This window comes from Larus michahellis, chromosome 7, assembly GCF_964199755.1.
Source record: "Larus michahellis chromosome 7, bLarMic1.1, whole genome shotgun sequence".
Lineage (NCBI taxonomy): Eukaryota > Metazoa > Chordata > Aves > Charadriiformes > Laridae > Larus > Larus michahellis.
Genome location: NC_133902.1, coordinates 54513004 through 55623302, shown reverse-complemented (window position 1 = coordinate 55623302; position 1110299 = coordinate 54513004). Strand labels below are relative to the sequence as shown.

The window sequence follows — 1110299 nt, the reverse complement described above, 5'->3', positions numbered from 1 at the left end:
TTCTTGTGGTGCTCGGACCAGCCTTCTGATATCCATACACTCACTCCTTCCCTCCCTGTCCCCAGATTTGGACCTCTCAGTCCTCCCTAACGGAAGATTTTATCTTTGTTCGATTCGCTAATAAACTGATTATGCAGCAAATCAGACCGCAAACCGGCCAAGGTCTAAACGAAGCTTTGCCAATACCCGGCTTCCTACCGATATTTATAATCCTCAAATAACCCTTTGCTTGACCCCCGGTTGCAGGCAGTGACTCAGCAGTCACGGGGCTCCTATTAGTATTCTCGAAGCATTTCCAGAGCGTTTTTAACTGACTGTCTCACTTGTGCTGTGATCAGACCCATCAGTTTGTGGTGAATTGCTCTGAGGAAGGTTACAGGTCTCCATAGGGACTGCACATGATCTTTGAAAAGCGCATTTCCCTCTAGCAAGTCATAAATGCTCAGGAGAGTTGCTAAAGATCACTCAAAATATATTATTGAATACTTTGATGCCACGCTCTCACTCTGTGTTATCATATACTTAAAGTATATTAAAAGGTTCCCTAAATACCAAGTGCGTTTGCATGGAATGGATTTGTGTTTTCCAAAGCCGGAAGAAAATAGCTTTGTATCGTTACAGGATGTGTAACACTTTTTCTGCAGTTCTGCAGAATGGTTTATAAGCACTTGACAGTGCTTTATTTTTTTTTTTTTGCCTTTTTTTTTTGGCTTTTATTTTTCCCCAGCTCCAACGGCTGTTGCAATAGACTCTAGTTAACTTCTCCGGATTTTTTTTTTTTTCCCTTGCTAACAGTCCGCAGTCAAAATGAAAAATAAGAACCTTCTGGATCCTGTCTTGATAAGGTCAGATTGTAGAATTTTTCTTTCCAGCAATTTAGCCAGGCTCTCTCCTTCCAGAATACATTTACTCAGTAATAAACATCTCCAGACAGCCGGGCTGTACAGACTGGAAACAATTAAGCCGAAATTGGGGAAAGCAGCACATGAATAAGTATTCCACTTTAATGAAATTAGACTGAAAAATTCAGGAGCGAGGGAAGTAAAAGCATTTTCAAATTGTATTAATTAGACATATTTGTAAAAATCTGTGCTCGTGCAAGTACCTTATGCATTTTTTAGTATCAAGCTACGCAGAAAATGTGCTGGGTAATTACAAGCCTTTGGTGCTGTGATGCTGTGGTCAAGAACCAGGCACACATCAACATTTGGGGTACATAATTTACGTCTAGCAGGAAAAACAAAGAAGTTTAGCCAATTTTCTTTAAGCCATATAAAAGCAAGCCTGCCAAGCAACAGGTTAAAAGGGTTTGTCTTACCGACGTAGAATAAGGCTAAAACCCAGATTTTATATTAATAGAATTTAGCCTTAGAGTAAGGCTAAATTCCAGAAATAAGTTAATAACTTATGCTATGAAGAAGCCTCATCTGCTGATTAAGTAAGCAATTAAGTGAATATGTTTAGCTGTCCAAGTTTGTCAGAGATGCAAGTAAAACCCCTTTGAAACAACCCGGAGTTTTTCTATCATCACAAACATTTCACCAGATTCCAGATTCTATGGTTCTCCAATGTTTGCGTAAGTGCATTTACCACTTAGTCATCACACACTTAATTGCAAATCCATCACCTGTTTACTTGCACCAAGAGAGCAAAAAGCACCTGTGCCATTATTTTTAATTAAGTTATCCTCCTACACCTGCTCTGTCCAACATCCTCAAATAGTTTATAAGTTCTAAAATAATGTAGAATTAAATAATTACACATCACATTAGTGACGTCTCTTGGTGTGGTTTTCTCAAGAGGCTCAAAACGAGTACGAAACTAAACTTAGTTTTATAAAGCACTATTTCAATTTGGAAAGTTCACAGCATTTTCAAGAGGAATTAATGAACGTTACTAATAGCTGGATCCAAGTTAGAAGGCATTAGGAGGACACAATCACGAGGAAAGGCAATATATAACCTTTAGATGGGACAATTAGAGATCAATTATTAGAGCCAGAGAAGAGCATTCGAAAGCAGCTTCTTCATTAATCAAAGATTATCTCAAATTAGAATGTTTAATTATTTGCCAAGGTTCTTTGTATATTCTTCTGTGTAAAGAAAAAAAAAAAGAAAAAGAAAAAGAAAAAGAAAAAGCCAGGGGCTTTTGGAGAACTGCTAGCTTTTTGAACACATCATTTTAACATGGTTTTCAAGCTCAAATACCAAATACTTTTTTTAAAAAAACTAACACAGTGAAAGTGGTATAACTCAGAAAATTACCTTGAAGATGCCACAGCTGCTGGTTTTTAATATACTAAGTCTGGTGGGTATTGTTAACTATTTGGATGTCCAGCTACTTGGAAAAAATATACTAATAGAAATGGCAAGAAAGGAAAAGATGTGAATATCCTATGCACTAGGGTAGGATCCTAGGATCTGATGTCACATTTAGACCAAACTTGCAGGAATCTGAGTTTCAGCTTCCCAAACAACTGAGAACATCCAAAATCTAAAGTGGGAGGCAACATCATGAGCAGGCTCAGAAAGGGTGATTAGACCAGATGGTGGGTAGAAAATGCTGGGCACCAGCATCTGCTCCCCGGCCACCGCATGGAGAGCACCACGTCCCGTGTCAGAGGCAGTCCTCCAAATGCGAGCTGCGAAACATGCTGGAGGTTGGTTCAGCATTACCTTTCCTGGGCTAGTAGCTGTCACTGACCAAATCGCTGTGTATATTTGTTTAGTCTGACAGTTTAGATGATAACTGGGAGGAGATACACCTGGGTTGCAGGGAAGGCCTTTTGCAAACAGGAATTTTTGAGAAACACAAAGGGAGGAGCACTTTGCTGAGACCCCTTTGCAGTTTAGGCAGGTGCAAAGTACGTGGCTCAGGAGGGACGGTAACTCCTACTCATCCTTACAAGAGCTGAAGCACTCGTGAAGGTCCCCTCTAAAATGGCCCTAAAAGCTACCAGCTTTAGGGAGTGAATCTTCATCTCTGACAGCACGGAGAGGAGCAGGAGCGGCCAATCTGTCCTGCGAAGGCATCGTGGCCATCCCAGAGCACAGCTCTCGTGCTCCTAGGGAAATGCACCCGCTGGTTGTCCACGATGTAAAGTCTGTTCAACCTGTGCCTGGCACACTCGCCATTTATCTCCTATGAGCGAGATAAATGTTTGGTGGGCACAACGCGAGCTGTCCATGAGGCTGTGGGCACCTACTCATGGATCTTCTTAGGAAGCGTGTCCCAGCGCAATGCCTGGGCAGTTATTCTCCAGTGACAGTCAAACACAGATATAGACGCAGTCTGGGGAACCAAGCTGTTCCCATTATGAGATACCTTTCTCACACAATTATGTTTTTTCTCATGGCCAACTTTATATTCAAGCCAAAATGAAACTCTTTTATGTCTTTATTCCTTGGTAAGGTGTATCCCAAAAGTGGATACAGACATTTTTTCTTTCAAGGTACTGTCCTTTGTGGGCTAGGTCAGGATGACCCCAAACAGGTTCAGAGTCATTTGAACTAGAACTTTTGCACATATTGCAAACACAGACCTTTCTGGCGTAACTTTGCTTTTCACAGAAATGCCTCCTGGGCCCATTCAGTATAGAATAACTGACCCTGAGATATTCTGATTAAAACCTGTCACTGTTCATGAGACGTACTAGCAACCGGAGACAAACAAATGGCTCTCAGTCCCTGTCTTTCACCAAGTCTCTCCCCTACTGTTTGTTATTTTTCCTGCCGTTATAATGAAAATTTGCCAAACTTGCACACTTCGGGTGCAGCGATCTACTTAGTCACCACTAAAGAACGTGGCCGTGATACCTGTGGCACATGACAGCTGCTGCTGCTGTAGTATGCCCAGTGTGGTATGCGTGTGGTGAGGCGTGAATTCAGGCGATGCAGAAGGGCTTCCTTCCCGCAGAGCGCTTAGCACGAGTCCGGAGAGAAGTTCCTCCAGAGATGGCCATAAGAGAAGGCCGTAAAGGGAATACCGGTGTGACCCTCGCTGAAAAAAGCAGATGATAAGTGCAAGTGAAGATGAAGTCAAGGCTGCAGGAATATCCACACGATCATTTTCAATGGTCTAGAACTTGTATCAAAGGTGACAGGAATTTAGCATCCTCGAAATCTGTTGGCAATGTCACCAGAACAAAGCAAAATGTTTGACCCTTTCCACACCAAATTGTGACGGGTGAGGGACGCCAAGTGTGCTGTCACCCTTTTATTTAATCATTATCTTTTTTTCCACTTTGAATTCTTGACATTCTGCTAAATATAAAGCAAAAAGATGGATAGCTAGTTATGCTGTGTGCTATTTGCTCCAATTAAAGTAAATTCTTGAAACTACGTGGTCTGTTTTTTCTTAAACTCCAGGGAAAAAGTTATTTTCACACTTCCCACAGCTTTCTTAATTTCTTGCTTTAATTCTTACTGGTGTAAGAACATAACAAAATGAGGTGGTATTTAGAATTACTGAAATGTTCAGCTAATAATAGTGCATGGTATAATTACTATATAGACTTTATCAGAGAGGCTGAAGCCAAAATAGATGTCTATGGGAATATTGTCCAAACGTATGTGAACATTCGATATAATAAGTAGAATATCATACAGTTGCTCCCACATTGTTCCTATTTTCTGCGGTAGGAAAAGCATCCAGGTTGGAGGAAAGAAGACCGTGGCCATGGCGTGTCTTGCACCTTATCGATTCCTGGCTGCTTTCTCTGCCCTTTGAATCAGCCACTAATTGCCTTGGTGGGAGCAGATTTCAGGATGCTCAAGGTCATTGCCACTCAACCCAACTGTGCCAGACTCTACTCCGTTGGTTAATTATTTATGCTTCTTCACAGCATAAGTCACAGATGCCATGGTGCCCTGCACTTCACTTGCCGTTCCATAAAGCTTTATAGGTAAGAAGCATCTTCTCTTAAGGTTGAAGAAAGGAGCTAAAAGGTGCAGTTCCACAGTCACTTTAATTTGGTCCAAGGCTTGGCTACCGCTGCCAGGTTTGATCTCTCTCTGTCTAAACTGTGTGTTCATCCTCATCCCTCTTTTTGCTAGCACTAGCACTTCTATAACCAAATCATGAGCTGCAGCTATGTATATTGAATTGCTGGATTAATTTTCAGCCATATATCTGCAGGGGTGCTGGAACTCACAACGGGGGGAAACAGCGAGAATGAATAGCTACTCCAAAGCAGGGTTGTCCAGACTTCAGTTGTCTATGGCACTGCAGCCTAAATCAACCATTACACCATCTAAGGGGGTGGCTACCACATTTTGCCTCTCCATTTCTCCAATACGTGGAGTTTAGCAATGCAACACTAAGGCATACATAAATATCTGGCCCAATAAAGAGCAAGTAAATCACAGTAGGAAGTCCACACATTTGAAAACTGTTAGACAAACAACTTCATTTTTTTTCAAGCAGTAAATTCATGTTATTTTAGATTAGAGAAGTAAAAGAAGGAAAAGCCCAGGCTCCTTCATGAGTTGGTTTAGGGCTTTAGCAACTCAGTGGAAGGAGTCCCAAGTGATGGGCCAAATTTAAGGCATGCACTGTCCTTAGCGTTTTCTACAGGCAAACTCTATGTTGTTTCTTTCTCAGCGTTTTTTCTTTAAAAAAAAAAAAAAAAATAACTCTCACATATAACATAGGAAGAACTTACAATTATTCTATAGACTAAATATTTAGAGATTAAACACTTGGTGGGGTAAATATATCCTCAATGGAAAAAATATTGGTATAAATTGAGCTGTGTAGCAATCTCTCTGAAACCTGAAAGAGTTTCTGATAGTAGGTATCGCTCAGTTCCCTGATGCAGACATTAATTTGTGGCAGAAGAGCCACCTCCTAGAGCTGCCCATTGACTTCAGCCAGAATTTGAGCTGAAACTGTGCGATCCAGTTGCAAGATTTTTTGTTATTATATCAATGTGGGAAAAATTATTTGTCCCACATTTTAAGAGAGCACACAATTTAGTTGTAAATTACAAAAAAGTACACCAATTCTACCATCTATTGGCATGAAAATTGCTTATTGATTCAAAGAAAATGCTAGAAATGTTTTACATAAAATTACTGTGCTAAAACTAGAGTTTATAGCACTGAGAACTTTTCTGAAGAGTTGTTAAAGGCAGGAAATTAGTTTTATCATTCAAAAGAGTAAAATAGATTTTTAAAATATTTTGGAAAAAAATTAAATGCAGAATACTGTTTTTTTTTCAAATAAGGCTATACCTACTTAAGATATACATATGTAAAAAAATAAATAAATCGTTCCTTCTAGCTCATTTTAATTCATACCAAATGAGCATTATCCATATAGAAATGCAGGGTTTTTTTTCTTCAGAAAGCAGGATCATTTATAACAATGGAATATATCAAGTAAAATTATTATAACAAACAACTCAAAGCATAAATGCAAGCATTGTGGCTGTGCTGCTGTACCACAGAGGTAGCTCTCAACCCGTTGAATCATTTCCATTCTCTGCTCCACGGAAATGCGTGAGGGAGGGCAGGAGAGCCAGGAGAGAGCTGGTTACCATGCACCAGTGCCGGCTCTCCCTTATCAGCGCTGAATGGCGTTAAGTGCCCTACCTTGACTTCACAAAGTGATTCTTTAGGGTTATTCACACTCTTAAAAAGAAACACCTGCGTACGTGTGGCTAGATCAAAGCCGGAGGTCCCCCGGGACCAACCTTTCCCTGTTCTGCTGGTGGAAAATTTGTATTTCTGATCCAGCAAAGCACTTAAGCATGTACGTTGATTCATCTAAGCCCCCGTAAATCAACATAAATATATACACGCTCACAGTCAAGTCAAGTCAAGCACGACTGCTTTTCTGGAACCAGGCCTTTATCAACAAGGGAGCTTCTTGCTGCTCTGTTAATCCTGGCTTATTGTACGTGAATCCTGCAGTGCCAAAAGTGTGTCCAAGACAGAGAGCAGGAAGGGAATTTGCAGACATTTGGGCTTCTAAGGACAACGTCTGTCCCCACACCAGCTCAGGTCCTTGGGGCTCCTCACACTGGAGATCTAATGGGGATGGATTACCAGGGATTGCATTTACCTTTAAAAGGGAAGCCAAGGAATAAACACTTTTGAGATGAATTATTGTCTCAGGTACCACATTCCACCCAATCTAGCTCAGAGGAAGACACTGCTCTCCAAGCAGTTAAATCCTCTTTTGCACAAGAGGCGGTGAGCAGGGCTTGGAGGGTCCTCTTTGCAAAAATATGAGGATACACAAACCCCCTTCTCAGCCCTCTCTAGTTTTTGCCTCAGAAAAGTTATTCTATAATCTTATTTTAATGAAGTAAAGGTATAATGTCCTTCCTACTGGTGTAAGTGAAAGAAGTTTACACCACCCAGAGACTTTGAGAGGGAGAGCCCATAAAAATTGGGTTACCTGACATATGTGCACAAGCCGCGCATTTCTGGCAGTAAGCAAGTTTCACTTGACCTTGGAGGAAAAAGTTCCCAGCAATTTAGAACCAAGGGCTCATCCGCGTATTTGTTTCTACCGGCTTTATCTGTCTGCGAGCTCTCCACCATCCTTCTCCCATAGTGTGCCGAAAAAATGAGGCCATGACTTCACAGTCAGTTGCAAAGCTAAGTTTAAGATAAACTTTTTGCAGCAGGGTGCATCTTTTTATTATGGAAGTTCAGAGCGCGATATACACGGATCCCAATACCTCACCGCGACCACTATGAGCTTTTGCCAAAAAAAAAAAAAGGCAAAAAGAAAAAAAGATAATGATTGCATTAATACAGGTGCTGGAGCTCTGGTCAGCATTTCAAATTGCCCCAGCCTGTTAAACATATTAACCTACCTTCGAAAATAAAAGACCTGCCTGGAGCAATTCTCGATCCATTTCCCATTAAAAAAAAAATAATTCCAGTTCAGCTACTTGAAAATTGGTTGCATACGTGATGAGGTATTTCTACAGTATGCCAGGCTTAACCCCAAAATGTTCCCAGGCACGCCTCTACACTCTATTACAAATTCCTGAGAAAAGGATTTATTACAGAAGTGCTTGATCACAGCTTTACGAAAGACAACACCATAATTCTGATGTCTCAGGAGCTGATTGGAAAAGCACCCCACTGCAGGTTACCACAAATTTTTATTCGTCAATATCTAATTTTGTTCTGTATCGCACATAAAATATTACTATTTTCGAGTCTCTCAGAGCGGTGCTAATATGCAGTATCCGCCAGGGAAAGGCCAGTCTTCCCAGCCAAGCTCTCAGCTTCACTGCAGGCTTTTTCTACAGTTCCTGTAGTGCAAAAGGTCTATAAATACCACCAATAAAAACTCTTACATGTCTTCCCAGCACAAGTCTTAAGGATTTCACTGCTGGAGTAGTACCCTTCTTCCCCCAGAAGGTTATTTTTATGGAAAGAAAAAAATAATAATAATATATATATATACAGCTAAAAAAAACCTCAGTGCCCCAGCCAGCAGTACTCGTGAAATCGGTCAGAAACTACTGAGAGCTACGGCAATACGGTTGGTGATTGTGCTGGGGTGAAGCGGCTGCTCAGCACAGAGCACAGCAGAGGTGCAAAGCCAGGTTTCCTTCCCCGGCAGAAGACACTGGCCTGCAGAGGGGCAGGTTCCCATCAGGCATCGGCGGTGGCCCCATGCACAAGGCAATCGCAACACGGGGTCCGTCGGAAAATGAGTCCTGAATAAAAATGCTGGTAATAACGGAAGGATTATGGGAGAATATTCGTAGTGGAAACAGCCACGTATATATGCAGAAAAATGGAAGTTTTTATTTAAAAATCACTGTTTTAACACCATCTCAGTAATAAGGGGTGTTCGGTTTTAAAGGTCTGATATCAGATGCTGGACTTCAATTAGTGTTGTGTGTCAGTGTGTCGTGAAAAACCACATTCTCTCTACTCCACTTCTTCCTCTGACTTTAGAAGGACAAATGTGATTAGCAGAGAACACTTCCACCTGCATAAGAACATTTTCTAATTATTCATGTGGCTATAAATGACCTCTGGCAGCTCGTAACACGGTGAAAACTGAAGATGAACAGTACATGCCATTGGGAAAATAGTGCAAATCCTTCCCCATTTCCCTTGAAATGAAATTTTTGGCCTTGCTATAGCAGAGAAATAAAATTAAACACACAGTTTTATTAAGGTTTAAGATCCTCTCTTGTCTTGGCCACATGCTTCCAGCACCTCTCCTCTGCCAGCACCAATAGTCATGTCGTTGAGAGAAATTATTTTCTTTCTTATCCATTTTTGTTTTTTTTTTTAAAATCTGTCTTAATTTTCAGCCACGTCGGCTCCAGATCCAGCCCACTATAAGGCCACTCAAAAGTAGGACCAGTGGCTTGTGTGGGAGATGCCAAGATGTTTTGCATGGACAGGAGAGGGGATGAAGGGATGATATGTTCAATGCTAACGTGTACTTGGACCTGCTCAAACTAGTTGCAAACTTGCAGCCTGATCCATCCTCATCTGAGGCAGCGTGGATGTCCATATTACACGGAGACCTGTGCAATCTTTCATGTTGTGTTTGTAACTATTAAGCGCGGCGCAAACACCACACAATATAATAAAACAAATTGGTTCTGTCTGAAAATGGGAGAGGCAAACTTGTTAGATAAGATGGAAGTCTCTGCATTTCACTCAGAAACAAGCTTTATGGCTTAGTCATAAATACCTAAAAATCTTGTTTTGTGATAGAAATGTGATACAAGTTAATATATTTCATTTCTGGGTGGCACATACAGCACTAGAAAATCCAATGTGTCCCTATGGCAAACCTACGACTGGAAGATGCAGTGTTAGTTTTTCGATACGGTTTACCTACAGGAGCCAAGTTCAATCTAGCCCCAGCTGAAAGTTAACTCAGTCAAAGCGGTTATTACGGCAGCCCACAAAATAAATTACATCAGACTAGAATTGTCATGCAATTGTGGCATATACTTTTGAGATATCAATACTAAATATCTATGAGTTTCTTAGTGTACTGATCTTGAATAGTGGTTATTTCACGATTTGCTTTCTCCAATAAGCCGGTTAATTTGCAGATGGGAATATTAAACTTTTTTCCTATTATTTCTGTTTTCATAGAAGAATATCCTTATTGTCCTATTCTATTTCACGATAATTACGCTATACTGAGACATCCTTAGCAATTCAGTAGCCATTTAGAAAAAAAAAAAAAGCGAAAAATGTATGCAGTTATTAAAGTAACATTAAGCGCTTTAATAATATTTTTTGGTCGGGGCACACACATTATAAATAAATTCAAATGCCATATTAACCTTAAATTAAAAAATAGAAAAATTGAAGTCAGCAAGAAAATTAGATGTCTTACCAAACTTTGTATTGCAACTTTTTTAATTCCCTGAGAAGATTTTACTGGAAGCAATACTTAACCTTTATATGTCATGATCTTGGAATGGCAAGGTCTACGCTTCTATGGCCAGGCCAATTATCTTCAATTAAGCAATAAATGTGCAAGGCTTTTTCAGTGCCAGTATAAATTCCCTAGCTTTATACTATACCTTCAGAAATACAGTAAGAGTTAAAAAACAGAATCACCTTCCAGTAACATTTTGATGAACCACACCTTTATGTAACTTCACCATTTAATACCTATCATTTAGATAAGGTTTTACAGCAGCCTTAAAGAATAAAACTGCTTGGCTACACTAATTTGAAATAGAACGCATATTGCCCTAGCGCCTTACAGGGGTGTCTTAACTATCCACCATGTATATGTCTTCTGGACAATGACTGTATAAAAGATGAACATGTCGAATGTGTTCATTGTAAAATATGAAATTTATTGGAGCAGTTCATTTTTTTAAAATTTACTATAAAAGATTACAATCACCTACCCTGCAGGAACAATGGTAATATATCTGCAACACAGCTTACTCACACGGTTCTTTTGGTTTTGTTATCAAAGAGGTACATGAAATATTTCTAACTGAGACACATGCTGAGATTTTTTTTCAAGTTGCATCAAAAAAGTTATTTAATTTTTCTCAGAAGTAGCATATTCTACTGAAGTGCTTTTATTAGACAAAAGACATTAATTACAAAGGTGTAAAATAGGGGCTGTACAGGCTATTCTGGCATTACCAGGCCACAATAGAAAAGGTCCAAAGGGTAGGAGAAAAGTGAGATACAGCGTTCTCCCAGATTTTCACTAAGTGTGTATGGGCCACTTATGTCACATTTTGCTTTATAACACAATCCCAGCATGCACAGAAGTTTTAGAATTCACAGAAAGGCTGTTATGCTTTTCCTGACCCCAAAAAATACCACAGAATTTTTATTGTGTCGGGAGAGAAAGCAATACAGGAAAAATAAACCACAAATGATTTTACAAAATGCAGCATGGCATTTACTACCATCTGATGTGCCTTTTAAGCACGCTTATTCACTTATTCCTCCAATATGTATTTCCCAAAGTGAGTCTTGCAAATAATAGTGAAATAAAAGATCACAGTCATCATATCCTTTCCTTACTAACTGGTGAGCCCAATCATTTTTTATATCACTTTTTATGCATAGCCACTTTTTTTTTTTTTTTAAACAATGCATTTCTTTACGAAATTGCAGGACCAGGTCTGTCCTGCTATATTAATTTCACATTCACTGGAGTTCACGTGGGTGATGCTTTCCAGCCCAAAGACACCAAGCTAAATTACCAACGGGTTTGGGAGGGGAAGGCTTTGAGAAAGGACAGGGGACAACGGCACAGAGAAGGACATCAAGGACCCTCAGAGAAGCACAAAGAAGCTATTTGCTAGGAAATAGCAAATATCTCTTCTGCATAGAAGTCCTCTGCTGTTTCATGCATTGTTCTCCGTGTTTTGCCTTGCTATCTGTGTGTGAAATAAGTGCGTGTTGACTGGCACCAAGAAATCTGGGTTTAATCACTCAAAACAGGCAGAAAGGACTCTAAAGCACCAGACAGCTGGGCAAGGGACAATACAGATTGCTGGATGGAGCCCCTAGCCGCGTTTCCCTGCCCTCCAACTTACTGGCACAAGGGAAGTCATTGGGCTTAATATTAACAAAAAAAAAAAAAAAAAGAAAACAATAGTACCAGCTGCCAGGCAGCCTCAGAGAAAGTACCTCATTATTTACTGCAGCAAAAAAAGGTTCAATTTGTCCGTAAATACTTTCAAGTGTTTCAGGATTCATTCTTTAAAATTTGTCAAATAAAGCTGCTAGGTTGTAAATCTTTGCTGTTCTGTATTAACATAAAAACTTTGCTGACATTACATATATTTTGCTGCGAGGTTCCAAAGCATATATGCATATTTTACGTCTAGTATATTCGTGTATACGTATCCATAGAATTAGGTTTTAAAATGACCTTAAAAGAGCCTGTGTTTGTTAATTGGATTCTCCAGAGCCCAGAAACTCCTGGGTTTTTTTCCTCTGAGTCAGAATCCCATCAGCAAAGTAATATTCAAAAGATGCTGTCAGGTCCCTCATTTTCATTTGTCTCCTTGGTTCCTACAGGGAGAAGTGCTGTGATTCATACCCAGAGATACACGGGTCGTTCATAACCAGAGAGATGCACATAGTGTGATGCAGCCTTGTCAGTAGACATTTTTTAGTGGTGGATAATTGAAAAAGGAAGGGCTAACGTCTATGCAAGGGCTTTAATACCCATACTGTAACTCTCCTCCCACCTCCGCTTCTCGCTGGTTCAGATGGTGAACCTGCGAGACCACTCTCCTTAGTGGAAACTTTTAGTAGAGTTTCAAAAGCAGCTGTTGAACACGTCTAATAACCATACTTCTCTCCGTGTCTTTGAATCCTTCTGACAAATTGCTTTGCCTGGCTCTCAATAGAGATAAAACGGATTCAACTAGAAATCTATGATGTCTCACACCTCCTCTTTCCTGTTACCCTCTCTGTCTGTGGACTTAAAAAAAAAACGAAGTCAATGCTGTAGCACAGGGGTGAGTCTGTGATAGAAACACAGTCCTTTACTTCCAACTGAAGGAGATGGAGGCGCTTCCTTTAGCATAGTTTAAGATCAATCACAACAGCTCAAAAAGGAACCCATTTCTCCGGTTTGCTCTTGTTTGGCTCTAGACAAATTAATTTGACAGTAATTTTTCTTTAGCTTTATAGCAAGCCTAAAGAAACAAATATGCAATATCCATACCCTTCATCAGAATCTATGTGTACTCTGTTATATACTCTAACTGATACATCAGTTGGGCACAGGGGAGTAGCTACACCATTAACGCAGCCTTTATTTTGTAGTTGGTGTTGCCTGATGGTGAGTTATTTTACAACGCAGTGGTTTTATTGCTGTGGCACTGCTAATTATGATAATATTTCTTATTAACTAAATAAAATATCAGAAATACCTTTTTGAAGTCTTTGTTGAGGGCCCAATCATGTCAGCGAGTCCGTCAGGGAGTGGTTGGAGGCTTCTATACCACCTTTTTTTCTGAAGAATTATCATTGTAGTGTGGGCGTTTCTATACAGTACACGTTATGCTGAGCATATTGTACCTGGCCACCGTATATAACATCACCCACTGCTGATTCGCATCTACAAGTCATGGGGGCAGCACTGCTCCGTCAGTGTGTCATGAGAATTTAAAGCATTGGGAGCTGACGTCTCACGCGCTTCTGCTCGCTTTCTTAAACCAGCACTAAGGCTCATCTGTTTCCAAGATGAGCTGATGTGAGGAACGATAAAACCAAGGGAGAAGCGTGGCTGGCTCAGCTTGCAGTGGTGCGAGGGTGTGGGAAATGCCGCAGCCACAGGCCTGGAGCAAACCAAATGCCTTGAGCCTGTCCCCTCTTATGTACCCCCAGTACAGACAGCAGCTCTGTCTGGTATACAACTGGTCAAGAAAACAGTGGTAAAAAAAAAGATAAAAACCCTGACAATTTTGTTTAATTCAATGTTCATCCCAGAGCTGAACCTGAGCATCCGCACAAGGGCTGTAGATCTCAGCACCACTGTTGGCCAAAGCACATTGCGACCTCCCTCTCAAGACTGAGCATATCCTGAACGTAAGGAATTTAAAAGCAGAAAGCTGAAAAATCCAACATAGACGTACTTCTAAGGAAACATTATCACCACCGCTTGAGATGTCGGGACTAAGAAGAATTCTCAAATTTGAAATTTTGTCAAGTATGCCTCTCTTCCTTAATCTGAATAAGCTCTGAAACATTAACTGCTTTTCTAATGTAGGTTGCAATTCAAATCAGAAAAGAAACTTGTGGCTGTGCTTAGAAGAATCTTCATAAAAGTGTAAAACCTCTTTGCGTGAAGGGTGACAAAAGGGACTGTTGAGAGGCTGAGCAGAACCAGCACCGGCTTTTAGCAGTGCCCGTGACCAGAAGGGGACGGTCACAACCCACGTGAGCCCTCCGGCCACTGCCACCACCTCTGCAGCAACACCGGGGTGGGCTGTTATAGGAGAGATATGCAAACGAACAAAGACAAAATTGCACAGACAATTGCACACAACTTGGCATTTCTTAATTCTGAAATGTTTAACTTCACAATTAAAAAACTGCTCAGCCAATAGAGTTGTTGTCTATGTTGTTGTTTTCTATATAAATCTATGTTTTCTGTACATGCTTTATGAATATATATGGAGATGCTGTACTAAAATCAATGCAAACATCTCAAAAATACTTTAACTTTTTATTATTAAATGAAGCCAGTGGACCTGCTAATCTCGATGGGTAAATTTATTCATTTCAATTTAATATCCCCCCTTGGTTATTTTTTTATTTCTTTGCCCTGCTTTGATCAGGCTCATGACTGATTCCTAATTCTGAAGCCACTCCTTGCAAAGTGCCTATGATGTGATGTACCGAGTCTATGATTTTGAGAACATTAACATTAATAAGGATTTGAAGTTTTTTGCACATATCCAAGGCAATCAAATTAGGATTATTTTCAGCAACTTGAGAACTAATTTTTATTTCTCTGATGAGTATCTATTTCTCTTTCAAGGTGAGATTTCTTCTAGAATACCTCCGCGTGTTTCATAGGAATTTGCCATTGATAGTATTTATAAACTTCAAGGACAGTGTAGAATCGTCCGCATGAGGCCGTATTATGCCACTCAAGCTGAAGTGCTCTTTGACAGCACAGCATTTTCCCCCAGTATTACTGACAGATGCCTCAAAAGCAAGTCACCAGCTACATTCAGTGGTTTGTAGCTGACGCTTCTTTTATTTTGTATGCTAGAACATTACTCCACAATAATTTAAAATTATTTTTCTCTTCAGTGGCTTTGAAGCAGATAAAGCCATTTGTAACACAAGCCAGACAATTTTTACACTGTGGCGGCACATCACACATCCCACGTTTTCTTCTTCTGCAAGGGTTTCACTTCCAGCGGGAGCAAGTCACCTATTTAATAGCATCCAGGGTAAAATTCACAGATTTTTGTGTTCAATTTACCAGGAAATGCAATGAGGTTCTAGACATTTAAATAAAGGCACCCCACGTGGCTCTGTACCTTGCTGAACAAGTTACCAATTCAAAGGGATGTCACGAAGAAGCAACATTTAAGCAGCTGCGATATGCATTGATTTTATGAAAGATTAATTTTTGCCAAATTGCAAGTAGAAAAAAATTAGGCTTCAGAAATTTGCTTGACATAAGGGAACGAATTGTGGAGGTTTGTTAATCAAAGTCTACGAGGACTTTATTAATAACCTTACCTGTTAGTTGTGAAGGAAAACAATGATATTTTAAAACATTTAGAACATTTAGGGTACCGGCAGGAATTGCCTTTTTAGAAACTACGTTCATACTTTAGCTCCACTAATAAGATGAAAATTGCTGATATCAGTCTGAGGAAAATATAAAAGAGTAATTTGGGCAAAGATGCGCTTGCAAGAATGCATAGTTAATGAAAGCATCTGAGAGTAGTTATTCGGAGCTTTCCCTGGGCTATATCTATTGACACAACTCCATCTACACATACCAGACCATATTAAAAAGTTGTAAAAGTAAAAAAAAAAAAGAAAAGAGCCAATGTTCATCTTGTTTGCTTTCTTCAATGACATAGATGACTGTTTGGGTTTTAGTACATGGGGTGTGAACTAATTCTTTAGAATTTGCATAGCAAACCTATTAATTTTTCTAATTAGTGAATGAAATGCATGCAGTTGAGCCTATCTCATCTGAACTAATCTTGACAGTGAAACCAATATTTTTGGGACGATGTCAGGTTTTGTGGTTAAAGATTTAATTCTAGTCTAATTCCTAATGTACCAAAATGTTATTTGGAAAGCATTTGAAAAAGGTGATTCCCAGACTTAAAAGGGTTCAGGGAGAAAAAAGTCCAGAAAGAAATATACCACATTGATAATAAAGTTATTAGACGACTGAATTAACCAAAGTTTCTGTAGTGGAAGCCTTATCCTGAGCTTTGATGAACACAATCTAAAATTATTTTCATGTTAAATAAATAAATGTATAAATGAACACAGACTTTATGAATCTTCGACAGAACAGAAAATATATGCTTTTCCAGTTTACTTAATTTTTATTTTTCACCTGCATGGTCCTATTCCTTTTAAATTTTACTTTAAATCTTCCTTTTTCTCTGCAAGATTGTTCTGCACAGCATTTAGTGAGGACCTCCACAAAGCATATTATTTAAAAATAAAGAACATCCTCCATTTCAGTGCTTTTGTGTTGGTGAATTTGTGCAGGTACCCTTAACAAAAGTATGACTTTTTTTGGAAAGACCTTGATGTCGAACCACTAGATTATCTTTACAGTACTGTAACGCACCTCTACAGCAGTATTCAGTAAAAGCAATCAGGCCATATTTTCCACTCATGCTTATGTAAATCAAAAATAAATCATTTGAAGCCAGCAGGCGTGACCCAGCGAGAACAGGTTCCCAGCTGTTAAGTATGGGCTTAGTCAGGAAAGATTTGTTGGATTCTGTGGTTTACGCTAAACGCAAGTAAAGAGCAGATTTGTCTTTGCTCCTGGTTTATAGAACATGCCTGGAATTTGGGCTTTTGTAACCTTCATTATCACGTTGTTCTTCCATGAATGTATACAGTGTGTTAATTACGGTAAGTAGGACTTGTGATCCCATTTAAACTCTGGTTCAGACCCAGATACTCGTTGACTCCCACCATCGCCTGAACATCCTCCTCTTTCTTTACACTTCTCACACACAATAGAGGCAATTTACTGACAAACTGCAGAGCCAGGGAGAGAAATAACGTATCCCCTATCTTACCATTCTTTCGGATTCATTTCTTCAGGGTTTGAGCTAAAACTCCCAACCCTGAGCAGCTTCAAATACCCGATCCTTTTTTCCACTGCATTAATCCCTCCGCCAGTCTCGGAGCTGCCCTTTGCGGGCTGTCCCGTGAATTGGCAGGGCTCAGAGGGAAAACACAAGACATCGTGCCACGGGGTTGAAGGGCAGCATCAGAAATCATTTTATATTTCTTGATGTCTTATTTATCCGTTTGTAAAATATGCTAATGACAGTCCATCTGATATAACCTGTCTCGCCTTGTGGCGATTCTGAACATAATATTTTATATGTCTGAGAAGAGACAAATAAGACTGTCTGGGCTGGATAAGGGTAGAGTTTATAGAGTTTGCCCACACTGTGACAGCTGAATATACATTATACATTCATCCTCGTACAGACCGAGTGCATGCAAACATCAAACTCAAATTTAATTTATTCGCTATCAAATAAGACAGAGCATACTGTATTCTCCAAGCAATCAGTATTATCTACCCAGGCACTGATATTTCTGATCTCCTAAACTCTGTTAGCTTGGCCTTTAGGAGATCTTTCTCTGTGATTAGACAGACATAATGTGCTCAAACGAGCGGTTGTATCAGTTCACATACACAACCGCTGATGTCTAGGCATTGATACAGGGAAAATAGATGCCTTCTGGTCTGCATCCCAAAATCTGGGCAGAAGGTAGTGGTCTGTTAAATAAAGTAATGTCAAATTAGAGGGAACAGGCTCCGCTTTCCCAGCTCTAAATTTGCTAAAATTTATCTAAAATTACTCAGTACAAAAAGACATGCAGTATCAAATCCCACATGCAAAAGAAAAGATTCTCCCCAGAACCTGCTGAATCACTGGTTAATAGAGTTATAGATTGAACTAAACTAAGGCATGATTTTTTTTTCCCTCAGTATGGAACTTTCTGGGGAATAAAACACAATAGTTGTTTCAAAAACATATCTTCCAAAACTAATATTTCCTTTTAATAAAGCAGAAGCATTAAGGGACTGAGGCCTTATTCAATCAAAGCATTTAAATTACTTAATGGAATGTAAAACAGAAACAAAAAGTTAAACTGATGGCTATTGACAGTCCTGAGCCACCACGGGCTTAATCAGGTACTTTCTAGTCAACGTTCATCCATCAAAGCCAACTTCTAGGTCTCCTCACCTGAATGGCTGATGGTAAGGTCAATGGCCGGTGTTGTGTTGAGATGTAAGTCCCATGCAGCCTTCAGAGCTCAGTCCCTCTGTGTTTAAGGGCTTTTCATAATCTGCCCAGTGTAATTGCACCTGATATAACTCAGTCTGGTTTTGTGCTCCCTGTGGTGGGGTCTGGCCTCTGCAGATCATTGTTAAGCAGATGGGACCATTTCACCAGCCCTCGTCCGGAGCGAGAGCTTGAGTCTCTTTCCCACTGCCTTTTCTTCTACGTGTCTGGCTTAGTTTAAAAGCCACTTAATTAGGGTCTAGTGTCAGCCTTTATGAACAGATACTAGTCTATGTTTGTTTTTTGTTATTAAAGAGTTAAATTTTCCAATAAAATATAATAACTTTATAGGTTTCTTTACACAATTAATTCTATTTTTAAACAGACATAGCAGCAGCAAGCAATAGTGAAGGTTCAGATTTTCTTGAGTCCTGGAATCAGGAATCATTCAAGCAAGTAAACTCAAAACAGCTGCAGTAATTGCCTGAAATTGCCACTTCTAATGACACAAATTATACTAGAGTGATGTTTAATGAAAGCTACAATTCCCAGCTTCTATACGCAAAATTTAAAACATTCTGCTAAATTGTGTTGACCTCTCTTGTTTAATACCCTGCTAATCTTTGAAAATTGGAAACAAATGCTTCAATTAAGAGACAATTAATTGACAATTAATTCAACAATAAGCAGATGGCCAGAAAGAGCATCCTGCTATTAAATGAATCAAATGTGAGAGGGAGCATTTGACCTTTCTTATGTTAAGCCCCCCCCTGAAAAAAACACTTTTCTTAAAAAAAAAAAGAAAGCATGTGGATTCTTTTGTGTCGTACTGTGCAGGGCTATAACTTTGAAAAATGAAAATAAAAAGCTTATTTACATCAGTATTTTGGTCTAGGGGATAGGAAATGTGAATTAGGATAGGAATACAGAGAAATAGCATGCAGAAGTGCAAGAGGATTTACAATAGCTCGTGCACCCCAAGGCCTAATAGAAGAAAATAAAGCCGCCATTATCATCAAAACTGCAGATGATCTCATAAAGGGCTTGTCTACACGGGGAGGTCAGCGCAGAACAAGCTCTGTTATGAATTTAAAGTGCGGCTGCAACTTTGCCGAGCTCCCCGTGCAGGCACGACGACTGCTCTCCCGTGGTGACGACGGATGAGGCACGTTAAGACTCAGGGTAGAATTGCCCGCTCTGATGCCTGCGCATTGACCAAAACCGGAGTAAGGTGCTGAAAGCACAAAGCAAAGGTCAAGCATGTCCCTTCTGCAGGGAGATTACAGATTTGCATCATGTCACCCGCTTCTCGGCTCTTCTGGAGGTGGGAAACGGCCAGTTCCGCATCTCCTCACAGTCAGCTTTCCACTCCTTCCCCAATAACATCCCCATGAAGACTACCCAAAAGGTTATTCGTATTGTATCTTAGTAGATGTCTAATCACTTTGCAGTAGGGGTGAAGAGGATGACTAAAACCTTTAATTCCTGAAGTCCATGGCAGAACTCGCTCAGCCAAGCCAGGACTTTGCTCTGCGTATCTCAAAAGACCAAAGCCAGATTCTCAGTGACACTGAAGATATTTTCAGACAACTTTAGAAAAACAGTCCTTCTCCAGCTCTTTGCTTCTTTGAGAAGATAAGTAAAATTCTAATTTTACACTGTCATATGTGTAAATATAAATTTATGCTGATTTTGTAATGCAGTGCATAGAACAGAGAAGACGCTCATCCCATGCAAAAAGAATTATGTTTATGGGACACTAAGAAATTAATTTTATTAGAAAAAAAAGGTAATTATTTTGTCTCAAATAAATTACAGATGATAAATCAATGAAAAAAGATAGACTTGACCAAGGTGAGAGTTCCTGGAGAAGAACCTGTCCTACAGATAAACCGATGTTGCTGTTCTCCAAATTTTTATTTAACCTATATGAAAAAGTTAGCATGATTCATGATTGTTGAGACATATAAATAAAACATTTCAGTCATCCTACACGTAGCACTGCAGGACCTCTTACCATGTTTCATTTGTTAGTGTATTTTATGCAGTCTGGCTATGACTTTGTGGGTAATTTATACTGCATAAACCTTGACACCTTATGTGGCAGAAGCAGAAAGCCCGGCTTTCTAGGGCTTTGGCAAAGGCAAAGCAAGTAGGGTAATCATTGCTTATACATGGAGATGTCTGACTTTTGTTAATATTCATCAGATACTCCTGCCCTTTATTTCAATGTACGTCTCTTAATCCCACCATGAGAGCAACCTAATCCAAAAGCTGGAGCAGCAAGACCATTAAGCAAATTCATGAATACTTTTCTCATAATACTCATCTTTTCTATGTCAACATGATAGTGATGCTTTTTTCCTTTAATATTAATAATATGGTTGTACTTGGAAAAAAAAAAGTTTTCTTCAATATTCTAGAAGTTAAACAATCAAATAAACGTTGCTGTATAAAACCAGATGAATTCTCTGACTTGTGCTTGGACACAGTGGTGTCCCCTGGAAAGTACTTCCTGAACTTGTGAGACTCTAGATAAAAGTTTGCATGGTTTAGACAAGAAATTTGCAGATGCAAATAATTAATCTGGGTTTCTCCAGTTAGTTCCTGGAAAGTGGAAGAAATCAGTGGAACTGGAAATACACTCGAGCAGCATCAGGGCAAATACGTTTGTGTCTGTCAGAGATCGGGGGACTCCAAGAATGTAATAACAGAAGTACAATTTAGGACAGGTTAGACAGAAGCTATATTAACTCCGATCATAGTGAGAGAACAATTCCCCTCTGCTGCCCTGGTCTCTCCCAAGTGATTGCAGAGACCTAGCCTCTATATTTTTTCAGGGAAAAAAAGAAAAAAAGAAAAGAAAAAAGAGGTGAGGAAAAAACAATCATTTCAATGTTAACAAAGCCTGACCATTTAAGTAACTTGTTAACTGCCACAGTTCTCAGAAGGAACTAAACAGTAAATAACAATACAGAGAGATGGCTCTTGGTGGAGCCTGTAAGAGTGGCACAACCGGTATTATCTTAGCTCAGAATTGGGGAATTGGAAACACTCACAGCTTTTAGTTGCAAGGAATGTTCTTTTAGTTAAGATAAACTTCTCAGCCAGACCTCTCAAATCTTAAATATTAATGATTTTACCACCACACATCTTTGATCCCTGTTCAGTTTCCTCCGGCTCAAGCTTAGGACTTGAGACTGTGAAATAGTAATGACAAATTGCAAATAAATTTATGATGTTCACAGCCATAGAGAAATATTTTTTTTCTCTTATAAAGACTTTTTTTGTACTTGAATAGGGAAGATTTGATTACCCGAGTCGTTATGATGTCAGTTGTTTTTGCTTTCAAGAAGAGAGGTCTTGTTACTGATTACTGAACTCTCTTCCCTTTTGCCAAATCTAGCTGTGTTTAGTCTAACTTCTTGTGTTAGTGAACTCTAAAACTGCTTTAAAATTGGAGCATTGGTTCCAGTTTCATTCTTTAATTAAACTTTAAGAGACCCCTAGAAGTTTTGTGCCTGTCTTTTCACTCGGAATATCTCAATCAATTCCTAGTCGGCATGCTGCACAGAGCTGAGTCTGCGCGCTCATTAGCAGATCCCATATGGGTGGAGTGGGGTGGGGGGGAGAGAAAAAGAAAAAAGAAGATAGAGAATATGATTCAGGAAAATTCATACATAAAAAATGTGCTGATTTTGTCTTCACAGCCCATTGGAATTTTAAAATATTTTTCATTGTCCTCCAATATGAAAGATGTAAAAGGAAAAACTTTTTTTTTCTTAAAGAGTAAACTTTTTATTAATATCTAGACATTATTTTTAAACTTGAAATAAGGGAAAAGGTATATTTTAATGTTTTTAGTTTTCAGCTTTCCATTTGGAAATGCCTTCTCAAACTTTATGTTGTAACAAAGGAGTCTAAAAAGCAAAAAACAAACAACAAGCAAAAAAACCCCAAAAAACCAAAACCTCCCAAACAAATATATCAAAAGCGCGAAAGTGAAAAGTTTACTTTAATATGATGTAAGTTTTCTTGGAAAATTTGCTATTTTTAATTTTCATCCCAATAAGAGATTAGGAAAAAAGTATAAATCAGCAAGAAAGAACAATTTCCCCTCATAGTCAGGCTGTATAATGTGAACTTTAGGTAAACCTCATTTTTTCAAAAATAATCATCCCATTTTCTGAAGTTATGAAAAGAATATTTGTTCTGAGTGCTATTATTTTGTCTAATATCACTAAGATTAAGATGTCCTTTGATTTTCTGAAAAATTATACGTCAATGCTTTCATTTCTGTAGTAAACAAGATAATTAGAAAGAAAGGGGGGGTTTATTAGTTCCGCGCCAGAATTTTTAAATGTCTGGCAAAGCAGCTGTCATAACCATTAATATAACTTATATTTGTAATAATCTGAGGATAGTCCAAATGACGAGAAGAAATCAAGACAGAAACATCTTGTCCGTATTTTAACGGAGTGCACAAGAGCATCTGTGTAATTATATTCCTTAGCCTTTGGTTCCAGGCTCAATCTACTTATCTAATGACACCAAAATTGAAGGTTTATCTAATACAATACGCCACCGCTCTTCAGCAACCATTACCATGAACAAATTGACGAGTGCTCCTCAACACTACACTGAGATCAAATAGTTAGATACATTAGGGATTTAAACTGGCACATTCAAGTACGGTTGATTTCCTTTGTCAGTGAAGGTATTTGAAATAATAAAATACATAAATAAGGGTGTGTTTACTATCCCATCATTAATGACATCTAAAAGTAGCTTATCTTACTTCACCACAGCTATTTGAAGAATTCGTACAAAGCTGATCCAATCCACGGGTCAGACATGGGACCAGAGATCTAATGGAACCCACGCTCAGCGACGGGTTGTGCTCATTTTTACAAATTAAACAAAAAAAAAAAGAAACAAATTAACAGTGTTTCTAGTCTTTTGCCCTCACTTTCCATTGTTGCTACCGGAACATAGGCTTAACCATTTTTTTGTAGCCCTTCATCAAGTTTCAGTGGCTTATCACCGGCTCCAAGGCAGTATACGGGTTAGCAGGGTATTAGCTCTGTGTCATCTTCACTGGAGACCAAAAACACATTCAGTCAGCTAATGAGAGATACAGTAGACCTGGCAGTTTATTATAAATCCTGTGCACTCGTAAATGGTCCCAACAAGCAGGTATACTCCGGCAGCTCTCTGATCCGCAGGCAGGCATTTCAGGGATGCGCGGAGGATAATGTTCCCTTTAGATCCAACTCTGTCCTTTGCTAATCTCCTGTCAGCCAAATTCTCCTTGCTCTTCTCCATTCATTTTGCACCGTGTTTCATTTTAGAAATCCTTAATTAGACACCGAGGCAGGTTACAAAGGCGTGACATCACTGATGAGTCAGCATTTCAACTAACAATTGCCAAAGTTTTTTGATGATTTTATTTTTAAAGTCCCAAACCTAAGAAGTATCTGGCTCTGCGGCTCACTTTCTGGGTCTTTGAAATGCAAATAAGTAAGGGCCAGTAGACTGAAACTCAATCTGAATTACTCAGAAATGTCAGAACAAGAAAGGCTTTGCAAGTGCAATGCCCTATTTAACAAACCTTTTTAAAAAAGATCGCGGTGGAAAGCGTGGGGTTTGTCACTTGAAAGTCTTTAAAAAGTGGTCTGCTTAATCGCAGTTACTAGACCTTTCTGAGCAAGATTTTGAACATACAGATATAAAAGCGTCCTCAGCTGAAGTACACAGTCTGCATCCAGTTCACCAGAGACCCTCTTACTGGTTTTATATCAAGTGTGGTGTAGGCATGGTGGTGCAAAGGGTGATGAGCTCGACAAATTAAGGGTCAAATCCTCAAATCAATGATCAAATCCTCAAAAACAGCTTTATTCAGCCATGATTTCTGCAATTTACATTATGCTTCAGTGGTGCGCGTGGAAAGTTACCTGAGTCCCAATTAAGTCCCATTTCTACGAGGTGGAGTGAGCAAATGTATGAGAATACCCTTGACTGGATGCTTCTCTGACTGCTTCCTCCCATGCAATAATTAGTAGGAGTTAATTCAACATAAGAATTTGATTCAACATAAGAATTTGATTCAACATAAGAATAAGATTATTTAGAAGCATGGACCTTCAAAGCCCACACCAACCAGAAATATCCTACGCAGTGATTAACTGCATGATTCACCAGATTTAAATGTTATACAAAAATATCGATGTGGACACTCATTCCCAGACACGGGACGTCTGATCTCCTCCTTTTCCAGAGAACTAAATACACTGGTGGAATACCCTTATTTGCCATGTTGTTGTCCTGTTCCCTCGCAGCTATGGGGCCACCTTCCCGTTTCCTGGCTGCTCCTGCTCATTCTCCCTCTCTGTACTCATAGAATCAGAATGGTTGGAAGAGACCTTTAAGATCATCAAGTCCAACCATTAACCTAGCACTGCCGAGTTACAACTAAACCGTGTCCCTCAGCGCAGTGACCTAAGCCTTCGTGCAAGTTGTCAGCTACGTTGGTCTACAAATAAAACACGTCACAAGACAGACGCCTTTCCTTAGGTGAACAGAATAAAGGATTATAAAAGATGCACTGGCAACTGCTTATAATTTACTCACCTTTTACAAGATCAATAGCCCAGGCTGTGCTATGAAGACTTTTCAGAACAGACATTGAGGATTATTTCAAGGTGAATGCTTTGCAATATGACTGTAAAAGTCTGTTAGGTTTCTAACCCGTGGAACACGTCTGGAGAGTCAGGGCGTAGAACGTGGTGGCCACTGCCACCAGGGCTTGGAAGATGCTTGGCAGAGCTCTGGATGACAGGCCATCTATCAGCTCTCCTGCTCCACCTGGGGAATGCTAACAGGGCAAAGAGGGATTTGCCTTTCAAACAGAGCCCTTCTGTATTTCCATGTGGATTCCGTTAAGAGTTCTCAGTAAGAACTGCCTGAAGGAAAATGGCTGCAATCACAACTCCTACAGCGGCTCCTTGCAGAGCTGAGTTGGTGTTGCCCACCAGGCTCTTCTACCTTGCATCCCACAGACCAGTAAAGGCTGCTGGGTATCATTTAGTTTCCCACCTAACTATACCCACCTGGGATCTCTAAACACAAGAGTTTTCCTGCTAACACAGCCAGGAACCCATTTTCAGATGACGAGAGCAACTCACTGCTTTATGCAGAGGTGAAGACTTAGGTCAGCGTTTTGTGGCTACAATACACAGATGATCTCAGCAAAGGTCTTTAAGAAAACAGACCTTCTCAGACCTAATTTCAACCACCAGTGAGCCGTTTGTGTCATCATTCTTTCTCACCAGTCAATGCCTGTGAGCTCAGCCATTTCGCCTCGCCCACTAAGTTACTTCAGATCAGTGCTGCCAAGACTATAAATAACTTTTTTATTTCACCCCGTTGCCGTTCCTCCTCCTCCGATGGCTTCAGAGGTCGAGCATCCCGCTGGAACAGCAGGCAGAAATTCATCCCCTTGTTTGAGTCCGAACACCTGTGCACCGTCTCACTTGCATGGTGATTGCTGCGCTCATGGTACAACCACTGCATCTTCTGCGTTGTTCGACCATTTATAAACACAGCTGAGAAACCAACGCATGTGTGCTGTATGTCTGCCTGTTTACCCCCAGCATCTGTTTGGCATCTCCCATATATTTGAAGAAAAAAAAAAACCAAAAAACAAAAAACACAACAAAGCAAAACAAATTATAGGACTAATGAAAGACTATACAATGAGATACCTGCTCAGAATAAAGTGATTAATTCAAATTAGCATAGGGACTTTAGTGGGCCGCAGGGACACAATGATTAATGTGAAAAATACTTCATGCTAGAATAACAAAGTAGACTTACTCAGTTCCATATATTACTGTAATTAGAGGAGAAAAAAAAAGGTAGACCATGCAATATTTCCATGGAGGCTAAGCTAAAGGTACATCTTTATCAGGCCTTAATGTGCATGTCTTTAGCCCAAAACTTTACCCCCAGTGCTTCCCAGTGGGGCCCCTGCCATACAGAACCCCCCTGCCAGTCTCCCCTTCCCTCCGGCAACTTTCATTTGGGTCAGTCACACATTCTTAAAGGAATGTAAAACAACTGTGGAGAAAGTGCAAACAAACAGGATCTGCCACATGGAAGAGCTTATTCCTGTGTGGGAAGTGCTAGAGCGCACGGAAGGACTTTTGTATCTGTGTAAGTGTAACACCTTGGGATCGGGCCAGCAGTGCCAAAGAAGGAGAATTCCACATGCCTGCTTAATCTGACTATGAAAACTTCGTGCAGGCCAAAATGAGATTTTGTTAACATTGTTCATTGCCCACAAAGTGTGGCTGTGCCATCCCACTGAAATTGGATGAAGAATGTCCTGCTTCCACTGCGTCAATTGATAAACGACTGGAATTGCAGCTTGCAGGTGAGCACAAGCCTTACAAGGAGCGGCTGAGGGGGATGGGGGTGTTCAGCCTGGAGAAGAGGAGGCTGAGGGGAGGCCTTCTTGCTCCCTACAACTCCCTGAAAGGAGGGGGTAGCCTCTTCTCCCAAGTAACAGGTGATACGACAAGAGGAATCGGCCTCAAGTTGTGCCAGGGGAGGTTTAGGATGGATATTAAGAAAAATTTCTTCACCAGAAAGGTTGTCAGACGTTGGAACAGGCTGCCCAGGGAAGTGGTGGAGTCGCCATCCCTGGAGGTGTTCAAAGGCCGGGTAGACGTGGTGCTGAGGGACATGGTTTAGTGGTGGTTTTGGCAGTGTGAGGTTAATAGTTGGACTCGATGATCTTAAAGCTTCCCCCCAGCCTAGACAATTCTATGATTCCATGATTTTCAGTTATACCCTTCATGTGTTGCCCAGGAGTACCATGACCTGAGGCGTGAGACTCCTTGTTATCTGTGAAAAGAATAAATACTCCATGAAAACATCTACCTGCCCTGTATCTGGAAAGACTCTGCTTTAAAGCACCACGTGCAATCAGGTTCTTTTACCATGCATTTTTAATGAATGGGGAAATGTCCTGGCTAAAACCTAGAAATTTATATTAATAAGGGTCAATCAGTAAATAAAAGCATTCAAATGCAATGCTGTCCCCCATGGCCAAAGGCAATACCTTTTATTTGCCTTAGCATAGTGGAGTCACTGAACTGATAAATAAATAATAACAGCTAGTAGAGAGACGGCTGTCGATGTTATGTGCCAAAAGAAACAACACACTACACTTGCCAGGAACAAAGACAAAAACAATACCTTGCATGATATAGTTTGCAAAGTAAGATTTAACTATCCTCTGAAGTAATTAGCAAGTACATGAAACATGTAAACAGAGAAAAAGGGACATCTCCTGTTTCTGCATCTCAGACTGTCAGCCGCGGATCAGGAGTGTGAACCTGTTTGACAGTGACGAGGCAGCAGCAGAAAGCGTGGCACCGCTCGGTTGGCAGGATTTCATAAAACCACAGCTCTTTCAGAAGGGCAAATTAGCTGTTCTTGTTCAGCTTTCTGCCCCTCCTAAAATATGCTGTCTGCGTCCAAATAGAGACATAGGGACGCAAGACAGCTGGGCTGTCAGGGATCCTGCTAACCTAGATCTGTCAAGGTGAACATGTGAAAGACTTCAATTTTCTGTAGACCGCTTGGAGGAGGAAAATGATGTGCTGTCCGTACTAAGCTGCCGCCACCAGAGAGTCAAGTAAGTTTTCAGCAACACTCACCGGTGTTTGAATACATAACACACCCAACTTCTTATGCATAGCGTGAGGATGCAGCCATGGAGGGGCTGCCGCTAAGACAAGACACGGGAAAAAAGTCACGGCTTGCTTTGTTGTGTGGAGGGAAGAGCCCGGGTTGCTTCATACTTGCCAGGTTTTCTTTACCTGTGGCCCAAGCACCCACCCTGATAGCGTCAGACTCCCCGAAAAGACAGCAATAACAGTGGCATTGACCCAGTTTTTATTCTTTCTGCAGCAGAAATTGCTTTAAGGCTGTGTATTATAGGTGCTGGCATCTTTTGGGGTGAAATGTCAAAATGGGGAATCATGACAGTCCCATCTGGGCATTTATGAGCTGGTGACATTTTGGTTTTTACACACTAGAGTTCACCACTGTCTTCCGGGCTTCTCCCAGAGATATTGCTTCAAATTCTGACAATATTTTCTAAGGGATATCATTGGAGTTAAAGTTTTGCACGTATTTCTAAGATTCATGCACAGACAAAAGCACAATGTGCATGCACCACTGTAGGAAAGATAAGAATTTTACTGAAATAAGAATTAGAGAACATCAAATGAATGAAAGGCTACACTGGCAAGTGGTATCCTGACAGCATGCTCAGCAGATCTCTTTTCCAGACAAACTTAGTCAATACTAAAATGAGTTAAGAGAATACTTAGAGAAAGCAATAGGTGTTTTCAAAAAGGATGGGCCATTAAAAGCAGATAATTGAATCCTTGTGGTTAAGAAGTGCCATTGAATTCAGTAGGAGCCACACATACATCTGAAGCCAACACATGCTTTTGACAGACGGTGGAGCGGCACAATTCTGAGCAACAAAAAAAAAAAAGCATTAGTTTAAAATAAAAATTGAAAATACAAATTGAAGCTCAAATATTTTTACCATGGCCAAACTTTTCCCAAAGCAACAAAAAACTTGGATGGAAATATGTGATTCACTCTCTTTGGTGCTGCTTCATAAATACACAAAGTCTCTGTTCTCTCAGGTCTGGTCTGTGGAAAAACGGAGCACTGGGCTGTTGCACCACAGGTTTGAGGTGGAGGAGTTGTAGTTATGTGGGTTTGCCATAAATTTTCCATTGCTGTCTACCACTTATGTTGAGGAATATACAAATATACATCCACTTGTAAGGGGTTTGGGTTCAAATTCAGTGTGCTTTGGGTCACTTAACTTCAATCCCACACAAGGTGCAAGAAAACTGCTCCTACATCAAGATATTCCTGCTTGTTCAAGAGTTTTGACATCCTCCAGACCAATAAATGAGGTGCGTCAAAGGTTTTATACAGCTTAATGATCTCCCATAGGGAAATGAGAGAATTGACACGATAACCTAACTAAAGTGGTGGCTGGAAGACACACACCTCAGGCATGTGCTGGCAGATAGATGGAGAAGATACCTTCCAGCTGTATTCAAATCCAGCCAGTGTTATAGGTCCTTTTTTTATGCCTTGAGAGCATCTTTATTGCATGTGAGCAACCTCCAGATAATGTCTTGATGGTATCCTAAAGACAGTAATTATCCATCTAGCTGTAATGAGCCAGTACGGCGATGCGTCACAGTCAACATAGAGTTTATACGAGCTTCTCATGGATTTATAGGAAAACATTCAATCTGGTGGGTGCATGTTTGTGCCTGCAAGATCGTAGCAGTAGATAAAGTCAAAAACAAGACTTCCTTCATGTTGTGAGCCTTGACTTCCTCAATACAGAGGTCGGAGATGACCAGAACTCATTGACTACTTCTCTTGGACCTTGCCCCATCTGTTAGTTCTTTGCTACATTGCTATATGCACATTAGCATCTTCTTATCCCAGTTCTTTAGTTTGGCTTCAGCTGCCATATATTTGATTATCTCCCTAATTAACTAAAACCGTCACTCCAAACATTCCTGTTGCCTCTGCTTTCACTTTGGAATTGATTATGCCCTGTTTTCATCTTTAATTTGGATTATGGCTGTACATGTACAAAAAATGCTTTGCTGGGAATGCATGCAGCATAAATTGCCAGCGACTGTTCTCAAAGATGCCTACTGAAGAAGCTCCTATGCCAGAAAAAAAAAATGCACAGTTCAAAAGAGTTGCACAGAACTTACAAGACTTTCTCTAAATTAAAGCTTTATTATTTGTATTAAGCATTTAAAATACGAAGTGAATTTATGCAGCCTCAGAATATTATTTTCCTGTAAATTTTGTCAATCTGCAAAGGTATTTCTTTGCTACTTCCCAGTATTTCTCCAGTATTCCTACACATCTTTGTAGGCCTCTGTTGATTATAGTTATAAAATAAAAATTGGCTCACAACTCTCTTGAAGACAGTGTTAGGACTAAATCTATAATATTCTTCCTGATACATTTGAAGAAGACAGAAGTGAGAATTTCAGAGACATCATGAATACTGATGTCTCTGCTATGTGACGCTTCACAGACATTTTTCCCAAAATAAAAATGATTAATTTAGTCAAACCTTGGATTTTGAATCTGTAATCACTCATAGGCAGATGTTCCCCTGATATGAAATGACATTGTTCCACTGACATTGATGTAGAAAAAACTAAAAGTCTTTCAACCTCTTATCTTTGGTTGTGCCTGAACCATTTTGTTTTAAATAACTGCTTTCAAGAGCTAAAATAATCATAGATTGAAGCTGATTTTCAATACATTTTTTGGATGAATCGGAAACCCGGCATTTTTTGCCAATTCCACTGGTCATGCATATAGGCCAGAAGGAGAGTCTCCATTATACAAACTATCCCAGTGATCTTACAACTAAATATTTTGAGGCAAAGCCAGAATGATGTATTGGTCTCCCAAAGGTGACTTACGGTCACGCTTTTCTTTACAGATTACTCCTCTACAATCGCTAAATATTGTTTTATTACTGTACTGTTCGCTAAAATTGACGATTTTATATTTTATCACTTGAGAGATGTTGAATATAAAATTGCAACCTGCATGATTCTGTGCTGTGAGCAGTCTACCAGCACCAGAAACTCTCTTTAACCTGATAAATATCTGTGGAAGGCTCCATTTGTATCGGGAATTAAACAGACAATGAGGAACATGACCACCTGAAAATAAATGGTGTCTCCCCCCCAGCTTCCACTTAGTTTTAGACTTTTCCTAAGAAATATTTAGCTCTTGTGAAAAATGCTCGCAGAAATTCTGTAATTTATTAAAAAAAAAGAAAAAAAAAAATCACAGATTTTTATCCCTGCAGCTGACAAGTAAGAAATTACTGTAAGCCATTATGGTTTGGAGAATTGGGAATACCTTGTGCAAGGGTAATGGTGCCTGTGATGCTGCTGATCCTTTTGGGAGCAGTGCCCTTTTACGACAAGCAGCAGCAAACAGCATCTTCCTTCCCCACCCAAAAGCACTAATCTACAAAGACAGAGGAGAGGTGCACAGAGTCCAGAAACACCTGGGACTAGCTGCTAAAGAAGGTAGCCCATGAATATGAAAATCCAGCGCAGAGAGCGCCGGGCAGCTCTCTGGCAGGCAATGTCACCAAGAGCTATGCCCTTCCAGTACAAAGCATATATACATTTTTTTTTTTATTTTATTTTATTATTTTTTTCCAGTCCATCAGAATTTGTGCTTGTGCTCGGAGAATTCATCAGCCGGCTATAAAGGCATAACAATAGCTGGTCAAGGACAGAGCATACAATGCCTTTTCACAAGGGGCAAAGGCAATCAAGAGATTTCACACATATTTGTGCTGCCTGAGAAACATCCTTAATGTGTGGGGACACAGACAAGGGTAAGAGCAAGAAAGATAAATTATCTTGCTCCTAGCTACAGTCAGCCTGTGGATAGAAGCAGATTGACACAGTTGAGTACAAGCACCACGAGCCAGAGACTGTAAATACCTGTTAGAGTGCAAGCTGGGCTGAGCAAGGAAAAATGCCTCTCTCCTTCTTCCTAACCCTTCTGCTCATCTTTATCTGTCTCTCCCGGTAATTTTATCATCCTTCTCAGAGAGCAGAGAGGGGATGGAAAGGGTAAGTGGCATTTCTAACCCCAACCCTGGATATTAAGGGTGAGGTATTTAAATCTGTAAGATAGATTTAAGAGTCATCAACCCCTGGAGACGAGCTCTTAGATTAGCAGCTCTAAAAACTCTTCAGGAATTACAGCTAAAGCAACTCATACAAAGCCTCCCAGTAATCCCATTTTTGCACATTTGCAAAAATGGATTGAGGAAGCTGAGAAATATTCAGTCCTTCTGAAACCTGGTAGCTTAAGTGGCTACTGCTGCAGACTTTGACTAATTACACTACCGGGTGCAGAACCTGCAGAAAGATTTAGACCTGAGAAGAAATGCATAAAAGAATGTTGAAAATTTCTTTGAAATACTCCTACCTGTCCTCTTCCTAAATCCTTCTGTATTCTGCATATGTTGTAGAGCTGCTTCTGCTTTGCGATGGCAGAGACTTTTGTAGAGAATATTGCATACTGGGACAGCATCTCATTTGCTGGATTCAGGTCTGGCACTTCACCCATCATTCCTGAGAAGATTAAGACACCAGGAACTGGCCAGGTACAGCCAAGAAGATAAGGACCAACCTTTGGGTTTTGTTGTATCCTTCACATGCCAGTGTAGCATAGGCGTCTATTTTGGATCTGACCTAGGATGTAGCCCACCATACTGCTTTCAGAGCACAGTTAGATTTAGCATTGCCTTGTGGGAACCCAGAACTAACAGAAGGTCCCTACCGAGCCGATAGTGCCCCTGTGACTTGGCATACTGGAGGATCTGGCTGCCCTCATCATTTAAACAACAGAGCAGGACACCTTTTTACTCTCTTCCATACTCTGTGTCCAGGCTTCCCTTCATGGAAACTAGTTTGGGGAAGGAAAGCTGTTGAGTGTCTAAACCTTGTCCTGCCATTTGCAGGACACAACTAGGACAAGGAAACCTGGAAACATTGCCACGAATTTATGTGTAACCAGAGGGAGTACAGCTATCGCTATACCTAACCTAATTAGGGACTGTGCCTGGGAACATCCCAGAGAATCGGTCAGGAGAGCACCTCAGCTCCACAAGCAGATGTGATCCAGAGCTTACCATAAACATGTGTAATGGACAGGAAAAGTGGGAGTGCTGTAAGAGCTGCCAGTCTCTTTGTCTTCTTACATTCCTGCGCTAGAAAAGACATGGGAGAGCTCTTCGTACTGGGAAGCTGATGTCTTGAAATCCTGACCGTGGCCAAGAACAGCACAGTGATCATCTGGACACATGACCATATGGCAGGTCGGATGTGCCAGGTGACGGTCCCAGGAGAGGACTTTCCACCTTCAGAATATTACTGCTAATCGCTCTCCTCCAGATTGTGACAGGCAAAATGCACAGGACCCCATCGGGCTCACAGAGCAGTCTGTAAAAGAACTAACATATTCTGCACACAGCAAATTTAGTACCATATTGAAATGCGAATAAAACCAGAATACACTGGAATAATATTATCAATGTACCTTGAAATACAGCAGTAATACTGTTTGATGGTCTCCAATTGAATATTCCTGTTTTGTTTCACTTCAACTTTTGCATTTTGTTTTTTCACTTTGATTTGGAACTTATTTCAAGTACAAAGAATTTACCACAAAACAGGAAAAAAAAAAAAAAAAAAAGGTGCTCATCAGTCAAAAGCAAACACTTTGCATTTAACATGGAAACACAGCTCCTTAGAACAGCATGAATCCCTGATCAAAAGAGAAACTTCATTGTTTTTCAAAGTCAAATATTAGTGATTACTGTAAGGATCACTGTAAACACCATCTACATGAGTGCTCAAGGAGCCCATTGAACTCAGGATCTATTCACAAAAGCAGCTATGCTAATAACCATAAATTAGACTAGAGTTTACTGAATGTTAAGGTTGCTGAATATTAAACAAGAAACTTGTAAATTCCAACACAGCTGATCATCCTTCAGATGAGCCAGTGAATAAAATCATCCCTGAAGTGTTCAAATTCATGTACTGTTGAATCACATTTTTCATCTCTGATTGAAAAGCAGAATGACTTCATGTTATCTTAGTTTTATCTCCATGGAGAGCTAAAGACAGCTACTGCCATCCTGTATGCCAGGTTTGTCACACTTGGGACATCTTGTGTTGGGAGCCAAAGAGTATCGCAGTTTTGAAGTACAGTCTTCTCAAAAGCCAGCTACCAGCTCTGAAAAATTCTTACCAAAAGAGGAAATAAGAAGATCATTCCTTAAGTTCAAGTCAGATGGAGAGACACAGTTCTTTGCTGTTTCATTTCCAGGGAGAAGAAAAACAAAAATCGTGATCAAATGCAACGGTTCATGATTAAAAACACACTTAAACCAAAACATCATAAATAACGTCTGCTTGCTGCAATTAAAACTTAAGGCACAGAATTGACTGCCTTGGAGGCAGTTCTCATTGTCTGCCAGAATCCATATGCTTGCTTAGATATCATGTTGATAACTGCTTAAGAAATGCTGATGGACGTGTACAGCTGAAATATTGGTGGGCTAACTGTAAAAAAGCAATTAAAACATTTTACTTATGAACTCAGGTAAGTTAATGAATATATACACACACACACGCATATATATAGTTTTCATTAGTACAATGAAGTGTGAGGTGGAGTCAAGGCCCATAAATGAGATAAAAGAGAAATTGCGTGGTATCCGAAAACTGATGACCCCACGCTTCCTCTTCTTTAGCTGTTTGTAAAGAGGAGAGCCCCAACCATCACGTAAGGCTTTGAGTGAACAAAGGCATCAACTTGGGTGTAACTCCCCAATAACCGGGCTCTGAAGGACTTTCCCCAGCCCTCGGGGATGGAGCTCAGCGCAGCTGGAGAAGGGCGGTAAGGTGGCTTTTGTTCGCGTGGTGCCCCAAAATACCTGTGCATGGCCGAGCCAGCAGCCCGGCACAGAGCAGGCTTGGCAGTACTGAATGAGTCCATAAGCAAAAGGATTGGACCTGCAAGATCTTCATTTTTATGCTGGAGGAAGTGTGTCAAAAACAATGCCTTTGCTATTAAGAATTAATTGTCTTAAGCGGTATATGATATTAAAATGTAAATTTAAAGCTCAGTCTCTTAAGGTGCTGAACCGTATGGCTTTAATCCACGGAGGCGTTAATGCACGTACTTAAACTTTGTACGTGTGTAGTCTTATTGATGTAAGCACTTCGCTAAAAGGGGCCAGATTACAAAGCCTCTTTGAGGATCTAGCCCTCCACAGTGAAAAGTAGTTTAGACCAAAGACACCAGAGTGGGCTAGAGCCCACACGTGTTATTTGCATTTTGAATGAAAGCATTTTAATAATTTAATCACATTTGAAAACCATTGTACAGAGACGATCCCTAGTCATTTTGAGGAAATAAGTCCTCTTAAATTCTAATTCTTACCCTTCTGCTTATTCACAAAATAGCTTTAGGAAATATCCTGCCATGTCTCAGCTTTTCCATCTCTACAATACCGACCTCAAAGGGCTATTGTGCATGTCATTAAATAATGCTGGTAAAGCACTCTGAAGATCTGCACTGGTATATATATTCTAAGAGAAATCATTATTGTAGTGTTAGTACCGTATGAAGTTTGATACAAATCCATGAACTATACCATTGGTTACAATTCTTTAAACACAATCTCCAGCATAAAGACATTAAGTGTAGGAAATAGTTGACTACTTTAGAACATAGTTCTGTAAAACCTTTATTCTCATAGCTATATTATATTCAAATGTCAGAATATATCCAAACCCCTATTTTTATTTTAAGCCTGGCTGATTTATTGATGGCTGTGCTTAATTTTTAAAACATTTTCTCCTTTAGAAATTAGTCTTCTGTCAACCTTTCTAATGTACACAGTCTGGAGTCACAGCGTTCATCTTAAGCAGCTTAGCATTAATGTTTAATTCTGCAGTCTTTACCCTGGCTGTGCAGAACAGTTTGATAGTTTATGTGCTTTTGCAATCAGTAGCTAACACATACCCCTGTGTGCTCAACTGTACTGATAGTAAGTTGCCATTCTCTCCCACTCTATTTTCCCAGTTTTTTTCCCCTGTAATTTGTAAGAGGTTTAATACCCATATAATTTTTCAATAAGAGGAAATTTTGAAAGCCAGCAATGGAAACGCTGAAGTACACAGGCTCTCTGGCCCCTCTTTGGATGCTAGAGTTCATGAGTTGCTTTTAAATCAGATTGTCCAAGCACCTCTGGACATGGTCTGCTAATTCCCTTCTGTGGGTCGCCCCTTTGCCACCGGGGGGTTTAGACACATCAGTTCTTAGTGTTATGAGTAGCGCCTTCCCCACAGAGCTGACCTTCACACAAGTATTATTCTTGTTTTAGCAATCAGAAACAATAGCTTAACCCTCTCTCACACTTCATATAAGACATAATAAAACACGGGGTGCCTTATGCACTGATGCATGCTCCCCAAGGGAATTTGTTAGCTTAAATGCACTGCTTTTCTTCATTTTTCATACCCTTTGTCTACATTTATAAGTTATACAGTTCTTATACACCCCAGGTTTTGCTAGAGCCCACACAAAAGCAAAATCCTTTCTAATCTAGAAGAGTTTCAAGTCTGCTACTCTGAAGTATATGGAGATTGGGTAGGTCCCGATTCAACAAAGTATATGCTTAACATTAGCCCGTGCTTATATTCTATTAAACCTAATAGGACTAGGCACTTGTTTAATGTTAATTATACACTTATGTGTATCATGGATTGGGGCCTGGATTACTTATTTGATTACAATTAGGGCTGTGATTGCACGTTCAGTGAGCTGAGACTATTCGGCAACGAGCCCGGGCGCTTGCCTACTCCCCACCTACCCTCATTCCTAGGAACAGAAGTTGCTACATCTGCAGTGCTGAGGGGTTTCCGTCAGCCTTGTGGTAATGATGGATTCTGTTCTTTTTACACATTCAACTACAAAAAAAAAATATATATAAAAATACTGTTACTCCTTTTCTCGGTGCCTTGTGACCACGTACAGAGACAAAGCTTTCTCAGTGAGAGAATTAGCAAACTATCCCCAGAACATAAACCTTTCACATCTTCAGTACATGAATAATACACATACATTACTTTTATCCAGAGAAGCTGTAAATAAGATGAACTCTTCTAACGTTCATTCAAAACTGTCAAACTAAAACCAAGAGAATAAATGCTCTAAAGGAAAAAGAAGAGGTAGAGCAACAAGGAGATCTCACCATTTCCACTGTAAAAGGAGAAACTTCAGGGGAGAAACTCCTGCCCTGTGAAACACTAACAGGCTTAGAGCTTAGTGTGACTGCAGCAATTTAACAGTTGACCTTGCGGAGTCAAAATCGACTGTCAGCTGGAAACAATATTAATTATAGCGGTACGAGAACGCTGCATTTAAAAATCATTTCATAGAGGGTAATGATTATAAAGTTTTTTAAATAGTTCATTTCTTTATGCAAAGTGTCTTTGCTAGACAAACACATTAAGAAAAGCTGTTATCCTCACCAGAATGGTCTTGTGGTTAAGGTAACAGATTGGGAGTCTTTTCCGAGGTCTATGTCCTTTTCGTGTCTTATCTTTGAGAGACAGATTGTGAACCAGTTATTCTCATTGATGGGTAGTACTCGCACTAGTTGTCCCGTACAAAAAAATGATACAGCTCGTGCAGGCAGTCATCCATCACTGCAGAAAAGGCATTCTCAATGTAACCTTTAAATTGCATGAGATGTTCGGGGAAGTTACAATCTCCTCCTGCATTTAGCACAAAGGTCTCCCTGCAGCAGGTGTGTCAAAGTACCTGCAATATAGGTAAAGGCAACCTCAACTGTAGCCAAGCAGTATCTTTTGAGAATATTTAAGTAAAGGTTATTACAGGCAAAATATTAAATTCTCAATATTTCCCACTGTAAAATCATTACAATCCACATCCCTACATCTATTTGAGGCCTCGAGAACAAACCTGAGGTTGAAGCCATAAAAGAGAAGGAATAGTTAAATACTGATTCATATATAAAAGCTTGGTTTGTTTTTTTCATAAATGACAATCATTCAAACTATCAATCATCTGGAGAGGAAGAATCACCAGGCAATCTAATTCAAGGAATTAGATTGTAATGCCTGATGTAGATCTACCAGTTAATTTAAATAATGAGTCACCTGGTAGGCAATCAAATCTAGGTCAGGACATTTAGCAGGCTGAAAATAATGAGTCTAACAGCAACAGAGCTAACAAAACAATCCAGATAATAATGACAGCACAGAATGACAGTCCTAACATAATCAGACAGCGTGCACAAACTGTAAATAGACAGAGTAAAGAGAATGAACTTGCGTAGGGAGGCAAAACATATTCTCCAATGAAACTATTATAGAAGAATTATGTTTGGTTAAAAGGAAGCATAGTGACAATCACAGTGAGGACATACAATATTTATGTGCTCTTACTGCATCTACGATAGCTGTGAAAGCATTGCTTTCAGGCTTTTTTGGGTTTGTTTTGTAGGTAAAGCAAATACGGTAAAATTTGATTGTTGTTGGTTTTAGGAAGTGAGACAGAAAGGCAAAACTTTTCCTAGCGTCTTTTCCTGACTTTTGCTTACATCGACTGATGATCTTGATTTTAGAAATTGTTTCTTGGTTCAAGAAAATAAGACTAGCTGGGTGGTGGGGGGGCGAAAGAAAGTAAATGTTCCAATGCAGCTCCCCCTGCAGTCCTCTTTGCCTCGCTGTGCAAATGGACAGATATACTAGAAACAGAACTGTTACGGACAAGCAACGGAGACGGTGAATTTCAAGCCTGTATCCTCTGCAACCCCTTCACTAAATTCTTGTCCTGGAGCCTCGCACCCTGAGCAACCCAGGGACTGGAACCGAACACAGACACTTCTGCTCCTCAAGAGTACGAGCAGGCAATTTGTTTAAGTAGAAAACACTAGGTGTCAGCAGTCCTCCTCGCTCTCCGAAACGCGCTCCCCACTCAAGAGCTCGGCACTCGATTTAAACTAATCTGGCTGTTCCTGGCCGGGAGCAAAGTTACCATTTTATAGTTTTGTTTGGTTTTTTTTTTTTATATCTCCACATAGCCCTACCTGTGTCTGGCTGCCGCAAGGCGTTTTCTTCCTCTGTTTGGTTTCAGTCTTGCTCATTTGCACAAGCAGAGAGCAAGTTCTTCGGTTGGTGCGTCGGGATGCTGGGGTCTGAAAATGCCCTTACATATGGTCCGCTGGGTAAAGCCTGTCACCTATACCTCTACCTTCCTACCATCCTTCCTTCCCCAGTGCTCTGGCCCAGCACTTTTAAATGATTTTTATTTTTTTTTGGTACTAACAGCAGCTTTGGCTTACCAACAGCATTACTAAGTTATTCAGATAAAATATGGAATGGCGACAGATTTACCTATTGAGATTCATTTTATAATCCATTACCCATATGATGCTCCAGGCAGCTGGCGCTCTGTTGGCTTGTTACTAATGCTGGTCTGTTGAGTTTATTCAGCTTAAACTAATAGGGAAGCATATAGGAGACGACTACCAAATAAATATTCTTTAACTTTGGCATCTCATTATGCCTTCAACTTCGGCATCTCATTATGTCTTAGAATGAATGATGGCACTTCTTTTCATAACTCCAGGTAGCTATCTAATGGTGAAAGCCCATTTTTTTTCCTCTGTGAGCTGTTATTTTTTAGTTTATAATTACAATTTCAGTTTTAAAAGCATTGTTGAGGTCCATCCACAGATTTAAGAAAGGATGGGGCTTTGTAGCTCAGCTTCTTGTTTCCAAATGTGTCACCAACTTCTTCGCTCCTTCAAGAGAATCTGTGGGAGCTCTGGTGATGCCTTACATCATGCTTTTTTTTTCTTTGAAAAGTCAAAAGAGAATGAGCAGACTTTATTCTTACTTACCTCGGTGCGAATTATATTTGCCTGAGGGATGGATCTACTGCGGTGATAAAGCAATATCTGGTACTTCATCAGGTTTCAGTAATGCAAAATGGGTGACACAGAGCCTAAACGGGATTTTATAGATGTAAAAATTTCATCTTCTAAGACAATCTTAAACATTGGTTTAAGAGTTAGCCATAATATTTCAGTTTTGTTTACCTTTTCACTTCATTTTGACACACACACAAAAACCAGCGAAATCTGTTTCTAAAGCTTTCAAAAGAGCAACAGCTCTGCATTCCTGCAGCATCGTGTCTGGATCATAATATCCATGACCAAGGGGACCTGACACCGTGCTCAGGGCAACGGACGCTGAATGAAGAGATCCCAGCTCTTCCTCCAGTTCTGTTAATGATCTTCTGCCTCTCCTTGTTGGAATAATTGTGTATTTTTGTGCTAATTCCCCTGTCACCCTCTGTTCATCTTGCAGATTTCCTTTGGGTCTTCTGATCTCTACTGCGATGCAAGTGGTAACAGGAGCAAGAGGTTGCAGAGAAATATTACTCCATCTTCCCGACTCTGCTCTAAAATAGACTGCTCACAGTATTACAAAGTGGGACGTCTTTGTTGTTGTTGTTATTATTCTATTGCATGTTAATCGGTTTTATGTGTTTTCAAAGTTAACAAGAACTTCCTAATATATCAGAGAAGTAGAATTCGTTACGCAAAGTGGGTTGTAGAGTGTTTTGAGGTCCACTTAAATGCAGTCTTGTAAATGAGCAATGATAACCAAAGAGCAGGCTGAACATTTTAGAATACACGAGAAAGCACCAGGCTGTATAGGCGAGATGGAAATCACAACCTTATATATAGCTAGTCCCTCTATGTAATGTGTATGATTCTCACTTCACAAATAGTGGAGCCCATGACAAGTAGGATGTTTTTCACAACTTGGGAGCAGTACATCAAAGTCGTAAGTAGTAAAAACATTTGGCTAGCTGGCCTGCTAAAATGACAATCCTTGAAATAGTAATTTTCCTCTTTTTACCTATATTTTACAGTTTATAGATACCTGAAATAGCGATGCCGTATGTAATCCTCTTTCTAGCCAAGCTTACTTAAAATGCTCGTTCAAAAGTAATAAGTGCAATATTTTTTCTAATCAGGTCCCCTTGGAATGAAATCATGGAAAAAATGTTCCTGCCAGTTCATGCTGATTACCTGTGTGTCTCATTATTCTAAACCCTATCTGACAGCCGCACAGTCATAACTGCCTTTCAACAAGAACTACCACCGAGTCTTTTAAAAATAATTTTATTTCAATTTCTAGCTAGTTCTAGCTTAAACAGCACATATAATTGCCTAATAAGCAGTTCATAAGAAGAACATAATTTCAAAGTAAAACGTTGGACCTATCCAGTCTTTGACAGTAACAGAAATTAGAGATGCCTTTTAAGTTCTCCAGTGCAAGTTATTCTGCTACAGAGGAATCAGCAACCTGGAAACTCGTTAGAATACTGATTAAACTTTCAAAGTAGGGAGAGATTCTTATTTTTTTTTAAATTATTGTTAATATTAAGTAACTACTGAACTTAAAATGTAAAATTTATTAACTGTTTCAGAAGTTTCCCAACAGGTTTGGTAATGCGGACAGGGAAAACTTTCCACGCCACTGGAAATTGCTGTTATTTTGTTACCACAGACAATATCTGTACAAGAGTACAATGTACCATATGTAGGGTCTAATTTTGTCTCATCTCCTGTGTAACAAAGGCCACGGCACTTAATCCATGTATTTTCCCTTTTAGCTCAATTATGTGTGCCTGATGACCTGCCAGTTTCAAAAAGCTGCATTATCTTGAGGAGTCCCAGGAGATGACGGACTGGACAAAGTCGTGCTAAGTCCCTGAGGTTCTTTGAGAAATTTCCTAAGGACTTATTGCAGGTTGACTTCAGTCACCAGTGCCAGAATATCTCACATCCATTGCTTTGTCCACACGTGTGCCTGAGTCTGTGCGTATGTAATGGATCCCCCTGGTCACTTGCGAGCCCAGGTCTGCCCGAGGAAAGCCAGGCTGCAAAGGAAAACAAGCAGGGAGGAGGACAGGAGGCCCAGAGTCCTTCAACATGGAGCTGGAACACACCTGTAAAATATTTTGGAATTAATCATAACCAAACAAGGCATGGTCACAGATCTAAAATCCTAATTCACCATGTTACAGGTGACAGAATAAGTCCTACATTCACCTTCTGGACTTCTGTCATGTCTTGATCCCTCAAATAATGAAAAGTTAAAGTCCGAAGCCTGAAACAGAGATAATGGCTAAGGAAGCTACCCCTTACTTTTCCTTCTTGAATGGCAGAGATGGTAAGTAGACTAGATAATGTGTTTCCTGCCAGTGTGAATCACTCTAGGATGAATACAAATTTTTGGTAAGTACCAAGAGAATGAAAAGTGGGTGGCTGATCAGGTAAACTACCAACCTGGGCATTTATTTAACATCCAGGAGCGTTTTCTGTATCTGAAAGACAGCAAAGGCAGTTACTACAGGAGATATGTTATAGGAAGGTACTAGCATCAGTAGAGATTTTTAATGGGAAAGCTCTTCTTTTGAAGAAAATATTCAGTTCTGGAAACTGATACATTTTGTCAGCATGTCTTGTCTTTGATGAAACTGTGCAAATAAAAAAGAAAGAAAAGAATTAAAGCCACATGATTTCCATAAGGTCAAACTCACTGGAATATCTCCATTTGTTATTTTAAATTACTTTTTCTTTTTTTACAATACCATTACAAATTGGATGACCATGATGTAAAAAATTCTAAGATTTCTATATTCTGCTTTTACCTGAATCAAATGAGAGCCTTTTGGCCTTATTTTAAAAGAAAGTATTGTATGCTTAAGATGCTGCACATGTTTCATAAGATTAAGAAACTGTAGCCGTATAGAACTAATATCATACAAAGTGTTATATATAATTGCATAATCAAAAAATAGAAGATATTAGTTAATAAAGGAAATACTTCTGAAGAAGAAATTTTCTTCTCCCATCAGTTCAAGACAGAATTGTCTGGTTTTACTCCCAGAAAATGAGAAAATAATTTTGTCTATGAGCATGAAGATTTAAAAAAACCCCAAACTAATAAACTAAAATTGCAAACTATAAAGTCATAAATCAAATGTAAGAAAAATTTCAGAAGTGATCAAATAATAATCCATTTTCTGCTCTAGATCTGTCTGTAGCTATGCCTGTGAAATACCTCTTTAACCTGCTTTTTCCCATGATTTTGGGTGAGTATAGTATATTCCGTTCCTCAACAAAACTCTTGTAAGTTAAAGCATTAATCATTGGTTAATTGTAATTACTTAGCCTGTGGGAAATTTGGGAATGGAATTAGACTGTGACTACAAGTCAAATAAAGTTTGCTTTTACTATTGATTTAAACATTTTTGAGACAGATATTCAATACAGTTTGCTTAGCATTTTTTTTTTTTTTTAGGTAATGCTTGGTCAATGTGCTGAATAATAATTGAACTCAGTCTTCACACAAATTTTTGTATCACATACAAGTTACCTTGTAATCATCAATGTTCTTAATAATAGAGGACAACACACATATTGCTTTTCCAATATACCTGCGCAAAATTACAAACCAAGATATTTTTGAGCTTCTATACATTTTGTTGTACAATTCCATGTACCTGACAATGTTAAAATGATTTAAAGCCTACAGTATACATTTCGATGCCTTCTTCAAACACTTTTAAACTTTTTCAGTGTCACAGTCCAATGCTCTTTTCTTAGTCTCAGAAAATTTTAATTCTGCTCCGAAGGCCAGAACAAGCGTTCAGTGTTGCAAAGCACCAGCTGAGGACCGGGGTCTGTCTACGTCTGACACTGGATTTTCTTCAGTCATTCAGGGCAAGACTCTGAAAGATCAAAGACCTTATTTCTTCCATCATTGAAGTCAGTGTCCTTTTTTTTTTTTTCCTTCTTTTTTTCTCATCACCTTTAGTGTTGTCGAAGACTTCAGATACATAAAAAAGATATTCAATTTGTCAATGAATATGTTGGAAACTGGATGAGGTTAGTTTCAGAGCTAGTCAAAGCCCTTCCCCCCTATCCTTCCATCTATGCCACAGAGCCCCTCTACAGCTTGGGGCTCCCAAAGCTTCCTCTGCCTCTGGTAGATCATCTGTAAAGCAAGAAGTTCATGAGGACCTGGAGAAATGGATTTGTGTCTTGCAAGGCTGTTGAACTGAATGACATCAGTGGTGTGAGTTCACCTCTTTCTGTGCCTCAGTCTGCAAGGGGAGAGACATCAGGCTGCCTTATAGACACAAGTCAGTGCAAGTCACCAGGGAATGCAGGTGGGAAGAAATTTTAACTGAACAGTGGAGATGACGTCTAATAAAGTGTTTCACTGTCTTTCTGGCTTACCCTCCTGCCTATTACTCAAAACCTGTGGGGAGTGCTTATTACCCCTGAGGCTCAACACCTCTGTTGAAACTGGATGAAATTAGCCCAGTGGTCTAAAAGTCCACCCACTTGGAAAAACCAAGAGGCGAATAAGAACTTCAGAACAACTGTTCCTGCAAATAATATCTCCCCACTCCGAGAGCTTGAGACTGGTGATGCAGATGTATATTTACTAAATGCATCACAGTTCAAGCTGGCAAAAACAATGCACACCTTCCAGGGGAAATGTTAATTCCAAAAAGATTAATTGACTTCTAAATTTAAAAGAAAACTGAAATGTACTACTTTTAAACAGTGGGAAGTTTGAGATATAGTTCTTACATTTTCTCTTTTGTTCTTTCTTTTTTCTCTTTTTTGCTTTTTTAGAATAGACGTATAAAAGTGGAGGGTAAGAATAAAACTGGGGAAAGGAGACATTGAAAAAGGAGAATTAAATCACTGATAAAAAGTCTTCAAACATAACGGTAAAATTTTACCCTCAAAATAAGTTTTTTGCAAAACTTTAAAATGTCAGCAAAGAAAACCTTCCCTGTGATATCATAATGTAATGATATAACAATGTTTATTTTTACAGCAAATAAATAATCCACTAATATTTAAAGTTACTCCAGAATTTTTTCGTGGGCCAACCAACCACACATTACCACTTCTAGTGGTAGATTATTTCCGTTTCCTAAACTCCATTTTTCTAAACTTAAGTCTGAATAACAGCAGCGTTATTTTCTCTTTTCCATTCAGATTTCAAATATAAAGTTAATGATATTTTATTCTGACATATGACTTATTCATGCAGTTTGAATCTCTTGTAAAATACTTTAAAAGAATATCTGAAAATATCCTTTTGGGGGGAAATGGGAGGGAAAATATCTTTATTTACAATAGTTGGAGTTGTTTTGTTTTAAATTCAATGCTGAATTTATGCTACTTCTTCAGTTCCCAGCATGACTGACCGTAACATGACTCATCTAAGATAGCTTTGTCTGTTATTCTGCAGCAAAAAGGTAGGAGGTATTATTTTTCTGAAACGCTTTTAGCTAACTTTTTCTTCAGTGAAGGCTAAGGTAATAATTCATTGCTTTGCAGAAAATTGCAAGACTTCCACAGTGACTCATCTATGCTGGTTGGGTTGCATGTGAAAGCAAATATATAGCTCATGTTTTCCCCACTCTTTTTAACCTGTTTTATTCTTAGGTTTAAGATTTGGATACTTTTTGAATAACAGGATGGGTAACAAAATGAAAAGCTTTTGACACCTTGAAATTTTTAAGCACTTCAGCTCTAAGTCCCTACAGCAAGAGCAGGCAAACAGAGCAGGCTGACATTCTGGCTTCACCCTCGACCCCAGCTTCTCCCTGCTGGCCACCAAGCTCAAGCCATATTTGTATTCCTAACACCAAAGAAACAGCATTTACAGCAACACCACAAGACTGCATGCTTTTCCTTCCCTTTCGTCTTTCTTTTTTAACTGAGGCAATACAATAAAACGCATTAACAAGCACGCAAAATCCTTCTGATACTCACAGAATTCCCCGCATTACCCTAATCCACAAGAAGGGCCTCGGATGCAAGTTGTGGGCCAAATTTCATCAAGCCATGCGGGTTTTTATACGGGAAGGACCACTCTTGTAATGAATAATACATCAATAAATAAAAACGTGTTGCCTTTCTCAGAACTTTTTCCTACAAAGGAGCATAGTCATCATGAGTCTGTTCTCACTCACAGACATTTTTACATACAAAACGAAGACAACTATTCAAAGTAAAAACTTGTAGAGAGGATGAATACAGAGACGCAGAAGTCAAGAGTTACAACAAAACTATAAAGGACAATATCAGCAAAACATGGCATTGGCCTCTCTGCATTTGGTCATGATATAATTAATCCAGTCCAAATCCTTTTGTAAAAGAAATAACTAGTAAGATAATTTTAATGAGTTTTAAATTGCATGTTATACTTCACATTATCTCTAAATTTATATATTGGCAATAATTCCTCCACCGAAATATTTTCTTCTATTAAAATTTCAATAACTACAGTGTATGTAAGCCAAGATACGCCTTAGTGGAAGAAAAGAGACTTTGGATAATCTATCATTAACCTTATGCCATATTCTAATCTTCATTTCTAAAGGTTTTCCATTCTGTACAGTTTATTCATTACACATTGCCCGCTTACAACAAGCAAATTCAGCAAACGTTATTTATCAGAGTTCCTTTGTAGGCTAATGGCTGCCTGCGTTGCCTGTTGTGTTGTGGAGGACAAATCAAGGAGGCAGATTCAACCAAAAATAAACGGTCAATGCCCAGGTTTGCACTCTATTTCTTTAAACATAGTGGAAATGTCCTTAAAAGCTGCAAGGACACACAGTAAAGTGTCCCAAGAGAAGACTAATTCATGTTCTGACCTTTTATACCAGTTTGGTTATAGCACGTATTCAATCACCCAATTAAAATAAAAAAAAGAGATACAGATGAAGAAAACAGGTATAATACGTAGCAATATCATCTTGGTGCCACTGATTCTTGAACTGAGTTATGCCTTACTTATACGCTACAATGAGGCCCTCAAAACCTAATAATCCAAGGACAATAATATTTTTTGAGAAAATATTCTAAACTGAATTAAACTTTTTTTGATCAGAAGCTCTTTTTATGATACTCTCCAATTTTTCTGTTATGTAATACCTGAATTTTCTGCCCACTCCTTACTTTCCTGGCTTGATAAACCCAGAAATAAAAAATAAGTCCTCATTTGAAAGGAGGAGGAAATTCTTTACATCAAAGGGTAAATAGTGCATTTCTGTCTCAGCAAATGAGGTCATTTTGTTATTACTCCGCTCTGCTTTTTTCTTTCTTTCCCTGGATACTGAAGTCTGAAACTAAATTATCTGCACTTCCTATTCTGAGGAACTGAAAAGGCAACTTTTGTGTACATCATCATGTTTTTAATAACTACAGGGTTTAAATTTTGTAGTTTGAAGATAAATGTAGCACTTTCTTTTAGTTAAAAGAATATATTGTTGTTTTCTAGGATTTCAGTGTGCTATTTAATTGCATTGTACATTCCATTCCTTAGCTGTGTGAAAGTTCTAAAGCCACATGAATCATAATAAAATGTAATGAGTTTTTCATATGATACCCAAGGGAATATTGTCATAAACTCTGGCTACAAACTAAGACCAATATTTTCAAAAATATATACTTATTTTGGTTTATTTGGTCATTGCATGATTATTATAGATGCTGGATCTTTGAAAGATGTCCACTGGTCTTATTTAAAATTGTAGGTATTCATCAATTTTCAGAATCCAAACTCCTATAACAGGCTTTATTCTTGGCGTCGCTGATGTCAACCTGAGTTCTGCTGATGAGTCAATGGTACCACGTTGAAGTCCGTAAATTCACTTGACATTGGAAAAGTTTAAGTTTCATCAATACCATCAATCGTCAATACCACATAATTACACAAAGAATTTTCAAGGAGTTCTTATCGAACAAGATTTTGTTGAAAAAGAAACACAAAATCATCTTCATTGCATCCAAGACTGATGCAAATCCACATTCGATGAGATATCTTACTTGAATAGGAATTACTCATACCACTAAAAAAAGTTTGAAGGAATGGCAAAAATATTTGCTACAATTGTACAATTTTTCATAACTGACAAATCATCGATCAGTTTTATTTTTAAAAGACATTATTGTATTTTTTTCCAAGATTCCATCATTAGTCTTTTTAAAGAATGGAGGAAGACTGAACAGAATTACAATATTCTTCTGTCAGGAAGAGAAAGATTAGATTACACTTCATATTTTATGTGAAGAAAATTGTGGCTATTTTGGCCATAAATATAGCCTGTAAGAAAAAGAAATACTGAATTTGGATTGCCAGTGCAATGCTATTATGCCAGAGTAATATAATATCCACATGGTTATAATAAATGCTTTCAAAAAAGTACAGATATGTAACATGATGCAGTACACTTTGTAGATGAAATGTTCTCTCTTAATATATATCCTGCATAACAATTTCAGTATAATAAACGGTGGGTGGATTTCTTATTATTGATTTTACCGTCTCAGACAGTTGGAGGTCAGCATACATTTACACAGGACAAACTACAAATCCCAGTAGTCGTAAGTACACTGCTTCAGCTTTTTTTTTTCTTCATATAGTTGGTATACAACAGTAAACGCAGAGAATAATAATCCTTAGTGCTTAGCAATTTCTTTTATTGTCCTTTATATTACATACAATCTTTTGGTGTGAAAGCCCTTAAGAGAAACAAAATCAATAGGACACTATGAAACTGTAATAGGAGTCTACAGAAATCACTCTAAGAACCATCAGATATAATAGAAAGTGATAATATCTCCATAGGGCTTTACTTTCTAGGGCAAAGCATCTAATAATTACAAAAAAAAAAAGTAAAAAGCTTGTTTGCTTTTTCCTAGTAGATTGTCTTATATTCTACAAGGGCTGATGGAGAAAAGGTGTCACTGTAGCTCTGAACATATCCTTGAAGTGTAAATGCAGAGAAAAAGCTCCGCTCTCAGAGGAGGAGCTCCTTCCTGAAGGACTCATAGAAGAAGACTCTCCCAGAGCATCCATCACACTTCAAAAGGGGAAATGATATAAAAACGAGAGGAAAGACTGGAGCACTGAGGGGTTTATTTCTCCAGGTAGTTAAAAGATCACTGGGTGCTATATTTCCAAAGCAATTTTGAGATATTGTGCTGCATCAAGCACTTTTAGAGAATAAGCAGATGATACAGAGCCACCAGTGCTTCTCTGTTTATTCCTTGGAAAGAAATCCCAAAGCAAAACAGTTTAGTTTTCTGCACAACTTTTTTTTTTTGCGGGTTTTCAATATCAGACTGCACAATTTTATCACAGTTTGAGAGCTTTAGCCGTGTAAGGTTCCTTCCCATAATCCTGACGAGCTAATGACTTCACAAAATATATAATACTAACAACAGCAAGAGCACCACAAAGTTATTCTTATTTAATTTCTGTGTTTAATGATATTCTCAAAACCTTTCAAGAAGTTTGAGTGATGGCAACAGTATGGGCCCTGATCTGAACTTACCTACAGTCAGCAAGAACCTAGACTTTGATTTATTTAATCCTGATTTAGCTAGATAATAAAGCTGGTGCTGAATTTTAAGTATACAAATAGTTATATTAAATCTGATGAGCTTAAAATTATGTATACAAATCCATTTCCAGATTGGGGTATATGTTAATATATAAAACATGGATATAACTTCTCCAATAAGCTTCCTTTTCACAACTAATAAATTCACAATGGGAAGACTCAGAATGAGTACTTTGAAATTATACTCAAAGATAAGTAAAAGCTTTAATGATCTGCTGGGTTAGAGTCTGGAATATTCCCTGTCAACTATCATACTTCTGAAGCCTATAAGCACAGGCTCTTCTCCGTACGGTTTAACTTCTGGTGTCGCATAGGCTCTTCTCCATACAGTTCACTTTCTGGTATCTCACGGAGGTATTTTGAATGACTATCTGCAGATAGCTGTCATTCCTGTGTAGCCTACTCAAGCTCCTAGCTTTAGGTAGCTAAAATAGCTAAGTTAAAAGCCTAGAAAATCTGAAATTTGTGGTGATCCCATCCTCAATCAACAACAAAAGATGGTGTCAAACCCTACGTTCTTCCATGTTGGTACAAATGTATTGAACTGAATGGAGTTAAGTAAGACCCATTTGCACTATATATGTATTTGGTTTTGCATTAATCCTCAGATCATTTGTGTAACTATACAGTAACAGCGGAAGCAATTTTTTTGGCAATGTAATCTTCTTTTTGCTAAATACCTAAACTGATCCAGACCAAGGGCTGGACTGATTCATAGCGATGGTAGTACCATTAGTGTTCTATTTTCCTTCAATATCCCAGCCACAGAAACACCACTCAGCCCATATACTCATCAGAGTGTTTTAGTGTACCTTTTAAATTTTCATCATTCTCTTTGCTCCATTAATAGGACTTTTTGCATGAAAGAAAGAACAAATTGTCTTCTAACTGGTCTATTACAAGGTACATTAATGAATATAGGGGAACTTTAGTAGTACTTTTATGGTGTACCCGTTCACTTCAGATTGTCATTGGTAATATCGTTATAACGGGTTGCTTCCCAGGCATCTTAAAGTGCTGCTAGGTACAGAAAACAACGTATTAGAAAACAACTTTTACACTTGTACTGTTCTTTCTCCTTGTAAAACAAGTATTTTCAGAGCACCAGTCATTTGATGGCAACTGATACTTGTGCATCTTAAATGTATTTGCCGAGCGAGGGGCTCCAAGTTCCATATGACTTTGTCCCTGCAAAGTGATTTATTTGTTTTGAAAGCAAAAAACAATTGTGAAATAAATTTTGAAGAGCAGAGTATTAACTTAATATTTTATCACATTAACTAAATGACATCCTGTAAAAAAAAATTACTGTAAAACACTGCATTAATGTTAATGTAAGACTGAATATGATACATTGGCATATTCAGATCAACTTAGGTCCTCACTAGGAGCAAGTTTCCATGGACACCTTTGAGAACTTGGCTTGACTAAACATGGGCAAATTAAACCTTGCATTAAGGAGGAAAACTACTTTCCAGCACATGGGTCATACATTTTTTTTTTCATTTTTTCTTAAGGATAGTCATCGCCATTGAATATTGGAAATGAGAAGGCAAATTAAAATGCCTTGTTGCTTGTTACAGTTGTTAGTCACAGATCAGCAAAGGCTGTGGGCTACCGTGGGATGGGCTGGATGTAAATGTCATATAGAGAATATGAAATGTGTCAATTCCATAGCAATTTCTCACACCGTCCTAAAGCATCATCATCACCGTTTCTTGTGTCAGAAATATTTTTAACCATTTCCTGTTAAGGGCAGTAGACTGTCTGTGCTTCAATAGAGTATTGCATAGAAGGCAAATATTATAAAAACACAGTATCTACTTTGCAAGCATAAAGAGAAATTTGCCATTGCTTACGTGCCTGTCGATGCTATAAATGCCATGTATATCTAAATTGTACATACAGGTATACGCTACATCCCGGATAAGGTTACAGTCCTTCCATAAGCAGTCCGTAATAGTGGGAACAGAAGTCAAAACCTTGATGTAAACTGATACTAAAAAGGGATAGTTAAGGTAGACTTTTATACATATACATAACAATGTATTATTCACATATGTGAAATTCCTATCGACTATGGCACAGTATCACTTTTCAGTGACTTAAGTTACGTTTTTCTTTGCCAAAACAGGCTGTTTTTTCTTTTTCATAAATCACCATTTAAAATTCTAAATACTTCTTCTTCCTGTTCATTTCTGGAAGAAATACAGAAAGACTCCTCTATCGAAAAGTAAGGTAAAAAGCTTTTTGCAAGATTATGTCTTGCTCTTTATCTGGTTTAAAACAAAGAATTGCAAGCGGGGGCAGGAAGATTTGGAGTCACCTTGTTCAGTGGGACCTAACGGTGACAGCGATGGGATTGTGATAAATATTTACAAATGTGCACGGTAAGGATATCTTTGACATGACCTAATTTCACTCCATATTCATAATCTGTTCATTCATAATCATTTATCAGCTTGAGGGTTTTTTTATGAAGCAGTGTTTGTCAAAAAGGTTCGAAGAAAACTTAATCTTGCAAAAGGGTTTAAACATCTCAGAAGTACAATGAGGTTGAAGTTAGCATTAATGTTTATATTCATGAAAACCATTGTTGTCTGAGCATTTTTATACTGCTATTTTTCCAAGTTGATAACGTAGGCTGACGTACCATGATGCATTTTTTATTAAGTGTTTGATTATTCAGTTTGATTTCCTGAAGGCTTTAGTGCCTAATTTACTGAGGAGGGAGGGGATCGGCTTAAACTTTGTGCAGAAAAAATGAGAATGACACATTTTATGCAGACCTGTTCTGGCGGGGCGTGATTATATGAGGCCAACCTTCGGGAAGCTATAGAAATAATCACAGTTCACGATAAGCGCCAGTGCGGCAGAGCATATCAGGTTGCTGGGAATATTTAAAAAGGAATACAAACTTTAAGTAAAATCCTCAAAATTTAAGAAGTAGGAAAGAAGATATACTGCCACCAGATTTAACTCCCATTTGGGTGTTGATTTTGCAGCATCTACATTGCAAAGACTAAAATGTCTCACAGGTGGTAATTATGTAATATTTCATTCCAGAGTTCAGCACCGTTCTACTGACATTTTCCAATCTAGACAGAGGACTACTAACTAGTCCAATTTTACAACAGGTGAAAATGAGCCCAACTAACCCTTCTCTAATGTTAAGTTTAAAATTAAAAAAAAAATAAAAATTAAAAAATAGGGGTTTCTCATCTTCTCAAGGTTTATAAAGAGGTAGTCTAGTCTAAGTGCTGTGTCTAATATTTTGTACTCTATTGCAATATACAGCAAGGTAGGTTGAATATAATTTACATTTTGATTAACATCTTATTAAAATTTATATGCAAAAGTTATTGGGGTGGAGGACACAGCTGCCATTGAAAGATTCCTCCAGAAGTTTAGAGAGAGGTTGTACGCAAGGAAACGGTAGTAACAAACCTTCCAGTTCTTTGACTAAATCTTGCCTAATGTGCAGGAATGCGGATATCCACTGTCAGAAACGCAGAGATATCCCCCACTCTATTTATTTTGTATTAGTTAAAGATTGGGTAAAATCCAGCTTATCCAGCTTTGTGTTTGAGGCTGGTAGCACATATACTGGAGGAGATGCAGCTAACTTCTGTGTCATTTCTCCTTTACTTTATTTTTTTCTATATCATGTATACTTCTTTTGTTGTTGTTAGAGATGCTCAGAGTACCACAGTGAAATGTATATTTCAGGAAGTGTATGTGCAAGAAAAAAGTACATGATACAAAAGAAAACATATATATGTATTCTAGTAGAAAGGCTTTATGGGGTTTGGAATTAGAGAAGCTTATGTGGAAAGTAGCCAGAACTAGAGGTAAATTACAGCAGCATAGATTTATCTCTGTATTTAGTTCAATGTTTTATAATACCGATACAAATACTCACACAGGTTATTTTAAAACACAAAGCACAGCAAACACAAATAGCAAGATAGAAAGACTCAACCGATTTTTTTTCAGTTATTAAGCCTCTGACATTCATAAATCACCAGGAAGGCTGACCAGATATTCTGAAGCCCATCCAATTTATCATTGCACTGATAGGTTACACTTTCTAAGCTTGCTTGTTCCTTCCGATCATTATACTAATTTGAAACGGCAAGATAAATGCTTATATTGATTTCATTAAGACAGTATTTTTTGCCATTAGAAGCACTGTTTAATTTTTTTTTCCCCCCTCTGGTTTAGGCACCAGCTCAGGAAAGCATCTGTGTATAGAGTCAAACATGTACTTTACTCTTGAGTTTAAGCATCTCCTGAAAGCAAGAAAGCATTTAAATAATGCACTTAAATGCCTTCTGCACAGAAACCTCAATATCAGCATTTTCTATGGAAGGCTATCGATTGCAGCTGGCCTTGCTGTCACCCGTGGCTCCCGGCTCCCCGGCACTGGCGGCGCTGCCCGTTCCCTGCTCCCAGCCACAGTCCTCCCTCCCCAGGGTCGTGGTCCCCCCTTGCCTCATGAAAATATGCACAACTTATCAAAAATATATTTCTTAGCTTCAACACCTTTCTTTATGTTACGGGCTGAGCCTAAGAGGCACTTGTAAAACCGAAGCTGTATTTTGTAAAAGAGAAAAATAATTGGAAAAAATCTTAAACATTATCTCAATCAAATGAACAGAATTTGTTGCTTTTGTGAAATCCACTGGTTTGTTGCATTTCACAAAAAAGAAACAGAGCCCCTCCCCCAGGTTTAATGGATGGCATGTGCCTCCAGCTACACATTAGAATAAATGATGCTCCAAATGTTCTTTGTCCTAATTATACAGCTGTTTGAAGAATATATGGCATTTATAGAGACATGACTTTTCAAAAGTTAGAAACGATGCCTCTTGGCAGGCCGGTACATGCAGATGACATGTCAACCTACAGCATACGCCCATCTAAACATTGACATAAATAGCAGAGGGAAAAGGGAAAACTTTGCTATTTACCAAGGGGTAAAGTTCATTTAAATAATATTCTTGATTCTCGCTGCTGCCTGTTCTCTTTTCTGAGCTCTACAACTTTTTTTTTTTTTTTAACTGTTCCTCTGGGATTCACAGAGCTAACTCCTCTTAATGAAATTCCTCAGAGAATTTTCTCATAAAGAGTGCTAAGGAAAAGGACTGCTCCAACAGTTCGCCACTGAATTGGTGATAACCCTCATTTTGATGCACATCTCTCCGCTTTCCCTGACTGAGCTCTTGAGTCAACAAAGTCATCGCCATATCTTTGCATTAAAATCTCTTCGCAGTTTTTTTCATAGTTGACTATCACTCCCGTCATTAAAATATTAAGGATGAACGCTCAGCATGCATCCAGTAGCGTTTCCAAGAGCCCTATTGCCTTCCATTAGTAATGAGCAGATTGGAGCAAGTTTGACTTTAAGCCTTTGAAGAAGAAACTATAGGAAATCATGTCATAAAAGAGTTTAAAATTGTTTATTTATAACACACAGTAGCACCCAGGACTATTAGCCAAGAACCTAATTTCCATTGTGCTACACGTTATATTGACACAAAATTAAAGGATAATTTTCCTATACAGAACTTTTAAGGTGGTTGAAATAAATGATTGGAATGTCTTTAAACAGTATTTAAGCTTAAGCATTTTTCTGTCTGCTGATGGCTTGTTAGTCATTCTGCTTTCCTAGGACGCTTCCTAAGCAAAAGCTTAATTTTAATATCTTTGACTTCATTGGACTTAAGGTTGTACTTAATTACTTGAATCAGGCCCTATTAAATAACTCCATAAGTATTGATAAACAGTATAATCTTTCTCTGCAAGAAGCATGATCATGGAAAACACACCAACAGATGAGAGTCAACATTACAGTGAAGCAAATATATTGGCTGTCCAGGTATCAGTTGTTCTCCAAACAGCGGTCCATCTCAAAGAGTCGGTATTTGAAAGACAGCGTCACTTAAGTAAAGAGACCATCCAAACACGTTAATCTTAAAGGATTACAGCCAGTACAAATGGAAACAAACTTTCTAGCTCTTTTCTAAATTAAACACTTAACTCTAATATTCACATCCGCAGAGACGTTTCAGTTGAGCTAGCATGTCTAATTTATAATCAATGATTAACAGAAGATGCAACTAATTTGTCTTTGTTATTTGATTTTGCCACAGTCAAATTTACTCAGTAAAATGGATTGAAACAATGTTCTAAAGACTGGTAAGCATTGAATTAGAAATCTGGTATGTGGCTTCTTTGTAGACTAGCATTAAATAGATGTAATACAGGACAATATCTCTTGTCTTAAGTAGTTTTAATAAATTAATTTTGACCCATGAGCTTAATAAAGTCTGTTAAATAGGCCCAACATCTCTGTTAAGTTAAATGGAGACTGAATATTTAATTATTTTAATTGTCTGATAAATTTGAAATTGAGAAAGTAACAGCCCTGCAAATCTTAAAATATATTTTCAGCCCTGTGTGTCATTAAGCATTACTCTAGTGATTTTACTGCATTCAAGAGGTTACAAAGTCAAGCCCAGCCACCCCTGATTGAATGAGAATTGCACATTAGTTCGAGAAAAATAGTTTTCCAGAGGTTAAAGTACCAGTCCAGGGAAGCCAAGACACATTTGCAGGAATATTTAGAGTGGTGATTCGGCAGTAGAAGAACTAACAAAGATGGGCAGCCTTAATCATGATAAAATATGTTGTGCTGAAGTCAGCTGCCATTGTTCTTATAGTAAAGGATGTGAAATTTTACTAGTTTATGTATGAAGAATTATCACTTTCATAGTTATCTTCTATGCTAAACATAGAGATGTAAACGTTAAAAGACAAGGTAGCTGCAGCAGAACTACTCCGTTAGCCACAGCACGGCTGCGTGTACCCTTTCAGCTCTCCCAGTTCCCACCGATACAGTCTCTGCAGGCAAGCAGCATTCTGCTCACAGTTCTTTTGGGGGTTTAAGAGTTTTTTGGTTTTTTTTTCTTTTTTGTTTACACAAACTTACTCTGATGCACATCAGTAAATCACACTTTCACAGAAACCTCTCATCCCTGCAACACCATTGCTTTGCACCCAGTTTAAGCCGGTGCTGCCATCGCAAGACTATGTCCTGCATCCCCCAGCCCTTGGCACCCGATTCGTGATACCCATCCCCAAGGGGTCGGCTGAACTGGGTCAGCAAATAAATAACTGTATTGTCACAAAGCAGGAAGGTGCAGGGAATGGAGAAGTATCAGGGGGTAGAGGTAAAGATGCTACTAAACCTTTGAATAGCAGTATCTGATTATTCAACTACAGGTCCAGTATGAACTTTTTGAACCATCTGATTTCTGAGCAGCACCACTGAAGTCACTAATAATTGGGACTGTGATATTTCCTAGAAAGAGCTTAAAAAAAAAAAAAAAAAAAGAAAAAGAAAAAAAGAAGTCTCAACAAGGATCATAAATGAATGGAAAAGTGACTTTGCTATTGGAAGGAAAAGCACTCCTTTCATGGGAAATAGCTTGTGCAAAGATGTAGTTGTAGAGGGGCAGATCAACAGGACACCAAAGAGAAGAAGTGTGATATGCTGGGGGATATGCATATTCATGATGTACATTTTCATATTTACATGTGGCAGGAAGACAAGGGTGACAATGTTGCTAATACAGGAATTAATGCACTGCACAGAAATAAAAATTAAATGTCCAATACAATAGAATAACTCAAATATTCTTGCTGTGGAGAACGCTAATCACAAAGAATTATTTATTCTGTTCATTGGCTCCAGGTATTAGTTCCACCTTCAGACCACTTGGTTACATCGCCTTTCTCGTGCAGCTTTCTCACTTTTCTGGAGTGCCTGTGCCACAACCTGATATTTTCCTGCAAGATTTTTTTCAAAATGGTTTGAACTGCAATCATCTGTAGTTTCTGGGCATGCAGTACAACAGGCCTCTTAGCAAAATCAGTGTGTGTATATATATATATATATATCTCTTTTAATTTTCCATAATAATCCTATAAGAATATAAGATGACTCAACTGCTGTTATTATATCTAATGTCTTCAAGTAATTATTTTACTAAGGAGAAAAAATAAAAGTATTTCTGAAAGCGCTCTCTCCAGAGGATGGTTCTGCACTGGACATAGAAGGGCAGATACTAATCGGTGGCAGTAAAATAAAAACGACAAAAAGCAACTATAGTCAGTACGCTGAGAAGTCATCCCTCTTGAAATCAATACCGTGATTAATGCTGAAACGCAGGAGATCAGAACCCATCATGCAATATTTTTCCTGTCTATACCGTTATTTTTATTGCTTTAACTTTGCCACGATGATCTGCTTTACTTCTGAATAATTGCTAGAAACCGGCTCCAACCCTTCCATGAGCAACAAAGGGAGGCTGAGCTTCATGCTTAGCTGAGAAGAAAGAGTAGGAGAAGGAAAAACAAAGTGGAAGAAAATCTGTGCTATTTTTTACTTCTCAGACGAATCTTCTGGCATAAAATAAACCATACAACCTGGCAGATAATTCCTGCTGAAATTGCTGCAAAATCTCTCAAGGTTTTCTGAGAGGAAATTAGTCACCCTCTGCCGCAGACACCATCGTGCCGGTGGCCCCGGACCTCCCTGGTGAAGGGCTGGTGGTCGCAGTATTTCTGCCCCTTCCCTTACGCTGTTCTTTTCTTTATTCATTTTCCACTGCAAGAGGAATCACGTCCTCAATTTCTATCCCCTGAAAAGCAAACACTGCAAAGTAACCATGACACCTCGATATACAATTTTAAAAGACAGGATCAGGTTCATATGTTTAAAAAGTATCTCTTCGGAATATTTCAGTCTTACAATTTTATTTTTTTTTTAAATTTAAAAGTCTTTGATTGCTGCAATAAAGAATGACCTTGATACATAATAAGTGTGTTGGTTGTCTGGTAGTTTTACAGATAAGTTGCGGTGTGGGGTAGACTGCTTTACAGAGAGGGATAAAATTATGTTTTCGTGGGTTTTTTGAAATAAAATAACTAGCCATGCATCTGCAAAATCTGTCCGGTGACATAACAATATTTGCTGTGTGGAAACACACGACGGAGCACATTGTGAAATGACACAAATAACTTTTTCTACCTATGAACGTATAGGTTAGAAAGTAGTCATTAATTCCAGCTATTCCCCACCCCCATCTACCTCCAGTGCCTTAGCATGCCCTGGTGTACCTCGGCACCACCGCCCTGGGGAGCAGACGTGAGTACCAGCAACTTCATAAAGAAGGAAAACTAACACTGGAGCACCTTAATTACAGAGAATTAGTTTCAGAAATCCTGCCCCATACAGATAAACATGTTACTCTAAAGAGACGAACACGGAGTAACACTCATTACCTATGAAAAAAATACCATAACAGGGTTCTCTTCTAATCAAAAAATATGCACAAGCAAAGCAATTCCACTAAAGTCTACAAAATTACACTGGTATTAGATGAACAGGATAAATGAGATAGCACATCATATTTAAAAAGAAAAAGAAAAAAAAGAAAACCCAAGTCATTCCCATACTTTCTGCTTGGTTGGGCTCTCTAGAAACAGATCTATTTATAAAGAAACAGAAGCAGACCCCAGAGACATGGCAGTCTAATGCATTGTGCCCTTAATATTGCCCCTCTTCCAAAACAGTAGCCCATAACATTATTTGTTTCTAAACAATTAAAGTAATTTTCATTTGCCTTACAAGTGGCACGAGCTGAACGTGCTTTCAAAATCCTTACTGACCTTTTGGTCTTATAACACTAATACAAAAAAAATGGAGAAGTGCTGTAAGCGTATATTTCACAAATTTGCTAAAGATCATTATTTAGTCATTGCTAACTATAACAGTAGATGATCTAGCATTAATTATAAATTCATATGGTAGAGAAATGTACGTATATTTTATACACCTAGCAGATTTTATTAGACAGCTATATTGGGCTTTGCTTTTCATCATCTTGCACAAGTTTTTACATCAAAGATTTTAGTCTGACACTTGCTTTTTTTTTTTCCTTTCCGTTTTATAATATTATTGATGTATAATTTAATGATGGAAGATTTTGAATGCGTTTGTTGATAAATAGACAAGAAGCTTTGTTCTCCATAGGATCGTTGCTTTTTATCTTTTCTTCATTGAATTGTCAAGACTGCATACTTAATCACAGCTAGATGTTGGGCCTCATCTCAAACGCCATAAAGTCAACGAGAGTTTTGCAACTGATTTTTATTGGAATGGGACGGAGCACACTATTGGTAATGTGCAACTTATAAATGCCATTTGCACACATATCAATTTTATTAACTCCCTTACTATGGAATTTTCAGAATGTAATAGTTTGGCAGGCATTACTTCAGATTTATAGTGCTCCAAGATGACATTATTAAGCCATATTCACACCTCTGAAAATTGCTATAGCAACAGACTAGGACCAGTTCTTCCTCCACACTGGTGGGTGAAAATCATCTCAACAACTGAGGCTTCTGCTGCCACTTTTAGGGGGGTTGTCTCTTAAGGAAAAGGTGGCTGTGTGAGATACATTCTCCAATATATATATGTATATGCATACAAATAAATATAGATGCAAATATTACGAGCAGATGGTCACAAACTCTACAATAAACCAGAGATAATATGGGAAGGCATGGGATGTGTGCGACTTTCAGAAGATGATCAGAGGTCTGGAGCACCTATGCTATGAGGACAGATGGAGACAATTGGGGTTGTTCAGCCTGGAGAAGAGAAGGCTCCAAGGAGACCTTAGAGCAGCCTTCAAGTACCTAAATGGGGCCTATAGGAAGGATGGGGAGGGACTCTTTATCAGGGATTGTAATGACAGGATGAGGGGTAATGGCCTCAAACTGAAAGAGGGGAGATTTAGATTGGATATCAGGAAGAAATTCTTTACTGTGAGGGTGGTGAAGCACTGGAACATGTTGCCCAGGGAAGTGGCCGATGCCCCATCCCTGGAGGTGTTCAAGGCCAGGCTGGATGGGGCTTTGAGCAGCCTGGTCTAGTGGGAGGTGTCCCTGCCCCGGGCAGGGGGTGGAACTAGATGATCTCTAGGGTCCCTTCCAACCCGAACCATTCTGTGATTCTGTGACTATCTGATTTCTAACTGAACTGCTACAGTGGAGTTCCCCTCTTTGGGAAGATGCCTCCTGAATCCTGTTGCCTTCTACAGACCTGAAAACCAGGGACAAAACCTGAAAAGATGATTTGAGCATTTCTTAAGGTATCAGCAATTCCTACAGAAAGAGGGAAACTGACTGACCAGTTTTGCTCCCAGTGCTGCCTCCGAAAATCTCTGCGCAAACCACGGTTTGACCCTGCCAGAGTCACCCTTTCTGCCATCGCAGGGGAAGTATCCACCTGCTTTGTCCCTGTGAGGCTCCTGAGGGCAAAAGCAGTGAAATCATTAGGTTTCTGGGCACCCTCCAAGCCCACTGAGCATGCAGGAGGGCTGAACACACAAGGAAACAAGAAGTCAAGCTTCACGGAGGATGCTACTAGAGAGAAACCTTCTGCCTGAAATTCCCGCTCACCTTCATGGAAGAAGGTAGAGGTAGAGCCAAGTCACTAGACTCATCTCTCTGGGAGAAGAAATGGAGATACTCCTTCCTCTGTAGAGAGAGTAGCTACTCAAAGAAAATCAGGAGGAAAGGCAATCTCCCGTTGGTACATCCTACACTTTGAAGTTAGCCTTTATCCCGGCTGTGAATCTAGCTTCTTAAAATGTGAAATGTTAGGGGACCACTATTTGTTTATTAAGGATACTTTTAACTAAATCTGCACACTCTTAACTAAACTCTTACATTTCTGTTTGCCTGGGGAACAAAATGCGGCTCTGACTCCAATGACATGTCAGGTAATTGTACTTTTAAATGCTATTTCAGGATTAGCGTATGGGTCCATTTCCTCTGTGTCAGTAACGCGTGGTAGAGCCTGACTCACTTTGTTTGGCCATGGTGACACTCCTGACTAATGCTGAATCATGCTGGCGATGCTATTTAGTAATTTTCTATCAGAAGAGCTACAAGCAGTACTTTCACAAAACTATGAACTAAGATTAATTCTCTACAAAAAAAAAATTAAACTCATTATATACTTCTGAGTTTGAGACGTTCTCTAAAGAGTTACCTAATTCTGAATTAATGCCTTCTAAAGCATTTCTGAACAATTGCTTTTTGATAAGATTATAGAGATACAGGTAGTTAGCAGATAATCTTTTGAAATAAAGAGATTTAAAAGCCAGAGGAGTAATCTTCTCACTGCCTGGAGATGAAGTGTAACCATCGCAAAAATCTCTTCACTTTTTGTTCTTTGAAAGATGATAAAAAGAACAAAATTGAAGATCAAAATGATGCAATGCAGACAGAGATGCTGGCAGAAGGCAGAATAAGGAGGCTGTGGCTACTTCTCAGGTCCAGCAGTGGTGGGCAGCAAAGCAGTAGGAGCTTCCCTCTTCCACAATAGCTGGTTGGAGGGCAAACACCTGATTGCTTCAAACCAGATGCTTGAACATGGGAGGTCTGCATTCCCTCTGTTTTCTAACCACCGGGCAACAGATTCTCTCTCGTTCTGCAGTAATATTAATTAGACAATACTCCAGCAGAAGACTCTTGTCCTCCAAGACATACTGAGACAAGAGCTGACGGGGGCATAAATCATATCGTCTTAAATCAGCTGTGCTGAATCTGACCCAAAGCTCTTATGATTCATTGTGCTTAAAGGTTTTTGCTAAAATGTCAAACCGTTGCTGCCATGGCCACTGCCATCGGCTATGTCACCGTTCTGGCTCCAGTGTATTCTCTGGCTAGCCGCTGTGTCGTGAGCACAGGATAACACCAGCAGACACCTCTTGAAGAGGACTTGAGAAGAAGAAAAACACAAAATAAATTATTTCACAATTAGCAAGTGAAATGGTATCATCCTTGCAAAATAGCTACTGCATCAAGCCTGCGATGCAGCTGTTTCATCCCTACTTCACTGCATGTTTGTTTATGCCTGAGCATAATTTGACTTCTCCTCTATTCTCTCGTCTGCTGAAATGTGGCTATGAATGAATTTTGAAAAGGTTGCTTGGGTCACCAGCTGTGGAACTTATTCTTTCTTGGTTTTGTTAAACTGAGCACTTCCTTATGGAGAACGCAGTCACTACACAACTTAAATATACTTACATCTGCCTGAAAAACACATTGCACATTGATAACATGACATAATTAGTTCTTATTTGTTGACAGGTAGTCACTAGCGGGCTGGCAGAAGTAAAAGGCCCCACATTAGAAAAATAAGGAAAAAAAAAAATAATAGTGAAGTTTAAAGACAGGGAAACAACTTTTGAGGAGTGTTTGAAAAAACTGAGAGAATCAATGGGCAAAAACCACGAGTCTACCAACACTTTATGTGAAAATAATTTTAAAATGCTTACTGTTCGGGGCAATACGCTCCATGCCAGTGGTAAATAATACACAGTCTTTCCTATGACCTTCACCTTCTACCAGCTCGGTTCTGCCTACCCATCTTCAACTTGCTTTGAGTTTCCTCTGGATCAGGGTCTGGAGTATTATGTGCCAGCTGCATAAACTACACATAATCTGAGAAGATTCTGTCAGTACTTTTTCTCATTTACCATTTTCTTTTCTTCTCAGATAGGTTGTTCGGATATACTTTCCCAAATTTCCCCGCTATTTTAGCTAGTCTCTTAAATCTTCTTTCTGTTTCCTGCAGACTGATCTCTGACAAAGCCCTTTCCTCCGACAAAGCCATTCCAAGGATTACTAAACTGCAAATCACTATTGAAAAGAAACTAAGGTATATCACGCATAAAACTCAAAGTGAGCCAAACATGATTTATCTCTAAAAAGCTACAAAACAACAGCCTTAAGATAGACACAGAAAACATTCACCAAAAAGTACAATCATTCATTTAGAGCAAAGGTAGATCTCAATGCGAGTTACAAACACTGGATATTTGCACTTGTGTTTTCCCAGGCTGTATTGTTGGTGTTATTCATTTCATGTCTAAACTTAAGTCTCAACTCTTTAATGTTTAGACAGACTTGTAAAAATTGGTGGTGGTAAGTGCTACTGTGCTTATAAAGACCTCTATAAAAACCTAAACCAATATAAGTGCAACCTTTATTTATATTTTCTCCTTTTCTTCTAATGTATATCAGCTGATTGTCTCTCAAACAGATTGCTTTTTCAAAGGAAGGCTGAATATTGCTATACTATTTCCCTCTAAAGTAAGAGCCAGTTTCCCGATTTCTTTTAATCTATCTGTAAACTGTAAAGTCTGCCATCAAGTAGCTACATATTAGTTGTGGGTGTTATAACCTGTCAATCATGGAAGATTATTTAAATTAGTAGGTTTCTTAGACAGTGATTTTCCCCCAGATATCAAGTTATTTCCTTCTAAAAAAGGATACAATAACTTCAGACACCTATATGAAAAAGCCACATGAAGCTCATGGAACTTGTAGATTTGTTCCTGTGTATAATTTTGTGACATTCTTAAATTCCACATAAAGTCTTCTTTATATGCGTGTTTTTCATCTTTAGTGATTAGAAGTTTAGGACTAGATTTCTAGAATAGATTTTCTGGCAGAGAGAAAAAAAAACAAAACCAAACCCCACATAAAGCAATCTAATCAATCCTCTTCAACATGTGGAATATAATCCTCTGTTAAGGGCATAAGAAATTCCCTAGTGGGGAAACCCTTAGTCCACCTAGTCCGGCTGGGACAGCCTGCATGACTTGCCATGATCCGCAGTCTTCTCCAACATCCACATTTCTTGGATTAGGGATATTAGTGCAGACATCTCTGCATGATCCCTTCCTTCAGTATATTTTCATGGACTTGTTATCCATGGATTTGTCTAATCCCTTTTTGAACGGGCTGATGCTGTCTGTCTCCACAACCTCCTGAGACAGTCAGTTCCAGAACTTCACTTCCACAGTATAAAAAAAGTACTTTTCTCTTGTATGTTTTGAACAGATTTTCTTCTACATCCTATAAGTTTCAGAACCAAGAGGAGTTTGATATTAAAACTCCCCTTTGGTCTATCCAAAGCCGAGATCTCAGAGAGCACAGGACGACACACTTCTCTCTTTGCCCGCGGTTTTCCAGCACGCGACCGTGCCTGCGAAACCCACCATCCTTGTGTTAGCGAGCGTACAGGCTCCTCCGGCCTTTTCAGCACTGCCACATCACAGCTTACTGAATCCACAGATCTTCCCTTTCAGTTAGTCACCCCACTTCATTTACCTTCAGCCGCAGGGCAAAAAAGTCTCCCCATTGCGTAGTCTACCCTTACTCCTTGCATGGACATCAATGGCAGCGATGCGGCCCCCACGCGCGGCAGAGACCCACCAAGCCACGCGTGGCATGGATCAGAGGTTGGCACTTTGCCCTCGCTCAGATGCCAGCTGGGAGAACGGGAACCCTTAGCGGGGAGTGGCACAAAAGCAAAGGAAAATACAATTTCTGGAAACAGCTCCCAGGAAATGCCAATGCCGTGGCATGCTGTGTCAATAAGCTTAATTTAACCATTAAAATTAATCTAAGAACAATCACTGCAAACATAGGAAGATATTTCTCTACTGATTTAGATTAAATACTCTTCATTTGTGGTGTCTCAGCACATGGCAAGTCCCACTAACTAGTACACATAAATATCTATAACTGTGTAAGGATGAAATGGATTAAGAGACAAAAAAAAAAAAAAAGATAGAATTTGTTTAACTTGTTTTTGCAAACTAATTCCTTAAGCCTGTTTTAACTTTTTCTTTGAAGTGGAATTTAGACAGGTGCCACTTGGAGGCACTCTTATACTATTCTCACTTGAGGTTTCTAATAAGCGTTTCATGCAGGGAAACTATTTTTTTTTTTCATTTCCTTTTTTTTTTTCCCCCTTCTAATAATCATCTAGAAATGGGTAATTAACAACGGTTTGGGTAGTTAAACTTTGACATTACTTGTATTTATTACCTTGTAATTTTGTCTGAGGTAAACAGTCCCCTATACTTTCAATAAAACTGACTTAATTCCCTTATGCAACAGATGATAAAACGTTGTTTGTGATGCAATACTGTTTCAAAGAAGTGGTTAGAAAGGATTGCAAACTGCAAACTCACACAAATTATTCACTTTAAAACTGTGTGGGGTTTTATCACTTCAGATTTGAAATTGAACACCCAGCTTATAATTATATTCTATATACGTTAAATTATATATAATTATCTTTGAGAAGCAAAGTATTTCTGTTTTATAGGCACACATAATCTCTCCATTTTGATTGCATGTTAGATATGGAACTTTAGAATACATTTCATTGTATTTGGAGCCCAGTATTTCTTACACAGATGCAAAACTCAAATAATTATTCTCAGTCTAAGCAGAGATGACATTTTGCAAAGCATTTGTGCACCGTAACAGTACTTTTACATTTTAAGCATGATGCATTTGTTAATTTTCCATAGTTTGCCAAAGAAAAAATAAGTCAGGTGAAAAGAAAACTTGCCCATTGTGTACAAGGCAACACGTTGCACACCTGTGAAAGCTTATAAAGGAAAAAAACCAAAGGATTTGAACCACAGTGGTGTTCTTAGTACAGGGTACACTAAGGGAACTGGTCTACAAACAGGAGAGCAACACAATCACAATTCAGCAAATCACAGATTGAGTCTTTTTCACTCTAACTCAGCGCCATACCACCCATGCTCCTGTACCACCTCACACCTCTGCGTCAGGTCAAATGACCGAGATTTGCAAGGGAATGATGCAGGATCCAGTTTTCTGCTCATCCTGCTGAGGATGTGCCATTAACAGCAGCACTGGACCTGTACGGAGGTCTTGCTGGTAAATCCTCTCCCAAACTGCACCAGCACGGCCTTATGGCATCCCAGCATCGGGCAAACCGCAGTATTACAAGCAAGTTCCTAGCAAGGTCTTCTCATTTCAAATGACTGTTTCACACAGCTACATTGTGCCATTCCAAACACCTTTGAACAACACGTGTAATTCAGAGCCACGTACCTCGCGTTCATCTTTCCAAAGAAAACCTTGCATATGCTCTAGGTATATATTAGGAATTCCTCAGAGTGAAGGAGATTAGCAAGAACTATACTTGAGCACAGCGTACGTCTAAATACTGAGTGGTGAGAGATAACACCTGCCTAGGGAGCCATAAGGACAAAAGTGTACTTAAGGAGAATGATGGGTTTCAGCAATGTCATAAAGAAGGCGGCAAGTGGAAGCCACCTCACCAGGAGGAAGGGAAGCAGCTGAAAGCCAGGGAAGTCATGTGCCATAAGAAAAGCGAAGGGAAATGGATATTAACCCTTTGGAAATATTTTTGCTCTGCCCACACCCTTCTTTTTAGAGACTATAAACTTTCCTTTGCAGCATGCCCCCGTGATCATGCTTTCCTGACAGCATTGCTGTTTTTTCCTGACACAGGAGGAACCTCCCCAGGGCCAGAGCAGCAGTGCCAGACCCCGTGTCCCATCTCCGGCAGCGAGAAAAAGCCAAAGCCTGCCCCTGCCCATCCCACCGCCAGCAGCACAGCACCCACCAGTTGTGCTTCTGAGTAGCAAGTTACCCCCAGGGGATTCTTCTTCAATGACTGCACAGCTTCTACCTGAACATAAAGCCTCTTTACTATGCCTTTTTATCTTCTCCTTTCTGCTAAATGCATACATCTAAGCTGAACACGTACAGCATATGGAAGGAATATTGACTGCGAAAAAGCAATGGAGACAGAGTACGAATTTTCCCAACATCCTGTGGCAGGAGTTTCAGAGCTTACCCCCACACTTTATAGCTTGTTTGTCTTGAACCTGCCACCTCCTACTCATCCCTCTCTTTATCTCCAACCCCTTGAAATACCTTTTTTTTTCCCCCCTTTGCCCTTTCCCTTGTTATTTATTTACTGTTTTCTCTTTTTCACTTTATCCCTACTTTTTTTTCTTGTTCTTCTCCCTTGCCTTTATTTTTCCCCTCCAATTTCTACCGCTCTCCCTCATGTCAGGTATGTATTATTGACGTAACAGTATTCACACAAAATCAAGTGGGAATTAGAAAGCCACATTCCCTAAGAGGCAGGATTTCTTATAGGTCTAATTCTGTTCAGAGAAGTCTTTAGGCACTCTTCATAATGCAGAATTGTATTGAGTAAATAACTAAATATGGGTTTTTTTTCAGTGAACTGAAGTAGTTGGTTTGCCACCGCTCCCCCTCAACCCCCCACTAAAGACTTTCTATGTTAAAAAAAAGAAGACCTAAATAGAATATCACCTAAGCCAAGCATTTATTACATGAAAGTCAAATTTCCTGAGAACAAAGTAATGGAGGCGGCACAAAGAATCTGATGTTTGTTAGACTTAACGAACTACGCATACTTGGTTATAAGATGTTATTCCACCACTCATGTATGTTCACTTAAAGATGGCTTTCTAAACAGCCCTCCACTAAGAATAGTCTGGAGCCAAAATCTTAACAGTAGTGGGATCGTGCAGCCATCAGACCCCGGCATTAAGGACTCACAAATATCCTTTCTTAGCCCTGCCATTGTCTTGGTAGAGCAGTAGGTGCATCTATGACTTCATTACAGAAGGACATACACCCTATATAAAGGAGCTCAGCTCCAGCTGGTCAACCTCCCTGCTCAATGATGTTATCAGAGCACAGAAAAGGCTTTTCTTCAAGGTAAAAGTTTCCATTTAGCCAATACTTCATCCACCCTCAGGTCACCAAATTATTTATGCTTGTGATTTTACACCCAAACTGGTCCCTGATGCTAATTTGACAAGCCAACTGGTGAATCCTTAAAACACTTTCCTGTTAAAATGACTAGACAGAGTTGAAACTGTGCATTAGGGCGTCAATCACAGAAACCATCTGTTCTAGCAGGGTTTTTTGTGCTTTCCAAATTCAAGCTTTCTGAATGAGATGCTGACTGTTTTATAAAATACTGACAAGAATCAGTATACAAGAAATTACCTATTCAGCATCTCTTAGATATCATAATTGACAGTAGTCAGTTAACAAGTAAAGATGTTTTGAATTATTAACATTAGGGAGGATGAGTTATAGAGTCTCTTCATTAATTCTGTATTAAATTAACCTTCCTAACGCTTCCAGTTTGAGAATTGCATACAAGCCTTAAGTGCAAGTCGTTTCCCATGCCTAGTCACAACTGCCATAAAATAAATCTGGGATCTGGATGAGCTTTGTTGTCTTTCTTCAAGACAACATCTTATGGCAATTTTATTTTTGGTCATGAATGGCTCACTAGCACTATCATCTTTTCATTTATCACGCTAACCTTTCAAAATCAAGCAGGAGTGATTCAGAGCATAAGGAAAGCCTTTTTCCCCACGAGGGCAGTCAAGTAGGAGAGCAGCTTGCCCAGATATGTCGCAACATCTCCAGCCTCCAAGATTTGCGGGACCCAAATGGATCAAGTCCTGAGCAAGCGGGTCAGACCTCAGAGCTGACTCTGCTGGGGCAGGTCTGACCAGAGACCTCGTGGGGCCCCTTCCCACCTAAATTACTCCGCAACACTTGGATCCCAAAATAGTCCACTTACACCCCATACTCCACCATTACAATTTATGGACGTTAGACTGACCTTGTCTTGTCCCACTCCCCGATCCTCCACAAGTTTAAGGCAGAGTCATTTTGTTTCAATTCCCACAAAACTAACCCCAAGCCTGATCTCTGCTCAGTCCTTTTCAGTAGAGCTGATGGTGGCCTACCACACCAGACATTTCTAGAGAGGCGAAACACTGCTTTCCTAGAATTTCTTCCTTCCAGACATTCTACAGATATTTTGATTGATAGCAGAGTGTCATGTAGAAAAATACAAATATTTTGGATATAGTTACTTCCAAAATATTTGGAAACAGCTATGTGGCATTGCCATCCTGACCCTCTCGCAGCAAATTTTAACCAGTATCTTCACGGACATCTGGAAGTGGTTAGGGAGACACTTTCCTGTTCTGAGGGCACAATTTATAGAGAGAACCAGATAATACTGAGAATTCAAAAAGGAAAGAACATTGTAACACCTGTTCATCTACAATAAAACTACTCTTCAGTTTATTTGGCAACTAGCAAGCACCAACTTTCTTCACGATGTATTTCCTACAGATCTTTATCAAGACTTTTAATACATATATATTCTCTTCAATATATTACTTTTATCCTTCGTGACACCAGAATGCTCTACAAACAATAGAGTGTTCAGCAGTTGGTACGCAGCTGAAGGCAGCACAACTCCTTCCCAACACACTGCACAAAAAAAATACATGAGGGCTAATGCGATTCCAAGAGAAAATAATATAGAAACTTTAGGGAAGAATTGTCCACACAGAGGGGGAAGAACTTCTCCATTAAGGTCTTCCTTTTATGTGTTGATATGCAAAACAAGAAAATGGGGGAGTGAACATGACACTACAATTTATTTTTCTACATAAAAAAAAGAGTCTGATATATATATATATCTTACATTACAGCACAGCATTCCTTTCTATCAGCAGTCTGCAAAGCTCACGATGCCCTAGGTGTTCTCGGATGGGCTGCTGAACAGACTGCGGTGATAGAACAGACCTTCGCTCCGTGAAATCCTGCTGACAGCTAGGAGCTGAATGCTGCAGTTTCTTGTACCCTTAAGATAACACAATTGCTTGAATGCAGAAACATCTTACGCAGTTTATGAGGTAGTGATCAATCTCTGATTGACGATTCTAATTAGCAGCTCTCTTATGTGCAACATGATGGCATTTTATAGCAACTTTCTGTTGCCTATTAAATCTCCGCAGCCATCTTATATGAAATAGAGTACTTTATAGATCATTTGATACCCAATGCTGTCAATTATGTTTGTTTATACTGAAAGGTTTTATTGGTATTGCAACATGCTGGTTTTGATATAAAAATTCATATCTATAATATCTCATGATATCTTCCAAGACCTCAGCATTCCTCCTCTGAAGAGCTACTGGCATTTGAGGCTGGCACAGGAGGACTACTGTGTCCTGTTATTACTGTTTCCAGAACACAGTGTATTTCAGGTATAAGGTTTTGTACATTTAGAGATGAATTTTTTTTCCCCCTCCAAGGGAGGTGATTCATAATGGATACAGTAATCATAAGAAAAATGACATCTGTTTAAAAATATGGTTCTCTGTTACAGTCACGATGACATATCACATTTAGCTTGGTTGAAAACATGCTAGAAAATGGTGTTCATTTGAGATGTGTTATGAAATGTCTAAACAGATTTTTTTTCATGGAATAACATCTTTCCCCAAGACCCACCACAAACTAGACCGTAATTACACAGCAGGGTCATGCCTTGGCATCCTCATTAGAATTTGTAACTGGTAGACCAAGGTCCATCAGAAATACAGGAAATAGGCTTGTCTTCTAGTCATCGAGTTTCTCGCCTGTATTGAATATGAGTTTGTTTCAGGGTGGTTTTTTTTTTTCCTCCCCTCGCTGATATTTCTTTTGGAAAACTAGGCTTTCCATCATACAGAAGGTGATAAATTACTGAGAAAAAACAGTATCTTTTCTTGTCACGTGTGTGGATTGTACCAGAGATCTGTTTTCCCTGGTGTTCTCGGAGGAAAAGACAGTATATAAAATAAAGTTTTCCTCCTTCCTCCCCAGAAATCCCAGAACAGCAATTTGTGCTTAAGTGTTACCTTAAGCATACTTTAAATTAACCACTGAACACTTTCAAAACTAAATTTAAAGATGAGTGATCAGCAAAAATTTTGTTACAACACCAAAAAAGAAAAAAAAATGATTGTAAAGTACAGATAAGGAGGTCGATGATATATGCACTTGAAATAGTAGATATCAGCAGACAGAATGCAGAGCACAGCAGGGCAGTTACAACTCACTGTGATTCATCTTTTAAATGATAAGGCTTTCCTAATTTCATGAAGTATTTGTCATATCAAATGCTTCCTAGTTCCATGAAAAATTTCTTTGATTTCCATCCCTTAGGATTTTGATGTGCAGTATGGCGTCGCCATGGTATAAGGATTAATGCTGGAATTATAAATAAACCGCTCAATATTTAGGACTGTTGATGGTGGTAAATGGCACCCTGAAAGTTGAATTCCTTCACTGCAAAGTAACTTCACGGTATCGTGCAAGACTAGAAGCTACAGAGGGAGGACGCCTTCTATTTTATTCAGAAGGGAGAGGGCCTGAAGATGCATTGATTTCAAACTTATTTTGGAAGTTACCTTTTAAAAAAATATTATAAATCTTTTCCCTGTAACTCAATAAAATATTTTTTTCCTTGGGAAATTAGTCCAGAGGCAATATATATGCATATATCTAATATGCATGCACATGCACATATAAAAAATGCTATTGGAGGGGAAAGATTGTATTGCATTGCATTAATAAAAGCAAAGATAAAAATTCAAATACGACCTTTAGCACCACCAGTCTCTCCTAGTCATATTGACTGTGCAGGAGTTAAACCATCCGAGATATCCTTTGGCTTTCCTGCCAGGTCACCCTCCTCCCGCGCCCAGGGGCGTCTCTGGCTTTCTGGCTCAGGGATTTTTTCCTTCAGCTGCCAGCCCCGATTGCTATTTGCGCTGCCAGGTGCTCTGCATACCCTCTGCTAACGAGGCAGTTCTTCTGCTCTGCTGAAAAACTTTGTCTTTTGCTATTTTGGCAGGCTTCATTCCTTCCCAGCTCTTCCTTTACATCCTCATCCCCCTCCTCTCCTGCCGAAACGCACCTTCCTTGAACCACTCTTCCTCCAATTCACTTCCATAACACTGTGGGGTCAATATAGGGCAATTCCTGTGCGAGCCACCTAAATAACCCCAGGTCCCCAAACACCAGAGAGGACCCTTCTCTGCTACACGCTCAGGGATGGTGTGTTTTAAGTTCAAATTGAGTCTTTTCATTAAATGAAACAATTTGTGTTAAACATTTTCCACACAACCTATTAAAGAATGAGACCCCTTGTTCAAATTTAAACAGGACCCTCTCTCCTACACATTTAAAAAAAAAAAACTAGCAAATTTGGTTAGCATGTTAGATAGCAATAGTCCAAACTGGCAAAGAATGCTAATACCAAATGCCGTTTGTACTTGGTGAGAGAGAGAGAGAGAAGTCAGCATCACCCGTCCCGAAATCATTGTTAAATTTGGCATCACTAACAGTGCCATAGACAAGGATAAATCTTCCCTCTCATCCACATTCAAGGGCAGTTTCGATCTGTGCTGTATGTTCTGCACTTCTGCTATTCTCTGCTGATTTTGGGTAGAGAGATGCATGAAATATGCAACACAGACCTGTGGTGCAAACTGGAGGATGTAAGTTTATTCCTGCTTTGATGAGGGGAAAATACACTTCTCATCTATTCCCCTTGGAAAGCACAGGCAGGAAAAAGGGAGTTCCAGGGTACGCCTTTGGAAAGGAGAGTGCTGTTAGCCCAAATAACTCAACCCAGTAATAAAGTAAAACCATAAGAAAAATAATAAATCACAGTTCTAATAGTTGACTAGAATTGTGTGACGTTCCCTATGTAGCAGAAAGACTTCTACAATTTTTAAGGTGTTGAACTTGTGGAGTTAGTTTATATTCTAGTTGTATAATACATCCCAGATTGTCACTTAAGAATCAAATTTAATAAAAATCTATTGTAAAGCCTTAGGAACATTATTTTAAACAACATCCATTGGGTTTTTATCCAGTATCTTGAAATCTATTTAAGTTCCGTTTTGAATATAATGTAGCATGTAAGCAACACTCATGCTGAGGATCTTTTACTTTCTTCTATCTTTTTTCACATGCATATACACACACACCCCATGAATCAAATTTTGTAGTATATCTTAATGTTTTTCAACTTTTACTCTTCATTTTCTTTCTGTTTTGTTTGAGTGGGTAGCCAAAACAAAAGCATTTACTTATAATGAACAGTTAAAACATAAATTTTGCATTTAACATTAATTTTATCTCAGATACCTTATGCCAGTTCACAAAAGTTAAGGCTACTAAATTTTAATTTAAAAGCTTGATTTATATTGAATTTTAGAGGTAGTCTTTATTTTAAATAGACTTTCAGTAGACTGTCACTTAAAATTAACTACAAAACGTATAGACAAAGCACCTTCTGATACACGTCCCCTATACCCGACTGATCTCCTAACATACACTCAAAAATTTGCTTACCCTTCACAAGGGTAAGAAGTTATTTCAAAATGCTCTTTTTTCTTTATCATTGTACAGATGGAAAATAGATTCAAATAAATTATTTTGGCCAAGATTATCTAGACGATGATCTAGGAACCCAGCAGTAAAGATGGGGATTGAATATGCATCTTCCAGCTCTAACACTGATCCCTTCGCAACAGATCATGTTTTCTCCTATACCATACCATAACAACCAGAAGACAAATAGGAAACAGCTCCGACAGCAGCCCCGCCTGCTACTTCCCCTAGTTAGAAATGCAAACAAGAATTGACCTGTACCACTTCTGATCTCAAACCAGTTATCAGAGTGCATCTCCTCCAGAAGCCAGGCCAAGGGAACTCAAGTCAATGACCGTGGATAAAAGCTTTTCCGATAAACTCTCAATTCATTAAATCAAATGGAGGCTTTAAATTGATGAAGATCATAATAAATTATTTCTTAATCCTGCTGCATCCATCTATCATACATGGTACTACAAAGCAATGAGCAGTAACACTAAAAGCTTTATGAAAATCTTCTCTCCTTCGTTCAGAGCTCAGTGGTGGGTGGGAGAGGAGTTACAGTGGAGGATGTAGAGGAGCAATGGGTCACGATGTCTGAGCAAGAGGGAAGGAGGACCTCACATTGGTATTGAGCTGTGAAAAGTGACATTCGCAAGCGAATGCCAGCAATTGCAGCCCCTTTCATGCCTTTAGAGCTTGCCACGATCTTCTCCCATACTCTTCCTCACCCCCTGGCCAGGTTTCCGAGCCCTGTGCTTGTAAAAGGACAAGCCAGTGGCAACGTCTAACTATGCAGCAGGTAGACAGGACGTGGAAAGACAGCGTATGGCCTCAGCTCTGCCTTCCACTCGGGGTTAGCATCACACCACACCTAACCTAGACCTACCTAAAACCAGCTAATCCCGTCAGTCCAGAAGGAATACAACAAAGCCAAGTGAAGAACATCAGATTGATGGTATGGTGCAGAGGTTGACAGAGCCATATATAGGACCAATCTGTCCCAGTTGCTTTGAGGAGCGTAAGGAACAGGATGTTTCCTTCAAATTTAGAGAATATTTGCAGCTGTTAGCTATCCCTATACTGTTATTAACAAGTTTGTGAAGCACAGAGTCCCATTAGTCTGCTGCTGACATGCTAGTTATTTTGAACTCTGCTAGCTTATGCTTATCATACTCATTTAGAAAATTGCAATACCATTAGTTAACTCTTTCTTGAGCATGCTCGCAGATTTTTTTAAACAATGAAAAACCAAAGTATCAGCCGTTTTCAAAGCTCTTGACATTAGTAAAAAGAGGAAGCAGTAACTCTAAGGAACTTTTATTTATTTTTCAAACAAAACCAGCCTAATCAGAGACATTCAGATATGGTCTCTATTCACTGACTAGCTCAGAACCTGGATATTTTATTGCTATTAATACATTTTTGCCTGATGTGTTTCTAACTGATACTTCTGGATTCATGAGCTTACCTTAACATTGACTGGTACATTACTAACACAAAGGAAAGAGCGTTAATGCCTCCAAGGAAGCGCCTGAAGTGGGACAGCATGAGGTCCTGTCCAAGTGTCTCAGGCTGTGCAACCTTCCCCTTGCTGATTTTGGTTGGAAATGCTAATATGTGCTCAACAGGATGGCAGCCGCTCAGGGCCCTTACACCCTATTGACTTTCAGTAACTCATGGGAACTTGTCAATGATTTGTATTTAGCTGAGCACATATGGTTTTTGCACCAAGACAATGACATCATTACAAAACCCTCTTCCTTTCATGTTGAGTGTTAGGTACTTAAGAAGACCAAATGAGTTTTTCTACGATTCTGCGGTTCCTTGGGAGTTTGGTCCAAGGAGTACTCAGAAGATCTTTATTTTATACTTTATGCTTCACAGGTCAACTGAGCTCTCTATCTACCCATCAGATCTGCTCTGCACGGAAACATCTGAGAGATCCAAACCCAAAAATGAACCAAGAAACCTCTGACACCGAGTTGCATTTCACTGCAGATATTTCCTATGCACCACAGCACACTCACAAAAGGCAAATCTGATGGGAATACTGCATGAAAGGGCGCTGTCATAAGTTTTTGAGTCCAGTATTGAAGACTCAAGACTTCAGATAAAAATCCAAAGTTTTGAAGTTCTCCTTGTAATAGTATTTTATACTTACACAGCCATACGAGCAACTCAAAACATTTTATATTTCTTCTAGAAATAAATCTTGCAACATCCCTGTGAGATAGTAGTGTAGTACAGTCATTTTACAGATGAGGAAACTTAAGCACAGAGCAAAGCACATGACTATCAAATTCACATTTACATTCAATATCTAAAACAGACTCTTGGGCATCGAAATGATGGCTTAAGTATTCACACTAACAATCGAGCATCTTAGTCCAATTCAAAAACAGGAGTTGTCAAATAAAAAATACATAACACACTAAAAATAACATAGTCAACATCTTCAGTTAATTAAAAGACTTATAAATAGACATCTACCTGGTAAATTTTCAAACTGCAACCCTAGTGGGAAAGCAGAGGTCTAAATATTAATAGCAGTTCATTTTGCCACTGGACCTAGTATTGCTATAAAGAGAAGCAATTATTTTTAGCATAAGAATGTGTGGTTGGGATGTTTATTTGTACCTTGGTAAATAAAAAAAAATAATAATTCAATCCACAAATAGAAGCACAGTAGGACAGTTAGCAGCTACCATTGCCAAAGGTGGTCCTTCTCGATAGAAGAAAAAAAGAGTCTCTCCTAGCTAGACACAATTTTTGTAGTTTTCCGTAGCAGGTCATTCCTCAAGAAGTTTTTCTGTGTGAGTCAGCTTGATGTTTTCCCTGAACTGTGAACCCAGGGCATGCATTTCATTTTGATTTTTTGTGCCTTCAGAGTTTGGTAGTGCCACCTTCACCCACCTGCCACGTCCCAAAGCTCTTTTTCCCCCCTGCACCCTCCACATGCACAGGAGATGGCCCAGACCATGCAGAAGTCATTCAAATACATCTCCAGCACCCGCTCTTCTGCGCACGCGTTGGGTCTGCTATTGCTCGGGCTGCTTCTATCCTCCGCGATAAATTTTAATCAGATACTTTGTACCCAGTTGTACTCTTGTCTGAAACCATCCAAAGTGCTGTTGTTGCTAAGGAAACCACTTCCCCGTTATCCTTGCACTCGGCTCCGCTGCGTCCTTCCCTTCATCTCCCCTCCCTTCCCCTCTCCCCATTTTTTCCTTGGCTCCAAGGGGCAACTCTGGCACGGCATTATGAGCGCTGAGCCGTTTACACCCCCTCCCTCTCGGAGTACAAACTCACTCGAAACACATAAGAAGTCACCGCGACCAGAATTTGTGGTATTTAAAGTATGACCGTCCTTGCACAGGCCCATTATGTTTAATTAGTCCCTGTGCAGCAAGAGACAAGCTGATCCCAACAGGCTGCAAGTGAGGAGGAGCTGTAACCCACTGTGAAAAAAGGCTAAAACTCAGCTCTAGCCTCTTCTTGCAGGAGTTGAAAGAAGAAATGCATGGAAGAGAGCAGACATGGGCTGGATATGTGAGTGCTTGACTATAATTATTGAGTATAATGAAGTTCCAGTCCCCTTCGCTCTCCTCTGTGGAGCATCCCCTCCATGCCGGCCCCACTGCAGGAAGAGCTGTTTACCTCTTTCAGAGAGACAAAGTCCCCTGAGCCATTTGACCGCAGAATTGATTTCTGACCCTTTGCTTCCTTCCGGCCTCCTGATGTTTAAATTATGCAGCCGACAAGCAGACCACAGGAGTGGCTCGCATTTCGGGTTGTGTTCTCAAAGCTGGGAGCAGTGCATGAAGAGCACAGCTCCATCACCGCAAGCGCACGGAAAAAGTATGAAATATGGAGAATTCAGCTTTCTTGGTGTCCCTCCTGCATGTCCAGACCCAGAAGGCAAAAATGCAAGCCAAGCTGTTCACTGAAAAAGGCACAGGGGAAGCACAGTAAGGACAGAAAGTCAACAAAATTAGAGTGCTTTCTTCAATAGGAGTTGATAAAACAGCATTTGAATAAAACATCAAGTTTTATTCTGTAGATATTTTTAGGGAAAAGGGAATACGTGCAACAAACAACTCCCTAATGAAAGGGCCTCTTTAGCTATCTACTGTGCTCGTCAGTAATGGTAATTTTGACACATTTCAGCTTTTTCTACACCCATTCTTTCCCCTGCCTTGATTTTGCTTTAACACATTCACCTTTGCATAGTGGAATGTAGAAGAAACAAAAGGCAAAATTCAGAATTAAAGAGCAGGTAACCGCTAATATTATAGAGGCTTCTCTGTGCTTTTGCTTTTCCAAACTAAGCCTCATTGCCATTAGTATTGAGTGTAAGGATCCTGCTGGGTCTGTTGCGGTTGTCCTATTGACTTTCCCTGGATGAATAAGTTCCTGTCAAGAGCATCACTAAATATCCACTTTAGAAAAGCACTTTTAGCCATAAAGAGCACATTTTCCCTTCCTTCCTAGAGTCAGAGCCAGTGCTGCAAAGCAAAATGAAAATGCAGTCTTTAGAGACAGATATAATTATAAGTAAATACTTCGTAGGCATTAATTAGCAGCATTTTTTCACCTGTGTTTTGTACAGGGAATCAAACATCCCTCAACAGAATTTGCTGGCGCTCCTATACTTGCTACTACGACTTTACAAGTAATAATTACACCAAACACTTGTACTGCACCAGGCTTCAGATGCTTGAATAATACGAATCTAAATTCTTTAGTTGTAGGTTTTTCTAGTCAAAAGAGGCTAAGATACTGATTCAGAACTAACTGCATGGCAGCTTCTTAGCGTTTCTTCTTGGTCAGGAACTGAAGCATGGATAGACCCATCGCACAAAACGTCTACAAAATTCCAGAATATTTGTGACTTCAGTTAGTTATCTGAAACTAATTATTGAGAGGGATGAAGCAATGGCTCATCTGCATTCAGCATCCATGCACAAGATGAAGGTTAAAGAAAAAAACCCTCCAGAAAGAGGACAGCAGAAGAGAAAAAGTAAAGGTCACTTTATTGGTCTTCAGACTTGTAGAACAGCAGAGCAAATGCTCACTGAGGAACATAAGCCATGGGTCTGCATGTGCCAGCAAAGAGAACAGCCAGTTTCTTTGGGCTGTTTATATCCAAAGGCTATGCAGTTTTTAAATCGACAGCTGCTGCTGTCACTGACATAGACAATATGTTACTGATACTGTACAATAAAGAGCCTTAAGAATTTCTTAAATTATTTTTCATACAATAAATTTTAGAATTCTTGATTCACTTGTCAGACTTCAGCCCTTTTCTTTAGGCAGAAAGCATGAAAGGTGTCTGTTCTCTTGCTTTGCTGGGATGATGTTCAGAGTCAGGGCTCCTATAAGGAATGCAGAAGACCCACAAAGGAATGCAGCAGATCCCACAGAGACGCTCATGAATATGTTGCTAAGTATTTACAAAGGTTTAATTCTGGTGAATATTATCATCACTAAACCTATGTGCTAGAGAAAGTTCAGAGGCAGGCGGAAGAAAAACATCAATGTATTCATTTGAAAACTAAAATAAATGCTAGAAAGACTGGAATTGTTTTGCATAAGTCTTGATGTGCATGCCACCAGCTTGTCCCTATAGAAGCTATAGGAATCACTGGCTGTGAAGACGGACTAGTGGAAAGACACACGCAGCCACTTATGGCTGTGACTCAGCATCCTGACTGTCTTCTGACATACCTGTCCTCAAAGGGGTCCTTAACATCGAGTGGCAGAACCTGTGTTTTCATTCCCAAATACCTCCAGATTTGCTTAAGCTGGGGCTTGTGAATGCCAAGACCACCTGGTCCCTTCTCTGGGCAGAGGGGAACATCCTTATAACTGTCTTGAGATTTCCATCTGAGATGTAAAGTTCACTGTTTGAACATATGAATATGCAGTTAGGAGTCAGAAGCTGTCAGGAAATCATGCAGCTATTCACTGGAACAAACAAGAGAGGAGAAATGTCTTAATATCAGAGCTGTCTTGACATTTCCCAGCATAACCAGGTCTGGCTGTGGTCTGCAGGAAATCAATTCGCAGAGAAGCCACAAATATCAGCTAATGCCTCGATTCATAAACTTTTATCCGTGCTGGTATGAAAGTCCTACTAAAGTAAATAGGACTGTAGTCTCGTATAGCCAGGTTGTAGGGCCTGAGCGAGGACAAAATCAAGCAGCCTGTTTGAGAGCTCCCTGGGGGCGAGGGCAGGGGTGTCATACGGCAACCAGCCCTAAACTTTTCCTTCCTACAGGTTCACATTGTCCTCCTTTTACCTACCCTGGACATTCTGAACTAATGAGACTGTTTAGTACCTTAATTTTGGTAAGGAGTACATAAATATTGATCACTACTGGCAAGGTTCCATATATCTTTTAAACTGACGCTTTTGTTTTGCACTAATTAATTATTATTCACGTATTTTGGAAAGAAGAGTTCCCGGTTCCATTTACTTGACAGATGCTTTTACTGAGTATTGTGAATAAGAAGCTTTCATAGGACTAGATAGATGAAGATTTTTTTAAGGAGCACAGTTCACTCCACTAGATCTGTTACTTTTGACAAGAGGGAATAAAGGTTAGGGTAGTGCACAGCATAAATAATTTTCAACTAAGGACCTAGAACTTTAGGGTCAAGTCTTTTATATGTTTATTATTAACCCCCTCACTTCAACTGACTTACGGTTTAGTTTTGGGGAATTGTTTTTAAAGACAATAAGGTGGGTTCTTTTCTTTTTTTAGCTATTTTCTCAGGTTTTCATTGATGGGTGTCTTGGTTATGATTTCCCCGAATGCATGGCCTGTTGGTGAGAGTCTTATGATTTTCCTGAATACATGGTCCACTTCTGATGAAGAGGGGGGACTTGGGGGCTATTTAGTTGGTGACAGGATGTTAACACTAATTGGGGCTTCACTGGGAATTATTCTTACAGGTATTATTACAATTGAAATAACCAAGAGGACAGACACTTATTTAGTGGACAGATACATTAAATATAACTGTGCTTGCAATAATTAATATTTCAGAAACCTGTGAAAGTAAATTGGCAGTAGAGAGCCAGAATTACAGCTCAGATTTCCAAGTCTCTGCTCCAAAACTAAGCAAAGTCAGGGATGGGATGAATTCCTTCCACACAGGTTATAGTCTCAGTGGTTGTTTAAAAATTATTTGACCATAGAAAACCATGACTGGTGGATGAGAAGAAAGTAGGAGATTATTGTTTATCCCATTGACTGATAAAAAACAAGACCTGTTGGAACTTTCTCCAAGGTTATCAGATGAGGTACGGGATAAGGCATTGACAGGTACAAAGAACTGTTTAAGTGATGGTCCTGGGACCCAGCGATGTGGCACACAAGTACCTAGGTTACCCGTTATACACATCATCGCTCAATTAAAAATGCAGTACCACATGAGCTCTCAAAGTCCTGGCCCACGACGGGGATAACATCAAATCTAGGGAAGGTTTCCTCAGGAAAGCATCTTCTCTATTATCTAATTCCTTGTCTAAAGCACTGCATAGGGCAGTTCAACTTCAGCTCTAAGCTGTTGGGTTTTTTTATTTTTGGACAATTCTTTATCAGCAGCTGTACAAACATGGACTGCAGAACCTTACAGGTCTTAAACATGTAATATCTAATTACAAAGGCAGTTTTTCTATATATTAATAAAAAAAAAGTACTACACTTTAAGAGATAAAACCTATTGAAAAATCTATTTTGTCAGGAAGAGGTCTGATTTTTCTATCAGGTGCCCTTTTCTTGTAGCCCTGTTTAAAGGGCAGTCATGGCTGATAACAAGAGGCCGAATCGCTCCAGATTCATACAGACGACGAGGCCGAATTGCTCCAGGTTCATACAGACCACAAGTCCCACAGCCCTTGTAAGAGCAGGAGCCTGTCCAAAAGGAAGGGACTCACCATGCTAAAGCAAAACTGCAGCTCTGCGAGGAGCAACTCAGCAGGCGAAAAAGCAAACTCTCCCCTTCTTCTGGGAAGCTGGGCCTGAGCAGCTGTGCACACCGAGCTCCCGCTCTTCTAATGTCTCTTATGCTGCCAGGCTCATGAACATGTAAAAATAATTCCCATTTAGGTGAAAAGCATTAATAGCTGCTTTACATATATAGTAAAGGATTACTATTATTTTTTTTTTAATATGCAGAGAAGTTAAGCCATCTACATTCTGAAGTTATCCTTTACATATTTTTAGAAACACACGCTTGTGCGGCTGCTGGAGTGACCATGTGGTTGGCTGAACTGGCCAGGATGTCTCCCTGCTGGAACAGGCTGCCCAGGGAAGTGGTTGAGGCACCGTCCCTGGCGGTATTTAAAAGATGGGTAGACGCAGTGCATAGAGATATGTTTTAGTCATGGTCTTTGTCAAGAGTTAGGGTTGATGGTTGGACTAGGTGATCTGAAAGGTCCCTTCCAACCTAGGCGATTCTATGATACAGCTCCTTGCACTGTGGAAGGAACTGGCTGAACAAAACCCCCACACCTTGTAGGCAGACTTTGCAGCTGATTAGTCAGCCACACACTTAAGTCTATTAATATATAGCTCTATTGCCATGGCAGCAGGTTAAAGTTAGAAGTAACTAGATTTGAATAATTTAAATATGCTAAAAATACCAACTTCTAGGCTTAAGTGGTTCTATTTGTCACTACACCTTGTCATCCATAATGACAATTGCCACCTATGTAGAAAGTCTCCTTAGAAAACTGTCACTGCACATGCACGTAGTTTGCCTCTCTATGTATTCATACTCCAAAATCTGTTATATAGTTCCACTTGCAGACACTGAGCCCAATAGTTCCGTTTCTCTAACAGTGTGAATACATGCAGTTTGATCTTATCATAAATCAATAACCAGATATTGGAAAAAAGTTGAACAGATTTAGTTTGATTCAGTACAGCCCAGTCACATTGGCCTCCAGACAAATCGGAGTACAATTTCCTAAGTTCCTGTTTTCCTACATGCTTAGAACTACACAAAGACAAAAGAAAAGAAAATTTAGATTTTAAAAAAAGTGATTTTGCAATGTAAATCTATGATGAAAACCTACAAAAGATGCAGAGAATACCAAACCTTATTGTCCTATCATCTCAAAATATTGACCGTGCTTTAAAAAAAGCCACACAAAACAACACAAATTAACACTGGGTTTCAGAAAGGTGGTAGAAAAGGTAGTTCCCCTCCATCAGTTTGCCAAAGAGCAAAGACAGTGTAAGCTAATATTTCTCCTGTTCCTAAGAACTCGTGACTGAGTGCTCCAGAGCCTCCAAATTAATCCAGTGCCAATCCCAATCAATATAAACCACTCACCTAAGTAAAATCATCCAGGTGCATTAGTGTTTCCAAGACTGCCTGTTTGACAGCAATGGGAAAGAGGCATGCCTCACAGTTAAAAAAAATCAAAAAGAATTTATATTTGTATCTGTATTTAGCAGAGATGCAGTATTCAAGATCTTATTGGCTTGTCGTATTCATTTCTTAATTAAAAATCTAACAGGGAACATTAAACATCTCCCCGTTTCATCTTTCAATATGCAAATTATAGATACAAGCCTACTAGTAGCAGCCTACTGAAAACTGTGGCTGCATGCCATGCAGGTGCAAGAAAAAAGATCTTTTAACATCAAGTGATTACAGCTACAAATATACCTATCAGTGACCCAGTTGGGAAGCTGGTTTAATGGACACCCGATTGAGGATTTTGAAAGAGAAGTAAAGAAAAAGGAACGTATTGCGTAATACAGAATATATGGGTAGGCTCTATAATTTAATATACTTTGGGAACGGACAATCTTTTTCACTTTCTGGGGGATGAAAAAACTGCTTTTTTTCTTATTTCTGTGCCAAGTCTGTAGCGAAATCGTTTTCATTTGCAATTAAGTGATTCCCCCTCCCCATCCATCTGGTCCAGCTTTTCTCTACTGGTCAGACCATAAAGCTATGGATAGACATAACTGCATTTATTTGTTTCAACTGTAAGAACAAGTTCAACTCTTGCACAGTGATTTTCCCCCTGTACACCAGTAGGATTGACTATGTGCTACTTGGACCACATTGGCTCTCAGTCCATGCACGTGAAGGTGGCCTTACACAAGTTGGGGAAAAGATTTTGTGCACAAAGACATGCGGGGAAATTGCTTTCATCTGCTGCACCTTCTCTTCCATGAGCCCCCAAAGATGGTAACAGCCCCATACAGCCAAAGGGAAAGGTGTGACCCAGTCTCCACTTCTAGCTCCTTGGTCACTCCTAAGATGACAAACAACAGCCATGCAGCCTGCAACGTGGTACCCCAAAGGATGTTCTCCCTCCTCCCTACATCAGGACGAGCAGGGAAGGAAATGTTTTGTTAGTTTTGTTTTTCTGGAGGAAGAGAAAGGAATTGGGCAGCGTTATGGCTTTGATGGAGCAGAGGCACCCTCAGCCAAGGGTCAGGATGGATGCAGATGTGTCTACAGATCTCTCCCAGACCCCCAGGGGCAGAGCAATCCTATTTTGGTGGGGTGACAGAAAGACCTGAACGTCCCGTGATGAAGTGACTGCTTTGCCTCTGCCCGGCTGCCCGCGGTGCAGTTGTGGGTGGGAGGACACCAGACTGTGCTCCTGGCAGGTGAGAAACCCTCTTTGGGCATGACCAAAGCAGGGCAGCTCATTCCTAGAGGTGGAACAAAGAATACTGAATTTTCCTAAAATGATGTAGATGCACACAACAGGAACAGGAGGCTAATTGGCAAATAGGGCTGCAGCAAGGAGCTTCTGGGAGGGATTTTAAAGAGGAAGAGCCAGCTAAGCTTACAGAACAAGCTGATATTGATAGCTGTGTGAAATGCAGATACAGGGAGGCAGAAATGTTTTAAATTTGAGCTGTTGTTGCGACTGTGGATTTCCAGCACTGCTTCATTTGCTGCCCCCACTAGATTGCCACTCTAAATTTCTGTGCTGTGCTGGGAGATCCTTCTGCTGGGATCATTAGGCATCTCTCAATTTAGTTTTCCAGTAAAAATCTGAAAGTTACAATTTAGTGGCACAGCTGCAGTTATTGAAATAGCTCTGGCTCTGCTGGCTGATTGCTCTGAGGTGGGGAAGGAAGGGGAAAGAACAGTCACGGGGCAGAGGGTCTGGTTGGGGAAGGACAGAGGAAAGGCAAGGGAAGGACAAGGAGGTTTCACACCAGCAGAAACGTCCAGGAGAAGGGGACATCAGCAGAAACCTTGTTTCATTGTGTTCCTATTTCATACTTTAATGAATTCAGAAATCTTGTTCAGACCAGGGCCAAGGCTGACAGTTCACCCCCCTGTTCCATCCTGCTGTTTGAGCCTTTCATGGTCTTCCCCACGTGTGCTAGGTATTACCTGCGTATTATCAACAGCTTGAGTATCTTCTAATAGAGAAGCAAACCCAAGACATTCACTCACTGCATGGAGCAATTATATAGCATAGGACCCCACTGAACGGGATGTCGTGCTTGCTAAACTCGTAGGACAGCTTTTCATACTTGTGCATGCTGAACCACGTGTCAGTTGTGCTCGTTATACAGCAAGTTTATTCATCTAAATTTATGCTTCTTTCTTTGTGTCAGTGGAGAGGTATGACCAAACTGTGGTCATACCAAACCCTGACCAAGTAGATGGACTTGCCCATCAAAACAGGTCTTGAAGAACACCATTAGTACTCTCAAGCTTCTACACATTGAACTAGCACCCCTGGGTCTTTAGGCTTTATCTATACACAGAAGCAAGAAAATGAAGGAATAAGAAGGATATAAGAAGAATATAAGAATAAGGAATGAGAATAAGAATTGTTGGCTGAAGATATGAAGGCAGAAGTGTAAATATTCACAGAGCAATTATGTTCATAATTCCAAACGTACAGAAAAAAGGAAAAATATACCTCAAGAGAAAACATCATCAAATTTGGAGGAATAGTCAATATAGTCCCCAGTGTTAAAAAAAAAAAAACAACACACCCCCCCCAAACCAAAAACCTCTAAAAGTACTGGACAGCTGGTGTTAAAGGACAGCACATTAAGGGCACAATATCAAAAAATCCTGATGCAGGAAAAAGTGTAAGAAATAGAGAGACTCAGGACCTCTTTAACAATCCAGATAATCAAAAGGAAATTGTATTTAAAGTGGAATTGTGCTGAAAGTGGAACTATAATTAAGGACAAGTGTAAGAGAATAGCAGAAGTATGTAGGAATAGAATTGAAAAGGCAGAGGCACAAAGCAAGGTATAACCGGCTACTAATGTAAATGAAAACAAGAAAAACTTTCTAGAAATGCATCATCCATAACAGAAGATAAAGGACCATCAACTTCCCTTATTTTAGTCAAGCAAGTAGTGGCAAATGGAGAAAAGCTCAAGTATCCAAAGCCTGCCTTTCTTCAGTTTCCACTAAGGTTAATTACAGCCAGATACTTGACCAATTAATTTTAACTGGGAGATAAAAGCGTAGGACAGGAATATGAAAAGGACAGGTTGAAGAATATTTAAGTTAGACACAGTTAAGTTTTAGGGACAAATGAAATACACTTTCAAGTACTCAAGGAATTAACTTAAGCCATCCGAGAACCATTAACAATTATCTTTGAGAACTCAGAGGACAGGGAAATCCTGGGGGACCAGGGAAGGGCAAAGAGAGCATCAACTCTTAGAGGAGAAAACAGAAGCAAGGTCCAAAGATTTAAAAATAAGTCAACCTTGCTTTTATACTTGGAAGTGTATTAGAACAGCGCTTAAAACAGAGACAAAAAGTGAACACAGACCGTATGAATGTCTTGAGAACAAATTAACCCAGTCACCAAAACAAGGTGTTCCTGACACTGATGAGCACATGGAAAGTTGCAGACATACTCCAGCAAGGCTTTTGATAGCTAGACTCTCTCTCATAAGTTTCATATAAGTAAACTCAGGAAATATGACATAAATGAAGTTATTATGAAGGGTATAGACAGTTGGTTTAAAACTAGCACTTAAAGCTATTATCTTTGATCATCCAATAAAATAGGAAGATGCTTCCAGGGACCTTCCACAGGAGGCCTTTCCTGGACTTTGTTCTGTGTTTTCATCTTTGATGGTGGCATTGACTCCACTTCTCCACAGGTCTAGAGATAATGCGTTTTTTAGCAAGAGATGCATGTTTTCACAAATACAGCTGTTTGTGTGGTCCCAAAGTAGTAAACAAAAAATAGAGAAGCATTTTGCTAGAGGACTGGGAACAGTTATTTTAAGTTGGAGACATTTCTGTAAAGGCTGTCTTGCGTGAACTGCTGTACGCAGTTACCGTGGCTCAGCAAGTCTAAGGTTACCTCCTGCTTCTGAACGAAATCCGGTAGCAGAGCCAAGCACTCAAGTGACAGTGCTGTAGACAGATATAAGGAGATGAGGATTTATCAGCTGAGATAAGGGGCTTTGGCTTCCTCATTAGTTACAGTCACTGTGGTTGAGCAACTGCATAGCCTCCTCCTCCAGACCCGGGGGGACAAAGCTGGCTACAAATTGCTGGGAATGCTGCATTTATCATCAGCTCCAATTCACTTCCAATCTAAGCCCTAGGAAAGCAGTTGTATTTCTACCTCATTCAGGGGGAAAAAAAATGAAATTAATAGTCATAAAGAAACAGCCATTCTGCAGCAGTTTGATTCAAACCCTATTTCAGGCTTTGGGAGTGCAAGAAGCTTATAGTCCCCACCGTAACCAAACAAGCTGTGCAACACTACTCATACAGGACTATCTCTTTTTGACAATCAGTCAACCATAAGGACAAGGTAGCCCAGTTGAGAAGCAGGCCATGTTATCTAGGCGGTGTGCTTGTCTGGTACAGCGATATTGCTCTTGGTACTCAAAGCACATCTTGCTCAAGACTACAGAAATCAGGAAAAAAATTATCCTTTTTGTTAAATATCCTTCATCATCTCCTGTAGAAACAGATAAGGAACACGGTCTCGCTCATGAAATCAAGGTGCCTCTTCAAAATCTTAAACAAGTTTGAAAGAAAGTCACAACAAGTAACAGAAGACCAACTAGTTACGGTAACAGAAAGAAGTACAGCAGACACTACCACTGTCTTTCCTTGGGCGGGGGGCAGGGGGGGAACCTAAAACCCAACAAACCTCTATGGGATTGCTTCTTTTGCAAAAAGAAAGAAACACCGATGAACCTTGAATGGCTCAGTGTCACATTATCTATAGAAAGTTTTCCCCGTGCCTCTAGTATTAGAAGTGGACTGTACACCTCTTCCCCCTTCCAAGGGGCTCACAGGTAATTTTATGCATAGTCTGGCTTGACCCAGAAGACTATTGATTCAAGGAATACATGCCTTGAAAGCAGAACTGGAGATAAAACTAAGCACAATACAGTAAATTTAAATTGTTGATATGATAGTTGCGTATTAATCAAAACAAAAAGTTGCTGAGGTCTTGCACATTGAGCTAAATAAGATTCACATAGAGGGACACGAAGAACAGTGTGAAAGGAATTCTTCCTCACTTGTGCTCTTCCACATGCTTTGGCTCTAAGCCTGAGGACCAGGAGTGAAGCAGCAGCACTAACAACCAAAAAGAGAAGAATGGGCAAGATTAAGGCTGTTACTTTTCTACCTGCAGACTTCTCAGCAAGCCAATGGGGGTGTGAGCACCTGATATTTGGAAGGAGAACAGCAAGGGAGACATCAGGCTTGTGCTTCTTTGCTTCTCAAAGTATTTTCTGCAAGTATTTTTTTCTTTATGTGATGTTAAGGTTAGTCTTCCCAAGGTTGGCTGAATGATGAGGATATTTAGTATGAATGCTCTTGTTTCAAAAAGATGGGTGGGTTGAGAGGTTAAACTAAAACAAACTGTATTTTCCAGAAACTCATCGGACCTCTGACTCCACAGCAAAACAATTAAGTTAGTTCCCTAAAATGCTCTATTTTTATGTCATCAGCATTACTCCCTGCACCACTGATTTGGTCACTGCGGGAACTTTCAGCCTTAATGAGACCAGACTTCTAATGTAAACCATGAACAGAGTTCTCCCCCACTTCACAAATACTGCAACTCTTTAATACAAAGCAGCAAGACAGGTCACCAGCCTTTTTTGTCCAAGTAATAAAGTGTTTCAAAGCCATGTCCCCCAGGCATTGTATACCCAGACGCATGCACAGATCCCGCCGTGCACTGAGACCTGAAACTACAATACAGCATTAAAAGGTATATTTTTCCTTCAAAGTCCATTTATAATTCCCCACCAACACTTAGGAGAGGTGTGCAAACCCATTAAGAAAGAGACGAATATACTTCCCCGCTGAACAAAGCCTTGAATTACAAACCAAGAAGAGCTACCGAGGTCTGACACCTAAAAGAAAACCTTGAAAATCTATATTTGTAATGGAGATGCATTTGCTTCTCTCACTCCAGCAGTGCCACTGTACAGTGTGCTACACTCACCTCCGCTGCCGTCATTATGCAGATATACTCTCTATGGTAAGAGTTAAGAAGAGTTAATGATATTTAAAATCCATTTCCAAATCAGCCTTTTCTGCATCTCCCTCCCCATCTGTATCTGTTTACTTGGCTAAAAAAAAAATCTGTCTGCAGTACTCTGATATTTTTCTGTAGAGAAGTCATTTATTCAAGGACCAGAGACCTTCAGCAGGTTTCCAAGCTACTTTGGTATTTGTCATTTCCATAGTGTTTTCTTGCTTTCCACTATAAACAATAGTCATAATGAAACGTCCTTTGAAAAACAGGAAAATAAAAATCAGCTCACGGCTACTTGTTCCCCCCATCCACCTGCCCAGGAGGCAGACAGGAGCCCTCACTAGTAGTAGCTTTTCATAGACTCAAAGCTGTTCTTAAAAGCACTTTGCAGTGGCCTCTCTCACCTCCAAAACCACAGATCTCATCAAGGCCAGGTTTTGATCCTCCTCAAACAGAGATTTTAAGAAGTCCAGTGATGTCAAATACCTGGTGAAGCCACTCAACAGGATTGGCAATTTATCCTTCACAGCAAATACAGGAAGAAACACATTGCAGTTACTTTATACAGCAGGAGCATGTGATTACATTGGAGTTCATATGTGTGAAAGAAATTTATCAAAAACATCTTGCAAAACTCCAGTTCTTTTCCACCTGTGTTACCCACTGACTGATCTGTTCATGTTGGTTTGTCTCTGTACCTTGTATCTTCACTCATAAAAGGAGAGTAATAATTCCAACTTGAGTACTGCCAGCTCAATTCACCTTAAAAACACCTGTATATGCAAAACCACATAAGAATTTCTAAAGTGCTAAAACCAACCTGGTGCCAATCTCCTATTGCCCATGAGTGAAGCTTCCCACCGTACCACTGGGAATCTTCCCTTCCTTAGGGATTTCCTATTAGTCCCTCCTGTGGGCTAGTAACTAACTGGTAAGACATTCCTAGCACACAGTAGCTCCTTTATTTTCAACACTTCACTGTCATTTGCACATAACTTCTGAAATTAGCCCATTGCACAAAGCACATTCACTTCCAGGTAGAAGATCCTCTAAAGCACACCAGGTGGTGATGGTGCTCATGCAGCAACCAGAGAGGTTTGCCTCAGTCAAATGGCCCCAGGGAGCTCTTGGTTCTACAGCTGCCATGAGGGCTGGTGCCTGTTTCTGCCCATTTGGAATACGGATTCTTTAGGTTCATTGAGATACCTGGACAAGGGCTACCCAGAAATCCTTCACTTGTCCTCCACCACACACAAATCATCCCCTCAGCACATGCTCACTGCCACTGAGGAGCGTCCACCCTACCGTTTGCCTGCTTTAAAACAGATTTTTACATCTTGGCAAATTTAAAAGCCCCAACAGTGCAGGATTTATTACACATTTACAACACAGATGCATTGGACACACAGCACATGACTCCCCACCCATCCAAGCACGTACTGCTGTTCAGAAACTCAGAGAAAGAAATGCAACTGCTTCACCTTGCTACAAATACATCTCCAGTACACGCCTGTCAGCGGCACTGACCTGCCTGAATTTCAGCAGCCCCTCCTCAGCTGATGAGCCTGCATTGTTCTTGCCACCAACGGCTGCAGCAGCTGCAGCGCTGGTTCATGACAGTTTTAGATCTCATCCTAAATTAGCCCACTGTACTCAACCGCTAAAGGAAGAAGCGTTATCACAGGTAACTAGGCACGGCAAGTTGAATACAGACAGGTGTTCTTTTCCACTGTGGGGAAAAAACTTCAGAAAAAAAAATGCCATGCCTGGGGTTTCAAGATTTCTTATCAGAATTCAACACGATACCAACACCTCTAGGTAGAACAAACACCACACGGGAAAGCGAGCCTTGGTGAAGAAATGAGCGAAGCAAGGTGTTTTAAACATTGTACTGAATTCACACTCCCTTTTTCCTTAAGTGTACTTGCCTTTCCCCACTGCCCCCACTCAAGAGGAGCTCCTGCCCTATGGCTCTTCTGGAGCAGGCGAAGCCATGCCGGAGTACAGCTCTACGTGTCAGGGCATGCAAGTCTCACGTTGTATTCGCTGGCTCACAGCATTGCAACAAATGGCTTTCTTAGGGGACAGTGGGAAAGGATGAAGGGTGCCGGAGCTTCAGGGAATCATTTGCAATTATCGCAAAGGAGAAGTGAAGAGTTGACAGAAACAAACCCTAGTAGCAACAGCAGGCTGCAAACTAGCCTGTTTGCAACTCTGCTTGGGTTGATCAACCAGAAAAGTCTGCGCATAACATGAGGAGAGAGCAGGACACGGCTTTCCAGCCGGCTCTCTTCCGTAACACAGGAGTTCAACTTTTTGATTATTCCTGGTGGTTTAAGGATGAACTTTGTTCTAAACTATTAATCCATAGCAGCGGGCTAAGCAGGTGATCCTTCTAATGGAAAATTGATTACGTAGCAGAGTTTGGTGCAGAACTGAAATGGTATGGGTATTAAATGGCTCTTACGCAAGGAAAAATGATTAGTCATTGAAAGTTCCAACTAAATTTGATTTGAAATAAAAGGTCACTATTTTTTTAGAAAATATTTCAACTTCATTGAAATATTGTTTTGACAAACATCTTTGAGAGTTTGGGATTTTTTGCTGTTAGAGGTTTAAAAGCAGAAAAGGAAAATTAGAAGTCAAAAACTTTTTCAAATACATTTAAATCAAAGCACTGAAAATATAGCTTTCCTACTTTTTGTTAGTTTGCTTTGTAAGAATTATGAAACAACTATATTCAAACGTGCAGGCTGTCAAATCCACACTTTGTCAAAGATTCCACAGAGAAACCCCCACACTACCCTTTTTAATCGCTTTAGTGGCTTTTAGTGTATTTGAAAGGCTTTTTTTTTTTATTAAGTTGTGCCCTACTCCCCAGCAGCATTTAAGGCCAATGCTGAGATATATGTGCCTGTACACAGACGGGCACATTTCTGCTCTGACCTGTTATCTTAGATAATTCCACTTTTCCAGGACTCAGACACCTCTTTGCTGTTACGCCTCAAGTAGTTACCTTAACTAAACCCGGTATTGCCGCCTGTCAGGCTCCCCTGACAGCAGCCATTAGCACAGTTCAATGAAACACTGCACTGACTACATGGAGTTTCCCCTCCTGAGCAGGGGTGCACAAGAAAACTTAGTTTTGTATTAGGTGCAAAACCCACGCCACTTAGTGGCTGGACAAAAGGAGCTCAGTTTCCATCCGTCTTATGTCTTCCACCAGTGAAATGCAAAAAAATCAGTCATGCAAGATGAGAAACAGCTATACCTACTGCAATAGCTATACCTACTGCTATATCATCCAGCAGAGGCAGCTTTGCACACTCAATGTCATCTAATTCATGAGGGTCTCCAGCAGAGCTCAAAGGCAAAGTAGACTAATAGAGAAGGTGGGGAGAAAGTGGAAAAACAGGGGGAAGAAAAAAAAACAAATGTTGCTGCATATAATCTGGAAAATGGACAAGATTAAAAAAGGGCGTCTCTCAGATACTCATTCAATAAACCTAAGTCTTACAACTATCCCAACATGCAAACAACACATAGGGCAGTGGCAAGTATTCACATCTTAACATTATTTAATGGAGATTCATGTCGTCCAATGCAGAGGGAACGACAGTCAAGCTCACAAAGAGCAGATTTCAATGCTTTTGCTCGAAGAGACCATAAAATAAGAAAACAGTATGTACAAGCACATTCCCACGCTGGGAGACAGAAGAGGAACAACACGGTAAGGCATCTTCCTGACCTAAGAGCCAGAAATCCAATTGTTTCATTTACTACAGGTAGCAGAGACCAGTAATGTCATCCAAAATACAACCTCATTTCCAATGGTGGTTTGACACACTAGAAGTATTTAATATTTGCCATTAACTTCATTATCTCAGTGGAAGCCAGCTAAGCAACTGTAGCCATTAGTAACTTTTGAGAATTACTGCATACCACAGAAATATAGGTGCATTTTTCCCCACTATGCAACACAAAGAAAGGGAAACTAAACAAATTCTACAAGCTATCAGAAGCTAAAAAGAAAAGAGCCTCCAAAACTCTGTTCATTAGGAAGGACAGAGGAAGAAAAGAGTCAAGGGTGGGATGCACCCACTGATCATTGCAGGAAAGGGAGCAAAATGGGTTCCTTTGTGTACAGGCACTGAAGAATGAGCAACAGCATCCTTCAAAAGAGGCAAACAGAGCCCCCATTTTGTTTGAGAAGGTCCCATATGGCCAACAATCATAACAGGTTAAATGGCTGCATCCAAGGACACTTTCCATCTCAATAAATGTACTCCCAAAGAAGTGTCAATATCTCACAGAGGACCAACAAGTTCAAGTGGTACTGAAATGCATCTCCAATGAATTGAGTGTAATGAACTCGGCTAATGGTTCAGTAAGTGTTTGAAATTGTGCTCGTTGTTATTGTTAAGCTTGGATGCAAGAAGAGCAATCAAACCGCTTTATCTGGGGGAATCTGGGGGCAAGTGGAACCAAGGCACTTAATGAATGCTGGTAAAACATCTTTGCCAAACAACTCTGAAAAACCACATGTATGCAAGAAGTCAGTTTGAGGTTTTCTACCTTGAAAAAGGAGTCTAGGAATTAAAGCATCATGAACTCTACTATTTGTATTGAAAAAAACCCCTGAAACGGGGTCTAGGTAAACGAGCAGAACATGTCCACCACAACACAGCTTCCAGGCTTGGCACTTAGGGCTTCGGAGAAGCAGAGACCACACGCTTTTTGCCAGACAAATGGGACTGCCGAGAAGATTACTTGTTTCCGCAGCTTCAGAGACACTCTGCCTAATAGCTGTCAGTGTAGGTGAAAATGCCTTCTGGGGATGAGAAATCGCTTCTGTGGGAGTGCTTTTCCTCCTATTGCTGCCACCCCCGTGCAAGACACATGTGGCCCCCTGAATGCTGGCTTTGGGAAACACGACCTGAAGTGAACACTTTCCACACTGCACTTTTTCACTTGCGCTCACTAAATTGTGACTAATGACTCCAATACAGCGCTGCAGATCTTAAGCCATGAACAAAATGAGAAAACCCTCACTTTACTTGCCTAGCCAATATATTTCAAACTCCTGCATAATCAGTGCTATGCCTGGCTGTTGCCCAGGAGCCCTCTCAGAAAGGCTATACATTTCCAAAATCTCCTCTGCAACCACCAGTTAAAATGGGAAGTTTCGAACTGAGAAATAGTCAGTGTGGGTTTTATGAATTTTTTTTAAAAAGCGTATTTACCTCCTACCATTAAAGAGATATCATCCTGGTAAAAATAGATTCAAATTATGGCCAATAGTGTTGTTAAGCTTTCAGGAACCTTGCAAAAATCAAGCGGAAGAAATACTTAGTAAAAGGAGAAAAGGTAAGAAGTCACTTTTACATTCTCCCTCATATATGGGGGGAAAAATATTATATACCTTAATCATTGGCGCGCACACACCTATATACTTAGTTATATTTCTTGCTTACAGATCTCAAAGCCACACTGGAGCAGAGAGAGTTACTCGCGTTTTCTGAAAGACAACAGATTCTCCTATACAGCTTGGAAGGAGAAATTTTCATATTGTACTGTATGGTTGAACATTGAGCTCCTTTGAGATAATACCTGCCAAATATTGGTTTTGACTTTCCATAGAAGCCTCAGTACTAAGCTGTCAAAGAACTATTTATTCTTTGTACCACACGAGCTAAAGGGTCATCATCCACCACACAATATTGGGACAAAAGGGTACTTAAAGAGATAAAAGAAATATGAATTTTGCACTCTGGCATGAATATAATTTTTATCTAGCAATAAATAGGAATCTTAAAGTTAGTCTACTGATTTCCTGCAAATAATTTGGGACAAATACACACTGCAATTCAGTCACGTGTGGATCTTGGACACCCCACATTAGAAGTTCTTCTATGGTGTTTCTTAATGTTGTACATCACAAAGTAAGACCTGAACACAGCTCTCCATGGGAAAAAACTTTTGGCCTTTCATGCCGTTTCACACATATGTGGAGTGCCGTGTCATGTTATAGCTTGTGTATTCTCTCCTTCAGAGGTTAGGAGATGTAAACATTCCCTGTGGCTAAGTGCTTGTAATTAAATACAGTGCTGAAGCAGCTAATTAAAAAGTGTTTTGATGATAGCTGCATAATACTTAATAACCTTCATAGTAGAACAGCTGTGCAGAAAATACTAGGTTTGTTAACATTTTTAGGAGCATTACATTAACACCATGTTTACATGACTGCAGGCACTAAGGGCCAGGGTAGACAAGCATTAACTTGGGTGGCTTTGGGGCTAATCACCGGGGCTGGGCATCACCTAATCTGGCCCCAGGACCCCAGGAGAACACTGCTCTGCCTCACTCCCTTCTGTGGGTACCGCTGCTGAGGCAGCATTTTAAATGCACAAACACCCTTAGGGTAAACTCTGGCTTGGGCATCTTGGGTGCAAATGTTACAGAAAAGCACCTATCCAGGCAAAAGTCTGCTTACCATCCCCTGGCGAAGAGCTTCCCTTTCATGATAGGAGAGTTTTGGGGGCTGCATGTGTGCTCTCTCCCCTTTGTTCTATAGGGGATTTCCGGATTCCACTCTGGGGCCAGGAACTAAGAGGCAGAAGATACAACACACATAGTGACCATTTTCTTACTCAAAATGGCTCACACACCCCAGATTTAGCTACTTTCTTTTGTACAAAATCATCACAAACACCCCCAACAGTTACTGGAACTCCGCAGCTCACTGAAACCAAGAACGGTCTCATAAGAAAAATCATTTTTTCCCCATGCCTCAGCAGCACAATCAGTTTTCACAAACCACAGAAGTCACAAACAGACCACTGTAAGGGACAGATTGCAAACAAATATTTCATATGCAATGTGGAAAAAGGGGGACAAAGGAAAATCAATAGCAATATGCTTACTAATATGTGTTTTAGCCACAGGCTGCTGCATGGAATGCAATATACGCAACGTAAACATTTTCAGTGTAATGCTGTTCAATAAAATGATAGATATTCTAAAAATAAAATGTCCCCAAAGAAACAGAAAACATAATATCTCCCCTAAAAAAAGAAACTCCTTGTAGCCTCAGCAATCAGTATACAATGATATGGGCTTTCAAGGCTAACTTTCTAGCAAAAGCGCCTTTTTGAAAAAAAAGTAAAGTTTCTCATACGTTGCAGTCCTGCAGCTAGGCCAGGCACCCCAGAGACGCTCAGTAGAAGGTGGTGATGAGCGACACTTGCATGGAGGTGTCCTGCTGGAGGGGCTGCAGTCAGGGCTGCCTTCCACAGACACTTCAGTAACCTCCCATGGCCGTAACGCACGGGGAGGAGAGGGTAGATCTGAAGAGAGTCCTACGGGCTCCGGCGTTGTGGCAACGAGCTTTCAAAGTGGAATAACATCTTCCTTGCAGCACAGTATCTTCCAAGAGTAAACAACGTGAGTGTAAAGTGAAAATTAACACTTTAAAAAGTGGAATTTCCATTTCCAAGAACTTTGGAGAGTCCTTGTTCCTCCTGCACTTCTCACCTCATCACCATGGGGCTAATTTCATACAACATTGCCAAGGTTTCATCCTATCACTGTATGAAAATAAAATACAAATCATTCTTCACTGTCTATTTCGCAATCATCTGCTTTTTAAAGCAATCCCCAAGTGCATGTGATTTGTAGGGGAGAATCTGAATTTGACAGCCACGTCTCACAATCCTGCAGATAAGTTAAAAAAAAACAAAACAACAAAACAACATCTCACAGACTTCTCAAACAAAATCTTCAAAACGCTTAGCTGGACTTGTCGCATCAGAACAGGCCAGCTCCTTATCAACTATCTATCTTCCTAACCAAAACTGATCTTCATCATTTTTCCAGACTATTGCAAGAGTCAGATATTGGGAGGATAACAGAGGAAGCAGTTGTGGGGTTTTTTTAACTTTCATTGTTTATACTGAGGAGCCCCAAAACATTGAATTATAGTCCACTTAAATGCAGGTGCTAAGGGTTTGGTGTAATGGCTCCTTTTTTCATCTTGCCAGGTTATTTGCTTTAATCCTATCACCACAGTGACTTCCACAACCTAATTATACCTTGAGAACCAAGTAAAAAACTCAAAGAGAAGGTGTCTGAGGTTTATTGAACACTGTCTTAAGTCACTGATAAAGATGAAAAATCATTTGAAAGAAACAATAGTTCTCCAACAAAAATAGAAAGAGCTGATTCTTCATGTGACTATTTTGCAAGAATAAGTATTTTTGTGGCAGAAGATTTTTATTGCCAAAGAATGTGTTTTCGGGTGGCGAAAGTTTCTTGAACCTTGAATGACTGAGTACCATTTTTCATTATGTTAATTTAAGTGGTAAAAGGGTTTCCTGACTGACACTAATTGATGGTCCCTCCTGGGGCTTAATTGACATGAGTTTGTCTCTATAAACCTGTACTGTTAATCAGCTCCTTACGCTTTGAAAAATGTTTGCAGCTGAAGAGTCAGTGGGGGTTACAGGCAGACAACATTGATTCTAAGCGAGGGTACTTCTGACTACTCTGGTTGTGGTATTTCATTAAATGATATTTTCCTACTCTCGCTCTAAAGTAGAATGATAGTGTCTTGGATTCATTTACTGCTGGATTTACTTTTTGTTGTTGTTTTCTAAGCATTTAATTCAGATGTTAAGTGTTTCCTTTTGTCTATTGCAAATCATAAGGCTTAAATAACTTGATGTTAAATACTGTTTTAAAACATATAGAATTAGCTAAGATACCGAGCCATCCTGTTCCTCAATGAAAGAGTTGGTTTTTTTGATTGCTACACCCACAATATTCCTGTAGCGATACCATATTTAGGAAATACAAGAAAAAATCGTGTTCCATTACAGTGATTGAGCCAATATCCTTTCTTCCAGTACAAAACCAGCATTAAATATTTTCTGAAGTTTTAGTCTACACCTAGAAAAGGACTATAAGAAAGATTTGTTTGCTTAAATCTTCCTGACATTAGGAATATTACATTTCTTCCAACATCTTAGAGGCATTTCTTCAGAGAATGCTTGGGTTTGGACTCTAATCCTCTGACAACATCATCACACTCATGCATCACACTGAATTACCCAAGTCCTGTGCCAGCATCTATAGGGACAGCATCCAATAGTAAAGAGTGTGAAATGTATAAAATAACATAAAAATATTAATTAATGTGTTCATATATTTGTGTCAACTATTAAACTACACTAGAATGGAATTACCCCAACAACTTCGCCCTGGCTTAAAATCTTCCTATTTTGATTTAGAAAGTCCCTTTTAGAAGAGTGTTTACTATCCAAATTAGGCTATAAACATAGTCCTTTCTCCTATACCAGCTTCCAGTGCTATTTCCAGCTTCCCATTTTTAGCACATCTTTTACTTGCATCAATTCTCATTTCATTAGAATTCCTATGTACTCACAACATCAGTCATTACCCATTAATTATAGGGGTACAGTTACTATAAGCATCCAAGATGGGTGATAAATCTGAAGGTCTGAATTCCTATCATGCATATATAAAAAAAGAGGTGATTTCATAGCATTATTTCTCAGTAGAAAGTAGGGTGTCAAGATACCACTTTGTATTTGATTTACTTTGCTGATTGTAGTCTTTGTTCACTAACAGCATCAGAAAACTGGTCACAAACAGTTTTACAGAATGAAAAAGGCGATTTGTGAAGCATAACTAATTATTTTACTGCCCATTGCAGATGGAGAGGATGCTTGGCAGAAATAGGAACTGCTAAGCAACGGCATTGTAGGTGACTTACACAGAAGCAGAGACCCTACTCTACATGTTAGAAGGACTCTTTCAGAGTTTAATTCTCAAAAGATGTTTTGGGACGATAAAGCAAAACAGCTATAAATAACCTTAAATTTAAGTTATGCAGAACTAATCCACAAGATATTTCAGGGATGAGACTTTTCCCCTTGCCTCAAGGCCACGCTGCTAGCTCTTGGACCTCAGGCACAGCACCGCTTTCCCACAGCCCCAACAAAAGCAACCCTGCTCTACTGATCTTCATTCATAGCGATGACATAAAGAGCATTTTACTAACCCATCATGCTGCCTATACTGCTCCTCTTCATGCATCCCTCCCTAGAAGCATCGAACAGGTTATCTACTTTCGCAGCCCTTCGCAAAATAATGTCTGCTCTAGCATCCCTCCTGCCACGTCAGGAGCTCAGCCTTTCCCCGTTCACTCCACAACATTGGCTTCCATCACTCGGGTTTCTCAAACAAGCAACTTCATGCTATCTTTTACCCTTGGGAGGAACACTTTAGAAATACCTGGGAAGGTACTTCATTATTCCCCTTCAAAACTCTTCATAATTCAGCTGCTGTGAAGCACTTTGGAACAGTAACTAGATTTTGGAGAGGGTTTTGCCCTGTGTTTGTACAGTGTTCGCTATAAGGTCATAGGAGCTACAAGACAAGTTGATAATAATGGTAATATTTTGTATGTTCACAAAAATGCTGAACCACCTCCAATTCTATAATAGCTACCTGAGTGGGAAACACACAGCAGTAAACATGGCTAAAGCCATTTTTATAGACGTTTATGTAAATTATTGGGATAAACTCATCAAAAGCACAGCAGGTTAACTGATATACCCAGTGAAAAAATATGATGATGTCCTAAAAACAGCAATACAAGCGTGGCCTTTAAATTGTTGAATTATTTGGACAGGGAAAATTATGTCCTTAAAGATAAGCATAGGATGCATGGTGAATAATTATTGCAGTTCAAGTTTTTGTTTCCTAAGAAGTCAAAGCTTGTGGGTTGCTTTGAATTTACCAGTCATAATGGGATGACCCAATTTAAGCGAGCACATTGCAAGTCCTCAGAACCATTTTTCACATCATTCATTCAACAGCTTTTTTTTTTCTGATGGCTGCATTGCTTAGCTGATCATATGTCAAAAGGTACCATGTGTTGTCAGGATGTTTTCTTGAAGTTACACCAAGGAAAAGAAAGATCGAAAAGATTTTAAGAAGGGCTCATGAAAACTTCCCATCATAAACCATTCCACAATACATAAATCACACAATTGTTCCGATACCAGCACTCGATGCATGATGGTGTACATCTGTTCAACAAGCAGCTGTTAGAGTTATTTCATATTTTCCTGTTCTGCTGTATCTGCCTTCTTGGTGGTCTGTCCAGTGTTGTTTCTCTCTCCTTTTGCATGAAATGCAGTACACAAAATACAGGCACCTGGTTTGCTGTTACGTCAACTCCATTTTGTGAAAGTTGAGCACCACGCCACTGAGAAATAATAATTATTGACTATTCTTAAGTACAAGAACAGTGGTTATAAAGCAAATCCCAGACTGGATAGTGAGAGTCATGTGCTTACACTAGCAAGTTACAGTCATATAGTGAAAGCTGCTACTGTAAGATTCCTCTGGCAATAACACAGAAATCAAACCCAAGTTATCTATGCTTCTTAGTACAACACCCCAAGACATTTTACTATTAACACAAACAAGAAATTTTCCCTCCAAAGCATTCTCTGGCATACTCTGCTCCTACTGCTGTCTCCGAGATGCTGAATGCTGAGATAACACTAGCCAACACGCACTGTATTTTACAGTAATTAAATACATCGGTAGGCTCCAGCATAAGCATCTCTTGCATAGCTCCGTAGATGACTGGTCCAGCCTTATGGAGTTGTTCCTTGGCTGTGTTACCCAGCATGAACAGACACAAAAATCATTTCACCTAAAAATTTTGTAGCAAGCAGAAGTGCCTGCAGCAACTGAGAACATGCTATAGCTGAAAACAAAGCTCTGGAGTCAACCCTGACAAATTCCTCAAAATGCTTTTTCTAAGTAGATTACGTAAATTATTTACGGCTCTAGAAGAGCGGCTGTGTGGTATGTTTGCCAGAAATTAGCTCAGGAGCTAAGGAAGGTTTTCCAAAGCCCCTTGGGAAACCCAGAGCTCGAACATTTTCCCTACTACCCTGATGGTGTCGCGTGTCAGTGACTGTACACCAGTCACTGGGAACTGCTTCTTCCACTCCCGTGTTTGTGATACCAGCTCCTGAAGCATCCTCACATTAAGGAGGATCTCTTACCCGTTCTATAGCTACACACTGGCCTCAAATATTTTGCTCCTTAATACCAAGTACCTGAACACTCCAGAATTTGTTTGTTTCTACCTTAACAAGGCTTGGATAAAAGACGACGCAGACCTCTTTGCAAAGTCCAAACAAAAACAAAGGCTTAGAAGGATAAAAATGGGGAATACAGAAAGTCTCCTTTAATGCACGTACTCCAAGGTTAAGCAAAAAAGATCTTTCTGTTCTGAATCTAGCAGCCAAGCTTTAGACTCCTATTTAGTCTAAAAAGGCAGAAGCCTAGCTTTAATCCACATCCATTTCCCCAGGAATGTTTTCACAGTCGGAAATCTGGGTTTGGGGGCATCACCCTCAGCCAGATTTGCTGTTTGCTTTGGGATTCACTCACACCTCGTCTGTTCTAACCTTGGACTTGTTTAGAAAGGTATTTTTCCTTCAAAATTTCACCTATTTGGAAACATAAATGTCACTTTGGCAGTCCATTGTTTTTTATATTTAAGTGGCTGGAAAACTGGAAACCCATTGAGCCGTAAAAGGCTCTCACCTGTTAACACCATGCACAACTGAAGTGCTGAATGTTTTCAGTCAGCCAGGGACATAGTATGTATTTATATGCAGATAATCATGCTTTGAAAAAAAATCTATAAACTTTAATCCTACCTATATAAGTAATAATTGTTGACTTTGGGAAAAATGGATGATGCATAATCTTTGTCTTTGGATGTTACCAAACCAAAGAATTTAATTGCTGTAAGAAACCTAGCATGTGTAATAAGATAGTAAGAGTTCTGACAGAATGGTAGTGTTTGCTAATTTACATGCCATGACCCACACTAGCGGGCTCTGGGGATCTTTTTAAGCTAATAGCCTTTGGGGCAGACCAGAATGGGATTCCAGGTAAAAGTACACTTACAGGTCATAATCTAGTAACTGTCTGTAGTAAACACATCAAGAATTCAACTACAGAGAAGAGGAGCAAGAAATCCTTAAGCAAACTCTGGAGTGGTTTTAGGGTATTTTATACAAACCAAAAAACCCCTGACTTCATGCATTTGTTTATTCATATCATAGAGGTTTCACGCAGTAGTACAGCCTTCAAGCATGTATACGACTATCCACTCTTGATAAAGAATGGATTTCAGTGGGAAATTAAGCTCATTTCCGAACAGTAACATTATCAAAACCAGATAAATTGGTGGCTCAAGTTTCAAGCAAGCCATTTCACCATGCAGCTCTAATATTAAATGTAGATTTTATTAAGCCTAGGAAAGGGTGCACATTTCCATTGGCTAAAAGTTACATACAGATCTACACTGCTTTTCTAGACAAACTGGTTTCTGCCAGAAGAGTTAGTTTACCAACTGGCTGGTCTAATTAATTTGCTCATTCTGCTCAGGTACTGTAGTTGTCACAACTCAGTAATTAGGCACGTGCAAACAGACTTGTTCTACGTCAGCATTTTCTGAATCAAAGAGTTGGTTTGACTATCAAAACTTTCTCAAGACAAACACTTAATGCATATATCCGAGTTACAAGTCAAACATCCAGGCTTGGTTCACTGAGCATACTCGTGGTATGTAATTGTAGCCTTGTGGTGGCATTTCAAGCCCATCGTGACATAATCAATAAACTATTCTCCACAGAGAACAAGTAGAGTATTGGAAATAAGCATCTGTGTCCCCAAGTCAAGTCCATGCTTTCTTTTCCATTTGCTGTGCTGCATACATTTTTACGAGCACTTATTGCCCCTGAAGTTATGCTAACAAGAGGCAAATAAACCCTTACTAGTCAGCTCACATTACCAGCGTGCTCTGAGAGAACTTTATTCTTCTGAGAAGGTGATGCTTTTATCAGTCAGAGACTGATTAAAGAGAGCCAAGGAATGGCTTTGCCCGTGCAGTTCCGCAGGTGCTCACTCAGGTTGTCTCTGTCTTTTCTGCAGATTCCCCCTCATTGTATTTTCTTGGAGTCAAACTAGATAATACCCTTCCTGATCAACTGTTTGACCCTTCAGAGGTAACACCAATCTTCTTGTGGATCTTTCTAAGAAGCTAATCATTTGGGGTGGGGGGGTGGTGGTGTTAGTGATACTGAGTAGGAAACTCTTATCTGTTTTGGCCCCCATCCTCCCTCCGTGGTTTTCCCTGCGTTTACACACACAGGGAATATGCAATATTTCAATAGATATCGCATGGTTCCCAGTTGAAAAGAAATCTCTTAAATTTAAAAGCCCGCAGAGAAAAGAAATAGAGAGCTAACATTAAGGGCTCTACACCAAGCTCTCCGTACACAATTACTGTGAAGCGTTGTGGGACAAAAGAGCATCCTTGCTAAACACCACTTTCAAACTGTCTCACCACATCACTTTTTGTATTGCGGCTTTTAAAATACAAGGAGTAACTCTTAACCCCATATACTTTTGCCTTTTCTTATGCTTTTGAAAGTGACAGCTGCAATCACTTCTTCTCTGATAACATTAGGAGTTGTCCATATAAAATGCTGCCAGGGAAGACTCATATACTTTATGGATTTTTTTATTTTATTTTTTAATAAAGAGGCCCTTTAGTCTAAAAGAAGCAATAAATTGGAGAACTACTCCAAATGCACTAATAAAAGAAACAAAACAAATCAAGGAGTTAAATTCTATCTGGGAGGTGAGTCTGTTTTCAGCAAGCGTAGCTTATGAATCTTTCAAGTTTAGGCAAACCATGCAAAAACCAGGCGATTTCTTTGTATCGGTGACCTAAGCCTAGAGCAGGTACAAGACAAGAAAATGGCAGGGGAGAGTGCAGTGAATTCTCAACCCTCATGGTGGACACACCAGCTGATGTTAACCCCAGCTCCTCAAGAAGCCACATCCTGGTAAAAACAGGCACAATCATTTTGCAAAGTGTACGTTAATAAAGAGGCATTTGTTTGGTTGGGTTTTTTTCAGCCAGTTGAAAACCAAGGCAGGAAGAATCACCTCGTGCAACCTGCAAGTTCACACAATGGTATTTTGAAACTCGCACTGAATAATATATATTTGGACACTCAGCAAAGTTTACCTTACATCGGCAATCATTCCTGCCACTGCACTAAACCACCACCCCTTTTTTGCATGCCTGGAAAACAGATTACCATCTTGGCTAAAAATTCTTGGGTTTACGATTCCTCTATCTAAAAAAAGTGCCTGCACAGTCCTTTAAAACACGGATTAAAAACAAACCTAGAGAAACTGCTTCACAAAACAGACCAGGCTCACCACCGCCACGGGAGGAGACCTTGGATGATCTGTTTAAGCCTAGACTTGATTACTTCTCACACAAAAGGTGTTCACACTGGGGAAAACTACTTTGCTTTAATATCAAGTTGCTGCTGGGCATCTCTATGATACTGTGCTGTGTCTGCAGTGCCTCCAATAAATATAATAAAAAGTAGTAATGCACTGCCATGCTATACTATGACCTCAGAAACGTAACAAACAGGGGCAAGAGCAGCAGAATCTTAGAAATGGGAAAAACAATGCAAGAAGGGAGTGGAGGAGAAGCGACTATAAGCACGTCAAGGCAATGAAAGGAAGTTAGAGAGGAAAAAAAATAAAATCAATGCACATTTAAAAAAAGCGAGGAGCTACTATTAGGGACACCTAGGCCAGATGAAGAAAGGTAGAATTTAGGTGGCTGCTTTTAGCCCCCCTAAGATGCTCTATATAGGGAAAGCTACTGAAGAGTCAGAGGAGTTTAGATTAATCAATTGACATTCAGTCACAAGCAGCCTTTGCAACGATGCTACAAGAGAGATGTACGACCCGACTCTCTTAATGAAAGCTGGAGAAGTTACTCCTCACACTGGGGAAGATTATATGTACTCTTCCTGAGCCTGTTTTCCCCACTCGTTTAGTTTGTTGTATTCGTGTGCGTATTTACAGAGTGAGATTTTCACGGCGCTAAGCCACAAACATCGGAGGGAAGAATTTCTGTCCGTTCATAAACACCATGTCATAACTAAATAGGTGTCAAGGCTGCAGTTTGACTGAGTATCAATAGCTGACACTGAATTGTGATAACAGAGGCAGAATTGCATAAAGGAAGTTCTCCTCACTCTTAAATTAGATTATTTCCCCTTTGTCTTATTCCAGGTTTTCTTCTTCATAAAAGGAAAAGAAAGCCTCAGAGTTCTGACTCATCTGACAAGTGATGAGGAAAATATGAACATGTTGGACTGAGGAAAAGGCGGCTTGTAACTCTGGCTCTGTCCCAAAAATCTGTACGAGCTGGAGCAGCCTCTGTTTCCCCTTGTGCTTTTAGGGAGCTGACTCCCCTCGCACATGTCCCAGACCAAGCAGCCGTATAAACGCTGCTATAAATAAAGTACATGACAAAAACTTCAAACTCCAAGTCCGTAAATACAGTTTGTGGCAACGCAAGTTATCCCACATCATTAGGTTTAAAGCGAAAAATATCAAGAATAACATCCCAGGGATAGTATGAAAAATAGTGGCACCTATCCTAAAAAGGCACACCAAGCCTCTCAGAATACCATCTCGCTAGTATTTTTAACTCCACAACATAAAACTTCTGTACTTTTAACAGATTTTTTTTTAAAGCAGACATCGGTTCTGCCAGTAAGAGCAACAATAAAATACAGCTTTCTGAAAAACAGGGAAATCTTATAATATTTCTGTGTTTTTTTCGTATGCCCTTGAAAAATTTCCCTCAGTAATTATGCTTGTGCTGTTTCATATCTTCTGCATTGCTTTGCCTCCTTTGCCTGAGCCAGGTGTCTACATGAAGGGAACAGATCTTCAAAAGCGGTTAATACCTCAGCACTTCACTTGATGAAGCTATAGCATCTCTGAAAGTCTGGTCTCCACAGTCGCATGGTTTACTGATGATTGCATTTAAAAAGAAACTAATGCAAAGACAAATAATGTACTCAGTCAAAAGCTACTCACACCTACAGAAGACCTGCTACTGTGACCAGGGGCATCCTGGAGACTCTCCATGAAGAGAGACTCTCCATTTCTTCCCCCCGCGCAAGGAGGAGTGTCACAGCTTACGAGAACCAGGCAGAGAGAATTTAGAAGAACTCCTGTGCCAAACACCCTAAGACACATCAGGCCTTTTTAAGTGAGGGACCTTTAGCTAAATGGGGACCAGCAAGAAAGAAAACTGAAAATATTTTCATTTCAGTTGGCAAGTTCTTGCCCGTACACCAAGAAATAAATTTGGAACTACTTAAAGGATAAAAAACACCTTTTTAAGGATTAATGAGGAATTTCAAAGGGCTCTTAAAGGATTTAAGCATTCGTCCAGCACCACAGGGAAACCAATAATTAGCTCTTCTCAGCCAATCTGTATTTTGGGCACTGGAAAATGGTGAAGTATGTTCCATCCACCTACGTCCGCAAAGGAGGCAAAGTTTATCCTTATCACTATGACGCAAGTCCAGGTTCAGCTAGCCAGGCTGGAAGTGGCTGTAGGCTTCTGCTGATGTTAAGAAAAACACAGGCATTCATTTTGGGGGCATTTACTGTAAGATATACAGATCAACTAAGCCATCCTTAAACTTGTATACTTTGTGGAACAATTCATTCATTCAAACCGCCCTTATTGCATTAAACTAGCTAAACCAAGCTTTAGCACACACAAGCAGCCATAAACTGTTTCTCTGCTAAATAAAAACATGACAGAATAAGCAGGTGTACATTTTGAAAGCTTTCTTCTTTTTTTTTTTTTAAAGTACCTTTAAAGGTAACATCAGGACCAGTGGGAGGCATCACGCAGCACCAGTGAAGCAGCATCTGCAGAGGTTTGCTTGGGCAAATTCATTATCGCCTGGCAAACTGGGCACTTTCCTCAGGAAAATTTTTGTCCTTTGGAGCTTTTGATTTAAACGTACTTCATTGATGCAGCTTCTTCATAACTCTCTCTTTCTTAAAAGCACCTCTGGCAGAAAGTAGAGGATAAAGGCAGAGCAGAGCCAAGTAACCAAGGACCTACACACAGCTGATGCCTGCGTGCAACAGCCCACTGCATCCCAGCCGCTCCCCCCGGAGCCAAGGACAGGGCAAAGGGGAACACAACCTTGTCCGTAACACCTTCGGGCAGCCACACTTTGGAGGAGGGCCCACCTTACAGCAAGGGCAAAAACCACCAGGAGAGAGCCGTATTGCCAGTTTTTCCCCTAAATTAAAACAAAATCTGTGCAGCTTTTCCAGGGGGATCCCACTATCCCCAACCCAGCCATACGCACGTACCTGCCTCGCTGCTGGCCCCAGGCTTGCTCTCATCCCTCCTCCCAGCAATAGGCCCCCCTGTGGGCTCCCTTGCTCTTAAGTGCTCTTCCTTGCAATTAGACACGGAATTCCTCCCACCTGTGTTACAGGGCAGCCTGGCTCACCCTCACCCTCTTAAAGGCCCATAACACGAATATATGCTATACTGCAAAAAGGCAGCATCTGTCTCGGGCTGCCACTGCTTGCACCCTGACTACAGGCCGGAAAGACGAGGCAGACCAGATGAAAGCCCTACGTATTTTCAATCATGAGTATCAAGTAATGAATAAAGTCTTGGATCTCTTCTAAGAATAAAGCTCATGGGAAAAGAAAGCAAATACTGGAAATTTCTTAACTGTGTTATACATTGTGTAAATCCATCTAGGTGAAGAAGGTGAGCTTTCTAACTTGGATGTTTACGGAGCCAGGGTAGGTATGCAGACACCAGCACCTCATTAGCAGAGGAGACCTTGTTACCAGAGAGAAGTTATTGGATTTATCCCGGTGGCCACGTTGTGGTATCCATCCAATGCACTGAGAATTCACCCAGACCATGTAGTTCCTGGCTGTTTGCCGTGCGACGTTTGAGTCCATGTCATTTTGAAAACAGTGTCCACGTGGTAGGGGAAACCCCAGTGCTGCAAGTGGCGCATTAGAGCAACTCCGGCTCCAACCAGTGAAAGTCCTCAGGGCTGTCCCGGCTGCTGTCTGTCACAGTAGCATCTCATGGGGATCTGGAGGAGCAACATGTCACCTCCATGATCATGAGGGGCAATTCTGAAGTCAGCTGCACGTCACCAATACTATTTACGACGTCAAATCCTAGCAAGAGTCCTGAGCAACTCTGGGACGTCCGGTGTGCTCTTGGAGATGAAATAGGAGTTTGCTTTCTGCCAACTGTTGCCTGTGAGAGCATCTTGCAGGTCATAGTGACAGGAACTGAGGGTGGTGAGACACAGGAACAGGTTGCCCAGGGAGGTAGTGGCTGCCCCATCCCTGGAGGTGTTCAAGGCCAGGTTGGACGGGGCTTTGAGCAACCTGGTCTAGTGGGAGGTGTCCCTGCCCATGGCAGGGGGGTTGGAAATAGATGATCTTTAAGGGCCCTTGCAACCCAAACCATTCTGTGATTCTATGAAGTCCTCTCTTGTGGCTGCTGCCTGTAGTGACAGAGAGCCCGAACCTCTGCAGAGGCCCTAGGTATCTGGTCCACCGGCTTCTGGACAGCTGGCTCTGCAGAGCAGAACTGCATAGATTAGGTTGGGCAAAGAGCAGAAGCAAGAGCAGAAAGGGAAAGAGTTTATATGGCTTAGCTGAATGTGAATACCAGAGAGGTTGAAACTAAATATCAATATAACCTATTTCCTTCCAAGAATGTATTTCTTGGCCACCGACTGATCGGTTAATCCTCTTTTATATTCTCCTCCCTTCAGTAAAACTCCCAAGTTATTACAGGTGATATCCAGGGACACAATATTCATGATTCCACTGTAGTATGTTTTACTGCGCACAATAAAATTTGTACAAAGTTTACAGACTGAACTTGAATTGTGCCCTTACGGGAAGCAGCTTGAACCCCTTGGTTCTGCATTTTCATCCCGCAAGATGAAGATTATCCTCAGAACTATCTGAATGATAAATGAACCCCTTGCATCATTTCTCTTCCGTCTTCTTTTCGTAATTTCTCCCTTATTTTTCTTTCTCCGTGTCCCAAGCCTGGCTTTTTATATATCTTTCAAAGTTCAGCATATGCATATACCTCAGTATGGGCCTGTCTTGAATTGCTAATATCATATGCTATACCTGCTTTCCATCTTGCTGGAGCAAATGCGGTAAGAGAACAGAATGCATTTTTTTAAGATGTCATGTAACATAAGATATGCAAATTGTCTCTGATTGGGAAGAAGAGATTATTTTTCCTGTCAAATACACATGCTTTGTGTACACTGCTTGTTAAAACAATGTTCAACAAACATTCAATTTTTAAAGGCTAGAATATCCTGAAACTGAGTTTTGCGTGTGAAATCTTCATCTATAAGAAGAAAAATGAAAGTGCTGCACAGCGTATTCTGTTATCAGGACTAAACACGGGTAACAAGAAGGGTCTGAGGAAAAGCGAGGAATGGAGACTGCCAAGTTTCTTGGTTTTGTCCTTTTTTTTTTAACTTGACCTATGTGGTGGGGTAAGTGGGGAGGGAAAATGCACGGCAGCGGTGCCAGCCCCAGTGCCAGCACTAAGAAAAGGGAGGGACCATCGTCGGCGTGCGGCGGCTCTGTGCAAGCTCTGTGATATCCATAGGATTTAGCCAATCTGTTCCTGCAGATGTCAGTTTTATGCATGATTTACCTGGCTTGACGCGGCTCCTGCTCCCGCGCCGGCGCTGCCAACTCGCAGGTCGGGAAGCCGTGGTGCCCCGCAGCCGCTGCGCTGCCAGGGCTGCGCAGAGCATCTCTTCAGCCCTCTGCTGCCCCAGAACAGGGAGGATAAGGCCTCCGTGATTTTGGTCTGCTTTGTTTTAAGGTTTCCCCTGAGCTTTTCTATTTGTCTCTGAATTGCAGCAGAATTTTTGTCTTTTTTTTCTTTTTCTTTTTTTTTTTTCCCCAGGTGGGCTTCTACTAAAGATTACAAGTAAACAAAGGAAAACAGACCCAAAAAAAATGCTTTTTGAGCCAGACACTGGGACAGCACATACACTTGTCATCCCTCCATGAAGTCCTGGCTATTAAGGATGTAATATTTCTGCTATATCTCAATCGCAGTATAACAAGACTGACTCTGAGTGAGTGTATGCAGCTGACCTTCTGTGAGCATTTTCAATACACTTCAAAATATCATATTATTTACCAGTTGTGGGAAAGTGTTCTTTAGTAAGCAGTACAAAGCAATCACAGTGGCTTTGGAGATTTTAAAGATTTCCTAAGGAGCCACTAGTGTTTGTAAGATGCCCTTGGGGCTTCTGTTTTGCACTGTGATTGTGCAGTGTTTTATTTCTGTCATAAAATGCATAGAAAGGGAAAAGGAAAGAAGTAATCTTCTACAGCTGGAAACCAAATTACAGGACTGTCTTATAATAAGGAGAGATTTTCCCCAAAGTGACACAGTGGGACATTAAAGCTTTGAATTTGATCCTACCTAAATGAACAGGAAAAAATTCCATTGACTTTAGTGGTAGAGGATCAAACTCCAAAGGAGCTATTTAAAATGTTTTGAAGGTGTTTTATGAATGCGGTTTTATATATGTTCATTAAGGGTCCTCTTATCCCCCCCCTCCCTTCAGAAATACTGTAGAAATATTATCAAATCCTGTGATTACAGCTGTGTGGTGATACGGCAAAAGTACTTACTCAGATGAGCTTTATATTAAGGCGGATTTATATTAACATGGATTCACAAATAAGGGTTTGTTGTCTCGACTGTTGATAATTGTCAGTACACACTAAAGCGTTTATAACCTTCACACAATCAGCAAATAAAATACTACACCTCAGTGTCGAGAGTGTGTTGGTACATTCAGGATCCAAGCATTATCAGGAATTTGAGTTCTAGTTTCCTATCTAATCTGCCTTTTAGCGATACTTCCAGAAAAGAAGGAAAAAAAATTGTGAGAAACCAGAGTTTCTGAAAAGGACTTTCTGGCATCTTAAATCCTTGAATTCTCTTTGGAGAAAAAAACTGTATGCATTGGTAAATTTAATGTTACATGCACCACACTGCATTGGCGGGACTCACATTTAAGAAATTTGGCTTCTGTGGACAATTTTACAGAAGTTTGTATTTCCTATTTTGCCTCTCCATAGATACCACGTGAAACCCTAGAAATAAGCTCAACTTGAGAGCAAACAAGGATTTTATAATGATCATTTTAAGTGTGAAAATTGGTGTAGCTTAATATAATGAAATGAGAAAGTAGTTGTAATCCACCAAACTTTACCTTTTTTTGCCTGTACCAAGCTGTGAAGTTGCTTGCCTCTGGGTTACACTTAGGAGTATATTGGAAAGAAGGAATAACAGGTCACAAGGTCCAGTATCTCAATCTCATTCCAGTCAACCTGGTACCCTGAAAGGACTTGGATTTGGCTTGATGCTTCTTTAGCAGTAGGACAGTTAATGAATCACCAAAGTAGAATTCACCTCGTTGGGTTATTTTGGAAAGCCACAATTGTTTCGTTGTAAGGCTTGATCCACCAACTGCTGTCCATCTTCCCATTCACTACAACAGAATTTAGAAAATGTTTAATAGAAAGTCATAAAGTGTTATGAGAGCAATCATACCTTTGGTTGCTAACTGTTGAAAGAAGAAATGAGCTAAAACTGAGCTAAGGGCTTGCCCTGGGATAGTCTGAGAGAATTGTATCATCCTTAAATAAAAACTGTCAAGAATAGGTCTTCTAATTTTGTGATAGTCGCTCAAGTCAACAGAGTATCTTTGCTTTTCCCACAGAAAGTACATTTAGGTTATATATGTAGGGTATAAAATTGCAATGTGGGATAAAACAGTCAGCTTCAGGACAACAACTGGTGAAGCTAACTAACCTCTGAAAAAAATAAATAAAAAATAAGTCTTTTAAAAATGGTCTCTTGAACACCCAAAGAAGATAACGATTTTGTAATTCACTTAACAAATTCCTTGCTAATCCTTACATTAAGCTCAGAAGTGCCGCTTTCATTCAGGCAAGCAAGTCCAGACTTCCCAAACCTGAGCTGAGCCCTCCCAAACCCTAAGCATTTCCAAAAAAACCCAATAAGATCCCTAACAAAAGTCGCTGCAGTGGCTGTTTGTTTGACTGCTGGCGATTGCTGTATCACTCGCCTTCTCTTTCTGTTGTCGCCTTTCCGCGGCTGTGTGCGCATCCCTGCCAGGCTGGTGCGGGGCTCTCGGGCTGTTCTCTCTCCTACTTAGAAGTGTTTGAGCTCAGCGCTCTGGATCACTGCTGATGAGATTCTGTGTTATTTTAAAAAGAAACTAAAAGCTGTGGCTGCACTCAGGCTAACGCGCTGCGATGCTTTGTTGCTCCCAGGTGGGGGGTCTTGTCTCCTCTGCCTTTCCCACCCCTGCGGTCCCTCGTCTCTCCTGCCAGCTCTGCCCTCGCTGGGCTTGTCTGAGAGCCCAGTCATCTGTGTCACCTAGCAGGAACGTATCTTTTTGCTGGGTGCGTTTTCCACCAGCTTATGTAGTGGAATTAGCTCACAGAGGGGTCTGACGGGCAGCAAAACTGGTGCAAAATACCCAATCGGAGCAGGCAACAGGGAGCGGAGGATGGGGAGAGTGGGGTCTCCCCTTTCCAGTGGCAACAAGCTCTTATGTCAGCTCACCGCCCGGTGGAAATGCACCCGCAGGCATCTAATTCGTGCTGTAATATCGTTCAGTCTGCTCCTCTCTAAAGCAATGTTTTGTTAGGGTCGACAACAGCCAGCAAAGGGAGCAAGCTAAAATTGATATGCTCAGACTAGAGCTGCCAAGAGGGAGCAGCAGCACACGCCGAGCGCAGCCACTCAGGGCTGCCTTCAGCACGAGCCCCCTGTTTGCCGTCATTAATGTCACACACTCTTCTGCAGATACCTCAGCTGGATTCCTCCGGGAACGCAGCAACAGCTCACGTTATTTTTTTTTTTCATTAAAACCACAGACTGAGGCTAGAACGACACATCTTCCTAAAGAGAGCCGGGGCTACGGCAGTCCCCAAAAACGCAGAAGACACTTCCCGGTCCTGATGCCGTTCAGTCATTTTAATCACCTGCACGGCAGCATATAGCCTGGCCTCCACTCGGCGGTTACAGCCCCGTGCCCTAGTTTAGTCCTGTACCTGAATCTCTGCTGCAGGGGAATGATTATACAGCTTACACGATACTCCACTACATAAATAGCTGGTCTTTGAGGCAAGGACTACACACCAAGGTCCGTTGCTCCTTGGCATCCAAACCACAAGCCTGCAAAAGCTTCTTTTGTGTTTTTTATCCTTCTCCCAGTATGCTTTGAAGTACTTTAAGCAGCCTGAGAAAGGGAGACGATAGGTGCCTTCAGCCCGCGTAGGCCGTAGGCTGGTGGCTGGTACGCGCTGCACAAAGAGGTGGGTTCGGGTCTTGCCAGGCAAAGTTGGGAATTCAGCAGGTTCCTTCCGCCTCAGGCAAGTGTTCTCCGTGGTAAACAATGAATGAGAGGGGATATATAACAACCTGCTCTGAAAGAAAATAGGCAGAACTCCTATTTTATGCGAAGCTCCATTTTCCACGGAACATTAGTGGAATTATAAGGGCGTGATGGGCACCAGGGAAGTTATAGCTCAGCTGAGATTAAAGAACTTTCTGCAGCCAGTCCTGATTGAAAAGGAGAAAGGGAAAATGCTGTAAAAGCTGTGCATTGCCACATGGTATTTTGGGTAAATATCTCGCTGAAATGGTGGCAGCAATTTCTGGAAAGCTATTGCACTCAGGTACTTTGTTAAGATTTGATTGCTTGATATGTTTTCTGTTCAGTAATTTGAAGCTGTAAATCACTGTTTAAGCCCCTAAAAATGAAGTGATCGTTAAGTAATTAAGAGTATAGTGCTCTCAGTGATGTCTGATCCTCTGAGACATTGGAAGAGTAACTTTCTTACACCACATAACGTGTCTTTAAGTATCTCTATGGAGATTGCGGGGAAGGAGTTGACTTTTTTTTTAAGCAGACCTTAGATTTAGAATTCCAGCAGTGCAAACTGCGAATACTATGTTCACAAGAATTATGATGGCCTGAAATCTAAATAGCTTTTATCTAGATTATTGGCATTTTATAAAAAAACACAAGCAGTACCAGTTGAAGTTAGCTGAATTGAACCACTCATTTTACCCAGAAATGTTCAAAAAGCTGCCTTTTGAATACATATAGAATAGAAGTAGGAAGAGTAATCAATCAGTCAATGAGATTGGCCTGGACTAAGCAATAGGTTCGCCTTTCTGAGAAAGCATTATTTCAGTTTGAGATCTGACTTCTTAACAGAGCAGACCAGGTCCGTTTCCAAACAAGCATTCCGATCTAAGTTAGATACAGTAAGACCTAAGTAAAAAAAAAATTAAAATAAAAATTAGCCTAAGAACAGAATTTAAAACTCAAAACAGAATCAAAACAAGGAGTTTAGATATCTAAAGCCCATAAGAGTAATCTAGAAAACTTTTGCATTGTGTGGGGCATTACCAGGAGCTAGCTATTAGGAAATGCTAAACACATAACGGTATTGGAAGTCTTGGTCCTCTCTGGAGATTAAATGCCAGGCTGAATCAGATTGGAAAAAAGGCACTCCCTTTCCCTCCAGGCTCCACAGTCTGCAGTATATTCCCAAGGGTTTAAATCAAAAGTTTAAAAAAGTTTAACTTTGCAAAAGTCTCAACTTCACTGCAAAAGCCTAGCATAAGTGCCATGACTCAATTCCCTGCTCTGGGTAAGCAGATAAAACACGCGTTTTTCACCTCAGAGAACATTACAGATAGGCAGTACATGCACAGCTGTGGGGTCACTGTACGGCAAAGGATGCAGGAGTTTCGGAGTCAGAAAGAATTAACAAGATGGGATATAAAACTCAAGCAGTAGCAGATAGTCAGCACGTCAAGTAGCAGGAAACCTGGGTGCAAATCCATGCTTAGGCAGTAGTTTGTGCATTGTTCTTCATTATGATAATTGGATGCAGAAAGATAATAATGTTGGGGGTTGGAAAACGGGACTCATTGTCTCTGCTGAGGCTTTCAGCCTCTGCACATCTCTTCAGGTCATGCATCACCTTGCTAACTAGGGAAACCCGGATTTTGAGCAAGGGGGCACTTTGACCCAGATCAACCTATAGGTTCATTTCTAGGTTGGAGTTTCAGACATAAGGGATGTCTGAGACACAAACTTTTTCTGGAAGGTCTTCTCCAGCTAAGGACGAGGTTGTCCCCATGCCATGGCTAGCAGTTCCCACACTAGGGCCAGAAAACAACTGGTGCTCAGCAAATCACAGCAAGCCTAGCTCAAAGGGGTCTTGGTGGGTGGCTCATCTGCAGTCCCAGGGTAGTGCTACAGCCCATTTCCCAATAAACCAATTTTATTCCCTGGCACATGAAAACCTTTTATATTGCTTTTCAGCCTACAAGGAAATAAAAAGGCAGGGTGAGGGGTGTTCAAGATGAGGCAGGATGGGGCTTCAAGCAGCCTGGTCTAGTGGGAGGTGTCCTTGTCCATGGCAGGGGGGTTGGAACTAGATGATCTTTAAGGTCCCTTCCAACCTAAACCATTCTATGATACTATGATTTTGATCTGGAAATGATATAAAAGTCAGGGGAGGGGTTGGTTTTGCTTTGGTTGTTTGGTTGTTTGGTTTTTTTTATTTTAGGATGTCTCGTTTAAATATATAGTACTTGCTATCTTTTTTGAAAGGAAGACTTTCAGAACTAGAACTTAGCTGTGAAGCTTTGAAGTTTTATCAGAAAAATGAAGATTTAGCTGGAAGCTTGTTTTTGGCCATCCTTCGAAATTTTTAGTAAGGTTCGATTTCATGTAGTCATAACAATTTTATTTGTTTCCTATTGAGTGACAGGCTAGAGAGAAAAACATCTTTGAAGAACTGGGGGGTTTGCTGGATGTGAATGTAGGTCATTTTTTTCTTTGGGTTCCTTAGGTAGAGCCTAAAATTCAGATCATTTTAAGGCAAATTTCTAATGGTAGCATCATAAGATTGCAAGAGAACAACTATTCTAGAGGTAATTTCTGCTATCGAGGACACAGATTTTTCCAGCAGAAGATGTACGTCGGCTGTGCGCTGCAATTCTCATGACAGATCGTGGAGCTGCACGAGTCAAAGGCACTGTTTTCAATACATTGAACATGGATGATACAGCACTAGACCCTGGTTAGGAACACACATTTTAAAAATAATTATCTAATTATCAGACTACCTGAAAAAGGTAAAAAAAAATGGAAATGTATTTATGTTTTCCATATCTCCTATTGAATCAATCTCTGGTCTTGTTAGGCAAGAAAAAAAAAATGCACCTGTCTTTGATAAGGTGAAATACTTCATCGGGTACAATTCTCTGGGCTTTTTGGAACTGGCATGGAAGGGTTTTATGCAATGTGTTGCTTGATTTAATTTCTAGTGTTATAATCTCTCTCCCTTGGTGGCATTTCAGCTGCTTGAGAAGAAGAAACATGATGGATTTGATCTCTGTGAGAAAATCTTTCTCAATGAAACAAACTGGCAATTTCATCTAATTCCAACTAGAATGAATCAACACCACAGAGATGTTATACAAAAAAAAAACAAAAACAAAAACAAAAGTTTCAATTACATTTAAGTCTTGTGATAATTTTCATTGGGAAATAAAATACTTTACGGAAAAAATATTAGGATCATCAGACAGCTTCATGCCCAGACTAGGGAGGAAATACTTAGAAGGCTTTCAATTACACTGAACCTTTAAGCTTATCCCTGCAGGTAACTGAACTGTGGACATGTTTAAGTCCTTCTCATTTATGGCTGAAACAATGAAATAATTTTTCCTAGAGCACAGCTCCACAAAGAGCATAGAGGAAATTTAAAATTTACCTATGAGCCTGTTTTATATTCCTTTTTGTTTCTCATTGAACCTCCTGCTCCTCCTCCTCCACTCCACCACAGATTTTATCCATAGTTTTCTCTGCACCTCAAGTCTGCAGGTCTGGGGTAGAAATTTGTATTTCTCACAAGCCTTCGTGGATCTGCAGCCGTTGATGTAGGTATAAAACTTTTATAACTTAAGAGATACTTTGCTTTCCATCTTTGTCATTGGCACAGAATCTCTTTGGATAAATGGACAAGCCCCAAAAATACTGTCATCTAACTAAAATGTTGGTTTTGCCCATTAGGAGGTACAACATAGGACAGCAAGTTTTTCTTTTTATCCCCTTTCACTTAGCAGCAAGATTGCTGCAGCTTATTATGCTTCATTATGTATTTAGCAAAATCAGCAAACAAGTTCAGCATCTGAATAACTAAAGAGGATCACACGCATGTGAAACTCTACAGGAGGAGACAGAAGTACAGAACTACAAGCTAAAAATCTTTGTAGGAAGAAGCAGCTCTCAGTGAAGTTCACCTGATCCTTGATCATGTAGAACACAGTGACCAATTGAGTGAGGGAACCGCTATTCAGTAGGGTAATTGTTTGAGCGATTATGGTATGAGTTGCCTAGATCTTATGCATGTTCTGCTAAATAAACGTTTGTCTCAACAGATGTGCCTCTTGGGAAGCTAAGAGGGCTCCTTCGGCACAGGGCAGAGAGCGTGGCACCTCGGTAGCCTCAGTGGTTCCTTTCCACTTCAATAAACTTCTTGAAGATGCTTAAAAACCCACTGAAAACAAAGAATGAGCAGATAAAAGATTGCTAAAAGCAGCCATCTCTCCTCCCTTCATAGTAGAAGTGATCTGGGATCTCTCTTCTGTCTTCCACCAGTGCTGCAAGTGCTGCCTGTGCACCCATACTCACCTCCTGCAAGTACCTGGAAGTGGTTTTTGGTTTCATTCAAGCCATGCCTTATACAAAGACCAATTTCTCCCTTTTTACATTTTCAAGTGTTTCATAGACAATTTTAAACATCAGTGTTTCATTCTTTCAAAGACAATATTTAGACATATTGTCTGTGGAAAATACTTTCCAGACAAACACTGACAAGGACAGGCAAGAAATAATAAAGATTAGTAGGCTGAATTTTGCTCTAAACCGATCTTTGTTCTATGCTGAATAAAACTTTAGCCAAATTCATTTCTCCCTTCCTCAGATCCATTGTCTATAGACCAGGAATATCATCCTGCAACTGATGGTTACAGTCTCTTTTCTAGACTCTTAGGAAATCTTCCAATGTAAATATTAAAAATGTTTGAACAGTACCGATCTATAAAAGTAGATGGAAAGTCTTACTCGCTAAGCTGTCTCTGGTCCCTAAAGGCACCCCCAAGGGCTATCCATCATTCCGCAGGATAGGCTGCAATATCAAACGCGCCCACAAGTCAGAGGTTGAGGTCACTTCTGGAGTGTCCTGATTGCCTCTGCACTGCACTGAGACAGGTACCATCAACAGTTTGGTATGTGCTCCTGTAGACCCTTCGAGCCTCTTTGCTGCACCGTAAAGAGCTTGTGACCCACATCACCCCCTTTCTTTAAAAGACAGATGTTGGTGCTCTCCCTGTTATGAGCCTCAGCATTAAATGAAATCTCCGTGCCCAGACCCAACGTATCTCTACAGCTTTGGAGGAGGACATCAGCTAGGGGCCCACGTGGCTTTTCCATGAGGTAAGCAAATGCACCTGAAACTCCAGACTGGGGGCACTGCTGGGGCAGCCATACTGCCAGACACTGGGCAGGATTGTCCCTTGCCTACTGCACCTTCATTTGTCTATTTTGTCAGGTAGTTTTCATCGTCATATACAGCATGATTGCGGAGGAGTCCTGCCAGTGAATACGGACCCCATCCTTCTCCCTGGCATTCCCATCACCAGCAGGAGCACAAGCCACATGTAAACCAGTTGCCACTTGAGGAGCCCCGGCTGCACCAGCTCAGGTGGCGCTAATGGACGCACTCAGCCTGGTGGCCAGTGTCTTCTCTGCCAGGGGAAGCCAGCCTAGGTCGCATCTGCACTAGGCTTTGGTGGAGGAGAGCCCCCAGCCAGCAATGCACCCCAGGAGCTGGTGTGCAGGTGGGCTGTTATGGAGCCCATGGCATGGAAAGAGCCACCTAACTCATCCCTTGCCTGGCCAGCTGCAGAGGCCACACTTCTTCCTGAACTCCAGTCAGCTCTGGCCTGCTGGAGATACCCAGGGCTGGTGTGGCTGGTGTGGCATGAGCAGGCCATGAGCAGTGTCACCCAGGCAGTAACACAAAAAAGGGAACAGGCTGTCAACATTCAGCAGCTGGATCTGGCAGTGGTGTTCAGGCACTTGCTGTGGCCTTTTCAGGAGTTTTCTTGGGAGCTTGTGTGGCTGGAAAATATGGGTCTGGTAAGCCTTAGGTCTCCCATGGTAGTTTCTGGCAGGCTTGAGACACTTCATGTTTTACAAGAAGTCAACACATAAATTTACTGGCATGCCCTTGTGTCAATTCCAGAGGTGGCCCTCTTAGCTGAAAAGTGTGAATAATCTGTGCCGATATCATGGATGGTCTCACAAATCAGGATAGGTTCTTCATCCTAATGGCGTTAAAAATCTGTGGTTGTGTAGGAACTGCAGAGGATACTTACCTACCTTAGGAAAACCAGCATATTAATGCACTTTTAAAATGTAAAGCACAGTTTCCACCAGGAAGCCACAATGAATCTGTAGAGAATCTGATAAAATTGATTATTGCATTATTGTTGGATAATTGCATTGCAAAAGTGCAGCTGTTTCCCTCCAACTTCTGTGTGGCAAAAGCTCCTCAAGTTTTCCGAAAGTAGGCAGGAATTTCCCTTACTGTGTCTTCATTTTCAATGTATTTTGATCCTACAGTGATATGTTGAGTGTAAGGTGGAAGATGTTTTTTTCTTTTCACAGATCACAGAATCATAGGGGTTGGAAGGGACCTTTGGAGATCATCTAGTCCAACCCCCCTGCCAGAGCAGGGTGACCTAAAGCAGGTTGGGCAGGAATGCATCCAGGCAGGTTTTAAATGTCTCCAGAGAAGGAGACTCCACAACCTCTCTGGGCAGCCTGTTCCAGTGCTTTGCTGCCCTCAAAGAAGTTTTTCCTTATGTTGAGATGGAATTTCCTGTGTTCCAGTTTGTGCATGTTGCCCCTTGTCCTGTCTCCGGGCACCACTGAAAAAAGTCTGGAGCCATCCTTTTGACACCCGCCCTTTAGATATTAATGAGCATTGATGAGGTCCCCTCTCAGTCTTCTCTTCTCTAGGCTAAGCAGGTCCTGGTCTCTCAGCCTTTCCTGATAAGAGAGGTGCTCCAGATCCCTGATCATCTTCATAGCCCTCCGGTGGACTCTCTCCAGTAGTTCCTTGTCTTTCTTGAACTGAGCAGCCCAGAACTGGACACAGCACTCCAGATGTGGCCTCACCAGGGCAGAGTAGAGGGGGAGGATGACCTCCCTCAGCCTGCTGGCCACACTCTTTTTAATGCACCCCAGGATGCCATTGGCCTTCTTGGCCACAAGGGCACATTGCTGGCTCATGGTCAACTTGTTGTCCACCAGGACTCCCAGGGCCCTCTCCGCAGAGCTGCTTTCCAGCAGGTCAACCCCTAGCCTATAGTGATGCGTGGGGTTATTCCTCCCTAGGTGCGGGACCCTACACTTGCCTGTAATACATTAATTTTATCACTTGCCTGTAATACTGTGATTTTATCTGTAATACTTTCTGAATTCTCTAGGACTGCTGTGTCTCATCTTGCATAACACAGCAGATGGGAGAGAGAACAGAGTGGGGCAGAATCCAGTAACATCCTTTGGATGGTTGGACTGGCAGATTGCAGGAAACTGTGTTGATGGTACCTGCCAAGTCACCAATCAGTCTGAATCAATTAATTGTCAAACTGGCACGCAACTCCTAGCAGGAAGCTCCGTGCTCATTCCGGTTGGTCGTCTTTGTTTTTCTATTTTTATCAATCCAATGTCACATTTATTAAAAAAAAAATAGCTTCATTCTTTTGTATGAAGGTTCATCTTTTTGTTTACTGACATCTTGAGTATCCATTCTTCTTGTAATTCTGAAGATAATGCATCAAAGTCAGTGCAGCCTGATTTTCCTAGTGTTTAATGTTTTCTGGATAACAAATTGTTTTTAGAAAGTGAAAATATTATTCAAGGGAAGATATCAGATGTTTAAGATAGAAGTTAAAGCATCAGTGACAGTACTGGAAAAGAAAATATGTTTTATTTCTTCATTAGCAACATCCCCTCGCCGCTACACTTAAAAGTTTTATTTTCTATTTTTGCATGTGTCTTTCTCCAGCAGTAATATTGCTGTTGGCTTCACATAAATGACCTTGTTTATGTCTTCATATTTATTCATAGCAACAAGCTATGATATAGTATACAAATGTAATATACACATGACTAACTGTGTTTAAATTAAATACGGTCTGCAGCAGAGGCAGCTCTTTCCTTGGGGGTAGTGAGGTGCATCTCAACACCCTTACTGCTGTTGGTACAATCTTTCTGAGCCTTATTTCCTCCAGGGCGGAGGACACACCAGCCCCACGCTGGCACGGGGGCAGTAGGCACACACAGAGCAGAAGATGCCCCATGCAGACCTTGTGGGCATCCCCACCACCTGGGAAGTGTTACGGCTACCCTTTATCTATCTATTATTTTAATCATCTGGCTTGTTTTCACACCAGATCTAGCTCTGACTCCCTTCCCTGCCTGCCCAAACGCCTGTAAAGATACGAAGCTCCAACCCCAGCAGGAGCAACGTTTCACAGCACAGTGGGAGCACCCCCTGACCTCATACCCGCCGTCACAAAATATGGGGTAACATCGATTAAAGCTGCTGTGGTATGGACAGAATCTACCTGCCCGGCTGCACCAGCACTCACAAAACCACCATATCCCCGGTAGTTTTGGGGCAAAATGTAGTGCCCTTCGTAAGCAGGTTGGGAGCTGCGATGCGATCTCTACGCGAAGAGCTGCTCTTCAACAGACTCACTCGGCAAAAAAGTTTATTTTTCACAAGTGTAACTTTCTTTAAGATATTTTTTTTTGTCAGTGTGTGTAAGACACGATACGCTTGCAGAAGTGGGGGCCTGGCCCGTAGGAAGCAGGTGTTCCCTTCTAGTCCTGCGTTGCCATCAACGGTCTCAAGACATATGTCATTGTGCATGGAAAGGTAGTCTGAGCCGGAGCAAGAACGCATATGTAACTAGATAAGTTTGTATCGAATGAAAAAGTGTTGCAAATGTTTCAGAAAAGAAATGAATGTTAAATGCTGCAGCCTGTGCAGCATCTAGGAGAATCTCGTAACCTAAGATGGTCCCACAGGTTCAACACCGAGTGGCAAGGGCCAGATACATCCCTCAAGTGACAAAGGACTCTGGGTCCTGCCAGTTTCAGACCTTCACAGACCTAATACTTGATCTTTGCACCAGATTTGACCTGGTGTCTCCATTGCTTTCAAAGTAACCACTGCACACAACATGGTTTTTCTGTCAGTGTTATGACACTGAAGGAAGACAAATATTGGTTGTCTCTGCATCCAACGATAGTGATGAGCACGGTGTCTCCTCATACAAAGTTAACCCATCAAAAAATTTCTGAACACATTTAGATCAGCCAAGTGGGTTCAGACCAGGCTGGTGCTCTGTATCATAGAATCATAGAATCATAGGGCTGGAAGGGACCTCTGGAGATCATCTAGTCCAACCCCCTGCCAGAGCAGGGTCACCCACAGCAGGTGGCACAGGAACGCCTCCAGGTGGGTTTGGAATGTCTCCAGAGACGGAGACTCCGCCACCTCTCTGGGCAGCCTGTGCCAGGGCTCTGCCACCCTCAGGGTAAAGAAGTTCCTCCTCATGTTTAGGTGGAACTTCCTATGTTCAAGTTTGTGCCCATTACCTCTTGTCCTGTTGCCAGGCACCACTGAAAAGAGCCTGGCCCCATCCTCCTGACACCCACTCTTTCAGTATTTATAGGCGTTGATAAGATCCCCCCTCAGCCGTCTTTTTTCCAGACTGAAGAGACCCAAATCCCTTCGCTTTTCTTCATAAGAGAGGTGTTCCAGTCCCCTCATCGTCTTGGTAGCCCTTTGCTGCACCCTCTCCAGCAGTTCCCTGTCCCTCTTGAACTGGGGAGCCCAGAACTGGACACAGGACTCCAGTATCATGTGGCCACAGTGGCTCTAACCTGGTCGCAGAAGCCCTGCCAGATGATGACCGAGCAGGGACCTTGGGTAGCCTGTGGTCTGTCATATACAGGGTCTCAGCCTTCTCCTAGACCGCAAACCTTACTCCCATTCATGCCAGAATGGAACTGCACTGGGGCAATGTTAACGCTGGATCTAGCAAGTCCAAGCACTAGGGAGAGCAAATGGCCAAAAATCAAGAAAAACAGCTGCCATGATTTTCAGAAGTATAGATCCTCCGAAGACCAAAGGAGAAATGCAAGCGCACATCGATCATGGAGGTGAAATCACTGTCTGCACACACAACTGGAGAATCTGAGTGCATGACTTTTCCCAGAGCTAAACACTCACATGCCCAAATATAGAACTGCATTTAAAATCTTAGTAAGTTTTAATGTGTTTTAATCCAGTCCTTAGGGTTTAGTTGGATACTTGCCACTCTCTTCCCACATCAGTGCATTATTCAATAATAAGTTAAACCTATTAAAAAGTTGCTTTGTGTTGGCTGGAGGATAGTGTTTGAATTGCAGTACAAAGGATTTTTCCACTGATGAACCTAGCATATGGTGACTCTGTCTACACTTGTCCAATTAATTTTCTTTCTAAACTTGAAAAAAACCCCACACTTGTATCAGGATAGTTCCTGTTAAACTTCAATGTGATTTTGATTACATTATACTACAGAAGTAGCACTGGCCTTCCTTCAAGTCTAGGTGAGAAGCTAATTGGTTTCAAACTGTTTTAAATATGCTGAAGTTATAGTTGTCAATTATTTCTCTGGAACAATAATGATTTCTCAGATTGAACTCTGCTTTGTTAAAGAACTTTAAAAGCTAAAATAATTAAATAACTGACATTATTTTCCTTGTTTTCCTCTGCTTTCACATTTAGAATCCTTTGGTTCCTGACCTCCAGATCCTGTTAATTTTGATCAGCTTTCATTCTGAATTTAAGGAGTATGATGTGTTCTCTTCATTTAAATTAGTATTGCGTTAATATATTTTACATTGCTTAAAGTTACTTCAGGAGCTGGTGCCGAAGGAGACATGGCAATACCATTTAATTAGCTTGCTATTCATGCCTACTTTTAATGTCTTTTTACTGATCTAATCAATAATTTTAAAACAGCGTTGCAGCATCTTTGTAGCCATCTCTCATCTAACTGATTACAAATTCTTTTTAATAGATATTCAAGGCTAACGCGCCGTTATAAAATTTAACTATAGAGATGCAAGGGTGCTGAATGCACGCAGAATTGCCTTCAAAATTTCAGTTGAGAGTTACACAAAATTATGATCCGGTTTCCAAAAAGAGAAACGCTTCTGTGAACATTGCATTAGAGGGGTGTTTGCCGCAACACCGCATTCAAAACACACGTCTGGTTACTCACAGATACAGCAGTCTTTTAGTATTCTCTGGGTAATATATTGTTGTCACAGAACACATACCACTTTTGATACATGATTATCTGTAAAACAGGGATTAGGATTTTGTTGGGTAAGGCCCAGCCGCATGTGAAATCAGAACAATGCCTTTTTATCTCTTCGGATGCTGGAACAATTACCATTTGGAAAGAAGGAGGACCAGGCATATTCCAAGGTGTTCGAGACATCTGTTTGCCTGGATCAGCATGCAAGAGAAAAAGGAAAATGAAAAATTAGCAGCTAATCCTCCTCAAAGGGACATAGCAAAGCCCATTGCAGGGAATGGAGCATGTGCTGGAGGCGGATGGGATGCTGATGGAGCAGAGTGACCAGATTTCCTGATGGAAGAAGGAGGATTTCCTTGGCTGTGTAGGGCCAGATCCATTTTTCCAGGTTTAGCACTCTGTTTTGGAAAGTGATTTAGGGTTTAACCAATAGAAATGAATAGATATTCTATTGAAGCCTGGGGGAGTTAGCTCTAGTTTTGGAGAGCTTTTACATGAAAAGCCAATGTACATTTTATGAGTATTGGGAATATAGGATTCACCTTGCCAGATCACATTAGTCTAGCGCAAGATCCGTCTATCAACAGTGGCCAATATTGACGTCTGATACCGCTCAAATAGTTCTTGGATATGTCTATAACAACTGCTCACCCTGACCCTGAGCAGCCAGATAACTTCTCTCCTGGTGCGCACGGATTTATGACCCTCATATATCTCTAATCTCTCAGTATAACTGCAGACATTTTATTGGGGTATTTTTGTGTTATTTCAAATATTTTTTCTAATCTGCTTTGAATCTTTCTAAGCTTCCTTATTATTAGCTCTAAGGCTGAGCTGGTGTCACTGCAGCTCAGGATGCGTTAAAAGGGTGCATTAAAAAAGATGCTTAAAAAAGCCAGACGTACTTCTCTGGAAACCCGGAGCACAGACATCTGATCCTGCTCCCATAGACATCAGGGGAACTGCTGCCGGTGACGTACGTGGGAAGAAGAGGAGATCCTGCAGGTGTGGATTTTTACGGCTTTATGCTAGGTGCAATGAAGTCGTGATGAAAGCCGTGTAGTCTGAGGTGTGTGCAGCGCCGGTGAGCAAGATCTGAGCGCCTGCTGGAGCCTTTCCGAGACGGCGGGCTGACGCACGGTGGGCACAGATGAGGAGAGGCTTTGCAGTAGCTCCATATATCCTTTAAAGAACTGCTTGCTTCCCCTACCCGCTTGCGTTTGGTGCGGCATGCTCGTATTCCCACTTACCTGCTAGTTAAAGTGAAGTGAAGCAGCAAGGGGACCCCCTGCCCTGCCCGCGGGAGCAGGCTTTCTGGAGCACATGGGTGCAAAAGGGAACTCCATTTTCTTGTCTTCTGGTGACTTTACCCATGTAGAAACACTCCTGCAGAGTGTCGTGAAGCCAGGATAAATTTTATGAAGATCATAGAATCATCTAGGTTGGAAGGGACCTTTAAGATCATCAAGTCCTACCATAAACGTAACACTACCAAGACCACCACTAAACCATGTCCCTAAGCACCATGTCTACCCATCTAAAATGGACTAGATGATCACTGTAGGTCCCTTCCAACTGAAAATATTCTTTTCTATTCTATTCTATTCTATTCTATTCTATTCTATTCTATTCTATTCTATTCTATTCTATTCTACCCTACTCTAATTACCAAGTGCCCCCAAAAGAATGATCTGGCAGAAGGTACCTGCTAACATAAGGTGTGCTGCACTTGGGGGCTGGGGGGAAGATTGGTTTGGAATAGCTGTTTTTCTGTTCAGTTGAAAATGTACTTAGTGACTGCAGAGATCATGCAGCAAGACCCAGAAAACGGTTCTTTCTCCAGAGCGAGAGTACGAGCCGCAGCAGCAGGCTCTGCTTGTTCATTCTGCCAATGTGTCCCCGGCCCGATGAGGAGAGACCAAGTATTGAGAAGTGCAAGTAACTCACTTTCCAAACCAATTCATTTTTTGGCTCCTTCACTAAGATTAATCTTTCTCTTTTGTATTTAATAGCACCTTTAACCAGCACAACAAAAACAGCTTTATGAATATCAGCAAACAAACCTCCAGCCAGGTTGCCAGCTACTATGGTGGGTTTGCAGGAGAGACATCTGTCCAATGGCAACTCGACCAAGACCACCAGCAGAGCAGCAGTTGCCATCCCCCGTGCCGACTTCAAGCTGGTAACCTCCAAGGGCTGAATGAAAAGTTGAGATTTTCTCAGTTCTGTTACCAGTGCTCTGAAATTCCCCGTCTGTTTCTAAAAAATGCCCTTTATTTCGCACTTTGCATAAGAAATACCCCAGAATGCAGCAGAAAGCTTTAAAAGCAAAATAGCCGGCTCTTCCTTCCCTGGAGTCTATGCACAGGCTTTTCTCCGAGGCCTCATTTTTGTTATCCAAAAGACACTGGGACAATTTTCAGCTCCCATCATAGTCAAAGCCTGAATGAAATTTAAATTTATCTGAATAAAATGAAATCCCAGCTAAGTTTATCCTGAAACTGGAACCTAGGGCTGAAGTGTAAATCCCTTGGATCAGAACACAAACCCACTTCTAAGCCCAGAACCAGAATGGACCCATTCCTCAGTTAAGGCATGGTTGCATTCACATGAGAAAAGCTATTTTTGTAAAATTTTGGCTTTTGATGGCAGGAATCTTAGATCTAACCTCCACAATTTGAGGTGGAGCAGCTATAAAACATATGTTGTGAAATGCAGAACGGAGTATCTGACCCTTCACTCCAGCACTTCTCAGCCTCCTGCTCCTCGGCATCCTTTTCTGAGCCCTCGGGTCCCAGTTTGTGCACAAAGTGCCATCTTTTCCCTCCTTTCCGTGCCAGCCCCAATCTCAAGTCTGTTCTAAATACGGTTTTGGCAGTGGTTCTAGCGTTCGGTTGAAGTGCATGTGTGTTTTAAGCAGTACTGTTTTTCTGCGCGATCCCTTTACAGGAACATGCCAGACTGATTTGAAAGCGCCTGATACAGGAATGGCTTCGTTGCCTTCCCACCTGGGAACTGGGGTGCTCTTAAAAAGCACAATTACACTGGAATAACCGGATCTATGCCAATACAGGTAAAGTGGTGCAGCCTCCCCGCGCCCGCAACGCTTTTCTCCAGGTCGCAGCATCGCTCCTTCCCATGACAACTCTGTCTCTGCTTTTGTCACGTTTAGCATCTCTCGGTCCCCACGCCAGGATCTCAGGGCAGGGTGGAGAGTGCCCACTAACCCTCTTTTATAGTCTTTTTAAAAGAAAATATAATCAATAGCCCAAGTTTGAGCTTCCAGCGTGCTCTGAAGCTGGCTGAGCGCATTCTTCCATCCTCAGTTTCTAATATGCCTATGTTTGTCCTTGTTGTACAAGTAGTTCTTGGCTAGACATAACTGTCAACTTTGCTGGAGACACAGTGTAAATATTTTGCACTTGTACAGCAGTGTACTTACTGAAGGAAATTGTGCCGCATACCAGTCTGTGCCGGGTTAACAGAAAAAGCAAGTTTTCTCATCTCTTTGGAGCCGCTCAATCTGTAGTGTGGTGCATGATTTAGCAGCATTTGTGATGTTTCCCTGATTAATTCTTAAACAGGTCTCCTAGCAACAGAGGATGGGAGACCACAAGTACTGTGCCATAGGAGAAACATCTTTGTATTTTTGCGCGGTGTCAAGTATTAGGATTCTTACTTTCCCATTTATGAATGTGTGCAGAGGTCTCTGGCATACAGTCACTTCTCCACGTATATATTCCTGAGATAAGGCACTGGGTTAGGGAAGCTTCTGTAGGCACGACAGAAATAAGAAAAGTAAGTAATTTTTTAAAATTCTAGCAACTGGATTTGAAATTGATAGAAATTACTTGGTTAAAAGATTTCTTAAAGGATGCCAGGTTAAATTTTAAAGATTTTTAGAATATGTTCTCTTACCCTTCTAGGTAATTCACAGATGAAACGCATCAGAAAAGTAAGGCAAGACTTTTTGTTTTTTTTTTTTATTTCCCCACACAGAGCAACTGTATCAGCAAATTAATTTCCACTGTTACAGTAACTATGTGTAAATATGTGTTTGAGCTCCTGTCCAATGTGATCAGAAAATTTGATATTGGAACATTACCCTTACGCATTTTTTTCTTTGTGAAACTGAAATAAGACCGCAATAGAATAAATGCACCATTCCCATAATTTCTTTCTACCTTCCAGCCTATAAAAGCCTCTTCCTTTAAAAATTAGGCACAGTGCCTACCGAAGAAAGTGTCATTAGCAAAAAAGCAGCATGTTTCCACTGAAACATAGAGTATCGGTAGAACTCAAATCTGTGATTTGAATTAAAATCGGACCGAAAGACTGCAGCACTTGTGCATCCTTCTGGAAAAACAAAGGTGGAGCCGCAATGGCAGATTTGTCTTTGTGCTCAAGGAAACCTCCCACTGGTGGTGCTGGGAGGAAAAAGCTGGTATTTTCCTAAGGGCAGTAAGACAACTAGTTAACCCAGGGAGAAGACAGTTGGATAATTGTAAGCTGTTAAATCCTTAATTAAAGACAGTACAAAGGGATCTCGGCAGACACACAGGCAAGGTATTTGTCGTCTCCCCAGTTCTAATAAAATCTTGTTTCAATGGATTTATTAATTGACTTCAGGATTAGATGTTTTCCTTAGATGTGCCTTCACGATCTGGCAGCAAAATTAACTCCACACCAGACTGCAGATCCAAAGTGAAAGAGGAGCTGAAGTGCTAAAGAACTGAGAAACGAGGATAAGTGCTTAGTTGAGGGGCTAGACCTCTTTAGGAGGTGAAACCTAACAACACAGATTTGCTTTCTTGTAAATTATATCTGGGGAAGCAGGACTTTATGGGAAATTAATCCCAACTTTAGAGTGAATATTCTGCTTGTGTAAAGACTTGCAAGACTGAGCTCTCAGCAGACATTCCTGGGTCATTACCCTTAAATTTAAGTCATGAAAGCTAACTACTGAGTTGCTGTCATTTCTGAAGACCCCAGGGTGAGTATTTGGGATGAGCAGGAAGGTGGGATGGGCAGGTTTGGCTTCCCCTGTGCCGGGGAGCAGGGAGGAGATTATGAGGACTTCAGCCCCCCGACACGTGCGCAGGGATGCTGCTCCATCCTGCACCATCCTGCTTCCAGCTCCGCTTGTCCTCAGCTTAGGTGCCTTCTAGGGCAGATGCCTTCAAAAGTATGAAGCTTCCCTTATTTCCACTTCTCAGCTCTCCGCTCCTCTGCAGTGCGAGCAAGCAGTTCTCTACGCCGAGAAACAGCTTGACGGTTTAAAGACGCGTATAAGGCTATCCATCATTAATATGAAGCCTTGAAAGTATGTTTAATTTTGTTGTCTTCGAGAAGCCAGCAGACTAAAATTCCAGCTGCTCAAAATATGTCAGCGTTAACTGCAACTGCAGGGCTTGGAGAGTAAATCGTGGAAGCCACATGGATTTATACATCTGCCATTCATCCTGCCATTTATACAAACGCAGGGCGTTTCTGAGGGAGCTGCCGTCCTCAGAGAGGTTGAACGGCACCGGCACAACCCAGCTACGATTTTCTGATACCCCTCCAAAGAAACGCAGGGTGCAGCTCGTGCAGCCCAGCCCGCCTTTCCACATTCACACCCCCATTTTCTCATGGAAAGGTATTTCAGAAGAGAAAAGGTGGCGTGGTTTCCATATCCTTTCAGCAGATGGCATCAATTAATCCGTCTTCTAACTCAAAATGTTAATATTTTATAAGAATGAGAGAACATTTCACTTATTTTCTTCCCCTTCCCACAGGCATGCACTTAAAAAATGTTTCCTAACTTATCTTAATTCATATCTCCTATTTCATAATTACCATTTTACTATACTTTCTGCCCCTGTCATAGCTTGGTTGTGTTTTTTGAAATTTAATCAAATAATAATTAAATTCTGAGGGTAACACCTCTGGATATCTCTTCATAATTAAACTTTACTTTTTTCTTCAGAAATGTTTGAAAGGAAAAGGCAATTGCTTGTAAGAATGCATGCATATCATTTGCGTGTGGGTTTGATGACTGAAGTGACTTTGGCAGGGAATTCAGAGGAGATAGACTTAATGCATTCAGATACTGGCTTTTTGGTATATTTCCTTCTTGTCATTTGGGACTGGTTAGCTAGTTTCAGGAAGTCCCAAATACATGCCTAATACAAAACCCAAGAGGTTTGTGAGTCTTCTATCTTAAACATTGTTTCTGCTGAGCAAGGCAGGCAATACAAATTGTTCTCTTTTTTTACCTTGCCTCACAGGCAGAGTAAATCATGCTACTGTTTAACGTAACTCAAAATTCTTTCCTAGATGTGTTCAAGGGGGATCTACCAATATTTGCACAATGGGGCACTGGATTTTCCCTGAAAACCTAGGGCAAAATCCAGATCTCGCTTTGCTGAAGAGGAGCGAGGAGCGAGTGCTATTAGTACGGTGAGAGCCGTGCCCAGGCTACCATTCTGCTCAGGCAACAATCTTTCTTTGCTTGAGGCAAGGGCTACTTGGCATCTGACATTCACAAAGGAAGAAAAAAGCTACACCATAACCCTGTCAATATTTCAGAGTTTACATTGACAAAATTGTTCTTCATATTTCATTGGACTATCTCCTCACTAGACGGCTTGAGGGTATTTTCCTCAAAATAAACAATGCTCACAAAGATCTAAAATACTAGCTTTTTATTCTATGGTTATTTACAGTCCCATGATTAAGTCATGAAGCTGGAGAATATGCAAAGAGGTGATTATGATGTTGTCAGTGTCGAGCAAGGTGTCTGACAAGAGTTAGCCGGGCAAGTACATCCCCAGCTGTGACAGATGTGGCAGCGAGTGGAAAGAACGTAGTTTTAGTCTATCAGCAGTGGAAAGCGAGAAGTGAAAAGTGCTGCCGGAGATGAAGAGGGAAAATGATTATGATAACAGAGAAAGCGATGCAAGTTTCCCCAAAGCTGAACTTACAGCAGGGCGGAGGGAGGGAGCGGTAAATAACAATCAGTCCATATGTTACAGGCGGAATGATGTGCTTGTTCTTGGTTACGTGGAATAATTCTGCAAGTAAAATGCGCTGTTAAGTATTACACATCAAAGTTCCTTACCTTATTGGATTACAAGGTTTTACAGCAGTCTCTCAGAACCCGGTAACAGTTCAGAGTCCCTCTCCTTACACAAACCTTGACAACTATACAACATTTTAAATTTAATTACTTTAGCTGAAACTGTTCCTTGTACAAAGGTTGTTTTCAAATTAATTAATCTGCTTCCTCCATATGTCACAATTCTCTTTTGTATCCTTCATGATCTTTCAGACACGAACAAAACTCATCCAAGATCCATATGTCTATATATTTGCTGTTGTTCTGCATTTGTACCTGATTTTTTTTCTTTAACTTTTAATTGAAAAGCTGCTTTTAAAAATAATAAAAAACTTTTCAGAATGTCATCTAATGAAAATATACTTTTTAAAAATTATTTTTATGTGAGAATTTATCCCCGATATGAACACTAATCTCATTCGTATAACGACTACCTAAGGAAGCCACTGGGCGTTTGGCAACGCCCAATGCAACGCAAGAGCTGGAATAACTTAAGCCCATGGGTAACCGGCAGGAGCTCTGCAGATCACTGTCTAGTTGTCCACAGACCATACAGCTAGCTGCTAATATTCTAGAGCAGTTAACACCTAATCTAATTAGTTTCTGTGTGAAAAAAAAATAAAATAAAAAAAAAGAGAGCACTATCTCCCTGGGTTTATAATGTCTGGTTTTTAATCCTATAATTAGCATTGCAGTGGCTTATCCTGGTAGCATGAGATATTCAAAGTTATCAGCTTTGCTACCCAAATTAGAACTCTTAGGCTCTCCCAGTTCAAACTATCTCAAAATAATTATTATAATAATAATTTTTATAAAAATGGACAGGAAGCTCACAGCTGTCTTCTGTCCTCATACAGTGCGTTTGCTGACAAAAACGAACACCTCATTATTTTACAGTGGTTCTCAGAGGCTGGGCTGGCAGAGGACACTCCTCAGGCATCCTCACATTTTTTGGTATAAAATCACAGTAAAAGTGCTCTGGGTCTCAGAAACTCCCGGGCCCCTTGATCGAGGAAAGGCGGGTGCTGCCCAGGGAACGGGGAGTGCCTGAACCAATGCTGCTCCCAGCTGCAATAGTCTCAGCCATTCCCTTTCTGCGAAAGTTTAGAGGTCTCTGGACCAGCAAAATCTTCACTAATAACAGTCACAAGCATTAGAAATCTATGAACAGTTTCTGCCCAACTTTTTACAATCATGAGGTTTGCTATCAGAGAGCTGAAAAAAATGGATTCTTTTTCTCCACCTCAATTTTTTTACTCCTGAGGATAAAAAAAAAAAAACAACCAAACACCCATTGCCAAAATATCGACTTCTGTTCTAGAGCCTTATGGAAATTCTTCGTAGTTTCAAGTTTGTTAAAAAAAAACCATCTGCAATTAGGTGTGATGACTATCATCATTGGTCTGCCACAAGAAAGCCAAGAAATCTGAAACATTCTGCTGATCTTGTGACCTCTGTGCCATCAATGTCCTTTATTTTTGGATCAACTACTCTTGATTGCAAAGCTGCACTTTGCTTCACCTAGATTTGTTAATATAATGGTGAAAGTCTGGGATTCTGCTGAAGTTTGAAAGACTCCGGTCTTTAGGAGAAGTTGGCGAGGTAGGTAGAAGGGAGCTCTTGTTATGATAGCTTTGTCGGGGATCAATACATGAAGTCGGGATTTTTCGGGATCCTGCTTAATCTTTTTCCCATATTGCCAAAACCACAGAGCTCCATCTTCAGGGGACGCACTAGAGTATGGAAGGAGCAGAGCATTCATTAACAGTAACATACCAGATCTTGAGTTCAGTTACATTCTTAGGAATCCACTGTTTAAAAAATTATTAATTTGGTAGATTATCACAACATGGTAAGTGCTATATAAAAAAAGAAAAAAAAAATGGACAATTTCTACTGTAAGCTTGGGGTTTTTTTCTTTTCTTCTTTCTTTTTCTTGCCAAATTAAAGACAGATAGAGAAAAGTATATGGTTTTCACTTCAGATTTTACCGTGTAATTCTGAGTATACCTTAAACCATGAAGGATGAGGTGTGGAATGCCAAGAATTATCCATGCTGCAGAAAAAAGGAGAAGTTACTAGCATAGTTTTGTCCACAGTTCTTTACAAACAACAGCAAACAGGGAGGAGGATGGCAAAATGAGAAGACGATGGTTCATTACTGGAAAAAGCTCCAAGTCTGGGGAGGCTGGCACAAGACTCAAAATGTGACATTTTAAATATATGAAATTTCAGAAGATTAGGAACACTGTTCTGAATGTCTTATTGAAACACACTACACAATCATCTTCCACAAAAGTGGAGCCATTTAATTTTAAGGCAATTTTAAAATCAAAGTGAACACATCTCTCACTCAAAGTGAGTGAGAGTTGGCAGAGGAGAAGAGTTAAGCCCTGGTGCAGACTGTAAAGTTGTGGTTCACAGAGGCAGAAACTACAGAAGGGGAAAAAAATCCTTAACAACATCTATGACTGAGGGGAGAAATGTGTCCCCGAAAATCAGAAGGGAAATCAGAAGAGTCATTGGTGTGGGAATTTTTATCTCCAGATCAAAGGGTTCGGAGCAATACAGGCTGTTTGTGTAAGAAAAACATCTTCAGAGCAGGGAGAAGAAAAAAAGATAACAAGCACATGGGAGTATTTGCTCTAAGAAGTCAATGAAAAATAAGTATTCATTACTGGAGAAGAAACATTTGCACAGTTCAGCAAACAGCCAATGAGCAACAGAGGAAAAGGCAGAAAGCACAACAAATTTTGAGTGTGATCCCAAGAAATGAGTTTACTAATCTTAAATTCACATATGATTGAATAGGTTTGTAGCTCAGTTTGGACCATCAATGTGAATGAGACAAATAATTTGATGTACAGAAAAAACCCAAGCTTAACTCTGCAAAAGTGCCTTGCGATCAAATCTCTTAAGTTATTCAAGTGACTAAACATGTACAGAAGAATAAGCGTGGATTTTTCAAATGCATCCATATATCTCCACATACCCTTGGCCCCAACTCAAGGTTTTGAAATGACCTAGGGTCAGACTTGTGGATTTATTCAACAGTCTAAAATATATACATAAATACTAATGGGACCTGCATAATGGCTTAACTAATTCAATTGCCTGACTTCTGTTAAAAATCTCAATTAATATATTCCATTGGGCTTTGAAAAGGAATTGTAAATGCTGAGAATTTATTCATTGAACGTTCATCTTCATAATCTGGTGTGTGAGAATAACAATGTTAAATGCTCTTTGCTGGCATCAGATGTATCTTTTGACCACTTAAATCCAAGCAGTGTGAAGTTATCTTCTGTACTCTACATGAAGGGAGGTCGTAGAGAGGTGGGGGTCGGTCTCTTCTCCCAAGTAACAAGTGATAGGACAAGAGGAAATGGCCTCAAGTTGTGCCAGGGAAGGCTTAGATTGGATATTAGGAAAAAATATTTCACTGAAAGGGCTGTCAAGCATTGGAACAGGCCGCCCAGGGAAGTGGTGAAATCATCATCCCTGGAGGTATTTAAAAGATGGGTAGATGTAGTGCTTAGCGACATGGTTTAGTGATGGTTTTTGTCAGTGTTAGGTCAATGGTTGGACTCAATGATCAGAAAGGTCCCTTCCAACCAGGGAAATTCTGTGATTCTATGACTTTATCAAACATGGCAAGGCAATTTCACTATTATTTCTCCTAGCATAAAATTTGAGTTTTATCTTCAGTTGTATCAATATGATTTTGGCTCCATCTGCGCTTGCTAAGTAAAACTAATTGGAATCACATTTACCGCAATCAAACTAAAATTTAATAAGATTATTAAACTGGAGACAATTTTTTTTCTGCTTTAGGTAGACTTAAAACAGAGATTTTTCCTATTCTATCCGGGCTGTGGAATTTTTTCTATCCACTCTTAAACCCAAAGAAATAGAAGGAATTCAGTATAATACTCTGCTTTTTCTTTTCTTTATTACCAGTTAAAAACACTATCCATGCAGTCCTTTTCATTTTAAAACCCCAACAGGAGAATTATAGACTCTTCTGTTTCTTAAAAAGGGTACCATTTTGAGAACATACAGGGAAAATGATTAATAAAAAATGGAGCACCGGCACTGATTGAACATTAGTGTATATGCCCAACCACTAAACCGGTCTGTGTAAGATGTGCTTTGTACTCAGAACATTGTGCGCACTGAGAATGAGAAAATGAATTTAAAACTATCTTGAGAACTTCTGAACTGCAAATTAAGTTCCATCGGCCTCTACAGAAAGGGAGAGCACTTGTCATCCACTTGCTGCCAATACAATCCAGGAAAGGAATGTTTTGCCCTCTCTTCCTTATGTACATAGAAATGGCATGCAATTTTAATTTGTTTCTTGGTGGAGATCCTGAGGCTGTTTTCCCGTATTACCTCTAACTGTTTATTTTGTGTCCACTGACAAGACAGGAAGAGGAATAAAAAGTGAGTAAGAAAACCTTAAAAATATGTCAACATTTAATCTGCAGATCATCTCTGACCGGAGTGCTGTTTCCTAACCCTTGATATCCTACATTAAATTACACTTCTGATGGTTCTCTCTAACCTTGAGTTAAAGGTCTATCTTCCCCCCCTCCTCCATTTAAGCAAATTTTTCAGGCTGAACTCTTAAGACAGAAGATAGCAATATTATTTTCCACTTCGATTTTCAGAAGGCATTCAGTTTCTGAAATACTTTCAATTAGCAGAACATGGCAAAGGATGTCTAAGGCATCTTTCATTTCTGAAAAGAACACAAGCTTTCATCACGAACTTGTCAATGCATTTAGCCCTATTCTTGATCTGACACATTTCTCCAAAGCACTACCGTTCTGTTTATTGTCAAGGACCGCATATCTATGACAAACCTTTCAAAATGAGTGAAAAGGTTAAAAACATCTCCTCTGAGTTTGTGTTCAAACATTCTGCACATTCTCAAACATCCCCCTCCCCGGCTGATTTTCTGAGGTCATGTTTTTCATTCTTACGCTGAGGCTGTGGTTGCTGTGCCTTTAGACATTGTGATACCATATGAGAAAACCCTAAATAACAGTGTATTGTGAGTACTGACTTAGTAACTAACAAAACGAGAGCTTTACTGAACTGCACAAAAGATCCATGTTTCTTTACATTTAACAAACTGCTGAAAGACCTGTAATTTAGATAGCAGGAACTAAGAAGTTCTGTGCTCTAAATAGGGAAGAGATAAAGGGCTATAAGGCAGAGGAAGGGAAAAGATAAAGAGCATCACTGCGAGATCCATTTTTGATACTATCAATCCCTTTTAGCCATCCCTTTTAGCTAAAAGGTTTGTTTACGCCATCCTGGGTTTTTATTCCAAATGTCAAAGTGGCAGAAATGATATGACAAGATTCATATCATGATTGCCCAAGCAATTGCCCAACTGCAATGTCCTCTGAGATAGAGAAGAGAGTTGCTTTATGAAGCCTTGGATGGAGGGAACATGATAGTCCTTTCATACTCCAGATTTCAAGCCAGCTGACTACAACAATACTGTGAAAACCCAGGATCTCCCTAAGTCCCTACTTGTGTTAATCAGCAATTGCTGCCTATGTTACACCAACTGCGTTAGTTCCTGGAGTTCCCTTCAATGGAGAGAAGGGAAAATTGCTTCTGTCTGTCTTGGCAGAACATGTCAAGGAGAGAGCTTTGATCTTCACGTCAACAGAGGTGGGTAACCTCACTCCCATCGTGTGCATTGCTATTGCTCCTTGGAGCAGACTGGCCAGGTCTAAACCATAGAGCGCTTGGTTTGCATTCCCATGGGTTGCATACGTCTCCTGCAACAAAGCAGGGGTCACAGGAAGAAACAAGGATGCATGCAACATGGACTGTCCAGAGAGCAGGACTTCAGGGCAAAGTGAGAAACAAGCCAGTGTAGGCTTGGATCCTTTTTAGGGGATGGCAAATAAGTATTTGCAAAAGCGTTCTGTGTTGCTAAAACCACCTTTACACTGTGGGCCACCGTAAAACAGGGTTGTGTATATGGGATCATTATTTATGCAAGGAAATTGGCACTTCGTTCTTGATGTGCAATAATATTTCACGCTACTTCGAAATGAAAAAAAAAAAGCTTTTACAAATTGGTGGGACTTTTTGGAGAAAGCGTTAAAAAAAAGACACTTTGCACAGCTGTATGTCATATTTTACATGCATGTGAAAACACCAACTCGTTCTTTACAGCATTGTCTCAGTACTAGATTTTGCAGCAACCCTACCCACGGAGACCTACTTATTTGGGAACACCAAACAATACCGATTGCTCCTCTTTTAGAGGTGCGGACTTAGTGTCTATGATCCTTGTTCACTGCAGGGAATGATTAAAGTAACCAAAGAGGTTGCATCCATATGGCAAATTTAGCCAAGGCACATCCATACAAGCGTAGCTACCAGGTTTTATTGTGTTCAAGTCAGTACTTGAGCTCACTGTGTGCATGTCCACACAGTTCAAGAAATAAGCTAAGCTCCAGAAGAGATCATAGGAGCAGAGCAGCATGCATGCATGCAGGGTGGGCAATCAAGAGCCCAGGACTTCACAATGGATTAGGAAGCAAACAACTTCTAAGCTATGGCTTGAGTGAAAATGAGGACTTTGGAATGGATTATCAGGATGGGTAATCCATCTGCTCTCTCTGTTCTTGCATGGAGGGACTGATGGCAGCTCGGAGACTTGTCTTAGTTTGGGCTGTGCCCTAAATTCCTAACGTTTCTAGCTGCAATGCAATGATTGACTGTGTAAGTGATACCTGTCCAGCTCAGTGCAAAGGTGAGCAGAGCAGCTTAAACCATTCCTCAGCAGTCATTTAAACTAAACTGGATTGAATTAGGAGCAGCCCTTTACAGTCACACCACCTACAGCTGAGGAGAGCTTTAAAAAGCTGTCCTTGACACCTCTTAGGTTTCAGTTATTCTTATCTCCTTGTTTCTTTATGACTCTGTCATTCAATCCACCGTCCAAGCTGCATCTTGCTCGGAAACAGTTCAAGCCAATTCTCTCGTTTTCAAGAAAAAAAATATGATAGCTAAAGAACAGAGAGTGTCTGAGGACCAAGGCACTTGGCAGGAAGGGTGGAGCAGGACCTCGGAAGAGTGGCAGTAGGGCTGGCTGTAGCTCTTCTTCCTCCTGCCCCTCTAGGGGCCTGATTCAGGGTTGAAAAATGCCATCTCTTTGGTCAAAGGCAGAAAGAGTAGCTCCCGGAGAGGGATAGCACCTCAAAATAGTCTGGCATTATGGTGAAAATTATTAACAGCTCTCCTGGCAACAATTATAAGAATTAGATTGACACTTTTCCTTCTAACTTTTGGCTGTTCACTCGTTTTTGTATGAATTAAGCATCACACAATCATCTTTCCTTTAGAAACATCTGCAACATTGGGGGTCTATCTGAAATAGACTTAGTAACATTTTGCATATATTCTGCCCCAAATTTAGATTCAGAGTTCTGTCTTAAATCAGTCTAAATCACTTTTTCATGAACCATAAATTCTCTCAATATACTTCACTGCAAACTACACAGTGATTACAGAGGGGCTCGATCCGCTGGTGCCCGTAACTGCGGGCGCACAGGAGCCATGCTCCTTCTGAGGGTCCATCTGGGCACCCTCTGCTTCGTTGGTCGCACCTTGTACACGTATACACTTCACCACCTCAGATTTACTCTGCAGTAATAATGTGTAATAAAAACCCACATAATTCCCTCTCCCAATATTATGAATGCATCAAGTTTGATCTGGTCTTATCTCAGTCTTGCTTGGGTCAAAGAGCGCACACATATCGCAGAGGAGCCGGGCTGGTGTGGTGCCCATGTTCTTGCTCTTCTTCTTCAAGCAACAGCGAAGCACCAGTGCAGCATCGATTAGAGCAAGACTTGATGGTCCCAGTGCACCCTCACACTGAAATTCAAGAAAGTGGAGCGGGATCAGCGAAAGCAATACTCAGATATCCTTTTTAATCAGGCGTTCCTCCCTAGCTTTCAAATCTTGAATGGGGGAATATGTAGAAGCAGCACAGGAGACACAACCCAATGCGTGCATAACATTAAAAAAGTGCAGGAGCATAATTAAAATGATAACAGAGGCAGAAAGGTAACCCGTTTTCAAAGGTGATTTCAGAAAGCACCAAGGCGAACATTTAGTTAGCTAGGGCTGGGCTTCCCTTACAAATTTAATACCTTTCTAGGTGTCCGACCTAATTTTTGTATTTATTAGGAGCTACACAGGTGAAAATCAGGTAGATCATTTTCATTGTGTCACACTTTCAAAACATTGCGATAGAAAATTTTACCCCAGAAAAATAATATTTTCATTTTAGAGCCTAATACTTATTTGATAGCTCAGTGCACTAATTCAGCATTTCCTTTTACATGAAATAATATGTATGCAACACGGTGATACAGAACGGTATTATAAAAAACATTCCACAAAATTCAGTTGCACATAATGGTTTATATTGCCTATGCACACGTGCATGCACAGTATAAGTTTTATTTCAGGAAAAAAATTAAAAAAAAAAGTGGAAATTTGCAGTATTTGTTACCCTTAGCAGACTAGAACACCTGTGAAAGGTTTCTTTTGAAAGACGTTTCTGTGTGACCGAAAGCGGTTAACAGTAGTTTCTTGTTGAAGACCTCAAGCTATCTTTCTATAAAAGGCTGATACTGTAAAGTCACCTATATCTCTTTCTGCTACCGTCTACGAAAATCCAGTTGCGCCGCTGCAGGAGCAGCAGTTGTTCTTGTGCGGTTGGTTTTGTTTAGAAGGGCTATGCTCTGCATCTCGTCTGTGTTTTCGCAACCACCCACTATTGCTTAACAACGATCCATAATGTTCTAAAGATAATAAGCCTAGGTGGTCTGGAAAAATAGAAAATGGAAATCCTGTCACACTTTATCCAGAGGGAATTGATACATTTTGTTTTGCTCCATTCCCTAAAGGGTATAGCAGATGTACAGGTGCTAGACTAGAAATTGTTATAATTACAAAACCTGTATTCAGTTCCTCGGAGAGCTTTGAAATTTTCAACATAGAGTAGAAACTCGAGCTTTGAAGAGAAAAAAAAATAATCCATATGCCCAAAGAACAATAGAGTACAGGATGATTGCCTGAATTATTTACTGCAGCAAGCAGATCATTAAGAAATACAGCACAACAAATGAAACTCAGAACCAGCACTGTAAATCTAAACAATATCAAAAACACAATTGCTGGCCCACAAAGGGGGTTTTTTTATATATATACAACTTCTGTTTTACACTTTCTGCACCTACGGAGTGGTTATATAAGAATCTATACAGACTGACATCACTCTTCTCCTCAACCTGTCTCTGTTGCCTGTGAATTGCAGCTATTTGTTTTCTGTGAAGGGAAAAATCTTTATTACTACGAACCCAGGAAAATAAGTTGAGTTCTGTATGTTCCTATGCAGCTAAAAAAAAAATAAACAATGAAAAAGATGCTCGCTCTGTTTTTGAAAATGGTCTCATTGGTGATGGCAACAGAAAAGAAAAGGAATAGAAGAGAAAAAGTTTTCAGGTCCTTGCCTACAATTGTGTTGTGCTATTGGGTTCCACGCTGTTCTCTTAAGTCCGAGAAGCCATGGATGAATCCTCTGGTTTCTTGGACGGCTCCAGAACTTACTGCCATCAGTATGAGGCTCATAGCCTTTCGTCAGTACTGCTGAGGCACAGGCATGTTCCTTCCAAATCAAGATATATAATTTATGGACATCTTCCGGAGACCAGGACATTTTATGTAGATCTGTCCCAATTATTTGACAATCTGTGTTGTTCAAATTTCATCCCTTCCTCATATCATTTGAAATTCATACGGAAATTGAAATGCACTGTAAGACGGTTTCAAATTTCTCCCGGGAGTTTGCCAAAAGTGGAGTTTCCTTGTGTTTAGCATTTTATCCCCCTGTTGTATTTACCTGCAGCCACTTTGCTGCAGGGGAAGGCAGCAGCCATCTCGGGGATGAGCGGGGAGAAGCTTAGCGTGGTTGGTGCCTAGAGCATTCGGTGACTGGCATAGCACCAAATTATTAATAGTGCGATAACAGCTTTAAATCAGGTCCTGTGATGTACGTCCTTTTCCTTTTAATCGCTGAGCATTTTTCTGCTAGCCACTGTCACATTTTTCCTCCTATGTTTAGGAAATTGTGCTTAGGTAGGAAGAGGGAGGCGGGGGAAAGAAGGGACGAGTGATGCGGAGGGAGGAGGATGAGGGCAGAAGGCTCAAGGCAAGGGCTCAGAATGATTAACTGAGCCCAGGGCAGCCATCCCGATGCCCTGTGAGGAGACGTGAACTCGTGCACTGGTACCCCCAAAGAGCATGAAGCAGCAACCGTGATTTTTCTATTTTTTCATTTTGATTTCTAGTCTGTTTGCAGATCAGGCGTTATGTGCTACGCCCTACTTGGTGTGGTTTACAAATAACAGCCTAATCTCAATCATTACTACAATTATTTGATAAATAATCTGTTACACTAGCAGAACTGCAGTCTCATTGAAAACCTGAAAGTTATTATACAATGGATTTTTGACAGCCTCACTGGAGCCCACTCTGATAAAAATCTATAGGGAAATCACTCCCTGCATTGCTGTTCTCATTACGCGGCTTTTTAGACAATAGGCTCACTTTTACTAAACAGAAAAGCTTTACTGCTTTTCCTCTGTACAAGAGCAACTTTTTCCTTTGCTGTTTTTCCACGTAAACCAAACCCAAACACCAACAAATAAAGGAATTACCATTTAGCTATTGCTGTCACTTCTGAGGGACCTTACAAAATAGGAACTTTCCATTCAGTTTCTGCAGCTGAGAAGGAGAAAGGTGTTTGTTCTTCTGCTCACCCTAAGGACAGCATCATGTTCGAATGGACTTCACAAGCTCAGCTCCATCAGAAGACACAGAAGGAACGCGATGTCACAGTTATTTCTGTGTGTGTTTTGAGTTGGCACAGGTATTTCTGTTATGGAAATGTACCTTTCAAGTCTTCAAGATTTGTATTCTCCAGTATGGAATAGCATGAATTTAATAGCATTGTTTGCTCCCTGAGATATCCCGCGTCGACAAACAAAGCAGGAACCTGTCTTTTAGTCTTTAACATACCCAATGTATGAAATGGGAAGCTGAAAACCTCTGTAAGTAGCATCATTCCGTGAGCTTTATAGCATTCTTAAGTATGTAGTAAATTGTGTTAGTATGGCTGTTAAACAGAAGCATTTAAAAAAAGAGTATTTCAGTTTAAAAAAAAAAAATAATAAAAAAAAACCCCAAACAACTGAAAAATAAGCCTCAGAGAATATGCTGGCACTTGGATTTCTCACAATTAAGCTCCAAGCGAGGGATTTTTCTCTACTTTGAAGGAAACTTTTGTAGCAACCTTTCCAAATTTTGAAAAAAACAAAAAAGAAAAAAAAAAGGAAAAGATGAACTAGAATGGCATTGCATTGTGTTTCATCTGGCACAGCTCGTCAAACTCTTCAATAATTTCTGGTGCCACAAAATGTCTTCATGTAACATAGCAACAGCAACTGTGCAGATTTAGAATCACCAAAAACATTGTAGCTTGGTCTAATTCACCTGGATCCCTTCCCTATTGTATACGTTGTATGGTGTGGGGGTATGGTATTTACAAATAGGGGTCTCCCCTCCCACAACAAAAGAAACGAGTAATAAAACAGTGTGAGTGGATACTATGTCTGATGTTTGAAATCCCTACGAGGCATCTTGGAAAGGAAAAACACTCCTTACTTAAGGGGCAGAAACCTCATTTCTTTCTGGATACTTAATAGCAATGCATTAATGATCAAAATAACCAGATAGCGGTAAATAAAGTGGAAGAGATAAAATGAAGAAAGATCTATCGCTTATGGGATGCGTGCTTTCTTATGCGATGCACTGAGCTTTAAAATAGTTTTTAAATAGGTACTCAGTGTACAAAGTTGTGTTACCAACGGGATACGGACAAACTGATCAAATTCAGAGAACATTCGGAAAAGTGCCAGAGCCTGGGATGTACTGATTCATGAGCAGTAGCTTACATACAGAGTGCATTTTAAACAGATTAAATAAACACTATAATAAGGCTTTAAGTATACTTGTAAGGTTACATATTTAAATAAGGAAATGCGTAGGATTAACTTGCCAAGGGGTTGGTTGGTTGGTTGAGGTTTTTTCCCAAAGGTATGTTACAGTGTAGTATATTTTCCAAAAAGGAATACTGCGAGTTGTTTAATATATTTTTGTTAAACTAGATTGAATAAAAACCTAGAAATTTACGGTTACCCAGAAAACCTAGTTCTTCCACCAGTCAACATGAAATGGCCTTTACGGTCTGGTCGGTCTTTGCCAGTGTATACATGTATTCTTATTGTGCTCTAGTTTGTTAAAGGACACTTTCACGAGCGATCTTTGATCTGTGGAGCGGTGGCAGCTGATGGTCGGTGAGGGGTGCTAAGTGCTGCAGTTACATTTGTGTGTATATAAACGCTTATGTGTGCGTGTATAAAACATATGTGGGTGAATATAGCTTGACCATGGAAATTCTACTCAGAAAGGAGACTTCTTTCTCACCATCTTTCTCTGTTATGTGCAAATAGGCTCCAAAATTATGACCGCAGGGAGTTTTTCTTCCTAGCAGAAACTCCACAATCAGAGCAGGGGAAAGGAGCAGCTACACCGTGGAACGGACCCCTCAGTGGGATGATGCATTAAATGTCTCTTGATCACACTGAGATAAAATCAAGGCTTCTAGAACATGAAATGAAGATCGTGCTGGTGTGAAAACACTGAAGAATGTTATTAAAACAGAAAAAAAAAACCATTCCTGCAGTTGAGTTTACAGACCTGAAGTTTAAAACGAGCATCCTTGCCTCAGGAGCATTCAATACACAAGTAGCCCTGCACGTCTAGGTAGGACACTGCCCAGAGATGCCACCAGGCTCTGCTCCCACCCCAGGGAGAGGAATCATAGAATCATAGAATTGTTGAGGTTGGAAGGGACCTTTAAGATCATCGAGTCCAACCTTTAGCCTACCCTGACAAGAGCCACTTCTAAACCATGTCCCTCAGTGCCCCATCTACCCTTTTTTTAAACACCTCCAGGGATGGTGAATCCACCACCTCCCTGGGCAGCCTATTCCAATGTTTAATAACCCTTTCAGTGAAAAAATGTCTCCTAATATCTAATCTAAACCTCCCCTGACATAACTTGAACCCGTTTCCTCTTGTCCTATCACTTGTCACCAGGGAGAAGAGGTCAGCCCCCATCTCTCTACAACCTCCTTTCAGGTAGTTGTAGAGGGTGATAAGGTCTCCCCTCAGCCTCCTCTTCTCCAGGCTAAACAACCCCAGCTCCCTCAGTCGTTCTTCATAAGGTTTGTCCTCCAGGCCCCTCACCAGCTTTGTAGCCCTTCTCTGGACACGCTCCAACACCTCAATGTCCCTCTTGTAGCGAGGGGCCCAAAACTGAGCGCAGTACTCGCCTGTCAGGAGCGCTGTCTTCGCCTACGTGCTGAGCCGAGACACACCTCGGAACCCTGCGCTGGGAATCGAGTTGAGCTGATGTTCACCTGGCCAAGGGGGAGCAAAAGCAGAGGGAGCTGGTGTACCACACAAACCAGCCTCCGGCAATAACAGTGGAGCACCGCGGTCCTGCTTTCACCCAGCTTCTCTCTCTCTGTCAGCTAGTATGGAAGACACGGGTTTAACATTTCAGTAGCCATTGAGATGCTCAGGACATGAGCTGCTGGTAACCAGGTGAGCGCTTAACTCCTGAATATGCAGCTTCCAGAAAGATCTCATTTTCCCTCTCAGACAGCACATCCTAGAAAGAATGGTGAACTCAAAGATGGATGTGAACATTACAAGAGTTACATACTAAAAATACACTAGTGCTAACTGACTTCATCTTTAGCAAACAGCACATTGTAAAAGTAGGAGAAAGTGTAGCCTAAATAATTTACTTTAAAAATAAATATACGATATCAGGGGAAATCTTGTCTTTAATGAAGTCCGTTAGGTCCTGCAATTAATCCCATTATAACCAGGTTTTCATGCAAATAGTTGCTAGCAGTATTAAGGCTGATAGTAACACTTGCCACAGCTGGAGGTCATGAGAACTTAAGGGCATTTTCCAGCCCTCTTCCCTGAGCACCACTTTTGTAAGGAATAATTATGCAGACTGAAAGCTGATGGATTGTTCTGATATCAGTGAAGCCTTCATGTCTTTTCACCAGATGTAAAGTGTAATCAGAATTTTACAGAAGTACTTCTGAATGTCATTTTTACAGTTTTCTTGGCAGCTTTTTAGAATCCATTTCCTGTCATACACGGAGGTACAAAGAGGCAGAATTGTAAAAATGCTGCATTTCTTTTCCTCCTTTTTCTTAGGCAGGGGAAAGCTGATGACAAGAATCGAATCGATATCAGATGTGTAACACTGTGGGAACTTCGGTAGCCCTGTAAACTGGCTGTGCCTTTTTCCACAGTCGGAGAGTGCCAGGTTGCCTATTATCTCAACTTTTGTTTTGTAATTAAAATGTCTTTAGTCAGAAGTACCACTGCATTGCTCTGCTTACTGACTGAAAATTTCAGATCATCAGCATCCCTTGCCAAACGCCTCGTGCATGCTGCGCCTAGCACCTGGAACGTGTGGTTTACAGCAGCTTCCTATACAGCGAAGAGGAAATATTTGGATTGCAATTTGGGACTCGCAATGGCAAAGCAGAGCTGATACCGGAGTGTGGTGGTGTGCTGCTGTGCCAACGGCAACAGCAGATCGGAGCAGGGGAAGACCTCAGCAGAAGATTGCTCAATTATTTTTATAGACAATCTACCTACCTGGCCAAACCGCAGAGAAGTCTGTGGCCAGTCACCAACTTACTATCATTACTGAACCTTTAATTAAAGTCTATCACTCGTGATTGCTGATATTGCAGTTAATTTAGTGTTGGTAGATCAACTGTATGGACTGTTGTCATGGAAATTTGCGAGGCTGCAGTGCCAGGTCATAAAGAGATTGGCAGGACACAGCAATATTGAGAATCTTCCACCTGTAAAGCTGTCAAACCATAGATAGTGTGGGTATTCTTTGTCTTACAAAACAGATAAAGGGAAAGGTTTATCAACAGGAAAGGGTGGTGCCTGCCTGCCTGCTCCAGATTGAAAGGAAAGATCGTATTGGCAAGATCTTTATCAACTTAAGGTTGATTTCTCGAATCAGCAAGGGTATTTTTGCTTCTCAGGCTTCCTTCTGACTGCTACTTTGGGAGATTCAGCTTAGTCTTTGCTTCTCTTCTCTGTTTTGCTTCTCAGTGAACATTTGTACACTGTGAAATACACTTCTGACTGGACACACACGACAGCTGGGGGTTGTTTCAGATCTGAACGCACAGTGAGGGGACAAAACTCAAAAGCTCTTATCATTCCCAGTGTTGTACAATAAGCTATATTGTAGCCCAGATTTCTGAAATATCAAGGGAGAAAGTGTTGCTCAGAGAACAAAAAGTGCAGGCAGATGATGCGACACATCATGACCAGCTAGCGAAGGTGCGCCTGGAAAACATTTTGGTGAAATAAGGCCAGGAAAGTTTAATTTGTTTTTTACTTTGATGACGTGACTTCAGTAGCAAGGACATATTTGAAATTGTTTGGTTTTGATCTTGTCAGGAGTTAAATCAATGAGATGGTGACTGATTGCAGGAGCTGCAATCACACAGCATTGTTCTCCCATGAGGTCTTTTACACAAGAACAAAAGAATTGTCATATTGTGCATCACATGAGTAAAACCAGGAACAATGCAACTCAACATATCGACATAGTTGTTGGGTGGGAACAGTCCAAACAGTTTGCCTTTGGTGTAGTTAATTAGCCCCGTAAGGGCTTGCAAAATTATAGACTAAATGATGCTCTGCAGCTTTCGTTCAATCATCTGCATGATGGGGTTGTGCTGGAATATTATGCTTGAGCTTGGAAACAAATTCAGGCGAATCCAGCTTGTCTGCCTGTGCATCCTGTCCATAATGCAAGCTCCATGAGCTCTTTATCGTGACCACTCACTTCTATCTGAGTCTGCTAAAATGCCCTTCCTGCTCCTTCTCTCTTTGTTATGGGCCTATTTTAAGACAGATTTGCCATTCCCTGAACCTTCTTATTTACCTTCTTTGGCTTTTCTCTCAAAGGTTTGGCAGCTTTCCACAGATAAGGTTGCTATCGAAGACATAATATTTCAATGCCAAAGTAGTCAGAAATAAATTTAACCAATCATTATCCAAATATTAGTATCCAGATAATGTTACTTTTATGACAACTTAGAATGCGTTTTCTAAAGCTGCTTTCCGATCTTCTTCAGAATGGTGAGATATTTTCCAGTACGCTGTGGTTTTGTACTGGGCTGCTGCACTGCTGGTACGTGGCTGGGAGGTAAACAGAGAATGTGAATATGAACAAGAAAGGTTAATAATTGAGCATAAATTACCACAAGTTATATTTAACCTGGGAGATGTTATGATTCCCAAGGTAAAGGACATAAGACATAGGGGTCTTGTATCAGCTGACAATCACGACATGCAATGCTGTCCCTAGCACTGTAAGAAAGTTTATTTCTATTCCTGTAATTTCAAGTGCGTCTTAAGTAGAACGCAAGTGTCTCTTATGTTTGCTATCTGCACAGCTGTGAATTTCATCGAGCTCTGATGTAGTTCTTCTGCATTTAAAAAAAGAGCTTCTAAAACAGCAAAGTAAGAGCTGGGCTCTCTCCAGAAATACAGCAAAAACAACTTCTCTAGGCATCACTTGTCTCCGACTCTGCTGCTTCTGGCTTTATGTGACACAGAGAATCCTAACCTTCTCCCGCACGCCCAAAAGAGGGGGTGCTTTGTTTTAAAGGACCCTTTTAACTTTTCTTTGCCGTCCCCAAGGTGCCTAAATAGCATAGTCAGGTCATCCAACCTTGAAGCCAACTTCTCCGCACCAATATGAAAAGAAATATTGTCTCAGAGTCAATATGTTTATGTATGCATTCAGGAAGATTTAAGTCTGTGTCAAACACAAGTACTTGCTTTCAGGTTTAGCTGAGTACAATCAAAACTCTTGTCAGATATGTCTTTAATTAGATTTTTTTTTTCCCATGCTATTTCTACAGTAACATTTATACAACCTGTGAGAACTGGTAATATCATTCTCCTTGCGGCATATTTACACTCCGACAAGCTGCTGTTTCTCTAAATGCACCCAGAGACAGAGTGCATCAGTTGCCACCATTCCACTGCCAAGAGCCAAAACAGAAGAAAAAGGGCAAAGCTGTTAGTATATTTTTTCAAAAAACTAAAGAAAAAGAGTCAGTCATGAGAGCAAAATGATTGCCACTCTATGAGAGATAAGAAGATTTCAGCTGCAGAATGCAGAATAATTTCATTGACCTGTTATTGGTTTGAAAAGATAAAAGGCTTTCTCTAGAAGTGCTTTAAAAATGCAGATATAGACGCACGCGCATACATATGCACACGGGCAAGGTTAATAGAAAGCTAAAAAAGTTCAGCTGCAAGAAGTTACACCAGCAGGGCTATTATCTCTTCATGTGACCGTGGATGCATTGTGGTTGTCTCATTGCTTGTCAAGGAGTTTCTGAATGTCTGGAAAAAGACGAGAAATCCCTGTTAATTAAAGCTGAGAATGGGAGAAATGAATCAGTAAGAAATAAAGGGCGGGAGGTAATCAATGAGGAAGGAGGATCCTGCTGGTAGGATGCAATTAGACTTCAAGGAAAAGGACACTGTGCGATTGATCATATGATAGCTCCCTGGCTATGGTGAAATATTTTGCTCCGCTCGCTGTGAGGACACAAAAGTGGTAATTGTGTCAATCTTGCAGTCAAAGGTTTAAAACAACAGAAAGTTGACACAGATGACTGCATTGAGTGAAAAAAACCCCACCAAACCACAGACAAGTATTGAGAATCACAGCATCCTTCCATTAGGTATTGGGAAAGAGAGAATAACGAACCTGCTGCACTGATGACAATTGGGTCTCAATAATTAACCCCGATACACAGAAATAAAAGCTGCACTGTCTAGGATGATCTTACGTAACAAAGCCCAGCAGAATTGTGGGCAAAAGCTTCTCCTTAGCAAGCTAGGTAGCAGCAGGAAGTGTTTTTGATTAAAAGAATGAGTAAATAGGTAAAATAAAGAAAATCTGATAAGGAACAGAGAATCAAGTGAGATTTCCTTTCCTGCAGGCACCACAAGACTGTAGGTGAGGTGGATGTCTCCCTTTGTGGCTGCTGCGGGAGGAGATCCTTTGAGACGGGTGTACCACGGAGTGAGGGATGGACCATCGTGAAAGTCTAGGTGAAATGTTTTCGACCCAAATCTCATCCTCTTGTGTAAATTCTCATTTTAATATTGAATTCTATTCTGCCCCTCAGGGTGTCAGGACACCACTGTGGCAATGCCTGTCAAAATCATATTAGATGGGGTGGTCTCAAGAGCTCATAACTAATTGTCAGCTTAGTTGTTTATTAGCAACTAATCCAAGCCCTGTATTTTTTTTGTAGAAAATTGGATTAATCTGGTTTTCAACTGCCATCAGCCCAGCATGCCTTCCGGATTATTCTTCATGTAGGCCCCGGATTTTTAATTATTTTTTTTTTTTCCATTCCTTCAACACCATATGACAAATGCCCCCAAAAGACAAACCATCAGGCGCACAGACTGGACTGGGGCAGGATATTACAGGACATAAATAGAAAGAAGCAGCTGTAAATTCTTAATGTGCTGACTACCTTCCTTACCGTCACCGCCGGGGCTCTCAGGATATATTGCTGCCATTGAGGAAGTCACCTCTGAAACCGAAATGGAGAAATGGCAAGTGCTGTGTTCTTCCTGCAAGGTGTTTTCTCGGAGGCCTTTATTTGTTTTCCTTTCTAGCAGGGAAGCCACAGCAGTTCATTCTGCTTTTCTTCTTCTGGAAATTAATGTTGTGAGCAAATGAAAAAAGTCACACCTAAAATAATTCCCCATCTGTAAAAATGGGGATAATCACGCCTTCTTCACAGGGGTGTTGTGCATCCCAATTAAGGGTTTGGCACTCTCTGAGCCATCTTCTCTCTCTCTGCATGGCTTGCTCAGCCCTCGGCTCCCTCCCCTTGTCTTTGCACAGGAGTTGAGCCTCAGCAACACCTTAGATGGCTTAATTTTCTTTAAGGCTAGCGGCCTAAAGCTCATGGTCTTTAACACTGTAGATCTTGAGTTTTACTCTGATACAGACCTCAGAAGGAAATATCATACGTGTTGGATGATCATTTAAGAGACTTCTTGTAATAATACGCTCTAAACAATGTACAGCCTTTGGGTAGTGCTAGGTAACATCCCAGGGCTGGCCACGGTAGAGAAGATACAACCCGAGCCCCTGGAGCTGAAGGACACACAGCCAGCCGATGCCCTACACACTGTGCCGTCTGCAGAATGGCATTCGTAACACAGCTACCCTGCACGCAACTTTATGGAAATTGTTTGAAACAACCCTTTTTCTTTTCCTTCTACTTCCTCCAAGATTCAAGCTGATATGAATTTGGATATGGGTTTTTTTGCAGGTTGGGTTTTTCCTTTCCTACATGAAATGTGACATCTCTTGACAGTTGGGTGATAATTCTTTGACAGGAAGGGGTTTTTTTTGGGGGGGAGAGGAATCAGATTTGGTGACCATGAAACATGTAACAATTTTGCTTTGGCGTCTCTGAGTGGCTTGTGCTGAGCAAATTTCATAAAAAGCTGTTAGATTTGTGTTGTACTTTGCAATGTGAAAATAACATCATGACATCTTAGTGAGCACTACTATTGCGCAATGGAAGTGCATATGGCTGAAAGATATTTAATGATAAGATGTTTTAAAGACACTAAACCTAGATTTAAAAAAATCTTTTGTTCTTACAACACTCATCTCCTTGAAGAAGAATGCTTTCCTAAGAAAATGTTCATGTTGAAATATTCTCCACCATCAAGGTTTAGAGTAAGCTGCAGTTCAGGCTGAAAACAATTAAGAATTAGTGGGAATTAGCTGGAAATGGTACCCAAGACGGTAGAGATACAGGTTTCCTATTTTATAAACATCCTTCTTATTGAGGAATACGGGCTCTGCCATCCTTCGCTGGTGTAAATCCCAACTCCAGTAGGATACGCAGAGATGCTTTGGTGTAAAACCAGGCTACGGAAGGGAAGAATTAGACCCCTGTCTCTGAGGAGTTCCTGGTAACATGCTTTTGCCTGTGGCAATGGTTTACTTTTCAGGTCACCTTTCTACAAAATATTCTTTCAACAACTTTATGCTGTTTTCCAAGTATTTGGAATATATTTGCAGCAGTTCAGGGGAGTCAGGGCTCTGAAAAAGCAAGTGAGACACCCATGCTGTCTTTAAACATCAGTTTAAATATTCTTTTTTCTGCCTAGCTGCATATGTACGTGCACTTTAAACAGGATATCTTTCTCACTAAACTTACACATTTTTCAAAATTAAACACTAGACCCAGTTTCATAACGCAGAGTCTAAAAGTGAGCGATACGAGTGGTAGCGGTGTAAGGAGACTTCACACCAGCCCGTCCTTCCCCTTCCAGAGGGTCCCAGTGCTGGGCTGAGACCCAGCTGCCGCCCTCCCACCGACCGCTGCTCCTGCCAGCGATGCCTAATTGCTGCCGCCAGCCCCTCTTTGCTGCGGGGTTCCTCCTCCTAACAAATGGGAGCGCCTCGGTGAACGTCAGGCCAACCCTGTCGGGACGAAAATCCTCAACAAAAAGATGATGATTACAGACTCATTAGGCAAACCTCTAGTGAAAGTGCTGTGACCAAATGTTCAGTACTTACAGTGCCATAAATTTTCCTAAATGGCAAAAGAGTGTTTTAAGCAGGCTTGCCGTTATTCTGGGTCAGGGTCATTAGGGGAGGATTCTCTCCTGCTTTAATTCATGTGGCAGAAACAGGGTTTGTATATTTTGGGGTTGCTTCAGTTTTACTTTTAAGAGATGGGCTCAAGCCAAAAGCCTGGGTCTGAACCCGAGCACTGAATCCAGGCTTGCACTATCCAAGCGTCCCTCTAACAGGCAAGAGGAGTGGAACATGGGAAATGTTTCTTTTGGATTTGAATTTCAAACTTCCAGATGAAAGATCTGGATCCTTGAGTTTTGGTCCACCAAAGATGCACAGTGTCTGGACACAGAACAAGAATTTTAGTTTCCACCTCTTTTATATTTGGGGAGCGCAGATAGTTTTATAAAGAAAAAGAAGCCTCGCATATTCACAGTGGCAATTAATATTAAACATGCCGTATATATAATTGATGGTGATGATGACTGAGTAAATTAACTCTGGGTTTTATTTTTCTTGGAGGGCTTTCTGTGTTTCATCCAAAATTGATTAGTTGCCTTGCCTTGACTTTATCGCACCGCATTGAACTCACTGGCACTGAACCCGCTGCACCTGTGTCTTTGTGGGAATGAGTAATGCAACCTCCAAAAGCGTCATACGAAGGAAGTAGCAATCTGGACAGAGAAACAGAGTTATTGATGTCTGTCTCGTAGTGAGGTAAAATGATGCTTGCTGCACCTTGCACCGGACCCTCCAGTACTGGAGCGTGTTGGACACCATTCAGATATTTTCTTGATGGAACATCCAAATGAAAATCTTAGCCTCCTACAAGAAACTGTAGATAATAAAATAGTCTTTGGGTACAATTCTACTACAATTAATAGTAGAAGTAGTGAATATATTTTTAAAAGAGTCCACAGTAGACGTAGTGAAAATATTTTTTGTAATAGTCCATGGGGTTGCTAAGGTTGACACAAGTGTACCTGAATGTTAAATTGGGTCAATTTTTTCCTGTGTACTGCAGTTTTTCTCAGTTGTATCAGGAGTTATTGTTTGGCTCTGGTCACCAGAGGGATAGGCAAAACAAGCTGAGCAATAATAGAGAAGTTTGTGCGATTTCAACCACTCTTGCGTTTGCTGCTTTGAGTGACAAGTGGCAGGAAGCCAACTTTTAAGCTAGCGTTTGGAAAGAAGGGACGAGTTCATTGTACTCCTGTTCAAAGCATGCCCAGGGGTATCCGAATGGAACAGTTTACCACTGTTGAAAGGCTGAGAGGGGACATGATCTCCTTTCTGAATACAGCATGGAGCTTAACGCTGGGAAGGAAGAAGAACAATATTGGCACAAGAGTAAAACAAAAAGGATAAAATGCTCATAAATGAATGGAACTGGAAATAGGAAGGTTTTTAACCATTACAGGGGTGAAGTTATGGAAACATCTGGAGATTTAGGTCCACGTATCAGCAGAATCTCATTCCTAGAGATGACCACACAGTATTTATCTGGGTTCTTTCCTTCTCCTCTTGAAAAAGAAAATGAAAAAAATGACTCATAGAAACGCTCTATTGGCATGGTGTCAGTCCCATGAGCCTGCTATATTCTGCAGAGAACTAACTATAGCTCTACACTTATCCACCTGGATTTTACTCTTAGATTTACACATTTGCTCTCTCCTTTTTTTTTCTTTACTTACATTCCTGCATGCAATATCTTTCAGAGATTAAGTAAATTACTATTCAAAAGGCAACATTACAAATCTATTTATACTCCCAGGTTCTTCACTGAAACTCAATACTACAGTGTAATTTCCAAAAGTGAAAGTATTTGCTTTTTTGAAAAATACGTTAATATAGAAAGGCTTTTGAAGGAGAAGGAACTTCAAAGACTCTGTAATGCTCTATTATTCTCTAGTCCATAAAAAGGGCACTATAGTAGCTTACCTTGCTGACAGTGCATATGACGATCTACTTTTTTGGACTTTAGGACATATAGGGGGAAATGAATTAAACTATCAGTCATTCCACAAAATGGTCCTAGGGAAAGATTAAGCTTCACCTGTGAATTTTTCGGAAGTACGGTCATTTGTGCACATATATGAAGCAAAATGCACTTTTACGATATTTGGTCATTATATAGAACTGTTTTCCCCTAAGTAAACAGTCAGCAAATGAGCGTTTTCGCACCTTTGTGGTTTGTTTTTTTTTTGCATGAAGGATCTTCTTAGTTACTCTTCTTCATACCCTGTGAATTATTACTTGACTGAAGGACCTGGGAGTTTGCGTAGGTATTTCATCTGGGGATGTTAAAAAGGAGTTCAGCGTCTTCCCGCTGCATTGCTGTCACTACAAAGCTTTCTGGGTCTGCTACAGCGCGCACAAGAGCCTAGAGCAGAATTTGGTCCCCCCAGTGGGCACTGCTGGATTTATTAGACTCGCACCCCTCTAACTGCCACACATCTCTGGCGGATAGAGGAATACAAGGGGGATGGACCGCACAGAGGGGTAACAGTCTCAGCCCTCACATATATTACCACCAAATTCCCCTCTACCTCTGTCAACAAACATAATATCTTTTACATGCTTTAATCGCTGGGGAATTTTTCTTTAATGAACTATCTTTTTAAAAAAAAAAATTTAGACTCACACATACACGTATATATACTGATATTAATCAGGCAAGATATTGCATATGCTCCGAGCCATGGAAACTTCTTAGTCTCCAAAGACAGTTACATGAATTGTAATCATTATTAAAGAAAAAAAAAAAAAAAGAAAAAGAAAACAACAAGAACCTCAAACTGTCAGACCTTCAGAAAGAATTTTATGGAGATTTCTGGAGGTTTTTGAAAAGCAATGGGGAGCATTGCTTCCACAGCGTGCCCGTCAGAGGAAACCCACAGCGCAGGATGCTGCACCGGGCAGGTTACTCTGCGCCACGCTCACGTGGCAGTAAATGACACCGAGGAGCAATAGCTGGCTACGTAAACCATTATCCCACTGAATTTCAACTACTCTTTTGCTTTGAAACAAAGGCTGAAAATATATGTTTAGAAACCTTTGCCGCTGACTTTTCCCAGAAGGTTATAGCACAGAACATCTCCGGATGGATCCTCTCTGGTCTGTATTTCATACACAAGACTGCAAGAAGGCAGAGCTTTGCACTGCAGGTGGGTGCCCACAGTGCTTCATCTTGGGGCCCAGCGGGGGGCAGGGGAGGCGTAGAACAAACTGGGGGAAAAAAATCACCCCTTTTCAATCCTCTTACCATGCCTTTGTTTTATTTTAAGAAAACTGCACGCTGCCAGAAATCAAGGCATGAGAAACATCTGTGTTTCTTCATTTTTGTAGCACGGTTATTCTTTGACTACCGCCTGATGCACATGCTACACTTATTTTTTCATATTTTACAGCTTTTTAATTAAAAATATTTTTTTCTATCATTTTCTTTTAGAGTGCTGTTTACTTTTTCTGCCATTGTAAGGCTACTGAAATTTAGAGGAGGAAAAGCAGGAACCATGAGACCTTGAGGTGAGCAGGTGAACTAAACCATGGAAAGAGCCTGTAACAAGGTATTGCAACAGGAATAAGCATCGGACAGGTGTATCATCCCTGAGAAGTCAGTGAAAGCAGAGAAACGACAGGACAAATTAGGTTCTATAAATTAAAATGTAAAGAAACTCTGACTAAGCATCTTGAATGTCTCATGAAATGAGAGGTCACTAAAAGATTGCTCTTGCGTGTGTCAACAGAATCCCTTCAAAAAGAAACACCTGTCTTGTGCTGGTACACTGATATATCAGTTCCTCCATTACTAACGTCTACATTTTTGCATCGCATCTCTGTCAAACGTTGAACACAGCATCTTTACTCATTACCTTATAAATCTACTGTAGCAACCTAGAAGTCATAAGATTGCCAGTGTGTATTTATGGAGCAGGTGTACTTTGTCAGGGCTTTTTCTTCCCTATCGTTTAGTGGTAGTAGACTGATACCTATTGAAATTCAGAAACATTTTGTATAAATAGATGTTTATTTAGCTGTTATTTAAATATATGAGACTGTACTATATGTGTGGCTCCTGATACTTACATGCAAATTTCTTTTAAAAAGATGACTAAGCCAATTTAAACTGCATGTAAAGAAAACATTTCTTTACCGAGACTTGCATGTCAAATTTCAGCCAGAGAGAATTTTAATACAGAACCCTTAGACTTACAAACCCCTCAGAAACAATATTTATAATGGAAATTTTGACAGCACCTTCAGTACAGCGGTGAAAATAACACCACCATAATGAAAAAGAAATGATGATAAACAGAATATATTATAAAGTAGGGTCTAACAAATTCATAGCCTTTACTTTTGTCAGCAAGCTGGCGACAGGCAGTGAAATACAAAACAAGCCTTAGCTTTTAAATAAGAACAGTCTGAACAACAAAAGGGCTTCTGTAAAATAGATTAAGAAAATATAATACCATCCTTACTGCATAAAGTACTATTTTCATTAGAAACCATAATTCACAAATTAACACTAAGAGCACTTAGAACGGAAGAGGTGAAAAATGTGGCTATCTGTCATTTTGGTAGCATATTTTCTTCAAAAAGACATTCTTATTACATTTCCCAGGCAGGTTCGTTAATGCCTTTTGTTTAAATATTCATACGTGGGCTTTTGAGTCTGACTCCTGTGAAGAGAGACGGAGCCTGGGAGCTCCTCCTGAAGGTGCTCAGAGACGATGAGATCCATAGCACAACAGGGTGACAGCCACGGGTGGATGTACTGCCCTCCTTCCCACAGGCTCCTGGGGGCTGCCCCATGTCGGAACATACCTACCTGCCTACCTACCTGCCTGCCTACCTACCTGCCTACCTACCTACCTACCTACCTACCTACAAACAGGCTATTCGGGAGGCTGGTCCATGCTAGAATTTGCAAAACAAATACTGGGAACAATCCTCTTCCCATATTTTCTAACCACATTTCTGCATTGCAGCACCCACAGACATCAGCAGAGGACCGGTTCCAGTCAGCGGTGTGTTGTGGGGCTGGGGAAGGAGATCTTCCTAACGCGACACCAAATTGACATCTCCATATGGAGGCAAGATGGAAACACTCCCATGGAAACAAACGTGGCTTTTCATCAATTTTTTTTGGCATGAATACAACTGTGAGCCTACACAATGAGCCTGCCTTTGTAATACTATGTTAAACATGGTACCAGCCATTCTTCTAGTGGTGGAAAAAACTATATTCAGTAAAAATGTACATCTACAATAGAATTTAGATTTTGTAAAAAAGATATAATCCAGCCACTACTTGGTTTCCATATTTAATCTGTCTAATGTAATGCAGTAGTTAAAAAATAAAATGAAAGATAAAAATTTTAGAACAGTGACACCCTACCTCGCTACTTAGCATGTTCTATGTAAATCAGATACTCCTGAATTTGCAATGTATTTAATTTTCCCTTCAAGACACATATCAAGATTAAACCACTATATATATATATTTTATCTGCTTCCACATGTCACTGCAAAGCATTGCCATTTGTTGGCTAATGTGAACTGAGTTCTTGAAAGCAAGGAAACCAGTAAGATCCTACATAATTTTGAAATGATGTTTGCAAGAGATGTGGTTACACGGGCACACTCAGATACAAGACACGTCTTTTCATGCATGTCTATTACGGTCCTCCATTCAATACCCCATTCCAGAGGCAAAGGTGTAATTTATCTGCTCTGCACGGAAGATCTCTCGCTTTTTAAAGGTTACTACAAACAGAGAAACCATGCCTACCACTTTGCTAGTTTAGCCTTGTGTCTCTCTCAGTATTACTCCTTTCAGGATCCAAGCCAGCAGGTATTCTTTCCATACCCGGCACAGTCACACAACTCATGGGAGCTACTTGCCGTGTCACCTCACCCCCTAATAGGCATATGAGGATGACAATCACGTGACAAAAACTATAATAATGAAATTACTTTATCCTGTGCATTACATGATTTGTCAATGTGTAAAAGATTAAACTAGATGGCAGGTTGTTTTCTTCTGTATCTGTCAGAGGTGGGCCTTAAGTCTCAATTGACATCTTGGAACACTTTACATCCATAAAAAGTGATAAATACTGATGGTTATTTAAACCTTGGTTTTCTTCTAAGATAGGATCCTATTTCATGTTCTTTACTTGGAAAATCCTTTGCACAAGTATCCTGTACGCACCAGTTTATTAGAAAATGGGATGCATAACATAAAGTGAGAAATTTTATCACCCATTCTTTTTACTTTGAAGAATAACATTTGCTCTTCACTTGAGGGCAGTCTATCTTGCATCTCAATTTCTATAATGCCTCTCTCTAGCGTGTTGGCAATGTATGTAGTAACAACAGAAGCCATCTTTAATCTCTCGATTAATTACCTCCTGAGGAGTGTCCTCTCTGCACTCACTACTCTGTCCTTCAGATTATCTGAATTTCATGCATGCTCCATACTATGTGGAATATCTATGGACTTGACCCCCAGCCTATAAGTCATTGCAACCTTGGCAAGGTCCTTCTAGCACTTCAAAGCGCTGCATCATCTCTCCTCTCCGTGGATTTAAATAAAATCACCTGCATTGCTATTTTTGGCCAAGACATGACAGCACAGAGGATGAGGCACGGGGGCAGTGATACTGGACCAAGGTCACATCCAGACTCCTGGAACCACATCCAGGCAGGTGAGAGGGACGAGCGCCTGCCCCTCGGGTTCAGCCCCTCTGGCTGCTTGCACAGAGATGGTGCCTTCTCTGCTCATGACACTGGGACCAGGTTGGGCCAAGCAGCAACCTCTGCAGCGATCTTACAACAAACCAGATGATAAGAAGAAAAAACTGGGCCTCTAAATCTCACTTTCCATGCTAACCCACTCAGCAGCTGACGAACGCAGCACCCATTTTTCAGGGTGTACCTGGGAAAAATCACACTCTTCTCATATTGGTTGCTGACAATTTCCTTTGGCATTATCCACATTAGCCACACGTTATGTCCCATCACTAATTTTCTATTAACACTTAACACTTTCTGGCCTCAGATGACCTAACCTGGGTACACACTTCATTTGAATAAAAAGCTTTCTTCCCCGTGAGCACTGTGGACGACACCATCATGCTGTCATTCCATCAGTTTCTAGCTCTTCTTCTAATCTTGCAGATATTTTCGGCTCAGCATGTCTAGTATGCTTAAGTTTTATAAATTTCAAAACAGCTAGAAATTAACCCAGCCTCTTTACATCATGAATTTCAGCTTCTGCAGTACTCTTTTCTTTGGCATTATCAATACATGCCTGCCTCGAGCAGAATACTGTTCTTAATCTTGCTCATATTACTCCTCCTGCTTCCTCTGCTGTGTCAAACACAAACTTCTAGTTTCCTCCTCCAAAGTCATGTTGTATCCCCACCTCCGACTGGATCATACTGCTAAACTCCATTTTTAAAATGTTCATTTTTCAAGTTGGCACTTTCATGCTTTCTCCCATACTATCACTCCCTCTTTGCAGGAGCTCCCCATAAACATAAGAAAAAATAACTACTCCTCCTCCAAAATGTCCCTCAAACCTCTCTTTTCTTGAAATGACTTTGTTTTTCATTGGCTATGGGCACACCGAGATGTACTACATACCATGTTAATCAATATTACCTCATTGCTTTCTCATATTCGGCCATTCTTTTTTATTTATTTCTACATTCTTGCCTGTCTCACTCTGAGATTAGAAAATCATCTTCTAGTCCTGCACGTTCACCTTATTTAGATAGCTGCCCACCCCTAAGATGAAGCCTCATAGGCAATATAGTGACACTAAAAATAAAGAGTTATAGGCATATAAAGATGTCTGCGAATCGGAAGCATTCTCCTAAAGGGAGCAGAGTGGAAATTTACTAGTGAACATTAAATCTCAACTGTTCTTTGATTTTAAAAAGATGATGCACCCAGACTTGGATGGAGACACAGCGGTGAGCAGCATGTGGTTTCTCATTAAGTACAGAGAGATACTTTGAGTTATAGCCATGCCTTGGCTCATTTTTTACAGGAGAAAGGTATAGATCCTCGGTAGGATTTACCTCTAGGTAAATATGCCTGCCAGTCTTTGTAAGACCAGCGTTTCGTAGTCTTCCCCAACAAGGGGTCGTTCTTTAGTGCTTATTTCTGGAAGCAGACAAGGAAGCAAATTATGACAATGATTTTTTTTTTCCCCTCTTCTTCAGGACGGGTGTTTCCTGGTTCAATACTACATATAATGTAGCACATGCACTTCAATATGCAGGAACAAGTAATACAAGACTCCCCACCCCATAGCAGTTGCTGTCTGCTAACATTATGATGAAAAATGGTAGTTGTTTTCCCACCTTGCACTGTTCTTCATAATAACTAGCATAGGAGAGGTATGACAGGAGACACAGGATCCATCACTGTATTACTTTTAGAGACATTAGACAAATTGTTGACTAAAATGCTCTTGAAATGGTGATGATGCCACCTCTTTTTTTTCTCTTAAGGACAAAAAAAGCGGTAAGCTCCAATATTTTTTAATAATCCTTTACATGTACGGATGGTGGAATGCCAAAGAAAATCATGCAAACAAAACCTTCATCAGCCTGTCCTGGAGGCCAGCCAGAGACTAGATAATTTGGACAAGACCATGATGGGTCGGATGAGTGAGTGGGAATGAGATACTGCTTCCAGGCTTTGTAAAATGTCTGTAGACAGTCTGTCCCTTTCTAAAATGTGCTTTCATTTTTAGTTTTTTTTCCAAAGTAAAAAACAAAGCCCCACGTTTTTACCTAGTTCACTTGAAAAGAAAGTCTTGAGAAGATGGAGAGAAACCATGTTTTGCCATAACGGTGCTGTCCGATTCAGTCATAAACTTCTGGTACAAAAAGTACACCACTTAAGAATCTGCTTTTTAAGAGCTGCCAGGATTTTTAACCTCTTCTCAAAATACATGAAAGACCTCTTAAATGTATTGCCTTAGCACGTTGCAAATCTATTCATTTAGCAATTGTATCAGATATATTTCTTTGTCAGCTACCCATTTAAGAAGGGATCATCTTAAAAGGCACTGACATAAATTGTTGTGCAGAAGATCGATTAGTTTAAAAGGTTTTTCCTTTTAACAGATCAGATAGCTATTATATCTCACCATTTGGTATATGGAATTTTCATTGAACAATTTCAGTATTTAATCACTTCTTTAAACACATATTCATTTTAAATGATTTCACCCAGATTCCATGATCATGAGTTACTCAAATGAATTTTCCACTTGTGTGCTGTATTGAATGGATGTGACCAAATGGCCAGGAAATTCTTCCGAAGAAACCAGCTTAATTAGCTAGAAGAGGCTTTTGGTGCAAAGGTAGGCATTATTCAGCTGAGGCAAGTAAAAGCAGCTTTTACGAGGTAGGTCATAAATTATCGAAATTTTGCGAAGTATTAGGGAGCATGCAGTGAGCATTGCACATCCCTAGCAGTCACGGCAGGGGCAGTTTGTTGGATCCCATCCTTCCCAGTGTAAATCATTGAATTAATTCCTACAGGTGTGTAAAGGAGTGCACATGACCTGTTGCTATTTACTGTTCAGAAAATCACACTTTTTGACAGATACATAATTGCTATTGTTTTTTGAAATTAGTTCATAAGAAAGATGCTGAAAACAGCAATCTGGTAAATAACTTTAATTGAATTCTAAAGGCAAAATTCTGCCAATCATTATTCCCATTGGGTAACACTTTTCTCTGCAATTAGTCTATTGATTTTGTTGAGTTTACTGTTAAGGTTCATGTTAGGTACCACACAAGTAAATGACAGAGCAGAGCTTCACCTTAGCACCAAAACGTGGCAAGGATGCTTCCTTTCTCAGGGTCTTTCTAGGTTTTTTAGGCTGATGGACTCCATCCCCTATCCCTGGCCACCAGCGTTTATTCTATAGCCGAAATCGGACAGGTCTGATGGGGTAGTGCTGAGCATCTGTGTCAGTCATTTTGTTTCCTTCCTATCTGGAGAAAGCCTGGCAGCTAAAGTTAGAGTCCTTCTCACACCTATGAGATCACGGCCATGATCCATTTCTTCTCTGGAAGAAGAGCCTACAATGCCCATAGAGTCTTCCTGCTTTAAGACCGTCTTTGATAGCATAAATGGTGTATAACAGAAGCATAAAGTTTCAGTGATAGACGTGCCTTTTGCAGTTTCTTCTGTATGAATCCCAAAGATTCCTTTTTTTTTCCTCGACCTGATAAAAAAAAAAAAAATGTTTGACAGCTCCACAAACTTCAGACTCACTGAGGATTAAATAAACTAACTGCAGTACAACTATGATCTCATCAGCCTCCCACACATTTACTTTTGTGTTGTACTCATTTATATTGCATGCCTAATTAATCGGGGGACTTGACAATTACAAAACTAAACTACGAATAGATTTTCTTATGTTCTTAAAGCTTTGGAAAAAGAAGTAAAAACAAAAAGAAAGGATTACAAATTGGAAACTTGCTGGAAGTGGTATAATCACAATCCCTCATATTTAGAAATCATTCAGCTATCTTTTCACGCCCGCCAATGACTGTTCAGGCTAAATCTCACAGCAAACCCAGATTTATACCACTGCTGAGGGATTTTTTTATTATTTATAGTTTGTTCTCTTGTGAAAGCCATATATAGAGAAAAAAGCATTTCCATCTTTATTCCTTTTCTTAGCATACTTCCATAACCTCAACAGGAACAAGAAGATGTCACATTTCAGCTGAGTTTATACAGATTCATAGAGTTTTGGAGGCAAGAATATCTCCATATGAATGGCATTTCAAAACCGAATTCAACCATTATGCTGTAATTCCCTCTGAAGATTCTCGTTCACAGACTACACATTGAATAATAATCTGAAAGGACTCCATGTTTCTAAAACTAAACTGTTGGGTTTTTTTTTTATTTTATTGTGATAACTATTTACAGAGAAGCTGCACACTCCACATAGAATACACTAACTTTCTGATTCCCCCTGAACCTCTTCTCTCTGCTAACCTGTGCTCTTGCTTAAGCTCTTTGTTGGCTGGTACAAATTCCTTTTTAGTGTTTGCTGTTTGTATTTCACACAAACGTCTGCTGGGGACAGAAGTTGTATAACTCCATGAAGATTCATTTTCTAAAGCCACTGACCTCCGAAGTGACAGAAGGGCCACTTGTGCCTAAAATCATTAGTTTCTTCTCTCTTGAAAATTCATTTTTGTACCTCTAACCTTTTTCAGGTTGCATCATTATGTGCATACAATAGTGTTTGTACCAAATCCATCTGGAGAGCAGGAAGGAACAAGACTCCTTTCATGCTTTTCTCTCTATTTTCTGGACTCTCAGTACAGCCCTTCAGAGGTCAGTCTCTCTATAGGAGACCTCTTTAAGAATCAAAGGAATTTCTTATTGTATTCCTATATTATATTCTTGTCTCCTCACAGTCAGAATGACACTAACTGTAGCTTGAACTACATGGGATGTAGAAGTCCTCCAAGCACAGAGCTTCTGCAAGAGCTCCTGGATCCCCTAGGCATGCATGCCGAAAGAGGCATCTTGAAAGATGCTGTCAAGTGGCTCCATGACTCGGGAAGATCAATATGTCAGAAGTCACCAAGAGCAAATACATTTATTCTGCATAGGTCAGACAGTCTGTCTGCTGCAGCTGATAATGAATAGTCATTTCTGTTTGCTCTTTGTTCAGTGATAGTGGATGAATTCAAACCCAACCTACCCACAGAAGTATCTGGTTTGCAAAACCTTCAATAAACACGTTTTGCCTTTCCTTGCTGGTTTCCAGCTTCCCTCCTGCTCACTTTTACTAGAATTGGTGGAAGCCTGTATTTCAGTTGTGTTTCAGGTTGCTCTTGGGAGGAAACTGAGGCGGGAAGTTTGTTGTTTCTAAGTCTTGCTTGCTCTCCAGGAGTAACTGAAATAGCTGCGTACTTCGGTAGGCTCAGCAATAGGTTACTGCTTTCTCACATTGAGAACTCTATGGTGTATTCGATAAACTCCACACCTTACATTGTCCTATTGCCACACTGTTGAGTAGACACTACCCTTGTGCATCTACTTCAGGCAAACATGCGTGCAGATAAGCAGCATATATTACATTTGTTGGATGTTTCTGGATAGCCTCAATTTTCTCACTAGTTTCAGAATATTTTTACTGTACATTACTACTACTTGGCCATATTTCTTCACGTTGCTTCTGGGATTATATTGTTTCTTGCTCTCCAGTACGGCTGGAATTAAATGTTTTGAGAGGAAGTAATTGCAAATAATGTCTCCAAATGCCTAGCAACCTTTTTTTTCTACATTGTACTTATTACCTATGTCATTTATGACATTGTTTTTGTCAGTCCTTGCATATTTTTTTTGCCTTTCATATTACTTTATGGAACGTATATACTCAACATGAGTATCTGTTAGTCTGTCTAGCTCTTCACTGAATATTCTAGCCATGAGCACAGAAAACAGCTTGCTGAAATATTTTCCAAATGTTCTCTTTCTGGTTTTCTCTTGAAGTACCACTTACAAAAAATTAGAAAGAACCAAAAGCAATCTATCAGGAAAATGGACCAAATGCACTTGGACAGTAAAACCCCATGATTGGAGACATTTGTAACAGACTGTTGGGGCTTAAGTTATGGAACCAGGCAGAATACATGCCCTAATAAAGCAGATAAAGCAATGAGATTTTGAATTAGTTTGTTCAGGTAACAATTTTTATTGGCATGTGCAACGAGTTATGTGGTATTTCTTATGTACTAATGATGAACAGGACTTTCATGCACATAAACAAGGTACTTTTGCAAAACAGACTCATTGCACACATTGGGATTTGAGAATACAGCATTAGTGTTTCATCTCTAATCACGCTAAACCTACATTGTAGGACACGTTTCCAAAACGCACATTAGTGGCATGTTATGTATCCTCTCTGTGTACAAGCCAAAAGTAGGTAATAGTTCCTAACCACACAGAAAGAAGAATCTCCTGAATAATAAAAGGAGATTTGTGGCTGCTTAGTATTTCAGAGTTGTTTCTAACCTGGGGAGAGCACTAAGAGCCTCTCAGGTAAAGGTGGCATACTTCAATATACAGGCAAGATAAAGATCCATACCTGTTTTTAAATATATATAAGAACAACCGTGGATAAAATAAGAATTCAAACATTTCCTGTATTATGCTTGAGGGCATTCAAGCTCTTAGCCGATAGGTATAACGAGAAACTTCCCACTTAGCTATTATATTGTTGTGCTGTATAGGGTTTTTCCACCTTTCTCTGAAATCATCTGGTATGAGTTATTGTCAAAACCCTACTTTGAGCATCGCTTTGGCTTACCATAATAATTTCTATGCTCCTGTAACTGGGACATTCTAATTATCTTTCAACATTACAGTACTGTGCTACTAAACCCACTTTAATCTATAATAATAACAGAAAAGAATCATAAGCCAAAAGACTGTTTACAAGTTGACACAAATGACCTAATCTTTGCGAAGAGCCACAGTGGAAAAAGTGTGAAAAATGTACTTCACAGAAGCATCCTTGGCAGAAGAAGTGAATTCAGTGAAAAGGTTTAATACATTTTAACGAAAGCCTGAATTGGATGACAGAGCTATAAGAAGCATATCTTGTACCAGAAGAGTGGCCAGAAAAGATCTCAGAAAATATAGTACATATCTGCTACGTTACCGAACTCAGTTTAAAATAGAAAATATAACAAACAGACAAATGGCAAGAAAACACGCAAACACAACAAACTAACCTCTGCAAGATCCTTCACGACTTTATCCCCTTGTATATGACCTGTGATTTGAATTTATGTCGATATTCTTCTAGCAGTTGTATGGGTCCATTAGCCAAATGCTATTCTTCATAAGAAAACCATTATAAATATATAGCCTCAAAGTGCTTTTGGCCTGGGTCCAGCTGATCCCATATTTCAGCAAGTCCATTTCAATATAGGGAAAAGAGAAAGAAAAAAAGGAAATCTTTTTTTGAGCACGTCATATCTCCAAATCTAATAATGCGTAGCGGGACAGATCGGGCAGCTTTCTGCATTGTCCAAAAGTTATAAGTAAAAGCTGGGAGAGACTGTTTAATGAAGTATGAGTGCTACCTGGCTTCAGCTCAATATGAAACCCATGATGTTAACCTCAATGCTGCTGTACCAACAGCATTTAGCTTTCTCCGTGGAAAGAGAAGTGAGCTTGAAATCCCATACTCAAAGAAGAAATGGCCTGTAATACTGCAAACTAGAAGGAGACAAAGAAATAATTATTTTATAAAGCATTATCAATAATATTATTATTTTATTTTTATTTTATTTAAGAGAAGTGAGAAAAATTATTGTCGCATCACCCTGAAGTAAACCGTGCTTACAGCAGTGCTTAAAGCAAAGCCAACACAGTTCACCAATACTTTGTCTCCGAGAATTGATCTTTCTTAGCAAAATAAAGGAGAGGGCTGTCTCAAGCAGCATCTGTTATGGCACAAGCTTGTGCCATAAGTGCTGGAAGGAGAAAAGTTAATGTGGGTAAAGCAAAGGGCCAAGGCCACATTTTCTTGACTCTCATTTCCCAGATTTATTGCTGTGCTCGGGTGCAGATTCCTTAATTTTTATTCTGTCGCAACTTCTACATCTCTAAACAAGGCATAATTTGCCCTAGCTGTCTTGTGTATTCAGTCTAATTCATTTGCACTGAGTACCCAGGGTACTTGGATGAGTACTATCAGCAGAAGCCTTCTCTACCTAGCTGATACCGTTTTGTCACTCGCTGTTGAATTTTTTTCTCATTTCCATAGGAATCACAAGCAGTCGAGCTGGTGAGCAAGTCTCAGACGTTGATCTGCAAGACAGCGTGAGCTTCTGCACACAGGGAGCAGCAGCTGACCACTTCTGGTGGCCTAATGGCAGCAAGACTGTTGGGTGTGAAAACCCTCTGCTCATTTAAAAGAAATCTGACAATCAGATCCAGGCTAGGGAAAATATTTATTTTCGCATGTTAGCTAGCATATGTTAACATTCTAGCATAAGGAGAACGTAATTTTGTGGACTCGTTAAAGGAAAATATATGTATATAGGATTTATTTAGTTGTTTTTTTCTTAGAACGCAAAGTACAATCTGAAATCAAGTCATTCCAGTAATGCTAATGGGATCATGAGCAATTAGCTGATCAACAGTTGAGATTTTGTGCACCCTGAGGGTGCCAGATGTAATATGGATTAAGGCAGAAAAGTGATAGCAAGATGCAAAGGCTCTTGACAGCATATAGATGCCATGTAATATAACGATAAACAAATGCAAACAAGCAATTAAAAATATGAGGAGATTAAAAATCAGGCATCCCTGTCCTTAGTGCCACAAAAATAAGACTTCTAAAAATGGAGAACTTCTTGGGAAGGGCTTGTCTTTCAAATTACTTGAAAACTCCCTAATTCCTTTTCTCTTTCCCTAGCCCCTATGTTTGTTCACCCTCCCCCCAAGAAAGCTGAAAGAAGACCAATGCACGTACAAAAATATCCCCACAAAAACAAATAGCACAGACACAAAAAAAAGAAATAACTCGAGGGATTGAAATCTATCTTATATAGTTGGAGCAAAGCACAAATTCCATGATTCAGTACAGCAACAAAAGGCAGGTATCAGCGAGGGCTTAGCTAGCTCCATCCAAGACAAAGACACTTTAGCCAGAGGTCTCAGAATAATGAGAGATTCCACAAAAGCAATCACTGGAAGTAAACAAATATTTGAGCCTGTAGTAAAAGGGGCTTTGCATACATGCGTGACAAGAAATCCAATGAATAAACAAATTACACATAAACACTGCAAAAGCCCTCAACTCTGCAGAAGTTCTGAAGCAATTTGTCGTTGCAAAAACATTTAGAGAGCGGGAGAGATTCAGGGCCAAGTCACCTTTCCCTGTCCCAGTTTGAAAGGTAGTTCGGCACTGGGAAAATAAGGTTCATGGAGGGTTAATCACACCCAGAGGTTACAGGTCAGCTGTCAGCTTGACCACAGGTCAATACCGTGGCAAACAAAGCCACAAAAGCCCTACTGGAGTGTCAATGCACCAAGAAATTCCCTAACCTAGTCACTCCTCTGGACCAAGCTTTATGGTACTGGGCTTTACGCAATGTAGACCCATCCTTTTCAAAGCTGACTTCTACCAAAAATAAAAACCAGGTGTGCTGGCACAAGGGCTCCAAACTGCCAAGCACCAAATCCCCACCATGTGCTGACAGAAAGCGTCAGGGTTTCAGGTGAAAGCCTGTTGTGACTGTCTGAACCATCAGGTTAGGGTTATCTCAGCAAGGCACTAACATATGAGGGATCTAGGAAAAGAATACGTATTCGTTTCAGTTCATGATTTTGCAATTTTTGATTTTAAAGATTTCTCATCAATAGCGTATTCCCTCATTTTTTCACTGTCTGAACTTGTCAGACAGCTCTGACCCAAAGCCAGACCACACGTACCGTCTCAAATTAATGAAAAAGGTGAAATAAGAAAGTTCCATTTCCAGTAAGCCAAATAAGAAGGCTCTGTTGCAAGCAAAAGGAATCCACAAATAAAACCTAAGCAAGCTGAATGTGTTCTTAGCAGTTCTGAGAATTACATATTTTAAAGAAAAAGGCACAATTTTCGGAAAAAAAAACATTTTAACCCTATTAAAAAAACCAACCACAAAAATGCTTTGGCTCTCAAGTCCCGTGCTGCATTGTGGTACATTGGGAAATTGTATTTATGATTGTAAGTTCAGCTACGGTGACTCAGCCGTGTTGCAGCGACCAAGTGGACCTCTACGCCAGCTGAAGATAAGGCTCAGTTCAAGAGAGGTTTATTTTTCCTTTATAAAATCGTGAAAATATGATACTTGGATTGAGACACTCATCTTGAGAATCAGCTCTTTCTTTTCAAATCTGCAAAAGTTATTTGGGTAGCGCGTGCTTTCTGGTCCTTCATATTTAATGGCCACAATACTTCCATTGTAGGGTTGTCATTAAACATAACAGAGCCTTCTGACCTTTGAATCACCACTAGAAGCCACCATGAACAATTTATATGCCAATCTTGATTCCCAGAGAAGGTTCAAGCACAATTTTTTTGTAGCCTCTCTTTTTAAAATGTCCAGACATGCTTTGTATCGAAATAGAAAGTAATATACTTGTGAAGTACTTACCATCGATTACAAATATCTGTTGCAAAATTAAGTTGGTGGAAGGTTCTTTTATGCCCAGAAACTTTAAAGAATTGCTAAAAGCTGAAATCTGTCAGATATTTTAAGTAGGTTTGTAACAGAATACAATATTTTTGGCTTTAGCATATCATGAGTATAAAACTAAATTGACAGAATTAAAGCTCTTCATACTGGAAAAACCCACAGTGTAGTTATCAGACTCCAGGACTAATATGCATAATGAAAGAAGTCTTACGATCAGAAGGGAATTAAAGAAAAAAGTTTGAGGAAAAACTCATTAAAGGACTGATCCTCAATGTTGACACGTTATTAGCACATGTGGGTGTTCTGCACCTTTCCAGACCAAAGCCTAAAAACATTAGATGCTTCAAATGCCTTTTGTAATCAGATAAGAGTATTCCATATTTCACTATCATGTATGAACCATTTGCTTTATGCAGGATTTTGATAGTGGGAAGTGTTAGGTGTTATTTTTAATAATTACCCTTTTAAGCCTTTAAAATTGCTCTTGTACTATTTGCAAAAGGTCTTTTTTTTTTTTTTTTTAGTATTTCTTCTCACATCCACCTACCAAACCACTTTTAATGCATCTATTCTAAAGAACAATGCAGTAATATCTTCTGTTTATATGAACAAGCATGGCTCTCTTAAGCATCTTGAGCTCTTGTACAGACTCCACACCTTATTCACCGAGCACCAGGAGAAGTGAGACGGGCATTGATGCATGTACATTAGGTATTACGCACTGCTTGCAGTATCCCTTTCAAATTAGGGGACCGTGAGACGGTCCCCACGGGCCCACGCTTTGAGACAGCACCGCATATGAGCACGAGAATAGAGTAGTTAGAAGAGCCAAAATGCCACTGTGCTCTGCATATTTTATGTGGTTTAATTGTATTATATTGATTTGAGTCCATTACAGCCTGGTTTGTTACTCTAATAAATTACATTGTTCTTTGAAACAATGATGGCTTAAGATTGAAATATTATATTAAATCTTATATCTGACTGGCGTGCTTCAAATTTGATATTTACCACCGGCTATGGAAAAAGTAATCCTTGGAAGGTTTTCACTCTTTGAGCAAAATTAAATACGAACCTAGAAGTTTAAAAATGGTCTTTAAGCATAGGCGGGAGGTGAAGAGCAGAGGCAACAGCCTTTTTTCCAGCTGAGATTTACAAACAGGACATGTAAGAAAAAGAAAAGGAATAACTTCTCATTTAGATCTGAGGAACAGAAAAGTTTTAGCTTTTAAACCCCAAATAAAGCTTTATTATAATAATTGATGTCCAATGCTAATGACTTTTTGTATATATCTTAAGTTGGGGCTTTGGAAGAACGAAAGAAAAACAACTTTCCGAAACCAAATCTGTATTAAATATGTCATTTTTTATTGATTGTATGCTTTATGTGGCAATTCATATGAAATCTGAAGCTAGAAGAGTTTCCATAAGACAGCATATAAACATGAATTATTTTTATGAATGGACTTAATTTTTATTAAAAATGCAGTCAAAAGTGAACGTTTTCAAAGTAAATACCAATACAAGATGGAGAAACAATATTTTTTAAAAAAACCTTCTAGGTAACATACATTCCACATATTCTACGTGTTTTTCTGGAAGTACAAAGCATTTTTAAGTGAAGTAAAAGGAAAATGGGGTATTGCTGGAATGGAAAACAGTGTAAACAGGAGCTCAGAGAAGATTAAAAAAAGAAATTTAGTGACATCATATGTACTGATACCATGTGTTAAATACTGAAGGTGAGTCATCAACATGAGTTTCTTATCTTTTAAACCCCATCGGACTCCTCTTTGATGAGCAGCAGCACAGTCACTGCAGGTAGATGCATGTCGAGAGGCGAAGTGCTGCATTGCGCTAATTTGCTTTGTCAGAAATTCCCAGCATAGCACTGAGGTGATATTCTTGTGGGACTTAGCTCCTGGGATGCAGTAAGTCTGGTGATGTTCAGTTCAGCGGCAGAAATGGAAGTTGTCACTGAGTAAGGAAAGCGTCCCTTTACAGCCCAGACAAGTTACTGAACGCTACCCTCAGACATGCCGGATTTTAAACTTCATGCAAACTTATTCACAAAAATGAACTTCATTTAAAATACTCATGCACCTCTTTTTAAAATACCATGAAAAGGTGTAACTAACAGAAATTGGATTTTTGTAGTTGTGTTCAAATCTGTTTGTATTTTGCTGCTCAGTTTGAAAACGTATCTATAATCTACTTCATCTTGCCTTCTGATGAGTCTGACAAATACCTGTATCACCTGCCAGCAGGTGTAAAAGCAACTCTACGTGCTGTCTCTCAGCTGGACAAATTGGGACTGGATTATTGCTCCAAGTGCCTCCACTTTGAACTGATGAAGCAGGACCGACGCCAAGGGAGTCCGATGTCCTGCGTTACGCAGAGAAGAGGAGCTGGTGTCTGTAGTCCCTCCCGGTCCCTCTCCCCGGCCGGGTTTGCAGACAACCCGGGGTTTGGGGGGTTGTGCCATTGCTGGAATTACCACTGGGACTGACATTACAGAATTGGCCATTCATCATGTTTGACACCGGGGCTATTTCAGAAAGTACTGCTTTGGCACATTCAGGAATAATTATATCAAAGTTGGTGCTGCGCATTGCTTCAGAGGGAGGTCATGCAGACAATAATAATGCATCACTTTTTTCTCTATTGTAATGCTACCTATGTCTTATATATGTCTCTTGCTGCTCGTCTGTAACCTTCCGGTGCCGTGTGCCAGGGCTGTTTGCCTTCAGAGAGAGCCTGCACACAGGTATCAGTCAAAACGCATAGAGCAATACAGATGAAAACAAGAAGAAACAAACAAACAAAAAAAAATCACTTGGAAAAAAATAGGATTCTTATACAAAATAATATATGTTAAATATATTCAAAAGAATGCATGAGAAAAGTCAATGTGACTTGCATAAACCCAAAACTTATAGAACAATATGCAAACTACCATTATGCGTTCAAAACAACATATTATGTTTCATTTATAAAGGCATATTTCACAGTCACAGAAATAGACACTACAAAATGATCTGATTTACACAAAGTAGAGTATACACAAACCAAATTATAAATATAAACCAGAATATTTTAAATGCACTGGAAAGGCCTATCTGTATACCTTTCGTACTAAGAGCAAAATTGTGTTTCCAGGAGGCATAAGATTGACTCATAATGGCCTGATCCCACCAATGTTACTTACCTTGGCATGGTCTGACGTCAGCCTTATGAATAATTCTACGGGTGTCAGGAAAGATGCAGCTGTTAAAATGGCAAGCCAGGCCTGATCATTAGATTAGACTGAAAATAGTGACTTAAAAAATGGGAGTTCTCACAATTGACTTCTGATGCTAAACCTTTAGGATCACAGAGACATCTTCCTCAAGCTTTTCTCCACCAAAATGTAAAATTGGGATTTCTTCTTCTTTCTCATTCTTTTCTCTTTTGAAAAGCTCAGTTTTCATCACTAACTGTAGCTCATAAGGGAGATTTAAGGGGAATATCAACCGAGACAAAAACAACAATAAAAAGGCAAGAATCAGCAACATGGAGTTTGCAAGAGATCTCTTCATTTACCGCGTACTGTTTTAAGGAGACACAAACTGTTCAGTACCACATAAAAACCAATACTGTATCTTTTCATATAAGTACAAAGTCAACTTCAAGCTTCATCCGTCTAGTTATATCATGTTCTGTTCACAAAGATTATGTACTTGACAACCAAACCAGCAGAACCGAGACCATTTCAGTCCTTGCACGTATGCAGTACTTCGGTTTTAAGTCAGTGAGCATCACTGACAAACAGAACACCTAAAACACAGTTAACTACAGCTATTGCTGCGTGCTTCAGATCAGACAAAAATATAAATCTATTTATTAGGAAAGGCATTAGGGCTTTGACCTACTGGCAGTTTACACTGAAAACAAAGGATCAAACACCCCTGTAAACATTTAAAGATCAGGTTTTCTCATGTCAGGTAAGAGCAACATTAAAAGTGCCAGTTATTATTTATATTTTTATCTTCTTTGTAATGATGATGAAAACAGGACATGAAAATAGTTACAGAAAAAAAAAAAACCTAAAAAATATCCTTACCCATTCTATTTTTACAGCACTAGCTTACATATTGAACATTTCATCATTGCTATCTTTGATTTCTTATAAGCAAGGCACTCCTAGGAGTTAAACTGCACACAAAAACCTAACGACTGTACTTGTTTTCACTGCACTGGCAGGAATGCTTGAAGATTTTTTAAAGGATTGTTTTACCCTACAGAGTTATGGCTGAACATACCGCGCTGCAACATGAAGTTATGTTTTTACATTTTAACCACGACCAAAATACTCCTTTTCTGACAAAATATCCCTGAGAAACACAGAGTAGCAGCTGATAACGAGGATAATCCCTTTTTTGTAGGCACTAGCAGCTCCAAAAGAGGAGCTGCAAAGGTAGAGGTGTTAATGACCGCAGCAGACAGAACCAGGAGCAGGAGGAAAGGTTACGTCTGAGGATGAGGAAGGATTTAGTTTCCTGATTAGGAAACGTAGGAAGTCAGAATTATGACTATACTTAGAGAAAAACATGAAGCTTGAAACCACGCAGTTAGGACGAACAAAACAATCCCTGTACCACATCTCAATCATTAACCTAAAAACAATCTCATCCTTAAAAAGGCACTTCTTCCCCATTTCTGGTGTCAGGAAGCAATCTGCCCAACTTGCTATCTGGCTCCACTGCTTCCAACTGACTGTAAGAGTCAGCTGAAGGTGTGCCTGCACCCATCTGTTCCTGACACTCATAAGACCCTATGTTGCTTTGACAAAATGGAAGGTTTTTCTTTTTTTCTTTTTTTCTTTTCTTCTTTTTTACCATTTTGGTGCAAAATTTTAGGATAATTATCCTCAGATAAAGGAGGTGAAATTCGAATCCGTTCTCATGCTTCAAGGTTTAACACGTACTCCTAGGTATGGACTGTGGGATCGTACCTGCTGGCTGGCCACCCTAAACTGTATTACACGATAAATGTTCAGCACCGCAGCGATGATACTTGGCAGGGATCAGATTTCCAGCTGAAGTTACACATTCCAGAGCTTGTTAGAACCATGTAAAACTAAATCAAACACAACTGACTCAAGTATTATGTAAAAACCCTCCTAAATACTAAAACCCCTCCTAAAATACAAAAAATCGTACCATGTAAAATTTTCCTCTAAAACAAAGGTGATAATATTTTTTGCCTGTCCTTACCTACAAGGATAACCCAAAGCACACCCCAGATTTTCACTTTTGAAAATAAGCCCGTATCTTGAATGGAAACTTTGAGGAAAATGTTGATTAATAATTAGCAAGACAAGGAGTGCTTTTTAGGTAAATTATCTTTCTTCCCCGTAGCTATTAAGAAAGGCAAAGGAAAGTTTTTGGAATGTAAAGGATACCAAACCCCATTGTTTATACTACAAGTTTCCTTGGAACAAAAACGAAAGCTCTATGTTTGATGAGCAGAAGAAGCTTCAGTTTCTATGTGGCGTAGTTCTTTTCAACTCTCATGTCAAACAAACCAAAAAAACGAATTAATAATTTACACTTTTACGCTTTTAACTTATTCAAGAGGCACCAGGTAGAGAACCAGTGACTTTGCTGAAACTGGAAGAAATTAGTACATGTATTGAATAGTAATGCAAAGAAATAATTCCGATAAAATGCTAAAACTTTGATTAAGCATTGCCATATACAAGAAGGAATTTTTACGGATAGATTTGCTGGCTTGCACATTTGCCTGGAGTTACCATAAAGTACCAGCAAAATTGCATCCATAGCCTGGAATTACCCTGTTTTACCCATGATATTACACTCACAAAATTAGAATATAATTTAAGATTTCTTGCCCTTATACTAATTGAACTGACACAGCTCTATTAAAATGCATGCAATCTAATAACAGCATTTCAATGCACGGGAAATACATTTGCTTGTTTTTCTTAAAAGACAAGAAGGGGGAAAAAGATATTTTTGGGTTGGCTAAGCATCTATTCCCAACCCATAATAAGGTTGTTATCAACCAGAAAAGCCTATTAAGCTAGAAAATGAATACTGAAAGCTTTCTAATTAAACACTTTCCACTTACATGATACTGAAAGAATAGAGTGGGAGATGGTGGTACCGATACTGTATTAGTCATTGTATCACTCATATCACGATGTTGTAATCAGCTTTCGGGACAGTGTACTTGAATAGCCCAGGTGCTCAAGCTGCGCTGCAATTTGTAGTTGGAAATATCTTTGGATAATAGGTGTCTCATGAGTTGTTTTCTCTTCCTGTCATATTTTTTAATGTTATGTGACTTATAATCGAGTTTTTTATTAACTGTCATGGAATTGTTTTTTTAAAACTTTGAGTCTGATCCTGCCGAGCTGCTCTGTGCAGATTTGTCCTGGGCTTGAGTGGAGTATCTCCACGGAAATGGTACCGTACCGGTCCTGTCCCTCTGAAGCAGCCGGCAGGATTAGGGCTGCAAGCTTTTCATTCTTTGAGGGGGGATATTATTTTCATATCTATCCACAAAGATCCCCACAATGAGGTGAATACCCAGATATTGTCATTAAATTATTTTAATAACAACAAAACTAAACTCACAGCAGCATTCCCCTTCTCCAGATGGATATCTCATATCACTTCTCACCAAAATTCTATGTAGCAGAGGATGCCATGAGTTACAAAGATTTCATTACATTGAAAGAGTAACGCAGTATTCCAAAATGTTACTAACAAGAAGCTTAACTTTTGCCACACCTGCCAATAAGTTCATTATTTTGCACATCCGATTTGCTTAAAACATAGTAATGACCTTTTTTGTGATGAGACTTCCAAGGAAGGGGGAGGATTTAGTGCCCAGCCTGATTTGAAAGAAGCTTGAGAAATGCAGAAATTAAATCTGTTCTGAGTGGAAAGTTAAAAATCATACCAGCTCAGCTACATGAAAACTCCTGGTATGTTGTAGATTCAAAACAGAGTCACAGTGAAACCCATACTATTTCAATTTATATAATTTATTTCCTTCATATTTTTAATTAGGTATTTCCACAGATCTACCATATGATGTTCACGCACATTACCAAGACACAGCACAAGTCTATACAACAAATAATCTTGATTGAAACACAAAAATGATGATTAGCTTTAATGTTCTCAAGTGTAAACCATTTCTAATATATATTCCTCTGTGCAGTCTAGTCAAGAGTTTTTAAATGGTGCGATAACTGGGGTACTACAGGTATGTCGGTAACAGCACGGATGTGAGAGGACTCAATGCAGCACTTTCACAGAGGTGAAGCAGATCAAAAAGTTGGATATAAATATCTGGTCAATCTATTAAAAGTGTATTATTTACAGTTCATTTTCAAGGGCTTAATGCTTTGTGAGAGAGCTTCCCCACTGTTGAGGTTCTTCCAAATTCCTTTCTGGGGTTTGTTCTTCATTTTTAGGAATGCGACTGTACTCGGTGGCTGTTTATCCTCTTGGCTTTCTCCCATAGTCGGTAGTAATTCTCCCAAGTACACATAATAAGGATAAACCGCACTAGGGGCTCCTCTTTGGACGGAGAAGAAGTGGACTTGGCTGTGGTAATATGGGATTACGGTGAATGTTGAAATATTTTTGAAATTGTAGACAGTGGTTTGTTTTTGACCCAGGAGGAACAGTGGCTCTCTGGCGGTGCTGCCCTGCAGAGACGGCTGTTTGTGTTACCAGCCTTCCTTGGCTGATCAGCTACAGGGTGATGTGTAAAAATGCAGTCCAGGTTTTAACTGCACTCTCCTTTGGAGGAGATGACTGCAGACTGTTGAACACAAGCCTCATGGCTTCCTCACCTGGTTTTGCTGGCCGGGCTCCTTTGCTTCACTCCCCTCTATGTTTGGTTACACACAGAGATACATGTAATACTGCCTTACGCTGTACAGTGGCAGAGACTGCCCAAAAAAATCATCCTCACAAGCCAAACAATTTCTGCGGGGCAATGTAGCTAATTCTTGTTCTAAATTCTACCATCATCACATCCAAGGTCGCTCTCCCCATCCCTGTGAGTCAATCTACAAGATGGGAACCAAAATATGTTGTGGTGGCCAAAAAAATTTAGATTTAAATTGTAAATGTGCAAGGAAAGCACCAGCTCAGTTATTTAATTGATGGTAAAATACAGAAACCTAAATTGTTTCCCTTAGATGCAAATTCTGCAGTGTTTGACGGTGCAAAAGGTTCCTTCCCTGGGAGTTTGGGAACTTAGTTAACCATGCAACCATGTGGTCATTTATTCTAATTAATAGGAATATATTTGCATTTGCAGATCTATCAGCTTTTGCAAGCCCAAAAACAGCCCACAGTGATTTTACTTGGTGCACACAGATGTGCCGGTAGAGCACAGGACACGCTGGTCAATGCAGAACGACTGTAGGTGCCCAGTGCTGGAAGCCCCAGACCTCCTCCTGCTGGTTGCAGATCAGCTCCATATCTTAGATACTGTAAAGGCAGGCAGTCTTGAGATTCATTGCACTCGTGTCATCTGCAGAATATAAAGGTGTAAAACACACATGCACTGCCCATCTGTTTGGCATACCGAAGAGCTTGGTGACCCTACAGCTCACTGCTCACACCAGTGGAGCTCTGGGCAGTGGCATCTCACCAAAAACACTCATCACAGCAGCAGAACTTGGGTCTTTAGTGGTGATGAAACTGATGTGACTGTTTATTAGTTCATTAATAGCTATGTATTTTATTTCTGGTCTGTTCATGGTGGAAAAAAAATTTAAATAGATTTGGAGATGAGTTGAAAGAACAAATGATAGACTAGAAGGGTGGTGGAAGGACAAACAGGGCAGTCGATTTCAAGAATGGGCACAGACTGGAAAGAAGCATTAGTGGACAGAAGCTGTAGTCTCAGAAGTTGAAGAGGAAGATTTTGTGCAATGTAGAAGCTTGAAATACCCTGTATAGGGCAGCAGACAGGAGACAAAAGCAGCCCTGTGAACAGTTACAACACCTGGCCATCCTTAAAAATCATAAATGAGGACAAGCTGGTAGTATGAATTTGATAAAAAAAATTGCATGTGTTGTTTATAATAAAATGGAGGTTCCTATGCACTTTCTATGCACTCTGTTCTCAGTAGATATTTCCCAACATCTTTAACCTGGAATTTACTGTGTAATGGTAGTGGAAACATTTCGTTCTGACAGAGACAGGTATAAGAAACTTGACATAATTCTTCACATTTAAAAAAATAAAAATAAAAATCAAGCATGTAGATGAGCCTCCTTGAACCCGCATAAATTAGAGCTGGTTGATTCCTTTGTGCTTTGTTCCCCATTGCTGTTACTGTCTTCTACAGTAAAGATTTTATTTTGGAAGTCACAAGTTCTTAGTTAAAACAGGTTTAACTATTTAGCATCAGATTCACCCACCTACATAAAACTCTCCAACTGTTGAAGTTGTTAAAGGGACACTGTCAATTTGAAAACTGCACGTCTGTTTAAGAATCTTTTACCTTCTGTTGTTAGGAGTAAGCCCTAAGGTTGTACACTTGAAAGGCATTAGAGAGAAAATATCTCCTTTGACAGTATTTTGGGTATCAGTTATTTCACTGTTTTTTCTTGCCTAGGCCAGATCCTGCAATGACACGCACTGATGTCTCCATGTGGGACTCAGGCTGCAGTGTAATTGCTTTAGTTTTAAACAGATTTTTTTTCCTAAGTGATTGCCTATCGAGGTGATACTCCTCTGTTAGTTCAAATATGGGATAAACTACAGTGAAAACTTTCGATAGTGTCAGTTAAAAAGATCTGCAAGAGGCAAAGAGTTAACTTCAATATTGCACCCGTTGCGTCATCCTGCATCCCCTCGGAGTCCCCACGGCTTGAACCCTGCCCTTGATCAACAACTCTACATCTTCTGGTACTTACAGAGAACTCATTCTTCCACTAGTACTGTGGGAGTTATATCAGAAAGGCAGGTATCTAACGAGACTGACGAGGCAGTGATTGAGAAGGTTATATGAGAGTGAGAGCGGTCAGCAAACATCCATGAGTTATCGGAGGCCATGAGACACAGGGTGGAGGATGAGAAAGTGGATGGGGTAGAGAGGGACAGGAGCGCGGGAGAGGAGATTTTGGTGGTTCAGGGATGTGGAAGAAATAAGGAGGGAAAAGTAAAGGTGAATGAAGAAGTAAGAAGACTTAAGGACAGGTGAGATAAGGCAAAGGGAGATTAATACTGTGAAGGAGCGAGGGAGAGTTTCTGTGGAAAAAGGTATGAAAAGCTGTTATTAAAGATAGTATGTTTCATATGCAGAAGGAGGCTTAGTTTGAAGGGGTATGAGGCAGCAGTGTTTTTTATGGCATTTCCAAGCTTCTAAGTGTTTGATTTTGCTAACTTAACATTCTTGTAATGTATTTTTTTTTATGTGTAATACAGACATTTTGGATGTTCTATTTTTTTGTGAATGTAACGTATAATTGACTGATTCAGTTCTTAATTCAATTTCCTCTTCGTAGTTCAGATCAGAGGACTTAAATGGGGCCATACGATGTAAGTGAACTTCCTATCCTTTAACTGCAAAGGCATGGGAGACTTCGGTAAATAGAGCTTCCATACAGCTTTATCTCTGGCAGAATAACTGGAAAGAACAAGTCAGAAACACTGAGGAGACGCTGGCAGGTGGTCGAGGAGCACCCCACACCAACAATGCCGCAGGCTTCCCGGGCAGCCACTGGAGAAGCCAAAAGAAACTCCGAGGATAAACTCTCTCAAGGGCTCATCTCCATATCTTTGCATACCGATGCATGCTAAAGGGCAGAGAAAGTTTTGTTGCAGCCTTGAGAAGTCGAACCGGCTCCCAACGCATTTTAGATGTTGTGTAAATTACCTCCACAAACCCATGTTGTCCTCATGTGATCCTTTGGATGTTTCTAAATAAGCGAACCAATGTGTCTCAGCAGTTGCATTTTTGGAATGAAGTCTAAGTGGGTGCACATCATTGTGCTCCTAATCTGTAACAGAAGGTAGCATGTATATTCAGAAAAAGAGGAAAAAGGAGCATTTGGTTACTTTCTTGTCTTTCTAGGATGTTCTGTCTTTCTACAGTTTTGTATTTTTAAGCGTTGTAAATTGTAATAATGAAGACTAACACCTCTTCCACTTCCTAATTTTAACTACAGAAGATATGAGCAAACTAATATTGACTCTGATATATGACAGATGGATATAATGGCTATTTAGAGGGACGAGAGAGAGAAACAGACATAAACACATATTCACAATCACAGTTCACTATTTGTCAATCAAACTGCCTGAATAAATGCAAGCATTTCATGTGACTTCTGAGTAGAATTACTTTCCCTGTATAAATACCTGAAGAATAGGCATATCAGCTACCTGATATTTCTCTTCAAGAATACAATAAAGAACACTCATTCTGATTTCACTATCTGCGCCTACAAGATAGTAGGATTATTACCAATATCACGATGGGTTTTTTTTAAAAAGACCTAATTTTAAAGGTGAACGATGCGTACTAGAAATCCAGGGAAAAGGAAGGCTTAGTGTCTGTGTGAAGAACTTCTGCTTGTATTCAGGCATAAGCAAGATTATTAACAAATTTTCTGAATAAAGGAAAGAAGTTCTCTATTAGACGACATTCACTTTTCCAAAAGATATAACTGATTTACTTAATGCCTGATCTAAAGCCCTGTGAAATTTTACTCACTTCATTGTACTCCCATCTTCTCTGTGGAAGACATATTTGGTCAAACAGTTAACCATTAATTAAGTAAATTAAGTACTTTGGCCCCAACTTCTTTCCAGTAAGACTTGAGTAATAATAATGGTATCAGTGCATGACATATGTGCTATGAAGTCAGCATTTGACATAATGCTTCTAAAGAAAATTTCAGTGAAGTATGTACCATTAGTGATGATAAAGCTAAGAGAATAGGCTTAAAAATCACATTCTCTTACTTAGCAGTTCTGATCCTGATGATCACCGGAGTCTGTCAAATACACGTTTGACTTCAAAACATATGTGCCTCACAGTTGCCGGAAGGCAATAAAAAAATGTTTAATGGCATTATTTCATAGTATATTTTCATAGGGACTTCAATGAGAATGAGGCAAATTTATGGGGACAGGGAAGTTAAGGAGTTATCATCACTTAAACATGCTACAGTTTTAGAGCAAAGGGAAAACAGAATCAAGCAGAAAAAAACCCCACAGAAGTCTCCCAGCACAACATACTGGAGTGACAGATATTTCAGATGAAAGAGAGAGAAAGAGATGGAGAAAAGTATTTTCTGAGCTACAATATGAATGAGAAATATTCTAAGCGGTCCAGAGAGAGCTGGAAAGAATTGTGTTGCTCTCGTTGTTGCCATTTTCACTCCAAGTAAGATTTGTTTATTTGTAAATTAAAATAGATTAAGTTAATTTTAATATTTTTCCCTGTTGTAGCTTTATGATGTTAGCTGTTTTACTAGTGAAAAAACTGAACCCGCTCTGGAGGCTTGCTTAAGAGCCGTGAGTGTATACGGTAATTTACAGCTACTCAAAACTATGCATTGAGTTACTAATTGATTGCTAATGTTGATACGCTCGATTGAATGTCAAGTTATGTGTAAAATGTATTGAAAATAATTTTGTTTCTTTCCTCTCTCTGCAACTACAGTCATTAAATCAAGACAGATATGCAGGGTAATTCATAGAATCATAGGATACTGTGGGTTGAAAGGGACTTTTAAAGATCACCTAGTCCAACCCCCTGCCGTGAGCAGGGACATCTTCAACTACATCAGGTGGCTCAGAGCCCCATCCAGCCTGACCTTGAATGTTTCCAGGGATGGGCCATCTACCACCTCTATGGGCAACCTGGGCCAGTGTTTCATCACCCTCATATCTTCCTTATATCTAGCCTAAATCTTCCCTCTTTTAGTTAAAAGCCATTACTCCTTGTCCTACCTCACAGGCCCTGCTAAAAACTCGTTATAGCTATCTCCTCAGGCCTGATCTTTCATAGAACCTCCCACCAGCTAAGACCTTTTCAGACTGTACAATCAGGATAATCTAAAATGTGTTACTAAGAATCAGCAAAATATAATGTTCTTGTGTCCTTTTTTCCTCCACTGTTTTTCACAAAGACATGAGAACAGTTGATAGCACTGAGTGCCAGAAGCACTATTCTGAGATTTCACATGATATTCAATTTAATAAAAGCATAATGAAAAGTCAACAAAATTATGAATTGTAACATGACCATTTCATATTCATTTTCCTTTTTTTTTCTTCTTGGATTTTAAAGTGAAAATAGAGAAAATGCGCTGAGCATTTAATTCAAAGACCCAATGTGCCGGCAGGGATTAATGAAAGGTGTCTAAGGTCTCTCTGGTAGGAGTTTCTGCAGTAAGAAACCCAGCAAACAGTACAGCTTTCGATTTTCTAAACTTCCATTGACCTGTCTTCAAGCTGCGTCATTACCCATATGAGGAGGTTTAACCTACTGTGCTTTGAAATCAGCTGGAACATTAACTGTGATACTTCTCCTTCCTCCGCGAGTTGCTCGAAGTCCCCACAGTCTTTTAAACCAGGAGTTACAGGTGCAGAATTACCTGTGCGAGATGAAAGAGCGACAGGTCTGAACTCTGCCTGCCGCTCGGGAGGCAGAGAGTACGGCACCCCAGGGAAAAAGCAAATCTGAGAAGCATCAGTGCTGCGGATGTCACTCTGCTGCACTGTTCGCAAGAGGATGTTGCAAGATTTTTTGTTTTATTTTTTTTCCGTGAGGTGTATGTGCTTCAGGACGTGCTCAAAATTATCAACTGAGGAAAAAAATTTTCTAATCCCAAAAGAAATTGCAGCTATTAATGTGTATATGTTGACTCAACAGTTGGAAAGCTATCTCAAGATGAAAAAATCTGAAAGTTTACTTTCTCTCTAACTGGTGGGGGGGGGGGGAGGGGAAGATATTTTCAGATAGTTTAGAGTAGAATTTATTTCAGTTTTTGAGCACTGAAATAGCACTACTACCCATCTAATGAAAGGAATAGTTTAAAAATGGCTGGACATTTTGCTCCCTGGCATGCTGGAAGGCACAAAGGATGGGAGAGGAGATAGGAGGGACTCAGTGCCTGGGATAAAGTTGATGCAGAAGCATCAACAACATTGTTTGCGTTCAAGACCTTAGAAATACTTCTGTGTGTATATTCACGGAACAAGGTACTTTTAATTCAGACGGACACAAATGTACAAGCCAAATTTGACAGTGTTTATAATACCTTTTTCCTTTCCTTTCCAAAGATGGGCTAGACAGAAGAGAACAACAAGAGAAGTTACGAGGGAGAAGTACATACTTGACCACAGTGCCTTAAATAGTGTCTTCTTTTGGAGATGTGGGATGATCTAACCCATACTTTTGTTCTAAAGATTAACTGAAAAAATTATTTTTCAAAAGCATTAATATTACTAAGCATAAACAAAGCATTTCATAAAATCTATGACACAAGAATATTAATATTTCTTTCGGGGACTTTTTTTAATGCCCCTCCTGAGACAGCATCAGGTTGGGAGCACATATTCCCTGTTTTCACAGTAAATTTACACTTTTAACTGCTGAAGGTTGTGCCATATGTGCTATGCAGTTCCCTCTACAGCAGTGCAATGCGACAGCAACTCCACAGGGTAAAAGTTGAAGAGGTCTTGCAACACCAACTTACTTCCTGGGAGACCTCCCAAAGGAAAAAGCCAAACTGTCCTGTGGAGCCCAATTCAAGGCTTTCCATGAGTTTAAAATTTGTTTTATTTAAGGGATAAGTAATACACAATTGTATTGTAAAAGAGAGAAACTTTACAGAAGTAGAAACCATGTCTGTAATTTATTCTTTTTAAACAAATTGCAATACTTTAGATGGATATTTTGAATGAAACATTTTCCCAGTTATTGTTGCAGTATTTTGCTGTCTAAACATCCTATTCTGTACTGTCATCCTATTCATTTTTCAGCTTTCAATGGCAATGACATGCAAATAGCAAAATAGCGACATGTCCAAATTAGCTTCTATAATCACGAGTAAAGCAGAGTAAATAATTTAATAGGAACCATGTATCTGGAAAACCTAGCTATATTTTTTTGTGTTAAGAGTACATTTGAAAGAAGTTCAGAATTTACATGAATTAATTTGCATTGTGGTTTTGTATGGAGAATTTTTAGCTTGTAGTCTCGTCTGGAACACCTCTTCATTAGCTTTTAATAATCCATGTCTGAAAAGAAGGGTGCCCCAATGCTGAGCGCTGCTGCATGGGAACTGGGAGAAAAGCATCACATCGGGGGGGGATTTGGCCTTAATTTGTCTGTGCCTCTAATATCCACCTGAAAGATGATGAGAATATCACAGTCTCTTTCAGAAGTACGAAAGAAGCCTCTTCCCTTGCAAAACAAGGGAAATCCTATGAAAGTGACTGTCTATGCTTCGTATTCTTGGGTACCACCTAGTGGCACCAACTTGGTTAACGATGGATGTAACTAATTTACAGACCATTGAAGAGTTAGGTTATTGTGACTCTGAGATGAAGTTTATGTCCTTAATAACTGATCTTTTCAGTGTATATAGAAAGTGATGAAAAATAACTGCAGTAACCTACTGAAAAGAAATAGGGCAGACATTCACTGACTTTACATAGCAATATTTATTCCTGTCTAATCACAATAACCCATGTCCATCACTTCATTATAGTGGTCGCTGTGATTAGTCTAAGTCTTTTTCCTTAAATTGCAACCGATTTACTAGCAGCTGAATAACTTCAAGGTAGTTTGTATCAGTTTGCTGCTGCAGACATCTTATTATTCCCATGGAGAATAGCTTCTAACTAAACAGGAGAAGCATACCAGACACTTTCTGTTGGTTCAATGGTACATCCACCAGCAATATAAACTATTTGCAGACAACGCAAAATGCCTTCATTTTATAGATTCCTTCCCCAGTGTCCTGAATGAAATGCATATCACTAACCTATTAAGTACAAATCGCTTAAAGATGTAAATTTTTTATGACTTGCTAAATGTTAATGTATGACTTGTAAAATGTTAAAGTAGTAAATAGCTTCTTTGAGCTCATACACACTAAATTTCACTTTGTAGCCCTAAGCATTTGAGGTAACAGTCACAGGGTATTAGTCAGAGAGATTTCCATAATCCTCACTGACTTTAATTTATTATTATTGAAAAAAAAAAGGAAAAAAGATAATTAAGAGTTAATGTCAGTAGAATGGAAAAATAGGCCATTGTCAAAGGATAATGGTCTTCCACTAATAGGAGACTGCTGAGACATTCACTGAGAACAAATGTTATGAAATATGAAACACATAATACAATACCACAATGTGTAATTATAGCTATTTTATGTCAGCTGTTCTGAATGACTCCAGAAGACGTTATCAAAATCTGATTAATGTTTCCACATTTGATACTTCTTGATTTATTGATATAATAACCACCTGAGAAGAAGTCCTCACAAACCCAATTTATTTAAAGTTTGCCATAGAAGCTCATATACACCCTGCTTTCCATCTGCTAGAATATTTCCTATATTTAGAATAATATACGTACATAAATGAAAGCCACCAAGTGGAATTTGTTCTGGGTGAAAATATCAGAGGCTGATATGGTTATTTGTTGAGAAGGGAGCAAGCCAGTTTCCAGAGAATATTGATGAATGGTCTCCAGATACACAGCAAAGAGCTAAATTCAGAGGTGTGAAATTAATGTGACTGCACCTGTGAAAACTAGCCAATGATTTGATCCAAAATGATATCTTATGAATATGTGGAGATAGCAAAGGTATCCAGGGCCTTGGAGCAAATACTGTAGCAAATCACGAAGCATTAAAAAAAAATAAAAATAAAAAATATATAGTTGCTCTTTATCCCCCGTTTGCTTAGCTATTTCAAAATTATCTAGATATTTAGTATCAAATTTTGATTTTGTCATTCATGGAATATTTAAATTTTCAGGGACTGTTTAGGAATTGGTTCTTGCTATCAGTACAGGTTTTCCCTTCAGGTCCCAAGCAAGTAGATATGCTAAATACTTTCATCTTCTAGAATAAAGATCATTCTGTTTCAATTTTAATAACATTTTGAGATCTAATCCAAACGTGATTCGTTTAAAGAAAAATCAATAGGTTTAGCCACTTCTTTTGAATCATTTTGAATCATTTAGGGCAGCATTTTTTCATTGTCTCTTCATCAGGGGCCAAATTCTGACCTGATTTATGCTCTGATTTACACTGCGGCCCGTTGACTTTAGAGGATTTGCACGTTGTGTAAATTAGCAGAGATTTGACTCCAGGGATCTTTGGTAAGTGGCATAAATTAAGAACAGGGAAATTCTGCTCTCTTTTAAAACCCCATAAAGGTCAATGCAAAATTGAGAACAAGATACAGCCCCAAGTCTCTTAGTTAAAATGTATTAAAAGGTTTCATGAAGCACTTTTATCCTCCCTACCACAATCTGCCCTCATTCTCCTGTCCCGCGGTGCCTCATTTCACACCCACCACGCCGGTATGCTGAGAATAATATGACTCAGATTTTGCCCCCCAGAGAAGCATATTTCGCATACTGTGTTGACTTCTAAATTGGATGATAGCACCTGGCATGGGCTTAAGTAAAGGTGACTGTGGCTGAAACAATCTTTTTAATCGGCTGCGATCCCACAGGCGGAAACTTCCATCTGAGGAAAGGATTTATGCAATTGCTAATCTGAGCGTTTCATTATAAGTATTAATATTTGAGGACATCTGAGACTTTTTCTGCAAGACAGCTGCATAAAAAATTCAGCAGCACCAAGGAGCCTTATTTCTTCTGGGTTTTTTTGCAGGGAGGCTCCCTCCTGGCAAGAGCACCTTCTCTCTCCTGTACCATACGACACAGAGGGAAACAGATATTTGCGGCCAGTGCCTAACAAATGTTGTCCTCTCTCTGGATAATCAATCACTTCCCCTTGGTCACCAGGATAGTCAGGGCAGACTGCCCGCTGCCATTTGTGCTGACAGGGGCATTTTGGCAGAGGTAGGAAAGACACTGAAGAAGGTGAGATGTCCTTTTGAACTGCGCGGCACGTAACGCAGAATGAAAGCTGTGGAGAGCTGTATTGGAATTATTTTGTTTTTTCTTAACGGGCATCAGCGCTGTTTCCTTGTAAGACGTTGGGTCTCTCTTACAAAGATCACCAACAGCCAAAGCAATGCTCAGCTGTAGAATATCCATTATTTTTATGAGAAACGGGCTAAAAGAATCGCTCTGCAGTTGTGATAGGCAGTAATCTCACGCAGCCTGCCTCATGACCGTGTCCTAAGTTTATGTGCCCTGTGAAAATATGTCCTACTAGAACATTGCACATGAAGCTGTAGGTTGTGCATTAGCTTCTTGTAAGATAAGCGATACCTTTCACCTTTTCTTTCTGAGTATGGAAGCGCGACTGCGGTGTATATCATGAGATTCCATCAATGGAATTAATGGGATGCAGAAAGTATTTTGGCCAGTATAATCTACGACTCATATAAAACAAGAACTAGGGGACCAGACATCAAATCTGAAATTAAAATTCAATTTACTCTCAAGGCTGCAGGGAACTAGACTTTCTGATGTGTGAACAAGCACAGCAAATAGTCCTGATGGACTGGTCTCTTTAATGTACGTAGACAGAGTTAATTATAGTGAGGTGAAGATATTTGTGCATTTGATGAATTCGGAGTGATGAATTCTTTTAGGTTTGCTAAGGAGAACTTTTGTTGCAATGTTAAGAGAAGCACAGGGCTTATTACTCACATGATAAGTGATGTAAATTAATGCAAATATTTTGTGTGGGCCATAATGGAGGGAATTTTACCTTTAAAGAATAAGATAAATTCCCTTTTAATTTCAGACATGCAGCTATGTTCAAGCATCCAAAGCACTCAGTATATTGAAAAATTCACAAATGCAAGACTCTGCAACAGGCCGCGTAGTTCACAAAAATTATCTCCAGACCTCCAAGTAATTAAGTTCAAATTTCAAATAAAACTGAGAATTTTTGTCCCTTCCTGAATTGTGCTTAACACTTCAAGCTGCCCGGCTTTGCAGGAATTAACCTTCAAAAACTATTTCAGAGGGTGCAGGTATCCATTGTAGCTATGGTTTCTAGCTACATTAAGTACCTCGTCCTTCTGTAAACACCAGTCAACAGTAAGAATTGCAAACGTCTTGCAGTAATACTTGAGTAGCGGATCTATGAAAACTGCATATTACATCTACATGTATATCAAACGCATTTGTAATGAGTATTGTCACTGCAGTGAATAGCAAAACAATGAACTGTGATTAACCTCTTCTTGTGAAATGTTGCCATTAATTTTGCCCTTTACTATGGAAATCCTTCTGAAATTTTACAGGAGATTTTAATAATTCTATTGATATTTTCATGGGCTTTTTTGGTTACCGAGAAATGAATTATCCGAACATTTTAAAATCATGAATATACAAGAGATGAGGAAAAGTGACAATATATATCAAAATGTTCTATCTTCTTCATTAAAATCAGCTTTAAGGCACAGGACATACGGAATTAAAAAGCTGGTCTAGCTAAACTATTTATAACTATCTGATACTCTTTCAATCACTTTAGTTAACATTAGGCTATTTTGACAAAGGCATAAAATAAAATCCTCATCACACTTAAATTCACTGACTTCAAAAGCTTTAAGATTTCAACTATATCCTGATATTTTTACAGAATGGAAATTGAGTGAAAGATAAATTAATTCGTTCAAGTTCAGCTACTCAATTATAAAAATGCTCGTCTAGTTTCAGAGATTTCCCAGGCTTTCCATCTGGGTTCATTTTCTAAGGTGAAACTGGGATCAACCAGAGTGGACTTCAGAGGTCCCCCACTTACATGAATTAGACAATCATAAAAATTGGCCAGTGGATGAATGGGGTAAGGGTTGGGCTCACATGTTTACAAAATTCTGACAGCATTTCTTATCTGCACTTAAAGATGGCATTAGGGCAAGAATTAAGTTCTTTGCTTCTAATTTGAATAAATGTGAATTTCTAGAAGTTTATGCCTTATTGATGTATTTCAGAAAAAAAAAACCAACCAAAACCAAAACCAACCAGTAAAAATACTCTTATCTAGAACATAATTCAAACAAAACAGGAGATTCCAGTGTCCTCAGAGATTAATATCATTTTGGGTGGGATGTTCAGATTAAATTTTTAGATAAATTAAATGATAATTCAATAGATTAGCTAGTTAGGAAGAAGCAATTCCTGACTTTGTCCTAAAGGCCACTGAGTAATAGGAAGTCTAGCTGTACTGATGTACTAGCAACTTTATTGAATTAATAAATCATCCTGAATTTTATACAGTAGTTTTCAAGTTAATACACAACATAAGGAAAACTATAGAAAGTTTAGAATAACTTTTAAAGAGTTGATAAGAAGGGAAGTCAGAGGCATGAAATATTTGCAGTAGGCTGAGAGCATTTATTTAAAAAAAAACCCACCTTGTTTTTGACTTAAGGAAAACTCTCAGCAAAAATACCTTTAGAAAGGTCAAGAAAAAAAATAATCATGGGGCTTAGTTAAAGAACACTGCACAGGAGATAATTAGAAAGAAAAAGATGTCCTTAAAAAAAGTCAAATCCAAATAAAAGAAATAGAAAACAGTATGAGCTCTGTCAATTTAAATGTGAAAGCACTGTCGAGCAAACCTGAGCAATACGAATGCCTTCTGCAAGGAGTAGTGAACGGATTTCACAGTGCTGAGTAACGGAGCAATAAAATAGCTAAAGAAATTATAGGTGTAGAAGTGTTGTGGAAAGTCAGTACTCACTCAAAGTCAGAAAAGCAAACAAAATGCCAGGATGTGTTAGGGACGGCACAGAAAGTGAAACGGCAAAGTCATACAGCACTGCGTCACTGCGCAAACCCATGGTACACGCACATCCTCAACAAAGAGTGTAAAGGCAGAACAGAATGGAAGAGCTCAAAGAAGCTGACTAGAGATTTTTTAAAAACTGATATGGCTGCTATGTGAAGACCAACAAAATGGAATGGCACCTGTGATCTGGCCAAAAATTCTTCTTTTTTCCCTCTTCTTCTACTCATGGCAAAGGACAGAAGCATGTGTCCAGTCTCATTTGGAGCGTTGGCATTGTTATTTAATATTGCCTTGTGTGTGTGATGCCAAACCATTGATAATATAAAGCAGAGATGATACGTGAGAATTTGCAATATTTCATATCATAGCTTGAGCAGAATTTAAATAGTCGATTTGCCTGATTCATGATTTAAGAAGCCCTTACATTATCAAGTGGCCTCTGGGGTTTGAATTTAAGCTTTTTCATAATTGCACCTCACTGGTAAACAGTAAGATGTAGGTTTCCAACTTCTCTGTCTCGACCACTTTGAGATTAGATTCCCGCAAAGTGCTCCCCATGCACATGCACCTTGGATCTACTTGGTAATCGATTGAGTTGCAGAAGGCTCATGAGCTCCTAAGTGATACCAGTGTTGTACGAGTTTTTTGAATGGCTTATGGCTTGGATCTGGTGTGGAATTTGGTCATCTATTAATTCCTGAATGCCGCATGATCTTCCTCTAGGAAAGGCTGCATCTCCTCCTGACCAGTACCTCCTTGAAGATAGAACCCCCTCAAAAGTCATTTTAAGTGCTCACATTCAAATAAGAACATTCTAATAATTTCCATGTTTGTGAACATTTAATGTACCCAGATATTATTCTTCCCAGATACCAGAAAGCATGGCCTAACACTGATCCCCTTGATCAGTTTATAGTTGTCAAAGTAAGTAATGTTGATACCAGAAAGACACTTCAGTTGATGTTTCATTCTCTCCTTCATTTACAAACCAGGATAGTCATGCCTAATGTCAATTAAATTGCAGGTTTCCCTGAAAAGATGATGAACAACTAATAGATTGAATATTTTATTTAACACCATCTATTCACTGAAAGAACAAACTTTTTCAAGCTGACCTCTAGCCTGTCCTTTGATTACAGATCCCCAGGTTCGTGTCATGCATTAGTGAGAGTTACGCTTGGACCGCGTTTGACCCTGATGCACAATATTGACGCACTGTGATTTCTTGTCATTTCAAACACGAAAGAGAAAAACCTGAATTTTAGTCAACCGGATATTTAATTGAAACAAGCAAAAAATTAGTAAACCCATCACTTTCTGAATAACATTAGGTAATCAAATGAGAAACAGAAACGATATAATTTAGTCAGAGAGGGCAACACTTTGCAAGCCACAAGTTCTTTCTTTTAATAGCTTTTATAAGGCTTCACTTTAATTTTGTTTCCAAAAAGCAATAAAGCAGAAGTTGTTTTCACAAAGCAGACAGAAAATTGATTCGCTAAATGTTGATCATTTTCCAAGGGTAGTTCAGAATTTCTAAACTCTTGCATATTTAATAGTAGTTTTGTTTTTATTTTAAATAAAACTCTCAATAAAAAGGTTAACAGTTAACCTGCTTATGATTTACGTATTGATATATGTTATTGTTTCTGGTACAATTATCCATTATGTTCTTCTATTTGCTCATATTTGAAAGTCAGACTTGGAACATTTTTGTCCTTTTTTACATTGATTGCTCTTTTTGCTCACCTCAAGTAAACTACTGTATAGCTGAAAATAAAAATCTGAATATAATAGCAAATTGCAAGCAATTTACTGCTTGTACTGCTCAGTTTAACTTTTCGCAATTTTTTGACGGGAATGCAATTTGCATTTTCTTATTAATACTGATAAGAAGCCGGACACTACAGTTATTGGAAACACAAGTCAATTTGGTTTGCCCTTCAAACAAAATACTCCTTTGTTACGAGATTTGGCAGCTCTGCGTTAAAAGATTGATAGGTCTGAATGCTGAATTCTTTGTAACTGAAAGGTTATCAGCAAAGACTATTTATACTAAAGCTCAGAGAGAATCTGCTGCTACCTGAAGGAAAGAAAGAATTAAAAAAATTATGAATATGAGTGTGTATTTTAATTCTAAGTATTTCTGAAACAAATGTGAATATTAACCAGTGCACTCAGTGTAAAAGAGAGTGTCATCTCAAAGGATTTATTAGAAAGATGCTGAAATAGAAAGTACAAATGCATGAGCTACAAGAACAACACACAAAACCTGTTTAAGGGAAGGGGATTTTTTTAGGCAGTCCAGATTATAGGTTTTTTATAGCCAAGGTCACATAATTTTATAGATAATGAAACAAGTGCCAAGCAGATAATAGGTTGCTGTGCTGAGAATGTTTGTTCTTCAGAAAAATTTAAAGTGTAGTCGTTCCACTTCTCTTGCCAGCAAACTGGATATTTTATTTGATAAATTTTGTCAGAAAAAGGCACTTTTTATTTTTTTCATAGGAAGGCTTTCTCCTCAATCCATATCTATGGACATAACTGGATTCAGAAGTAATAGTCACTTAAGTTTGTTAATGCTTTTTTTTTTTAAATTGAAACCTAAAAAAATAATAATTTTATGTCTAAAAAACAGGTTGAGAGGGAAGGGGGAATAATGAAAGAGAGCAAGAGAAAGAATAAGAGAAAACTGGAGCTGACCAGAAAAATATTTTTTCTTTGTCCTCTCCTTTTATTTTCATTATTATTATTTCTTCCACCTTAAACTTAGGTGCCTGAAATATTGGAAGGAATATTTAGAATAGATGTCTCTTTGCCCTTTCAAAACAACCCTCTGCTGCCCCATTCTTACTGTGTGCTTTCCATCCTCATAAAAAAACGTACCCATTTTCGGTTGTTTGGTTGTTTGTTGGGTTTTTTTCTGCATAAAAAGCAGGAGTAATACAAGGAGTGGTCCAAGCCCATTTCCAGTAATAACACTGTGAGTTTTGCTGCTGAGTTCTTAGGATTGGTATTTCACAAGGCTGAATGCATGAGTTGTTTTTCTCTCGGTTGGAAGTATCACTCAGTGTAAGACGCAGGTGTGACAACTGAATGACTCAGGCTTTGCACTTGCTTACGACTTATGAGCAGGTCATTTACTAGAGTTTAGCCTGGGCTGTACATCACCATACGGAGAATACCTTTATTGATACAAAGATATTCTTTTTATTTAGATGCATGCCCCTGGCAAATGACAAAACAAAAAGAAGAGGCAGCACATAGTCCTTTGGTGCTTAAAATAGAGTTTGCTTCTAACTTTATAGAAACACATCAGGGCTTGGGGATCATATGACACCAATTTGATTTATATAAACTAGCTCCACTGTTTGCCTTTGCAGGTTGTACTAGACTTCAAGGACAGTTTTCATGTTGGAATGACAGAATGGCAGGATTCAAGTAAACAGAACAGTCAGGTTTTTTTCATTTTGTTCTCCTATTTAATATAATTGCTAGGTTTTTTTCTCAGAGTGACCCTGAAAGTCACCCCAGTGGTAATGAAATCGAGCTGCATAAACAAAGCTGTCTGATTTGAAAAAAAAATTAAGGTTCTAGTTTTTCACAGCTAAGGATCCCTTCACAGACTGACTATTTGTTTTTAAATTGACCATCTCCAAGTGAATATATGCCTTTATCACAAAAAGCACTACTGTTTTCTTGATTAGTAGTTACAGAAGAGAGAAATATGTCTTGATCTACCATGTTTAGTTAACTTAAGACCTATACGCTCTCTCACTTCACCACTCCCTGTCATCCTCCAAGCCAGGCAAGCCGGGGCTGGTCCTATTGATTGATCAATGTAGTGATGCTCCCACTGCCTCCGTCCATAAGAATTAAAGGAGGTGTTGGAAGGATTTGAATCCACCAGGCTGTACATCCAACACCTACAAGGAACATTAATTGCTTTTTATGTATATATGTTGGACACAATAGGATTTACCTAGTTTGCCTGCTTTCTAATATATGCTCTATTGACCTAACAATGCCGGGCATGAGATTTATGCAGAGTAACAGTGATGGGAAGGTGGCTATATTCTTGCTAGGGTATTGACACTGATCCCTTTTAATTCTGCTTTTCATGAAAGAATATGGAGGGATCACCTAGGTCATTCCCTAACTATGACCACAAGGCACGGGAGTGAGAAAATACGCAGTTCAACCCTTAGTTAGCAAGTCTCCATGGGATAATCCTTTTGTAAGGGAGTTCAGAGTTCCCAAACAAGGAACCCTTGAGTCCACTCCAGAGAAGACCTTAAATAGGCACTAACTTGTACACTAGGTAGGGGAGTGTGTGACTAAAACAACACAAAAGGAGGAACTCACTAGAAAGATCATTTTGGTTCAATGTCTGAGCAACTAAGCAAAGCTTAAAGCCACCTCATCTCACAGCCTGAGACCACATCCAGCGCAGGAGGTACAGGGACTTCTCTGACCAATCACAGACATCATCTTCTAAGGGCCCTGACTCTGTCTATCAAAGCTAAGTAGGCAAATTTACTGCTTCCCCTGAGTGCCCAAATGAGGTATTATGGGGAGCTGGGATGGCGGCTTATGTTTCCCTAGAGGTGTGGGCACGCTCAGCCGTCTCTTCAGCACATTTGAAACACCTTCATTCTCTGAAGTTGTTGCCCTCTGCGTGCTCGTAGACTGCCTTAAAACACTAAAATATTTTCATATTGATAATTCCATCACATCTAAGGAACTGAGCCTGTTGCCAAGGATGCAAGTATTTGTATGATGATACGCCCTATTAGAGTTATAGGATGTAAATGGTATAGGCTACTCATTACACCCAATTTTTCTAACTTAGGAAAGGACTATGCCTCCCCCCAGCTTTGTTGCTGTTGTCTCTTTACAACACTTCAGAAGTATTCCTTATCTATCCTGTCATTCTTATATCTGAAATGTTAACAAACAGAAAGTTTGATGCTCTTCATATTGAAGCCAAGGGAAGCTTCGCTGAGACCATAAAAATCAGCAGTAGGTAGATTTGTAGATTTTTTGCCTTGACTTTATCCTAGCATTAAGTTTCCATTAAGTTCTCTTAATTGAAACAGCTGAGTTTAAGTAACACAGCCAGTTTGCTTTTGGGTGACTTTTCCAAATTCTGACAGTAGGTGCTACACATGCTGTCTCTTCAACACAACACCATATCCACCACTTACTTCTGTGTTAAGCTTCATCCAGTAATGATTTTTTTTCCAATATCAATCAGAACCATAAAGCAGAATGGATAGCTAGAAGCAGGAGTCAAGATTTTGATTGACAGTGAATAGCAAACAATATTTCCAGCTCAATAAATGTCAGTGAGCTTTTGATAAGCAAGATAAACTATAATAATCTCCAGTGTAGAACATAGTACAAGAATAGTAAAAAAAAAAACTAAAAAATTTAATTTCGGTGAAAGAAGCAAACCCGGCTATTGGAAATGTTGTCATCATTTCTGCAAACGTGGTTCACAATTCCACATGAACAGATGTATTTGGAAAAAGGAAAGGTAAAGAGCTTGTTGTCATTAATTCTGTAGATATAATGAAATTACCTAAAAGAAAGGCAGCAATATAAAGGAAAAAAAAAAAGGTGGTTAGTTTTCTATTTCAAAAATTAATGTTCACTTCTTATACCCAAACTATTAAAAAGGTAACCTTAATCACCACATATAGTATGTCTAACATGCATGTCTAAATACAAGTGTAATAAAGTACGTGGTAAGAATCTTTAAGGATTACTCTCAAAAGCTATACAGACGAAAACAAAATAAAAGAAACAATAGGAAACATTTCCAAACTGTGCGTGAAACCCCTCTTTCTTTTTGTTTGGTGCAGCTGGCTAAGTTTATGGGTGGATATATTTGGGATCTCTGGACATTCATTTCCATTGTGCATATATTATATGTCTCCAAAAGTTGTTGGAGTTGAGTATTGTCATGTACATAACTTTTCTTTCCTTTTGGGGTGGGGGAGAGGGGAAACATATAGCATTGATTTCTTGTGCTTTGAAGTCATTGTGGCGTCTTCTCATTAATCAGGGATATGCCCAATCCTAGATGATTACAAATTTTGTAGTCCATCCTTATATTTTCAGTCTCTAGAGGTCTTTTCAGGGAGCATGGCAAACGAGCAGTCAATACTTGGACTTAGGTAGACCTAGATTAATAAACAGGATAACTCTTTGCTTTCTGAAACCCGTCATGCTCCGCCACAACTTGCTTCGATAATCCAGCACAAAAAATTGAGCCACTTCAAAATTTTAAAGCGATTCTAAATCTTGAATTTCTACACTATTTCCTATACTTATTTAGTAAACCCTTGATTTAAGTAGTGAATTCACACCTTATTCTCAGCTGAACAACTGTTTATATTTTTCCCCAACATGCCATAACAGATTGCAGACAGGAAGGTTTCTGAGAATCTTCTGTGCCTATGAGGAGGTAGGAGGTAAGGTGCGTTTGACTGACAACCACTTTTTGATGTATAGTAACTTGTATAAATGTTTCAGGGATAGGAATACATTATTTATTTCCTGGTAGAATATTTTTGCACAGTGTAAACGACACTATGATTTATCTGCCTGGTCAAAGTCCAGTGGACATAAAAATCTATAATGAAACAATGCCAATTAGTCTTCTAATGACATATTATTATTTTGGTAGCTTCAGGATTGTGATGGATCTGGATCAAGGATTAAAAGGGTGTTTTGCTGTCATTTTTTTGTCAAATGTTTCTTTTTCTATAACAAAATGTCACTACTTCAGAAGTAAATTTTTCTGGGAGACACAGATTACAGCTATTTAGGAAGCTGAAGACCTTCTGAAACGTGAATATCTTCCTAAAATCTCAGTGGCTGTACGTGATCTTTACCCACATAAGTTGATGATGATGTGCCATAGAGTCACATCAGAGGCTTCTTTGCAGCCCCATTTGGTGTGTTGCTTTGGTCTGGTCCTTGTTTGTATTTAATCCTTTCAACATCTGTGTGAAACAAATGTGTGTTAAAGCCTTTGTCAAAAAATAGACTACGAAAGAGAAGATCTTCAACGTTGCTAAGTGTTCACTGATTTCTAGTGCCTCCATGTTGGGGGGAGGGATACGTGCTCATCAGAGACATCCAAAACTCGTTCAGAGATGTAAAAATTACTATAATCAGCCTCTACTCATAATCAGTTTCACTGAGTAAGTATTCAGCTAATCTAAAAATTGATCACAAGAGTTTCTCTAGCTGAATGTTCAAGTGGGACCCCGAATGAGTGAGCGCCCTTGGGACTCTGGGTGCACAGCCTGGCCAGGGCTGGCCACTGAGGCTTCAGCAGCCCTGGGCATTGACCTGCTCTACTCTGGCCTCATTCCACACCAAACCTCCACCTCAAATCACATTGATTTACATCAGCACCAACTCTTCCACTCTGGAGATCTGCTCCTGGTCATCCCTGCAGGCTATGCAGATACAGCCACTAAATGCATGAATAAATCTGGGGCGGGTAGCGCATTTACAATTGGGGTTCTGCACCCAGCACCAGGTATGTAGCCTGTTCCTTTTCATTTGGAGAGGGTAGGATGAACTAGATGGTCTTTTCCTCTAACCACATTATAAGAAATCTGATACTCCAACAAATGCTCGATATATTTTTTTTTCCCCACTTGTGGAAATGTTAGTTTTAACATACATACTAATATATTAACCAAATTACTATATTTGGTCTCTTATCTGTTCACCATCATCTCCTTACCTCAAAATAAAATAAAGAAATCTAACAATTAGAATTCAAGGTCTGGGAACGATGTTGCCTTGACTGAGCACCCTGGAAATGGCTTTGTCATTTTACCACAAAAACAGCAACAATTTGTTCAGTGACACTGAACGGCCACCCAAACTCTTTTACCTCTCACAACGTTGATTTGATGAGATCCATCTCAAAGAGAGAGAAAGTAATTTTAGCTATGAAATTCTTGCCTTTTCCCTTTCTGCAAGGCTGGCCACCAATGATTATTCGGTGTAAACGCCTCTCCATCATAACACAGGCTGTGAACATTAACGGAGAGCGTGGCGGATCACCTGAGATGGGGTAATACCAGTCACCTCTCAGCAACAGAGGTGACCAGATTTGAACAAGACCTCAAGTGAATTGTACCTATATAGGATTGAACATGGATATCCATTTTAGGCTACTATTAATTTATATTAAGGAAAGAAAAAAGAAAGAAAAAAGAAAGGAAAAAAAAAAGACAAGTGTTGGAGTAACCAGAGTTTTGCCTTTCTTCTCGTAAGTCATTCAAGTTGAAATTACCTAAAGCCTTTCTCTTAGCTATCAATTTGGCAGATTTCTTAAATTTTAGGATATAGTCCATTGTAAATAAAAAGATGGAGACATCTGCTACAAGATTAAATACTTCTTATCCTGTTACCTATCCTCTCAACTATTAACTGCCTGCCCAGTTCCCTCACAAGTGTCTCATACTTGCACTTTTCCCCTTACATACTGAATGACAACCCTGTATTGATCTGGCAAAAAAACTCTCCTAATTTAAATCCCCTTCAAGCCTTTCCTCTGTCGTGATGACTTTGGGAAATCATCCAAAAGACGGAAAATGATTTGGATGAGGAGAGGCATGAAAAAGTGTATCTTTAAAGATAAAAAGTGTATGTAAGCCTCATGTTCCTCCTCTTTTCCAACCTTATGCTGGTAAGCCAGCAGCAGAACTGCCTTATTTTCCATCCATTGGGAAAAAGGAAGAAAGAGGGCTATGAGGAGAGTAGTGAAGAATTTCTACCCAGAGCCAGCAGTTCCCGCGCTGCAGTGCTGTGGCTGTTCCGCCGCATGCACGCACTCCCGAGACAGATGCTGCAACATCTGCAGCTCACCATGGAGTGAGGAGCCGCAGCAGGCTTGGGGAGCAGAGTCCATCCTTTTTTCAGTAGCCATTCCCTGACTCCTGCCGGTCAAAAACGGCAAGCCAAAAGGGTCGCCCAGCCTGAGAGCCCTGAACGAGGCCAGCACTGCTATTGACAGCGCTGCATCTCTGATCCTCGGGAGCTGAATGCAATATGGTGCATCGATTGGACCAAATTAATCATTTCACAGACGCCTTTAATGTCATCGTTCAATCAATTCGGAGTTTGCTTACATTTTTAATGACTCCTGAGTAATTGCCAAAGTTATCTGGGGACAAAGGTTCACGTAAATAACATGGTGCACATAGCCCACTGATGGGGGTGGAAAGCTTCTCCCTTCCTGGAGTCTCCCACCATATGGAGTTCTGAGAAAAGAAAGCTTTTTTGTTGTGGTACTGTGCTGTAGAAGTTATTTGGGTTCCACTGAAAAAAAAAACCAAAAAAAAAATAGGTGGGTTTTCTCTTCTTTCTCCCCTTTCATTCTCCATCCCAGAAGATGCTGGAGGCACATTCTTCTTAAAGGAATTGTTTCAGTTCCCTTGATCGTAACACGCTTCTCATGCTTCGCATGGTGTTGTTCTCAACTGGACCATTAAGTGCTAATATATTTTTCTTTTTTTATTCCTTCTTACCACAGTGACTCGAGGAAGAGTCAGATTCCAGAGGAATTATTTTAAATCTGACTTTAGAAGACCTTGGAAAGGATCCTGAATTTGAAATATATTGTCCTGCCATCTTAGAAACACATTTTGGCACTCCCTGTTTGAAGATATCATAAACGGCATATATAATCTTTTATTCATAATCTACTGTTGCAGCTGATACAGTGAGATTTAACTTTGGTTTTTCTTCATAGATAAATGCATTCTTTAAATAGCTTTGAATCTTTTTTATGTACATATGTACCATCCAATATATTGTAACAACTGGTTAATTAGACTAGATTTCTAGAGGTTTGTTTTTGAAGTTTTCCTTTCATGTGTATACTAACCTGTGAATCAAGTTTACTTTCCAGTATCAGTGATAACAAAAGCTAAAAAGCTATTCACAAAATCAGCTACCAAATTTTGTTGTAGAGGGTTTTTGTTGGGGTTTTCTTGCACTGGCTTGGCTACCATTTCTGATACATTAAAGAGAGAAATTTGTAACCATGCATATCAAAGAAATTCAACAAAACTGCTAGACTCATGCCGCCGCATGTATTTGATCTTCCATGTTTATTTGATCTTTGGTCTGCATTAGGCAGGAAGTCAGATTTTACCGACTGGCGAAGTCACAATCAATGGGACGCTGGTCAGCTCGGTGGCTGGCAGTGGGGGGCTGCGGCAGCCTGGGACGAGTTTTTGTTGCTCCCTGAATTCACTGATTTCCATGCTCTTCTCCATCCCTATCTGTGCACTCCTGCCCTTCCTCAGGCGACTTCTGATGCTCGCTGCAAACCATGATAAGGTTTGAGCTAAATTGCTGACTCTAACTACAGCCACAATGATGTAGACTGATGCTAAATTATTATAATAAATATTATCCTTAAAATCTATGAATCTGTGGGAAAATTATGAGTTGTGAAAGCAGTTACATACATGAATAAGACAATTCATTTGATCAATCCCAATTTCAGTGCTATTGACTATATATTCCTTTGGAACAAGAAAATCCATATATCAATACTTGTCATCTCCAAAACCCACCAAATTGAATTAGTGTTAATTCACATTTCATTATAATATTATTTTTATCTATCATCTAGAGCCTGTTATATAACAAAGCCTACAGTATACAACAGAGAAAGAGGGCCAGGAAATTAAATCAGAAAAACTTACAAAATACATTATCTATATTAAACCTACGATTCTGCAGATATTTAAATTCAGCATAAAATTGATACACAATATTCCAGAAGGAAGAAGATTGCCTTTTGGCCACAGAAGTACACAGACCGGTCTCTTCTGTGTTATCATGACAGCTCTTATCTTCCTCTCCTTGCAACTGGGAGGCACGAGGGATGACAGTAGATATATATGTTCCATATCTTCCTGAATACCTTTCAAAAGCAGAAGTGTGTTACCCAAAATAATAAGGAATTTCATACATTCTCAGAATTTGAGTATTTTGAATAATAATCATATATCATTAAATCCCAAAGGTCTTTCCATTTTTTCTCAGTATATAGCCAGACAAACTCCCATTCATACAGATATCCCCCAAGCCCATGAACTAGTAGTTGCAATTTCTTGCCTTTGACATATGGACCCTAGAAATGTCAATTGCCATTTCAATTTTTAAAAAGTTTCTATCTCCTTCTGTGTACAGTGATCACTACATTTCAAAGCAACTAACTGCACCTAAAATTAGCTCTCAAAAGTTTGTGGAATTTTGAAAAATATGACCTTACGTACCTTGATTTTCTGAGAGTATATCAGCTATGAGTCATTTCACCCCTGGTAAAAATTGGGGCGGGCACAAGCAGTCCCCGGTCTCCTCCTGTCTTCCTGGCTTCAGAAAGAAAAAGCTTGACGGGATTTCTGAGAGCATGAGTTAGAGAGGTGGGCGTTGAACTCAGGTCCTGTGCCTGAGCTCTTGCCTGGGAGAGAGTGGGGTCCCCACCTCCCAGTCCTGCTTTTATTTGTGAGGTCAGATGTACAAATCAAATGTGTAATTGCGCTCTTGAACTCTCTTTTTTGTGATGAAGTTTTGTGATGGAAAACAAGTTCAGTAAATGCATTAGTGGATTCTGGTGCCTTCATGGACCGAGCACCAGCCCTCAGGGGGGATTTCACGGGCTGCCCCAAAGCTGCAGAGATGGGCATGTGGCAACTCCATCTAACCACCAAAAGTGCTGCAGAGGACCATGTTACAGGGACATTTACAAAGAAATGTCTCCTTTTTCTGTTTTCCCAAATATAACTAAATATTTCTGTCTTGCTCAAATTATCTTGAAAATTAATCATTTAGAATGGCTTTGGTTTGTATAATACCGTTCTCTCAAACCTCCACTGCATGCACACAAATGCACACACACACGACCACTTTTTTTTTGCTAAGAACCCCACCAACTAAAAAGCATTAGAGCCACCGCTGCTGTGCACATAATCAAACACGTCTGAGTTATAGCAGTTTAACAGATTACACTTATTCGCTGACTGACTGTGGCTGACTTTGTACATAGTTTGGGCTTTTTTTTACAATGACAAGCGTAATACTTTAGCTTAAACCTCCGTGGAAGTGATTTAAGTAAGGTCTATTGCTTTATGATTTCAGCTTTGAAAGTGCCTTTCTATGGTCTTGGTCAAATAACTTATTTTTACCCCATGATGTCTCAACCACTTTCCTCTAAAGCAGCGAAAACAGTTGCTTGACATGAAGGACCACAAAATAATTAAATCTGTTTTGTTAACCGTTTATTTAAAATGCTAAAAGGAGATCAATATGGTGATTTGCATGAGCAGATATTGATTTGCATGAGAAGATATTTAAGAATGCGAGTAAAGTGTTAATGCTCTTTCCTAACTAATTAATAGCTGCAGAACGCTAAAAAAAAAGTATGACAATTCACTGAACATAGGAATATTCCAGGCCTGAAATTCCCTTCAGTTTATTCAGGCAATTACTGCCAACATTTTTTTTTTTAACAGTATAAAAGCTTCATCGTGATGGAGTCAATGCAGTTACCAGCCAGGACAGCCTAAAAACTATTCAATAATGGTATTTTGGGTCCAATTTGAAAAGTAGCCCAAGACAGGAAGTAATTTCCTCATCCCATAAAACATTTTCAGATTACAAAAGTCCTATGCTGAGGTGAGGTATAATGAAGAGGTCTCAGAAGTTTTCACCATAAAGCAAAATTATAAAAATTCCTTGCTGGAGGCATTCACCTAAGGTGGGCCCAAGCCAAGTTCAGCTCTTCCCCCTGGCTAGTTCAGGGACTTCAGTCTGGGGCTTCTCCTGGGGACTGGTGCCCATCACATATTCCTGTGCTGTCCTTCTCCTGGCTGAGAAATAAATAGTTTTTGAACAAGTAGAGGGGTAAGGGTGAGGAAAGGAGGCCAGCCCACAACTTGACTCAAAACAATGACACGATCCTTTTTTCAGATGGGGGCCATAACAAATTGTTCAGAAAGTTTTTATCACAACGGTTCATTTTTGTAAAAATGCTATTTTGGAATAGGAAAAAAAGAACGAGACTATACCTCAATGGGGATACGTGCTCATATGGTATTTGGGGAAGGACGGGTTCAAGTCTCTAGTTTGCATCAGATAAAAACAGACGTTTATTTTAGAGGTAGGTTTCTCTCTGTAGTACCAGAATCAGAAGTTTCACCCTAATTTGTAAAACATTTGAGACAAAAGTTTTCTCAGAACTGATACTTTCCCATGAAAGACTTCTCTTTACTACAGCGAGTCAGAATTTCCCAATTAAACCACTCTCCTTAAAAAAAAAAAATAAAATTCCTGGCTGACTATACTGTAAACTTTTCCTTCCATCAGTAATGCTGTTGGTGGAATTTGGTGCATGCTGGAGTCAAGGTTAGAAAACCATTACCCATATGTAAAATAAGCCATTTAAGTACAAAGTCTGCTGCGTGCTGAGGTCATGGTGGACTGACTTGACTTATCTTCTCTGCAGAGAAGCAACAAACTATTATTTTTCCCACCTTCTGCTCAGTCAGCCATCTCAGCTCCTATTGATTTCAACAGAGATTCACTTGCTTTAAGGTTTGGTTTGTAAGTTATACATTTTGCATTTGACCTATTACCAAGATACATTTTTACGCATTTTCTCCATTTCTATCCATGCATTTTAATCCAAACAGAATTTTACAAAGGAATAGAGCATCTAATTATATATACATATAAAATCCTTCTCTTTGAAAGCCAAATTAGAAAACATACAACTTTTAAAATGTTCATAAAGACTCATAATTTTCTTTGACATATTCACCTTTTCTGTATCATGATCAGAAATGGAATGAAAATAATTATCCTTGCCTTCATAACTGAGAAGGATCTTTACCGAACAGAATAGGCTTCTAATTTTCTTCTTCCACTTATGGCATGACTTACGAAATTATTTGGTGTAATTGTGGACAAGATCAAAAAACGATGTAAGTGCCTGAAGTGTGACTTAGGTGAAAGTGAAGCATCTAAGTCAAAGGTTTTGCTCAAAATGTCCTCCTGGCTGCTAGGTACCTCCCTGGGCATGTAGGGTTTGGCGTCCTTTAATGCCCACAGCTTCTCCCCTCTTGCCAGGGTGGTGCCTGCTTCACCCGTCGGGCTGATTGGGACTCAGAAATCAGCCTTCTTTTCCCTAAATCTCTTGAGGAATTTGATCTAATAGCTGTTCACAGATCACAGCCAACAAACATGTGAAGAATACAGATGAAGTCACTTTATTTTTAAAACTTGGCCCTCGAGAGCATGATTGGTAGTAGTGCTTATGTGTTATATATGCTAGCTATTTCTTATAGCGTTTGCCCAAGAAATGGAGAATATATATTTAATTTCACCTTCTGCCAGAGAAAGTTAAAGCCCACATTTCCAGCCCCACAGTGTAGTTCTTTAACCATTGCACTACGTGCTACTGGTGGGTTTCTGATTTCAGGACCAGAGGTATTTTCTAAAGACAGTTTAATTGCTTCCGACTGGGAAGGGAGCTGCACTCCAAGCTTCTGCATCTGTACAAATGATCAAACCAGCTGGCTGTTTCACAAGTGCTGGACATGACTGCTGGCCCTTCCTAAAACAAACCATGAACCTTGGTTGGTCTGTGAAGGGATGGACATCAGATGGACAATTCATCCACCATGGCTGTCACCCTGCCAGCAGACAGCGAAGCCTGGATGGGGAAGCCCTCTCCATGCTCAGCATTTGCTACCACCGGGCACCTCATTGCCCTTACCAGGCTCCTTTCCTGAATAGCCTCTTGGAGACTATCGAAGTGGTGTGTTAATCACCCCAAAGATGTTTCATGCAAAACAAGAAAATTTCAATAAACTGCATTTATTGAAAGACTTCTCTCTGGATTTTTTTCCTTAGTTATTTAAATAGTACATTACTATAGCAACTAGTGCTTCACTATCTTTAATGTATTAAACTTCATTACACCATATGAGGCAAGGGAATATTATTATTTTACTTTACAAAGGTGGGAGCGAGATATAGATTCCAAATGGGTGTTTACACAGAAAAGCTAAGTTAGGATTTCAGCAAAGAAGGCCTACCCAGGTTAACTCTAATTTAGAAGTCACTGGTAACAACAGGAGCAAAGACAAACAATCTAGTATGGACTAGTGACAGGGAACCTGAAACTCCCAGCTCATACCGAAATCCACACTATCATCTGGCCCCTGCTCCCCTGCCACGGGTCCTCATGTCGGACAGAGGAAAGCCAGGGGAAACTCTCATTCGTGCACATTTTGCAGCCACATATTATTTGGCCCGGGTGATCAGGGGAGCGATTATGATGGGCATGAGCCTTCGTTTCAGGAGTCATAATACAGTATTTTGATCCTTACATTTCTGTATACAGGAACCCAGTTTTCGACAAAGCTGAAGCATCACTCAGCTAAGAGCCATAGCCCCAGCACCACGCTCCATCCCACGCCTGGGTCAATACTGTATTGAGTAGGCAAGCACTATATCACATGGGGCTTTGTGTGTGTGTGTGTGTGTGCATCGCATATCATACAGTACTATCCAATTTAAGACGTGTCACTTCTTGAAGTCAACAGTATTTAACCGAGAAAGCACATGAATTGATAGCACTTTATTAGCATTGCTGGCACATCACTCCTGTAAAGCAGAGTGGCAAACGAGGTCGCTCCCTCAAGTGAAGAAATGTGTTGTATTATTCCAATACTCATTTTGATCTTTAATTTATCTGCTTCATTTTAAAAACATCACTGACAGATATGTTGATTCAGAATGTCTGCTAACACTAGTGCTCTGAGGCTTATCAAAGAAAGACATGTTTGAAAAGGAAGCTGTATTTTGAAAAAAAAAGAAAAATCACAAGTCATATGTAACACAAAGGTATTTTCTCTTAAAATCGTGTCTGAAAAATTATCCTCCAAGTTTTAACAGCAGCTGTTGCTTCAAACAGATTTTTTTTTCTTTTTTTACTTTTTCAATGAACTAAGTTTAGACTTAGATTTAACTTAACCAATAATTCAATAATTATCAAATATCAGGGGATCTAGGACTAACATGAGGAGAAGCTGGCCACTCATACAGACAGCTAGTACAGACGGGCTTGAGGCAGTCTGCAGAAGTCATCTGAAGTCTCCTTACTGACTTTAGCAAGCTTCAAACAAAAGTATTGAATAGAATATTGCAAAGCCTGACTGTGCCCTGCACCAGAATTTGCATGGAAAACTGTTCTTCACTACAAAATAATTTTCTGGAGTCTCAGGTTATGGTTTTGAAATGCTCAGCTGCTATTTGTTATGGTTACAAAGAAAAGCTTGAAAAAGCGAAGTGAAGGGAAGACGCTACAAGAACATATCCCTGAGTTTTCAAAGTCTGAAATAGTGTTTGTGAGAAGCAGGAATGCAGCATTCATCTGAAAGGCTTGTTAAATCCCAGACCCTAGGGTAACAGCAGGCAGAGAATTGAATGTGTGGGGACCTAAAGAAACACTGAATTTCAAATCAATATAAAAATATATAACACAATTGTTACTGTAACTGAATGTTGTTCTTTTTTTCCCATTGAAACTCCACTTCCCCTTTGGCCATATTCCTGTTATTATTAGACTAAGCAGCAGAGATTTCATTAATTTCACTACCCCAGTAACTAACTAATCTATAACCTGAAGTGCTGCCACATACAAGATCAAAACTGGTGTTTAAAAATAGGTGCTTATTACTAGGTTTATGAAAAAAAGATTATTATAATTTGTGCAAGCATTTCTTTCAGCATTGCGAAGGAAAATAAAACATAAGTAACGAGGGAGAGTCAATGCGAATAGTAGGATAAGCCTCGGGATGTGCCTTGCATTACAGCACGCTGTAAGACACCGTCAGGGATGCGTTCTCTTTCTAAGGACGTCTGCGTGTGCTTCCCAGAGAGACAAACCCTCCTTTCACAGGCAGCAAGTCCTCTGCTGATTGTAAGGATGTAGGATGGCGGCGATTGCTGGCAGGTGGAGAAACACAGGAGAGTGTTCCTACAGCCCAGCTGGGAGGTGAAACAGATAAACCGTTTGTACTGTTTCTCCTAAGGGAAAAACTCAACACTAGTGAGTGTTATGTGAAAAGACCTTACTGCTCTTACGAAGCCTGGGAATAATCTTGTGAGATGTCTGGGGGCACCAGAAAGGAGCCCTGCTTGGAGAACAGGCTCTTGAGGTTGCAAAAACTGTTTCAGCTTTCTTTTTGTCACTTTAAAGTGTTTAAGCTGAGGGGCTATTATTGGTATGTTTGGGCATTTTTTTGAGTTTTTAAAAGGATTTTTTTGAGTTTTTAACACATTCAGAAGTCATCTTTAAAATATAAATGGGATTAAAAAAACCCCAATCTGATTGCCGGGTTTGCAGGGGAATTGCTGTAGGCAGTGTGGTATGGCACAAGCAGAACCTAAGGAGCTCCCATCCTTCTCACTCCTTTATTCACTTTATAACATGACCCAGCAAAGGCCAAGTGCCTGACATTCCTCTCACACTCCTCTTCCTCTTCCTCCACTCTGCTCTGGCCCTTTGAAATTGTCCGTTTACCTCTGTGCACTGCCTGGGTACTCCTTGTCCACTCTACCCATCTTTTGTTGCTCAATACGGAGCGATGTGAACTCTCATAGTCACTGGCTTAAAAGCCCCACTTTCAGGAATCATGTGAAAAGCATTTCTTTTAAAATGAAAAAAGTGAACAAAACATTATTTTTTTTTTACCGTCAAGGCTATAGTAAGAGCACGGAAATATGTGAAAGTAACTGGCTTATTGGTGCTGGAGGTGTCTACTTTGGATGGAATACAAAATCCATCCTCAAATATTTCAAGGCACATTTTATAACAGACATTTGACTATTGAAATAATAGTAAAAGCAAAAATAATGGAATAACCTTTTTTTTTTTTAATCAGGTTCTTTCTTCAATCTATAAAATATTCCAGTTAATGATTTAACCTATTATATAGTTCTGTTATATGCTAATAAACTTAATATAGTCCCACTTCAAAAGTGCTTTCCAAGATTACTTGTATCAATTATTCTTATTAAAGTCCTCTGATGATCCTGTGGGGTGGATTGTTCAAATTCAAGGTATATTGTTATCACGCCTCCCTAACCTTTTAAAACACAGCTAGCGTAGATGCTACAGTTTGAGTGTTATTACACCGACATGTTTCTTTTGTGTATTACCAAACCCTTTCGCAATAACACTGTCAAAGGAAAGTAATGCCACGGTTAGCTGTACATTGAGCAAACTAATGGATCTGAAAGAAATTGCAATGTGGTAAATAATCTTCTGTCTACTATAATTAAGGATGTAGCTGAGAAGAGGAAGATTACTTATCTGCTAGCATGAAAGGAAAAGGCTGTGAATGAAAATAAATTGTGTGCAGCCCTCTCCAGCAAAGAGGACTGCCCCTAGGCACTCACTCCAGGAGATTTATGCATTTCTGCAGACGTTCCTGCATCTGCCCCCTCTCTGGCGTGGAGCAGGCAGCTGCTCCGGCAGCCGCTCCTGCAGGGCGTGAGTCCCGCAGGGCTGACAGGAGGATCGAGGGGAAACCTGCAACCCGATCGCTGCCACTGGTCCTCTTCCCTCTATGGCAGGAAAAGGTAATGCCAACGTCATCGTGGCACCAACCTCCTCATGCTGCAAGACTGACCTAACATCTAATTAAATGACATTAGCAAGTTATTCTCCATTCAGATGTTGCAAGTACTGACATGACATTTCTTTGGTTGATGTGACCTGGTGTACACCTATGTATATATCATGTCATATTGAACCATGGTAACTAAAAGCTCCTGAAAACTGGGAAATCTTTAAATGATTCAATAGCAAGCACCGTTTAACTACAACATGAGCTATCCACTTCCCCCCTGCCCTGCCCTTTACAAGCGTTTATAGGATGTTCATTCCCCAGACCCCTGCTCGCAGCACACATTAAGTTTGACAGCAAAACCAGCAGGTAGGTGGAGAAGAATTTCACCCGGGGATGATTTCACACAAGACTATTTGCAGGGAATGTAGCATGATGTATTTTGTAGAGCAGTGAATGACCCATCTACCCATGTGCAAGCCAAAGAGACTGTATCAATACAGTGCCAGTACCAGACTCAAACAAACATTGCATCTCCTCTCCTCTTCATTTGTGGGTTTCCTCCCATCTGCAAAGACGAGGTCCTGGCTATCTCTAGCGAGGGACATTGCTAGAGAGGAAAAAGCCAGGAGGAATAATTTTGGGAACAAAAGACCTGAATTCCATGTAATAGGAAATTATTCATATTCACAGGGGTTCAGGGACCCTGTGCAACATTGCTAATTACTTTGGATACAGAAAAAAATCAAATACACTTTTCTTATGTTTCAGGAGATGCAATCTCACTGTGGACCTTGGCATGGTCAAAAAGGAATTTTCTTCTCTCCACACCTGCAAGAAAGACGCTAGGACACCACAAAAGGGACGACAAGGTTTCACGGAGATTTTTTTCTAACTCCAGCATGCGGCTCGCCAATTCCATGAAGTGTGAGCATCCTATGAAGTTGTTACTATACATTTGACGGTGGATGCTGTCTCCACAAGCCCTTATTCTTTAGAATCCCGACAGTGACTAACATTCCCTTGCAGAGGTTAATACTGTGAGAAGAAGGTGGGAGAGAAGATGTATAATTCTATGTTTTCTTACATGTTTGAAAGGAGAGAGCTTTCAGTTTTATTGAATGTTTTATCCCTTTTACATTAGGAAAGTTTATATGATCTCAGAGTTTACCTCCTGGTAAGTAATATACAGCACTTAGTATTTTATTTACTGCTTCCTTTTTTATCATTTCTGCAGAAGTTAAACCATCTTACTATTTTCTATCTATCCACATATAAAACCAAAATTATCTAAAGGTTTCTCTTTTTTACAATTTGCATCTTTGCTCAGTACATCCCCTTATTAGTGTTACACATTCTATGAAACAACCAAAATTGAAGACATAATTACAGGTGAGGCCATACCACTGAGATGATTTGTTGATACTGTAACCTCTCCAGTAGTAAAAAATGCAGCAGAAAGATATCCTAGTATTTTGTTTGCCTTTCATTCTACCATTATTGCCAGATATAGTATTATACATTCCACTACGCAACTCAAAAAATCGGAGAGAATGAATTAAAATAGATATGTTTACTTTTACCAGCAACTGTAATGCTTTTAAGAGGTACTTTCTGATTAAAAGGTGCAGACTTAGTGGTTCTTTTTGTTCTTTTGCAATCATAGCATCACCTAAGCTGATAAGCATCTTGACTCTCACAGACCTTAGGAGTAGAAATACCGGCTCATAATCATTCTGAAAGCTCCTGGAGCAATCCAGAGGCCAAACTATATTACTCTGCATTGGGACAATATTGCTTCACAGGAGAACCTGAAGAAATGTAGTAATTTGAATGGATGGGAGTTCAGATGAAGGCTTTCATTGAATCTATTTTATCCAGAAAATCCAGGTGTATAAACCGTAAGTTGTGACTCCATGAGCCAGTCTGGGGAACAAACATCGTCTTTGATTGCAAAGGATAAATTCCAGCTCGGTTTTCTCAACATTGCCTTTTCCTTTTCTCCTTGCAGGCTTGCAGACGTCTTACAGAGTGCCCCCTCATCACTGCTTTCTGGGAGAGCAGTGCAACACTAAAAAATGAGGCACACATCCTTTTTCTGCCTCCAACTTCTCACATTAGCTTGGCCAAGTTGGTCAAAATTCAGATCTTGTTTCTTATTTAAGGCTGTGCCAGTGTGTTTTTCTGCAAAGCACTGGCTGCATGAGGACCTACAAACTATACATATATACATACATATATATATATATATAGAGAGAGAGAGAGCGAGTATATAGTGTCAGGTCCTCTAGCCATGCAGAAGCTATATAAATATCGCAGAAAGTTTCCCAGGAAGGTGAGCTCTTATTTTACCGAAAGTACCAAACTAGAGGTTTTTGCTGTTATTTTCCTTCTCGGTCTAATTTTGTTTACTTTCTTGATATGACCACTGACATCTGAGGAGAAGAGATTGCTGACTGCAAATATATCTCTCTTTGGCAGAGTCATCCCAGTAATTTGTGCTGACCGTATGAATATCTAGGTAGTTAATACAGCAAGGGACGGTTTTAGTTTTTCAAAGCGTGGAAAAAAAGGTGTTGGGTGAAAATATGGGATCTCCTTGAACAATTCAGTTAGGAAAAACTTTTGAGCTCAAGTGAAAAATGCTTATTTTCAGTTACTTCATTGTACATTTAAAATTACTTTATTGAAGTAAGTGAATTTATTTTGTGTTACCTTGGGCTAAATGCTCAGAATTTAGCCACGCTGCACCACTATGCATTTTTCCCTACTAAAAAGGCAGGATAGCATAACTTATTTTTTAATGATGAAGAAGAAGGCATTAGCACCATATTTGAAGGGGAAGTTTGAGCTCCTGTGTCACACAAATGACAGGGAAATGTCACATATGAGCAAAGGACTACAGCCTGCATACCTCTGGCAGTAATTACTTTCCTGGCTTATAGTAGTTTGCTTGTGGTGCATTTCATTTAAAAGAAAGTCTTATCCATATAAATTTGGAAATATATATATTACATATGCATGTACATACATATATGCATGTGTGTGTATACTGGCAATGAGAAAAAGTGGTGTAGGAAATATGCAGCGTAAGTGTTATACCTCTAGTAAGGTCAAGAAGAAGACTGAAGACAAGTCTAAGCACACTGAGAAAAAAACATCAACCCCCAAAATCATGAGACTTTCAGTGCGTGAATTAGTTAGCCTAAAGTCAACCCAATTACTGTCTCTCCAGTGTTGATTCTAATTCCTTCTGGATATTTTTATTCATTTCCTTGAGCTTCCCTCAGGCTGATTTCCGAGTTTTTAAGCTAATTTTTAGGTTTGGGGTTGTTTGTTTTGGAAACTTCATAATAGTTGTAGTTTTCATGAAACAGATATCATGGCTTAATGGAATAAGCCCACACCTCTATTTCACACTAAATGGAGGGAAAATAAAAATCTATTAACCACTTATTTTATAATAACTCCTAAATTATGTGAATTATATTTGGGAGTAAAAATAGAAAGGCTTTTAAAATCAAAACTAAGGAAGGAATCTCTGTGTATTCAGAACAGCTCTTAAATCAAATGATTGTTTTAGGTTTGAGTTTTTATCACTGTTGTTAACATTTTCAAAGAAAAAAATATGTAAAATCACCCAGTATTCCATTTAATATCTGACGAGTTTTAGAGAAGATCACTGGTTATTGGAAACAAATCTGATGTAACTCCAAATGTCCATTGCAGTGTGAATGCAAAATTACTACCCTAGCTAGTGAGATTATTCAGATTTGGAGTTTCTTCTAAAATCACTGCACACAGAAGGGAGTGGTAAAAGAAAATATCCTGAAATCTCTGCTTAATAGACAGGAAAAACAAGACAGGAAGGGGGAGAGAGAGAAGGATGGAGCTGATGGTAGATAAAAAACCCTATTGTCCTAACAGTCAACTTTGAAACAGTTCAAAGAAACAAAAAGTCTTTATAGAGAGAGCTTTAAAGACAAAGGGAATAAAAATGATCATTCTAAAATTGCTAGCATATTCACTTGTGGCTCTATTACTCCAGCAAGACACCCACAGCTTCCCTTCACGCCAAATGGAGCAGTGCACATGCATCATCAGACTGACAAGACAAACTAACAACATTTTATGTAGGGAGCTATATTTGACATCACTCAGTACAGTCTTCTGTAATTCTATAAAACTACAGTTGTGGTTTTTCAAAATCACTGTAACCAAGCCTATTTTCTTCATTTGCACATACTCATCCTGCCCAGGAAAGTACTAAAAATATGTGCAACGATTGTGGGTCCCTTTTTCCTGCTTCTAAATTTAACATTGTCCTACCAATATAATCCCATAATTTTGGTCCTGTCCTGAAATTCAGTTACGTGTATTTAATGTTACTATTAATGGGCAACATCTATAAAGACCATAGTTGCTAGACCTTGCATAAATTTAAAATATGTCAATAAAATTGAATTCATGCTAATGAAGTAATAATTTGCTAACATTTTCGGGTTCTCTTAATGAGCAGAAGACAAAGGTGTAACTTGAATCATGACTGCATATCACTATTGCAATATTATTTCATTTTATTCCTTTAAACAAATTTTATCTACTTGAGTCAAGATGAGATTGCATCAGAAATGGGATGGAAGGAGCAGCAGCAGCTATTTTTCTGCAGCATAATCTCTTGCAATATATTTTTGCTGATAACTTTGGGGTGGGTTCTTTTTGTGCCGATGCACACAGTTTAAGCTCTCACCTTGAAGTTAATTTTATACTGCAGTAGGCAGAGCAGCCATTATGTAGGAGCAGAATGAAATTCAGAGAAACTGGTTTCACATGCAAACACACAGGACCAGTGAGTGCTCTTGAGTGCTGCTACAATGCAAAGGCCTGACTTCCCGAGATGGTGAGGGAGGATGGCTCAGCAGGAAGACACTCCTCTATGACCTGCAAGAATGCAAATGCATCTCACTAAACAGCCACAAGTCACTTAAGTCTAGAATTAAAAATGGTGAGAAGTATCAGGACCCAAAGCTCTAGGTATTAGAAACTTGAACTAAAAGTTGAATGCCTCAGAAGCATGGACAAAAAAAAAAACCCAATGTGCTCAGCAGGGATGCGCTCTGAGTTGCAACAAGAAATACCGATGACAGAGGTAAACCTAAAATCGCATTGCTGTCCTGAGCTCAGTTGCCTGAGCTCAGGCTGAGAGCCCAGTACCTGTGTTGCCTGGAAGGAAGCCCAGAGTCATCTTGGAATGGTCACTGCCCTTCCAGGGAGGGCTTTCTCCTTTTAAAACCCAGCTGGATGATGAAGCACTACTGACCCATACGTAATGTAGGCGTCTCTGTCCAAAAGACCCATTTCTAGACCCCCTCTAAGGAGATGTGCACTCCTCTTCCCTTGTGTCAGAGGTGCCTGGCTGGAGGGACACCTATTTCAACTTGACAGAGGATCAGAAGCGGGGAAGAACATGATCTTCTGAGTTTAACATTTAGGGCTCTCTGTTGGTAGAAAGGAGCTCTGGTTCCACGTCTTGCTCCCATACATCTTATTCTTCATACTATAAGTACTTACAGAACCATAGAATCTTCATGGTTGGAAAGAACCTTTGAGATCATCGAGTCCAACCAAACAACCTACAATCTCTGCCCTTCAGAGCATGCCCTGAAGTGCCACATCTAGACGTTTCTCAAACACCTCTAGGGATGGTGACTCATCCCCCTCCCTGGGCAGGCTGTTCCAGTGCCTGACCACTCTTTCAGTAAGGTAATTCTTCCTAATATCTAATCTAAACCTCCCCTGCTGCAACTTCAGACCATTTCCTCTGGTCCTGTCATTATTCACTTGGGAGAAGAGGCCAACACCCACCTCTCTCCAACCTCCTTTCAGGGAGTTGTAGAGGGCAATGAGGTCTCCCCTCAGCCTCCTCTTCTCCAAGCTAAACGTGCCCAGCTCCCTCAGCCTCTCCTCATATGACCTGGTCTCCAGACCCCTCACCAGCCTGGTCGCTCTCCTCTGGACACGCTCCAGCACCTCAATGTCCCTCTTGTACAAAGGGGCCCAGAACTGAACACAGTACTCGAGGTGAGGCCTCACCAGTGCCCAGTACAGAGGCACGATCACTCCCCTACTCCTGCTGGCCACGCTATTCCTGATACAAGCCAGGATGCTGTTGGCCTTCTGGGCCACCTGGGCACACTGCTGGCTCACGTTAAGCTGGCCGTCCACCAGCACCCCCAGGTCCTTTTCTGCCGGGTAGCTTTCCAGCCACTCTGCCCCAAGCCTGTAGCGTTGCTTGGGGTTGTTGTGACCGAAATGCAGGACCCGGCACTTGGCCTTATTAAACCTCATACAGTTGGCCTTGGCCCACGGATCCAGCCTGTCCAGGTCCCTCTGTAGAGCCTTCCTACCCTCCAGCAGATCAACACTCCCACCTAGTTTGGTGTCATCTGCAAACTTACTGAGGGTGCACTCAATCCCCTCATCCAGATCATTGATAAAGATATTAAACAAAACCGGCCCCAAAACTGAGCCCTGAGGGACACCACTGGTGACCGGCCACCGAGAAGATTTCACCCCATTAATCACAACCCTGGGGGCACGGCCATCCAGCCAGTTTTTAACCCAGCGAAGAGTACACTTGTCTATGCCATGATTCGCCAGCTTCTCCAGGAGAATGCTGTGGGGGACGGTGTCAAAGGCCTTACCAAAGTCCAGATAGACAACGTCCACAGCCTTCCCCGCATCCAGAAGGCTGCTCACATGGTCATAGAAAGAGATCAGGTTGGTTAAGCAGGACCTCCCTTTCCTAAACCCATGCTGGCTGGCCCTGATCCCTTGGCTGCCCTACACTTGCCGTGAGAGCTCACTCAAGATGATCCTCTCCATGATCTTTCCTGGTATCGAGGTCAGGCTGACAGGCCTGGAGTTTCCCGGATCCTCCTTCCAACCCTTCTTGTAGATGGGCGTCACATTAGCCACCCTCCAGTCATCTGGTACCTGCCCTGTTGACCAGGATTGTTGATAAATGATGGAGAGAGGCTTGGTGAGCTCTCCTGCCAGCTGCCTGAGTACTCTTGGGCAGGATCTTGAATCCCATCCGGCCCCATAGATTTATGTACATCTAGGTGCAGAAGCAGATCACGGACTATTTCCTCCTGGATTATGGGTGGGTTGTTCTGCTCTCCATCCTTATCTTCCAGCTCAGGGGGCTGAACACCCTGGGGACAGCTGGTCTGACTATTGAAGATGGAGGCAAAGTCAGCATTAAGTATCTCAGCCTTCTCCTCGTCCTTGGTTGCAACTTTCCCCCCCGCATCCAGTACGGGATGGAGATTCTCCCTGTCTCTCTTTTTGTTAATGTGTTTATAAAAGCTTTTTTTGTTGTCCTTAATGTTATCGGATTGTCCTTAATTATCAGATATACATGGAAATAACTCTGATTAACAGAATGTCATCAGAGATAACAGGGAAGAACACAACCATGAGAGAAAAAAACAACAAACCCAATACAAAATGAAAGCTGGCGTTTTGAGATGCCTAAGAGGCTTATTTTCTTCACGAATACTTGGGTACTGCAAGGTAAGTCTCTTACTTCTGCACGAATGGGGTAACTGATACCTGAGCACATTCTGCAGCACAGTATAAACTGGATAAATTCAGATTTGAGCTGACAGTATTTCTTTTCTCTCCTCTCAATTTTTTTTTTTTTTTTGTGAAGACAGGGAGGTGTTTAGGGGAAGAGAGAGACAAGGCTGTGGTGGTTCTAGTTTTTCACCTGGCATTTCTCAGGTGAGAGACAGGTGCTGGGAATTAATCAGAACTCCTGTGCCAAGGTTGCCATCTTTCTTCAAATAAAGCTACTTTTGCCAATGTGCTCCTAATTCACAATGTTTACCTTGACCACAATTCAGTTTTAGATCTAGTAATTCTTAGGTCATCAGGTCCAAAGAAACCTACCATGCCAGTTTTGACATAGACACAGATGCACCCCAATACTGGAGTGTGGATTACAGCTTTATTTGTCGGATTGAAGCTTTGACTGTAGAAGATGTGAATAGGATGTTCTTGGCATTTCTGGTGGGCAGAGCAGAAATGAGTATTTATGTATAGGTGCTTCCTGACTGTGTTCCCCCACCCATAGCCTTTTACATAGTTTATTGCTTTTACTGGTATGGGAGTGGAGCAATACTATGTTGGGTAGCTGCCAAGATAAGGATGCTATTAAAACTGCATTTTAAGGTTTACATTTTGAGTGCTCTTTTATGCAACTTTAGATTTTGGCTGAAATGTTGTAATGCTGGAGAAATGTCTAAAAATAATACTTTATAATTGCAATGTATAAATCTTACATAATGCTGCCTTTCAGCTGAGACAGGTACATTTGCAATGGGAAACTGAAGCCCTTGGTGCTTCTGGCTACAGCAGAGCTTCAAATGGTGAGGAAAAAAAGAAAAAGCCTTGTTCTTTCCAGTAGACTTGTTCATTATTACCGTCAGTATTCATGTTCACGACTAACGGCACCTCAAGACCTGAACGAGATGCTAACTGTGGCACAGATACGGAGTACATGAATTTTCACAAAAGGACGTGGCAGACAGGACTGAGTAAGATGGCAGCAAATCTGTTAGGCCTGCAATCTTTTTTCTCTAGGCTTGAGTGAGGGTTGATCTAAGCAAGTAATGGGGATAGGCTGGGGCAGCTATAGGAAAATATGAAAATAGGTGCTAAGGTGAAGAGGCTGAAAGAAGTTGGCAGGATCCTTCCATTATAGGACAGGATTAACAGAAATTTTGTGTGTCTGAGCTATAAGCAATCAGTGCAAAGCATTTAGTAAGCAGCAGGCTCAAGTCTGGGACTCAGAATTTCCTTTTTCTCATCTTTCTGTTCATATCTTATATTAATTTCTCTGAAATTTAATATATGGTTGAAGTAAGGGAATTATAAGTTAACTAATAACCATTAGACCCAAAGTAGATAAGTTTTGTCTGTAAGAAGCTCCAAAATAAACCAAGTATATCTCTGAATATATAAGACATTTCAAACCACAGCTATTATTTAAGCCTCTTTAGACTTTAAACAGAAACAACGCTGTTCCTATTTAATTTGTTTGCAGTGTGAGATCAGTTTTACTCTTCTGGATCCACTTTTTTACATCCTTAACTTTTTAGTTTGGTAAATAAAAAACATGTAGTTGCCATAGCTATGGCTATATCTTTGCAATTTAAGGATCAGAACATGCAAATTCTATCTTGAAATTACTGGACATTTTAATCTTCTCATCTAAGGCCTTCAGTATACGACTGTACAGGTTTGTACTGACTTTCTAACAAGGTCCAAAATGCAAACCCCTCTCAGTAAGCTGGTTTTTATTCAGCAAAGAAGTAAGACTAATAATTAAACCAATTTTTTTCTCACCATCATTAGGTGGGAGAGGAGAGAATACTGGGCAAGAATAAGACACCTGCTTATTACATTGTAAGATATTTTCATATTTCCCTGTTGAGCATGTTACGAATAATGGCTTTTGATAAATTTCTCCAGCCTTATTCAAGGAAAAATTGTTGTCTTCATCAGCAGAGGCAAAAGAAATCTTTTTCTCTTTTTCCTTTTGCCCAGATCTCATATTTCTGTGGTTGCTATAGAAAGCTATTACTGGAACTCATACCTAATAAGTTTTCTTCTCCATCACCAAATAACCCTCTAATACTCACTATTGCTAGGTGTTTGTTTTAGATATTGTTCTCCATGATCTTTTTTTCTTTTTTTAACCTGTAAAAGTGTCAAGGTTTTCTTTTCTCTTCAGACACCTTCTAATTTTAAAATTTCTGAATTTTATGTAATTTCTCCATTGTCAAGCAACAGACACCAATATATACAGCAAAGCACTCTTACTTATTTTGCTTTTGCTTTGTTGTGAAGACGGCATTTCAGATGAGTGCTGAATAGTTCATGGTTCCTGCTGTAGCTGACAAGGACCTGCTTTGGTTGCCTGACATTTTCAGGTGGACTGATTTATGCAGGGTGGCAAGTCTTTGCATCTTTCTTCCAGAGTAGCAGGGATGCTGTTAGCCTCTGCTCAGCCAGCAGGAGCCAGGATGGGAATGGGAAGTGGGGTAGGCAGGAAGAGTTTAAAAAAAAATTAAAAAAAAAAAAAAAGAGGAAAAAAGTGTCAAAGCACAGAACTAATGTTTTTTCCACTTTCAGACAAAATAGCCATGGCAGCAGCCTTGCTTCTGAAAAGCAGATGTAACGTGGGTGACAGGAAAAGGATGAACTTAGAAGTCTTGAGAGTAGCTCTTGCAAAACATGCAGCACCCGTTTGTACGGGTGACTGGTAAAGATGCAGTTTTGCCTAGGGCAGCAGAGCCCCTCCAGTCTGACTGTATGAAGGGATTATTCAGGAAAGCTGCTTTTCAGTCAGTGTCAGGTACATGCAGCAGATGATGCATAAGTTGATGATGCATCATTTATGCTATTGTCCTATGGGGGTTATGAATTACAAAATGTAAAAAGCACTGTATGACAGACATCTACTTTTTTCCACTCCCTTTAGTGAAATGAAGGAGTAAAGATGTACTAAAAGCAGAGATGTTAGCTGAATTATACCCCATCACAAGAGTTTTATATATCAAACAAAAAAGATTCATAGTTTTAATTATGCAGAGTGAAATGCAATAGTAAACTCAAAGACTTTTTTATCTTAATGCTTAAATGTTAAGCTAGATCTAAAAAGGATGCATAAATAAATGATAAATTGTTGATTACTTTGAAAGCTTATTTGAAATTTGTGTGCTGTGCTGCTGACAGTGAGCGTCCTGAATTGGCCTAACAGATGCAACTTAATGTAGAAAACACCACAACAGCATGTATATTCACCTGATAGCAAGGTGGGGGGTGTGTGTGTGGAGTAGGGTTCAAAGTTCTAAAGAGGTTCCGTCCACATAAAAATAAAGCCATTACACAATCTGCTACAACAACTTTGTGAGATTTTTAACCCAGTAACAGTGAGGGGAAAAAAAAATAACTCTAAATTCAGCCATTAAATCTGCCCTGGACTTGAAGTATGCACACAAAAAATATGACCTTGATTTCCCTGTGTTGAGTATTTCAGCGTAGCATAAATCTGTGTTTAGCTAGTTCCCCACTCCCTGCCTTCATTTCTACCAAACATTGCATTTGTACAGATGCATGCTCACACTTTGCCATATGTACACTCATTCCACAGCATCTTTTAAGGTCCCTAAAATTGGTATAGCAAGTGGCAGAGCATGGGTTTAATGGCCTGACTTCAAAATTATATCTATTCTTCATGCATTGTGCATTCTCCCACTTCAAAAAGGGAGATACGACCCTTAATCAATCCTTTTCTTCAAGTTGTCATCATGTCTTCTTCAATCTGTCCTGGTGTTCTTGCTCAGGTGTTGGCATTTATAGGCTCCTGGCAAGCTCACAAATCCTCTTTCTGCCACCCAACAAGATGAGCATTGTCTTCAACAGCTGAGGCAAGCAAGCAAGCAAGCAAGCAAGCAAGCAAGCAAGCAAGCAAGCAAGCAAGCAAGCAAGCAAGCAAGCAAGCAAGCAAGCAAGCAAGAGCCTGGTCCTTCTTTCTGCAGCCTGTGGATGGGTCAGGTGTTACTGAGGGTTAACACACCAAGGAGTGGGGTGTGAAGCTGGCATCTGAATCTCTGTCTGCTTTTACAACTCTCAGTTGTTTGATTAGAAAATCAGGGTTAGTCACTTCCCTTGGGAAAGTCCACTCCCCTCCAAGGAAACTGCTGTGCTTTGGAAGTCTACGTGAATATTGGCTTGTGATGCCGTTCTGGGGATATAGATATTTGTTAAAGTGGAAAAGGCTTTTGTGCATTGCACGGAAAAGCCAGAGGAACACACTATCACAGCCCTTTCCCTCCACAGCTATTTTATAGAGCCACGCAGGCACTGAAATCAGCTGCTCTTTGAAAAAGCTCAGACAAATGGAGAGTATTTGATCCAGAGATGCATACTTTTCACTATATTAATTTCATGTCATTTAGACCTGTCCTGGAGGAACTGGTAAATAAGTGGGGCAACCAAGGGCAATGCCTGACAATTTTAGCACAAAGCCAGCATTCAGTGGAAGGGCAGGAACTTGCCCCATAGGTATTGCCCCATCCTCATTCCCCATTGAATGACCTTATCACTGGCAGTCTGGCTCCATCTCTGCTACAGCCTTAGTGGGTTGTGTGTTTCCTATCAGCGCTCTGCAAAATTAGGAAGCCAGTTTTACTTCTGTCTTGAATTTCCATAATTAAGATGCTTTTTGCATCTGATGCCTCTCTACATGCCGAACACAGATCACGTTTCCTGGATCGTCCCCTGCTTCTTCCCGTGCCATCCACCACCCACCTCTGCTTGCGCTGGCTGCCTTCTGCACTGCGCAGGGAAGGGCAACATATGCTCCATTATCAGGAGCATCTCCCCTCCAAAATTTGGGATGGATGGGTGGCCAGCCACAGTATGACAGGCGACAGACAGAATGCAGCTTATGCGTAGGACCTAAGGGTAGGGAGAACAACACATGCCAAAATCTCCGAGGGCTGGGTGTGCTCCTGGCGGGTTTTGATGCTGGGCCAGACCTGCTGCCCCAGCTCCTTGGCTGCTCCATGCACTCACTCCCCCAGTGGAAAATGTGGTGGGGTTGCATCTTTAGGAAACTCAGATGAGCCCCAAAGCTGGGGGTTTCACCTTGTGCTGCCCACCTCCTTGGAGAGGAGCATATGCTTCTTCCTGAAGTTGTAATGAGGAAGGCAGGTCCCAAGAAGTGGGATCACGGTGCCGAATGCCAGGGCTGACATCCTGCAGCCCTGGGAAGGAGGCCAGTGCGTCTCTTGAATCTGAATTTAAGGCCCTAGGCTGCCAGGATTTTGTTAAATAGATCTCATTCTCTATGCGCCAGACCAGATCTTGCACTTTGAGCGTATCACTCAAGCTGCTGACAACAGGGTTCAGTGAGCTGAACCTGCAGGTTCAAACTCTGCCCAGTACGTAAAGTCTGAGCTCAGGGAGCAGGCTGGGCTTTAAAGGAAGGAAATCTCATATTTATTCATGATTTAATTAAGAAAGATCAGGCTATCAGGCTTTTCAGTCTGTTTAGAATATACATGAAAACAAATATATAGATAAGGCTATCGTTCCTCCTATCAGCCCTATGCTTCTAAACAAAAGGTAGCAGTTCCACACATTCTGGATAGAGTGATTTAATCCATCACTGGGGTCAGACCCTTCTTTTCCCGTATAGGGATTTAGAGCGTGGTACTGCTACAGGTTTGAATCCTGAACACCAAACAAAAGACACATGAAAAGCAAAAATCCCTCACTGAATTTTATTCAAGCCTTGTTTGAACACAAACCTCCCTGTGCTCTGGGTTTATTCATTAAAATAAAGCACACAAAATAACTCTCACCTACTATTATTAATCATAAGGATTTGCTCAGGAAAACAAATATACTTGGGCTTTCAGAACAAATCAATTCAGAGAAGGGGAATATTTTGGCTGCCATGGCAGCCCAGAAGAGGGTAAAAACAAACACCTTTGCTGCTGCTAGTTTGCAGCTGACTCTGAGATGGACTGTTGGTGATGTGTGATGCTATTTTTAAACAGCAATTGTTTAATCACTTCTGTTCCCCTGGGCTGAGACTAAAAATGATGCCTCCAGAGCACTTTGTCTACAACCAGGTAGAAATAATTTGATCACATCCTTTATGGCTGCAGCAGAGATGGAGCTGTATGAAGTATCGGCAACACGTCTCACAAAGAATCTAAATATTGAGCAGAAGTGAGAGTGTGTTGATCATGACATCTAAGTGGCGTAATGTCACCAAGTGATCTGCTATAAAACATATCATCTCCAACAGAAAAGAGAATAGCTCACTCTAAAATGGTATATTCTTTTCTGGCTTTTTTTGCTGCAGAGTTAACTCTTGGGGCTCACATACCCACTTTATATGAAAAGCATAGATTATTCTGAAGAACATATGTAATTGTATGTAAGCATTTCAAGTGTGGGTATTTCTGAAATTGTTTATTGGACTTGCTGTTGGCAAGCTCTAGTTGACAGCTCTATTGCAGACTTTTACCGAGGAAAGCAGAATTAAATACAGAGGAACTTGCCAGGAGGACAGTGTGACAGTGTCTCACCAACAAGGTCTGAACCGTAGCCTCCTTCTCATTCTTTACAAAAGAAAAGTGTTTCTGTATCTGGACTTTTACAGCATACCTGGATCTTAGTAAGAAACAATTCCTATTATTTATGTTAGAAGGAGTGACTTTTGCAGAAAAGCATTCATTTCAGCAAACTGGAGATACTTCCTCGGTCAAACTGTGATGTAACTGTGCAAATCAGCAGCGTTATGCAAGTGGGAAACTTGACCTAATAGATAGAGCAAACACTTAAACCTCCAGCACACAGAGTAATAGCCTGGTTTCACAGATGTCAATGGGAATTTTACTATTGACTTCCATAGGGCCAGGATCTCACCCATATCTGCATAGAAGATTAATAGCTCCCCTGCCTTTCAATATCCTCTCTGGCTAACAATAAATTATCTCTGCCAGTGATTACTTTTAAGATGTAGCTCATAAAAATGCTTGTGAAAAGCAAATAGTTTTGCCTTTGGGACAGACTATATTAAAGTAAGTGTTGGATATTTTTGAAATCTTCCCCAGATGGATTGCCATAGGGCACAAGATCTTCCTGTCTTCATTTCAAATAACCTCAGACGCTTGTCCTGCTATAGCATTACCCTTGTAGATTTTTTCAGAAAGAAGGAATTAAGCTTTCTATCAAAGTGCATTTAATATGAGTGTTTGTTAAATGGTTTTGCCTCCTTCCTTGTTTATGGGTTTGCAGAGATACTTTTGTTTACTTTGAGAAAAGACATTAGTACAATCCCTGGCATCTGGCTGTTGTTTTTTTTTGCATACACATGTACCCCTAAGAAATAGTGCTCAGTACAAGTTGAGGGGGGGAATCTGTTATTGTAATTTTATTTTCATCGTTTTACAGTATTGGCCAAGTGCCAGCTTCGGAATGTACATCACTAGAAAGAAAAAGCCTTACTGACAAAGGAGTAAAAAACTCTAATTTTGAAAGCTGCAGGACCCCTTTATCCAATAATCTTCCTGTGGGTCACTAGCTATTTAACACCTCTTTCTGTCAGATAAGTCATTCCTATTCCTGCCTCTACTTCCCTTCTTTCTTGATCTGAATAGGCTTATAAGCTTATCAGCTGGAGAAGGCTTCCACCAGGACCACTCTTCCCAACTGGTACAGCTGCCAGCTAGTTTCTTGGGTTCATTACTTGGGTTACCCTTTCGGTCTTTTCAGGCTTCCTGTATCATTTACTCGCTCTTCTTCAATCATCTCCTGCATTCTTATTCAGAGGAAGGGCACCAGGTTACTGGTGTACACAAGGCTTCTGCATGTATTAAGACAAGCAAAGTGTAAACCGCAATGTAAGTGATGTCTTCTTGGCCTGTATGTGATATTGCAGAAATAGTCAGTCTCCTTGGGGACTCCAGTAGTGACTTCCACTTTCTCCACTAGAGAAAATAACCATTTACTGCCACCCTTTGTTTCTCATCTGCTAGTTATTTATCCATGAAAGAAATTACTCTCTCATCCTGCTGCAATTTTATTTTAAGACTTCTTTGCCAGGAATCCTTTGAAATGAACATGCAGATGTTGAACTGCATCCCTCTTGCACAAAGAAGAGCAGCTAAGCCCCAATTTTCTACATGTGGGGAGAAGAGCTGTCATGTTCTCATCAAGGAAAAAGGGCTGGAGAACAACAGGTCCTTATTTATATGCTCGTGATTAGACCTGAAAGTGAAGTATCAGTATCTCAGGCCAGGTCCCTCACAGCTACAGACATACACGTGTTTTGAGATCACCTGCCTTCTTTTGCTGCTGTTCCAGTGTTGAACAAAAAATTTAGAGCGCTTGAAATTATTTTGCACATGTAACTGGCATTGGATCGTACCTAATATTGAGTGCCCTTTTATTTCTGCCTGAGTGCACAGCCTGCTGCTCCTTTCTCTTTCGACGGGCATGTAGCACACAGCCATGAAAGAGCTTCTCAGGTTATTGAAGTAAGTACCCGTATGAACCAGGATCACTGGAAAAAGGGATCAGTTTATCATAAAGGTCTTTCGTCTCGCTACTATTCTCTTCTCCTTTGCCTCCAGTACCGCTGTCTGTATCCTCATCCCAGCTAAAGAACATGGCAGAATTCGTACCGCCCAGAGGAGGAGGATACCCATCCTTTAGAGGAAGGAGGGAGGGAGGGAGAGAGGAAGAGGAGCAAATCAGCATTTTGAATCATAATCACATTTTCAGGAGGAATCTATCTAAAGCCCCAGGCAGTGATTGTAAAACTGTTGTCAGTGAAGACCTACCTAGCAACTTGCTTAAGGAAACTTCTTCCAGATCTACACTACAGATCTTGGGAAGGGAAACAGGCTTCTGAGTCTCCCACTAGATCAGCCATGTCCAAGTGAGCAAATGTCCTCCCTGCAAGGGAAGGCTAACAGCAAATGAGTTAGACTTCAAACCGAGGAGAGTCAAAGTCATTCTATGGGAAGAGTCACTCTGCAGTTTTAGGACAGGGATTAAATTTAATGTCCAGGGCCATGCTATTCCCATTTGTGCACAGGCATAGATAGCACATCTACCTGCTACAAGGAAGAAGAGTTATATAAAGATGAATGTGATCTTTGTTTAGACATTGGATTTGAATTTTCAATACCTTGAGTTGTTTCACTCAGCATCGTTCACTGTATTTTCTCATTTCTAGCTCTCCTTCTCCTCCATGTAGCAATTTATGAGTTTCATTGTTATTCCATCTACTGACATGAAAGAGTAAATGCTGTGATTCCCTAACAGCATTAGCTGAATAGGCCTGGGGGAGTTAACCCCTCAGAGGGTTTCTGTTCCATTGTGAAGCACCTTGTAACATGTTTCACAATGACTGCACTTCTTGAACTTTTTTTTTTAATATCACAGTTGATTTTTTTCCCCAGTACTTTGCCCCTTCTACCACCTTCCCTCTTCGTGCTCCATAAGCTTATTTATGCAGACATAAGAGGCTCCAAAGGTAAGGAGCTATTTGACAAGGAGGTATTTGACACCCCCAAGGTCATATGCGTGATGTTTCATTAGCTACAAAGTGCAATATTTACTCTAACATCAACCAGCAGATAAAAGAGTAATATATTTTAATGTCCTACTAAAGATAAGTGGAAGGTAGTTATAAAAAGAGAGAATATTAACGCAACTTTAAAATTCCTGCTTTTTAAGTATGCATGATAATTAAATCATTTTTTCTAGTCTAATAGAATATATGAATTTATGTTAATTCTCTTATTTTGAGAACTATATCATTGCAAGTTACAACATCCTTTTGTACCTTTTATTCCTATAAGCCTTGAATTGTTTGTTAATTCTGTTGAAAAAGCAACTATTCTGCTTTTTTAAATACACTGTATCTGTGAGGGAAGACAATTTATCAGTTTAAATGGCCGCATTTCAATAAGTTACATTTATAATTAACTGAAACCTTAACCCCCCTAAACACACACAGTTCTCAATAAATAAAACATAATGTAAAGAATTATTTGCATTAGAGTTATGTCAACCACTTTAATTTTCCTTCGTGAGATACGTGTTGATTGGGGGGGAGCTGTTTTTTTTAAGGTTTTAGGCTCCTTTTCCCCAAGACTGAAAGATTTTCGGTTTTGTGCCCAGTTCAAAACAATTATTTGAGCAGTAGCCTATGGGGGGCACTCAAGTACTGCAAACAGATCCTACTCCTCCCAAACTAGTCAGATTGTGCTGCGATGGGATGGGGCAGACCCTGGGGCACATTTTCACATTACCTTTTATAGAGAGAACAAAAGTGAGTAAAATAAACTAAAACATTTTTTTGTCGCAGCCTTACTAGTCCCCGATGAAAGACAAAATTATATTAAAAGGTGCATTTAAATGACATTCAGAGCCTGATTATGCTAAAAGCGTAAAAGCATCGCACAGACTGTGCAGCTTGTCTGCATTTTTAAAATTCTAAACAAGGTACCTTGTACATTATGTTTCAATGGTAGATACAATTATTATTCGCCTACTGAGTTTTTGGTATTGTTTTAAACTTTAATGACAGTCACATGATCTTTTCTTGATTTTATGGAGTGAAACAATTATTTATTCAAATTACTTTTGAAAATAATTTCTTTTTTTGGCCCTGAAGGAAAATTTTGCCCACTGTTGTAGTCGTGGCTGTTTGCCACAGCAGTCATTTGGACTGCTACCGTAAAGCCTTTATCTGATGGCAAAAACCTTGTACCAGATGTTCCTTTATTTGATCTGTTTTATGATTAATCAGATTTAGCCCCAAACCAGAATGAAAATCTTGCTATGGCACCTGGCTGCCATCACACAATAATTTGCTTTGAAGTGGGGGGGAAGGCTCATTTAATCTTTAAAATGGTGTGGTGCAGACCCATAAGTTTTCATTCAGATAGATTTTGGAGGGAGATACTGTAAAAGTGAATATAATAGCTGTCAGCAGGATAGTTTTCCAAACATCTCAAACTGGTAAATACTACTAATTTCTCCTAAAGGAAATATTAAAGCAAGTTTGGCTAGTAAACAGTTACGCACACAAGCTCTCGGGCCTGGCCAGGCGGCACTGATGCCGCTGCAGTGCAGTAGGGCTGGGGCGGAGGCGGGTGCGATGCACCAGTAGCCATAGGGCTAAAACCCAGCTAAGTAAAAAAATTCAGCTTCTCTGTAGAATAAAAAAGTTGTGCCAGAAGGAAAGTGTTCATACAGGCTTCTTCAGTAATGCATGTGTCCAACATTTATCAAGAAGGGCAAATTTTATGAGTTTATAACACTGTGGAACAACGTGGAGGTACGTTTGGGATGGAAAGGGAGCGCTTCCCTTGGGAAAAGCACCTCTAATATAACCCCACAACATCAGGAAATCTGAAGTGAAATCACTGCCTTGCTCCAAACCAAGATTTTTTTTGTATGTGGAGCTGATAACAGATAGTGGCAACTTTACCTTTTTTATAATAAATAAATTTATTATAATTGATTTTATTGTTGTGAGAAGTGATTTACGTATTTCTTAGGGCATGCTAGATAACCAAGAGCCTCCCAGGCTTGTCGGTATAGGCACACCTATTTTTGTGGTATTCCATATTTTTCTTCGTGATATGCTGCACAACTGTGAATATGTGATTGATATATGCCATAATGGGATCCATTTACAATACTTTTTAAGTAGCATGAATTCTCTCCAATTTCAGTACCGCCAGATGTAAGTCTTAAAAAAATAGTTGTTTTTTCAATATTACTTCTAGTTTCTGTGCTTCTGGGAAACGGCAAATATATGCTCATGGAGAGCAGTAAAATATGGAAACCTAATAGAAACTTGTGGAAATGGATAATGACTTCTGTCAAATGACATTATACATTATGTATTATTATTATTTTAATCATTTGCTATCACTGAGAAAGATCCCACTAGGTTATTCCTGATGCCATATTTAGGAAATAAAAGAGGTAGATAAAGTCGTACACTTTACCTCACAACACTTACATGATGAAATTGAAAATTTCATAAATTAGTTGCATTGAGATCTAATAAAAGAAAGATGAGTTCTGTCCTTAGGCAATTTTCCTGTAGATTTCTGAATAGGTGCTGCGTGAATGTTATAAACTATGAAATTAATCCAAGGTTACTACTGGTAAGACTGGCTACATCTGCCACCCACCCCTTGGTAGCACTGCAGAGGTACTTAGGTGTCCGAATCTCAATCATTTCAGTAACATTTCAGGACTAATGATGTAGTACTTGAAGCATGTGCTCACAGGTATTTGTGACATGAACTCAAGGTGTCCACTATCTTGCAAAATTACATTTTATTAAACAAAGGTAATTTTATTATAGTACTCGGAGCTACAGAATATATTTATTTTGGGACAAACTGGAGAAAGTACTTTCAAGTGGTTAATATGCCATGTGGTCTGGACACAAATTCTACCAGGGGAGTTTGAAACAGATTTAACCAGCTATTTTTCTCTCTTTTTTCTACTTTTCATACTTTTTCTCGGCATCAGCCATAAACATTATTTTTTTGGACAAGGAGTTTCTACTCCAGTTATCGGAAATAAATTTGATCTCTCCCTGGACATTGGTGCAGCACCTCTGAGTACAGCAGGGTGCCAGGTGAGAAAGTTGGCCTGTTTTATATAAGAAACTTAATTTATCGGGTAATAAAATAATTTGAAAGAGATTTTTTTTTCGCAAAATTGTCCTTTAAACAGACTTCAAAAGGTGATGAGTTCTTTTCTGTTCTAATAACTTTTATGAGCCTATTTTTATGAGAAACAAACCTTGCAATCGGCATTAAGATCTCCCATTTATGTCTTCACTAAAGCATAACCAGTTAACTGCAAAATGTCACTTGTCCCAAGCAGATGTCTGGGTGCCATAAGCTGGCGTTTAGCTGCCTTGTCTTTAGCAGACATGCACCAGTTCATTGCATTTCCCCTGAACTGGCGTATGGTCCAGTACCACCTCTCAAGCATTTGCAAGCAAAATGATATAATGGAATTTCTTTACATTAGTCGGAAGATGGAGATTAGGAATAGCTCAAGATCATGGTTTCCAGATTTAGGATTTTGGGTTTTTCTTGCCCCATTTATTGTTGCCCTTATGAGGTAGGTCTTCACACTGATACATTTTTCATGTGTTTTTTAATAACTTCCAATTTATGTATTAAAGCCATGGCAAAACATCTCCAGTGCCAGGCAGCAATTTCCATCCATGGCACTTGGAATGCAAATATACACATTACAGCTCACACATGAAGAACTTTTCCAGCAGCTGTTGAAGATGCACATTCAGAAAATCTTTAATAACGAAACCACTGTTGCACTGCAGTAATGAAAAATTCCTTCAGGGATGTTTTCTCCAGTAGGAACAGCTTGTAATGCAAACCCCTGAATTCAGATAGGGAGGGATTTTTTTTGTTCTTTTTTTAATCTTTGGTCTTTCTTCCCTTCTCGCTCCTCTCAAATACTGTCTTCCTTCTTTCTGCTCCTGTGTCAGCTGCTGCCTGGCAACTTTTCTCTATCTGGTGGGACAGGGCAGGGCACCCGACTGCCTTCAGACTGGCTGCCAGTGTTATTCCCTAGCAACCCGGCCGGGCGCCTGTGATGCTCTCCAAAGGGCCGCACACATAACCAGCAATCTTCAGACCCACTGCCCCGCATCTGCAGCATCCCCTCACTCACCCCCGACACATCGGGCAGCAGGGGAATCATCCATGCCACCATCCCTACCCACCTACGCGCCTACTCGAAGGCCATGGCTAATATACAATAAATAAGTCACGCCATAACACAATTTTCAGTGATGCAATCGAGGTAGTTTCATACTGACTAATGTCAGAATTACCTTTGGCTGATAATTAATATTCTTGTGTTGTGTTATACAGCGAGGATGAATGATTGGTTCTACTTTGTTTAATTTATCTCAATAAGAGATTTCATAATATTCTATAGCTTGATGAATTCATTTGTTTAACCTGTCAGTGTTAATAACTCTGATTAGGAGGAAGAAGTTAGAAAGCGCTGTAGGAGCAAACAGATCTCTAACAGCATTTTTAACTTTGAATTTTCTGTCCAGCAGTGCTTCACTCCAGTCTTCCATATAATTAAATTTTTTTGTCTGTAGCAAGGAAAAGACATTTCTACACACTCAATTCCTTTTTACCTCTCTCCTCCGTATCCGCTCTCAGTTCAACTCCCCAGTGCTTCCGGTTTGGTTCTTTCAAATGGGAGTGGCTGGAGACTTCAATAAATATTTGACAAACTGATCTGTTTCCTAACCTGTGTACCTGCCATCAGTCCTGTGTCTCTCAATTTCCACCCATCATGCAGAAACCTGAATGAAGTTGTGTGTATACAAACAACAGGAGGCTGAAAGTGCAGAAACTAGATCCAGCTAAACATGTCCATTTCCTTTAGTTTTTCTCAGGTATGAGGTATAGGAAATGTATGTTATACAACAGGTGATTGTTTAGAGTATGTGAATTATACTTTACATTTAGATACTGGCTTGGATTATGTCTCTGGTCACTTCAGCAAACATTTTTAGGTTTATTCATAGAAGATATACATTAAAACTTTCATACAGCTCCTGGTGCTGCCTTTTTTTGAGGTGGAAAGGAGATACGAGAATGCCAGTTACTTGTACGCATTTTTACTGTATTGTTGGAGTCAACCCATCCCATCATATACAGCTGTCCCATCCTCCCATCACTTCAAGTGAGTAACATTTAATGGAAATGAAGCCGAGAATGATTTATCAAAGGTCAACTTGTATTTGTTCGACCGCCTGTATTTTAAAACCAGGTTTCTATGATAATTATTGCCTCATAGCACTATCTTAAAGCAAGCTACATTTTTAGGCAGCAATTTGACAAATGATTACTTACACGTAATTGCATTTTTAGTCATAATTCTGACTGCATACTCCGTATTGACACTTTATTTCCTGTAAACAAGGAGGCCATTGACTTTTATTATAAATATTATTTAAATATTTTAATAAGTTTAGGTGCATATGTGATCTGCAGTATTGAAAGCAAGATTAATTGATTCTTCAAAGACTCTCATAAATGCTAATGCCTAAAATGGGCAGTAAATTGCACCATATCATTAAATGAAATTATTCAAGAAGAGTAGTGAGCACTGTTGTTAAATAAATATGGAGTAAGACCGAAACGCAGCAAACTAGAAATAAAGCCTCAGATGGTTGAAAACAGTATTTTAGTCAAGGTGCTTTTGTGAGAAGGCACAAAAGGGCAGCATGCTAATTAACAGACAGCATTTGGGGGAAAAGCATGACCACTTGTAACCTTGCAGACCTCGAGACTTTTGCAGAAGATGCAAGACGTCAAGATGAAAGAAGACTATTCCGTAAAGTTAGCTCTGTATCCCAGGAATACAGGGACAGCATGTTCATTTGCAAATATGTGTTTCTTTATACCATGTGACAGTCCTGGCATGTGGGAAATGTCACTGATTTAAGCAGGAGTTCCTCACAACTTGGAATTCCCTGGTTTTCCTTCACACATTTTCTCATTTGGCTCTCGCATCTACTTATTTTCATATTTGAAATGTAAAAGGTTGCTCAAATAAAATCATAATTAATGCGTAAGAGCCTTAAAGGTGGCTCTGGTGGCTTACAGAAGGACGCAAAGCAATCTCGCCTATAAATACGGTGGAATAATGTTTCCGTGTGACATTCAGCATGACTTCATTTTGGTTATAAAAGCAACTGATTTCCAAGACCATGGACACTGCCAAATTTTTTCACCTTAATTCAGATCTGCTCGTTTCTGTATTAGCAAAGGTTTTCTACACTGGGATCTATAATTCTGCTCAGTTATGGCCGTATAAATATTAATTGACTGTAGGGGAATTACACAGGCTTTACAGACAGTAGATAAATGCAGAATTTGGATTTTTTCCCCTCAGCTGTAAATTACTTGCAGTAATAAAGCTACCAGCAACCCCCTGTGAGTCCTGCCAGACCCTGACCCCAGAAGAATCCCTGGGACCAGGACTGGGCTTTGCAGTTCTTGGGTAACCTTATCATGCGGTCTTTCCCCCATTTTGACAGAAATAATCAAATATTTCATATTTCTCCTAGGTTGTGTATTACTCCATCCTTCAACACTGCTTGGTCTTTCTGCCCCTTGAAGTCTCTTGGCCATACTGCTTCATATAAAAGGTATTTAGGTTCCATGATGGGGAATATAAACACAAAGTTAAAAGGACTGAGGCTTTACCCTTGAAATGCAGAGGTCTCAGCAGCCGGGTTTTAGCACCTTGCCATCTCTGGAGAAAACTAGTACCTGAGGACGATGTAAAAGCTTTATCGCCTTTCATCTGTTAAAGGGCCTGTTTAAAAAAAAAAAGAAGGAAAGAAAATGTGATAAGCAAACCATATTTGTGTCTGTGACAATTTCAAGGTAATAGGCTTATGTAAAGCAAAAGTTATGTTTCAGCCGCGCAAAGCGGGGAACAAACACAAACCGTGAGGCCGCTGCCTGCTCAGATGCACTTCCAGAAGCACCATTAACCGAAGCCACCTTTGCCGAGAGCTGCTTTGGGAGTCAACTTTTCCTTCACAGAGAGGGGAACCAGGCAGCCTCCTCACAGAGGGCCCTCTCACCAGGCTTTGTGGGGCTTTTTTACCTGGTTTTGTTTTTTTGTTTTTTTTTTGTTTTTACTTTTCGCTGACTCACCCGCCGTGTCACCCTTCCTTTCCCGAGCTTTGCCGTGGTGAATTTTAAAAAAAATTACCTCAAATATTTTAAAAATAATAAAAAAAACCAAACAAACCCCAAAACCTGCGAGGAGAAGGCGCTTCCCGCCGGCCTCGCGCTGCGCGGTGGGCGGGGCGGTGGGCGGAGGGGGGGGCGGGGGGCGGAGCGCGGCGCTGCCGGCCGCCGGCGCCCCGCGCTGCCCGCTGGCTGCGTGAGGCGAGGCGAGCCCAGCCGGGCTGAAAACCTGACGGGGCGGCGGCGGCTCCGGCTCCTGCTCCTGGCAGAGGCTCCGCACCCGCGGCCGGCCGGCTGTCTCCTTCCGACATGTCCGCCCTCCTCGTCCTGGCCCTGGCGACGCTCTGGGGATTACCGCCCGTCGCCGAGGCGCTGGCAGCGGGAACCCGCGGAGGTAAGGCGCGGCGGGGCGCGGGAGACCTTGAGGCGGCGGCGGCGGCGGCGCCCGCTCAACTTTCCGCCGGCGCCCGTTGGCTTCTTCCCCCCGGGGAAGTTTTGCCGACCCTCCGCGGAGCGAACCCCACAGCAGGCGAATGGGGACGGGGGGGAGAAAGGGATGTGCCTCCCCCCCTCGGCTGTGAATTACCGCTTCGCTGTAGGAAAGCAAGGCGGGCGTTAATTGCGGGGGTACAGCCCCCTCCCTGGCGTTAATTGTGGGGGTGCTGCCCTCCCTGGCAGGGGAAGTACCCGCTGCTGGCCGGTGCGGGGGAGCGGTGCCGGCCGGGGGGCTCCCCCGAGCGAGCCCCGGGGCTGGGGGCGGCGATCTACGGTGAACGCCCTCCGCTTTCCCCGGTGTTCCAAAAGTTCCTCGGCTTTAATTTTCCCAAGTTGTCACCCACTTAATGCCCGAGCCCGTATTTAGGCAGCGGGCGGGCGCCGAGCTCGGTGCCGCCGGTGAGGGAGAAGGAGCTCCGGACCCCCTCGCCGAGGCTTCAGAAGTTGCAACTCTTTTCTCCTCGGCACAAGTCTCTGATCGGAGCCGGTAGCGGTCTCCTCCCGCCGGAGTTCAGTCTCGGGGCTTCTCGTCGTATTTTGTGCCGTTACCAGACCTCTCTTACTTTCCCCGGAAGGTGTTTGAATTGAGTATTTTCTAAAGTGGAGGCGAAGTCCCCCTTCTGTGCCGCTCAGGTGCGGGAATGGCAGTCCGCCGCTCTGACTCAGGTTTTCTTACAGCTGTAGAGAACGCTACTGAGAATAGCCTGTCGGCTTGTTTGTAGCCCCTTAGCTTCAAAACTGCGTGGTCTCATGAATGAGACTGCACTGAACGTTGTTGTACCCAGTCTGCGAGGATTTAGCTAGATTTCATAGAGATATAACTCTATAAAGCATTGAATTCACACTGTTAGACAGCCGGCTCCTCTCCATCACGTACACACTACCTACTGAATTGTTTACTAACTGCTTACAACTCGTTTGGATGAGTGCAGATGCCTCTAGATAGTCAGTCTAGGGTACGGATTTCTGCTTCAGTCGAACTGCCAAACCTCTCCGGTCGCTTTCCTGCCTAGCTATCAAAATTACTTAGGTGATTCATGCTGTAAAAATGAGAAATAACTACCTATCAAAGAGAAAAGTATTGCTGCAGCATCACAAACTTGCGTGTTTAAAACACTGCATCATAAGGTACAAGGATATTGCAAAGAAACGAGGGTAGTATTCAGTATAATGGTACCTGAACAGCGAGATGGGAAAGGTTCTTAGAAAATCTTTCAGTTTTATGAAGGGTACATATGCTTTTACTTTGATACATGAAGATTCGTGGTTGTGATGGTGCTTGTTTGATGGAAAATATTTCAAGAACTTTCCATGGTATTCACAAAATGGTCAGATTACATTTCAGCAGCTGTAGTGTGCATCTGATTTTATGAATAAAAATCAAACTTCCAAACATTTTGTGGAATTGTTCTGGAAACAGATTTGTCACTCTGTCTTCCTTGATGGAGATAAGCAGGTGCCAGTTATTCATGAATATTAATTTCTGGTCTTTAAATTTTTCTTCATTTTCCCTTTGTTTTGTTTTCATAGTTACCTTGCTCTGATTTAGTCTTTCACAAAAAAAAAAAGTGCTGTCAGTTTACATGAAAATCAATCCCATCTTAAAAGGCAACATCCTTGTAAATCATACCAGCCCAAAAAGTGGGATAAATCAAATTTACTTAGAATCAACTAACTCATCATATCGTAATGTCATGTCTTATCAAAACCGAGTGGAGTACAAATTAGGACTTAAAAGGCATTTTGTTTAAAAAATGTCAAGTGGTCTCAACCTAAAAGGGATTCGGGATGAGGCATCCAGAAAGAGAATTACATTTGCACATCAGATAAACTTTATGATACACTGCAAAAATTATTGACCATACCAAGCTGATTTTCCTTTACAGGAGGAAATTCTGAGTCACTGGAGCATGCTAAGCTTAATGTATGTGAAAGGCACTGAAATTTCGAATGCACTGAGGCTCACCATTGGTAATAAGAGAATTGGGAAAATGTCATGGGCTGTGTTAATAGCAGTGTTGTGGTAGCCATGGTAATGTAAAATATTATTGAGGTGTTGTAGGGAGAGGTAGCACCTTCTATCAGATGAGTGGATAACATCAGGCAACAGATGACCCCACTGAAGTTTGAATTATCTAAACCTTTCCCTGGGTTTGAAATAGACTAGAAGAATTTTATTGTATCAGGTCTGTCCTCGGCCAGGTTACAACTCCTCTGATTTAATCTATCTATATATAAAATTGAGAAGAGAAGACGATGTGGAGAAAGGGGGCTGGAAATGAGATGGAAAAAGAGAAGAAGGGAATCCAGACAGGAGGGGAGATAGGATAAGGGAGAAGTCCTGCAGTTGAGGTTGTGCCATTTAAGCCATGATGAGGTATGATTTCCTTTTTTATGCTTCTTGGCCTCTTCTTGAGGAAGCTCATGGACCCAGTTATCCCACCTTAACCCACAGTTATCCTAGTGAAGAAGTTGCAACTGTTGCAATAAATGAATTTCAAGAGCCTGACGAAAACCTCACTAACAGTTTAGGAAGCTGAGAAGACTACATTTGTTACCTGCTCCCCCTAAAGACATGCAAGGAACTTCACAGGTCCCATCTCCACCTCCTGAGTGCTTGAGCTGACGGTGTTTGGTAGCTCTGGGGGGGTGTATTTCCTTCCCACAGTTCTCTCCAGCCTTGCAGCTTCACCTTGGCTTCATGCCTGGGCTCCGACACCCCTCTTTTGTCATACTTGTTTGGTTTTTGTGGCTCTGCTGCTGTGGAACGGCATTACGTGAATCCACTGTACTAATTGATGTGATTACCTAGAGGTTATCCAAATTACATAGATGCCCCAGATAAGAGCAGCTGGATTTGGATAATCTTCACAAATGTGTGGTGTTGTCAGTGAAATGTATATCCACAGTAGTATTAATAAGTGCATGGCTTGTTATTAATTGACTTGCTGTCTGTGGTGAAGCTGCTGGTTGTGTTCGGTTTTGGGGGCAAACCATTCCAGTCAGTGGCACTGAAGTGTCATCTCCCTATGGACTCTTTCACATGCAGCTTTAGTGTTTCGCATCTGTCCTTACAGTGCTGGTGTGATGAAACACCTCATCAGCAAAGTCTCACAAGAGGTACTGCTCTGAAGGTAGACTTTATACTGATTGGGAAAATGTAGACAGGGAATTTAAAATCCAGGTTCCCTGAGTGATGGCATATCACACATTCATTTTTTTCCTTTGGTAATTTTTAAGCTGTTTTAAAGAAGGAAAGACAAATTTTCATGAACATTACTCCTCTCTGGAGTCACAAACACTTCCAAAACTTCTGTCTTTATTCCACTTAGCAGGGAATTTATTGCTTTCACGGTGTCCTTTGACCATATTTAAGTGAAGGCTGGAAACAAATGACTTTGAAATGGAATTTTCAGGTTTAAGGTTCAGCTGATGTGAGTTTGGATTACTCACCCCGGCAGCAGAAACGCAAACCAGGTGAAATAAATCTGTCTCCTTGTGATGACTGCTGATGGCCTTCATTCCCTGGTAAGGTGTCACAGCAGCAGTGGGTACATCAGGAGGCTTTACAACTATCTCGTTATTAGTGGCTTAATGTTTGAAACCGGGTGTACCAAGCCCTGCTTGACTTCACCAGACTGAGCTGCAGCTTGGCCATGCATTGGAAAGGATTCTCAAAAAACCCCACAGAACTGTTTCTGTGCTGTATTACAGAGGTGTATGTTCTTATACTTAAGCTTGTTATGTCTTGAACCTAGATAATAAGTATTAGTATCTTGCATGCAAAAGAGATGCTTCCAAGGTCACAGTGACATTGTCATTTATTTATTTATTCCAAAGAACAGTATTACTTAAGAATTTACCTATGATTGGACAGGCAAAATTACAGAGGAGGGTGAAAATATATCAAGGAATTTAGGAGAGTGGTTAGAAGGATGTGTGATAAGAGGTAATTAAAAACAGAAATGGTGGGAGGTGCCCGCAAGTGCAATTTCAGTGACTGGTTTTATAGGCAATCAGTGATGTATGTATGTCCTCAGTTGAGGATGTGACTGCACGCACAAAACCCTGGCACTTCTGGAGACCGAACATACTGTGTGCGTGGTTTTCTGTGAACTGACATGCATGTTCCTTCTTACCTGGATTGTTATTTTAAGTTCAGTTGTTTTGGAGAATCCCAATCCATTAGTGTAATAAAAGGAGAAGTGGTAGAAACACAAACTATTTAATAGAGTAATATGCATTTTGAAATTCAAAACTAGGTGTTAGGTGTGGAAAGACTATATGTAAACTTGATTTGTAGCAAACCTTTTACTAATTTATTCTAGAGTATCTGCTGATATTTCTGCATGTTGAAGTCTTCCAAAGACTTGCAGGAAAAGCTTTTACTTCACGTAGTGGCTTTTTTGAAGTGTTATGTGACTTCATATGTCACATATGCCTCTATGTAAATTTGAGCATACGTCATACCTTTAAGTTTCATATGGACCTCAGTCTTTCTTCATTTAAAGAAAGTGGGAGAACACCCATTGACTTCAATGAAATAAGTCTGCAGCTTGGAAGTGTGTGTTCCTCTAGTGCCCTGTTATAGGCCCTTTAATCTGTTGTTTGCAGTTGAAGAAAATAGTTTTTTCTTTATTGTATTGACTCGAAAGGATGGATGTAATTTTAATTTGTGAATTTAAAATTATGACTATCTGTAGAAACGCTAGTAATTTAGCTAGTAGAACATTGTTTTTGTTACAGTAGCATATTTTGAGGCCCAGCGTGTTGTTGCTTTTCGCTAGTTTTTATGTATTAATCTGTTCTTTAATAGTCTTGTTCCTTCAAATGCAATTAAAAAATTTTGCTTAGAGAACTCATTTAAATTGCACTTACCCAAAACATTCTTAATGATGAACAGCGAAGATGAAAATATCAAACTTGACTATTTTTAGGCAACCCATGCAGACTATTGAGTCTGTATTTAGTGTGAGTTTGGGCTAAATGTAGACATTGTAGAACTAGGTCCTAAATTTGTAAGTGCAATTAGGAACTAATTGGATTTTTAAAATATAATTAATCAAATAATGACTATGCACCTTCTGTCCAACCCCCTAGTTTGTTTTTTAATTAAACAAGTTGATTTTTTGCCCTTAAACTTCATCTATTGAAAAGATGAAAATATTTGTAAATGTAGTTATATTACAGCTAGCTAGTCAGTTGTTCACCATAATGTGAAAAATTCCCAAGATGTATCAGAACTTCCTACTGCCGTAAAGCAGAATCTTCCTTTTTGGGTCATTGGTAAAGTGAAATAACCAGGACTTGTTACTGTAAAATCAGCCACCCAACCCAGCCCTGATCCCATGGCCAGGGTGCCTTTGCTTTGTGTGTGCGAGGATGCTCCAGAGCCTCTGTGAGCTGGGGAAGGGACTGTTTCCCAGGGGTGCCGGGCTGTGTGCGAACAGGATTGGACCTCAGTAATGGAATTCCAATAAAACTCAGTCAGTGCCTTTTAATTAGATTTAATGGCAAGTGGGAAGGATCATTAGAGAGACAAACATGTGCTTTTGCCAGTAATATGTTCACTATGTTATTAATCTGATTTAATTTCTAAGATCCTCATAGCAGAAAAAAGATCTATCTACATACCTGGAAAGTGTTATATGGGTCTATTATATGTTGTTATTATATATGTCATTGCTTCCCAAGCAGGATGTAAATATAAAATTGGAATTGGGCTGTATGTATGGTGCTTATGAACCCTAACGATCTGAGGGTAGAATTGGCTTCTAGAAAGAAGGTTGTATGTCTCTTTAGCATCCACATTTTTATTGACCTTTTTGTAGTAAATAGCAATTGTGTATTAATAACAAAACACCGCAATATGTAGAGTGTACTACTAAGTAATAGGGCTTTTTAAAGATGATGTAATGCCAGTCTGGAAGTGAGGTACCCTTTGAGATTTTTTATTTCTATTCAGTTAGAAATGCAGTGTAATTCTCTGAGGTGGAAAAATAGAGATTACAGTATTACGTGTTCTAGATACGGTATGCTGAATCCTGAAATTCGCTTTCAACACCCGCCGGGTATTCCCAAACATCTTATGTGCTGCTTCCCACTGAAGGATGTGGCCTTCCAGGGAGCCAAACTGTTGAAACTGAGCGTCACTTCAGAAATAAGAATGTACCTATTTTCTTTTCTTGATAATATCAATGTATTTTGGATTATCTATTGCCTGATTTTTAGGAGGACATCCCTTGGTAACTTTTGTGTGTTGCATTATTGAATGACTCGTGCTTCAAGTGTATTGGATAAGTACTGTAAGATAAATGTTCAGCTTTGAGAATAAGAAGAATATGTATAATTCCTCAAGGTTTTCACCACCATGGAGCTCTTTTTTAATAGCAGTTTATAAACTTCACTATTGTTTTTCCTCGAAGGAACAAAGAAAACTTGGAGAACGAAAAGGTGCAGTTTTCTTTTTCAATGATATGTTGGAGGGGGAATAGACCATGTGCAAGACAAATGCTGATGCAATGCTTTGCAGATGCAGTATTTTTCATGTGAGGTGTTCTGTCAAGGAGAAAGACTGTTCTGTTAACGTGTACACACACTCCCACAGAACAAAAAGATACCCGTCCATCTTTCATATCATGTTTTATGATTTTAATTTAACTACCTGTAAACTAGCAAAAATACTCTTGTCAACAATTTTTAAAATACAATTCTGATATTGTCTAATAGTTTGTGCTGCTACTTGTACTATTCTCAGAGGCTGTGATACGGTGGAGAGCACTTGGGTTTTCACCTGTAGATCCCTTAACATGCAGACAAGTATTTTTCCTCAAACGTAGCTCTTCTGAATAATTCAAAGGTACTAGAAGTACCACGGTGCTGGTGTTTCTGATACATCTTTGTTCAAATGTACCTTTTTGAAAAAATGCTGTAGTGTTGTGTAGTCATAAAAATACAAATTTTAAAAAGTTACACTAATGCAAGAAGATCATGAAAAATCACAGTAATTTTCTACATGATAGATAGGTTTCCCCAAAACACCTGCCTCTTTTTGCTTGCAAATACTGTGAAGATAAAAGAGGAGAGAGCGAAGTAAGATCATAGCTAGTTGGATGCTCTTTTGCATATGCAAACACACACTGATTTACCCAAAGTGTATTGGTATTTGTGTAAAACTGTGTGCTTATGAAATGAAAGTATGTCATTCACCAATGAAACTCTTTCTTCTCTGGAGAATAAGAGTTTTTATTTATGTTTGTGTGCTAACAAATAGATTACAGACCTGACTCTACACCATTGAAGTCAGTGGATTCTTTGTTTTGTCCTTGGTGTTTATATATGGTCAGGCTGCATAAGTGTAAGGGAACTTTGGACCACTTTATTAAAATGAAGTCTTGATTAGAAGACAGTTATAGTCTGCATTGTCCTATGGCTTTTATGCAGGAAATACATATTTCTTGCAATATTTTTATTCCAGGCTTTGATTCAGTTTTGCCTGAGTTCCTTATGTGGAACCCAGTTTTATATTTCCCACATCTAATTTTAAAATATATGGATCCAAGTCTTGATTGCTTTCCATTTCTCAGTTTGTAATATTCCTCTAGAAGATGACTTATTACATGAATTGTTTATTTTTAATGAATGATAAACTGATAATTTCTCATTTTAACAATTTTTTGTGAAGAGACCACTCTCTCATGAGGCCAGAAAATTTCCAGACAGCTCCATATGGTAAGATGTGTATAGTCTACTACTTGCAAGTCACTACGTTAGTTTAACCTAGGTCTGTGGAATACACATGAAGCTGCTAGTTTTCTGGGTAAAGTGCTGCACTCTTCATCATGGGAAATTTGTCTTGCTTTTGATGATGTGGAAGGAATGTGAAGGTGGTACCTTCTCATGCGGCACGTTGCTTCCCTGTGACTCTTTGCAGACTTATCCAGGGATGAGCACACTTGATTTTCTTTTGAGAGCTACCTTAAAATAGCTATTTTCCCAGTAGTATTTCATAAAGCATAGCTAGGGATTGGTCAACCCTGTGTGTTCTCCAGTTCTGATACTCATGTACTGTCTGGAGGGAAACTGACCTGACTTCCAAGTTGATCAGAAACACTTGGTTTAAAATATGGTTATTTTGTGTAACTGTATTGAAGTTGGTTTTTGAGGGATGTTTGCAGGCAGTAGGAGTTAAGGACTGGAAGCAAGGGAAGAAGGCTGCAAAACTGAATTCATTCCTCTTGGGTCCCACATTCTGAGCTAAATGGTTTATTCTTATATTCAGATTACAAAAAGAACAGTGAATAGTGAACGGTTTCTTCATAGTATTGTCGTCTTATAGTTGTCTTAGGCAAAACACTTGAGGCTGCAATATTAAATCATATACGAGGGAGATGAAGCAAGTGGAGACTACAAAAGTGTGAAAACTAAAGCACTGTCCCATGCCTACAGCTTGTCGGGTGGAACTGCTTTTATGCCTTTGATAGAAACAAAGCCAGGCTATGTTGGAGCAAGAAGGTATTTTGCAGGCAGCGTCTTGGAGGCTAACCTGAGCTGCAGCAGTTAACCGTGTAGGGCTGCTATAAACCACTTCTGTGAGAATGTATTGCCCATATATACATGTGTATATAAAACCTTGGGTATATAGGGAGAGCCATGAAAGGTACTCTTGCTAAGTACAGCAAAGCCAGGAGTACCAGGTTTCTTTTTGAGCAGACAAAATCTTATGCCCTGACCCAAGTGGCCCATTATCACATTTCTTCAAATTAGAGCAAGCTATTCAGGTCAGCGTGTATGTACAGACCCATCTGAATGATTCCTCGGCTTGCGCTTGCTGTGTTACATTTCTTTCTCTGGGTTTCGAATGGCTGTGACTTGAACAGAGTTGACAGTACACAATATTACCCATTTACTCTGTAGATTATACTCCTCTGGAGAATTGGTGTCAGCTAATCTGCCACTTCTACGTTTTTAGAGACCTGCGAACTGCATCTCCAGTAATACTGCAGGAGAGTGTCAGATCTAGGTTTCTGTAATTTTGTTATTTCTCCCAGATTTCTAGGCATGTACTTCCAGGTCTCCAGCCTTTGTCACTTACTTCGTCCTGTGAATAGTTTCCTTTCAGTGTAGAAATTCTGTCTGTCAATACTCAATTTTGGGCACTTTTAGTGCGGTAAGAAGTTTGAAGCAGATGGTTGTCAACAGATGATGACAAAATTCAGAAATACTGCTCCAATACAAACTGTGAGGCTCAGTATTTAAAGCACATTCAAGCGTATAAAACCTGCTTATATTTCTAATGTCGTTACTACCTTTGCTGTGGAATATTCTTGGTACAATTCATCCATTTCTGTGATAACAAATGGTTTCTTTTACTAAAAACAGCAGAACTCCCTTAACCAATTAGCGGTATTCAGTAATGAGTAAAACACTATGAACCCTCTTATGATTTTATGTCAGTTAGAATCATTAAATGTTCCTCAATGAAACCGCACTGATTTACATTAATTGGTGGCCTGTCTACTCACAATAGTGTCACACTGCGTCAAAAGTGCCTTGCAAGAAGTTGTAATACAACTGAACTAGCAGTGGTTGCCTGTGATTGCCGTTCTGTTGTTGACTGGTGAAAAACTTAAAAATGCAGGAGAACTTGCAAATACATGGCTATGAATCTTTGGAGCATAACTGAGACCTTTTGTATAAAATAGGTGCTGAAGAGCTAGTAGGTACGGCACAACTTAGATTCTGCATTGCGTTTGCAAATCCAACAACTCACAATAATTTAAGCGCATTATAAAAGGCTGTTTATGTGTCTATGAAAAGCATGATGCAAATATGCAAATTTAAGAGTGTCTTCTGCAAGTTTATATATCTTAATGAAAAGTGTCAGAGTGTAATAGATCAACAATCTGCTTAGCCCCACAGTAGACATTTTTTTCCAAAGATAGGACAGCATGTCCTTGGTGGTCCTAGGAGTAAATTAACGCTGTGGAGAACTTTCTCTTGAAGCCAGCTAATGACTCTGTCTCTGATTTTGAGGAGGAAATACCTGTCTGATGGGGATGGTCATCTTGAAGTGGTCACCACTGCCTGATCATTCATACACATAAGTAATTTCTCTTTACTAGTTTTAAAAAATCCCTGTATGTTCCATTCCATTTGCTATCCTGTTTTATGTTGAGTGGAAAAGTTGCCCCACCTAAGTGGAAGTCTTAGAATATTCGTATTTCATGTGACACTTCAAAAGCGTATGCTAGCCGTGATCTTTGTGTTCCTACTGTGGGCAAGCGGAGTGGTAATTCTACTTGTTCCCTCCTGATTTCACATTGGCACCTCGAGTAGGATATCTCATTGTGTTTTCTATCAAATTTACAAAATCTCATGCCTGGGAAAATCTCTTACAACTTCAGGTGACCAGGTGCTGCAGAGCTTATCAGAGAGAAACAGCTTTTGACAATACAGGCACCTGTTGAACGCTGCTTTTATTTGGGATTGCAGCCTCAGGGAAACAAACAGACTAGAAGTGGATAATGGAAACAAAGAGAGGCAAGGAAGGTTACTGGTTAAATTACAGGATTATTTTATTTGGTAGGGAGCAAGAAAGGCCATGTCCAGTACAAAAAAACCACAACAGCTTCCACAGTGCTTCTGAACCAAAAAGAGCTTGTATTTCTGATTAGGTGAGGAGAGTCACAGCAACATTTGGCATGTGCAAGTATTGTCTTTTATAAGCCATGGGGAAATCAAGCTTTCTTCTTTCTTTCCTGAAAATACAGGAGCCTCCTTGAAGCACTTGCTTTTGGGAATGGATGTGTTAGTGAAGAATTCATGGATGATCTGGATCTAATTTTTATAGAAATGAATGGTAACACACTGTGGGACTTAAGGTCTGCATGTGTGTATTTTACATTCACCTGCCATTATTCTGCACTTTGAGTTGTTTGTTTGGTTGTTTTTTTGCAACTGATAAGTAACTGAAGGTTTAAAGCAGCTCTTCCCAATAGAAATTGCTACTGTTGTAAAGGAAAAAAAAAAGTGTCAGCAGTAGTGCAGTGATGTTTTAATAACACAAAGTAATCCCCTCATACTTCAGTAATAAAGTTGCATGGGTTACAGTTAGCTTTCTTGTCAGCATTTTTCTATTGACATCTTTCTGTCAAAAAGATGAAGAGAAGACTAAAACTTAAGTCTGTTTTCTCTTATGTTAAATGTATTCTGCAAAGCTTTTGTGAAATACAAAGCATATGGACTTTGCAGATAGTGTTTGCATTTGGGACTTGTGGGGAAATTTATGTGAACTTTATGCTGTGGAAATCATTGCCCTTTAAAGCAACTGGTTATATTAAAAATAAGCACATCCCTCAAAACTGTATTTTGTAGAGTAGTCTAATCTTTATAGCTCTTGTTTTTTTTTTAGGAGCAGGAGTGTATAATTATTGGTATAAACTGAGTTGTCAAAATTGGCTACTTAGAATGCATAGATAGACCTACTGTTTTTCCTGAGAAATTTGTGACTGTTTAAAACCAACAGACAAAAACTAAACCTTGGCAAACTAAGCCAGAGTACTTTGCATTTGTGGGCTCAAACTGTCTAATAACATAGTCCAAAGACTCATTAATATTGATCTTCTTAATTCTCTCAATAACCTGAACATTGTTTCTAATTACTGGAGGAATAAAAAGCAGACTAATATGTTCTTAGATGTCAAAGTCTGATGGACCACAAAACATCCAAAAGGATATCCTTCAAAAGCAGTAAGTAGGAGGTATGCGTATGAATTTCATTAGTTGGTAACAATATGCGTACCCATACTTGGGGGAAAAACACCACTTAAAATATGTACTTTCTGCTGGACCCGTGGGGCTCATATACTTCCCAAGGTTAGACCTTCTGCCTCCCCTTTGTAGGCTTTTCTGCAGAAGGGGCTGGGGCAAGCTTTTGCAAAACTGTTAAGTTAAATATAGTTTTTAAAGGAAAGTACCTGAACAGATGAGAGTAGGTAAAGCACTGTAGGGAAGATTGGAGTTGGGTTCAGCTGTGCCTGTGCTGGTGGTGGAGCTGGGTTACTCATGGGCATGTTCTTCAAGTTTATAGTGTGATTGAGGCAGACATCAGGAACGGGGCTAGTCTGTTGAGCCAAGATAAGTCTGCGTTTAAATGCCTGCTCCTTAAGAAAAAAAATGAAGCATGGCAATACAGCTGTTGGGGCTAAAGTTGCTCTTCTTTCCACACTCTCATTGGGTGTGTGATGCTAAAGCTTGACACCGCTTTTAAATTTCAGTGGCAGAGATTTGGAGAGGACTGGCTAGTAATAAAAGGGGAGGAGAAACTGTGTCCAGAAAAGGCAAAAGTGTTGCTGAAGAAGGAAAACCCAAGGGATTTCCTTCCCTGAGCGAATGTTTGCAGCTGGTCTCTGCCCCGTATGGAGGAAGAAAAGGAAAGGCTCCATCAATCTCCCTCTTATTAAATTGGCATAGCTAATATATTCTGCTAAAATGTGTTCATCATGCTGTTTAAAACAGCCAGGTTAGATATCTACTGACAATAAATGAAGATTGATTGTTGTTGATGTCGTTGGGACACCTAATATGGGTTTGGAGTACTAACTGGAATTTGTGGAAGAGGGGAAAAAAAGTGTCCCAGTGCCATTTAATTAACTATCTGGCCAATATTTCTTCCTTTTTATTGAAAAATCTGTAAGTTGCAACTGGCTTCAAGCTCACTCTTGTACAACTCTGCCAATAGTTAGCAAATAAACGCTTGTAAAAGTACAGAAAGGCTTGTACAGCTCCACGTTTACCAGATAAAATCATACCTTGAACTGCAGAGATGGTTTGTTGTAACAAACCAGAATATAATAATTACATTTTGTAATGAAAAGAAACTGATTAGAAGACAATTAGTATTTTATTTTATAAGCATAGCAAGTCTATCTCTTGCTAAGTGTGTCTGTGTGGGATAATTAAGAGATCAGTGCAAATATGAGTAGTGCTTTTTTTAACTGGTAGTAACTCACACTGTACAGACACTTTTGTTACTTATTCTCTGTATTATATTGTTATTCTAAGTGACACCATAAACTGTTATCAAAATACAGGAGCTGCAAGTCTTAAAAATTCTACAACAGTTTGAATCAAGCTTGTGGATTAGTGCCTTACAAGATTTAATGAAAAAACAAAATAAAATACAGTGTGTATTGTCTTTTTGGAGACCTGATTTAGATAAAGTCTCATATAATTTGTCCAAGCAATTTTGAGCGAGAGAGAACAGTATGAATTGTGAGTCCTAACTCTCTCTCTGGGATGCCCTAGAAGTTTAAACTGGAAGTTTCTGTGCTTTGCTGGTAGTGGTGCCTCTCCCGGCTTCCCTTGGGAGTGCTGCCGTGTGGGCTCCCGGGCTGCTGCAGCTCCCTGACCCTTGTGGAGGTTGCACCCACTGTCTGGGGAACTGCTAACACAAAACAAAAATTCTTTATTTGTCACTCAAGGTCAAAGCACTGGTGTCAATTTTAGCTTAAAATGCTGCAGACCGCATTTTATGGGCACAGAATGTGTAAAGCGCACCTTTTCTCTAAGATCTACCAAAGGAGAAAAAAGTCTAAAGATGCCTGGTGACACATTAATGCCATGTCAAGCAGCTATTTTTTTGGGACATGGAGACCAAATTTGGAATAGTTCAAAAGAAACCTAAAAGAAATCTAAAACTACTGAATTCACTTCACATCTCTAGCAGCCGCTGGAGCTCTTGCAGTCCCTCTGGTCAGGCTTCCAGCGGTAGCTCTTGGGTTGAAAGGTTAACGACTCATTTACTAAGCGGTGCAGTTTCTTTCATTTTTCATTTACAATTATCTCTACTCCTTTAAAAACTGAAAGGCCCTTCCAAAATGCATTGTACTTAAGCGTTATTGCTGTCAATTAAACTTATTAAATCATAGATCTTTAAAAGTGAAATCCAAATATGCATTAATATATTCAGTCGCTGCATAGCCACTCTGTTATAGAAGTGCCAAGTATCGTATCGAGGCAGACATTGGCAGATGTTTCTTTCGAAGGATTGAAATGTTCATTTGAATGTCCATTTTGGGGGAAAGATGGACACAGAAGGATGAGCCTTGAGGATGGCAGAGTAGGGGAGCCGAGCAGATCTAGCTGCAGTGGTGGTTGTGGGTTGTGAGTTGCTTAGGGTGAGCAGATGAGATGGTGATGCCTTATATGTAGGGGTAATAAAAGATAAGAAAAGAAGGTCCACGTCTTGAGCCCTGGTTAGAAGGGTGTTGAGGAGGAAAGAGGAATCACCAATAATTTGCAAATTGTACGCCTACAAGACTGAAGTACTCATGGTGGTTTGACGGAATGGAAGATGACGAGGGCAAAAGCCAAATTTTTAGCAGCCGTTTGATACAGTATTCATGTTCATGCTCCTTTGTGAATTCCTTGAATTAGCAATTTCACTTTTCTGCAAGTCTACTGTACTTTGACTCTTAACTGAATTAAGTCCCATTATAAATGACATCTTTCCAACAGTCGGAATACAGGTTAGCGCTCCCAAGAGGGGTGCTTTAATGAGGTTGTTGCTATGACAGCTCAGCTTCAGGCGGCACACGTGCCACTTCGAAATACCCTCTCTACCCTCAAATATTACAGCACCTTCTGCGAGCAGATTTTAAACTTCCCTTTTAGTGGAATTTATGACCAGCACTTTATATTTCTATTCTCCCAATAACACAGCTGAGGTTTTGATAGTCCGGGCTGTTTATTTCTGCTTTTATTTCTGAAATTTTAATAGCAATGCATGGTTTGACAAGTTAAAGAAACAGTAAGGTGTTAACTCTCTGCCGATTTCAAAGGATGCTCTATGGACTAAGTCAACAGATTTACAGAAAGAACAGGCACATACACTACAGTGTTTACAGTGGAAATGTGCAGGACCTGTTTGTCTTAAATTTGTGTCAGAACTTCTCAGTGGATGGAAAATGTTTATTATATACTGGTAGGAATACAAGCATTCCCATTACAATGCAGCTGTGTAGGTGCATGCAACAGTTTGCCTCTTCAGAGGAGCTGGTTGTGATCCACAGCTGAGCTGCCTATAATGTCTCTATCTCATAGATGTTAAATCAGTTAAATTTTTCAGAGAGACTTTTGGTGTGTGAGAGGCGTTAACCAAATGGTACATGCCAGTGTGGGTGCTGTGTCTGCTGCCCCCGGTGCAGAAGGTGTCAGCCATGGGGCTGCCTGGGCAGGCACTGAGGTCGTGTTTGCTTTACCGCTGCTGCCTGCCCAAGTCATGTAGGCTCCCCGGGTAGGAGAGAAAGAAGCCAGTCCTCTCAGAAACCAATTTACCCCATCCCTACCTTTTTCCGCTGGCTTTATTCTTGTCCAGTACCAACTTCTGCACAGGTTAAATGTGGGTGAGGTAGTTCCAAGCCCAAGGCTTTGAACCTCAATATGGTCCAGAATAACATTGATACTAGTATCTTTTCTTTTTTTTAAAAAAAAAAAAAAACAAAAAAACAACAAACCCCCACCACTACTTAACAATGTTTTTCCATCAAAATGTTGGGCCAGTCTTTAGGAAGGATGGTGGCAGAGTCAGCAGTCAGTATTGTGAATGCGTCTCTGTTGTTGCTTTCCTATGAAATAGCGAAATGTCATGTTTAAACTCAAATGAGCAGCTCTAAAATGTATTTCTGCAGCCTCAGTGTTTTCCAGTTGCTTTGTAGACATGGGTAGCTTCATTGTTCAGTCTCCTCTTCCTTCTAAGCTTTGAACGTGAGTTTTTAAATGTATGACTTTGACGTACAGAAAGGAGCCATACTCAAATCTGACATGACCTATATAAATATTGCCTTAAAGATTGGCCTGGATGAAAAGTCTTGTTCCCTTCCAGTAAGTGTTCAGTTTGCTTGTCTGCTTAGCTGTGAATTGTTACAGTTGCTTCTCATCTGACATATGCCTCTACCTACCAGTGGGTGCTCTGCAACCTCACTACTTGTTGGAAACAAACTTCTTTATCACCACTCATCTCAGTGAAATTAAACCCAGGGAGATGCTCAGGAGCTCTGTATTCAACCCCAGGAAGCTTTGCCTTTTTGAAGTTAATTGGCTTAAAAGATTTTTTTTTTTGTTTGCTGCTGCTGCTTTAGAAACAGTGCACTATAAAGATCTGGATTTTTTTTTTTTTAGTATTTTATTGTAAGCTAAAATCCCTTGATACTAAAGAGTAAAAAGGCTGGCTATATAAATCAATGCTTCATTGTATTTATTATGCTATTTACCAGGCCTCCAAGTATACTAAATTTTTATAAATGCAAAATCATTCGGCTGTATCCAAATTGGTTCAAAAGATGCTGATGAGAACATTTAAGGTTTTTGCAGGTTCTGATAATACTGTTTGCTGTAACTGTGCTTGTCCCAGTTTCTTTCTACAAGTGAACTGAAAGTGCAATTTCTGTGTAATTTTAATGACCGGTAAATAGGTTCAAATATTCCACACATTGTATTTTTTTTCCTATTCTCTGTTTGGCTTGCGGTCCTGGTTCCATTAGTGCCATTTATTCCCTGATCATAATTTTGTCCTCTTTGGAAAGAAGGTGAGATGGAGATTAGCAGGTGTCCCCCCCAAAAAAACACCAAAAAACCAAAAACACAGCAGGAAAAGCAAACCCAGCACCCAGGATGCATTGACAAAAGGAGACCAGATGCAGAGGGAAAGGCACATGGTACGGATTCTGGCTTCTCCCTGCAAAGATTGCTACAAGAACAGAAAACACGCTGTGATTTATTCTCGTGGCAAAAAAAACTGCAAATGGAACAAGAAGTACAGAAATCTCAATATGTTGTTGCTAATACAATTTACATTTAGAACAGTGTGTCCTCCTTCGCCATTATGCTCTGTTTAAACATAGCTAAATTAAACTAGTCTATAGGCAGAGCTTCTTGAACTGCAGTGAGAACTTTAGCTAAATGAACATCTAACACTTAATTTAATGGTAATTATACAGCTTCTCAAAAAATTTTTTCCTATGTATTATATTTGTTCAGTAGTTAACTCCATGTATAATAATATTAAATTATTATGCTGTCTCTCAAAGTTGTAAATCGTATCATTTTTACACAGACCAGAAAATGACTTGCACTTAAAGATATGTTTATCTGTATATACGTGGTAGATTTTAAATTGAACAGTTCCAGACATAATTTTCCTAATATTGGTTAATCCATCTTTAATTAAAATGTTAATTGCTAATCCAGATATTACACATAGAAAAATCGGCCTACAGTAAACTGTGCCTTATTTGCAGAGGGACAAAAAACGTGCAATTACATGGCAGTCTGCTCTTTGGAATTGCAATGTAGTCATCTTTCATCTGTGATAACCAACTGAAAACACATTGCTGATTTATTGTATTAATTGTTTACCCCCCAAAAAAGGAAGGGAGGGGGGAGTTAATTTAGTGCCAGTTGAAAATTCCCACTTGGGTCAAAGTAGGGCCTGAAATATTCTTTTAGGGGAATTGTAGCCCAGAATGGGTTGTGCCAGTGCTGCTGCTGCAGCCGAAGTCTCCTCTGATGGTTCCTCAGCTAGAAAACACTGCTGAAATCATGTCTCCTACATAGTCCAGCACAAAACTCCCTCTGTGTCTGAGCGATGTATTTCAGAAGTCAGACCCAGTCAATCTTGTTTCCCAGCCAAGGGTTACAGAAGGTAAAGTTAGCTAGATGAAGGTTGTGCTTGTCATGTAAAAAGTGCATTGAGGCTGCCAACTTGCTTCTTCGGAGGGCTGAGGTGAGGAAGACTCACTTTTGCTATTCATCGTTGAGATGCTGTCTGTGTGCAGCTCAGTTTACTGATTTATTTTATTTTTTTTAATACTCCGTGCAGAGTTAAGCAAGTGGAGCTTACAGCATTTCACACTTGGCAAATAATAATCATGTGATTCCTTGTGCAAAGTCACTCATATCACTGTGGCCAGTAAGTCTTTGTGGGGACTTGAATTAACTGATCTTGTTAACAGAAGATAATTGCAATCCTAGTGTCTGAAAACTTGTTATTCATATAAAATATTATGAAAAAATTGCTGAATGGAATGAAAACAGTGCTTTGTACCTCTGAAATCAGCTCATTCAGATCTTTTGGCTTGTATGTATCTTTTTCATCTGTCATTAATGGCATTGTTTAGGACAATACAATTTAAACACGTTTCATGCAACTTTTTCGGAGTAGTTCTATTAAAATTACAAACTCTTCAAGTCACACAAGATTTTTCAGTCAAAGCCATATATTAAATGAGGAAAATAGAGACTTGCCTATAGAGTGCCATCTGTTGATTTTTATTTAATTAGAAAATCATTTTCATAAATCTGTCTCACTTATACAAAGTGTATACTAATAGATAAGCTTTTAAAAATATCCTAATTTTTTTCCTAAAATCTGAAAGGAAAAACATTCCACCACAATACATGTAAATCATTAACTATCATTACATAGTATTTAACAAAAATCATGTCTCTTAATTCCAGAAATCTCAACAATCTGTTCCTATTTGGGGTTTGTCTGGATACTGTTGGAAAGGCTTGAGCTTTTGGGTTTCGGATGTGCTTTTTTCATATTTTTTTAACCTGTTCATTTTTTCATCAAAGGAGGTCACCTCTTCACCTTTCTTTTAATCTTTCCTCCCTTTCATTCCCCTTATTCCAGTGTTCTTTCCGACTTGTGAAAGTCACTTAATCTCTGTTTGAAACTGTACCTATTTGCTCCAGCAGCACGGCTTCTCTTAGCAAGTTCATCCAAATGGATAAAGAGGAAGATGCCTTTGACATTTCTGCTGTACCAGGAGGATGCAGCCGCTCCTTGGCTAAGAGCTACAAAAGAGAGGTTATTTTAGGAATGGTATGGATTTGTGCGTATCGCTTTGGCTTGGTTTACAGTCACTCTGTCTTTGAGACGTGTTTGAATATCTGCTATTGATGCATGAATAATACAGCTATTTATAACTTGTTTTCGGGCAAGAAAACTGGCCACTGCCACCAGGAGAGGCAGTCTGCCTGCCTGCATGGAAATTGTGTTCGTTTTGGTTCTGTACAAGGCCAGAATAAATCTTAAAAATCCAAGCTCCACCACTTTTTCAAGGTGATGTGGTGTTTTTGAGCTGTTACTTGGCCAGGCAGAGCCCTCTCCAGAATAGCTTGTGCCAGCTGACCTGTCCAGGCAAACCCAAAGCCAGGCTCCTGGGGGAGCTCTCGTCTTTCCCTTTGCCGAGTCCTTAAACTGTCTTTAGTAATAAACGTGAAATTGTGCTATCTGCTGAAAACGTGTTATCTTACCACCTGGTATCCTTATTTCTGCAACCTGCTTGAAAACGGATCTTCTTCCCCGTGGTCTCCTAATGTCTGGTCTACTTAACGCAGGTGGGTAGCTGGGGCTCTAGAACAAGTTCACTTGTGCCTCAATTGCATTATTTCCTTTTGTTCTTAGCTGGACAGAGAGGATTAAGAATTACTTCCTTTTTCTCTTGCGTTGTAAGCTAGAACTAATAAAAACTAAAGACAAATCTGCCAATGCAGCTCTCGTCTATGAGGGAATGGGGTGAATAATAAGGTTCAGGACTGGCGGCTAATAGACACGTAAAACTGATCTTCACAAGATATTCCCAAAGTCATTATTCAGTGAATAATTTTATAAATGAGGGAGTTATATAACAATTGCATTCTCAAGAATAATACATTTTTCGCGTAATTTGCCTTTGCAAGCTGATTTTCTTTGAACCTGCAAAATTGAGTTCCTTCCGAGGTAGACCATTGGTTACCAAAAAAATTATGAAATGCATATCGGATGTATGTTGAGTCAGGGGTTATCTGGTATGGGAAAAAGGATGCATTTAGGAAGAGAGCATGGAGGTAAATCAAAGTTTCTCTTCAAAAGAGATCAGGACACCCACTCCATGAATGTGAGGAACTGCCGGGCTTCAAATGCCACCTATTAACCGGTGATGAGGGGGGGAAGGAAAGGTGAAGCGACTGGAAAATAGTTTGAGTAGGTGCTTTTGAAAAAAAAATAATGTCTAAGTCTTCTCTTAGCATGATAAAAGGGAAGGATGGGTGGTCTAATTCAGGTGCTTTCAGTGTGTAAAGTGGCCAGAATAGTCCTTAAGTTTCGAAGCAAAAAAAAAAAGAGGGTGAGATAGGTGGTTCTGGGAAAGAAAAGGACAAATGAAAAGTGGGAGATGACCTTAATTTCTCGAGAATGTTTTCTTTTTTCGTTCCTTGTTCTACATTAGCAGGTTCACTCTGGGTCTGTAAAGTTCTCACGTTTATCTTGGAATAACCGTCCCCAGAGCTTCAACCTTTTTACTAAACTACCTTTAAAAAAAGCTCTAAGTGAAAGTTTAACAACCCCTCTCCTCCTATAAAGATTGTTCAATAAAATCATAACTCTGTATTTCTTGGCCCACATCCATGTATCTGATTCTGCATAGATGCAGGGCAAAACCTGCTGAAAGACAGATTTGCAGAAATCCACCAGATTTACTCTGTTTGTTTCTTCTTATTATTTTCTCTGCCTGCCCCCTCCCCCTCCCACACTTTTCCTTTATATGCTTTTGGTGCACCAGAAGTTTCTGAGACAGTACTGGTGTCTCTGGTGTATGAGCCCTATCTTCCCATCTTCTTGCCATACATATTTTAAACCATCTTCAAAAGGATCCTTTTCTAATACAACAGCCATGGTTTTATGGTTGGAAAGCTCTGGGTGACCAAAACGTATTACTTATTTACTGTTGTACAGTTGCTCCTGGACCAGCCTGCCATCAGACTGAGTTGAGGCACCTCTTCTATCCCATGTGGTTCTCTGTGGTTAGCCATTTATTTCCCATTATAGTCTTTAAAAATCCTACTAGCTTTGTATTTAATATGCCATGCTTGTCGTCATCAATTTAGGATTTCCTTGCAAAGAAAGCACAACCCTTGTTTTGCTCAGGCAACACCTTAAGACCTAAAACTGTGAGTGCAGTTGTAGAAAATCATATAAGGGGAAAAAAGTCTCCCTTTAAAAATACATCTAATAACTGTGTTCATATTTCTTCAGCGGTATAGCAATAACTTCTAAGTGCCTTCCCACTGTGGTGATTTCTAGTTCACTTTCAAAAATCCAGCATATTGAAAATGTCACTATTAATAGCCTTCTGCTGGTACAATAAAAGATAATTCAATAGGATATCCCAGTTAAGCAGGGTACCTTGTTTACATTGGGTTTCTGCCCAGCAGCTGCTTATGCTAAAGTTCTACAAATAATACAGGAATTAATCAAGGTGTAACCATGGGGACAATTTTGTGTTGATATTCACCCCATGCAAGTGTAGTCACCATGATGTGACCTGTGAAGATGAATTACATAATTCATCTGCAGCTTGGTACGATCAGAGGTAATAAGCTACCAATTTCTTGACCGCCTTGGCGATATGGTAATGCTGTTGTTGCTGATGCTTCCCAGAAGAGTTCAAGAAAATGTAAAACCAGTATTTATTGAATTAGGGCTCCATTTTTTTCTTAAAGGTGTGTCCATAAGGTGTGAAACTAGGTTGCACATCTGTGTGTGTGTGTATTTATCTCTATATATATCTATCTAGCAGCATGACTGTGTTTCTGGGTGCAAATTCCATGGTAACTTCTGCATGTTTTCTGACTAAAAGGTGCAGAGAAAAACAACTGGTCAGTATTAGTGAGAATAAAGTAATTTAATTGGATTTTTCATATTTATTTTTAGCTTGCAAGATAATTGGCTCATTATGGGCAGTAGATTCTGATTTTATTATATCAGTGTTTATCAGAACTACATACAGTTCCCGGAAAGCTGTAACCAGTCACAAATTCCCTTTGGATGCTCAGAAATGGCTATTAAGAAAGGAATAGTTCAAATATATAAAGATGGGATATGTAGTGGAACAGCCAGTTTGGGGGGGAAGGATCATTATGCTTTTATGCTAAATTAAAAGTACAATTCCAGTTAACTTGGTCCTACATTTGGAGCTCATCAGGACACCCATGGGAATATATGAATTACTTTGTTTTAATGGCATTATTTAATTTGATTGTTTAAATTGCCTTTCTATTTTTACATGCAACCATTTTTTAGCAAAAACATTTTCTTATTTGGATTTGTGTGTGTGTGCTTGTTGTGTATGCTCACTACTTTGGTTCTCCTCCAAAGATCTTTTCTTTTCCCTCAGAAAAATAGTGAGAATTAACGTGTTGGCAAAATCCAGCCATGACTTCAGAGAGAGTTGTGAATAATGAATGCAGGATCTTTCTCTTTCACTGCAATGGCAGTAAAACATTAGCTGGCTTTTTATTAAAAATGCTGCATTTGTAATTATGCCCCAGAAAAGAACAATTCAAGTGCAGAAAACTCTTAGACCCGGATCTGCCAATATAGTCTGTGTGAGTGGACAGATGGGGCCTGATTTGATGTAAACAGTTTTACGCTGGTTCAATCAGCTCTATGTACGTGCTGCTGGATCTGGGTTTAAATGTTCCTGGAGAAGAAACAAAGTTAGCTTCCAGCCCGGGCTGGTTAGAAGATAAACGTGGGGGGATGACACGAGGAAAACTTTCTGACTGTATGTTTCCTTCATCTTACAGCGTGAAGTCATGTAATTCTTGATGCCGTGTAATTCTTGATGCTGTTCTATGTCAGTCTATAAAACAAATTTATCAGACATGGCGAATAATTGTTTAAATAGGATTCTGGCAAAATGCAGGCAAGAGTTTGGTTTGCGCAGCCTTAAGGGAATCTTTCTAAACCATCCTCTTGAAATCAATGGCAGCTTTGTCATTGACTTAAAGATTAAAGGGTTCAGTAAGGTGAATTGACTTAAATCAAAGTGATTTAGCTCTGAATTAAACCAACAAGCAGAAAACTTTTATTTAAATAATTGATTTTAATCATATTGTGAATTTATAGTGTTAGCTGTTTTCTTGAGACAAATTACTTGACTGGTGTATCAGTTTAAATCTACTGATTTGTGGGCAAAGAGAAATTTAGCAGATATATTTTTGGCCGAACAGTGAAACACGCCTCTCTTCCCAGTTACGTGGGTCTCTTCCTGACCAGGTCCATATTCAACCTTAACTATTCATAAATTTTTAGCTCCTGTTTGAAATGTGAATGGGTGGAATTAAATTCAGTGTCTATTAATTCTCAAGCCATGTATTAGTTTTTATATGCCTTTATTTTAAAACTGGATATGGCTTAGCTCTGATTCCATACACTTTATTTCATTTGGAGCGGATTTTTGTGGACACTAGAGGGAGCACATATTGTTTCACGAACTTAAAATTGTAGTCCTGTCAAACCAGGATGACCTAATCAGGCAACAATCTATAGTGCTATATATATATATGATATTAGTAGTCAGGTTTTTTTATCTCAAGTTACTTGTCAAGGGGAAAACATAGAAAACATACAAAGGATAAAGAACATTATTTTGAAAAACCTTCTAAAAAAATAATAAAGTATTTCTCAAATTTTCTAGGATGCAAGAATGGCACCTTACGTTTTCCAGCATAGTCTAGAATACAAATCAGGCTCAAAATGGTACAGCAATATTGGCAAATTTCAAGCATGTATTGTTTTTTTTAGTCAATACTGCTGCATGGTTGGATGTGAGAGGGGGGTACCGGCAACATCCGCCTGCCCTTCTGCCGAGCTGTCATTTCCCACAGGGCTCAATGTTTTCCTTGCCCCACAAAAACTGTAGTATCTAGGCAATACAGATATGATTTGGAAGATATTTTTTTTTCATGAGATTCATAAAATACATAGGTAAATAAAAAGAGAAACTAAAACAAAAGAAAATGAAGTAGTGCAATGTTCTTCACACTTCATTCTTTTTGTGTTAAAATCTATTGTCTGACTAAAGTGAGATTGCTATGATCTAAAATATCTTCTGGTCAGGGACATGGAGTTGTTGACACTGCATTAACTGTACAAGATAAATGAGGTTAGAGTGTTTGGTGATGAAGAAATAGGAATATTCAGTTTTTTCTGATACACAGTAAGGGTTGGAGCACTGGTAGTAATGTTTTTGTCTGTTTTTTCTTTTCTTTAGCTTTTTAACCAGTTTTTAACTTTGGGTCCCAATGACTCTAGGTTGATTACAGTAATGTTACATATATTCCAGAAGAAATGTATTTGTTATAATAAGAATATTTAGTCTCAGATGTAATTTTATTGGCTTGTGTTAAAATGCATTGATTTTTTGGCTGAAATATTTGGGCTTCGGGGTAGATGCATTCTGGTTAGGAGTGCATTGGAGTCAGTAGAGCTCTTGTATTTCAGCAAATACATTTCCATTTAAAAGCAAATGTTAGATTTGAAAAGATTAAAGGGAAGTTAATTGGTCGGGCGGCATATTTTCAAACATGCCATTCTTTCTAACATGTAAAATATTATGACACTTGAAAGAATGCTTTTTAACTGTACTCTCTTAATCATATTTTTAATGTATGTAATTGTAAATATTCTATGTAATGTGATGCTTGCCTTACTAAAATATGTGTTTATATTAGTGATTTCTGTCTTAACTCAGAGATAATAAGGTTGGCTGACTAATGCCTATTTAATTTCTCCTACCTCTGCAATGTAATTGGAGTGAGATGTGAATGCAAAGTCTTTAACCTACCATCAAACAAGAGCCTTCAAGCTTCTGGTCTGAAGCAGTGCTATCAACATCATCCGTGATAGCAGGTAATCAGTTGCACCTATTGATTTGACACGGATTTCCATCACTTCTGCCAAGTGTGCTGTAACCTCTCCAAAGCCTCTGCTGGTCTAAAGTTACTGTTTTCTCTTCTGTGCCTCCTTTTCAGCATTTAAAATGGGGATACTTTCCTATCTTGCACGGCAAAGACTAACTAGTAATGTTTTAAAAGCATTATAATGTTCTAGAGCCTTCTGGCACTGTCAGAGTCTGAAACTCTGTCATCAGTACACAGAGTGAAGTTCACTGGTGCTGGTACTGGAAACCAATGCCCCTTGCATAAGAAACTACCACCTTTGAACCAGAATTGAGACCCAATATTGAAGCTCAAACCAATGCCTTTTCAAAGGAAATACTCTTCCTTCTGTACAGTTATTATGCAAACTCTTTGCTGTGGTCCTTAGTAAATTTATGTATAAAATATATATATGTTTAACATCTTTATCCGCGACATGGATAGTGGGACTGAATGTGCCCTCAGCAAATTTGCCAACGACAGCAAGCTGTGTGGAGCTGTCGACACAATGGGGGGAAGGGATGCCATCCAGAGGGACCTGGACAGGCTTGAGAGGTGGGGCTGTGCAAACCTCAAGAAGTTCAATGAGGTCAAGTGCAAGGTCCTGCATGTGGGTTAGGGTAATGCCAAGCACAGATCCAGTCTGGGCAGAGAATGGATTGAGAGCAGCCCTGAGGAGAAGGATTTGGGAGTGTTCAACATAAGCTGGCAATGTGCGCTTGCAGCCCAAGCCAACTGCATCCTGGGCCATGTCACAAAAAGCATGGCCAGCAGGTTGAGGGAGGTGATTCTGCCCCTCTGCTCTGCTCTGGTGAGACCCCACCTGGAGTACTGCATCTAGCTCTGGGGCCCCCAGCATCAGAAGGACATGGACACATTGGAGCAAGTCCAGAGGAGGCCATGAAGATGATTAGAGGGCTGGAGCACCCCTCCTGTGAGAGGGAAGGCTGAGAGTTGGAGTTGTTCAGCCTGGAGAAGAGAAGGCTCTGGGAAGACCTTATAGCAGCCTTCCAGTACCTAAAAGGGGCCTACAGGAAAGATGGGGAGGGACTCTTTGTCAGGGACCATAGAGATAGGATAAGGGATAACAGTTTAAACTGAAAGAGGGGAGATTTAGATTAGATATTAGGAAGAAATTCTTCACTGTGAGGGTGGTGAGATGCACCCACAACCAGAAAAGCTGTGACTGCCCCATCCCTGGAGGTGTTCAAGGCCAGGCTGGATGAGGCTTTGAGCAACCTGGTCTAGTGGGAGGTGTCCCTGCCCAGGGCAGGCAGGCTTGAACTAGATGTTCTTTAAGGTCCCTTCTAAACCAAACCATTCTGATTCTATGATTTTCCCTGCCAACACTGAAATCCATGGAAAAGGTTTTGACAAAAGAAATCTGCAGTTGTTTTGTGAGGAGCCTCTCCCCCCCATTTTTTTTTTCTCCTTGTAATTCTCCACCAGTCTCCCATTGGGAAAAGTTGGTCTTGCTCCCTTCTCCATGACTACTCACTGGCTCAGATTTTTGACAGGTCTCTACCAGAGATGAAAGATCTGTGGAAATTATGAATGTGATAATTCCAGACGAGCTTTGGCTGAGTTTGTTGTACATGTCAGCAGATGGAGCTCCAATGGACCTCAGCTCCATTGCCAACACTCAAATTGCCTCACTGACTGCCCAGTGCAGTTGTTGCTTAACGCCCGGCAGTCTGGTCCTGGGTTTGTAAATAAAATGCATTATTTGTTGTTCTCTTCCACAATGGATGTGACCAGCTATATATAACACAGATGGAACAAGCAGGCTATGATAGAATTGGCTTATAAAGCCATTACTTCTGTGAAAGAAATCTACCTGTGATGTGGCTGTAGACTGCTGTGGTCTGTGCTGTTTGGCCACGTTGGGGTGGGTGGAGAAGCCCTTCTCTTGCTTCCTTCCTTCTGCCAAGTACTCTTCCTCCTGATAAATCTGTTGCCAGAGTATGATGAGAATGACATGAGATTCAAAGATTGCTTAAAATGTGCATCATTAAGCCAACCACAACATTTTTACGAAAGTATGTGTCTAATATTAAGACTGAATACCTGTGAATAAGGTGCGCAACACATACCTGTTATGGAAATGTTGTTTTACCTCTGTATGTCTGTCTTGTGAACTTAACTGGTTTTTTCCATATTTGGCTGCTCAGCTAGCCCTAAATCTCATGCAAGTATTAGGTTCATATTCAAATTTTGTTATGGCTACCTTTAATTCATACAAGTGTAAGAATATTTTTTTTTTTAAGGACTGAAAGAATCTAGCTACATACAGAAGTCCTGTCAACTCTAATGGTTGTTACTCAAAGTTAAGTAAAGGCAAATAGACTTTTATGTGTTTAAATCCAACTAGTATAGCTATCAACAAATTAATGACTTACAAACCCAAAAGTAATTCTGATACATTTAATATTCTGTAACTGCAAGCCAATGTATTATATATATTAATCAATTTGTCATAAATGAACGCCTATTTTGTATACAAGCACATGAAATAGACATGCCACAACATATTTCATACATATTGGTTTATGAATATAACAAAAAAGGACATAGATTGAATCTCTCCTTTTTTAAATAAAATATGCTTACCTCAATCTCTTTGTTATACAAATCTATATAACTTATATGAATCAATACACGACATATGTAACCTATTTTTAACTCTGAAATGTTTGGTCCTTCATAATTACCTCATTTTAATGAAAAGTTCCTGGTTTGAAGACAGTCCTAGAAGCAACTCAGATTTTAATTAAAAGTTTTACCTTGGTTTTAAAAAGGTCATTTTAGCCAAGGGGAGATAATGTCCTTTTATAGTAGCACATCTTGCTTTTGCTCCTAATTGATGTTATTTGCTGGCTGCTGAAGAATAATTCATGCTGCTTTTAAGATGGGGGGGGGGGGGGGGGAAGGAATTCCAGTAGTGTTGCAATTTTTTTTAGAAGAATGTTTTTCACTGTCACAATGTTCATACTTTTTTCTTTGTCCTAGTAGATAAGTAGAGTTTAAAAAAGAAATGCATAACAATGTTCTTAATTGGTGGGAAAATGTGATATTTTACTAATGAAGTAAAATTGACTGCCAGGATGTGTTTACTGATGAGATAGCAGTGTGCACTGTGGTCCACTGGAAAATTATATGTTGAAGGAAGTATCTGTCCTTTAGCTTCCAGCCCAGTCCTGGCATTTCTTATCTCACTTCTTTTCATTTTGGTTTGGGAAAGTATACTGTCTGTGATGTTCACTGTGGAGTATTTGCTCCAGCACTGTCTATGTATGATTACAGAAAACAACTGCTAGGTACCTTTAAAAACCTGCAGATTATTAAAACTAAAAAAACAAATAAAAGAACAATAGAATTTAACAGTTCAAAGACAACATGTAAAGTAAGAGCTGAGCATTATTCAAAGATCAAAATAGCTAGTCTTTAAACCCAACAATTTTTTTTCTGAAAAAATGTCCCCTCAATGCAAAACACTTTCTTTAGTAGACTAAAAACAAAGGGGATAAGTCATGGGAGGCAGATCAAAGAGAAGGCAAACAATAGATTGACAAAACCAATCAAGGGAACAGTAAGCAAAATGAGAAAAGTAAGGGGAATATTTTGGCATCTTGATCCTCCTAGTCATCCTGGTGTCTCTAAGAGTGGTCTTGCAGTTGTGGTGTGGTGCCTGTGTAACTCAAGGGAGACCCAGGGTTGGAGTAACAGGAACTTGAAGGCAAAAGCTGATCCTGCTGATGCTCATCTCCACTAGCCAGACTGTAGTTGACGAGGACAAAAAGGAGAACTTTTGAGATGTTGTTTTTGGTTTGCTATGTGCATGGTTATGTGATGCTCAGCCCAAAGACGCTGAGGAATTTTTCAATATAATTCAAGAAACTCACGCATATGGCTGAATTTATTTAATTTGACCCTATCATTGCTTCATTACAAATAACCCTTGTGTTTAAGCCGCATGGTCCTAAAATGATAAAAAGAAAATTCTTTCATATTTATGGAAGAAATGTGGTGACTCCCTAGCTGTTATTTTCATAAGACTGTAATCACAAGGATTGAGCATTACAGTGACAGATGTACACGTAACTTTGTTATATTTTGAAAAGATAAATTTGCTAAAAAAAAGCTCAGACACCTTTTGTTAAGGCAGTTACAATTTAAGAGACAGATTTACAAATACTTGCTGTTGGATTGCTCTGAGAATCAAGGATCCTGCTGAGCACTAAGAATTATTGAAAATCAATGAACTCTTAGTATGCAGAAGGTCAGATTTGTTTCTAAAATACAGAGATGTACAATTAAAGTATTACAGTGCATATGCGCCTTGTTTAAGAGATCTCTTTATGACAGATTGTTACTCCCCTCAATCTATCAAGTAGTTAATTTTAAATCCTAAGGAAACACATAACCATATGTATGCTACTCCGGAAAGTTGTTATGTTACTTTGAGTGTAATAATGCATATTTCTGATGTTGCGTGTGCTTCTGTTTTCATGTCAAATGGCTTTCAGAGCCATTGTTATCTTTTATGCTAATTACAAAGTTATCCCCTTCGCTGTTTTGTAGTACATCCCATGGAGTTTTAAATGTCAATCTTCCCACTCCCCCACCCCCACTAGACAGTATGGTGCTCTGTCTTTATGTCCCACGCCAGCATGACTGTTCCTGCATTAACCTAGATTATTGATTTAGTACCTGATTCACTTGATCTGGAGCCTGGATTTTCAGAAATCTACTCTAAAGGTTAGCATATGAATTCATGCTTAGGTACCAGAACAGATTATTTGATCATCAAAATTGCAGAGTTCCTTGCACTTCCCACAAAGTCAGACAAGAGCTGCTTATTAGTCAGGGAGGGTGAATTTAGCAGGCTTGGGGGGTGTTTCTGGTTTTAAAATCTTGGTCCAGCTTCTGACTTTTTGCCAGGCCAATAGAGTTAGTTTGTCTGTCTGCCTGTCTCAGAAGGTACTTGCAGTATCAGATGATGTTGACTGTTTGATCATGAATTTTCAATGTGTTGTGGAACTGACTGCTGGCACTATGTAGTGTTTTGCAAAAGCTTGCAGTGTCTGTTCTTAATTTACATCGGCTGCATTAACAGTCATTCTACCACTGCGTGTCAATGCTCCTCAAATTATTTTAAGTTCTGACTAATCAGTATAATAATCAGTAAAATGCTCATTTCAAAATAAATATTAGTTGAGTGAAGGGCTTTCCCAGTCTCCGTTAAAGATAGCAGCAGAGCAGAGATGGTTCATCCCAAAGCTCGTATCACCATAGTGCGGTTGGTAACCTGTGTCTGGTCTCATTTGTAAGAAAAAAAAAAAATGCAATAAGTGTGCATTAATCCCTCTATATCTAATTTGCATGTTTGTCTGAGAAATGAATTGCGGTGGTTTGAATGCTGCCTCTGAGCAGTTAGGGACTGGCTAGAGGAGTAGTGTTTCTATGCAATTGGTGGGAGAAGACTTTCTATGTTCTTGGTGGTGCACAGTGAAACGACATTAGGAAACGGGCATGAGTTGCAGCAAGGGAAACTCCAACTAGAGATAACAAAACTTCACCATGAGAGGATGTTTAGTGGTGGTACAGGTGCCCAGAGGGGCTGTGATATCTCCACCCTTAGAAATATTCAACAGTGTACTGGACAAGCTTCAGTGCAAGCTGATCTAACTGAATTTAATTCCTCTTTGAGCAAGAGAGTTGGATAAGGACCTTCAAAGGTCTATTCCAACTTACAGTAGTGTATGATTTTCAAAATGGGAGAATTCAAACAGTATTATAGTATTAAAAGATTTTGAACTACCTTCCCAGTTAAGCACTTAAAAGGTACATGTCAGCTATTGAAAAATGCAGGGGCTGAAAAATAAGCCTTTAAAACATACCTGAAAATTGTACCAAAATAGTAGGCTCCTTGAAGAGACAGTCCCATGGTTGAGGCCAGATATGCATGTATTTCCAGTTAGCTTAAATCATGGTTTATTTCAAAAAGACTTGTGAAAGCAGTGGTATTTGAGGAAACCATTATTGTAAGATAGCACAAAATATCAAAAGTTCAGGAAGGAGCCACTATGTAAATTTGCAGAGGAAATTTTCGGAATAGAAAAGGCTTTTCTTTGGAAAAGCTGTTTTGTCTATTAAAGTGCTTCTAACCAGTACAATAACTGCTACAGGATATATGTAGGGTAGCTGATAATACAGTGATGACATTGTAATATAATGTCAACCTCAGAGGTGCGTTTTCACTGAAAACTAGCTTTTGGGTTGAAAAACAGTTAAGATAGATACTCTAAGCAGCTTGATAAAGTGGAGAAAGACAGGTTTTGTCTTTCAATAGTGACATTGGTCATGCTTGGAAATTTTACAAAGAACTCTGAGTCTTGCTGACACAACAACTGGAAAAAAAAAAGACTGGCAAGAAAGGTTCGGCTTCAGAAATTTGGCTTCAGCGTGGGCTAGTGAAAAGCGTTGTTGATCCTCAAGTAAAGTAGCCTTGACTTTGACTTGTCAAAACTATGAATGTGGAGTGGAGGAGAGGTGATGCGCTGGCTGTGTATTAAAGGCTGTATAGCAATGTTTATCTCATTGCCCTTGGATAACTCTGTAATAGTTGAGCCAATGCAATGGAAGTGTTATTTGGATAAGGCACCTAGAGCTTTTCATCCATAAGGGACCTTCTGAGTGGAAGACAGAAGTCCTTTGACTAATGCCAACTTTTGTTGGAAAAGTGTCCTTCAGTGTAAAGTGCAAACAGCCACTAACCGTATTCAGAAACTCTGTGTTGATTTGGAAGTCAGCGTTTGGTGGAGCAGAGCTAGTCCCAGAGGCCTCCTGCACACTTGTAGTCATTCTTTCATGTGTTCATCTTGCTCTGTGAGGTGCAAATATTTTTTGGGAACTAATCTTCTGAAATAGTAGTATGCATTGATGGAGCTAGCTAGGACAAAAAACAAAATTGAAAAAATATCACATCTAAAAGCTAGCCATAAGCAGAGCTGAGAGGCATCATGACCCTAGATTGACTTTGAGGACTGAAATCCTTGATGTTGAAGTAGAAATCACTGTGCAGACGTACTGAAGAGACTGTGATAAGCCAAGTGACTTGTGGGTTATTTCCTGTTTTAATTATCAGTGACATGAGCATGGTAGGACAGAGGTATCCAGTTAGGAAGTAAGAGTCCTACTGAAACCAGGATTAAACTCAAGTCTTGCAGGCACGGAGCTCTTGCAGTGGTTATGAGCGCTGAAGATTGAGAGGTGTGAATTATGGGGGTTTAACACAGCAGTGAAGCCAATGCCTATGGGAGATCTAATAGGTGCCCTGAGCAAGTCCTAACGACTCCTTACAAAGGTTGCCGACAAATCCCACTTGTTCAGGAAGACGTTTGTTTTACAGGTGAAGGACATGTGTTTCCGTTACTGTGGTAGTAATCAGAAGTTGGTCGAAAAATGCATCTTGGAACTCTACAAATGCACCCAGTCTGTGTTGCTGGCAGAGCAAATTATAGGAGCAACATGGAAAAATACAGGAAAAGTGAATTGTATATTGAAAAGGCAGGAGTAAAAGGGAAAGTTAAAGGGTCTCTCCAACTTTCCAGTTGGACCAGTGGTATTAATTAAGTTGAGGTTTAATGGGGGGAGAATAAAAAGAGAAATTTGAGAATAAAACCAAGCTATTCTGAAATAGTGCTTGGCAGGGTCAACAAACTGCTGTAATATACTCAAAAGCTGATAAATTACAGTTTTGCTTAGTTGCAAGGGCTGCTTTGGGGACCACAAGATTTGAGAGGAGGAAATGCTTCTTTGGGAACAGACAGTAATGTGGAAAAATGTCTGTAAACAATAACTCTCCTCCCAGGGCAAGAGAGCTAGTGGGAAGGGCAAATTTTAATAGATGTTTCTCTGTAAGTCTGTAGAGGTTAAGAAATACCAGCTTTATGTTCTTCTGGAATAGTCTGGCCGTAGCAGCAACCTTCTTGCTTTCTTCTTATTTTTTTTAAAAAGATGAAAATTCATTTATGTCATAATTAATATGTCTAATTGCAGAATTTATCTGTTTGAAAGGTTTTTTTTCTCTTGTTTAGACATCCCTATCATAATTTATTATTCTAATAGCCATGGAAAAATATCAAAATATAACCAGTGAAAATACAATTTGGTAATGGCTCTGATAATCTAAAATAATTGGATAAAATTGTGCTGTTTAATGGTGGCCTTACCCCACCCATATAGAAACCACTGTTCCTCTGGTTTCCACATTTTGGACCTGTAATCTCCCATGAACGGGTTTTATTTTCTTTTTGGCCATGAATGCAATACGGAAGTTCAGAAGAATGACACTTTTCATTAAATTGTTATGTTCATCTAAAAGATTAAAGAAGTTCAGGTTTTAAGTTTTTGACAGCACTTTGGGTCAGTTCCTGTTTTTAGCTAAATTGGTTCAGTCTTCCCAAGCTACACTAATACGAATTCCTGCACGCATAAAAAAAGCTTTGTGAAGCATAACATGTCTACGGACTTTTCTATAAATGTATCAAGGAAAATCAGACAAGATGGGTACATCAAGGGGAAAAATCCTGGCTAAGCAGTCAACTTGCAATAAAAATAAGAAACGTAAAGGCTGTGTAAATTAATGGCTGAAGTAGCACGGTATCCTTTTTGAAAGTGTAGAGGAGAAGTGTGAAGGACAAGAATGCCTCAGCTGAGATTTTGTAAATCGCAAACTTAAGGCATTCAGTTTCTTTTCAGATTCTGACATATCTACTAATCCCAACCAAACCATTGTTCATTCAATATTCATGAATGAAAAGTCATTTTGTTCTTAACTCTGCTTCAAAGAAAGTGTTCCCAGTACCGAGATCAGCCTTTGGAAGTAGAAAATTTTGGATGAACAGGTGAGTTTTGAGAGATGGTAAAACAATAGAAAAATGAGTAAATGTCAACCCCAAACATAAGTGGAACAGTTTCCATAGGAACCCAGATGTGTGGCTCCTGTGCATGACATATTTAGCAATTTGATTGCATGTTTGTTCTGACCTTACAATTGAAAAAGGCCATTTGAGAATTCTAGCATTTGAGGATCCTAACAAGGGATCGTTATGGTAATGTCTTCTGAAATATCCCTAAACTCCTATGTTAAAGTTCATAGCTGTAAATGGCTCACAAAGAATCTGAAGCATAAGTCATTAAATGACTGAGTTCCACTTTACCCTCGGCAAAGTACTCTACTGACTGTTAGCACAAAGAAAATGTGTGTGGAAATGTTCTTTAATGTGTGTCATGGTGATCTTGAAAGCTGAAGTAGAAGTAACATTGAGCAGGAACCTTTATCCAGTAAGTAACCTGTTTTCATAGGTTGTCATTAGGGTAAATTTACCCAACGCTCGTTTTGTGGTAGCCCACCAGCAGTCTCACAAAGCCCTGCTGGGGGTCTGCAGCCTCTCCCGCCTCTGATACACGTTACTGCACTACACATTAAAAAAATGTCTCACAAGGCAAAAGCTGTATTTGTAGAGGTGTGTAACTCAGTAGAGACCTTTGGAAATATGATGGATTACAGATAACTTGTTGATTAGTGCGAATAATTTCAAAGTGTCCAATAATTTAGCTGTTTATGCTGAGCTTTGTAGAGCTTGCAAAATGAGTTGAGTCCACGTGAAACTTTCTAATCTGTATAAATTTTAGCCTTTACTGATTTGACACATAGAAATGTGAAAAGCTTTCCATGCTACCTCATGTGGCTTGGCATTTTTTTTTCTTATGTGCAGATTTCAAGTCACAACCTGAGCAGTGGCCCCTCTGTTGTGGCACTGTGCCCCAGCAGGTGCCGGGGACACTTAATCACCTCGAAGGCACTGTGCCATGACTTACTCACTGTGAAATTCTCTTATTTCTGCGGTACTTACAAGGGGTATCTAAATTGGAACATAAATTGTCTCTAGTTAATTATTCCATTAAATGAGCAATGTGGACTGCTAAGCATTATTATTCCCATTTTACAATTGAAGAAACGAAGTTAGCAATGTCTTAGTGATACGGATGTGAGTATTTAGTTGCATATCTGGACTCTCCTGAGTATCATAAATAATACCAAAATCTGGCGTTCCTCAAGTGTCCTGGTCATTGAAAACACACTGATAATGAAGATAAATTTGTGCATTGTGCATATGCTGTACTTGCTGTGAATGGACAATTACAACTCATCTCTGCAAGAATCAAATGCAAGGTCTGAACTCTGGCTTCTGAATGCTCCAGGATAACTAGCAAGCCCAAAAAATTAATCCCCAAAATGGGATATAGAGAATCATAGAATCGTGGGATCGTTTGGGTTGGAAAGGACCTTAAAGATATCTTGTTCCAACCCCCTGCTCTGGGCAGGATCACCTCCCACTAGACCAGGTTGCTCCAAGCCCCATCCAACCTGGCCTTGAACACCTCCAGGGATGGGGCAGCCACAGCTTCTCTGGGCAACCTGTTCCAGTGTCTCACCACCCTCAGAGTAAAGAATTTCTTCCTGATATCTAATCTAAATCTCCCCTCTTTCAGTTTAAAACCGTTACCCCTTGTCATATCACTTCACTCCCTGATAAAGAGTCACAGAATGGTTTGGCTTGGAAGGGACCTTAAAGATCATCTGGTTCCAACCCCCCTGCCCTGGGCAGGGACACCTCCCACTAGACCAGGTTGCTCAAAGTCTCATCCAGCCTGGCCTTGAACACCTCCAGGGATGGGGCAGCCACAGCTTCTCTGGGCAACCTGTTCCAGTGCCTTATCACCCTCACAGGAAAGAATTTCTTCCTGATATCCAATCTAAATCTCCCCTCTTTCAGTTTGAGGCCGTTACCCCGTGTCCTATCATTACACTCCCTGATAAAGAGTCCCTCTCGATCTTTCCTGTAGGTACTGTCAGGCTGCTATGAGGTCTCCCTGGAGCCTTCTTTTCTACAGGCTGAACAATTTGGATGGCCACGCTTCTTTTGATTCAGCCCAAGATGTGGGTGGCTTTCTGGGCAGCGAGCGCACATTGCCAGGTCACGCTGAGCTGCTCATCCACCAACAACCCCAAGTCTTTCTCCTCAGGGCTGCTCTCAATCTATTCTCCACCCAGCCTGGATTTGTGCTTGGGATTGCCCTGACCCATGTGCAGGACCTTGCACTTGGCCTTGTTGAACTTTGAGGTTTGCACCTCGTGAGTATAGCAATACTGCTGATCTGATTGTTGTAGGAAACTCAGGTGCTCTAACAGAGATCTCTACATTTAGATCCTCTCTTTCATCTGGAACATGATTTTTCTGGAGATAAGAATACACATTACAATCCAGTGGTATTTTTCAAGGATTTTTGTATGATTTATTTTTTTTTTAACTGAAAAAAATGCTTTGTTTTGTTGCAGATCACTTTTTTTAGCAAGGTGTATGTTACCTTTAAAAGCAGTGGGAGTATGTGATCTGACTGGGTGCCTGTAAGGATTTTCTTACATTCCCAGACATTTTCTTGTTAAGTCTTGACGATATATGAGTTTTAGAACTTATTGCAGTTAATCGGAGATGTCTGAATGGAGCATCAAGGACACTTAGCTCTCAGGTGGGTCTGTGGCTGCTCTTGGAATACTTGAGTTGTGAAAGAAAGAAATGGATTTCACCAGTTTTAACTTTCATGAGGAGGCTTATTAAAATACTTTATTTGGCTCATCAAATCACTTTGCCATGCAAGAAAAAAATGTAAATTACCAGTGCAAAATGGTCATTTTTTTCTTTTTCTCTGGTATACAATGTTTATCCAGATCCAAATTTTCTTTTAGGCATGCCAGTCTTAGGTGGAGTGGCGTTGCCAAAATACCTACATGGGGTGTGCTTATCGTTTCTTTCTCTCGTACGGGTGGAGCAAACACAGAGCGTCCTATAGATTCAATGACTGTTTTCTCTGAAGGGTCATTGCCCACATAACATGATATTATTATTCATTGCAACAAATGATTATGTTATTAAAATACTCAAGGAGTAGAGTATTCGCTTAGAGCTTTTAGGCACACGTATGTTTTAGGGTTGTAATTAGATAGTTTTCCTTTATGTGACCTCCCTCCAGTGCTGGGGTACTTGAAGGACCTTGTAGGCAAATATAAGCGTTCTCGATTTGTAGAGAGCAGAGTTCCTTGGCGAGATGTATTTGTGAGATCCTGTGGGGAGCCGAGGAAATCTATGTTTCAAATACACCGTGCCCTGCAGTGAGAGCTTTCGTGTAGGCACTCACTGCAGATGTCGGAGAAAACGCTGAACTTTTAAGTGCTCACCAGTGTGTGTCTCATCCAGCCCAAGGGAAATAATTGGAAAGTGTTTATAAAATACAGCCTTGTCATCAGCATTCAGGAGGGGATGGGAGAAAAATTGGATCCCATGTTGTGGTAACTGTACTCGTTATTGTAATAAAACAACTAAAGTAAGAGGATTTATTGTAACTAGAGAGAAGATCAGGAGCTGCCATGTCTGCAGGCTTGTTGTGGAATGAATGAGGAATATTTGTATTTCTTATTTTATTATCATTACGCTAATCATTTAAAAACATTCCTGAAGAAGAGTGGCTCACTGTTAGGAAGACTTACAACTTTTCTGCAGTCAGTTTAGTTTGAATGTGGGATGTTTATTTCACATTATTGAAATGTTTGTTGTTTTACCTTCAAATCAGACATGACATGTATACATCTGCCTATTAACATATGACTTGCAAAATGGCATGCAAAAATGTGGTGATTATTTTTAATAGCGAGTGTCACATTTGCTGACAAAAATCTATCAATACTTTGTGACCAGCATAAGATGTTTTTGCTTTAGGGCAGTTGTGTTGCATGGGGTTGATAGAAATGTTATTTCTGATATAAATGTTATTTAACTGATGTTTCCAGGCACTGCATAAAGATGCGAGCTCTGACTTTCAAGCAGGTCGCTAGAGGGTGCAGGGTTTGCCCCGTGCCGTTTTGTGGGATGGGGTGTGGTGTTAGAGCAGGGGTAGTGTGAATCTTGTGTGTTCTCACACTTCAGATGTGAGAGCCAAGACAATTTCTCCAGAGTGAATCCTGCTTCTTCCTTCCCCAGGTGTAAATTAGGGGTAGCTCAAGGAAGCTGCAGGGTTTCACTGATGCACGACGAGTGCTTCTTTCCCTGAAATCTTCAGACTTCACAACTTCAGTAAAATTTTTCATGTAGCAATATTCACTCCTCTTCACGTTCCTGAAATAAAAATGCTCACAGTCTGGTGTCCTCAGACCATCTCTGCTGACCGTGCTCAGAGTGGTGATTTTAATCACCACGGGAAGGATGCATGACAGAACAGAAAACATTTTTTCTTACCATTTTTTAGAAAGCCTTTCAAGAAAGACTTCTTCCTTTCAGGTGTCTGTAATTGCAGATATTGTTCAGTATCAGATGGGTCCAAGAAGGGGTTCTGCGTGGTACCAAGAGTAGCTGCATCCTCTGAACATCTGGGAGGCTTCTGTATCTGACATGTGCAGGTCTTCACCCTGACAGCCGAAGTCTGTGCTATAGAAGCATGATTTCGAGGGCAAAGCAAACTCAGAAAAAAAAAAAGTTACACAGCTTTCTCCACTGTCTTTGCATCGTGTTTCAAGCCTAAATAAGACAGGTATTATTAAGTCTTCGTAGCTGAATGGTGGGATTTTATTCTTTGGGTATTTGTTTCATCTACAGCGTCTATGGCCCAAGCAAAAAATGCTTGACAATAAAAACATCCCAGTGTACTAATGCTGCCTCCCACATATAGAATTTAGAGGCCAGTTTGGTTAAACCCCATTAACAGAACAGTAGTGGCTTAAGGCAAAGAAAATTAGATGGGAAAAGGCAATTTCTAAATAAACATTTTTCACACCCGCATGCGTTTGAAGTTTGGTATACCGATCAAAATGGTCTTTCCAAGGAAGCTGAACCTCCTCTTACACATGGGACAGTAGGCAGAGAAAGGATGTCATGGCTGGTTTGGATGATATGAAGCATCTTTGTATTTGCCAGAAGCCCTCTTGCTTCTTTCTCAGTGTATTGTGTTCACATGTCCAGGTTTTGGTACCGGCTGGCTACAGGGGTGGCTTCTGTCAGAAGCTGCTAGAAGCTTCCCCCATGTCCGATAGAGCCAATGCCAGCCAGCTGCAAGACAGACCCTCTGCTGGCCAAGGCCAAGCCTGTCAACAATGGTGGTAGCGCCTCTGGGATAACATAGTTAAGAAGTGTGGGGGGGGAAGTGTGCAAGGGCAACTGCAGCAGGACAGACACCAAGGTCAGTGAAGAAGGAGGGGGAGGAGGCACTCCAGGTGACAGAGCAGTGATTCCCTTGCAGCCTGTGGTGAAGACCATGGTAAGGCAGGCTGTCCCCCTGCAGCCCATGGAGGTCCATGGTGGAGCAGAATATCCACCTGCAGCCCATGGAGGACCCCACACCAGAACAGGTGGATGCCCAAAGGAGGCTGTGACCCCGTGGGAAGCCTGCGCTGAAGCAGGCTCCTGTCGGGACACATGGAGAGAGGAGCCCACACTGGAGCAGTTCCTGAAGGGACTGCACCCCATGGAAGGGACCCATGCTGGAGCAGTTGGTGTAGAACTGCAGCCCGTGGGAAGGACTCAGGTTGGAGAAGTTTGTGGACAACTGTCTCCCATGGGAGGGATGCCACGCTGGAGCAGGGGAAGATGTGAGGAGTCCTCCCCCTGAGGAGGAAGAAGCGGCAGAGACAAGGTGTGATGGACTGACCACAACCCCCATTCCCCATCCCTTTGCGCTGCTGGGGGAGGAGGGAGAGAAACTGGGAAGAAAGTTGAGCCTGGGGAGAAGGGAGGCGTGGGGGGAAGCTGTTTTAAGGATTAGTTTGACTTCTTCTTATCCCAAGTTAAGTCTGTTTTGCCCGTGATGGTAATTGCAGAGTGATCTCCCTGTCCTTATCTTGACTCACAAGCCTTTCATTGTATTTTCTCTCCCCTGTCCAGCTGAGGAGGGGAGTGATAGAGCGGCTTTGGTGGGTACCTGGTCTCCAACCAGGGTTGACCCACCACACTCAGATCTGTGTCTGCTTCGCTGTCAAGCGTTGGAATGTTTGAAAGTATTGACATCTAAAGAAAAAGGGTTGTGAGTATAAAAGGCAGCATTTTACAAACTCAGGAAGGTGCATCTTACTATATAATCATAGCCTCAAAATCACATATCCAAAAGTGTTTAGATTTTCTTCCTCTTTGCATACAAGTATGATAAAACAGAATTTCTTCAAAATTTATGTATGAAATTCCGGAAAAGGAGGCAAAGGTGATTGTTTTGTGGCTCTGTCAAAGTGTTTAAATAACACAAATTTGGCTTTCAGGATATTATCAATCAAATGCTTATTTTGGAGTTGTTGCTATTATCCAAGTCTAGGTTTGAAGATGAAATCAGAACAGACATTTCACAGACATTCCTCTCCATGGACCTCTCCTGTGCATATGGGTTTTTTGGTTCCAAGATAGATGGCTGGATTTTGAAAACCGTTCAGTACATAGCAGCTGCTAATGATCTCAAACGGAAGATTTTTAAAGCCCCAAACAGGCACAGAGCAGCAATACCCTTCAGCAACTTTAGGAAAGTTCATTAAGTGCATGGGAATGACTCTGCTCAGGTAACCTGCTACCCTGGGTAGGTGCCTGGCGCTCAGCTAATGTGTATTTTAAATGTTGTGGCCAGAATAATACTTTTGAAGTTAGTGAGACTCTGCTTTGAGCGTATTTGAAATTACAAGCATATGATCATTGGAAACATTTACTTGTGTCATAGAAAGAAAAATCCACCTTATTCAAAGAGAGAACAGGGCACAGATTAGAAAAATAACCCTTCTTTTCTCTGACATGTCTTATAGGTGCGTTGTCATGGTGTTATTCCTTATCCAACTCCACATCCAGTTAAAAGAAATCTATTCCAAGTGTCGTTATATTTTATTCTTGAGTTTTTTAGAATGACTTTTAGACCATTTATAGTTTTGTTACTTCTTCAATCTCTTTGGTGAATGCAGTAGCAGTATTTAAATTAATAGTGTGGCATTAAGTTGGCCTAGCATAAACCAATGCCAAATTATTTACTGCCATCGTATGCAAAGTACTGCATGTTCCCAGAGGCATGGTTTTTACATGTCTAAAAAAACCAAGTGGATGTTATGCTACAGTATCAACTGATACTGGGCTTAAAAGTATGTTCGTTTTGTCTCAAGTGAAATACCTTTCCTTTTGCAGTACAAAGGGAGGATGATCTTTTCTTGCAGTCCCTTCCCATAACACTGGAATGTAAAACTCGCTGCCAGCTAATGTACAAAGCAGCTGGCGCTGAACAGAAAAGACACAAAAGATTGACCAGAATTCAAACTACCACAAAATGAAATGAAAGTCATCTCCCATCAGAAGTATCTCAGAAGTATAGTTTCCTTTGAACAATGGAAACTAGCATTTAAATTATGTTACAGACCTGAACAGAAGCACAGAGCATAAGAGGGAAATACATAACGCTCGGGTCAGCTGAGCTCCTCTGAGCTTTGCTTGCCTAAAAGGAAAGGCAATGGCAGATGAATGCATTCAAATACTGTAAAAAGTAATAATGCTTTCTGGTATTTAATGCCTTTCACTGGAAGATCTCCAGGTGTTTTTCTTTAAACAATAATTACGCATTGCAACTGATTTTAATATCCCATTAAGGGAGGCTTGATTATATCCCTTTGTAAGTGCTAGAAAGAGTTCTTTCCTCATTTATTCCAGGTTAGAAATATGGCAAATAGTAAATCTGGAAAGAAAATCAAGGTGTCCTAAGTAGAGCAATTGAATGTTTTCACTCTGGTATGTGAAAACAGGAGAAATTAATTTTCTTTCCCTTCAAGTTCAAACACTACAAATATCAGAGGCTGTCTGATCTCAGATTTATCTTGTCATTTCCCAAAAGGGCTGTTTCCCTCCCTGGTAGGTGAGTGCTTGCGCCAGGCTGCACTGCTGCCCTTTCCTGCCTGGGGAGTGGTCTTCCTTTGGCAGAAGCCTAAATCTCCCAAAGAAAAGTTGTACTTAAATTCACTTGAATATATCAATCAATGAGTTCGAAAAATGGCCGTAATCTGGGTACCTGGTACCTTTAAAAATCATTAAACTGTATCATAGACAAAAGGAAATAAAAGAAAAATGAATTAGAAGGGAGGAAACTAGGTATTTTTTTCTCCTCTGATTTTTTTAACAAGTGAATTTAATGGAAGATCAATACTGCTGGCTAGGGTCAGCTTTGCTTATAGAAGGTAATAGGTGCAGTTCTCAACATGGTCTTCTACAGCATCTCAACCATGACCATCAATATCCTTTGATTCCAGTACGGCATCAGTTGGAAGCAAAAAATGTCAATCATGCTGTCTTGTGCAGTGATGTATGAGGAAATCAATAATAATGGAATCTAGTCATCAAAGCATGTTACAAGGTGGTGTACAAACATTAATTAACCTTTAAAAATAAGTATGAAAAAAGTCATATTGTTCCCGTTTCAGAGCTTGTGATAACTGGAATATGGGAAGATAAGCATGGCTGGGTTTTTCAGAAATTGCAAGGGTCTTATTGAAGGTGAAGGAGGGCCAAATCCTCTAATCCTGGGGTGCAATTTTTTGTGTACGACATCACTAGAAAATCTCAAATCATCTCTAAAGGTGTCTAGCTTCCCCCCCCCCCGCCTAACGTAGCAGTTACAGTGGAGCAGCACACGTTGTAGATGGCTGCAGAACCAGTGCTTTGCCTTTCCCGTGTTTGATGCAAGACCACATGGCAGCTAGCGGGCTGCACTTGTGGCACTGCATTTTAAAGGAGGTTTTGCTGGTAATGAGAGGTTTTTTTCAGGTTATTTTGTATACATGTTACTGGTGAGGATTTATGCTGGTGTCCAATGTGAAAACATGGAGACATGAATCCTGAAATAGAAGCTTTGCATGCTCCATCACAATGTGTTTTTATAAATTGTGGGTAAGTGCAGCTCTCTCTGTGGCAGTGTCTCCTCTGGAACTGTGTGAACTCTCTTCTTTTTTCCTAGTATATAAAATAATTTGTCCTTGTGACATATTATAGGCTCTTTCATTAGATTTAATTTCTTCTCTTGTTTATTTTATTGCACTGACTTAAGAAAAATACGATACCATGCTTGTCATTGCCTTAGGGTTTTTTCCTATATAAATACTATCTTTTTGATGATTCCGAGAATTCTGAGGAAAAAAAATATTGATTTCTCTATGTCAAAAGGCTCTTCTGTATCTCATAAATATTCTTTTTGTCAAGATTTAATAATTCGTTGTCCAAGCCAGTGCTTAAGTGGGATAGATTTATGTTAATACAAACTTTCTTTGGTGTTAAGATGATCAATTTTTCAAGTGAGGAAAAAAGGGAAGGTGTCAGGAGCAACAAATGATCGTATGTACTATGGTTTACTTGTAATCTCAGGTTCAAACCAGATGATTTTGAGAAAGAGTTCACTGGGTAGATGTTAAAATGCATACAGGTAAAGAGGCACCTTTTGCATAGCTACCTGCAGGGGAACTAGTCATCACAGTCAACAGGTGTTGAATTGAAATGTTTGTAAGATGGTTTTCCACACTTGTCATGGATAGCATCTGGGAACATGAAAATTAGAGGCAATATTTCAATTAAGGCTGAAAAACCCAATTCAATGAGTTTAAAAAGCAATGGGACAGTTTTCCATGTTGTTTTTACTGGGCTTTGGGGCAGGCTGCAGCCACGCACCTGCGGGGCAGGGAGGGACTTTCCATGGACTTGAGTCGGAGTCCCCTTCACCAGGGAAGAACCTCCCTTCTCTGTAGTAGAGGTAAGAGCAATTAGGTTTCAAACTGCTTCATGTAACAATGAAACCACAGTGATTCCAGTTAGAGCAGAGGAAAATGAGACAAGATACTCAGTTTTGTTAAGTATTATAAAAGCCAGTTTGGGACTGAGGAGATGAAGATGACTGGTATGGTATTAATCGTCTTGTGCTATTTGTACCTGTTAAAGAAAAGCACTTGATAAATGATGACTACATGCATGTAACAACTTGTATAGGATTACCTCTGACTGAAAAAGTTTAAAAAAAAAAAACAAAAACAAAACAAACAAACAACAACAACAACAAAAACCAAAACAAACAAAAAAAAACAAAACAAAAAAAAAACCTGGGTCTGTTGTCTGCCTTCACTGACCTGCTTTATTAATGTGTTTTTTCTTACGGGTGTTCTCTCTAAGTGTGGGCTGAGTTTTTGTTGCTAACCATGAGCAATACAATTTAGAAATAAATCAGCTCCTAATTTAATTACCTGGGCTTTGTTTTTAATTACATGCCTCTACTAATCGAACAACAAATTATGTAAAATTGAGAATGGAAAAATAAACTTGCAGGATATTTTTCTTTGCGGTTCTGGTGAGTCATTATGTTATGAAATCATACCTCATCTGCGAACTGGGAAGGTAAACTAGAATGCAGATATTTTGTTACATGTGTACTGTTGTCTTGTATTTTAGTATGACTCAAAAGTTTGACTTGCTGCCTGATGAAAATAAGAGGGTTATATTTTTTTCTGCAGCAAAGTTTCAGACCAATGAGCCTTCTGGCAGGATGATCAAAGTTGAGTTTCAGTGATGGCTGTACAGATTGCCAGATTATATTATACATAATTAGCATATGTTGTTCAAAATTCTTCTTGGTTATACCAGTGAGAAGCCATAAGTACTCTCCTGAGATCAATGCATTTTCTCTGCTATTTACACTGCTGAAATCACAGTTTAGCTCATTGTATGATTTTATAATATGTTGTACACGACTGTGAATACATATTTGATTATAATAGAAATGTGATTAAATTTCAGCTTTGTTCACTTCACCTGCTTTTGCTCACTATCTCTCTACTGAGATTTATTCCATCGTTCAAAACTCTTCAACTGCTTCAGATAGCTGCCAGAAAAATGAAAACAGCAAACAACAAATAAACAAAATCCCTTCTGCCAAGACCTTGATTCCTTTTCCTCCTACAAACATGGGTTTCATCTCTGCCACCGTGGCAAATTTGTACATCGGATATTTCCTTTCTCTGTAATGACAGAAATAGAGGCTTGCAGCCAAACTGTAAGAAACAGATAGGTCTTCAAATACTAACTTTTAAATAGTGGCCCTTTTATGAACAGGCTAAGTATCATTTCCCGTATTTCATGCACAGTGGCTTGTTTTCCAAGAGGAAAAGTTAAAGTTATTCTAATAATTTTAACAACTTTGCAGTCCCTCAGAAGAGGCTTTCTGTAGCGTACGTAGTGGTACTGGAGTGCCTTATTGACGTGCACATGGGCTGCCCGGCGTGAATCTCAGCTTTGTCATTTACGAGGACTTCTGCAATCCCAAACACCAAGTAGCTCTACAATGATAAACAAAACTTTGCTGGTGTTATTGTCCTGTCTTTACATGTGAGAGGCAAGCTCTTGGGGTAAATCGGCACTGTTGCTTTAATGCCTGTTGATAGAAGCTGGAGTTCTCTTGCTGCGATTTTTCCTTTAGTGTTCCATCCAGTTTTATGAAGTCAGCCTATGTTTATTATCAGCTTCTCTCCCTGTTGGAAGCAGAAAAATACAACGTATCTTTTCTGAAAAAGAAGGGCAGATACGGTCATGGAAGTTGCTTCTCTGTAGTGCTCTGAATTTGCATGACATAGTTTTCCTTTTTGTTGGAAACAGTGTGCCAGCCACTGGCTGGATCAATAAAAATTGATTTTTGAATAGTGAGTAGAAGCAAACAATTGCATAAAAGGGGAAGTAATCTTATGCTGAAAGCAATTGGATAATACACATTTTAGCAGTAACTGATGGGTGCATAGAGATAAAAAATAAAGCAGGGCATTCATGACCTGGGGAAAAAAAAAAAAAAGAGTTAAATGAGGTTTTAATTCTGATTTGTGATATTTTTATGACTGATATAGAACAAAGTATCTAATTTTATTCTAAGCAGGGTGGTTTGGTTCTTTTTTTTTTCATCTTCGCTGGCGTATTTCTGTTTAGTTGTGAGAGAAGTGTGCTAAGTAGCCCCAGAAGGGCTTTCAAAGGATAGATTGCTATTGCTTTCGGTTGTACAAAAAGGTTAATTATGGAGGTTGGGAAAATGTTGCTGCTTTAATGATAAGGGACTACTATACAGAAATGACTAACTGAGCTAGTTATCATGGTCATCTTAATTTTAAAATAAATGACAAAACATCAGGCTCCTTGATCATTCTGAGCATTAAAAATGAAAGCTCCGACATGCATGAGAAAGACCTAATGACCAGAAAATCTGGGATAGGTGACAGAGGAAGAGATCAACCAAAAAATAATTCATTAGAATTTCTATGTAACATTATCTTTCTAAAAACTAATTTAAATAATGTACAAAACCAAAGTTGTAGAATTTTTGACAGAGTTTATAGACTGTCAAATAAAACAGAATTTGTAATAAATTAAACTTTAATTTTAACCCCTATTTTTATACTACTCTCCATGGATCTTATTCTGCCATTCAAGTCAATTAGGTACTGCAGGATTTGAAAAGAGAAAGGAATTGGGATTTTATTGTTGACATACTAAAGTTTATGTCATCGTCTTTGCTTTAGTGCTGGTCCCGTAATAGAAGTTTTCAAATAGAAAACATGTATTTCCCCCCATTTTGCACTAAGTGACTGAGAAAGAAAAAGGTCTGTTCAAGGTTTGTGCAGCATTTCTTTGCCAGGAATATGAAGACCTGTAAATTACAGCATTTACTAGAAAATATAAGACCATACCTGTCAAATTAGAGAATGATGGCTTAAGAGCATCATCCTTGAAAAGTGTGGAGACCAATGGTGGGTAAACCTCCATAGGTACCTGAAATTCATATTCTACTTAAATAAGTGTTCTTATATGAATTCATTGAGTCCAATAAAAATTGCTCTAGGCTAGTGAACCTCTAAGAAATCTCACAATAACCAGCTGGCTTCTGAGATTGTCTCAGGCAGGTGCCCTTGAGGATCACCTCTGTGAGCAGCACTAAATACGGGCTGTTGGGCTCTGGGGCTGTTCTGCCTTGGGGGTGGGTGGTGCTCTGCTACCAAGCCAGTCCTGGCAGAATTTCACAGCAGAGGGAAATCCTCTAGGGCTTCAATGCAATTTATTTTTTAATACCTTCTGTATCCATTACCTTATGGCTTTTGACTACTGTCATTATTTTAAGTCATCTGTTAGACTCTGGGTTATGTTTGAGGACCAAGATAATGCAGCCCAGGCTACAAGGAGTTTGAGTTTTCATGTTCCACTCTTAATTTGCATTGAATTTTGAAGACAGACATGCTTTATTCCAATTCCACCCTACACTTTACTGACTTGAATGAATTGAAAAGCGTCCTCCATCTGCCTACTATGTGAACAGAATATCTGTAGGAAGTGACCAAGCAACGCTCTCATCAGTATTCCCAAGATACTTAATTTGGTTTTAATTCTTCAAAATCCAATACCTCAGTATTTAAAAAGTTTGTAATCCGAGCTTCTTGCTGTTGCAGTCAATGAAAAAATATATTGAAATAATGCAGAACTGCTAATACACTAGAAATTAGCAAAGGTAGATATATGGAAGTTATTGCATTAATTTGTAATTCATAAAATGAGTTTTGTATAAAAGTTAATATCTCAAAATACTTAGAATGAAAACAGTTATTAGAAGCATTATTAACATTGAAATTAAAAAAATGCTTTTCATAATAAGTTTTTGTGCATGTCTTTTGCAGTTTTGAAATATGTTTGTCTTACAAATTGTGATGACGCAGGAACAATAGTTGTGGAAGTTTAGTGGTACTGGGGTGGTGGTGAAATATGGGATCTCAGCAAAGCATTATCTATGTGAATTATTAATATTTGCATATTTGACTTCTGTTCGTTCCTTTATTGATTCATTAATATAAGTGAAAAAGGCAGTATTTTTCCAGTGTAGGTTTCAGTTCAGGTCAGCAGTGGCACTTGCCCCGTGGCATCACGCTGCTTCCAAGTGCAGGCACGGACTGAGCTTTAAACTGTAGCATGTTGTAGCTATTCCTTAAAATTGCATGTGTATTAAATAAATAGATATGTTTGTCAGCTTTTGTGCTTCTGCGGTTTCTTTTCCTGTCTTGTTGGTAAGAGTTACAAAACTTATTCCCAAAATTATGTAGAACGTTGGCTTCCATAATCTACATCTAAACAGCAGAACTCTTGCTGGTTCCAAAGAGTCATTACTGAGCTCTTGGCAGAGACAAAATGTTGGGACGATGTGGAGTTAAAGAAAATACTGCTGGGGAAATAAAATGGGAAAGCTGGTCATAGAAGCTGATGGTCGTAGTGATGAGAGCAGACTGGTGGATAGAAAGGGCCATTGCAAACTAAAATAGGTGGCATTGCAAAGTAAGGTAGGGAACTGAAAGGAAGCCAAAGACCTGGAGAAGGAAAGCATTTAGTAGGAAAGCACTGTGCTGAGCAATGGCTTTAGTAGCTTGTTGAGTTTGTGGTTTGTAGAGAATCTTGGATGCTGAGAGCAATAAAAATTACAAAGCACAAAAAATGAGAATTGTGGATATTGAGAGTCTAGAAAATTGTGGGGGTGAAAAAGACCAAAAGGAGGGATGGGGTGTGACTGCGTGTGCAGCAAATGGATCCAGCCATTGGTGAAGGCTCCCCACTGCTTGAGGTTTGCTTGGGGGAGTCAGTACAAATAGCTCTGCGCTCCAGACATCTCTTGGGCATCAGAGACCCCTGGCTCAGGCTGGCACTTAACTCCTTTCTGGTAGACTGCATTTCCCTTAATTTGTAAGTTTTTGCACATATAAAAATGTAGTGTATATATAGTAAGTATATAAATGCAGTGTGACTTTTATTGAAATATCTTCCCCAGTAAATCTAAAGTATAAGCAGTTGGCTTTGTTTATTCTGAAACATGTAGTTTTGTTATGACAAATAGCTCCATTTGCTTTTGTTTCACATAAATACAGGAAATAAATATTTTCATTTACTGCAGTTATTCCTGACTAGCATATGTTAGTTTGCAGCATAAGCAGCATATGTACAGATTTAAGAGTTAACCAGGACTTAAGTGTAATTCCTCTTGAGCATTTAGCTATTATCTTCATGCAAGTAAAACCATTGACTTGCTTATTTAATGACTTATTTGTTTATATGGAAAATCAATTAGCACGGCCCCTGTGGTTTCCTTACCTTTTCCCTTCAAGGATTCGCGCCAGGAGAGGCACTGACACAGCGTGCTCTTGGCACCCACCGAGTCCCGCGGTTCGCAGGGGGCTCCTGTGGTGCGGGGATGTGCCAAGTCAGTGCATCAGAGCAGGGTGGGAGCTGGGGAGGGAGACTTCAGGGCCTTTAAACTTACTTTTAAAGGCAAACATTAATAAATACCAGCCTCGGGTATCCATGAGGAAGGTAATGTTAATGAAAAGGGAAACATCATTGTTTTATTCAAATAATTGGTGGCTCAAAAAGGCTTGGTTCCAACCCGTCCTGTGTGAGCAGTTGCAACTGTGTTTTATTTTTTTCCCCATTTGTTAAGAGACTTTGTCTCCTTTAGGACACAAAGTCATTTACGTGCCAGGGGGGAAAGTGCTGGAATAGCACAGTGTGTGCACGGGGGTGGAGGCGAGAGGTGCTGGGCACATCTCTCTCATTTGCTGCCAATTCTGCTGGTTCTGGGCTGTGGGGTTTCCAGGTCTGGGTCTCCTTGGAGCAGGAGCAGCCAAGAGCCAGTGCTTCCAAGCTGTTTGCTGGGCCTTTCTGTCACTGCTTTGAAGCAGGCATGTATCCTCTCAGGAGTCTCTCTCGAAGCCTCCAGCATTTTTTGTGCTGGTGACGATGCCTAAATTGGCCCAGATTTACAAAGAGGTCCGTATCTGCTTGCTACTCTGAGATAAATCAGTCTTTTTTTTCATGGAAAGTCAATTATATTCCCATTTATCTGCCTGCATATGGTTATTGATAGGACCCCTTCCAGTCCAGGAGAGCACAAAGCAAAAGCAGGCGATGGGCAGTGATCCCCACACCTTTCTTCTGGTGTTCACATACTGAATCGGCACCAGCATGCACCAAGATAGTGTCGGAGAGTGGGGCTGTTGACAGCAACACGTGCTTGTAGCTACCCAGTCCCAAATGAAAAACAAATGGCAGCAATAGCACAAGCGAGATATGTGCTATTAATAGTATTGTTTTGATACAGCATACAAAGTAGTGGGAGCAGGTTTGGGTGAATAAAAGACAGGCAGAGCACCCACAAGGGCAGCCTTCGTCTGGCGCAATGGACTCTCTTGGCCACAACACTCAATTTCCAGTAGACATTCAAGAATACTTGATTTTAAATTCCAGATTTCCCTAAACCATCACAGCAAATAATAAAGGAAACTCAGGAGATGAGACAGCAATACCTGATCTTCTAAATTCTTTTCTATTTTAATCATTGGTATCATGGAGCTTCCTAAAGACCAGGAGATATTTTGATGGTTTTAATTAGCTTATTTGGAGTCTAAATCTTTAATGTTTTTATGGTAGAAATGGAGAGAGAACACTTATTTTTAAGAAGGCAGCTGTCGAACAGTCTGCTTTAGATAGCTTCTAATAAGTTTGGTGACTTAGAAGGAAACTGAAAAATAAGGAACATTTAATCCTGGTTGGAAATACTATGCCTCCAATCCTGGTTGGAAATACTGTGTCTCCATAAATTATTTATTTAAATAATTGTGCTCAATTTTGAAACTAAAAATTTTAAAAGGCAAAGAGATTATTATTCATAGAAAGGATGCCATGAGTCATTTCACAGTTTATTAACCCATGCTGCTTAGCAGAGGAAGGGCGGAGGAAATATCAGATCCCCGCTGAATAAAGTTTGATCATTGTGTTGGGTGCTGATGAACTGAAACAGTGACATTCAGCAAACAGGTTTTAAGGCTTTTGTGGCAGATATGAAATGGAGAGTAAATATTCCTAGTGGACTGTATAAGCTTACAGCATCAGTGTCTCCAATTGCCTCAGTCAATCATAACCCCCCCGAGACAGTGCTGGAATTGGCCTTGTGTTACGCAGGCTCATTGACTTTTATTGTGTAATGTATTTTATCCTCTGCAGGAAGAAGACAGGGAAGCAAACAGTCTTTGCATTCAACTTGTTCTTAATTGCAAGGAAGGGAGTTTGTTGGAAAGGAAATCAGGACAACCACTTGCTCTTGGTAGAGGAGGAGGTGCTCTGACTATTGCAGGAGACATCATCAGCCTGAAATCCAATTAATTGATTATATTTTTACAATACTCCACACATACTTTCAGGTGTTACAGCTGTGCCCGGGGTGTCAACAATGTAATTTTTTCTACTTCTCTCAATTGTCACCTCTACAGCTCCATGAGAGCCTGACACGGACAAAAGGCAGCCAGACTGTTACTTTATTCTGCAGTCTGCCCCTGATGGGAATATGTGCCCAGTACCCATTAAAGTGAAGGGATTTCAGCACAGGAGCAGCGCTCTGCTTGGACACAGCTGGAAAAACTGCAGCTTAAAAATATTATTTCAGAACAGCAACTGTGAAGCTGGTGACTCACTGCAAAAATTGCTGACAGTATCTTACTATGCATGTATTTTTAACATACACAGTAACACATGTATAGAATACAGTTAAAAATATAGAGTATGGAATTGCCATTAAAAGAAAGTGCCATAATTACTGAGCTCAGAATTTCTCTAGGAAAAATTCAGGTTCTCAGAAGTCCCAGAAGGCAAATTAAATAGGTTATATCACTAATTCTTCTTTAAGCAGTGGAGATCCTGAGGTTGGAAATGGCTGCAAAAAGGTAAAAAAAAAATGAGAAATTTTAGAAGTACTTGAGAGGGCAAGATTGGAATAAGTGCTCAGAGTCAGAGGAGATTGATCATTTTGAGTACAAGACCGAGGGAAGCTGGTTGGTTGGGGTAGAGGAAAATAATTTTAGGGGAAACACTTTTTTAACTACTCTGTACGAAGATTCTTTGTGGTCTTTATTACAGAAAAGAGAGGTTATGCTCATAAATGAGTATGTTTCACGATGAAAATGCCCAATTCTGTGTTCTCAGCCTCTATGCCAAACGGGAGATAGACCTGTGAGGCCTGCTGGCAAAAGGATAACACATTTCCGTTTAATGGAAATTAAATGATGTCACATGTAAGAACTTGGGTGCAGTTGGCCAAGCAAAGTAGAAGTGGTAACAGATTATGTATCATTAAAGGCCATAAATCACCATGGTCGGATCTCTTTAGAGGGGAGTAGTGCCTCAGCTGGTTGGATGTCATCCCTGGTCAGCTGTAACTGCGTAATGGCATTCCTGTTAGGGCAAATTGAACCCAAGGAGAATTTTGTAAATGTTCCCAGTTAACTAAGATATTACCAGTTCGGCAAAAATAGTAAAACCATTAAAAAATGGAATAAGTGTAGATACAGTTAGCATGTTTTAATGGATTCGTTCTTTGATTATTTATCTCCTGGTGAGCATTGCTTTCAAATACAGTAAAAATGGAAGAGATGTGGAGTGTAACGGGAATAAGCGTGGTTGTGAACTTCTCTAGGAGTGGTGCAGTGCCGTTGCTCTTGATCACCACTCACACCTACACACTGACACTTTAGCTGAAAGCACTTGCAATTAAAAAATGAATCCAGGTGCCTGTTGGTGTCGAGGAAAAGAGAGCGAGATGTTATATTTTCAAAATATCTGTAAACTTTAATATGACGCATCTGGCAGCAGGTGGAAAGACTTCCTACTTGAATTGTAGGAAGAAAATCTTATTTATATTAGCTCTCTTACCTTTCAGATGCTCTTAGAGAGGCTGAAATGTATATCTCAAAAGAAAAATATTCTGCTTGAAGCTAGGAAAAACAAAAAGTCAGGCCTGTTCCTCTTTCATCTTGCTACAATTAGAATACAACTGTAAACCATGTATTTAAAAAGCTGTTTATGAACCCACAGGTCTGAACTGAATAACCATCTGTAAAATTTTAAAAATTAAAATCCCTTTAGGAAATAGTGACCTTGCAGAGCTTAAATTGCTTATACAATTCTGAAGGCTGAATTAGTTAGGAATAGCGATGAACTAGATAAAAACTAAGTAAAAAAAAAAAAAAGTACAAGCTGTTCCTCTCCGTCTGTCCAAAGGGCTTGAAGAAAAACCTGACTTCTCAATGAACTATCTGTCTATGCTGTTTCTTCCAGTTTGCTTCTTATCGTATTTATGGTCAGACCCCAACAGCTTTAGCAAACGACTTGCACAGTAGCTCAGCTTGGAGCAATGAACTAAGTATCTCCTGCGACTGTGATCAATGCTGCCAGCAGGATGGACGAGCACGTGCCGGTGGGGAAGGACGAATGTAAAACGGTGCTTACACAACAGAAGCATTTCTTGCAAAGTGTAGGTCGAAGCCAAGTCTTGCAAACTCAGCTCTTTCAGTTGAGCCAAGGTAATGTTAAACCTACTCATCTGTGTGTTGCAGACCCTGCGCTGTTAGTAGTAATAGGGGTGTTGTCTTATCTCGGGTGGTGGTGGTCTGCTGCGGTGAGAAAGGTCTTGCTCTGCTCTTTTTTCTCTACCTTTGTGTCAAAGGTGATGCTCCTGAGGAAATTTTTGGTGGCAGTAGAAAAGTTCCCAGTGGTCAGACATCATAGATGTTTTATTAAATGGTAAATAAAAGATGTTATGGAAGGAAAGCCATAAAGAGAGAGATCTTGGCCAAAATACCATACTGCAAAATGGTCTATAAATTAACATGCTAGTTAACTCAAACACCAGCAGAAGCAAAGAAGCTTATATTGGCCATTATGGGGCACTTAGGGGTTTTTACAGCAGGCTGAACTTTCTGCCAGTTAATTTTTATGTTGTTTTTAAACTTGATCATCTTCACTACTGTTGTCCAAATGCCATTAATTTAAAGAACTGTCAGTCAAAGCTGATTATTAGTATGCAGGGGTTGTGGTATGTGGCATATACAGCAGAATTCTTTGAAGGCTGAAATGCTTTAGTCCATTTTGGTTGTGTACAGGATGGAGATCAAATATGACAGCGGCTGTTAACAAAATGATGAAAAATCTCACAAAGTGCACAATGTATTTTAAATAGTACTTTGAAGTTGAATTTGGCGTTTTAAAATTCCATTATTTAATGTTTAACCATAAAAAAAAAAGTACTTTCTTAAGACCGGGTAGCAGTGACATGGTGTAGTCAACTTTTAAAAGGTTTTCTTTCAGATACAAACCAGAAGTTGCCGAATTAAGAGTTTAAATCTGTAATGGACAGAACTGTTGTTCCAGTGGTGCAAACATAATAATTAAATACCTGTAAGAATGAGCCTTACTGTAAATAGGGAATATAATGCCCTGTAGAAAACAGCAAGTATAAGATTATTCTACTAGTTGAAAACTTTTACTTGCTTTATCAGAGATCTGACAACTGGCTGAGCCGTGTTGGTTGCAAGTTAGGTCTGTTGACTTTCTGCTCTTTGTTATAGGTAGTGTCAGATTTGTACCTAAAACAGAGAAAGAAACAGTAATAAAACTTTGATATAACCAGCACAAAATCTCAATAGTGTACAAAATGTCACTTGGGAAACTCTTTGATGTTTGTGGAAACAGGGTGTTAGCTGTGTTTGTCAGTTCTTTCCATTTGCATTTCTGTGCTCTTTGCTTCCTGAGGAAATCTTTTTCCATTTAATTAGAAAGAAAACCTAAGATACATACTTGTTAACAGGCTTAATTTGCAGTGCTATGCCAAAGGTTCTTTGCAAGTCTTCGTAGGGAATGTGAGAAGAGATGAGAGTTTCATATTGTTCCTGCTAAGCCTGAACGATAATGGGTTATTGCTGCTTTCATACCACTGTCTCCGTTATACTTGCTGCTGAGTTCCATGCTTTTTTGCGCTTAATCAAATTTTAAAAAGACCCTATTTCACTTGCCTCACCACCCAAAGATGTGTATGTAACAACACCAATTCTAGGTGGTGTTAAACCTAGACTTTCAAAATCTCATAACTTTAGTCAGGCACATATATTATCAAAATCTGGGATATAATCTTGTGAAAATGAAATTTTTCAAACCTTGCTAAAATTTTAAATTCATTTAGGCTTACGGTAATCTCTCGCCTGTGTTGGCTTTTAGAACCACGCAGAATACAAGAAGGGTGAAATACTATGACATTAATTTCTCTTGTACAGAAAAATACATACAATATGAACATCCTAATTTGCAGTCTTACAAATTTTCCTTTGTTTGTGGACTTTCTATACCAAACATGCCATGCTTGCAGCGTAATTTTTCATGCAAAGTAACTTTCTTTTGACAGTTCACATGTCCTTTTAAAAGGTGTTTTCTCTCTTTTTTTTATACAGGTAGGTTACTTAGCAGTATTTTGCAAATAATGGTAAAAAAATCATTCCATCTATCAAGAAGGGTTAGGGAAGCTAGAGATTAACAATGACAGAGACAAAATTCTGTTCTCCTTTAAAAAAGAATTTATGAACCAAATTGAGTCCTGAATTTCAGTCAGTTTATTGATTAGTTCTCCAAAAAATACCAAATCGAGTGATGTAGAACGTTAATGTCCACGGAGGAATTGCCATATTGCGTTATATGTGCAGAATGTCTCAGCCTGAGAAAGCTGCCCCATGTAATTCACAATATTCCACCTAACGAAGGACTAACTCTCAAAACCCCCACAAATCTCCACTAACACATGCCTGATGTAAGCAGTAGTTACTCGTAATGCCAAACACTTGTTGCCGAGCACATTTATTACTTTAAACTAATCACCATGCTAAAGGAACAGCAGGGTAATCCCAAAAGGTGACTTCCTAATCATACAGATTTCCAACTGCTGGTAAAATGCAGCTGGGAATTTACTCACTTCGGGTGTTTTGCAGTAGCAGAAGATGACCGAATTGTCAGAATAGAAACATTTAGCAGCGATAATTTGATTTCAACAAAATGGTGATGGACTCGAGACAGAATTGATTGCTTTCTGCCAGCTTGCTCACAGATTTCCTTGCAGATCAGTTACTGGGAGCCTGGGCAGTCCCCCAGCATCACCCTTGCTTTTTCTGGCTTAGGGGAGGGAATAATTAATCAGATTTAGACAACAGGGTGATTAAATATCATAGTTTGTCTTCCAGAAAAAATTAATGACTTGCCAACCTGTCTGTGAGTTTTCCTAAAAGTTCTTTGTAGTTGCCATGCTGAAGGTTTGCGAAGCAGCCCCTTACAAGTTTGAGGACCGAGGCAGGCAGCCCGCGGCGTGGTTCGTGTAGCAGCATCCAGCCCCACTCCTCCCTGCAGCACTTCTAGGTAGGATTAGTGTGCGGGTGTAAATTAATTTTAACACATTTCTGTGTTGTGTAATCCCTGGCATTTTCAATAAAGTGGATACATGGGCTATGTACAAGCTTGGAAGCAATTTAACTCTTTAATTACACATTTTATGTAATAGCAAGTCACTAAAGTACACGTAAGTAATTTAAACATCGAGCGGTATATTGCCCTCATCCTCTCTTCTTTTTAATACCCTTCTTAAAAACAACATCTGCAAGTTAACTTCTTTATAGGCAAAATCCTCATGTTTTCCAGGATTTGTTGAAAATAAATTGTGACTATTTAATTTTCTCCCTTTAGTTGGTTACTGCCTTTTCATACTCTTAAAGCAGTGATGTACACTGTGGTGCTTGAGACTTATTTCACAGCAGTCGACTATGTCCACTTTTCCACTGAAATTCCTTGTGTTTCATGCAGGTAAGAGGGTCTCTGTCCCTGGAAACAGCTGCAAGACAGGGGTCTGGGTTTTCAGATCTTTAAATCACCAGATAATGGTTTATATTTTAAAGCACAATGTACATTTATAGTAGTGTCTACATGGTAAAGAACTTAGAATCCACACTGAATGTCCTGGAATATGCTAAATGAGAAAAGCTACCAAATGTAAGAACTGTAAAAAAAAAAAATTAAAGTCATTGTATCCCAAATAATTGGTATAACTAATAATAAGTAGGTTTTATGGATACTGGGAGTGGAATAGTTGAATTTATTTCGGTAGTGACCCTTGCACTGTGCACTGAAGCAGTTCTGGCTCACATTTCGGAGACCTGTGATTCAGGCTCAATCCTTGGTCTTCCACCTGTCCAGGGGCTTGGGTTCAGCATCTCTCCATCTAAACCTGAATACCTGCAAACTTGTGCACAATTTCACAAACGAAGACAGGGAGTTCAGTTCCATTATTGCTGTTTTTTTGGTTGACTTTGAATAAAAACCTGTTACTCGTAGGCACGATTGGCAGACGGCCATGCGAGGTGGTACTAGTTAGATTTGCGCAGACTCGCAGTGCTCCATTCAGTCCTCTTGGGCTGCCTCAGCAAGACTTTAGGAAAGATGCTTGCACATTGTTAACATGCTGGTAGCTACAGAGAGGTTTAGGAGGCTATTTCGCAGCCTGGAGGAGTTGTCATGTGTTCCACATGAAAAGCTAATGTAGCCTTCTTTTAGAAATAACAGCTGGAAATCGCATTGCAGCAGGTAGGGCAAGCAATACTTGAACTGGTTTTGTAATGCCCAAGGGAAAATAAACAGAGCATCTATGCTGAGACCTGGGGCCTGCAGCTCCAGGAAAGAGGATTACAGGGCTTGAGGTCATGGGATGTCAAACTGCATGGGGAGAAGCAGAAATGCCAAGGGGACACCCACGTCCCAATCCACCGGGGAATGTTCAAAGAAGCCACCAAATAACCTTCACTGTGTCCATTCGCCACTGTCTCTGCTGGCTCAGTTAGGCTGTGTAAAGTTATCGCAGGTTGGGACACTATTTCAGATGCAAATCATGGAAAGTTTTTCTGTTAGGCAATGCTGAAACATCCCATCTGATCATTTAAAAAAAAAAAAAAAGTTTCTGGATTTCAATTTGAAATTATTCTTGTTAAGTGGTTTATTTTGCATTTACAAGAAGGACAGGCCTGATTTAAAATAAATTATTTGTACCCATTTACTTTTTTTTTTTTTTAGAATGTTCATTTATGCACATTTTGAAAATTTAGGGCTTGTCAAGAATTGGAACAAAAATAAGACCTCAAGTATCTGGGTTGTTAGTTATGTGCTTCATATCTGATTTGAATAAAATTACACTACGCTGAATCCAAATGATACCATGCCCCCCCAACCAAGCAAGTTAATAAAACACTTTCATTATTATATATTTATAACACTGTACTGAATAAGCTATGTAAATTGAGTTTTTTTTGATCAAGAAGAAGAAAAATCATTCATCATGTCTGACTTATGTCAATACTCACTGTAGCATTTAGAGTTAGGACTGAATTACTACTTATTAAAAAACCAGAAGTATAGGAGTTTGTACATCTGACTACATTTCAGAACCTTCCTTTATTAGAAGTAAGAATCAATTATCTGCTTTATCTGGCAATATAGGATTTTAATTCCTGCTATCCTGTCAACCTGTACCATCACAAATTAGTCATGATTTATATGTGAAGCTACACACGACGAGTCATTAACAGTGGCAGTATATCCTACTATGTATGATGTCCATACACTGTACATATAAAACACACAAACCAAAATGCATACGTATGTATACAAATGCACAGTTACGATAGCGTATACATAAGGACATACTGAATCGGCTCCATCTGGAAAAGGATGACCTTCTGCAGTACCAAATGAATTACAAAATCTTTTCCAGCTACTTACAAGTGTATAGATCATATTCTTCGAGCACCCATAAAAGTCATAGTTACTGTCAATTTGAGAAATTTGAGCTCAGTGCCCCTGTTTCTCTTTTGCTGTCACAGGAGAAAAGGAATCCTTCTTATTAGAAGGACAAGATGTATTCCTGTATCGTACCTTGACAAATGACCTTTCCCTGCCTTTAATAGCTCCAGGATGGGTATCCTTGAAAACAGGTGGGTGTTTACACTTGCCATTTGAATGGGGGAGCATTGCATGTTTTGCTTGGTCTCTTTGGGTAACGTGGGTGGAAATCGCCTTTTGACATATTTATCCTATACGGTTCTCTGGCGCTAAGGAGCAGCCTGAGATTTGCTGCTTTTATTTTACTAAACTCTTCAGTTTCATAAAAACCGGATCCTGAATATCTCGAGGAAACAGATACGTGCGGTATTGCTTGTCGTAATATTGCATTGTTGCATTAAGTGGAAAAAAGGTGCTATTGCAGCCTTTCACTAAGGAAGGACAAAATACATCCTTCCTTATTCATTAGACCCGTTTGGGCTGTGATCGTCCTGTCACAGCTGAGATGACAGGAGGCCATCCTTCACAGCCATGAACATGTCAGCCCGGCCTCTTCTCAACTGTCACTGCATCATTATGCATATGGCAGAGAAAAAAAGAAAAAAAAAAAGGGTTCAATTTGATTGAAACATGGATTTGTGCAGACATAAGGATCGTGGCTCGACAGATGTGATCCTTACGTTTGAAATAGGAATGAAAATACGAATCAGCCTTTATTAAAGTTTGCACAGCTGTCTCTTACTGCTGACGTGTTGGGTGAGAGGGGCTCTGGTTCTTCACCTTTCCTGCACGAAACATTTGCTTTTTGATGCCATTCACTATTTGGTCACCCCAAAAAACAAACTCGTTTATTTTTAATAAGGCTTCAGCTATGTCTTACAGTGTTTGTAAAAACAGATACAGGTCCTAGCGCTAACCTTCACAATTTAAAGTAGGAATACCTAGTAAAGACTTTACTGAGTAGCTTGGTGCCTGTCTGAACCTTTAGAAAGCAAAGCTTTAAGTCATTCATGGTTGGAGGAACCGTGGTCTCTAAGGGAAGGCTGCTGTACATCGCTGTGTGGAGTTGAATGTATGGTTTGCAGCAGCACCTTGAGTACATGGATAAATCTTAGGAATCTTTTAATAAGCACGACTCAGAAAATGCAAATTTTGTATTTTGTGTAAATAATACAAAGCAGCTCTACAAATACCTGAAATTAAAATCACTACTGCAGTTAGAAATCTGTACTATTCTTACAATTCTCCACCTACTGCTTTGACCCGACTGTTTATGTAGCTTCTTAGCTTATTAAATATACAGCCATCTAGAGAGAATCAAAGCATCCCATGCAGATTTCACAACTGCCTGGTGTCAGAAGAAGTGACGTTGAAAGCCATTATATTTGAAGTCTGGTTTAGGACGGGTTTTTCATGCAGCAAAATCATACATTGAATATACTGTCAATAAGTTATTTGAAAAAATGATGATAATGTGACAGAAGAAATATATGTGGAGACGTTGAGCTGTGTAGAAAATAAACTGTTGACGGAAAGTAAATCAGATGTAATGCCTGTGATGACCACATCAAAGCATTTGACAATATGAAGAGGAAACGCTATCTAGAGGAAGGGCAGAGGCGAGGAAGAACTGGAAGGATTTTAGAAAATATTTATAATTCTGACTTTATGCTTTCATATTAGACTGATTAAGGAAAAACAAAACCAAATCCAAACTCATGACTCATGAAATTCACATAATGTATTTAGTCTGTTTTGAGATTCAATAGTGATAAAACTTGCCGGAAGACCTAAGGGCTACCTGAGAAAAAGAAAAAAAAACGTGATTCAGTGTCCTGGCATAAACTTGGTCTCATTTACTCTACTTACTGCAAATTAGTGGAAGCTAATTTAAGCCTTACTTACCGCAGAGGTGCTACCCTGGTCTAGAGAGTCAGGAGGGAAACGTGAACTCCAGCATCAGCCATCTGTACGGCGCTTTTTGTTGAGGCCCTGAAAAAACATCATAGTCAGGACTTTTTAAACTTACATAATGTGTTCCAGTCCCAATTGCTCTATCTATCTATTAACCTATATACGTCTATACTGGGAAAAAGAGTGCAAGTCTAAGATGCCATTTGCTATTTCAGTCTGTCCTTGAAACTTCAAATAAATCAGACAGAATAAGACCACTCTGATTTCTACCAGCGCCACACATAGTAAGGTTTCACAGGGAGTAAGTAGCAGGGCTCTTGCTGCAGTAATTCACTGTAGCTGCAATGTATTTACAGGGTTTTTTTTAATTATTTTCAGATGGAACTATAGCAACAGTGATAATGCACTTCCTTGTAACCACACTCTAGGCAATAACACCTCTTTTGAAGTATGATCACTGCTGTATGCAAACCTCCTTTTTTTTAAAGAAATAGAAATGCTGAATATTTTTAACTATGACATGCTTTTAAAATACTACCCTCCACTGTCACTAAACTTTAATAAGGGCAAACATCACACAATAAAATCAAAGGTCATTTATGATAAGAATGTAAATATATGATAAATCCTTAGCAAAGATACGCCTTGAAGCTTGTTGGAGGAGTTCATTCCAGTCTAGCTTTCGTAAGGGTAGAGTATCTTAAGCTATTTGTTTATCAACAAATATTGCTCTTCATGAATTTCATACTATGCTTAAGCCTTTCTTCCCTGTTTGCTTTGTCTGCAAAAACACCCTCTGTCTGTGGTGTCTTTAAGCTGATCCTGTGCAATCCCCAGCACAAGGGCAGCTGGTCCAGCTGGGTGGTGCTTTTTTGGGGAGGTTGGGGTTTTTTAATTTTTTATAATTTTTTTCAGGAGCACTTCTTTCACTCAGTGAGTCAATACAAGCTATATTTGGGGAAAAAAAAAACAAAAGCAACAACAACAACAAAAAAAAAATGGTCAGAAAAAACTAGGATAAGTTACATTGTTGTTCAGAGGCTTTACTAGCAGAGCTGGACCACTGTAATTGCTGCTGACAAGTCTCTGCGGGATGAAGCTGGCCCAGTGCGGGAGCAAGGACACAGGAGCTGCACAGCTGCATTGTAAAGCCCTGAAAACTTGCCTACAGTCCCTCCCTCCCGCCGGCCTCAGGTATTCAGTCCTACCCCAGGGATTAATTACTTGGATTGACAACTAATAGGACAAAACCAGATTCAGATGCGCTATTCCAGGTTTAAGAATTCCTGCCGTTACCTTGGCAGGTATGTATTCCCTCAAAGGCTTGGAAATTCATCTGAGTCGGAGCTAAACAAGAGATGGGACTAAGAAAAGCATAAATCAAAAGTAAGAAAATCATTGGGGTAAATCTGACCCTTCAAAGATTTACTTTGAATTCATTGAATTCATTTCATTCACTTCTGTGTGCCCCGATAGAGGACTTTGTTTGCTCTGTGCATATTAATAATATCACGCGGGGAGACTAATAAGGTGCAGTAAAAGTTTGGGGAGCAGGTAGCGTTATTCTTTTAATTCAGTTCAACAGCAGTTACTGTTTTTCTGCATTTTTGGTTCTATTCTAAGACTTTTTTTTTTTTAGAAGCGCTTAAATCCCAGTCTCATTTTTCACTTTTCTGTCGTTCTTTTTAAATAATAGAGGTTTTTATTTAAGGACAAGTAAGAGGTGCTGGGAGGGGTGGGCATCGTGATTGAACTGTGGGCTCCAAATTGAAAAGACTTTTAAAGTTGGGTGTTATTAAGAGCGCATTTAATCAGAGAAAGTGACAAACAATTTGTTGTAAGACACATAAATACTAGTGGGAAACTAATTTCAGTGGCATAAAAAACAATCAACTCTTGCATATAAAGTAAATGGAAAAAGAGTATACCCCTGGACGTTATTGCTCCTGCCGTGTACTACATTCATTTACAGAAACTACTTTCTTCTCTTGACCAAAACAGTCTTTTTTTTATCCACAGAGGAAAGCAGGGGCAGAAAAATATTCAGAAAGCACAGTAACATGCAAAACCAGCCATGGGATTTTCCTTTTTTTTCTTCTTAGTTGGTCATATTTAATAATCATAAACTGCCTTGTTGCTTAAGAGCCTGACCTTCTCTTAGCAAAGCTCGCACCTAAAAATCCTGCAAAGTTTCAATTTCTAAATGTCACAAAATATCAAATGGGTGCAGAAGACAGGAAGCAAGTCAATAAATGTTTGTATTCTTCTCTTGATGCTCTTTTGTATTTCATTTTATATGGAAAAAAAAAAATTAACCCAAAGTTTAATCTCTCCTCCAAAGAAAAGAAGGAGCGAGCGCAGAGCCTGGGGTAACACTCAGTTATTGATTACAGTGCATAGCAATTTACTGAAAAATAAATAAATAAACCCAGAAATGCCTTCAAACTATTTAGGAGAAAGCATACTGTTTCCTATGGTGGGAAGAAGTATAATTAAAAAGCTATCAACAGTCTGGGATTGTCAAAAGTACTTTGTCACCTGAAGCACATTCCTTGTAATTATCTTTTGGGCTTTAAGCTAGATCACCATTAACCTCTAAAGAAGAAGGGTTACTATGCTTTCTGGTGTGAGAAATTGTATCATCATGTAAATTAAACCCTGTTAGGTAGTCAAATTGGATTTGGGAAACGATTGAGTATTAAACCTAGTCATGTATATTATCAAGTGACACAAAGCACGAAATGCTAAGAGGGAAAGAAACAGAAAAATATTTTTTTTCCTTCCTTAAAAATGTAAACATTCTGGTACAAAAAATATTATTTTTCAATGAAGGTAGAAACAAGAAAAGGAAGTAATATGTACATACATTTTGATTACATAATTATTTTTTTTAAAATTTCCAGAGAATAGAAAATGAGACAACCCAGTGCTAGCTGATAATAATATAGCAGTACTCGAAATCACACTTATCTGTTACTCGGGATCTCATACCCTGACACATAATTACCAGGGCTGATAGACAATGGCTCCTTCTACCCAAATGAATCCAGTTACCCGAATTTCCTGCTGCTGCCTCTGCGGCAATAGTGGCTGGATGGCAGGCAACTTTCTTCATCTCTGCAACTTAATCTACCTGATGTTATGGAACACATGAAAAACTTTTAACCAAATGCTGAAAAATTAATACTATTCTTGAGAAGATAGAAGGTATTATTTATGAAAAAAGGAAAGGAAAAAAATGACTGAATTTTCTTTTTACTGTAGTCAATATATGCCTTGAAGGATTTGTGTTTTGAGTCCGAGGAGAATAAATGCCTTTTAAGTATAGATTTTTTTTCTTGTTAGCTTTTCTAGCTGTGTTTACAAAGGTGCAGTATTTCAATGACCAGCATAAATTATAGGGTGGTTTCACTCTGCTTGATAACAAGTTAGTACTTGGCAGTGCTAGAGGTGAGCCTGCAAAGACGCCAAGTCTGTGGATAGCTTTAATGATTGCGTGTTCCTGCAGGTGTTTTAGATGGGCCAAGTTGAGGTCTGTTATCAAAATTTCAGGATTTCAGAATTGCTGGCGGTGGCAAACTTGTTCGTTGCCCTGTTTCATGCCGTCCCCTGGGTTTGCTGCCTGCTGGCTGAAATACCATGAGCTCTTCCAGAAATCTCAAGCTCATAATAAAAGTGTCTCCGTATACCAAGCCCCAGTGCGGTGATACGAGCTCAGCGTGTCCAGGAGATCTCCCAGCTCAGCACCGTGAGTGGCCACGGCCATGGTCGGGCTCAGTGGCCAACCTGTCGTTGAAGCCAACGCGGCGTGTTCAGGGAGCCCCTTGCAGCCATGCTTAACAAAGCTCCGACTTGACATAGGCTTTTTCACATGTAAAAGAAAATCTTTTGCCTTTTGCAAAATATGGGGTGCAGAAAGGAGAGTGCTGAACTTCAGTTAATGGCCAGGGAAGAGCGGATAATATGTTTTCTCCGAAGCAGGAGTGAAACACGGAGTTTTGCAGGTTGCTAACACGCAGTTCCGTCATTAAGGAGCACGCACTGCTTTGTAGTTGCTAAATATAAAAATAATTTGCCAACAACCTCCAAAGCTTTCCGACAGTTTAATATTTTTTTTTTTTAATTTTGAAGAGAACCTTTTTTTTTAAAAATTTTTCTGCCAAATTACCGCATGTTGACAATGGGCTGTATCCAGCATTTATAGTCTTTCTGCTTTCAACTTGTGGAAAGTGGGTAATTGAAGTGGTGTGCACAATAAATGAGAACATCCATTGGTTCCATATAAACCTTTTAAAAGCTTCAGAACGGAAAGTAAGGCAGGCTAATATGAATTGCAAAAGGACACAATTAATTTGTACATGAAAGAAGATTTTTAGTATGCCATTAGCCTCTGTAACAGCCAAAAATAAAAAGGCAATCATGTATAACCTTGCCAAAAGTATGACAAACTGCTTGTCATGAAAAAGTTTTGTATTTTAAGCAAATGCATAATGTTTTTATAAAAATTATTCTGTTAACTCTTACTTGCTGCCAATGAAATTAGGTTTAACAAACGGTATTAAAAGGCACGGTCATTTCAGAGTAGTCAAAAGAAATCAAGAGCATCTGCTAAAGCAAGTGGAAGTGCTGTTGTTGTTGTTTAGAAGACTTTTCAGGAAACCAATTGTTTCTCATTTCCTCTGTGTCCCTCCTCCTTTTCATATGCCTTATTAGTGGAAGCATCAGTTAAAAAAAGTCATGAGGAAGTTGTGAATATCTGTTCTAGGTCCCATGTCTTTAAGAGGCTAGTTTTTCCCATCATTTGATTTTTTTAAAATGAAACTCTCTTCTCTTTTATTCCCCTTTCTTCTCCCTCAGTTACTTAATCTTTTTCAGCATATATTATCTGCATATTATATAGCATATATTCTATTTTTAGAAAAAGTATGTAAATTCCAACAAATTATTAAGCAGTTTTATTTCTAGATATAGCGAGCCAAGGTCATAAACTGCTCTTGAAGATTCCTGCTAACAATGAAAGTTAAATTACGCTACAGATATTAAAAAGACAAGATTGTGTGACTGATAAATTATTTTCTGCACACCGTGAAAAAAATGCATCATGGGATTTCAGTAGCCTGATTTAATCAATAACTCTGTAATTCCTAGTCAATCGTAGCTTACTTGTATCCATCATTACAAGGGTGCAATAATTACTAGTTATCCATGACAGTATCTGACAGCATTAAATAATAAAGGTAGAATAGGAGCACTTTTATGAAACAACAGGGAGCTGCTGGTTTGTCATCGATTGTGAGCAACCACCATTTATGTTAGTAACACTTAAAATATCACAGTAGCTGGAAGAGAGAATGCTGAATCTTACAGCAATAATAGGGATTACAACTTGTATCTACTGGAAATAAGGTGGGCGATACTTGCCGGAAAAATGTATTTCTCAAATATTGCATGATTTGCAATGTTTAGTATGTATTTATTTGAAAAAAAATCATTATGATAATTCATAGTACAATAAACTGCAGCATGGGTGAATTTTATAAGCCTTTCTCATATGCCCACTGAGGAAGAGTCTGATCGATTGTAAGTCTGATTTTTTTCAGCAGTGCAACTCGTTTGTAACTCCATTCAAAATCACTTGGTAGCAGGAGAAGGGACAGTTTCCCAATGCCCGTTGGCAATCGAGACAGTTTATCTCCAGACAGAAGTCTCCATGCCACGTGAGTCGCAGTGCTCCGGTGGCAGCTCAGTAGCTTCTCTGCAGTGTCCTGGCTGATCTGAATCCGGTTCCCTCCTGGCTATCTACTCACCTTCATACTCTTCCTATGCAAAAGTTTTTATATTTCTTTTGGTATCTGTTTGGTTGTACATGTCTGCACAGATGACTTCTTAAGAAGATCCAGTTAGGTCTCTTTGTGTTGGATAGATCTATGATTGCCTGTGATATCCCTTTAGTCTGGCATATTTTGCATACGAATACATATATATTTAGATTAATCATTAATTATGTCCTGTGTTTCCCTCTTAGTCTTCTTCTTTGATGCTGTAGATCTGTAGAAGACAGGACTGATGAGAGACTTGCAGGCAGTGCATGTTGTGTAGCAGAGAGTCTGTTTCTCACCATTACACCCAGGTTTTTCTTCTTCCTCTGTGATCCTTCTTTGCCATTTCTGACAAATTTCTCCACTCTGCCGTGTTTTATTTCTCTCATTTTTCCTTCTTCCTCTGGATAAATGCTGCCTTCCTCAGCCTCTCATATTTTCTCCAGTTGTGTACCACTCAAGGCTGTGCTTGGCCCCAGGCAGTATTTCTTTTATCCTGCTCTCCACTATGGTCTGTTCTCATTGCAGCCATGGCACAGATTTTGTGTTTCAGCTTTGTGGTAACTCACATTTTCTGCCACTTTTCCAGCTGTGGAAAATACCCGTCTTGATGAGCCAGCCTTTGCAATTAATGACAATTACAACCCCATTAAGGATTCCTCCTGTATGTTGGACATGTATGTTGGACGTGTATGTTGGACTCAATGATCCCAAGGGTCTTTTCCAACCGAAATGATTCTATGATTCTATATCTATAGTGCTAACCCCAGGATGGGATTGAATGGTGGGGGCAAAGATCTACAACCTGATCTGACGTTGAAGTCAGCCCTTATATGGGCAGGGGGTTGGACCTCCTGAGGTCCTTACAACCTAAATTATTGTATGGTTCCAAATATAGCCTTTTTTTCCAAAGAATTCTTCAAAGAGACGTGTAAGACTCCCTAAGGATGCATGAAGCATCTCCTCTTCTTCCCCATCTGGATTTCTGCACTTCATTTTGTCTCCCAAAGAATCCACACTTGAAAGCACAGCTGGGGTATTAGGCTTCTTTCCAAAAGAGGTAAAGAAATATCAAGTTTCAATTAGTCTTGAACTTCTTGATTTTTTTTTCTACTTAATGTTCTGAAATAGGGAAAATTAATAATGACTGCTCCCATATAGAAAACTGGGAATTAAATACAGAAGGATAATAATAGTAGTAATAACAATAATAATTCTGGATTTTACTTGAATCTTTCTTTACAGGCCACTTCAATTTGCTTGGCTTATTTATTTATAAAAAAACGTTAGGTGAAGGATTGCACCATTTGCACTATAAATTTTGAGAAGAAATGTGGAAAGGCAAAGACTCAGACTCACCCTGACATAATTTGATGAGTTTTGGTGAAGTTACATCAGGGACTAATTTGGCCTGAGAAGTTGGTAATCATGTACCACAGATGTTACAGTATTTGAAGGCAATGGTCCATAATAGCAGAAGAAACAATATTATGCCCCAAAGGGCTTATCAAGCGAATGAGATGTTTGAGAGTTTTTTTTACACAAACACTGAATTAATACTGGTTGCAAGATCCAAGTGTGCCTAAGAAAATGAACGACTTTACCGGATCTTAACATTTTAGATTAAGCCTGATGATGTCACAGAATCACAGACCGGCAGGGGTTGGAAGGGACCTCTGGAGATCATCTACTCCAACCCCCTGCCAGAGCAGGTGGCACAGGAACGCGTCCAGGCGGGTTTGGAATGTCTCCAGAGACGGAGACTCCACCACCTCTCTGGGCAGCCTGTGCCAGGGCTCTGCCACCCTCAAAGGAAAGAAGTTCCTCCTCACATTTAGGTGGAACTTCCTATGTTCAAGTTTGTGCCCATTACCTCCTGTCCTGTCTCTGGGCACCACTGAAAAAAGACTGGCCCCATCCTCCTGACACCCCCCCTTTCAGTATTTATAGGCGTTGATAAGATCCCCCCTCAGCTGTCTTTTTTCCAGACTGAAGAGACCCAAATCCCTCAGTCTTTCTTCATAAGAGAGATGTTCTAATCCCCTAGTCTTTTTTAGAGCAACCAAAGGGCATTTTAATATCATCCCCTAATTGGCCTGAATGGACATGTCGATATGTAAATGGCATTTCGATTTCTTTACCAATAGTCTTAAAAATTTTGAAGTAGTGTCTTCGCGTGTAACTCAAAATCTTGTAAAATTTTTGTCTTAGTGTAAATGCTTAATGTAAGTTCTTAAAATATTTTCAAATATTTATTGTAAGTAAGTGTATGTGAAAATCTGCAGACATTTATGTATTTTGAAAACCAGTTACATAGTTTATCATCTGGAGGATAGAGGTCAGAGACGTATTAGAAATAGAACAATTATGGTTTGTACTCTGTGATTAAATATCAGAAGCATTAACCAGCCACAGCATTACAGTCATAATATTAGAATAAAAATGACAGTTACTCTTGTAAAAGGCTAATGAGGTTGTATGTGTATATAGCTCTTCTGTAATTTAAAATCGGATACAGACCTGGGCATACTGATTCATTCCTCCCACTCAAAAAAAGAGGAGACTTCCCAAATCTTTCGTATGCCCCAAGGTAAACATTGAGTCCTTTGTTACAATCCAGCCAAACTCTGAATCACTGGTGGCTCACTCCCAGCACACCAGCAAGTTAAAACAGGCAGATCAATAGCTGTGTCCTTTTGGGTTTCCTTCACCAGGCAAATCATAAGGGACAAAGATGATGAACCTCAAAAGAAACTTTGGGTTTCCTTATGATTTCTTTAACTGACAGTGGAAAGAACTTCCTGGGCAGATGCAAGTATCCGGTAGAGTCCACTTACTTCTCCTGGTGACTGAATAATGAGGTGCTCTACGTTCTAAGAAAATGTCTTATGCACTTTCTCATTTCTTAGCGGTTTGGGGTTTTTTTTTTTGCTAGTTTTTTGGTTTTTTCAGCGTTGCTCCCAAAAGGTCATGTGAGTCTCAAATTCTGCTCGTCTTGGCATCTGCTGCGGACTTCTCCGTTGTTGCTGGTTTGCTATGCATGTGTTTTATTTAGATTAAAAGGCAAAGTACATTCATTCAAGGCTTAGGCAGTTTAGCATAATTAATTGTACAATACAAATAATTTAATTAAGTTTAAACATTGCTAAATTGAAGTCCTCGGAAACCCCAGTTACCGTTTTTATACTGCCAGATGTACGGTCTTCGTCTTCACTGGAGATGATTATTTTCAGCGTACTCAGCACAAGGAAGTGCCAGGGAATAGGAACAGTCCAGAAAAGGCCCCAGAGCCTAGTGAGGGCCCCTCGCGCTTACGAGAAGGGGGTCAAGTGCTCTTACTGTAGGACAAGTGGTTGCCCTTAGCTGTCGGATGGCCATCGCGTTGCAGAGGCTGAAATGATGCATGTGTGTATCTGCCCCTTCAATCCCTCTCCTGGAAAGGTTGCCCTTGCCCTGTGTAACAACATATATTGTAATAACTGTGTTGCGTTTCACACGTTTCTGCCCTACAGAAAACGAATTGAGCGTGTCTGTCAGCCCCATGTGGTCTCCAGACAACTATGATTTCTTCATTACTCTTCCCATGATTGGATGTCAATTAGTGACTTAAAAATAAAATCTTCATCAAGTTAGCAATCCCTTGGGCTCATGAGTCTCCCAACACCTCAACCATTTTATCTAATTTATTATAGAGATAGAAATGAAGTGCTGCTGTCAGGTCGCGCTGGGGAGAGGGAGCAAATGAGCTCCTGCGTGCTGTGAGGTCTCAGAGACCCAACCTCCACCCAGAGGGGCCACGGCGTGTCCTCCGAGAGGCTCGTCCTTAAACCAACTCCCTCCTTTCGGCTCGGTAACTGTTTTCACCTACGTAATACGAACACTTCTAGATATGCCTAGCACTGCATATTTCTGCCTTTTTGCTACTCAAGAAAAAGGTTAAGAATGAAAATATCTGCCAACTAAGGTCTTTTCAACTGATTTTTCAAGATAAGAGTCCAGCCGAAAGATTTTGTATTGACAGCTGGTGAAATGTTCATAGAAATGACATCTGCCCATTAAAAATATCCCTCTTACTTTTCCTTGTCCTCGGGGATTTCAAGACTGCAAATCATTTTCATGAGAGATGTAACCTTAGATCAAGTTATGTAAAAATATATCACTTCCATCAAGTGAAATAATCACAGTATGATACAGGAATATTAAACAACTGCCTTCCTGCATGGTATGCACAGGAATTTCCAGAGTTTTCCTCTCAGTGTCTTCGATTGTTATTTCATATTGTGACACCTGTAATTGTATATAGCAATCTAGATTTTAAAATCCTGACAAGGCTGCTATGGGTTCCACAGCACACATAAATCCATCACAGCGCACGAGATAGATTTTAAATTGATGGTACCACACCAAGCACTGAAATAAAAGCACTAGCAGCACTTATCCTTGTAGACTAATAGCTGCAAATGATTTTATGAATCATTAGTTCAGATCCTATAGTCCTACCCATTTTAAACCATTCCTAGATTAATGCTTTTTTGTCTGTGATACGATATTAATAGTCTACTGAAAAGCATGTAGTTTCCAGTGGTGTGTCATAGCAACATTTTAGTGATGGAAGGAAGTTTGTAGTATTGCAGTAACTGATTAATTGTTCTGCTTTAGGTAGCCGGAGCTTTTTCAAGAGAGCATCTCCCTAGAGCTAGCATCCTATGAGCAGATCCAACTTCTGTGCACGGATTGCCTGCTGCTGAGTAGTTATGCTTGGATGATAACATGGGACAAAAGCCCTTTCGGATTTCATGCCCCAAAAGCAGTCCAGCGGGAACCAGCAAAACATGTTTCCTCATTCCCCTGATTGTGCTTTGGGTTATGTCGGGAGAGCAAACTCGAGCATCAGTTGTTGCACAGTCTGTTGTTGCTCCTCTTCCTCTCTAACTTCAAGGCAACAGGGCCAGCTCATGGCAAACACAGCACCAGCACAGCTGGATTTTACCTGGGGCTGATGGGTGGGAGCCGGGGAGGGATGGGACACAGGGACGGGTGTCGCTGCAGCAGGTCCCCACGTTTTTCTCCTGCGCCCTTTCCAAAATGGAGTCTTTCCCTTCTGAACCACATTCAGGACTTTCTGTATGTACCACAACATGAGATTTTTTCTTCTTCAGCGAGTAAATAAGACCATGAAATCTCAGTTTTGTGGAGGAAGTGTCATCTCAGACCTCTGCTCTTATGTCTGCAAAACAGGTCCCGTTACACAAAGGTGGATATTTTTTCTGTACGGTTACTATGCATTTAACCACTCATTTTCTTGTTCAATTCAATTAGCTTTTTTCCAGTATTTCTCTAAACACCATGTGGTAAATGTCATCAGTGGTTTGCAGCAGTTAGCTGTGTAGCTCTCGCTAACGTGAGCTGTATCGTATTGGTGAACCCTGATCCTTTAAGTATTTAGCTGCTATTTTTTACCTATTCATCTTTGAAAATGCCGTGAAATGTGATTGCTCTGAGTAGGTTTTTTCCCAATTAGTGTTTACTACTGATGACAGACATGATCCCTAGGTGATGGGTAGGGATCTGCTTTAAGGATAAAGTCAGCAGAGGGAAGGCTTTGTATTGGGATGCTGGAGGTTCATTGCCCAGCTTTGGAAACTCTGGGTGCGTTTCCTTCTGGAGTGTTAGTTGCAAAATAAAGGGTGACAATTTAGAAAATCCATGTTTATTACACTTGTACTTTAATTTTTCCTGCAGCTGAAGAGGATAGCTCTGTGTCTTCCAATATGCCTTCCACCCTCCATACGAATGTCCTTTCCTTGGTGAGCGGCTGTGCCCCAGCAATGGCTGTCCTGGCCAGAGCTGTATGGGTTCATCTGCCTCCCACTCTCAGGGACAGTCACCACTTAGGGACGATGGAAAGGCCATGCATCCTACTACATCCCTAGGGCTTGCTGTAAGCTTGATAATCCACAGCAGTTTCAAATACAGCTCCGAAAGAGTAATTAATAATTACACAGAATGAGCAAAACTATGTAAGTGGTTATTTTAAAGTGGGTGAGTCTCAGCTCCTACCTTTTTGGTTTAATAGGTATTTAATATTAATGATGCTAAAGAAGTGGAATAGAATTGGGTAGCAAAATAAAAACCAGTGTGCCTGCTCCTGCTCAGGCAGGCAGAAAAACGTTTGTATTTTCCACCTCTGTTGTCCTCCCTGGAGAAGTCGAGGCGACTGGCCTTTGGAGGAACCTCTCCACTCTCCGTTGAGTGTCCAGAGCTAATGAAACTAGGCTCTTCATCGTACGTATTTAGACAATGATGGTATGACGTCACATCTTGAATGCAATGGCAGAAAAAACCCCTATGGATCCATTCTTACTTAATTGGCTTGCTTTATTTTGCTGTTGAATCCAGGAGGATCAGAGGTTAGTAATAACAACGTGATATAAGGACCTGGAGTGCCAGAGGGCTGACACTTGAAAGGGATGCACTTTCTGTAAAGATAAGTTCTTGGAAACTGTTGCAGTTTTAATGTTGTTACTGCTGCATTTAATTTGCTTCTCCTTCTACAGTGGGTAGTAAATGATGTTGAATACATTTCCTTCTGTATCCCAGATGGGAGACTGACATCCATCTGTACCTCATTTGAAGTGAAAGTTAGAACTGTAACTTTCTTTTCCCTTTTCTTCTACTCTATTCTAAATTCATAAGCTATAGTATCTGGTTTACAGTACTAAAAATAATTGTAGAAGTCTGTGTATTTTCCAGATGTCTGTAAATAAAACATGCAGGGATGCCTGAGTTTTCAAGTCGCAGCGTATAGTGTTATCTTATATTAATAGGTGGAAAAGCCAGATTCTGCTATCAAAATGTTAACACTTGTCTTTTTAGGTAGATAGATAGGTAATTTCATATTTAGATCATGTTACCAGACACATTATTCAATCGCTGCACCGCAGACCTTGAACACACACAGGCTGACATTGATAGCTACCGAACCTGCTGCGGAGGTTACAGGAGAGTTATCTCTATCATTATGTGCCTCCGCATGTTTTAAATAAGCTGAAGGAATAAAAGAGGGAAGAAATGCAAGAACAAGATTTCTAGAGGATGACTGTGTAAACGTGGGAAGACGGATGGGTGTTACATCCAGCACACACGCTCGTGCAGGAGCCTCCTTCAGACCAGTGTGACCCACATTCTCGCTGGAGGAGAGGAGAACGGAACAAAGTCAACGTCGCTCCCCCTCTTCCTAAGTTTTGTTTGTTTGTTTGTTTGTTTCCCCCATTCAGGGTTAATCACTGAGGGATCTCATGTCATATAAATTAGGATAACCCATCAATTTCAGTAGCGCTACCGGGATTTCCACCAGCTGAGGCTCAGTCCTCAAGCCCTTCCAGAGGTTAGCAGGGGGTATGGCATACCTGAGTCAGCCTTCTCTGTCTACTTGCCTTAATCAATTCCTGAACGCTGTGCTCAAACATATCATGATATTCATCAATTCTCCTCTCCAAATAAGCAAGAAAAATTCCAGGAAGGTTTTTCTGTCATTACTGATGTTCGTAATGTAGTGAGATTGATGGATTGCACTAAAATCCTCGCTGTGGCAATGGCCCATTTTGAAATGCGTTGGAGAAGAAAACGGCTTTAGTGCAGAGGTATGCAAGAATATTTAAAGGTGTTTTGGTGAAATGTGCTGGATTTAGAAGGGATATGGGAATATTATGAAGAAACGTAAGCTTAAACAAATCTGTAAATCATGAGGTCAAAACTTGCTACTGAGGTTTAAAAAAACTGCATTTTTTTGCAAATGCATCCTTTTTATAATTTAATTTTTGTAATTTGTAATAAAATGTAGTGTTGTGGACAGTCTTTGGGAAAAACTTTGTGGTTCTCTAGCATGCAAAAACTTTTATGGGAGGTGTTAAAAGGCTTGTCTGTATATTTAAAAAACAGGGTTGTTTAGAAGTACTTGTAGTGAACATCATACATGCAGACGTTTTTGTAGAAGGAAGATAATTTTTATGTATAATTTGTATCTGAAACCGAGAAAGGAACAAAGCACGGGATCAAAGTGAATGAGCTTTTAGATCACGCAGCATGTTGGTGGCAAATGTAAAATTCACCGATATTATTCAGCTCCATATATTAATCAACTTGTTTGTGGAAAATGTGCATGTAGTCATAAAAAAAAATATCTCTACATTCAATCCACAAATGACCACCACACCACTGTCCAGTTTGCCTTTATTTATCACTAAAAGCAGTATAATTTCTTAGACAGGAGAGAAAATCATGTCTTTACAAAGATAGAAGGCACAGATACTAAATCCCAGCAAACATCATCCCAAAACTAACCTGCCACTTTCATCCGAGAAACAGCATTTCACCTTGAAAACTATTTCTTGATCTTGAGCATTTGACACTCGGTCCGGCTGTCTCCTGTGCCCAACAAGATCGAGCTATGAGGGACTTCCATGTAAAAGGTCACACAAGGATATCAAGTCTGCTTTAGCCAAATCTGAACAATCACAGCAAATCAAACTCCTGAATCCTGTCTTGAAAACTTTAATTTTTGTCTTCAGGATCATATCTGCTCTATCTTATTTTTTCCAAAAATGCATCAAGCTTCTTTTCAAATCAATTTGCCTATACCCGCTTCTTTAGGAGGTCTGCAAATTGTCAGAAATCTCCTAAATTCCAGTCTAAATTTATTCATGAACAATTTATAGCCCCTCGGTCTTGTATGAGTATCAGCCTTTAAAGTTAAATAATTCTTCTCCCTCCCTGCTGTTTACTTCCAAATGTACCTATAAATAATAATTGTATCCCCTCTCAGACTTCATTTTTCTAGGCTAAACAGACCAAGCTCTTTTTAATTTTCTCCTCCTTGATCATCCCACCAGGACTTAACTGTACTTTTTCAAACCAAGGTGTGTAGAATGGTTGACAGTATTCTGCATTGCATCCTGCTAATGCTTTATGTTGTGGTCTTGTCTCTGCTTAAAACTTACCTTTATGAGTTATCAATTACAAAATTCTGCAAATAAGAGAATGTACTCACAAGTTAATTTCAAAAAACTTATTTCTTATTGGAGTCCGGAATTATCTGTTTGATGTCAATGGCTGTTACTGCCTAATTGCTTGGGTTGGACTCAGGCCTTTGCGTTCAGACATTCAAAAGCTTCTGAGAACCCTGATTTCTCTTCAAGAGAACATCTGTTGTTAGCCCAGCCTAAACCGTGACACTCTAACTAGTTTTATTGTTAGGTGTTCAAGAAAGAGGCATCTTTGCTGCAGAGATGCAATTTTTAGGTTGAATCATAACTGCTCTAAAGCCATCCTAAGCAGGTGTCCACTTGCTGTAAACAGAATAAAAACTCAGGTACTGTCCTCCCTAATTTCATCAACTGTGGCATAGGACAAGTTCTTCAGCATGTGGTAAGATCCATAAACTCCCATTTTCACCTATGTGTTGCTTGTGTTGCAGTTTAGTCTCCTTTTGACACCTCGCCTAGTTAATCAAATTAATTTAAATAGTTTTTCACTAATTGGGTGATTAGCCAACATTCACTGTAGTTCTTTTGTCCTCTGGAATTTTCACCCAGTGAAGGAAACTCATCATTTATATAAATATTTGTGAATGTGTATTTAAATCTGAGATGTCAAGTACAGTGCATAATATCAGAAATGTGAAAAACCAGACTCATAAATCTCCTTCCGTGATCTCATTTTGTGATCATTAGGTGACCTGCCAGCCAGGCAGACGGCCATTCAGAGATCTTATAATTTTCTGTCTGCTCCTGAAAGACCCAACGGATAAGAGGCGAGTCTGTCTAGCAGTGGTGTGGACTCCGTTCCCAGGTCTGCCTGCCATGACCTGCCCAACCTCTCCGTCACCGTAGCTATACATTTGGTAAATTACAGTTATCCATCCCTTGGTTATTAAGAATTATAAAGAGTAGAGAAATATTACAGTCAGTCAGTAGAAGATCTGAGATAATAACTCATGGTCTCTTCACCTGGACCTTGGTGCTCTTTGTGCCGAAGTCGAGGGTGTTGTGGCGAGTGGCTTTTGGAGCAAATGTGGCATTTTATCAGTTTCCGCAGAAGCATGTTGCAGAGCTACAAAATTCATGATGCTCCCCCAAGGCACGTGGCAGGTCTATATATAAGTGTCTTTGGGCTTCCAGCCCTGTGCTTTAACCTCTGTCCGTTCATCTTCTGGGGGCTCCGTTCCGGCTAAGACAAGGGTTCGAACGAGTGACCTCCAGGATTAGAAGAGTGAGTTGGTACCTCCCCTGTGTCAGGCTGGGCTTGGTGGTGGGCAGGCATGATTGACTGCCTGCCCCTATGTGCTGGGCTTGTGGGGACGTCAGAGCACAGGGTGGGAGTGAACCTGGCTGTGGACAGCCACAAGGTCACCCACGTGCTGGTGATGGTGGCTGAGTAAAGAGGTGGTACAGAAACATGGCATTATCCTGTGAGATGAGTGAGATGATTCTTCTTTTTCTCTGTTAGAGGTGGACGCTAAGTGAAGCTCTCCTTTGTATTCACACTCTTACAGATAGAAAGGACTCGTGAAATTATATCTATGTTTTCAAAAGCTAAATGCTGCTTTGTCAGAAATAAAATCTAAGCCCTTAGCATTTCATACTGGACCAGTACATCTCGATTAACATCAATACAGTATTGTACTAGTGAGATGCCACAGAAGATTGTGCTCATGAACTGTAAAATGTTGAGAACAGAGACATTTTCAACATCAAATCAGCATTCCCTCTCTACCTGGCGTGGACACCACTGTTAAGCCACTGGCCACTTCTGTATCTTTCCCTGTCATCTCTGCTATGCCCATGCACTGGTGGAAGGATGCTCACTAATTTCAGAAGGCTTCAGCTCGTCCTAAATGATCAGAAAGAAGCCACTTGCCTGTAATTCCTTTGTAGTAGATGCTATGAAGAAATTGAATCCATTCTTCATTATGAAATCTCCTCCTTTATTCACAATTCACTAGCTGAACAGAAGATGTAAGTGAGGGTGCTTTCTAAAACAGTGGATTTCATTTTGATAAAGCCAATCATGCAGTACACGCCTCAAAAATACCCAAACCAGACATTTAAGAAGTGTGAATTTCATAAAGGATAATCAAACTAGGTTTGGAAACGCACAGCTTGATGGAATCACACCTCAAAAGAGCTGGTGGATTTTTAAGATTGGAAACAGTACTCTGCCATTGTCCAGGTATCGACAGAGCAGTTCTGCTCTTGGGAGGGGCCTTGTGCTCTCAATGATGTGCTACTGGAGAGGTTGTGGATGTCTGTGGATGTCAACACAGTTTTCCCACCTCCCATCAAACTGCATGTTGGACTTCTTCCCCAGGGTTTGTGAGAAGTTACCTGTGCAGGGGTACCTGCTTTTCCATAATATGCAGAAAACTTGACATTTGAAGACATTAGATGTCATCCCATTTGCTATGAATGCAGGGGATTAGGTGTTGGTTGAGCAAAGGCAGCTAGAAAGTTCCCTGTGAGAACCCAGACATGAAGGTGAGATATGTAAGAGATGGAAATCACCTTCTTCCACGCTAGCCCCAGAGGCTACCCAGCTTGAGTCACTTGGTGGGTGGTTCTGTCTTCTGCAGTAGATGTGACATTTTTATGTGTGCAGGATAAGAGAATGGCTAGTATAGGTAAAGATTATGTCATTTATTTAAAACCAGTAAAACGCAGATTTCCCCCCTCAGATCATAATTGCAGGCCCTCGCAAAAGGCAAGCTGGAATCAACTCCCTGCAGATGCGTGTGGATGATCGTGTGATTTATACGTCTGAAGGCTGCATTGTGGAACTACAATTGGGAAAAATCTACAGAAAAGCATATATGCATTAAGTGCTAAAGCCTTCAGTCTGAAAGCAGCTTTTGCAAATACTTTTTTGAAAGACCCTATTGACAGGCTGAGTTCTAAGCAGAGTTACAGTGATTACACAGAATTATAGTCTCCTTTGGACTAAAACGCGCCACTATTAGATGGATTTTTAGTCAGGTGTTATGGGAGTCTCAGAGAATGACAACCCATATACTGGAGCAGTTAGGTTTTCTTTTCTATTATTAGTGGCAACTTTCTCCTGAATATTGAAAGAAGTGTGCATTTTCCACTGAAAACGGATAAAAGACATCAGATAGCAGGGGTTGGTGTGCCTGGAAGAAGACATCTTGATCCAGAGGAAAATGGGGTCACCAAATACCAACTGTTCATCTCTAAGGAGTTCTCTTACCACCCTTATGCTGTCATTGTCTGTCTTTTGCAACCATCTATGCCTTTAGTTATATATCATTGCCCACAAGGCTTAATCAATTGTTCTTAAAGCAGTTCACTCTTTTCTTGGCTGCTCTATAGAGCTCCTGCCACAATTAGACCTTCACACTCAGGTCCTTTCCTCACCTTGCCCCTGGTGTGGTGTTTGCAACATCCTCAGTAACAGCCATGTGTTTGCGTGCTGTAGATGCTGACTGTGGCGCTGATCATCATCATTTCGCTGTCATGGTGTGCGGCTTTAACCTTTTGTTGTACCCATCTGTTGTCTCTGCCTCACCTTATGCTTTGGTTATGAAATCGTTGTTGTGGGGATTGTCTGTCTGGAATCGCTGTTTGTACAGCACTTAGCATACTCCAGTCGTAATCCCAAACCAGAGCTTTTAATTGTTGCTGCAATACAAATGCATTGACAATGTCAGGCCAGCTGTTTTAAAAATTAAAGCTACCTTTTGACTGTCTTCCTCTATGCCAGTGCCCTTCACTTACAGAGAGAAACACTATTTCTGTGCTCTCAGTTGTCCTCCATGTATCTCCAGTGCTTCAGCACTGCGGGCTTTTACCCACTTCTCTCTCCCATTTGGATTATTCCTGTAGTTATTTCACAGAATCATAGAATGGTTTCGGTTGGAAGGGACCTTAAAGATCATCTTGTTCCAACCCCCCTGCCCTGGGCAGGGACACCTCCCACTAGACCAGGCTGCTCAAAGCCTCATCCAGCCTGGCCTGGAACACCTCCAGGGATGGGGCAGCCACAGCTTCTCTGGGCAACGTGTTCCAGTGTCTCACCGCCCTCAGAGTGAAGAATTTCTTCCTAATATCTAATCTAAATCTCCCCTCTTTCAGTTTAAAACTGTTACCCCTCATCCTATCACTACACTCCCTGATCAAGAGTCCCTCCCCAGCGTTCCTGTAGGCCCCCTTCAAGTACTGTAAGGCCATTATAAGATCTCCCTGGAGCCTTCTCTTCTCCAGGCTGAACAACCCCAACTCCCTCAGCCTGCCTTCATAGGAGAGGTGCTCCAGCCCTCTGATCATCTTCGTGGCCCTCCTCTGGACCCATTCCAACGGATCCATGTCCTTCTTATGCTGAGACCTCTAAAGCTGGACACAGTACTCCAGGTGGGGTCTCACGAGAGTGGAGTAGAGGGGTAGAATCATCTCCCTCGACCTACTGGCCATGCTCCCATGTCTCCAAGCCAGGGAATATGTCTGAGATGTGGGGTGGTTCCTGCATGGCTCCTTGGGTACCACTTTGGGGTGCTTGTCTGAACTCTTACACGCCTTTGGAACGCCCCATGGAGATGTTGTGGACAGGCACAGCTGTGATGATGGATCTTCCTCCTGCCAGCGATCATGGGTAAAAGATTCCTTTCCCTTTGTGCATCTGTGAGTGCCTAGCAACTGTTTTCCTCTGGGTTTTGAAGAATACTTTGCAGGCTACCATAATTTAAAAGGTTAGGTGAAATAGCTGGTGTATTTAAAACTGATAGCATTGTCTCATGTAATTTCTTTATGCTTGTTAATGAGCCTTCATCTCCTTCTGTTCATATTAGGGGGGTAAAACTGTAGTGGAAGTTGAGATACATAGAAAGGCTTTGACAAAAGCCAGTCTTCCATGAAATAGAATCTTAACTTTAAGGAAAAAATGACCCACTAATAAATTACGTTCCAAAACGTGTCTTCAAATAATGCATGAAGTCTGATTTACATAAAAACATGTCTGGGAGCCCTTAAGCTCTGGTTGTTCTGCAGCAAGCCAGGATCTCTTTCAGAAAGACAGACGAGAAGTGCCCCCACTTGCAACCTTAGCATAGAAAACGGATCCTTTTCCCGTGTCCCCCGTTCTGATGAAGTGGTTTTCCTAAGCTGAGTCTGTTGACAGACCAATGCAGAGGATGCTTGGGAATACTGGAGTCCAGATATGCTGTACACATCCCCCCAGTACTGAAGAAAATCCCAAGCACCTTTTGCCATGTGCGGTCACTGGTGGGGACCGCACACGAAGGATGAGTTTGAGCCCTTAGAGAAAAGAACAGGAGACTTTTCTCCCCAGAGGGATATCATAGACAGCAGAAGTAAGTAATGATGCCAGCTAATGCCAATTGTGATTAGGGTTCGTAGAAGAACACTCGTTACAGGATTAATCACGCTTCTCTTCGCTGCAAAGGACTCTGCCTGCCTTAAACCTGATATGTTTTCACTCAGCGTGCGCCCGGCTTTGGGCACACAGGTTAATTCCGGGGGAGCTCATCAGGCCTCCTACGGGCAGAATAGTCGATATTTAGAAAAGTGTTCGTTTGAGGATCTACAGGCAATTCTGCTGAAGAGCAGCCTAGTGCGCGCCATTGCAGATGCCATGGAAGGTCGTCATGTCCCATTTTTAGAGGGGCTCTTGTTGGGCTCTGCCCTGAGCAGAATTTCTCCCCATGGGCTCTGTAATGTGCAAATGGCACCAATTCCCTCAAAGCTCTGCTCATAGCCAGATTTCCATCAAGTCCGTATTGGTTGATTAGGCTCATTCTCTAGAAAATAGCAGTTATGGAAATATTGTGCACCCATAATGTATGTTAGTTACAGAAATATAAAAAAATCAACAAAAAGAAATGATTTCCTTTATTTTTATTCATGATTGTTCTTTCTGGTGGTAAAATGCTTTCAGAAAGAGGAGGGACAGCAGCTTAAGCAGGGAAATTCAGGTGAAACCTCAAATGAATTAGTATTCAGTCTTGGTTTCAGGGATTTTTTAATCCTTCCTTAGCCTAACGTCTCCCCAAAACAGTCTTATGAGAAAAGCAGACCAGGAAAAAAGGAGCTTATAACTGCAACTTACAGGTTTTCTCGAAGGTTAATTAATTGCAATTAATTGTGAAGTACTGTAGCAATGAAAAGTAGCTTTGAATTTGATAATGAAAACCAAAAAAGGGAAAAAAAAAGAAAGAAACAAGGAAAAACCCATATGGAACAATCCTGAGCTTGCAGATGTGGTTTTTTCCTCCCTCTCAGCAGGTACAGTTTGCAAACCTAACTCAGACAATTTACAAATATAATTACAGCAGAGAATTAATTTAGGGGCTGTGCGGCGTGATGGAAAGAACAAAATGTTTTCATTAGGAAAGTTGAGACCAGCAATTCTGTGAAGGACTCGGTGAGACCGTACCCGTGCGCTTCGCAAAAAAGGGTATTCTTAGAGAAGTCCACCCCCTGATTTTGGGTCATTTCTATTTAGATTAAAATAGATATTGAATCTGTAGTGAAAAACAGGGAAAGCCCTTTTTTTTTGCCTTCAGTTGCTCAAGGGGAAGAATCTTCTTGGAAAATGAACTGGCTGACTTGGGTGGTTCCCCAGAAGGGTGTGCGTTGTGGAGCACAGAAACAGGACTGGGACAGTCACTGGGAGGGACTGGGGTCACAGCTTCCATCTTCTCCTTCTCTTTCCAGTTCAATGCTCTGAAGAGACTGTTGTTTATTAGCATTAAAGTAGAGCCAAGAAGCTCCAACCAAAACTGCTGTGGGGAAATGTTAGGAGACAGTTTCTAACCCAGACAGCACACAAGCAGCCAAGGTGAGGGATGGAGATGGTAGAAGATGAAATGATTTGTTCAAGGACAAGGTCAGTGGCAGAATTAAAACCAAACCCAGAACCCACTCCCTTCATATTGGTGTATTCCCTTTCTCTCTCTGCCTCTTGCCTACCATGATCGCAGTGCCTGGGCCGGTGGTTCAGCTGAAAGTCCCCACCAGGTAGCTTGTGAACATGTGGCCGGGAACGCCGTGTCCCTGTCCTGCCACAGGGGATGCTTCCGTGATGAGCAGGCTCTGGCGCTGATGAGTCGGAGGAATTCCCGGCACAGCCTCCCAGCTCACCTTGGCCCGAAACAAGAGTCTCGCCGTGCAGGGGAATTCATTTCGCTTGCTTTCTCATCTGCTGAACTAATAGGCTAGATCAGTGGGGAAAGCAAAAATTACTTTCAAGTTTCCCAACTCCCTAAGAAGGCTGCTCTCTGTGTGTGATGTGGTTACAGCTCCCAAACTGATGTATTTATTCTACGGCCGTAGCTCTTAGTGCACAGAGTGGGGTTACACAACACAAAAGTTTACAAAAAGAGATACCTAGAAAACCTAAAGCTAAAATAGCAGGGTGCGGGTACACTCGGAGATGTGTGAGATATAGCTGGTAATGTTTGTTCATAACAGTCTCATCCTGTCATAATAAAGGATCCCTTGAGCCATCTCAAAGTCTTATTTCAAATTTTATTATACTATTTAGCATATACAAGGTTAAGAAAATCAGCACCACAGCCAGATGGCTGGGGAATTGTATCATCCTGTTGCTCTCTTCCCTACTGCCAATAAATTTGGTGGCCAAGGCAGGGCACCAGATGCCAGATGCTGCCAACGGGGCCAGCTGTGGGAGTGAGCGCCTGGAGCTCCTGCATCCTGCTGCCGGTCCCCGGGGAATGCTGTTGGGCTTTGGCTGGATAGTCTCAGTCACATACGAAGTTACTGCTGCAAGAGGGGAGCGCAACAGGGATGGGATCACGGGAATCGGCACTTTATCCACCCATTAAAGAGGAGAAATATTAGCAGTGCCATGAGGTTGTTACGAACTGAATTAGATAAAGAAGAAAAGTCATATTCAATTAAATCATGCCCTTCTTCTCTCCTAGACAATGTGACACTGAGGCTATGCTTCACAGTTTATAGATTTGTATAGAAATTGGTGCTAATAGTTCAATTTTGTGTAATTATCCTGCTAGTAACGTTGAAAATGAAGAATCTGAGTAGACAGAGGAGGAGACAATACTTCTATAAATAGTTAATATCCAGAGGAGGTAGACAGGGTAAAATCATATTTAGAGATTAAACTGGCAGCAAAGAACCTCTGCGATGTAATTCCAGCTCTGACCTGGAGTTTCTGTCCATCATGAGATGTCACTAAAGCTCTCCGGGTTTGGGTTATTTTTTTTTTTTTAAATCTTTTACATGAAGATAATACCTTGCTATCTCACTGGGGCTTTGTGACAATTCATGTCTGTATAACGCTTTGAAGCAGAGCTTGTAAAGTGCTAAGTATTATTAAGATGAGATGAGGAGAATCTCTTATCTCAAACATCAAGTTCTTCGGGGATGGGGAAGGAGGCAGTGATCTATTATCCATAATACTTCTCTTCAGACTAAGTTTGATCAGCCTTAGTGTGATTCAACAAAACCCTGTTCAACTGTGGACAAATGGACATCTCTATTATAAGTGATGAAATGGAAAGCTGTATAAAGGGAGAAACCGCCTGACTCTCTTTTTGATCATAATCTATCTGTGCCTCAAAGGAGAACATAATAATACAAACATATTTGCAGGAGAAAGCCAAAAATAACTCGTACTGTTGTTCTGCCTGCATAAAGCCATCAGGAATGTGCCGAGACAGTTGTTGTTGTTGTTGTCAGCGTTGTGCCGCGTTGCCGTGCCAGTTAAGAGGCTGCCAAGTAGCTCACTATGGGGGCCATATTCGGGGATGTGATCCCTCTTTGCGGAATTTGTAAAGCACTTAAGCATCTTTCAAAAAGGAAATGAAGAATTATGATAAACTGTCACTCGGTAATGATAAACACCAGCTAGACAGTCTCTGGGTTAATTTAAAAAAAAATAAAGTCACGTTTTCAGGCAAAAGCTTATTGCAGAGAAAAAGACGGGACAGAAGCGGCTACGGGGGCAGATGGCAGCAGGATGGTTGTAGATAAGTTTTAAGTAGTCGCACAGATTCTCATCAAGTCTTTGAGGAGGAACAGGAGGGAGTAATTTTGTATGTAAAAATGCTCTTACCTGTCAATAACCCTGTTATGAAGCAGCCCAGAGACACACTCTAACATTCAGAGGCCGTGCTTTGCTCTTTCAGCAATTTGAGCTTTCTGGACATTATTTCAAGGTCACACGTCGCTGTCGCTCCTGTTGTCAATCAAATGAGCAGCATCTCGCTCACTACTCCTCACTCTCGCTGCCTGGCGCTCCATTCTGCATCCCCGTGCACAGGGTCAGCCTTTTATTTAAGGGCTGCCTTTCACTTAAAGGGTACGGTGGTTCAAAAAACAAATAAGACTTTGAATTCTTCTGCTTTGCAAATCTTTGTGTATTATGCTTTCCTTCTTAGGAAGAGTTTCCTTTAAATAAAAGACTGGGGAATAAGCGCAGATTCCTAAACTAGCTGTTATTCATTTGTTTTCCTTGTGGATCTGCAGCACCTTTCTGTGAGACATCAAACTTGATGAACATTGACACCGAAATAATGACTGCTCATTGCTACAGTGCCACTTGCGTTATCTGTTGGAGCCAATGCCTTCATTACTTAATAAAAATAAACTAATAAAATCTATTATATCCATTTGCAAGGTGACCTATAAATTGTACCATAAATTCATATCTTAAATAATAGTGTACTTCAAAGAGTAAGTGTGCTGATTGGAATAGAGTTTTCAGAGTATTTGTACTCCCCAAAGGACATATTCCAACCAGTTTTCATTAATAATTAATCATGACATACTGGTTCTAGAAGGTTAACAAGAACATAACAAGTATAATACTCCCAGAATTACAAGCTTCGGGTGAACATGGCATGATATGTTGGCATCATTTGCTGCTTTTATCTGCTGGGGCCACTACTTGGGGTGGGAATGAATAATGGACAAGTGTTTGTTCTCGGTCCTTTCCTGCTGCGTGTCTCATTCTTCCCAAAGTCATTTTTCCACGTCACTAATGATGGACTCACGTACGTGTTCATTTGTGAATCTCTACTTTATATATAGGAATATATATAGGAAATATGTATGGGAAATACCAGTAGGAGCATCTTTATTTGTGTTTTTACCTTTAAAGGTTTCACCTACTCTCTTCAGAACCATCCATCTCAGTGAGAGGTGGCATTTTTGTATTTTCTACCAGCACATTATTCCAGGACTGTCCTAATTGTGTGGGTCAGGTTTTGCCGTGCAGCCCGTGCGCCCCTCCATGCTCACTGAGTAATCCTTTCAGGATAGCTAGGGTGCTCCTTGTTATTGATGTATTGTTTTTTCAATATGCTCTTTGGAAATTTCAACATACTAGAAGGTAAAATTGCATACTGTAGAAGCTCTTAAAAGTCAGATTTTGCCAACCACAGACTTGTCAAAGGCAAGTATATGAGGCTAATGAAGGAAGAGTAATGGTACCTCGAATCTCACAGTGCTTTATATTAATTGCTCACAAATGCTGACTGCTGGCAACTCTTCCACAGTCAAAGCATAATGGACTTGAGAGGCCAAACTTGCATTCCTGCAATGTAGCAATTTTTTATAATGCAGTCAAAATAATTGCAGAGGACATCTAAGTGCCTCTGCCCACCCAGCGTGGTTTGGGAGGGCTGCAGGAAGAGCAGCCTTCACCTGAGGGCAGAAGAGGAGGAGCAGGGGAGGCGAGGAGTTACTCTGCAGGTGTCCTTTGGTGGTCCTGAAAACCAGCAATGGGCTACTTGCAGCCCGTTGGAGAAGTGACTGGTTCTGTGGGGTCAAAGCCTTCGTTTTCTCCTAGTCCTCACCTCACAGCAGTTATTTTTCAGACCCATAATGACACCACACCAGGCGTCTCTCTCGTTTGGGGCCTGTCAGTCATTAACACCTGCACTTGCCGGTTTTGAGAGTGTGAATTCCCGTGTTGGAATGTGGTAGAGTGAAAAAGCGTTAAATTCTTGGGAAGGTTTTAGTATTTTAAAATCCCGAGCTGCCAGAGTTCAGGTGAAGGAGAAGATAGACTGATGCTTTTTACCAGACAGACAGACTAAGGAAAACCAGGTCCAGCTGTTACAGTACTGGCTTGCTATTCAAGACTTAAAACGGAGCATTCATGCCTGTTTTCATACGATGACTTAAAATAGTTCCAATGGGTAAAACAAATATAGTCCGTGTTTTACATGTTTTCTGGGGGGGAAAGGGTTCGTATAAGGAACACTTTTATTCCGTTAAAATAAAAGGCTGTGTTACGTTTATACAAACACGAGATCATACAAATGATACATTATCAAGTCTAAAAAAAAAAAAACAAACAAAAAACAACAAATGCTTTTGATTTAATAGAAATAATAAAATAATTGTACAAAATGTAAAGGCACCTTACCTAGCATGTTATGTACACTTAAATTAGCTCTTACCACATTTTCAGATGCACTCCGCGGAGATGCACGATAAGGAAAAAGAAGGTCCAATATAATATCCCAGCCCTTCTGTTGGCTATTAAAGTAATTTGTCTCAATTTACCGGCATAGTCATAGACGATACTCACACAAAATATATTAGTTCAAAAACCAGAGCAGACGAATGGAGTTAAAATTCTAGACTTCAGCTACTCAAAATATATTGTCTGTCTTTTTCAGAAGAAAAAGTAAAAGATGTATTAAAGACAGGGAAACATTGGTTATCTAGTCTGAGAGATTAAAAAATGTTGGGAGACAAGGAGGGAAAAAGACACGCCGAGCACACGGAGCCTGTGAGAGCAGCAGTTTGGCTTTATTTGCCTCCTTTTTGTAAGACAGTTTCCAAATTTTCAGCAGTCTTCATTAAACGGAGGTGGTTTATCTTGTTTTGTACATCACAGTCTACTTTTATTCTTCCTTGCTCTTTCCTTGTACCCTGAAATGTATATCCTCCTACCTGTATAAACCAAGTGAATATGCAGAAGTGGAAAGGATAGGATGACACATTATATGCGTTCCTGACTTTTTCCCAGCTCAAAATGGTTTAATGTTTTGTCTGTAGAGGCATGTTTGCAGTTTTTTTGCATATGAAGCCTCAGGAGTTTTGAAGAGCTGCTAATGGACAACTTAAAAATAAAACAGCAACCATTAAGACTTTGGGGAGTATTCTGTTTATGAAACGTGTTTCCAGCATTTCCCTTAATTCACTGGGAAGCATTAGGACATTGTGACTGTGTGTGATCCAAAAAGCTGATATTTACTTGTAGCCCTGTGCTGTGGAAATGATAATGAACGAGCAATCATAGCTTCTAATTAAAAGGCATGGGGAAAAGTATCAGGAACAATGAGGTTTTAGGAAACACAGCTCCTTTTTCTTGCACATGTCATTAGCAATGGAAGACAAAGGAGAAATTCATAATTATGGTAGATTACATTAAAACTTTGCTTCTCCCTTAGGTGTCAGCATAATTGGGTGGGTTATTAAATAAGTGAGTCGCCGGGGTGCTGGCAGCAGGGGGCTGGAGTGGCCACCACGGACCCACTGCGATTTGTTGTGTCCCCTGCACAGCTCGGTGAAAGTTTTCCAGTTTGATAGGCGAGTCGTTTGGCTGAAGCTGATCCCCCTTTGACAGATGTCCTCTGCTGCCAAATTGCTTCTTGTGCAATGCAAGCGTTTAATAACACTGCACCAAGACTTCGGGAAGATGTACAGGCTCAGAGGGCGCTTGTGCGGCATTGCTCGTGGCAGGCTTTCACCCATAAAAATCACTCGGTTGACATCGTAAGAGGTGTCCATGTTAATCAGCTCATGCTCATTTTTATGAACAAGCTTGACATAACTGTGAGCTCAAGGTTCGAGGCGCGGTTTCAATCAAAATACAGACCACAGTCATTTTTGTGGCCAGATCTGCACCCTGTGCTGTGACAGAGGAGCTGTCTCTACCTGTGGCATGGAGCATTCATAAAAGACCTTAAAAGCATCCTGCAGACCAAGGCAGACTGAATTGTGGCTCCTGCAGAACTTGCCAAAAGATGGATCGAGACAGTCTTCTGCTTTTCACCCTGCCCTGTGTACCCAGACCATTGCCCTTAAACAAGCTGGGTGGGCCCCCAGGCTTACCTGAAATTTAAATCTCCCCATAAATAACAGAAACCTATAACAATAATTATTTTTTTAAACATGGGAGATTTTTTTTTCTCCCAAAACAGTTAAAGGTTTTCTTAAAAGTTGCTAGAAAATACTTGTAAAGTTAGTTTTACTTATACTAACAGTAAGTCAGCTCATGGTCAAACTAACTTGGAAAAAATCTGAGCTTTCCTGGAACGTTTCGTGTTGTTTTACCTAAAATATGTACACGAAACAGAAAGTAAATATTCCTTCCTTTTGTGTTTAGATAGAAACCAGGTAGGTTTCCACATTAGGCAGCAGAGATTATAGCTCTAGCAGAGCGATGGAGATAAGCTCATTCAACCCAGCTGAAATGTTGTCATTTTCAATAACTTTTCTTATCCTGCATGAAGAAAATTATGTTGAAGTCTCAAAAAATTAAGCGAAATTACAGTTGCATAATGAAGCTAAGCTCTTTATAGCTGGTAATAGAGGAGGAAGAATTTAGAGTTTAGTAAATTCACAGTGGCTCGGAAATGTTATGACAGAAAGAGGGCAATGCAGAGACAATAACAGAACTTTCCATTCTATGACTTCATGCTTCCTATGAGCAGATTGCAAGTTCTGGCACAATCTGTAGCAGAAAACATAGCTATTTTTCATTTTGCAATTATCAGGAAGATCAACGGTTCCTATTTTTGTAGATTTTGCTGGGGGAATTTGGCTAAGTTGTTCAGAAGCTAATATAAATCGCGTGAGCCTTGTCGTGGCAGCCCTTTGCTCCGTGGGCAGCCTTATCCACGTTCGCAGTGAGAGGAGGACCTTCCCCACCAAGAAGGACCAGCAAAGTGTAGCTCAAGGCATTTCCATGCCTCACCCCAAGTTCCTTCCATGTCCTGGACTCCTCTCCGCCTCTGCCATCTAACTCACCTGCCTCCCCCACGTGCTGCAGCTGAGACTCACACGGTCATTTCATCCCTTCTGCTTCAAAATTGGGCTGAAAGGCATAAATAAAGAGAATAATGTTAATGGAGCTTTTTCTGACCAACAGGATACATGATTCTGGCAAAGAGTCGTGGGCTGTGAAGTACAATTCACCAAGTTCATTTATTTGTTTCAATTTGCTTATGTATAATCTTGTCAAAATGATCCCCCCCCCATGGAGGGCTGTTTTACGAATGGGAGCTTCAAAGTCAACAGTACAGAGAGTCAAACATGACTTGGTATATGCCGACTCATCTATATGCCGTAGCTCTTTCACACACAGAGGAGAAAATGAAAACAAATGAAAACATCCTTCAAAGATGGTGTTTCTTCTGCATCAAGATCACTGGCTGCGTGATGCAAGGGATGATTTCTGAGATATATTCACAGAGAACAGCGAGAGCTTTGATACTGAACGTTCACGGGCGACAGTGATTTTAACACTGCAAGCGCGAAGGAAGCCACATACTTGGATTGTTCTCCGTTTTTTTTAAATTAAGGATTCATTATACTAATAAGCAAAACAGATGCATGGGGAAAGGTGTCCTGTAACGAATGTAGAAGGCTTTGTTATACATAACTTAGAAGAGCGTTTGAAATGCTCTTTGACTTTCCCTTTGTGGATGCTCAGCTCCTTAACGTCAGGCATTTTTATCCTCGCAAAACAAAGCTAGCTCTTCTGTGGTGCCTCTTGCCTTGGCGTTTAAGAGAAATGCAGCGTGACAGAAGGTTTCATATTTCTTACTTTCGTCTTAGCATGCTCGTAGTTGAACTGTGATTATCACAACTTGGGGACCGCTCTGATTTGCATCGAGTACCATCAGTCCCCGCTGCTTCTGCTGAGCGGGCACCAGCCACTCCATCCGTCTCCATCCTTTTTTCGGCAGGCTCTACGGAGATCAGGCAGCAGCTCCCGTGTCCTCCCTCCCAGCAGAGAGAACAATGGGCTGCCATAAGCATGAAGAGCACAGATGGTTTAGTTCTTAACATCTCCAGAACTTTTATTTTTAATTTCGTTTGGGCTAATGACAGAAAAGACAATTAACCTTTCATTGTGAAAAGAGTTTCCCTAATCTGAAATCCCCGGGCTGCCAACGTGACTTCAGGACAGCGAATGCCAACGTGCACAATACCCGACCCGTCCTGCACTGCTCTTCTTGTGAACTGTCGGGACGGGGGTTTCGTGGCTACAAAGTCCAGCGCTGCGGTAAAATGGAGGCGAGCATTTCTTTGCTGGAGAGCATATTCTGGTTTTATCTTATGGAAATAAATGCAATAAAAGCTTTCTAACTGGAATTGTGTAGATTTGCAAAGAGGTTTTATCCCTAAAAAATAAAGTTCAGGACAAGCAGGAAGAGGTAATCTGCTTCACCTCTTTCGGGCCAAAAAGTGTTCATATTTGTGCTGAATGCAATTGCAGTATTTTTTCATGTGCCCAGGCCTCCAGATGGATGTAAGTTGTGGGAAAGTGGTGGGAGTTTTATTGTTGCAAAGCACTGAGCGTCTGCATGCAGCCTCTAGTAAGCGGGTGGTACCATGATACCACCTTCAGTATCTATCACCCATCCCCGGACCGAAATACTGAAGCGCAGTGTTGTTAATAGTAATCTCTCTTTTAATTCTTTCTCTGTGCAGGTTCAAGCAGTATCTACTGCTTCTCTAAAACAAGGTGCTTGTAGGAAAGCTAAACCTCTGCTGTGTTTTCCGCAGAGCGTAAAACAGTAACTGCAACAAACTTCTTCAACGTTACCTGCCTGAAAGCCTGGAAACAAGTCGGCCCCGGGGCTAGCAATACAATCTCTCACCGTTCCTACTGCATGAAAATGTTCCTGTATCAATTCCTTCTGACTGGTCCGTGGCAGAGCTGCTCCCAAGGATTGCTTTTCCAGGTTAATTTTTGGCTCATGTCAGCTGGCGGCTTCATAAGAAACAGCACAGGAGCTCAGGGAACGAAGACTTAACCCCAAACAGGCAGGTAACCAGATGGAGAAAAACAGAAGACAGCATGAGATGATAGTCCTCACCCAAAGTGTTCAGTGCCGCTATGTCTGATAGTCCTTTTCCTAATCCGCCCTGTCCCAAAGCCTGTGCTTCGTGTCCTGGCACGTGGGTCCTGCGGAGCTGTCCTCTCCTGCCACGGTGGCGGGGTGGCTGTGGCATCAACCTCTCTGCTGCCCGTGAAAACTAAGTGATATCTAAGCACATCAAAGAGAAAAAGTGGGGACGCTGTTATAAATAGGAATGCCAAATATGACAAGATATTGAAGAAATAAATACATTCCTTGCGAGTGGAAGGGGGCGCAGCCCTGCCGTGACGCAGATAGAAGAACTGGTACGAGCACCGAGCCCGACTCGCAGCTTGTGACTTGTGAAAAAGTTTTGTCTAATGGGGAAAAAAGCTGAAGCAATCAGTGCTGCAAAGTGCTGACTGGAAGAATAAACATTAAAGAGATAAAGCAGACCAGAAGGCAAAAGCAATCAGATTTGTAAAAGAGAGCAGATTCTGATTTTATCTTATGGAAATAAATGCAATAAAAGCTTTCTAACTGGAGTTGTATAGAGTTGCAAATTTTTTTATGCAATAGGAGAAAAATTGATGCCGGTGGTTGTTTTAATATTTTATGGAAATGCTTCAGCAAATAAATTGAAGTGTTTTTTATTTGCAAACAGAAGGTAAATGGGAGAACTGAAGCTTTTTGCTAAATATATTTTTTCTATTAGACGAGTTCACCCTATGGTTGGGTAGTTCTTACAAATAGGTTTTAGATACCATTTAAACATCCCGAGCCAAGCCATCTCTGAACGTCCAGGACTGAAAGCGTCAGGGGCTAGAAATGCTCGCCTCCGTTTTACCGCAGCGCTGGACTTTGTAGCCATGAAAACCCCAACCCGACAGTTCACCAGAAGAGCAGTGCAGGACGGATCAGATATTTTGCATGTTGGCGTTTGCTGTCCTGAAATCATGTTGGAATCCCAGGGATTTCAGAGCCTCTCCGAGCACGCCGAGCGGGGACCATCAATCTGACCTAATGGCCAGCGTTCAGATCCTGTCTCGATGTTGCTAATGTAAAGCCTGTAGTATAATAAAACAGACGGCAAAACTGCAGCACATACAGACATACGTGGCTTTTCCTTTGAAAACGGAGCCAGCACAACGCATTACAGCAGTCATTTCCTTTTATCTGATGCAGGGGGGATGGAAATTAACCCAACTAAAAATAGTCAGGGCATTTTGCCCTATGATCTCTCTTCATCCTATGGATCAATATGTCCTGAGCTTGCATCCCATACATAAATAGCTTTCATGGGTGAGATGACCTTGCTATGGAATAGATGGATCTTTAATCAACAGACCCGTGGTACAGTAGTGTGGGAAGGGTGGAGGCTAACGCAGTTTATAAATAACTGAATTCAATTAATTTCAAACCAAGATAAATCAGAAAATATTCCCCTTAAACCTCAAGACTTAACGGTCATGGAGACGTCTGAGTGCCATGGGAAAACCTTGTTGACGGTAGTGGCACGTTGCCAAAACCTGGCAGTTCTTCTGTTCGGTGATTGTTGGGTTTTAGGAGGGGGGGCAGAAAAATGCACCCTCTTTTCCTAATTTACGTCTGACAGCTGGAAACCGGAGGGGCAGGAGAAGCGCAGAGCACGCAGGGATGGGGATGAAATAGGAAACTTTGGGCTGGCTGTTAAACGAGTCATCATACTAAAAACCTTTGTTATTTTAACGTGCAAGGAAGGTTTGGTTTGCACAGCTTTTATCCCTAAAATTAGCAAAAATTGATGACATCTCTCCCTCTCTGGAAAGTTGTAGTACTTTCATCAGTAAAGCGCTGGGCATGGTGTCCCTGATGAGTCATGAGAACATTGAGATTTAGCTACGTGATTTTGTGCTTTGGTCATTTGGTTGAATGCTGGGAGAACTGTGTTTATTTTTAAAGTTAAGAGAGAATTATTTTAATAATTCTGAGATTTTGTTGCTAAAATGCAGTCTAGGCCCTGTACTAACAGAACGAATAACCATTAATTTATTTTATTTATATTATTTCCTTGTCATTTATGTTGCTTCATAACTAGGAAATAATTTTCTTCGGTAACATAAATTAAGAAGTTCATAGGAACTGTAAAGTTCTGCGTTGAAGAAAGGGCAGAGGGCAGAGAGGACCGGCACGCTTGCGCATGTACGTAACGAGGCAGGGTACACATGGGGTACCCGCAGGAAAAAAAACGCTTTGCGCATTTTTCCTTCCTCTCTGCAGGACTCCACCAGGTTAATGCAGCCAGCAGCGAGGCAAGTAAAAAGCATTTGGAGTGGGGAAAACCTGAGAGTAATACATAGAAAAGCTCTGCAGCCAGTAACGTCAGACATGTTCAGTTCTAAATTACATCAGGAGTGCGCCGGGGCTGCTTTGTGAGAAAATACAGCTGGTTGAAAGAGGATAATATACTTCACACATTCAGACTGCACCAAAGCGTGCTACAGAAACGGTCCGAGAGTCCGTGGTTACATTGGTACTCCAGCATTCAGCACTGCCTTGAATTTTTATGATTTCCATGCTTTTGGTGAGTCACAGAGTCCTTGCGATTCACAGGGCGTGAGTCAGCCTGCCTGGGGAAGGGGGGACCGGTAATTAACCCGGGCCATTAGGACAGCCAAATTCAGTCCAGTCAGACGGGTGTTCTGTCACACTTGATTTATTTAATTTCTGCCTTGATTAATATCAACTTTTATTAAAACTTCAATTTACAATTTTCATATCAGTTTTGAGCAAAGTTCAAGAAAAAGATGTAAAGAATTAGAATTAGGTGAAATCGTTCGTGTCCTGGTTTGATTTCTGCTGACAGGAGAGTTGCAACAGGGAGGAAACATCCATGGAAGTACAGAATGCAAATTGCTCAGCATGCAGTGAGCCCTGACACAAGCTGGGTGTTAATTTATTTAAAGCTCATGATATTGTAATGAATTCAGGATTTGCTGGGCTTTGAGGGAGAAATTGTGCATATATCAGGTAGCAGTAGGACAGAACGTCCAACTGGTTAGTCTGGCCGCTGCTATGGTGGGTGAAGCCCATGCTGCTTCTTCCTTCACCCTTTGAAAGCGGCGGCATGGCTCCGCAGGGGTAGGATCAAATCCTTGTAAAACTGCGCCCTGCAAGGAAGGAAAGAAGGAAAGAAGTCCATTACGCAGGTGAAACAACATCCTTTCGATATCGGGCATACCGTGTCTTTTCGTTCAGGTGAAACGCGAACTCGGTTGAAGAACGGCTGATCCATTTAAATTTTATAGCGATATAAATTATAGATAGAAATCACTTCTGGAATAGGGTGAATTACAATTGTCATGTTCAAACCGGCCGTTCAAATGGCCGCTGATGGTTAAGTTTTGCGAGATGGTGATCACTGGTAATAGTCGCTAGTAATAATTTTATTTAAATTTCAACAGTGTCCAGGGACTTCAATTGAGCTCAGAGCCACCACGGAAGTCTTTGCACAAACACTTCACAGCATTTTAGAGTAGGAGATAAGAATTGTTATTGTTATCATTTTAGAGATTTAGAGAGATCGAGCAATTTGGGAAACGGCTCCCGGGAAGTCTAAGGCAGAGCATTGCACTGCTGTTAGTAAGCAAAGAAATCCAGTCAATACTTTGTTGGCTGCAATTTAACTATTGTGCTTTTTTAAGCCAGGCCTTTTCTGCTTTTGCTTTTTGGAAATATTTGGTGTTAGAGCTCAACTAATGAAAAACTTCGGTTTAAGTCCTTTGACATGTTTTTTCTCATGGTTGCAAAATTCCATACATATTAGCCCATAACCCCTGTTCAAAGACAACTTTCTCGTACTTAATATGCCTGTATCATGGCTTTTGTTCCAGTGTTGTCTTTGAGTTCAGTACCTAAATTTTGAAGTTTTCCACCCCAAGTCAATATAAGCAGAACAGGAGAATAATAAATATAACGTTAAATTATGCATGGCCCAATAGCGTGTTAACCACTTTCATGTTCACCAAGTAAAATGGAGAAAAGCAATTTGTGTCTAAACAAGGGCAGCATTTTTACGTTGCAGAGGTCACTGGAACACATTGTACTCATTAGATGATGCACAGCAACCTCGGTAAGAAGTTGAATCCTAGATAAGCACAAGCAAACCTCTAATGGATAGTCTGCGAATATAGCAGCTGATTTGTAGAGTAAATGTTTTATGAGTAATAGGGTTTTAAAGCTGATTTTGATTAATGAAATGCAATCTACTTATTCCTTTAGCAGTCACCCTACAAGTATCTAACCAACTAATTAGTCCGTTTAGGTAAAGTATTAAATCTGCCTTTTGTTTAAAAACAGGAAAAAGAAAAACAGACCTGCTCTGGAAGGTAGGTGCAGTGAGGAAAAAACTTCACTGGTGTGAATGACCTAATTAGAAAAGTACAATAATTATACGAAACTTTGCAAGGCTTTGTAGTTCTAAACATAATGAGTATTTCAATCACAGAAATGAAATTATTAAGTGGAAAAAATGGGGGAAATAAAAATGACGTCTTTATATTTTGCAGACTTTTGCAGACTAAGGCAAAAATGGATTTGTGAAATCGGGTGAGGTCACGAATGTCACGGTCACTTTAGTGGTCATTAAGGTGGACAAGTTCAGAAAGTCTAAGGAATCTTTTCTCATTTATTCTTTTAATTTGCATCCGTGCCCCAGATGCTGTAGTGTCTTCAGTTATGAGTGTTGCACGGTACAGCATTTGTGAACTGGATTCCTTGGATGGCATGCTGGAGAAGAGACTTCCAACTAGAACTTGTTGAAAGCCATTGACACAGATGTTATCCGTGTGGTACCACTGGTTTTGATGTTCATGATATTCTCAATGGAAAGCATTAAAATGGATTTGGCAGATTTTGTTTGTTCCAGTTTTACCATTCTGCCTAGTTTTGCTTTATCTTGGCTGTCCCATTAAAACAAGACGACTAGTTCCAAATGCGTTCAGTTCCAGCATATTCCTCTCATGGGGATACAGACATGAGACTGAAAACTGCAGGCGATTAACACCAATGCCCGAATCAACCACCTACGTTGGGCGCTTATTGTTTACAGGCCCTGATTAATAACAAAACAGTCTGAGGAAGAAGGGTGACACGGTACCTTCATCCTATACCAGTGTCCATCAAATACGGCAACTGGGGAGCGAAGAGACTTTAAAAGGCAGCGAGATGGTACCTTCGCAGGGTTAAGAGAAGGGAGAGTGGCAGAGGCAGTCTGGAGAAGACATGTGGAGGCTCACCTCATTCCCAAGAACTCTTTAGTTTTCTGAAACAACATACTGATGGGGCTGTTCCATGGCATTTCATGACAATGTCCTCTCAACCAGAGCTTGTCATGGAGCCTGACATTAGGTGAGGCCAGATAAATGCATATTGGTGTTAATGAGATCATTCCCCAACACTCAAACAATGTTAGAGCTGTTGAAACACTTCAGAAAGATTGCATTTCGTCTCATACACGTTTAGCCACTGATGATAAGTAATCGTTCTCCTACTTCACTGAACATTGGTCTTTGTATAATTCTGCTTTTACATTTATGTTTACTTACTGTATTGACTGCTGCTAGGGAGACGGTAAGTCTCACAAGACGCGATCTGGCGTGATAGCAATGTTTTACTAAACCGCAATGAAATTGTGCCTTCTCGACTAACTAAAGTCTCGTTTGGGTAGAGCTTAAACAAATGTACGAAAGCTCTGCTTTCTCTTTAGTCCAGTAAGTTCATCTGGGCGACAGCTCCACTGCTGCGGAAGGAAGGGTCAGTCCTTCAGTAGCGGTAGAGACTTCGTCTGTTCAGAAATTCCTCTGATTCCATTTCACATCGTCTCTAAACTCATCTGATTTTTTTTTTCTTTTTGTCGCAGAATATCTATTTTCTTTGTTAGTATTTCCTTTCTTTCAGCTAGATTTCAGATACATCTCTTTCCCTCTGCCCTCCCATTTCCCATTAGTTCTCATAATAACACGCGTTGATTGTTCTTTACTGGTAGTGCCAAGATCAGCCTGGCAGTACATCAACTATTTCCCTTAGGAAATTCATTACTTCTTCCAGGAAGAGAGGAAAGTAGGAAAAAAGAATTAGATTTCCATTATATTTCTAAAACAATCTAAATTATCTGCTTCAATACATGTGTAGACAGTGCAGCAGAACAGTCAGTCAAACCTGTTTTCTCCTGTTTCAGAAATTTTCCATTATTGTGCACCTTTAAGTGAAGAAACTTCTGCAAAATATGTCATACAAAATCCCTCTATTTCACCACTTTTTGTGATCGGAAAGATTTGATACATAAACAGCATTTCATCCTGGAACTGTACTAATCCACATATTATTAATTTAAGTGTTTCCTCAATCCTACTTAGGATGACTTTGGTAAAGATCCTCTGGCTGTTACTCAACACACTTATCCTGCTAGTATTTTCGTGATTATCCCATTCTCTCTCTTTTGGATGAGAATTAGGATTTATTCTTCCACTACTCTGGAACCTTCTCACCCTTTCAAATATCCCAGGGGGATCTTTCATAATTCAGTTACTGTTCCTGCGCAGCTCTGGCTGTGAAAGCTCACGCAAAGCTGCTTAGCAAATAAGTGAGCTCACTTTAGAAAAAAATTGGTGGATTCACCAGCCTTTTATGTTTGACATATCAGTACCGCATGTCGTTTTACTGGGGTCTCCACTGACACTTCATCTGCGTCAGCAAGAGTGGGTTGTCAACCAAAAAGTGACATAAACTATTTATTTTGCCCTTTTCTTTCTATTGATATATTTGTGAAGTGTTTTAGCGTGTTTCTGTTTTATTTCCTGCAAGATGCTTTTAGCACTTACCCTGTTTCATACCCTCTGAGCATTCAAACACAGCTTTACATCAGAAAAGGTTCAGAACTAAGTTCCAAGAAGTGAAATGTTGCCATCTTTTCCCGGTGGAGGGGCAAATCCCGGAAGTCCAGGACTTCCAGGACAACTCCTGGACACATGGAAGTGGGAAAACTGCTGCTTTTATTCCGAGTGTTCTGGAACAATGATATTACGAAGCCTCTGACCATTGCCCCAAGAACTACATCCTTTTAGCAGTCTTTTTAAGTTCAAACAGTGCAACTGATGCTGCCCATAGAAGCAGTATCCTCCTTGGCAGATGCAGAAGTAAAGGAATCCCAAGAATATCCATGGAAACACAGAACAATTAAGGTCCATATGAAAATTGGATCCTAGCCAGTGCACCTCGGTTGGTGGAGAGCCCGTCTGAAACGTAGGGATGAAAAAGCACTAAAAGGCCATAGTTAGTTCATGTTGCTGGTTCATCACTAAAACTACTAAACACATTCGTCATCGGGATACGTTTGTTTTAAAAAATGGACAAATGCTTTTCGCTGCGACGCCGTTAGACCATTTACAAAAGTCAAAATGGTTGTACAGTCTGTTAATGTGTTACTGGAATAAAATCGTGCTGCACATTTAGCGCTGGATTATGTGGAGAGCAGCCAATACTTGTAGCATTGATTACAAGGTCTATGCCTAAGTAGTTCTCTTCTTGATTTATGAGCAATGCATTATCATTCATTGAGTGACAGAGTAAGATACTAGATTTGTTAATTGGACAGTAAACCACACTTTCATTCCCGTGTTATGGCATTTTTCATTAAAAAAGAGACGTATCTAACATTTAATGAAATGCTTAAATAAATAAATGGATACAGAAGAGTTGAATGTAGACCCTTTGCTTGTTTCAGCAGAAAGGAGTAATGTACAATGTGTTTATTAATTAGTCTGGCAAAACGTAATTAAAGGGCTGTAAACTCTGTGAGGAAGTTAACCAGCCTTGTAATAAATACCAATTTCTAGGAACAGTAGGTCAGTCAGCATTAAGTAAAGAGGTAACCTGCACAGAAACTCATTTTTAGCGTGGAGACAATATAAATAAGTTATCACCATGAAAAATACAGCTGACCTTGCAGATTCAAAGGCAGCAGATTGCAATGTTTTCACAAGTTCACGTAGTTTTTTATCTCCTAGCAACTGTATGTCATTTACATATTTTACCACATCGAACATCTTAAAGAGTTTTTCTGATGACTGTTGTCAGAAAAAAGTCATTGTAGTGTACTTCCTGGAAGACTGTTGTTTTTTATAACTGTGCTTAATGTCTTTATGGGAAGCTCTGAAGCTACATAAAAGATTTTGGTGTAGGGATTTGATATTACAAGCACTTTCAGTTATTTTGTGGTGTTTACAAAAACACTGGGGTCTGAGTTCAAGAACTGGCGCGGCTCTTGCTGACATCAGTCTGAGATGCACGAGCATAAAGTATACATTATATATATGTAAGATTATATATGCACTTTATATATACGTGTACACTTTATACATATATATATATAAATATATATATGCTCCTTATATATATATAAGTATAAAATTTTTCTTTATTAGGGTTTTTCTTCAGTAATCATCAGACTTCTGTTCATTAGTTATCTTACAGCTTGTGCAATAGCAGGGCTTCAATTAAGAGGTGGGGCTCCCAGCAATGGCAAGGGAAGGAGGGTAGGGCCGTGGTCTGACACACGTAATAGTGTTCCTCTCTGAAAGGTGAGATGTGAATTAGGCTGTACGCTTTCATTTGTGTAGGAAATCTTCCATTCTTGTACCACGTAATGGTAATAGATGCTGAAATTTCAGAAGACCGTGTTAAAAGCTTGCTTTTTTCCACGCTGAAGCCAAGAAAATCCTGGATCCAGATGCAGAGTTCATCCAAAATACATGAGGAGAACTGAAAGTTTGTTTCTATATCGTCCATCCAGTCTTCTCTTTCCTGTAGCTGAGAAGCAGAAAGACTCCTTACAGGACTTGAGCTGCTGTGGTGAAATAAGGGCAGGATAGACCCTCTCTTGCTGTAGCCTATGGAAAATCATTTGAGCTCATTTGAGCCTCATCACCCGAGCCCACGAAATCACAGGCACTCTGCTCAGTTAGAGCTAAATCTGACAAGAGCTGAACTCAATGGCTAAAAATCTCATTTGCTCACAGACAGAAATGTAAGGGAATTTAAAAGCAGATCTTGCGTTTGCAGAAGTTTGTCTGAGGATTGAGGGCTGGTACCTCCCAAGCAAAGGGAACAGGAGAGTAGAGATGCCGATAGCAAAGCTGGTATCAGGCCGGCATCCCTTGCAGAGCGCCAGGGAAACGAGTCGGGATTCAGCTTCACGGAACGAAATGCAGGCGTTGGCACGCCGAGCTCTGGCTTTTCCCTGCGATACGCACTGGAGAGCTGTGCCGTCCCGCTGGAAATTACCCCAGGCTGATCCGCCAGCACAGTCTATCCAGAATTACTTCTTACGTGATCTGTAACTTAATGGTGAGCCGAAGACATGAGTATTGTACCTGTCCCTGCCATTAGGAGTTTAGTTGTGGTTACTATAAATCGCTCTTCGGTCCCACCAATTTTCTATCAATGTAATTGATAGTGTGCTCGTTTCTCTATCCCGGCAATTTTGTGTAATCAATTATAGCACCCCGGTCAGAGCAGTTGCTTTGTGAAATTTGTGAGATGACACAGACCTCATGCAAGCTGTACAAAATTACCAATTATGGAACTACACAATCTTTTCTAGGATGCCATAAAGTGTCGTTATTTACCCTAGAAAGAGAATGTCTAAACAGATCGGTTTCTCATCAGATGCCATTGCTCAGGGATCTGAAAAATATGGAAATGCCTGAGTTTAAATCATCCGTATGCCTGAAACAGCATAAGAAATTAGTTTCTTGAGCTATTTTTATGTTTTTCTAGCTTACAGCTAAATCATGTATTATGGTGAATCATTAACTACTGACTTTTATAGCTAATCCTTATATAGCCCATTTTTAGCTTCGATGGTATTTTTGAAATACAAGATTTTATAGACTACAAATATGCATCAGACAATGCAATTATCTGTTTTCAACTTGTCTCCAAGTTTAGTCTTTCTCTGGAGAAAATACAGAGAGGCTGACCTTTATTTATAGTGTGCTTTGTACTGTTACTTTGATTCCTTCTACAGCCTCACCTTCATGGGGAGTGATTTTCCCATCATTTGGGAGAGATGCACAATTCAATTCCTGCTACACATAAAATCCCCACCGATTTGCCGCACGGACCGAAAATAGCCTACATCTGCAATACTGAGCGCTCTGCATTCACTCCCTGTCACCAGGGAGGGGACAAATCAGTTCAAACTGATTCCTGTCAGGATAAGATTGGAGGGACGTATCCATTTGCTTGCTACATTTCAATTGAGAATAAGTCAGGCCTTTAAACTCGAATGCGAGTTCTCCTGTAATTTCTTTGTACGGAAATGCGGATAATCAAATCTTTTTCTTGCCAGAGACAATGTAATTTTATGCTTTGATTTATTCTGAAGCATTCGATTTGTAGTTCTCCCAAGTCCCAAAGAGTCCTGTTGGAATTGAATAAAGCAGTGGATAACATCCCGACGAGAGTTTTCTGGAGGGAAATGAAATAAAATAAATAAAAGAAACGCCACCAGAAAGAGATCCTTGATGAAACCCGGGGCTCATACGTGTTTTAGCACACGTAACTGTTGGTGACAGTGACAAAATACAGATAAAACTGAGGATGTAAGTAGACAAGTGTGCGGGTTTAACTCCATATGTGTATAAACTCAAACTATGGAGAGATGCAGGAGCCTCAGCTGGGTCCACATGAGGTCCACAGACTGTGGGATCTCCTTATGCCGCGGGCAGAAAATGCTTGGCATGGCCAAAGGTTGAAGACTGTGTCTCCTGCTGAGAGCTGTTCTTTTGCAAAGCATACTGAAAGGCGTAGGAAAATAAATTAGGAAAAGAGTGAGGGAGAGCGGGAGTGAGAATGACGGCGCAGGTCATCTTCATCCCTGGGTGTGGGGAGCAAGGACAGCTGGGGACCTGCTGGGTCTCATGCTCCCAGAGCTTGGATTGCACTGGGACCAGTCTGAGCTGCAGGAGACACTTGATAAAATAAGAAAAATAACAATAAGGTGCTTTGTGGAAAGAGGTTCATGTTAAAAATGGACAACGTACTGGCCCTGCAGCAGAGCAGGGCAGCAATGAGGCAGGGAGCGAAAGCTGGCAGGGCCACTGGTACTTTGCGAGATATAGACATCAGAGAGTCCATCCAACGGGATTTTATCCAAATCCTGATTAAATTTCTCTTTTGAATCTACCTTTCAGATAGGAAAATAAAAGGACCAATAAAAGTATGCTAAAAAATATGGTTTTGATTGCTCCGTTCTCAAGAACCTCTCAGCATTACTCACAGCTCAGTACCTTCTCTTCATTATATTTAGAAATGCTTCACAATATTTTATTTTTTAATGAAAATGAAAAGACCCCTTGGTGGTTCAGCCAGGTATACATTAATATTGAATGATTTGGTCTAGATTGACAAATTGAGATGCTTTGGTTAAACTTCAGCTGTCTGAAATAAAATTATTTCTTTCCATTTTTCAAGGAAACGATGGCAAAAATCAAATTCTAGGTAAACTTTATGTACCTGGAAACTTCACAAGTAGCTCTGCTTTCAGCTGAGTTTCTGGGGTTCACGTCTAGGGTTTCTTCAGGATTAATCTAAGGCTGTACGTAGATGTACCTCCTTTGTACCTCCTTCTCTGTGCCAACGGCTCACAGCTACCACGGGCTCCTATGTGGTAGTCAAGGAACCGAGGAATTGATCTGTTTGAATCCATTAAAAAAAAAAAAAAAGATAGAAAAAATCAGATTAAACAAAGAGGAAGTTTCAGCTTGGCCAGCAGCTGGATGCGGCTGAGGACGGGAACCTGGAGCTGGAGGCAGGGGCAACGCAGGGTCAGTGCAGCAGCCACAGGGATCGGGGTTGGCATGGGATGAAGGTCAAACTGTGTCCTCAAACTGGGAATGGGATGGAGGGCACAGGAGCAGGGTGAGAGGCGTGGTGTTCACGTCACTTGTGGTATGAGATGGTAAAGAGATGTATGTTGGTGCCCAGGTCTTGTTGGGCCAGTTCTCAAAAAGGTAATTCATGGGCCCGGGAATGATAAAAAGAAAAGTTGACTCATGCTGAAGCTGAGGTTTTAATCTTTTTGAGGTGGTGGATCTGAAACTGATAGAAAGGGAGAGTTTTGAGCTTAATTTAAAGATAAGCCTCATCATAAGCACTTGTCCTGCCTCGTAAAGGTAAGGCAGGCAATTCATTCTCATATGCAGATGCACCAGCAAGGCGAGAGTATTATGCAGTAGACAGTGGGTAATGATGCTTTAAGGGAAAGAATATAACATTTTTGAATTTTTCAGAGCTCTTCTTTTTGTAGTTTGTGGTTAGGAAAACAATCAGACCTATAAAGCTCTGTGATGAGGCAGTAGGATGGGCAGCGACATCTCAAATGCCTTTTCTCTCGGGGAGGTTAAAGCGTTGTGGGTAAACTTTTAAATAAACAGAAGATTTATTCACAGTAGTCGGGTGCCTTTCTTCCAAACTGAAGGCATCCTTTTAATAAAAATTATCCAGTTCCCCCTTCCCCTGCGGCCTCCGAGGGTGTGCGTCCGCAGGGGCGAGCACAGGGAGCGCGTTCCCGCTGGCTTTGGATGTCTCACAAGTCTTTCTGTGTGTGCCTTAATAGCCTTCTGAGGGAACTGAAGTCTCATTTTGTGCGACTCTGAATTTAAATCCAGGTCACAGAGACGTTAAATAGCAAATGACACATTTACTGTGCCACCCAGCTGCCTTCTGTAATGCAGCAGGAATGCTTTCTGAGCAGGGACGGTATGCCAATATTAACTTACATACAGGTTGTTTTGTTGTGGATGCTAATGTTAAAAAATAAGGAAAAAAAAAAAAAGAAAGGGATGCTGCTCACATTTAAATAGCTACTTATTCCCTTTGCACCTTCTCTCCTGAAGTGCTAATGCTCTTTCCTGACTGAAGAATTCCTAAAGCATTAGTTCTTTGCGGTTCAGACCTTTACATTTATGTTTATTATACCAAAAAAACCGATTCTGGTTTCCAGGTCACCAGAAATCAAGATTACTGTCAATATGCTATTCTAACTCCTGTGCTTAGTTAAGAACACGAATTACCTCTTTGGATTATGATACTGTCTGTAATATTCTCCTTTTGTAAAGGCACATACTTTATTTCTCAGGGAGGAAAGCTGTTTGTCAGAGGGTGCTGCATTATTGCAGCCTTATGAGCAACTAATGAAGTTGGACACCTGCATTTTGTACAAAAAGGCTTTTATCAGGCAGATGGAGAATGTGCTCCAGGGCATCAAAAGGGCTCATCACAAGATAGAAAAGATGGGGATATTGGGGTATTCGCTACACAGATGTCCTTTCTGGAATAGTATTGCAAAAATACATAACCAAACAGCAGCTAAATTGACTTCTGACCAATAGATGGAGACAAAAAGTGTTTTTCTTCTTTATCCTCTCCGGTTCATTCCTACTGAGTGGGTCGGTTTACCTGTAGTTCCCTCTCTGGTAGTGAGTTTGTTCAAAGCAGGTAGGTTTCTCTCTTATTTTTTTTTTTCTTCCCCAATAAATATTAGCAGATGAGGGATTTAGCTCTGCTGAGCGCTTTCTCAAGTGCCACGGCTTGTTTTCCCTGAGTTCATGATGCTGTTCTGATGCTATGGAACAGCTTTTCACATTCAGGACTTCAGGTTTGCTTCGATTTTTTTAACTTCATACAGACACTTGCTGAGCTTCAAGTATGGAAGCTGCCATCTTGCTAAACATCAGGACGTTTTCTTTGCAAACCACAGGACCCAAAGCATCTGTCTCACAGAATCATAGAATGGTTTGGGTTGGAAGAGAACTTAAAGATCATCTAGTTTGAACCCACCTGCCCTGGACCACCTCCCACCAGACCAGGCTGCTCAAAGCCCCATCCAGCCTGGCCTTGAACACCTCCAGGGATGGGGCAGCCACAGCTTCTCTGGGCAACCTGGGCCAGTGTCTCACCACACTCAGAGTGAAAAATTTCTTCCTGATATCTAATCTAAATCTACCCTCTCTGAGTTCAAAACTGTTACTCCTTGTCTTATCACTATACTCCTTGATCCCCATCTTTCCTGTAGGCCCCCTTTAAGCACTGGAAGGCTGCTATGAGGGTTCCTGGAGCCAATCTCCAGTGCAAAAACAAATAAACAAAACCACACCTCTGCATCATTACAATCTGGGCTAAAGCATTGGGAGTATCAGTAGTAGCATCTCAGGACCTGACTGGAAGAGCTTTTCTTCTCCTGTGGCATTCACCTCTCTGTTGTATGTTACATAGAATCATAGAATGGTTCGGGTTGGAAGGGACCTGGAAGATCATCTAGTTCCAACCCCCCTGCCCTGGGCAGGGACACCTCCCACTAGACCAGGCTGCTCAAGACAGGGGAAGCCTTCAGCCCCTGGGTCCTGGGGCTGACCTCCAGAACGCTTTGGAGTACATTAGGGTCACCGTCACCCTCCCAGTTGCATACCCAAACCTCTTAGCTTAGAGCTTAGGCGATGAATAGAAAGCCATAATGACCTGGTATGGGCTGCTGGAGAAAACAGCCCTGACTTCATCTTACATCTTGTTCGGCATGTCTGGTTTATAGCACCTCATATTTGCTAGGAATTTCACAGGTGTTTATTCCTAAATATGGAACAACTCAGCCACCGAATCCGAGAACATGCCACATTTTTAAAGCGCGCATTTGTTCCCGAATCCTTATTAAGCTCTGACACTGTTGTCTTATAAATCTAATGTAGATAAATGTGTGCTAAGAAAAAAAAAAACAACACACAAAAAACCCCAAACCCCACTAGTGTTCTGCCATCTGTTGATTATGTTTGCATATGCTGTAGTGAATCAGTACATATTTCGGATCCGTGAATCTAAACGTAAGTTCAGTTTAGCTCCGATTTCTCAAACCACAAACTACTTTCTTTAATTTATAAATTGCCTCTTACATATTCCGCTCATGGCCGGTGAATGTAATTAACATTTTCTTGCAAAAAACTTGTACCTATAAATATCAAGACCACGACACACATTATTAATTAAAAAAAATGATGGGGGTTGTTCATTTTGCAAATATATAAATAACTTTCCAAAAGCGTGTAATACATGTTCACATCACCTTTCTAATAAGTATAAATGCATTTATTTTATGTTTATTAGGAAGGGGATGTGAGAATACTGTAGTAGTGTTTAAATATTGCGGCAGGATCAAATCAATGAGACCTGGAATCACTGCTCAGTACTAAACGCCCTTTCCCGTGCACACAGCCAGTTTCCCTCCTGAAGGAGGTGTGTGAGAAGTTTGCATTAAAATATAATTTCTATCGAAGCTTCAAGGCAGTCTGACATCTATACCTTTTCACTATTATTTACTTCTCCTTTGCAAAAAAAAATGCTCCATTGCTCTCGAAACAATGTTTGTGTTTGGTGCCATTAGGAATAGTCTTTAAACCGAAATTTGTTGGGAGTTTTGAATCTTTTGAACGACAGTGAAGTGTAAATCCTCAGCGTCGGTCTGTCTCAAACAAACCATCAGAAGATGGGCTTTGATTAAAACCGTACTATCCAGAGTTTGAATTTCAGTGCAATCTTCTATCTTTTTACAGGCTGGAAAATAAACCAACTCACTTCCACCAATTTGAGACAGTAAAGCCAGAAATAATCTGTGCAGAATGGGTTATAATCCGGACCCTTTGAGGGAATTTGTGAAAAACTCTCTGTGACTGTGGTGCAAGCCAGCTGTTAGCGCTGCTCCTTTTCTCCAGCTGCTCCTGGTTTCTTTGGGTTTTTTAGGGTTGTCTTCTTGCCCTTTTTTCCAGGACTTTGATCCCAGTATCTATAGGAATTCCCTGGGCAGCCGATACGGGAAGTTTACCTCTTACTGCTCCTCTTTTCATAATTAAACTAACACAGAGACCCAATTTTGAAAACTCGTATACAAACAAGCAACAAAAGTCCCTTAAACACAAATGTTGATCTTCTCAGGCTTTGGTGGCGGTGCAGCAGCAACATGCTCTTCTGCCAGCTGAGGATGCAGGTTTGGGAGGATGAAGCGGTTTAAGTGTCTGACTCCTGCTCCTGGAGCTGTATTTCCCCCTTTTCTCCCTGGGCGAGGAATTCTGATACAGATTTTCTTCTTTTCTTGGCTAGATGGCAGGTCCGTGAGACCTTTATTTTCTGGCATGCACAAACAAGGCTTTTCTTCAATATGAAATATTCATAGAATAAAACACTTTAGAAGATGTTAAAGGACAAATCACATTTAGTCCTGGTCCCAACCCTTCCACCAATTCATTTAACCCCATAAAGGTGAAATTCTGCTGGGAGTTAACGTAGAGCTGTGACTCAGAAATAAGGTAATGAGCATCAGAACGGGTTGGAGTAAGCATGCTGAGTATGAAGGTGCTCATAATTTAGCCCCAAGAACATAAGGGTTTTATTTAAAAGTACTGCAGGTAAACATGATAGGCTGGGCTTGAGCAATGCGAAGTTTTAGCTCGTTTTCTAATGTACCCAATTTTCTGCGTGTTATCATGCCAAACTAAATTTGGCCGTGAACAAGCCCAGATCAAGGGGGGATTTGATTAGGACAAGAAAATTAATTTTTACTGGGATTTAGGGTTTATTTGAACCCGCTAAGGAGAGGGTAGCCCTATATTTCACCTTGATTAAAGAAAAGAAATGCCTGGTATTATACAATTACACCAAAAGTGACATTATGATTTATTGTGTCAAACCTTTCCTCCTTCTTACAGCTCCACAAAGGTCAGTGACAAAACAAGTCTGCTGCATAAGATCGCGAAAGAACCTGGGAGCGTGAATAAAAGCCAGGAATGTAATTTTTAATTTCCAGCGTCCCTGCTTTTGTGGCGGGGAGCCAGACCGTAACACTTCACTGGCTCTTAAAAAAATTGTATGCAAGGCTTTTCTCAAAGGAGTCCAGTTGAACTCCCTGGAGAATTGGGGTCAGGGCTAGAGGTATAGTTAAGGGATGCTAGAAGAAATATTTGCAGGCTTTTATTTATGACATAACCTGTTCTGATGGGATTCCTAGTGATTAATTTTTTTATGCAGTTTTATGGCAAAAGGGGGAAAGAGGTTGCTTAAAAAAACTTGCAGCGGCACATGTTGGCATTGCTCTGTTACGTCATGCAAATTGTTTCTAACTCTTCAAACTTCTGCAATTAGAAAGCAGAAAGAAGGGCAGACCTGAGCTGATAAATTTTGTAAATCAATATTATTTATAAATTAAGACTATAAATAGCAGAGGAAATAAACGGCAAACATCTAGAAGTCCAAGGTATTTGTGCATGCAGTGTATGCTGTTGAGTTTCTTCTGAACTGAATTGCTCAGTTGTCCTTAAGACTGTTGATGGTATGATTTTCATACAATCTTAGCGACGCTTTACAAAGAATTACAGGAGACTTTTGATCATTAAATAAGTTACTCGCTTTGATTACTTTTGTCCACCTCGAATGGTAAATATGATTATCTTTAATGTGCAGACCCTCTGTCTTCGGGATGGGAGAGCAACTCAATACTCACACCTCTTTTTTCTAACCTTCCAAAGTGTTTTATAAAGTGGCGTCTTTGCAGGTTGGACGTTGGAGCGCCGTGAGCACATAGGCAACAGATCACTGAGGCTAATAGTGATTTTTCAGCTGACTGCAGTGATCTTTGATGTGGTTGGCAATATTTAAGTTTTCAAACGCCGTTATTCGTGCAGGTTAGGTTCAGAAACCGCAATGCAGAAAGACTGAAACTAGTCAAATAAACCGATTGTTCTATAAAGTGCTAGAAAATCCCATTTTGGCAAGAAAACACTCCAGCTTTGTTCTTCTGGTGTTATGATGTTATGAAGAGCCCTCAACAGAGCTATAAATTTGTGTTACGTGAATGTTTATCTCGTGACCTTTATATACGTAGTGTATAATTTGAAACACCATCCATGCTCTTTTCTTGCACATTCATCGCTTTACCTCTCCTGGTCTCTTTTTACAGGAGGTCTCCATTTCATACGGGCTTAGGTGATTCAGATAAATTAAAACAAGCGTCTCTACAGACAATGTTATTTCAGCTTATATGACATATTCCCCTTTACTGCAGATTGCTTGCCGTGCAGAAATCTGTTACTCATGGTAACGAGTTCCTGTGTCCAAGACTTTAATCTGTTTTTTTAAAAATTGATTTAAACCACGTTAAAAATGGTTTATAAGGTTTACAAAGTCTTTGCACTAGTTTAGCTAGATTAATTTAAAATCATGCTAAGTCAAATAACAACTCGGGGTAGATAAGCCCTTATTCTTTCCCTATCTTTCTCTCTCACATGTCCCTTGTTCTTATAATCTCTTATGGCTATGTATATTACATGACAAGTTTTGGTATAATTTAACAACACAAACTTTTGAGCTCTTTCCCCAGCAGCTGCAGGAGATGGCCAGGTTTTTGAAAGAAGATAGTTGCAGCTCACTGTTATAAAAATAGTACTTCTTATAGTACCTAAAGATCATGGAAGCTAACCACATGCCCAGTCAGCTAAATGGCTAGGAAACATCTCAGTCTTTGAAAGCCAAAACACGGTGCTCTAAATTTTCTTCTTGTTATGGTAACTGGGTGTAACTGGATTGACTTCAGTAATAGCACATTTGGGAATGAAAATAGGTTGGCTCCGTAATAATATCATTACTCAGCTCCACCATCTGTGGGCAGAAACTTGATACACAAAGTTCACATTTCTGTGGATATTTGCACATGCATTTTATCAAGTCAGTGCATGTGTGATGGGAAGAATGTGTCTGCAATATAGATAATTACTGAAGCTTTCATATAGTGAAAATAAACTGATGAATACAAAATCATTGTGAATGGAGCTGAGCCAATTTCCAGCTAAGCGTTGAAAAAGCAGGTAATTTTGGAAGAAAACTTAATGTCAGGTAGTTGCATATAGTGGTATCAGTGCTGAAGAGAGCTGATCACCCCGTGCTCTGCTCGGGAAAAAGGCTTTCATTTAGCTCAGCCAGAAGCGCCAGGGACAGGGTTTGCCTCCCACCAATGTGTGAGTCCAACCAGCAGCTGGGTTCACGTCGCGAGGGATAGCTGAGAGATGCGTCATGGGCTTGAGAGTAGGTGGGAACCGTGGAGTGAAAGTAGGCAATAGCATGGATTCTGTAGGGAACGAGTGGGAAAATTGTCATGGAAGGCTGAATAGGTAAAATTGGTAATCCTGCATTACATTGATTGTGTGGTACACGTGAGTGGGACGGATCAGCATCCCTGGATTAGCATCCCTGTCTTCTTTTCGAGCTTCTAAAACCAGACCGTGATGCCCCTAGCGAAAACGAATACATGAATGGTACTACCCAAACACTCCTCCTGGATTCAAACACTATTCAAGTTAATACTGGGGGAAAAAAAGTTCAGAAAGATTCAGTGAAAAGAGTGGACTCTTTTCCAGGAAAAAAAACTTTTCAAAACTTCTTAAGTAGTGACTCAACTCCGGGCTCTTTCGGTGGGATTCAATACGAGACTAACTTAAATGTCAGTATCTACATGCAGCCAACGTGTCTCATCTGCTGTGCCAGTGGAGACCTGATCGATAAAGCCAATGAACCCTGGGGAGTGGCTGGGCTCGGGCTCCCCGTCACGTCGCTCTGCAAATTCCTCTGCCTGCACGCGCTGGATCTCCAGTGGCGATGGGATTTTAGGCATCGTATACCGGCATATGCATACTGGCACGGAAATTCAATCTTCTTGTACTTCGGCTTTCTTGCCATGACCTCAGACAGTCATGCTATTTTGGAGCTTATAAACTTTTAACTCCGTCTTAATGAAGTTGAGCTAGTAGAAGGTCCCATATAAATAATTAAATAATATGTCTGAATGAAATGACTGCTATCTAACTAGTAGAAATAACAGAAGTGATTAAATTAAACTCAATATACACATTAGCCACTGAACTACATAGCCATAAAAGAAAGAAGAGTGTGGTCTAAAGAGTTGTCTCTTTTCCTCCCACAGCTTTATAATTATATCTTCAGGGAAATGCCACAGCTCAGCATTTAACGATCTGCCATCAGAGACATTTATGAGGAGATTTTCAGGGAAGGAGAGAGTTGACGGTATCTTTTTCACAAAAAACCCAGTCATTGAATAGTCTGGCAATCGTCTGCTGAGGGGGTCATTGATCTATCTATTTACATATCATGTGAAGTTAATAATTCTAAGTTTTTCCCCCAAGAAAATCCACAACAAGGTCATGATCTCCCAGGAAATGTTTGGAAAATAGAGCATAAATCTTGGACACTGTCAATCTGTCACTGCCCTGGAGCAGATTAGCGTGGTTTGAAAGAGCACAGCTGGTCAATTCAGTGACTCTGAATGTTTTCCATGAGGGATGGCTTCGGCAAAACCCAGCCCCTTTGCAACGCGAAACCGTGGGGTATACTGGAAAAGGGGGAGACATTTGCAATGTAGGAAGGAGTGGAATGAAGTATTCGTGCAGAATTAACAGATGGCACAGACTAAACAAATGGAAAAATTAGCAAAATACTTTTCCTAGTGACAGACTGTAAATCAAAGTGAAATATCCTTTGTAGCTGTAGCTGGTACGTATATGCAGATACTAATTTTTTTGAGGTGAAAACTAGAAGTCTGGATGATGACTAATCTTTTAAGTTCTCAGCGTAAGTAACTTTCAACTTAAATACATATTTAATTTCCCAAATGGACAAGAAAAAGTCGAGGTTGTGGCTGTCAAGTGTTTCTTAGACATTTCAAAACATGGCTTGCGTAACTGCTCATCTCTCTGAGCAGATTAGATTGTCCAAACAGATTCTGAGATGCAGGAAAAGATCAAGTACCCTTAAGAAGAAAACAACAAACTTAAACAGATCTGTGAGTGCATTTATTTGACTGACTGAAAGACTCAATAAGAGTTAAGAAGTCTCTTTAATTAAGTTACATGCGCTCCTAATCTAGTGAGACAGGGATTTCTGAGACTATATTGTCAGATTCCAAGTGAGGTACTAACCATATCTACTGCTTTGTCATTTATAGTGACCGTTTATCACTTGCATTTGTCCCAGCATAGGCGGTCAAATAGATAAATCACAATCATTTCTACTTTGAGCAAAAATCAAAATACTGTATACTATTACTTTTTATCCATTTTTAAATTGGTAGCTCCTACTGACCTCATTCATGGACTTGAACCTCACAGAGTAGTTCAGCTGTATGTGTGACAGTGACAATAACATGCTTTTTTCTTTTGGGCATCTTCTGCTGCAGCCCGTGAACAGGAGAGCCTGTCATCACTGCTGGGATTTTGCAAAGCAGGAAGTAACCAAAAAAGCTGGTTTAATTTCAGGCTCCGTTAGGCACAGTGTTTGCCAAATGGAAGAAGACCAAATTGGTTGGAAGTCTTGTCCTGAGACCTCTATTAAAAATCAGAAAGAGTAGGTAGTAATAAACAGAAATCAAATAATATGTCATCTGATTCGTTTACTTTGAAATCACTTTGAGTCTTTTAATGTTTGGTTTTGTTTTTTTCTTGTAGAAGTGTAATTACTCTGTGAATATTGATTACAGAACTGTAGTATTAACCTGGTTTTTCCACTACCAGGTTGTTGAGATCAGTATTTGAATAACTTAAAGACAATTAGACCATGTATGTGTACATATATATGTGTGTGTGTATATATATGTACACACACACTGTATGCACACACATAAACCTTCTTTCCTTTTCTTTATCCTTCTTTTAAAATGTTGCAAATGCATGTGTAGCACTGTATGATTTGAACACTGTAATTAGAGGAAGAAAACAGTGTGATTAATAAAGAGTAAAGCTGATTTTAATCCACTCTATTATTTTTACCATGATGATTGGTTTGAGTGGCAAGATTTATCCTTCACTCAGTATACTTAAGGGCTTGTTTTCATGCAGAACTTTTCCCCAGGAAGCTGTACGTTCAGCTGTCATCAGATGCAGTGCCGTTGCGATGTTGATGTGTTAATTCTTCTGTTGTGTTATCACGGATCACAGAACCACAGGATCAATCATTTTGGTTGGAAGAGACCTTTAAGATCATCAAGTCCAACCGTTAACCCAGCACTGCCAAGTTACCGCTAAACCATGTCCCTCAGCACCACGTCTACACCTCTTTTAAATACCTCCCTGGGCTCCTGCCCACGCAGAGCCAGGTCCTGTTGAGTAGGTTGAACGATAGGTTTTACAATTTCACATTTTAAATGGTTTAAATGGTAAAGTCATACTCATTTTTTTAAGGTCAGAAGAAGTCACCAGAGTACCCTAAAAACAACATACAGGAAAACGCGGGCTACAGAAGGTCATCTGCTCACTTTGCATCCAGCTCAAGTATTTGTAGGGGAGGTTCGGTCATTAATGTAAGAGATATCTCACTGACTCTAATAAGAAGTGGGTCGGGCCTCTGCTTTGATGTATCGGTTCAATTGATTCAGCAGCCAGAATGATTGATACGGAGCTATTCGAACCCGGTCCTGCAATTTGGGCTGATAGTCATTAGCTGGGCGTGGGGGCCCTGGCCTGCCATTTGTAGGCCTGCCAAGCCGGCGAGTAGCTGTCGGGCACCTGAGCTGAACAGCTCTGTTCTCCATTTTTAAAATTTTCCCCTCGAGAGCTATTACCAGAGTTGCCAGCAGAAGGTAGTGTGAAATATTGAAACTATCCTTAGTTTGGAAAACAGGGACCCTCGCAAGGCGACAGGGACGTAGGCTCTCAAGTCACATCCCCATGAGGCAGAGGGGGCTCGGGGCGCTGCCACAGGGGAGGCAGAGGAGGCGAGCGGGAGAATTAAACTGATTCGATGGGGCTGATTTAAGTTGAATCAAATTCAAAATGGATATATATTTGTGTGCTTGTTTGTTGGGAAAGATGGAATTGGTTCTCAAAGGCACCCTTGGGGGCTGCGCCGGCCGCCCACGCGCGGTGTTGATATGCAGCGCCGGCAGCAGGCTTCGGCGTCCCAGAGTGCTGGGGAGTGAATGTCAGCTCGTTTAATCTCTGTCAGCCTGGGCCTCCCTCACTTCATCCTCTGAAAAGAAAGTTTAAAAGGATGCATTTAAAGAAATGTTTTCAAGGCTCGCTCGAGGAAGTGTGCTTCTCGGTATCTCCCTGGTTTAGTTTAACCCGTTGCTTTCCAGGCAAGCGATTTCAGAGTCCCCTCCAATGCATTAGTTCTTATCGAAGCTCGTACTACAGTGATCGCTCTGTAACTCAGGAGGAAAATAGCTGTGTGTGTGCTGGGCACTGTTTCAAAATCAGTGTTCACCAGGAGGTAGCATATCCTTGGGCTTGCTGTAGTTGGAGAAGGACCTGTCCTTGTCTGTCACTCAAATTTTGTATATATATATATATATGTGTGATGTACGTGTATATATATATGTATGCCTGCATGTATGTATGTATGTATGTATGTATCTATTTATCTGTATCTATCTATCTGTCTGTCTTTATCTGTCTATCTACATGTATATGAAGGTTGGTAAGGAAAGAAATTGGTATGGTTTCATATACAGAACTTTGAAATAAGTATTTTCACATCCAAGTTTAGCATGAAACAAGTGATTCTCAAGACTTTAGTACTTAAATTTTTAAGATCTGACTGTTTTGAGAATGGGCTGAATGTATCAGTGCGTTCGCGTTCGTTGAATCCTTTGGATGCTCTTTGTCGCTGCGGGAGGACAGGAGACTTTTACAGCCGGGAAAGAGCAGCTCGTATAGTCTTTCCTGCAGAAACCTTCTCTCCCATACCAGAGATTTCTACTTCCCAGGGAGCGGAAGACGGCACACACTGCTCGGCTTTATTGCAAGGCACTGCACCAGCTGAAGAAATGGATCCACTCATTCAGGACAAGTAAGCAAATTCAGCTGGCTGATGAAAGGAAGCCTAGACAACGGTGTTCAAACACTCGCTCCCATTTCCTCCCAACCCCCCCTTGTCGTCCCCCCCTACCCCCCCAGATGTCTGGTTTCAGTTTTAAAACATAATAACATTTCATTAAGGAGCCATAGCAACCCTTCACTAATTTGTGAAGAGTACATCGTGAGCTACATTCTGTACTTATCAACATTTGAGCACTTTAGATCTTGTTTCATCTCATTAGTGGATGTTTATGGGACCTGAGGGTTTCAGCACTCTCTGACTCATTAGTCAGCCTGTGGTGGTGCAGGTTAGATACTACAGGAAACGGTCTCCCCAGCCTTTAAATGCTCGCACAACCTTCAACAGAAGTTCCGTCGGAAATATTTTCTCACATTAAACCGTCAATCAGAAAGGAATGTGCAAAGGTGTGCTGGCTTTTTTTATATATAAAACCACCACTTAGTATAACACTGTGTGTATCAAAGTCAGATTGTGCTTGGTCGCAGACAGCTGCACCACTGAAGAGAGGTAATTTCAAAGGGCTGGATATTTAAATTGCTGGCTCTGGAAAATTTAGCCACGGCATAGCATTTACAGGAAACAGCAAATCAGAAGAATGTGTCGCGTTGGAAGTTGCTTGGTGTTAGCATCAGAAAGAGTAGGAATCCTTGTTTTCCCACTCATTCACTGGACCAAAGCCTTTTTTTCCCCCCAAATGCTGCAATTAACGTAGGTTCATGCATGATCTAATTTGTATGAAAATAAATGTTCTTTTTCCTCTGCTAAATTTATTAAGCAGTGCACCATTTAGTAAACTGTCAGTAGCATCTGTTGGAGAAAGGCAAATAAAATACTGATGCAGGAGGAGGTAGTTTGTCCAGATTACTGGCATGTAGTTTCACGTACTGTGAAAAAATTCCCTGGGTGCAGAATTTAATAGGAAATAATCCACCAATCTGCTTTTTGTGGTTTTGTTTCTAATACCACTTTTCTTCCCCATCGTGATGTACTGTTTTCTCTGAAATACACTAACAAATAGGAAAAACAAATACAAGTGTGAATTAACAGTGTGATGTAAGTGACGGAGCAAGAAATGGCATCTTAAATTTGTTTACAATATGCTGCAAGTCAAAGCATAGGAAACTGCTTTATTAATAAGTAGTTGATAGTCACGTTAATTAGGAAATCACAGAAAAAAAAGTGCCACTTGCGTGGTAATTGCCATATTAACACTGCATAGACTGTATCCATTTTTTCAAGGATTAATGTGGAAGTCAGATTCACATGTTGTGCTTTAGTAAAGATAGTAGGGATTTGCTTCATTATAGGTGGAGCTCTGGTACTGCAATTGGGAGAAGATAACTGGTAAGGTCCTTAAAAATCTCTGACAAAATGGAAATGCGATGAAGATCAGCATCAGATCTTATCTGAATAAATATTCCTGAATTTTACAGTTGCTACGTGGCAAACTGTGCTTATGGAATAATAACTTTACAAATTGGAAATCTCTAGCCTCATTCATCAAGTATACCTACACAAGCATTGCATGAGTTTGCTGCCAATCTTTTATGCATGAGTCACTGTGCGCATTGTGGTTTTGATGGGAAATGAAAAACTCAGGGCTCATTGAGGGGACTTGGATTTGAAAGAAAAAAAGGCAATATTTTCTTTCAAAAGGCTGAAGCACAGATAGAAGCAACACCAATGCTTTTCTTTCATGCCAACGACGTGGCCAAACAGTTTGTAGAACAACAGGCTATTAAATTCCAGCACATCATCCTCCGGGAGCCTTGTGCTGCTGAAGTTGTCAGAGGACACAGCAAAACCCGCTGACGCGAGGCAGAAGCTGGCAGGGATGCTGCAGGAGGACGTGTCGCGGCTCCGGCACCGGGGCAGCACCAGCGGCTTTCCCCTCGCTCCTGTGAATCCAGAGTAATGGGCGGGCGCCGAATGGTTTACAAAAGGGTGAGACTCCTGCGCTTAGTCCATTTATACCATTTTCAGCAATTAATTCAAGATGATGCCGGTAGTTGTGATGTGAGGACTCTGCTAATTGAAAACAGCCCAATGAGGTACCTGTGCGCCCACCGGAGTGGCTGTGCTTCAGAACCAGATGGCACTCGAGAACATCTTCAAGCTCTAGTGCTTGTTCCATTTTATCCATATTTCTTGATTCATTTCTTCAGCTGCAGAAGTTTCTGTGCTTACACGGAGGGTAAAAGTTCGCAGAGTGTCTGGGAGCACAGCTTTCCAAGCTTGGGTTTTTTAAATGTTACTTGAAGCAAAGTGCTTGCTTTTCTGCCGTGCAGAATTGATGCCTCTGGAGCAGGATGGCACCACTTGCACACACCTGAGCTTACGCCATCGCTATATCATCTGTATTCAGGTATCCAGGCGGTGGGCTTGAGATCAGTTTAAGAGGTCCATGAGGAAACCTCTTGAATGGAAGCTGAAGGCTGGAGTCCTCTGGCAGGATTTGGGAATAAATGTGATTTTTCATGGTCAAGATGTACGCTTGATAGGAACAATTGCAGCTCTGCTTGGAAGCAAAGCCGCCTCTTCCCGTGGTTGGCTTGCAGCTTGATGGTAGGTCATGAGGCAAATGGGTCAAGGAAATAATGAGGGAAAGGGTTGTTGGGTTAGGAAAGGTTTTGGACACTGCTTTATCTTTAGACTTTTGCCCTGTGTTGCCACAAATTGTGCAATAGTATTTTCTTCCAGTACAGGACAATTTTGTCACTCTGACTTCATGGCCTGACATGAATCTTGTTTAGGTGACCAGCCTTGATGAACAGAGGGAAGATGTTCTTCTCCAAAGAGTTTAAGGGCAAGAACATTCGCTGCAAGAGCATGATTAAGCTGGAGGATTTAAAGGGACTAAACATTAAATGTTGTCTTAAGCTTGCTCCTCTCTTGTTAAACTTCTTTCTCCGGGTCCTCGTGACGTAGTCATGGCTGTTTGTCAGGTATTTCCCGTAGTCCAGGACAAGTTAGTAGAGTTACTTCAGTTCTCTGTAAACTTATTATGCGCCTTTAGTTCCAGTGCACTGAGGCCCTGGAATTGCTGCTTTTAAAGGCTGTTTTGAGGACTTTGGCCAATACCCTGTGTGAATGGAGTCTTTAGTCCTGGGCAGCAGCCGCTGATTTTTGCTCTTTGTTTTGATAAGTTGTGTCACCTGATGACTCAACGGAGATCTTCTCTCTTCATCTGTGCTGGCTTCCTCTTCTCCTCCAAATGATACCTGTCTTCCCTGTGTTGCTCTTCTTGCTCTGTCCCTGCTGTGTACCCTCTGGAGTTTGGGACAGGTCTACAGTGCTCTCCAGAGGCCAAGGAGAATTTGACAACAGATGCCTGGAGGATCATAGCAGGAACATGCAGGACGTGCTCCAGATCTTTCATGCTGGTGGCTGTTGGGAGGACAGGGGCTATTCTGTCACCTTGAGGTGTCCAGGTGGGAGAAGCCAGTGGGCCATTCTGGGCCACTCTGGTAGTGAGCACCACCTCCTCTCCACAAAGAATCCCACTGCTAGACTTCTGCTAGGAAAGATTCATAATTCCTTCCAAAATATTAATAAAAAAAATCTTTGTAGGTAAATTCGCCACAAATTTCCACAATAAAAGCATGACTTCTAATCTAAAATCAACTTTAAATGTGCTTTTGCAAAGTCTACCTTCTTATGAAGCATTTGTCCTTGGCCATGGTCCATCCACTGTAGCATCCTGGCTGTGGCCTCAGATTTGATTAAGTAGATTACTTACATCTTCTTTAGTATATAGTGACACGTCTGGACCGCAGCTCAGCAGACACTGAAGCGTTTTATTAAAGTCGGAGACACGTAAAAACGTATTGCTGAACTGCTGTAGACAAACTTCTTTGGTGAACTGGAAAATGAAGAGGAAGGAGTTGCCGCCGGCGTCTGATTCACCGCTCCACTCTGACTCAGTGAAATGACTGGAGTCACAGAGGTGTCAGACTGGGGTGGCGCGGTGCTGGAACTGGTCGCTTGCCTTGCACGTAGAAACACAGGCTCTGCATTTTCCAGTTGCTTTATGATTTTACCACGTCAATGCTGAGCAAGGGGAACGGGCGCAGATCTCATTTCCTGTTGTTATCAATAACGGTGACAGTTCATAACTCCCTGGTGAGTTAGATAATATTCGTGTTCATTTTTTACGTTTATATAAATGAACAAAAAGAACTAGCAATAAGCGCACGGTAGTCAAGAACATCCTGATGCTCACCACATGCAAAATTTATACGGTGATCGCCGTACTAAAAACAAGTGAATATTCCAGTTTAAATCCACTCTTTGCTTCGGTCTGGCTCACCTACATGGTGAAAAATACTTCTTCAAGATATGAGATAGATGGCACTTTTTATAAAGCTATGAGGAAAACCAGTAATTTTTCCAGTCAACGATGACATTTGTCATATCCCGTTTAGTGAACTCAATCTCTTTACCGGTTCAAAGTGTTGTTTGTGAAGCCCTGGATGTCTGACTCATTGATTTGTCCGTGTAAAAAGCAGAAATACCTAACATTTTCCAAAGAACAAAGTTTCCCAGCAGGTGTCCAAGCAGGAGGTCCTTCCGGGCCATATGATGAGACTTTTTTTAGCTGCAACCCAGAGGACACATAGAGGGGGACAGGGGAGGCTGCATTTTGGCCTCATCCATCCCAGGAACTGGGAACTGCTGCCAGGTTCCTGCATCAAAGCAAAGCCTTAGGGATTACGTCTGCTTCTTTCAGCATCAGCTCCCGTAGTCTCTTACTTACAGAGAACATTGTTTATATAAGGCGCTGTCTCTCAAGTTAAAAAAAAAAAGCTAATATATTAATATTGGGATTTTGATTTAATAACATAACTGACACATTTGCTGTTTAATATCCTATTCCATGCTGCACAAAGTCCCGAGACTCATCATGTGCTGTTTATCTAAAGTAATAGCAAAATACATTATTTTCTGTTTTAAAGGTCTATAAAGCAGATATTAGCTGATTTTAAAATACATGTACTTCATGCTCTTGTGTAAAGAACTCATAGTCTTCCCAGTTCTGTTCGATTGTAATTCTACAGAACAATGTTTCTTTTGCTCAGATAATTTTTTTTCCTGTGAATTTTTAATCTGGGGATGTGATTTGACTTCTTTCACCGTTTAGGGCACTAGTACAAGTCATGCTGTGCAAAGTACATCTTACATGGTATTCTGCTTTCACAAAAAGCTAATGAACACGAGCATTTGGGATTCATTGGAAATGGTCTACTTAATGTGATGCTTCTGGAGCAGTTATAGTACTTTCCAAAAGTTACTGCTTCTCCAGTCCTTGCAGCTATTCCTATCAGATACACGGGGGAGCACTGGCAAGGACATGCAGTACACTGGCTTTTCTAGTGCCAAAATGACTCTTAATCGATCTTAATTCTTATTTATTCTTTGCACTAACATTCAGCAGGAAGACAAGCTCCAAATTTTGACTTGTGGCAGCATCTTCATTAAGACACAAATGAGGAATGCAGAGAACTTCAGTGCTTGGGACGCTTCTTAATAGACATTTCTGAACATTTCCATGTCAACAGGAGTCTAACCTTGACCTTATTCTTTCTGAAGCCCACAATGATTTTCCTATTAAGTGCACTTGGCTGGTAATAAAGGAAGAGGGAGAATGTCCTTAATACTAAACCTTTCAGCCCAGATCATTGTAAAAGTGGTGTTAGTGTGATTAAGAAGATCCAGGCCAAGACTATTTAACTGCTTAATCTTAGAAATGAGATAGCACAGATTGCAGTGCAAATGCCCGGGCTACCAAATCAGCACAAGGTGTGCTTTTAAAAATATGTATATGTGAAATTGGCTTGCCTGTCCATGAAAAACACTGGATGGATGTTTTGTCCCACCTCTGCGGTGAAGGCAGCAAGAATGAGGGAAGCCCTGCCGTCATGCCATGCAGAGAGAAACACCCAGCCATCCTCCGCTGGGAGGTTTTCTGGGCCCTGTCAGAGTCGGTCTGGGGGACAGAGGTAAAACTCAGCAGTTACATAGCTACTGTGCCTGACAAAGGGAGCAGACCACAGCAGTTCCTCTGCCCTCTTCAACCCATCATTTGTGGAAAATAGTTCAGTTTTAGTTTGGAGGCTTTGTTCACCCAGTCCCAATTTCCATCCGCTTTAGATACCAAAGCTGTGTGCTGCCAGCTCCCTAATGAATCCCTCCTTCTTTAATGTATCAATCTTGATAATTCCTCTGTGAAGTTAAGAAAAGCACAGAAATTTTAATTGTGGCATTAAGAGCCACCTAGATCCTTGTACTGAAATCCAAAGGTACCTGTGAGATTTCTAAAAAATCTCGTGTCGGGAAATCTGACAGGGAACTGAGTCTGCATCCTTTTCATTACAGACTCTTGCTGTAATGATTCAAGCATCTTTTCCTCATCAGGGACAGCGTATTTACCGTGCTATCCATTAGGGAGACAATTGCTCCTGGAAGATATGCCAAAACACCGCTTTTTTGATGTGTGAACGTTCACAGCCACCTGTATAAATAGCAGTGGGCTGCTAGAGAAAACTGTATTGATGCATTTGCCTTTGCTTCTGGGATTTGGTTTATTTGCCTTTCACGATCAGTGAGAATTTTGTAGAACTGCTTCCCCCGAACAATGTCTGTAAGGAGCAGGGGGGCAGTGGGCGAGCGCCGTGGTTCTGGGGGGGGGCCGAGCTGTCAGTCGGAGCTGATACCTGTCTGAAACTCTGAGCTTCGTTTAAAAAAATACTCGGCGTCTGCAACGGGTTTTATTTCTAGACCCATAGAGGGGCCGTAGAGGCCCCCAAGAGGGGCAGGGATCTGAGAAGAGTTATCTGTTATTGTTGCCCCATACGCTGCTGCAGCAAAGCAGCAATAGATGCCAATAGATTTCCGGTAGATAATTCAATGGTAACTTTCTTCTGAGCACTGCAGCGTGGGAGCCTTTGAAAGAAAGAGGTTAAGAGACAACTAAGTAGGACTGGAGTGCTATTATTACAGCTATTTTTCTTTACTTCTAATACATGTCATCCTCTTTTATTAGGAGCTGACTGTTGAACCAGGAAAACCGATGCCACGGTGTAAAAATGATACGTAGGCAAGGAAGTATCATTGACAAGTGATCTGAATGGTACTGACCTTTCAGAAAAATTGAGTAAAAACATACATGCCTTGAGACTTTCAAAAGTAAAAGCTCACCTGCATCCTCTCATTGTGCACAGAGAGCATGAGTGCTTCTAGCAGTGACAAGGAAAACAAAGCCGCTGCGATCCCCACCTTAACCCGCCAGCTGCAGGAACTAGTACATCAGGCATTGTGTGTTGCTAAAATCACAGCTCTCCCCGCACCGGGGAGCTGAAAGAGAACTGAGAATACCAGAGATGTCAAATTTGAGCGAATGCTCTCCAAATCCCACATGTACAACTGTTACACTCTCAATACACTACTCAAATATCAATTAATTAATGTTTGCTATTGTGTGTGATTTAACCATATATTCAGGGCTCCTTTGTTCACTTAGCAGCAATAAGATGTCACTACAAGATCTACAGAGAGACTGAAGGGGAAAGTCAATTTTTAAGTGCAGCCTTGTGAGCTTTCAGTGATTTCCTGTAAATTTGTGCTGGCACTCTCCCAAGTTCACACTCTCATCTTTTCCTGGTTCTCCAGACCCATAGGTACCCAACCTTACTGTTTCAGATATGAGGTCACAGCATTTGTCTTAAACATTAATTTTTTTTTGTAAATGCGTTGTTTTATCCACCAGTCTGTTTATACGCATTTGATGTGAAACTGGCCTGCTTTCCTTTTCATCTCCAGAAACAAGGTTTGTGCATCGTGCTCTGCAGAGGCTGTTACTCTCAGCCTTCCAGGACTATGAACGGGGAGATTTTGGCTGACATGTCTTTTGGGGAGCTTCTGCCTGGCTGCAACAAAGAAAGACATTAGCCAGCTAATAGCAGCTTGCTACATCTCAGCTTTCTGGTGCCTCAGGAAAGAATTCTGTTTAGAGTAGAATTTGCAGCAGTGGAGGCATCCTAGACCAGCTGAATATTGCTGGAACAGAGGAAGTTTTAGTCATATGCATCCCATTCTCTAATGTACCCTAAATGTTTATCTATGGAAAGAAAAAGTAGGTGATAGGCTGGGGATGAGCATAAAGAAACTTCTAAAGCTTTCATAATGTGTGGACATTATGGAAGTAGTGTATACAAGCCCATATAGATTCATCTATGTACACTTAGATAAGCTTTCCACTAAGGAATATAGCTAGGGAGGTTGGTCAAATACGGCCCATAAAGCAATCGGAGACGACTGATTGCTTTCTGCCTGCGTGTCAGCGCAGGGATACCGGCGCTCCGAGGAGCCTGGGGCTGGCTGAACGCTGGCATGGGGCTCCCCGAGGCACGAGGGATGACTTCAGGTAGAGACAAATAATGTACGCAGGAAACAGCATTCCTCAAGAGACACATGGAAATGACAAAATAATAATTGGAGAGCTCTAGATCATCCAGACATGGATTTTCTTCTTCTAATGGTCAGTACCATTGGAGAACTTAAGAAGAGCTGATTTCCAGAGAGCGTGCAATGTAGTGTGCTGCCAGGTAACTTGGAGCTGCCTAATTTCCCCTTGCTGTTTTCTCCATTTCTTTGTCACACACATTATCCAAACAAATATTGAGAAACTGGGAACAAGGAGAGAAAGAAATAGCCCCAGTGTCACTTCTGAACTTGGCTATGCTATGGGCTTTGTATTATGCTGATAAAAAATCAACCAACTGAAGCATTGAAAGATGGATTTTCTTTCAAATGAATTAGGTTGGATTTAGCTTGATGTTCCACATCACAGAACTGCCAGTCTTTCATCTGTGAACCTGGAAGCTCTTGGTCATATGGAAGTGAAGGTCATATGTATGTAAGGGTGGTGGGAATTTTGCCTTTTGTCCTTCAGCAGTTGTCCTCTGGGTAACAGAGAACAAAACTTTGAGGGCTTGGGGGTGGCCGAGGTCTTTGTCTCTGCTGGGATCTCTAAAATAAGGCCAAGAACCCTATTTTAGGGACCTGTTTTTTTCTAAGCAGGGGAAAAATGCTAGCAAGGAGACTGTGAGGTTAAGGGGAGCAGGTAAGAGGTAGGGAATGAAAGGAGAGCCAAGAAGACTGCTGTCAGCTGACGCTTGAATGCAGCATTGACTTGGCCTGTCAAAGACAGTATGTCAGTCTTGGCCGGGGAATGGGTGGAGATCGCGGTGGGAATCTAACTTGATGGTTTTGGCCTGCTGTTTACAGACCATTCTGTCACTTTCTTGGGAAAAAAATTCCCTCACTTCCAGATTGCTAGTGAAGAAAAAATAAAAAATATTCTTTTCCTACCCAAACCCTTCCTATCAGGATATCGGGTTGGTGAAAATGACCTGGCAGCAGAGGTCTGGTGTAATGGCATTTCATAAGGCATTGGCTCCTTAATAAAGTTGAATTGAAAGCTGACTTAGGGAATCATCACGTAAAGAAGCAGCAGCAGAAGGTATTGACACCTACACATGTGATGTAAAATGATTCCTTCCCAAGCTCTTCGTACAGAGGAGGTTTGCGAGCACCCTAGCAGTTGCCTTACTCCAGGTGTGAATGCAGGTGTTTAACAGCACGCTAAAAAGCAGAGGGAGAGAAATGGCAAAACACCAATTGCATTTCTGGACACAGGCGTTCTCAGGAATACAAAAGTTAGCCAAGATATACCAATTCTGCTGGTAAACAGGAGACGATGGCAGTTGTGACTATTGCTCCAAGGCGGGGAAGGGTCTGACCATCGAGGTTCTCACCTCTCCTCCTGAGTCAGCCACACAAAAATGGAGCCTGTTAATTTACTTTAGAGATTGTAGTGTAAAATGAAGGGAGAAAGCCAAGCCTTTAGGCCAATTTTTTTTTAATCTTCAGGTTCAATTTAAATTGTTGCTTAAACTACGCACTGAAATAGTTTTATGTGAGTAATTAGCAGATTAATAGCTCACCATGTTGTGCAGGAATGTCAGCCCCGAGAAATGCCATGGCTATTTCTTTCCTAGCTTAACTTTTCATTTTTAGGCAAAGAATTTTGTCTCCACTGAGAACGTGCTGTCTTGTTGCTGAAAAATGGAACAATATTTATAAGAAGGTTAGAAATTCAGCATGTTAAAGGCAGCTTAATTGACACTTCATGTACATAAATACATTTTTTTGCCAAGTTGATGTTCTTCATACTGCTGGAGGCAGGGGAGAGGTTTGTATCCCATCTCCTGCTGCCACAGCTCCTAGATGAAACAGAAGATCGTGGAGGTTTTCATAGAATCATAGAATGGTTTGGGTTGGAAGGGACCTTAAGTTCCAACCCCCTGCCGTGGGCAGGGACACCTCCCACTAGACCAGGTTGCTCAAAGCCCCGTCCAGCCTGGTCTGGAACATCTCCAGGGATGGGCCTCCAGAACTTTTCTGGGCAACTGTTCCAGTGCCTCACCACCCTCACAGTAAAGAATTTCTTCCTAATATCTAATCAAAATCTTCCCTCTTTCAGTTTAAAACCGTTCCCCCTTTTCCTGTCGCACCACTCCCTGATAAGGTCCCTCCCCATGTTTCCTGTAGGCCCTTTAGGTACTGGAAGTGGCTGTAAGTTCTCCCTGGAGCCTTCTCTTCTCCGGGCTGGCCAACCCCAACTCTCTGAGCCTGTCTTCACAGCAGGGGTGCTGCAGCACTCGGATCATCTTCGTTGTCTCCTCTGGACTCTCTCCAACAGGTCCATGTGCTTCTTATGTTGGGGTCCCCAGAGCTGGACGCAGTACTCCAAGTGGGTTCTCAAGAGAGCAGGGTAGAGGAGGAGAATCACCTGCCTTCCTTTTGATGCTTCAGCCATCCTCAGGATCTGAAGCACCCAGAGACGTGACTGGCACCTCGTGGAGAGACCCACTATCAGCCATCAGCCACGTCTGGGGCTGCATCAGGAGCAGGCAGCTTGCAGGAGTAAGCGATGGCCTTTATTCAGAGAGCTCACACATGGCATGTTCCCCGAGGTGACGAGGGTCCACCTGTTTGTTACACACTGTCAATCTTTTTTTTCCTTCAGCCATGCCCAGACAGCCTCTTTAAAAATAACGATGGGGACGGGGCAGCACAGATACGGTAGCACCCATGAGTAATGCAGCACTTAGTGCCTTAAGTCAGTCAAGCGGCGCTGGGCTTGCACAGCCCCATGGACACACGCGTGATGTATGTGTCGCCGTTCCGGGGAAAGAATTAGATCACCCAAAGGGCACGTCGCTGGGTTGACTCCGCCCCTTGAAGAAGTAACAAGACATGTTATTCTCCTTTAAGCCACAGTAATGCATGTTATGGTTTGTGCTTCTCCATTACGTACTGCGCTCTGGGATGAAAAAGCTGCGGTTTGCTGTAGGAACCCAGTTGCAGAGCTGGGATAAAGTGGGAAGGGATGTGAGCGTGGATCGTGTCTTCAGTTTCTGTAGAAATCTGCTTTAACTCTGTTGCAAAAGGCGTAGTGGAATCTGGTAACTCAGCAAGGAATTCAACTTTGTTACGACGTCCGCAGCATTACACAAAAAGCTAATGGATAATGAAAATACTGTATTGCATGGCATTATACCTAGCAGTAAAAATGCAAAATGAGGCATGATTAGCCATACTGGTACCTGCCATTTAAAATTAGTTACCCCCCAGTTAGCATTCATTTTTGTTTGGCTGGATAATTAGAGGGCTATTCCGTCTTGTTAGAGCAAGTGCAACAAATTGATCACATTATTTTCAAAATGCTGTGTTTTCTTAGAAGTAATTGAAAAGCTGGGACCAGAACACCGCCATCAATACCCATATTTATCTAATTTAAAGTTTTATAGAAACTTTTCAGGAGGGGGAATGTATATTAAGATGACTTTTTGATGCTGATGAAAGTAAAACTGGAGTTTTCTTTTGTGTGTTTTTTTAAGCTAAACCTCTTTGTTATATACGCACCTGTAAGAAGTATTTGAAGGTTACTATGAGATAAACACAAATGGTTGGTAACTCCTTTTTCAGTTGTTTTATCCTAATTAAAATCCAGAATGTTGTTTATTGCGTAATATTTATTTAATTGAGGTTTGCAAACCCCAAGTAACAATTTACTTTTATTGTTCCAGCAGTTCAGTTTAGTTTCATTTTGATCACAGAAGAGCTACCGAGTAAACAGTTCATCTGCATACCATAGATTATTATTTTTTTTTACTGGTGGGAATTTTTCCTAGAGGATTAACTCTTTCAATAGCGACTTTGACATTGCTGTAATTACACCTCATATATAACCTATCACATCAGTAGGAGGAAAAAATTAAGAGAAACAGCCATTAATTTTGTTCATTCAAATTGTGTTTGCTCGCAAGAAGACAGGCTATTATTTCTTCTTACAAAAGCCATAATGAGAAATTTTCTGAGCTGATTGTTCGGATCAAGGAAAGGGCAATGTGGATTTGATTAAAGTCCACCTGAAGCTAGGAGCCCAGGCGTATCGAATGGGAAAGCAAACTCGTTTTCTCAATCCTGGACTGGTTAGGTAGATCCTGTGCCGGAGTCAGTTGGGATTTTTTATCAGAAAAAAAAAATATTGTAGGGCTAGATTGGCTGGAAAAGTTAAAACCAAGTGAGAAAAACCCCCACCAAACTCAAGAATATCTGTTGTGAGGACTTCATACCTTGAAAAGCGCTGTTGATAAGACCCAGATAAAATCTTTTCTTGCCTAGGGTAAATGCCACTTAGTTTTTGTAAGTTCATTTTATATTCACTTTTTAGAGATTATTTCCCTCCTGCATTGTTAATACCTCTGTTTCCTCACATGCAGCACCAGGAAAATAACAAGCAATATGAAATGTGTAAAAATATCAGTCAGTCTGATGCCCCGTACTAGATTATATCCGTAATCTCCCTGGGCAGACAGGCCTTTTCCCAGGATCTGATCAATAAGGTAGCAGCAGCAGTCTGCGAGCTCCGGCGGTGTGTTAATAAATCCCGCTTTTCCGGTGAGCTATATATGAACTCGCATTGAAGTCACTTGGAGTTTGGTGAGCTGATCAATGGCAGGACTGGACTCAAAAGCCTAATGAAGAGGGAGAAAAAATATTCTGCCGCTCCAAGTATCATTGACATGAGGGATATAAGAAACTTTATATTTGTGTTGCAGGACTTGTGGCACAAATTACTTAAGCATCAACAGCAGAGTTTTGCTGATGCTGAAGTCTGTATGGAAGTCAGGGAGAATATGTTAAGGTGACACACATCAGTCCCAAATGTCTACTGCCACTTACATTTGCAAAGAAAGAGGCAAAACATTTCACGTCGCAGTGCATCAGAGGAACTGCTCACCCCTGTCGGGTTACTGCTCTGTGTCCACCAAAGATGTTCTCGCGTGGACTTTTTTCCCCAGGAAGAAGCTACACACAGAAGCTGAGGGAAAGGGTGAATAAAACAGGGTAGTTCTTCAATCCTGTCTTAGCTAGCACTCGTGTGGCCTTGCAGGGCTGCAGCTGTGCCGGGTGTTTGGCACAACGATGAGACCCTGCTCATCACACAGGGCTGTTGGGTAAGACCAGGGACAAGACCTCAAGAGGTAAATTGGTACAACTGGTACAACTCTAATGGTGGGATCATGAGCACCATTAGCCAGCCCAGTACCCTTCTATTTCATTTACTTTGCTCCCTTTACTTTGTCTTATCTACCCAATTAAGTCTACAAAAAATTAACCAATCTCTTACTAAAAAAACGCTGTTGGGACTCAGAATAATTATACTATATGTCTTTTCTAAAGAAAAAAAAAACAAGGAAAACCTTTGCAAGGAAGCCAAAGTGTCAGATGGAGAACTGACAAGATTGTCCTCTCGAGTTAGAAACTTTCCCATCTATGAAAAGATGAAGGGGCCGGTCCAGAACTTGGGCTGGGTAGCTTAAAAGGAGTTGACTTTGCCATTTAGTACAGAAGAAGTGGGTGAGTAGAAAAAGCAGCTACTGTAGCATCTACTTCATCAGAGAGTACTTTTTTTTTTTTTTTTTTTTTTTACATTTTTTCCCTGGTTCTGGTGCGTGCAGCCTGGGCAGGGGGTCTGCATTGGAGCTCTGATGGTGAGACAGGGTGCAAGGACGCATGCGAGCCCTGTTAGAGGTAAAGCAAGAATTTCACCATATTTTCTTTAATAATACCTGTTTTTAGATCATACAGCGTTGCAATGCTCGGGATTGAGCTACTGTGTTTAAAAAGGAGCGATGGAAATGCTTCCTCAGAGGGACTGCCATTGCAAGAGTGGTGGGAATGAAAAGGGCTCAGCTTGGAGGACTTGCTTTGGGCTGATAGTTACACAATGTGATGCATCGTGTTTTCCAGGTAGTCTGTATCCTGGTGGACAAGTATATTCTTTTCAGCTTGACCTGCCTGCGACCATGATATTTCGCTTGTGGTTAATTGAATGATTTTTTTTTAGTTGATACTCTATTTGCTGAAAACCACAGTTTTTACCTATATAAAAATATTTGTGAAGAGAGTTGGATTCTTCTCATAATTCCAACTATTTCAGCATAAACAATTCTGTGTGCATGACAGGAAGTTTTGGAAACATTAATTAAAAAATCGTAATTGTCAGGTTTTCTGAAAATATCTCTGGCCTGATAACCAAAAAAGAGGGAGGACACAAAGTGTTGTGTCTAGTTGGGATTTCGACATAGGGCTTTGTCTCAAAGCTGTTACAGCATTTGGGACTGACCTGGCCATTTCCTTGTGCATTAACAGAAAAGATGAGAATATGTATGTCTAACTGCATCAGCCTTAATTTCTGCCCTGTGCCTTTTCTCAGTAGTATTCATTGCTCTGTAGTCTCTTCCCAGGGATTTTTTGTGAAGGAAGAAATAGAAATGTTGAGTGTTGTTGTACAGTGATATTTGAAACACCAGCAGCTTTACACGATGCACTGGCTCAGGTAGTATGTTCTAGTCTCTGGTTAGGTGAAGTCAAAGAAAGAACTTTTATTGATCTGACAGAGTTTATTATTAGGAGGAGATTATTATCAGGAGTTAGAGGAGTGAAAAAAATTAATAATTATTTTTGCATAAACATGATTATAAATCTAAAATTCATGTCCTAATGATATTCTATTCATATTCTGGGATATTAATTTTTAATTCACTGCTTCGGTGATTAATCTTGCCTTAAACAAATGTTTTAGAATATTGAAAACCCAGGGAACACAAAGGGACAAGAATGGAGTCAAAAGAAACTCTTTTAACAATCTGGATAATTATAAAATTGTTACTGTTCTGGTATTTACCTAGCACTAGGTTTTTTTCTTTCTAAATTTTTGTTTTGCCTTATTTTTAAACTTGCTAGTTGATTCATAAGTGAAGGCAATGGGAGGATTTCCATTAACACCATTGAACTATGAAACAAGGCCGGGTGTCATTGCAAACATCAACCCATCAGTTTAGTCTTAATGTCTTATTTTTTTTGAATGAAACAAAATAATAACTCTGCAGGGCAGCTGATCACCTTATTATTTTCCATAAATCTACATTACTGTCACACACAAGAAGTGCCTCTCTGCCAGAGAAGAGATTCGATTAAAAGGCTGCCAGAACAAACGTACCTGCGCTGCATCCCAAAGTCGGACACATTTGGTTCCAACAAAATGCGAGAGCAGATTTCTCAGATGAGGGTCCTCCGCTTGAAATGTCTTGCCACCATTTTTACAGAGTTTGCTTGAGGAATCGACATCTTGAGGAATCGACAGTGTCTTTTTACTGCCCTGATGGATCCTAACTCACTTCTCTCTCTAGACAGAGATCATAGCGTCATAGGACAGGGTTTTCACTACAGCTGTAATGTAGTTTGGCTTTGCCAACTATTTACAAAAAACTAGCTAAATGTGTTACCTCTTGTTTCGTAGTCCCTTATTACAAGATATCTTAATCCTAGATGAGATCATGGCAGACGATAATCCAAAAGATATAAAAAGTAAGTAGCTTTTTTCAGGAGCCACGTCTAAATAGGAAGGATTTGTTCGGGTGCCCTGTGCTTCCAACAAGGGTCCATTTCTAAGAGGTTGCTGTGGTCATTTCTAAGAGGTTGCTGTGGTCATACTTGGAAATAAAAACAAACAAACAGAACATCTAAATCAGAAATTCTTCATAAGCATTCCCCGTATTAGTGATGGGGGGGATTATGTTTAAAGAGACTTGTACATTGTAATTAGGTACTGGCGGTATAATAAAACTGTATTGAAGCCACATCTTTAAAAGCTTGTATTTAAAAAGAATTTCAACTTTCTATTTAATTATTTGTATGAGAGTTAAGTCTTTGCACCTGAAGTCAAAACATAGAAGACTGATCCGGGATGTGATTTTTTTACTTCTATTTGTTAATAAGTTGCCTTTTCCAGGGTTACAGACATCAGTCACCTCTTCCAGTAGCCTTTTGTTTCTTATGTGCAACCTCTAAGGGTAGCATAAATGCTCATTGGAGTCTCACATTTAGTATATCACCTTGCTGTATTTAGTACGCTTTTCAATACTTAACTCTATTTTGTTGCCTTACAGCAACAAAAAAAAGTCATCGGTCATCTACTTTTTCCACGCTAAGAGGTTTCCTACTTTTTGATTCTCCTTAGCAATGTGCGTACGCATTTTCGGCTAAAATTTCTGGGATGCTCGTAGTGACCCGCTTCACTCAGATGTAGCATCATTATTATTCTCGTTATTTCTTCTGGTGTGAGTTTATTATTGTTCAAGTTTGCTTGTTTTTAAAGTTGTTGGTGACATTGTAGAAGTACTTTAGTTTTTTTCTGATACAATGACTTGTACTTATCGTACTTTCCTGGCTTTTGGTGAATTTTCTAGGACAGCCATTGCCTTTTTTCTGTGTGTTAGAAGGTGTGGTTGGTAGGGAAATTAGTTGCATGCTGCTGTACCCTCTAGGTCATCAAATAAAGCTGCTGTTTAATAAGAAAATCTGCCTTCGTGGATTCATAGCAGATTCATATCAGTAGGGAGCTCATTCTGCACCCATTATCGGTGCAAGTGTCCGAGTACAAAAAGTGACAGGGGTTGGGAGGGATTGTGCAACTGAAATATAAAGAAAAACTGCAGATTAAAATAAATAAATAAATAATACTTGCATCAGATGCATCTAGAATGAGGGTATTTAAAGGGAACGTGTTCTCTAATGTCCTACCTGAAGGAAAACTTAAGGAAATTGCTCTGCAGCAATGCGCATCGGCGTACAACAGAGTTTAACATCAAGAGATGCCAGTAATTGTGACATTACCTACGTGGCGTGACAGGCGATTTAAGGCTAAGCCCACATATTGCTGGTCTTTGCACGGGAGCTTCCCTTCCCTGGCTACCTTGGGGAACGACGAAGATGTGAGATCTATCCTAGCCGCTTCCCTGAAACACTCTCCCTCTTGGGAGTAATTAAGCAGAGGGAGGCTTGGGGAGCCGTACAGACCTCTCTGCCTCCCTCTCCCTCCCAATCCACCCCCTCCACCAGCCTTTTCCTGCGCGGACCCTCTCTGCACACAAATGATTTTGCGCTAATCAAAACACGGTACCTAAGGAAGCCTTTGAGAGGTGGGGCTTCTAGCAGCGAAGTCGGCTTCAAGCCTTCCAGAAAGCCTGTGGACACAGCAGGTATTTTGTAATATTTGCCAGCTATCTCATCTCCAAAGCTACAGCGGAATTGGAGGCACAGTTTGGGGAAAATCAGTTTGGTCCCAACAAGCCAATTTAAAATAATTTTCAGGGTACAAAGCAGCAAAGAGCCTGTGTTGATCCTGTTGTAAAAGGCGTTTATGTCATACCTGCCACGAGCTCCGCTAAGGTTTCATTTCTCTGAACTTTTGGAAGTAATTGTTGTTACACATAGAGTAAAAGAGCAGAAGAGCTCCCCTCAAGCAATATGCAGATACTTTTTGTCCCAGCAAATAACTAACGATACAAGGATTTCTTTGATGGCATGAAAGATTTATTTAAAACGGCTTTGTCCTTTGGTAGCCCATCTAAAGAAAAATGATGCTGGTTGAGGTATACTGCATTTGAAGTCATTTTTTTTTTGCCTCCTAAAGTGCCGTTGCAGAGTGTGGGCATGAAGCTGGAGTGCTGCAACGTGATCTATGTGCTGGACCTCAGCTACATGTAAAGCTGAGGGGATGGTTGCAACCGGGGTGTAGTCCACGAGTAAGTACTCCAAGTTCTCCGCTATTTTTTCCACCTTCCTAAAATAATCCAGAAAACGGGACAACAATATTTCAGAGTAACAGCGCATGGCAAACCTGCGAAAGTGAGTACACTGGGGTCTCTTTGGAGGACGATCCTCTTTACAAGAAGATTGTGAAAAACACGAGCTTTGCCTCCATCCGAAATCTCATCTCCTGCGCGGGGGTTTCTCTGCCAGCGAGCTGCGACTCTGCCAACTGTTACAGAAACAAAAGCTCTTTCCAGTTCACTTCACCCAGAAATAGCCTGCTGTCTGAATTCCTTCCTAGCCCAGCTCTCCGCTCTCTATTTTAACATCCCCCCTCCCAATTCTGCGGGGAGGGTCCTAAACCTGCAAGGTATTGTTTCCTGCAGGTTTTGGCCCGGAGCCCCCTGGGGCTGGGCTGCGGGCTGCGGTGCCACGGCCTCCTTTGAAGGCACAGGGCACAGAGACTGCTGCAGAGAGGGGTCAGAGCACTTCATGGCAAGAGATCCAAGGGAAATGCAGCTTCATACGCTCTCAAAGACAAAATCTTGCAAAGGCTATCAAGGAAACGGATGTGTAATATCTCAATTCTATTTTAAAGCTGCCAGACAATAATATAACACTGAAATCTCTGGCCTGATAATCCCATTCCAACCAGAAGGAGACAGAGGAAAAATGCTTTTATTTCTCCGGAAAAAAGTCTTGATTATGCTGGTTGAACGCTGACATCCAGAAATCCTCAAAGAACAGCCAATGGACACTAGGGGGCAAAATGTTAGATCGCCCATTTAATTTACAGGTGGCCGGATTTAAAGCAAACAGCGATATGAAGTTCTACACGCCGGTGTATGCACAGTGCCATGTGCTGGCAGGCTGCCCGAAGTATATTCTGCAACAAATAACTCGTGTGTATTGTCTTTGTGTTGTAGAGAGAACGGGGTGCCCAGGTTATGTGTCGCTCCTGGGTCTGGCTCAGCAAAATAGATGCAAGAATTTTCTTTGGTCAGGCCCACATTAATGCTGTAATCACTATTATCTGCTTTAATTAGAGTTTACATGGCAGCTAATGCATTATTGATTGATAGGAAAAATAGACGAATTGCTGAAAGTTACTTTAAAGTTTGAAACGTTATTTTATTTCAACTTCCTCTGATCAGAAGCAGAGCTTCTAGGTGGGTTTAATGCATTTTCAAATACCCCTTTACATCTTTCCCATTTAGTTTTAGCAACTAAATACATTCGTTCCACCAGAAGAGAATATATCTACCAGGTATGCCGAACCCCCGAGCTCCCCTCCCTCGTACATCGCCGGGAAACTGTGTGTGGGAAACTTGGAGATCACGAGTGACACTTTTCCAGCTACCTACATCAAAATTTCTTGATTGCTTTACGGACTTGGCTTACTTTGCAAATCCTGCAAGTACATTTCAATCAAGCTTGAATTTGACTTAAAAATAAAACTATTTCATCCAAGAAATTGGAGTTTTCAATTTATTATAACTTTAAAAAAGATTCAAGCTAGTGTGGATGACCCAATGTAGTATGACTATGATGTTTTAAAAATCATCAAAGCAATACTTTCTTATCGTGTGAATTTGCTTGCGAGTTTGACCTTACTTGCTACATTTTCTCCATGTACTTCAGTGCTTTAACCACATGATTTCCAGTAATCTTTCATGGCTATAGCTCTGCTTAGAAAGTCAGATGGCTAATAGCATTTCAGTGATGTCACTTTTCTTTATATCAACTTAGTCTGAAAATTAAATACATTGAAATTACAGGGAAATTGAGGGTGAAGCAGAAGCTCTTTTTTCTTGAGGAGATGATTTTAAGATTTTTTGTACACATCTCTCACGCCTCTTAAAAGCTGCGGTGGGCAGAATGGCTTTCCTCTCTTCATCTGTGGAATTCAGGAAGCTGTAAATGATAGCTCTTATTTGTGTAACCTTAGTGGTGTTGTAAGGAAACGATTACGGTATGTTCTGTACGTGGTACCGCTCTGGCATTTCCTAGACTGATAAATCAAAATAAGGCTTTCCTCCACATTCAAGTGAGACTCGGAAGAACGGATAGAACGGATGACTGAACTTATTAAGACTGTGAATCAAGTTAGAAGGGGCCGTGATTCCACTAACATACAGAGGAGTGGTTCCTGAGGTTTCGGGGAAATTTTACTGCTTATTGATCAAAGCTCCAGAAACAAAGTAGAAAAATATAAAATCTAATATCTTTTTTTTTTTTTTTTGCAAGGGTTTGGTCTCCTTGTCCTAAAATTATTCTTCTTATGCACCAGTCATTGTGTAGGACCTTAACACTGGTGGTGAAAGTCCTCCACTAATCAAAGGTCTTGCTTTTCAAAGCCATGATAAAGAATAGTAACGAGTGTGGCATCAGAAATTCAGATTAGCACAGCCTTTATCATCTTCTCAGATACTCTTCTCTCTTTTCCTGTGTGTTACTGGCACCGAGGTACAAAAAATACCAGTCTTTTGTAAAAGTCAGATGCAAAGTACAGTGATAAGTGCTAAATTCTCTGAATTAGGATGCTTAAAACCATGAGCTCTAGCAAACAGTCTACTCTCTGAACAGTATTTTATGCTTGCCATTTTTACTTAATGCATGGGTTTGGTGTTCTGAATAGTTTTAAGTGTTAAAATTACAACTCCCCTGAGTGCATTGTGCTTAAGGCCACAGCCCTTGAGCCGTGGTACCTGTGAACCTGATGTTTGCAGAGGTTTTGACCCCATTAGCTGGGCAAACCTGAGTGCATTTGAGTCACAGCCGTGCTTTGGGGAAATCTTCATCTTATTCCAATATAATTAAGGAAATCCAGGGCACAGTGGTTCAATGTAGAGTGCTTTGTGCTCATTCAAGTAGCATTACAGGGGTCTGTTGAAGAGGCGTATTAAAATCTCTAGGATTGTAATCTGTGATTTTGATTGCCAAGCAAAACACTGAGACGGTTACTTGATGTCTTGAAGGTCGCATTTTTCCACTTGTAAAGACTATATTGTCAAACGGGATAATTTACGCTTCTGCAAAAACAAAAACAGTTTGTATATAATATCTATTTAATACATCAAATCTTCCTCTACTGCACTTTCTTGGCAGTGTAGCTGGGGCCGGAGGGATAGGCCAGCGGTGACTCTGCGACGTGAGCAGGCAGCTCCTGCATCGTGAGCAGCAGCACACGCGTTGGGCACCGGTAACACAAGTTGTGGGGGGACAGTCCACATCACGAGCTGGAGTTTTACTCTTTGGATCTTTGTGCAGCAAGAGAAGAGTGAAGTTTTGCACCATTTGCATGTCTCAGAGGACAGAACTGAAATTCCCACTAGAACAAGGTCAGAATGATAAAAGGGTCATGAAAGAGGGTCTTTTTAGAAGGATGTCATTGAAAAACTTGGGCTTTAGAAGGAAAAAATGTCACAGGGAGTTGGTAATGGGATACGGATTATATTCCCTATAGGTCACTGTCTGTATTCCCACATAGATCAGTAGTAGCGGCTGACCATCATAACTAGCTAATAGCTGAGTTAGGCAGGCGATGTGAATGTACCGACTGTTTCGGTCTATTTTCTTGGGTGATTATTCACATCTCAAAAATGCCATCTTGAGTCTGAGTAACTGCTGTCCCCGTTAGCGCTGTAAACAAGGAGGTCAAGGACCAAACTGGAACAAAGGCCGGGCTATTGCCTCTTTTAAGGCTGGATTGAGCCTGGAAGTTCCCAGGGAAGATACAGACACTCTGTAGTGAGGTTTTCATCTGCAAGAGACTGTTCTTAAAGTGCTAAAATGTCCAGCTGTATTTTTGCCCTGACCTAAGGACTGATTAGTAACTAAACTAACGTGATGAATAGTTTCAGAAAGAGTAGTTCAAGCACACACAGAGAGAACAAGGCAGGCAACTTTATACCTAAGGCAGAAGAATTGTAGCATTATTTTGAGTAACCTTTAAAAATTGTGGCCATATTTACATTTCTAATTTTGTACCTTTCTAATCCCATGCATTTCAATGAACATTATGCACTAAAATACGTTTAATCCCATTCTCTCCTCCCCAAACAGAATCTCTGCCTCAGGGCCCAAATGTTTCCCTGGTGGAGAAATGACCGACACCTTTTTAAGTGAGAACATCAGAAAAATCCCATGAATCTTCCAGTCTCTAAAGCTGTGTTTTATTAGAACACAAACCTAATATATCCAGAAAAAAGTAAATTCTGGTTTGGTGGATGATGCAAATTGCATGTTAAAATTAAAAAATAAAATAAAACTGGAGGGAACATCATCCCATTTATTTCCAGCCCAGTGCTATTAGTAGCCCTCCGGGCTGCTCCACCAGCACGTAGGCAAAGGAATGAGGAGGAAGTAAGGAGCACCTCCTTTCTGTCCCCCAGTTGCACCCTGTTACTGAAACACAGAATAAATGCTGCTTATCCGCTCAGCTCCGAGCAAGCAAATCAAATGCTTCTACCGCCCCTCCTCGACGGTGATATTATTTACCTCCCAGGGATGCCGATGAGGACATTGAGCACTGCAGAGGACCAACTATTAGGCCTTTGGCAAGGACCTGAGTGCTGCACAGCTCAGCGTGGCGGTAGCAAAGCACCCCACCATCTTTTAGTATCCGCGGTCCCAGGGAAATGCTTGCCGGCCTTATCGATTGCCTGAGGAGAGTTAAGTGCTGGAAATGGAGTTGACGGCGCTGCCGCCTGCAGCGAGGGGCCGCGCTGCTCTCTTGGCCGAGGAATAAATGGGTACGTGAAGGCAAAGGTGTCAGCAGGCCCCTGCCACTTTGCAGATGTTATACAGTTAAAACAGGGCTCGGGGACTGAGTGCAGGGATCCCTACCTTGCTCAGTAATAAACTCGGGGATCACAATTAGCATTTTGTCTTCTTTATTGCTGGTAGCACTTAGTTTCTCAGCTGTCTTCTCTGTAGGTTCCAGATGTGCTCTGAAAAGGCATGCCAGGTCTACCTCTGGAGACAAGAATATCCATTTTATTAATGCATGTAGCTATCTGTAATTGTACCTGCGCAGTTGTAGATATTTTGGGCAGTTTCATATGAGAAATAAAACATGGGTTTAGGATTAGTTTGGACCCATTTGTGGATCTCGTTCACAGCTGATGTGGTGAGGGACGAAGCCGAGGGGGATGTGGGACAGGGGAGACCTTCATGGATCGTGGCATGACCACATAATCTCTTCATTAATTAATCTCTTTATTAATTAATCAAACTCCATTTTAAGATGACTGGGTTTATGGTGTACTTTTGTCTCTGCTGTCCTTCCTGGGAGGCTGTCCAAGAAGATGGTGGCTTGCAAGGAGCTGTCAACTTCTTAACCTTTGCTATTCCTGTAGAAAATATATAGTAACTTACTCCTTGGCAATGTCATCCTTAAACTTGAATACTCTTTCTTCGTGATGCCTGCTCCTTCTTCTCCCTGTCCCATCCAGCTTTGCCTTGGTGTTTAAAGATAGATGACATAAACCTGATTTTTTGCTTTCAGTGTAATTAGTAATATATTGGACCTTTTTTTTTAAAAAAAAAAAAAAGGAAACCTCAGGTAGGAAGTGTAATATCAACATAAAGTCTAATTTTTATGTCAGTGTTATTTTGGAGTGATTCAGTATATGTGTCTGCAATGTGACTAGAAGGTTGATAAAGTAATTACCGTTTTTATGAATCTTGGACTTATTATTCCCTTAGTACAAGCCCTTGTAACTTGTCAGCTTCAGAGGGAACATTCATCACAATTTTTTTTATGGTGACATGATATGAAAATGGCTTATGCAAGAAAATTCAGCTTACATGTTCTAATAACTGCTTTCAATTTGTTCTTCTCATCAGCACCATTAATATGCAAATATGATACAAAATTGTGATGTCACACCATAGACCTATTCACTGTATTCTACTTCGTATATGATATTTGCTATTCTTCGTGAGAAATACAAAGTCTATGGAAAAAAAATAACGATGACCCTAATCATTGTTCACCATAACCATGACAACAGAAGGGTAGAAAAGGAAAAATTAATATTGGAAAAAAGAATTAAACCTCTGGGTCAGCCACTGGAATGCATCCTTTTTAGATGACTGCAATGTATCGATAATGTCCTCGGAAAGCATTAGTTTATTATACATTGGTTTTCTGTTACATGAGGCAGAAGATCATATTGACAGTCAGATTTGTGATTTTGTCTGATTTGCTCTTTTGTACTATTTTGCAATGTATTTACGTAAAATTATTTTAGACAATAATATTCCTGTTCAGCTGCAGCAGTAATACGTAAATATTCTGTTACAATATTTGTATTTATCTGTAAACTTTAACTTCTCAGTAAGTAAGGATCTTTTATAGAATTTAGATAAGTGCTGATTTATTATCCATCTTTAATCAGTTAAAATAAATTTCAAGAAAACTGTACAGGATATGCACAGAATGAGTGCAGCCGGCACAGAATTAGCATGAAAACCAGAAAAAAATGTTTTTTCTGATGAAAAAAACCCAGAAAAATACAAAAAGAAGAAAGCAGCGTTTCCAACTGCTAATTTGAGACGACCGTCCCTGGTCTCTATGAATCCCCAGACTGTGGGGTAAAAATAATTTGTTGGAAATATCAATAGGCAGTAAGAAAAAGTGATGTAAAGAACAATACGGGCAGCCCAATCATTAACCACGGGTTCTAGCAACCTGCAGCTTTTTAAATTCTCCGGACCACGGTACCCCATCCTGATGATGTGTAACTTGGACACGTTACTTCAAAATGTTTTTCTTGGGCTAAGAAAAACAATGCCACAAAGGCAGCGCATTAGGTAGTACTACAGGACAGTTGCATGAACTTAGAATCAATTTTATTTTAAAACCCTTTATTAATATAATTTCCAGTTCTGTTTGTTTTGTTCTTTAATAGCCCCACTGGCAGGTGAGCCTGAAGGCATCTGTCATTTTCTTCTAAGCGTCATCTGATGGCTGTGATTATGGACTCCATCACTGGATCCTCCCTGCAAGACCTAGACACTAATGTGAGATTTATGAAGTATTTAAGTACTGGCTCTAGAACGGAGATCCAGCAACCACCCTTCCTCTGCTGATTTTTTGGCTAAAGGTTACCCAGGCATCTAAAGATCTGCAGAAGCTCCTTGTTCTTCTGGAAAGAGGTGCCTGGCTCAAAGTGGATGTGAGCCTTCTCCACCATTTAGAAAACATGTGGGTACTGGGATCACACCATTATAAAACACACGGGTACTGGGATCATGCAGGCAACTTGTTTATTTGCCCTTTCTCCTTTCAGCAAGCCCCAAGGGCTGCTCCTGGCTGGGGTGAGGGAGCAGGGCAAGGAGGCACGGCATATTCTGAGCAAAACACTGCAAAATGTAATGATTTCCTCCAGCAGTCCCATAATCTAGAAGCACGTACCATTGCAATAGAGCTAATTAGTTCAATTTTTTTTTTTTATTTCACGTGTATTTATGTTCTATCATACAGTTTTTAAAAGACTTGATAAAGTTCCATGGCATCCTACAGGACTTCAAAATTTTTTAAGGTGGTGAAAGGTCAGGTCAGGTGTGATTAAAGGGGAGCAGAGTTCAGGTCAGCTGTGATTAATCAGCTGCCTCCTCGTGGGACTTGGTGGAAAACACCTGGACCCTCTAAAAACTCAGGAGGCAAGGATGGAAAGACAGAAGCAGCAGCTTTTATGGTGCTGTAAGAGGAAAGCAGCTTCTGGGATTTAACGTGGGAAGAATGAAAAATCAGAAATACAGAGCTGTGCAGAATGAACAAGGTGAGTGGTAGAAGTTTAATGATATTTAGAAAAAATGATAGAGTTTTTGGGGTGAAAGGAGAGAGCCATCCTAACTAAGGGTGGCTTAGGGTTCGGAAAGAGAGTGCTGTTTTTTATTATTGAGGGCAAAGCTCGTAAGGGTCTGGGAGGTGATGTGGGAAAGGACGCTTCTTGACAGAAGCCTTGAGGCACTGAAAGAATAGCAAATTTTGTGAAGAGAGGTAAGGCAGGGGATGTTGTCTCTGGGGTAGGTCTCCAGCATTCATGCCCTAGGACCAAAAACCAGGGGAGCACCAGGGGTCTCGGGCATGAGAGCTGTTCTGCTGAGAATTTAATCTGCTGATACTGCCCACATTATAAATAATTCTTGAAAGTAGGTCTTAGGCTGAACTCGGGGGAAGAGCAAAGCTTATTTTCAGTGTTCAAGAAAAGTAACTTGTTGTTTGGGTTTATTTTTATGGAAGACCCGTGGAAGCAAGTTTAAGTACAAAACAGAGAAACAGTCAATTTTTCTATTAATAGCTGTAGTCGAACGGTGACTTGTGAGTGCTGTGGGGAAGCGGCGGCACAACAGCACTAACAACCGGGGACACCTGAGTATGAAAAAGGAAAAACCTGCCCAGGTGTCACTGGGGAGTCTTAGACTAGAGCTGGTGTTGGCCCTGGTTTCTGTAAGTGTTGCCCAAAGCCTCGCAGAGCTGATGCAGTTTGCAACCTCGGAAATACTTCTTGGTAGTTAGTTTGAAGTTGGCTGTTAAAGCACGGGGGATTTTGTATGACATGGAGCCAGCTCTGAAGCTTACTCCTGCATTGATAAGGCTCCTTATGGGGGGGGGTGGGGTGGGGTGGGGGAATAAAATACTGTCTTTCTGTCGTTCGAAGTAAACCGTGTAAAACATACATCATTTGTAGAGTGACTTGGATTGCAAAATACCCGTGTACGTTGTTCTGCAGTGTCAGAGCACTTCTGCCAAGCTAGACTGTATCCCTGGTCTAAGCAGAGGAGAATCATTTAGGTTCTTGGATATAAATGGATAGAGAAATGGGATTGACTGTCTACTTGAAAATGATTTGTGTGTCTGGGTTGTATCAATTCTCTGTTTCCTGGGGTTTGATGTAGCCACTTTGAAAAGCAAAGATAGCATGTTTCTTAGCTCCAGGCACAGTATGCTGTATCCACGCACCTAGATAATAACTATACAAATTTCCAGCAAAGATCTCTTATTTCGTTTTATTTTGGAGTAAGGGGTAAGCAAAGAGGATGCTGAAATAGCAACATTTGCTATTTGGAACACACTGGGGGCCTGATCCTGAATTTGGTTAGATAAGGGTAAATCATGTTGACCCCCATATTTGGGGGCTGAGTATTTTGGTTGATGGGTGAACTGCTCTGATTTCCCTGTACTTCTGTATATATCCCTGCGTACTCAGTCTGGCTGTTGCGTAATATAAATTTTTTTTCAAGGTCAAACTTAAGTTTGCCTTGTCTACTTACTCCATTATATTAAAATGAAAGTTTCTGGCAATGTCAGCAAAACGTATCGGTCTAATCAGCATCACACAGTGGATCCCTTCTTAATGTGACTGGAAAATCACTTTCTGGTGTTTGAGGCTGACTGGCAGCCGCGGTGCTACTGTGCAATTTAAAATCCCAGGGTTACGTCTCGGGATGCTGTAGCGTTCCAGAGTTGTAGAGTCCCAGAACTACCTAAATTGTTCTTCTCTTTTTTTCTAATCTACCTGTGCCGTTCAGCACTGAGCTTTGTAGGCTGGGGCTAATCAAAACTGTGGTTGCCCAAGGGAGAAGGTGAGTTTTTGTATCGAGCACTTCCTTCCTTTTAAAGACGTTCAGCTGACTGATATCTATCTATCTAGATATATGTATATATTTAAACAGAAGTAATAGGAATTTCTTCACCAAAATACTAGAAAACTTCTACGATGTTGCCATTTTGTGCACTATTGACAAAGAAACATCCTTCAAATGTAGTCATGTCTTTATTTGAAAAATGGAAGTTTATCAGACTTTCAAAACCTAGTTTTCAGTAAATGGAAGCATAAATGTTGTTTAAATTTTAGGGGAGAAAACCCCAGCCTTTGCCATATACTTTAATTTGAAGTAACTTGATTTTTGGGCCACTTCTGACCTTACTTATCTGTCACCATTAATGCGAGTGGCATACCCAAGAAAGCCAGGGTGGAGCATTAAAAGTGAAAAAGGATCACTGCAATCTGTGCAAAACAGTTGTTGTAAAGGACATGATAACCATCTTAAAGATATCTAGAGATTATTGTGAGTCTCCAAGAGAAGGCTCATGTCTCTAATTAGCTGTTAATTAAAATCCTGATTATCTGGCCTGTATCCATTGGCATTTACAAACAGGACGATAACATGATGCGTGTGTAGTTTTGTTATGTTAGAAAACTTTAACTAGATTTCCTGCCAGCTGTTGTCACGTAGGTAAACTGCTAAAACCATTTCTTAAATTTATTTTCTGAAAGGCGGTTGTGAAAAGGCCAGGTGAAGTATGTTTTGAAAAAACAAGCTGAATGGATGAAATGGTCCCAAGATCGTTGTACCAACAGAATAGTTTTTTCTTTTGTCTCTGCTTCTGTTGGAGCTGTTTCTTCCTTGTGCGTAGCTCGTGTTTGAGCCTGGTAAGAGCCTATTAGCAAGTGAGAAACATCAAGGTTTCGAGTGCAGAATGCTGAGGCTTCAGCTGCAGAGTAAATTTAACAGGAGGCTGGCAACAGGGAGTAGTCTGGACTCCCCATATATCGGACTTTATGATAACGCTGTGTTTTAAAATGCTGTTTCCCACCTCAAAACCTTTGTCCCTTAGTTGCGGAGCTGATGTGAGAGCTGCTTTAATGCAGCTTGTATAATGCAGCAGCTGCCAGCATCTCTCATCGTCTAGTCCCTGGGGAATATACCGTAGTACCGTGTTTCTGTTTGCTGGTTACAGCAGGCCCGATGTTACTACATAATCTGGACGTTGTTCTGAGGCGTTACGTGTTGCACGGGCTCTCCGTGATCATAAGCTGGAGGAGGCCGGTCAGCAGCGGGCTGCCATGAAGCCTGGGAGATCGTTTGCTAACAAAACTTGTTTCCCTGAGGGCTTAATTGTAAAGGAAAGTGACTTTTAATAAGGAGCAGAATAACTTCATAGACTCGTGGTCTTGGTCATGACGTGCCACCAGCTATTTTTAAGCCTAGGTAGGTTGTTGGTAGTTTTCAACTTAAGTTTCCTTTATGAGAACTTCCATGAGTGAAAGGTTAAAAAAAACAAACCACAAACAACAACAAAAAAAAATAATAAAAAAAAAAAAACAAAAACAAAACACCAAAAAAAAGCAAGCACATGTGTGCTTTTTTGAGTTTTATTTCATTATCATTAGCGATTGCTAATGTTTTACTGTCTGAAAGGACTAATCGAATATGTCTTTTTGCAAAAAGACCATAAATTCCCTGCCCAAGTGGTTTGTTCCCTTCCATCTTTAACAGCAGACAGGTTTTTTTTGGCAATTAATTCTTGTTGATTTCTCAAGATAGATTTCGCAGGTTTATTGAACTTTTCCATTAACTTTTCTCAGGGAGGTTTGAGCATCCTCCTGGAAAGGTGATAAAGAGATTTAATTGGGAAAACAAGTTAGACTTTTCAAGGTAATAGTCATGTTGTTTTTATTGCTTTTCAGTAATTGTTCAATGCAAAATTGCCTGGGCCCTCCTAGAAATGGAGGGCCTGACACATGGTCTGATGGGCTCCTTGGTGCAAGTGCCCTCTCTCACCTGTGGAAGCTTGTGTTGCCAGCTGCAGGGTGACGTGGTTTCAGAGGAAGAGTGTGGAGTCCCTAGCCAAAAGCCCCAGTTTGGTTGCTGTCCTGGAAGATGGAAACTTAGCGTGAACTGTCCTCCTTAGCTGAGGAGTTTTGAGATATATGTCAACTGCTTTGACAAAGACACTCTAACCATTTGGCTACTATAGAAATGGCCCTCCAGCATGGTTTGAAAGGAAATCAGTAACATAATTCTTATTATTTATCTAATGGACGTTGATACCAGCCTTGAGGAGAAGGCTCCAGTCTGCAACTCTTGTGTGGATGGAAGCACACACCCACATATTAAATCAGAAGTACCTGCTCTGGAAGGAGGAAGACTTCAAGCCCATATGGGCAGCATTTTTTGTTAACTTTAATCCTGGGCCAGTCTTTCTACAGTGCGCATCCTTCGGAGGACCAGTGCTGGGGTTGTTCAGGTGTCCCTGAATACAGACCTGCTCCATTAGCTGGGGGTTTCTGTCTCCACTGCTCCAGACCCTTTTTGCGGCATCCCTGATATCGCTAGCAGAGGCTGAGACTGCATAATGCAGCATCTGCTGGCTCTGGGCCCGACGTTGTTACTGGTTTGGCATGGCTTTTTTTCTCTACAAGAGCTCTTGCATACATGGTGAGGGATGGATCCATTTGCTCTGTTCACCGCGGTTTTCTTGGGCATGTTCTAGTGCCCCTTTACAAGTAAAGCCACTGGAAACAGGACACTGCTCTTCTTGCACTGAAAGCTGGCAAGTGTTAATGTCATCTGGAGCAAAGCTCTTTGCTTAATTTATGCTAATCTCATGAAAGTTTTATAAAAGTAACAACTCTGTGGTTCTTTTTTATGTAATTTTGCTAAGGGGAACATCCCAACCCTTTTGAAGTTGGTGGCAAAATGCCATTGACTCGTTCAGCCTTTAAATCTTCATGTATCAACAAGACTGTACAAGTAAATAACCTTTTTCTGTGACTTTGACTAAACCTCAATACACACGCACAAGTTTTACAGAACATTAAAACCAGGCAAAATGCAGCACATGTACTATTGAAGAATTCCAATTTTCTTCAAAGCCGGATCTTCTGCAGTATCATGCAATTACTTTCACCTGCACTCATGCTTTTACTTCCAGAACTTGCCTTAAATGTGTTTAAAAGATAGGAAGGACTTTCTACCAGGAGATAGCATGAAAGATCAAATGTTTTCCCTGTCTTCATTTTCTTTATCTCTTTAGAAGGCTTAGAGACAGCAGCAGGTAATTTGGGGTCTACATTTTTGAAGAACTTCAGCCCCTAGCTGTTCCCATGGCTGAACCAAGCCTTCAGAAAAATGTGGTCACTTCATAAGGGTGTCTAACAAGAGCTGGCTTCTTTGGGGGCTGGGGGGGGGAAGGCTGTTCATTCTTAGCTTCTATGTAAATAAAAATTGAAATAACCCAAAAAGAGAAAAAGCAAAAAGGGAATAATATTCAGCAAACGTGGAATATATATGATAAGGGAAGTAGCCCCTCCGGTAGGATTAGCAAAGGGAGAGGAAAACATGTTTTTTGCCTGTCTTTGTCCTTGTGCGCTCGAGTAATTAAAAAGGGGCGGCAGGCTCGGGTTTGGCAAACGGGAGGAATGTTGCTGGCAGCGCTGGGGGGGGCTTAATCCTATTTTTAGAGTTTATGAAAGTTCTTTCCTGAGTCTAGTTGGAGAAACCATTACACGATCCCTTTGGTGGCTCGTGACAAATAGCTGCAATCGCAAACAGGTCATCAGTTGTTTAAAAACATGAAGTTTGCGTGGGGCAAAAATAGCGAGTGTCTGCTGGATTGTGAAAGTTGAATTTGGAGGAAAGTGAGGTTTTTCACTCTGAATGTGTTCTCACACTGAATTTGTCACATACCGCATTCCTCCTCTTCGTCCTCCCCTTCATCTCTTCTCTCAATGATATAACCAAAACACCATCAACATTTCTTAGAACTAAAATTGTTTGCTACCACTCTAACGTTTTACTGAAACAAGAAATGTGGTTTAGCTTCCTTAGATGGAGAACTTGTTTCCCTGCATGTGGCCTCTTACATTTTCCTGTATTATCAAAAACCTATTAAAAATTAAGTAGGCCTTTTAAACAGGCAATCTAGCTTTTCATAGCTCTGTTCCCCAAATTCATCCTCTTGGCTCAGCAGCTCCCAGCTTTGCGTTGGTGGCACCCGGCGCTGCTAACCCTGGCTGCCTGGCTGCCCCCCCAGCCAAGGGACTGCTCAAATGGCTCCGCACCTCCCAGGCTGTGTGACTCTGCGTTAATTCGGAAAAGCAGGATAATAAGCAGATTTAATTCCATTTTCTGTTTGTTTGAGCTTCAACTTGAGGAAATGGCCTCAAGTTGCGCCAGGGGAGGTTTAGATTAGATATTGGGAAGAATTTTTACACTGAAAGGGTTATCAAGCATTGGAACAGGCTGCCCAGGGAGGTGGTGGAATCGTCATCCCTGGAGGTATTTAAAAGATGAGTAGACGTAGTGCTTAGCGACGTGGTTTAGTGATGGTGTCAGAGTTGCGTTGATGGTTGGACTCGGTGATCTGAAGGAAGATCCCTTCCAACCCGGGCAATTCTGTGATTTGATGATTCTATTTGTGTCTTTGTTATTTTCCCACATTGCTTTGTGTGCATAGTGTCTGCCCCATGAAGCGTAGTCCAATAAAACCATTAAATTAACTTACATTCACTGTGGATATTAAACGTGTAACTTTGAAGTTGGTGGGAGGAAGAGCGAGTGAGGTTGGACTTCTCTCCTCTTTCTGAAATGGCACTACTGGAAATTTCCAGAAGGCTTAAGGAAGATGCTAATATTTTAATTGCCTTGTATTTCTCCAGCTGAGATTAATAGCGCTGTCAACGCTTGAGATGACACGAAGCTGAAATACACACAGGAAAATGCAAGGCAAGAAATCTACAGCCTCACTGCTGCGTTCTGAGGGGCCAGATCCTGCTCCTTTGAGTCCAGCCCAGGCTGTGCTCCATGGACATTCAGGGCCACCTGATCATGGTTATGTTGTACTGCAGTTGGACTAGATGGTCGTTGAAGGTCCCTTCCAACTGAACTATTTTATTCTATGTCTCCTACCCTCAGCTGTAATATAAATGTGTGCATAATACATAAATATAAGAACTTGCTCAGTAATTCCTAGTGGAAAATCCATAACTTCTGTGGAAGGAAAAGAGATTTATAACTAGGTCCCTGTGCTGGAGTCATGTGCCAGGGCACTGAGGGAAGGGGGAACCGCTGCTGGAGCTGGGTAGCAGGTACCTTCCGCTTTACTGAGGGGCTTTCAGGCGGGTTTGAAGCTAGCTGCTGGTTTCACTTGCAACCCTCCTTCTAAATCTGGTGCCTCCATGTCTTATACTGAATAATTCCCCCTTCTAATTATTGTTCTGCTAGCATCTATACGCATCGCTGCATACGTTGTAAAGCTGAAGGACATCGCAACTAAGTGGAACACCTTCCGCTGGACCAGATTGCTCAAAGCCCCATCCACCCTGGCCTTGAAATTCTTCATGTTGACTCTAAAGCTGTACACTAGGAATATATTAAAAAAAAAAAAACCAAAACAAAAAAAAAAAAAAACAAAAAACAACCAAAAACCCCACTGTATTTTAAGGGAAGAAATATTAATAACAGAAAAAGAAATATGAAAATTTGCTATCGTGTTTGCTCCTCTGCGTGCGTTTAAGGTTGTCAGCTGGCAGGGGGTGTTCAGCCCAAACAGATGTCCCTTTTCTCAATTGGAGACTGAATGCAGAAGGACGGACCGGATTTTTCATTGCTCGCATTCCTCAGGAGAGAGAATGTGATGTGAAACTTCGTTTTGGCGTTCCCAGAGAGACAACAGCTGTTTCTGTGAGCTTCGGCTTCCAGCCATCCTTCTGCTTAGCGCTGCCTCGAAGCCCTGCTGCCAGCGAGGGCCGGTGGCTGGTACTGCGGGGGCAGGAGGACGCTGCAGAAGGCGGGGAGAGTCTTGTAGCATCAGTACAGGGTATTAGATTTATCCGTGTAACTAATGTAAGTTGATACACTTGCTTATCTCAAAGTCTGTAGCAAGTATGTGTAAGAGGGTTGGGGTTTTTAGTAGTATGCGCAACTAATTTGCATCTCTTATTCAGAGGTCTAAGCCGGCGTAAGATATGGTACAAGCATTTCCTATACTTGCTCTTGGAAATAGAGGTTGTCAAAGATCCCTTGGAAAAAGGAGGAAAAGATAGGCTACTTAGAAATAATAAAATATAGCTATGTTTCTATTTTATTTGTCATTTTAGGAGATGAAGGGATGAATCTGTGGAATAATGCACATTATTGTGAAGAAGTCCTGGTTATAGTCTCCTGTTCTCCTGCAGTAGGAGAGATGGATGTGAGCTTAGGCTCCTGGTTTTATTTACCCTGGTGAATTCCAGTCGCGATTCATTCTCTCTAATGAGATCAAAGCACAGAGTTCCCCTTGCACTAACACACTACCTCGGAGACATTAATTGCTTCTCCAAAATATATGTGTGTTGGCAAACCCACAGAACTTCATTTTGTTTTTGCAGGTGCTTAACCAGCCTTTGAGCTTGAAAAAAAAATATTATTTATTTTATTGCTCTTTATGCCAAATGAACCGGTGAGAGATTACTCTCCAGTTTAGCTGATGTGGAGCAAACCCCGGCAGGTGGGAGCTCTCGGCCGGTGTAGCCAAAGGTCAGTCCCAGGCTGGGTGTGGGACCTGTTGTAGGACATGCTGATAGAAATAAGGTTGATGAACTCTTATTTCCTAGCCTGAGAAATTGATAGGGCAGTAGAACTGATAGGATAGTAACGTAATGACTTTCTAAACGGCCTTAAATAGGATTGGCACTGAAAAGGTGTTGGCAGATTACGGCGTGTTCGCTTCCACTTCTGTGAAATGGATTCCAGTTCATCTAAATTGGTTTTGAAAGTTACCGTGAATCAGAAAGGTTGACCTATAGGGCAATTATTTTCTTTAACTTAAACAGTTCAGATTGTGCACAATGTTGTGCTTAAAATATTAAAAAAAAATAATTAATAAATCAGTAGGCTGGTCCAGTTGTCTCATAATGCAAGTTAAATTCCAGCAGATGTGTATCGCAGGTGTAGATGATCAACGCTTTATGACAATCCTGTTTCTAATTTTCCTCTAATTTCCTTGATTGCTTATGAGTTAATTGTGTGTGTGGTGATGGAAAGACTTCAGAATGCTGCTTCATCAGTTAATTAAGAATAAATCAACACATTTTAAAAGGTGGTGAAATAGTTTTAGACTTTCGTTTATGTTTTGTTGAGCGGTAACTACTATTTTAAATGTCTTTTTCTGAACTCAGTGCTCTGCGAACCTGTTGTGTAATTGCCGGTTGGCTATTGAATTGGAAGTTAACTGATTAAACAACCGTTAGCACGCTAATTGAGGGATACTTTTATATTTCTGAATCTCTCAAACACCTTTGCACTGCTTGTGTAAAGAACACTGAGACTGAGCGATGCTTTGGGTTTAGTTCACCAAGGAGTTTACATGAGTATAAATATAATTGCACCTCTTTTTGCCAATTGATTTTATTACAGCGCTTAATGGTTTGTTGAATAGTTTATAGGATAATGAATGTCATTTTCTTGTATTATACTATAAATAACTTGGCAAATTTTTAATTAGGATAATCATGGTAGCTTTCTCTACTGCTGTAATCAAGCTCTACTTTTTGCATCCAGGAACTAATGTACGTCTATATCACGTTAGGCCAATTATGTTTTTCTAGAGAGTACAAGTTTTTGTTGATTATATGTTTGGGTTTGTTTTTTTTTTTTTTTTAATAGCGCTTCCCTTCCTGAATCTTGGCTCTGCTTCTGTTGAAATGATAATTAGCTCCATTGGATGAGTTTTAATTACTTTAATATTCCGATTAGAAGAATGCAGAGGACACAAGTTTTGTTCCATGAAAGATTTTGAAGTTTGGCTTTCTGTAGCATTTGAAGAAAATCAGGCATTTCCTTCTCTGGTGTATAAAGGAATTTTTTAAAAAAAAAAAAAACACAAAAACAAACCACTAGCAAAGTTAAATGCTTACTTTGGTTTCAGTTGTAAACTTAAAGCCTATTAACAGTTTTAGTAATTAAAAATACAGAAAAAGAGAAGGAATTCAAGCAAAAGTCTGAAGGCGTTGCAAGTAGCGCATGGAGTGGTCTCCTGTTTGGAGGAACCTGATGCGCAAGCCCGTATCTCCAGCACAGCTCGGAGGTGCCTGTGGGTCCCCAGCTCCTAAGGCTGGCAGGACGGCATGCCGTGCCCACAGACCCCCCCAGTGTCGTTATCCTGGCTTTGGAAAGCTTTTCCACGGCCACAACACCGTGTAGTGGGAGGGAATAGTTTCCATTTGCTTCTTTGGCCACCTCCACTTTAAATTGTTTACTGCCTGTGTAATATGTGGCTTGTAAGTGTATGACTTGCCTTTACAAAGAAGGATTGGTAGCGAGGTGGTGCTGTGGATCTTCCACTGACGGAAGAGTCACCCAGGTGGGAGTTGTGTCCAAGTAAATGCCACAGATTTACAGAGGCGCTTCATTTCATTTTTGTGTGGAATCATGGACTGTTCGGTTCAGAGGGATTCTCCTTTCAGGCCAGGATTTCAGTAGTGCGGTACAGGGCAGATCCGAACCCTGCAGCTGTACAGGTGAGTGGATGAAACCTTGAAGTCGGTGGGAGGTAATTTGCAGCTTCAGTTGATGTCTCAATTTCAGTTACTTTCTTCTGCTTTTATAGTTTGGAGATCAACCTGAAGATGACGAAAGTGCTCAGGGCTTCTTCAGTGCCTTGAAAATTACCTCTTTAGATAAGATTGTCAAGAGCTGAAAGCCCTAGAAAGCTGTGTTGTGATTTAAGAGTGAAATATTGTCCTGTGTTTGATGACTTGTTATCTTCTGGAGCTCTTATGGAGGGATGTTCTAATGAGCTGCACGTGAGACAGCAGGACAGATACTTGTAGTTATTGTTAAATCTCCCCTGCCCCGTGCCCATCTCATGCTGCTGTACCTTGAGCACGTTCTCTTTTGAGTGTTTCAGAAGTTGATGGCTGGAAGTTTTTTCAATTAAGTGCACTTAATCAGAAAAATAGCCTGTTTGTCAAAAAGTGAAACATCTTGCATGTCTATGGAAAAAACATACCACTTCTAGGGAAACTTTTAATGAAGAAGAGGGTCCTTGGCTTCCTGAAGGAATTCTTGGCAAGAAGATTCTAACTCTAATTTTGCTCTTTTGAGCAAGAAGCAGTTTTCTACCACCTACAACTTCATAAAACATTCATGAAGTTTCTGTCTTACCATACTGCTGTATTACAAACCATGATAGATCTACAGAAAGGCCAACTCCTCTTCTCCACAGAAACCAGCAACTTGGACAGATTCGAATTTACTGTTTCCTCTATTACTTTTGTAAAAGTAACCGAGGGACCTAGTTTATATTAAGGGCTGCCTGGTTTCATGCTTCTACTCTAGCTGACAACAGAAATACCCGTTTCTTGCTAAGATTTGGAAGTTGTTAATGTGGCTTTCGCTGCATTGCAGAAGGTTTCTTCAGCTCTGCGGCCACAACACAGCGAACATGCAGAGCTCTAGCTGCTCGCACGCTGCAGTTTTGCAATTATGTCATCAAATACAAATCTAAACATATGGTCATTTCTATAAAATGCGGAGCCTGAGAAAGCTGGAGAGAGCAATGATGAGTCGGGAAAAAAAAAATCCAGTGGAAACAGAGAGTTAAATGTCAATGTCTGCATTGTGCCTAGTTAATATTTCACAGGAATGCAGTCAACTTGTTATAGAGCCCAAAGGATTTATACGTTTTTCTGACAGATGATCATGATTCCCATCAGTACACTTAATGCCAACATCTGTAGGGTTCCACCTAATTTGGGAAACAAATGTATTCTGTCCTCGTCAAGAAAGAATACTTTGTATGTTCCAGGAAATGCTTATTACTTTAGGGTCATTGCAATTAAGTGGAGGACAGAGATTTTTAAAGGGGTACAGCACGGTAACGTTATGCTTTCCTTTTGGCTGCTGTTTTTAAATGCACGGGTGTTGATGCCAGCTTTGGGTCTTCATAATGCAGGGAAAAAAGCTATTGATAATAGCTCCGAGTAAACACATTAAATTAAAGTGAAAACATGCTCATTAATACGGACTATGGAAAGTTTTGGTCATACCATCTGTGCTTTATGGATCCAGAAAGTTGGGAATGTATTATGTAAAATAGCTTTATATCCCATTCATAACTTTCTTTAAGCTCCGCTGTAACTTTATTTATTTATTTAATACCTTTGTTGTTCCTTAGGGAAAGTCTCTCAAAATCCAGCTTTTCTACCCTTCTTTACAATAAATCATGGCTGGTTTAGATGCTGATGCACAAGGGCACCTATATAAACATTCCTTTTTCCCATGTCAATTCTAACATCTTCATAGATGGTGAAGATATTCCCTTAGGCTTTTGTTTCATTCTGCTAAATAAATAAATTTCACTTGATCTCTTCTCTTGGTGATCTTTATTCCCCAGGTCAGATTTCCGCAAGCTGGAATTCTTAATTATTGATGTGGGTGTACTAATACTCAAGGAAAAGTTATGCTTCATGTTGCGCATGAATTAGTTTGGTATATACAAATAGAGTTGTATGATTCCAATGTTGCGTTGCTGAAAGTAGAAATATAGTTTAGTGCTCTTCATGTTGTTCTGTGGAAAGTACCCCAGAAAACTCAAGGAAGGCACATCTGCCTGCGTTAATGATATAATTGTGTGCCTAGAGCAGGAAAAGCCTGACCAAGAATTATGAAAAATGATAACAGAATTTCTCAGGAGCTATTTGAAAAAGAATAGGAAGTGCAGAAGGTGGGAAATGTTAGCTTGCATCCGGTAAGACAAAAGAAATGCAATCTGAATTTATTTAAAGAGGCTGTTACTTTTGGAACAGTCATAAAATAACTTTCCTGTAATCTGTGTAGTTCTGCAGATTTCTGTTATTCATCAGTTCTAAGTTATGTAAAGTAACTATCTAGGTTAAGTTCAGTGTTGCTGGATTTTAATTTCTGCAGTGCTTAAAGCAATTGCCTTCAGGGTTTGGGGGAAAAATAGGAATTTTTCATGAAGTGGTGGTCTCTTTTATGTTGGTGTTCTTTGACCAAACCATGATTAGAAAAATTCAGAAAGTTTTTTACCTGCCACAGGATGCTAGTTGGGATATTTTTTTAAATAAAATGTTTGCTTTTGAATGATGAATGTCCTATTATGTATTGAAATGTCAGCTAGAGATTGTCTTGGTCTTGCGCTCTTTTGACAAGACGAGGAAGCGCAGCGGTGTCTATCGGTGAATCTGATCAGAATAAAAATGAACTTGTAAGCCAATAAAGTGAGTCCAAATCACTTTATTAGAAGTAGCATTGAGTTAAACAGGAGCGGTACTGCATTTGGTTTTGAATGATGAATAGGACTTTGGTTTCAAACGTTATTTTTCTGTCTACTTGATGTAAACTTAGTGTAGCACTGATGAAAGGGTCCTTCTGACTCACCCGATTCCTCTGCGGATCTCGGATGTGCAGAGGTCCAGTCTCGAAGTGTATAAAAGATGTTTCACATAAGCTAGTAACTCCTTGGGCTGCTCTTTGTTTTGTCTTCATCCTGATGACTTTAAATATTTTTTTAGTTGTTTCTGTTTTCATCTCGTTCTTATCTGCCTTATCTCCAACATCATTTCACCTCATTTTGCTTCCTTAACAACAGTCCCCCGGTACTGCTGGCCTTTTCCCTCTTCAAATGAGAGACTTCTTTTGTCCCAGCGGTTTTTCTGTGGCATCATTAAGTAATGTCACCTGGTAGGAATGAGAGAGGAGATGGTGTCCAGGGTGGTGTCTGGGCCAGCACAGAAAACCAGGAGGACCAAACAACACCTTTGTTGTCCTTGCTGATGTCGGGCACAGTAGTGGAGTGAAACCATGAAAAGCGGTTCTCATGCAAGTGTCGAATAAAAGCCTTAAAGGATCTGATTTTTCCAGTACCGAAATGGGGCCTACAGGAAAGCTGGGGAGGGACCCTCTACCAGGGAGTGGAGCGATAGGACAACGCGGAATGTTTTTACACTGAAAGAGGGGAGATTTAGATTAGATATCAGGAAGAAATTCTTTACTCTGAGGGTGGTGAGACACTGGAACTGGTTGCCCAGAGAAGCTGTGGCTGCCCCATCCCTGGAGGTGTTCAAGGCCAGGCTGGACGGGGCTTGGAGCAACCTGGTCTGGTGGGAGGTGTCCCTGCCCAGGGCAGGGGGGTTGGAACAAGATGATCTTTAAGGTCCCTTCCAACCCAAACTATGATTCTGTGATTTTTCTGGGGTAAAATCAGTGCAGTTTGGAAGGTTCTGTGGAAACATAGATTTGTAACTCATTCACCTTTGTAAAGCATGAGAGATTTTACGTCTCCTCCCTAGTGCTCACAAATACACAACTATTTCTGCTGCAGAAGACAAAATTCATTTGGAATGGCGAATAAATCTCTGTGGGAGGTTAAACCAGTCACACATCTGCCAAAAGAGGGAAACTATGGACCCGGCTCTACCTCCTCGCTCCTCAGACTGCGTTGTGTCATGCCCCTTTTAGCTGAAATGGATGCACAGTGTGATATTTCTGATTGAACAAAGGCAAGGGAAAGTGCTGCCCGAGGTCCGGGCTGGGGTAAAGTGATGTTCTGACGTGGATCTCCATCAGCACAGCGGGAGATGGAAGGAGGAAAAAGTGATCCCACTGGCAAATGTAAGCCAATGGCCAAGACGGTGTGAAAATTATTTCTGTAGTGAAGCATAACATCGATAGTTTGCATGTTTATGCCTCAGTCCACGGGGATGACAGGAACAGTGTGCAGAGATCTGAACAGAACCTTGAACCTTCAGCTACTCGGACCATGAGATACAACTGACCTGGTGTGTCCTCAGGAGGCCTCCTGCTGCCCCCTCCACTGACTGCTTAAAACACATTAGTGTTCCCAGCTGGAGATTTTGGGAGAGTCATGACCACCTATATTTGACTTACCATCTTCTCTGTCATATTCTAGTAATAATGATAAAAAAGTCCTCGGTCCGTTTAGCAAAGCAGTGAACAAAATGTTGTGCAACTAGAGCGTCTTATCCTACTTTTCTTCTGATTTTTCTCTTGGGTTTCAAAGTTTTGAATATTTTGATCAGCTGTTTGCAATATTACAATGTCATCTTCTTTCTATTTCCTCAAAATGCAGATTTCCAAAATACTTTAAAATATCCAGTCATTTGAATGTGTGTCTCAAGGTATCTTCGAAATAACTTTATACAGGTGGTGTGAGTTTAAAAAAAGTCTTCCCCGGTGTTTCCAGCTGCATTCATCACCTTTTGGTCTTCTTCAATATTCACGTCTTCTACCTGGAATGCTGTTTTTGTCCTTAGTGATAACATGTGATTTTCTTCAAAATGAAACATAAGGTTTATTTTTCTTGTCAAATTGCCCTTAAAATCTCTTCTGTTTGTTTTTTTGTTTGTTTGGTTTTGTTTTTTCTGGTATGTGTTTCTTCCGGGGTTTGAACACTTGTTGCTTAAACTTTCTTTGTGTTTATGATAGTGATCATTACTAAGTAGCAAATAATGGAAAAAAAATAAAATAAATTCTTTGTGCAGATACACAAAGCGGCTCTCAAAACATCCTGTCTGTGTTGCTGGATCTTACCTAATGTTTCCTCCTAACCCATCATTACTTCAGTCTCACAATGTGGTCTTCGGAAATATCTTTGAAACCATTGCTGTGGCTTTTGTTTGGTTTTTTTTTTGTTAGTTTTTTTTTTGTTGTTTTTTCCTGTAAAGCCACTTCAGAAAATGAATTGAGGAAAAAGTTGTTTAAAAATGTGTACTTGAAACATAGAGTGGCATTGGAGGCGGGGGGTGGTGGGGATGGTGGAAATCCTTTATTGTTATCAGTGAAATAGAAAGGAAATGATGAAGAGTTATTAATTCCTAAGCCTCAGTTTAGTTAGGCTTGATCCAATCAATATGAGTCTCTGTAGTTTAAAGAAACTAGTAGCAAGGTGATAATTGCTCTTTATTCCATTCAGCCCACAATGGCTTCGTGAGAAATATGTTTGAAGATCTTAAAACAGTCGTAGGAACAAAAGTGGAAAGGTGTGTGAGGGAAAGCATGGACTTCTCCGAAGGTGAGAAGATTCATTTCTCTGCTGATCCCATAGTTCAGGTAGATGAAAGGCAGGGCTGAGCTCCTGCCAGCCGGGGGGGGTCTCTAAGTGCGCTCACGGTGAAGTCATACAACGCGCTTAACACCAGTTCGACACGACTTCATGGGCTGATTTAATTGCAGTCTGTAAGTGATGGTGTAATAGGATCTCCACTTCAATTAAGGAACAAGGGTTTTACCACGCTTCTCACGTGGAAGTAAATACACAGGTCTTTGGGGCTGTCTTAGGAATTAGTGTGTCTTAGTTACCGGTGCTTGAACACATTTCAGTGAGCCATATCTATATTTTTTTAACCTTTTTTTTTCTTAAGATAAAAAAGAATAGGTGCCACCAATTCTGCTACAGGTGCGCTTTCTGCGAAATGGCACTTTAAATCTACTTGAGCACCATTATTGAAGAGACTCAAACAGTTTAGATCTTAATTGATATTAATAGGAATAACCCTCAATGACGTGAACTTGGCAAGCCAGGAATTGCAGCTGTTCTCAGCAGTAGTGGCAGTAACAAAGATAATTAATTGTTTTTCCCTGGGAGATATATTTAGACTGTACAATCTAAATATTCCATTCCCTGACCCCTAATTCGGGCTTGTATTTGTTCTGCAAACACAGTAAATGAAACTAAAGTTAATATTTTTTTGACTGTCACACCATAATATATGCTGTTGCACTTATTTTTAAGAAATCAAATATTTTAAATATGTATTACACAAGCATTCGAATGATGACTTAAACAGTTAATACTGTATGTAATTTTGTTAGCATAAAATAAATACTAATTGATTTTTTTTTGGGGGGGAAGTTTTGAAGAGTTGGTTTCTAAGAGCTGGTACTTGAACTGGCCCCAGAACTAATGTGCAAAGAGTATTGTGTTGAGATGGCCAAGCATGTGTTCCTGGTGGAGTTTTAGACAACAAATACTCTCAAGTGAGCACAGGTTCCTTTGCTAAGAATTCGCAGTTAGCATTATAATCCCTCTGGATTATTAAAGAATACATCAAGGTTCAGTCTTGATGTGTTAATGGCACCGTAAAATGTAAAGACCCACGGTGCGAGTGACCCCTGCCTGGGTTATTGATTGCCGGGCTTTAAATGCTTTATGTTTCACTTAAAGCATTGTTCTGAGTGGTGAGGATGCTTCATGGGTGCTTCCCCCAAAGATAACCCCAAATTGTGATACTGTTGAAGTGCTGGGGACCAGGGACAACGCGGCACCTGGGAGGGAGGGAGGGAGGGGACACCACAGCCGCCCTGCAGCAGGTGCCTCCTGCGTCCCCTTCTTCAGGGCTGTGACATTGGAAGTGGGCTGTGAACTTGGGGAGTATTTACTTCTGGTCCTGGTTCTGGAAGCTGTAATAGATACACCCGCAAGAGTGTTTATTCATATGCTTTAAGTGTGTGGTTTTTATTAACACTTATTTTAATAGGGGTTGTAAAAACTCTTGCATTTGAATGCTGTTCTATGAAGTGATGTCGTTCTGAGCAAGGGTTTCTTTCACTGGTTATTTATTTCTACAATACGAAATCTGTAGTGTAGGTATAATTTTGCCTACGCCGATAACATCCACCCTGCAAACGCAACATGCACGGGATGCTGTATTGCTTGCTACAATTGTAACTTCCTATTACAGGTTGAAAATCTGTGTATCTCAAAAACCAGATAGCAGCCCCTGGGTGGGAGCTGCCGCCGTCTGTGCTGGGCTGGCGATGGAGGTGGCAGTGGGGGCTCTTACTGAGCAGAGCAGGTGCCCTCCAGCAGCTCCACAAACACCTCCCTGCATAGTCAACATAGGAGGCTTTATTTCCCCCTAAACTAATATGACACTAAACCACCGAACTAAACATTTACCTTTGTGATGTAAATATTTCCTAAGCTGAGCTTCTATCAACTCCTGTAGTTATTTGCGCTGCTCGGTGCGAGATACAGACTTTGCAGGAGGAAAATCTGTCCGTTGTGAATGGGACGAAGCTCTTTTTTTCACTCGCATCTTAAATGAAATCTAAATTACACATCATGCCTCGCATACAGCAAAAGTAAGAGGTACCATGAAAAAATGATGGCGTGTGATCAGTAGTAGTAGTGATGTGAATGTTTTGTCCTGTATCTTCAGCCTGCTGCCCAGAAAAACTGCTTCGTTAGTGTATTGAAAGAAATTACTTGAGTTCAACAACTTGAGTTACTTCAAAATCCCTTTTCTTTGGATCCCCCCGCGTTATTTTGACCATTAGATGGCTGGAATATCAGTTGCTTAGGATGCAATTGCATGATCAGGGTTGGCATTCAGTTCTGCATCTTTTCAACAATGGTGCATTTGAGACATCAAACTGCTTTTGCCGGTGTCCTGAAGTACAGCGGACTGCTCTTAATGAATACCCAGCTGGGGGGAACTTAGAAATATGGTGCTATAAATAAAAATATGTGTAAGCGCCAAAACGTGTTGTTATCACTGTGATAACAGATCAGCCCAAACCAGCTCCTTCTGGAGCGCGCGTACGCACGCACGTTTCCTCCGAAGTGTAAGGATTGAGTCTGCTTCAGTGACTTAGCCCAGCTGCTGAGATTCTGGAGAGCAGCCGCAAAGAACAACTAGGGCAGCACCGCAGAAAACAGCCTTCCCAGTAATTCCCTGACTCGGAATCACTCGCAAGTGAAATTGTTCTGCTGTGGAGCTCCAAAGCCCCTCTGTCTTCTAAGGAGAACTGCCTGGTTGTACAGTTCTGCATCTCTTTCTTTCCTGCTGCTAGAATATAATTAAAGTTGCTAAAAATACATGCTTCCTAATATTGTTTTTTCTGTGTAGGCATCAGCTATTATTTTATTCTCAAGGGAGGAGATGGTACAAGGTTGCATGCTACTTAACTCTATTAAGTGGTCCATGCTACATAGAAATATGAGAGCTCCTTATTGCGGCCTGATCCAAAGTCCCTTGAAGTTTTTAAATTATTAAAAAAACAATAAAAAAAAATCAGAGGAACCTGCTGGCTCTGTTAGTTTTACAGAAATATTTTTACCCGTCAAATGAGAAGAGACTTCTGAACTGTGAACTACCAGTTTCATGCTAGCCTGTGAGAATTCACGTTTTTAGTGCTAAGTAAACCAGTAGAACAAATGGGGGCATAATTACCGTGCTTTTACAATACTGACATCATACCTAATTATGGTTTAATCTACAGAACATACTGTTTGTTTAATAAGTCCCAGCAGAGATAGTTCAAGCATATGTTTTCATATCACCTGGAGGTAGCTGGGAACGACTGTGGCAACACTGTCAAGACAGTGACAGTTTACAAGATTTTGCGTATTTTATGGTACACGGCATGGCTCACCTTCGATATGCATGAAATCACTTTGAGGTAAGCAGGAATAAGTGTTGAGAGCCAAAGCGGCTCAATGCAAAGAGAGTCTTTGTTCCCCTTTATGTGTGGTAAAACCAAGGCATAATTTTCGTAGCGCAATCTCAGCAGCCAGCGAAGCTGGTAATAAAATCCTCAGCACCCCTCCTGCTGAAGTGAGGCCTGGTTATGGCTAACAAAGGTGAAACATCGATCATCCTTTTGACCTGCCCTAAAATGATGATATCTGCAGGTTTTATCCCGAGCTTACTACCTGAGGATGTCTTTTCTTGGTTTTTATTTAAAGCTGGCCAACTTTTCCTGAACGTGAAGCTATTGGTTTCCTTTCCTGTCTCCTCAGCCATCGCTTGAATTTTAATTACTGTTCCCCACATGTGGAAAGTCTCTGAAGTAACTTAAAGTTTTTTTGGACAGAAGAGAGTGGGGACAAAGGGGAGCCTGAGTATGTATTTGTGATGGTTCTCCTCCAGCAGGGTTTTTGTTAGGTGGGCCCTTCCTCTGCGAGAGCTGTGGTGTTTTGTATTTATTCAGGTGCCCACTAACTCCTTACTCAGCACATCAGGCTTGTGAGCCCGATTTCCGTGGCTGCAGGGGAACTTTTGAAAAGTTAGGATTGCCTTGGCCACCCTTCAGATAGCACGGCAGTTTGAAGAAAGCCGTCATGCCAAAAATGAAATTATTTCATCTTTGGTTTCCGTACTACTCAAAATTTCAGCAGGTGTGGGGGATCCTGCATACCATCGTATCAGTTCTGTTCTTGATACCGTCTTCAGTTTTCTAAATGGCTGTTTCCATCCTCTTGACCGTCCCGCGTGACACAAATAGCCTTAGGGACTGTGGGGATCTGAAAAGGCAATAGCAGATGTAAGGCTTCCCGTAGGAGCACTGCCTTTGAATTAAATGTTTCCTCCGTAAGGACATGGGGCTTTTTGTTTGCCAAGTGACTATTTGGCAATAAACTTTTTTTTTTTTTTTAGTCTCTCTACAACGTTACTTGGTAACATTGTATCAGACATTGTCTTTATTTCTCCTTATATCTATTTTCATAACTTTCTTTCTACAGTATTTAAAAAAAAAAAAACCAAACAAGTGAACATTTATGAAGGTTAATAGAACTTTACCTTAGTAAGCCAAAGGAATAATCATCTAAACGTAGAGTTCTTTGGTGTTGGCTTGTCTTTGAATAATTAAATACTGAATTTATGTATATTATTGATTTTTTTCAAACAAATATGCTAATGTTTCAAAGCATTTAATAAATACTTTTTTAAGATGATTTTTTTTAAGTAACAAAAGAGTTCCGAGTGATAGTACTTGCTTTTCGTTGCATGATGAACCGATGATAATCCTAGAATGCAACTTAAGACGAGAGCTCCTTCCCGCAAGAAAGTTCTCAGCAGAGATGGATGATTCCTACCTTGCTTTAAAAATAAAAGTTTTTGTAACCAGTCTGTACTTGAGGCCTGTGATGGTCTCTTCAGCCTTTTATCAACGCAACTCTTCTCCCTAGTGTCAAAACTCTGACTGTTTCCTTCTCGTTTCCGAGGAGCAAATGGGCATCCGTGCTCATTAATCCTGCGAGTCATTACTCAAGGCTCACATAACTCACCCAGTGCTGTTCCCGCTGTCCTGGGCGGGATAATAAATCCAAGCAGGGGTAGTTTCAAAACTTGTTTGTAGGTAACAGGGTGACACTGTGCTGTTGTAGGTGATGCAATATGCATATATGTTGGCTATATTTTTTTACAAAGCAAAAAGGTACTTCAGATATGAAGTCCATCCATTATTTTGATGTGATCCTTCTTTGTAACATTGTCATTTTAGAAAGAATACAAGATGCCCTTGTAAATACCATTCGTTTCCCGGTAGTAGCTTTTTACTAAATATTACACCTTCTTACCTCTAAATAATATGTTTGCCTACTCAGATATTCACTTTGAAGGCATACTGACAGCAGCAGCTAAAATCACAATGTATTGTTCTCTAGTGGTGTGAAAATTATTATTCAACGAATATATTTTGAAATTACACCTTAAATTATCAGCCTTGGACCATGCTATCAAAAAAAGTAAGACCCAAACTGCAGAAGATCACGATTTTAACTACTTTCCCAACTGTTAAATTGCAATTAAGCCTATATCGGGCAACTCTTTGGTGTGCTATTGACTTAATTCCTGCAATTTAACTTAAAACTGTTGATGGGAGTTATTTAAAATCATGGATACGACTTCAGTAGGGTCCAGCATGCATATGGAGTCATTTGTAGGATTGGAGTCGATTTTAAAATTATTTATATGAAAAATAGATATTTTTTTTTTTGGTGTTGCAAGTTTCTAAGCGTTACTACCACACTTGCGATATTTTTTCTGAGCTTTTTTGATATTAAAGTTATGCAGAGTCTGATTTGAGTTGAATGCTTAACCCTGGTAGTAAGACTCTTCTTTTAGCTGTTCATGTAGACTGTATTTAGAAAGGAGTTTTAGCTTGGTTTTCTCCTAGTCCTTTCATCCTTCTAATCATTGAGTTTAGTATAAGGATATCTTACAGTCTTTAACCACATTTCCCTGTAGATTAATTATTCCATTATAAAATGAACATGCATTAAACATATGTAGTTGCTTATGGTAGCAGATTTGGCTGTTGCATTTCATATTAATCTCTTGTTGCACAAAACAAAACCTTCACATTTAAGACTTCTCTGGTCATTAAAATTGAATTATGCAATAGGCTTCCATCTGCTATCGAAACCTGTTCATCATTATTTCATGTCATTTTAAGTGGGATCGTTCTGAGATACGTTAGTGGCAGCAGGCTTGCCGCTCCTGACTGTGACAGGATAGTAGGACAGGGCTTTCCTTCACAGATGTGAAAATATCTTAACGTTTACTGCCTTCTGATAAGGTTTTCTCCAAGAGTTTGGTTCTTACTTCTCCTGCCTTGCCATCCTCCATGTCATTATGTACTATTTTTGTGTACTTAAATTGTGTGCCAGTCGCAAATTCTTCCATACACCTTCCCCAGCCCGTTCCGTTAATCGCTGTGGGATAAAAACCAGCTTTGCCATCCGTCATGCTTGGCCACTATCTCCGTGCCACTGACCATGGTTAGCAGAGCAGTTAGCATTAAACGACTGGCAATGGAACGACAGAAGAGTGGGGAGAGAAGATGGATAGCCCCCTGTTGCTGCGCTTAAATGTGAGCTGTACGTGGCAGTTGAGAGCCGGGTAAATATTCTCCGATTGCTGTAATGACAGCCCGTTACGGCAAACGGCCTCTCGTAAGAGTAGCTGAGTACCGGAGTAGATGAGCTAAGACATTTCAGGGCAGGATTTAAGAACTGCGTTGATAACTGTGTGCTACATAGGTCTTAGGAAACGAGACTGGGCCGTACATTGAAGGAGCTGGACTGGGAAACCCGGCGTGTGTTTTGAGGTTCTCTGAAGCCGCTGGTGACTCCCCGTTGTTCCAAAGCACGCGGGTGGGAGCGAAGGGCGAACAGCCCACTGAAATCCGAAAGAAGTAACAGAGCATATGAGCTCTTGGGATTCTTCTTGAACAAACTGCTTAGTTTAATCCTGAAATTGTACAGTCTTCCAGCAACTATCTGGTGCAATATTGAAAATGTAATTTTTGGCAAAAGGAACAAAATTTGTCCTAGAGCCCTAAAACAAGCAAAGAAGCAAACAGGCCACCAATGATAACGCAGCCTCAACACCTCCTCCGGGGAAATAAAGGAGAAAGCAAAGAAGATGGTTTAGTTCAGTCCAGATACTTCATAGTTCCTTCCATACTGCTTTGGGTTTTTTCATCCTTTAAGATAAATCACTGATTATAGTTCCTTTTCTGTTTTTTAAGTATAAATTTGTTTTCTCATTATACAGTCGTCTGAGTAACCTACATCTTAACTAGCTCTATCTTTCCTTCATTAAGTTATCTGCGCTTTAAAAGAAAACTTAAAAAACTATTTTTATTCAAAGGGGTGATAAACAGAGCAGAATTTCTTTTTTTTTATTCCCACAGTGTTCCTGGTATCTTCAAATATTGCAATAGTTTAGTATGTGATTTTCCTTCCTTGCTTGGGCAGATGTTGTTCTATTAGAGTTTAAAAAAAAAAAAAGGAAATGGTTTTGTTATGTTTTGCATGGTAATAAAACTACTGAATTAAAACAATGACATCATTGATTACCCTTTGATATATGAAATTTATCTAAATTAATTATCTTTCAGTATTTGCTAAAAATGTTAGTATGTGAAAATTCACAATGATAGAACATCTGCTCAACAGAGGACTTATCAAAGATATTGTAATAAGCTATGTAATGAATGTTTTCAGCTTTCAAAAGAGAAAATACCGTGTATGGCATTTATTTAAATAATTTGTCTCAAGTCGGGACTTGCATGCCACTTTAAGAAAAAGAAGTAATTTTGCCCTGAAAACATTACAATTAAATTTGGAAGCTTTACAACTAGTGAAGTTAAAAGTGTAACTTGGAAATACCTAAGTTAAAACAGTGAACACAGATCGCAGATGAAAAATATTCATTTGAAGTTCTGCTTAGAGGCACAGTAAGTGGCGCACTGCGTCAAATTGGGTTTGAAATGGGCTCAGGGTGACTTGTTCTCAGTCCCAATCCTTCTGCTCACTTCTTCTGCTTTTCAAGAGTTCATCTTTCAGACCTTTTTGAGATTTGATCCTGGGAGTAGCTGAAAGCCTTAGTCTTTTTTCCATTGAGCTTCCTGAAGAAGCAGCAAGCGTGTATGTGTGTACAAAACATGTATTATGCAAGTTTTCTCTCCTAGGATTTCCTTTGCATGTGAAAGTTTGTGTTGCTTATCAAGGTATATACCTGGACTGGGAAGCGCGTAGTGTCCTGTGAAGGTTCCTGCCAAGTTCCTCACCGTTCCTTATGAAGACTAATTTTTTATCGATGTAAATATATTTTAAGTCTTCTGTTGCAACCATTTCCTCCTGACGAGGTGGCTTACACCAGAGCAAATGAACTGATAATATTATGAAGAGGTTATGATAATGCAGACCAAGGTGGAGAGGCTCAGAGATTTTCACATTCCATATAAATGGTTTCTTCAAAGATATTTTGTTGTTTGGCATGGAAAAGAGAAGACTCGTTGCAGTGGAAACCTTTGAGGGCTTTCCACAAATGAGAGCACTTTTGCTCACGTTCACCCCGTCACCGTCTAGCTGTCAGCAGCTGAAAGGGCACGTTGACGACTCCGTTATGGGGCTTGTCATTCTTCATACAGAGGGGGATAAGTGATGGTCACTTTGACCCTTCATCCTGACATTAACATTCAGCCTAAGTCTGGCTGTTTGGAAGGAAGGACAACTTTCCCCTGGGGAACATGTTTGCATGTTTCCTCCAGTTTCCAAGGAGGCGGAAGATAATTGTGAAGAACTGGTTCGTAGTGAGCTTGTTGGGACTCTAGTTTCCTTTCTGTATGGGGCTACCTGGAGTAGGGATTGGCAAATAATAAGATTACAGGTAATGTTTTTCTATTAGTATATCTCCATTGTATTAAAGGAGGCATCTGGCTATTCTGTAGTATTTTTGTGTCATTAGAGAACATCACCATCATGTCGTTTCATAGTTTGCTGAGGTACGTATGATTGTGTGACCCTTTGCTGATTAGGTAAAAATTGACTCGGGAATATTTGGGTCTTTCTCATTATCTGAATATTTCTTAGATTTCTCTGTCCACAAAGTGTGCCAAATTAAGGCTGAATAATAATCTTCAAATCCCCAGGAGGGGACTCAGGGTCAGCCCCCTTAATAGAAATACTTTTTTTTGTCAAAGGAAGAGCAAAAATGAGGGGAACGAGGCTGCCCCTAGACTTATCACTGGCCCACCTCCAAAAATACTTCAAGATTTGTATGAAGTAGTGCATATTCCTAGTCGTCTTGTTATACTGATCTCTAACAGCCTGATCCGTAAGTTATAGTAGTACTGACCAAGTCTGAAAAATATGAAGAATTATTACAGCTGTGTGGTGTAAATAAGGAATTTGAGCGTGAATATTTACAGAGTCGGTTATGGACTGAGAAGTAGGATGTCTGTTGTCAGTCAAAAGACTGACCAAACTCTAAACAAGATGAGCTTTGCCCATGGATAAAGCAATTAGTTGATTAGTAAGTGCTGAGTAAGTGATAACTAATATGCCAGGATCACATAAATGATATCTATTCCTGTTTAGGAATGCCATATACATATGAACATACACGCAGCTGAAGAGATACAAATCAGGGTCTGGTAGATCTTGAGAGAGATTTTTGGATCCTGTGAATAAAACTTTACTCTCTGACTTTGAACACAGCAATGTACTGAACTGGGTAGGACAGAAATAAAGCATAACATTATTTTTTTTTTTTTATACTCTGAATGTAAAACCCTGTTTACTGTTTTGCAAGACTCATTCCAAGGATTTTGTCTGTAGCTTCATGCAGACAAAACATAAATGTTTTACTGTATGCTGGGCTCTAAAAATGTAGATTTAACTCAAAAGGTATAAAAGGTTGGAAAAGGATTATATAAAAGTCTGAAAAGTCATAAGCAGGAAGTGCTGTGCATGCTCTTTCTTCCCATCTCCCTTTCAGTTACAGTAATTTAGGTCTTAGCATATGATGAATTCTATCATAAATTACTACTGGAATATACTTTTCAACTTTTGACTAAATTTTGCAGAAATTAATCTGCAAACCCCTTTCCCTGTTTCAGTGAGAGATCAAAGAAAATCCCAAATGGAAAACATGCTTTTGAGAGGGGGGAAAAAAGTTCTCGCTTCTTAAGCTCTTGTAATGAAGATAACTTAATTAAAATCAAAGCAAAACTAATTACGAACTTAAAAGTGCAAGTTTTTGGTTGCATAATATCCCTGAAACATGGGAGAATGGGTTTATCATCATCGGTAGAAGTTCCTGGTCATGCAGACAGGTGATGCTGTCACCAGTGGATCCAAATGGAAACCATACAGCTGAGTTACGTTTTTTTTCTGACCACTCTTCCTGGCCTTTCCGCTCATAATCTTCCCGCTTCTGACCACTCTTCCTGGCCTTTCCGCTCATAATCTTCCCGCTCTTTTGCTTCTGAAAAAAATTACTGTTTGGCAGGCAATTCCCCCTCTTTGCTGGGAGTTTTCTCTGGGTATGCAGTTGTGGAAAAAACAGCTGAGCGCTTGTAAGTTCATGGTTTTCGTGGTTCTTTCCTTGATCTCGCTGTTCCCAAATTGCCAAGGAAAGCATGTTTACACACACATGCCCCTACTCTATGTGCATCTTTTCTAGCCCTTTTGCTTTCTTGAAAAAGGAGAGAAGACTGAAACTTCTGAAGTTGTTTGTTTCACTTGAACCACAGTAAAAATATCTTCTAATGAGTGCAAGAATACATTACATTGAAATGTAATGGAGAAAAGAAGGCTCCAAAGAGACCTTATCGTGGCCTACCAGTATCTTAAGGGGGCCTACAGAAAAGCTGGTGAGTGATGTTTTAGGATGTCGGGTTATGGTGGGACTAGAGGGAATGGATTAAAAGTAGAGATGGGTCGATTCAGACTGGATGTTAGGAAGAGGTTTTTCACCATGAGGGTGGTGAGACACTGGGATGGGTTGCCCAGAGAGGTGGTGGAAGCCCTGTCCCTGGAAGTGTTCAAGGCCAGGCTGGATGGGGCTTTGAGCAACCTGGTCTAGTGGGAGGTGTCCCTGCCCATGGCAGGGGGGTTGGAACCAGATGATCTTTAAGGTCCCTTCCAACCCAAACCATTCTATGAATTCATGAAACATTCTCACTCACTTCAAGTTAATCTTAAGCTATTTTTTGTGAAAGCTTTTAAAAATTATCCTTAAACATTCATTCATACGGTGCTATATCATATCATTCAAAAGCTTCTGTTTGAATGTGGTTTCTGGATTAGCTTGCACGTGTGGTTTTTATGAATATTTAGTGAAAGCCTAATGAGCATACTCCCTGCTAGAACAGATCAAGACTTTATTAGACTGAGTTTTGTTCACTTTGAAGAGTGTGGCCATATGGGAGATTTGTTTTTTCAGGCTCTCAGGTGCTCATAGCAGATGGAGATTGAAGTGCTCCGAAGATGGCCCACCAAGTGGTGGTGGGGTCTCCTAGACCGTAGCGGAAGCCTGGCAGATCCACAGAGCGCTCAAAGAACGGACTTCCGAAAGCGGGGACAGGGCTGATTCCTGCACGGAAAAACAGTTCTAGAAATACAACAGCTTCTCTGTGCATCTGGTTCCTTGACGAAGGCAGATATTAATTAGATTCACAGTGAATCATTTACATTCTCACGCTAGAACTGAAGAAGCACTCAATTATATAAATGTTATCTCCTGTATAGTTCTTTTCAAGAATGCTGTTGACCTACTTCTCATAATTGCATTCCTTCAAATACGAAGGATGCAGATACCTTTGACCTCTACCCATCAATGTGATGACGGGCAGGAACCTTTATCCTTCATCATTTTGGAGCTCGAACGCATGTTTAGATAGGCAACTACATTATTTAACGGGGAGCATTCCTGATGTAGGCAGACTTTGGCCACTGTCTTGTGTGCTGGGTTTCTTTTGTTTGTTTGTGTGCCTTTTTTTCTTTTTCCTTGTCTATTAACAGCATAATAGAATTTTGCTTTTTCACGTTTAGCGTGATGGCATAAATTATAATTCTAATTAGTTTTCTAATGGAGATTTTGAGCTTTGCCCCCTTAAAAATATGCCAGTCATTTGGAAAAAAAATGCATTTTTGGCTCTAGAAACATTGACTTTAACACAAAAGCACCAGCTTTTTTGTGAAACTTTCCTTCTAAGAGGCATTGCCAGGTGTTTGCAACATAGGAAGGCATGCCATCCTTAGGGAGGCAAAGCTTTCATTTACCCGTAGAGAGATGATTTCTAACCATCTGCTCTGTATCTCAAAGAATTGGTAAGTTAAAAATGTGAATTTTCTCATCCGCTGGGAGCCTGCCTATGCAGCGCACATAATACAGAAGGAAACATTCTGTACAAAAGAACTGTTTTTTCACTTATAAAATAAGGCCATCTTAGATGACCATTTTTTAGGAAGTGTTTTTTTAAAAAAATAAACCCACTAATTAATGCATGTTTATGATTAACTGGCCCAATTAATTTGTAAAGGTAGCAGCTGAAAATAAAGATAATTCTATAGACAGGCAAAAGAAAACAGTTTGAAAAAGCAGTTTGAGCCAATAAAACCCTGAGATAATATTCGGCTTCTTTATTCTAAACAAGATCTGTTTTTCAAAGTGTTCTGTAAGTTAGTGGTTTTTTCACTCTGATAGCTTTTCCTCAAGATAGAGAATATAAAAAAGCTTAGATCTCTGTAATTTCTGTACTGTTGCATAAAATAAACCCCAAGAATTTAATTGTATGGAAATAGCTAAATTATTTACATTTTTTAAAAAGTAGAAAATAAGCCTTTTTTCCAAGCACTGTGCTCAAAACTGAGGTATGCATGAAATAGTTTTCTTAAACTTGTTTATGTCTAGTTAGGCTATTTTCATAATTTTTGCCCAAAATATGAACAACGTAGGGTTTATTTGTGTAGATAGATGTGACCACCTGCAGCTTCAGAAGATCCTGGTGCAGTGAGAGGCAAGGGATAATCCCCTACAACAGTGCTTACTGAGTGCTCTATCAATGTTCCTCCTCAAAACAAAAAAAAAGGTTGATATCTTATTTCCCATCAGCAACCTACCTGTTTTTTGTGTCAGTCTCTCATTACCCTTGAGCACGGCGATAGGATCCTTCCCTGTTCCATATAGCTCCTTGTTTGAACGCCGTTTACTCAGGCGTGTATGGTGTCATGCAGAGGTTTCCGTCGGATTCCTCTTCATTACGGCTGGCAGCAGCAGTGCTCAGATGCGTTTCGACTGGCAGTTGACACTGAGGAGTGAAAAGGGATTTTATTACAGAGAAAAGGATAAAACAGAAGGGAATGCTGCAGAGGAGAAAGGTCTTTAAATTAATTGGTAGCCTGACTTCACTGGTTGTCTTTCGCTCTGCTTTAAATTTTGCATTTCCAAGGGAGCGATGTTACGGACTCTGTAGAAGGGGACCTGTCTCTTCTGCCCCAGCATCCTCCCTCGCTACTGGGGTCTCTGCAGGGACAGCCACAAGACTTAGGGACAGGGTTTGAGGCAGACGTTGCACCCAACACCTACAAAGGAACAGTTCTGCACATTTCATCGCAGTGATTTCATTGGCATCAAACTTGAATAAGTAGACGGAAATTCTTCATCGCCTTCAAATGTGATTTTCATAACACTGGGCTCTGCTCGCTGCAGTATACAATTAGACTCGGAGTGTTACGTTGTGGCATAAATGACAGCATTGATTTCTCCTTTTACCCAATTGTCGACAGGACTTGGGAAAGAAACAAGATTGCTTTTTCGATAGGTATTTTGCATGTGTGTAACTGAGTAGGTTAGTGTTGAACCATTTGCTTGGGTAAAGTTGACTGCATAAGTGTTTTCACTACTTTATATTTTTGTATTTATTCATTAATGTTCTTTTCACTTAACTACCAGTTTAGAAATCTATAAAAAATAAGCTTTAGAAAAATTGTACCTTGAAATAATTTAGTCTTATGAATCTTAATTTGTGCAACTTAGCCATTTCAATTTTTTTTTTCTTTGAGAAATATTTATATGCAAAAAGAAGAAAAAATATCGATACTGTGAGCACTTAAGTATTTCTGCTATGGTTCTGATACTTAAGACAAGGCCATCAAAAAAAAAAAAGTTACTTAGTGGTATAAATAAGTGAACACAGTAGATAACTACTAGTTAAGTGCTAGTTTTGTGCTAGTTTTAATATTCCCAGGTCTATTACGAACAGTCAGGTAATACACAGAAAATGACGGTTCACACTGTGCTATAAGATTTCTGTAAGGGACCAGAAATTAATTGTGGATTTCAAAAATATTATAAAATCAAATATTAAAAAAGCCTCATACAGCTGTTGCCTGTACAGCTGTACATCTTTGAGATGCTGAAACTTGCCAAACTCCTTCCCTCTTTCTGACCGAAAGCTGGTTTTTCAGGAAGTGCCATCAAGGCAGGACCTTTAAGCATCTCCCTGAAAGATTTAAGCAAAGCCACTTCCCTGTGCATGTAAACTTACGCTTTTAATTATAGAGTCACTCTTTTTTTTTTTTTTTTTTTTCAGCGAACGTAACTTAAATGACTGAGCGCTGTTTGCTGTTGAAGTAAAGACAAGGAATTAAAATATTAAAAAAATGCTTTGATTCCTACAGAATTGTAGAAGCTGTGTTGTAGCTAGGCTAAGGAATATGAACAATAATTGCAACTTTGCCTGTAGCCATCTATAGCTTTAGAGACTGACCTTGAAAATGAGGTGTGCACATATGGAATGGTAGGTTACTTTTACGAAAGTGTTCCCATTGTTATTTCCTAGAGTACTAATATATAAATGTCCCCAAAACTGTGCCATAAGGGTTCTCCTTTGAAGCTCAGAGTCAGCTTTTCAATAACAACACAATATGTATGTAGCGTCTGCAAAATAGATATTTTGTTCAGAAGGCCAGCTGAGTTGTTCTTAGGAACAGCGTTTTTTCACTATCGTGGTACTTGGTAGCTGACATATCAGACTAAGAAATGAGTATCGTAACGCTTCCTGAAAAGTCAAAGCACTTAATCACAACGAAGGTCTTCCAAGCGAGCAGCTCGGTTCAGCAGGCACTGAAGCTGGCGGTGTACAGGGCACCCTCTTACAGCGTGCTAATAGTGATAAGAAAAAAAATAACATTATCCATTGGCTGTTGGTATGAACTAACCCGATGGATAGATCGACACGTGGAATTGGGCTTAATTCTCTCCTTATTTATACCTGGTTTTCTATCTTTGTAGCGGTATTGACTCCAGGGAAGTTTATTTCTCACTTGTAGCAGCGTAAGAACAATCAAGAAACCTTTTCCCAGCAATCTGCAATGTGGAAGGCACAACTGTAATTTATATATTGATAAAAGGAATATAATATATTGCACAGAACTTTTGTGAGCTTTAATTAATGTTAGAATAGTTTCACATTAATTAATGATGGAATAGTCTTGAGTTAATTAACCCTAGATCTCAAGGACATCAGGCTTTGGTGGTCGAATCCAGCAGATAGTTTGGGTGTGCCAGGCTTCCAAGACTGCCCTCTTCTTAAGGCCGTTTTTTTCAGGGTGCCTCAGTGTTGACCTTAAATAACTAAACCCTTTGTTTGCAACTTTGTCACGTATCATTTTTATATAAGCCTGAGACGGGATTTGGCCTACGTTAAAATAAGTACCTAAAGAAATAGTAAGAACTATATAAGTTTATTTAAAAAGATCTTTGGCTGATTACAAAAATATGTCCTTGAAAATTTGATTACTTGAAACAATACTTTGAAAATATTTTCTGGGGCAGGAGAGGAGAATGAGGAATCTCCCTGCTGATAATATGAAAGTAAAACTTGCTGATTTCTGTCTAGTGAACAAATTTACTTCATGGTGAAATAGAGAAAAATAGAATTTCTTAAAGTTTTATTTCATGCGGGTAGTTTATGCTCATGCTGTTTGTGTCTGCTTGGAACGGTTATGGCCGAAACACTGCAGCTGGATGTTAGGGCTCTACAGCCTAAGTAAGGGCATTAGATACCTCATTACATTATGACTTCACATTGTTTCCATTGCTCGCTTTGATTTCTGATTTCAGAATCACTGTATTTTCACCTTTCGTTTTCATTGTGCCACTTTATTTTCCTTCATTTTCACTCATTGCATTCTAACACATTCTCATTTTCAGAAGAACATCAGTTATGTGACGTAGGAGAGTTTCTGTGTCGTGATGGCGCGACTTGTGTCTCCCGCCACTGGCTGTGTGATGGAGAGCCTGATTGTCCTGATGATTCAGATGAGTCTTTAGACACATGTAAGTAAAGAAGGTGCCACTCTTATTTTATCTTCTTTTTAAGAGTAGCATTTATAGCTGCACTAACTATATCATTGAAAGGACTGATTCAATATTTTTTTTTTTAATAACTCCTGAATAAATCTTCATATCATGGGGAACAGGTTACATTCGCTGTGTTAGGTGAGAGACAAAAGAAATGGAAGAGATGGAGGGTGTTTTGTTCATATGCCACTTTGTAATGAAGACTGTCGCCAGAGCATATGTTCCCTATGCTCTCACTGAGCTGTAGATGAGCTTGTAGAGGGCAGAGGCAAAGTCAGACCCAGGAAAAATGTATTCCTCTAAAACAGGGGGGAGGTGGAGTGGAAATGAATAGTGCAAAATGTTTTCAATAAAAGTATGAAAAGCATGCGAACATCAAAGGGAGGAATGAAAGGAGATGTAAAAACTACGAGGGAGAAAGAAGCAAAGAAAGAAAAATGAGGGAAAGCTTTAATAAAACATGGTTAATTATAATAAAAGACCTTGTTTTTTTTTAATGTGGCTAAGAGCTTCTGAAGACCGGAGTAGCAACCTTACAGACTTCTCTCTTATCAGCCTTGTAGACTACTGATGAGGTGATATTAAATCTTAATGTTCCCTTGTTTCCTGTGTTCTGAAGAAAATGAGGGAATTTCCTGATTTTATCCCCAGGATAATCACGTAACGTAAGAGAAGAACCATGTATTTTGTATCAAAGCAGTGCTGACAATCAGGAAGGCTAGAAATGTAGTTTACTGCTAAAAGAAAAGAAAATATCAAATGTCAGACAGTATTTAGGAGTCTAATCTTTACCGTGAGGGGCAGAAAGTAGAGATGTTGGGAAACTGTTTCTGTCTGGTCAAATGCTACACCGATGACTGCAACCTTCCTGCTCCACCATTTGTTCCCTGGAACGGACAGGAACACTGCCTCTGGGGCTGTGGCGAGGGTGCTCTGATTAACCACCTTTGAAACACTTCGGGATTCTCAAAAACCAAATACTGTAGTTGGAAGCATCAGGTACAGTTAAGATTTTATTACCGCACTGATGATTGATTGCTGTCTTCTCTAATACAGTATTTTCAAGCATAGTATCTGCAGCTAAAAGTTTTTCTGGTAACTAATGAATATTTTGATGAGAGCACAACAATGGTCACACGCACAGGTTTTTAAATTGCCTCCTGTAATTTGGCACGTAGTTCCAGATCCAGCAGCTTGCTGGATGCCTAGATATTTTCGTCCCAAGAACTTTGCATGTTTATTGTACTGGTGCATAGGATCTGTGTTCAGTAATGCCATTCAGAGCCATGACATACTAAAAGCATAACCTTTGAAGTTTATTGATGGCTTGAAGAAAGGGGGATGAGGTAGGAAAGCTCTTCCTACAGCTTACGTAGCATTTTGCTGATGAACAGCTGGTTAATGAGATGCCTGGGCAACACTTGACTGTGCAGGCTGAGGTGGTAATCGTGTCGGGTTGATGCCCTGCCTCATCCCTCCAGTTCAACTCAGCCCGGGTCTCTGTGTGAGAAACAAGCGACAGCGCTGGGATGCTGGGATAAACTTTCCTACATATTTGTTAATGATTATGTTTTGGTCTTGATGGTTCTGTATTTGTTTGGTTAGCATAATTTACTGTCAAACATAGTACTTCTCGAAATATGTGTATGTACTCTAGATTCATCGAGTTCTTTCTCATTAGAGATGAGTATAATGTTCCTGAATTTTCCTGCTGATGTTTTGCATCACAGTATATGTAAGGAGTTATAAACTACCTTAAAAATATTCTTATGCAATATTTAATGCGAGGGACACAGCACCTTCCAGTTTTACTGCACTGAGTCATGTGTCTGTTTGTTTACAGATGAACGCAGCCTCTATTTGTCAGCTCTTTGCTGACTTACCTACGATGAATTATTTGGTGTAGCCTGACAGATATTGCTAGTTGTTCCTATAGCCATAAACAAATGGAGTTTGATTGATTTTCTGTGGATTTGTGCCTAGTAATAGGGTTTTCTGGGTTCTAATAATGTGCAAGCATTGATCAAAGCTTTTCCTGCAAGTGGAAGTTCTTAACTTCTCTGCCGTGGGGATTTCGAGGTATCTAAAAGGAGAGAAATTCTCATGCTGCCACTCTTCCAGTGGTGAGAATATGAAAAGTCTTACTTTCATCTTACTCTCATCACTCAACCATCTATTTGCAGAAACATTCTAGGAGCTCAATATCTTTGTGGTCTCTCTCCTGGTGGCATCTTAACTGGGTTTTGCAATAGAACCTGAAAGTTATTAGGTTGTAAAAATACATATGGTATGAGTGTATCAACAGATTTCTTCAGGAATCCACTTGAAATCATACAAGTCAGTCCCTTTATTAGCATTATTAAAGAGATCTAGGATTGGACAGAGAGGAGAAAAGGGTGGCATTCTTAGTTACAGTTGAATTCGGTCTCTGCATTGGCAAAGGTTGGGGCAGGGCTTTATGCAGGCACAGCTTCCATAGGCTTTCGATGAGTGTGATGGAGGTGTCTTGTCACTGCCCATGCCCTTCTGAATCGACCGACAGCTTCCATCACCGTCCTGTTCCCCTTCTACTTCCCATCTGCCACTAAATGGTCTCACAAATAGCTTTGTAAAACCAGAAGTGAATTCCTACGGCACCTGTACCTCTGTTCTCTTCTGTTTCTCAGCAGCTGTAATTCTTTCTGCTCTCAGTGGAGCCGCTGCTTTTTATAGTACCAAGGAACCTGGTTCAGTAATTCGTAATGAATAATTTAGTGAACAAATTCTGTTGCTTTTCTGTTAGTGAATTGTTTGTGAGAAAATTGATTTAAAAAAAAAATCGTATTAACAAAACTCTTGACCGAGTAATTTCTACCCTTTCTTGGGTGATAAGTCTCTAGGATGTTCATAAGGTTTTGTAAATAGTCAGGATTCAAAAATCAATTTACTTAACCTAATCGGATGATGCGAGGTTCTTCAGTAGGCTAAATCAGCAAGCTCGGTTGAAATCAATAGAACTCCATCAGACACCCCAGAATCTGGCCAGACGCGTTTGACTTTTACAGATAGCTGTTGGTCTGGAAGTTGATGCAAATGTTTAGAGGACTTCCTTACTGTAAAAAAGAAGGAAGAAAAAAAAAAAAATGCTCTCTGTAGACTCATCTGCTGGACTATTTTGGTGGGACAATTATAAAGTCAAATATACTGTTAAAATGCAGAGAGTTTAAAAAACAAAAATAGTGACGACCTTTTCTTTCGCCCTAGTGTCTGTTCACTGTTGCCTGCTTTAGGTACTCAGTTTAATACTGTTTTTCTTGGAGGGGGGAGTTTGCATTTTGTGTTAGGTTTTTTTTGCTTGTTTTACATTCTTGCCACTAGTATTGGTCTTAGGATGAAGTGTTTGCCTATCTCAGCAGCTTTTTTTAGGGGCTGAAGTATGGAAGTTTACTAATTGTATCTCAAAGATCCAGTTTACAGCACGGTCATTTTGGGTTACCAGTTCGTGTTGCGTTCCACAGTCGTACCTCTGAATAACGTATTCACCTCTAAATAAGCTATGTAGTTGCCCAAGGAATACCAATGGCTTCTGAAATCTGGACATTTGATTTGATGGACTACTACCTGGTTTCCTCCTCAACCTCCGACTAACAGGGTTGAGATCTATAATGTATATTGGGAAATGACTCCATCCATTTAGTACTTAAGGATCTTTTTTGTGTGTTTGCAGCTTCAGAATTTGTCTGGCTTGCATATTGTTTTCTAATCTTTAGTTCACAAACTCGTCTCTGTCAGAATGCGTTGTGCTAAGGCAAGGTGAAACAAAGGAGCGGGAAAAGAAATTGCTTATTTTCTGTAGCTTCTTTCTGGAACTGTACACATTGATTGTGTTTGGTTTTTGTAATGCTTGGTGCAGCAGCAGTTCCAGCAAGGGCTGGTTTATTGTTTCGTAGCCATGAAGTAGAGGAAGGTGCTATAACAATGCCTGGTACTTGCCTTGTGAAGAGAGACTTGGGGTCTGGCACAAGTACACCCTGAGCTCTTTTCATATCATTCTGTGGCATGTTGCAAGCAGCAGTGCTTTGTTACGGCACAGTTGCCCGTTAGAATCATCTATGACTCTAAGTATTGCTTGAATATCATGAATATCTTATGAGAGGGGAAAAAAACACAGTACAATATGAGATCTGCTGCCAAGACATGAAAGTACTTGACACTCAGTTATTTTAGTAGCATCAAACTTCTGAAAACAATTCACTCTGTGCCGCCAGAGTGCAACTCTGTCTCTTGCATTGTCCGCAACTGCGCTTTCTTTGTTATCCTGGCACTGTTGTTGTATTTGAGCTTTCTTAAACAGTCACTGTTTGCCTGTATGCCACACACAGAGTTTATTTGTAGCTGACTGGTCCTGAATTGAAAGAACCCCAGTTTCCATTAGCAAATCATCAAATTTGAATGGTCCCCATCTCTAGAAGTTTGAGTAGATGTAGGCTTATTGTAAGATGTTGAAATTGTCTCTGATGATAATCTTTCTCTGGGATTTTGAGGGAATATCACCTTCTATAATCATGGTTAAACTGAAGTTGGAGGAGCAAAAGACAGGCAGCAACCAGAAATACCTTGTTTAAAAGCTTGAGTCTCACTTTGCTAAAATAGCTTCTTTCATTCTCTGGATGCTAATTGTGTGAGACTAGTTTCACAAGCTTAAAAATTGTTAATTGGGTACCTCGATTGTAGTTCTTTTGCCAGCAAAGAATAAGATAATTGGATGCCATGTTGTGCCTGTGGTATGAAACAATAGAGATAAAATTTCCTAAAGCTCCTAATTCTTTTATGAGTAGATTCATTGAAATTCGATAGAAGCCAGGTTCCCAAACCACTCTTAAGTAGCTTTGGAAAATCCCAGATCAATAAATAACTTGCATACATTGAAGATGAGCTGCCACGAGGCTATTGAAGGTAAATGAAGAAAATGCTGGACGTGAGGGGAAAAAGGAGGACTTGTGTTTTCACTCCTTATAATTTTGCTGTATGTAGTTACTATTGAATGAGGAATCTACTACATAAAATACCTGCTTACACCTATTATTCAGCAAGATACTTGACCGTGTTGCTGGTCGTATTAATTTAAACTGCTTTGAGATGATGAATGTATACGCATTTTTTCTCTCTGAATTGGGAGCTTTCGTATCAGTAGTGCAAAACTTAACTTCTGAACCTCTTGTAGGAAATGAACCACAACAAAATGACAAATGTCAACAAATTCTGTGAAACTGATACTAGGTACATAAAATAAGTTAAATGCTTAATACAGCAATAAAATATTGACATGCTTTTATGTAAGCTGGTGAAAAGAAGCACTTCTGACAAAACAAGATGAATGTTTTGAAATGGGGTTAACTGCCCTGATACCATTTTTACAGACCTTAAAGAAAACACACTTCCCCCTGAGGGTCTCCTTGGAGTTTACCCTGCAAGCTACTGTGGCTGATGACCACTGGTAAAGAAAAGATGTATAAAGACGTATTTCTTGTGGCCGGTGTTTTTGCCATCCTATTTTCTGGCATATACCCTCTCAGGTCTGCTGTGCTTGATCCCATTCAGATAGTTTGCTGTTGTCTGCCCTCTTTCCCTGTGGTGACCACCTGCCTGTCTGCTACCCTGGGCTTCAGCTTCTGACCTCTGCTTTCTCCTTAATCTTCTTATGGAAGTTGCCATGCTCAGCTCCTCCAGGAAAGGTTATTTTGCTGGTGTGATGGGATTGCTGATGTTCTGGTAGTTAATGGAATATTAGAGTGAACAGTCTGGAAAGGATGAATGTCGATGGTGCTCGTGCCCTCTAAGCCTTTAGGAAAGGTTATAGAGAAGCATCCTGGTGAGACAAACACTGCGTGGCAGTTGATCTGGAGGAGTTCAGGTTGTACCAGGTTGTGGCCTTTGGGAGCAGTGTTGATGAGGCCCAGTTGTCTTCATACTTTGTGGATGTTCCTACATTTCTTACCACTCACTGTACTGTTCCCTCCGGGCCTCCCTGTCCTTGGGTGCAGGAGAGCACTTCTCTTGGGACAGGGAATAACCTTTACGTTTTCATACTTACTTTCTGTCACAGCCAGCATATAAGCAAAGGTATTGAGGCCCTAGAGAACATCTAGAGGCGATTCCTTTTTATAATTTCCCAACGGGCAGTAATACTACTTCTGAGACGTTGTCAAATCATGGGAATATGTGCGTTATCCTACTCTGAACCAAACTAGTTCATTCATTTTGTGTGAGTGACTTTGAATACTTGGTGTGCTTAAACACACAGCTGTGGCCCTACTATAGAATTTATTATTATTATTATTTGGACCTGTACCGGGTGTGGGTGACTGGCTGTCGGCAGCCAGGGCTGTGGGGGCCGCTGTGAGGAGAGGCCAGGGCTGCCCCGTGCTGGACACAGCCGGTTGCACAGGAGAGGGCACAGCTGGGCCAGTCAGCAAGGCTGGCCGCACCTCTGGGTAAAATGTATTCACCAAGGGGCAAAACGCTGCCGGGCACAAGGAAGGAAATGGCCCTGTGATCAGCCAGGGCGGAGGAGGAGGAGGGAGCGGAGGTGCTGCAGGCCCGTGGGGAGGCCATGGAGGAGCAGGTGGATATTTCCTGAAGAAACTGCGGCCTGTGGAGAGGAGCCCACGCTGGAGCACGTTCTGACAGGGACTGCAGTCCGGCTCTGAGCTGAATTAATCTTTCCAAACTCGAGCGTGTTCCACCTGTGACAGTAACTGGTGAGTGATCTCCTCGTCTTTATCTCGACTGATGAGCTTTGTCATCCTATTTTCTCCCACGGGCTGAGGTAGGGGAGCGAGTGAGTGGCTGGGTGGGTGTCTGGCAGCCGGCCACTGTCAGGCCACCACAGGACTACCCCTGTCCGAGCCCAGTATTCCATGGGGCTGTGTCTGTACAGCCCATATACAGATCTAAACCTGCAGCGAATGAAAGCCAAGCGAATGTGCCGGCGTAACACTGAACGCTGCTATAGCGCTGAACACGAGCTGATGGTCCCACCAGAAGGTGGTTATATGGCTTTTGCCTGGAGCTGTATCACATTCTGCCATCTGACGCATGGAGTGCCTACGCTTGTGCCTGCTTTTATTTTTTTTTTTAAATATATATATATATTTTTAATAATAGAGGGTGGATCTGTGTGTCTATGATAACTGTGGGAGCTGGAATAGGATAGGAAGATCAGATCCACAAGAGGGAATATTTGAAAGGATAGATAACAAAATGCTTGAGGAATGTCATGGTACACTGAACACCTATTGTATGTATCATATACCCTGTCAGCCAGGTGACGCTGTGGGAACTAAAATTTACACCGTACTGAACACAAGGATCTTGCAAGAGCAAAGTGTGAGTCTGTCCCACTGGTATCAGAAGTCTAGTGAGTCTTGTTCCTGCTGACTTGTGGGGCACGGCTGCTTTGGTTTTGAAGGGTTAGCAACAGGGGCTTGGCTTCCAGCAGCGTCCGTTTTTTAGGAGGCTGCAATTTCAATTTTGTGAATAAAAAATATTTTTTTCTTAAATAATTGCTTTGAAAGTGACATGCTACAGTCTGGTAAACATTGGAATTTGGCAGCGTATAGAATTGCTTGCTTCTGCTAATTATTATTTTTTTAAATCATTTTAAAGACTAAAAGCATTCAATAACCTTTTTTTCTTTTTTTTAATAGTTATTTTCTCTTCTGTGTATACATTTCTACTCTGGTTTACAGTCTGAATGTTCTTTAACGTTGTCCTTTATATAGTCCATACACCCAGTCCTGTTTCAGCCAAACATAATTGCCTTAAAAGGTAGTTGAAGGCATTGCACTAGATTTTGATTATCATTCCAAAGTTAGTATAAGTGTTATATATGGAGATATTTAAGCTACTATTTACAACTTAGCAATATAAACAGTTACATTAACTTTTATTATAGGCCCATAGGTTTTTGTAAGGCTAGCTTGTTTCTGGTTTACAAGTAATGATTCGTGCCTTGCAAATGTGTAGTGGGAGATCTGTGTGGTGCGCAAAAAGTTTAAGAAAGAAGAATTCCTTTGTTTTATTAAATGCTTTGAGCTTGTAATATGAAAAGCTCTTTAGACGAGATTTTCCCTTGTACTCAGGAAAGTGCTAGAGTTTATGTGACCATCTGAGTACATAAAATGCAGCATTAGATTTCCTTTTGCCTTTCCACATAGGGCAAATTTTTCAAAAATGTTTATTTATGAATTTGGAGGGTGGTTGTACTGTCAAAATCACAGCATCTCCGATCTGTGTGAAAGATGAGAACTACATGAGGAATCACGGTGTCGTTATTGCACAGAAATTCAGCATCCCTGGCAAGAGGTCCGGGTTCAATAGGTATAATTTTTTTAGCTCTCTGGCTGCATAATTTCTTTTGGAATAAAGTATGCAACAAGAAGTTCAGTATTGAAGGACTTAAAGGTCATTGTATCTCTCAGTGACGTGGTCATTAGAAATGCTACCTTTCTTTTTTTTTTTTTTTTTTTTCTTTCTGTGGCTGATTGTCTTGTGCATGATTTTCCAAAAGTGGTTCATGGGGAATTCAATTAAATGATTGCTGACAAAATGAGCCTCTTTTAAGGTCTGTGGAAACATGTAGGTATAATACAAGGCCAGGATAGAGCCTTTGAAGGATGACGCCCAACACCTAAAACTCTGAAACAGCTCATTTATGGATTAATTGCTTGCTAAAATTGCGCTTCCTACACAGAAGCAGATCTAATGGGATATATACTCATAAGACAAGAAAATGAAAAGATCAATCTTTCGAAAAACCTATAAAAGTAATTCATACTTTGACCAAGACTTTGTTTTCAGGTTTTTAACCCAAACCAATTTTATTTTCATAGCTAAGCGATAAATTACACCCAAAAAAAGTGCACGTGGCAAGAAGAGATGGAAAGACTTGGCACAGTTTCTCTTTCATAAGGTTGTGCTGGCTGGTAAGCCTAACCTAATGACTTTGGTTTCTTTCTTTCCCTTAAGCATTGACCTTCTTGACAGCATGTGGCCACAAGTAAGACCCATGTTTCAGTGTTAATCACGGTTTGGTCTTTCAGGTACAGAGGCAGTCCTCTCTGGTTTCACAGGAGGGATGTGTCTCCTGCACTGTCAGCGCAGGAGACCCCAGTGAGGAGCTAAACAATAGCACTGGGGTTGAAAGAAACTGCACCAGCGGGTCTCTAAGATGCACTGGGGTAAAAAAAAAAAGCCTGTCTGCCTGCAACGGTGGGGCATAACTGATCATCAGGCAATTGACAGAGGGGAGGGATGTGAGGTTGTAGTGCGGGGATTGGGTTTTTTTTTTTTTTAGAAGCTCTTCGTTTCATTTGATATGTACTTTATTTAGTTGGATGTGTACTGATTTGAGCTTTTTTCAATGATGTTTTTGTCCCTGTTTCCATACCTGTTTATTTGTAATCTGTTTAATTTGCATTCTCTTTTACCACTTATTAGTTTTATTACTTGCCTTCTTTTCTCCTCTTTCCTTTCATACCTATGTCCTTGCAATTCTTTCAGGGCCTTTTGTACTTCAGTTATACCTTTCACTCCAGCTCTGCACTTTCACGCAATTTTTTTGTTTAGCCCCGTCCTTGCTGTTTCTTTATTCATTATTTCCCCACTTTTCTTGCTCTTTTTTCTTAGTTACTCTGACAAAACTACTAAACCAACTATGAAAACTATTTTTTTATCCTCTGTGTTCCTTTATTTTTCCTCTGCCATCATCCTAAACAGATTCCCTTTCCCCTCTCATAGGTCTCATCCTTTTCACTGATGTCCTAATTCTTATTCCTTCATTTTCTGTCTCAGTTTTTATCTTCCTGTCCTTTGCCTCCTGCTGTCTTGTCATGCTACTGCTGTTCAGCAGTCAGCATCAGGAAAAGAGAGTTGGGAAATAGGGAATGCACCTTAAGCAGTATAATTCAGCCAAATATCAAGATGATTGTGAGAGCATTGATTGTTAGGTTTGTCATTGCACTCTTTACCAGGAATAGCTTTGGTAAAAGGGAGGTAGAGAAATTACTGTATCATGGAATTGTCTATTGATTAGGCATTGATAAAATTTAAAAACATATTTAGAAAAAGAAGTAAGTATATAGCATCATCAAAAGCCTTTTGAGCTTTGCTAGTATAAGAAGGTAATTTTTGATAATGCAGGTTTTATACATTACAGCAATCTCATGTATGAAATTTTTTGTTGAAAGATTTTTATCTGAGGTGATGCTACTTCACTGTGGGCACCAGTTGCACTGAGACTCATTACAAATGTTTATAATTATAATGATATGTCTGGCCTGTAGATCCTGTACTGGGAGAGATGTAGTGTATTTAAATAGTGGGCTGGATGGTGTTCTTTATTGGTCACTTAAAAAGTGCTAAAGTCCAATAACCATTTTTCTTCTCAAAATTACTGATGAAAACAACTCTCATTAGCAAGCAGATGGCTTTCTGCAAGAAAAGTAAAATTGCTCTTTTTGAAAATAGGGCTGTGATTTAAAATAAAAGTTTGGATGTGTTATTAGAGATAAAATGCACAGTAGTTCTAATCAGCAAAGAGGACACTTTGCTATGGACGAAGAAGTAATGCAAAACAAAAACCTCTGCTGACAAAGAATACTGCAGAACTACGGCAAAGGAGCGTAACTCACTAGAGCCAGCAGTCTGGGTTCAGCTGTGCTACATTGTAGCCTTTTAATAAAGTAGAAAAGGAAATGATGGAAAAGATTTCCTTTCAAAAAGTATACTTTGGGATTTAGGTCCTCATGTTAATTTATGGACGTACAGATCTAATCCAGAAAGTCCATGTTTTAGCAGCTCTTACTCATACCCCAGTACTTCTGGGTGAAACTTAACTGTGCCAAATGAAACATTTTAAAAGTCTGTGTTGCTTAACGCCTTCATCTTACATTATTCAAAGATGCATCAACATCCATGTGCATCTACTTTGTAGGACTGGGAGCTGTGCCCTCAGAAATAGGTCTTAAATTGTATGTAGAACTTGGATATGCCCAATATGAAATAATTTCAAGTTAGTTCTACTTATGAGAACAGGCGTTTATAGGATTAGACCCAAGTTTGTGTATATATTTCCCTTTGGAGAATGCTAAATTACTTTTTACCATCTGACATGTATAACCTCATTAAAGGCACAGCTTCTTAGATGGTATAGCTGTTAATGGGGTATTTGCAGTAACATGAGTGACTTCAAAGTAAAGATGCGGCAAACTTATTTTTCATTATTTAAGTTTTGAAACATTTAAAATCTAGGTGGAAAAAAATAATTGTGGGGTTTTTTCTTTCTTTTTTTTTTTCCCCCCCTCCATCTTATAATATAATTACCTTTACAGTGTTTCTTCTTTGCTTCATTTCTTAAGCATTCATAAGTATGCCAAGGCTACAAAGAGTGTCTCTCACTGCCTTTATGCTCAGGCTATAGAGAATAATGAGATGGCATTTTCTAACTCATTCTGACTTTTTCTGCTCTACTTCTATACTCAACTGTTTGATATTTTAGGTATTTTTTTGAACTAGTTAATCTAAAGTTGTCTAAGGTAGATCTCTAAAGTGCTGCCATCTTTGGTTTTTTAGCTTCTTTTTGCAAGAGGTAATTTAGTTTACAAGTGTGCTCTGTAACCTAAAGCCAGTGGTAAGTTTGAGTACAAAAAACAAGTACAAATAATGGGTATTATAAATAATAGAAGTCTGCTCTACTATTTAGAGAGAAATTATATAGTATAATACCTGTTCAGTACAATAGTAAAATAAAGATACATTATTCTTACTGAAATCTATCTTCTCTGACTATGTTTTCAGTAAAATAAAGAGCAGCTGTTATTGACTTGCCTTTCAATGAATTTGTCTCCAACCTCCTCACCCCCTTCAATCCCTAGTGTTGCTGGTGGCCATAGCTCGGCTTTCCGTCCCTGGGAAGTCCCGTACAGGAGAACACACAACGAGCTGGGATCCCAGGGGCAGCGTGTGCTTTATCCAGCATATAAAATTAATAAGGGAACCTACTCAGATGTTGGATTTTCCATAGTAACAAATACTTTTTCATTGATTCGTAATTCCCTGTTCAAAATGAGACAATTCAGTTTAGTAGCCGACCGATTTTCACAGTTGGGTTTTTATTCAGTAATGCAGTAGTAAGTTCTCTATCCAAGATAGAGAACAGTCTTCTCTCTCTCCACCTTACCCACAGTTGGGGTTTTAGGTTTTTTTTACTTATTTCTGTGACCTGCATGCAGATGTAAGTGTACTGAAGGCTGACGGTTTTACTCATTAGGCCCCTATAAAGTCAAATCTCATTTCGCTTTGGCTGAACTGGAGATGTCTCGGAGGTCAGCCAGGTCAAAGCTGCAGTTGCTGCAAGTAACTATATAATTTCTTTCCTGCTAATAATCCTGGGGATTTGAATGTGTCTGATGAATAAGGTCAGTCGAACTGAACTATTTTTGTATTTACAAAATTATTTAATTTGCCTTGTTCTTATGTTCCTTTGCAGTGACTTTGGCCTGGCCTTCCACCCTAGTCACTTCTTGATACGTAGTGGATTTCACGCGTATCCTGACTATGTGACTTCATAGCAGGAGGAGGAAATTACAAGAAGATCATTAAAGTGTGAAATTAAATTCTTAAAGATGAAACATCTAAAATAGCTAAAACATTACCCCCAAAACAAACAGTGCAATTGATCCTACTTAATTACATGCTTAATAATTTTATACCAATGTAAAGCACATTGACGATGTACTAATCCATTTCATATTCACTGCCACCACAGATTTCCTCCTTCTTATTTGCTTTGAATCTCATCATTATCATGCACATAAAACTAGTATTCTTAGAATTTTTATAGTATTATTTCCATATAAAATGAGGAAAAGTCTAATATATGAATACTAAACAGCTCATTAACATGGTTTGTAATATATCTATTCATGATAAAAGCAGCTGAGAAATGCTGATATAAAATAGTACTTCAGTCCCAGAGTATATCTAAGATTAGAAGAATCATGCCTTGGATAATAAATACTTCAGGGAAAACAGGAAATCTTAAATACAAATAACATCAAATAAAGAGCTTTGTATGCTTAATTAAACACATTAACAGATGCATTTATTTCAGTTAAATAATTCATATATTACTAGTACTGGCAGCAAGAAATTTTTTGTGATTAAAAAAATAACCTGAAAAGGTTTTAATTTCAGGAGAAAAAATGTTGCCATTAAAAGGCATTAAGGACACTTTTGTCTGGAACTGACACAAAGATTGTTAATAATCGAATTACGCAGCAAACAAAATGCTTGGAAGAAGAGCCTAATCTACCATGTCAAGAACCCTGATCTTTAAATTTGCTCTGTATGGGCAAGCCACTGTCTCCAGCCTAAGAAACAAGATTGGCTTTGAAACAGTTTAGGTGATGAACGGTTCCCTCTCTACCCATGTGCGTTAAGGTTTGGTCCTTGAAGTTACTGTCTCTGGCCTTTTAGCCGTGCTTCCTGCATCCAGGCCACAGGAACAGGCTGGTGTGAAGTACCTGTCCGAAACTCTCTGTAGGTTGTGTGGCAGAGAAAAATTCTGCATTCACGGTGAGCATTTGTTAGAGGTTGGAGCTCAAGTTTAGGAAGATATAGTGCAGGATGAAATTATGTATTTGGGATTTAAGTTATCATCAATTTATATTTTGGTATAGATTTAGCTATGTGCCTTTTCCCTTTCTGCAAGCTTTTTTGTACTGACCTAAACCAGAATAGCTTTGCTACTATTCAGTTGCAGTTGTGCCGTAACAATTCAGCTTAAGTTTCACATTCAACCCCAGGATTCTCACCTATGAAGAAACACTGCTGACAGCTCTATAAAGGGGTCAGGTGTGGTCCTTAACCTTTACTCAGTTACCAAATTATACGAAATATAATTAAGATTGAGAGATAATAATGTTTGGTCATCTGAAATATCAATAAATTAAATATCCCACAAATTACTGATGTTAGAAAAGCACCTGGTATTGTTGACAAAATATTATGTAATACATTTTCTACACTTCTGAATATTGAGCCCCAAATTGGAAAACTCTCACTGATACTTCATTTTTTCAGATGAACAAGATTTTTCTCCTGCATTTTTCAAATTGGTTTATCAGGGACAAGTCACCAAAACAGGAAAAACAGTAGGTCACTCAGAGGGAGAGTGAATTCATGTATAAACAAGGTAAAATGTGTACCTGAGTAGAAGATCAGTACAAGGACTGTTTATAATGTCCCTTTTTGCTTGTGAAGGAGAGAGCGCAATCCTGGTGCTGGGTTTGGGCATAGGTCTGCCCTCCAAGTGACCCTTTCATTGTTCATGAGCATTGTTCACAATAACGGTGCAGATAAGCAAGAATATTAAAAGAAGCCATTTCATAGGGCTATACTTTAGCACAGAAGCGGATGCTGGAAGAAGCGACTTGGCTAATTTATTGTTTCTGTGAAGTATGGTGATATTGAGTTCCAGGATGTATATGGATTTAAACATTTTATTTAACATTCTTTTCTGTTTCTGTAGAAGTACTGGAAAAATGTGAAATAGATAAATGTAGAAACATAATAAGCTAGAACAAGGTTAACTTTGACTAAGCTAGGCTTGAAGAAAAAGAGCTTTGATGGTTGGCTTTTTTTGGAGCTGACGATAGGTTGAAATGATGCATATAATATTCCTTGACCTTTCAGACCTGGTCTCTTTGTTTTTTGGCTTGCCACTGTCAGGAATAGTACCCAGAAAGATGAGAGCACACAGTAGTTACACAGCCAGCATCTATAATGCAGCTTAGTAATGTAGGAAGCACAGCTAATGCTGGCGCAATGGTCTGCTGCAGCTGCCCATTTGAAAAGCCTCAGAAGGCTGCGTGGGACAAATGGCTAAGGAGCCCTTGGCCTTGCCAGGGGAAGCTGTAGATGGAGGAGCAACAGGATCTAATCAGTTCCCAAGTTTTCTAGCAGTCTACACAGGTCAGTGCAGACCGTGCAACCTTTACACCTCAGCCCGGATTACGAACGGCTGCTGCCAGACGGTGACACATGCAGTCTCGCACTCGTGATTCACCTGCCCCTACCCCCTCTGCCAGACACTTAGTCACAGAGTATTGCTGAGTGCTTTTCAGCTCCTTTTTGTGGTGTGTTTTTTTTTTTTTTCTAGTCAACCAGCTTTATCTTGGGGTCCTGTCTGCAGTGTACAATTTTTTTAAAAACCAGTTAGATTTCAAAGTAATTGAAATACTTTGCTCTAATTGGGAACGATCCAAGGAATAGAAAATTGCAGTGATCCAGACATGTCAGTTGCTTTTCTGTGGTACATCATAAAAGCATAAATCATGGTACGTTTATTCTGTTTTTCCATGACTCAGCTGTGTTTGTGGCCACGTTTTAGTTGCCAGCAGGCTTACAATTTTGAAGACGTAAAAAAAAAAAAAAAAAAAAAATCTATTGTAAGATTCTTTGAGACTTTTACTTTTTTCAATCTGATTTTGGTATAATGATAAATAGCTGGAAAATGTCATGCACAGTCAAGGGGAAAGTTCCTTTTCCATCGTGGAGAAGAACACTAAGAGCTGTATAAAATTGCAACTGAGGAGTCAATTGTGTAGAAAAAGCAGTGGTGCAGCACCCGTAATTACCTCAAACTTTCTTTTTTTTAATCTGGACTTGGACTCCTTGCATATACCCTCATTGGAAGGGTTTGGTAACTTACTAAAAAAAAAAACCTCCTAGTGTTTGGAAAATCAATGTGAAAAGTTACTCATAGCAGAAGGAGGCGTTGGGTTTAAGGTTCTTCTCCATGGCTGTCTCTTCTCCATGGCTGTCTCTGTCTCTGCTGGGGAGCTCTGTTTGGTGATTGAGCCCTGTTTATATTTTTCTGACTGAGCAGGGCAGCACTACATCAGACCTACTTTTATTTATATTTCCATTCTCAGAGCAGTGCAAAAGAACTTTCTCATAAATGTGTGTGTGTGTTGGGGGGTGTATGTTGCTATAACAATCCACGTTGTAATTGTATATGGCACGTAAGGAGCTCCGTACTTGTAAAAGCACAGTTAAGTGCACGGATTCAGTTTAAGCCTGAAGGCAGATCTTTCGCTACTCTGGTGCAATGTTGGGCTGAATCCCATCTTTCGGAAGCGCATCTTACTATCTTGAGTAAAGCTATATGTGTACAGAAACCGTCTGGAGCGCCGCAGGTCGGTAGAGTAGTACCCACCTGGTTTGCTTCTAGTCTGGCACTGTCTGTACTTCTCAAGGCTGAGATCAGAGGTTTTGCCCGGGATAATGCTTTTTCAGCGCACGGGGGTAGGTAGGACTTCTTCTCAGGCACAGGCTTATTAGTGGTACAATTTAATGATACTGGGATGTTCTTTGTAGGGATTTTGTCTTATACCAAATGTATGCCTTAAGTTGATAGTAAGATCTCCTTTAGCAACTGAAATTGCCAGAATAAAATATATATGAAAAAACTCCAACCATTATTGGTATCGAAATATGCCAAGTATCAAAGCTAATTCCTCCCACCATGCAATGGCCTTGGTAAATGTATTACACTGTCACTTATTTATAATGACAGATTCATTTCAGCAAGATGTTTTTAGCTTGTTAAAACTGCATTAGTTAGTCTGCAGCCAGCAGTAATACTTGGACAGTGATCCATGCCCGCCCCAATAAACCGCTCATGAGGCAGCAATCTTTGGTGTAGGCCTCTGTGCATGGTTGTGCTGAGCTCATTAAGACGTCTTTGCCTCCTAGAAGGTATCAGCTATATTAAGTACGGAGTTCTGGCAATAAAAGCAAATGCAGCATGGCGTGGAAATACATTAACATCCCCTGGTTCACTGCAGCATCGTGTTTTCGGGGAAACAAACAAAGGCGATACAATAAACTGAGCTGGCATCAGCCCAGTTACTCTCAGGGAGCTGTAATGGCTTTCACAGGGTTCAGGGTTGGGCCTTCTGCATCATTAATATTCCTCTAAAGGCATGCAGGATCTTTGTTGTTGAAATAAGAAGTGAATAAAATAAAAATTGGAAATCCTCGAAGGCTGTACAAGACCTTATGCTGGTGTATTACTGAGAGATGCTTAACAAAATAAGAAGTTCGGAAGCAGTGTAGATGCATCTTCAGGTAGTGTTTAGGGCCTCCTCCAGCCACCCACAGCGCAGCCTGTCACTGATGCCGCTGCAGTGCTTACTGTGTTGCCACTACGTGTTGTTATTGACTATTAAGACTTGAGTTGAAATCAGTCTCTTTTGCATGTCTGCTTTGCTCAGTGCCTAAGCTCTGAGTGCTCGGCATGTCTCACTAATAAACTGAATAACAGCAGTTCTACGTGGCCAAACCATCTCAAAATAATAGTTCTCTGTCTTATGTTTTGCAAGACAAATGGAATGGTATATGGAAAAATCAGGAAGAGTGTGGCTAGTGCAAACTAATGATTTCTCATTAATCTACGTGGCACCCTTTGTTGCCACCTGGAAAGAGGATTTCGTCCTCTGCAGCAGCTTTGGCAATCACTGGCTGCTCTTTAGCTGGTGTTGGAAAAGATTTTTAGATATATGTAGAGTCTGCTTCCAGTTTCAGCTTCATGAATCCTTGTCTACAGAGCTCAAGTGCTCAATTTGATGTTTTTGAAGTTTGGTTTGTAAATCCTCTACTGGTAACTGTATTTTTTTTCTTATTTATTTTCTGTATCTCATCCTCCAGGGGGGTTTTTGCAAGGCTGTTTTAGGAAGGATGGTATTAGGCTGATTGTGAAGTGCAGATAATTCTGGCATCTTTCAAATATCAAAACAACACATTTGGGTTTTACACTAATGTGCTAAGGTCAGATTTACCTTTCTATCTTAATAGATAAGCATTTCGTCTTTGTTAATATCTACAACTTAAAAGCTGAAGGAAGAAAACAGAATTTTTAATACTGATATGTTGATGTTTCAGCTTACTCCTTTGAGGAAATCTTCTAAATACAAATCTAAAATAACAGAATAGCATTCTGGTATATGCCAGCTCATTTTGAGGGCTATGTATGAAGGTATTGTATGCTGCTTTCTGGCCCTGATACTGTAAAAGGGCTGGCCAGTGGTTTTCTTGGAGGTGTTCTTAGCTCTGTGCTGACTCTTATTTCAGGATTGTTGTCTCCAAACTGATTATTGAGATTGGAGTCTAATATCCATTGGACACTTCTAACAATAGCTTTTTCATATTGCTGACTCAGTTGGCATTATTCCCCCAGTATCATTGTATCTTGTTTACTTTATGTGTGCATCTATTTAGATTTCATACTCCCTCAGGGCATACAAGATCGCTAATCTAAGTCCTCAGTTTTAGCTCACTACTTTCTTGTTCTGCAGTTTGATGAGCAGTATAAATATCATTGTTGCTTGAGCACTAATGTACAATTTAAAAACAATAAATACCCCATTTGCTGAAGGCTAATGGTCTATTCATTTTTGTGCTGTAGTATCACCTGTTACTTCTGTAAAGAATTTGTCTTCTGAGGAGGTGATTCTGTGATCTTTGCTATGCCATGCAAACTCTTGCAAAGTGATGCAATTTTAGTTCTTTCAACTCCTTTTTGGCAGCCTCAGCTGCCTACCTTTCCATGGATTTAGTCGGATTGCCAGAGTGCTACTGCATGCCAGGGCAACCACTCACCCCGGGGCAATGCTTTGAGTGGTGGAAACATGGTAAAACCTGACTCCAGCTCTGGAGGAATTGGTGCTAGTGCTCCCTGGACCCTGCTTAAGTGGAGGTTGTCTTAAGATAAAGGGTAACTGCATCCTTTGGTTACATCCTCAGGTGTAAAGCTTGGGACCCACAGGCTTTGCCTTGTATTCAGCATAGCTTGATTTAATGTTGTGTTACCTCCAACATGTAAATCAGTGCTGTCCGTCCACGTGAACTGTAGTCCTTAAGTCTGGTATTTATTTTTGTTCTATTTATTATTTAAGGGCTAATTCACTTATGAAGAGTGTGGTTCCCATTTTTAGTCTTGCGTTACCTTGAATCTCTTCCGTGTTTCTACTTTGTTTTTGTATTCTGTACCACAGGAGAAATATCGCTCACTGTTCTTTCTTATTTAAGTGGAATGCAGTGGTCCTTGAGTCTCATTGTTTGTTTTTCTAACGTGAGTCAACTGGAAACTTTTTGCTGTTTTAACAGAATTTTCACCTCATATTTTAAGAGACAGAATAGCTTGTAATGGGCTCTATTTCAGCCATGTCATTAAAAAAAAAAAAGCTATAGAGTTATAAATGTTATTCTCTAATGACTCAGCCATGAAGGGTCTGTAGAAAGGTTGGTTAGGTGCGGCCATAAAAATGTGACCAGTATATTGCAATATTAGCTTTGACATAAAATAACAACCACTTTCACACTCTTCACAGAGACTTTTAAATATACAGATTCTCACATGCTAAGGCCACTCTGAAAAGTTCCTGGGATTGTAAGAGAATAAGAAAGGTTTTAGCCCCATCTTTAATAAGGATTCTCAGGTTCAATCTGTGAAGCACGTTGTAGCATGAATAGAAAATAAGAAATGTAAATAGGTGCAATAAAATAACCTGTACTTGTTTTTAAAATGCAAAGTGACACATGAAGAATATAGATCTATCTGGAAGGGAAATTTTTAAGATTAACAATACATGATATCTCATTGTTTCCAGGATTGTCTCTGCTCAATAGTGAGGGGGGGAAAAGTTCTTTATTTTTTTTTTGTTTTTTAAACAGTACAGTGAAATAAAGAATATCACAAGCTTTTCTGGTGAGTAGTGGTATAATCAGTTTATCAGCCCATCAGCACTTGATAAATATCTATTGCAGAAGATCTATGTATATGAAAATAATGTCACATTAACAAAACATACCTATATAACCTCTGTGGAGTTCTGTCTGTTAATAGATGTCATGGATATCACATGGTAGATGTATCTAAAAGATAAAGCATTTTAACTTCTTTTAAAGGTGATAAAGATTACATTTATATGCACACATGCACGAGACATGCATACAAAAAAATCTCTCTTGTAGTGGTAGGTTATTCTCAAGAGGTTTATAATGGTACCACAAGTGAAGTACATAGTGAACATTGTGGGGAGAGAAACAAAAGATGCTTTGAATGGTATGTTAGCATAGTTCTAATAGAACACCAACAAGAACTCGTGATGTGAAACCTGTGACGTTGCTGCATGGGGGAGTTAGAGAAGCTGAGCTACCACTGAGGTTAGAATGGTTTCTGAGCTTGAATCGGCAGACTAATAGCTTTGAGAACGGCTGTATCTCTTGGTGACCAGTTATTTTGCAAGTTAGTCACAATCACTTAATTGTTTGAACAAATTAAATATTTGGGGATTTAAAAAAAGGTAATATTTGATTGCCCGTACCTATATCCTGAGTCAGCAGCATAACTATCAAGAGAGCACTGAAGTCTATGAGCCAAGACAGGGAAAAGCAGCAGTGAAAATGTGCTCTTGGCTAGACAAATGGGGACGGCTTCCATTCCTTGTACAAATGGACCTTGCTCCAATGCTGTCACTGTAAGCAGTACTATTCTTTAAGGCACGTGGGTTGTTTGTTGGTTTTTTTTTTCCCTTGAAAATGGAATAAGCAGAATTAGTAAAACAGTTGGCCAGTGTTTTTTCCAGTAAGTGTTTTTATTTCACGCTTCAAATTAAAACATTACAGTGATACTTACCTTATAAAATGGCCTGTAAAACAGTATTCAAAATGTTCCAAACGTAGAGAGGATAAGAACAAAGTATATTGAATGTCAGAAATAGTGGGCAGAAGTAGAGCCTATGGTGACTTCATATTTGGCAGGTATCTATCCCATCTATATTTGTTTATGGGTTTACATAAACATGTTGGGTTTCTTTCTCTGGATTTAAAATCTGTGTTGATTCTGGATCAGCGTTTTGTTAGATGATGGCTTTGCAACAACTGCCAGGCTTCTCTCATGTTGATGACGGAATGATATGATAATTAAACTATTGATCATATTAGGAATTCAGTCATAATTTAATTAACTTTATTCAATAATATTCCAATCAACATATTTCAAAGACTCATAGAATAATTAGAGTTGGAAGGGACCTTAAAGATCATCCAGTTCCAACCCCCCTGCCATGGGCAGGGACACCTCCCACTAGACCAGGCTGCTCAAAGCCCCATCTAGCTTGGCCTTGAACAGCTCCAGGGATGGGGCAGCCACAGCCCAGATCTGGGCAACCTGTTCCAGTGTCTCGCCACCCTCAGAGTAAAGAATTTCTTCCTGATATCTAATCTAAATCTCCCCTCTTTCGGTTTAAAACTGTTACTCCTTGTCCTTTCACTACGCTCCCTGATAAAGAGTCCCTCTCTGCCTTTCCTGTAGGCCCTGTTTAAGTACTGAAAGACTTAGGTGTTCTGTAAGACTGCTGTAAGAGCTTTCTCTTCTCCAGACTGAACAACCCCAACTCTCTCAACCTGTCTTCATAGGAGAGGTGCTCCAGCCTTCGGAGCATCTTTATGGCCCTCCTTTGGACTACCTTCAACAGGTCTATGCCCTCCTTATGTTGGAGGCCCCAGGGCTGGACACAGTACTCCAGACTCACGAGAGTGGAGTGGAGGGACAGAATCACCTCCCTCGACCTGCTGGCCATGCTTCTTTTGATACAGACCAGGATGCGGGTGGCTTTGTAAGCTGCGACCGCACGTTGTCGGCTCATGTTGAGCTTCTCAACCACCAACACCCCCACGTCCTTCTCCTCAGGGCTGCTCTCAGTCCATTCTCTGCCCAGACTGGATTTGTGCTTGGGATTGCTCTAACCCAGATGCAGGACCTTGCACTTGGCCTGCTTGAACTTCATGAGGTTTGCACAGCCCCACCTCTCAAGCCTGTCCAGGTCCCTCTGGATGGCATCCCTTCCCTCCAAGCGTGTCGACAGGAGCACGCAGCTTGGTGTCATCGGCAAACTTGCTGAGGGTGCACTCAATCCCACTGTCCACGTCACTGACAAAGATGTGAAATAGTATTGGTTCCAGTACAGACCCTCAATGAACACCATTTCTTTCTCTCTTGTAATCGTTATGTACTTCAAGATTCATGTGACAGTTTTGGGGACTCAGGGTTGTTAAAACTGTCGGCTAAGAACCACTACTCTAATGAGATGGTTGGAAAACAGTTGCAGTTCGGAATAGGTAAGAAGTAAATTAATCTGCCTTCTAACTTGGACAATTCCTTACTTTCCATATCAGGCAAAAGGTGTCCCACAACCTGAGGTGACCTACATGATATATTGTGCAAGATATATTGAAAGAGTTGAAAAAACTTTTTTATTTCATGATGCATGATGTGTTAAAGTGGTATAGAGGATGAAGATAAAGATCGCTTAATAATAATGATTAATGATAATGATTTAATGATAATGGTTATTACTGGTGCACTTAAATTGCTAATGAACCAGGAGTCACACTCTTCAGCTTCCTAAGCTTTTTAGAAAGCCTTTTATTTACAAGGTGGCAAATACAGATGCATGCATGCTGATTGTGGCAGCATAAAATTATTAAAAGAAGCTGCTGTGATATTTGTAGTGGCCTGCAGGCAAACTGATTTAAAACGATGCAAGACTTACGACATAGTCATTTGCCAAAAGAGAAAAATGCGAAGATGAGTTCTCATTTTGAAACCTACACAAGAAAAGCAGTGATGGATTTGAGCTTAGGAACGGCGAGGGAAGAGGAGGCCGAAGCTTTGATGGTGTCCCTTTAATCTGACTGGGGGAGTGTTTGTGGTTGTCTGAGCATTAGGAGTATTAGAGCAGTGTTGTACAGAGCATATTGAATAGGCTTATCGGTACAGTTGTATATTTATCTTAATTTCCTCTTACATATGACAGCAAAGGACTTTTTCCGCAGCACGCCAGACCGAGACAATAGTGTACTTACACCTGTGTATCTCAGATAGACAGAATCTATAAAAACATATTTCAGAAAGAAAGCAAGGAGAATGTAGTTATTTATGGCATAGCTCAGTGATCATAACAACATTGAGCTTTCTTTAAAGGCTTCTCTAAAACCTTAAATATTTTCAATGTAAAATATAGTTTTGCTCTTTGTTTACTTTTTTAATTGCATTTTTCATACTAAACCTCTTAAATTCCCTTTCCATCTTTCTTCAGTAAAGTATCGCAAATAAAGTTGAAGACTTAATCTACAAATCCCTTTGTCATGTCCTATAATAAAAAGATGAGCAGAAGGTAGTTAAAGCTATTTATCACAGCGTACTTGGCAAGTCTGGGATGTGTTAAGTTAGATAAATTGGCAACTACCTGTTCTCCATTCTTTATCTTAAAAGACAGAACTAAAACCAAATGAAGCATAGCGCCTTCTTGCCTTAGGAAGATACTGGAGGTTACTACTATATTTTTTATTTATTAAACTCAAACTGTTAAAGAGAACTTAGGACAGACACTATACCTTTGTTTCTATTAAAAATGATCTTCTGTATTGTACCTTTATTTAACAAGTATAATTTGCCTTTCAAAGTGATTTTTTTTTTTTAAAGTATGTCTGTCAGGAAATTATTGCATATACCTGGTCATTTCAACCACTTACAGTGCATGCTAAATACACTCAATAAGCATTTCATTTAGCATTAATGGGATAATTATTGTATGTGAAATACTGATTTATGATAAAAGACACATTTACTGGGATCTGACGTTTGTTCAATTCATTACTCATGTTAGATAGCAATTAAACTTTACAAGGTTATTTTAAATTGATCGGTATAGAATTTTTGTAACAATAGATACTATAATACACGTGCGGTGATACATCATCTACAGTTACAGCACCTTGTTACCCAAACATTAATTTTAATTCATGTCTACACACATTCAGCTGCTAATTATAGCTACTCATTGTTTACAATAAGTTGTAGCATAGGAGGCTGAGCATTGTTAGTAGGTCTAATGGATATTTTGTCCAAGAAAGGTTTTGAACTAAATCCTGTTGAAAGCAGCGATGTGGTGCCTTTGGATCTCTTAATCATGTAGCAAACTGCACACAAAAGCTATGTGGTGAAATGGAAAATATATTAGAAATTTTGTTTCTCCAAACGACTGTGCAGAAGACATAAAGCCTGCTGTTTTTCGTGAAAGGCACTTCTAGCAACTCCAGCTTTACTCTTCTGTTTCCTTAATCTGCTGTACTTTTTGGAAGATCCTTGGGGAGTTACTGTTTCATGCTAAAATTCCTATTAAATAATGTATAAAGTCCCTCTCTGTCCCATGAAAAGTCAGAAAAAACACTAAGTTTCACTTTAAGAATAAGGGTGTGTTAGACAAGAAGCTGACCTTCCTGTCGATCACTGCCTTTGAATAGCGAAAGTTCTGCGCGTTCCTGTGGAGAAGAGCAATACTGCACTGGGAGCTGCAGTATTGAGCTCAGACAAGGGAGGCAAATGAGCAATTGTGTAGCTTGTGTGGGACTCCCGAGCTGCCTCGATAGCTTCTGCCAAGATTTCATGTCGGCGAGCTCCCTGCGGCTGTTGAACATCTCGAAGGGAATGGGCGGCTTCGGGCTCCCTACTGCCACTGACTGCCCCGGCCAACGCTTACTCTTCCAACCAACCGCGACAACAGTTGGTCCTGAGTAGCTGAGGAGCCAAATACTAAAACTCTTCCACTTTTGGCTTGTTGCTTGCTACTTCTTTTCTTTCATGTGCTTAGTAGCTGTTGAAATTCCACTGCCGTATAGCTTTTTTCTATCCCCCCCCCCCCCCCCCCCAAAAAAAAAAATGAAAGGGAGGTATAAAAAGAACAGGATGCTGAAATGGGAGGATACTCTGGAGACTAGAAAAGAGAAAAAAAGAGACCTGGCTTTGAGAGGGACTTGAAAGAAAAAAAATCTTCAGCCCAGCATTAAGTTAGGGCTGTGAATTTAGAAGACTGCTATTTCCAAAGCTTTTAAGTCTGTTTTCTACCAAAGATGCCTTCCTTCTACCAAGATAATTGCTCTTTATTAGAGAGAAAAGGCACAAGAAGGATTTGCAGTATTTGGTTGAGGAACCAGAAATACATATTTCTGGGAAATGGTGTGGATAACTTTTAGTTAGATGGCAGCTCTGGTATCTAAAGGAAGGCTCTTTTACATACAGATTTTTAAGTTGGTATTATCCTGATTAATAGCAATGGTATGAGGCTACAAATTGTTGAAGCGTTGAGGAAAATAGAAATAATTGGCAGGGTTTTTTTAATATTATGTTTTGATTTAAAAAGGGGGGAAAATCCCAACCTTTCTTTGGGCAATAAATTGGAGGAAGATGCTCACGTGTCAGCCCTAAGTATATAGAGAAGAACAGCAAAGTACATGTGTTTGTAAAAAAGTGGGTCTGGTAGAGCATCTTAGTGTAAAGCGCCCAAATTAATTCTGTATGTGAAAAGGGAGGATTGGGAATGAGTCATTGTCACTGGATTTTGATTTTTGGTGGTCAAACTTGGATTTTGAGATCAGTTCCTTTGACCACAATGCAGTCTCAGTTGTCCTGTTAGAATAATTTAACAAAATAAATAAGGCTAGATTCTTACATATAGTATAAACTCTTTATGGATACAAATAGTAACGTTTGCTGTAACACTTGGTTGTAATTTGTTGTAATCACGATGGTATCTAATAGATAAAGATAAAAAAACCAAACCACAAAAAGTTAAATGTGCATTTAACTCTATGTATTATACTTGCAATGATACTTACATTGTAAATATTGACAAATTCTAAGCATTCGAAGTGTTTTTTGGTTTTTTTGTAAGTGATCATTTTCTTGATGCAGGGAAAGAGTTGTATGCCCATGGTTTAGTGGGCTTTGGTATGCTGACTTTCTTGTATTATTAGAAGTTATTTGTCTTCTAAAATTTCCCAGGGGGGAAAAAAAAAAAATCTTTTGTCAAAGTCAGGTGAGTTCACTCAACTACACGTATTAGGAAACTTCATCTTTTCAAGCCCTTGGAAATTGGAAAAAATTCTTGTAGAGAAGAACTCTCATCTCTTGCTCTGATTTATGTAACATATAAAGTGTATCCATTCTTTTAAAACTTCCAATTAAACAGATTCTCACTCATTGTTACGCTATTCCAAGGAGGAAAAAATTGAAATCCTATGAAAAAAGAAGAAAACCTTTTTTAAAAGAGGGACTTCCTACTGCTCTTAGGATTGGCAAGTTGGATTTTATGTAACAGCCAGTGACTGATACATCAGTTCAGAAATTAAAGCTCCTCTGTAGTTTTGAAATGTGTCATCAACTTCCCCATCACTTCTGGTTTCATGTTCTTGTCATTCCAGAAAGAAATGGAAAAAAAAAAAAATAAAATCACAAGAGCAGCACTGTAAATAATTTTATTTTTGTTTTTATCTCTGATGTAAACAGACAACCTAAATCACTTGTGTTGATAAAAAAAAAAACAACCAACAATAAAAAAACCCTGAACACCACTATTAGCTTTTAATTTTTTGTCCTTTTTTAATGTTTAATGCAGAAAAATGCTTAATGTTTCTTGAAAGTAAAAAGACAGAACACTTTGGATACAGCAAGATGAAACATCTCCGGTTTTAGGACTTTTTGGGGGGCCTGCCCCCCTTGAACTTGTGCATCAGATTCTACCTGGTGTTAAGTCCAGGCTGTGATTTTTCTTTTTCCCAAATATTTTTTTGCCTGAAACTCCTTTCGGTTGTCCAAATAGAACTTGTTCTCATCATTATTTTTGTCTCAGCAATATATTCCTCAGAAGTCCAAGTATTTGCAGAGTTTGTGCTGCTTAAGGTGCCTGCTCTATGCCACAGAAACTAAAAATGAGTATATGTGGTCAGTATCCTGAGCCCATATGCTATTATGGGAGTAGATATTCTTAATATAAAGCCAAATCTAATTATGAACGTTTGATAAACAAAATGGAAAAACAGAACTGAGAAACCAGAGTAAAAAAGGACAGATACCTGCTTTTAGATTTTTTTTTTTCAGGTTTTCAGTACTTTGAGTAACTCTACACGTATAGCATGTTTCAGTGGAATTAAAAGCAGCATTTCCTCTCTTATTTTCATCTTTTTAGCTTCCAAATTTTAGCTCATATGTCTGTAGAACTTCCTAACATAATATACTAGGATGAATTTTTGTAGCTATAGCATATTTGATTGCATAGATACTTTTGGAATAATTAGACTCTTTAAACAATTTTAAAAAATGAAGCATTAGTTAAATTAAAAAAAAGGCATAATTCTGATTTTTTCTATTAGTCAATTGATTTGTTTAACTAAGTAGAAATAAAATGCCCCAAAGTATGCCTTTTACAGAGGATTACTCCCATAGCGTTATTTAATTTTGTGTATTTGCATGTATCCTATTGAAATTGCCTGTATGCTTGCTTTCTTTATTCCTGTTCATACATAAAGAATCTTATTAGCACATCAGTAATTTGCAATCTAAATTCCCTTGAGGGGACTGTATTTTTCCTGTACTTTTTATGCAGATCTCCCAGGTGTCAGTGTTCGAAGTATAATGAAGAAACCTCAGGTTCAGTAAAGAGATTCTCCTGTATCATCAAGGCACTCATTCTTTTTATATTGAAGAAATGCAAAGGATAATGTAATTGAAAAAGAAAGCTATTGCAGAAATTGCTTTCTCTCGCAAACTTGTGTCCTTGTTCCAGAAGTAATACCAGATTGAAATGGGAAAAGCAAAGTTTTACTTGCAGCACTAGGCCGTAACGGGTCGTAGGATCTAAGTGTCTTTACAGGTTTGCATTCCGTAACTTTACCTTCACATTTTTAGCACCTCTCTCTTTCTTATGCTGTGTTAATTAATAAGGTCCTTATCTCTCTGGTTATAAAAGGGAGCAGTGGGGAAAGCATTACCTCCACAGAAGAGCTCTTTGCCTTTTTTCCTACCAGAATTATCACTTGAGGCACTCCTCTGCTTCTGGTAGAGACTGTCCTACCTCCTGAGGCACTTGCCCAAGTAGCCAGGATTCACTTTTATGTTGTGTACAGGTTAACAATTCAAACTGGCAGTGGAATTCTCTGACTATTTCATGCTTGGCATGCTGTGCTCCACGGTGTCATCCACAGCGCAGACTCCTCCTGTACCGCATTCGGTGGGAATCGCTGTGGTTGAGTAGGATATTTACATGGCCATTTTCTTGTCTGCTTGGGCTGCCGGGCACCGGAACAATTAAAGGCTACATCCACAGAGTTTAAGACAGACGCCTGTCACTTAAGAATTGTAAGTCCAGGCTTTAGGTCTTCAACAAGCAGCTCAGCTGCCACTCAAACTGGCAGTTTCCACCAGCCACTTAACGCTTTCCAAGGAATCGTGCTCTGCTATGCAGAGTGTGCGTGACGGATTGGGTTACGTAGGAAATCCTGGTGGCAGCTGTAGATTAAGTATTTGGCATTCGTTGGAGCAGGACTGCGAGTGAGGCTGTTGTCATTAGCTGAATGTCCTGACCGGCTGGTTCTTGAATATGATTTTTTGACTCAAAATGCTCTTTTGATGCTGACCCAATGAATATTCTATATGTAAAATGGAGCTGTGCCAGCAAACAGAATGAGATTGCCTGCTGCACCTTGCTCAAAGATGCTGTGTAGGGCAGCGTGTGGAGTAGGAGAAGCAGGAGATGCACATTTAGACCCTTCTGATGTGGTCTGGGACAGTTTTTGAAAGCCAAGGTATCACGGAGGTGTGGTGTTAGGGCACTGAATTGTGATTGAAAGCGTTACATGCTTTCATCTTAATCCCACGAAGTAAAGGACTGTATTTCGTATCTGCTTTTTTGTGTTTTAATTAAAGTCCTGGGAAGATGAAAAATATAAGATCTTATTAATCATAAATGGCCCTTCACCTGCTTCAGCACCTCAGTTCACTTTCTGCTATTCTTCTTTTAGGCTACGACAGATTTAGCATCTTTTAACTTAAACTGAGGTATCTCTGGATCCTGCCTTCCCCTTCATCCTGCCCTGCCAGGGTAAGGGGATGGGAGTGGACAAAGGGAGATTTGAAATTCAGTTTCCTAAGCGTCGCTTGGGCAGCCAAGCCACTGCTTGGGCCAGCAAGGCAGGGCCCCAGGGAGGCTGCTGTGCGCTGGAGACCCCAACACCATCTCTGCTGGGGGCCATTGGTGATGGTCAGCGTTTCCCAGCAGCTGCCATGCCTGTAGCCTCTGAGCCTGAAAGCCCAAGTCCTGCTCTCCTAATGACTGTGGGTGATAAATCATAGAATGGTTCGGGTTAGAAGGGACCTTAAAGATCATCTAGTTCCAACCCCCTTGCCCTGGGCAGGGACACCTTCCACTAGACCAGGTTGCTCAAAGCCCCATCCAGCCTGGTCTTGAACACCTCCAGGGATGGTGATACAATTTGGAAAAAGATGGAGATAAAGTATAGCAGGTTCCACTCCCTGTTCTTTCTTAGCTGCAGTACACAGAGGCCTGGGAAAGCTTTAATGGTACTTGAAAATACTGTTAAAAAGCAAAGTAAAGCAGGGAAAGCTGTGGAGTAGCAGTAGGAAGGCTGAGGCTGCTTTCAAATGCAGAGATTTGGTACGCTGCACGTTAGGAACAGCCATCCTCGTGTTGGAATGTATTCAGAATTTGTGATTCACTGGGGAGCAAGACCTCAGAGACAGCGGTGGAAATATGAAGAAGGGCGTGAAATCTTCAGTGGTTTTATTGTTTCCAGAAAAAGCTTATGTCTGCCTCTTTGCACTGGGGGCGGGGAAGGGAGAAGGGAATGTGCTGTGTTAGTGAGGCTAGCAATGTGCCGATTTGCTCAAGAGCCTTCCCAACCCGGTGCCAGTTGGCAAACTGGGCCTGTGTTCAAGCATCAGTCAAGAGATTAGGGGATGAAATTGTTTTGCAAACAGTGTCTCTCCATGTGATTTTAATGATAAGTCTACAACATCTGGCTGTGTCTGGCTATGGTTTTGGAATCAGAGCTCATACATTTGCATGCCCTGGTCCCTGCAGAAATTATTATGCTCTTGGAGGGTTAACAGTGGACTTTGTATAAACACTCCATCCATGGTTTATAATATTGCTTCTTTTGATTGTTTCTTAGCAGCCCAAAACAGATATTTTGAAATCACTTAGGAACATGTTAATTTTAAAAGAGTTTTCTGAAAATTTCTCTATTTAATTGTGCCTGGGGTTGGTTATTTTCTTCTTGTTGTTTTCCACTCCTTCCTAAGTTTCGTACCTTGTTTCAACCAGTTCTGTTCCACCAAAACATGCGGCACCGCAGCCTGTTCTGTGCAAACCCAAGATGCCAGGGACCGCGATCTATAGACCTGACCTGAAATAATGGACACAGAAGTTTGCATCTGGTATATACTGAGCTTCAAAACTACCAATTCTGATAGAATTGAGATGTTTCTGTCAAAAAGACTTCGAATATACATCTAGTTTTCATGTTGAATTAATAGTGAGATATGAATACTTATTTTTTTTTAGTGTTACATTTTGGAGGTGATTTCATTATCTCAGTGTCACCATTAAGGATAATAACTGGAAGATGGGAGTAGAAGTAGTTGTAATTGTCTAAGAATAAACAGAGACAGAAAAAAGGAAGCAAATGCAGATAAAATATCCTAATGTTTTAGAACCTAAGTAAACAGCAGTGTTATTGAACGCACTGAATGAAATCGCTGAAATTTATATGTAGCATGGGTGTATGTAGTATTTTATTTATAGGATATTTAAAAAAATATTCGTAAAAATGTTGAGCTTTTTGATTTGATGTAGTGGTTAAATGAGTAAGATGTGCAGGATCTGCCGTAGGCAATTGAATGGAGATACATTTATACTTACCAACAACATGCTGTTGTATGAACTCCCTTTAACATTCACCGGTGGTTCTGAGATGTGGTTTTCATGTTTCCATGGCAAAACAGAATGCTATTGCTGATACCTAATGAAATGCAGGGAAATGCTCTTTTTTTGTCCTGGAGTTTTATTATCAATAGCACATTAGTTTGTGTGAGGATGTAGCATGGGGTATCAGAGCCTGCGACAGCTTAGCTCCACTGCCATCCCATCCTGTCCCTCCTCTTGCCAGGACACTGGCCATGCACCCACTAATTATTTTGAACTCATCCCAATGCCTAACAAATGGCTCCATGAGCAAATTTAGCTTGCTGAATTGGGAGTAAATTTTTTTCTTTTTAAGAATGGGTATTTGCCTATGGGGCTTGCAAGTGAACTGATTCAGTGGAAGATCTGGCAAGTGCCAGTGTCTTGGTGGAAGGGAGGAGATAGAACCCTGAGGCCACAGCAGCAGAGGGAGAAGGAGATGGGCAGCAGGTGTCTGCTCTCCTCCTGGCAGCACTGAGCCACGTCCCATGAAAAAGCAGGCTCTGACCCTCTTAAACTCCACGTCCACACTATGGGAACAGAGACCACAAACTGGTTTCATTTCCTTTATCTTGTGAGTGAAAGAGATGGGAGTGTGAACGGAGAAAGGTATGTAACTTCTTCAGGGAAGCCAGCTCCCACCAGTGTGTGTAGACTGCGGTGGTGGGCACAGCACCGTGAACCCAGCTATTCTGCCCCATGCATGATCTGAGTTGACAGGTCTCTGCATGGTGATCCACTTTGCGTGGCTTTACCAGCAGAGTCTCTGGTAGTTCAGAACTCCTTGCAGCACATTGACTCTGTATGGGTGACAGTGGTTCAGCTCAGGATGGCTGTTGAGCAGTACTGGGGTTGTATTCTTTGTTTGCTCTTTTGAAATGTCTCTTTTCCCTGTTTTGAGTTTGCATCTGTGATAGTGTTTATTGCAACTTCTTTTTGTAGTGAAAGAAAATCTGAAACAGATAAACTGCAATGATACAGTAAAAATAATCCCCATCGATAGATGGAGTGCTAATAGACATAGAACACTCCTTTAATGACCAAGGTGCTTCCAGTGTCTCTGTATGCAAAGTGAAATATGTTTCTTGTCTGCTGCAGCGTTAACTTAACTTTAGTGTTAGTGGGCAATTCCTAAAAGTCAGTGCTCAGTTTGTTTCCCTTTGGAGTTTAAAAGCCGGAGGCGTTCTTCTTTAGAAGTGTAGTGGCTGACAGTCCTGCGGTGATGGCTCAATACATCTCCAGCTGCACCATAAATTGTCACCAGGAATGAAGTAAGAGGATAAAGTGGACTCACTGAGAGAGGCAACAAAAGCAACAAACTCATCCGTACAATGTGACTTCAATTCACAGGCAACCATGTGTTCAGAAAATAACTGGCTTTGAGTCACAGTCAAATCAACGCTTGTTAAAGGAGGAGCAAGAGATGGATCGTATAGTAATTATAATGGGGGAAAAAGTGTAACAGTTCTGGTAATAGGGCTAGAGGAGACTAATGTTTTCTTTATGAGTAGTCCTAAACTAAAACTATCAAGGGCATGCCGAGGTATGGGAGATCCAGAATAAAAATATATCATTTAAAAGGCACTTTTACTGTAATGGCCCATCTTCCATCAAAGGTAACTTCTGAATTTTTCTGTGTATCAGACCAATAAATCATTCCTTATTTACTGTGTCACCTCATTTTCTTTTTCTTTACGGTACCACAAATAGATTATTTTTTTTTAAATATTCTGTAGATTCTTCATTTAAAACTCCAACACGAATGCCGTATCCCAGATTTGGCAGGAAGTTTGCAGCTCACAGTTCTGCGATTTTTACTAAATCAAACTACCAGGCATAAAGGACTACGCAGTGTGATACACGATGGGCGTATTTATGGTTGGCTTTCTACTGCTGCCATCACTCATTGCTTCGGCTGTACGAAGCAACCGTTGCCGGCCTGGGAGCTTTGGTGTGTGCCCTGAGAGCGGAAGCTACAATGGATGAGTTTTGCAGTTTGCTGTCACTGAAGTCAGTGGTAAAGAGTTCATTGATTCCAGTGGACGAGGATCAATTAGTCTTCAATTAGAACATGACCTTCATACTCTTTCTCTAATCAGCATTTCCCTATTACATGAGTGCTGCTTGGCACTGTCCTAGCTCTAGTTTGAGTAATTTTTGTTTCTATGGATCGACGTTACTGCTTTTAGATTGAAGTAAAGTAAATTAAAGTAAATTTCCTCCTTTGCTTTATGCCTGTACCAATGTGAGTCTTTTACTTAATGCAACCCATTAGTTGTCTTTCTCTCTCATCTATTATCCATTATTTTATTTTTTTAATTTAGAAGCTCTAGATTTGCTTCATTAGTCTTCCAGTTTTGCTATAGATCCTATAGTAATTCTTTAAAAACAGAAAAAAAGGGATCATATAAAGTGTACACAGGCAAATACCCCAGTTGTTAATCACATGAAATTTATTTATTACCTTTTAAGAAACAGAACTGCACATTTCCATAAACTCTTTAAATATGCTGGTTAATTGGTGTGTGATCTTTCCTAAATGTGCCAGATCACTTCAGCCTGAGTGCCATTCAGTCTTGTAAATTTTGTTTTCTGACTTTTAATCGTTAGTGGTTATTCCCCAGATGATCTTATTAGCCTTGAGTACAAATACTGCATATATCCCACTGAATAACTAAAAGTCTGTGGAACTCCTTAAATATGCATGGATATCCAAAGATGTTTTTAGTCTTTTTTTTTTTTTTCTTTACAGAAAGTAAAATGAAGCGACGCTGTCACTATATAACATCATCTTCACTAATTCTACTGTTATAAGGCTGAAGATTGTCATATTTTGTAGGGATAGGCAATGTCTATCATTTGATTGAAGTAGATGGAAAATACAAGCAAGCGTTGTACATGCAAGCTGTCTGAAAAAGCTCTGTATCTTATTTGATTTTTTCGGTTTATTCCCCCCAAACTATGTTAACTAGTCCAGTAAAAGGTTCTGCATTTCTGTACAAATTTTATCTCTTTCAAGTCTTTAGACTGTAACATGTACTCTACCTTTTCAGTGCTGTTTTAGCAAGGGCCGAGTGTGGTCCAAGGACACTTTTTCTTTATTGATGACAGATAATAATACATAGCTATGTATTATATAGAAATGATAAATCAGAATGTACAAGTGTTGCTTTGATGATACTTCTATATAGAGACTGCCATTTGAAAACTGAGGTGACTAGCTGCAGTTTTGATAGCACTTTTCTGTATTTCTTCTCTTTACTCTCAAATGTTCATCACTTCTTTTTGTGTAGTCTGTATGTGAAAATGGTTTAATCTTCTTTAGTGATCTTTCTTTGCAGGTTTTTCATCCTGCTGTCCTAGACTCTGCATTTCCAGGGACTCTGTGAATTGCTAGTATCATGACGGTAATTACAAACGTTACCTCTCCTTAGAGTTTGAGAGGAAAGTTGAAATTTCTTTGGCATTTATGTCTTTTTTCTTTTCTGGAGTTAGGATTGCATTACAAGGTGCTTATAAACTCTGCAACAGCTGCTGACTCTGACTGCTTGCATCAGCCTGCACAGATTGAACGCTCTTCTGGCTTTGGTTTTGGGTTGGTGGTGGTGGGGGGAGGGTTTTGTCTCTTTTTTTGGTCTTTTTTCGTGTGGAATGGTTTGTGGGTTTTGAGGTGTTTTTGTTCGTTTTGTTTTCTGATCTCCACCACCCCAGTTAGAGACCCTGGTGTTCTGCTTCACAAGGGTAAGGTTGGCTTCCACATAACTTAAGTACAGCGTCAAGTATTCCGGTCACAGGCAAGATTATTCTGAGTTTTCATTATCCGGGTAAACATTGCTTTCTTTTTTATTGCTCTGTAACAGAGCAGAAAAATGGCTAAATCTGTGACCAGCTTGAACCAGTCTGCTTCTAATGGGACAGGGGACAGAATGGAGGAGCTGAGATGTGAGGCAAGAAAATAGCAGTAGGGATTTTATTAAAAGATTTAAGTGTAAGGTCACATCAGGGAAGGTGCAGTTTCTTCAGCTGTTTGTTTTAACTGCCAACCAGTTGCTTTTTCTCTAGCTTTCTGAGGTTTTCTAGACACTGAAGTCTCCCACTATACTTCAGAGTTTTATAAACACTTGTTATCCTTCCTTTTTGAGATGATACACTGAGGCACAAAGGGGTTATGTGGTTTCTCCAGTGAAAATGAGAATAACAGAACATTGAATTCCTGTCTTTTAGCACCAAATACATGTATAGTGTGTGTGTCTATATAGATATAGTGCTTATATATTTGTAGTGCTAAAAATATATATTTTATATATATTATTTTTTCCCCAGCTGTCTTGTTTTGTTGGTGAAAGGTTTAAGTTGAATGTTTTTTCTTTTTTTAACCTACTTAAAACTTAGCCTTTCCTCAAGTATTGCCAAGTACTGTGCAACATTTGTAGCTGTCCTAATTCTGGCTCATAAGCCATGCTAAAAATTCCTCCTTCAATTGACAGCTTTCTTTGCCAGATTATAATATTCCCAGCTGATTAGTTATCTTAACCGCAGGGTTTTTTCTGAAAAGTACAATTAGCAGAATTTGTTTCAAGCTACTTCTAGCAGTTTGCTGTAGAATGTAATTTCTTTAATGTTTTCTGAGCGATGAATGCTATGTATGTATTTTTGAAAAATGTGTTGCTAAGAGTATATTTTCATCCTTTTCCTTTCTTTCCTCCTCCCTCAATGCCAAGAAATAAAAATTAAAGTTGTGATTAAATCTGGAACTAAGAACAGCCCTGGCATTTGACTGTGTGCGATTCTGGATATGCAGCAGTGGTTATTGTTAAAATATAACTATTTACGAAAATAGCGCCACGTAGAGAGGTAGCTGGGAGGAGAGGGGGAAAGCGGGAGGATCAGGAGCTTTCAGGAATGCGGAGTTGGGGGTTGCTGTACCTCGAGCAGGGTGTGCATCGCCGGGCTCATTTAGAAGAGGTTTCACTTCATAGGTGAAACTTGGGGGAGTCAGAAAATGAAGGTCGTGCCCTTTGCCAGCGCGGACATTTGATTTTCATTCATTAGGAAATTCGGAGACTGTAAGCTATAAAGCAGAAAGCAGTTGTTCTATACCTCTTTATTTGTCAGCACTGATTGAAAAGGCAGACAGCAATCTTGCATGTAGCTTTTATAGAACTTTATAAAGATAAAAACCCTATAATATATCCTTCGCTTCTACTACGGTAGCTGACGTTTGCTGAATGTCTGCTGAAATGTGATTAAGTTCTTGGAAATAAAAGTTACTGCAAGGACCTGTTAAAAAGCACTAGAAATGAATGCTGAAGACTGGATGTGTCTGGTTTCCATCGTGGGCACAACGGTGTGATGGGAGGTAACTCACCAGATCTAAGCAGAAGAGAGAGGATGCGAGCGGAGAATAGAGCTAGTCCCAAATATCACACTGTCATAATCTGACTGTTTTGCAAAGGTTTTTTGGAAGTTGAACAAAAATTTGAAGAAGTGATATAGAAAAAAAACCCCCCACCCTGTCTCAATGTGCATTAAATACATCCCACGTATTTATAAATTGGAGCCATGGACTACTACTGTGGTAAGGAAGATGTGAACAGGCTTTCTGTGGCTCAAAATTAGGAAGTCATAAACTCTGTCTCCTTCTGTTTATCCTTATTTCGCCTGGCTTCATATTTCATTCAAACAGTGAAAAGGCTGAAATGCTACATAGGTACTTTAGAAAATGCCATGGATTGCTCTTTTAGCTGCATAGAAAATCTAGATATTTTTTTTTTTATTTAAAAAAAGCAATTGTGTGAATACAATTAAAGGATCTGAATCTACTGTTACTGTAAACTTTCCAGTTTCCAGATTCATTGAATTTAGTTATTGCAATAGACATTAAATTGGAAGCTGGACTGAGTATTTACAAGACATAGGTAGAATTTTCATAGAATAGGGGAAATATCAGTTGTGCACGTTGGACTATTAATGATCATTTTCGCATTTACCAATTAGTGGAAGGCAATATAGCTGTTTAAACTCAGGATAATATTTATTTTAAGTTGAATGGGTATTTACAGACTGAAGTCATAGGAGATTGCAGCCTGCTTCTCTCTTTGTTTATTTCTTTTCCTCCTTTTTGTTTGCTTTTAAAAAGAAATAGAAGACTAAAGAGACTTACATTGGCCAGAGTTTAATTTGTATTGACATTTATATCTTACCTCTGAGGTTTAGAAAAAAATGGAATCAAATTAGGTCAGACACATATAAATGAGGAGATACTGCTTAGAGCTATGTGAGCGCTGAAACACCTAAATCCAACTTAAACAGAAGTGAGCTGGAAACTCAACCCGGCATGTGAGCCGTGGGCTGGGGGGCTGCAGAAATCTGTTTCACTGTGAGTATTTCCTGAAGGCATGAAACTCTGGGTTGGAGGGAAAGAATTCAGAATACCAAGTTTCTTTTAATAATAATCATCTCATCAACAATATTTGCATGGGAGAAAAATATCAGTTTTCAGATGATGAAGAACATACAAACAGAACTAGTTTGCAATAGTAATGCTGCAGGTCTTGGTCATCCCGTGCAATTTAGCGCACCGTGTGATCACAGGCACTTTATATTACAAAATAAACTTGCCTTTAGGGGAATATAACTTGTATATAGGACAGACATACCGTCTAAGGCAGTCGTAAGACTGTACACCGATTTTTTTTCTGGTTCCAAATATATATATATATATATATTTTTGGTAAAGTAGACACATAAATATCCCAAGATTTCCTCCACTGTCACCCTGCTATCTACCAATTGGTGGTGTATGTTCAGTGTTCGCAAAAGCTTTTTTTATGAACTTGCTTTGTGATTGTGTCTTGAGTACAAAACCATGTTTTTTTGCACAGTGTATGCTTAATGTGGACCAAAGGGAATATCAGCTGAGTTTTCAGTGTTAGAGAGAAATTTCAGAACTCAGCTTTCTGTTAATTATAAATTTCTATCCAGAGTCTTTTATTCCCAAGAACTTTGTGTTCATATCAAGTGGGATAAATGCTTTGCTATTTACATGTTAAAACTTCTGTGGTACTTGGTGTTAAGTAACAAAAGCTGCCTCCTGCAGATTCTATCACAATGATGTTGCTGATCACATAATTATTACTATTACAGGGAAGTCCTGTAGAAGACTTAGTCAAAGGAGATGGTGTCAAAATCACCCTGTACATCCTGTCAATGAAATGGGTACTCTGAATATTTTCTGGTGACCCTGATGGCTGATGATATTTTAAAATCACTAATAAAAAGCTGGTTGTGATGCTAGGAGTTCTTGGCCAATGGGGAATTACCTGACCCTTTTAAGGCAAGCTGCACTGCCGTGGTGTATCAGCTGTCTGCAAAATGCACTGCTGGAAAACGATGAAGTTAGGTATGTTGCTGTGGAGATTTTTGTGAGATGAAAGCATACTTAAAGAAATCCATTTAAATTACTTGCATTTCTTTAATAGAATGTATCTTGAATCAAATTCCTTACATTTCAGTATTAATGACCCTAAAAGTAAAATCACTTTTTTTTTTATGAGCATTTATATCAATATAATTGAGAGCTTATCCAAAACCGCACAGCTCTGCAGTTTCCTGCACAATCAGGGAAACAACCTCGATGGAAAGCATCGTAATGTGCGAGCATTCGTCCTCTCCCTTCTCTCACTCATGTTTGAGCATAATAAAATGTGGCAGTATGACACATACCTTTTGGGAGCACTTAGCGCTTAAAATGGACTCTTGGTATTGCAATACTAAATTGTAGCGTTACTAGCATAAAACACCCCAAATAGAGTTACATTGAAATTGTAACAGAACGAGGGAGATAATGTCACAACGAGGCACAAAAAGGGAAAGCAAATCCCAATATACATCAGCTCCTTATTTGGGTCTCCTGTTAGTCAGGAAGTTCGGAACTTAATTCTGAGTCACAGCGTGCCGAGAAATAAATAGATTAAATTGTTCCTCTGAAGCTCTTTAGCCTCGCAGATAAACTCTCTCCAGTGACAGCATGGACCAGGGTGAGGGGTTGGGACGAATCCTGGTGGCTCACTGCAGCGACTCCCAAAGCTCTTCCTTCTCCTCTCCTTCTCTCCACGTTGTTTAGACTCTTTACTTTTTGCAGTTGTCTATTATTCATTTTAAGACTTTTTCTTTTTTAATCCATGGTGGTATTTTTTTTTTTCCTCTCTCCCTGTTACCTATACTTTTTCACCTATGGCCTGCACGCAATCTCTTCTTCTCGATCCCAGAACTTTATTTCTTCAGGTTTTAGGAATAATCTAAGTGCAGCCTGGCTTCCTTGATACTGTGGGTGTATTAGTGTAAATGTGGTGTGTAAACAACTGGTTCTTGAGAATAGGGGGTAGAATATATCTAATTTTTCCTCTGATCTATAGAACCACCGTGGATTAAGTCAACTCCTAACAGTGAAAGGAGCGATTGTGATTTTTCTGCAACCTGTCATTGTGACATGGAATAAATATTTAGAAACATCAGTGGAGCTTTTTTCCAAGTTCATTTCTGCTTAGACATTTAACTCGACGAGTAGGCTGGGGTTTGATCTCGGAAGTGTGAGGATGGATCTTCTCTTGATCCTTAAACAACTTGTATGTTAGTCAGACTTGTGCAGATAAATTCTGCTTTAGAAAAAAAGCTTGGCCTTCCTGCACTTGAAAAATCAACTTTTCCATTGCCTCACTTGGCGAATTTTCCCAAAGTCTAGTTAATTCACCTGGAAAACTTTCTGCGTAGCTTGTGATTTATGAATGGGCTAAATTGTGCTTTTAATAGAAAAGTTTTTTTAATACTAAGAAAATAAAACACACATTTAAAAGGGGACTAGCTCGTAATCGTATTTTCTGTGACTTACATAAAATGTATTTGTCTTAATAAAAACATTGACTTTCTGGCTCTTATACCTACAAAAATAATTAAAAGCATGTCACTGAACTAAAGAGGGATGTTTCCTATTCACTCGAGAGCCAATTTAAATTACAAATGAAATAAGAAAAAAGTGCCCTAAAAACTGATGTGTACGTATTCGTACCACAGTGAACAGATAGCAATTAGCGATAAACGATTTGTCGCAAAGTTGCCTTGAATAGCACATGAGGCAAAGCTCAGTATATAGCAAATAAGTTTAGACTCGCTGGAGAGAAGACAGGGAAGTTAATCTTCTCCCCGGGGCAATAACGTTCCAGGTGATATATTTACAATGGATTTTGTCACATTGTGTTTTAACACTCCCAAACAATAGGTTTCTATTTCTTTTTTCCTTAGGAGATTCTTTCACAAATGATATATTTATCAAGGCTTAGACTTCCCTTGGAAGCTTTTGTCTTTTCTTTCCAAATGAATCAATAGCATCAATTAGGATTGATTAGTAAGATCAAAGTTGGTATCGCACCGGAAAAAGTATGTAACCAGAAACCAGGGAAGGTTGTGGCATGAGCGTACAGTATTGACTCATTCCGCTGTCTTAGTGGAGCATGAGAATTAAAAGCGATTGCTGCATCTGGAGACAACTAAAATATATGTTACATAGAAAACGTGTAAAAAAGCCAGTAACTGACCCAAAATTCAGTCCGTCTGCATTGGAGATTCATAAGAAAGTGGTCTCTTCCCAACTGTTTATTGATAAAATAAATAATTTTCTAATTGCAATGTCTGTCTAACATAGCAATTTCTGTAACGAAGTCTCAGCTCTTTTGCTTCTACCAATATGTACAAATAATTAAAGTTATTTGCTGATTATAGATATTTTATTTTTAATATTGTTCTGTCAAATTTACCGTCCTTAGTGATGACAACGTTGAAATCTTTTAGGGATTCATATAGATGCCTAAACTTCTACTGTATTTTACTGTCTCAATTATGTTTCATGGCAGAGAATTATTTCATATATTTTTTATCGATCAGTTTTGAATTTGTTGTGCTTTATACTCTTCAGGTCTTTCTGATTCTTGGTTTTGGTTTTGATTATTTGGTTTGCTTTCTGAAAATTGTATGGTACAATTTGACATTACCTGATAGAAATATGTTTGAAGGCAGATTATTTTTTTTTTCCCTGCATAGTAGTTTGGCAAAAGCAGGAATACTGCATGTCTGTACTTCCCCGAATATGTTTATTTTCCTGATTAATATCTGCTCTGGCTGAAGGGGAGAACTTCAGACTAGCCATACTGTAGTATTGTCATAGCCAGTGCTTTGGTTAGATTGGATGAATCCAGGTCTGCTCTTGAACCACAGCGAGTCAACAGGTTTTGCTCTTGTGCTCCTCAATAAGCCCAAGCAGATAAGATGCACTGAATATGACATATATATAGGTAACCCAGGACAGAAATACATGACTCTTAATGACATGGTAAAAATATAAATAGCTGGGTGCCTTAAAGGATTATTTTCTATCAGGTCTGTCCTCAGAAGCAACTTTTATTCACCACGTTATTTATATGGCTGGTTTCTTTGATGTATTTCTTTCACAGAGAGGAAGACAGGGTGGTGGGGACTCTTGGTAAGTCAATTAAAATGTTGTGGGCAGTATATGGGTGACCGGTGTGTACATTACCCTTACGTTGCTGGCTGCCTCCTGGCGGAAGGCAGAGGCTTCCCTGTCCTCGCCGGCGTGGTACTGGCTTGGCAATCAGTCCTCTGTTTTCCAGTCAGCATCCCGTTTTATCCGTCCACCTGAAATCAGTGGGGAAGTGCTGTGCAAAAAATTAATAGCAAGGTTATGTCTTCATACGAAACGGCAAACGTGAAAGAAACTTTAAAAAGTCAGAAAACCAGAGTATGGCTTTATTCCAGTTTGCATCTTATTACCGAAGGTCCTACAGGAAGCTGAAGGAGTCACTTGTGCAGCCGGCGCCAGCTCATTTGCAAATCAGCATGGCAAGTTTGAGCAACTTTATAAGCCCTTCCACCCCCTTCAGAGTCTACCGAGGGTATTTGCTGAATGCCAGATACGGACCGCCTCATTAAAACAGAAATTACTTGCGTTGATTTTGATGATGTTGGGCTTCATTTCAAAAGCTTGAGATGTTGCTCTAGTGTGGAAGTTGAATGAAAGGACTCCAAAATTAAAAAATAAAATCTCTGTAAAACTCCAGGAGTAAGCTGGCAATCAGAAAAGTACTGGCACCTTTCCATGATCTGTAGTCTTATTGGAATAAATGCAAATCATCTTTGGGCTGAAAGTTGCACATGTGAAAGCTTTTAATTTTGTTAAAATGAATTACTTACAATTATCTTGTTGTTATATGTAGACTACTAAAAAACATTGAATATTCACGGTAATTTACCATTAATCAAGGAAAAAAAATCTAGAAAGACAGGTTAAAATCACATTACTGCAAAAACAGCTTACATCTTACATTAGTAATTTGATGTGTAAAATTCAAAACAGAAATAACAGCAGCGTGTGAGGCTGTTTATTGACGAGGTTTATATGCAGGTGTTTCTTACAGCAAGAAGAGGTCAGATATGTACTTTACAAGCGAACAAAAAGTCAAAAAGAAACACTTGTCACAAAATGCCTGTAATCCAGAAGGCATATGTGAAAATTGGTTTTACGAAGATTTGTACCGCCTCTTGGGGCTGCTTGTTGTTCCCAAGGGGTGTGCGGTCTGTCTGTCCAGCAAGTTGATACCAAGTACTTAGAGGTGCTGTGGTGAAATGGGGGCTGTGCATCCATCTGCCCTCATTTGGGTGCCTTTCTTCCAAAGGGAAAGAGAACCAACACCGATCACTGGTGCGCACGGTAGAGCGAGCACAGGTCGTACCCCTGCAGAGTCACGCAAAAGCGGAGTGGGGCGTCCTCAGCACGTGTTGCAGTGCCATGGCCGCCCCCATCTTTCACTCTAGGCTTAGTTCACACATTGTTTTTATTTACATTTCTTCCTTCCTTTTACAGTGGATAGTCTGCACGTGGGCTGTACTTTGGCCACTGTGGTGCTGATGCTTAAAATGTTGTGTTTGTTGTGCTGTGTATAATCGGGTTAACCTTGGGATTTGAGCTATAATTACTACACAGAAGGGTGAAATGTTGCAAGGAGGGGTGACTTTATTCTAATGAGCACACTTCTGTAAATGTTCTGTTTATTCTTATTCTTGTGATTCATTAACAAACAAGACAAAGAACAATCTTAGAAACTCCTACAAGTAAAATTACAGCAAACACATTTCCTTGAAAAGCCAAAACTTCAAATTTTCTATTTTCAAACTGCAGAAGCCTTTCCAATGGATGTCATGAAGATACCCTATCTTTACCTGCCCCTTTACATCTCTGTTACTGCAAATGATGGTTGATACTTACCATAATAGTAATCCCTTGGGAGTTGCTTGGTGAACGCAGATGTGCTTCAAGTTTGTCATGTGCCGAAATAGGATTTTTGGATCAGGTTGTAAGTGAGAAGCGGGTGCAAATTCTTTAAGGTCCGGTGGGCCAATTTAAGCAAGATGATGATTATAGCACCGCTGCAAGAATGTGAGAGCATACCATTAGGGGGAAGGTGTTCCAAAAGCACCTTAGCACTGAAGACTTAACCGCTTGCATCATTAAAGAGCAAAGGTGTAGGCGCCTCAGTCTGCTGCTGCTCCTGTAGGCATTGCTGTATAAGCTGCTGTAACTTTAGATTGCCCCTAAACATTTTTCTCAACTTTATGTATTGCTTTGAAGCTTTGATCTTTGTAAGAAGCTGACAAGGGATGAGAAGGTTTCTGGAGTCATGGTCTATTACTCTGTGGTTTATCTTGTCAGGTTAGCAGCAAAAGAACAAATACTCTGCTCTGTCAGATGGATTTTGCAGGTAGGATTTGGTTACTGTAGCAAACGCTGTTCTGTGATTTTGCCTTTGCCATTTCTCAAGTCCTTCAACATTTCTCATTGTACTGTTTTAAAAACAAAAGCAGAAACACGTTTTTTAATCTGATAATGTGCGGGAATGTTTCATAAATTATATATGAATGTCAGTGATAGATGAATGTGCATGCTAAACTGATGGAAGATCTTGAAATGTGCTACATGTTAGCACATAACATTATTCAGTTCTCATTTGTAGAGTTTCAGATTAGGTAACCACTTAAAGTTGTACTTCAAAACTGATTTAAAAATATTGTCATTAAGATAACTTATGTTTTTATTCACTATCAGTATATGGGAGCTGCCATGTACCAGAACCTTACATATATGGGATTTCAGAGGCTGGCCTACTGCGCTTTCATCTGAAGTCTTTAATAAATTTTCTTGTTGAGCTCAGTTAGGTCGATGCTGAGAGTTTATAAAAAATCCTTAGATTTTATTGTGTAACTAAAGGTAGAACATTGAAAAGTTAATTGATGGCAACCCTTTGGAAAGTTTCATCAGCATTACATACCACTGAATTAGGGAGGGACAATACGTACTATTTCATATACAGGCAAACATAGAGGTCACAACCTGAGCACGTTTATCAAAACAGAGTGGTAATGGAAAAGTTCTTGTCATCCCAATAACATGCTCAAATTTCTTGTCTTGCACAGCTTTATGTGTTGTCTTTTCTGTCCATCAAAATGAAATATTTTGAGGCTTGAGGATTTTATTAATCAAGTAGGCTCATCCAAATTAGTTTAATTTACTTGAAAAGCTCTGTCAAGACACATGAATTCATGTGATCTCACTGTTTTTAACCAGGAATGGAGAATCTAGATGAAAATAAAAACTGTGGCTCCAAAGTCTTGCTAATCCTTCTCTTAAAGATCAGAACAGAAAGCTAGGTTGCCCTCTGTGGTCACTGAAAGATGTGAAGCCAAAGAGGTAACCTGCTTCACAGTCAAAGGAGCAAAAGCTTTTTTTGTTTTATGCTATTTTCGTTTTGCTTTCACCCTTCCAGGTGTAATTTTTTTCCCCAATTTAGCATATTTCTCCTTATAAAAATACACTTTGTTAGAACATAGGGGTTACTGGCACCACAGCATGGCCTAGGAAAATTCAAAGAGATATAATTAATCAGAATGCTTGGAAACAGCATGTTCCCCAACCACAGTAAAATTCAAGATAATCACTTTATCCTAATTTGTTTCAACTGTTTTGAAGGAAAGTTGATTGTGAGAGCAGCTGGACCTTGAACTTTCCTCCTTAACACATTTTTGAGGATTTATTGTGGAAAATGAAGGAATGAAAATATAAATCAGTTATGTAGTTTAGTCTTGGGGAAATATATACGTCAAGACTGAAAGCATTCATGGGTATTGCACTCTATATTGTCTGCTTTATTGGCAAGCACTGACTTGTGTTGCTTATGCAGCTGACCATTCTAAGCAAGCACACAGATCAAAATTACTTCAAACAACTTTATAATTATTTTATTATTTATTGTGCCACATGGGTGTTTCGCTTAAAATTTATGTTTCAATTAGGCTTTATATTTAGGTGGAGGAGAGGCCACGCTCGCATAGTGAAATTTTGTTGTAGGTTTTAAAATAGATTAGTGTGGTGGTGTCCATTTTACACTGGCGTTAAATGTTTAGGAGTATCGGTGTTGTGTATCAATTTGACTGGTTTTGAAGCATTTTCATTTTCTATTCACAAATGCAATTAATGTTAAACTACTTATTACCTTATGTTGGACTCTAAGATGTTTCTATGAATTAGTAAATCAGTTCTTCCATTTCTCATACTGTTACTAGACAGTGTGGGGGGGGAAAAAGTATTCCGTGTTTTTAAGAGGAGTCTTCCAGGTAAGAAGTCCAGTCAAACTCCCCATTTTCAAAAAAGCCTGGAATAATTCCTCAAATATCAGTACAAATGAGGTATATAAGAGTAGGGTAGATTTCCCCTTTCCTCAAAATCCGTTTCTTCTCTCTTTTACTGTCCCATCTTCAGTGCCAAAACTATCTGATTTTTAAGGTATGGCCATGTAGCGTTTTTTTTTCTTTCTTTTCCCCATTCTTTTTGTTTTTTCTCTTTATGGTTGTTGCTGATAAAATTGTAACATTTTGTCCAAGTTGGGATGGTTCCTCTCTTCAAAGCAATGCACTTGCATGTTCACTTTATTGAAAGGCTTTTTTAGATGTAGACTGTAAAACTTAACAATGCTTTTGTTAGATTTTTATATGGAATATTGTTACAAAGAAAAGGAAAACAACAGCAGAGAGTAAGAAAAGGAGCACAGGATGTGGTGGTTTGTTTTTTTTTTTTTCATAGGCTCTATCCTGCTCTAAGAAGACTGACCTGTATTAAAGTAGAAAGACATTACATTTTAGATCCTGTAGTCTGCTTATCACAACTGTTTTGTTCACAAGATTTGATAGCATGCAGCAAACAGAAAGGAAATATTTTGAAATGTTTAAAAGGGAGACTATTTTCAGTATCAGGAGTGCATTCCCTGATCACATAGGAATGTCTTGAGTATGGGAATGCTTTTGTGTGGTATAAATCCAATTCCTACACCATTCTCACCAAACCTAATGGGAGTGCAGTAGAATTTCATGTAGGATTATGATGATTTATACCAAATCTTTACTACAGTGGGTCTTCAGCTGTCGGTAAAATCTGCACTGACCAAGTAAAGGGCTGCGTGTAAGCTTAAACCACTCCTTTGTGGTCTGTTTTATTTATTTCAGTTGTAAGCAATGTCAGGAATTTTAAGTGATATAATGTCCATGAGCCATGAACTGTTTCTACCATGCTAATAGTGACTCAGTGAGTTCCTAAAGTTGAGCTCTTAAAACTGACCTTTATATCAGGAACCCGCTAGTATGAGAAAAAGTGGCCCAAGGGTGACCTGCTACCAAGACTATGGAGCTTCAGCTGTCATAACTATATTTATAGTTATTGGTAACTTAATATAGGAAATGATTCACCTATTAAATCTCTTAAGTCATTTCTTTGTGAGATACTGGCTAGCAAGGTTGTTGGCAGTAAAAATTGTCTGTTCCCTTTCCTTAGTAATGTAAGTAAAAAGGAGTTTGCCAAAACCCAGTTTCTTTCTCTATCCTTTGTCAGCATCTTTCGCTGGAGCCTTTTTGCCTTCCCAAAGTAGATCTTTCCCTAGAGCCCTTTGAGGGGGAAGTCTGTCCCCCTCTCTGACCCTTAGAGGCTTAAGCAGTTTAGGACTTACATGTGGTGCAGCAAAACGCACCAAAGAATCTTCAGGATTTTTGAAGTTTTGTAGACCCTCTTTTCATATGACTGGTTTCTTGACTTTGGCCGTGACTCTGCCAAATGGCTTCAGAAGTGGTGTTTATTGTGTCAGCAAGTTTCCTACCTCAGTTCGCCACAAATGCTGCCTTTATTGCCTGGGAGAGAGCCGTGCTATTAATGAGTACCCACCTGCCTACCTTTCAGAGCCAAGCAGGACACAGCCTTTACTCTGCAGCTCCATGAGCTTCCACATAAATCCACCAGACAGAAGCTTTTATTCAGAGCCAGACCTCACTCTGATTCCTTGGGACTAAAATCCCCTTCTCAAAGCAAAGATTGGCCTGCCCAGAACCATTTCCCCCTTATCTGTTGTTCCCGTTGCTGAGTTTGTTCCTACCTTTTCAGTAAAGCTCTGGGATGTAATGACTCTAAGTAGCTGCAGAGGAGGCTGACTGCATCCTTTCACAGAACAATAGCTCTCATCTCTGTTCATTAAAGAAAAGGGTTTGCTGAATAGAAGGATCATAAAATAAAATGCTTATGCGTGGTACTCTTTGCCAGTGTTCTTCCTGAGACAGCTAAGCCTCAGCAAAGGGGAGCTTGCATGGAAAAAAAAAAAAAAAAAAAAAAAGATAAAAATTGCTGGGCATTTCAATTGTTTTTACCTTCACTTTGTCTCTGGCCATAAGCAGAAGGATGCTGGTTTGTTGGGTGTTCAGTGGCCTCCTCTTCCCCTACTGTTATCCCCAAGATGGGCTACCCATGCGACCTGCCCCACTGGTTGGGGCAGATTCTGGCTTGATGTCTTAGGAAGAGTTATCCTGCTGCCCTCAGTTAAATAGTTGCTGAGGTCCAGCCTCCAGTTGTTCATTTGTGGGTGCTGCTTGTGATCAGCTATAGTGGAAATGAGCTTGTGGACAGTCAGTCAAAGGGCAGCGGTGGTTGCTTGATTGTTCTCCAGGTGGAAAGTACAGGACAGGTTACTGTTTTCCTTACTCTGCCTGCCTCCTCCAGAGTAAAATCTAATTAAAGGACTAACTGGACATTGTCCCTTCAGCACCTGATCTGTGACGTGTTTGGGATATGCCACCAAATATAGATACTGCTCTAGGACCGGCCTAACACTTCTAAAAACAGCACAATTAATAGCAAGGCTTTCTGTAGAGATAAGATATTTTTGGTAAGGTATATATTATGAGCTGTTAAGTAACGACTATTGCCAGTAGCTGAGAATTTCAGTTATGGATAGAGTTATTGGCTAAGGCACAATATTGGGCTGTGGTGGAAATGAGTAGACCTCCCACCTGAATTTCATCATACACAAATGAAACGAGGAGGGGAGATTATAATTACCAGCCCAAATCCAGGGTTAGGAAAATGTCTACCTTTCTGTTTAGGCCTGTGAAACAGGTTTTCGTAAACATGAACTCTAGGTGTTATTGGTGATTAACAAAATGTCTTGTAGCGTGCACATATGAGGTGTCTTTCTGACAATGGCTGATAAGTAGTAGAGGGCCATGGGGTGAAGGAAGGACCAGTACATTTAACTTTATGCCAGGATGCTTAATCACTGGGTTAAGGGTTTACAGTTCAGGCCAGGCCCCTTGCGAGGCTGGCTGATCTCACTTGCTGCGGCAGGAAAAGCTGCAGCCCCTTTTACAGAGCACAGGACATGCGGAAGGTCTTCTGGTTTGCTACTTTAGCTCTGAAGACCTGCTGGGAGAGGGGGTCAGGGGAGCTCAGAGAGGTCAGAGAGCTACTGCTTGTTTGCTGCTCCTCTCCGCGTTTTACCCTTGATGAGTGGGTGTGCAAGGCTCCATAAAATAGTTTGTATATGCGAATGAGCAAACAAGTGAATTATCAAGAACTATCAGTTGGGGAGGAAAAAAAAGTCAAGTGTCTTATCTTTCCTGGAGGCATATGCTACGACCAGATAAGCAGTTCATCTTCCCAGGTATGTTCCATTAAGTATATTATCCAATCAACTAAGATATATAAGACATATTGCAACTCTAATCTCCTCAGGCAAGTAGTATTCAATTATACTTACGATTTTAAAAAGAGAAATATCCTGAGCATTTAGAGTGCTTGCATTTTTGGCACTCAGTCTTGTTATGTGAAGGCTAATAAAGAACATTCCAACTAAGAAGGCACAGGACAGGCAGATGAAATATTGAAAAAATCATATAAGTCCTGAAGTGGAAATGTTAACCATCCCTCAAAATGGTTTCCTGACATCTTATCTAATGTTTTGAAATCAGGTCACGAATGGAGAATGAGAGAGAATTGCCATCCATTTCTGTGCCTACAGTGTATGCTTTGTGTGTATAGTTATAATTAAAATAGACATGCTGCCGAATACTTTGTTTGCAAGTGCCCTTTCTGTTTTAAAAGTGCATTCAATGATGTACTTTGTTTTGATATGTAAATTGCTTTTTGGATTGAATACTGTTCAGACAGACCAATTTTCCTACAATTCTTCTAAGCAAATATTAGAGATGTCGGAAGTCTGTCTGTCCCAGCTCCTGCAGGACATCTTGAAGAGATGACGGCTCTGCCACGTAAGATGTAGCAAATCAGCAGATAAGTTCGGTCACAGACAGGTTCATAATTTGGTAGGAGACTACTACTTCTATTGGTTTGACTTGAAAAGAATCTAACATAATATCTTTGGAAGTTTATGGGAAAAACTTTGCTTTGTATGTGTTACTGGAAGAACTTGCAGCAGGGGTTACAGTTGAGGTTATTTACTGCCTTCCCTTATCAAACCCTATTTTCAGTTGTGTATCTTCCGCTAAGCTTTAAATATATTGGCAGAAATGTCAATGTCGGTTAGATGAGCTAAGCTATAAATACTAGGATATTTCAGCCTACAAAATATATCCAGTATTTAAGAGAAAGAGAGATTAAGGGAAAACATGTTGTTTGGCTGAGTATTCCAGATAAATGGTACAGCCTTTCACTGAGACGCTCTAAAGACTCGATGAAGAAGGGAAGCATTTCCTAAATTTCTGTATTCCTCCATCCGAAGTTCATCCGAAGTGACCCACAACCTTCTTCATTCAAACGGCCATTAAAAAATGTTGTTGTGAGTGTACATATTCTACTCTACCTCCTGCCGATGGAATACACCACCAGTATCCTTATTCTTTGTATCTGTATTTGGCCAAGCTATAAACGTCTAAAAATTCATGCATATTTACTAGATATTTTCTTACATTTTAGCATCTACTTTCTTGAAAGGTCCTTTCCTTTTTGCACAGAGCATGTTCTACACACCCATGCATATGATTGCACATGCAATGTTATTTTCCCCACTCTTTCCTTTATGTTCCCCATCGTTTCACCAGCACTCAACAGATGTCATCTCTGAACTGAGAAGGAGCCAATTCTGTGCTCCTTCTTTCTCCTCTTGCATGTAGGTGCAGCACAAAAGGTGAGGCTGCTTGTGGCCAAACAGATTCTCCCCTATGTCCCCTCCTCTAAAGCCTTTTTTTTGCTCCTTTCTGGTGATCTGAGCAAAGGGAAGTAGTTGTTCATTAGCATAGATGGAGAGCCAGTGCCGGCAAGTGAATGGTGAGAAATATAAGCGTAGTCTATGTGTCATCCCAGGGAAGGTCCCCTGGTAGAATGGGATTCTTCAGCCAAATCGATATGCATTAGTCTGCTTTTTAGATAGGCAGATTCTGCCTACAGATATTTAGTCTTCACATACGCCTTTCAGTGTGACTAGTCAGAGCTGAAACCTTGCAAAAGTTAACAAATCTTTAATTAGCCCTATGTGATCTGGAATTGAGCAATGCATAAGGTAATTGCACAAGAAATTAAATGTTTGCAATCACAGAGAGAAACTGAGATCTGTGGATAAGCTCAGAGAATGTGTTTGGCCAAGTTTGGTCTTAGATATTCTTAAAATACCTAGTATAACATCCATTTGCAGAAGAACTAAATTTATTAAGGTAAGTAGACAAGTTATTAAAGATATGTTCTTATTAATGGGAAGAAATATATGCACTTGAGCTGAAACTGGAAGCTGACATCAGAGCAGTATATTCCCCTCCGTACACTTCTCTGTACTCGATAGTTGTTTTCTACTCCATTTCTATTGTTCTCAGAGCAGTTCTAACCTAATCAAGCAGAATACTTCCTCCCCCCCCTTTTTTTTTTTTTCTCCACTTCCCCTGCGCCCCCAGCTACAGCTCAAGGCTTTTTGTAAGTTATGGTTTTTGGAGACTGACTTTTCCCCTTGCTTACAGTTTCCCAACATAAAACCAAAATGAAAGAAAAACCCTAATGTGGTAAATAGGGCTTATTACTTAGCGATATTGCCTTCTATTTCCAACCTCGGGTTCCCAGTGGGTCCATACGCTTCCTCGCCAGCTAACTTTGCAATGAACTGTTCATCTCTTTCAAAGAGAAATGGCTTTTCAGAAGATAAGCAGTTAAGACAGCATTAATAAAAACCTCTGTTGCAACGCTTACCTTCTGGTGGTCACTTGGGAAATGCTGCCTTCTTTTACATTACTTCTTTCACATTACTTCTTTCCTGTATTATGCAGGAAAGAAAAGTATTTGTCTGGTTGTCCCCACAGCTTTTGCAGTCTAAATCAGGCCAGTCACAGATACTTAGGTCATGCTATATGTTTCCTCCTGAATTCCAATTTTTAGAGAAGTTCAAGACTCCCAGCAGATGAAATTAATTGGGCAGTGAACTCTGAATCAGTTTGTTGACCTTCCTTCTCCCTTAGTCTTTGTTTTTTTTGTCCTTACTGAATAAATAGCTTGCAGCAATCCAAATGTCAGGAATTTCAAATGGCCAGTTTGTAAATAAGCACCCTACACTACCAAAAAATGCTACACACAGATTATTTCACTTTTTCTAGTAGTTTGATAGACCAAGAAGAGTAGCATTCCTGTTAAAATCTCTGATCTCTCTCTGAGTTTTAGTGGAAGAGTCTGTTACATTACGTACAACGTGGCTGCTGTTACTCAAACTCGAGAACTACTGAAGGAGCAGTACGATTATTTGAAGTAAACAGATCTGAACTCGTTCTGTCACAAAACCAAAACTTTAATTAAACTTTCAAAACTAGATTTCTTTCTTTGTTCATAGAATAATAGCTGTAATGATGGATCTGTTAGGTGGAAGCATTATGGAAAAATAAAGGAACTTTTCTCTTAATTTTTTTTCCTCTTAATTTTTTTTTTCACCCTACATTTCTATTATATCTTCACCATATATATAGAAGATAAATACTGTATTGTATTGTTTGCCCTATGGCTTTACGACCAGAAGGCATTTTCAGATGACCTATATATAATGTCTCCTGCCTAAGTGGCAGTTTTTACCTTTGATAAGCTGGTACTGAACTGAAAGTCCAACTATTAATGAGATAATCAAATTTGTCAGAGTTAACACTTTCTACTAAAATCCATGTATGCGACAGTTTGGTACACTGTAGTGTGTAAAGAACACTACTGTCAGGAAGAGTAAGGCAGAAATAGCTAATAAGGGGAGTCTGATACAAGCTTGCAGCTGAAGGAAACCGTACCCTCTGCTGTGAGACTTGGTTACTCTATCAAGAGTACGTCCCTGTCACTATCTTGGCTAATTACCATTGTTGCAACTGAGGAAACGGCTATTTTGCAAATAATAATATCCCTTGATCACCCGCAGTGCAGATCTGGCGTTATCTTTTAGCGCCTGTGTAAAACCTCAGTATAATTGGTTGTGACTAAATCTCCCATGACAAAATTCTGAAATGATTTTTCATCTTGGCATCTCAGATGCATACCCTGCGTGCCAAATTTTCAAGCATTAGTTCAAAAATTGCTTGAGGATAGCTTATAGGGTCACTAATGCACCTGAATGGCATTATTAGAAGTTTCATGAAAGATAAAAAATATTTGGGCCTAATGAATATTTAACCAGAAGTACATTAATGCTTTTTTATTATTCATCAAAGTTTATTGTTCATCATCAAAGTAGTCTGTCAGATTAAATTTTATATAGAATGGGGTATCCTTAACTATAGAGGCTTTTCTTTTTTTGGTTGATTATAGAATTTAGGAAATATTCACAGGTATCTCTGTAGGATATTTACTGAGCTTCATTATTATTTACTGTCACTTCAGACCTAAATCTCTAGGCTTTTTGTTTAAGGAAAAGAGGTATGATCTTGCACACTAAATACTTGTCTTCATTTCCATATTGCCTTAGCTAAATATCATTGATGTATGCCCTCAGCCCTCATCACTATTTTAAGGTGACGGAGGAAAATTAAGCATGGTGTGGTTTTGATTTCACCAGAAGCTGCTTCCTCCAGGAACAAGGTGCTGCTGTTGGGAGGTGACACCCTGCCTCTGTGAAAATGGTGATCAGTTCAAAGTAGCAGTTCCCTAGAAGTTTCTGCTGTGATTTGGAATGCAGGTATTTCCCTAATTAAAGGTAATGATAATGAGGATGTGTTACTGCTCAATATTTTAAAAATGAAGTGATAGCAGAGACAGTTTCGTGATCACCGCTACCAGCATTTCCGTCATCTTAATGATATCTTCTTTTCAAGGACTGTTGCTTATTTCATATTAATCTTGCAAACTCCTGAAATGAAGGGAATGATACTGTAGTTTCTTGCTCTATATAACTTCATACCAAGAGCTTTCTCTTTCAGTTTTTAGTGTGCGAAACCCAGGTGTATCTAATCCAGAACAAATACATTTAATAGAAAAGGAAGAAAAAGGCAGAGAAGTCAAAAGTAACATATGCAAAAATATTTGCTCTGTGGATTTTGCATAGATGCTCAGCAAGTGGAGGCTCTTTAACTTTCTGATTAGGTTTCTCATGTTCATGAGATATATGCTGTTTTAAGAAGTGATGGAGAATAGTGAGGAACGAAATTTGTTCTTTTCTCCTTTCCTCTTTCAGCAGCAGTTTTAATGATATATCAAATCAGCAAGCCTTTAGAAAATCTCTCTTTCTTTTTAGAGAAATAGAAAATCTTAACCTAAAGAATTCTGTGGAAATATTGCCCGGGGATATCAAATTTATTCTGCATTTTAATGAAATCACAAATGAGTCAATTTAAAAGTAGTATACCATAAGCTGTGCTTCCTTCCTACATCAGTTCATAAACATAGAAGGATGTATACCTAGGGGAACCTTGGTTCCTCTTACATGCAGGGAGCAAAAATTCTAACTAGGAATACATATTTTTCCGCACTCCCTGTGGGTAAACATCACAGAAGAAAACCTAGTTAAGTTTCATTTCTAAGACACAGAGCTTCTTGTCAATCATTGTTGTTAATAAGGTTTGGAGACAGAAGCGTGTCACTAGGTGTATCTGTGTAGTCTTGCAATTTGCACTGAGTCGCTGGAGCGTAACTCTTACCTAACAAACCTTACAAACCATAATATCAAAACATAAGACCAAGAAAAGTCTTATTGACTAACAGCTTGTTTAGCAGAAAGTTTCCAGGATTCTACGCAAACAGCAACTCTGCCTCTAAAGGAACCTTAAAAAGACCAAAATGAAACAAACTTTGAAGACATGTTTAGTAATCACATATAATTGAAATAGAGATTTGTAATTTCTGGGTCTTCTAAATGGACAGTTTTACAAGTTAGAAATGACACACGCTGGGAGGTTATAAACGAACCCTTGTGTAATCGTGGTTTGCTTTTGTCAAAACTAGATCCCCAAACTCTGCTGAACTGCCCTGTGTATGTAAGTATTTCTAAAATAGTATTTGTGTTAATTGACGTAATCAGGCATCAGTGGTTACACCTGACATCTTGGCTGTCATCCGTTAAGTCACACGATGATACCCTGCTTCGGTTGACTGTTCATTTTGTTTAAAATGAGCAGGACATGATTAGGGTAATCCTCGTTTGCCAAAACTTGGGTCCTAAATCTTGTCTCTTTTGATAGCATCGACTGGTCATAGTCATATTTAGTGAACAGAAGGTATACTTTGACCATTGTTAACTTTTTTTTTTTTTGATGACTCTGAGTACTATTATGCTTACATTTCTCCTAAACCAACCATCCATATGACTTCAGAAAAGTCGAACTTACAGCAAGAACTGCAACTTTTTCATTCAGGTTAAGCAGTCACACCAGTAAGTCTGTCAATTTAAATGGAACTGTAGGTGCACTTAATAGACCTGGCATTACCTGTGCTCACAATAGAAACATTCTTTGAAAACCGTTACATTTATTCTCATTGATTCAAAACTGTTGCTTCATTGTATTATTAGAAGATTCCCTGGTTTTTTGTGCGGTGCAGCTTAGCATAGCGTGTGGTGTATGGACTTCGTATGCTCAAATTACATAAAGATGGTGCTTCATGAACCCAGCCACAAATACAATACAGCATGGGGTTTACGTTGCAGGAGCAATCTCGAGTAATTCTTCAATTGGGTAGTCAGTCTTGAGTGATCCTGAGTAATTCTTAAATTCATTTTTGTTCCTGAAATGGGGGAAGCAGTATAATTTTTGGAAGTGTAGAAGGAATAGTCAGACTTAAGAGTATGAAGGTGGACTTTAGCACTTACTGCATTTATTGCGGAAGTGTCTTGTCCCTAAATTATATATAGACTTAATTGGCCCATAAAGATACTGCTACGTTTCTCATTGCCGTGAGTAGCAGTAGAGAAATTAAGAGATCTGCCATCTGAAGTGCTGATCCACCATCATCACAACATGATTTCCAGAAGATGTTTTACAAACATTACCATGTAGTGGGAATGCTACAGTAATACATACTCTCGTTAATTCCTGTGAATTAATATTTTTTTTTAGCATCTCTTAATTTCTGTGCTGAATCAGTTAGAAATGGTCACAATATTTTAACAGCTTTTCTTCTTCTAATATGACACTTCTGTTTGAGGTGAAAGTTGTGCTCTCCTCCATCTCTAATTAATTGTGCCAGCAGCCATAACATTTTATTATGTGATTCATACAGCTTTTATTTGGCATGAAATAGAAGTGAGGTAGCTTTGGGGTATGAGCTGTTCCAAGTGCAGAGCCTTTTATTTAATTCTCTTTAACAGCACCTTAGAAGATATTTAAAAGATTCCTTTTAGTCTTGCTCCAGTATTTTTGCGGACCTTGGTTGTTGTTCTTTTCAGAAGTTGATAGCTGGCAGTTCAAAGACCAGCCATCCTGGTGATATCCCTTTTCTTCTGCATGGGCTGCGCGTCTCCAGCCCTGCAGTATGGTTTTGCCAGTTGGTATCTGCTCTCTGCTCACCATGGCATGATGACAGGACCTGCCAAGAGAGTCAGGATAAAACCAAGCTTAATCCACAAACCAGCCAGCTGTCATTCAGTGTTTCTCTTTTCTCAGCTCTAGGTCTGTAAATATGTTGCAGTGATATCAGTTGTGGCCAAAACAATTATCAAGGAAAGTAAACAGAAAGAGAAGAGCAGAACAGACTCTCTAGATCAGCTCCTTTCTCTCTGGCTTTCGTACAGGGTATTGACTCAAACCACAGTGTCATAGCGGATATACCTCTGCCAGGGCACCAAGGGAAAGGATAAGTTCCGATTACAGAGAGAGAAAGAATTTAAGATTACAGTTTGCTTTCTTTCTAGCGGCAGCAGAGTCATGGTTAGTCTTACATTATTGCACAACACCTTGAATATTGGTTTTAATTACAATTCAGATCATTGTGTTTAGTAATAATGTCGTATCTAAGATATCTCTATCCAAGATTAGAATAAATTTAGTTGAATGTTTTCCATGGTAGCAGCCTTTAACTCATCAAGACAGCTATATTAGATAAACAGGGTGATGACTTTTTGGTTCTACTGGTTGATTAGCAAAGGCTGGATCTATTTGGTTTAAACATAATATGAAGCAAGATGAAGGGGAGAAAAAAATATGTGATGGAATCATTTGACATAGCGTCTTTAAATCTCTGCCTTCTACATAACATCGTGTTAGTTCAGTATTAAAAAATAAAAAAGGTTCAAAATGTAGATGGTGTTAAGTCACAATAGTTGCTGAAAAAAATGGATGAAAGTGGAATAGCAACCCAGCATTTTAACATCTAGTAAAGCTGAGATCTTATTTCTGGTTCGTGGCAGGAGAACACAAACAATCAGGCAAAGCCTGGGAGTCTGGGTCGGCAGTGGTAAGAACTCATCTGTCCTGTCCGTGCGCTTCTGTAGCAACCAAAGGAAAGATTAATCTTCGGCTCCTGTGACATTGACACCTATATACAAAAAATAATTTCATTGGAGAATAGTTACTATTCACCCCTGTGGCCATTACATGAATATTTAGCATAAGATCAAAATGGTATAACCATGTTCTTGCTTCTGATTCAAAACACACTATCAGGAGTGATTTGCTGTTAATATCAGAGAGCCTCTAGGTGACAACTGCCTCTCAGAAACCAGCCTTCATAAAATGGCATTCAAATGCGGTCTGATTTGCAAATGCATAATTCTCCAGGGCTTTCTATACAATAACCTCAGATACTAAGTACAGTTTTGTCTTCCCAGAAGATGCTTTGGGAGGCTCTGTGCTTGAAGTTTATTTTATTCGTGTTTTGTAACTTACTGATATAATTCTTCAAAGCAAATTTCTTAGACCTTTTTCGTGTTTAAGATCTATTGATTTACCTAGAAACAACTTCAGAAAAAAAACAACCCCACAATCCAAACGGGCTGAAGTATTAAAACTGGATGGGGGGTGGAAGAACAAGTCTGGTAAATGTACTTTGAATTACAGTAGCACTTGCAAACTTAAGAGCTTTGAGCCAAGCATAATCTAACTTCCGTGTATACAGGCAGTTTCTGATTCTTTTCTTTCCAGAAAATTATGTAAAACCCTGATTCAAAATGCAGACTTTTCAGAAATCTCTGTCCTTCAGCAGATTCCAAAAGGTCAAAACTGTCATTCTGCTATTTATGGGGTACCATTCAAAACTGCAAGCTGGATCTTGTGCCCGTTTTCCTCTCTTCTGTGTATTTTCTCTTAAAGGTTGGTATTTATTGGGAAAATTAAGACTAATAGGATAACGTCACATCAGTATCAGTGTCTTTGGTGGAAGGCAACAAATCTTTTTTTTTAATTCAAACTAATTATCTCTCCAACAGACACACACAAACACATGAAGTAGAGTGTGGTTTACAAGTTGCCTTTCTGTTTTGCTTCAGGTTTTCCAGAGCCAAGAGGGTTAGTGGCAAATAAATTTAACCATTTAGCTGTTAAATGTTAAACCTTGTTCCAGTGAGGATTGCATTGTGGAGTGGACTGTAGAAACAGAGCAAAATTGCAACACTCGCTGTCAGTACAGAGTATCTCATACTTTACTTTCTTCTGTGAACTTCCCTATCTGTATAGTTTATTGTAATAGCTTTGAACATAGCAAAACTATTAACTCCGGAGAGAAGAGTTTATAACATGGAACAGGAAGAGGAATATTTTACAAGCATGGCAGTGATTTAAGTATTTTGTAGGCAATTTCCTTGCTTTTAAGCAAAACTGATGAGAATACACGCAGTTTCTCAAATGTATGCGTGCTTTCAGGTTTTTACGCAGAAATTCCTAAGTGCTCTTCTGAATGGGGGTCAGCGGCCTGCGCTGGGTGTGGGCACATCCTTAAATGTAAGCACACAGTTACGTGCTTTGCTGATTTGCCCTAAATATGCTGTGTTGCTAAATATTACTTATTACTAAGGAAAGATTGCTAGGATAATGAAACATAAATGGTGCCTTTCCCAAGGGTATAATGCCCTTTATAAGATATCTTAATGCATCTGTGTAACGATATATAGCTTTTTGCTTATTACAGTACATTTACCTTTGCCTCGGATTTGGATGGAACATGTGCCATGCAGTATATTTGCACGGAGGTAAAATGAGGGAGAAAGTCTTGTCAAGAAATACTGTAGATCGTTAAATGAACAAAAAATGACTGCTAAAGTTTGTGGTCTGTATAAAGGAATATGTAAACTCAAAAAAATCAGGTTTTTCCACGTAACAAAGTATGGTTTCTTATTCCAAATGAAATATTAATTGGTAGAAAAATCTCACGCTAGCCATCAGTTTACAAGCTTTAACAAGAAAAGTAACCATTGGCTTGCTATATCCCCAAAAGCAGAAAATTAATATGGTTGGATATTCCTGTTCGAAGGAGGATTATCTTTCTTTGTTATCATCACTGAAATATTTGCTGAGGGTTTGCCCCACGCCTGTCAGTGTTCAGGAGGTATTTGGACTCATGCCCTTAATAATGTGCTTTAACTTTTGGTCAGCCCTGAAGCGGTCGGGCAGTTGCACTTGATGATCATTTTAGGCCCCTTCCAACTGAACTACTCGAATGGACTCAACTTCAGTCTATTCTCTTCTTTCTATTTTGACACTTAAAAATTGCCCCAGAGAGAAACAAGAAGATCAAAGATATGTGAAACAGTGGTAAGGAAATGTTGGAGAATATTTACAAAACCTTCGGTTCAAGTTGGGAATTACATTTAGTGAAAGGCTCACATTGAATTCTCTTTTCATACTATTATTTCCTTATTTATAAAAAGAAAGTTTCTAATCACCACAGGAGTTAGGTTCTTGAACTGCCTTTGATAGAAAAAAAGGTAAAAAAAAATAAACAATAGAGCCATATTCTTCAGCTTATTACACCGATTATAAAACTTGGCTTCAATAGCAAAGATGGGCACATGAGAGAATTTTCCCTTGAAGTCTTGAGTACCCATATGAGAGCTATTTGCAGATAAATCTCCATTTCAAGTATTCTAGAACTTGTCCCTGCCCAGCTGTGACATGCAGTCAGCACATCAGGCTGATGTTTTACCAATAGTATGAGCAAAACTTGTCCCCTGTTACCCTGTCCCCTGTGCCTCCTGGCACCAGGAGCAGCAGAGGGGCTCCCTGTTCTCTTCCTGCAGCTGCTTTATGATCTCTGTGAATTCAGAAGTATCTTGGTCTTAAAGGCTTCTGGATTATACCCACTTCTTTCTCCTCCCCGTGCCTTCAGAGGGAAGCTACTTGATTAGTCCTTTTCTATCCATTGTAGAAAGTCTCCTATGGGTTTTCTCAGGAACAGAATTCCAAAGGATTTAAATCAGCTGAGGCCAAACTATCTGTTAAACCGCTCTGCCAAATCAGCTCCTGAGCTTTAGCATCCTCACTTGCTGCTTCTTGACCCTCCTAAGATGATGAGCGGAGGAGAGGTTGCTCTCTGGTGCTTCCTCCCCTAACTCCCTCCAGCTGGAAGAACCGTAGAGACTGGGAGCACCGGTGTATCGGTCTTGCACCTGGATACCAGGAGAGCCGAGCTGTGTATCCTGACCCGAAGACCACGTCTCACTTCACATTCATATTTCATAGTAAAAGAAGGTCACGACTGAGCTTAGTACTTCTCTCCAGAATATGATCTCCCATTGTTCTCTTAGAGTTGCTGTTAAAATGGAAAAACTGGGTTTGTTTTGCAGTTACTTTGGAATGACATTACTTGTGTTATGAAATGATTTTACAGTATGAATAGTTTAGCTCAACCTTGACCTCCTTTATAAAGAAAGGAAAAACAGAAGGCTGAAGTTAAATTGTCCTTTTACTTCTAAAAACCCCTCCATTATCTCTGCCCTGGCTTAGTTCTCTTGCTATCAGAATATATGCGTACATACATATAAATGTTAAAAATAGGTGAATAAATCACACTAACCTGTGCACACAGAAGAAAAATGAATCCGAATTTCTGTCCTGTTTGCTTTATTGAACCTGCCTTTTTGTGTGGGAATAGAAGAAGAGTTCCAACCACGGATGCACAGAGGCAGGATCAAGAGTCTCACACCTGATGAGAAACAGGCATGGCAGGCGGAGGCTGTTACTGGTATTAGCTTGCTCAATTTGTTTAACAACAATTTGTTGACTAATGCTTGCACATGTTTAAAGTCAGCCTGTTCTCATCAAAGCAAACATTCTTAACTACTTTTACTGTAAGACTGAAACCAAGATTTGGGCTTCCATTTTCGTCTCCTTTCTTTTCCTCAATATGAGTATCGAGGCCTTTTCTGATTATATACGCGGGCAGACGACCTGCCGTCTTTTGTCATAAAGTTTTGTAATTTAGTTATTGAGAGGATTTTTTTTTTGTTCTAAGTAACAATTAAATTACCTCTAATTAATGTTTTAGTAAGAACACATTAGATTTATTACTGAAAATTGGAAATAATATTATTTTCTAATTATACTTAGTAAAATCATTTTGATATAATATCCTTTAGTTTTCAGAATAGGACTTGATTACTTCCTCTGGAGAAAATAAAGAGAGCAGGAAGCATAATCTTTCTTGATTTATTTTTAATTAAAAACCCCACCCATTTTCATTGATAGTGATGTACATCGAGATCCACCTCAGAAAAGCGGCTTGAAACAGTCCTCCATATGTGTATCAGGTTATTTGCCAATGCTATACTGATACTATATTTGTTTTCAAATGTGCTTCAAATTTACTGTGTTATGTGTTGGACTACAGCCACGAAAATCTCAAAGAAGGGTATCATTAAAGCGATTTGCAAAGGACGACTCGAGGATTCCTATGGTCATGCGAAGCTCTAATAACGTTCTCCTTGTGCTAGCGATAGTTTGGTGGGACGCTTAGGGGTGTGCAAGGCAAAAGACGTTGCTGATACATTTCACTAATGAAAAAAATAAAGAAGTGGAATTTCAGTGAAAGATGAACAGAGACGGATAATAAATACACTTGTCAATATAGACAAGCTTTATTTATATACTGGTCCTGGAAATGATTTCTAACAGAAAATTGACCTTTTTTCTAGCTGGGTTTGAAAGGATAAGTGAGAGCACGCTGGCTTGCAATGGAGCACGTTCAGAGGTTGGACCCCTGTCCACCTCTGTTATGCCTACAATCGCACCTACCTGTTGCGGCTGCTGATTCTGTTTTTCACCAATTCCTGACTAAGCAGCAATTACCTTCAGTGCAGGACAGCAAGGGGTATACAGGGAAAGAAAGAACATTTTATACTCCTTGTAGATTCTGTAGACTTGCACTTTTATTTCACTTGCTGGAAAGAAGCACAGACGATCAAACAGGCAGCATTAGGTTTTGATTTGGGTTTTTTTTTTTTTCCTTTGTTAGTGTCCTGAGACACTAACATTTTTCAGGCTGGGAGATTCAGGTTTCAAACGCTTTTGTTTCAAGTGTCATTGCTTATCACTATGATAAAAAGACATCGCAACTGAGAGAAAGATAGTCATCTGTGTATATACTCAGCCCCTCTTTGCAGTGGATATTTTCAAACCCAAGATCCTGTTGAATTTGAAGTGCATGGAGGTTGATTGATGCCGTAATTGATTTAAAGCTGATTTCTCTTAGAATTGTCATTGGAAGACCAGAGGTGATAACACAGCTTTCACGATGAGCGCTGCATATGGTTTACTGATAAGGAAGTTGGAAAGGAAATACTATATTTAAAAACCTTCAGGATGGAAGGAAGAAAAAAAGCCCTGACTGTGCTAATGTTTCTGCTGGATCCAAACCAGCACAGAGGCCTGCGTAAAGGCCAAAAGGCTGTGAGCAGATCAAAGCAAAGCAAAAGAAGTTTTCAGAACAGCAGCACTTACTTAAGAAAAAAATGCATATAACCCCCCCCCCCCAAAACGTACTGCTAAATTACTATAAGACTTCGATATTCCTCAACATACTGTGACAGATTCCTCTGATGTTACTGTCTAATTTACCTTCTACAGTCAGTTTAGCCCAGCTGATTTGAAACTCTGACACACAGATTTATAGATGCTTGTATGTGATTTTGCATTTTAAAAGGCATATTATTTTAGGCTTTGCTTTCTAGTTTTGATAGCTCTTTGAGTGCCTGAAAATGGCACTTTTCTGTAATTTTTTAATTCATTCACACCTCAAGAAGAGCTTGAAAAATACTTACCAGTCTGTTCTTGAAATGTTTCTGATACCCTGAATGGGAAAATTCACTAAAACCGGCAGGCACTTTTAGAAATCTTAAACTGATACATCATGCTAATAATAAAGAACTCATACAATGTAATTTGTTAATTTAATTTATGATCTTTATGTGGAAGATGAATAACCCTCCCAAGAGTTGTGCCTTGATTCGCTTACCTGTCTTAGAAACTGGGATTTTGGTTGTGTCATCTCCTTCCCAAGTGCAGTTGGACATATGTAGTGCCAGCAGGGGCTATTCTGCCTCCAAGCTTCTGATTCTTTATAGGTCTGCCAACACTTTGGAACCCTTATATAGAAACACATGAGGTAAGCAAATGTTATTTATAGCATTTAATATGTGTTAGGTTTTCTTGGTTTTAGTGGTGATATCTCTTGAAACTTGTTTGGCTATAAAATAAAAGAACAGTGACAATTAAGTCTATTTTATGCAAATGTAGGTAATGATCCATTAACCCATGGTATCAAAGCTATTTTCATATTCATCATTCAGTGACCTTCTAATAAGGGGAAAATAAATACAATTCCAGACTATTCTGTTGAACTAATTCATTTTCTAACAGTATAATAAGCTTGTAGTAAAATAATCAAATTTTGAAATCTGAATGAGGAATGAGGAGCTTAGTGTTGGACAGTCCCAGACACACTTTAAAGGAAAACAAAACAAAATCTTTAAAAGTGAAGTGTTTTGATTTTGGCACTTGGAGATCAGAGTGTAAAGAGCAGCAGTGAATGACAACTGTAACGGTGATAACAAAAAATCTGTTGTAAGCACAGTACATAGTATTAGGAGACAATGAAATTGGGGTCTCTCTTTTTTTAAACATTTTTCTGCCTGTCTGCATATCTTGAAAATACTTGTGACTGGAAAAGGTACCTGCATCTTCTGTTTTATCCATATGGTCCCATAGTAACAGATGCCTGAAATGGCTTAGGAAAGGTGTGACTCATACTATCTGCTGGATTTTTCCTGGCATTTTTTCCCTTGATTTGTCAAAATATTGCACAAAAGAATGTTCATTTATAGGATTACAGACTAAAACCTACATTTAGAAATGCTGTCATAAATGCCTGTGTGCAGTCTGGCTGTCTTTCCTGCCAAGGACTGTTAATGCTTAAATTAGCCACCTGATGGTCTGGTGCCTTGTTGTTCACAAATGTCAACGGCTCATGAAAGAAATACCAGTTTTTTTTTCATCAATTCACAGAATAACATTCTGAGTGAGCTCATAAACCCCTCTAATTGCTGGCTAAAATGTGCGTGTACTTTCTTCTGCATTGTCTGGCGCTCCATTGTAGGTTAAATGGCAGCACATAGAGCTGCCCCCAAGACTGCAAGGGAGGACTCTTCAAACCTTGTCTCTTTGAATGAAAAAGTGCCGAGACAAGAAAGCAGCAAACTAGATCTCAGTCTTGTTTCTTTTTTTCTGGTTATAATTGTATATAATTCTTAGGTAAAGAATTCAAATTACAGGCTTTCCCCCTATACAGGGTTTATTCAGCAAAAGGCATATTAATTTTCCATGTTTTTCTTCCATTGAAGTGGACTTGGTGTTTAAGATGATTTTTTTTTTGTCTTTTCCATCTCCTCTTTGCCCTCTCCACTCCAGCTCTGAATTCCCCCAAATCCAAAACCCCTATCAAAGCCTAAATAAATGAAAAAATAAAATAAAATTAACTGTTTCTAATTTGGGAAGCAGTATTTAAGAAATTTCATCTTCTAATAACATTTTTCCTGAGTTGTCAAAAAACCCCAAAATCAAATTGTGACATGTTTCCTGTAATGCTATTTAATTTCTAAAATCACATTACCAAAATAGCTACTTAATTTGTACTTTTCAGCAACTTTAAACTACTCTTCTACTGTAGTCTTAGGAACTGTTCCTTGGAAGACATTTTACTTCAGACATAAAATTACCACGTCCTCAGTCTGATTGAAAATGTGATTTTTACAGCTCTCTACCAAAGTATTCTGACAACCAGTTAATCAGTTTGGGTAGCTACAAATACCTGGAATTGCCGTAGCTCACTAGCAGTTTATTCCACAGTAAGCAAATGGAACTGTTTTCAAAGAAATAGAGGCTTTAGTGGACAGCCTGAGAAAACAGAGTGCCCAGATGGAATATTGTCACCGTTGATGTGTTTGTGTCAAGCACGAAGATGAATTTTGCCTGTGTAGATCTCTGCCTGGCAGAGCCGCCGGAGATGTCCTTCAAATCTCTGCCTCCTCTTGACCTGGTCCAGAAAGGCTAGTCAGCATAAGCGAAAAAGAATGTTCTTAATACTAGTTTAACAGTATCACATATTCAAACTTTCAAATAATCAGAACGTGGGAAGAACATATGCCTAAAAAGAGGCAGCTGATTGGGATGGGACTTCTGAGGGGACAGAGTCTCTGTGGAGGCAGGAAGTAACAGCAGTCCTTGGAGGCTTGCTGTGCTTGCGGTGGGATTACGATTCCCAGAGCACCCTCACACAAGGGGAGGTAAAAGGGAATTTTTTATTAAATATCTAGTCTCTTGAACATCTTTATGTTTCCAAAATCTGCAGCAAATAAGACAAACAGCCTTTCTGATTCCTCCTCTCAAAGCCTCATCCCTAGGTTTGGTTTTGTCCTATTCTGTTTCCAACAAGGACAGGCCACCAGAAACGGGGAGACGACCAAGTGTGGCTGTTCCCAAGGTGCAGAAGGAACCCAGGGCAGGCTGTGAGGATTATTGCAATACAGTATGTTGTTGGAGAAAGAATATATTCATTGTTTTTCTTAACTGACAGTAAGCATTTAAAGCAGTTATTTTAATTGCCCAAACTGAATTTGACCAAGGTGGGCCACACTTTTTAAAAAGGTAGGGAACCAGTTAGCCAAAGACAATAATTAACCATTCTGTTTTATTTCCTGCATGCTACGGGCGTGTGGGATGGTGAAGTGTCCTGCTTTCTGAGCGTGGGTGTACGTGAGCCAGCATTTGAAAATGCAGACGAGGGCACAAAGAGATCTGGTATTCACAGCAGGAACTTCAAACCTCGCGTCTGGCACGCGCTACTTACTTTTAATCGCTTGTGCTCTGAAAATCTGTTAAAAACTCGTTATGCTAGTTAAAACCAGGCAATAATGAGTCCACAAGTAACTGTTTGCTTTGGACCATAATGGAATATGGCAGTTTCCTGACTAGACTCAACCTGATGAAAATGTTGAAATATAGACGTTATGAACGCAGGAGGGTAACAGCTAAGGGTCGGCAATATCAACTAGTCACCCAACATGAACAGCATATAAAATGGCTGTACCAAAACATAACCGATTTGAGAGTTTTGCAGCATGTTTAATCTGTGTTTGAGCTTTTTTCTCAAGCCATATCGATTCCCTAAGCTTGTTAAAGTTGTAACTGATCATAATTAGAAGTAAGCTGTTGCAATAAGAGTACTTTCTTTTTAAAAGGCTACAGGACTTTGTATATAAATTATATATAGGATTAGGATAGGCTTGGTTAACTTAAACTACACCAATGTTTCTAAGAAATGTGTTATACCTTTTTTGTTTTTATATGGATTTGATAAGAAGTTCCTAAGGCTTTCTGGAATAAATAATTCTCTCTTTTTTTTTTTTTTGCCTCTTTCCTTGCCTGTATTTCTTTGTGGCTAAAAATCAATTGTCTAGATGACTCATTTTGTTTCATTTTTTGATGTTGGGGTGTTTTTTGTGGTTTTGTTTGTTTGTGGTTTTTTGTTGTTGTTGTTTTTAACCCCACACCTACATTCTAACCCTCTGAATTTATGTAATTTATTTCTTTAAAATTATATGAGAGAGCAGTGTCATCTAGACATGGCTTGAACTGATATTTTGGTTTGGAGGAAGGGTTGAGTTTTTTAAAAATTGATGAAGTATTTGTCTGTGGTTTGGTATCACACAAAAAATAGCTAGTCATCTCCGTGTTGGCTTGTGAAATCATCCTGCTTCTGCTACAGGACATCCATCGCATTCACTGTATTTAGATCAGTTGCTCTGCTCCAGCAGCGTACACTCTGAGAAACTAGCCGTTTCATTGTGCATTAAGAATTAATAGAAAAAAAGAGTTAACATGAGGCTTCTGTGGAGAATCTTGATATTGTGATCTTTTGTTATGCATTATTTACATATATTTGTTACAGTGGTGAGTGAAATGGGTAAGCATTTGGCATTTTAACACTGCATAGAGTACACTAATGTAGAAAAGAATTCAGGCGTGTTGAAATTGCTTCTTTGCCGCATACTCAATGAAATGCAAACATCTCATTGTCATTGTTATATAGGGTGGATGAAAGTGTTGGAGACATGCAGAATTTTCCTTTTTGATAGTATACAGAGTATTTCTTAGAAAATAAACAGAGTTCTGTTACTTTGAATGTGGTATCAGGGAGACCTCCAGCTCACCTCATGTTTCTTTGAGATTCTCTGAGCTGGAAAACACGTACAAGTTTCAAAGATGCTGAGTTCCTTGTGTCAGTGCAGAGCGTTATTTGTTGGGGTTGAATTACTCTACTGGTTTGCTGCTGTTCTCAGGGAACTGTCAATAAAAGAAATAATAAAAAATATAGGCACAGATTATCAGTAACTAAGAATATGGTTACTTTTAGTGGCGAAGTTAGAAAGGCAGTGAAGAGAAACTGCTCCTTTGGGTATTGTGTACTCTGGTTTACTAGCATTGCTGCTTCAAAAGCTTTGTAAAGAGGAAAAGGAAATCTGCTGGGCGCTGTACAGTCAAATGTTATAAGCAAGTGGTATTGCTTGTTTTGAAAAATTAGCTGATAAAAGAACGATTGTAATTATGTCACTGATAATAACGTTTTAGCAGAAAACAGTTAAATAATTTGCACTGATTTGAAATACTGTATTGTTTGTGGAAGACGGTTTACCCCTCAGAAAGAAGTATTTCTGGGGGGAAAAAAAAAAAAAAGTATTAAAAGAGATATGAGTAGTAAAGCAGTTACACCTATTTTCTATGCAATGTTTTTGACCAGAGTTTGAACTTTCCTTGAGATCTAAAACTTGTATTAGCTCCCATCTGTATCACTGCTGTCTTCAGTTACAGTAGGTTTACGTAAGCTCCTCATTTTGTTTTGATAGTGTCAAAAGTTTTCATCTTGACATCTGCAACATTTCATTTTTGCTTCATAATTTTGATTCATTTTTCTAGATGTATAAACTATGCCAAATCTATATTGTAGCAACATCTATTATTTTAATAAGATACATGTTTTTTTATTCTACATCATGCAGTGCAGTATAATATCCAGAAGTAGAAGGAAAATGAAATGACATTTCATTTGTTTCAGAACTTACAATGCAATTTGTGTTCTACAGGGATGTCAATTTTTATTTCACTGCAGTCTTTATTTTTAAATATATAAATATATGTGTGTGCTTGTGTATGAATATATGAATATATATATATATGAACAGGTTGCCCAGAGAAGCTGTGGCTGCCCCATCCCTGGAGGTGTTCAAGGCCAGGCTGGATGGGGCTTTGAGCAACCTGGTCTAGTGGGAGGTGTCCCTGCCCATGGCAGGGGGTTTGGAACCAGATGATCTTGACGGTCCCTTTTAACTTAAACCATTCTATGAATATAGCTATACAAACATAGTCTAAGAAATTTTAGGAACTATTTCCTTCTGGATGTTTTTAATCAATAGCTTTCTATTACTATCTGCTCTGCAATAATTTTTGTCAATAGCTGATGCTGTGTTCTTCAATTAGCTATATTGTTCTTTAAAAGCCTCTTCTCGACCACTAGCTCACTGGCTGGAGCATGCCACCGAAATACAAATGGTGATAGAAGCAGGGCCCGGAGATGCAGCTCTTCCCTCCACCCACGCATTAGAGTCAGGTTTACTTTTTTCCCTCTTTTCAGCTCAGTAACTACATACGTAATCCAGATAAAATGTGATAGTAGAAACAGATGGAGTTGCATAATACCCGACAGCATAACAGTTGGGAACCCTCCAAGGAGGTGTGAAAAAGGGATTAAAGTCTCCTCAGCTGGAGGAGGATGTGGACTGGGATCTCCCCTGGGGAGTGTTTTGTCAGCAGGGTAGGCAGTAGTAGGCAGGGGTGCACTTTTTTTTTTTCTTTTTCCGGAAATAATCAGAGCTCATCTACATGATGAGCCCGATAAGAGAAAGAGCTGAATGTAGTCTTGCCCTGATGGGTCTTGACCATAAACTTGAACATTTTGAGACCTCATTTTTGTGCCTGCTCTGTAAGAAGAGCTCTGGGTACCCGTAAGTGCTAGAAAGTTTGATGTAGGCTCTTAATGTTCATGGATGTAGATGCCTAAGGCTTCTTGAAAATGTGTTCTGGAGTTTTATACCAAAAATGTCAAAGTTACTTCGGCAATGGTATTTTTGTTGTTTGTATAGAACTGTTCTTTGTAATAACTAACATAACTCATCTGGGGAAGGTACAGATGCCAGACAGAAGGATAATGTTGTGCCAATATTTAAAAAGAGTAACTGCAACGGTCCTGGTGATTGCTGGCCTGTTAACTTGATATTGATCCAGAGCAAAATAATGTAGTGGTTAATACAAGGCTTGCTTAATAGAAATTTAAGGAAGATAATGTAATTAATGCCTAACAGCGTTAGCTGAGGGAAAATAGATCCTATCAAGCTACCTTGATATGGCTTTTGATGAGATTACAAGCTTGATTGTTAAAATAAAGATGTTGACATTAGTCATATGCCTTGGCAAAAACATCTGTAGCACATGGTACCTTAAGAAGAACAGAAAAACAACGCGTTGCAGTAGATTAAAAATAAGCAACTAATATATTTTAGAACAATTTTGTTTAAAAAACTTTGGCATCACTGAGTAGATGTGTTTTGAGGTTCTTTTTTTCTGTACTATTTAACACTTTTTATCACAAGTAATAAATATAAAAGGAGTATTCGTAATATTTTCAGATTAGACAGGGGTTGGGGATGCGGTTAGTGATGATAGTGACTGATCAGATTCAGAGTGGCCGGAATTTCTTGTGTGCAATCAAGCAGCATGCAAAAAAGCCCATGCCTTTATTAAAGCCATACTTTTCTGAAAGGAAGATGCTGCCTAGGAAGTCATTACTTTTGCAAGCGGTTATTTTGATGGAAATGAATTAAATATGAGTTCTTAGTGCCATCCCCTGGTATGTGTACACAAGGTGTATCAGGTAGGAATGGAAAAATGGTACCTCTGAGTTTTGTTCATTTATAAACACTGTCAGAAAGTCCCCTCTGTCCACAGTTCAAGGCACCTGTTGACAATTTAAACAATATTCGTAAAAGACTTCCTTCCAAGCAAAATGAGAAGTCTATATGCTTTTCCTGTAATGGAGAAGTGGGAGAAACTAAAAGATCTTAATTTGTCCAAATTGTGGAAGTGAAGGTTAAAGGCTGACTTTGTTTTTTGCATGGGGAACAGTAATTTGATAGAAATTTGGAGGGAAGGGGTACTTTACTGTCAATCAAATAATAGTAGCTAAAGGCTGAAACCATAGGTGTATGGTTTGGGCTGAATAGAGGAAAATTCAAACCATTTTTTTGCCATAGTTACAGAGGTGACTGGACTATCTCACTGCAGCGATCCCGTCCATTTTACACGGAGGGATCATCAGCATCATGGTGAGAACTGTGTATTTGTGAGGCCAGCTGAGCCACTTTCCAACAAAACATTCCAAAGGTATGGAGTCTGGAGCTTTGCTCGGTGAGGGCATCAAAACTTGGTCCAGCAAAAATTTCCAAGCACTGCCGTGTGGGTAAATATGCAACTCTCTCTTATAACATTTCTGTCTTAAAAGTAATGAAGTGGAAATTTCTGATAGCTAAAGACAAGTTACAAAATTCCATGCACAAACTGAAGAGTGGATAAATTTTGTCTATACTAATGCTGCCTATAAGATCAGGGAAAATGTCTATCAAGCTAAGGAATCAGCAATTGTCAAGAAAGAGCAATATATATATACCTCACTGGTATATATTATTTTGAGAAGCTTCAAGACAGAAATGACAGTAAGTGCATTTTTGGAAGGTGAGAAGAAATAGAAGATAGAACAAGCCCCATACCTGAGTTATGCAAGACAAATTCCCAATTCTATTTTTAGCAGGATAGAACAGTCATGGAGAATAGAGCAATATGCTATAAATGAAGAGTGCTGACAAAGCGTATGTTGTTAAAAACTGGGGAAGGATAATGAAATAGGACAGAGAAGGCTGAAATTTTGTCAGCATTCCATAACGCAAATGAAAAGAAGCCATTACAGTTGATCTTCCTTGAGGAAGTGGTCTACATTTATTCATTTCTTAAGTCAAAAAAGAGATTAAATGCTTCAATAAAAAAATCCTCATTTTTTACTTCGGTTTATTGTAAATATGCTCAGAGAGCTAGATTTAGAGTTCTACAACTAGAAGAGATGAAATGGAGAATGATTCTCAGAGAAGTTTTTTTAAAATTATTATTATTTTGTGTTAAATTAAGAGGTCCTTTTTGGGAAAGGGGAGAAGTAGCGGTTGATCATATAGGGAGAAGAGGAGAAACTGGCATTAGGAAAGTAAGTGCTATTTTTGAATATAGAATTGACTTAGAATTTCTATGCAAAATTCAGTTTTGTTTTAAGGGCTTAATTTAGTAAAATACGTCTCTGAAAGGATCCTAGACAATATTCTAAGTCTAGGTTTTCGGCACACATAAAATTGGCTTTCTTGTCTGCTGCTACCTTTGTGAGCACATAAAAATGAATAGCGTTCACTCACTGTTCATATGCTTAAACAATAAGCATTATAAATCTGTATTCAGGTATGTGCCCCTATGTGTAGTGCACATCCTCAAGATAGTCATGCTTTCGATATATATTTTTAAAATTATCTTATTGTTTAGTTTGCATTACTCTATCAAGCTGGATAAGTTCTGATTGTCTTGAGAGTAGGCAGGGTAATAAAACAAAAACATTAGTAAACCCCAGACTACAATTTCAGGTAAGCCTGAAGTAAACATGGTTAAATGTTCCTAAATACCTATATTCTTAACATAGCAATAATATATTTCATTTTTACAGACCTGTGTACTTTTGGTGTATGACCTGGTTTTGGGGTGAGGAGGAAATTGCTGAAAATAATCTAAGGCAAGCTTTTCCTTGTGCTGATTAGAAGTATGAAGAATGCTATAAATCATTCATTGGAGGCAGCCTTCGGAGTTTCCGAAATCTTCTGTCTTAATAGGAGATTCTGTCGAACATCTGAAACACCAAGGACCTCCTCATAACTGAGCCTCAGGCTCAATTAACTCTGTCTCTTACTGGTATTGACCAAACATTTCGTTGAAAGCACTACTATTTTTCAATTTTCTTCCATTCTTACTAAAAGAGTTTTTTTAAAAGTACAATAGGTTCCTGGTGATATCATATGGTCCCTATATTAATCTGGTTTTTTTCCATCCCTGTGGTGTAATTCATCATCAGAATGGCTTAAACACAAACACATACTCATCCTGCCTGGGCCTGGGATCCCTGTAATCCCCTGACCAGGCTGGCTAGCTGAACAAAAGGAAGCCTTAATTAAATTATTGCATAAATTCCCTTTGGAGAAGCTGAATAAAATTCAGTAGATGTAGGGTATCCAGCCCTGAGCAGATGTGAAAGGAAATCTGGAAGCCTAGTGAACCGGCAAAGAAATCCCAAATCTAAGCTATTGAAATCTGGTGCTTGGAGAAATGACTATTTTTGAAAGAGTTGCATCCCCTTTTGAAGCATTCTTGTTTTTTCTCAACCTAGCTGGTGGCTGGGAGGTTTGTTTGGATTTGATTAAATACATTGTACTTATGACGGACAGGACAGTTGGTGCAGAAGAGGGGAGCAGCCGGGTTTGTGCAATGGACGCATGTGTCAGAAGAGCAGCAGAGAAAGGTAGATGTGTCTCTGAGATGACGGGGTGCTGGACAACAGCAAATATAAGTAGAGCTTGTGGGCTTTGTAAAGCCAAAGCACGTTGACAGGGATCTGTCAGTTTGATGGTTTGGGTGAAAAGGGGAAGGGGAAGAAGGACTTCCCAAGGTACTGTGTTAGTCAGAACTGTGCTGAAAACAGCTAAAAGGACTGTGTTTGAGTGCCCTGAATCAGGTGCTGGGAGAGACAGAGAACAGAACCTTCAGCGTGGTCTGTGATGGGCTGTGTTCTCCTCCCAAATACCATCTTACATACTTGTACGCTTCATGAAACCAAGGAGTGCAAGTAGAAGTTTGAAACAAGACATTTCAGCCTGCCAGTACTGCTCAGGACACTTCTATTTGTCTCAATTTAGAACAACCGTAGGTTTTGAAATACTAAAACTGCTGCGATAGAGCATTGCCACAGCCTTGCAAGGGTTTAATTGCCTGCCTGTGTTTGTGGCTTTCTGTCTAACAATAACTATGAAGTGAATGGATTTAGGATGTTATCGTTAACTGCGGTACCCCATGGCTTGGCAGGACTTTTGATGGAAGAGTCACCTCTTCGGTATCAGGATGGAGCTCTATAGCTCAAACTCGAATTGCTGCCTGAGTCAGGACCCCAGCCCACAAAAACGTACCAGAGATGACACGCATGAGGACCGACAGTGTTACGTCATATTTAGCTGTTGTATTATAATTAGCTGCCTGGCAGCTGGGATGTTCCTTAACAAGATATAGTCTGGTAATAGTACTAACGCTACAAAATCTGACATGACACGTTAACAATAGCATGTTCTTTCAGTTCTCCTATGCCCTCGTAACGCCTCTGCACAAGCAGAAGAGACAATTGCTCATTGACCAATTCAATTATTTTTATGTAGTTGGACATGTCGCTAATGCTAATCAATTAGGATCTCCTTGTACTACTGGGAGGTCTTTACTTATCTTTGGGACTGAAAGCATTTTAAATCTCTTTAGAAAAATATCTTTCTAGAGAGAAGTGACTAATTACCTGAAAAGATGAGGAAACCTCCCACTTTCTTCTCTTTAGCAAGGACTTTTTTTTGGGGAAATAAGATGTTACGGAAGTCTAGGCTCTTTTTTTATACTGAACAACAATAATAATAATGATAACGATAAAAAAATAGAGTGAATCAGACTATTTGCATATGGCTCCTCTAGCAGCAGTGTTTCTGTCGTATCCTTTTTTTGCTGTCACTTAAAATCTGTTCATCTGCACAGTGAGCGATGCTGGGAGCTGATCCGCCTGCAGACGATTCAGTTTTTTGATGGGTAGGGTTAGCTCTTACATGTTCCAGCTCTCTAAGCAGGCTTGGATTGTGCAAGTGCTGATGTTGGCACGCAGGAGGAGGACGGCCAAGCCTGGGGTATAGAGAAAGATCAGGAGCAGGTATTTTAAACTGCCAGGGGACTGCAATCCTGCTGTATTGTCTGCCTGAGGTGTGTCTTGAATGGGAGGAATTTAGCAATTTGCTGGGTAAGTTGTTGTTTTAGAGAAAAATACTGGATAATACTGCCCAGTGGCTCAAGCAGAATCTTTTTCTGTTGATTTCAGTCCTTGACCTTTGCCATGAAATTGTCTGTCACTTTTTGCAGTACAGCAAATTTTCAGCAGATTTTCAGCTCTCGGTTAGCTAATAGTTCTGCATGAGTAGGTTCACGCTGGTTTAAATGTTGTCTCACTGCTGACCTTGCGCAGGGTGCTCTCAACCCCCCCTTTGCACAGATACAAATTTTTGACACGGGGCGAGGAACACATTCCGTCTGTCACATTACGTAAAATGGAGTTTAAAGAACTTTTATTTTTTTGGAAAGCTATGAGAATGCCAAATCCAAAAATAAATGGCGGGGGGGGGGGGGGAAAAGGAAAGAGAGAAAACGTTTTGTATTGGGACATAGCTTTATAATGAACTCTTACCTCCTAGCTATTTCAGCTTGGTAAGATACCTCTAATCCAATAATAAATAAAATAGTAGCTAAATCAGAGTTCAGTTGGATCAGGTATACACTAATAATAAATAAGCTTAAGGATTCAGAAGCATAGCCCAGAAGCATAAACCCAGCTAAGCTGGTGATACCGAGTCCAACCAATTCAATAAAGTCTTTTAGAAAGTGGCCACTAGGGAAACATAAAACATAGAGGACAAATGGAGACGTACCCAACCTTGGGTAAAACCTCACAGGTTTTAACTGATGACTTGAGGAGAAAAGAAAGGCATTTCTTAGCTTGAATTTGTGTCTGTATATCATAACTGATAGGCAACGACAAACTCTGCCCCTGGCCTGGTTTGGGACCCATTGACTTCCATCAACTCCTACAACAGTGTCTTGCAAAAACTGTGGTTTTAAATTCTAGTTTTACAAGATTCTTTCTTTTTAAATTTATCCTGTTTGTTTTTTTTTTTTTTTTTGTATGAAACACGTGAAATAATAATTTTTTTTTTCAGCTTCATCTTTTGATTCATTATTTTACGTACTCAGGTCTTGTTCCTGTATCTTAAACAGACTAAAAAATTTTGCTCTGCTTGTGAGTTTTTTTTCTTTTTATTATTTTTTTTTCTATTTAGAAACTTCTGTACAGTGTATCTTAGTTTTTTTGTACTTTTCTGTAGTTCTGCTCTAAGTCCTTCTTGAGGTAAGATGTCTAGGATTGCATGTAAAATTCCAGAGATGGCACATCATGAATTTATACAATGGCATGATGATGTTTTTGAGAAATTCTTAATAGTTTTCTATTTGCCTTTTTGAGTGCTGCTGAGCATTAAGCTGACACTTTTAGAGAGCTGTCTGACATGACACCAGATGTCTTGTATGCGTGGCAATGTATTATCTAGGGCCTATTATTGCGCTAGGTAGGGTTATTTTTACTTGCGCGCAGCTCGTTGCCATTGAGCTGTATCTACCATTTTATCACCAGACATTCTGTATTGTCCGTGCCTTTTCAATCAAACTTATGTACCAACGTTCAAACTTGCCACATGATTTGCTTAAATGTTGAATATCACAGATCTGAGCACTGATCCTTGAAATAACCTACCTCTCCTATTATGAGAAAAAAAAAAAAAAAAAAAAAGAAGTAATTCTAGCATATCCTTTTTGTCTTTTAGGGAATCTTTAACTCACAAGATGACACCCTCTCTTATCTCATGATGATATAACTATTTTAAGATATTTAGGTAAAGGACACTAGCGGAAGAGGTTATCATATAGACATAGATTATATTAATTATTCTTTTCCAGAAGCTTCTTGTCTTTTCCATGGGCTTGTATAGAATTGAGAGGCACTTAAACCATATTTTAACTGTTTCTCTATGTATCCTATTAATTCTCTTATCTTATATGTCTGTTAGTTCTTTTTTTGATACAATTTCCACCTGTTTTCCAGGATTAGAAGTCTCATTTTCTATCTGTACCCACTTCTCTTTTATGTAGATACTAATAACAGACTAATTGCTGTAATACGGCACCTACTAGTAATACTTCAAGGGATATGAATATGATCTGTCACATTTAGGTTGTTCATTAATCCTATAAAGGGAAAGAAATGAAATACCGTGTTTTCTTGCAGTGCCTTGATTTTGCTTAAGGTGATGTAATTCCTTAAGAGCCAGGGAGGAGTTTATATTTGTGTTTACACGGGCACAGAGCCATGCATTTCTGCTGGAGACAGCCAAGGTCAAGCAAACGATTCATAGAATCATAGAATGGTTTGGGTTGGAAGGGACCTTGATGATCATCCAGTTCCAACGCCCTGCCCTGGGCAGGGACACCTCCCACCAGACCAGGCTGCTCAAAGCCCCGTCCAGCCTGGCCTTGAACACCTCCAGGGATGGGGCAGCCACAGCTTCTCTGGGCAACCTGTGCCAGTGTCTCACCACCCTCAGAGTGAGAAATTTCTTCCTAATATCTAATTTAAATCTCCCCTCTTTCAGTTTAAAACCATTACCCCTCATCCTATCACTACACTCCCCGATAAAGAGTCCCTTTCCATCTTCCTTGTAGGCCCACTTTAAGTACTGGAAGGCCACTGTAAGGTCTCTCTGGAGCCTTCTCTTCTCCAGGCTGAACAGCCCCAACTCTCTCAGCCTGTCTTCACAGCAGAGGTGCTCCAGCCCTCTGATCATCTTCGTGACCTCCTCTGGACTCGCTCCAAGAGGTCCATGTTATTCTTATATTGGGGGCTCCAGAGCTGGATGCAGCACTCCAGGTGGGTCTCACCAGAGTGGAGTAGAGCGGCAGAATCGCCTGCCTTGACCTGCTGGCAATGCTTCTTGTGTTGCAGCGTGGGATTTGGGTGGCTTTCTGGGCTGTGACCGCACATTGCTGGCTCCTGTTGAGCTTCTCATCCACCAACACCTCCAAGTCCTTCTTCTCAGGGCTGCTCTCAATCCATTTTCCGCCCAGCCTGGATTTGTGCCTGGGATTGTCCCAACCCATGTGCAGGACCTTACCCTTGGCCTCAATATGCCTCAGTGGTTAACAGCACTTCATCCTGCTGAAAGGGACATGGAGACCCCTCTTACCTGGAAGACCCCCACAATTTGTGATCTGAGTTAGACTCAGTCCTGTTGTTGAGATACAAAATGCTGAAAATGGAGGCCACCAGAGATTTTGGAATACAGGCACAGAGGCATATTAAAGGACAGTTAAGGACAGATTAATAGTATTATAGAATGGAAATACCTGAACGGTTTTACTGTTTTATTTGCTCTTCTCTTCTCTTCTCTTCTCTTCTCTTCTCTTCTCTTCTCTTCTCTTCTCTTCTCTTCTCTTCTCTTCTCTTCTCTTCTCTTCTCTTCTCTTCTCTTCTCTTCTCTTTTTTCTCTTCTTTTTTTTTTTTTTTTTTTTTTTTAAGCCAGAGTGACCAAGGTGATGATTTCTTTTAATCTGAAAACTAGGATAATTGTCTACACCCTGGAATACCGTACATACCTGGAAGTTTTGATGATTGTGGTTATTTATTTACATGAAGGGGAAAAAAAAAAATGTTCCCTTAGCAGTTTTTTTAATCTGGATTTTTACTAAGCTGACAATATGAAAATGACTTGCCTCTGAAGAATTGTTCTACATAAATTTAGCCTTCATGATTAAATTTAGCAATATAGTGAAACAGAATTTAAACTCATTTAGAAAATCTTAATCCATCTCTTAATGATGTTTCCATAATCAATTTATGGGTGGTGGACAAAATTAAGAAAATTCAATATTTAACAGTTAAAATGTGACACTGTGCAGACCCCAAGACACTAGGAAGACGAAAGTCCTGCTAGGCTTTCCTTTAAAGAACATTTTCCATTGTTGTCTAGAAGCTAATTTTCAAAGTTCATTTCCACCAGTAGAATAGTGCTGTGTTTTGAATAGCAAAATTTGATGCTTTCTGTTATTACTGTTAGAAAACTTACTCAGTTTAAGCTAAAACAGATGTTTTGATACATTGTCTTTCTCAAATAAGTTCCCAGCAGTATGAAATTACAGATTCGTGTCAAATGATGATCTCTGTCACTGCGATATGTTCTAAAGCAGCAGCTTTCCCGACACAAAGCTGTCTGGAGTGGCACTATGTGCTGCCTCAAAGACAGTGTGGATTCCCCAGTTGTTCCTGAGCAGATGTGAGGTGGGGGAATTAAGAACCTACACTGCTCTTTTTCTCTTTTTTCCTCCTTTTTTTCTCCGTGTAAGTTCTGCAATAAAGCCAAAAAAATGAGATTTGGTATTAATAATGTTTCCTAACCTTCTGAATGATTAATATTTAGATGATGACTTAGTACGAATAAGATTATTGAGTTCTTCTGATTATAAGACTTAAACAGTGATAATGAACTCAAGGTTAAATAAAGCTTATATAGCACCTTTCGGTGGGGGGAGTTCAAATGTTATATACACATAATTAATTATCCTTTAGAAGATTACTATTATAACCATGTAAGTAATATTAAGGAAAAGCAAAAGTTAGCAAAACCAGTATTTTGTCCCGCGTTTTCATTGTGAGAGATGGGGCAGAACCCAGCAGTCCTGAGCTTCAGGTCCTCTCTTAATCATTGGACACAAATACTTTTTAATAAACCAAAGAAATAATAAACAATTTGTTAATAAACAAAACAAACCACATTAAAAATGAGGAAATAACAAACTCTGCACTCAAATTGCTGTGCTGTTAACTCCAATTAGCTGAATGTGGGGGAGGAGTGAGTAAACATGAGTAACATTTTGGGGGACGCAGATTTTTTTCGATCAGAAGTGCACTTCGGTGGCACTGTGTTGGGGACATGTGTGATGGACACAAAGGGACTAAGAGACAGAGGACATTTAAATGCCAACAGAAGGTGAGGTTCCCACTCCAATAGAAAAGGGGGGCTGTTGAGGAGACCGAGAACTGGCTGTAACTTTGCTGTTCCAGTACATGACCAGGTCTCTGCTGTCTCAGGTTTCCCTGCTGCCATTGCAGTCAGCCAGCCTTTAAATGTGAACGGACGGGTAGGGTTGGGGTCTTTATTTTATTTTATTTTATTTTATTTTATTTTATTTTATTTTATTTTATTTTATTTATTTTATTTTATTTTTTCTTCAGAGCGTTATTAGTGAGTAGGATTTTAATTAGTCAAAACAGAAAAAAAATACAGATGTCCAGTTCGCAGCATGGATGCTCCTTCCCAAAAGCAAAAATAAATCTGAACTATAAAATATTTTTAATTACTTCTCTTCTTTTAGTGGATGCAGAACCTTTTTATTTGAGTGTACGGGGGTTTTAAATTATTTTTTACAAGAAGTGGAGAGGAAAGGGGGCAGGCATGGAAGACATTTCGCGCTTAGAAGAAGAGATAGGCACTGCCCAAAGTAATCAAGAGAGTCAAGTCCCAGTGAAGGTGTGTTTATGGGAGTCAATACCATAAAATGTTGCTGTTAACCCTTTTCCCCCAGAATGAGCTGTGAGGCGAGAAGTCAGCCAATGCCCACTCCGTCCTGGGACGGGGATCTGGGAGTCCATCAGGCTGAGGGTTTCACACCTCTGAGCTCTGGGAACCCCTTGCTCACACCTTCATGAATGAATCACCTTCCCTGGATCTCACGCGTAGCCCTGGCAGCGGGAGCTGAGGAGCGTGGGACACGCGTGCGCGGGGTGACAGTGGGGTGTATTTACCGCCAGAGTGCGGGAGCTCGCCTGGGCTGGCGTCCCCGGGGTGAGCGGGGTGGTTTCTGCGCTCCTTAGTTAGCTGAGAAGCAGAACACATTCTGCTCTGGCAATTCAAAATGAGTGCAAATTAAGGTAAATTAGAAAATCATGAACTATTTAATCCTCCTATTTCCACATTATTTATTCAGAAGAAATTTCTATTAACAGTGCATTGGACTCACAGAGCAATTAACTCCATCCCTTTCACAGATCCCTCTACAGATACTCTGACATGCTCTGTAGAACAAAGGGTTCGATCTTTTGGGACTAAGATGCTGTTGTGTTGGGTTTTTTTCCATTTGCTTATCACTGTGTTAACATGTGAGGGAAAATGATTAGTTACGTTGCTGCCTTCTGTGAAGACGTAGAAGGTCAGGAAGATGTTTCCAGATCTCCATCCACTTCAGAAATATTTTTGATTGCCAATGTTCAGAGCATCCAAAATGTTTGTCTCTTCTTCCTTCAAGTCTGCTTTGCCCTTTGCCGATTTCTGCGTTTAGTGCCTGACGGAGCTACAAAACACAGATAATGGTTCTTCTCAAAGAGGACAAGTGTTGTTAGATAAACTATCAAGTATTTCATTGACAGAAAGATGCATTCTTTCTCAGTTCCATGGGGTTCAAGAGTCAGTTCTGGGATGGTGGATGCCTTTATGCAAGATGGCTTATTTTCTACATAGCTCCTATAAATACACTAATGCTGAAGTAAATGCACACTTTAATTATTCTAAAACATAATTTATACATTAGTTTCCATAGTAACTTGTCATTGCTGTGGCGTGGTTGGAGCAAGTGACATTTGTGAGTGTAGAAAGTCAATTTATGCAATGATTTACAATGTAGCAATTGATTTCTCAAGTAAATATTGTTTTTGTTGGTTATGGCCAGCTGCATTTATATTGAAATTGTTGTATATTCCATAGGTACAAACTAGATGGGAAAATTAGTCAATGAGGTCACTGTATTTTAAGCATTAAGAACTGTAATTGAAATCTGTTTCTGCGGAAGGCTATATATTCAAAAATATACTGCTTCGACACATGGGAATATTGTTTCTTCAGGGCTTGCTCCACTGCTAAATAAAGATTTAAGTGTTGAGCTCTGAAGGAATCATCACTTTCAACCAGGGACAATTCACTGTGCCAATAAAACGGTTGCGTACGATTTAGAAAGAACAAGAAAACAATGTTCTTGGCTCTAATTAGTTTTCTTGATATATAAGGTAATATATTTCCCAGAAGGATATAAATGATACTAACACTTTTATTTTGACATAATAAGGCTTCTGAAGAATTACTGAGGTTAAATGAAAAATACATACACTACTTGCAACCCTGTTTTCCGCTGTTGCGCTTGCAACTATTGTTGCATGTATCTGTACTTGGAGGAAATCTGTACATGGCCTAAACCATGAGCTATTGCTGCTCTAAACTTACTTTTTTTAATAGGCATCTTTAGTAGATTATGGAAATCTGCAGCAGTAGAACATCTTGGAGAAGAGCTGGTTCAACCCAGAATGGGTTTGCTGCTGTGGAAGAGAAGTGACACACAAATCTTGCCTCAATTCCAGAATCTGAGAGCTGCAAAACCCCAGTTAACCCAAGAATGGTTTGAGGAAAACACCATAGTTGATGCACGTGGAATTGGAATCCCAAATATCCATGATGCAATGCAGGTTTATCTGTGATTAGTTGACATTGTCAATATAACTTGAGCTTTTCTGTACTGACCTCAAAGTCAGGGTACCATATGGTTAAAAGTTGAATTCTTCAAAGCTTTAAAGGTTTCTTTTGGTAGTAGGTTCACTAGATTATCTGCTAGTACATGGGATGAAAAATGGATGTATTGGAACAGTAGCTTCATATATGATTTTTTTGTTATAATGTCAGTTTTTAGAATGTAGATGACTAGTTATTCAGTTTGAGGAGGAAGAGCAGAACAAAGAATAAAGGCAAATGTGACTTACAAGTGTTTAAGCTAAGATAATGCAAACTAAGGAGGCGGGGAGTGTTTCTACTGTGCATGTACCCCAGTGAAAAGGCCTCTAAGGAGTTAACCGTGTTCTGACAGTAACACAGACAGCAATACCCGGGTACACAGTTAGAGGATTTTGTGTGCTCCCATAGGTGCCTTCACTGCCGTGCATTTGCAGTTCTCCAGCCTGCCTTCCGCTTTTAGCTGCGTAGCCTCTCGTGTCGCTGCGGCGGCTGTGCTTGCCAGGCCCCTGTGGCCGGGATGCACTGTGCTGCTGTTGTGCTGTGGGTTTGGGCCCGCGTCCCCATGGTCTTGTGTGTGCAAACCTGGGGGCGGTTCTCACGGGAAGCAACTGCTGCTGGGGTGAGAATCACCCTGCTCCTCCCCTCCTTTCGTAACTGTTTCCTGCCCCTTATTTTCTGCTTTCTGAATCATGGAGTGGTTAGAGTTGGAAGGGACCTTAAAGATCATCCAGTTCCAACCCCCCTGCCATGGGCAGGGGCACCTCCCACTAGACCAGGTTGCTCCAAGCCCCGTCCAGCCTGGCCTTGAACACCTCCAGGGATGGGGCAGCCACAGCTTCTCTGGGCAACCTGTTCCAGTGCCTCATCACCCTCAGAGTAAAGAATTTCTTCCTAATATCTAATCTAAATCTCCCCTCTTTCAGTTTAAAACCGTTACTCCTTGTCCTTTCACTACACTCCCTGATAAAGAGTCCCTCCCCGTCCTTCCTGTAGTCCCTTTAAGTACTGGAAGGCCACAATAAGATCCCCCCTGAGCCTTCCCTTCTCCAGGCTGAACAACCCCACCTCTTCCAGCCTGTCTTCATAGCAGAGGTGCTCTAGCCCCCTGCAGTCATTTAAATATCTGATAATTGTTACCTAGCAGTACATGTGTAAAAAGGTGTAGTCACTAATCCTAACACCATGGTTGCACCTGATCAAGGACTCTCCAGTCGGCGGTAACAGCTTGAGAAGTGGTAACTACTGTTAGGGAGTTTGAGCCAGGTCCAGTGAAAAGTGTCTCAAACTGGGGGAAAGCATAGCAAAAAGTCCTTGCTGGCATCACTACCTGCTGCATCGCAGAAGCCTGTCTCAGCATCATCTCTGCCACAACTTCACGCTAAAATCAGCTCATCGGTAAATGACTACCTGAATTACAGAGCAGAAGTATTGCGATTGTAACTGTGCCCGGCTCACAAACAGGTGTTGCGTTGTAAAGGGGCAGGGCGGGAAGATGGAGCAGAGCAGATTATCAGAGAACATCCCTTCTCCTCTCCTGCCTGCCCGAGAAATGCTCATTGTTCGTTGCATCGATTGTTTTCATTCCCCTTTTCCTTCTCATTTGATGACGGAGGAATAAGAAATAGATTTGTTCCTAGGAGGTCAGTCGGAATGCTGATGGAGAAATAGATTGAGATTGTGTTTTGGAGGAAATTTTCTAAGGCATTTGAATGTGGCTTTCCTTTTTCTTGCTTCCCTCCCTTCCTCCCCCTGGTTCCCAGAAGCAACTGGCCATTGGAAATTATAGAGAGACTGCTGGACTGCCACCAGCTGCAAATTAATTTGTATTTTTATATTTACGCATTCGATGTGTTTCCAGCTCCTGATGGAGGTAGTAAAAGGCTGAGCAGAGTGTTACAAAAATCTGCCCTGAAAAAGAATTAGGGTTGGGAGGGGTAAAATGTATGAATAAAATCGGAAAACAATAAAAAGTCACATCATTGTGAAGCTTCTCTAGTACCTGGCATGCTTTATTTTAGTAAAGTTTCTTAATAATTTTATTTCCTACAAAAGATCTATGCATACATATATTGCAGCTATTGCAGTACAAAACAAATTGTAAAAATTAACTTGAAAAAGATGAAGTATGGAAGACTACTGAAGACTGGCTATATCTTGAAGACAGTGTGGAAACAGCAAGGGCGGATTAGAAATGAAAAGTCAGAAGTTTATCTGTCACCATTTCTCTATTTTACTATGATGTCTCAGTTATCCTCATGCGTAAAATGAGGATAATAGGATGTCTGTTGGGTGGACTGGGCTGAATACAGTGGCGTAGACAAATTACAGTAGTTCAGGAAGTTATTGCTTGTCAAATGCACAGCAAAAAAGGTATGAATATTCCATCTTGTTTCAAAGTAAAATGTGATAGGTTAATCCATGTGCATTATACTTGGGAAATAGAGTGTATTTTATATACACACACACATTCACACACACAGAGTTAATGACTGTGATTGACAGATAAACTATAATTTAACTGTCATCACATGAACGTGACCAAGGATTTGTATGCAGAACTGTAAGGCTCCTCACCAGCTTTGTAATTCATGTTTTCTAAATATACAGACATCCACCATATGCGGATGTTCTTATGCCAGAGGAGAACGTTTAGGCTTGAGTACACAGACGCCGTTGCTAGTTAGTAGGTTTTATGCACATGCTTTTCATGCTGTTGTGGGAACTGCAGCCATTTGTCTAAGTGACTAAAATGTTTTCATTGTAGCCAGTTGCTTGAGATGTTTTCCTCCTTCACTCTGCTTTTGGTGAGGATGAACCTAGAGGAATCTAAGTATTTTGCTAGTATTCCATCATACTGCAAAAATATTTTGGTAAACTGGTGCGATGTACTTTTCCATACATTTTGACAGTAACTCTGTATCCATGGGCCAGAAGTTTGGGTGGCACGTATATGAAGCACTAGAAGAAAAGTTCCTTTTTCCAAACTAAAGCAAAGTTCCTCATTCCACCAGTAGCTTTGCTCTGTGCGTGGTCCCAGCCACCCTCGTGCAGTGGCTAAGGGAGGGTGAAGGCTCTTGAAACTTTCTGTACAGTCCTCTTTTTAATAGGAAGGTGTATCAGGCTTTGCTTTTCCGTGCATCCGAAACCCACCTTATCTAGAGAAATTAAGGACCAACTCTCATCTAAGCTGGGCAGACCTAGTTCATAAGTAAGGCATGGTGAGAATTAAAACTTCAGGGACGTTTTATTAACTGAGAGTTGGAGGTACAAGAACTCATGGTGTTCCTGCCATCCCACTCAGCTATAATGGCTTAGTGGTCAGAGCACTCTCTGTTCCCTTTTTTTTCCTGAAGGATTCATATCCATGCCTACACCATAGGCTGTGGACTAGGGGATTTAGTTTTGTTCCAGTCATAGTTTCCAATTAAAAGACGTCTAATACGTAGCCAGTGTTTTCCTGTGCCTCTCTGCTCCATGTGCATGTGTTCAGAAGATCCTTCGGGAGTGTCACATTTTGTACCATGGGGCGACTGAAGTGCTTATTTCTTGGTTGTGGATTCTCCACTGCTTTTAGGTCTGAGATTTATGAGAAGAAAAAGGAAAGTAAGGAAAAAAAACCTGAAGCAGTGGTTAAGCGTAAGAACGCAGTGCTTTAATGAGAGAGTAACAGCCAGCTCGAACTGACTCTCAGGGGATTGTCTCCTCTTCATCTCACCATCACAGGGAGAAGGACAAGGAGAATTTCCTCCCTAGTTTCTCATCATTTCGTATCCACAGTTGCAATATTCTTCTTCAGGTTTGGATTCTGAATTGTTTAGATTTGGATTTCTTAAGCTCTGGATTAGATTTTCCTTTCAGTGAATTGCATTGACATCAGTTTCCGTTACTGGGCAGTTCTTCTATGTACCTGATCCCCATTTCTGTATAAACATATATATATATATATATATTTCTTCAGTTAATTTCTGAAGGGGTTATCAAAAGCATCCATTTGGTGACTGGAAGACTTCTGTATTTTAGACCTATTTTTAAAAATTAATGAAAGATAGCATGTGAAATGCTGCGCTCATGGATCACTGGATACCATAGAGAAGTTTGTAAAATATCGTTATTTCAGTTAATTGCAGCATTGTGAGTCTATACCGTTATCTGAAAAAAAAAAGAAAAAAGAAAAAAAGATTGAAAACCATGCGAGGATTTCAGTTGAGCAAAATCGTTATTGTGCTGTGATCAGTAAGATGAAGAGAATTTTAGTCCATGTTTAGATCTCCATTGAAAAATTGGTGCAGCTTTGAAATGCATGCACAACGGAAACTAGTAGGTCTTCAGTCTTTTACCTGGTATGCATGTACATTAAAAACATATGTAGTCGTGAAAATCTTATCAATTTTCACCACATCTATCTTTATACTGCCATGCTTTGCTGCATCATTTTTTCACTACGAAAAGTGGCATATGTAATTATAGGGGAAGGCACAATTACAAATTGCATGCAATTACATCCAAACAAGTAAACAAAATAAAACTACACTCAGCAAGCTAAGGAATAGCTGAAAGCCTTTTAATGGAGATGCCAAAGATGAGCTTTCGCAGCTCTACAATTTACCAGTCAAATTGTTGTCATTTAGGAGAACTTCCCCACAGAAGCTCAGAGTAGAGCAAATGATTGGCAAATTGTCTTTCTAAATTATTATATACTGTTCTGATTGGTTTTCCCCTATTATTCTTTGACAAGATCTTAATATTTTCAAAGTTGAGAACTTGCGTATTTGTCTTCAAAAACTGAACTTTCCTATTCTGCATGTCTAATGAAGTGAGATGCATTCACTGCGTGGGGCACATCTTGGGAAATAAGTCATATTTTGAGGGTGTGATTGTAATAAAAAAGCTTTATGAGTTTTTAAAAAGATCACACACGAGAGGATAAATACTGTGTCTGTATTGTTCAGAAGTTGGTCACTGAAATAAGTTCTATCTTCTTGATCTAAATCAATGGGAGAAGTAAACAAAGCCGCAGAGATAAGGTCGTGTTCTCAGGTATGGACAGATCCTTGTCTAAAGAAATGAAATTTTGGTTGTAAACGACCGCTGAGAATTTCTTTGTTGTCTTGTATACAGTTCCTAGAGCTATGGGATAATTAATGCTGGTTAGCACTGCAGGACACACAGATCAAACGAGTGTCTTCTCTTACCTTTTCTACCGTGATATGCAACTGCCTTTCACACGGAGCTGAGCTGCCCTGGTGGAATTTCTGATGCTTTCTTCTGAAAAGGGACAGATTCCCATGCAGGGCACCGTTTGGTTTATCATTTTTTGAAAGATTAAAAGATATTGAGGGGGTTGGATAAAAGGGAGAGCTGGCAGAGGGATTCTTCCATATCCCTTCAACAAAATAGAATAATAATAAAAAACCGTTCTTCAGCCTATCCAGACACAGTCAGATTATCTTCTGACATCATGGAATGCGTTCCGCAGCTGCATCCTCTTGACAAATAATCCTCCCTCTCCACCAACAGCATACTTCACGATAATTGGCTGAAATTTTCTTAGCAAATAATTATTTGACCAATTAAAGCTGTTAGTCTGCATAGTAATGAACTGTCAATAGATCTTTAATTCCTATGAAATCCTGCATTTTTACAAATGGAGGGAAGATAAAGAATATCTTAAAGTTGTTGAACAAATAATTTCATTCAAAAACACTGAAAAGATGCAAAAGTTTTTCTTTCTGCAAACATTTATGGAAACTGAACACTATTCAGATTGATGCTTAAGGCAAAAAAGCAGTTAAAGGAGAGGTCAATATGAAATCTACAGAGTTAGACAAGGTTTTTGAATCCTTTTTCAGTTTATTCACCCAGAATCATATAGCAAAAATTATCTGTAGAAGTCAAGACCTACATATAAGGGCCTGCCCTGTTCTGTGAAGAATTTTCCATTTAACTCTTACTATGTTCAAGCTACTTTAAAATATTATTCAATTAAATGATACGTCAAATAGAAACGACACATGGCGTATTTCTCCTGCACCTGTGTAACAAATAATCAAGCAATTTATATCACTATTAGATTAACAGTCTGTGTTGAAGCTGTGGAGCGTGTCACCAACTCACTGCTTTCTCAACTCAGAAGAAACCAGCAACGGGGGTTATTTGAGGTGGAACATCTTTAAAAGGACCTTGTAATTGGGCAGTAATAGTCTCATACCTGAAATATTTTCCTTTATGTCATTTAAGCTGAGTGGGCGAGCTACTGCAGTGGCTTGGATTAAAAATGCTACTGGAAGCTAAGAAAAAAAATTAAGAAGCAACCAGGAACTCTGGGGAGAAAACCTGCTTGCTTATATATTAAAGAAGAAAGCAGATAAGTAATAAATGTGGGTGGGAAAAAAAACCCAACATTAAATCTATGAGTAGATGACCAACCCAGTAAAATCTGAAAAAATAAAGAAGAGTGGGCAAAGAATTGTTATCAAAAGCAGCAGGAGCTAAAGGCTAAAGCCAAAGTATTTTAAGTGCAGGAGTGGAAAAAGTAGCTGAAAGCACAGTATTTATCAGCCTGAAACAATGGCACATTTGCACCATCGTGTTCTGAAGGAACTTGCCCGTAGGAAGGAAAAATATCTTGTTTTGAAATCAGATGGAAATTAAAATGCAGCACTCTCTCCCAGCTTCTTGTTTTAGGTAAGATTTTGACAGCTACCGAAGTCAGAAAAAGCTTCCTATCTTAGTGTCTGTAATTTGGGTTAAGAAAAATAAGCGAGAAGTAAGACTTTGATGAATCTTGTGTCAGTGTGTACACGGATATAGATTTGAGTTATCTGTTACTTTCTGGATAGTCTGCAGAGAAGTTGCTTAGATTTCAGTAGTATGAACTTCATTTAAACTAAAGGTAGTTAAAAATTTAAATGCATGAGAAAGTACAGATTTAAAATCAACATGCAATTTAGAATACTGTCAAAAATCTCATCTTGCTGCTTTTATTCAGTGGCACATTAAACAATCCAGCCTAAATTTTACGAAATGGAAAAAATTGCTTTATATTTGATTTCTGCATAACCCTCTGATGCTTCGGATTGGAAGCGTTCACCAAATGGTCCCCAAAGACAATCCAGCTGAATCTCAGCGTTGGCTCTCCTAGGCTTCAAATTTGCACGCTTTGAAAATATTTGCTCTGACCGCAAATTGTCCCAGCACTGCAATCGTTAGGAACGGTGTCACATGTCACGTGCACAACCTGTTAGGATTTTAGCTGATCCATTGTGGTACTGCTGTGATTCCTCCCTAAATGCCCCACCATCGCCATCTTCACGCTGGTGTTTGCTCTCACTTGACCTCTCTGGGAGCTGACACATCTCGTTGTGGTTAAGACAAGAATTCATCTTTACAAATTTTGTTTTCCCTGTATTAGTTTTCTTCCCACTTTGCTCCATGGAGACAGCAGAGATTCCACCTCACTACCAGGCTGTCTCTACATTCGTGTTTTAGTTCAGCTCAGGGATGTGCACTTCCTACGTGAGTAAAGGAGATCTTCCAGTCTTCTGAACAAATTTTGTTGATTAACTATTAGCAATTTTTCAAGACTAGTTTTTTCTATTCTGGCAAATTTGTGTCCTTCTCATGTGCATTTGTTTAAATAGAGAGAAAACATGTTGAAATGGTGCAAGTTTTCTTGTTGCCTTAAGTTAATGATATTTTGTGATTATAACATGTAATAGGTTTTAAAAAATTTGGGAGGAAGGAACTGGAGTGGGGATGCGAGGAAGACATATTTATTTATTTTTTCCTTTCATCTCCTCTTGTTGATGTGAATAGTAGCATACGGAATCGTTCTTCAATCTCAAACTCCAGGTTGATGTCAGGTTGTTTAACCCTGTTGTGGAACTACAGCGTGAACAACAAACAACGTAAGGAAGTTTGGAAGCCAGTTCATCCAGCAATACAAACTTTCTTTCACCCAGTCTGTACTCAGAGGCTGCGGCTTTAATTAGAACTGCAAGTAACCTTGATTTGATCTTTAGTTTAAGTAAAAATGTCATTATATATCAGCAATTAGACCAAACGAATATTGCAAAAAGGTATTTGCCAGTCCAATTTGCAGAAAAATCCATTAATTGTATTTTATTCACGGGGCCTTTTATTTTCTCCTTGCAAACTTTCATAAAAACATACTTTTATTCACAAAACTGCGCAAAGGAAATGATACACATACATCTGTGAACTGATGTTCGTAGCTGGCGTGGTTGAAGAGAGATCAAAGCAGGGAAGGATGTAATTGGAATTCAGAAACCAGTCGTATAACACCACGAGATACATAAATAGTCAAATGGCTAGTAAGAAACTTATACTGGCCAATGTATTGCATAAATGATTAATCTGATTTTGAATGATGACTAAATATGATTGCTGTCAGGTAAAGCATTCTATATGTCTTGGATCTTTGTTCATGGGAAATAGTCCCCCTATCATCAATTCTTCCTACTTGAAAAGCAGCCATAATGAACCTTTATTCAGTGGGTTTAGTTCTCTTTATGTACATCTGCTTTATAGCCCTGTAATTGCCTTGATTTCTTTGAACTTACTCTTGATTTATGTTGCTATAAATAAATAACTAAATATTAACTAATATAGCCACACGATCTCCATGTAATTATATAGATGTTAGCTATGTTAGCTGTATTGGCCTCTTAACATCATACTTGAAAGCCTGGAATAAAGAACATCATCTGCCTTACAGAAAGGTTAGACAATATTAATAGCCCCAACTAGAAAAATTTCAATTATGGGTCTAATAAACAAATTGCTCAAAAATATATTGTGCATGCATTTGGTAAGTAGTCAATTATGCATGATCTTGCATGCATTTTTTTGCTTTTTCTGTATATTCGATTACTTGAATTTAATAATTTACATACTGTCTCTCCATCAAGATACCCTTGAGACCCCCATCTGATGTTTTTCGAATTAAAGCCTCATTGGTTATGTTAAATGGAGCTAAATGTATTTCTGAAAAAATGAGAAGGACATATCAATATTGACATCTCTTCCTGGAATTCAGGGACTGGAATGAAAAGCATCTTGAAATCTTGATCTGAATCTTTTTTTTAAGATTCTTTTTTATAGGCAAGTGAGCTGTGGTTCTGCTAGTGTTCAGTTCTTGTCCGTGTGTTCCACATGTGTACGTGAATGATTTGTCTGGTAATTGTGTATGTTGTTTCAAACTGGGAATTTGTCATTTTAAACTTCTTTTAAATAGTTCTGAATCAATAGAATAATTAACCAGACCATCGCGCAGGTGGTGTGTGCAGGATTCCCAGCCTGGACTTTACTTTCTGATGGCCGTCCAGCCTGTCTCCCCGTATTACGCCTGAGCTCGCATGTGGAAGTGTTTATTTGGCGTGAATAATCAGTGTCATCCCTAATACATGTTGTGTGCTGCTCTTAACGTAGTAGTATTTCTGAGAACTGCATGTGAGGCTTTATGCTTTTGTGTTTTAGTGAAATAATTACCTGTTTCAGAAATAGTGTTATTGACAAGTACATCATCTAATACATCTAATTTGTGAAACCCTAGATACTTGGTGTGTCAGGGTTTTGTCTGTATTTTGTTGCCGTGTCTTCTACTTGCTACCACTATGGCTTTTTCAGATGTTTCATCTGATTTTTATTTTTATCCTTCTTTTTCCCAGCTAGTGACTTTTATCATTTGGTTACATGATCTGCTTGCTCAGATTCAAGATTTTGCTCACTAACAAATCCCCAGATCAGGTGTGTCTACACCAAATCATGAAAAAAATCAGTTACAAATACATGAAGAGCAGCAGAGCTGAGAATTAGTAACAGTTTTCAGAAAAGATTTCTCTGACTAAAAGTTGGTAGCACTTCATTAAAGGGTCAGCACCATAAAAGCAGCTGTTGCTCTTGAAGACATATTCACTGAAAGACCTATCAAACCCAGTGCTCTCAAAGCTTTTTTCTGTTATAAATGTAATTACTGTTCTTCATCCTTCTGTTCTTGCTGTTCGTTATCTTCTTAAAATGACTTCACATATATTATTTTGTGTCTTTTTACTGATATTTGCCTTTTTCTTTTTGAAGTCTCTCTGTCACTGTAAAATGGTGTTTTCGCAAGCTTTCTGTTTGCTTCATCTAATGCAGAAGGAGAAAAATCAATGATGGGTGTACTTCTCTATTCACTCTGTGCTCTCCTTTCCTTTCATAATGTTGGTTCTTCTGACATGAATTCAGATAATGTAAAAAATAAGCAAAATATCCCATCTATCTACCTACCTGCCTACCAGTCTGCCCACCTACTTATCTGCCTACATCCACCGGAATGGAAAAGATTCATTCCATGTCCTGAAACCCAACGCGACATCCTGGCCTTTGGTTTCACCTTGTAGTTTGCAAGGATCAACATTTGGCGTACTCATTCCATAGGGGATGGAGGATAATGAACTAAATCAGAATCAAATCTTGTGGTTCTGGGAGAATTTGGGAGAATTTGACTTAAAAAGTTTGATAAAATGCAGCCTATCTATAGAGTTCATTGGTGGTTTTTTAATTTACTTTAATTTATCTTTGTTGTTGGTTGGTGAGCGTGTAGGTTTTAGATTGAAGAGGGGGTAAGTATTTTATCCCCTTTGGCTTTTCTTTTAAGGTTGCTTTTGTATTAAGCACCAAAACAGCGTCAAAGCCTGATTGTTTTGCTGACCTGAAGAATAAATGTCAGTGAGCTCATGTGCACCAGGGACTTGTTCTCCTGAGATTTTATCTCCGTTCAACAGCTCACTGAAGCTCTACAAAAGACCGATTACAGTCAGATCTGACAATCATTTGAATCTCTGTGCATGTCAACAACTGTCCTCAGATCAAGGGTGACAGAGAGATCTCTAGCTGTATGGAAACAGATGTCAAGTCACTCAAGCAGTCTTCCCAGTTGTTGAACATAGATAAGTTGTAAATCACTTTAGGTCAAGGGAAAAAAAACACTTGCAAGAAGGCACAGGGAGAGCTAGGTGAAAAAGTGAGATAACAGCTGGAAAAGCAGCTTGTAAAAGCAGCTTGTAAAAGCAGCTTGTAAAAGCTTCAAGTCCTTCAAAGCATCAATAACTACAAAAGCATTTGGATATTCCATTTAATTAATGCAGCTGCTTGCGACAATGCAGTCTTCAAACAAGCAGTCTGGCTTTAGAAATGTTCATCTAAGGGATTGAACTACTGGTTACAGCGTTACCACCAGAAAAAAAGATACGGGTTTGAAGGAGGGCATGCTTGGCTGAATAGGAGACACTTACAAGAATCAAAAGCGATAATCCATTTCTATAACATGCAGTGCACTGTTGCGTTCCAGGATGAATGTGATCAAACTTTGCTGTGCTCAAGGGATGCCTGAAATTGCGCTGGCGTCCCAGCATCACCACAATACTGGATTTTGGTCCTATCAAGTTCCGGTAAAATAAATCAGAACAGCAGTCATAGCGCATGCAAAATTGCATACAGGAGAGAAGGGGTTTAACTACCTACAGCTTTCTGCTGGGAAGCTCTTAGAAGACCTAACGAGCATTAAGGTGTTTGGCTGCCAGCTCTGTGAGTGCATACATGTGACTCTAACTTTCAAGCAGTCTTTGACAGGGAGAACCATCCTTCTGTAAAACCCAGAGGGAGAGAGCAGAAAAAAAATATTTTTTGTTTTAAGTAATTTTCAAAACTTGGAAGAAAAAAAAAAAAATACCCCTTTCTTTATAAGGTATTTTGCCAAGTTCAGTGCAGGCATAAAATCAATTTCTCCCCATTGAAAACTTCTTTTCATTTCACTGAATTGTACCGTGTGCGTGACGGGCCGGGGGGTGGAGTTGTCTGTCAAGGCTGAAATAACTCTTGCTGCGTCACTTGTCCTTGGTCTAGAAGTTGCCCGCCTGATGACATTACCCACAGTTCATATGAGAAGCGATGGGAGGTAGCAGAAGGTTCCAAGCCCTTATGAAAATTATTTGTTTTCTTCAGTTCACGGGCATGCTGTATTTAAAATAAATTGTAAAGTAGTCCATTAAAAGAGGATTATTTCCTGCAAATGAAGGTAAATATGGTTATAAACCAGGAAAGACTTGCAATGTAAAAAAAAACAGAGCCAAAGGATGAATGCGGCAATAACAACCAAGTCTCTTTCTGTAAGTGTTTGTCTGTCTGTGGCATGTGTCCAGCACGAACCAGATGGTCTCTGAAATGCTGAACAATTCAAGCTACGGGCTGAAGAAGTCTCAGCTTACCCATTAAAAACAAAGCAAAACAAAATTATTTTACTTACTGATCTTACTGATGTTGTCTAAGAGCTACAGTAATGGACTAATGCAGACACTTGGGGCATAGTCTCAAAAATATGAACTGGTGCAAGACAGAGTCACGTTGCTGTGTTAAGAGTTAGGTGGTCATGTTGGAATATATGGACTTTGGTGAACAGGAGATGCTTATTGTTGAAACAGACACACTGCAGGGATGGCATCAGTTTTAATTAAACGTTATTGAGCAAGTTATGATATTGGAGAGCACAGAATAATCCAGTGGCTAGAGTATTCATCAAAGATGTGGAAAATTCAAGTTCATGTGTTTCTTCTGCTCCAGTTGAGAAATCTCAACAGCATGCTGGGCACCATTTTCACAAAACAAAACCAATTTTCTTCTTTCTATTCCATTTCTATTTGGAAAGGAAAAAGCAAGCTCTAGCAAGACAGCTAATGAAGATTAGCAATAGAAAAACGAGGAAAATTCTCAAAAACATACAAATTAAAAAAGGCATGAACTTCAATATGTGACGAAAGGGGTCATTCAAAAGTCTGCCCACATTTTGTTAAAATCTTCTTTGTTTACTGAGAGCTGTTGGGAAATCTGCTTCTCTAGATGAGAGGAAGATGGTAAAATGCACGGTCTCCCTGGAATTGCTATGGCGCAGGGACTAACTGAAGCTGATGAAAATGAAGATGCAAAAGTGTTCAGAAAAGTGAAATCTTGGTGCTAAACAGAGTTCTAGAAGTGAGATGAAATAGGAAGTCTGAAGGAAAAAAAAAAGTCTATTAATAGCATGTGGTTGGTGGACTAAGAAGACCGAGGCGCCATTGTGAATACACATCGAGAGGAAAAAACTGTATTTAGTTAACATTTAGCTTTCTTTCTTCAGATAGAAAAGGCCACTAATTGTATAATTTGCAGTTCGTGTTCAGAAAGGGAGAGATTTGCTGTGAACTAAAAGTCACGCTATGAAATAGCCGTGCGGGAGCGAAATTGGCAGTTCTGCACAATAGGCCAAGCGTGAATTCCATTACCGCTATGGCACGGGGGCTCTGAAAGCAAAGCTCGCGGTACACTACCCAGGAACCGGGTAAAAGTCAAACTGGGGAACGGCAACGAGGATGTTCAGTACAGCAATTAGTCATGAAATAACGTAAGGCCTCTGAAAAAGAAGCTGAATGATGAACAAAATGCTGTGCCTGTCTCGAAATCCACTTGTTAAACTAGTTAAAATCCTGGCAGGGGAAGTACAGAATTTCAATAGTCTGATAAACTGATTTGGTGGATGTAAAATTTTAAACTTTGAATAATTCATCGGGAACAAAGGATTTTTGGAAACTCAGAATGTCTCAGACTTTAAGTATCTGAAAAATAGGTTTCTGCTTTTAGGCACCTAAGTCTATGGACTTCTTTGCTCCGAAACCATGGCAATTCCTCTGAGAGCTTAACTGGGAACGAAGGCAGTTACCTTAGACCTCTGATTGCAAATCTTTCAGGTAGTGGTTGGTTGTGTCTGCATGCCAGAAAATATACCAGGGAAACAATGCGAGGACTGACAAGGCTTTGGAAATTTTATGGAGCTTCCTCGTGTTTATCTTTCTACATATCAAGGTGCCTCCATGCCAGTGAATAAAGTTTCTATCTACTGATTTGTTAGACATACAAATACGTTTATTGAATATAGAGAGAGATATCTAAGACCTTATTTTTTCAACTCATTTGAATTTAGGAAGAAGCTATTTTCTCAGTCATCAATCAAAGTCTTTCAGCAAACATTGTAGGGCTTTAAGAAAAGGAGTGCTCAAAAATGTTACAGCAAATGTAGATCTTGATTACTTTTTTAATTTTTTTTTTTTTTCTTCCCCCACTTGCTGCGTGCATCTGTTAATTTATTGTCTCTGATCCTGGGTAATACTTCCAGTGTTACTTTGACTATGCAGATACGTTTGTACTAATACCTTTTATTTTTTTATTTTATTATTTTTGTTATTTTTAGTATCTATACTTACTGATGGATTCTGTAGCTACTTTGTAGTCAGTGTGAGGGGAAGAAACTTTTTAAACTAATATTCACGTTCCAAGGCACATGTGAGCCACTGCCTGGAGCAAGGAGCCTCACAACTGTAGTTTTATGAAAGTAAATGGGAAAACCACTTCTGTTTAACTGTAAAATAAAGTCCTTGAAATTTATTTGGATACTGGTTCATAGGCCGGGAGGTTTACTCGTTACTGTTCTTCTGATAAAAGAGAATTACCTTGAAGCAAACCTGAAACAAGCAAAGTTGAGGAATAACATTCCAGAGAACAGACCTGAAAATTAGGCGATGTCTTGGCAAGGAAAAATGGGGCCAATATTTTTACATTGTGATCTCAGCTTCAATACCTTTCTTTTAATGTGCAAAATAAATGCACCGGGGTAAAACCAGTGGCTGTCAGAGAAAGGAATGTGAACAGCAGAAAATGAGTCAGGACAAAAGAAGCCCTTAAAAGTGGTATTTTTTTTTTTTTTTTAAATAAGAACTCGAAAAACAAAGACCACCAGGAGGCAAAGATAACAAAAGATGGGAGAAAGGTCCCCCAAATAGCATATTCAATTTTTTTTCACCATAAAAGCATCCACAGGACAATAGCCGAGAGAAAAGGAAACATCACTCTTCAAGAATTTGTTGTAGTTAAGGGTTCCAGAGGCTGAGACTGTTCTTCATGTTGTGGGCTTCTCTTTTTTAATCATCTCCAGCATAGGAAAAAGCAAAAAGCTGCTGTGAGAAAGAGCAAAAATAAAAGTTACATTTAAAATACTTCCCTCGAACTCCATTGTTTACTTATACTCTTTATAATTGAGACGCGTGGGTCAAAGATCAGGAAAAAAAGAAATTTCCTACATTCTTTTAAAACTGAAACGAATTTCAATAGCACAAGAATGAAATATAGTTTTTGAAACAGCAAAATGGGGATAAAAAGTCATCCCAGCTACTATGTTCTTAGCTGATCTTCTTGAATTTAGAAAGGCATCAAAAAATTCTCACACAATAGGCAAATCAACTGCCACAAATTGACTGTAAAACAAACAGTATCAGTTTTGGTCTCTGTTTTCAGTCAGAGAACAAACGCAGGTTTCGCTAGGGAGAGGTTGGGACATTTTTTCTTTTTTACATAAGAATAACAAGGCAAAAATGGGTAGTTTGGCACAACATTGGATCCTGACAGGCTTTGTACTAAAATGTTATGCGTGTGCAACCACGTACCATTGCAGAGTACTCGTGCAGCTCTCATAAAGATGACTGTTCTAATGTACCTACCTCCCTCTTTTTCCAGTAAAACACAAAAAAGACTACAAATTCTTCCATGTGTTAGCAACTCCCATCCTTCTTAAGCTAAAATTCAGTTCTTTGGCTAGGAAATCAGAAAGAATACTCAGTTTCCTCTTTGCCTTAGGGCTTTAAGAACCAGCATTCGTATAGTTGCAGCACTGAAAGCCCAGGTTGATCCCAGCTGGAGTTAATGATCAAGGTAAAGTAATTTAAATTAATTGAAAGTTTGTTTGTGGCAGCTGAGCTAGCATCTCTACCATGACGCTTCAGTGTGCCACGCAAACACCTCTGTTTTGAGCTGTCATCTCAGGTGTTACTACATAATGCCACTTGGAAGTGAAGCCGGGTGTCACTCACCGAGCTGAGCGGACTTTTCCAGTCTCAATATTGAACTTAGTTTTTCAAATTTCACCTAATTTCACTCCGCAAGCCTTACACGCTCTGGACCTAAACCCAGAACTTTGAAGGCATGGGAAGTAGTGAACAGACACAAAATTACACGTTTGCAAAATGTTTTTAAAGCAAAATACCTGTGGACACCATTGATTGCTTTACTTTGGAAAGAAACTGAACATTAAAAAAAATATGAACACGCGATAGCTGAAATCCCATCCTGCTCTTGTGGAAGTTGCTTCAGGTTAATAAGAGTTGAGCATGGATGAAAGCGAAGAAATGCTAAGAGAAGGAACACAATTATGTTACTTTTTAGGTCCTAACCCAGAAACACACAGCGCAAAGGCAAACTGTTGAGATTAATAGGATACTATTGTCAGTGCTGCAGTCTGTAAATGGAGTGCTTTAAATATATATGTTCTTAAAGTCTTTAGGAGTGTATTCAGGTAAAACGTGGATTTTACAATTTTTTCTGTCTGAGCTGCTTTCATCAGAATAAAGTGACTTTTGTGCTTCACCAGATGCCAGAGCAAAGCAGATAGGTTCAGTAGCCACAAAAGGAATTTTTTGAAATTATATTCAAGTAAATGAACTACTTCTCCTATAATCTGCCTGTAAGGAGCGTAAATAATTCTGACAGCATTCAACCTCACCCGTGCATCTTCTGTAGTTATCAGATATATACTTTCTGTCATTATTTAGTCAACCATTAACCATTGTAGACTTTATTTTAAAAACCACCGGTACACCAACAGTATCTGTTACGTCCTGTCACTTTCCTGGAAAATTTCCACTTTTTATTTAAAAAGAACAATAAATGTCCCCACTCAGAAGCAGCACTTACTCAGAGCTGCAGTAAGCCTAATTCACTATTAGTATTTAGGAGCCATGTCTTAAGGATTTTGGCTTGTTTGTTTGTTTGTTTGTTTTAAATAATAGAAAAATAATCAGTTTGATGTTATTCTCACCACTGTTCTTGAAGGGCAGGATTCTGTGCCTATACACGTAAAGCACAGTGTAGAACTGGAGCTGAAAATACCAAGGTCGTACCAGAAAATTCCTGCATAGCAAAATGGCCTAGGTCTGTATTGTTATCGGTAAATCAATGGGAAGGATAATATTTCTTTACTCAACACTTGGTAAAGGATTTTCTAATTTTTTTTAACCATCATGAAATTACAGGGACAATGGTAAGCTTTTCCTGTCTAAATCTGAAAAGATTTGTTTATAGATCTGTACAAGAACTTTAGATTGTTTGCTAAATATAGATCCAGTGTTAAATAATGGGGGGTTTACATTGAATTTTCCTGTAACTGATGAGTCACAATGTATTAGGAGAAGACAGTAAAAAAGTTCTAGACAGCAACTCCACCTTTATTTTGACAGAGGAACATGTTCTAAAGTTTAGAATATTATATATAAACCCAGCATAATATACATCTTGTTTATAAAGAATTTTGACACTTTCTTGGGTTTGATGTTTGAAAACATTACAACTATTCACCTGAATATATTTTTAAATCTTGATTCTTGACAGTTAAAGCTCAATATTGGGGCAGATGGTCTTAAAAGCTATCATAAGTCCAGCTCAGCACACTCCGTTGTGATTAACTGGAAATCTCTTCACTCCTCTTGTGAAAGAGATGAAATACTCTCAATAAACTGTTTTTAAGACTGTTAAAAATACAAGCATATCTTCATTTCTCTCTTCAACACACTTTTTTACCTAATTAGTTTATCACCATAAACTTCTAGTACAGATATATAAAACCTTTCTAAAAATAGCGTGCACAGATGTTAAGACAAATTGTGTTCTGTGTCCATTTTTCTTTGCAATTTTTTACCATTTCATATAGATTTACGTGGAACAGGTTTGATTTTATTTCATAATTTCATAACAAGAAGTTAGTTCGAGGTTTTATTTCATTCTGAATAGATTGGAAACCTAGGATTTTACTAATGGCTTGGATCCATTGAAATATATTGTTATACAAAACAAGAAGTTTTTTTCTCGTTTTGGAGTATAATTTTAAAAGACTTTTCAATGACACACACCTCTCTGCTAGTCCTTGATGAGTACCAATAAAGACTGGATTATTTAGTAAGCGCTCTTTCAAGCTCCCCTTGATGGAAGTGATTTCCCGAGTCACAAATGATCAATCTCATGGCTTTACAACACTACTTTATTGAAGAGAAGAAAAAGAAGATTGAGAAGATCATAGAATCATGGAATTATAGAACAGTTTGGGATAGAAGGGACCTTTAAAGGCCATCTAGTCCAATGCTGCTGCAATCAGCAGGGACGTCTTCAACTAGATCAGGTTGCTCAGAGCCCCTTCCAACCTGACCGTGAATGTTTCCAGGGATGGGGCATTTACCTTTATGAAGTACAAGGGGAAGTAAAAACCCCAACTAGTTCTCTTTCCTCATTTAAGCTCCTTCCTGGGAGTAGGTGGCTTTCTTCTCTCTCCTCACAGAATGCCTTGCCAAGTAGGAAAGCCTTGAGTTAGTCACACCTGAGACTTGGAGGAGTAGCTCTTCCTCACGTTGGAGTGATCATTCACATTTGGGCATGGCAGGTTTTGGTCAGACTTTTCAGGTTGTGACTGTATCATTTCCTCAGTTTTATGGCATACTTGCTTTTAGAAGTAATGCGGCCAGCTATGGAAAAGCTGAACATATTTTGGGTTTCTGTCTCCCAGTGTTCAGTAGGTGTTAGCACTGGGGTGTTACCAGTCACTTCCCATTGCCTCTACCAATGTCCCTACGCACCTGGACTCCCTTTCCTCTTGAGCCCTCTGAAGTCTTCAGCTCTTTGAGGACGTGGTGGAAGGCTCAAAATGCATTATAAGCAATGAAAAGTCTAAACATTCCATTCTGAAAAACTGTGTTATTGGCCCATGAGGGAGAAAAAGTCTCTGTAGCTCTCCTCGGGGCTGGAATTCAGCAGGCAAATAATATTTTTTTCCACTGTTTCTCCTCTGTATTTCACGTGAAATTGTTCTTCAGGCCGACCAGACTTTAGTGCCGTTGTCCCCTAATCTTGGTGAGGATTTTATTTCAAGCCGGGTACAGGTTCCTGGAAATTCCAGTGTGCTGGACTATTATTTCAGTCATGAACTTTTGTTTCAAACAACATTGTTATACAGAATTACGCTGAAACTGACATTTTATCACGTTGGATAAACCATGAGCACTTCAGCTCTGTGCAGGCTTGCCTGTGTGCCAGCAGGAGCCTCCCAGAGTTGCTGAGCAGGTGGATAAGGATCATGTCTCTGGGTGTTTGTGTTCGATCGCAGCTGAAGTGGCCTGGCCTTGAGTTCAGCAAAATCTTCTTTCAATGGGAATGGAGCTGAATGAGCTGGAACTTTCCCATGAATTTCATTAGTACATGTCCAATAACAGGGGAAGATCTGGCTTGAAAGGGCTGGAGGGTGGTGGCTTGTTCACTAAGATTTACCGCGGCTGTGTCTAACATGGGCTCTTTGTCTGCTTCCACCGGGCTGTTGTCTGAAGGCGCTTTGGGTTTTGTATTGTGAAAAAGATACAGCCAAGGCTGAATCCTGTTAAATAATGCCCCTTTAGAATTAGTCCAGGAGTACAAAAGTGGGCAGGGAAGGTTGTTCTGTTTTGTAGCTGGTAAAGATGCGAAACTAATTTTCTCTCTGAATTGTAGCACTTATCACACTGCAAAGCCTTTTAGAAGCCTCTGAGAACTACCAACTTAACATTTCCTATAAGTAATACAGGATTTTTTTAACAGCTGTTCTAATTTTTTTGTCCATATGAGTTTTGGTTCACCTGCATTTGTTTCTAAGGAAGTAAGGACTTGGATTCGTTGTGAGAGATGGAAGCTTTACTTTGATATACGCTACTACGTTACTTTTTGTTTGAAATTAAAGGCATTCCAGGTCAGTTTATAGTTAAAAACCAATATTGAATCAAATAGGACCCTCAGTATCTATAGAATATGAAGCCCTATAATTTTTACCTTTTGACATAGCGTGTACTTCAACAAACCTGATTACATCCTTTATAGTGTTAAATTTTGTGCCTAGAACAATTAAAATTGGTTCTCATCATTTTGGCGCGTGACTGCATAAGGAGAAACAAGTCACACAATGTTATTTTAATTAGATGTAATTTACATTTATGTGTCTGTGTACAAAATAAAAATGAATAACTTTATGATTGCAAACTATGTAGTTCAGTTTAAAAATGCATGAGATGTATTTCTAAGTTACTGCAGTAAAGCTGAATTGAACATATAAGATAATCTTTAAAATGAATAAGTAATGCAGATTTAATAACATTTTTTTAAAAAAAGCTCAAATACTTAGAAACTGTTGGCCCTCTGAGCTAGATTTTCATGTGGTTACAGAACCCAGTTACGCACTTTAATGGTGAGTTTCTACCCCAAAATCATAAATAAAACATGCATGTTGATACTAACATCATCTACTAAAAAGTCTTAATGTATTGCAAACGAGACGGAAACTTCATTTTTTTGCTGTTTAAAATAAGAAGTTAAGGTATCGGTGTATGTTCTAGTCCTTTCTTGTTTTTAAAGCACTTGTGTCTTATGTTATAAATCTCATAGATCCTGTGAAATTTCACATTATTTGTGACTTGAGAACTATTTCTGGGTTTGGATTCCACTTATACTGGTGCAAACATCAACTTAGTAAATTCTGTCTCAATCCATAGACATTTTTGAGGTTGGTGTGTGCACGTGTTCATAAATGTTCATAAGATATGGGCCATAGAAGGATTTCCATGAAAAATTTCCAGAGCTTGTTACAGATATGGTCCAGTAAATAACTCCTACTATTCCCTTATTTTAATAGAATTTCTGCAGGCTAATGAGGCGCCGAGCTGGAACGGGATAGAATGGAATATATATAGCTGGATGATGTGTGTAAATGTAGTCTAACATGTTTTTATAATGTCTAATAGAGCCAGTACGCTGCAGAGATTCAGATGTCGTATTCCGCCCTGTAGCCAGCTGTTCTATGGCACCACTGTATTATTCTGTGAAGAAGATCTACATGCATTTTTCCACTGACGTTTATACGCTTTGGATATGTATATATCTGTAAGGGTTGATGTGCTACAATATTGCTGGTATTAGGTACTTTAATTGTGGAAGTAATTAACACTTCTTTTGTTCACCTCATTATCATTTTTCTCAAGCTGCGGCTGTATTAGCAGCCCATTCCGGATTGCGCATAGACATCAAGTCATTACGACCGTTGACACAAGACTGCCTTGAGATGTGTGACACTAATTAAGGAAAAATCTCCAAATTAAAAATAGGTTCCTTGTAACTAATGAGGAATGACCATCTACATGAGACAATATTCATGTTTTACTTCAGTGATCATCAAGTATTGCTTTAGTGTGTTGTAGTAAATCACAAAAACAAAATTCATTAACAAAGCTTTTCTGTCTCTGCAAGTACAAAGAATATAAATTATTTTTGCTTCCTGAAAACAGAGAATTTTTTTTTCTTCTCTTCCTACAGTCTTCATTGACAAATGTTTGCAAACTCATGGTATATAAATTTGCAATGTTTTTGCTTATGTATAGGTACATACAAGGACCTTCCTTTATATTCTCGCGCGTCCTACATGCAAGAGCATAGTAAAAGTGTGGTTTAGCTTTTAATTTTTAGGGACTGTGGCAAAGAACATAAATTATCTCTCTCTTGTTGTCTATGTGGTAAGTTTTACTGCACAAGTGGAAACTGCGGTCATTGAGCAAGTATATAAAAATACTAAAAGTCATTGATGTGTAACTATATTGTACTGGGCAGTTGTGATGGAAGATTATAATGGTGAGCATTATTTTATTGTTGTTTTTAATCAAACACTTCTGACACACTGAGTTTTTCAAGAAAAGATATAGACTTGATTTGTAAGAAAAGTTCATGCCACGTGCGTCCTCTTGTGGGTTCTTCATTCCTCTTGCTTCCAAACACCAACCCGTTTTCTCTACACCTAGATATTTTTATTAGTATTTTCTGACTGCAGAGAGGGTTTTTTTATAGTTCGTGTAAGATAATGCATTTTCTTCCATACTGTGTAATTTTACGAGGTTACATTTTTCCATTTATGAAAAATTCAAATGAAAAATTTAAGGGTGAAATTTAGCAATATTTAAGAAGAGTCAGAGGTTTAACAACTGTGCAAGACCCATTTCTAATATTTATATTCATAACTCCAGGGTATTATAGAACAGGGAATGGGAAAGTGTGATTTACTGTATTAACACACTAGTAGTTCATATATACCTTTTTTAAGGTACTATATGTATGTACATATGCATGTATTTCTAGAGTCCATAAAACAAAGATAATTGGTAATTCTGGGACAATGGAAGTCAGATAATGTGTACAAAAAGATGAGTTTTCCAGCATCTAATGAAGCAGTGGAGAGAACAGAAGGTTTTGCTTTATGCAATAGGCAAAAAATTAGGATATTTACCTTAACTTTAGTAAAGGCCAGAATTTTATAATCTGTTCTATAGGGATGGAAATGTCTTAGAAATGTGTGATATGCAAAGTACACTCTGTTGCCTTATTGCATAAAGATGCAGCCCTGCTGGTGATATCAAGAGACATTTTCACTGACATCCAAAAAAATGCAAGCCCAAAGGAAAAAAATCCCGTTAAAACGTATTTCTCTTTCGGTCTTTAGGTCCGTGTCAGTTCCTCTATAAAGTGCAGTTATGTACTGCATTACCCTCTCCTCTAAAGTAATTTTCAGTCTGATACAGTGTGGCAGTCTTTAAGTACTATATATTTATTAATTGATTTATTACGTTAATCTTCTGACACAGTGTATGAACTCTTTGGAAAGAATATTGGAACACTCCAGGCGACTCCAGTCTCGTTTCCTCTCCCCTTCTCTTTGCCTCTGCCGTCGTTTGTTCTTTGCTTTTTTTCTCTAACTAGAGAGGCTGCAGAAAAGTTGGTGGGCAGGTAAGGTTCAGTGTTCCCTTTGTGGCCATTGATTTCTCTGACCAACCGTAACCTTGTTTGAAAAAAAAAATAAAAAATAAATCACATTGTCATGCTATTCAATCCAGAAATAGTTAAATTTAGAGCAGTGAAAAATTACTCCAGTCTTGTCAAACTGTTCGATTAGATGGGTTTTGGCTGAGGAGGTGGTTTTTCTCCCTTTGGCCGGGGCAGTTTTCTATTTGAGGTAATTCTTAGATGCAAAATGTCCAACTGCATTTAGGAATCTAGGTGGATTTTGCTGTTACGAGCTGATTTTACCATTATCAGCCCGATTACCTCCATGGCTTTTACAGCTTTAGTAGGTCGGTTTATGTTAGGCAAAACCCACTTTTAGTTCGGGTCCCGATTCCGGTGGCTGCTCTCACCGTGGTCACCCGGAGAGGTTGGTGGGTTCTGACTCCAGCCCTGTCCCAGCCCATGTCTGCCCGGAGGAATTTCTGGATAATGATCCAAAGCCGAACTGTTTTAGAAAAATTTCCTCTGCCTCTTTTTTGCCTCTTCGTCAGCCTCTGTTCAACCTTCAGTATAGTTATTCTGCTTCTCTCCAGTGGCTATCAGCTACATTACAGTAGAAAAGATGAGTCTTGTGGCTCCGTTAATTATTTACATCTGTGTAACACAGATGAGCAAGTGCCTGCCACACAGCAAGCAGTGATCAGAAAAAAGATAGCCAAAGGGAAAGGGTTTGCTGGAGAGCCATCTCAAACAGAGCTCCTGACAGAGTCGTAACGGCAGTAGGCAAACAATGTTCGTGTTTTTAAACGAAAGAGTATTTAAACAATTAAAGTTATTGTATAATATTAGATTTAGACTGTCTGCTGTTTGCTTTTTTCTAGTACTTCCGAAAACACAGGGAGACAGAGGAAAAGGCAAGCAACGGTAGAGCATCATAAAGCCAATATCCATGTGCTGCGTTTTGCAGCTGTGAGTTCATTTGTGTGTAATACTGGTGCCGGTGGTAAAAGCCCATCACAGGAGTATAGAAATCGGAGTTTTGTGTGCCGCTACGAGGCTTGTTAAGCTTTACAGATAGATATAACCTTTTGAACTATTTTGTCTACTATAACAGGCAAAATTGGAAACCATCCTTCGGAACTGAATTTCAATGTGTTTGCTTTTTTAATTTTTTATTATGAATTTTTGACTAATTTATTTATCAGCACTCTTAATACAGGCTAAGATCAATGCACATGCTTGATTGGATTTGGAAAAGTTTGGCTTGGATAGCTGTGGTTCTTCTCCCTGCACAAAGCCCAGTGAGGCAAAGCCTGCTCCTGAGAAGGGAGGGAGGTACCAGAGGGCTGGTGGTGTCCACGTCCTCTGTTGATGAAGAGAGAGGAGAGATGAGGCACTTGGCGCTAGATGCGTAAGGGCTGTGGATTAGTGCAGATCGCTGATTTTCAAACTGTGATGACTCAAAGACATCTTTCGATTTCCAAAGTCCTGCATTTTTTTTTTTTTTTGTTTTCTGTTTGTTTCAGGATTGCTTTCTGCAGTCTTTAGCAGTCTCCCCTCTTACGTTTGGCCATACGTTATGAGGACACGCTATGAGTGTGTTGATTCATTTGCACACTCACACTGGCTGCCACTGGTTTTATTCTACCATGTGAAATATTTTGGAGGCAGTGTGCTGGATCTGTGAGGTCAGAGATTACAGCTGTTGCTCTGCCATAAACAGCACAATACTTTGCCCGCTTTCCTCTTCTTTTCCGTTGTCCACATCCTCCTGTAAGTGTTTATTATTCTCCTTCTTTCATGGACATCTGAATACTTGATTTAATTGAAGGTGACTTCAAACTTATATTCATTATTAGTCTACATGGCTGAATAAAGCATATGGATAAAAGTAGGGATGAATGAGAGGTTACTTGTGATACATAAATCCTTATTAAACATGAAGGCCTTTCTTTGCATATATATAAGATACCAAAGCGTAAAGATTTTAAGTAATTTCCATAAATTTATCCCAGTGTCTCAAAGTCCTGATATTAAAAGTGTGCATCTAGTCTGTGTGAAAAATTACTTTTTTAAGCAACTATGATACCGTGGGATACGTAGTGTAGTATTCAACCTCTTGGAAGTCTTCAAAACTTCCAAAAAGTTTAAAAAAAACCCAAGAATTAATCATGGAAGTATAGTCTCTTTTCCCCATTAATCTCTAATTTTCCCTCAAAACCAACCTCTTCTAATGGCCATAATTTAGGCCTAAACCTTAAATTCCTTTATGATATAGCATGTCCTGTCTTGGCAGGGTCAGCAACATTACTTTAAGATGCTATGATTTCAAGTTCTATAAAAGATAAGCACTTTTAAAATCCCTGGTTATTGGTGATGAACTGGATAAAAAAATAGATTTAAAAAACCACCTGTGAGGAGGATGATTTCTCTCACTTTTAAAACTGTATCAGCTATTTTATGTTACTTTGCCGGCATGTGGCAGGTTGTTTCTTGTTGCCAAGACCTATGTTAAAGAAAAAATACTAAGTTTTTCAATCGATTCCTCAATCTTAAATATTTTATACCATGCTCTGAATGCACAGGGGTAGCGGCAACACTGTGGAGGTGAGGTAACGGGGCGAAAGAGGTCTCACAGTCTCACGTGTGTGTTGGACAGGCCACATGCTCGTACCATAGCGGACTATTTTCATTTAAGTCCATTTATCCAGAGAGATCCTAAAAATTGTGTGGATTATTCCTTCTTAAACTTTGGGCTAATTTGGCTTATTTACAGTCATTAATCAACTTCATTCGATAATGGCACAGAGAAGACCTAGGTAGTTGCTATACCAAAACTTCTCTAGAGGAATGTGTGCTGCAGTCAAAACAGTAAAAGACATTTTTTGACAACACTGTGATTTGCGTCAAAATTATCAATTTTGTCTTTGGGTCAGATTCCATCCACTGCTGTGTTAGTGCTTTTTTACCCGGAAAGGTACAAAATACCTTTTCCAGGGTTCCCATTGAACCAGTGGAATAAGGTTTTGTTGCGGGTGACTGCTCACCGTGGAGACGGTTGACTCCGTAGAGTCACTTAGGAGAGCGGGATGGGTCTGTGAGTCATTGATGTACAACACAAATGGGAATTTGTGAAGGCATCCCACAGTTTGGTGGAATTGTTTCTTGTGGCTGAGGACAGCCCAGGATTAGAGCTGCTAGAAAATTGCTGATCTTCAGGTAAATTGGATGCAGTGAAGTAACAGGGATGTACCACATTTGGCTGCCGAGGCTCTTATTTGCCTTACTGACCTGAGAAGTTGAAAGAAAAAAAAAACGCTTTGTAAAAATTTAGCTGAGAAAGCCAAAGGTGAAAAAATAAACTCAGAAGTAGCAGCTTTGTTGCTTTTTTTGTAACAGTTGTCATATGTGAGCGTCTCCAAATGAGTTTGCAATAAGTCTGTGTGTTTTACTGTGATTTAATAACTTTCTGTGGTCCTTGAATTTGTGCTGGGCACTGTAGCATGTCTCCTTTTGTCTGGCTATCTCGACAATCTTTGCCAATATCTTTTATTAATGCTTTGTAACTCCTTGGTAAACTTTGCACGTGAAATTGTACCTTAATTTACATCAGATTAGGAGGAATCTTTCTGGAATAAGGAAATGTAAATAATGAAATAGTTTTCATCCATAATTTTTGTTAATAAACACTTTTATATTGCTTATGATAACAAAAACTAGGGGAAATAAGCAGCTCATAGATTCTCAGTGGCATTCTCTAGTTTGAAATTTAGTATAGCGTGAGCCTGAAGCGAGGCAGGTACAATTTTGATTAAGCAGAAATTCAAGACAAATACCATGTCAAAAGCGCACAGTAGAATGTCTCTGCTCGTTCTGACCGCAGCCTTTAATACTTTCTCACCATGCTTCTTTGGTGGGAAACCAGAGGTGGTTTGATCGATTCCATCGCGTCCTGCTGGAGGATATCACGAGGACTCTCTTACCTCTCCTCAACCCCCACTGAAGGACAGGCACTTTCTTTGAAGGGTCTTCAGCTGGATTCACTGTACACAGCACAGGTATTGCCAAAACACGGTGCGGTTTTCTTCCATGCTGGGAAAGTGCAGTGAGCCTTGACACACTGTGATCAAATCAGAAAGGGCCGTCCCAGGCAATTCAACAGCCAAAGAAATCTGGATCTGAAATGAATGGGTGTCCTCTTTTCAGCGTGTCTGCTCCTGGGCACAGCCCGCCTTCTGGAGGATTTGGGGAAAGCAGCAGTAATCTGCCCACCTGGCCCTGCCTGGCCATCCCAGGGCTGTGTCTAACCTTGGGAGCCTCACCAGGCTTGACCCTGACCCACACCCATGGGCAGACATCGTGGCTCAGCCCCATGGAGGTGCCTGATGTCCCAGGGTGGGGCTGCTCCAGACACCCACTGCCACCCTGGGGGAATCCCTCAGAGCCCCTGGCTCACCCTTCCGCAGCTCAGCTTTTTTAATGTTTCTCATTTAGCCATCTGTTAAGGGACAGTTGAACCATGGAGATGGATATTCCGCTTCCTGAGCCAGTCTCTTGGGGTGCACAGTATGAGCAACGCTGCTTCCATCCTCTTCGCCCTCCAAGCAGCGTCCTGGTGTGAGCGTTTGAAACACCAAGGTGGTGTATTACCCTAATAGCAGCCAGTACTTTTGACTATTTCTCCACGAACTGGCAAGTCTAGGAATTATTGTGGGTTTTGAAGGGAAGAAAAGACACCATTTGTCTTTTATATTCTTAGCATTCTTGTACTGATGTAAAATACACTCAGATTATTTTGAAGAAGAGCACTTTTAAATTCCTTTTCCCAAAGTTCACTTGATAACGCTGTCAGAAGTGGCTGTCTGTTAAAGGAAGAGGGAAGAGGAATAAACAAGATAAAAAGCTACTCATCTTTATTTGCATTAGACGTTTCAGAATGTGCAGCAGCTGGGTAGGAATCAGTGGGAAAAGCACGTGCTGCTTCAAAGGCATCGCAACAGGCAGCTTTGTTTAGCTTAATTTTTTTATTCATGGAAGGTGGTGGGAATTGTGGGCAGGGCGGCCTTGGGACATGCTGGCTTGTTCCACTGGTGTTGTCGGATGGTTGAGACCTGTTACCTTTTCCAGTCATTTTGCAGACACAAGTCTTCTACAAAACAGATCCCAAGTCTTCTATAAAACAGGGCTTTTTTGGACTGAAGTTCGTCTTCATTAGTAAGTCAAGTTGCCTTCCGTAGCATCATGCTTGAAATGAAAAAGAAAGTACATATGAATTTATCTTAATCAGAAAAATAAGGTGATCACTTCTCATCATAACCTTTCTGTTTTCACAAGTGATGCACAAAATTTCTCTTGAAAACAAAAGATTGTGAGTAATACTTCTTGGAGCGTAATTCAGTTTTCCCTCATATACTGTTCCCTCTCCAAAAAATCTAGCTTAGGAAGCCCCCCTACTACTGATTTTAAGTTAAGTAAAGTAATGTATTTAAAATTGCGGTATGTTCGTGTCCTCAAAGGAATCTTGTATTTTAAAAGCAAGACGCATCAAATCAAAATTAAATCTCGAAATCTTTAGACAGGAGTATATCAGCCTAGTCTATTGAGATTTTAAATGTTAATTCAGAGATTCATTCTTTTCACTCATTAAATTTAGAGGAGAAATATAGATGCTTATATATATTTCAGTTTTCTATTTGATACAGTATCGTGACAAAGTATTTCTGTGAACGCTGAAAGCCCTTCAGCAGTCGTGGGTTTCTATGTAAGTAATACAAGTACCATGGTTTACATACTTCATAGATCTAAGCGTTTTTAATGATTGTTCTCTGCTTCAGAAGAAAAGATCTTTTTTTACTCCTCACACTCTATTCACAGTTGCTGTAACGCAATGAATAAACAAGCTATAAATGGCAAATCAGAAAATTAGTTTGATTTTGTTAAATCTTAGGTGCCTTCAAGTCCTGATGCAACTGAAGTTGGAATCATAGAATCATAGAACAGTTTGGGTTGGAAGGGACCTTTAAAGACCATCTAGTCCAACCCCCCTGCCATGAGCAGGCACATCTTCAACTAGACCAGGTTGCTCAGAGCCCCGTCCAACCTGACCTTGAATGTTTCCAGGGATGAGGCATCTACCACCTCTCTGCGCAACCTGGGCCAGTGTCTCACCACCCTCCATCTTAAAAAATTTCTTCCTTATATCTAGTCTAAATCTTCCTTCTTTTAGTTTAAAACCATTATCCTTTGTCCTGTCACTCCGCTCCCTGATCCAGAGTCCCTCCCCATCTTTTCTGTAGGCCCCTTTAGGGACTGGAAGGGGCTCTAAGGTCTCCCCAGAGCCTTCTCTTCTCCAGGCTGAACCAACCCCAGCTGTCTCAGCCTGTCCTCACAGCAGAGGGGCTCCAGCCCTCTGGTTATCTTTGTGTCCCTTCTCTGAACCCACTCCAACAGGTCCATGTCTTTCCTGTGTTGAGGGCTCCTGAGCTGGACAAATCAAATGAAACCTTTCAGTTTTATACAACCTACCTGACACTGAGCACTTGGCTATCCTAAGATGTTATATTTAAATTCTTCTTTGAAAGCTCTGCAGAGTTAAGACAGTCCTGAAGGAACTCTGGGCACTGCCAGAGGTTTGAGGTACTGTAGTGAGCTTTTGGTACATGGGGTGCTTCATGGGATGGAGTGTCTTACCTCCAGGTAACAAAAAAAACCAGTAAAATTCCCAAAGCCCAGGCACAAAAACTCCATTCCCCCGCAGTGGCCATGCTGCCTGGGAAGGGCACAGAGCCACATTGCTCCCATCTCTTTTTTCCTTGCCCGGTGCAGGGGTCTCTGCCAGCACCAGGAGGTCACACCTCTCTCATTCTTAATACCATGGCGTTTAAATTCTAACATTTAGGTTAAGTTTTAATTATGTCTCAACGTTCTGTTGTTAATTTCTTCCTATATTTTACTGGAAAATAGAGGAAAGTTGTATTCTTTGTGAAGTGTTTCAATACCTGTATGTTTGCTAAGCACTTACTTAACCTAGAGCATAGTGAGAACAGTTGTTTCTTTTCTTTGTCTTCAAAAGGTATTTAGACTCCTTATCCTTAGCTTAGGAATGCGGTTTTCTTGAAAAATTGTATGTAGCATATGGCTATAATAAAAAAATAGGGGGCTTTTTTCATCCTGGAAGCACATAAACTGTTTGAGACAGAGTAGATTCATCCCCATATACATTGCCTTTTTATCCCTAGTACCATCCACAGTACGCTGTGTTTCATAGAATCATGGGATCGTTTTGGTTGGACTTTTCAGATCATCAAGTCCAACCGTTAACCCAGCACTGCCAAGTTACCACTGAACCACGTCCCTCAGCACCACGTCTACACCTCTTTTAAATACCTCCAGGGACGGTGACTCAGCCGCTTCCCTGGGCAGCCTGTTCCGATGCTTGACAACCCTTTTCCATTAATCAGTGATACATCAAGGATATAATTGGTGTCGCTCCATCAGTGCAAGGTGGGAAGGTGGAAAGGTCAGAGGAGGGGCGCAGATGCCGCACCTCATCCTTGCTGTGCTTTGCGGGTGCCTGCTCTGCTTGGGGAAGGGGAGCTCCTGGTGCTAACGGGAGTTGCATAAAAGAATACCCTTCTGCCGGCAAATGCATTGGAAACTGCTGAAAATTGGTATTTGTTGTGCCCATCCTAAAAGTTGGGCGGCTTCCTGACATGTAGCACGGCAGTGGAAATTTTTAAGTATGGAAATTTTTAATTAACGTTTTCTAGTTGGGACAAGCGCTTTAAGTTTGTATTTTTATTTACATACAGGCTGTGGCTATCAACTATCTGTATTTGTTTGGAAATCGTAAATTCCCCCCAGAGCTCTCCTTTGCTTTGTCCTGCTGACTTCAAGAGACCAGATCTGCCAAAGCTGAGATTTCCCCACTTAGAAGGGAGCTTTCAGCTACTGTCTGTGATTTCTGTCCTTCCTCTTGGAGTTAGCGCCTGGGAGAAGGTGAAAGCATATTGCACTTGAGCACGGTGCGTCCTAGGGTGTATTTCCCTGGAGGACTGTTACAAGCTGTCAGACTTTAGCACAGACTCAAGGCTCCAACACATGCAATCAAGGAGCTTTAAGCTGTTTCCTGAAAAATTCCCACACCTTCAGTCTCTGTGTAGCTAATCATAGACCGTGTATAAATTATGATTCATCCTGTAAATGAGCTAAACCCTTCAGACCTCTAAATGTTCTTTGCAGTGCGTCAAAAATCTCAAAGTCTTTATCACGTGAAATTATGTTTGTTGGTTTTTTAATCACTCAGAACCCTCCCTAAGAGATAAACAAAAGAGATCCGCAAAAATCCCTGAACTTCCACAAAAATCCCTTTACTTAACGCTTCAGAGATAAGGGGACACAGGGTGGTATCCCAAAGGGAGCAATCACAGCATCCTTATCCTCTCCCGACCATCCTGTGCTGCGCAGTTTCAGAGGCAGACTCCTGGGCTGGAGAAACACTTTCTCTGATCTAATGCAGCCATAAATATGTAACGTTTATATGTAATTCCATAAATATCTAAAATTATCTATATAGCACAACGACGCATGTAAATACTGGTACCTGTTACTCTTTATATGACTCATGATATGATATTCATAAGGCAATTGAAAATTTTATGATACTTCTTAATGTTTGCAAAGCTTAATTTTAGCATCTGTAAAACACCTGTATTTTTGGGAAATAATCCTCTCTGACCCACTGATTTCCTTTTAATTGCACTGATCATTTCTTGATGATTTTAATTTGCCTAAATACAGCAATGATAATACACTGCAAATCTGCAAAACGGACTAATACGTTAAGTCTTGCCCGTAGCTTTAAAATGGAAATGCGATATAGAACTTTCTTTGCCTTGTTGTAGATATAAAAATACATAAAAGAAATTTTCTCTGTATTTTTTAGGTCCTGAAGAAGCAGATTTCCAGTGCCCCCTGAATTATGTCAGCTGCATCGGCACAAACAAGTGCATTCGCTTGTCCCAGCTCTGCAATGGTGTTTATGACTGTTCTGATGGGTATGACGAAGGAGTACATTGCCGGGGTGAGTAAATTTGCTGGGGAAATAATGCTTTAGCCTGAAGTCTCTGCTATATTGTTGTTTTTTTTTTTTTCTTGAGTTCAAAGAAAACCAGAACTTTCTTATTCTTGGGAATACATATAAAAGAAAAATGGATTGATAGAGGCATGTTTTAATGTATGTTTCAGGTTCATTTTAAAAATATTTTGTGTGAAGCAAATACATGTAAAAAGCCTGTGCAGGTTTTCAGACTTTGTCTTAAACGATGACTAACCATGTATGATGGAAATGGTTATACCAAAAGAAGGATGAGGAAGGCCTTTCTTGGGGAGCAAAGCCTGGGCAGCACACTGTTTGCCAGAATGTTTGTTTTTTTTTTTTTCCTTATAACTTTTGTTTAAACAAAAAAGCCAAGGAAAAACACTGAAAATACATCAGCTTTGCTGCGAGCATTATTTCGCATTGAGGACTTCCTTTTGCGGGGATTTTATTCTTACAGTCTACTGTTTAAGAGTGCAGCTACCAAATTCTGGCAATGAGAAATCTTAATTAGAAATTGATGGAGGTCAACTTTTTTTATATCTCAGCTCTGCTTCTCAGAAGACTTATTAAGATCTGCCTTGGGGATAGTTATAAGGTTGCCATATTAAGCCCAAATCTTGGATACCATGAGACATTAACGTGTCAGTTATTCTCAATCTGACTTTACTGCTAGGGAAATGATTGTTGATGACCCTCAACAGATCTCGTGTTCAAAACCAGAAACTCAGGGACAGGGCCCGGGACTTCTGCTACAACCCAGTGTGACAATATTCAGTAAAAAGATACAATTAATGCTATAGTTCAGAAAGTTAAATTAGAATTTAAAAGTTCAGGTGGACAGATTTCCAGAACTGTCGCAGTAAAATCTAAGCCCACACCAAAAATAAGTCATATGGAAAAAAAGCCCAAAAACCACCCAAAGAAGAATGAAAAAAATGCCAGCTGGAATTAATCAGTGTAATACTGCTGACTTCACAAAACTACAAATAGTTATTTTTATATAACCAGGTGAGGATACAGGCTGTCATAAAAAAAAATGACAATTCTTATTCACAGTGATAGGAATAATTTCTTTTCTTGAAGCCTCTACTTTTTTATAGTCCTTGTTCAATGAGCGTTACACAAAATCAAAATTTGTGTCAGCATATTGATTTTAGCACAGGCCCCAGCATTTAAAAAACCCCAAATGTTAAACTGGCCGAAGCAGTATTTGGCCCATACTGAAGCTTTCTGAAGTTGCAGGTGAGTGTTTTTCAGAGAACTGTTTAAATGTGTATTCCTCAATAATTCATATATTTATATAAATTACTCTGGATTAAATGGCAGAGGACTAAAAACTTCCAGTGCTGAATAATTATTGTGGTATAACCGTCTTGTATTTTTGTTGTGTTTTAGCTCTTTAAATTAGGAGACTAATGGAATCAGAAAAAAAATAAATAGACTAAAAATAGAATCCTATGTTATTGTAAATTAAATATGTTTGGTTTTCATATGTAGCATTTTGTACATGTAGCCTATGCTTTAGAATGTGATAGCACATAAAATACCTGATCTTTATTCATACACTTTTAATTTATGCTCAAATACACCTTGTAAGATTTATATTGATTCCCACTCCTTTCTTTATTATCATATATGAATATGAAAACTTCCCAATGGTAAAATTAATGTCTGCTCTAATAAATTACTATAGAATCTAGTAAAATATACTAAACAAACATTTGCTCTAAACCACACAGACACATAGATAATGAAGTTCTTTTATATAATATTTTATTAAGAATTTAAAATTGTCTCCCAGTATCTCATCTAGTAAATGGTTAACAACTCATTAATATTGATTTTTTAGCAATTACGTATTTTGACTTGCTTACTAGAGGCAGTTTTCTTGAAATTATCAGTGGACACATTTCTATCAACAAAGCCAAAGAATATAGGAAACAATAATTTTACATCATGATCATGTAGTTTGATGCTAACAGCTGCCAATAAAGTGTCGTTATCATACATTCCTATGTATTAGATACTTGGTATGAATGCAGTATAGTTGGAATTATTCTCTCTCTATCTGTCTATATATTTGGGGTTGGAACTAGATGATTAAGGTCCCTTCCAACTGGAACCATCCTATGATTCTATATGTGAGAACAATGCATGGGCAACCGTTGAGTCATTCTGTTGTACTTTATTCTAAGTCCTGAATATGCAAGTCATATATTTAGATCACCTCGGTGTCCCAAAGCTTCAAAGTTGCTTCAGAAACCTAGCCAAATACTTAGCTTTTTCTTGATGTTAGTAACAAAAATGGCATTCTCATAATTTAATTAACGTCGTTCATATGAGATTTTTGATTGAAGAAGATAATATCAGTTTTAAATATTTAATTGCAAACGACTCAGTTGGTCACAGAGCTGACTATGTTACAATAATCTATTGCGAGCGACACTGATAGTGCTGTGTAAATAAGTCACGGTCTGTGCCCCAGGAAAATAAGTTATGATGAGTTGTGGGGTGGGGTGTGTGCCCATGGCAAAGAGCATCGCAGGCTACAGGGCACGACTCCACAGGACCGAAAGCTTCTAATAACGCTTACAAACTAATGGAGCATAAGCATTCAGTAACTGGAACTATTCTAATTTCTTTGTCTAAATTTAACATTCTTATGTTAATTCATTATATCATGACTTTTGAGAGATATAGTCAGGCCTGCACCTATCCCTGGGCAAGTGAAAATATGATCGTATCTGCAGTGTGAAATGGTAATGTATGTGAAATTTCAAGGAAATAGTAGTAAATACAATGACATTCCTGTCTCATCATCTTTTATTTCATGCACATATGCATTTTTGCTGGTGAATGTAATGCATAAATTCAGGAGGGGTTGTGGCAATATGAAATAAAAAATGTTTTATTATGTATGGTTGTTTCACATTATGCGTTTCAATGTCCTTCAGAGGAGAAGGGCTGCGTAGTTCACTGGAACTCAAACTCACAGCAGATAATAGTGAGAACACATCTGTATTTGGTCATTTTGGGTGCTTTGCTATTTTTTGACTACTTAAAGAATGCTTTAGGGAGACTGCATGAGCAAGGGATCAAAGTATATACTAAACCCTCCTATAAAGCGTGGGCTGGGGCTCGTCAGCTTTCTGAGATTCACCACCTAATTTCACCCCCATCCGGGCCTGAGGAACGGAGGAGTTGGTGCCCATCAGCTGTTTGGAGGCTTGATAAGGCTCAGATAGAATTTTCCAATGCCAAAACCTGAACTTGAGTTGTTCTGGTAGAGGACTGACCCAGAACTGCTGTCGAGAATTAAGTTTCTTTAACACAGTTCTTCGGGTTTCTTTGGAGAGCCAGGGCTTTGTCTCAGTTGCATTTTCAGACACTTTTAAAGCTCAGCCGTGCAATGAGCTGAGAAGTCTCCTGCCACAGGGGAGTCGCCGAATTAGTGCAAGTGGAACTGTTTAGCTCTAAGTCTTTCCTTCCCATGGTTCATCCCAGTCTGGCTGGGGCATTGCTGGTACGGGACTGGGGCTGAGTCTGGCTGTGGTCAGTCAAAGTAGATGTCATACGGCTCCAGCTTGCTCCAGCCTCTCGTTCTGTGGTCTTTTGAAGGTTAAAATACCTCGTATTGCTCTGAAGGCTTTAGGAACAGCTTAGACAAATATCCATTATGGATTAGACAGAGTTACCTGGCCTTGAGAAGGTAAAGAATGAGATATATCCTTAAGATAATTTCTAGAGAATTAGAATCACTGTGAATCTTGGAAAGGGGTTTTTGTAGGGCTGCAAAGGTGTTCTGGACAGTTTTATAAATCAGTACTTTACATGTTTATATATATATATATGGCAAAAAATTGAAGGTGATGTGCCAAACTTAGTTTTTGGTCTGTCTCTAAATTAGAGCTATAGAAAACTAGAACTTTTACAAAATATAGAAATGTCTTTTTTCACTTAACAAACTTAAAGGATAAGTTATTATTATTAGCTGCAGGAATAGTTATGCTAAAACTCTGGATAATCCAGTCAGAAAATACTAAAAGAATACCGAAAAAAATGCTGCTGCAAATACTCTGCATATCTTTGGCTTATGCCAATTTGTCATAAAATGGAACATTTTTGGAACAATTACCAAGAAGCAAAATGGACACGGGATGAAGAGGCTCAGATAAGAGCCCGGTGAAGGCACTAATTACACACTGGTGCTCTGACTTTAAAGTTGAAGTATATTTTGCATTATACTGCAGTATCCATTGCGTTTCTGTGGACTGTGTTATATTATGCAGTGGGAATACTGCAGCAAGTTTATCCATCATACTTGACAAGACAAAATAATAACAGCATTAATAGTCTGCATGTACACTTCGCCAATAGACACATTGACCATAAAATATATTAAGTAGCCTTCTGTCCCAGCCTTGAGATGGATTGTGCTCTGTGCTTCCTTGGCTTGAGGATAGACAAGGCAGGGCTTTGGGAAGGGGAAAGCAGGATGCTGTAGGGTTTCCCGGGAAGTCTACTTGCACTAACACCCTGAAGCACAGAGAGTTGAGCACGTTCTTGAGCACGCTTTTTCTCGTTCTAGTTGCTGCTACTGATTATCTACTGATGGTATCTAGACAGTATCCCAGCTCTGTGACGTGCGGGAGTCACTGGACCAAGGCTCGGCAGAGCTCAGGACGTTGCTCTTCCTGGCTCTGAATCCCAGCAGCTCCCCACGGAAGATGGAGTTGCATGAAAAATGTGACTGTATCTTTTCCCATCTAAAATAGCGATTATTCAGGTTGCTTATACCATCTCATATTGAAATTAATCATAATCGCAAGACTGCAACGTCCGTTAAAGCCCCTTGCTATTTGGAGAGTCATTATACACAAGGTAATTGCCTGCATGTCTACCTCTGCCTACCTTGCACCGTAGACAAGATGAGCCTGGGCATACAGGAGAATCTGCATTACCTTTGGACAACTAAATATCTTATGAAAATAACTTCAAATTTTTGTTTGATATATTCACTAGATGTAACCCAACATCTTTTAGTAGGTTAATTAAGAGTAAGAAGATCTAGGAGAGATCACAGAGGTTACTTGAGATACTTTCTTTTTTTAATTAAAACTGAGATTTTGACTGAACATAACAGATCTTATAGAATCCTTCCAAGTCTTCAAATTATTTGTATCTTTGTTAATTGTGACCTGAACCATAATCTCTGGTTAATAAAATATACAAAGGCAAACTCTGGATCATTTAGTATTAAAAAAATGCAGAACACACATACAGAAGATCTGGCTGAATAATTGTTATGTTTATAGCAGCCTGTAATCAGAGTATTATTTTTCTGTTTAGGCTTTTTGAATGAATTGTTATCATAAGACGAAGATAAACGCCGCTGTTACTGAATCATGTTTTTGTTCTGGCACTTGTACAGCTGGAACACTGGGAAATTTTAAGTAGTGTTTACCAGAGGGGAAAATACAAATTTCAGAATTTTATGGAAACTTCAGGCCTTTCAAGAATGAGGCAAAATTAAAAAAAACGTGAAAGTTATGGAGCTGCATTCAGATCCTAGTCTTACTTTTTTTTTCTTTTTTTTTTTTTCCCCCATTCTCATGAAGTCATGTAACAAGGTAACAAAGAAAACCTAATTTAGTCTAGAATTATAAATGTTCCCACCCTTTTCTCATGAGAATGTTTATGGAGGTAGTGCACACCTGCCAAAGGAATCCCTGTAAACTCATTTGGTTTATTCTGACAAGCTTTAAATCAATCATCCTCTAAGACGGTGATGTACAAAGTGTCACATCAGGTTACTGAATCCTTGAACCCCCAGGAAATCTCACAGTGCGCCTGAGGTACCATTGGGGCTGCTGAAACCATCAAGGAACATTCAAAAGGATTCCCTCTGCAACCGCTCTGGTTCTGCCTCAAGCTTTTTACTTGTGGGTATAAGACAGAGAAGAGAAAAAAGTGTAGGCACTAAACTAAGACGATTGTAGGAATTTTTGCTTTAGAACAGAGCTGTTAGTAAGTAACTACATTTGTCTGGGGAAAAGCTTATTTTGCTTTTTTTTTTTTGGTTTTATTGTATCTCCTTCTCATTTCACCATCCAAATATCCAATTTCTTGTATATTACTCTCTTTCCCATCTTTTTGCCTTAATAGAGCATGATGTGGCTCATTGAAATTAGTCAAGGTCATTTAGTCTATCCTGCTGTCAAGACAAAGAAGTCATGGGCTTCGTGATTTAATAACTTTCTATCACAAAATCCTATTGCAGCAAAGCAAATTAAAGGTGGCTGGCAGGGGATAGACATATGAGTGACATGATTTCATCCCGCTTTTCATGGGCTGTCGCTAAAAGAGGCCAGAACACACAAATGAACACCATTGTTAAGCTATCAGCATTGTCTAGGTGGCAAATTAAGTGTAGAACTTAAATGTTTGACTATATTTCATAATAATATATGATAACAGGTCATTATATAGTGTGTAGTTTGCGTAGAGCGTTATGATCTTGTCCACTGAAGGAGCGATGTGTGTCTTGTCTGCTCCCAATCGATATTTCCATTTTAAGTTGCAGTGTATGTTTTCCAGGGAGAAAATGTTGGATACCGTTCCTTATTGCACAAATCAAGTGTTGGTCAGTTCTGGCTTCCATGAATACAAATACTGATTATTTTTCCTATTTAGCACACATATTAAATACATAAACTTTCTTCAAGGTCATGGAAACCCTGTTTACACTGGGAAATGCAGCGTTGAATGGTTGCACCATGGAGTTCTTTTTAGTCTTCCTTATGAGAGAGGGGAGTAAAGATTCTAGCTCCAAGATTTCAGTTTTCCTATGATTCAGTTACCAAATAAAACGCACAAAGTGTAGTAAACGTTATTGCCATATTTTAAACAAGATGATGGTAGGGCTAGTTTTTAGGGCTTTTAAGCAAGACTAGGAGGGCCAGTTAGTCGTGGTGGTAGTTATCTGGCTCGTGTTAAGGGCTACACAAACCTGATGAAAACAGCTGCAGTCAGCGTTGTAGGGGACGCGATGGAATGATCTGAGAAAGCGTTGTTCTACTTTCCAGGGATTTAGGTTAAATGGTATTTATTGTTGCCTGCTGTTGTTGTTGCCTGCTGTTACTGTTTTGAGGCTGCCCTCTATTGAGAAAAGAAAACAAACATTTCAACTCTTACCATGAGCATCTCCTTTTCAGTTTTATTCAACAATTTTTATTTTCTTTCTGTTGATTAGTGTGTATAGTTACCTGGTTATTTTTCCCTGTTACAGCTAATGAAACTCTTTAAGGAATTATCTTATGTAAGACATGCGCGATGCTTTTTGTACAAATAAATTCCAAAGTACTTTTATGAAGATAAACACTCTGGGTATAATCTCAGTATCAGGAGCTCCTGGTATATTCACATGGCAAAAAACCTGACACTCATAAGCTCACCCCGCAAGCGGGAATCGGAGCTGCTGCCTGGCTCCCGTTAGTTCCCATCAGAGTGTCTCTTAACTGCGTTTTCGATATGTAGGAGTTGGAGACAGCTTTTTAGTGAGGAGAAACTGGGGCCTGACACCAAGTGCTTTCAAAACACAAGTAACCTTGAGGTGGAGGGAGAATCGATAGCACAAGTTTTATCTATTGTCACCAATTTTCGGGGTGCGGGGATAGCTCAGACATACTGAAATCTTATTTAGAAGGAGTAATGCTTTTTTCGGTTTCCTTTTGAGCGTTTTTTCTTTTTCAGGCTATATAGGAACTTTTAAATTTAGACATACAACGTAATAATTTGATTCATATTTCTTACATTAGCTAATAGTAAAACCACATCTGATGAGGAAAATGCACCTGAAGCACCCGTCCCTCAATAAAACATGTTATTAAATTTCAATGGCCTCTTACTCCAGTGACATTATTTGCCTGTTCATGGCTCATATCAACAGAGTTTTAAAATAATTGGGCAACCTGGTGTTTGAAATGAGGAAGACAATTAAGTGCGAGGCACGTGTGCTGAAAAACGTGGTTTTGTTCCTCCTAAAGCTATTCATAAAGTCGACCTAAATGTACAGAATTGTATCAAATTGAAGCGAGAAAAGAAGAAAGAAAAGAGCAAATTCCGGGGCCAGCATCACATAATTTGTCAGAAGTGCAGTTGTCAGTTTTCTGCCCCAGGAGTCCTCAGCCAAGCTAAATTATGAGACTGGGCTTCAAGTTCTTTCACTCCCTGCCTGAGGGGATTTGACTTCCCAGCTCCTCGTCTTCCCAAGGTGAATAAACAAACCAGCAAACTACAAGATGTTCTGTGTGTGGGGGTGCTTTGGCTCCTCGTGGTGCTCTTCTTTGTGGAATAAACAGTTAAACATTTATTATAGCAAATACTTGAAGCTCCAGGAGTGTTCATTTGGCTTCTCGTGGCAAAGAGTCAATTCTGGTCTCTCGCTTGTTCCCGTCTCAGCAATTAGTTGTGGATTGTTAACAGAATTCTGGGAGTAGGGTAGTCCCACCCGGAAGACATATGCGTCTACACAAAATCCACCTTCCTGGCCATGGCATGCATCGTATTTTGCCTTTTTATACAGTACAATTTCTAGCTGAAAAGAAAAGAACTCATAAATTTTTCTTCTTTACACGGACTTCAATTTCTTACCACATCCGGCTTCTTGCATTTTGCAATTTTAAGCTCATGAAACTGTAAAATCAAAAAGTCTAAGTCATTTTCAAGTTGTGTAATATAGTTTAAAAATTAAGAGTTACCATCATTTCTTAGACTATGGTAAACAAGTCAAGATGTCACCAGCGATTGTAAGTGAGATTGATAGTAGTCGGTGGTGTGAAGAAGTTGGCTTTGACACTTTGAGAAATAACTCTTGGTCTTCCGCTCAGAAGCAAGAACATGCACAGAGCAAACAAAAACTGATTTTCAGAATTCATCCTCTCTGGAAGACTTCAGTCATCTTTTCTCCACAAAAACCGGTGCCAAGAAAGTCTTTAAGTCACAGGAATAATGCCTATAATTTGAGTTATCTGTGAAATGTACACATAAAACACTGCGAGGTGAAATGGAAAGAGTTAAAAACTGTGCGAGAAAGCAAAGAAAAAGAAGTGGTACCATGGGAAAGTACAGACAGTAAAAGGCAAGTAAAAAGAATCACTGGAAGCAATCAAGTAAGAACAAAAACTGGGAAAATACAGAGACCAGTCAATAACAAGGCTCGGTACAATCCTTTCTACGAGGGCTAGTAAAGCAGACCTGTCTTAAGCCACTGCTCTCTGTTTGGAAATGCGTGCATCGAAGGGTAGGGACGTGTTCCCCCTGCGCCGACTCAAATAAGAAGAGTTTACCAGGAGACTCCGTAGTCTAAGAATATCTTCTCTTTTGTGAAAGCAGGTGTATTGAAAGCATCATGGCTGTGCATGCAGCGCTGCCAATCTATATGGCTCGTCATTTCTTTCTTCATCTGAAACTGTGAAGTTCAGAAAATTTTCGTATGATGTAAAATGATACTGATATATGCTTCAATACTGTTCACTAAGTAAGTGTAAAATAATTGTAATGCATGTTGAACCACATCTTTACTGGTGGCATATAGCAGAATAGACAGATTAATAATTTCTACTAATGCTGTTTTTTAAACCCAACACATTATGCCAAGGAAATACAGAGCTAATTTACTGGTCTCTGTGCAGATGATGTCCTCTCAAGTTAAGTTCATTAACAACTCCTTCAAGTGTGAAGACACTTGTTAAAAAACTTTTAAAATAAGCAATGTGCAAGAATAACAAAAATATTAAATTAGTTAGGATGAGACTTGACTCCTAGTGGAACTAATGTCAACATTCCCATGATTTTAGGCTTACAGATTGGGCCTATCCAAAGCAAAAAAATGGGATTAATTTTTTTTTTTTTTGATCACTTGTATTCAGGTGCCGTTTAAGCATTTACATATGCAAAAGGATCTGGTGTTCTGTTTTGGTTATTTTTTTTAAGACAGTCTAGGAAAATGCTGCATCTGGAGAAGGATGAGCCGTATTTAAAGTTCAGGATGTGACTGTGATCCACTCTGTACCAAACAATAGTGTTTTCTGGCATGCCACTGTTGAATAAGGCTGCTGTAGTTGTACTGGCTGCTCTCCAAGCTTCTGTTTTTAACGGTGGGATATCATGTGGTAGAGCATAGTCTATGAAATCAAACTTTCTGAGACTATATTTAGTCTCAGAAATAATTTTTGTCCATCCAGTCATTCTTAAAATCCCTTTCCATGTAGCAAAGTATTAAAAATGCTGTTTGGAAGATAAGATACCTTATTCGTGGGATGGATTAAGAGAACAATGGACCATTTTCAGCCTTCCCATTTTCTCAAAGGAAACGATGACCACTAAGATTAAAAAAGAGGGGGAGTTAGTAGCAAACCAGATTATGATTCCAAAAATAGGTTTATTTGACGCACAGTGAGACTTTTCTGAGCCCTTCATGAGGCATCTTGGTTTCCACACTTGTGTGAGGTTCCGTAAGAGCTGATGTCACGTTCCCAGAGCCAGATCAGCCAGAGAGAAAATTTAAAATGAAAGACTCATTTATAGTAATTTAAGCCCCAAACACATCTCTTCGCCCTGCTATAGAAGGTCAAAATCCTCACTCATTAAGAACTATATGCGGTCTTTTAAACAAATGCACTTTTTAATTACCAGCAGGCAATTCAGCACAATTTGTTGCTGTCTGAGGTGCTTTTTATTTTGTAATGGTCCTGCATATTTGATAACCTCTTTCAAAATTATGCATCGGATGTAGGACCTGCCACTTGTTTAATTGACTTTTTCCCTCTTTTAATGATGCGCGTCTCCTAGAATTTTAGCAGAAGTGAATCCAGCTACGCTTGGGAAAGGCAGCTCTTTCTATCAGTCGCATACACTTGTAACACGACTATAAAGGTGATGGGGGTCCCAGCCCCAGAGGATCTTTTTGGAATAGGGACACAGGAGCTGTGACCCGTGTGCTTTTGTCCAAGGGGATTTATAAGAGAGAAAATGCCCTCTGCTGAATGACAGGAACCGTTAGTTGCTCTGCCCTCTTTTCCTGGGGATCTGGAACCCACTCTGCCTATTCATAAACTTTTCCTTGCAGGGTTTGGTTTTTTTCCTGCTTTCAGGGTAAAGCTCTGGTACTTGAAGGAACAATCTCAACCCATTTATTAATTTTAAACATGATAACAAGGTGCTGCCTCACTGTTATTCTAAGAGGATTTCAACAGCTGTCCCAAAGCTCATGCCCTGGACTGGTTGTCTCATCATTTTCGTAGTCGTTTGTTTAGTTGCGTTCTTTGTTATTGACTCCTATAATTTATTTATTGAAAACAAACATCTTCACTTAATGAGCATTCAGATCTTGGTTTACTTGCCAAACTAAATTCTTGAACAAAAATAAAAACAATGAGAAGTCCCATTTTATGTTCTATTTTCAAATATTTATGGTAGAACAGTTCCATCTGGGATCAAGGCTTTATTGAAGAAAGTGACACAGACTTACAGGTTAAAAAAAAAAAAAAAAAAAAAGAATAGTTCACAATTCTGAAGTAGCAAAACATTTAGTTGTTTTTTAGCAAATTTGAGCTTTTTTTCTGCATTGAAAGACAATGAAGTGATAGAAGAATGGCATGAAACATTTATGTGCAGGTAATTTTTAGGTTTCTACAGGGAAGCCATGAATATAGTTTTAAATTCTCAAACTAATGGCATGCGCTGGCATCAAAAAGATAAAACAGGATGGGAATAACCGTGGAGTGCTGTACAAGCCCTTCGGGGAAACCTGGGCTTGTTTCCTGCCCTTAACGTGGGAGCTGGATGCTGCGATTTTTGGAGAAGAGAAGAAAGCACAAACCCAATCCAAATCTCCTGCTGGTCGTAACGGCTGGTATTAGAGGAAAGGGTAAAACACAGTGATCTTCAAACTGTAATTTCTCCCTCTTGAGCTTAATGGAAAAATGCTTTAAATAGCAACATACCTTTTAGTGTGACGTGTTGCGGATTACTGTTCAGATGAAGCGAAACGGGGATCATGGATGCTCCCTCTCTTACTGAAAAGGTTACTGGTTTCTACATATGTGTCCTATTTGGCTTTGCAAAGGAGAACTAGATGAAAGACAAAAACATGCCCTTACATGATCCCCACAGAAAATCAGGCTTTCTACTATTTGGAAACTTTTTGTTTTGAAGTCCACCAGTATGTGCCAGGTTTCTCAATATTGTCTTGAAACTATTGTAAGGAGATGAATCATTCCAGTGCTAAAACTATTCAATTTGTGGGATGTAAGAACTAACATACGTTTCCTGTTAAACGCAGAAATTTGTAATCTCATGATTTACATCCCTAAAGAAGTCCATACATAACGTTTAATAAAAAAATCATTCTGCCAGTCCAGGAAAGGTTTCCCTCCTGATGCCAAAAGGATCTACAGCTGGGAGGAGCTGTTGGCAAGATGCCTCAGTTTTTTGAAGACTCATCACAAAGTCAGAAAGAACCCTTGCTGCATACCTAAGGACATTGGTAATACGTATGATACACACCTAAGGATGTACATAAATCATATGCAAATTCCCCGCGTGCAGCGGGAGAGAGAAGCTGGGTCTGGTGTACATTCACACAGAGCTGCCCAGCGCCTGGGCTGTTTTGGAGCTCAGCTCCACAGACGACCGTGTACACCCCAACATACTTATAAAAGGAACCTTAGTGCTTTCAAAGTATTTAGTCTTCTAGTGCTTGCATAAAGAAAGTCAGTCTGTTGATCTTAATAAAGCCGCTATCAGTATTCACTAAAGGATCCAGGAAGCTCTCTTCAATATATGGACTATAAATGAAGTTGCAATTGCTGTTGGCTTGCGTTAGCACGAGTTACAGTCATCTTCCAAGTAAAAAGTGATGTGAATGAAATACAATTCGTGTTAACTGATACATCTGCAGGCCTTTGCTTCTGACTTCAGCTGTGAAAGTGCTTCTCACATCTTTCTTATTCCCCTAATGAAAGCACAGCTGTGCATTTAGGGACTTGACAAAGAGTGTGATTAGGAGTTCTAGGCTTCCAAAATAATTTATCTGCCTTCAGAAAGAGTTGTTATTAGCAACTAATTCTTGGTGAGATTTATTATTGTCTCGTTTCGTGGGCATTTTTGGTGGTAGAAGCATGGAAAAGCTGTAGCAGTAGTAAATCTTAGCATCTTCCAGAATTTATATGGTGCTTCAGTTTGATTTTGAGGTCTGCATGAACAAGTCACAGACTCTGTAGAATCTGAAAACATTTAGTTCAAATAGAAATTACTGGAGGTTTCTGTGTTGGTTTTTTTTGTTGTTGTTAGAGGGGTTTTTTTGTTGTGTGGTTTGGGTTTTTTGGGGGGGGCTGGGGGGAGTTGGCCATTTCTTGTTTATTGCTATGAGTTTTACTGCTTTTGGATTGCCATCACTGCCTCCTGTGGGACACATTTTTGGGGCTAGCTGGGTGATTGCTGCAAGGGAGAAATCTAAACAAGAGAACAAGAGCAGCGTTTAACTGTGCTCGTTCTCTCCCAGCTTGTACACTCGTCAGCTGGAGTTTTCTCATAGTCATACCCTACTCCTGACCACAGGAAAAGGTGAGCGGGCAACCACAAACCTGCTGACTTTCCCTTACCAGCTCTCAGCCTTGGTGGTGGTGTTTGCGCGATGGAGAGGTGGACTCTAGTCATCCATCCCATGCCAATTACGGCCAGAGAAGTTACTGTGCTGCGATCTTCTTTAGCTGGAATACATGTTCTATCCTGAGTTTCTGTTCGAGAGCTCGCCTCCCTGTGTGAAAGGATTATTGATGTAGACCAGAAGTCTGTTTGGGCTATGTAAAGTATGTCAGATATTTCCAAGGAGCTGACAATGCTGATGTTCAGCACTGTGAGTTCTGCTGGCAAGTCGCTTGGAAACGTTGATTGTAGTGCTAAACATACATCAAGAATGTATTTCGTGCTTTAGCTGTAACAGAGACTGTTTTCCATTCTAAACTGACCTGGGCTATAGATAATGTAGTTTTAATTCTAAAAAGGCTACTAATCATTGTCTCTCACTCTGGGAAGTCCTGTCATACCTGAAAGTGTGACCATAACCAAAGCTTGCACATTTGCAATTCCAGTATTCGGGAAGAAACTATAATCAGAACAAACTTTAGCATTAGTAGTGAGCTGATAATTAGCATTTTATCGATTCTACTGCAGTTACACTATACATATTTCTAAAGACCTGATCGTGTACGGAGTCGGTGCGATTAGACGCTGGGATTCAGCTGTGGGTCTGAGGCACAGCCCAAGTACTTACTCAGTTTTTACTTAGATTTTTCTCAGGTGAGCTACCAGTGAGCAGGACTCTTACATGGGCAGTTTTGGCACAATAAGTGGTTTTCTTGAGCATAGCCGATGCAGGTATTTTTTATTTGTGGCATTTTGTTGCTAACTTTCTGGAGGAAGGTACTTGCATCTGAATGTTAAAAATGACATTTTTGTGGGCAAAAAAATATGTGTGGGAAAACAATAACATGATAACTGATTTTGTTCTTTCTTAATAGACATTAGCCAACAACTTGGGGAGTTTCTATTAAAAACTAATCAAAAGGGGGTTAAATTTTGCTGTATACAGGAGACTAAAATGATTGTAAATTAAAAAGTCAAAGGTGAATTTTTAAAACAATTTTATATCAGCTTTTTAGTAAAACATCACAGAAACTCTGCCCTTTTAAATACGAAGAATATAAGCTTTGGGTTTGGTTTTTTTTTTCCCATGCTGATGCATTTTAAGAAGAGAGTTGCAGAAACCTCCAAAGGAATCCATGCTGTACATAGAGATGTTTACTTTAGAGAAAGGTCAGACAACATAGTATAGAATTAGAATCTAGAATTTTGGAAAAATAGATTTTATTCCTTGTGATAAAGATTTAAAATAATCACCGGAAAGTAAGATCTCATAAAACATGAAGTATTTTAAGAATGTGAAGATTGCCTGCGATTGGATGAGTGGTGCCTTGTCTCTGTGATATTATTATGGTAACTCTTCTGTGCTACTTGCAAAGCTGAGTTAGTTGAACTTGGGAAAACATAACAGTTGATCAAGTCCATTCTGTCTGCGGAGGGAGTGGAGGAGGTGCTGGGATGTGGGAGACCTGTGGGTCCAGGCAGGAGAATGCCCAAGGGGAGGAGGAGAGCCCTGTGCTATCTGAAATCACAGAGTTCACGTGGGAATCTTCGTGCCGGTGCATCATTATTCTTCCCGGGGTGTCCTCCCTGCGGTTGCTCAGGACAGACCGTTTAACCACGGATGCTGATATATGAGCATGACTGGTAGGAACCTTTCAAAGCACATCTAATGTTACCTGGAATAAATAGCCATGCCACGGTAAAAGAAGCTTACTAATTCTTTTTACCTCAATCCACATATGCTATTTTTAAAGAGATGTGTGTCACCAGCTGCAGTGTCATTTACTTTTAGAATATAGTGCTAAAATTTCTCTAGTCTCCTCAGAGAGTCATCTAAAGATGGATGTTTTCAGGGAAAAAAGAGATGCATAATCTAAAACACTGCAGGATAAAGCTTTTATTACTGTTTTGAAGGTAATTGGAATTCATAATATTCATTCCTATTTCTTGTCAGAAAGGTTTTAAAAAATCAAGTTTATTCTAAAAATTGTGGACACTTGATATCTTTTAAGAAAATCAAGAGATGCGTTGGTGTTCTGGAAAGACATGGAAAGGTCTAATTAGTCTGTACGAAATGGAGTCCTTGGCACATTAGGCAACTGGGTCTCATACCAGCCGTCGTATTTGCTGACATTCATGATTTCCCTATTTCCCTGCGTACCTGGTTTGTCAAGGATTGGGAGCTTTTGGTCACAGAGAAAACGCCGACTTGGTAGAGGGAACTGGTCTGTGGCTTGAACTCCTGGGTACTAAGGTAATAATTATTACCTTATAATAATTATAACTAGTCACTCCAGAGACAATTAGCACATGGGTAAGAATGCCTATAAGGGAAAACCAGTTGGTTATTACATGGAGTGAGGATCAATGACCCTGTAGGGTGCTATAGTATGAAGTACACTCAACAGGCCCTCCTAATCAAAAATCGCAGTAACAAGAGTAGGGCACGTGTTGCCTGCTGTGCCTCAATGAAAAAACAAAAGAGTTTCTGTGAAATTTGAAATTTGATTTGCAAACTACAAGAAAGTTCGAGGGGGAAAACATAGCACAGGCTCCACAAAATTGCTAACAGTGCTTAGCATTTAAGAAGAATCGTAAGTTAAGGAAGAGATTTTAAAGGAATAGTTTAAATGTTTGGTTTTTCTCCTTGCTTTAACAGTTTGTGTAATAAGAATCGATCGCTATTTGCCTTTTAAGTTCCCATAATCTCTTCACGGAATGGAAATTTCAGAATATGTTTCCCTGGTGCAGTCAAATGCTTTGTGGATTTATATTGATGAAGATCTGTAGCCTATTTGCAGCGGTGATATGTGCTCCTTTTAATCCATCCATCTTTCAACAGTGACAAAAGGTGGCTGTTCTCTTTTTACTCATAAAGTTAACTTCAAAAAGGAGATGTCAGTAAGTAAAAGAAAGTGATTTTCATCCTTTAATATCGCCACAAACCCATTTTTTATTGATAGGTGCCAAAAAAGGTTGCAATCATTTTGCATCGCTTTAAAGCAGTGTTAGCTTTACTTTGAGCACATTAAATCTGCACCGGTGACTTCAAGGAGGCAGCAATTACCACATGGCTGTTGTTACTCACAGAGAGAAAATGATGAATTCATAAGTGCAAGAGTTAGGTGTTTTAATCATTGACAGGAATACTTAAATCTATTAATCATTTTGTTGTTGTTTGACTAATGTTCCATTGTTGGGCTTGATTTGCCAATGCATTCATTTGTTGCTTGTTATTTTGTCAGTGAATTATAATTTCATTATTCTCTGACCTTGTTTGTCCTTTCCTCACGCAATTGCAATGTAAGGGTGGTTGGAACCATTTGGATAAAATAGAAAACAATCCAGACTTGTATTTTGCAATGAAACTGCGTGGAGCATAAATCTTAGTTAGGTTCAGCTGATTTTCTGCTGTGGTTGCCGCCGGGACTGCTGGCAAGAGACCAGGCACAGGGACACACTCCAGCCTGGAGAGCTACCCGGGTGGACATCTCCAAAATGTCTGAGGGTCCATCATAAAAGCTCATAAACTGCAGTTTGGGAAGTGCCGGAATTGTAATTTGAATTGTTTTTAAAATGAATAAGCCAGAGATGTTGTATATATGTATATTTTTGTATTTCTATTGTTGCTTCCGTAGTTATTTACAGCAAAATGGATTGGCTTTTCTTGAACTGCGGAATATCTGCAGCACCTTCCCTCTTCTAATTTGGGGCTATAGATAGAAAGTACAAGACTACTTTCATTTTAGAGTATTCCACGCACTAAAAAAAATAATATAGTACAGCAGCTATTCATGGGGGGAAGGGAACATTTTTATGCCCTAGTTTCCAGTACATAGGGAAAAGCTGATACAACAATTGGGAAACAAGAATTTGGTGTGCTCCAAAATGTTTGAATTCTATTCTTCCCTGGTGTTCGCGGTTACTGTGGTGCATTGGTATAATTTTCACCCACTATTCATATTTTACACTGGTGTGGAGCCAGAAGTACTGGAATGCCTGCCTCGGAGAACTTCATCTTAAATTGCAAATTAAATTTCCTAAACGTTCCTATGTCAGCATGCGTATCTAAACCCAGACCGAACTAATCACTCTTTCTACCCATAACTAATATTATGATAACAATAATTAATAAGATAATGCATCTAACATTTGTGTGATAAACTTCTCTTTGGGGTAACGGGACTGTTTAGAAAAAAGAAATAACAAAACCTTTCGCTTCTGAGGGATTTTTTTATCATTTAAATTGGAATCACATGAGAGATTAGGAGAGGAGAGAGCCTGTCCTTCCCTGCTCCGATAGCCTCCCAGATAACACATTTTTATGACTACGGGATTCACCTGTTCACCAAGGTTAATAGCTGTTTGAAACAGTGGCTTCTCTTTGCTTTGTATCCTGTACTGCAGCAGGCGTGTTAATAAATGGCTCTGTCTCATAGCTCGATCTGGGCTTAAAGGCTTAAACGGAAGAGTCCATCCCCAACTGAAACAGCGCGTTTGTGCCTTTCTTACGGTGCGTGCTGGTGTTGTCACTAACGACCAGGACACTGACTCCAAGCCTTAAAATCTCCCGCCGCTCCTCACCTGAGATTTGGATTCAGCTCTAAGCCTGTGGTGGAGGGTGATTATTATTGTTGCTAGTTAACTGCCTTCTCCATCTGTGCGTCAATTGAGGGGATATCCTCCCAAACGAAAACAAATCTGGCGGCTGCCTGGAAATTTCAAGCAGCTGTGTCCTATATAGGTACAGTTTTATGTGTGTTACTGCTGAGAGATCTGCAAAATACACCACCACTGAGACTATTCCCTTGCTCAGGGTGGATTGGGAATGTGGTCTGTTAAAGAGAAAATTAACGGCACAATGAAAGAAGAATGTTTGCTTTTAACATCTCTTCTTTTATCTTCTTTTCAGCGCTTGTTTGTGCTTTATCTCCTTCATGTTATGGCAGAAGTTATGAATGCTGATGAGCCAATGCAGATCCTTAAGTACTTAGTCTAGGAACCGTTTACCTATTCATACAGTGGAAGCTTGAGTCAGATTCAGTCCATTTTACACGATTTATTTCCTAAAAGCTGTCTACAGAGTGCTTTGTGTAGCACGGAGGGCAATTTGGCTTGAACAGGATCATGCGTGTTCCAGTTTCAGCCTACGTGTAACTTGCATCAATGTCCTTGGTTGTAGAAAGGGCACCAAAATGGATGTTTTCGTAAATGGGAATGGGCTCAAGGGGAAAACGCAGTCTACTGGGAAGGTGGGTAAAAACAGAGGAGAATGGTCGTGCCAAAGGCCTCGGGAATACCCAAGTGATGGCCCGGCACTGCTCCTCCTGCCTCGTGGGTACTCTGGATGTGTCGAAATCAGAACTAGACCTCCATGTCTCAGGTTAGGAAAGCACTCGGTTCCTGCCGTATTTTATTCCAAAGTCCAGGTGTGCCGTCTTCACTCTCTTGACTATATTCATTCTGTGAGATCTACGTAGACTTAACTTTCATTAGATACTGTATTTTACTTTATCTTGTTTTATCACTATTAGAAGGCGTAGGGCTGCTGTAACAGATTCCCTGCCTTCCATCCCAGACATGGATGCATTTCGGTTTGAGAACGACTCTTAGATAGCTTACAATTCCTTTATGATCCTTTTGCATGGAAGGTTGTCACTGTTCAGCACTGACCTGAATATTTTTCTTATGGGTTAATACAAGTGCTTGGCACTTGGAAGCGAAATAGAGGAATAAAAGCCTCACCTCCCACACCAAAAAGCTGTGGTATGAAGTTATAAGAAACGGTTATGAAATCCTAACGTCCTGCTCATAGTTTTTGATTTTTGGGAGGCTGATACATTGCCCAGCCATAGGATTTGTGTGGGGTGGAAGCTGCTGTTCTCCTCCTGGCAGCCCTTGGCACGCATAGGAGGGGGAAAGGCTCAGCGTGGGGGCCTCTGAGATGGCTGCACCTCTCCTGCGGTGGCTTCTCAACAACAGTGTCTGCTCGCTCCTCATGCTTTTTCCCAAAACACATTTTAATCTTCTGCATGGAAATCAAATAGAAAAGAAATTACTTTCATTATGTTGGTTTTATTTGTTTTCTGACTTACTCTAATGCACAGGATTATTCTCGCCAAAATAAATTACACATTAGAAGCAGTACAACAAAGGTATGTACTGTTTCAATGGAAATAAGTTGATATCGGCAGAAGTGCATAAATATGAGAGAAGTCCAACTGTGCATTTTAAGAAGACAATAAATGAAAGTAGGTTGTTTTTACATATTTTTTTAACAAAATTGTTATTCATTACTGCACTGTCTGTGCTTTCGTCCCTTCTTCTTCTGCGTTCTTCACCACCTCCTCCTTGGTATTGACTTCTGGAAGAATAATAATATTCTTCGGAAGAGGGGTTCGTAATTTGTAATTTCAATTCACATGCTTCCTTAAGAACACTGCACCCTGTGAGAGTTGTGCCGCCCTGGCCTAGAGGTGGAAGCAGACTTTCTTGATCTTGCACCCCATTGAGCTGGGTAATGAAGGTAGTGGAGAGCAGCCAAGGCATCAAAGGCAGCCACCATCCACTCTGCTGTCAGATTTCCTGATTTTTTTATTCCTTTTTTAACGCAATACTCAGAAATAATCAAATGTATTGTTGTAAATATCAGCATGTTATTGCCGTGGATAAGTTGTACTGAAAAATCTATATTTCATGGAGTCTAAATTGTGCTGAATATCCAGAGGTATTCACGAGCTACTTCTACTGCTCCTGCTGTTTTTTTATGTACTTCAGGGAAGTCATTTATGATGCTTGAGTCACCAAAATTTAAGGTGACATGACAACCCATAAAAGCATTTCAGTCTCCCAGAGACGTTTACGTGCCATAGGAAAAGCAGTTAAACAGCTGAGAATCTTGATGTTGATTTTGTCAATCTTCCTTACTGTCTACTTTCAAAAAGGGATCCACAATTCAGTATTTCACACTGACTAACCCCTCTTTGCCCCTGAACGACCAACATAATTGTGCAGTTCGCTCTGGCGCGGTGAAACCAGCAGGCAGCCACCGTCTGTCCCGCGCAGGAGTGTTAACCTTGTGAGTGACCCCTCTAGCACGAAGGCAAGAACAAATGGGGAATGTGCTGCTCTAATATTCCATACTGCACAAAATTAGAATCCATTTTAATGATGTTCCATTTTTCTTGTGTCCACCCCAACACTTACTCATATCAGATGTACTTTCTTTAAGGAGAAGCTGCAGGGTCTTTTCTGTTGCAAATTCTAACAGTTTTTTCTATGGAGCTGTAACTCTAGAAAATGAGGAAAATGAAAGGAAAACTGTATCGCGACTGATTTTCCTCCTACATGGGAAATGTTGCTATCTGCTACTCATGCTAAGGGAAACTCATGGGAGCAAGGGCACGGGATAAAGTACACTATGAAGAGCACTCATTGGAGTATGCCTGTCTTCTTGCAGAGAGAACTGTTCTGTTACTACGGTATATACGCTGGCTTCATTTTCCAGAAAGAAGAGGTTTTTCCAGTCCGTGATCTCCAGTCTCAAGCTGGCCGTGATGCCAGCTGTTACTTTCACATTTCAGGCAGAGCCTACTGGGCGCTAACTGTCCGGCAGTTCTGGTTTGAAGTCTATTGGCCATCCTGCCAAACCCTGGTGAATAATATGTTTTTTCACAGTGAAAAATACCTTGTAATACGTTGCGGTTTAAGTTTTCCAGCTGGTTAAAAAGCAGATTTGCGTACTTAAATCACAAGCAAACATCAGTGTCTCTCCTAGCCATGTGTTTCATCTGTGCATTCTTGTCATGTTCAGAAGTGACTTGCTTTAACCAGGTAGGGTGTGCACACGTGCCAAAATGCATACAACAACCTGTAAGTAGAGCTACTTTTAACTGGGGGTTGTAGTCATTTCCACGGCACTACCCAGCGCCGCTTAGGCATGTACACTGCCCCATAACAGATGACTGCTTTCCTGCTAGCTTTAACACATAATTTTTATTGTCGGTTAAATCCAGGTCCACATAACAGACTTCTGATATTCGCCTCAATCTCTTCAACCATTGACATCCAAAGTGGATTTGACTAAACAGAGCCCATTTCTATATACTTTCATTTAGTCCTGACTGCATCGTTGATAGACAGTCTGCCCCGTACTCTTTATCTCTAACGTCATCTTCCTGGCACTTCTAGACACTTGAAGCTATAGATACTTCAGTGCTATAGTCACCGTGACTATATATGGTTACAGTCACTTCTTTTACTATTAGTCACTATCCTATTACTCTTATTCCTTTAGTATCTCCTTTATCTCCTGGGAGAGTTACAGTTTCTAGGTTTTCTTTTAATTTCTAACCCCTTAATGCAGTGTCCTAACACTTTTGACCTCTCCCAGATACATACCTAGGATGGGTGGGTTCCTTTATCCAGCCTGTCACCTATGCAATTACTGCTTCTTTAATCAGTCCCATCACGAGTTCGTCACCTCTCCTTGTCGTTTGTAGTGGTACTCTTTGCTATATATCTTTAAAAAAGTATGTCCCTCGCAGTGTGTTCAAACTAGCACTGCAATTGCATGTGTTGTCATGTTTTCTAATGCATGTCCCCAACTTAAATAACCCCAAAGCTGTTTTGTTTACTTTCTCTTCTGTCTTTTAAGTGGGTCGTCCTCTTCTCTTACCACATTTCAAGTTCTTCTGCCTCTTTGCTGATGAGCTCTAATGTTTTGTAGCTCAGAAGCTTCCAGACTGTAACCATTGAAGGTTAAGTAATTACAGCTCTCTCTATTTAATCATCTTTGGAGTCTTCCTTCTTCTTAGATCATTCCCAGTAGTCTGTCATAAGAAACCACCAGTTTCTCTTCTGACTCTGTAAACTTGAAAAAGTTGTGAAAACAGCAGAATTCTTCCTATAAGCTGCCTTTTTCACTTCAAGGCAATTTCTAAACCTTTTGCCTTTGTTTTCTCTATTGCCGTTTCTAAAACTGCCGATGATTCTAATAAGAACTTCAGCCGTAGGTGAGACTTGCCCAGTAATGGCATAAAGGTGGCACTGAGAGTCTCTCATATATTTTCTGTCTTTCCTCCAGGTCCTATCCGTTGGTCTCTTTGCAAACACCTTTTCCTTCTAATTAAAGCTGAGTCGGGTGAGTTAGGGGGATGCATACAGATAATCATCAGAAACGTTCCTGGCAACTGTGTATTTCTCCTGTTCTTGTCATGCACATGACAAGAGAACACTTCGTGTTAGTTTGTTGTATAAGTAAGAACAGAAGGACACACACACTTAGATGCACACAGGTAAATTACTCCTCGAGTCTTAAGCCTCCAGAGCATCGCAGTCAGTGGGATATCTGCTGGTTTATGTGAGCACCCATTTTCCTTAGCTTCTCATATCCTAGATCTGCTCAAAAAGCTTCCAGTCTTTCTGTTGGGTAGATCAGATGGACCTGAAGAAAAGGCTTTGACTGTCTTCTGGGGGGTGTGTGTTGTGTCACACGGAAATCTTCAGCCTAAAAAAGCTACGGAATTATTGCTAAACTGTTCTCTCTCGAGTTGGGGGTACGGGGCCGGATAAGGTGGTTACTTTCCCACTTGAAATACGTTACGTTTTCCAACTCGGCACAACATTTGAAAACTAGAAGTTATTTTTGCTGATGGTCTCATGTGCGTGTATGAAGGCACATCTCATGGTGCCGTGGTTAACAACCACCACTTGGGAGACTTTTTCTACTGTTCTTCCAAATAAGGTTTTTTTTTTATGTGAGAAAAGTTTTTAAACTTTTTTCTTGCAGATTTTCCTGGTTCCATACATTCCAATAGTATTTCATTACTCTGTTTTCCTCCTGATATATTTAGGGGTTTATTTTGATCAGCTTTGTTTCATGTTCCAGAATCTTTCTTGTCCATTTCAGTCAATTTCTGACACTGGAAGCTGATGAGAGCCAACAGTAGTGGTAAATTCATTTAAGGAAGGCAGGGCAGCAGGTATGTATTTAATGCAAATGTTAATGTTAAAAATCAGATTAAGTTTATATAGTTTGGTTGTGGAACCAAGGCTGAGGTACCTATAAAAAATCTCCATTTAAATTCTATTTTCATTCTCGTTAGTATGCAATAAATACCACATATTCAGTAAGGAAACTGACTGAACAAACAAAAAAGCCAAACCAAACCAAAAAAATCCTCCATAGAAATTTTCTACTTTAGCATCTCATTTTTTTGGGTTGTGCAGTTGGTGTTTTTCTTGTTTGTTTGGTTTGGGTTTTTTGTCTTTTTTTTCCCCCTAAATGCCGTTACAGGTATATAAACTAAATATAGTTCATTTCCAGAGCTTTAACAGATGTTACACTTTTGACAAGCATTCCCCAGCCAAAAGTCTGTGCATTTCAGTTATTTTAACGTAAAGGAAAATAATACAGACATCTCCTTTCAATCAATAGATTAAAATAGGCTTCTGTGTTCCTTCTTTCCTTTCCTTAGGTATTATAGTTTAGCCATGCACTGATGAAAAGAAATTACATACAGGATGACTCCAAGGGATAAAAATTAAATCTGTAACAGTCTCAATGATTCTTGAATTATATTAGAATTTAAATTCAAATTCTTGCCAACTTTGAATCAGTGTAATTCAATTGATTTCAGTCAGATTATTTGAATTGTAATTGGCAGAACTGGCTTCTGAACCTAACCGAACAAGCCTTTCTTAGATGAGTTCTGCAGTAAAATACAGTCCAATATACAAACTTGTGTCCTTGGTCATGCAAAGAGAGATGGACGGACTTTACAATGCGTTCTACAGTATGCAAGATATTAGCTCTAATTACTAAGAAAATAAATGTATAAATGTTTCAGACTGACAACAGAGCCTCTGAGTACCTTTATTTGAAAGATATTTTATTTATTGTCCTCGCTGAACCAATTTCTGGAGTTTTGTTACATGGTCAAGTGAACTGTAATATTCAGTTGATAGTATTTGCCATTTTTCTTTAAATTCTTGATGGAATCCCAGATGTAGGTAGACCAATTGTTGTAGCAAAGTTAAGTTTATGGCGAAGGAAATATACTTTTTTTTTTTTTTTCCTGAAGCACATCTGTGTTTAATATAAAAGGAGACAGCAAGTTCCAGAATACGGAAGGTATTAAGGTAATGTTATTTATATACTAATTGTATAGTGTAGAGACATCGGCAGTGCAAAAGGTCATGTTAATATTCTGATGCTACTTTTTGAGATTTCAGAAGGGTTTCTGCTTTATGTTAGAAGAGATTCAAGACTCTCGAGTTTTCCTCCCCACAAAACACAGGAAAATAGTGATATCCTAGAATACCCAAATGCCCGAATCAAACATTCTCGTGGGTATTGTCGTTGGCTAGAATGAGATTATAGTCAGACCATAGTTTCAAAAGACAGCTAAAAAGGTGTCAGACAATGTTATTATTTCCGTTTTATAGATAAGGAGGAAACCCAAAAGAGTTTAAGTGACTTATCAGGAAGTCTGTTGCCTCACCAGGAAATAAAATGAAATTTCAAAGCACCTAAAACATGTGGTTATAGGTCCTCTCTGTATTATTATGGTGCTGTAAAAGGACTGTATTTGCTGACTTTCTTTTCAGTTGGTGCCAATGAAATTAATCATTGGGTTAATTCTAAATACAGTTTTGCTGACTCGCCCAAACTGTGCTGTCGTATATTATTATAACAATTTATACATGCTGATGGTTTTATACTCCTGTGGATGAAATTTTAAAAATACAGTATTATTTATACTAACGTGTTAAGTGACAAGAAAATTCACTGAATATAAAAGCATGGTCTAAAATTCCTCAAAGCTTTCCCTGCCTGAGTGACCAGCCAGTGAGATTTTATGTATGGTTTCAGGTCCAGTTAGAGAACTTGTCTTCATAAATCTCTTCAGCATCTCACCAGCTGATAAAATTCATGTCAAACATGACTATGCTGTTTATCATTTTATGTGCAAGTTTGTACACATTCCCACTCCTTTCACTCCTGTTAGATCTAAGTAGACAAATATGATATATATATATCCTGTGTGCTGATCAATATATCTTCCAGTGCTTGAAAATAAAGATTTCAAGTTAACAAATTGATGGAACTCCACCGATCTTTGGGAAGAAGAAATCCTCGTTGTTGGGTAGATCGTGAATTTCCCATGAGAACAGAGTAATACTGAGACGTTGTCAGTATGTTTTTTCCTAGACCATAAAGTATCAACGAGTATAAAGCATTGCCAAGAAGTTGCTGTCAAAGTATGTTCTCCTATTATTACAAAAGATTCCCAAATCTCTCCAGAAAAAAATATGGGGACTTGTAAGTGGGGGGAAAAATAGAAGGAAATCTTCATTAAGGAATGGGGGGACCCTCCCCACTTTCCCTTTCCAAGGTAAGTAATAATTTCCGCCTTCTTGACAAGTGGTACCGAATATCAAAATTTTGTGGCTTGCTTCCAAATGAAAAAAAAAAACGAGCACTGCCCAACCAGAGCTTTATGCTCTTTGTGTAATGAGCATATTTTACCCTACATATGTTGGTCTTTGAAACAAAAAAGGCCAAAGCAGCCCGCATGGGCAGTTGCCTCTCATTGGAGAACTTAAACCAGAGATCTCACATCACTCCTCCTCTCTTACTGATTCTAGTCAGAGAAACCAAGATGGACAGAAAACTTCCTAATTAATTGTCAGAGCTTCCTCAAAGATTCTCTATCCAAAAAGCAACACAGTAGCATCATCTTTTAAGACTAAAACCTCGCTCATCTGAAAAAAAATAAATCTTTATCAGTTAAATCTTTAAATGTTTAACAGTGCCATCTGGTGACCTTTGCCATAACAGCAGTATGTTTCAGAGCATCTTGCTTTTGAGGATCTGAAAGGACTGCACAAACAACTGCGCATTGCCAACTGAAAACCCTACTTAGGCAACTACTGAGACATTTCTTATTTCTGTTCGTCTTCCTTTACTCTACAGCTTCCAAAGCTGAGATAAGCTGGTTCATAAGCTCATATTTTCTTCTTAATAATAACAACGCAATTTAAATAATACCTATGTAATATTTTATAGTTATAAAGCTAGCTGTAGAAGCATACATGTAATTATTGCTTGGTAACCAGACATCAACACAATTAATAGTCCCTTACTGAAAGATCCCTATGAAGTCTGGCGGGATTGCAGGCAGTGTCTAAAGGTGAGTCACTTAAATCACTGATAAGACCCTCATAGCCAGTTATGAACCTTAACTGTGACAGTTTTCTTTCTTTTCTCATCCAAATTGATATTTTTAGTGTTAGGGTTTATTGTAAACCTCTTTAACTTTCAATGCCATTTCCCCCCCATATTCGCAATCCTTGCCTCTTTTGGGCATTGACATTTGAAACACTGCAGGACAGTGACTGTACATGTGAGTTGTGGAATCTCACTGTTGATCTCTGGAGACTACTAGCAGTAAAACAAACTGTTAGAAATATATTTGTTTTAATTTAAAAATTAAATTTGCATTTGAATTTAAATTTTGAAAATGGTTTAGGAAGAGCAGTGATTAAAAATGCCATTAAATGTTGTTCTTCCTTCACGGTTACAAAATCAGTGCAAGAATACTCCTCCCTTCCAAAGAAGAAAGAAGAAAATCAAGTAGTTCAAGTGGTTTAGAGAGTTGTCCTCAAGCATCTACTAAAGATGGCATAAGGAAGCTGTTCGTTGACTGTGGAGACAGTGGGAATACCTTTCTCAGACAAAGATGGAACACCTGCTGAGCTCAGGGACTTTCAGCATTCATTTGCACGCAGCGTGCTTTGACGTGTAGAATAGCTACAGGAAAATGAACAGAAATGGAAAAGCTACAAGCAGCTTAAAAGTGATATACGTGTCTTCTACCTAATCAAGATGCACGTGTCAGGTTACCGTTAACCTAATTAGAGGGAAAGCCAAAAGCTGAAAACCAGCCCCGTGCAATGGGAGACATGGCACTGCGCGTTTGCCTCGATGCAAACCCATTTCTCCACATCTCTTCTAGTTATAATATTTCTTCATTTTCTTACTTCAGTTGACTCGTCACTTAGTAATTAATGCATATCCTGCTCGTTTCATCCATCAGTTCATTGTCAAACACTATTCAAAACTCAACTTTGACGTTTTATTCCCTTTCCGAATTTCAGATTTAACGCGTTGTTCAGGTCTGAGGGTTGTGGGAGTGTGTTTGTTTGCTAACACACTTGGCTGCTGCCTTGCAAAATACATTGTGTGCAAACATTATGTTCCTGCGCCTGAAGAGAAATGCTGCACGTTACTGAGTTTTGTAAAGGTCGTAAGCATTGGAGGGAATAAATCTACCGAGTTGATTTGAATTTTAAGAAATAGTACTTTTTTTTCTGGAAAAGAAAGGTTGGTAACAGACTAGGAGTCGGTGAATGTTTTTGGCGACTTTGTAATGGACATTTCAGGTTTTACTGAGCAATGTGAAAGTGATGGTGAATTTTCATCAAATTTTCAGAACGTACTATCCTGAGATGCACAGAATTTTGGGGGAAGGGCCCTTGCTTTAACTAAAATATCTGTGCTTAAATCATTTCATCCAGGAAGCAGGAGACACTCTTTCAAACTCTGTTTGCTTGGGTCAACGTGAACTTCTCCCTGCCTGGCTTAACACAGGCCACCACATCATCATGCTGCAAGGTGTTTTGGGTGGGCAGCTCCCAACCCCTGTTGACACTGATTTCTCATTAAATTACTGAGTTATCCTTCAGTGAAAAAATGGTGTATATGGCTAGGTGTATATTTCTGGAGGATGACTACTGACTTCTAGAGTAATCATCTTTTTTTATCTTTTTGTTTAAAAATGTATTTATATATATTCAACTTCTTAAAAGTGGAACATGCTAACGAAGACTCTTCCCAGGAAGACACAATTTCAAGTCAGGCACGTGAGATCTCTGTTCCAGTCTCCCACAGACTGGGTATCAACGAGACTAGTTAGGGAATAGAAGACAGCTTCTTCCTGTCTGTTTTCATAATAAAAGTCTGAATTTGTCCTTAAGTTTTATTGGCTAACTTTACTAAAAACGCCCAAGATGATAGAAATAAAATACTTCGTGGAACTGGGGAGAAATTAGTGAACAGCAGCTGGTTTTATTAAACAATGATGATGGAGTAACTTCTTTATTAGGAATAATGGAGCAAGCTAAGACTCTTCATCCTCAAAAATTGTTGTCCGTGCTGGAATATTTTAGGCGTCTATAAAAGCATGAGTGATATGGGTAGGGATTGTCGTTCAGTATCTCTTCTGTAAGAAAAATTATGGGGCATCAGACAAAACCAGTGGGTGGCAGGTTTGAGAACAATCAATAGAAGGTATTTTTTCAACACGTTGGAGAAGAAACCTATGAAATTCTTCACAAAGAAGAGTTGTAAATGCGTGAGTGTACATGGGTGTAAGGGCAAACTGGTTAAGTGTATGGAAGAAAAATCCACTGAGGGTTACTGAACATATAGCAAATGTAGCTTCCTTAGAAAATCCCCGACCTGAATATACTTAGAGTCTGAGAGACTTGCAAGGGGGAGGTGTCACATACATGCCCTGTTCTTACCCTTCTGTGAGCATCAGGTGTGGTCATTGGTAGTAACTGAGCGGGACCCACCCCTGGCCTCATGTTTTATTATTTCTGAATTAGAAAATATCTGGGGTAAAGATTGTTCTGCCAAAAATAAATAAATCAATGCCTGTGAATATACATTTTTGGCTGAACCAGATGGTTTTTTTAATTCCTCTTTTTCAGTTTGCTCAAGGGATTTGGCAAAGGAAATAGGATTAACATGATGTAGTCACAGTTGCTTCATTTAAACTTATATACAGTCTTATTGGTTCCACATGCAGATGTCTATTCATGAATAAATAAGACATATTGATCACAGAAAAGATACATAATTTGATATGTATTTCCTTGTAAGAGTGGTCAGATCTAGGCCTTATTCCAACTACTGTATTTCTGTTTGCTTTTGTTGTTTGTTCTTTTCTTTTTGGTGTCATCCTTATTTTATCCTTGGATTAGCAATAAGTCTCATTTCTAGAAAGACAATGGAGTGTACTCCACCATTTATCATTCCTAAATCTCAAAGTGAAAAGATCTCTCTTCTTTGAAACTTGTAAACCCATGCAGCGGAGAGAGTTTGATACGTACCAGTAGGAGCAATTATCTGTGTCCCAGAGGATCCTTCAGTTTGTGCTAACGCTGCTGCCTGGTTTTGTACACAGGTCATGAATGCTCTAATGACCACAATTCATGTTGCCATTTAGAGGCCAGGAGAGCACGCTGTGCCCCCCCTTGCTTTTACAAGACTAACTGACACAAACAATCAGGGCAAAATCAGAGGATATATGAAGTTACTTTTATCATATCAGCACAACTAACAATGCAACAATTAAATGCGTGTAAGCATTTCCATTATAAATACAATGCCTGGCATTTAAGGTCTCAGCTGTTAAAAATGTCACTAGATAAAACATAGTGTTTTCTACCTTGTTTAAAAAAAATAAAATAAAAATCAACGTGTATTAAAATAAAATACTCCACCTTAGTCAAACTTTCTTTTAAATGGGATTATGAAAAAAATGAATGTGCTAGGCCACCTGATCAATGATTTTAAATGTGACACTGCTTTATATTGTGTAATAAGTTGCATTCAAACATAAAAGCAAGCCTAGGGGGGAGCAGCAATGTGTGCTGCGCCTTGTTTTGCCTGCAGAGATGCTCTGCAAGCGTGTGAAGGAAAGGAGGGTGTGAGGGGCAGCATCCTCCTGGTGTGTCTTTAAGGTGTGCCTCCGCTCCTGCGTTGAGGACAGGCTGGTTTGCACACAGGCATGGAAACTCCTTAATGGGAGTGCTGGGGAAAGGGGGTTTAGAACCAGCTGAGGTGGGCTCATGGAGGTGGGTCTGCGTGGGTCTGCCCAGTCCCACCCGGGCAGCAGCACAGCTCTCGCTGGTTGTCTCATCATCCTCATTCCCGCTCAGGGCAGCTCTAAGACATGTATCAGTACACAGTATATGTCGGTAGTTTTATGCGTCAATTTATGCCTTGCTCTCTTCTCTTTTCCCTATTTCCTGCAATTAGTGTTATTCACAAAATTAGTGCTGAACTTCATAGTAGTTTTAAATCTTCTAATTATAATATTGTTGTCTATTTTATCCCAAACTAGAGCACTGGGACCATAATTTTAGCAATTATAGATTCTTCCTTCTTATTCAGTCAAGCAGGAGCCCATCTTTGCTGAGTGTGTAGCTACGTTAATTGCAGAGTGGATTACATGGGACTTTTGTTAACAAGTTAGAAAATAGCACGTATGAAAGAGGTATATGAGCTGGGCATTATAACGTGTGTTTTCCAGGCAGTAATGTTTATGTAAATGTATTTGTCTGATCTAAGCTTTGGAAAGCTTTGATAAAGTATAATGCAAAACACTAATTGGTGAATGTATCAAGAGTAGAACCGGGAGGGACTTCAGTGGGTGAAGATATTGATGACAGATGGGTCTTCTGAGGGAAGACAGTGACTGAAGGGGTGTCTTCAGACAATGCAGTTTTCTTCTCTGCAGCATTTTATGTCTAAAGCGAACAATGCAGTGAGATGTCAGAGTCTGCTAATGACATTAAACAGTTGGGAGAAGTCAGTTCAAAGGAAATGGTAATGTTCCAAATTAGACAGCGAGATTAAGGGAATACAGAGATGTAATCAAGATACGGAAGAAAATTAATTCTGAAACTAAAGCAATCATCAGGTTGTAACAGTGGTGTAATGCCGTCCTGTAAATATCTACATTCTGTGCCATCAAATTTGTGGGCTTGAGTGATCAGTTGGCTTCTGTCTTCCCCACACTCCTTTAGAAACTTAACAATCCTAGATATCTAAAACACTGCGACAGAGGGGCCAAAGACTGAGACCTTGCAACTGCTTCTGCAGCTTTGAGAGGTTTGCACTAAAAATGTTCCTTTGAGCTGAGAGTTTCGGCTCCTTTGCTCTTTTGAGCTATTGCTGAAGAGTATCAACCCCATCTTGAGAATCAACCTCAGCTTGAGTACCAACCCCAGCTTGAGAATCAACCTCAGCTTGAGAATCAACCCCAGCTTGAGAATCAACCTCAGCTTGAGAATCAACCTCAGCTTGAGTACCAACCCCAGCTTGAGAATCAACCCCAGCTTGAGAATCAACCCGAGCTTAGGTACCAACCACATTGATGGAAATGTAGTGTAGGAACTGAGTCATCGGTGCTAAGGAAACAATAAAAATAAAAGCTCTGTGTCAAAGCACGAGCTAGGAAGGAACTGAGATCACAGACAATTTTTTTTTTCTTTTTAGCTCTTTATTTATCCCTGTGGGTGACTGCAGGAATTCTAGAATAGGATTTTTAAAGCGTTAGGAAAAATGGTAAGGAATGCACAGTTTATAGTACACAAAGAGTTCATGAACATCAACTAAGTTTTTTTTGTTCCCCTTTATTTACTTTGCTTTTGACTATGAAAGATCTTTACCTGATCTTATATAATTATTAAATTAAGTCAGATATAATTATTCTTTATTTGAGGGAAATTCGGTTATCAGATTGAAACAAATTCCACTAAAATACTGTGCCTGTTGCTTTGCCTAAATTGCAATGAAAAAATAATGTCTGCTTTTGCAGTGTAGATTTGCATGTATGAGGTTATGTCTCTATTAGCAAGAGTGGAGTTTTAGACCACTTCATTAAACGCAAAATTCTATATCATTTTATATATACACTGTATACATTCTGTAGTCTGCCAGAGAATCCATACGTCACTAAGACAGAGGTTCAGGGACTAAACATAAGGGTCCAATAGTTTTTGCATGTAGGATACCCACTCTTCAGCTGTTACTCCATATGAGTCTCCCACAGCTCCTTTGTCAGCTGTGCCCGCCCCATGCAAAGGCTGTAATTTGTTTTGGAGATACTCTGTTATTACAGGAATCATTTACCGTAAGGACCTGAAGTGCTTTATGTCTGTTGATCTGCAACTGATGTCCCTTCATCCACGGATTAGCGTGTGTAGCTCGTTTATTTGATGAAATACTTTTATATTTGTGATATTACCTGATTTATGTAAGATTAAACATCCCCGTTTAAATATGTACATGCTATTTCTTTTCCTAAGAAGGAATGAACCTAAAAAAATTGAGTACCAGGTGCTGGTACAAGCTGTTTGAATGACTTGAACACATATGCCTTGGCTGACTTCAGATTTTGGCAGATAAAGAATGAAGATTTATGGTATTGGTAGTGGTAGTCCTTCTTGCTCCACCCTGAAAAATGCAAAGGATGTAAAATGAAGGAAACCACACCTAAATATGTCACATCAGCAAAGTTAGGTGAGAGCAAGTTTTCCTGTATATCTTTTTCTCACACATTCAATTTTTTTTTTTGTAAATATTAAAATAGGTGAAGTATTTTGCTCTGTGGTATTCCTTAAAGCATTTAACAAAAATATTGGTCCGTTGTGACTGCACCTATTGCATTTTATTTTTCCATTAATTTTTGGTCGCAATACCTGACGCGCATGCATCATAGATCACACAATTGATATATGCTCCCATTCATCTCATGTGCCACATAAATCACTTCAGATAGGGATATAGTATTTTAAAGAATTGACAGAACCGGTTCAGCCAGAATTGTTTTTCTCTTCTCTTGCTGAGATGATTCGGTGGAAATAAAGTGTGGAAAGGTTCTTGGTAGGTCAAAATTTTATGATTCTTAGGAAAAGAAAAAGGTGCAAGTAATCATTGACTCTGCACATAATTGACCTTGACATTAAAATTGTTGAACGTAGGTGATCTGTCAATAGAAGCCATACGGAAAGACATGTTCATAGTGCTGGAACAGAGAAACTATGCTTAACCTAAGACTTCTCACAGCAAACAAAATAAGAATCAAATATATTGCATTCTAGAGAGCATTGTATGACTAAGTTGGACAGTACGTATTACCAGTCTGAAGGTATCTGAGATATCCTATGAAACGCCCAGCCAAACCTTTGAACAGATACTGAATAAGAAAGCTTCAGACAGCTCTTCTCTCTAACTCTGAATGCAGAAATTTTACAGGCTAATGATTTGACCTTTATGTTGTGTAAGAGAAGCACTTAATTTTTCAGGAGTGCACAATATAAATGAAATGCGATCTCCTTCACGAAATAGTATTTAGTCACCAGAACTCTCTTGAGAGCCTTGCTATATTAAATACATATTATAGGCCAGATACAGCTAAACTTTGGGAGTGGATGTGTATGTAGTTAAGCATTTTGTTTCCTTTATGCCAATGGAACATACAACATCTGAACTTAATGCTTTCAACAGTTAGGACTTTACCCACTGGATTAAATACGCATTGTGGGCGCTCACTGGCTTCCAATCCTAACAGGGTCCACTGTGTCCTCCAAGGGAAAAAAGTATCGTGTTTACTAGTAAGAAGTTTCCATCGGCTTTACTTTTTATTAATTTTTCATTTCTCCTTTTATTTGCCTTTCAAATATACTACACCTTCACCTATTTTATTTTAAGAACCGAGCCTTTCTTAATTGACCTTTTCATCATGTTTGGATTAGGCAGGTGAGATACTGCTCATCATCCTAGTAGCGCTGGGAATTTCTGTACGTTCAGCCGTTGCTATATATTTCTTAAAGTTATCAAATATGGCCTTTTTGGAAGAAAAAGTTGGGAATTTATAACCTTGCTAAATAACTCATGATAATAGCCATAAAAAACACTGTGTATAATTAAGCTGCAGAGGTTCCTAACCTGCCTGAGTGCCACATGGGAGGGAAGTGGCTCGTGACCTGGTCAGAAAAGAGCATTAATTCCCAGTGCAACTTCATAATAGATGTCCACATTGGTGAGACTTAAGAATTCATAACCAGATCTTAGCTAAAAGGTGTAGTTCGGTTGGCTTCATCTTTCACTTACGGAGATCTAGAGAATCTGTCTTAACTGTGCAGTTTTAAAAAATTTGCGCTACTGTTGCGCGTTCCTCCATTGGGAATTAGGATTCTGACAATACCTTTGTGTAATTTTAAGGCAGATTTTGTCATAATGCCAAAACTTTGCAGACTTGAAAATACAGTTATTGTCAGCATGTATAATATAAGGTTTATCTTAATCAAGAAATCAATAAATTAACATTTTCCTTTTGTTTTTTAAAGAGCGGAGTCAACACTCTGCAGCTGTGTCTGGCCATAGTTCTACAGTGTCTGCGTTTTCATGTATTGAGAGGAAATTCTCACTCATGGCTTATGTTCACAGTGTAGGTTAGGTGGGGTTTTTTTTTATTCACACATCTTTCATACATTTCAAAGCTTTTAGCATGCAACAGAAAATAACTGTTGCCGAATACAACACACAAACTGATGGGGCAGGTCATGCACTGTCACCATTAGCTTAAATATGGCTGGGCTCAAAAGCCATGGCTTTAAATTACAACAGGCTTTGGCTGGCTCTGCATGCAATCTCTCCACCTTCTTTGGATCCACTTCCCCTTCCCAATACCTTCCTTTTATGTGGTGTGGAAAAAATGATTGAACTTTCTATTGCATCTAGGATGTTAGCGAATAACAGTCCTTTAAGATGATGTTGATCCTATTGAGATTTTTAACTTTGCAGAAATTCAAGCGGAGCAATTTAGATGCTTGAGAGACATAGTTAATTAGAAGTTTTCCTGCCTGCCCTAAGTGGATTGAACTGTGGGAATGCTGCTGTAAACAAGTCACTGTATAACCCAGAAAGGTGATTCAAATTGTTGGTCAGGAAATAAAACAAATGTAAGAAATTATGCGGATAAGTTAATAATACAAGAAGGACTGATACTGATTAGCATATATAAAAATGAATTACTCATATAAATTACATAATGTAATACATCAGTAAATATAGGTAAGAATTATTTAGGTACGTACAATTATTAAGATCGACATGTAACGTCTGCTCCCTTGGAGCGTATCCTGAGTGAAGTTTGGGGGTTTTTTGGAACTGGGTGGAAGCTTACAAAATGGCCCAAGGCTCTCTCATACCTTTGATCAATGACCAAACAGCCTGCAAAGTCTCTTCCTTCTTTACTAAATGCTCAAGTAGAGCCTCATAGACATATTTCTTTCATTTTTTTTTCCAATTTCAGTTTAAGTTTGTCTTTATTGAACAGTGCCAAGTACTGTCCCAGACTGGAAAGTGTCTTAAAACTGGACTTGTCCATTCAAAGGGAAACACCACCTTCTTGTGATTTCTTCTCTCTCACTACTTACTAAGTCTTCTACTTCAGGTTTGCACCAGTTTTTCCTTCTTTACTGTTTTCTGCCAATTAAAACATTCAGCAGGCAATGATAGGTACGGCATTCCTCCTCCAGACCCACAAGAACTTTAGCAGCTAATATTCCCCCAGGCTGTCTCAGCGTGTCTGATCTGATAACTATTAAGTTTCAGCAAATATCTGCTATTCCTGTACATAATTACATTGCTAACATTATTATTACTTTGCAATAAGCAAAGAAAAACGGAGGTCCAGAGGTAAACAGCACTTAGAGACTGGTGCTTCCAAGTTGTGTTGCCTCTTTTTCTCGCAACAGGAAAGTGATTTTCAACTCCTGTTTGGTTTATGTTTGGTGCTTGGTCTGCTGTATAACTGGACTTCTTAATCCTTGTGGTGCTTTGGGTTTTGTTGTCATTCTCTTCACAACTTTTTTACTCAGTTAACTACTCCCTGCAATTCTAAAAAATAAAACGTAGGTGCAGAAAAGGGATTAGTTCCATTCCTGGCAGTAATATCGATCAGTAGCTAGTATACCTCATACAGCCATCAGTGTGAGACGTTCGCCGGCCACTGGCTGTCGGTACCTGGGAAGATGAACCGGAGGAAAGATGACTCTGCACGTCTTGTTGGGAGTGTATTTCCCTAAGCATTTCCTTCTGGCAATTTACAGAAACAGGACACTGAGCTGATGGATTTTGTGAGGGAGCCACTATGGTATTACATATATCTCCCTGAGCTACTTTCCTCCGTTTTTTCACTACTTTTTGTTTTTCTTGTTTTACAAACCGGTGATATTTGTTCAGGAATGTCATGGAGCAGATGAGAACCCTCTGTTCCACGGACATCTTAGACATCAGGATGAATTGGGGACTATTGCAAACAGCTTATTTTCCCTGCCCTGGTAGATGCTTCCTCTCCTGGTTATCACTGCAAATTCCATGACAAATTTCACAGGAGATATAACGCGGGTCATTTCTGGTTTATCCTAGAAGCAATTAATCTGTTATGCCAAGAAGGCACATCTCCCAAGCTCCTCTATCAGCTTGGACGGAGTTTCTTCTTTCTGTCTCCCTTTAGCTTTCAACCCATCACTGACAAATGGTTGGAACGAAACTTTGCAAAATGACCAGGCGCTAAACTGGGATAACTGCACCACATCAGTGACAGAAGTTCTAAGCTATTTAGCACCATTGGTTGGGTGCTGGGAATAGGGTTGGGCTTTTTTGCTGTCAATATTCCCGATGTTACTAAATAAGCACTCTGCAATCTTTCTAGTCATCTCTCAGGTGCTTAGGTCCTTGCTGTGGTTCTTTTCTATTAAGAAATTGGAAGTTTCCTTTAACTTCTCTACTCTTTTACTATGAAAAATATTTTTGTCAGTAGTAATTGCATTACTAGTCACTTTGTCCTGCTTTGTCTTACCATTGCGAGACAAATGGGCTTCATAATCTGTTTAGACAGTCTGGTTGTTACTTTAACAGATGTTTGATCTCCAAAAGCAAGACATCCCTCAGCTGTTTTCTAGAAACCTTTCAGACACTGCTTTAATTCATTTTTGTGTGACCAGCCCTTTTTTTAAATCATATTTTTCATTTTCTGAGACATCAGTGAGCTATGGAAGTACCTAAACTGTTTGTTCCATCATGGATCATCAGGAGGACCAATTCCTACCTACTTCCCTTGGAAACTGAATTCTATATGTAACGTTTACGTTGCCCCATTTTCTTTGGAGCAGTTAACCGAATTCAGACTCTTGGAGTTTGTTTCAGGTAGGAAGAAAATATTATGCTGTTAAGTAATTTATTATTTTTTATTTTTTTTTTAACACAATCCTTTTTAGTCACAAAGAACGTCCAAAGCTCTTTTGCCTTGGCCAGGAATTACGACACAGCTCTCCAGCATTCATCCCAGGAGCTTTCCTTCTTAGCTTTTTAATTTTTTTTTTTAAGAACAGTGCTTCCAGAACCTCTTTGGCAGCGCCCCGCGCCTATTTGCAGTTTTTTTTTTTTTTTTGCTCTGCTTCAGTGGTCTTTCTACTTCTTTCTCATTAATAGAAAAATGGTCACAAAATAATACTCAGTGAAAGTCCTGTTCCCAAATGTCCTGTGTGTATCCTATCAAGCTGAATAGTGACGAAGGAAGTCTCAAATTGTTTCAGCTACCTGGTTGCACAAAGGAGCTTACCGGCTTCTTACCAGTATCTTTAATGAATTCGCACAGACAGCTAATTCTAAGACCTATCATCCACTCAAGAAGCAGAACATAGCAAGCTTAGAATCAAAGCAGCTCACTTTTGGATTATTGAGTATTTAACTCCACTATAAAGAGGCTGCAGACAAAGAATTGTGCAAAGAAATTAGAGAAAGATTTAAGATAAGAGATTGTTATTTTGGAATGTTGAGAAGCCAAAAGAATTACTGAGCTTCATTCTTAATATATGTTTACCACAGATTTTTTTTAGCTATAGAAATGGCGAGAAGAGCTTGGGTTTTTTTATGAGGCTTCCTTTCATAACACTGTTTGTTCTCCAGAAGCATTTTGCTGTTTTTTCTTTGATGTGTTAGTATGTCTTTTTATTTCTGGGTATTTTTTCCCAATGAAAAAAAATGTATGCCTCCACATTTCTTTAACAGGAGCTGTGTACGTGAATATTTTTCTAATTCTTTTGATACGTGAATAGTTTTGCACAATTTCAGTTATCCAGCAATATTCATAAAATGTTCTGTTAGTAGATGGATATTTTTTTTAGTGGTATTGGGATGAGTTCAATATTGTGGACTTTGTAATTATACAGTTTGGAAAGAAGGGTAGTCTCCAGTCAGCTATTTTTAATACTTCTGTATTGTGGTGTTTTAATAATTAAATATAGAGTTAATTAAGTATGGGTTAAATCCATTCATTGATAGCTCTTGCTTTCCAAGTTGAAAGCTCTCTGAACTTATATATGTGCATATTTTCTAATCTATACATGCCTCCATATCCACATCTTTATTTCCCTCTTATTTTCCTTGGTTTCTGGACACACTAAAGACTTGTGAAAAATATTAAAACCAGGAAGAATAATGTCTGAAACAGAGAGGCGCATGTGTTATTCATGTGGAGAGCTGTTTAGGTCCTGGAACAAACCCATTAAATATTCTATACGTTGTTAGTGAGGGATACTTGCTTTCGTTCCTTGTCAGTCCCGTATCTTTTTCTGTTCTTAACATAGTTCCTTGCTCCTCCCTACTGATCCCAGCTCTGGTTACTTGCGTATTGAGATTTTTCCCTTTTTACTTTCATTCAGACTCCAGATCTGAGACGGGTGTTTGACTCTCTTGCCCCCGAGGCTGGAAGAATACCAGAACAGAAGCGACCCTCAGTGCCTGCAATGATGTATCTATTTCATATCTTACTCTCCAACACCATTGCAGAAAGATTGCAAACCACTGTTAACACGCATAATTTTAGGAGTTGAAGTGAACATGCTTTTTGTTATATTCAAACCGCCTAGTGGTTTTAGTGACACGAATGCTTATAGAAACTTCGTTTTTAAAATAACATTGCAGAAAATTTTTCTTTAGATGCAGAAATTGAATATTCACATCGGAAAATAATTATAGTTATTGCAGCCATCCAAATACATGACAGAAACGTAATATGTGATCTATGGTTTCAGACAATTATTTCAGCCTGTAAGTGCTGAATAACAAACGCCCCAAAGGGTCCTTTGCAAAACTGGAAACTACAGACCAAGAATTATTTACAGAAATAGTTCACAGGGTATTTCCAAAGGCCGTAATAAAAATATTTGCAAAAAATGACAATCTTCTTAGGAGTAAAAATTGGATCTTAAATCATCTAGTAAATTGTTAATTATTTATCCGTCTCTACTTCGGAGTTCAAGTAAGTGTAATTGGTTGGTCCCTAATGAGATGCAGCGAAGATTCACATTTTCCCTGTTGAGTTGATAAATATCAAATTAGAAGAACCTCTGAATATGTCTGTCGATGTTGTGTATGCAGATAGGCTAATTTCAGCTGTGCTGGGGAAAGGTCTATAAGGGCAGCGGGAGAGGAAAAGAAGGTTGGGAGCAGGAGGAGGTGCTAAATTGGTGGCAACGTTCTCGTCTTTTTCTATTATGATAGAAATGCAAATTGGATGCTTACTATCTGAATTAATGGCAGGTCTCCAAACAGACAAAGCGCCATTGGTGTGTGCTAGCCAGTTTTTCAAAGTATCAGTAAAAAAACAAAACAAAACGACAAAAGTAGATTTATCATTTGTGGAATTGGGAATACAAAAGTGCATTTCTACAGAAAAATAAAATGCGACACGAGATGGGAGCTATAGTCCGAAGTCGTGCATAAGAATTCAGCGTTATATCAGGGCGTACTTTTCCTTAGGTTGCTGCGCTTTGAGCCGATGCAAATTATCTGCATGCTGTGCTATAGGGAAAAAATAAAAAAAGCAGATAAATTTGCTTTTTTATTGCATTTGAATGATTTTCATTGTAACAAAATTGTACTGTTACAATGAATTTTTAAAACCTAAACTTTAAGGGCCTTGCGTCATTAATGTTTTGCACTGTATGCCTCAGAAGTGATATTCGCTAAGGGAATGTTACCTCTGTGTTTTCTTTCCCTTCTTCCATTGCTCTCCTTATCTTTAGCTCTTACAGCTTGTGTTTTGATGGCCATTACGGCCACAGTCACTACATAGTCTTTAGCAATACTTTCCTATTTCAAGTTTTTACGCTCATCTTTATTTCAGGGATTAAAATAAAATATTCATGTAACTCAACAGAAATAAGACGCACATTTCTAAAACGGCATTGCTGAAATGTAGAGTACTCAGTTTGTGATGTGTCAGTTTAATCCCAGACTGAATCGAGGAGGAAGGCCTGGCCAGGCCTTTAAAACGTCTTAAAATAGACATTCACAAAACCCTACAGGTGTGATTAATGGCTTGTGGTGAGCCACGAGCTGAAGTCTTTCTGCTCTTTGATTGACTTGCTGATTACCCAGAGCTGCCCTCCATGCCCTGGCCATCTACCGATAGCCTGGGGTTACCTTCCCACCGACCTGCCCATCTGCTGCCCGTCCACTGCCCGCCTGCTCTCAGCGATCCTCCGCACCTCCCGGAAACTCACCTGGCAGGTGTATCGCATTCAGCCACCTTTCTAAAAGTCCCAGGTTTGGAACAGGGAGTAGTGGCTTCCCAGATCTTGAGCCACACTGAAAGTAGAGTCAACAGGAGCAGCGCTCCTCTCTCCTTTCCCCCGGCTGTAGCTGTGTTCAGCAAATTTTCAAAACACTGACTGCAATAATAATAAACCCCATCTCTCTGCATTTGTAACGTGATGATTTAAATTTTAGTGCAAACAGCACGTCCTAGTGCGGATTCTCTGGTCTAACCACCCAGCCACAGCATTTCAAGGGTGCGTGCAAATCTCTCTCCAGAGGTTTAGATTTCAATTACGATGGGAGCTGCCAGATGGAAGAAATTAAAAGACCTCTTATGACACAGTCAAGAATGAGACTGTTCCCTACGGAAGGCTTCTGCCCCACATGCTGCCTGCTTGTGTATCTCAACACACCTGGTGAACATGTGATGAGAGAGCTCTGGCAGAGGCTTGAACAACGCCGGATTTTTATGAGCACGTTCAGCTACAAATCTGAGTGTTGCCTGCAATTGCATAAGCTATTTTTGTTCCAGATCTATAAGCTGTACTTAACAATTCCTTTATCAAAAGGCATTTTGAAGCATTGAGCAACAAACAATGAGGACCCTGATTTCTTTATTTTTTTCGTGGAAATGTTTTGTTTTGGAGAGGTATGTGGAAATGCTTAGTTTTGTATTAAAAAATATAAATGACACATAGAAGACTGACATGTACAATGGAGTCTAAATTAACTTCATTCAAGAGGCACAGCATCAAAATATAAAGCATAAAACGAAATATTTTTTTTGTGTAACTTGGTATAAATCCAAAGAATGAATCTTGATTGATATCAATGTAAATTAATAGAATTTGACCAAAAGTCACTGTCTTCTTACAGTATTTGTTATTTTGCCCCTGATAAATGTATTAGAAGATATTTATCATTATGAAAGCTCTACTATAATTAGTGTCAAATTCAAGTAAATAAAAGATTATAGTTAACTGACAATAACAAGATTTATTTAGTTTGCTGTGGCCTTAAATTAAAGCTGTATTAGCTACATGGCCTTGTAGAAACACAGCAATCAGATCTGCTGCCTCTGAGAAAGATCACAGTCTACCTCACACATTTATTTTCCCAAATACATAAAAAAAAACAGTCCTCAGAGAATAAAATAATTGGGTATGTATGTATGGAGCACTTGTCACTAAATTTTATTCTTTAGCACAAATACTTGTCTACTGAAGGTAAGAACAGAGAGAACAAACGATTGAATTCCCTACTATAGTTTCTCCAAAAACAAGCTCCTTTTCTTACGTGTTTGTTGAATGTAAAAATTACTATCAGCTCCTACTCTTTTGTGCAATTAGGTTAACGATGCATTTGGCTAGAAAAACAGGTTACACTTAGGAGTTTGTTAGCAAGTTCATTTCAAATCTGGATACTTACTCAATGGGTCAAAATCCCAGTGCAAGTGAGGTCGGTGGGTTGTTTTTTCTTTGCACTTCATGTTTCGTAGCATCCTTTCATGAAGTTGTCTGCTATTGCATTATTTATTGTAGCATCAAAATGGATGGAAATTGAAGCTTCGAAAGCTTTTAGGGGGAAATGTATGGTATTTTCCCCAACTATTGCCAGTCAGAGTGGGTCAGATCCTGCACAGCAGTAGTTGTAACTTCCACTGAAAGCAACTGGAAGGGCAAAGGGGAACTTCGGTGAATTTTAAGGGTGTGCTGCCAAGGTTTTTCAAAGGAGCTCTGATACAGTAAAGCCGCCTGGATGAGGTGATCTTGAATAAGAAAGGGAAATAGTTAGAACACAGCTTTTTCTCTTCTTGTAAAGTCAGCAAAGGTCCACCTTTTTCCCCCCCTGCATTCAAGAGAAATTCCTTCATTCTACCAACCAGTGAACATAAAAATACCCCGTCAGTCTTCCCATCGTTAAGTGCTAACAGTCTAATAAAAGTCATATGGAGGATCCCTCTGATTCAGGATTTCCTTTCATTTTTGTAAAATTTTTACCTAACTGTCATAATGTGGGTTTTTTTGCAAGATGACCGTGCAGTTTTAATAGTCAGTATATAAGATACCCGTTTTCAAATTGGTACTGAAAGTGTTCAGCTATGTCTGATTTTACCCTGTAACTGCAAGATCCACTGACTATAACCTTTTTATTCTTCGTTAGAACCAATCGTATATTGATATCTCTATTTCTTGCTTTACTTTGGCAGTAAGGCATTTTCATCAGCTCCTTTAAAGGGTACTAATAGTAGAGTCAAACTCATTTTCATCAAATTATGGGATTTTGGAAATACTGCTCGATAGTTCATCCGATAATAGTTCATCCATATGAAAAATGAATCTTGACCCTGCTCTGTAACAGAGATACCAGGTACTTAATGCTCGCGTTGTGTAACTGAGAGCTACAGATGGGGACATTATTTCCTCACTCCTATAACCTCCAATTAGATGTTCAGATTCGAACCTTTCAGCTTCAAGAGGTACCAGACTACTGTCCATCTGTCAAGGCAGAGATCCATCTAACGAAAAATGTGTAAGATCTGAGCAACCAAATCATAATTACCCAAATGACTTCCCTATCAATTAGCCATTCCTGTGATCAGCTGGCCGCTGCAGACTTGGGTGATCGGCGCGTCTCTCCCTGCAGCAGCCTTTCTGCTGCAGTGCAGACAAACCCAAGGACCCTGCCTTGGTCTTCTTCACGTAGAAACCTTTGTGCCCCGTTGGATGCATGGGATGAGCCCTTTTAGCTACTTGATTGCTAACTTTGTTTGCTAATTTTGCTAAATATATGCTCATACGTAAGCTGTAGCAGTCTGATTGCTAAATTCAAACAAAACAAACATTCCTTGATTAACATACTAATGGACGTAAGCAGCACCTTGACTGCTTCCCTATTTCTCTTGTTTTCTATAAGCTTTTTCAGAGTTTCCATGGCTAAGATGTAAGTCTGTACGTCAGATGGGCAAAGATTCGGGCCTACGTTCAGCATCTACATAACATCTCTCTTGGGAATAGTTTGCTCTTTCTTGATTCAGTTCAGAAAGTTTCAGCTAATCTGCATGCTGATATCTGGTGTGCCACGAGGCTGAAATCTGTAATTGTCCTGTGTGCAGCAGAGGGAGATCTGTGCTGGTTTTTAGTTGTTTACGAAATATCAGGGATGCATGTAATTGGAGAAGGGAAATTTGGTTGGGCGGTGCCATTAGGATGTATGTAATATGGTGCTTAGACCATCATGAAAATACAATTCAAACAGATAATTTGGCCAAAATGCTACATTGCATAATTTTAGCTGTCATAAGAGGAATTCCCTACATTTAAGGCTCTGTAAGTTAATTAAAAATTAATGACCAAATGGGAAACCACTGCAGAGTCGTAACACTAAAACTAGGTGTTCTGCACTGTTTAAGCGCCTGAAATGCCACTGTTTAAACAAGAACTGGACTAACAAACACACTGTTTTAAGTCGTGGGGCAAGGGGACGATTCTGTTTCGTGATGAACATCTGAGATGTCTTTCCTTAACGTGCTTTTGGATGCTGAGGATTGATTAGAAATTGTCGGCTCCGAGGGAAGGTGCTGCATTATGAAGAGCTCCTCGGAGCGGAAAGATTCTGTTTCTTATGGATGGCGATGCGGCAGCTGGATGGCCACCAAGACAGGTTTTATATATTATCACAGCTAAGTTTAGGAGGTGATGGCACTTTGTCTTAATACATCAGCATTCTAACAAGACCTCACCATACGAAACAACAATGCTCATAGCAGACTATAAATCATTCTTAGCAGTACAATAAGTTTCCGTAGGGCGTCCTGATGGGTGTCAGATCTCAGCAGAATACTTCATACATCTGAGAGAGAAAGACTTAACTACCAGATTTCTTCATGTCTGTTTATGGGAAGTGATAAACGAAACGTAATAGCGTTTCTGACCAGCTTGTGTCACACGGAATTCATGTACGGAGTTTCAGTTTAAAGGCCCAGAATTTGCATTTTAATTGTAAACAGTATTTGTACTTTGTAGTCATTTCTGAGGCTTTTTTTTTTCCTTGAAAAATATTGATAATAATCTGTCAACACAATTACCTTTTTTCTTTTAATTGGGTTTGGATTTGTGCCATACAACATAAGGAGAGATAAGAATTAACAGTTTTAAATAGGGAAAACCAGAACCATTTACTAAGAAGATTTCGCTAAAAGGGAACTGGTGAATGATAATAGGCTATCACAAAGAAGAAACGATTGTGACTCTTTTATAAAAGAGAGAAATTATGAATAGCTGGAAAACAGGATTTTGGCATAATTCCCACTGATTTTCATGATAGCAAGGTTAATTCTTAGCATTTCATTTTCAAACGTTTTACAAGTATTAAGCGAGCTGCACAACATCCTGCTGGAGTATCTGCACGTTAATAGCTTGCGTGAGCAGGTATTGCAGGGCTGCAGTTAAATCTCTGACATTCCTCATCTCCTCTTGGACTCGGAAAACAAGACTTTCCCCTTCACCGCCTGTACCTTCCTCAGAAGCACCGAGCCATTACCCTTCTACAAACTTTTCCTCACCTGTGTGGTTCGTTCAGTTTGATTTGCGGTTAATCTTTCCGCTCCGCTTCTCATGCTCATCGTAGGCATGGCGTGCGACGAGAGGCAATCCTGTAAGGGCTGTACAATTCTGAAACCTGACAGTTGTAATGGAAACACAACAAACTGTCACTCTTTAATAGCACCAGGTCTATTACTACAATTGCAGCAGAGCCTGTTCATAAAACAAGCTGATTTTCTTTATATACTCATGGTTAATACTGAGATATATGTGCTGTCAGTTGAAATACGGCTAATATTTTTAATGCTTCTTAGGTTTTTATCTTGCTGCAACAGTCTACAAGCAGAGACATATAGATCCCTGAACAAAGACAACCGTCAGAGACATCAAATCCACATTTGCCTTTTGGTATAGAAGAGAAATAACAGATTCCAAGCCGTTCGGGCTGAAGGAAATTGTATTCACTTTAACACCTCAAGACATTTTTAAAAGCAGTTGAAAAACAGCTGCAGGCTATTCAAGAAGTTTGATGACTGGCAAAGTCCTGGAGGTGGCTTTAAACTGCTGTTAGACAAAGAGACCGGGGGCACCATGTTGGTCCTGTCTTTCCTTTCATGCTACAGAAATAAAAGTAAGATGGAGAAGGAGAGGCAGGAAAACTGGACGCCTGCACTTTGGAGCAGATAGGAAAACACCTGGGATAGGTATTGTAGGAGGATGTGGGGGTAGGACTTTGAAAACCAGAGAGAGGAATATAAGATGTGAATCAAAGCACTGCGGGAGGACTGGAGGGATTAAAGGCAGGAGTCAGCGAGAAGAGCTGCTGCTGTAACGTAAGGCAGGAATGCAGCGTCCTCCGGGGGAAACGCGGGGTTCAACTATTGGAAACAGTGCAAAGACCAAGAAAGCAGCGCGTCAGAAAGTGAAAAAATCCTTATTCGCCAAGACACGAAGAGTTGTTTCCTAATCACAAATTATATTAAAAAATGGAATAATATCTTGCATCTTCATCCACCCTCCCCAAAATGCCAGGTTGCTGTAATCTTCCCTGAACCCCACAAGTCTACCTTTCCCCTTCCTATGCTAACCCAAGCTTTCCTTCCAGACCTGCCTCTGCTGCCATCCTTCCCTCCACACGCTGCATTTCCCCTGCCTGCTCTCCAGCGCCTTGCCTGCCTCCCGGCGGTGGCCCCAAGCCCCTGCTTGTCCCCTCGCTGGTCCCCCCGGGGGGCAGCCCCGTCGGCTGGTCCTCCGCCACGCTCTCCCTGTGTCCGCTGGCAAGGCAGAGTGTGGGAGCCGATTGCCAAGACAAACCAGTAAGGGAGTTTTTTCGCAGCTTCCCTGTTAGCGGAGGCAGGGAAGTAAGTTTTTCACCTGCCAAGCTATCGATTTTCACAAATCTTGTCGTAATTTAATGCCTTTGAAACTCCCAGCCTTCAGTTGGGTTGAAATAGGCCAACAGCATCCAAAATTGTAAACTGACTGTTCAAGTGGAAAAACACTTGAAAAATGTAGCTGTGTTTTGGAGAGGAATGCTCTTCTTTTTTTAACATTATTCTTAAATTCTTCATTATTGTGAGTGCATAACTGCACATACAATGTGTTCCTTTCAGGTTGAATTCCCACTCTGAATTATACATGAACAAAAAGGAACATCCGATGGCTTTGCTGTGAAAAGATGTCATGTCAAGTCCCAGCATTTCTCTTGCATATTTTTATATATGCCTTCTGATTTTGGAGCTCATGAGACACACAACGTTTGCAGCGATAGCTGTATTATTAGAGAGGACAAGAGCATCTCTGCAGGACTCGGGGACAGGAGGTTAGCCTGAACACGTGGATGAAGACAAAGCTGACTTTACGTCCCATAGAGATCAGTGCAAGATATATAGCGTATTTCTACATATACCTATGTGTGCGTATATGTTAATGTGAATATATATAAGTTCGGTATCACTTAAAAGCCTGCCCAGCTGAACGGTGCCACTGGAGCAGATAAGCAAATTGAAGTCTGCATGGACTTTCTGTCTATTGACAGATTATTTTTAAACCACCCCCTGTATTCCCACAGCGCAGTTTAGTTTCACGGATACTTGCTGCACCTGCTAACAGACAGAGGAGCTGGATGCTGGTTGTTTTGCTGCTGCTCCTCCTCTTAAGCACCACACATAATTATCTGTGTGGCTCCCGCATCCTTTGTCAGTGCTGCTGCTGCCGCCTTCTCCTACGTGCCAGTGCCACCTGGTCCCATGGCGAGGTGACAGACAGGAACAGCCTGCTTAAGAGGAAAGGCAGGAGAGAGAAGGTGAACGTGAAAAAATGGGAAAGAAAGCTTAGAGCAAGATAGTCAGGCATACATGTACAGTCTTATGGAGCATATTTGCGTTACAGCCCGAAAGGATAATATAACCACCTTTTTCCCCGTGGCTACGTACTTCTCCTGCGGTCTCTCCCATGTCTTTCAAACCTGCTAAGAAGGACAGGGAACAAGGTCACTTTTTTCTTGGCCAAGAGAAAAGCTGATGCACGGAGCTTCTCGCCTGCAGACAGAATACTCTAAATCTGCAGTGCCTGCACTTTCCCTTGGGATGGGAAACTTAACAACTGTTTTGCATTTGCAAACTATAATACAAGGCTTTAGCGAGATACACTGAATGTGACAATTCCAGAGCCCTGAATTACACAAAAGGAGTCTCAAGTCTATGTTCAGATCTGGGTGTAAATGGAATTATTTACTGAATTACTGCTGCCTACCTGTTTCCTAACAGAATCACAATGACAAAATAAATAAATAAAAGAAATGCTGGAGTACTGCTGCTTTATCTCAGAGAAGATTTTAAAACCTGTTACTTTAAGTAGTCATTCCTGTTGAGCTGTTACAGAAAATGGATGGGCTTGGGGTTCTCTACAGAAGGTATCATTCCCTTGGGTGTAGATGTTGATACTGTACTCTTTATTTTGTTTTTACTAGAAGAAAATAACCTCCAGCAACCGGATCAATTCTAAATTGTAAATATGCAGAAGAAAAATACTAAATTCTGAGTAATTGTTGTACACAAAAACATAAACCTTGTGCTAATAATATCCTTGGGATGTTTCTGATCAGAGAGGCCAAGAGTGGTGATGGCTTCAGCCATTTTGGGTTGTTCCTTTATTTTGAAAAGCATTATCATTAGTACTCACACGGGACCAAAACCGAGCAGGAAACTGGAGACATACGGTGACGTTACTACTCTGTGAAGTTTTAGGATGTTTGTATTTCAAGAATCCTAGATGCTTTTCTGTTACATTACCAAAATAAAAATGAAGATAAATGTACTACTGAAAGGCATATTGGTTTTAAATGTAGGGTAGTGGATTCTCACATTCACCGAAGGTGGCAGAAGTAGCATTTGCTGTGCCTGAGCATCCCAGAATAAGCAATGGAAGAGGCCTTTTTCACAACTTTGTGGTCCTGCAGTTCATAGTACTTTCTTCTATTGCTACACAACTTGGTTTTGTTTATTAATAATCAAGTGACATAGCTGTTAAGTTCCTACTAATTGCACCCGCAGCTATTTATGTATTTATGTTTGTGTCTTTTTTGGCTTTTATTCAATGTTTCTAAGAACAAGCTTAATTATTCCTATAAGAAGATAAACATAAAAAGCAGTCTGCAAATACAGAACACATACCTGTGGTAATCATTGTTGTTCTCTTTTAATCCTTAGCACTGTGAATTTCCACCAGCACAGTCTGTAGGCATTTTGCTGGGAATTAGGTCTGTGTTACTCACAGGATTATTAGCAAAACCAGTGTTAGATTAGGCCCACAGAGATCTACAGACTATGAATCAGTGATAGAATTTAAGGGAACAAAGTTAGGATAATTTTGCCTGGGTGATAAGATATTTTAAAGGATGGTGGCAACACCGTTCGGGATAGCTTGTTTGTTAGAATACAAACTGCAGCCTGCTGATGACTTTTTCACATCATCAATAAAACGTTACGCTTTCTCTCTGCTTCTCCGTCACACAAATATAAGTTATCTCGGTCTTTATAAGCCACCCGGGAGAACTGCTTTTAGATGAAAGAATTAAAATATACCTCATTTGTTAAGGTTTATAAGCCACAGCGCTCGTTAGAAAACACACTGCCGTGCGATGGTAGTTGGATAGCCCCGTGCAGAAAGAACTCCGTTTTCAAATCAGGCTGTAAACTTGCTCAGAGCGCAGGAGCGGTGGCCATTTGTCATTCACGTCTCGTTCTGTTGTCTTCCCCATCGTTGGAATTCAGCCTAAATTCTTCTTCTACATACATTGTAAGAGCACGCGAGGGAATTGCATGCACTAACTTGGCCCGCTAGAGCAAATTATTTGATGCAGAATAACCGTTTTCAAATATAAATTGTGACATCTGAAGCTCATTTAATGAATGTAAGAGTTATAATGGAAGAATAAGAGAAAGTTATAGGAAATAATGACAAAACTAGAGAAGCCTTCCATGTTTGTGATTTTCTGAAAAATGCTGCACAAATGATTCAGTGATTTTAGGAGTCATTTTCCTCCAAATAATTTGATTTACTTACGAATAAAAAACATTTCTTAAGTTGAAAATTTCAGAAGCATTTTAATACTGTGTTCAAATTATGACAAGTATCCATTTTTGCTGAATGAAGGATTGCGCTCCTTTTTTTTTTAAAAAAAAAAAGCTGGTATGGTTGGCTTCTTTTCATCTGGCTACATCTGTTACTTTTTATAAATAAGCCTTCTCTCCCCTAAGAATCAAGCAGAACTTCTTCCAAGCCTTCTATTCTCAAGTGTAACTTTAGAAGTGCAGAAATAATAGCTTTAATACTTGGCCTTTATTGGCTAACTCGATAGCTTTATGTACTGTAACTGAGAAAGGTAAATGTAAGGGGGATTATAAGACAAAGGGAGAAGCTTTTTCTTGTAATTCCAACCCTAAAAAAACTTCTCTGCAAAGGTCCATCTGGCCAAGGATCTGGCCTCTGCGAAGAGCCAGGAATCAGTGCTAGGGAAAAATATGAGAAATGGGACTGGTGGAGAGACCAGGTGTGCGCGCCCTCTCTTTTGGGAAGATGAGCATCTTCCAGAGTCACATTGCGTCTGGATTACCCTTTTCCGCCTAGTTTTATTAATTTCTTTCATCTGTTTTGAAACATTTTATATTTTTTCCTCCATAACAGTATGACCATGATCTTTTCAATTAGGTATTAGCTCCTAGTGATACAATCGATGGCGATAACAAGAACAGGCATAGAGGAGATCCTTATTAAATGTCTTGAACTTCTTCACAGCTGTGGAATCTCCAACCTCCATCAGACTTGGTGTATTAAGGCACGAGACTGCTCAACCTGATAGATGGAGTTTGATGAGCGAGATCAAGCCCCGTGCTCTGCTCTGGTGTCACCCCCGAGGTCGGGGAGGATTTGTGGAAGGCCCCAGAGGAGCTGGCACCAGCTCGCTCTGAGCCAGAGGGAAAATCCTCCTCCTCCATTTGCCTTCTCTTTAGGCGGCATCACATGTGAAGGCAGGGATTTTGGCAGTGTTAGAAGGATTGCTATCATAACTTATTACCGCTGTCTAATTCAGGGACTGACACAGGGTGGATCTGACTCTTTCCAACAAAGTAAGCAACAGCTGACAGCTGTTTTGACAGAGAGTCACATATTTTGCTATATTCCTTGAGATTTTTAGCAATAATGAGTGTCGTCCTAGGGTTAGCTGTAGTTTATCATATGGAAAAATATATAGTTTATTAATTTTAATTTTCCACTTACAAATTACTCCTGAAGGCTTAGTTAGTGGCACACATCTGGAGCGTATAATAGATAGCAATAGAAGTTCACTGGGGTTACACTGTAAAAAATCCTTCGGGAATGAATGGTGGTCATTATCAGTGACCTGAATTCTGTGGCAATTTCAAAAATAAAAGTGCAATCTAACAAAACAATGATGTACTAATAAATGCCAATGTATCCACATTAGTTCCTTTCTTCAACAAGCACACTTACTCTTCCTGAGTGCTGTTTATGAAATCTCCGTAATGTAAAAGGTTTACGGTGAGGTCAGCGAAATGTGTCCATCAAGTTCAGGTCTTAACACAACGTTCTGAAACATGCAGGTTTTATTATTGGTTGTCAAACCCATTTTTCTCTGATTTTTTCAGGTAAAGTAGTTTATTGAATGAAATGGTCTAAGTCAGTTTCGAAACCATCTCTTTGCTTTATCCTTCTGTAATACTTACAGTCTTTTTATTTATTTATTTCACATGGCACAGAAAATATCTTTCTTTTGAAATATAATTTGAAGAACAGAATATTCTAGGGAAAATTCGGTCTCCCACTCATCCTAGAATTCATTTTTTTTTCCTCAAGTGCTGTCAAACCCGTCAGCCACTCACGTCAGTAATGTAATCCCGGATTTGGAATATGCTGGTGGTTGGACATACGTACAGCTCCGGTGGGAGTCCTGCTACTGCTCTGAACCCAAGGCTTCATTCTCTCTTTCTGGTCTCTGTTATTTTACTTTCCTTTAAGATGGTGTGAGATGATGATGATATGGAATGAGTTTTTGAAAGAGTAAATGTTTTGTTTCTACCCAGTAGAAACTTTTGCAATCACAGCTATGAAAGTGGCTGCAAAATGAGAGTGATTGTGACGATTCTAGCACTACAGATATGGCCCTCTTCACCGAATTCTTGTGTGCATAAGAAGCCTCATATCAATAAGGAAGAATATAATTCTAACACCTGTTCAAAATCTCATGATATGCAGAGTTAGAGTAAAAATCACGTAGGAACAGACTTCGGAGGGCAAATTCACAAAATGTTTTGGTTAGATCAGTCCAAAGAGCGTCCATCATTAACTGCTAGTGAAAACTGTGCGTTGTTATTATTTTCTAGTGAATTATGTAGGGGAAGGAAACTGTAAGTTGATACTGTACGTTAAAACAGATCTGTAAGGCTTTTAATTTATGATGATATGTATTGATCTAAGCAGTCTCAAATAGCTCTCTTCCCTAAGTAAACTACAACTTTCATCTTCATAGGTTCAGAAAAGTCTGGCTTTTTTGAGGTTTTCTTTCATATTCCAAGTGAGTTCAAATAGTGTCTTTTTTTTTATTGGAAGTAGGTCCTGTGCTTTGAAACTCCAGATGTATACTGAGCAACAGAGATGGCTATATATTAATGTTTGCGTTCTTTATTAGTTGAAGCTTGATCGAATTTCAGAGTGCCAAAATAAAAATGGAGAATTAATATGCATAGAAGTTGTAAATTTAATTAGCTGGTATTATCAATTAGGCACACTCGGTAGAACTCGAGTAGGAATTTTGATTTAGTATATCTGCTGAAGAGTTGGAGAAAATGCAAAATTAATATTCAATTAAAAATGAAATTGATCAAAAATTCAGGGTTTTCATCCAGTAGTCTACTAGACCCAGTACGATTAATTCACTGGAAAACTCAGAGTGGTAATGACCGGTTTGGAACAAGTAGGGCGTGATCCTGTAGTTCTCCCTCCCAATCGCTATTAAGTGTAAACCAATTTCTAGCCTTTCAGCTGGGGGTGGAGAACTTTTGACTATTATCTTGTGGGCACAGTGCTACTGAGCAGTCTGTTTGTCATTTATAGAGCACCCTTTTAACAATTACCATGATCGACTCTCAGAGTTATTTATCAATGCATCTAAGAAATTAGAGATGAAATATTTATGCTATATCTTCTGGTCATCCCTCTTTTGGTAAAGGATTGCTCCCTGTAGTATAATTTTGATGAGCCTTCCACCATTTCCCTTTGAAAACGAAGCATCCATTAATGATGTATTAAAAAAAACAAACACTTTTCCTTTAGATTGTAAAATACAGGCAGGAATTTTAGCAGCTGGAAGAGTGAACTTACTGAAGTGATTTCACTTTCCACTGCTTATTATGGGCCAAAGGTAAAAACAAGATGGTGTATACATTTCTATAGTCTTTAGCAAAGTTGGGTTTTTTTTATTTTTGAATATAGGAGAAGAACTTCCTAAAAAGTGTCATTAGACAGCCCTCTTCCAGTACAATGAAATGAAATTGAAATTTGCTCATTTGTCCCGACTTTAGATAGTCTCGTTACTCAGAAGTAATGCGTACCCTTTTCTTTGTTGTTGTGATTTCTTTTTATGTCACAATGGTTTTTCATGTAAATGGGAAGAAAGAAGAATAGAGGGAAAATAGGCACCTTGTCTCCTTTCCTATTACATTTTCTTCTGGTTGTGTTTCTTCCTGTTTTACTCCTTCACCTTTAGTCCTAACCACGTGGGGCTTTGGCCAAAGTTTTCAGTTTCTGGGCTCCAAACTAGAAAGGAACTTTGACTTTAAGTAACGTTTCAAAAAATGTAAGTAAGAAGAGGATAAGAAACTATGTTTTCTCACTAGATGTAAGCTACAAATTAAACTGGTATCAGACGTCTAGGCAAGAGGAGGGGCAATTTTAAAGTGTCGTTCTATTCTGTGTAGTGCTGTCAAGCATGATCCCAAAGCCGTCTCAAAGTCATTTTCTTTATTGCTAAGCCACTAGAATATTTATATTTCATTAGCATCACCTTTGTTAATTAGCACTTTAATACTTCCATTTTTGATAGATCCAATATGCATCATCAGATAGTACCAACTTAAAAAGAGGGTTGGTTCTAAAATTCAAGTCTGTAAAAAAAATAAAAATCTGATTACACGTTAAATCTGCCCCCTACCTGCATTCAATACAGTCAAGAAAAAATACCTGCTGCTTTTTTTAATAGAGGCACATCTCTACTATTTTTTCAGTGCGAGCCAGTAAAAGAAATTGAGCCGTTCATGCATCACCAAGAAAACGGATAAATTACAGTTATAGGGAATTCTGCCCTCTGCTACTGGCAAAAAATAATAATTTGTATAATAAGGTTGTATTTATGTTGAGTAGCCACAGGGTAGAACACATTACACATTTTAAAATATTTACGGAATTAATTTTTGAAAGTGTTCATTGGTGTCCAAGTACAAACTAAAATTTAGAGAAATGCAGATAACGAGTTATAATATTCCTTTGTAGGAGAATGTATTTTGTGCTGGTGAGGTTCCTACATTCACCACCACAGTATCTGAGACCTCAAAGTGAGGACCTTGAACTATGTGACCATCACAGCTCACATTTTATTAATTATTGAATCTCAAACCAAAATACCATCTCATAAAAAACGATGGTCGTCTTATTAGAAGATAACTGTTCTAGCGACAGTAGCAAGGAAAATATTTTACCACAAGGAAAAAGAAAAGCAAAATATTTTATAGTAAAAAGAGTTCTAAGATGATGTAGTAGTGTTTTAAAGAATGTTTCTGTGGGGCTTTTTAAGCTCAAATACCACTTAGCACAGGGCTGTACAATGAAGCTATCAAAATCGAACATTAAAAAAAAAAAATATCCTTAATAATATTTAGTGATTTAACCTTCTTGGTTTGGAATCCCCCGACAAAGAGCACCCTGTATAGGTAGCAGGCCATAAAAGCCAGGTCTCAGCACCCGGCTCAGCTGGTTGGACCTCATTTTAGCAACTGCGCAGTGAGCAAGCAATTATTGCCTGACCTGGCTTAGCTTTGAAGTGTTCTACTATTATTGAGGCTTTTCTGTGTTAATTGTATAATTTAGATTAGTGGAGTTGGACAGATGGACCACTTGATGGATAAGGAACTGGCTGGATGGCCGCACTCAAAAAGTTGCGGTCTACAGCTCGATGTCCAAGTGGCAAGCAGTGATGAGTTGCGTTCATCGGGGTTAATACGGGGACCGGTACTGTTTAACATCTTTGTGGGCAACAGGGACAGTGGGATCGAGTGGGATCAAGTTTGCTGATGACACCAAGCTGTGTGCTGCGGTCAACACACTGGAGGGAAGGGATGCCATCCAGAGGGACCTGGAGAGCCTGGAGGGGTGGGCCTGTCCAAACTTCCTGAAGTTTAACAAGGCCAAGTGCAAGGTCCTGCACGTGGGTCGGGGCAATCCCAGGCACAAATCCAGTCTGGGCAGAGAGTGGATTGAGAGCAGCCCTGAGGAGACGGACGTGGGGGTGTTGGTGGATGAGAAGTTCAACATGTGCCGGCAACGTGCGCTCACTGTCCAGAAAGCCACCCGCATCCTGGGCTGAATCAAAAGAAGCGTGGCCAGCAGAGAGTTGGGGTTGTTCAGCCTGGAGAAGAGAAGGCTCCGGCAGATCTTATAGTGGACTTCCAGTACCTAAAGGGGGCCTACAGGAAAGATGGGAAGGGACTTTTTATCAAGGAGTGTAGTGAAAGGACAAGGGAGATTTAGTAACAATTTAGTAAGAAATTCTTTCCTGTGGGGGCGGTGAGACACTGGCCCAGGCTGCCCAGAGAAGCTGTGGCTGCCCCATCCCTGGAGGTGTTCAAGGCCAGGCTGGATGGGGCTTTGAGCAACCTGGTCTAGTGGGAGGTGCCCCTGTCCATGGAAGGGTGGTTGGAACTGGATGATCTTTAAGGTCCCTTCCAACTCTAACCATTCTAGGATTCTAGGACTTCTATTCTATAGACAAGAATTGGACTAACAATAAATTCTTTGTTCTGTGTATATGGTGTGGTCCCTTTTGCTCTGAACAAGACTTTGAGCGTGACCTGGCAAACCCTTCCGTCTGATTCCTGCGGACACGTCAGCAGCACATCCTGATCCGCTCGCTCGAGAACTGCTGGTAGAACTAATGTGTGGGCATGATGTTAGCAATTGCGCAGTAGACAACATTTTGATTTACTGCTCTTAAATCCTACAAACTAATCTTTCAAATTGTAGAAACAGAATTAAATAATCTGGGGATATATTTGCCAGTTTTATTTTCCTGTAATTTTCTATAGTGTTTCAAAATTAGACTTGAAAGGTACTGTTTTCCCTCTTCCCTGGGTCAAAACGTAGATTTTGAACGATTTATAAATTATAGATGTGGTCAACATAGGGCTACCTGCAGTTTCTTGGGTCGGGCAGGTATTTTTATTTGTTCCAGGATTTCATGTATTGAGGGAGAAATATGAAAGTCCGTATTTAAAGAAATCTTACTCTGCATAAAAGGCACCTAATCAAAACTAAGCAAGTTTTTAGAAAAACAGGGTATGAGTCTAGGCCAGAGCCAATTGCACAAATGAAGAAACAATGAAATGGGCAGAAAAGCATAAAGTTAGAAGGAGATCCTTAGAACAGTAGCGTGGCAGTAAAAGACTTGGCATTCAGCATGCCTGAAATACGCAGGGAAAAAACAATAACAGCTTGCAACCAGGAGCATAACAGTTCTCATCAAGATGAGTGACAATCATCAGCAAGATACAGAAAAGAGCCCCTCTGTCGGAATTGTGGTTTTTAGTTTAATTTGCATGATGCAACTTCTGTAGCTTTGCAGGTGGGCTCAGCACCAGCTCCTGTCCCTGCCAATTTGCTGCTCTCTCAAGGTTTTCCTTTTGCGCAGCTCCCAGAGGAATAAAGCTGTCGTACAGAGCATTCCTACTGTCCCCACACCTGAAAATCCTAAGAATGGAGATTCCGATGAGGATTCTCGGTGTTCTTTATGATCTGCTCGTGCCATCAGGAGGCACTCAGGCAAGTGTCAGTACACCATAGGGTACACAGCCATCACATGTATATATAGAACGTGTCCTTTGCCAGCTGCATTTTTTTCTGACTATTCAAGTTGTCCTTTCTGTCCTCTAGATCTCTTTTTCTGCCAGTCCTAATCCACCTCTCCCTCAACCTATTATATCCCTGCATTCCTGCATTTTCCATAGGCTTGTCCAGCTTCCCTTTTTTTTTTTGTAGGTTGTAACAATAGTCCAGTTGACACCAGCAGGTAGATGCTTTATTCCATTTTTCCACTCCAGCCGTGAAGGGTAGGGCGTTCTGACAGAAAACAAACCCCATAGTGCAATCTTAGTGGTAATTTCATAATATAATATTGAAATTACCACTGGTTTGGAAAATAAGTGAGCTGTCTGCCTTGCCTCATGAGATAGTTTGCAATCCAGAACCTTCAAAATCTCTGGTGTTAAAAGCTCGGGAGCCTGCAGACTTCCTAGCAGATGGAATGCACCGGCTGGGAAATCATATTTTTTATACTGCTGATTTAAAAACTCAATTGTACGGAGTTGTAGAGAAGTAGATGTATAGCGATAATAAAAGCTGATCTAACAATCAATTTGCACAATAAGTGGCTGAAGAGTCACTGAAACAGTAGTTTTCACACTAGAGCTCAATTTGTGTACTAGACCTCCCCAGAGAACAGCCTCTTTCTTTCTTCATCGCTAATCCTGTGCCAGGACCACTGTTGTCTCTTCAACAATAATTATTATTCTGTGGTATTGGATAGCTTTTGTAACGTAATATTAGATAGATTTCACTAAATGATGTTTGAGCAAGCAAAGGAGAACTAAAGAAAAATTAGGAAGATCAAAAAGTGTGAAAGATGGGAGCACATGAACCAGCAAACATGCACAGATTGTTACATTTGCAGGAAGAGATTTGAATTTTAACAGGACAGTTTTCGAATCCGTGGCCATGGGCAGATACACCGAGGTGAAACAGCTCTGATGGGGTTCGATGCTCTCGCGCTCCACCAGCTGGCTCTGCTCTGGAGCAGATGAGCAGTGCTCCCACATTCCATTGACTCCCCGGAGAGCAATACCAAAGAGGTGAAATAACGCTAGCCATCACTGGGCTAGCTATTTGCTGTGTGAATGTGCCTCCACGCTCCAAAGAATTTGAACTTCTGCAGAGTCCTACATGTTTAACTGGATGGCAGCTGGTCATTACTGGTCCTAATTTGACTTCAGTAAGTGAGCTGGACAAAGGCATTCAATTTACTTAAAAGTTTTCTCTGATTTAGAAGCTTTTTTACCAGATGCAGTCATATTCGTCATCTTTAAAAAGTATGTTCAATCCTAGATATCAGCACTAACATTATTTCTTCACATTGGCTTTCTGTATATTTTTGTCCTGATTTTCTTTGCTCACACAAAATTGTATGTGCATTTTTTGCAGCATGATTCAGATGTAAGAGAACAAAAATTCCTTAAAAGTTAAAATATATGGTTATATGAAGAGAGTTTCGTGAAGAGAGTTCCTTAGGGTTATCCAGTACTTTTGAAGATTTTTACCAGAGATTATATCTAAGTTATAAAAAGAAATATTTTATTATTTCCTCCCCCCTGTAGTTAAGGAATAAATTGTTGAAAATAGTTGAGAGAGTTTAAAGTTGACAATTAAATATTGAAACATAGCATGGAAGAGGTGAGGGGTTTGGGTTTTTTGTTTAAGAATGAAATACGGATCATGGTAGTTCTTCTATCAAAGTGTTGGATATAAGTGTCTGCACCTTACCCACACCCAGGTACCACATCCCCCTTGGTAAACATTTAGCACCAAAGACTCAGGTATTCCATCTAATCACACCATTTTTATATAAAACATCGCTTGTATCAAGAAGAAATAGTTTACAGTTCGAGTTAGTGTAATCAAGTAGAAATATCATGAAGTAATACCCAATGAAACAGTGACTAGCGCTGAAGCGTGGGACTCTCAGTCAGCCTGGGAACTGGGTGGGCTGGGGGCTGCTCTCCATTCGGATGCCCTGGAGCTGTAAGAGTACATTTTAGAAGTGTCACCATTTACACAGAAGCAAAAATTGTGAAATAGATGAAAGCTGGGTTGGAGAAGGGAAAGAAAAAAAAAAAAGAGAGATTATTGCCCACAAAAATTCATCATGAAAAAGCAGAGGATGTTAAAGGAAAGGGCGTGCACACGGACAGCAGAACATAATTCATGATCCTGAAAAGAACAGTAGAGCATAAACCCACTGTCTTCCACGTTTTTCTGTTCTGAATCCATCATTCAGGAAGCCTCTAGGCCTTTCCAGCTCTTTGCGTGCTTTCTGTCTTCCTAAGTCTGATACCGTTCATTCTTGTTTGGTGTCACTGCTTGCTTTTCTTTTCATAGATATTCAGTGGTTTCCACTCAGTCTCTTGTTCTGTTTTAATAACACTTTTTTTTGGTTTGTTTATTGGTCTAATTTAAGTGGATTTTGTTTATGTGATGCTTTTGTGGAATTCTTTACCACATTAATTCTTCTTTGATTTAGTTCAAATCAAAACTAAAAGTAGATTAATTCTGTAATTATTGCAACTCTTATTTGTTTGACATGTTTTTTGGCACTGTTTGCTTTGGGATGCACAAAACACGGAGTTGTAGCTTTGTCAAAAATGCAGCATAGTTGGTTTATAAAAAAGATTTATGAACAAGCATAATAGAAATTCTTTAAAAACTCAGAAGATGTGGTAGCCAAAAAGACTTGACGATAAAAGGCTCAGAAAGTCAAAATAAAAGACTTAGAAGTTATGTTAGTAACTACAAAGCACTGAAGGTTAAAAGAAAAAAAAATATTTACAAAGTTATGAAGGAAAGAATTATGGAATTAGAAAGCTGTCGAGAGAGGAGATAGAAACTGGCCACAGATTTTTTTCTTTATTAAATTGGAGGTGGGAAAGGGAAAAAAAAAAAGAAAAGTTCGTTAACTAATTAGAATTAGAAAGTCGTCGGGACAAAATTTTTTTCTTTGTCTTTCTTTTTTTGATGGAGCCGCCTAAGAAATAACTAACTCTGCTGGTCCCTCTAGTGTTCGGAGTGCGTGACGGGGGGGAGGATACCACAGGGCGGGTGAAACTTGCAGTTGTGCAGTGGAAGAGCGGGATGGCAAAAGACCAGGCAGATGTTCCGAGCTAGAAAGGAGCGTCGCCGGGGGAAGCGAGGGGGAGCTGTATGGGCAAGAGAGAAAGACGCTGAGATTTGAGACAGAACTTCCCTTGGTGACATTGAAAACCCTCCGTTAGGCATTGGGGAGTAATTCGCTGTATTGATTCTGTGCTCAGCGTGGAAATGATTATCGTGTTTGTGCACCAGCTACTGAACATGCTAAGCTGTTTTATCAGCGTCTTTTAGTTTTAATATTCTGAGCGATAGCCTTTTGCCACTGTAGTCCCATGCAGAGAAAGGAATTCTAATCCCCCCTCGTACTTGATTTGATTTTATTAACACATTTCCTCTCAGACTGACAGGCTCCGTTCATTAGATTATGAAATCCCAAATTAACCCCAGGCTCTGTTTTCTGTGTCATTCCTTGTCAGGGTCAAGGGAAACTAGCCCAAATTATACCTTTGGCTTTTTTTCTTCTCCTTTTTTCCTTTGCAGATCTTATTATTTAAAACAAGTATTGAACTGTATCTCTCATCTGTTCGGAAATACTTTGATGGTTCATTACAAACAGCGTTTAACAGATCAAAATACAGGTTTATTAATAGTCGCTGTAGAAATAGGAATACTGGCCAGGTTGAGAAGAGCCCGTGGATATCCACACGGGTTAGTTTCCCGCCAAAGAGGTACCGAGTTCTCCTTATTTTGCACAATAAAACCGATACGGCCGTGAGGAGCTTCTGCAGCATTAGTGAGCCAATTTTGCAGCCTTTTCTATTCACAAGGAGGGAAAAAAGAATAAAAAATCCAACTTCTAAATTTTCTAAATGAGGTCTACCTCCCTTTCTTTGAAAGAAAATAGAAAGCTTGTTGCCTGGTAGAGCTCAGCTGGGGCCTGTTACCTGAGAGTGATTAGGAGAACATGCTTTCTGCCCACTCTTTTCTCAGTCAGGGAGCACTTCTCTCCTTTGGAAAAAAAAAGATGGGACAAAGCTATTGTTGCTGACCAGCATTTTTCAATCAGGTCATCTTCTCTCTTTTTAAAAATCTAAAGAAGAATATTGCAGCTGCTACCAGTTGTTCTTCTTGAAGGGCTTTTTGAATGTCATTTCACTAAAGAAAAAAAAAAAGATTTTATCTAGGGATATAGTCATTCTTGTAAGAGATGGGAGATCATGAAAATACATTACCTTTGTATTTTTCAACTGTAATAGTGATCTTACCGGGTCTCTTAACTTGGGATTTTTGGTGTTCTACACTTCATTTTTTTCCATTTTTCAGTTGCTTTTCCACAGATTTTTATCAGTAGCCACCTCTTATATTTGCTATCTCCATCTTTGAAGAACGAAATTAAATAATTTCATCTGAACTTAAATTAAATCACTTAAATATGGAATTAAATGATCAACATAGCTAATAAATGCTTGCTTATCAATGTACACGGGTTGTTTCCATTTAATTGGGGAAAATAAAGCCGAAGGTGAACTGATTGCCGAAAGTCTGGGAGACATCAGTATCTTAAATATGGCTTTAATGCATTTCTGGATGTTTTTTCAGTTTTGAATCGTGTTTTGGATATAAATAGCTATATTTTTATAGTCCATGTGATTCAGTAGTCCCTTGTATTAGTCCATTGACCTGCCTGACGCAGCAATACTTGGACCTTTGTGTCTTCTGTCTTACTCTTTCAATGACGGCAGGAGTATGGAGTTCAGTATAGCCTTCCCCATATGATTCTGCCTCCTTTGGTTAATTTACTCTGTGTGTGCTCTTTATGAGTTAAGTCAGCCATACGCCGGTTCTTGGAGTCCTGCTCTCCAACACCGAGTCCTAATGTGTTAGCGTCACTAGGAAGACATTTTTTATTCGAGCTGTTTTATACAGAAAGTTGGTAGTGAGTTCCTTGAATTTTTCAGAAACGCTTTCGAGAGTGACTATAAATTTTTCATATGTAGAAGATAAAATACACAGCAGACAACCATCCTGTAACAAATGGCACCATCTGAAAATGTGGAGTTATGATTGTCGTATTTTAAAGCGCGTGATTTTATGCTGAGTTGGAGGCTGCACAAATGGTGTGGGTGCGGGCGCGCATTTGTGCTGTATCTCAGGTTGCTCATGGAAAGTTGTGACACTTTGCTCCGAAAGCTCCTTTAAGTCATCCTCTGGTTACATTGCAATAGCTGGGGAAGTGGGAATATAAAATGGGAATATACTGCAGCGGCAGGACCTGGGTGGAGCACAGGAGCATTCCAGTTTTTTAATAGCAGCAGTCTCCTATGCTAGAGATAAATTCTGCTAATGAAAAAGTCAAGACATTTGCATACTCTCTATTTTCTAAACAATCTTCCTTCTGCTGGCTTTACCAACGTGCCTAATGCTACGTAGACTTTGTGACCTTCCCGCGCTGCCTTCTTGATGTTTGACAATGCAGCTCCGAGTTCGTCAGACTGCCTGAGTCGTGGAGCAGCGGTAGCAAAAGAGCAACTCGACGCAGCGGTATCAGCCTCATTAGCAGCAATAATGGGCTCTTAGTGCAGTCTTGATTCTCGTATGATTTTAATGGCACAGCTTTCCCTGTCATTTTTTTCGTGTGGAGAAAGCATGAAGTCAGAGAACTTTTGTAGCCAATAAAATGTGGAGGGTTGCAGATACACATTTCTTATTCTCAAGGTGTAGTTCTCTTTGTTCTGAAGAGCAGACCATTGTCAATAAAAAATGTTTGATGGGAGATTTTCATTAGGAAACTCTGAATTTGAAATATTCAGGTCAGGAAGAGCACACTGTGATAGTCAGCATTTGGTTTGAACTTCTGAACGTTGGAAGGGTTTTTGGAGGTACTGCTTGAAAGAAAGTAAATCTCTGATCCTGTATGGTCTCTCAATTTATTAAAACCCTGAATGAACTAATAAAGGCACTTCAGAGAGTATTGTACATTGTAAAAAGTCAGTAAAAATAACACCGGTCCCTTAAAAGTTCTCCATACGAATTTTTGGAAATAGTTTTGGATGTAGTTGTATTTTTCTGATAGTTAAGCCTGGTAGGCAGCCGGGGTTGGCAGAACAATAGGATTTCTTACAGGTTGACACGTTGCTGGATTTTGCTGGTATAATTTTAATTGGGAGTCTTGTTAGTAGTCCTTACATCAGAGTCTAATCCCAGTTTTGCTCTCATTTGTATTGAAATAAAGATCTGGTTTTGCCTTTAAAAGATGAAGTCTGAATTTGGGCACAGCTCTGCTTGATACAGTGCCTCATTCTCACAAGGAAATTGACTTTTCTTCCCGTTTTTGTCCTTACTCCAAGGAGCCAATATTATTATAATGATTAGCAATTTGTTTAAATAGATTAGAGTGAATCCTAGAGGCCAACCAAGGTCTCCTCCCTTATCAACCGAGTGGGTCAGAATAGCCCCGTAACAAAGGGTAGCAGGGATGTGACTCTTCACAATCCCAGTTTCCACGCCTGCGTAGCTATCATGCAACTCGCTACGCTTGTTAGAGACAAGAAGAGCACTACAAAGAGAGAAAAACTGTAGGAATATGTGCCTCTGCACTAAAAATGGTGGGAGCCCAAACCTTTCCTGTCCTTTACCTATCCTTCAGTAAACTGATGAAGGGGAAGTGGCAGTCTGCTCCTGTGTGCATTTTGGGACAGAGAGCAGCTGACAACATCACATCCCCAGGTCCATAAAGCACATAAACTGCCCTCAGAGTGAGCAGACATAATTTTAATATCGTAGCACATCAGCGGAGTATGAAGATATATGCCTTTTCTCAATCAGTGGGATGTTTCTCCCTTCATCACTGCAGTGCTTGGGTCCCCTCAGAACAATCTGTGCATTTCATTTTTATACCAACCATGCCAAAAACAAAGAACTTGATTATCTCTAATTATAATCAACTTTAACATCAGAGTCAAGAGGATATGTATGAATCATACTTCAATCTTAGGTTATGAAATTATTATTTTTTTGCAAAAGGTAGCCATTATTAACTTCACTAAACTTAAATCAGTGTAGAAAAAAAAAAAACAAACTTGCTAAGTTTGGCATTTTTAATAAAATGTTCCCATTACCTCCAAAAAAGAACTTTGTACTGGGGGGGGGGTGGTTCAATGAGGATCACAGTTGTGTTTTATTAATACAGCAAATTGTGTTTGAAGGAAAGCTAGAATTTCTGTTTGTTCAGTATTTTCTTCAAGCTTCTTCTTAAAATGTAGATTTTCCTTGGTTGCGCTAAAAGCTATTAAAAAAATTGTATTTTCCTCCCATAAAAAGAGTAGGGGGTGGGATTACACAACTCCTTTCTTATTAATGATTCAGGGTTGCTTTTTTCCCCGTGTTTTATAGTAATGGTCGTGTATGTGAAATGAATCCGAAGCATTATAGTAAAACCGTGGAAATATTTCTTATACCAATAGCTAACACCCTGCAGCTCATCTGCGTCCTGTGGCTGAATCACCTACTGCAGAGACAAGTAGAGCAAATGGAAGTGAAATGAAATACAAAATAAACGAAGCTATTCACTACAGTTGACAATATGACCTAAAATTAGCATCGCTTCTAGGTACCACAACCTTTATGTCATCTGAATAATAATGATAATTATTTTCTGTGTGAATATTACATAGGATTTTATTTTTTTAGCGATAGCCACGTATGATTCCCCAAAATCTGAACCAGGTCTGGAGCCTCAGCTCCAGAAGTGTACAAGTCAGTGCAGCAACATACAGTCCTTGTACTGAAAAACCTGTTTGCAGGAGATGCTGCAATAAAGTCTCGTCATAGGGTTGAGACGTTAAAAAATGTTTCTAAGCTGGCTTCAGATTAGCTCACTAATGTGCTGGTATCCGTGTGCCTGGGCCAGAGGAAGGTCTCAGAAGCTGTGACCTGCCACAGCCACGTTTTCCTGGGCAGGTTTTGGTGTTGCGATGAGCTGCCGGGCTGTGCTCAGCCGGAGGATGGGTATTAGAGATGGGTATTGCCTGTGCTGCAATAACCAGCCCAGGCTGAGCACCGTCAGCTTCCGGGGAATTTTCAGCAGGATTTGTTCCAGTCTGCTTTCACTCTCCCCCGTGTTCCAGTCTGTGTGCGAATGGTTTGGGGGAAGGCAGGCAGCTGGCGAGAAAACATTTCTACACCGCTCATCCAAAGACATACGTGTGTAAGGACACGTTGAAATAGTTCTACGTATTGTTCGCCTGTAAAATATACATACGGTGAAAGCCTGTGCGTGAGTAGGTGTGCCAACATCTGTTTATGACCCGCTTCACGTGAAGCTATGTGGGAAATGGTTATATTTTTGCTTCTTTTATTAAATTATATTTTTGGTTGGAATATTTGCATTCTTTGCCTTGTAAATCTCTTTGTTATGGAATAACAGTGTGGTGTACAACACTGGTCTCTTGCTCTTTGATTTCCAGGTTCCTTTTTTTTTGGTCAAAAACACTGTTTAGTAGGTATATTCCACATACCCTTAATAATGAGATTTTTCGAGCAAGCCCCGTGCATAACTGCGTGTACTTCAAAGTATTCTCCAAACCAAAAAACTTCGTGTGAAATAGGAAGCAGAACATCAAATAGGAAAAGGAATACATGAAATAGATCTGCAAATTGTAGTAGCACTGTAGATATGGCTTATATACTCAGGCGGCTCTTGCTGCAACTTGTGACATCTTTCATAGAAGTGTCACCTTTAGGAGGCTATTTTTGGCGATGATGTTTCAGCATGGGATTTTAAGGGTAAGAGTGGGTATTGGATATATTCTCAAGAGATCACCTTCACATTCCCTCAAATATTTCTAGGTGTATTAAAACAGTGAGCAGTATATATTGCTGAATAGCTATGCACGCTTGTTTTATACTTTCTCATAAAACCAGATTCAGTAAAAACTTCACCAATATTATGGTATATTTTTCGACAGTATTCAAAACCACTACTTCCTTTGGATAAACAGCAGTTAGTACAAGTCTTAAATATGCATGTAGGAAAATATTCAGGCTCTATAACATTTGTCACTTGCAGAGCAGCCAAAGCAACAGAGATGCACAGCCTGAGCTAGAAAAATGTTAATGTAAACCTTTATACCCAGAGAGTGTGGAATTAGACACCTTTCACTTTCTTTAGCCATGAATAGGCAGAAGAGGAGACGTTTATGAAACTTAACCGACTCTTGGTTTTTCTTCTTTTTTTCAAAGGGTATGAAATTGGTCTGTGTTTTAGGAACCTGCAGGTTCCCGAGGACTTGCTGGGTAAGGGAGCTCTGCAAGCTCTGCCGGCAAAGGCTTTGACATTTTCATGGCTTGTAGAGAAGTCAGTCATTACAGAGAGGCTGCTAAATTATGGAAGCAGTTTTTATCTTCCAGTTCTTTGCCACTCACTATTGCTTCCTATAAACTCGGAGGACATTTGAGGGAAAAGCATGGGTGCAGTCGGTTGGCTGAGTGGCTCCCCGAGTTACTTACAGCCCTTCATTTCTAGGCTGTTCACGGATTCCCTCTGTTGGCCTGCACCCTTTTTGGCCGGGCCAGCAGGTAGGCTGGTCTCCAGCTCACTTCCCAGCCAGTTCTAGGGGGCTGCAGAGAAAAGAAACCTTCTTTTGCCTTCCCTCCTGCCGAACCCGTTTTGAGGATTCCTTACAGAGCTCTGCAGTGCTCTCTGTGCACAGCCTCCAGTCATGGAGCAGATGAAAAAAGGCAGAGAGACAGAAAGAATTTTTAAAAAGGGGAGGCAAATGCTGTGACTTTCTGCTTTGCTGCCGCCTTGGTGTGTCCCCTGTCAGAATTTGACTTAGTAAATAAGTCTTTGAATCTATATTTAGAATGGGAAGTATTTTAGCAAGAAATAAGACTCAGCACAACCAAATCTATTTAAATGCAGCATAATTGAAATGTCAGCGTAGTCATGAAATGCCTCAAGGTGTTTCTTCGGTGAAGGCTGGGTATGACACAAAATAGATGTCTGAATATTGTGGTACAGAATAAAGCCTTTGTGTACTCCTCAAATCTAATCTCGCCCTCACCTTACCGAATGTGTGAAAGTGCTTGGCTGAAGCCTGACTGCTGCTACGGTCCCTGCTCTTCCCTTCTTTCAGGGAATCTTGAGAGTTGAGAGAAGGTTTTGATCTTGGAGGACAGAGAAGTTCTCCAGCTCTCCGTGCTCGCAAGTGGGGAGCCTTTCCTGCGGGGACGCGCGGCATTAGCTTGGAGCTCCCACCCCGCGTGGCACAACAGATCTCAGATCTCCTACCTTCGCAGGGAGTGCTGGCGAGCACGTTTCGCCCGGGAAATGTATTGGGAATCTTGTTTTTCCTCAAAGTGATGGTTGACTCTTCGTTCAACTGCTAATGGAGTGGCTTCAAAGAAGACAGCACTGTTTTTCACAAGGTGCAGTCCTCCACTTCTGGGAAGAGCCAGTAGTCCGCTAAGAACGGAGAGTAGAAAGTACCATTAAAGCATCTTTTCATCTTTCATATTTTTGAAAATTAAGCAGTTACCATGTATTACTCTTTTCTTAGGAAAGTTCTCTACTTGGTGACCCGTAACATGCCCCCTGAAGCATGCTGCCCTGTTGGCCTTTCAGTGGAAATAAAACCTTTGTGATAAACGGGAGTCACGAGCAGAAGTGTTGCCCTTCCCGCTCTCCCCCAGTCCCCCGGCTGGTGCTGCTGGCCGTGGTCGCAGGGCTTATTGTGGTTCTAATTATACAATTACACAATTTCATTTGTATGTCTGTCCTAGCCAGCACTCCGGCTCTAGATTTCAGTCTGCCTGTGCAACACATCTTTTTTGTAGCAGTTGATAGGCAGAGAAGATTAATCCATCCAACTCTTGCTTTATAAGGCAATAGAGGGTTTTTTTGAAGAGGTGAAGTTCAGCTGGACCTTTATAAGCAAACTGTGATTTCAGAAGGAAAATGAACTTGACAACTGTTTTAACAACCTGGGTGTTTATGTATGTCTTTGGTTAATGCCTAAAGCCAATATTTGTTAAGTCTGATTGATAAAAATGCGTGCCTTTCATCAAGGTCAAATTAATTTGTGGAAATTTGCTTTTGCTTACCATGCTGCTCTTGCACAGAATCCCTGACAGACTTTGCTAAAACTATGCAGGCGTTTTCTCATTTAAATTATGATTATCTCCACTGTGAACTTCCCAGTGCACACTGCCTCATTTGAATGTGTCTTTTTTAAAGGATGCCTCAGATTGGATTCCAATTCAGTCAGGTGATGAATTACCCGACTTGACCTAATTCATTAATTTTAATGGTGTTTGAAGTCTTTATTTTATTCTGAGCTCCTCTGATAGACCCATCTTATAGACATCTTTATAATAATATCCATTTATCAGCTACTTAAAGGCTATAACTTAAACTGGTTGTGACTCCTGGGATGCAGGCTGTCTACTGGTTTGGGTCGTTTTCTGGCTTAGGTTTTCGACGTAGGTTGCGGGTTCCATCAGGCAAATGTAAGGCTGACTTTGCGTTAGATAGTGAGGCTTGGAAAGGAGTTCTGAAACTGTATCTGTTAAATATGGATGGAGGTATTTATGTATATTCAAATGTTCATATAATGAAACTGTGTTTAAACTGCTGTTTTCACACAGAGCAACTACACCATATGTTGTACCACAGTTCTTAAGTTACACTATTTAGCATAGTACAGGACTAAGTAAATGGCATAATTTTGTAACGGAGCTCATTAGCTTTATTGTATACAGAGATGGTGGATTTTTTTCTGATATTTTAGGTGTTATTACAAATATGAAAGCCATGCTATGCAATAATGAAGTTAAATCTGGAAAGGAAAAACCAACCAAACCACCCTCTGTTGCTGTCTTCTTCGTGCAGATTCATCTCCTGATCTACTGTACTCCCCTGATGTTTGTGTCTGTTATCAGTTTGGTTCCTATCACGTGTTTCTGAAAACGGTGCATGCCCGGATTATAGGATACAACTTTTGTGGGTTTTATATAACTAACTGTGGGGAAAAAACAGAAAGAAAGAACAGGTTCAGGGAAGGGAGACAACAAGACAAAGTTGAAAAAATAAGTTAACACCAGAACTGGAGTAAGAAACCTTTTTGATGCCATCCAGAGAATGCATTTTCTCTTACTAAAAGAAAGACGCGTACAACAAATAGTAATGCTACACCAAAGAAATCATCAAAGCTGCTTATGAACTGAAGCTTAACCACTGAAGGCTGCTTTAGCGAAGGAGTTGCCTTCTCCTTCGGAGTTTGGTGAGAGTTAGGGAGAGATGTGTGGAAGGACTGTGAAAGAACTGCTGGTGGAGGTGGCAGTTACTGCCTCCTCATCGCTCTGGAATGTTGCTGTCGCTTACATACAGAAAAGGTGTGATTAAGTTCACGAAAACGCTGTGCATTTGCAATGCTTCAGATGATGGCAGGATGGAACCACCTGGTGGTGGCCTGCCCTGGGGGGAGGTGGTGTCCAGAGCTGCTGGAGGGAGGCTGGCAGCAGGTACGGCTGAAGGTAAGGAGGGTCACTCACAATAGTCACTAAAGCATGAAATGCAAAAATATATTATAGACTTAACGTATACTAAATAGCTACTAATAACTGTGCTAAAAGGTACAGTTATAGTCAGATAACAGGGAGGAGCTTGCAGTAATGAATCACCTGCTCTGACTTGCCCTATAACCTCATGAACAGAAACAAGAAATTAAAAGTGCTGCAAAATAATACATTTTTGTCTTCTGAAACCTCTCTTTTAAATGTGATAGTAGAATTATTTTTCACGGTTGTCTAAGTATTGTATATTACTTTTTTAGTTGGAGAGACTGTGTCTGTTAGAAGAAGCGGTTGGAAAGTTTCTTGTCCTTCTGTTTCTAGTGTCCTTTGTTCTGTCTGCTGGGCTGGGGACAGGTAAACAGTTTGGGAGAAGTAGAAAATGGTGCTTTTTGGAGAACTCTTCAGCACGTTCAGAAAGCAGAACTTTTGGTAGTGTGCTGGTGGAAGAGACAATGAGGAATGGGCATCAAAATTAAAAACTTGGGAGAGATCAAAAAGAGGGCAAGAGTTGCTTACTGCAAGAGTAAGACCCAGAAACTTGGAAAGAAAAGAAAAAACCTCTCCTAGGCAGGAATGTCAGAATTTATTCAACCCCAACGCCATTGAAAATTGATGTGTCTGCAAAATAACGCTGAATAAACGGACACTTCTTTCAGCAGACCTTATTTTTTGTTTAGAGGTGGTAGCTAAATTAATCACTTAAATTCAGATTTAGATACACACATCAAATGTTTTCCTGCGATACGCTGAACTGCTATAGCTCCCATCGAGGCAATTCCTTCTAGCAGCTGGAGTTAAAAAAATGCTCAGTGCTTCTGAAATTCAACCAGTTAATTTACGAAATAGATTAAATGAAGGATTTACTTAGAAAAGAATAATTGTTTTCCTAACAAAATTTCAAACCCCTCAGGACTGTAAGTTTTGGGTTGTATCTTCCTCGGCAACTAACAGATTGTTGCTGAAAACAAGTAATAGCTGGCTCTGCGTTAGAAGTTGTATTTATAAGTTTTTAGACTCCATCTCCAATCCTGGCCTGAAAACATGGTCTGTCTATTGAAACACATACAGAAGAAAAGAGGTCCAGGTAATGTTCTCAAAGATCAATATAGAAATATAATATATAATACGTAACATGTAACATGTTATATATGTTATATATGTTATATATAATAATAGTCATATAATATTGTATTATCATGCTGTATAATGTAAATGTGTAAGTATAATGAAGCTATCATAAATCAGTTACAGGGATGTCTTCATCAGCTGCGATGGGTAAATTAAGGGAAATTTGATGCTCAGCCAAAAGAAAGTCAGAGGAAAAGAATCCGTGAGCTATAAAAGTGCAGCAGGAAACTTGAGTTCAAAGAGCAGGGTTGAAGCTCAAACTGCTTTAGAGTTGATCTTCTACTCAGAAGCAGTATTACAGAGTTACGTATCCTAGATAATAAACATCACTTTAGCCAAAGAAATTTGTGTGTGTTTTGGGAGGCTTTGCCAAGAAAGAAGGAAAGCAGAGAAATGCTGCTTTGCTGTTGCCGTAAAGCATCCCTGTCGGTTACCTGGCAGCAATGACAGACCAAACAGCTCTAAGACTTTCTGCATAGTATCAAAAAAAACCCAACAAAAAACCAAACACAAAAAAGAATTATTATATCCTGGTTGTTAGAAAAAGCGAAGGTGAACTGTAAACACATATCTAGTTGCTGCTGAAAATGCTTTCCCAATTTAAGTTTCAATTTCTGTTTTCTTCATGAAAAATTAAGTTATACGGCAAGTATTTTAAATCACTCCCTCTTTAATTGCCTTTTTATTTTCACGGTAATCTTCTATTCAGATGTTCTACTCTACAGATTGTACTGAAATTCATGTACTTAATGGCGTTTATTAAAAGTCACTAAATAAATATAGGACTTGATTTTATTTTTTTTTTTTCTTATCTACTTCAGTCTCATCTTTCAGTATACCACTTTTCCATTAGGCTTGGTAACAGGGAATAGCAAGAAGGTAATTAAGAGCCATTAAGAGCCACCAAGTTTGTTTCACTGGTGTTTTATAAATACATTTGTGCACGTCTCTTCACAGCAGTGCTATCACCAATATGGAAACAGTATAATTTTTCAGGCACAAGTCCGGTAGTAATAATACAAATATACTGTGGGCAAGATGTTTGTATCCTGTTTTTATTTCAATATGACTTTTCAAGGGGGAAAAAAAAAAAAAAAGTGATTCCATAACTGTGAATTTCTTGTAATTGCTGTTCAAACTCCTAACATGATTGAATTTTCTAGAAATTATGGGAGTGCTTATCTCTGTGGAGAAAAAGTCTCTTTGAAGTCTGAGCATCCTCTAAGAAGTTCTGCTACTAAGTCAAGCAAAAAGGACACCTAATCCCAACTAAAGATGTTCCACAGCTGTAAGAGGCTTCCTGCCCTCACAGAGCTCTTCCACTAAAAGATTTTTGTTCCTCTTGGCAGTGATAAAAGCTGCTCTAGGTTTCTTTCACGGCACAACTCGTGAACATACCGACAAGCAAACATGGTTCAGCAGAAAGGTTTGCTTCTTGTTCTTTGATCTGGGGAAGACTACAGAAAATAAATTGATAATGAGACATTTTGTCCAATTTCAAAACCGTGTTTGATGACTCCATATTATCATATTACTCGAAATTAACCGTATTACTCCTTATGAAAGTCTTCAAATGACAGGCAAAATTTACAGCATGCTTGAAACAGTCTCCTGCAAGAAGCATTTAGAGAGAAGTAAATGAATCTAGTCTTCATTTTCCCAAATGATAAAGTGCTTATCTTCTGGTGTGTAACTTCTGATTGATAGTAGCAGACAGGAGAACCCTGTAACTTAGGGCTTCAGAAAATACTGTTAACTATATAGTGTACAGTATTTATTCTGTATTTCATTATGGAATATAATTAGAATGTATACATAATTAACAGTATTTTAACAATAACTTGACATTACTAATTTGTTACAAATAGTTAGAACTATTAAGTGTAACTTTTACTTATATACAATATAGAGATAAGTGTCGCGATAATGCTAATGTTATACTGTTATACTGAATAATTTTATTTCTGAGTAATCTAATCCTGCAAAAATCCGTTCTTGTGATGCAAAAAAAATAGCTACAAATATAAACTAAGGCGATGCATTTATTTATTAACTTCCTAATTTGGATGTAGGTGGCGCTGCTTGCTGAGTCCTCCGTAGCTGGAGCCTAATAGCTCTTTAATGAGAAAATAGTCAGGTTCTCTGCCAAACTTGGAGTGAGCCAAAAGCAACTAGAGTTACATCCATCTCCTGTGTTTCTACTTGAAGTTGTGAAAAGCTTCACTGAGAGATACTAGAATTTTGCTATACTTTGTGGAGAGAATATATCAAAATAGAGTTTGAGAGAGGCAGCGATCCCCAGCAAACCTGCCGCAATATCCATTGTCTTCAGCCAAGCGCTTGGCGCAGTTGGACTCTTCTCTAAAAAAATCAGAAGCTTTAGAAAAAGAAATGGGAGAAAAAAGAAACAGATGCTTTTTTTCTTCCCTTCCCCCCCCCCCCCCCCCCAGAAGCCGGGGAAGAGCCAGGTTAACTTCTAATGTGCCAGAACGTAGTAGCCAAATGTTGCAATAATACATGAAGCCCTTGTGTAAATACCATAGCAATTCCTTATTTATTCTCAGTAGCTAGAAATAGGGCTGATCTTTATGGTACAGTTTAACCTCTAAAGCGTATCACCCGAGTCGCTCATTTTCGGTCTTATCCTTTGCAGCTGTGCCTCTAATCATTGCAGGCTCTGGCGTGCTGAAATTGGCATTGAGAATTTTTACATCGTGTTCTATTAACTTCTTTATCAGCCTTTTTTGCTTATGCCCTGGAGAATGAAGCTAAAGGGGCAGGATACGAGGATGACAGTTATTTACACTGTCCCCACTAATAAAACGTGGCAGTGACATCTCCTGTGAAAACCTGCATTTTTATTTTCCTGTACATGCAAAGGTCGGTACAGCTACACAACAATATAACTCTTACCTAAGTGTAAAAGCTGCACGTGGCTGAAAAGCTTCATCACTGGAGTATGCTACTCACCAGATATTTGATTTATAGGATGCACTAAGGGAAGGGTTTAATTTGGGGCTCTAGAGGCTTGAAGTGCTTTGAAACAAAGCACTGAAACAACAGCCGGGGAACTCGCACTGAAAAATAACAAATGTTGTTGTCCTATGGAAAATATTCAGTAAAAATTAAGCTTTCCTATGTATTATTTGTGCCTGTGTCAGTAGCATGTGTGGGCATTAACGACGCAGAGTTTTGCGCCGTGGAGGTGCTGCGCTGGGTAGGTCTCTGACTTACAACTAAATGAAGCAATGAATGAAAAGCAATTCTTGTGCCTCTGTTGCTTTCAAACTCGGCACCACTGAATCAATTACACATTGCCAAAGGCAAAAGTCTCGTTAGCTGGGTGAAATATAAGAAAAGCAATGAGGAAAGATGAGTCATGGTAAAATGGCAGCAAATGTTACCGCACTTTACAGCGTTGTGGCTGATTTCATGTTTTCAGCTGGTGCTCTAAGTATGTTTAGGTCTTCCAGAAAAGTTACCACTAAACAATCCAAGCTGGATGCAAGGTGAGATGACAACAAATCACCAGACATACAATTGTGCATTTTCTCCCAGACATCAGGAGAACAAGTTTGAATCACGGTGATTTTCTAGGCTTCGGGTTCCGTGGGTTCATATTTTCTGGCTTCTCTGAACATCTGCATTTACGCACGCTAACATACACCTAGGAGACAAGACTCAGATTTGTAACACTCCGATAAGGAGCTGCTAAGAAAACCACTTGCAAGAGCATTTTGAGAATTGGCAATTGTCTTCGCAGACACTGGCAGCAATATACAACTCTTAAGTGGAATTTGTCATGAATTGTGCACCTCCAATGGGGCAAACACACTCCAGAAGCCAACTTGCCATCCAGCCCTGCTTGCTGCAGAGAAAAATTGAAACGTTCAGCCTCTTTAACTGGCAGACACTGTAAATGCTGCTTGTGAAAAAATGCACTACTTATTCTAGCCCCTGCCACAGTCCAGAAGTATGTCTGTCTCCCAGGAAAGAAAATAAATTAACAATTGAATAAGAATTTTGTTTCTCCAGTATAATTTTTCCTTGCTACTAGTTTTTAATTCTCTTCTAGCTTGAAGTCCTTTCTCTTATCCGTCACTGGGTTTAGTTGTGCACGTAAAAAAAGTCCAGTTTCTGAATCGCGGGTTTGGTTCTCTGGGATTCGTTGTTATTCAATCCCTTCATGTAATTGATTCTAAGTCCTTGGCTGAGTTTCCAGGAAGGCGCTGCCTCATGAGCCTGAGGTTTCTGCTCGGCAATTTTTTGAGGATTTTATCTGTCAAGTGAAGTTGTATTCATGAAGAGAAGCAATTTCTGAGGTACTACTTCCATGAAGAGGCATGAAATTGGACGTTGGAAAAAGCTATTATAGGTGCCTTTTATGATTTCAAAATGATTTAATTATGTTTTTCCACATAACTGAGAACTGAGCAAAGTAAATAAAGATGCTAGGTTTTTTTTTTTTTTACTGGTATCGGGAAAAGAAAAGTAATAATCTTTTGGCCTCTCTGGAATGTTTTAAAACTCCCACACCTTTCCCAGCTCTATTGCACCATTATATCTCCAGCTCTAGTTGAGACAACAGAAAAAAAACGGAGGCTGAACTTGTCATTTCTCCCTGCAAGCTGTCATTCCAGAAGGGGACCAAGACGTCTTGGTGCGCCACGTAAGGGGAGCATGGCATTGAACTGCCAGGCTGTATCTGCTTGAGGCACAAAGGAGATTATCAACAGAACTGACTGGGCCATCGGACTGGAGACTTGACATACATCAAGATATGAAAATACACAATTTCCTTGCTTTACATTGTCAGATGGCCCAGGGCTTTCTACGCATGACAGCTCCTACACTCCACAGAGCACTTGTGGCCATGCACAATACTCCCCAACGTTATTAAAGCTTGTGTGAAATGCCCTTTGGGTCCTGCTTTGCTCATGTAAGAGTCAGTCTGGCAACACTGCCATCCCGTTTTCTTGCAGTAGTAGATTAAAGTGCCAACTAACGGCCCTCTGCTCCTTGCATGCACCTTCTCCTGAATCGGGGACTCTTAGGGAGAGGCAGCCCTTGTGAATTCCGTCATTTCACAGCACTCTGTGTTCTGTGTAACAGTCTCACTGATTGTATTTTTAATAGAGGCTTGATATTTTAAAATATTTAAATTCTGATTCATAATACTGTGAAAGACTAAGCAGCAATTTACTGTGAAGACAGAATAGAGATGTAGGAGACGGGAGCAGAATATCTCCTCTTATCCAGATGGATTTAGAGCATGACAGAATGTGAACTGGACGTATGTTTGCGATACCTGAGCCCAGAGCTCTTGGGCTCCGCTGTTCAAAGGCATGTCTGCGCAGAATAACCTGGGATATTATCAATCCTGACCAGTGGTATTTTCTGCATTTCTGAATTATCTTTGAAAAACAACTCTGCTGAGGTTTTTTTCTAACCTATGCTGCTGACTTGCACAGCATCTAATTTCCACAAAGTTTATTTGCTAATGAAGCTTGGTCACTTTGAAGCAAGTATACTGTAGTTAGATAATTGGAAAAGTAATTCTTCTTAAAATGTATTGCTTAATGGATATTTAATCTTTTTTTCTTAAGCTGAGTACCCAGCGGAACAAGCAAACTAAGTGCCCCCCAGCCCAAATGTATAACCGCATCTTCAAGACACATCACTGCTATCCATATAGATTATGCTTTTGTAAATTGTGTCCCAGTAAAATAATATATGTACTAGTCTACCGCTGTCTGCCTGCATCGCACCACAGGTGATAGAAAAGTGATCAGCGATGGCTGAAAGGCTAAAAAGATGCCAAGGAGTATCAGGCAATTAACTTTGCCTGATCTAGGGGGAATCGACAGGCATTTGTGAAATTTGTTTTTTCTATGATGTGGGCAAAGGTGAGCCAGTCGAAACCTAAGGAGATTCATGTGACTTATGTTGACCTCCTATGTGGCTCTCAAGTTGTAGAAAACGTCAAAAATGTAACTTTCTTTGAACTTGTTGAATAGCTGAAATGTTAATGTCTGTAGAGATGAATCATAGAATCACGGAATGGTTAGAGTTGGAAGGGACCTTAAAGATCATCTAGTTCCACCCCGTGCCCTGGGCAGGGACACCTCCCACTAGACCAGGTTGCTCCAAGCCCCATCCAGCCTGGCCTTGAACACCTCCAGGGATGGGGCAGCCACAGCTTCTCTGGGCAACCTGTTGATGCTGTAAAGTCCAAGTCTAGCAGCCATGAGGACTGAAAGAAACACTTTCTGTTTATTTAATTATATAAAGATAGCAGCACTGAAAATTACAGTATTAAGAATTTCAGTGGAAGCATTTCGTTACAAGCAAATTGACTGAGGTTGGTTAACTGAGAACCCTTGTGATGACCTGGGCCTGTGGCTGTAGCACATAGTATCAGTGGCTATTGAAGTGCAGGAGAGGGATTCCTGCTTTCTAGTGTCTTTCCTTGGTCGCTGGATCTATATCAGTCTTGGGCCAGTTCTAGTGCAGCTCTTTACACCACACTGTTGAGAGCTACCGCAGGGGTTACTTGGGTCTGAGACATGTGGAGGTGATGCTGTGTTGCTGCTGCTTTGGGTTCACGAAGCAGGGAGAAAGGTTACTGATGTAGAGGGCATCCCATAATTTTGTTGTAATTAAAACATCAGTTAAAAACCTTCATAGTCATATTCTGGTCTATTTTATGATAAAACTCTGGTTGGTGTAAAATGGCAACGGATATTACTTTGGCAACAATGGTGTCAGTCATGAGTCTTTATTGATGAGATGTTAGAAAGTTTTAGTTTAGAGCCTTAATAAAAAGATTTTCATTCTTTTCCATGGGTTCTCAATAAATAATATTTCAAAACATAAATATTTCCCTTAAGTCAATAGGAAACTCTTATCTGTATTTCTTTCTGGACTATAAAAAGTGTTAAGATACGTAGTATGACTTTGGTCCTGAAGTACATTTCAACAAAGGAGATGTTTCTTAATTCTTATGTTATATGATGCTGTACAACAAATTCATATGAACTTTGTATGGCTTAATGTAGGTGGACATTGGAGACGTAATTGGTTTTGAACGAGGAGATCTGCGTGAGGAAGTCAGATGTTTCAGTCATCTACAAGGGCCTGTTTTAAGAGAGACAGTGAACAGTGACGGTGACATACTGTGCGCTGGTTTCCCATTAAATAGAGCTGGAAAACATGTATAAAACTACAGTGACAGTCACACTTCTTCCAGGTAGAAGTCCTTGTTATCCAGTGGCTCGATGTGCTAAGTGGAATCGTGTACAGGAGTGGGCATCGCGGGTGAACTGACACTAATTATGGAGTGCGTAACTATTACAACAGAACACTGTGGGGCTTCAATTATTAATTAATGTTTCCAGAGCACTCTGGGACTCACTCAGCAGTTTTCAGCTGGAGGTTGTTGTATTAAAAAACTGCTTAAAATTATTACTTCTGAGATGACTTCTTAAAATGTATTCAGTAAATGTTTGAAATTACTGACCTGTAGGTATGTTTACACATGTGTATATTTTTTTACAAACAAGCCAAAAGTATAAAGCATTATTAAAAAATGAATGCTGCAAAGATTCAAGAGGAGTGTGTTTGAGCATAATAAAAACCATCATCAGCAGAATGTGAAATAAGGCTCAGTATTTAAATATGAGAGTGAACAAGGTCATTGAAATACTTGACGGTCAAAGTAAGTGATATTTAAGAAGCTGAAGTGGAAGATGTTGTTTCATCAGAGGGAAAGCTTATGTATTACCTCTTCTAAAGAAGTCTCTGGAACTTAATTTGGTTGACTTCACACCAAAGTACAAGGAAGCTTCGTACAGCCCACTGTACGGGCTGTACGGGCTGTACATACAGTCTGTATGTCCAGACCTTCCAATTGCTTTTGGTTTTAAAAAATAACCAATGCAAGGGCTCTATGAGTATGCCGTATGGGTCCTGCCAGTGTGTTGTTTCTGCTCCAAAATTTCATAGCTATTTTTCATATCCGAAGGTTAACTGTGCAGAGTCTTACAGCAGCACTTGTACTATAGCAGAGAACAGCATCGTGTGGGAGTTTACATTTGTGTCCCTGTCAATTAGGGAATTTCAATCCCTTTTCTCCTTCATTTGCTGAATATAGTATGCATTTCCTATTCCCTAATGTCTGACTTTGCTTTTCGCTGAATTAAGATACAAGAGCTGGCTCTATTTATTGCCTAAGTAGGTAGCTGACTAGTGCAAAAGTCTCAAAGGTGACATGCTGTACGCTTGGCCTGAAGACATGGAGATTTAGTGTGCAAGGATGAACAGCCTCCTGTGTCCTGCCTGCTCTGGGCAGCTCTCGCTGCTGGAGGGGAGTTGGGGGTTAGAAGAGACATGGAAGAGGGAGGTGATAGCAGCTTCCACAGGGAGCAATAATGCCCAAGCTGCCTTCCCACCACCGTCTTGCCTGCAGGAGAAGGGAGAGGAAGAGAAAGCTCTTCCCCAGCTCCCCCTCTTGACCTTGTTCTCCTCCCATTGCCACCTGCCCTCTGCAGAGAGTATTTAATTGTGCCCCTTCCCTGTTGTAGGCTTCAGGCTGCTGCAGGATGAAGGGGTGGTAGCAGGTCTTTGCAAGGAAGGGACAGCCTGTAGGGTCCACAGATTCCCCGAGGTTGGCAGGGACCTCTGAAGACCATCTAGCTGCTGAACTCTCTGCTTAGAGCAGGGTCACCTAGATAAGTTGCCCAGCACCATGCCCAGTCAGGTTTTAAATCTTTCCGAGGATGGAAGCTCCATAACCTCGCTGGGCAACCTGTTCCTGTGTTCAGCCATCCTCACAGTGAAAAAGTGTTTTCTTATGTTCAGATGGAAATCCTAGAAGGATTTTTTTTTGGTGGGAGGGGAATAGGGTTCATACCTTTAGAATTTGACTAATTAAGGACAAGTCTTAGGAAAGAGGCAGCCCAGGAGAGGGGTCCTGCCCCATCAGGGACAGACTCCTCAACTGTATTTAGATTTCCAGAGCTCCCCTTGAGAGGTTTCCTAACATCCTTTACCTCTCCAAAATGTTAGTGAACCTTTTCCACACCAGAGCCTGCTCTGACCCTGCCACCAAGTTACATTTTTCTCTCTAAGCATTCCTCAGGCACTGAAACGCAATTTACTTATAAGGCTGAGAAATGATGAGCTAACTCTGTAAATGCATTTTATATGACGAGGTCCGGACTCCTAAGCAGCCCAGGTGGTCTGCTCTTGTTGACTGCCGGTCAAAAAAAACTCTGTATTTTATCCTGTCTGCCAGTCGTTATCACCATTCACAAACTTTATTAGTCACTACTTTCACTTCTGGATTATTAATGAACATGTTCACTATTGTGAGGCTTCGTATCTCATTAGACACGGTTTAACAGTGATTCTCTGTAACTCAGTGAACCTGCTTCAGTATGTATTCAGTACTGTGAAAATACCTAAAACTAGAAACTGGTTTGTATAAACTTAAATAAACAAGTGTGTTCTTCTCATATGAGGGATGTCTATTTTTTAGATCTATGTCTTTTATCCAGATTAGTAACCGGATAAACGACTCTCTTCTCTTCAGTCATGAAATCACTTACCCAGTTTAAATTTTCCCATGTGAACTTCTCTTTAGTTTATGCTCGCGCTTGTGTGCGGCAGCCAAGGTATAACTAAAACAGCAAAAGGTCAGAATAATGAGCCATTTCCACCGGTGAAGCTAATATTTTACTACATGCCTACTACCTGCTGATCTCATCTTTTCAAGTGTTTTGTGATGCTATGGTTGAAGAACACCACATAAAACAAATTGTTTTGAAGCTCAGCCAAATATTGTAGGTCAAGATTTAGGCAGGAAGACATTTCAATAGTACATCCTTGAAAAATAAATTTATCCAGGAACATGGTAGGGAGATACTGTTAGGTAGTATTTTGGAGATGGATATACTGAGATCTGAAAAGGAGCGGTGACTGGCTTGGATTTGGAAGATGTGATTTGCTTATTTAAGCTTCCTGCAACATTCCTTCTTCTTTCTGACTTCATTATGTTAGAAATGACAAATGAAAAGGATTTTTTACCTGTCTTTTTTAAGATACCTTGTTAATCACTATCAGCCTGAACTTACTCAGCAAGACGTGCCCATTTTCACTGAAGAGTAATCACAGTAAGACACTTCTGGCTTTGAGCAGACTGACAAGTGCATTAAACAAGATGTGTAATTTTCTTGTGATCATAAAACAGACAAATACATTTTAGTGTCTATTTAAAATAATATATTAACTTGTTCAGCAGCTGATTGCCAACAAATAGACAGTGATGTGTAGAAAGATCCAATAGAGGGTTGAGATACATCAGGTAGGATTTATGAAGTGCAATCTGTGTGCCACCATGCTCAGCAGTGCTTATCTTGAGCAGACACCGTCCCTATCTCAAGTAAAACTTCCTGCATCACTTGATGTTATGGACCAAAGGTTTCCCAGTGTGGAAGCACCTGCTGATGGGAGTGAGCTCAGATACGGTATAGTTAAGATGGCTTTTTCTTATAAACGAGAACTAATATGACAAAAGCTCGTGCTCAGCTTTTACATGACAGCTTTGTCTTTATAGCACTGACTTAGGAGGTGGGACCCAGGATAACCCAGGTGTGCCTTCAGCCTCAGGGGTGTTCACACCTCACACCCCATCAGCCATTCCCCCATAGGATGCACCAGTCACTACAGCTTGTGCAATATAAGGTGTTCTTGTCTTGAATCCGTACTGTTAGGAAAAAGGGAGTTTTGTGGGCTCAGAGAATGAACACTAGAGTATGACTCTCTTGCCTGATGATTATAGTAATGGCAAAGGGTGGAAATACAGCAATATGTTAATATGTTTTCTCCAGTAACTATTTAATGGAAGAAAATTCAGGAGTAGCCTGGTACCCAGGACAAAGCACCATTCTCAAGCATCATTTCTCTGCTGATGTCCTGGATACATTACTGTAACGCCCTGGCCTTAGGGAAAGATTTTGCACTCTGGAGTTTAAGCAAATGGAGTTATGTACCAGCAGACCAGGCTTAGATATCTAAGCACTGTGAAGGAAAAGGATTGCAGTTATACCCGGGACTTACAATTTGCTGTAACTTGCCATAGGCAGTGCAGGATGCAGGGTTTTCCAGTTGTCATTCTGGGTTATTGTTACCCAATCTGTGCATTATATAGAAATCCCGTCCTGCCTAATGGATCTCTGGGGCCAGGCGGCTGGACCTGGCTTGCAGACCCCAACTGTAAATGTCTCCGTTTTTAATGCATCTAACTTTTAGATAATTCTTCTTTTATTTTAGCAACTAGGAAAAAAAACCCACAACTTTAATCCTGTGTTTTCCCAAGGCTCCTGACCGTGAGTCGGGAAGCAGCAGTGACCCGGCCGGTGCCCGGACGCAGAGGCTGCAGCTTGCCCTGCGCTGGCCATGGGAAACACAAAATAGGTGGAGGAAATGTTCACCTCAGCCCACATCTAAGGGCAAACAGAAATATTTTTTCCAGCCTAAGGTGTTGGTCCCTTTCTCTCCCCTCTATTTGTGTGTAATGGGGCACATCTGCCATATATTGCTATTTGGTTTTTTTTTTAATTTGGCTCCTTCTGCTTCTCTGCTGAACTTTGACAGAGGTCACCCCTAGTAGGAGTATGAGATTCTGAATCTGATCTCTGATTTCCATATCTCTTTTTCAGTGGAATATCTACCATAAGAGAGTTACAGGCCGAGGTGCGTGACAAAGATGATTACTTTCTAGGGTTTTTTTGTTTGTTTTTGTTTTTTATGGTACGGTAGTCAAAACTAATAAAATGACCAACAAATGTAAGATAAAAACTTGCTGCGTTATTTCAATCCAGCAACTGAGTTCTATCAATCAAGCTACCCTTTTCTGTCAGAGAAGCAAACCATAGAGCTTTATATTGCGCATATAACATCAACAATAACAAGCAAACAAAAAACTTAGGGTAGATTACATTAAAGAGTCTAATCTGTAAAAGAACTGTACTTCAAAAACTCGGAAAATGAACTAGAAAAGAAAAATAAGGTTTACAGCATATGTGTGATAAGAGGAGTCTAGACATCACTGTATGAATATTGAATCACAAAAACGAATAACACTGATAACATCGAGTAAATTCATGAAGCACAAAGCTGCCAAAAAGAATACAAATATTTTAGAGAAATAAGAATATGTAAGGAGTACAATTAGAAGACTAATGCAGTAACAAGCTGCCCTAAGTTTTCCTTTGGGTATGTTCCAGAGACAAGGAAAAAAGGATTAATTTTAGTTCCATAATGTAAAATGATGTTTTAGCATAAGATAGTGCTTTGCTTGAGGAGTATAGTAATAGAAGGAACCTCCTGGGTCACAAACGCAGTTTCTGGTATTTCAGGGGCCTTTCCATATGCTGTCTTTCATGAATCTATCATGATCCATGTCAAAAGCATTTATGTATTTTCTGTCCCTGCTGTTCCCATTCAACAAGGAGTTCCAGAACCTGATTACGGTAATAGCTAAGAACCTTCTCATTTTCAGCCAGAATTTATTAATGGGCAATTTATACTCATTTGTACTTCTGCCAATAGCCCTTTAGCATAAATTGTCTCTTTCCCCACTGTTGATCCTCTGATATATTCATAGATAGCGGTCATAATTCCTCTTCGTTTTTGTCTCCTGGCACTAATCAACACAAAAAGTTGCAGTCTTCCCTCAGATTGCAGCTCTCCGTTCCCCTGCTAATCCCTGAGGCCGTTCTCTGATCCTGCTCAAATCTGAGTTGATTCTCCAGGTGTCCATCGGGGTGACACAGCCACAGACAGCTGCACCCTGGACGAAAAGGACTCACGAACATCCTGGGCCTTGATATCAACACTTTCTCCATGGGAAGTACTTATCCCAGCACTCTCTGTGATGCATTTCCCTTTTTCCCAGGCGCCGTTGCACTGGTAGCTCATAGTCATTCTCTGATGAGCTCTGACAAGGATCCTTTGTTGTTTCGAATCGTGAAATCCCGAACTGACAGCAGAAGCTCTGCTATTATTCCCTAAGCATATTACCTGGCACTTTGAACTATTAAACGTCAGCCAATTTCTTTTACTTCCTCCAGCTCTCTATCAATGATGATTATCAACGTTATCAGTAAATGTTAATTTACAGGGTACTGTAATGTTGTCTATACTCCCCAGCATATATTGTCATTGCAAAAAGAGCAGGGTTTATATATTATAAATGTACTTAGGAAGCATAATTGGGAACCCGCTACGGCCAAAAGGCCTTATCATCATCCAAGTGTCTCAAAAATAAAGGCTTCCAAATGCATTTTGCTGGGTGTAAATCTAGTCCTCTTTCATCCTTTCAGCAAGGGCAAAGCTAATCGAGGTATCTTCGTAAATCCACTCTATTACTCGACAACCCCCAAGAGCCAAAAAAGTTTCCGGTATTAAGGAACTGCAAGCTGAACTGCTTCTCTTGTTAACAGAAACAGCCAAAACATTTACGTTTGAGAACCTGGTGTGAACCAATTGTGAACCTCATGTCAGCTCAGGAGGAACTGACAAAAAGGACAGTCAGATCAATTGGTTAATCCCTTCATTAAAACGCCATTCAAGAGATGATAGTCCCTTATATCCTTCATCTTGGATGAACTATGATAAGCAGTGTATTTCCTTGAACACAGGAGGAATAAATGAAGCCGGGATTCTATTAACTATGAAGTCCCGTGGGAGCAGTTTGTCCAAGAACCTTACAGCTCCTCTGAGTCGTTGTCAAAGGTATCTCCCTTTAGGGGAGATGAGATCAGCAGCGTCTTTGCCTGATTGACTGCTCTCCCATGGGACTAGATACCTGGGAGTTAGAGGAATATGAAAGTCGGGAAGCACACGATTGACGTGGGTGTCTTTGAGAAGGCAGGGTGGCTTTTGCGGTAGAGCTGGAGCACAACTTTAGAGAGGCTCGTTCGTGGGGATGCAGGGAGGAAAAAAAATGCTGCCCTTCATGTCTCCTGTGGAAGAAGGAAAACACTGAACAAAATGACCTAAGTCAGAGCTGGATGAATTGTCAGTACTTCCTGGACTTGGAGAAAATAGATCATCCTAAAGGCACTGACAACTACTTCTGCTACGCGGTATTTCAGCAAATCTCCTGCCTTGCTCTGCAGCTCCACGTCTTGAATTGTGGGTCTCCTTGCGAGCTATAAAGCTCTGTCCCTTTGCTTTCCCTCAGTGCAGCTTCTTCCTTTAAATCTTACGGCAGAAATACCATGCTTTGACAAATTCTGAGGTTTCTGTAGCTGTGATAAAAGCGGAGAGCTCAGCGATGCTCATGCTTCACTGCCTATGTACTTTGTAAACCAATTCACGTTGAGAAAGGGAGACCAAAGGGTGCAGATTTTTACTCTGATCTGAAAGCAACGTAGGAAAGACAATAAATGAGGGTCCCTGGCTTTTATCTCTTTAAATTTCCTATCTGGAGCATTAAAAATATCAGTGTTCGCTGCTTCATGATTTTTCTTTGCTCGCAAGAAGCCTGTTACAGATCTGACCAAACCATAAATGTATACACTGTCTTCCATAGCTTGTCCTTCAATGCTTCAAACAGTTCCAGAGGCAAGTAGACTCCATTCTCTTCCAAAGGTTTTCCAGGATCAGTTATTTAAAACGAAGAAAACAAAAGAACTAGTAAGAAGATACATCTGCTTAGCCTTGAAGTTGTTGTTGTATTTTGTGCTTTCCCGCTTGTGGCAGGTTTAGCAGATCAGCAACAGAGTAAAAATGTTCTGGGGCATGAAGGTGGCTCTCACCCAGGCAGTGAGAAAGCTCTTCACTGGACCTGCGAACGGGGGCAAATTACTGTTGTAATAATCTGATGGATAATTTTGAGGAGAGGATTGTTAGTTTGAAGTCGGAAACGTATGGCAGTCAACAGTGCTTCTTCAACGGATTTGTGGGACAGTCTGCTGTGTTTGAAGGATTCCCAGCTGGCCGCCTGGCCACCAGGCTCCCTCCAGGGAAGCTGGTAAAAGTCGTTGTAGTGTAAAACTTGAGGCAAGTGACAGGTTGCTTCTTTGCGTGGCCGCGTAAAATGAGAGATGAAATTTTGTTTTTCTCACATGGGCCAGTGGACATGTATTTTGAGGGGGGAAAATAAATAAATAAATAAATAAATGATCGATATTCACAAGAAAGTGAACGTAAGGACGTGCGTAAGAGAAGAAAGTATTAGTAGAATGCCTCCTCAGAGAAGCCCTTGCTCAAAGCGTAGCAGATGGAATGAGGACACCAACGAAGTTGTGAGAGACAGCGTGAAAAATAAAGAAGCGCAGAAAGAAGGAGGGTTGGGATGTGTGACAAGAAATGTTTTGGGGCAGAAATGGTCTATCCACAGCACTTCAGTTATGCTTACTGTAAGGACAACGCAACCGTTCTGTTGTTAAAACCCACCCACATGATACTGCAATGATTTAAAATCAGTGAAATGCAAGAGTTTTTTGTAAAAAATGTGAGCAGATAGACTGTTTTTATTAATTTATTAATTTTCCCTTAATGGATCTCACTTGCCAATTTATCGTTGCTGTTCTCCAGCAGCCTTCGCTGGCTGTGTGCGGGTCCCGCTGTTCAGGTTTAGGCTTCTGGCTGGCTGCATCCATTATGGAAAGAGGGCAAACAAGCCAAGTCCCGGTTGTGAGTCAAAGAGTCATCACGCGGTAAAAGCTCCTGGCTGTACAGCATCAGACAAATATTTGAGGAAGAAAATTATAGGTGTTAAAGGGTGTTTGATCCATGTTTGCTTAGAAACTGAAATGTATATGTTGATTTTGTTCAGATAGAAATGTTAAATAAACAGATACCACCTGATCAGCCTGGGTTCCAGCTCCACACCTCGGCGTGCAGCCCCGTTTTAGGGTACCTTTAGGGAAGTTTCCTGGTTTGCAGTCCGCATGGGACTTGTTCTTGGAAAGGTGTGATGGATTTAAGGACTGGACTAGAGACAAAAACCAATGATGGAAGCTACGGCCAACAAATGTATTATCTTCATATTCACTAGGGCACAGAAGGCAGAGAAATAACCAGCAAACCACTTGGAAAATGGGCAGATTTAGAGAGTGGAGGGTTTATCAGGCTCTAGTCAGCCTGTGGATTGTGTGGATTACAGAATTCTAGGAAATGCCCTGTGGTAATTGTATGAAATCTCTCTTTTTTTAGAATGGTTGCATTATAGTAAGTAGTAAGTTTGAGTGCCAGCCACATCCACTTTTCTCCCAAAATTGCAGCTCTATTTTGACACAGGCAGACGTTCCAGAATGGAAGCTCCAGGGCTCAGACGCTGGTGCAGACTCCTCTTCACATTCATTTTCATTCTACTCCCAAGCAGAACCTGATGAATAATGATCAGACAGATTAAAACTGCCCACATATTAAAATACAGATTGCTCTTTTCTGTTAGGACATACCCCGTTACTTTCAGCCAGCCCTGTAACAGAACCTTTCTCTGTCCATTTGCAGGTTAGTTCCTGATCCACCTGCATATAGGCCTGAAAAACATCTTCAGATCAACCTTTAAGCTGTTTTCCTCAATCCCTTTCCTATCGTCCTGGAGGAAAAAATGCAGTTGCTCATTAATGTACTCTTTTTTTGATCAGCAAAATTATCGATACATGTCATACGTCTTAGGGCTGAGAAGTGTTTGACTTTTTTTGGGGGGTTTGTTTTCATGCTGTTACAGTGTGGAAATCATTGCAGTCTATATTTCTGCAGTATTTCCTCTGGTTGTTAGCATCGTGCCTTGTGCTGATGGTATATATTTAAGCAATAGATCCGATGAAGGACTTCAGCAGTAATGACATGTATAATGTCCACTGTTTATCCAACATTACGTGTCCAACGTTAAATTATTGAACCAGAATGTGTTCCCATTGATTGCCGTGAAGGTGATACGTGTATCAGTAAATCACAACAAGCTTTAAAAAGATAGAAAATCAATTGATATGAGGAATAGGGTAGACATAGATGTTTAAACCTATCTCATAACCTTGGCTGTTTTTTGTAACTATAATATAACTGTGTGAGCTTTGGTGTTTCGGGGTTTTTTTCCAAATCATTGCTTTGACTGCAAATGACTGATGTGCAAAAAATGGATGTCTAAGCAGAGCAACAGTACACCTCGGTAATAAACTTGTGAGCAACTTTTGATAGAAATAAAATGCTGATTTCTATTTATTAACTTGCTGAAATGCAATTTCCAAAGCAAGCATTTTGCAATGTATTATGTGTCATAAGTATATTTCCAGAAACAGCTAACGTAAATGGTGGTGGTGTTTCCTTCCTGAGACGCTCACTTAGATATATAAATATAAAAGTTTCTACAGTTTGCAATTTAGGAATAATAAACATATTTAGTAATGTTTTACTCTAATTAATATTATTTCCAGAATTGCTGCCCAAATGCCAACAGATGAGTTGCCAATACAGATGTGCCATTACCAGGAACGGCACCAGGTGTTACTGTGGAGATGGGTATGAAACAAGCAGTGATGGAAGAAGCTGCGCAGGTAAACAAGACCTCGGCTGTAACATTAGCACCCGGGTATCCTCATGGTTCCCTGACGGCTGTGCGGGGCAGAGGGCTGGGGTTGGGATGATGAACACAGCCGCTTCCTCGCTCATCTTCAAAGATGTTCCTCAGGAAGGAACGTGGGCTTGGGGGGCAGGCAATGGGGAGGGAGTGCCCCCCCAAAACGAGAGTCAGGGTCTCCTCTTCGGTGCTTCCGTGCCCCAGTTATTCTGTAGTTACGGGGAGGAAAACATCCTCAGCCAGACTGGAGGAGGTGGGGAGCATTTCCCCGGGCTGAGACAAGCTTACAGCTCATTTGTGCGAGCCGCTCTCCAGCCCTCACTGCCAGGAGACCCTGGAAAACTCGTAGCATTTCGCCTCACGCCCATAAAGTCACACCTAGATTAGAATTTGATAAATGAACACTCCCAGATCATACAACTTAGCTGGGAATGTTATTTCGGCATAATTAATTGTAGACTGAAATTGGTGTTCTTTTCCATTTTTGAAATATATGACTTCTTAATTCTCTGGCCAGGTATTTGTTTCTTGTTTTATTTTTTCTCTTTTTATAAGCAGATTGGAGTTCTGTTGCCTTATGTATGTGCTCGCTACCAATCACGCCTCTCGCCAAGTAATAGTGCTAAGCCAGATTCTACATAAATATAATTTATTATAAGTTCTTTAGCTCTATGGTTGTCATGTTTTCTGATTGAAAATATATCTGAGGAAATAATTTCAACAGCAGTTTTTAAAAATGTCAATTTATTACTTAAACCCTCAACCGCTGTTAAATAGCATATCTTGATTTTATGGTATTATGCCTATATACCCTAGTTGAGAAAATTGTTCTTTATATTTATTAGAGAAATATATAGGTTTTGATGTATTGGATGATGGTTTAATGTAGAAGTTGTGGCAGTTCATTTAAGGAACTAGAAGACATTGCCAGCATAAATAGGTTGAGAAGGATAATCAGTTATTTCCTGTCTTGAAACACTGCTTCATTCATCAACCCTGATAACTAGCGGTCTCTAGTACTAACAAGAACCTAAATGTCTCCCCAACACGCTGTAGACATTGGATCCTACTTGAACAAATGAACGTTTCATCTTTCAAATTTAATAGCTGTTATACTTGAAAACTCCCGGCTTTCTGTTTGGTTACTGGAATAACTTCAACAGCCAACATCTGTAATAATGGCATGGCTTGAGAAGAGGAAAACATAAAGCATCATACCATAATGACTTAATGACTAAACTTCTTCTTGCAGAATTCTGATTTACTGTTGAATAAATTATTTTTTTTTTCCCTAATCCTTAAACAAGATCTCGTTCATGTCCCTGTAGATTTGAATGAATGCGACATGTATGGAAGCTGTAGCCAGATGTGTATAAATACAGATGGATCATACACTTGCAGTTGTGTGGAGGGTTATGTACTTCAGCCTGATAACAAGTCCTGCAAGGCCAAAAATGGTAAGTTTTAATATCTTTTTACCATAATGAAAATATTTTGTGTTTTGGTCATATCTAGAGGATAGATATGAAAAGATAGACGGAGATGAATGCCGGAGAGATCGCCTTTCCTTCACTGCGCTACAAAGAGCCACACAACAACCGCAGAACAACTTTTCACATATTACAACAATACTCCAAGGGAAATATTAGAAGTTATTATATCGTTATTATTAATTAAAGTGAAATGCTCAATTCAGCCAAGATTAGAACAGTTCCCAGCTTCCCTGTTCATAAATAAATCAAAGATTTTCCTCACACAAACCAAACAGGCTGTTTACTCTGGGAAGACAACGGAGATAGTGGGAAGGCAGAGGAAATGATCGTGAGGTAATTGTAGCCAGAGGATAAAAAAAGACATGAGATTGCTTTGTCCTTGCAATATCCCAAGAGGTGAATTTCATGATATGCATATTCAAACTAGGCTCTTTGTTACTTAGTGCATGTTTTCATTAGTAATAGTAAATTGGGTATTTGAGGAAATTAATGAATTGTGTTTAATGAAGTGATAATTGTACACAGTATTTTCTTACTCAGCATATTGAATTAACAATGCTTTTATATTAAAAAACCCAAAAAGTTCCTTTGGCGATTATTCAGCATGTACAATGATTCAGCACACAAGTATAAAGCCTTGTTTCTAATATATTTTTTGAGTCTTCCTTTTTGTAGTTATTTTGCTATCAGAAAATAGGAAGATCTACTGGATTGTTTGAGGCTTCCTCACGTAAAGAGCATTGCAAAATCTGTTCTGACTTGAGCGCCAGCAAGAGTTACAGAGTTTTTTACTGCTTGTACCAAGTTTTTTATTGATTTACACAAGCTGAGCAATTTTTTAAAAATTGACAGCGAAGTATTGTGAGATAAGAAAGTCCATACAAAGTAAAAATGTTTTAATATTCTTTTTCCTCCGCTACATGAAACTCAGTAACGCAATTCTAGACCAGGAAACCCGTGTGGTGCCAGTACTGGGCTTGAGTTGAGCCTTTGAGTTTGCCTTAGATCCAGCAGGCTGGGGAACAACTGAGTGTTGTAGGGAGCTGGCAGTATCGCGGTGGTGGTGATGAAATGAGTCAGATAAACAGAGAAGAACTACTCCTCTGTAGTTCATCGTGTTTATTTTACTCCTCTGTACTTCATCGTGTTTATTTTATGGTAGTTTTGATCTTTTCTGTTATTTTCAGAAGGGAATCACTAGTCGTTAATCAGAGAAGTCACTGCAGGACAGTACAAATCAAGATCATGGTGCTGCAAAGAAATGAGCGTTACTCATTGCATTGAGGTTTTTTTGTGTAAACACAACTTTTCCTTGAATTAATGCCGGATTAAATTATCAATATTATGACTATTTAGGACAGATACTTCATAGGCCGCAGAGGTCAAAAAGACACCTGGCACAGTAACGAAGGTGCTTTTATTGCAGAGCTCTGCAAGAGCTGCAGTGACTTGTAACAGCTTGTGTTGCTTCACTGGGCCCAGCTTACCGTGTGGGAAATTGTGAAGTTTCCATGTAGCGGCAGGTCGCTCTCCTACACCCTTACATTCGTAGCTTCATTGATTTTCTGTTTTTCACAAGTTCCTGCCTTGTAGGATAAGGTTTGAGCAGGGACAAAAGCAAAGTGTGTCCCTGAATAAATAGAGTGGTGACAAGTATCCAAAATGTGTAATGGATCACAAGTCAAAAATGAGTCAATGTTGTCCCATTGCATGGGGGAAGAGATACTACCCTGGTATGAGAGGGTATGATAGGACTAATGGCTTCAAACTGGAAGAGGGGAGATTTAGATTGGATATCAGGAAGAAATTTTTCACTGTGAGGGTGGTGAGCCCCTGGCCCAGGTTGCCCAGAGAAGCTGTGGCTGCCCCATCCCTGGAGGTGTTCAAGGCCAGGTTGGACGGGGCTTGGAGCAGCCCAGTCTGGTGGGAGGTGTCCCTGCCCAGGGCAGGGGGGTTGGAACTCAATGGTCTTTAAGGGCCCTTTCAACCAACCTGAAGCATGCTATGATTCTACATATAAGTAGAATCCAAGAAATACAAAGAAATCCTGCTACTTACTCAATGCTGGGAAGTCTTCAGCTGGGATATGACATCCAGCAACGGGCGTTGCACAAAGCGGATGTGGATCAGTAGAACAGAATCAAGAAAAAAAGGGGTCTTAAGGAAAAAAAAAAAAAGGGCATTTAGAAAAATTATCAACTTTTTATTCCTTAAAAAGCCTAAAGAAAATAAGGATGGAAAGAGTAAGCTATCTGCTTTGTCTACATTTGACAAAAGTAGTTGTCAAATAGATAAAGAAAATGAGGTAAGGAATATTCTGTTCTGTGTGTAAAAGCTATGAAAGATAAGAAGCAGCAGTAGAGGTTTAGGTCAGGTTAGGCATTATGTAAAACTGTCAATGTTAATAACAGCAGATCTGCTAAGAATATGAATTTCCGTCCACGCTGAGATCCTCGATACGGTGCAATACACATCAGCCCTTCGCCACATTTTAGTTGTCTCTGTAAAATGAGTGGGAGGTTTCTGAATATTTATGAGTAGAGACGTGGGGGACATGTTGGGAGGCCCCAGTTGCAGAAGGTGCCGAGCAGGTGACAGGTGTTTGTGAGCACGGGTCTGGAGGAGCCCTGTCCCGGTGCAGGGGACGGGCGCGGTGGCCGCTGGAGATCACCAGCAGCACTTGCACAACCATCTTTCCGCACGCGGTGTGGTACAATTAGCAAAGAAGTTCACAGAAGCTACTTTTTTCCTCCCCTTGAGGCAGCCAAATGCTTGGCTGTGAAGGTGGTAAGGTTTATCCCTCATTAAATTCTGCATTTTCTTCCTCAGCTCATTTAAATAACTTTGGAGCCGTAAACTGTTAGCTGCACGGTACCTTTGGGAAGGATGTTAAAATAGGTATCAAAACAGCTGGGGGCACGCCATGGTTTTTTTCCAGACTTCTTAACCACGTTGTCTTTTATGAATAAAGCAGCAATTAATGACTTCTTCTGAGGTGAAAATGAAAGAAAATACAGCTCTGCTGAACAGAATTTTAGAACTTCTTTGTTTACCAAGTTTCTATGCCTGTATTGCAAGGCCTGCATTTGATGAAAAGAATATTTAAGGAAGCAAAATGAGAGAATTGGAAATCTTCAGCTGAGGAAAAAAACCCTCATCTTTCTTCCAAAAAGTTCCTGGTATGTTTTACATCTGCATAGCCTATCTAGAGAGAAATGCCATGCGATAACAAACATTTGTCCTGTAGATAAAGCAGGATGAACTCCTAACGATTAAAGCAAAAAGTTTTTTCCTGGTGTTTAGTAAACATTCATCGTTCTTAAATTGATTTCACAGCACAGTTTTCGTGCAAAAACTCACAGAACTAAGCTTTGAGGATTTTAGAAATAAAGCAGCCCATTTGTGGGGCATTTCTTGGATAGACATTGAAAATTAATTTCAGAGTAAAATTGGACTGCATTTTATTCAACGCTACTACGTATTTTTCAGACTCATACAATACATGTATTGCTAAGAGCAAAGTACTTATAATTTACAACGCATAGCTCAGGAGAAGGGGGTTTAAGCTGCTTGTAAACACTGAATTCTGATTTTTATTTTTTATTTTTTTTTATCCTTTTCATATCATTGCGGGGGGGGGGGGGGGGGAAGCTTGCATTTCTGAAGCTTTTCTTCCAGAGGAGAACTGTTGGCAGAGCAAAACGCCTTAGTTTCTGATTTGTTGTGACATCACTTATTGATCTGTATTTTAGACAAGATCAGGGAGGGGGGAAATGCGAGTCTTTCATCTTTTCCACTACTCTATCTTAAACATAATTCAAAGGAAGATGCTTTCATTTTAGTCAAGAGGGATGAATCATAAAACTTTCCCGGATTAGAGAGCTATTCACTTCTTATCTTTCCTATAAAATGAAAAAAAAAAAGAAAAAAAAAGAAAGAAAACTCATGAAAAAATGACACACATGATGTCCAGTTATTCGAAAAGCTGCTGTCAGCTCCCTGTAACTCATCCTAGATCTGTCCACTAAACTTTTAATCTTTGTGGATTCTGTTCTTGAGAAACAGACAAGCTGTTTTTGTGAGCGAGAAGACATGAGGTTTTTTCATCTTAGTTCTTGTTTTCATCTGCATTATACAGTACAGTAAGATGCTTTAATTTTTTTTTTTTATTTTTTGTAGGAACTTGTAATATTTTTTGTATAGTTTTATCATTAAAATAGTTTGACTCTTTCTTTAATAAGTAATTAAGAAATCAGCCTTTATCTGAGCAACACTGAAATAAGCAGGTTACCTACCCTACTGTGAAAAGACGTGATTAACTGATTCAATCCATTGAATTATTTCATGTATGGGCTGCTTGGAAAATATAATTTCAAGCTCGGTAATCTAGTTTCTGGATATGTTCTGTCAGAACGCAGATGTATTTTTAATGTTTAATAGTGCCTGCTGAGCAGAACCTCTTAGCAGTGCCACGGGTCCTTACCATTCCTTTGTCTGCAGCCAGGTTTGATTACAGCTGTTGCTCAGGAGGTTTGATGCTAATTCTTTTTCAGAATTCCCTTATGTCTTAGACATTAATACTAATATGCAGCTTTTCTCCGGAGTTCAGTGAGGTATTAAATCCTCATTACAGTTTTCAATAGGTCGGTTCAAAACGGTGCAAGAAAGGATGTGGTTCTCTATCGCGACCTCGGACAATTGAACTACGATGCTGGCTTTGTAACTGCAAACAGCTCCTGCGTAGCTGCCTCCTCTCGAAGGCTTTATAGTTTGTAAACGGTGGAAATATCTTACTTAGCACAAAGAATAAGAGCAAAAATAATAACAGAGGATTTTTCACCCTGTTGCTGGTTGGGAAAGGAATGATTGAGTGCAGAATTAGGCAGCGGTATTCTTTTGTGGGAAGGGAGAAGCTGAGCACAGAGCTGTCAGATGGAAAAAGAATTCCAAAACTTAGTGGGATGGAGATGGAAACACACCTTTTGTACCAATCTGGAAACTCTCAGGGGTGAGTGGGTAACAGAGACAGAAACTCTTAAGTCTGGCGCTCTTCTTCTGATGGGTAACAGAAGTTTATAAGAAGCCGGGGGGGGGAAGAGAGATCTATATACACCAGCCACCTACTGACTGCAAAGGGAACTACCTGGCAGCTTTCAAATAAATTTGCTTACTAAGAACCCAACTGCCTTCTCTTTTGGAAAAAGCAAGACTAGGGAGCTTCACTTGTGGCTTATACCACATGAGGTTGTTTCACAAATAAGTTCAGGCCCTTCAGCTGTTAGATATCTTCTGAAATTAAGAAAAAAAACTCTTATGCATGGGTATGACTGATGTATTGGCGGAAGTGAATGTGAGGCAGATGAGGAGGCAGTAAGCTCAGAAAGTAACGCTACAGAAGTGTGGTTTTGCAGATGTCAGTGTGGGATTTACTGGGGAGGGAAATGTCTGTTACAAGGTAGAATATACATTATGGAATGAGAAACAACAGGGAAAGAGTAAATGAGATCCACTTTAGGAAAAATACATGCTGATCTATTACAGCAAAGAACTTCTTTACATAACCAAAAAAGAAGTCAGCAAAAGAGATATTTAAATAAAAGCAGATATTGCCAAAGAATTTCACACCTCGATCTCGGTTGGAGCAGGAGTCTGAATGCAGAACAACATCTAATAGGAAGGGGATTTTTCAGGAAACAGTTTCTCTCTTAAACACATACTTCTTTCTGATGTTTTTTTTTCCAGTCAATTCACATGATATTTTATGTCAACAGCAGTTCTTCGTTACAAATTGAAGCAGAGCAGTGTTGCCCTACTGTTTCTAATGAAGGAGTTCTTCCCAGGGAAAAAAAGAGAAACTGCTGGCATATGGGTTTGATATAGATGTGCCCCTGACAGTTCTGGATTAAGTGGGATCTTATTTCGGCTTGAAGTACTAGTCTAGATCTAGAACAAGATGCCATGCAATTTGAGCAGTGTATGAAATACACCACATGCAACAGACTCCTCATCCTACGGAGACGAATATTCATTTGCTGTTGACTAAGTCAGACGCATAATTACGAACCAGCCCTGGGTGTTGGAGACAGTAATGCAATTAAAGATACCCCTAAAGCAAGAACAGCTGCTTTTGTGTACCCAGTAGCGCGCATCGTAATGCTAAAAATACTTTGTCTCAATGAGAATTGTTTGTTCCTCTGTGTGGATAACTCAACTTTTTAAAGTTTTAAGTTGAACTGGAACATTTTGCATTTTAAGATACACATTCTTCACTATCGGGATATTATTGTTTCCTTCATTATTCACATATTGCTCAAGTATTTTTTTAAATTACTAACGGGATTTCTAGGCAAAGTGATTCAGGTGAACGTGACAACACTTTAAGTTGCATGTAATATCTTAATGTGGATTGCTTCTTCGTATTTTTTTGTTTGCTTGTTTATTGTGACATTAAAGGTAACCCAATGGAAACTACGTGTTCTCGGTTCCCTTTTTGCTGTCAGGACACTTTCCCCTTTATAATGTACGGTGTTAGGCCCATCATCTGTATGATATAGCCAGGTTTTGCTTCACTGGGTTTTTTGTTAGGTTGTTCTTTATTTATTTTTAGCGGCACCCACTCCTCAGTTTTTGTCTTATTTTACAGACTCTAATATAAAAAGTACGTAACTATTTCATATGTACTCATGAGTTCTGCAGGGTTTCCTGGCCTTCATTCTTTTAGAAATGCCAGTAATCGGGATAGAAATAATTTGCATAACTTGTATTTCATTTTATGACTTAGGCATGAAAAATGTTGCAATAATGATACTTGGAATTAAACAGAAGCTGTGGGGCTAGGGTAATTAATTTTCTTTAATGATGTGAACCATTAGAACAGCGGGATAAAATAGACTAGTAATTTGGAATATATGATAGTTATGAAAATAAAAACAAAACCAATTTATTATATCTCTTAAAACATGCAGGTAAGAACATTAAAAACTACATTAAAGCTGAGAAGATAAATACGGTATACACACTCAGGTAACCCTTTAAATTCTCTTTACTTTGTTTTTAGAGCCTGCTGATAGACCTCCTCTTCTTCTGATTGCAAGCTCTGAAACAATTGAGGTGTTATACCTTAATGGAAGCAAAGTAACTGCCCGAACTCCCATCAAAGGATCGGCAGTTTTGACACTAGACTATAGCTACAAAGAGGACACACTTTGTTGGATTGAATCAAGAGATCTTTCAAGCCAGCTGAAGTGTACCAAGATAACAAAAGCTGGGGATTTAACAGATGAGTGGACAATAAACATCGCTCAGTATCTTCACAGTAAGTATTTGACAGTGTTTTAGCGAAACAGTGGCGTCCGCCTTGGCGAATGTTGCTGGAACCTTCAGAGGTATTTTGGGGCTGGCCATTGAAAATTGTCTTAGACCATTAAATATTGCAACTCACACTGAAGCACTTTTATGTTTCTCACTCCTATATATATATATATATTTATATATATATATATATATATTTTCAGTATGAGTTGCCATATTTATATCTAAGCAAAGTGCTTGAAGATATGCATTTTTATAGACGAAATACAATGTGCGGAAGTGACAAGAACAGCAGTGCAACAGAAGTGGAAATGTAAAGTACTTCCTTTACTCTGGCAAAGCAGTGCTACGTAAAGCTTGACAATGATTCTGTGCTACCGGGACTATGTTTATGAATTGGAGAGACACATGCTTATCACATTTGCTGTCAGCTATCGTAGGTATGTTAGTTCTTGAAAATAACAAAATATTTCGTGGCTTACCGGAAATAATTGTCTGGCGTTTTTTACAGTTAAGAAAAAAAAAAATTTAAAAATACTTGAACTCATTTTGCTGAATTAGTCTCAGGCATTACAGCATTATTTCTCAATCAGCTTTTCAATTTGTGGAACGCTGTTATCTTCTGAAGGAGGTGTTCATCCACTTACACGTTCTCCTGTGAACAGACTGCAGAATAGCATGCAGTCAAAAAACCGCAATTTTCTTCATCTTGCCCAGAAGAGATGCCCACAGATCTGCTTAGAAATGGCAGCACTGAGGAGTGCGATGGTGCTGTTAATAACAGGCTTCTAAAAAGTCAAGACTGGAACCTAAGATTGGACCTAAGATTTTGAAAAGTCCTTTTATGGAGAGACGGGCATCAAAGAATAGCTCTGAACAGATCCCAAAGTCTCTGACCATCCAGTTCAGGAATATTCAAATCACAAATTTAATTATAACTCTTAAAGGTGCATGTCAAAGTGATAAATTCTTCATAGGGAGTGTGGTTTAGACTATCAAGATAGCTGTTGTAAGATGTGGTCATTTCGTCAGAGTAAAGTGGGGTTTTTTAAATCTAATTTCCTAATAATATATTTACTAGAATAGAAAATTAAATTTACAAGAAGAAAAAAAGGGCTTGGGTTTGGATTTTTTTGTTCACCACTTATTATGACTATTCTACTTTTAGAGGACTTTCTTATCCTAGATGTGCGGTGGTTGGATTGTTCTTTTTTCTTTTTTCCTATTTTACTCAGGATTTTTTTAATTTTGTATTTTAGAGGGCTTTTCACACTCTAGATGTCTAAGAGCCATAAAAATCTTGGTGGTAGTATTTGATTGTGCTTTTTTAATTCACTCTGTTATTGATATTTTATTTTCTTCTCCTTTTAGTAGGTACAATCAAATTTATGACGGTCTTTAGCAAAATTTGTTTTGTACTGAACTGCATGCGTGTCTGTTCTGTCACTTACCTTCCTTCTCAGAGTGGACCGTAGCACTGTTCTGTGGTTCTCCACCAGTTCTCTCCCTTGTTCCTCTCCCTCCGTTCTCTGCGTGTGAAGAGAATTGCTAATCTCGGTGGTGTTCGGATCTGCATTAGTGCAGCTGTTTGCAAAATTAAGGCCGTGTGATGGGTTCGAAATGAATACAGTGCCTGGAATTAATGAGCTAATCATTTTTCATAGTGCTAGTACACATCAGCCTGGGGTCTCTAATATTTTCTCTGAAACTTGACTGTAATCGTTCAATCTTGTTCAAAGGAAGAATAGAAATTCCCATGGACATGAATCGACTGCAGAGACTTGTTACAAGTTCTTCTTTAATTTTGATTTGTGAAATAGCTCTTGGAGGCGTAGAGATACATTGCTTGTAGTCAAGTTCGGAGCTCTGACTGACAAAATCTAGCAGATTCAGCCGTGGTGGTGGTTTTTTCCAGACACACGCACCCCAGATGCTGTTCTTGGCTTGCTGCAGCGGAGCAGCGGCCGTCCCCGTGGTGTGAGCGTGCCTTCTCAGGGGAACAAGAAGTGTGAAAACTGCTTTTGTCCTGCTCCTGCTCATGACTCTGCAGTGAACGGTCTCAACAGACTGATTCACTGGGGCATCTGAGGCGCGAGACAGCACGGACAGCGTGCTGCTCCTTCTGGGAATAAGAACTTTCAAAGGTTCAATCAAAACTCATCTGTTGCTGATTTCTTGGTTGGTTTTGGTTTTTTTTTTTCCCCCCAGTAGTCAATGCAGAAATTGTCTACCTGTGTTTATTAAGCTAGTTTCAGGCTTGTAAGTTTTATTATATCATGGATAGGTTTTGTTTGATAGGTTTAGCCTTTTAAATAAGGATCGGTTTCTGTAGGCATGGTAATATCAGCACAGGCATTCTTGTCTTAGCCAAGGCCAGGCATTGGCTTGTTGTTTCATCTTTATCTTTTCAAGACCAAGAAGTTTTTGGAAGAGAAGCTGGAAAATTTCCTCTTGGAAGGATTTACACAGACAGTGTTGGAGCCAACTGGGCTTTCAGGGAAGATTCTCGTATAAGGCAGGCCCGTACAGCAAGACGCTCAGAACAGTCATTCATGTAAATTGCTACCTCTAGGACCAAATAGCAAAAAATCTTTTTAATGGCACGAAGGCGTAAAATCTCTCACAATTTTCTGCCCTTCCAAAGCCCTGATGTGCAACCTTATACTAATACTTTTTTGTGCTGGAGTGTGGGGGGTGGTGGCAAGAGTAGCATCTTCTGGATAACAGAATCTCCTTCTTCCTCATTTTAATAGGCATTTTTTGTCTTCATCATTACAAGTACTGAGCACCTTATGTGCTCTCCAAACAAGCACCAGCCAGAACAGCCTGGGCTTTAGCCACTATTCTTCTGTAGAATATAACAAAATCTCTTCTGGGATGATGCTTCAGAGCATGATATTTTCTGCTTGGCTGATACTTGATTTGGGTTTTCTTGGCATTCAGTTATCACAGTACACCAGTACAAATCCTGGACTGCTTGTCTCTAGCTTTGCTACCTTGTGGTGTTTTATACCTCCAGACAGTCGATCCTACCTCGCCTTGGAAGGCTCACAGGCTTTTCTGTTGGGAGATGTGCTTGTACAGGACCAATCTGGATGAAAAGAAACCTCTTGCTTCTTCCATATTAGTTCAGTTTTCATCTAGGTTCCTTCCCTCGCCTGCCCTACCACTGCACGGGGGAAGAGTTGCTCTGAGGTTGAAACAGGTGATGGGCATGTAGGGCTGAGGTCTCCAGCGAGCAGAAGTATTTACCTCTCTGCTTGTAGAACCTATCACCTTCTACTTGCCCTCATCATCACAAGCCAAAGCTGACTTTTTGGCTCTCCCACTTCTTGGATGTGGTTGCTGTGAAGACCATCAGAAAGGGTGCCCAAAGGAATTGACCAGGATCCAATAGTATCTGGTTACATTCCTGTTTTCTTCCAAGGTTTTGGTCCCCCTAAATTGTCCTCCCCCACCCCCCTGACCTAAAACACTTCTTAGTAGCAATTAACCACAGCTTCTAGTGCTACAGTCATTTAGCTTGGCACTGATGAGGCTCAATCATTGAAGGAAACATTAAGCTCTAGATGTGGTGCTTCTGTCAGCAACCTTCCTGTGAAGTTCCTCTGAATATTCATGAGAAATCAAAGTTTAGCTTACTCAGGAGGAGAACAACTGTGAAGATCTTGGGGGAGGTGTTTATTTCTACATAAAGTCAGCACCAAGCTTGTCTCCAGACAGGCGTTATAAGCTGTCATATAGTTGTAGAATGTGATTTTTCTTTTTCTTCCGTGATAGACAGCCCACGCTTACAGACCTCCTAGAATATGAACAGAAATGAGAAGATTTCATGACAAAGGTCATTTACACCTCAAACAGCGCTTTTGTAGCGTTCAAAGTATCTGATACAGTAACGGGAGCAAGAATGGGATGTGAAAAGAGTATCATAAAGAAATATCACAGCATACTTGTCCTCTGTTTGGCATCCACTTAGCACTCTAGAGCCCTGACTAATCGGCATTGCTGTTCTTGCATTTCTGGGAAGACTGGACAAATGACGTTTCTGGGATAGTGCCATTTCTTACTTTGTCCAAAGGGTTTTGGTTTTTTGTTTTGTTTTGTTTTATTTTGTTTGTTTGTTTTTTATAATGTCAATATCTCATGCGTAAGTGCTCTAGACAGAGCCATCATTAAATATACAAAATTAGGATACTTTTCACATTAATGTCATGTTTATTCAGCTTGCATTTTCCATCTCCTTTTACTGCCCAGTCACTCAGTCTCCTGAAGTCCTGCAGTTCTTCAAAACTGACCCTCCTCTTTATTATTCTGGAAACCTTATTTTTATTATTGGATTTTGTCACCCTGTTATACATGTTGTCTTCTAGGTGACTTGCGAATGTTATCTCACATGGGTTCCAGCACAGACTACTGCTGTGGAACTTGGTGATGCTTCACGGGGAGCCAGATTTGGACCCCATCTTAGGTACATGCGTACATCACTGTCATATGTGTAAGACTAAATCTTTCCTGAGTCTTCCCTCATGTCTTCCTCAATGTCTCTTGGGATTTTCATATGTTTCCATGTTTATGTTTTATTTTACTTTTCCATATGCTTTTAGCTATTCCCCTTCAGAGCAGCCGCAAGTCCAAATCTCCAGTTGGATAACGTTCATACTCCATGGCCTGGTATGGGAAATGCTTTCTTTGCATCATCCTTGCATCTGTCCATACATTCCTTCCGCATTCTGGTGTACCTGGACTTACAGAACTTTTGATCCAGTATTTGATGGACAGTATGGACTTTTATTTAGTGCAGGAAACAATGTTATCTGATAACTGTCCTTTCACGTACAGTTTTTCTGCCCCCTGTAATGACAAGACTCCTTTGAGACTCAGGCCTGTCCAGAAACTTCCGCTTATCGGTATGCTCCTATCTTTAGCTCCTGGCTAGTCTTTTCCAATTGTTGGTTATACATAGACTTTTTTATGATCATCAGGTTTACTAGAACAAAAAGGGTAGTTCACATCTTTTTGTTAAAAACATTCATTCAGCCTTTCTGTTGCAACAAGGACGATCAGTTGGATCTCATCCTTTCGCTGTGGTGGGTATGGCAAATCCATTATCTTGCTTTACGAATAGTATTCATGGATGTAGCGTGTATCTCAATGCTTGACGGTGTTTGCACAAAAGTTAAGATACAATCTGTGAGAACAGAGATCCTAAGAGGGCCTTGCATATATTAGGAGATTCTAAATGTTAGCTGTGAAGGATCTGTCTGCTTTTACTGCATCTTTTTGATTCAGTCCATTCAATTTTAGTTGAGGATTGTGCTACCAGCTTGAATAGCGTCCCTGTACCATTGCATTATGTCGTTTTGAGGCAGAAGCTTCCATGGCAGATGCGGTGAATTGGTGGCCTTTCCCTCCAAAGTAATCCCTTCTGACATAAGGACTATTTCTTAACTGCTTATTAATTGCCAAGAATGGAATTTTTCAGTCATTCAAAATTATAATACTACTGTTTCTTCAAGCTTTGTTACTTATCCAGCTTCCACAATTGATCTTTCATTGACACCAGTCAAACCCCTGCTTCTCTTCGTCGCAAAGCTGGTGTGCTGTCTATTTGCTTTTTATGTGCTTTTCAGTAGTCGTGCCCTGGGTTGTTAATTCTCAGACTGAGCACAGAAAATAAAATGTCTTATCTCAATGGCATGGCTCAGTGCAAATTTGTGATTCCTTCTTTTTTTTTTTTTTTTCCTTCCTCTAAATTCCTGGGCTCCGCCTGGGACAGTCTCCTGAACGCTGTCTCTGCAAAGCCTACGTCTCTGCACGTCCTTACTCTCAGTTCTGCATTGCTGGATTCCCTCTTCCCCGATTTCTCAGCTTCCTAGCTGACCATTCTCAGAATTCCATCTACAGTGGGACACGACTGTATCTTTTCTTTTGTCTTCCTTACATCCCAACCTCTCCTTGATAGCAAAGGTCTTGTACCAGGGAGGAAATCCAAGAGCAAGGAGGCTATCTCCCGCAGCAGCAGCAGGATTTTATAAATAAAAAATGAACACTTTGTCATAGTATCGGTAACCATGCAAATTTATCTTTGTCAGGCATAATGCGGAGGGACTCTTCCTCTCTGTTAAATTGAATATTATTATACTCCTTGTAGAACAGGAACATTTGTATTTTGTTAACAAGGTTTTGAAGACGGAATAAAATAATTGTGGGGGCTGTAAAGATCTAACGCATAGATAAATAGGTTGCCGCAAATATAAAATGCACAACTTTGTAGTGAATATTTTACAAATACATTTATATCCCCAGATACAAGAATAATGAAAGGTCAGTAAAAAAAAGGCAACCCACAAATGTTTTGGGTTTTGTTTTTTTTTTTTTTTTTGTTTTGTTTTTTTTTATGAAATGTGGAATTTAATAATGCATGTTTTATGGGATTAGACACACATTTTCCCATAAGCCTTTGACATGTATATGCACCACGTTGGCTTCATTTTGTTTTTTACTTGGTAGCCACAGGAACTGTTCTTTGTAATATAATTTTCACAACAACTGAACTTGTTCTGCTTCTGTAAATCCACCGTGGACTTCCACAATGGGCAAATGTCCAGGGAGACGCAGACATTTGCATAGCACAGCCTTCTCACAGATCATCAGAGATCGTTCCTCTGATTCCAGCTCTGGCTGAGCAGTTTCTTTGATATCTGCTGAAACCAGAAAATGCTTTTTTTTTTTTTTTACTTTTGATAACTGCAATGAGGCTGGAAATGAAACAAGAAGAGAATGGCCTTGCTTTTTACAACCAAAACTTGTACCCCCTCCTGATCCCATGCAGGATCTAAGCAACTGTCTAGCTACAGCAATTTCCTACTCTTTATGCTACAGCTTTCATATATATGCTGTACAGCAAAGTCCCCTACTCTTTATGCTACAGCTTTCAGGCTCTTGAGATGGCCTCAGTATTCACAGAAGCTTGTCTTCTGCCTTTCTTCTCAGGAAGGAGATGTATATAGGAGATACATTGGAGGCATACACTTGTAACCTGCCCGTTTCAGTAAAGTTGGTTATGAACTTGAGGCTTCAGGTTCACACTCTTAGGAGCTACCTTCAATGGCAATAAAATATCCGATTAATGTTTTAGTATTATATACCATCAACTAATTGTATTTGCATGAAGTTTTTTTTCCCATTTTCTCCTGGTTCTTAACTATTTTATTTATAAGTTTCACATTTTTTAAGATATAGCTACTGGTTTTCATCCTAAGCTTCTTTGTAAATTCATGTCACGCACAACGCTAATCAAGTTTTCTTCAGTTAGACTAACTGTCAGCAAATTTGCCACTTACTTCCAGATATTAATTTCTTAATGCAAATATTTCATTCAGACTTTATCCAAAAAAACCCACTAATGTCAAACTTTCTTTTTGCATAATGTACTTCAGATCATGTAGTTAAAATTAGTCCTTCTGCCCCCTAGAGACTTTTCCCTGAGACACAACTCATAGAATACAAGTTCCACGAACATTGCGATGAAATTAAAAAAAGAAAAGTCTCTGGATTCTTCAGAAGGGCTTTTGTCCTTATAGGAAAGAAGGGGCCATAAGAAAATCTATAAACCCAAAATACTGTCTGTTTACATCCAACGTGATAACTGGAACCTTATTTTGATACCAAAATATGGTACCACTTATGAAGCACTTGAGCAATTACAGACCAAAGTCCATCCAGACAGAGATTTCTCCAAGAGCTCAAAGCATAAGGAGACAGTACGTTTTCAGCAAAGAGCCTGAGAGGTTTCCGGAACGCCCCGTGCTGTATCTGCTACAAACAGAACTGAGTCTACAGGACATCAGTGAAGTGACCGACAGTGAGCGGGCACAACCCCTGTTAGCGTTAGCAGGGACTCAGTCCCAGGTACTATGACTTTGCCCTTCTGTATCAGATGCACAGTAATACGAAAAACTCCGCCTGATGTATTATTCTAGGGAAGCAGCGGGCAGAAAAAAAATAAAAATCTGCTTACGTATCTTATGCAATGAAAAGAGCATCAGAATGAAAACACAAGTATTGGGAGCTGCGATCTAGCTGGTGGCCTCGACTAATTGTTGTGCTTTGCAGTTCATATTTCGATCTAATGCCTTGTATTGCTACAGGGTGAGGGGTAAATAAAGATCATGCTTTTCATAAATGAACAAGAAATTGCATTAATCCGAGTAAAGCTGAAACCAGAAGCTACTTATCTGATGAAATAAAAAACAGTTGCAGCATCTTTGTCACTGCTTTTTAAGAAATTATATCAGCTGCGTGGCTTTGGGCTCTGGGCTCCTCTGCTTTCAGTCCTCACCGTGGCCTGGGTGTTTCTGGGCTGTGCTCCGGGCGGTGACGGAGCCACACCAAGGAATTCCTATGGGTCGGAGTAAAATAAAGGCCGTGCTCTTTTCTTAGCACTTTCTCAGGAGCTCTTACAGACAGAGGAGTTGCATGTTTGCAAAAGCCGATAGAGCTGTGATTATTATTTACACTGTGGTGGACATGACTAATTAAAACCACCATCTGATTTGGGGGTTTAATATATGATTGGGTTTTTTTTTTCCAGTTTTTCACTTCTTTGAACGGCAGAAGCAATGAGTAGCTCAAAAAGTATTATCTCCTGTCCATAGAAATATTTTTGCCTCCTCAATCCACAGAATGTACGTTGTGGGTTTCTACTTAGAATGAAGCAAATTTGATTTAAAACTGTCTTTTGACTTCAGCTTTGGAGTAAAACTTGAAATGCTGAAAACCTTATGGATCATGTCAGCATTATGAAATAAATAAAATAGAAGAACAATTCCTATCCTTCTCGCTATTTGTCAGTTGGGTTGAATGAAACAAAATCTTGGGTTTGCTTTAAAATTCTTAACGGTCGTTTTAGTGAAGCACTTATTCTGAAATTGGAAAATTACATGTAACACATCTTTTAAGTGGACTAAATCACTTTTTCCAAAGTCAGGCTTAAGCTGTATAAATTTCTTAGTTCTGGAAAAAAGCATTTTGATCACTGTAAGTAATTAAATGAGAAGGACAGAATATGCAAAAGGCTTGGTTTGTTTGCGCAAAGCTGAAGCCCCGCATTTTATCAACATGTCAGCGAACAGCTGCGGTTTGATGTGTCGGGTTCGGCGTTCACCGTGACACTTCTCGAGCTGATGATAAAGTTTGGATAGTCTTTGCATGTGTAATTGCGTAAAATCTCTGTCACACTGTATAAGCAAAAATAATGAGCTGATTGAGGAGTGTGTGGGGATACCTGCCAGGACTTGCATTTCCGGAGCCTCTTGCTCTTTTTGGCATTGTTGGACTCGCTTGCACGTCATCCGTTGATATTTTACTGAAGTATATGATTCCATTTTTTAATACGGGGAAGTATTTTTTATGTTTATCTATAAGGAGATAAATATAATGTTCTAGTTAGGAATATCCTGAAAATATGTATTTTCATTTTAAGACTCTTTCAAGGATCTAACAGTTAGTCATTGAGTCTGTTCAACTGGTTGCAAAATTCAGATTTGTTTTAAATAGTCGTAACCATTGCATTTGCTTCAGAAACGAACCCATGGGGAAAAGGAGACTCAAGTAAGACGAAGTGCTGGGAAAACGTACTTTATAACCGTCTATGAACGCACTGTAATCCATGTTCTGTATCTTACGAAATAATTGGTCACAGTTTGAGTTTTTGGGGTTTTTCCTTTTGCAAACAGAATCATAGAATGGTTCGGGTTGGAAGGGACCTTAAAGATTGTCTAGTTCCAACTCCCAGCCCTGGGCAGGGACACCTCCCACCAGACCAGGTAAACCAGACTAAAAAACATACACATGGACAGACAATTATTCTTTTATAGACTGAGCAAAAAATATGTATTTGAAGATAGCGGCCCTGAGTAGAACTGAAACACTCTTCTGCGTGGACTGGAGAGCCTGGAGAGGGGAGTGCTGGCTGGAGGGGTGCTGGGCAAGGGGAAGGTGGAGCCTGGGCAGCAGCCGGTGCCCTCATCCTGCCCCTGCCCCGCTCTTAAACACGGGGAGAATTAACACCCTGCAACCGGCTGCCTGTGGGAACACTCCCCGCCTGAGTAATTTAACATTAGGGCAGGCGAAAAATATTACTACGAGAAAGACACACATTGCAGAGGGGACCTAGAGGAGGGATGCAATGCATATTCGTGTCTCTCCTCTGTGCTTCCTTGCAAGTGGTGAGCCAAATTCTTTGTACTGTTTATGTGAAAGGAGGGGTGATTTAGGAAGAAAAGCATAATGCTGGTAGTCAGGAGACCGCTGTTTTTCCCGAGACTTACAGGGTGACATTTAGCAAGTAATCTTGTCTTTTCCCCTCTAAATGTAAAATGAGAATAACAGCATTTCCATATGGCAGAGGGATGCCGTGAGGTTTAAAAACTGAAATGCTAAAATGATGGGGGATACACAAGGTAGAAGTAGTTAGCGCAAAGTACATAAGTTCTGTAGGGGAGAAGAGGTGGGATTATGGCCTCGTATTAATCTGAAGTGGTGAGTTTTGGAAAGGGCTGGAAGCTTTCTGAAAGCAAAGTTCAAGTTCTGCAAATATAAGAGCATTGAGTTTGAGCTGTATTACTGGAAGCAACAGCTATTTGAGTGGTTTGTGAGACTTTTTAATGGAGTCTGTGGTGGTATTCCATGTTAAGATAATGCACAGGGAGACCAGTGCTTGGATCCCACCGCTGTAGTGATAACGGTAGAAATAAATAAACAAACAAAAAAAAAAGCAGCGTCATGATATCTGGATGAAAATGGATAGAAAAATAATTAATGCATAACTTTAAACCCATGTTTTATTTTTATTTCTTGCATTACTGGAAATAAGTTAGCAAGAAAAAATAACTTTTTTTTTTTTTTTAAAATAAGTGCATCAACAATACCTGTATTTAAAGTCTGGGCAGTCGTCTGCTTTGTTGGTCAGGTCAAATATAATAAATAACAGTCTTCTCCTCAGAAGCTACTATTTTGATATTGAAAAGATGTAATAAATGGATGAAAAATAGCAAAGATAGGAGGAAAGGGAGGGTGAGGTAGTGATTACACGAGCATGCATTTGTTATGGTCAGTTGGCAGTCAGCATTCAGGGACATGAGGGATTTCATTTGTTTGTTTTACTCAAACTATAATATGAGGGAAGTGACATTAGTGGGTGCCGTACCGTGGGTTTGGGTGCTTTGCAGAGGCACAAACACGCTGAAGGCATCAGGTGGTGACAGCAATTCCTCTGTGTTGTAGCAATGGGGGAAAAAAATGAAGAAAACACCTTAATGTCCTTTAATATAAGAAGCAATTTCTTTTTCTTTCCTTAACAAGCCTAAAAAAGGAGGCTGTCTCATGTAGTAAGGTACATGATATGGTTTTGTTTCAGAGATATTATGTGGAACAATGAGGTATATATCTGCTAACTGTGCAGGTTGTAGGTTTTATAAAGCTATTTTAAATTTTTCTAGTATTCTCTAAGTAGTAATTCTCAAGCTAGATTTAAATTGGACTTCGTATGCAGATTTTAATTATATTATAAACAAATTCTGTAATAACATTTATTTTAGCAAAAAGAAAATTTTTGGAAGTATAAGGTCTTTGCCTTCTCCCTTAATATGTTTGAGATGAAGATAAAGACTTTTGTGCCCAATATGTTTATATCTATATATCAGAATGAAATACTCTATGGTCAGTATTACCTTCTGATTAAAACTGAATGTAATAATGCCCTCTGGGGAAAAGAAACAGATTGATTTGTACCACCAGGTCATGTCACATACTGCATATTCCTATTTCTAGACCATATATTGCTAATAGCCATATGTAGTGGACTCGGAATGAAATTATCCTACAAAATTATGATCTGCCTTTTACCTGCGAGAAACTACAGCATAGTCCAGCTCCTGTGAACCAGGGTTCACAAGTGTTACCTTCGACAAAAAATGTGCAATAGGAGTTTCCTTTGTTCCCTAACCCTTTCTTTAAGTGCTGACGAAGATAATTTACTTCTACATGATTGCCCCAAAAGTGTTCCTTAAAGCACCATTGCCTGCCTGTGGTATTAAATTGTTCAAAGTTTCTCTGGAAGTAATTTTCCTTAAATACTTTGTGTTGCAAAAGTAACTCCATATTTTATTGTCATAGCTCTAAAATTGTAATAATCTACTGCTTAGCGCCTTTAATGGGAAAATGTTTAAGTGGCCTTATTTTTGTGTGACGGTAGGTTATGAAGTTCCTAATACGTGTGTCAGGCAGCCCTAGGAAGGTGGAAGGTTGTAGACTTTTGCGTTGATGGCAGGTGGTTGAACGAGGCAAGTGTTACAGCCTGATGTAGCCCCATCGTTTTCCCCGTGGCAGTTCTCAGTCCACGTGCTTGATGGGATGCCTATTGCGGCTGAATTATGCTTTAATTTTAACAGTGGATGACTTAACTGCTTTGAAGTAAATAACTAGGTTTGATTTACAGCCTCAGCAGATTTATAAGAAGCTTTTGAATGTGCAGTTGTAAAAAAAAAAAAGAGACTGTTATAGCTATGTACCTCTATAAATCTGTCTTTATTGTTCAGCATGTACGCAGGCTACTGGGACCCCATCACAAGTTTACAAGCACTGGGCAATGTGTTTGAAGCTTGGTAATGCGGAATTAGAAACGTTATGGTTTTTGACTATTGTTACTCGTTTCTGACATGAGATTGGTGTCAGAAAATTCACTCCTTATAAAAATCATAATACTCAGGATTAATAGATAGGGCCATTCATAAGGCCTTTATTTCATTGTTTCACACTTTTTCTTTGCTCGTTCAATCTGTTGGCATCACAGCCAACGCTGTGACTCGAGACCCAACGACAGAAAATTTCACTCTTTTTACTCATTCCAGAAACTCGATGCATCGTGTGGTAGAATCGTTCTATAACACCAGTGAAAGATGAAATATCCTAAAAAATTCGGAACCGGATTTTGCTACCCTGCTTTAAAATTCCTGGCAAAGGCACAGACCCAAGAATATCTGGGGTCCGCCATCATCATGGTTCCTCTGAATGTTCTGTAAACAGAGGGATTTGTTAGAAGCTGTGCTTGTTTCTTGTTACTGTTCTGTAGATCCCAGGGTTCCCAATGGGAGGAAGCAGTTTATCGTTAATCCCACATTTCTCTCTCGGTACCTGCTCGATGCTCAACCTCTGCCAATGCGCTATAGCGCGTCTGTCTTAATAACACTCCATTGCCTGACTTCCACCTGTAGCAACATGCCTCATAGCGGCCTAAGAAAGCAAGCCAAACCCCTGAGAATCTCTAGCTTTTGTAGAAATTGAGGTGTACAACAGGACTATCGCAAGGCAAGGTGTAGGTAGAGCAGGGCCACCAGGTGGGCTAAGATTTGTGTTTTGGGCTGAGCAGCAAAATACATAGTTATCTGCTCTACTGCTTAAGAGACCCCAAGCTGGCTTCTGTGACCACATCTTGCCATCGGTGCTCGCATATTAAGTCAGAGATGTGAGGATTGACAGGGATCTTGTAGGCCAGACTGTGTCACGGTCTTTGTGGAGTCCTTTGAAAGGTATGGAACGGCTAATTTTAAAAACGCCTAAATCGTGTGAAGTTTCAGGCGTGGGATTTTCTCCTCTTCATACGTGAGCTGCATCCAGCAGAAGGATAAAAGTTTGACTTTATACAGAAAGAGAAGGGCTTATATGGAATAAATGCCCAAATGTGTTTTTTTCTGTACCTAGCTGGAAGCTGAACGCTTGAGTCTCGGAGTGACTGGATCAACTACGTCTCTGAGAGACTAGGTGTCTTCCTGAGCCATCAGGATGCTTTCATTAAGTATTCATAATATTTAGATTAGGCTCATATTTTTGAAAACTCTTCAGCTTGGGGAAACCGCTATTGTCTAAATGTTCACATTTATAGTTTTTTAAAGCGGTATCTTGTAATATCTTGTAGAGTTGGAAGAATACCAACTGTATTTTCGACAGTAACCCAATTTATTGAAATTTAAATTATGTTACTCAGCAAACAAGAGGAGAAGCTTTCTTTTCGAGGAACTTGAAGTCTGGATGCTTTAAAGGGCTTACTTAAATTTAGTATGTTTTAGGTTTTGCATTATACTCTTTAGAAATCTAAGAAGCCTGATGTAATTCAAAGGAATTAGATATTTGAGGATGAGTCATTTGAAAAAGATAGATGGATATTTGTCATTTGATTTTTCATTTTTAAACATATGCAATAATCACTCAGGACATGGCTGTTAAAAGTTTAGACACCAGTGTGTCTAACTTATTGAATGGTGACATTTTTAATAAAAATCCTATTCCGTAAATGGCATTGCAGACATAATTACGGCAAATTGCTGTCAGTAGAAGGGGCACGGAAAAATCTATGCCACCTTAACTTTCCCCAGCCACAGTGTCGGTGTGAGGTTGTCTGGGCTGCTAATTAGGGACATTACTCTCAGGAGAGGCACAGCAAAGGCACTGCTTCTGCGGGATTTCACAAGCTGACATTTTTTAACTACCGTTTACCTGGTCTCACCATTACTGGCTATTTTAGAAAAAGAAAGGATTGCAGCTGTTTTTCTCGTTATTCAAAACTTGTCTTTTTACGCAGGTGGAGGCAAGAAGCCTATCCCAAACTTCCTTGCTATTGTTGTTTGGAATAAAATTTGTTTGTTTCTAAATAAACACTTTTTTTTTTTTTTTTTTTTTTTTTTACAGAGATAGTAAATTAAACTAAGCGACTCTGGCCATGCCTGACACTGTTATTATTTGGCTACCTTACACAGTTCACAAGGCCTCACCTGCTAAAATCTCAGCTTTCAGTCAAAAAATTAAAGCAGCTTTTCAGTTGTGGAGAAATAAAATGCATTTATGTGGGAAAAAATACACCCCGAAGTTGGGAAAACATAGGGAAAGGCAAAATGTCTCAAATATGTTGTTCTATTTTTACTTATTTTTATGTTATCTCATTTTTGATGGTTTTGGCTTCCAGATTAATCTTTTTTCTTTTTACCTGTGTTTCTTTCTCACCTCTTCGGACTCAGCAGGAAGCAGGAGATGCGTCCTTAGCCAAAATAGTGTGAAGGAAGCTCTTATTACTTGGGGCTGGTTTATGAAAGCGAGCCCTGGAGGCAAACACTTACTGCCATCCCAGGCTGTGGCGTGAGCGGGTGTGAAGACGCCTGGGAGATCTGCAGCTCCGTTCTCCTGGCCTTTGGGGGAAGGGGACCAGAAGGTGACTCCTCCTGGCATGAGGCCCTTGAGCACCGCCACCCTTGCGCTTCTCTATTGCACTGCCCTTGCGGGACTATTTGGACATCTTCCATGTGTTAGGATGCTCATTACAGAAATGTTAAGCTCCTGAAAGTTTTATTACAACAATCCTCTCTTGCTTCTCTGATGCATTTATTCCCCTAGCATATGGCCAACCGTCCAAACAACTGTTGCACAATCCTCAAAACCACCGCGTTTCTATTACAGAATAAATGAAACAAGTGCCTCCGTGCAGACCTGACGACCTGTGACAAGGCTGAGCTGCTCTCTGCAAAGTGGAAAGATTTCTAGAAAATTAACCCAACCCAAACTATTCTATGATTCGATGTTTTGGTGCAGTTAAGAGTAACGAATGCTTCGCGCCCCGCGACTGTGGTTTGGAGGCTGCAGCCATGGGGAATCAGGGTGCCAGCCCATCCGTGCTCTTTTATTGAAGACACGACCACCACTTTTTAAACCACCTCCCCTTCTTTCATCTCCCCCAAGCAAGCCCAGAATACTTTCTGTGGGGAAGTCTGGATGTTACATTCATTTAGAAGAGATGTATATGGGTTACAGAAGAAAAATTAGTATTTTTTTTCTGTAAAGTTTTTGTGAAAATCAAAATAATTCTTCCTTTAAGATCAACTTCTGCAAAAGAAAAAAAAAAGCGACAAAAATAGAGATTATTTTTAAGCATTTGCAAATATATACATTAATTTTAGGAAAATGCACGCAAGGAATCAATACTGAATTGTTGTACGTATATAAAAAAAAAATGTCCAAACCCATGCCCCTAAAGAGAGAATGAATCATGGTTCTAATTTCCCATAGTCACTGTCAATGAAATCGTTGCACCTTGAGTCTTGAGGAGACTTCAGGTTCCTTTAGGCAGTCCTCATCGCAGTCGTGTTCAGAGCGAGGGAAATTTTAAGTACATAAGGCAGTAGAAGCTAAGTCCTTTCCCTTAAAATAGAGGTTGTCTGTCTCTTTCATTACTAACCAGAAGCATATGGAGAGCACACTGAGAATTTTTAATTATATTTCATCCAAAATCATTCCCTGCTTCACTCAGAAGTTTCTAAAAAAGACCCCAACTCCTATGAGTTCCACTGAGTAGTTTGCTTAGATCGTTTCTCACATTAAAAGCAAGGGATGCTTTTGCTGAAGCGTATAAATGGAGAAAGCTTACTAAGTTTTCTCTTTCTAGTCTTTCTTCAACATCTGGAAAAAATGAAGTCTGTTAACATAATATTGATTTTTATAGGCAGTGCTTGTGCTGAATCCTCAATTACAACAGTATAAATAGAAGAATAAGGCACTGCTTTTCCCTCTCTTCCGCTAACTGAAGTCTTCTCAGGCAAGTCTTGGTTTGAAATGGAAATAAATGTAGTCACGCAGACACTACAAGATACATGTTTGAAAATTAAAGTGAAAGAAGACAGTCATTCAATACAGCTCCGATTTTCACAAACTATATTTTAGCCATAAGGTATATTTCCAGTACCCTTTGAAGATTTAGCCACCCTCATATGAAATTGCTATTTTCTCTAAAGGTATAATAATATCTGTGTGTTTAACAAAATAGAAAAAGTCTACTTCTAGCCACACTTTCGCTAGTGCCCATGTTCTATATAATGTCGTTAATTAGAGTAGAATTTAGACTATATGATGTCTTAACTATTCTTTATGAAGTTCTTAAGAGGAAATCCTAGTTTTTAGAAAGTAATAAAGGAAGGATGATCACATTTGGCAGAAATGCTCCAAGGAAGTTGTTATTAAAGTAGAAAAAACCCTCAAAAATATATACTAGATTGCTCAGAATAAATATGTGTGCTTTCAGGGGGAGGCATTTCTTCTTAGGGGCTTTGGAAACTGTGAATGAAAGAAAAAAAGATTAATTACTTTGAAGATGTGAGTGGACTAGACATCTGTATGTATTGGGTTTTAATATATGAATCCAGAAATAGGCATGAAATGAATTCAGTAACTTCTTGAGTACAAAAATATATATTTTAAAAGTCCCCGGTGCAACCCGAACCTTATCTCTATGGTATAGAGAGACAACTTGTGCGATGAGTGGAGAGCCATTCAAAGCAGCGTAATGCATAGCTGCTAGCGAAAGCAGAGAGATTAAAAGTTTGATTCATAAAAACTGTTATCTGCCAGCTAAGGGGATTTTTCATGTAGAATATAATTTTAGGGGGGAGTGGACTTGGACAATTCTTGATAAACTTCTTCTCTTGTGAGAAATCGGATGTTCCCAAATGGCTGCAGAGCACACGGTACAAAGAAGACAAACCCCAGCCCAGATCGGTGGCATCTACAATACACAACGCGTCTGTAGCTGCTAAATGCAAATGTTACTGTGCCTTGAATGTTCAGGTTAATTACGAGATTCCAGTGATGTGCCGCCCCAGAAGGTCCATTTTTAAGAGAGGAGTTCTTTGCATATTGGGAACTCTCTCCCCCATTTCATGCAGTAGACTTCTGAAGAAAAAATGTGAATTAGTGTGCCACTTTTTCTGGAAACTGTGACAAAGTCTTTCGGCATAGCATGCTCTGTACGGCACAGCTTTACAAGGAACGCACCCGTAATGAGCCTCCCTCTTGCAAATAGCCCCGTGCTGCTGGTACCTCCATGCCCTTCCCAAAGACCACCTGCTGGGGAAGGGAAATCGGGTACATAGGTGTTGAGAGCTACCGATGCTTTTTGAAGGCTTTGACACAAAAGTTATGGTGTGAAATTGCTTCTGGATGTCGCACTTTTCCTGGATTGCTCAGCAACCTGAGTTTTAACTATTTGATGCAAATGGCTATCCCTAATATGACCGTCAATTAATTATCCTTGTTTTCCATATAAAATACCTGCCGTTTCTTGTGACATGTTAATAAATAGCTAAGGAAGAAATAGAGCCAACGTTTTAGAAATGTGAGTATTGTTATGTTAACAGCTGTGTTTCAGGTACATGTCACATTTATGTGCGAATAGGTACTTTTCCCACAGGTTAAGAAGAAAAGAGTGCCCTCCTCCAGGGGGCTGCTACGTCAGCTTCTTCCTGTTCCCCCCCTTCCCAACGAATAGCAATCTTCCAGAGCGCTCGCTGCAGGAATGTAATTACTAGTTTCATTTCCACAACTATTCAAAATTGAATCCCTTTCGTAACTTTCATTCTTTATAAATGATATTTTCAGAAATGCTCCTCTTACATGGAGGCCTGTGTTCAGTTTTCAAAAGTCTCGTGGAATCGGTGAGCCGTAAACCTTTAATTCCACGAATCCAACTTCTGCAAATGGAAAGCAAGACACGTTGGAAATGCTTAAACTATTCCCGGTTTCCACAGAGTTTTTCTGGTGTTTTTAAAAGCGTGTCCTGTATTTTGTTTGGACGAGGGAAAAAAAATCCTTTTCCTCCCTGTTGTCTAAAACCTCTTAGTGCTCACGTACGCCTCATGGTGCACCTGACATTGGCCTCCTTGGGAGGTGGGATACTGGGATAAATGGAGCATTTCTTTATTCCGGCTCAGCATATCTTTGTAATAGGAGCTATCAGAAGGGAAGAGGTGTAATATTCGCTTTGAATTAAAAGGAAAATGAATAGCGGAAGGGGAGAGCTCTGAGACAGAAGAGACGGCAGTGAACTGTGTAATGGGATGGCTGAGACGGAATGCAGCTGGTGGCTCTTGCTGAGATCTTACTGAGTAAATCTTGTTTATGTCACCTGCGCTTTGAAGGACAATGCGTGAGTCTCCAGGTCTGTTTTAAGTATTTAGCAAATGCGTGACTCGTAAGCCCTCGGTTATTATCAAAAACTTAGTGACTGCAATTTTTTTCTGAGTTGTCCTTACTTTGGATTTGCCAGTGCAGCATGTATGTGACGGGAGCAACAGGTTCTGGTTGGAATGCGGAAAAAAACACTAAAAATTCATCTTCTGAAGGATGACAGAAATGCAGAAAACTAAGAGTTACCAAAAAAAACCTACTATGTGAAATGATGTTTTATCACATCTAGCTTCTCTTATAATGACATGAGTGCAACTCATGTTAACAGCACGTTGAAACCACTGTAATGTAAGGAATATATATTTTTTTTAAATAAAATAAAAAACCATTAATAGTTACCATTGAAAACATTTAACAGGAAATATTGTTATATTAATTGAGTTATTCTTAATTTAGGGATAACTCTGCCTTACAGGGTGCTATCAATGCAGTACTGTCAACAAGAATAGGAAGTAATCTTATTTAAATGAAATTGATAGCTATGTTCTTTGCGCTTCCTTCTGCTTTTGCTTACTGTAACACTAAGTCTCTATATGGACGGGTAGGTTGACTTGTAAGAAAAATGCAGGAGTTGGAGTGGTTCCGGGATTCCACAAAAAAGAAAAGGACTGACTGCTTTAAAACAGTTACGTTAGGGAGTTGTGAGGCTGCCTTAGCATCCTGGGAAGGAAAAATCCCAGGTCATTTTTAAGAAACATCTCTATATAAATATCACGTAGACAGCTACGTTATTGCTACTTATTGTGGCAGTTGAATCTGCAGCAGCCAGATTTCTGAGAACTATAAAAAAAAAGTAATTTAAACGAAAATGAGGGCATGCACACGCATGTCTGCCATTACATACAGTGGTTTTAGACATGTGTATCTACACTTTTTTTTGAATTTCTGTGAAGTATTTATTGCCTGGTTTTAGTCCCCTTTAAACATAATGAATAAATTCTTGTAAGCGTTATCAGCGCAGCATCCCCACGGCGGGACAGACCTCCTAGAACACTCACTTCGGAACTTGAGTGGTTTCGGAGGCTGCCTTCCCACGGCGACCTGCGACCGCCAGCGTTTCGCACCCCTGATTCACGGCTGCACCGTCCCGCAGTGATGATGCTTCTCGATATACCATAAAAAAAAAAAAAATCACAATGACGAACTTTAGAATATTTAAGAGAACTACAAACAAGTGTGTATCTTTCATGCCCTTGAAATTGCAGTCAGACTTTTGTACTTAAAAAGGAAAAGCTCTCTCCAACCAGCATTTGTGTGTTGAGAAGTGGATGCCTTATTATATACCATATAATGCCTGTAAAACCAGCTTGAGGTCTTTAACGGAGCAGAGCATCTGCGTGGTGAGGCAGCTAGCACTACAGTTATTTGTATTACAATCGCACTTCTGAGCTTTTTTTTCTTTCTTTTCTTTTCTTTTTTTTTTTTTTTTGGCAGATGTACAGCAGATAGCAATCGACTGGATCACCGGAAATTTTTACTTTGTGGATCACGTCAGTGACAGGATCTTCGTTTGCAACCAGAACGGCTCGGTCTGCATCACCCTCATCGAGCTGGATCTCAGTAACCCTAAGGCCATAGCTGTTGATCCAACATCAGGGTAAGGTTATTTTTCTGCATTAGGATTTATTTTACATGATGTGTGCTTGTCTGTGACTGCGTATAGTATATCCGTTTCACTCAGGTGTTTTAAAAACTGTTTTTTCCTTGCTGTGTTGAGTTATTTGCATAGTTGCTCTAATAAAATAGTGACGTGTAATGAACTTGTAGCAAGTAGTTAACTGTATCAGCTGCAACCTGTGCCGCCTTCTCAAAAATGGAATTGGAAATGAAGAAACAATATTATGCCTACCTGTCAGAAGATTTTCTTTTGCCTCTGTTTCTCTGTAAATTGTGTTTCTAACTAGAGAGCATGTGGAAAAGCAACTTCTGAGGGTTTTTTCTTACTGTATTCCCTCAGCTGCAGGAATATCGGAAATGGTTTTAAAAAGTTTCATTGCGTAAAGAAGTGGAAGAATTTTTACTCTGCTTTAGAGGGCCAGCTATAATGATAAAATTACGTTGTATTTGCTTTTTCTCTTCCATAGATACGTTCAGCGTCACTTGGGAATAAAGCCTAGCTTAAAATACAGGGTCCTAAAAGTCTTACATTCTGTAACAGCCACCAGCTGGGAAAAGTTTTCAAGAGAATGATGAAGTAAGAGCATAACTAAATATGAACAGGAATAGGATCAAGTTAATTTGAAAATTAAATTTTTGCAAGGATGTTAGAACAGGGATATTATCTTGGTTTTATTAGCCTGTGAGTAGTTTAGACTGAAATGCCTGGTGGAATATGTCCTAAACTGCCGTAAGCCCCTTCTCAATAAATACAAAAATATTTACTGTAGAGCAGCTTGTCATCCATATGTGGACTTTTGTCACTCTATTTAAAGCCTGATTGAATATTAAGATGCGTTATCACAATGCCTTTAATTCTGACAAGAACAGCTTGCGTGTAAAGTTTACAAAGAAGTTTTATAATGTAATTCTTGAATATAGCTGTATTTCTGTCTGCAGCAGATGGTAAGCTGGACTTGATCTGACTGCAGAGTTGTTTTAAAAGAAAAATAAAATTTCATGTATAAATTGATTTCTCTGCAAGTTCTGATCTGAAAGAACTCTCAGCTTTCAAATTTGCCAGCAGCAGCCTTTTCTTTATACATTTGCTTGTATATTCTTTGCTGGATTTACCAGAGGAATCCAAAGCTTGTCATTAGCTAATCTTCTCTGTCAGGGATGTAAGAATTGTGGCCAAGCCTTTGATTCTGGGAGGAGGGGTGGAACGGAAGAAGAGAGGCCAGTTTTCCTTCGTTTGTTATCTGCTCGCTACAAACCATTCTTATTCAGCCAGTTGCCTTTTTCAGCGCTGTACGGGAGGGTACGAGTGGCTGGTTCAGCGCAGCTCTGAGCGCTGGCCTGCAGGAAAGGCCAGAAGTGTTTATGGTAGTTCGGAGTGTGATTCTTCAGAGCTATACCAGTTTGTCTCGGGACGGAAGCACTGGCTGGAAATTTTTCTCAGAATGCAGGTTTTGCATTTCGCCATGTATTTCTTTACTGGGTTGGTTGGCAATTTTCTTAATTGTCTGACATACGTTGTTCTGGTAACGGGATATCTAACATATATTTTAACCGATAAGCCCCACCTTATATATTAGTTCTGCTTGTTTGTGAGTGGGTTTTGGTACAGAATGCAAACAGATAATCGAAAAACATTCTGGCCACTGAAAAATATTTTGTTCCTTTTGGGGTTTTTTTGGGTCTTCTTTGGCTTTCTTTTTACTGTTTCATGCTAATACTAGTTGAATCATATTTCTAAGTCAAAGTATTAGCATGGTACTGCTGTCTGGGTAACTTGCTGGTTTTATGTTATTTAAACAATCACAAAAACATCCATATAAAAAAAAACACGTTGCAAGTTGAGCACTGAATGAGTGGATTGTGTAAAAGCGTGTGTGCGATAGCTTCTTAAGGCAGCTATGTTTATACACTGTAAGCCTATGATTATAAATCACATTTTTGTGTTTTGTTTTGTTGTTTTTTTTTTTTAATTTAAATGTGAACCCCAGGCTCTTCTGGGAGGCTTTATCTCCTGTAAGAATTACATATTCAGATATTAAATGCAATTACACTGTAAGGCATTTGCTCCTGTAACATGCATTGCTGCCATAGTATGTTCCCTGGCCCCAGTGTTCTTCTACAAGCTGAACGTCCCCTCGCAGAGACGAGACCGTTTCCATTGCTAAGGAATTCAGAGCTTGATCCCAAGCCTTTCTATCCATGATAAACGTCCTGCAGTAGCACAGGGTCAAGCCCTGCTATTCTTACATGTTCACGTCTGTGCTGTTATGCATTTAGTTGTTTCGTGAACCAGAAATTATGCATTTATCAATAGAACAACTAAAGCACCGGTGGAAAATTTCTTAATTCGGAATGGTTCCCCTCGCTGCACTCAAGAATGTATTTTCAGTATGATTAATTTTACATCTCTGTGCCTGCGAGTTGTGTTAGATGTTTAGTGATGATGGTTTTATATATTCTTCTATGGTCCCACAATGGAACTTGAGCTACTAAGCTTATCTCATATCATACAATGAATGAAAGGGCTTTTGTTAGTCTTCTAAAACTGAACTTTAAATTGAGAGCAGAAAGATTCTGTTGTTCACAAAGCTCTTAAACAAGCACGTTTGTTATGTTTCTAATCTAAGCATGTTACTTTGGTTTAGGATTTCAGCACTTTTACCAATCTGAACTGTTTCATGTTTTTGGTTATTCCAGACTATGTCTAATGGATGCCCACCTGAAAAATTCCCCTCCCAAGCAATGAACTAACAGTTTACCCAGGTAGAGATTTTGCAGTACTAATACTCATCTGTCGCATCAACTAATTTTCAGTTGCGAGTAGCACAGCATAAGTATCGGACCCGTGTTAGGGCCATCACCAGCGGGAAGGGCTGTGTCTCCTCTCATCCCTGTGGGTGCTTCGGAGTCCAGACCTGTCAGTGAAACATGTATTGAAGAAAAAGCTAGAACAATGCGAGCAGGAAATAAAGTGAAAAGAAAATAGAAACAGAGAGGGAACAAATTGTTTGGGAACAATATGTTATCTATCAAATGCCTTTGAAGTAAGACGTTTGGCTCCGTATGTCTGTAGTTTATAGTTCTGATAAATTTTAATATGGGGTTTCTTTTCTTCCATGGTCAAGAAACAGAAGCTATTTGTTTTACTGGTCCTTGAAATTGGTGTAAAATTGATGATGGTGCTGATGACTGTCACATGAAACAAATATGAGCTGAGTTAGAATGATTTTGTCTCTCGCTAATGTCTTCCTTCAGTGCAGATCTGCTGTACTCGTGAGGAATGACTTTTTAAAGGATTCCAACTATTTTGGCAATCAGCATGCATATTCATGAGACTGTGATCACCGTACATATAAGATAGGGAGGGTAATACATTTAAAACTCACGAGAGGATAGATCAGATTTAGGTTCTCTCCCAGCTCTGCCACCGACCAGCTAAGTATCTGTAGACAGGGCATTTTATTTTTTCTTATGTCTCAGTATCTCCTTGCATTTAATAGGGAGCATAAAATGCACATTGTTTAAGTTCTCTGATATTTGGATTCATTCAGGACCACTAGGAATTAATATTGTAGAATGCACTGCTAACTGTGTACATCTACATATTTATACTGTAAATATGTGTACTTAATTACCTCCAGCGTTCAAAGTAAATTGTTGCCTTCCTCTGCAGCGCGGCGGCAACGGAGAATGTATAATGACATTTTACAAAAGAAAAAAGGCATTTGGAGTTGGGAGATACTGCAGTTCCCTCCCAACAGCAGCAATTGAAATGGTCGTACTGCTTAGACATCTACCATACCTGGACTGATCTGTGTATCAGAGTTACTTAATTTCTACTTGGACCCATTTTCCAATTTCTTTGGGAATGCCAGGAACCGGGGAAAGGCAGGAATAGCAGACAGGGCCTGTGGGATCAGGGCTACTCCAGCTTCCAGAAGTGTGCGACTTGTAACGATGGCTCCGATGCTGTTTGGAATGCCGATCATCATTTTCTACTATATTTCACCGGCCTATGGGAAAAGATGAATTTTAAGGAGAGCGTTTGAAACGCGGAGGGTATTGATCTAGCACCCACTTAGAAAACTGTTCCAAACATAAGGAGCTGTGCGGAGCAAGGGTGCGGAGGGCGAGGTGACAAAGAGGATGTGCAGAGCAAAGCCGGCGTGTGGGAGGATGCGCGGAGCCGAGCGAGGGGCGTGCTGGGAGAGGGGAGGGGGGCGAGACGCCTCCCACAGCAACCACTATAGGGGCACGGCGTACTGGAGGGGGAGGAGAGGAGGAGGGAGAGGACTGGAGAGGATGCCCCATCAGAAGCTGAAGTCATTGACATGGGAGCTCGTAGCTACCATTTAAAAGTTGTACCAGTAACAACGGGGAGAAAAGACTTACTGCTAAAGAGATTTGTAAAAGGAGCAAGCTCACACTTTAATACTGCAAGAGTATGTGTCATGTAAATAGTTGAATAAATCTTCTAATCAGCTCTTCCTTCTGCTGTGCTGTAGAAATAAAAAAAAAAATCCACAGAAGCTCTGCTTATTTCTTTCACACAGCATTTGTAAATGTATACAGGAAGCGATTGTGATATGATGATGTTAAAAGAACAACATCTATTAGCATGCTACGGTGTTAAGTACCATTTCTTGGTAGTGTTAATAAATCGGGGGAAAAAAGCCAAACAACTGCACAACAGCAAAAAAAAAAAAAAAAAAAAAAAATCTGTTGCATTTTAAGTCTGTAATAGCATCATTTCATAGAATCGTAGAATCGTCTAGGTTGGAAGGGACCTTTAAGATCATCAAGTCCAACCACAAACCTAGCACTGCCAAAAACACCGCTAAACCATTCCCCAGGCACCACATTGGGACCTTTCTGACCCACAAAGGTGAACAAGGAAACAAAGGAAGAATTAATAGCTTCAGTTTTCCCCTTCCTCATCCCAGAAATTTGTTCTAAGGAAAAAATAAAAAAAAATATTATTCCATTTGTTTCTTCTTTGATTCTAAGGATTATAAGCAAAAGTTTTTCTATGGCTAAAATTAAAGCTGCAGTATGATACTACTACTACTACTACTACTACTACTGATATATAATGATATTTTTGAAACACAGTAGGGAAATTTGCCTCAGTCTAAAATTTCAGAAAAAAGGAGAAAGCAAGGGATAAGATGACACTCTGAAATGCCGCCTTCTGTATAAGGACAAAGTTGAGCAGCATCTTTAAAATACCGTATTTGAGAGATCTAGAAAAATCACAAGAAACAGTTGTTTCTGCCTTATAAAGTTTTTGTTTTTACTTGTAAATTTATTCCACATCTGAAATAATTCTGATAGGTGTAAGAGGAAGAAGTTGGAGGTTGGTCATGTGAATCCTGTTATCATCCAGAGCGATTAGCTGCGGTTGCGTCTGTCCCTACTCAAGCTGCGCGTGATTATCCTCCTGCGACGCCTGCCTTCGTTGGGCAGATCGAAATGTAATGTAAGGTCCACTGAGCAGTTCACGCTGAAAAGCCAAGGGAATGGGAAAGGTTTCACACACCACTGAATCAAAAGGAGATAGTTCCTGGGGTATGGAAAAGCCATCCCAGAGGATGGAAAACAACCCTTAACAAGTCAAAGAGATTTTCTTTTCTTTCTCTCTTCCCCCCCCCCGTGAAGATATAAATAGAAAGTGTTTGGGGCTGACAATTCAACCTCTTTGGCAGCATGGGAAGACTGGTAAGCTAGGAAGAGCTATCCTACGTGGTGGGATGTTAGAAAAGAGCTAAGAGATAATTTTGCATGGGTAAAGTCTTTGATGGAGCATGAGACAGAGCCTGAGGCCAACCCTGAAATCCTGAATTATGAAACCTACGATAGCCAGAAAAGAGCAAGTCGGCTGATGAGGGGGTGGAGAGAGACCTTTCCGAATCAACTTTACTGAAAGTCATTTCATTTTTCTTCTTTTCTGTACCTATATCTTTCAGAAAAATAAACCATTTTAGGCACGATGAAGAGAGTTTCAATTTACCATTTATTTGCCTTGAGTAAAGCATAACGTAAGGTAAATGGATGGGTAACAAAACACTCTTGCAGAGTAAAGCGGGGTCCTGGGTGTCGCCAGGAGGCATTTTGGCGTTCCTGCGGATCCCCTTGTCCATTCAGAGGGTCCCCTCCTCCGGGACCCGGCGAGGAGGAGGACTGGGTGGCACTGGGCTGTCCACTTTGAGATTTTGGACCTCAGCGAGAGTATGAAAAATATCTTTATTTTACCCCCCTGCTTTTTCCTGTCTTTTTTAAAATTTTATTACAAACGATTTTTTTTGGAATCATTTCTCCGGTTTTGCCTGGCTAGTGAAGGGGTTCCCCGTGTCCAGGCTGTGGAGAGACATGGCCTTTAGCTTCTGGCCTGTTGTTAGACAGTAGCCGGAGACGGCGTGATGCCCGTGGGGTTGCTCGGCTAGGCAGGGAGGAAGAAAAAGCCTTCGGCCCGACCTGGCAGAATGCCCTGACAGCGCGATAAATGGCAATTGGATTTTGAGTGGTCTCTCGAACAAGGAAAAGGGAGAGGAAGTCGAGGAATTTGTTATCAATGCGGAGATTGAGTTTCTTACAGGGGAGGAAGAGAGCAGGAATGGAAAAAGCAGGGAAGGTCAAACCAGTATATATTTTTCTTTATTTGCTTCATTGTTATTTAGACAGGGGAGTCTTTCAGGGTAAAAATAAAACATCTACACTTACTGTCTGCTGCCTTTTTTATTCTCTTTTTACTCTCTTGTCTCTGAGCTTTTATAGCAGCCACAAGGCTTGGGAGACATCTCTGAGTCTTAAAACTTTTTCTTTTTCCTCTCAGATTAGTCACCATTTTCTGCTGATCAAAGAGGAGTGTTATAATTGTTAAAGCTCACTTTTAAACAGCAAAATCTTTAGTATTTTAATAACATGCCATTATTAAAAGAGCTCAGTTCCTTTTCTTGTCACAAAGCAGTTTCAAAGAGCTGTAAGATACGTATAAGACACAGTAACTTCTAGAAAGTTTTAAAGGTGACCTGAAAAAGAATCTTCTTCATAAAAAACCCAACACATAAACACCCAAAAAAACTTTGTAATGACTAATAAAGAATCTTCTTCATAAAAACCCAACACAAAAACACCCCAAAAAACTTTGCAATAACTAATGATAATATGAAGGTTTTCATTAAGAATTCAGGTTTTTGTTGCTCATCCTCCCCCTACACAACCTCTTTCAGGCTGTGAACAGTTGGTAGTAGTATAACAGTGGAGCCAAAGCAACTGAGAGGAGAAAAGAAACTTAATCATTGTCTTTTAAAATTCTGTTTCCCTTTGTTGTCATCTCTTTAGCGCAAATGCTTGCTAAACATTTAGGAAAAAAAGATTATTTTTTTTTTTTGTCTGATACCAGGTATTCAGGATACTGCTTCCAGTTCTGTGCTATTCCATCTTTTAATTTTAATCGTTGCTAACTAAGCTGAGGCGTACAACTTTGTCACCTTTCCGTTTCCCCCTGGAGCCCGTCTCCTTTGAAGGTCTGGCTCTGGTGCAGCGGCACAGACCTGCTCACCGGGAGACCCTCCTGCTCCTGCTGCGCTGAACAGCAAAAAGGAACTAGGGGTGACTTTCTGCTCGCTTTCCCACAGTAACACGATACCAGTTTGTCGTGTGCAAAGGAAAAAAAGAAGAAATAATGTTTTTTCTTCAATAAACTAAAAAAAAAAAAAGGATTTATGAAAATAAAAAAAAAAAGCTTGTAGGAAAGTCAGCTAATACAGCTGGAAATATTCACAGTCACCGACAAAAATGAAAATATCAAGCACATACATAACTGCATCAAAAGGGCACTCATTAACAACACCAGAGTTGGATCAAAGGGACTACTATAATCAAGACAATATAAATAGAAAAAGCTTGAACGGGTTTGGTATATGCATATTTTCAAGCAATTATGTGAGTGCATTTGCTATTGTGCATATTTTTTTATTAAAAAATATTACCGAAATTAATAATTGATGATGGCAATTAATATCCAGTCTTTTGTGTATGTTTGAAGATGTACTGTACCGGGTACCTAAAACAAGTTACATTCAAAGAAAAACCGGGTACTAATAGCAATGATGACCTGTGAGTGATAAAGAATCTATTTTTCCAGTGATTGTAAAACTTAGTGAAGGAGTTGGCAAAACGAACGCTGGCAGCGTTATTAGAATCACTTAGTGCTGTTCTGAACGCTGGTATTATCTCATGAGGAGTACTGCTGCCTGGAGAATAAAAAGCTAACTAGCGTAATACTGACGAAGCATCCCTTACAGCATGAACTTCAGTAAGCTTTTTTCTTATGCAGCACATGCCCGGTAATGGATTTCATAGCTCTGTTGCTACCAGTAAGAACAATATTTGAGTAGTGTCAATAATTATGGAAAAAATTCAGTGGGAATACAAAAACACTGATGAAATCACAAAATAGCTGTAGTTTGTAAAAAAAAAAAAAAACAGCAAAAAATAAAACCGCTTAGGAGTCAGTAAAACTTTTTCCACTTATGAAAAGTTGCCTTTCAGCCGGTTGGTGCAGAGGACCTGGCATGCGGGATCATGCCTTGCTCCCTTGGCTCAGCTTCTCCTGAACCCACCTGAAGAACTCAGCTGTCATCCGTCTGCAGCATCTTCGTTACCCAAACCTGCTTTTTGATGGGGCGTCCCTGCTGCTTTTGGCTACTGACCATTTGAACCGCCTCAACAAACCGGGCTGAACACACCAGCAGCAACAGCACTAATAAAACTCCAGGAGTGGGACTGCTTGGGGCAATTCACAGCTGGTCCAACACGTGTCCTCTCGCTTTTGTTCTAAGCTGTCTCTGGGCAATTAGTGTAGTTACTCTTCTGCCTGTCCTCACATCCCTGTCTTTCAGTCCTTAGTTAATTAAGCTTCTGATCAAAACGCTCGTCTTTTACTGAAATTCCTGTGAATCTTTAAATTAGAATTTGTTACTGGTGAAGGAGATTGAAAATGGGCATGTTATTCTGCCTCGTCTGGAAGTCTTGAACTACTTTTTTTTTTTTGTTTTTTTTTTTTTTTGTAACAACTGAAATGTCCAGGCAAAAGCTGCATGATTTAAGTCACCCTATCAATGATTTTCTTCAAGATTAAAGCAATTAAGCTAGAGAGAACTGAGGCCACTTTGTTTCTGAATAAGACTATAAATGGGAGTTTAAGGCTCCATAATGCATGTACATTATGTTCATGTCCATTTGAATTCTCTTTTTTTTTTTTTTCATTACCTGATTGTCTTATTATCTAACCAGCTTCTGTAAGGTCATTTATGTTGAAGACAGGTTCTGACATGAATTAGAGCACTGCATGAGTTGAAGCACAGAAAAATAACTTTGAAAATAGCTGCTTAGGGCTCATCTTTTTTTTAAGATGTACTTTCATTATCGTGGACCTAGAGAGTGTGTGTGTGTATATATATATTGAAAGAGACCTTTAAGTTTTTTCTATAAAATGAACAAAATTAAAAAAGTAACGAGAAGTTCACGCTTAACCCAGATGCTGTATTATGATGTTCTAAAGTTTCCCAAATCTTTTTTTCTAGTGACGACCGCACATTTCTCGCGTTGTTTTTACATCAGTCGTTGTATTGTGACGGTACAAAATAGTGTAAACTGCCGGTTTCCTAATAAGCTACTGTCATAGCATTCATTTCCTTCTTCAATGATGATAAATCACCGCCTGTGTATATGCAGTGCTTGTAGTATAAAAACATTGGCGTTACTCTTGTTCTGGATTAACCAGAGCTACCCACGCTCGCAAAAATGATGCAAGCCGTTCAGTTCAATCTCTGGCAGTATGGTGATCTCATCCTGAGGGCGACCGCTGTTCTCTCAGGGCTGCTGACATGGATAGTTAGCTTTTCATATTGTTTTTCCAAATGTTGTTTTCCTGAGGTTTCGTGCCTGTCAGTGCCCTCATTGCTCTGCTCAGCAGCGTGAACGTGCCTTGCTAAAGCTCGGCTGAAATGGGACCCCTTTTGGTGGAAGGTATAGAAAAGCTGAAGGAAAATCTGGAGATGATGATAAGAAATAAAAGATGTAAAAAAACCAGCCTGGGTAAAACTTGTAGGAGCCGTGATGATCTAATCTAGAAAAGAGAAAGTTGAGAAAATCCATAACTATTTTCTATAAAAGACTGGTTAAATAGAAAGGTGGTTTATTATTCTCCTTGTTAAAGAAAGGACAGGGGGATAAAAAAAAAATAATTAGCAGAGGCTTTGATAGATACAGGAAAAATTGACGAGGCTGAGGAGAAGTTAGCGTATGACTCATGTAGAAGTTGTAATCTCTGTCATTAGGGACGCTTAGGACTATTTCTGCCTGGCAGGGATATTCTAGCCTTGTGTTACGCTTCCTCACAATGGGAGGCTGTACCTGTCTGTAAGCTTAGAATGTCAAAGAAAGGGATAGTAGAAGAATAAATGTATTCCCTAACATTTCAGTACGGCTATTTTAAAAGCACAGCTGAAACATTACCAAGGTAACAGTTTGTTTTGTTTCTCCACTTGAAGGTATTGGAGAGAGTTTAAGGAAAAAGGGTCAAAAAAATAAATTTTAGGTTTTTTTTTTTTAATTCTTTTCTTTTAGAGGTGGTAGGATTTACTGCAAATGAAACTGAAAACTGGGTTTTAAAGGGATTTTGATGCCAAAATAAAAAACGTACAATGAAAGAGCTGCAAAAGTTCCTGTCCACAGGCTGCATCCTTGCCTTTTAAGAATTGCCTTGGTTTTAACAGAGAATGTGAATGAATTCTAAGTTTAAAAGTTGTATTTAGTTTTGTATCCCTAAAGCAGTATGAGCAGCTTTGCCCTGTTGCGGTTGAGACGGCTAATTACTGCGTGGGGCAGAGGGCTACCAACATTGTCGGTGACGAGCAGCTTTTCTTTGAAGATGAGTGTTTCCAAGTTACAAAATTTTATTTCCGCTGTTCGATCAGTTACGGAGCTGTTAAATAAGTTGTGTAAAGTTATCTATTGAAATACACAACTGTGTCAACCCACGGGGGAAGGAGAACCAAGTGCTGCTTTACCATAGTGAAAACGATAGCACAATAACTGCAAGCGAGGGAGCACTGGCTTACTCTAGTTTTTGAAATGAATACACTCTGGTGCTAGAAACTGCCTTTTGACTTTGAGGTTGCTCACTACCAGTTAGCTTGAGCTAGATAATTTGTTTTCAGAGATAAGATAACACACGTGCGCGTGCGCGCGCACGCACACACACACACACAAAATGTTGTCCAAGTTTGCAGTTGGCCTAAGGCTCGGTGTTTCAAAGCTACAGAATTGATGAGTTTGGACGGCGTCCAGGCTGGCACTTGAAAACATGCTTACCTGGAATCAATGGGTAATTGGCTCATTGAAGACACAAACTTCTCGCATAGAGAAGTCTAGAAGGAAGAAAAAAAAAAAAGAAAAAAAGAAACAAGAAAAAAAGTGGTCTCGTTGAGTCTGCTTCCGCAGATCATTTTTATTCATTAGGAGTTGACAGCAAATGTACAAACCCCAAACAAAAATACTCAGGGATTTATATTTAACAGATTTGAAATGAGAAGATTATGTTAATAGTAGGATACTTGAAACTCACTGCCTTTTTTACCTGCTGAAAAATAACCACTTAGACTCTCACAGTTTTGTAAATTTTACAAATGTGCACTTTGGCCTATAGACTTCTTCAGGCACAAGAGTTGTACGGCACCACCCCTCGGCTGCTCTTAGCCAGCAGCGCGATAATACGTGGGGCTTTCTGCCGGCACGGCTCATTTGGCTGAGCATAAGGAGAGGAGAATAAGCAAACTGCTTTTCCAGCAGGGATTACACTGGCTTCGACAGAAAATCAGACCTCTAACCAAAATATTTAAATTGGAACAGAAGATGGTTGACGACACCGAGCCAAGCTCTAGTTTGTATTCCTCAGTGTTTCACACCGTTTACTGCTGTGAAAGTGTTACAACTTCTGAAAGTTCAAGGATTTGTTTGTTTGTTTGTCTTTTATGTACGAGGCTCCCCCTGAAATGAATGCTTTGTTATTTGCCATGTAGACAGTTTTCTGAAGGTAATAATATTTTAGTATATCATACTACTTCAGTATATGCAGCTCACGTTTCAAAAACTGATGTGTATTCTAACATTTTCAGAAGCGAAATCTTAATATTGGCACTTCAGTGCATGTTTAAACATTCAATATACTGGCAGCTTTATCTTGAAAGATTTGAGTGCCTACAGGTCATACCCCATTCAGCCAGCAGCTGAGATTGTTCAGAGTTGGTTTTGTTAGGCTGCTTATATAGTGTACGTGTGTGTCTGTGTGATGTACACACAAAATACACTTGCCCGGGCGTTCATTTCTCCGACCACAGCTGGCTGGCACATTGTAGACCATAGCGACTTCTCAGCCTTAGTGAAGCTTTCCTCATTCATTGTCTCCATTCGGTAGGAAGGACATGAATGAGGCAGGGAAAGCGTGAAGAGTAAATATATTTTTTCTTGGGAAAGAAAACTGAATTCTCCGTAGTATTTTGTCCCAGATTTTAGGAGAGGATTCCTGTCTGTTGTTAGTGAATTATTTTAGCCAAATGTTCTACAAGACACTAATGCTTATGTATTTGAGTTTATTTGAATAGGCAGCATGAGCCACCGGTGTCCTTGGTAGGCAGAAGTTTTGACTGTGTTCAGCTATCCGTGATTTGGAATACGGTTTTGGAAATATCTCAGCGTCAAAGGCGAAATCAGGCTGTGCAATATCAGGCTTAACATATTCTAAGTTGAGCAGTCATAATTAGCGGATAGGTTTGAAATTCTGGGTTTAAGTTCTGCGGGAGATTACTTCATTTAAGCCTGGGAGGATTTTGTGAAGAAGAATTCATTAATATGTGGGAAGCAGTAGGAGACAGTGGTGCGAACAGTGGAAAAGTGCCCGGTCGGAAATGAACAGCTTTGTATTCAGAGCAGGATTTGAACAAAATGCATTTCTGCCGAAGGGCACGAGGCTGCCCATAATGTAAGAAAGCAAGAGTCACTCTTCAGGGCAGGGTGTTTGGAAATAATTATATGCATGGATGCAATCAAAGAATTTTGATTGGTCGTATCACGAGATAATTTAAGACAACACAGGAATTGTAATACTTGCTAACATTTGAATGCTTGAATTTGCGCTTGTAACATTTTTGATGCAAGTTTTTATTTTGTTCTTACTTCTGTCACAGCGTGGAGATAAGTTACATGAATCCACACCTGCTCTCCCTTTTCATGTCTGTATGGAAAAAGAGTAGAGATTAGAGTTCAAGGTTGAGGGGTCACCTATTTTATCTCCTTGTTTGAAGGCAGAACAAACAAGCCTGCAACATGCCTCAAGGAGGCCTTGTCTAACAGTTTCGTAATATTCAGAGAACAGATTCTGTGAACCTATACGTTCCTTGCTTCTTACAACTCAAGGTTCTTACAACTTAAGGTTATTGCCTTGAATTATGCTGCAAGCTGACATGAAGAATAGTTTATTTCCCTCCTCTTGCAGTGACTTTTTAGATACTTCAGGACAACTGACAGACCTTTGCTTAATCTAGACTAAGAAAACTGGCTTCTTGCAACGTTTTTCCATATATTTCCCACTAGCAGCAACTCCTTCATCCAAATTTCTGATAATTTAGTGACTGCACTTTGTATAGTCTCCGTTTTGTCTCCATTTTCCTAGTAAGCTAAGGGAAGTAGGTAAGTTTGTCTTCTCATTGTAAAAGTATAATACTCGCTCTTTTTCTGGAGTTTTTCCTTAGCACTGTGAAGTAACTGACTTGGGGATAGATTCTGGGTTAGGCATTACCTCGGTAAAAGAGATTTAATTGTTCTGATTTCCCTCTTCCAGTTCGCTCTTATTCTTTCCGCGCTCTTCCAGCTGTCACTTCCTCAACTGAGGGAAGCCAACAGAGAGCAGCTGGTGTTGCCACGTTCGAAGGCAGACCTGTAGAAGAATCCAAAATAAACAAAAATCAGTTTTAAAACAATGCTTGAGCGTGGTCACAGCAGGAAGGGGCTTAGCAAAGCAGAGCGGGTGAGCAGCTGCCAGAGAAGACGCAATGCAGCGTGGGAGTACGACCAAGTCAAGCTACATCTGCTGCTGTCGAGAGAAGAGTAACAGGACTGGGACCTTTATGTTTGCTTTGAGATCCTCCCACCCTTTAGATCCTTTCCTGAAGACCTCTTGCTGAGCCAGGCGCCCCCGATCTTGTAGCTGTGTAGATGACCCACTATCGAAAAGAGGGTCGGGGGGATTTTGCGCAGGGGTGAGCCATGGGGTTGGTTCAGCTTCTGTTGAAATCCACGTGGACATACAGCTTTTCCTGTGCATCCTTACTCAACTGCATCCTATTTCAGTTGGAACAGTATGATGTCAACTTTTCTTCTCCATACTACTTGTCATCCCTTACTTTTTGCTGCTGTTTTTCGAAGCAGGATGTGTTCTATATTCTGTTACCCATTATTCTTAAAGGTAATTTTCTTCTACCCAGTGCAACTTCACAAAATTATTCCTACAGCCTTCCCGCTTCCCTTTTTTTCAAGTGACATTGGAAGGTACAGAGAGGCACAGCTGCCGGAGCGCGGGGAGTGCGAGCTCCTGCTTGTCATCACCTTAACGTTACACTGCTTACAGCAGAGCGAAGTTGGCAGCGGCTGCCTGTCAGCATGATGGTGTGTGAGCTGGCTTTTGACCCTTCGGTGAAAAGGAAAAAAATAACCGCATACAGGATAATACTGGTTTTAGTAGGAGTACAGATGCTGGGAGATACAATGCAAAAGCTTTTTGACAAGAGATTTATTACTGTGAATATCCACACACAAACCACAGGACTGGATAAGGATATTCGTATCTTTCATCTAATGTACTCCTTAGAGATCTGGCTGTAGGATCGGTTCCCTGCTGCCTGTTAGTAACAGGAAATATTATTTGACTAAATTCTGTTAATAGTTTTCAGAAACATCAGCTTCAGAAATATTTCCGTTTAGTCCGTAGCTAGTTAATCGAGTCTATGTTCATCTGTCCGTACAAGCTATAAAGGTTCTGCAGTGAGCACCTAATTGTAATTAACATCACTGACCAGCTAGAAGGCGTGAGCAGTAACGTATCCACACCCACGAGTGAGTGCTCTGCGCTTGCTGACACTGCGAGTCACACCAGCTGGGGCCCCTGGTGCCTCCTGCGCCCCACGGCGCTTGCTCGCCTCTCTGTGTCAGATGGTGCTTTTGCTTTCTGGGACGTCATTATTACAACATGTTTTGGGGTTTTTTATTGTCCAAAGACCAACTAGCTATTCCACCTTGAAGGCATCAGCGTTAACAGATGAAGGTGGCAGGTGATCCTGCATATGAAAACTTTTTTTAAACATATTTTAACGTAAAGTTTTGCTTGCATCCTAGGATAGCAAGAGCACAGTTAAAAACATCAATAACAAAGTGACTGCGTACTCAGTGCAGGTGCTCCCAGGCAGGCTCCGGCCATCCCTCACAGCATTCTGCTCTTAAACATGGTCTTTTCTTCATGTCATTGCAAAACTATGCACAGTTGTTAACATCGCTTTAAATGTGGCGTGAATACATGTTGTGGTATTCAGCTGAAGACGTGTTGTTCGGCCCGAACAATTTCAGTAGTTCATAGGGTTGCAGGAGAGCGTAAGACCTGAAGTCAGGGGCTGAAGTGCCCCAGCTGTATTCCAGTCACCGACGTCAAGGCAGTGGTCTTGTGGGGCAAACATTGTCATGGAGACCACGAATGTGTCCCGTGGACAAAACAGTGTTGTGTTTTGACTGCCTGAATTTATACCTGTATCGCACCCCAGTCAGCAGTCTGCGTTCTGCTCCGGCTTCGCAGCCGTAGCTCTGACCTTTGGGCTCCTGCAAAGTAGAGCTCGGAATTCCACAAAGTTTAGGTACCCTGCGCACAAGCAAGGTCAAACTGGGATTTCAAGAAGCTGCCGGTTTTCTTTCTTTGTTTCTCGTTGGAGAACTGCAATACTGCTGTGCATATCGACACTTCTTTTCCTTTTGCCTCAGCTGGCTCCAACATCAGCTGGTTAAAAAATTGCGCACAAAGAAGTTTGGGCATTTGCATTCAAGTAAAGGTATGGATGACGGGGCTGTAGGACTGACTGTAATGCATAATAAGCTGCATAAAGCAAAACGGAGAAACAGCTGCAGTCCAAATCTCCAGAAAATTCTGCTATCAGCTTCTGCAACCGATTGAGAACATTGCAGAATAAACGTTCCTGGATTTTAATGTTCCGAGTAGCGCAACTAAACAAATACAACACGGATTATCCTCTAATATATTAAATGGCAAACGTTGTCTTGCATAAAGATGAATAAGTTAGGGTATTCTACAGAGAAGGATTGGAATCCCAGGCAGAAATACAAACTTACTTGCTTACACATACAAAAAGATGTTACGCCTCGGCAGCTGTTCAACATCTGTCCCTTGAAGGTACTGATATAAGCACATGACAAACAGCATGTAAATGTCTGGCAATTAATATTCTTGGAATCATAGTGTGGGGGAACAAATCTGAAATCAAGTTACTGCAGCGGGACCACATATATATGAGAGTATAAAACTCCAAAAATGACTCCAAAATCACAAGTTCAATCACAAGTTCATTCTGAGTCAGTGCCTGACCTGTGGGGTTCGCGTTGGTTGCACTGGCTTTTAAGCAGCAATCTGCAGAAATTTTTGGATTGCATCTGAGGGTTTGTAGAAGGTGAATGAGAAAAGCTCATATATAGATTATTGTACCATACGTAGATGGGCTTTTCTAAGACAGCTGCCTTAGAGGTCCAGTTTTCCAACGGGACAGAAAAAAAATGCGCCTACAAATAAAACCCTAGAAGTATTACTATTAGTATCCTTCATAATAACACCCCCGGACCCACAATTCTCTTTGTATTAGATCTCATTTTAATAATTCCCAGGCCTAGAAAGCATACAGTTTGATTGCAGTTTGAATAACTCCTTTTCTATTTATCATTCGCATATTTAAATGCACTTTAAATGCTCAGCTAAATAAATACAATGCAGATTACCACTTAATTTATTAAATGCCAAATACTATCTTGCCGAAAGCCAAATAAGCCATCTATTTCTGGTTTGGCTTACGTCCACATTCACACATACTGGGCCTTAATGATGGGTACTTTATTCTGTCATTTTATTTCTTTGCAGAGCTGTTTCAGGGGAAAAGAGACTGTAATAAAGATGTGAACTTCACAATTACAGAGTCTATGATCAAGTTTAAATACACGGTTTTTAGTGTCTCTAGGCCATTGCTTCTTTGGTTTTGGAACATCTTTGGAAAGCTCCAATTCCTTTCTGTTACCATGTCTTGTAGAAAAGAAAGTACAATTTAGTGCTTAAAATGAGTACGGACAGATGTGGAAAAGACAATATAAAATACCAGGTTGTAGATAGTGCAGTAAAAATACTCTGAGCTCAGACAAGCAGATGCAAGTGAAGATGCAAAAGGAACAAATTGGGTGAGATGAGACAAAAGCATGTGAAGAGGATGTGGAGAACTTTATTTGGAGAAGAAAATCAGGAGGACAGCCAAGGGGAAGGAGGAAGACAGTGAAGCCAGCTTCAGGATGAGGACTAAAAATAGGATGTTGCAGATGGAGATGGCATATTAGAAAAAAGAATAGACATGATCCCACACATTCATAAAACATCATGCAATTTGTGGACTGTTCCCAGGGCACAGGTTTTGTTTTGATTTACAGTTTTTGGGATGAATTTGCCGCCGTTCGAACCCAGACTGGCTGCTGTGGAGAATCCTGCTCTCGGGATGGCCAGCCAGCCACCTCCCGGGATGTACAATTTCATTTCTCTGTGCTTTCTTTACTTGGATTTTACTCGTTAACAGTAAAGTACCACTGTAAAATCAGATAATGAAGTCTTACAGGCCTCTCAGATAAAAAAATGTGACAGCTAGTAATAACCAGGGGCACCTGGGCTGTATTTTCTCCTCAGCATGTGGTGGGTTTGAGAGCTCGTCTTAACAGTTTGCCAGGGATGAGAAAGGTAATTTAGCCATTTTCTAACTGCTGAAAGAGATGTGGTGGATAGAAAAGCTATGACAGTGGCTTTCATATGTTTATGAAGTTGTAAGTTCTGTCTTACTGTCATGTAAGTAATTACGTGCAGTTATAAAATGTGCGTGTATTAAATAATCCTTGGTAACGTTTTCAGTATTCCAGGCAGCTAGAATGAATGCAACTATGGTCCTACGTAAATGGCATGTTTACCCAATGCCTTCCTGGTCACACGGTTTATATGTTCCTAAACGTGTGTCTATCCGAACACCCAAAGGAAAATGAAGGAAATATATTTCTGTTGTGGGAAAATATCTTCTCCGGTGCTGTGACATAAATCTCCATCTGCTAATCGTCTTTGGCTGAACTACATGCCCATTTAACTAACCTAACTTTTGTTTAGGTAAAGAGAAAATAAGAGCAGCGAATGGGCCACTTCCTGTAAAACAGAATTTAAAAACATTGTAGAAGCTTCAATTTTCCCTCACCCTTGGATGGGACCCAAATCTTCCTTGACGAGGCAAATCCTAGCATTTTCACATCTGGTCTCCTGCTGGTGTGCTATTTTGCGGTGGTGATACTGCAGAGAAATAGAGCTCCTAATTTGCAATTCGAAATCCACAGGTGCTGATAGGAAGCTTTTGCCACTGCAAAGTAGTATAGATTTCTACAAGTGGTAAGAAAACCTCAAGATGAAGATTGCAGAGACTTCCTTTTCTAAGTGGAGATCTTACGGGCTTTGGAGATGATACTGCAGTTCAGTATTAAGAGTAATGACTGTCGCTGTCAGTGCTAAATGTCTGGGGAAAGATGTTTCTATTTGGGCTGGGAAAGATTGGGGAGAAAAGAAAGTATACATTATACTTCTCCGTCACTGCTTGTTTGCAACCAAAATGAATAAAATGAGAGCTGCTCAAGTACTTTTTCGAACAATAAAATGATTTACCTGTCTCCTGGAACCGGTACCATCATGGGATAGGTTTTTTCTGGGAAGCTGCAAGGAGGGTAATGCCAGCTGCTGTGAATTATGGAAGAGAAGGGAAGGTAAATTAGCTCTTAGGGTGTTCAGCAGCCCCTCCAGCCTGGGCAGTGCTGGCACTGTGTCTGGCTCTAACGGCATTACGTATACATCACTGAACTCAGTCTGATAGTTGCCATATTTTGTTTACCTCTCTGTGAAAGTAAATAGTGTCATTTTAAACCCAGTACCATCAAGTCCAATCTATCGAAGTGCTAAACAGAGTAGCGCTGTGGGTGTTAGAGCTACCCCTCCAGCTTCAAGGGATATTGATGGACCGTATTTTTTGCTTCCTCCATTTCCCTAATTTAATTGTCAGGCAAACTGCACTTCAGATCTCAGATTCTCTGTAGGATTAGGTGTTCTTGGAAGCTGCTTTGACAGGAATTAGGCTATAAAACCAGGGAAAAAAGGTAAGATGCTAAAGTTTTATCTGGGAGGCGGCTCTGACGAACCGTTAGATACATATTCTATCTTGTTTGTGGCTACAAATATAATTTTCTAACTAGGAAATCTCACGAAACTTTAGCCATACGTGCATAGCCCTATGACTTCATTCATTTATAGCAAAAAGTAGACTTAAAGAAACCTGGAAAATTCACTGTGAAGAACCCTTCCTGTGTTGCTGCTGGGTCTAGACATGGCTTAGAAGGTTGTTCCAGTTCTGCTTTATGTGATTTTTTTTTTTTACGCCTGTTTTCTGTTTCTAACACCACTCTCCCAAATAAAGCAGAGAAGCAAAGGTCAGAGTGCAGGTCTGTCACGCCAGGGATGTTTTGGGGTGCGCTCGGCAGAGGGCATTGGCTGACCATGCCCTGGCCTCTAGAGGTGACACTCTCTATGGAGTATGCACATTTGCATATATAGTACAGCTTAAAGAGAAAATTCATACACGGAATTTGTTATAAGATTGAAGTCTTCTCTAATTGTATTTTAAATCAGAAGATTGGTGACATTTACCTTTCATCGTGTCATTTTATTTTTCATTTTGTGCTTCAAGCCAGTGTTCCCCAAACTCAAGGCTGCTTAAAAATGCATAATCAAATAAAAATGCTTATTTTCCGTCATTGGATTTATAGCTACAGTCATGATAGATTAAAAAAAAAAAACTTAAATAGCTTTGTGACAGAAATGAAGAAATATTCCTAATCATTATATGCATTTTAAAATTTATTGTGTTTAAAATACAGTGAATTTATCTACGTGCAACATGAGTTCTTTTCAAGAATATGCAGTTATTCTATATTGAATGCCAAACTCAAAATCTCGAAAACAAGCTGAAAGACTTGAGCCTTTTATCTCCCAAATGGAGGCAGCTGAGACTGCTTAACCTTCATGGCTTTCAGGCACGGGGCAGGGCTTTAAAAGAGAGAGGAGAGGGACCTGGGTGAGGATCCAGTTGAGGAAGTGGGTGGTTTGGTGTTGGCCTGAAAGAAGAGAGGGGCTGAGAGATTTGGGAAGAGGTGGGAATTTAGGCCAAAGAACAAATAAAGTGTGTCTTATTTTAGACTGGGAGTAGATATAAAGAAAGAATATGAAGAAACTCCATGATTTTGAAAAGAAGCCTCAGGTAGGTGGTACAATCTCAGTCTTTAACTTCAACTTACACACACTCAAGGCTCACGGGGAGGCTGTGGTACGCCTGAGTACGTACTGTAGCCAGCGAGGTAAAAATTGGTTGGTGGGAGAATCCACAGAGAGTATGTGCATCTTCTTGATTCCTCAAGTGCGTGTCCTTGAAAGCTGAACTATGAATCCAGCATGCAAAAAGTAACTGCATCTTGGCAAAAAAGAATCTGAGGACCTGTGTGTATAAGGCGGTTTAGCTGCAAAATCTCGGTCCCTTGAAGTGAATCACCTGCACAGAAATGTGTCTAGGAAACTTGTCAGAAGCGCAGGGGAAACTGAAGAACGTATGTGCATTGTGTTGATAAAACTAAGCGTCGTGTCTTAGTCGCAGCAGCTGCCATTGCGGCTCCATAGCATTGTCTCTGGCAGAGGCCTCAAGCCTTTGGCGAGAAGGTAGGGAAGTTCTTAATGAAACCTTACCAAAAATTGTTTTGTAGCTGTGTGTTCAGGAGTATGCAGAACCGAGTGCTTAGTTTGTGTTTATAAACTTTTGGTGTGTGTCATGGCTGTGTAGAGTCCTCCTCCTCTTCTGTAGCGCATCAGATTAATTTTGCATGAGCCAAATCATACTATTTTGAGGTTTTATACTCAATGGATTTATGAACTATTTTACATCAATGAAGGGCTTGGGAAATGAAAGCAAATGTTTGCCATACCTAGCGAGCAAGGTAATGTGAACACGTCTCTGTCACTTGATGCTGTATTTAAGCTCTAGGCACGCTGCCTGATTGGTGTTTAGGAAAGACCCAACTATAAACAGATGGATAAAGCACAGGTGGAAGAGCTAAAAAAAGCCTTGAGTTTTTTCCCTGTTTTAATACTTGTCAATTGTGTGAGCCCACCGCTTTAACCTCAGCCTCAACACCTCTACAAATACCTTCCTTTTCCTGAGTGCTTTGAGAAGGATGAAAATCAATCAGTATTTGTTATGAATGACTAATTAGTGGCAGTACTTTTACTAGGAAAACTTGAAAAGAGGCTTAATAAATATCATCCTTTTCAGTGCTTTTACCCTGTGATTTTCTTAGCTTTCTTGGATCAGTGACTTCATTATGTGACATTAGAGAATGCATTCTAAAAACAACTGCTAATAAAACACGTGCGTATTCTGCTCTTATGCTTCCATTTCTGTACTTCAAACAGAATGCATTCCCATTCAAATTAGAACAAAGATTAATGAATATCTCACTAACAGTGGTCCGTTACGAGCATTGAACAGGCGTTATGTCCTATTATTTTTCTTCTATAAATAGCTAGTGTTTTCATAAAGATGGGGCGGCGCTGTGCAGTTTAAAAAATACCGAGCGCTGATTTGAAACAGCTTATCTGTTCCTGAATACGCGAATAGCTGGATATCGTTAACAGATAAGGGAAGCACCGAATATGTCAGTCAGACTCCTCCTGCTCTGCTGAGCTGCCCTCTTCGGTTCTGGCTGTGCCTCAACATGATTCAAGGAGAGTATTTCGGAGTGAAGAATTACATGGTATCTAGGATTTCTGGCACCAAGATGGGTTGGGCTTCTTTTTTTTGTTTTATGGGTTTTTTTGGTTTGGTTTTTTTTTTGTTTTACTCTTTAGTTTTATGAACTTATTCCAGGGCACTTTCTGTGACACGGATGAGCAAATACAAAATAGCACTTTGTAACTTCTTCAGACACACGATCAGAAAGATGGAAACCTCTGTGCTTTGGTACGTTTTGGGTTTCAGCTTTGCAGGATGCGTACTTCAGCAGTGTAGACATATGTGAAGAAAGTCTAATGGCTTTTATGTTTTAGTGTTTCAAAAGTAGAGCTGCTGGGGAAACTTTTTTTCTGTCCTGTGTTCTATATTGAGATGAACCCGGGAACTTTCAAAGTTACCATGAAATGAAAAATATCTTGAGAAAGCCACAAGCATGGGAGATACCTGAACCTGGAAGTCCCAGAATGATATGAGTATCTCCACTCCTCCAATAAACCAAACAAGTGTTTAGCCACCAGATATTCTCTCACTGAAGCTTTTTATCAATGTATAAATAAATAATTTTCATCAGAGCAAAGATGAGAATTTTTTTCTCTCTCATGCACGCTCTTATTTTGTTCTGTATGTTTAATTAGTAATAGAAAGCACAAAAGCTTCAAAAGGAAACGCTGGGAGAGGTTCTCTGACACCGAAATGAGTGCGCACAGATTTGAAAAACCCACTACTCAGCAACAGGTGTAAGCCAGCCAGTGGGGCATCCCTTACAGCACGGCGCCTCTTGAACCGAAAACTTCCTGTGATGCCAAAAATCACTGCTTGATAAAATATCCAACGGAAATTCCTAATGAGGAATAACGTAACCAATAAACAAAAGAAATGCCCTGCCCTCTCCGATCTACACTTCCTTTTGATTTAATTTTTTCCTCGCCATTGGAATTGCCCTTAGATTGTCACCTGTTACATAAATAGCGAGATGAGCGCTACCTTTTCCAGGACATATTTAATAGCTTGCTGCTCAGATGGTAATTTATTTCCTGTTTACAGCTGTCTGCTACTTGCAGATTGGATGTTCTGGCCTGGACTTTGAGTGGCAGAGTTTTGAGAGCATGTTTTGAACATACCCTGACACGTTTAATTGAGTTCAGCACATAGGACAGCCTCAATTACTAGTTTAATTAAAAAATAAATAAATAAATAAACCCAACGATAACAGAAAGGATGTAGTTTGGCATTGTAATTGAATTCTATTGTACTGTGAATCCTAGTCCAAAGTGCTTCGTTCCCCTCTAGTTGCCGTGAAGGGACTTGGGGTTCGTAACTTGTGTTGTGAATTCTTGTTTGACTCTGACTTCCCCGGGATGAAGACGAGATTTCAAAGATGTTTAGACATAGAAAGAAAGCAATCAGGATATTCAAAGGCATCTGCACAACCAATTCCCAAGGGTTTATCCTTTATATTGCTGTGGGTTTCACTGGGACTTGGGTACCACATGATGTGCCGTGCTGATTGTCACCGCTGCGCTCTCTCCATTATGCTTTGACGAGTGAGCACATCCCTTGCCAGGTGCCATCAAGAAGCAGGCTATATCAAACAATTACTGCTTGCTGAACGCAGGAACACCTTTAAAGAATATAAAATAGTATCTTTACCGCTCCTTTCCCTCTTTTGGACTAAAAAGTGAAAAGCCCAGGAACACATCTTTCAATGAGAAAGGCAATAACTGTTCTGCAGCAGGTGGTGGCTTGTACGTCCCAGCCCGGGCCATCGTCCACCTTGTCATAGTGAGCTGCAAGGAATTTGAGGGATTAAAATAGTGCCGGAGACTGTAAGATTACTTACTGGGGTTATGTTAGAGGAGGACAATTACGTCGAAATGAAGTGTGTGGGGGGGAAAGCCTCAAGTTAATCTGTGCTCCCTTCACCTCAGGCTGATTAGAGTAAATTAACTGCTATTGCAATTAATATGCAAAGTAGATATTCATTATTTTTCTGATGGCAAATAAAATAATGTATAAATATAACAAAAATAGCCTTTAAATATGTTTTGTTAATCATGCCTGTAGACTATTGCTTTCATTTTGCAAAGCAAACCATCAGTCAGCCCCTTGCCCCCCGCTCCACAACACACACGGCTGTTTTCCGATCCGCTCCTCACTCGTGTCAGTGTGCATCAATTTTGTTTTAAAGTGAAGGTGTTAAACCTTCCTGACTTGCAGGCGCACCATGATGTGCTTTCAGACTTGAAGTGCTGCCTACTGGAAAGGGAATCTTCTCCTCGGGCTGTGTTTGTTGCTGTAATAAAAGATATCTCCAGCGATAAATCTTGCTCTGGGACGCGTAGCTCCCTTCCCTGCACAGTGTTAGAAGAGGTGTTCATTGGGTTTTATCTTGTTTCTTCTTTTTGTAAAATGATTAATAAAACTGATTAGTTAATTAGCTCTAAAAGGCAACTGTGTGCCCAGTGGCCTGGAGAGTGAGGGGAGGAGGGAGTCAGTGACCACTTACGCAGGTTGGGCGTGTAAAATCCTGTGAGACCAGGTGCCGTGCATCATAAATATGCCGGAATCCCATTTTTCATATATCTTTTAACGACATGAACTAAAACTGTCACTTCTTTGAATGTGAAAATTGACTTAGAATTGGTATTAAATTTTCCGAGGTAGGTTGGAGAGCTGAGCTATCAATGCATCTGTTCATGCTGGCATCATCTAATTACTTTGCACGAGTATAATCCTATACATAAAGTATTTTTATCTTATTTTGCTGCAATTCTTTCTTCTTTTTTTTTTTGCAGTTTAGTCATTTTCAGAAATTGTCTTCCTGTCTAGTTCTACATAGGGTGGGCTGGTATTTGAAGGAATTATTACAGAAATGGTGTGTGCAGGTGTCACCAGGGTGTACTGGTTTCTCCTTCTTTCCCCTCGTTCTGCTGGGGAGTCAGTGCTGCTAATACATCTCTACATTTTTGGTGTTTCAGAAGAATAATTGGGAAGTAGATTTGTGCGTTTCCTTCAAAATTGCTTGTGAAATTTCTTATTTGAGTGTCAGAGCCGCTCCGCAGGTGGAGGTTTCCTTCCCTGGGGCAGGTCGTCTTCCGCCCACGAGGCTTCCTGGGTGCGGGCAGGCGCCAGGCTCCTGCATGGACCAGGGCAGGAGGGGAAGGGAAGTTGTAAAGTGGCCTTTAGCTTCCTGGTTTATTAATTGAGTAATGCTTTGGGACTTCCCGAAGTTCCTTTCGTGCTGATGATGCTGTTGCACTGTGCTTTTGCCCCTGAGAACAAGCAGGTGTGGAGCAGGAGTCACAATCTGATAGCTGAGGGTGTCTGCCAGATATAGATAGAGAGAGGTATATATAGATTTAGAGAGATAAATATATAAACTTGCCCACTATTTTCCTAAAATAGTCTGTTGTTGTTGTGACTTTTTCCCATGGCTGGTTGTTTTGTGGGCTCTTTGGGGGAGAGAGGGGGGGCTGGGATCTATTTTTGTTTTTATTCCAGCTAATCCCATCAATCACTTCTGTAAACAAAGATAAGGTATAACTTTGTGCTAATACATTTTATTAACATCTTTTTAAAAAACCATATAATTAAATAAGTGGTGTGTTTGGAGCAGAAGTGGATGCTATACCTCTGGGTCAGCTGACAGCCTCTTTAATTCCGCGATTCCCAGGTTGTTTCCTGCAGTCTCTTGTTTAATTCATTACTTATGTTCAAAATTCTGTAGCAAGTACGGCAAGTGTGTTACAGATATGGCTTTTCTATAAAGTACTTTGTCATGCCAGCACAGGTTTTCACTGCTCTTGAAATGAGACGAGCTTCAGGTGGAAAATAGCGGCAGATGATTCAGTAAATAAGGATTAGAATGATCCACTCAAATGAAATGGGAAATTTCAAGCCGATAACTCAAATATATATATATATATATTTAAGCAAAATCTTAGACCTTCCTAAGAAGAAAGATCTTTCAGATCTTTCAAATTTCAAATATGCCATGCCCTCACGGCAATTAACAGCTTCCAAACAATCTCAAACCAAATTCATTAATTCTGAGTACTAAGTTTCTCAGGCAAAACTTAGAAGAGCAAAAGTAGCGTTTGTAGTGCTTAGGTAAGGTGAGAGAGCACAGGATGAGAAGTTGCCTATGAATGCTAAGTGAATAAAAGCCACCAATTGGCTTTGCTGGTATTTTAAAATCACGGTACGTATTTATTAGCAACATCTTGGGTCATATGGTTTTGGTTGAGAATATTTTTGCAAAAATATCTGTTGGAATAACCACTAACACTGAATATTTCCAGACTATTTAAGCTGTAAGTACTGTTACAGCCATTTGTAAGACAGTCATCTTTGGAACAGTTGGAAATGGTTTTGAATAAATGGGAGATAGGAAAGGCCGCTAAGAGATGTAAAACAGGTTAATACCTGTTTGTCATGAACAATTCTTTATCAGATTTCCAACTATTCTAAGAATACAATTTGATTGTCCACGTGCCGTTCATTGAACAGCTATGAACACCAACAGAAATATTTAAAAAAAAAACAAAAAAAATGGACCTTGACTGTCAGGTTCTGTGCCTGTGATTTGTAGATACTGGATCTTAATCAGCATTGTACTCAGAAAAAAACCCAGATTTTGTTTTCTTCCAGAGGGAAAATTGCCTTATTAAGCTTCTCATGTTTTCAGTTGATTATCTGAGTGAATGAAATTTAACTCTGGCTAGATGACACTAATACCAGTCCTGTGATAAAGTGTAATTTTGGATAAGGATTTAATACCCGCTGACCATATTTGACTTATAAATAAAGTCTATATAAATGGAGGACAATAAAGGTTTGTCATTCTTCCTATGAAATAATAAGAATTCTGCAGGACTGGAAGCCGTTGTACTTTTCCAGTACTGAAGTAAACGCCGTAGCTCAGCGTTTACAGATACATGACTGAAACGTGAATATTCTGATCAATGTCCTGTTCATGTAAGGGGTCATTAGGGAATGAGCCTTGCCCTAGAGTCATTCAATAATTTGTATCACAATATAGTTTATCTAATTGGTACCGATATGCTAGTTTTCTGAAGACGAGACTCAAGAAATATTAATCATGACTCATTTAATTTCCACTGAAAATTGGCAGTGAAGACAACACGGTAAGCTGTTGAAAGCCAAGTGTATGTGACTGTAGACTTGTAGGAAAAAGTTGTTTGGGTTTTTTTATAGTCACTGTCACAGGCAATAAAGCTGTTTTTAATGAGAAGATAATGCCGCTTTCGGAAGTTAAGTGTATGTAGCCATTGCCATGAATTCGAAAGCATCAAAAAGCCTCAGGACCGAAAAACAGCATCTTAAAAATAACCTCTTATCAAAGCTTGGCTGAGCAGAAAAAAAAAAAAAAAAGTGGCAATACTGCAGATTCCAAGCAGCTGCATGAACTGCTGAGTTATGACTTAAATTTATGATGATGTGATGGTAAGTGTTAGTGAAACAGAAGGGTGTGGAAATACGCCTAAGTTCCCCCTTAGAAGTCCTGTAACTGCTACTTCCTGCTCTCCTGAGCAGGGGAATCCGCCTCTGCGTCAGCGCTCAGCTGGGGGAAGCCCTTCTCGGCTTGGCAGGAGGTATGGACGTGTTTTGGAAGTACCCTCAAGAAACGAGGGGCTATGTGGTTGGACCATAGCACACGGCTGCAAAAAGTGTTTATTGCCTCTTGTTTTCCTACTCTGGTGACTTCACTCGGACCGTTTCTGACCCGCTTCTGGTGGTCATATCTATCTCTCAGTACCAAATAGTGGACAAGAGAATGACTCCATATGCAAAATCCCTTAACATAAAATGTTTTATTTCATATCTTGTCACTTGCCATCAAATATCAGAGTACTAGAACTGTTCCATCCTTTCACTAATATAGGTGCGTGACTGCACCGTGTGCAATACCATGTTTCCGTGCCCCAGCTCAATTAAAATCACTTTGAGCATCAAAATACACAACCTCCATTAATCTATTGTTACGCTTACATGAGTACCTGCTGCTTATTAGATATCGCCGTGTGCAATTTTTTGTGCATTTTTTGTCTTTGTATTCTTCATAGCAGTAAAACTTCTTCAGTAAAACTTTGAGGAAAAGTTTATGGAAACATTTGAGAACTAGAGCGAACATTTTTGGGCAATTATTATTTGCATAACTTCTCTGACACAGTGGAAATATAACAAGTAATGTCACAGGTCATTGGTGGGCTCTTAATTTTGTCAACCTCTGGAAGTCAAAATTAAAATCCTTCTGTTGTTTATATATTTGTGTTTCAAATCAACATGCGTTGGCTTTAAATCCGGCATATATACACCAGTCAGTTTTCTAGCAGTTTCATATTAGTTCTAGTGATTAGGCACTAATTATGAATAGTATTATGAATAATTCTGCCTTCCCACTAGGACTAGCTGCTGCAAATGAAAGGTTCAGAGACCAACAATAGAGTAAGAACAGCAGAGCCTCCTCCATGGTGGAATCCAACCAATTTACTTGTCACTTAACCAAAATTGAGTTTTGTTTCCTAATGCCTTAAGAAAAAATGTCATAGAATCATATCAAAATATTGTAGAGTTGGAAGGGACCTTAAAGACCATCTAGTTCCAACCCCCCTGCCCTGGGCAGGGACACCTCCCACCAGACCAGGTTGCTCAAAGCCCCATCCAGCCTGGCCTTGAACACCTCCAGGGATGGGGCAGCCACAGCTTCTCTGGGCAACCTGTTCCAGTGTCTCACCACCCTCAGAGTAAAGAATTTCTTCCTGATATCCAATCTAAATCTCCCCTCTTTCAGTTTGAGGCCGTTACCCCGTGTCCTATCATTACACTCCTTCCAGGCATGGGGCAGCCACAGCCTCTCAAAGATTTAAAGTGTCTTTCATCTCAGAATAAATAAAATAATGCAAATGCAATATTTTCAATCTGATTTCAAATACTATGGTTTTGTATAAGTCATGTTTTGCTTTTTCTTTCTATTAACTTGGTTAATAGATCATTAAAAGGTCATTGTCTATGATCTCTGTTTCACACCAGACTTTGGTTTTTTTGGCGTTTGCTTTTATTTTTGTTGGTTTTTAATTTAATTTGCAAGTACAGTTTTGGGGAGAAAAAGACTTGTTTAGTTGATAGTTAATGGGGAAGCAGAACTGCATATTTTTCTTTTCTTGCTGTCAAATGCCAAGCTGAGGCACGGCATCAAGTAATTTGGTTGTTGCTGACATTAAGTAATGCTGCAGCTGGGACTCTGTAGCGGGGAGGTTAGGGGCTCTGCAGACCTGCGTAAAGATGTGCTGTTAACAAGCCTTGAGCAGACCAGTAGTGTCCGAACCAATCTTTCCGGCAGGAGAGATTTGATCGGAAACTCAGGATGAAGGGCAAGTTCTAATATTCGCTTCAGAATTATTACCTTACCAAAAAAAACCAAAACAACCCAACATCAAAGAAAGGAGATTTCTAATCAGGAACATGGAAGTGCTGGGTGAGAATCTTACTTTTATTTCACTTTGCATATTTCATTTATTATGGTTGAGGTAGATACATTTATGATTTACTTCTTTTCCTTGGTGAGCCCTGAGTACCTCCTCATAGGTGTTCACAGACTGGAATCCTCAATTACATTGCAGTAGTTCCCTAACCTGCAAAATTTACTGCTTCATCCCAAAGGAAAGCTGCACGTTGAGATAAAGATCAGCTCTGTCCATTGCCGTCAAATACAGGCTGTCGCTTTTCTATTCTACATATGCACAATTTAAACTAACTTAAGGATTCATTGTGTTTACCTGTCTAGATCAAAATGAGATGTATTTGTTCCCCTTTGGCATAAAGTGAAATTATTAGCATGTGCAAAGTTTTCTTTAAAGTAGATTCTTAATATAAATTAATTTTATATATATATATTTAAAATAGAAATTTAAAGTGTAGCTTTTGTCAAATTAGTTCTTCTACAGCAGAGCCTATGTCTTCATCCAAGATCACCCTCAGGTTTGATGTCACTGATTATATTTAATGACTTAAATCTAAGCCAAGAGCTCTGCGGACAGTAGTACTGAAGCACATACCAGCACAGCTGTGACGTTGCATACCTGTAGCAAAATGAAATGATTAGATGAGAAAGTAAGACTAAAACAAGCATACAGGAGTAGTACCCACAGCAAACCCGTCAGCTTCCAGCGGTGTACAACATTGTGATTTTTCAGAGTTAGAAACATCATTGCATTTAATAGCCACCGATATATTCTTCCACGAATTTGCTGGAAAGGAGAAATCCCCATCCTTGCTGTTGACTAGTGATTCACCACGACTTTAAATTCTCGGGTTTCAAAACTGGGGTCTGAAGCTTTTGGGATCTAAAGACTACACCTCTAATTATAATCCTAGCCTTCCTTCAGGTCTGCCTGAGATTCCTAAAGCTTGCAAACTGTGGATTTTTGATTAGTTTAATATAATCCTATATAACGATGATTATTGTAGCATTTTCTGTATAAGATGGATGAGACACGTTCTCAAATGCCAGCTATTACTGACATTTAATCTGGTATAGGTCATAAAATACCAAGGCGGAAGAACTGTTATAATTTATTTTTCACGTTAATAATAAATTTTAAATAAATGAATATCGCAAAAATGCTGTCTTTTTCATTCTCTGTAACTTTAAATAGAAAAAGTTGGTTGACAAATCACAAATTTGATGACAAAGCATTCTTATTTTAAAGTAGATATCTGTATTGTGATAGATGTAGGTGATGCAGAAACCATGATTTTAAATCTGAAGAATTGAATGGGTACGCTTCTTGCATTTCATGGTGCCAAACAGTCCATGTAACTAATGTTTCTCAAACTGGGTTGAAAGGGCCATGTCTCAAATTCTGGGAAAGAAAAGCCACTGGAGAAGTGGGGTTATGCTTGGGAAATAATAGCCTCCTGCGTCTAGAAAATTGCTTTTAAAAAGCGAGTGACTGCTAAGTGCTGTCCTGATTTGCTCCGTAGCTCTAGGACAAAAGTTAAACCCACCAAGCTCCAGACTGCTTTCCTGTTCGCCTGCGTTTCACCAGGCTGCGAGTCGGACACACTTTCAGGGTCTGTCTTCCACCCTCCTGCCCCGTCCCGAACAAGTACTGAACAATTAATGAAAATTTCCCCCCCGCCCTGCCCCCAAAATCCTATTCTTAAAAAGTAATTTTTAAAATTGTCTCTTTTCAACTAAAGGAAAAAGTTGTTTATCAAATGGAAGAAAAAATAGACTCTGACTGCATGTACTAATATATTGTGAAAATTAAATAGCTTCAGGAAAAGTACTGTGTTTATTTTTTCTGTGAATGAGCTTCAGTACAATACTAATTAAATCTTTGAAAATAAGTCTTTGAATATGCGTAGTCTGCTATGTGCTTTGGTTCATGTAAATATTGCAAACGGTCAAGTGGCACCGTGTTGTTGCTCCAGCAATCGTTCAAAGCAGAATAATAAAAAAATATTACATTAAAAGTACATATCTCTAGTTGAGTTTGTATAGCATATACAAAAAGGAGAGCATATATGTCAAGACCCTGAGTGTCTGCTGAGGAAACAGAATTTCAATTTTCAATGGCAAAATTATCTCACTGCTTCTTGTATATTTGATAAAACATACAGTAGTTGAAATTAACCATCTAATCCTCAGAAATAATTACTCAGGGTAATCCAAGAGCTGCATTCATCATCATGCTTTCTCCAGGCTCGAGTTACAGATTTAAGTATATCTAACAGCGTGTGCATGATTTGAATGTAAACACGCATTTTACAAATATATAAAAGTCTGTGAAATAGCATTATAAAGACTTCCTGGTACAATTTGTCTGTCAGGTTGAAAGTCTACTTAAGTGATGATATAAAAGCATGTTACATGATGGTTTGAGTGTCTTTATAAAATGAATTTTCTCAGTGGATCAACACAGCAATTTGGCACAGCTGGTTTGTGATAAACTGGGAATAATCAATGTTTCTTCAGTCTTATTCTAATTGAAGTGCTTGTAGTAACGCACGGGGAAGTACACTTACAGTCTGAAAGGACTCTACTTCCAGATTTCCACATCTGATTTAAATCCAAAGCCATACACTTTCAGATGAATGCCAATAACTTGACAAATTAAATACTAATGTGCAGGGCCCTTAATGAATCCACTGAATCCACAAATACAACTGCAATGTGTCTTTTGATTAAAAATAACAGTTATTAAAACTTTGCATATGTTTATGAAAAAAATGACATAGAAGGTAAAATTTTATTGACTAAACTTTTGTATTGGGAATAAACTTCCAAAATTCAGACAACATCCTTTTGTTCAGAAGAAAGAGAAATACAGTGAAAAAGCACCATTGCTGCACAATATTACTCAAGGTAATTACACGGCTTTAATGAAAGAATATTGAACTGTGTTTAGACAGAAAGCAGATTAAGCAAGTATAAATTTGATATATGCTAAGGGATGCAGTTTTTCAAGAGTATGTCTCAGCTGTAATCTTATTGTTGTTGGGGCCAGGAAAAAAAACACACTTAACTCTTATGATGATAATGCGTGTAAGACAAACTTTCCTTTCAGTTTTATCCTCTAGAAAAACCAATGAATTGGATTTTTGTTTCTATGGGTGTTTTGCTTTGAGTTATTGGTGTTATATTCCAGCCATGCATTGTTTTAGCATGTACAGAAACTCACACCTATTCGTAAGCGGAGCAAGAAAGAGAATGTGGTAGGGTTGATGTGGGTTTGCTACGTATTTACTCTGTGTGGGGAAGTAGAACTTCCGAGAGAAAACTGAAACTGTGAAAAGATATCAAAAGATAGAAAGTTAGCTGTGCATCTTACTACCGTGTGTTATTCCTGCTGCACCAAGGGATGGTAGACAGGCGCACTGGAGCGCCTTTTGCAGTTACCTCCCTGCAGAGGAGGCCTATTTGGGTGGAAAAGGGAGGGGACAAAACTTTTTAAGGGACATTATGACCTTTAAAAAGCTTTACTTTATGTATTGCCATTGCTAAGACAAAAGAAAGTGAAGGCTTTTATTCCCTCAGAAGTGGAAAGGATCTTGGCTTTATACTTGGCATATTTCTAGAGATGGACAGTTTTAGTAGGGAAAAAGGAAAGGAAAAAAGGAAAAAAAAAAAACAGTTGCAGGATTTTTCTCTTTTCCCCCATGTTGTGCTGCTCTGTTCAGTAAGAACTCCACAGATTATGACAATTTGTAGCTACTTTAGCAGTGAACCAGAATTGCTCTTTTTTTAATCCATCCTCCAAATTCACAGCTGTTTACCCCATTTGCTGCTCAGACTGCCGCCCGTGTGACTGCAAATGAGAAAAACTTTCTTTGAACCGGTGATTTCTCTGTAAAGAGAAAGGTGTTTTGTTAGAAATGTCCCCCTGAAGGCATTTGGGTTGAGCTTTTGCTGATTTTGCCCTTGTTCTGTGTGATTCGAGCTGGGCTGTGTGCGATGGGAATGAGTTCTCTAACTGGGTTTTACTTCTATCTGCAGCTCAGCTCTGGGCTGCTTCCCGCGTGGCACTGAATCTGCAGCTCTCCTTGAGAAGAAACTGTTATTATTTTACTCTTATGCACTCATCGTTAGGATTCCAAAATACTATGAACGCTTGAAACACATGGCCTCCCTCAGGTTGCAGAAATCATGGAGGAGCATTAATAGAATTTCATTCCTATCTAGCACAAAACCCATCCGCTCAATATTTCCTTCCAAAATGAGTTACAAAAATTAAAGGCTCTGTGCTGGAGAGCCTGCTAGTGTTTACACCACCACCCCGCCACTGTCCCCCTGCCCCCCCCGAAATAGCATGGATTTGCAAGGGGAAATTATCCTCAAGGAGATGGGTGCTGCGTTGAGCTAGAAAGAAGCCAAAAGGGGGAACCCAAATGCCCTAATCTAATGGCTTTACATTTCTGCCCTGGGGAAAAACTTGTCTTTGCCCCAATCCTGGCAATTTCTTTAAATGTGGGTGTGTTAGCAAGTAGAGCAAGTAGTACTCTTCAGGAACCGAAGATTTGTCTGGTACAGTAAGGGCTCATTTACTACCAAAAATGGGCTAAATCTGAGTGTGGCTGATTTCTTTTGCTTGAGATGCAGATGAAAAAGAAAACTGCTGAACCCAGAAATCAACTTAATCATCAACAGAGGGGAAAATGTTCCTGGACCGTGCTATAAAGCATGTTTTTAATTAAATGCAATGTAAATTAAATGAAATCACATTCATTTTGATTAAATGCAGTAGAAATCAGATACAGGACTGCATGGCAGTCCCCTTCTGAGAATCCAGTAAGTAAATCCACAAGTCGTAAGTAGATCCCGATACCATAAGATTGGATTTACAAGCAGAGTGTCCCACACAAGTTTTCACACAGTCTTTTTAATTAAGTGTTTTGATCACCTCCTCTGAAGAAGGTTCCCTGTTCACCACAGTCCCAATAATTTTAATTTCCTACAGTGGATCTGTCTGTGTTTACAATTTGTCCTGCAGTACATCTGGCTGGTGCCTCTCCATGCCAAGGGTCTTCTCATTAGGTTTTAAACCGATTAAATTGCACCTCATTTCTAGTACTCCAATTCAGAGGTTTTTCCCACACTGTAATCCCTCTTCTAAATTAGAAAAAAGCCCCCAACTTGTTGTCTCTCATTTTTTCCCAAAATCAGCAGGATATCCTTAGTGGCTCTCTGTCTCGATAATGATCCTTTCAGTGTAATTTCTGATAATTAAATATTGCTCTTTCTTCTCTTAGCTCCTGTTGAGGTATGCTATCATCTAGTTTACTTTAATATGGGTAGTTCTGGTCCATGGCAGTAACTTTGTCTAAGAAAGCAGCCTTCTTTCTATCTATACTTTATTAATTTACCTCTGATGGTTGACTCTTCCCTGCAGTCTGCCAAGCTCTCTGTCATTCTTCCCTTCAAAGTCTGCCCCAGCAATTCCCACCTTCTTGAGATTAAGCTGGTGGACCTGTAACTACTTCAGAAGAACATTCTTTCTGGTTCTTCAACTTAAGTACAAGGTGCTACGCTTTAAATGTGTGTGTGCTTGTAATCCTTTTCCTACCAAGTAGCACTTACACTAACACATCTTTATCTCTGATAAGAGAAGACCAAAGGAAGAGAGAAATGGATGGAGAGGCAAAAGATGGCATTTTCCCTGGCATTGCTGTTTGACTGCCACGTGGCAGCTGGCACGGGTTGGGTCTCATTGACAGTTGCCTTAATATATGATCTTCAGGTAACTCCATAGGATACCACATCTTCCTTCCACAGAATGAGGAGAGTGCGTAATTTGGATACGTCTGTGATTAAAGTGTCCTTTTAGCCTCCACTCTTCCATTTGCTCTTAAGCCACACATACTGTCAGATGTATGGTGGTTTATTTTGTGTACTTCTCTCTGGTTTGTGCATGCCTGAAACTGTGTTTTGCTGCTCCTCGTTGTGGATTGAGGTTACTGTGCCATAACACATTCCTCTTCCGTAGGTCCACCGAAGGAGCATTTGAGGTTTAAAAGCCAACCTGGGAATTAAAGGAGCAATAAGAGGTGGGAATAGGCTGGCTTGGGAGTTATACAGGGAACAGCTTAGAGTCCGAGGCCTGGCAGCTGAATAGATGAGCTTCTGGACATGGTGACAAGTGCACCTCTTCCCTAGTACGAAGAGTAACGAGAGACTGAGGAGGGAAATAAAGAATAAAAAGTAACAATAGTGGCGCATGAATATACTCAACTGTGAAGCACAATTGCATGTGTCAAGAAAAAAATTGAAAACTACTTAATGATACCTTATAATATTGTTCCATACATGGGTTTTTTTGCAGAATTTTGAAATTTTGCCCTGCAAATGTCTGATTTTCTGAAATCGAGAATTTTCAGTCATCCAAATGTAGCTTTACGAGGAAAACGTACTTCTTTCTCAGCTAATGAAATAGCTGGTTTGTCAACATGGTGACTGAGAGCTTGGAAAACAAAAGGGAGTGACAAGAGAGAAGTTGCTGTAAGAGAACAGTGGTGATGAGGGAGGCGTATAATGTTGGCAGCTGAACTGAGACAGAAACTGTCTGGGTTTGAAAGGAAGTTTCTATGGAGGGCAGATGTCTTCTGTCAGGAAAGAACCTTCTGAGGCCCTCCTAATGTGTTTTTGGGGCCTGATAATGAAGGAAAGATGAATCTGTGACTGGTATGAGAATAGGGACTGAGAAGTTCACTGTCGCTTTTGTCTCGTGGTAGCATTCTGCTCCTCTGGAATTAGTTTTATTTGGTAAAATGACTTTATTGCTATTTGTAGTCAGTGGGTTTGTCAGATGAGGCTATTTTAAAACGTTACAGAGATTTCATTGCTCAGATGTGGAGGGAATATTCCCTGTGTTTCCCTAGTTGAAATCAAACTCTTGTTGGAAAAACTCCAACCATAACTTTTTAAGACTAAGTTGTTAAGTTATGAAACGGGTTGTATTTCATAGACTGGAGAAAGTCAGCTAAACCCTGGGAAATCAGCAGAGGGAGGAGAATGGCAGTAAATCAGCAGTGTAATAGAGCTGTGAAAATAGAAAGTGTCATGCAGTGATGGCTGAATCTCCAGCTGATGCAGGGAGGTTGCAGTACAGACACTGGTGAACTCCTCTCTGGAACAGTGCATCCAGTGCTGACCATGCTTGTTCAATAGCATGACCGAAAATTGGAATAACTGCACAGAAGGGCAACATAAAGAGCCTGTCGTACGAGATTGACAAAGATTGACTTTCTTTGCTTGTCTCTAGCTGCTAGGAAGAGAGTGAAAGAATTTGACTGCCATCTAGAAATACCTTTGGAGGGCAAGACAGCTGAAAAGCACTGTTTAAGCCAAATAAGTGTGTTGCAGAAATGGGTAGGTATAATTTAGCCTTGAGAAGGTATCATCATTAGTTGTAAGATGTAGATTCCTAACTGTTGGAACAACAACGAAACCATTCTGGAAGAGCTTCTGGACGGAACATTGGGTCAAAACAACTAAATACTTTTACAAGTTGAAGACGTTTGAAAAAATAGCAGTATAGGATGCCTGCAAAGCACCTGGACTTGATGAAGAGGATGGCTCTCATTGTTCTTGATTTGTAATAGGGTTTCTACAGTTTCAAAGAGCCAGGAGAACATTCAGAATTTCTATGCATGAAGAGGTCTGTAGCTTTCAATAGGTAACAAGCCTTAATAATATTCAATTTAATGCCAAAATTTTTACTATTTTATAGCAACGTAAATTAGCATCCTCACTGGTAGTCTCAGGAAATAAAGGCTGTAATGAACACCACCCTCCCTGTCCCTGTCGGAGCTGGTCCCTCAAGGCCAGTACCCAACGCGTAGCGCTTGGGCTGTACAGGGTCAGTATTCCTGCTGGAATTGCTCTCTGAATTGATAAAAAATTTCACCACCCTCTGCTGAAAATGGATAGGCAAATCCAGCATCATTTGTAAGCAGAAAAATTAGCCTTGAGCTGAAATAAATACTACTACAATATATCCTTGAGAACTCCCAAGGCAAAGGAAATACAGTGTAAGTGGGGGTCAGCTTCATGTCTTATAAGTGCAATTCCAATTTAAACCTCATTCTAAAAATCTGCGTTAGTTTTTCAAATACAGAATTGCATTTCAAGATTACACGGTAAAGCATTTAATTTTCTTAATTTAATTTTCAGTACGCTTTGATCATACGGCAGCATTTAGGCAGCGACTTCCTTGTTCTGTCTTTTGCCTCTACATTAAAAGATAAAGTTTTATTATTGTCAGTCTCTAGGAGACTACATGTAACACTGTAACAACTTATTTTAAATGTATTAGGTGTTGGCCTTGTCATTGCTGATGAAAAATATATATATATACACACGTGTGTGTGTTATATGCATCTATATGCACACAATTCTTTGGCTGTTTTTGTTCCAAGTTAAACATTTGCTTTGCAGACATAATTTTTACTTTGCACGTCATCTGTAGTATGCACGTTTTGATTTATATGGACCTGAATGTTAAGTATGTGTTTCTTAAAATGCTCTTAAAGTACACCTGGGACACAGAATTACAATGAAGGACAAGACAGGAATTCAAAATGATTTCGATAAATAGAAATCCCTGTCAGGAATGGAGTTATCCCTCAGGAATATTGTAGGTAAAGTTTATTCTGCCTTATGGCCTGGTGATGGACTACATGACGTTTCAAATTCTCCTCAAGCCCCATTTTATGATTCTGTGATCAATTCATTTTGGCATTTGACAGCTGCTGTACATATACCATAGATAATTCTACCACCTTAATACTTTTAATGATTTTTGAATTTATATAACTTGCACGCGAAACACTTTAACTACATTTAAAATGTATTCTTATTTATTTGAAGACAGTAATAATAAAGGATATAGGTCTCATTTGGCTCTTTAGCAAATGTATTCTTTCCAGCCTAAAACAAACTGCAATGCTGAATTTCTATGAGAAGTTTCTATGAGACGCAAGACTCTGAATTAGTACTCTTTAACATAAAGCTATCTCAAGGTTTATGTACTGTTGATCCAATGTTATCCCCATTAGCGATAATAACTAGGAGATAATTCACTTCATTAGGAAAATGAAATCCAAATTCTCAAAGTAGTTTTAGTAACAGTCAGTCTGGAATCAGATTATTCTTTAGAGCATGTTAAAGTCATGGCAAGGTGGTCTTCAGATCGCGAGCATCACTTAGTCTCACAAATAGGTAATCTTGTTAAAATATTGTCACGTTAATCAAAATTGATTTGTGTGTACTAGATCCGGTGAATGCTAATAAAGTATCAGGTTAGGAAGCTTTAGTAGCAATTTGAAGTCTTTGATAGTTTCCCGTTGTTCTTGGATGGAATGACTCATTGGATTGTGGAAACATTTTAAAGCCTGAACATCCTTCCAAGGCTGGATACTACTCCAGACTAAAGCATCTTCTTTAGAAATATATTTTCAAAAACATGACAGTGCGGATCGCTGTGTTTGTTATACCTCACACACAGTGAATTGTTCTCCAAACCATGTAAGTGCTTTGTGGATTTGTCACTCTTTGGTGTGTGTAAAGATCTTGCCATTTTTTATGAATAATGGTTAAAGCAATATTTAAGATTGTAATGTGAGCTCTGTATGTATGAATACCATCCGTTTAAAAGACAAGTATGTTCCATTTCAAAGAAAATTCTGTGTAATTGTGAATTTGTAAGAAGATAAGGTGATTTATTTTTTTTTTGGTAATTATATGATTATCAATATGGAATATACGGGTTATGGGTAGATGAACCCCCTGGAATGGGAAGAACAAAAACTTCCCTTGCAGAGAGCCACCAGGAGCTTTGCACTCTGCTCACACCCTTTGAAACTTACAACATCTTATTTTCTTTCAACAGAAAGCTTTTCTTTACAGACTACGGGAATGCTGCCAAGGTTGAGCGATGTGACATGGATGGAATGAACAGGACGTGGATAGTAGACTCTAAAATTGAACAGCCAACTGCTCTTGCACTCGACCTCGTCAATAAATATGTGTACTGGGTTGACATATACCTGGATAGTGTGGAAGTTGTTGACTATCAAGGGAGAAAGAGGCATACGATAACTAAAGGAAGACAAGTAGGTATTTATTTGCAAATGAGTAAAAAGTAATGATATCAATAAATGAATGTACGTAATGTTAACAGTTACAGTAATTTCATATTTTTTTCTCTTTTTAGTTTGAATGTCTTAGACATTAAAAGATCCATCTGCATATTTTGTTTTATTTGCAATTTAGCCCATTTTGCAACCTATGGACAAGCTTCCATGCAGTGTCTCATTAACAATGCACCGTGTAGGTCACACTCCCCATCGCAAAAGGCTTCAGGAGGGAAAATATGGGTCGATGGAAAGATACTAGGGGATAAATTATTAATGACAAGAAGATGTCCATGCCAATTTGGGAAGAAGAGACTAACAGGCACAAGAATGTGAAAGAAACAGAAGAGCAAAAGCTATTCACCTGTTCAGACCAATCTGGATGCCCTTAAATCATATTTTGTTGATGGCAATGATGCCTTTCCCAGTTGATCCAGATGTTCGGTGTCATAAATACAAATGCTGAGACTGTATGAGTGTTTGCGCAGGAGTATATCAATGCGTTATTGTCACTTCAGCTTGGGGAGCAGGGTCGTAGGCAGCAGGGAAAGGAAGGGGTTCCCTGGCAGTCCTGAGGCTTGTAAATTGAGGGGAAATCAGCAGTGACCAAACTGGTCCTGGCTGCTACTTGGACTCCCAGAGCTGGTGTGGGTACCGTGTTCACATCTGCTTCTGCCTGAGCTTAAACACGTGCAGACAGAATAGACATTTTACCTATTCTGCTGTCATTCTTTGCTTGCTTCCAAGTAATCACTGTTTACCAAGAGGCAACTAGTATAACTACCATTTAAAAATAGGCAGAAAACGTGACAAAAACCAGTTTAGGTCACCTGACTAAATAGCGAACACCGTCCTATTTTTTTACCAAATTACTCCTAGTCTTTAGCCAGTTGTTCTGGAATAACAGGTCTTGGAAACTCTTTTTTTCAGGTAACATTTTGGAATAGATACTTAAAAAAAGAAAGCCATTTTCAGAAGCAACTAACAGATACTTTTACAGGCTTGTAACTGAGTTGTACTGGTGTCATGGGATAGATACTTTCTCTTTGTTCTGAAATTTAGATGCAAAGAGGATTCTTGGTCAAGTTCAGAGGGATCCTTTCTTTTCTAAACTGCCTAAGAAAGGAGAAGGACGTCTGTTTCTTTACATATGGGTGAAGGTATTAAAAAGTTTGCCCTCTTGGTTGGTCACTGCTATCACAAAAGGAGAAGCATATTGGTTGTCTTTCCACTCAAATGAAGAAATTGGTAATTTCAGTAGGTTTTGTGCCTCCATTGGCCAGGATTTAGAACGACTGTTACTCCAAGTTACTCCTCATTAGTCCAAGGAAACAGCAGACCAGAAAACCATTTTCAAGAAATTTTAGGGATTAAAGTTTGTTTCATAAGTACAAGCATATCAAAAGACATGCTTTCGAAATGATACGGGCTTTTATGATTGATAGCCTGGGTGGCTTTCAAAGGACTATTCTTTGTAGCAAGCAAGATTTCCATTCACGCATAAGATAGCTGGAAAGCTTCATGAGATGTAAGAAACAACAAATGCATAAATTAAATACAAATAATTAAGTCATTATAAAATGTGTTGTAAAAAGAGTCACATAGTTTTAATTGTGTAAATATAGAAAAGCTCTCATGGGGGTTAAATAATAAAGCTTTAAACTGAGTGCAAATGGAAATAGGGAAGAAAGGATTATAATGTAGAGAAGAACTCGACAATTTGGTGCAGATGCATCGTTATTTTCAAGGCTGTTTTCTTTTCCATCTTGCTATAATTGGATTGAATTTCTATTGGGTCTTAATCAAACACTTTCATTGATCTCAATTATTTTTCTTTTTTTTTTTTTTTCTTTTTTTTCTTTTCTGGGCAAGGGGAGAATACAATGGCAAGATTTGGTCAACTGGGACGTAATTTCCAGAAAAGACTGAAATATTTGAAGCACGACAGGGATTTCTTGTTTGGGTATTTTTGGGGTTTTTTTTTCGTTGTTTTGGTTTGGGTTTTTTTTGGTGACGTATGTCTGAATTTGTGAGTAAATGAGCTAAGTAAATACTCTGTGGTGAACAATTTATTGATTAAACTAAGATATTCAGTCTGTGAATATATGAGCATCTGCCAACAAATTCTCTTTAATTTGTTCAGCTTTCAAAATTGCCAATGAGCTATTTTACATTTTCTAAATCTATAAATCAATCACAACTGCTAGATTATCGAACAGTTCATGTTCGAGCTGTGATTGGCTAACTAACTAATGTTAGGTAATTTTTAATCAATGTACCCAGACACATCACAGATTAATACAATTTTAGAATTCACTTTTTGAGAAGCAAGCAGTACCGTGTGACCATAACCATATTCAAAGATGCCAACACAAGCATAGCTGAGGGAATTTATTTGTTTATTCATTTTTTTTTTTTACTTAAGGAAATATCCAGTGGGTATATCTTGCACTATTTGCCTTGCTTTGATTATAACATAATCAAAAAATACATCAATTCAACCTGTAAATTGTGTTTTAAATATCTATATTACTATATTATTAGTTAATGCTACTAAATATTAGTTAATTTATCTTAGTTATTATTAGCGAATTAATATTAGTTAATATTAAAATAAGCCATCGCACTTAAAGTATGAAGGAGTTTTAATTTAAAATACAGAAACTGGGAAATTGAGAGGATAAATTAATTTGGATTGCTAAATATTTTGAATTTTCTGTCTTGTAAAAAGGTTTTCTAATTATAAACTTCAGACTACAAGAATGTGAACTACACTTGTAGCGCAGTTTGTATTTATTATTTACAAACATTCATCAACATATTCAGAAATCCTTTTGTACAATTTAGCATGTGCAATTCACAATAGTCTTTGATGTTTACAAATCATAGACATACCTAAAATATCTAGCTAAAATAATATAATTTTTTTCTTTTGCAGATTAGGCATCTTTGTGGTTTGGCAGTATTTGAAAACTATTTATATACAGTTAATTCAGATAACCTCAACATTTTACGAATAAATAGATATAATGGCACTGATGTTCAGTCTCTTGCTAGACTTGACAATGCTAAAGAGATCCGTGTATACCAGAAAAGAACTCAAACAGCAGGTAAGATCAAAATTCCTCTTTCTAGGAAACTTAAACCTAGATATTTCCATCTCAACATGACGGAAAAACTTCTTTATTTTGAGGGTGACAGAGCACTGGAACAGGCTGCCGATGGAGGTCTTGGAGTCTCCTTCTCTGGAGAGATTCAAAACCTGCCTGGATGCTTTCCTGTCCAACCTGCTCTACGTGACCCTGCTCTGGCAGGGGGTTGAACTAGATGATCGCCAACTTTCCAGCCCCCACTATCCTGTGATTCTGTGATATTAGGTGGATGTGTGGTTAAAATTGTTCTTCCAGAAAAATGTATCAGAAGATGCAGTGAAAAGTTGCTGCTTCTTCATCTGCCCTGTTTTCTATGTGCCTACTGCCAGTTTTCCTGTGTCTCTAAGCTCCTAACACAACTGCTTTCTGAGCACTCAGCTTGGAGAACTGCCAGAGAGCCCTGGTCTGCAAGTTTTCTGGCTTCACACACTCAACACTTTCAGAATTTAACACCTTCAAAATTGTTAGATGTCCAATACAGTCCCCACGATTGTGTCTCAGACCTCAGAGATTCCTGGTTCCTCTGGGCCTGCTTTGCAGACAGATGACAAACCTCAAGAGAGCCCCCGTTTTCGGGGTTGCCAAAAAAGCATGGAGATGTGGGCAGCTAGCCTGACTAACTGCCAGCACAGCACCTGGTGAGAGAGGAAATGGCTGTTAAGTTTTTCCTTGGTTTGTATAAATATCATCTTTGCCTTCTGTGAAAGAAATCTTCATTTTCCTCTAGAATGAAAAACTTCTTATAATCCCAGGATTTTTGGTAAAATAGCAATTTCTGAGGTCCACAGTCCCGTATGACTATAATTACGGCTCTGATGGCATGCTTTCTGCACGCAGAACAGGAGTGTGATTTGCGGGAACTTTGTGCAAAGATAGCAAGAGCCAAAATGTTTACAGCGGTGCTTTATGAGATTTATTTTTTTTTTATATGGCTGATAGCAATAAATTGTTGCCATGACTGCTTGGACAGAAAAGCTAATGCATCAATTCTAGTGATCAACATCAATGTTATTAAACAGACTGACTGCTGTTAGAAAAGTTTCTGAAGCGGGAACAAACTCTAAATTGATGTAGACCGGGTGAACTAATTTTCATCCTGTAGCTGAGAGCATTGATTTGCAGATGTCAGCATCTGAAGGAGGCTGCAAAGACTCTTTCCTTGCTCTAGGCCCCCTCTTGTACCCCTGAGGGAGGCAGAGAGGCTGAGTAGAGGAGAGACATGAGCACTGTGTAATCTTTTATTACATCCTGTGATTACTCTGTTCCTCTTGCCCTTTGTTCACTCTGCTATTTCTTTTGTTTTGAATGGACATCTTTGTTGCTTGTCAAGATTCGCTGTAAAAGCTGTCTCTGCTTGGTAGAGTTTCTGTATACCTTTAACAATATCGACCTTAAACCACTTGATTACTTTTTTTTTAAAACAACTAAAAAGCTTGAGGGAAAGAGGAAAGAAGAGAAAAACATTTTTTTGAGCTAAAATACCGTTGGTCTGTTGTAAACCAGCTTAGTAAATGTAGGATAGCAAGGTAAAGTTTGTTTTCTCATTGGATTTACCTTAAAGAGTTTAAGAAAAATGAATTTGATATATTAGTCTACTAATTTAGAACCATGCATTTGAAAATATGAAGTCAAGGGAAAGGAATTCTTTGGCTTCTTCAGCTGGATTTATGTCCCAACTGTACAAATATGGAAAAATGCTACAAGGCTTGTTCTGTTCTTTAGTTTCTGCACAGGCATCTGCCCCAGAAAGGTGCTGTCTAATGGAGTTGAATGAATAGCAAACTGTGTTGGCATGGGATGCGCTCTGTTCTCAGAAAGCCAACCAACCAACCAGCTAAATGAACCAAAGCAACAAATAATAAAAGGGGAAAAGTGTCAGCAACCCCAGGGGAGTGTTGCCTGGCAAACGCTGTGCAGAAGCCTATTCAAAAAGGGGTGATCACATACAAGGATGGGAATGGCTTGAAAGCCACAAGACGGCCCTTTGGATTACTTGTCTGGTTTGGGTATCATCTTAAAAAAACGCACCTTCTTCTGTAGTTATAGTCTGGCGAAAGATTTATTGTGACACAGATTTCCTCTTTTTCCCCGTCTAAACTTTCTACATGCCGATGCATATAATTATCTTGCTTTAAATGGGTTTCAATTGTGCTGTTTCTCACTCGTCGTAGTCAGAAGCCATGCATGTGAAGTGGACCCATATGGAATGCCGGGGGGATGTTCGCACATCTGTCTGCTCAGCAGCAACTACAAAGCACGGACTTGTCGCTGCAGGACTGGCTTCATCTTGGGGAGTGATGGCAGGTCATGCAAAAGTATGTTATCTAAATCAAAGAGTTTGCCGGTCACTTGTATTTCAGGGTATACTTCTGGGTGTTATTTAACATGCTTATCAATAACAATAGAAATCACATGGGCTGCTTTTGGGTAAAATCTGTGACACGTACCTGACACTTTGTATATATACTCCTTTCATTCCCTTAAAATGATTTGATTTGGCTTAGTTCATAGAAGTAACAAATTAAACCCGGGATGCTGTTTAAAGAATTCTAAAAATTATCACAGGTTTTAAGTTAATCATTCTTACTCTTTCTTTATATATTATGCGTTTTCACAGCACAGAGGTACTGAAATGCTGTTAAATAGTTTGTCCCACCTCATTTCTACCCACACAATCAACTTATGACTCAGAAGCAGACCATTCATATGCATAAGTCAAGCAAGGTTTTTCTCATAATACTTTGTGAGAGCAAGTTTGATTTGTTTAACTACGGTTCTACCTAATATTAGGTACACACAATCCGTTGGTCACCTACAGCCAACAGGACAGTCCTGAAAGTGTTGGGGAAACACCTATTTTTGTCTGATTTCTTGATCAAATGGCATTGATTTAGTTCAGCTGAAATTTTAAGAGGTATATTGATAGTACTAAGGATCTAAAGATATTTACCTTTAAGGAAAGAAAATCACCTTACTAAGCTTCAGTTATTTGTAATTAACCTACTTGATTAAATTGTAAAAATCTCCTCAGAAATAGGAAATATTGGTATCCATGTTTTGTATCTCAGTATGAAAGAACACAATGTATGTTGATTTATTGTATTCCTTCCCATTTGAAAGAAATTTACTGTAATCTTTTGTCTTGTTTGTTTCTGAGAAACATCAGGTGAAAAAAATGGTGGTTTATATTTGCTGGGGTTTATGGTCTTGTTAGATTTAATGATTACTTCAGTCATGGTCTACGTTACCCTGATAGATCCTAATGAATTGTAAAATTAAATGTCTACAAAGCTATATATGTCCATTTCACAATAGATGCAAAGTTATTCTGTGATCTAGCATTGCTTTTCAGGGTGAACTTTTATAGAAAAAAATAATTACATGTAAGCAGCTCACTGAAGTAATTTGTATTTTAATTAAGGTAATATAATTAGCGAGATTTCTTGAGTTTAGATACCTTCAGAATATTTGAAAGTTTAATTTTTGGTATTGAATAATGTTCCTGCTCCCCCACTAATTGTGCCAGTTAATTAAACAGTGACATTATGCACTGTAAAGAAGATTAGGCAGCATCAGTTGTTTATGTTTGTAATCTTTCTTTTGCAGGACCAAAGAATGAATTGTTTCTTTTTTACGGGAAGGGACGCCCAGGAATAATACGGGGAATGGACCTGAATACCAAAGTATCTGATGAATACATGATCCCTATAGAAAACTTGGTCAATCCTCGTGCTCTGGACTTCCATGCCGAAACCAATTACATTTACTTTGCCGATACTACCAGTTTCCTAATTGGACGACAAAAAATTGATGGCACAGAGCGAGAAACAATCCTCAAAGATGGTAGGCAACACTAACTGATAGTGACATTCAGAGAAACTCACTAAGGAGAAGCTGAACTGACATTTAACAGATAATTTAGAGCTTTATTTAAATCTCATGGAAAACAGACCCAAACTAGGCCTTAACAAAGTAGGAGGTTGTTGGTTTTGTTGTTGGGTTTTTTGTGTTTGTTTTTTTTTTTTTGTAACTTCCTGTTTATTTTTCCTGAGTGCGGAAATGTAAAGTTTGGTTAAGTTGCTCTATTGTGAATTCTTACTTTGTCCATTTAAGCTTATCTCTGCCAGTGAGTAACTCCCACATCTCCACTGTATTCTCTCATTTATTTATTTCTAATGGATCCATAATGTAGTTCTTTGTAACCGTTCACGGAGCCATCCTGTACCCTTGTGGACTTTACAAGACTTCTTCACTCCAACCTGAATCACAGTGTGGATTGTGGAGCTTATTCAAGTAGGTTGGCAGCATGAGACTTGCTGTAGTGCTTGCAAAGTCATTAGAAAAAAAGGTAATACAGGTGATTTAGCATTGTCTTTCCTGATGCATTTTTAGTTGTACATGTGGAAGCAACAGGAAGACCTAAACGTTCTTTAGAACCTTAATTAAGATGTTTGTACCGTTTATTATAGCAATGAGAGAAAATACCAGCAGTTGTCTACTTTCCACCTTTCCCACCACACTTCACAGACTCTCCCTGGTCTAGAATCAGATCTTGTGATACTAAATGCTATTTCAGTGATAAAACCTCCAGTTTGTCAACTCATATTTCTTTTTCTTTTATGGACCTTTTCAATGAAAGACTGCTTCAGCAAGACGTAACAACTGCTTCATTTTCTAGTACTCAAGAAAATAAGCAGTATGAATATTCATCTTGGCCTTCAGAGAGCTTAATATCCGTATTTGTAAATTGAAGCTCAAGACAGTGAAAGTAACTAAAATACCATTGTTCTAGTACAGGGATTTTCATCGCTGTCATTTGGAACCCGTGTTTTAATCCACCTGTCTCAGAGAAGTTATCTCCAGTTTGCAGTGATATGATGCTGTTTTGGTATAAGGTCTCTCCCCAGACCGCAGAGTCTGCACAAAGATCCCTTCAGTAGTAGTTGCAACGAATAGATGGCACTTTACGCAATATTGGTGATTGCTTAATAAAAGGCAGCTGGGTAAAAAATGCTCAACTGTCAATCTGGTAATTCTTCATTTCACTGCAAATATGGAAATGGATAATATACAATCACAGAACTTCCACTGCTGACCTCCTTTTACTAAACATCCCACCTTTCATTTTACAAAACAGTAATCCAAATGTGGAGTAGAGGAAGGAGCAGACAGTATGTAACTGTAAACATCATAAGGCAGCACCAACAAGCATCCTCACTGAAAGCTGTCAAACAGGTTGGGATTAGTCTAATCAAACACACAAACATGAATAAACTTTGTATATCAAACCAGCAAATCGAAGGGACTCCTTTAATCAGTATTTAACTGGAACTCTTTATAAGTACAACATAGCAAAAATACCAATGCAACACCAAAAGAATTATGGATTATCCGATGATGTATTATTGGTAGTCCTAATACTTACAAAGACACAAAAAATTTCACTGTCATTCTTCCCCTACACCTTCCCCTTACGTTGTTAGTTAGAGCTTGGTTAGGAGCTTACATTGTTAGTTAGAACTTGGTCCAACTTCATAACTTTGAAGTATGTTTAAAGAACACTTGTTAATGTATTTTTCATGATTTAAAAAATTAATATGGCCCCCAGCCATACCACCTCAGCTTTTATTCTTGTCAGCTCGCAAGAACTCAGCAGGGACAGATTAAATCATTCCTTGGTGGAAGGCTACTAGAGAAAATCAGGTGTGTCAGGAGGTGGTTTAATATTCGTTCTGAACGGCATGCTGCCAAGGAACTCTGTCTGTGGTAGGTGTCACTTCTCAGATTAGAAGCTGTCATTTTTTTCTGACTATCAGGTTTTGCAAGAACAGATATGCTAGCTCAAACAACACTGTAACTCAGATAATTACAGTTTGCCTACATGAGAGCCTGATCCTACAAGCTGTTGACTGGGAATTGAGAATGCTGAGCACCTAACACTGCTGGAGTTTGATTTCCCATATAGTTTTAGCTGTGATTTCTTATTCTTCACGTCAGGAGACAAACTGCTGTGTAGTACGGATAAATATTTGACGGCCCACAGCACGGCCTATCCTAGAGTTGGCGGCACAACTGCAATAGTAGTGTACTTTCACCAGCAACAGAAATTACTATAATTAAGGTTTCAAGCTTGCATGTCAAATGAGTTTTTGAATTTAAAAAAAATGGAACAAACCAGACATTTTTAAAGTGATTTAAATATTGTTCAGTTGAAGTAACATAAACACAAACTCTGTTTTTTTTCTACTTGTCTTTGTCACCCTTGTGTTGATTGTAAAATTCTGGTTGTATTTCCAGAATTACCAACTTTTCAATTATCAAATGAAGAATGATCAAAATGGTATTTTATTCACATAATCCTTTTTATGTTGAAAGGGCTATGCTGTAGAAAGCCTGGCTTACTCTAGTCAAATCAAATTTTGTTTAACCAGAATGGCCATTATTTTGCAAGTTCACTCTTATTTTATTGATTTCTACAGCTGGGCATAGCAATGTGAACACAGAAATTGTGAAATGGAATTATAACGAGAGAGAAGAAAAGAATTCACTATTCTTCAGCTAAGTAGTCAAAAAACAAAGGAACACAAGAATACAGGGGTAGTCAGGCTTCAATTGCTCCCACATTCAAAGAATTACATGTTTAAAAATGGCAGCTGGAGATGTTATGTACATTTAATTCCTGTTACTGTTCAGGTCACTGCAGGTGGTAGATTGCACTTTGCAGTACCTGGGTTAAAGAAAAAAAAAACAACAACCAAAACCCAGAAAGTGTAAAATACATCACAGTTTTATGTACATACAAAGATACATAGGTCTCCATGAGTGTTTAATTGAACATAAGCAATATGCATGGGATAGGATGATTACACACTTGAAATTATAGACAGTATTAAAGCTAGAAAGGATCCTGAACTACTCTAGACCTTGTTGATTTCTTCAAGACAAGTAAACTAATTTCTCGATTACTTTCTACGTTATTTTCAAAAATTTCTTTCCTTTTATGATTAAAAACCAAAAATCTCATTTGCATATTTATTCATCTGTGCTGTTTGTCCATTGCCATTGTGCCCCCACAGAAAGTACTGATAAAGGAAAAAGTAGCTTTAAAAACATTACATGGCTGTCATGCTTTCAGTAGGTACCAGCTTCCTTTATTTTTCTATTCTTAAACATTGAAAGCATACTGACTGAAGTATCTCTCTTAATCAGGGGTTCCTTGTTATTTTTAAATACCTCAACATTACATTCAAATGCGTTTTGCTTTATTTTAAAAGTAAATAGTTGTAAAAGTAACAAAAAATGAAACATTTTTCAATGACAAGGTATTTGAAAACATTATAGCTCTGTTAACTTGATGGGGAATATGGTGGTATTACAATGACTAAAAAACTTTATTCAACAAAACACTGTGAAGTAATTTACCATGTTCCAATGCTATTGAGGTTGTAACGGCACCTTTTATAGATGCCGTTATTGCATCCAGGTGTATAAAAAGCCTAATATTTCATTTATTGGGTAAAACTGTCATATTTTATCTTAGAGTATTGTTGATGACGTACCATATGTTATCTGTGGGTTACAGTAAGCAGAAAGTTTTCTGTACTGCACTAAGTTACGTGGTCTGGGATTCAGTCAAATAGCTTTGCATTCCTGTCCATCACAAAGCATTTTGCTGATCTCTTGTAAGGAATGAGATAGTTTGTTAGAGCGATAGTCGGTAAAGTTATCTAAATAATATTATTAGTGAAGAGTTTGTCCCGAGGAAAATATGTCTGACGTGTTGCAAAATAAAATTTGTCGGTATGCTGAAGTTATGAATGTCAGTAGAGCTTTCCATTTGTACTTACTGATTGTATTATGGGGCGGCATCTTGTTGGAGAAATCGGAGGGAGAGTTTAGACGATGACAACACAGTGCCACTGCGCAACGCTGCTGCAGTAAAAATGACTCTGATAACAACTTAAAATGTCCCAAACCAGCACTTCAGGAGTTCAGAGGGAGCTGTTGTCTGGAAAGCTGACAGTTAAATTACATATGTCTGGCAGAACGGTTCAAATAGTAAACACTTGTGTTCAGTTTAGCAGATTTTCACATGCATATCTGGTGTAAGCAGGGTTTAAGTAGGATTTTCTCACATCAGCTTTTCTTAAAAAATGGTAATACATGCATTTTTTTGTACATTGTGATAAAAATCTCTCTGCATCATATTTGTTCAAAGAAAATCTTTCAAAAAAACTCATGTTGATCAGAAGGTGACGTGTACTCTGGTGAGAAAGAATGAATCTGATGAAAGCTTGGATCTAGATGGCATTACTAGTGTAAATGTGAACAGAAAAAGCAATTTTCATTCCTTTTTTTCAAGTCCTGATGATTCCTGTTATGCAAATTGTACTGTAGGATTGTACAGCAGAGTGTGACAAACAAGTAATTCAATCCATAGCATTGCAGTAAGGAGGGGGTTTATTTTAGTGTGGTTTTTTTATTATTATTATTTTTGGGGTGTTTTGTGGTTTTATTTTTTACCTTTCCAGCCGTACCGACCTTCATTTTTTATCACAGCAAAGAGAGGCAGCAGTTCAGTGCTGTGAGTTCTCAGCACTGGAAGCACTGGAGTCGTAGCTATTACGCTGTTACTCCATTACCTTTTTTTAATCCAGGTGACAAGATGCCAAAGAAGGTTAACAGTAAAACGAGCGTTTCCACCCCAAGTTTACCTCAGAGAGGATATTAAAGCAAGTAAATGGGGCGTCCTCAGCTCTGGGAAGGCGGTAGGAGGCAGCAGCCGCTAACCCGCCCCTCAGGCCCTCCAAGGCGCTGCTGCTGGGGGTGAGGCTTTGGCCGCCAACCGCCCCGAGCCGGTCAGAACCGGTCCCAGCTGCCTCTGAGGGAAGGGGCAGGCAAAGTGCTGGTGCCTGCGTTAGGGAGGGGTCTCTGTGGGCGGCGCGGGGCCAGGGCTGCCTAGGAGGCGGTAGTGGAACACAGCGGCTCCATCCTGCCCAGAGAAATACTCTGTGGAGGGACTGAGGAAAAGGGGGTATGCAAGTGGCAGGGCTGCTGGAGCGTGTTTAAAGGTGAGGGAGAGGGAACAGAAAAGATGGTGGTCACCAATGCCATGGCCCAAGCTCCATCATTCCCCCCAGCATTTACAGCCCTCAGGATTCCCTTGGCAAATGGTGGGCTCCTCCTGTAGCTGAGAATTGACTGTGCCGGCGGGAGCGTGCCAGAGGGCAGGCTTGTAAGATCAGCTGCTTGGCAAAGGGCGATGACTAAATTAGTGCCTCGACCTTCACAATGCTACAAAGGCCAGGGGAGAATGACTGGAAATTCTCCATATCCCCCCCACACACACTTGGAGACCGATATCTTTCTGAAAGAAAAGGGGAAGGGTATGATGAAGAGAGGTGGAAAACTTTTGAGAGACCTTACGTTGTCAGTTAAGGAATTGGGATCATATGGGAGAGGGTAGAACTCAGTTAATGTTACGGGGTGTTGGATAAGCTTGAGGGAGAACTTGTTGCTTGGGGAATTGTTTTATTATTTCTCAAATGAGGAGACCTCCACGCTGCATGGAATGAGCGTTGTTGACTCCTTTTGGTTCTGGATGGAGCCCTACCACTGTCAAACTCCTGAGCCCATCAGTACACCCAATGGTAGCATTGTTCTTGCTCACGTATTGCTTCCTGCGGTGATAGTTTGCTCATATACTTAGCTGTGGAGAATAACTGGGACTGTTGTGATGTTCTCACTTATGTGTTTTGCAGGGTCAAGGGACAATGGAACTAATGTAAATTAAATACCTGTTTTGCTTATTTTTTAATAGGAAAGAAATTTGTGACTTGGATAAAAGCATAATTTAGAGTACTGGAGCTGATCCTGGAAGCTGCTCTTGACTTGAGTGATATTGCTGTGTAGGGTTTGCCCAGGGCCAGCTATGGTTAACATATGAAGGCTTATAGTGCAATACGCAAGTTTTATGACCAGTCTTTGTCTTTTATAGGGTGTTTTCAGCAAAGACGAATTCTGACAGACACAGCAAATATAATTCAGATTGAAGGAAGTTTATAATTCAGGTTGAAGGAAATCTAATTTAGCTATATGGACCATGTATTGTCCATTGTTTATAATAATGGATAATGTTAGAACATAGACATATAATATTAATCTCTTACTACCGTCTTCTCTCTCTCTCAACAGATCTTGATAATGTAGAAGGCATCGCAGTGGACTGGATTGGAAATAATCTTTATTGGACAAACGATGGTCACAGGAAAACAATTGCTGTAGCCAGGCTGGAAAAAGCTGCTCAGAGTAGAAAAACTTTGTTGGAGGGAGACATGTCCCACCCTAGAGGAATTGTTGTTGATCCTGTCAATGGGTATGATGTAGACTATTTAATGTTGTTTAATGCATGTCTTTATAGCATAAATACGGGATTGAATTTTCCTTAGGTTGGGGTTTGTAGAGTCATGTAGTAGTTTGTAACTCTACAGTAGTTTACAATATTTGTAATTCCTGTCCAGCATTCTTGCCTGAAGCCTTCAGAAAAATGTGTATGCCCAGATACCATTGAACTAATGTCAAGTTAATTTGGATGTGATTCACCTACTTCTCAAACAAATTGAGTGTATCAGACCTGTATGTATTTTTAATACCAAGAGAACTTTATAATACTCTCCTTTATTTCTCTCTTTGTAAGTCTCAGTTTCTGAAGATAATTGTAACTATATCCTTGTACACATTGGTTTACAAAACTAAATGAGACAGGTGCTTTCCATTACTTACTGGCATAATTAATTGTGATAGGCTGCATAATAAAAAGAACATTATATTAGTGTGGTATAGTTGTGTTTTACCTGAAAATTCACTGTAACGTTTATTCAGGGAATTGTCGCTGGAGAGTGATGTAGGCAAGTAATTCTAGCGTGGCTGAATTGATTGCTGTTTTCCTAGTAGTAGAATGTATTTACACTATCAGGTTTTCACTTTTGAGCTTGTCCTTTGAGGAATGGGAGTGACTGTGGAAAGGCTACAATTAATTAAAGTCAGATAGTGAGGATGTAAAATCAGACCACAAACCATAACCATACCTACAATTACTTTGTTAAATTTTCCAGCTCAGTAAATGCATGGCACAGGAAATACTGTATGAAGATGTATTGTCTGAAAAGGGCTATTATATAAAACACTTTTCTAATAAAATAGTGTGCCCTTCATGATTATAGTTCTCATGGAATCTTTTCCTGAGGGATAGCATTTATTATGGCATTTTAATTATGTTTAGAAAATATTAGTCTTGATTTAACAGATGTAGAAGCATTAACTGCATTTTGAGATACAATTAAAGCACATTAATGTAGATGTCTGTTACTTTAAGCATGTTTTAGCTTATGACATGATAACTAGGATAAGCGCAGAGAAAAAGTTGATGGAGAAAGGCTCAGTAATTGCTGTTGAGCAGTCATGTAAATATTTGTAAAACATATTTTGTCTTTGAGTAAAATAAATACCATACTGACCTGCATCTCTGCCTGAGCTTTAGGGCGTACGCAGGTTTTCTAACTCTGTGGTTAGACCTAGTGGTGTTTGAGTCAAACGTGCAATGGAGTTTATAAGCCTCATGGATCAAAAATTGATTGATGTTCTTAGCATATATTTATAAAACAACCTGGTGGGTGACTTGCAGGAGCCAGAAAAGAAACAAAAAAAGGTAGATTTGGCATCATTTACACAGATTTGATGGCAAAACTGTTTTTCACTTCAGTGTTTCATTCCTTTGTAAATTCAGTTTTTAAATTCCAGAACTTTATTCTTCAAATTATAGACAGGTTAAGTGGGTTAGGATCATACAAGTTATTTCAGAAATTTGTAGAATTTCAGAAACCTAAATATGGTGAAATCAAAGGTGAGGTCTATAAATACCAATTAAATCACAGCAACTTTAACAAGCAGGATACATTTAAGGTCCATATGATGTTTTTCCTCTATTTAATTCGTAATAATTGAAATCCTAGATTTCACTTTAAAAGTAAATGTCTACTATCTAGTAAATGTTTTCAGCATATTGATGTCACTGTGCATCATATGAGCTGAAAAACTGTTTAGACACTTCATAGATTACGGACAGATTTTATGTGTTTCTTCCCGTGAACCTCTTTTTCCTTTCGAGGGAAAAAGAACTCTAAGAAAAAAAAAACAAAAAGAGAAAAGTGGTGTTTCTTCGTATATTTGCTACCCTCTACTTTTCTAAAAATTCAAGATGTATATTTTAAGTTGTTGAAATCAGACTTGTCACGAGCAAATTCTGTAATAAAATATGATAATCAGATTATTCAAGAAGGAAAAAAAAGAAACATCGGGTGTGTTCTTTACTGCCCAGGGGAGAATGGCTCAGCAAACTCATCTGAACTAATACTTTTAGATTAATTACTCCAATGCTTGCTTAACTTTTCCAAAGTAGAATAGGTACTTACTTTTCAGAGTTGTTTTTGGTTATCTATGTTGCCGCACCATAAACCATAAAACTATGCTAAAATTTCCTAGCAGCTATTTTTCAAATAATTTTTATAGCCATCTATCTTTCTAAACATTTTTGTGAGGGACGGAGTGCTCATAATAGTTTTTTGAGTAATTTAGCTGCTTTCATGTGGGATGTGAAGTTCACAGAATGTCAAGGTTATTCTGTACCTATTAAACTAGAGTGCAATTAATTCATATATAGTAGTGGGTTTGGTAGTATTAAGCATAATGAAAAGCAGATTTGTATCATAACGGCAAATTAGACTTGGCCAAAAAAAAAAAAAAAAAAAACCCAAACAAAAAAAACAAAAACAAACAAAAAAAAAAAACCAAAAAAAAACCCTGAGAAAGTTTGAACTTTGTGACAAAGTCAATGAAATTACTGGTTTAAAAAAAAAAAAAAAAGAATTATAATTCCCGTGTGATTAAATAAGATCTTAAACAATTATTCCACTTCTCATATCAGTTAGCTCATTTGATATTCATGTAATTCATTACAATATGAGCAAAGCAAAACCACCGTAAGTGTCAGTTCGGCAGCACCCAGTACACAGGGATAGTAAATATAGTCGTAGAAATAGCAGTGGAAAGAAACATGCAAAAGCCAAAGTTGCTCTGGCTTGTGGATGTACGGTTGTGAACTGCTGCTGAAAGTCTACAGTATAATTCAGGTGATTAAAACGGTATCTGAATGTTCATTTTTATAATTTCATAGGTGGATGTATTGGACAGACTGGGAAGAAGATGAAATAGATGACAGTGTGGGAAGAATTGAGAAGGCATGGATGGATGGCTACAGTCGGCAGATCTTTGTAACATCAAAGATGCTATGGCCAAATGGTTTAACTCTGGACTATCGTGCCAATGTATTATACTGGTGTGATGCCTATTATGATCACATTGAAAGGATATTTTTGAATGGAACTGACAGAAAGGTAAAAGAAAAATACTGCTGTTTTGCCACAGGCATGCTTTTTCTCTGGATTTTATTGTGTTATGTTAAAAATACTTTTCAAGCTTTTTAAAGGCTTCATAACCCCCCGGCACGTCCAGTGTCATCTCGGTTGAAACAAGCGATGTTGGCAGTCTCCTGTAAGAGACTATAACACAGCTTAAAATTTTCATCTTTAAAAAGTGGCACAAAAGTTGATTTTATTTTTTTTAAAGGTATTTTTTCTCATGTGATAATGAGTTACATTCTGATTGAGCCACAAACCTACAAAGAGCTTTTCAGTAGGAAGAAAAAAACCAACTTCTTTTGGCTTTGCCAGAGAGGCTTTCATTTAACTTCACTGGATAAGCTGCTTTCGATGAATCTCAGTGCCCTGTTTGAGCAGTTGTGGTAATGCGTAGAGGGGAAGCTCTCAACAAGTGCTGTCAAAGATGGAAAGAGATTGTTTTAGCTGTTATGGCTATGCTAGCTAGATACAAATCTGTATAGAAGTTCTGTGCTGTTTTGTAGAAGGAACAAGCGCAGAACAGACATCTGGAAATCAGTTAAATCTTAGACAGGAGTCTGATAATTTGGGGAAGGTTTAGCATGCGCTTCATAAAATTAGTACCCTGACAACTGAAAGTTCACCATTAATTGAGAATGGCAAGCATTATGTCTGTGTGAGGATTTTGTCACAAAAAGTACATGTCTTGTGACGTCTTGTTTATCCTTTACTCATAACTCCTTTGTATGACGGGCTCAATAGGACCAATATATAGATTTTTAGTACTGAAGGTTGTAACTGTAGACACAGTCCTCCCTGGAACTCATCCCTGTACAAGCTCATATTGCTTTAATATTGCTTTTAAAACCCTTTATATTGAGTGATCTGTTGTTAAACCTGTACTAATGCTGTAGTGTTGCAGTTTGTCATAACGGCTATGTCAGGATTTACATTTAGCACTTCTGCTCCAAATCCATTATGGGCCTGTAATGGAGCAAGGGAGGGGGCTAAGCACATTGGCAGAAAGACATTTTTTAATTAGAGATCTTTGCCCACTACCAATGCTAGACTTCCCGAAAAAATCCATGACAGATGGGTCTAGGAAGGTTAAATGCAGCTGCTATGGATTACACATGGATTACTAGTGAGAACTGCTGGTTTTGCCGCCCACTAGAACTGGTGAATAACAAGAGCCACCTGTCTTTACAGGTTTTATTTTGAAGTGTGTCACGGAACAGTTCTGGGGTTTTTTGAAAAGCGTTTTTCTGTAATCCTGTGATTTAAATAAAATGCATAACTGTTCAAGTAAAATCTATGTAGCCAAAAATAACTAGAAGAGACTTGCTTTTGATGCTGAATTATTTATGGTTAATTATGGAATCTTTTGGTCAAAATCTAACTGAATCAGTAGTGTCTTTAATTCTGTGTCAGTATAGTGAAGATTTTTGGGGGTAAGTCCTACAAGAATTCCACCAGTAGTTGGTGGATAATTGACTGATGGATTAATTTTGATCACAAGCAGTTAACTGAGATAAGGAGATTTGACCAAAAGAATTCCAAGCCCAAAGAGAAAATTTGAAGGGCAGAAGGGGATAATGTTTGTCACCTCAAAGTAGCTGTAATTTAGCTGGCTTTATCTCTTTGTTCTCTTGGGTTTGTGTCTCTAAATAGAGACAAGGTAGGGCATCTGATAAAAAGCTTCCTTCTTTCTAGAGGCAAGATAGAAATACACTCTTGGGCATTAGTTCAAGCTAAGACCCCAGCCAACAGGAGACAACTGGAACTTAGTCATTCCAAACTGCAGCTGCTATGTTAAAGTATAAAGGCAGGGCTCCTAAAAGTAGATGATTTAGAGTTCTGCAGATTTCTGTGTCTTTTTAAAGTAGATCATTCTAATTACTGTAATTTACTTTATGGTAAATTTAGACTCTTTTTAAAGTTTTGTTTTCATTCTGTAGGGATTGAAAGTATTTTTAAACTATTCCTCTTTATCAATAGACATCTCTGGTGTAGCAGTAGTTGCATTTCTCGTGAAGGATTCCTGAGACTGGAGCTATAGCAAATGACACAGTTTTAGAACATTTCTGTGGCCAATAAAGTAAAGACAAGATTTGGGGGGTAATTTGTAGTTTTATGTATGAGTTAATAAACCAGAGGTAGAAGGTGCATGAAAGAAAGTTTGTCTTATTTTGGGAACAAACTGTGTCGTTTTTTTTTGTTTATTTTTTTTTTTTAACTTCTAACCCAAACTCGAGAGGAAGTTTACAGAAATGAATAAGCAATTTCTACTCTTACTTCACACTTTAACAAAAATGAACAACTCATACACACTCTTCTTTACTTTAAAAGAAGCAGATATTTGATATACTTTACATACACTCAAAGTTATATGAAGAACCATGCTTCCTTGCTGGGGAAGAAGGTAGATATTCACTGAACGTGGTGATTGCATGGTTGCCTACATTCCTCTGCATTACCTGAAAGGGAACGCTTAAAATTGATTTATTAAGTTCTGAAGTTACATATTAGAACAGCTTTACACACTTTATTTTATTTTATTACATTAATTTGTTATGTTTGGGCACAGTGCTTCTCTTAGTATTCCTATTTCGTTCTTTATGTTCTCTGTAGTGTATGCTAAGAAAAATTAATAATTATTTTAACCTTGCAAATGCTTACCTACCACTAATTAATTGCAGGTAGTCTATAATGGAAAAGATTTGAATCATCCCTTTGGACTGTCACATCATGGAAATTATATTTACTGGACAGATTATATGAATGGGTCGATTTTCCAGTTGGATCTGGTTACGAGGAATGTGACGCTGTTGAGAAGTGAGAGACCACCTTTGTTTGGGCTCCAGATTTATGATCCACGTAAACAGCAAGGTATTCAAAACATACAATTTCTTCAAAGATCTGTTATAAAAGGATATTGTACTTTACAGTCTCCTGGTATTTTGAGGTGACTAGATGAACAACAATAGCAAAAAGAATAAACTTGTGGCATGAGAAAGATACTTTCCAATGTTTCAATCCATTGATGCTGAAATGGATCATCTCATACTTACTAAAAAGTGAATCGTCGTATTATACCTGTCTGGATTTTTTCCATGTATTTACACTGCCTTTATTGCCATTTTTCCTGTGTGTCAAAGAGATACTGTGTTGATAAAATACAATAGATAACATATACATATTGGCGCATAGACATAAAATATATTATTGCATTTGCCTTTTCTTAAATAAGATCATAGATCGTGTCTGTCTTTTCCTCTTTGGAATTTCCTCTCCCATATTGGTCTACATCAGCACCGTATGACTTAATCTCCTGAAAGTACGTGTTACACGGAATCGGAGTAAGCGACCTTTGAGAGTAGTGGAAAAATACATAGTTGTTGCTACTTATATCAGTAGAGAAATGAGATAAAGGCCATAGGTTTGCATGGATGTAGTTTATGAAGTGCAATTGCTACTATATAGGGAAATTTACAAATATATTTTACTGAAGAAAACTTTGGAATCCATTTATGGCATACAGCATTAAGATGAGTTGTTGAATATTTGCTCTCTTTAATGAAAACATATTTCTGGTTAATGTCCAGTTAATGCCTGCCACCAAACATAAAATTGAACATCAGGAATTAGTCTACTAAAAATACCGTTTAAAAGACAACCATATTAAATATTAATGTCTGTAGATCATAATTTTTGACATGTAGAACATTTCCAGTTCAACAGTTCCTATAGAAAATCAGGCACTAAGGTGTTGGCAGTCCTGCTGCAATTGATCCTGTACATGAACCAGAAAAGTGACAACATGTAAATTTCACCATTTATCCGAATGCTACTTAGTACAGATACAACATTAAAATATGCTTGTTAAAACAGTGATTATTATTATTATTTTATTTTTTTTTAAGTTTACAGACTCTATTACGAGTACTTTGTCCCTGTGCATAAAGGCCAATTTTTTTTTCACAGTATTATGACCTTCAGATCTAGATGTGGGTACAGTGTCTTGTTCATGTCTATTCTTAGCACTTGGAAGATTTGACTATGTCTCTGTCGTTTGTAATCAATGAATGGCTTAGATAAAACTATTACAGAATGGAGAGAATCAAAATGTTAGCAAAAATATTTAGGAATCATAGGTAGAAAATATTTAGCCTTTATATTTGTTATAGGCATATATCTATATGTCTAATGTGTGTGTATATATATACACACACATTTATCTGTATACAAAATTGATACATGTATATATGAAAATAAAGTATAGTGAGTATTTTCCCTACATATACTGGTTAAATATTTTGCATAGGTTTATTTCAGAGGTTTTACATACCACGCATACTAAAGATTTCTTTATTGTTTTTCTTCTGTCTAGTCTTACCATTTTTTTTCCATCCCTCAATAAAACAACTGGTGATTTGCAAAGGGAAGAAACAGCTCTGTTTTCAAATTGATGCTAAAGTATAAAATGGGAAGTGCACATGTGTATGGGCAAAATACTTGGCATGTAATGTCTGCATGTATAGTGTTTGATTTTATGTTTCATTTTAAAATTTACTGGTTTTGAAGACTTAGATATGTAGTTAATATTCCTTGGAAAAGACAAAGACTTCTCTATCTAAAAGAAAGTCTTCCAGTTTACTTTTCTGTGGAAAAACCACTTTTTAAAATGTCTCACTTAACCATCTGAGGCCCTACTGAAAAGCTTAGTGATTTTCTTTATAACGGGTTAATGCAATCTTCCCTTTCCTGCTGAATAATGTTTTTATATGCCTAGCTAGGCTTTCTTAGGGAAAGCAATTGAGATTAATACTTGATTATGGAGAGCTGAGGTGCAGCCAGCCAACTTGTAATTGGTTTTATGAGTATGGAGGCAATGCTGACAGTTTCCATTTTCTGATATTGTAACATCTAAATTTTCAATACCTAAAGCAAACTGTAGTATGTGTAGTATTGTGCTGTGTCAAGGTCATTGTAACAGTGCATCTCTTACCACAGATGCTTTTCAGCTCTCTTACTTCTAGTGTCACGTGTGTTTGAGGTTTTTTGTTGTGTTTGGGGTTTTTTTGAAGGCAAAGTCTACCCCCAAATCTACCCTCAAGGTCGCCAAATTTCAGAATGCTTTGAACTGTGTCTGCTAAGAGAGGATGTGGTCATTGCTTTAAAAACTTAGTACTTCTGCTGCTTTATTCAGTACTCAGAAAGTTTCTTTGTTTTTAGACAAAAAAAAAAAATGGGGGTGGGGTGGGGAATTTAAAAATGAATGCAGTTGCTATTAGCTTCCAAATAAGCTAGCATCAGAGACAGAATACTAAAATATTACCTTTTAGACATTTTTACCTGAACGAGCTTAAATCTCGAGAAAGAGGATTTGGCTCATTAATGCATTCTTTGTTTGAAATTGCAATTGGAATTTTGTAAGTTAACTGCAGCCTTTAGGATCTTCCCTTTTTGTCACTCTCAGTGAGGTTGATCTTGCATTGTTCCCGAAGGAACAATAAGAGTTCATTTTAAAGAAAGTGACGCTAATTTTTTTCTTCTTATTTCTTTTCTTTTCTTTTTTTTTTTTTTGGTGTGTTTCTTTTGAAAGAGCAAGATCAAAGCTGAATCATGTAGTACAGAGAAAACCATAGTAGTTCATCTTATGGTATGAGCTATATTTTATAGCTTATGCGCACGTGCCTTAAAAACATTTTGCTCTGCTATTTTTGAGATTACTGTTTTGATACTGCTGTTATTGTCACTGTCTTTACAAGCCGAAACCATGACAATTCATTTTGGCATATTTGAATTGAGAGTGGCATTCTTATTAGGAGGTCTTTTACAGGATACTTGACTGTGCCAATCCTGCTTTGCTTAGTACTATGGGTAGCAACATTAAGCTTCTTCTGGTATCTCCTTAAGAAGAGGTTGTTTTCACTGTATTTGTATCTCATGAGGCATGATCTTCTTGCAGGGGAACCTTTTCTTTTCTTGCTTTCAGGGATTAGAATTCATTTTACTTTTAGGCATTGTCCTTGTGTCTCTATGTGTCAGGAATATCTTAAAAATGGGGAGGTGGCAGGAAGAATAGTAATCATAGGAACTGGATTTACAGTCAGCATCTGAACCTGCCTAGGCCTGAGGGTATTTCCACTGCTATGAAAGGGGAGATTGCTATTGATATGTAAGTGATTCTTGTATAAGTCCATTTACAGCTGTTAAAATAGCTTTTTTGGAAATCAGTTGATATTTTAGCTCTTTAGATTGCAAAGAAGAGCTGCTTGAGCACCAGGCTGCTGCTCTTCATATGTGTAGTATGATCCTAAAAGTAGGCTTACACAACTTCAGCAGTACTTGAAGTTAGGTTTATGGGAAGGTACAAACATAAATGAATACTCATGAAAACATAGAAGTACAATGATTACTAAGCATCAATAAATACTTCAGTGTATCTTTTAAATGAGAATATTAAAAAATGTATATGGTTTCCATAATGTGGTGGGGTGGTTGTTTGGTTTTTTTTTCCGAGAATGATGACTAAGATGCAAGTATGTTGTTTTAGCTCTGGATTATTTAGAAAATTAAAATGGAATCAGCCTAATTTAATCATATGCAAGTAGCAGGACAGCAGCTGTTTCAAAAGCTGGAAAAATATGATAATAGCTTTGAAAGTAGTTTTAAAATTTGGGGAATATTTTAAGAACACCTATATAAAATAGCTGTTATGAACAGCAGTCAAGGAAATTTAATTTCATAAATACTTGGTAGCTAAACAAGTTCCATAGCTTAATCAATTAAGAAACTTAACCTGTTTGTTGCACTGCATTTCAGGAGACGTTTTGGCCCAGGAGTCTTTTCAGTGTGACTGATGGGCCTGAGCGGGACTGAAGGTCTCATTGCACCTTCAAGTTGAGGACTTCTTTAAAGCTCGCTTTATAAACCTTTTTATCTAGGGTCTTGTTGCTTTAACTCTTGGTGCTTGTATTTTCCTTGTCGTCATCCTCTCTTTTATCACTTACTTAGCAAGTAACCTACTGTGCTGTAGTTTGTCATCACAATTATGAGGTTAAGTAGGAACTTTTCATCTTCAAGACCGACCAGTTGACTTTGATCTAGTGTTTTAATTTTGAGTTTATTTATTTTAAGCTTGCATTGGGCTTCACAATCATCATGGATTTTCAAAGTGTTTTCTATATTTGTCTTAAATAGTCTTTTTTTCTTTGGCCTTATTCTTTTTTAGTGATCTGACAAACTCATGTATATTCTTTAATGAAATCACTGCAAATTTCTTTGACTTGCGCTCTATCGTTTTGGATTCACTTTTGAAGATTATTTTGGTTTGTTTGTTTTGTCAGCTGCTTATATCTTCTGAAGTGTTTGATTTACGGGCATTCTTTGATTTGTATAATGGGTGGCCCTGTAAAGATGTAGAGAGTTTCAAGGCTACTTTTTCTGAGCGGTGTTGTACCTGAGGTTTTCCAAGGTTTAGATGCAAGTACATATCTTTTGTTTATGTTTGGGTTTTGGTGAGCATAGGTGTAATAAAGGAGTTGATTTTTGCACAAAGTTTTAGGTCATAGTCTAAAACATGAAGTCAAGATCAATTAAAGTATTTTAAGTGCCTAGTCTAAGTTGGAACTGCTCTGTTTAAAATTGTGGTCCAGCCCTCATACTGCATAGAGACTTCCAGTTTTCCCTGTTTATACAGCCATGTTCTTGCCATCTCCCTCACACCCTGCCTAATGAAAGTACAGTAACCACAGCAGCTTCCCACAGCATTCTGTATTAATTACTTTATATGAGTTTATTTGAAAGTTCAGTGGGATATTAATGGATTGTAGACACATTTGCTTCTAAAAAGTGATGTATGGTAGGTGGGACAAAATGTCTAGGAACAGGTTATTGTGAAATGCTCAAGGTCTGTATTTTAAGACCTATTGAGGCACATCGTAAAATTTGAAAATGTTCCAAATCTTAAACTATTTGCTGGTTATCTGATATTTGTTTGATAATTTGAAAGTGTTTCCCTGAACATGCAGGTATGTCTCTGACAGGACAGTTTAATATGCATGTCCACAGCTACCTCAACGAGAACTTAATATTATATTTTCATAGAAAAAGAGAAGTGGTAGTGCTTTGAGGAGAGGGAATTGTGGGGAGTGTCTGTTTAAAGCCAGGAAGGTGGTGAATGCTTTGTACACCTGAACGTGAGGAGCAGAGGAGGGAACACCTGCTTTTTACTCGGACAGGAAGATGAAAAAAGTAGTTTTAAATTAAAGTTTCAGCAAACGTGAAGGTTTATAGCTTGTGTGATCATAGTCAGGTATCATCAACACGTGAAATTAACAGAGCTTTGATCATGAGAGGCATTTCATATAGAAGCAATTAGGTTGTGACCAAAGTGACGCAAAGGAAATTGTAACATTTGCTTCAGTGGGCTTCGATTTTAAGTCTCCTTGCCTGAGGAATGAGGTAGTGAGGATGCAGCAGTCCTTGGTAGATGATTAAAACATCTGACAGCTGTCAGTATCTTCATGTGAACAGCATACAGCTTTTGGGAGGAAACAATAACGCAGAAAAAGAAGGCAGAGAAATAGCAGATGTGTTCATAAGAGAGTATTGGAATATCCGCCTTGTATTCTATCTGCCATAGATCTCATTATACTTTTAATTTCGGTTTCCTTTCTCTTTTTCCTGCATCTGCATTCGTAGTCACATTGTTTTAACATGTGCAGATGCCAATATAGTTCAGAACATTCCTTTATATACTGTTTAATTTCTTGTAACTACTATGTACGTGTAGCTGTGTCATATTAAATATTTTGTAATATTTGTTCCCCTCATAAAAAAGGGAGATAGAGCGTCGTGAGCTGATTGTATAATTGTTTTTTCTATTCTTACAGGTTATTGTAATCTGTAACTAAAATTGTATATATATATTATAACCTGTAGTAACAAAACTGTGAGAATAATGTGTCCCTAAAATGAGAGGAAAATAATTGTAAAATATTATTCATGTGCTTATATTCTAAAAAAGAAAATATCTTTTGTTCTAGCATGGCTGTTAGTTTTAAAGTTGCTTTTTTATTTTCACAGGTGATAATGCATGTCGTGTTAATAATGGAGGCTGCAGCACTCTTTGTTTAGCCATTCCTGGAGGTAGAGTTTGTGCCTGTGCTGATAATCAACTTTTGGAGGAAAACAGTACAACCTGCTCAAGTAAGATTTTTAAAGAACATCTGAGTTGATGCTGCTGTTAAGGGATCAAGTCAAATCTGAAAATAAACCAAGAAAGTGCGGTCTCCTAGAGCCTTTTTGTGGTTCTATAAGACAAAGAAATATTCCTTGAATGAAGATTCTAATTGAAGAGAGTTTATTAAATAAAATAAAGATTTTTCAAAAAATACAAAATATATAGTACACAACATTTGAGAATGAAATGCATTGGAAAATATTTCAGAATGTCTGATATGATAAAGCACTTAAATATTTCACTGACCTCTTTTAAAGAATATCAGAAATACCAGAAAATGTGATAAAATCTATATAAACTGGTTTCAGGTTATTTTATATGGACTAAGTATCTTAAATTGAATTCCCACATAGAAAATGTTCGTGCTGTTCATAAAATATGTCAAGCAGATATATTTGTATATAATAGGTCCTGACACAGACTACACAAATTTTGCTGTCTTTTTCTTGAATCTCTTCCTTGGATATTTTCATTGAAATGCCAATTTTTAAAAAAAAAAAAAAAAAAAAAGAAGTGTTAATAATAAAATGTGGGATTGTCAATTAAAAAGAATAACTCATCAGATAATACAGGTATTTTTTAAAATGTTTAGACTTGGTATTTGTAACTTACTCAAAATTCTCTGCTTGTTTATGTTTTTTTATTTGTTTGTTTGTTTTAATCTCATTGATCATTTTCTTGAAGTGTGTAAAACTTTACACAGATCTCCAGCAATGAACCCAGTAGAGATGAGTAAAGCATAAGGATTATTTCATAACATGGTGAAAATTATTTAGCTTGCGATTACCTTGAATTTGACCCAAATGCATGGCTGCCAGAGCCATCACTGTTGCTAAAGAAAACTTTTTTCTTTTTAGCAGAAAATACTGGAAGTTGGACTTCTCACTGGTAAGATGGAATGTAAGCATTAGGAAGAGAGGTTAGACACTTTCAGATCTGAATGAAGCAGGCTTCCTGCTTTTTGCCCAACACACTTCATTGCCCAGCTTTTTCCAAGGACTTTGATGTTCCTCATAGGGTCATAGCGTGATTTGTGGTATTTACACATTAAGGATTCTGAACTTTATGCTGAGAAATGTATCTGTCTGGATTTATCAATAAGCTTGTAGCTTGCTACTTAATTCTACCTCAACAGAATTTTATCCTTTCTTCTTTGCCGAGTCTGTACCAGTGCATAATGCAGGTGTTTGAGTTGTTGCTTGGATACAAGAATGAGCTTTTCAGTAATCATTTTCTAGCCCTTTAACATGCACAAGAATTTGGTCTGTGTCTGTAAGAATATTTTCTTTTCACTGCTGATGAGGCATTGCAATACTATAAACTGATATTTTAACACTATCAACTACGCACCAGTTTAAAAAACAGTTCGAGTGCCATCCTGTTCCGAGTTCTCCTGTTTATTAAAAATATACTGCCTCAACCATACACTCAGATATGCATGCTGCTACAGGCTTCAGGTGGAATTACCTCAAATACGCAAAGTTTACTAAAAAAATGTTCTGAAGGGTGATAACAAGAATCTGTATCTATTTATCTATTTATGTAGAGGTGGTATTGCATTTTGTATCAAGCTGATAAAATAGATGTGCTTCTTGGCTATTTTTCCTAGTTAAACATGGAGAAGTGCTGCCACAGTTGTGCCACGCTGAACAGTTTCAGTGTAACAATAAGCGCTGTATCCAGGATCGCTGGCGCTGTGATGGGGATGATGACTGTCTGGATGGCAGTGATGAGCACTCTGAAATTTGCTGTATGTATGCTTTTACATTTTTACATATTTAACCCACAATTCATACTTCATTTTAAAAATGGGAAACAAAATAATATAAGTCTAAGGGGAGTCGAACAAAAGTGATAATCCTTAGGTCATTCATGTAAATCTTTCCTTTTCTTTGTTTCCTGCTTATAATAATAGTAGTCCTTTTAAATGATGCTCATGTATTCATTTCATATCATAGTACAAGAGCAGTCATCTTTTGGTTTTGACATCATCACTTCTGATTCTTTAAACATTGGTATTTTTTGCTTTGTTTCCCACTATTGCACTGTTTTATATGGGTCACGGGCTTATTCAGGTTGGAAGGGGCCTCAGAATATCTCGAGTCCAACCTTCATAAAGCAGGGCCGGCCTTCCCTCAACTTCTAAGAAAGTGATGGAGCAATTAGTCCTGTAAGCCATTTCCAAACACATGAAGGACAAGAAAGCGATGGGGAGTAGTCAGCATGGGTTTATGAAGGGAAGTCATGCTTAGCCGACCTCATAGCCTTCTACAATGATGTGAATAGCTTGGTGGATAAGGGAAAATCAGTGGATATTGTTTATCTCAAGTTTAGTAAGGCGTTTGACACTGTCTGCCGAAACATCCTCATAACAAACTGACACAGGACGGGTTAGGTAAGTGGGCAGCAAGGTGGATTGGAAACTATCTAAACAGCCCAGCCAGACTTTGGGGCTTGTGATCAGTGGCACAATGTCCAGAGATAAGTCACTAGCAGTGTACACCAAGGGTTAATACTCGGGTCAGTAACCTCTTCATTAATGATTTGTACAGAGTGCAAACTTGGCAAGGTTGTGGATGATACCAACCTGGAAAGAGTGGCTCATACACCAGATGAGTGTGCTGCCATTCAGAGCAGCCTTGACAGGCTGGAGAATTGGATGGAGAGGAATATGGTAAAATTCAGCAACCAGAAATGCTTCTGGGGAGGAATAACTCCAGGCATCAGTGTATTCTGGGGATCACCCAGCTAGAAAGCAGCTTTGCCAACAAGGACCTTGGGGTCTTGGTGGGCAACAAGCTGACCATTAGCCAGCAATGCACCTCATGGCAAAGGCAGCCAGGAGCAGCCTGTGCTGCTTTAGGAAGAGCATTGCCATCAGGTTGAGGGAGGTGATCCTTTCCCTCTACTCAGCCCTGACAAGGTCATGTCTGGAGAACTGTGTCCAGTTCTGAACTCCCCAGCATGAGAAAGAAAGGGACTTACTGAAGCGAGTCCAGGAAAGGATCACTAAGATGATTAAGGGACTGGCATATCTGTCCCAGAAGTTGGGAGTGCTGGGATTGTTCAGTCTGCAGGGAAGGGAGGCTCAGGAGGGATCTTACCAATATGTATAAATGCCTGATGGGGGGGAATGAAGAAGAGGGAGCCAGGCTCTTCTCACTATCAGGGGAAGAGCTAATTGTCACAAATTGAAAAGCATGGCATGTTATCTGAACCCAAGAAAACACTTTTTTATTGTGAGCATAGTCAAACACTAGAAAAGATTGCCCAGAGAGGTTAAGGAGTTTCTGTCTGTGGAGATACTTGAAATTCATATGGACATGGTCCTGGGAAACCTGCTGTAGTTGGCCCTGCTTGAGCAGGGGATTAGACTAGGTGATTTTAACAGGTCCCTTCCAACCGTAAACATTTCTGTAATTTTCTAATGTATTTCTTAAAAAAAAAACCCCAAAAACAAAACCAAAAAAAACCACAAAACAAAACAAAAAAAACGCACAACCCACCACAGAAACTCCAGCAAAAAACCCAAATCAAAACAAAACCAGCAACAGCAGAGACTAACCTACCACCCCCATCCCCCAATTCCGCTTTTAAATTAGATATACTTTGTTTTTAAAAATACAGTTTTACTAGAGTTAGGTTGTTGGGGTTTTTCCCGTAGAGTGTTGGTGTTGAAATGAAAAAGAATAGAAAACATACCCATTATGTATCTGTGTCTTTCCTGGAAGATACTTAGATAGCCTGCTATAAAATTCGAGTTTCAGCAGTGAAAATTCCTTTTCTTACTCGGTTTGTCACAGTGCTTCCTATTTCTGTCATTACATCATTTCTCTAAATCAAATCTGCTTTACTGAAATGAAAATACATTTTTTCCCTATCATTTGTAGACACGAAGAACTGATACACTCTTCTTCTGGGCAGCATTGTCCTATGTGTCTGAAAACTCTTATCATAGTCTCACATTCTTATCGCTTTGAGACAAAACAACTCTAATCTGTTCCCTTTTCTTTTTTCCCCAGTAGACTATGGTTTTTTTTAGATTTCATTGCTCTTTTCTGAACTTTGCGAGGTGATCCTTGGGGTTGGATGTCCAAAACTGGACATATATACGTCTGCTGAGGCCTTCGTAACGGTGATCAGACTGAGAGAACGCGTTTGCGAGGGTTGATAGTCCTGTTTATGCATCCTTGGGTAAATCTTGTCTGCGTCGCACTGGCCTGATGTTCCTGATACACACTGAGCTTGTGATCCTCTGTAGTGTCTAGGTCTTTTTCTGTATGGCTGTTACATAGCCAGTTTTTCTTTTTTCCTGCATTTATGTATTTTGATAGCTCCGTGTAGTAGTCATTACAGATTTCAGTCCTAATTATTTTCAAAACATTTGTCCAGTTCTGAATTCTAGTGCTTACTAATATTTTACTTTAATAACAGGGATTCTTACACTTAAATAAGGAGCTCAACTAATAAAGACAGTGAAAAAGAAAATCTTTTGGCAGAGTTGACTTGATTCTCATTTAAATTAGTGTAATTTAGACCCATTCATAGATCAAAGCTTGTAATTCTCAAAGGATTTATACAGATATAAATAATCTGGTCCCAAATCTGTATGTGATATATAGTTTAAGTGGCCAGTATGATAACAGTAATCTCTTTTCAGCAGTTGCTATAGTAACTTCAATAGTTCTTTTTGAGTTAGTCTGCAATATTTGTAATCATGAATAGCATACGCACACAACATATTAATAAATATATATGAGCAAAACCAAGCACCTTTAAAAACAATATTTATATCTAGTATTGAAGTCAATTTTTAAAAAAAGTGACTTTGATGTTTAACTTTATTACATGGATGTAACATTTTTGTTCTCCAGTCACATTGCAAACTAGGTTGCTTCATAATTATTACGAGACTTGAAATGCTGTTCTGCTCGGATTATTAATTAATCTTCCAATGTTCTTGCACCCTCCACACAAAGCACTCATGAAGGGTTCATGTGCTATTGATATCGCACTCGCTCTGTGTTGTTTTCAATAGGAAGAATAGGTAGAAAGGTCAAAGATAAAAGCTACTGAAATGTCAAGGATAAGCCTGGAAGACGTCCTTTCATTTTAAATACCATTTGTTTCCAGATATATGTTAAACTTTAAAAAGAGACTGTGGATGGCTGAATAGGTGGAAAATAGCTTGAGATTATTTTTAACCCAGCGTTTCAAAGTGTGTATAGTTTACTGCTCTTGCGTAGATCAAGATTAGCAAGACCTGCTAATAATAGATCCTGTTATTAGCATAAAAGAAGCAGAACATATATATTTACTACAGCTGCAAGAGCAGGCCAGTAGTATTTACATAATTTCATCCTTCCCGTGACGCTTGGTAGCTAGCAAAAACATGTTTGTGAGATACCTTGTTCACTCCTGAATACTAGATTTTTTTGTCAGTTTTACACTGTGTTGCATATTTCACTTTTTGACACCTACAATTTCATGGTAAGTAAACAGCAGATCTATGTGTGGCCATTGACAGTAATGTGCATCATTTTAGAAGCATTTTGGTACCTGCACAAATCCCTGCTCACTGTGGTATAATATTTTGCACTTTGCAACTTGCTTCTGTTCCCTTTGGTGTTTTGTTTATATGCGCTTCAGTTTGCAAACCTCATCAGGTTGATAAAGTGTGATTGAGGATATTTTTCTTCAAGGAAATAGCAACGTTGTAAAATGCTGCTACCTTTTATCACCCAGTAGTTCATAGAAGAGGATCTCTATAGTGACAGTAGTATGATCAGAGAATCTTTACTATGTATTGTTTAATTTATGATCAAAGTACTGCAATATTTTTTTAATTGACTGATTTGCTGAACAATTTTTGTGTCATGGTGATTATATATACAAGATAACCATACTAACTGCATTGCCAGGGAATACCATTTAGTGTATTATTTTCAGCTGATTTTCTTTGATTGTTTTCTTAGGAAAAAAAACCTCTCTTTTTTTTCTCCCTAGTCAATCATAGTTGTCCCGATGATCAGTTTAAATGCCAAAATAATCGCTGCATTCCCAAGAGGTGGCTTTGTGATGGAGCTAATGATTGTGGTAATAATGAAGACGAATCAAATAAAACCTGTGCAGGTAAAAATTTTACTTGGTTGTGCATACGAGTTCTCTAACTCCATCTCTATAAACAGTTCAAGACTTCTCTGAAGTGAAGTGAACCAATCTGCTACTAGTAATCTGATTATTGCCATTTTAAATTAATTCGGATTTTGATGCCACTAAGGCTGGAAAATAAATTATATTTTACTTAATCTTTGTGCTTGACTGTGCTTTCCAAAGTAATTCAGCACTTAAGCTGTCCATGTGGGTTGGCTGTCAAAGCAGTGCTTGGGTACAAACTTGTCCCTGCTAAATCTTTTTTAGCAGTTGGAATTTTGTTTGTTAACATGCTGTGATGAGTGCCGTATCACTAGTAAATTTTATTTTATGCTGACAAAAGCATAATTAGCTATTCAGTTTCCCCTTGGTAGCTTGAAATTGTTTTCATTTGTAAGTTATTAAGTGCATAGTGGATTTTTAAGGAAATACCAAGGTGGAGATTGTTTACTTATTCCACTGCAATAATTCATGGAGTTCCAAGTCTGTCCTTTGCATATATGGAAGTGATATTTAGTGCTTAGCAGTAGTGTACACTAAACAGTCATTAAATATCTGATGTACAAAATATCAATAGACATCAATAAGCTGATGACGGTTTTAAACTGAAATGTAGTGACAGACAGCATACGTTGTGTATTAAAATATTCCCTGAAGTCATTTTCCTTGATTTAAATTTTCATGTGTGTAATAACCTGTCCACTTTGTTACTTGCGCGGTTTGGCTTAGAAGACCGCTGGTGCAAATGCAGACCTATAGTGTCCATATCACCTCTTAGAATCCATATCACAGTATTCATATGGATTCTAATACATCTTGATATTCTTTAATATTCAGCGGTTTGCTTGTAGGACAAGAGTCTGATTTGAAGAGCATATTTCCCTCCCTATGTCAGTTGGCGGTGGGTTGAATTTTGTATTCTTGTTCTTGCTTTTGGTCCTGCAGTGGCAAACACTATTCGTGTTTAAAAACCCACTACTTTGAAATATTTTAAACTCCTATTCTTCTATTGCATTTTGGGCTATTTTCAGCAAGAAAAAGGAAAATGGTAATTGAGAATAGCAAATGAAGGAATATTATTTTGATTATTGGGGTTTCTGTCATCTCAGTCATTTTTTTGAAGTATGGAATGACATATAGATGAACTCTAAAAGCTTAAATTTGGAATCAAAATCTGCGTCACTATCACTGGCATTGTAGTTATGGGTTCACATTTAGAATAAACAAAATTATTAAGTAATGTCACTTTTATATGTTAGATTTTTATGGAAGTTTTACTGTTAATCAGGTCTCAAAGTAATTTATGTAGTTATATAGCGTGATTTCTTTTAGTGATCTTTATTTCTTCAGAAGACACACACCTTTTCCTTTAATGAGTCATTACAGTTGCATATTTGCAAAGGCAAAAGATTCTAAGAACAGTGAGGCCAGGCACATCACACCCATACTGTAGTACCATTTTTCTGGGTAAATACGAATCTCACTGGATCATTGTTCGTGTTATGAAATACAACTTGTTAATATTCCAAGCTAGGCATTTTTAAGCCTTGATTTTTGTTTTTTTCAACTCTAGCACTAATGTTATTTTACCAAACATCAATGCTCTTTTACCACCTAGTTTTGTATAATTACATATAAAACTTTTTTTTGTCATACGTTGAAGATACCACTAAGAATTCTACATTGGAGGCAGAACACAGTCCTGCAGGTGACCTCAGCTTTCTCTGAAATGAAAGCAGGTGAATGATGTTTAGTCAGATCAGGTACAATGAGCAGCAGGCCAGGAGATGCCCTCCAGACTTGAAACTTCTACAGACAGACGTGCACCAAGGGACCTAACAGGTTTAGTCCATTTCCCTTGCATTTTTGGAGTGTTTTGTCTTGACAGCAAGAACGTGTCAGGTTGACCAATTTTCTTGTGGGAATGGACGCTGTATTCCGACATCATGGCTATGTGACAGGGAGGATGACTGTGGAGATGAAACCGATGAAATGACATCCTGTGGTAAGTAAACTTTATTTTGGGGGAAAAAATAAAATTATTCTATAAGAAGTTAAACAGATACGGATCTCATTTCACCTGAACTTTTGGATAGAATTATGAGGGGCCTTCTTGTTTTTATATGAACTGATAATATTCTTTCTGAAATTCCAAATATAATTTATTTGATTACTAAATAAACCCAAAGTAAAGGCTGCATTTTCTATTATTGAGTACCAAATATTCAGATCAGTCAACACGTTCCTAATTTACAGCACGTTAGCAAATACTGTCACCCTCAGAAATTGATATTTATCTCAGCCACACACCTCGTCACATGGGCCCCTTCAGCATATTCTAGATGTCAATAAAATGAGACTGTTTCAAGGCTGAACAGAAGGATGTTTTGATGTTGTATTTTGCAGAAAAAATTAGTCATTCTTGGTTGTATCATGAGACAGCATCAGCACCTCTGCTGATTGCTGCTTTTCTGAGATATGGCAAAGGGAGGTGCTTCTCTCTAATCAGCTGCTTCCAAACAATTAAGGTGTTTATGAGTCAGCGTGGCTGCCTTCATCTGTTTGGTAGGTCACAGGTAACTCGTGTGAGTCTGAGAGCAAAAGGGTCAATGAGTGGTCTGTGAACTATTGCATCAGGGTGTTCCCTGTTTACAAGGTAATGTTTGTGATATTTGAATTACTAATATGAGTTAGTAAGTGTGTTGCAATATAATAGGATATGTTTCTGAAAGTACTTATCAAGAGTTTTCAAGAAAGAATGCTGACTGATTATTTTAGTAGCATCAGCCGTGTAAACATGAAGTGACAGGTTGTGCACAAAAGAAATTAAAACCTAAAGTGTACTTGTTAGGATACTTAGTAGTTAGACCTGTATTTTTCTCAGGCTGATATTCTAACTTGATTCACTTGTCATCAAAATATATTGTTTCTTAATCAAAGTCAAACTATAAAAGCAATGTAGTTCATAAAACATTACCTTTTTTCTTTTTTTAAACTTCTTACCGCTGTAAACCCTTTCTGTAGTTATTAAAGTTCTACTGCTGATGACAGTTTGTTTTTTTGTTTTTTTTCAAATATCTCTATGCCTATGAAGCACTTGCAGTGGAGAGCAGGGGAAAAAAAATAGAAAGTAAATGCATAAATAAAAGTCATGGGCTGACGCCATGATCATGTGCTGGTGCCATGATGCCCTGAGTTCCATAAACATAAATCTCCAGGACCTCAATTACCAGAGAATCTATGGAAGGCAACATGTAGGATCCCATCAGTAAATTATGTTTATACATAATCCCTTAAGTTTGTTTAATTTTTAATTATTCGTGATCCATTAGTTGAGTTTATGTTGTTACTTTTTAAGTCCATGTGTAATTCTCAATATCTCCTTCTTCTGTAACTGCATTCAAGATTTTTACATGTAAATAGTTGTTCTATTTCCTGGAATATCCACCTGCTTTCTCTTGTCTTATTTGTTATTACTTTCTTCCTTTTTCTTCTATTAATGGTGATATAAACCAGAAAAAAAAGAAAGCTCACTTTATATTGACAGTAACTGATATTTGATCGGTTATTTCAAAATACATAACATTTAATAAAATCTGTATCAAAATAAAGTCATTATGTGACTACAAATGAGAGTGTTATTAAGGTAGATTTCTAATTGCCATGCTTCAAATCAAGTAAGTTCTGTTGTGTAGGGAGGTAGAAAGGTGATCCCTGTGGACTCACTGTATTTTGCCAGCTCTAAAATTATCACATTCTGTGTAGTGGTACACATGATGCTTGGTGCTATAACAGTTTATCTGACTAACTGTACCTTGTGTTCTTAAACACCTTATCAATATGCAGATGTTAATGTCATCTTTGTAATTTTTTCCCGTGTGTTTTGTTTGGTATCACAGACTGGCAGGGGTTGGAAGGGCCCTCTGGAGATCATCTAGTCCAACCCCCTGCCAGAGCAGGGTCACCCACAGCAGGTGGCACAGGAACGCGTCCAGGCGGGTTTGGAATGTCTCCAGAGACGGAGACTCCGCCACCTCTCTGGGCAGCCTGTGCCAGGGCTCTGCCACCCTCACAGCAAAGAAGTTCCTCCTCATGTTTAGGTGGAACTTCCTATGCTCAAATTTGTGCCCGTTACTCCTTGTCCTGTCGCTGGGCACCACTGAAAAGAGCCTGGCCCCATCCTCCTGACACCCACCCTTTAAGTATTTATAAGTGTTGATAAGATTCCCCCTCAGCCGTCTTTTTTCCAGACTGAAGAGACCCAAATCCCTCAGCCTTTCTTCATAAGAGAGGTGTTCCAGTCCCCTCATCATCTTGGTAGCCCTTAATCATCTTGGTAGCCATGTCAGCTGGTCTGGAATATTTCTTCAGATCATTTAATCTGCATTTATTTCACCTCTTGTTTTTCAGTTTCGCCAAGCTTCAAGCATGTTTCATGTTTTAGAATCTCGTTTCTTTATCCTTGAGCACTGTGCAAATGTTGTGCAAATGTGTCAAATATTACATTTTTCATTCTGCTTATAATTTGATGGCTAATGGGCATGCTAATGGTATTCACTTAGCTGTTCTATTTAGTGTTATATATCTTCTTCTATGAAACATTTCAAAATTCTTCTTGTATTTGCAAATTTTTATATTAAAAGTAAAACCATGGTTTGCTTTTTGTTACCATTACAAATCTTTGATTTTTAGCTGCACCAGTCTTCAACTATGAATAGCTTTTGTCTCCTTTTGATTCAAGAACTTAAGCATACTTATAGTGGCATAGTGCTGGGGTGAGCAGGACTGGAAAGATAATGCTAGCATCATAACACATACACTTTGTCTTAAGATACAACCAGATTTACTAAGAAGCATGACATTTCTGAAGAAAATGTGAAAATGTCTTTATTTTAAAATGAAAGAAAATGTCTTTATTTTTCTGCTGCTTTCATAAAGGAAACAAGACCCGTGGTCACTTTTTGTGTCCATGTGTTTATCAGTTTGTTGTCATACCATTTGTCCTCAGTAACAAAAGGGTGAAAGAAGTCTCAAAGAACCAGAGTTTTACAAAACAGCTGGATAGCAGAGAGAAACGAGATCGGTGTCTACACTGTGGAGAGACTTCCCTGTGAGCTCAAGAGGCACCATTCTTGCTTTCTTTGTCTGCAGGGCAATCAGCACAGGGATGGCTGTGAATCAGCTACAGGATGTTCGTCTATTTTCTGTGAAATAAGAAAGGGAAGGAGTACTGGGGAGACCACAGGGACAAGGAGGGGACATATTGTGCCTGTCCTCTAGGATGTGAGAGGGAGCTGTGGATGATGGTGGAGGCTGGGGCTACGAGAAGCAAACACTGGAGATAGTGCAAAACATCCTTGGAAAGACTGTGGTGGGCTGAGGGTAATCACAATTCATTTTAATTAGTTTCAGTCTCTTTATACAGGTCTTGTTGGGTAGACAGATGAACATTAAAAAAAATAAAGTCATGAAGACATTCATGTATGGTTAAGGGGAAAATTAGTTAAATTTGTGGGAAAATTATTGAACAGATAAAAAGCTAAATTAAAAATTGCTTTCAGCTTTGCTTGGAGCATTTAAGGTACTTAAGTATCTAAGTACCATCGTAGTTGCACATCTCCATTATTTGTCTTGGAACAGATTTCTGTTGTCACTGTAATGCCTTCCTCCAGGAAAAACAGCTTTTTCTCTCTTTTGTTAAATTAAAAAAACAAACAAAAAACCCCAACAAACAAACAAAAACAAACAAAACCAAAACAAAACACAAACCAAAGCCCACAACCTTTTCTAGGAGTTATTGACAAAGTGTTGTCATAAGTGCTAACTTTTCTTCGCACCTTTTTCTGAGTTGAAGCAGAATAATCACTTCAGTCTTGGGATGTTCTTGGTGATCTCTAAATATTACTGTTTGATGTAGCTGGTATGATTTGGTGTTTCATGTGTCACTTTTTTAGGCCAAAACTTTCCCTGAGTTTCTGGTAAAAGAAAAAAAAACAACAAACAAACAAAAAAAAACAACAACAAAAAGACAAAACAACAAAAAAAACCCAAAACCAACCAACCAACCAAACAAAAAAACCCCAACAACTTTTGAATTAACTTTAAAATGTTATCTGCACCAAAGAGGGCAAGAGACAGCGAACCCAAGTCAGAAATTCATTGACTATTTCAATTCTTGTCCTTAAGAAAAGTTGATGTGGCATGTTTTTAAAGTTTAGAAGAACTCTTCAGTACTAATTACATGGCCTAATTCTCAAAATCATTGTGAAGCTTAGCTTGGTAGTCTCAGTTGTGACAACACTAGAAGAACCCAATCTAGCTGGAGCAACTTAATGAGAAATACACTTGGAGATTTGTTCTAATCTTGGGCACTTTTGGTGTGGCTGACGGGACTATGCATGATTTTGGATGTTTCTTTCTGTTGCGTTTAGAATGTACTGTGCAGGAATTTCCAACCTGAAATCCTTCAGTGAAGGACAGACACCTTGAAGTAGCAGTTCAGGGAGATCGTTCACATTGTCGTCTTTGGTTTGCATTAGATATCAGTTACTGAGAGGTGTCTTATTCTCTTGATGGTCTGTATAGAGAATTTAGACTCTTTCTTATTCCTTTTGAATAAAGTTAGACTTTTAGATTGTTTCCTATGAAATGCTAGGTTTTGTAAAGTAGATTTTTCCAAACTGGGTGAGTACAAGCGCTGTTTAAAATGTTAGTGGTATGAATACACGTGCCTAGCTATGTCATTGGTTTTAGAAGAAAAAGAAGTCTGAAAAAATTAGTTGTTCCATGCAGAAGCATATCAAACAATTATAAAAACAAATCTCTGATATAGAGGAGTCTCTATGAATGTTATTGGCTCGGTTTTCTACTGCTTTTACTGGAATGCTTGGAAGAAATGATTGTAAATACTGACATTTTACTTTTGGATTGTATTATGTCGGTGTACAGCAACTTTGTCTTGACTGTTCTGCTTTGGTCTTAGCCTTCTCATATTATAGTCTTCCATTTCCTGTCTTTTACTGTCAGTGTTATTGCAATTGGAGAACTTTTTTATATAAATAAACACATTGAAAATATGGTTTGTATTACTCATCAGGCTATAATATTTAGTTGCGATGTACAATATAGGCGTAAATATTAGCATGCTTAGTGGTAGAGACAACCGTGGTCTGATGGGAATATAGGATCATGTTGTATGACGCAGAGTAATGCATTTCAATGATGTGTGTTGAGAAAGGATAGGGTTTGGACTAATATTTACAGTTAAAAGCCTTTTTATCCTCTTTTTTTGGTGTCTCACCTTTTTCTCCTCCCCAGATTAAATATCTGGCAGGTGCAAATGTTTAATACAATACACTTGTGTAATTTATGCATGTAGGAGAGTGGAAGAATTAAAGAGGATATACATTAAATAGTTCTTATTTCTTTTTGAACACTTTCGCAGAATTCCCAACGTGTGAGCCACTAACTCAATTTATATGCAAAAATGGAAGGTGCATTAGCAGCAAATGGCTATGTGATTCAGGCAAGTATCAAGCGTTCTATATCTGAAATGAATATGGGAGATGTTACATAAATATTGCTTTGATGCTCACTCTTTTCTTCTGAAACTGATATTGCTAGTTTGGCTTGTAAGTGGTCAGAGAATAAATACAGCGTTTTTAAATTACTGACCTGGCCTAGAGAGCAGCAATAATAAGCTTTACATACGGAATGATGCAGTGGATATGGTAATAGTTACAAATAGTATATTCTGTAGAAAGAAGTGTGGTGTAAACTTTCATTACTAAAAAAAAAAAAGGCAGCTAAGTTATTGCTTATGAAAGCATTTTCTACTTTTAGAAAGCAAAATAGTTCCAGTGGCCAAAATATCTGATTTCTGTTTGTGGGCAAGTTCAAATTAATAAATAGCATCCTCAAGAGCAAAGCCTAAGAAGACTTTACAATGTAGTTATTTCTTTAGTCTGAAAGAGCACATATTTGAATGGCAGCTGTTCAAATGAATCTTCTCTTGGAGCTTGTGATATGGGCGCGATGTCACATCACTCCTAATAACGTTGGGTTGGTTCTACATCCACCGTAGCATTTCAATATTACTATAATCTTATGAGGCTGACAGGGATTCATAGCCGTAAATGGACAAATTCTCCAAATTGTCACAGTGTGCTTACTGAAATTCTGTGCAAGGAGACCCTACAGTGTTTACCTGACATATTTATCTTTTCCCTCCCTTGGTGATCACAATCAAATTACAGGAACTGCCTTAAGATTGTTGTAATGACTACAACATTAAAGTAATGAGAAACTACATTGCACCCTTATTTATGTGCTGTCGTTCTCCACCTTGCACTGTTGCAAGTCCATGGAAACGACATTTGGAATACTACTGAAAAGAAATTCTGACATCAGGTTTCCATTTTGGTTTCTATGAAGCTCTGTGTGTGTGCATGCTTAACTGTCTAAGTTAACTTAACGAATCACTGAGGATAAAGTAAAACCACTGTGTTTGAAAGCCTGTGTAGTTACATGACTAAAGAAATGAAGAGAATCTACAGCCTTCTCATGCTTACTGGTGTCTGTGATCGAATAAATGTGAATAAGTGTAAGGGGTTAGACTGTCCAACATGACGGAGAGCCAAGTGCTGTTGGTAAATTAGAGTTAAGGAGTTACTTCTATCAGAAATAATTTTACCATATGCCTGTGTCAGTAAACATACTATTTTATTTACTGCATGTTATTTTTCTCTTGCCTTCTTGGAAATATCTTCTTCTCCTCGCATCTTTTATTCACATTTTTTACCTTTTAAAATAATAAAAATAATAATATTTGCAGATGACGACTGTGGTGATGGAAGTGATGAACTAGGCTGTATTCACTCGTGTTCTGCTGATCAGTTCAGATGTTATAATGGTAGATGTATCCCAAGTCATTGGGCGTGTGATGGTGACAATGACTGTGGAGATTTCAGTGATGAAACCAAAACAAACTGCAGCAAGGAAGGTTAGCGTTTTTTTTTCTTCCCACATTTTAATACTTATAGACACAGAGAGAGCTTTATGATAAATACAGAGGACCCGTCTTCAGTGAATGGAAAAAGAGAAAATGCTTTTAACCTTGGTAAAGGTTGGAATGGAAAATATGTCAAGCATAATATGATAATATAGAAGTGTATTATAGAAGAAGAATGTATTTGAAAACAAAATGGGCATTATATTGAGATAAGTTTTGTAGTTTTACTATACTGAATTATGCTAAATGTGATGCTTTTCCTTTTACAGAGATGCATGCTGCCTAGATAAAGAGGTACTAAGCAGCATTCCTTAAGTTACTGTTTATATTTTCTGGGGGTTTTTATGCAGTAACACTAATTTTTGTCTGATGCATGTTGTTTTTTTCAAGTGTTACTAAAGCATAAAAATGTTTTAACAAACTACATTCCTGTTTAAATGCAACAGATGATTGTATTTATTTGGGTGGGGGGAGAAGGGGAGGATGCTTGTACCAAAGGATAAAGAATAATCAGATAAGAATGAGGGAATATTTTTCTTTCATATTTTTCTCATAGTGATTTGTCCACAACAAAGTAAATTTACACAATTTTATTGGTTCTTTCTCATAAGTTTATATTCTAAGTCTAGCTGCAAACCTCATATAAATAGATGAATTAGCAGAATGCTGTGCAGGAGTAGTGTAAAGTCCTTATTTTTTTATATATTTAGGAAGGTTATTATTATTTTTTATCTGTATCAAAATAATTGTTCTGGACCTAAACTACTCACTTTCCTCCCTGTTCATGTCTATCTCAGAGCTTAAAGCTCTGAGATATCTCTATCTTTTTATACAATACCATGTTAAGTTGGGATGTGCACCTGTCTCTGAAATAGCACAGTTATTGCCAGTTCATACATCTTCTGTGTCCTGCTCTGCTACGTGACGTACACGTGTCCAGCACCTTGGCTTTCCTCTATTTACAATGGAATGCAAGAATGCAGAAAGTTTAGAGAAAAAGAAAAACACAGCAACTTTTAATAAAATAAACCATATATTTATAGACAGTCCTATAAGACTTTATTTAGATGCTTTTTGGTACAAACAGGAATGTATAGGTTTATCATTACTTTAAAATATATGTAATTGTCATTAGTAAGTTATGAAATGCTAGAAATGCTCACAGTGGTAATAGTTTGGGAAAAGGAGGGCAAGGATAAAATTGAAAAGGACACAATCTAGAAAATACTTAGAGAATTGACTATGTGATGAATAATTAAAATCATAATAATATAATAATCATCATAATAAAATCGTAATAATTAAAACATAGTTTTTATGTTTTGAAACATTCAAGACTAATTTCATAGCTGCACTGAACTGAAGTTCACTGCTGTGGAATTCAGAAAGGCTACAACTAGTCTGTCAGTGCTGTCATAGCACAAGGCAGGCAGGTGTCAGAGCCAGAACTCTTGTGGCAGTAGAGCAAAGATGTGACCTTTCAAGTTTTGTGAAGTTGGAGATGGACCTTGTTGGAAAAAAGATGAGAATGAAGAAAGAGGAGGGAATGTAACTTGAAGGTGAGAGGCAGGGCTAACGAAGCACCAGGAAAACTTCATCAGCCTTGGTCCTCCTTACATCTCCAAATGAGTTCTTGTCTGAAAGCTATGCAAAAAAAAAAAAAAAAAAAATTGGTATTTACCTTGAAACTGTAGTGGAGGGGGGAAGTGGAAGGAGTGAACAGAATAAGAAAGAGCTTATCTGAAGCTCTTGTTGGAGTGCTGGGTTAGAAAGGATTAATGAGCTTTGAGTGTTGTGCCTGTGACTCTGAATTTGGCTTTGATTAGGAAGGAGGATTCTAAGGCATTGTAGACTTGGAGTGGAAAAAACTCACGTGAGCAAGTTCTTCAATGTAATTCTTCTTTTTCTAAGAAACTCCCTCCCCTGGAAGATGCAATGGGAAGGAATTTCAGTGCAGTCCTGACGGGAACTGTGTTCCTGAGTTGTGGCGCTGTGATGGAGAAAAGGACTGTGAAGATGGTAGTGATGAAAAGGGCTGTAATGGAACTATACGACTTTGTGATGAAAAAACAAAGTTCTCCTGCAAGAGTACAGGTATGTGCTTGCAGATACATTTACTCAGTGTGTCTGTGTGTCTGTCTGTGTGATTTGATCACATATCTACTATTTGAATAATGCTTTTAATGTTTAATACTACTGAAGTGATGTTACTTATTGTACTTACACCAGGAAAAGAATATGAATATACTTCTCTTAACCCGTTTTCTCATTTACAATATAAAATTGATGGGGTTTGAGATTACTTAAAGCTGAAACTGTTCTGTATGATAGTACCTCAAACCAAATACTTAATTGTAGCATTTAATAGTACTTCAAAGTCCAAGTATTTTTGTCTGTTTTCCATCTTGGCCCTATAAGTAAGTTGGTTGAAATGGTATAAAGTAATTAGGTAGAAGACTTCAAAGAATTAGAACTACATCACTGGAAATTCGAACCACAATATTGTAAGAAAAATAAATTCTTTGAGAATGTTTAAAATAAAATTTTGCTAAGTATACTTTATTAAAAAATGTGGAAAGAATGTGAAAATCTTTACATGAGGATATTTTGCAAAATAATAGAACATTTTCTTCAGGGACAGTGTAGTTAAGGAAGAAATTAATATATGTCAGCATTGTATTAATCTTTTTACAATTTCTTCAAAGCTTAATCAAATACTGGAGGTAAAATAACCTTTAAAAGCAAAATTTAGTTCAGGATATAATAAGTAGTAATATCGTTGCCATTAGGCAACTATAATTATTACAGGAAAGGAGAATCCATTCTAATGCCTGTGTGCATAGCATTATCATGCGAGGCGTGATAAATGTTGCAGTCTAGTTACGAGCGCTCTGTCCAAAAGTATTTGTGAACGTGTATGGATACAGTAAAATACTTTATTCAAATCTATACTGTGAACCGAGAGTTCCTTTTTAATAAGTGAACTACTTTAGAACGTGTTAGAAAAGCTTAGAAAAGGAGGTTTGTTACTACTTTGGTTTTAAAGTTAGAGAAATCATGATGTCCGGATAAACAAATAGGAAATACTGAACTTTGTCTAATCAAAACGTTTCCTTTTGTGTTTTTACAGTTTCCATAAAGATGCATAGAACAAGTAGCAGTGAAATGAAATAGCTTCAATAACTAAAAAGGGATTATTCACTTTTAATAGAATGGTCCATTTCCTGAAATAGGCTGATAGAAACCCTGACACAGGAAATACTCTTCTTCCTGGTACTGTCTTTTTCCTAGTGCATAAATGGGGAAAAGGTCTTAAACTACGCTGCCTCATTATGCACTTACCTATGTTTACAGTCATATTGCAAGGAGGGCAGTATCTCAGTTTACAGGATGAAGGATGAAATGTGACTTCTCTAGCTGCATATATAAGTACAGAAAAAAAAATAGAATTTCATCAAACACTTGCTAAATTCAAAGGTATATGGCTTTGACTTAGAGGTAGATGCAATCATGTTTCTTGCTTCTTTGGAAACATCATTTTAGGAATCAGTTGTGACACTTTCATCCATAATTTTTTCTTTCACTATTTTCCTTCCATCAGTTCTGGAAGGAGCAAGATTGTTGGTCTAGGGGAGGCATGTTGGTAATGCATTGGAACAGAAAACAAAAAAAACAAATTTTTGTTTAGCTACTTTTCAATTTAATTCCATATGGTGGGACAAATGAGTAATGCGTTTATAAGAAATAGTTTCTGTCACAATCCGTTCAGTTTTCAGACTAAACATCCTATTCCCTGTGGATTATTCTAAAGAAATAATACTGTCTGGCGTCCACATTCATAAGAATTGGTCACATGAGGAGCAACTGGGTAATTCTCCCCTTATAGATTGCTAGGTGGTGACATCTGATTTCCTAATACAAAATAAGATGGGTCTGGGTAGGAATGTGTGTATGGGGGGAGGTGAAACAGCCAATACATCTTGAGGGACATGACAGTTGGTGAGAACAGTAATAGTGAAGTGTTACTGCCCACTTTTTTGCTTACGTCTTTTTTGTTTTATGGCTGTAAGTAGTAGCTGCAAGGTCTTTCCATACTGTAGTTTTTGTTGGCTCTGGTTAATCTGTCACAATGCCACAGGCCTGAGTGTCGTGTTACAATTACAGCTTTTGTCAGCCTTCAGACAAAAGTGATTTTTCTGCTTAGAGGAATGTTGGTCTCAAGAACCCATCATATCCAGCCCCTTTTCTGATATGCACTTAAGAATATCCAATAAGAGGGTATTCTGTAACTTATATAGATAGCATTTTAATAATTTACCTCTAATAGTTGAACGTTTTTTTCCTAATAAGTCGTGTGAATCTTTGCTCCAAGCTTAGTTGATTGTCTTCATCTTTTCACTGGTATAAAAATCTTTTGAGTATTGAAAGACTTCTGTCATATGTCTCCTTAACCACATTTTTTGTTAAATAAACAAATACTTTTCTTTTTCCCTCACGTCTTCTATTTTTATTTTATATTTGTAAACCTTTAGTATTCTTGTTCATCTCACTGGAACTGTCCCGCCTCTGCAATTCGTGAGCTGTGGTATCCAAAGTCAACCAAAATGCTGCGGGGTACTTGAGTTAACAGATGTCACAATGACGTTTCTAGTTTCTTCAAAAACATCACGTGGTTGTTTGTGGTGATATGTGATGAAAAATATACTAGAGCTTCTGTAGCAGTAGGATATGACATGCAATAACTACCTGATTGAGATTGACCTGTTGGGCCGCTTCTAGGTAGTTATTCTCTGCTTTTAAATTAGATTAGACTTCTTTTAAATTAGACTAGACTAAATTAGATTAGACTAAGATCCAGCTTCCTACTTTAAATTCTGATTCTGTCCTCCAAAAATTATTACAGGCATGTACTTCAAATCACTTTTATGGGCTACATAAATCCATCCTTTTTATTACATTGTCCTACTTTGCAGTTAGTAGTACTGGGCCAAGAGCAGAATCTGTGCAATCTCACTTAAAAAGTCAACTAATTACTGTAATGATCATAATCAAGTACTAAGTACTTTTGTGAAGACAAATGCAAGAGAGCCATGAATACTTCAGTTTTGTAAGCAGTAGATCTGAACTGTATTGTGTATTTGTCATACTTACTGCTTTTTTTTTTATTTCTTTCAAGAAGCAGTTCATTTTGTATCTTACCATTTTAATGCTGCCCTATGGGCTATTATTTTGTACTTCTTTTTTCTCACATGTTAATAATATACTAGAGGGGGGGAAAATGAGGGAAGAAGTAAGATTTCTTTGGAATGGAAAATAAGGAATGTACATAGAGCAGAAATAAAGTCAAGGGGTGATTGCCATAGTGATACTGGAATAGGGCAGTAGCGATAGCGCTGTCTGAATGGGGAGTGTAAGTCAAGATACAAGTATGTGACAAGTAGAGAAGAATGGAGAGATGTTAATACTGAGGAAGGCTGGGAAGGAAGGCTTTTCGAGAAAGAAGATGATGAAGAAATTGGTAGGGCTGCCCTACAGTTTTTGTGAAGGCTGATGAGGAGGAAAGGGTGGAGATATGGCATGAGAAGAGTTTTGGAAGAGGAGAACACTCAGAACATCAGAATGGGAAGCATGGAGGAGTTCAAAGGGTGGGTGGAAAGGGTATCAGTTATAAGGTGGGTTTACCAGCGTTGCTTCCTCTTGTTCCCTCCCTGCTCCGTGTCCTCTCTCACTTTTAGATCTTTAGAGCTGCACATCTTGTACAACTACTTTAATAACCTTATGAAGATAATGATTGTTCAGAATGATGAAATTTCTGACTGGAGGGGTGAATTCTGTTGACATTAAAAATTTAAACTAAAAGAAACCACCAAAGCAAGTAAATTAGAAAATGGTATATGCTGTTCCAATACTGGTTTTATCCTCAGTTCATGTTATCATTGTTTTCTGTGGTAACAGCTGTCTTTTTTTTAGGTGCAGAATTTTTTTCTTCTGTCTCATCCAAGAGACATTTATAAACATCTGCTTTCTACTAAAAGCTTTTAAATACCAGAAATTATTATGTTATTGAAACAAAGTAGTTCAGTCTAAGTCTCAGGTTTGTCCTAAAAGACAAGCAAGATCATTGACCATCACAACATTTTATTAAATATGTCAGATTAGAACATTCTTTCATTTTGATAGAAATGAGATCAGGTCCATTCTGTAGGTTAGGAAGGCATTACAGCTTTAGGCAGTAAGAAATAAGTGTAAGAGTGGAATTATGGAATTAACGCTCCACCAAAGTAGTTTTCCTACAATTGAATATATAATCTGTCAAAAAACTTCCTGGGCTCAATATCCCAACAAAGACTGAACGGTATATAAGAACTTAATTCTGTTATACTTGCTGGTATTTGTAAGAAATAAAAAAATGTTGGAGAAGCATTTGGATCTGGCTTGCCCACATACTTGTTGCTTCAGAACTTCTGATTCACTGCTTTACGTGTATATCTTCTGTGTTAACACAGAAGAGCTATGGAAAAGAACAGATATATCCATTGAGGCAATTAATTTGTGATGGAATCTTACTAAAAAGGTTCCTAGAAACCAAAAATGTGAATTTCAATAAGGGGCAATAAATAATATCAGTGAATTTTAAGTAATGATTTGAAGATAGTCATAATACTTCATTAAGTCTATCTCTAGAATTTTGGCAAAGATTAATTCCTTGAAAGTATATTCTGCTTAAGAACATGTCATGGCTATCATAGTGGAAGATTAATCTTTTATTATAAAATATATCTTCATTAAGGTAAGAGAAAGGCAGGAAAACTGATTAGCGCTGTAAATATTTGTATGTATAAAAGATTAAAAAACAGATTAAGAGCTGTCCTGGAAGCAATGTCAGTTTACTCTGGGATCTGGTTAGCTTGCTTGATGGTGTTTTTCATTAGCTTTCATTCTACTGCTGTGTTATAATATATAAAATCAATGATCATTTCAAGATAATAATGAATATGGACACTTTTTTGAAATACTTGTGATTGCATAAACTGCATATATATAATACAGACAGCTTTGCTTCCTTGTGTCAGTGCAATTCTGTCTTTTCAGTGTAGGATATTTGGGACATTGACCACCACAGAAAATGGCGAAAGCTTTTCAATCTAATTGACACCATTCCCTATTTAAGTTTTCCAGGTGATTTTGCACTGGTAAAATTATGTTGTGTTTGAAACTGCACTCACGGTAGATGAAGGTTCACTTCCTGCTTTTCTTCTCCAAAAGTGAAGGCAGTCTCACATTTGCCTTGTGAGACGTTGCAGAAATGTATTTTTTTCCATTGGTCTGGTTTCACTGTGTTTTATTCCACTGTCATTCTGTGAGGACGACGGCACCCTTCCCATTAAAAGAAGACGAAAATAGCAAACGGAAAGCATTACACTAATCTTAAGCAAATATTTGTTTTAAAGGAAATTGAAATCTACTACTATATTATGGCAGAGAGTAGAGTTATGGTTAGGGGAGAGTTGCTACATTGTGTGGACAACTGCACGGAATTGGAGGTGGTTTTATATTGAACCACGTCATGGGCGATACAGAGTAAAAGACAGCCTGTAGCAGATTTGACACTGAAGGTTTATTAAAGAACCAAGAAGATTAGAGTTTTACCCGAATTGATTATCTCACACGCTTACTTCCTTGCTTCCCCCACAAAGTCATCATCAGTCTCGATTTCTTACTGAGAAGATTGCTGCCAAACTGGGACGGTTGGGCACCAAGTTGTGTTAGTTCATGCTGTGCAACAGTTTCCAGTTATCGGTCTCAGGCATCACCAGTTACTCAAGGGCATCCACCAGCATTGCTGTCAACAGATCCAAACGTTTCCAGGATCTCCAGTCTCCTGTCCCAGTCTGATTTTCTCTACCTAAATAGTTTATAGGCAGAAACACTGTGCAAGATCAGCTTCCTTAACTCATGGTTCTGCCTGTTGTGTCTTTATTAACTGGAGAATAAATGCCAGTTCTGAACATGCCACTTCTGTTCAGTCTAGGTGTTATCAAAATTTAGAAGTAGCCCCTACTGGTTGTAACTAGCAAGTTACAAGTTTATGCTTGAGAGTTGAAAAATTGTTTGGGACAGGAGCACACACAGACACATACCTGCATTGACAATCTTGGTTATTTTTCACCTATTAAAATCCCTGGCTTGGGTGATTCGAACTTAATACCTGTATGTTTTCTAAAGATCATAACTCCTTTCTCAATCAAGAGATGTCTTGCATCTCTGAACAATGATGGTCAGCACAAAAGTGGAATTTTTTTTCCCCCTTTTAAGGAGTGAAGGTAATGATCTGGACCCTGGTTTGATAAAACTGAAATCATGTAAGAAGTTTCATCTGCTGTAGTTTTGTCTAAAAGCTGATCCTTTATCTGACATAATCTGGGAATGTATTGGGTATACTTCCTAGAAAGATTTTTGTGTCTCAAAGCCATGCTTATAAAGTCAGATGTTGAAACATTGCTCCTATGGAAGGCTGTTGGAGTAGACAGTAAAGAGCAAGAGATGAAGAAAAGCAGGAAAAAAAAAAAAGTTAAAACATTTTAGTATAATTTGATATATTTAACAGATTATGAGGATATGTCCTGCCTGCGTGCAGTTCTGTTCCGTGTAGGAATGATTAGGATTGATGTTTTTTGGAAAATTAGACTGTCAACGCTGATGTGGATGATGCTTCAGAGTATAAGTACAAGTTGGTTTCTTTCTGCTCATCTAAGAGGAAAGTACTATTAATAGAAAAGCATAATAAAAAAGAATATCTGTGTATTGTTACTGAAGGTTTTTTCTAAAGTGTGCTTCCAGTCTGATTTCCTGTGTTTATTGTCTCTTTTCTCCAAGGGAGATGCATTAGCAAAGCGTGGCTATGTGATGGCGATATTGATTGTGAGGATCAGTCTGATGAGGATAATTGCGAGGGCTATATGTGTGGACCACCAAAATACCCTTGTGCTAATGATACCTCCATCTGCCTACAGCCTGAGAAGCTCTGCAATGGGAGAAGAGATTGTCCTGATGGATCTGATGAAGGCGATCTTTGTGGTACTACTTTCAGACACATTTTCCTGATTATTCTTCATATTGTCTGTCACAATACTTACTATTGAAAAAACAGTTCTGATGTTAATCTGCCTGAAACTTTGTCACAGTGTAGCCTATATGAGGATTTTTACTTAATTTAAAACATACTGGGTTGTGCTTTAAGTATTAGTTTTCTTCAAATAAGGGAAAACATAGTTCCTTAGGTAAGTTTTTAATTTCCTAATGACTTAAAACTCTCCTGGAGGTAAACAATTTAAAAGGCTCTGGTATATATTAAAGGGTTTAAGCTAATTTGCAGTTCTCTCCAACTACAGAAGCTTGAGTTGGTAAAATCCTGGCTGTAGCTGTGTAGGAGTTTGTGACGAAATGCATTGGGATGACTAGGAGGAGTTAACATGTCTCCCTGATGCTGGTGTTGAAAGGATTTCAGGGCATGTCAGATAATGTAGGTTATCTCAGCAAAATTATATTCAGTAAAAAATGTACAAAAGTAGTTTTATAAATCTAACAGAAATATAACAGATAACCTAATTGAATTATTCTAAAATATATGCAAAGATAAAATGAATAGATTTTAAAAGAGCTTATAATACTATAGCAGTAGTGGTGTACTATAGTGATGGTTTAGGGATAAAAGTGAAACATGGTTTGTAGGAAAAACTTAAGTAATTTTATAATTCTTTTTTATTATATCAACAACTTGCCGCTCCTCACTGACCTTGCTTTGCATAAAATATTTTACAATCTCCAGCATTGCTACAAAGCATTTGGAGATGTTTGCAAGGTTTTTCACCCTCTAGGATCTATCTTTACTAGGAGCCCCTGCGCTGGGCTAAGCGCAGCTGCTCAGCACAGGAGGCAGAGTTCACTGGCTGGGCAACAGCTGCTGCAGGATGTGGCAAAGAGATCTTCACGCTGTCCCGCTCTCTTGGTCCGCGGACTACTGTGAGAGGGGATCTTAAATTCACTGCTCCTCTGGAATATGTTAAGATTATGTTGTAGCCATAAGTCCTCTGAGAGCTACATATGGATCCCATGCTGGCTAGATTCCAGGGGAAAGAAATTATAGCATAAGGTCATTTATATTATTTCTATGCCATTTCGGTGCCCATTATGACACCTATATCCTGTTGAATACTGTACAGGGCCAAGCTTGGGTTTTCACGGTTATTTTCTAGATGCTGTGTTATTGGTCAGCAGGTATCTCAGCAGTTATTAAGTATTTATTTTTAGTATTATTTAGTATTTATTTATTATTTAGTTTTTTAGTATTTTTTTTTAGTATTTACTTTTAAAGCATACCTAAGCATAAACTGAAGGGCAAAATGTGGGATGCTGAGCAACACATTTGCATGTTAGACACATTAAGGAGCTTCATTCTTTCTGTGATGATAAAAAAAGCCCTGAAAAACCAAACCTGAAATCTGAACTGTTAGAAGGCCTTTTTTTTCCCTTTTTTTTTGAGTGGGAAGGAAATAGTTCTATGGAAAACTGTTGTATTTCTTACTTTCATCACAAGTGAGCAAGGCTTTCAGAGACTTCTTAGAATCAAACAAAATAACTACAGACACAAGTAGATTAAAAAATCAAAGTGAAGCCTAGTTTCCAGTGCAACAACAGACCAGTTTGGCCCTCCCATTGATTCCCTGGATATCAATAGTACTATGAGGTAAGGAGTAGTTCTATGCTTTTTTGCTCCAGAGGTCACAAAATTTCTCACAGACACAATTATCATGCTTTTAACACAGATGCTTTAAAGGTTTCACAAATCACCTTCAATTCATTTAGCAGAGCTTTGCAAATCATCAGTTACCTGCAGAATATAACGTGAGAGCACCAACACAGAGAATACAGAAGTACTGTCCACTAGCTGTTTTGGAAAAGGAGGAGAAAAAAATCCCGATATTTACTACATATTTGTACATGTTTCTTTGACAAGTTACTTGTGATGCAGACCTGTAGGACATAAGAGTTGGAGCCTTGTCCCTGAAAGGTCAAGTGGCTGGAAGCAAGGGGGAAGTACTTGGGAAAGTATGCTTTCCCCAATGCACAGAGCATCCCAAATGATGCTCTGTGCATCAGTTTTTGATCACCATTGAAGATGGTTGAGCTATAATGGTCTTTGAACTGACTGTATGGACACTCTTTAATTATTAATGAATTAATAATATGCACGAAAGTCTGAAAATGTACATGCATTGTACATCTGCTATGCTGAAATCTTGAAAGGTTGCAGTAAAGCTACCACGCTGGATACTTACAAATTAGATAATTTAAAAATTAAATATAGAAAGCTGTTTAAAAAATTTAAAATTCAGCTTGCGTTTCTTGAGTAGCCTTTTATGCATTTTGGTTGACGTGGTGACTTTAAGAATATACAATATAACTGACAGCCCTTACAGACCTTAATGGGTTTTTTCCATGTTATTTCAGATGAATGTTCACTCAACAATGGTGGATGTAGCCATCAATGTTCTGTGGTTCCTGGAGGAAGAATTGTGTGCTCCTGCCCTGCAGGATTCAGTCTCAGTATAGACAACAAAACTTGTGAGATTATGGATTACTGTACCAAGCACCTGAAGTGTAGCCAAGTATGTGAACAGCATAAAAATACTGTCAAGTGCTCATGTTACGAAGGCTGGAAGCTCAGTAAGGATGGAGAAAATTGCATTAGTACTGGTAAGTTGAAATTCCGTCAATTTTCCATATTCCAGGTGTTAATAGCTGTTATATCCATTTAGTGAGAGGTTATTTCCTTCCTTTATTTTTTAATAAGAAATGTAGGCTTGGGTTATCCAAGTGTGGGGCTGATGGCAATCTGAAGAACTCACTAAAACTGTCCCTATCCTTGATGCAGGATGAAGGGGTATTGCAATGTTAGTTCCTTGCTTATAAGACTTTCTAAGAATTTTAATACCAAATAATGTCTAAGTTGTTTGAAGTTTTATACAGTTTTCATGTATGTTTAATATGCGCGAAGATATATATGCAAGCGTGTGTATCTATATATGGAATATGAGGGAGGGATTTTCTACGAACTTTGAAGAAACGGATCAATCTGTGACATCATGGTATTGGTCAGTTTTACTTGACGGTTCAGAAGTTTAATTTTGCAACTACGTGCACACACACGTAGTCAATTATCTACTGCCTGTTAGCATTCACAATTTAAGCTAATTTTTCACGTGTGACATTCTGTTACTTTTTTTGGCATCAGTAAGTCCGTTCAGCTCACTAATCAAGAAGAAAACGGACATAAGCCAAAATAGGAGAGAGGAACGCATTCCCCTCATTGCTCAGCACCGATATGGACTGAAGCACGATTTAGAAAACACGGGTCTTTTCAAGTGCAGTGTGAATGTGTGTATAAACACAAACATGTATGTGCAGTATAGACTGGCATCACATCTTTACCTCCTGTGTAGGGATTTAAAAATATCATTGATTTTGCTGTCTTCATTTTCAAAATTTCCGTTTAAGATTCTTTGATATTTTTATTCTTTATTATCATTATTCATTGATGTTATCTTATCAATTCTGAATAGAAATATCTCCCAACTTATTTGGATATTTCCTAATTCAATAGATATCATGATTAAGATATTCTTGATTTATTCCAGATACTCAGCATTTCCTCAGACAAATCACATGAAAAAACTCTGAATCAGTAAGCTAGAAATAAAAGCCCAAGTTTCCTATTCCTACTCACCTGAAATAATTTAGTAGTTAGTAGGCAACTTAATGGTCCATATTTCAGAAAAGGCAAATTCTGCTTTGACAATGTTTGAGCTAATTTACAAAACATTTTAGAACTTTGTTAGAGTAGTAATGAAGCCCATAATTTACTTATGGCCAAAATATCTATTGCATGTAATAAAAATAATGTTTCTTTTTGGGAAACAATGAATAATTAAAATTTAGTTTTATGTCATGGATGTTCTCTTAAATTACACATCTTGCCTTTGAGCTATTCTTTCAATTCATTAAGAATGTGGTTTGCATTAATCAGACTGGAATAACTGTTGTTATAATTTCCAGAATGGTCTTCCAATTGAGTCTTTGTGTCTCCATAATTGTTACTATCACATGTAAATAGTTACTACTTCAGCATGAGATCAGGAATCTATGCTGTTCAGTCATTACTGAGCTATGCTGATAGTCTCTCAAATCATCCTTCACTGGCATATTGCTGTGGTTCTGTATGTCTGAACCTTATTTTATTGCTGTTAAAATTCTTATTTTATGGCACTGCTTTAGTCTTATTCTCATTGACTTTTGATTAATCTGATTTGTTTTATTATGGACATTTCCAGTAATTCAAAAAGTGCATTCTTACTGGATTACAGAAATGAAAGGATTAAAAGCATTTAAAAAACGTTAGTAATGTAGCGGAGGAAAGCTCGAAAGAAGCTTTAAATTAAAGCAGATAGAAAAGTCTGGTATTTGGAAGGGAGAAAACCCCAAAGTGAAATATAGTCACTTGTACTGAAAAGTAAGGAAAGTGAGACTAGACTTTCTCAGGTTTTCTTAAGCGTGTGAGATAGTTCGGCTTAATGTTTACTGATGTTGGTGAGAAGCTGAAGTTACAAATTGATTTTTACAGACTTTAGCAAAGAATGTAGTATTTAATATATGATCTGAGACCAGTGATGTCAGCTGGTATAAAGAAAAAATGATACCTTTCTTTAAAAACTGTAAAGATACTATCCTAATACCATCAGAGCTGCAACAAAATTATTCCGTATTAAATATGACATATGCTTTTATAGCCACTAATACTCTTGACCCCTTTCAGTTTATTTCATTTGAAAGGCATGATAAATACTCTGAAGGACAGGTCCTCCGATACTTTAGTTATTGACTATGTGAACAGCATTTTAGTAAAGTGAGCACAATTTTGGTCTCATTTGTGAATCTGTTAGCCTCAAAATGTCCATACCATTTATGTCTCTCTGCATGAGATCTTAAATGAACATAAAATAAAGAAAAAAAGCTTTCAAGTACTATTACAAGTAGAGTTCAAAGTGATCTTACGAAGATAAACAGTCCGCCAAATGCCAAACTACTTCTTCAATAATACCGGTTGGTATAAAGTAATTCTTAGAAGAGCCATAGTGATTTAAAGTGCCTTGAACCGGGAGTAGATGTCTATTATATTAGAGCAGTAACTAATAATCATTTTTCCAGGAGAAAAAAAATGACTCAGAGGAGAATGATTACCTTGCCCTTACATACATTTTTTTTTTTTTTTTTTTTTTTGCTATCTAAAATAGCACTTTCCTATATGCAGTCAAACATTTCACTAGCAGGCAGCAATACCCTGTAAAGTTGGTATGCAACACTTCGCTTTTTCAAAATATTGTAAAAACATTTACTTGAGTGTCCGTCAGAAATCTAATGGGAATATGAATACTGAAGATGCAGTAATGTTTGGGATTTATTTTTTTTTTGTATGATGTGTTTGTCAGAGGAATCAAACAGCGTGTTTTTCAGAAGAGTCTAATGAATTACGAGAGAAATATAATGGAATGGAATAATACAGAAATAAATTGCTTGAATTAAGCAGTTCTTTTCTTTATAGTTTCTCTTTCAATGTTTCTTTCAATGTTTTTTCTCTTAGTTTTCCCTTACTTCTGCTTATGTTTTCTTCATTTTTTGAGGGTTTTAAGTGTTGAAGTGTTTTTCTCCTTCAGAGTTTCTTCACTTTCCTTATCTCTTGTTTTCATCTAGTTTTCTTGTTGCTGTTCTGGCACGTGTACTGTTACATTGCTGACTGCCCAAAGACTAAATGTTTCATTCACATTTAAATTTGTATTGATTGAACTAGAAGTATCTATAGAGCTCCATTAGTCAGATAGAAAGTCAATATAAATTATATATTTTCATACTCTTCTTCCTAGTTTCTGTTGGAACACATTTCAAAATAAGTTGTGCTGATACATTGCACTTGAACTCTTTTAGATGATAATAAGCATACAGAAAAAAAACCTGTTCTTGAAAGGTATTTAAATTCCATGTTTATGTTCAGCCTTTCAGAATTTGGTGTAATAAAAGTTAGATGAATTCAGAAACACTTAGCTTAGTATAGATTTAGTTAAAAATGACTGTCAACCTTTTCTAAGCTGTGGGAACTCTGCTATGTGACTCGATACGTGTATTCGGGAAAAAAGCATGATGTATCTGTATGTTTGATCTGTCTTAGCTGGGTTTAAATTCAGTTTTGTTAGACTTTCCAGATAGCTTTCAATACTAAAATGGGGGTTGGGTGGTCCAGTCCTCTCTGAGCAATGTCAAACATTTAATGATTATTTCTTTTTTGGACTCTTTATGAAGTTATCATTTTCCTTTGAGGTAAATTTCATAAAAGCCCAGTGTAGGTTGCTTGCTGTGTGACTGCTGTTACGCTAAGCTTCCATTAGCGTTTTTCCCAAGAAAGAATTTTAAATTAAAACCACTGGAGAAGGTGAAGCATTATTCTTTCTATACGATCTTTTTCGAGGGCATTGTTTAGGCAGTTTTCTTCTATCAGAATTTTTTCTTACAACTGTTAAAGCAGTTCATGCCTTATGTTTATATCATATATTTTATACACTTACCTATATAGTGAAAAAGCTTGGTGCCTTCATGAAATCAGAAGGTACAGAAATGTATGATTTTTCTCTAATAAATTGTTAACAATTACTTTTCTTTTAAAAAAGTTTTAAAGAATGGAATCGATAACCATTATATTGAATTGAGTTAAAGTGAGATTTTATGAAAATACTCTTAATCAGTTGGTAAAATAAAAAGTGTTTGTGCTCAATTTCCAGAAAAGGAATCAAGGTGGGAAAATATCAAATTTTTGTTTTATACGGTGATGGAAGCATTACTGTAAATAAAATTGATTCGATTCAGTCTGAAAATTCTAAGTCACTATAATATAGTACATTTTATACAGTCATTGAATGATAAGTTCATGATAAGGAAGGAAGATCAAAGGCTATCTAATACTGCCGTTGTTTATCTGCTTCCATAGATCTTCAAGACCCCTTCAGTGGTGAACTCCAAGTTTCCCAGGGGTGAGATGTTTCAGTGCCTCATTCTCCTGAAAAGCTTTTTTCTAGTCTTTTTGAGTCTTCCTACTCCAGTTTAAGCCCTTAATCCTTGGCCTACTTCTTATTTATATAGAAAACAATGGGTTTCCCATTTTCAATTCATCAGACTTTTATGTCTTTGGAGAATTTTATGTGCTTCCACTTATCATCTTATTCTGTTGTTTTTTAAACTGCGCAATTCCACTTTGCTCATTCTTTCCTTGTAGGCCATACTTTCTAGACCTCTTACAACACTTCCTGATTTCCTCTTGCATTCCTGTAGTTGATTCACATCCTTCTTTATGAGCTGTGCTCAGAACAGGGTACAGTATTGTAGACTGCCTTCACCAAAGCTTAGAGGAGGGAGTGGAAGGGTTATGTCGTATTTATTTCAAGTGCAAACCTAATTTTCTAGATTCTTTCCAACAGATGTGATATCCCATCAGTTGTATACTCAATTTTATGCAGCTTATTATCCTTGAAACGTGGTACTTGGTACACATACAATAATACAATTCTAGACTCCAGTCATCCAGGCTACAGTGATTGATTGCTACGTTAGGTGAAGCGGAGTGGTGGCTGGACTCTGGCTCACAACTCAGCAGCCAGGCAATAATTACTGCTATCCGTTTGGTAATATTTAAATAGCCTTATCGTAGAGGAACCTATGTAAAACTGCTTTCTGTCTGCTTTCTGAATTCTTTCCAGAGAAATTTTGCAGTGCAATGCGTTGTCTTGTTTGTTGCATTATCAATCATCGTTTTGTTTTATGTAGTATCACATCTGTGACTTGACTGTATATCAGCCACAGTAACCAAGGATCTGAATTTACATCTTTGCATTAAGGGGGGGAGTAAGAAAGGTGGGGGGGGGGGGGGAAAGCAGCATATGACCTGCTTATTTAAACCAAAATGTCCAAATAAAGAAAATGGCGTTACTTTGCCTACACATATTTCTTACCCATTTCTTCTTGTTGATTTACATTCATAAGTATTATACCTTAAATTTGTCAAGATCCCATTGAACTCTAACCCTTTTCATCAGTGTACTTGAGAATTTGCACTGTAAGTTACGTGGCTTAAGCTAGACTTCCTCTACTTTGAATGAAAAAGTCCCTTCCAACATAGCACAGATTTATTAGATTTCTTTTTTCCGTTGTGGTTCCTAATTACTGAGAAACATAGAAGAAGCTACTGGCGACGTTCATCATGTATGTTCTTATGCATTGGAGTTGCCCAAAAAACAGTATGTGAGTAGCTTGTGGTCTCCTGCGTAATAGCTGCCAATTTATCAGAAATTGGGAAGTGCCATTAAAGCGTTTCTCAGGTTCGGATAACTGGTACTTGTGAAATAGCTACAAATGTCAGTGATCCTGTTCTTTGTTAAATTATTTAACTACTGCAGAGCTTTGAAAAATTGGCTTTGCAGAAAGTAATTCATTGCTTTAACAAATAGGAGGATCATTTGGAAAGTCCAAGCCAGATTATAAACAAGTACTTCAAGAGCAGAAACATAGCTCTACTGAGGTACCTGCTTAATTTAAATCATCACAGATAAAGTAATCTGTATGTGCAATGGTTATCGGGAGAAGACCATGAAATTAAACTCTTCAAAAAGAGGTGTATAAGCATCTTTCTATTTGGTGATAAATTGGGTGACATTTTCTTTGAATATTTTAGAAGAACAATGCAATATTGCCTATTGCCATAAACTGCCAATAATCTGTCTTCTATATAAAATGGAGGTTTAATTGCATAGAAAACAATACCCCCAGTATCATTTGTATTTCACTCCAGGAGGAAGAATTGAGGGGAGGAGGAGAAGATTGATGTGAAAAACTTTCTGTATTAAAGTGGATATGCTGAGTTGATTCAACAGTTAAAGAATGCATTTTTTGTCTTTCTAGTTTGCTTTTGGTCAAACAGCTACTTGTTTGAAATTTTTTTCCTAATCTAATATATGCAAGAACGATAATAAAAAAATCAATTTTGTAGTATGGTTGACATATGTAGAGAGCATTTAGAGATATTTATGTATAATTTACTATAAACTCCCAGGCACAAATAATCTAGCATTCATTGAATAGCAAAGGAAAGAGAATTTTAGGAGTAGTTGTATTTGTGATGGGGTGTATCAATAATCATATAAAATGTTCATTTCCTTGCTTAGTAGTCTAGGGTGAGGGTTGTTGTTTTTTTTTTTTAAGAAATTCAATTGAAAACAAAGGTATGTTAAATATATTTTAGTAAATTGTTTCAATTAACTGGCATTTGAAACAATGTATAATTTTGATGGATTAATTTTTTCTGAAACTTTTGAGAAAACAGATTCTGATTTTGTTAATATGTGACTTTTTAAAGCTTTAATTATGGACTCCTTGTTGATAGAGCTACAAAACACAGTTCAGTTAGTTGAGTTTGATATTCTAGAATTTGATATCTGTAGTTGGGATCAAAGATAATGCTAGAAGGGAAAAATGAGAAGTCTGTGGGACTAAAAATGCATTTGAAAGACTCCTTATCAGAAGATGAATTGTTCTAATCATCTGTTTCTCCTCATAAAGTATTCTCTTGGTCTTATTCTACTTGTCGTTTATATCAATATGTAACAATATCTTTTTCATTATTTTGAAATGTATAATCTTCTGCTTCCAGATCCGTTTGAGGCTTTCATAATTTTTTCCATTCGACATGAGATCAGAAAAATCGATCTTCACAAACGTGACTACAGCCTCTTAGTTCCTGGTTTAAGAAATACAATAGCACTTGATTTTCATTTCAGTCAGAGTTTACTGTACTGGACTGATGTGGTAGAGGACAAAATTTACAGAGGCAAGCTCTCTGATACTGGAGGTATGAATTTAATCTATAATTTCTTAACAGTAAGAACAACTGCCATTACAGGATAGGCTATAGGCTATAGGAGGAAGAAAATGGCAAATGAAAAGGGCTGATATTTCTTCCTGGTCCAATGAGTGCAGTATTCTTTTTTGGTTTGGTTTGTTGTTTTTTTTCATTTTTTTGTAGTTTACCTTCACCTTATTAAAAAGTATAAGAGTCTATAAGACATCTGATAAATTATCTCCTCTCACTAGGTGAAAGACTTTGCTTCAAAATTGTATTGCGTTCAGCGAGACTTGTACTTTGCCCTGATGACATAATTATGGCCTATACTTCAATATAATCTCATAATACGTACAAAACTGTTCTAAAACCTGTTCTTTGTTGAAGTGTATAATCAGCTGGTTTCATTCCTGCATGAGCTAACAGGCATAAGCATGTTTAACTTGCTTCTGTAAAAATTCACATATGCGTTCGCGCGTATGTTCTCCGACACATTTGGTTTTTTGTTTCCTTGGTTTTTTTCTTCTCCTTAGTAGATGGCATTTGTGGGTATTTTTATATCCACAGACCCAGACCATGAAAGAAATATCCTGCACTGCTAAGTATGTAAAGACAGCCAAAGATTTTCCACTTTCATTAACGGTTGTGGTGTTTGTATGAAACCAGTAAAGTAATCTATTGTCGTCTCGCTGTATTATAATCACACTGTACCAGAACCCAAGTGACTTCTGTGCTGGATTAAAACAAAATAATAATTTACTCCCTCAGTCTTGCAGCTGTCAAGAGCTAACTTGCAACTGCAAAAAGCAGCCTTCATGGAAGTCCTGAGGGCTAACAGAATGCTTCTGCAGTTGTCCTTTGTGTGAAAAACTTTGAGACCCTCCAGACATTCTGGAGGGGTCAGCTGTTTTTAGACAGTGACAGTATGAATTGTGCATGTGAATTCAAAGGAACAAAGTAAGGTGATTTGTTGTAGAGCTTTTAAATATATGTAGTCCAAACAGGGTTCTCCCTGCCATTTCTGTCTTCATCACAATCTTTCAGTTTTCTCTTTTTCTGATTGGGAAAGAACTGAAATAGAGCTGCAAGAGTTTTATCTAGTACGTCTAGTCTCTGGGAGGCAAAGCATGAGCGTGTCTTTCACAGATGCTGCGGAAGAGGTCCCTGGTAATAAGGCACATGCACGTCTCCTGTCTTACTCTTCATGTGATCTCTGACCTTTATTGAAAGTTTCAGAGCTCTGGTTACTTACTAAAGCATCAAAGAACTAAAAATTTCTATTGCTGTGGAATGAAGTTGATTTGGATATTGCCAAAAGCATACTTTTTTACAGCAGTCTATTGCATTTATAAATAAAAAATGTCATGTGGAACAAGGTGTTATCGTCCAAAAGATCAATCAAGAATTCATTCCAAGAGCATATGTTAGACTTGTATGTCCACGTTCACTATATCAGACTCTGCATTAGTTCTTTAAGACTCTCTCTTTCTCCCCCCTTCCCCCTTTCTTTTTTTTTAAGGTGTTAGTGCCATTGAGGTCGTAGTACAACATGGCCTGGCCACACCTGAAGGTCTTACTGTAGATTGGATTGCAGGAAACATATATTGGATAGACAGCAATTTGGATCAAATTGAAGTAGCAAAACTAGATGGAACTTTGAGAACAACATTAATAGCAGGAGCTATGGAACACCCGCGGGCTATTGCTTTGGATCCCAGATACGGGTAATTAGAAAAAAGTTACTTTTTCGTGTTGCAAAGTATTTTAAAGACAGGTTTAAGTGTGGGATTTTGATTTCCTTTTCTCTGTGAGTTACAGTTCCTAATTTGTCTTTAACAGTTCTTGAAAGTCTATGTTGAGTGAAATACAATCCATTATTAGTGTGTTTTGCCCCAATGAAAAGGGTTAAGAAAAACTGTCAGTACAATTCTGTATTGAAATACAAAAATTTTGTGGTTCTTGGAGTTAGAGCAGTGTTTTGAGGCTATATGAAACTACAAACTCATTACAGAAACCCCGTTACCCAATATTGCATGTAGCCGTATCCTTTTAGAGTGACCAAAAGGTAATGGTCTATAGCTACATCCTCTTCTCATAATTATTATTCTTTCAGAGAATAAAATAAAAAAATTTAAAAAAAAAAAATGTGGCCAAAACCAATATAAATTACAATGAGTTTGCAGAATCAGCGTGTTTAACTCTCTTTAGGAACCGGCTATGGTCTAGCATTTGTCTTCACTGAATATTTATTTTGGAAACGCTGCTGTGGACGTAAAAATATAAGTAGGTAAAGATCCCAGATTCTGGGACCTGGGGTCCCTCTGGGACCTAAAATTCTGAATTAGGAAGTACTTGCTTTAATGAAAGGACCATGCCCTCACAATTCAGGTGCTAGAAAGCTTATTTACAGAGTGCATCACTTATCTATAGAGATCTTTAAAAAGAGACATCCTGTTGGCAGAAGAATTGGCAGATAAGCTGTTCAAATTAAATGGTTGGGGGTGGGGGGGGGGGAATCAAATCGCCACTCTTCCTGAAACTGAAGGCTTAATCTGCCTTTTGAAAAGCTAGAAGCAATTTTGTGCTACATTTTGTTAGAAGTGAGGAAGGAGTAGAATCTTTGAACGCAGATGGGAACAGCTCTTCAATCTTTTCACAAATAAATAGGAATAAACAAACACTGATGATTCAAAGTAGATGGCGAGGCTGCCATAGCTCCATGCCTTTGATTCCAAGCTGCAGTGAGGCTGTATTCCCAGTCCCCACGCACACAGATGCACATATACATAAATGTATGTACACATACACATGTCTGGCAACAAAGGTGACACTCTCAGCATTGACACAAACAAACAGCACCAGTGGTTTTATCCTGTTAACCTCTCTGGCTGTTAAGGATGAAGGTCTTTTAGTGGGAAATATATATGTATATATAAAATGGATTCTTCCAGGAGCTGGGTTTAGACAGTCAGCCTACCCAGCGGTTGGCCCCAGGATCGCTGGGCTGCCCCACCGCTGACTCCAGGACACATGAGCCCTTGAGGCTGCAGCCCCACACCAGCTGCTGGTGGGGATTCCACCACATGCGCTGCTGTAGCTGGGCGTAGGCACCCGGTCCTACCCAGCAGCTAGCCCTGGATCCTCGCTGTCCCCAGCTGCCACGCACACACAGACACATAAATGTCTCTCAGCCAGGTCCCAGACCTCATGGTCTCTCTGCCAGTTGGCCTGGACCCCCGGTCCCTCTGGTAACCAACTCCCCCAGGTGCCTTGCTCCCAGAGACACATGCATGCATCTGGCTGCCAAGCCGCTTAACCCCTCCCAGCAGTTAGTCTGGCTTTGCCTTTGCCAGGGATCCCACGCTGACGTGCACACCCTCGCTCGCTCCGGTGGCTGGCACCCCGGAAGTACAGGCCCTGGGACCTGTTGTCTGGCTCCAGCTGCTGGCACACAGCTGTCTGTACACACAGTGCACACGGAGCAGAGACACGCACCCACGGAGACAGAAATGGAGTTTAGCAGGAAGACAGGCCTTTTTATACTCTTATGCCTTATTATTTAAATGTAGCATCTACTATTTGTTCCCAGGCACTACAGGAGAGGCCTTATTAGAATATGTGTTCAGGACTGAAGCTGTCCAGTGTTACTTGTCAGAAGTTTTCTTACAGTCTGACTCTGTGCAATTATCTCTTTACAGCTAATTAAAAGTTTTCGTGTCAAAAATATTCTTTTCCTGTAAAATATAAAAAAAACCCTCTGTCGTTGAAAACAAGCTAAGAACAGTTAGTGTATTTTTGGCCTTTTGGTGACACTGCTTCTGTTACTTAACAGGAAACTTCTTCGGTTATATAGGTGAAAGCTCTCCTTATTGGAAAATAGATTGGAGATAGTACATAACTGACAGAGCCTACCATAGCACACCATGGCCTACCATACCAACAAATATTTTCAGTTTTCTTAGAAAGACTAATCTGTATAAAATTCATTAGTGAAATGCCCAAATCTAGGGGTCTTTATTGGAATGCTCTTAATATCAAATGGAAATCTCTAGTTCGTCATGTTCCTTAATCCCTGCTACCTCAAATCACCTTTCTTACCTTTCTCCCCTCCCAATCCTCCTCATCTGTGGATTGCTTTCAAAGACTCTCATTATAATTTTTTGTAATGAGCTGGTTTTCTAATTATAGAAGGAAGACAAGACAAGCTGTTACTTGTATTAATGGACATGAAAAAGGGAATGCTATTAAACTTCTAGTTTTTTAAGAAACTTCTTGAGTTTCATGATTGTTCTGACACTAATGATGAAATATTACCTCAATGTTACCCTATTACTTCGTGGAATTTATGTAGTTGCCCAAATTTATCTGTTTATTTCTTTAATTTAAAACAAGTGAATGTTTGAAATTTTTTTCCAACTGTGTCTTATTGAAATATAATTTGAAATTATTCTGTGTGCTTTGATATTTTCTTATATCTCTTTTCTTTTCCCTTTCCTCTCACCAGAATTCTGTTTTGGACAGACTGGGATGCAAATTTTCCTCGCATCGAATCCGCTTCCATGAGCGGAGCGGAAAGAAAGATCATATATAAAGATATGGATACTGGAGCGTGGCCTAATGGCCTTACTGTAGATCACTTTGAAAAAAGAATAGTATGGACAGATGCCAGGTAAAGTGATAACAGTGATAACAGTATTCTTCTTATCTGTTTATAAATCCTTATTTTTACATAGAGAGATGTGAACTGCATTGTAAGAGGATTGTAGTTATGTACGTTATGTACATAAAGAGTCTTGTGTGCAAATGTACAGTATAGATGTTTCTTTAATTCCATTACTATTTTATGTAATTTCTTCATGGTCTGTACCAACAGACCTTAATGGCCCTGACCAGGCTTCTCAGGGACCTCCCCTCAACACCCTGCCCGTGGTCCCAGGAGCCCATTTCAGCTCAGCCCTGGAACTCAGCCCCTGCCTGAGTGACACCACTGGAGCACAAGTCTCCAGCCCAGCACTGCCGGGCAATGGGCCCTGTTGGTCCAGGCCCCAACCCCCAGGGCGGCTTCCTGGCCTGAGCCATCTCATCACCACAAACTTTTCTGCTGATTTGGACTCTTGGTTGAACCTGGCTACCTACCCTGGGGCCTGCCCTGCTCGCCTTGCTCAGGGACAGTGGGATGTGGGCCTGGACAGTGAAGCTTCTGCCCTACCAGCTGTGATATCATCCATAGCTTCTGACTCCCTGTGCCTTACAGAGCAGCCGCCCCTTTGCATCCCTAGTTAAATTAATAATGTGAACTACGTCATCTCTGAAGTTAATGACTGCACTGTAAACATTCTTACCACCATGCAAGAGTAATGCTTTTATACATTTTGCACCAATCTTGTAATACTTGTGGGATTTTTATTTTAGCTTTATTTAATCTTAAATTTGGGGTTATCTTGTAGGTCAGATGCCATTTATTCTGCATTATATGATGGAACCGGCATGATCGAGATTATACGGGGTCATGAATATCTTTCTCACCCTTTTGCTGTTTCTTTGTATGGGAGTGAAGTATATTGGACAGATTGGCGGACCAATACACTTGCAAAAGCCAATAAATGGACTGGCCAAAACGTCAGTGTAATACAAAAAACAAGTGCTCAGCCTTTTGATCTTCAGATATATCATCCAAGTCGTCAACCACAAGGTGACTACTTATAGAATAATTAAATATTATTCCTATGAGGGGAAAAAAAGTATTCTTTTTACATACAAATACCTGTATATGAATTTGCCTTCAACTGGCAATTATTAATTAAATGTCATATTCAACACTAGTGTTCCTTGGGTGGCAACAGAATCTTCATTCAAACCAGAAGCTTCTTGGGATCAGTGTCTGTGAATATTGCCCATTTGGACTCTTGTTCTTGATCTGTTACAAATATAGTGCTGAACCACACTTATTTAAAAGGCTTCCAACTAAATTATTTTTTTAACTGGAGTAACTAATCTGGCAAAAGTAAACCTAATAGTGTTAGCCCTCTTTCTCTTGCTTCTCTCCGGAGAAAGATGAACTTATCTGTGAAATAAACTGTGTATACAATTCTTAGGTTTAAATATTCACTTTGTGCTATAATTTGCCTTAATTTACTCATTCACTTAGAATCATAGAATATTTTGTGTTGGAAGTGGGACCTTAAAGATCATCTAGTTCCAAGCCCGGCCCTGGGCAGGGACACCTCCCACTAGACCAGGTTACTCAAAGCCCCATCCAGCCTGGCCTTGAACATGTCCAGGGATGGGGCAGCCACAGCTTCTCTGGGCAACCTGTTCCAGTGCCTCACCACTAATAATTTCTTCCTAATACCGAATTTAAGTCTCCCCTCTTTCAGTTTAAAGACATTACCCCTTCTCCTATCACTATATACCCTTGTAAAGAGTCCCTCCACATCTTTCCTGTAGGCCCTTTTTAGGTACTGGAAGGGGCTATAAGATCTCCCCGGAGCCTTCTCTTTTCTGGGCTGAACAACCCCAACTCTCTCAGCCTGTCTTCGTAGGAGAAGTCCTCCAGCCCTCTGATCATCTTCGTGGCCCTCCTTGACTTCTCCATCTCTATTTACTTCTTAGTCGTCTTTTTCACTCTTAGGACTGCAGACTGCTAGTTTTCTACCTAAATAGCCCCAACTGGGTGTTGTCCGTAAACTGACACATTTCCAAAGTGTATCCTATTCACTCAACAGCTTTTATCTGAAAATAACATTTACAATTTTAAATTTCAAATTAACATAGTATGTCCTTCATGGGAGAATTAACTCAACCTGCCGGAGGCATGAGTTGGAGTTCAAAACTTCACAAAGTACCAAAAAACTTAGTTTTGGCGCACATAACAATCAAAACTGAAAGGAAGTTCACAGTATATGCATTAATTTAAAAGTAGGAAATTCTTTAATTATATCTTGATACATTATTTTGTAACTTTAACGTCCCACTTTCATCTGTATAGAGGTTACCTCTTTGTGTGTGTGTATTTCCATTTCAATTTTACACCAGCTTTTATAATATGACATCTATTTATAGCAGAGCAGTGCTGTATAATTATGGTAAGTGCATAGGCTTTGTCATTAGCTAGATAGTCCAACAGTAGTTGTGTATTTAGTAATCTTCAGCTACAATAACTGAAGATAAAACTGTATTCTTGAAAATGAAAAATGACCAGATTTTATCTATCTGGTTTAATGAAATATTCTATTTAATTCCTAATGAAAAATGCAGCAACCTGTTAAAACTTAGCTCCTTGAGACAGATTTACAATGTGTCACATAGGTAAAAAGACTAATGATTTTCCTATAATTTCAGCTGAAGCTTCAAAAGATTTTATCACTGAATAGTGAATCTCTCATTCAGATGGTCCTAGGTGTGAAACTTCATGAGGACCAAGAAAGTAATCACAGAGTAGCCCATTAGTTGCATATCTAATATTTTTCTAGAGTCTAACTGTATTTATTACTTCTCTGAGGATTATGAGGATTAAAACCACAGGTATTATATTTAACTGGTGCAAAATTATTTTTCACTAAATTTTCTGGCTTCGGTTATGGCAATATATAGATTGTAAGATTGTATCTAAGCATGTTGCTAATAACATAAGCAATAATTAAATCCAAATTAATTATATAGGGACTTGTCACATTTTGCTGTGATTTCATCTTGAAACCTACCTGTTAGTAGCACTATCTGCTGCTGATCCAAACACGGCTTCCTGCATTCCCTCATACTTCCTTTTTTCCCCAGCTGCTCTCCAGTTGAGTATAGGTGAATCCAAGATACCAAGATACTTAGTACAATGCTGACAACTGGCAATATTCTTCTTCCTAACAGTTATGTCCACTTTTACCACCATTAAAAAAAAAAAAAACAACAGAATTTTAATTGGGCTTTATAGTCCTTCCTTCTCTGAATTTTCAACCGTTGAGCTTTCAAAGTCCCTGTATCCCTGACTTGGGAGACCTAAATGTGAACGGAAATAGTGGAAAGTGTTGTTACATGATCATTTACTAGGAGTCTTTGGATTTCTGAATCAGAGGCTTGACTTAATTCACTGTGAAATAATGGGGATGAGGTGGTTAGCTGAAGTAGTAATGAAAGGATATGATAGGATGCTGAGCAGAAGAAAATGATCCTCATTAAACTTTTTCAGTTATTTTGTTGGAAGGATACTTGGAGATCAGTTCTCTCAGCGTATCCCCATGTAAAATGAATAATTAAATAAAGTGACATTTTTTGATATGACTATAGCTGCATTGAAGTTTAAAATAAATTTAAAGTTACAAAACCAAATATAGGACAGGAAGATATTATTATGATATTGCTGATAATTTCAAAACCCATTCTTGGAAAGAGATACATTAGAGTACTGATCAAAAAGAGAACAGAGCTCAGAACCTCTCAAGCACAGCTGAAATGCCAGCTTTCTCAAAATAATCCAACTCTTCAATATAGCTTTCCTGTACACGCGTAGCAGCCATCGGAGGGAAGAATTAAGTCTCTGAAGGCTTTTTTTGTATTCTTATATGAATAACTCATGGGTTATTTGTAAGCAACAAAGCAGTTAATCAAGAACAGAACAAGTTATGATTAATGAATGAGGTGAGTTACTCTTTTATTGATTATATATATGTTTGAGTTTACTCCAGCAGCTATTCTTCTGCAGCGGTCTTACTGCCTCCCATTTGCCATAAGGTGTCCATTCTTCCCTAGTAACTTTACCGTCCCAAGTTCTCCATCACCTGTCTGAATTTCTGTAGGTTATTTAGTGTAAACGGCCTTAAGGATACAGGTAATCTAGGCTGTGAATAATACATGTTTTACAGATATCACATCTCTAATACTGCATAGTTATTGTGCGAGTATATGCTTAAACATATACCTTTGTATATAATCTACTTCACATATGCAAATGTATGTGTACATTTTTCCCTTTATTTTTATAGATTTGAGTTTAATGTTACATTCTGACATGCTTGAGATAGGACCAGGTGTATTATCTACTAGTAAATTAGGTTCTGTTGTAATAGGACACATATGGGCCATATCTAGCTATTGAAGCTCTTTGGATGTGCCCTGGAAAATACCAATGCTGAAAAAAAGAATTGAATATGTGTTTTTATTGTGAGATATAACAAAGGACAGTGACTTAATTTATATGTAAATATATGAAAGTAAAAACTACTACTGGAAGATGACCACTAATTAGTTATAGAATGTTCCATGATCTCTGGATAAATTTAAACTCTTTTGCCAAAAAGTTGATGGTAGTGGAAACTGCTTTAAAATTCCTATCGCGTATACTTGGGTTTTTTTAATATTGAGAAATGATATTTTGTTTTTCTTTTCACCTAGGGTTGGTAGTGCTCGGTGAGCTATTCATACTTCTGTTAGTAGGTTCTGAGCAATCTTGATTTGCATATATTAAATTCTGACAATTTTGTATGGCTTTGTAAATGTCTTAGAACATTAGTTATACATAGAGCACTCTGGATATAGTTCTAATGTAAATGAGTACCAGGAAGTAAAATTCTCCCTGCCCACTAGTAGTCAAAAGATTTGAACAATTCTCTCTAATAGCATGCATTGAAAAAAGGAGAGCAACGACTACAATTCACCGTTAGTTCGGGAGTCTAAGCATGATGACAACTGCGGTAAGGACTCGCAATGATCAACTCCTAATCTACCTTGCAATACGTGACTTGCTGTCAGGATACATTTTTCTGATGGTTTTATTTTAAAATAAGTATGAACTTGGATTAAAGAAGAATGTTACTGTTTTTCAGTGGTCGTTAGGTTCCTTGAGCTTTCTACTTTTTGAAATAAGCCTCTTAAGAGAATTTAGTCTTCAGGCCAGGGTACTGTTCCAACAAAGCCTTCTGGACAAAAGAGTATGTATGCCCAGGATTTTAATTTATGGATGGAGTAAATATGTATCTCTGCACACTCTTTTAATGTAGTAGGTTTTGCTATTTTTTATAATTAATCACTTCCTGAACCTTAGGGTTTTGAGGAACCGTGTTCTATATTTGATGTTTTCACAGTAGCAGTAGAGTTCCCATTAGCCATTTCTTGCTGTCAGAAAAACTCAACTATTTTCTGTTTGGCCTGGGGCCAGGCAACGTCTTTAGAGAGAGACCGTAGCCGAGGGAGACATCAGTCAGTATTCCATAGTCACTGATACCTTGGCCTCAAGGCAAGGTATAAGGTGTAGAAGAGTTTTCAGCAGTTCTTTGCCAGAATCAAGAAGTTCAAATATCAAGTTGTGTAATTGCAGCTTTTATTTTATGATGTAGAAAACACCAGATTCCGGTTTATGATTGGCCTTCTGGGTTTGCTCTAAATTACTCTCTTTCAATGGAAGCAATTTCTTTCTGCAAATCTCCAGTATCTAGCTTTATTGGAGCTAGAGAAAAATGGTGATACTATGTGATTACTTCTTAATTTTTCCTTTGAATTTGTAGCAATTTTGCAATAAATGAAACAAGGTAGCATGCAGTTTAGAATCCCAAAATAAAATTAACGGTAGATTTACATTGCAGAACGTCAGTATAAATATATCTCTGAAGGACAAACATTTTTGTAGTCTCAGCTCCATAGGTATACATCTGGGTCACCTGTGTAGGTGAAAGGTTATTAGCTTTTAAAATATTTCATGCAACTTATTTTGATTGAAATACAGTAGAGCAGGGCTAAATGAATTCCTGTAGCCTAAAGCAATGCTATTTCAGTTAACCTAGGACAGGTGCTAATTTAAGGTAGTGAAGTTATACTGAGATGTTTGTGTGGACGAGGGGTTCATCTGTCGGTAAATCACAGGGTAATGTGGAAGGCTTCATGATCTAACGCAGAAGAATGTCATGTCTCAGGAATATGAGTTTGAGACCGACTTATCTTCACAGAATCAAAGCTGTGTTTCAGGATCACTATTAAGATAGCAAACACAGGTTTTCTAGGAAGAATGTTTTCTCAACTACCGTTATATTTTAAAAATTCACTTGCTGCAGGGAACAAGGTCTTCTATTTTAGGCACAAGAAGTTGTGCTTGTACCATGAGGTGTACTACTGAGGATAGTGATGAGAGGAGTAAATATAGTGCATTGGAAGGATCACAGCTTGAAAACAGTTAGAAAGCTGTGAATTCCTTACACGTTCCCCAGTTTTCTGCATTTCTCAAGGGTATTACTTTGAATTAAAAATAAGAAGAAAAAACCAACATGGGCGTGACATTATTTTTCTGTTTGCAGATTGAATTTTTATAGACTAAAAATCAGGACAAGCAGTATAATAACTGCTGAATATAAAATATATTGGTACTACTGGGCTCTTTTGTAATTAAAACATGAAAAACATTTAACTTCGTAGCACTGTTTCGTTACAATATTCTATTGAGGCCTGGATTGCCAGCTGTTTGAAATAAATAACTTTTTGCAGAAATGTAGCTTAAGATGCAGATGAGCAAAGTTTCGACTATTTTATTTGGGGGGGGATTTAAAAAATTTTATTAGTTTGAGATTTTATCACAACATTCTTGTGCACATTCTTTTTGCTGCAAAACCAGCAGCAAGATTTGTATAAGTGTTATAAGTCATGCAAAACATGAACAGTCTTTCTGAACTTTAAATTGGATTCCTTTGTGCCTTGTGAAAGTTCCAGTTTTATTTTCGGAATTATGAAAGCAGTCTTTTCTGCATGTGTCTTAACTCAGCATCCTGTCTTTGACAAGGGCCGATCAGTGCCTACAGGAAAGAGCGGAGCGGAGGGAAGATAACAGCCGTGCTCCTCCCGTACAGCCTGTCAGCATCCAGTAACCTGTAACTCAGTGACTGTTGAACCTAAAATGATATCTTTGTGCTTCAAAGGCTTTAAAGCCTTTGAGTGATTCTTCTTGCATGAACTTTACTAGTTGACTTTTGAACTTACACAAACTCTTCATGTCTACAGTTTTTTGGGCAGATGGCTCTCGTGCGTAATTATGCTCTGTGTGAGAGAGGACCTTGTCTTGCTTGTTTGCACCCTAATACTTGATAATTCTGTTCAGCGTGTCCTAGTTCTTGTAACGAGAGGGGTATTGGATAGCCATTTCATAAGTATAAATATTATCTGTTGCTTCAGAAAAGGGTCTTGGAGGTATGGATGCTATTTCAGTGCTCACCCTTGTGTACGTAACTTGAGATTGTTTTTTTTCCCATGTGTATTACTATACATGTATTGAGTGTTATCATATGTTTTATTTCTCGGTCACTCTGTCATGTAACTCTTGCGCAGCTTTTCGCGCTTGGATTTAATTTCATCCTTTGTTACCTCTTTTTTTTTTACTTTAACAGTAAATTTCTGGTTTTTTGAAAGTTTTCTATAAAGCGTACCACCTGCTCCTAAAACTAATCTTGCCTTTGGCCTTCCCTTGTGGTAATACCATAGCATTACAACATTTGTTATTCTTTTACGTCTGTGTTTCTTATCTGCCTAGTTTGTCAGCATATTTTTTAAAGTCAGACGTTCCAAGTAGCCCATGCTTAATTTTGGAGTTACATCATTTATTACATTTTTCTGTTTGTTTTGGTGGGGGTTTTTTGTTTTGTTTTGTTTTGGTTTTTTTTGCAGTACCCTTTCATCTCAAACTGTACGCTTGGGGGGGATCACAGGGGGGACAGAGAATTATTAACAAGAGCTTTCAGAATTACTATAAAGCTATCATACCATATACAATAGAGTGTCATGAATAATTGTGCAAACTGTGAACTAATAATATTATTGTTTGTTTCATGGTGAATATGTAAATTTTTCTTAGGTGGTATACTGACTAATTCTTCAAGTGAATAATGAAAAACTGAAGTAGAAATAGTGAATACAGGCAATAAATATGTATTTTAGAACTAATACATTTTCTGATCAGTCCTAATTTGCAAATTCAAAGATTAATTGTAAATCAGATATAATCAGGCAGTATAAAGATTTTAACTTGACTGAGTACAGCAGAAGAATCTTTGGCCCTATGGAAAGCAACACTACAGAAAGTGTTGACAGTGAGCAGAGGATTAGATCTATAATTGGTTTTAAATATGAGTGGGAATAGATTGTCAGCAATTTAAAGTATCCTTTTGATATAACTGTAGTGCATATATTTGAAGGTGTAGGCAGAATTTAATCATGTTGTGCACCATTCAAGTATAAGATTAAAATTTTGCCTAGCTAAAATCTGATGCCAAGAAGGGGTGGGTTTGGTATGAATTTCACATGGAGGATAAGTTGGTCCATAGCGAATGCTTATTCAGGTGTTGTCAGAGTAACCGTTCATTTGTCAACTGGTGGTAGAATGTCTGAGGGGTTTTTTATGGGTTACTGGTCAAGAAAAATAAACATTTTGTTTAAATAATGTTTTAGAGAGCAGTCAAGAAGAAATATGATGCAAAAGAGTGACATAGGTATATCTGTGCACGGTACCATAAGAGAAATAGATTGACAAGCAATCAGCAGTGGAGATCAATTAGACAATGCAAAAGACTGGCCAGTTGGTAAAAATGCCAGTTCTGTGGGTTGCCATGATCAAAAGGAGAACAAATTGGTGGAAATGATTAGGAAAGGAATAAAGAACTGCAGGTAGTGAACTGTGATGGCTATATAAATCCATATCGCTCCCATATCTTGAATACTCTGTACACAGATCGGATAGAAGATGCCAAGAAAGCTTGACAGGCTGATAAAGAGCATGGGAAAGGTTTTTGTATGAGAACAGGTAAGCTGATGCTTCTTGAAATACAGCTCATCGACAGGCTTCTGTGTGATGCCAGTCTGTGAAATCATAAATGGCATGGAAAAAGTGAATAAGGAATGGTTAGGTGGGTATTCACAATAGAAATAGAAGAAAGTGTTAGAACTAGCTCAAGGAAATACAAGAGCCAGATTTTTGAGAGTCAAAGCAATAGCATACCTATTTGCCTTCAAGAAAATTAGTTTTTATTAGAACATAAAAAATGTGCTTAGCTGTTATTCAGTGAAAGCAGTATGACTATGAAAGGAATATATGTATATGTGTTGGTATAAGTAATTTCTAGGTTATGATGGTTTAATCTTCCAGTTGTGCGTGCATGTGGAAGCAAATATGCTTTATAACACTTCTTTCTTTTCCACCAATTTTGTATTCCATGATACACGAAGGGAATTGTGATATGGACATATAGTACAAAAATTGTACTGTCTCCTCTTTGTTGTGGCTCATAGCATACTTTAACCACAACTCTTTCTTTAACATGACAGTTAACCAGCATGCCTTTTGGTTTTTCTTCTATATGTTCTTCTATTTGAATTCCATACTCAAATAATAGCATTGGTAGAGAAGACCATAATGTTCTGCTTGCACCTAGGCCCAAAGCAGATCCTTGTCACAGACAGTTGTATGCATATAAAGAGGCTGAGGATCCACTGAAATTACTGGCTTGTGTTAGCAAATAAATTAAAGGAAATGCTTTTCACAAAATGTATGACTAAATTTTAAATCTCGCAGAAGCAGTGTTAAGAATGCCAAAATACGCAGGAAGCTGAATCACTAGGTGATCTCCTGGAATCCCTTACAACAATGATTCTGTGATCTTCACAATATTGTCAAAACCCGAAATTATGTTTCACTTTTGGTGTGCAGTTCATAGAGAGAGATGACCTGTATTTACTAATATTAATGGACCGTTAGTAGTTGATTCTTATTTTGAAGGGCTCTTGGAACCTTCTTAACTTCAGTCTCTTTTCTTCAGCTTCACATTTTTTATCTTCCATACAAAGTTGTGAACTTGGGAGAGATCACTCGATTTTTTCACATTGTTCCTACAGATTAAGAAAAGTGATGAAGTGAAATAAATATTTCTCTGTTGTAATTTTTGAGAATGGCAGAATCAAATACAGCCATCACATAAGGATAAGAAGGTATTTACAGTCCATTAGCAGCCAAACAAGATACTAAGTCATTAACCAAGAAGAAATATCTTTAAGCTTATTGGGCCGGCTGATTTTTTTATTTGTTTTTTATCAGAGGTTTAAAATAGCTGACAGAGAGGACATGGGATGCTCCTTTTTAGTAAACCTTAGAATAGCGGGAGAAACTGCAGAGGCTGGGAGAGTGCTGAGTGGCCCCGGTGCTGCCAGAGTTTGAAAGGGGCAAATGGGACGACTTTACAGAAAACTGTAAAAGTCTGTGATTTTTTGATAGGAGGATGGAAGATGCTGGATAGAATTCCATTAACTGTTTATCCAAGGTTTTGAAAATTTCTTTCTTCCTGTAGTACTGGTCAGACAAGTAAGTAGTTAAAGGATACAGGAGTCGGTAGATAAATCTAGGGAAAGCATGCATTGATTTAAACGAGATGGCTCAATGAAGCAAGCCTTGAGTTTGTCTTCATATTTTAGGGCTTGAATTTGAGCTAAATTTTTGTCATGAAGAAATTCAAACATCAGGTTTCTCTAGTTATCTAATTACTTATATTGCAGGCTAGCACAGCGTTGGAGGAATATATTCTAAACTAATTGATTTCGTTAATTATAAGTTTGTCTTTATGAGTCAGTCATTCCCGCTTCCTTTTTTCAGCACTGTTAATTTTCTAAGATTTTTTTAGTAAATGGAAAAATCAACATTACTTTCTCTGTGTGTGTAATAACGAATGAAGATAGTAAGAACAGTTTCTAGGTTTTGTAAACTAAGTCTCTGGTCAGCTTGCTTTCTGCTTTTTATAGCAATTTTTGGCCATCTTGTTCAATCAGTGGAATATAGGAAGCTACTTGAAAAAAGCTACACTTAAGAGAGGTTTTTCTTTGAGAAGAGTAGAGATAGTTTGGCGTGGTTTTTTTTTCAAATTATCTTTGCATGTGAGATTTCCAACTATATTCCAGTAGGCAGATCAAATTGAGAAGGAACATTGAATCTGCCAAAATTTGTTGTATAATGTAAGCTTTGACCCTTCACAAAACAAAATTTGTTGTTCAGGTCCTCGTCATAGTAACACTTTTTTTATCCCATGTGTCCTGGTTAGGAGTGTACAATTCTTTACATTTAAACATTATAAATAGACTGCAGAATTAATATCTCACTGGGAAAACTTTATCCAGTGGCTTCATGAAATTCGAATGATAAATTTTGTGGTTGTACTAAAAAAAAAAAAATAAATGCTTGGACAAGAGTTGAATGTGAGCCTATTAGCATAGAGAAAGCGATTAGAGTACAAGCTCAGTCAATCAATGAGGCTGGATTTGTCTTCAGACAGAATTTTCACCACTCTCTCACCAGTGTAGCTTATGCTAGTTTGACAAACCTTCATCTCAAAAGGTGTTTTAATATTTTGTGTATTTCATTATTCACTTTTAGCTTCCAATCCGTGCGCTGCTAATGAGGGCAGAGGTCCATGTTCTCACATGTGTCTGATCAATCACAACAGAAGTGCTGCGTGTGCATGTCCACATCTGATGAAGCTGTCTTTAGACAAGAAAACATGTTATGGTAAGTTTTCCTCCCAAAGCCTGACAGTTGTATTGATTTTAGAATCTTGAACTGGACAAATTAAAAGACATAATCTTAAAAAAAATCTCTACAGTGCATTTTAATGATATATTTTTAAAGGGACATCTACTTTTTGAGAATTGATAACTTGTATCAATATACGAAGCGTGTGGAGCTTTGATATTTATTACCACAGCTATTTTTTCTGTTCCTCACATGTATAATATCTTAGTAAAACTTATCTCTGCAAACCAGAAAGATTTATACTGCAAAGTGTGTCATCAAAAAACAATGAGTCAGGTAAGCTGAATAACAAATAGGTGCTTAATAGCTTAAATCTCTACCCGTTCTTCTACAATTTTCTTAGTTTCATTTTCAAGCATTAAAAAAATGAAATGAAGAGTAAATATTAGACATACAGCCTTGCAGGGGCGTTTTGTAAAAAGTTACAATAAACACTTTAAAGCTATAAAAGCCCTCAAAATGTCAAATAATAGTGTCTGTTATCTGTAAAATCTTGTACTACATTACTCTTTTCAGTGTTGATTAATAATATTTAGGAAATTAAAAAAAAAATATTTTGTTGTATAAAGGATATCATGGGGGGGGAAAAGCTACCTTTACTGTTCATTCACAGAAATTGACTCCAATAATTTACACTGTTGATATATTAAAAAAAAAAAAAAAAGCTCTGTTTTGCCTTTAATGTATCGCCCTTTTTCATTAGTGGGTTTCTAAATTAGAAAAATTAATGTGTTCTTTTTCTTCTGCCTATTTACTTTTCACCGCTTACACACCTGTTGTGCAATTCCTTCTGAGTTTTGTTGTTTGCAAAACTTCCCTGTAAAGTGATACTCTGTTTCCCTGAGGTACCAAATGTTAATGTCTGTTACGATGTACAAACGAAACAGCATTTTTATGATTGGGAGAAGTGTGGTAAAATGTTTAAAATAGCATTTAACTTTTTTTCTGTAGACTTGCACAAGACCATTTCACTTTTGTGGTGTGGTTACATCTTGTCTTGTGTCCAGAATTAATATATTTTTCCTGCGATTTTTACACCTCCATAACATATGTTATTTCTCAGTTGTCACTAGGCTGCAGATTTTCTGGAGATATTAAATCATTTGTATAAACTTTATTTACACATTTGTAGAGTGATCTCAGATGAACGGCTGACTTCTGTTAAGGATGTTGTGAACAGGATGAGGAGTGATGTTTTCCTTTTTTCTAACAGAAAGGAAGAAATTTCTTCTTTATGCAAGGCGTTCAGAAATTAGAGGGGTGGACATAGAAAACCCATACTTCAACTTCATCACAGCCTTCACTGTTCCTGACATTGATGATGTGACGGTCATAGACTTTGATGCTGTTGAGGAACGCTTATACTGGACTGATGTGAAAACACAGACCATCAAGCGTGCTTTCATTAATGGGACTGGCTTAGAAACAATTATTTCAAGAGGTAAATAACGTAACATTCCAGTAAAAATAATTCATTATAGGTAAATGTGTGTTATAAGGATGCTAAAGTAGGAGTGTGCAAGTTCTTCTTAGGTATATCTTTCACTGGTATTGAATAATTGATCTAAACAATAAGAGAGCACAATTTTGTTTAGGATTCTAGTTCATTTTATTGATTCATAATTCATTTTTATTTAAATAAATTGGGATGTAATTGTAACATTGCTTTTATACAAGATTGAAATGTGTAGTAAACAATGGAAATAATGTCTCCTGGGGATGGTAGAAAGAAAAAAGATGAAAAGCAGAAAAAGAACAGCATCCTGATGTAGGTTTGCATTGAAAATTTTGTTGTGGATTTTTTATGTCCTTTGGCTTTCTGTGCCAACCTAGCAAAGAAATTAGCTCCATCAGAGTTACTTTTTCTTTCTAGTCCATGTAGATCTTTCAGCTTTGGGGCACCATCAGTGAAATACATGCTATGGTGGCTTTGTAATTTTGGTGCTACTGATGTTAGGCATTTACCTGTTGTCGTCTTGCAACACGTGTCATATTCAAACTGATTGCCATCAGGCTGCTTGCAGTACTTGGCTGCCATGACAAAGTGGAGTCTTTTGATAACGTGTCTTTGAATCCTGTATACGTTTGTTCTGTCGTTGGTGCTTCAGTTACCTAAAATACTACAATTGAGGTTTTCCTTTTTACTGAGCTTTTTCATTATAGGTAGGTTGGTTACAGCAATAAAAGAAAACAAAATATTGCAAATGGAAAATCATGACTGGCTGTTTTTTCTGCAGTTAACACCTTCATTGTTCTGACACTTTTGCTCTGTACTTTGAATACAGAAACTTAACGGAGTGTAAAGTCTATACCTGATTGCTTCAACCCTACGTCAGTCACTCTGGTACTACAGTGATGCCATTTGTTGTCCTTGCTAGTGGTAGTTTTTTTCCAACCACTGCCAGTTCCTCTCCTGGCAGCACGTGGTGTTCTTCTATTTTATAATGTAGCTACCTGCTCGGAAATAGGAAAACCATCTGACAGGGACTACGTGGAGGCAAATTTTGAAAACTCTGGTTCCTCAGCAATTAAATGTATGTTTGAAGGGGAAGAGGAGAAAAGAAGTAACTCACTTTTGTAAGATCAGATCTTTTCCAATTTTTGAGAACAGATAAAAAAACAAACCTGAAAATTTGATTATTTGGGACTTCAGAAAATTAATTAAAGCTCTGCCCCAGGTGTCGCTTCAGAAGAAATTTGTTCTGTATTAGCGTATTTTGGGAAATCATTGGATAAATATGGCAATATCCCTACTTGACTGTCTAGATTGATAAAGTAATTCTGTGTGGGTAGCTTTATTTTTCCACTGCTATCTCAAAGACAACTTTAATAACATTGGGAGACGTTTTTCAGTACCAGTAACAAGAACAAGATTTAGAGTGCATCATAGAGCGTTTCATTACATCATGAATTGAGGTGCTCAAAAGAGAAAGATTTGTTAGTTTTTTGAATGGTAGTGGAATAAAACCATTGTTTTACTATGCAAAATATGTAATGAGAAATCACAAAACTTGCCAAGAAACTTAATGAAACTTAAAGAAACTTCCTATGTGGGAATGTTTCTGTTTATCCTGCATTCTTTCATATTCTTTTTATTATGGTAACTTCTGTGGTGGGCTTTTGTAGGGGGTATGTTGTGCCAGATGTAACTTATTATACGTAAAATTTGCAAAATTATAATGTTCTGGCACATCAAAATGTTATAAGGAGTACTTATTATGTGAAAATGATCTCATTTGTTTACAGTTATATTTTCATATTTCTTATAAGAAGCTTAGTAAACACATACTAGTGGGATTCTCCTTGGATGAAGGCTTATGCCAGCGTCACAAAGATGCCAAAGTCATACTTTAATCTTTTTAAGAGTATAAAATCCTTGTTTTCTAGTTCCTTCAACCCCAAAAAAACAAACTAAAAAGGCAGGGGATCAGTTTAAAATGGGTCAAGGATATGTATTTGCTATCCTCTGTTACATCCTCTAAAGCTGGCAAACTGCCCGATGCCCAATCACCGTTTGACCTTATGTATATGCGAGCCAGTCTGCGGCCACATCCATGTTAGTTTGTCAATGACAATAATTCTGTCGGTGGAAGTAACCACATTAAGTTGACAAAGAGATAGTGTACAAACTATGAACTGCAATGAAATCATTAAATCACCCTTGGCCTAGTTCCTCATCTAAAAAGATGCAGGCCAATGTGAGCTATGCCAAGAGAGAGCAGCGTGTTGGTGTCTAGATCTTGAGCAATGATTTGATACCCATTATTTAAGGCAAGTATATATTAATATATATATTAACATTTTTTAAATTAGTGTCTTGCTAAGGAAGGCTACCACATACAAAGACACTGATGAAGCTGCCAAATAAATCATATCTTACACATGTTTGCTACCTCAAGTAACACTGGTGTTGTGGATTAACCCCTTGCACAGCTGCTCGCTCACTCCCCACAGTGGGGTGGGGAAGAGAATCAGAAGAGTAAAAGTGAGAAAACTCATGGGTTGAGATAAAGACAGTTTAATAGGAAAAGCCAAAACTGCGTGTACAAGCAAAGCAAAATAAATAATTCATTCACTATTTCCCATCGGCTGACAGATGTTTAGCCATTTCCAGGCAAGCAGGGGAGTAAGCTGGAGTCTTCAAAATCTTCAGAAATAAAACCAAAAAACATCTTCAGTGATGTAACTACTTCCGTACTTATGTGCTGTATCTGTTTTAATTTCAGTATTCTGTATTGAGCCTTCTTGGTGCTAAAGAAGGAAGTAGGCTTTTAAACGTCAGCATAGTTTTCTTTTAGAAAGCCACTTAAGGTTCTATGTGTAAAGTATAACTCTCAACTAAAGAAGTATGAACCTTCCTCTTATGAGTAATTCTTTTGTTTCTTAAATATGATTATTGAACCTCTTAATGGAGGCTAACTCATTCTACGTCATCACCTCAAAAAAAAAAAAAAAAATGCAACCAAACCACAACAAACCACGCTTTTTAATAGGACACTGAGTAATAGATGCTTTCTTAACTAGAAAATTACACTACAAAAATTCAGCGTTAGTCTGATTACTATTCTTGGACAACTGATTTTATGCTAATTTTTTGAGAAGTATTTATGGACGATTTCCCGAATCTTCAGTGCAGTTTTCATGCTCTTATTGTAAGTGTATGAGGCTCCAGAAGAAAATTAATGATTACCAATTCTTGGCAACGAGTTTATAAACACATCTTAATGGAATATTGCACAATATTGTTAACAAACTGTAGCAGAAATTGTTGGGTTTTTTTCCACCAAGACTGAGAACAATCTAGAAAAAAATAATCAAAAGAACAACTACTTTCACTTTTTACAGATATTCAGAGTATCAGAGGTCTTGCAGTGGATTGGATATCACGTAATTTATATTGGATCAGCTCAGAATTTGATGAAACGCAAATTAACGTGGCACACTTAGATGGTTCCTTGAAAACCTCAATCATCCATGGAATTGATAAACCCCAGTGTCTTGCAGTTCACCCAGTAAAGGGGTAAGATGTCTGTTGGTTTATTAAATAAACTCAGAACATTTCTTCTTAGTTCAGGTTTTGAGTTTGCCCATTCTGTTTTCTTTCAAACTTAAAGTAAATGCATGCCTTTGAAAGATTTTATTCAGAATTTCTTAAATGAGTACTGCTTCCCTACCAAAGCTTACTGTTGATTAAATCATATAGCTCTCAGTTGTATATTTTGCCTGCTTCTAAACTTATGAATATTTTCAAGACCGATGCATTAAAAATACTGTTTACACAAAGCAACGTTATAAATATGTTCATTTCCTTCTTCAGTAAGCTCTACTGGACGGATGGAAACACAATTAACATGGCAAACATGGATGGCAGCAACAGCAAAATACTCTTTCAGAATCAAAAAGATCCTGTTGGTAAATACCTTTTTTCCTGTTTCTTTTTTATTTGTTAGTGCCTTATTATGGATGTTATGTTGAAATACTATTTAAGTATATTATGATTTTTTCATATCCTATATAACAGTGATAAGAATAGGCATAAAGACATGAAAAACATGGATGTCCTTTTCTGTTTCACAATTTAAGATATTTTTGGCCCATTCTAATTGAAATCTCCTGTAGCGAGTTTAAGTATAGTATTATTAACTGCTAGGGTGTTACAGTAGTTGTGTAAATTGAAGGTGAAGGAGAACACATCTGTAGCTCTCAATCTTTAGATCATGGGTAAAAAAAACCATAGAAAGCAGGATTTTAATAAGTTATGGATATATGTCAGAGGATGACTGGAAATGTAGAACCTTCCTCACCAGCTCCATGGTCAAAAGATAGTTTGGCTTATAACTTTTCACATATAGAAAAGAGCAACAGTTGAAGCATAGGTTTCATATAATGACTTAACCTCCGTTTTAGTATTTGAGAATTAATATAGTTGATAATAAATTATGGCACTTCTATGAAAAAAAAAAGCTCTCTCTATAAGTATTATTTATTTATTTTGGACTCAGACTTCTTTCTTTTTGTAATTTCATTTTTTGGAGAGCTAAAGTGGTTACGTCAATTGTTGTTGCCTTATTAATGGTGCATCAATAGAGTGATTACATTTTAAAGCATTTATGGGTTTTTATAACTGAATGCATTAAGCAAGCAGAAGCAAAAATGACTTAGTTAAATAAGTCAATAAATACGACATTAGAGGAACACGACGTGCATTTTAGACCCTAAATTCAAAGGATTTTGCAGATGTTATTTGGTAACTCTTTTACTGTTGATTTGATTTTTTTTTTTATCTATGCTCTTGAAGAGACAGTTATCTATTTATCTGGAGAAAAAAAGAGTGGTAAACCCACTTAAAATTAGTGAAGCATAAACACATTCAATAATATTAAAACAATAGTAAGAAGTAAGGCCGTGTGCAAAATTTTGCACTGAATACCCTGTGATCATAGGTCACAAGGTCCTAAATTGCAGAATTGCAGTCCTTATGTCTGTCATTGAGTTTGTTCTGAGTAACAGTAAAGCCACTGAGCCAAATACATGGTAGAACGGTAAGTGCTCCTTTTTTTTTTTTTTTTTTTTTTTTTTGTTCTTAAATGCAAGTATATCAGTACTGTCAACGGCTGCATGAGCAAATCCACGTGGGTTTTGTGATGTTTTTCTTCATGGATGTGTACGGTCTCACTGGTGCCAGATGGACTATTCATGCCGTTAAACATTCCTGTGAGCCATGTAGGAATGAATTCGACTAAGTTTATTTTGCTTCACCACAGAGTTGCAAGTGAGCCAATTTGTTTTCTTGCTGTAGGATCACATAAATTTTTAACACTTTTGAGATCGGATAAGAATTACCTGTAATAGGTTATATTCCAGATTGAAGGTTCTTATTGCTTAATAATGAGACCTATTGCATAATAAGGAGACCATAGAGATTTAATTGTTTTTCTCTTCTTCTTGGCAGTCTGAAGACGTGCTTAATTGCAAAGTATGTAAAGTCTAGAATATGTAGTATGTAAAGAGTGTGTGTATATATATACGTGCACGTATGTAAAAGGAAAATAAATCTTGGACCTGTTTATTGCTGGAAACGTTTTAATTGGTATACATCTTGGCTCAGTTTAATTGTCAGTTAGGATGGAAATGAAAGCAGATTCTGAGGAAAGCAGGTCTGAGGAAAAATGATCAGATACACTATAGATAAAGTGAGTATTAAATTTCCAATGTCAAACTCTAAGTTCAAATTTATGCAAAATGCCTGTTTTAATGGGTTAAGTTATTCTTACCATTAGCATAAGACGTGCTAATGGTGAGAACAAGAAAACACTGCTAAAGAGCCAGAGAGTAGCAGTCTTAAAACCTTAATTTAATATTTCATTTCTAACTGAGAAACTGTCTTTCTCCATAAGTGAAATTCTAGTTCATGCAGTGCTCATTTTGAGTATTTGAGGAGCAAGGTGAATGATCTAATAAGTGAGTTCACAGGGGAATTCCTCAAAAAGACAAATATATGGCCTATTAACGTTGATGTCCTGATAACTGATGGGGTTTTTTAGTTTTCTTGAGACATAATTTCAGAATTTGAAGAACGAGAGAAAGTTTTCCAGTCTGTGACCTGAGGTATCCTGACGGATTCTTTTTTTCTGTTGGAGTTCTAGCAAAAGGAGACGATTTCAATTAAAATAATTTGTTTTAACACCAAGAGTATGTAGTTTGGAGATTTTGGAAACTGATAATCTTAGGATGACAGATTGTTTCTCTTCTTTTTATCTGAACTGGTACATACTAGATATGACTTGCTAGTCCATTCTGCAGTTCTAAAAGTCTCCCGTATAGCTCTGTTGAAAAAGGAACTAGTCCCTGGAGTCCCATTAAAATGCATTCTTAGGGACTCAGAATTAGTGCTGAATTTTATACGTTATGAGGCAGATCATTTGATCACTGGTGTCTTGAACTTATTTTCAGCTAAGCAGTTGTTTGTTATAAAACTCTAAATCTACAAACCATTCATCCGTTGGATTGTTTTTAAGGGTTGGTTGGGTTTGGTTTTGCCCCCCACCCCCCCCTTTTATGTATGTATTTATTTATTTATTTATAGATTTCAATCCTTACGAACAAACTTAGAGTTCTCATTTTGCTCATGATTATAGTACAGCCCTGTTTGCTGTTTAGCTCTTCTTGTTTCATTTCCTTGGCTGATTCTCTACTTTTGGATATCCCTTGCTAATTTGTTCTTTCTTTTGAATATATAGCATAATATATAAACAGAATGGTTGCAGATGCGAACAAAAAATCTTCTTGAGACTGGCTCTTGAAGTTTTAGTCTTAAATGTATTTTGTTTGTTTTAAAACAGTTATTTCCTAAGTATGTATGTGCATTTAGCAGAGAAATAAACCTAAGGGTTTCTTAATTTTAAGCACTGTTTTTTCGCCTGAAATGTAATCTGCCATAAACAGTTAAAAAATCCTTTCTTTAGTCACTAAGGTGGTAAATGTGAACAAAAATTCCAAATGCTGTTCCTATTCATCTAAACTGTAATAACAGTGTCCAACATTTAATTGATTTAGGTAGTAAGAATCAATCCCATCTTTAATGTTCTTGGAACACACTGTTCCCTTAAGCATCCTCTGGTTTTTAGAGAACATTTGCACAGGTAAACATAAAGTTATGGGAACATTTATTATTTAAATAATAAGTATTCGAAAAAAATACTATCAAGAGTCATTCCCTTGAACTTCACAGATGCGGGAAATTAAAACATCAAACTTGATTTTCTGGCAGTGGAAGCTAAGATCCTGTTACATCTATGGCTTTAAGTTTGGTACCTCTGTGTATTGCTGGGATAACCTTTGGGATATACTATTTAAATAGTACCGTATTTCTGGGAATTTGAGAAAGGAAATTGGAAAGTGCAGGTGAAAACATTGTGGCCTTAGTCATGGTAATATTTTATTTTTTTTTTAAACTCAACGGAATACTCCGAGAGCAGTATTTCACAATCCACATGCTAAGGTTGACTTTGGCAGCTGGGGCATAAGGTGTAAGCCAGTCACCCACGCTAGAATGCATCAAGAGTGTCTGTTATGCTTATGGTTAGTAAGTCACCCATTTTTGTTAGGAAAAACAGGACAATTCCTGAAAAAATCTAAATAAACACGCTCTGCCTACATGAGAAATAATATGTTTTCACAAAGGTTGGTAACAGGTGGAATGACACAACAGGAAAATACTTTGGGAAAAAAAATGTGGTAGACTTGGGTAGAAGGGGATAAGAATGTTATTTCTGTCAGTTGCTGCTGTCTTATTGGAATACTCATGTGTAGAAACACCAGTTTAATATCTGAAGTAGAAAACCTGACAAGATAACATTGTAACGGCTGTGTAGATTGCATTCACAGCAACCCCATAAATAGATCCGTCTAGGTGAAATCGGTGAGCAGCTGACTGGTAGCAGTCAGGAGTTACAGGGAATAATAAGTGCTGTCTATCTTGGAGTCTATACTTCCGTATTACCTCTGTAACGCAGAGCAAGGCTCATCCATATTGCCAGGAAAGTTTCCCGTGCTAGGCCTAAGTGCTGCTTCTCTCACCTGTGGCGCTGTCTTTGTGCTGTGGGCAATGCTTGTTGTACAAGCAAGAGAACGCGTATGTGCAGAGAGACGCTGCAAGATCCATCTCTCCTGAAGGCACCGCTTGGTATCCTTATCCTTATCCTCTCTGGAGCGTGTGTTGCTTTTCTTCTGGGTGATACGCTTGCAGAGAGGGGAAAAAAAATATCATTAATTTTAAAGGAACTGGAAAGTTGTTTTTGAAAAGCTTGGAAAGTGGATACCTTTTGGCCTACTATGTCAAATGTGCGTAAAGAAGTAGTGGCACGATGCCAGCTGTAAGTACTGCAGCACATGCCCCTGCTGTCTCCTGTCAGGACTGGGAAAATAGATCTGGCTTTCCACAGAGAAGCAGTTTACAGGATGGAAGACGTACTGTACGATATCAAGGTTGACCTATGGACTGAAATACAGTGTTTTTTGGCAACTTGCTGCTGGACACCTAACATGAGTTCTGGGAAAAGTCTAGTATCCAAGCAAATTATTATGGCATGTATTGTCACCAAGCCAAGCGTATTTCATGGTGGAAAATCTCCTGATACAATTACTTGAACGTTTTTAAAGGGCTATAGAAGTCTGAAATACATTATCTCTTAGTTCTTTGCTCTTACTTCCAGGAAATTATATGCTTTGTTTGTTTAGTAGTCTATTTTGCAAGTATTTTTATTTCTACAGTTCTCTTGCTTCTAACTCCAAAGAACTGATTGTGAGGTCAGTTCACTATGAAGCGAAATTAAAATTAATACTGTAAATTTATTGATAAAATATTAAATTAAATTATTAATACTAGTATTAGCTTTTGGTATTTCAGCATTCTAAACAGCGGGCTGTGTGTGCAGGGAGAGAAGAGGCTTTTTATAGTTCTGAATCACAAAAAGGAGCTTGTTTTCGAAGGCTTTATGTATTCATAATTTTAGAACATAAATGATGGTTTCTGGTTCACATTTAGTAGCAGTTAATGACCTTGCTTAGGACCTCAGTTCATTCAAGTAATTGTTCATTGCCAGATAATATTCTTTCATCAGTCAGTCACTGATTGATTTCTGCAGATGTTGGGAGAAATAAAAGGCAGAAATCTTTTAAAAAGCCTGTTTTTTTCACTGTGAATGGCCAAGTTTGTTTGGTTTTCTCAATTGCTTTTTTCAAAGTTTGAGGGGATAGATAACATAATTGTGTGTGTATATTTCTTAAATACACTTTTATTATGAAAACAGCTTAACACTAAGTGTATATTATCTATTCAAGCCACAGTTAAAGTTATATGTGTTAATTACAGGTTTATCGATAGATTATGGGGAGAACAAACTTTACTGGATCAGTTCAGGAAATGGAACCATAAATAGATGTAACTTGGATGGTGGTAATCTTGAAATAATGGAGTCAATGAAAGAAGACTTAACAAAAGCCACAGCTTTAACTATTATGGGTAAGTCCAGTGGTAATAACTTAGTTTTTAAATTATTGGAAGCTAATTAATAATGAAATATCTAAAGCTTGGAGAAGCCATTGTTCCTTTAATGTAAATAATACATACAGTACATTCAATAATGAGAATGTTTTGTTTGTGAAAAACATTTTTATATTTCATTGAACAGACAGTTTACAATCTGTATTACAAGGATATGTTTCTAAATATAGTCTTGCATACATATACACAGGACGAAGGTAACCGACTGATGACTTTTATTACCTGTAGCTACTTGTAAAGCATGTTGGAAGGAGGTGTGTTATGCTGTTTATTTCAGAGAATTATCTATGACCTGTTTCTTCTGCTGCTCACTTTTCTAATAGAGAAATCATAGAATCATCTAGGTTGGAATGGACCTTTAAAATCATCTAGTCCCGCCATCAACCTAACACTGCCAAGTCCACCACTAAACCATGTCCCTCAGCACCACATCTACTTGTCTTTTAAATACCCCTAGGGATGGTGACTCTACCACTTCCCTGGGCAGCCTATTCAAATGTTTGAGAATCCTTTCGGTGAGGAAATTTTTCCTAATATCCGTCCTAAACCTCCCCTGGCACAACTTTAAGCCATTTCCTCTTGTCCTATTTTAGTTCAGGATAGCCCTAGTTAGTGGCATTATCTTGCGCTTTGTGAAGACTTCTTTGGGTTATGAGTTGATGATTGATGGTTTGGATTTTCTAAAATTCTATTTATTAAATCGGTTAAAAAAAAAAAGTTCTGTTTTTTATACTTTGCACATTAGAAATGTTTAGAGTGTTTAAAAACGTATAAATTATCAAAATATCAAAAGAAGAATGGTAACATAAGGAAAAATTCCTAAAAAAAAATCAAGAAGCCTTTAAGTTGCAGATGGCTGAGTATTATGAGAATATTGCTTCGAAATGACTGTTTCTCATATGTGTCTTCAGCTCTTGGCCGTTGCTGGAGCTAGGGTACAGCGTGTTAAGAAATTCCAGTCTGACTGAGAACTAGTGGTTTATATTATTCTAGAGATAGCTTTAGAGCTTTCCACATTTCCTCCAAATGCTTTGCTCGCCTCTGTTCTGGTTCAATTAAAAATTATTTGCATTTATCTTAGATGTTCCAAAAAACATTCAGTTGATAAGTAGACTTTTGTTGGGATAGTTGACTCATCAACTGCCAGAGTCTTTTTATATTTTATTTGATTGATTAATTACATAATGTACATACAGTTGGTGTGCTTGTGACAGTTATGCTAAATGAACTCCAAAGGTTTTATGCACATGGTGTAAATTAAGTCATATTTTAAAGTAGTAACTGCTACAACAGTTTTATTATACACATATTTGGCTAGTATTGAACTCCAAATGCTGTCAAAATCTGTCGGAGAGGGAATGCTTTTATATATGCATTCATAAACAAAAGCAAGTTTTGTGTCAGAAGGAGTCATGAATGTTAATTCAGAAAAATTGTCTTTCCTTGATTTGATTGTGCCTAGAAATAGAATGAATAGATGAACTTTCTTGAAGGAGCTATTGGAAGTCTTTAATATGAGATATTGTAAAGAGTGTTTGGCCATACTGTCGCTGAGATGCCTGTGGCATCAAGCCTTCATCTGTGAATCAGAGAAGCTACAACAGTGATGATCCATCTGGGATATTGAACAAAGAGTTTATAGCTATCACTGAAAGAAGAGTGTTTCATGCTTGTTTGCATGAAAGTAGTTGAATTTTTGCAGATGTGGAGGTGCGAGACTTTCTGTGTAGTTTTTAAACATATGTATACATCTAATATTCCTAGTTTGGGATGCTTTGTTTTTATGGGTGATGACAATTCTTCCTACTCAAAATTGATAAACAAAACTTACAATGTGTTTGGGGTTTTCTGTTTGATTTGCTTTTGGGTTTTGTCTTTTGGAGCTATAAACTGCAATAAATTGCAATACGACATTGCAGTGTGATTCCGTATATAAATCTGTTGGAGAAAAGTGCAAACAAATACAGTTTTATAAACAGTACTGTATGTGCTGATTGAAAAACATGAAAAGTTTCTGTATTCATTTTTCCTGTATGTTTTTATATTGTGGAACATATTGTAGCAACATAAATGCCATTTATTTTCCTGAAGTGCTGGTGGCTTTACATCAGCTTAAGTCAGGCTTTCGTGCATCTAAAATGGGTGAGAATGGAAAATCCAATGTGATACGAAGCAATATAAGAGATCTTTAATTGATAAATCATCATAACTAATAATATATAAATAAAGAAGAATGAAAAAATTTATTCTAATGTAAGATTTAATACAGTAGTGTGAGGAAAATTTAGTACCCCGGTTGATCTTTTTGCCTGCAAGTTTAGTAGGAATTCCAATGTTTATTGTGTCATTTTGGCTTATTTTATCTAAAAACATAGTAAATGCGTAAAATCCAAGATGAGCTGGAATGTTTCTTCTCTGTGTATATACGAAGCTAACTTTTTTTTACCACTTAAATTCATCAGTGACTGAAAACAGATATGATATCTGCGCACAAATTCTTAACTGTTTTGTGACATTTGGGTTCCACTCAGTGCTATGGAGTCCTATTGGCTTCTGATGTCTTTTCATTTTTCTGTCATTCACATTTAGTGTCTCCTCAAGTAAAAGCAGCATTTTGGAGAGATTATATTTTTTGTTTCTTTATTTTAAGTATATGATCGTGTTGTATTGTTGGGTTATGTTTCCACTGGAGCAGAAAGAGGAGATGGAGTCGGGTATTTTGAGACTCCCCTTGTACAGTATTCTCACCAGGTCATACATGGGTCAATTGTTGTTGATCATCAGAACTTCTATTGATCTGTGTCCTGGTTTGAGCAACACTGGATTAATTTCTCTTTCAGTAATTTTAGTTTTCAGCAAGGTCTCTTCTATTGCTAGGGAAAACTGCATTTCTAGAAGACTCTAGTGTCTGAATTTGTGAAAATATGTAGTTTATAGCCAGCTATGGTATGCAGGTTTCAAGGTCTCAGTGTTTTCGAGCTCACCAGGTGCAGGGATGAGGAGGAGCGAGACCTGGGCACTTGACCCAAGCTGGCCAACAGGATTATTTCATACCACGAATGTCACATTTGATGTAAATTTGAAAGTTTGCTGAGGATTTTTTCTCTTCTGTGATGGCTGCGATCCTGAGAACTATTTGCCTTGGTGTCGGACGCCTGAGCCCTTCTCTTCCTTCTGAAGCCATAGTGCTCACAGTGTCCCACATTTGCTGTCCACGCTGCAAGTGTGCAGCTTCCTGCTGATAGAATGGGCTCAGTATAATCCTTGTATATTTTATATTGGTATCGGGATCAATATTGGCTCTTTAGTATTATTAATGTTAATTATTTAGTCTTATTCTATTTAATCTGTTTATATTTCAGCTCTTGGGTTTCCCTTTGTTTTCCCGATTTCCCTTCCAAGGTGGGGAGGGGTCACTGAGTGATAGAATAATTGCCTAAATGATAATAAATTGTTGTGGTGTCTTCAAACCATAACAGGCTGAAGAGCTAAAACAAGAAAACGGAGGAGGGAACCTCAGTGGATTGAAGGGACGAAGTAATGTGATCCGAGATAGCCCCAGTTCCTATGACCCCTGCCCCCCGCCAAGGGCAGGTGCACTAGGGGAGAAGCGATTGTCAGAAAAATTGCTGAATTTCTAATAAATTTATTCTAGCAGTGATCTCTTCTAGCACCTCAGTCCTTCTTGCTTCTGAAATTTTTTTTCACCGTTTGTAAAGCATCTCCTTACTAGCATCTTTCCCAGCCCTCAGAGTCTCCTTATCAGAAAGCACAAGCTCCTAGAGACACCTGGGGATAATCCAATAGTCTGCATGAGGAGCTAGTGTCTTCCATTCTTTGGCTGGGCAGCCTTTTGCGCTGGAAACTGTCAGAAGATCTGTTAGTTTTCTGTGTTTTGTGCTGTATCTTAGAGTTTATGTTCCAGAAGATTTTTCAGAACTAATGACTGACAGAGGCTTGGCCGAAGACTGACTTCGTTCTTGCTTTGGTAACTTCTGTGCTGTTCTTATATCTCCGTATTATCCACATCTTTGATTCTGTTAATTTCAAAATGGGAAAAGAAAGGAGAAGCAGTTAGGCACTCCTTGGCTATGTTCTGTGATGTGAACTCTGTAAATAACACTAGCTAACTTAGTAAAGTTTTGTTTTGCTTTTTAATATAGTTTATGGAGTAGTTCAGAGCTTCACCAGGCAGTGCCAAATGCCACTTCCTTCTAGTACTACTCCTCAGTCTCCTCATTGTTTGTACTTCATTGTGTTCAATCCCTCTACCTTAGTGTTGCAGTTTAGCTGTTGTAAACTGTTTGGAAGTTAGCACTACTCTTTCAGGTGTTTACTGTTGTTTAGTCCTTTCCGGACTCTGTTTAACATTTTCCTACAATCACATCCTTTAGTGGAAGCGTATAGAAGGTAATGATAACGTCAGCAAACAAGTTGGTGCCAAAGCAACTCTCAGGTTTATCCTTGAGGGAAATGGAAACAAGTTATACAATTTACATCTTTCTGTGTTTTGGTTCTTTAATTTATTGATTCTGTACTCAGTAGTGTCAGTCAACTTTCTTTTTTCATATGCTGAGCTCCAAAATTTCTAGTCTTTGGGTGCCTGCTTTTGCTACCTCTTTTTGAGCATGATATAGATGGGATGAAAATTATATTCCATTTGAAAATAAAACATTTGAATACGTACAAAATCACTATTTTTTCATGCCTACAGAAATTTATTTTTACTCTTGCCATTTGGTATTACAAAGATGTTGCTATAAATCCATGATGAAGTCACATTTGGTTTTCTACTCAGTTTTTCTCTCAGTTTTTCTTCAAATACACATTCACTGCCTGAAAAGTCAGTGAATGCAACATCAGTCATTTTTAGTTAGATTACCATTCAAAATTGCCCGTGAGTACTTTGCTTAGTACCTCCCACTGTTTATTGTCTTGCATTTGGTCAACGGTAGTTTTCTTCTGCTACTATGATAACTGCTCATTTTATTTTGTTCAAAAACCTCTGAATTTTCTTCTGGTCTTTTAAAAGCTTGTCTAATTCGCAGCACCCTATGCCATGCATAATTTTCAACACCCATTACTGATGCCATTTACAAATTGATAACAAATACAGCCACTGTTTTTGAAACTCAGGGTGTTCCATGTGACAGAACGGCTGATTTTCTTTTAGGGTAGAGAAATACTCTTTTCAACATTAAGAAAATGCTTCCTATATTTGTGTTCAGGTTTGAGTTTAATATATCATTTGAAGCATCTGATTTTAGCAGTTTTCCTGGTAGCCAGTGTCTGCATGTAATCAAATTATATAGAAGTGTTTGGCATTCTGCATGAAGTCCCATTCCTGCCTTCCAAGATACTTAATGAAAATGAAAATGATTCCTTGACTGCAACTGAAACTGATTGTAAATTTACCTTCGTGGTGAGAACTAGATATATTTCTGGATTGGTGAGCAGAGCCATTCTATTACAAGATTTGTATTACAAAGGAATTTGCAGCAACATCTAATGTATTTCCAAACTGGTGTATTCTTTCTTGAATGACATGTGGCTCTGAGTCATAAACTAAGCACTGCCAGAAAAGTATTGATTAGTTATTGTACGTTTGTTGCTGAGAAGAAAAAGGTATTGAAGGCTCCTGTCAGCAGTTTTGGTGGAGGTATTGATTGGATTCTGTATGAGGTCCTCACATAAAAATGGTTTACACAAAATCACAAAATATTCAGCTACTTTCACTACAATACAGCAATATGATGTAGGTTGTATATAGTGAGGATGTAATTTGTTGTGCACTGGTGATTTTTTTTTAAAAAAATCTCAAAGGAAATATTCCGTGATGCTAAGTAATACCATTTTCTAGTTGTTGTTTACTAGTATAAAATAGATTAACTTCATGAAGTGAATGAATCTGTGTATAAGTGCTATTTCTGTTGAAATTCAGGAAAAAAAAAATACAATTGGCAATACAACAAAATCAGGCATATAATGAGGTTTTCAATGGGAGTGTAGATATTAGAACAATGTCTTTTGAACACAAACTGTATAGAATACTGCCATCAAGGTGTATTTTCAAAAAATCAAAATAGACAGTAACAATGGCAATATTTCATTTTAGACAGAAAATGTGGGTTCATATTACCAAAATATAGTCGTGATGCCATTTCCTTTCATCATGTGGCTAAATAATATATTGGTTATTTGATTTTTGTTTTATTCTCAATAAAGTTTCAAAATTAGCATTTCTAGTAACTCAAATGGTGGGAGCTTTGACTTTGCTGGATGTAATAATTGCGAAGTGAAGGGGGCTGCTTAGATCACGAAACTTCAAATACATACACCTTAATTTTCCAAGTCATCAGTCTTCTAATTGCCGTAACACCATTCATTACATTAGCATTAATATATGAAATATATCTAGGCAATTTGCCCAGTTCTAAGTACAGTACATAGTTGTCTTCCATAAATACTCAAACCACCATTAATGAAAACTAATGGCCCATCAAAATTTGCATTCAGAGTACTGCCTGAAATCTCCAAAGGACTGTCCACAATGCTAGTGTAGCAATTTGGGGCATTTGAAATTGCTGTTTCCCAATATGTTGCTGCGCTTAATGCTAATTACCCAACAAAATGGATAAGTACAACAATTTTAATGTATATTATAACCCAGTTTCAGCAACAAGATTGTAATTAGTGATCGAACAACACTCTTGTTAGCATAATCGAGGAAAAATGATTTACCTTCAGGTTGATATTTAAAGGTTTCAGATAGTGTTATTTCTTCCCCAGTTTGTGAAAGTAAGTTTTCTTTATGCTACAGTCACGTCATTTTGTAAAATCACCTAGTATATTTTAAAATGAATATAGAAATGGATTAGTTCATCCTAATATTAGAAATCACAGATGAGTTATCTACTGAGAGAAATAGTCTAAAATTCTCCTTGGAATTGTGGTCAAAAATAGCAGTGTGACATGTTGGGGTTTTTCGGCGTGAGGCTGTGTTGTGGCATATATTGGCCACCCAGCAGTTTCTGAACAATTAAAACCTGTGTTCTTTAGGTCTTTGGGCATAACTGGCCAGCTGTGACCGTTTCATGTTTTGTGGCATGTATCCATAAGAGGTTTGTCCTCAAGATACCTGTACTTCAGAATTTGTGGGCTGGTTTTTTGGTTTGGTTTTCATTTTGTTTGTTTTTTGTTTGGGATTGTTTTTGTGTTTGGGGTTTTTTTTGGGTGGGGCTTTTTTGTGGGGCTTTTTTTCTTTTCTTTTGGTTAATATACCTGAATTGTCAGGATTTGCGTGAGCTTCACCTTACTTGAATTTTCAGGTTGTGTTTCTCATTGAACTCTCCATACTGTATCCATATATCTTGCTAAAACTTGTAGTACACCATACAAAGCCTCCATGTAACAGAAGAACAAATACTAGTTCAGTAAGATTTTTGTAAGCTATATTTTTAATTAAATGTTTGTGCAGGTGCCATCTTAACAAGGATGGAAGAGGAAGTTAAAAGAGTCATTATGAAGTGCATTTTGAGTATTCACTAGTGATTTATTCTTTTTGATCATATAGGCGGCATAGGAAACTACCTCTGTATTCACAGTCAAGTACTTCAAGGACTTGTAACGAGTTTATGCTGTGATGATTTCGGTTTCTGGTGTTGTGAAGGGAGTGAAAGAAGAACTTCATTATCTGACACGTCTGACACCATTGATGGAAATTGTCTAGATACTGTTAACTGTATGTTAAAAGTAGCAATAGTCTCATTTAGTAGCTCAGTAAGCAAAAGAGCCACATGATGGGACATTCGGTTGGTTTTGTAGAAATAGTTTTGCTCTATACCAGTATTAAAGGGGAGAAAGGAGACTATTTGTGGTGTAGGTAATTGTTGGTTATTGAACTTCTTGATTTAAGCACACACCATGCCTTCATCTGTCAGTAAAAGAATATGGAAAGTTGGTAATTTGGGGGTTTTGTTTATTTCCCTTCCCTAAAGAGACAGGCAGGTCAGCAGATTGCAGTTTTGGGAACTGTTGGAACCATAGCCAAGCATGAATTTTTGCACTAAATACTAAAGAAATGCCTCAAAGTTTTTGATTGCTGCTTTGAAGTGATGCAAAACACCAAAACTGTATGTGTTTTGCTTCCTTCCTCTAAATTTATGGATGAGTTTGGACATGTGAAATGTATAGTTGCATTATGCTATGCACAAGACAGCAGTCATTACCAGAATTGTTTGATGGGCCATTCTGATTCATGATGAAATGGGTGATTTGAAGAATGAAATCACTTCTTCGCATACAGTATTTTCTTTGAAAAAGTTATCCTAAACCTTTAGGATATATAATTCATAATTGTGGGTCATAATCTCACAGAAAAAAAGAAAAAGAAGGCGAATTCCCATGATTTCACTAATGGATTATGCCACATAGTCACCTTTATATTCTTTTCTCACGTTTGTCTTTCTGTTATAATTCACACCATCAAAATTGAGCACAGGAATTTCTTGTTCTAAGGATTGTCTGATAAAAAGCATAATCAGATGCAAGCTACTATTAATTTAGCAGATTGATATCACAGGATGATCGTTTCACTCAGTTAATTCTGCCACCTTTGGATGCATAGGATGATAGATTTCCTTTATATTTTACACAGATTTCACTGGAGAGTTCTATTTGTGTCTCCAAGTCTTTATATTCAGAATATTTTTGTTGTATAGATTGTTGTCTCATCATATACCTGTGAAGACTACTCAGTAAATGCTTTTTTTTTCCTTGATATTTTCAGAGTTTATTTTCTTTTGTGCAGTAACTCTTTACAGTTACTGCAATGGAAATTATTTTTCAAATCTGCAGCTTTCATCACGAAACACTCAACTGGCTGGCTCTATAAATCAGTTATTTAAATATTAAAACTACAGCATAGGCAACAATTAATTTAACTGAAAAGAAAATGAACTAGAAATTCAGCTAATATACAACATCTGTTGGAAAGGCAGTGTTCCTGAAGTTTAAGGTTTTTTTGATCTAGGGTTTTACTTATGGTTCATCTACAGTAATATTTTTTTCTGTCTGAAATGAAAATGCTGATGATGTTAAACTTGCAATTATACAGACTTGCCCCATTTGATTATTTCATTTAAGATGTATAGAAGATACATAACTATTTAGAGAAAAAAGGGAATTGTTCATACTTTTTTATTCACGTAGAACATTGCTGTGAGATTATATTTCACAGTAATTAATACTTTAAATGTAGTCATGAGTGACACATTAACTCACTGCAAAGCAATAGTTTCTTAGTAACCTAAGCATGTGCTACTGCCTCTATATAGCCATTTATATTGTTCCAGTTTGAAAATACATGTGACAAATTGAAGAAAAAGTTGAGATCAAATTGCTGCTATGATTTCTTTTCCTTTTTCTGTTGTTTTTCCTTCCATGGTTAAATTTAACATCCGCACCAAAACTACGTTGTGTTGCCCTTAAGACTGGTTGGTCAAAGCTAGGTCTGAGGTAACATGATATTAAAATGTTAGCTAATTCAGTTTGTTTAAAATAGTTACTTTTCCAAAAGACTGAGAGCAGGAGGGAATTGCTTGCACTTATACTGCTCTGTTAACTGAGAGAATAGAACAGAGATGAGCCAATGAAACCTTGTTTCTTTACTGAGACTTCCTAGAAGGCTAGTACCAGAACTACATTTTATTTGATTGATTAAATTTTACTAACAAAATAGCTTGACTTTCTTTATAATATAGGAATATAGGAGAAATCCTCAGAAGTGTAATTTTATATTTGTAACTTAAAAATCCATAGTCAAGTAGCGAGCTACAGAGCGTTGGCCAGTCACTAAGGTGATTGAGTTGACTAAGCCAGGAGGAATGGATAACCCACAATGAGCCAGGAGGAGGTCATCGTTCTGTTTAGATCTTGGGACTTAAGGGCTTAAGTCTTAAGGACTGAGGTAGGGTGTTCTGGCATTCAAGGAAAATGAGAAACGAGGCACTGTGAAGTGTGTTAACAACTGGGAAACTTATTTGTGCACCTGGAACACTGAGGCCATCCCATCATACATCTGTCTCTACTCTAGAGAGAGTGAGGACTGTGTTAAAGGCTTGAAATCAGAGGACTGGCTGTGGTTTCTGTGTCAGTGTTTGCCCATTAGTTCACTGAAGTTTGAGTTTGATATCAAAGCTGTTCAAAAATATATTCTGATGCATTGGGCAGTAGAGGCTGATTTTCTTTTTTTTTTTTTCCATGATTTCTTAGTTATTGATTATAATTTGTTTTTAATGAAAAAATGTTTTTTATCATTACAAGCAATTTTCTTCACTTGTGAAAATGAATTTTCTTCCCTAGAGTAAAGTCAGTAGAATTTCCATATGTAACTAGGCATTTTAATTGAGAGTTTTCCATGGAAGTAGCCTCAAATCAGCAGTTGTTGCTGCAAAAGTAGAACTGGTGAAGACTGCTTTCAGGTCTCCTGCATCGTAGTAATACAGTTACTTCAGCTTCTCTCTATAACCTTCTCTCCATAATACCTCGAGTGCAATACCCCACGTCTTCTTTCACCCTAAGACCTCACTCCAGTTTCTCCTCTGCACAACAGATGTCTCTACTGCAAGAATTTGTAGAGCCTGTCCCCATTCACAGTTCCACAATTTGCTATCAGAATACCTAGTTTTCTTCACATGTTCCTTAAATTTCCCTTTTTTCTCTCCACTCTGTTCCCCATCTTCTCTGTGTCAAAACAAAGCACAGGCTGTTGCCGCTCTGGAGCCTCACATGAAGCAAGGTGCCGGCCAGCACATGTGCTGCGTGGCCATCTGCCTGCCAGCAAACCGAAGGGATTCAACCAGTCAATCATTCCGCACTTTCGCAGTATGATGGGGCTCGGTCAGACAAGATTTTGTATGGGGTGGCTTTTGAGTTTGTCAAGGAAGCATGGCATATGCGTGTTCTCGGTTTCACTTCAAAAGGAAATCTGTATGTTGACAAAGGTTGTGCTAGCTCTGTACATTGTTTTTCTAGGAGAAGTATCTCATTCCTCTACTGTGAAAAATAGAATACGGGATGGTGTTGTTCCCATTATACTTGATAGAAATAGCTGGCAGTGCTTGGCATTGAATTTGTTTGTCTACAGCTAGAACCATCAGAAAGTTCTTCGCTGAAATAATGCTTTTATCAATGACAGAAGGATGTCATTAAGAGTTAGCATTGGCTAAGCGTTTTCTGTATGTTCGGTATGCTCTGTGTTTCAGTCTCACCCAGACAGGAAAGGACTGATTTGCTTTGCTTCCAGCAACCATTGAGATTGATGAATAATGGGAACAAGCTGGCTGAAATTAATTATGATAAACACGCAACTATTATATTATAAGGGGAAAAACAGCTGAAGGACTTTGCTTTGGTTAGGTAAGGAGCTCTTCGCTGTGACATTCAGTCGCTATAAGTTAGCTGAGTTCTTGTTTTGGAAGCAAGTTTAAGTTCTCAAGTGTTTAGTGTTTAGTCTGTTAAAATGAGACAGTGAGCATCATTACTGTGCTTATTCTTTGGCATCTGACAAAAGTTTGCTTGCCTTTCAGAAAACTGCTCTTGCAATATCAGCGTATTCTTTAGTTGCCTCTAAACTGAACCATCGCCATGTACCTCATGGAAGTTATTTTTGTAGAATATGTTAGTTAGCATTAAGCAAATGACTCCACCTTGAGTGTTCAATGACAATGGTTGGACTAGATGATCTGAAAGGTCCCTTCCAACCTAGATGATTCTATGACATTTAAAGGTTGGGGTTTTTTCAGTCTTGGCAAGTCACAAAAGCATGTTGTGGCTGATTGCGGTACCCTGATTCTTAAGTAGTGATAGTCTCAGATATGGCATAAGGGTGAGCAGTCCTTGGGCACCTCCGGTTCGTGACACTCGACTCTGGTCCCTGACAATATGGCCATTACAAGTAGCAGTGCCATACTATAGAGCTTTTCCATCGTCACCCTGGTGTCTTCATCCAAACACTGACAGGAAGTAGCTGGTGTAAAAAGCAGTTCAATGATCTTGATGTCATCCTTCAGAGCTACAGTAAAGCTAATAAATGTGGCCTTTTATATGCGCAGAATGAAATACCAAGAGAGTGAAAGGCGTTTGTAGATTTCTTCTGCTTTCCCCTCGTTTTAACCTATTCTGTCTTCCAAGCCTTAGCAATAGGGAATACAGATTTTCTATGAGAAGTGCTGGGAAGGCTTTCAAAAAAGTATATTTAATATTCTTTTCTTCCGTTTGCTTTATTTCTTCTTGCTGTGTTTCCTGATAGGTCGTCCTTGCTTTTTCCTTTTAGCTTTGTGGTTTTTGTGACTTATTTTATAGCCCATTTGTACAATATCAAGTGATGGTATGAAACATGAAATATTCAAAACTTGGTAGGAATACCACCCCAATACAGATTTAAAGAAAAGTAGTAAAGATTATTACCTTACAAAATTGTAAACAATTGACATGGCGGCATCTTACTAGCTTTCATTAGATGAATAAAAGACTATCAAGCTCTTTAACTGAAGAGACTCATTAATTCCAGCAGGTAATGAGTCAAAGTCTCAAAATGACAAACTGATAAATAAGACTGATACGTGTTGTATATTTCTGAACAAAACTAAAGCAATCTCTAATGTTGATATTTAAATTACGTTAATGGGGCATCAAAAATAACATTTTCCTGAAGTGACGTGAGTGAAGTAGAGAATAAAGATCTCATGTATACCTTTCAGTTTCTTGAAATGTCTTTAAAATTGCTTGTCTTTGTACATTGTTGTTTAAATTGTTATGAAGTTTATCTTTACATTAATACTGACATTTCTGTCTCTTTTTTAATGAAAATTTACCATCCAGAGTAACCAATATGGCCACGGCAATGTGACCAAGCTTAGCATTTCTATCCTCATATCACTTAGAATCCTGGCTGAATTTAAGTGAAATCTTTATGACCAAGCCACCTGAAATCCCACCCTTGAAAAATATGTTCACATACTGCAATTGTGCAGCAAGTGAGAATTCTGTCGTAATTTTTTGACCGGTCCTGTGATTCAAGTATTCTGCAGGTGTGGATGGAGAAGGATGGTTTGAAGTTTTATGTGCATAGCAGATCTCATTTTTTTTTCTATTCTTTTAAAATCTTATGTAAATTATGATGGAAAAAATTTTTATTGATGTAAGTTGGTAATTTTAATAATTTCTTTAAGACAGTAACAAGATCCTTAGTGATTTTTATGATAACTGTCATACTTATTAATTCAAACATTGAAATCAAGCAATGAAAACCTGGAACTGGAGTCCTTGTCATTTCTATGTATATAATGAACAGATAGAGCAAAGTTTGAGAACAATCCCAGTGTGGTAGTAGTTTATGATCTGTGAATAAGGTTTTGTAATTTTCAGTTCTGAATTGGGAATTCAGTTTTTAAAAATGTGCGAAAACCTATCACCTAAAGAGGAAAAAAAAAATTATAAATCCAAAATTTCTGTTTTTAAAATAAAAAAAAAATTACATTATTTATTCTTTGAGCAACTTTCCTTTAAATTGATCTGAGAATTAACCTCAAAAGCTCTTTCCCGCCTTAGGTTGCAAACATATATAATTTGGTAGTGATCCTCTTAATTTTTAAAACTTGACAATTTGACAGATAAGAAGCTTTGGTGGGCAGACCAGAACTTAGCTCAGATCGGTACCTGTAACAAAAAAGATGGAAGAAACCCAACTGTCCTGCGAAACAAAACTTCAGGTGTTGTACATATGAAAGTGTACGATAAAGCAGCGCAGCAAGGTATGTTAAATTTTAAGCATGTTTAACCAGCTTTTAGACTGCCTGGTATCTTTTTGCATGTTATTCTCCAAATGTGGCTAGAACAAAAGAATATGTATTTCATTGTAATTCAGTGATAAAATAATATAAAATATTTTATTATTGAATAAATTACTGAATATAATAGGGTAATTTATTTAGAATATCTGCCTGATATATTTTAATTTATAAGGTGTTTTCTGAATTTTAAACTATAGTGAAGTTTGAGATAATCTAAGTTTAAAATTTTTAGTCAAAAAAAACCCAGTTATTGTGTGAACCTCATCTCAAATTATTGAATTTTAAGTAAGTGAAGTATTATGAGAGAATTCATTAATATTCTTGGTGACAGTAGTATAAATCAAAAGTGAGACAGGAGAAAAATGGGGGAATATTGCTAATACTGGCAAAACTTAGTTGGGAAAGTGGGAGCTAAGATAATATGAAAAAGTGTAATTTGAGGTCATACACGCAGTTTTATGAATTTGGAGATCAGAGATGAAGACTTTTGGGAGATTCTTTAGAAAGAGATTATTTCTGATTCCAGCTATTTTCAAAGTATTGATGGTTGCCCTGAAAGGGATGAGGTTGGGATCTACATTTTGCAGAGAGGCTTCTGAAAGAACACAGGATGGAGCTAAACTGCCTGATCTCTGGTGGACAATAAGTAGTCTTTGTACAGAGTACATTAATTCAGTTCCATATTGAGCACTGCTGGGAACACTTGCCATTTTACCTAATCTAGGAAACACCAAAGGTGCTCTGCCAGTCTTGCCTTTAGTTTTAAATGTGGTGGAACAGTAAGTAATAAAAATTTGGGCATCCAGTAATGTTTGCATCATTTTAAAATGCTTGAACTCCCTACCATGGAGACATACAGGTAGCCTCATGGGTGCCCAAACGTTAGCAATATCTGGTGTCTCAGGCATCAATACGCATCTTCCATTGTAAAATGTCAAGAAAAGGAACAGTTCTGTCTTTTTGTACTACTGAACTTTAACCATAACGAGAGCCCTGAAGTTGCGCGGTGAAATGTCACCTTGCTGATCTATATTTTGACAGAGCAATGTAAGGGTTTGGGATATAAGTATTAAACACTGTAGATGGGATTCAACTTTACACTTGCACTTTTTTTTTTTTAAAGAATCTTTGCATATTTTGTATGCATATTGCATTTCATTAAATCAAAGTGGCATGAGAGCAAATGTGAGGAGGGCACTTACAGATTTCTCTGTATACGAATCTGGCATCCTAGATTTCTATTATTTTTTTTTCACTCTACAATTTGTCCCTTTGAGGATACCTGAGGCTTTGAAACCTCACCTGTTTTTTCCGTTTTTATGGTTGGATTGTTAGAAAACATTTATGATTTTAGATGAAGAAATGCTTTCTACTTCAAAATGAGGAATACAAAAAGAAATGTGACAAGTAGCACTCTGATTCATATGGACATGGTAACTTGCAATCAACTAATTCCTTGAATGTCTTAGTAGACTTAAATGTTTCTTCACGAAGCTTCAAATTTCTGAGATGTGTTTATTGTACTGTGTATAATGTTTATTACAAATCTTATTAAAAAGTGTTCATCTATTACTTTAAAGCGAATGTTATTTTAATTAAGAAGTAGGGGCGTGGATCTGTGAGATCACATCGGAGCATATCTGTGAAGCGTGGAAGAGTACATGACCAGTAGCTAACCTGAAATATTTTATGCATATCTCAATTTCTCAAAGACAGTTGAACAAAATTTGCTTTTGGTAATACTAATAAATGGATGCCAACACTCGTTTTTAGTCAGGATTGCAGTGTTCAAATTTTGTTTCCTCTTGTCTCTTGTCCCGTCATGTTATAGGTAGCAATTCCTGCCAGTTAAACAATGGTGGCTGCTCCCAGCTTTGTTTACCAACGTCAGAAACCACCAGGACTTGTGTGTGTACAGTAGGCTACAACCTTCAAAAAAACCGCATGGCGTGCAAAGGTAAAATGCCTTTTAATACTTGTTTTAACTAACTTCAGTTTTATGGAAACACCGTAATGAGTGAATAAACTTTCATTATTAATTTTAAGTTAAATAACCATCCTTAATATGCTTCATTAAAGCAGTAACAGAGACGTGTCTGTTTCAGTTAGGACAGACTTTAAATTTAGTGTTTGATTTCTTTATTTATATCTGCATAGCTCTTTATAGGAACTCTGAGGAATATTTTTCTGGTTTGGTTTTTTTTTTTTTTTATATAGGCAGAAAAGCAAACCATCTGAGCCATCGTTAATAGCAGTATAAATATGTAAAAGATCAAAACATAGCTTACATCCAAAGTCTTACTTTTTCCTTGAATAATACAAAACAGCCTTATGGTCAAGGTGCCTTAGAGTTGCATAAATTTAATATTTTTTATTCCTATGAGGGATTGCTACCTTATAATAATAGTAAAGTATACATGGAAGCAGAATTAAGCAACATAAATGTGGCTTTTCTTCTTCAGTGCTTTTCATATGTGATTTAATAATGTGTTCTTAACGGTTTTTTATTTGTTTTCAAAATAGTAATTTTTACTGTTACAATTACTTCTTCAGATATCTATAACTGTCAGTTGTGGGTTAAGGTAAAACAGGTGGAAGTTGTGTATTTGAAATGTATTCTTCCTTTATGTCTACTTATACTACTTTCTAGAACATAACATCTTTTTATGATTTAATTTTCCTTCAGTTAAAGAGAGGTCATGAGTCAAAAACATTTTTATTCTGTCTTGAAAACTCATGGAGAAAAGCTGACAAGTACTGTTCTGTACATACACTGGTTTAGCATTGTTCTTTTCATTTGTGAACTAGGTTTCTTCTGGCTTTGAAGAATAATTTCTAATTCTCTACCTGAAACTTTTTAGTCCCTATTCCTAGGGTTTTCTACTAGTTAGCTCCTTACAAAGAAAGCGTTTTTCAAAGAATTGGTGTGAAGAAAAAGCTTTTTTTTCTGAATGGTAGTTAAAATTCTTCAATAATATGACCGACTTCTTCAATAATATTGTCACGCTGCGTAATTTCCCTTAAACTTAGGAAATGTTATGATATAAGAAAGGATTAGGGCAACAAAGTATTTGTTCTAATTTCGGTTGTCAACAATTAGGTGTGATTCATCTCAACCAGGAATGACTACAGAGCAAGACTTGCAAGCACTAGAATTTCTTCCTACTTAATGGGAATAGGTGGATCTGGAGTGTGATTAATCTAACACAAAAGTAGACATTTAAAATGAATCAGCTGCATTGTTCTCTCTATTGTCTGGGAAGGAAGTGTGCATGACTAAATGCGGGGAGATAATTCCCATGCCTCAAAAGACAATTTACAGTCTTGAGTCCTTCTTTCCACAAGTTCTTGAAAATTGTCTCTTGCTGAATATGTTCAGAAAGTGCAAACATGCACTGAAAATATGCTTAAATTTCTCATAATTCAAAAACATTTTCTTCTCAAGTTTTAATTTTCGTTACTGCTAATTACTTAATTATAAGGTGATGCTTGAAATAGACAGTGATTCCTTTCTCTTTATAAGACTGCATTTATCGTTTACTTAGAAATACACCATAATAATTCATGGATGCTTTTTCAAAGGGGTGGAGTTACCATTCTGGAAACTATGGAGCAGTATTGGAAAAATATGTCTAGTACTTGTTAATTCCTCAAGTCTTGTTAATTGGGGAAGTCTCTGCTTTGCTCTCATTGGCTATTTTATTTTTCCCATAGGCATTGAATCATTTCTTATGTATTCTGTTCATGAAGGAATTAGAGGAATTCCTCTTGATCCAAATGATAAAATGGATGCTTTAATGCCTATATCTGGAACTTCATTTGCTGTGGGCATAGACTTCCATGCAGGTAACTATTATGTATAGTTTATTGTATATATGGTAAATATTGTATACTATTCTTATAAATGAACTAAGTTCCCAGTTTTTAAACCTTCGAAGTAGTTACAACTACGTTTAAAGGAATTTGAAGTTGATTGTGTGTTACAGCGTTAACCTCTAGCTGTTTATTATTTACGGTAAGTAGAAAAATGTATTATGTATATGTAGCTCGCCTTAGCAGCACTATCTGCTGGTTTTCAGTGGAGACATCCCTGAAAACTTGAGTAGGAAACGGGTGTTTTTACAGAAAGTGGTCACAAATCCATAGGAAAGCAGGTTTCATTAGTTCCATTTTCATAGAAAAAAGCTTGTTCCTGTCATGACATTTTTTCCCCTGAATTTTCTTAGTCCTATGAATTGTAGCTAGCAGGTGATTTTGACAGCTGTGTGGGATTGTTTTCTTTCTGTCCAGTAAAGCTCAGCAACTTCACTGAAGCCTACAAGCCAACTCTCTATCTCTTTCTTCCTTTTAGTAGCGGATGCTCTAACAGCCTGAAGAACAGGCATTTCTATCTTAAGTGTACTATGTACCATTCCACTGGAGTGTACAGAATCACAGAATCGTAGAATCTGCATGATTGGAAAGGACCTTTGAGATCACTGAGTCCAACCATACACGTACAAAAAGAACCCTACAATCTCTGCCACTAGAGCATGCCGTGAAGTGCCAAATCTACACGGTTTTTATATACCTCTAGGGACATCTTGTATATCTCCATATTTTCAACCCATTGAGTCTTTGACCAGCCTTCCTTCTCAACCAATTTTCTCATGAGCTGTTTCTTTTTTACCCATTGAGTTTACAAACTAGCAGTTTAGAAATAAAATTTTAAGTTACCTATGTTATATACATATGGACACTGGCTGCCTGAAACATACAACTATTTTGTCATACTCCATTGGTTTTCACTTTGAAATAATTTCTCCCTGGGAATTCTGCATTGAGAGAGCCTAAGTCTTTGCTTAAGTATATGTTAATATATGGCTTCATATTGAAACCAGACCTTTTTATGCTTGTTTGTCTACTTCATCACACAAATATCGCTAAACTTTTATTAATGGGTTAGGAGTTAAATTCATTGAAGTCTTCTCTTCTTTTGGTCTCCGTTCTTCACTGATGCTCTTGCACCTCTACTCTGCCTAGCAAAATCTAAAGTTCACTCAACATTTAACAGTGCCTTCATACTTGTGTATTTTGCTTTCAAATCAGTGACAGCTAATGTTCAGAGCTTTCATGATATCCTAGGTATAGTTCAGTCACAGTCTACTGAGACATAAAAATCTCGTAAAAGCCAATGCCTTTATACAACATATCTTAGATGGGAAAGACTATGATGCAGCTGATTCCATCTGTTCCTGGAAAGATACAGGATGATAGAGAAGTGGTGGCTACGTCTGTTTGTGACAAAGAGTACTAAGACAATGCGATTGGGTTTCCAGGGATTATATTTTTTTATTATAGTATACTTACCTTCAAAAAAATACCATTTTTGAATTCAAGTCTTGCAAGCTTTACAAAGTTACGACATGCAGTACAGAAATCTAAAATTTGAACTTTTTGTTCTAAAATACTGATTCTAGGATTTTATTGGGGATTTTGCATCTTGCGTTTCCTTTGCTTTTGGGATTTTTTTAGTATAGTCTACTTATAGGATATGCTAGCTCCTACTTTAGACAGCTTTGTTTGGACTTCACTAGTCGATATCAAATTAATATTTTGGAAGGATAAGATGCATGTACTAAATTTTAGCTTTTTGGAAAAATGAGATTTGAGGAAGGATGAAGTTGAGTGAGGTTTGCCACTTGTGTGATGATCAGTACAGGGAACATGAATACGACTGACAGTGACAAATGCATTGCTAAACATGAATCTAAATCTTCTGTAGCAGTGAAATCACGAGGGGATACTGTGTTATAAAAAGTTACAGTTCAGCTTTCAACAGTATTGCAGCTTAAAAAGCAATTGTTTTTCTCAGTTTGGTATTTTTTGAATTCATTCCTAAAACCTTTGATGAACAAATATGATTCAGAAGGCACGTGGACCTGATTTATTCTTGGGTTTTTTCACTTAGCGACTATTGGTTGCATTTCATTTTTAATCGTGAAACATTCCCACATTCTGATTTACTCTCAGTAATGTTTAGGTGTGCAGAGTGGCTAAAATACATTAACATATTCTCATAGTACAGCGTATCATAGTTAAAAGACTTACAGCAATATTTTTTGCAGACATGAAAGAGCTAGGAGATAAATGCGCTAGGATAAATGCTAGGATAAAAAATGTCTTGGTACTTCTAAATTCTCATAAAAGAACTACAAGAGTAGTTTTGACCTTTGGACTTTTTTAGAAGTCGTTAGGGAATGGGGTTGCCAGTGTTATTTAAGATGTAGGTTTATAAAACTGAGTGTGATTCCAGTAGCCTTTCATTTCGCTATTGTTAAAGACAATGGCGTTGATTCTTCCCTGCTGCTGAAGACTTCTTCACAAATGCAAACGCCCGTTGTTTTTTCCTGTCAACCTTGTTCCAGGAAGTTCATCATACTTTTTTCCTTAGTACCTGGTTTGCATTTGTTGTAACCATTATTTCACATGGTGGGAGGTACTCCGTACTTAAGCTTGGTCTGGTTGGAGGAGAATCTGCACGGCAGAGAGACACTACTGTATTTGAGACACCAAAGGCATTCTAAGTATTGAAGAGACGAGAGCATTGTGTTTATTTGCATCATCATCATTTTTTTATTTGTAATTTGATCGTCTTCAAATTGATGGGTAGAACTACTAAATCCAAAACGCAGCAGCTACTAGGAAGAAAATTAACTCCATCCCAGCTGAAGGCAGGACAGTCTCCAAGAAAGTGATCCTGTTCATCGGGAGACGCTATCTTAACTCCTACTAACTTAGAGGGTACAAACTACTTAATGAGTAGTAGCATTTTTGTCTTTTTAAAGTACAATGTGGAGTGATTACAGGAATGTTTTTGTTAGTGCCGAAAAGCCTCCATAAAGGTGGAGTAATAGCTAAAATTGTTGATAGTTTTGAAATAACAGTGTTATTGCTGAGCCCCTTTCAGTTCTGCAGCAGTTCATCGCAGAAACAGCTTAAGATTTGCAAGATTTTACCTCTTTGAAAAGCAGAGTCTTCCCATTCCCTTACTGAATTTTGCTGAACTTGGTGGGAGCTGGGAACCCAGAGGTGTTCTGTCACGTATTCTTCCACGCTTTTGTCTCCATTTTCTGTCCTCCTCTTACTCATGTCTCATTGTGCCTCCAGGCATTGGTATCCATGGTGTATGTACAGGTGTGTACTAGGTGGGAGGTATCCGTAAAATGAGAGGGATTTCTCATTTGGATCATACCATCTGTATCCAAGTGTAAACTGAAACTCAGTAAATGCTGTATTTGAAACCCACAGGCATCTTTATTAGTTTGGTGACAACTAATTGCTTGGATATTTTCACACTGTACAGAGAAAGAGTGTGGTTTGGGTTTTTTTCTTAAGCTTCCATGAAGTACCTGAAAAAATCAAAACAATATTCTCCAGTGTAATGTCTAGACAGAACATAATGTCTGAAAAGTTTTGCATTGCTGTGAATAAATAACCTTTATCAGTACTTCAGGGAAAAAAAAAAAAAGATTCCCCCCCCACCCCCTTGGAGCATCTTTGAACAATTACATCGAAATGTCATAGTCAATGCATTTTACAACTAAGTTTAACGAAGATTTAATTCAGGATACAAAATGTAGACAACTAAGACGTAGGACCATAAAAGAATATGAGAATTTTGAGGAAATGATGTGTTAGCTGAGGTTTAATATCAGTGTATGGTTGGGTAATTATTATCTTAGCATACTCAAGCTGTTAGCGTTTACTTTTAAGGATACTTTTCTAGAAGCAGTGAACTGCATGTGCTTTGAGAACTTCTTCAGCACAGCAAATATTGCTCGAGTTTCCCTGATTAGTTCCAGTCCCAACACTACTTACATAATTTTTGTTTGTAGAACAGATACATTCTACTTAAAAATTCTGGTCATTTTACAGGAACGCTACCAACTAAATAAAAATCCAATTTGACGGATGTTAAATTAGTTTTGCCTGTAATATTTATATTGAAGATGTGTTTTACTTCATTACTGGGAAGTGTTTTTAGATCTCTGAAGTTACATCTGCACAGCTCCATGATTTTGTGTGTCCTCAGCATCCCTTTTTGTACGTGTACATTAGTTGCTTTGTACCTGTTTTTATTCAGGTCAGGTGTACTGTGTACGAAGGAAAAATGTTTATCATTAACAAAACAAAGCTGTGTCATAAACCACTGCATTTTACAGAAAGTAAATTAGTAATTTAGACTTTTAATGGTTGTTTTGTGTAATGACATATTTTAAAGGGAAATGTGATTTTTTAAAAATTTGTTTTATCTCTAACATCTGATTATCTGGAAGCAAATCCAGGTAATCCAGTTGTTTGAATTTTTGGATTATTGAAAAAAACTCTTTAAGAAAACAGCACTGCAAAGTCAGTTGTGCTATATACATTAAAATTTAGTCATGGAAGTGAAACCACAGAGATCTCTGTGTTCTTGTAATAGTTTCTAAGCTGTTATGTGGATTCTTGCTCACGTGGATGACTTAAATAGTCATAGTATGAATACAAAGTGGTTTATTCTTATGGAGGTGAATTAAAATGGAATATGAAGTACATAAAATTCACTTGTAGAATGTGTTATCCAGTTGGTAAACACGTTAGATAGAAATATTTTTTTATTAACTACGTACTTTCAGATAAGACTTTGTCATAATTCTGTATATGTCATTTTCCTGTGAAGGCTATTTGGCATACACTTGCACACAGTCATAGATCAGTGTCTTATTGTTGAATGTGTGTGCAGCTAGTATTAAGACCTGTGTAATTTTTGTACCCATTTGAAATAAGAAGCAAAATTCGTGGCTCCCATATGTGATAATCAAACTATATGTTTGGGATACTTGAAGTCAGAATCTGTCATTCATTTTATTAGTGATGTGGCTAGGGTTCTTGAGCGTACCAAACTGGTTTGGTCTTGGAATTGACTGTTACCTGTGTAAGTTTTGTTTCTCTCTTTACATACAGACATACGTGTGTGTGTGTGTATATATATGTGTGTGTCTGTACATGTAGTTATATAAATATTTATATATACTTATATATGTAATATGCCTGTATTTCTATATAGAAATATATATTATGTATACATACGCGCTCTCTCTTATGGAATTAAAAGCAGATATATAAAGTATGAAAAAATAAAGAAGGAACAAATATTATTTATCTCTGAGAAATGTCTTTCCCAGAGAAAATAGCTCACTCAGGAGGTCCCCAGCTGATGACTTTGAAACCAGAATGCGGGTTGCAGCATATCTGCGTTGCTAACTCGGAACTCTGTCAATGGAAATACAGAGCATTCTGCTTGAGGGACGTCGTCATTCTGTTTGCCCCATCTCTTTATCAAGGGTGCTTTGTGGCAGCAGAGAGGAGTGCGTGTCTGTGCTTTGGCCACTCCAAATTCTCGGCCTGGCTGATGAGTTTAAATGGTCAGTGAAAACAGGTTTGTATTCTAAGACTATGTAATGGTCCCTCTCTTCTGCCTTATGGACAGCCAACTGCAGCAGAATGGCAGGGTAGACAGCTGAAATGCCTTAAAACACCAAAAAAGTCTCTTAGTGAGAGCTTGTCAGGACATTTACAATAAAAGATTAATTGTGGCTAGGGTCAATTTTTTATTCTTTTATCAGTGTATCACCTTCAAATGTCACGCTTTTTTTTTTCCTAGTTAAATTATTTTTATGCTGCCAAAATTCAATCTGTGTGATTACTGAAGGAAAAGACTGTATAGGCAGTTTTACACTGTAGTTTTTCAGACTCCTAAATATTGTGGAATGGTGATTTATAAACAAAATGATAAGTTTTTCAAAGACTTATGCCTTTAGGAAAAAAAAGGACGATATATTTATTGTGATCTTCAACGGGGTAGTAGCTTTCGTCTTGTTCTCATGGCCCTATTGCGTTATACGTGCAGTACTAAATGACCGCTAGAAAACCTAGAATTCTGATTTTATTATTTTAAATAAAATAAAAAAATAGGAAAAAGAATGAGGAATTAAAGATGATAGATTTGATACCATTCTTCTGTTTACTCTGAGACAAATTAATAAAGTTATAATTGTCAAGTTTTATAGTTACTGTTGTAGGTACTTGGACTGAAGTAATTGAATTAATCTAAGAATCACTGGTATGTATTTTATAGGAAATGATACAATCTATTGGACAGACATGGGTTTCAACAAAATTAGCAGATCTAAACGAGACCAGACATGGAAGGAAGACATTGTTACAAATGGTTTGGGAAGAGTTGAAGGCATTGCAGTGGACTGGATAGCAGGTAGGTCTTAACCTGCTTCAGGAATTGTCATGAGTTCTGACAGTGCGCTCCTGCATCTTCAGCTCAAGACTAAATAACTTGGTTTGCTTTTAGCTGTTATTTCTAATATCCATATGTATAGAATAGTTTACTTTGAATATACCACCAATGGTTTTTGCAGTTTTACTGCAGACAGAAAAATTATTTAAATATCTTGGACACTATTTCTTAGATGGACTGTCTCAACGGTGACAACCACGAACACGGGTTTGTATTTTAAAATGGAAGGCTGAATAGGACTAGAAATTACAAATAAGTATAAATGCATATAAGTTAAAATACAGCAGTTAGGTTCTGGTCCTAACTTACGCACTTAAGATTTAAACACTTTGCAGTAGTCTTTTCTTTTTCCAGTAACTTCAAGGTATTTTTCCTAGGTAACATATATTGGACGGATCATGGCTTCAACTTAATTGAAGTTGCCAGGCTCAACGGCTCATTCCGATACGTAATTATATCCCAGGGTTTGGACCAGCCAAGATCTATTGCGGTACACCCAGAAAAAGGGTAACATGTCCATGGCTACTTGCATTTCTTTTAAAGTTTGCATGCTAGCACTGAAGCTCTTAAGTAAATCAAGGCCTTTGTTCTAATAAATAAGCATTTAATAAAACCCCAAAGGATTGTATGTGAAACTATTGTACTGTAACTGAGCATGGGTGGAAGGAAGTGGTATTCTTATCATATGCTGAGGTTTTTCATTGGTCTCTGTATACGTGACATAATTAATGTACTTTCTTTGAAAAACAGTTTTCATTTTCTACCAAAATCATTTCAACTGAAGTTATAGACATTGCTTGGAAGCATGCTTAAATCTGTGCTTAAGTTTCCAGCAAACCCAAGGAAGTCACATTTAGCTAATGAAGACCTCAACATCATGATGAAATCATTTGGTTGTTATAAATTCTGGTAGCATGTAACATCCCACTACAACCACCAAGGAGATTGGCCAGGGTGGCTGAAAGTAACAGGAGATGAAGCGTGTGGGTAGCAGAGTAAGGGGTGTCAAAAATGACACCTGTATTCATCCAACTGTTTGTTGAGAGTAGGGACTACGCTGCAGCATTAACAGAGATAGAAAACCTTCTGTCCCCTTTCAGCTCCAAAGCTATTGTTAGCAGAGGTACAGCTAAAACAAAAGCAGTAAATTCTGCAAAGAATTCCCGTCTTTTTGTCAGGGGAGTATGAAATGTACTTTCTGAGGAAAAGGCATATAAGCAAGACTCAGTGGATTTAACTGCTACGCATACCCTGCTAAAACCGAAGCGTGAAATGGTGTGTATCAAAATCTTAAAGAAGTATTTGAGCAACTACCTGCCCCCAAAGCCAGAGATGACACTGTAGCTCATTTCCCCCAGATTCAATCAAAACAGTATCTCGCTATTTTCAGGAAAGCAGTCTCTGTACTCAGAGGAGTTTGCAGCCATAGTAATGAAGAATTCTGACTTCTCACTGAGGCCGGATTGATACCAGCGATGCAAAATGCCGTTTGGATCTTTGCCATGATTTCTTCTATGAGAATTTAGACATAGTGGTCTGTGTATTTTTCAGACTAGAATGAAGGTGGAAGCAATAACTGGTTTTATTTTCTGCATAATGTAATAGCTTTTGCCACAAATCATTACAGCTCTGTTCCTATAGCAGCACTGGTTGCGTGGCAGTATCTGCTCACAGTTGAGGATTAATGCTGTTCTTCAGGGTAGGATCTTCTCCCGATCCTGGTCAGGATCTGGTTGAATTAATTATTATATTTTTGTCTTTAATGTACCAGAATAGCTGTGGTCTTCTGTTAGGGAAAAAAAAAAAAAAATTAAAAAACTTTTGAAGGTAAATACGCAGAAGCCTGATAAAATTCTTCTGACCAGAAGGGTAGATCAAACTTCTGCAAAACAATAATTAATGTATAATGTAATTTTCCTCAATATGCATATGATGCATTTGCTGTACACATATACAGATAGGTTTTCACCCCTCACATCAAAGGAAAGGAAAAGCCCGCAGGAAGTCTGTGAGCCCTAAGTGCAGCAGGTGCGGTTTCTCTGGAGAAAACTTAGATATTAAAGTAATATTAACTACATAAATCCATTATTTTCAGCTAGAAATGGTAAAAAGTGTAATCAATTCTTCTACAGTATTTAGAGAGGGAAGATGGACTGTAGCTGAGATACAGACCATTTAACAATTGCTATAAGGAAGAGTAACTGTAGAACCCTTGGCAGAATAATATTTAATTCTGCTATTGACAGAAAAGTTGCTTTTTTACTAAAGTGCGGATTTTTTTATTTTAATGACAATATTTTCACATGATGCTTTCTGATTCAACAGTTCCTGGTTTTATTTTGCCAAAATGACAAGAGTGCACATAAGCAGGTGAAATAATAGCCAGCAATATTAACAAGATTCTTTGGAAAGAAACAGTTCCTGCTTTTAAGTTAATGCGTATTTAGAGATGCCACTGAACCATCTTCTTAGGTCTTAAAATAGTGTAATGCCACCAGAAAGCAGATGTTAATAAAATGTGGGTAAAAAGTAATTTGAAGGAGTTTAAATTATTGAACTTGAAAGAAAAAACAGTAATGAGGAGAAATGTTAAATGTAGAAATGAATTCAGTTGTGAAACATTCCTTAGATGTTTTGATTTGGTTGAGTTTTATAGTTAGTTTTTGGATGTGTTTAGAATACTTGAGAAATCATAGGAGGATGAGAGGACCACAGATTAGTAATTATTTTACGTGTCTGGTAGAATGGTGTGTATCTTCTGTGAAGGTAGGTAAGCTTCATCTCTCTTTTTTTTAATACTGTGCTGCCACAAAATGATATCTTGAGATGTCTCCGATCAAAGTTTCTTGAGGAGGACAGCAATGTTTTGCTAGTGAAGTACAGGCATACCTTTCTGTGGGAAGATTAAGGCCATTTTACCCTCTCCGTTATTGTCATATCTCTTTCCCTTTATGAGGCAAAACTTTCAAAGATATTCTTCTCTCCCCTTGCCCTGACTTCACATTCTTCATTTCTCTTGGAGCTTGAGTTGACAGCTATAAGAATGGAGAGGAAAATAGCAGTTATTAGATCTCGTTGAATCTGACAGTTATACCAAGATATGAAGCAGCCAGCATTCAGCTGGTTGGTAACTTTATTTATTGTTACTAAGGAAAAAGTTAAGAATGTGTAGTCCTACAAAGGAGTGTCTTTGTCCCTTATCAGTTGTACTTATTCATACAACATGGCTGACTTTTTTTTTCCCCCAATTAAATAATAGTTTTCTGACCAAGCTCAGAATTGTAATCAAAATATGGAGTTAAGCTCATACTGAAATAATTCTTAGACTTTGAAGATGCCTCCTTGAAAAACATTCCAGGAATTTCATTTGTGTTTAGGGTTTGGGGGAGAGGGAGTTCAAACTCTTGATTTAATTTTTTCCAAAGAAGTTTTTTTTGGAAACTTGATTCTAGGCCAGCATGAAATTTCTGCCATTTGCATCTCCATGTCAACTATGTAAATTATATATGGGATAGTTCCAAAATAACTGGAGTCATAGTTATTCTAACATTGCAGTATATACACCAAACGTGTCAGTAGCGTATTGCTACCTACAAAGGTCCAGGAAACAAGTATTTTAGATGGTACTTCCCAGATCTTTTGGGAAGGTATGGGAAGATCAAGTTTTTCTATACTAATTAATAGTTTAGGTAAGTTTATATATCGATATATTTATAATCATTAATGCACTAAGATAAGATTAAGTAACTTGCCTTACATTTTTGGCAGCTATTCAGGATTTTTTTTTTTTTTTTTGGGGGGGGGGGTGGTTCTAGGTTCATTTAACGTGCTAATTATGGTTTTTAATTTAATTTTATTTTTTTTCTCAGAGTAACAAATCTAAGGAAAGAGCACGGAATGTTTAATTCAAGTATATTGAATGCCTACCTTTTGGTAGTCGACATTTAGTTGATGTCCTGTTTAGTTATGAAAGTACCTCTAACTAGGTGCCCAAAAGCGAGTTCAAATCTGTTTGGAGGGGCTGTTATTATTCTGGTTAAAGTTGTGTTAAACTTAAGCAGTGATTGTTGATATCCAGCTGGTTAATACTGTCTATTTTAACATTTCCAAAACATATTTTTAATTTAGCTAATGTAGAAGTTCAATTTCCTAATGTAGTATAAGTTTTATAGTTAGTATTCATAATATTGTTTGTTATGTCAAGGAGTATGAGATCAATTTAATTAATAAGCCCTATAATTAGAGCCAAAATAAGGTGGGCATTATTTCAGAAGATAAATTTGATGAGCTAATTATAGGATACGTATTTTTTTCCCCTCTCCCATTTTTATCCCTCTTTATTTCACGTATCTGCAGTCATCCAATCCAATCTAACAACAGATTGGCATGATACCACCTGACTGAGGGACAGAATGGGTTAGTAACGCGCAGAAGACTTTTATGATCTTTAAAAACTGACCTCATTTTGTTATACCTAAAGCTACAGATTAAGAAGTAGGAGGTCAAGGCAGCAGTCTGACCTGGCATCTTACCCCGAGATAGTGATGTTACTAGGCCAGTAAGTGTACAGCAATATAAATTAGGTAAGTAAGATGCAGATTCTTCCCACGTGAATTGGAAGGAATAGTAAAACTATTTTCGTCCCAGATATAATCCCTTTGCTCTACCATTTCCCACAGTGCTCCTCACTGCTTCGTATTTAAGCCGTTTCTAAATTAGACATACATCTCTTGTATTATCACAACATTCATTAGTAATTAGATGCAAGTGCTCCTGTTCCAGTAATTTTTTTTTGTAATTTGCTTTTATTTTCCCAAGTGCAAAGCTGAATTCTTTAAGGAATAGCATTGCGTATTGACTGATCAATTATAGCTTTAAGAATTGCTTCATATGTATCATTTCCAAAAAATCTCTCAACAAAGTGTTCTATGAAACAAGTATTATGATACATTTAATCTCTAAAGATTATTTAGAGACATGAGCTGTATCATGTTTTTTAAATACCTATTTAATGGTAATGGTGCATTTTGTTTGCAATTATAGTGTACAGTATTACGTATTTTCAACTCTTATTTTGATGGTATTTTAATTGGCCATTTCTATAACATTTTAGGTATTTATTTTGGACGGAGTGGGGACAGAGCCCCTGCATAGGCAAGGCACACTTAGATGGGTCTGAGAAGGTTGTGCTTGTGAGCCTGGGGATTGCGTGGCCTAATGGGATTTCCATCGACTATGAGGTTAGTTCCTCTGTCTTCCAGCATATGTTAAAAAGTAGAGTATTTGTTATGCTTCATTAAAGCCAGCTGGTCTTCCACTTTGATGTAATCTTAATAACTCTTAATGAATACTTGGACAAGACTGTTGATATTTCCTTTAAAATTAATCCTTAGGAAAATAAATTATATTGGTGTGATGCTCGTACCGACAAGATAGAAAGAATTGACCTTGAGAGTGGAGGGAATCGGGAGATTGTGCTGTCAGGGAGCAATGTGGATATGTTTTCAGTCGCGGTGTTTGGAGCTTACATCTACTGGTCTGACAGGTAATTTATTTTTCATAAGTATTTGAGTCTCAAAATGTTATTTCAGTGCCAGGTGCTTCACCTTTCTAGGATTAGCCATTCCTTAGCAAGGTCACAGAAAGGATCGCAGAAAGCTATGCAATTTCCAAAGAAAGGGCATTTCTGATACTGAAAGCTAAAGCGTATCAGTGTCATAGATGAGAAAAGGTTTCTTTACCTTCTGTAAGGCGAACTCTCCGCTGCCCTTCAGTCATTTGTTTGGTGTTAATTAGTTGAGGATTGTTGATGAGACATCTTCAACTTTTTTGGCAGAGCACATGCAAATGGCTCTATTAGAAGAGGCCACAAGAATGAGGCCACGGATGCTGTGACCATGAGGACTGGCCTTGGAATAAACCTGAAGGAAGTGAAAGTCTTTAATAGAGCACGAGAGAAAGGTTGGCTGTTCTTAAGGATGCTATTAATTGTTTTAATATCACCTACTTTTTATGTATATTAAAGCATACCAAAAGTTAAGTAATCACTGGTTTTATCTCCACTCTTTACTTTTGAAGTATTTTTTTTTAAGCTAAAAGTAATGTACTAGAGAAAACATATAGTACGAATTCTACTAAAATTCTTCTGAGTGTTTTAAGGAGAAAATTGAAAACCAAAACACTTCCTGTCATTCCCGGTTTGTTCGTTTTGGGTTTTGTTTGGTTGGGGTTTTTTTGGGTTGTTTTTTTTTTTTTTTTAGAAAAAGAAAAAACAGTGTTAGGAATGAGAGTGACCTTGAACTGTGCATTTAAGAGCAATAATCTCTGGTAGTCTTGGATTTCTATTGGAAAGCAAACCAGTTTATTTTTTTTTTCACACCTAGAAATTCCTAGCCTCCGTGTCTCAAATATTTATTTTCTGAAATTACTTGGGTTTGAGTCCTAGGTTTTTTTGTGTGGGAAGAGACCTTATAAATTATCCAATTTCCATTATATTTAATTTATTTTGTGAATTCAAGAGACAAAACTTATCATATACTCTCAGTGATTTACAGTATTGATGGTTAAATTTTATTCTCTACTACCTGACTAAGAATAATCTTGCTTCTAGCTGTCTTTTACCTCCTAAATTTCTGGTTTTGGAGAGACCTTGAAAAACTTGTTTCGGTGGGCAAAGGTGGTTAGAAGTCTACCAAAAATGATGATGATTTCCTCAGAACAAACTGCTACCACTCAATCCAGACAAAATTTCCTATAAATGTCTTCAAAAGAGAGAAAAAGAAAATGCTTCTATAACAGAAGATAAATTTTTAATACAAATATATGTCTGGTGTTGGTAGTGCTCAAAAGTTGCTTTAATCACAGCATTACATACCCGAAGATCCTGTTTGTTTTATGTACATCTTTCCTAAATAACCACATTAAATGTGACTTGTAAAAGAAATTTGCATTTTGAAAGAAAACATCTTTAACAATCAATAAGAAAAGCTGTCTATTTTTTTTCTAAAGGAAATTTTAAATAGTTTTGAAAAAAAAATCATGTTGCAAACATATGCATATTAATTTTGCTAAGAATTCCTGCATGTAATTTCAGAGTACTCTGGGCATCATATTTTGTGGATACAAATAAAATCCACACAAAAACCTATCAATTCTTTTAATTAGGCTACAAATAGTTAATGTCTGCTTGCTTGGAAGGGCTTTATTATAGAATTAGGAAAATAGAACAATTGGATAAAAAATGCTTCTTTGAATGTAATGATTTTGTTTATAGCTTTAAAGATTCGATCACATGAACAATAGAAGAAATGGTTACTGAGCCTACAAATCTTTTGATGTTAGTTTGAAAAACATTACTGAATGATTTTTTAATACGTTTTTCAAATTTTACTAGGGTACAAATGGTTAATGTCTTTGGGAGGGGCTGTCAGTGAGCCAGAAGGACAAAAGGGAAAAAACAGGTGAAAAATACTTTTGGAATGTTTTTCTATATCACACTATTATATATATTTTTTAAGTTAATCGAACTAGAAGTAGTTAACATTGTTTTAAAAACTTGTAATTAGCTAGCTTCCTGAACTTTTATTATTAGAACAAACAGACAAAACCCCAAACAAAAAAACCAACCACCCAACCAAAACCCCAAGAACCTGTGCTGATTGTGATAAACGCTTTTTTTTCAAACACCTGTTTTACCCTTTCTGATGAGCCAGTCCTGCAGTGCTATTCACAAGCAGATTCCTATCTTTCAGTGCTATTTGCTGTGTGTGCGAGGATATGTCCTAAGTACACGGGGTTTAGAATTGGCAAGTTTTAAAGATCTTTACAGCTGGTGACCTGTGGAAGCATTGACGTTTTCAGAGAGATTTTAGAAGCTCGAGGTTCTCTTTCATGTATTTTCCCTTTCTCTTCTTGACCTCTCATCCTTCCAAACAGATATTAACTTTTCTAGCCTAATATAACTTTAAAAGAATCTTTAAAACAAACCAAATCCAAAAAATGTATCCAGCTAAATCTTCAAGTGTTTTTACATGACTATAGAGGAATATGTCTCATGTATTTTTGCCTAGGAACACAAAAATGCAATGTTTCTAATTTTAACAGCAAGTTAACTCTCATCCCCCATTATTTTTTCTTAAAAGTGTCTTCAGCTTGAAAAGTAGCAGTTCGAAAATACAATCAATGGTACTTTCAGATACTACATATTCCCTGACAATTATTACGGTTTTCTACCTGAAAACAGTCTATTTAAAATATTTTCTTCTCCTTTACTATGTGGAAGACTTTCAGAAACAGGGAGATGGCTATGTTGAAAGAGCTGAGTTGTTACATGGAAAGTGCTGTCAGAAACAGAAAATAAATTATCTAAACAAACTATAATAATAGTTCATACATAGTCCAAAAATGACAAAGGAAAATAGCTCCTAATTATTGACAATTACTATAATTTTAAATATTGCTTGCAACAAGTGTAGTTTAAGTCACTGTAGTTACTAATTTGGAGATGATTTCTTAATGGTATACGTTTTTCAGGGAGTGAGTTTTTAAAGTCAGGTTTTAAAGGAAATTAGAACAAAATGTTAGGGAAATGTCTTCATTAAAAACAGGGAACTGGATTGACACAGTTTTGTACCTGTCAAGATATATGTTTTCATTTTGATAGAAATTGTCTAAAAACAGTACTGTGTTCTCATGGTATCTAAATTAGACTTTTTTGACAGTAACAGGTGTTTTAAAAAAAAAAAGAAAACTTTCGAAGCACTTGAAACAGTCTTTAGCTGATTATGGAGAAATAACCCATTTTACCACTTTCTATTAATAACATATGCACTCTCATGGATTGGAAAGAACATTAACTATTTTTCCTCACTAACTGTATTCATTAAAATTGTCTTTGGGTTGTGGTTAAAGTTACGTTCTTAACTGTCTTGACCATTGTTTTATTGGGAATATTGTAGAAACAGTTTTAAGAGAAGAATTCTTAGAGTACATAAAATTTTGGTTTGATTTAAGTTAGCTAAATGTAATGTTACAAAAGATAGATTTATTTATTTTTCTGTACAGGTACTAATGTTTGTGCCAAGAATAATGGTGGATGTCATCAACTTTGCCTTTATCGAGGAAATGCACACAGAACATGTGCTTGTGCGCATGGCTATCTTGCAGAAGATGGAATTACTTGCCTGAGACATGACGGTTACCTGTTGTACTCGGGAAGGACAATACTTAAGAGTATACATCTTTCAGATGAAACCAACTTAAATTCCCCAGTAAGGCCATATGAAAATCCAGAGTACTTCAAAAATGTGATAGCTCTTGCTTTTGACTACAGTCTGAAAGGAAGAGGTACGAATCGCATATTCTTCAGCGATGCACACTTTGGAAATATACAAGTAATTAAAGACAACTGGGCTGGCAGAAAAGTGCTAATTGAAAGTAAGTAAAAAAAATTATTTCCCAAAATACATATTTTATTTCAATAAAATTTATTAAGGGAAAAGTTGATGATTGCTTGACTTTATAAAGGAAAAAAGTCAATAAAGTTTTGCCGTGCTTAAGTATATGACACAATTATTGTAACTTATTTCTATAAGATACATTTAAACATTATTTTTAGAATTACAACTTCAAAATAATTTGTTTTATAACAGTCTTACGATGTGTGAAGCACATTACTAGAAAATAGAAGCGATAATGACAGTGCTTAATTTTTATTACTGTGGTTTTAAGGAGCTTTACTGTCGAAACAAAACCTCATTGTGCAATACCTAGAAATGAAAAAAGTCTCCTTATCCCACAGACCTACTGGTTGTTTATTTTTCTAGTTAGTGGGATGAGATACCTCTGCTGAGATAACAGTTCCTCAGTATGAAATATTAGCATGTCCAGTTGACTCATCTTTCTTGTAAGGAGCACAAGAAAAGTGGCTTGTGCTGAGTGACAATCCATGGCAAATTTCAGCCCACAAAATTGTCTATTTTAAGAGAGGCTCACTCAGCAGCTTCGCGCGCTTACTATGCCTTCATTCGCCACACTAGTAGGAGGAGTTGTATGAAGCTTGACATTTTCTTAGCCTCTGAAAACTTGAAGCCTGACACTGCTATCAAGGAATTGACGCCAGTATCATCAGCAAAGTCTTCATGACAAGACACAAAACATATTTTGCAGCTCAGTAAAATCTTCTGGGGATTTGGCACTGAAATCTTTATCAACAAAGGCTAACATAACTTTAGGTGTACATAAAAAGTTATCATGGCTTGTCATGGTAAAATTAGAATTCAAGGAAAATCTGAATTGCGGATATGTAAGAAATATATCCTTAATTCTACACATCACAAAATCCATGCTACAAAAATACGTATTCTAAAAACTTCTCCTATCTTTCATTTCTGTTCCAATTTAATTGTTCTTAAATAAGCAATAAACCTTATTCATCTGTAGTCAGATACCAGATGCACGTATTTACTATGTTTCTTCTCTTCCTTGTAATTTTTGAGTACTGTCTGGTTTTTTGGGAGGCCACAGTTTGTTTCGGTAACTGTTTTCCAAAATGTCTGAAGGGCTGTATAGCTTTTGCTCCATATGTTGTGGGCAATTCCCCTCTGAATTTCTGATGTCGTATGTCCTTCTGCCTATGGTAGTGCTACATTTAGCTATTGGTTAGGGTCAAACAGTTTAATAACAAGACCAAAGAAAATGATTAGGAAAAATGGAAGTACATTTGATGTGGGACGTATCACCCTTTGCTGTTGCATGGTAATGGAAATATTTTCAGAAAAGAAGGAAGTTAAACAGCTGCAAACTGACGAAATATTATTCTACAACTGACACTGATAATTGAATCATCGTGTACCTCTGCACTGTGCTTCTGGGAAGGTATTTGTGGTCATGAAAACTGTTGACAGTAATGAATGGAAAAGATTTTTCAAATATGATACAAGGCTTTTTTTTTTTTTTTTTACTTTGAGTTTTTATGTGTGCATATTTTAGAGGAATTAATGATAATGTATTAAGATATGCTAAAGAGAAACTAAGCAATGTTGTCGGATGTTCGCATTGCTCCCAGGAAAGCATTAAAACCTAGGGATTCAGAGGTGATGTTAGCCACACAACAGACACAAACAGCTCCCAGAAATATGCAGTGGTGACATACAAGCACTATTTTAACTCTGGTGCTATAGGAAGAGATTAAAAGTATAATATGAAAAGCCACTGGAAATTTTTACATTTAAAACAGACAAAGAGAAGAAAGAAATACTGGTAAAGCACCAATGCAGATACAAATTGGTTTTTTTTTAAACAGAACAATAAAATATTCCTCATTACTTTATAATAGGTTGTTGTACAAGAGCTAAAGACGTTCCATAAAGCATAGTTGAGAATTATACTTTTAAGAAATTGTTAAGAAGTGTTTCTACTTGTACTCTTAATATGCCCGATTTCATTTTTCATTAGCAGAGTCAGCACTCTGAATAATTGAATGTCAGATGAAATTTTCTATCCTTGCAAAAAATTTACCGTATATTCTTGGGATGTGTATGTTAACAATGATGGTTTTTTCCTAGAAATGCTTCAGTTGTTTTTTCATTGTAAATGAGAAGGGATATCACATCCCAGTATGTGTTAGTTTATTGTTCTCCTTCATCTGTATTAAACCCCTTTTCTTTATGTTGAGTCATTCATTTTAAACTGGTATTTTTGTACTACATATCCTTCCTTTCCACAGCCTGCACATTATTTTCCTCTCACTGTAAACAGGAAACAGTTCATGAAGCTGCTTGATATAATGGAAGTATTTGACCAACAGTGATACCTATAAAGGAAAAAGCAGTGGTAAGACTGGTTCACAGCAGTGATTCCATTCACTGGAAGGTGTAAAATTCTAAACTTTACTGATTTCAAAGTTAACTATATGTGATTACACAGAAATTAGGAAATGGAGTACAGCTGAGAGATTTTAGTAATAGTGTTTCATTGCAGGATTAAAAATTAACATCTTTGACATTCATTTTGCTATGTTTTCCTCCAAAATTATCAGTACACATCTGTAGCAAGTTTGTCTTTGTTAGGAAGAGTTTCAAAACCACAACGGAAAGATCTAATGTGGTTCTAAAAATTCTACAAACCCCTTTATACGTCATTAAGTTGAAGTCTACAAATCCTGTAAATCTTCACTTAGTATTTGACTCCAATAGTGAAAATGGAGTACTTTATATACAAGACGCTATTGTCCCAGACTTTTAGTTCACCGAGTGTAGATCTCATAAAGAATCCACTAGCTGATGGCTTTCTACCTCACTGAAATCAGATACGCCACTCAAATCTAACACATTATTGAACTTTTCTGCACACTAAAAACAGAGTTAAGATATGTAAAGAGCCCTTTATTAAACAGGTTTCCAGTTCACTAAAAACAGATTTACAACTCACAAGCAACCCATTATCTAATATGTTTTTAGCTCACTGAGAACAGATTTACTACCCAGAAACAACCCATTATCTAACATGTTTCCAGTTCACTGAAAACAGATTTACAACCCATACGCAAGCTATTATCTAACATAGTTCCGACTCACTGAATATTGATTTAGAATTCATAAACAACCCATTATCTGACAAATTTTCACCTCACTGAACAGATTTGCAACTCATAAACAACCCATTAGCTAACACATTTTCGGCTCAGGGAAAGTAGATTTACAGCATATAAACAACTTTATCTAACTTGTTCCAGTTCACTAAAAATGGATTCAAAACTCACCAAGAACCCAGTACCCGATAGGGTACTGTCTTCAGCAGGGAGAAACAATAACAACAACAAAAAAACCCAGCGTAGCATGTGCATAGTAAGCCATAGCCTAAACCTTTATTTTTTGTGCAGTGTGGTTCTTTGTGGGGTGAAATCTTTCTTTGCCCTGAACTCTACTGGCGAAAAGAGCATTGTTTCCTTTGGTCACTCAGTAGGGGCTTTTTCTTTCGTATTTCTATAAGTAATTTTATGGGATTAATCTTTCTTGATTGCCAATTTTTAAAAATTTATGCTCTTCTTGGCTGTGATTTCCCACAAATATTCTTTTCGGTGATGGATTATCTAATCATTCGTTATCATTCATGATTTTGTTGCTATAGCATCGTGTACAGTTTAATCCAGTCTGCAGACATTTTTAGAATTACCTTACCAATGTACCAATGCCTATTTTAAATATGTTGTGACATGACTACCATCTGTATCAGGTTTTGATCTCAGTCTTTCCTCACAAAAAGAGCGTAAGAGGTTATATTTTATTGTCTTTCTTGCTTTAAGTACACACTTAAGTATCAGGCTATGTAGGAGTGAGTAGGTACTTACTGCGTGGTTCCGCCCACCCACTAATTCTGTTTTAACTTTCCACATTTTAGCTGTAAGCTGTAAAGGTCAGCCTTGCAGTTCACTTTGCATAGGTTAAACCGCATCTGCTTCTAACCTGTAACCTAAGCCAGCTGCACAGGTGTGTACTTCTGTACCCTGTCGTGTTGTAAAAGCTTCGTGAACCTGTTAAGGCAAAATATTTGAGAACCTTGATGACGTTGCTATTCTTCATTGTCAATGATAGTCCTTTGTACAACAAAAAGTCACAGGGATTATATTTGGAAAATTCATGCTATATATATGCACTTTCTCTGCTCTTCCAGTTTGAGGGATGGCGCAGGATTCACTCTGCAAAAAGGAGTATTTTTTCATTTCACATAAGCTTTCTGGCGCTTTAGATTGCGAGAGCCAGCGCCTCGACAAACCAAATCCTAGGGCGGTATTCCAGACAAGATCCAGAGAAATTGCATACAGTTTGGAAGTTGTTTTTCATTTCATTTTACTCCCTCATGACCTGTAGTCTTTGTAGAAAATAGAAAGAAGGCATTAAATACAAAAGGAGATAGAGCAGGTAAAACATTTATATGGAAGTGACACTGAGTTTAAATCAATATATTGGGGTGACCATCTCCAAATAATCTTTACAATTTCTGTTCAGCCCTCCCAGTAGTAGACCTTCTAACTGTTGCAAGTCTCTCCGGGAGAATTTGTTACTGAAAACCAAGGTTAAAATGAGGTAATGGAGCAGAACAGAAAGAATGAACAGGAATCGGTAGCAGTTAAAGGCAGAGGGTTATGTAGGGAGGTGTGTGGAAATTGTACGTGTTCAAAATTGCTACAGGTTACCGGTTCCATTTGGAACAACAGAGTCTATTCTACTCTCAGAGGGAGCCCAGGGGAGAATTTTATTCTTATTTTCTTTGCCGTTAATTACTTCTGGACAGAACAACACTATTATTTCAAACTTCTGAACCAGTTTCTGTAGTATTCAAACTGGAAGCCATTTCAAAGGCACTCTGATAAGTATGTATGATATAAAAAGATATATATATGATATAAAAAGATCTGTATATCTCTTTTATCTATATAGAGAGATATAGAGATATAGATATATAGATATATATAGATTATAGATATATATATCTAAATAGACCTATCTTCCATCTTCAAGTAATTTAAAAGTAGATTGAAAACGCCTGGAATTCGAAATGTTGCAACAGAAGCAAGCATCTATTTGATATATGCGATTTTTAATATTATATGCTTATCCCCTCTCAGACCACATCTCCCATTGCCTGTTGTTTGTTTTGTCAACTGACAAACCGCGAGTTGACTTTATGTTTAATGATGTGATGATCTCAAGTGAGATTTCTTCTGCAGGGAATTAGAGGTCTCAGTTTGACCCAGAGAAAGTCAGTGAAAGATAGTATATTATTCACAAAGTAGATTTTTTTATGTTATAATGGAGCAAGCAACTAATGGGAGCCTTAATTAAATTAAAATAAGGAAGACCCGCATGCTAAACTTCTTGTTTCCCATTACACGTAAGATGATTACTGCTGTGGATTGACCCGTTAAGCAAAACATATATTCTATTGGATGGGATAAACGTATGGTGTTTTTTCTTCTATGACATCCAAAATTAAGCCCTAATTTGCAAACCGTCTGCTAAACTTCTGCACTTTACTTTGACATCCTTCCTTCTCTGCCTGCCTACAAGCAGCGTGCCAGAGGAGCGTCTGTTTTCCTTCTTCCTTCCTGGTGAACATGACATTGTGGATCAGCAGCTCTGAAAAAGCCTAAAATTTCTGTCAACTGAGAACGGAGAGAAGACCATCTTAAACCATCTCTCTGATAAACCATCTGTGTGAGCTATCTTTCATCCCAGTAAAAATGCAAATTAAGATTAGCTTTAGACAGTGGACGATGTGCTAGTTGATGATTAATTTACAGTGGGAAACAAGATGCTGCCTCGTAGCATTTCTGGAGATTGCTTTTGGTTTTCCTAACTTGTTTAAAAGCTTACGTTTATGCAAGGAAGACTTTTTTTTTTTTTTTTTTTTTTTTTTTTAAAAAACGAGTCTCAGTTCCTGAGCTAATAGCGCGGTCTCCTTTTTTTATCACAGGTAGAAGTTTGAGGTAATATATTCATTAACCAAAGCCTGCCTCAGTCTATCTGTAGAAAAGCAGTGCAGCGTTCAAGGCGGTTTAATGTAGTGGCACAACACTAGAAAGGAGAGCAATTGAAGAAGTTAGAAACTTAAGAAGAGAGAAGGGAAGGGAAAAAAAAAAAAAAGGAGGAGGAAAGGCAAAAGAAAGCAAAGGAGAAAAAGGAGAAAGCGTTAAGATGAGGTGCTTTCAGTGAGCTGCTTTTCTTCCTAACTTTGTAAACAGTAGCACTGAGACATTTTGCCAGTGTCTTTCACAGCACAAAAGGAAGTGTTATGTGGAAAAACGCTGCTTCTGTTTTGAACTTTAGGTGCTGGTGTCTACAGGAGGCAAAAATCTTTTCACTGCTAACGTAGTGTGTCAGATCCTGTGATGTATTGTAAGGCTTTTTACAGTCTGAATCTTTTAAAGGTGTTCCAATGTGCGCTACTATTCTTTCTAACTAAATGGGTCCAATTTAACTGTCAAAAAGGCATTTATGTTCCCATTTCTCTTACGGAGCATTAAATTTGGTATATTGTGTGAGGTCCCTTTAGTTTTGGAGCTTTCTTCTCCAGGAAAGAAATTTTTAATCTGTTAAAAATAAATACTTTAATGTTGTTGCTTTTCGTTTCATAAATGAATTAGATTTGTTATAAGTGAGTGTGTTGGAATATAGGGCCCGTGGTTTTTAGATTCATTTTAATTGTGTTTGTTGGAATATAGGTCCAGTGATTTTTACTCTTTAAAGGAGGGAAAGTGAGAGGCTATTGTTAAGTCTAGGACACTTAAGTATTAAAAACCAAAATTTATAATTACAACTGCTGCCTTATGAGTGAAAACCAAACGGTCTGGTTTATCCTCTATTTATTTCTGGATGTGGCTGCATCTTATGATTAATGGATCAAGTTTATGAGCTGTTCAGTAAATAACTGTTACTATAGGTGGATAAAGTTTACTAACTTTATATTAAGCAGTTGTTATTCTAGAAATGCGTGTTCCTGCGGATTTCACGCTTTGTTTAGCTGTTGCTGGTTTGAAACTCTGAAATGTATTCATGGCGGGAGCTGGCATCCTCTGATCTTTCCGTTCAGTGTGTCCCGAGCATTCCCAGCCTCAGTGTTCAGCAAAGGTGCTTCTGTCTGTTAAACTTGAGATTATTCATGAAGAATTAATATTGTTTGTGACTGCTTCAACTTTCCACATTGCCCTTAAATTTTTATTGATGTAAATATCTGCTGAAGTAAGTTTTTACATCAGCAGCTGTGGCTTAGTTGCATAAAATGCAAAACTATTTGGTGACTTGTCAGGAAAAAGCTCTACAGAAGAACATTTCTTGACATTTCTCCTTTGTTTTATTCTAAAGAGGAATGTAATCCAGCAAATATTAATAGGTTATTAGGCTGTTCTGCCCTTAATGTTTCTAATATCTCTATACCGTTTGGTTTTACTTTAACAATAATAAGAAAAATGTGTGATTATATGTATTTATTAGAAGACTGACTTAATCTTAGCATAGGCACCCTAATGGTAATAGTAATTTGTATTGATTTAGAGGAGGTTTTTTTGAGAGTCTACATGTAAGGCATGAAAAGATAATGCGGGCTCTTGTAATTAGGAAAAAAATTCTTCCACGTTGTGGAATTCTTCAACTGTTGAGATTTTAAAAAACTTAATAAAAGGCTTCCATCTCTATGTGCTGCCTTCCCATTCTAAAAGTCTTTCTGCTTTTAAAGCCTCTTTTACGTGGATACTTTTAACTATTTTGAACTTATGATATTATAACACCTGTTAACTAGTAATAATATATTGAACTATACTCAGAGGGTTACAGTTTACAGTTATACAAAATACTATTGTTTTTCTAATTTGTTGAGTTCCCTATATTTCCTTAAGTATATCATGTATCATTAATCCTTTGTTATGTTATTCCCCACTGACCGCGAGACAGTCCCTAAACCTAATCAAGGAGTAAATTATATCTAGGATAATAGAGGACAGAATATTGTAAATTTACATTTCTGTTGATGTGGGTTTCTTCAGCGAGCTGTCAGAGAATAACTACGGATGGGCTATATCCATTGTTGCAAAAAAAAAAAAAAAAAAAAGTAATTGGAGGTAGATATAGATTTCCTCAAAGAAAGTTGCTGGCTATTTTTTCGCTCGTGAGGGAAAAAGGTGAAGTCATTATTTGAAGAAATATTATGGTCCACAAGAATGTAGACATAGGATTAAATACATAATTGCTGTATTTCGTAACATAAACCAGACTTGACTTTAAAAAGCTGATTATCACGGCAAATTATGATGATACTATCTACTATGGCTTGACTAGTCTGTTTTTTAAATGCTGTTAACTGGGAGCCAAAAATGCATATATATGCATATATGGGCAGGGCATAGTTCTGGAACAGGCTTACTGCTTTCAAAGTCACTTTTTCCCTCATTTGAACAAGTCAATTCCTTGTTCCGTGTATATTCAGGTAAAAAGGACCAAAAAGTTAGTGGTGGTATTTCTGTTCTCTCACTGTGAGCTTCTGAGCTCATTTGTTTGATCCAGAAGTGAGCTAAGCTGCAAAGCGAAATGTACAAAAACCACCAGTGTGGATAGGTGACTGATTAAAAAAAAAAACAAAACTAAAAACTAAAAAAAACCTAAAAAATCTAAAATTTGAAATGCTGCTATTAATTATCTCTTTCTTGGCATAAAAATTTTAGAGAGCTTTGCCTGAATAACTGAAAATTGTTATGAGAGTGAATAACGTATTTCTGTCAGTCTCCGTAATGACTTTGAAAACCAACAAAATGTTCCAGAAACACTGTACGACTTACTGATTGATCCTGTCAGGATCAGCTTTTCCTTCTGGTATGTCTGTCCTGTTTACATTATCGGCACTCTCTAAGTGACAACCTCCCACTGAGTGAGCGTGCAGGTATTCTCTCCGAGGCCCAGCTTCCCGTGCCTTGCCCGGCTCCAGGGTGGGCTGTACCAGGGCTGTCCCACGGGTACGCTGGACCAGTAGCTAATGCACTTCACTGCACGGAAGTAGCATCCGTCTATCATACGCTATTCAGGTGGGTGGTGAGTTCATGTAAGTGTGATTAAAGTCGTCGACCTTTTGGAAGAAGTGAGATTTCAGTATTGTACTTTCTAAAAAAAAAAAAAAAAAAAAAAAAAGAAAGGGTGTTGTTTTTTTGTGGATTCTAAAATGAATTATCTCTTTAGATTGTTCCCAACGAATGTTCATGCTTTCCAATACTGGCTACCGCAGCGCGTTTGAAGGAATAATAAGGTTACATCCATGGAGATATTTATAGTGCCTTGAACTTAAGCTGGTTGTTGCCTTGAGGAACCCAAAGCCTTTGTTTATCCTATTTATTAAATTTAATAATTTTTAATGTGTAATAGCATAGAGCAAGGTTTTATATGTAGGAGATACAGAAAATTATACAGATGTTTGCTGATTTATGGTATAATTTTAGCAAAATTTACATGTGCTCTAACATAAAATAATATTCTTAGGCTAAATATGGTAATAAAATAATTGTTTCTTACGGTTCAGAGTTGTTTATGCCATATTTGGTATTTAAGATTTCTCTTAGAATATATGATGGATTTGTTTTACATGTGACTGACAGAAGCAATTAAGAAATTAAATCGCCCTCTAATTTTTGAGACCAATGGAACTCGTTTTGCTTTTTTTTTTTTTTATTACAACTTATTATTGTTTTAGGACTTTTGTTAAGCAGAAAGACTTCCTGCTTTATGGCTACTTGAAGAGCAAAGTGGAAGAGTAAAGAATTATTTAAAGTTGTAATTGTGCAGTCAGTTAGAAATGTGAACTATAAACCCTTTTCTTCAGGTGCTTTATTGCTTGTGAGGCATTCTTTTCACCTCAGATCAAGTGGTGACCGCCTGTTATCTAGCACCATAATCGTCAACAAAGAGATTGACAGAAAGCACTGTCGTGTCCTGTGGCCGGTCTGGTGTACCAATTGACGGGTGGTATCCCGAAAGGTAAATTGTGAAAGCCAATCCACAGAATCAGTAAAGATCAAGCAGGTGTTTAATGTTACGTACTGAACATTAAAGCCAAAGTTCTGATATCAAAGTGCTGTTTATGCTCAATTTTATTACTTTGATGGCTTGTCAGTATTAAAAAAATTATGATGTTGACAGTTGTTCTCGCTTTACAACTTTGCTAAAGAAAAGGAGTGTGTAAGAATATGAAATCAAAGGGAAAAGGTAACTGAACTGATGCAGTTCTTGTCAAAACCGGGTAAGTTTTGACTGTAAACTTTCCAGAGAATTTTAAAAGTAGACGATAGGAGATAAAAATCTTGGAAACGGAGAAATAATATATATGTTACATCATATATACATTACTTGGCAACAACTATTAGATAATTTAAGCTTTATGAATTTAGTATTTTTATTTTGTATTTGCAATAATGAGGGAGCTCTAGTCTGCGTTCTTCAGTTATTGATTTGTTGCTTGTCTGTTCCCTGGGAAAGTCAGATGAAGATCAGCATGACAATATTTATAGGCTGCGTCTCATCTGTGGGATGCAATCCATCTTCGTTAAGTTCAGTAAAAGTGATAGATAGCATTTGGCAACGTAATGATGTGATCACTCTACCATTGCCTTTGTAAATCATAAGCTGTTGCATTCTCTTGTGTAGATATTTAATCAGTTATACACCCCATTACTGATTTAATTCAGAATGTCAGTGGCAGGTGAATAATGTGAGTATTTGTATATTAATATCATATTGTATTAATGTTCCTTTCATTTAAGTATGCTATTCATGTGAAAATCATAAACTGTTGCTTCATGGCTAGAATAAATTTAATCAGTGCTGTAGGCATCTAATGCCATCAGTGTTTTAATTCAGTATGTCAGTGAAACAAATGTGTTTCTTTTCATTTCCAGTTTCTTTATGCTTTACTAATTCAGAATATTATATGATGCTGTGAAACTATGAAGCTGAGAGTAAACAAATTGCTAATTTTCATCCTGTCAGTAGATTTTGGGACTGAATCCCCCAATTGTAGCACCAAATTGGATGAGTATATGTTTCTGATGTATTTGAAAGTAACTGAATATCTAATGAGAAATTAGCTTGGAAAAAAAAAATGCTCTAGAATATTCTTTAAGGATGCGTGAAATAAGTAAATATAAAATAATATCAATGCAAACTGGTAATGACATAATACTAGAATGCAGTTGCTTGGGAATCTTCTCCAGTGTCTTGTCTTTGGCAATACGAAGTTGCTAGAAGGTTTTAGTTTCAACGAACCACCTGAAAGTGGCTAGAGGACCATTTCTAGGTATGCTTGTGTCCTCAGTTGGCACCTGTATTAGCATTGATAAAAGGATTTATATGAATTTGGGGATTCTTCACTAACCTCAAAACCAGTTTATTGTAACCTAGAAACAATATAAACTAACAAAAAATATTCTATTAATATAATTTATTATACTGAAGATTTGCCTGGGTAGTGTAGTGGTGGTACTTCATCCAGCTCCTACTACATGCTAGTAAGAATAAAGTTAGCTGTAATTTCCGTTGTAAGAATTTATCTAAATCTTGGATCGCTGTAGCACCTACTCTCTAGGTCTTATGCCATTGACTTTAAAACCACCTTACTCACAGATTTCTAGAAGTTCTAAATGATTCTCCTCTGTGTTGGTGGCGTTCTCAATTACATAAGTAAGGAACATGATAAAACTAAAGGGTTATTGGCAAATAAAAGAGTGTTTGGTGTTAATCCTTCAGAATTTATACTTTTGGTGCAGCTAAGCAGACACACTTGGTATGTGTTTGCAGCAGACAACAGAACATAAGTATGTATGGCAAGGTTTTCCAAAACTGCACATTTTAGATATTTTGTTAAAACAAGAGGAAACTGCATTTTTCATCTGTATGCTAGAAGTTTGCTTGTCTCCATACATGGCATAACTTTCCATGACTCCGTTTTCTCAAAATTTAGAGATTTCCATTTTATAAATAGTAGTTTTGAATGAAACCTTCTGTCACACGTTACAGACCCTGATAGGGAGTTGCAGTATGATGTGTTAATCCAGTTCAAGAATGTGAAGCTGTACTTTCTGATTCCTGTAGAAAAAAATGAGTTCTTCTCTTAAGTATAGAAATTACAAGTAAACCTACATCTTGTATTTGAAGAGCACTTTCATCGTTCCAGTTGTGTTCTAGTTCATCACATCTAGCTGTGGCAGGAACAACAAACAACATCATTATCTTTTGTCTACTACAGAAGAGTTTTAGGCGATGTTGTATAAACAGTTTGCTTTCAAATTTCTTGACAGATTCAGACAAGGAACAAAACTGAAGTTGATAAAAATTCAAGAGGTTACATGAGGGAATTGCAATTTATTTTTTTATAGTCATCTTTCAAATGAAGAGCAGCATTTGCAACAAATCTTAGCGAAATCCTCATGTCCAGAGGACTGTGTCTTTCACCACAAGACAAAGACTTGATGACATTTTTCTAAAAACTTCCATAATAAAGATGAGGAAACACTTGAAATTCACAGATATGAAAGGTAAAACCAGGGCAATAAATGCTCTGATGGCTTGTTCATTACAAACAAAGTGTAGAATTGGTCAGAAAATGTCAATACATCTTCTGTCATTTCTTAATAGAGTACCCTGAGCTGGAAGGGACCCACAAGGATCATTGAGACCAATTCCTGACTCCGCACAGGGAAGCCTAAGAGTTAAACCATATATCTAAGAGCTTTGTTCAAATTATATTCTAAGAGTGTTGATTTTAGTAAATTGGGATTCATCATATAATTAAAATAGAAATTAGTAAATTAAGTTAGAATTGTATTCCTGACTCTTTATTTTAACATTTACCACTCTTACTGAGTTTTCTTTTAATTTCACAGTTAGTGGAAGATTTGCAAGAAGTGTCCCAGACGTAGATCAGAGCCCATGTCTAAACTGCACAGATTTCTGCCCCTGGGAATGATCCGTGGGCCCAGACGAGGGAGTGGGGTGGTTCATGTACACAGTGCTTGGCCTGGTGCCACTAGGATGATTTGGGCTGTCTGGGTTTTCTTTGAATCCTATGCCGTGTTTCTTTGGCTCTAAGATATCATCATTTTTTTAGGATTTCTTCTGTCTCATGCTGCCTAAAATTGTGTGCTGGCTGTATGTCAGTCCTAAGGGTGATATTTTGATCATAGAGTCACAGAATGGTTAGGTTGGAAGGAACCTTAAAGATCATCCAATTCCAACGCCCTGCCCTGGGCAGGGACACCTCCCACTAGACCAGGCTGCTCAAAACCACATCCAGCTTTTTTGCATGTCCTGATGCATGGTGTGAGAAAGTTAAGGTGTGTTTGAGGTGTAGAGATTTTAGTATTTGGAAGGTCTCTGTAGGCAAAAGGAACAAAACCTCATGTGGTCTTGTTTATACTCCCAAAAGAAAATTTTTTTCTGAAAGAGCAGCAAATTTTTTGCCAGAAGAATACCTCCATTACATCTCAGGAGGAATTAGTTGTTTCATTCCAGAAGGTAGCCCTGGTGTAATGCAATGTTCATGTGGTGTGGGTGCTCGGGGGTGCAAGACCCAAGAATGAATTGATTTTCTCAGTTCGTAGTACAGACAGACATACCCAGAAGCTGCAGAAACCATAGCTGATAATGAGCCTGCGTTCAGGCAGGTTCTAACTGGTTTTAAAATACTTCAGTAGGTGTTTGCCCATGTCTGTCATGGTGGTTGAAGGAACTGCTTATCTTTGATTTTTAGTTGGTGATTTCTGAAATAAAAAATAAAACCTTTGCGAAATCTCAATACATTTTTGTTGCTTCAAATTCAAAATAAACTAATAAGACAACTAAATATTGCGTTTAAAGAAGGAATACTTATAACTCATTCACCTTTTTGAAAACTAGAATTCTTATCTGAAGGGTCATCTTTGCAACGGTCAGTAGAATTTTTTGAAATTTCAAGTTGCCTTCAATGCGACTTTAAAGTTAAACCCAGTCACTTTCTTGAGTTGCTTGTAAGTGAGCCGAATATGTCTCTTTTTATAAATTCTCCTTTGTAAGCAGGAAAACCCATTTTTGATATATTCACCTCCCTTTAATTTATTTTTTTCTGTTCTTTCTTCTTTAAGACAAGTTACTGAGACTTTTCGACAGATATATCATGAAAATGTACTCAGAAGATCTCCAAATGCTTTAGAAAGAGAAATATAAAAAGCTGATAAATAATTATTTGTCTTATAGTTTTGATTTATTGGCCTCACTTTTGATTTAGTGTTAGCACTTTCGGTGTGATCAAACATATTTCTCTTCTGTGTATATGAATTGCATGCTAAAAATTACATCTTCCAGCTAGCTGAATGTAAATTGTAATAACTAGCGTAGTGTAATCCTTATTATATTTCTAGGTTTTTGCCTTCTGTAGTTCATTAATAAGCTGCATGAACCTTCTGGTCCAAAAGTATTTGTTTCTAACAAAATAATAAGTGAAGTAATCAACGTACATTTCTGTAGTAATTCAAAAATAATGGTAGGACATAATTACTTCTATTTCTCACAGTCTGTCACTTTTATGTATTGGAATCAGATTCAATTTATCTTTTCTGGACATTAAATATATGTTTTAGCTGCTTATTAATATTTGCCTTTGTTTCTAGCTCACGATTTTTCATAGAGAATGGAAGTGTGTGGTATTGTGGCTTATTAAAACGATGTATCGATGCTGAGACCTTCAGAGTTTGTCTTTTTTCAGTATTTTTCAGGCGTTTAAAAAAAATCAACTATAGTTAATAACAAAAGGACACCTTGATCCCTATTAATGTAATTTGTATCTGTGTTAGAAAATATATCGAAAGATAATGCTAAATAATACAAGTAATTAGAGAAAACATGCCTGAGACTTGGCTTACATGATGTTTGAAGTTGTGACTAAATTATTGCTGTCTTGAATAAATGGTTATTATTTCTAATGTATTATCTGGGGACGCTGTAGTAAAAATATTAATTTAATGAGCATTACAGTTTACAAATATAGTCCAGGGTTATTAATGATGATCTTGCCCTCTATGTTTTTTTTTATTTAAATTTATAAAAAACCAATAAGCCTTTTATTCCAATTAAAACCTAAACAGGTGAAATGATAAAAGAACTGACAGTCAATAGGCTGAATTACTCTGTGATTCTGCAGGATCAACTTCAAGGAAAAAGAAGAACAAATGTCTTGTTAGAAGGAGTTTTATTTGCTCTGTCCATAACCATGTCTTCCAGATGTTGGGTCAGTGGAGGGACTTGCTTACCATAGAGCTTGGGACACTCTCTATTGGACCAGTTCAACCACATCCTCCATCACAAGACACACTGTTGACCAGAGACGTCGAGGAGCTTTCAACCGGGAAGCAGTAATAACAATGTCTGAAGATGATCATCCACATGTGCTAGCTCTAGACGAATGTCAAAAGTATGTATTATATCTTTCTTACCAGATTTTAATTTTTGCCTGATGTCAAAGACACAGCACCACTTCTTTATTTCACAGTCAACTAATATTGTTGAACTCCGTGAAGGTTAAGTAGATTTCTTGGTTTAGGAGACAAATGTTAGTACTAACTTTTTAAAGCAATTGCAGAATTAAGATATTTTATATATGTTTTTATCAGCAGCCTGGTCTAGCGGGAGGTGTCCCTGCCCAGGGCAGGGGGGTTGGAACTAGATGATCTTGAAGGTCCCTTCCAACTGGAACCATTCTGTGATTCTGTGATATTTGAGATCAAATAATCATTATATTTTCATGGAATATTAAAAAAAATTTGTGCTTGTTTCAAGAAAAGTGAGCTAAATGTAGATTATAAAGAGCAATCAGTTTACTAATTTATTTTGTCAGACATATTACTCTCATTGTTTAAATAAAATCAAAATGAATTTAAGCCTTTATGAAGAGGAATCTGAGTTTCTTGTGTGGCAAACTGATAGGCCCATGTGTCTATCGCAAAGATCAGTGTTTTATAAAATTATATAACAAGAGATGTACATTTATGGAGCTTGTGGACAACATCCTGGAAAGCAGCCTAACTTAGTTCCCTTCTTGCCACTCTCAAGAAAACTGTATTTCCTAGTAAGCTTTATATTTCTACTTCAGCCTTTTGCTAATAAGCGTCTTAAAATTCAAGTTACTACTTCTTCCACTGTCGTCTTTGTTAATTCTGGAAGAAAAGCAACCTGATGTTTCTGCTTCTTTTAATTATCTCCCCTTTGGGAAGGCTAGGCTACATTTCTGCCTTATTATGTTCTATTTTTAATTTGTGATAGCTGAATGTACGATGTTGCATGGGTAGTTATTTCCATGTGTGACTTCACGTACAGTTTATGCAAATGAGGAGTATATACTGTATTGTGAAATATGATTTATCTAGATGTCATAAATCAACTAAATACCGGTGAAGACTGCAGTGACAGAATGCGCGGGTTCCGATCAGTGTATGAATTACAGCCACAGCTCATTTTGTCCACCCTTGTTTAACCGTAGCAAGGGGCCGATTGTGCCTCTTGTAGAGCATATTAAGGTCACTTGATTCCCCATTATCATCCTTCTACGTACCACTCCTTTGGTCTGTATCACTGTTCTAATATGGGAAAAGCTGCAGTTTACTTTCACTGTTAGAAATTGCTAATAAACACATTAGCCGAATTAAGTTTATATTGCTAAGCATCTTATATCTATCTGTAATGGTATATTAGTGTAGAGACATGATCAGAATTGAACAGACCTGTGAAGAGCAAAAATATCTGTACTTGTGTACAAGTTAATGAAGTGTGATACTGCTAGATAATTTATAGGATGTTGGCTATCGCATTTTCTTATTCCACATTGATTATCACAATTACTTATAGATGCCATTTGCAATTGTCTACGAAGACATATGTTTTTTCTGTTGCTCATTTCGTAGAGAATTAAATTATAAAATGTATCTCATGGTTTTGTTTGTTATTTTGATTTTAATACAGCTTAATGTTTTGGACTAACTGGAACGAGCAGCTTCCAAGCATCATGAGATCTACCCTCTCGGGCAAAAATGCACAGGTTATCATTAGTACAGATATTCTGACACCAAATGGACTTACCATTGATCATAGGGCGGAGAAACTTTACTTTTCAGATGGCAGCCTGGGAAAAATTGAGCGGTGTGAATACGATGGATCACAAAGATATGTAAGTAAAACAAAAATCCCAAACATATTCGTTGTAAATCTGCTTTTTTGCATTTTTTAGCATCTTTAAAATGAAAATGCTACGGAAAGATCATTAGTTCCCTGAGTTTCTCCTAATATTAGTTGTATATTAGATTTAAAACTGAAAACACTTCTGAGCTACAAGTAATGCTGCGTTAACACATTGCGGTTTCTGGATGGTCTGGAGATGCAGACCCTTACCACAAAATCTATTTCCCATGGGTTTTGAGCCTGAAGCATCACCGTCCTAAATGATCTATATCAGCTTGAAAAAATTCTAGAACTTCAGTAGACGAGGTAGAGAAATATTCTGCTTTACATAGGCTGATTATAATTTTCCTTCCAGCGCCAAACTTTTCTGAATGCACTAGAATTTCTTTGTGCAATGTTTGAGTGTTACTCTACAACTCTGTTTTTTTTTCTTTTCTACCTATTTGTTTTCAGATACATTCAACTGCACTCCATTACTCTTTTATCATAATACCCTTTGGTCCTTGAATGCTCTCTTAGTTTCAGCTGGAGTAGACCTTTTGCTTGGCATATGCAGAAGGCATTTGATGTGTGCTCATGATTTTGTTGCATGTTTAGCTCTATGTTTCTCATATTTCATGAAGTCTTCCTTTTGGGGATTTGGTACCTCCCAAAGTGCATGATAAAATAAATGAAGGACGTGTTCTGGCTTGTATTTTCAATAACCAGCTCTACAAGATAATGTTTAGTACATTAGGGCACTTTCATAGCTATTAATGTTAAAAAAGTTCCTTCATATACTGTATAAAAGCTTTGAAATCTTTCTGGATCTTAAATAGGAATTACGTGGGGGTTTTTTTGGAATCTTATTGCGGAGAAGTTCCCCATACTTTGTTTAAACAAAATTTCCTTATCAGAGCAAAATAAGAGAGCCAAGCTTGTAACGGCAGAAGTAAAATCAGCATGAAGAGGCATGTAGCTTTGGGTTGTTTCTTTTCTCCTTCGCTTTTAATTTGTGTAAATTAACCACAGCTCACTAATGTTTTCAGATGCAGTAATTATATCAGAACCTGGACAAACCAAAGCTACATAGATGCTAAAGTATACAATCTCTGACTATTTGCTGTGAAAATTGATGACTTTCTGAGTTTTTTTGTGAATCCACCTGTGTATCTGAGAATAATATACAGAAGGCAGTTTGGTGGTTTACTTTGGGTTTGATTTGTTTTTCTTTTATTTTATCACTTGGGAGATAAGAATGGAATTACTATCTTCCCTTCTTTCATATTATTCCTTGGGTTTTATCCTTTAATTATATCGTGATTCCAAATGTTGTACAAAATCTGTACTTTTTATTTAAATTTGGGTCATACTTTCAGAGATGATTCATGTCGGTTAGATCTGTGTGTCCTTCAGTTATTGCTGCACCTTCTGTCAGGTAATGTAACAGAACGGCACGTGGTCTTCCAGACGTACATGTGGTGGATCTGTATTGAACCGGGTAACAGCTCAGTAGTGTTTGCAGAATCGTTTATTATTCTCTCTCTTACATTAGTAAATATAAGCAGTCAAAAGTGTTAGCTGAGTTGTACGCAATGATCTTGGAGTTCCTACTTAAAATACAAAAGGATCTAACTAGTTTAAATGATCTCTGTTTAGTTTCTGCCATTTGATGTTTTTCTGAAATCCTGTTTCATTCATCAGTTCTCCTAAAATATATTCACTCTTATCTGTTCTTATTCCTGACTAACTTGAGTAATTATGTATCTGGAAGGTACCTCAGTTTGCTGTCTACCACATTAAAGTGTTTTTTCAAATGGAATCTTGAGGGACTTGTTGCCATATTAAAATACAGGTATAGGAAGTATAGGTAGAGGAAATTACCTGGTTTTCTCATACTCATCAGCTTTCTCAAGTATTTCCTTTGTAGGACTTTGATCACAATTTGAAAGTTCTATATTACGTTGTCCTCCTGTTGACTTCCTGGCCCCTTTATATTCTGTTTTGTTGTAATTTTTGAAGACTAACAGTATATTTGAGGTTTTTTTTTTTTATATTATTGCATCACGCGATGTATTCATCTACATTATTATAATTGTAAATGACAAACTCCTGTCTTGAAGTACGGTTCATTGGTCAGTTAAAAACACCGACTTAAAAGACATGCAACTTTTCTTTCTTTCACAAGTAGGAACTTGTGCTAATGCTCCATTGTGCTTGCCTGCAAGTTTCTTGCAGATTCAGACACTTTTTCTTTAACTTAAGAATAAGTTACTAGAGCTTAAGGATGTACATAAATACTTATATTCATGCCATTTTATTCCAGTGATATGCTTTGTGATTTGATTTTTCTCTATCTACTAATTACGTCACTAATATTTTTGTCATATTTATTAGGGAAAAGGAGAAAAAAAAAATCTCATGTATTCTTTTGTTCCTCATCTAGTTCAACAGGGATTCTTAAACTAGTTTCTTATACTTTTTTCAGTTAGAATTAATTCTTTTTTCCTATTCACTAGCAGTGCTTCAGCAGATTTACTTAGCGCCATGTAGATGCACTCTTACTGATACAAGAATGCCAGAATCCAACCATGAAATTGTATTATTGATCTGGTGAAAAAATATTTCCAGGGCAGCTGTTTTTATTCATTCGTTCATATGCTGTCCAGCTTGACGAGATCTCTGGTTTCTGTAACTTTAGGATAATACAAGTAATAATCATTCCAACCTTCTGGTGATCTGAGATTTCTCAGGGTGTTTCAGCAAGGTCCTGCCATCAACCACCCCTCAAAAATAGTTAAACAGATCGTCCTTTTCCTCACTCGCTCTGCTCTGTTGCTTTCTGGTTTCACTTAGGTTAACAAAGGCAGAAATTGTATAGTAGAACATGAAATGCTAATGTAATGGATGTTCTTCCAGATAGCAGCTTCTTTCTTCATTCCACTTACCACAATAATCTAGTACAAGGAATGGGTAGAAAATAATTTAACAGTATTGAATTGACTCTTTTAAGTGGAATGTAAGAGTTTATTGATTTTGTGTTACGCTGATATTTTAATACTGGTATTGGCTGCTGGAATACTCTTTCGAGTTCGGAAATTTTTTTTAGTAACTTTTGTTCCTTTTTATTACTTAGAAGATACGCAGGGTACTGGGTTTTTCTAACACTTCTTGTTGTGCTCTGTCAGATCTTCCTGTTTAGAAAGCGAAAGTGGCAATTGCTTCTTTCGCAATCCCTTTCCCTTTTTCTTCCATGTCAGCTCCTGCCCTTAGTTGGATTTAATATTGTGGCCATAACTGGTTTTAGCTGCTTAGTGCTTTAATATTCTTTAATTATAACATTTTTTTCAGGAACAGAGAGATTGAGCCATCAGCAAATAAAGCTGATTTTGTGTTTTAGACTTATTTTTCCAATAAATCGTGAGCTATTTTGATTTTTTCCTTTTCTTCAGTGTTGAGTATTTTGTAACATTTTACATATCAAGTATCTAGAAATATAGTTAATTTCCTGTAAACAGAAGTCTGTTTATTTTCTAACATGCAGGTTGGAATCTTTTGGTATCAGTTGTGGTTTTGTTGGCCTACAGGTGTGATTGTTCAAAGCATTATGGTTCTAGAGGTGTCTCCAGTAATTATAACCTTTGTGTAATGGCAACCTCCCAGAAACTGTAATTTTTAATTTCTAGAATGTATGTTTTTATTCTGTTGGAATTGTGTATTTAAGCAATTAAACAAGTTCTGAAGTTGGTGTTCAATTTCCATTATCTTCAGTAACATTTTATCAGATCAGTTCTTCCAACTACTAAATGCAGAAATGGAAGTTGAAGGCTTGGCTGTGCATTTATGAAAAACTTGACTTTATGACTGACATCTAAAACTACTTTTCAGACATGTCATTATACTTATGTGTAGTACAAATATGATTGAGGACAGCAAAGTAATTTTGGTCAGCTTTTGGAAGGTATTCGCGATGACATCAATGTTACCTTGGGAAGTAGCTGAATAACTCACAAAGGCAGGATAGAAGCGAAATCAGCCAAGGTATCCAGCACGGAGACAAAGCATGCAAAATATTAACAATTAGAAATGTAGAATAACCCCATTAAAATCAGAACGTGCTAAAAAAACTTAGAAACATTATCGCTAGATCTGAACGTGAGCAGTTACAAAAAGATGCAGGTCCTGAATGTGTTTCTGAGTTGAAGAATCACATTGCTGTATTCTCTATATACTAATAAATAGTCAGATGTGAAAACTAACCCGAAGGAAAATAATGTCAACTAGAACGCAGATATTTTAATAAACTTGGATGGTTGTCTAGAAATAAAATAAAATTGAGCCTACTCTCCACAGAGAAATTATTTCAGCAGTTTCTACTGCTTTCTTGTGATTTCGTGAAACTGCAGTAGAAGCAATAACAGTAGAGAAACAAGAAATGCTAGTAAAAATTTATACAGTTGGCACAACATGCACAGTTTACCACCTAGACATTTAAGTTCATCGTGTTTTGCCTCTCCTGTTGCCCCTATTATGTTAGTTTATTGTTAGGTTCCAGGCTTTTTAATCAATCCATTCTTTCTTTCTTTGAAAAACGGCTCATGTGGTGTGGATAATCTTGGAAATTAATGGTACTAGAAGTGAAGTTGTGGTGAAATTTTTAATTTTTTCTGTTCAGCAGTATAAATACATTAGTTATAGCAGGAATATTCTCTTCTTGATTCTTTTCTCTTGTAAATCTGATCAAAAAGAATTGTTGTTTCTTAACTTTCCAAATGTCCATGTTTCGCAGTAACATTGGTCTGAAAAAGTCCAGAACCAAAATAAAGGGTGAAACATTCCCCCTGCTTCTAGGGAGTTCACTCCATTGACGAGTTCCTTTTTCTGAAGTAGTTCTGTAAAGTCATTCTAAGATCGAACCTAACGAAAGTGATTCCCTAACCAATGGCAATAAAATCTTCTAATGCATTTGAGCTGGGTGGCTGGATGACACAGATACAACACTGTTGGTTTGGGACTGTTTGCTGAAATATCTTGATGTCCAGTGTTGGAAGCTGTCACATCCCACTCTCAGTAAAGAGGGGGGGTAAGTGACTTCAGATTCATAAATTCTCAACGGTGCAGACTAAGGTGAGATAAATCTCAAGGTCCATATAGAAACATTTATTAGCTTACCAAAATGGTTAGTAGAGGTCTTAACAAGTCCACGATAATTAATTTGGTATATAACAAATTATGGCAAGTGGTGAGGTGTGCATTGTGTTACTTAACAACAGGTATAGGACAACTTATGGCAAGCGGTACTTAAGGTCGTTACTTAACAACTCTAACTGTTACTTAACAATTCTAAGAGGAAAGAGAAACTGAGGGATAGAGAAAGGAAAAGATGGAGAAAAAGACAGAGATAAAGAGATCACTGGTCCTGGTTTCAGCGTCTTTTTCAGGGAATCTTCCCAGGCATAATCTTCTTCTTTCTTGGGAAGAATCTTCCCAGGCGCAATCTTCTTCTATTGTTTCTTCTTTGTTCCCCCCTAGGGGCACTTATTTTCCCCTTTTATGTTTGCTGAATTAGCACAGTCCACCCCCAGTGCTGAGGACATCCTCATCTCAGGTTTCTCCCTTCTCCCTGGTGACCTGTAGCATGATTTGGGTGGAGAGACGAGTGCCATAGTCATACATGTTTAGTATGATCTCTATAATCTTCATTAGCATATGCAGGGTGCGCGCTTTCATATGCATTTCACAGATAATAAAGCAAAGGTCAGTCATGGGACACAATGGCCTTGAGAACTGAGAACTAGCAACCTCACCACACGAGTGGCAGAACTATCCTGTCTTCAGAAGACAGTTCTCCCACACTTTCAGGCGCCAGAAGTGTGAGCCTTATCAGTTCTTTGAAGGCCAGGCCTGCATTATTTATTTCCTTGTGAGTGTTTGAGGCATTCCATTGAAGTCTTGGAGGACCTTCTACCTCTCGTCAGGGAATTTACAGCCCATCCCTTACAGTAGCCTGGTAAAAATTAACTGAAAGAAGGAATTAATGAAAAGATGAAAATAATCTCTAAGGCTATGAAGAATCAGATTATTTGTAATACTTCAGAATCCCACAAAATTCTAGAGGCAGAAATAAAGGTAACATTAGATTAAGTTCTTCATTGTCATTTATGATGTTGAAAATAAGTGTGTAAGTAGTAAGTGTGATTAATAAATATCTATTAACTGTAATTAATACACATGTAGTTGCAAAAATCCTGGTTAATTTAGTAAAAATTTACAGAGATGCATACTTTCCATTTGAATGGCACTGAAAAGTACAAGCCTGCTCTAAAGAGTTGCTTAATATATCGTTCAACCGAACTGCAAATCTAAGTAACAGCTGGAATGCTGCAAATTTAGCTTTGCCGTTTGGTTTTCTGTGTCTAGCACGGAGAAACAAAAATTAATTCTTGAAGAGGAAGCACTTCTGATTTTGTTGCATCTGACTTGGACAATTCTATGGAAACAGGATCTTAGTGTTCTTGGTAAATGTGGTGTTCTGGTATGTCCTTTGTATCCTTTGCTATGTGATTGCACTTCAAGTTGTTATGAACGTATTTTTGAAGATACAATAAATGAAAAGAAAATCTATGCATTAAAGATATGACAACGATGAAAATATGGTCTTTATTCAGACCAATCAACAAAAAGCATGATTATTTTTAGTAGGATATAACAGTGATTGGCACTGTTCTTCCACAAAACCCAACTTAAAACTAGACTAGAAATTTGTTTGATTTCTTTTATTTTATGTCTTCCTTTTGAAAGAATGAAATACGTGGGCTAATTTTAGATTAATGTTTTCTGTATAAGTTGGTTCTGTCAGGCTGAGTTTTCTGATATTCATCTAAAATGTTATTTATTTTTAGATTACTGATACTGCTTTATACTTGTGTAATGATTTTATTATGCAATAGACTTTAAATTCTCATTAACTTCAATCTTTTTAAGTGTAGTTTTCTGTACTAGCTTTGTCATTCTACTGTAGACAATCTGCAAAGAGATTTGGATATCTGTAGAAGAGCAAAAAGCCCTGAAAAAGCTTTTAAAAGCTTCAGTAGATGGCACTGCCCGTTTATTAAGCCATTTAGTAGAGTTAAAATACTTAAGATCAACTCGTATTTTAAGCTGATGCATTAACTTTATGCACTCATCTTTAAAAAAAACCCAACCCTGTCTTTCTCTAAAAGTGAAGTGTAGTCGTGGTAAGAATTGTTATGAATCTAATTCTTACTGAGACTTTAATAAGAGTTTTATATAAATCATTCAAATATTAGTATCCTGGCACAAATTCTTGTCCACCTAACGCGTGTACCCGACTGGCTTCTCCCCTTTTATAGTCATGTTCTTCTAGAGAAACTGCTACACGTACCTCAAATTTAGAGCAGCTGCATGTTAAAGCAGAAGCTATGTGGAGAACTTAAAAATCAGAACTTAAAAAAGAAAGGATTATAGTTAAAATTAAATTGCCCCGCTACTTGTGACATTCCTCCCCTAGCCCCCAGTCTCCTTGTCTCTTTCCAGGAAGCAGAGAAAACTTTTAATCTATTATTCAGAGTTCGAAGTACAGGCTGGAACTGAATGGTGGCGTCATTCAGTATTAAAACCCGTGGTGTGCTATTGGATGTGTCTGACTTCGCTGGTTCAGGTGGAGGGGATGGTAGGGGTGTCTTGCTCAGGTTTCCTTCATGTTTTAAAATTGTACGTATATTGTTGCAATTTTTAGTATCAACTTAGACTTATGATAAAATATGTCAAGACAGGATCTTTATATGATTGATTTTGTTTCATACTGTTAAGAACCTCGTTTAAAAAAAAAGTAGAAAAAAATAATCTGTTCAGTTCAGATCTTTGTAATGCAGAATGGCGATACATTCCTACATTCCTTTTTTTCCAATGTGTTCACATTCATTCAGTACCACATTTGCCTCCAAAAACATTGCTGATGACCATAATTATTCTTACTTTTCTCCTGTGCCACAGGGTGCTTTTTGGCAGTTTCTGTCCTTCGTAGAAGAGGTCTTAAGTATTTTTACAGTTCTACAATAGTTTGGGGGAGTGCATGAATGTGGCCTTTGTGAATTAAATTTCTCTGACATTGTGATCAATATTGTTCTGGACTAAATTTGATGGTTGAGGTTGTGCTTTCTAGTTCTCTTTACCTGTATATTGTCTGCACGTGTTAGAAAGTTATTCCATGTATGGCACTCTGTGTAACATAGATGCTCAGTTTCTTATGGAACTGTTCTCCAAAAGTTCTTATGGAACTTTTCTCCTCTGACTCAGCATATACAACGGCTCTCCCATTTCAGCACTTTCTGCATCCTTAATTGAACAACAGGCAGCATAGACTGTAGTTGTGTGATTGCGCATTAACCGGGCATTATGTTTGTGTTGATAATGTGCTTCCAGATGGGGTACATAAAGGTTTTTGCCTGTATTATTGTAAGTGGGAGCACTGCTTTGTGTCATTTGTTGCTACCCAGCCACCACTTCATATAAAACTTGCTATAAGTTGATTATCTTGGAGTTTTTTACAGTTTGAAAACACGATTTTTCTTCTGGTTGAATGGTGATCACTGATTCTGCATTGAGTTTCCTCTCTGTTATGTATTTGAGTACATGCATTCCCTGAAAGACTGTGGCAGTTGTCTTATGTCTTGATCCAAAGCTTATCTGATTACTATCAATAACTCAGAGGAATAAATCTGCGAAGTGCTTGTATTGGCTTCCATCATTATTTTTGTCAGAGACAAGCAATCAGCAAGAAAAAAGGAAGCAGGGAGTATCGGGCAGACCCATTTATGCTTCTTACTCCTCCTGAGCCGGCCAGATGGGGCCATCCGAGGAGGATTTCAGTATGGTCACAGAGTAGGAACCTGCACTTTCGTTACATGATCCTGCTGGTTAGTCTGCAGCTATCTCTGTCCAGAGCTACAGACACCGCTAGGAAAATGAACAAGCGAGCCGTACAGAATAGAAGATTTAGAAACATAGATGACTTACAACAGGTTTGATACACAGCAAATTTGCTTGACACTGAGTCCTTAGGAATTAAACGTGATTTGACAGGTAACCAAAGGATGAACAGACTTTTAAAGAAGACTTTCATTTTCAGTTACTTCTGATCATCCAGCAGCGCTATCAAGATTTAAAAAAAAAGAATAAAAATTTGTCAGTCATTTTCAGCATTATTCTGTAAGGCAGAATGTTAAAAGGGTTGTAAAGTTGGCCAAAAGCGGGCAGAAATAGGAACTCTTTCTTTTGGATGCTAAAATAAAACCAGTGTCCTTGGATAGTGCTGGGACATTATAGATGAGACCCCAGAGAATGACATGCTCTGAGCATTAGTGAACAAATGTTCCTGGATGTTAGCTTTTGTGACCCCTTATTTGGATCTCAGATCTCCCAAGCTTGAGCAACGATGACCAGTTCTGTAATGGATTTCCATTCCTTTGTTACAGTTTGAGAAAAATTACGACAGTGCTACAGAAGACAGAATGCTGAACGGAGTAGTGCCTTCTTTAGCATTGACTGTGACAATAAGATCCTTCAGGCTGGGATAGTTTTACAACTATCATGGAGAACAAATACAGGGTTGCAAAATCTGCATGGCCAGATTTTGTACAGATCTTTTACAAACATATGTGATTGTTGTCTTTTTTTTCTGAAATGTGTCTGAATATGAATAGCATAGGCTTTTAAGAGTGTGTTCTGAAAAGTATCTTACAGTAAATTGCAAAAGTGATCTTTTTTGCCACTAATACATTTCCATCTGTCTTTTAATACTTTTAATTTTGAAAAAAAGGTTGGCTAGAGAAAAGCTGTCCTCCTGGGACATTTATCACTGGAAAAAGTATTTGCTGGTTAAACCTTCTTCCAAATATGCAGAAATATATAATGTGCCTAGTGGTGCAGAATTTGTTATAATTATCTGATTAATAAGTAATTTTGTCATTATATCTGTAAGTGAATTTAAACTTGGCCAGGAATGCTTCTGTGCACTGGAATACAGTTATTTATGTGAGCAAATTGTCAAAATGTTCACATGTCTCAATTTTGCCTGTGACTGAGGAGATTTTTTTTTTTTTAAATTGGGAGACAATTACAAAGCATTTCTTGTCTTGGTTCTAATGTGATCATAGTGGTGAACAAGCTTCAGTTCTGAAACATGCTTCTGGCTTTGATTCATAAAGACTCGGAGTTTTTAGACTTTCAGGCATGCTACAGTACCTCTTTTTCTCTCTTCTGTTCAGGCTGTTAAGCAGGTAGTGTGCTGTGTAGATATTTTTACAAGCACATTTCGTTAAACTGTGATTTTTTTACTTAAGGAAATAGACGCCTGGATTTCTGAAACTTGGACGTATCGATAAATAGTAAATTAACACTCGTAGCATCCTTTTAACACATTTTTGGTGCTGCTGTCTCGTTTTTGCAGGTGCTGTAAATGTAGAAGAATTAAGTGTTTTGTCTATGGGTGATGTGAGTCAGTTTGCACTTTCAAAACGTCTTATTTGGCGACAACATTCCTTCTCACGTTTCTCCTCTCTACTTATGTATTTTAGGTAATTGTCAAATCTGGACCAGGTACCTTTCTCAGCCTGGCTGTATATGACGATTATATCTTCTGGTCAGACGGAGTGAGGAGAGCTATTCTGCGTTCCAGTAAATATACAGGAGGAGATACAAAAGTTCTTCGTTCTGATATCCCGCATCAGCCAATGGGCATTATTGCTGTTGCCAATGATACTAACAGTTGTAAGTTACACAGCAAGATACGCTATTTTGGTAATTCCAATATCGTTCATTTCAAGAATTTTACTTAGTCTTAACCAAGTTAAAATATTTCACGGTGTTTCATAAATTCTTTTTGTTGTAGGAACGGTTAATAAAAGATGGGATAAAACCTCTTCCCCAAGTAAATAAATGTTATCGAGTGACCACTTTCTACTATGGACATTGTGCTCATTTGACAGCAGTTAAATCATTTCCTGTCAAATATCAGCAGTTTTGAATGTTGTGGGTTTTTAAATTTATTATATTCAAGGTAACTCCATTTGTTTATCTTTAGTATGCTAGCATCTGAGGCACGCTGACATTTTCATCTGGCTGATAAAACTTGAATCAATTGCCCATGAATCTGAGATATGGTGATCTTTGCTCTCTCAAAGACATTGGCCATTGAAGCAAATTTAATAAAGCAGAGTTCATCTTTTATCATTTGTTTTTCAGGTGAGTTATCTCCCTGTGCACAAATGAATGGAGGTTGTCATGATTTATGCCTTCTGACTCCTGACGGACGAGTGAACTGTTCGTGTAGAGGGGACAGAATACTGATAGATGATAACAGATGTGTGAGTAAGTAATACTAGCTGACACAATGCTTTTCTATGCTGTGATGCAGTTGGCTCTCATAAGCAAAGACAGTTGGCCCAAGCCGTTAATTTTATTGCTTCCATATACTGTAAAAATTGATCTGGCAATTCAGCACATACCAGGCTTTCAACTCTTTTACGTCTTGTAAGGCTTTTGGGAGGTTAAAAAGCATTAATACTTATACTCTCCTTAAATTTCAGTTTGGGTAATTGTGTTGTACTGAAAATTTCATATTTGCAATTTGGTTTTTTTGTGCACAAATATTTTCATTTCATGGCCTTAGACATATAAAAATAATTGTAACTTATTAACCAGCAGTTGTATTTAATCATGTAGAATTGGCGTTTTAGTAACTGGGGAATGTACCACTTCAAGTTAGCCGACTCCTTGGATACTGGTTTTGTTGGAGAACATTCTGTACTGCACTAAGTTCTCTTCTCACGTCTTCCCACACTTCCTCTGAACCAGTATGTCTCAGCACGTGATAAAGAAAATATAACTACTTCTTCATTGTTCAGAAGTGGTTTAGAATATATGGTCGTCCATTGCTGCTTCTTTAGATCACACTATCCCCGCACAGAATTGATGTTTATGAACATGGAAGTATGTGCTGGTAATTTGGAAGGGTGCGATGTATATACATACCCTGCAGTCTTCTGCTTTTCTAATAATTTGGAGAAAGGCCCTGTCACTTTGTAAATGCTATGCCTTAGCCTGAGTGGAAACTGGAAGGCTTTGGGCTGTTTCCTCAGGGATGATTCATAATGTGGAACATGACTTGGTGCTTCTCCCCTCAACAAGTGTAGCTGGCTCGATTTGGAATGGAAAGAAAGCTAGGGGGAAAGCATGCACTTCCTTACGTCTTTGTTAATGTCACTGTATTACAGCTCTTCTGTCACAGTTAGAGACCCCTTCTAAATTCCGGTGGTTTATTGGACCTTTACCTCTGTGGGGCAGAAATCCCACCTCTTAGACCAAGCTCTGCACTTCCATATCTGTCTGCCAAGCGTGCCAGTTCTGCTGCTTCAGTTTCATAGCTTTGACCCACCTGCTTTCTCTAAACCATTTTTGTTTTCAATCGTAACAGTAGAGAGACACTATAACATTCAAGAAAAAATATATTTAGTTTTTGTATATGATTTAGCAAGACTTACCATCCTGCTAGAAGCTTGGACAGTTTACCTGCTTCAGACTCTTCTGTGGTAGCCTGTTGCTCCTCAAGAGCCTAATAAGGCATCTCCAGGAAAGCAGGGCTCCATCACACATAACAGTGACCTGGGAAGACAAACACCGTAACTCCAAATGTCTGCCCACCATCCTCCTCCCCAGCTCTATACATGCAGCATGACATCACGCGGCATGGAACATTCCTTTGGTCAGTTGGGATCAGCTGTCCTGGCTGTGTCCTTCCCAGTTTCTTTTGCACCCCCAGCCTACTCGCTGGTGGGGGGTGTGAGGGGCAGAAAAGGCCTTGACTCTATGTGAGCACTGCTCAGCAATAACGGAAACATCCCTGTGTTATCGACATTGTTTTCTGCACAAACCCAAAGCATAGACCCATACTAGCTGCTACGAAGAAAATTAACTCTATCCCAGCCAAAACCAGCACAATCATAAACATTTCAGCTTCCTAGATTAGTTAGAATCAGAGAAAATACAAAGAAGAGCTGGAATTGTCAATGTCTGGAGCAGTAAGGAGACAAATCTTTCACTGATCCTCATTTTACCTTCATTAAATATAATAGACAATATTAATTTCATGTAATGATTTAAACTTGCTGCATGAATGCAATAAAAGTCCTGGTTTGTTTCGTGGTGGGAGAGAAAGATGGCTTCTGACATCTCAGAGAGGTTGAAAAAACACAACCAAGGTGAAAAATGTAACTGCTATTGTGGTAGTGAGATTCCATCATTTATTTTATAATGTCATATGGCATTTATATTTTCCAAAATCATTAAAACTTAAAATTGCTGTTAGGTAAAACTATGTTTAAGTCCTCATCTAGGCCATGGTGTGAGATTCCATCTTCTAAGGTATTGTAGAAAGTTTGCAGGAAATATTGGTCTGAGTTATTAGTTTAAAAAAAAAAAAAAGACTTAAGACATTAAATGTTGGGGTTGACAAGCACAGGAAGGATGGAAACAACGTGGACTTTATAGTTTAGCTGGGAGATCAATAGTTTTCTTTCTTCGTATCGCAGTTGAAAAGGATACTCAATAAAATTGAAAGTTAGCAATTCCAACTGAGAAAAGGAATTAATTGTCCTTTCAAAGTGTAATTAGACTGTATAACTTACTGCCAGTCAAGATTCTTGAGCCAAAGCTTCAGTAGAATTCAGAGGGATTGGATGATTATATGGGTAATAAGACTACCCGGACTACTTATTTCTAATCAAAGAAACAGTTTTGAAAGGGATTAAAAGTCTTTGTTTCTGAAAGTTGGGGCTTGAAGGAATCTCCGCAAGGGTTTCCAGACTTTAACTGAGGGCAGATTATACTACACATACATTTTGATTCCCCCCCCCATCTTTCTCTAAAGATTGCAGTCTAAGATGCTGAACTAGATGAACTACAAGTGTAACTGAGAATGACTTTTCCTAAGATCTAAGTTCTTGCTATGCTAAAAAATGGGGGGAAAAGAGAGAAAAAATAATTCCTGCAATAAACTTGATTAAAATTTAAAGGACTGTGTAAATCATATTCAAGATCAGATCCCACCTTTTGCGGAATATATATTTTCACATTTATATTTTTCTTCATGTTTGAATACAATCAAGAACTATTTTCAATTTGTATTGGCTTTACTTTTGCATATAGTGGACATTGGTTCTCCTGAATTTATCCTGAACTAATTCTAATGGAAATAAGAAAAAAGCATAATAATTAGGTATCTTTTCCCTATTCTTTCTCTTGAGTTGTCCTATATATTTCTCCTTTCTCTCTGATATGGTATTTTGTTTAGAAACATACACATGAAGCCAGCGTATGTACTATCATGAAGTTCATGACCAAATTTTTCTGTGTAAATTTTGTGATACTTTCTAACTGAACTAATAAAAAAATCTATATGCAAGAGAAATTAGGAGTAAAAAATTTAAATGTACATCTTGGTCTCTTCTAAAATAACAGATAAAACATCCACTCTGAGAAGGTGAGAACACAAAAAATTTACATGTCTTCCAGTGATTTTTTTTTGTGAATAAAAATAAGTAGAAACAGCAGGTTTTCTTCATCGGGTGTTAGGCTGTATCTTCAATGCTGGACGCGGTTCATTGATGCTGGGACCTGTGTACGCACTGAGCAGCTGCACAGTGCCACAAAACAGAGTTGAGAGTTCAAATTAACTGCTAAGTAAGTGGTAAGTGTTGTGTTGAAGGGATTTTTTTAAACATCTATTAAGGAACAGTTGCATACAATCTGGGGCTGTGGAGAGGCACGTAGAGGGTAGAGGACACCCGAGCACAGCAGTTACAAAGTCACCATCTCATCAGAATCACTGCCTTTAAGCTGCTTCACTACGTGTTCCTTCAAGGATATTCGGCTGTGTATTTTTCTTTTACAGGCTCCCTTACCTTGGTCGGGAACTCCAACATAACATTGCTGAAAATCTTTTGGCTATTTAGATATCTGTCTTCAGTCCTGCATAATATCAACAAATGTACAGAGAAGCATAGCGCTCTTACAGGCCACCGCTCTCTAGAAGCTCTTAAATTCTGATGCCATGGTGGGATTTTTTTGTACTTAGGTTTTCAAAAACTCTGTAGGAAATATTTTAAATGCAGCCAACGTTTTTCTCATTTTCACTGAGTGTTGAAGGTATTAAAAATTACATGTTAATATGTTTTATTTTTAGCTAAAAATTCTACTTGCAACATTTATTCTGAGTTTGAATGTGGAAATGGTGAATGCATTGATTATCAGCTGACTTGTGATGGCATTGCCCACTGTAAGGACAAGTCTGATGAGAAGCTTTTCTACTGTGGTAAGCATTTCCAGACGTTTCACCTTCACATTCCTGTCTTGGTTATACGCGCTTACATTGGTTCCTCAGAGACTTTTCTACTTGTGTTCATACCAACTGCTCACCAAGACGCACAGCAAGAAAATGCCAACTTACACATTAAAAAAACCTTGACATTATATGGATAGAATGACTTATTTCCTTACAAACTTCATGTATTAGCTGACTGATATTTTTAAAAAGCATCTTAAATATTCTCATATTTCTGTCTCTAAAACAAAACTACAAAACCCCACAGCTAGATACTTTTTCAAAGATGAAAAATTGGGTATTTTCAGCTTTAATTTAGCAATTTTGATTTAGTTTTCCATATTTAATAAGATTCTCTCTGATTGTGAATAGAAAACACCAAAATAGCAGTATTATAAAATGCAAAAATGGCTGTGTAATAGAAATCTTTCCACCCGATTTTCTGTTTGTTTATAATATCATTATTCTTCACACCAATCAGTCTCCATCTTGCAACAAGTTAGACCCAAGGGTGTCTACTCTTTACTTTCACATTTTTCCCAAAAGATTCTATCTTTCTCTTTCTTTTTGACCTGATAATCACTAACTGCGTCACTTCCAGGTTTTTGGTGTCCAACTGAGTTTGCCTGCTGCAGTATCTAAAATGCTAGTGTTCAAATAATTTTCCTAAGTCACTGAGTCGCCTTAGAGAACTCACGTATCCTGCGTATTAAGTGTAATCTCCTTCTTGCCTGTGTGCCTGTAACTCTTGGCTTTTCCTTTTTTCTGGATATTCATATTGCAGCCTTGGTATCTCTTCTGTTTCCCATATGAACAATTTCATGTTGTTTCAAACCCACCTATTATGTTTATACCTGCCAGCTCGATAGTTTTATGAAACTGTCTACTTTAATTCCAGGAGTTTGCTTCTGCCATTTTAATAGAATCACGGACTATCTCAAATTGGAAGGGACCCATAAGGATCATGGAGTCCAACTACAAGGTTGATGCTGAAAAAAAAAGAAATGGAATAGCACTCTCCTTTTTTATTCCTTAAAGAAATTAACATCAGCCCTCTGAGTATAGCAACTGATACTTCGTAATGTTTTTTTCTTCTTTCATCTTCAATTTATGCCCCATTAGCTTTCAAACTTCTATGTGATAATTGCTTTGATCGTGTCATGTAAAACTAATAACAACATTCCGTCAGATAATACATGTAGACAACTAAGGAGGTTTGTTTGTTTGAATCTGAAAAAACCCACGTCAGAAAAGGAAATAAGAATATGGAATATACAAAATACTTCTAGTTACCAGGGGGGAAAAGCCCTTGAATTACAAGTGACAGCTTTAAATCACTGAAAAGTAAATTACTTATGTCTGTGAATTCCTTCTTGGGTTTCCTTACTAAGTACGTCTACATATTTGTGTTTATGTGTGTATCTTGCTTAGACATAAGAGGTAATTTAAAAAAGCAAAAAACCACCACCAAAAAACCCCAGTCAGCTATGTTCTTATATGGATTAAACCTGTTTGTCTCTACTATTAATTTTAGTCATTTATTTCATTCACAGTTCATGTGAGAAAGATTAAGATTGCACGTAGTTTCTTTTACTTGGTTAGGAGAGGAGAGTAGGATGAAGGAATATAGAGAAAGCGATCTGGGAATAAATAAGAAAGTTGTAGCTGGTGAGGAATCTCAAAATACTCTTTCTTGTTATTGCAGAGAAGTTATCTGATATGTCAGTATAGGTTTGAGGTTTACTGAGCTGCTAAAACTATTTTAGACTTTATTCTACAGTACTGAAAAACCATAATTGCAAGATCCAACAATTTGCCTTTCCCTGGATTCGCCACATAATTTTATGAAGGTTATATTAATTTGTAGCGTGACAGTGTACATTTTGCCTGATTTAAATCAACCGTACTGAACTTTTGGCTACACATTGGAAAAAGCAGGAAGAACTGCGCTTCTGTCATGTACTAGGTCTTATACAGTCTGTTGTTTTCTGAATCTGATGAAGTACAGGATGCTGGACTCATTATTATTGATCAACTAATCCAGTGAACATTATTCATTTATTATTGTGGCATGACTTCTACAGTGGTTAGGACTTTAATAAATAATTCCTTGATTTTCAAACATATCAACATATGTAAAATTCGTACATTCTTCAATCGTGTGCCTACTTGAGCAAAACACTTGCAGAATTGGTATTCACAAATTCAGAAATTTTTCCAATAATGTTTTTTGTTATTTTACTCTCCATTTATTCCTGACTTGGTTTAAGGCAAATTTGGTATGTTTCGTCCTCTTTGATAGAATTACTGATGCTATATGCAAAAATTGTCATATGCCTGACAAAAGTGTGTCTAAATAAGTGCATTTAAAGCACATGGGCCTTTTATACTATGAGATAATGCAAATTGGGGTTTAGGCTTTCCTTTTTCTTTTTTGTCATTATTTCGTTCTTTCTCATTGTGCTTTCATTTATTATTCTCTATGTGTTTATCAGTCCCAAGTTCTTCTACTGGAGAATAAATGAACAATTTCTGAAGATTTTCCCGTAGCTTCAAAAGCATTTTCATTTCCAGTGTTTTTCTGGAATGTTTGTCTTGTTTTAATAAAAGTGTCTAAATGAAATTATATGCTTGTACTTCCCAGAAAACAGAGGCTGTCGGAAGGGTTTCAAGCCATGTTCTAATCGTCGCTGTGTTTCAAGTAACAAAGTATGTGATGGTGCAAATGACTGTGGTGATAACTCTGATGAATCTGACTGTAAAGGTAAATGCCAGTTACTTCCGAGGTGACTTCAGAATATTGCTCCGTAAATACTTAGTATCTAAATAGAAGTAGCTAGAAAAATGCATATAGCTTTGTTGGAATCACAGGTGCTGGGGTTTGTTCCGTTAGAATTCAAAAGCCAGCGGGTGCACCCCTGTGTTGGGATTGCTATGAAGACCAGTTTTGGTTTGCACCTGCAGTCCTCTAGAAGGAGAGTGCTTTTGGCTATGGAAAACTCCAAAAACACACTTTCTGCTTCTTCTGTGAAGTAATGAGAATCTCTACTACAGATGGAAGGGTTAAAAGATGGGTGATTTCTTCTCTGCATCTGCTGCACCGTTTCTTCTTTGAAGCAGCTAGTGTTCTATTTCTTTGCTTCTCAGATGCATGGCAATGTTTGTGTCCTTTGCAAAACTTACCAGAATTGTTCTCCTTTTTATATCAGAATTGTTTTTCTTTTTATGTCTTAAAACATGAATATTTATATCTGTGCATCAGCCAGTGAATAAAGTCTAGCTAGTAGACAAAACAAATACTTCCTTACAATTCAGAAAGACCGGAGGGGAAATTATTCCACAATATATAGCTAAAACCTATGTAGCTGTAGTAACTAGCATTTTTTTGAAAGCATTGCATGGATTTTAATCATTTAGCTGAATATGAGTAGAGAAAAAAGCATACAGGCAAAAAACCCAACCTGCTGTTACATGAAAGAAATATGAGAGATTCAAAGATGGTCCCAAAACTGTTTCCTCCTTCCTCACATGGTGATTATCTCAAATTGAGTTGAATTATCTAGACACACACTTTGGTCTCAAAAAATAATATTTTTTTCAAGTTGATTAGATCTTATGTTTCTACTGAATTTTTAACTATGGAAGGTACAGTGTGTTCTGAATACCTCATCCTAAAAAGGTAGAGGGTTTAAACACAATACATATAATATGCATCCGAAGAGTCTGTTTAGTACACAAATTTACATCTTTTATAACCATATGTTACAGATTCAACGTGTGCCTCAACAGAATTCCATTGTGCAGATGGGATTTGCATTGGAAAATCAGCACAGTGCAACCAGATCATTGATTGTGCAGATGCTTCCGATGAAAAGAATTGCAGTAAGTTTGTGTTTGTGCTTCTTTGTAGCATCTGTTCTGTGATTATTCCTTGTTATACAGCAGTTAATTCATACTCATTACTAGTTGGATACCAGCAGCTGCATGGTCTGTGCAAACTCAAGCTAAACCTGAAAACCAAACTCTAAGGCTCTCAATCTGTATGAGGTGTCCTGTAGTCTTTTACTGTTTTATTTATTTATTATTTACTGTCTCTTTCCAGATAATACAAACTGCGCTTATTTCTATAAACTTGGAATAAAATCTTCAGGATTTATTAGCTGTAATTCAACTTCCCTTTGTATACTGCCAGAATGGATATGTGATGGATCTAATGACTGTGGAGATTATACAGATGAACTAAAATGCCCAGGTAACTGTGAAAAAGAAAAAAAGAAAAAAATATTACGATTCTCAAAAAGTGTATTCTAGTATTTTTTGGTCTTTTTTCTAATTGTGTTGTAAAATATTTATTCAGGCAATACTATTTATTATATTATATTATTATTTTATTTATGGAGATAAATATAACACTGAATGCAGGTTTTTTCACCGCTCTTTACTTTGTATTTCATTAGATTACTCAAATTATTACAAATTACTAACGCATTTCTCTGAAGAAAACTGTAATGTCTGACTTTCTATTTCCTCAAGGTTGTGTCTGTCATCAATCACTTTTATTTAAGTAAAACATCAGTCATTAAAATGTCAAGCGCATCAAGCTTCAGCACAATCACTCGGGAACTTTTATTAGCTACTACTTTAGTGGATGGTATTCCTTTTCTTGTTTACTTTTTTAATGTTCTCTTTTATTTTGTTGAGGTACTTTGAGTAGGCTGACAGGGTAGAATCCAGGGTTATTGCTTGTGTGATTGTTCTGCTCTTCAGCCAGTACAAAGAGATCACGGTACACCTGAGTCCCAGCCCCAGTGCTGAGATTTCAGGCTTCCAGAAAAGGGAGAGGTATTTACAGATGGAGATTGTGTTGCTTTTCTAGGGTTCCCCTGTCTATTTCTGCTCTCCTATGGGAAACACATTACAGCCTCATGACATGTAGAAAAAAAAAATAAATAAAAAAATCACAAACTTAGTGTCTTGGAAAATGAATCATATGAAAAACTTATTAAAATAGAGATGGACAAAGAACCAATAACAAGAACAACTGAGGCAAATATCTTACGTGGAAGAAACAAGAAGCAAACTTATTTGGCTTTTAAAGTTGTTTTTTTTGACTTCTTACCTGAGAGTTTTTCATGAGAAGGCACAATATTAACACATTGGAAATACACATTTTCAAGATACGTGTGTGTATAAATTTGAAGGAAAGCCTCTACTTTCGTGAGAGTTTATGATGCAATTTTTATCAGAATGACGGGAGGAAGTGTTAACGAATTTCAGAAGATAACATAAAGTTTTTAAAGTTTAAACAGTTTTGCCTTCTGAGGCTATCTAGTAGCACTGAAGGGAGAGATCCCTGGTGCAGGGGTATTGTGCTTTTATGCAAGACTCTTCTGCAGTCTCAAGAAGTGCTCATTATCTCATAATCATGGTTTTAGCATCTGCTTTCTGTTACTGCATAGGTTATTTGGGTTATCCTAAATTCTGAAGTGTTGTACAAAATCAAACTCTTAATGTTGAATAAGTATAAATAGTTAGCTGTATTATGAATAAATACCTATTTTCTGATTTTGGGGGGGTTGTAGGATTTTTTTAGGGTTTATGCAATCCTTAACCCCAACCATTAAGACATTTAGTACCATATCTAATGTTAACCAATGAAATATTCACAATATTAAATTCTTACCTATGAAGGGTGGCATTTATGTGTTCGCTCCTTTATTACTCAGAACCTCTCATTTAAGTTTGAGAATATTAAGTACAATATGTAAACATGCCTATAAATAAAGAAGCGATAAACTGTATTTAGAATGAGGATACTTTAATGAACACAGGTTTATTGACACATATTTGTAGGGTTAGGCCCATCCTATGAAATTCTGATCAAAGTGAGAACAGTGCACTAGTGAAGAAACTCTGGGGATAACAAGTCCGTATCTGCTTTCCTGCACCTCAGGCTTTTATGCAAAAATCTATAGAATTAAAAATTAGTGGTATTTTTTGCTCATAGTATTCCTGTTATTGCTATCATCTTCTAGAACTTCATTCACTCTCAATTTCTAGTCTACGTGTATTCCAGTTTACAGCTGGTCTTATGCTGAGAAGGACCTTGTCGTCCTTCAGTAATCATGTCCTTACTCTTTACTTGCAATGGCAAATAAACCAAGGCATTTTAGAATTCCCGCTTTCAAGACAGGGATATCTGTCTGTGTCATCTTAGTCATCTCAACCTCTAGAATATTCTCTTGAATATACCGGAGCGCCATCCAGTATCTCAGATGAAGTCATACATGTGCCTTGCATCGGTGAAAATGCATTTTAATTTTTTTATGTTCGTTTTCATAATTGAATGGCTCTAGATTGTAATTATCTTCCTGTGACCAATACCTCTCACTTTCTTCTAAGAATTATTATTTAGCAAAAATAAATATTTACTAATTAATAAATTTGATTAATTAGTCAAAATAAAACTTTTAATTTTATGTTGTTAAATACCATCCTGTTTTCTACTAGCCTAGTAATTAACATCATCTGATTATTCCCATTTAATATTGTGTTTTTCTGTGTGATAAGACCATTGTGTGACCAAAAGGTTCTGTTAGAAGTCTCATACATTTTGTGCCAGCGTTATCGATGGAAGTATTACCAGGCTCCAGAAGGAACCTAGAACGTCAGCACTAACAACAGTCAACCTGACATTAAGAACTTTCATCCTCCCTATAAGCCAGATGCCTATTCGATTATAGTTTTCATACTAATTTCCATATTTTCCAGTTTATCTAATAATTCTTTAGAATTTGATGTATATAAAGCTTCGCTGAGCTCAAAACAGATTTACTGTATTTCCTTTTTTTATATGGGGACTTTTCATACCAAAGGAGATTCTGAGGGCAGTATGCTATAGCTTCAGTAAAGTAATGTTGCAGAAGTAAACTAATGTTGCATTTTATTCCATAGTCCATTTATTTGTATTACTTTATTCTGCCTTTCAAATGTGTGCCAAAAAGTTCCATCATTTTAATGTGTGACTAATTGCCTGGATCATTCCTCCCTTTACTTGGAAGGAATGCTATTCCAATTCAACCTACATGTGATTTCCTTCGCCATTTCATTCAAAACTGACCAACTTCGGCACATTAAGTTTTCGAGAGTTGTTTGTATTATGAATATGATAATTCCCATTAACAGTCTTTGTTCAGTGTCATTGTTCTTACAGAAAATTAAGGCAAAATATTCATTTTGGGATGGCTATACATAGACACTCTTTAATATCTACCCAGTCATCAGAGACATCCCACTTCTTTCTTTATTCTTTTTTTCTATTCATACAGTTGAAGCCATAAAAATGATGACTTTAACTTTCTTTTTAAGAGAGAGAGGAGGGGGGGAAACCAAAACCAGGGTGAATAGCCCCGGTACATTTAAGAAGTAATAGAAACCTTGGTAGAGAGCTTCAGTGATCTCCAGCGCTCACCACTAGTTTATATTCCCTGGGTTTTCCCAGGCAAAGACCTTGCTTGAGATTTTGAAAATAACCCGTGCCACTCACTAGATTAATATTTGCGCTTATGTCATGTGTTTTCTGAGCGTTCATAAAAGTCAAATTATAAATTACTTTCATGCTCTACAAAGAAAAAATGCGAGGAAGAAGAACTTTTTCATTTGTGACAAAGTCTAATTTTTTGACCCCAGCACCGGTGGTGTAGCCAGTCAATGCGTGATTTAGGATTGTGGTTTGTCTCAGTGAATAAGACAAAAAGACTGCCACATTCAGGTTATCTTGTTGATAGTGGCAGGTAGATCAGAAGGGCAATTTCTTCAGCAGGTGTAAAAAAACCAAGCAAAGTTGACCTACCTGAGCTCAAAACCTGCAAACTGAACTACTTTTCTCTATAGGTCCTTTTAATTTAGTTTGAAGCTGTGCTCTGATTCTTCTCTAAGCAAGTGAAGTATTTCAGCTCCCTAAACTGCTTAGCTATCACTATTTTCTAATTTGTATGAACACAATTAAATAATATAAATAGTATTTTTTTGCCTTTTTAGGCATAAACACTTTGCTGTCCATCAGTGTTCAGAAATTTAGCAGAAATGTATTAGGCTCCTAATCATACTAGTAGAGACCATTTTACATTACATTCTTTATTTTATCACAGTTCAAAACAAACCCACATGTGAAGAAAATTATTTTGGTTGTCCTAGTGGAAGATGTATTCTGACCACCTGGCTTTGTGATGGGCAGAAAGACTGTGAGGATGGAGTAGATGAATTGCACTGTGGTGAGCGTTTTATCTTATTTGTATTTCTGTAATCACTAATGCACTTTAAAAACAGAAAGAAGCGTGCATTTATCTCACAGATTGAATATAGAGCTATATGAAAAGGTTTTTAATGCTACATTTCCAGATTCAACTCTCTAATACTTCACGCTGCCAATATTTTAAGCTGTCTCATCTTTTTTTTTTTTTTCTTCTCCTAAAGATACATCTATATACAGACTTTTCTATTGCTTTAACATTTAACGATTTCACTAAGTGTTCATGATTCCTCGTTAGGAATTAGGTTCTTATCAATATCACAGAATCACAGAATCTTCATGGTTGGAAAGGACCCTTAAGATCATCGAGTCCAACCAAACAACCTACAATCTCTGCCCTTCAGAGCATGCCCTGAAGTGCCACATCTAGACGTTTCTCAAACACCTCTAGGGATGGTGACTCAACCCCCTCCCTGGGCAGGCTGTTCCAGTGCCTGACCACTCCTTCAGTAAAGTAATTCTTCCTGATATCTAATCTAAACCTCCCCTGCTGCAACTTCAGACCATTTCCTCTGGTCCTGTCATTATTCACTTGGGAGAAGAGGCCAACACCCACCTCTCTCCAACCTCCTTTCAGGGAGTTGTAGAGGGCAATGAGGTCTCCCCTCAGCCTCCTCTTCTCCAAGCTAAACATGTCCAGCTCCCTCAGCCTCTCCTCATATGACCCGGTCTTCTGACCCCAACAGGAAGTAACCAAAACAGACCTTTTTGACATAAAAATAGACATTACTTTGCATCAGAGGCCATACAGGTATAATTATTTAAAGCAACAACAGAAGTGATGTGAACAAAATACAGCATAAACTGTGAACCAGGTTAAGAGTCCATTCCGTCTCAGATCTTTTCGCTTCTTAACTCTAGCTAGTTGAGGAGCCATGCAGGTTGGTTTTGCTCATAGTGAGAGCTGGTCTTTTAACTTAAATTTGTATGGATTAACTGAACGGATTATTTCTATAATTAAGTTGTAGCAGAACAGCAAAAGGTAGCATCGAGTTTTCCTATTCCCTATTTAAATAAAACCTGAGATCTGTTTTGGGGTTTTTTTTGGTTTTTTTTTGCTTTACCACTTAACATGACTGAAAGTTATACATTACTCCCTTCATGACCCAGTTTCCATTAACATGCCTCCATGTTTGGTTTGCAGTTTACATTGTATTTATACATCTTACAACTTCAAATTTGGAACTGCTGTGCACCATGAGAATCAGAAGGTTTTGTGTTGACCACATTTATCAAGTGCGACTCAGTTTTTACATTTCCAGGTTTTGTTACACATACATACTTATAAGAAATATTTTAATACCTATTAGCTGTTATTTGTGGATTTATTGCTCTTACCCACTTTGAGGTGTTGTTACAATGCTACTTTTAAATTCAGGCTGTATTACCCAAAATTCTTTTTGTTGATAATATAATGTTGTCATCAGTTAAAACAAAATGAATTTTATTCTTAAAGAAGTCTGGGAAAAGTGAATGATTTGAAGTTTTCAGGCGTAATAGTAGCACTTATTTAGAACAGTTGTGCAGACTGATTTTTGAAATGCAGAAGCGAGCCATCAATTTCAATGTGTACGAATCAAATAAACAGCATTTTTTCTTGTGAGAGAAAATAACGTGAAGTCTTTTAAAGATGCAATTAAATACTGCAATACCAACAGGAAGGCAGTGTTGGAAAATTTGGACCGTGCCATCTCTCCCCTACTACCAAAATAAAGCGGTTCGCTATAGTTATAACATCCACGTGAAATACAGAAACCAGATGTATGTTTTGAAAGTGTTTGTCCTCATCTCACTGGCAAACCGTTTAAAGATATTAGAATGTAAGTGTTTTGAATGTTTTGCTATTTATTTATGTATGTATTAAAATAAATAAATGGCTAAATGCAAACTCTTAGACAACCCGGTAACATCCTGAATGCCAAGATTAGGATTACACTGTATTTGAGTGTTTTAATACACAAAAAAATAGGGAGGACAGAAGGGAGCAGTGTGGAGGTTCCTAAACTGTGCTAGAAAACACAGGGAGCACAGTGCTGTTGTGAACCTAACAAATGCAGTGATTGGTATTATTCCTAGATTCATCTTGTTCATGGAACCAATTTGCTTGCTCTGCCAACAAATGCATCTCTAAGCAATGGACTTGTGATGGTGAGGATGACTGTGGAGATGGTTTAGATGAGAGTGACGCTATTTGTGGTAAGTAGAATGATTTTAGTTCTGTGTTGTGTCAGATCATACGTACCGAAAGAGACCAAGCGATCCAAGAAGGTGGTGGAAAGGGAACAAGTACAGCATCTCCAAAGAGCATAAGCTTCAAGGAGAGGGTGTTAAGGGATATCTTCCCCCAGGCCCTCCAACCCATAGCTAGATACCCTTTTCATGGGGACTCTGTGATTTGTGTGTAGTCTGTCAGCAAAGATAGAAATGGCACACCAGCACGGGCAAGAGGAGAACCAAACTTTATGCAGTTCCCATCTTTGAGGTAGAACCCCTGTATCATCGCTATGGGAGTTCTACATTTCAGTGATAGGTGCTTGAAGGTTCAAAAGTTGGTTTTGTTCCTCCAGCTTTTTCTCCTATTCCCTTTAAATTTTTGTATATACAGTCATAAGCATTATTGCGTATTAGTCCTCTCAAATTCCCAAACTCTTCAAATTGCATAAGAAATTGAAAATTTTACTTTCATTCTGGGGCTCAGTTGACTGGAAGTGTAAATTCTTTTTAAAAGAAAATCCCATTGTGTCAAGTCATACTGTCACAATGTCATGATACTTTGTGCATTGTTCCCATCCTTATCTGTGCTGTATTTTAAGACTTTCTTTTTATAATTTCAACTTCTAACTTAAATAAGAATAAAAGAGATCAAGATGACTTCAGATTTTTCAGTCTTTAAAAATCAATATTTATTTAACATCAAGTTTAACTTCAGAAGTATCAAAAAATGGCAAATGAGTATAAGGAAACAAATGTTGTCCCTGTTGTATAACTAGTACAAAAAAAATCAAATTTTTGAATTTGTTTTAGTATTTTATTAATTTCCAATGAAAATTAGTAGAAAATACATGGTCTCCTTTTTAGTGAAATATATTTAACTTAAATAAGAGAATACATGGGTTGCACAAAAGTTTAGTTCCACACAGTGTAAAATTAATCCTAGGATAGAATATTCTTATCTGGAGAAATCCCAGTTAAAAAAAAAAAAAAAAAAAAAATCAGTCAAAGAAACAATAGGTTGAGTTAGAACTGTCAGATATTTTCTTACTCCCACTACTGTTGTTCTTGGTACACGTTGTTCTCTTCTACATGGGGCTGATTCATGCAAGGTTTGAATGCCTTTAGTCTCCTGGCGTAGGGTACAGTCATGCGAGGATCATACGAGGATGAGTTCTGTCAGTCCAAACAAGACCATAAAATTGGTTTGAAAAGTTAATTCTCTTGGATAGTTCTCACGAAGTAAGGTAAATTAAATTTCCTTGCAGAAAATTGTGACTTGAATAACTGGGAAGAATGAAATAAATAGTAGATTGTCAAAATTTTATTGTAAAATACAGTCTTAGCCAGTGTGTTTATCGTACTGTGCAGAACAAAATCTTCTTTCGGTTTTATTTTAAGATAAACCCCCCTTAGTTATTACCCATTACCTTAAAAAAAATAATAAATCAGTTAAAACGTGTTCAAGATGCACAATTAATGTTTTTTTAGGTTCAGTGACCTGTGCAGCAGATACGTTCAGTTGCTTGGGCTCCCATGCCTGTGTTCCCCAGCACTGGCTTTGTGACGGAGAGAGAGATTGTCCCAATGGAAGTGATGAACTGTCCACAGCAGGCTGTGGTATGTTTGCATGTTAAATATGTATGGTGTTACTTTTCTTGGTGCTTTTGTCTTTACAATAGCCAGATGTTGTTTGTGTCTGTGGTATCATACCCTTATACTGTCAAGATTGTTCGTAAAGATTGATGGACCACGTGTAAGTGTACGTACCAGGATCCTTCCATGTTTTAATCAGCCTAACATCTTCAGGTTTTGTTAATATATACTGAGGCACACCAGCTGAAGATCAGTCTGTGTGTCGTGTCATCGACATTATACAGCACGTTTACTCGTGAAAATTAGCACATTCGTGACCATGCAGTTTTTTTCCTCGTCCTGAAGAAACTGCTGCTGCATGTCAGGGAGGTTGTGCACCAAAAAGGGTGATATATTTCTGTCTCCAATTTATGCTGTCTAATTGTTCAGATCTTGACATCTGTTCCCTATGACCTGGTACTTACAGTCTTCTGAGATACGTTTCTATTAAAAGTGTCAGGAGTTCACTCGCAGTTTCACCAGGGGTTTTCTTTTATTAATGTATATAAAAATGGTATAGGTTAAAAATATTGAAATATGTTCTCTCCACTGAATGGATATTCTGTCTCTTACCATTTTTAGGCTGAGTTATAATTTGAGTATTTATGGGTTTTAAAGAGCTTTTGTTCAGGAGCAGAGTAACATAGGAAGGATCTCTGCTTCCCAAATATTCTTTTCCTCAGGGGCAGACCTTAGGTTAGTTGTAGGCATCGTCAACTTCTGAAGCCTTTACGTCTTGGATTACACGAGATTTTAGCTATCTGTCTAGTGACGATTAGCTTTTTCTGCTGTTGAATTACGCAGTGCTTTTCGTATGACTCAGAAGTTATGGTTGTATCTGTTGAATCCACTCAGGCTAACTACTTCTCATTTCATCTTTCTGTAAGAAAATGGTTGTATATCTTACTGTTCTCAATTCCATTTATTTTTATGTACTGTATTTTCCTTAGCTCCTAATAACACTTGTGACGAGAATGCTTTCATGTGCCGTAACAAAGTCTGCATTCCCAAACAGTTTGTATGTGACCATGATGACGACTGTGGAGATGGATCGGATGAATCTCTGGAATGTGGCAAGTATAACAAAAGTAGAGTAAACAGAAAAATTTCAGACTGTTAACTGTAAGGCCTTCTGTGAGGTCTGTTAATTTAAATCACTATTCTGATTTGTGGTTAGCTTTTAAAAATTGTTTTAATGTTAACTTGTAAATTAAGCGTTTCTGAATACAGCTTGGTATCAAATTGGAGCTGGAGCTACAATGACAAATTGTTTGCTATAGTTGTGACTTACAGTTGATTGCTAATAACATTTAACAGAATTTAAAAATGTATAGTCTATAAACTCTTGTTCATTATGTATGTGTCTTTTATATATCTTTGTCTCTGTACGCATTTTTTTTCTATCAAATAATGATCCATCTCTGCCATGATTATCGCTGCAGTCAAAGGGTATCAACTAAAGCCAGACGTGAATGTTTAATTTTCACCATTCATAGGCATTTAGGGGTTCTTACATTACATGAATGTCTGTAGGGTGCATCTAGAATCATAGAATCATAGAATTGTTGAGGTTGGAAGGGACCTTTAAGATCATCGAGTCCAACCTTTAGCCTACCCTGACAAGAGCCACTTCTAAACCATGTCCCTCAGTGCCCCATCTACTCTTTTTTTAAACACCTCCAGAGATGGTGAATCCACCACCTGCCTGGGCAACCTATTCCAATGTTTAATAACCCTTTCAGTGAAAAAATGTCTCCTAATATCTAATCTAAACTCCCCTGACGTAACTTGAACCCGTTTCCCCTCGTCCTATCACTTGTCACCAGGGAGAAGAGGTCAGCCCCCATCTCTCTACAACCTCCTTTCAGGTAGTTGTAGAGGGTGATAAGGTCTCCCCTCGGCCTCCTCTTCTCCAGGCTAAACAACCCCAGCTCCCTCAGTCGTTCCTCATAAGGTTTGTATCTAGGCCATACTCAGAAACATCCACCTATCTAAATGGTATTTATAGAAAATACAGAGCAGACATTCTGTCCAAAAAGGCAAGTTGTTCATGATCATGCCTGATTTTGTGCAGTTAAAATCTATATTGCTTATTTACTCTATGAAATGCTCTCAAGGGATGAGAACCCCAGCAGAAGACAGCTAGCTCTGTATTTTAGACATTTCCATTGTATGCACCACCTAAAGAGTGTATGTGCGTAAATGGTGCGATTAGACATCCAAAGACTGTAAGAAAAAGAATGTTTGGTATTTGCATTTAGTAAAATTTTTCATGTCAAGTTTGAGTCAAACGTGTAATGGAACATTGTAGGAAAATAATATAATGCAGCAAATAAGTACTTATTAGTTTGCTGGTTATGTAAAGAACAGGTTTCATCAGCATCACTTAGAACTGTATATGACATGGAAAAAATGTGTTCCTGTGATGAACTGGGCTGTCACCCAATTGTCCCTTTTCTCTCTGTGCTCACTGGAAGTAGGCTGGTACTTAAGAGGGAACAGCCATTCCTGCCACATCGACATTAAATGGGTCAGATCAGGAGAGCACCTTTGAAGCGAATCTCCCACTGCTCACATGGAGTAGTGTCGAAGCAAGTGAACTGATCGGGTAAAAAAAACCCACAAAAACCCTTCTAAAGCTGAGCCAGTTGATACACCTCGGGTAATAGTGGCGTGAAGTCCACAAGACAAGAGCAGAGGAGAGCTAGTGTGAAATAAAATCCTGAAATTCATCTAGTGTAGCTATTGGGTTCTCCTTACCAGCTGTTTTGTTCTGCTGGTCCTCCCTTACTGCATCGTGCCACTCACGAAAGTAGACTTCCAGATCCTTGAAGAAAGAAGGGAACAAACACGCCTTGCCTTGCAAATTCCATTTGCTTTTTGCTTGTGTAAACTACACGGTGTTTTGAAAGGAGCAGTTTGCAACAATGAGCTCTTGTAGGGAAAAACTGCTTAGGTTGTGTAGTTTAAACCAAATCAGGATCGAAGCAGGTTATTGATTTATTAATGACAGATAACTCATTGGAAATCAGTGAACTGTGCATTCAATATCCATAGCAGCAATGCAATGGGTAACTCACACCTGCGAAGTGTTGATATATCTACTGCATTTTTAAACACCATTTTATAACACACAGAGCAGAGCTACGTGCACCTTCTGCCCTCGCCCAGGACACGGGGTTCCAAGCACATGTTGCCCGCTAATCCTTAAAATACTGACAAATAAATAGTGATGGTTTGACAGACGTTTGGAAAAGACAGAAGGAAGAAATAGCAAGAGAAGCAGAGGATGTACAAACTCCTGATCTAATTGTAGTATGGACCTGCTTTCAGGCACTGGATCTATTGAATTTCTACTCAGTAAACTGAAATCTACAGCAACATTTGTTACATGTTGCACTGCTCCAATGCAATTTTTTATTAGCTGGTAATCAAATACACACCTTAGTATGTGACTAGTATGGTAAAAACAGTATAGTGTAATTTTAGGAAAGGGTTGCATTCTTTTACAAGAAGGGGAACTACTTGTAGAGAGTAGGAACCAATTCCAAAACAGACTTTTCAAGGTGTTGTTAGGCTGTAACCACCTAATTCACCAAGATTTTAAACATGTGATTTCTGATGTGACTGCAAACTCTATATCCTCTGTTAGATTCTAGAACTAGACCTTTGCATCTTGAATATATAAAAAAAATAATTAAAAAAAAAAAAACTAAAAGCTGAATTAAGGAAATCCATTTAAAAATCTAGATTTATTTTTTTTTCCCATCTGTATCAATGAAAGGTATATTTTTTTGTTGTGTTTTTTTTTTTTCCTAGAGCATTATCTAGATATGAGAATGGGTCTGGTGATTGGAGCAACCAGTATTTACTTGTTTACTTCTGTGTCAGAGTTTGCATCTGAACAGATTTTAAAAGTTCACAATCGTTCTAATCCTTGAAAATTTCTTTGATGGAAGTTTTGATAGTAGAATCCTGTCTTTCAAATGGAATTTTAATAATTAATTACTTGTAAAGAAAAAAAATAGCATGAGAACAAAATGCATTCTCTCTAAATTTCATCTCTTGCTGCTGTCAGAGACAGAATACTGAGCTAGGTGAGCCACTGTCTCATCCTGCATGTATTTCTTATGGTCTTGAAAATCTAGAAAAAGTTTTAGGGAGTCCATTCAAAAACAAGAAATTTCATCAAGAAGGTGAGATACTTGGCTTGTGTGGCTAATCAAAAGACCAATACAGGAATAGGAAGCATTTTCTGGTTTCAGTTTCCAGTTTCATTATGCCCTGCCATCCAGAGCAGAGGCAGCATTAAGCAGAAACCCTCGTTCGACACATTTGTAATGACCTTTCTGATCATGACGTACTTGTGAAATGCTGCAGACCGGAGGTAAAGCTGGTGGCCTGTCACATCTTGCACGCCAAGGTGTCTCACACAACCAAAAAGCTTCACCCTTTTTCTCTATCAAACCACCCTGTCTTCTTTCAAGCACGATCTATGTGAAGAAGAGGAAAAAAAACGCCTTCAGGAGACCACAGAATTATTTGAATTCCAAGTAATGTTTGTAACTGATGAAATAACATATTGCATGTTGAAAACAGTACATTAACACATTTCTAAATGATGACTAAAGATATACAAGAGGTTTAAAACTCTTGATGTAGATGGACATCTCATAACAGACGGTCAAATGTTATGTTTCCATCTGCTATCGGAAAAAAAGCTATACGAGGTAGCAGGAAATAGAGCAATTAGAAAAAAAGGACAAGTATTAACTTTTTACTTCTAGAGAGTAGAAAGTTATCAGTGCTCATTCCAGATGTTTACAGATTCAGGAGTTAAACCAAGGCTTTAGTAGTTACTACAATTTGGTTATATTTTTGAGCTTAAAATCTGCATTTTTTTTTTCAAAAGTAAAGTGTGTTGAACATAATTCAATATAATTTAGATTTTTAATCAGAATGAGTGTTGCTACGTAATTCTTGCTTTATAGTCATATTTTTTTCCTTGAGTTTTAAACTAAACCAAGGCTTGCTTTCAAGGCGCTTTTAAAGGACTACGTATTATTTGAGGCAGAATTTATACACATGGAATACAGGAAAAGTTACACTTCTCTGTCCCAAACAGGACATTTGATTTCTCTCTTTGTTGGTATACACTCCTGTATAAGCATATAATGCTTTGCATCTCTTTACGGAACAAGAGACACTTTTACTTACATTGCCTTGTATATGCAAAATTGTATGTCAAAAATATGAGCAAAGTATGGAGTCGTTGATTGCTGTATTTCTAGGGTATCGTCACTGTCGCCCTGGAGAGTTCACTTGTGCTGATGGAAGATGCCTGTTAAATTCCCAGTGGCAATGTGACGGTGATTTTGACTGCCCAGACCATTCTGATGAAGCACCTATAAACATAAAATGCAAAAGTTCAGGTTTGTATTTAATTTTTTGAATAACACGCATGACCTTTCTTTTTGGAAAGCAATTGTTTAGGATTGTAGACAGGCGGATATAAAACCTCATAGCTTAAATCTCCAGTGCTTTCATGGTGATATTCCTTATGTCTTTCAAGGAGAATGTGTTGTCAGTCCTCAGCATCCAAAACCTCAATGCACAAAGTTCAAGCCATCAGTTCCTACAGCGTAAGATGGCTGCTAGTTCGTTAAGGCATAAATTCTGTTAGCACTAAAATAAAATTATATTAACATAATTATTGTCAAAGTTTATAGCTTGCCCCAGAAGTATTTAATGTATCTAATATACTCATCACACAGGAATAGATCATACAAAAGGAGATGTGAGGTTGTTCTTGCTATATTAAAACCGGGTCTATTTTTATTAGCAAATTACTGACCAAATGTGATTTGTTTTATTGATATTTTCTCCTGACATAAGTTTGCTGAGGTCTGACTGGTTTTTGAGTAGAAAATGAATCCTGGTGCGTATATCACATCCTATTCTGTGGCTTTTTGAAAGACCAATTCTTCTGTCTAGATCTTATGACTTTATTGTACATTGTATCTTATGACTATTATTGCCCAGTTCCTTACCGATTCTGATGGAAGTCACGCTTTTGCTTTGAGGTAAGGCAACATACCTGCTGTAACTGTAAGTATTCTGATTTGAAGAACTGAATGTAGCTGAGCTGATGTATTCAAGTTTTGCCAAACAGGAAAAAAACCATGTGTGCATGTCCTCAGAGACGGAATGTGTCAGAATTCAGTCAGTCGTGTTACTAAACACCTCAGCATCCACAGGGCAGAGAAGCCATGCCTTTTAAGTTTTGCAAACTATTGACTATATTTTCTGCAGAGATAATGTATTCTCAATTAAATGAAAACAAATCTGTAGGAGGGAATAAGTTGAAGTATTCACACATTTTCCAGGAGTGGAATAAAATTTTAAAGACACTGGAATGTAAAAAGGTATTATAATACTATCAATAAGAAATGAATACTCAGTTTGTACACAATTGTTCCATCTCACGTGCACACATCGCAGCTGGTCCATGAGAAAATCCATTCGAAATACTAATAGACCACACAAAGTTGTGCTCTCTTTTTTTGTTTTCCAGAGCAGTCATGTAACAGCTCTTTTTTTATGTGTAAAAATGGCAAGTGTATTCCTCAAAGTGATGTTTGTGATAACAAAGAAGATTGTAGTGATGGATCTGATGAGAAAAGCTGCCACGTTAATGAATGCCTCAGTAAGAAAGTTAGCGGCTGTTCTCAAGATTGTCAGGATCTTCCTGTTGGATACAAGGTGAATAATTACAAACTGTGGTGTAACGTAATGCAAATCTTAACTGTTTCTTAACTTCTGTGTTGTGCTTTCTTGTCATGAAGTAGCTTACCTACCGTAGTAAGAACATTCAAAATTTTATTTCAAGTAAGCAAACCATAGCCAATTGTATAAAATAACCTGGTAAAATATATACTTTAAATCTATGGAAAAGAACATACAGTGCTTTAAATGTGACAAATCATACTGATGTATACAGAGCACTGAAAATCGGTTGTGAAAAAGGAAAACTCATAGGAATGAGTAGCAGGAATAACAGTTTTCTCCATTATTTTTTTTTTCCTAAGTCAAAGACACAGAAATATTGAAACAAACTATAATTGCCTTAGTTGCAGAATAAAACCATGGTCTGCATGTGGTGGTGTTTTCTGAATCGCCTGAATCTGCTCTTTGGCCTTGAGCCATAGAGAGGAATTGGATGTTGTGTAAACCCTTGCCACTGACTGCACTAACCTGTAAATAGAAGCTGGGAATAGAAGAGATTTTTTTTTTCAGGGTTTAACTATGAAGTAACCCCAACTGCACCCCCAAACTCTTCGTCTTTTAAATAGAATAGTGCCTCACTGAGAACTAAATAAAATCTGTCCAGCATGGCTTAGCTGTAAAGGTATTCAAACCTCTGAAACCATGTCCTAGTTAGGAGGTCATAGACTGGAGAGCTGGAGACTAGGTTGGGTACTGCAAAAACCTTGTTGAAGCAGCACTGGTGTGGAGAAAGCATGTCATGGGTCTCTGCAGAGAATGATAGAGAGGATCCAGGAGGGAACAGGACACAATTTTTTTTCCATTGATTAAACTGTGCCCCTGTGTCAAACCCCCTCTACCCAGTTGTATTTTGCATCGCTCACGTTGCATGTGATGAGCTCGCCACCGTGATCATCTATCCCAATAAAAATCAGCTTCAAGAGTTCTCATTCACATTACTGTATCTGCTGCACAGAATGCTAGATGTTATCAATGCATCAAGAGAAATTATTAAAAACTGTCTATCTTTACCAAAAAGCACACGTGTACTTGAAAATAAAAAGCTCCAAAGGGTCCATCCATCATTAAATTAATGGAAGAATCCTTTCCATATTTGTGAGAAGATGTTATTTTACTTTTGCTTCAGTTAAAGAAGAAAGAATAATTACTCATTCTGCAGGATTATTTGGGAGGGAATTTTTCACAGGATCACAGCAGCAATAGTTGAAAAGTAATGTGGGTATGTCTGCCTGTAAACAGTATAAATAGCGATGTAATTAAGATGTTACTTGGAAAACCGAGGCTACGTGCAAAAGATTATAATGCTAACATATTCAGAAGAAAATACATAAGCTAACAAACAGAATCAATGAGTAATTCAAAGTTAATGTATTTCCTTTTCTTTCCCAGTGCCAATGCTGGCCTGGATTCCGGCTGAAGGATGATGGCAAAACGTGTATAGATATCGATGAATGTTCATCTGGATTTCCCTGTAGCCAGCAATGCATCAATACATACGGAACTTACAAATGCTTGTGTGCAGAGGGGTATGAAATACAGCCTGATAACCTAAATGGCTGCAAATCCCTTTCAGGTATCACTTTTTTTTTTTTTTTTTAATCCACAGCTTTATCCAAAATAATTTGTGAAATACCTTAGCTCCAAGGTCTATGTTACCCTTTTATGCAAGATAAATAGAGTTACTTTGAAGCACGCTACACTTCAATAAACAGTAAGAACATGATTTGATGTCTGAATGTAGTAATTTCTATTTTTAGTATCTATTATGCTCAAATCGTTTTCAGTGAATAGTTACAGTGGATTATGACAGTTTGATTTAGTAACTGTATTAGAAAAAGTATGAGGAAACTTAAAATACATCACTTAATTCTACTTCTGAGTCACGTGCTAATAGTATGTTTATGATAAGTGTTTAAAAGACTTCTGCTGGTTTATGTCATCAACTTTAGAATATTGGAATATACTTCAAGCTCCTGGTATAAAAAAGAGGAACAGGAAAAAGCAATACAAGTTGCAAAATCCATTATTTCTGTTGCATATGAAATCCTCCAGTCTCACATGTAATACACAGTAAAGTTCAAGATATCTAAGAACATTGGTTATTTCCTAACCCCTCTGTCTATGGCACTGATAGTATTTTTATGTGTTTCAATGAGTAGGATTCTCTAGATCAGTAAAAGAAAGAGCAAACTTTTTTCAACAGGAAAAAAACAAAAATCTCATTACTGCGTTCTGCTGGATTTCCTTCATAGTGCAGGAGGCAATCTTCAGCTTGAGCAGACTCCTCCTTATTCCAGTCTTGCACAAAAGGGTTTTTTTGGTGTGTGTTTTGGTTTTAACTGTCAAAAAACTTTTTCTTTCTAAATGGCAAGAAGACTGGAACCTCTGTCTGCCTCATGTTCCTGTCTCAGCTTCTTCCCCAAGTAATCAGAGGAAACACGGGAGGGGGCAGAAATACAGTATCTGTTTTTTGCTTTACTCCTATCTCATGCCTTGCAAGCCACCCGTACATTTAGAAGCCATAAACAAGAAGGGGGCTGGAACACATCATAGTACGGTTTGTTGGAGCAGTTCAAACTGTATGAACTGACTTCATACAGTTCGATGAAGTCTAATGCATCAGACTTCAAAAGTGATCACGACAGAGCTGTTTGTGCTGTGGCAAGGATGGTTGTGCTGCGAGGAGGAGGTGCCAACACGTCAGTGTTCGGCCTAGTGCTAATTTCTTCCATCAGTTGCCTTGAACTCCTTACCAGAGAGCAGAGCATTACAGCCGTTCTCCACAAAGCACTAACAGTCGGTGCTGAGGATGGTGCCTTGGATCGTTTAAGGACTGGAGAATGTCTTAAGAGTGGAGCAGAAAATGCAAGCGAAGCGGTACAGTGTATTCAGTGCAAGAGCAGAGTAGGCTGGACAACACAATACGTTCCAGAATGTATGAGCAGTAAATACAAGTCTTAAATACATTTTTAATTAGTAGTAGTAATAGTATTTTTTTCATTTTAGCTGAGCTCTCTGTTAATAGAGCTAAAATAAAGACAACTTTTTTTTAAAAAAGAATTTTTTAGTTTTGTTTTTTTTTCCTATTATGTATGTCAGTGTCAGAGATGTTTCAAAGATGTCAAACATGTTTTCATGTGATGGCATGAATTAAGTATCTAAAGGAATATTTTTTGATGAACTTAGAAAACCAGGGTTAAAAAAGCCAAATCTGGCTTCAGTTCAGAATTAGAGAATCAAGGTTTCTCCAAACAGCTGTTTCTTTGTGGCTATACTGCTCAGAGTATTGAAATCTCAGAAAGCAATGGTCAAAACATTCTTGGCTTGCAACCACAACGAATAATAGTCTTAGTGATGATTTGAAAGTGAATGTTGAAATTAAAACAAGTGGTATGAAATATATTTCAAATTTAACTCTGACATTAAATTAGCATAAAATACAATATGGTTCCCATATTACAAAGGCAAAAAAATTAAATTACACTGAAAGATATACTAATTGATTGCTTTGTTCATTTTTATACTGCATCATTGATCTTTCTTGGAACATTTGAATGTTTTAAATATTTCTTTCATCCATAACATTGATCAGAGCATGTAACATTTATTTTTCAAACCATCTGTATTTCAGCATTGTATTCCTGATTTTCCATAAATTAACGTAAAAGCTAGTCTAATATATTCTTTCTCCCGGGGTTTAGATGAGGAACCTTTCTTAATTCTGGCTGATCATCATGAAATAAGAAAAATTAGCACTGATGGATCCAACTACACTTTGTTGAAACAGGTATAATCATAGTACCATGCTCTAAGTTTAACTCAATACGTTTATTCTTTTCTAAAGTGTGCAACTGACAGAAAGATCATCTTCCAATTGGCATTGTGTGCACCACAAAACAACTGCAGTATCCAGAGTTTTCTTAATATTTTAAATTGACTATTTTATCTGAATTTGACGTGGTTAAAGCTCAGGCAGTTGTTTCGTCAGTCAGTCTGATGTACTAAAAAAATTATGTTATATGTGATCCTCTTCCATCACAATATATTTTGTGCAATTTGTATATTTCTGTTTAAAAAACAAAACAAAACCAAACAAATCAAAAAAAACCCCCAAACTATTCGGCCGTGTATTATTGGGCTACTTACTGTCATAATCCAAGTCTATTTTTTTGATTTAGACAGACAAATCCAAGACTTAAAATATTATAATACATGAACATATATATTGGCTAAATCTAATTTTTAAATAATTACTCTAAATTATTATTGCAGGGAAAAAACCCAAACCTTATTCGAAAAAAAACCTACAAAAATAGAAAGTCACCCAGTAAGTACAGAGCTGTCATTTTTTAGCAGTTTCTGCTCTGCTTCGATGCTTCACCTAAGTGTAGTTACCAGAGATTAGAGTTCCAAAATACATTTTAATAAGAACATCTATTTCCTTGAGTACTAATTAATGAATTGTAGGAAAACTAGAAAATCAGTTATTGCCAGTCAGTAGCATTAGGCTTTTTGTGACTTCTTGCGTCAGCGAGCTGTGCATCCTAATGTCACAAGGTGCTCAGGTCTCCACAGCAGTAATTACAAAATTAACCATCTTGCATTAAACATTGACTTTATTTAAGCATAGCAAGCATTATGTTAAAGTCTGTTTGTTCTTCTGAAATCCTTCTGACTACCTCTCATTCACATCTCACTGCCTCTCTCCTCTTTTGCTGGTATATCAATTAATCGAAGCCTGTGAAAAGAGGGGAGCAACAGTAAATTTTCGTTATGGTTGGTGCTGACAGGTTGACTCAGACCTTCATCAGTCTTGAATTTAATGGACTCCTCTTCAGTACGTTAGAGACCATGTAGCTCCAGCCATTGAAGAGAACCTGTGTTTTTCATATCACATTAATTCACTAGTCTAAAAAATATTGAACGTACTGGCCTTTGATCCTACAAATACGACATCTTAAAAAACATCCTGATTTGAAAGCAAAGGAGGGAGCTATACCAGCAGAACAGGTGGGCTGTTTGCCTCATAAGGACATTTTTTTGTCCTTGTAATGCTATGGTGGATCGGCTCTTTCTTAGACATCTACCAGATGAAGGCAAATACCAGCCTTCTCTGAGTATTTGAGCTGTTCTTTGCCATTCTAACAGTTCTTCATATAAACTCAGAGTAAAGGAGCTGAAAGTAGGAATTCATTCAGTCTGCTCTGAGTTGTTACATACCAGCCTTTTCCTCTTTTTTTTTGAATATACATAAACAGTACAACTGTTTGAATTGTGTTTCATTTATGTTCTTTGCCTTCCATTTCTTTCACTCCTAGTCATCAAAATTCTTAGGGTGTCCATAGAGTAGATAGAGAGAATCTTCCTCCTCATTATTTGTGGGTTTTATCTGCGTTTTTTTAATTGGAGCACCAAGGCAACGCAAATCACGGCCTAGGATACCGTGTGCTGTGTGTAACAGAAACAAACAAAACCACGGGTTTAAAATCAGAGACTAACGCAGCTGATGCTGTTTGAAAGCTTCCCTATTCCTTCTAAAAGCAGATTACATGAGAAAAGACAAAGAATTACGTTAGGAAGACTTAAAAGTGACATGTAGATCATGAAGAGGAGGTGTTGTCTGGGCAGAGAACTCTGTTGCGGGTCTACAGAAATAGTTTTACCTGCAGTTGTTGTTCTGATAAATATTGGAACTAAACTGACCCCAAAATAAAACACTTGAAACCAAAGACTTGCAGGCAGTCATTTCTCTTTATTAGTCTGGATAATTAAGAAATTTTTACAGTGTTGTAGAATATGCAGATATAAGGCTAATTTTTCATAAATTACTAACTTTGATTTCATGAATGTTATAAATTTTGGATGCTCTCTTGTATTCATTCATCTGTTGTCTCTTTGTTAAGAATTGGGGGGGGATTGTCTGTAGATGCATTTATACTAGTAGTAGAAAAAGAGACAGAAAAAGTGTTTTGCAGCATAGTTATCACTGACAGAGCTGCAGTTGGTTTTGTTAAAACACCGTGCATGGATACGTGAGTTTTGAAAATGAGAGTAGTCCTCCAACACTATTGTTTTGGGCTTTCTTTAATGACGGCTTGTGCAGCCGAATCACTCTTTTCCTCTACGTTTAGACCAAAAGATAGATTTACAGGATTACACTGCAGTAGTTGGCAGATGAGCCCTGTATCACTTTCTGTACAACTAAATATGGTTGTTCTTAGTCGTTTATTTCAGAGTTGGCTAGTCCAGCATGTCCCCTCTACAAGTATGAGTTACATTAACGAGGGAGGTTGCTGATCTACCTGAGAGTGGAATGGCATTGGGCTGATACGGGAATTGATTAACTGATCTTGCGGTTTTAAAAGGAGTGCGAACTGCATCCATTCTTTTTACCGCTGCTGCTCCATAGAATCATGGAGTGGTTAGAGTTGGAAAGGACCTTAAAGACCATCTAGTTCCACCCCCTGCCCTGGGCAGGGACACCTCCCACCAGACCAGGTTGCTCCAAGCCCCGTCCAGCCTGGCCTTGAACACCTCCAGGGATGGGGCAGCCACAGCTTCTCTGGGCATGTTTGATTAATAACAACATCTTTGTATATTAAGAATAGTTGTGATTTCACTGCATCTCAGAATGTTAAGCAGTTTATGGCGGAAGACTTCCCTAATCTCAGCTAAGGAAATAAGAGCTAGCCTCTGAGTGCAGTACCTATTTCTTATCTGCCATTTGGGATGAAAAGCCATTATTATATGACTTCTCTTTCCAACCCACAGGAGTACCTCAAATATGATCCACCACTCTTTCTTACAATGTATTGGCTTAGTAATTGGAGCCATAGGAGACTTCCAGATGCTTGCTGGATCTCCAGCTGTCACGTATATGGTTGTACAGAATACCTACGATATGGCATCTAAGATTTAAAACCTCCTTATTCAGGAACTAAAATTAATGCTTCTTTGAAGATCACAATTTTGAATTCCTGATTAATTTTTATTAATGAAAACATTTCAGTATTAATATAGATAATAATTTTATGTTATTTCTGAGTTTATTGTTATAAAATGAATGTCATTTAGTTTGCCAAAGTAGTACAAAGGTAGTCATTAACAGGGAAATGTATATCCTGCTAAAGTTCATTTTAATAATAGGAAAGAAAAACGCAGAAGCTTTGTTTAGTTTCATACATCATCTGCATTTCTGAAGTGAGATAGTTCTTTGTCACCAAATTTATTTCTGTTACAATTTTTATCTTTTTCTGATTGTTTACAAGTTATGTGTGGAAAAATGAGAGCGGTACTTCAAAAATATGCAGTCAGTAAAATAAAGCATTTTGAATGTTGCAGGCAATGTATTTTGCATTCTGAATGCTATTCAACAGTTTGTATTCAAACATTTGAATAAATGGACTTTTTTTTTTTTCTGTTTTTAGGGGCTGAACAATGTGATTGCGATAGACTTCGACTATAGAGAAGAGTTCATCTATTGGATTGATTCCAGCAGACCAAATGGCAGCCGCATAAACAGAATGTGTTTAAATGGAAGTGACATCAAGGTAATTGGGGGTTAATTATGTCACTACTAGAATTAAATTTTTTGAGTATTTTGGGAAGTGCTCCTTCATGCTTTTAACCCAGATCATGAGGTTTTTGTATATGCGTACAAAACCTGGCAAGGGGTAGCCAGTCTAGTAAAATTTAGTTGTGTTTGTATCTTATTTGAAGTAGAGGTAGGGACTAAGAGAACTGTATTTATGATCTGAATTCCTTAAGACTTAATTGACAGTTGACTGAATTGGCAGTTCAGTGTGGTTTACAGGATGCCACAGGAAAAAAAAAAGGTATAATTGGGTGTAAGTTGTGTATATACAATTTTCTATGGTCTTCAGTTTGCTTTTGTCTCACCTCCACTACACTGAGAGTGAAAATAACTCAATGTCTTTGCTGTGAATAATCTAGGGTAAAACTGTGCTCACGTTTCTGCACAACCTGTCTGTTTTGCCTCTGTAGTGGAATAATATTAAGCACGTTTGTTTACTTATGTGAACATTTTTCCAGAGTGTGTGATGAGCAGTAAGGAATTCTTCGTTGCTTATTCTCTTATGTCTAACCTTCTTAAACATGGAACAAATGAGCAGGAACATATCCTGTGATTTTTTTTCTCTCATTGTACACCAGTAAATTATAGATTTCTATTTTTCATTTGCATCTTAGTGCATGGACCAGACACATCCTCAGAGCACACCGACTTTAGTCTTTTTGAGGGTTGTTTTGAAACTGACTGCCATCGGTGAACCTTCTTTACATCCCTCACATGGAAATAATTGTTCTTAGAATTTAAAACAGATGTGGATGAGCATAAGTTATGGTGCTCTGATTCCACTGGGGTAAACCTAAAATCCAGCATGCACTAAAAAGTTCTAGCAAGTCCCTGCAAAGATTTTTTTTTTTTTCCTGCAAAAAATAGGAGACAGGCAAGTGTAGGGTTCAAAATCCATTAAATCCTTGAGTTGTACTTATTGCCTTTAAACTTTTTACAAAGCATCCTCTTCAGCTTCTTGTCCATTCTGGATGAGTTTGTATTTTCTTATTTTAGGGAATATTTTCAGGACTGGGGATTACCCCAGACTTTTTCTTTCTAATCTTAACTATTTCAAGAAGAACAAAGAATTTTTCCCAGTCAACAAGTCGTAATTGCCAGGTGAGAGAGTACAAAAAAACCTCCTGTTGCTTTCTAATGATGTAGTAATAATTTCTTTTTTTAAGGAAATGTTGCATAAATTTGAACAAACATTAGAAGAAAATTAGGTTGGGGGTATCGAGGGTGTTTCTTTTGTCCTTCATTAATATTTTGCAATTTACAGAATGAGTGTCATGTTGATGGAGATTTTACTCAAATAGGATGCCATATTGAAATAAAAAATTATGAAAATAAGTGCATTTAATTTTCATAAGAGTATTTTATTTTTTCACTGAAAAAAATTGGCTCAGATTTGGCCTCTGAAAGCTAAAAATCTGTGCAAAAAATTATCAAGAATTATATATTGTAGCTGCCTGATGTTCTGTCAGTAATCTTTTATCCAGTGCCAAATCATAACTTTATGTCTCTTTGACTTAGATTTCAATTTGATGTTACAAATAATTAGTTTCCCAGCAAGCCTGTTTTAATTTTTTTTTTTTTTTTTTTGTCATGGAAGAGAGGTTGTATGGTTGACAACCTTTTCCCTTGAAGTATGACTTTCTTATTTTATTTCCTTCATACTTCTTGTTTTACTATTTACTATAAATAAATAGGCTGTTAGCGTAAATGATACTATTCGATATATTACCTACGATTTCCCCTTTAGAAGGTAACACCTGTTCAGTATACCAACTCTAGCTTTCTTGCTCTGGGTAACCTGGTGGCATCTCATTTTTCTTCTACATCTGATCACGGAGGAGAAGTTTATACAATTGAAGCAAGAACTTTTTCACATAAATGTGTTCAAACGTTAACACAGTTTTATGTATAGTATTGTAGATTCAAATGAAGTCAGTTATTGGAAAATGCTGTAGTAAGCTGGATTGTGTACGTTAAATGTCACACTGATGATCTCAGTGACTGGAATGAGCTTAAAGTGACTCTCCAAAGGAAAAGTCATCAGAAAAAAGAGGCTAATTACTTTGCTCGATGCTTCTAGATAGTGTAGCTAAATCACTATCTAAGTTTGCAGAGCTATCCGTTTCTACATGAAATGTCCCATGTCCCAGTGCAGCGGTTGCTGCAATTACATATTGATAAAACAGTGAAACTGGAAGTGTTAAGGTATGAGAAAATAAAGTATTTTATTCATATTAAAAAAAATGGGTGCGTGCCTGGATTTAATTTTAAAAAGATTTTATAAGGTGATAAATAACGTAATAACCTGAAAGGGTGCTTTTACATATTCATAACTATAAAATTAATTTAAAGTATCTCACAGTATCCCTTCTTATCTTGAAGGCTTTTCGGTTTCTTCAAATGGTAAATAAAATTAAAAATAACACGTTCCGTTATATATAATCAGGTTTATGTGTAATGTTTAGTATAAACATTGATTGCACACGCTTTTAGTGCTGAAGACGACAACAAATTACAATGAACACTACAGTAATAAACCCATTGTTAGTACTTAAGAAATCTCAAATATTTTCAAGTATTGCTCTCTCTGATTTTTTTTTTCTTGAGTTCTAGTTGCACAGACCTAATCAGGAATAGAATAAGTCAGAATAGACCTTATCAGAAATAGAATTTTTAAGCCTAGAAGAAGTTGGACTCTAATGATTGGGACTACTCAGATGTCACTCAACACTTAGCATGAAGTACTCCCAGCCAAGCAAGATTGAATCATACAATCACGATGAGATTTGTAATCACGTATAACTAGAGGCGTTTGTTCAAGTCTCAGAATTATTCTAGTCATCAAAAACCTTGAGAATAGCACATCCCTGTCACTAGAGCCTGGGCTTTCCAGTAGGTCACTAAATTGCTTCCGTCTCTTGGGTTTTTTATTAATAATGTAGTCCTTCTGAAATGTAACTAATTCTTAGAAAGTTCCTCTTTCTTCTGCCACGTGAATATTGGAAATAAGAGCACAGTATTTACTTTCCAACAAGGTAATCTTTCCCGGTTTGCTTGAGTTGAGTGCCTTTATGGTCAGTCTATCATGATGACATATGGCACTACTGCGATATTAAAATGAAATATATGCGGATGTAGATTGGGGAGAGGAGTGGTGAGCTAATGAGCAGATGTATTTGAGGGCGCACTATGGGGAGAGAAGCCTCGTCTCCATTTGGTTCTGTGAAAAATAAACAGAAAAATAAAGGGAAATAGTCCTTTTTTTCTTTCTTTTTTTTTTTTTAAATTAAGACAAAAGGAAAATTAGAAACTTAAAATGAGAAATGGAAGATAGAAAATTCTTCAAAGTTAGCACATAATGCAGGGAAGCTGGAAACTTGATCTTTACTACATCATGGTATTGTCCATTCTGCCCTACTGTAAGGAAAGTGTAATATTGTCTTAGATACTTAAGAAGTGTCATTACTTCAGGAGTGTCAGTGTTTAGCAGGGAATAATACCTATTTTTCGCATGTTGTATGTTACTGTATCATATATCCAACCTCTCAATATTCTAGTATTACTAACTCTCGAATTGTTGTTCCTTTTCCCGGTATTTAGACAAATAATTTATGTAATTTTTCCTTTTCTAGGTAGTCCACAATACAGCTGTTCCCAATGCACTGGCTGTTGACTGGATTGGGAAGAATCTCTATTGGTCTGATACTGAAAAGAGAATTATCGAGGTGTCTAAACTCAATGGTTTATACCCCACCGTCCTTGTGAGCAAAAGAGTGAAGTTTCCTAGAGATCTGTCCTTAGATCCTCAAGCTGGGTATGAAGCAGCCATTTTGTAGTAATTCACATTTAAACCTAATTTTATATTGAAATTTTTTTTTATAAAAACAGAAGACAGGAAATACTAATTAGTTTTTTTATTATCTAAATTTCATCTATACTGGATATCAGTAGTCTAAAAGGCATTACCAATGCTTACTATATCATCATTACATATAAAATTGGTATAATAGAAAGATGAATGCAGGTACTAAGCCATGTTTCGTTATATTTACTACTCTGTGAATGTCTTCTTTTGGTAGGCGGAAAGCAGATATTTAAAAAAAAATAGCCGTATCTTTTTTAAAGTGTGTTACTGAATAACAAAAAATTCCTATTACATGGAAGACAATTCTTACGTTTTATTTTGTTTATTCACTGAAGCAAACTGTCTTGTTAGCACTCTCTTCTGTGTTTACTAGTTTCCGAAATAATTTAAGCGACTCATCTACCATGTATATGAAGACTTTCTTCTGATAGTTTTAGCATGTTAATCAAAGAGTGAAAATGTTTAATCCTGCTTAATTTAAAGACAGCCTTTGCCTTTTTTACTCTATAAAATTAAAGTTTTGATTTTCACACATGTCTAATAACTGGACTGATTCATAATTAGGATACAAGGGGTTTATTTTAGGTGACTTAGTTTCTAACTTTAGTTTCAGAAATTTGAAACGATCACTTTGCTTGAAAAATTTATTGCAACAACAGTGGTGAGAACTGACTAGTTATTTTAAGTAGTTTGTTAAGTAGTACTTTTAATTACTAATTTTATTAATTATTACATGTCTTATTTATTTATTAGTATAAGTCTGTGCTGGTATTCTGAGTGCAGTTTTGAGCACCACCACCATTTTTGATTTCTTGACTGGTGTGAGAGCTTTAGGAACTACGGACATTTTTTTTTCACAGTTATAAGTTTAAAATATTATATTTTTTTCCCATAAAATGGATGTCCTTGAGAAAATTGACCAAATGCAATGATTTTTAAAAAAGAAAAAAAGGAAAGAAATTTTTTCCACTAAAAAATTTATTTAATATTTGATTTTCCCAGAATCACAGAATGGTTGAGGTTTGAGTGGAGTACTGAAGGTCATCTTGTCCAACCCTAAGAGATACAAGCCTTTTTTACTTTTTCCTGTTTGTTTGGGCTTTGGGTTGTTTTTTTTTTAAACTAAACTTTCTAGCCATTGCTAGTTGATCAAAACCAAATGAGCATTAGGCAGGCTCAAATAAACCATCTAACCATTTCATGCCAGCCTCTAATTCAGATGATAGAAGAAGAAAGATCTTATATTCTTGAAATAGAAAATGCAAATTCATTGAGGTACTTCCTGTTTGTGTGACTACATGTGTAACGCCACGGCCATGGGTCACTGGCTCTGTATGGCCCAATATGCAGTTTATGCCTCATAAACAGAGGCCTCTCGATTTGCCATTAAACCATCGTCTGTATTAACACCCTCCACTAAAACTGCAGCGTACGTTTAATTGAAAGTCATTAAAACCTGGTGAATTTCGAACCAATTGTGTTCTCTTAAATATAGATACTTATGCTGCTTATAATCTTTAAGAAATATAATACTTCTGAATCACAATACTTAAATGATTATCTAGTCCTTGAATAAATGAAATATAGACTATGGAAAGTTTGCCATATGTCTTTTCAGATCTGAATTCCGTATGTAATGCTTCCTGTTTTATGGAACATTAGGCTATATCTGTGTAAATTGGATGAATAAAACTATTGTAGTGTCTTGTAACACTCTTATGGTATCATGGCAAATTAAGGATTCTTTTCTGTCTCTAAATCCTGTCTCAAGTAATCATCTCAAGTGTCAGTGACAGGAGAAAATTGTTGAGTTCCTCTGGACTCTGCCTGAATAAAGCAAAGCAGTGAATTTCCTAGCTAAGAAATGTAACCTGTCTACTTTCCTATTTTTAAGAGAAAAGCCATTTTCTATTGGTTCTTAGAACTAGCATTGAATTTTCTTGTAACTGTACCCTTTCTTCCCTGTACAATTTGGTAGGGAGGATGTGGACATTTGTTAAATGTATTGAAGAAACCAATACATGGCATCTCTCTCTGGTTGCCTGGACATCCAGGATATGTTCCCTGTGTGTGCAAAAATCAACGCTACAAAGGTTGTACAGAGTCACAGTCTTCTGGGAAGATTTAGATATACACAGGCATAAAATCCATGCCGTGCTCCAGCTCAGTGCACAGTATGTGCACAGACTTAGCTTTCCGACGCCAAGCTCTCTTTCTTTTTCTTTTTTTTTTTTTTTTTTTAAATATATAAATATGTTTGTTTGGTCATTTCTTTTTAATATGGAAAGCTGCTGGAAATAAAAACTGTGTTTGCATTTCGTATTCAGACTTATTGTTGGAACTAGTATTAATTGTATCTTAGGGTTTTCTTCTCACAAGTGAGAAATGCTAGATCAACGGTATTGCCGATGCCATACAATAGTAATGATATGTTTCCGAAGAAAAACTTTTCTGTTGGAGTCAATGGAAGAAGTTCCCTTTCTCTAGTGCCTCTGTGGAACAGGCTCAGTGCCAACGTATTGCTCCTGTGTTTTGTTGGATACCCGTAGCTCTTCTTAGGGCCACTATTTTCTCCGGCACACAAACGATTTTCCAGGTGCCTGTTAAGAATATGAACTGCATCTGGGTCTTTGAGAGCCTCTCCAAAACCTGACGAGTAGGGGCATATCAGCTTCCCAACTGGAAGGCTCCATCCTGAGGTTCTAAGTAATGGCATACAGCAGGAGCAATGTGCATCCATGGACCAAATAATAGGCCCTTTTCTTTTTATTTGAAAAACATGCTCTGTATTGTGGCTCGATAGTATATTAAAGAGAAAATTGCTGCTCGCCTTTCCAACAGTCTTTCTCAGTGCTTTACCTATTTTTTAAGCCTTTTATGTGAGAAACTATTCTAACGTTTTGGAACTAGTACTTCTTGAAGTAATATAATTTGCCTCATACCACTGTTAGCAACAAAGCAAGGTTTTGTAATATGTGCTAAAAAAAAATGCAATAATACAATATTTGTCGTAAGTTTAGCAGTGATGCAATTTTTGGAAGATAGGGGATTCACAAAGTCCAATGTGGGTGGTACTTCAAATTCTAAGGTATCAAATCTACGCAATTGAAATGCACTTTTCACTAGTCCGTAATGAATTTGATGAAATCACATCTAGCATGAGGGCTCTGCTATTCAAACGTTTCACATTTAGCACTCTCATTTACAGATAGGCCTAGAAAAATCCAAAAATCTATCTGGAAAGTGGTAGCATTACAGAATAATTACTGATATATTCTTGAGATCAACTAAACAAATTAATTTATTGTTATTATTTTTGCATCTCTAAACAAAGCAGCTGTTGTATTTTGTTTTGTAGATACTTGTACTGGATTGATTGCTGTGAGTATCCTCACATTGGCCGCGTTGGCATGGACGGCTCCAGTCAAACAGTTGTCATAGAAACCCAGATATCTAGACCGATGGCTCTTACGATAGATTATGTCAACCACAGACTGTATTGGGCTGATGAGAATCATATCGAGTTTTCTGACATGGATGGATCTCATAGACATAAAGGTTGGTTAACAGCTTTTTCTTTTTTTTTTTTTTTTTTTTTTAAAAATGTGCTTTTGTCTTTCTCTGATAATTTTTAAATTGAAGGTGCTTTTGCATGTTATGTGTAATTATGTAAAACTGTACTTTAAAACCTTTTGCAACCTTTATTGATACATTGTTTCCTTAGCAATATTTTAAAAGTTGCTTTTCATATTCCTTCTCTGCTATGACTATGAATAATTTTTAAGCATGCGATAATAGGTGTCCATGGAAAAAGTGTCAAATGAAACCAGAAACTCTGGGAACAGACTCAGGATATGCCGTGTGTCCAGGGATGTGCCCTGGGTGCCACGTGTCAGAACATGGCTAAAAGCAGCCTTTTCTGCAGCCTGAGAAAGCCTGGAAATGCCCCTCAGTCTGCTCAGCATGAGCCAGTAAGAAGATCGCTATTGCAAATGTAATTTGGGGCTTTCCGGGTAGATGGATAAAATAATAACTTTTGAAATACATATGTAATGAAGTAATCTTTACCCCTGTGTTCTGCATCTCACCTGACAGATAATTAAAAAGCTAGTATCTTCTATCTATAAAGTGTTAAAAAAAAAAAAAAAAGTTCTACACTATGACGAATAGTTCTCATATTCCAAGTGGTATAATTAAAGATCTTTCACTTTAATTTGAATATATGAAATACTCAGTATTGGTGTGTTGGGGTTTTGTGGGATTATTTTTGAGATGAAACAATGTTACTTGAGCTCCCTTCCGCAAGCTTTACCCAAACCTCAGAACAGCTGCTGTCCTGGTAAAACTGCATGCATTTGGGCTTTTTTAGGCTTTTACCTTACAGTGGGTGCCTCCAGGTTTTCTCCAAACCAGAGTTCATGAAAGAACTACTTTATTTTCAGATCGAAGCTTTGCTGTGAAACAAAACAAACCCAAGAGTTTTCTAGCCCTTCTATTTGCGAATAGTAAGTTATAAATAGATAATGAACAATTCAATGGCACTTGTTTGAGATGGTAGATTAGAGAGACTGCAGCAATAGCTATGAGAGCTGTAAACATTCCCGTTAACCTCAGCATTAAATTCCATGGGTTTTGTAGTGAGCACAGGACGGTGGTAACCTGCTCACCTAAGCAGTGCTTGCCCAGACGTACCCCGAGTGCCGGCTGGATTCCTGCTGACACTCTTTTTCTGGCAGATGAGGCAAAGCTCCGTACGACTCTTGGTGTTATTCCCTGTGCTGCTCTCCTGCTATTTTGTCCTCACAGTTATCCTCTTACTCTTCTTTCTGGATCTTTCAAAGGAAAGAAGTAATTAATAGCCAATGTGTCTCTCCTAGCCCTAACCTGACTGCAGTGGTCAAACCTTCATCAATGTTCTCTTTCAACCTGAAAGTTTCAGAATTTCTCTTTCTCAGAAAATGTCCTCCTATCGCTAAATTTCAGAAGATACCTGCAAAATTCCAGTCATGCTGTCTTTGGTGTCCATTGCCTCGGTCTCCAGCCTCTGGATTTCTCTTGCCCAAGTGGGCAACATCAGCTTCAAATGCTTTTATATTCACGGAGTTAATGTCTTCCCTTGAGGATATGTGAACCAAGAGAAGCAGGAAATTTGTCACAAATCCCCAGCTGGTCCCAGTGAAGAGCAGTGTTTCCTACAACAAATTCTCTTTCTCATTCGACAGAGCCCCACCTCCGCTGGTTTGAAAGAGCCAAATGCATTCATGACTGTTTAAGGAGCATGTCTGTCTCTCTAGGTATTACAGTGTTAAAATCACGTATTACTGGACATTCTGTAGGCTTTCGTGCCTGATAGTTTTACCATTTCCATTTGTGAATGAAAATTTATAAAAATTTGGTACCAGTTATATATCTGAGGCAAGCTCCAGAAGTGACAGCGACTTTCTGCAGACCTGATATCACACTACTTTTGAGGACATGTCCATTTTAAGTACAGGTCATATATAAACATTCAAACAATAAAAAACTTTTGCTTTGGGAGAACGATCCTGATGTATTTAAATTATGCGGGAGGAAGATTTTCTTCTTAGCCAATGCTGTTTGTCACTTTCTGTTGTCAGGAGCTTCACTCAAAATATGATTATCGCACCAAAATCAAGCTGTAGAAAAAGTTTCTGTGGATTTAACACAAAAGCGATAGAATTCTTGGTGTCAAACAGTTCAAACGTGCCTGTAGGTACTCCAAAGGCTGCTTTGAGAATTTTGCGAAGTTCCTACATAATGATCAGTTTGTCTTTAATCAGAATCTTTTCCTTGCCTCCCCCTTTCTCCCAGAACAAATTACCAAATAAATTTTGCATGTCTTCGTGTTTCAGCACAAGACTAGAAATATTTCTGGGAGAAAAAAACTAACTATTCAAATTAATTGTCTTAATAAGGGAAACTCGGGGAAGTTCATTGGTTGGAGTTTAGAGGAGGTGAAACTCTGATCCCTTCTAGCTTTCTGATATAAGAAACTCTAATCCACAGTGATAGGCACTTAAACGAGAAAGATCGGTTTCATATCTTGTGATAACTGTTTCTTGATCCGTTCACACGGATTCCATGTCCCATTTTCCTTTGTCATTTTGAGACACTTCCTATTGTCTAAGTTAATTAAGGGATGGTTGAGTTTATTCTATCCTTTGTGTTTTCAAATGGAGAAGGATAAAGGCATAGATATGATCACCATCAAATAAATACTCATGGAGCAGAGAAAGAAGTCTAAATGGGAATCGTGAGTGATGCAATCTGAAGTACTACTTAGCATAACCTGAGTATTTTTTTCACCTGTTTCTGTGGCCTTTGAGGATTAGGCTAGCTTGCTGTGAGGGTTTTTTCAGAGAATATTTTTTTGGGGATCCCAAATTACCTGTTACAAAATGTATCAGAAAATGCCACAGAGATTTCACAAGACCCAGCAAATAAGTATCTTGTCAGAATGTGTGATTCTTATATCGTAAAGAGATATTATTATATGAAGGAGACTGCAGTGTCCTCTGCTCTGCACTAGATACTTCTTGAGCACAGACAGAACAATCTTGGGCTAATTATTGGCATGCTGTACGTTAAACCAAGGTGTGTTTATTCCACGCAATGGGAGTTTGCATGTATTTAGATCTTAATGTTAACACTTTTCGCAACGAGTTTTATTTTTTCTTTCTTTCTTACGAATCTTAAAGATTTTTCAGGAAAAGCGAACATCTGGTGCTTTCCTCTTGTAAAGTTCCTCTGCATTTCAATAGAGAAATAGGCTTTTATAAATACCAAGAGAGTCCTAGTAAGAACTTTGAAAACATGCTAACTAGGCCAGAAATCTTGCAGTGCTTGGGAGCTCTTTTGGCGCTAGGGGCAGCAATGACCTTGCTTCTCTATTTGAAGTTTAATGCTTGATTATGTAAACTGTCTTTAGAGCTTAGCCAATTTAGCACTGCAGCATTCACAAATGTTATGCACAATAAATGATTAAGCAAGCACTGAAGCACTAATCTGGCTAAGCACTAAGCTGGTTTACTTCTGTGAGCTTTTAAAAAAAGAAACCCACATTTAAGAATTTGTGAGACTTAACAGCTGCTTTTGGTTCCCACTGCCCAGAGGAGCTGCAAGCTTCGCAGATCCCTAGGTATCTGATTGCCTCATGCAGGTTTTCCTATCCTTCAGAGCTCTTAAAACCCAGGGGTGCCTACCATTTTCCCAGTTCGCTCTTTGAAGATGAAAATTTCAGTATATAATATAAAAGTAGAATCTGATAGTCCGGTTTAGGAAGTACAGAAGCTCCTCTGAGCTGAGGTTAGGCCTTGACTGCATCGAGTTCTTTGATGTTTTATACTGTAAAAACAAAAATTGAGCGCTTCGTTGCTTCATCTTAACAGCGGCATGAAAATTAAGCAATGAAAAAGTGTTGAACCTTAAATGAATTAAGTGTTCATAAATTAATTCCTTAGCTATATATAGCTGTCAGAGAGAAACTTTCCTATAGTATCTCATTTTGAAAAAAACTTTTCCTCATAATTGGCTTCTGTCCAAGTGTTTACGAACCTCAAAATTGGTGTACATATATGCAACTGTTAAAATACCAAGTATAAGGTCTTTGGAGATTATAAGCTTTTTTTCTTCCATTTTTATCACGTAATTTCAAAAACTGCTAATTGTATGGGCTTTTTAGGTAGAGAGTATTTGTATCTAATTCTGATCTTTGACACCAGAGTTTTATAAAACAGTAAATCCAGTTATTTATGAAATTGTCCTCATGTGAAATAAACAGTAGTTCTGATATTGCAACTCCTCAAAATCCCAACTTTTGAGGAGTCTGTAGATTTAGTCATTATAGCCACATCTGAGAGCACAGACTGACAATTGCTTCACCTCCAGTACTACATTCTAGATTCAGTTTTCATAATTGTTCAGATAAAATTCTCCAATTCATATGTCTTCCTAAATCTGTTTTTTTTTTTTTTATTTTATTGTATTTTATCTCTTTTAAAGGATAATATTCAGGAAAAATACACATATTCCCCTATGTTAAAGGCAATTCACACAATTACTCTGAGGTTCCACAGTCTCCAGTTTATGGAGCTCAGTTTATGAAGTTTGCCAACAGGTTGGTTTCTGTATCTTCCACTGTTCTTGTGATAATATACCCAAATTTATTTTCAGAAGCTTATAATCTAATTTTTCTATGCGCTCATTAAAAGCTTAGCAGACGTTCACTGTCTATTTCTGTATGAGCTGGACATGCGCCATCACAAATTTTAGAGGATGGGCATTACTTTCCATTACTTACAGTTGCTCCTGTCAGAAAGCAACCAGAACAGAGAACATAAAATACAGTTTTTCTTGTGTCACAAGGTCTCCCCCTCCTCAAATCAATGCAGTCAAAACCAGGAGGTTTTTGATGAAGAAGGTTGCAGAGTGTTGAATGGCTCCTGCGGTTGCGGTAGAAGATAAATGAGATAAAGCAAAAGGGGCCGAGCAGTTTATGTTCTCAGCGCTGGGGGGTGGCAGGAGTATGGAAAGCAAAGATGAAGGAAGCAGCGGCTTGGGGGGCAGAGCGGGCATCAGTATTGAAACCAGCAGCAAGACAAGAGTCTGAGGCATAGGGGCTGGTAGGCACGAAAGCGGTCTCTGGAAATCTGAAAAATAATTAAAGAGTCTTTGAAACTCATTAGCACACTCTGAGTCGTTGTACTCGAGTAGTGACTTGTATATATGTGAGAACGATGTGCTCACTGCTGTGACAGCATGCCGCTCTGTACTGCTACAGGGTAACTGGCGTATAACAACTGCTCACGCTTAAATTAAAAAGGTAATAAAACATTTTAAAGTGGGATGATAAAATATTGCAGTCCCTAGATTTGATCAACTGATGTTATAGGCAGATTTTTGAAAATTTATTAGTCTCTTCTCATGGTATTGTTATAAGTCATATGTAATAGTCAGCTTCAATACTACAGATACATTTGTGCCTTAAGAAGTTTAGATTCAAGTCTAAATTTCCTGCTGCTTTTGTGATAGTAATTTTGGGACGCATAACAATTTTTGTGTGAGTTTATTATACTGAGATATTCTCAGTTTTCGCTATTTCAGTTATGTTTTTTGACTGGCAAAATATCTTACCGCTTAATGGTAGGACTTGTATCTTCCATACTTACCCAGTATGGATGTGTGATGTATATATTACCTTTGCAGAAAGAAATAGGTATGCATGCACATGTTGTTATTAAAAATATAAGTAATATCATCCTAAAGGTGTATTCATGTTTATTTTTTTTTTCTGTGAAACTTGGCTTCAGTTACTAGAATTAATGTATATACTATATGAATTTTTTTTTCCTGTTCATTGAGTTTGACAGGTTTGGTTTTTTTAAACAAAGTGTCAATTTAGTAAAAGTAATATTGATTTTGAAATGTCTCATCTTTTAAAAAAATTAGTGTTTTAATATAATCGAAATTACGTATTTTTTCACAGGCTTAATAGACATAATTTTATTGTCATTATTCATTATTAATTTCGTTGTGTAAGCACTTCAGAACCTTTGTCAAAAGGAACAAGTACCAGGAGTAAGTACTATAAAGAAATAAAAAAAATATTGACTGTGTCTCAAAGAGGCCAGAAGTTGAAAGTAAAATGAGACGGAAATGGATATAAGGCAGTTCAAATGGAAAAGAGGACAGGATGGGGCAGTGGTTTCAGCACGGGAGAGGATCAGCAATTTCCAAGTTTTTTTTTATTTTGTAGGTGTAATGGTTATTTTCTTATTAAGTGTTGTTCTTCCTTGATGCGGTTTCTTTTTGGAAGATTCTTAATTCTTCCTAAGATTTTTATCACTGGTTCCATTTGGGTCAAGATGTCAGTAGGCTTTTTGTTTTAATTTTATTGCAGTTCCGGAAATCAAGAGTTTCAGAGTGGAATGCAAACTAATGCAGCCTTGTTTTTAAGCTTTGATCACCAATGTAAATCTTCTGTCTTTGGGTGACATAATTCTTCAACAGAAACTGCTCTAATGCCACAGTGAGAGGAGGTGGTCATTTAAAACGTTGCATAACAACAACTAATTAACCTTTAGCGGTTACTTATCAGCACTGGAGCTCCAGCTGGGTGAGTGCATTTTTGGGAAGAGCATGGCAGGAATCTTTCACCCCTTCTCTTCTTGTACACGTGGCAAGGTTGCAATCCCTTCTGCTTGGGAAGGGACAGATCTTTTTCTAGCTTAGAACTGATCAACCAGCTTCGGCTTGGCCAGGAAGCGAATGCTAAAGAAATGTAGCCTTGTTGGGTATGATAGAGTCCAGATATTCTTGTAGTGTCCATTGATTAGAAGTCAGCATTTGTTCTTTTTAAGGACCCTTCTTCTTGGGGAATGGATTTGAAAAGCTGACGTTGAGACCTCTTTTTAGTGTTGATTTTAGTTACAGTACTTGCCTTTACTTTTGAAAATCTTTGTGTTACAGTACGAGGTGGGTGGGACTGGGCTTATTCTGTGTGGCTTCTTCAATAAACGTATTTCATAGTTAGGAAATCCCAGTTGGCATGATTTTCACCCCTGAAATCAAATGAATATTTTTTATGCTTAAGCAGAGCTACTTAGAAAATATAAGGGAAGCAAGAGAAAAGTAGACATTTTTATCACAGATACGGTTTACAGCATATGAATTCTTGGATCAAAATTAGTACAAAATGCAGGGGAGAGAGAGAGACCTACATTTTAAGTCTGTGCTCACTTCTCCTATGTTCCTTTTTACGGAGTTATGTGGCTCTTCTTCCCTAAAGTTCATGCAGTACTTTATCTTTCTAATATGTTATCTATTGTCATTTTTATTTGTCTTCAAGTAGCTAATAATTTTTTATTTTCCACTGCTTCTGACCTGTTGAGAGCCTCCCCTTAAAACAGGGGGAACTTTTACTGCCCACCTTTATTTCTTCCTCCTGTTTTCTGCAGCTTTGTGGTAGGTCTGTGCATTCCTTCTCTTCTCTGCCTTGTCTTTTTTATCCCATTTCTCATCTTCTTGTTGCTTGGTCAAGCACTGTTTGGGATTAGCGTTCAGTGTAAGAGAATCCATGATCTATGTATAAAATTGAAACCGCAGTAGAGAGGTAGAGGCGGCAGTAGAAAGCCTGACAGGAAAGGAAGGGATTGCAAGCAACTCGCACATCTGTGGTTGGAGGAGGCTGTGGGAGGAAAAGGAGTCACAAAACCAAATTCTGGGTGCAGTTGTTCCTCAGAAATTACTTAAGGTGGTGATTTTGCGTTCCATGGTTTTTTTGTTGAGTAAGTTGTTGAATATGCTCCCCATAATGCATTGTATTGCACAAATAAGAGCAAGGTCTTGAAAATCAAAGTAAGTATCAGTTTGAATTCATAAGATTCTGTTGTTGGCGCAACGTAAAGCTTTTTTTTATTCATATATGATACACAGGGTATGTTGCAGTGTATGAAAGCGGGCGTATATGTTCTGAGATGTACTGGGTCGTAAGCTGTAAGAAACCTGAGTCGCCGAAATAACTGTTTGGGACTGAGTGGAAGCAGTCAGCTAAGGAATGCTGTTCAGGCAAGGAGTTATGGAAGGGGCTGAAGGCACTTCTTGCCCCTGCCTTACGCCATAGCAGCTGGCCAGTGTGCCCCTCCATGCCGATGGAGTCCTGTGGTGGTTGGGCGATTATCCCTTTTCTGATTGAACTGCACTTCACTTGTAGGCGTTGAGTTTTCTTCATCTGAGAGAAAAGTAATATGCATAGGTTACAAAGGATTATTTAAGGTTTTGGTGCTCTTAACAACGAGGGTAAAAAAACAGGTGTAGGAAGTACTGGTCTAGTAAAATACTTACGGACTGCTAGAACTGTGTCCAGTGGACTAATGGTCTGCAGGTGGGGCGTTTTATTACTTATTCTTGCAAAGTGTTTTGAGATACGGATTGGCTTCGGTTTACTTCAGCCGAATTTTTTAAGCTTTCATAGAGGCCATAGGGTGACAGTGTCATGAGAAACCTTAAAAGAAAATAATAATATGTTGAATGCATAGGTAATTCTGGAAAGTCATTAATAGCAAGTGAGTGCAATTCTCATGGCTGTGTTAAAATGTGACTATTTAAATTCTCCATGAATTTGCAGGTGGAGATGTGACCCTTCTGTTGGTGTAATATAATTTTTTTTTGCTTAACAGAATATATTACTTTCTTACTAATGGATTGTCAAGTAGACGTCTTGATTAAATGTTTTCAAATAGGTGATGCAGGGTAAGCAGAGCTACTTATCAGTTATGACTAACCTGGCCTTACTTCGAATTTGTAGGAAGTAGTCCATTTTCACAGAACTTACCAAAGAAAGGAGAGCAATTAGTCTTGCTTTCCTTGTTTAAAACTGTGATTAAAAATGTATGCTGTGAGGTTAGCAATTAGTATTGCAACATATAACTAATGTATGTCATTTATGAAGAGGTAGATCAGTAACGTGGCTAAGCTGTTCTCTTGAAGTTAAAGACTGAAGAAAGAAAGTGGGTGTTTCTCCTAGTACATACATTTATGATAAATTAATAGCTGTCACTGCCTGAAATTTTGGAAAGCTGATGTCCTCAAAGGCAAAGAATAAAGAGCATGAGAGATGATTTTGCTGTTCCATCAGAAAATAAGACGTAGAAATTCCCTCATAGTTTTGTGTTCATTTTTTCTGGTCATTCATAGTTGATGTGATCTGTAGATTTTACAACATATCGCATCAACAGTTATGATGTTCCATTCTTTGCAATACACTAGAAGTTAAAGAAAAATAATATTCAGCTGTGATAGAACTATTCCTCAAACAGTGAAGTTAATCTTAAAGTTAATGGCAGTTAAGCTGCCATTGAATGCCTGGTTTTGGAAAACACTCTCAGTCTTTACAGGTGTACCAACTGGAAGAAAATACTTTTTTTTTTTTTATAGCCAGCTTAGAAAAAAATTGATAAGCTTTTTATATTTATGTAATTATTATTAATTCTTATTTTATAAGACTTTTTATATTTTTATGGTCAGCTTAGAATTTTTATAAGAAATATTTGCATCCATTGATACCATACTTATTTTCTGTGTGGTTTGGTTTACGTATATTTTTATTTACATTTATTTATTTGTACTATTTTGTTTAACATGGGCCGTTCATTGCTTCCTTGATTGATTTTTTTTTTTATTTTATTTTTTTTTTTTAGAAATATCTCTAAGTTCCATAGTCGTAACTATAAACAGTGCAAGCTTCTGAAAGACTCTGGATCAAGTTTGTGTTGAACATTACTTAATGTAAAGTTGACTTTAACATAGAAGCCCATTAAAATTACAAAGTTGCTCATAAATCAGAAATAGTGGCAGGACAACCTACACTCCTAATCTGTGAGCGTTTAAACCGTTGACAGTTTCAACTTTTAACCAATGTGTGGTAGTAATGGAAAATTCAGTTTTTAGAAACAGGTACACTCAGTCACACTTCTTTTAAAGAAAATAAAAAAGAGAATATAATATTTGTTGCATTGTGTTTGGTAAAGTAGTTTTGTTTTTAAGATAATTGGATGATTTGAGCTTCTAAACCTGGTGCTTACAAAATTCGCTTAAAATAAATCAAAGAAAAATGCAGTTGAGTCAACGGAAAGTTTTCTGAAATGCAGTTCTCTACCGGTTGTATTTAAGATTTTATGCCACATGCTTAACTTAGCGTCCCCATTAATAAGGTGTGATGAGACAACTCAAACAGTATGTGTTACTCTCCTGAATCTTCTTTAGTTCATGAATATAAAGTTTCATCTGGGTTCTGATGTATGCGTAATACACAGAAACAAAAGTAAGCATTTACTCATTCATCTATACTCAGGAGATGGTATTTACTTGCAATTACTGCATGGCAAAAAAACGACGACTGCTTGGCATATTTTTCCTTGGTGGGGAATAATAAAGATGACCAAATCAAATTAATTTTCCTATATAAATCCTCTTCATGTGCATTAAGGTTTTTACACACCCATTTATTCTCATTTTAATCTTAACTGTGATCAGAATAAGAGAAAACAGACAAAGAAAAAAGCACGTTTATTTTATTTAGAAAGACTGGAATGGTATCTTTGACATCTTTAATTTGATGTCAAAAGTAGCAGCAAGGGTCATAATTTATACGAACAGATATTTTTCTAGAAGTCAAGCAAAAGTGAAATAAATAGCTGTATGGATAGCTTCAGGGGTTTGCTCAGAGTAGCGGTTCTCTTTCTGCTGTTCCTTCCCGCTTCTTCTGTCAGCCCGCTTTGTATTTCTCATTAGAAACTGCCCTTTAAGATCTGTGGGGAATTTCCTGCAGTTTTGCAGGTTTACCAAAAATTCCTGCTTGTCTTTTAATTTTTGTGCTGTGGCACAACCATATGACTTAGAGGTTACAAAAAAACTTTCAATAGCAAACACTTATCATCTACCTAAAGTAAAAAAAGTGCTGAGTTTAATATAACTAAGTCTTCATATATAAAGATGGCACAGTGGCTTGTGCCCAGATGTACTCAAAATCCCATGGTAAATATAATAGCACAATAAAGCAGTTAAATGACTTAAATTCTAGGAAGTAACTGACTGGGGAGAGTGGCAACAGAGGAAGTAAGAATGAATCCAGTTTTTGCAGGATCTGATGAAATATTGGACAATGATTCAAACCCAAAAGGTGTTTCCTTTGCAGAGCGTGCACGTACGCAGATTTTGATGAGCTGGTAATTCTGAAATAATTCAGAGTTATAATTTCCTTTTTCCGAATGACTTGAATGTGTAAATCCTATGCCTCCTTAATTAATTGCAGTAGTAAGCATATGATATGATAATTAGTATTCCCAATTAGTAATTATGCTAAGACATTTTAAAGATCAGTCACTTTTTGAAATTAACATTCGGGATACATGCCTTTTCTGGAACAGTGTTAAGTTGAATTCATCATTATCAAAGATGTATGCAGACCTTAAGGAATCTCTCAAGAAGGTCCAAGGAAAATCACTCATGTTGAACAAAAGAATATTAAAAGAATACAGGTAATGACTGGCATTTGACTGCTTGGGCTCAGTTGTGACTCGGTGCAGGGTTTGTTTCACTGTTTGCGGTACCAGAGTTGCCCCATACTACGTTTAGAGTGAAGCTGGGTACTACTTGCCCCCCTAAGGGAATTATTAAGTTCACTCCAGAGCAGAGCGGGAATAAAATTAACATGCAAGAAGTTGATCGAATTAGGTGGTAGCACATACAGGTCTTCCAGTGGACACACAAACCCTGCTCTAGCCTTTGTTTTTTTTCCTGAATCTAGGAGGTTTTTCTTCCAATTTGTTCTGATAAATCCAGCGGTGAGAAAATATGGAAAAAGAGGAAAGAGGAAAAAGAATCAATATAATGGAAATACCTGTACTTATAGTTTCTGTATTCTTGTTTTGTTGTACTTGATTTGTTACTTTGGTGGCAAAACAGAAAGTAATGGTACTTCAAGAATTGTTCCCTTCCTTGCTGAGGAACAGGATAGCAACAATCACCATGGGGAGTAATTCACTTCCAGCTTGTACACCCCCTTTTCACAATGTGATTCTACAAATAAGGGAAATTATACAAGCTTTTCTTGGGGGTAGTATGCTAGGTAAGGAACGATGCCAAAGTTGACTATGTAATAAGTACGAAAATTAAGATTTCATTGCACTTTAACTAATTTCTTAGAAAATTTACGAAGCTCTTTAAAAGAATATCATACTGTTACTTCAGTACAATGGCTATGGAATATGTAAACATACAAGAAGGGAAAATAATTTCAGGTCTAAGAAGAAGGGTTTCCTTGACCAGAAGGCAACATGCCCTGCACTGGAGTTGACTATCAGCAAGGCTATTGAATACGAAATTGAATTTGCTAAGTTGTCATTCCATGTACATTCCAAGTCATCGGTTGCCAGTGAACCATGGAATGTTCCCACTAGAATTTGAAATTTGCCAATTCTATTTAAGCACATTCCAGGTAAAAAGATGAAGCTATTTTCATCTGAGAAAACAAGGTAAAGGTGTTAAGGGTGTGCTGGTTAAAAATGGCAGACTCAGCTGCTCTGATCTGCCTTTTCAGTTCTATCAGTAATTAGAGTGATTCAGTGCCAAAACATTTTAATTTACAAATTGACCATTGTGGTCAGATTTTATCCTGTGACATTTATGGTTACAGATAGGTATGTTAAAAGGGGAAAAAAAAAAGTGGCATTCAGTTTATGTTTACCAAGAATAAATAGTTTGAGGGTACGGTAGGATAAAGAGCACTCCAAAGCTTTTTATCCCTTCTGTCCTTTCTTTTAAAAATTACGTTGGCTCATAATTTTTTGATATTTTAACAATGGGGTATTATCATCACTCTGTGGGGTTTTTTTAATTGTGTGGTTGGTTATGCTGAGAGTAAGCAATAAGCCCTTTCACTGCTATGTTTATTTTAAGGTAAAACTTTTTTTTCCCCCTGTCTCTCTTGTCAGTGTATTTTGCCGCTATAAAATACTATGAATTGTCTTCAAGGGTGATAAACACAGCACATCTGGAGATGTGTACCTTACATTATGGTTGTTTTCTAATAATTCTTATTCCCCTAAACCAGCAAATGAATATTGGCCTTTGTAAAGAGTAGGTTAAGTTCTATCTGTGTTACGTACTACTTTAAAGCTTAACGTGTCATTGGTTTAGAATCTGGAGGTGATTTTTTTTAACTGAAATTCTTTCGTTTCCTTAACACTGATTGGGCCAACTAATTCTAAGCAAGCAGAGCTCGTCCCCCATCCATCTTTATCGTAACTGGTAATAAAGAACCCTCTAGGCTTGACATATTGTCATGACAATTATTCTCAAGACATTATAGAGCAGTTGTATCTGTCAACCCATGCAGTATGGAATATTTTAACTGGCAGTCTTCCAAGAGCGAACATTAATCTTAGCATCTCTTCTTATAGTCCCTAATCAAGATATTCCAGGGGTGATTGCGCTAACGTTGTTTGAAGACTACATCTACTGGACAGATGGGAAAACCAAATCACTCAGCCGTGCCCACAAAACCTCTGGATCAGACAGACTATCACTGATTAACTCATGGCATACCATAACAGACATCCAGGTGTATCATTCTTACCGGCAACCTGATGGTAATTATTCAGTCTATGCTTTCTGTACAGCACGTTGATGTCTTTCACTGAGTAGCCAGGTGCTGAGTTAATGGAAGCTCGTTTATCTGCAGTAATTTATTTTTATTTCTGTTTTGTTTCAAATTGTGGAAGTTTTCAAATTAGCATTTTTAAACATAAATCTGTGATTAATGTTGTAAGCATATCTGTAATTAAATAAATGTGATATGTCTTGTAGAGCGTCAAGATAACGTTTCGTCTGCTTAAAAATGAACCCAGATACGGACTGAAAGTACAGAACTGTTAAGTTGCATTACAGTACAAGTTACCGGTTATCAAGATGGGAACAGTGTGCTATGAAAACATTTAACTTTGTTATACGAAAAGTAATAAAGTGTTAATAATACAGAAAAACACTTTTGTTTAGAAAGTTTTTGGACTGAGGGAATGTCAGAGAACGTAAGCGTTACGGTTGTGTCTGATCTCCTGATGTCCCTGCATTGGAATTATTAACGGGACACCATTTGGCACTTGACCTAGATAAGCTAATTTTTTGTCTCATTATAAAAAAAACTCTAATGCTTTTTTCTCCCTCTCTTTCTTTCAGTATTGAATCTACATCCATAGTGATAATTAATTTTTGCATAGAACAGAGACTAGCTTAAAGGCAAAAGGAAAAAGTTGCCTCTTATAGGTTTTTGATTTGAGACATTCCATTGTAAAAATAGTATGTGTAATACATTCTTCTTCCTCTATAAAGCAGATATCCTGAAGTATACCGAAATAATAGGCTCTGATATTCTTTTCCTGTTCTATCCGCAGTGTCTAAACATCTGTGTACACTAAACAATGGCGGTTGCAGTCATTTATGCCTTCTAGCCCCTGGCAAGATGTATACTTGTGCCTGTCCCACTAACTTTTACCTCGCTGCGGATAACAAGACGTGCTTATCAAACTGCACTGCCAGTCAGGTGAGTGCATACCTATGGAGGGGAGGACGTGCGGGGATTGTATTTTACTGGATTTCCACTTTAAGTAGTGAATGTGGGTGCCTGTGAGACGTGGAAGCATCAGTCAAAGGAGCTGAAGACTAGGTAAGTCATGGTGCATTTAAAGCGTTTCATCTTCAAGGCTATTAGTTGAAAATAGACTTGCAAATGCCTTTTTTCCAGAGAATGCAGAGCTTGTTCCCTTTCAAATGTGGATGTTTCTGCCAGCCACTAGAACAAATACAGCTACTAAACCCATAAAAATTGCTTTGAAAAAACATTTGTATAAAATATGAAACATAAAAATACGAAGTGTATATAACAATGATTTGGGAGTATTCACACATGAACGAACTTTACATTAATACAGGAAAACAAGCTCTGTCCAGTTAGCTAGGTAGGTAAACAATACAGTTACATTAAAAAACAATCCAGTAGCTGAAATGAAAACGGTAGAATATGCAATTAATTAACATAAATTAATTAAATTAATTAAACATCAATTAAAACATTGAATTCTTTATAGGTGGTGAATACCCTAGTACCCGAAAATAAATACTTGGTGTTTTTTTTGTTTTTTTTTTTTTTAAATATAAGGTAGATTTATAAGAAATCAGTATCTTCTACTTGGAGAACCACATTGATAAGAGTCTTTGGACTGTTCTACCCAGACAATTAATTGGTTGATTGTAATAGTACATATGGCCTTTAAAATCTTTCTAATAGTCCGGCTTTTCTAGTATCCACTATTATTATATCTTTGCTAATGACCTCTTACAGTGTTCTACATCATGATGCATTTTGTCTGTATTCATTAAGGAAATGATTTCACTCTTAATTTTTAAAGAACAGTGGTCATCTTAATAAATGATGTAAAGTTTCGTTCAAGTAATATTGTTATTTAAGAAACCTTTCCACTGTCTTCCTCTGTTTCCTTTAAGGTAGTGTTTGGTGTGATTTTATTATGTTCATCATATCTTTTCTGTTTAGATTGTCTGCTTGTTACTTCCCATTAAGTGATGAACAAAAAGAAAGTGTAAACCACTTGTAAAATGAGCAATTTCTTACCTATTTTCCCCCCATATCTGGCTTCTCAAAATTGTTTGGTTAAAAAACCACCATTTTTTTCTTTTTTCATTTTTAAAGTTGTCTTTAAATGGCACTGGAGGCTTATTTTACCATGAATTTATATGCTAACAGTTGATTGAATGGCTCCGTTCCTTCCTAAATAGTTCATTGGTAGTCTGAATTGAAGGATAGCATCACATCTTGGATCTTCCAGGAGCAATATTTTATCGCTTGTGGCTTCCATGGGTGGGAGAACAGGGTTAAATAGAAGAAGCTGCTTCAGGCAGATACAAGTTGACGTTGGTTATTAGTCATTTTCTTCCAATTTTGAAATCTGTTTACTGTTTGATAAATCATCAATCTCATGGCATCAGATGCTGAGATCAGTGGCAAAAATATACTTTGCTACTTAAGATGTTCAGATGGTGCTGTAAAATCACAGCTGTTCCTACGATGTAATCGCTCTTGACGTCACACCCACTGTTAGCTATTTCTGATGAAAAGGAGTCGGATGGCCAATACGCTCTTCGTGCACATCTGCAGACATTCAGCTGTCTCTTGGACTTTTGTCTGCCTTTTGATGGCTAAACTAACGTGAGAAATTGTTTAGTACAAAACGCATCAGACTCTAGAGCACCAAAACTCAGGCCATTCCGGACACACCAATATGACTCTGACCCCTGATTTTGCAAAGTGGCTGGCCCCCCAGTTTAGGAGGGAACGCAAGCATTGTCATGCAGAGCATAGCAGCACCTACGAGTTACTACCTGTTTCCTGGAATTAAATTCATAATGTCATTTTAACAGCCTGAAGTCCCTTGTGGTGAGCAGAGCAAGGCTGGCACCTTAGAACAGTTGAGCAGCAGGATGGCTGGGCTAGCAAGCAGAAAATACTCAGAATGAGAATTCTCTGAGTTTCTGTTTGTCTTCTGTATTTGGAGGCCTTTTGCTGAGCTGCTCTGAGATGCGTACCTTTGTGGAACAGGTCAATAGTTTAGAATAGTTGCCTTTCAGACCCAGCCTGTTACACAGCACTTCCCTCAACGTGCTGCAAGAATGATGTAGCTCCAACTATAGGTCCTACTACATAAATGGCCATGAAACCCTACATTTTCTTGGCAGAAACCATAAAACTGAGCTAAGGCACCAAATTTAATATACCTTTTAAGTACAGATTTATTGAATAATCAATGATTTTTAAAATGTGAAGAAATTAAAAAATTATGTCTAGTCACAGAAAAGAAAACGTCTTGCGCTTCTAAACCTGTCTGTTTCCTTCCTTTCTGTGTCTGCATAGACGGCAGGTAGGAAACACGTTTCTTGAAAGTTGCTGATAATCTATCCAGATTCTTCTCCCTAGTATTAGCCACTCTGATTTTAGGTTTCGCCCTAGAAGATTGCATCAAGTCATTTCTACTCTTTATTTTATTTGCATTCCTCTTTCAGTCAGAAAAAACATACAGCGTTTCCTGAGCTCAGAGTCTCAGAGACGAGGTCTTGTAACGGATTTTTCTTTTTTGGATAAATATTTTATCCTTTGGAAGGGTTGGAAGGCCTAGCCTTCTGGCTTTCTCATTTAATTCAAACAATGCAAGCAATACTGTACACAAGTACAACACTGCACATTAAGGCCCTTTCCTGTAACTGTGGATGTCTTGGTTTATCTGGAAAAATTGTATGAAGTCCGATTCAACAGCCTGCAAAGACTATTTAAGAATTGGAGCGGTTTTGAATAAGATCTTAAAGGATCAAATCACAGAAATGCAATGCGTGGTTTATATCAGGGGCACTATAAGTCAGGGTGCAAATGTCCTTGAAACGACAATGATTTGTATTGGCGGAAGTCTCAGTGCAAAACGTCTCCAAAAAAAATATTTAAAAAATCAGTTTTACAAAATTAAGAGCCAGATTTGATTAATGGAACAATGACTTAAGCAGTGAATATGATTTTTCATAAACTGTACTATTTCTGTTTAAAAATAGATAAATATGCATATCAAAGCTTTTCTTCCTTCTTTCCTTCCCTTTACAGTTCCGTTGCAAAACTGACAAATGTATTCCGTTTTGGTGGAAATGTGACACTGTCGATGACTGCGGAGATGGCTCTGACGAGCCTGAGGAATGCCGTAAGTGCATTCTGAATTTGGAACGCAGTTTTGTCAGTAGGGTCCATATCAAATATAATGCTTTATAGATGTTAGGCGGAGGAATTTTTTGAACGCTTTTGTTTGCCATGCTGTTTTCTTTTCCTTGGTCTCTGTCAGATTTACAAAGAGCGCAGGCTCTTGTTTGTCACCCTGTAAAAGATTTTTATTAACTCTCATCTACTAAGCATCTTTTAAGGTCTTCAGAAAATTATAAGAAGATGTTTTTCATGTTTTAAGCCTTTACTTGATCCCAGTTATGTTTTTGCTAAAGATTTTGATTTTAAAGCTATGTTCTGAGGTGGCTGATTTTTATATATAAATCCAAAAACCTGATAGATTTCTTTGGTTTATTTTTGTATATAATAGAAATGTGGAATTCTAAACTCATTTGCTTATGTTTCCTTGCAATTATACAAGTTTCGCCACACATTATTATTTAGCACAATTTCCTGAATAACAACAGTGTTCTCCATGTGATTTCTACTAAGATTCTGTGTATTTTTCACGGTATGTTTTGTATAAATATTTCCACTTTATAGTCAAAGGAAACTTTGGAGAGCTAAATCTCACCCCTCCAGTGTGAAGAATTTTATGCAGTTAATATTTTTTCTGCATCCTGTGTAACTTTGACACTCTATCCTGAAGGTGGTGCAGACACAGCGTATTTCGCGATAGCCTCCCGTAGTCCAAATAGTAGGTTACTGGAGCATTCCCCCGTTGACTTGTAGTCAACTGGAAGTCGATTATGATGATGTTTTCAGCATCCCAAAGGATGGTTGCTGTGATGGTAGCTGACTGCAAGTTTACTTACTCGTTAGAAAAGTACCTTTATAGTGTACTGGATGCGTAAACAGTAATATCTGTTGATGATGCTATTTTTCAGTCCCAGTCAGTGACTAGTACTGTTTGATCTACATAAATCAAAAGATTTTTGCCTTCTTCCCTCAAGTTTATATACACAAAATGGTCTGCTATGTGTTCTACAGACTTCCAGTTAAGTAATGGTTTATTCGATATTTTTGTATTGAAATGTCTCCCCAGCATTTTTACAATTTTATAATTAGTTCCCTTTTTCTGCTGCAGAGGCCTTTGAAGAAAGCTTTAACATATGTAATCATTCTACATAAGATTACATTTTAAGCTACACTATGTTTATATAAAATATTACTATAGAGGTACATAATTGCTCGTTCGCTCAAATGGCGGTGGCTGTGAGAAGGAACAATGTTAGAGCTTTCGTGGGAAATAGAATTAGAGGGGGATAGATTATAGTTTCTTATATGCAGACCTGAACTCGAGTGTTTATATCCTAATTGCAAGTCTCTGTTGAGCTACTGGTAAGCGTCCATCTGTAGCGGGTCGCACACTGTATCATTAGTAAGGTAGAACTGTAGTTATGCAAATTTAAAATCTCAGAATTTGAAATTAATTTTTCAATAGTACATGTACATTTTACTTCCTAAAATCTACTCAGATTGAGACCAAATAGGCAAATACAAAGGTTTATAAGTTCTTTTGATTAGTCAATAGAAGAAGAACAATGCTCTTGATACTTTAACTACTCCTCTGGTAGTATTGATAATCAGTTTTTGTTTTTCTCAGCTGAATTCAGATGTCAGCCAGGACGCTTTCAGTGTGGAACTGGACTTTGTGCTCTTCCAGCCTTTATCTGTGATGGAGAGAACGACTGTGGGGACAATTCTGATGAATTGAACTGTGGTAGGTGATTATATATATCGTAGACTTCAGAAACATGTTAAACTGATTTAAATGCCATGCTTTAAATCTTATCAGGAAACTCATTTATATTTTTAAATATTTCAATCTTTAACTTCTCGTCTTTTTAACTTGGTATTTTTTGTTCTTTTAACTTAGACACACATGTGTGTCTGTCAGGGCAGTTCAAGTGCACGAAGAATCAGAAGTGTATTCCAGTCAATCTGAGGTGCAATGGACAGGATGACTGTGGTGATGAGGAAGATGAAAGAGACTGTCGTAAGTTATATTTAGAGAATTTTGCTCTGAGAACTGTAGCTGGTTTTAAACAAGAAACTGAAGTGAAATATTTAAAATACTGTAAGTGTCCTCTATATAAATTAACGTGCAAAAGAGTTCATTAATGGGATTGTTTGATGTACAATGCTTCATATACAAAAGATCAAACTAAAACGTTGTTTATTAACGCTGTTGTTTTTAAAGTCATCTCAAGGAAGAGAGGTGTGTAAACAATTATTTTGAAGGATTCAGTCGGGTTTCTGGTTTAGGCTGAAACATCCATTTTACTCTTAAGCACCTCACAAATCTTCCTGAGGCTTTCATCTGCCATGCCTTGCAGCAACACATTTCAATGGAAAAAGATATTTTTCTGTGTCTTCTGTTGGAAAAGATGTAGATCCGTAGCTCCTTCCACATCCTTTTTCTTTGATGGTGTTCTTTGCCTTTTCTGTTCTGTTTCCTCTGGGGACTTCTTCATTAATTTTCCTGTGCAACTTTAGTTCCATTTACTCAGCTTTTAATACATCTTTCTTTTAATAAATTCATTTTCACTCCATATTTCTTAGGTATAAGTAGAGAAAATATTTTCAGATTTAGAATGGAAATGTGTTGAGTGGCTTGTGTCTTTGATCATGCTATAATTAAATGATGGCGCTCCCTTACAATCTCAGTCCTTCTCTTAGTCCATTATTCAGATCTACTGCTGATCTGAGGTGCTTTTTCCTATTTTCTGAATTAGCTTTCTCAAAGTTTGCATGTGATGCATTTCTGGAAAGAACGTGGCCTTCTCCAAGGGAAGGGTTGCTAAGGATACAAAAGCTTTGCTGACGGTCATGTTTAATGGCCATCTTCCAAACAGCTCAGCAGAGCTGTAGCCTCTGACAGACAGTGTGATATGTTGGTTTGCATGTTACATTTCTGTAAAAATTGATTAAGTGGTGTCAGGTAAACTCCTCTGGAAGACAGAGGAAATTGTTTGGTTTTTTTCCTTATAAAGAACTGCACATGGTAGATGGAAGGTTCCCAAAACCTTGAGGTGTAGCTGAGAGAAATGAAATGAAATCAGAGCATCGGAGTCTGCAGCGCAGCAGTGCTCAGGGACCGTGGGAGGAATAGGGTCGGGATCAGCGGTGATGGAGTCGAAACTTCCTAGGGATTAGTGAGGAGACAGTCGGCTGTGACATAAAGCAAGCTTTTGGATTGTCTGAAATTCAGCCATCAACCCACCTGCAAAGACACAGTGGGGAGTGGGGGAGGTTAATTATATACATTTTTTATGTCTGTTCTGTTTTGCCTAGACTTTATTAGCTTCTAAGAAAGTTAAGTGTTCTAGCTTATATTTTAATAAAACCTTGCGTGTCGCTTCTGAAAACTCTTCAGTTGCCTTTGGGGAGATTACAAAAAGGGTGGGTTTTACGTAGGCGTACCACGAAGCTCGTATGACTTGGGCTCCTGTCACAAGGCAGATAACAGATGAGATTATCTGTTTCATTCTAATTTCACTGGACAGGGGTTCGTAAGATACAGACCTTTTTAGGCTCTACCACTGTTACATTTTATATTTCAAGTGACCTTGAAAAAGTCACATTTTGTACTTAAGGCTTTCCATATGTAAAATGGAGGTAATTATGCTGGTCTTCCTTGTAAAGCACTTTGAAATCCCCTGGTGAGGTGTCCTAGCTGAGAATCACTGTTATTTTTTATAAGTAGAGTTAGCAGCATAGCCAAGTCTAAATGCTTTTTCATTCCAGCACTGTAAATTTATGTATGGAAATATGACAATAAAAGAAATAATACACCAACTTTTAACAAACCTAACATTTTTCATCTTGCCAAACCCAAGAAACAAGAATGATCATATCAAGGAGCAAATTGCTTTTTAACAGGAAAAACATGATGGAGTTCACGAGGTAAAAGTGAGACAAACATTCATGTGGGAAACCATAATAAAAAAAATAGGTCTGAATGTTTTCCACCTACGTTCAATTCAGTGTAGAACAATGTGGAGGTTCTTGTACTTACGCTTATCTCTAAAGAAATCCTTATGTGTCTGACCACAAATAGCTTGCTCGCAGTCTAGTCCAGATTTATGTCCTTTATTCGTCTTGCCTATTTACTCTCAGTTATAACAGTTTAAGAAATAGTAAGATCTGGCATATATGCTTGCGAGGGAGTCGATGGAGAATCACGTGAGTGCACTGAGGATCTTTTTTGTTGTCAAATGGCTGTTCTGAGGTTAAACCAGTTAAGCTTGAACTTAAAGCATCCTGAAAGAACAGGCTGAAGGTTAGCTGCATCTTTCTTTTGCTGTAGGATTCATTCAAAAAATTGTTCCGCTAAACTGATAAAATTAAATAATTTTCAAACTTTTCTCAGCACTTACCCATGGCCTCTTTTCACAGAGAGCCCAGAATTTCACCAAAATTGTACGTACTTTTAATTGCCTTTTCAATCAAAGCATTGAGAGCTGCCTCAGTCCTTCAAACTAACTGACTTTCAGAATTGATAAGTGGTGTTTTAGGAAGTTAGAAAAAAACCATCTCACTGCTTTTTACTTGAAGCGGTTTGATTATATCAATGTTAAGCCTATTTGTTGTTATAGACGGAATAGATACTTTGCTTGTGAGATTTGTTTGACCTTACTGGTATACATAATATATAAAAAGAAGACAAAATTATAAACAATATAAACCTGAATGCTGTTTTCTTCCAGATGTTTCATAAGTTATGCTAGAGATATCCAGTTTCTGATTTTTTTTCTTTAAAATGAATATTTTTAATATTAGCAGAAATTTCTAGTTTTAATTTGGAATCCTTTCAATTAAAGCTGAAAACAGCTGTTCTCCAGACCATTTCCAGTGCAAAACAACAAAACACTGCATTTCTAAACTGTGGGTATGTGATGAAGACCCAGATTGTGCTGATGGATCAGATGAAGCCAACTGCGGTGAGTACGGCAGTGGGGTTGAATATATTACTGTAGTTTGACATTTTGAAAAAAGTAGCAAAAGGAAATAATCATCCCACTTATAATATGTCCTCTTTCAATGTACAATAATACCTCGCTGATATGATAGCTGTATCTGGCTCATACAGTTCTTGTTGAATGGTCATCTTCGTACGGGTAGTCTATAATCTTCATGTTATACTACTGCTCTATTGGTAGAAGCTGTAAATGAGTATCTCATTTTGAATATAGTGACGTTCTTGATTTTTCTCATGGTATCATCCCGTTGCTGTCAATTTATTCTGCATACTTTGATGCTGCTGTAGTTAATAAATAGTGAAAAATGTAATAATTTGCAAATTGTGTTAGTTAAGGCTGGCTGTGCAGAAGGGTCCAGAGCAGAATCCAACTTGATGTGACCAACTTTGCGTATCCCTCTGAGGTCCAGGGAGTTATGTGCCCTAACCCACCACTCCACAAACTTTGCATCCCCACAGGACTCCTCCAAGAACCCCTGATACTTATGAGACTTCTGTACTTAAACCTCATAGTTTGAGGAGGCAGATACTCTATCAAGGATAGAATAAACCAAGCCCTAATTTCTGTTAGATTTTATACAGTATCCACAGTGTTCTTCCCCACTGAGGCAGATTTTTTAGAATCTAAGTAGTAGGTTTGAATCCAAGAATTTATTTCATTGCTTTTTTGAAGATTTATTGTCAGATCACAACTATAACTCTATAGCTTTTAGGATGTTTCTCATTGACAGAACAGATGTATATATATCTGTTCTGTCGTATATAATCAATTCATTGTTTATATTTCTGCAGAAACATTTAAAATGGTTTTATTAAGACAATACTCATAGAAAGTTGAAAATATATAAGCAGTTTTCACATTGGTCTGTATGTGGTATTGTATACGCCTGCTATTCATCATCACTTGGAAAAGATCACACAATAGTAATAGAAGCTGTTATCAGTCATTACTTGCATTGTTGGAAAGTACTGAGTCAGCTCTGAAAGAAAATCATAAATGCAGTATTCCACCCGGGAAATGACTTACAGATAATCAAAGTCAGAATAAGTGGATTGGTATTGTTGGAAAATCATGGATGTCAATTCAACCACTGCAATCACCAAGTGCAGAAATATGTCTAGGAAGTTGAACTCTTCCTCAACACTGACAATGCAAGACGATCCTTTGAATTGTCAAGAAGGGGAAACTAATTAATCATATCAAGTGGAGAGAAGTTACAGTCCAAAAAGCATTTGGGTTGAAGAAGCAGTGAATGCAAGGCTATAAAAGGAGACCTGTGTCAATAGAGTCTCTTGATATCCTGTTCTAAGCTATTCTGGAATTACGGCGGCACTGTTCACCTTCCGATCCACATCATGGGAGTTTTCTCCTGCACTGTCCCCCATCACCTTGATCTCCAACCCGTCGTTTCCTTCCAATTTTGACAGCATTCCAAGCTTCTAAACTGTGGATTCATGTTTGGAGTAACCCATACAAGCCCTACTGATATGGAACAAAGGGTCTTAAAAAAATTAATCTAATAATATCTTCAAGACACAGAGTTTAAAAGCAAAGAGGATAAAAAAAAAAAAACCAACTCTGAACAGAAAAACATGTATTTATAATAGGTACTTCGTTGTGATTTGTCATTTTAGCCAATAGAAAGAATAAAGTCCAAATTACTCAAACAATTAAATCATATAGAGGTGCAATGCAGGCAGTCCCAAATCAAATAGGTATTTTCAGGCACAATACATACAACTGATTATGCTGGTGCGTGTCTAAGACAACACTTGCTTTTTATTCTGTCTCTGGCAGTGACTGAAAGCTAGTACCTAGGGAAGAATACGTGAGCAAAGCAGGCCCGTAATGAAACTTCCCTGGGAAACTCTTCCAGCCTCTAACAATTTTTGAGAATCAGAGATCTCGTGAATCAAATATGTCTCCGTATGCAATAACCCTCGATGGGTTTCACTCTCCTTTAACCTTTGTAAAGCTTTCGCAACAGGCTGTAACAAGGAGTTCTGCAGCTTAATTACCCACCTCTCTGAAAAACCACCTCCATTTTTATTTTAAATCTGTTAGCTGCATATAATGGTCTTAGTTTTTGTGTTGGAGGAGACAGAACAATTTATCTGTATTCCCAATCTGTGTGCCACTCTCAGTTACATACACTCATAGAACAGCTAAGCCTTGACAAGAACAGGGTTTAATCACATTTTAAAGTTTTCCGTAATTTTAGCATTTGAATTATGTTTAAATGACCTTATTGTAGCAGTAGCTTGAACATGGTTTGGTCTTCTGCATTGGTTGTTTTTTTTTTTTTAATTTAAAGATGGTTATTTTTATGAACAAAATCTGATAGAATTAAATTATAAAGCTGCAAGCTGAGTATAATAAAGATCTGCCAGTATTGGTGCTAATGCTGACTTGTTATCGTTTATGGTTCATTTCTAAAATGCTTACAATGCAAAACTTGTATAAAGGATAATCTCTTTTTTCCTTAAGTGCTCCATAGTCATATATTTTGCATAGTCAACATTTGCCACTGTGTGTTATTGGAGATATTATATTGAGTAAATTTGTTAGAAGTAGACTGAATGTGTTCAGTCTTCTGTGGTTACTTTCAGACTCGGACAATTGAAGTGGAATTAGGAAATGTGTGCTTGTTAACGAGTGTACGGTGTTTATCCAAGAACAGTGGGTAGAGTTAATTCATGCTTTCTGTTCGGGCAATTAAAAAAAGCCTTTAGATTACGGTAATCCTTGCTCACAAGTTTAATAAAAGGCCCTGTTTGAGTTAGAATCTGAAGAAAGTTATGTGTGCGGTCTTGGAAAGTTATTATAATCTGCTTTAAAGGTTATATGTATTTCAGGTCTTTATTAGCATAATGTGTCAACAGTAGTATGACTGCTTTCTGCTTCCTCACTTTTTTAATATTAATGTTATTTTTAGCCTCGTCAAAGTGGGGCGTTTTTTTCTGATGATGAAGAATATGTTCCTTGAGATATTTGAAGGATGCATTATATAAACTTAAACTTCCTTCAACAGGCTAATAATTTGCTGTATCCGGCATCAGTGACAGGCTGCCAAGCTCCAGAACAGCTAGCTGATTCTCGATCGAAATCGAGTTTCTTTTCATTTTGGATTTTATTCCTCTCAGGCATGCACACACAAGCACACAAACATGCATGTATATGGAATTAAAATCCCCAAACGACAAGGTAGTGAAAGTAGTGGTAAAATAATGTTTTACTTCATAGAGATCGATATTTGAATAATACTTTAAGGGTGCATAGGTAATGTTTTGGGGTTTGGTTTGTTTTCCATTTAAGCTTTCATCCTATTTTCTTCATGCTCTTTTAGAATTACCTCTAAAATATAATCGTAGTTCAGTGTGCGCAAAAGGCGAACCCCAACACACCCGCAGCTTTCTCGGGCGGCCACACAAATATCTGAAAAGGGCCCTTTGCCTGTTACGGTAGACCAGTGAATCTCGTGATAATAATTTGAAGAGAGAAATATTGAGTTATCAGTACTTACTTCTTTGTCTGTGTTCTATTCCTCTCTGAACTTTCACATTTTAAGGTGGTCTCATTTTAACAAAAATGGAAAGCGATTTAGGGTTGAAGACAGCAATGACAACATGGGTGCAGGTCCGTGTGCGGTTTTCAGGGTTCCATGATTCAAAAAATAAGGTCTTGCACTATTTCCTTTGAGTTGAGTAAATCAGTCTTTCTCAAAGGTCGGATATTTGTTACACAACTTCCCCAAATCTTCCTCTGTTATATCTGAGTTCTAGTATCCTCATGTTTTCTTCAACTCTCATTACCGTGAAGAAAGAAATACAAGACAAGCAGATCTGGTTTGTAAGACATTGTCAAGTGTAAGCTGCTATGAGAGATCAGAGTAACCCAAAAGAAAAATAAAGATTTCAGATTTGTGAAGTGAAGAAGAGCGAGGCTTACAAACATGCAAAAGATTTTGTGTAATGAAACAATGATTTTTTTTTCTGATTTTGGTAAAAATAGAGTAAGAAGAGAAAGATTAATATTCAAGTGGTAATCACAAGGTTAGACTACACATGGATAAATTAAAAAAAAAAATATCTTGCCTTTCTTCACAAGTGTAAAGAGGCAGTGCTAGAAAATAGATCTGGCATTCTTGAGAATTGGATAATTCTTTCTGAAGACTAAGAAAATATATATTGCATGTTCTCTTCATCCTAGCAGGCAGCTGAAATGAAGGGATGTCATCTCTGGCTTCTGTGTATTACTGCTTAGATCTTGGTATTGCTATTGAATGTGGAAGGATAAATAGAATATAATCTGTCATTAGTCTTTAGGACTCATTCAGGTATGTTAATAGGAAAGTGTAGACTTTACTAGAAGTATTTTAATAAATATAGGATGGATTTCTGGATTGAAACTATCTTTTGCCAAGCTACAGAAACAAAATACAATACTGCCTTAATTTAAGGTGGAGGAGGGTATTTTATGCTTTGTAATGTTAAATATTTTTTAAGTGCTTGCCAGTGGAAGCGTTGGAAATGTCATGATTGAAATGTCATAGGCTGTCATCTTGAGAAACGTCATAGGAAAAAGTATTTTGGGAGAAAACTACTCACAATCACAATATTGGCAGAGAATAAGGAATAAATGCCAAAGGAAGTCCTGTAATTACCAAATTTTTGAGTGTACACAACTGAGCTGCAATGCCGTTTACCTCCACCTTCTTGGTATTCAAACGTAGTTGTGATTTACCACTCTAGGTTCAGAATCACACCTAAAACAAAGCACACAAAGCAGCAGTTCGGGCCGTAGCATCAAATCTAATACGTCTAATTTGTGTTCCTTTCCATTTCACAGGCAGAGAAAGCAGGATGATTTAAGTTAGTGTTTCAGTCTTCCTTCATTCCGTCAGTTATTAGAACTCATTGAGTTGTTGTGATAGCAATATGAAGTCTGAACTGACACGCTATGAAATAGCCTAATGGAAATTAAAAAAAATTTCTATTGAAATACCCTCACAGTGACATGTAATTTTAAATATGTCATTGAGGCTTTTACAAATCAAACTTTTTTTCTTTTTTTCGAAGAAAACATCACTGATGACTTCTTAATTTAATTCATTTCATCTCAGTCCTTAGAACCTGAAAGAATTACTTGAGAAATAAAAAAATATAAATAAAACACAGAGGCAGCTCCTTCCTGCTGGAGGAGTTCAGGATGTTCATGCATCTCCAAGAGGCTTTGCCTACGATGCTACTCTGTAAACAGGGAGGCTCATTGAAAGTTTACTGCACAAAGAAAATTAATCTCAGCTTAGCATTATCTGCTTCATAATGTTTTACTTTATGTAAGTAGACTTCCAATCCAAGACATCAGAAGATGAAAAAGTAAATCAAAATGCAGTTTTCTGTCAGCTATGATTAGTCTTAAATTGTGATATGCAAACATAACTTTAGAGAAATGTATGTTTTGTACATTTTCAAATAAATACTCTTGTGGTTTACTGCGATCTGATCTTTTGTAAAGCAATCCTACAGATAAATTCAAGGAAAAGCCAGTGCAGCTGTTGCGGTTCCGTACGTCAATACCCTCTCTTCAAACTAATTTGTGATCACTTTTGAACTTAATTTTTTTTACTTTAAATGACAGTGTATACAGTCCATATTTTAATTTTATCATCAACTTTATGAGCATATTTCTTTTGGTATGGATGACTAAATAGAATCTGAAAGAATGTGGTATGAGAAATTATTTCCCAAAGTAGTATTTCAAGTATTATGGTTGCTCCTTAAATGTATCTAGCAATATTTTCATGTAGCTGTTTAGCAGCAGTCTTTCCTATTTTGACTTTTTGTCCGCGGTGATGTAAATGATATTCATCTTAATTACAGATAAAAAAACTTGTGGCCCTCATGAATTCCAGTGCAAAAACAACAACTGTATTCCGGATCATTGGAGATGTGACAGCCAAAATGACTGTGGTGATAATTCTGATGAAGAAAACTGTAGTAAGTAACTTTTACTAAGTACGTGTTATAAGGAGTGGAGTCAATTTAGCAACATGCAAGAGAAGACTTTTCAGTTTTAATAAACTGCACGTGTATTATACAGTGCCATCTGATCCATTGAAAATCAGTTGGCCAGGATTGAACATGTCCCTTGCTGAAATTCTCCAATTTTATTCATTGTTATAAGGAGCTGTAGTTCTGTATCAGCTATGCAGGAGTGCCTGACCTATGACTTCTCAATAATCTGATTAATGCAAAATAAATATTACAATTAGATTACCTTGGTCAACAAGTTACATATCGCGTTTCTTATTTCTAGATAAGAATCATAAAAACTTCTCAGTGATAAAGCAATAAATATTTGTTAACAATGAAGTGAGTTGAGAGTACCCAGACACAGCCAGTGCAGCCAACTGAAGGCCAGACGGGTGAACTGTAGTTTGTATTAGTTTTTTTCCATTTCATTTGCTTGTCAAATGCATACCTCACTTCTAACTGTTGACTCCCTTATTCTGCTGCTTAAATTAAGTACAGTAAGCTGACACAGTTGTAAAATTAAAAATCCTGGATGCATTAGGAAAATATATAATATTGTTCAGCTGTTTGAAATAGAAGTATAAAATTCTTTATATGCTGTCAAGCCCCTTGTAGAATAATGAAACAAATACATATGACATTAGAACTTCAAAACAATTGGCAATATATATTACATTGCACATTATAATAAGTTGCTCATAGCATACATGAATTTACAAAATGGCTTGTCAGGCAACTACATCAGAAAAGTTGTTGTTTCTCAAGAATGCAGAATGAATTCATTCAATTATAGAAATTCAGCTCAGGTATTCAAATTTCTCTCTATAGTTTCTTCACATGCTCACACAGCATCCTGGTGAAGTTATCATTAGAGAACCAGAGTGCTTCTTTAAAACTATCACATATGGGTGTGAAAAAGTATTAGTGGTGTAATGCAAATAGTTGTGCCCATTATGTATTTGTTCTTTAACTGTATTTGTCTTGCTGTCTATTGCTGTTTAACTATATTTGTTTTACAATCTGTAGTGGGAACCATCCTTCCCTAGCTTATTTCTTTACTTTCGCTTCTTCTCTAACGTTTATATAGCTGAATGTAAATCTATTATTTGAAAGTTATTGGAGGAAATTACATTTTTCTCCCATGGCTTTGTGTCAGAAGCAGTCTGCTAGGAGCAGCTGACAGCAGAGGTGAAGGAGTCATGTTGATGGGCATCTAGGCAAGGCCCCATGGGAAGCAGAGTTTATTTTGGAGAGAGCAGTACTAATGGGATCTCAATGCTTGCTGTAAATACCATTGAGTGGCAGCTCAGTTTTCCAGTGAATATGTTCAAATTTGGAAGAACTCTTTAAAATATTAAACTAAATGAAGGTTGCCAAGTGTCATTTGGACCCTTCTCCATAAGTAAGAGTAATTAAGAAGGTTATAGATCCATACTGAGCACTAAGCAAAGTAGAACGCAGTTTTAACTCTTCTGAAGAGTTCTTTGTATCTTTTTAAGAGTTCTTAATATCTTTTTGGAGAGGGAAATTGCTTTTGGAGTTTATTTGGATTTCTTAGGGCAAAAATAGTATTTTCTCTTTCAGGGAACTTCAAAAATGGACGTCTCCATAGGAATGGCTCTTATTCTTGCTCAAAAGAACGCATCAGTACCGTTTTATTGAGTGTAATTAAAGAAAATATAGTACACTGTAAACATTGAAGCAAAGCAAACGTACTAGTGCTGTAGAAAGACATTAATTTAATCAGAGTAGAAATACTATGGTTGCTAGAGAATCTTCTCAGTGCTGTTTTGTTGCTCCTGCTGATGGGACGTAGTGAATGAATTATTATTTCGCTTTGCCTGTCTGCACAGATTTGCTTTTCCTATTAAACTGTCTTTGTCTCAACCCACAAGTTTTTGAACCTTTACCCTTCTGAGTGGCTGTGTGTGGCTTAGCTGCCCTCCGGGGTTAACCCACAGCATCCTGATAATACTGTTTTGCTGATGTTATGTGGATGCATCATACTGGATACTCTGGCTTGGCTTCTTGAAAGGTTTCAACTCCAACACAACCATCTCGTAGTAGATCCGATGAATGCTCATTCATCACAAGAAAGTGTGGCCCAAGTAATTCCTTTAAATCTTTGTGATCTGCTTTCAAGTGCCAGGATGAATCAAGAGGTCAACGTAGGCTTCTAATTCATTTTGGTTGAGGTGCTTCTATCCCATGTTTGTATTGCTGTTGTTTGTTTTTCTATGTACAAGTTCAACCTTTTCTAATATACAAAGTTGACTTTGTAACAGCCATTACAAGACATAGAATTCTCACAAGGAGTAAATATATTTAATCTGTACAAAGCCAGGTAAAAGACGACCATAAGTTTCAATTTCATATCCTACTTTAAGAAAAAAAATTATGTTTTATCCCTCTGACTGGTATATAAGTAATCAGTCTCCTAAAAATCTATTCAGTTCATGACTTAGTATAATATCTGTGGTAATTAAATGCAAGATTTAAACCCAAATACGAAATTGTTTTAAATGTTTTTCATTACATCCTTTTTTTGCTACTATTTAAGTTGATGACAAATGTCTGTTGGCTCTACAGATCATTTTCAGTCTTAAAACTGTGAAAGAAGTAGATCACCTTGTGTGCTGTGTTTCAAATAGAATTCTTTCTAATAATTCAAAAATGATTTTCTCAGGAAGGAGTTTCAGAGTTCTTATAAAGCAGAAGCTAAACGATGCTGTCCTTCATTGGTTACACAGAAGTCTATTAATACTTATTCCTTTCACTAACAATCTGAGCACTGATGGGAAAGCGCTCTTTTGTGTTCATATGTAAATCGCAGAGAGATGTATTCCAGCAGCACAAGAAATACGTCCTGCAAACAGAGAATCGAGAAGTTAGCTCATTGTGTACATTTTTCCAGAATCGAATCTCTGTTTATAAATAATTCATTGGCAGTATAGAAAATGTATTTGCTTATATTTTGCAAATCGATATAGAAACATGACAAATGTGTATTTGCATGTGAATTTCTTTTTCCACAAATTATTTCCTTTACATAGTTTATCATATCTAGACCTTCCTCCTGCTGTCCTGTTGACAACAGATTTACTAATGTTTATACAATGAGCTTTTGCTATGAAAAAAATTAGAAGTAGTATGTATATAAACTAAGAATCCATATAAATGCTAACCTTTGATTTGCTTAAATATAGCATTTGTGGAGAACTGATGCAATTGCTGGAGATCTGCTTTTATTATGACTTTCCTGCAACTTCAAAATTAAAATTGTGCCTACCTGAAAAATGAAAATTCTCTTAAAAACTTTCAAACGGGGTCATTTTGAATTTTTTTTTTATGAAGTGAAGAAAAAAAAAAGAAGCTGAAAGGTTTATTTAAAACTGTTCATTTCTTGAAAAAAATTTTTATTTTTATAAATCCAGGAAAAAAAACTAAGTTCAACTTTACCTTAGATCTGTGCAGCTCACATATTTTATATTCTCATGCTGGTATTTGCAACATTGTTCTGAATTGGAAGCCTCAAATTTTGTGTTTGCTTTCCTTGATCACTGTGGTATGTTTTTTCCAAAGCATTCGTGTTTCCACCTGCCGTAACTAACTATGGAACCCCTTGGCATTGCCCAAGCCATTACTGTCCGTTGCCACTGTCTGCTCTCAGCCTCTCCTCTTTCTTTTTTACCCTTCCTCCATTGATTTACCTGAACTCTTTTCCCGTTTCTCTGTTGAAAAGGTCTTGCTAGTTAATCCTTATTCTTGATTTTACATTATTTACATAATGCAGTGTTTACTGTGATGGAAATAATCCCACAAATAAGGCGTGTTTGCTTTTTCACTCCAGCTTCCCCAAAGCTCTCTCTCTCTGACTGGCAAAGTCTAAATTGCATGTAGAGACTTGCTTAAATTCTCCTCAACCCCATTACTTCTCTATCTTTGCTTAACCTAATGGTCCAAAGTCCAGACATTAACTTCATTTTTTTCCAATGTCTTTTGTAATGGTCCTCGTTTTCAGGAGGAAAGCAGGTAGTATTCTGCTGGGGCAATCTTTCGCGCTGGTCCCCTTGCCAGTGTTTTTGTGGCAGCAGCAGCGAAAACGCAGAGCTGTGCAAGACATGAAGTAAATAGGCTGAAACAGCCGATCTCACCTTCTCAGGATTACTCCATCGCTCCCTGCAGCCTGCTTCTCCTGTTTGCTTTGCCTGTACCTTGAATTAATTTTGTGGCTACTCTTCCCCTTTCTTGCATCCACCTTCATAATGACTTCAGACCTCCCTGCGTTTTGTTTCTTCCCAGGGAGTAGAATAACATATCTATTTATCAAAAATATCCCACTTACCTTCCAGCCTTTACTGTTTCTTATCCATCTGTAAGATCTTTAGATTCTTCTTATCTGACATCTCCCTTCTGTTTCCCTAAATTACTTGAAAATTCCATCCTTACCCTTACTTTTTTTTTCCCCTTTTCTGTGTTTTCTAACACATTGACGGTAGTGTTTTTTTATGAAAGTATACTGTCCGTTGGCTTTTGCAACTTGCTGCATTCTCATTCTGTTAAATCTCTCTAATAATTTTGTCAGTATTTAAGTCAGTGGATTATTGTTATGCTTCCTCCCATACTTAATTTCTGGAAAACAGATTTTACTCAAAACTCCAAACCTTACCTCTTAGCCATTTCATTCGACAGAACTGAGATGAAAGTATTCTTATTACTGCTTTACTATACGTAAATGAAATGTAATTATAAAATGTTATGAAACAAGATCCTACAGGAAAAAAATCCTCATAGTTTGCAAGTGAGTGGTGTTGACTTTGGTATAGTCATTCATTGATTGGGGGGGTTTAGGTATAAAATATCATATGAAAATGCTAATAAACCCAGAGTTGTTACTCTTCTTTATTCAGAGCCTCAAACATGCACTTTGAAAGACTTTCTTTGTGCAAATGGAGACTGTGTTTCAGCAAGATTCTGGTGTGATGGAGACTATGACTGCGCAGACGGCTCAGATGAGGTAGGCTTCTTCCAGGAAAAATACTACTTTAGAAAATTAGTTTTGCGTTGTTGGAGAATGGATTCCCATGTATTAGTATTTTTAAAAAGCAGCAATGGGAATTCTACGTATGAACCCATATATGCAAATATCTTTATTAAATTAAAAATAAATGTATTGAAATAGTTATCTTAAAAAGAGAACATGCAAATAAAACCAAATTGTGTTTAACAATAGTCTACATCTTTTTGCCCCAGCAATGATGTTGACCTCTTCCCATCCTGGAAATGTTTATCTTGGTTGGGGAACCACTCCTTCTACGTATAGCAGTGGTTTGGTTTGGCTTGTGGGTTTGTTTGAGAAAACAATGTAGACTGTTTGCTGTGTAGCAGAAACTCCCTGGATAATGCTTTGCTGCTTCTCTGTTCTTTCCTGTCCCCTTTGGCCCTTCTCCTTTCCTGCTCAGGTGCTGCCCACCTACTTAGAGGGTGCAAGCCACCTTTCATGAATCGTATCTACAAATGCATTTTATTTCACAAGGCATTACTATATTTCCTAGTGTGGAGGAGTGCAGGCTTTAACTTCTGTGATCAGCTCTATGTTTACCAGTGTTTATATTAAACTCTTGATCCCGTATATATGTTGTTTTTATTGTACCAGAGGTATTGTGAAACAGGCTGTTCAAGAGATCAGTTCCAGTGTTCCAACGGTCAGTGCATATCGACGAAATGGAAATGTGATGGGCATGAAGACTGCAAACTTGGGGATGATGAGAAGAATTGTGAACCAGGTATTGTTTTAAATAATGCTGAGAAATAAAACGAAGCGAGGGATAAATCAGAATGAAATAAGGACAAAATAAATCAACAAACAGAAATTCCTTGGGCACTAGAAGGAGGGAGGAACGCAAAGAAATCTGAAATGCTTGAAATGCTTTTGAATGTGTATCATTATGTCTTCCTACTTGCGTTTTGAAAATCCCACTTACGTACAGCTATGCAATATGAAGCTTGTTGGGGGAATGGTACTTAATTTAATTATTTTGAAATATAGTTTGGTAATGTATACTCAGTGTATAAAATCCTGCTCTGAAAACAGCAGTAATTCTTGGCGTGTTACTAACACCACGTTGCTTTGTGGTGTTCATTCAAAGTTTACAGGTCCTTATGCAAAGGTTTTTTCTAGCAAATTGTTATTTTTTTTGTTATTGTTTTATTCCCTTTTTTTACTGCCTTGGAAAATGCCGTTGTTTATTTTTGCAGGAATTTTCCTAAATTTTTTGCAAGCTTCATCTAGATGAATGCAACTGATAGAAGCCTATGACAAAACTCCCCTGATTTACAATGCGACAAAAATATCCATCTACATTTTAAATAAAACTAATATGTATTTATTTTAATTGTAATGATATATATTTTCTAAACCCATGGTTTCTTATAAATTTAGCTTATTTAATTATAAGCACTTGCATAACTATAGCTAAACCCTAAGCCCATTTTAAAGAAGCCAATTTTATTAATATACTCATTCTATGAATATGTGGATGTGTGTAGTTACCATTGTTACCAAGCACAAGGAAAACGCAAACAAAAATTCTTAGCGATGAAACACAGATATCCTTTCACTATTGTTACACAGTTCACTTAGGATGCAACAATTCAGTTTTGTCAAATATTTCATTGTAGTTTACAAATGTTTGTAAAAGCTCTGGTCAGCTACAAATACATGTTTGCTCACTATGTTAACCGGATGAAAACATGAAATTGTAAAGCAACTTATCTGTGAATTGTCTTTTTCTCAATGCTAAAATATGTGTTTGTAACCAGCGTCTCCAACCTGCTCTTCAAGTGAGTACGTGTGTGCAAGTGGAGGCTGTATTTCGGCATCTTTGAAATGTAATGGAGAGTATGACTGTGCTGATGGATCTGATGAGGTAGCTGACAAATATCCTTTTTTTTTCTTTTCCCCCTGCTGTCTGACATGAAATTTGGTAACAGTTTTAGATCTGAACATAATTAAAAGGGCAAATGAGGGGTTTGGGTTTTTTTGCATCCATTGAACACTGGCAGATAACAGCCTCATGATTTTGGTTCCCTGGTAGTTGCACTGCATTATGTTTGTTTGCTCTGTGGCCACCTTTTGGAGCTGACAAATTTGTTTCCCCTAAGTCAAAACCTCAGTGTGGTTCTGGGAGAGTTTGCTTCGGGGACTGCTTTGTACTGGCAGCGTGGACAAGTTTGTGTCACATTTGGCTCCCTCTGGCCTCTAGATTGACCCAACACAACCCTGGCAGGCATCTCGCCCTCTGTGGGCCTTCATGCCATGCTCTTCCTACACGTTGCACTGTTGATATCTTTTTTAGAAATTACCACCTTCGTGAAAAACTTCAAGAAAAAAGACCAAAAATAGTCGTTATTTTTAGAGCCATAAAGGTGGCAGTTAGAGTATGAAAAGTGCCATAGCTGAATGGTACGTAGTGCACGTAAAGACAATCCACTCTGGAGGTTCCTAGTCCTGGTGGACTGGTTCACTGGTGGAACCAGTTCCTGGTGGACTGGTATGAACCAGTTTGCGCTAACTGGCCTTATGTCTGGGATTGTTTCTTGTAGGGCAATTGACTTCAGAGGTGTAAATGTAGCCATCGTTTCCGTTGCTAGTACTAAGCAATATAAAGAAGTAATATCAGAACATATGTAACGAGGGGTTACAATTTCACTTGGACTTTAGCAACTATTTAAATTGCACATTCCGTTGTCAGGCACAACTTTATTGTATTAAATACTTAGGGCATTAAAAAACAGCGGTGGTAAATTCTGTTACGATTGTATTTAAGGATGTTGTTTTGCTCATTCATTAATGCTGAGTTGATATCTGTGTTCACACAGATGGATTGTGTAACAGAATGTAAAGAAGATCAGTTTCGATGCAAAAATAAGGCCTACTGTATCCCTGTCAGATGGCTTTGTGATGGGATCCATGACTGTGTGGATGGCAGCGATGAAGAACACTGTGACCAAGGCGAGAGACGCTTTTCTTTTTAAAAGGCTCACTTTGTTGGTTTTTGTATTAACACATGTTGTGAGTTAGTGGTACCCTGCCCGTTCTGAGTGATGAAATGAAAGCTCTGTGACCTCTTTTGACAAAGACAATATAGCGGTTTCACAATCGATTTGCAGGACGAAGCAAAACTTACATTGTTTATAACACGGCTCATTGTTCCTTCTTTGTCTTTCCTTCCCCGAGGACCAAAAGGTTGTGTTATTACTGGAAGCATATTCTGTCCCATTGGAGAAATCAGTAATAAGTCCAGTTAATTTACGGTTTTATAGGCAACAATAAATTACAAAGCCATGCAATATAATGAAAAATTGCTAAATAAGTAATCTTAAGACCCCAGTTTTCTATTTATTTCCATGGAGATGAAATGTTGCAACTAACCAGAACCCATAAAACCACATTTTGAATTCTCGCTCTCCTCAGAGAGCAGAACTATGCACATAAATTGATTCTCATGAAGCTAAACACTACGCTCAGACTTCCATGCTTATGATTAAGCTTCTAAATATGTTTTTGAGAAATATGTCTGTTGATCTAATTCTCATAGTTGCTGCTGATTTTATTTTTTTTTTAACTGGACCTTGCTTCAGCTACTAGGCAGCAGCAGTGTAACTCTGCACAAAATTCTTAGCAAGTGTAGTAATTCCAAAATTGTGACAAACAGACATTTCAACTCAAATTGAAGACTTTTTTTTTTTAAAGCAAAATGTTACTGAGCATTTTGTCAGCTTCCTGTTTTTTCCAGATTTTTCTTCTTTTCTTTAAAGTGAGTAATTCTCTGTGTCATCTACAGTCACATGACATGGGTGTAAGTTCAAAAGCATAAAGCAGTACAATTGTAAGTAATTAGAGATGAAGCAAGCAATTATGGAGTAATTCCTTATTTTGTCATAAGTCTATTTAGCAACACTTACTACTAGGGGAAAAAAAAAAAAGTTATATGGAATGATTAAGTTTGAAAGAGAGACCAGAAAGTGAAGAAAATGGGAAGAATGTTCCAGAGATGTTTGTATGCAAAGATCAAAACATCGTATTTGGAAGTGTTGAAGAATGGGTTGTTTTAAGAAGACAGAGATAACAAAGTTTTAAAAATCTTCTAGCCCATTTTAAAACTGCTTTTAAAATATCTGGACTGTATCTCTTTACAAACCAATGAAGTGTAAGTAGCAACGCGCTTATTTTATCTGAAGCCCACATTATTCTTTGGCTAGCATAATGGGGCTTCTGTGAACTGCAAATTGCTCATAATGCAATAAGAAGTCTTTTGCCTAGTTGGTTATTGCTATAATACTTTGTATTCATGTCACAATTATGATTTCTGTTACAGAAATCTATTCTATAATGGAATTATGACAGGCAGAGCAATCACATGAAACAAATGCCAGTTTATCTCACTGATAACTAATTTTTTCCTCTTTGGAAATTCAGCAAACACAAATGGAGTTTTATTCTACAGCATTCTAAAACAATCTCCTAAATATTTATGTGTAGCCCACTGTGCATATTTATAAACATTGCTCTTTTCAATCTTATTGTACAACTAGAATTATGCTTTTATTGTGATTACACACACAATTATTTATATTCATGTCTTTTTATCATGAAGAATACTTGAATTTTTATATATTTTTCCTTGGATGATAGTAAAGATTATTTCTGTTAATGTTCATAAGTTATATTTGCAATGGGAGTGAATTGTATTTGGTAACATAGTGTGAGAGTTCCCCACTTCTTACACGGTGGGTATTTCATGCAAATTAATTTTCTGGAAAAAAAATTGAAGCCATTCTGAACCCTTTATAGCGAAAGAAAGCCTTCTGTTGATTTTAATGGGGTGTGAACAGGGCACTGAATGAATAAGTAAAAAGCCACTGGAGCCTGATCTAACTATTATCATGGGTGTAACGCACTGAGCTAAGCAACAGCGAGAGTTTTGGCGTTACCATATAAAATTTCAATGTTTCCTCCTCTGCAGATACACAGCTTTATTTCTTTTATACTCTACTCCTCTTAGGAAACTGAGAATCCAGTTGCCATAAAAATGCGTTATATGGAAAATTCATTTCAAGAAGTTTCCATAACTTTGTTGATTGGTAATGCTAAAATTTAGTCGTAATTTTGAAATAAAATGCCTTCTTACTGCTACACGTACTAAAACTGAATCCAACTTGAACCAATTTTTAAAGCTTGAGTGCTCCAGCTTAAAACATTTTCTGTCCCCCTCTGTTCCATTTGGTTAGATGATTCAGAGTTCAATCAATACTGAAGTTACATGGAAGAATCTATTTGTGCTGCCTTCTGTGTTCAGTATGTGTTCAGTATATCCTAATGAGAAATTTCAGAAGTTACAAAAAGGAAGAGACTGTTAGAGGTCACCTAGTCTTATCTACTCTGTGCCTACATGGCTAGATCTTCCCTAATTACAGAGTTTATAGTTGATAGGGATGTGACAAGCCTCTTACTCCTCAGGAGAAGAAAAAGGTGACACCTCATGGCTAAGGGACTGCAGTCACTTTGTCTCTTCTGAGCACAACGTGTGGCACACAGAGTGGGAGTAGGAATAGGTGGAGGATCAGATATTCGTGTAAGCAAACCTGGACTAAAGTGGCCTTTCGCAAGTTGTATTCTGATGACCATATTCTGTCTTCTGGTTTGTACTGTTCTCTGGTAGCACAAATTACTGATGTACCCAGCCAAGTCTTTTCTGACAGGCAGCATCACCAATGGAAGTTACAGACAGAGAGACAGTTTAAGCATCTCCTGGCTAAAGGCAGGGGGAACGTGCCTAGCTGGTGAGTTGGCAGCATCTTTCTTTGGTGACTGCCCGTTTTAGTCAGGCCAAATAGGGAATTCCTAGATAAAAGTTATGAAAAGAAATGTATGGTCAAGGAAGAGATTTTTAAATGAGAATTTTCTCTGCCTCTCCTACCCTTTCATTTGGGATTTGTTAGTTTACTTATGCTATGGGTGTCATTCTCTGTAGATATTTTGTGATAAGCGGTTGTACTGGTTTTATCAATAATTGATGTTCTTTCTTTTACCTTTCTGTTTTCCTGGGGTTTTTTTCTGTCGTCTTTTCATCTTCCCAGGGGGAAATATATGTAGAGCTGATGAGTTTTTGTGCAACAATTCCCTCTGCAAACTACATTTTTGGGTTTGTGATGGCGAGGATGACTGTGGAGATAACTCTGATGAAGTTGCTGAAATGTGTGGTGAGACGTTACATTTTTCATTGCTTTTCATGTAGTAAAGCAATAAATGACATGTAACATACATAAATATACAAGGACATACGTGTCTAAGTTTTCTTTATGTTACTTTTAGAAGATTAGCTTGAAATGTGGTATATAGTTTTTTGTTGTTATTGCTATTCATGTAATTTCAGGTAAGATATTTGTGAGAAATTCATCTTTTTGTAGGAAATGCACAGATGAGAAAAGGTTACCTCCACGTTGAAATATTGATCATCATTAAACTTCCTTCTTCCTTTGTTTTATTTCTGTCATATTTACTGAGTCTCCAACAGAAGTGTAATTACCCTTATCACACAAAATAATTTCATTCCCTAAATGAAGAACTTGCACTGTAAACATTGTTGACGTGTTATTCCATTAGGTACCAGAAGTTAAAATCAAGTACCGTTCATGTGTCAAGTACAGCTGCGTTCCCATGCCTGCTTATTGCTTTGATAAGGTGACAGTAAAGAAGGTTCAAGAATACTAGCTTGGTAATAGCTGATTTTTTTTTTTTTTTTTATATATATATACAGTAAAGTTTCCATGCCCTCCAACAAGGCCGTACAGATGTAGAAACAACAGGGTTTGTCTGCGACCTGAGCAGATTTGCAATGAGGTTGATGACTGTGGTGATAACTCGGATGAAGATCACTGCGGTAGGTGATGTTACCTTTCAAGGCATTCAGATCAAAGAAAACAACTTGGCAAACTTTGTTACAAAGATCTGCTTGTCCTTCAGTAAAGCTTAACTGGAGGTTAGTAGATCAGAATTTGAAATTGAAAGAAATTAAGCTTGAAATAATTTCCAGCTGCGTAATGCTTCATGGTCATTCCAATTTGTTTATGTCTAAAATAATCTAAGAATCTTAAATGCTGATTTATTTTTCTCTTATTAATTTGTAATTATATAGATAAAATCACGTATAAAGCAAGACCATGTAAAAAAGATGAGTTTGCTTGTAATGATAAGAAATGTATTCCAATGGAGCTGCAGTGCGATTGGTTTGATGACTGTGGAGATGGTTCGGATGAGCAAGACTGCAAAATAAGTGAGTCTGGCTGACAAGATATGTTTTCGTGATTGTAGCAGAAAAGAAATAATTAACTGAGACTTTCATCCATGCAAAATCTACTCAACGACACAGAAGCTAATTAAAGTTATTTTTTTTTAGTTAAAAAAAGTTAATTCTATTTGACATACCATAGGGAAGGCAGACTTTATATCAATTCAGGTCATAGTAGTTTTTTAGAATAGTTCTTGAGTTTTTGTAGTAGTTTAGGTATAAGGCGATTGTATTTTATGTCATACTTGCAACAAGATAAATTTTAGTATTAAATTCTTGATGTGAAATGAACTATCTCAGTCAAATACTGTCAATTTATATGCATATGTAGGTAAATACTGTAATGTCATATATTTGTTTAAAATTTACCTGATACTCTTTTAACAGGAAGATAAATTTATTATTTGCTGTTGTTATTTTAGATCCCATTTTTAACAGTTTAAACAAATCTATCCGCGGATTTTTAGACACTTTGTTTATGTTTAGGTGTTGCTGAATATACGTGTGAAGATAATGTGAATCCTTGTGGAGACGATGCATACTGTAATCAAACAAAAACATCCCTCCTGTGTCAGTGTAAACCTGGATTTCAGAGAAACAAGAGGAATAGACAATGTGAAGGTACAGATCCTTCCATCATCCCTTGCTGTAAAGTGTTTAAAGTCAGCGGCATTGTCAGTTTTCTGTTCTGGAGAAGGAGATACATATCACATACTTTTTTTCTGCAGAGTAAAAAATCATTCATATTTATGGGAATAAGAAATCAAGAAAAACTGAAAGGATTTACAGGATGTAGATTTGTGCCTTTTAACTGGAGAGGTTATCAAAGATTAACTTTGGTGGTGAATGTCGAAAGGCTTAGCTCGAACCATAAATATTTTTATAATTTAAGGGGTAAATGGGTGATTTAAGGTTTAGTAGATTATTTAACTAAGCAATTGGGATTGGTGTTTAAATTGGTACACGAGAATATTTTGAGATGCTTAAAATAATGAAGATGCATAAAACAAAACTGAAAAGAAAATTAACAGATTGAAAGTAAAATTCCTTAGAAAATATAGTTTTAATATGTATGATGCCACAGTGGTCAGAAAAAAAGACATAGTTGTTATAATGAAAGAGTTGATCAGAAAGAGTGGGTTGTGAATTCATTTTCTTACTGGTGAGCAGTAACTTACAGAAAAAGTGGAGATGACGTCAGTGGGACTTTCAAAGTGAATATATACTTCCATACAGAAACTTCATTGTTTGGCTCTCAAGAAAAATGTGTACGCAGGAGCTTTTCCAGGAGGGGATAATCATGTAGCTTTGACTGTAGGTATGTCGGAGATAATTGTAACAGACATTTCCATTCTCAAAGTTGATTTCAAGCTGTAATGATAACAGGTTGATATAGGAAGGATGAAGAAATAAGTTAAAAAAAAAAAATCTTTCTGAGATATATTGATTGCAGCGGAAATAACATTAGTGGTAATTGCAGAAGGCTTCTTTTTACTGTTGCAAGATATGCCAATGCTTATGAGTTCCTTTTATTCATCTGCTTTGTTCCGTGTTTTTTCTGAACATGTTAAATAATACTCTATTATACTGTAGGTATATAAATTACAATTCTTTTCTTCATAGATATCAATGAATGTATGGTATTCGGTGCCTGCTCCCAACACTGCAATAATATTAAGGGGTCATACAAATGTGCATGTGAGAAAAATTATAAGGAGAGGAATAACAGTTGCATAGCAAAAGGTAAGGCTATAAAAATCAAAATAGAGAGACAGTACTAAATCATTTGTCATCTACATAGGCGGTAGCACTAATGTGTTGCATATACGATTTATATTTGGGTAAGTATTTCTTGAATAGTGCACAGAAATAGTTCTCAAAACCACTCAGATTTACCTTTCATTTTGGAGAGCAGTAAATCCTCATCACTTCCCTGTAAATGAACATCCTTAATATGAAAGTCCATTTCCAACTCCAGCTTTCTCTATCTACAGGAAGATACACAGAAATAAGAAAAACAGAGATTATATATTAGCAAGCTTGTGAGCATTCTGGGGGTGCCTTAGAAGGGTGAGGGAAGAATCAACTCTTTCATAGAAACATGTTTTAGAACTTTAGGAATAAATTAAGTAGTATTTGGAGTTAACATGTTTTGCTTTGTCTTGTTGAGAAATCTTATAGAAGTCATTTAAGTGGAGTTTTTCTGAGTATAGTCACCTAAGAATACACTCCTCATAAACCAGCTGCCTCGATCTCGGTCCAGTGGAGATAAAGAGATATGGACACCTAGATGCTATTTCTGCCTTTCCTAAGGCAGGGTATTGCACAAAATGGAGGTAATAATGAGGTCTGGGCATTACGTAACTTTTAAATCATTTTAGAAATGAAACAAGCAATAATCCATCCGCCTAAGTGAAGTTAACATAACCTTTATGGATCTGCATCTGAATAACTGAAAGTATGATCATAGCATCTCACCTGCAATTTAGTGAGATTTTGGTGTGAATTTGACTAATATCTCCACTTGGAGCCTTCAGTGCAGAGTAAGCGTTGGCGTTACAAGGTGTGGCTCCTTGTACCTCTCTGTCCGTACCTGGTGCACGATGGTGAGCAGTGCCTGCTCTGAACATTAGGGCCAGTACGCACATGCTGTGGACGTACACCCTAGAACCGTAACAGATTGGATCACGTTAATTCCAGTTCTTCCTTCTTTGTAGCACACCGGTCAGTAATATAGGTACCCCCATGCTGGGTAGTTAGATGGTGATAGTCAGGTTTCTCGCACGCTTCGTTCATATTTTCTTGAAGCAAATTTACCATGGGAGGACCATGTTATTGAGTCACTCGTAATTTCCTCTATATGGAATGTGGACTCTTATCAGGATTTAGCATCGTTGCCTATTAGTGAAAAAGCAGTCGGATTATGGCATGGGAACAAACAAGGTTACCAATTGAGGAGAGTGGCTTGTTATTATAGAGACACAGACATAGTTCTGAGGGCTTCTAACGTAAAAATCTGGAAGTCCTTATCCTACATCTGAATTTTTCACAAGCTTCATTTCCCTTGTAATACAGTTAATGTTTCCCTCATTGATACTTGCTTTAATGGAACTCCTTTTTCTTCTTGTGTTTAGCAGTAGCGAGGGAACAAATGGGTTTTGATATTTCATACTCAAATGTTTTGGAGAGACATTATGATAAGTTGCTTCTGTATGGATAAATGTGATATAAATTGGAAAACTAAGATATTGCAAATGCATTCTAATGTATCCGGCAAATTTGAGATTTTCTCAAAACTTAATGAATAGATAGCAAACAGCATTTTGTTATTAATAATGTACTTTACAACATCTGAACAAGATGGTAACTAGGTATCCGTAAATACCACCCATTCACAGGTATCCATAAATGTTCGCTGTCTGAAACGAGGAGATATAAGACACAACTGCACATGTTCTGTAGCAGCTTTGGCCCAGTTTGCTCATGTTGCAGTCTATTTCAAAACTTCACTGCCTTCAGTAAAGATAGGATCATTTCATTTCTAATTTCCAATTAAAAAATTTAAAATAATGCTTATTGGCAACTTTGTGTTCCTGTAATATATACGTTTGGGACCCTTTAGGCACAACACGCGTGTAAAAATATGTAACTTAAAAATATAAATATATAAATTATTTTTAATAAATATATAAATATAATTATATAAAAATAAAAATATGGGCTTAATGCCTAATAGCCCCTATTTTTGTATACTGCTTAAAGTGTTCCAATTCTTATATTACATACGCCTTAAAATACAGTCTTAGGTGTCACAGTGTCAGCTTGGAGCGCATTGAGGTAATATATATTGGTATCAGAGAACGAAGAGTTGCATTTATTGCCCGGAGTGAGTGTTTTTGCAGTCTTCAACAATCAGAACATAATTTTAACGTAAGAAATTGTGTCAGACAAACACCAAAAAGCTACTTGAGTAAAAACACTGATTTTGCATTAGTTGACATTTACCTTATTTTTGTTTCATTGTAATAATCCCTAGGCTCTGAAGATCAAGTTCTCTATGTTGCTAATGACACTGACATCCTGGGTTTTGCATATCCATTCAACTACAGTGATGTTCATCAGCAAATATCACATATTGAACATAATTCAAGGATAACTGGAATGGATGCGTATTTTCAAGGGGACATGATTGTTTGGAGTACTCAATTTAACCCGGGAGGGATTTTCTACAGAAAACTTCACGAGAGAGAGAGAAGGCAAAGTAACAGTGGCTTGATAGTAAGTCATCAAAGATTACATGATACAAATTTCTTGTCATTTACTTTTCTGTTCTGATTATCTGTAGTAACCTGTGCTGATTTAGTAAATTAAAATGTCTATCTGAGGATGATTTTATTCAAATGGTATATATGTCTACTAATGCCTTTCCATTCAAGGCTCTGACAGACTCGGTCGAGTCCCTAAGAGAACACAACTATAGTATTTTAAAAAGTTTTGTGCAGAGAAATAAGCAGTGTGTTAGAGGCTTGGAAAGATTGTATACCGTCAAGATTTCTGATTTTAAGAAAGAAAATAGACGATATAATAGATGTATATAAGCAACAGATGGTTTAAAGAAAGGCATGAATTTCAAATCCTTAGAAAACAGAAAATGTTGATAGGCCAAAGAGGAGCTTGATTTCTATAGTGGCCATATAAACAATAATACTGGCAAAGCTATGACAACCATTTTAAAATTGGAACAATAAGTATATGTTTCTTTGCCGTTGAAAGACATACTATCTTCTTTTGAATAAGCATAAATGTAATTTTGCACTTTACAACAGAAATGTTGATTTTTATAACCTAGGGTAATTTCAAGTGCCCTTGACTTGAAAATAAAATAAACGCAGATCGATACTTATATTGCCTAATATATTTCTATGAGATTCTCAAGGAAGTGTTAGTGCTGAACTGAAGATAACAATGTGATCTTTCCACTGGTGTTTCTTATACTGCTGGAAATTCAGATTAATTTTTTTATATTTTTTTTTTTTTTATTAAATGTGATGCCAGAGGACGAGTTTTTAATTTTATCTTGGCCAGTAAGAAATCAGGTTAGAAATAACACCTGTCTGGCTGTTTCCTTAAATTTAGGAGAGGTAACAGGGCTGGCCTTACATGCTTTTACGTACCCAGTAGAACAAAGGGCAGTAGCAACAGTAGGCTAATCTTTCATCTGTCCTTCAGCTCTTATGCATGTGAAACCACATCTAAGTACCTTTCATCCGAGGATATTTCCTTTGCAAATGAATTACATTCCTGACCTTTGATGCCAGCAGGGCAAAAAGCCCGGGGATGTAGACACTGGTGGACACTGAAGATACCTTCTGTCTGTGATGGCATATATACGGGAAGAGTGGTTAGAACCCCACAATTCCACCTGCCCAGCAGAGGAGAGAATAGATTTGGTTGGCAGAAAGTGTATATATGTAAAGTAGATCTAAAGTAGAAAATTATTCCTAGCATTTCTAGTAGGCCAGGTATGTGGTTTGAGTTTTGGGGAAGGCTACTTGGAGAACCTGAGCATGTACTGAAGGTGTGGAGTAATTCTACTGGGACATTTTTCTCATTTAAATGTGGCAGATACCTGTGCCTACAAAATCCTGATAGACGCGTCTCCGTATCGAGTTCGTTATTAGAAAATAACAAACTTGTAAAGTCTTGTGAAATTCAAGTGTTGGGAGGTTTTGTTTTATTTGTTTATTTTATTTCTTTTTGGTTAATATGCAGATGCCTTCTGCAAGGATAAGTGTAGTCGGCTGACCCATGACCTCTCTAGTGGATTTACACTTTCTTACAGGTCCATAAAATTGAACATAAGCTTCCTTGAGATTTCTCTGTAGTCCAGGGGTTGAAATTTTCATAGCTCATTTGACATCGTCTGCCTGTTTAAACTAATAAAGATAAAATGTTCTTAGGAGTACTATTATTTTTCCGAAGTACTGAAATACTTTTTTGTTTTTCTCATCTCTGTTTCACCATTATGCGAGAATACTTTCTAGGCACTTCCTCTTAATTCAAAAGTATTGAAAAAATTATATTTTTCTTTATACACTATTATTTTCCCCTGTTTCTGCAGTGCAGGTAGGTGCTCATGAAGATGCTTGATCCATGCGAAGCTTTTTTACAAATCTGTACGTGGAAAATTCACAGACTGTATCTGAATATATCTTGGACACATTTAATTTAGATTTGTGAAACACCTGCTTCTCATTGTGCTAAACTATTCAGAATATTTTCCCAGCATTATCTCATTAATACTCAAATATTATTGCCTTATATATAACTGATCAGTAGGTTAATTGGTTTTATAGTGTTGCTTTAATATTGTCACTCAAATCTGGTTTTGAAAAGCTTGAGAATTCCTTAAATTTAACCCAAGTTTTTTAATGGATAAGTTTTCAATGGTTACATTATAACTTTTCTATCTAGACTTTGATATGTAAATCAGGACTGTAAGCTTGAACAGAGTCACCTGCATTTTCAGGTAATTACATTAATGCAAAAATCCATCTCAGATGAAATTGCTCCATGGAATTAGCATATCAAGAGCCTTCCTCAGAGAATAGCTTTAAGTATCTCTTGTATTTTTCTGTGAAAAGAGGTTTAAGCTTGGTACAAATTGAAGCATTAAAGGAAATAGTAAATATCAACTCTTCAGAGTTTATTGACAGATGCAGAAGAGGACCGCGTTCCAATCAGGTTAAGACGGTGTAAGTGAATTGGTGATAACTGGTCCAGCTGTTTACTGGCATAATCCTTGGAGAGAGACGTATAAGTTATCTGAGGTGAATATTCAACACAGAGTGACTTGCCGCTTAAACTCAAGTGCTGTTTTTCATGGAAGAGGACACAAAGCTGAACACTAAAATAATTGTACCATATAGTAGGAAGAAAAACATAGGTTTTGTAATGTATCCAGTCAGTATATTAGCTGCTTGCTCCAGCCCCACTGTTCTGAGAGCTTAACAAGGACCCTTAACCACTCTTGTGATAGATCCACATGGATACTCCCGACGTTTGCCCCAGGGCCCAGTCAAATTCAGTGCATCGCTGTGGATGGAAACAATTTCTAGACTGTTTTCTCTAGTTAGCATTAATTTATGGTTTTACTTTAAAGCTATATCTCTGTACGGATGAAGTTTATGTACTTAGGAGACCCTCTCTTCCAGGAATCAGCTGGTTGGGATTTTTAAGTGATCCTACTTGTGTGATACAAATGGTGGTTTGGTGAACCATTGCACCTGCTGGGCTGCTCCTCTGTCAAGGAACATTTTCTGTTTTGATGAGTAGAAGTCTAAAAGTTTCCTAGTATTAGCGTTTCTCATTTATTTTTTCTGTTCTAGCAATAATTCATTAGATCATTATTTTTTTAATGAAGATATTTTAAGCAACAATAAATCATTGATTTACTTTATTCTGCGGCAATGCCGTACCAAAACCATCTGTAAAGTAAATAGAGAAAATATTTCTTCCCATGTGCTTAGGATATAAATTAGATTTGTAATTTGGTCTTCCTGTGTTAAGATGCTAAGCAATGCAATGTAGTGGGTTCCTGCTGCATGTGTAACATATTGTCTTTTCAAAACTCAACTTTAGGGGTTGAAAATTTTTCTGTAATTTGCCATTATATCAAAATGGTTTCCAAATCCAAGCTGGTACTGCAGGGTTTATTTTGTTTGGTTGGTTTTTTTTTTCTTTTTTTTTTTTACAATAGACGCAGTAGTTCTGATCAAAAGTCATCGAGCTGACATGGTCTGTAGCTGTGCAGAGACTACCATACCATGAAAGCTGATTAGGCTTCAAACCCTAATTTTTCTAATAAGTTGTAGTATGTGGCATTTAGCATCAAAGTGGACTAAAATGACTGTAGAAAATATTAATATGATTTTGTTCCTGTGTTTTCATCCTTATTTTGTATGCTAAATCATTCTTTAAAATTAACATAATCCAAATAAACTATTTGGTAAAAGCTCATTTACAGTCATTTTTCTAGACAGCATGAGAAGATGTGTAAGACATCAGAAATACAACGTAGCTAGGCTGAAACTTAACGAACACAACCGAGAATTACACAGTCATAGCATCAGCTAGTGAGTTTTATTCTCTTTTTTTAATCTCTTGCATCAGGTGGCTGCTTTTCATTTCTTCTGGTTATCTCCTTGTTCATTTGATCTTTCGTACGCATCCCAGCATTACTGGAATTTTCCTTCTGTAGAGTTGAGAAGAATGAGAAAGGGTCAGTGTTAGTAAGCAACCCAACCTCATTGCAGAATCATTTTAGGACATCCCCTTTGTCTCATTCGCTTCTACTGCCGGGTTTTTGGGAGCCATCTCTCACCATGCATGGTAACTCCCATCATGTGCTTACCAGCTTCCAAAAAATACAGTCTTACTGTAAACAATCCAAAGAAAGGCAAGGGACTTGCTGTCCATGACAGCCGATCTCCTCTTAAAAGAATATTTGATTCCAGCCTTGTAGGCCAATGCCATTAACCTTGCAGTCTCCAAAGTATTAACTGGAGACCTCCAGGTGCGAGAGGCTTCTTGACACATGTGCCTGAATATTACCCAGAATTAAAAGGAGTTTGCATTAAAAATAAAATGACGCTTATCTGCAAATACCCATATTTTTGGCTGTCTTGTGCTTTACTTGAATGTTACTTGGGTACTGTAACAAAGAAAAAATGCAAATGCTACATTTTGAGGGGGGGGAAGTTTATTTTCGTGGTGTTTCTGGAAGCATATGCTGCCGGTATCATCATTTCTTAACAAAGAATTATGATACTTTATTTTGTTTCAGTTTAAAAAATTGACTGTGACCCTGTTTTTAAAGAAATACTGTTTTGTGAATGCAGTGATTGATTTTTCTGCTGTAATACTCATCTAAATAGAAAGTCAGGGTTCTCAGTAACTTTTGAACATGCATTCTATGACATTTTTGCAGAATTAAAGGTTTATGAACAATGAACTATCTAAATTCCCCCTTGTAGTCCTATTATTTCACCTAGAGAATAAAATGACCTTTATTTTACGATGAAAATAGTCTACAAATGTCTTGTGGTATTAGGGAACTCTGACATCTGAGGAAAACAAGTTATTTTAGGATTTTCTTTCCTGGCTTTTAGTTACGTAGCTTAGTATCACTCCATTACTGCATTTGTCAAGGAATAGACATTTTTTGTTCCTAATTTAACTTGATGTTATTATAGGTAAACAGGCAAAGAATTGCATATGTATTTAGCTCACGTGGGTCTTGAATTTTTTATGATAAGCTTGATATTTTTATTCATGTTAGAAATAGTTGGGGAGTCCTATTTTACAGATTTTACTCCTCTCTCTGGGAATTCTAGTAAACTTTAGAGAAACTTGTTCATATGTATATATCTCCTATCTGCAATATGAATTTCTATCCTTAGGACCATCTTTTTGGATCTAGGCCTTAATGATAATTGTGAAATGATTACAGAGATACTATAGTTTATAATTTTGAAGTTATAATCAGTCAAGCCTCTTTTACGTGTGAAGCTGAATATTGTATAACTCTAGTTTTAATCAGTGGAGCACAGGAACCGTTAGCGGCAAGGGAAGAGAAACATTTAAAAATTTCCTTACAATTGCATACTGGTACTGGTCAGAATACAGAGGTAATTTTCTGCAGTTTTCTAAATGCAGTGATTTTATGCCTCCTTGGCAGACCGTTGAGCAGCCATACCTCAGGATGGTCTGAAGCACCATTTTCACTGAGGGCTTTGGGATGGGACATCATACCATAGTTCTGCGTGGAGTATAATAGCTATACAATCTTAACGATTCCTTTTGCTTTCGAATTACAGTAACATTTATTTGCTTCAGTATCAAGTAGTCCATGCCTAAGTGCCTTTTTGTTCATGTAGGTAGCCTTAGACTTGAGAAAACAGTTTTGAACCGTTGACTCGTTCTTCTGCACTGAATAGAACTGTTAACAGATCACATAGCACTTATCACCTACAGCTGGAATTTATGTCTTTCCACTGCAGTGTTTTTAAATATTTCAAAATATTAAAGGTAAAAGTTACTTTACTGTAAAAAGTTACATAAATCTGTGACTGTGCAGCTGCTGTGAAAGATCATTTCCATCAATCTGACTTTAACATCTGTTCCTTTTAGTGTCCAGAATTCAAAAGACCTAGGGGCATTGCTGTTGACTGGGTTGCTGGAAATATTTACTGGACTGATCATTCCAGAATGCATTGGTTCAGCTACTATACGACTCATTGGACTAGTCTGAGGTACTCCATCAACGTAGGTCAACTGAACGGACCGAACTGTACCAGGCTCCTTACAAGCATGGCAGGAGAACCATATGCAATTGCTGTAAATCCTAAAAAAGGGTATGTACGTTTCAACGTTACTCTGTTTTGGTAATTCAAACAAAAATGCAAAGCATAGTAAGAGAAATAAAATGATGTCTACAACTTTTCAAGTCATGTACTGAACATTCCTGGTCAATTTACCTGTGTATAAATCGGGATCAGTTATTTCCCATCTCTCAGGTAGGTTGGAAAGTTCACAAGAATTTAATATCAGTGAAGTGTTTTGAGGTTCTGTATAGGCATCCAGCTTATTTTTTATGTTTAATATTTTAGGATGATGTATTGGACAGTTATTGGGGATCGCTCTCACATAGAGGAATCATCTATGGATGGTACTCTGAGAAGGATATTGGTTCAAAAGAATTTACAAAGACCTACAGGTATACAGCTTATCCATTTTTCCTAATTCCATGGCACTTGCTAGCTCAGTGTGGATTTGTCGGCTGAATTCCAGTTTCTCAGTTTGCAAAAAAGTTATGTACTTTTTAAAATATGTATTCTGGTTATTCATATGCAGTTACTAGTCAGAATTCTCAGTTCTGTTTTCAAATGATACGCCTTAATATGACTTAAACTTTTGTAACAAAGCTTAACATGATGATTTTACAAAGCAGTACCAGAGGACTATATATAATCAGTTAAAATATGATTTCTTCAATAGCACTGAACAAGGAAAATCAATTAAGGGAACAGCAGTTAGAACGTTTTTTGAAGAATGCATATGAAATCTCACAGCCTATTCTAGTTACTTTCCTGAATACACTGCAAAATAGTATAAAACAAGGTTTAAGTATTCAAAGAAGCAACAACTTAATTATCTCAGTATTTTACAGAACTATTTTGAAGCTTGGCAGTACATATTAAGTTCTTGTGAATTACCATTAAGACTCCATTGGCAGGATAAAAGTAATTTTTATGACAAAGGAAATGATAAATCCAGAATGAAATGTGTCTCTTAAATAGCAACATCCTGTCTTGAAACCACAAATGATTTGTTCATGACCCATTTTCTCATGCAATATTTGATGTTTCTCCAGGCTTACAATGATAATTTGTTATTATTGCATTGCAAATTAGGGGTTGTCCAACTTTGGTACGCATATCTGTTGAAACATAGGCTTCTTTCGAGAGGATGCTATCTGAATATCTAAGCGTCTCAGAAGCTGCCGCTATCACAGCAACAAGTAATAATATTTTAACGGACTGTTAAGTCCCAAGCTAAGGTGGGCTTATGGTGTTGCGTATGTAAATTAGACTCATCCCTTAAAGGAAACACTCTATTGACATGATTAGATTTAAATATAGCAACTTAAGAAATTACTGATGTGATAAGGAAAGCTTTGAGGAGAGGCGGCTTATGGTCCTTAGGTAAGTAAGAAGCACAATAGTAATAATAAAAAATACAAAGGCAATAGTAAATTCAGTAAGAAGCTTCTGATTATACAGACTGAAAGACAACAGAATTTTATGTTTATTGGAGTGGTTGTATATTCTTTCCTGAACTTCTTAGATGAAACATTGTAAACAGCAGATACAGAAATGATTAGATTTAATTCTAATTTCTGGAATTGCGCTTTTTTTGTCTCTTATTATCGGTTGGGTTGATTGCCAAGGTTATGTGCTACGGAGCCAGTCACCACTTCCTTGGTCATTAAAGGGCATTTAAACCCTTTTTTGTTTTTTGGCCATTAGCATTGAATTAGTGAAATTATTGAGTTTTGTAGGTAGTAATGGTATCAAACTCATCTGAAAATGCAAGTATTTACTTCTTCCTTGACAAGGAACAGAACTTGCAAAAGGCTCATCTTCATAAAATTTTCCTTGATATATATAGAAAAGTTTCATATAAACATTTAACCAGACCTCTGTCTCCTTACAAGGATGAATAAAGTGAAAATTAAGAAAATCAGCGGAATAGTCAAAAATGAACAGACTTTGCAAAGAGGGAATTTCACAAATACTTTGCCACAGTATGGCATTTTCCTGTCCCTACTGCTCGAAAACACTTTTGTGCCATCCTTCTGTGCTTTTCTTCCTTGACTTCATGGTAGGAAGTAGGCATTTATGGAGTCTTTCACTCTTTTGACAGATATTTCACACGGATCCATGACTTTGTGGAGAGAATGCAAAGTCAGAGTCCAAGCCTTTACTATTTCCTCCTAAATGAGACTTTACTACTATTGTTTCAATGAAGTTTAAGATTTTTCTAAGCATCTGTGTTCCACTACTCTTAGATTTATTACTAAACATGCCTTTCTTATTTCAAGTAAGAGAGTGCGAGTTTTGAGCATTTGGCCTTGACTTCACAGGATTTACATAAAAATGGCTATCACAGGATTGCTATATGCAAAACCCAAAAATAAGTACTCTCTTACATTGTGTTATCTCTGATACTGTGAAAGATACATTGAGAATGTTATTTATTTATTATTTGATATTTAAATACCCTTACTAAAGTGCAAAGAATAATTTAGAGCTAGAAACTGGGGACTGCTTCTAAAATATTCCCCCTTACAGGTAGCGTGTATCAAACAGAGTTGAGACATGGTGATTATCTTTAACCAGAAATGATTCTCTTTACCGGTATGCCTGAATACCAGTGTTTCATTTAAAGAGGTGTTTTTGTTAACGGAGTTGCAAATGTAAATATATTTCATTGGTCTGTGCGTCAGACTTCCTCCACGTCCTCTCATCTATGTGTAGCTGATTAATTTATGACCTTAAGAGGAGAATTTTTGCTGTTATGTATCATTTCTTTTGATGTATTTTCTGACTTACCTACTTACATAAATAGGAAGAAAAATACTTTTTCCCATTCTTATTAAAAATACACCACAACTTCAAAAGCTTAGAATTAAATTATTTTATGGTTCAAATATTTTTTCAGGCTGAAGCTTTTGACATGACCCAAAATGGCACATTAGTCATTTAATTGTCCTCTATGAAACACGGACTGCTTGATTTAACTAGTTATTGCCTGGAGGCTGGGTAGTCACAACGTTATCTATCTTTTATTCTCAGTCATGCCCTCACTCCTGTGCTTTCTTTTCATGTGTATGCAAATATACACATCTGTCAATATTGCAGTTTAAGTCTTGTAACACTAATTTAATTAATGTCATCTGATTTTTAATTCTGTAATAATTAATTCCATGTGCAGTATTGGTGACAGCAAAAAAAAAAAAGCACAGAATTATATACTTGTGGAACCAGGATAGGTTAGGAAGACTGTGAAATTTGAATACCTTGTTCTTAACGCGTGGTCACGCTGGTGCTACTGCTTACAAATCTGTTGACATAATAGATTTACTTTTTTTGTTGGTAGAGCAAATTACAGGATTGGATTCTGTATTTAATTCCCACCAGGTATATATCCCTACCTGCTGAGGATAATGGGTTTGAAAAGGTACTGACCTTGGGAGAGTAAGCTAAAGAAAGTAAAAAAACCCCACATCTGCCTCAAGGGGAAGGTTTAAGCGGAAGGTGTTATATTTTATTCTCCTTGGTTTCCAGTCATGTTTTTACATTGTCACCGTATTTTGTTTTCGCAAGAATATGAGCAATATAAAAATGTCCAGTTACATAAAAATATTACATTTTTTTCAGGTTTTATATACCTATTTGAACTTTATTTTCTTTGTAGGTCTCGTAGTTGATCAGTTCAGTCAGCGTTTGTTCTGGGCTGATTTTGAATTATCTGTTATTGGCAGCGTTCTTTTTGATGGTTCCGATTCAGTTGTGTCTGTGAGCACTAAACAAGGTATGGAGAGCTTTTCTGTAACGTGATTTACATTTTATTTTATATGGCTGAAGTTTCACTAATCAAAGAAACTATGTAAGCAAGAAGCAGTGATTATTAAGTAATACTTATTGCTTTTGTTAGATAACACTTCAGATATTGTCTAAACAATAGTTATTTAAGATAATTTTAGCTTTTACATAATCTGATAAAGTTACATTAGGGGAACAAAGATTCAGTGATAAGTGCAAATCTCCAAGATTGTTATCTAAACATTACCTTAGGTGTTATCAGATAACATTGTGATTAATATTTTTGCTTGGCCTCACTTGGACTGGTAAAAACAAGAGGACCTTGACTAGTTAGAAGTTAGAGCTGTCTGCATAGCACAGGAGTTGTATAGTTTATAGAACAGTTGACCTCAATCAGTTCTGGAAAAAATAATGGATTTGGCTTTCAGGTCAATAAGTAACGACAGAATTCTGCTCACAGAACGTGCATGAGGAAAGTTCCTTTTATAAGGAAAGAGATTCTGGTTAAACAAACTTTGGTTTTACAGAATTGCCCCTTGGCTTGTTAACAATTCGATAATACATGTAACAATTTATGCAATTTGAGTAAAGAGAGGAAACATTAAAAAATAAATAATTTAAAAGCAGGCTTTTTGGGGGGATTACTTAGTGGGCAGTTGGTAGTGGAGCTTCATCAGGATAATGTTACATCTTGTGCTACTGGGCGTTTTAACCAATGATCTAGAGTTCACTGGGGGAAACTGGAAGATACTAGGAAAAATCTCCAATAATCCAAATTTAGATTTACATAATCTTATGCAGGTTTAATAGCGGTTTATTTCACAATGTGGATCAATATACGTGGAAGCAGTCATCTCAAGAAGGATCACTTTGAGTGCAGGGATCTGACTGCAACCGCCTGTAACGTTGAACCAAAGCAGGCAGGTGCCTGACGCAAGATTTTAGAAGGCAGGAACTCCTCCTCGTGAAGTTGCTTGCACCTCCTTCGGTTACAGTAGCTCATGGTGGCTAGGCTGTAATCTGTCACAGAATCCATGCTCGGTGCTTATGCTAGTCCTTGTGGCTGGTACAAGGACTGACAGAGTAGCCTAGATTTGTTTTAATGTGTCTCAATAGTCATTTGTATTTTAAGAATAAACGTGAGGTTATTCTTCAAGAGGAAAAAAAAAAAAGGCACAACATGGCTACAGACTAAAAGGCATATAAGGTGATGCGGTGACTTCCAAAATATTTTATAGCACAGACAGTCTATCTTAAACTGTGCCAACCCAGCAAATTTGGGGGTTATGAAGGGGAGAGTGTAATGTTGGGACCTTTTAAATTCCATATGTAAGATTTAATACTGAAATACAAGATCAGTAATGCAATACCACCTTTTGTCTCCTGTTGACAGTTTTAGTAACTGTGGAACAATTAGAGAAATAGGACCAAAAGAAAATTGGGAGAGCTTAGAAATTGCTTTGTAATCAGACTAAAAACTTTGACCCCTTTAATGAAACAAGTACAAAATAACGAATTCAAATTTCTAAATATTTGTATTGAAATAAAATACTGAGTAGCAATTATTGATGGAGCGGAAAAACAGTAGAAAAACTGAATAAATGCAAGTCTACTATAAACCCAGTTTGCAGTAAATGGGGATAGAAGTAGGAAGAAGGTATCGCAAGGAAGGATAGGTTCTGTTTCTTTATGGCTTCAAATCACGAAGAGATGTATCTCTGGCAAAGAAGGTTTAGTCAGAAGCTATTGCCTCCTTGCAAGGGTAAATGTGTGAAATTCTACAGGCAGGTGTGTACAGGAAATCCAACGAGGTGATCGAATTGGCACTCGTAGCTCTTAAAAATGAGAAATTGGTAGAGGCTTAGCATTTCATTTTGTAATAATTTACTGTAATTATGACTTAAATTAAGTGTGGTATGAAAGGTGGCATTTCAAACATGTTAAGAGGGAGCTGAAGAAACATTTTGTCAGAATAGTTTCTTTTATGTACAGCAGAATAATGTTTCTTTATCGTCGCATACTTCTAGTTAAAGTATTGCAGCTAACTATGTTCTAATTAGCTAGTTGTTACTGTGGGATTTCCCTACTTTTCAATATTGAACCAGTTTCTGAGGCTGAATTGTGTGGAAAGCTAATACAAAGCTAGAGATTTTAGTTGCTTGTAGTATGGAAAGCGTTCCTTTTAAAAAGATGCTTTTTAAAAGGCAAACTTTGTGGGTACAAAACAAGCTGTGAATAATAATAGCTTTAGGTGAGAAATGCAATAATGCAATTGAAGTTATTATTAAACCAAGGTTGTTCATTATTTGAATATAAATATATACTTGTATTTATTATTCATTTTTATTTCAGGTTTACTGCATCCGCATAGAATTGACGTTTTTGAGGATTACATATATGGAGCAGGTCCTAAAAATGGTGCATTTAGAGTACACAAATTTGGCAGGAGCCTTGTAGAGTATCTAAGTGTGGATGTTGATAAAGCAAAAAGTGCCTTGATTTTTCACCGCTACAAACAAATGGACTGTGAGTAAGCATAATTACTTTAAACTCAAGATTGAGCAAGTTCACCTCAGGGGGAAAAAAAGTGTAACCAAGTTGTACAAATACAAACCAGGGCCTGATTGTACAAGCTGAAAATAGATTTAGTCATATTTCTTTATACAAGTTTAATTTAGATTTTTTGGATGCGTTTTTCTCTCCTTTGAAAGGGCATTAGACAAATGCTTGCCTTATGTACCCGCACTGTAAATGAGGTATAAAAAATTAGAAGAGCGCTGAATACAAATGTCTCTAGCCACAACCAGAGGAGGGGTTTTACTGCATATTACCAGTAGATTTTTTTTTTTGTTACTGGAATAAATTCTGTCCTGGTGTGAGTCTTGCAGTGCCATTTGAGTGAGTGTGTTCCCTGGCTTCTGGCTGTTGATATCCTGAAAACTGAAGTGTATATGAATTTTTATATTTGATTATTTTTTTTTTTTTCCTAGTTCTAGAACATGGTGTAATTCCAAAAGAAAAACAAAATCAATATTTTTAATATTCTATCTTTTTAAACAGTGCCTAATCCATGCTTGGACCTGACATGTGAGTTCATTTGTTTGCTCAACCCTTCTGGTGCGACGTGTGCTTGTCCAGAAGGAAAATCATTGGTGAACGGAACATGCGTTGATCAGAGCCTCTTAGGTAGGTATTGAAAACTGCATGAGAACCAGAATATGAACAGCTGGTTGGTTTTTGTCATTCTAAAAGGCTAGGCTGTCTGCAAGTCCAGAGTTTTGTGGTGATGTTCTATATACATATTACTTAGCTGAAATGGAAACGAAATACGAAGAAGCAACATCCCTGATTAAAAAAACCTGTTTATATTCATCAAAATGATAAATGAGCTTTCAGCTGAACTGATAGAAGATGGTATTTAAAAGCAAATGTGTATATATCGACCAAAATAAGTTGAAAAGCTCTGAAGCATTTCGGAGTCCAAATTAAACGTTAGCCATTCAGGAGAAAAAAAACAACACCTTAAAGACCATCGAGAAACACCTAAAGAGCTCTGCTTAGGCTGCAGCAATAGTCAAAAGGCAGTAAGTAAATAGCGTGTAATAATGACTTTGAAGTAACAGGCAAAAAAAAAGGAAAAAACAACTGAAATATTTTTATCTAAAATTATATCTTTCAGTAATATCTATAATGACTAATATCAAGAGTCAGGAAACCTGACTTCATGGCAAAAGAGCTATTAAGTTCTTGCTGTATTTTAGAGGGGAAAAAGTCTTCTTTTCCATAGAAGAAGATTACTAAGTATTCTAAAACTCTTCCCGCTCCAGTTGAGGCCAAATCTAAGGTGGTCAGACTGCTGGAATGAATTCTTAGCCAGCTTGAATCTTAAAAGGTTCTAGAAATCATAGAATAGGATTTCTTATGTGTACGAGAAGTCCAAATGTATGAGGATGTTTTTCTAATGTTTGATTACAGGCTCAGAAGTGTAAGCGATACATATTTTGGTGAGATCCTTAGTACTTAAAATGCTCAATTTAGCAATTAAATTAATTTGCCTGAAATGTCATCATTCTGTGGAGAAAATCTCACCTATTTATACCGCCTACTCTTTAAATATTGGATTAACACAACTGTGTTTTGGTGTTTTATGATGTGGTATTAATAACGCTATCCTGTCTGGCATCATTTCGCCTTCTGTATCAAAAAATTTAAGAATAATTTAGAGTAAAACATTATAAAACTCGTTCTAGATAACAAACCCATTCATTTTTTTTGCTTCTAAAGGCGTATATTGTATGCAATGTGTTTATAGTACCAACTTTGATACGTACTGCACCATGCTTTAGCAAAAATACAGTAAATGAAAGCTTTATGACTGTCCCCCCTTGGCTGAATACCTATCAATGTGTATTTATATAATAGTTACACAACTATAAAATAGTGTATATTTGTTTTACAACAATTTTCACCGTTAGGGGAGAAGTAGATGTGTTAGAAACCAGAAATAGAATAGAAAACTGTACAACGTTTCTAACTCTTGAGGCGAATCAGTCTAAACACCCTTTGTCTTCACAGAGCATCCACCTTCCCTGCCCCTCCACGTGTCAGCTCTTTGTTCATCCCAGATGGATTCTTATCAAGATTTTCTGCTGATACAGTACCACCTAAAAACCATTTAAAATGACCCATAGTTACTACTTAGGTGTTGAAGAAAGGACACATAAAAGAATATTGGTTTTCTCTGGTGATTGGTAGTAATTTGAACCCGTAATTTCAGTAATGTTACAGTTTTGCTAGTGGGGAAAAGGATTATGCCACAGTAGATTTTTCAGGAAGGTATGTTTTTATTAGAGAAAGAACTGAAGAGGCTTTTAAATTATTTCACTGCTGGTTGTAAATTTTTATGGATAGACAGAAAATGCCTAGAGAAGCATTTTTAATATATTGATAATTTTCAGTATCTTCCCACAACTGCAGTATCTGTTATGCCTTTGTAAAGGGCTGCTGAATAAGTGTTTCTTAGTTTTCTGATTACAATTGTATTTCCAGTAATGCCTAGCATAGGCTTTTTTGTACATTTCTTCTTGTATGATAGTTTTGTAATAGTAGATTGCAGGTTTTGTAGCCTCGCAGATCATAAATTATGAATTGAAACAAGCCTCAGTGTCATAGCACACTAACAAGTGTATGTTTTTGCACTATTTTGACTTTTTAAAAAAAGTATGAAGTGGATGTTAAAAGTTTGTCTCATGCTGACACTCCACTTTGGCTTCCAAGGATCAGCAAAGATTCCGGGAAAGATCAGAGTTGACCTCAAGATCAGCGTCTTGAATTAATACAGGTTTATAATTAATGGCTGGCTGACAACCCACATGCTGTTAATAGGTCATGAATATGACCTATTACAAAAGACATTGTGGAGTTTATCAGTAAATGTCTTTTCTTATTGGAAGTCAAGTTCTAAACCAGGTTTTTTTCCTGTAGGAAGTTATACAGTATGCAATAAAAAAAAAAAAATAGGAGCTGTAGTCTTCCTTTCCTTTTCTGATGAAGGGCTAGAAAATGTGTATGAAATATTCCAAACTGCATACATTCCGCTTGTTTAAATTTAGCATTGTGTTGTCTTCATTGTCTCGGAGCATTTTTGGCATAGTTATGGATGTCAGTAACCCAAAACAGCAATTCCTGCCTTACATAACTGTCAAAATATGTATATTGTAGAAGATTGACCTGATATAAATCCAAAAGGAGGTTATATAGTAATATTTTTTTTCGCTGGTTTGCAGTAAAATCCTGATTCAAAGTCAGTTGAAATATTCCAGTTGATTTTGGTAGTCTTCTGGTTTGTCCCTAAAAGATTGAAAACCAGAAGATTTTCATTTGAGACATGAGTATCTGTGAAACACTTTTTAATTGATGTATTCATTTGGTACTGTTACTGGTTAAATCACAACGTAATAGTTGTATAGTAAATAGGTTACAATGATTTACGTACATTATATTTTATGTGTTCAAAAATACACTACCGCTAATTTACGGATCTGAAAACTCAACTTGGTAAGTCTCTTTTAGTGGACATCATTCATGTAGCAATAGAAGCGAGGTGCACTGGTTATTTTGTATTTGCACAGAAGCCCTTTCAAGTCATCTAAGTCTTTTCGTTTCACAAATTAGTGGTAATTGTGGATATCAAGAACTAGTGTTACTAAACTGTTCATTTGGAATAACATATAATTCAAGTTACAATTGTAAAGAGTAGTATATTGAACATTTGTAATACTTTTTAATGTCTTTGTTTTGGGTCTTTTAAAACGTAGTAAGGAAGCTAGTAGTAGATTTCCATAACTTGAGAGAGTCAAAATGGGACAGCTGTCTCCAGTTCCTGTCCATCTTGACTACTGCTCCCAGGAGAGTCTCTGTTTGAAGATTCTGTTTTGACAACGCATGCGTGTCTATCCTTGTGAAAAATGCCTTTCAACAAATAATGAATATTTTCAACATTAGTATGCCATTCTTCATTTTGGTAGTTTTTTGCATGACTATTGCAAAGATGCCTCTCATGTCAGTCTACGGTAAGGCTGGTGACAGGGAGGTAATCTCTTTCTTGTGACAGTATCCCAAAAACTGACTTGGATTCTGGTTCATTGGATTGTTGTTTTGGTTTTGGATGTTTTTTTTAACAAAAGAAAATTGAGGTAAGTCTTGAAATTCTGCATAATATTACGACTGGCTCAATCCATGGAGATGATTTTTCTTCATAAGTCCTATGTGAGGAATTCTACGTACTGAATCCTCGGCGGCTTTCTGTTAAGACTGAATCCAGATTGCTTCAGACAGCTGTTTCACCAGTGTCTCCCACAACTGATGAGGAAACAGCTTTTGGGTTTGATTTGGCTTTTTCAAGCTGGAGTTATTACAACATATGTGTGTTGTATCATTCAGAATGTGTTTTTATAACAAAATGAAAGCGAGTTCCTGTGTGTTCTTTGATAAGCTTCCATCTCATTTCTCCCTAGATGATTATGATTGACAGAGCACACTTCTTTTTGTGGTTTATTTATTGACTATAGCGGGCCTGACTTCTTCAGTTTAGAAGCTACCCTTTAGTTTTCAAATGGGCGGAGTACAACTTCATTTTCCTAAAAGAGACCACTGGATTTGCATCCATTAGGTTTATTCTCTCTAATTGTCTGTAACACAATGAAGCTAAAAACATACCAAGAGGATGAAAATACAGAGACTTGCATTGGAGGAAGACTGCGTACCACAGCTGAATGAGCAAGAGTAATGAACACTTCCAAGGGTTCACTATTCTGGAGCTGCACGTTTATCACTTTCGTTTTAAGAAGGGAATACTTCTGCTCTCTTGGCTGGATGAAAAGCCTGAGAAAAATTACAAAGACTCAGATCTGACGTTGCTTCGGAACAGAGATGAAACATGTAATTTATCATGGTGTTTCCTTCAGCACGTTTCTGTGGGGACTTGCCCACTGCACACGCATAGATTGCAGGCGGACCAAGCGCTCTGGCTGGGGATGTTGAGGTTAATCCCTCTATACCTTCTTTTTCACCCACAAAGTCTGCCTCAGGGAAATGTACTAGCAAAAGCTGTGGCAGTTCAATCCATGCCATCTTCTTGATTGCTGCCCTGCTTTCAGTGTTTTTAGCTATCAAACAGAACCAGGGTCAAATACAGAAAGCTACTTCTGGTTTGAGAGAAATCTTTTGTTTACAGCAATATCTTCTGTATTTACAAAGGGGTTACTTTTGGGCCTGATATTTCCCAGAACAACAGAAAATGGGTTGCATTACAACAGGTGTCCATTTGTTTTTTCCCACTGTGCACTGTCTTCCATTTATAATTGTACAGCGAATAGATTTTTAAACGGAAAAAAAAAAAAAATGTGAAGGGAAACCAAAGAGAGAGGGTCTGTCTTACAGCAATCAGGCAAAATTTGTAGATTACAACTTGTTCTCATAAATTTCAGTAAACAGAGAACCGGCAGATAGTAAGACCCTCATCTGGAAAGGGGCAGGAAGATTTATAAAACCTTACCACAAGATTAGAACTCTGCACTCTGTCTTTAATAGGTGCATTCAGCTCAGTAAAGGCTGAGCTACCCCCTTGACTGAAGGATCGGCCGGAACAAATACCTTTCTGTCCCATGAGATGAGTATTTGCCACTGGGGGGGGGGCAGCTCTTCTTGTCCCAAAGAAGGTGGTTCATGAACCTTGTGCTCTATAGCATCATCTCCATTTAATTGCCTGGTCCGGAAATCAGTGGATATTTCAAAGGGAAAAAATAGCAAAAAAGTAAGAGGCATTTTTCTCAAGAAGGAAAGGGTTGTTATAGAAATGCCAATAAAAGATGTGTGTATATGTGTGTGTGACTGGGGGAGAGGCATGGAATATAAAAAAATCGAACGGGTGAAGGAAAAAATACCAGTAGAGTTCACAGAGCTTTGTTTTGCTGCTTTATCAGTGTTTCTTCTGTGTAATATTTTCCTTTTACTTTGAGTTAAAGGAAAGAGTCAAAGATGGAGCAAATACGCCATAGGTCCGTTAATGTTTGTGTCAAACAGTCATAGCAGGAAGAAAAACGTAAGAAAAACTGCAAATCAAATTTATTTGATGCTTTATTAAAGATATATTAAGATTGAAATGGAAAATCAAGGCAGCAGAAGACTCAAGAACCAGGCTACGAAAGAATATCTAAAATTACACGACCTTTCTTTTCTTTCATGTTAGAGAGCTCCGGTAGCTAGACTAGGAGTAGAATACCAAGTGAAATTATTTACTTTTGTCATTTCAGAAGTGGAAAAAAGCAGCTGAGAGGTCTTTTAGTCCAAGTTCAAGCAAGCTCAAGCCAGTATTGAATTGACTCCAGATAGAAACCTTTCTGGTTTTGTTTTTTTTTAAAAAAAAAAAAAAAAAAACAAAAAAACCCCAACAAACTTTGTTCCAATAGAGGGTTCTTACTAGAGCTGTTCCCAGCTCTTCTTCAGAGGTCTTTATTCAGTAATTCAAATAAAGAGTATTCAGCTTTTTATATCAGTTCTTCTGTATTTCTCTCCTGTATTCTATGTCTTCCTGTCTTCTCCTGTGGGACCGTTCTGCTCCTGTCTCCCACACAAAGGCATCTGATCCCTTTTGTACTCAGTTGATGTGAATCAGCAAGAGTAATTAGATTCTTGTACTTACCCTCAGACAACAAAGCAGCAGCATTAAAACCCTATATTGTTAAAATCTAACGTAGTATTTTAAAACTGGCTTATCCATTACATCTTTCAGTCCTCTTTCTTAGCTTATTTAAAGTCCAAAATTGTTGTAGTAAGTTTTCTCTGTTTCATGTTAGATTTGTGTTGAAAGTCTTGAATTTAAAATGTTTTATAGAGAACAAAATCAGTAGTGAATTTTAATAATCCTAGGGTGTTACAACATAGTGCAAACTTTTATGTTTTTTTCAGGAACCTTCTCAGTTGACCATTGCATAAAGTTATAACATATATTGAATTTTATAAAGTATAAGACATGAGTGTCCCAATCTTTGAAAGACAATTGCATTAGAAAATCATTACTGCACACAATTTTTGGCTCAGTATATTTTCTTGGTATGGTTTGGGTAATTTTTGAGCTTGTAGTTCATGTTTTACAGTTCTAAATGTGCCTTTTGGTACTCTATTTTTCTCTTGAATTCATAGTCTGTCTTAATTTCCATGTTTTTTTCAAATTTTATATCTTAATTCTGCGGAATTGCTCTAGAAGAGAAATATAACATGTTTTTAATGTGCTATGAGGAAGGTTCATAAAAATGAGCACTTGTCTGTACTTTAGTGTTATTTATTCTGTTTTTTACCAAGTTCTGCTCTATAAACTCACGACTAATGACAAGTAAAACAGATAAGATAAGCAAAACAAAAATAGACCTTCTCTCCAATAAGATATGCTACATTATCCATTTAAACAACTTCTATAATGAGTAACTGAAGAATGGTTCATGGAACATCAAAGGATTTAATGAACCACCCAAATAAATAAAACACCGAGGCATCCTCAAACTCCCAAATATGAAGTAGCTTTGTTGCAGCAGATGTATGTGTCCAGGGTGGATAACAAAAAATTAAGTGTGCACAGTATTTCGTATTTTTAATGGGAAACAACTGAAATAATGATGTGCCAGTCAATCCCCCACGATAACTTTTAGATTTGTTTTCTAGTTTCAGCTTCATTTGAGAGGTGCAATTGCCTGAAAGATGATCAGTTCCCAGACGTTTTGTTTAAGTAGGTTTGATCCCAGGTTAGGTGTCTGCACCATGTCAGCTCTGGCCGTGAAGGGAGGCAGCCAGACCCTGCCGAGGAGGGACGTACATGGGCAGGAAAGGGTGCACCCAAAGCAAAGGCTGCTGCATAAGCACAGTTATATCACTGCGCTCCGCAGAGTCCGTGCTGGAGAGTACTATTCAGCTAAAGAATATCCGATATTCCTAAATGCTGCACTTACAACGCAATCTATTTATTTAAATGTCAAAGAAAAGGAGTTGGTGTGCCTTTGTCTGTCAATAGACCTCTTGATCAGGGAGTGTAGCAAGAGGACGAGGGGTAATGGTTTTAAACTGAAAGAGGGGAAATTTAGATTAGATATTAGGAAAAAAATCTTCACTGTGAGGGTGGTGAGACCCTGGCCCCGGTTGCCCAGAGAAGCTGTGGCTGCCCCATCCCTGGAGGTGTTCAAGGCCAGGCTGGATGGGGCTTGGAGCAGCCCGGTCTGGTGGGAGGTGTCCCTGCCCATGGCAGGGGCGTGGAACTATATGGTCTTTAAGGTCCCTTCCAACCCAAACCATTCTATGATTCTATAAAATGGGAACCTTGGCTCTTTTTCATTAGTTGTTTAACTACAATAGATTAATTCAGCGTAGCATCTGAAGAGTTCTCAGTGTTAGTGGTACCCCTCTTGTTAAAAGCCATGTAGTTTGAAATGCTGGATTAGTTAGGCAGCAGTCTAGCTTCACGGGATTTGTTTTGCTACGTAAGAAATGAAAGGTCTTATTGCTGAAAGCATGTTTTGGGCTGGAAAGGTGCTTGTCTGTTTCTTTAGGATTACAATTATTTGGATGTTTGAGCATTGTATGCGTGCTAGTCTGTAATTAATTTCTTGTTGGTATCATTGAATGATTTTATATCTTGTTCACTGAAATGAATAGAGATTTATTTTTCAAAGTGTTTCCAAGACAGGCACAACTCTAATTGCAAAACAGCTTTATAGAAAGAGTGAATCTGGCCTAATCAGAATTTGTAACACCTCGTACCTCACCTCTAAGACGGTGGCACTATTGCCGTAAGCACTCGATGAATGCAGAGCAGCAGGCAGTATCTCTTCTCAGTGATTTTACAGACTGAACAGATGAGAATAAGAATAAATCAGAAAATACGGTTTAGGAGCAAGAAGTTAGTATGCATATATCCATTTCTGAGGAGGATTTAAAGGCTGAATAATTTCCTTTAAAATATTTTGGATAGGGTTTGGTTGAGAAGTGTGTTAGTTAATAGAGAGAGTGGAAGAGACGTCCAAAAAATCAAACAGGAAAAGGCTGAAGTCACCCGAAAATGGCTGGGAAGTTTTCTGAGATTCCCCCAGGTGAAACTAAGATTCATTTTTTCATTGCTTAAACTAACTAAGGAATGATAGTTTCAAGCAAGAACCCATACTGTCATTACTAACTTACATCCTAAGGAGGTCGACTTTCCTGTGGCATCATGTGGATGGAGCATAACTGCTGTGCAGAGGCCCCCGACTCGGTACAGTAGGAGCTCCCAGCCCTGCTCTACAGGCGAGCGCAGCCCCCACCACCTCTGCAGCTCTCACTGGGGGCTTATGGTCTCCTAAGTTTGTCATTTTTACCAGCACTGTAGAAACAGAAGTGATAGTTTACTTTCTCCATCTTGAAAAGTGATATTTTTTTCCTCCTCGTTGATCGAGATCTGTAGCTCCATTTAAGATACAAACAGGTTCTGTTTTGCCAGTTACAAGAAATGGAATTGTTGAAAAGAATTCTGTGTGTGCTCTTGCTGCAGACGATACCTGTAAATTAACCTGTGAAAACGGAGGAAAGTGCATTATTAACGAGAAGGGGGATCCTCGATGTCACTGCTGGCCCAGTTACTCCGGTGAAAGGTGCGAAACGAACCATTGCTACAACTACTGCCAGAATGGAGGAACCTGCGGAGCCTCTCTCCTCGGTAAATATTCCTCAGTGGCTGTATCTTACTATTATACCTGCCTTAATTTAAATGTTTTAATTTGTTCCTTGTCTGTGATATTTTTTCTCTTTGTAACTTATTTGCTTTGTCTGTACTTAAACGATGTACAATATAGCAGTGTATACCATATATATACTTTGTAATCAATAGTGCTTTTCATCCACGTATCTCGGTGTTTTAGCAGAATTAAGCTGCATCCCTGAAAAGGGAACGTGTAAGTACATATTCAGCATAGACGCACGTGTCGAGGTGTAGAAATGGAATTGTAAAGCATAAGGTCCGGTCAAACTACACCAGGAACAACGTCACACACCTTGCGCTCTCTTTATCTCAATTCTCCCTCTTAAGTTTTTACACGCATACGCAGAGTTATTTCCTTAAATTACAGCCTTGTGTGACCTCAATCTTTCACCTTTGTCATACCGGAATTCACAAAATAGACATTTTACTCATCTAATTTTCAGGAAGATTTGGTTGATCGGAACTCAGATCCTTTTTTTTCCTGAAGGAATTTGAAATCGCATCCCTTATCTTCAGGGAGATTATCCTAACTGTCAAAACAGTTGGGATATTTGGCAGTTATCTTTGTCCCTAACATGTAGGCTGTTGTAGCTTGTATAATGCTATTAGTGTTTGGGCTAGAGAGGGAAAGTGTGATAAGAAGTTGCCTGAAATTTAGTAATTATGTGAGAAAGGAGAAGTTGAATTCTATTTTCTGCTCCAAGGAATATTTAAATGTTTGATTCAAAGTCAGACAGCTGGAGAAGAGTTTGCCGTCTCATCTCAGAAGCTTATCAGCTGCTGAAGATGGTGTGTATCATTTTCTCCTACGTAATGAAATGACTAACGCCTTGATCTCTGTAAGAAAAGTACAGGCATCTGACTTTAGAACAGGAGTTTGACTTCAGCACAACCAGAGCGAGCTCCCTGCGATTCAGAATCACATATCTTAATCTCTGTGACAGAGGGGGTTTAGGTCCCCATGCCTTCCTCAGCACACCTTACTAATTAACTTTCGTTTATATAGTTTAGTAATTTAGCTTCACTTGCTGGCTTCTCTGGAGCCTCCTCTTATTTACTGAGGTGTGGTGGCAGAAATCCAAGTGAATGCAAACCCAGTAATCTGTTGTGTGCCAAACAGAGGATTTTTCGGTTATAAGTATTTGAGGGTTAATAATGTTGTTTGTGGTTAACACCACTAATAATGACTAAATGTTATGAAATGATAATTACTTGTACTTGAAGTTGATTAATTTTACTTGAAACTGCTTCTAACAGCCGATGGAGCTACTGACACAAATGATAAGCTGAGATTTTTGTCAATGTGGTGAGATCAATACATGGTTAGTGAGGACATGCAAGTGAATGAAAGTAAGTCACGGGTGATTTAAATGATGTGCAGAACTTCCTTGTCATCCGCGCAGAGGATGTTTACTCCCACATCTTTACATGCCTGGCATTTAATTGATACTTCTATGGGGTTCAGTGGCTTCATAAAATTAACAACTCGGCTCCTAGAACTCAGCTCAGTTCTGAATCCTGCAGAGACCCCAGGGTTTTATTTGGTCCTTTTCTTTTGGCAGTAGCCGTAGGGCCCACTCACCTCCAGCAGCTCATGTTTGCTTTGCCGGGCAGCTCAAACTTGCTGTGCTCGCACAGCTATGCTATCGCCTGGATTTTTTATCTTTTTTTCCTGATAAATCCAGCGTCTGAAACAGTGTGGTGGGTTTGGTCGCCAGTGAGCGAAGGAGAGATATGAACAGATTCTACAATGTTCTGCTAAATTGTTAATCATGGCCCCAGCTCCTACAGAGAGCCTGGAGATGCAGGCACAGCCTTACTTCTGCTTGGTCTCAAACAGGATAATGTGCCTGCACCGAAAATGCATCAGGAGAGACGGCATGGATGTCACCGCAGTCCACATCTCGCTGTTCAACTGCCTGATTTTGGGGAATCCAAACCTTTAACGCCAACTAAAGTCATACCACACATGGCCAAAGTGTGCCAAGCCTTTATAAGCCAAGAGCAATGTACAGCTGGTTCTGACTGGGCAAACCTGCTAATAGGAATACTCTTCTGCTGTGCTGTGTCCGCTTTACCAGTTTAATTAAATTTTCATGATCGTATTTCAAGTTAAGAAGGTTTCCTACCTGCCGTTTCTAATTCATGGGGGTAGCCATGCCTTGAAGCCTGTGCCAGAACATTCATGTGCTGGAGACATGGAAAAAAAGACCGTATGTCTTTCTACATCAATGTGACCCTATCCGGCATTCCAGATAAAATTTTCAAATTGATCCACATCTCATCTTCCTTGCATGCCTAGCCCCTGGACCCTGTAAATATTCTATTAAGACGAAATCTCTATTTCTTATCAGACTGTATTTCTTATCTATATCAGGCCATAAATCCTGTGTTTCTGAAACAAAGTAGCATGTCAGTGAGATGTCCCCTTATCCTCGTTTAATCTAATCCATGATATACTAAAGCCATTATGTATCTTACAGAGGGAAGCTGAACTCGATACCCCAAAAGTATTGAAAACTGTAATTAAGTCAAGAAAGCTTAATTCCTCAAGGGGTTTTTGCAACAACTGTTTCCTCTTTCCAGTCAAATACATCAGGGTGCAAAGCATGTCAGGCAGTCAGTGCATCAGCGAGGGCTGCACACACCGTTCCCGGTTTGGACTGGGGTGTGGAGTCCAGAGCAGCATTCACGCGCTTCCTTCTCCTTGTCTCAGCCTTCAAGGTGGAGTTGATCTGCTTTGTCAGGTTCATGTCAGTGTCTTTAGTGTACGTGTTAATTTATTCTTGCACATTGCTACATGCGGGAGTAAAAAAGTTCCCTATTACCAGGAATTGATCAGTTTTTTCTTAATGGTTGTAGAACTTAAGCATTACATTGTGTCTACATTTGTAATATTACATCCTACCAAATGGACCTGTCCGCCAGCAATAGGTACATGGCACGCTTTGGGGGGATTTTTTTGGTTTGGGTTTTTTGTGGGTTTTCTGGTAGAGAATTCTGTCACATTTCTGGAAAATGTAAAATTGTTATTTTAAAATGAATTCAGCTCAATATCATCTTAATTTCTTCTACTGCACTATTTCTGTCTGTGCATCCCTCCTCCCAGACTACGACGCTCACAACCAGTTCCTCAAAAAGCAGCATTTATATTTTTGATCCATTATACAATTGGCTCATCAAACAGTCCTGCCAAACCGATGCAATCAAGTTGTACGTATTTTCCCAATTTTCTCTTTTTTAAAAATGTATTTTTGTTCAAAACGATGCAGCTTTTTCTTCCGGAAGTTGCAGAAGTCTTATGTGTGCGAGTGCCAATCCAAATCCTATAAATGATCTGTGATAATTTCAGCTTGCTTGACTCTGCCTGCCTTAGAAGCTCTGATTGCCCTTATTGATTCTCGTCTATTATCCAACTCAAACAGCTTTGATGCAGTCGATCTAATGAGTGTCACTCTACACGCGTGCCCTTTGGAAAGCTTGGGGACAGCCAAGAACTTTAGCCTCACAGGGAGATGAGCTTCTGCAGGGTCCCCGTTGCTGGGAGGCTTCCCTAGGAGTCAGGGAATTTCCTTACTGTTGGCTTCTGGCTCAAAAATCGAGAAAGAGATATCCTGAAAACAAACCTTTCATCGCGTTCTGATTGAAACAAAATGACTCAGCGTATAAAAATATTCTTCTAGTGAATGTGTGTGTCCTAGTGCATGTGTAAATCCCGTTCTCTTTCGCCGCCTAATATATAATAGAAAAGTGATAACTAATTAAGTAAATTGCGGAGTATTACTCATTTTTTAAAACATGATTGTGCTAAATCGTTGCTGGATGTGGTAAGTTGTAGAACCTCATTATCTGCACACAAATGTTAATTTGTTAAACAAATCCCACTGGCAATTCAGGGATTATTCACTGTTGGTTTACTTACTGCTAAGCCTTTTGGCAAATTCCTATGTGAACGTTATATAGCTAGAGATTGGGGCAGCTTTAATTAAAATTTATAAGTTTATGACAGTTGTATTGAACTACAATAATTGAACAAAGAAAATGTCATCAGTTAATTAAAAGTACACATCTGAGACATGTAATTAAAAGTTTGGGTATAAGAATGAACACTTTCTAGTAAACCAAATTAATGGGAATTTGGAAAAAAATTAAATGTTACCATAAAAATGCACTTGCATTCTCCTTGCAGTTTAAAGTAAAAATGTTGGAGCAATAATTTACTAAATGTCTTGAACACATTAACTAGGTCTAAGTAGTTCACAAAATTAGATGAATACCTATTTGTACTATACTTACAGTACAAGAGTATGTCTAACCATATAGAATTGTGATGTTTGTATCAAAATGAGTAAAAAAATATTATGTCTTTCCACTAAATGAAAATTGATGAAATATTCTCCAAAAAAGAATTATATATAATGTAGATATTATTTTATATTATTATTTTTTTGGCAAAACAAGTTGATTTTGGAACACAATGGTGCACACTGTCAGTGAAGAACCCGTTTACTTTGCTAACGTCATGTCAGTCCCAGTAGTCTCAAAGGGGGATGTTACAGCATCTTGTCACCGGGACGGGGAGCGTGGGAAGGGGAGGGGGGTGGTATTTAGCTCGATACAATGGTCCCAGCAGAACCACCACAAGCAGCCTTGGTGAGAGCAGCCTTTGGGGCCACTCTAATACATTTAGAGATTGTTCTTTTCTCCCTTTCTTTCACAACATGGAGAGAATGTGTATCTCTTGGGATTGATCCCAATCAGCTCACCTACTAATTATGTACGGTCATACATCTTCTCTCCAGTCCCGTTGCTTCAGTAAAGCTAATTATGGTTCTTCAGCCGCAGAGAAATGAATTATTGTGATCCCACAGACTGCTGATAACTCCAGAAGACACAATATTACTTACAGTAGGCAGGCGTAGTGCCACGTTGTGCTCTTTAATAGTGACAGCAAGTGAAATATGCAAAGTAAATGTGTATATTCACACGTAACAACTTAAAAACACACAGTGCTGGTAGTGAATTTACCGTTGACTGGAAGAAATAAATAATCTGTGTCTTGGTGCAGGCATTCATCTGGATGATCTTGGTTTTCGAAACTTTCAGAAAGCTTACGAAAACAGTGCTATTTCCCTAAAATATATTTTTCTTTAAATTGCAAAATGCCTTTTGTGGTCATACAAAATACATAGTATTTCTCTGTTTCTTAGGCAATAGCATGAATCAAAGTTGATCTCCTTAGAGTTATGTTCATTACAAAATAAATGTAAATGGGAGTTAAAGATATGAGTAGATTCCCAGAAGAAATCACCTAGATATTACAGAAATAGTGCAATAAAATATTTATTAGATATTTTTGAAGAGTATTTGAAAAGTTATTTGCTATTATATACCAAATTAATTGGCAAACTAGGAGTAACTACAGTCTCTGTCATCAAAACCTAACTGAACATTGTAGGATTTTGATCCCTGTCATCTTCCTATGGATGATTCTCATGGATGAAAGAGTTAAACTGCATTTCATCTTCATGCCAAAAACTTCACGTATTTTGTTCATGTCCTACTGCCAAAAATAACTTCCTATGTCCTATGGTCCCCGTAAAGTATTCTCCTTTAATTTAGTAATTTCTGTGCAAAACATTTGAAAAACATATGTGAGAATTTTATAAGTTTGTTTCAAATTCCATCAGTTCTAGAATTAAGATTTAAAAAAAAAAATCTGTAAATTATTATACTTACTTTATTAAGAGTGAGGCTACATAAAGAATCTTCAGAGACTAGTGACTTTCAAGTACATTGTTTCCCCAGAGAATTTTTGTTACTATTTTTGTTACTTGTTTTATATGTCTTACTAGGTGCACTTCAATGTATTCTGAGCAATTTATTTCTTTAGCATTTTTACTTAGAATTATTTTAAATACTCTCATCGATATAGGGACTACATGCATTATGTTTCGACTTGCTTATACCTGTAGTGAGAAATTCAGTGTATCCAAGAATTGCGTCAGAGATAGTAAATAGCAAAGTGGATGCGCATTCATTGCAAATCACTGAGTGGCGAAATCCTGAAACAAAAAAAAAAAAAAAAAGGAAAAAAAAAAATGTGCTTCTTGCTCTCTAGATACTATTGTTATTGTGGTTTTGAAACTGGAACATTTACACAGGACATGCTGAGAATGTGCTGCCGCCTTGTCCTCCTCGACATTTTGACAAACAACATTTTTCAACATAGGTAAATGAAATGGGCAAGTTTTCTTGGGATTATTATGTTAGGGAATAGACTGAAGAAGGGGCATAAGGAAAGGTAGGATGCTCATCTGTAACAAGCAGAGGAAGAGAAGACAGTATTCTCATACAGTAAATCCAGCAGAGGGTTGCACTGAAGAAGGAAGAGCTCGAAACAGGGGAATTTTTATTGTTTTCTTCCAGAAAAATATTTTAGCACGTTTTTGCATAAAATAAACCAAAAAGGTGGTTATCTGAATTTGAGGCATTTGGTATTCCATAAACCACTTTCCCCGTTAATGTTTTCTATACTGTAATGTGTTTTGAACCTTTCTGTGGTGGTGAAGGTTGGGAATTAAGAGGCAATTTTACCTCTGTCTCCGTACAGCTCTAATCCCGAAACTTCATGACCGGTGCAAATGCTGAAGTTCTCTGTGCATGAGATTGCCTTGACGCGCTTGTGAGCTAGGATATGTGACATCTTGGTTAACGTGACTCTTTCCCTTGCAAACATAAGTCAATATTCTGATTCTATGATACAAAAAATTCTGGCATTGTTTGTCGTTATTTAATACTGCGGGTTTATTGAACTGTTCTTGGAACTACTTTGTATCAGAAATAATGTATGAGAATAAGGCAGATTAAAATGTCATTATTAGTATTATTTTAGATGGCAACAGTCTGCGTATAAATAGGCAATAAACTATTAAGGTTACTAAAAGTCATGTTAAACTGAGTGACAGAAATGGGGTTTAGGCTATGCTTTCATGTAGCTGTCAGCAGTTTGGCATATTTATCAGCCCACATTAGCAAAGAATAGAATAATCTTTCCTACAAACTAGGGAAATATCATTGCTCCATCTTTTTAAAAAAGAGAGGAGTATTAATAATAAAAACTGATTTCAGACCTCCGGATCTATGTTCCATCACTATTTTATTTTAACTTTTTTATTGAAACACTGATTCAGATGAAGGATTATGTGAAAGCACCTGGCTTGGGGGAGAAATTTAAATACAAGTGTATACATGGGGAAAAACAAAAAGAGTCTGTGCTAACATCTGAGTTCAACATCTTTGATTTAATGTTTAGATCACAGGGGACAGATATGAATAACCAGGCTGATGCATATTAAACTAGTTGGAGCTATTTTTAAGTCAATGGTTTTGTTCCTGCTGTACTCATTAGAGGAAGAGACTAACTGATCTCATGGCCTTTAGGATGATTTGCAAAACACTTCAAATTAGCATGTCTTAAAATAGAAAATATAGAAAAGAATTATGTGAAGGGTTTCATGTAAGAAGAGTAAGAAGTAAGTGAAGGAAAAAGAATAAATAAATCATTCTGCATAAATCAGAGACGGTAGAAGAAATGAGGGCACTTCACTTGCGTTGAAAATTTCTCCAACGAATATGATCTTAAATGATTACATAGTATTAAAACAAAGGCAGACCAGAAGAAAATCAAAATTGTGGGATTTGTGGAATATTTAGTTTAGTCTACATTACTTTAATGAGACAGCCAACTAAATAGGGAAGAAACAAAAAAAAAAAAATAAGAAGGGTTGCACATTTCGGAGTTTTCGATGCAGCTGTGGTAAAAGACAGCAGGAGGCAAACGTGAAAGTAGTTGTGGATACCTACACCAGGCATTGTATTAAAACGAGGAAACGATGAATGAGACCAAAGCCAGCAAGGAAGGGACCTAGTCATAATCCATCAGCAAGTCAGGCAGCGGTAAGGACTTCTTGGCACATCAGTATGAAGATGAGAGATAATTATTATGGTAAAGTAACTCATAAATGTTTTTTCATTGGACTACTTGGGATTTTGGCTCTTGTGTATGTTTTAAACCAAGTCAGGCCCAAGTCAAGCAGAGTTTCTCTTGTATGCTCGCTAACCCCCCCCCTTCATGAAGTAGGACTGTTTATATGCGAGAAGTTTCTTTCTGCCCGATGGTGTTGGTATGAAGTCTTTCAAATGTAAATACAGGGAGTATGGAGTTTCTCATCGTTAACATATTCCCTGACTTTCTCTGATCTCTTTTGGGTTCCACGGTCATATCATTATCTTGACTTGGGCTTTCAGTAATGAAATCTAATAGGCTGGGTTTCCGGTTTATGCCTGTAATTCCAGTCCAAAGGGCTTCTGCATCGCACATACAGTACATTACGTAGTTAACTTGCTAATCTGTTTGACTTTAACACTTCTTAACATGTAGCCCTATTCTATCTTGGGCAAAGACTAGATATTAAGGAAATGCGGATTGGTTTTACAACAGTCCATTAACTGCCTTCCTGCACCAAATTTGCTATAGCCAATGATATTGATGTTCCCATTCAGGACTGGACATTTTGGTTCTCCCATCTTAATTCTTAGACTTTTACCATTTATGTAAAGCACCCGTGTTAGTGTTTTGGTTTTCTGTAGTCTACTTATGAGGCATTCCTTTTGTTCTGCCTGATACCTATTTACTCTCTGACTATTGCTTAGCCCATGCATGGTCCCTTACTCAGGGATATGGTATTTCTGTGACTTTACTCAAAGGGATGAGTCGTAGACTCATAGAATCACTGAATCGTTATGGTTGGAAGAGACCTTTAAGATCATTGAGTCCAACTGTTAACCCAGCACTGCCAAGTTACCACTAAACCACGTCCCTCAGCACCACATCTACACCTCTTTTAAATACCTCCAGGGATGGCAACTCAGCCATTTCCCTGGGCAGCGTGTTCCAATGCTTGACAACCCTTTCCATGGAGAAATTTTTCCTTATATCCAATCTAGTCCTGTATGTCAGCTATCACTTGCTCTGGAGTGACCCAGTCAAGCTCTTGATCGTACTTGCCACAGCGGATTGTGTTCCTTATCACTCAAAGAAAGACCATCTTGTCTTTATTTCAGAAGTGTCCTCAGGTCCTGATTAATCTTCGTCTCTTTCCTTACCCATCTTGGAAGCCAGGAAGAAGAAAAGTGTTAAACTCTGTCCCTTTTCCCTAAGTTTAAGAAACCCATAAAGGCGGAATGAAAGCAAATGGAAAGGAGGGTGGGGAAAAATAATGTTTTGCAAGAGATAAACAAGAATGAGAATAGGTTATTAGGAAGTGAGAAGGAAGATGGCAGGTTGGACACATCAGGTCATTTATTTCAAGAGAAGATTGCAAATGAGATATAAAAGCAAAGTCAGGAGATTGGAAAACATTTATGGGATCTAGAAGTTTGGTTTAAATAAGATAAGCCTTAAGGAAAAAAGTCAGGGAAAAGTGTAAGCATTTAATAAAATAATGGAATTGTAACAACGCTATTAATCCTTTAGACATGAGATTTAGATAAGGAAAAAAAATGGAAAAATTAAAATTGGTAAGAATCACAGGAGGAAAATGCATCAATGTTTAAAAACTATTTTAAAACCCTTTAAAAAGAAGCTATAGACGAGGAGTTCATTTTGTGCAAATGTTCATCAGTAGGTGCTCGCTACTTTTCAGACATTGAATATTGACCTTACAGGCATCTTTGGTTGGATGCAAGACAGCAATTTTTGTGTTACAGTGGATAACAAAACAGGCCCAGATATTTGTGGTTTAGTAAAAATTGTTATGTGAAGTTTGGCTATTAGCGCATTCGTAAATATTTGTATATTCATGTGATTATATGTAAAGTTTTGTAATTTGAGAATAATGGAGTGTATTCTGAAGAGGAATCAATGTTGATTATACAAATATTTATCCTCTGCAACCGGAGCAATGCAGCCTGGCAGGATGTTTTGAAGAGCGAAGTCATATCCTACATTCCTACTGAAGACCATCTTTTAAAAAAATTTCCAAATAAAGAGTCAATGACCGTACACATACAAGTGTCAAATGCATAGATGCACTTTTTGAGGTGTCCATGTCTTGCAGTACTAGCTTTATATCTAAAAAGTTGTGAGTTCAAGCAGTGTTTGCAAAGGCATGTTTAATTAGTGTCTAGAGAAATGTAGTTGGGCTCAGACATTAAAACTTGCTACTCTTATAGGCTTATCAATCTTTAAATTGCTGATTTTTATTTTAATGTTTATTTATTTTTATCATAAAATAGTTTTCCTTGTTTTGAATAGGGAGGCCTACCTGCAACTGTGCGCTGGGTTTTACGGGACCAAACTGCAATCAGACGGTCTGCGATCGCTTTTGCCAAAACGGAGGAACCTGCAGCGTCACTGCTGGGAATCAACCCTTTTGCAACTGCTTGCCTGAGTATACGGGAGACAGATGTCAGTACTGTAAGTAATCTTCACAAACTCCTAAATCTTGCTATAAAATACTCTTAAATCTGGGTTTTATAATAAAAGTTCTATAAAATGGAAGTTTAACATGATTTGAGTGATTTTTCAACGATGCACCTTGGTAAACTTAACTCTGCAATTATTCATGCTGCTAAGGCAATGGACTCTGATATATTCAAGTGATCTTTGAACGTACTTCTCCCATATCCGCCTACCATGTGTAGGTGAAGAAAGAGCTTTTTTAGGAATTTTTTATTCTGGTATTTTCACGAATGAATACGTACAACGGAGTTGTACAAGACAGCTGACTGTCAGTAGAAATAAGATAATTATGTTAAAATTTTCTACTCCGGCTTCTCATAGTTGTTATCTTTTACTTGTGGAATACCTAAACATAGTGAATTGACGTAGCTGGTTAAAAAATTTGCCTGGTATCCCATATCTTTGCAGACCAACGCATGTGTCTTGAATCGCTACCTTGCCTTTTGTTTTTATTTCTAACCCCATTAAGCACTATATTCACAACTGCTTTGAGTGTCTTGCCTCTATATTCCTTCATCTTGCTCAGTCAAAGATCTCCTTGATTATGGTTTCTGCCCCGTCCTGGTATTGAAAATCAGGATTTCTAAGCATTGCTCTTGTTTAATTCTCAGAGTTTAGGTTCTATCCTCTGCATCTCAAATTCCCCATAGTTTTTCATTCCACTGACCCATCAGTCTCTTCTCGTTGAGGTAATGTTTTCTACAGGTTTCTATGTCTTTAGAAAGGCTTTTCTCGCTTCTTAGAACTTTCTCTAATCTTTTACTTCTTTTATAGAGGAGGGGGGAAAGAAGATTATCAACCAATAGGCCTATTCTTACTCCATTTATCTTTCATTTCTCTCCATGCTTTCTCCTAGCATGGGTCACCATTATTGGTTTTACAGTGACTCAAGACAATTGAATATAACTTTGAATTTCTTCTTTTGGTCACTCATTTCAAAATTAGAGTTTGTCTTCCTCATGTCTCTTCAACATGATGACTCACCAGCGACCCTAACCTAAAACTGATTATTTTTCTGAGATCAGAATTACTATTTTTAATCTTTTTTTCCTACTCCTGCTTTGCTTTGACTTTATCACTCTAAAATAGAGGACTGTCGTAGTGCTTGTTATAGAATTGAACATATAAATGTGAAAGCCATCATCTCTTTTGAACGTAATTCAGTGAATTTGCTGAAGAAAGCTAGATTTATCAAAATGGAAGGGAAATTTAGAATTATCTACAAGATGCAAAAAGTATTTAGTTTTAGTGAAAGGTCTGTCAAACAAGGAAAGGGTTAGTGTTTATCTTAAATAGAATTTGTACTGAAGTTAACTGAATGTATTTCCAGTTGGGAGACTATGAAATAAATTGAAACCTTTGAATGGAAAACCAGCAGTAATTGTGATTCTCTCCCACTTGGTATTAAACAAACTGCATGGATCCACAAATAACTATCTGCAAACACAATTGGGTATTTGAAAACAGTATAGTACATAAATCATGCACAGACAGACACACAGATTAAGAAAAAATATTTACTTGAGGCTTACCCAAAACCCAAACAAATTGTTTCTAGTTGAATGCTTCTGCAAACATCCTTTTTTTTTTTCTTTCTCTTTTTAAAGAATTAATTTAAATGTAAATCTAGGAGTACTTTTTAAACAGTGCTTATTATCAGATTTGGGTTGTCTGCTGACACTTTGGAAAAACGCCACAATACAGAGACTGGAACACATTTTAAAATACACAATAAAATTAAGCTTTTGTTCATTTAAACCTTAATATTTTTTAGGAAAAAAAGTCTTATAATCTTTTAGAGTATTTTTTTTGTGGCCAAAACCAGTTCTATGAAATTGTAGGGCTTTACAGTTAATAATGTGTATACAAATTCACATCTATGATTTTGTGCTTTATTCACGCGTATGTATGATTTTTTGCTTTATTAATCACATTCACTTTGTATGCCTGTTGGAATATATTAATGTAGCATTATTGCAAAGATTGGTTGCCTCTAAGATATCTTTTTCAGTCTTTCCATGATACGATTGAAACTACTTCATATGCAAAGGATGATACATGAGTGTGCATAGGTATTTTACTCATGCTCCCAAGCTGAAAATATTATTAGTGGGGTTTATGGCAGGGAGAAGACATTTACATGCAGTATTGCCAGATTGCAAAGACCTTATTTTCCTCATACTTATCGTCTCCAATTACCCAATGCAGAGTTTCTCCTGTGATTAGTTCGCATAAGGGCTAATAACCAAAATGTGTGCTCCATGTCAAGGCACTGGCACTGCTGAAATAAATTTAAGTGAATGAATTTACATAGAATTCTACTAACATTGTGCATGTTATTATATACACGTATTTGATGTATTTGAATATAATTCTCTATTTTAAATTCCTGAAATAAGACATGCAGGCTAGTTAAAGTTCATTTCTTGTATCATTTAAGGCCCAAACAACCTAAAAAATAGAATGTGGTTTCATGCAGTTACAATCATTCAAAGTGGATATAGTGATCTCGCAAGCTGTTACTTTCCCTGAAACTGAAATTCCTTTCTTTAGGAAAAAAAAAAAAAAAATTGTGACATTTCAATCCAAATGTAGCACACACATTTTAGATATAGCAGAAGATTAAAGGTGTTTGTGACTACAATCAATACTGAAACCAAATACTTTTTTAAAGCATGAAATTCCTATGCCTAGGTTTTGGGTTCGGTTGTTTTTTTTTGTCCTAATGTACATTTAAATATTTCTCCCTTGCAACGCTTTTTTCATAAAATGTCTTTCAATATTATCTTTCAAACTATGGTAGTTTTTGTTCAAAAAACAGCCCTCCTGCTGCAAATTACCATTCTGTACCTTGAATTGGGGAACGGCAAACAATGAACTACTTCATTTAGTGTCTTTTAAGCCTCTCTGGTTGCTCAGTGGTGATTCCATAAGTAGATGAGTCTACAGCCTGCATAGACAGGTGGAGACATACAATGAATAATCAAACAGAAATAACCCCTCCGACAGTCAAGCTTTGTCCTTTAGCAGAAGTCTTCCAAACACTGAGATTCTGGAGCAAGTCCAGAGAAGGGCAACGCAGCTGGTGAGGGGTCTGGAGCACAAGTCTTGCGAGGAGCAGCTGAGGGAGCTGGGCGTGTTCACCCTGGAGAAACGGAGGCTGAGGGGAGACCTTCTCGCTCTCTACAACTACGTGAATGGAGGGGTAGCCAGGTGGGGGTCGGTCTCTTCTCCCAAGAAACGGGCAATAGGACAAGAGGAAACAGCCTCAAGTTGCATCAGGGAAGGTTTAAATTGGATATTAGGAAACATTTCTTCACCGAAAGGGTTATCAAACATTGGAACAGGCTGCCCAGGGAAGTGGTGGAGTCCCCATCCCTAGAGGTATTTAAAAGAGGGGTAGACGTGGTGCTGAGGGACGTGGTTTAGAGGTGGACTTAGCAGTGTTAGGTTAATGGTTGGACTCGATGATTTGAAAGGTCCCTTCCCACCATAACGCTCCTGTGATTCTGTGGTGAGTATCAATGGTATGGCATTCAGGATAGTCTTCTCTGAGAGGGGCGGGGAAAACAGCCCAGAGAAGCATAAGCAAAACGTTCCCCACTTCATGAGGTACCCTCACAAATCATCTGTTTTAAATACACTCAGTAAAATATATCAATTTGAGGAGTCTCCAATGTGCTGCTTGCAGCGTGCCCCCAGTCAAACGGCAGCTTGAGAGTTCACACGGCCAGACTCAAGGCTGAAGTTGCCATTTGGCCGTGGGTTCGCTCGCCAGTGAAGAGCCTGATAATGCCCTGCTTCTAGCTGCTGCTGGCTCACCCTCAGCCGCATCTTCTGCTTTAAAGGACGTGAATTTTTTAGTTTTGACAGAAAGGTATTATTTTATTAATATGGACCGGTTTAAGCTAATGCAGATGCATAGTTCAGAATTGATGCATCTTACATATCAATTACTTCATCTGTCCATCAAGAACACCACCAAAAGGTCAACGCAACACGCTAACTACACAGAACACATAAATAAAAATGAACCTAAATGTTAAGATAGCAGTGTTTTGTAGCTCTGGAAGCTTTTTCAGTCAGGCCGCTTGTTTTTTTTAAAGGGATGTGAAAAAAATGAGACAGTTACTGGTGCTTCTAAAGAGTTAAAGAATTCGCTACTTGAAATCTCAGTCCTGCTGGCATTTAAGCAGGTAAATAAGGTAATGGGGTCTCGCACAGTCTATAAAGATAAGCATGTATGTAGCTTTTTGTAGAACTTATGGATTATGTCTTTATGTATTATTATTAGAACTTCATGAAATTTTAATATGTGGATAAATGAAAATAAAACTTAATTATTTCAGAATACTGTTTCCATTTCAGTTTAGCATAATGCCGTTAATGCTAATGTGAACGTATCGAAAGGTTTTTATTCAGCCAATGTCCCATTAAATACATTAACATTACTCTGCTTTTCTCATCAGTAGCCTTTATATTATGTGGGATGATGCCATAAATGGTTAGACACCTAGAAGGGAAAAAAAAAAAAAAATCTCTTATGAGTTTATCCTTCTATTTCACTTCTCAAGACTACATCATTAACATATTATGTGTCTGTTTATGGGTTGTTCTTGATTCTTGTAGTTGCCACTGAGCCACCAGCTTCATTCATCATTTTGTTTTTGTTACAGTACCTTTTAAAACATATAAAAATAACGTATTATTTTTATATGATACTCCTTAATCTCTTTTAGTAATAAGCTGTCGTGTTGCTCGCAGATGTTTGCCACCATTATTGTGTGAATTCTGAATCGTGTACTATTTCTGACGATGGGAGTGTCGAATGTGTCTGTCCGGTACGATTTGAAGGTCCAAAATGTGAAGTGGACAAGTGTGTCAGATGTCATGGGGGACACTGCATAATAACCAAGGACGGTAACGACGTAGTATGCAAGTAAGTGTGTGTTCAAATTTGTGTTCAAAATCATATATTTAATAATGATTTTATTGCATTATTGTTTAAATCTCTTATGCAGTGCCGAGCCTTGAACAGGTCACATCAGAACAGTCCCTTTGTGTGGCTCCTGCCTTTTCAAACCAACTTTTGGAGCACTCCTCACCACGGGGAGCATAATGTGTCAGGACCCTGAATGGGTCCTCGCTTGGAAAAATTGGAATATTTAATAAAATTAACAGTCGAGTTCTACCACACTGTTCAAATCTGTTCATTCTGCAGTATCTGTGACAGTGATAGAGACACATTGTATGCTAATGAAAGTGTATGTAGTAAGATGTGCTGCTATATTGATCAGTAATTATTTTCTAGAACAATAGTTTATTTTCATAAAAGGAAAGATTAAAAACATTTTGCGTAATAAGCTCACTGACTGTGCTAGCTTCTCAAAGTGGAAGCCTAGAATTCTTGCAATCAGTAGATCTGATACATATAATAAAATAAATATTTAATATGTAGATAATTATGAGGGAATTCACCAGATTTAATAAAATACTTATTGCTATTTGTAATTCTTTTTAACCGTGGCAGTTGCACTAATGGAAAGATTGCCTCCACCTGTCAGTTATGTGACGGCTACTGTTACAATGGTGGTACGTGTCAGCTGGACCCAGAGACAAATATTCCTGTCTGTCTGTGAGTATCCTGCATTAAAACCATTAAAATACCTGTGTGCCAACAAATAACAAAATTATTATGCACGTGCCTGTGTTTTTGATCTGTCTGGGATGTATAATGTGCTGGTTGCAGTCGTAACTTACAGTACTTTTTCTAGCAATTTCTGTAACCTAATACTTTGTCTACCTTTTTGTGATATTTGTATCGAAAAATATAACTTAAGATATATGTTGTGGATGCATATAGATACAAAGGTATATCTTTTGAGACTTCTAATAGTTTCAGGCCAGATCTAAAGCCCATTTAGGCATTTGTTCCAGAATGGAATCCGGAGGTACAGGATGGTTGCCTGCCCTCCTTCTCAAAGGTGGAGTAAGTCTTTTTTCCTACAAAGATGGTCAGAGGTGGGGCGGTACACGCCTGTAAGGAACCCGATGGCTAGAGAATAGGAAGAATAACGTATCATTTATATACGTTATGGGTCGAGGATATGCTTGTGTATCTCGCATTTCTTCCCCAACCTTCACACTGCCCACAGTAGCTTGGCCGTCCTGTGGTGAGATTGCTCTCTCCCTCCTGCACCACTGTTGAGAGAATCATTCAGGATGCTTTTCTTAAGCCCAGATATCAAATACCAAAGGAAAGGTGATTCTGTAGTCTAGACAATGAAGAACTGTCTTAACAGGTAGAAAAGCCTACGTTTCTAGTCCTTTCTTGAGAGCTATGGTGTATCTTCTCTTTCAGCTGCTATAAAATACAGAAATAGTCATTGTAGAAAGAAATTAATTTCTTTCCTGCTCTCAGTTACACTGAGCTACCTAGTCATACTCCGGGTTTTTTTTTACGTTTGCCTAATAAATGATCCGATCTTTTCTGCACTGCAGAAAGGCTTCATTGTGGCTAGTCTTCCACTTCTCAGGACAATCTGGAGTCAAAGTATCCTCCAAGAACATATGAGGTGTTGGAAGAGAGGATTGGACTCGAGTGTCTCATTTCCAGGGTGACATAAGTAATTTATTGTCCCAAGGGATCTGGCATTACAATGTTGTAAATACAGATCCAGCCATCCCTTCATTTTGTTGATGCGTATGAGGTGGGTGATCTCAAAAGAGAGTGCTGGTTGTGTTCGGACTCCCATGGGAGTTACGAAGGGAAATGCCTAGATTTTGTAGTCTGACCAGTGTGAGACACGGACCCACTGCTCCTCCCTGGGAGACCTCAAGCACTTCGGAACGTGCAAAGGGGCAAAACTGTAGTTGGCGCACTACTGAAGAGAAGTTCTCAATAGATGTTTGCAGTTTAGGGGTTAGAAACAGAGGAATGCAGTTCTGCATGGTAGTCCTTATTCAGCTGAAAATGCTTTAAGTGCCTATGTCTCTTGTTCTTTTTATTTTGATCCAGCCCTTTTTACCTGTTATTTTTACCTCCTTAAATGTCTTCAGTTGAGGTCTAGAGAGACTCATAAATCTCAGCAAAAGGAGAATATCACAGCTATAATATGTAAAGCCCAAATATGATGACTAAGTCTGGTGATTCATTTGCTTAAACACTTATAATGGCTATTTTGGAAGCTTGTGATTTTTCCTTTCTTTTTCCTTATAAAACTGGCTTCTTCCTTTTCAATTTCATATGGAACACCATAGCATCTCAAGGGAAAAAAAAAAGTTTCCTGCCTTAATTTGTGTAGGGATTTACAATACATAAATGCTGCAGCATATGCCAACAGTGTTAACAATGCTAAAAAAATGGTCATGAATATTTTAAAGGCCATTGCAATCTGGATCAATCAATACAAAGGTATAGTACATTTGACAAGAATACTTCGTTAAGAATGTTAGATTCCTGAACCCGTCAGTTAGCGTAGGCTCATTGTTTTAAAAGTGTTTGATCAACGCCCATGAGCAAACTTTTTGGTGTAGTCGGATTGGACCTTCCATGAAAAGCGAGTTTTAATTTTGTTATCTGTGGGTGTGTGCCTGTGTATGTGTGCGTGTCTTGCCATCATGATATATAATGCCTTTAAAATCTGTTCAGCAAAAGGCAGAATATTTATATAGGTCTATTTTACTGAAATTCTGCAGATGCTCTGTGGGGTTTAAAAGTCAGCGCTGTGACCAGAAAGTGAACCCTTGTGATTACTACTGTCAGAATGAGGGAATTTGCACTTTAACCGCGTTTAATGAACCGAGATGCAAGTAGGTTTAACCTTCCACTTAATGCCGCACATTCTGTGACATCATTTCAGGCCACAGTTCATTGGTTCAAGTCATGCACATTCACATACATTTCACAATATATACTTAATCTGGGGGCTCGTTTCTGTAATACACACTTACCCTTCGATAGTTGTGCTGGTGAGTGTATTTAAACATACTTTTGGAGTACCTGTATCATTGGAAGAAGAAATAAAAAACTTTATTTTTAATAAGTGAATTGAAAATATTGAAAATGCCAGTTGGCTTTAAATGTTCACATTTTGAGGTATTTTACCGAGTTAATCCCACATAGCAAAAAGATTGGCAAACAGGGGCGTTGCTCAGGTTCTGTAGTCCAAACCTGACGTCCTGTGTCTCATCTGCACAGGGAAAGGAACAGAAGAACTATTTAGGTACCACTTCAGGAGTTGAGATTGTATTCATAAGTCTCATTGTTAACTTTGTAGAAATAATGGTGTTAAATAGAAGCTGCTAAACAAAAATACGTGAGCTACATCATAACTTCGGTTTCTCCTGTGATAAAAAAAAAAAATGTATAAACCAGATGCATTTGTATACTGTATTTCTCTGAAGGATTTTATGTCTATTTCTTAAAGAGAACATTTTAATCCTCATCAGGGAAAGAAACAACTTTAGTCTTTGAAAATGCTGTAAGGCATTTTCAAAGAGAGATATGAAATACCAGTTTCATCGACAGAGCTTTACTCAACAGTTGTGATGCAAAAGTCAGAAGTGAAATCATAAGCCAAAGACCTAGACTTGGGATAAAGTCTGCAACTTGAACAGCTTTAATCTTATCTCATCTAACTGTCTGGTTTATGAAAACATAATACGCTGTGGGGATGTGATGCGGTTGTCTGGTGGGTAGCAATGACAGTGACTAGGTATGGTGAATTATCGTCTAATGTTTTTGAAAAATATGATCACAATTCCTTTGTCAGCGTTCTCAAGCAATGAAACTCTATGAGTTGAGCTATCACCAGTCCATTGGAAACCAGATTAGTGTTCTGACTGCCACTTCTTAAACTTCGAGGAGTATGGAGCGGGTCTGTTGAACAGCATTTGTATGGGACGTTGTTCCTTGCAACAGTTTGTATCTCTGTGGATCATACTTGGGTTTTCAGAATAATGCAGCCCTAAGAGCAACTTGTTGCTCCCTGTAAGGTCGTGTATTGCAAGTACCTTTCCTCCTTTTCCTCTAAAATGCTCTCAAGAAGGTAACAGTGCAAAATTTCTTGTGGCACATTCTGATAGGTAAAACAGTCTAAAAATAAGGTATTGAGAATCTCTTCTGAATTTTACATACTCTCACAATTCTTAGGAATATTTTAACCATTTAAACTGTAAAATGTGGTGTTTTTTAAAATCTAATGATGGATTTTTACAGAAAAAATATGTAAAATAATTTTGTGGAGTTTTTTTAACATGAAATCTCATAGCCAATAAGGGTTAATTTCTGTTTCAGCTGGAGTCAAAACTAACATATACTGGCAGTAGGATTTTAGACAAATTAATTGAATTAGGGACATCCTCAGTAGCATTGATATTTATTTTTGTGGCATTGCCTGTTCTCATGATCTTTTGATCTCATTTAACTATATTTACTGTCAAAATGAGAAAAAGTATTAAAACCAAAGATTTTAAATCATGTTTGAATCTCTTACTTAGTCTTTGAATTGATAACATGAATTTTAACCTCTCAGAGCTTCTGTGTGAGGCCAGATGCTGACAACGGCAAGAATTCAGGCTAGCAACAAAAGGCCTCATAGGATCTACAGGCCCAGCAATCCTTTCTTCCCACTTTTCTAACTGTGCAGTTGAAAGAAGCGTGGAGACAGATTGCTAGAACAGGAACTATACTGAAAAGCTGTGCTGCCAAACCCTTCTTCCAGATAAATGAAGAATTTATTTTTCCATACGATACACTGTCCAGGACATGCATTGGTCAAAGGCTGGACTCATCTATAGAAAGTCATGAAACAGGCTTCAGAAATCCAAAGAAATGCGTTAGCTTTCTAGGACAAAGTGGGACTCTTCCTTTCTTTCTGAAATATATAATTATGGAAAAGTGGAAAAGAAAGGCTAAAAGAAGACAGAACAAAAAAGAAAAGCTGGGCTTGTGCAAAAGTGGTATTAGTCTCCATTTTCTTCCTTCCAAAAAGTGACACGCTGATACCCAAAGGACTATTTTGTTGATGAAAGCTGTGGGTCCTCCCTTTGGGAAGGTTGTGTTCCACAGAAAGGACGAGGAGCAAATTGCCACATTTTGAACATAGTGATTTGAGCCAGCAGTGTGCCCAGGTGGCCAAGAAGGCCAACAGCATTCTGGCTTGTATCAGGAATAGCGTGGCCAGCAGGAGCAGGGAAGTGATGGTGCCTCTATACTGGGCACTGGTGAGGCCTCACCTCGAGTACTGTGTTCAGTTCTGGGCCCCTCTGTACAAGAGGGACATTGAAGTGCTGGAGCGGGTCCAGAGGAGCGCGACCAGGCTGGTGAGGGGTCTGGAGACCAGGTCATATGAGGAGAGGCTGAGGGAGCTGGGCATGTTTAGCTTGGAGAAGAGGAGGCTGAGGGGAGACCTCATTGCCCTCCACAACTCCCTGAAAGGAGGTTGGAGAGAGGTGGGTGTTGGCCTCTTCTCCCAAGTGAATAATGACAGGACCAGAGGAAATGGTCTGAAGTTGCGGCAGGGGAGGTTTAGATTAGATATCAGGAAGAATTACTTTACTGAAAGAGTGGTCAGGCACTGGAACAGCCTGCCCAGGGAGGGGGTTGAGTCACCATCCCTGGAGGTATTTAAGAAGTGTCTGGATGTGGAGTTTCAGGGCATGCTCTGAAGGGCAGAGATTGTAGGTTGTTTGGTTGGACTCGATGATCTTAAGGGTCCTTTCCAACCATGAAGATTCTGTGATTCTGTGATTAACTTATTTTGTTTACTTATTATTTATTCTTACTATTCTGCTTTTATTAGGCACTTGTGCTATACAGTAGAGATAATAATCCAAGCTCAAGGAAAAAAAAAAAAGGCAGTAAAGCACAGCAGTAATACAATGAATTTTTGTGGAACTGAACTATCCTTTTGCTTTCAACTTGGCAGGGTATTTAAATATAGTTTTGGAAATTATTTTTTTTATTAAATGTATGTGTCCTGGTTTCAGCTGGGATAGAATCACAGAATCACAGATAGGGGTTCTGTGATTCTGTAGAGTTAATTTTCTTCCTAGTAGCTGTTATAGGCCTGTGGTTTGGACTTAGTATGAAAATAATGTTGATAAGGAAAGGCGGAAAGGGGGAAATGAGGAAGAAAAGAAGGGGGTAGAGAAAGGTTAAATTCAAGTTTCTCTTCAGTGTGGGGAAGGATTTCAGGTGAATTGGTAATCAGAAGTTAAAGTTTAAGTGAAACTTTAGTAGGTAATTCCCTTCACATTCAGAATATAAGAAGAGATAGAATTAGTGTTCCTGTTGTCTCTTTAGACTGATTGCTGGGTTAGTACGGCCGTGGCTGTCTGTGTCTAGGAATTGTTAAGAGAATCTTCTAAATTGTTTCTTTCTTTACAAAGCCAAGGTGGCTTAGAGGAAGAGCAGCAAATAGTTGTTTGATGGAGTGGAAGACAGTTACAGTGATAGAGGGGAAGAAGCGTAACTCCATATGTCTCAGTTCTCCTTGCCAGCCTCAGTTCAAGCTCCAGTTGCTCCCAATATCTTGTGTTTTTCTGGCATCAAATTAGTTCTTAACTGGAGCTTGTTTATAGTTATATCAACCTGATACAGGCAAGTAGAGAACATCATGAAGGAATGAAGTAATCCCCTGCTTCACGAGAGTCATTGTGTCAGGGAAGAGGAGTCTCAAAGATTTTCTCTGTAAGTTCTGCTCCGTTGTTAGGGAAATGGCTTATCCCTCCAACCTTCGTGTGTGGCCGTGCTATGTATGACATCTGTCTCTGAGAGACACTTATCTAAGGGCTAAGGTTTTTCTTAACCGGTCTCTAATTCATGGCTGGCTGATTTTTAGAAGAAATAGGAAATGTCTGGGTTTATTGTCATTCAGCAGGAACTCCTCTCTCTCTCTCGCAGCCAGATCAGTTGAGAATGCAAACTTTATACCTAATCAAGCCCTTATTATCATTCAGTAAAGACAATAGAGAATAAGATTTATCTGTTCTAAAGGGCAATCTTAAAGCCATAATTATAAGGAGAACTATAAGACTGCAAGAACATACTCTCCTCTTACCAACCTGGACTGTTAGGGTACGTTTTTATTTTATCTTCCTACCCGAAGGTTTTTTTAAACTTGAATGCACTAAATATTAGGTGCACGTTGGAAATAGAAGTCCTGATGTTCACCTAAGCAATTTAGGAATGAATTAAGGCCTTGCTGTGGCTGCATGTATGCCACCAAAAAGGGAAGTTTTTGTGAAGTTAATCTCCAGTTTCAATGAATGCTCTGTCAGGTTTTAAAAGGTACAGAATATACTGTGTTTTTTCTTTGGATATAATGTCCTGCATAATCTAGATTATTAATTCTTAGCATTATTTTTATGCATATGAAGAACATTCTTCCCTTCCCCCACCCCCATTATTGTCCTTCTAGCTTAATAACGAAGATTGCGAGAGAATTTAATACAGAATGTTAAAACTTGAGGTACTGACCTTTTCTGAAAAAGGTACCACGGAGGGTGTCTTTTAAAGAAGTGTTATCTTACATGCAGTTACTGTCTTTTTGGCATTCACGTACAAAGTTTTTTAAGGATATCTTTAGCACTAGTCACTGGTAGTTTGGGGGGCTGTGATGTGTATAATGTTAGAAACATATGAGAGATGTCTGAATTGCTCCAGTAACTTCACAGATCCGTTGAAAACAGAATAAAAAGGAGATCAGATTCAGACGTGAAATAAGAAATGCTTTTTCTGTTTTTGTTTTTGTTTTGTTTTTTTTTTTTCACAAACTGTCAGTTCCATCTGTTTCATCAGTGTGTCTTCTATTTTAATGATTACCTTTATTTGCCTCTCTGTTTCCTTCTCACTAATAATCTAACTGCATATACATTCATGCAGGAGAAGCAAGGTTTAGAGAGAGATTACACCTTGTCTGGTACCAATGACGAGAGTGGGGAAAAATTAAACCTTTCAAGTACACAATTTGGTCACAGGCTGTTACATGTTTCTTTAGTACAGAATATTGCCCTCTCTCACCTGTGTTTCTTTTATACCTTAACTGTAACAACAGGTTGCTATAATTCCATTTCTTTATTTGCATTACTATTAGTATTTGAATCTGCATATAATGTGGTCTATTCTATTATTATTATTAGCATGTGCAAATGAATGTGATCAAATCATAACCCCCTTATACTAGGCATTCTAAAAATATAATGAAGGATAGTTTCTGTTATAAGTTTACAATCAAAACCAGTAGAAGATATAAATCATATTGATGCCTATCTAAAGCCAACTAAATTTAAAGAGAACTTTAAGTCCTCTAATGAGCTTTGGAGCAATGCTGCATGACTCTGGCTGAGGACTTTAAGGTGAAGATTATATTATGCTGGCTAATTAAGAGGACAGTAATTTAGTCGTCCTTAGGTTACTTCCTGCATTAGAAGTGTGTGCAATTCTGCGTGTCTGCAGTTTGTAACCTCTGTTTCCTAGGTGTCCTCAGAAACAGAGAAAGTCAGAGGACAATGCAGAGCATTGAACTAGTTGCCTGTGGCTAGATGGGTCGACTGTTCGGAGGGCTTCAAGTTGTGTGTGTTGTACTTCTACATTAGAACCAACATCAGTTCTTCTATAATGAAGAATAAGTCATCCTGGATAGTTTAATTGCTCGCAGTAAGCAGATGCATGATTTTGAGAGCAAATTAGATAGATAAATCATTGGTCTTTCAGCTTAATTAAAAGGCACATACCATACAGGAGCTTGAATGACAGCACGAGTTTGGCAACAGAGGAAACTGAAAAGTGAAGGGTGAAGAAATAACAAATTACTTTGTTTCTAAACTGAGAATTTTGGTGGAGTAATAGGTTAAAGACAACAGCAAACAAACGGGCAGAGAACAAGTTTTGGAATTGCTTAAAAGTGATAACAAGAAGCTTGAACTTGGAAGTGGAGACATGGATAAATTACAAAAATAATTCCTGCAGGACTGACATAAACAGAAGATGTGTCTTTGCCAGCTTTATGTCCAGTAGGCTGCAGAGAGACACTGTGTGTGGGCACACGTGTGTGTGTGTGTTTGTGATGGAAATCAGAAAGAAAAGAGTGCATTCCTCTTGATGGAGGAACTTCCCTCCAGCTCGTATTCCTGTGATGTTGCATCTTCCTCCGGACGTTCCTTTCGCCTTGAAAAATCTTCAAATAGGAACAGGTTTCATGTATGTCTTGTATAAATGCTCTAAGTACGTGCAAGTTTGGAAGTAAATTTAAAACTCATAACTATGGCAAACGTCGGTTCCAAAAAAAAAATAGGTTAAGGTACATCCATAGTCCGGTTGCGGACAAGAAAGAGACTGTACCATGCACTCCCCTGACCGGCACTTTCTGAAGGTTGAGTAGAAAAAGCCACTGCAGCATAGAACAATTGCAGCATTGAGAAGAGCGCCTGAGAGTAGAAGGTAGTTGTAACCGTGACAGACAGTATAAGTCAGAGAACAGGAAAATTTTATCAAGTATCTTGCAATAAGTGTTTTCCATATGATTTCCTGGGGTATATTTAATGAGCTCCCCAATTACGATAGGTATTTTACAGTATTACGCTAGTTCTTTGAGAATTTTCAACTGAAAATACCTTTGTTGCAGATGTCTTGAAGTTGAAACACAATCAGCAGGTTACAACTATATTATAGAAGATCTTTCATTCAGTTTGTATAGCAAACTAGTATTAGGTCAAGAATTAAATACAAACAGATGTTTGAAGAGCGGTTGTCAAAGGAAGAAATGAGAAGACCTTCTAAAAGAGGAGTATGTCTGTTTTTCACTGAACGTTTACTAGCTAGGCTGTAACGCAGATATCCTTTGTCCATGAGTTTAAAATTGTTTGGATAAAACTTGCGCGGTAGCTGCTGCTGTACATCACTGCTTACTTCGCCTCTGTGAGGAGGCAAAAATGTGGTTTGTCATATACCTATTGATCCAGTCATTTCTCATTCTTTTTTTTTTTTTTTTTACCATTTCAATCTCTTCTTTTCCTTTTGCTTTGTTGCTCAGTGTAATTTCAGCTACAGTCATAGTCATCTAGATATGCTTAATTTTTATATATTTACTCTATGTTAATAGTAATACTTGCGTAGCATACGTACGGTAGACATGTTGCTAAAAGCACGGTGTTTAATGACCCTCAATTACTTCTTTTTCTTACCTTGGAATGATAGAGGCTGAGTTGTGTATGAAGGCTTGTTCCTTTGCAGTCAACACCGTGCAGCAGCTGTGAATGATGATTTGTGTATAGTAATGCCATGCACAAATTAACATTCACGTTTAAAGTCACATTTTATTTTTTCATGTATGTTGTTACTAAATTTAAGATTCTTTGGGTTCCTCAAAAGTAAGTTTCTGCTGTTTTGCCTGCTTATGGATTATATAATTTTCCTATTCTTAATTTATTGGATTGTAAGGTAACTTGTATTTCATTTTCAAGTAACATGGTGAAGTTTCTGTCCCTTGGCTTCTACATTGAATTCCTTCACTTTGTTTTCCTTATAAAAATACCAAGTGATGCTTATTAGAAAAAAAATACTAAAATGTGGTCTGTTCATGTATAAAATAATTATGGAAAATTATTATTTGAAAATAATTAAGCCATACAATATAGGAGAAGGTACAGTATGTGCTATTGATCAAAGTTTTGGGTGGCTTTTTTGGTCTTTCATTAATATTAAAGTTCTTGGTAACTTTGAGGCTTTATCTTTGGGTATAACTCTATACTGTCAGCTCCCTGTATGAAGTATTGCTAAATTTAGTGTAAGGAATAGTTTAGTGATTTGGTTTAGTGCAAGGATTTCGTCATCCTATGTCATCCTACAGAGTCTGGGGGAAAAAGGGGACTATTTTTATTTCCATATTTGAGTGCAATTTAATACAGATAGTAAATAACTATAATCCAGATGTTCTCTTCTCTCGTCTTACAAATGGTTTTAATATTAATGATAAGATGCATTCCAGTGAAATTTTAATGTAAGTGTTCTTAAAGTAATGAGGCTGGATACTTTCTTTAGGATGTTTTATTATACGTGCCTATCTATGCCAATGTAAAAAGAAAAGCAAAGTTAGAAAATGACTTTGTATAATGAAGAAATATCATTTATAGGTAAGAAACACTTTCAATTCCCCTTCCACCTCTGTTTTGTAATGACTGTTTCACAGATTCTGTTACACATCTAGACTAATCTTTCAATGCTGCTTTTGTCGGTTTTTTTGTTACATGCTGGTATATTGAGTTGGAAAGCAGTTGTCTACAAAAGCGCTTTTAGCTGCATATTAAGCCTGCTATATTATATTTTTATGACAATGCCTGTGGCACCAAAAAATATGGAAAAAAAAAAAGAGGAACAAAATAGAAAAAAATTACACACTGCCACCAAATTAGCCTTTTTACTAGGTTGTTCTGTTTGTTCAGACATTTCATAGTCAAATGGTTCCTTTTGGTCAAGTGCCCATATAATTGAGTTTAGAGTGTTTCAGTGCACTGACCTGTAAGGGTTATACAAAAATAGAGGAGAAAGACATTTTCTCTCATGAATAGATTCGGTAACAGCAGAGTGATCAATCTCTGAAATGTGAACATCTTAGTTCTAACTATTCCTCATTACAAGCGGGACACTTGTATAATTTCAACCGGTATAATTTCAGTTTAAAGTTTTTTAAAACATCTCTCCTGTAATACTCTTTCCTCGAAATAGACAAATCCTGTAGCGCAGGCATGCTGCATCTCAGAATGCATATCCCAAGCAGCCATCTCTTTCTAAATGCAGAGCTAAATTGTAACACAGAGAGCTGTAGCATATTTTTATGAATGACCTTGGCAGCAGACTGGGTACAGCCTTTATTTATTACGTTCCCTTTCAGTTTTTATATTGGCGTTCTCTCTGATATTGTTGCTCTTTGACCTGTTTGCCGATTCTGTTGGGAACTGGAGATTTCACCTTAAGACGTTCACTGTCGTGCCTTGCGCCACTCAACTGACTCCAGCCTGTCCTTCGCTGTCGGGCTCCCCATCTGTTTCCATCTGTATTTGTTTATGTGTATCTCAGATTAGACGTTATCACTGTTCTTTCTTCACAGTTCTTGATGATATGAAAGTCTTCAACGAAACCACTGGCTTTATGCAGTTCTGCTTTGTTAATGCCTTTCTGTTTGTCCGTACTTCAAATGTCCTCTCTCTGACCACACAGCTATTGGCAATGCTACAGAACAAAAGCTCCTGGCACCAAACGATTTGAAGGAGGTACAAAGAACCGTGCTTCAAATTGAACCAGAAGTCAGTTCCCGTGCTGGGCACTGAGCAGTCTGAGTTTAAGGGTCTTAATATCAGAAAATGTTATGATTAAGAACAATTTCTATCTACCATATCTGAAGACAATTGAAACTGGTTAAGACCTGCTCATTTCCCTTGTTCCGACAAGAACAGTTGTCCATGTCCCAACCCCATCATTATTCACGTGCCTGCTCATGGCTAATTTTCTGTGTCAAATTCCCTTGCAGACAACATACCTTTCCCCTGGGCTTTATTTTTTTTTTCTATTCTGTCTGCCCAAGACAAGTCTTTAGGAGCCTGCTGAACCGTAAAAGGGCAATCATTTTACCTCTGAGCATAGAAGGAAATGACTGCCATCCTGTCAGCGTCAGTCCCTTTGGACTTTATTGGAGACAGCAAGCATTTGGAAAAAATGAAAACGAAGTGGTGACTAGCTATCGTGTTTTTATGAGACTTTTATCAAATGCCTCAGAAGTGTTTCAGTATTGCTGACTTTTACAATTAAAATGCCAAGATAAGTAAAGAACTGCTAATATTCTTACCTTAATTCGTTTCTGTGTTTACTACATATATAGCTGTAGGATTTCTGTCTTCACCAGCTGTTGTGGTGTCATATCTGCTGTAAGATTCTGAAGAGCATAATTGTACATTATACACAATTTTTTCATAAGCTTATACTTGCATGCTTCATAGTGATTCTTTTGCTAGTCTCGCTATCTTACATACTTTAAACTCCCTTAAGACAGATTTATAATAATGATTCCCTTATACAGCAGAAGCATTCGAAACCTTCAATATAAGGATTTAGGTACAAAGTTAAGATATGTCTAACTCTCAAAGAAATATTTCTCTTTCAATCGTGTAGTACTAAATGAAAATTGCCTCTCATAACAAGCTTTAATCACAGGAGCTGAATCCCCAGCAGCAATGATGCAAAACTTCCAGTAAGAAATACAAAGACTTTATTATTATACAAAGACTGTAAAAAAAAAAATGGAACAGATCCGTGTTCTAAAAGATGAAAATCATGTGTTCCAAAAGATGAAAATCATGTGTTCCATGTGACTTAGAGTGTGCTAAAATGGTGCTAAGCAGTAGGGGAAATGTCAGTTGGGTTCAGTTTAAAAAAATATTTTTGTGAACCATAATGTGTGTAATTAATTAGTAATTGGGCGGTTCCTTTGCAGTGAGGAAATTTAAGTGTGTATTTACCATGTTTATTTAAGTAAACAAATTTATTTCTGTAAACATGAAGAACTTCTAAATTATAGTGCAGTTTATCTATTGTGTGAAAAATTTTGAATCAGCTATCAATTAATAAGCATGTTTTTAAAGACCATCTGTGCCTTATCTCTGTAGAGTTCGAGTTAAGCACCTTCATAACATATCCTACCAGAAAGGAAATTAGTTCCCAGAAAAAAAGTTGAAACTTAATATGAAACCCAGTAAAGAGATTTATCTGAACGTTGGATTGTGCTGGAATAGGTTTAGGAGCAAAGAGAGAAACTACCCATTCCGCTGCAGTGAGCTGCAAAGACCAAGAGTCAAAGAGTCAAAACCACCACCAGCAGAGCTGGCTGGGGCTCTCCTGGAAGAATTCCACAGTTTTTGCCTGGAATATTTTGTACCTTTCCAAACCTTTTTATATTCTAGAACAATGTCAGTTATTAAGCATGTCCGCTTCTAAACTTTGCAATTTGTTAAATCCTTAGAAAGGCATCAGGTAACAGTAGTTCTTAGAACTGCGTGGAAGGTAATGCTCTATTGCATTTTCCTAAAGATAACCCACATTGAAATTCATAAATAATTCAAAAACACTTAGAAAAAATATGATTCATTGCACAATATGCAACAGAGGCAGATGAAAAGTGACTATTTCCTGCTGTTTCCACAAGGAGAGTTTGAGGTTCTGTGGTAAACTTAATTATATTTACAGCAGGATGAATAAGCAATTGAATTTCATTCAGGTACTTGTTTCCACTTTTTGATGGATTCGCTGAGTCTGCACACATGGACTCCTTGTGTTTGCTTGCATGCATGGAGAGCATTCTGAATCCCAATTGAAGAAATATTTGCATATTGATATTCACACAAGGAAATTACAGCAGAATAGCGTTGTGCTCATCCAGGCACCTGGCTCATGAGGCGTATGTTCTGAACATCAACAGCTTTCAGGGCCCTCTGAAGCCAGTAGATCCTCGTGTTCCTTCAGGACAGCTCTTTATGCTTGCTTACACATACACATATATATATTTCTACAAATACATATCTAGTTATATAGTTCAAATTAAAAAAAAAAAAGATAAAGCCATTAAATTGTGGAATTTCCAGGAAAACGTTTGAATCTGAAAGCAAAGAAAAGGAGAACTTCAGTTAATTTGTGAATATTCGTCAAAGATAGGTCTTTGTTCAAGTAAATTGTTACAACCAGGTCTGTAAGAACTATTCTGTGGTAAACTTCGCATTATCCAGAGCAATGGGGGACAGCAGAACTGGGGAAGGGGCCAATTGGTGTGGATACTGCAGGTCGCTGGACGCGTGTAACAGTTTATGTCCAGTCAGATGCTTTGTGCGATACGGACGTGGCTGTTAGAGCTTCTAGGTGAAAGCTGACCCTAAACCAACATGGTGCAAATAAAGTGCCTTAGCAAATAAGCCCTGCTGGGCTGAGTTGGCTTGGCGTGGATCCACCTCAAGTTTTCCTTCGTTATTGCACTGTAGGCAGTAGTTGGTTTAATGGGATGCTAATATACCGTTGATTATGCCTGTTTTGTTATTCAAGAATTCTGGAAGAGGACTCTGGAATGAAGATTGTAATGATAATAACAGGAGCTGAAGATACAGAGGTGTAGTTTTAAACTAAAAACCTAGTCAGAATGTTGTAAGTGCCATGACGGAGTACTGCTGACTCCTTCCACAAAGCTTATGCTTTATTTTGGAGAATCACTGTTGTCATTCGCATAGCTCTTGAGAAGATGCTGGTGGTCACTTTGGTAGGTTAGTGTGTTAACAGCTGACATCTATTAATTTTACCATCTTAATTGGCTCCTTTTAGATGTTCAGCCAACTGGTCAGGCACACAGTGTGAGAGGCCAGCTCCCAAAAGCAGCAAGTCTGACAATATCAGTACAAGTAAGTACTTCAAATAACTGCTATCACTTGTCAAATTTGGCTCAGTTTAGAAATTTTAACCTGGTGATATTTTAGAATGTTATGAAACGTGCTGGGTACTTGTATTAAAAAATAAAATGAAATAAAATGTAGCTATCTCTTGGCTTTTTGATTGACATTTGGTGTTTCCTGAGATGGTTCGGATACAAGCCATGTGCTGTACATTCACTGCTTCAAGGGCTAGCCTACGCTTTTCCTAAAGAAAGTGTATCAAGTGGCAGGTGCTTGGTGCAATCACTGCTGTGCAGAGAACTGGTATGAGACCTCTGACCATTTAAGTCCTACTGAAAGCATCAAAGATAGAGTTGTAAGTAGTGCATAACTTTTGCATTGGCTGTCTGCAGAGGTTTGAATTTTACCTACTGTGAAAATCATCCTGGAAGTAAGAATAGCTCCTGTTGTATTTTATTTTTTTTAAACATGTCTGTAAGCATAAAAGGATGGTATTGCTACGCTATTGGCAGTTTAAACTGGACAAGGTTCCCTGCGGTGCATTGAGTATGCTGATGGTACCCTGCTGTACATCTCTCCGTCACATTTAACCCAACCGGAGCAGTAAAACGGAGCCCACTATTCAGGTCAGCTTGAAGCTTAGATGAAATCTTCCTAGCGATCCAGACAAGTGAAATAACGCTTCAAGCTGGAAACAGGCAGAAAAGCAGCCAGAACCTAGATCAGTATTTCTCGTTGAGAGAATACCTGCTACGATGTAGGAAACGGGTGTCCACCTTGTGCCTGCTGCTAGACCCCACGTGGCACCACGGTCACCAGATGGCAATTCGTACCTGGTGGGCTGGTTTTCAGTATTATTTTTTTTAATGTTTACCTACCAAGACAAAATGAAACCTTTTATTTATTTTTTTTTCCTTCCTAAGTAGAAGATCCAGTTGTTTATCAAATGTCGTCTTAAAATAGCATTGTTGTAATGTCCTTTATATGTGGAATCTTCATAAGCTGAAGTGAACTCAGGACGCTTCAAGTATTTATTCACTAGTACTTCATTTCAGGCCTCTGACATCCTGACTTGGCTTTCAGTAAGCCTTCGGGCAGAATTCAGTTCTTTGTTTACACTGTTTATTGTGGAGCAGAGACTGCCAACAGCCTTTTTTTTTTTTTTTTTTTTAGTTAATCAATAAATTTAACAATTTTCAATCAGTGAAACAACCAGCAATATTTTTGTTTTCCACCACTTAAGGATTGTCATATTAAAGGAAACGCACAACATTCCACATTGGCTTTATACTGGAGTCCTGTAGTTTATAAAGGCCATTTTTTTATAACATAAAAATTATTTGTTGCATGTATTTCTTTATTGCCAGGTACGTACATGAAAGCCAAGAAATTATTAGAAAGGTACAATTCCTGACCTTAATTTTGCAGGTAGTCTCATTTCAGTGAAGTTACCCACCAAAATAATGTTAAGCCCATTTTCTTCCCTGTTCCCTCCTCCTTTAGCATCGCTGTCTGATCTGTGCACTGTTTTTCTGCTACATTAAGCATTATTGTAGTTTCCTTGATTGCCTATATCAACATAACAAAATTATTGGCTCTCAAGTGCCATGCAGTAAAACGCAGGAATGCACCAACCATCTAGAAATGAATATTGCTTACTACTTTTCATTTTCCCCCAAATACGAGTTATAAATACATATAAATGCTAATAATGGAATCCTTCAATCAGAGCCATGCCTACTGGATATTTTAAATGAACAGTTGCGTGTCTTAAATAAACTACTGAGGATGATGGGGGCAGTTAAAGTCAGTGGCCGTGCCTCTCCAGTCCAAATAGTTCAGCAGTTCCACGCTCCCTCATACTGCAAATGGACGTCTCTCCCTCACGTTTAACCCAACCGGAGCACTAAAACGAAGCCCGCTATTCAGGTCAGCCTGAAGCTTAGATGAAATCTTACTCCTTCATCACTGCAAATGAGGGCAGGGAATTAGTCCAAAGTACATTGGTATCCGGAAAGAGGAAGGTCCTGATCTGTTGATAAAAGTACTTGCGTGTACACCATTAACTGTAATGATATTATTTTTTTTTATTGATCCACATTAAAATCTCAAATCAGTGAAGCTCATCACATGAAATTCCATCTGTTGGTGAGGGAAATTATTCTTTTTAAATGAATTTAACTGTTTTACAGCTGTGAAGAAATTATTAGGTGTAGCTGTGAGTATTCAATGATGCTTCCTTTTCCTGTTTTAGGAAGCATCGCTATCATCGTTCCTCTTGTTTTACTGGTGACTTTGATCACTACTCTGGTAATTGGACTATTTCTTTGCAAAAGGAAACGAAGGTAAGTAATTTTATATTGGTGTACGAAGTAAAAAAGTAAATCTTTAAAGTATGTGCATCTTTTTGATATAAAACATTCACTTTATATATGTTTGAGAAGATATTAAAAAAACCCACTATAAACAACCCAAAACCTCTTTCTGGGTGCAGTGAGTTAGTTACGTTCTGCTTCTTGCTGGAGTAATCATGTCGATTATTTATACTTATATTCCACCTACACTAGTAAAGAAAATGTAGTTCTTTTCTTATCCAGTTTGCTCAATCCTGCCAAGGCCATATAAATGTTAATAATTTTATCCAGAGACTTAGTAAACAGAATTAATGTATTTCATTGGAACCATGTAATTAATAGTGTTTATGGCTATACTTTCAGATAGAGCCTGTGCAGAATTTCCAGTTTCTAGTTACAGTTAAATTCATTTACGCTGATTAGTTCAATTTTATGTAAGATATAGTGAAGATGGAAAGAGTGATCTTTCCATGAGTAGATGAGTGATCTCATCTACCGTAGAGTCCTAAGCCGTGTCATCATTGCTGTATTTCTTTAGTTCCTTGCATAGGAAGCCAAATTCCAGCATTAAACAGTGAATCTTTGGTTCTCTTGAATTTAGCTGCCTTCGAGCTGACAGTGAATTTAGGGAGTGTAGTAGAGAGTTTGACTTTGGCCATTTCTCCCAAGGCCGTGGTGGGTGGCAGGGGAAGTAAGGGTGTTTCTGCTGTATGCAGACAACTGAGAGCTGCCACCTTTCTCGTGTTCAGATTTAACAAGGAAAGATTCCAAATAATAAGGATATGGCCAACTGGGGAAGACCTGGACTATTTCAGTCCTCTAGAATAAAAGAATCTTTTAAGGTACTATCATCTAGCATCATGCATAACACCCCCCCTGCAAACTGTGGTGCTAAGTAGTAAGCATTAATTTTTAAATCCTTTTTGAAAAGCCAACAAGATAAATACATTCCCTGACCATACTGTTAGTAACGTTGACCCTGCCAGGCTCCGTGGATGTCACCACGTGTTTATGTACCTAAAGACCAAATGTAGTGATAGCCAAATCCCAAAAACCAGTTGCTGGTCTGTAAATCTTTTCAGTGGAGCAAGTTCTTGAGAATAACTTGTTAAATAATAGAGCTTCAGTAGAGAAACAGAGCTAACCTCAATAAAGAACTTTTTTGCCTTAAAATTATATTTGAAAATGTATTTTAGCTTGGGGTTTTTTTTATCTCTTCAAAGACTGTCAAGTATTAAATTAGGTATAGGTGTTCAGCACTTGTACGCTACAGATAAGTGCTTATTTTAGGAAATGTTTTTTCTCTGCCATTTCTGAAAAACACAGATCTTTTAGTATCCTGGATTTCAGACACTGACTGCATCTTTCTCAACCAAACAAAAGGACTTTACTACTATTATCCTGAGTGTGACCTCCCTATTATTCCCTTGTAATTCTAGAGAACATATTGCATTGGGAAAAATTACCCTCTTGAGGTTATTTCAATTGCTCAGGCTAAAATCACCTCCTTACCTAAAAGAAATGAATCCAGCCACTAAAACAATTCAACTCAATAGCTTACCTTTACTGATACCCAACTCAAGGTTAAAAATAAGACTCTATCTTTTATTAAAGTTTGGAAAAATTCAAGTTGAACTTCAGCTTTCCAGTAACCACTGGCAGGGAATGCAAACTGGAACTATGAGAAGTTCATACATTTTCAATGCATCGTAATGAAACCATTTGCTTGTCTTCAGATTACAACTGACTTTGGGCAACTGATTTCAAACGGGAGTGAAATGAATGAGCAAGGGAACATGACTCCTGTTCGCTCCATCTTCATTACTGCAGGGAATCTGCAATGAATTTGCAAGGCTCTCCTTGGGAAGCGAGGCAAATCTGGAAACAGTAGGGGAAGTCAGGGTTATAGACAACGGCTGAGCACTTTGTATGAATTCTTACCGCTACAGCCAAACTGAGAAAAAGAACAAAAGCTACTTCCAGCTTATGTGAGATCTACACACGAACTCAGATTGCACTTGGTTTGAAAAATGGAAGGATTTTCTGATTGTCTCTGCAGGAAACACTTTTTCATCCTGTTGGTATTAATGATTAAAGAGAAGTAAAATAAAATTTGTAGTATTAGAGGATGAAGCATCCAAGACGTTACTTGTCAAGTCACTGGCTTCTTTTTTGTGTGTGTTTTTATGTATTATAGGACAAAAACTATCAGAAGACAACCTATTATAAATGGAGGAATCAATGTAGAAATTGGCAATCCGTCATACAACATGTATGAGGTGGGCCATGATCACGGTGAAGGTGGTCTTTTAGCCTCAGATTTTACTGTAAATGCAGAAAAGGTAATTTTTTTTCTTTTTCTAATGTCAAAATCACTACCTGTTTTGTCCTACAAAGGTTTTGACTTTAAACGTACTTAATAGAAACAAAAAATAATGACATTTAGATTTAGCAATATAAAGGCAAGCTAGATTTCATTAGCATAAACTTCATGTATATATTAACAGTTGTTTTGCAGTCTGATGCTTGCTGATGGACAGTATTCCTAGTGCTTGCGTTTTACCAAAACAGAGTTAGAACTAAACTACAAAATGAGGCTTTTTTTCATAGACATATCTGCTTAAGTTGCCAAATTGTAACCTATCTTTTTAGTCTAGTTGCAAAAACTGAATGGAAATACATTGTCGTACAGTCTACCTTTTGAAGTGTGAAAGAGTGTATTTATATACGAAAACTTATTTCATATATGAAAACTTCCAAAAGCCTAAAGAATTCAGAGTCCTGGCTGGATAGATAGATTAAATGTTTACACAAAGCTAGTAAGTATTATCATTTTCTTGTAAAAGATGCTGTCACTTCTGCGGCACCACTCTTCAGTGATTGAACTCCCTGAGTGATGTGACATGGGATGAACCGGGTAATGCTGCGATATCTTTCCTAGAGCTCTGTAATCAGACATACACCAAAGGGCAGCCATCATTCTGTGGCATTTCTGACAAAGCAATAACCGGATTACTGTTAGCTCTAGGAATGACATCGCTGAATCACACAGTCAGTGTGCTGAATACAAGAGGTAAGCTGAAAATGGAGTTGCTCGCCGGAGGAAGGGTAACTGAGCCAACGCTTATTGTGAAGTCTGCCTCTAATCCTTAATGGAAAATGACTTTAAAATGCTGAATTTTATTCTTATTGAATACAAGAATTTTTCACGCTGAGGAATACCTGTAAGTAGATATATATTTTTTTTAACTGTAGGTCACTCTAAAACAATGTTTTTAATCAGTGCACTGTTTATTTAACAGTGTTGGTAAGTACACGTGGAAGATGCTCTGTTAGCACAGAAACTAAAATTTTCTGTTTATACAGGCCAGATACATAGGGGGAGGGCCCACTGCATTCAAGCTTCCCCACACAGCTCCATCAATCTACCTAAACTCTGACTTGAAAGGACCACTATCAACAGGGGTGAGAAATGATGATTCAAATCCATTTCATTCCACCACAGCCCCTTTCTAAAGAAAGTTTGTCTGTCATTTCAGAATAGAGGCATTTTCTGTTTGGTTTTAATTTTGTTTTTCTTCTTTTAATGGCAAGAAGAATGACAGTAAATAATACATTTTCTATTTGGAACAAAGGGTTCCTCTCTGCATACAGAATTTCATCTGTACCTTTCATTGTAACATGATCTAAAACTGCAAACGTGTCGTTGCAAAGGAGTGCAAAACCAGTAGACAATGTGATGCTTTTCCATAGCATTATATGAGTTTAGCGTAGCATTCACAGCCATGTATCTTCATATATTTGCAGTTTATGCGTAATTACAGGCATTTAGTGAAGTTTTTCAAACTGAAGGAAGTTCCGAAATAAATGAAAACAAGTACTATTACTTTAGAGGAATTTGATACACACTAAAATGAACAATTTCCGTTAATATTTGCCATGCAATTACTGATTGTTCAGCTTTCAGTCAATTTTTATCGTAAAATAGTTACTTTTAATACATCAGAATTTGACTCCAATTTAGCATGATGTTTGCAAACATTGAAATTTAAAATGTTAAAAGGGGACATCAATATGACATTCATTTTCATGTGCCTCAGTATATATATATTCATCTTTTGTGCCATTGGTGTTCTTGCATGATTGCAACATGTGGTATTTGGAAGCTTAACAATTTATATAGGGTATATTTCTGATGGAGGGCAAAGCCATGGGTGAATAAAGCTAGGCTATATGCCCATCTCTAACATTAACTCTTTCTGTTATTCAAGTCACTCCAGGTACTTTCTGTACCTCGCTGTACTGCATCGTGCTATCAGTACCCACTCAAAGTGGTATCATGAGACAGAGCCTACTATTATATATAATTTTAATAACTCCATAAGGCGCTCTATAGATGCCAAGTGTCTCTGTTCTGTTGTGGTTGTCGTTCTTAATAATGATTGTCAATGAAATAAAAAGCCCAGTCAATTGAGATAAAACTATTCTGTTTGCCTAAATTTCTCATTATAATGATTGTGACAAATGTAAAGATCTCTAATTCAATGGGGACAGACGGCTATAACTGAGAGTTTGCTCTCAGAAATTGCTACAGCAGTTGATTGCGTATTTATGTGCCATTAATATAGAAAAGTAGCCGCTTCTTTCTTTTTTTTTTTTTAAATAAATGTGACTCACTTTTTTCTGCCTTCATTCCATGAAAGTGTGAAACACCAAGCAATCACTTTGTCATCTGTAATAAATGGAATAGGCAGCTTTTAAGTAACTAAATGAGTAGCCGCCGCCGCTAGCCAGCCTAAGGAATATCTGAATCCTGGGTTCAGAAATGGTACGGACCAACAGGGAAAGGAAGAACGAAGATTCTAGGCATCTTTTATTCCTTGTTACCCTGGGTGTATTTGCAAGTCAAGAAAACCTACCCATTTCTGGTTTGGGTAATTTAAAGTTTAGCTACTTCTTAAGCACACCAAACAAATTAATTTACCTCTTTTATAGCTTATTGGTGTTCCACTCGGTTTGTGTGTAAGCAAAGCTGTGCTGTTTTGTTAGTTCCAAGGAAGGGGAATATTTTGCACCGTACGGTACCCTTCCCAGTTATTATAGGTAAAAAGCTGAACGTCTAGTTGGATAGCAAAGGTCTTCTGGGAGACAGTAACGGCACAAAGTATAAGGGCATTGTTGGAGATGTTTACATGATAAAACGTGGCTAGCGCGTTCTCCTTAGCATGAGTGAGTTTTCACCCATGTTATACATCGCGCTCTGCTGTCAGACTCAGGAGATTTCTCATATATTGAAGGGCTTTGCAGAATTAAAAATGGACTTGGCCTATACTGACATACCACTCATTTCAGTGGAGTTTTTTATTACAGTCCAAACTGCCAAAACTGTTGAGAAAATACTTCTCAATCTGTAACTACTATGATATATTAAGAGTTATGCTGGTTTATTTTTAAAGTTTAATTTACATTACGGAAGTATTGAATTTTTGGTCAAATCATGTTGTATATTTGGGCCACAGAATTCGAAAACATGGTCAGCTATTGATGGGATGCTGATGTCTTAGAACAGGTAATACATGGAAACTGTTGGTTGCAGTTTTCTACTGTTAAACTTGTCACATGGTCTCACAGTGCACCTTCTCTATAAACTTCTTCATATCTATTCTGAAATCTTCCAGTGTGATAAGGTGGACAAGTCAACTTCAGAGACATTTTTCAAGTTTTTTTTTAATTTTTATTATTTTTGTCATTGTTTTTACTGTTTTAATATCATAGCTGCATGTCATGTCATGTCATTGATTATTTCATGAGCATGTCTCATCCTGAATTTAATTTTTAACTAAATAATTAACTCATCAGGTTTGAAGAAGTCCAGGTTCTTAAATATGTCCAATTATATTTTATGTGTACTTGTTCTTGCTTTAACAAAACCATTTCCATTTCCATAAATGTTCGTTTTGGTTTAATCCGACTGATCTAATGTATGTTTAATTTCTCTGCAGACAACAAATTACGCCAATCCAGTATATGCAAAGTTATACATGGATGGACAAAACTGTCGAAACTCCTTAGCAAGTGTTGATGAAAGAAGAGAACTCCTTCCAAAGAAAATAGATATTGGGATAAGGGAGACTGTGGCATAATCTGCTGTAACCTTTTATACTCTGTATAAATGTATAAAATATAAGGATTACTTTTCTATGTACCAACAGTATTATAATTGTTTTGGCATCAGCATTACCTCTGTTTTTTGTTTGGTTGATTGTTTTCTGGGTTTTTCTTTTGCTGATGACTTTTGACTGACCATTTGTAAGGTATTTTTATGAAAAAGAAACTGCACTACGGTACAATTTACAACAATGCTGCTGAAATAACACACCTTTAAATTTGTTAAAATTGCAAACAACATATTCGTTTGTAGCGTGAAAATGAGCAATCTATTTTCTATGAACTTTTTTGGTTCTACTTAATCAATGAAGATGGTATCTGCACTTTTTCATTATGTAGTCTGGAAGCTGTAGTACAGTGTGTAATTTTGTTTATTTTAAATGGTGAAAGAATGATTGAATGGTCTACTCTCTTCTTTGTGCCCATTAGAATTTCTCTTCGGATCCTGATAAAGCTAGATAACTTTTCACAAACAAACATAACTTGCTTTTAAATTAGCTTTAGGTTGCCAAGAAGTAAGCAAGACTATAGAAATGAAACATCTAATGATCTGCATGAACACAATGATTATGTTTCAGAAATTCAGTGACTGTACATGATATACTAAACATATATACCATGTAAACAAGCTTTGTATTTATTAAAACCTTATAGAACATAGTAAAGATATATTCTTGGAAGCTGAAACCTTACTTGCTGTGGGACAAAGCATATGAACTCCAACAGTCCTGTAGGACAGTAGCCACCCTAGAGCACAAGAGGGCATTGCCTACACATGCATTATATGTTTATTCACTTAATCACATGCATTACTTAAGGATTAATAATTCCCCAACACATACCAAGCAGTAGGGAAAAAAAAAAAACCAAACCCAACCCCCAAACCTTAAGCACACAGAGATGATCACAGCATTCAATTTTGACAATCACAAAAAGAGTCATACCTGTTTAGAGACATAAAAGAATACAAAACGCAGCAGTTTCTTTAAATGAATATAAACTGTGATGTTGCTGAGGTAAAACAGAATCAAATTGCATATTAGTGAAACCTTACCTGAGCCTGAGTTTCAGTAGTCTGGGTTAAATATCAAAATCCAATTATCGAAAGTGAAAAGCATCAGTATCGGTTTCCAGCACTTGCTCTGACCTGGTCTGCTTTCTGTTGTTGCTAAGAGGAAAAAATCTGACTCACCTTTTTTAATTTTGATGGAAATAAAGAATACAATTTCTTTCAGGTTTGAACTGAATCGAAATATTTTATACATAACTTTAAAGGCACAAAAGACTTATTCACACATATACTGTGGAGGACTCTTCCTTCCTCTGCTAGACATGACTGACTTTTAGCTATCATAATATATTAACCTAACAGATTAAATATGTTTGTGGTTGCTCTTTATTCCCTTTGTACAAGCATTACAAAAATAACTGCTGTTTTATAAAAGATTTTTGTTGTACTATTGTGCATGCATACTACCTATTTCTAAACTTTGCCATATTGGGGCCTTTATAAAACTCTTGATTTATGTAATACTAGTGCAATTTTGCTTGAACAATGTTATGCATATCATAAACTTTTTCAGGTTCTTGTTTAAGTACATTTTTTTAAATTGAACAGTATTTTTCATTTTGGTTATAATAGTCATTTTGCCTATGTTTCTACAATGAAGTGTTAAATACTTTATAAAAAAATTGTTGACTGATTTATTTAAATGAAAATCTACATACTTAATTCAGTGTGTTGACTAATTTTTAAATTTAACTTATGAAACGAAAGCTAAAGAGCGATTCGAAGGGAAAGAATATTACTTTGTACAAACCGCTAAATTCCTGTTCTTAATGACAATTTTTGCTTTTGATACAACTTCTATTTCAGTGTTTTTGCAGCTCTGCACATGTTTGGATAACTTAGGTGTATAGCTGTATATTATGTCAATAGAATTTTAAAACGATTTTATTTTCTATAAAAGTACTCTATTAAATAGTTTCATACCATACAGCTATGATTCCACAGGTTCTGCCTTTATTCCGCTGACATCATCAGAGATGGATTTGGCCCTCAATTTTTGCATAATTACAGTTGTTACGAGGTGTAAGTAGTTGGTCTTTTCAGAAACATTACTGTTTGTTTTCTGGCAGATAATTTCATATCTTTGATAGTTGGGTAGAAGTAAATTGTAACTAGTGAGTATACAAACAACATGAGTTTGAAATCATGAAAACTTATATGGACCTGATGAAATCTATTTATTGTCATGTCTCACATTCCTTTCAGTGAGACATTTTTATTTACTTCACACTGGCTTAAATGTAAACTAATTTTTTAAAAAAATTAAATTTATTTATTGTCTTAGAAATGCACAGTTGATGTCAGTGGAGCTATTAGGTATTATGTGAGATCAGAATCTGGTCTTAAGTTTATGGGCAGAATTTTGATGGAGATACTGAGCTCTAGCACTGCCCCGCCTCCAAGATGTTTAAGTCAGACAGCAGTGTAATAATCCCCAATGGGTTGTTTGTTTGTTTGTTTTTTACTTTACCGAGGTTCTCCATAGGAACTGTTTCTCGCAATCCTTTAACATCCCCAGAATCCCTAGGCTCTGCAGCTGTGCGAAACACACAAGGAGCGGGAGGGTGAAAGATCGGGAACCTGATCAATAACATATACGTGCGTTCTCATAAGTTCAGTAAAATAATTTTGGCCAGGAAATTCTATAAATTTTTATAAGGAACAAGAAAAATTTTTAACTTTCTACATTTCCATAGCCGCCTTGCTGTTGCTAATGCCACAGGTTCATGTGTGTTTTAAGTTCACACAAGCTAAGAAGAAAAACAATGTGCCTGTATCACTGATTGAAACATCTGTCTCTTCAGGGTATAGTTGCAAGGCTTTTTGTGGTTGCTTTCCTGAAGATACTAATGACACTTCATGTGAAATGCTAGTTCTGTACTATTTCACTGTTTCACTATTTCACATCAGGGTAAAATTTTTCTACCACAGTACTAATAATTTTTCTTAGCGGCGTGAAGCAGTTTGTGAGTCCCATAAATATCAGGTATTAAAATTATTCAGGGAAATGGAAACCCTGATAAATCTAACCCTGAAATACACTGTTCGTTTACTTTTTACTCTTAGGCTAAGGAATGGTTGCAGGTTCCTGGGTGACCATGGTACAGCTCTATGTCTCTTTTTACTTTCATTACCCACATTTTAATTCAACAGAATAAAAAAAAAAAAGGCACCCCCCCCCCCCCAACAAACCAACCAACCAAAAACCCAAAAAACACGTAAGCTTGAAGGGTGATACGATGTGCTCCATCGCAAACTAGGTTCTTAAATTCTTTGCTGAATGGAGAAGCTCTACGCAAAACACATGAAAACAATCCTTTATGTAGTTGTGTCTAATGGATTGTATTTTTTTTCCGCAGAGGTTACACTAGTGTATTTACAGGTAACAGCAGTGCAGTGGAGACTCTGCCTTGTGATAGAACCTCCTGTTCTGTGCAAGAGTTTGCATAAACACTAAATTATGACAACGAAAGTTCAAAATGACAAATTGAGATGGATGATGCTCGTGCTTCTTTGATTAGTCATTTCACACAACTAAGAGTGCCAACATGAATCCAGTCCTGTTGACAAACACACTAGGAAGCGCATTTGAGAATATTTATTTTGATGTGCATTTTTTAACTGGTCTTTCATTTCCAAGACAATCATGGTGTTTGATGTTTGCAGAAGGAAGCCTTTTATTGGAATGCCTTTAAAACTTTTACCTAATGTTATTATCTACCAGTAAGATTGTGGAGAAGGTCCTAATATAACAGTAATTATTTCATTTTTATCAAGCTCTTAGTGACCAGAATCAGTGCGGTCACATACGTGATAGAATTTTGTGTAAATGTATTTCAGATAATTTATTTTACATAAAAGTGCATAATGTATCAGAATAAAACCAAGTATCTTCTCCTGCATCCCCCTTTTTGTTTTTGGAGGATGAGAAGATGATAAAGGAAAAAACTGTCAGTGATAATAAAAGGTCCTCAAGGTAATCAGCCTTAAAAATAAAGACATTTTTCACATGGAACAAGCAGAGCAACAGTGAATCTTGTCTGTCTAGCCCTGGGCATCTCTGCAAAGATATTGAGGCATTCGGAATTTTTCAATTCTTAGATGGGCAGAAGTATGGCTGATGGAGGGAATGGTAATTTATCATCCTAGTTCTCTAATTTATTGCGCTTACCATCTCCACATGTGTGAAATACAGATCCGATGAAAATAAAGGTTTCTAACTTAGTGCTCGTATTGTAAGATGGCAAAAAGGAGCACAGAAGCATAAAGCATCTTTTTGCTTCCCTACGCCAGCTGCACATCACTCAGTAGATGTTGTGACTCTCATGACCTCTGACAGTGGTCTACAAAGTAGTACTTGAATAGAGGGAACTGTCTGCTGGCCTCAGGGGGATGTTGAATGAGTTTTTCCCGGAAAGAAGATAATGATACTACTACCTCCACTACTGCTACTAAACCTAATAATGATCCATATTTGTCAAAAAAAAAAAGAAAAGGGTCGTTTTTAAATATTAAGATTTGTACATACGCACAATACGTGTAGTATCAGAACTGATGTGTAGTCACGCTGAGTAAAAACTCATTTTCACAGGTGAGTAGAAAGGAAGGTCTGAGACTGCCATGGAAAGTCAGGGGATATATTAATTTAGGATTGCTGTTAAGGTCTTTAAAAGTGAGTGTTCAACCTGGAGGAAAAAAAAAAAAGGATTATACAAGCTGGTCACTGAATTTTTTTTTGAATCTTAAATAAACAATTTTGAATGTTACAAGAGTTGGCACCTCAAAAGATTTCAGAAAAAAAGCTGTGTAGTCAAACAGTTTCTCACTTGGGTTTCGTGTCGGTAATGCCCAAGCAGCGATCTTGTGCCACAGAAGTAGGCGTTTAATGATTTGTTAGAGAGAAACAGAATAAGGTAAGCACATGTAGATTCACGGCAGCGCTGACTGAAGAGATGATCTGCTCAACAGATCAGGGTTCAGCCACCTGAATAGCTCAAGAGGTTGGGAAGGGATCACACTGGAGCCTCAGGGAATGGGTTTCCACCTGCATCGGCAGTCTGGAAGCGCTGATGTCTAAACCTGGTGGCCTCTGTGTGTGTGAGCTCTGTAACAGGCCAACACCTAAATCAGGTGTTAAGATACAAGGTTTTAATTCCACTGATGACAGTAAGGTTTGGGCATCACCCACATGGCTGATAGGGTATCCCAGTCCTACGGGTGGTGGAGTCCTTGTCTATTAGAAAGGCAGGAATGAACCTTTGAAGAGCACATCGTTGCTGGGTGTGACAGCAGTCACACCTGATAGGAAAGTTGTAGCAGAGGGCACGTCAGATGGAGCTTTCTGTTTTCTGTCCAAGACCTCATGTCCTACTGGTGGACATTATCATGCACTGCCTTTCTTTCATGGTGCTCAGAAAGAATAGTATCCATACCTCTGACCGAGAACTTGTGGCGTGTGCTGTCAGCTCGGAGACTGTTTCCCTGCGTAATTGACTGTATCTGGGCTTGTGTCAGACTCGAGCAAAATGTGTTGGCTCCTGTCGTGGTTAGAGCAGCTGTTTGGAGCTCCATTCACGCTTCTCTTACTCCACCCAGGAGGATGCTCTTCCCCTTTGCTTTGGTGAGCAGTCTGCACCTTCCCCTGAGAAGCTGACAAAGATGTGGATGAACTCTGGTTTTTCTCTACGGCATGTTGTCTGTATGTATTTCACAGCCCCATCCTTGTATTTTTCACTGCCAAGAAAAAGGGTATGGAATAGGTTGTGACTTCATTTGAAAGTAAAAGAGAAGAATGTTTGCTCCTCTTTCCTTTCATGAAATCTTAAAAAATACAGTAAACGACTTAGGCATGTACTTACGGGTACCATTCCTGCAGTGTTTGCAGATAGACATCATCCTTCCAGTGTGAGCGTACGTATTAGGCAAAGCATCTTAAAGAAGAGCAGTGCCAGGTAAGTGACCTTTCTTTGCAGCGAGAAACGATGTGGTTGTTCAGATACAATGAGCGTGTCCCGCCCTGCGTTTTGCTGGAACAAGTCTCTAAAGTGGTTTTCTGCCTGGGTATCTGAGGGGATCGTGATAATTTAATAGAGAGAGTTTTTCTGAGATACCATGGTGATCGCTGTTGTATGGTGTCTGACAGCAGCGTGATGATAAATCAGTTTAGGTGTCCTCTAAGGTTGGCAAATGGCATTAGATGGGTCATAGGTGGCCCTTTTTACTGGGATACATGCTTCCTGGTGACTCATATGAGTCCTGAATTTCAAACAGTCGCTCCTACTGTTGGAAAGTGTGAAGCATAGCAAATCGATCTTTTCTGGAATTAGATGCTGATGCTGTGATCCTAAAATAGGAAAAAAAAAAAACCCAAACAAAAACCCCAATATTTTTATCTGTTCATTCTGAAGCCTAGATCTTATTAAGAGTGTTGGTGTTAGTTGCGTAGCTGACGTCCTTGTCCAGAACTTGCTGCCGTAGAGTTAGCAAACCTCATCTCCTGTGGGAGCTAGCTCTCATAGCCCACAGGAATTTGGTAAATACTCTGGAAGCCTTGAAAAAGGTTGGAGGAAGGAGCTCAGTATCAATTTGGGAGTCGCCCAATGGCAATTCCTTAAGGCAGAATAGACTGGTGAGAATAAGGTGGGATGGGAGGTTGCTCTTGTGTATCAGGTTAAGGTTACCCTTCTCCTAGATCCTAACATCTCTCTTGTCCTCCTACACCACCCAAAAATGTAATGTGTGCATATCCTGCACTTGTAAGTGTGCGGGCTCGTAAATGCTCTACTTTAAAAATCTGATCGTATTTGCTGCTTTTCATAGTAAGAGGAGTGTAGCATCCAGGCAGTTTTAAGGTGGCCAGTGCATCCTCCACTGACCAGGGCCCATTGGTTGAAATAGCGTAAGGTATGAAAGTACGCAATGCTGCGCTGCTGTCCTTGCTGCAGGAGTCACAGTATTCCAATTATAAATCCCTGGTAGTCATCTGAGCTTCCTTTATGTAGTAAGGCTCCATCAGGGTGCTTTGTAGAGCACAGTCAGAGTGGCTGTGCAGTGGGAGCCGTGCTGCGTCTGAGCTCCCCGAGGCTGGTGTGCGGCCCCTGCGTGCCCAGGCTGGAGATCCCGTGGGCTTTTGGTGGCCTTTCAGCTGGCTGCGGTGAGCTACGTCGGTTAAAAAAAAACCTCTATCCATCCTCTAGGGTTTCGTAGTTCAATAGGCAGTCTGAAAATAGTTCTGTCATAAACAGACAGTGACCTCCTCCAGGTTTTGTCTGTGGGTGCCTGATTGGGTTCGTACATTGTTACTGCCCTGATGCGTCTCATCTGGCACTTCAGAAGGTGTTAAGCCTTTGTGAAAGATGTGTGATGATTTTCTGCATGCATTTAGCTATTCTAAGCATCTTGAAATTCCTGAAGTCTTAATAGTTCATTGCCCTGAACAGTATTTTAATGTAAATCATTCTGCAATTGTAGCTTTAATTCATTTTTTCAGTTTGTTTCCTATATTGCAGAAACAGATATCTTTTTTCCCCTATTCTTAATGAACATGAATAAAATAAAGCATAATAAAAAGACTAATTTGAGATAGCTATTATATATACCACCAAAGTTGTGTCTGACAGTATCAGGTTGTCTTTTTCTGCTTAAAATTAAAACATTAATGTAGCTTTCAGTGATAGGTACTAAAACATCTTTATAAATATTTGAAAAGACGCTGTTCAATGAACTGTGCAAGACAGGAGGCTGACCTCGCACAACTAATTAATTATCCCAATCAGAGGAACTCCAGACAAAGTACCCTCTCCAGCAATTTGAAAGCTAATTAACATTCCTGTCTCGTAAAAGTCACTTGACTTCCAATTATGATTTAAATATGCAAGGTCGCTGGGACACAGCAAGTGGAAGAGCTGAAAGTAATCCCCCAGTAGTGTGGCGACAGTGAAGAAGTAATCTCAGGCACTGAAGGACTGTGTGAGAAATACGGATTACACGTCGCCGTGTCCCACCGTGCCGTATGAAGGACTGGTGGGGACACCACCACCCTCAATGTTTGTGGCCCCGCTTCTGTAGACCAGCAAAATGCTTAACCTTTTTTTTTTCCAAAGCTGAATCACACTGGAAAGTTACGGCTCTCCCTAGGCCTAATCAAAATCTTGTCTACCCAATTTCAATAATATCTATCTGCCAAAATACACGATTGCTCTCACTGTGCATTTTACTATAAAATTAATAAGTGTTAAAGGATTGAACAGCATCTCTTGTGACTGAATAGTCCTAATTAATCACGTCTGACTGGACCATAGTGCCAGAGGAATATCAAGGAATATCAAAATTGAAACAAACAATGTTCCGTTGCTTTTAAGGGACTATGATCAGCAGGGCAACCCCCTTTTTTCATGCTGAGAAGTTCATACATCCATTAGCATTTGCGTCTACTGCCATGAGTATTCTAAAAGGTGAATAACATTTCAATATTTGAAAATAACTGAGAAGATTTTTCGTCTCATATCTTATAAATTAGATTTTTTTAAAAAAATATATTTTTTTTGAAAAATGAGTATTTTAATGAAGGAATAAAATAATTTAGGTTAACAAGCACATTAATGCTAAATGAAACAGCAAAACATTGACCATAATGATAGTGGAATCAAAAAGCAGCAATTATATTGTCTGTTTAAATATCCATAGCCAATAAACACAGTATGACAGCCTGAATCTCGTCACGTGTTACTGTATCACATCCTATTTTCCTGGACATCGTTATTATCAGAACAATTGTTAGAGGCTACCAAAGAGAAAAATGTTGAGGTCAGTCACCCCACCCGCGTTGTCGCTCCAGTGTGGTTAACTGCTATCGCATCAGCTGGGAACAATAACCTGTGACCGCTGAAATTCTATTGAGATGCTGCATCAGGTGTGTTTATTTGTGCAGCGTGATGTAAAATATGAAAGTTGACTGAAGAGGACACTTCACACTGAGATGTGCCCGGTGACTCTCCAAAGGGGAGGGAGTAGGAAGCATTACCCTTCACTGGGACAAGGAGCAGTTAATTAGTCCATCAGGAAAGGAGATAGCTCTTGACCTAATAAAGCAACAGTTGTGTCTCAGAGGAAGTGAAACGATGCGCTTCTTAATTAAGAACACCACCTACACGATCTTGTAACAGCAAGTTTCAGAGAGCAAGATTAAATCTGGGACAAGCCTTTGGGGGACGTGCAAAATGTGCTGGGCTACATGAGCAAGTGCTGTGCACTGAGAAGGGACGGTCTGCACAGGTGCCACTTCAGAGGTGGGCAAAAGGATGGAGACTCCAGGAGGCGCACGGGAGGCTTCAGTGCAAGTTACCTAAAATTACAAAACACAGGAGGAAGAATGAGGCTACGATTTTGTGGTTTTTTGTTTTGTGTTGCTTTTTTATTTGCAACTACATGGTCTATTTTGAATGTCGATATTATGAAGAAATATGTGTGTTTAGATTTTTCCCTTCACTGGCTGGAGCTTTGCGGGAGGTCAAAAATACATGAAAGCAACCAGGCACTCCACACAGGAAGGTATGGCAAAACTGTAAATCAGACAAGTAATACTTCTTAACCACTGCCTTGGACTCCCAGAGTGTCCTTGAGAGGATCCACAGGGCACCTGAATAAACCTCCACTGGTGACACATGAGCCCTGTGAAGAGACTCCACGCACACGTCAAGAGAAGACAAAGTCTCCTTCACCCCGGTAGCAATCCAGAAGGTTTCACCAGCGGCTGAACAATAGCGGGGAGCGCACCTGAACCCTGAAGACCTCCAGGGACTCTTGTTACAGTGATTTTGTGATGTGTCGCTTAACTTTCTGTGCAAGGATCACCACCAGAAATACTGGCGTGCTACACAAGGGGGGCTTAGTCCAGAATTAGGTGTCCCAGATTCTGCTGCCTGAATATGAAAAATTCCAGTGCAGCAAGCGGGAACAGTGTTATACCCCAGTACTTACCTCTTTACTAGCCAGTTTTGGCTCACTGTAATGTTTCAAGTTCCTTGAGTGATTTAAACAAGAAAAGGAGTCTAGCCAGTAAATCACGTTATATATTACATATATTAAAAGAATTAGATGAGAGTCTCTTAATTCTTCTTTTCACCTATTTTAGAGAGTACCTCTGTTCATCCAAAGTCTGCAGGACTCAGAGACCAGCAGCATCTTATTTGCTAAATTATTTTCAACCCTTTGTGATTCATAGTCCAAAGTATTCAAATGCCTTTTTATTTCTTAATGTTTTCTTAGGGTTTTTTTACTTCCTACTCTCTATAAAGCAGTACACTGGCAGATTGAAAAAAAAAAAAATCAGGGAAATTAACTGGATTTCCATGCATACAGTTAGTATGAAACAGAGTTCTTTGTACTCAACTGTTCTTTTCATTTGTACTTATTGTATTTCTAGAGTTTGAATCGCAATTTAAAAACTTGTGATGTTTTAGCAAGATTTGGATGATAGAAAGAGAGTCATACTCGCGACAGATGCAGAAGCCCTGTAGACAGCACTGAGGGAGGGAACCATTTAATTAAGAATTACAAACACAGCATCACAGTGCTTGACAGGACCTCAGGGGGGACACCTTGCCCTCTCTGTATCTCCCAAACAGCATCAGCTATTGCTAAACAAGCCTCTACAGGTATTTCTCCAGCATTTTTGAAGAGTGACAATGATGTCCTTAAACAACCAACTGCAGCACTTGCTCTTTGTCTCAATTTCCATCACTGAAGTTTGAAGCTGCTTGTCATATCCATTGCGGACAAACCATGCCTCTTTCTACAGCCTTTAAGAAAGTGTGGAGTTAAAAAGAGTTAAAATGAAGCAGAGAAGATGGCGCCATTGGGACATGCACATCTCGGTCCTGCTCCACGTCTCATGAGCACGGCGGACCCTGCTGGAATAGTATCTCCAACCAGACTATGGGTGGCAGCACGGAGACCAACAGTGTCACCTTGTCCTCTTTCACTCCAGCTCTGGACCCCGCTCTTGCTATCTGAAAATGTCCGTGAGTGACATGGGACTTGTGGAGCCACTTTCCTTCCTGGCTCCTCCTTACTGCAGCCAAATGAACACAGAACTCTAAATTATCATTTCTTTGCTTATAAATCTTGCTCTGTAAATGAAGACATGCATTGATCCCTCGCTGATGCCAAGCACGATCTGTAAGAAACTAATCCTCAAACTAAGTGGCACTGTGAGCAAATATCTTCACATTTCAGGAGGAAAAATACAAGGCTATATCCATATCAAAAAAAGGCAAGAGGTAATTTCTCTGCAAAGCTCTGGACATCAGAGAATCACGTAGACAGTATCTAACGTACCTAATACAGCAAATGTATCTAATTTCATTGTATTTATACCTATAATAACAAGACTTGGTCCTACAAAGAATTCCTAATAATTTCTGCCAGAGAAACCTTTGAGCTTCGTTACCTTGAAGGAAGGTCTCTGCTGACTCCCCTGCCCTGCCTTATTTCACAGGAGCGGGCTGAATCTCTGGAAGCACCAAGTCAGTAACGCAGATGATGATAATGAATCACTAACGCCAATTCTGCAACAAACTCCTAAGTAAGGGTAATAAATGGAAATACTGACTCTATGAGATTTAAGAGTATCTTGAACAGGGCTGCTGGAGGAAGGGCACGGCTAAGCTGTGGGACTGGGATGGGTCGTTGATAAAAAAACACCTGCATCTTTGCAAACTTCTTACTACAAAGAACAGCTTAAGGGGTCCTTTGATTAGAGTCTACAGAGGCCTCCATGAGACAGGATAGAGGAGTCTGGATGAGTCTGGGATCCATGGGATTAATTTAGAATCAGGTGAGTGAAATTTGGCGATGTTCAGGATAGCAATCTATTTTTGTTTAGTTGTGAGGTTTTGGTTTCGATCAGTGAGGGTATTTACCTCACAATCAAATTACCAAGGGTCACTGATGCAATCTCCATTACTAGAAATCTTTAGATCAAAACAAAATGGTTTTTCGAAACAGATAATTCTGTTATTCAGCCAAGATTTAATTCAAGTGGGTCTTATGTTACACAAGGGTTCAGTCTAGAAGTTTGTGACATTCAGGCCACGGGGACTATGATTCTGTGGTCTCAACTGGAAAGCAATTCGTAAGTGGCTGAAAACTTCCTGACAGGTGCAACATTACACCACGGACTCCCCCCTACGCACCTGTAACGTTTTTAAATAAAAATAATGTTTTATTTAAAACCTGCCATTTCATTTTCTAGGATGAAAATTACAGTGGGAAGCTGCAAGTCACTTATTTTACACAGGTAACAGGCTGCACCTAATGGGCACAACATTATTCAACTGTATTTTAAATGCAGAGCCACAGGTACGCGCGTGATTAAGTTGTCTGATGGCACTCGTGGCATCAGCAAGAAAGCAATGATGTGCTCCATTTGTAGTTCCCGAGATCAGTGAGTCCATCAACAGTGTAGCACTAACGACTGACTGTAAGAAGTGCAACTGCGGATGGGCTGGCGGCAGAAAAGGCTCGGGCAGTGGGCTGAGGGGCACGGCTACTGCAGAAGGTAGGTGTCCACCTCCCACCGAGCTTCCACTCCATGCACTTCGCTTCCAAATCCATAGGTTTCCCCTTCAGCTGCCACCTCCCCTCTGCTACAATTAAGCCAAAAGATGAAAAAAAAAAAGGGAGAGAATAGTTAATGCCCGGACCAATGTAGATGTACTTTGGTAGAGATTCACCGTCAGGGAAAGCTGAGGAAGAGCAACGCGTGGTATTTACCGAGCACACTGCTGGCGGTAGAAAGTCAACAAACACCCCAGGAGTTTGGTGCACAACTGAACTGTTCTTGGGGTTTTATATTTAGGAAATGGCTGAATGCTGCGAACCTTCAGGAAAAAAAAATAGCATTGTATTTGTACAATAAAAAAAAAAAAAGTATTTGTATTACTCCTCCTATACACCCAAGAATGACTAATTTTCCAGTGGATTCAGAGAGTCGGGCTATGAGGCAGCTGGAAGAAAGACCCATTTAACCATTTGGTTCAAATGGCTGGTGATTTGTCTTGTTCCCAGGTCTTCTAGTGAGGTGTTTCGGGTTTTCTGTTCTTGTTCTTTTGGGTTCATCCCCCAACTCCTCCTCAGCTTTTAAGCACATTCACTGCCTGGCAAAAAGAGGATTTCGGAGATCAGAAAAGAAGGCAAGAGAAGTGAATGTGGGTATGCAGAGCAACCCCAGGGATGCCCCAACCACACGTTTCCTTCATGAAGGGGGGAAAGAAATGCTTCTGTGTAAACACTATTGTTGTACAAAGCGTTAGGTCTGTTCTGTGTAATCGCAAGGATCACATCCTTTATCTCTCCAGCTGGTTTTGGGGACCCTTAACTTGCACTCCAGTCCCCTCCTCTCCCTCTTCACCCTCGCCACCACTCTGGCTGTTTTCCTGGCCCCGAGGAATTGAAATTCTGCCGTTTCTCATCCTGACGGCTCTCACCTTCGCTCTTGCTTCCACTTCGTGCTGACCTCCTCTGGGGATCAGGCACACGAGGATGGCTGGCTCGCTTCCCACCTGAGGACCGGGCTGCCCACGCGCGTTGTGCAAAGATCCCTATTTGCTTCGAGGCAGTCAGGGGATCATGATAACCTCACAAAGTACTGGAGTTCCTGAGAAGTTATATTTCTAAAGAATACATAGGGAGATGGAAATTTATGATGATAAAGGCATCTTGCATCTTAGTTTTCATTGCTATGACTTCGTAGAAATTCTTTGTTTCCATTGAAAACTTTGTCTGCCCTAACCTGCAGCAGCCTTGCAGAGCAAAGTGTTCCATTATCCTACCTTTTCTCCTGTAATTTCGGTTTTGAATGCTTTTAAGCTTTCTCCATACCCATTCTGCATGCCAAGCTGAGGGGAACTTGGCAGCGATCACCACAGAGAGGGACCTGCCTTACTTGATACTGCTCGTGATGCTGCTCAGCTTCGTACTTGAGTATCGAAATGCACTTCTGTAAGTATTTCTTGTGTCAGTACGAGATGTGGCGACACTCATCTTTTTAGGAACTTTTAGGAATTTAGGGATATTTGGGACTATCGTGCCACAAGAAACATGTGGATGACTTCTAAAGTCCAGGCACGTGGGCAAAAAACAAAAAGCCTGGGTTTTATAGCCTGGTCTTGGGTAATTAAATTTCTAATAGGAAATGGCTATGTATATAACCTGCTCTTTATGAGTACTCTGAGTTCCAAGTTTGCCAGGAACTGAGCAGTTATTATGATATAAGTAACATGTATTCAGTGTACATAACACAGCTGTTCGTGGTGCTTGCCTTAGACTATGGCAAAGAAAAATGCCACCCATAGGACTAAACAGCTTTGCTCATAAAATATTGTAAGTGTGGAATTTTAATGTAATCTACTTAACTATTTTATCAACATGCTCTGAGCTGATTAAATCAGCTTCTTTATGCTCTAGGATTTAAAATCCTGTCTTTGGATGTTTCGTGTGTGAGCTTGGAGTTTACCATCCAACGTGTGTGAGAATGTACAGTGGAAATTAAAGACTGCTCAAAATTCTGCGTAGCAAACCCGCTTCTTAATGATAGGTGGTTTTTTTTAGGTTCACTGTGCAGTCAGGACACATGAGATTTTTTTTTTTCTTCAGAACCAAGTTTACTGCTGAAGGTAGCAGTGTAGTTCGCACTAAAGCATAAATCTGCAGTCTGAAGCCCTTTCAAGAACACACAATATTGCTATGGAGAGTTCTCAAGTGAAAAAAAAGGAAAAATTATGTATTTTGAAGTGCTTGTAAAGCCCTGTTGCCCTATGGTTTGCATCTTGTTTACTTCCATTTTTCAACAACAATAATAATAATAATGCCACTGTAATGAACATTGTTTGGACGCTGCTGATGGGCATCTGGATGTGAATGATCCTTACAAGCCAAAGGCCAAAAAGAGAGCAGGTCTTCTATCACCCTGTCAGCGGCACCATCTTCTCCACAAAGCCTGGAGAAAAACTGATTTCTCCCATTTACACCTTGGGACCCCCCTTGATTTAATCCTGCAAGTAACAGTTTGGCCATTTTCTGGTCCCATGGGCTCTTCTGTGCATTAATGGAGCTTTTTGCTGTCCCATATGTAGTATTACCCAAAGGGGAGAGACTGTCAATACCCCACCTCCCAGAGCACAGGATGGTCTTGGTGAGGAACACTCCTATACAGACACCAAAATTTCACAGCAAAGAATTTCAAACTGATTCACACTGTGTCTACTATCCCATCTTCTTCATTTTAAATAGCTTCGGCTCGTGAGAATATTTTATACACTCAAAGTATATTCGCTAGGAAAACCAGCTGATCTAAAGTAGATGCTTGGATTCAACCAAGAGTACAATATATAGTGTATATCTGCTGGAAGAAGGAAGAATTTAGCTCTTGGGAGACAGAGAGAATTTAATTAGCTTGTTACATCACTTACTGCCACATTCATGGATCCAAATTCAATCCTCTTTGACATACCTTTTAAAAAAATCCATTGTTATGAAAAGTAAAGTGCAGCTTCATTACTAAAGCTCATTTTGAGTTCCTGCTTTTCTCTGCTACTTTTAAGTTCAGTACGGATTTGACAGGGAGCCCTGCTTGGTTCCTAAGCCAGGAGAACTTGAGCTGTTGGCTGCAAGTGGCACAAGGCCATTAAAAATATGTCCCTTCCTTTCATAGAACCATAGAATTGCTGAGGTTGGAAGGGACCTTTAAGATCATCAAGCCCAACCTTTAACCTACCCTGACAAAAGCCCACCCATCCTGCCCCCTTGCTCCTCCCAGCGTAATCAGATGGTTTTTATCCTCCTTCAGCAATCCAGATCCTATACAAATAATAATTTTATACATATTATCCACTTATGAGGGGTAATTGGTTTTGATGAGCCCCTGTATCCAGCAACTTCTCTTGCCTTTGCTGTCAATCCTCTGACCCTAGTATGCAGCTTGCGTTGCACTGCATTGCATTGCATTGCATTATATTATATTATATTATGTTATATTTTGTTATATTATTTGCAGTTCTCAGACGATATTTTGAGTAGAATTCCTCTGATTTCATTTCCTACACGGTTTACCATGTAGATACAGCTGGGAAACACGGTGCTGTCACTTAACAGAGAAAGAAAATGCGTAACAAAATTTTTGCCTTACCACCTTACTCTTTTTCGTCTGGGCTGCATACGCCCTATCCGTGCAAATATTCTGTAAGTGTGGGACTACGGTCACAAATCCTGGGCTGACAGCGTCACTGCTGGTTGTGACATAGCAGATGACAGAGCAGTGAAAAGCACAACTGGCGGCACCCTCACGTAGAGGGTTAATCATGCTTAATGAACCCAGTGAGGTGGAAAACAAAAATTCACCCACGCCTAGCTTTATGGCGCTGGTAAACTGTTCAGTAAAACTATTTGCTGAGGAATAAAGGCTGCAGGAGGCTGTTGTTAATGTCAGGGCATTGTGAAACGCACATAATGCTCCTCTTGCTTTTCTGTTGTTCTTCCTTTGTCTCTAAGACTAAGCTGGGGTAAGGCGCTGCGCTATTGTGTACCCTGACTGCCACACCGCGCGTCTGGCTGTTGCTGAGGGTGATGGCTGAAAGCTGTGAACTACGAAAGCCAGGCGCTCTAAGAGCGAGCCTCTGCATTCCCAAACTCATTTTTCAGCTCTGGCACGTTTTTGTTTGTTTGTTTGTTTTTTTTTTTCCTCTGTCTAGAAACCAAGAGGAGCATTTGCGAAATGGAAGAGGAAAAACCAAACCACTGCAATGCAATGAGTGTCCGTTTCCAAACACTTTTACCCGCTTTTGGAGGTCTGGCTCGTCTCTGCTCCACGCGCCAGCCACTTCCCAACCTCGCTGGTGACCACGTCCAACCTCGTTGAGGCCTCGCCGTTGCAGGGCTGTGGTGACAACTTATGTGTCCCTACCTGTGCCGTCGCTGCTCCTGGATTGGGGGAGGTAAGCTGAGCAGACCGTCCTGTTTGGAGCAGTAATACCTGTGACTCCGAGGTGTACTTACAGCAAATATCTCCTGTGCCAAATTAAAAGCCCCAGCCTTTCCTCTTTAATCAACTGCAAAAGCTGTTTATTGCTTTCCATATATGAGTGTCTCAACGCCGCGCTTTAATTAACTGTGTTGGGCTTGGCTGTCATTCGACACAGGTTTTATTGGAATAGAAGTTAAATCCTGTCTTTCATAACTGTCTTAAATGCATCTGTACTGAACTCTTTTAAGCAATAATTACTTTCCATCAGCTGTCTTTCACTTGTTTCACGTTTGCTCATGGGGAGCCCCACTGACGTCCAGCACAGCTTTCTTACACGACACCTTCTCCCACCTCCTCAGCCGGGGCGGGGAAGCTCTGGCCCAAACTTGTTCGCTCCTCTGGCAGAGAGCGTGCCTGGGGCTGACCTGCACAAACCCACCCTTCTTCGGGGGTAACTGCAGCTCCCTAAAAGTCGTCTCGTGCCGAGGAGCCCTCCCCAGTGATGCCCATGGTGGTAGTGCAATGTCAACTCTGGGTCCACCCGAGAGCTTCCAAGTTTTTGCAAGTCTGTCTTGGTCTTGCAAAGCTACTTCTTGTTCCTCACCTTGACTGGAGATCCGTAGTCATGTCCTCTGCTCCTTTGTCTCTTCCCTCTGTGCATGACCAAGGCAGGGCCTCATTGCCCGAGCGTGCAGGCTGCCGCAGCATCCTGGGAAAGCAGCAGGTTTTGCTTCCTGGCCACTTTGGGGCTCCGTGTGAGACCCAACGCTCCTCCCTCCCACTGGTATCTCCTCAGCTGCGCTTCATCACATGAAACGTAATTTTTCTGGCCTTCCAGCCTGATTTAACCAACCACTTACCCACCACCACAATATTTTTTATTCCTCTTTATAGGTGTCAGGTTAGACCTTTCTAATTTTACTGTTGTGGATCCTTGGAGAGTTTTTGGAAGGAAAAAGGATATATTTCTCTCTTGCTTTAGTCGGGGTTTTCAGTAGCAGCTAGCGAACTGGAGGTGATATATCCGCTCCCTTCTCCCCCAGCCTTGTCCTGAGGACAGGCGGTGCTCTCCGAGGAGCCCCCGAAATACCATTGCTCTTCACAGCCCACCACCATGCCCCGGGGGGCTCCAGTCCCACCTCCCACACAGAGCAAGGCCGCTGATTTATCCCTTAACAAAGGTGCTTTTATGCATCCATTACCTCAGTGTTTGTTTTCCTTTCTTTTTCCCTTTCTGTTAGCATTTTAGAGACTCACTGTATTTGTCAGCTAATGCAGCCCGGCTGTTTGTAAGTTAAGCAAGGTGGCAAGATTTCCTCTTCACAGCTCTTTGTTAAATATTTAAGAGCATTTAGATACTAGCCCACTGCTTTCTTGTACGTGCACTAGGTCACTCCCAAATACCTGTTGGCTTCTGTAGAGTGTAGACCCAAAACCCTCCCCGCTTGACACCCGAGCCATCCACCCCAGCACTGCCTGCTCTGGAGTGGGAAGGTGTTCAGCTAACGGGGTAGGGGGAAAACAAAGACAAAAAAAAAGCAGCAGCACATTGTATCATCTGACCCACAACCGCTGCAGATTCTGGGTTTTTGTGCTTAGGGATGAGGCTGAGTCAACGTGCACGTCTACAAATGTCCTCCAGGGCTTTCATCTCAGTGTGAATTCATAGTTTACGGGTTCAAGCTACCTTGACATTAAAGATCTTTAAATAGAGGATTGGAATTTATTGGAATAAATTTGCCCTCACAGGAGAGACCCAGATCGTAGGTCGTAAGGGGAATATTTAATGTGCAGAAATGAACGTTCCTGTGCACCATGATACTTTTGTAATTGTACTTGAATTTTTCCGATCATTTGTAAGTTCTTTCAGGAGATGTTATGAGACTCATCTTTCTGTATACGGATACTTATTGATGAAGCTGATTTGAACTACCTTGGAAGTGTCATACGTTTATATTTAACATTTAATTATTTCTACTTTCTCAGGCCTTTGTGGAATCACCTATTTTGGCATTCCTACGACATCTACTTTGCACTTAGCTACTTTTGCTCATAATAGGAAAAACGGCAACAAAAAACCCCAGTCTTTCCTTTTTGTCTTTATTATTCTAGAAGTGATGAAAACCATACAGCTGGTGGCTGCTTACGCTGAGAAGACATAATGCCAGACTGCCCCTAAGAGCTTACCTAGAAAGATGGTCGAGAAGCTGTCAAAATGGCTCATTTAGTGAGGAGACGAACTACTTGTGGGAAAACCTTGACGCTAAATGGTTACCTGTAAAATCCTAACGACAGATATGTGGGTGTTTGGCCTTACTCCAAGGGGTACACATCCTAGAGTCCGGACCAGGCACGTTTTTAGGCAACACGTTAATGCCAATGGGAGGGTAGGGATGATATATTTTATATCCTTTCTGAAAAACAAATCTCTAGCCTAGGGGCAGGCTACTGTTAAGAGAGGAGGAAATGATTTTTCTTCTTCTTTATATTTATGTAGGATGTCTGTCCCCTGTTCCAGTGACAGCAGAGCAAAATTTGCGAGTACCAGCTGTAACACCCTCACGGAGGTGCAGCCGCCGCTGCTGCCTGCCATCGCATCGCACAGTCTATGCTCGACAGGTGTGTACCGAGGAACGGTAATAGCGCTGAACGCTGTCCTCTCTCTCACAGCTGAAATACATCAGTTTTCTGAGCTCTTCCTCCCTTGCCAGCATACATCATGTTTTCTTCCCCCACGCTTACACTTCACTAATGCTATCAATAACATCCTCCTTCTTCCATATATTTCTTCTTTTCATTTCTTCTGAGGCATTCCTGGTATTTTGTCAGCACTTGTTCCACAGTCACCTCCCTCCACCACCAGTTGCCTTCTCCAGCCCAAGCATACTACAAAACCGGCCTAAACAGCAGCTCCCCACCGTATTCCCGGATGCGTCTGGGACCTAAGGATGCTAGGTAGGGTTGCCCTGAAGGGTGGCTCTTCCCTGCATGCTGCTTTTGCCCTGTCTCAATAGCAGCTCCCCCTCAGCCCTCCCTTGCACCCTCCACAGGGACTGCAAAGGGGAGAAAGCTCAGCAAGGGATGGGGCACCTTCTCCTCCTCCAGACACGGCATCCCTTCACTTGTCCATGCTGGTCTCCATCCAACAGCAGGAAGCTCTTAAAGGACAAAAGAGAAATGTCTCCATTGAAAAAAGGGCAAAGTTTGGTTGTTAATGGAAGAAGCTCATCTCTCCATCACTTGGAAACTGCAGGGAGGGATGTAGTGAATCTTCTTGAAGATAAAGGACCTTAACAGGCTTGAGAGGTGGGGCCATGCAAACCTCAACAAGACCAAGTGCAAGGTCCTGCACCTGGGTTGGGGCAATCCCAAGGAGAAATCCAGGCTGGGCAGAGAATGGATTGAAAGCTGGAGGAGAAGGACTTGGTGGTCTTGGTTGATGAGAAGCTCAACATGAGCCAGCAATGTGTGCTTGCAGCTCAGAAAGCCAGCCACATCCTGGGCTGCATCAAAAGCAGTGTGGCCAGCAGGTCGAGGGAGGGGATTCTGCCCCTCTACTGCACTTTTGTGAGACCCCACCTGGAGTCCTGCATCCAGCTCTGGAGCCCCCAACATAAGAAGAACATGGACCTGTTGGAACGAGTCCAGAGGAGGGACGCAAAGATGAACAGAGGGCTGAAGCACCTCTGCTATGAAGACAGGCTGAGAGAGTTGGGGTTGTTCAGCCTGGAGAAGAGAAGGCTCTGGGGATACCCTAGAGCCCCTTCCAGTACCTGAGGGACTCTTTATCAGGGAGTGTACTGATAGGACAAGGGTTAATGGTTTTAAACTGAAAGAGGGGAGATTTAGATTCGATATTAGGAAAAAATTCTTCACTGTGAGGGTGATGAGACACTGGAACAGGTTGCCCAGAGAAGCTGTGGCTCCCCCATCCCTGGAGGTGTTCAAGGCCAGGTTGGATGGGGCTTTGAGCAACCTGGTCTGGTGGGAGGTGTCCCCGCCCATGGCAGGGGGGCTGGAACTAGATGATCTTTAAGGTCCCTTCCAACTCTAACCATGCTATGATTGTATGATAAAGGTGGGGAAAAGCTTTGCTGCTTTTCCATAAAATGGCGCCTATATCCTAGCTGTATGAGAAGGGATTTGTAACACGCATATCCCAGCAGTGGCCATTGGGGTACAGGCTGCGCTGCGGGCAAAGCTGCATTTGTGCTGACTGTGTGATTCTTCAAATCCACCTTTGCCTTCCTGCCTGGGCTTTTACCCTCACTCCTATCCGCCTTGCAACTCCGAGCCCAGGTGGCAAGAGCCAGCTGCGAGGCCAACGCTGAATGTTTTGATCTATTTTCAGCAACTTCCGTGGAAGACGTAAATGCCCTTTTGGTGCACAACGCAGTGTATTAAGCAGCACCGAGCACTGCAAAAGCTCACAATTCACTTTGATCTAATCCCTTTGCAAAAGTAGAAAAATAGGTCCCTACCTGTGTGCAGAATGTTTGCTTTGATGACGGGGCCAGAGCCCAGCTCCATCCTGCCTCTTGCGGTGGGGCCAGAGGCGAGGTGGCCCACGCCAAGCCTCCTTGCCCGGCTTGGGCAAACCAAGCCATGGAGGGGGTTATTATTTTATCAAAGTGGGAGCTGGTGGATGGAGCCCAGAGCTCTCAGGAAACCATTTGCTTTTGTTCGGGGTAAAGCCCGTTTCTCCTCTTCCAGCAGCCACTGCGGCTCTGGCCCGCGCCTCGGCTCAGCATCTCCCTGCTGCTGCTACGCCGCTATTTTGGGGGGGGGGTGTGTGGTTGGTTATTTCATTTCTTTTCCTGCAGCAGCCCAGCTGGAGACGTAAGATAATATCCAAAATAATTAAGCACTGCTCACAATGCAGCTCCAGCTCCAAGACATCTTCAAGGGGAGGTGTGCGAATGGGAGACCCGAGTGTCAGAAAGCTGACAGCCGAGGCGGACACGAGAAGAATTATAGGCATTCAACAAACATTAAAAGGACAATAACACACTGGCTTATGGCTATTTATTTTTTATGAGCGACTTTGGCAGTATTTTGTTTGAAGTTTTGATGGCCATATGTTTTCCAGGGAGGCACAGCGCTGTTTGTAAACTGTGCTATAATTGAAATTGAATTTTTATGAAATCTATGTGAAATATGATAACACATTAAAATACTCTCCTTTGGAGAGTTTCCTCATTGATTTTTGTTGCATTAAATCTGTTTACACATCAAAGGAAAATATTGCACTCTGCCTGTCTTCATTTCAGTCACACCCTTCCTTTTGTTTCCCAGAGACTACACATGGCAAAGCAAAGTCCCCTCTGTTCAGAGCTCTTCCAGCACTCACACTTCTTTTAGTGAAATGATGCTTTACGCTATAATTGGCCGCCTTTCGCCCATCTGCTTAGCAAACCAGGAACTTTACGACGCCCTTTTCTTCCTTCATCTTTTTGGCAATTCAACTAGATTTATACGCCGGGACCGATCCTGCCCTCCCGAAAATAGATGGGATTTGATGGCTGACTTTGCCAGGATGGGGATCAGCCTGCAGAGGTATCTGATATGGACAAACTCTGTAGCTGGAGTGCACCCAGTCATGGCTCAGTTCACTTCAGAGGAGCTGTGCTGATTTATCTGAGCATCTGTCCCTGGAAAAGTTTTTTGTTATAGCAGAAAACATTTTAAATTCAACCGGCATATTTTATCTCGGGCTTCTCGGATCTCACTGTAAAGAAATGAGCTTTCTTAAATTTTTGTGTGTGAAAATGCCATTTTGTATATACGTATGTATGGGTCTATCAAACTATTTTGTCTGCTACAGAAATGGTGTGGGTGAACGGGAAGCATTAGCTTATTTTTAGCCTGGTACTAAGGAGAGACTTGCACAATGAATCCATCTTAATGACCAAACTAAAATGGAAGGTATTCTTAGGACTGATAACTCGATCTGTGATGATAAACATTCCCTTGCTTTGCTCACAAAGCTCCTTGTCAGAGCATCGGTGCCGCGATAAAGCTGGCTGTATTATCCAGCCCAGGTTGTGTGTGTGCGCAGCTAGGACAAAGGCACATTCCAGACACAAAGGAAATGATCTATTTTGATGTTTTTCTCTGTCACTGTAGGGATAATAGCTAAATGCTATCACTATCGCCTGTTGGATTTGCCTCCCAGTTAAAACCAATCTCTAGCCAAATCTTATTTTCGTTTCTCCTCCGCTAGTTGTAAAATTGTCCTGTTTTTAATTCTCCTCCTTGCACTCGACTGACTTTGTTTTCCTCTGTTTTCAGAACATAAAACGTGCTGCACTTGGTTAGACCCTGGGCCCACCAAAGCCTCCCACCACTTTCAGGCCTCCTGCCCTGCAGAGGTCCAGAGGTTGGAGGTACCCGTAGCCGTCTGCGCTGCCCGGAGCATGGGACGGCGTTGCCTTTATTCTTTCCTTCCATGCTGTGGCTACAAATGCTTTTACTGGTGACTAAAATTATCTAACTGCTGTTAAAAGCATAGACCATCATGGCCTTCTGGGTGGACACACTCCAAGCTGCCAGCAGGCTACTTGATGTGTTTTCTCTTTGTTTTTCTTTGCTGTGTCTTTGCTTTGGTTAATTTTTTCTGTGTAAAACAAAATAAGTTGGTTAAGACAAAGAGCATCCAGAGAAGAGGTGGCTGTGGTGTAGCTATGGGACTACCTTCTCTGGCCGAGGGAGGAACATCAGCTTGTGATGCAGTGATGATGGCTGGTAAGATAGAAAGTGAAATAAAAAACCCCACAACCATGTGTATTAGTATTTAGAGGCAGCACTCAGGTGCTGAGATCACCTCTAACGTGGCTGTCCAGGCCCTGAGAGAGAATAGCTCCCATTTTAAGGATAAGGTATATTTGCAATGAGAATAATCTCCCAAAATGTTAGAGACATTTAGTGCTGTGAAAGTTCCTTTAAGGAACAGCAAAGTTAACAAAGACACGTTTAATCAATTTATTTATATCAGGAATTAGTGTTCTAGGAAAACCTTTTAAGGTGGCAAGGTAAATTGATATTCATTTTCAAATCACCATGTCTTTAAAGCCTAAATTTGAACCTAGTGCCCTCCATGAATACCGTGCTGCACTGGCCCTAGCACTTTCTTCTTCCCTCTCCTCCTGCCCACGTGCATGGCAATGTGTCCGAGGTAAGAAAATTCAAGATTTGGGGTTGTCAAATATTGTGAAATTTGTTGCAGAGCCTGATGGAGTCAGTAGTGACAGCAGCCGACTGCTTTTTCTAGCCACGGGCTGCTGGTCCCAAAAAGGGGCAACTTCTCTGTGCGCCAGTGCGGAGAGATGCGAGGGTGATTGTCCCACACGTTATAAAGAAAAGGTGATGTCTGCTGCGCCTGGAAGAGTGGAAATAGAAGTGGGGAGTGTATATTAAAGCTAAGCTGTAGCTTTCACTAAATACAAGGTGAGTCATAGTGCCTCAGACGAATATGTGAAAGTTGGAGGAATTTAAATTCCTAACCCTTAGGGGCATTTCAGTAAAAGAGAAATTTTGAATTCTTTTCTGAACTGACAAAATCGGGTGTCTTCCCCTGCTGTGTGTGCTAACCAGGGAACCAGCTCTGCCCATACCTGTCTGGGTCTCCCAGGGCAGATGTGATGGGACCCTGAACCAGCTCAGTCCGAGATGGGTCTGCGCCGGCCTTTTTCTGGCTCTGAGCTTCCAAGAAAGAAGAACGTGCTTTAAATTAAAAACAAACAAACAAACAAAAAAACCCCAACCCAACCAACAAACAGAAAACAAATTAAAAAAAACTGCAAAAAAAATTATTCTTTCTCCTGAAGTTCAAATCTGCCTAGCTACGTTCTAAAAAAAAAAAACAACAAAAAAAAAAAACCTCAAAGAAGTGAGTGGAGACAGAACAACATCAAAAAAGGGTTTCTGAGCATCTCCTCCTCCCTCCCCTGCCGCGCACTTGCAGGTCTGTACTGTGGGATTTCCTTCGGTTAATTCGGAGTTTCTGAGATGCAGCAAATTGCAGTTCTCTCTCTCATCCCCGGGCAGGTTTATTTGCTCGTCTCCTCTGAGGCCAGGCTGTTGGCTCTCCGTGCTTTACTGCAGCTTCTCTCCTTGAGCTACAGGCTCCCCGGCTGTAATTTTCCTCTTTCCTGCCCCTCCACCACGCGGCGTGTGGGGCAGGAGGCTCCAAGGCGCCAGCCCTTGTGCTGCCTGCCGGCCCCTGTGCACGTGGGGCCACTCGCCCCGCTCCCTCCTTTATTGGCCTCCAAATAAAACGGAAAAGAAACAAATCAAAACCGCAGCCTGGCAGAGTAGGTAGGAGGAAATACGGTGAATTAAAGCTAACGAGGTGGTGTAGGCAACAGGAAGCAGAGATAAAAAATGAGAGAATTATTAAAAAAAAAAAAAAAAGGCAGGCGACAATGGTGTAAAAGGGCAGAGAAAATCCATAAAGCAGAACAGAAAGGCAGTTTTAGAAGAAGTTGTGGCGCCCCGGCTGTTGTGAGAGCAGGTAGACAGGCAGGTTTGTGATAAGTGCAAAACCACAACCTGCGTGTGCTGCGAGCAGAACTTTTAAACAGCTTCCCGTAGCGAAACGGCATGCACGGTTTGTATTAAAAATTAATAATAGTGCCTCCTCCTGTAACAAATTAATAAATAAAACATTAAGAATTGCTGGGGCTGAATAAACAGTGTACCATTTCCCCTGTCTGTGTGTCAAGCCCCGTCGGTGCAGGGGATCAGGCTGCAAACCCCGTGCCGTCAAACCACACGGCGCCCGGGACGTGGAGATGCCTGCGGAAAGCAGCGAGCATCTTAGCACGGACGCCCTCCGTGCCCACGCTCCGCTCCTCTGTTTTCCACGAATCGTGGAATCGTGGTGCCCTGTGGAAATGCGAATAATCTGTATTTCTGATGTGGGAGGGGGTCCGGCGGCACAGGCTGGAGGCTTTGCTGCCGTACAGATTGTATGTGTGCACCCGCACGTATAGATAAGTGTGCGTGAGTATGGAAATACATGCTATGCACATACAAATTAAAAATTTGTATAGCTATAAGTCTGTACACAGATTAACTGTATTAAATGTAAAGACAGACCTCCCGTTTACAAAAATCAGAGATGTTTATCTTTTCAGGGTTGCCTCCAGAGCACTCATTCCCATTTAGGAGGAGGTGGCAGCCCCAGGAAGGATTTGTCCTGCATATTTTTATGGTGTCCCGCATGGTTTCCAGCACACTGCCCTGGATGCTCTGCCTGCCCTGCACTCACCTGGAAGCTAGGTAAACCCTTGGGGGGCATGTCTGGGTGTTTGACGTTGGGCCATATTAGATGCATAAAGTATTTTGTCACGCTTAGGGTGAAAAAAATTACTTGATTGTATGCTGGCACCCACTTCTTACGAATATTGGCAAAATCAGTGGGTCTGATTCCGTGTAAAACACAGATGTGTTTTACAGTGCTTCAGATACCACAGGGGAGACTGCCATGGCATAAGAAATGTCCATTTTATAGAATAACAACTTGCTTATCCAATTACAGCTGTCCTAAGGGTAATCCACTGCTTTTGGTAATGTGCTTAAATTACAATTTGAAGTCCCAGCACGTGTGGGAAGCCAGGGATGGGGTTTGGGTGGGAATGGGAGCCCAACCTGTGGGTCAGTACGGACGTAGCCTGCACGGAAGCAGGACCAGGGCTGGGGACTAGGATGAGCAGAAATCAGTGCACTTCCTGCAGGAAACTTGGCATCCGTTAATTACGAAGTAGTGTTAGACTGAAGAGCCATGTAACAAAAATAGCAGCAGCATACAATTTAGGAAATAGTATTTCACAAGCGAATTAATTAGCTAGGCACATTGTGGATGATAGTAAATATACGGCTGGTTAGTTTTGGCATAATTCGAGGCAAATGTAGACGCTAATAAATAGTTATGCACTTCTGCCAAAACTTTGATGTTAATTGTAGATTGTGACATACTCATTAAAATGAAATCTATAATAGATGAGCTGTTTTTCTATTAAACATATTGCACAACATATTTATTATGTTATGTCTCTATTTACAAAGAGGCTAAAATGCAATAGCTGACCAAAACATTCCCATTTTTTAAGGAAAGATGGAAATACTGGTCTATACTATGAATACATTGTCAAAATTATTTTTTTAATACTCTTTCCTGTTAACGTTTCTAGGTATGTCTTAAGCTTCCAATTCTTTCTAGAACTATGTTCAAAATAATATTTAGCATAGAGAAAAACACTAAATATTTCATGGTATAATTAAATCTTATTAATGTAATTGTCTGTGTAGTTCATATTAAAAATTTACAAGGACCCTCTTCTTTTTCATTAGAAGTTATAATTTCTCATGAACTTCCATCAACGTTTTGAGCTCAATACTCAGCTGTGGGAAGCATCAGAAGTTTTCTCATGATTTTATATTGAATGTAAGTTGCTTTACTCATATTTTTCTTTTAGCCCAGCCAGAAGCACTTTGCCATGGAATTAGTACTCATGTAATTAAGGTACAAAAGATTAAGTAGTGACTTTAGCAATTGTGGATCTAGACTCTGGCATTTAGTGTTTTCTCACTTTTAGCATTCTATTTATTTGTTTTTGCGAGCAGAGTTTTTTAACGACTGGATACTTAATTTCTTATATTTCTGCACTGTGCTAGGCGCAAGGCACGCGCAGAACTATATACAATTTTAGCTTTAAAATAAATGCCTCTACGTGCCTAACAATTTTTTATAACCTGAGCCATTCCACGCAATCCCATGTTACTTGTAACGCCAAAGAAATTGTATGGCAGTCTATGGATACAGAGGAATAGCATGTAGTTACCATTCATCACAATGCATTGCTTTCCCTACTAGTATTTCGGAACACTTCATTCTCTACCTCAAGCCCCCTGCCCCAAATGTCCCTTCTGCTGCAGGCAGAATCAATATTTCAGTCCTTCCTTGAAGACTGACATTTCTATAGACACAGAGGCTGCATGCTCACTATGCCTTGTCTTAAAAAATTTCATGCTGTTGGATTGAAAAAACCCACCACGATTCTCTTTAAGCGGCGTGAAGAGAACGCGTTTCTGTCTCTCTCGAATTTCCAAGACCTTTCTTTTTAATGAAATTGAAATCCTTATGAAGTTGTCCTGAATCTGTCAAATGTCCATCCGAATGGTTCTGTTTATTGGCATCTCCACATTAGCATATTGGTCTGTTAAAATGCATGTAACCATCCATCTGCCTAGTGGCTCCACATCTAAGCAGACTTCTACTCAGCCGCTAGTACCATTAAAATCAGCTTTTTCACTTGAACTTGCTTTCATTTAAGCCACTGCTAACGTAGAAAGGAGCTCATTTACTGATGCTTTTTCACCTTTTAGGTTAACTCTGAATGCATCATTAACAGAAAGATGTTGACTAATTTGGAGGGAGTTTAGAGAAAAGCTATCAAAATGGTTAGCGGGTCGGCAAAGCATGCACCGTGCGGAAAGATAAAATGAGCTATCTATGTCTAGACTGGCTGGAAAATCATGATTAGAAATTTTTAAAGGATGTGAACATGAGTAGCGGAAGAATTCAGCGTGTTAAAACTATAATGAAGAGCTAACAGAAGTTATGTGGGGATAAAATAGAAAATCCCTCTTTAGATGTCTATGGTGGCCAGTTGGGGGTGGTGAGGACACCACAGTGCCGGGGTACAGACCAAAGGATCTCAGGAGCTCCTGCCTAGTGCACATATATGTGTTTTAGTAGCTCAATAAGGAAAAATGCCACCAAGAAGCAAGAGAAAAAGCATGAATACAAGAAGTAGAGAATCACCATTTACTAGCGGCAACATTTTTTCTGGCAGGACATATATTAAGAGGTGGAAGTCTCCCTTCTGAGCTGCTGAGGGGGTTTGGCACACAGGGCTTTTGAGATCACAAAACAGTAATATGAAATAGGGAACAATCCCACATTTCCAGAAATTTTTGCTCCAGTTCCCCACAGTGAGGCAGCTCTAATAATAACTACCGCCACTTGACAGCATTACTCGATCAGAGCAACTCTGGGCGGTCTGAGATACTATCTACTTGCAATTTGTTGCCTATTTTATTTTGATTTGACTCACAGCTGTGCAAGTCAGGGACTCTGAATTTGCAATTTCAGTATCACCGCAGAGTGATGCACAACTTAGCGTCATGCAGGCTTTGGGTTATGTCAACTTTGCTTCATCTGGCCTTCATCCTCAGCGAGAGCAGGCTCTAAAGCAGGGCCAAAAAGGGCCTAAAGCGTGGTAGAATCCCATACAGGAACTGCTTTGCACAGTCACGAAATAGTATTATTTAACTTGTGGACAGACCGCATGAGCACTGGATGGTGGAGTTTAAAAAAGAAATTTAGCTTGGAAGAATTCAAATGAAATATCTTCTTCAGAGGGTAAACTCATTTGTATTCCAAAATGCAATTATAAAGTGGCCTCGGGAAACTCAGTACTCCTTCTGGTCAGCAATATCTTTGCACAGGATCATGGATAGGTTTAATTTCCAAAGAAGAAACTCACCAAGAGGAACACGAAAACCACTGTAAAGGTAAACATTTTATAAGCCAACTGACAACCACACTAGAAATATTAAACAAGCTTAGAAAACGTTACCGAGTTCACCTACAAATTGTAATGTGCTCAGAGAGAAAAATGTTAGCTGACTGCATCACAGGATCCAGTGATTAGGAACTGAATGAGACCTAAAGACCATATATTTCAGTAATCTGTCTCTGTCAGCGGTGAAACGCCTGAAAAAAACTAATGAAGCTCTTTCCCTAAATTCAGGATACAAAGATACAAAATGCAATCCAGCCCGCTAATACCTGAAACATAAATGTTTAAATTCCCCTCCAGCTTCTTTGGAGCTACTAATTATGTCTCTGGATACTTTGGATGTCTGGAGGATTATCTAGTCCCTTTGAAAATTCTTATCCTGTGGCAAATTTAATCTACAAGTAAGGCTGTAATGTAGGGACCGCTCCTGCAAAGGGATTAAGTTCTTGCTTGACTTCAAGTAAGGGTCCTGCTCATTCGGTTATAACGAAGTTTCTGTGTAAGCTCACACAACCTAGACCGATGGGCAAAACTAATAATCTTTATTTAAAAAAAAAAAACAACAAACAACAAACTCCAAAACCAGAGGAGACGAGAAACTTTGTTGTGCAGTACCTACAGCCTTGGAAGCTGGACACCCCTCCCTCCTCGCTCCAGGAGAAGGAGGAGATGGGTGGCTTGCTGCCCTGACTTACATGGTGGATCAGGAGAATAACAGCAGTTACTTACAGCAGATTTCATGCAACGTGTGCTGCCAGAATAAGTGTTTGGCTGTAGCTTTCCATCGCCAATACATTACATGACAGAGGACAGAAGCTGTTGAGTCTGGCTTGCCCTCAGTGTCCAGCCATCCCAAGCCAAAACCCGGCACCTTCATTCAGGTGATATTCAAAAAGGAATAAAGTGAAGTAGCTTTGTCCACTCCAGCAGTTGTCTATGCGTCTGTCTGTGGTTTATTGCTTTTTTTTTTCTGGAACCACTGACCACTGTATTCCTAAGGAAAATTTCCATAATGTAGTGGATTTTGCAGCAAATCCATAATACACACTACTGTTCCAAAGGGTATTAGAAGTGACATTTGATCCAAAGGCCAAAGCTTCCCTTATTAATCAGCAGAAAGGAGCATATACTTTCAAAGGAGTGATGTGTGTGGGGTAGAAACCATAATGTATTATCCTCTCCTGCAAGCTGGATTGACTCTGCTATGAGACGGGAACCCCGAAATTGCTTGTTGTGCTTAAAAAACTGGTGAAGCATGAGTTTAGCTTGAGGGAAATGCTGATGCAAAGGATACTCCAAGAGAAAAACGATGGGTAGAAAATGTAATTTATCTTGATCTTCCATCCTAATAGTTGCAATGCAAAAAAAAAACCAAAAACCCAACCACCACCACCACCTGAAAAATCTCCAAAAAGCCAAAACATAACAGAACAAAAGTAAACACATGAGAAAAAGGACTCACTAAATGGCAGTAAGTAGCTCCTTGTGTTTTAAATACTAAGAGTGGCAAAAATAGCAAAATTTGAGGAGCAATTTTTTTGTTGCATTAAAAAGTTTTTGATATTTTATAGCAATATTCTAATGACAAATTCTCATGCTATGGTTGGTCCTGATGAAAACCAGGGTTTTTTTTCTAGTAACATTTTTCTTTTCAAATTTTAATTTGGAAATAATGCACTTCGGAGTCAAAACAGTCCAGAACATGGTCTATCTATAAAAGACTTCAATATTTTCTGGAAGATGAGTCGTAAAGTACAATTTACCAAAAATTACTGAAAATTAGGCTGTCTCCCTTCAGTATACCAAAGTCCAGTGAAATCCAATGGAGGAACAAGCTATGCCAAAAGTAAAAAATGTTATTTCATTATTAAAAGCCTGAAGTACTGTCACTCCCAACGGTAAGGAGATAAGACATATTTATTCTTTCCAGTCCTTTTAGCGCTCTGCACACACGTATCATCATAACCAGTTTTTTTATAAAGTGCAACTCTTGCTCTTGCAAGCACATTTAAGGACCGTGTGTTAAAATCAGCTTGATATTTCTTGGCCGGAAGTCAACAGAAATATATTGCAAGCATTTGATTTACACCTGTATAAGATCAATCTGGGATCAAGTGAAACACAAAACAGCATCCTCCATTTCAGCGCCTGATCCGCTCCTGTCCTTATCCCTGTCTCTTCTTTGCCTTTCAGATAACACCAGCAATGAGCAATTTCGCAGCCCCAATTAGCGAATTTACTGACAGCTCGCGGTAAGAGGGGGAATACAAGCACTCTCCTCTGTCTTTTAGCAGGCTTTTTAAACTTGACACTGCTGGTGTCTAAACACATCCTGGATCTTCCCTGAGTGCTTCGGCAATGAGACATTCAGTGCACAGCTTTGTTTCATCTTTACACCCAAAGTGCTTTATAGGAGATCACGTCATCTCCTATTGATATGTATCCAGGTATCCAGCAGTAATAATGCAGTTCACAGGAAAGAAAAGAGAAAAAAACAACCTTATTTTTCTGAAAGCGGTGAGGGATTTAGATTATGTCTACTTGCTGGGAATTGCCTGTGCTAGCTTTATTTCAGAGCTCTGCTTGGATTAGCTGGTGTGCTTGAGAAATGGGGAAAGCTGGGAGGAGCCGAGTGCTGCCGTGCCATGACCGCGGCACTCACACTATCTGGCGTAGCTCATATTATAATGCTATTATAATAGTTAAGATGATGGTATTGTGAGCAGGCCTTTTTTTTTTTTTTTCTTCCAGGGAAGATGGTTTTATTTAGGTGCTCCAGTATTACGGTACTGCTAATGTAAACATCTAAATTAGATGGGATTAGCATCTGTTTTTCAAAGATTACCAGCATATGCTTTGGGAACAGAACGGTTAAGATTTGAGAAGCAAAATTCAGTTAAAAAGACACAGATGCAAAATCCCTTCTTCGAGTATCATGCCTTAGACTGAAGTGGCGGTGACTTGGAGGAAGAGCATCTGACCTCCAGGACCACGTGTCACAGAAATCTTCCACCCCAAGCGCTGCTGCTCCCAGAGTAACTTCTCTAAGGAGTTAAGAACTCGACGCAGCATCATGTAGGCAACACTTAGAGCTGCTAATATTATTAATAAGGATATTGTGACTTTCGGCAAACCAAAAACAAAGTATCAATGAACCCAACTGATGTTTGAAACTAAATATAGTTCACGTTAAATTTTAAAGCTTTGAATTACATGAAGAGCTTCACAAGTTCTAGTTCAATCAACAGTAATTGCAATTTGCCTTCAGCTACTGCGTCTCTGTGTTATTTTTCCTTGTTGGTGTGGGAGATAACAAATGTGTGAATGACATTTCAGCCTGGTAATTGGGCCATTTATAGTTCCTTGTTAGTTCTTGCTGGATAAGGGCTGTGGTGCTGATTTTACATAAGGATCAAGCACCTCATTAAAACCCCAGTGCTGAAAGCAAGCCTGCGATACCTGACTGCAAGACAAGTGTTGCCATGTAATACATGAAAAACAAGTGACTTTGTGCTCGCCATTTTCATTAAAAAATGGCACTTTTGACAACTAAGACAATCCCTTATTCTATATTGACCTCTCTTTTAGGGAAGGCTTTGTTGGTTCAAGTGGTGTTACCCCCTCCTTGTCCTGGCTTTGTTTTTTGCAGGAGCTGTGCCAGGGTGACCAGCTCACGGCCCCACACCAGCCCTGCTCCTCGCGCTTTGCTGGGGACAAGGCTGGTGCAAGGGGCCAGGCGATGTCGATGGTGCCTCTGTGCAAAGCCCTGACTGCATCTGTCTCAGCCTGGATCTGCCCATCGACACAGAGATTGCACAGTGCATTGTCTTCCTTAGGGTTTTTTCAGCATCTCCTATGGTATGGTTTGTTCCTCTTTATGTGTCACGTACATCCGTGGGTAGGTAAGCCAGGACAGAGAACTCCAGTCCTGTTTTCCTCCCCATCTTTCTTGGACAACTTTCACCCCAAAGGCTGTGGAGAAGTTCTGGATGTCGCTTTAGAGTGAGATTTTTTATTGGCTTCCTATGAGGGTTAGGGAATCCCTGGTATAGCTGGTGTGAATTAATTATAACTGGTTGTAGGAAGAAGACCAATTATTCTCAGTAGAGGAAAAAAAAAAAAAAACCCAACAGATATTTTCAGACACATAACTTTTACCAGGGGCACAGAGCTGTCGTTCTTCCAGCTACGTCAACTGGCTTAATAAAAGGTATTACCTTGCCCCCTGAAAACCTTGTTTCTCCTATATTGTAAGACCATCACAGCTATTACAATGCTACTATCCTAATATTAGCAGGAAAATGTTAGCGGTATCTATTCAGCTGCAAGCCATTCCCTGATACCATCAGGGAATATGAATTTTTTACTTGGATATATAAAAGCAAGATGCTCAAGTTATCAATATGGCTTTTGTAGAAAAAGATATTTCCCCACAACTATCCACTGAAGGTTTGTAGCATAGTTTTATGTAGCATAGTTCAGTTTTGGCTGCATTGTTTCACTGCGGCAGCTGCTGGAATTTTTCAGTAGCAAAATGGGAAGAATTCAGTGAACATGTGGGAGAAAAAGTCTGTCTAGACTTGTCGAGATTGTCACTTAGGAAAAAACCTATGAGAAATACGGGTTGCATTTAGCACTACACTAGCAGTGACTCGGAACCCTCTTTATTATTAAATTCATGGTGTTCGCAGTGCTCAAAAGCGAGTGCAAAATGTGCCTGACTTCTCTAATGGGTTTTGGAATCAGAAAAATATGTAAATGCCTGAAGATCTTTCCAGTGATGTTGTCATCATCCATCCGCGTTACATTTTTGCCTTAAACTAGAAGATTCCTTCACAGTGAATAGGATGCTTAAAGGGGAGGCTTCTGTTGAATCTTTTATTGCTCGTTAATGAAATCACAGTGCACTCAGTCTGTTAAAGCTGCAGCCCTAAAATAAGGCTTGGCAGTGATAATTGCTTCTCATAAATCGTGAATATATTAAGAAGGGGAGATTTTCTGGAATATTTTATGATTTGTGGAAATTGTGTAATAATCATTGCCTGATTTGCTGAGATTTGGAGTATTTGAAGCTTCTTAGGAGAATCAAATTTATTTCATGTTCCTTGAATTTCCAGGCATTGGGTCAGGAAGAGTTGCTGAAAAACCCCAACAGATAATGATGAAAAATGTGAGTGCACTGAAGACTCTTAGTAAAAGGACACTTTAGGAAGCCATTGTCTGGCTTAGTAGCTAAGAAAGCAGAGAGCAAGTGATTATAAAGAAATCATTTTGGTTCCTGGACTGGGAGAAGCCCCCGGCTTGCACCGGGCTCAGCATGCAGGCGTATCTGTGGGCTCATCCCATGGACGTGCAGAGCAGATGTGGTCCACGTAACCTCTTCTGTGCCTGTAGGGCATGTTCCCAACTAAGCTAAATCCCCCTGTGTGGGCCAACCCTGCAAAGCCTGAGATGTTTACAGTGTTTTCCATCTCAATTATGAAGTGATACTCATGGCCTTTTCATTACTTTGTTCAACTCATGAGAGTGCTCATGCCGCTGCATTCGAACAATGTAGTAGTGTGGTAGGTCTCATCTGAACGCTGGCCTCGTTGAGGAATGTGCCTTAGCCACACACATTTCTTTGCTCTGTCTTAGCACGAGCCATCTATTCACGTCAATATTTTCTTTCGATAGGAAAGAAAAAATAAACAAAGTGGACGTTATATCGGTTACCACCTCTTTCGTAAGAATCTTATTGCAGAGCTTTTGACAAAGATTGCAAATTTCCTGGTGGACCTGTGCTTGACCAGGCACGTGTCCTTAGAGAGACAAGGCTAGGATGTCCTATGCCCCAGAGTGTCTTTTTCTGATGTTCCAGAGAAAACCAAAGTTGGTTACAAAGGGATAGAATAATTTCTTGTAAAGCTATGGGAACTATGCTTCATATAGTAAACCATTTTAAATAAACAATTTTAGAATTGGTCAAAGCTGATTATTCAACTAAGTCCTGTGGGATCAAAGAAAATAATGAAAACAATTAATCAAGAGTTATTAGAGGAAGTGTTTTGGAACAGCCAAATAGGTTAAAATTTAAAATGGCAAATGGCATAGTGCTGTTTCTTAACATTTATCAAGATTAACCGTCCCCTCCTTTCTGGTTGCATAATCCCACCTCAAGTGTACAGGAGAAGTGTATGGTAGAGAAGCTGATGATATTTTGTCTTACAGCATCCTCTAATTATTCCACAAAAGCATTACAAGACAGGTTTGAATGTAACTCCTTGGCAGAGCTTTGGTTTGCTCAACCTCTTCCAAGCCAGCAAAAACAAAAAGCAGCTAAAAGAGCAGAGTGGTTTGGGTGAGGCTGTGTCCCGGCATCTCTGGGGGGGCTGACCGTGCTCTTCCCTTATCCACAGGGGCTTGTGCTCGCCTGGCATCACCACATATCACACAGCATGAGAAAACACTTCTACCAGGCACTGGCTGATAGAAATCCTCATTCCTTCCTTATAGTCATTTCCCCAGCGTTTCCATGGAATTACCATGCCAGCAGGATCGGGTCATGACTAGCTAATATGCTGCAACACATGCAGTTGGGTTATAATTTTTACTGAGCTTGGTGGTTGCATGTCCTTTGTCTGGGCAGAAATTACTGCATATTGTGAAAGTTTCCATTTTATTTTTTTCATGCAGGACATTTCTTGTGCTACACCTTTCATTTTTTGAAGGGTTTGAAAAGGAGCCGAAATGCTGTTTCAGGTCAGTTCATTCTTATTTGAACAAAGAAAGACTTCCAGCTTTAAGCATGTCTTCTTAAATTCAGTTCTCACAAAGGCTTTGCATGGAGGGATCACCAAAGCAGGTATTGTCTCTTTTTAAGTATCTTTGTAAGGATATTTCTTTCTAGTTTTGGCAAAGAAATTGCTTAAGAATTGCCAGATAATGACTGCCTAAAGAATATTAATGGTTTTTAGCTTTTTGACTCTGTAGTCAGTTAAAGGAAGATGAAAATGAGACAAAAATATAATTTTCAGAGCTATCATTTGAAAAAGTTTTGTAATTTTGATTGCAGCAAAACATGAAACATCTGAAAATAGACACATCAGAAGAACACATCATTTGGGGGCTGTTAAGAAACGTATGTAAGTTTTCACCTTTAAGCAGGCAGATGGATTTAGCAGTAAGAAACTTTTTCTACAAAACATTTGTCAGTGGTAAATGTTCTTAACATTTGAGGAATTAAGAGTTTAGAAGGCTTATAAGAAGGATTAATTTTACTCAGAATTTTTCAAGCCCACGCAAAGGCTTCTAGAAGTGAGATCTTTTCCTACAAATGAGGATGAGAAAGGAGCCATAAGCGTGCCGGTCTGGGGGTTTGTTCTTCTCCTGCTCTTGGAGCAGGAAGGACATCTTGAACTCCCAGCCACAGGCTGCTGGTGGCCATGCCGTGGCAGGTTAGAAGATACTGAGATAAGACCAGGGTAGCTGAGGAGCTGCAAAAGGCCTTCTGCTTTGTACAGCATAGATAAGACTCCCAGCGTCTGATTTTTCATGATGTACAGTGGAAGAATAAAGCATATGAATCAGAGACTCACCTCACCGTGCAACTTCAGCTTTATATATGCTCTCCTCTGAGATAGCAACGTCATCATCAGCGTACTCAGCCAGGGGCAGAAGCTCAACATATCTCACACAGGGCTATTTAGATTTTACACTTAAGAAGATCTTAAGCAGGTTTTGTTTGGGATTTTTTTTTTTTTGGTTGGTTGGTTGGTTGGGATTTTTTTGTGGATTTTTTTTCAAACCATCTCTCTCAAAGCTTTCACCATTCCCACCCATGAGACCAAGTCTGTCAAGTGAAGAATGATTTTACAGATCCGTTTTACATCCAAACCCAATGGAAAGGCCATGTGCCCTCTTCATCTAGTGGGTGGGAATAAAAGCCAAACAAACCAGTCCCCAAAGCCATACCTAGTTCTTTCTCTTTGACTTTCAGATGAAGAGCTTCACCTGTGTGTCTCCTGCCAGCTCTCACAGACATCACCTTCACCTTCTCCCGTCTCCTCTCCTTCAAAACCACCTCTCAGAATTTCTGACTGTGACCATATATATTAGAAGTCCCAGACTGATGGAGGGTAACTGTCCAGGCCGGGCTTTGGTCTTTTCCCACCTCTCCTGTCCTCTCCTTTCCCTCTTCTCATCATTAGTGCTGGATGGGTCTAATCACTCTCTGATCTCCTTCGGTCTCTTGTTGTCCCAGCTACCCTAGGCCAGGGCACTTCTGGTGGCCCTCCAGGGTCAAGAGGAGAGAAAGCAGAAGGAAACGTACATGCTTAAAGCCCATCTCACACTACAAGGACGCAGGTAAAGATCCTACCCCCTCACTTTATTTTTACAGTTCTCATCTTTAAAGGTCACCTTGAGCTTTGTCTGGCTAATTATGAGCCTTTCCAGAAAGCTGGGTAGAATTTTGCATATAAACTGTTAAAGATTTATGGCTTTGCTGTGTTTGCACAGTCTTCTATAACTTGGAGATTATTAAGTTACTATCAAATGTAGTATTCCAAGAGTATCACATCGCAATATTTGTTTTGCATATGTTACGCATGTAATGCTTCTTTTCATGGAATTTTCACAAAGATATGTAGAGTTAAATATTCTTATAGATAATCCCAATCTCCTTGTGTGCTTGTTAAAGATTGCTATCATTTAATTTAAGTACATAGGTTTCTTTTTCTAAAGCAAAACAAGATTTTCTAATTGATAAAAGGGATATATACAGCTAGCTGTGCTTTTCCTATATTTTACAATATCTTTCAGCAATAGTCTTCAGACTCAAGTAGTTATTATAATCAAATATGAAAAAAGTACTATAGATGTTGTCTGAGTCATCGAGACTTTGATTTAATAAGTACTAAGTTGTTCGGGTTTCCAACTCTACTAAACTATAGTTCTCTGAGAACCAAATCCTTCAGGTTCCCTTGAAAATTTCTGGTCTTAAAACTTAGAATGAGTTTTTGTCAGAGCGAAGTTAATGCTTCATCTTTTCTAGGTTATTAAGTTTTAGTCTTACACTACCAGTAAGAACAGTGATAGGTACATAGAGAGGGCAATTGACTGTCTCAAAAGGTTAACCGTCTTCTGGCTGAAAATGAGTACAATTACTCACCAAAAAGCAAGTGACTAAAACCCTCATCTAAGGAGTTTTCAAATGCAACTGGAATAGACGCTGTGCAGCCGAGGAAGGATGGAATTTATAGAAAGAAATAAAAAATATCTCAAGAAATGAAAGACTAAAGTGATTCATGGTACTGTTCCAAAACAATGTAGATTATTTTGGCTTTGGGAAGAGAGTACGCTATTTACTGTCCTTTATGAACTTGGTTGCCTTGAAGTTGTATTAATTTGTTTAGCTACATGGTGGAAGGTAGTGGAATAAGAGAAAGAAACAGGTCACTCCATGGATCAGTTCATCCCTGTTTGCAGTATCGCGAGAAAAGATTATTTACCAAATTGAACAGAACATTAGGTATTGTTCTTTTCGGGCCAAGCCTGGCTCTGTTAAAACCAGGACATAATTGCATGGGATTGTGTGGGAGTGAGAGACGCAGAAACTGTCGACTAACTCCTGTGAATTAGCATAAAATAGTAAAAATGATGGAAACACAAAATAATTTGGACAATCAAGAGCGTTTAACTCAACCTAATGTGGTAAGTCTTGTAGCATTTTCAAATTAGGATTTTTTTTTACCCTTTGATATTTTTTTTCTGATTGGAAAGAAAAACAGCGTCTTGTCCAAAACAAAACTTTTCTTTCTAAAGTATTGAAATGAAATATTTTCAAAATATTCCACAAGATTTAAAAAAAAAAAAAAAAAAAAAGCCAAACCCCAGTTTATTAAATTTGAGTGAAAATTACAGAGGAGTTTTCTTCCCCAACCTCTGTGACTCTGTGCCCCAAAATCTCCAAAACCACCACGTACAAAAGCCTACTTTTCTTCCCTTTCTTTTCATTACACCCATGTTTTCTTTGGAGACATCTCATGTTCATAACTGTGGGGACATTGCACCAGACTGGTGCTTGTCCTACAGCATTTGATTGTTATTGCTTAAAAGCAAAGAAAGTGGATAAAATAATCCACGTAGCTCTTCTGTCTTTTTGCCAGACAGACGGCAGAAGACATCCCATAAATATTTGTAAGTCATAGTAGTTGCTGGCCCTTCTCAGTAGCAACATTTTCTGGGTATGCAACTCGGCACCCTCTTGTGTGACCTGTGGAAATGCCGAGCATAGCAGATGCAGCTGATGAGAACAGGAGGGGTGCACTGCACATACCCAATATGTCACATAATGCTGAGCGCTCTAAAAAATACAGATCCCAAAGGTCCCAGACTGGGCATCCAAAATTAGCAAACCGTTTTGACCTTCATCTGGTTGCACTTCAGTTTCCTACAACAAAAGTCGCAGGTTACCATCCTGTCATCGTGGTGCTGATGTGAAGATCAACCGGACGCTCCACACAAAATTGGGGAAATAATGAATGTGGTTTGAAAGTCAGCGAGGAGTTTAGCAGGTCGGTCCTCAGCACGATGTTTAAACAGTGCTGGTAAATATGATACCGCCACACAATTAACAGTGGGGCTGAAATAAAATATTGACTAGCTGTACTCATTAAAGGAGCCCTGGTTGATCCGTGCACCAAACGAGCCAAGGGTCCTACAGAAATAATAGCATGTCACGGTGTAATTACAGATCGCATCAATATAGTGCACGAGAGAGCAAAAAAGAAGGTTGCCCAGACAACCTGGCTTATGAATGCTTGACTTTGCAGTATTAATGACAAATGTTAATAAATTATTAACATTTATATTTTGTGTGTGGTGGGCATGAAATGTCACAGAAAGCTTATCTAACCTTTCTGTCAGGTGTGGTTTGGCAAGGCACAGACCTGGTTCAATAGTTGAGACACACGCAAGTCGCATCCACCGAGGCTTTCTTGGGACCCTAAACTACCTCACCTGAGCTCCTACTAGGAACAGTTTTTCTCCTCCCACAGAAAACAAGCTGAGGGGTTTAAATCAAAGCAAGCTTTGCCGGGGGGAAAGGAAATCCAGAGAAATCGTAAGTTTGGAAAAAACCTCGAAGAAGATCATAGAATCATAGAATTGCCTAGGTTGGAAGGGACCTTTCAGATCATCTAGTTGATAGCAGATAAACCTACCCTGCCCTCAGGGACTGGGGTACCAATCCTGAACGCTGTGTTCCTCCTCATCAGGAGCTGTGAAAGCAGCCCCTTATAAGCTACTGCCCCTGGTTCCCTTGGCCTTGTAGTAATAAAATTGACAGTAATGGCCTATAGAGAGTTAAGAAAATGAAATGCTAACATCATTAAAAAATAGAAGATTATGTCAGGATATTGAAGGACAATAAGATATGTGGCTTCATCTCATGAACACCCCATCGTGTTGATCTGCTTGAGGGTAGGTTGGCTCTGCAGAGGGATCTGGACAGGCTGGACCGATGGGCTGAGACCAATGGTATGAGGTTCAACAAGGCCAAATGCCGGGTCCTGCACTTGGGACACAACAACCCCATGCAGCGCTACAGGATTGGGGCAGAGTGGCTTGAAAGCAGCTCGACAGAAAAGGACTTGGGAGTGTTGGTTGACTGCCGGCTGAATATGAGCCAGCAGTGTGCCCAGGTGGCCAAGAAGGCCAACAGCATCCTAGCCTGTATCAGGAATAGTGTGGTGAGCCGGACTAGGGAAGCGATCATCCCCCTGTACTCGGCACTGGTTAGGCCCCACCTCGAGTACTGCGTTCAGTTTTGGGCCCCTTGCTACAAGAGGGACATTGAGGTGTTGGAGCGTGTCCAGAGAAGGGCTACAAAGCTGGTGAGAGATCTGGAGGACAAACCTTATGAAGAACGACTGAGGGAGCTGGGGTTGTTTAGCCTGGAGAAGAGGAGGCTGAGGGGAGACCTTATCACCCTCTACAACTACCTGAAAGGAGGTTGTAGAGAGATGGGGGCTGACCTCTTCTCCCTGGTGACAAGTGATAGAACAAGGGGAAATGGGTTCAAGTTACGTCAGGGGAGGTTTAGATTAGATATTAGGAAACATTTTTTCACTGAAAGGGTTATTAAACATTGGAATAGGCTGCCCAGGGAGGTGGTGGATTCACCATCCCTGGAGGTGTTTAAAAAAAGGGTAGATGGGGCACTGAGGGACATGGTTTAGAAGTGGCTCTTGTCAGGGTAGGCTAAAGGTTGGACTCGATGATCTTAAAGGTCCCTTCCAACCTCAACAATTCTATGATTCTATGATTCTATGATTCTATGAAAACATGCTACCGCTCTGTGGGTGGTTGTCCAGAAATACATTTTGCAGGGCTAGACCACTTCCTCAGCCTGAAAACTAAGCGGAGAAGTTTTCTTCAAATTCCTTATAAATGCAAGTGCAATGGACAACCGGAGTTTTGTAGCCCCACAGCTCTCATGACCTGGAGGCCAGGTAACTGCATTGCTTGCGAAGCTCCATGCGCTGTCGGAGAGGACATGTCGTGACAGCCGTGGGTAACGTCGACAATGTGGACAATCTGCTGTGTAGCAAGCTACTGAGCTCCAAGAGGTAGGGAATTGCTCATCCAGCTGGCTAGCATGAAATGTAAAGGGCTAAAACTTTTCATACTGAAAACTGTGTCTTCCAGTGAGCAGTAAGTAACTGAAGTTAAACATCTCCCAGTACTCCACTGGCAGCAGACAAAGCTTATTGGGTCTTCTGCGTGGAAAAAACAAGCTTCAAAGGTTGCACTGAGAAAAGGCATAGGCTAATTTCTCGCTTAGTTTTCAGACAACATTCTGAATTTTTAGCGCTGTTTGCTTAAGCAACAATTGACTGCTGGTACAAATCCATAGGTTTTTGCTGGATTTAATTGATTTCACTTACGTAGGCATGAAGCGTGGCAGCTAGCTCTGGTATAAACCTGCGAGCTTCAGTTTCTTTCCTCTGAGACGTACGCAGCCTATTCTGTCCACCAGAGCCAGTGGGGGGTACCATCTGGATGAACGAAAGTCGCAGCTGATTTGGAGCTACACCTTTGTATCTTCTGGCTTTTAATAACAAAAAAGTTGTGACTTTTTCCTTTCTTTTTCCTTTCTGCTTTTGATTGATCTTAACTGACCCACAGCATTTCATACGGAACGCAAGCTTTTTCCTAAAGCTCTTCTGAGCATATGTCATGTTGTTTCCTAAACTCGTTAACAGCTCCATCTGTTTCGCAATCTTCATTTTCAAACATCATAAGATATTCAGGAATAGTAAAAGGTCATTTAGGCCTTGCAGCTTTGTTCTCTCTGTCTCTGAGAGTTTTGTACCCAGCCATTTTACATTCTGTCTGGTCTCTTGGGCAATATATTTTAATAAGCCTCTAATGCAGAGCTTAATTATCTGAATCTGAAAATCCAAGCTCCTAAAGCATCCTTTTCCTCCTCTTCTTCAGAAAGCCTCGAAAATACAGAGAAGCACATAATTTTCTTAATTACAATTTGTTTTCTTTCGGCCATTAGCTGAACTTTAGTAATGTGTTTAGAAGCGAGTCATTTTACAGTTTACGTGACCAGTATTAATTATTGCTAGGCGGTTGCTGCCCGCTCAGCGCTGCACCGGGGGGTTTTGCTGGTGGGATGTGATTGCGTTCTCCTGCCAGGGGCTCTGGAGCAGCCAGGGTCGGAGCCACCCGCGGAGAGGCCTCTGTGTACAAGGGAATCTCAGGATATAAAACATAAACCCGACTGTGCTGGACTAGGCTATGACGGCGTCCGGTTCAGTATTTCGTCTCTGGCAGTGGCTATTAGCAAATGCCTAAGGAATAAGAGCACACCTGCAGTTTGGCACCTCTGCTCTCCCCCTCGCAGCTTAGCGGGGTCTGAGCCGGAGGTTGTATCCGCATCTTATGGAGGTTAGCCCCAGAAGTGCGTTTCTTCCTTTTATTAGTTTAATTGCCTTTGAACCTTTTTATGATTTTAGCATCTGTCACGCCCTGTAATAATCAGTTCCACAGTTTAATTGTGGATGTATGAAAAAACTCTGCCCTTTGCCTGTTCTTAAATTACATACATTAATTTAGCGCACCCTCCCAAACTCTTCTGTGGTAAGAAATGGCAAATAATTGCTCCCTATTAACTTTTTCTATGTTGTTCATAGCATTCCCTGTGACATCCCACCTCAGCCATCTCTTTCCCAAACAGATTGCATACCAAGCTGTTTAATCTCTCCCAACGTGGAGGCTGCTCCCTATACCTAATAGTCTTTAGCTTTTTTCTATTCACCTTTCCTAGCACTACTATGTATCTCCCATTAAATAACTACCTACTTGGTTTCTAGTCTGGGACCGATCAGTTGAATTGTATGAAGTCAACTCTATGTAATACATGTGAGAAAAACTGTTCTAAACCCATGCTTTGATGTTACTTCAGATATAACTTTAGACTAGAGATCAAACTAAAGCACTGAACAGGGTCCCAGTGTGAATACATTCATTTCAGGGAGCAGTACTTAGGTTTCTTTTACGGAAGACGGTTCCACAATTCCTGTTTCAAATAAATCTGAGACGTGCAAGGTGCGAGCGAAATGAGAGCAGGACCCTTGAATTCTGTATTTGTTCCCTTTATATGAGAAAATGCAGTCCTTTCCCTCGGTCGCTGCTCATTGTTATGCATTGGGCAACAGACCTTGCTGTGGCAGAAACCCCAGATCCCCGTAACCAGGAGCAAGTTACGCGATCATCCATGGCGCAGGAACGGGGGGTGACTCCTAAATTGCTTTCACAGAAACTAATTTCTGAGGAAGGCTTCTGAGGATTTGTACTAATTATATTTGAAACATTTACTTATACTTAAAGATAGTTCAAAATCTGATCTTATAAACCAGTCATCCCTTGGCACCCAGATTTTAATTTAAAATGGGTTACACCTCTTGTGCAGCCCACTGAGAAGACGGTCTCAGGCTGTTCCTCTGGTACATTTGCAGCTGGTGGAGCAAGACTGTGAAGAATGCTGCTCACAGGCATGAGTGGTGTTGCTTGCAGACCAAACTTAGAAAAACAGTGGGTTTTGTTGTGTTGTGTGGCTAAAGGCTCAGCCCCACACACACTTGAAGGGACCCAGGGCACAACGGCGCAAGAGGTTTTGTGGGATGTTGAGGGATGAAACTAAAGGTGGGGGAAATCATAAGTCAGGGCTGGCTCTGGAGACCAGTGGGTCTGTGGGATGGCTGCTGAAGGCATGGGGGTCCACATTGGCTACAGGCAAGATCAAAAGGTCTGGAGGCTGGCTGGGACACCTGCTTGTGTGCGTGTGTCTTTGTGTGAAGCAGCGTGAAGATAGGAGTATCCAGGACTAGCTACTGGGTGGACTAGGCGTCTAAGTCCAGCTGCTGGAGAGACCCACACCACATATATGCATGTACTTCCCATGAATGGACCTTCATCCAGATCAGCCAGAGAAGGAGACAGGATGAGGCCGTTGGTCCCATCTGTATTTACATGAGTGTTACTGCGTCAACTTGTACACGTGTGTTGTATACGTGTGTTTGTGGTGTGCCTGCCGGGAATACATGTTCGAGCCCACTGCTGGTTGGGTCTCAGGGCATGGAGCTGCAGCAGCCTCATCTCCACTTGTAAGCTTTCTACAGGGGAATTAGGAAAAATAGCTCGTAGACAGAAAATTGCTAATTGGCCCAATGAGAGCACCTTTCGTCTGTGTGTGTATTCTGCTTTTAGCTGTTGGAATTCGCTTGGTTAAATCTAAGCACGTAGCTAATGCAGGTTCTTCAAGAGAGTGCTGATGGCTCAGGCTTCAGGTTCCTGGTAGATTTATTCAAGATTAAAGAAAATTCAATGACTTATTGTAGCTGCATTAGAAGTTAGGTCCAGTCTACTGAATTTGTACAGCTTTGATGGAATTGTCTATGATGTATCAGTTGGCCCAGTTACCAAAAATATTTTTTAAATGCAAGCACAGAGTTTTTCTTTGGCTTTGTTTCTTAGAGTCTATGGCTGTAAGTTTAAATGTACAAATCAGTATCTCCCCTAACCTTCCTCAGCATGTCCCCAGCTAACCTGCTTTAGCAGAATGATCAGCCTTGCTGTGATTATGTCAGAGATATGATAAGTAAATTACAGGCTGCATGTTACCTCTTATTTTTACCAAAAAAGAAACCTACAGCCAAGTGGTAGGTACCACACTGATTATCTCTACATTTTTGCTGCCTTAAAGGTGGTTAAATAATATGTTATACTTTCTTTTGAATAATAATAACAACATACTTCTGCCCTTCTACTCTGCACTGGTGAGACCCCACCTGGACTCCTGTGTCCAGCTCTGGGGCCCCCAACATAAGAAGGACATGGACCTGTTGGAGCGGGTCCAGAGGAGGCCACAAAGATGATCAGAGGCTGGAGCACCTCTCTTATGAAGACAGGTTGAGAGAGTTGGAGTTGTTCAGCCTGGAGAAGAGAAGGCTCTGGGGAGACCTTATTGCTGCTTTTCAGTACTTAAAGGGGGTTTATAAGAAAGGTGGGGAAAAACTTTTTATCAGGGCCTGTTGCGATAGGACAAGGGGCAATGCGTTAAAACTAAAAGAGGTAAGATTTAGACTAGAGATAAGGAAGAAGTTTTTTACAATTACAGTGGCAAACCACTGGAACATGTTGCCCAGAGAGGTGGTAGATGCCCCATCCCTGGAAACATTCAGGGCCAGGTTGGATGAGGCTCTGAGCAACCTGTTCGAGTTGAAGATGTCCCTGGTCACTGCAGGGGAGGTTGGACTAGGTGACCTTTTAATGTCCCTTCCAACCCAAACTTTTCTATGATTCTATACTATAATATTTGTCCTTCACCTTAAGATCTGTCTCATGGGAATCAGTAGCCAATGTCATAATTTATGATGAAGGTCTGGCTGGGTAGGACATGAGCCACCAGTGCTAATGGTTCTCTGCTGAGAAAATTACTCCGAAAATGTAAATGCAAAAGAAGATGCATTTCAGATAATCTTAGAAAATGAAGGAGGAATAAACAAGCCAGCTGGGACTCAGTGGCATTTTCTGATTTGTGTAGGTCCTGTTCCCCTCTTGTTACCAGCATGTGTGCAAACAGTGGCCATGCATTTTGTACTGATTAGCCTGACGGTTTGAAAGATTAGCTTGGTTTGACGTGTAACAGTGAATGCAATTAGGAAAATAGGACCATATGTTATAAGGACCTTAGCTGGATAATGAGAATGGAGAGAGATGAAAAGTGTGTTCCAAAGTCTCAGTGAAGTGATACGTTTAGCAAACAGAGGCTGTCAAATCTCAACTGACTAGACAGAAGGGCTGTTGCATCTAGTTATTACTGCAGAGGATTTACAGAACGTGATGAGTTAATGGCAGATAATTTCACAAAGCAAAGACAAATAAGTTAACAAAGACAAAGTCATCAAGAGTCTGCTTGAACTGAAAACAACATTGTCACGGGCACTAATTTTCCTTAGCTACAACATTTAAAGTTAGAAATAACACGGAAAGAGAAAGCCAATCCACAAGATGATGGTGATTTATAAGTAGTTTTGAAAATTAAGATCAAACCGATCTGAAGTTCGTGCACCAATTTTTCTACAGTGGGTTAAGTTTTTCTTAATCAAGATATGTGGTTCCTGCATATCAGACACACTGAGAAGGCTTCTTCCCTTTTCCTTTTCTTGTCAGCTTTTTTTGAGAAGTGCAAAAGCTGCAAAGAAACCCAAGAGCAACCTAGTGAGGTACTGTTAGAAAAACTTGTTCTCAGAATCAGTCTGATCTCAAACATTTTTGCCCTTGTCTTTATCTATGAAATCACTGCCTGTACCACTTTGTCATTTAGTTCAATGCCTCTTCTTTCCCCCAGATCAATGGTGGCAGCCGCGAGTACGTGCCTATGAGAGTTGCACATTTTGTAAACCTCGAATCATACTTTCTGCTCTTCTCAGACACGGTTGGTTGAGCTCTGTGTTTTTTCCTGATTTACAGAGTCCCTACCTAGGCGCTCTTCACCATCCTGTACTTCCTGCTGTATTCACAGTTGGTGTGGCCTCACCTTGAGCGCTGTGTGCAGTTCTGAGCCCCACAATTTAAAAAGGTGCGAAGGTCCTTGGATGCTTTTAGAGGAGGGCAACAAAGCTGGTGAAGGGGCTGGTAGGAATGTCCTATGAGGAGCAGCTGAGGAATTTGGGCTTGTCTATTTTGGAGAAAAGGAGGCTTGAGGGGGGACCTCATTGCTCTACAGCTTCCTGAGGAGGGGACAAGGAGAGGGAGGTTATGAGGTCCTATACCTGATATCCAGTGATAGGACGCGTGGGAATGGTTCAGAGCTGTGCCAGGGGAGGTTTAGACTCGACATGAGGAGACATTTCTTTACTGAGAGGGTGGTCAAATATAGGAACAGGCTTCCTGGACAAGTGGTCGATGCTCCAAGCCTGTCAGTGTTTAAGAGGCATTTGGACAATGCCCTGAATAATGTGCTTTAATTTTTGGTTGGCCCTGAATTGGTCAGGCAGTTGGACTAGATGATCATTGCAGGTGCCTTCCAACTGAAATAGTCTATTCTAGTCTATTTGTGCAGCTGATTGTTCCTACTTAAACTTGAAACTCTTTCCTATTGAACAGCATCTTTTTTTTTCTCCCCTCCCCCCCAGATCAACTCCACAATTCATCGAGACCATTTTGAACTTTTTTTTTTTTATGTTCATGCTCCAGTGTGCTTGCAGTTCCCTTCTGCTCCATGTTAAGAGTAAATGTTATAAGTCTGTGCTCTGACCTTCACCGGTCACTGATGAAACATGGATTTGCAGGAGGCTGAGGATGCAGCAGCTCTCTCAGGAGCTGCTTGCCAAATCCTCCTCTTCTGACACCCGGGCGGCTCCTGGCTTCCTTCTCAATGTGGGTTTGCTGGCAGCTTTTCACTATCCACCCCAGCAAGCTCATCTAAGCCATGTTAGACTAAGAAAATTTCACGGAGGTAGGCACTATGCATCTTGCCTGGTGATAGAAGGAAATAGTTGACACAATTCTCAATGAAGAACGATGTCACAATAGTGACACAATTCTTGATGAAACTTGTGTTGGCTGTTACCCATTTCCCTATTATCTTCTGGCCATTTGCAATTACTTAATTTAACTATTTGTTCCGATATTTTCTGGTAAGAGGAGTTAAAATGACTGGATTGTAAATCTCTGGCTCTTCTTTCATTGTTGTTTGTTTTTTTCCTGGGGTTTTTTTTGTGGTTGTTTTTGTTTCCCAAGGGTGGGGTTTTTGTTCTGTTTTAAATATCTTTGACATTTTCCAGCCTTCCTTCTCCTCGTCCATTTTCAATGTATCCTAGTTGACAGATTTGAAGTCAGAGCCACCTGTCATAAAAGATTTTGCTGTAAAACATTTTCTAAAAGTGCACAATATATTTACAAATGTTCCTCAAAATCTACATGCTGCATTTTTCAAAACATCGACAAAAAACCCCTCTGGGAACAGAGAAAAGCAAACACCGAGAGAACAGATGAAACCCACAGAAAACACTGGTGTGTTACAGTATTAACCTGGTGATCTTACAAAGGTTATCAAACGTTTGAAAGAGACCTGTTGCCTACTCCGAGTGATTGTATTTTTTTCTCCCGTGATGCTCTCATTCCTCTTACGCACAGAGAAGACAGGATTTTTTCTAATCTTTGCCTAATTAAAAACAAAAAAAAAAGATCTCTAATAATATAATGACTACTACTTGGGGCCATCAGCTCTCCCAGCTAGTCATTAATCCCAAGGAAATGAGCCAGGCTTGATTGTTATTACTGAAATATATTGCTAATGTAATTTAGAGCTTCCTAGAAACAGATTTCTTGAATGTGTTCTAGTCCTCCTGGTCCACCTAAGAAAGCGAGCATGAATTTATCCATATACAAATTAAAATATGATTGCAATAAAGAAGTGTAAGGTGTTACTCAGAAAAGTAAGATAGTTAGAATTTAAAACAGCAATGGAAATGACAAATTTAATTTCAACATCTTTATATCAAGGTTGAGTGCCTGTCTGGAAGACAAGTGTTCAGTACATGTTACGGAAGGTCGGATACATCGATCCATAGTCCCTTCTGGTCTCAAAGAAAGAAAAAACAAAAACGAAAACAATCATTAGGGAATAGTGGTGTGTGCAGAAAGCGGCTGCAACACGATCGGTGTGAAGGGTGCAATTATTTTGGCAACTTTTGGAAGGAGAAGAAGGAAACCAGAGGAAACAAGTGTGAGGTGATTTACAGATGACTAAGAGATGTCTAACATGAAAATATTATCCCCGGGATTGAAAAGGCACATTTTTGTGAACGCCTTTTTGGGGTACAAGCTGTGCAATCAGGGTATTTCCCTGGGTGACGACCATGCTGGGATGAGCAGGTGTTGGGGTGACACGACCCCCCGCACCAGCACGGCGCTCGGATGCGGTCCGTGCACAAACCTCCCCACGAGCGCGAGGGGAGCTGCTGCTGCTTGCTCCTGCTCATTTGGTCTCGCGGGTTAATCGGCACCTTTGGCTCCACTCGGGGGGCGGTCAGGGCCATGACAAAGGGGTCATTCCGAGGAGAAAGAATCTCCAGAGGAAGGGGGCAAGTTGTATTTGACACTTGAAAGCACCACTCTGAAGCCTTCTGTCTGTGCTACCCCCAGCTTCCAGGCAAGTTTTCTTCATGTGTCTGAAAGTTTGTGAGCAATTCCTCTCTCTTTTTTTTTTTCCTTGGTTTTCCTTATGTGGATCTTAATTGCTTAATCACATTAATGTAGATGGCTAAAAAAAATCTAGCTATATAATGATATCGAGGATAGCTAATTACATAATCAATTCGGCCATTATTTATCCATTATTACTAAAAGATGTAGAAAGAAGTCCATCACAATCAATGAGACTTCTTACCTGTGAATGGCTATTGAACTTGGAGAGTTTAGTCTAAGATGAAATAAGAAATAATTAAAAAAATGCATCTATACCAACCAATTTGCTCAGAAGTAACTGGTTTTCTCAATGCTTTTAAAGGTAGTGCAGGCTTCTAAATATTTCCCCATTTGCAAAGGATAATATGAATAATGTTCTGGAAAGACAAGAACACCAAAACCGCCTCTTTGTAATCATTTGAAGACAGATGACAAATCGAAGCATTCGAGACCCGCTGAGTTCTTTAGTTTCAAACTGCAAAGTTTCAACGCTGGCTCCAGTCTCAGTTTAAACAGCGCAAGCGCAGAGCTCAATGAGCAACTGAGAGTGTGCCAGGCTGCATAAATGGCAAAACAGGTACAGCAAACCATGATGTGAAAACATTTTATCTCAGTCTTCTGAGTGATGAGAAGATGCCTCTGTCTTCTCAGAGCTTTATTTTGTCAAGCTGGGAACAGGTCTAAAGAGATCAGGATTTAACAGATGGGTTGTGAAATTGATAATGTATGTACTGTGCCTCTGGTGGACGCTGATGCCCTTTCTTTCATGATTGCCACCTCCTAAATATGTGTGACAGTGGTAACCCTGAATTTGGCCTGTGTTTTGCAGCTGGAAATGCTGAGTTAAGAACAAACTTCGCAGCTTGGTGGAAGCTCTGACCTCGCTGTCATCCATGGTTTTGTTCTCAGTGACTTCACCAGCTCTCACTCTTCGACAGATAAAAAAAAAAAAAGGCAAATGACTTAAAACTCCTCAAAACCCTTTTTGGTCTCTAGACAGTAATTTCAAGCACATGGTATATATACAAAAAGATGTAGGTGTAGTGCCCTGGTGCCTTTCTTGTACGGGCACACCAGTGTTGGGGGGCTCTGCCCACCTCAGCCCCAGGTTTCAGTGGGACCCACAGGTGTCCACACTGGGCCAGCAACACGGCACGACTGCCCGCAGGGCTCTCCAGACCCTTGTGCTGTCCAGGTTAAACAGGGTAAAAGTATGTTCTCCTTCTGATTAGCTTCTAAAGTTGCACTTTTATATCAGCAATATGTTTATATCAGCGTAACTGCCTCCATAAACAACAGCACTGTGTCGACAAGGTCCAAGGATTCCCATAAAAATTGGTTTTGCTCTATCCTTGATGCATTTCATATGCTGTAGTTCCTTTATTATTTTTCCTCTCTCCAAAATGATAGCTTTTGGGTTCTTATGATACATATTTGATGATGTTGGCTGATTAGTTTGAACTTCTGTCGCTGATGTTCCCATGGATGTGCGATGGAGCTGATACCTCCCCTGTGCTCTCCCTCCGGCAAACAGCAAGGATATTTGACTATCAAGTCGCCAAATGATGAATGTAATGTGTCAGCCAGGAAAAGCTTAATATTACAACAGGAAGACTGTGAATATAAGATCGCATCACGGCTACCTCAGGTTGAATGGAACAGACTGACTGGTGATTAGCAATCAATAAATAAGGAAAACACCCGTTTCTGTGCTAAAACCCAGCTGCCTCCGAGTTGTCATCTAGGAGCAATGCACAAATTATCCTTGCTATGCTGTCTGAATTCAGTATTTCTTGTATATTTTACAGAACTAACTTTAAAACGTGTTGCCGTAGCTATGTTGTCGCTGCACACGTGCGGCTGAGGAAGGCAGCTCGCAGGGTGGAGGAGGATGAGCAGCCATGCTGCCCCGCGTGAACTCCCCTGCTGCAGGATTCCCGCTTCACTCCTGGTTTTTGTGAGCCCCACTGCAAACGTCTGACCCCAAACACCCTGAAATTAAAGGAAACTCTTCTACGGGCTTCACTTAAGTTTGTCCCTGGCCCTAGCAGAACAATTGAACAGTTTGCCGTTGAGGAAGGATGCGGTTTAGTTGTCGCGTTAAAGCACGCTTCATTACATTTGGTTTATTAATTTCGTTGCTTTGAATATGAAGTTAGAGATTGATAAGTTACATTGTCTGCAGGGCCCCAGTGAAAAGAAAACACCTTAGAGAAATTTTGATTTGATGGTCGGAGTAATTGCTGGACGCTTCAGGCTACTGATGTACCCAGCACCTAGATCACATGGGAGATGGGGGATCTTTATACAGCGCAGTCCCATCTGCAATTAGTTAGTGACGGGGTATTGTTTTCTGCCTTTCTGGTATGTACAGAGTGATTTCTGCCTCGTTGATGACTGTAAACATTGTTCTGAGTACTATTTTATGATCCCCGTAGGAATAGCAATGTAAACAGCGTAATTATGTTCACCTTTGAGGCATATCTAGAAACTTTGTTCTTCCAGAAGAGTGATAACAGAAATGAATACTGCTGACAAGGTAAACAGAGAGACACCACAACCTGCTTGTTAGAGACAGCTAATGCTTGAGGGAACTACGCATTCAACACCATAAAAAATAGCATTATGTATTTATCTTGTGCACATGTTGATATTTATTCATAAATGTATTACTACATGGGAAAAATGTCAAAAGCAATACGTTTTGAGATCTTTCTTCTTCTGAAGAATGCATGACGACTTTACTATCAGTAAACTGTATTTCTGTACATAGTTATTATGGGTACCACAGATCGCATGCATATTTGTGTCTATTTTTACCGACAATTTTGCAGCACTGGCAGGGCTCCTCCAGGGTAGATCTCTGGTGGGAAGACAGACACTAACTTCAAACTTCGCCTTTTCTTTGTGTAAACGGAGTCTAGCAAAGCATTCTGCTTTAGCCTTTTGGGTTGTTAGCTCTTCACAGCGAGGAAACCTGAGGAATATTTCCTATCCCTGGACTCCTTGGTGTAAGACAAATAGATCCTTTTTCACAACTGCAGGTATTTTCAAAGGGTTTTGATACTTAAGATAAATACATAGATATGGTTGGGGGTTACAGAGGATAATTTAACCATTGCTTTAGATTTAGCTGCCATAAAACAGTATTTTTTTTTTGTGTTCTGGCTGGAGACAGCCGAAGGCTCTTGGCTCCTTGCACATAACTTTTATTCCATTGCTCACAGCTTCCCTCCTCCACAGCTCAGAGCTCAGCTGAACAGCAGCGACCGTACTGCAAAAGCGAGTTCCTTCCTCCAGTTCACGCCTCCTGAGAATCTTTTTTTGAAGCTGTCCTTTCCTTCTCAGACTTTTGGGAGAAGGGCTGACACCCGCCTCCTTTTTTACATGTGAGTCTCCCGCTCTGCAAATGTCAGTGCTTCGAAAAATAAATTGGGAGGAACAGGTTTCTCAATTTTGTACCAAGGTATCATCCTAATTTGAATGGGAATCCTAATACCTTCACAAAATTCTATTATTATATTGATTTGAGTTAATTGCCTTTAGGTGACGCGTTCCTGTTGCCAGACCTGAGAACAAATGCTGGATGCTAAGCACACAGCGACATTCATGATGCAGTAGTTTCATAGCACTGAAGACAGTTTCATAACATAAGACAAATTCTACAAATAGATGCACCTGCTTATCTGCAGATGGAGAATATAAAGTGTGCTATTACAGTGGAACTTCTGAATGCAATTTATGTATTTGGCTTATTCATAAATTATATTCACAGTTTTCAAATAAACATCTTCAGCTTCCCACTGCAGAGAGAATGATTCTTAGCTCTTAAATACTGCTTTTCACCAGATTAGTCCTGGTTGTAAGATATCGTAAGGTAATAAAGGTACATTTTCCACCTAACTGCATTTGGGGATGGAAAATACCTAACGATAACAATAACAACAATTCTTGGCATTACTATAGCAACTTTCATCCAAAGATCTCCAAATGCTTTCCAATAAGTAATTAATTAGGCCTCACAGCACCCTGGAGAGTTAATTACAAATTATCAAGCATAATCTCAAACTGCTTCCATTGAAACTATTCTTGTACTCTTTCCAGAGGAAAACAAAATATACTCGCTATAATACTATGACCTTTTTCTCCCCTGCTTCATTTGGAAAACGTAATTAGATGAGAATTTGAATATATCCAGTTTTAGGGAAAGCTAATATAATTACTGCCTGACCACAAAACTCATTACAATTTTCAGCTTCTTCAGTGAGATGATACTTTTTAATCTAGCTCTGTTTAATAAAACAACAACAGCAACCACAAAAGAAAAACTGCTAAGTATTCCAGTGGAATTCCAGAGAGATTTTAATTTGTGGATGTCCATCTGTTCTTCTGTCACGAGGGTGTTTGGTGTTGAGGATGTTTGATCTAGGCTTTATTTCTGACACAGCAAGAAGAGGAGAACATGTTTGTGCTGCCTCCAGACGGAATGTTCCTCCTGGGATGCAGCAAGCTCTGCTAATCCAAACAGCGTAATTTGGGTTTGAGGAGGTATTTGTCAGAGCGCGTTGTGTCCCGGGGAATATCAGAAGAGAGCAATAGCATTTCATCTCATGTTTTCAAAGTGTCCCAGAGAATATGAACTCAAACACATATATGGAGTGAGATGCTCAAAGTTGGCCTTCTAAAGAAATTAAATCCTAACTCTTAGTAAAATAGCAGTAAAAAATGCGAGGAGGCAGAGAAAAGGAAGGCAAATCCTGAAATCTAAAACAATACCCCAAAATAGCATAATTGGAAACATCCTGATTTCCACAAACAAGAAGTAGAAGGTGAGGTATAACTCCTGCCCATCAGAGACCTGAAGCTGTAATTTTGCCTTCATCTCATATAATCATAGGAGTAATTAAAAACCCTTTTATTTATGCTAGGTTATGTCTTTTGTTGCAACATAGTTATTGCTTGCTTTTGATATAAACTGAAACTAGTTTACTCAGGTAATTACCTGAGGGCAGAGTCTTCTCTCTTTTTATATACTAATTTTTGAAAAGGAAATAAAAAAGAAAATAATGATGCTCTTGTTTGCAAGGATAAAGCTTGTGGGCAATTTGCCACCTGAAAAAGTTCCAATATTTTAGCAGTAAAAATATAGTACACATTCATGTTCATAACAAATATAGACAAAAATCATACAGACATTTCAAAGGCTATTCTGCTTAATGTGTGAAATTAAGAGTGGAGTTCAATACTTCTTCCTCGAGTTAAAAGCAGAGCTGAGAGAAAACCTGGTACTGTGGAACCCAACTGAAAGGTTTGCTTCCCCATCAGCTGTAAGTGGTAAGATACATATGTGTAAGTAGTAAGTATTTAAACATGCATATGACATACCAAAATAGTAAAAAGTTAATGAGGTACCTTCCCTTTTTTGAAAAATTCAGAGAGAAGTCTTTAATAAGAAAATAAAAGACTTATGACATTTCATAAGAGCTAGCAGAGGGATTTACCCTCCTAGTAAATTTACAGACAACTAAAGATAACCTTTGGGAAAATAATTGAGGGCTCTGAATTGTAAATATGTGTTTACAGTTGATTTTGTGCCACTGTTTTATCCCAGCAGAAAGGAGAGCTAATTTTCCGAAAGCGTTATTTTATTACGTATCCGATGATCTCGTTGTGTTCTATTTTCATATCTGCACATGCAATCCCACCAAAGTCAACAGCTCCATCCAGGTGTGAAAGATAATTTGATCCCAGAAGCGATTCCAAAGTATAATAGAAATGAATGTTATTTGTCTCTACTGTTTTTTAAGTGTAACCAAACTAATGAGAAAGAATACGGAGTATGAATTCAGTTTGATTAAAGCTCTAAGCATTGATTGGGCCAAGAAGATAATTTAGAGGCGCACACAGAGAAGTTTAGCGCTGGTGAAGGCATAATGAGAAGGAGAGAAAGCCCTAGGAAAAAGCTGAACTGAAATAATTACATAAGGGAACAGTGTTTATGGTGTGTGCTATAAAGAGCCCATATGCAAATAAGCATATTAACAGCTCAGGCATTCTGTTTTTCAAACAAAAGAAGACGTATGGTAAGAAACAAGAATTTGTAATTGCACTGTGGGACAGAACTGAACTGAGGAATCTTCTTACAAACACTTACAAGAAACCATGGCTCTTAAGCAACCCTTACTAGCACAGGTTCATCCATCTCCTGGAAATGAATGCCTGATTGGCAGTCCTTCCTATCGAAATATTGAGCGAATAAAATCTGTCCGCTCAGCTGTATGTAGACGTCAGCAAAAGCTGCACAGGGAGAAGAAGGGTGTTTTTACCCGCTGTTCTGGGGGACAAATGTTCTATGTTTATTTGCAATGGATCAAGCCAATTAGAGCACCTTGAACAAAGTTTTCTCTGGTTTATGTTTACCATTACTTTTAATAAGAGTATCAATATTTTTCTGTATCAGCGATGGGCTAATGCTCGATGTTTAGGGGAGGCTTAGATGATGAATTCTCCTTTAATGTTAGTCTTGAAAAGAACACTAAAGTGGGTCAATACAGTGTTAATCTTTTGCCAGCAAAGCTCTTAATTTCTTTATAGAATTTAAGCCACTTTTCTTCCCTTTCCTGGAAGTTATCAGATAAAAAGGGGCAATTATTAATAATACGATGCGGATTCAATACAAAGCAAAATATCTACTATGGGAGCTCAAAAAGGAAGCTAAAATCTTGTACGTGCACTTTCAGGCAATCTAATAAAATTTAACAATTACACATCCTGCCAAGAGGAAATTAAAATAATAGTCATCGAATAACAATTTCAGTTTATTTTAAAAATATACATCAGCAGCATAAATTTATGTGAGGGTATTTAGGCTCTACCCATCATTAGAAGGCTGAAGTGAAATAAACGTCCATGTCTTATGCAGAGAACACAGGTCACAGGGAAAACAGGAGGCTCAGGGCAGGTCCCCAAGGTGGGAACACCAGAAGGACAGAGGGAGCTGCGGGATGGCTGGAAGAAGACCGCTCGTGCCCAGAAGGTCCCCAACCAGCTTTCTTAGCGCTACGGAGAGGGAGTAAAGCAATATCTGGATAAGGTAAATAAATTTGAGCCCTAATGAGCCAGAGTGATAAGAAGTAAAAGTCAGTGACTTGTTGCAACTTGTGTCATGGTAATTTTGGATGTTTTAGTAATTTAACAATGAAAATAAAGGCCCACAGAAACCATATTTCTGCAGCCAAATTAATCTAGGTTTCTTCTGCACTCTTCTTTTTTCTTTTTTTTTATTTCTTTTTGTTTGAGGGGGCTGGAGGAATTAAGGGGAGGCCAAGGAAGCCTTTGCAGGTAGACTGTGAATATTAGGGTGTTAAGGTAACCTGTGAATGTTAAGGCTTTATTTGCTTCAGCAGTGATGCTGTCTAGGAAGGAGGTTGGACTAGTGACATTTTCCAGAATGTGGCTCTTCCTGAGACAGGTGGTGGTGACATTCAGCCAAGTTTTACTCTGTGTAATCCCTTGACATCAGCAAAAAGGCTAACTATATCAGTCTAGGTGGGTTTCTGGGTTCATGTTAGTAGTTTGTTTTCTCCCTGGATCCTCATTAGATGGAGAAAAGTTGAATGATAGTAGCTTTAACAGAAAAAGATTCTTCATGTAACAGCCATGGCAGAGTCTTTCCTTGAGCACGACCATGAGCATGACGAGGCAGAGGCAGAAGTGTGCAACTAAGGGCAGGATTTATCTCTGCTGGACTTGAGGGACAGCAAAAAGAATCTCATTTTCTTCTGCTTTCTACAGTATTTCTGAGTATTTCTGAACTTACAGTGTTTGAAACGTGAATAATGGGAAATATTGCTCCTTTTTCCTGATCAGTCTTTCCTGAAATGTTTCACGTCGTCAAAGATACATGGAGAAAGGAAGCTGGCTTGTCTGTTAATGGAATTATATGAGAAGAAAGGTAATCAACTGTTTTCATGCAATCTGATAACGAACTACAAGCTGTGCAAAATCTGCTTGCAGAGTAATAAGAAAGATGCATAATAAGCACCGACTGTGATTAATTACATGAGTACATTTGTATCCAATTTATCAGCAAAGAGTGACACGATCAGAATATTTGGTCTGTCTGGAGACCGGAACAGAAGTATGAATGGAAGAAACTCAAGTGCATTCTGGCAATTGCTGCACTTAATGTATTTGGTTTAGAATATAAAGCCTTGGAGGTAATTAGTAAATGTAGTCCTGATTGCAGTATGTGCATGTCTCCCATTATTGTTAATGGTGAACATGTGCTTAACACCCTGAGCGCTCTACCAAAACTTTATTGAAATAGTTTCAAAAGATGTCCAAAATGCTGCAGAGCCTGAAGTAAAACAGACTGCTAATGCCAACTAACATGTGCAATAAAATCCATGGCAGGAGAGCACACTGATGAGGTGGTGTTTTTCAGAATCTTTGGAGCATACTTACTACTCTTGAAATCTCAGTCAGCAGACACTACACTGTATAGAGTGTATCCTGCTCTGTGATATAATTAAATAAGTCCAAAGTACCTTCATACAAGTCATACTTCTACACCATGAGAGAATAGACTTCACTCATTTCTCAGAACAGAAGCATACTGATGCATTCTTGTCTAATTTGCATGCAATCAAAGTTTAAAATTCATCATCCTGTGATTTCTACTTTGTGCTATGGGCAAATCTTTTTGAAATCTAATTTATACTGTTGAAGAAGGTCAAAATTAAGAAATGGCAGAGCTCAGAGTTAAAATTTTGAAATCTGTGGGGAAGAAGGTCAAGGGTTTTGCAATAATAACTACCATCAACTGTAGGATGAGACATGCTACATACCTACCTGTGTTAATTTGCCTGGCTTTCCAAGGGTGGGGTGTTTTGAGGGCTTCTGATGTCATATCTTTTTGAAACATAAATTATGATTGCCACTGCTTACACAGTGACATTTACCCTCTAATTTATTCTGCTACCTTAGGAGACTCCAGGCTGCTCCCCTGTCCTGGTAGGGGCTCACTCCTTCATCCCACGTCTTTGCGGTCCGAAGCTCAGTCAACAGGCAGCTCTCAGAAACGTGACAAGGTAACCATGGTGAACAGGCACCCGAGGGAAGTCACAACCATTATTCTGTATCTTTGAAAGCAAAACCCCACAGAAACTATTTATTATGTTTTACTGAAAAAAAGCAGGCAGCAGAAAGAAGTTAGGATAAGAGAGGAATTATAACCAGAGTGGCTTTCATAATGGAGCATTCGATACTTGGAAGTATGGGTAGAAAAAACTACTCCGCTGTTCCTATTTATTTGCCCAGAACCCTACTATTTCAGAGATAGTCCTTATGATCAATACCTGCTTAAGGACACGCAGAGTAAATCCAGATGACTGGTGCTCAAAGTCTGGTTAAATGGTTGGTAATTTTTTTTCCCTGAAACTGGCTCTTCCTCAGCTTGCAAGCCAGGCTTTGCAGAGGCTGCGGCAGGAAGAGGAGTGATATATGCAGGGAATGACTGGGGCTCTGCACGCTATTGAACGGGAGATGAACAAGCAGAAAGCACAAAGAGAGGAAATTGGTTGTGCATGGGTGTAATGAATACGTGGCACAAAGAGGTAATTAAATGAAGAATGGTGTAATGAAGGAATAAAGGTATAGTGTATATCTTCATGGAATAAAGGGGCAGGGGATTTGTATAAAGTTCACATCCCAGTGGACATCTACTTGTTACTTCTATGCAAAAATATGCACTAGAGTAAAATAACAAATACTAGAAGTGTGGTTTGTGAGTGCTCTCAGCTGTGGCCTGTATGTTTTTGAAAATAGATACTGTCACGGAGTAGCCAGCGTGCTCACCTCACGTGAGACTACCCAAAAGCTGCCTAAAGTAGATAACATGACCGAATAAAAATATTTCCAGGTTATAAAGCTGGAGTTCGTTTTAAATGCTGAAACACAGTTAGTTAAGGAAATGGCAGTCTCTTTATATGCAAGAGGAAAGAAATAGTTTGGAGCAAGGATAAAGCTCTGCGAGATGCTTAGCAATTGTTTATTATCATTACAGGTGAACTGCATATAGATATGTAAATACTGCCAGAAAAAGTCCATTTGAAGTGTTCACACAGACACAATACACACAGACTAGGCACGCAAAGCAAAATATTTACCAAAAGTGCAAAGAGACTTTATAACTCGATGAGTTTCAGCATATTAACATTCAAAGAAAAGGTGTTTGTTTTAGTTGGAGGGCTGAGTATTTTAATAATGATGATTTATCCAATACTTATGCAACACTCCTGTGCATGTATCTTATTATGAATGGTTTATTAAACTGGTTAAAGTGGTCAACAGACACTGCAAATGCATTTACTTTAAATTTAATGTTGCACGTTACATTAGAAATGGCTGGATAAACATATCTAAGACATTTAGCAGTGTGAAGTGCAACCCTAAAATTCAAGTAAATGCGTTTTTAACAGTGGTTGATGTGCTATGACTATGCTGTGCCACAAATGTTATGCATACTATTTTTGAGGTATTTACATATTGCTGGATTCCCTCTATAGTACTCCTTTGTTGATTAAATTATATAAACAAACATTAAAATAAGTGTAACAGTCAAGTGTAAAGTTCCCTCGCAGATCTGCACGTAAGATACCAGTTTGGATGTTCCAGTGTTGTTAAATGTTCAGGACTCTCACTGAAAGAGCAGTACGATCAAAACTACGGTTCAAACAAGCAGTTGAAGTGTTGGCATCTTTATCCGAGTTCTGTTGATATGGAAATCAGAAATGGCAAATTTGCTTGTTTCCATACATTCTCAGTGAAATCAGATAAGGTAGAACTTAATATGTTAAGGCCAGTTCAAGAGGATTGCAAACCAGCTTATGCTGGAGTATTTCATTAGGTCTAGAATCCTTCATAAGCGGAATGGGAAGCGTCTCTATAGTGAGAAACACAATATGTTTAAGTTAAGGTTGCCTAACAGTTTCCATAATCAACCTCTAATTTTTCAGTTGCTTATAACTCTCTCCACACTTATGTTTGCTTTTGGCTACGTAATTTAAGCCACATTATTTTGGCTTTGTCTCCAGCTATGCCTGCGAGAACATGTTATTTGGCAGCAGTGTCCTCTTGTATCAGAGGTGCCTTTTGGTGTCTTTGTAATAAAAACTTCCCCAAAGGGGAAACCTTTGCAAACCTTGGTCCCCCCAGGCTGGGGAGAGAGTTGTTGCAGAGCTTTGAGAACATCACACATGGTCTGTACACCCACTGCTCCTACCCGGGGGGTGACTTTGCCTGCTCATGGTGGGTTTGCAACTGTTGGAGCAGACGTATCTTTTTGCATTTTGGGGTTTCTGTCACAACAAGTCTCAAACTGACAACAAAAAGGCTGTCTCACTTTTGCTTTTAGCCGTGCTAGTGCCAGAGGCGGGTAGGGGATAAGGTAACTTATCTGACTCATATGGTGAAGGGTAAGGACTGAGATGAGTGGAAAGGAGGGAAATGAAGGAGGAGACCAAATGAGGTCATAGGGAATGGATGGGATATGAGGTGAAAGTAAAAATAAGAATGGCGATGAGAATAGTAGGAGCCATAAAGAAGAAGGGAGAGAAGTGATGACGATGGTAAAGGGGGAACTTGAATTAATGAAAGAGCAAGAGTGGGGCAGGAGATAAAAAATAGCAGCAGGCAGAAGGAGCTAGAGGAAAGGGAATTAGAAGCGAGTTAGATCCACGTAATAACCTAAGCCAGCCGACCACTGATACACCCGGCTCAGCTGAGTTTGTTGAATTGATCATTTACTAGCTGGTGCACCGCTAGTAAGGGCCCTTCTGGTAAAATATGGTGCTGTACCTATATATTGTGTGCAGCTACGCAGTGGGTTGTAAAGCGCGTGCACAAAGAGGACACCACAGTTCATAACTCCTTTAGTGTTTGACAGTCAATCTAAACGTGCTCTTGAGACACACAAACAAAGACACTTATGAAGTAGGTCGGTCACAAGATGTCCCGCTTAGATGTGTCCCAGTGGCTGTATGCCTATGCTTTTATGTGTCTGCAATGAAAAAGATGAATCTGGGTAATTCAGTTCTGCAATGGATAAGTGTCAGAAAAAGGTCTGCACCTGTGCAAGGCACAGAAACCTGCAGTGAGCCCTGAAAGGGTGCCACTGATGGGGCAGGCTGGGACAAAGGACAGGACCCACCAGGTATCACCTGTGGGGTGATGCACCCTGTGGGGCAAAAAGACCTGTTTCACCTTCTGTGTTTTTTTTTTTTTTTTTTTTTTTTGTGGGGTGGTGGTGGTGGGGTGGTGAAGGGGTAGTTTTTGGAAGCTCCCCCATTTCTCATTCCCATCTTGACAGCAGTTGGGAAATGCTGAATTCACCACAATCCCCAGGCTACAAGCACACAGGCAAAGTGGTGTGCAGCACACCACGCGGCTGAGATGGGGAGGTTTTATGCCTGTGATTGGGAGGGTCCAAAATTCTCCATTGCATAAATGAGATAACAAATCTCCTTGTCTGGACAGAGCATAATCATTTTCATGACTTTACACATCGTAAAAGCTCTTACCGCATTGCCTACAGTCTGACTTTCCTTAAATGAAACTTTTATCTCAACAGCTTGTAATATTAGCAACCTGGGAGGAGACCCATGGAAAAATTAATATTAGAGCATTTCGACTCTGTCCACAGCTCTGTTTAGCTCTAAATGATACAATTCTTGAATTAGCTACTGTCTGTTTCCAGTGGTTTTCCATTACAAGAGGTCAGGCACCAGAGGAAATAGTTTTCTAAATCAGAAAGGAATATTAAATGACACAGCTGATAAGTATGAACAGTGGTGCAGAAGATTTATTGAGTAATGTGTTAGGTTGATAAATGATAACATTTATTTGCAATTTGAGGATGTGACCCAAATGACACTCATTAGCTCAGCTTGTGTAGAACCGATTACTTTTGTAAATTTATTGTTTGTCTGGTGCTATTGGAAGAAGAGTCTGTTTTAATTGATTGGGAATCTGTTTTATTTCAGCAAATATTACGTATTCGGTTCTTAATTGTATTCCGTTGTTTCCTCCTGAATGTCAGGGATATTATAGTCTATTACTTGAGCAGGGGAGTGCTTGGCGTCTTGCTCAAAGGGTGTAGTGAATACATTAATCCATACATAGAAGGATGGTAATAAAGCAAGATTTCTATTACCCACTGGCCTTCTTAGGAGTACACTGGGAGTGAAATGAGGAAGCAGTTGGCTCATGGACAAGTTGCTCTCCTTCTGTTGGTGGAGCTTGAATAACATGTGTTCAGTCTCCCAAAAAGGTTCATGTATTGAAGAGCACGATTCCAAAATACACAGGGTTTTTTTTGTCTGTGCCCATTGCCAGTGACAAATGAGGACACTGAGAAAATGTCACTGGCTCTCTTCTGGACCCCCAACAATAAAGTATGGGGCTTAGGAGAACCTGAGAAGAAACTGTTGTGTTTGGGGCTTTGCTGCAAAAGTCCATTGAATGTTAAACAATTACAATTTTCCACAGGTCTCTCTAACACAGAAAATGGAATAGAAAATAGTACTTTTGCTTTAGGAGGGTTCAAAACACCTAAAGTGAGAGGGTTTCCAGGAGTCAGTGTCCATGCAATAGTCTGAATTAGGAAAGAGCCTTGAAAGGTCTATTAATGAGAAACGGTGGCCTGTTGAAATCAGGAAAATGTTTGTTTCCACAAAGATATTGATGTAAAACTCTTCAGAGAGGAAGGCTTGCATGTTTCTGAAGTGTTCCATTGCAACCTTTTCTAAACCTATTTAAGTGTTTTCTGAAGGCTGAAAATTAGTTTTGTTTTGATACTTGTTATCCCTTACTGAAGTGTAAATATTAGAAGATCAAAACTGAAATGAAACGTGAGAAAAATAAAAACTTTGACTGGACCCACGAGAATTCCCTCAGCCTCACAGTCCTCTTGTAACAGGGGACGAGACCTCATCTCCTCACCCACACCTGGCAGCCACAAACATCCAAACCCACAAAAATTCTGGTGAGACCAGAAAACTATTTCTTGCCTAGTTAACGCATAGCGGATAGTTGTTTCATTTAGTTTCAGATCATAGAATCATAGAATGTGTTGGGTTGGAAGGGACCTTTAAACGCCATCTAGTCCAACCCCCCTGCAGTCAGCAGGGACATCTTTAACCAGATCAGGTTGCTCAGAGCCTCATCAAGCCTGGCCTTGAATGTCTCCAGGGATGGGGCCTCCACCACCTCTCTGGGCAACCTGGGCCAGTGTCTCACCACCCTCATTGTAAAGAACTTTTCCTAACGTCTAATCTAACCCTGCCCTGCTCTAGTTTAAAGCCATTACCCCTGGTCCTATCACTACATGCCCTTGCAAACAGCCCCTCCCCATCTTTCCTGTAGCCCCCTTCAGGGACTGGAAGGCCGTTATAAGGTCTCCCTGGAGCCTTCTCTTCTCCAGGCTGAACACCCCCAACTCTCTCAGCCTGTCTTCGTAGGAGAGGCGCTCCAGCCCTCTGATCATCCCAGTAGATGGGAAAGACCTAAGAAGGGTAGTAGCAGAGACTGGTGGGTGATGAGAAAATGCTTTATAGGACTTATTAATTCCAGATTTCCACCCCCACCTTTTTTTTTTCTTCTTCTTATAGACTAATACTTTTAATTGACTAGTTCCTTAATCTTCTAGAGGAAAGAAGTTGGAAGCTAAAAGTGCAAGTTAACCTAGTAGAGGCCGCGACCCAAGAGTACAAATTCCCCAGGTAATTCCTGTTTCCTGCAAACTGTAACATAGTTGAGAGAAGAGACAAAGAAAGCTGTCCTTTTGATTCAATTGGTGCTTTGTTTACTATATCATTAGGAAAGATGGCAATATTTCCTAAATTAAAAGCAAAACAAAACAAAACCAGGATTTTTTTTTTCATGGTGCCCAGGTTTTCTAGGACACCACAGACTAACTTTAGAGTGAGGAAAACCTGCAAATGCACATGGTACAAGAAATATCATCAAATTCAATGGCTCCCAAGAAGAACGTCTCTGTCTGTTCACATTCAACCAAACTTGAAAAAACTTCTCCAACCTCAGACACATCTATTTCTTCATATCTGATTTCCCTGACTCTTCCTGTGCTTCCAAAGTATGGCTAAAAGTGTTCTGCTGAAAGGTATCAAACCAACACTGGATGGTGCTGTCTGAAGAAAGCATGAAGGAACAAGCACTTTCTTCCTAAAAAGAAGCATTTCCCTCATTAGAAGAATTTTCCCTTCCTAGGAAATATTGGAATTTAAATAATTTTCCTTGGGAAAGCTGAAGTTGGGCATTTGGAGGCAAAGGACACACACGCTCATGTCCTTGCACTGCCATTCCTCCGTCTTCCAAGAGCAAGCCCTCACCGTGGGGTTATTGGCCGCTGTGCAGAAAGGGGGTTTTTAGTTTCTTTTGTTTGAGCCACAAAGGTGTACTCACTGGAAATGGGACCTTTCCTCGCACATCCCTGTTGGCTGTCCTGGGTATCAGTTTGCTTCAGGGGAGGCATTTTTCATCCTGAACAGAACTTGCAGCTAAAAAGTATTTCCTGACAAAAGGGTTTGCTCAGCCAGTGTTTTCTACCAAAAAAAAATTCAGCTATGATAAATTATTCTCCACTGGTGGCAATTCATTTTGTCAAAGAAATTCCCAAATGTGGCCGGCGCTGACACGGCCTCCTTCTTTGTTTGTGCAGTCAGTGCTCAAGGCTTGGTGACGGCAACCCGCTCCGTCTCAAGGCAGGATAGCTCGGCTCCTGCTGCAGTACCGAGGGAGCCTGTGCATGTACCTTTTCCTAATGTGTAACAAATACACCAACAGCCTGCTTTTGCACGCAAATAGCTATATAAATCTGTCCCGTAACTCTTTTTGGTTACCTTTGCTTCCTTCAAAATGGGTTTCAGACCCATCTTAGGGTGAGATACTAACATTTTCCTGTCTCTTTGTATTCTCGCATTATTCGCAGCCATTTTAGATCTTCATTTCCTGGGCGTGACTCTTATTTCCTTCAAAAATCACATCTTTCCTCCTGCCACTGTGAGCGACTAAACCCGTGGAGCTCACTGCTGAATCAAGGCCGTTATTGCACGTGCTGCAAAAGGCAGCTGCACGGAGCCCTGAGGGCTTTCCACGCTTCCCACTATGAATCCTGCCATCAGGGTTTGCAAAAACCAAAGTTTTGCTCAAGTAAAGCACGCACAGTCAAAACACATATGATCTCAGGAAATGTGGCCAGCGCTGCCATCTCCAGGGTGGGCTGCTTAAATTACATCTCTTGCCGCTTCAAGTCCTGGAGCAGAGACAGACAAGGCTTAAAGCTCATCTCTGCCCTAGCTATTTTCTTGGGTGCGAGAGGTCTGTATTAAAAGCACAGCACAAGATGATACTTAAATGATGTTTTATTAATTAGCATAGCAACATATTTAATCCAGATTTAAATTTCCCGAAACAATTCTTTTCTGCTATTTTAAGCAAACACATCCATTACCGCAGGCAAATCTTTGGAGCAGAAAATGTTGTATGGCTTTGAATGAAAACATAAAACTCATAACTACAGAGCTGCTACTTGCACCTCCATAATGACATCATCCCTTTTGTTGTTCACACATTGTCATTTGCAGTACAAAATAAATATGCATGGTAAAACTGTTAATGAATGGCTCTTGGATGCAATTTCAGGAACAGATCTTAGGCATGCTTTGGAGGATGTGAGAAAGTGTAGCTCTGTGCTCATACAATCAGCCAAACTTGAGCAAATCAAGTCAATGACAGCATTTTTTTTCCCTGATAACTATCATCTTGGGCTAGTTCCAGTCTGACAATATTAAAAAAAATTGCTTGTAGTGGTTTACCTATTACACTGTCCTTTTCTGCTGAGCAAATTTTCCCATTTTTGTAAAAACACTGAAGAAGGACATACAGCAGCCAAGCAAAGCAGCTGCAGCTCATACATAAAATTACAGCTAGGAACAAATATTTTCAAGTGCTACGCGGTGCATGTCTATTGTGCTAGCCTCGCAGCACATGACAGCAACACAGTCATTAGCCCACTATCTTTCTTGCACTTGCATGACCTTGTCCTTGGCGTGGCTGCTGCCTGTCTTAGCTCCTGAGTGTCAAACTCCAATAGTCTTTCATGTGTCTGACAATTCCTGTCACAGTTACCTCCAAAATCAACATCAAAATGTTCTTATTTATACAACTACGGTAAATACCCTCCACCCCCAATTACTTTTTTTCCTTCCTTGCAAGCAGAACATATTATTATCTTTCCTTGGTACAAACCACACCAGCCCCATGAGACTGTAGACTGTACTGAAAAATAAATGCAGCGTTTCCTCCGGGTTCTCTACTTATGCTTTCCACATAACTCAGGGATACAGGAATTAATATTGCTAAAGACTGAGAGGAAGGCCATAGTCATTTCATCACTAGCCCAGAGAAAACACTAGAAGAATGGGTTATTATTATTTCATGTTGCAGCACAATCCCTGGGTTCGGTGATTCACAGTTTCTTCTCACTAATAAGTCTATAACAAATAAATACCTTTACAAGAGAGCATTAGGCATGTTTCAGACCAGACCTCGGGTTGTTTTGCTGAGGATTTACTCCATTTCCTACCAAGGCTCTGTGGTCTGCATGGCTTATAATAAAGGAGCAAGAATGCCTTGAGCCTTTATCCTTTCCTCTGTCTGATGGGCTGGATGCTGGTAAGGATAACCAGCAGGTCCCAGGATAACCAGCTGGAATAGCCAACACCTTTTGATTTTTTATGTTTTTCTTTTTCTTTTCTTTTTTCTTTTTTAGTGCTCCCAAATAGCAGCTTCTGTAACACTCAGCAGTGTTGTGGAGGCCAATATTTCTGCTTAAGAAAGGTGTAAGAACTGTACCTAAGCTGAACCCACCATATTTTTAAAATAATCCATTAACTCACAAGTACAGAGATTGAAATACCACCTACAGCTTTGACACTTTTGTCAGTTTTTAGAGCAGCACGGTAAAGGTAGGGAGTTAAATTTATGCCATAGATGAGAAAAAGACTCAAAAAGTGTAGCATATTTAGCCTAGAAGAAAAAGCAGACTGGATGATGATCTTATTACAGTGTCTAAATATATAAAAAGATTATAGAAGAATCTGGTCATGACCTACCTAGCTGGACTCTGTGAAAATTAAGGGAAGATACATTGACCATGACGGACAATGAAATCTGCGCAGAAATGAAACAGGGAAAGTCTTAATAATGCCCTTTGAGCTGGACTGGAGCACAAAGTCTCAAAACAGAAAATGCATATAAGAGAGTTCTGCGAATAACCCAAGCTGAGGTGAGAAGAGTAGAGGTACACATGTGAACATAGTATTCTTATTACTGTTTCTTAAAGTTTATTAATGTACTAAGCATTGCAAAAATTATCAAGACAGCCTGGAGGAACGTTCTTGTAGAAGCTGTGTTCTCATCACATGGCTGACATAGTAGAGGAGGACGCTTTAAAATATACAATCCATAGAAAATGGGAAAAGACTAGTATTTTGGGAAGAAACTTGCCAAAGCTAGCAACCTGACTCAGGGTTGTGTTTGTCTGGCCCATGCCCAACCCTTTTAATGAGTCCCTGCTATGCGTATAGTATGCTGTAAAAGTAAGGTTTCTTAAAACTTTTTCTGAACTTGCAGCTAGCATAAAAATGTGAAAAATGCTGCCCGCAGATCTTTTAGTAAATGAACTGCCATTAAAAACAAAACAAAGCAAAACAAAACAAAACAACACAAAACAACAGTCTCTTTTGCTAGTGAGAAAAAATAAACAACCATAAAAATAATGCTCATATTGGTGAGGACTTGAACAACCAGAGCAGACAGCCATGTAACCTCAAAATTAGGAAATTAGGAGCAACGAGGGAATTCACCCAGGCAGGGCTTTTTACTCAGGATGGAAAACACAAAGAATAAGTTATCAAGTAAGGTCATAAAAGGCAATGGCATAAATGAATTTAAGAGACAGCTAGACATTTTTATGGAGAGAAGGGATGGAAGAATTCAGAGCCAGTGACAAATCAGGGAGATGGGGTTGAGATAAAATTAACAAGGACAGGCTTGCTGGTGGCCAGAGGCCTTTCACTGTCCAGCAATACCTCATGCCCTCTGTCATCACATCCTAATCTGACGCTGACATCTGAAGGTAGCATGAAATCTTTTAAACCTCTTAGTATATTAAAGAGGAGAAAGTGCTTTCAGAGTTTTCCCCCAGAGGGAAAAAAAATAATGTTGCTTATTCACTTTTCAACACATGCACATAGTTGTAGGGGATGCTGAGATGACTCAGTCTCAGGCAGTACTTCTAAACTCAGGCAATGGTCCCCTGGTTGCTGTAAAATTCTCTGCAGAGGGGTTTCAGTCGTATCTCCTTCCATTTTTAAGCAAAATTTTGTTTATTTTTCTGTAGTTACTTCTTTGCAAAGACCGTGGAGAGGAACTGTAGATGCCCACAGCAGTGTCCTGCTTCTCCGGTGCAGGGTTAACTTGTCCTGCCGTTGCACCAGCTCTGCTGGTTGATGCATTGCCAGATGCTGCCGAGGATGTGGCAGACTTTGACAAGGTCCCTGGACCACCAGCAGCCAAGCTCTGCATCCAGACGTGTCTGATGACTTTTTTAGTCCCCAGACTCCAAAGGTTTGGTGCAAAAATCTGACCTTGAATAAAGCAGCTCATGCTGTTAATTTTATCCGGAATTGGAAGAGAGCGCTGAGTGCCAGTCAGGAAACCGTATGTATCCCGCACTGTTTAGGATTTAATGCTCATGAAAGGAAGATTGAAGGAAATGGGCCTTGACGTTTTAGAGAACGTCAATTTACATTAGTTCAGGCTTAAAAGTATAGAGGGCGAGTAGAAGGCATGGACAAGGACATCCAGGATAATAGGACATCTTCACAAACTGACATGAACAGCGATGCCATTGCCAGCAGGACGTGGGGTAGAAGGACTTTTCTGGGCAGTAGACAACCTCAGGTAACTCAGAAACCTTTCTGAGAACCTGTTGGCCACCTCTGGGATGCCAGATCTGCCTGGCAGTCCAAACCTTTCCCTGGATCCAGGAGAGTTTTCCAAGGCCAGTGAGATCAAGCACCAAATAATGTGTATGCCATCCTCAAAAATTCATGCTAGTCTCTTGTAGCTGTGCTTTGGGGCAAATACGTGTCTGTGTTTCCAGTGTCTTATCTCAGCTTCTTCTTTGCAGGAAGGGCAGGAAAATGAGCCCAGCTCCTCCAGGGTGACCACGTTGAGAGGAGCACTCAGTGGTAAGGGACATGTGCCTCTGAATATGGGCGGTACTGACCCCAGACTCTGAGGCAACCTCAGGGGAGGTGAGCTTTGCGATATGCGTATTCTGTAGAAAATACCCAGCTACAAAACATTTCCATCATGCTGACAGAACGCAGTGACGCTCCCTGCTTGGCAGAATCTTTTTCCTTCCTGCTAATAGCTTCATCTTATTCATATAAATTAAATTCACAAAAAAGCATGTGCGTTTTTTCCTTTCTAATCCTTTTCATGGATCTCTATAAGTATATGGCCCTTAGGCCCCTTTGTAGGGAAGCTTAAGAGATTTTTACGGTATGGCATTTAAAACAAAGCCTGGTTTGTGTAGGGTTTACTGTAACCAACTGCTTAATCTAAACTGCACTAATGAAGGCTAAACACAAATAATGCTAATTTGAAAAAAAAGTCTGCTGTGATTAGACTTCCGTTGAACACAGCAGCAAGACTAGAACGTATTTTCCTCCCTCTTTAGCTACTTCCACTCTAATCTGAATATCAAGATCTTAAATCCATCAGGAGCCCAGCAGGCAGCCCACCTTTATGAAGAACTTTCCCCTTAAAAATAGAATGAAAACGGCTGTTACGAGCCATTAGGGGACAGGCAGCCCTGCAGGCTCAGTGTGTTTAGCTAATATGGAACAGAAGGAGGTGGAAGTTCTTGGCTTTGTTTTTGTTTTAAACGGCCCCTCTGCTTCCCAAGGAGCTGTATTGATGGACTCTGAAAGAAAGCTGAGGTCAACTCTTTGTCTTTATGAGTTAGTGGAGAAATATTTAACTGGGGCCTTATGAAAACTACTTAACGGTAATAATAACATCAAATCGCTGTTAAATGTGTTTCAGGAACTGTCGTTAGCAACATAGCTATACAACCTAATTCTATTTGTTTAAATAAAGATCTCCTGAGGTCACATTATTCTAGTATAAATTTGAAAAGCTCGGCTGCTGAAAACAGAAAACTGCAGACAGAAAGCAGGGTTTGGATCATATCCAAGCTTTATCGTATCCATTCTTTAGCGTGGGCATGTGGGGACAGAGATCTCGATAGGGTTTTATGAGCTCTGTAAGCAGTAACACTGCACGATTCCTTTTTGCCATTCTGTGATGCAGCTGCAAAATGAAATCACCAGCTCCATCTTATCATGGGGATGCTGGCAGGAAATATTTATGATGGCGCAGGGGAAACTGTCCTTTTCTCTCTTCTTTCCTGGTGATCAGAGAACCACTCTTCAGTGAAGACAGGAAACTTACAAAAGCTGTTGCCCAAGGACAGGATGGGGAGCTACCAGTGCAAATTATGCTGAAGACTGAACCCATGAAAAAGAATATAATAGAGAATAGAGTATTTTCAGTTGGAAGGGACCTACAAGGATCATCTAGTCCAACTGAAAGAAAAAAGAAAAGAGAAAAAGAAAAAGTAGATTTCAGTTATTTGCATTCTATTCTTTCTCTAAAGTATCTGGGATCTGGGATCCAAAACTGTACAATAAGGAGTCTCAACTATTAGGGATCATCAACCATACCATTAAGGAGACGTTCATTTAAAAAAGTGGAAGACATAAAAAGAGGGAAGTCCCTTACATGCTGTCCCCACTGCAGCACAGGTCTCTCGCTTGGGACTGTGGAGACAAGCCGTCATCCACATGCATCTCACTTGAAAGTATTGAATGAAGAGAGGTATCTACTTGCTTGCTTTTGAAAAACTGGTGAAGGCTCACTTAAAAACAGCACCCTGGCTAAATGTGTAATGGAACTTTTAGAAGAGAGGTAATCTTGCACTTTTTATTAGTAGACAGAGGTTATAAGAGTAGCCTGAGATGGGGCTGAAAGACCTCTTCAGGCAGAGGTGGGATCAAATTTACGTCGCTTTCTCAGCAGTTTTTGGTGAGGATGCAGCCACCATCCTTCCCTATAACTGTATTCCACATTTCAGAAGTGATATAAGGTTCATTAGTCCCGGAAAATTGAACTCGCAGCCCAAAAAAGAACAAGGCCAGCTGCAAAGGAATCATCGTAAAGAGGACGCAGGAGAGAGACTTTATAAAGAAACGCAATTAAGACTAGTATTGATGGAGTGATTGATAACAGGGGAAAAAAACAGGTCAAAAGAGTCTTAAGCACCCACTTTCACCCAGCACTGGCTGGAGTGTCCCTCAGTGCACTCAAAGGCCCTGCAAGAAGCACTTTAGACCAATATATGCAAAAAGCACTTTTATTGAACCACTGAGAGGAGGAGATAAAAATGGTAAATACTGTAGCTATTATCTGAAATAATATACTTGAAGTGGAGAGATGAAAACCCAAAGGATCTTGAATGAACTGTCAGTATCCAAATGAAATGCTTACTAGGAAAATATTTTTTTCGGTCTGGAAATTATATTAGCCAGCTATGCCTCTCCTTCTGTGGGTGAAACTGAAAAAGGGTATTCTTAGGACCCATTAAAAAAAAATATAATTTGTGGATTATTGCTTCCAGTAAAATTCTTTGGCTAACCGATATTACATTTCTGTATCTAGTTTCCAAATTCCTTCACTCTGCACTCAGAATGAGAGCATACTGCAGATGACTGATGGTCTCTGAGCCTCCATTCAGAGCAGGATTGACCCATACGAACAGTTCTCTGAGCAAAGAAGGAGACATTGCCCAAAAAATTGCCAGAGCAGGATGTGGTCAAGGTCTGCTTTCAGTCAAACTGGTCCTGAAGTCAAAGACATTACTGTGGCTTTATCTGAAAGCAGAATTTGGTCTAAAATCTTCATTACGTGTGAATTCTGCCAGGATATTGCATAGTTAAGGTCTCTGAACACATTTAGAATAATCCTCTTTTGCTTTATGCAATGAATAGAATAGATGGAATTGCTTTCCCAGACCTTCTGAGGAAATTGAAGCAATGTGTTAAAGATTTAACAGCTTTTATTTCTCTTTTCAGATCTTAACCCAATATCAAATATTAAAGTACTAATATATTTAAGGAAACCAGAAGTTGGTGTTATAATTAATTTCCTTTCTGAGAAAAAGTATTGCCAGCTTCTTTTGGAAAGAATGTGAGTAATCCTTTAAAAGAAAAACAGGGCAAATACGTGTGCATGTATGAAAGCCTTTTTCTTCTTTTCCCTAAATCTCAACAGTAAAGGTACATTGTTTATGTTGTACATCAAGGCAAAGACACATAATAAGAAATGAGCACATCATGTCACACCAGTAACATAAAAGTGAAAAATGGATTTAAAATAAAAAAAATTCAGCTCCTGCAAGACACATGCCTATAACTCTGTTGAGAAACAGGCAGAGGAGTAAAAACTGAGCAACTCTTAGCCCACTGACATTTCTACCAGATCTCCACCTTCCTGAATAGGAATGTAATTTCAGCACAGGTAACTAGGGGTTATGAATTGTGCTTAACAATGGGTTGGGAAGTATAGAGAAAGGGAGAGAAGGCTGGCTCCAAAATATCCAAATAACTATTTCACTTTTCTTTCCAATGCACTGTTAAATTTACAGGCTTGTACTAATCACCTGGAAGAGCACGCAATGGCTTCATGAAGCAGTGCTAGTGATATTCCATGTGTATGTCTTCATTACTCTCGCAGGTATGCCAAATGGCTTCTGTTTTCTTTCTAGCTGGAGACAAAGCAAAATGACCCTTGCCAAGTATCTAAAATAGCTTTTTAACTTTTTTTTTTTTTTTTTAGTTCTAGCTTCAATATTGTAAACAGCCATTTGTTTATTTTTAAAGTTTATGTATGGACTACTCAATAAAAGACTAATCATGCATTTTAACTCTCATGTAAAACATGTTGTCGCTGTTTAACCTCAGCCGGCAACTAACCACCACGCAGCTGCTCACTCACTCCTCCCATGGTGGGATGGGGGAGAGAATCAGAAGAGTAAAAGTGAGAAAACTTGTGGGTTGACGTAAAGACAGTTTAATAGGTAAAGCAAAAACCAGAGATGCAAGCAAAGCAAAACAAGGAATTCATTCACAGCTTCCCATTGACAGGCAGGTGTTCAGCCATCTCCAGAAAAGCCAGGCTCCATCACACATAACAGTTACTTGGGAAGACAAATGCCATCGCTCTAAACATTCCCCCCTTTCTTCTTCTTCCCCCAGCTTTATATACTGAGCGTGACGTTGTATGGTATGGAATAGCCCTTTGGTTAGTTGGGGTCAGCTGTCCCAGCTGTGTCACATCCCAACTTCTGTTCATCCCCAGCCTACTCGCTGGTGGGGTAGTAAGAAGAGCAGAAAAGGCCTGGAATGCTTAGCCAGAATGAAAACCACTAGTGTGCTATCAACACCATTCTCGTCCCAAATCTGAAACAGCGCTATACCAGCTGCTAGCAAGACAGTCAACTCTATCCCAGCTGAAACCATGACACCTGTGAACAAGGAAGGAAGAGGAAAAGGAAAATTTCAGAGGTGGGCAATAGAAATATTTTTAAACAACTATTTTTCCATACCGTTCTTATCACCAGAAGGGTTCACATTTGAAAAAAGGCAACATATCTTCTTATAGATACCCCTGGAAAAATGGACACCACATTTGACACGTGGCTCACCAGCCCACTGGAGAAAGGGGTGAAGCGGGGTGAACTCTGGGCGTTTGTTCAGACTCCCTGGGGCAATGAGCCCCTCTTTGAAATATGGGCTGGAGAAATCCCTTGGGTGGTGCCAACAGCACAAATTCAGTGTCTGACGTCCTGGGTGAAGATCATGGTTTGGGGTGGGCTGATGGCCCCACTTCTGCACTCACATGGCCTTGCTTTTTTCGGCACACACAGGCACCCAGCAGGATGGAGAGGGAATGCATTGGCTTCACTCCTTTTGAATAAGTAATCTTCAGTTCAGTGGACCCATACTTGTCATCAGCCACAACAAGGTATGGCTTTGAGGGGGAGTTGTTTTGTGTTGGTGGGTTGAGGTGTTTGGTTTTTATTTTTTGCAGTATAGCATTTTGGAGTAAAAAATAAATCCCAAAGAACAGGACCATCCTTTATGTGTGCATTATATGAAGGGGTTTAAAAATGTTATTTTCTAGTTTGCTTGTTCATTCAAAAAGCCAATGGAGACATCTGGTGCTTTTGCAACTAGATGAGCATGCCAAAAATACAGTAATAATAAAAAAAACCCTGAACAAAAACTTCTTCAAGGCCACAGCTGGAAGGAAAATAATGTCTGACATAAAAGTGACTAAGCGTGTCACCTGTTTTCATTTACCCTTTGGTATGCTGCAAAATAAGTATGTGACAAGGTAAACCCATCTAGTGAAAAACAATGTATCTGGAATATATTGGTTAACTTGTTTTTTCCTCTCTCTTGTTCAACTTCATCAAAGATTCATTTAAAATACTAATGTTCTTCAGTCTATTATTTGAAGTTAAAAGAAGCATATGGTGCTTTGCAACAAAAGATAATTAGATTTTTTGTCTGCCTTCAGTATTATAGTTTGTTAATGCACTTTAATGGAGTTTACAAACAGAATAGGCAGAATAAATGATAGACTAGATTAAGAGGTTTAAAATGATGAGGTTTGATTTTCTGGGTTTGTTTATTGGAATATCACAACTGTCGTATGGCACATCTACTGCAGCATCCTTTGCTTCTTGAAGTGTTGCTTGATGTTTCAGAAGAAAGTACAAGAATACTGTTGGCGATGGAAAGACCCAATCATAACAGTAGTTTCCACCCAAACACACAGTTAACTGTTACAGCCTGAAGCACAAGGGCTCATAGCCCCTTCATTATGTCCTTAGTTGATGTTCAGTCAACATTCACTCCATCCATACCAATGTCCAACCATTCCTTTGAATCCTTCTAAACTCCTTCCCGGTACAACGTCCGACAGCAGTGAGTTCAACAAATTGCATATGCATAGTCTAAAAACCAGTCCTTTCATTAGCTCAATTTTAGTTTGCATTTTTCGTGCTCAAAGTGATGCCAACCATGTAACTGAATGATAAGTTAAGGTCTTGAGAGTCTTGAATAATCTTATCTATTGACATGCAACTTCACACAAACATTGTCTAGACATTTTGATGTAGCCTTTTCAACCCCTACAAGGAGGCTTTGAGAAAAAAGGTTTGAGGCAAGACGTGAGACCACTGCTGTACATCTGCTAGGCTCACCTCCATCTCCATTTGGAATGAAAAAAATGCATATGAGGAAGTAGAGTAAAATGTTCCATAAATTTACTATACCACCACAATGTTTTTAGGCATTACAGAGTTTTGAAAAAAGGAAAAGGAAAAGTAAATGGATATCTCAGCTTTTTGACTTTCAGCAAAATATCTGATTTGGTACGATATGGAAAATTATTAGTTCAGGTAGAGAAGATGGTGATGAAGTCATCAGTTTGATGATCAGTAAAAATATAACACATAGAATTCAGCTGCATGCTGCATGTGAGCTGCTCTGTAGGGCTGCCTCTTTCCAGAGAAGACAATGAAATATTTATGTTACTGAATAAGACCCTGAAGTGAGTTGCCGTATACGTTGCCTGTTGTCCATCTTCAGATAAGGTGAACCCAGACTGGAATAGGTACAGAGAAGGGGTAAAGGATCAGCAGATAAGGGGTGCTTGTTTACAAAATGAGACTTATTTCTGCTAAAATGTTGAATGGGCAAGATACGGTTGCCCTTGATGATTTCATTTGCTGAGGTGACTAGTGCTATAGCCTTTTCAAATAATCCAAACTCAAGAATACATGAGTCACAGCAGCAAGGCTTGCATTCAAGAGGAACGGCTTTCATTTCCTACTAAAATGGCAGTGAAAAATAACATTCCTCTGTGTCACATGTGTTGCTAAGCTGTGGGAGTCAAATAAACTTCACTCCTCTCTAAAGGAAGGGAAAATATAGTCCTGCCTATCTAATGTCTTCCCTTAATGCAGCATGACCCCAGTCTAAATTGACCTAGTCATTCAAATAACATTGTATCATTTCTTGTCTAATTTCATTTTATGCTAAGGATTTTTCATATAATCATTATTTTTTGCATTGGCATACACTTCAAAGACAGTTTATTTTATTTCTTAAAATAAATTTATAAAATGAAACATTAGACCTCTGGCCTCTTTGGCTAACAGGACATAGGCAAAATAATTTTTTATACTTATGTAGTAATTTAGAATATTAAAAAGACATTGGCTATAAAGTTTTATGTGTCTTCTTATTTTTATGCAGACCCACAGCTGATACATTTACATTGCAGCATACTCTAGGTTATTTGATATTATTATTCTCCTATACCCTAATATGAAAGATACACATGACTCTTTTTTTTTTACTCATTGAGGTTTACATAAATGCTTGCTACAGGGTCTTTGATTTTTAGTCATTAATGAATTCCAAGGTCTAGTTATGAGGCAGTGTAAGTAAACAACCACTCATAAATGATAGAACTGCAGGATTTCATCCCTTCCTTGGAGAATACAGCATCATTTCAAGGCTGTCTGTGACCCATCTTGTCCATCTGTTTTTCTTCATTTAGGATGGAAAATAACAGGATTGGTCTAAAAAACTTCAGAAATGGGTAAAGTGAGAAGCAGACTGAGAAGCAACTAATAATAACACTGCGCTTAAGCTTTAAACTAGTACATCAACAGAAGAAGCTGCTGCATTCAGTGAGTCCTGAACTATGTACTTAAGATGAGCTTTCCAGAACAGATGTGAGGATACATCTATTCAATATTATTATTCTCCTATGCAATAGTCCTAACAATATGTAGGATTTTAATTTCCTAATATTTACACAAACTCTTGCATTGAGTACTTTGACTGCTAGTCACTACTGATTCCCCAAGTTTTAAGTCCTTCCCAGACACTGACCCTCCAGCAGAAGGGGAGGCATGAGCACAAGGGAAGCGACTGTCCAATCTCCTGCAGAGCAAAGCCCTCAAATTCCCCTTTCAGAAAACAAAGAAGAAACCAGAAATTGGCAGGAAAAGAAAACCCCAGGGCTTAAAATGGCTGTTGTTGAAACCTGGCAACAAGGATCTTTTAAAACTTGATTAAAAAAAAAGGGAGAAAAGAAATGTAACCATCTCTTGCCAGCTCAGCAGCATGGAGGCCAGATTTGTTTAAGCTGAGAAATGGGCATGTTTGCCTTCAACTCTTTTGAAACAGGTGACAGATATTGTGCCAGAAATAATTTACTGACACAATTATTGTTTCTCCAAGTCAATGTTTGACCTAGACCTTGGGCTTTGTGTGTTTACTCTCCTAACATAATCTGAAGCCATTTTTTTCCCTAAAGGTGAGGAAGTTTACAGTGAGAAAAAGAATTAATGTGCACAGGCACACAGAAAGTTTACAAGTTGGTGGCAATCCAAAGCTAAAAATATTTGAAACACTGTGAAAGCACATGCACATACCTACTTGAGAGTCAGAGCCTGTTTGCAGAGCCAAAAACTTGTGTCCTAGCAGTCTGGTCTAGAAAAATCCTTCCTTCTGCTTCAGCTCCTTCTCAGCTGAGAGGCTGCATATAGATGCACTGTGACTGTCAAAGCAGATCAGGGTCTTCAACGACAATTAAAGTTAAGAAAATAGTTAGTGAGGTTATTTTTTAAAAAAAAAAATCTTTTGAAATTGTGGAAGGAAGACGTGCAGATCTATAGGAAAGCAGATGTTGATTTCAGGATTTGATGAAATTGCAAATACATCTTTCCTCTGAAAAAGCCCTTTATGTAAAGTCTTTAACTTCTTTTTAAACTGTTTCTGTATTTGCAGAAGCCACTAAATATCCCAGTCCCTCTCTTTTTATTAGTTTAACATCCTCTTTCTCACTGTCTGCTCCTTTTGTTTGCTAACTGTCCCTTCTTTTCCTATGTACTTATTAAACTTCTGACCTTCTTTCATCCACCCATCTAGAAAAAGTGTGGTTAGAAAAAGTGTATGGAATGCTTTAAATTTGAGTAACAATTATGAAAGATATATACTCTTCAGGGGTAGGGACAATGTAGTTCTTGAAACTTTTTCTACTTAAGTGAGTAATCCTAAATCTTCTCGCCATATCTCTTGCGTGATTTCACTTTGCATTAATAATTTCAAATGTAATTTGAAGCTCTATTAATCTTAGTTTACTTCTTCTTGAGCTATTTGATCAAAATGCCCTGGCTCTACTTTGTACTAATACCACTGTTCTCTCCTCCACTTTTTCCCTCTCCTTTGGTGGCTCTTTTCCCTCTCCTGTATATGAAAAAGGAGAGAATTAAGTATCCTTTTAGAAGACAGTCTTTATGCCGAAAATAAATAATCATCAGATACCTTTCTGATGTCAAGATGCACTGTAAGGCCACTGTAAGTGGCCTCTGTAAGGAATTTTTCTTCCTATAATAGCAGTAGTAGCTTGAGTTCAGTTAGATCAAAATTTACTCCAACAATTTCCCCATGTCTGCTAGTTTCATTCCAACCGTGCTCTTGAGAGAATTACAGGAGTCTGCTGAATAACTGGAGAGGATGCAAATTATACATACTTCTCTGGATGCTCTGAGGTGTGCTGAAATAGTCAGGCCTTCGGTCAGAAATGCATTTACAGTATGACTCAGCCTTCTGACAATTGCTCCATTAGTAGACATTTAAAAAGAAAGAATAAAGACTCCCATCTGACCCACTCATTTATATCGCTCTGAACAAGTGAGGTGAAAATGTGCAGTGCTTTTGCACTCAGAAAATATTTAATTGTTTTGTGCACAGTCAAATTGTTATATTCCTCTGCAATCCAGACGTGTCCACCCTCACTGAAATCATTAGAGTGAAATGAAAACAAAACCAAATTTAAAATTTTATAGTTTTCTTCCAAGATGGTCAGGAAAACCTGAGTCCTAAAGGATATCTAAAAGAGTAATTAAAACTTAGTGAGGAGCAATATGAGTGACAGATTTTCTGTCAAGATGCAGTGAAAGATGCAATGAAACTTTCTGCTGTAGTTGTTTATCTCGTGTAGACAGGAAACAACTTTCTTGGGAGAAAGCACTGTGACAAGCCCAAACCAGGAATAAACTCCAGAAGGAGCTAAGGTCAACAATTAACTAAATCACCACTTTGCAAGGGAAAAGTTAAATATTTCAACCTTGTTGTCTCAAATACAAATGCAGGCTAACATGAAAAGTATGTGGCTTGATGCAATGATTTGAAGCCTGTGTAGAACAGATGGACAACTCCATGCAACAGTTGAGGTCATTGATAATGAGCGGAGGAGAATACGAGAAGAAATATTAAGGTGTTTAGAAGTCTGTATAATCCCTTATAAGACCTTCCAGCAAGAAATACATGGCACCAAGGATTCATAACCACTTACAAAACAGTTCTTGTACTATCTGAAGTGGTCAGTCATAGTGGTGGGCTGCTTTGTTGTGGGACTCGTTTTCCAAAAACACCCCTTACGGGGCACCATGACGTTGCTCTGCGTGGAGTACAGGACTCTGCTGTGTCACAGATAGATCAAAAGCCTGGGTAATATTTAATGCCTATATGAAGCAAATCTATGAAACTTTTTTGAAAATGTGACTGTCAAGGGCAGCCAGCTCATTTTGCAGTGGGAAGATTTGAATAGCAAAACCCAGCTTGTCCCAGAAGAGCAATTATGATTCATTGATATAAGCATTTAAGAGAAGCTCAGTCATAAATCCTAGCTGTAGTCAATGATAGTGAGCCTAGATTTAAAGCCTGACTTCTCTGTTGTCAGGGTGAATAATCTGAGGGCCTGAGTTCATGGCAGCAACCTCAACTGGACCATCTCGATGTGATTGGGAACTGAACACAAATTTAGAACACGCATGTGTTTGGTGTTTTCCACAAGGTAAGGACAGAGAGTGTTTTATGGGTTCAAACTGCAGATTTGTGAATGCAAGAGCTGTGGGGCAGGGAAACAGAAAAATTGGAGACACAGTCTTACACTTGTGAGATCTGCCAGTTTCAGAGGTAAAGCAAAAAGATGCAGAGAAGATGTTTTCGAGACCTGGATGGAAGAGGGACTTCTTTTCTTCTGTTAAAATGTCTGATGTTAAACAGGAAACAAAAGAGAGGATTCGGATTACAATGAGGCATATTGTGCCTGCGCCAAAGTAGGATCAAAGGAAAGCTTTAGGTTCTGGCAGTTGAATAAAGTGAATATTCTTCAAATAAGTTATTGGAAAAAAAAATTAAAATGCAGAATTTGAGCTTTATCTCATATGTGACCCAAGAATGTAGGTCTTTTACTTCTTATTCTAGATTAAATCCTGTTATATGGCTGCCTTTTGAAGGATTTAATTGCTCCAAGGATTCATGCTTATACAGCATTCTTCACCTCTTAAAACAGCCCGTCTTAGTGTAGCGGTGTTACCCTTTGATGGGAATATTTCATGGCCTGCGTAAAGTGGGTTAGGACTTTGTTCATTCCCTTGTCAACACATATGAATCCTGGCCAAAGTAAATGTCCTGACTTATTGGCAGGGACCACTAGAATAATCATAGTCCTACTGAGGGGTTTGCGAATGAAGGGCTTTTCCAGCTCCAGCAATGTTTTTATTCCAAAGACTGGAATATTTTGGAGCAAAATGTGGAGATCATGACAACAGTTATTGGCTGCTGCTGCCTATATTATGTCTGTTTTGTGGGTAAATAATAGCTCCAAATCTCTGCTTTGCAAATACGAAGATAAGTGTTGTCTTCTGCATTGGTGGTTGGTCAAGAGAATAGAGCCAGAAATGAGTTCACAATTTCCATGACAAATAAGTTGAAGGTTTCTGAGGGCTCACAGAGGTAATAATAAGAAAACAGGGCGAAACAAAAAGTGTTTGCAGTCTTCAAGGCCTTAATTTTCGGAGTGCTACATTTTTCACAAAGTGCTCGATTTTACTGCAGCGAGGGATTTTTGTGTTATACTATGGCTTCAATGGAGCTAAGATCACAGTGCAAAGGTTGTCAATGTAGTGGAAAACAGAAACGCAGGAATTGACATGGATTTCTCCCACTATTATGAAATATTTTCATAGTGAAAAATACATATTTTTTCACTTAGGTTTACTCTAAGTTTTTCTGCAAATTTATTACTTCTCTGTTCTGCTTTGGTTAACAAGTGATTCCATTTGCAGATCAGCCTGAAATGCATGAAATAAATGTGAACATACAATTTTCTAAATTAACATTTTGAAAACATTCCATACTTCTTCTCAATAAAGTTTGAATCCATTATTTATTTTATTTTGTAAGACAAAGGTAATTTGTTATTTACTGTGAATTCATTTTCTGTTGAGCAGATTCAGTTCCATCTCAAACTGTCACTGAAATAAAGATTCAGTCATTACAATATCCATATTCTGAATATAATTATCTATGAAGCAAATTAAGAACAAGCGAAATGGGAGAGATACAGTGAATTCTTTCTCTGGATATCAAACTCTACCAAAAAGTCCATTTTTTTCCATGAAAAAAAGATGTATTTGCGGTTCCATAGAAGCAACTGTGTGACTAATAGAAATACATTTTGATATTGTAATTTTGATATTGTCAGGGTGCAATGACAGAGCTTTTATAATATTTATGAGTCAGTGACTGTACAGACCAGCACTTCCTATTGATTAATTGTATTAGACAATGATGTGAGCAGAGGTGAGAATGCTGCTGCTGAGAAAAACACAAGATAGCAATAAGAAATACAAAAATAATAAATACCTGAGGATGAACTGACACACCTAAAATCACAGAGGTGCCAATATACTTAATATCACTGATACCAATGTCAATGAGAAAGCATCAAAGAAGATAACGTGACTTTATGTATAACAATTTGGGTAGGTGAGAAAATCAACAGATTGTGTTGGTTTACAGACACTGAAATAAAAATCTCTCCCTCTAAAAATAGTGCAGAGATCATAAAGAAAATTTAAAATTTGGCTAGATTTAAACTTTCAAAGGATATGTCCTTCAAATTTAAAATAAAATATACAGTAATAGATTCCTTTCAGTAGAATTTTTTTTTTTATCTTGCAAGTGACTCCAGTTAGTTCGAAAACCCTCTCAATTAAAGTTAATTGCAGAAGAGAACCTGAAATTTTCAATATGGCTAGTGGGCTGCTGCAAATAGGGAAATTAAATATTTTACTGCTGTGCACTGTCAATATGCTTAACGGTTTTTTAATATCTTAGGCCAAATTCCATCTTCAGACTAATATGTACTAAATCCAATTTTTACTTTGAAAATTTAGGTTAGTGTACTAAAGATATAATGTCATAGAATCATAGAATCATAAGATCTTCATGGTTGGAACGGACCTTTGAGATCATCGAGTCCAACCACACACACACACAAAAAAACCCCTACAACCTCTACTGGGCAGCTTTCCAGCCACTCTCCCCCAAGCCGGTAGCGTTGCTTGGGGTTGTTGTGACCGAAATGCAGGACCCGGCACTTGGCCTTATTAAACCTCATACAGTTGGCCTTGGCCCACGGATCCAGCCTGTCCAGGTCCCTCTGTAGAGCCTTCCTACCCTCCAGCAGATCAACACTCCCACTTAGTTTGGTGTCGTCTGCGAACTTACTGAGGGTGCACTCAATCCCCTCATCCAGATCATTGATAAAGATATTAAACAAAACCGGCCCCAAAACTGAGCCCTGAGGGACACCACTGGTGACCGGCCACCGAGAAGATTTCACCCCATTAATCACAACCCTGTGGGCACGGCCATCCAGCCAGTTTTTAACCCAGCGAAGAGTACACTTGTCTATGCCATGATTCGCCAGCTTCTCCAGGAGAATGCTGTGGGGGATGGTGTCAAAGGCCTTACCAAAGCCCAGATAGACAACGTCCACAGCCTTCCCCGCATCCAGAAGGCAGGTCACCTGGTCATAGAAAGAGATCAGGTTGGTTAAGCAGGACCTCCCTTTCCTAAACCCATGCTGGCTGGCCCTGATCCCTTGGCTGCCCTACACTTGCAGTGAGAGCTCACTCAAGATGATCCTCTCCATGATCTTTCCTGGTATCGAGGTCAGGCTGACAGGCCTGGAGTTTCCCGGATCCTCCTTCCGACCCTTCTTGTAGATGGGCGTCACATTAGCCACCCTCCAGTCATCTGGTACCTGCCCTGTTGACCAGGATTGTTGATAAATGATGGAGAGAGGCTTGGTGAGCTCTCCTGCCAGCTCCCTGAGTACTCTTCGGTGAATCTCATCCGGTCCCATAGATTTATGTACATCCAGGTGCAGAAGCAGATCACTGACTATTTCCTCCTGGATTATGGGTGGGTTGTTCTGCTCTCCATCCTTATCTTCCAGCTCAGGAGGCTGAACACCCTGCTACTTTATTTGTTTATTTTACTTACATAAGCGCTTACACTTACCCACTTATATTCACAGCTAACTTAGCAGGTAAATCTGTTTATGCAGGATTTTTGAATTCTGGGTAAAGGTCTAAATTTGTTCCTTCATTGGATGCTTTGATATGTACTGAGTCCTGTGCAATCTGCCATTAGCATAATTTTCTCTAGAAATAATAGAAAGTAGTTAAAGCTTGATGACCATTCAGGCACATGGACGACCATCAGACCTGAAACATAGCCACTGGTTTGGGACAAAATCACAGTGGAACACTTAACTCACCTGCTGAGAGCGACCTGGGAGGTTTTTTTAAATGTGTCTTGAAATTATAAAAGGGAAGATCCCTGTGAGAGGCATTTTTAAAAGGCTTAAATGGGAGAAAAAAAGAGAAGGGATATTTTAATAATAGATAGGTCCTGTTCAACTATGAGATCAGTAAGAGAAGAAGGAAACTCATAGGCCAGGGGAGATAGTGGATCCTTGCTTAGCAGAAGAGAAATGGGGTACAGGAAGGATTCTTAGGGTCAAGGTCTACGTGTAAAAGTAATGGGGAAAATTAAGAAAAGAAATACCTACAGGATTTTATTATTAAATCCAGATCGATATCTTTGTTACATCAGCCAAAGCACAGAGTGACTAATGAGCATGTAATAACAGATCTCCACTTTTGAAGTGCTGTGTGTCCATCTGCAGCCATTCATTTCAGAGGAGTTACTTTACTTCGAAAAAAATCTGGTGTAAACATTCATCTTAAAGAAAGATATCAATGCAAGGAGGGTTTCCCAGGCTTGGTTCCTAGGTGCTTTTAAGGGGAGCCCTGGAACAGCCATGCTGCATCCTGGTTTCCAAGGACGGGGGGGCCAATAGCAAGGAAAATCTGGTTCCAGCAAGGAAATCTGGTTCAGAGCAAAGGGGAGCTGCTCACCCACCTCTTTTTGATATAGAGAAGCTTGAAAACATTCATATTTGATGAGGTGAGACCCAAATGCTGCAAGCTAGCGATTGTCTACCTGGCTGAGTACTAGCAGTGCAATTTGAGATCCAAAATTGCCGGAAGGATTTCTTCTGGGCAGGAAAAGAGAGGGAATGGTCTCACAAGCTTCCTGCTAGTGCTTTGTCCATTATTGTTATTATCACCATCGTTGGTATTATTAAGCAGCGCATCAAACCACGTAGAATCTCATAACAATAAATGACACTTTTGGTATATTACCTGTTTAATACTACAGTAATTGCTTGTGATTAGATATAACTAATAAAAAGACTTCTTGCCAACACGATCTTTTTAATTAAGTATTTCATAGCTTCCAGTAAAAGCAAAATATGTTCTGAGTTGGTGTTATATTAGCTCGGAACACATCCCTGATGGTGTATTTTTTCCTAATTTTCTCAAAAGTTATCTTCTCATTTTGTTCCTCACAAGAACTATGGGCTACTGATGTCACTTTCTTTGAATAATTTTACTGACTCCTTTTTACTTTAGATGTAATAATTCAGATTTTGATGGTTTTCATGTTCCCCTTTGTGTTCCTTCTAAGGGTGTTCCCAGAGGAGCTTAGGATTCAACCAAGTGACTCCCACTGATTTCATGAGCAACAGCGTCAGACTTGCTTTTCTTCCAAATTCTTCAGGAAATGAGCCGGAAAGCTTGAAGAATTTTGAGAAATACAGTCTTTCTCCGCTTCTGAATTACATTGTACAATTGTTAACATACATGTTCAATATTAAATGGATTAACAGACACCAGGGCTCTGACACGAATATTGGCTTCTTTAGAGATTAAGGACGTAGGCAGAAAGTCCAACATTTCTGCCCAGCCTCCACAGTTCTCTGATACATGTGAGCTCTTACAGAAATGTTCCTAGTTTGCTTATCAAAAAACCAAGTTTCTTATTTCCCTTCCTTTCAATCCAAATCAGATCTTGAGGTTCAGATCTTCATCAAATATTAATACTTATTTGAATAAGGCTATATTTGATGACCTTCCTAACATTTAGGAGGAGAATTTTCAAGAGCAGGGCTTCCCATTTTTGCTTCATTTCAACACTGCCAGTTTTTATTCCCTCGCTCTGTGTCTGCAGTCACTGATGAAGGCTTTTAGGGCCTAAACAACCAAAAACTTTCTGCTACTGCCTGCTTGGCACCTCCTATCTCCTAGCATAGCCCACCCTAATCCAGAGATGTGATCCTGCCTGCAGCAAAACCAGCTGTAAGCAACATAACCCAACCTGCATCCCTGAGGCTCTAATTAATTCCTCATATATATTACTGTGTCCCAGAGCAGGGATGTGGAATTACAATTTATTTTTTTTAAGGAGAAGGGTTGAGGATGGCAGCCTACCAAGAACCAGCTGTAGACTGAAAATGCTCAACAAGATGTCAGCAGCAGGAGATGCTGCCCAGCTATCTCGTTAGAGTACCTGGGCTAATCAATCACTGAGATCCATCCGTAGCTTGGGTGCTTGATCAAAATTTACAGATGTTCAATGGTTGCAAAGGAGCTGCAGGTTGACTTTTAGCCCATTTCTTATACTTATTTTGATTGTGCTGATTTTTTCAAGCTAAGATGAGAGAAACAAGCAAATCTTTCCCCATCTGTAGCAGTAGGAAGGAAACACTTCAAGTACACACATATCTTCCGAAAACTGCTTTTTTCACAGTTCTTAGGCTTTCGGTTTCTCAAATGATTCATTTCAAAGTTATGTTGACACGGGAAGTTGAGCAGATATTGTTTGCAGAAGGGAAAAAACAATCTTAATAGAAATGCTTGATTTTTCCAGGGTCACTTCATATACTTTTACAGTAGGGTTTCAGCCTCATGCTGGCCAGCAGAGACTCCTTCAGGGAGATATTTAGGATATTTGTAGATTATATGAGAGAAAAGAGATGAAGTATTTAATAGAAATAGTCTTGTAGTTAGACTATTTATTATTTTTAGCTGTAGACTGGTAGTAAATATGGCTTTTCTGGGATTGCTCCTGGCAAACAAACTAACTATAGAAATGCAAAGTTGTGGGTTTCCATTTCATTTCTTGCCTCATTAATTTCATTAACTTACAAATAGATGAATACATAAAATTAAAAAGTAATTTCCTTTTAATATTTTTAAATTACCCTCTCCGAGTATTCAAACCTTTTAATCTGTTCTTTTAAGGTCTTCATCTAATTGCTTTTACAGAGGCATAAATGAGCTTTTCTGAATCAGATATCAGTGTGATTGATTATAAGAAAGCTAATCAGAGGGTGCCATTCACAAGATAATTGCAATTGTTTCTAAAATATTTGCTTGCAGTCCGTAGCATTTCACTAACTTGGCAGCATGTATGAAATGATGTGTGGGTGGGGTGTGTGAAGGTGTGGATTTATGTGAGGAAATCAAATCTAGCCATGGAGGAAAGTCTATTTCTGCTTTTCTTCTTATACAAGGACAGATTGCATGGGAATTATAGTGTTTCCCGTTTAATAGAAGTAGCCTTCATTTTGATGTTTTTCACAACAGTGACAAATGGCAGCTAAAAAGAAAGGGGGAGAATGTAATCAATCTTTATACCTTTAAAAATAGTTGAAAACTAAGATGAAAACTAAACCATTTCAGAAGAAAAAATAAATAGTTTGAAACAAACAATTATCTGGAAGATAAGGAAAAAGCAGAGGATGATTTGGGGCTAAGCGCTGGGTCTTGGAGAAGGCAAAAACTGCAGTTCTGTTTTTCTTGCCTGTTTGGGGCTCCAGTTTCCATGGACACAGCACTGTAACACGTATGTCCAGAAAGGAGAATATTCCCCCAAAAGGCCACAGAGAGTCTGGGAGCAGAAAATGTGTAAGGGAGAAATTAGGAAGAAAAATTAAACTCTATGACAAGAATTCCCAGTTATTGATGTTATGTAGCAACAGTTCAGGTGTAGTTCAGACTAGAAATGATTTTGCTATTTAAAATGTATGTAATATTAATATTTTAATTATGCATTAACATAATGATAATAATTATTATTACGGGAAAAGGCATAAAAATTAAATTTCATCTCTTGATATTTGAGAGAGATTTCACAGATATTAGAATAAACTACAAAAACACATAAGGAAAAACTTCTGCTGTATCCTCAGGAATCCGTTCTAAAAGCTCATGTTATAAACAAAAGATGAAAATAGGCAGTCTTGAACATTTTGCTGAACTCAATGGAAATTAACTGCTGGGAGGATTAGATCAGACTGCTAGGTACACTGTTGACGATGGAAGATTTGGAAGGGAAAAATCGGCACTTCTCAAATTATGTGAGTTGAGAAATGAACAGGTCAGAGTCGGAAAATGGTCACTTATTTATTCTGCTATTCAAATGACCCTCATACAGTTGTGGGCCTCAGCTGGTTTTGCAGACTTTATGTTAAGACATTCTTTATCGGGCTTGTTTTTGTGCCTGTAGAAAATGCCAACCAAATGGTTTCTCAGTGACACAGCTGAGGGTAGAAATTCTGTTACTGCAATGCATGGTTATTGGGAAAAAGAGATGTACAGATGCTGACACCTCTAAAGTTTTACAAAACTCACCATTCTTCCTTTTTAAATCAAGTCTTGATTTAGCCTGGGTTCAATGTGTTCTTTAAACTAATGCACCATAATGAAAAGTCATGGCAAGATTACTTAAGGATAAGTTTTTTAGATTCAGCTGAACTGCACTCTTTTCATAATTTTAACGAAGATGCTTCAGAGCATATTTTTCATGTAATGCCTGGCAGTAGGCCAATGTGATTCCCATCAAAATCACCTGGCCAGAAATTTAAGGCCCTGGTGTTTGAAAACTGTAATTTTCAAGTAACAAATTATTTTTTCTTAAGTAGAATTTAAAAAACCCAAATGTATCATTTATATATTTTGTATTTATTATGTCAGAATTGAATGTCGTTCTTGAAACAGGTGGAAGAAGAGGGTAACACAGGTCTATTTTTAATTTTTAGTGTAGGTGCAAAGGACAGGTTGGAACCTAAATTTTTGGATAACTGCACAAAAAAAGAAATAACAGCTAAAATATAGATTGATTTTAAGGATCTAGTTTTCATAATACTGTAAATAGTTGTGTCCTATGGATTTTTCACAGCCAAGGTTTTCTGCACATCCAGGCAGTTATTGATTATGTATACCTCACTTTTCATACTAATCTCATAACACAATTTTTAGTCATTTCCTAAGATCCTTTTATGATGGCATCTTGATATACCTGTCTAACCTAGGTTGGAACTTCCCCACATGGAGTTTATTAAGACCTTTTCTTACACTTTTTTCTCGGATTGGGGATGAAGGAGTAATTGTTGCACCGTGCCTGAGCTATGTCCTTTGTTTCTGACTTTGCCTCTGGACTTGCCTACCGAAGACTCCAAAAAATCAGCAGTAGCATTTTCAGGAGAGCTATGCCACTAACAGATACTTGTGTTAGTGCCTTCATCATTATGCCTTTGCAGATGGTTGGAACATGACGTGGCCTGGCAGTAGATTTGTCTTTCTGCTGCACCCAAATGCACCATGGAAGGTAAGTTCTCTTTATTTTTCCTTTGGGGGAGCTACTCTTGTTTCATCACCTGATTTCTAGTTTTCCCTCTTTGAGACACTGAAAACCTATAAACGTTTTACCACCCTCACTAACTTCCAAATATAGGCCCAGCTCTGATCATTCTTTTTGTGTGTGTCCTTCTCTAGCAACTTTCTTTCCTACATTTCAAGCATTACACTTATCTAACACAGACTTCATAAACTCATCATGCTCCGTTGCTTCTGACATCTTAATTTACTGCTCCACCTCTTTGGTCCACTTTTCACTCTGCGCTTTTTCTGTGCTCTTGTACAGACTGTTCAAAAGGAGATAACATCTAGAGTTGCTGATGTTGGTGTTTCTTCTGCTGGTCCTTTCCCCAGCAGATCCTTCATAGGTTGAGTCCCTCAAATCACTATTTTGTACCTGCCAATCCCTGAACAGAGATTAAGGTGGTCAGTAATGGTGGCCAAATTTCAAGGGACCATCCCTTTGAAATTTACTGGAAATACCTTCAAAAGTTTGGGTTGCTCTTGGAGAAGTCAGGACCTCAAGTGATTCATGAGAAAATACGAGCAGAGAGCCAATGCCCAAAGCAAAATTTAAAGGATACGTGTTTCCCTCTCTGCTCCCTGATCCACCACTTTGAGATAAGAAAGGCAGCGACCAACAAGCACTTGGAGTGCACAAGGTGACACTGGCAGCCAGAAAACATCTGCAAGCGAGATGAAAATTCAGTTTGCTGGGAACATCTTTGTCAACATCGAGACTCTCAAAATAAAGCTAGAGTTCAGTGAGAGTCAGGGAGAAAAAGTAGTAAAATGCCAGCAAAATTGGGAAATTCTGTCAGGGCATCTGGCAAGCTCAGCAGATACCAGGATTGCCTCCCCAGTGAAGTTTAATTAAAAAGTCTATTGTTTCCATTATTGCTTAATGATTCCTTGAAAAGTAGAGCAAAAGTTTACTTTAGAGGTTAATTATTCCTGGATATTTTAAAGGGATATGAGAGTATATTCCTCTATCTCATTTGGTAACTGAACCATTAAGGAGAGTTAAGCAAATGGTGGTGTAAGAATTGGTGAAAACAATTTAAGTCACAGAGGAAGCATACCGTGTCAGATGTCAAGGTGCTGTTGTATGAAAACCAGTCTACTAGCAAATTAAAATAACTTTCTGTGCTGGAAAAAACTTGTCAATGACTTCTCCCCATTTGCTCCTGAATTCTAACTGAGACTCAGCGTGAGGAAATGGTGCAGTTGTTCTTGCAAGCAAAAGAGAAAATGCATCCAACGGGGCCTAGTACTCATTGTGCTGCCCAGAAAGCTTGATTCTGCTCCCTCTTACTTGCGTGTGCTCATTGCCATGCTGGGTTCTGTCATCTATCCAATAAGCCGTGCATCAAAACTTAAGACTCAACACTAAAATCTCGTGCCAGTGGAAAAAAGAGGTATAAATGAATAATTTTTCAACACAGTGAATAGTGGAATAGATTACTGCATGTAGGCAACACATATTATTCAACATTAGGAAGAGAAAAGAGCTTAAGAAGTATTGTTCTTCCAGAAGTACATTATTGAGTTTACTAACATCTGATGTGAAGTTTATTCCTTCTTATTCCTCTACCAAAAAATTAAGTGGCAGCATTTATAAATGCCATGAAAGGCAGAATTTCCAAAAGTGCCAAAAAAAAGTCAGTAGGATTACTGCTTCCCAATTTTGTAGACTCAGATATTTAACCATGATTAGGCATCTTATTTCCTTCTTAAGGTATGTGCCATGACCTGCGCCACAAAAACTGATGCAGTTTAAAAACGTTACCCAGGTTATGCGACTCTAGGACATACTGAAAATTTCTCTGAGGTAATAAAGATACTTCAGTAATAATTTTACTAAAAGACAGTCACAGCAGTACAGAAAATGTAGCAATCCAAGTCTCTTGAAAAGACAATATTATAACCTACTCCGCAGCTAAAGCTATTTTGAGTGTTGCAGATAGTGTAAACATTGAATGAGTAGAAGAGAAAGACCCTGAAAAAGCACCATACTTTAACTTCCTGGGATTTCCTGGGTATCTGTGCAGGTTTTTTCAAGTCTATGTTCAGTGGCGTATCTGAAAGGAGTTAATTTTTCTTAGGCTAATATTTTTCATAGAAAGTCTCTAGTAGTCATCTCTACTCCAGTCTAAGTGCCAACGGGGTTTGACTGTTTTGGCAAGCGTGTGCTCAACTGTGAGGTGCGATTGAGGTGCTGGCTGGATGACCTTGCAGTATATACTATTTTTATATCAAGAATTTTTATTTCATTTACATCTACTGCTCCCCTATCTATTTACTTCTCAGATCATCTTCTGAAGCATGCATCAATATCACATCTTGTTTTTATTTATTTTTATCACCATTTTCTACATACTATTGTTACTACGAGCGGTGCTCATTTTCCCACTCAAGTCTTACCTTCCGTAATTCCTGTGATACTGTGGCCATATTTATCATTAGAAGTAGGTTGCTGGAGTATACGAGAAATGTATTAACTCTATTTTTTGGTAGTTTTAAAAGGACATTCTTCATGTTTCATTGAAATTTTTACCAGGTACTCTTAGCTATTGCTGCTTATTTATCTTTTCCTTTTAAGTATATACAGAGAGGACAGGGAAACTCTTTTAAAGCCTTGGGCTCTCAGTAACTTCAATCCTTTAACCTTTCTTACTCTTGCAGTTTTTTGAATGGGTTTGAACCAATGACCTGGTGGTGAAGGATCGTTTTCCATCAGGAACATTTGTCTTTCTGATACTGCCTTTATGGCTTTGCTCTATGCGGCATTTTCTTTTGCTCAGGCCCATCTGTGTATGTGTGAAGGTTAACTGTAGGAATCACTCTCTGGCTTCTTTCCTCTTGTTAGTGTGAACTACCAGTATCCAGCAACGATTTCTGACACAGCGGTGTCTTCATTCGTTCATTTACTGGCATCGAGGAAATTGATCTCCTCAGGAGAAGACGGCGGCATCTGACCTGCTAGAAAAGTGGAGATTTAATGTTCTGGGATGGGAATCAGAGCAGAGAGCCTGGGACCTGCACACAATTTGGCGCATCCTTCGCAACGACCTGCCAAAGCCAATCACGTCTTTCCTAAACGAGTAAAACTGTCAATATTGATAACCGAGTGAAAATGATTCCGGGGTGAAAAATAGAAGAACTCTTACTTAAACCATAGTCCACAGAAGCTGTAAGAAAATGGCTTCTGATTTTTTTCTGCTTTTCTGTCATAAGTGATTCTCTTTTGGGGACTTTAGATATCTTAAAAGAACTGGAAAAGAGGAAGTCTCCTGAGGAGACACTAATGCAATATAATTCCTTTTTTTTAAGTCTTTCCCCAGTGGAGGAAGATACAGGCTGATGTTTTTGTAGTAAAAATGTATTATATCAAGCATCTTGCTGAAAACCAAACATTTAAGCTCTATTTTAAATTCATTTTACAAGAAGTTTTTTCAAGGAATGGATTTATTTTCCTTCCAGTGAAATCTTGATTTACTAGAAGTGGTAGAACTAGTAACAAAAGAAACATTCTTGTAGGCGAGTCTGAAAAATCCCAATAATTTAGTTTATACAGACAGCCACATTTGGTTTATTATTTGCAATCTAACAATCTTCACGCTCAATCTAAAACCTTTAATTTTCTCTCTAATGTGTATCTCCATGAAAATGAACAGCTTGGAAGTCTTAGAAGCTACAGACGTGATAGAGGACAATTAATCTTCAGTGCCTTTTTAAAAGCTCAATGTATCAGCCTTTTAAAAATTTTTAAGGTTTCACTTGAAAAGGAAATTATGTCAATGGGCATTAATCATTTTTGGAGGCTTCATATTGCCTCAGAGATATTTAGAGTGTTAACGAGATCGGCAATGTTGTTAGGAACTAGTCTGTGTACCAAAAAGCTCATCTGCCATGATAAGAGCAGAAAACAGAAACCATTTTCATGAAAGGACACTGTAGCATTTTAGGTTGTCTTCTATAGGCAATCTTGTGGGCGTCATGACATCCAAATATGTCTAGCAAGATGTGTTATTTCACAAAGCATGGTGTCGGTGGGAAAAAGAGAGAAAGGTGAGATGTGCGTGTGTTTCTTTACGTTGTAAATTATACAACAGCAGTTTTTTTTGCTTCCATCCACAGCTTTGTCGTGTTTGTTCTTCGCTTAACCAAATTGGGCAGCAATAGAGAGTTTAAAGTTCCTTGTGTTTATGTGATTTCGGTGTTTTTGGTAAATTCTGGGGATAAAATAAAATAAACCAATTTCTGACCTATATGCTTTATTTTTTTCTAATGTAGGCAATTTTATTCCCAACTGTTTATAATGATAAATTATGTAAACCTTAAAAAAAAAGGAGAGATACAATCAGAGAGAGAGAGAGACAAACTAAAACACTCGAAAGAGTAATGATTTATATAAATGATTTAAAGCTACCCAGACTTTTTGCTGTAGGGTTGTATGCTGTATGTGTGATGTTGAAATGATTGGTTGTGATCATGGTTGGTAAGCGGTTGAATGTGATCTTATTTATATTATTAGAGATCTCCTGTATAATGGCATTGTTGTCGAGGGTGATACAAGCCCTTTCAGGGTCTGCAGTCCCAGCAAATGGAGCCCAGCTACAAATAACTGATTTTCACCTACATAATTTCCTATTTTATCTTGTTGCCAGACCTCTGCTGCCAAAGCACTTTGGTACCTAAGCCCTCTGCAAGACATCCTCGTCTACAAAATACAGTCTAGCAGGTAACCAAGCACATCGTTTCATCGAGGTCATGTTACCTAATTGGGCCCTAAATATAACTATTCACAGTCAAAACTCAACCATGCTTTTAGAAAGACGTTAAAAAAACAAAAAAAAGAGGAGTGCTTTTTGCGTATGTTTTCAGTATGTCATCATTCACTTCAAATATTTCTTAAAGTTTTCTAGAAATAACTTGCGCAAAACAAAAGAAAAAGAACAAGCATGGAAAAAGTTATGAAAAAGGGATAGCGTGCATGTGTGAGAAGAAAGCGAGGAGGAGAGAAAAAGAAATGGAGAAATAGAGAAAGAAAAGAAAGAAAAAGAAAAAGAAAGAAAAAGAAAGAGAAAGAAACAAACATACGGTATTTGATAGCTGGAATTGCTGTGCTCTGTATAAAGGCTTCATTTTTTGATTAGAGACTTTAAGATAGTTACTACTGAAAACAGTATTTAAAATTCATTCTTTTCCTCCTTTTTCTTTGAATTCTTCATTATGTAAAATGTACTCCAGTGCTCTTGAAGTGTTTTGTTCTCTTCATTAAATTGCCCCATTTTTATTTTAATGACCCTGTAGTCTGGATATTCTCTATAAATGCCTGCCTATCTGCTAAGAACAAATATTCTTTCAGAGCCTGCTTCCCATTTCCTTTTTTACAATCCTTTTCTAAGCGAAAATGTAGTTTTGTTTGCCTGCCTTTTAAATACCTGCCTGCTTTTGTTTCTTAAGCAGATTTTGTACACCAGCACAGTGCCCATTAGTCAGGTTCACACTCACTTTACTTGCCCAAATCTGGCCAAAGGCGAGGGCAGTATGTGATTGCTACATATTATAGATGCGAAACTGAATAATCATGATTTCTATTTCATAAATATTTATTTTTATGCCCTTGCCTAAGGATCAAAAAATGAGCGTTTACAAGAATGTTACTAAAGAAAACTTCACTTCTGCTGATATTTTTAAGTGCCAGATTGCTTAATCAGGATAATACATAGGTACGTACAAGTTCCCAGGTTAATTTATGAAACTTCACCCACCCTTGGGCTTATGTTTTGTAAGACAGCAGAGGAAAGAAAGCCAGAGTAGCAGCTCAGATCACTGAAACTCGTGCCTTTCTGCTCCATTCTGCTCCCCAAAGTGTGTTCAGCAAATGGCTACTTAGTTAGACAAGTTCTTTTGATATAGGCTTCACTTAAGGAAACATTTTTATTGAGGGAGAAAAGCCTCATGATGGTAGTTGTTTTTAGTGTGGGTTTCAGCATCGCAGGAGTTATGGACACCATCTAACCAGCACTAATGTGCAGAGGCAGTATCAGGCTGATATACGGAGCATCATTACTTACTGTGGACTTCTTAAGAAGTTAGAAATTGAAGGCTGAAATCTCAAGACAGTCTTCTCAGCAGTCCAAGGACTTGGGTTTAGTGCTATCCATAAATTTTGTTTATGTTTATCCAATAAGAACTTAGTCAGTGAATGCGGCAAAGAATCATTTACTTAAACATAAATGGGAATTAATTAGCCTATCGAATGAAAGTAAAGGAAATTGTGAGCCAGGGATGTGCTCATAGTCGCAGTAACACATCATCTCTTTGCTTGATGGGCCTAAAATTTCTTTTAAGGGTGGCTGCCAAATAATCTTGTTTCTTTTGTTTATTAGCCAATTTATACAAACATCTCACTGGAAATGGGAAAACTTCCAGCCTTTTCTATGTTACCTCTGACAGCCATTTCAGTGGTTGATTTCTTACTGGAAAATATTCCTCTGAAAAATACATTTTGCTGTTTATTGATTAACGACAATTTTTAGTGGAGCTGTTTTGTAAAGATCGGTTATCAGGTGCGTTTCTTACCTCCCAGCCCCCTATTCAGCACATAAATTGGTGCGCTCATCAGTTTGCCAGTCCTGCAGTAAAAGAAATTAATGGACTATCCTACTTCATTTCATGGCATCCGGTTGATGGAGTACAGAAACTGCTATAAACACCGGGGTTCAGTGGGACTGCTGGCACGAGCAAGGTGTACAGCATTTGGCCCGCATTTTGCATCATCGTTGATCAGGCAGACTTAAAATTATCACAGCAGCCTGTCTTGTGTGGAGCAGAGAAAGAGCGGTGCAGGCTGTGCAGTCTCCTGACTATTACATTGACCCATTCTCTCTTTTATTTTTTCCTTAACTTAATTTTGTGCCATACTGAAATAAATGGGACTACTTATATTGTAAGAGGAAGGAGTGGTTAATCCGGCCGATGTAGCGTATTAAAATTATATGTATTCCACAGTTTAAAATCAACTATGGTGCTCTTCCTGAAATAAGCACTATCTGGCCATAGTGATAATCACCAATGGGTCAACTGGGTACTAGAGCACTGTGAATTCAGATGATGACTATGTGGAGATGCTGTGGATTTTTATTATTTTTTTTTTCTTTTGCGTTATTTTAATAGAGAGAAAAGTCGGGCAAATAAGGGAAAATTTCCTCTAAGGTATACAAATAAAATCTCATTTAATTGCATCTTACAAATCTCATGCTAGTTAATGTTTTCTTAAAGCTTCAACACTTAGAATCACGTCCTTTAAAAGTGGATTTCCCTGAATGGCAAAACCGGCATTCTTCATAGATGGGAAGAAAATATTGAAAAATGACACTAGAAGCTAAAAAAGCAGATGGAAAGAACAAAGAAAAGTAAAATATTTTGCTGCTGAAGCCTGGCTCATGAATTGAGAACACAAAGGCTAGCACTGTTGTTATATAGTCCCTATACCTCGACGAGGCTTCTCAGGATCCTCGTAGCCACAAGGAACAGGAGGTCAGGCTGGAAGCAAGTATTCTCTGAGTGACATCGGTATTTTTAGAGATATTGGGTGCTCACGAGCTACTTAGTCACAAGCCTAAGGATAAACATTAATACTTTTCTCCGCCCTTTTAGGTGAAGCAAATGCAGCAGATCAGAGAATTTTGCACTGCAGAGAGAGAGTGATTCAGCATAATTACTTATTTATAGTCCACACATTGTAAAAAAGAAAGAAGGAGGGACAGGGGTGAAATCACAGGGGGAGTGAGGTCAACGGAATAATGTCCTTAGAGCAAGACTTCATGCCAAAATTCAGCAGGAGATGGATTTCTGAGTTCTTGATCATCAATAGTGCTTGTTAAGTCAGTAGAAATTGCAGGTGGGCACTCGATATTTTGAAACTCCCTTGGTACAATCCGTACTTTGAAACTCCCCTGGCATGTTTTCCTTCCTGTTCTATTTCTGTCAGTTTTTATTCCTCTATTGATTTTAATGGACTTCAATTAAGGTCTCTTGTCTCTGCATCTTTAGAGCTTTATTTATACAGAGTACAGACTACTAGATCACTAGTCTCATTTTTTTCCCCCTCAGACTCCTTAAAGCACTATTTTTTACGCTGGTCTATTATTTTAATTGGGCTAAATTTAGAAACTTTTAGATACCTTTCAAACCATCTGCAGTTTCACTGCTGTTTAATGACTTTGTCTTTATGGATGTATTGCGATAATTGACAATTACATCTTACGGCGTGCCATCCAACTCTGATGTTCTAAAAGCTCAGAATTGGTTAAATCTGTATTTTAGTCACAAAGTAAATTCACAAACCATTCCATCATTAGCTACAGCAAATGGTAAGAGAATTTTAGAGCGGGAGAACATTATTCCCTATTCATAAATTTAAATCACTTCCTCATCCTCATATTTCATGTTTACGGGAACGTAGCTTGAATTTTAAGTTGAGCAGCTCTGACTACTGGAGTGTGAACTGCCAGCTCCTCCCCTCACCTTTCCAACCACTGTAAATCTTCTGTACCCACTGCCAATGACACACAATATCAATTATTTACCAATAAACCCATGCAAACCCACTGCACGATTTCCTTCTTGGGGTACGGTAAAGCAAGAGCGATCGTAATCAGTGTCAGTAAACAAAAATCTTCAGAAGTGGATATTTTAATTCAGATTTATGCTTTCACTAATTGGCCAGACTTTCAATGCCGTTCTAATAAGTTACGTACATCTGAGGGCTGGAATTGCCCTTAGAGGCTCCGAGAGTGGCTCTCAGGGAGGAGAAATCAGTGAAGCAGAGTGTGGCTATAGTCTGAGTTTAACTTACTTTATACATATCCACATCAATCTCGTAATAGGAAAAAGTCATATGCAGGCAATCCATAATCCATTCTTCTGAAAACTTTAACCCTTGTACCATGGTTCAGTTCCCAGAAAGCTACTGTGTCCTGGAAACTGCCTTGAAAGATGGTGAATACAATGAAAGAACAACTTCTCAACTATCTGACAATTTCTCTCAAAGGACCGCTCTTTAGGAGAACAAAGAACAATATCGTGTTTTTTTCCACAATTCTGCTTTGCCCTCTCTTGGAAAAAAACAAAAAAACTTTAAGACTGTTGTTACCAAAATTGCCTGATGATTTCTGCCACAACATGATTCATCAGTGGCACTTTTCACAAAAATGACGGTGAGAACCCTGATTCCTGTAACCAAATTCCTACTTAGTAGTTAAAATCTGCTCTCTGACATGCCAGTTAAAACTGGATAACCTGTTCTTCATGATACCCCAAAAGACTGAAGTGATTTGACGTACACAGGAAATTTCTCTTCTGTCACAGAAGTGAATTTCCTTTCCGTAAACTTACTGTGTAGGGAAACACCCCAAACAAATTTTAACTGTGTGTTCCTCGGTTTGGAAACCCACCCAGAAAAAAACATGTTGAAGTGCAATGTCAGCCTGGGATTAGACTTTGGCTTTGTTAATTTCTCCCTGTCTCGTGTCTGGGAAAAACTTTAACCTGAGACTCAGGTATGCTCTAAAAGACCTTAAAGAAAAAAAATCTAGTCTAAGGCAATGCCCCCTATTTCTTAGCCTGTGCCATTCAGTGCTGGGACTTCTGGAGAGAGGGTGAGGAGTGAGACAGCCTGTGGCCCTGATCTTATATCCTTAATTCTGTTCGTTCGTCCTCTACTCCCCATCGAGTGAAGCATGCCGTGCCAAGGTGAGCTCCACACCAACAAAGCAAGGGATACCCTTGGACCTGATCCACCAGGGATCGGGTGGACACCAGCACCAGCTCGTACGCCTTTCTGAGAGGTTCTTTGGTTTTTGGAAGTTGACTGTAGCAGCTCACTTTGGCAACAGGAGAAGCTTTTCGCGACAGCCTGCCTCAACACCACCTCTTCCCTCCCAGCAAGGCAAAGGCAGCTTTAAACGAGTCAGCCTTTTAGCAGCATAATGTATGTGCAGGAGCAATACCCCACATCTTTATTCCTGATGTGAATGATGATCTGAGCAGTAATAACGAAACAGGGTCATAAAGGTTCTCCGTTGTGAACTAGTATTAATCTAATTTCCTACAGGATGTTTATCTAAGTCAGAAAAAAAAGCAAGTGGTTCAAAACACTTTGGCAAGTCTCTGATGAAAAGAAGCCTGGGAAGTGCTAAGGGTTGCTGGAGAACGCTAAATTGCATTCACTGGACTCTGCTGAGAAGGCTAAGCTGATTCTGGCAGAGTTTTGCCAGGATCTATCCAGTGCAAACTGGCTTCTTATTTTTATGAGTGTTAAGAAAGGTGCCACTTCCATATAGGTAGACTTGAGTCTTTCTAAGGAAAATACAAGTCCGTACACCTCCCTTTTCTGTTCCTAGCAATTTTTTGGCTGTCTTCCCTGCTGAGATTGCCTACCTTCTTGGGATGTATTCCAATGCTAATAAAGTTCAATTTAAGGTTTTTGATGGCAGTGGTAGAGCAGACACCTGCTTGGGCTTTCCTCCCTGATCCTGCACACACGCCGATGGGGTCTGGGCTCAGCCGGCTCCCCCGGCTCCTTGTTGTAGCCCAAGTAGATGTGGTTTTGGTGCCTCAGTTGCACCTTTCTTCCTGTGAGCCGTTCCCCAAGGACAGGCTAAGGGGAAGGATGCTTTGCTGTCCCGAGAGCGGGACTTTTTCTTTGGTGCAGCCCGAGCTGGCGCTGGCACCGGCACCGGCACCGGCAGCTCTGCGGGGCTGGAAAGGCCGGGTGGTACAGCCACAACCGCACCGCGCCTGGGCACCCGACTCCTGAGGAAAGTCCTTTTTTCCATCCTTAGAAGTTAAAAGCAGGGATGACCCCCCCTCTCCCTTTGAGCGGTGCCGGTCTTTGCCGTGCCGGCATAGATGCAGCTGGAGAGTGTCTGGGAACCGGAGCTTCCATTTGAGAAGCGATTCCCTAAATCACAGCATGGGAATGTCTTACATGATGTGTAAAATGGCTTGGGTGAATTAGCGTATCTGACAGGCAAGGAATTTAACTAGCATTCAACCTCGTACTTAATGAATAGTCCATATGTCCAGAGAAGCAGGTAATTTATAGTCTAACATTTTCTTTTGATCTGTCGTTTGCTCTTTCTCTTTAGAATTAAATCACTTCAAAATGCACAAGGGAAGAAGGCAAAGGGAAGAAGTCTTTTTATTTTTAATTAGAATGTACTAAATGGTAATAAAGTAATGTGAATACAGTGGAGACCTCTTAAATCCATAACAGTAAATCTATTGCTGCAACAGGTCCATCCTTTATCTGGTGTTCATTTAAGAAGGTTTCACCTGAAGTGTAACAGTGACACGAACTGATGCTAATAGAGTAATATATTTAAAGAATTCAATAAAGCATCTGTTGTAGATTGCGATATGCCTTGTAATTTTATTGACAGAGGTTTGTTTTGTCCTGAGACATATAAAATGCTTGGTTAAATGGTTTGATTATATAGTACTTTTAAAAAATATGCACTCAACTGATTTCTTGTACTGTGCAGCTTGTCAGTGATTAGCCAAGATGATTTTTAAAATACAAATAATTGGATAGGCTCTTAAAAATTAGGATTTCACTCACTTGGGAAGGAATTCTCATATGTGTGGCAGAGGCAGTAATTCGAAAATTACATTCCTTTGTATGCAAGTGTTAAGGTATTAGGTAAAACAGCACAAAAGGATGCCTTAAAGCCATATACGTAGAATAAGAAAGAGATAATTTCTGAAATATAAATGCAACCAAAAAGTTATGATTTTTTTTCTTTACATGAAGCTTTTTTCCCCTCCATATATACATATACATATATATATATATATATATACACACATCTTGCTTCTACTTGAGTAAAAGTGGATTTTGGATATGACTGTAAGCTTCTTTCACCTGAAAACAATTATCCCCACTTTGTGTATGCAATAGCCTATTCACTCAACCCTCTCTGGTCCGGAGAAGCTGAAAAAGGCCCTGGGACATGAGGCACTATCTGTACCATTTACTCCTCTGGCTGAGGGGACACACGCGGTGTTTGGACACGGTACAGATTAATATGGGAAGATTACTTTATTTCCAGGTTAGCAGGAGTCTGGTTTTTGGAAGCACTACTAATTTGTGTCTGCTTGGTTTGAAATGGGGCAATTTTCCTAAAACAACGATCTTCGCTGCTTCTTTTCTAAGCACTTGGTCCTGGGCCAGGGACTCCGGCAGCTGTTCTCTGCCCAGACTCGACACTGTCGAGTGGGTTTTGTTAACCATTCCTGTTCCCTATTTCTCCCACTTTCAGAGCAGGTATGTTTTCTTCTTGTCAGAAGAAGAATTTATGACTTCATGTTTCAGCATGCTTCGTGGAAAGGAAAGTAAATGATTTCTTGGAGGGATTATTTGTCCTTGAGGACAGGGCTTTGAGGCGCTTACAGCATGCGTGTGTAGACATATTGTGGCGCTCTTCTACTTAGTGTCTTGATTTATTTATTGTTGGTGCACTTTGTTCTTTTATTTTTAACTGAAATATTTTAAGAGATGTTGCTACTTTTGCTTTGGTAGAAACAAGCATGATTGCACACGTCGTAAGGTTTTGTACCGCCAGCTTTTTGCTTTAATCTTAAATGACAGCTACATCTGTTGGAAGTTTGTTCCTATCTCCTTTTTTTTTTTTTTTTTTTAACTTGACAGGCTGCAGGAGCCCTTTTAATGACAGTCTTGGTAGTTGCAGATATTTTTTGAGATGCTCTTGCCAGGCTGTGAGCTGCTCAACAATGGTTTTGCTCTCTGGTAGAAGTTCCAAGTGACTCCAGATCTTTTGTACCAGCAGCCTCTGGGGGGAAAGGCAGAAGCAGTCATTTACTTAACTTACCTCAGTTGTTCCTTTGGATTCTGCAGACTGGGTTTTGCATCTTTTCACACCTGGGTTATACTTAGTGGACACCAATATGGGTTTAGGTGGTGGATCATGGCCCAAATCTGTCATATGTTACAGCAGCAGTTTCAGTCAGCACTGTTCCATTTTCCTTCTGGAGCCAGGTTTTGTTTCACTGTTGTAATTTGATGTCAGATTTTCACTGATTCTTTGCTGACGATCACCGGATCATGGGCCATGGTACCACAGATGTTACAGACATTGCACTTAAAGCTCAGTGATATGATTAATTCTGTACTTAATATCTTTTTTGTAAGGACGTGGCATTGTTATCAAGGTTAGAAAGCATAAAACAGTGCCTGAGGTTTTTGTGTTTTGAAGCCCTTGAGGTTTACAGTGATGGGCAAAACATACCAGAGAAAACAGAAATAAAATGTTGGAAACAGAAAAAAAACTGTTGGAAAATATGTTCTCCTTGCAAAGACAGACGGTAGGTGCCGGATGCTACCTGAGCCTCCTCTGACAAGGAATTGCCAAAGGTACATGGAACACAAATCCACTTTTGGTATGCAGCTCCCCAATGGCCCTGTTGAAAGCTGAAACAACAAATGTGACTGGCCAGCTACAAAGGGCCACAAGCCTGTGTGAGAAGCAATGCTTGCTGCACCTCCTTCAGTTGCCATAATTACAAAAAACTAGTCATCATTTAGCTTTTTGCGTGTTTTCTCCACCATATGTTTCAATATTTCCATCATGGTATTCTCATTTACTATTAGTTTAGTCAACTGGAGGCTGCAGTGGAAGCTACTTGTCCAATTATTTTGAAATTTTCTAGGTTTATTCATGTTGACACATTCATTTTTAGTGTGACACTCTTGATAAGATAACCGAGATGTCGCCCAGTGTTTATATTAAGCAGCAGAGAAACCCAACATTATTGTCGTGCGTCCAATATTACACAAGTGCAAAGTCTAAATAAAACAAATCAAGAGGGTGCTTTAGATAGAAAAGAAATTATTTTCCATAAAATTAATTTTTTAGCTCAAAAATCCATATTTTGAGCTCACTTAAAACGTAAAAAAAAAAAAAAAATCACTTAAACCTTCATTTTGCTGCAAAGACTTCCCAGAATCATTACAGACTTGCCTCCAGATATCTCAGTCCAAAGCATTTCTCTCCCAGCTAGTGGTATTGATCTAACAAGTTTTAGGGAAGACACTTCTACCATCTTTGAGATGCTTTCGATGTCCCAAGCGCCCCCCCCTGCCGTAGGTTTGCTTGGGAGCTCCAGGTCCTGCATACCAGGAGGTGGAGACAAGACAATCTCAGGGTTTGCTGCAAGGGCATACGCAGAGCTCAGGTCAGAAAACACCTCCTGAAATTGTGCAAGCTAAAGCATTAAATTCCTGCTTCTTTTCTCTCCGCTATAGATTTTTTTCTAGTTCCAAAATATTTTCAGATGATACAGTAAAAATCAAAATATTATTGCGATAGCTACATCATAATAAAAATAGGCTGGGCTTTCAGCTAAACTTTTAATCTCTTTAAGCTGTTGTACAATCTCAGGTCATCAGCTCTAGATGAGGAACATTTAATTTCTCTTAAGCTTCTACTCTTAAGACTCAGCTAAGTGTCATTAAAGCCAGGACATCGAAGAACCCAGAACAGCTCCATAGATGCAATTCACATCCTTATTTAACCACTAGCTATGACTACTCTAATTGTATAACTTCATTAGTATTCCTTTTCCCTATTTAAAAGTACTATGGAATCTTTAGGCAATTACAGTGACTAACTAACATTGTCCAGCAGTAACGCTAAGCCACTAAGATACTTTAAATGCAATCTGATAGTAGTTCAATGTGAAATTAGGAACAAATATTGCCACTAAAATACAACTTTTAGTGAAAATTGTTACCAAAGACGCTGTAATATTAACCTATATTCAGCTAAAATGTATTTAGGTGTGGGTAAAAGTTGACCTTACTACTCTGAGCATAATTTCTTTCTGCCTTACTTGCAATGTGAGCCTTCACCAAAACACCGTATTTTACATATAAGAAACTATTTGTATTACTTCTGTATCAACAGTTACCTGAGGAACCTGGCTAACATCTGCAGATTTTTTCAAAGATGTCGCTAGTTATATTTTACTTAGAGTACTCATTTCTTAAACATGAAATGTTTTTACAAATATCCGTATCGGTATATATATCTCTCATTATAAATGTTGATATCTATTTATGTCTGTCTGTCTATCTATCTATCTATCCATCCATCCATCCATCCATCTATCATCTATCTATCTATATTATTATATATATAGATGTATACATGTATACATATGTAATATATAAAAGTAGCATAATAATATTCTATTTTGTAATAAGAAGAAATATGTACCGAACATTTTTTTGTTTGTAGTCTTTCTTTACGAAATATTTTATGAACTAAAGCAAGCAAAGAAATGCATCACAATACTAGAAATAAGGCATAGTTGTAGACTACTGCCACACAACATTAGATCAGTGCGCTGATCTCCAAGTTAATACACTTCTCTTCCAAGTGGAAAGGCAACTTAAACGTTTCTACATTCTTCTGCCCCTTTCCCAGAGCACATGGCTACATACACCATGGGAAGAATGATAACATTTCCTAATTTTAATTGTTGGAAAGAGGTTGGATTTGTGACTGAAAACACATGAAAGGCAACTGATTTTGCTTATGTTCCTTGATCTGTCCCATGACTCCAGTTTCCATGTGACTTCAGCTCCTGGTACAGTGCAAAACGCACTGTTTCCAATCCAGCTGAGGGCAGCTAAAAGAGCATTGGCAGCGGTGCTTCCCCCAGCTCCTCTTCCAGCATTTCTCCCTTTTGTATTTATTCTGGTTCCTGTTCAGGCCGTTTCAAGCTTCTCTGCTCTTTCAAGGAGTTCAGCATGCAAATAAATAAGAAATGCAATCCGCTTTCACAATCGTATTACATTGGTTTCCTAACTATTTTATGAAACACAAAAAGGGTCCTCTAGTTGTGTGTGGCCATTAAATTATGCAACATGCAAGCCACAATGGCTAAGCCAACATTTCCTGCTGAGTTTTGTTTTGGCAAGGTTTCCAAGCTGCAGTGCAAAGGCGATGTCTCTGTGTGTGGCACACTCAAGTGCAGGTGGAATCAGAAAGCGTAACACGACGAGATGTACCGTAAACAAGGTACAAGGCTGTAAGTAACAGCTTTGACCACAGCAGTTTGAGGGGGGTGTGTTCAGTTTATCTCTATTTATAGAGTTCAAGTCAGGCTTGTCTTTAAGGATAGGCAGGTGCTGAACACAGAAGACAGTCAGGGTCAGCAAAGCATTCTCTGTTGGGATCCTGTACATGCAGATGCACCCAAGTGATGCCTCCACCTCAGTGTCTGTTCTCCTCTACGCTGGGGAGAAGGGGAGAGCAAAGCAAAGCTGGCCTTGCACCACCGCCACACAATGCTGAAGCCTGCCCTTGAACACTGAGCTGGGGACGCAGGGAAGAAGTGACAGCTTCTGATTTTCCAAGCCATTGCATGGGTCTTGAGTGACCAGACCATTCAGAGAAGACGGAAGCCAAAGCCGGAGAGATGGAGGGATTTGACTTGTTCCTGGTGAAGAGAGAGCTCTGCTGGATATGGTCAGAGAGAAGACGTGGGAAAAATGTCAAGGCTACTTTTTCAAATGAATGAAAAAATTAATTGCAATTCATTTATCAAAGACAATTTACATAGAGGTGCATATGCTTAGTTAAGTACACTAAAAAAACAAAAAAAAGCTGTTTTATTTGGCTGTCTGCTTAACAGTGCTCTGCCACTTAGTCAAATCACTATGGCAGTGAACTTGGTGATACCCTTTAATGAAAGTGCCAACATGGGATCCTTGAACATAAGAGAAGCAAAAGTAGCCTGAGTATTTTCACAAGATGGTTTGGACAATCAGATGACCAGATGGAGGAGAGAGAGGCAAACACTTCGCTGCTGGCAGGCACCCAAAGCTTCTTGAACCTCATGTACTCTTCCGTAATAAATATGTCATTTCAATACCATCCATGGTAATGTAGTGATAACAGCAGGAGAATAACTCTCCTTATAATTGTGTGAGACATCCAGATATATTCCCCTGTCTCCCTGACTAATGTTTCCAACATGACTTGTTAGCTTCTGCAATGATCAAGCAGCTATTAAAGATAAAACTGTGTTAACCTTTTCAAAAATTAGAAGAGCATGACTGTAACTGGAACTACAATGGCTTCCCGGAGACTAGAGCAAAAGGGTCATCCTGCTGAGATCATCCTGCTGAGACATTAGTAATGGATGTATTATTTATTTAGGATGTCTGAAATGCATATGAAGAATGTGGCCCCATGCAAATGCCTCCTTCTCCTCTTCCTTCTGTGTAACTTCTCTAACCAATGTAGGTAGGTAGGTAGAAATAGGTAGAAAGATCCTCAACTGGTTTTTATAAGACAAGTAAATTATCTCTCTGTTTAGTTTCCCCTCCCTGACACATAGTTTAACAGATTAATCATAGAAAAAGAAATCTTGAAACTCTGAAATCAAACACTTTTTTCTTAATTTTGAGTTTAAATTGGACTGCAAACCACAGTAATCCTAAGGAACTCGTGAGAACCAAGGTACCCATCACGGTTTGTCCCCATTTGTACCTTCAGTCACAGATCCATGAATTAGACACTAACATAACAGTAAATACAACTAGACCCTCAACAATGACAACCAGGGTGACACGTCATCCCAAGAACTGACAAACTAGAGGTGCAGGATATTCAGAAATTGGCTTGTCTGATGTCAAATGTAAGTAAAAAATCATCCTTGACATGCATAGGCTATAATAAAAGACAGGCCTTTGTTTGCTGTTAAGTATAATCTGTAGACTACAAATGCCAAACAGGCAATAAATCCCAATGAGAAATAAGAATGACTGACAGTCCAAGACTACACTAACTTAGTCTACAACGAAAACCATTTTACATTTGTTTTCTTAAATAAACTTTTTACTGAAGTTATAAGAGCTGCTGATAGAATAAAGCCCATAATAAAAATAGATAATAGCAGTATGAAAATTGCAGAAATGTAATATACAATCCCAGGCACATGGAATATTTATAAGTTCTGACTTCTATTAAACTAGCATCTCAGTCGCATTTTTGAGATTTTAATATCTGCTAGTAATTCATTGTCTTCCCACAAGGACTGGTAAAAAGATCGTCTAAATGAGCGTGTCCAAATTAACTGTTTCCCTCTCTCAAGTCAGGTTAGCAAACATTGCGAACCATCCCTTTTGGAAACTGGGTCTGCTGCCTGCTTTTGTAGAACAAACTGGAAAAAGCAAAATCCATAAGGAAATCATGAAGCGCTAAGCTACCCTGTGTGAAAATGTTTCATAATCTAAGAGCTGTTGTTCTCTCAACAGAGCTAAAATACAGCCCATGAAAATTCAGGCAACAAAGGAGTGGGGTAGGCAATGATGATAAGTGCCTGATTTAGAGATAAAAGCAAGGTTTCTCTCTGAACTTGGATGTTGGTGGTAATTTCCAATATCAGAAGTTCATCCCAAATGGGGAGTTCAGCAATTGTTGACTTCCTCGCCCCGGTGCCTAAAAGAACGAATGACCCCGGAACTCATAGAAAACATAGGCAGTCTCCAAGAAGGAATGAATCTCCCGGGGGGCTCCTCCAGTGACCACAGAGCAAACAACGAGAGTGCAAGTAATTTCTCACATTTTCTCAGGTTATTCTTTTTATTTTATTAAGAAACTTAAAAACAGAACAAGCCTAAACTGTTAAACAGAACTATTTTGAGATCTAGACAAGAGTACATTCTTCTTGCAGCATCTTCTTACTCCAGTTGCTCTCCCCACGTCTAGTCATTAGACAAATAAATGTGCATCTGCCATGTTACACACCTTTCTCATCTTACACCTCATGCAAGACTTCAAAACCACGGGACAAAACAGCCTTCTCTCATATAAGCTTGAACAAAGCAGCCAGGGGTATTACATTTTGCATATCTTGTCTGATCCTGGAGTATCAGAGTCCCATCTGCTGAATAAAATGTTTGCCTATGAAAAGAAATGAAGGAAAAATAATCTCCCATTTTTCCTCATGGAGGATAAGTATTAACATGGTATTAACAAGTTAATGATTATTCTGAACTACGCTAATACAGAACGATGCTGTTTGCCCAAAGGAGGATGTGTTTTCCTTCACTCAATTCGTGTAGCTGAGAGGGATGATCACGTAAGGATGCATGAAACCTCAGCAACACCCAGCCCATGCTCTGGGAGATTTAATGCCAGCAAGAGATGGAAAGGTAAAGTTTGCTGGAAAAGGAACGTGAATCTAATATTAAAAAACACTTGACAGCTGAAAGAAGTATCATAGCGTCTTTTCTCAGTAGGCCTGGTTCCACCTCCAATCTGAGCAGAGCTGTGAGAAGTTGGCGCGGAACCCAGGAAGCTCCGACCTCATTCCCAGCACTGTGTTTCAGCTGAAGGCTGAAATATTGCAGGCATAAAATTTCTATTGAGCTGGGACAAAAATGGAGTACTGTAATACTTGTATTTAAATTATTAGAGAATAAGAGGGCAATACTAAAGCCATCAACTAGAAAATTACTTTAGTACTGTAGCATATCATTTTTTTTCAAACATAAACTTTGTGAAGTCAGAGATATTAAGAAAAAAATTCTATAAATCCCTCTGGTAATAAGCAATGGAATTAAAATCCAGGCAAAATTAAATTCGAGAAGATTAATGTTCCTTTTTATATTTTGATGACAACTATAAACATAATGTAATTTTGTGAATTTACAGCTTTAAAATGCAAGCTGATACCCCACAATGGCGCAATTTAAGTCACAAAGCAAATAAAGTACCTTTTATTCTAATGTCCCCACAGATAAATTTTGCTGTAGTAATGAAATGGCTTTGAAATTCTTAACTACCATTTAAAATAATACAGAAAAAAGTAAGTAATTTATAATTGAAGCTCTGTCGTATTTAAAATATATGTAGCAGCACATTGATAATAGCTGCATATCATCAAGGTATGTGTCCCCGATGCCTAAATACAAAGTCTAGAGGTTTATTCTCCCAAAAGATTTGGTGAAGTTCTGTGGCTTAAACTGCATATTTCTTTTTCCCAGTCCTCTGAGATATAAGCACTTTAGTGGCAATAACCTTGTTAAGTCTTTTGAAAAATCATTAAATAACCTACAAGGACTCTGAGTTCACTCAAGAGTGGAAGAAAATGGAAATCCTGGTGGACCATTTGGAATACGATGTTCTGGAGCAAACAGGGGAGAACTGGAGGGCTCCTTCACAGAAAAAAGGAATATCTTGCATTATCTGTTTCGTATGCTGCACGTACCCCAACAACAATGCAAACACATGCACAAACACAAAGAAAAAAGAGGGAAATTTCCAAAAGGAGTGAGGGGGAAGATCAGGTAACATAACCAGAGACAATTTTAAGAGACGGTGCAATGTGAAAGACGGGCTCAGATACTTTTGGAACTTCAACAGGAATCAAGTGGCAAGGGACAACTCATGCTGATTTCCTCAGTGCCGTGCCTGCAGTCACAGTAGTAGGGATTTTTCACAGTAAGGTTAAGTTTTACTCTTGTTGATTGATGACAAGAGTTCTGTACAAATAATAAAAAGGACATTCCTGCCTATTTTCACATTAAGGAATTGTGCTAAATTTGCCCTAGATGAAATTTTCCCTTTGGATTTCCTCTACAGAACATTTGGGGAAAATGGACGCCTTATCTCCACCGCGTCTCTAATTCTTTTTAAAATTCTAATTATGCTTTAAAAGGAACCTTAAAGATCAGATCTCCCCATTTCCAAAGTCAAAATTCTTCTGCTGTTATTAGATAAAATGCAAATAAAAAAGATCACCTAACTTTTTTCCATATGTAGTCAGCCTATGCGAAGAATGTAACGCTAAAAGGACATTTTAAATCTGTTTTCCTCAATGGTATTTTTTCAGAACTCAGTTCTCGCAAAGCACAAATGTGCATAATAATCCACTCGGATGAATAAGCAGTCAAAACAATTAGGAGTGAACAATGTCATGTCGTTGCCATAGAAGTGACATAGTCACGCTGCAGACGTAACAGGTTTCAGAAAACTCTTTAGGGGATTTTACAATTTAAGGTCCTGTTTCCACTAAAATTACAGCAAAACCTCCATTAACTTTGCAGAAGCGGGTCTGGCCCTACGCCAGCCGCGGAGTGGGTATGACAAGGAGAAGGGAGGAGACCAGGACAGCGTGAGCTACCGAGGACAGGGAGGAGAAAGAACCTTGGTGCCCACCACTTGCTTTCAATGAAATCCATGGAGTCTTGCGAGCAAAAGAGGGATTCTGCCGCATCTGGCAAAGAGAGATAACAGATTGGAAAAGGAGAGTCTGAGCAGCGGATCCAACATCGAAGCAGCTCTCTAGGGCTTGCCTCAAGGACAAGGATCACCCACGGGATGATGTAGAAGACTTTGGCCTGACCCAAGAGGGCTGGGTCTCAGCACTGCTGGGGCTTGCTCGTGCCTGAGCTGGTTTCCCCTTGCTTTGGCAATTCCCTCACAGACAGCCTTGGCTAGCTTTTCTCCAGGGCTCCCTCACCATTCCTCTGGTTTCCAAACTAAGGAACACATTGTTAGTCCCATCGAGAAGAAACACGTGCAGTGCCCGCCGCTGACATCTCTACAAAAATATTTTTAAACGCAGAATTATAAGAGCCATTAAATATTTAATATTAAGTAACCCGTGGGAATTTGAATGTATTATACTTGAAGGGAATACGTAAGGTAATAATAAAAAGGTGAAAAGAAATGCAATAGCTGGTTCATCTGAAAGCATGTAGCAATTTCAACTTGTATTTTATATATGAACCCATAAAATTTATATGGAAGAAATTAAATGTATAAAATGATTTATAGATGGATTAAAAAGGCTTGCAATTTTTTTAGTTTCATACATCTTCATGAAAACAGTTATAAATCTCTGTAACAAATTGCTTATCCAAGTTTTCCAGAAATGGCGTAAACAGAGCAAGCAATTATCTGTAATAAACTTTTTCTTTAATATTGTGGCCTTCACCCTTTTGTAAAACTACATATCATAATTTATCTTTGCTGTATTAGAAAATCAGATTTTATTTTCTAGGCTCACATATTTTTTGCAGTTGTGCAGAAACTGTCATCTTCCTGGTAGGGTGATCCAGTCATTAAGTGTTAATTAAATAATAATGCAATATAATCTATACTTCTGCAAATTAATTTTTATATATATATATATATCTATATATATATCTCCCTCATACACCAAGAAGTCTCCTAACTGTGGAAAAATCCCTTTGTAAGTGGGCTTCTCAGAGTAGTTGAGAATTCAGGTTTCATTATAGCCAGTGCTGACATTTTAAATGATAATTTGAGCAGTGTTTGCTGGGGTTCAGGCATTGACTTTTACACTCAACAGAAGAGTTTGATGTTTTTTGTGGCAGCCATCTAAAAATGTTCAATTTGAAACAGTGTAAGCTGTGTTGACGAAAAGCTCCACAGTCATGGAAGATGTGGGATTTTTCAGAAAAGCAGCCTTAGCCCTCAATCTACACCCTAAAATACAAGTAAAGTGTTACCATTTCCTTGGAGTAATGCCTCGGATGGGGAATTGGGGCTATCTGAAGCACAGAACAAAACTCAGAGTAGAGGTGATCCAGGAGCAGAATGAGATCAATGCTTACCCGGTTTGGAAAGCAAAAACACTCAGATTAATTGCAATAGATGAAGAGTATATTGCTTGTATATTGTGGTATAAAAAAAAGACTCCAAAGTCTGCTTTGAATCAAGAAAAAGACAAGCTACAGAGATTTGTCTCATTATAGAAAGAGTTGTATTTAGGCTGTATGAGGGCTTAAGAAGAGAGGACGCTTGTAAGTGGGATGGAGATGTGCCAGCACTGTGGGTCAAGCCGTGAGCTGTGCAACCCTGATTTTCACCTCAGGAGGTACAGCCAGAAATACAATTTCAATTCAGCGTAACCGTCTCCTGGCATATTAATATATGTGGTGACGTTTCTACACAGTGCTTGCTCGTTATCGTATTCCATGGCCTGAACTGTGTGTGTCAAACTTCACGCAAATTGCTCAGGTTTTGAGGTCGAGGTAGACAGTTTTGCCTTGGGTAACCGAAGCTTTGAGTCAGCTGCTTCACGGACACACGCCAAGTGGCTGCTGGCATGGATGGTATCGGAGACAGACCCTGGAGCCTGCAGACTCCAAAAGGCAGCTCGTAAATGAGGATGTCTGATACTGTTATCGGTAGCTGTAGACAGCTTTTAATCTCTGTGGGCCTTCAGTAGCTCCGACATGTACAACCTGACTGCAGCCCACACAACGCTTCACCTTAGCCAATCAATGTTGGCTCTTGACATGAAGATGTCGGCATAACTGATGGCATAAATCTGTATGCGTAAATACCCAAACCACACATCTATTCAGTGTAGCGTTCTGCTACAGGGACATCAAGATTATAACAACAGCTATAAAAACATGCTGATTGGAATTTGCGCGTTTAGGCAATCCATGCACACGTAAACTGCACAGGCTGGCCTTTGGTCCGAGTTTGTGGGCAGCTCGACCTCAGACAGCAGCTGGATAGACTTAGTGCAGTCATTCTTGTGCTTCGCCACAAGACCGAGGCTTTGTAACCTGCGTTGCAAGAGGCTGAATTTCCCAGAGCCATGAGCTGTCTCCTTTGCCTTCATTGTCCGTGGCATGGGAATGTCGACCTGTCACCACCCGAGGCTACGTCTGCAATGAAGAAAACAAGACAAAATGTCTCTAGTTGATACTAAAAGAGCTGTCTCTCATACTTAAGAGATCCTATTGGTTCACAATGGGTTCATTTCTGCTTTGTACCCATGTCAAGACACCTCAGAGCAGCGGTAAGTTTCCCATGTTTCCTGAAAGCAAAAGGATCAACTGGACACTCAGCCCAATTTGCTTTTATCCATCTAATTTAAAAAGAAAAGTGCATAACTTTTATTGCAAACATCTTCAACGCCTACTTGCCTTTAGATTTAATGTTTCAAATCCTACTGTTAGCAGCAAGGGCCAGATTCAAATAACAAGCTGATCTCTTTAAAAGAAAACTACTTCTGGCTTGAGCAGCCTCTGTGAATTCCGGGGATTAATAGTATTTTCCTAAGCCCTACGTACAAACAGTGAAATAATTGCACTTAAACTTGGAATGGTTGCGCAGGTAAGGCAGCTGGTTTAAAGCTTCCTACCTTAGTGACCTCTGTTTCGCCACCAGTAAAGGCTGATCCGAGCCATCATAAAATATATCTGAAACTGGATAACCTCGGTGGTTTCCATCCCCAGCTGGGGCTTCCCTGAGTCACCACCCCTTTGTAGGACTGCTGTAGACGACGTGACAGCTATTGAATTACCAATGTTTTCTGTCAAATGCATTAAGTTAATCCGATATCAGCCTCCCCTGAAGGTAAGTGACGTGAATTTTTCTCTGGAGGAGTCTCTTTGCTTTAACTGACTGGGAGATGGCTACAAGACAGCTAAATTTCAGTGATATAAAGCCCACCCTGATCCTGTGTACAAAACAGGGGAAACTTTCAGAGATAATAGAGAGTACTATTCGGAAGACAACAATGCCATGTGAATCACAATTCCTATTTTTTCCAGTGGAGAGACTCAAAACAGGTGTTCTGTTTTTAATCGCTCAGAGCTGATCCTCACAGAAGACCCAGGAAAATACCTTCAAAAGAGAAGCCAGGAATTAAAAGCTTAGAAGCCAACTGATTAACACAAATCTGTAAAAGCTCTGGTTTTACAGTACGTTAGAATTTTCCTCTCACCCACTTTACAACACTGAGCACCTTCATATTTCACCCAAAGTAAGGTGATGGTCCCTGTCCCCTGTTGACAGCCCTCGCTGCACCAAGGTGCCGGCTCCCTTCTCTGCCACAAAGTGATTAACACAATTAGACTGAATTATGAGCTGTTGGGTCTGACCTACATTAGGTTGAATTTTGTTCTTCTTGTCAGACTGACAAAGGGACTCTGGCTTAAGAGTCTATCTGCTTTCTAATTATATTAGTTGGTTTAACACAGGATATTACCTTTCCTTATAAAAGTTATTTCTCTTAATGCTAAGTAATGCATTCACTCACAGAAACATTGTCAGTATTCCATTAACTCAATTCCCCCAAACCAAATGAAAAGCATATGGAAAAATGTTGCTTCGGATATCACCGCCCCCTCTTCTTCTTCCTCGGCTAAACTACGTCCTTGCTTTGCTGCCAGGGAGTATTTTAATATCAGAGTTTGGGTGCAACCAGCTTGACCTGTCTTCCAGTCCATCTGCCGAGCCTAGCTCTCTCTCGAGGCACCTTAATCCAGCTCTAATGCCGTGAGTCACATTCAGCAGCTGAGTTGGTGAGATCCCGCCGGCGTTGCTTCATCTCCCCTACCTGCTCCTGCACCTCAGTGAGATGCAGGCTTTCACCACCTCCCATCAAAGCATCCTCCCACCAACACAGAGGGGCCAGGAGCAGAGAAAAAGCTCCTTGACATAAAATAGCAGAAGCTCTTTTTGCTCCACTCCTCAGTCTATTCTGCACTTCTTTTAGGCAGGGCGAGTCCTGCCGTTTCACTGCGAATGCTCTGTATAGAAAGTATATGTACATTAAACCGTCTCTGTGACCATGTTTGACTTCCACTCTACAAATAAATGGGAGTCGGTAGCTTCTTTCCCTCAGGAACTCCTGTCTGCCGAAAACTGAGAATCGCTGGGATATGCAGATGAAACGGCTCTTTCTCTCCACCGAGATATGAAAGCAGAGAGCTCCTTACCCTTTCGAGTTTCAGGCCAAGGGGCTTCGACACACAGAGAGCAAATGGGAAGATATATGATTAGGTAACTTCCAAACTTCAGAAACATTTTCATTTCAAATTCTGACTTCCTGCCATGCACATATTCTTCTGTGACCAGACTCCGAGGCAATTTATTAACAACTCCAGAGAAGTGATATCTGCAGAATCTGTTTTTCAGCTTTTGACAGCTGAGCAGGGCTAATGTTACTGTTTCAGAGTGCCATCGCTGGAGTAATGTATATTCTGTATATTCAATGAAGAAGTGTCCTTTGAAGGTGCAAATGGAAGAGCTTATCTGAGGACAAAAGCTAAAAAACCGTTTTAATATTTTAGATCGTTTATCAGCACATAGGAAAAAAATGGGAGGAAATAAAAAATGGACCATGTTTTCCAAAGAAAACTTTTAACCACAAATTATTGGAAGTTTTAAGCTGCATCTCTTTTTCACTCTACTTAGGAAGATATTTTAATAGAATGTACTGTATTTCAACAACAACAACAACAAAATCTAAGCTAAACACTTCCAGTATTTTATTTTTTAAAATAAAAAAGCCCTGTTAACATCTGTCTGCAGTCCTGAAATCGAAAAAAAAACATCCAATGGCTCTGAAATGCGGGGTTTTAAAAATTCCCTGAAGTACTCTAAATATTATATGAAGAAAAGTTACAGAGGTGTTCAGGGAAGGAATAAAGGGAATTTTGACAACATTAGGGATTTAAAATGAAAGTGAATTCATGGAATTCTTAACATTGTTCTTGAACTTTCCCAGAACAGAGATCTTCCTTGGATGAATGTTACAAGGAAGGCGGAAGAAGGAGTTTGACTAAAGCAGGATTGACATACATGATGAATTACAGTTCATTAATCCAATTAATGAGTAATTCCAGAAGCTTTAATCCCAGATAAAGCTCTTTATTATAGCTCTGTTGGCTAGTGCTGCACTAACTAAGAGCCCGTCAGCAAATCCATTGTAAAACTCTATTTTATAAAGCCTGCCACTACTGCTATAGCTTTTTTGGTAACATTTTGTCTAAAAAAATAATGCGAAAACAGAAAAGGTAGTGGTCCCTACCCTTATTTGACCGGATTCACATTACAAAAGAATTCAAGGTGCATTTAAAAAGACACAGGCCGGCTGAATGTAATTTCAAATATTTATAAGCACTCTTAGTTTAGAAGGCGAATGTGTGTTCTCATTTCCAAAGTCATCTGTATGCATGATTTCTTCGTACACATCCTATTGACTCATGGGAGCAATAAAGTATACCAAGCTGGTTTTGAAAATAATCTCTGCTCCATTTTTACTCTATTTAATTTTTGGTAGCACTACCTACGAGTGTGGTGCTTCCTGAACACTTCAGAAATGCAGTCCCTCCTCTGCAAACCTCCCGGGCAAAGAGGGATAAAGAGAGAGAATAAAGAGAAGGAATAATATAAGTTTACACACCGGTTGCCTCCATGCACAGCCGATAGTACAGCAGGAGAGAGTGTATAAGAGGGAGTTAAGTGTGAGACAAGCATCTGAACTTCCAATGTGTGCCTAGGAAGGTCAAACCATGAATTAAAATCTATATGGCAGAAAGGACAGTATTTCAGGACTTCTAAGAAAACCAGGAAGACTGACCTCTAAAGAAACCAGTTAAAATTCCCATCTGACTGGTCCCCACCCAATATCCCTATCGTGACAGTCTTCTTCCTCCCAGCAGCTGGTCAGCTCGAATATTTGTTCACCCATTGTGATGGGACAAACAACAACTGGGCCTTACTGAGACCCTTCTGAAAACTGGCTGGTTGGCAACTCTGGGTACTGCTGCACAGTGACTTTGATTTGGTGAGCACTTGGCTACTCAACACTGCCACCATAAATTCATGCATTTTAATAACAGAGAAGACCTGCAGTATCATGACAGCCTGTGCAATATGCTCAAAGGTTGTTCCTAACTTCTTTGAGCAGCTATGTCAAATTATTTTCCGCATTCTCAGTTAGCAAAAGCTGTATTACCAAGCTCCTTTCTGATGTTGCCGAAGTCTCTGTTGTGGGAGGATGGCAGTTCATACCCAATTATGCACTGTGATGGAGTCTTATTTCTTGATCAATGACTTTGAAGCCTTCTGGAACAACATGGCACAATGACTCTTCATTTTAAAGACCAAATAAAATTATTAGTGACACGCAGAAAAAAGTCAGAATTTCATGCATGTCAGAACTAGTTTTAACCAGTCTCTGTCTGTAGCAGTGCTCCTGAACTGGAAGAAACTTCAGTCACTCCAGCACAGAGAGAGCTGCGTGATGGAAACAAGTCGCTGCAGAGATTATTAGAGCAGGAACACAATTGTCTCAGAAGGACTTCCATTTAGCAAAAGCAGCATCACCATTTGAAATCAAAGGCTAAATACTTGTGCACCTATTGATAGAACTTCAGATTTCTAGAGCTTGAAAATACAATGGAAAACATGAACTTGATGAAGACTCAGTGTACTTCAGAGTGGCAAGGCGTGTTATTACAGCCGACAGGTTTTTACCTACCTGTTTGAATCAGGGTCACAAAAGAGTGTGGTATTTAAAACGGGCTTTTATACTACTAGAGCTATAAAGGCCTCTTGGTTAAACCCCTAAAAGTTTCTGCTAGATCATCCAAAGGGAATGTTATATCCTTCAGAAAACACAACAGTCTGTAGAACGGAAATGGACTTGGTCCACACGTCTTGGTCCTGCTGTGTAAATGTAATCATGACTGTACGACATCTATCCAGGAGAAACAGCATGTGAATCGATATTTGACTAAAGAGAACAATAATTCCTGTATTTGTTTTAATAACAACCATGTCTGCGAGCGTTCAGAAGCACCAGAGAGGTCATGTTGAAGATTGTTCAGCAGATTAGAAAACAAATTAAAATGAAAGTCGTCGTGAACTTCAGGGCCACTCACACCAGCACTGTCTGCACACCGCTGCTAATGGGGTTCACACCAGATCCTCGATGCATTTGCACCTGGCCAATTCAACTCTCCAAAGGCCAGATCTGCCAGGTCATTTGGCTTTGCAAATTCCATAGGTTGAGCTGCGAATTGAGGCACTTGTGATGCCCCACATTGTCTGTTGGGAAATGGAGGAGGGAGATGAGGGTCCCACCTCTGCAAAGCCACAAGGAAGAGCAGATGCTCCCTGGGAGCATTTCCGTGGAGCAGGAGCTGCCATTCGTGCTGGCAGATTTGCTGGGTCCCACCTTTCGCCCTCTTTCTGGGGGTGCCCGGGGCACTTCTGCTGCCATCAGAAGCTTTCACACCTGTGGCTCCTGGCCTCCCAGTGCAGCAGCAGCATCAGCGTTTTCAGGGACAGAAGAGGAATTACAAAACATATGGCAAGTCACAGGAACTGCAAGACTTTGACCTTGAGCGATAGAAGAGCCTTTGCACAGGCCAGCTGCAGTGCATTTCATACCTCGAGAGGGAGCGGGGAAGTGAGAGACGGTAAGTGTGTGCACTTAGAGGGGAAGAAATCGAAGAGAAGGTGAACAACTAAACCCAATAAAAGCACAAGATTAAGACAGAAACCGAAAGAAGGAAAGTCACCAAAAATGACCAAGCTCTTTAATGTGGGGAGAAGACAATCATGCTATCGTCTTCCAAATGCTTTTAAAGTGGAATAGGCATTTATATTTATTTTCTTGCACTTTTGAAACTTCAATGGTAGAAGCTGTAAACAGTTAATCTGAAAGAAGCAAAACAAATCCATCCTGCTCAGACCTTCTGATATGCTGCTGCTCGTGAACTTCCTTAAAACAGGTCTTTTGTAACTAAGAAACTTGCCACAAGTGCACTGGTTTGTCAATGGGAAATTAAAGACAAGAAAGTCTGACTAAAGTAAGACTACTTCACATTTGCATTCAAAGCACTTTCCACGTATCAGTCAATTACCTCCACGAGCTTTCTTACCATCCCCAACCTGGCTGAAAAATGCAAGCTCACAACTTCCCTGCAAGACAGGTGTTATTAACCCATTTTTCATAGCTGGCAACAGAGACGTAGGATTGGTGGGTGACTCATCCTGGGTCACAGTGGTGCTAGTGGCAGAGCTGGAAATACACCTTTGGTCTAGGTTATAAGGCAAGATACGGGGCAGTTCAATTCAAGAGATGTTTCTACGTCAGAATTTTATAAACCTCTATCATATGGAATAATTGAAATTTCAATATCTCCAGTCACAAAAAGCTTCCTGCTACTCACAAAGATCATTTTTCTTCTTATGCTAATTATAATATAAATATTTCTCCTTTATGAAATCCTACTTCTAGCTCCGTGTTTTCCCCTGTCACTGACTCTCCGCTGTGTCAGGTCAGGAATCTCTGTGTTCTCATAACTAGACTCCCATCTTTTTTAGGCAAGATTAAGATGAGCAGTGGGAGGACGGAGGTGTGGTCTGACGGTATTTATCAGTATCAGTTGTCAGCTTACGAAGCATTATGTGATGTACGTGTCCAGCTTTCACTGTTTGCTCTGCTGGCAGACTGTATGATTCCTCTTTATTGCCTTTTGGCTTTTTCCCTTAAAAACAAACAAACAAACAAACAATCTGCTGTTCCCTGGAGAAGGACAGGTAATGGTTTTTTACACCCAATAACAAACCAAAAAGGAAGCTATTCCAAGACATTCATTTTTACTCTGATGCTGATCATAACAACAATACTTCTCTTCTACAAGCAGTCATTCAGACTGCTGTTGCTACTAAAGCATTATATATGTTATTTGCTGTATATAGTTAAATCATATTTTATTTATGATATTTTTCCTGAAGACAGCTCACTTTGTGCCCAGGCAAAAAGTGTTTTGGAGTCAGAGGAAGATTTTTTTTTGCATTTTTGCATTCATATACCTGCTTTGCATTCACTGTCAGTGGGAACTATACACTTTTTTCTCCCCACCTATGCAGGGAACAGCATCTAAGGAATATTTGGATCCCCCTGTACAAATGCCAGGCAAGTCACTTCTAATGAGAGGTTTTAAATAGTGAAATAAAAGGGATTTAGATTTTTCAGTCATTAGAGTATTTTGCAATATGTGGCACATCATTTTTTTCTTGAATACCATGGTGATGTGAGTCTCCTGTTAAAGACTAAGGATGAAATAATTAAAAATGGCTAAGTGACCTTGAAAGTCATGTCTTTCTGAGAGTCAATAGGGGCTGTGCACATTAATTAGTGTTTTTCAAATTCTACCCTTAATATTTACCAAAGCAGAAAAGCTTTCCCTCAGTCAGTCAAGGGCAGGACTGGCTACCCTGCGATTGTTGACATATTTGCCTTTGTCATTATTTTCTTTATACATGATTTAATTTGCAAAAAATGCATTTGATATTTTCTTAAAGAAAGCTCCGTTGAAAATATTTGTCTATTAGAGCTTCATTTGAAAACATGCCTATGAATAACAGATGGGATTGCTAGCGTTATATGGTAGCTACTTCTTATCAACGATAGAAATATGAGATAAAGGACAGAAAAATATGATTTATTAGAAGGGACATTAGCTCAAAGGTTGCAAATGCAACTAGTTAAATTTTATCAATCGTGATCATAACCAAATCCTAATTTTAGTGTGACTTTAGAAAAAGAAAATTCTTTTCATTGCATTTAATAAATTTAATAAAAAAGCCCTGTGAAGAAGAGCTTGGTTAAGCTTTACATTTATTTGCTTCTTGTTAATAAGAGAAGAGTGAAATGTCTGGCAAATACCAATACATAGCAAAGAGAAAATTTTAACGATAGTATCTATTTTGTTACTAAATTATTTCAGGAGTCTCATAGTGAGGAACACTGAATAGACAAGACAAAAGCAAAAGCAGTCTTGTGCTAACGACACTAATGTGCTAAGGATGAATGTTTTCCATTCTCTTTACTGTTTTTATGCTAGGTCAGTAAGTTATTGTAATCAAAGTATAGAGAAAATCTCTTGTTGAGCTTTTGCTGTTACATTTTGCCTACCTGTCACGGGTCTTTCAATATTATTTTATTAGATTAAATGATGTCTTGATTAGACTTTTATGAATTATAACCAAAGTAAATAATTTTAAAATAAGGAACCTTAATATATTTGTTCTTTACCTAGACAAAGGTTAATTATACTGTATTTGTTGACTCCGAAGACAAATAACCTTGTCAGGGGATGCCTAATTGCCAACCAATACCATATGTGCTTGCAGAGTTCGAAATATGCACTTGTATTCATAAAGGTAACTCAAGTCCGGAGTCAGCTCTCCACTCACAGCCAAATTTCGATTTTCTGGTAGAATTTGCCTGCCTCGCTCTTCTAGGGGCTTGAATTACTGCTTGGATGAAATGAACTGATTCAGTTCCACCAGATGAAATAGAAATTCCAGCTGTGAAGGACTTCTGAAATGTAACCATTTCCCAACACAGCTGACTCCAAGTGCTAGTTCAGATTCTTCCCCCATAAGGGCTGGTAAGATTTTATGAGCCACTGATTGTGCTCCAGTAGAGCCTTAGCAAAGAATGACATTTTTTTTTTCTTCGATCATACAGAAGATGTTGGGTAGAATGTGCTGGATGACAGATGGTCCATATCCAGATTGGTGTGTTGCAATGCCTAGCTAGGGCTGGTAATGCATCCAGGACAAATATAAAATTTTATAAATTTACTTTAGCTTAGGACACTACTTTCTGCTGCTTCCCTTGATCATCACTGAGTTTCAACATGCTATCACTAGCTATCCAAGTTGAAAAGTAATAGGTAACATAGTGTGAGTAGAAGTATTTTCAATGATTATTTTTCAAGCTTTAATAAGATTATTTTTAATTATACATTCTTCTGTACTGCAAGGGTTCCAGCACAAAGCTGGCCCAACGACCGGGGTCCAAAGACCAGCTAGATGTAAACGACATTTCCTCATCTCATTCTCTAAGGTAGCTAGTAGTTTCTGAAGATTTTAAACGGGCAACAATCGAGTCATGGTCTTGCTTAACTTGATGGACCTAAGGAGCAGTTACACTCGAACTGCATGAACACAAGTATGTCAATTCAAGCACACGCATTTGCTTACGCTTTCACGTGCATAAATTTAGTCATGACAGTTCTTAACAGTATTAAGTTAAGGATCACCAACTTGTATGGGGGCTGGTTCTCAAAATGCCATCAGGAAATAAAGATACTCATCTTTGCTTTAGATTGCAGTATAATATAAGGGCACTGTTTTCCCAGCACAGTAGTAGTATTTAAGCCATGCCTTGTAATTACGTTTTTCTTTGGCCTCACAGAAATACATGTGGTATTATTGATATCTGCATACATTATTTTAGTTATTGCCTGTCACTCTGATGTATTTCTTTGCTGTACTTTTTTTTTTTTTAAAAAAGATATTTATATAGTTATGACTGGAATAGCTACATATAGACTTTAAATCAAATCATATTGATCTGATAAAGGTAGATCTCAGTGCTAATATTATCCTACTGCTGCATGTGTGACAACTGAAAGAGTTTTATCGAAAAGGAAGAACAAAACTGCTCTCAAGTTGCTACTCTCGCACTGGCAGCAGCTCAGGAACACTTACGTGAGACAGAAAAGTTTATTAAAAGTCAACTATCATCTTAGATTGAAAATATATTTTATAGTATCCACAATTCTTTTTATAGACATGTTCCACTATCTCCCATTAACATCAGTTGCAGATTTTGGATCAAAGGAGGAGAGGAGCTATGAGTAAGACCCATATCCAGATTTGCACACCCAGAAGAGTTCACAGGTGAATGCAAATTGAAGTGAACTTTTGAGGATTTCCAAGTCCCCAAGACAGCCTCTTAAATAGGTAAATGAGGCACCTAAGGTCCAATTGTTGCCCTTGCTCAGAGATGATGCCATCATCATGGCTAAACTGATTTTGCACCACCACCCAGGCAGGATGAGGGGGAGCCTAGAAATACCAGTTGAAGGTACATCTGAAAATCATTTACTCCAGCCTGCTTGAAGCAGGATGATCACCAAGACCAGATCAGGTCATCCAGGTCCAAGTCTTAAAAACCCTCTGGAACAGGAGCCACAATCTGCTTCTGATGCAGAGGCAAGTGAGATGGCTGGACATGAGGATGAACAGAAATGTATTTCAGAGGACTCCTGAGCTTCCTCAGAGGTGGTACAGAGAGGTGGTACAGAGAGCTGGTCACCGGAGGCCATCAGCCACATTAATGCAAGAATATGCACAAAGTGCCCAAAGAGCTCCAGGTTTGCCAAGGAAATGTGAAGAAATGTCTTTAGTCCTCATTTCAGGCTGAAAATATTTACACCTCCCAGGTGGGATCTCCCAGCAGAGCCTTAATGACCTGACCAGTATATTAGCTGTGGTCTAACGAGAAAGGCTCTATCCCCTCCTGGCGACACTGTGCAGTCAACGCCGGATTAATGAGATCAAGCATACAGATGAGAGAAAAAGCCCAGGCTTCCAAGTGTGCTTCACTGTTGTGTGCAGGACCTTAGTGTTACAGCAAACAGCTCAAGCCTCGTGCGATAAGCTAACTGCGGCCTTTATATAAACCATGCCTTTTGCCCACTAACCAGCTACATTAAAATTAATAAAAATGTACAGAGAAGGTCTTAGATTAATTAGCAATTGAGTATGGACTGCACTTTCATTATCTGTAGATTTTAGGCGGTTGCAAGAAGACCTCTTCAGTGCATAACACACAGCCAAAAACTGAAGGCATGCCTTTACAATTCACATAAATTTATATTGCACTCTGTGTATGTACAGAATTGTTGTTTGCATGTATTGTGCACATTACAGCACTGAATAAAGCTGGTATTACAAAATGATAGTTTTGCAATTTACCATTCCAGAAAATCAGCAATGTCCAGTTTTCACTCTGGCTTTATGCTACCTCTAATTTTCCAGTTGGCTTGAGTGAAGCGAAAGAAGGTCAAGCGACTGGTCCAAAATTACACAGCCACTCCAAGGCTCAGCTGGCTACCAGGGCTTGCTTCGTCCAATCCTTACACCACACAGCATCCCACAGAGCAATGATAGAAGATGACAGTGAGATTGCCAGTTATTTTTCTCTCTTAAAGCCTCATGATGCAGTAATTCTCATAGTCTAGTTTTAATTTAGAAATGTTCTAGGCTGAGGCTACTACACAGACTTAAGAGAAGAAATACCATAGAAGTACTTGAAGTAATATAAAGTACCTAACCCTTGATCATGACCTGCTTGTTACAGCTATATTTGTTTTGTGGTCTTCCTGGTCTGAATTTGTTAAATTGAGTCCTTGACGCACTGCAGAAAGGACTTTGAAAGCACAGTGACAAAGAGATGGAGGGCTGGAGTCTGCTCCCACAAAATCAGCAATAAAATCCTCATTGACTTCAATAAGTGCAGGGCGAGGTAGGGAATGAATCGATGTGGTGGCGCACCACTGGTTCCAGGGACCCTTCTTCAGTGGGTTTGAAAGGCATTTTTTGAGGAAGACAGACTTTATACTGGTTTTGCGCCAGTCAGAGCCGGTGAAGGCTAGAACATCTGACACTGAGAACATCTAAATTTTTTGTAGGCTGATCACATTTTGCAAGTGCAAATGTTGAGGCACTTTGAAAGTGAATTGCATATAAGCAATTTAAATAAATTAAGATCTGCAGCTTGTTGGTATCCCAGTATTTTTTGATGTAATTAGTAGCATATCAAATGGATTGCTCCTCTAAGACAGGTGAATTATCAGAGAGATAGCTGTTATCTACTACAAGTACTTTTTTTTAAACATACTAGATTTTCTGAAGGTCAGCCATGCTGTGATGTGAGTGACTGTTGCAAACATTAGAGATTTCTATCCTGTACTGCTACTGTTGTTATGTGAATTGTATAAATACTCAACCTTTGACTCTTAGTTTTGACAAAAAGTATTGTGTGTCCCCTACACTGATGAAGCAACGGTTGTATATGGGAAACCAGAGAAAAGATTATTTTTTTTTTATTCATTGGAACTGTAGGGTGAAACGACTGTTGGGGAGGTTAAATCCCAGTTTGAGCTGCAAATCAAGTGAAACAAGGAAAAAAATTGCTTTGATGAGTCAGATTTAAGAACGTTGCTGTAACGAAGGATAATTATGATGACGGAAATTAAGGACGGAATTATGATAATTGAAAACTCTGTTGTGGCAGATATTAAAAGACCCTGGAGTTCTGGGGCTGTTAAACATTACCATTAAAATCCTGGTAATTAGAAATACTTGACAAAGGATGGGTGAACACTTAGTAGAACAAAACCTTAACTATTACTTTCTGATAATCCTGTTAAATTGCATACTGTATTACGTTGAAGTCTTCTATGACTGCGGCTGCTTGGTGGCATAGTTGGTTTCCAGCATCTAAACCAGCATCTATTGCCTTAGACATAGATTTAATGAAAAAAAAAAAGAAAAAGATAAGACTAGAAAACATCTTGCATTTCAGCCCACTGCTCTAATCAAGCACAGACCACATATTTAAAGGTCTAATTCCCATGAAAGTTAGCTTGTGCCCCTGTTCTTTGCGTTGTATGAGTGAAATTTCCCCATTCCTATATAGCTGTCTAAAGTTCATTTCAGGCCGAGCTTGTGGCTGTACGGTATGAACTAATTCCACTCTCTTTAGTGATTTTTTTTTGGTCCTTTTTCTCTAAGCAATGGAACTGCTTATGTTTTCTACTTTGAGAGATCTTAGTTTCTTTTTCCTTGAGTTATGTGAAAAGCTGCTTTCTGACCATCCATGTAGAAATCAACTGGAGTAGAGGGTCATTCAGAAGACCAGGGACATGTACGATCCAAATGCTATTTTCATACTAGGATACACAAGGGTAAGACTTTTTTAGTTTATGGATTATTTTAGACGATTTGAAAATGAAGTGATTTGGGTCCTGGAACACAAAGAAGAAAGAAATAGCTAGAATATTCCTATTAGAGCCAATTTAATGGAATTTACCACTTGACCAGCAAGTAGCTCCCATCATTTTAGGGGCAGTACGGGGTCCGACCCTGTAAACACCCAATCCTGGCAGCCCCGGTGAAGAAGTCATTGTGTCCATAGCAACACGCTGCAGCGTGAAGTATTTCTGCACCTCCTCAGCTCCCATCCTGGCACTGCTGGGGACACAGACCAGCTGTGCATGACTGAGCCTGTTTATGTCACCACTATTTTAACTCCACATTACAAACCTTGTTTCCCCTGCAAAGAGCATCTGCTCCCTGAGTGACATGTTTTTAATGTGCTGATTTATCATTGTCAGATACAGGATTTTTATTGCTGAAATTTGAATATTGTATTTAAGGCACTTTTGTGATTACAGATGTTTTACATATAAATTGCCTTATATTACAAAAAAATATATTCTGTACTTCTCAAGCAGCCTCGTTCTCATGTGTTTTACATTTTTATACCTTACTCTGCATGGCTAAGTGGATGTGGATGGCTGTCTCCTTGGGATAACTACAGTGCTGCATTAGCAACTGCCCCTTGACGGTGCATGGGCTGTGATGCTTAAGGAAACACGCTGGAAACAGAAGCTTGGGTCCTGCCCACAGATTTCAGCTGTATCTGCACTGTCGATGCCCCAAAACCCTGAGATTTCTGGGAGCTCCCACTAGGACCAGAAATGCCGGAGGCTGGTAGTGCACTGCCACCTCCGTGCAACCCTGCTTGGAGGTGACGCAGCCTCAGGCAAAGCGCGCTGCAAGGAGCTGCTGACTTGGAGCCATCTCTGCACTCCCTGGGAAGGGGCAGGGACTGGGGCTTAAGGCTTGTGGACCTTTGCAGGGCAGTGCAAGTGGCAGAGCGCTCCTCCCTGGAAGCTGTCAGACCCTGAAGGATGACGAGAGGAGGCTGACTCCTGCCTTCGGCACTGCCCAGGCCCAGAGGTGGAGAGGGCTGCAGCCACACAGCAACAGCCACGTTCCCTCAGAGAGATCAGCTGCTGTTTGCAGTCTGTGACACCGAGACCTGCTGTGCAGCAGGTCTCGGTGGTGTCCAGAATCAGGGTGTGGCAGTGGCACAAGATGCCTGGCTGGAGAGTGGCCAGATTGGCCCTTGGCCCTACCTCTCACCCGCATCCAGCCGTGGGTTTGCCTGGGCTGGTGGCCCCTAAGGATGTGAAAAGCCCAGAAGTTCAATTCGTGATCAAAGAGTGGAAAAAATAGTATTATTAAAAGTATGTTGACACAGATATATGCCTGTGTTGAACTCTATTTTACTGTAGGTCATAGAATCATTATGGTTGGAAGACACCTTTAAGATCATCAAGTCCAACCATCAACCCAGCACTGGTAAGTTACCACTAAACCATGTCCCTCAGCACTACATCTACACATCTGTTAAGGTCGTTAAGGGCACTCATGTCAAAAGTTTCTTGTACTCCCAAGAGTTGTTAAAAGTTTTGCCGTATCCAAGAAGAAGGTTCGATCCTAAAATTTTCTGGTTATTATGTCATGTTTATAATCAGTTATTGCTTTCTTAGCATTGTAATGCGGAAACACGGACCTAAACAACTATTACAAATTTCCACTCTTGCTGGCATCAGAAAAATTGCATGCTATTCATGAACTATTCATAAAGAAACACCCAGCTAACTAAATACATGGAGCAACTCAAAAAAGTATGCACTGAAACATGTCATACCTCAAATATAAACTGGTCCCCAGGTATTGTGTCAGACCACAGTTGATTGAATATCATCAGTTGAGCAACCAAATTTCTCAAACTGCCTTTGGATGATCATTTCCAGCTGGTGACTGACCATGTCACGCTGCTATGGCTATCATAATTGTTCAATTAAGAAAAATATTAAGTATAACTTTATTTAGCTCTCGTAGAGAGAGATTCCACCCTAAAAAATTCTATTATTTCCCCCCTTTAGCTCCCATCCAAAGGGGGAAGCACCACCAAATCTGTGACGGGCTTTGCTACCCCTTTGTGGGATTTTACTCCATGGCAGCCAAACAGCCAGGAACTGAGCCGCTGCGTTTCTAGATGTGGCCAGCAGCTTGAGAAGGGAAAGCAGACAATAGAGACTGCAAAAAAGAGGTGCATGAGAGTCAGCAAATCTAATGAAGTATCTGCTCAGAAGGAGACAGGAACAGAGAAAAGTAAAAATGTTACAAGAACTGAAAAAGAAAGGAACAGGGTATTGGTGGTAAAGAGCATAAGTAATTAGGTTATCCCACATAAGCCGTGGAGAAGGCTGGAAATCCCAGAAGGAGGTAATTATAATACCAGACCAGGGCTGGAGCGCAGCTTATAGCAGGCTGAAATTTCTGGAAAAGAGACCCTTCGAAGAAATATTTCTTCCTACTTGTGAGAAGGGGCCCTTCCTCCTGTCACTAGCGTTTCCATCAAGACAATTGTAAAAATGTTTAATTTAATATGTATCTATCGGTTACATTTATTTCTACAAGAAGGCATATCAGGATGCTGCAGGAAGTAAGTGCAATGCTAGGAGTCGCGAAATCCTAAAGGAACTTTTGCCATAGTTGTTCTGTGCAGCCTGGCTGCTTCCCAGGGAACGCAAAGGAACGTAGTTGAAATAACACCACCATCTACTGGGCAGCCGGTTAATACAGCGATCGGAGAGATTGTACGGAGACGAAAGCGTGTGCGACTCCCAGCCACGGCTTCTCCGGTACATGCCAGAACATGCTTGGTAAGCCCTCATCACGTAATTCTTCATTATTTTTATTATTGATGTTGACTGGTGCTTTTCTAGGCTGCTTTCTATGTAAGACGTTGTGAAATAGATACATAATAAAAAATGACTGCCTTGCATGGATGTACATGAGTAGGGAAATGGGGAACATTTTTCATAGCATTTCTGTGCAGGGAGCAGCACCAGTACGGCAGCTGTGCCCTGTAAAAGATATATTAATTTGATTCCCATCAGGAATGATATGATTTGCTCTTACAGATCTGTTGCTAGGTCACACGCAGTTGCACACATCAAGCCTGCGAAGCAAAAACCTAGAAATAGCAACGTCCACTGGCAAGTTGAGATGCACGCCGTGGCCAGATGTGGGAAACAGCATGTGACAAAGACTGAGAAATTATTCTTGCAGGACATATAAATGCTGCAGGATTTCTTGCTGTTGGGTGTATTAGAGTTCCTGTAGCCTCCTTCCACGCTTATTTCTGATACAAACAATTTCCAGTAACGATGTAAGGTATCTGTGACACATAGGTGGTATTCTGCAAAAACGAGCTGAAAAGCCACAAGCCTATCAGCCCAGCTGACATGGTTAAGGCACATCATTTTCTATAGCCCAAGGCACAAACAAGGGTGATGTGGCTGGGATCACATGGAGCATTTCTGCCACCCTCTCCCCGCCCCGTCCAAATGACCAGAGACTTGCTAACAACTGGATCAGTAGAGAATCGTGTTCACAACAGTCAGAAACAAGGCTAAAACATGCATTCATTAACGTGGGGAGACAATCTGTTACTGTCCCTTAAATTAAGATGAGTAACAGCCTTCACATGAAAGACAGCGAGATTTCCTCCTTCTGCAGAGGAATAATTGCTGGAGATATGCAAGAACCCCCCCCACTCCATCAGCCCTTTGAGTTTTTACAAAGTTGTACAGGCTCATCATGCCTCTAGCTATTTCAGGCCCCCATGGGGTAAAGATAAAAAAAAAAAAAGTGACAAAGTTATTAAACCTCCTTGTGCTCCTGGTAGGTGTTACCGAAAATTAAAATGCTTTGCCTTTTGGGAAGAAATGTCCAGAGGAGATGCAGTCTGCTACCTGAGCTGCGAAGATTTGCCTGGAGGCAGGACAATGCCATACGTGACAAAATGCTGCTGGGTGGGGATCCTGAGGCTGGATGGAGAACTTGGGCATTTTGTTACGGGGTACACGAAGACCAGGGGAGTAGTCGTTAGGGCAAGGCTGAGGACAGGTCCAAGCTTAGGACAGGTCCTGTAGCAGGATGGGCATCGGTACGGCTGCAGCATCCACTCTGGGGGCCTTCCCAGGGCTTTCTCCAGTAAAGATCGGTGCAACCACAGCCGAAAAGACTCACTGGGGATATTTAAGTCTGTTTTTTTTTCTAGGTGGCTATTAGATTAGATTGTTTAATATTAATGTATATTTTTACAGCTGAATGGTGGTAAATCCCTAGCCTCAGAAACCTACTTTCCCTCTCAGAAAAAAAAATAATCCTTCCTTCTAATATATTTATTCACTTATATTTACATATAAATGAAAATTAATAGCATCCGATAGCCAAGGTGCATTTTCTCTGTCAGTAGCAGAAGCAACAGTAGACCCTGTGCATTTATTATGATTAAATATTATCGGTGTCTGTCACACATGAATGAAGCCGTACCAGGGGCTGATTGTCTATCTTACACAGAAAGAACTCGGAAGACAATTTGTTATGCCTTTTTTAAAACCTGTTACCTATCCCCAAGCTATCAACTGGCTTCTGCCGAGGTATCTCTGTTGTCCCTGAGATGTATCTGCTTCAACACAGTCTTTAATACTATGCAGACAAGGTACCCAGCAAGCTTGCAGGAAATTTATAAGTTCAACAGAACTACATAGGAATTATTTTCAATAGGGCAACTGAAAGCAATCACATTACTTAATATCATAATGTCAAAAGAGGGATTACTGTAATATTGCCAAAATATTTATCAAATAATGTAGGGAGAGTGTATTTTCAGTTCAGGTGTGAAATGACCGCGTCTGAACACCTGGATCCTCTAATTATTTTTGACCTGAACTACCTTCAAGCTGTGATGACTCTGCGTACTCTATATGCCTAAGGAAAGGAAGGGTTTTGCTTCTCCTGGTGTCACTGCTTCAAAGAACATCACATGGAGGAAAGAGACATGTTCTAATGCAGTGTTCCAACTGGATAGTTCTGTGTGCTTTGCAATTGCTTCCTGCCAAATATCAAGTGCCAGACTTTTTTCTTTGCACATTTTCCTTCAACATTTTGTTTTGATTTGAAGTATGCCGCTTATTTTGAAGTGTCAATTTAGCTCTGCCATCCTATGTATATCATCAAGGCGAGTTGCTTTAGTGAACCCCGGAAAATATTATTTACTGGGGATACAAATACTAATAAAGTTATTGGTGCAATAAATTATTTTCTTTTGTATGGAGATCAGTGCTTACTTCAGAAAAAACAATAAAACCTATATTGTGAGTCCATCAGCAGCAACAAGAAATCCTTTCTGGAGGAAGAATTAATTATTTACATGTTTCTCATTAACTTTTTACCTACTGTTAACAGTGGATTTTTAAAAGAATTCCTTTCTCTCTGTGACCAAAGTTTTCAACAAGCCCGTTTACACACAGTACGTTTAGCCATTTTTAATTATTTGCAGTCTATCACAAAATGACACGTGCAATTTGTAAGCATTGCTGAAACGCTGCAGGTATTCCAGAAATGCCTGACAAGTCTTTTAGAGCGGCCAACGCTTTTACTCTCTGCCCTTGATGTGCTGTGGGATCTTGTGCTAATGTATCAGATACCATGTATATCTCGTCTTCACCTTACAAAATAATAGCAAATCTCATGAGAGACTTGAAGCTGTCTATACACGAATCCATGGAGTTGAAAGTCATGCATTCCTCTGCAGTTGTGTCTCTGCTTTAGCACCGTTAGTGGGATTTAGGACAACAGAACATGGATCCATACTGCTATTTTAGGACAAAATCTCAAGTTTTTTTCCAGCTAAACCTGGACTCAGTTTTGGCAAAACAGTCTCAGAGTAACTTGTGATAAAATGCTCTTCATATTTAATCTGAAAATCTTATAGAATCAGGAACATTCTCAGAATTTCAATAAAAAATAGGCAAAATATGGCTTGGGTTTTTTGTACCATTTTGGCTCACTTAGATGTTAAAACCTAGAGAAAACCAAAACATAGCCAACGATATTTCCATTTATTGTTCAATTTATCGAACCACTTGGACTCTCACATCTCTGTGACCTTATGAAACGGAATCCTTTACTAATGAATTCACCTTCCAAACAATTTAAACAATTTTTTAAAAAATCAGAGAAGGGTAGTATAATTAATAGGAATTCGATTCTTAGATTTATTGAGTCATGCTACAAAATAGACCGTGCCTTCCCAAAATGGCTGTTGAGTTTGCTTTGCATCACTGACGCACCTTATTTCCGCGCACCTAGTGCATGGCTCTGTAGTGCCAGGACCCTTACTTGGCAGGGAGTAACGTGTTTTTTATCCAAAGGCTGAAAATATGGCTAATGCAACAGTTCCTGCGCCATGAAACAACCGATTTCTGTTCTGTGACCCACTCCGAACGTGAGAGACTTATTTGCGATGCGACAAGCCAGACTGTTGTTCCTCTTGTCGAGCACCGCCCGGCACCAGCTGCTTCTGAGGAAAGTTCAGCAAACTTGATAATGAGCACTCAGGGAATAACAGAAGTTTCTTCTTCAGCTGAACAGTAGTTGGCTTATGCCTTAAATATTTTATGTCCATTATACACTCAAAAATGCTGTAAAAGGGCTTTGTAAGCTCTTGGTTTTCATATAGGTATTTAGCCTGTATTTAAACACACATAGTAAATTCAGTGTTGTGTAATGTTATTGAATATCACAGATTTAAGATTTATTACCAAAGGAAATTGCACTGAAACAATTTATTGGAAACAAAACAAAACCTGTGACTTGATGATGGATGACTTTGTTCTCTAGTCTTAGACCAATTATTTAACAAAGCATTTGTTACATTTGACTTTAGGCCAAGCAGCGATGTAAGTTGACATATTCTAGAATAATTAAAAAAATGGGCAATTTGTGGTACATTAGAGACCCTACAAAAGAGCAAAGCACATTTAGATAGAGTTATAAAAATCAACTACCTTGATAACTTAGCCAGTGGTATTTAGTCATAATTTAGCCATTGATATTTAGTCTGTTCTACTAAGCGTGTAACAAAATGCTGCAACAAAATGAGTCATAAGCTCCATGTCCCTTAATGCTACTTATTGAGTTAACTCTTGAGCGAGGTGCCATTACCTGCAGTGATTACAGGTTCACAGCATGGAAGTCAAAAGCAAATTTGGCAGGTGCAAACGCCTGCTTCTTTTTTTATAGCTGAAGAGAAAAAGT

General features: G+C 38.9%; 1 protein-coding gene and 1 long non-coding RNA gene across 13 annotated transcripts; one reads left to right on the top strand and one right to left on the bottom strand.

The window, feature by feature from the left end:
• Positions 1–233870: 233870 nt before the first annotated feature.
• Positions 233871–977709, top strand: LRP1B (LDL receptor related protein 1B). Of its 11 annotated transcripts, XM_074595856.1 has the most exons (93): positions 233871–234749; positions 408576–408701; positions 522515–522652; positions 611254–611373; positions 612725–612853; positions 619947–620204; positions 640697–640859; positions 680517–680739; positions 683699–683870; positions 686084–686227; positions 687519–687755; positions 694107–694287; positions 697144–697363; positions 700066–700255; positions 706460–706582; positions 708226–708366; positions 712623–712748; positions 714658–714774; positions 720214–720294; positions 721603–721770; positions 723691–723873; positions 730657–730857; positions 733291–733536; positions 740585–740782; positions 742293–742497; positions 745278–745442; positions 746221–746465; positions 757152–757283; positions 758521–758748; positions 762153–762327; positions 762625–762719; positions 768181–768330; positions 782046–782186; positions 784057–784182; positions 785940–786071; positions 792385–792519; positions 792936–793065; positions 797672–797798; positions 797952–798103; positions 798395–798519; positions 801622–801993; positions 817344–817533; positions 819078–819282; positions 829871–830063; positions 830538–830663; positions 834535–834663; positions 837317–837436; positions 838441–838554; positions 838775–838924; positions 842823–842945; positions 845060–845179; positions 846686–846814; positions 847780–847917; positions 852121–852261; positions 853404–853591; positions 855005–855188; positions 857317–857402; positions 861043–861165; positions 864842–865023; positions 868433–868632; positions 882054–882242; positions 883044–883192; positions 886310–886403; positions 888027–888143; positions 888300–888419; positions 891247–891366; positions 897288–897404; positions 902351–902457; positions 903097–903226; positions 904263–904369; positions 905322–905454; positions 908583–908705; positions 909263–909385; positions 909641–909778; positions 910280–910414; positions 911417–911536; positions 913830–914071; positions 919985–920208; positions 920464–920570; positions 923834–923950; positions 926314–926487; positions 927022–927147; positions 936035–936199; positions 946560–946721; positions 951531–951705; positions 952297–952401; positions 954465–954578; positions 967126–967202; positions 969448–969538; positions 971745–971889; positions 972914–973012; positions 975067–975116; positions 975550–977656. In XM_074595856.1, the coding sequence occupies exons 1-92, from the start codon at positions 234665–234667 to the stop codon at positions 975109–975111; spliced, it is 13836 nt and encodes a 4611-aa protein (XP_074451957.1). In that variant the 5' UTR covers positions 233871–234664; the 3' UTR covers positions 975112–975116; positions 975550–977656. The 11 variants fall into 11 exon arrangements, with proteins under 11 accessions (XP_074451957.1, XP_074451956.1, XP_074451963.1 ...); XM_074595855.1 differs by lacking the exon at positions 975067–975116 and having other exon boundaries at positions 847780–847902; XM_074595862.1 differs by lacking the exon at positions 954465–954578.
• Positions 464742–471985, bottom strand: LOC141746770 (uncharacterized). Of its 2 annotated transcripts, XR_012588481.1 has the most exons (4): positions 471918–471985; positions 470699–470844; positions 469482–469610; positions 464742–465062 (listed from the first exon to the last, which is right to left on the bottom strand). It is a non-coding gene; the product is annotated as an uncharacterized LOC141746770 (long non-coding RNA). The 2 variants fall into 2 exon arrangements; XR_012588480.1 differs by lacking the exon at positions 471918–471985 and having other exon boundaries at positions 464780–465062; positions 470699–471095.
• Positions 977710–1110299: the final 132590 nt, after the last annotated feature.

Excerpts from the sequence above, each read along its gene's own strand:
- LRP1B (XM_074595854.1), top strand. The coding sequence starts at position 234,665 with ATGTCCGCCCTCCTCGTCCTGGCCCTGGCGACGCTCTGGGGATTACCG. Across the intron at positions 687,756-694,106 it reads AGAAACAATCCTCAAAGATG|ATCTTGATAATGTAGAAGGC; the intron begins GTAGGCAACACT and ends CTCTCTCAACAG. Across the intron at positions 768,331-782,045 it reads CACAGCTTTAACTATTATGG|ATAAGAAGCTTTGGTGGGCA; the intron begins GTAAGTCCAGTG and ends ACAATTTGACAG.